Below are 997,657 nucleotides of genomic sequence, written 5' to 3' on the forward strand. Positions count from 1 at the left end.
ATAGTAATAATCTTTTTCATTTAATTCAGACATCAAATCTGATCATTCAAACACCCAGGAACAAGTTATGCTGACCCATAAACTGCCCTAGATAAATCAATTAGGTTGTTGACAAAATTCTAATTTTTATTTTCTCCTACTCTATCATTTAAATGACTGATTTAAATATTTTTCAAAGTTGACATTCTTAAAATCGAGGAAAAATACTGTTTCTTTTCCACAATGATTCAAGTCATCAGAAATTATAGAAAATTTAAGTGATTGCTAGTGTTATGTAGGTTAATTGTACTTGTGTAACAGCAATATGTAGTTTCTCTCAGAAGAACCAAGTCCGTCAATGTCACTAACACTTGAAGTGATTGCTCTCTAAAGCAGTGGTTCTCAACCTCCCTAATGCCGCAACCCTTTAATACAGTTCCTCATGTTGTGGTGACCCCCCCAACCATAAAATTATTTTCGTTGCTACTTCATAACTGTAATTTTGCTACTGTTATGAATCGTAATGTAAATATCTGATATGCAGGATGTATTTTCATTGTTACAAATTGAACATAATTAAAGCATAGTGATTAATCACAAAAATAATATGTAATTATATATGTGTTTTCTGATGGTCTTAGGCGACCCCTGTGAAAGAGTCGTTTGACCCCCAAAGGGGTCACAACCCACAGGTTGAGAACCGCTGCTCTAAAGGATATGTTTGATTCCCTAAAGATGGTGCTTCGCAATGGGCTACCTTCCAAGTTTAGAGATATCATAGCAGAACACAAATATTTTCCTGAGGTTCCATTATGTTTGCAAATTTTAATTTCATTTAGGGCTGACTGCAATTGCCCTAAATTGTGCTCATTTGTGAGAAGGCCCCTTAATACCTACGGCAAAAATGTCACACAAGTGGTATGAGTTTGAACTACGACAAAACTACAGTACATTTCAGTTCATGATGACCCAGGACATAAACAGAAACTTAGGTGTTAGGTATCTTCTGTCCTGTGTCTCTAAGGATGGACAGAACTATTTCTACTCCTTTTAATAAAACTTAATCCCTTTATTTTATTTTCATCACTTTTTCATTTCATTTCTCCCTAAAATGTCCTGTATGGGCCCCTCCTTGGCTTACTTCTTTTCTATAACATTTCTAGAGCCAAAGCAGCCCTGCCTAGTCTCTCCCTTGTTGCTTCTTCTATCCTAAACCCACCCTTGTTTCACTGTCCTCAGCTTTAATAAATGCACTCTCAAAATACATAAACAACAATAACAAAAACAACAACAAAGTTCCTGTATGTTACACTCCTGGTGTACACCACAGCCTAGCACCTTGCTCTTACACTTGATCAAACCACATCAGCAAGGATCCTTTCTAGTAACTAAGCACTTTGTATCAATGGCAAACCAGGTAATTCAGGATATTGTCTCAGTTTACAGATAGGAAACTCGTGGCAGGCTCATTCCACCGGCTCATGTTTATCTTTGAATTCCCTAGAGCATCAGTTCCTAAACCTGGCTGTCTATAAGAATCACCTCAGGATCTTTAAAAATGGCAGATTCCAGGACTCCTCGTTGGACTTAGTAAGTATAATCTTTTGAGACCTGAGAACATCTGTGTTTTAAAAACTCTCCAGTGCTTTTATGAGGAACCAGATTCGGGAGCCTCTAATTTGTGATGAACAGGCCTCATTTAAAAGCTGTCAGGGTGATGGATTGCAGCCATTGAGTGACCAAAGCTGCCACATGTATGTGTACCTTCAATGTGGACTATTTTAGGGTCTGTCACATCTAGGTAGCCTCTCCTCTCTGGGCCAAACCAGATTTTATTATTTTAATTGAAGAAAGAAGGAAATTTCTAGATGTGAAGAAAGACTGGGTAAAATAATTCACCTGTCATTTATCCTCCTAGATAATAAAATCCTAATATGCAAATCGACCAGTCGCTATGACATGCACTGACCACCAGGGGGCAGCTCCTGTGTTGAGCGCCTCCCCCTTGGTGGTCAGTGCGCTCCCCCAGAAGCCAGGCTCATTGCTGGTGAGCGCAGCAGCGGTGGCAGAGCCTCTCCTGCCTCTAAGGGAGCACTAAGTCGGCAAGTGGACATCCCCCGAGGGGTTCTGGAGTGCGAGAGGGTGCAGGCAGGGCTGAGGCCCCTCCCCGCAGCCCCACTGCACGAATGTTGTGCACCGGGCCTCTAGTTTCCTATAAAATACAATGTCCCTTAATATTCATGTGTAACTTTCAGAGTTTCAATACCCTGCACAAAGATGGGTGACTTTTGAGAGTCTGAATGTGAGCCTCAGAGCTGGGTCTGCTTATTGGGATGCACTTTGGTAGAGGGGTTGCCCCTAATCTTACAGCCAAGGTACTCTAGGCTTAACCTAGGATACCCTTCCAAAGAAAATGGGGACGGTTTGACCTTGTAAAACTTTCCAGAATAAAATTATGGCCCCAAGGTGAAGTTCATTTTATTTATTTTAGATACAAAGAGACAAATTTCTCCTTACTCTATTAATAGAGACATGCAAAAAAAAAAAAAGTAAACAAGCCCTGGCTGGTTTGGCTCAGTGGATAGAGTTTGGGCCTATGGACTGAAGAGTCCCAGGTTCAATTCCGGTCAAGGGCACAGGCCTGGGTTGCGGGCTTGATCCCCATCAATGATTCTCTCTCATCACTGATGCTTCTATCTCTCTCTCCCTTCCTCTCTGAAATCAATAAAGATATATTTATTTTAAAAAGTAAACAAGATTTCTAATAAAAAGAAAAGACAACAACTAAGTGACGTTATTCTTTTTTATTCGGGGCAGGTATGAAAATGGACTTCAGTCTCCTTTCCATAATTTATTATATCCCTCCATTACTTGGCTGTGGTAGGAATTATTTAAGGATTTTCTTGTGATTCCCCATGAAAGGGATAATCCTAAATGCAAACTTGACCTCTAGCTCTAAGTTTACAAATGCTTGTTGGAAAGTTCCACTCGGATGTTCTATCTTTCTAGCATCTCAAATTCTGTTTATCTCCACAATACAGTTCTGGGTGAGGATTGGCCACAGGGGAAATTTGTGTAAGATTTCAAAGGCGGAAGTGAAGTAACAGGTATTACATTCTAAAGGCTAGTATAGGCCCTAACTGGTTTGGCTCAATGGATAGAGCATCAGTCGGATGACTGAAGTGTCCCAGATTCCATTCTGGTCAAGGGCATGTACCTTGGTTGTAGGCTTGATCCCCAGTAGGGGGCATGCAGTAGGCAGCTAACTGATGTTTCTCATTGATTTTCTAACTCTCTATCCTGCTCCCTTCCGCTCTGCAAAATCAATAAAATATATTACAAGAAATCCTGGTAGGACTTCACTGAAAATAAAGTAAAATAAAAATAGATTAGTATAGGACATGAGGTGCTATGGCAGCTCATGCACATCGTTGCTAATCTGCTGGCTCACCTTGGAGTGGGGCAGTGGCCAGGTGTGGAACTCTTTCAGTAACTGCTGGACCTTCTTCTTCAGTGTCTCTGAGTCTTGGGCCAGATGCCTGTGCAGCACCATGCCTCCTGCATCATCAATGTAGGTAATAAAGACAGATGGCACAGTCTAGTTTATGCTCAGGGGGTCCAGTTTGTCTTAGTGGGTTCCATTTTGTCCCTGCTTGTCCCCACTTCATGTCCAGCTTTCCTGCCTTGACTGTAAGCCCTATCAATTACAGCAATTTTAGGTCTAACCCCAGGCACAGAGGCAACTTTGCCAGCTCCCACAATTTCATAAGGTCTAATCCCTAAAATAAATCTCTTATTGCATATGACTCATACTGGTTTTGCTCTTCTCTGGTCAAACTCTAAAACAGAAATAATTCCAGGAGAGCCAAATGTTAATAATGGGTTCTCTGAATTTGATTGGATTTAAAGGCACTGATGACCAGTTGTGAATGTGACACTGGTTGTCCATGGCATGCACCAGCCAAAACAGTTTCTTAATATCACACTTGTGGACACCTGTATTTGATAGCTAAAGAATCGAGGTTTTTGGTGACTAAGTAGATACTTCCATAGAGTATTTAAGTGAAAATAAGACATACAGTGGAGTTGGTTGGTTTCTCCTAATTATGCTTAAATGGGGGAAAGGGAATAAGCTTAGGGCTTTAAAGTCTCAGTTCAAGATGAGATAAAGGACCAGAAAGTTTATATGACTGCCTTCCAGTATCTGCAAGGCTGTAATCTCTAAAAACCAAACCCCAAATCTAATCCTGAATGCAACTGAATTCCCAATCTTGCAGGTCTCATGTTACAGGTAGAGAATTTATTTCATTTTTTGAGGAGCAGTGAGCCTCTGAACACCGGAATGGGAACAGATGAGCAGATTCAGATGATTCTGGTATCACAAACCCCTAAATTCTGCTGAGTCTCCTCCCTTGCTGAGGAGCCTAGACTCTCCTTACCTGTAAAATCTGTAATGGCCTCCCCTGATTTGGTTGCCTTGCAGGGTCTGCTGATCCTCCTCAAGATCAATTAATTGTCAACACCTCCCATTGCTTCTAGTACCCATGGCAGGAGATCCCAGAAGGTAAGAAGACTCTCTCCTTGAACAAACTTTAGTTAGGCTCTTCTGAGCCCTTTTTCCACTAGGCCTGCTATTGGGCATGTCCTTCAAGATCCCAAGTGTAACAAGAATTCTGTCAAGTCAGTTTAGTTGATAGTTGATAAAATTCTTCCCTCCAAGTGGTATCTGATTACCTTGGCTTGCCTTCAGCAAGAATCCTATTAGACCAATTTAGCAAGAATTATCCTACTCTCTCTCTTAGTAACTTCTCATCCACTCACCCCCCTCCCCGACCTGGCTCCTTAGCTAAAAATGCTCACTTTTAGAAATCATGTTACTGAGTTCTCATGAACTCTGCAAGATAGGCATTATTCCCATCCAGCTCCAGCTACATAATCTGCAGGGCCCATTCCAAAAATGCAGGATCTCTTGTTTGCTAAAAAGAAAACCACAGGCCCAAAATGGCATCACTCATGCTAAAAGCCCAATGTATCAGACCTAGATTTAATGCCTGACTTAACTGCAGTTTCAACCTCTCCAAGAAATATAATCTTAATCAACCCATCTGGACTTTCTGGTTAATCAACAGTAAGGTATTTCTGTACCATGGGCCCTTTCTATCTCCTCCCTGCCACCCCCAACCCCACCCCCACCCCCATAGAAAGAAGAGGCAATCAGCTGATTAAAACCCTTGCCTTTTCCTTTATCCCAAAAGAAGATATCTGGGTCTAAAAAGAATTCTCTTTTCTTTTGTTGATAGTTCCCTTGCTCATCCTTCTTCCTATACAGACCTTCCATTTTGTATTGCCCTTCAGGGCACTCTTCTAGTTGCTAGATGGGATGTTGCCCGAATCATGAATCGCTTAATAAAGCCAATTAGATCTTCATATTTACTTGGTTGCATCCTGTTGTTTTTTTTAACATGTTCATAAATTATTAAGAGTTTCAAATGGTGACAACATGGCATTAAACCAAGCACAGGGTCCTGTGTAAACTGCATAAGGTAGACTAGGATGATTATCAGTCAGGTGTCAGGCAGTCTGGATGATGGCTGTCAGGTCCTGGGCCCTGAGTCCTTTTCAGGGGGTCATCAGAGACCTGGTTATGTCCAGATACATGGACTGGAAAGTTCAAAAGTTTAAGTTCCCAGGCTCGTTGGAACAAGAATTGATGCCTCTCAAACCTTCATAATGTTACTTTTAGCGGCTTGGTTACAGGGACTCGGTTTTCTATATTCCCTATTTTCACTCTTTCCTCAGAGGTTTGACCTCTACTAAACTCCCCCTTCATTAAAGTAGGCCCTTCTCTGTTAAGCTGAATCTAATGAAGGTTTTCTAAATTTATTCAACACACAAACATCTGCTGCCAGCCACTTTCACTCTAGCTCATCTCTGGATCCCCAGGGCTTACACGGCGTGTGTTGAATGTTTTAATGTTACATAAAATACTGTGATGAAGCAGCAAGCTGTTTTGTCTACCTTTAGAATTCTTGCTGCACATTTCCTTTTAAAAATCCTCTCCTAAAGTCTTGCAGCCATGTCTACATGTCACGTCAATGGAAGTGACACTAAATACTGCAGGGACATTCTAATCTAACCGCAACACCCGAAATGATTCGCATCAAGCATTCCGTGTTTGTTTGTTTTTTAAGCGACTATTATACCGGGACTCACTTAAATGGAAAAGAACGGAAGCCCCGGCGTCAAGGAGAGACTCTTCAAGGTGAAGGGACACGGAGGAGGAGGTCACGAGCACAACTCCCACACCACTCAAAAAGCCGGCCCCGCTCGCGCGCCTGCGCAGCACGAATCCTCTCGCGCAGAAGCCGGACCGGAAGGGCTGGGGCCGGTGGGGCGGGGATAGGGTTGCTAGGAGAACGCGATGACGTTGCTGCCGCGGCGCTCTTCTCCGCCAATGGGTGTCGCCTGACTGTAGTGACTGGCTGCGTACGTCACGCTGACGATGCGCGAAGGACACTCATCTAAGGGCTCGGAGGACGTTCGGTCTCTGTGAGCCGCTGCGTTTCCGCGGAGCGCCGGTGTGTTCGCCATCTTAAGGAGTGAGTCTGGTCCGGCCTTCCGCGCGGCAGGTGCGGGGTGGCGGGGAGCGGCGAGCGGCGCCCCTGGGGGATGATGCTTTGGCGGTAGGCCCGGCCGACCTCCTCTTTTGGGGAGGCGGCCGTGACCTCCTCAAGGGCGCGGAGGCGGGAAAACCAAGGCCCCGATCGGGGACCCAGGCTGCCGGTGCCTTGGGTCGGCCTGACTGCGCCCTTTGCCTTTCCTCTGACCTCCCGCCCCTCCTCTCCTAGGAAGATGTTCTCGTCTGTGGCGCACCTGGCGCGGGCGAACCCCTTCAACGCGCCCCACCTGCAGCTAGTGCACGATGGCCTCGCGGGTCCCTCCAGCAGCCCCGCCGGGCCCCCGGGCCCGCCCCGCCGCTCCCGCAGCCTGGCAGCCGCCGCGGTGGAAGGTGAGCTCAGGCCCTGCCCCGCTACGCTCGTTATGCCCACTTGGTCCGCGGGGCCTCGCTGGCCTGCGCGCGGCCTGGAGGGCAGGGAAGGACAGGACGGCGCCCGGGTGCTCGCGGGGGGATGTCAGCCCGCTCCTCGCAGGCCGGGTGTCGGAGCCTTCCTTGGCCTTCTCTCCAGTCAAGGGCGTGGGAGGCCGAGGCCCGGCTCGCTCCATGACCTCCGCGTCCTCGAGGGAGCAGAGGGGAGAGGCCTTGACTAGCCCCTTATCGCCGCCGTAAGTCCGCTGGGTCAGCACTGGGTAAAGTCTCCTTCCTAACCCCTGGCCACCTGCAGGTCCGACGGTATTACCTGTTCTTTGATCTGGCCTTAGTTTTCTCCTGAAAAGCACTCCCTCCTCCGTTAGGTGTTGGCCCAGGATATTGTGAGATAACGGGGTCTCTCTCAATGCGGCTGGTGGAGGCGGCGAGGTGCAGCCTCAGATCAGATGTCTGGGCCGTAGAAAGGACGTCATCGGTATAGGATCCCTTTGGTCTTATTTCTGGGGATTCTTGGTGGTTAGACGCCATTTAAATGAATTGTGCGAGAAACCTGAAAACGCACTTGTAACTCCTGCACGGTGACATCGTACCTGTAAAATCTCAGGTCTGTTTTTCTTAAATCGGGTATGTGTTTCTGTTGCTGAGCCTTTAGCGTGGGTAGAAAACCCTTTCCCTAGCATTCCGTCCTTCCATTTGAAAGGGAAAGCCGGCGTCCTTGGCGGAGTCCATGGGCTTGAGGGCAGGAATGTGTGTTTCCCCAGCTGTGCGCTGTGGGAATCCAGTGGGGGTGGGACTGGTCAGTGGCTGGGGTCAGCCTAGGATTTGGCAAGCGGAGTGCTCCTTCTGAGTTTGATCTGTACTCGGAAGTGTGTTCTTACCAGCGATTAATGATTGGAAGTTTGATTTTAATCATTAATATAGGAAACTTTTTTTTCTCACAGATGGAATCTTCATCATCTTTTGGTGATTGTTTTAATTGTGACCGTGAATTTCTTGTTACTCGAGCTAGGTGGAAACTCACCTTTCAACCTAATTGTAAACAGGTGGCCAGAGCTTTTCAGTTGCGATAGTACAATTATCCCACAGGGAAACGGTTCTCTTCATTCCCATGGCCTTCGTCATCTGAAGAAATACTTACTTGATTTTTTTTTCTTCCCCCAATCAGAGGAGTATAGCTGTGACTATGGATCTGGCAGATTCTTTATCCTTTGTGGAATTGGAGGAATTATTAGCTGTGGCACAACACATACAGCATTGGTTCCTCTAGATCTGGTTAAATGCAGAATGCAGGTTTGTTTTGCATGTGGGACTGAATAAGCATATTGTTGGCGCATGGCTAAGTTGTAAGATGTAGTCATCTACTAACAAGCTGTGTGGAAACCTAACTGTCCAGGAGGTAAGTTGAGAACAGTAATAACATGAGTTTTATACTAAAATGCATGGTGTGTCTTGTCTTATTACAGAGTACAGTTGTGAATATGGCTCCATGAAGTTTTATGCACTGTGTGGCTTTGGTGGGGTCTTAAGTTGTGGTATCACACACACCGCCGTCGTTCCTCTGGATTTAGTGAAATGCCGCATGCAGGTTTGTATTGGGATAACAATGTGAAAAGCTTTCATGTGGGACTTCATTCCAAATAATCTTAAAGGACTTCACAAATGAGAAGAATTTGAATACAGAAGAACTGCTAGAAACTTTAGTAGGAAACCAAACCTGAATTTCTTTGTTTTAATTAGTGTTTTAAATCCAAGAAATGCCTCTTTTAAAATAAGAATGTGCGTAGATTGTTGGATCTCAGACTCTGGCCCTAAATGCTTTTTTGCTGTTGGGCTCATTTCTGGCTAGAGTGCCTCTTTAAGACCTACTGGTTCTTTATGTTCCAAGTAGTCATTTTATAAGCAGTTACATGTCAGAGTGGGTAATCATTCTTTGTGTATTATGTGAAGTAACTTCACATCTCTTAATTGATAAGATTAAGGTAGAGAGTGCTATGTAGATTTAAAAATGTATCTTAATATTAAAATTTTGTGGGTATAGCTTTTTATATATTCACTTACATAAAAGGTTTTTAAATAATTAGAATATCTTGATTAGGATTATTGAAGCAAAAATAATCAAACCTTAAAAATTTATTTGTTCCAAACAGGATTAGAAGTCTACTTACCTAAAAGAGAAAGGAAGTGAAATATTAGCAGGGAGAGGAAGGTGATGTATACCGGCCCTTGTAGTACTGGCAGAAATAGTGAGATAAAATTTTTTTCCCATTTAGTTAATAGAAAGGATATGAAATATACCTTTAATATTTTTTATGCATGTGTCTTGAAGTGAGTTGAGGTCAGAAGACACTCATTATGTTGATGTACCTTTTTAACTTGTATTTAGTTTGATTGTATTAAGTTCACAAAACTTGATTGACTTTATAGTGTAATCTACTTAATGGGCTAGCCTATATCAGAGATATACAGGCATACAGGCAAGACCCTTCAGGAGCAAAAAGATTATGAGTTGCTGAAAAGCTCGGGTGGCGGTTACCATTTTTAGCAATAAAGTATTTTTTATTTAAGGTATTTACATTATCTTTTTAGACAATGCTATTGCACACTTAATAGACAACAGTATAGTGTAAACATAACTCTTATGCACTGGGAAACCAAGAAATGTGTGTGACTTGCTTTATTGTGATGTTATCTTTTTTTGTAGTGGTCTGGAACTGAACCTGCAATATCTCTAAGGCATGCCTGTAGAGTTATCTGTTATTTAGACAGTAGTTTTGAAACTAAATCTTTAAAATGTTAGAGTTGGATGGTGAGAATTCTCTTAGAGTCAGTTTTGTTATGTATTTTTGTATTGTAGACATTTTACCCTCTGAACTAACCCTCCAAGACTTAAGTCTAACTGAAAGAAAGATAAACCTCAATGTACACCAAGCACGTCAAACTCGCGGCTTGTGGGTCGCAAATTTGACATGCTTGATGTACACATTTACAAAGATAATTATAGATACTAAGCTGTTACCATGTGGTGATCTTGTGTTGTTCTACCTTTTGTGTAGTTGCTGAAGTTTATTTTAGAACCAAATGGGGAAAAAAACTAATAAGAAAATTAAGTATTTATGAGAAATGTTAGCTCTTCGGTACATTTTTTTTCTTTTTGTTTTAAATATAGGTGGACCCCCAGAAGTATAAAGGCATATTTAATGGATTCTCAGTTACACTTAAAGAGGATGGTGTTCGTGGTTTGGCTAAAGGATGGGCTCCAACTTTCATTGGCTACTCTATGCAGGGGCTCTGCAAATTTGGCTTTTATGAAGTCTTCAAAGTCTTGTATAGCAACATGCTTGGAGAGGTATGTAAGTTAACTTTGCAATTGAAAGTCCTGAGCTTTTAACTTAAAGTTTAAAACCAAAAAGGATCTTAGATTTTTGTCTGACCCACCTCATTTTAGAACTGAGGAAATGGTCTCAGAAATGGTAAGCAACATGTTTTGAATCATAAGTCTGTTCTAGCAACGACAAGATGAAAAAAATATATATATATATCATTATATTTCAGTGCTCTTTTTATTATATACCGCTGCTTTTCAAAAAGTTGGATTTTGAGTTTATGTCAAGAGTTTATTAAGGGAATTTACACATTAAGCATGTCTTGGGTGGCAGCAAGACGAGGCATGGATGTCCTACCACATGGTAGGCACTAGGAGTTATTTAGGACTGGGAGAGATGGTTGGGAGACTTGCATGTGACCTGCCCCAGATAAAGGGAAAATGCCTTACATGCTTGCTTGTGGCAGGGCAACGGAACCCACACATCTGGGGTGTAAGGGACAGGTCCATCAGGCCGTCTTTGGGTGAATTTTCAGGAAGCAATCTCTGTTCTGGATCTAGAATGAGGTTCCAGCAGTGGTCACTCATGGCACAGTCTCCTCCACAGATTCTTTAGTGTAGTTCAGGGATCAACCATTCTTGGTACCTCGCTGTTAAAGCTAGTCATATTGCACTGTGATTGAAGTTTTGAGAGGTAAACATATTCAGTCTCATATCATGTGTATTATCCATGAACTGTATGATAGAGAAATACTTAAAATGTCTGAAATTTAACTGTTTCCTAGAACTGTCCCTTAAAGTAAAATTGAAAATAGCCAATTCACTTCCCTCGTGTTTTTCACTTAGGAAAACACCTATCTCTGGCGCACATCACTGTATTTGGCCGCCTCTGCCAGTGCTGAATTCTTTGCTGACATTGCCCTGGCTCCTATGGAAGCTGCTAAGGTTCGAATTCAAACCCAACCAGGTTATGCCAACACTCTAAGGGATGCGGCTCCCAAAATGTATAAGGAAGAAGGCTTAAATGCGTAAGTAAACATTTGCCTAAATTTATAGTATAAGGTACTCATTTGAGGGAAGTGCATTTGTTAGCATTAAGCCTACCAGACTTTAAAAATTTTTTGTTTAATGTCCATCCCCTCAACCCCTTTACATAGAACATAAACTCCAAGGGCAAGAATAAGTTGATAACATGGTTTGAGCCCTGAATTAAGAATTTTCTCTAAAGTAGGGAGGGAGGGACCATTTGTCAGTCTACAAGTGACTTGATATTTGACATAAACATTAACTGTTAACTTTTGGGGAGACTTTATTTAGAATTCCTGTCATCTGTGTTCACAGTTAAGAATTTGCATATGGTCAGGCCACAACATGCTTCCTTAGATCCACCTTTGTGGATGCCAATCTTGAACTGAGTTCTACTTGTAAACTTTACTGTTTCTTGTAGTTCCAGTCAAGAAACATCCAGCAACTTTTTGGTTGTACAGTCAAAGGTGCTTGAGTCATTGGCATGTGAGATAAATATACCTGCATGTTAGTCTTAGGTTCTGATACAAATGGCATGCCATTGTGCTGCCATTTTTGTATTATCAGGACTTGACTGGTGTGCGGACACTTCTGTTAATGATGAAAATTGTGCTAGATAAATATATGCAACTGACTAAAATAAATCCTGTGATTTCCTAGATTCTACAAGGGGGTTGCTCCTCTGTGGATGAGACAGATACCATACACCATGATGAAGTTCGCCTGCTTTGAACGTACTGTTGAAGCATTGTACAAGTTTGTGGTTCCTAAGCCCCGAAGTGAATGTACCAAGGGAGAGCAGCTGGTTGTAACATTTGTGGCCGGTTACATAGGTATGAATTACTTAGATCACGCTTGTCTGAAATGAAAGACAGTTATTTGCATTACTGACCTCTTGTGAAGAAATACTCCAAAGAAGTTATCTTCCCATAGCATTTCATATGACCTTCAGGAGTCATGGTTTGCATGGTTAAGCTTGGGAATACATTGATATGACTACTCTCCTATTTGTTTTTTGTTTGTTTTGTTTAGAACAGATTTAAAAATACAAAAGAAAGTGTTGATTAAAAGCTGAATATGAAAACTTTTGAAAGATTGGGTAGATCACTTTATAACCTTTCTTGTCAGTCTTACTCTAATTCTGATTTGTTCTTAAGAACAAAATTTTATTACTTAGTCATGTCAATATTGTTGGCTGTGGTGTGGTTTTTTTTTTCTTAACTGACCCCATATTGAATCATATTTCTTGACTTTTTTCAGCTGGAGTCTTCTGTGCAATTGTTTCTCACCCTGCTGATTCTGTGGTGTCTGTGTTGAATAAAGAGAAGGGCAGCACTGCTACTCAGGTCCTCCAGAGACTTGGATTTAAAGGTAGGGTTGTTCTTCCTCTAAAGAAAGAATAACACTTGCGGGTATATCCCATTTTTCACTCATATTTTATTTTTTAACCAGGTGTGTGGAAGGGACTCTTTGCCCGTATCATCATGATCGGCACTCTGACTGCACTACAGTGGTTCATCTATGACTCCGTGAAGGTCTACTTCAGGCTCCCTCGCCCTCCTCCACCTGAGATGCCAGAGTCTCTGAAGAAGAAGCTTGGATTAACTGAGTAGATAGATCGATGCACATATGGACTGAATCCGCTTTTGGTCAGTGTTGACGGAAGTGCTAAAGGAACTTTTATATATTTGACAGTGTAGGAAATCGTCTATTCCTGATATAATTACTGTAGTACTCTTGCTTAAGGCACGAGTTTCAAATTTGCTTTTGAAATATATCCAACTGGTCATGATTTGTGTGTGACTTGATAATTATTTTTAAAACTAGTTTTTAAAGATTTAATCGTAAAATGGAAAGAATTAGTATAAAACTTACAGAGAAAAATGCAAATTCACCACTGTTGGTTCAGTCCTCTGATCCCTACTCATAAATTGTCATGTCTCAAGTTTTGTCACTCAAGAGAGTTCCTATATTTTTAGGAAACATTCTAAATTTTCAAAAATTTTATTTAATTGTTCAATTTAAATATGGATAAATATTATATTTTGAGAAGTTGATTTTGGCATATAATCGAATTTTTGCATTGTGTACTGTGCTCTTTAAAATCCCCTATGACTAGCTAGCTGGTTTGGCTCTGGATAGAGCATCAGCCTGCGAACTGACGGGTCGCGGGTTCAGTTCTGGTCAAGGGCACGTGCCTGGGTGTGGGCTTGATCCCCAGTAGGGGCATACAGGAGGCAGCCGATCAATGATTCTAATCACTGATGTTTCTATCCCTGTTCCTTCCCTCTGAAATCATAAAAATATTGGCTCTGGCTAGGTAGCTCAGTTAGTTAGAGCATTGTCCAGATACACCAAGGTTGCAGGTTCAATCCCCAGTCAAGGCACATACAAGACAGCCAATGAGTGCATAAATAAGTGGGCCAACAAATCGATGTTTCTCTCTAAAAGTCAATTAAAAAATAAAAACCAGCCTGAGTTTTGCTAAATTATACATATGTAGTAACAATTGGACTGAAAAAGAAGTAACAGCTTAAATCTCCATTTTGTGAAAACTTCATGAAGTGTTTTGAGCATATTTCAAAGTGAGTTTAACATTTCCATGATAACTTTTTGGGATAGAAGTGTCCATATGTCCATGAAGTTTGGTGCATGGCAGTCTTGCTGCTAAATTAGAGTTATACACTGTTTCTTTAGCATAAGGTTATATAACTTCATATAATTTTTATCATTTATGAGATCACAAAATAATTGTTAAAAATTTCAGGTACCACATGGCTAAGGAAAAACCCCCAAACTTCAAGGAATCTAGCTCAAAAGTGCTATCTATGCCTCTCCTGATAGATCAAATAATAATGTGGTAGCTTAATAAGTCAGCTCCTCCTAACAGTTCTTACCTCAGATATTACTGAATTATTTCTCTCTTAAAAGGCAGCCCTGCCTTCACATTTTTAGCAATGGTCATAGGAGTCCATGAGGTGTACCTTCATCATTGATAGGGCTTATGAACCTTTGGGTTATTACAATGTGACTTGAGATTCCTAGAAAGCAACAATTCCAAAGTTTTCATGAGTTTCTCTGGACTAATGTGCCATGCCTGCAACAGTCACTTCATAAATGCTAGCTATGCTGAATGAAAACACAAGACATACTGTAATTCTTATCTAATACTATGATTTGATGTACAAGTCTGCTGGCTTTCTTTGTGGAATGTGGTATATATGAGATTTGAAAATGGAGGATAATTCATGTGAAGGACAATATTATTTGAAGACCTATGAATCAATCCCAGGGGGTTGTATTTAGCAAGATTGAAACTATTAAAACATCATTAACATATGAAAATATAATGTGACTCACTTTTACTTACGGATAAACAATGATTTACTGATTATATTGACAATTGAAGCTTTCACTGATACTAGTGCAGGGAAATTTCACAGCTGAGGATGACTCCCTCATTCCCTCATAAGATGCTGGGGTCCAACCCCAGCGGGTCCAGGGGTCCCCAAAGGTGTGGACAGAGTCGGCAAAGAAGGAATGACAGGGAGACAGCGTTCAGTTGATCAACAGCCTAGCCAGGATCTCTAGCCAAGTTCTGGTCAGGATCTCCAGCGAAGTTCTGGTTAGGATCTCCAGCCAGGTTCTGTGTCCATGTTCTCTTGCTAGGTTCTCCAGCCAGGTTCTGTAGCCATGTTCCCTCGCTAGGTTCTCCAGCCAGGTTCTGTCCAGGTTCTCCAGCCTGGTTGAGTCACCAAGTTCTAGTCAGGTTCTCTTGCCATGTTCTATAGTCAGGTTCAGTCCAGGATCTTTTGCCATGTTCTCTCGCTAGGTTCTGTCTCTAGATTCTGTGTAGGTTCTGTGTCTAGGTTCTGAGCCTCTTGGTTCTGTGTTCTAAGTTCTGTGTTCTAAGTTCTGTGTCTTGCTGTCTTATTACATCTGTATTTATACCAGTTGATTCAATCCTATCAATCTCTATTACAAAGGTTAGGGCGTTTCTTATCTCCATTCCAGGGAGTAAAGATTATGTAGCTTAAGCATGAGTGTTCATAGTTAAAGTGATTAATTACCCGCCTGGCACTTGTTAAGAGGTTTTATTCCCTCCCTAACTTCAGGGGAAAATCCCTACCTGGGGAAACAACCTTTCTCAGAGAGGTGACCTTGGTTAAAACACATAGTGCCAAGAAGGTGAGCAAACATATTAAGAACAGTATGCCATATATGCCAGGTCCCTTGAAACAGCAAGGATGGACCGGCTCCCGGCAATAAGAGACCATATATATTATTGAAATAAATAATTTTACATCTGTTAGGGAACATAAAGTTTTTCATCCAGTATTTGCCATGGAAGCTATCTGACTTGAAGACAAGATCATGACCATGAGCTTAGTGACATTTAGATTTTAGGGTTCCTTCTCAGCATGGCTATCAAATTATAGATTTGTGAGTCATTATTTCATTGAGTAGAACTAGCACCAAATAAGATGAGTGCCTTGTTTATTTGGCACTGATAGAAACAAATATTCTTCATAAATGAATTTTCAGATAAATTTGTATTTTAAATGCTGAAAATTGTTTTTTTCATGTCTAAAATGCATTATTGTATCAAGATAATTCCATGGAGCATAATTTACACTTCATTTGGTATCATGAACAGTCAAGGGCCCCTGCTGGGTTGTGGACTCAATCCCCAGTAGGGGGCATGCAGGAGGCAACCGATCAATGATTCTCTCTCACCATTGTTGATGTTTCTATCCCTCTCCCTCCTCTCTGAAATCAATAAAAATATATTTTAAAAAATAAATATGTTCATAGAAAAACTTGCAAGGACATATACAAAAAATGAATAGTAGTATTGACTGAGAAAAACCGATAAGCCTTGAAGAACCTGGGAGATGCGGGCAAAACCACACCTTCACCCAAGGCGTTGCAGCCTCTGATCAGGTCAGCCTCCCTCAAGTTTCTCTTTGGCAATCCTTCTCAATATCCACATGAATTTCCTCAGGATTTTATTACAAATGCAGATTCTGACTCAGCAGCTCTGAGGTGGAGCCTGACATTCTATATTTCTAACAAGTGCCTGGGTGAGGTTGATGCTCTGGTCTCTTCGAAGGAGAGAGAGCTCTGTCTCTATTGGTACTGCCCTTGTGGTTCCAGATCCCACGAGCACTGGTTATAGCACAATTCTTCCCTTGGGATACTCATGAAATTAATAGATTAAACGTCTCCCCCTCCCCAACATGAGATAACTTGGATAACTGTTTCTTGCAACCAGAGCCGTGCTTAAACCCCCTCATAGCCAATTGTAAGTTCTGTAAGATCAGGGAATACTTGTTAGCCAGCTATGTAGCCCCCAAAGCACCTACACTTGTGCTGGGCACACACTGAGCACTCAATTTTCAAACAAATGAATTAAACAACTAAGGACAAAACTACCTCTTTTGCCCTAGCTGGTTTGGCTCAGTGGATAGAGCGTCGGCCTGCGGACTGAAGGATCTTGGGTTCAATTCCTGTCAAGGCCACATGCTCGGGTTGTGGGCTTGATCCCCAGTAGGGGGCGTGCAGGAGGCAGCCGATCAATGATTCTCATCATTGATGTTTCTCTCTCTCCCTTCCTCTCTGAAATCAATAAAAATATATTTTAAAAAATACACTAAAAAACGATCTCTTCCTCTAAATCAGGGGTCCTCAAACTACGGCCCGCAGGCCACATGCAAATACAAATATTGTATTTGTTTCCGTTTTGTTTTTTTACTTCAAAATAAGATATGGGCAGTGTGCATAGGAATTTGTTCATAGTTGTTTTTTTAAACTACAGTCCGGCCCTCCAACGGTCTGAGGGACAGTGAACTGGCCCCCTGTTTAAAAAGTTTGAGGACCCCTGCTAAATGGATAATGAATGCAACAACCCTGAATCTGATGGCAGGATCCAGTTAGGACCCCAACCACACAGACTATGCTACCTGGCAGTCAGTCAGGGCAAGTGGGGATTCAGATTCTGCCCCATCTAGTTTCCCAGTGCTAGATTGGCAGATCCTGCTTCTCCCCACTTGTCTGAGTGTGTGTGTGTGTGTGTGTGTGTGTGTCAGGGGGATGCATAAGGTTCTTGCTAAAGAGTTTCAATTACATGTTTTAGCATACTTATTTTGAAAAATCAAGTGCTCAACCCTTTTCAAGATTTTATTTTTACTGTACAAAATGGAATCATGTACAAAATGGTATTTATTCCAGAATTTCATTATTTCTAACTTGTCAGTCTCTTCATAACATGACAGAGGTCCCATTTAAAAAACAACTTACTTCAGTCTAACCTAAATAATACCAAACTAATCCGTACCTGAAATGTGTGTTATTTCATCTTTTATATCCTTAATCTCAGCTTGGACTATTGTTAAATTAGATATTTTTTCATGTAAGAAAGCAATTTCTTTCTCTCTTTGTAGTAAGTCAGCAACCAGTCTCCCAATGCGTAGTGTTAAATCATTTACCAACGGTTCCAAACGGGAAAAGTCCTTCTTTAGATTATACACCTTAGGCTTTAGATCATTTGCAAAAGTCACTGTCTTCAGAACTTTAGCTCTGTCACTTTCTAAGCTTAAAAACCTGTCTGTGTGCTTGTTGAAGTCACTCTTTAGCTCCGAAAGCATCTTCTTAACAGAGTTAATTCTCTGTGAATTTTCAGATGCTGTCTTTCGGAGCATTGCTGTTCGGTCAATGCTGCTGGAAAGGAGATCACCTATGTTTTTTACTGTATTTTTTTCTGTTTTTTCTATTTTACTTTCCAGTTCTTGCACAGAGTCTGTCAAGGATGTTATATCAGTTACTAAACCTGAAATACGGCGTAGATCTGTCTTTATAGTTGTAATCTTGAGACCAACATCTTTTGCCGTGGAAGTTGTACTTTGGTGTACTTTTGTAATATCTTGTGAAAGAGTCGTCAAATTGTTGTTCAGTATGCCCTGTTTTTCAGTTATCCTGTTGGACCAAGTTTTCAATTCATAAATTTCCTCCTGTAGATGCTTCAGATGAGCAATTATTTGAAAAGACTTCCATTGTTCCATGATAGCTTCAGACTTCTGACACTAGAAGAAAATATACCATAGTAACTTAAGTTGATTAAGATCTCAACAGTTAAAATTTAACTTAAATTTTGTTAATCCTCACCCGAGGGTATTTTCCCATTGATTTTTAGGGAGAGTGTAAGAGAGAGGGAAAGACAGAGAGAAACATCAATGTGAGAGAAACACACACATCGATTGGTTGCCTCCTGTACAAGCCCCAACCAGGGGAGGAACCTTCAACCAAGGTACCTGCCCTTGACCGGAATAGAACGCTGACGTTCTATCCACTGAGCCAAACCGGCTAGGACTCGACTTAAATTTTGTTAGTTTTGACCATAATTTCACTGCTCCTCTGGAAAGCATTTGGTAAAAGATGTATTAAGTATATTACTAATGAATAAGAAGGAAAACTAAGGAAATATAAAATGTTACTGAGAATGACATTTTTCAGTTATTATTTTTGTACTATCAATCCTCTGTACAGTGACAAAATGAGCTAAATGATAGTGACTTATTTTTCTGTTGCTGGAGAAGGGAGGAGCCTTCTAGATGAGCACTGGTAGAATTGGAGGGTCAAACAAGGCACTATAACTTCTGAGACATAAGTTGTGTGTAGTTATAACAAGTGCCAGAATGAATGTCTAAGACATTTTAAATACAATTACCGTCCTAATACTTTTATGAATAATTTTCTGGGGTATCTATCTTGAATAGTTCAATTTAACTAATTCTTAAGTTCCTAATATGTTATTAGGCATGCCAGGTGTGAGAGACATAAAGATGAGTACAGCTTAGGCCAGTGATGGTGAACCTATGACACGTGTACTTATTTTTTTGGTTGACTTTTCTTTGTTAAATGGCATTTAAATATATAAAATAAATATCAAAAATATAAATCTTTGTTTTACTATGTATGTGACACGGCACCAGAATTAAGTTAGGGTTTTTCAAAATGCTGACACGCTGAGCTCAAAAGGTTTGCCATCACTGGTAGGCTGTGGTCTCAATTCAGTTTATTGGTTTAGTAGAGAAGACAGACAGGTGAAAAACAAAACAACAAATAACAAAAGCTATCTCCACGGTTCCAAAATTCCATGATTCCAAATACAAGTGGTTCTCAGTTCTTGTATGTTTCAGTGCCATTGTCCTTCCCCACCATCCACTGTATACTGATATCTCTGAACTGTCTTTTTGGTTTAACTTGGACACATTAGCTGATGAACATTTTGAGTGCCTGGCATTATTTCAAGTTGTTTTTGTTGTTGGCGGTGGTGTGTGCAGGAGGCAACCAGTTAATGTGTCTCTCCTACATCAATGTTTCTCTCCCTCCCTCGAGGCCGCCCTCCACTTTCTCTGAAAAGCATTGGAAAAAATATCCTTGGGTGAGGATTAAAAAAAAAAAGAAGAAGACAAAGGAGCACTATGTAGTTGCAAAGAAACAAACAGCTAAAATGAGGCAGTTAATTAATTCAAAACAGCAACCCAATTGCCCCATCATATATGTGTGCATATTTTAGAATTCTTTTCCTCAACAGGTTTATGCTTCATTAATTATTGGCGGGGGAGGTGCCCCTCCCACCCCCCTTTTTGATAGAGAAGTTAGATTGTGAAAATGTCATTGCAGCTATGGCAATAAGGGACAGCCACAAATGGGAAGGAAATCGAGTAGTGATTGCAAAACCACGTTTTATTTTTAAGGGGAAAGGTTTGCAATAAAATGTATTTGCTAAAACAGAAGATCCCCAAGGGTGAAAAGAGATGGCTTACTTTCACCTATTTCATTACTAGGTTATCATTTATTAATGTATCTACTCTGTAAATGTTGTTTAATAGCATATAATAATTAAGATACCTCAGAAAGAGCTAAGTTTATTCTTAAAGGATCAGATCACTAAGAAGCTGCTAGTAAGCCTCTTTGTTTTACTTGGTAGCTTACAAAAGCAATTTATCAAGAACTTCCACTGACCTTTACTAAAATATAAACTCGATATATACACTGTAGGAATTGTCTACTAATTGTTTTACTGAATTATTTTTAAAAATTACTTATGGCTTGCTTAAGCTACTTAGTTAGGATGTACAGAAGACAGGGAGAGTCTACCAGCACCAGCAGCAGTTCAAAAGATTCAGCCAATAATTTGAATATTTACCAAGTTATATATATGCTAGAGACCCGGTTCATGAAATTCCTGTGGGGGGGATGGAGGGAGATCCCTTAGCCTGGCCTGTGCCCTCTTGTCGTCTGGAAGCCCTTGGGGACATCCCTCTCACAGTCTGGGACCCCTTGTTCCTTACCACCTGCCTGCTCGCTGCTCCTTACTACTTGGCTTGCTGTTCCTTAGCGCTGCCACAGAGGTGGGAGAGGCTCCCGCCACCGCCACTGTGCTCGCCAGCCATGAGCCTGGCTTCTGGCTGAGCGGTGCTCCCCCTGTGGGAGTGCACTGACCACCAGGAGGCAGCTCCTGCGTTGAGAGTCTGTCCCCTGGTGGTCAGTGTGCATCATAGTAACCGGTCATTCTGGCTGTTCCGCCGTTAACGGTTGCTTAGGCTTTTATTATATAGATGCAAAGTACTAAGCTAGATTGTCCTACAATGATAAATATTGTCTGGATATACAAACAAAACAACATGGTTCCAGGGAATGATTTCTGGGTCCAATTGGCTTTCCAAAAACTTTGCTAAAAAATCTTTGAACTGCACTAAACGACCTGGAAAATGTCTCTAAAATTTAAGACCATTTTAAGCCTGAAGGAATCATATCATTTGGTACAATTCCCTCATTTTACAAATTAAAAACCTCAAAATCAAGTGCCCAAGAACACACACTTGGCGGCAAAGTCTAGGTCAGAAGATTCCCAACTAAGGTTCTTTCTCCTCCCCTGCTTTCTCACTCTTTCCTAAACATTAATTCCTTCTTATGCCCAAGGCCCAAACAATTTTAGGTCACAGTTACAACTTTTGAGTGACTCACAGTCTAGTTTAATAGCGATATGGTAGTCATTACTTGGCTACCACCAAGTTTGGCTGAATTACAGCTTTTTGAATCCTTAGGGTAGTTCTACTTACAGGTTCCTTGTGATTTTTTTCCCCTCCCCTGGTTGAACAGCAGTGGGTTGCATCAAATAGTGTGAGGTCAGTGGCCCCTGGAGTTGGACAGACCCAAAAGCTTGTTTGCAAGATTCTTAATCTTGCTGAGTCTCAATGTCCTCAATTGTAAAATGGGTCATAGTTAGCAAAGCTGTGGTGAGAACGCTAATGAACAAAATAAACTAACAAACAAAATAGAAACAAACTCATAGATACAGAGAATAGACTGACAGCTGTCAAAAGGGAGGCTGGGTGAAACAGGTGAAGGAATTAAGCAAAAACACCACCACCAAAAACTCACAGACATAAACAACAGTATGGTGATTACCAGAGGGAAAGGGGGTGGGAACAGGTAGGGGAGGATAAATGGTGATGGAAGGAGACTTGACTTAGGGTGGTGAACACACAATATATAGATGGTGTATTATAGAATTGTACCTCTGAAACATATAAATTTATTAACCAATGTCACCCCAATAAACTCAATTTAAAAAAAGAAAAAAAAAGACATGCCAAGTGCCTGGATGACGTGACTCAGTGGTTGAGCGTTGACCTAAGAACCAGGAGGTTATGGTTCCATTCCCCATCAGGGCACTGGAGCATGCAGGAGGCAGCCCATCAATGATTCTCTCGCATCATTGATGTTTCTCTCTCTCTCCCTCTCACTTCCTCTCTGAAATCAATAAAAATATATTTTAAAAAATCATGCCAAAACCGGTTTAGCTCGGTGGATAGAGCGTTGGCCTGCGGACTGAAGGGTCCCAGGTTCGATTCCGGTCAAGGGCATGTACCTTGGTTGCGGGCACATCCCCAGTGGGAGGTGTGCAGGAGGCAGCTGGTCGATGTTTCTCTCTCATCGATGTTTCTAACTCTCTATCCCTCTCCCTTCCTCTCTGTAAAAAATCAATAAAAATATATTAAAAAATAAATAAAAGTTTAAAAAAAAATCATGATGATGTATCAAATATGGTGATAGGCCAAACAATTAAGTAAATAGAAATGAAGGATACAAGAGATCACATCTCTCTGACAGGATGGAGGTTGAAAGAACAAACTCCAGCTAACTTTATAATCTATTTTATTAGTACGAAAATAAAAACAAAGAAATACAATTTTGTCAGTGCACACAGACAAGAACTTAGACATTCAGAACTCGAGGAATTTATGTTAAGATTCCAGAAATTAATACTGTGACTTTTAATAGAAAGACTCTTCCATTTTTATGACCCATGGCTATCCACCGTAGTAGAACGTATTTGGGATTTCTCCCAAAATGTGCAAATTTACATAGTACAGCTACCTGACCATGACTACCTTTTGTAACTGATTGCTTTCAAGTTGTTTGTGCTTAATTCCACTGAAACTGCGTTACAAAAAGGGACTACAGTTGGTTATTGGCAAGAATGAATAAGAATAGTACTTCCATATACAGTTGTCTCAGTTTTCAACACCAAGTTTGGACACTCTTGATATATCAGTTTACCAATAAAAGTCTCATGTGTTCCCCCCAATCCTGCACATTTCTGATTATCATTATTAGAAAAATACGGCTAGGTCTCTGCTTAATCACCTTGGTATGCCTGTCTTATTTCTTGTGACTCTATTAGGTAATTTTGAATAAAATAAATCACTATGTGAAACAAATCTGTTTGGGTAATTAGTTTGGGGACCCTTTAAAATAATGACATACTTTTAATTACCCTAATTGTCATAATTTCTCTCTCTTTTTTAAATGTTTATTTTTTGTGTACCTGGCTCACTGTGGGGAGTGGTCCTGGGGCAAAGGAGAGAGAGTGGAGCAGAGCCTGAAAAGCAGAGCCTTTTATTTTAATTTTTTAAAAAAATGTTTTTATTGATTTTTAGAGAGAGGAAAGGAAAGGGAGAGATAGAAACATCGATCAGCTGCCTCCTGCAAGTCCCCTACTGGGGATGGAGCACACAACCCGGGCATGTGCCTTGACCACCTAGGAATCAATGGGTGACTTCTTGGTGCATAGGTTCAGCCACACCAGCTGGGCAAGCAGAACCTTTTAAATTTGTTTCATCAAATCCTGTGCCTGTGTGAAGAGGCCGAAGGTTGCACCTCTGGATGAGAAAGTAACTGCTCAGGCTTGGGGAAGGCGAGTGAAGGGGAGGCCTGGAGAGCTGCGAGATGGTGGGAAGCTGAACTGGTCCCCAGAAAGGGGAAGCAGAGGTGGCAGGCTGGCTCTCATTTCTCGTTTTGCTGCTTTTTCCTCTTTAAAACAGGCCACAGGCTTATTGGTGTATGTTCTCGATAGAGTAATTTACCTAGAGATCCTGTATCTAGCAAACTCAGGAGTCTGTAACACAGTCAAAACTTTTTAAAAATAAAAAGCCCAGCTATACAGAGATATTCCAAAAGTCCATGCTTAAAGCATACACATGTCATTCCTAGGAAAAGCTTTTAAAAAAAACCCCAAAAAACAAACAAAACAAAAAAAAAAACCCCAACCATATGGGTGGGGCAAAAGTAGGCTTACAGTTGTTTGTACGGAAAATAATACACTAATGAATAAATAATAATACAAGAATAAATTTTTGCTTACTCACAACTGTAAACCTACTTTTGCCCCACTCTATATTACTCTTATTTAAAAATTCTTACAAATATCTATAACACAGTTTAGAACCTTAACAAAAAGTAAAAACATTTCCAAGGCTCCATAGTTTTCAAAAAGTGCATATTAATTCATCGCAAAGTACCCCAATCTTGCTCTTGGGCATATTATTTTTTTAGTTTAGACAAAATTCCTATGAACTCCGTGGTCTGGATTCTTAGCCTGTAGTAAATTACAAGGGAAATGAAGGCCTGGCTGAGGCTGGCACTTCACTGACCCACTTGACAGTAACAGGTCAGTGGGTCACCTTTTCAGGTGACAGAAGAGATATAAGAAGTAGACATAAGGTTTGAAAAATAGCAAACTGGGGTCACTTAGTGAGGAGGTAAACACCCCTCATTAGCTACTAGAGATACTAATATATTTGGGTCCAATGGGTGAAATTCATAATAATGACCAGTAATTATTAGAAAAACATGAAAAATACTAAGGATATTACTTTTTAAAAAGTATATATATATATATATATATATATATATATATATATTAGAATTATTTCTATTTAAAATGATTAAAATGAAATAAGTTGTATTGCTTAGAGATAAGCTTTGATTGTCTGGATAATATACTTCTGTGGACATCTCACCTCTTTCCCAATAATGTAGGGTAAGTGAGACATATCAAAATAACACAGAAGCATGGAACTAATAAACTGATGTACAGTAATATGGTTCATCAGAATAAATGTAGTGCGTTTAAAGGTCACTATCAATTCCTTTATTTTCTAGATTATGTTCTTTTAAAGTTCCCTTTTCCCCTGCACTTGAATATACTATAAAGTCATGAACTTTTCCTTTCAGAACGTCCAGTTCATTTTGCATCTTTAATATGCTGTTGTCGTACTGAAGTCCTTCAAGAGTTTTCTGCATCTCCATGATCTCAGATACTGCTTTCAGCATATCATCTTCCATATTGAACATCTGAAGAGTTAAATCTTCCATTTTCTTTTCTGTCCCTATCAGATCCTGAGAGACTCTGAGAACAGAGCGAATTGCACTTTCAATGGTTGGCAAATGTGTCTTGCATTCCTCAACTTTGGGTTCGTAGTTGGAAAGCTTATTAGTCAGGTCTTCATCTCTGGCCAAGAGAGCATGCTGTTCCTCTTCCAACTTTTCCACTGCTTTTGCATCAGAGCCCAGCTGCTCCTCGACTCGCAGAAGATCCTCTTCTTCTTGTCTTTTCACTGTTCTGATATTTCTGAGAGTGCTGTCTTCCAGATCTTTTAGCCTTTCCGTGAGCAGCTTTATTCCTTGTTCAGCTGAGTTAATTTGGACAGTCACTTGCGAATGCATATGCTTTGATTCTGATTTGAAAGTGTCTGTATCAGCATTCATTTCTTCCAGGCTTCTCTCCCAGAAATTTGTGACATTTTGGAATTTCTCATTAAGGCTTTGCATCTTTTGAGCGAGCATCTCTTCACTAATTTGAATGTCATGCATGATATGCTGGAGGCTGGATACTTCCTGCTCAACCTGGGTCACCAAAGACATGGATGATGTAGCTTCTTGCAGGATACTTTCAGTAGACTCAAGCTGCATTTATAACACAAAACAATTCCCAAGGCTACTTAATAACTTTTATATTAGGGAAACATACTTTAACAGTCACGTGCCAATTTCAAATTCTGACGATGTCTAAAATACCAAGTATATCAGAGCCATACTGGCAAAAACATTTATTACTTTCACGTTGTTTTAACATATTTAAATTTAATAGATTAGCACTATGGCAGAGAAATATACCTGAACTTATAATCCTAAATATTTGCACATTTTCATAGAGGGATATTCAACTGAAAGATAATGCTAAAGGGAGCCTGGAGTATAGCATATTTCTTTCTTTTTTTACTCCAATGGAAAGCAACTTAGTTGTTATTTCTATGGTTATTTGAATTTTTAAGAAACTGTAAGTTAGTTATAAATTTTTTTCACTTTTCTAAATCCAATGATTCTGGAAGAGTTTCTGCCTGAAAAAAAAGTTGGTTGACTGACCTTTGTGGAGAAGATACCAGAATCACATCTTACAAATATCACAAAGGCAAAATGAAGAAAAAGCTAGTGTAGTGAGACAACTATGTCAAATAGCAAAGTGTCCTAAATATCTGTAAATTATGGTAAGCTCCTGGTATGTCCTCATGTGTCCGGAACATAGGAAGACGAGGTTGTGTGTCTCTCTTAGTCTACACTTACAAAGATAACAGCCTTAGAGACACAGGAAGGACTAGAAATGAATATTAATTTATCAAATGTTTGCAGCCTTGTGTTGAAGACTTAATACTGTTCAAGACACAGTTCTGCCCTTAAGCAGCTTAGTGTAATTGGGGTGAAAGCCAAGTCTATATACGCTATGATAGGGGAAGAACTATGGAAGCACTTACATGGGGCACCTAAGCGAGACTTTGATGATCAAGGAAAGTATTCTAGAAGCATTATCTAGTATCTGCTTCTACTTACTTCCTCCCTAAATCATCCTACACACTACAGTCAAATTAAGCTTTTAGGAACTGCTATGAATATCATGGTACAATATGATGTTTCCTAAAATATTGGTACAATATGATGTTTTCTAGGTGCAAGGCCCAAATTCTATAACCTCTCTCTATACTTGTCTTCCCTCCTCTTTGCTTAGCTGAGTTCTGTCTTTCCTTCAAGGCTCAGACCAGATATCAGCTCTTCAGTGCAGCATTCTCTCATAACCCTAGTCTGACAGCCCAAACTCCTGTACAGCAGCACATACTGTATTATGTATTTGCCACCTATTTGGCACTCAGCACATATGATTCAAGAATTTTTGAGTGTTCACTCTGGGCAGGACCTGTGCTAGACACTGGACATAAAATTATAGATATAGTATAGTCCCTGGCTTCACAATTTGGCAGGGGAGACAGAGATTTGGATCTTTTATATTCTAGAGTTCCAGTAATACTTATTGAGTGTCCTTTGTTCCATTATTATATAGAGATATAGGAATATAGAGATACAAGACACTGCGATTGGCCTAAAGATCAGTAAAGGTGTCAATTAACAACAACAAAATCACAATAGATTATGACTTGTGTTATGGCAGAATTAGCACGGGAGAATGGATGCTTAAGGAGAAGTTAGAAGTCTGGATCTCAGTGAGGGAAGGCTTAGGAAGTGACTCGGAAATCTGACCCCTTAACAGACTGATGAATGAGACAGTGAAGATAGGAGAGCTTCTAAATTCCTTAGGCGAAGAGAGCATATCTGGTACATTTTTGTAGTCCCCGTATCTCGGGGTATGAAGAACATGTTTGCTGATGTTTAGGAAGAAGAATGGTGTCCAGCCATCATGGCTCAGGGGCTGAGCGTTGACCTATGAACCAAGAGGTCACGGTTTGATTCCCAGTCAGGGCACATGCCCAGGTTGGGGCGCAATCCCCAGTGGGGGGCGTGCAGGAGGCAGCTGATGGATGATTCTCTCTCATCATTGATGTTTCTGTCTCTCTCTTCCTCTCTAAAATCAATAAAAATTTATTTAAAAAAAAAAAAGAAAGAAAAATGGCCATAAATCTTCTGGGCCTACCCCCATCATACCTGGAGCAGTTCCAGGTGACAGCTGGGAGCAATGTGCAACCCCACTGAATAATATAATAGGACCACTTTGAAACCTTGTTTACAAATTATCTTCAGTCCACACATGTAGCCATAATACAAGTTCCTTTAAAAGCCAATTTTGAGAAATACTTGTACATTGGTAATACTGCTAGGTTTAGTTGTCTTGTTAGCAGCATTTTGAAGAGGCAAGCTTATCTTCCCCAAGGTAATTTCCTACCTGGACTGTTCATCAGAGCATCACTATATTCTGAGGCATATATCTCAAGAGTCCCAAAAGTTCAAAAGGATAACAAGGTTTCAAGATTTAATTTGCAAACATATATAGTGACTAGTATACCACAACAGCTGTCATTTATGGGCTGACAATATATTCTAATAGTTTTACATTTTTTTACAGAGAGCGAATACCTTAAATTTATTACTGCTTGAAAGTTTTTCAAAGTTTACATATGTATCGTATCTCATCTAATCCTTATAAAAATTTGTTATTCTCATTTAATAAATGAGGAAACGGAGGCCAAGAGGAGTTAAGGTGATTTTTTTCTGAGGTGATGTAGTTGTGATGGGAGTCCAGGTCTAGTTTTTTCCTCCTACTGCATTACAATAGCCATGAGGATCAGCTTTGTGAGAAGGCAGCTGTTGTTAAACTACCCCTAGGCAGACTGGGAGAGAAAGAGCTATGCAAAGACTGAATATTTTTTGGATCCTATGATAATATATATTTTAATAGTTAAAAAATTCTGCTTTAAAAAGCATTTTATTTGCTACCAAATTTTTCATTTAAAAAGGAAACCTGCCCTAACTGGTTTGGCTCAGTGGATAGAGCATCAGCCTGCGGACTGAAGGGTCCCAGGTTCGATTCCGGTCAAGGGCATGTACCTTGGTTGTGGGCATATCCCCAGTGGGGTGTGTGCAGGAGGCAGCTGATTGAGGTTTCTCTCTTTGATATTTTTGATTCTCTATCCCTCTTCCTTCCACTCTGTAAAAAAATCAATAAAATATATTTAAAAAATAAAATAAAAAGGAAATCTTTCTTCAAAATTTGCTTTCGCCGAAACCGGTTTGGCTTAGTGGATAGAGCGTCGGCTTGTGGACTGAAAGGTCCCAGGTTCGATTCCGGTCAAGGGCATGTGCCTGGGTTGCGGGCACATCCCCACTGGGAGATGTGCAGGAGGCAGCTGATCGATGTTTCTTACTCTCTATCTCTCTCTCCCTTCCTCTCTGTAAAAAATCGGTAAAACATATTTAAAAAAAAAAAATTTGCTTTCCATAGCTTTTAAGCACGTTCTGTTTCCTGACACTTTTTTCTATCATCTTCCCCCTGATGAGAGGGGCCTCCAACAATTATAATTAGATTCCAACTTGAGCTCTACGTCAAAATGTCAATTCTTGCAGCTCCTTCCCAGAGGCCCCTAAGCTCACATTTGATCCCCTGGCATGTTCGAGGGGATGTATGATTTTCATCCATAGCTTTTACCTTCTGAGGGAATATATGCCCATTTTGTGCATGAAGCTGCAGGAACTTAGACCCTCTACTTTTTTTCTGTTTATTTTTATAACATTCTTGCTCACCCTGGTGCCAGACACAAGTCCTATCTACCTTATGACTTAAGTAAAGATTTAGTGCATGAAGAAATGAACAAACAAGATATGTTTCCCAATGATACCTTGGTCCCCAGTAGCCAGGCAAGGCCCACAGATGCCTCATTGATTACAGCAGACCCTCTCCTGAGAAGTGTAGTAGCTAACATTTTTTTAATCGGTTGCACATTTCTAAGAATCCCAGAAATAATGCATCTGCATTTTCAGCTTGAAGAAACACAACAAAGACATGGATTTCAATTTTCATTTGGTTACAAAATCAATATTTATTTTTAGGTTAATCAGTCCTGTATGCACACATATATGTTTACCAAGCAGGAAGTAAAGAATAAAACATCGATGAAACTTTGCCCAACAAATGCTTTTCCTATTCTAATTTTATACCAAAATATCAAGCATATACACTTGATATTTAAATAGAAAATTGAGGTCACTGCAATATGAGCATGTTAGTCTTTTCAAACAATAACAGTAGTTGTATTTTAAAAAATTATTTTCCTTTCAAAATATAATTTAATTCTAAATTGGATTGAAGGGAGAATGTAAAAAGGTAGGGAGACCTGTGAGAGTTAAAATAGCATTGCTTAAAAGGCAAAGAAAAAAGAAGAACTTATGAACTGGGGTAGAATGATGATAGGAGGAAGGAAAGTGGAAAACAATCTTCCCAAATAAGACAATTAATAATTACCTTTTCTGAAATTAAACTGATTTTACTTTGAAGCCCTTGGAATTCGTTGTTTTCTATTTTCAGCAACTGGTATTCGTTTTCCACCTTTGCAAACTTTTCCGATTGTTGAAATACAAACCTGGAAAAGAAAAAAAAAAATCACCATCTTACCTAATTCATAGCTATTTAAGTCTGAATTTTAAAGGAGTATTTTATACCCACTTCTGGTAAGGACGACATAAATTCTGGTATGGGTACTGGCAGCTTTTATTACTTGATTTCAATAAATATTTAGGTAGGTGGTGGTTAAATGATACTACGCATGCAAAGATGAGTGAAACGGCTCCTGTTCAAGTTCACAGCTAGCTCAGTGAGCAAGACGGTGTGGTAGCTGTGATAGATATATGCAGAAGAAATATTTTGGAGGAGGAAATAATGAATTATTTATTTTTTTTAAAGGTCTTAGTCTTTGCCTTTTTATTTATTTATTTATTTTTTACAGAGAGGAAGGGAGAGGGATAGAGAGTTAGAAACATTGATGAGAAAGAAACATCGATCAGCTGCCTCCTGCACACCGCCTACTGGGGATGTGCCCACAACCAAGGTACATGCCCTTGACCGGAATCAAATCTAGGACCCTTCAGTCCGCAGGTCAACACTCCATCACCGAGCCAAACCGGTTAGGGCAATAATGAATTATTTAGAAAAAAATGTGATCTCTACTATTTTGCCTATGTAAAAAAAAAAGCATTTTTAGATGAAAATGTAAAAGAGGAAAAAAAGCAAGCAGTGGAGTGGAAGGAAGAAGACATGATGGTGATTAGAAGTTGCAAAATAACCAGACTCAAAACTGATAAACACAGGAGTCACTGTTAAAGTGACAATAGAACACATATGTAGTGCAAGGTGTATCATATACACAATTGTTTATAGTAAGAAATACACGTCATATAGATGTACTTTGGATGTCCTAAAATTGGAGTGTTTTTCCATCTGGCAGATAGTACAGGGTAGAAGCATGAAAAAGTTATCCCAGTTTTAAAAACTATAAATGGACTGTTTTGTGTTTAGAATTTGAAATGAGCAAGCACAAAAGACATGCTTCGAATATAGTACCATTCTGGTCCATCTACTTTGACTCAATTCTTTGGGATCTGAAGGAGCAGCAGTTGAAATTCTTCGTGTGTTTGATGCATCAAAAAGCAGTGGAGGGTTGGGAGGAGGGGGGCAAAAAGGGAGAAAATGGGAGTCATCTGTAATGCTGTCCATAATAAAAAGAAAAAAAGAATAATAGCATGACACAGCCAGCCATTTTTCTATCATATTACATTTTTAATGAATTTCTGCTATTAGTACAAAAAAAAAAAAAAAAAAAAAAAAGGCAGTGGAGCCCTGTTCAGGTGGCTCAGCTGGCTGGAGTATCATCCTGTACACCAAAAGGTTGCAGGTTCAATTCCTGGTCAGGGCACATACGTAGGTTGTAGGTTCGATCCTGGATGGGGTGCATACAAGAGGCAACCAATCAATGTTTCTCTCTCTCTCAAATCAATAAAAACATATCTTCAAGTGAGGATTGAAAAAAAAAAAAGGCAGGTGGAGCAAAACCTGTGAAGCCAGTGTCTAAATCAGAGTACATAGACCAGTGGTTCAAAAGCTTTGCTGCATATTAGAGTCACCTGGCAGTTTTAAAAAAGTCTGATGCCTGGGTCACACACACAGAAATTCTGATGTAATTGGTTGGGGATTTGACTTGGATATTGTAAAATTTAAAACCTTGCCAGGTTATCCGAATGCTCAGCCAAGTAAAAACCACTAATTGACACTGGCTTGTGAAATTGACTTTGGAAGTCAAACATTTAAAGATCCCAAACTTCAATGGAGGGGTAGAAGATATGAGCTTTGTGCATCATTGCAAAGGTGGTGATATTTCAGACTCATAAATGTCATCATTATGCTGTTTCTATAAAACTGTTCAAAGCTAAAGTAGACTTTTTGCTTTTTAAACAAATGTTTACAATGTCAGATGAAATAAATTTATTTTAGTGATGGCTCCCATCCATTCTATAACACTGAATTGTGCTAATAGGAACTTTTAAATAAAACTTCTGAAAAAAAAATAAAACTTCTGGTTATTAGAAAATGCCATTATCCTAATTTTTAAAGATGGATATGTAAATTTAATTCTCTTTTGATTGGTTGTTTCATTCTTGGCTTTTAAGAGGTTCTTTTCAGAGTATAGGCTTATCTGAGACCAATAGACCACGGATAGAGACCATTCTAAAGAAATACATCTAATTTCAAGGACTTTAATTCTGAAAAACTAATTTTTAAAACGGGCTTTTTAACAGGAGCAGTTCAAAGCCTTTTTACACCCATCTTCCCTAGTTTAGATGAGACAAACAATTAGGGTCTGCTAAGGGCTACAGCTCGTAGTTGAAGAAAGAAAAGAACTGTAAGTAGTTCTGGAGTAAAGATTTCTATCTCTAGGGCCTTACCTCTTTTTAGATTAATAATACTGGTTGAGTGTGGACTTGGGCAACTTTGGCTCTGCCATTTACTAGCTATATAACCTCGCTGGGTAAGCTATTGAAGTTATCTTTGCTGGTTCCCTCATCTGTCAAGAGGGGATACTACTACTGAGTTCATAGGGTTGTTGTACAGATTAAATAGGTTCTTATTTACAAAACTTCTAGGCAGTGCCTAGAGCAGGGGTGGGCAACCCCTGGCACGCATGCCAAACATGGCACGCCAGTAACTTTTGCTGGCATGCGAAACCCTCTCTTATAATCTTCCATTTACAATTTTTTTCTTAATATCGACTTTTTTTATTTTTCAGATAAATTCAGTGTAGGTGCATCTTAGAAAAATAAATAATTTTACATAACAAGCTATCTTAAAGACCATAGACATGGATTGACGAGAGAGGGGAAGAGCAATTTCTATGCCTCTGCCTTAACTCTCCCTGCCTTCCTAGATCCGACCAGTGTTTTGGTTTCATCCACATACGCTTGTGAATCTTTGTTCTCAGTGATGAATTTTGTTAAGCCTCGTAATAGGAGTAGCCTGACGGATGAAAGTAGTAGCTCGTGCATATCTCTGAAGGTCACGAAATATAAATCTGATGTAAAATCTTTGTCATCAGTGATGCAGCAGCAAAAATCCCACTGATAATATCAAACGGGGTCATAAAGTTTTCTGTCAGACTATCAGTGTACATGTGTACATTAAAAAATACATGTATTTTTCATCATCATATACTGTTTTTGTCGCTCGAATGAATTTTATTATTTCTTCAAGGTTCTTCACATACGTACACCTTAAGAGATATCAAGTAGGCATAAGATGTTCTCAAAAAATTAGGGTTGGCACGCAGAAGAATTCTGAGTCAGAGATTTTGCTGGTTTTGGCACGCACTCACAAAAAGGTTGCCCACCCCTGGCCTAGAGTGTAACACCTCAGCTGTTCTCTCGTACCCTTGCCTTTTCTTTTGGACTGCACTGTGCAGCTACTTTGCCATCCTTCTGACAAGCCTATAGTGGGTGATAGAAACCCCAGGCTTGCCCCGCTTTGAAACCAGGGTAGGGTTTATAGCAAATGAAGGATGCATTGAATGGATGAGACCTCGAACAGGAAAGAGAATAGCTCTTATTCTGTTTTGGGCCGCTTTTCCTTATCATATAGGTAAAGGTCTTGAAGCCCAGCTAGTGTGGCTCAGTGGTTGAACGTTGACCCATGCACCAGGAGGTCGCTGGTTCGATTCCTGGTCAGGGCACATGCCTGGGTTGCAGGCTCACTCCAGTGGGGGGGGGGGGCTGCGGGAGACAGCCGGATTGATGTTGTTTCTTTCTCATTGATATTTCTATCTCTCCCTTCTTCTCTCTAAAATCAAGAAAAACATATATATATATATATATATATATATATATATATATATATATATATATATAATGAAAGGTCTTAGAGGCTTGGAAATGTAGAAGAAAAGGACCCATGTTAATTGGCTACCATAGTAGAGTTTACAAAAGGAACCTTTCTGACCCCATAATCCATTGCAGTCTATAGAGACTTCATACAGATCCAGGGCCCTATAGTATTAAACTGCATTTCCACATTGTGCTGCCTCTGCACAGCACCTTTAAGACTCTGATGGTGGCAGACAGCTGATTGAGGACTAATATTTATAGGAGTTTCCCTGTTTCTGTTTCAACTTAATGAGAAAGAGGCAAATAACCAAAGGAAACTGTTATTATGGACCTTCAGCAAGAAAGGAAGTTTCAGGGCTACTGCTAGGGTCAGTACCCCCTTAGTCCTGTTTCATTTTCAGCATATTACTGAATGGTCAGAAAAACATTGATTATATTCCATTTTTTAAAAAAATATATTTTTATTGATTTCAGAGAAGAAGGGAGAGGGAGGTAGAAACATCAATAATGAGAGAGAATCATCGATTGCTGCTTCTTGCACACCCTACACTGGGGATCGAGCCCACAGCCCGGGCATGTGCCCTAACCAAGAATCAAACCCTGACCTCCAGGTTCATAGGTCGACGCTCAACCACTCAGACAGACCGGCGGGGCAAGAATAAACTATCTTTTAGACAAAACTTCTTTAACAACAAAAAGCTGAAAAAGGGGGTTAGCCGTGATTTTGCTGTATACAACTTGTAGTGTGTTAGAGGATAGACAAAAAAACCTGAGTTAGCTGGCTGTTTAAAGAGCTTTTGACTTCTTATACATAATTATCACAAATGTGTTGAAAAAAATTTATAAAGGCAATTTAGAAATCTGTTGAAACTTCCAAGAACACTTTTTTTTTTTTTTTTACACTGGAACTTCTGGTTTTTAATTTACATAATTAAATAAGTTTGTAAAGTATCATTTGTGTCTTATTTAGTAACTACACAACTTTTAAACTTTTTGAAAGCAGAATTTCTTCAAAAATTTTCTTAAGAGTTTACAAACAGTATGCAAGCTAACACTTAAAGCCATATAGTCTTGGGCAACCGTTATCTCCAACATCTTATTGTTAAACTGACAAGTCAGGACTTTATCTGTTACACATTATCTATTTACTTTCTAAACAAGAATTCCAAGCCTAAAGGCCTCAGTAAGTAGAGATGTCTTGAAATCCTTCTGAGGCAGTGGAGGGGTTTAAACTTCCCCTCCCCATTTAATCTAAGTGTAAGAAGATGGATAAACTGTGTTGACAGGCACATGTTCAATGTTGTATTTTAACAATCAGGACAATGTCAGTACAATAAGCATTAAGTATTTGACCAACAGACCTACAGATGCTGAAGCATGTGTTCTAGAGGTAAAAAAAATCTCGATGGCTTTGTTGTAATTCTAGTATTTTGAGATGCCAAATGTTTATTTGGAAAATACTTGCAAATGTCTTACCAGAATAATTTTTCATTCCCGAATTTACCATGAAAAAATATTTTGCTATAAACAGTGACTGAAGTATTTCTACTTCCAACTCTTGCGGCAAAAGATTTCACAAGGGCAATTAACAGTCAGCTATTTTAAAAACAATCATAGAATCTGCCTGTTTTAGAAAAAAGCTTTAGATATTGTTTTATCATTTTGCAAAGACAGTTCAAATAAAATCTTCCTACTGAACGTAATTTCTTTGGGTCTTTACTGTAGGCACTAACAAATTCTGTGGAAAGTAACCTCACAGGGTAATTTGGTCATATATTCCTAACTGGGCAGGTCACGGGAGTAGTCACATCCCAGGCATATAACTTTTTTAGTAAAGGTTTGCCTTTGACAGGCAAGCCCTGTCCATTGTTTCTGTTATCTAGGTTAGCACACCTTTGAAATAAATAACCAGCCTCAGGAGAATTAATCTTGTTAACTATCCTATAATCAAATCCCCATCTTGCCTTTTCCCACCGTTATATATTTTTCCTTAAGTTCTCTCCTTAATTTCAAAGGCATAAAAGAAACTGCAAAACTGTTACTCTCTGGGGCATTTTTAGATCTTGCTTCCCAGCAACTGTCACCAGTTCTGGCTTAAATAAACTATTAATAAAAATTCTCTGGTTTTGTACATTTCTTATGCCAACAGATTACTATTAGTGTTTTTCCCCAGAACAAGAACTAAACTTTTGAAAAAGCGAACAATTTAGCTCCCATGAATATGTATCTTCAGATAAATTCAGTAAGTAAAACCAGTTTATCAGGTTCCAGAGAAAAGCAACGTATATCTTTGAGCAAACTAAATTCTACCACTGAATAACCTTCCCAATACAAAAAGGGTTTAACTTACCTAAAGAAGGCCAGGCATTTTAAGATATAAGAGCAGTTTTCAAAACAGTAAATTCAGTACATTTATTCCTTTGAGGCCAAAATAAAATATTCCATAAACAAAAATAACATTAGTAAAATGACAATATATCAAGAGACCATTTAATAATCAACATTTCACATCACTGTGACAAACTTTTATTAAGTTCAACTTAGGATGAGTCACCACTAAAGTACAATTCGAAACTCACTAGCGTGAAAGATGTTCTAGACTAGAGGATGCCCAGGGCCCCTTCTGGAATTTGATCACTTTCGAAGACGAATAACTATCTTCTAAATACCTTAAAAATCAAAGAAAAAAATGGAGGGAAAGTCTAATGTAAAGTGTGTCTTGTCACAAGTGCTACGACATACTTTTGTAGCTTCCCAGAACCCAAATGCGATCTGCAGCCTAGGAACAGACTTCACATTCACATGAATGCATGCACACGGATCAGAATATGAGAAATCCTCCCAACTCTGATATAATCATTAACGTTTGTTGCTTTGAGATCCTAATGAATTCTTTCAAGGTTGCACACGTGGCCATCAGGCATTTACAGGGCGGGGCGAATCTGTCCCGGACGCATGCTTAGCGGACTGGAATAACGTGTTTATGGAAACGGTCGAGCTTCTGAAGTGTAGCAGGCACTGGATAAAAAAAAAAGTTTGGCCGAATCTGTTCTCTATTAAGAAATGGCTGACTCGTCCCAACCCCCCTCCCCCCCCCAACTGTAGTTGAGCGATCGGGGCGCGATCCTGGCGCAAAGTTAAAACGAGTTACAGGAAAAGAGTGAAAGGAAGAAGCAGCTGGGTTGTCCCTTGTTTGAGGTCGAGGCAGAGGAACAGAAGCCGCAAAACTGGGTGTGTGTGTGTGTGTTTGGAGATCTGTGGATGCCGAGCCGGGTGGGGCCAGGGCGGGATTCCGACAGGAGCGGGGCGACCGCTGGAGGCCGGACTTGGGGCCCGTGCGGCCTCGCGCCCACTTACCAGGCCAGGCCCAGGCACATGCCCAGCGACAGCAGGCTCACGCCGGTCCGGGGGTCCGCCCAGCCCCCGCTTCCACCGTCCCGCGCCTCGGCGCTCTTCCCGCCCTCGCTCCGCTTCCCGGGATCCGCGGGGGCTCCCTTGGGCCCCGACTTCTTCCGGTTCTTCACCTCGGACATGTCTGGAGGTCCGCAGGACAGCAGACTCCGGGCGGCCCCTACACCCAGAGGGAGTGGGACGTGGCCGCCTCAGCCTCCGCTGGAAGCCGCGGCGGTGACCGCGCCCCCGCCCAGACTTAGCGCCGCCCACGAACCAGGCCCCTCCCTCTCCCGGCCATCCTCGCTGCTTCGCGGGGTCCTCCCGTCTCCTAGTTCCTCCAGCTGAGTCGGGCGGTGACCCCACTACCCGCTTCCTCAGCGTGAATGCTGCAAACCCCAGGAAATCGCAGATTCCGGGCGCTGGCGAGCCGCGGGGACGCCGGGGGTGGGGCGGGGCAACGCGCGCCAAGTCCAGCGCGCCGCCGCCTGGGTCCTCCCCTCACGGGAACGCGGCGCGCCCCCGCGGCGGAGCCACGCCCCCGCGGCGGAGCCACGCCCCAAAGCCACGCCCCCGCCGTGGCCGGGGCGCAGGGCGCTTCCTTGTGCGTGCGCGGGCTAAACCCGGAGCGGGAGCGCGCGCGGCGGCCGCCCGCCTTGGGGCTTGGGGTGTGTTTATTTGCATGCGCGGGCGCGCGGCGGCCGGCTGGGCGGGTTCCGCGGATTTTGACTGCTCCGCGGTCCTAAGGCAAAGAGGCGGCTTCAGGTGGACGCGGATGCCTGGCTATTCCTGGACCGAAGGGGCGAGGGAGCCGAAGGTGAGGGAGCAGTCTGGGCCGACAGCGCCCCGCGAGGACTTGAAGTAGCCACGGCAGCGTCCAGAGTGGCCCTGGGCCCCCCGGTGCAGCTGCCGTCCGGGGGAAGGAGCGACAGTGGCCCTCCTTTCTTTGTGTCTGGGGTGGGGTTCACCGGCGGGGCGGGCCTCGGGCCGGGCCTCACCTCGCGCCCCGGGACTGTGTTGACTGCCTGGGGAGGTGGCGCCTACATCTCCGCCCGTCGGAGGTCCCGGGAGGTGTTCGGCGCCCCGGACTGCGGAAGCCCAGGTGAGGCACCTGGCAGACCCGGACTAGTCCGGGCCTCGCTCCGAGTCCTGCTTTCCCTTTCGGAAACCCCCGTTACCGTCCCTCCCCCCCCCCCCCCCCCCGCATTTGGTTTCCAAGCCTGTCCCCGCAAGGCTGCTCTTCCCAATAATATCTTGGTGGGAAGGTTTGGGTGAGTTTGCGCCTTGTTTTTCTCCCCAAGCCGGGTCTTTGGGACTCAGAATTCTGGGACAAGGTACTTTCTCTACCAGGAAGAGAAATTATCTAAAGAGGAAGTAGTCAGCTATTAACGGGTTTCCTGGATGAAATTGCCCTCCTTTAGGAAGAATAAGGGATTTTACATCTATGAAGACTTTTGACTTTTCATTTTAGTGTGTCTACAAAAGATGGGGCACTGAGAATTTACTCAGGATATTTCAATTTGTGCACTTTAACTTTTACGTATTTTTAATAAGTCTAGGTAATTAGAAATTAGTTGGAAATTAGTTTCAGATGGTCAGAATGTCTACTTGCCTAGGCAATTGGACATGATTTTAAAAATTCATTTTTGTTTTGTCAAATCGAGTTTTATTGCTTACAGTTAAGGGATGCTTTACGTTTAATTGAGATCATAAAAACGTTATTAACATTTTAAAAATCTGAGAGCTGTGATTCTAATCATAACTTTTTCTCTAGCAGTTTCATTCCAGGCCTGGGTATTTTATGAAACTTGACAAGCATAGGCAAATGCTCTACTTCCCTATATTTACAAGTGCCACACTTGGTGGCCCTTTAAAAACATATAGTCACTAGAGGCCTGATGCACGAAATTCGTGCAAGAGTAGGCCTTCCTTCCCCGGCTGCCGGCCCCTGCTTCCCTGTGGCACCCCGGACCCGGGCTTCCCTTGCAGAGGGAGGCCCGTCCACCCGCTGCAGCCCGCTAGTTAGTGGCATGGGACTCCCTCTGCAGGCGATCACGGAGTGATGGCCGGGCCAACCAATCGCATCGCACCCGCCTTGGCTGGCCTGGTGCCAGTGGGTGTCATAGTGTGGTCCCGGATGGTCGTCTGGATGGATGGTGGGCCAGGTGGTCATTCCGCTGTTTGGTTGATTTGCATATTATGCTTTTATTATATAGGATAGGATAATTGAAGCTTACTGGTTAGTGCTCCTGTTACTTGTGTTTATCCCTGTTTTTGTTCTTAGACATAACATTCTAATTATCTATTTTTAATTCCCACTAGATTGTGAACTTCATCAGGGATATGATTTAATCTTCTCTGTAAATGCAGGGCTTGGCACAAGGAGAGGCTCAAATGTTTATTGAATGAATAAATGAATGTACACATTTAGACACTCACTGTAATACATTGGATGGAGTTCTGTTACTGTCCTAAAACTTGCATACATTCTGATCTGGATTTTATGCCCATGGAAAAGTTTGCATTATATTTGAAATAAAGTTGGTAGAAACTTAAGAGTATAATACTGTAAAGAATATGATTCTTTCTTTGTGGTCTCTTAACCCAAGAAATGACATCAGAGTGTATTTCCTGTTGCTTGGTCATACTGAGCTCAGCAGAAATATTAGTGGAGTGAGCATATGAGAACTGTGTTGATCATTGAAGACAGAGAGCTGATATATGCCTTGTGTGAGAACTATTACACAATACCAGGGGTCCTCAAACTATGGCCCGCGGGCCACATGCAAATACAAATATTGTATTTGCTCCCGTTTTGTTTTTTTACTTCAAAATAAGATATGTGCAGTGTGCATAGGAATTTGTTCAGTTTTTTTTAAAACTATAGTCCGGCCCTCCAATGGTCTGAGGGACAGTGAACTGGCTCCCTGTTTAAAACGTTTGAGGACCCCTGCACAATACCAATATCTGGGACCCTTCAGTCGGCAGGCCGACGCTCTATCCACTGAGGCAAACCAGCTAGGGCAAAAACAAAAAGTTTTTAAATAGCCCTGGCTGGTTTGGCTCAATGGATAGAGCATTGGCCTGGGGACTGAAGGGTCCTGGGTTCAATTCTGGTAAAGGGCACATGCCTGGGTTGCAGATTCGATCCAGTTGGGGGCGTGCAGGAGGCAGCCAACCAATGATTCTCTCTCATCATTGATGTTTCTCTTGTTCCCTTTCCTTCCTCTCTGAAATCAATAAAAAAAAAGTTTTTTAAACATGAGGACTTCAGTATGATTATTGTTTATAAAATTTTAATTTAAAAAGGAAGTTTTTTTATTGTAAAAGTGATAATGTGTATTGAAAAAAAAATTAAGACAATACAGAGCAGTACAAAAGAAAGACGGGGCAGGGGGAGAGGAGAGGGAGAAACCCCAAAGTTTTGCTACTTGGAAGTAACCCAAACATTTTGTTGAACAAACTTTGAAACATCTCCCTATATATTTACATGATACATATTTTGTGCTGTACATGGGATCATATTTCTAATTTTTTCAATCAGCAATGTGTCATTAGCATCTTTCCATGTCAGTACATGGAGCTGTGTTTTATTTATTTATTTTTTTAAAATATATTTTATTGATTTTTTACAGAGAGGAAGGGAGAGGAATAGAGAGTTAGAAACGTCAGTGAGAGAGAAACATCGATCAGCTGCCTCCTGCATACCTCCTACTGGGGATGTGCCCGCAGCCAAGGTATATGCCCTTGGCCGGAATCGAATCTGGGACCTTACAGTCCGCAGACCAACGTTCTATCCACTGAGCCAAACTGGTTAGGGTGAGCTGTGTTTTATTTTAAATGGGTATATAATACTAGAGGCCTGGTGCATGAAAATTCATGCACTGGAGGGGGGGGGTCCCTCAACCCGGCCTGCCCCCTCTCACAGTCAGGGAGCCCTCAGGGGCGGGAGGTGACCCGGTGATCAGGGGAAGGCAACGCCCCATCACACCTCTGCTGCTGCCATTGCCGGCAGCGCAAGCCTTGGCCGGCCCTGGTTACCTGAGCCTCGAGGCTTGCCTGTGCCTCGGGCAGCCCTGGGCGGCTAGGCAGCTGCCATCTGAGGCTTGCCTGCACCTTGGGCGTCAGCTGGGCAGCCGCCATCCAAGGCTTGCCTGTGCCTTGGGCCAGTCCTGGGTGGCTGGAGAGCTGAGGGGACTGGGGGTCTCCAGAGGCAGGCATGCGGAGCGGCTGGGCCAGCCTGGGGGAAGGCCTGGTTTTGCTGTGCACCTGCTGCCCCAGCAGGGCTGAGGGGACTGGGCACCGCCATCTTGTGACTGTGGGCGCCCCTATCTTTGAGGGCGTGGCAGTCAATTAGCATATTCCCTCCTTATTGGCTGTGGGTGCTGCCATCTTTGAGGGTGGGGCAGTCAATTAGCATATCCCCTCCTTATTGGCTGTGGGTGCTGCCATCTTTGAGGGTGGGGCAGTCAACTAGCATATCCCCTCCTTATTGGCTGTGGGCACTGCCATCTTTGCGATGGCGTGAGGATCAGTTAGCTTATTCCCTCTTTATTAGATAGGATTCTATCATATATATATACTCTAGTTTTTAAAATCCATACTCAGATTGGTTGGCATTTTGGTTGTTTTCATCTTTTCTTTATTAGCTGAGTACTCTCTGTTAACTTTTTGTGAATATTTTTGTGTACATATATGAATGTCTCCTTGTGATAAATTCCTAGAAGTGACATTTCTGGGTTAAAGAGAATGCTTACTTTGAACACTTTTGTATCCTAAATTGCCTTCCAGAAAAGTTGCATCCATTTTGAACTCACCTCAAGTAATGCATAAGAATACTCATTTTCTCACACGTTTGGAAGCATTGGATTTTGTCCATTTAAAAAAATCTTCACAAAAAATAAAATCTTATTTTCTTTAAATATCTTGATTACCAGTGAGGTTACACATCTTTCATATATTTATTGCCCTGACATATATTTTGATGTTTGCCTGTAGCTCATGGTTAACAGCTCAGAGAAAGAAAAATTTGAGGGAGAATGGATGCCAAAGCTCGAAATTGTTTGCTTCAACATAGAGAAGCCCTGGAAAAGGACATCAAAACACCCTACATAATGGATCACATGGTTAGTGATGGAGTTTTAACACCATCGGAGGAAGAAAAAGTAAAAAATGAGGTAAAGTCCTTTTAGGCAGCCTATGCTTTCTTTAAAATTAGAACTTATATGCATAATCCATGAACACATACAATAGTGTGGTGAAAGCCTGGGGGAGGTGGGGCTAGGGTGGAGGGGGTCAATGGGAAAAAAGTGGAACATCTATAATACTTTCAGCAATAAAGATAAATTTTAAAAAATTAAAAAATTTTTTAGAATTTATTTCAGAACTTGCACTGTTCTCCACTGATTTGTTGCAAACATATTCTTTATAGTACACTAAACTGCTACTTTTTTTTTTTTAGCCCACTCAACAGCATCGAGCAGCTATGCTAATTAAAATGATACTTAAAAAAGATAATGATTCCTACATATCATTCTACAATGCTTTACTACATGAAGGATATAAAGATCTTGCTGTCCTTCTCCATGGTGGTCTTCCTGTCATCTCTTCTTCCAATGGCAAAGATTCAGTTGGTGGAATAACTTCTTATGGTTTGTATGCATAACACTTGCACCTTCTATCACATTGCTATCACAGTGGCTACATTGCTGCAGTTTTATCTTATTGTAGATGGAGTCTGCTGAAGAGACTAATCAGTTCACTGAAAAATGTGTGTGAAAAAATTATTTTCCAACCTAAATATTTTTATTTGCATCTATATTAACTCACATTTTCTTTTTGCTCAGTGAGTTATCTACTGCTCTGAGGTAAGAATAGATATATCCTAATTTTTAGAGACAATAAGATAATTTATAGGCCTTTATTTAAGTTCTTCTCCAGTTCTGTGTTTATCAAGTTCATGCATAGGAAAGAATAAGACTGATTAGGAATCTGAGTTGTTGAAAGGAATTCCATATGCGTCCCTTTACACTCTCCTTCCCAGTCTAATCTGAGAGAGAGATTGGAGAGTCAGAGAGAAATAAGGTAAGGGCAGATATAGATGGAGATTTCCAGTGTCTATGGTCATCTTGAAAGATATATGTTTGCTTTTGTTCTGAGTTTTCTGAGAAATCAGAAAATTGAAGTTAATATGCTAGCCATATTTTCTTCTCTTGGAAATTCTGAATTTAAGGCCTCAGCTTTATACTCCCTGGTTGTTAAGATATTATTTGAGTAGTCATTTCGAAGTTCTGTTCACGCTTGCTTTGTTTTGGATTTCAGTAAGAACAGTCCTGTGTGAAGGAGGAGTACCACAGAGGCCAGTTGTTTTTGTTACTAGGAAGAAGCTGGTGAATGCAATTCAACAGAAGCTCTTCAAACTGAATGGTGAACCGGGATGGGTCACTGTATATGGAATGGCAGGTTGTGGGAAGACTGTATTAGCTGCAGAAGCTGTTCGTGATCATGACCTCTTAGAAAGTAAGTTTTGATTACCATGTGTTGTTGGCAAAGCAGATATTCTTTAGGCATCATATTAGTTTCCTGTTGCTGCTGTAACAAATTACCAAAACTTCGGTGGCTTAAAATAACACAAATTTATTATCTTTACAATTCTTGAGGTCAGAAGTCCAAAATAAGTCTCACGGGGCTAAAATCAAGGTGACAGCAGGACTGAGTTCCTTCTGAGGATCTAGGGAGAATTCTTTTTAAATATATCTATTTAAAAAATATTTTTATTGATACCAGAGAGGGAGAGGGAGAGAGAGAGAGAGAGAGAAACATCAATGATGAGAGAGAATCATTGATTGGCTCTCTCCTAAATGCCCCCTACCTGGGATCAAGCCTACACTCCGGCATGTGCCCTTGACCAGAATTGAACCCGGAACCCTTAGGTCCACAGGCCAACGCTCTATCCACTGAGCCAGATCGGCTAGGGCTAAGGAGAATTCTTTTCCTTGGATTTTCCAGGTTCTAGAGGTGACTTGCTTTCTTGACTCATGGCCCCTTCCTCCATTTTCAAAGCTGGCAGTGCCCAGCACTTTCATACCTTTTCTTTCTCTCTGATCTTTGCTTCTGTCATCGCATCTCCTTCCTGACTCTGACCTTCTTGCCTCCCTCTTATAAGGGCCCTTGTGACTCCATCATCACAAGGGTAATCTTGGGATAATCTCATCTCAAAATCCTTTTGCCGTGGAAGATAACTTTTGCAAATTCTGTGGAATGGGATGTGGACATCTTTGAGGGGGACATTATTCTGCCTACCACAGTTATGGTTACATTGGGAATATATTTTCGACCTAGCCCGTCACAATGAGGCTTGGCTAGCCAGGCCAGTAAATTCATATATTATCAGATGGCACTTATTATCACTGGAATGAAGCTAGTTCCCTTGTATCTTACCAATGAAGGGACTGTAGAGTTGAAAAAGGATCTTGAAAGATTATATCCCTGCTTTTCAGGCAGTAGTAGACTTACTAATAAAGCTTCCTATTTAAGTGTCTATTTTGGCAGAATGCTATAGTGCAAGAGATTTTTGGAAACTCAGTTCCATTAATGCCTGTCCCAGTAGGTGATTCTCCCATGAATTTGCATCCTGTATTAAACTACTAATCCTATTTCTATAATTTTATCAGTTGCTTATCTTTAAAAATAAAAATCTTGAGTAACTTGTCTATTTATGGTAAGCCTTAAGAAGAAGAAAAACTGGGAGTTGACTAGGTTTCTGGGAGTTGATAGGTTTCTGTAGGGGGACTTTATAGATACATTCGGTATCTGGTGACTGACTTTTCTTGCTTTAGGTATTCTGTAAATGTTTGAGAGCCTTCTGTGGTGTCAGGCACTGCTGTGGGTACTGGGAATCCAGAAAGAAGGCACAGTTTGCTTATCTAATAAGGATTCACTCACGTTCTAGTAGGGGAGATAAACATGTAAACAAATTATGATATTTGTGATAAACTGACCAGTAGAAACAAGTATAAGGTACAAAGTTAGAACGAAGGACGGATGCATTATATCTATAGGGAAAGAGGATAGGCTTCCTGAATGAGATGGCATTTTAGCTAGAGTTTGGAAGAAGACTAGAAATTTGTCAGACAGAGTAGGTAGGGATGAGAGAGTAGGGAAGGTGGGAAGGATATTGGGTAGTTACTGCAGTGGGGAAGGGCAAACTGTACAGAAGAGGGTTTTAGGACACTTGGCTGGTGTACTCCTGACTTTAATGAGTCTGATAGGTTCTCGGGGTATTGTCAGGAATAGTTATACAGCTTCCTCATTGGTTGCCTCTATTCATTAGTGAGTTCTAGGAGAAGTAAAGGACAGTTCCTGACTTCTGGTTGTTAGTAACTTTTTTATTTTTAATGCATAATTAGTCATTAAGATCCTTTATGATGAGATGACAGAATGAATGGAATAAATATTAAACCTCTAAGAGATTTGGAAATGTGAAGGCTAGGGCACACCTGTTGTATACATGTGGCTTTATTTATACTTCAAGCCTTTGTCAGCGGTGTTGGTCTTATTCTTGTTGAAAGTATGCCCAATTCCTACTTCTTTGTCATTATAAAGAAGTTTCCTGGGACTTAGCTCTATGTAAATCTTTATCTATCTATTATCTATATCTATCTATCTATCTATCTATCTATCTATCTATCTATCTATCTTTCTTCTGCAAAATTGATCACCAAGGATATTTCAGGATGAAATGGGTTTTTCTTTCAATATTATGATGAATTTCCTATAAAATATACATTTATAATGTGCTAATTTATAGGGTTAAAAGTGTACCCTCAACTCAGTTGAAATCACTCAATTATTGGGGTGAATTTTCAATTTTAGCAGTTAAAATTGACTAACAACTTATGGTATTAATTGCCCAGGAATCATCTACACTAATAAAAGAGAAAAATGGTAATTGGCGTACGACGCTACCCTTTTCATTGGCTAATCAGGGCTATATGCAAATTAACTGCCAACAAAGATTGGCAGTTAACTGCCAACAAGATGGCGGTTAATTTGCATATGTAGGCACAATGCAGGGAGGCGAAAGGGAAAGCAGGAAGAAGCCCCCTGCCACTGACAGTGATCGGAAACCCAGGGGGGAGCTAAGAGCGGCCCCAGGGCCGCCTTTGCCCTGCCCCCCAGCCATGATCGGAGAATCAGGCACCTTTGCCGCCCTGGCCAGTGATAGCAGGAAGTAGGGGTGGAGCCAGCGATGGGAGCTGGGCACGGTCGAAGCTGGCAGTCCCAGGAGCTAGGGGTCCCTTGCCTGGGCCTAAAGCGGAGCCCACGATCGCCGGGCCGCTGCAGCTGCGGGTCCCCGCTGCCTGGGCCGGACGCCTAGGCCAGAGGCGTTAGGCCTGGGCAGGGGCGGAGCCTGCACCCGCGGGGAGCTGGGGGTCCCCTGCCCAGGCCTGACACCTCTGCCGGAGGCCTCAGGCCTGGTCAAGGGGCCGATCCGGTGATTGGTGATCGGAGGGTGATGAGGGTCAACTCCTCTGGCAGAGGCATCAGGCCTGGGTGGGGGGCAGAGCTGGGGATTGGGGGGATATGATGGTCCCCTTGCCCAGGCCTGAAGCCTGGGTCAGAGGCGTCAGGCTTGGGCGGGGGGTGGAGCAAGCGATCAGAGGGAGATGGGGGTCCCCTGCCCAGGCATGATTCCTGGGCCAGAGGCCTCAGGCCTGGGCGGGGGTCAGAGCCAGTGATTGGGGGGAGATGGGGGTCCCCTGTCCAAGCCTGACACCTCTGGCGGAGGCGTCAGGCCTGGGCAAGGGGCCAATCAGGCAATTGGAGGGTGATGGGGGTCTACGCCTCTGGCGGAGGCATCAGGCCTGGGAAAGGGGCAGAGCCAGCAATCGGAGGGGTCTGGGGGTCCCCTGCCCAGGCCTGACGCCTGGGCCAGAGGCATCAGGCCTGGGCTGGAGGCAGAACCAGTGATGGGGGGAAATGAGGCCTGGGCAAGGGGCCGATCCTGCGATTGGAGGATGATGGGGGTCAATGCCTGAGGGCTCCCAGTATGTGAGAGGGGGCAGGCTGGGCTGAGGGACACTCCCCCCCCCCCCCACACCCAGTGTACGAATTTCGTGCACCGGGCCCCTAGTATTGTATAAACTGTGCTGTTGGAATAGATTTTAAATATTTTGTTTTAGGAAAAGGTTAGCGACAGTTGCAATTTTCCCGTGTATAGTGAGCTTAATTCGTATTCCTTATATGCTCTTGTGAGATTTCAAGTACAGAGGATTGAATTAATTATATTTTTTAGTTCACAGTCTTTTTAAAAAAAAATATATTTTTATTGCTTTCAGAGAGGAAGGGAGAGGGAGAGAGAGAGAGAGAGAAACATTAATGATGAGAGAGTATCATTAATAGGCTGCCTTCTGCATGCTCCCCACTGGGGATTGAGCCTGCAACCCTGGCATATGCCCTGATGGGGAATTGCACAGTGACCTACTGGTTCGTAGGTGGATGCTCAACCACTGAGCTATGCTGGCTGGGTTAGTTCATAGTCTTTATCATATTAGGTCTGTAGTTTCTTGCTGTGTGTATTTCCTTTTAAAAATTTCCCATTCTTATTTCCCTTCCCCACTTCTAAGGGAAAACACACTCCTCCTATGTGTCGCCTCTACACAACTACAACACTACTTAATTTCTGACACCACATGTGAGTTTTCCACACAGCCAGCAATTCTTCAGCACCAGCTGGGTATCCTATGATTTAAATTCCATTCTGACACTGTCTATCTGGAGATAGCGTCCGATCCCACTGGTTAAAGGTTCAAACTATCTCTCCCCGCTATCCTGCCTTTAGATGACAATCACAATTCCAGATTGTTACTTATGCTTCTGACCAGGGGTTCCCTTTCCTTGGGCTTGATTAATTTGCTAGAGCGGTTCACAGAACTCAGGGAAACATTTTACTCACTGGATCACTGGGTTATTATAAAAGGATATAACTCAGGAATAGCCAATTGGAAGAGATGCAAAAGGACAAAATATGTGGGAAGGGTGTAGAGCTTCCGTGTGCTATTCTCCCTCCACCTCCTTGTGTCCACAAGGCCAGAAACTTTCTGAACCTCACCCTTTTGGGCTTTTATGAAGGCTTCATTACATAGCCATGCTTGATTAAATCACTGGTTACTGGGGATTGAACTCATTCTCCAGACTCTCTGCCCCTGAGTTTTTAAAGAATGGAAGCTTTTTCCAGAGGCTGCCTGCCTATTTGCTTCTGTCCTTCCAAAAGTTCCCTGATGCTATTATATTATTAATTGCTACCAGGATAAACCTTGTGTGGAAAGTCGGATGGGGCTAATTTTCTCTGAATAAAGGCATTTTTTTCTCTGAGTGAATTATAGAAATCATACAAGGCTAAATTGCTCCCTCTTGTGACCATAATCAAGATGTTTAGGTTCTTTCTGAAATGTGGAATTAATGCTTCAATATTTGTCATTTTGTGATGGTAGGAGTTTTTCAGATCAGTAGGTCATTTGATCTATTTTTTTAAAGCTAGTAGTGTTTTATTTTTTTCTTGCATATGTTCATAATGCCCTCATTTATTAGCTTTAAATTTAGGAGAGAAAGACCTTTGGTGTAAGTAATAGGTAGTTAAATTTAGATCTAAAGAGTTTACTAGCTAGCTATATCAAAGAAAGGGTACTTTCTTTGCCTTGTCTTTAATCCTAGGATGATTTAAAATTTTTTTTAAAAATAGAAAGCACAAATTAAAAAATAAAAGAACTGTAGGAGCAACAGGTAGTTTAAAACTTTGTTTTAAATATTGCAGTAGTATATGCAAAGCTCATGGACACAGACAATAGAGTGGTGAAGGCCTGGGGGAGGGGGTGGGTAGAGGGTGGAGGGGGTCAATGGAAAAACAACAAACAAACGAAGGGGACTTCTGTAATACTTTCAACAATAAAGATACATTAAAAAATAACTATTACAGTAGTAATATTTTCATTTAAAAAGAAGGTAAAAATTTTTTCACTTACCTTTCTCCCCTTTCTCCTAAATTCTTCACCAGCGATAGTCATGGTTAACAATTTACAGTAAATTCTTTCAAACTTTTTCCTGTGCATTTACAAACATATGCACTCACAGAACACAGCTACAACACTAGGTGGAGCCAGAAAGTGAAACAGAAACCAGGGATTTACTGCTTTGTAACTGTTGCCTTACTCTGAAGGAAGCATAAGGGAACTCATGAAGCTTTTAGGAGTAAAGCTTAGGACTTTGTCCAGCTTCTTCTAAGACAGTGGCACTGATCATCAAACCATGCTTCATGGAGCCATCTTTAACTCAGTTATCACAGAGTTCTTTGTCTCCTGGTCACTTGTTCTCTCTTAGATTCTCAGTACATTGCCAAATTCTGATCTTGCCACTGGTATGATCTAATGCTGCTGTTCCCCATATTTTACTTTTTTTTCTATCTATGGGGAACTGATTAAGTATAGCCTATGAAGGATTAAGGTTTTTGACCCCTAGTCATATCCAAGTAAAAATATATACTTTAAGAAATGCTGTGCTTTAATTGACAATAATGATGATGATAACAGTTGACAGAACAGTAATAATAATGTCCACTCTTGTAGAGTGCTTACTAGTTCACAGCTTACTATGTGTAAGGTGCTCTCAGATCTATATCACTAAGAAAGTCTGTTACAGCCCTTTACAGTTAACACAACCAATTCACATATTTTATAGCATTAATTTCTTAGAGTAACTCTGAAATAGATAGGGTAAGCAGTCTTATTTCAGTATAATGAATGAGACTAAGGTTAAGTGATTTGCCAGAGATTGCATAGCTAGTAAGCATTAGAGCCAGACTTGAACCTAACTTTTTACTTTAAATCTCTATATGAGAACCGTAATGAGTGAGTTACCCATTTCTAGCCATCAGTGGTTCTCAATCAGAGGTGATTTTGCCCCTTCACCCTGCAACAGACATTTGGCAATGTTTGGAGACACTTTCGGTTGTTGTAACTAGGGAGGGGGAATGCTCCTAGCATCTACTGGATAGAACCCAGGAGGCTGTTAAAAGTCCTGCAATGCACGGGACAGTCTTTCGCAGCAATGAATTGTCTGGTCCAGAATGTCTCAAGGGCTTAGGTTGAGAAACTGCTGTACAGTGATGATTGATGGCATAGGAAAAAGATTGTGCAATTTTGTTTGGTAAGATTTTACTGATAAAAAGCAGATTTAGCCATAGCTGGTTTTGCTCAGTGGATAGAGCATCAGCCTGTGGACTGAAGGGTTCCAGGTTCGATTCCAGTCAATGGCACATGCCCAGGTTGCAGGCTCGATCCCCAGTAGGGGGCGTGCAGGAGGCAGCTGATCAGTGATTCTCATCATTGATGTTTCCTTCTCTCCCTCTCCTTTCCTCTTTGAAATAAAAAAAATATATATATGAAGCAGATTTACTTCAAACTTAAATTTCTCCGTATTTTCAACTTTTCTTATATTCAGGCTATAAAGCTCAGTAATACCCTACAAGTAAAATTTATACCCGTAAGCAAAAGAAGTTGAAGATGTGATGAGATTGAAGATTGGAACAAATCTGCTGCTTATCAGTAAAATCTTTGAAAGAAGGACGCATGTCCAGAGGCCTAAGTTTATTCTTTTTTTCCTCACCAGGTTGCTTCCCAGGGGGTGTGCATTGGGTTTCAGTTGGGAAACAAGACAAATCGGGGCTTCTGATGAAACTGCAGAACCTTTGTACGCGGCTGGATCAGGATGAGAGTTTCTCCCAGAGGCTCCCACTTAATATTGAAGAGGCTAAAGACCGCCTCCGCATTCTGATGCTGCGCAAACACCCAAGGTACGGATGGTCAAATGTAGCTGGCGTATGAAGTTCCAGTGAGACTTAATTACTGACATTTTGAGAGCATCATACCCTTTCCTTGCTGTTTGGTAGAGGATCTAAGAAAGAACCACTGCTTTCCTGCTCTTCTCTCTCGTGTTAAAAAAAAAAAAAAGTGGCTTTCGCTGGCCTAAAACTGCTACTTTTCTCTTCTTTGTCTCCTATATACCACATCATCTCTTATGTCCCACTAGAGGCCCGGTGCACAAAATTTGTGCACAGCGGGGTGGGGGTGTTCCCTCAGCCCAGCCTGCACCCTCTCCAATCTGGGACCCCTTGGGGGATGTCCAACTGCCAGTTTAGGCCTGATCCCCCAACTGGCCCCCTTCCCCCCGGCTGGCCTGTTTGCCCCTAATTGCGCCCCCCAGCCGACCTGGTCACCCCTTACTGCCTCCCCGCTGGCCTGGTTGCCCCCAACTGCCCCCCTCTGCCGGCCTGGTTGCCACCAATTGCACCCCCCTCCCTGCCGGCCTGGTCGCCCCTCACGGCCCCCATGCTGGCCTGGTCATCCCCAACTGCCCCCCCCCCCCATGCTGGCCTGGTCGCCTCTCACGGCCCCCCCACTGGCCTGGTCACCCCACGCAGCCTGCTGTTCAGTCGTGTGGTCGTTTCTCACTAACCCCCCTGCCGGTCTGGTTGCCCCACACAGCCTGCTTGTTCAGTCGTTTGGTTATCCCTCACTAACCCCCCTACTGGGCTGTTCGTAGGCAGCCATCTTGTGAGGGGGTAAGGGTTAATTTGCATATTACCTCTTTATTAAATAGGATTCTTGGCTCTCAAAAAATATTTCTTAAATAGGTGAGTGGTCTTTGCTAGAAAATGCAAGCTTGTTACTCTGAGCATTGTTTCTAAGGGGTTAACAAGAGACACAGTAAATCTAGAACAAGAGACAATAAATTTAAGCAACTGAGTCAGGAAGGATTTTTTATTTAATTGGGATCCTTCTATTGTGTTGAATTAGTTTTTGGGTATACATGTAATTAGTCTGTTTTCATGTACTTTGAATTTATTTTATTTGTTTATTTTAGTAATTCATTAATTCATTCAACAAATCCTCCTATATAATAAAGCCTAATATGCTAATTGTCCAGTCATCTGTTCAACCAATCCTATATAATAGAGGTAATATGCAAATTGACCATCACTCCAACACACAACATGGCCACCCCCATGTGGACACAGATGGCTGCCACAAGATGGCCAGCAGGGGAAGGCAGTTGGGGGGGACCCAGGCTGGCAGAGGAGGGCAGTTGGGGGGGGGAACCCAGGCCTGCAGGGGAGGGAAGTTAGGGGTGACTGGGCCATCAGGGGAGGGTAGTTAGGGGCAATCGGGCCAGCAGGGGAGCAGTTAGGCATCTATCAGGCTGGCAGGGGAGTGGTTAGGGGGTGATCAGGCTGGCAGGCAGAAGCAGTTAGGGGCAATCAGGCAGGCAGGCAGGCAAGCAGTTGGGAGCCAGCAGTCCTGGATTGAGAGGGATGTTCAACTGTCTGTTTAGGCCCTATCCCACGGGCAGTCGGACATCCCTCGAGGGTCCCCAGATTCGAGAGGGTGCAGGGTTGGCTGAGGGATTACATACACACTGCCCCCCATGTACGATTTTCATGCACCAGGCCTCTAGTCAAATTATAATGTGCTAATGATATGCTAAGGCCATTCAACCGCTAGCTGTGATATGCACTGACCACCAGGGGGCAGACAGTTTACCGGTCGACCAGTCATTGTGACGTGCACTGACCACCAGGGGGCAGACGCTCCAATTGGTAGGTTAGCTTACTGCTGGGGTCCAGCCAATCAGGACTGAGTGAGATGGGCCGGACACGCCTTGGAGCCCTACCACAATCCTTCCCTGATTGGCCAACCTCCTGCGTCCCTCCCCAGCCCGGATCGTGCACCGGTGGGGTCCCTCAGCCTGGCCTGTGTTCTCTCACAACCCAGCACCCCTCAAGGGATGTCGGAGAGCCGGTTTTGGCCTGATCCCGCATGCCAGGCCGAGGGACCCACTGATGCACGAATTCGTGCACCGGGCCTCTAGTACCAATATAATTATGTGCTAGGCACTATTACCAGCTATTTCACAGTTTTAACTAAACCAGAAGGGAGACAGCAGCTCAGTTGCTATTTGTGTGGAGGGGATAGCCGGAGATTCAGTCAATAGTTTAATTTCCATGATCTAGCGGCCATTCCTTTCATTTGCTCATTTAAGTAGCATTGAGTTGTGTCTGGATCAGTGCTGCAAGAACAGAGATGAGTAAAGTATTCCTTGGGAGTGTAACAGTAAATTGGGTGAGAATTAAGTGATGGTACAGATGCACTTGATGATGTAGTACATACACTGTCATATGTAACAGTTGCTGAGTCCGGCAGTGATTTTCAAATTGGTAAGGGGATTAATATCAGGATATCAGGTGAGAGGATTAATTTTTGGAAAAAGCTTCTTCTAGATGATTATGATGGCTACTCATTTGAGGGAAGCTTTCTTTTGTCTGGCTTTTTTCTCCTCCAGTTCCCTCTATCATCTCCCCTTCCCCTGATAGTCATTGGTATCTATTCTTTTCAAGAAAATAGAATTGAGACCACTAACCATTTCCCTTTTTCTTGCTCAGTATCTTCCTAATCCCACTTCCCTTTGCAAAATGAAAGTGATTTGTGTTTAGGAAAACATTATAATTACTGTCAGATGTATCGGACTGGCTTATGATGCCAGTCATTTTGTTTTTCTCTCAGCATTATTTTGGTTTATGCTTCTGCAATTTTCCAACCTGTGTATGTACTTTTTTTGTAGTGTTCAGAAGTAGTGTGCCATTCAGACAAAAATGCTAGTGTGTAATTATGCTATCAGGTTTTAGTTGCATTTTTTCTCATTTGTTCTGGTGAGTTTAAAAAAGTTTTTGGAGAGACCAGTCAGGAATTGACACAGAGGTCTTTGTCTTTATGAACTGATTTCTTGGATGGAAAACACCCCACTAGTGAACCAAATGAAAAGTAATCTTGCTAGTGTATTCTGTTAGGTTGGAACATATGAAATTGCTGGTTTTGTAAGTAAAAAAAGGTTAAAAATCATCATTGTTCTATGATTAAGTCTAGTGCTAACCTGAGTCTAGTTGCCATTTCTTTTTGATGCCTAAAGACTGAATAGGAAACATCCCATTACATGGATAGCTCTTTTTAGGCACTAGGTTGCTGATTTCTAATACTTAGAGCCCTCTTTTTAGAGGGCCCTTAACTTTAATATGCCTTGAAGGTGGGAGGAAGGGGAAGGCTCAAAATTTTTTTCCTTATTTGAATCAATACATAGGTGAGCAAAAGTATTGGTTTATTTTCGTATGGAAAATAATACAATAATTAATAAATAATAATACAAGATTAGACATTCATGTACTCACAACTGTAAACCTACTTTTGGCTTATCCCTGTATTGTGAAAGGGATATGGCAGTAGTGGCATTCTCTTTTTTTAAAGGAAGCTTAAAATGTCATTAGTGACTCAATACAGTTCTTTTAATTAGGTCTCTGTTGATCTTGGATGATGTTTGGGATCCTTGGGTATTGAAGGCTTTTGACAATCAGTGTCAGATTCTCCTTACAACCAGAGACAAGAGTGTTACCGATTCAGTAATGGGTAAGGATTGTTAATTTAGTTTTTACTACCTTTATGTTTTAATTCAATTATATTTATACATGTGGCACACCAAATTATTCATCATACCTTGTGATTTTGCAGGTCCAAAATATGTAGTCTCTGTGGAGAGTGGCTTAGGAAAAGAAAAAGGACTTGAAATTTTATCCCTTTTTGTAAATATGAAGAAAGCAGATTTGCCAGAAGAAGCCCATAGTATTATAAAAGAATGTAAAGGTAGAGTTATTTATTTTGTATATGAGGGGGTTATAGAAATGTTAATTTACCCTGTTGTGTAAATTAAGTTAATGAATATGACAATTTAGCACAGGAACATCCAGAAACTTTACTAGAATATTTAGTATTTTAGGTTCTTCTCTGATACCCTAAATGTATAGTAACCTAAATGTGTCATGAGGTTTTGGTATTCATTCATTCATTAAAATAATACTAAGTGAACGCCTGCAGCATCTTAGCATAAAGACGTGACTTCTGCTGTCAGAGAACAAAAATATAGTGAGAGCTTAAAATTCTTTTGGTTGTGATTTTATAAAAGTAGTATTCTAATTTGAAAGTAAAAACTGGTTTTGTCTTCATAATTTACATTTTTTTACTTATGAAGTGAACTTTTTTACTTATCTATTGAATTTTTGCATTTTAATAAATTATTCTTGACTCGCTTTTCTTTTGTGATATAAGTATTTTTATTGACTTTTAGGTACCCTATGGAAGCTATTAGCCTTTTTTTATGTTTTTTCCCCCCCAAAATATTTTCCCTAGTTTTTTGTCTACCTTTTAATCTCATTTATAGTCTTTTTCAAATACAAAAATTTAAACTTTAAAAAAAATCCTCATCTGAGGATATGTTTTATGGATTTGAGACAGACAGAGAGAGAGAGAGAAAAGCATTGATTGGTTGCTCCGGTATGCACCCCGACTGGTATGTGCCCTGACTGGGAATCAAACACACAACCTTTTGGTGTACAAGACGATGCTCCTGCCAACTGAGCCACCGGCTAGGGCCAGAAATTGAAACTTTTTGTAGTCAAATCAGCACTGAAGGTTACTTTTTCCATTGTTGTTACTCCATAGAAATACCTTCTTACTTTTCTTTCTGCCATTAAATAGATACTTGGTTTTGAGTTAATTGACTTTAAAAAAAATCTTAAGCTTAGAAAAAAATACTTCATTTTTATAATTCTAAAGCTGATGCATATTCATTTTGAAACTGTGAATCTATAAAGAAAAATAGAAACTATTCATAATCTGATAATTATTAGTGTCATGAGAGTATTTTTTCCAGTCTTTTAGGACATACAACTTTGGAAAAAAAGTCAAGATTATTATGTGGTATACATCATTTAAAATCTTGTCCTTTTTATATAACAAATCTTGAGCATTTTACAATGCCATTAAATATCTTTTGAAAAGAATTTACCAATGACATGCTTTAATTCAGTCATTTCTGTTAAGATTTTGTCATTATCTTAAGTAATTCTGTGATGAATATGCTTAAATGAAATATTGATTATTTCTAATAACTTCCTTACAATAAATACCTAAAATGAATCCAAGAGTTAAAAATATTTTAAGGCTTTGGATAACCTGCAGCAATAAATTGATTCTTAACTTAGTAGTGATTCTGAAATGAGACAATATTAACACAGTGACTTTTTTTTTTAGGTTCTCCTCTTGTAGTGTCTTTAATTGGTGCACTTTTACGTGATTTTCCCAAACGCTGGGAGTACTACCTCAGGCAACTTCAGAATAAGCAATTTAAGAGGATAAGGAAATCTTCATCTTATGATTATGAGGCTCTGGATGAAGCCATGTCTATAAGTGTTGACATGCTCAGAGAAGACATCAAAAGTTATTACACAGATCTTTCCATCTTTCAGAAGGATGTTAAGGTGCCTACAAAGGTAATAAAAGGATCAAGAATCCGCATCACTGGGTATTTATGGCATGCAACCTTGGATACAGTACCAAGGATATTGTTACAGAGGATACTGGAAAGATAAGACCCATGTGACTGAGGTGGTGGAGTGGAAGGTTCAGTCTCCATCAAGGGCTTGATGTTGAACTGGAACGGGTTACCTAATTTTCAGTGGTTCTAGTGAAGCTGGAGAAGCAGCCAGCTTCTTTCTCTTCAGGGCTTTGAGATAGGATTTTTGGGTGTGTTTACACCTTGTCTGCAGCCCTGCTCATTTTTTTTTGATTCCTAGGTGCTATGTGTTCTCTGGGACATGGAGACTGAAGAAGTTGAAGACATACTGCAAGAGTTTGTTAATAAGTCTCTATTATTCTGTGATCGGAATGGCAAATCATTTTGCTACTATTTGCATGATCTTCAGGTAGATTTCCTTACAGAGCAAAACCGCAGCCAGCTTCAGGTACTTGCACCTCTGTATGCTCTTTTTTTTAACTTTTTATTTTGAAATAATTTTTTTGTTTGTATTTTATTATTTTTAAAAATAATTCTTTATTGTTGAATATTTTTAAGTAATTTTAGACACGGAATAGTTACAAGATAGTACAGAGATTTTGTGCATAAACCCTTCACCTAGTTCCTCCCAAAATTAATACCTTTATGTAACTATAATGTTACTAATTCACAGACTTTGACTTTTGCCAGCTTTCCCACTAATGTCTTTTTTTGTGGTCCAAATCCAATTCAGGATCCCATATTGCATTAAATTGTCATGTTTCCTTAGTTTCCTCAAATCTGTGAAAATTCCTCAGCTTTCTTTATCGTTCATGGTCACTTTTGAGGAGTACTAGCTAGTTTTTTTAAAAAAAATTATCTTTATTGTTGGAAGTATTACAGATGTCCCCCTCCTCTCCCCCATTGACATCCCCCGTCCCCGCTTCTACCTCCTCCCCAAGCCTTCACCATACCTAGATAGTTATTTTGCATATTTTCTTTAGGTTTATCTTATATTTCCTTCTGACTAGAGCAAGGTTATATATTTTTGGCAAGAATACCACAGAAATGAAATTATGTCCTTCTTGGTGAATCATATCAGGGTGTTGATACATCTTATATCAGTGATGCTCCCATTGATCACTTCATTAAAGTAGTATCCACCAGTATCTCCACTGTAAAGTTGCTATTTTTTCTTTTTGTAATTAATAAGTATCTTATGGAAATATTTTCCGTATGTCCTTAAATAGCTTTGGAAGCTGGTGTTACTGTAATGTCTAGGTCATGAAATTGTTTCTGTCCTCTGAAACGCTTCCTTTGTGTTTCAGGATCTGCATAAGAAGATAATCATGCAGTTCCAGAGACATCACCAGCTACACGCTCTTTCACCAGATCAGGAGGACTGCATGTACTGGTACAATTTCCTGGCCTATCACATGGCCAGTGCTAATATGCACAAAGTAAGGACTGACTTAAAAATTATTTTCTTCTATCTCACTTTTATTTATTCCTATGTTTAGAATTTTTTTAATTTATAAAAATAGAATTATAGACTATGTAAGCATTTTTGTTTTTGCTACTATTTTTACTTGCAGTGATTTTTTAAAAAAAGGTACCTTAGTAAATATAGTAAAAGAACCACCTGAAAATTCATTTTTTTCTTACCAGTAGCTTTTCTTTATAGGCAGTATGAATTTGTTTTTAAGTTTTGAGAGGGAACAGAGGGTGGCGAAGTATATTCATTCATTCAAAAAATATTTATTAGCCCAGCTGGTGTGGGTTGGTGGTTGAGTTTCAACCTATGAACCAGGAGGTAAGAGTTCGATTCCTGGTCAGGGCACATGCTCGGGTTGCAGGCTCTATCCCCAAGTGGGGGACGTGCAGGGTGCAGCCGATCGATGATTCTCTCTCATCGATGTTTCTATCTCTTTCTCCCTCTCCCTTCCTCTATGAAATCAACAAAAATATTTAAAAAATATTTATTAAATGCCTGCTATATACTGTTATTGTTATTCATTGTGAGGCTATGTTACAGAGTCCCTCCTGTCATTGAACTTACATTCTTGGGGAGACTGACAGTGGACAAATAAATGTATACTATGTCAGGGGGCAGTAAGTGCTCAGAAGAAGAAAAAAGCATGCAGGAGAAAGGAAGTGATGATAAAGGGGTAGAATCTTCATCATTTGCTGATGGATTTGATAGACATTGTAAAAGAGAAGAGTCAAAGATGACTTCAAGTTTGTGCAGTAGAAGGATTAGAGTTGCCATGAATTGAGATGGCGATGTCTGTGGGTAGAACAAGTATTTTGGGGGGCAGGGTGAAGATTAAGAACTCATTTTGAGTATATTAAATCTGATACTCATATTAAGACATCTAACTGGAAATATTAAGCATGTAGATGGATGTATAAATCAAGGTTTCTGGGGAAGATTATGGACTAAAGATAACATTTGGGAACCATTAACACATTGATGATATTTGAAGTCAACTACCAGTTAACTATTGAAAATGTTAACATTTTGGAAAACTTTGAGTAATTTTTCTTTTCTTTCGTTCATTTTTTGTTTATTAATCCTCATCTGAGGATATTTTTTCCATTGATTTTCTTTTTTTGAGAGCGTGTATGGGAGAGAGGTAGGGGGGAGAGAGAGAAAGAGAAACATTGATGTGAGAGAGACACATCGATTTGTTGTCTCCTGTACATGCCCTGACCTGGGTAGGGATCAAACCTGCAATCAAGGTATATGCCCTTGACTGGGAATCAAACCTGAGACCCTTTGGTGCTCAGGCCAATGCTCTAACCACTGAACTACTGGCCAAGTTGAGTTATTTTTCTCTGCTTAGGTACATTATTTCTTTTTTTTTTTTTTTTTAATATATTTTATTGATTTTTTACAGAGAGGAAGGGAGAGAGATAGAGAGTTAGAAACATCGATGAGAGAGAAACATCGATCAGCTGCCTCCTGCACATCTCCTATTGGGGATATGCCCGCAACCCAGGTACATGCCCTTGACCGGAATCGAACCAGGGACCTTTCAGTCCGCAGGCCGACGCTCTATCCACTGAGCCAAACCGGTTTCGGCAACATTATTTCTTGGTTACAAAAATGGTGCTGTAGTCTGGTGGTTGTTTTTTTGGTCATCTTCCCTGAAGATATTTTTCCATTGATTTTTAGAGAGGGAGGGAGGGAGGGAGGAAAAAAGAGAGAGATAGAGAGACATCAATATGAGAGAGACACATTGATTGGTTGCCTCCCACACACTCCCTGATCAAGGCCTGGGATTGAGCCTGCAACTGAGGTACATGCCCTTGACTGGAATTGAACCCGGGACCCTTCAGTCCATGGGCCAATACTCTATCCACTGAGCCAGACTGGCTGGGGCATGGTGTTTTTTTTAAGGTATTCCAATAAATATCAATGCCCTAACTTAGTTAACCAAACTGTAATTGTTAAACATTTAGGTGGTTTTCAGTTTTTTCGCTTTTATGATGCGAAGTAATGAATATTCTGTCTTTGCACCTATATTATTTCCTTTGAAAATTCTTTGAAGTGGAATTAATAGGTCCAAGTATTTAAAAAAATCTCCACTTAAAATTTTTTTTTAATTGATTTCAGAGAGGAATAGAGAGGGAGAGATAGATAGAAACATCAATGATGAGAGAGAATCATCCATCGGCTGCCTCCTGCACAACCCCACTGGTGATTAAGCCCACAACCTGGACATGTGCCCTGACCGGAGGTCACTGGTTCATAGGTCAATGCTCAACCATCGGCCGGGCTATCTTGTGTTTTATTTTTTACTTAATTATATTACGTGGTCATCTTTTTTATGTCAATTTATATAGAGCGACATAATTTTTAAAGCTGCATACTATTTCATTGTGTAGCTACATTATGATTAACCAGTTGTCAATTAGCTTGCATAAGCATACTTATCTGATTATTATCTTAGCACACATATTTGTAAGTTTAATTTGTGGGTCACTTTTAATTTTAATACAGATTGCTGAACTGTACTCTAGAGAAGGGTTGCTTTGACTTACATCACTACCAATAGTGTAAGACTGTTCATTTGCTCTGATTCCAGCTGATATTCTTATCATTTCTGTTAGTCTTTAGAAATCTGATATTAAAAAATAGTTTGTGATGGGTAAGTCTTACACAGGCAGCCCAACACTGAAGTTTTCACCAAGTTAGACCCTGTTTCAAAGATTCTTTTGAGAAAACACAATGAAAAAGAATTCTTTAAAAAGTTTTTATTCATCTTTTAAAATTAATTAAAATGGTACCAATGTTCCCATCCAAGATTAAAGTGAGTTTAGAGGTAGAGGATTAAGTAATGACTTTGTAATTAAGTATGTGCACAGAGAGTTTAGATAACATGTTACTTTCTCATTGAAATACTTTAGGTTGACTTTGTCCTAGCCTTTATCCTTGCTCATGTAAATAACTGCCTATGAGCCATGATAGGTAAATGGAATTAGCTATTGCTTGAGATAAATTATATTCCATGAAGGCAATGGTAATGGTTAAATATTGAGATAGGGTTGTTATAATAATAACAGCTAAAATTTACTAAGTGTTTACTATGCACCAGGATTTGTTCCAAGTATTTTACACATACTAACTCATGTAAAGTTTTATCACAACCCTGTGAGGTAGGGCTACTAGTATCTCCATTTACAAAATGAAGAAACTAAGGTTCCAGCCTGGTGGTGGCAGAAAAAAAAACTGTGCTTTTTGTTTTGTGAATTGGTTCTCATTCATTGCCTTTACCTATTTTTTATATTGGGGTGTTTATCTTCTTCTTATTTTTGAAGAATTTTCTATAAAACTGAATGAATAGTCATTTTTAGTCTATTAATACTGTCATCTATTATACCTATTATAAAATTTTTTTTCCTGGTTTATATTTTTGTCTTCAAATTTATTTATATTGTTTTCTACTATATTGAAGATTTGAGTTTTTATGTTATTAAATACACCATTTTTCTTTTTTGTAGTTTACTTTGGTGTCATGTCTGCAAACATTTCCTTCATTGCAGGCTTATAGAAATATTTACCTGTTCTAGTTTTTTCTGAAGTTTTCTATTTTATATTTAAGTCTTTAATACAACTAAAATTTATTTTGAGTTAAGATGTGAGGTCCATTTTATGTTTCTTTGGAACTATTTATGTGTTTCTTTTTTTATTTTTATTTTGTTAAATATATTTTGTTGATTTTTTATAGAGAGGAAGGGAGAGGGATAGAGAGCTAGAAACATCGATCAGCTGCCTCCTGCACACTCCCCACTGGGGATGTGCCCGCAACCAAGATACATGCCCTTGACCAGAATCGAACCTGGGACCCTTCAGTCCACAAGCCAACGCCCCATCCACTGAGCCAAACCGGCCAGGGCTATTTATGTTTTTCTTTTCAATAGTTTCCTTTTTGTCCTTAAATTTGAGTGACTGCTAAGTTTCAGTAGTGTTAGGATAATGATGGTAGACTTAAAATTCTCTGATTTCTTTAACAGGGCTCCTGATCTTATTATTTATTTATTTTTTAAAAGGAACTTTGTGCTTTAATGTTTTCCCTGGATTGGATTAAAGCAAAAACGGAACTTGTAGGCCCTGCTCATCTGATTCATGAATTTGTGGAATACAGGGATATACTGGATGAAAAGGTATATATTCATTCAACAAGTAAGTCCTGAAAGGACATGCTTTTTTTGACATTTAATTCTAGGGTTTAATAGTGGGGACGAGCAGAATAGAAAGGAATGAAGAAAGAGAATTTTCTTATTTTGACCTTTGATTATTCTAATTATTTTGCTTCCTAGCCTATTGGGAATGTGAGTAGAATTCAGTTTTGAAATTTGAAGAAGTAGTGTTCAGGGTTTTTTTTTTTTGTTATTGTTTTTAAAGAATGTATTAAGAAAGTAGTACTTTGATAATGAGATTTTCATCCTATGTTTAAAAGTTTATCCTATGTTTAAAAGTCTATATTTGTTACCTAAGTGGTTGGTTATTCAAGTTTAGCTCACATAGAGACTATGTTATTTAAACCTTTAAAGTGATGAGATCACAGAAACAGAAAAATGTTGGCTCTGGTTATGTTTCTAAGAGATTTCAGTTTGTTCATAGGATTATGCAGTCTGTGAGAATTTCCAGGAGTTTTTATCTTTAAATGGACATCTTCTTGGACGACAACCATTTCCTAGTATTGTACAGTTGGGTCTCTGTGAGCCGGAAACTTCAGAAGTTTATCAGCAAGCTAAGCTGCAGGCCAAGCAGGAGGTCGATAACGGAGTGCTTTACCTGGAGTGGATGTAAGTAGGTTAGGAGAGACCAAAGGGAACAGTGTGCTAATTATATCATTATTTTTTCAGGTAGTGAATAAGTTCACTCCAGGAAGATTTAACTACAGTTCTTCGGAAAGGCTGGAACTTTTAATAAGCATTCTTACTTATTGAAAAGTTTTAGAGAAGTAAGCATAGGAGAAATATACATGTTCAAAGAGTCCATAGAAATAGATGCTTGTCTGTATGGCATTTTGACAAGCCATTCTAAATATTCACACCAAATGCTTTACTTAGTGTAATGCAGTAAGTAGTGACGAACAAGGGCTTTGAAGCCACAAACCTACTTTTGAGTCTCCTTTCTAAAATCACAGTTTTATGATTTTTGAACAAGTTATAGCTTCCTCTCCTTTCTCCTAAGTAAAATAGAGATAACAGTCCTTTGAGGTAAGTACAATTTTTTTGAAGATCAAATGAGATATTGGGTATAAAATGATTAGCACAGTGGTTCTCAACCTTCCTAATGTCGCGACCCTTTAATACAGTTCTTCATGTTGTGGTGACCCCCCAACCATAAAATTATTTTCGTTGCTACTTCATAACTGTAATTTTGCTACTGTTATGAATCATAATGTAAATATCTGATATGCAGGATGTATTTTCATTGTTACAAATTGAACATAATTAAAGCATAGTGATTAATCACAAAAACAATATGTAATTATATATGTGTTTTCCAATGGTCTTAGGTAACCCCTGTGAAAGGGTCATTCGACCCCCAAAGGGGTCGCGACCCACAGGTTGAGAATCGCTGGATTAGCACTTTGTCTTGCACTTAGCCCTTATTAAACTTTCCCTGAATCATGATTCTTCTAACTTCTAAAAGACGCCATTCAGTTTTGCTTTTATCAATTAGTAATCTTAATCTTATCAATTAGTAAAAGGAAAGCTAAAATATTATCTTTTTCATGCCTGTAATATACAGTAAGCTCACATCTTATTCATTTTATCTTCAGAACAACCTTATAAGGTACTATTAAATATTATTTGCCCTATTTTACAAATGAGAAAACAGGCACAGAGAGGCTGAGACTTGATTAGGCTTGCATGCCTTGCTGAGGGAGGGAGGGAGAGAGAGAGAGAGAGAGAGAGAGAGAGAGAGAGAGAGAGAGAGAGAGAGAGAGAGAGAGAGAGGTGATAGACAGAAACATTGATGTGAAAGAGAGACACATCAATTGGTTGCCTCCCACATGAGCCCCAACTAGGGCCAGGGATCGAGCCTGCAACTGAAGTACACACTCTTGACTGGAATCGAACCAGAGACCCTTCAACCCTTAGGCCCCACTATCCATTGAGCCAAACTGGCTAGGGCCAAACTTTGACTCTTAAATTAAGCACGAAACCATTTAACATATATTCTTGTACTGAAAGTTACTGACACAGAAATCCTGACTGTTCTGATACTTTTCTCATTTTAAGTATATGTTATATTCCTTTACCCTTTTGTTCTTTATTTTTTTGTTCCTTTAGCCCATGAAAAATAATATAATATTTATACCTGTGGGATAGTTAATATTCAGTAGATTAAGATACACAGAAAATAACATTGCTTTATTTACTTTTTCTCTATATCTGAATAATTGTACTTAGAGGAGAGCGGTTTTTTATTTTTTATTTTTTTTATTTAGTTCACAGTTCTTCTGGGTAATCTCCTGCTCTATTTTTGGAGCATTTTTTTTTAAATTAAATTTTTATTGTTCAGATTATTACAGTTGTTCCTCTTTTTCCCCCCCATAGCTCCCCTCCACCCGGTTCCTACCCCACCCTCTGCCCTTACCCCCCCACCACTGTCCTCATCTGTAGGTGTACGATTTTTGTCCAGTCTCTTCCCGCACCCCCAACACCTCTTTCCCCCCTGAGAATAGTCAGTCCACTCCCTTTCTATACCCCTGATTCTATTATATTCACCAGTTTATTCTGTTCATCAGATTATTTTCACTTGATTTTTAGATTCACTTGTTGATAGATGTGTATTTGTTGTTCATAATTTGTATCTTTACCTTTTTCTTCTTCTTCTTCTGAGAAGAGCGGTTTTAAAGTACATCATCATAATGGCAGGTGTACATATTATTATTAAAGCATCAAAGGAAAATAGAAGGTGATGTGTATCTGATTAACTAGATTTCTTCCAACTCAGTGACATTTGTAACACATGACAGGTTGCTTGATATAGGGTGGCACTTCTCTTTTATTTTATTTTATTTTTTTAAGTTTTATTGCTTAAAGTATTACAGAGAGTATTATATATGTCTCCTTTTTTTTTTCTCCCCTTGACCTTCCCCTAGCCTCCCATACCCCTCAGTGTCTTGTGTCCATTGGTTATGCTTATATGCATGCATACAAGTCCTTCGGTTGATCTCTTACCACCCCCCCCCAACCCTCCCCAGCCTTCCTGCACTTCTCTTAAAATGCCAAGTTTGTTATATTATGCTTTTTTCCTTCAGGTGATCTTCTATGCTGTCATTTACATGTTGGCAATTTAATTTTAAGAATTTTGTATTTTGGGGAATATAACTAAGCTAAAAGACAGTTTATTACTGAAGTTTATTCTCACTTGTTGGGTTTCTGTTCCTTTTTTCCTTGTATTTAGAAACAAAAAGAACATCAAGAATCTCTCTCGCTTAGTTGTCCGCCCCCATACAGATGCTGTGTACCATGCTTGCTTTTCTGAGGATGGCCACAGAATAGCTTCTTGTGGAGCTGATAAAACCTTACAGGTAAAATATGTCTCTTGAGAAAAATTGAAAAGGGCATGTACGCAAAGAGATAGAGAAACTGAATCTCTTGAACATTTTTTTTTTAAATATATTTTATTGATTTTTTACAGAGAGGAAGGGAGAGAGATAGAGAGTTAGAAACATCGATGAGAGAGAAACATCGATCAGCTGCCTCCTGCACATCTCCTACTGGGGATATGCCCGCAACCCAGGTACATGCCCTTGACCGGAATCGAACCTGGGACCTTTCAGTCTGCAGGCCGATGCTCTATCCACTGAGCCAAACCGGTTTCGGCTCTTGAACATTTTATAAAAGCTTTCTCTAGCGATTTTAAAGATATGGTAGTGTTTTTTGTTTTTTTCTCTCCATAATTCTGAACTTGCTAAGTGACATAGAGGTGCCTTTTACCCTGCCAGTCAGTTGTCATCACCCATGTGCCAGCTAAAGGTAATGAGGAATTGATAATTGTTGAAAGACATAGGACTTTCTAGCAGAGTGAGCAGGGCTCTGACTGAAAAACAATGATTAAGTAAAATACCTATTTTATCACCAGCTCAGGCATAGATTTCTGGCGATAAATGGAATTGGGCTAGGTTGTTTCCTAAGGTGCCTGAAGGAATTTCCTTTTAAGTTCTCGTTTGTTTTCAGAAAATATGAATGAGTGCTTTACTTTAAGCTTGTGCTCTAACTTTTGGATTTTGAAGGAATCAGGATCAAATTAGTTAAAACTTTTATAATTATGATAGCTTTAGTCTTTGTAAGATTATACTATAACCTTTATTCTTATGTGTGCTTTATTACTAATTTTGTCTTTTGAGCCCCGGAAAGAAATTATATTGCATGAAATATTTTCTGTTTGCTTGTTAAGAATTTGTGAAACTATTCTCACGAACTGAAACTATACTCTGTTAGTTATTTTTATTAATATTACTAACATTTAACAATGGATAGTTCTCTATTTTAAAACATACAGATTCTGACACAAATTCTGATTTTTGGAGTGATTTTTCCAAGGTTCATTTTTGTTGCAAAATAACAATGATTAGGATCTTTTAAGGAAAGGTTTTTATTCAATAACTAGAGGCCAGGTGCATGAAAATTTGTGCACTGCTGGGGGAGGGGGGGTCCCCTCAGCCCGGCCTGCCCCCTCTCACAGCCTGGGAGCACTCAGGGGATGTCCTACTGACGGCTTAGGCCCACTCCCTGCTTCTGTGGGAGGCAACCAGGCCGATCAGGGGAAGGTGCTGCCCCCATCACCCCACTGCTGCTACTGCCTCTGGCCTCCCTCTGCGGGAGGTGACTGGGCTGATCAGGGGAAGGCACCACCCCCATCAGCCCCTCTGCTGCTGCCACTGCCGGCCCTCCTCAGCCCTCGCAGCTGCCATGGCTTTGTCTGGAAGGACGTCTGGAAGATGTCCGGTCTATCTGGTCTAATTAGCATATTACCCTTTTATTAGTATAGACTAGTGGCCCGGTGCATGAAATTTGTGCAGGGTGGGGTTCCCTCAGCCCAGCCTGCACCCTCTCCAACTGGACATCCCTCTTGCAATCTGGGACCGCTGGCTTCTAACCACTCACTTGCCTGCCTGCCTGATTGCCCCTAACTGCCTCTGCCTGCCTGCCTGATCACCCCAACTGCCCTCCCCTGCCGGCCTGATCTCACCCCTAACTGCTCTCCCCTGCCGGCCTGATTGCCTCTAACTGCCTCTGCCTGCCTGATCGCTGGGGTCCAGGGTGCGAGTGAATGGGATTCCTGACTGGCAGGCCACTGACAGCAAGCTATCCATTGGATATGGACAGAATATCCATATTCTGTGAGGAATGGGGCTCCCTTCTCCCTCCTGTCAGGGTTTGGTTTGTAGGCCGGCCACACCCTCAATCGCATGAGACCCAGAGTTCCACCTCTCCCTGGCCAGCTGGGGCCCACAGCCCCCTCCTGCCTCAGTGCTGTGGCGTTCCAGAGCCCACAGCCCCTTTGGCAGTCAGTGCTGGGTTGCTGCGGTGCCCGTGGGAGCCGGGGAGGTGAGGGACTGAGAGGTCAGCAGTTCATCCCGCTCACCAGTCCCCGCCCACCCGAGCCTGCTGCACGTGAAGCCTGGCATTCGGTCGTCCCTTCAGTCATTTTGGACGTTACGGACCCTGGCTCTTTAATAGATGGCTCATGGTTAAGTGATACATAGTAAAAAGATTTTGTTGTTGCTTGTGCAGGTGTTCAAAGCTGAAACAGGAGAGAAACTTCTAGAAATCAAGGGTCACGAAGATGAAGTGCTTTGCTGTGCATTCTCAACAGATGACAAATTTATAGCAACCTGCTCAGTGGATAAAAAAGTGAAGGTAAGGAAACATTTTCCTCTTCAGTTGTAATCACCACAGAATTTATTTTCTTTTTCCATAATAGAGGGACTAGGATAAGAAGGGTTAAAGGACTCCTTCTTACCTGTTCATCTACTAACTTGAGGTAAATTAGTTTTATCCATTGTAAATGAACTCTCTCTGAAAAACCTTTATATTTAAGTCCCAGCAAAATATCCAGGTGGTTCAGTCTGAGATATTTACCAGGCAGCTGAGAAAAAGAGTTGCAAATTAAGAATTTGCCTGCCATTTATTGACTGGTCTGTGGGTTAAATATCAGCTTAAATCTTGCTTACCATGCTTGCTTTTCTGAGGATGGTCACAGAATAGCTTCTTGTGGAGCTGATAAAACCTTACAGGTAAAATATTTCTCTTGAGAATAATTGAAAAGGGCACATACCCAATACTGTGCATATTAGAATATATTTAAATTCTAAAAGTCAAGTCTACTGTTACTGTACAAAATTACTATCTGAGATTGGATTCTGTTGTAATTTGTGAAATGCAACCCGGATTTTTTACCTTTATGAACTGGCTTATATTCAGTGCAAAACCAGATGGGTGAACAAATTAATAATTAGTTTACTAGTCTAAAAAGTAAATAGAGGAAAATAAATAAAGGAGTTTTTATCTTTGTTAATTTTTCTTTCTTGTCTCTTGTGCCTAAATTTGGCTTTTAGCTAGAGCATTTATACAGAATATAAGATAAATTGAAGTCCAAGGGAATGTTTTATATGATAAATGGAGGGGGAATTTCACTTCAGGCTTTTTTCAAAGGGTTGTGGAGTGCTGAATTTGGCTAGGTGGGGTGGACCTTTGGAACAATATAATTGATGTAGGAGTTTTCCTGGAGTTTCTATCCACTTGAAGAATGCTCTGGAGTGTCCAGACTAAATTGAGATCTTGGAGAAATCTATTTCTTGATATATTGGACTCTCTTAGGTGACTTTACAACCAACTAGTTAATTACTCTGTAACCTTTATTCTGAGTCAGACTTGCAGTTGGCCACTCTGAGCAGTTCCAAAGTCAAAGTTATAAGGAGTAAAAGGAAATAATATCAAGTTTCTCTTTCCTAAGAATTCAAAATTTAAAGCAAGAGACAGAAATTAAAAGAACTTCAAAATAAAGAAACTCTCTGGACCTCTGGGGAGTGCTTTGATGAGATAAAAAGAAAATGCTATGAGAGGGACATTAGTACCTCTGAGAAGTCCAAAGCCCAGTGAAGAGTGATTAGGTAATTTATTTCATTTGTTTATTGTAGATGGAGTAGACATGCTTAGTTAGTCGTCTTACATAGTGATCAGAATGATGATTATTTTTTATTGTGAACTCAATACTGCATGAAGCTTTATACTATACATTTTCTTAAATGATCAGTTTCACTCTACAACTTGCAGAGTAAGTATTGATCCTATTTTTCAGATGAGGAAACAGGTTCAGAGGTGAAATTATTTGCCCAAACTCATGGAGCCAGGGTTCAAAGCTAGGTTTCCCTCAGAATCTATAGTCTATTTTTTTCACTGAGCCATCTGCCTATACTTACTTATTGGTACCTTGAGGTCATCAGAACACTTACCATACCCTTTGTCCCATTTGATACCATGCTTGTGGGACAGGTATACATATTCCTTAAGAGGGAACTGAGGTGCCGGAAAATTAAGGACTTGCCCAGGGACACTTAAATTAAAAGTGGTATAGCCAGGTCTTGGATTTCATCCTTCCCAGCGAAGCCCATTATTCCATTCGCATATAGCACTTCTCTGCCTGCTTTCATTCATATGAACATCTGAAATCTTGCCCTTGAAGACTAATGTTTTGAGGAGATTCCATTTATGTTATAGAAAGACACATGTATAGACTTGCAAAATAAGCTTTATTAACAAAAGCTATTTGACATGTTTTAGGGAAGTGGGAGGTATTTATTAGCATCATCTACGCCTGAGGAAATCTGACAGACAGAATGGGTAGCATCCATAAAGCAGTTCATATTTTACTTGCTTTATTTCAAAATAAGAGGTAGTGGTAAATTTTATTTTTAAAATTTTCTTTAGATTTGGAATTCTGTGACTGGGCAACTGGTACAAAGCTATGATGAGCACTCAGAGCAAGTCAACTGCTGCCACTTTACTCACAGCAGACATCACCTTCTCTTAGCCACTGGGTCAAGTGACTGCTTCCTCAAAGTAAGTGTGGATAATGAGAATGATGTAGATACATTTGTAGACCCATCAGGACATCGCCTTTGACTTTCTTGTACATTGTATTAATCAGGGCTCTTGGTTGCAGTGACACAGACTTTCATATTAGCTCACTCAACAGCAACAAAAGATATTATTGGCTCATGTAACTGGAAAGGCTAGAGGGAGCATGGCTTCAGACAGAGCTGATTCCAAATGCTTAAACTACGTCCTCAGGCTCTAACTCCCTGTCCATATCTAGACTTGGCTTCCTTTTTGTTGGTTCAGGCATGGTATCTCTGTGTGACAGGAAATAGAGCTATTCTCAGCTCGGCTTATATAGGTCTTACAACTCATAATCATGGAGGAAGAGAAACTTGCTTTTTCCCAGATTCTGCATATTTAATTTTAGAGAAAGCTGTAGTTGACCTGGTTCTGATTATATACTAATTTTTAAATAACCCTACTAGCCGGTAGGATAGAATCCTTAGATTGACCAAGGATCACAAGTTTAGTCATGTAGAAATTGGACAGATGAGGTGAGGTCAGCTCCACTTGAGTTATAAGTGGGGTTTGATTCAAAAGAGAGATTTTGTTGTCAGAAGAAGCGGGGAAAAGGTGCCAATAGGAAAAAAAATGTAAAAAAACAACAACCCTCTAAAACCAACATTAGATATTCATTTCACGTGTTTGATGATGTTTTATAATTACAAATTATAAAAGAGTCTATCTTTTTTCCCCACTTAAGTGGCATACTAAAGATAGCTAGATTACATTTTCTTGGATCCCAGAAATGTCTGCTAACTTCTTTTGGATTCTTTTTTTGGTTTGGTTTATGTCCTTTCTTTGTAAATGTCACACCATTTTTGCATTGGGACATTGCATTTTTTGGTGTAGTAGGTAAAACATTTCAGTTTGGAAAACCTCATAGACTCCGTGTTTTGACATTTAAATAAGCTATTTAAAAAAATTAATAAAAATATGGAAACATTTGTTGAAAATTGCCCCCTACCCTTTTCAGGAAGCTGAACCTTTTTTTTTTTCTCTCCCAAAGAGAACTTTTTTTAAAAAAAAAATAACGATATAATTTTTAAAGAGTATATATTTTATTGATTTCTGAGAGGAAGAGAGAGAGACTGAGAGATAGAAACATCAGTGATGAGAGAGAAACACTGATCGGCTGTCTCCTGCACGCCCTCTACTGGGGATTGAATCCACAACCTGGGCATATGCCCTTGACCAGAATTGAACCCGGGACCCTTCAGTCCACAGGCCGATGTTCTAGCCACTGATAGGGCCCAAAGAGAACTTTTATATAGGAGGTCAGTGTGTAAAACAGATAAAACCCACTTTTTTTTGTGTTGAGGTGAGGGTATGGGCCTGCATTTCTAATCTCTCTTCCCTCTCTTACTCCCCACTCCTTTCCAACCCCTAGTGCTTTTTCAGACATGCTTTTTCTGAGTCCCTGGGCCCTGCAGACACAATTTGAAAACACCAGATTGGATCAAAATAATATAGTAGCATAAAATTATCTTACCATTATAGGTCACTTTTACTCAGTAAAGCTCACCCTATTGAGTAAACCACCTTTAAAAATAAGACTGTTGTACCATTTCAGAAAAGCTCTGCTCTGTTTGAATGAATCCACTTCTAAAACTAGATGACTTTTGTAGTATATGTGACTAATTTTGATGTTATTGTTAACAGTTTGTAGGGTGAGGAAGTTTATATTTCCTCCATTGATTTATTATTATTTTAAAATGTATTTTTATTGATTTCAGAGAGGAAGGGAGAGGGAGAGAGACATCCATGATGAGAAAGAATCATTGATCGGCTGCCTCCTGCATGTCCCCCACTAGGGATCAAGTCCGCAACCCGGGCATGTGCTCTCACTGGGAATCGAACCGTGACCTCCTGGTTCATAGGTCAATGCTCAACCATTGAGCCACACTGGCTGGGCTATTTATTATTATTTTTAAAATACATTTTTATTGATTTTAGAGAGAGGAAGGGAGAGGGATAGAGAGAAATATCAATGATGTGAGAGAATCATTGATCAGCTGCCTCCTGCATGCCCCCTACTGGAGATCAAGCCCATAACCCGGGTATGTGCCTTGACCAAAATCAAACCAGTGACCTCTTTAGTGCATGAGACAACCAACTGAGCCACACTGGCCAGGGCAATATATTTCCTTCTGTTAAATGTAGACTAAAATCTCTAAGATGTAGGAAGGGGTTATTGGTTAGTCAAAAGTTTTAATTAAGAACAAGTTTTACTGTAAGACCACACCTGCATTATCCTGAGGGCTATTAGAACTCACTTCTTGTGATTCTTGAACTGAGAGAAGCCAATGAAAATATGTAAGTCTAAAGCTGCCCCCATGTAACTTGCTCCTCTGAGGAACTGAGTTTACCTGGTACTGGTTGGGATAAAGGAACCAAGCATGGAGATGACCGTGAAGAACAGGACTTCCCTCACTTACTCATCATTTCCTAAAGATTTAAATTAATTGTGGGGGATACTTGGTTTACCCTTTTGTGTTTAGTTTAGTTGGCATAAATCACCAGAGATTACTATTGTCCCCTTTATTTGCATTTTTAAATACTTTTCAACTATACGCAAAAGGAGAGGAGACAGTAATGAACTCCTCTGCTATCCACCATCTAGCTCCAACAATTATCAACATTTTCCCAATCTTATTTTATTTTCCCACAAACCCCAATTTTTTTTTGGACTAGAGCATTTTTAGCAAATCCTAGATATCATCTCATATCACCCCCAAATACTTCATGTACACATTTCCCCATTAATCTCAAAACATATCTTTCTACCATGGGTTGATTGGGGTCAGAATCTGAAGTTCAGGTGGCATTTGATTGTTATTATGCCTCTTAAGTCTTGCTTATTCTATAAAAGTTCCCCTTTCTCTCTGCCTCTATTTTTTATGCCATTGTTTGGTTAGAGAAATTGAATCATTTGTCCTGTGTAATGTCCCACATGCTGAATTTGGTTGATAGATTCCTGAAAGTATTGTTTAATTTACTCTTCTAACCCCTTATATTTCCTGTCATATATTTACTAGTATATCTATCTTTGCTATCCTTGTACTTTTGAGTCATTATTTAGAGCATTAATAGATTTTAGCTTAGCACACTCAAGGTTTGCATTGGGAAATCTTAGAAATGACCACTTTTTGAGTTGGGTAATCTAGCATCTAAAAGAATTTGGGGTGATTTATTTTGCATATTACTTATTATAAAACTGAGTAGAATAATAATGAATCCAAACCACCTTGTTAAAATAAGCAGTAATTGTTCAGTTACTTAGTGCTCAAACTAAAAGTCCAGGCGAGCCTTGAGTCCCTGAGTGGATTTAGGTGCTGACCTAAGGGTTGCGCCCTTACTTGTTAATCACAAGTTCCCCTTTGTGTTACTGCGAATTGAACATCTGCCTGTAACTGGAAAAGCTTAAGTGAAATGGAAGAAAGAACTTCACATGACTTCTAACTTTCCTCCATTCAGTATTAGTTTTTTAGTTATATTTTTATCTTTCTCAAATAGCTCTGGGATTTGGATCAAAAAGAATGTCGAAATACCATGTTTGGCCATACCAATTCAGTCAATCACTGCAGATTTTCACCAGATGATAAGTTTTTGGCTAGTTGTTCAGCTGATGGAACATTAAAGGTATGTTTTTGTTTATCATTAAAATGGGTTGTAATTTTATAGCCTTAGAATTGGGTTATGAATTAGGCTTGTTTCACATTTCTGCAGAAAGAGCTTCAACTTCCAGGACCTTATTTAATGTAACTGTAATTGCTTGTCATAATGATTGTTTATTCATGGTTTACTACCTTATGCTTTAAAGTTCATAAATTTGATTTCTTAATTTTTAAGATATATTTCATTTCATGACTTCATAAAATCTTTTGAGTTCTATGGGGTCAAATTTGTAAAGGTTCTGCTTTTATTTATCATTTATTTATCCTGCCTTTTATGTTATTATTTTCCTTTTTTTAAGAAGTCTCACTGGGGGAAAACTCAGAGCTAAGGAAAAAAGTTTAGTTCAGTCCCCTAAGTCAGCGGTCACCAACCAGTGGTTTACGGACCACTGGTGGCCCATGAGATCCGAAAGGTTGGTGACCGCTGCCCTAAATTATAGTTCTAAAAAACCTAAATTCTTCCTCAAAATTTCACCTAACTTCTCCAATAATCTCATTCTTTTTTTTTTCTTGTTTCTACAATCATTCTAATCTGTTTATTGATTCTCCTTTCTTCCTTTGTTAATTTTTTATTAATTTTTCTTAACATATTTGAATTGCTTCTGTGTCTCGGCTATGAACGTGTTACAAACTTTGTCACATTTGTATTTTCCATTGGTAAAATTTATTGATTTTAATATATTCTATTTCACTATGACTCATTACCTGTTTTTATATTATGTCTTTGTCGTTTTCATCAGTGGAAAACTGGTGCTGCAAAATAATAAATGTATTAAAAATTTTTTTTTTTTAATTAAATCTTTATTGTTCAGATTATTACATTTGTTCCTCTTTTCCCCCCCCCATAACTCCCCTCCTCCCAGTTCCCGCCCCACCCTCCGCCCTCACTCCCCACCCACTGTCCTCATCCATAGGTGCACGATTTTTGTCCAGTCTCTTCCCGAATCCCCCACACCCCTTTCCCTCCCAAGAATAGTCAGTCCACTCCCTTTCAATGCCCCTGATTCTATTATAATCACCAGTTCATTCTGTTCATCAGATTATTTATTCACTTGATTCTTAGATTCACTTGTTGATAGATGCATATTTGTTGTTCATAATTTGTATCTTTACCTTTTTCTTCCTCTTCCTCTTCTTAAAGGATACCTTTCAGCATTTCATATAATCCTGGTTTGGTGGTGATGAACTCCTTTAGCTTTTCCTTATCTGTGAAGCTCTTTATCTGACCTTCAATTCTGAATGATAGCTTTGCTGGATAAAGTAATCTTGGTTGTAGGTTCTTGGTATTCATCACTTTGAATATTTCTTGCCACTCCCTTCTGGCCTGCAAAGTTTCTGTTGAGAAATCAGCTGACAGTCGTATGGGTATTCCCTTGTAGGTAACTGAGTTTCTTTCTCTTGCTGTTTTTAAGATTCTCTCTTTATCTTTTGCTCTTGGCATTTTAATTATGATGTGTCTTGGTGTGGTCCTCTTTGGATTCCTTTTGTTTGGGGTTCTCCGCGCTTCTTGGACCTGTAAGTCCATTTCTTTCACCAGGTGGGGGAAGTTTTCTGTCATTATTTCTTCAAATAGGTTTTCAATATCTTGGTCTCTCTCACCTTCTGGCACCCCTATAATTCTGATGTTGGTACGCTTGAAGCTGTCCCAGAGGCTCCTTACACTATCCTCGCATTTTTGGATTCTTTTTTCATTTTGCTTTTCCGGTTGGGTGTTTTTTGCTTCCTCACATTTCAAATCATTGACTTGATTCTTGCGCTCCTCTGGTCTGCTGTCGGGAGTCTGTATAATATTCGTTATTTCAGCCCGTGTATGCTTAATTTCTAGTTGGTTCCCCAATATAAGATCGAGGGTCTCATTGGTTTTCTTGTAGATCTCATTAAGTTTATCGGCGGCTTCTAAACAGTTCTTGAGAGACCTTAAAAGTGTGGTTCTGAACTCTATATCTTCCATTGACAATTCTGTCCTGTTTCTTTGTCTCCGCATTTTGTTATGCTTCCTTGGTGCACCCCCTAGTGGTCTTTGTGCGCAGTCTTATAGTTAAACCTTGATTGTTGTAGCTAATACCAGGGAGGGTTTGACCTCCAGGCCAAGTGGCTATGAGAATCAGCTGTGTCTGCAGTGAGAGAACTTCTGTCCTCTAGGGAGGTGCTAATCTAGCCTTTGCCTGAGGCTATCCAGCAAATGCCTCTGTGCAGGGCTTGGGCGGGGCGGGTCGCACAGGATCAACAGGGTGGGCCGGAGAGAGCAGTTATGGCAGCTCTCAGTCCTGTCCCCAGGGGCTCTGCCTCTCAGAGTCCCAGCACCCGCTGCAAAGCTCGGAGAGAAAGCTGCACTCGCTCTGACCGAAGCCAGACAGTCCCGCTTCTCCTGTTTGAGTCTGGGTCGCTAAAGACTCGCCCGGATCTGGAGCTCAGAGTCTGCGACTCCCTCCCGATTGAAAACTCCAACCGCGCCCTCCGCCGCCAGCCCGCTCTGCGCACTCCGCACCTCAGAATTTGACTTCTGCACTGCGCCTCCTCTGAGTGTCCGTATGCGTTTCTCTTTCCTCCTAGTTGTAGGACTTCCACTCAGCCAGCGTTCCTGTGGTTCGGGGTGATGTCCGTTCCGTCTTTTAGTTTCACTTTTGAAGTAGTTGTTCAAGGCAGCAAACTCCGGCGTTAACCTATGCCGCCATCTTGGTTCTCTCTAAAAATTTTTTAAAAAAGATTGTATATGGTAAAAAAAAAAAAAGTCCAACCCACCTTTGACTTCCTTGTCTTTTGGTCTACCTTTCCCCTCCCATTCTATAGTGTTTGCTGTGGGTTCCTGCAGTCATCCCTCATGTCTAATAGCAGCTTTCTAAGATGCACTCTTCATTCCTCCTTAGCCCATTGCAGAGCTGCTAGAGAATCCTCCCTACCTCTATTTTCATCTTGCCACTTTTAGCTGGGTGAAAAGGTACCATGTTATAAATTGTGATAACCCAGGTTCATTAGGTATTAATTCGAAGGCTCTTCACCTTCCATCATTCTGCTGCCTCTGTTCCTATCAAATTTCTTTTTTTTCTTTTTGATGATTAAGGTATTTTTTTTCTCTCTCTCTCTCTTTTTTTTATTGCTTAAAATATTACAAAGAGTAGCACATTTGTCTCCTTTTTTTTGCCCCTTGACCTTCCCCCAGCCTCCCCTACCCCCCAGTGTCTTGTGTCCATTGGTTATGCTTATATGCATGCATACAAGTCTTTTGGTTGATCTCTTACCACTGCCCCCCCCCCCCCAACACTCCCCAACCTTCCTGCTGTAGTTTGACAGTGTGTTTAATGCTGCTCTGCCCCTGTATCTATTTTTGTTCATCAGTTTATAATGCTCTTTATTATCCATAAATGAGTGAGATCATGTGGTATTTTTCTTTCACTGACTGGCTTATTTCACTTAGCATAATGCTCTCCAGTTCCATCCATGCTGTTGCAAATGGTAAGAATTCCTTCTTTTTTACAGCAGCATAGTATTCCATTGTGTAGATGTACCACAGTTTTCTAATCCATTCATCCGTTGATGGGCACTTAGGCTGTTTCCAAATCTTAGCTATGGTAAATTGTGCTGCTATGAACATAGGGGTGCATATATCCTTTCTGATTGGCGTTTCTGGTTTCTTGAGATATATTCCTAGCAGTGGGATTAATGGGTCAAATGGGAGTTCCATTTTTAACTTTTTGAGGAAACTCCATACTGTCTTCCATAGTGGCTACACCAGTCTGCATTCCCACCAGCAGTGCACAAGTGTTCCTTTTTCTCCACATCCTCTCCAGCACTTGTTGTTTGTTGATTTGTTGATGATAGCCATTCTGACAGGTGTGAGATGGTACCTCATTGTCGTTTTGATTTGCATCTCTCGGATGATTAGTGTCTTTGAGCATGTTTTCATATGTCTCTTGGCTTTCTGAATGTCCTCTTTTGAAAAGTGTCTATTTAGGTCTGTTGCCCATTTTTTGATTGGATTGTTTATCTTCCTTTTGTTAAGTTGTATGAGTTCCTTGTACATGTTGGAGATTAAACCCTTGGCAAATATGTTCTCCCATGCAGTGGGCTTTCTTGTTGTTTTGTTGATGGTTTCTTTTGCTGTGCAGAAGCTTTATATTTTGATGTAATCCCATTTGTTTATTTTCTCTTTAGTTTCCAATGCCCTTGGACAGTGATGGCGAACCTATGACATGCGTGTCAGAGGTGACACGCGAACTCATTTTTTTGGTTAATTTTTCTTTGTTAAATGGCATTTAAATATTCTATCTAATAAAAGACAAAAAGGGTAATTGACCGTACCTTCACTACGCTTCCCATTGGCTAATCAGGGTGATATGCAAAATAACCGCCAACCAAGATGGCGGCCGGCAGCCACGCAGCTGAAGCGAGCAGGAGGCTTGCTTGCTCCAGTAATGGAGGAACCCAAGGTTCCCTGCCTGCCATGGCCCAGCTCTCAGCTCCAGTGACAGCAACAAAGTTTCAATTATAGAAGCTAAACAAACCCCAGATACCTGCTTTCAGCAGGCTGTGGCCTCAGAGCTGGAGCTGGCTCTCAGCTCCAGTGACAGCAATGAAGTTTCAATTATAGAAGGTAAATAAATCCCAGAATAAAAAAAAAAAAGAAAAGAAAAAAAGGAGAGGCTGGGAGCTTCAGTCACCGGCCAGGCTGAAAACGGCCCTCAGCCCCTCACCCAGGCTGGTCAGGCACCCCAGTGGGGACCCCCACCCTAAAGGGGGTGTGGCCAGCCTGAAAACAGCCATCAGCCCCTCATCCAGGCTGGCCAGGCACCCAAGCAGGACCCCCATCCTGATCCGGGACACCCTTCAGGGCAAACCAGCCGGCCCCCAACCATGCACCAGGCCTCTATCTTATATAGTAAAAGGGTAATATGCAAACTGACCCTAACAGCAGAAAGACTGGGAATGACTAGAACTATGACACACACTGACCACCAAGGGGCAGATGCTCAATGCAGGAGCTGCCCTCTGGTGGTCAGTGCGCTCCCACATGGGGGAGCTCTGCTCAGCCACAAGCCAGGCTGATGGCTGCCAGTACAGCGGTGGTGGTGGGAGCCTCCCCTGCCTCCTCAGCAGCGCTAGGGATGTCTGACTGCAGCTTAGGTCTGCTCCCTGCTGGCAAGTGGATATCCCCCGAGGGCTGCCGGGCTGCCAGAGGGATGTCTGATTGCCATCTTAGGCCCAATCCCCCGGGGAGCGGGCCTAAGCCAGCAGGTGGTCATCCCCCGAGGGGTCCCAGACTGCAAGAGGGCACAGGCCGGGCTGAGGGACCCCCCGCCCCCCAGTGCACAAATTTTTGTGCACCGGGCCTCTAGTATAAAATAAATATCAAAAATATAAGTCTTTGTTTTACTATGGTTGCAAATATCAAAAAATTTCTATATGTGATACGGCACCAGATTTAAGTTAGGGTTTTTCAAAATGCTGACACGCCGAGCTCAAAAGGTTCGCCATCACTGCCCTAGGAGATGTATCGGTGAAGAAATTGCTTCGGCATATGTCTGAGATTTTGTTGCCTTTGGATTCCTTTAGTATTTTTATGGTTTTCCGTCTTACATTTAAGTCCTTTATCCATTTTGAGTTTATTTTTGTGTATGGTGTAAGTTGGTGGTCTAGTTTCATTTTTTTGCATGTATCTGTCCAATTTTCCCAGCACCATTTATTGAAGAGACTGTCTTGACTCCATTGTATGTTCTTGCCTCCTTTGTCAAATATTAATTGAGCATATTGGTTCGGGTCGATTTCTGGGTTCTCTATTATATTCCATTGATCTATATGTCTGTTCTTGTGCCAGTACCAGGCAGTTTTGAGAACAGTGGCTTTGTAATACAGCTTCATATCTCCTATCAAATTTCTGTATTCTCCCTCCCATATATTAAGCACTAATTGTCACTTCTAGGCAGGGTAATTTTGAGGGCTTATTTCAGCTAGTGTTTCTATATATGTTTCTTTTAGTTCTTAGTGTTTTTTTTGTGTGTTTTGTTTTTTTGCCTACAGTTTACTTGTCCATAGTTTTTAATGACCTTTAAAACTATGCAAAGCCTTCTTCAGAAAGTATTCTTTTATAACATCCATCTGGTTTTGAGTATATATGTACGTATCTATCTGTATACCTATGTTGGTAGGTAGGTAGGTAAATAGATAAATGAAAGAAAGAAAAAGGAAGGAAGGGAGTGAGGGAGGGAGGGAGGAAAGAGAAAGAAGGAAGGAAGGAAGGAAGGAAGGAAGGAAGGAAGGAAGGAAGGAAGGAAGGAAGGAAGGAAGGAAAAGGAAGGAAGGAAGGGAGAAGAGAGAAAAGAAAGAGAGGAAGAAAGAAAGGCAATTGCTTGGTTTGTCTTCCGATGTCTACTTGTAAATGTTTTCTGTTTAGTTCAGTCATTTTCATGTGTCTTGTATTTCTCTGGTAAGGTTGAATATAGGTTTATGATTGGCAGAGACCTTGTCATCTTCTTGTTGTATCTCTTTGATGTTCATAGAACACAGTTAAACTTAAAACATGCAAACAATTCATTGTATTGGCATATAACTCTTCCAAGGAAATACTTGAACCCCTTTGGGCACTTTTTTTGTTAGATTCTCTAGAAAAGGAGATACGTTAAAGCTACTAGGTGACTCCTAAATTATAGCAAGGTAAATTCTCTTGATACTGATCCTCTGGTTGAATCTTCCTTAATTTTAATTTTAATAAAATAAATATTTTTATTGATTACAGAAAGGAAGGGAGAGGGAGAGAGAGATAGAAACATCAATGATGAGAGAGAATCGTTGATCGGCTGCCTCCTCTACATCCCCACTGGGGACTGAGCCTGTAACCCAGGCATGTGCCCTGACCAGGAATTGAACCATGACCTTCTGGTTCACAGGTCAACACTCAACCACTGAGCCATGCCAGCCGGGCTGGCTGTCATTTTTAATGTTGAATTCCTGATGTCAGACTCTTTAGATCTTTTGTGTTGATCTGATGGGGTATTCAGAGAAAAATCTTCAGTCTTCTATCGGTAGAGTATGTCTGTCTAAAAAGTTCTGAGAACATTTCCAGGCAGAGCTTTCAGCATATCTTCTAATTTCCCTTTTTGCAGAATGGTGTCTCTGGATGCTAGGTTATAACTTGGCTTGGACTGGGTCCTGTGTTCACATCTACTGCATGCTGTCATGCAGTAGATGTGAAGCGCATTTCACACGTGGCACAGCAGAGGGCAGCAGTGGCAAGTTGTTCGTCTTCATCTCACTTTTCTTCCAAGCTCATCCTACTGTCCACACAGCTTTCTCCACACATGCAAGGCTCTTTGAACATTTTATTTAGTTTTCCATTCTGCATTTCAGGCAGTGCTTCTAATTGTTTTCTTTTTAGGAATATACTGAATGAAACTGGAGTTCTTAATTTAAAAGTTTTATAAAAATAATAAATAAAAATAATCATTAGGTAAAGTGAGTAGTTTGCGGGATATTTAATCCTGGTGGCATCCTAGAGGTGTGATTTGAGATTAAAATAAACTTAAAATGTTTTGGTTATGTTTGTAATTAAAGCTTTGGGATGTGAAATCAGCAAATGAGAGGAAAAGCATTAATGTGAAGCAGTTCTTCCTAAGTTCAGAGGAGCCTCAAGAGGATATAGAAGTGATCGTGAAATGTTGTTCGTGGTCTTCTGACGGTTCTAAGATAATGGTGGCAGCAAAAAATAAAATCTTTGTAAGTACCAGTATTTTAAAAAGCCAAATTTAAAGAAAATTAAAACTTCTGTTGATTTTTGCATTTTTACATTGTTTATTGAAATAAATAAAGTATAGCTACATGATTTAGCTCTGTGCTCTAGGGGATGTCGATAGGCCTTGTGAGAAAAGGTCTCCATGGTCATACAGGTTTAGGAATGGCATGTATTGCTTCCCTCTTATAAGTAATTAGTGTGTACTAACCTATTTAAGGCTTCAAGAAGTCCTACAGTACAGAAACAATTGGTGTTGTTTAATCCAGTGTTCCTCGGATTTATTAAGAGCATAGAATACTTTCTGTATCACTTCTTGTTGTTGTTTTAAAATGTTGAATATGTTGATTCAGGTGATTAAAACTTTTTTTTTAATCCTCACCTGAGGACATGTTTTCATTGATCTTGGAGATAGAGGGAAGGAGAGAGCCAGAGAGAGAGAGAGAGAGAGAGAGAGAGAGAGAGAGAGAGAGAGAGAGAGAGAAACCTTAATTGGCTTCCTCCTGTAAGCACCCGAACTCTAGGGATCAAACTCGAAACCTGGGTACATGCCCTGACCAGGAATCGAACCTGCAACCCTTCGGTGTACAGGATGACGCCCCAACCACCTGGCCAGGATTTAGGTGATTTTCAGAGTGCTTTCTTACCCCTAAAATTTTGTGATTTTGTGACTGATAAGCAAAAAATATTCATCAGTGCCTGAAGACAATTGTGAGATTTCTATGAAGTAAATGAGGAAGATATGCAAAAAAAGTAAAAGACAAGGAAATGCCTTCCTCCTCTTTCAAATCTAATAATAGCTTATATTTGTAATTTCTTTTCATATAAATACCCAAGGGACAAGCAGATTGCAATTGCCCAATGATAATAATGAGACAAATTAGGTTTAGAACAGCCAAGGAATTTGTTCAAAGTTACATCATGACTTGGAGAGCCAGATTTTATGGCTCAGCAACATTACATTCTAACAGTAATTTTAGAAGATTTGAATAAGAGATATTACAGTTTTATTTTTAGCTTTATTGAGGTATAATTGACAAATAAAATAAAAGATATTTGAAGTGTATAATGTGATGATTTGATATATCACTATACACTATGAAAGGATTCCCCCAATCAAAATAATACAACTGTTATCTCACATGTTTACCTTTTTTTGATGAGAACATTTAAGTTTTATTCTCTTCAGAAATTTCAGTTATGCAATAGTGTTCTTAACTATAGTCACATGTTATACATTAGATCCTAAGACCTTATTCATCTTATAACTGAAAGTCTATATTCTTTTACTAACTTCTCCCTTTCCCCCTCATTTCAGATATTACATTTTAAAGAACACATTGAAATATACCATATAGTTATATAAAAACTCACTGAGGTATTGTTTACGTTATTATTATTGATCTAGTAGCTGTGACCCTTGGATCTTGGCTGCTTATAGGTTTATACCCCTTTATCAGGAAACTAAATAAAAATATCTCCTTTTGTCTTAAATTTGTGAAAGACTATAAGAACAGAAAAGAAACCACTACATTTACAACTTGAAGACTACAAATATTTTTTGTTATAAAATATATAGATGTAAAATTTGCCACTTTAACCATTTTAAAATGTACAACTTGGTGACATTAATCATATTTACAGCAGTGTACAACTGTCACCACTGTTGCTAAAAATATTTTTCATTCCAAACAGAAACCCTAACCCTATAACTAGTATAAAAACTCCATATCCCCTTCTCCCTGGAATCTCTAGCGACCTCTGATCTAATCTTTGATTTTGCCTATTCTTATTTAATGTAAGTGGAATCATAAAATATTGAACCTTTTGTGTCTGGTTTATTTCATTTAGCATACTATTTTCAAGGTTCATCCATATTGGAACATGTACCAGAACTTTTATGGCTACCTAATTTTTCATTCTATGGATAGATCACATTTTATCCTTTCATTTGCTGATGGACATTTGGGTTGTTTTCAGCTGTTGGCTATTATGAGTAATGTTGCTATGAACATTGGAATGCAAGTATCTGTTTGATCCTCTATTCTCAATTCTTTTGTGTATGTACCTGGAGATGGAAGTGCTGGGTCATAGGGCAATTCTGTACTTAGCTTTTTGAGGAACCACCACATTTTTCCATAGCATCTGCACCATTTATATCCCCATTAGCAATGTACAACAGTTCCAATTTTTCCATATCCTTGTCAACACTTATTTTTCCTTTATTGTGTTATAATCACGCTATTACATGAAGTGGTATCCCATTGTAGCTTGATTTGCATTTCCGTAGTGACTAATGGTATTGAGCAGAATTTGAACATTTTAGAAGATATGTTACAGTGAGAGAGGGAAATAGTTTTATATTGCATGAAATGCCTTCTTATTTTAAAAATCTAGACCAGTTCCTTATTTTACCTGCTAAAATAAAGCTACCCGCCCCAGCTGGTTTGGCTCAGTGGATAGAGCGTCGACCTGTGAACTGAAGGTTCGATTCCGGTCAAGGGCATATGCCCAGGTTGTGGGGTCGATCCCCAGTAGGGGATGTGCAGGAGACAGCCAATCAGTGATTCTCTCTCATCATTGATGTTTCTATCTCTCTCTTCCTCTTCCTCTCTGACACTAATAAAAAAATATTAAAAATAAAATAAAGCTACCCTAAGATCGCCCTTAACTACATGTAGATCCCAATTTCTTACTTTTGGTCTCTCCATTCCCCTCCTCTTATTTCTTTCCAACTCTTTTGTGTTGTTAGTTCACACCTATTGTTAGGTATCTTCTTTTTGCTACTCAATAATCAGGATAGCTGGCTATATCATATTTGCCAAGTTTCCTCTCTCACTCTCAGCCATTAATTTTTAAAAATGACCTGTCCTGGAAGGCATTTTAAGTATGATTCCCTGTCCTTTGTGGTTCACCCCTGATGCTGTGCTGCGTACCATCTGTGCATGCTGCATTCCCAGGACATTTTCATGGCTTATTTTCCTTTGTAAGACTGCCTTGCCCTTACATTGCTATACTGTATACATATTGGTATCAGTGTTTGTATCATTTGGAAAAATTTTTGAAGAGTATACTCAGCATTTAAAAATATTTCAAAAATTGAAATGAAGTTTGAGTTACTCAAAAGTAGCTCTTCTTTGGTTAAAAAATGGGAAAATGATTGATTGTAATGGAGTAATTTGGTAGCTCTGAAGAGAACTAGAAATGATTGAACTAATTTCATCCTCTGCAATATATTATTTTGATCATCTTCATTTGTGATTATCCATTTTCTTTTTTGAATAAACAAGCATTAGGAAGAACTGCTCTATATGTTAATTGGGCTACTCCATTTTTTTTCCACAGGGGTTCTGTTTCTCTCTAGGCCAGAGAGATCATCTGTGATAAACTTTCTTTTATAGGAAACATGTTTCAAGATGAGTGATATTTTAAGAGTATATATGTATTGATTTATATCTTATGACTGTTAATAATATGCTAATTATCAGTAATTATAGTGTATTTTCAGGGTTTATACTTTATATTTGAAATGGCGGGATATTCTTTTAGAAATAAATTTCGATTCAGTTTGGATATAGCTTATTTTTAAAAATATTTTACTTTCATAGCTTCTCTCTTTTTTATGTTGACAGCTTCTTGACATTAATACCAGTGGCCTATTGACAGAAATCCATATAGGCCATAATAGCACCATCCGGTACTGTGACTTCTCCCCCCATAACCATTTGGCAGTGGTGGCTTTATCCCAGTACTGTGTGGAGGTGAGTAATTGAATTTACGCTGTGAAGTCTGGGTCTCCAGAGGTACAAGGATGATGAAGAATGGGCTGCTTAAACCATTAATTGCTGAGGATGTTTGCTTGGGAAATTGTATTTTCTTCATGGCATAATGACTTGTAGCTTTAAACTAGATGGCTATCTTTATTACTTTAGCAGGTTAAAGACTTGACTGTATGACAAATCATACTGGGGATGACAGTATTATTCACCAAGTATTTGTTGGATGGGTAGTATGTGCCATGGTCTGAGGAAACAGTGGAATGACCACTGTTTTTCGAAGCAGAAACAAAGCATCTCTTAAACAATAGGCATAGGCTCTTCTGTAAAAGTAATGATGAGAGCTGAGTCCAGTTCAGATTTCTTAGATCACTGAGAAGGATCAGATGGAAGATCCTATCTAATAAAAGAGAAACATGGTAATTAGCCGTACATCTGCTACCCTTCCCATTGGCTAATCAGGGCGATATGCAGGCAGCTTGAAGCTAACATGAGGCTTGCTTGCTTCAGTGACAGAGGACTCCAATGTTCCCCGCCTGCCTTGCCGGCCTCTGAGCTTGCAGTTTGAAACATTGTTACAAATATAGAAGCTAAACAAAACCCCAGAAACCTGCTTTCAGCCCGCCAGGATCTCAGAGCTAGAGTTAATACAGTGTTTCGATTATAGAACCCAAACAAACCAGATACCTGCTTTCAGCAGCAGAGGCCTCAGAGCTGGAGCCAGAGCTAAAGCTGTCCCAGAATAAAAAAAAAAGAAAAAAAGGAGCAGTTTGGAGCTTCAGTCACCCGCCAGCCTGAAAACAGCCCTCAGCCCCTCACCCAGACTGGCCAGGCACCCCAGTGGGGACCCCCACCCTGAAGGGTGTGTGACCAGCTGCAAACAGCCATCAGCCCCTCACCCAGGCTGGCCAGGCACCCCAGTGGGGACCCCCACCCTGATCCAGGACACCCTTTAGGGCAAACCAGCCGGCCCCCACCCATGCACCAGGCCTCTATCCTATATAAGGGTAATATGCCTCCCAGCACCGGAATCAGCATGACAGGGGGCAGCGCCCAAACCCCCTGATCGCCCTGTGGCTCTGTGTGTGACGGGGTGGGGCCACAACCTCCCTGTCCACCCTGCTCTGTTCGTGACAGGGGAAGGCGCCCGAACCCCCTGATCAGCCCTGCTCTGTGCCTGATAGGGGGGAGCTCCCCAACCCCCTGATCGCCCTACGGCTCTGTGTGTGACAGGGTGCGGCGCCCCAACCCTGATTGGCCCTGCTCTGTGTGTGACAGGGTGCAGCACCCCAACCCTCCCCCCCACCCCCACGGGCCCTGCTCTGTGGGTGACGGGGTAGAGCCATAACCTCCCCATCGGCCCTGCCCTGAGTGTGAGAGTGGTGGCGCCCCAACCCCCTGATCGGCCCTGCTCTGTGGGTGATAGAGGGCGGCGCCCCAACCCCCCCCACGGACCTTGCTCTGTGTGTGATGGGGTAGAGCCATAACCTCCCCATCGGCCCTGCCCTGAGTGTGACAGTGGCAGCGCCCCAACCCCCTCATCGGCCCTGCTCTGTGTGTGACAGGGGGCGGTGCCCCAACTCCCCTGTCAGCCCTACTCTGTGAGTGACGGGGGAGCTCCTCAACCCCCTGATGGGCCCTGCTCTGTGCGTGACAGGGGGTGGTGCCCCAACCCCCTGATGGGCCCTGCTCTGTGAGTGACAGGGGGCAGCGCCCCAACCCCCTGATTGGCCCTGCTCTGTGCGTGATAGGAGGTGGCGCTCCAACCCCCTGATTGGCCCTGCCTTGAATGTGACAGGGGGCGGTGCCCCAACCCCCCAATTGGCCCTACCCTGAGCGTGACTGAAGGTGGCATCGCAACCTCCCAATCTGCCCTGCTCTGTGCATGACACGGGGCGGCGCCCCAACTCCCCAATCGGCCCTGTTCTGAGCGTGACTGAAGGTGGCATCGCAACCTCCCAATCTTCCCTGCTCTGTGCATGACAGGGGAAGGCGCCCAACTCCCCAATCGGCCCTGCTCTGAGCCCGACCAGGGGCTGCACCTAGGGATTGGGCCTGCCCTCTGCCACCCAGGAGCAGGCCTAAGCCAGCAGGTCGTTATCTCCCGAGGGGTCCCAGACTGTGAGAGGGCACAGGCCGGGGTGAGGGACCCCCCTCCCCCCCGAGTGCACAAATTTTTGTGCACTGGGCCTCTAGTATATTTATAATTGGTTAATGTAGGATGTTCATAGCTAAGCACTAATGAATAAAATGACTCTTTTGTTTGTAATTTAGAACTTAACCTCATAGGTTTATATTCAGAGTCTGTGCCTCTGGCCCTGGAAGAATCCTACCCAGTGAATTGGTATATTTTTTTAAAAAGCAATGAATTCCCTGATATTTTTCTTCCAAAGATGGTTTTTCCATGCTTTGTTACTACCCATTTCTTAAGTCGTTCTTACTACCAGGTAATTTGAAGTCCTTTCTGATTACAGCCCATGAAAATGAGGATGGGCCTTTATCTGGAAAATAATTTGGTTCACAGGTTCTCTTCAAAGGAAGCTTGACTACTGCAAGCACTTCTTCAGTGTTCTGTGCTTATTTCAGCAATTTTTAGTGAGTTTGCCAATCTTGCCCTACTCTGAAGGGGTGTGTGTGTGTGTGTGTGTGTCTGTGTGTATGTGTATGTGTGTACGTGTGAGAGAGAGAGAGTTGCTGAACTATAGGCATTCAGTATGGAGAGACAGATGAAATGAGAGTGATGGATGAGTTCTGTAAGTTCCTCGTAATTCTAAGTTCAGCAGTGTGATTAGAATTTCCCTGCCAAGAATCGTTCCAGTGGGAGCAGAGGCAGTGAGTGTGAACAAACTCGTCCTATTTGAAACAGTGGGGAGTAGGGTGCTGTGGGCAGTGTTCTCTTTGGTAGAGGCCTTGGATTGAAATTTTCAGATCTGCTAGGAATCTTGCACCTTACCTGGAGATCCTCAAGGTAGGTGTGGTTGGAAATTTCCCCTTTCTGGATTTTTTTTTTTTAATCCTCACCTGAGAATATACGTGTGTTTTTTTAAAACAAATCATTATTATTATTGATTTTGGACAGTGAGAAAGGGAGAGAAAGAAACATCAGTGTGAGAGAGAAATATCGGTCTGTTGCCTCTCTTACGTGCCCTGAGTAGAGATCGAACCTGCAAACTTTTTGGTGTAGGGGACAATGCACCAACCAACCAGTCACCTGGTTAGGGCCTGCTCTGGGTTTTGTCAGGATTTTTTAGGAGGTGTGGAGATGCAACCCATCTTTCTGCTTTCCCTGTAACTTCTAAAATCTGTATCCTATTCTTAGAAAGCTCCTGGGAACATTATCTTTTCTTCTTGAAATACAGAGATGAGGTTTGGGAGGCTCCGGGTAACAAAGAAATGATGGGGGGAGAACTAAAAAGGAAGAGAGGGAAGGATTTCAAGGGAGATTTTTCAGTAGTGTAACCACTTTCATCTCTGTGTCCCACCTTGGACTCTAGAGATAAGGCAGAGAAAATTTCATGTACTTAATTTGTAGCCATAGAACTCACTGATTGAAAACCACTGGGCATGTGATGAAGCACTTGTTTGTCCATGCTATTCTGAAATCATAAAGTAGGTCTCTAATTCAGAGTGTAATGAGAGGAACTCGGGCACATATGGTACTTCATTAGACTGGAATATATTTGAGTCATTTACAGCAGTACTGAGGACAGAATACAGCCAGGCTGGTGGTAGACACTGACAATTTGTAACAAGCATGAATAACAGGAGAAATGTGTACATGTACAATTAGTACCTTCATTTGTTATAGGATTTTGCAATCAGTTAAAATGAGGATTAGATGACAGTGGAAAATAGTCTGAATATAGAAGCTTCTTGTGTTTATCTATTTTTTTAAATTGATTTTTAAAAAACACATAAAACGTTTGCATGATTCTACACCAAAGCTTTATAATAAGTTATACTCAGAGAAGTCTTGCTTTCATCATTATCCCTTCCCGTCCACTCTTTTCCACCCTGTCCATAGATAACCATTTTGGTTTTTGTTTAACATTCCAATGTTTCTTTTTGCATATATAAGCAAGTATTTATACGTACTGTTTATCTCCACATTTGTATACATTTATATATTTACCGTTTCTTATTTTTTTATATTGCATAGTGTGTATATACATATATGTATGTATTCTTCTACAGAAATATATATACTCTGCTTTGTTTTTGTAAACAGCATTGCCCAGAAACTAGTCATTATCAGGATGCTTTTCTCATTACTGTTTTTGTCCTCATAGTAATCCATTCAGTGGGTAATATATGTAATTTATTCAGTTGGTCCTGTTGGTCATTTGAGTTGTTTCCAGTTTTTTGCGATAAAAAATAATAAAATGCTCTGACCAGGTGGCTCAGTTGGTTGGAGTGTTGTCCCATGCACCAAAAGGTTATGGTTTGATTCTAGTTAGGGCATACACCTAGGTTGTGGGTCCTATCCCTAGTTCGGATGTGTACCGAGGCAATAATAAATGTTTTTTTCTCTCTCTCTGCCCCCCTTCCTCTCAAATTAATAAACATATCCTAGGGTGAACATAAAAATAAATAAATAAATAAATAAATAAATAAAAAAAATAATGAAATCAATGAATAGTCTGCACAAGTCATTTATTATCTACTAGAGGCCCGGTGCACAAAAATTTGTGCACTGGGGGGAAGGGGGGGTTCCCTCAGCCTGGCCTGTGCCCTCTCACAGTCTGGGACCCCTTGGGAGACAACGACCTGCTGGCTTAGGCCTGCTCCCGGGTGGCAGAGGGCATGCCCAATCCCTAGGTGCAGCCCCTGGTCAGGCTCAGAGCAGGGCCGATTGGGGAGTTGGGGCGCCGCCCTGTGTCATGCACATAGCAGGGTGGATCAGGAGGTTGCGATGCCTCCTTCAGTCATGCTCAGGGTAGGGCCAATTGGGGGCTTGGGGCACTGCCCTCTGTCACACTCAAGGCAGGGTCGATGGGGAGGTTGTGGCGCCACCCCCTGTCACGCACAGAGCAGGGCGGATCAGGTGGTTGGGGCGCTGCCCCTTGTCACTCACAGAGTAGGGCCCATCAGGTGGGTTGGGGCTCCGTACCCTGTCACGCACAGAGTAGGGTCGATCAGGGGGTTGGGGAGCTCCCCCCGTCACGCACAGAGCAGGGCCCATCAGGGGGTTGGGGAGCTCCCCCCTGTCACGCACAGAGCAGGGCCGATCATGGGGTTGAGGAGCTCCCCCCTGTCACTCACAGAGTAGGGCCGATAGGGGAGTTGGGGCACCGCCCCCTGTCACACACAGCAGGGTGGATCAGGGGGTTGGGGCGCCGCACCCTGTCACAATCAGGGCAGGGCCGATGGGGAGGTTATGGCTCTACCCTGTCACACACAGAGCAGGGCCTGTGTGTGGGGGGGGTTTGGGTTGCCACACCCTGTCACACACAGAGCCGCAGGGTGATCAGGGGGTTGGGGAGCTCCCCCCTATCAGGCACAGAGCAGGGCTGATCAGGGGGTTGGGGCGCCTTCCTGTGTCACGAACAGAGCAGGGTGGATAGGGAGGTTGTGGCCCTGCCCCCTGTCACACACAGAGCCACAGGGCGATCAGGTAGTTTGGGTGCTGCCCCCTGTCACACTGATCCCGGTGCCTGGAGGCCTTGTGGCTCCGCTGATCCCGGTGCTGAGAGGCATATTACCCTTTTACTATATAGGATAGAGGCCTGGTGCACGGGTGGTGGCTGGCTGGTTTGCCCTGAAGGGTGTCCTGGATCAGGGTGGGGTCCCCACTGGGGTGCCTGGCCAGCCTGGGTGAGGGGCTGATGGCTGTTTGCAGCTGTTCACACACCCTTCAGGGTGGGGGTCCCCACTGGGGTGCCTGGCCAGTCTGAGTGAGGGGCTGAGGGCTGTTTTCAGGCTGGCAGGTGACTGAAGCTCCCAACTGCTCCTTTTTTTCTTTTTTTTTTTATTCTGGGACAGCTTTAGCTCTGAGGCTTGGCTGCTGAAAGCAGGTATCTGGTTTGTTTGGGTTCTATAATCGAAACACTGTTTCAACTCCAGCTCTGAGATCCCCGCTGGCTGAAAGCAGGTTTCTGGGGTTTTGTTTAGCTTCTAAATTTGTAACAATGTTTCAAACTGCAAGCTCAGAGGCCGGCAAGGTAGGCGGGGAACATTGGAGTCCTCCGTCACTGAAGCAAACAAGCCTCATGTTAGCTTCAAGCTGCCTGGCTGCCGGCTGCCATCTTGGCTGGCAGTTAATTTGCATATCTCCCTGATTAGCCAATGGGAATGGTAGCGGAGGTATGGCTAATTACCATGTTTCTCTTTTATTAGATAGGATAATAATGAACGTGTAATATGCTAATTAGACTGAACAGCCGAACGACCTTCCGGATGTCCTTCTGGACGAAACCAGGGCTGCGAAGGCTGAGCCCCTTGCACGAATTTCGTGCATTGGGCCTCTAGTACTTATATAAAATGCTTATGATTGTGACTTCCTGTATGCTGTACTTATTCTGTAGTTGTGGAATGTGGACTCCTGTTTAAAAGTGGCTGATTGCAGAGGACATTTAAGTTGGGTTCATTGTGTGATGTTTTCTCCTGATGGATCATCGTTTTTGACATCTTCTGATGACCAAACAATCAGGGTGAGAAATACTGACATTTTTGTTTTAGACATTTATTGATGGTAAGCTAAACCTCCTACAAATTAAGAAATTGATGGGCTGTATCGGGGGAAGTGAAATAGGAAACCAGTACATTTAGATTTATCCTTGAAAAGTGCTGTTATGTGGACATAACAGTTTCATTCATTTAGGACATGTTCATTGAATATTACTATGGGCCAGGTGCTGGAGGAGTCCAGTGATTAAACTGTATTTTGGTTAATTTAAATATGTTACATTTTATTCCTCAGAGTAGTATTGACTATTTCCTCTACCTTGAATTCCCACATATAGTTTCTTGCCAAATCCAATGGATCCTACCTTTCCATTTTCTATCATTTATTTCTACTTTTCCATTTCAAGTTTAAATACTCATTACCTGTTGCCTCTCTTGTATTAGATTCTGCCTTGGTTTTCTACGTGTTGCTTCTAAGATATTTTCCTTATGTGTATATAGCCATGTCATTTTTGCTAAAACAACAACCAGATAGTGGCTCCTTTGCATACCAAAGTAAATGTGTACTAAGTCTCCTATCAAATTTTTCTACAGTATGGCCTCATTCTGCTGCAGTCTGTCTTCTAGTTTATTTCTATAGGTGACCTACACTAAACTGCTCACATTTCCCCAAGCATATAGTTCCTTGCCTCTTTACTTTTGCTTATGTGGTTTCTTGTGTTTGGAATACCTGACTTCTCCGTACCTCTCCTTATTAAAATCTTAACGGTCCTACAAGCCACAAGACTCCTCTGAAGCCTTTCCTAGTGTTTCATTTGGGGGACTGTAACTCTAAGTCATTTTCTTATGGTACTTACCAAATCCTGCCTTGGACTTCAGTATACATTTGATTTACTCCTCACTTCTAATACTCTGTTGCTCTTCTGACTTGTGCACATATTTTAAATGATAAATTTGTTGAGGCCAGGGACTCTGGTTTGTCTCTGTAGCATCTAGTACAGTGTTTTGTACAGATTGTAACTAAAATTCATGTAGTATATACTGTATGCCTGATGTCATTCAAAGTGCTGTACATGTGTTTGCTAATCCTCACAACAGTCTTTTTTTTTTGCTGTTCAAAGGCTCTTTTATTTATTTTTTTAAATTAAATCTTTATTGTTCAGATTATTACATTTGTTCCTCTTCCCCCCCCCATAACTCCCCTCCACCCAGTTCCCACCCTACCCCCCCCCCACTCCCCACCTATTGTCCTCATCCATAGGTGCACGATTTTTGTCCAGTCTCTTCCCGCATCCCCTCACCCCTTTCCCCCCCAAGAATAGCCAGTCCACTCCCTTTGTATGCCCCTGATTCTATTATAATCACCAGTTCATTCTGTTCATCAGATTATTCACTTGATTTTCAGATTCACTTGTTGATAGATGTGTATTTGTTGTTCATAATTTGTATCTTTACCTTTTTCTTCTTCTTCCTCTTCTTAAAGAATACCTTTCAGCATTTCATATAATACTGGTTTGGTGGTGATGAACTCCTTTAGCTTTTTCTTATCTGTGAAGCTCTTTATCTGACCTTCAGTTCTGAATGATAGCTTTGCTGGATAAAGTAATCTCGGTTGTAGGTTCTTGGCATTCATCACTTTGAATATTTCTTGCCACTCCCTTCTGGCCTGCAAAGTTTCTGTTGAGAAATCAGCTGACAGTCGTATGGGTACTCCCTTGCAGGTGACTGACTTTCTTTCTCTTGCTGCTTTTAAGATTCTCTCTTTATCTTTTGCTCTTGGCATTTTAATTATGATGTGTCTTGGTGTGGTCCTCTTTGGATTCCTTTTGTTTGGGGTTCTCTGCGCTTCCTGGACTTGTGAGTCTATTTCTTTCACCAGGTAGGGGAAGTTTTCTGTCATTATTTCTTCAAATAGGTTTTCAATATCTTGCTCTCTCTCTTCTTCTGGCACCCCTATAATTCGGATGTTGGTACGCTTGAAGTTGTCCCAGAGGCTCCTTACACTATATTCATATTCTTCATATTTTTGGATTCTTTTTTCTTTTTGCTTTTCTGGTTGGGTGTTTTTTGCTTCTTCATATTTCAAATCGTTGACTTGATTCTTGCAATCCTCTAGTCTGCTGTTGGGAGTCTGTATAATATTCTTTATTTCAGTCAGTGTATGCTTAATTTCTAGTTGGTCCTTTATCACAACCTCGAGGGTCTCATTAGATTTCTTGTAGATCTCATTAAGTTTACTGGCAGTTTCTAGAATATTCTTGAAAAACCTTAAAAGTGTGGTTTTGAACTCTATGTCCAGTAGTTTGCTTTCCTCCATTTCTGTCATTTGTGTCCTTTTTCTTGGTCTCCGCATTTTTTATGCTTCCCTGTGTTGATAAAGTGGTTTTCTGTGCTGAGTGTCCTCTAGGGCCCAGTGGTTCAGCCTCCCCAATTACCTGAGGAGGACACTCTTGTTGCACCCCCTTGTGGCCTTTGTGCCTTGATTGTTGTAGTTATCACTGGAAGGAATTGACCTCCAGGCCAACTGGCTGTGAGAATCAGCTGTGTCTGCAGTGGGAGAACTTCTGTGCTGGAGACACACCTCTGGGGCAAGACTTGCTTCAATGGGGCTTTGGTGCTCACTGAGTCTGCCCCCTGAGTGTGTCCTTTATGGTTCCACGGAGCTGTAAACTGGATGGTCCCACTCTGACCTCTGGGTTTCCTGGCTCCTGGATCTCTAGGGAGGTGCTAATCTAGCCTTTGCCTCAGGCTATCCAGCAAAAGCCTCGATGCAAGGCTTGGGCGGGGCGGGTCCCACCAGATCAACAGGGCGGGGCTAGCAGTTATGGCTGCTTCTCAGTGTCCCTGTAATCACTGCAAGCCCCTCCGAGAGAAAGCTGCCCTCAAGTTCCGACCAATGCCAGACAGTCCGGCTTCTCCCTTATGAGTCTAGGTCCCTAGAGACTTGCCCGGAACTGGAGCTCAGAGTCTGAGACTCCCTCCCGATTGAAAATGACAACCGCGCCCTCAGCTGCCAGCCCTCTCCGCATGCACCCCCGCATCTTAGTATTTTACTTCCTTCCGCACTGTGCCTCCTCTGAGTTTCGGTATGCTTTTCTCTTTCCTTCTAGTTGTAGAATTTCCACTCAGCCAGCCTTCCTGTGGTTCTGGATGATGTCTGTTCCATCTTTTAGTTGTATTTTTGAAGTGGTTGTTTGAGGCAGCAAACTCCGGTGTTTACCTATGCTGCCATCTTGGTTTCTCTCCTCACAACAGTCTTTTGTGCATTTGAGGAAACAGACACAGAAAGGTTAAGTCAGTGCTACACAAAGTGCCCGTCTCAATAAGCTTGAGCCAGAAGGATAATCCATGTACTGCTTCTTTCATCAAAGAGTCTTGTTTAAAAAAATCACTAAGTACACTGTTAACAGTGTGTAGTGTAGTAGAGTGGATTTACATTCTGGTACAAGCCCCTTATCTTGGTATGAAACAGTTTGAGAACCAGCAGAAGGTTCTTATCTTTGAATAGCACTGGGTTTACATAATCTATCCAAAGTTACAGGTAGAACTAGAATTTACACTAAGGCATTTGGGCTCTAGCACCCATTACTTCAGTACTAACTGCTTCTTACTAGAGCATGTAATTAATAAATGTTTATTGCTGAATTATAATCAAATGATTGAATATTTTTTAGCATGATAGGCATTTTGAGTGTGAAGCTTGTTTTGTATTTTGCTAAGGCTTGTCTTTATTAAGATTTTGAGGATACAGTAATCTTATTTTGTTTTTTAAAATCTCTTAATCAGCTCTGGGAGACAAAGAAAGTTTGTGAGAACTCTGCTATAGTGTTAAAGCAAGAAATAGATGTTGTATTTCAAGAAAATGAAGTGATGGTTCTGGCAGTTGACAATATAAGACGTCTGCAAGTAAGTATTTTTTAGAAAACAATTAGAAAATTTTTTAAAAAATAAGTCTTTATTGTTGAAAGTATTACATATGTCCCCTTTTTCCCCCTCATTGACCCCCCTCTAGCCCTCCCCTGAGTCCCCTGCCCCAGGCCCTCACCACCCAATTGTCTGTGGCCATGGGCCATGCATATATGCATACAAGGTTCTTGGTTGAACTCACAATTCACAATTTTTCTTGTTTACTTTTGAGCTTGGGCTCAGGCACAGTTGTCTAGTATCCAACAGATGCTCAGGTATCAGTTGACTAAGTATATAGGTCTTGAGCTGAGGCTCAGATAGTATTTGGAAACATCTCATTCCTCTTCTGTTGGTATCAGTGGTCACATGTCTTGATTTGCATGGAGTCTAGGTTATCATGAGGACAAACTTGAACTTGTCCACAGCAATGATTTAGACATGTCTGTTGGAGTATGCAAGGGGGATGGGCATACCAATGGGAGTGTTATTGCAGGGAAATGATAACAGGGTCTTTGGAAGAACAAAATCACATCAAGTGAGGAAGGAGTCTGACCCATTGGAACTAAGCTGGAAGGAGCTGGGCTTCACATACTGAAATACACCTGTTTATTCACTCATTTACTCACACATTTGTTCAAAAATATTTCTTGAATGCTTCTTATGTTTCTGAAAAGGAAAAGCTTTTTTAAAAAAAATATTTTTATTAATTTCAGAGCGGAAGGGAGAGGGAAAGAGAGAGAGAGAGAGAAACATCATTGATGAGAGAGAACCATTGATCAGTTGCCTCCTGCACGCCTCACACTGGGGATTGAGCCCACAACCTGAGCATGTGCCCTGACCTGGGAATCAAACTGTGATTTCCTGGTTCATAGGTCAACGCTCAACCACTGAGCCATGTCGGCCGGGCAGGAAAAAGTTTTTAAGGCAAAATTGAAAAGGTTCTATCATTTAGGGATCCAAACAGATGTACCTTAGATCTTGCCCCTCAACGAGTGGGACACATAAGAGGAAGGCATTTCTTGACTGGCTGATGAGGAAAGGAGCCCCAGAGTCAGGTCCATTGGCAGAGGATTGATAGGAGTTTGGAGTGGTGGTAATTTAGAGCAGATGTCTTCAGGATCATTGGGTTTAAGATAGATAGCAAGAAACGTAAGAGAATGCAATGAGATGGTGAAGCAGAGCTAGAACAAAGAGAGAAACAATAGAGAAGAGGAGAAAGAAATAGCAAGGGCTTTAGACAGAGACCGGCCGAGAGTAGGCCAGAGCTGAACATGTTCTAATGCTGCAAAGCTCAGCTTGATGTAGTAGAGAGAACAGTGACTTCACTCAGGAGACCCAGGTTCAAGTCCCGGCTATATTATCATTAGCTAGTTCTGTGATGTGGAGTAAACTGCATCCCTTCTCTGAGCCTCACTTTTTTCAGTAGTCTGTGAGCTGGTTATATGGTCAAGGTGGAATTAAATCCAGGAGACAGGTACCTGGGAGTAAATTGCCTATGGCATGTGGTAGTTTTTCCTTATCTACTGTGGAGGTCAGTCAAGCTGTGAGACACCCCTACATAATGGCTTGTTCTGTATTTTACAAATTTTACGTTCATCCTTAATATGTTGATGCGGATCACCTGATGCCCTGTATTTCTTGGATGGATTGGGATGTGGGTTGAATGTGAATTCCTCATTAATTTAGCAAACTGGTTCTTCACCTTGGGAGATTTTTCACTGCAGTATTTTTGTCTTCAGTGTTCTCATGCTTCTATTTCCTTTACTAAATTTTTGCAACCTTTCTTTAACAGTTATCATTACTATGAGACTTAAAAAAAGTTATTTATATATATAAAAGCCTAAGCAACTGTTACGACCGGTTGACCAAACAACTGGTCGACCGGTCACTATGATGTGCACTGACCACCAGGGTTCAGACGCTCAATACAGGAGCTGCTCCCTGGTGGCCGTTGCGCTCCCACAGCCAACATCCTGCAGTTGGCCAACCTCCCACAGTCCCTCCCTCTGGCTGGCCGGCCCCCATCAGCCCCGATCAGGACTGGGTGAGATAGCCCTGATTGGCTCCGATCCCCAGCCAGCCTGAGAAACCCCATCCATGCACAAATTCGTGCACTGGGCCTCTAGTCTGACTGTTGCCTTTTTATTCTATGGCAATGATTGTGGGAGACTTTTGAGGATAGTATTTTTCTCTTCTTAGAAGCTCAGCCATTTAGGGACAAATAATAGTTGCTTTAAGTGAACAAAAAATTTTTAAGTCACTTCTTTAAAAAATATAAAAATCGGTTTTTGAGAGAAGATATTAAACTTTTAGAAGTTCCGTCTTTATTTTGAATGTCTACTAGATCAGGATGTGCTGGGTAAAATACTGTAAAGAAAAAGCTACCTTGATTGATTGACCCTATAATCTTGTACCTGAAATAAAGATTACTGCTTATTTCATACTAGAGGCCTGATGCAGGAAATTTGTGCAAGAGTAGGCCTTCGCAGCTGAGGCAGCTGCCTTGATCACACCCTTCCTTGCAGCCACGGCGGCTGCCTCGATCCTGTGGCTGCAGCCCCTGCTTCATCTAGAACAGCGGTTCTCAACCTGTGGGTTGTGACCCCTTTGGGGGTCGAATGACCCTTTCACAGGGGTCGCTTAAGACCATCAGAAAACATATATATAATTACATATTGTTTTTGTGATTAATCACTATGCTTTAATTATGTTTAATTTGTAACAATGAAAATACATCCTGCGTATCAGATATTTATATTACGATTCATAACAGTGGCAAAATTACAGTTATAAAGTAGCAATGAAAATAATTTTATGGTTGGGGGGGTCACCACAACATGAGGAACTGTATTAAAGGGTCGCGGCATTAGGAAGGTTGAGAACCACTGATCTAGAAGGTTGTCTGGAAGGATGTCTGAGCGGCCATTCTGTCGGTGTTCAGTTGATTTGCATATTATGCTTTTATTATTATAGATTTAAAAATAACTCAAGACATCGAGGTTGTAACACTGTCAGAGAGAGGTATCTGACAATTGATTTAAGCTTGAGAAATACTTTCCTAGGTCACATGTTTTAGTTGTGTGATAAGCTCTCTTTATTAGGGGATTTAAAAAATAATAATTAGCATTGGTACATGTTATGAAATTGGGTACTTTTAGTTTCAGTTTACAAGTCCAGCCACCCACATAATGCTCATGGTTTCTTTTCCAGTGCTCCCTCCTCCCCCCCAAAAACAGGAAAAAATAATTTATATTGCCTTGTGAGTGATTTGGAGATTATAAAACCCATTTTAATTTTAATTTGCCTTTTTATGTTATGTCTGTCTCAGTCTTGTTTTCACCAACCCCATTGAATAATATCAGAAAAGTGTCTTTTTACAAGTGATGGCCCTATTAAAACGGGCTCTGCGAAGAAATGGAAAACAGGGTGTGGAGCTAGCTGTGGGGTTAGAAATCAGACAGCTGTGTCTGAGGTGGCGGGCACAGCAGCTGCTTTTTAAACCTTTTAAAGCTCATTTTTTCTTATGAAAATGTATTTGAACTGCAAAGGTGAAATGGAAGGACAGCGTGAAGTGCTAAACGCAGCTGCTGAGAATAGGAAAGGGCTTTGTTGTTCCCTTGCGCACTCTTGTTGGTTATTTTCTCTGTTTTTATTATTTTTCAATTGAAGTCTCTGTTCTAAGGAACAAAAACTGCTCTTTCAGACTAATAACTGATTGTGTCTTATTTTTCATTAGCTCATTAATGGAAAAACAGGCCAGATTGATTATCTGACTGAAGCTCAAATTAGCTGCTGTTGCTTAAGTCCACATCTTCAGCACGTCGCATTTGGAGGCCACGATGGAACCATTAAGGTATTCAGTTCTCGACTCCAGTCAATCTGTGCAATATAGTTACTTATTTAAAATTAATCATGGGTCTGGCATGTGGACATGTACTACATAAATCTGTGTTAGACCAAAGACACTCTTACAATTCTGTTGGTTGTATATTTTCAGATTGCCTTTACTATTGTTTCTCATACTTTTTGTCTTTTTATGTTTCTTATTCTCTACTTAGTTGTTTTGCTGTTTTCAAAGTGTATCAAATACTATCAGAGCTTCTATTACTTTGCAAAGAGCATTTTTTTCTCTTCTTAAAAGTGGAGCTGTTTAGGGATAAGTTGTTTCCATTTTGGTACTGATAAGGTTCATTGGGAATATCAGTGCAGGGTTGCCTGTGCTTACCTGTTTCACCACCCCTTGCTGTTCTTCTGTACACCTGTTCACCTTTTGAAATTCTTAACTTACCAAACAAGACCAAATAAATAATAAAAGCGGGTTATATGACAAAAAGATAGTCAACAAAAATCATTTTGGATAAAAATGATTTTCTCACAGATGAAATTCATCACAAATGTATATTTTCTCTAGTTATATAATAGTTTTTCAAAGAACATTGGCTTCTTCAACTTTTTCTCACCCAAGTTTTTTGGAATTCATTCTCAATGTATTAATTAATTAATTATTTCTTAATATATTTACAGCTATATTTATGTTACTTTTTATTCATTTTTATGAGGAATTACACAAAATATTCTGTTCATATTGACCCACAAAGGGGAGACTGTATGTTCATACACAAAGTGAAAAAGGAAGCTTTTGGAAATTGATGTCAGTGTTATGGAATGTTAGCCATGTGTGTTGTGGCATGGATTCAGAGCTAAGGCTTTGGGTTTTCTTTTCATTATCCTGAAAAGTTATTTATCAATTGTGAAGATGGCTGCTACTCCGAAAAAGTGTATTGTGGATGTTTGTTAAGCAAGGAACGGTTGTACATTTATGGGCTCCCCTTTTCTTTTTTAGCTTGTTGCCAGCACTACATTTTTTTTGTTTTTACTATCTAATCTTATCCTTATCCCCCTTAAAGTCATCAAATAATATTCAAATAATATAAATAACATAAGTGAATAATGTAAAATTGCTGCTACTTAACTGTTTTTAACCTACAAAATGACAATTTTATGTGATTCAGCCTAGTAACATCAAATAACAACAGCTACTATGTATTAGGTATTTACTGTGTCACATGCTCTCGTTGGATGTTAGTTATTATTCTTCTTTTACAGATAGATGTCTGAATTCCTAGTTTCCACAACTTTATAAAATCAGTAAGTGGCAGAGCTAAGATTCAAACCCTGAGCTTCTCTGCTCAACTATTAGGCCTTCCCCCCAGGGGAATTATGAGATCCTCTATCCTGCTCATCCAGGAAGGCTTTCATTCCCACAATCCCCTTTGCTTTCCATAGGACCTTATTTCAGACATGCAGGTTAGGTTTGAAATTCTACAATCTCTTATTTTAGCATCATCTGTATTTTCCTTAGGCTTCCTTGAGTACATTGGGCAAAGAAACCATATTTACTTTTTGGGGAGGGGTGAGTTCATTTGAAAACCTTTTTACATAGTCATTTTAGTTCTTCTACCACATTTTTTCTTCTTCTGATTTTATATGCTACCACTTTCTTAATCTCTGAATCTGGCATATTAATCTTTAGCCCTTTTAAGGCTTCTCAGTACAATGCCTTCCAGCCCACTCACATCCTCTTATCCTTACCTGTCTCCCTCATTATCCTTTATCTTACCTTGTCTCTGTGTTGTTTTATAATGACCTTGCCTTGTCTCTCATCCATCTTAAATGTCATTTTCTTTTTGGACGTTGAGCCCAGACTGCCACTTGTTTGATGAATTGAGTAGTTGACTACCGAGAAGGACCACTGGTTCCTACTGCCATGTGGTCATTCCAGTGAGTCTTACAGGTGGTTTAAGCAAAAAACTCACAAAACGCACATGTGTCTCATCCAGTGAGTGTTTTAATTTAGGGCGTGTGTGTGTGCGCGCGCGCGCATGTATGGATATGTACCATTCATTTGTGGCTTTAGTTAAATTGAAAGCACTATGAGATGGAAGTTCTATACCCTTCTGTAGTTGATATAATAACTTTGGGGTGATAAGCTTGGGTCTTGCTGAGTTTCTTTGTATTAATTTTCTGTGTTTTCTACTTTGAAGATTTTAGAACTCTTAAACAACAGACTCTTCCAATCCAGGAATGGGCACAAGAACACTGTACGGCACATCCAGTTCACAGCTGATGGGAAGACTCTCATTTCAAGCTCTGATGATTCTACAATTCAGGTGAGAAGGTGGATAAACTCCTAACACACATAACTCTTGACTCTATTGAAGGAACACTTTGATTATGGCTCACATCTGGTGTGAATTTTAATCATTTATTTAACATCATATTACTGTGGGCATACATTCAGACTATGTACATTGTTTCAGATGAAACCGATTTATGTTTCATATTTTTATGTAGGTGAGGCAGGCAATTTAACTTAGAATTCTCTGTTGGAAGGTTGTTTATTTTGAAAATCAAGGATTCATTTGAATTCTCCCATCTGCCTTGGTATTTGGATTTGTACCAATAAATACTTTTTTGCCACATTTATGTAATGTCTCTATTTTTCTTTTCTTTTTTTTTTCCTCTTAATTAAATCTTTATTGTTCAGATTATTACATTTGTTCCTCTTTTTCCCCCCCATAACTCCCCTCCTCCCAGTTCCCGCCCCGCCCTCCGCCCTCACTCCCCACCCACTGTCCTCATCCATAGGTGCACGATTTTTGTCCAGTCTCTTCCCGCATCTCCCACACCCCTTTCCCCCCCAAGAATAGTCAGTCCATTCCCTTTCTATGTCCCTGATTCTATTATGATCACCAGATTATTTATTCACTTGATTCTTAGATTCACTTGTTGATAGATGCATGTTTGTTGTTCATAATTTGTATTTTTACCTTTTTCTTCTTCTTCCTCTTCTTAAAGGATACCTTTCAGCATTTCATATAATCCTGGTTTGGTGGTGATGAACTCCTTTAGCTTTTCCTTATCTGTGAAGCTCTTTATCTGACCTTCAGTTCTGAATGATAGCTTTGCTGGATAAAGTAATCTTGGTTGTAGGTTCTTGGTATTCATCACTTTGAATATTTCTTGCCATTCCCTTCTGGCCTGCAAAGTTTCTGTTGAGAAATCAGCTGACAGTCGTATGGGTACTCCCTTGTAGGTAACTGAGTTTCTTTCTCTTGCTGCTCTTAAGAGTCTCTCTTTGTCTTTTGCTCTTGGCATTTTAATTATGATGTGTCTTGGTGTGGTCCTCTTTGTGGATTCCTTTTGTTTGGGGTTCTCCGTGCTTCCTGGACCTGTAAGTCTATTTCTTTCACCAGGTAGGGGAAGTTTTCTGTCATTATTTCTTCAAATAGGTTTTCAATATCTTGCTCTCTCTCATCTTCTGGCACCCCTATAATTCTGATGTTGGTACGTTTGAAGCTGTCCCAGAGGCTCCTTACACTATCTTCGTATTTTCGGATTCTTTTTTCATTTTGCGTTTCCGGTTGGGTGTTTTTAGCTTCTTCGCATTTCAAATCTTTGACTTGATTCTTGCGGTCCTCTAGTCTGCTGTTGGGAGTCTGTATAATATTCGTTATTTCAGTCCGTGTATGTTTAATTTCTAGTTGGTTCTTTATCATAACATCGAGGGTCTCATTAGATTTGTTGAGGATCTCATTAAGTTTATCAGCGGCTTCTAGACAGTTCTTGAGAGACCTTAAAAGTGTGGTTCTGAACTCTCTATCTTCCATTGACAATTTTGTCCTGTTTCTTTGTCTCCGCATTTTTTATGCTTTCTTGGTGCACCCCCTAGTGGTCTTTGTGTGCAGTCCTCCTGTAGTTAAGCCTTGATTGTTGTAGTTAATACTAGGGGGATTTGACCTCCAGGCCAGCTGGCTGTGAGAATCAGCTGTGTCTGCAGTGGGAAAACTTCTGTCCTCTAGGGAGGTGCTAATCTAGCCTTTGCCTGAGGCTATCTGGCAAATGGCTCTGCGCAGGGCTTGGGCGGGGCAGGTGGGTCGCTCGGGCTCGGGATCAACAGGGTGGGCCGGAGAGAGCAGTTATGGCGGCTCTCAGTTCCGTCCCTAGGGGCCCTGCCTCACAGAGTCCCAGCAACCGCTGCAAACCTCGGAGAGAAAGCTGCCTTTGAGTTCCGACCGAAGCCAGACAGTCCCGCTTCTCCCGTTTGAGTCTGGGTACCTAGAGACTCGCCCGGATCTGGAGCTCAGACTCAGAGACTCCCTCCCGATTGAAAGCACCAACCGCGCCCTCCACTGCCAGCCCGCTCCGCGCGCACTCCGCACCTGAGTATTTCACTTCAGCATTGCGCCGCCTCTGAGTCTGGGTATGATATTCTCTTTCCTCCTAGTTGTAGAATTTCCACTCAGCCAGCCTTCCTGTGGTTCTGGATGATGTCTGTTCCGTCTTTTAGGTGTGTTTTGATTTGGTTGTTCAAGGCAGCAATCTCCAGCGTTAACCTATGCCGCCATCTTGGTTCTTATCCTCTATTTTTTTTTATAGCAGTAAAATCTCATTGAAATAATTTCATTCTCTCTTTTAAGGAGAAGATGTTTATTATAGGGATGAATCTTTTGAAAAAAGAATAGTTCACCATAATGAATGATTGTGGCTATAAAGGCCTTAAGCCTACTATATGTTCTTTTAAAATTTATTTTTATCAAATTTTAATGCACATACTTTTAAGACTCAAGTAGTAGTACTATAAGGCTTATTATGAAAAACAGACTCTCCCATTTCTCATTCTCCAGAAGCACCACTTTTAGCTTTGTCTTTTGATATTTATCTTCATGTTCCATGTTGCATGATTATAAAGCTAATTCTTGATTTTTATTTTGAGGATTTATCTACTGACCTCCTTATATGAAAATTTGGCTTTTTTTTCTTCTTCCACTTACCCTACCTATGATTTAGGCATATACCCTTTTATCAATCCTCACTATCTCTGTATAACAAAATTTTGGTTAGGTCATTAGTGACGTTATATATGACTAAGTAGACTAAGTGTATTATGAATGTCTTTCTTACTTAATGCAATTTAGTAAATTTCTGCCTTTGAGTAGATGTAGCTGGAAATTATTTTACCCTAAAACATTGCTATTAATAATTTAATAAGAATAATTTACACTATTCAAAGCTATTTCGGAAAAATTTTTTTAAAATACATTTTTATTGATTTCAGAGAGGAAGGGAGAGGGAGAGAGAGATTGAAACATCAATGATGAAAGAATCATCAATTGGCTGCCTCCTGCACGACCCACACTGGAGATTGAGCCCGCAACCTGGGCATGTGCCCCGACCAGGAATCAAACCATGACTTCCTGGTTCATAGGCTGACGCTCAACCACTGAACCACACCAGTCGGGCTATTTTGTAAAATTTTAATGTTATGTCTTTGTGAGTCCTACATGATTAGAAAGAAATTTGGCTTCAGTTCAGAAACTTATTATAGGCTGCCATGGTACTGGTGTATTAGCTGTGAAACTCTGTGAAATATCCTTCTTCCTTTCCAGATGACTTTAAAATGGGTAGAACTAAACTACATCTGATGCAATTCTGTTGAGACATTGTATACTGTATAGCCTTTCTGTCAAAAGCTCAATTCAGGGGTTTATGTCCTGCTAAAGATCAGATATTTTCAGCCAGAGGGAGTAATATTTTCTAGGAATATCTTTGGTATTGGAGTTAGGTTATTTTTAGAAATATAAGTTAAGTTGTGTTTCCTCTTTTTCTGCTTCACTAGGAATACTTTTTACATTTAAAATGTTTTGTGAGTATACATTTATGTAACAGAACTCTTGGTAGGTATTCCCAAGAATAGACTGGTTGAGCTTTTGGTATTTTAATATAATTAATTGGAGGTCCTCCCCACCCCCCTTATTGAGGTGTAATTGACAAAACTACATGTGTAAGACATACAATGTGATGATTTTATATGTGCACACAAATCCTCACCCTGCAGAGTTACCATTTTGGAGGTTTATTTTAATCGTCTTTGTATCCTTAATGCTTGGAATATAGAACGGTTTCAGTAAATCTTTGTTGAGGTGAACTAAAGTTATTGCTAACATTGGAAGAATTAACTTGTCTGATTTTAGCACCTAGAGTTGTGAAAATTGAGGTCTAACTTGGTAGCTTTTGATTCTTTACCTTAAGGTGCATAAAACCCAAGTGGCAGCCATGCTCACCTGAATCAGTGTATGAGAATGTATGATTTTTTGGAGGTAGAAGAAGATTCTTCATGTTTTAAAATTTAAATTTTATTATTTATATACTTGAAAAAATTCTACAGTGTAAATACATTACAAAAATTATACCTAATGGTAGAGACATCCCCCAAATCAGCCTTAATATATTTGACTAATGCTGGCAGAAGTTTAGCTGTTATATAGGTGATTCAATTCAGTATGTTTGAGCTCAACAACAACAAAAAATATCCCTGTCATCATTGCCTTATCAGAAAGCTCCTGCAACACAGTCTGCTGAGGGTATCTCAATCTCCCCTCAGTGATTGCTAAATTCTTTGTTATATCTGCTCAGGAAGGCTCTCTGACTTCTTGATGTGGGGGGTTGCAGAAAGAACATAAGGCAAGGCCTGGCCTGTGTCGCTCAGTGGTTGAGCATTGACCTAAGCACATGCCCAGGTTTGCATGCTGGGTCTCCAGTAGAGGGCATGCAGGAGGCCGCCAATCAATGATTCTCTCTCTCATCATTGATGTTTCAATCTCTCTCTCCCTCTCCCTTCCTCTCTGAAATCAATCAGTATGTGTGTGTGTGTGTGTGTGTGTGTGTGTGTGTGTGTGTGTGTATATGTATATATAACATAAGGCAGGAATGAACATGGAGTCAGACACAGCTGGGAATGGCAGTGCCCGTCAACCAGGAAGAGCTATTAATAATAGCCACTGATCCTCTAGTCCAGTAAAGCTCAGAAAGTCTGGTGAGAATGGTATAGGACCGTGTTCGGCAAACTGCGGCTCGCGAGCCACATGCGGCTCTTTGGCCCCTTGAGTGTGGCTCTTCCTAAGCCTTAGGAGTACCCTAATTAAGTTAATAACAATGTACCTACCTTGTTTAAGTTTAAGTTTAAAAAATTTGGCTTTCAAATGAAATTTCAATCCTTGTACTGTTGATATTTGGCTCTGTTGACTAATGAGTTTGCTGACCACTGGTATAGGATATTTTATGTTTAATTGCACAGGTGCCTTTCCTTTCTGATATGATTTGGGGAGCCAGAGAAGCCCCTGACATATCACTGGGTTCTTAAAATGCTAAAATTACTAATTCAGTCTCTTTAAGTTATTCTCACTTCCAGCTTCTCTTGCTCTCATAGAAGATACTTTGCCCTGCTATACTGTTTCTGTGAATGAGCACTCCGAGGCAGAAGAGACGGAGAGAATCTGAGATCTAGGGCTCGGTGGGGAGGAAGGGTGGCTGCTAAATGTGGAGGAGAAAGGCGTAAAGAAAGCAGGGGATAAGGGAGATGGCGTTTCTTTTACTATTTTACCTAAGTCCCCAACGGGAAAAACCTTAAAGACATTTCTGCTTCTTAACCTTCACCAGTCAAAACCAGATCCAGAATATTATTAATATGCACACCTGTAGTGGTGGCTGATTTTTAAAAATAGAAGGAAATTCTGTGGAAGCCTGCCTGCTTGTCCACAGCTCAGATATCGAGCTCTGGGCTGTTTTGTCAAATATTTCCCCAACCTTTTTTTCCTGCTGTTCCTCTGCATGTCCTGTACTCCAGCCAGATTGTGGACTATGAGCAGGACCTTATAATCTGTCCATGTTTCCTGCTGGCACTCATGTTCTTTGTTTGAAATGCCCTCCACAGTTTGTGAATCAGCCTTTCAAACCATGCCTCAAGCCTACTTTGAATGTATTCTCTCCATCAAGTCCCTAAGGGATCGCTTTTTCGAGTTCCGCAGAACTTTTTTTTTTAATTTATTTTTTTTTGACTTTAGAGAGGAAGGGAGAGGGAGAAAGAGATAGAAACATCAATGATGAGAGAGAATTATTGATCAGCTGCCTCCTGCATGCCCCCTACTGGGGATCAAACCCGCAACCTGGGCATGTGTCCTTGACTGGAATCGAACCTCTGGGACCCTTCAGTCCGCAGGCCGATGCTCTATCCACTGAGCCAAACCAGCTAGGGCTAGTTCCACAGAACTTTTATCTGTATCAATAGAGCTTCTACTGTTTGTTTGTTTGCTTTTGGGGCGTCTCATTTTCTTTGTTAGACCCTTAGATTTCTTAATGCTACATTCTTGTTTCTTTCATATTTGCCTGACTTATAGGTGCTAAGTAGATATTTGTTAAATTAATTTCAAGTCAAGAAGTAATAGTTGCTTTGATTTAGTAATTAAGGGTTCTGTACATGGACATGACATAGAAGTAAAAGTTTTGTTCACCTATGTGTCTTACATTTTTTTTTACTATATGTCCATACATTTTTAAAAATTGAATTTATTGGGGTGACATTGGTTAATAAGAATATAGGTAGGTTTCAGATACACATATGTTTACCTATGTATACATATAAACATATGTTTGTATGGCTTATTTTGTGCCAATTACTTATCTTATTTCAGTTTCTTCTTCCCTTTTTCCTGAGAACTTTTCTTGGAGCTCCATGTGAAAAATGAAATATAATGTATATATCACTTCCTTTGTCATTTTTGAGGATTGCATTCGGTTATAGCTAAGATATCTGGGTCTTGGAAATTCTGAGACCTTGTCTGAAGCTGCTCTGGTCAATTGACCTTGCCAGGAAGGGGCCAGTAGGATTCAGTAGCTTTAGTGGAGCTGGACTCTCCAGACTAGCCTGGCTTATGAGGTCAGAAATCTGTAATTAGGATAATTTTCTGTGGAAAATTTAATCAGATGGTGAGCTCACTAACATGTGATGGCTTTTCTCTATCTTCTGGTGTAATTAACTGCTCCCCAGCAACTGAAGAAAACAAATTTTATTTAGGAGGAAACATACTTTATTTTACTCCTAGTCAAGTTATTTAACCTCAGGTTTTCTCTGTCTGTAAAATGGGGCACCATATTCTTTCTTGGTACTCGTCTTTGTTTTACTGAAATGCCACAAGGATAAAAGACTTAAGGCCGGGGATCACATTCTTCCCCACCCCTCCAATGGGATATTATGGGGAGACTGTTATAACACATTTTTTTAATATTCAGGTATGGAATTGGCAATCAGAGGAATATTTCTTTCTGCAAGCCCATCAGGAAACAGTGAAAGACTTTAGGCTCTTGAAAAATTCAAGACTGCTTTCCTGGTCATTTGATGGCACGGTGAAGGTAATTTGAAACACAGATTTTTTTTTAAAAGTATTCTAATGTTGCAGTGATGATATTGTGACAGCCAAAAGCAGATGGTTGATAAGTAACTACTTAATTTTCAAACTTGTGTTCTCATGTTGTTGTCAGTTGACTGACTGCAGTCACCTATGTGTGCTCTGTGTTTATGAACATTTGTACTAAAGGGCACGTAAAGGGGTCAGAACAACCAGTGTGCTAGTGCTCTTACTATATAGGCCTGTCTTCTAGCTGATTATGTTCAAAAACACAGAATGGTCTTAAAAGTGTCAACTTCTGAGTTTTTCTTTGAAGGTATGGAATATCACCACTGGACGAATAGAAAAAGACTTTGTCTGTCACCAGGATACAGTACTTTCTTGTGATGTTTCTCCTGATGCCACCAAGTTTTCATCTACCTCTGCTGACAACACTGCAAAGGTAGGTGGGTTAGCTAAAATGTGCATGCATAAAACTTTGGTATCAGTTATGTATTATGAGTCCTATGTACAGTAGGTCCTCGGGTTAGATTTTCGCCATAAGTCGGAACCCACCTACATAAGCACCTACGTCACTCACATGGAGCACATACACAGCAGTAATGAAGTGAAACAGTAAAAAAAATGTAAAAGAAAGATAACAATTCCTGGCCTTTACTTATGGTAAATAAATAATATAAAACATAAAGCACATATGCACATATGTCAAAGTGACGGAACTTTTTTTTTTTAAATAAATAAATGGGAGATGGCAACGTAACCATGAAACGACGTACATCGAGTCCGACGTAACCAGAGGACTGCCTGTATTATGAGTTCAGATAATGTGTAAAGTGGAAAAAAATATTTCTTCTGCATGTCTGTCTTATTGTGTGAGTTTTTGGAGGATTCCCATTGGCCTTTAGTTGGTGTCAGATAGATTACATGAATAACATCAAGGACTTCTGATTTTTCCCTTACTGATTACTTTTGTCGTTACTAAGCAAATGCAATCTCTGCTGCATATTATAGGCAATAAGAAGCATTGAAAAGGGTTTACATTTAATTGCACACCCACAGTAGGTTTTTATATAATTGATATAAGTTGATGCTTCTGAAAATCACATTTCATTGAAATGGTGCTGCCTATTTGGGGACATTGAATACTCCATTTTCTTCTTTTTTATCCATCTTGTTAATGGCATTATTACCTACCTATCTTTCCAAACTACAAACCTTAGAATTGTCTGGGACTCTACTGTCTTTTATGCTCTGTTGATTACTTCTCGATACCTCTTGGATCCTTCTTCCCCTCCTTGCCCCCACCCTTAAGACCAGGCTCTCTCCTTCATTGGTGGGCCTGCTTCTGGTCTGTGCCTCCTCCAGTTTATCTTCCCTACTGCGGTCCGAGTCCCTGCTGAAACACCTCCCTGACCTGATAGTTTGTAAGCCAGATTCCTTAGCTCAGCAACATCTTCTTTCTTCCTCCTCCCTCCCTCCCTCCCTCCCTCCCTCAATCCCCTCCTTCCTTCTTCCTTCCTTCCTTCCTTCCTTCCTTCCTTCCTTCCTTCCTTCCTTTCTTTCTTTCCTTCCTTCCTTTCCTTTCCTTCCTTTCCTTCCTTCCTTCCTTCCTTCCTTCCTTCCTTCCTTCCTTCCTTCCTTCCTTCCTTCCTCCTTCCCCTTCCTCCCTTCCTCCCTTCCTCCCTTCCTTCCCTTCCTTCCCTTCCTTCCTTCCTTCCCTTCCTTCCCTTCTTCCCTTCCTTCTCCTTCCTTCCCTTCCTTCCCTTCCTTCCCTTCCTTCCCTTCCTTCCCTCCCTTCCTTCCTTCCTTCCCTTCTTCCCGTCCTTCCTCTTCCCTTCCTCCCTCCCTCCCTCCCTCCCTCCCTCCCTCCCTCCCTCCCTCCCTCCCTCCCTCTTCCTTCCCCTTTTCCTTCCCGTTTCTTCTTCCTTTCCTTCCTTCCTTCCTTCCTTCCTCCCTTCCTCCTCTTCCATCCCTATACCTCCTCCACTTCTCCCTTCCTTCCCCTTCCTTCCCTTCCTTCCCCTTCCTTCCCTGCCTTCCCTTCCTTCCCTTCCCTTCCCTCCTTCCCTTCCTTCCCTTCCTTCCCTTCCTCCTTTCCTTCCCTTCCTTCCCTTCCTTCCCTTCCTTCCCTTCCTTCCCTTCCCTGCCCTTCCCTTCCCTCCCTCCAACTCCCTCCCTCCCTCCCTCCCTACCTACTCCCTCCCTCCCTCCCTTCCTTCCTTCCTTCATTCCTTCCTTCCTCCCTTCCTTCCTTCCTTCCTTCCTTCCTTCCTTTCTTCTTTCTTTCTTTCTTTTTTTTTTTATTAAATCTTTATTGTTCAGATTATTACATTTGTTCCTCTTTTTCCCCCCCATAACTCCCCTCCTCCCAGTTCCCGCCCCACCCTCCGCCCTCACTCCCCACCCACTGTCCTCATCCATAGGTGCACGATTTTTGTCCAGTCTCTTCCCACATCTCCCACACCCCTTTCCCTCCCAAGAATAGTCAGTCCACTCCCTTTCAATGCCCCTGATTCTATTATAATCACCAGTTCATTCTGTTCATCAGATTATTTATTCACTTGATTCTTAGATTCACTTGTTGATAGATGCATATTTGTTGTTCATAATTTGTATCTTTACCTTTTTCTTCCTCTTCCTCTTCTTAAAGGATACCTTTCAGCACTTCATATAATCCTGGTTTGGTGGTGATGAACTCCTTTAGCTTTTCCTTATCTGTGAAGCTCTTTATCTGACCTTCAATTCTGAATGATAGCTTTGCTGGATAAAGTAATCTTGGTTGTAGGTTCTTGGTATTCATCACGTTGAATATTTCTTGCCACTCCCTTCTGGCCTGCAAAGTTTCTGTTGAGAAATCAGCTGACAGTCGTATGGGTATTCCCTTGTAGGTAACTGAGTTTCTTTCTCTTGCTGTTTTTAAGATTCTCTCTTTATCTTTTGCTCTTGGCATTTTAATTATGATGTGTCTTGGTGTGGTCCTCTTTGGATTCCTTTTGTTTGGGGTTCTCCGCGCTTCTTGGACCTGTAAGTCCATTTCTTTCACCAGGTGGGGGAAGTTTTCTGTCATTATTTCTTCAAATAGGTTTTCAATATCTTGCTCTCTCTCATCTTCTGGCACCCCTATAATTCTGATGTTGGTGCGCTTGAAGCTGTCCCAGAGGCTCCTTACACTATCCTCGCATTTTTGGATTCTTTTTTCATTTTGCTTTTCCGGTTGGGTGTTTTTTGCTTCCTCGCATTTCAAATCATTGACTTGATTCTTGCGCTCCTCTGGTCTGCTGTCGGGAGTCTGTATAATATTCGTTATTTCAGTCCGTGTATGCTTAATTTCTAGTTGGTTCCCCAATATAACATCGAGGGTCTCATTAGTTTTCTTGTAGATCTCATTAAGTTTATCGGTGGCTTCTAAACAGTTCTTGAGAGACCTTAAAAGTGTGGTTCTGAACTCTATATCTTCCATTGACAATTTTGTCCTGTTTCTTTGTCTCCGCATTTTGTTATGCTTCCTTGGTGCACCCCCTAGTGGTCTTTGTGCGCAGTCTTACAGTTAAACCTTGATTGTTGTAGCTAATACCAGGGAGGGTTTGACCTCCAGGCCAAGTGGCTATGAGAATCAGCTGTGTCTGCAGTGAGAGAACTTCTGTCCTCTAGGGAGGTGCTAATCTGGCGTTTGCCTGAGGCTATCCGGCAAATGCCTCTGTGCAGGGCTTGGGCGGGGCGGGTCGCACAGGATCAACAGGGTGGGCCGGAGAGAGCAGTTATGGCGGCTCTCAGTCCTGTCCCCAGGGGCTCTGCCTCTCTGAGTCCCAGCACCCGCTGCAAAGCTCGGAGAGAAAGCTGCACTCGCTCTGACCGAAGCCAGACAGTCCCGCTTCTCCCGTTTGAGTCTGGGTCCCTAAAGACTCTCCCGGATCTGGAGCTCAGAGTCTGCGACTCCCTCCCAATTGAAAACGCCAACCGCGCCCTCCGCCACCAGCCCGCTCTGCGCACTCTGCACCTCAGAATTTGACTTCAGCACTGCGCCTCCTCTGAGTGTCCGTATGCGTTTCTCTTTCCTCCTAGTTGTAGGACTTCCACTCAGCCAGCGTTCCTGTGGTTCTGAGTGATGTCCCTTCCGTCTTTTAGTTTCACTTTTGAAGTAGTTGTTCAAAGCAGCAAACTCCGGCGTTAACCTATGCCGCCATCTTGGTTCTCTCTCTTTCTTTCTTTCTTTCTTTTTCTTTATTTTTAAAATCTTTGTTGTTAAAAGTATTATGAATGCCCCCCCTTCCATTGACCCCTTCTAGCCTGCCCCTGCCCCCCGGCCCAGGCCCTCACCACCATTGTTCCCTCTGTCCAGGCTGCTTCTTCCTCCGACTTTCTGTGCATGCTGTAACTGTGGCTTGACACAACCTTCTATTCCTTTTCACCCCGAAGCATTTTGACTCATTCTTCCATACCTAGATTTGGTGCCAACTCTTCAGTGAGCCCTTTCCTTGCCCTCAGGCAAGATTAGCTGCTTCACCCTCAGTATGCCCATTCCATGTTTTCACATTTATTAGAGCTTTACTTCATACCGGTGTTCACTTAGCCATTCATAAGCCAGCGTTCTGATTAAATTACAAACTTTTCTAGGATAGGGGCTATGTCCAGTTCATCTTTGTATCACTAGATCTTAGCTCACAGTGCTTGGAAGATGGTAGTTTTCAGTCTATGCTTGTTGAATGGCGATGACAGGATCATAAGGGAGAATATTGGAAAGAAAGAACTGTATTTGACTGCCAGGATTGTAGGGTATTATTATAGTGACTAACCTTTAAAGAACTCTTGTCATATGTTAGGCCCTGTGCTAGGAATGTCACTCTGTTATCTCATTTAATCTTCACATCATCAGTACTTTGGTCCCCATTTTACAGATGCAGAAATTAAAGCAACAGCAACTTATGTGTCTTGTCATAGGCCACAAGGAACTAGTAAATAGTGGAGCCATACGCACAGACTGGTCTTTACTCATTCACTGTTCTTTCTTCTATATCTAAAGTTAAGACCTTTGATCCTTGAGCTGAAGTTAATTTGAATAATTAAAGGGAAACTCAACAAGGAACAAGGTTACAAGTGGGAACTTGGGCCTCTCAAGAAGGTTTATGAACTTCGATATGATCAAGTTTGTGGTTAACGAACACTCAAGACAGGGTTTGCAGATGCTTATTTTGAATGTATTTACTGTTGCTAAACAATTCTAATTGCCTTCCAGATTTGGAGTTTTGAACTCCTTTCCCCTCTTCATGAATTGAAGGGCCACAAAGGCTGTGTGCGCTGCTCTGCCTTCTCTGTGGACAGCACCCTGTTGGCGACTGGAGATGACAATGGGGAAATCAGGGTAGGGTGTTGGCGACGTGAAGCACTGCTCTTCGTGTAGCTTGGGCCAAGCTCCCTGCACCACACTGGGGACCTTTGTTAATGGGACCGGGAAGCGCTGGGTTCTGGATGGATGGGTTCTTTGTTTTTTTCTGTGCATGTTGTGTTCACAGCTGCACTCTATTGCAGAAAGAATTCATTTTAGAGCGAAGCATTTCCTATGTAGGTGAGGAGGCAGATGCCCTAGTTATTTGCAGTTGGTTCTCTGCTGTTATCTTGAGAATGAGTCATCTTAATTTTTGGACCTGAACCAAAGGCTGTTTTTAGTGGCAGAACGTGGGGGAAATAATTTCGTAAGTCATTATCTAGATTATAAATGAATTGCATATTTTGCTGTTTTCAGCACTGAAAGAAAACATCTCTTTAGCATCATACCCATTAGATAGTCAAGTTTTACAGTGTGGCCTATGGCAGGCCTCATGGCGCTGCCTGTCTCTGGTTGTTAGAAGGAGTGGGCACTTGATGGGAAAGGTTTGGGGATGGCTGCTATGGTAACCAGTATATTCGAGGAGAGTCTTGTTTTTTTTCTTTTTCTTTTTTATAAAAAAAGAATTTAAAATTCAAGGAGTAGGTCTATAATGCAGAAGAATGAGAGAGTCTGCAGTTGGCAGGCGTTACCAGATAGGCTTTCCAGGAACAAGGAGATTCTCCTGCTTGAGCACTAAGTAACCAGTCTTCTCCACACCGTTCTCATAAATGCCGTGCCAGCTGAAGCGGCTGTGTGGGACATTCATTTTGCTCTAAGTTCTCATCTTGGATGAAAGGGTTCCTTTACTGGTTATGAGGCAATGTTTCATTTTTCAGAAACCCTGGAGGAAAAAATTGCCTCTCTATAGTATATCTTACGGAATTCTTTCTAATGAGCTTTTCCATTTGATTCTTTTTTTGGGTAATTTTATGGCCTTATTTGTTTATTTATCATTCATTCAGTAATATTACTTTATTGAGGTATGCTTAGCATGTAAAAAGCTGTACATAGTTAATGTATACAATTCAGTGAGTCTGGGTATATATATTCACCCTTGAAATCATCACAACCATCAGGCCCTAGACATATTCATCACATCCCAAAGTTCCCTCCCACCCTCTTTATTATTATTATTTTATTTGTGAGTGGCAATAACACTTACCATAAGGTTTACCGTCTTCTGAGCAAATTTTTAATGCCCAATACAGTATATATATCATGTATAAAAAACTTCGTAACCTTTGACCTCCCCATTTTCTCTTCCTCTTAGCCCCTGAGAATCATCATTTTATTCTCTGATTTTGTGAGTTTGACTATTTTGGATTCCATATAATTCTTTTTAATTTTTTTATGCCTCTATTTTTTTTAACTTTTAATTTTTTTAGATTTCAAAGAGAGAGAGAGATAGAAACATCAATGATGAGAGAGAATCATCAGTCATCTGCCTCCTGCATGTCCCTAATGGGAATCAAGCCCACAACCCAGGCATATGCCCTGACTGGGAATCAAACCATGACCTCCTGGTTCATAAGTCAATGCTCAACCACTAAACCACACTGGCTAGGCAGTGCCTCTATTTTTTAAAATTTAGACTTTATTTTCTGTATAATCTTTTTTTTAAAATCCTCAACCTGAGGACATGCTTAGAAAGAGGGAGGAAGGGAGGGAGAGAGAGAGAAAGGGAGAGAGAGAGAGAGAGAGAGAGAGAGAGAGAAAGAGAGAGAAAGAGAGACGAAGAGAGAGAGAGAAAGAGATGTGAAAAAGAAGCATCAATCGGTTGCATACTCTCTCTGACTGGGGATGAAACCTACAACCCAGGTATGTTCCCTGACCAGGACTTGAACTGGCAGTCAACTGAGCCATTCTGGTCGGGCTTTTTAAAAAAAATCTGGTATGCATTTCTTTGAAAAATTAGAGTACTGCTTATATATTAAGTGTCACTTGAAATAAATGGGAATATTAACATCTGTAAGTAATTGGGTTGTTTATAAGAGCCTAGTAAATAATCATGTATATTTAGAACCTTATTAGGACTTCTAGATTTTTTTGACTTCGTGTTTAAAATATATACGCTTTACATATTTGAATGACATCTGTCAACATTTTAGTGGTTAATCTTAGAGTAGAATTTTTTTTTTTAAATAATTTGTTGGGGTGACATTTCTTTGTTGTTGTTTTTATTTTGAGGTAGTTTATATGCTACGTCTTTTTTGTTTATTCCTTTTTTCTCCCATTATTCTCTTTTTATTAAATGAAGAGAGTCACAGTATTCTAATCAATCACTCTAAGTCCTTTTGTTTTACTTTTGGGAGTACAGTTAATGATAAATATTGTAAGCAATACATTTGTGGTATAATTAGTGTTTTTAAAAAATTTGAACAAGAGAGAACTCAATCTAAAAAAATCCCTAAGGTATCATTGAATTGTAATTACATTTTTAAGAAAGATTTCCAAATATGTTTCAGATGAGGTAGCTATTTATAAAGAATTTCTGGGCAGCCCTGTTAATGAATTGTATCATGTTTATGTAGATATGGAATGTCTCAAGCGGTGTGCTTCTTCATTTGTGTGCTCCGATATCCATAGAAGAGGGAGCTGCTACCCATGGGGGCTGGGTGACCGACCTCTGCTTTTCTCCAGATAGCAAAATGCTGGTCTCTGCTGGAGGCTACCTTAAGGTAAGAGTTCATTAAAGACTGAAAGAAAAGAACAGCCTGTATCCTACTGTGCAAACTGTTTTCACTTCCTGTTTCTCAGTGTGTCCTCATATAACCCGACAGAGTGCAAGGGCAATTCCTATTATCCTGTTTTGCAGTGACGAGGCTGAGAGGTGCAAGGCCACCTTCGTCACATCTGTTGGAAGTTCTGGTGGCAGTGTGGGGGATGTTCTCAGTCCAGAGCTCACACGGCCCTGTACTAAGTCTTAGAGGGTCACAATGACTAGAGAGTGGGGTGTTTAACTTAGTTTTATTTTCTACCTCATAATTATTAACTATTTTGGTTGAAAGTCTTTAAACACTTTTCTGAAATTTTCTTAAGTATTAGTAGCAGTGGTAGTAGTATTAATAATAGCTGGAGCATATCTATATCTCTAAAAGCCCAGCGACCAGAACAGTGGAACGACCAGAATGACCAGTGGCTATGACGTGCACTGCGGCAGCTAACCAGCCTGATCCATGCCCCAATCGCCGCCGCCCCCCCTCCCCCCACCCCGGCCCCCCTCCCCCTGGCTGGCCCGGCCCCCAATCAGCCCCCAACACCCCGATCAGGGGCGGGGCCAGCCGGCCAATTGCCCACAGCCCCTCCCCCCCACTGACCCAGCTGATGGGCCCCCATCAGGGAGGGCCAGCCAGACCCCACCTGTGCATGAATCTGTGCACTGGGCCTCTAGCTGTTTTATAGTTTACAAAATCCTTTACTTACATCATCTCCTCAGCCAGTTTTTTGAGGCCTGAATTTTACTATATTTGGTGTATGATGAGGAAACTGATGTTCATGGAGAGTGGTGACTTTCCTAAAACTGTGCAGTTAATAAGTTGCTGTATACAAACTTACTATGAGTGACCACTGTGGCTAAGGCTGTGTGTTGTGGTGCCTCGGGGTCATTTTTTGGTGCTTGCATCTGTTTATTCGTCCCCTCAATACGGATGTGTTAAATGCCACTGTGTGCTGAGACACTGCTATGTGGTTCCTGCCTTTGGTGGCGTACAGTCTATGGGGGGAGCAGACAGACAGTAAACAAACAACATCTCTGAAGTGTAAGAGGGGTTCTGATCTGTTTGCATATGGACAGTGGAGCCCAGAGGAGAGGCGAGAACAGCTCTACCTTTGGGAGTTAGCAGAGGCTTCCTGTGGAGGGGGATGCTGAGGGGAGGCTTCTGAATAGTGGTTTACTTAGAAAATGGAGATGATACTGAGTAGCGTACTGACCACTTACAATAGCTCCCTAATACATTAGATTTTATGATACTGTTATCTCTGACTGAAGACATTCAAGTGTAGGAGATGATTCTGTCTAACACAATGTAGATGTTAAAAAATATTGGCACGAATGAAGTTTTTGGTTACACGGGACCTATGTAATTGTAATTTTACTCCACATAAAAACCTAGTTTATAAAAACGGTAAATAAGAGGGCGGTTTTTAGTTCTATGAAAGGATGTACATATGGTCCCTTTACAAGTGTGCATTTAAAATAGCATGCTGTTGCCCTAGCCGGTTTGGCTCCTGGTAGAGTGTCTGCCTGTGGACTGAAGGGTCCCAGGTTCGATTCCAGTCAAGGGCACATGCCCAGGTTGCAGGCTCAGTCCCCAGTAGGGGGTGTGCCAGAGGCAGCCAATCAATGATTCTCTCTCATCATTGATGTTCTATTTCTCCCTCTCCCTTCCTTTCTGAAATCAATAAAAAAGATTTTTTAAAAATCCCATGCTGTTTGAAAGATGTTGCATTAACCTATACTTTTTGGGGGCTTGCCTTTATTTAGTTATTAGGGATTGTGAGGCTGTCACCACTCGTTCCCCCTTACTGCTCTGAGGATGATGCTGAGAAGAGCGGCATTGCTATTTGTGTTGGGAGCTGGGAATCTTGATCTTTATTAACTGCTAAAGCTGCTTTGGCACTGAGCTTCTAGAGACCATGTCACTTGATGCTCTGGGCGCCCTCGAAGGCTCGTCCATGTTCGTGAGCCTGGCTTACAAGATGGGATAGAGATCAATGACCAGGTTTCCAGAGTTCTTGGGGAACTTTGAAACAAAGCTGCAGCGTAGATAGCTGTGCTGTAGGGGTTATGCCTCATGGGTGGGAGAACCTTTACCCTGTATAGTCAGTCTCTGTTATTTAAGTGACACTCAGGCTGCTCTTCCCTCTGGTTAAGCTGATTATGATGCAGCCCAGCCTGCATCTACCCAGCTTGGTAATGAGACTCTCCAAAGCACAGAGCAAATTAAATGTAAAAAGAAGCAGCTGCTGTAGTGTCCAAGAAAATGGGCCTTTTGAGTCTGTTTACTCTAGAATCCAAGTTGCATAAATTGAATGTCAATAAGATAAAATAGGTATCCAGTAGCTAAAATGCTCTTAACTTTCAAAATTGTTCCTATTTCTAAGTTAAAAATGATGTAATTGAGCTGTCTACCTGTGTTATGCCACAGGGCATGTATACTGTTAGAATGACAAGAAATCCGCATTAATTCATACTCCTGAGGAGAAAGCCTGGTTTGAAATGTAGAATACAGGGAGGTAAATGCAGGTTTGCTGTTGCTTAGAGGCAGCAGAGTGTGATGGTCAGGAGAGGGCACCTTGGGGCAGGCTGCCCGAGTTCAAAGCCTGGCTCTGCTACTCAATAGCTTTGTTAAGTTAATAATCTTATTAATCACAAGATTATTAAACTGTCTGTGCCTCTGTTTTCTCATCTGTAAAATGGGCACAATAATTTTGACCTCAGGGTTGGGAGCATTAAAGGAATTAATACATGTAAAGCATTTATACATAATAACACATAGTGTACCCTGAGTAAACGTTAGCTGCAATTTTTTTAAGAAAAAAAAATTCACTTTATTTCTTAGAGCAGTTTTAAGTTCACAGCAAAATTGAGCAGCGTGTACAGAGTCCCAATACACGCCCTGTCTCCCCCACTATCAATGGCCTGCCATCAGAGTGGTACCTAATTCAATTGATGAGCATTCATTGACACATCCTTATTACCCAAGGCCCATAGTTTATATCAGGGTTCACTCTTGGTGTTGTTCGTTCTGTGAATTTTGACAAATGGCATGTGTCCACCATTGCAGTATCATACAGAATAGCTTCACTGCCTGAAAAATCCCCTCTAAAAGCTACCACTCTACTATCATTGCTTTTTAGTCCATACTCAAATTAGTGACTGGTGTAGTGTTTCCAAGTAGAGTGGTCTGTTTTAATAGAGGGAAGGTGGCGGTGGGATCCCTTGGACGAGGAAGCCGGAAACTGTTGTGCCTCTGCCACCTGCCAGCTGGGTGGTCTTGGGTGACGGCGCCTCTCTTCTCTCAGAACCTTGGTTTCCTTCTGTGTAAGGTGAGGCAGTTCCTGGGTGACCTCCAAGGGGCTGCTGCCTCTATCATTTGCCCCTAGCAACTCAGAACAGGAATGTGTCCTCTGCCATCTTGCTTACATTGCTGTTTTACAGAGCAAAATTGTCAGTTCTGGAAAATGTCACGTTAGTGCATGTTGCTTCAGTGAGGTTTATAAAATCCATGGGGTGTACTTGTACCAGTTATTATTTCTGATAGCGAACACGAAAAATTGACTCAGTCACATGCGCAAGGCAGAAGGCGAGGCACTTCCACGGATACAAAAGTGACACCATTATTGTGTTCATAACACTCAGACTCTTGATGTACCTGAGCCCTTTTCAAAAGAGGCACAGCGTCTCTCTTGCCTTCATTTTAGTGAGATATATGGGTAAACTCTATGACCTCCATTCGGTAAGTGAATATAAATATTGTTAAAATCTTAGTGAATTCAGTGATTGGGAGGAGAAGGGATGGACCTGGCCAGAGCACATGCTACATTTGCGATGTTCAGTATTTATTTAGCAAATCCATGTATGAATGACAAGAGTTTATAAAGAAACTTGGTCATCGGCTCTTGAATTACTCCTGTTGAAAGGGAAGATTCAGTAGAGAGGACATTCTATCCTGTAGCCATAGTATGAATAGCCTTGGTGTCTGCCAGTTCATGTCTGCAAAGGGGCATTTTTAGAGGAGAGAGGGCATTCTTCTGCCCATTCCACTGAGAAGGACGTGCAGACGAGCTCAGCCCAACCATGGCCGTAATGGACATCAAGTGGCCTTGTGTCTGCTACTCTCAACAGGCTGCACGCTTCTCCCACTGGAGGGAGGTGTAGGGGCGCTGTGAGACAGTCACCGGGGTTGGTCAGAGAGGCTGACCTGGTTGATAACTGTATTCAGCGACTTCTTTCCCGCTGTTTGCTTGAAGTGTGGGTGTGGGGAGGTGATAGGTTGAAGGGTCTGGCTTGTACTACGATTGTCACACAGTGTAATTACCAATCTAATGGGAATTTTATTTTTCTCTGAACAGTGGTGGAATGTCATCACTGGGGAATCCTCACAGACCTTCTACACAAATGGAACCAATCTGATGAAAATACATGTGTCCCCTGACTTCAAGACATATGTGACTGTTGATAATCTTGGTATTTTATATATTTTACAGACTTTAGAGTAAAATAGTTAAGCATTAATATAAGTCAAATTCAAATTTTGAATTGGAAAAAATTGTGATGAACTCTGTATTTCAACTTTTTATAAAGCTGTGAATTGTTTTACAGTATTGCATTCATTACAGAATTGTTTATGGTTTGAAGAATGATACTAATGTAGCTCCCCCCCGGAACACACCTTTAATCTTGTTTTTCATAATCATCGTTATTTTTAACAATTTGTCTTTAAGATGCAAATGAAAATGTAAATACGTACCTTGTTATACTGTTGGTAAAATTCTCTCTTGATACATTCAAATTGGTTGACATAATTAATGAGGATAACTGGAAGGAAATATGTATTTTAATACTGTCATTATGCGAGTTGTGCCTCAGAGTAGCAGTGGCCTGCTTTCTGAGCCACATGACCCCACTGGGGTACAGTTTCCCAAATGCAACCTTGGAGCTTATTTGCACTCCTTAAATTAGCTTTAAAAATATTGTGTCTGTGAGCACAATTTGCAATATTTCCTTTAATTCACTACATCAGTGTGTCGTGGATTTCAAAATTCTTTCTGTGGAGTGAAAATTATGTGTTGCAGAGTTGATTTTTATTGGTCTACCTTCCCTCACTAGTTGAGGACAGCTCGTGCCCTAACGGACTCCTGTGGTCAGCCTCTTAGCTGGGCACTGTCCTGCTCTCTGTTTCTTTACATACCAGACCTTCCTTAATCTTCACTATTTTTCTTTTTTTTTGTTTTGTTTTTGAAGTAGTTTGCTCTACAGTTAGATATTAGTAAATCAGATTGATGGAGAAGCAGCCAATTTTAATAACAGAATTTTCCTAAGAAATATAGAATAGTAGAAAATGATTTTCTTCTAATTCCATTTACTTTTAGATGAATGGCAATGTCAGTGCTGTTCTCTGAGTGAATTTAGGAGAGTTCTCAGAACCAGAGTCATCGGGACTCTGGATGGTGTTCCCTTTGACCCTCCAACCAGTCTGTCTCCCTTCCCTTCTCTCCTTATCTGCTTCCTTTCCTCCTGCTTCCCTGGGAGGTTAATCAGAAAAGGTGGATTCTGACAGGGAAAAAGCACATCAGCATCAATAAGTAGCTTTTTTGACCTCTTGATTAGGAACCTTAATTGCAACTTAAATCTAAACATTTTCCCAGAAATATATTGTTAAGGGATATGCTGATAAATTAATGATAGCTATGGTTGCTACATAAACAAATAACCAAAATTTAAAAATTAATTGCTGTAACAGGGACTAAATCAAATGGGTATTAGTGTCAGTAGCAGGTAGGCCATGAACCAGTTTTTATTGTTATCACATAATAGGGTGGGCAGGAGGACTAGAGCACTCCAGGTGTATTTTAGATTAGATATTTCTATTTAGCTTTTCAGAGAACCATAAATAGAGTGAATAAAATCTTTTACATTGTTAAGGAGGTTCTTTTTTTTTTTTTCTTTTTTATGGGTTAAGGAACTTGTTATAGACTTACTGTGATTTAAACAAATGTGATGTGCAGTCATAATTTTATAAAAGAAATTTATGTAAATGGCATGTTCTGCTTAGAGTATCCTCATTAGAACTTTATCTGCATGCAATGTTTAGGAACTCGTTTATAGCTCAGAGTGTGAAGTATTAACTTTTGGAATTGAACTTACTTGGCTGTTAAAGTATAACAACAAACATCAGCTCTTAAAAGGCCTTGATGGCCTTTGTCTTAAAAATAAATTAAAAAGGAAAATGGAAGAAAGACTAGGTAACATGAGGGATGAGGAGAAGCTAGGAGGTTGTAGCTGCAGATTTCATGGCAGCTGAGGTGGTCAGTCAAGGGGAGGATGTTGCTTTGTACTTGTGATATGCATTTTTCCCTGCTTTTTTATTTTATTTTATTTTTTGTGTTGGAAATTACATTGCATTTTATATAAAGATTTTTTTACATTGTATGTGTCTTGTATGTTTTGTATCTATAATACAGTTTACATGATTTTTTTTTGTCCTTGGTGTACGTTTTAATACATGAAATAGAAAAATTTTTATAAAAATAAAATTCCAAAAAATATTTTTGAAAAACATTTTCAGATTGTTTCATACTCCTTGCTTATTCTTTGTTGATTAGAAAACAAATGTGAAGGATTCTTCAAACCAAATCCATCAACCTTTTGATGAAGTGTTATCAGCTCTGTATAATTCACTTCTACCAAAATTTTCTGTCTCCTCAGTCTGTCTGATCGCTGCTTGGTGTAGCTGGCCTGGAGAAGATCCTGTAAAGGATAGAATTCATCTATTCATTCTTTCATCCAGTAAATATGTATTGAGATCTACCATGTGTACCTGGCATATTTGTAGGGAGATAGCAATGAGCAAAACAAAGTCCTTGCCGTACTGCAGTTGGGGGCGAGGGAGAGGTGGAGGAAAAGTAAATAAGTAAAACCTGTAGTGTATTAGTTGTAATACTGGGTGTACACAGGGAGGGGAGGGTTAATGTCTTAGATGGAGTTGCTTATTGAGAAGGTGACACGAGTACAGACCTGAAAGGAGAGGGGCTGAGCCATGCAGGTATCTGGAGAGCAAGCAAAGGCCTGAAAGTGGGATGGGTTGGTCTGTTCCAGAACCGGGAGGAGGTCAGTGTGTCTGGAGGAGACCGGGTGAGGGGAGTATAATAGGAGCGCACTGTGGAGGGCCTCCAGGGGCTCGAGGAGGGGGTGAGCTGTGCAGCATCTGCATGAAGCTTTACCTTGATCACTCTGGCAGTGGGAACCAGCTGACAGGCAAGGGCGGAAGCAGGGAGACCAATGAGAAACTTTTGCAATAATCTGGGCAAAATGAAGGCGGCCAGTCTAGAGTAGCAGCAGTAGAGGTTGTGATAGATTCTGGATATAGTTTGAAGATCAGAGTTAATGGGTTAGATAAAGGTTGTGAGAAAGACAATTGCAGAATGACACCAAGTTTGGGCTTGTGTGGCTTGAACAACTAAGATGAAGACAGTGAAAGGAGTAGATTTTCGGACATAGTACATTTGAAGTGGCCATTTGACATTCAAGTGGAGATGTTGAGTAGCTGGTTGGATAAAAGGGTCTGGAGCTCATGAGAAAAATCTGTGATGGAGATAGAAACCATGAGAGTCATCGTGACTTGTGACACTTGAAACCACAAAACCAAAAGAGATCAGCAGCGAAATGGATGTCAAGGAGGCCCGGGACTAGGTCCAGGTTGGTGAGTTGAGGGACCAGCACAGGGGCTGAGAAGGACCAGCAAAGACTAAACATTGCAAGTTAGTGTGGTAAGTGTAGTGAATATAGTGGGTGTGGGTGAAGGAACCTTGACCAAAATTCCTTTGTTAGTTTGTTCATTCAGCCACCTATCTATCTTATATGCCTTGAGAGTCTACTGTGTGCCAAGCACTATTTTAAGTAGCAGCCAAGGGAATAAATAAATACATTTTAGTTGTTGGAGGAAGATTAGGGACAATAGATAATAAGAAAACAGGAAGACAGCAGGAGCTGTCTTTCAGGGTTGTAAGGATTTAGTAAGGCAATGCTCACGAAGTATTTATCTCGGAGCTTGGACTAGTGAACAATGCTTGCCATTATTTGGGTCCCATTATCTGCCTGGCAACAGGTCCCCAACTGCCATCTGTGCATCAGTCCTGCCCTCTGCATGATTTTTACCTCTTTAAAACCCTGGGCCTACTGTGTGCTCTCTTGTTTCTGTGGCTTTGTATACATTGCCCTCCCTTCCATAATACTCCTTTTCCCCCTATTTTTTCTTCTAATTCCTTCTTATTCTTCATAAATTCTTTGAGATTACCTTTGTAGCGCCCTCTTTTCTCTTACATGACTTCTGTTGCCCTGTGTCGCTTACTTATTGTAGTCCCCCATTAGGTCGGAAGCTCCACAAAAGCCAGGTCTCTGTCTTTTATACCAGAGTCTCACGTAATCCTGGCTCCCATTGGAGCCTCCATAAGTATCTGAATGATTGAAGCCCCTGCTTGCCTGCCCGCCCAGAGCACGTGCTATGTTCTCTCTGCACTAGGGTACCATGGGGCTGTCAGATTAAGGTGCAGCACGTCACCAGCATTTTCTTCACCTTCCAGGTTAGTTTGACATTTTATGGTGAAGCAGCATTAGGGAAAAGTAAAACTTTTTTTGGATAGAAAAGATTTGCTTCCAAATTATATGAAATGAATAAACATATCCCCGGAGTGTTTAGGTTGGCAAGTATGGCAATCTATGACTCAGCAAATGCTCTATGTTACCATAATTTACTTACTGACCTTTAGAAAAGGAGAAAATGGTTTTCTTATGATTCTTAGTCTCTGAGGATAGTCACATGAATAGATTTCCTTGCCTATACCCTCTCCTTAAGATTACCGATGTACGATGTACGGTTATTAATATTCCCGCCTTAGGAAAAAAGCTGCTCTTCGGCTGTGAGTTTAACCACAGAATTGTTGTGTAGTTGTGTGCACGCGTGTGGAAGGGGCAGAAGAATTTGCATCAAACCTGGGACTCCTCAGAGACCGGGCTTTTGAAGTCATTTGGCATCAACAGCAACTGACTTCTGAATCAGATGATGTGAGGAGACCAAAAGTTAGGACATTTTCATTTCAATTATGATTCAGGAAAATGAGTTGCTGTTATTCATTGTAAATTCACTCATGAGGCCAGGCTCTCAGAACAGGGAATACTGCTTATCCCACAGAAGTGGAGAGAAAAACCTGCCTCTGTGATTTCCCATCCCCCAGGGCTAGAATAAGAAACTAGAGAGAGCATTCCAAGCTCGAGTGTGTGCCCCGTGGTTCTGAGCAACAGATCAAACTGGAAAACACCCAGCAGGTGAGTGAAGACGGCTGCTTAGGACCCAGGTGGCTGCTCTGAGAGCTGGAGCAAGTGTTCACATTCATCCATGCAAAGCTTCATCCCCTCCCCACTCAGGGCACTGCCCAGCCCTTATTTTATTTTTTAAAAAATATATTTTTATTGATTTCAGAGAGGAAGGGAGAGAAAGATAGAAACATCAGTGATGGGAGGGAATCATTGGTCACGGCCTCCTGCACACCCCTCACTGGGGATTGAGCCCGTAACCCGAGCATGTGTGCTGACGAGATTGAACCGTGACCTCCTAGTTCATAGGTAGATGCTCTACCAGTGAGCCACGCTGGCTGGGCCCAGCCCTTATTTTATCTTCACAGTAGTTACGAGTGGATTTGCAGTTTATAGAGGAAGAACCACACCCCAGGCAGTTAATCAGTATCAAAGCCAGGGCCAGAATACAAATCTGATTTTTTTCTTTCTCTTTTATCAAATCCAAATGCAAGTTTATTTGGAAAGTCACAGAGGTAGAAAAAGTGAGCCAGCTGGGTGCGTGGGCTCAGGAAACAAGTTACAGAGGCCCATAGAGCTTACTAGTAGGAGAGAGAGAGAGAGAGGATTTGTTCTTTATAGAAAGACCCAGACCACTGGGCTACAAGTGGAGTGTCAGTTGCAATTGGAAGTGGAATCCTTTTAGGGTCATGGACACCTGTGTAAGGGTCAGCTGGAGAATGCATTTGAGACCTTTCTCCTTTTGGATTCATCTTCAGTTAGCAGTGATTCTGAACTCTTCCCCTTGGGTTTATGTGCCTGTGGATGAAAAAAAGTTCTAGGGAAAGTAACCTCAAAGGGTGATCTGATCATAAATTCCTAACTGGCAGGTCTGGTGGGCAGTCATGCCCCAGGCATATAGCTTTTTAGCAAAAGGTTTATTTTTTCCGTAAACAAGCCCTCTCCATTGCTTCTGTGCACCTAGGTTTCACGAGAACACATAATCTTAACTATCCTGTAATCCAGTCCCCGCCTTGCTTTCTCCCACTCTCATGTACTCCTCCTTATGTTCCCACATTAATTTCAAATGCATAAAAGAAGCTGAAAAATTGTTATTCTCCAGAGCATTTGAGGTCTTGCTCCCCAGCATATGTTGTCAGTGCGGTTCAAATAAACTCATAGGAAAAGTCTCTACAGGTTTGGACATTTCTTATGTCGACATGCCCCACTCTGTCAAGTAACTTTCTGAGACAATAAATCATTTTTAGGAGGAAGGAAGGGGGAGCTACTACTTTTTATAGGCCTTTTATGTGTCAGGCCCTGTACTGGACACTTTCACACATTTAAAAAATTTTTTAATGTTTTTTATTGATTTCAGAGAGAAAGGGAGAGGGAGAGAGCGAGATAGAAACACCAATGAAGAGAGAGAATCATTATTTGACTGCCTTCTGCACACCTCCTACTTGGGATCGAGGCCAAAACCTGGGCATGTGCCCTGACTGGGAACTGAATGCGAACTTCTGGTTCATAGGTCGATGCTCAACCACTGAGCCACCATGGCTGGCAAGAATCAGCAGGAACTGAGTAGCCATCCCCCCCACCCCCAAGATGAGGCAGTTGCTCTGCGGGTCATCATAGCCCTCCCTCCACTCCTGTTACCTGTGTGGCCTTGAAGCCGTCTGAGTTTACCACCTCTCCCCTCCCCGCAGACCAACTCCCCAGAAATGGCCTGCTGAAATGGGATTCCCGAATTTCCTGTGCCTGCCTTTTTCCAAGTCTCCCCTGATTCATCACTTAGCACATTAGGTTTTTTTTGTGTTGTTTTTTATTTTGTCTTGGAAAACTGAGCATGCAGGTTTGAGAAGTGGCAAGAAATCAGCTTCTCAAATGTCAGAAATCAGCTGATGTTGCTTCTTACGTGGAGGCGTCTTGACTTCCCTCCTCAGGTGTCTTATTGATGAGAGGCAGTAAGATGGGGGCGGCAGGCTCCCCAGGAGCAGCTGTAGGGGTGCTCGATGGAGGCCACAGACTCAAGGCCAGCTCAGTGTAGCACTGCCGGGACTGCTCTGCCCAGCTCTCATCCCAGGCTGAGAACTGACTGGCTGTGAGTGACCCATCTCCGCTCACTGTGGCACTGAGATAACTCAGAGGTCTCCTAAATGGCAGGACTTGGAAGGTGCATGTTAGCTCTGCTGTGCTCATGAAGTCTGGTGTGCGACTCGTGTGCTCCTCAGGCGTCTGAGCCAAGCAATGGGTCAACCTCAGCTGCTTGCCCAGCCGGCGTGGCTCAGTGGTTGAGTATCGACCTATGAACCAGGAGGTCACAGTTTGATTCCCAGAGTATGTGCCCAGGTTGCAGGCTCGATCCCAGTGTGGGACATGCAGGAGGCAGCCAATCAATGATTCTCTCTCGTCATTGATGTTTCTATCTCTCTCTTCCTCTCTCTGAAATAAATAAAAATATATTTTTTATAAAAACCTCAGCTGTCACCTTCAGCTGGGTGACGCCCCTGGAGAATCTTTATTCAGTCTGAGGTATGTGTAAGTCTTTGCATCGCTGGTCATTACTCTTGGAGTGCCTGTGCAGCTTTTATTACATAGGTCTCTGGGGTTTTGGAGAGGAAAGCAGACATTGTTTTGGCGGTAATTTGCAGCTGTGATTTGTTAGGAGTTACACACAGAGTGCAGTATGTTGGGTGGGGATGATTGGCTCTGCATTCACAACTCTAAGTACAGTGGCGCCACCCTGAGCTCAGAGTGAGTTTTGAGTGAGTACATTGGCTTGAGATGAAGACAGGAAATAGTTACGTAGAACTGCTGTTCCCCAGGTCAGCACCAAAGTCTTAGGATTAATCCCACCACCAAAAGTAGGTTCTGGTTGCCCTGGATTATGTTGCTAAGTGGCTAGAGCATTGGCTCTAGCAAAAAGGGACACAGGTTTGATCCCTGGTCAAGTGCACATACCTGGATTGCAGGTTCCATCCCGGGGCACATACAGGAGGCAACCAACTGATGTCTCTCTCTCTCTCTCTCCCCCCGCTCTTCCACTCTCTCTAAAAATCAATGGGAAGATATCCTCGGGTGAGGATTAACAACAACAAAAAAAGAAAGTTCTGATTTGAGGGCACGAAGGGAAGCTCACAGTGTGCACGATGGTCATTACTCGACGGGGCTAAGGAAATCCTCTGCCTGTTTGGAGCTGGTTTCTGTGGAAGCAGGACGCTGCCCTGGGGCAGGCCGATGCCTGGGTTCACATGTTTGCTCTGACAGCAGCAAATGGGTGTGGGGTCCAGGGGTGAGGGTCCCTGATGGAGCACCATGGTGCAGCGCGACTGCTGGCCTGTGCTGGGCGCTTACCCAATCTTATTTTAAGAAAATGTGTATACTTTGAAACAGCATGGAGGGGCCTGGAGAGTATTATGCTAAGTAAAATAAGCCAGCTAAAGAAAGACAAGTATCACATGATCTCATTCATATGTGGAATCTAATGAACAAAATAAACTTATGAACAAAATAGATCCAGAGACATAGAAGCATAGAACAGACTGCGGAATCTCAGAGGGGAGGCAGGGTAGGGTAGTAGGAAGAAATCACAGACCTTGTATGCGTATATGTATAACCCATGGACACAGACAATAGGGTGGTGAAGGCCTGGGTGGGGGGAAGCAGAGGAAGGCTCGAAGGAGTCAATGGGGAAAAAAGGGGACACATGCAATACTTTCAACAACAAATATTTAATTTAAAAAATGTGTTATAATGGTCAGATTGCTTAATTTTCATAAGAAACATATGCAGTGGAGAGCTTGTATAAAAAAAGAGAACTGAAAAACTTAATGTTTAAAAAAAGGCTTTATTCCATATAGCCTTCTGAACACGGACATCATATTCCAATTCAGTGAAGAAGCAAGAACTCTGGAGGTTCACCCACTTACCAAATTTTCATTTCTTTTCAGAAATAGCTTAGACGCAAAGTCATTTGGTCCAAGTGTGAATTTTTATTGATTTTTGGGGATTTGGCCATTTGTTCTTTAAGCCTGTCTCCCGCCCCATCACATCCAGACGTGATATATGCACCAGCAATATTCCCAAGTATTCCAACAAAAAATCTGGTGTCTTGAGAAAAATCACTTCCATGACTTATTAATGAACTAACCAGGAATAATTTTCATAGGGTTCATTTACCCAAATTTGTCATAGAATATAATTTAAGGAGAAAAAAATTAATGGAGCGATTGAATTGAAGTCCTTTTTGGAATAATAGCATTCAAGGATCCCCACGCCCATGGACATGGCAATTACCAACTTGTCAGACTTCCTTTTCAAGAAAATTAGTTCAAATCCCTTCTTTGATACGTGGGGGCTCGCTCTCTGTTTGCCACTTAGATCCACTCCTCTCTGTTCCCAGTCCTGATTGGTGGCTAGAGGCTGCCCTGTGTAGACCATACCAGTGGGCCTCCACCCTCTGGCATCCGTGGGTTCAGGTAATGCAGAATGGAAGGTAGAGTGAGATCAGGATACATATATATTTTTATTGATTTCTGAGAGGAAGGGAGAGGGAGAGAGAGAATCATTGATTGGCTGCCTCCTGCATGCCCCCAACTGGGGATTGAGCCCGAAACCCAGGCATGTGCCCTTGGCCGGAATCAAACCTGGGATCCTTCAGTCTACAGGCCGACATTCTATCCACTAAGCCAAATTGGTCAGGGCCATATAAATATATATTAATCCTCACCCGCTTAGAGAAAGAGGGAGAAACATCAATGTGAGAAACATACATTGATTGCCTTCCATACACACCCAGTCCGGGGATGGAATCCACAACCCAGGCACGTGCCCTGACAGGGAATTGAACCAGTAACCTTTCAGTACACAGAACAACACTCAACCAACTGAGCCACACTGGCCAGGGCTGAGATCAAAGTATTTTAATCCCTGGCTCTCTTGCTGAGGGCCCCTGCACCAGGCCACATTCCTCAACCTGTATGCGGCCCCCTCCTCTCCCATTCCCTCTCAGCCCATCACCAGCCCAGGGACACTGCTCTACCCCCTCTATTACCCTATAGGCTGCCAACACCTATGTAAGTATTTTATTTATTAAACTCTTAAATGATCCTAATTGGAGTGTGCCATCCGCTTTGTGCTGGGGCCATAACTGATGCAAATAAGCATTTGATCCATGGAGATAATGAATAAAAGCAATACTGACCTTTGGTTAGCAAAGATAAAAGGCCAAAGTAGCTCAATTGAAGCATTACCATCTAAATTTCCAGCCCAAACCTTCCTTCAGGAAACCCGCCCTTCTGCCTCTGTGAATGCCACCCCATTGCAGGATGGTTTTAGCTCTTTGGGGTTCAAAGCCCTGGGCCTCTGCATGTCAGGCTGGGAGTGCCCCAAGTTTGCTTTGGCATGTGTTTTGCAGAGTAACAGACTTGGATCCAGCAGTGGAGAGATCTGAAAGCCACAGGGTATGGGATGTGAACCACTGATCTTCCCCGGTGTGTCTCTAACATGGCCCTATTACCACTCAATTCACAGCTGGCACATGCGTTTTAGGAAAAATGAAAGGATTGATGAATGTTGTTATGGAATGTTGGTGTCCCCTCAAAATTCACATGTTGAAGTCCTAATCCTCCAATGTGATAGTATTTGAAGATGGGCCTTTGGGAGATAATTAGGGTTAGATGGGGTCATAAGGGTGGGGCCCTCATGATGGGATTAGTGCCCTTGTAAGAAGAGATACCAGCAAGCTTGCTGCTCCCCACCTGGGCTCACACACACAGAGGTCATGTGAGCAAACAGCATGATGGCGGCCGCCTACAAGCCAAGAGAAAGTGCCTTCTATGAAAACCACTGTGCGGGCTTGGACTTGACATTGGACTTTCCAGCCTTCAGAATTGTAAGAAATTAAATGCATTGGTTAAGCTCATCAGACTACGGTATTTCATGATGGCAGCCTGAGCTAAGACAAACACGCAGATGCTTTACCCAACCTGCCATCTCTGTGATCCTATAAAAGTGACCCAGTTCGTGGTCACTTCCTCTTTTAGAAATTTCTGTTTTGGCAATTTCTCCTCACAGCCCACTTTAATATTTCAACCAAGACAACGGGGGCTTTTTGGCTGAAATTCAAGCTGTGAAGGCCACTGTATCTTTTCAGACGGGTTAAACTTGGAGATGAGCAGATTTCCTCAATTATTGTGCCCGTGTAAAGATCCCTTTGGCTATGCATGCTGAGAGGGCTGGCCCTCTGGTTCTCCTAAATGGAAGCAGGAAGTGCTCACAGAACAATGCCAGGCACTGGCGGCTGTACAATCTCCTTTTTATTCTGTGTGCTTTTTTATAGGATATAAATAATGACAAAAATTACAAAATTTATAACTGGAAGCCCAAGCATATTTACATGTATGTTTCTGTTTCGGCAAAGCTACTATTCACTTTGCTTCTATACAGTTTCCTTTTGGTACCATAGATGTGATATTTTACTTTCCATTTTCTACATACATATCGACAGTGAATAGGCAAAATATGTACAAGGAACTGTTCAGTTCAAGTAATTTAATATTATATTAAAATTCTTCCACACTGAACTGAAACCATATACATGTGTCAGTTTGAAATAAAATGTAGTTATCTTCCAAAACTCACCAACTGATGAATGTAACTGATATTCTCAGGTTTAAAATCATATTGGTTAATTTTTTTTTTTTAAAAAAAGCAACATTAAGACAGTCCCACAATTTATCAATATCTCTATAGTGAACTTCAAAATGATCCACAATATGGTCAGTTAGAACAATATACATTAAAACGTTATTTTTTTCTATAATGATATTGGTACTGTATATAATTTGATTCTACATAAATATACATTATGGTATTTATCATACAAATACTCCACAGAGACATTAAAAAAAGTAAAATAGCTTAATGAAATGTAAGTAAATTTTATTTAATCAAATAGTAAGCAAACATTTATTTTTCTGTGTCAAGAAAAGAGTTTTATTACTTTGGAATCTCTTCTTTTTTTTTTTGTATTTATTTTTTCTAGAAAACAAATTTTTGCAATAGAATTTTATTAACACCTTTCTCAAATAAGTTTTCCATGACAGAAATCTTGACAGCAGGAGCCCTAGGTTTTTATTTTAACATGTTCTTTAAAACACTGTGAAGATTTAAAAAAACAATCTCTGCAGGTGTGTGGCTGCGTCAGCACTTGGGGGGGGGGGACCCCCGTCTGCTTGCCCGAATCTCCTGCCCCGGGGAGAGTCCCAGGACCGTCCCACGCTCAGACTACCTTCTTAGTCGTAGCAGTAGAGATTTAGTTACTTGAGACAAACGAAACTGGAAACATCCCTCACAACTAACCTCGTTTGCTTATCAATGCATTAATGAAACATCTTTTTAGTAAAAATATTGAATACAAGACACATTTTCCTGTGCATAATAAATTTCTCTGCTTTAAATCATTTGTAAATTTTGAATCAGTTCGTAGGTGTGAAGGTTTTCTTTAGCTGACATAGTTGATGACATAAAAAACCACAAATATAGAAATTGGGAGGCAGGGTTTCCTGGCCACTATGGAGGGTGGTTTTTGTTGCATGAAATGATGCTCAGTGATAGAATGATTTTACAGATGCTTTGTGGGGGCTGTTCTGTTCTGATTCTACCTTTAAAACTGTGGACAGTGAAAAACGCAAGATTTTTATACTTTTAGGCAGTATTAGAGATCCCCTGCACTTTTTTAAAAAGATGTTTATCCCCCAATGACAGCAAAGCAAGTGTGGGGGCCAAGTCATTGGAAATACCTTGGGTGGTGACAGGGAGGGGAGTCGGGAGCCCGCGGAAATCTCAGCTCGTGCCTCTCAGGGTTTCGGCTGCGCTTTCTGTCACTGGTGCAGAAAGAACGTCCCCAGGAATGGCCAGTGGCCTTTCGCCTGTGACAAGGCCACACAAACAGAGCAGTCTCCCTCCTGGGCTGGGTGGGAACGGAGGCGGGAAGGGAAGCCTGCTCCGGGCTGCTCGGCGTGCAAGGCACCACGAGGGCGGGAGGACGGTGAGTATCAGAAAATCGTGGTCTCATACTTGGTATTAATCCCCCTCTTGGCTTCTTGTCCCGGCTCCACAATCCACGGCAGGTTGGCCAGAGTCTTTTGCTCAGAAGGGTCGATCTGCTTTGAGAGAGAAAGGCTGATGCCTGTTATGTGGTACCTGTATGGGGTGGAGACACGCAACCTACCGCTACTCAGAGGCCAACACCACCCCAGCAGGACTTCAGGGCTGTTGGCTGTGAGAATCATTTATTTGCTCTTTCGATCACACTTATTGCATATGGACCATGTACAAGGCACTTGAGAAGGGACGGGGAATGAGATGCGGGCCTGAATATGTAACTCATATTTTTTGTAGGGGAGGAGAGACAGTAAATCTCCATTTATAAATGCTGCACAGAATTAAGAGCCGGTGATAAGCATGGTGTGATGGCTGAGGCGGGTGGAGCCCCAGAGTAAGCTGGCAAGGAACACAGAGGCCTGGGGCAGGGACCACCCCAGGGACATTGATGTTGCCGAGAATGGTGACAGGAGCAGAGGCCAAAAAGAAGATTGCCAACAAGAACCCACAAGGTCACAAGGGTTATCACAAGGTCACAAAGAGAGGTGCCCCTCCACAAACATTAGAAATCCTGCATCTCCCCCAGGGCCCTGGGGCCAGGGGTTGGTGGGAGCGGAGGGAGTTACAGATGGAAAGACAGGCCTGCCCTGTGTTTCTAGGGGGTCATACGAAGCAGAAGCCGGCTGGGGGCATTCCGCTTCTGGGTGTTGCTACTACCAGAGGAGGGCGCTCTGGAGGCATGCAAGTCTGTAAGACAGGGTGTCTGCAGAGCTCCTGGGAGGGCAGGGGAGAAGATTCCTGGAGGAAGGCAGAGGACGAGGAGGAGGGGCCAGGGGCCAGCCATCTAGACTTCCCAAAACCCCAAACTCAAAAGTCGGTGCAGCTCTGCTCCGACTGCCCAAGGCCTGTGCATCCAGCTCCCTCTGGGTAGAGTCACCTTCACCGTGAACCTCTGCCAACCTCCCTACAGGCCAAGGGCTCGAGGAGGCTTCCCCGGTGGGATGGCTCCCGGAGGCTCAGGGAACATTGTTCCCACACTGGGACCTTCAGAAAAGATTCACAAGGACAGCAGCAGGGCCCAGCCCCTCCTGGCTGCCAGAGGAGACAGAGGGGGTGGTGTTTTCTCGGGAGCCTGCAGGTTCAGGCAGATGGTCCCCCCTGCTTTCCAGGAACTGGGCTGAGAGGATGGCAGACATGTGCCGGGAGGAGGCCAAGGAAAAGGTGAAGAAAGGCAGGCCCTGAGTCTAACCGGCACCCCAACCCGCAGGCACCCGGGGAGCAGCCCCTCCCGCTCTGGTCCAGGTTTCCCCAGCATCTGCTTCCTTTCTACTTACCACGGACTTGCGGATGCTGACGCGGGGCTTGGGGATGGGCTTGGAGGGCTTGTTCTCAAAGCTTTCTGGGAGCGTGGAGGAATGGCCCCCTTTCCTGGCCTGCAGTGCGAGCTGGTAAGCCACTTCAAAGGCCTGTCCCAGCGTCAGGATGATTTCGTAGGCTAAATTCTGCAAGAGAAACCAGGAAGCGTTTACGATGATGGCACTGCGGACTGGAGAAGTCCAGTGGCTGAGGAGTCTGTGGGGGTGAACCGGCGGGGACCTTGAACCACTCCACCTGCCCTGGCAGTGAGTATGCAGATGTGCGGAGAAGGGGACACTCCGGGCCCAACTCAGGGTCTACACCAGGATTTAGTCACCGAGGCCAGGCACTTGCTTACGGCCGAGCTAAGGAGCCTACTTCCCACTTCTCCCCGCCCCCACCCGCTGGCCCGGAGCCAGCTCTGTTCAGAGCCCCTGTGGGCAGCTGGCTTGCTCCCCAGGCCGGGAAGGGAGGGGGCGCCTCTGGCCTGATGCCTGAGAGTGCCCAGCCGTGCCTGTGACAACCCCGCATGCTCCATGGGAGGTGTTCCTCAGAAGTTTGGATCTTTTTACCTCCAACATCTGCGATTCAGTGAACATCGCTGAAACACAATCAGAATCTAATTTAGGCGGAGGGAGAGGCGTTAGTCATGCTGGCGGGCGGCTCACAGGCCCAGCAGCGAGCACGCCAGCAGAGCCAATTATCCATCTACTTCTCCAGGCGGTTGCTCTCCCGGGGGGGTCCACTCCATATTTTATCATCAAATCAGCAAGAGACAGGAGATTCTGTTAGGCCCCAGCTCCGTGCCAAGGCGGGCCGGGAGGAAGGCTCTTTCCTTCAGACCTTCAATCACTCCCTCCAGGCGACTTCCAGCTTCCCTTTCTCTTCTCCCGGTGTGAATCTTTGATTTCTGCCTTCTCTTCTGAGAATAGCTCCACCCTGCCTGCTCTCCCCGAGAAAACAGGACACTGTCTGACCCCAAAGAGGCAGGGTCTGGACAACACCCCCTGAGGTCACAGCCCATTCAAAGGAGGCGTCCATTGGTCACAGAGAGCTGTCAGTCTGTCCCAAGTTTTCATTCTGATAAATGTCCCTGGACATCTATCCATAGTTTTTCAAAACCACAGAAAGAGTGTTCTGCTTACGCGATCTACCCGCCCCCCCTCTCCTGTTCTCCCCAATTGAGCACAGAGAATAACTTAGTTCCCATGAGTCTCAGGACTGTTCGGTGCTGATCCCACTTGATGAGACGTAGTGGGCAATGCAGGACGGCTTTCAGAAGCCACGTGGAAGGGCCATGGGTTTCTGGATCGACCACATTTCCGACCAATGCCAGACTGGCTCGGTCTTAGACCCGAACGGGAGAAACGCCTTTGGGCGCAAGAGTTAATTTGACAGGGAATGTCTTCTCCTTGGAGCTACCTGTTGGGAAATGATGGCCCCACAGGACAGGTGTGGGCTGCTTGGAGACGGTGAACCTCACACAGCAGGCCAGGCACTTCCTGCAATGAACACCGAGCCTGTTTGCCTCCAAGGATGAGTCAGACTGGAAAATGAGTAAGGCACCAACAAATGATAGTGGAGGAGGGCTGAGCCCTCCCGCTGCCTACACTCCTGGGCTCTGAAAGGCGGACTGGGGCTGCTGACTTCTGTAGCCTCCGCAGGAAGTCGTGGGCTCTTGGACTTGGTCGTCGACCATGGCGATGGTTGAAGTCTAGCTGTCAGGGATACGTAGCAGACATCTGTGCTCTGGGTCAGTTAAGGGGAAGCCGGCGATTCAGGGATTCCACACCATCAGCTTTCAGATGCGGGAACAGCGAGCTTCGTGAGTGTGAACTCCTTTATCATTAACCTAAAAACAAGTTCCTCCAAGTGGGAGCTCCTAAAGCTCCAGTGTCTTCACGTGAAAGTCAAAGATGGTCACTTGAGCAAGTGCGATTTTCCACAGGCCTATTATGGGACGTGTAAAGGTTGCGAAAAGTGCTGGGTCAGAAGCTCTGCCCCTTCGTTTTTAATTAGTTCCTGGTGTTAGAAAGCTGCTCAAATAAAGACACGGAGACCAGACTGTGGGGCGGAGGTTGCCTGCCAAATGGCCTCTCCTAGTTTGGCCAGCACTCTCTCTGACGTTTTGCTTTCTGCGTTATTTTAGAATGCTTTGCAGAGCTCTTCTTTCATGATTATGTATCGGATACAGAGCATTGTTACCTTTCCTATACTTTCTCTTCTCAGTGTGTGAGGTATGGATTCCGGAGGTCAGGGAGGGCCCATGGATGTGCGGTGCAAGGAGCAGCTGGTGGCATGCTGAGTGCTGTGCCACCAACATGCCAGGGCCCTAAGCGGACACATGCTGGTCAGATGGGACCTGGGATACACTCCGACCCGGGGGCGGGGGGGCAGACTCATTTCTCCTGCTTCTCCTTAGTAACAGCCTGCCCCCCACCCTCCCACTTAAAAAGGGGAGAGAGCAGGAGAGTCTACTGGGATGAGGCCAAAGATAATGTTGAAATAGCCGAGAGGTGTAGGTGACAAGCCCTTGCTTCCCCAACGATGCCGGCTGGCATTGGCTAGCCCACTGACACCGCTTTCTAATACCAGGAACTGATTAAAAACCTGAAAGCCCAACTGGTCTCTGCTTGCAACATGTTGTCCTTGCCCCTGTGGGGAGGCCCGAGCCCGAGACTGTGCCTGGCACACTGCAGGCACCTAGCAGATGCTGGCAGAATGAAGGAATAGCAAAATGGCAAACCAGAGGAGTAACACTACTTCGTTATTACTCTGCGTAGTGTGCCTACTACGCAGGGAGAACTCAGTTGGTATTAGGCACTGTGCACAGCCCTACAATGATCTCATCTAAGTCTTACTGAAGCATAGTAACCTCCACCTTGTATAAAAACTGCCGTCTGAAATTCTCTGCTATTGTTAGATAGTCCCTTGTCCTATAAACTCTGTCATTGTAAACTCTGTTATTTTTAGATAGTCCCTTATTCTGTAAAATAGCTGTTTTAGTTTGAATAATAGAAAAAGATAAAAACTTAACTGTCTGACCTTGCAAGCTAGCCAGCTAACGGAAGGGGCTGATACGCTGATACTGATAATATTCTCATGCCAGGTGTTTGATAGATATAATACGTACTCAAGGTTACAAGTTATCTGCAAAAGTAACATACACAAAGGCCTGAAAAGATATAAAAAGAGAATGCTTCTTCCTTTGTTTGCTCAGAATTTGAAAGACATTTTTTTCTGCGTAATAATAATAAAGTGTAACTCCATTTCTCTAAGCGGTGCTTGGTTTTTCTCCGGTCTTCTGTAACATTACCATAAGCATCTGTGGTAGAATATCACTATCCTTATTTTATAGATAAAAAAAATTGAAGCTCAGGGAGGTTAAGTCACTTGCCTGACGTCACACAGCTAGAAGGTTACCGAGCTGTGGTATGAACTGATGTTTGTGACTCAAACAAAGCCCATGTTCCTAGCCCTCCCCGTGCGGTCGCTGGTCTCCAAGCCGGCTGCCACATTCCCCGCTGAGAGGGCGAGCTGCTCCTCCGCCTCCTAGAACCTGAATGGGCTTTACTGGCTCCCAGATAGCAGGATGCAGTAGGAATGACACGCTGGCCCTTTAAGATTAGATTGTAGGGAGTCTGGCAGCTTCCCCTGGGCCTCTGGGAACACTGGCTCTGAGGGCAACCAGCCACAGGTAAGAGGTCTGAACACCTGAGATTGCAACGCTGCGAGGATGTCCGAGCTGGCCGTGGGGAGGCTGCCCGGGGATCAACAGCAGCCATCCCGGCCCAGGCTCAACACACCGAGGGGAGGAGTGCCCCCCGACATTGGAGCTGCAGGAGACGCCACACGGGGAGGGTCCCCGTCCAGCTGCCCCAGCACCTGCAGCCACCTGAGCCACCCCCGCAGAGGCCCCTGGTATTGCCGGGCAGAGCAGAGCAGAGCAGAACTGCCGTGTTCTGCCCAGATTCCTGACTCACAGAATTGTAAACATAATAAAACGGGTGTTGTAGCCGGCTAGCGTGGCTCATTGGCTGAGCATCAACCTATGTATGAATCAGGAGATCATGGTTCGATTCCTGGCCAGGACACATTCTGAGGGGGGGGGATGGAGGGGCGGGCTCGATCCCCAGTAGGGGGCGTGCAAGGGGCAGCTGGTCAATGATCCTCTCTAATAATTGAGGTTTCTATCTCCCTCTCCCTCTCACTTGCTCTCTGAAATCCACATAAATATCTATTTTTTGAAAGGGTGTTGTTTTCTGCCATCAACTTTTGGGGTGGTGTGTAAGCACCCACAGGTCACTGGAGCACCATGCAGTCCTGAAGAAGGCTGGCGGGACCCTTGTCCAGGTTGCGGGAGGAGGCGCCTCAGTCTCAGAGCTGGGTGGGGTGAACTGTGTGCGGCCACAGGAGGCCAGTCCTGAGACTCGGCTCCAGCCCTGGCTGCAGGGAAGTGGCTGACGCCTCCACCCATCCTGGTCACAGGGCACAGCGAACACTAAGGTGTCCCTTCCCACAGGCCACAAGCCACAGAGCTGGAGCAGGGCCTTTTAGGTGGCACAGTTGCGCTCTCATGTCTAGTTACGATCTCCCTTGGGTATAAATGCAAACTCACTAACCTCCCGTCTCTCCAACGCTGAGACTCGGCTGTCTCCGACCATGGCTCCGCTCCCCCTGCCCCTCCTCGCTTATTGGAAAATTCCTGCGTTGGCCTTTCCAGTGAGTCTCTTTCTGGAGTCACACTTACTCTGGCGATTGGCCTTGAGTATTTTCTACCTTCCATGGACCACCCAGGAAGGAAGGCGGCCCAGGTGTGCGCGTGTTTGGTACGGGGGTGTTTGGTGCAGGTGTGGGGGGTGATTACTGGGAAGAGCATGCGCTGAGCCTCAGTTTCCTTATTTTAAAACGGGGATAATGACATACGCAGTGCCCACCTCACTGGGTTGTTCTGAGAATCACTCTGGGCAACAGTTACTTAATGGCCATACCAGACAACAATGACTATTTACTGTGCTCTACAGGTGGACTTGTTTAATCCCGACAGCCCGTGCCATGGGCTATTATTATTCCTGTTTTGCCTGTGGGATAATTAAGCTTAGAAAGGGTTAAATAACTTGCTCATGAAGCCAGCACCTGGATGAGCTGGGGTTGGAGTCCAGGAGTTCTGGCAGGCCCTGCTCTTGGCCACTACACCTTAGAACAGTGGTTCTCAACCGTGGCTGCACATTAGAACCACCTGGGAATCTTTTTAGAATCCTGACTTCTGGGCCCCATCCTCCGGAAATTCTGTTTCTTTGTTACTAATGTTGTGGCCCCACCCCATAACAAAGAAACAGAATTTCCGGAGGATGAGGCCCAGAAATCAGGATTTTAAAAAGATTCCCAGGTGGTTCTAATGTGCAGCCACAGTTGAGAACCACTGGCTTAGAACCACGCTTAAGCTGAAAGACTTCTGCAAACTGTAAAAAAAAAAAAAAAAAAAAAAAAGACCACTTGAAAACATTAAACCCAGAAGCTCCGGGAGATCGATGCATCTGGGTTGGGGGAGGGCATGCCAGTGGCCTGGGTCTCACGTCAGGACCAGCGGAGAGGCAGCCAACAGCGAAGGGTGTCCTTTGTGACTGGACACGAGCCACCAGCACAGGGATTCTCACCCTGCAGGCCCTACCAGAGGCAACACTGTGTCCAGCAGAGGCTCTGAGTCATGATTTAATGGGGACAACTGCCCACCGAAGCACTGACCTTCCCTCCCCCCGCCAGGAACTTTAATCGGTGGATGAAGAATTGCTACAGCAGAGGAAGCTGAGGAGCCATCCTGCTTTAAGGATAGATCCTGATTATCATCCAGGGATGCAACCTTGTTTTTGTTTTGCAAACTGGAGACTGTGTGGGCTGCTTGTATTTGCCGTGGGCCCGTAAGGCAGGCAGGACTGCAGTTGAACATCCCCATGGATGCGGGCTGAGCTGCCCCCTGTGTCAGGGCTCAGTCCCTGTGGCCTGGCCTGCAGTAAGGGCCCAGGAAGTGTTTGCTGAATGATGGGGGGGGGTGGGGGGGGCGCGGGGGCGGGCGGGAAGGAGAGGCTTATAGAGAGACAGAGAAATTCCCGCCCCCCCTTTGTCCTCCTGCGTCCCAGTCACAGGCTGTACCCACTGTAGGCAGTTGGACAGACGTGAGCAGAGCAAGGATAACGGGCCAGGTATAGAAGGTCACCCGGGTGAAAAGCCCCGGGTGCCTAGCAACAGAAAATCAATTGTAGGGTGGGACCTCGCCCCCAGGGTGAGTTTTCCTCCCCTAGCATATGGCTGGGCATGTGGTTTGGACCCCCTGACCTTTCCTTCCTGGAGATAACATGTAGGCCTCAAGTTGTATTTCAGCTCCAGGCTGAGATAAGCAATGAAACCAGCCAAGGCTGAGGTCAGGACCAGCTGCATGGAATAATGACCCCCTGCCCTGGTGTCGGCCAAAAAAAAAAAAAGAAAAACCGCAGTAGAGACCGTGGGAAATCTATCCCCTAGGACAAGCTCTGACCACCAGATGGGTAATTTATATAAACTGGGGCACCACTAGGATTTGTCTGTGTTGGAAACTCCTGGTTTGAAAATCTTTTGGGCTCAAGGGTTCAACGGCATGTTTGCAAGAACATTCATTATAGCGTTTAACATTTTTCATTAGTAGGGGTCTGATGAAGTACTCTGCATAGAGCCTCGACGTGGAACACGGGGCAGCCCTTTCAAATGAAAACTGAGTCATTTAAAAAAACTAGAGAAAAGACTGTAAGCGAAAACATATGTATACATACAAAGCCGGGTGGCATCTGTCCACGTGCGTGGGAAACAGAGGTACGATGTATCCACGTGTTACCAGTGGTTACCACGGCGCGTGGGGGCTGTGGGTGAATTTCCTTCTTTGTACGTTTTGAACTTTATTCAAACGAAGATGAATAATTTTATCATCAACAGGACAAGCCTTTCCGTTTTGATAATTAAAAGCGTGAGAAAAATCTAGCTCGAAAGAATCTTTTTTTTTTTTGAAATTATTTATTTTTTTAATATATTTTTTATTGATTAAGATATTACATATGTGTCCTTGTCCCCACGTTACCCTCTACCCCCCACCCCCCCACTCATGCCCTCACCCCCCCGTTGTCCATGTCCATTGATTAGGCCTATATGCTTGCATATAAGTCCTTTGGTTGATCTTTCCCCCTTACCCCCACCCTCCCCTACCTTCCCTCCAAGTCCCGACAGTCCAATCAATGCCTCTCCGTCTCTGGATCAGTCCTTGTTCATCAGTTTATGTTGTTCATTATATTCCACAAATGAGTGAGAGCATGTGGTATTTATCCGCTCTCCAGTTCCATCCATGCTGTGGCAAATGGTAAGAGTGCCTTTTTCTTCTTCCTCTTCTTAAAGAATACCTTTCAGCATTTCATATAATGCTGGTTTGGTGGTGATGAACTCCTTTAGCTTTTTCTTATCCGTGAAGCTCTTTATCTGACCTTCTATTCTGAATGATAGCTTTGCTGGATAAAGTAATCTTGGTTGCAGGTTCTTGCTATTCATCACTTTGAATATTTCTTGCCACTCTCTTCTGGCCTGCATGGTTTCTGTTGAGAAATCAGCTGACAGTCGTATGGGTACTCCCTTGTAGGTAACTGACTGTCTTTCTCTTGCTGCTTTTAAGATTCTCTCTTTATCTTTTGCTCTTGGCATTTTAATTATGATGTGTCTTGGTGTGGTACTCTTTGGATTCCTTTTGTTTGGGGTTCTCTGCGCTTCCTGGACTTGTAAGTCCATTTCTTTCACCAGGTAGGGGAAGTTTTCTGTCATTATTTCTTCAAAAAGGTTTTCAATATCTTGCCCTCTCTATCCTTCTGGTACCCCTATAATTCTGATGTTGGTACGCTTGAAGTTGTCCCAGAGGTTCCTTACACTATCTTCATGTTTTTGGAATCTCTTTTCTTTTTTCTTTTTCGGTTGGGTATTTTTTGTTTCTTTGTATTTCAAATCTTTGACTTGATTCTTGGGATCCTCTTGTCTGCTGCTGGATCTCTGTAAATTATTCTTTATTTCAGTCAGTGTATGCTTAATTTCTAGTTGGTCCTTTTTCATGTCCTCCATGGTCTCACTATACTTATTGAGGGATTCGTTAAATTTATCGGCGGTTTCCATAAAATTCTTGAAAAACCTTATAAACGTGGCCTTGAACTCTATATCCAATCGTTTGCATTCCTCCATTTCTGCCATTTGTGACCTGTTTCTTTGTCTCCACATTTTGGCAGCTTCCCTGTGTTGATAGAGTGGCCCTGCGCGCCAGGTGTCCTGTAGGGCCCAGTGGCTCAGCCTCCCCAGTTACCTGGGGTGGACACTCTTGGTGCACTCTTGGTGCCTTGGTTGTTGTAGGATCACTGGGAGGAATTGACCTCCAGGCCAATTGGCTGTGAGAATCAGCTGTGTCTAAAGTGGGAGAACTTCTGTGCTGAAGACACCCTTCTGGGGCAAGACTTGCTTCAGTGGGGCTTTGGTGCTCCCTGAGTGTGTCCCTTATGGATCTGAGGAGTTGCAATCTGGATGGTCTCCCTCTGACCACTGGGTACAGTGGCTCCTGGATCTAAGGAGGTGCTAATTCAGCCTCTGCCTGAGGCCACACAGCAGGAGCCACGAAGAGGCTCAGCTGTGAAGCAATGCAAGCTGCTGCGGGGCCTTGGGCCTTCTCTTGGAAGTTCCGGGTCTTCCTGGCTCGGCTGCAGTTAGGTACATTCACATGCAAAAGCCTCTGCCGCAGCCTGGGTGGGGCGGGGTCTCAGGGAATCAAAGGGCAGATCAAGGAGCTATGGCTGATTCTCCGCCCAGAGTCGCGGGTCTCAGTGACCCGCTAATTGCTGCAAGCACCTCTGAGGGAAAGCCGCCTTCAAGTTCGCCCGCTGCCGGACAGACCAGCTTCTCCCCGTATGAGTCCTGGGTCCCCAGAGACTTCCCGGAACCGGAGTTCAGAGCAGTCGGGAGCTTGTGATTCAAAAAGACAGCCGCGTCCTCAGGTGCCACCCCCTTTCCTCGCGCGCGCTAGCCGGCCGTACCTCTGCACTTGTACCTCTGCACTTCACCTCTGCAGCTCCTCTGGCTCTCAGCGTGCTTTTCTTTCCTTCTAGTTGTAGAATTTACACTCAGCCAGCCTTCCTGTTGTTCTGGATGATGTTTGCTCTGTCCTTTGCGGTAATTTTCAATTGTTGTGAGAGGCAGCAATTTCCCGGTGTTTACCTATGCCGCCATCTTAGTTTCTCCGAAAGAATCTTATTTGTTCTTTGCCTGCCACCTTGGGGTTTAGTGCCCCTCATTCCTTCGCAGAGAGGGCTGGGGACTGTTTCCCAGGCAGAACCCAGGCCCTGTGTGCAGGTGGCGCCATGGCGCACCCCCACGTCCCCGTGGGCTGGCCGTGTGTTTGGCCGACCGCGTGCTGCCCACTGAAGGTTACAGGGTTTGGGAGCTGCAAGTAAGAGGAAAATGGGCATGGTTAAACTATGAAGGACTGCAGACATACTCTTTATAGAGAGGTGAGAATTAGCGAGGGTCTAGCAACAATCACGGCTTTAATGCTGGCTATGAACAAAGTTTAAAAAACAACCTTGCCTGTTTTAAAACTATTGAATGAGGTCCTTCCCAGTTTTTAAAAATAGACCCAATACTCCCACAGGGAATGCATCAAAGTCTCTCTGATCTACCTGGATTCTATGACTTAGAAATTGGACTAACTGAGTGAGTAATATACATACACTAGAGGCCCAGTGCACAAAGTTTGTGCACTCGGGGCAGGGTGGTCCCTCAACCCAGCCTGCATCCTCTCGCAGTCTGGGAGCCCTTGGGGGATGTCCGACTGCCAGTTTAGGCCCGCTCCCCGCCACTACCACTGCGCTCACCAGCCGTGAGCCCAGTTCTGTGCTCTTTCCCTGTGGGAGTGCACTGACCACCAGGGGGCAGCTCCTGCATTGAGTGTTTGCCCCCTGATGGTCAGTGTGCATCATAGAGACTGGTCATTCTGCCATTTGGTCACTTTGCATATTAGATATTTATTTTATTTATTTAATTATTTTTCTTTATTGATTAAGGTATTACATATGTGACCTTATTAGCCTTTTATTATATAGGATAATATATATATGTCCCTTACCTATGGTGGCCTTCGAAGGATGATCACTGTAGCCTTGGGATCTGGTGGCCACTGAAATCCTCAGCCCCCCAACCCCCTGTAATCCTAGCAGCAGGGAACACCCCTTCACTAGTTTGAGATGAGAGTGGCGGAGAGCATTGCTGAATCCATGTTTTGAACCCCACACGTCTAGTCTCATAGCACCCCCTTCGTTTCTACCCAATCCTACTGCTCTCTCTTCCCCTAAGTTTCCCCTGCCGGGAAGGTGGGAAGCCTTTTGTTCTATGCGGTCTGCTCCGGGCCCAGCAGGTTAGACATGTGAATGGAAATCAGCTGCCACAAGACTGCGAGTCTAGAAGGCAAAGCAGGCCTGGTGCATGCTGTGGGGAGGTGCTGGCTTTTTGTCTTGGGAACCCCCATGCCATCTTTGCTCTAGTCTTTTCATCCACCTGTCATCTAAAACCGAAAATACCACAAGCGGAATGGGCAGAGTCTAAGAAATGGGAACAGGCTTAGAGATCAGTAGGTATAACACTTCCTGAGATGTGTTCTGCAGGACACCACCCCTGCAGGTGCTCTCCCCAAAAGGCTGCCTAACGAAAGCACTTGGGAAGAGGCACACTGCACCCCTCCCGGAGTCTGAGCACATGACGCTCGGCCATGCCCCAGAGTGAGTGAAGTACGTTCAGCTCACATGCTAGCTTTTGTAGGGGCTTGGGCCTCCCTTCCCAGGTCACAGGATCTCTGTGGGAAAATGCTCTGAATTTCAAATCTAACTCTCCATGAACTGGAAGCATCCCAGGGGCCACTACATATTCTTGACGGTAGCAGACACTCAAAAACATCATGCGACCCATAAAACGTCTATAAGGTCAAAGTGGCAATAACTTTGCAATGAAAAATGTATATGTATTCATACGTGTCAGCTAAAAGATTAAACGTATACTCAAAGTATTTTCTTTCCTCTCTTGCTTCCCTCTCTCTCCATCCCTGCCTCTTTTCTTTTTTCTTTTCTATCTTTCTTTCCTTCTTTCTCCTCCCCCCCTCTTTCTTTCTCTATCTCGCTTTCCTCCCTCCTTCCATTCTTCCCTCCCTTCTTTGCCATTTGGGCAGCCCAGAGGACTGACTCGTATCAAAAGAATTTTAAGGCTTCAAGACTGGACTGAATATGGAGCTGCCCTACATAAAGATACAAAATCCATGCTCAAAGAGGCTTATTTTAGCTCCAGCAAAGCTTGTTGCATCTCAGAATCGCTCAAAGGCCCAGGTCAAGGCTGGTGGCCTTTTTACTATTTTTGAAGTCAGACAAACTGTTCAGAGGACTGAAACGGTGGTTTTGTGGTGGGAGATGAAAATCATTTGGAGCTGATACTGGAATCCTAAGCTAGTGAATATCTACATGAAGTCAAACATCTGGACGAAGACATAGAAGACGAAGCCATTCTCCACACGATTTCCAAATGGATTAGGGATATCACGTTGATCTTAAAACGAAACACTAAACTACTTTTCCCCCATGTTTCATCCCAGTATTCTCGTATCGCGTACGCATATAGTTAAAAACCTCAAGGGGGCAGATGGTCCATGGGTATCATTTTTAGTTCAAATGTAGAATAACGTTTGGATACTCTTATGAAGGCAAATTAAATATTTTTAATTTAGAAAAAAATGCTACAATACTCAAGAAAAGGCTGGACTTCACCCTAAAAAGTACCGGAATATTAATGTTGACATTCAGTGAAAACAAATGGCGGCAATACGCCAGTTTGAGGCCTGCAGAGTCGATGATTTCTATGAGTCCTGTTTTATTTATGTATTGCTTCCTATTCTTTCATTTCTTTTACAAGGGCAATGGGAAACCTTTGGACCATAAATACACTTCCGGCAACTCTATCTTATGTCTCTTAGCAGAAAAAGGGGCCAGGCTGTCTGTCAGTGGTAATGTCGGCAGGCGAGGAGAGCAGACAGGTGGAAATGGAGCTCACGTCCAACACCTATTATTTATGAGGCACTCTACAATGTTCCTTCATTTCTATCCCCATGAAAACCTGAGGTGTAAATCCTTGGACCCGTTTTATATACCAAGGATATCAACTCAGGAAAGTCCTACAGCTTGTCTAAGACCAGGGAACGGGGAGCTGTAGGGGGTGTGAACTCTGACCTGCCTGTTCTTCCCATGACAGCAGTCCGACTGCCACAGGGAAAGGGGTTTCCTGCAAACCAAAATAGAGGTGGATAGGATGGAATTTTGCTGCTTAAAGAGACAACTGCATTTCACACGAATATGCTTACGTCACCAGAAACCTACTCCTGAAATGACTTTAATCATCACGGTCGATTCCATGCAAAGAAACACATCCAGAGATATTAGGAGCCGCCTCTGAGGGCTTTGCTTTGCAGCCCTTACTGTTACCACATGTAACTTTTATACCAGTCTCCCCAGGGCTCCTAAAATAGAAGGAATTGTTTAAAGGCACATGAACATTCAAGCCTCAAAAGCTGAAAGGAATGAGCCACATGCAGAGTGACCCATGCTCTGGATCATACCTTAGCATGATCTACCGTAGAGTCTGACATACCTTAGAATGGTGTAAATTTTGCATTGTGGTGGTGTGTGGTCCATGCATGGTTGGCAGAACTCAAACAGACTGTTTCAAGAAGTCTTATCCCTGACATTGAACTCCCAAGAATATATTACACTGCAGTATCGATGTAATTCCTTTTTTGGGGTAAGAAACCATTTAAAAAAATATTTTTATTGATTTCAGAGAGAAAGGAGAGGGAGAGACAGAAACATCAATGATGAGAGAGAATCATTGATCGGCTGCCTCCTGCACGCCCCCTACTGAGGATTAAGCCCGCAACCCGGGCACATGCCCTTGACCGGAATCTCACCCGGGAACCTTCATTCTGCAGGCTGACACTCTATCCACTGAGCCAAATGGGCTAGGGTTGATACAATTCTTTATGTATATTTCAAACACACTGAACAGAGAACTGTCAAATTAAAGTGACATTTTAGAATTCTGATTCCGAAGTATTTCTGGTTACAGCCATATCTGTTCTATCTGCTTCAAATGCAGAATGCCATTCAATTTGTACCATCTTGAAGATGTGTGTGTATTACGGGAACACTTGTTGTTTTCTAGAATTGTTTTCATTTTCCAAGTTTGTAATATATGGGCTAGTTTTTAGACCTAATAACAAATAGGACTCTAAGAGGTACAACACCATGAGGACATCGTTACAAGACTAATTTCCGACTAAGCCAGCGGTTCTCAACCTGTGGGTCGCGACCCCTTTGATGGTCAAACGACCCTTTCACAGGGGTCACCTAAGACCATCCTGCATATCAGATATTTACATTACGATTCATAACAGTAGCAACATTACAGTTATGAAGTAGCAACGAAAATAATTTTATGGTTGGGTCACAACATGAGGAACTGTATTTAAAGGGCCATAAGGTTGAGAACCACTGGACTAAGCCAATGGGCCAAATGTTGGCGTTCCCAATTATTTTTGTGGGTGTCTAATTTGACTGCTATTCAAAATAGAAAGCCACAGATACTGTATGAGGCACTGACATTTATTTTTCGTCCAAACAAACCCAGACTATTATGTCCTACTATTTAGAAACAGTAACCAGAGAAACGGCCAGGCACGGTGAAGGAACCGGAGGCTGGAAGACATTTCCTATATTTTGATACCAGAGGAAGAAAGGGATTCGTCAAATCTGAAAAGTGAAGTTAGTAGGTGAGCAACAACATTTTCGATACCAGGTAGAAGTGGAGTGATACAGAAAAAACTCAGGAAAACTGAGTCTGCACAATACCTTGTACTAGGTATACCTTAATTTTGGGTAAATATGCCAAGTAGCTTAATGGCAAGTTGGGCTTTCAATACATTCCAGGTACATTTGGGAAAAGATTTAAACTGTCCGTAGAGGGCAGCTACTCACCACATCGAAGGCGGTAAACACGTGACAGTAGTGGTGATTGGACTTCAAATCTTTTGTGATGTAAGCAAACGTGGAGAGGTCTTCCGGGTCCTGGGCGGCACAGGAGATGTTACGAATTTCATGCTCGGCAATTATGTTCTGGAAGAAATGACACGAATGACCATTGCTTTCCTTTGCAAACCAGCATATTTTATTTTATTATTATTTTTTAAAAATCCTCACTCAAGGACATTTTTTCCACTGAATTTTAGAGAGAGTGGGAAGGAGAGGGAGAGACAGAGAGAAACACCGATGTGAGAGAGACACATCGATTGGTTGTTTCCCACATGCCCTCGACCAGGGCTGGGGGCCTGCAACTAAGGAAGGTGCCCTTGGCCGGAATCGAACTCGGGACCCTTCAGTCCACAGGCGGATGCTCTATCCACTGAGCAAAACCAGCCAGGGCACAAACCAGCATATTTTAGAACCAAGGCAAATGACCAGAGAAGCAGCCGCTTTCTCCCTTCCTAGAATGTTCTAGACCAGAAACATTCAAAGTGATCCAACAAACTCTCCGTAGTAAGTGTATGCCAGGTCTGGAAGGCATGTGCTCGTTTAATTAAAAACAACCTAAAATAGTCACATCCTGGAGCAGCGGTGCTCACCAGGTGCTGCGCACAGAAGCAGTTGGGGTGGCAGCCGCTTCTTTATAAAGAGTAATTGCTAATCACCTTCCTGTCTCCATTCCCCACGGGCACCTGTGGATAGGCAGGGCGGCCTCCTCCTGCCCCGGTCTGCACGCTGGGAGGAACTCTGCCCCAAGCAGGCTGATCCGCACCATCGTCCCACCCCTGTCTGCTCCCTGCCCCTCCTGCCCCAGGGCCAAAGTCGGTGCAGAAGAAGGCAGCAGGCAGGCAGAAGTATCAAGGTGCTGTCTCTCTCTCTTTTTAAAAAAATATATTTTTATTGATTTCAGAGAGGAAAGGCGAGGGAGAGAGAGATAGAAACATCAATGATGAGAGAGAATCATTGATTGGCTGTCTCCTGCATGCTCCCCAGTGGGGATCAAGCCTGCAACCTGGGCATGTGCCCTTGACTGGAATTGAACCTGGGACCCATTAGTCTGCAGGTTGACGCTCTATCCACTGAGCCACCCATCTAGGACAAGGTGCTGTCTCTTGACTCTGTGCAGGCTAAGGTATAGGGGTGGGATGAAGGAAAGACCACACTGCACTATTTGGGCCTTGGATGCCTTGTTTGAGGTGGGGTTTTGGGGGTGACACTGTGTACATGCTCCCCACTGGGGATCAAGCCTGCAACCTGGGCATGTGTCCTGATTGGGAATTGAACTGTGACCTCCTGGTTCATAGGTCAGCACTCAATCACTGAGCCACACTGGCCGGGCTCTTTCAAATAATTTTGATGCCCCTCATCCCTACCCAGCTCTCACTGGTTTAACATAATTTCATTTTTCTCTCTGTAGCATTTCTTTATGCCATCTCTCTGCCAGCACCCTCATCCCAACCTACCTCTGAGGATCACTGGTGGGAGGTGAGTGAGGAAAGGTGTAAGTACCATTATCCTGAAGCACAAGATGACTAAGGAGCATCCTTGGCTACAGACCCCTGCTAGAAACTTCTTTTGATACACAGATGTACAGTGGGGCCTTGACTTACGAGTGTCCTGACTAATGAGTTTTTCAAGATACGAGCCGTCTCTTGGCTAATTTTTTGCTTTGAGTTGCGAGCTAAAATTCGGGTTATGAGCCAGCTTCAGATACCCCACCGCTAGTTGGCGCAGCGAACATCACAGTGAACACCACAACATCAGCCCAGCATCACGTGTCTCACTCGTTCACTTTTGATTTGACATACGAGTAATTTGAGTTACGAGCTCTGTCATGGAACAAATTAAACTCGTAAGTCAAGGTCCCACTGTATTTAAAAAGCAAAAAATTTTTCACGTAATCATGCAATCATTTTTTATCTTGTAATATCCCATTTATGTTTTCTGCAGTTGTCATAGGTCTAAAATCCTCAATACTTAGGATTAGCCTAATTGGGTTTTAATTGCACAGTCTTAAATAACCTGTCGGCAATATAATGTTCCATGTATACACATCAATGTCTACAAAGACGTATAAAATGTCTTTCCCTGCCAGCAGCCCCAGCGAGGACTTCATGTCCCTCACTCTCCTGCGCTGTGTCGCTGGGAAGCAATTACAGAATTAACACATAAAAGAAAATTAAATTAAGACATCCTTCACCGGGGCCATGTCTGTTGACATTACATGCAGTGCTCTGTCAACTATAACTCAAATTGAAATTGGAATCCCATAAACAAGTAACATTCTATTGCAAGATATACGGTTTCAAAACAGGAGGTCATGAGCCTCTTCTGGCATTTGGATAGCATTTCTTCAAATAGAAATATGAATTAGGAATGAGTGAGTCTTAAAATGAATTTAAAAATAATAAGATCTACAAAGCCTTTACAGGTACGACGGAGGCAGGTGCTGAGAGCCTCTACCATGATTTTAATTGGGGGCTGTCAGTACCTCGGGAAGTCTGGGTGGATCTGGTCTCACCTGTCCAGGATTCACTATTACCGGAAAAAGAACTTTGGCTCCAACTGTTAACTAAATTGGCATTTCGTGGGTTTTTTTTGGTTAATCCTCACCCAAGGACATTTTTCCCATTGATTTTTAGAGTGGAAGGGTGGGGGAGAGACACACAGAGAGAAACATCGATGTGAGAGACACATCGATTGGTTGCCTCCCCTTTGCACCCCAACCCAGCCAGTGATTGGGCCGAGGACTGAGCCTGCAACTGAGGTACATGCCCTTGACCGGAATCGAACCTGCAACCCTTCAGTCTGAGCCAAACCGGTTAGGGCCATTTCGTGTTCTTGAAATCATTTACCAGCATAAAGTGGGTCAACTTCTTGGGAAAGCATTACAGTGAAAAGTGCCCCATGGTTTTTATTGCACTAAATTTCCTGAATCTTGCCAAATGATAAGATGTCATGCTTGATGATTTTCAATGGTGTATGACAGCATTGTGGCCCTGGGCCTGTGTAGGGAGGTTTTTTTTTTTTTTTTTAAATTTTAAAATTGATTTCAGAGAGGGAGGGAGAGGGAGAGAGAGATAGAAACATCAATCATGAGAGGGAATCATTGATTGGCTGCCTCCTGCACTCCCCTTACTGGGGATTGAGCCCACAACCCGGGCATGTGCCCTTGACCGGAATTGAACCCTGACCTCCAGTTCATAGGTTGACGCTCAACCACTGAGCCATGCCAGCCGGGCTAGGGAGGTATTTTTTAGCAGAACTTGATATATCCACAGTGCCAAAATGTGGTGAGGACCTGGGATCTCACTACTGAAACACTGACATCATCATGAGGGACAGGTGACACACCTCAGTTTAAAATGAACTCTTACATTGCTCAGCCCCCACACTTACGCATGTTCTAAGGAGCCTAGAAGCAGTGGTTCTCAACCTTGGCTGCACATTAGAATCACCTGGGAATCTTTTTAGAATCCTGATTTCTGGGCCCTATCCTCCGGAAATTGTTTCTTTGTTACTAATGTTGTGGCCCCCACCCCATAACAAAGAAACAGAATTTCCAGAGGATGAGGCCCAGAAATCAGGATTTTAAAAAGATTCCCAGGTGATTCTAATGTGCAGCCAAGGTTGAGAACCAATGGGCTAGGGGGGTGGGAAAGTCAAGTTTTAGTCCTTCTCCAAGATCAATTGGCTATGTGACTGCGGGACAGTCCCTTAACCACTCTACTTGTCCAGGTGGGGTTGAACCAACCCCTCGACTGTACCAGGGCAGGATTAAAGAGATGTAGTGGTTATGAGAGGGCTGTTTATGAAGAAAGGGCAACGAAAACATCAAATATAAATGTTAAGGTGTGACGGGGTTGAGCCTAATTATAGGCCTAGTGGTCACTAGTAACTAAAGATGCCAAGTCTTCCAATATGTCTACATGTCCACATCCTTCTCTTCAAATCAAAGTGCTCACCAGGATAACACTTCCCAGGGGAGAAATCTCTGGTACAGACCAACAGCAGGACTCTGGAGTTTATGTACCTGCCCCTTCCCGGCTGTGGGCATTAGAGGTCGGTCTTTGCTACGGAACAGAGTGTCATACAAAGATGCCAGTGCAAACACTGCTAGCATCTAGGTGTCTGAGCACAGTGCCTTCCAAGCCACGACCTGAGGGGTCAAGGTCCTTCAATTGTGGGTCCTCCATGACTTCTGAAACCAGCCCTGCAGCCCTGGTTGGTGGCAGTGTTGCTCGGCCTTCTACAGTCAAACCCCACCAGTGTGGCGTTGCACCATTGCTTTTTTCTACTCTTCCAAATACTGCCTGTCTACTTTAGTCCTCACACAGCAACTCCTAGACCAGTGGTCGGCAAACTCATTAGTCAACAGAGCCAAATATCAACAGTACAACGATTGAAATTTCTTTTTTTTTTTTTAAAATATATTTTATTGATTTTTTACAGAGAGAAAGGGAGAGAGAGAGAGAGAGTTAGAAACATCGATGAGAGAGAAACATCGATCAGCTGCCTCCTACACATCTCCTCCTGGGAAGTGCCCGCAACCCAGGTACATGCCCTTGACCGGAATCGAACCTGGGACCTTTCGGTCCGCAGGCTGACGCTCTATCCACTGAGCCAAACCGGTTTCGGCGAAATTTCTTTTGAGAGTCAAATTTTTTACTTAAACTATATAGGTAGGTACATTGTTATTAATTTAATTAGGGTACTCCTAAGGCTTAGAAAGAGCCACACGCAAGGGGCCAAAGAGCCGCATGTGGCTCGAGAGCTGCAGTTTGCCGACCACGGTCCTAGACTATTGTCCTGAGTCCCCTGCTCTCTCCCAATCCGCTGTCAGATTGGGGCAGATCAGCTTCATTGCAGGACACTGGGATGGGGACCCTGGATAGCCAGTTGAGGTCAATGTCCCCACATTACTGAAGAACCCAGGCATAGCCCTGGCCTGTGTAGCTCAGTTGGTTGGGTGTCAGTCCCATGCACCAAAAGATTCAATTCCTGGTCAGGGCATATGCCTGGGTTGTGGGCTTGATCCCCGGGGAGGGCGGGAGGAGGGGGGAGAGGGTGCATGTAGGAGGCAGCCTATCAATATTCTGCTATCACATTGATGTATTTTTTCTTTCTCCCTCTCCCTTCCTCTCTCTCTCTCTAAAAATCAATAAAGAAAATATTAAAAAAAGAGAAAAATCTAGGCACATAGTCATATAGTCATAAAGAGGTCGGCTCCACCTATCACCAGCATATGCACTTTGCCTTTGCTCTAGATTTGAAAATATGCAGAGGACCACCCTGAGGACTTATCTATTTAGTGTCTTCTTTAGTGTCTTTATTCACCCAAAATTACCTTTTGCATGTCTTTTGGTGCTTATACCTTTTTTTCAACAGTAGTATATATTACTTTCTTTTCTTGGTGCATATACTTCCAAAGAGTAGTAATCTGTGAGGAGAGATCTGTCTAATCATTGGTGGTTGAAGCTTGCTAAGGTTGTTCATCTAAGCCAGTGTCAAACTCACACACTGAAAATGTATTGCTATTCATGGTTTTTCAAATGCAAATGGGGTGGAGAGTTGCTCCAGGTTAGAAAAAACTCCAAATGCCAAAGCCGTTCTTGAAATTTAGACATAGCGGTAGCAATGATATCTTCAGTGAGTTTGGGAACTTTTAAAATCAATTGTCTATCATTTAAGGGATAACACAAGTTTATGCTCCAGTAAAAATGTTTCCCAGAAATAAAAAAACAAACCAATTGGGATTTTTCTGATTAAGTCTCCACAATTGTAATCTGGCCAACAGTGACTGTCACCAACACATTGCAGAGTTGAAACTAACATTCCACGTATTGACTTGGAAATTGTCAGCCAGCATGATCATGCCGGGTCATAAGCTTTCTGCTTGGTTTTCAGAACTGTTTCTAAACCTGGGAGGTTGTTTCCTTAAGTAGATTTGGGGGGCTTGGGCATATCTGACTGCTAATGTGGCAATCTCCTTCATTACAGAAAAAAATCAAGAAAACTTTGAATTGGTTGATTGAGATGCTCAGGTTTAGTGTAGACACCCAAGGGTCACTGCCCATGGGACTTCCCCTGGTATCTGAATCTGGCTGCCCTGGCCCTAAGGTACCCTTACGTTCACCTGCTCCATGACTTTCAGCTCCCAGGGGGGAGGTCTGGGTGGGGAAGTCCATAAAACAAATGGTATTCACCAGTGGTGATCACCCCATTCCCCCTCCTTCTATACTTCATCAGTTGGAAGGTGTAGAAATAAAACACATGGACATTGGGGGTTAAGGAGCCAGTCAGCTTTGCATTTAGGGAGAATGACAGTGTTCACACCCAAGCTTTCTGGCGCTGTCATCTTCGCCAAGAAAGGAACTGCAGAACACCTTTTAAGTAAAATGCAACCCAGTTGTCCACACTCAAACCTAAGGCTCCCAACTCTTCCCACTGGGAGTACGAAGTCCCAGCAGAGCCCAGCACAGTCTGGCTTTCTTTTCTGATTGTGCCTCTTAAGAAAACACCACAGCCCAGTTGGCGGGGCTCAATCGCTGAGCTTCGACCTACGAACCAGGAGGTCATGGTTCAATTCCCAGTCAGGGCATATGCCCGGGTTTCTGATTAAGTTTCCACAGTGTGGGGCCTGCAGGAGGCAGCTGATCAATGATTCTCTCTCATTATTGATGTTTCTCTCCCTCTCCCTTCCTCTCTGAAATAAAAAATAATAATATTAAATAAAGAAAACAATACAGCTGAAATTCTCTTTTCCATCTCAGCAGGTGAGAATTAAACACATTTATAAAATATCAAAGTCAGAAAATGTGTTCCTTGGTGAGGTGTTCATTACATGTATCAAATGAGAGGACATGTGTCTCTAGAGAAATAGAAAGACATATGTCTAAGAGGATGACATTGCTTCATCTTCATTCTATACATCATTTTTTTCTGTTTTAATGTTCTCTAAATCCAAAGGGACAAGCCAGATAATAAGTGGCCACAATCTATTAGAGAAGTCTCCATAGACACGTGAAAGCAGAGTATGTATAGGAATCCTAGGACAAGTCCGCAAACTGAAATGTGCCCTTCTGTAGACATGTGTGAGTGTGTCTGCAGTTGTGTTTAGGGAGCATGAAGTTCGGGGAGTGGGGAGTGATTAACATGGGGCAGATTGGTCATGATGGGAAGCGAAGGATGTTAGATCACATACTCAGGACTGTGTCTGGTATCTAAGCCACAGAGAGGTGCAGTACCCACCTTATTTGTTGCATCAATAAATTTGACTCCTTTATATGAGACTGAAAGAATAATAGTAGGGACCTTCTTCATTTGCTCGGTGGACTTCTGAAATTAAAATCAGAAAGTGGTTAGAGCAGTTTGTGTTGCATGGCAACTGCTGCACATAATTTTTTCTCTTGAAAGATAAAAATGAGCTCTATACACACACACACACACACACACACACACACACACACACACACGCATACACCAAACGCACTCTCATGTAAATGTTACGTCTCCCTTCTCCTGGGCTTAGCTATGGTTTGGGCTTATACAGAATCTGTCTTGCACTTGAGGCTCTGGAAGGAGCTTGCTCTGCTGCGTCACATGGATGAAGGGACACTCACTCCCCCCCATCCCCCACCTAAAGGAGAAACGCATGGCACTGCCTCCCACGGTGATTGCAAGTGACGATTCTTCTGACTCAAATTAGACCATGTCGGGTTTAACTCCAAGGGTGAGGTTAGCATGAATAAAATATATACCACCTCTCCTTTTTTCCTAGTCACTCTCTTTCTTCAGGGCGCAAGGTCTGTCTAAATACGCACTTACAAAAGGGATGTAAAATACATCGCTATGCATTTTTCTTGACCCTGGCCAAATCCGTGACAGCTGATAGTGTATTTATAGAGGAATCACCGTGGCCACACAGGATGTAATGCCGCCTGTGACAACTAAGCCGTCTGGGCGCAGCCTGTGCTCAGAGCCACAGCAAAACCGGCCGGTCCAGGTAACCTACTTTGTCATTCAGCGCTGCTCCGTTCTCTTAGGGCAAGTTCTCACGGTAGATGCTCACACTGGCTAAACACACTTAGAGGGTGCAGCTTGCAGCTTCATGCGTCTGCAAGAAGTTTCTGCGTAATTTAGTATGTGCCTCTTCCGTTTAGTTGTACCACTCATCACAGGTCACTGACAGTCTGTTTACTTCTTCCCCGCTATGGATACTCCCCTAACAATCACATCCCACAGCCAGAGGGACCTACCTGACAGTTAGCCTGATGCGTTTTCCAGACAAGACAGGTGGGAACATAACAGGAAAGAAAACACATAAAAAGGTGAGTGGAAACCATTTCAGTAATCCGCCAACCGCATACATTCATTAAAAAGTAAACAGAAGAGGCTTGATGGCTCTATGTGGACGCAGCGAAACCGTTATTTTAGGAACGCTGCAGGCTTTACAGACCCGTCTCTCCGTGTCTTCTGTTTTCTCATCATTCTGTTTGCTGCATTGCACAGTCTTATGACTGACATGCAGGAACCTTCCGCTGTGAGCGGTCCACTACCAGCCGTCTTGTGTATATTGAGGGAGTTGGGAGACAATATGAACTTTTTTGATTTCTTCGTTTACATGTACTTTCCAATTTTCTGTTTGTGAATTCTGACAATGGACCAGAATGAAAGGAAGCTTTTAGTTGGGTAGTGTGAATGATAGCCATTGAACTCAATATGATAATTATACTGCCTCTCTCACTTGAGCCACTCAGAAGTGATTTTGTCCTAGTTATTTTGACACATCTTTTTGATAGTTACTATACCCATTTCAAAGATAAAGATAATGGATTTCTAAGAGGATTGCTACTTAGTATTTATTAGGTGTTTCATACAGTATAGAAAAAGCAGCTCTTTTGAAGGGCTTTTTTGTTGTTGTTAATCCTAACTGAAGAAAATTTTTTCCCATTGATTTTTAGAGAGAGTGGAAGGGAGGGAGGGAGAAGGAAGATAAGGAGAAGGGAGAGGCGGAGAGAGAGAGAGGAGAGAGAGAGGGAGAGAGAGAGAGAGAGAGAGAGAGAGAGAGAGAGAGAGAGAGAGAGAGAGAGAAACATCTGTGTGAGAGAGACACATGGATTGGTTGCCTCCCTCACATACCCCGACTGGGGCTGGGGATCAGAGCTGCAACCCAGGTATGTGTCCTTGACCAGGAATGGAACTCGAGACCCTCCAGTGCTTTACTACTGAGCAACACAGCCAGAGCTTGAGGGCCTTTTTAACAAGTTTTAAAATTACCCAGACTCACCAATTTTCTTTTGTGATTGCCAAGAAAAGACACCATGAAATTGGGATGTAAGGTTAGATATTTTTGTCTTTTTAATGCTTTATCCAACCGACTCTTAAGCATGTGCAAGATAAATCACAGGCCAGGCTAGGAGAAATGATGTGCAGTGTGCTGATTTTAAGGCAAAGCGGTGGGCTGAACTCTGGAAAGAGAGAGGGCTATGGCAGGCACGGGAAGGGGTTTGGTGGGCTGAATGTGCAGTTTGTGAAGAATTCTTTGCAAAGAGTAACAATGGATTGCAACGAAACACCTCGCCTATCTCTTGCCTTGAATACCAGGCATATTCTCCTGAACAGATCTATTGGTAACATGAAACAATATTTAACCACATAAGGTTAAAATATCAACATTTATTTAGTAATTAAGAAACTCCCTCACAAATTAAAAATTAAAACAAGAAAAACCCAGTTGTCATTCATTTAGTGGTTATATCAGGCAGCTCATTGGGCTCTGGAAAAACTTAAAATCTATTTCAGGGGACATGAAACAGACCTCAAATTGTGTGCTAGCTGCAGTTGGCTGAAAAGGGCTGTCTGAAGGGCTGTGTTGAGAAGGATTCTGAGCCTGTGTCTGGGCTCGTGGGAAAGAGGGCTGGGGATGAAGTTGCCCTGGGAGAGGGAGAGGAAGAGCAGCACATTCCTGGCCTGGTCTGATAGAGTGAACGGCTACAAGTATTGACTAATGTGACAGAGATATGAACAAAGTGCCAACAGAGTACTGAGCAGGGAGAGCCTCAGTTTGCATGAGAGAGTGGGGCAAGACATTCATTCATTCATTCATTCATTCATTCATTCATTCAACAAACACTAATTGCCTGCCAGCTGGCTCTTAAAAGACAAATAGGAGCTGGGCTGGCATGGCTCGGTGGTTGGGCATAAACCTATGAACCAGCAGGTCAAGGTTCAATTCTAGGTCAGGGCACATGTCTGGGGTTGTGGGCTCCATCTCCAGTAGGGGGAGTGCAGGAGGCATCCAATCAACGATCCTCCCCATCATTGATGTTTCTATCTCTCTCTCCCTTTCTCTTCCTCTCTAAAATCAATCATATATATATATATATATATATATATATATATATATATATATATATATGACAAGTAGGAATTTCCAGGTGGCAAAAGAGGCTGTTTTAGCAGCAGAATCAACATACACATACACATATGCCTGGAACTAAGAAAGAATGTGGTGGGTGTGGGCAATCGGTAGGAGATGATGCTGGTGCAGTAGGTTTGGAAGATTGTGACTTGCTCTGCTAAGCTAGGATCCAGTGGCAGCTTCTAAGGAGGGAGTGAGACAGTCAAATCTGTGTCGCAGAGAGATAACTCTGATGGCTGGATGGACAGGAACAAGGAGGGGCTGAGTGCAGGGAGGCAGGAAGCTCTGTACAAACCCAACGAGAGAGCCTAAGCAGCCGGGATGAAGTAGAGGCGCTGGAGAATGCACCAGGGAGCCACAGTTCCCATGAGGAGGCATCAAGAGGATCTGCTAACTGATCCGCCCGGAGATGAGAGAACGAGAGGGCGTCACGGGTGAAGAGGCCATTCGCTGGGATAAGGAACACTGGAGGGGAGTACGCTTTTGCACACAATCCTTTTGAATGTGCTCAGTTTGATCATCAGGAGGAAATCAGAAACCAGAGTCAGATCTGGAGCCCTGGCCCACGTGGCTCAGTTGGTTGAGTGTCATCCCATGCACCGAAAGGATGCCGGTCCGATTCCCAGTCAGGGCACGTATCTTACTAAGGTTGCAGGCTTGATCCTTTGTCAGGGTGCGTGTGAAAGGCAACTGATTCTCTCTCTCTCTCTCTCTCTCTCTCTCTCTCTCTCTCTCTCTCTGTCTCTCTCTCTCTCCTTCCTCTCTCTCTAAAGTCATTAAAAACATATAAAAAAAGAATCAGATCTGGAAATCCACCCACATAGAGGATATGGCTGAAGAGATGGTAGCCGAGGGAGTGAGCAAAAGGTCTAAGATCCACCCCTGAGGAAAGAGAATATTTACCAGCTGCAGCAGGAGGAAGAGTCCATGAAAAAACCTGAAACAGAGCTGGAAGCAGCCTGAGAGCTGGAAGTCGAGAAGAAGATTCCTTCGGAGGTGGGAACAGTGTCTGATGCCCTGAGGACTGAAGAGGCCGAGAAATCTGAGCCTGGCTTAGTGGCTGGCACACGGAGGAGCGGCTACTTTTATGGGGTCTCTTGGGTGAAATCTCTGGTGTTAGCAGCTAGAAAATTTGTTGCTGAGTTTATTAAGAGCCGCTTCAGAACGGTGGCAGCAGACAAAGGACACAGCGAATGTCCGTGAAAGGGAGTGGAGAGATGGGGCAGTCAGCGGGTCAGGACACACTCTCAGGCTGAAATGAAGGCATTAGCAGGGATTTCTGTCCTGATACAAAGATTCCACGTAATCTGCTCAGCGGAGCTGAACAGAGAAGGAAAGATAAAGGAGGGCCCTTTCTTTTTCTTTCCAGGGTGCCAAGAATCTCTGTCTCCTCACTGGAGGCAGGCTGGGGTGCTGTGCCGATGATGCAGGCTGTGACAGGCCCGTGTGAATGGCAGACAGTGCTGGGGGTGGCCACGCATCCCCATCGGCACCTGGTCACCGCTCACGTTACAGCACGCACTGCCAGGCAACACCGGTTTCTAGGGCCTATCTATCTGCAGCTTTGCTGGGGGGTTCACACTCCCATCTGTGTGTGTTAAGAATCCAAGCCTTATTTATTTGTGTGGTTTGTTTTTGGTTAATCCTCACCCAATGGATATTTTCCCATGGAGATTTAGAAAGAGTGGAAGAGAGAAGGAAAGACAGAGAGAAACATCGATGTGAGAGAAACACATCGATTGGTTGCCTCCTGCACAAGCCCTGACCAGAGCCCGGGCCGGGGAGAAGCCTGCAACCAAGGTATGTACCCTTGACTGGAATTGAACCCAGGACCCTTTGGTCCGCAGGCCAATGCTCTATCCACTGAGCCAAACTGGCTAGGGTTAAGCCTTATTTATTTGTGTAAGCTGAATTGAACCGGTGACCTCTTGGTATATGGGATGATGCTCAATCCATGGATCCATACCGGCCAGGCAAAACTGCCATATTTAAGGGTCAAAAATGGCTAACTTGGAGCAGTTTCCTAGGGTTCCATGTACCAGCTGCTGAAATCCGTGACTGTTACATGAATGAGCAAATGAGTTCATGTATGGTAATGAGCACGACGCCGACGTTACCACAGTGCCAGCTCCTCCACGCACAGAGCTCAGCAAACTCTCAGAGAACCTCAGTGCCTGAGCCAGGCATGGAGGCCTTGAAGGAACCTGGAGAACCACAGATGTGATTAAAGATACACCAGGAGATTCCTATGGGGTGGCAAACGCTCCACTGATCTGGTGATTTTTCAGCCTCCGGGAGAGAAGCCTTCATTTCTGCAACAGAAGTCCAGCTCCGATGGGGAGCGCTGAGATGAGGAAAGACCTCCTGGGAGGGCAGCTGGGAAGCTTCTCCCTCGGGAGGTCTTAGAGCAGCGGTCGCCCACCTTTCGGACCTCACGGACCACCAGTGGTCCACTGGTTGGCGACCGCTGTCTTAGAGATAGTTTGGGCATTTACCTGGCACTCATGACTCAGGGGTAAGTCTCCTTTGTCTGGGAAACCAGCTAAATGACCTCTCAAGGGCTTTTCTGGCCACAGGAACTCTGAAGCAGAGGCTGGGCGAACGCAGAGCCTGTGGGAGACCATGTGACATGAACAGACTGTGGGCAAGCAGCCATGCGAACTGCTCCTCCGGCCTTAGACACGGCTGCTGTCCCCCAGAGGAACTCACATCCGGGCCAAATCTGGCACAGCACAGAGCCATGCCTCTGTCTCCTTTCCTGCAGCTGTTTGCAGGCACCGTGGCAGAGGGATCCTCCCAGGGCAGCCTGTCTATCAGCAGCCTCACTGGGTGCCCAGTGGACCAAGGCCGTGGTGCCCGATCTCTCCAGTGCCTTTGAATCCCGTGGAGGGCTCGGTAAATAACAGACTATGGGCTGAATAGTTGTCTCACCAAAATTCATGTTGAATTCTAACACCCAATGTGATAGTCCTGGGAGGTGGGGCCTTTGGGAGGTGATGAGACATGCGGGTGGGCCCTCCTGATTCCCCACGGAGCTCCCCTGCTGCTCCTGCCATTTGAGGATGCAGTAAAAAGACCGCTCTCTAGGAAGCAGGAAGAGAGCTCTCACCAGACACTGATCTGCCAGCTCCCTGACCCTGGACTTCCCAGCCTCCAGAGCTGTGGGGAGTAAATTTCTCCCTGTGTATGGTATTTTTGTTACAGCAGCCCAAACGGACAGACAGTAAGTCTGAGGTAAGGCCTAAGATCCTTTCCTTCCCTTCCCTTCCCTTCCCTTCCCTTCCCTTCCCTTCCCTTCCCTTCCCTTCCCTTCCCTTTTTCCCCTTTCCTTTTTCCCCTTTCCTTTTTCCCCTTTCCTTTTTCCCCTTTCCTTTTTCCCCTTTCCTTTTTCCTTTTTCCTTTTTTTTCCTTTCCTTTTTCCTTTCCTTTTCCTTCCCTTTCCCTTTTCTTTCTTTCTTTCTTTCTTTCTTTCTTTCTTTCTTTCTTTCTTTCTTTCTTTCTTTCTTTCTTTCTCCTCCTCCTCCTCCTCCTCCTCCTCCTCCTCCTCCTCCTCCTCTCTCTCTCTCTCTCTCTCTCTCTCTCTCTCTCTCTCTCTCCCCCTCTCTCTCTCTCTCTTTCTTTCATCTATCTATTTATCTATCCTATATAATAAAAGGCTAATATATAAATCGTCCCCTCGGGAGTTTGACCGATCAAGAGTTTGACCGCTTGCTATGATGTGTGCTGACCACCAGGGGTGGTGCAGAAGGGAGGAAGGCCCCAGCCAGCAGCCAGGGGAAGGAAGGCCCTGATCGGCCCTGATAGCTGGCCAGGCCTAGGGACCCTACCTATGCATGAATTTTGTGCACCAGGCCTCTAGTCTATTTATAAAAAAACGATGAACGAAATTTGTGCAAGGGGCTTGGCCCCTGCAGCCACAGTGGCTGCCTCTGCCTTGGCCCCTGCTGCGGCAGCTTTGTCCGGTAGCTCGTCCGGTCTAATTAGTATATTATGCTTTTATTATTATTATAGATGGTATTTTTTGTTGTTGATACTCACCTGAGAATATTTTTCCATTGAATTTTAGAGTGGTAGAGAGGGGGAGAGACACAAACTTTGATGTGAGAGAGACACATCGATTGGCTGCCTCCTACATGTGCCCTGACTGGGGCCGTGTTCGCCCAGCCTTTGTATCAGGGTTCCTATGGCCTGAAACCGAGGTATGTCCCTTGACCGGAATAAAACCCGAGACCCGTTAGTCCACAGGCTGACACTCTACCCACTGAGCAAAACTAGTTAGGGCTAAAAATACGTTTTTATTGATTTCAGAGAAGGAGGGATGAAAACATTGATTGGTTGTGCCCTGCAAGGCCCCTACTGGGGATCAAACCATCAACCCGGGCATGTGCCCTGACCAGGAATCCAACCCTGACATGGAATGGAACCAGCAACCTCCTGGTGCATGGGACAACTCTCAACCAACTAAGCCACTCTGGCCGAGCGGATCCTGTATTTCTAACGCATTTCCAGATGCCGTTAGTCTGGGGACCACACTTTGAGAACTTCTGCTCTAAAAATGCAGTTGATGAGTTTGATGGGAAGTCACTGTCAGAACCGCTCTCTGCTGCTGTGCAGGTAAACTGCGTCCTACATTAAGTCAGAGAGAAGTTAATTTATCAAAACACACTATTCTCCACTTGACAAGTGATTTCCAAAAACCCTTAGTTAGCACTCAACTGCAGCTCTCGGTCTTCAGAGCAATTAAGAGTTATTGAATTCTTCCACGATCTCTCAAGGGCTGTGAAAGTATAAAATGTTCTTCATAAAGACAGACTGTAGAATTACGTCTAGGATAGATGTCGGTCAGACAGAGCCCATAAGCCCAGGGGTCATGCTGAAGATGTACAGTTTTCTCATGAAAGTTCCCCCGCTCTCCCTCCCCAGGAGCACATCCGAGATATTAAGTGTTTGCCCCTGTGACATGTGACAAGCAAACGTCAACACGTTTCCAGGTCCTGCTTCTGGGGGTCTGAACTGGGACAAGCTTTTTGGAAGGCAACCTGGCCACTCTTACCCAGTCTCCGGATGTGTATACCCGCTGAACCACCTATTCTACATTTAGTGGCTTATTCTAAGGACACAATCAGACCAGTTTTGAAAGAGTTAGGTATGGGGACATTACCCACAGTATTGGCTACAATTTGAAAAAATGGGAAATGACCTAACGAGAAGAACTGGTTAAATAAGTTTGGTTCAGTGATAAACTGGAATACTGACCAGCGACCACAATTAATATTGGGGTTGAATATTCATTAAAATAAAAATATTTCAAATTATATTGTTGTGTTTAAAAAAGATTATAAAACAACACACAGAGTATTTCTATTTTTTTGTAGAAAAGTGATGCCTACAAATGCCTACAAATAATCGGTCTGGGGATTTACATGTGAACAAGGTGTTTACCACCTCTCAGTGGTACATTTACAGTGGTTTTTATTTCTCCTTTCTGTATCTCTACTTTAAAATTGGGTAATAGTGACCATGTGTTGCTTTTGTAATTAGAAAATGTAAAGTTTTAAAAATTGATGATTTTTTTAAAGTTAAAAAAGCCAATTGTATTTATGTGGGGGAAAAAACCCCAATGACTTTTCAACCCATCACTTGTAAGTACAACTAAAGAATGTGTGTGTGTGTGTGTGTGTGTGTGTGTGTGTGTGTGTGATCATCTTGAATTTAAAAAGGGACCCACTGATAAGCTCCTTCCTCCAGGAGGCACTGTAGTGCAGTGAATCAGGAGGGCATGTTTGGTTTCCTGTCTAAGCTCCACCCCTTCTGAGCTGTGTGGCTAGGTATTTAACCTCTCTGCCTTAGTTACTTCATTGGTAAAATGGGTATGTTAATAGAGCAGGGGTGGGCAAACTTTTTGACTCGAGGGCCACAATGGGTTCTTAAACTGGACGGGAGGGCTGGAACAAAAGCATAGGTGGGGTGTTTGTGTGAACTAATATAAATTCAAAGTAAACATCATTACATAAAAGGGTATGGTCTTTTTTTTTGTTTGTTTTATTCATTTCAAACGGCCGTAGTTTGCCCACGGCTGTAATAGAGAATCTACTTTATAGAGCTGTTGTGAGGATTACATAATTCAGTGCTTGGCATGAGTGAACACCAACAGATTTTAGCTACTACTGTCATTCTGAGAATGAACGCTTTCACTTAGCTTTCTAAAGCACAGCACCCCACTGGTGAAAGAAAACACAAGTCAAATAAAAATCTGTGAGCGTAACTGAATAATCTCTGTGCTACAAGCTAGGATGGCAGGGAAATGGTGGTTGCAACAATGAACATTCAGCAGAGCAATACACCTGGACCAATGACAAGTGACTCAACACATCCAGAAAGAGAGTTTAAGACAAGTGGGAATTAAAGACAGGAGTGGGAATTATATGGGAGAAAAGTCATTAATAAGAGCAATAAAAACAAAAATAAAAAAGAAAGAACTAGGATATGAAGAGCAAAAAGTATACATAACCAAAGCTCAGCAATAAAGAGTTAGAAGTGTGGATGTGTCTTTATGTGTAGTGCTATTTTAATGCTCGCGCGCGCGCACGCGCCACACACACACACACACACACACATCTGTGGGCTTAGATCTGTATTCACATGACTTGTGTAGTATTTGGGAGAGAGTGAAAGATAAAATATTTGATTCTTCCTCGAAACTTGGGCAACAGAGACTTTAAAAAACGTTGTTTATAAGTTTTTCCCAGCTGGTTCCTAAGAAGTAGTCCCTGAAATTATTTCTAAAAATGACAATTCCTCATAGAAAGGATTTGAGGGGTTTGTACAAGGACAGAAGAACTGGACACAACTTTAATTTGAATCTCTTCTAAGAAAAAGGGGTCTTACTTTAACATTTCATCTAATTCTAAAATTTAACTTTTTCAAGCTTTCCGATCCATTCTCCACCATTAGTTTCCTTATAAGTATAGAAAAAAAGTCTTAAAAAGAAAAGAAAAGAAAGATTCTTCACACTTCAACTACAGCACAGACAGCTATTTGGAAATCTATATATTGGAAAATTCAACTCTAGAATTGCTTCCAGAAAGTTTAAAAATCATATAAGGGGAACAGAGTCAACAAGAAGTCTGAACTATGGTAAAACTAAGCCCTTTGGGAAATAATGGTTCTAAAACCGAAATCCCCTGGGAGATTTGTTTATTCCTGACTTTAAAATAATTTTAAAATATTTCCTTCCTTACACCAGGAAGGCAGATTTCTACTTTATTGCATTAAAAATAGGTATTTCTTTTTCTTTCTTTTTTAAGAGAGAAATTTCCTTGAGTACAAATACCTGTGAACAAGACTAACCATCAACTATGGGATCAGAGAATATCATGTTTCAGAGAGTATTACATGAAATACCATGGCCTACCTCTTACAGAAGCAGATGTTTCCTAATAACATATTTAATGAGGGAAGTGATAGAGTCCTGCATATTAGTGACAATTAAGCCCTGGGGCAAAATTTAGGGTTGGGGGTTGGGGTATATGTAAGTCTCAGGAAGCAAAATGGAATAGAACGTCCTCTGGCCACAGCAAATCCCTCCTTTCACTGAACATTGTGCCTCTTGGAATCTTAGAAGTGGGAGCTACTCATACCAAAGAGGTGCTGAAAGGCCAAAGCAATGAACTTACTGCTTTGTAAAGTTCAGTTCTGTAGACACATTATTTAAAAGAGGCAACTCCCAATTGATTTAAGGACAAATTACCACCTCAAAGTATAGAACTGCAAAATTACATACACTAAGTATCTACAATTTCTCTTCATTTTTTCCCCTTTTGGCAATGGCCTCTAACAACTGGAAATAAGTTTTGAATACTCCCTTATAAGTTGTGTAGAAAGAAAACCAAAGCAATGACTGGGATACTGGCATTATAGTTGGAGAAAAACAAATGAAGTAATCCAAAGCAAATCTATCCATCAACGTATTTGTTTCTCAAACATTTGGTGGAAGAGGTCAACTTGTTTTGAGACCCCTTACATACAGGCATTCCTTTATTGAACCATCACAACCACCTCATAAGACAGTTATTATACAGCAGGCCCAGGGGATACAATATCCACAGTTCCTGCCTTGTAAGGGGCACGGGCATGAGTAACCTTATATTGTACAGGCAGACCTTGGAGATACTTTGGGTTCAGTTCCAGATCACCACAATAAAGTGAATCCTGATCTTTTTGTTGGTGGAGGGTCTTGCCTTCAATTTGTAAAAAAAAACCCCCAAAAACGCAACATCTGTGAAGTGGAATAAAACCAGGTCTGCCTATATGGTGTGAGGTGGTGAGGTGTGATGGAGGGAAGGTCCTGTGATCTGGAGAACACGTTAGAGGGCATCGTATTCAGGGTCCCACAGCTGACGCTTCCTCTCAGAAATCCTTTCAGAAATGAAGACTGTCTCCAAGCACCAATTGAGCTGGAAAACCCAACCAGTAACATAAAAGGCATCACTAAACAACTATGTTCAGATTAAAATAAATACCTTAATGTTTTTAGATTTTAATTTTATGTGTAAATGTCTCCAAAGCTGTCATGGTAAAAGAAAGAAGCAGCCAATTGTACAATTAAGGGGCAAAATATATCATTCATAGAAACCATTCTTCTTAAAAGTGTGCCTCAATATCAAGGCATAGCCAATCTCTTAGGCTTTTAAAGAAAACTCTAAAAGGGAAGGCAAAGATTGCAATTTTACTTAAAAAATTATCAGGTGTTAATGCAAGTTCCTATTGACTCTTCTTTGCAAGACACAGTTCAGAAGATAATTTTAAGAGGAGCATTATTTAGAGTTTGAATCTAGGAGAAAAATAATCTTAAGATGAAAACCTGCATACACATGTTTATAGCAGTACTATTCATAATTGCCAAAACCCGGATGCCACTGAGATGGCCTTCAATAAGTTATTGGGTAAACAAACTGTGGTATGTCCATACAATGAATACTACTCAGTGACAAAGTAAAAATGAGCTATCAAGTCACAAAAGACATGGAGGAACCTTAAAAGCATATTGTTAAGTGAAAGAAGCCAGTATAATTTCAACTATGAGATTCTGGAAAAGGCAAAACTACAGAGACAGTACAAAGGTGAGTGGTTAGGGGGGGGGCAGGAGAGAAAAGAGATGAATAGCAGGAGCATAGGGGATTTGCAGGGTGTGAAATTTTCTGTATGATATTATGATGCTGGATAAATGACATTATGCATGTATGACATACCCACACACTGTATAACATAAATAGTGAACTTGAATGTAAACCACAGACTTTAGTTAATAATAACATATCAATATTGGTTCATAATTGTGACAAATGCACCACACCAATGCAAGATGTCAGTAATGAGGGCAACTGTGAGGAGAGGGGTAGAAGGAGAGTGTATATATGATAACTCTCTGTGCTTTATGCTCAAATTTTCTTAACCTAAAACTGCTATAAAAAATAAAGTCTATTTAAAAAAATCTCAAGATGGTCTGAAGAGGAAAAAGACTGGATAACCTGAATGAACAGAGAAGTGATTCCATATTATAGAATGAAGTGAATTACTACTATCTCACACATGTTAGTGTACTACAGCATAGTTTTAATTGAAATAATAGGTGTATAGTAAAACACCAGGAAGATTAGTGTAGAATTAACTTTATTTTAGAATTGGAAGGGACCCTAAGGATGAATAAAAAGGTTTAGATAAACTTAGAAATTAACCAACTGTGACTATCAAACATTCCAAATTACTCTGAGAAGAGAAAACTGTTTTGTTTCTGCTGGGGCAAAGTGAATGTGTTAAAGTGAGTGTTGTGGAAAAAACATGTTCCAGTCTCTATGGATGCAATAAAAACTCTCTTGCAATTTTTATTTATGTTAACACATTAGAACAGGGGTGGGCAAACTTTTTGACTCGAGGGCTACAATGGGTTCTTAAACTGGACCGGAGGGCCAGAACAAAAGCATGGATGGAGTGTTTGTGTGAACTAATATAAATTCAAAGTAAACATCATTACATAAAAGGGTACGGTCTTTTATTTCAATAGTTTTGTTCATTTCAAACGGGCTGCATCTGGCCCGCGGGCCGTAGTTTGCCCACGGCTGCATTAGAATATAGCCCAACTTACTACATATGTCTATACCTAAATGGTTTAATTTAGCCGGTGCTAATCTTATAGGTTCTTTGAGGGTTTCTAAAGTGATTTCTTTTAAAAAATATGTTTTTATTGATTTCAGAGAAAGAGGAAGGGGGGAGACGGAGAGGGAGAGAGAGGGAGAGGGGAAGAGGGAGAGGGCAAGAAACATTGGCCGCTCGCCTCCCATATGCACCTTGATGGGGTTTGAACCCACCATCTGGGTATGTGCCCTGTCTGGGAATCGAACAAGTGACCTTTCAGTGCAGAGGAAGATGCTCAACCAACTGAGCCACAGTGACCAGGGAAAGCTATTTCTTTATCAATAAAAATGATCCATATCTTTTCAAATATTTTAAAACTCAGAGCAATAAGCGTTGTACTGACTGGCTCATTAGAGAGCTGGTACAGTCTGGGGTTCGGAGTGTGCGTGGTGGAGTTAGACTGTCTAGGTTCAAGTCCTGGCTCTACCACTTGTTGGCTGGGTAACCCTGGGTAATGTACTTAACTTTCCTTGGCCCTTGTTTCCCCATATGTGAAGTGGGGACAATAGCAATACTTACCTCATGATGAATTAATGCACATAATCATTTGTGTAGGGCCTGGCATAGAGACCTCAAGTGTTAACTGTTATTAGTCCCTATAAACTGATTTAGGAGACCATACCTGCATGTCATTTTTGGGATCATCTATGACAGTGGTCGGCAAACTGGCCCCTTGAGTGTGGCTCTTCCACAAAATACCACGTGCGGGCGCGCATGTACAGTGCGATTGAAACTTCGTGGCCCGTGCCACGGGGCCAAAGAGCCGCATGTGGCTCGCGAGCCACCATTTGCCGACCACTGATCTATGACAATCCATCAGGCTGTGGCAACATGAAGATACCTCTACGGCAATACTTCTGCTACTCTGGGGTAATTAAATGATAACATGGTAGACTCCTCCACTAGGTCCAGTGAGAGCAGGAGCCAAATCTTAGTTATGTTTATCAAACTGCATATAATGAAACATTTCTCAGAACAAGGACCCACAGTGATTTACTTCTTCCTGGGACAGAAATTTCAATTTCAGCTACAATGCATACTGCTGAATTGAAAACTTCTTTTTTTTTCAATTTAGAGAGTAAGCCAGGTAAAGTTTGAATCTACAATACTTTGGTCTAAAGAGCTTACTGTACATCATCTGTGTCCTAAAGTATTTCCCCTAGGGAGACTGATTGTACTGGGACTTTGAGCTGAACGGCCAGAAAACAGAGAAAACAGCAACTTGAGGTTCAACCTGAGAATTAACTGCACGGTGAGATCCACACCATTTTTAGTTGGCGAGAGTTCTAATTCACAACCCAGTAGTCCCTGATAGCATCAATCCGCGCTTCTGATTTTGAAAGGCTCTGGTGAATCCAGGGAGTGCAACTTTAGCTCCCGTATCAAAGGCTGATTGATACTTATTCAATCAAGATGGGGAAATAAGGGTTTGAGATACTCTAAGAAGCAATAAAGCTCCCATTTTCATGTAAACCACTCAAAATAACCACCTAGAGCAGCAAACCAGAAGAACGCCCTAAAGAAGAACGGCCTGTAAATCGGCAGCCTTTTCAGTTTCATTTTAAGCAACAGACAAGTATTTAACAAAATTATTCTCCACTGAGACTATTAAAATGGCTTTGCCATTGCTTAGCGGAATGAAATTTCAGACCCACTTAATTTCAAGAAATTGACTGAAATTCAAATCACAGATCGGGTGTATGTTAAATGGTGCTATGAGCTCTACCCACTATTTATGCTGATTATAGCATTGAAGTAGCTGGACTCAGATAATTGAGTTAAGCGTATGAAATCAGAAATGCCAAGTTAATTTCTTAGGTATGTTCACGAAGAGCGCTAACATCATTACAGGGCTTGATGATTGAAAAACACTCCCATTTTCTTTTTGTGCCCTGGTGACATCATTTAGATGATATATATTTAGAATACAGGTTTTCCAGAATTATAAAACCAGGAGGAACCCTGAAGGGCTTCTCGTCCAATGTTCTCATTTTCTGAGAACAGAAAATGAGGCCCAGGAGAAGTTGGAGAACATAATAAATGCTTGGGCTCTGGGGTCAGATGGATCTGAGTCCTAGTTCCAGTGGGCAAATTCTTCACTGTGTGACCTGGGGTCAGTTATGTAACTCTATAAACCAAGCCTGTCAAACTTACAGCCTGTGGGCCGCATTTGGCCCACAAGGAATATTTTTGTGGCCCAGCCAATATAACGGTATGTAAGAAATGTTTTAATAAAAATTTCGTAACTTAACTTTTACAATATCTTGTATACATAATTATTAATAACAAACTACAATGTTCGCTAATGACTGATTACTATTATCGTGTTGCATTCATTTCCCTTACACGCCTTATGCGCAGGCGCACCATTTCTCTCCACTAATACTAGCAGCGAATATTTTAGCAGGCAATTGCCACGTCATTAGTCTTGGACTGACTTGTTTGGTGTGCACAACAGGAAATATTTTGCTTTCGGAGAACAAGGAAAATAGGTTTATTTGTGTTATACTTATTAATGTGTGCAAAGTTATTCAGTGTCTGCTAAGTGAATGTTCAAGAAAAAAATATTAATTTTTATTAAAATGTTCTATTATTTTATGTTGATGATTACTCATTTATTTCAGCCCTTTGTATTCAGCATGTCTCTATCGAAATAAAACTTCGTTTCTATGAAAACTGAAGCTCTTGTTTTTGTGTGGCCCACATAAACTTAAACCTTGTTTATTTGGCCCGTGTGGGCCTTTGAGTTTGTCATGCATGCTCTAAGCCTCAGTTTCTTCACCTGTATAATGGGGATAATAGTCGTACTCTCTTATAGGGGTGTGATAAAGATGAAATAAGATGAACATCAGGACTCAGCACAGAGATGGGCACATTGTAACTACGCAGTAAATGTTAGCAGTTATGATAATGACTAAAAAGTGACTCATGAGCCAGGTCAGCAGCAACCAAACTAGACTTAGAGTTCCTAGAACATACCAGAGCTTTTTTCATAAACACAGTCCCTGTAATAAAGGCTCACTGATGCTGACAATTTACATGTAACTTCTGCATCAAGTAGAAAGAAGACTGTTTCAGGCTATCTGCTACTGAATTGGTCAAAATATTAGATCAGCGATCACATGCTGAGGTCTCAATTTCATGAAGACTCACTCACCTTTAGCTTTCCATGAGCAATGGGTATTACATATTACCTTCATATCTGTTTTTAGTTCAATTATATGCTTTTAAGTAACTCCTACCAAAAGCTGCTCATATAAAATAGATGACAAGGTATCTGGCCGAAAATAAAAGTTAGGGTTCACTCAATAATGATGTTAAATCTGACTCCGGTTAGTTGCTACGTGGAATAAGTCCAATATTCTTAATTTGTACTGTCAGTCAGCTATTGCTCTAACCCCTATCCATCTGCTATGGAGGAAGCAAGACTAAGGGACTCTCGGAAGAAAGAGCTAGTGTGGTTCTGCAGTGTGAGAGTTGGATTGGCTGGTACAGACTCCAAGGAATCCTGCGGCCACCAATAACAGATGTCTGGAATGGCCAGTTCTGTCAACATTCACTGTTATTATATGATTCAATGCAGAGTTGAATGTGTTTCTTATACTTAAAAATAATAATTAAGAAGCCTCATAAAGAATATTAGCTTTATAGAACATGTTCCCAGTACTTCTGAGTTTGATAAATTTTAGTTAATTGGCAGCCTTTTCAGAAAATCAGTACGTAGACTGTCAAGTGGGTGCTGAAAACATTTTCTTGTAATAAACTAAAGATCATTTTTTTCTCCTAATATGGACAATGATCCATGTATATACAATTTGTTTTAGATCTTTAAGTGTAAATGTCATACATATAAATATATCAAAAAGACATCAACTCAAACTATAACGAGATGAACTCAAGTATAAACATGAACAAGGCCCGAACACCTTCTCATGTAACACCAGTGTGACTCAGCAGACCAACAGATGAAGAAAATAATAATGTGAAAAGTGGCAATTTGCATCCATACCCAGTATTTAGTATTTCAGTGATTAGAAATAAAATTGTTTGGCAAACTTACCCGCATTTTTGCACAAGCATCTTGGGTTGATTCTGTCCCCCTGAGCTCTTTAATCAGCATAGAACCTAAATACTAAAACACACACACACAAAAATCCAATGACTTATAAGTACAAATATGAGCAGCGATTTAAAAACACAGTGTGAAAGTACCATTGGCTAGCTTTCCTGGCTGTGCGTTGGTGCACGTGCACAACTTTTAAGAAGGAACAGTAACTAATCCTAACGAATCAAGACTTCTGTAGAGAGGACACAGCGGAGTTAACTACAGTTCCGAAAGCTGTAAACTGCTCTTTATAATAAAACTGCAGCATTCTCTAAAGACGCCATCTTTCACATCATATTTAACTGCAAAATGGGGGCATCTAAAAATGTTTTCCCTGTGTTTTTTTTTGAAGCAGCAATGTCTGCAAAAATAAATCATGCTGCCGTCTATGTAATTACAGGGTTGTATGAGACAGCTGAGGAGCTGAGCCACAGGCACCCCATTTGGGCTTAGTCGGCTGCTTAGGTAATTAATGTTAGGCTGTCCCAAGGCAGAGATGCCTATTTTGGACCCTTTCCTTCACAGCTGTGTGGCCTCTGATGGTTGACCCACCTGAGAAGGGGATGGGAGCCTGTGGGGAGGGACAGTGTCACCTCGGTTGTTCAACCACGGAGGGGGCCCTGGTGCAGATGAACAGTGGAAGGCTGAATGGGGTACCAGAAGGCTGGGAAGCTCTCTTCCTGGAATCACCAACCACTTAGATCTTAGGTGATGGGATCCCATACTGCCTTAGTACAAAACACCACCACGCCCCAGGTTCTAGCTGGAGCAAACACGTCTATGTTAGCAAAATGTTTATTTCCCCTTGCTATCAAGGGACTCCTCAACTAATTTTGTTGTTGTTGTTGTTAATCCTCACCTGAGGATATTTTTCCATTGATATTTAGAGAGTGGAAGGGAGGGGGAGAGACACAGAGAGAGAAGCATTGATATGAGAGAGATACATCGATTGGTTGCCTCCCGCATATGCCCCAACCAGGGACAGGGATGGAGCCTGCAACCAAAGAACATGCCCTTGGCTGGGATCGAACCCGGGATCCTTCAGTCTGCAAGCCAATGTTCTATTCACTGAGCCAAACCAGCTAGGGCACTCCTCAACTTTTTGAAGCTTCAGTAGGGTTCTTTCCATCTGTCATTTTTCCTTCTCTAATTTCCTTCAGAAAAAAAAAAAAAAAAGAGCTCTAGGTGTGTTTTGTTTTAAGTGAATTAAGGTAATTATTTTCCTGACATGACTGAGGAGACCCTGGCACTCTCTAAAAACAGGATTGGCAACCAGTCCTGCCGCCTGGGAAGTCCCGACGAGCAGAGGATGGGCAGGGGCACAGCGTGGTCAAAGGCTCTGAAGAAGGCATGTTCAGAAAGTCTCCAGGATTTGGAGGAAGAAGGGGGCATTTCACTCCTACAGATTTTGGGAAATGACTACTGAAATAAATCCCATGTTTCAAGATAAGCAAGCAGTAAAAGAGGTGCAGATAACACCAAGTGGAAAAAAAAAAAAAGCCTAAACTGCTCGAGAAAACCAGAACGCCCACATCTTAATTAAGGAAAAAACGATCTCGGTGAAATCCTTATCTTTTAAGGTATCAGGAAAGTTTGTCCTAATTGAAACACTTGCGAGGCAGTTTCAATGCGCTGCTGAGGGTTCAGCTATGTTTCCTGCTGTAGTCATGACAACCACCTGCCCCCAAACCTATGGTATCTTTTGATCAATTACCCGTTCAGATTACTCACAATTCTCAGCTAAGCTTGATTCCCTCTCCTATTAAAAAATCCTTAGTAATATAATCCTACTGATAACAATGAGGAGAGGTTGGAATTTTTATAAGGCGGTAGATCCCATGTTTTGAGACCACTGGTGAATGGAGATGTCTATATGTGCTACATTGATACTCATTTCCATTTTAAGATTTCAGTGTACATTTTATTTAAAATATGCAATTATATAAGAAGGGAAAACGAATCGTAAGCTTCTACAATTAAAAGGGTTATAAAGCTCTATGTATTTGGGGAGGTCATTTTAGGAAGATGGGCATTTTGGTATATTTTCAATATAAAATAAAGAAGCCAGAAATATACCCACTATCTCTACTCAGACCCAAATACTGAATTCAAGGTAACTTACAAAAGCTTTGTAATCACATGACTGGAAGATGAGCTTTTCTGGGTGGTGCTGCCAATACTGAACTGGAGTTGAGGCCGTAGCTTCATTTGGAGGGCGCAAGGTAATGGAAGGTTCTCCCCAGTCTCCTGTCTGAAAATCACATTTATTCCAGAGGTAATATGAGCAGTCGGCAAAGTTCATTCCCTGTGGCTAGCCTGAGTTCATCATATACACAGGTGCTGCACATGTGCAAATAAATTTGCATGTGTTATATGTATATAAACACTTCCACTGTTTATTATGGTTTTATATGTATTAGCATATTTCCCAAAGCTGAGCTAATTTTTGAGGTGTGAAAGAACTTGAGTTATTCTATTGTTAGAATGACACTGTAAGCTAAATAATTTAAACTTAAAGGTCTTTAAGATATTCATAAGTGGTTTACTAATTCATACTTTTCTGTTACAAGGGAAAGAATGCCTAATCTTTGAAAGAGTTTTCCGTTTTTAAACCTGACTGTTTGAAATTTTTAGTTTGAATTGCCTGTATGTGCAGAATATTCAGTTCCATAAATATCAGTTCCCAAATATGACAGGTACCATGTCCTTTGAATAATTTTATCTGTGGAGAAAAGGCTGTATGTGATGCTAAACAACATTTTAGAAGAAAGATTTACTAATGGATGACAACTCGTTTCTCTCCTGACTTCATTTGCATTGATATAATGCCACTGTGATTGTTGTGGGCATTACAATGCCATGTTTGGTCATATGTGCATATGCATGTAATTGAAGATCCTGGCTCACAAATACAAGCATATATGCATATGCTGGGCTATCATATAACACACATGCCCACTAGGGCAGACCCATCATTTGACGTATCATTTTCCACGAGGTTAGCCTCAGCCTGCTTTATTGCTTTGGCATACCTCGGAGATACTGCAGGTTCGATCCCAGATCACAGCAATCAGGTGAGTATTACAATAAAGACAGTCGCGATCTTTATTTTTTATTTTAGTCGTAATCTTTTTGCCTTTCGTTTGAAAAAAAAAAAATACAACATCCGTGAAGCTCAATGAAGCAAAACGCAATAAAACCCAGTCTGCTTGAATACAGTTTAGTGTGAGATCTATAAAGTCGAAGGCCTGTGTTGGCAGGTCTTTTCTGGGCTCTAGTCTGATTTAGATATTACACATGGGAGATTTCTTATTCTTTCCCCTGGCCAAAATTCTGATTTTTCAAAATTCTGTTCTTTCTTCTCAAATAGACATAATTAAAACTAGACGGTAGGTAGATTTCCAAAGCCACTCTTTCCTAAACTGGATTTGACTGGTCTTATAGAATTATGAGAAATTACCTTTCTTAGGAGATGAAAGAATATAAAAAGGTCTCATGAACTCCCAAACCAAGCAAAACTTTGGCTAGGGACCACGTTCCCTACATGTACTAGCATATGGGTTGACACTGTAGGATTCCTTAAGTAGGATTTTCAAGGAGTCAGGGATAACAATGCAACATTTTGGATGTAGGTGTTTTGGAGGAGAAAGTCCATAGCTTTCATTAAATTCTCTGAAAGAATATAGAGATTCCCAAAGACTAATAACCACAATTCTCCAGGATGTGTGTTTTGGGAAAGAGGACCAGCATTCCAATTTTTCCTGTGCACTTTGGACTTCCATTAAGTGGCCTGTAAGGTGGCTGCCAATGCTGGAACATGTTAGGCACAGGCTTTGTCTTCTGGAAGTTTCTAACTGGCTTTGGAAAACCAGAAGAAAATTTTAGAGTCCCTTGGGAATGCACAGACCTTTTCATAGAGGAGAGAACCTGACGCTTTTCTCTTTAAGATGAGTCACCCCAGTCCCAGAAAGAGCACACTCGTATCATGCTCTTTCCCGGGCTTCTCACTGGAGCGTGTGACCAGTCAGAACCCCTCTCACTCCTCTCTCATGTTCTCATCTGAGCTACTCTGTGAGTTCGTTTTCTTCCAGTTGCTGATTTACATGCAGATGATGTGGTTCTTCAATCCTCCCATCTGTGGATACTGTTAGGACTTCACCTGGGATATCTATTTTAGCTTTTTGGTCTGTTTTATGATCCATCCCTGATTCATTCTTGAGTTTTTTTCTTTATAGCTATATGAATGTTTATTACGTAAGAACTATAACTGACTGCAATTAAGTTTAGCATTAAGTTTTCCCCTGACTTCCTATTCTGATCATTTCTTTTCCTTCTTTCTCAAACATCTGGCTCTTTATTATTTCTCCAGTCTTCATTGCAACTGGCTGTGATTTGGTCTAAAAAAATCCAGTATAAAATTAAAAAATGTAGGCTATGTAGATTTCAATGTTATTTTGAGGCTGAGTGTAACAACTTCTATGTGACAATCTCTCTCTGGAAACATGCAGCGATGTGTACTTAATTAAAAGCTCTCCCAACACCTATCATTTCATCCTCTCATCTCCCCCATTAACTTTCCCCCGTCTCCCTCCCCCTCCCCATAGAGCAACAACAACATAGTAACAGGTGTTGTACATTTATGTCACAGGTAACACTGTTAACGGAACAACAGAAGTTTGCACACAACTCCGTGGAATGGTACAAAAGGAGCTGGTTGGCATCAAAAGATCCTTCGATCCAGCATCTGCTGAAGTGACAGCTCAAACCAAGCATCAGATCTTCACGTTAGCCCTGTCACCGTTTAGCTGAGGAACCTTGGCCGAGCTCAGCAGGCAGTTTCACAACAGCCTACACAGACAGGGCGGGAGCTGGGGGCACGATGGGTTGCAGGAGGAGGAGTGGGTGGGGCGAAGCTGGAGTTATGGGGACATTTCAGGTGTTAGTATATTAAGCATGCAAATCATATGCAAACTCATTCTCTAATTGTTTCATTAACTCAGGCACTTTTATAATTGAACTTCAATGTGAGTTCCATACACTTAAAGCAGAACTACAGCCAAATGCTAATCCAAATATTTACATCATCCAGCATAAACTGTAGCAGCCATTTTGGGAATAACAGGCCCCAGCACATACCACCTCCATCTGGAAATCACCCCGATCTCTTATGAGATAACCACTTGAAGAAATTAGTGGCACATCCATTTAACTTTGTTTGGCAACAGCATCATCTGCTCTTAGGATTTCACTTTGTCCAGAAATCACAAACCACCTGCTTTGAATCCAGAGTGATCAGACGGGACCTCCCCTGCGGGGTTGGGGGAGGTAATTATAGGGAAGAGAAATATAATCCTTACTTTACTTTCTTTCTGGCCTTGAAACATTGCTCGAGTCCAAATATTTTGAAATTCTCTACGTGGCTGAATCTACCTTTCTGGAAATAGAAACTGAGTTTTGTTATACTTAGTGCTATTTCCAGAAATTCATTTTCAAACTGAGGGAAAAGTGTTCTTAATATTGAATTGGTAAGAAAATAAATTTCTTTTCTTCCTGGATATTCATCAACTTGTTTGTTTTAAACCTTAGAGCTAAGAATATTTAGAAGACTCATCTCAGGTGTTGCGTTTTCCCTCTGGGATTAATTTAACAGGAACGGATGGACTTGGCATCACACTGTGGTGAAGGGCACATGTGGCCTTAGCCCTTGGGTGGGATTCAGCTTCCCCTGGTTGATTGACTGTAGGAACAAAAGAGTTCAGAGAACAAGGGTGCTTTCGGTCTCAGCCCTCCTGGAGGCTGAATTACAGCAGGAATGAGCCAGGAGGAGCTGGGCAGGGTACTGACTATCTGGGGTTTGGCATTATATGTAAAATGAATTCAAACTATTAGCTTCTGTTAAATAGTGCATTGGTACCTAGATAATACCTATATTTTTTCAGGTAAGTTGAAAGAACTAATAATCTTTCAGTTAAAAATGTTCACTAAATAAAAATAAAAATAAAAATAAAAATAAAAATAAAAATCAAACAGACCTAAAAGGTCTTTGGCCTCAAATAATGATTTATAATAAAACTTTATCTTTAATGAAAAGTAGATCTAAACATGGGTCCAATGAAGCAATAATGTTTAATTAGAATAAAAAAATGAAGTAGGAAATGTCTGGGGTAAATTCCATCATATTTTAAACTACCACTGACTGGCAGTACTCTTTAAAAAGCTTAAGTAATTACATAAGAATAATGGAAATAATTCAAGCCACTCTTCCTAAATGTGTTCAGGCTACCTCTTTAGAGCTTAAAATACCTAGAGAACATTTTTCTTTTAGGCTCTTGTATTAAATGATCTTAATATTTCAATAATTGGGCAATGGCTTAAAACATCATTTCCTTGGCATGTATGTATTTATTTATTTCCTTTAGGATATATCAATTATACAGAGGAAAATGTACTTTATTAACTATCCCTTCAAACTCAAAGAAAAATTAACCTTCTAAAAGAAAGAAAAAGTATAATTTGCCCAGCCGATATGACTCAATGGTTGTGCGTTGACCTGTGAACCACTGGGTCATGTTTCCATTCCCGGTCAGGGCACATGCTTGGGTGGTGGGCTCGGTCCCCAGTAAGAAAAAACAGAATTTGAGATTAGAATTTTAAATGGAGAACTGATTCTGTGTAACAGGTATTTGCCAACTGCCAACTAGAAATCCATAGTTGGGCTGAATCTGAAGGATCATAATTGGGTCATACCCTGTACGATGTCATTAAATTAAGTGTCTCAGACCACCAGCTGAAAAACATAAAACTAGGAGCTGAATTTAGTTATAACACAGGAAAATAATTCACAGAAGTCTACAGATAGGTTTTTATTGCATGGCAGAGTCTAAAGCAGCTTTTAAACTTTGTATTATTTCAAAAGGTGGCAAAGCTGCATGGTTTCAGTACAAATGTACCAGATGCCTAAGGCAGGCGTTGAAATATTTTATTGTATAGTTTTCTCCCCTAAAAAAGGAAACTGAAGATAATACATATTCTATATGCTCTGAGAATACAAAGGGGGAAGCATTATTTGTATTCTTATTTTCTTCTTGAGGAAATTTATTTACTCCCTAAGGATGCCAGTAAGTAAAAGCCATGGCTATGACTTAGCTTTCTAACACGACAGGAAGGCATCACCCAGGAAGGTATCACCCAAGCCCTCTCTTATTTTTTTTTTAAATTTATATTTTTAAATTAGAATTTAATTGGCTTTTTAAAAACTGAGGCTTTTAAATCTCTTCTACTAGGAACTGCTCCCACCTACCTGCTTGTAAATTTAGATCCGAATATTAACAAACATTATTTCCTACTTCTTCAAAAACACTTAATGGAAAACTAAAATGATTTTAAAGGACAACTGCTATTTTAAGGTTTCACTTTCAATAATTCTGACAAATGTCAGAGACGGGCTCCCCCCAACATCAGACATAGATTTCTGTGATTACCTTTAATTTCTGTTATCTCTAAGGCTTTGCAGAATGCTACATATAGCGCTCTGCTTATAAATATGTATACGGCTACTTGAATGTGAATGTAAGAAAAAGCCTCCTTCAAACATTCACACACACACAAAAGCAGGATGCTGTTGTAATTCCTTAAAAAAAAAAAAAAAAAGAATAAAGAATGCTAGTTTGGTCCAATGCAGTTGGTTATAATGAGTTTGTTCCTTTTGATGATACAGAGCAGAGATGGCCACTTCTGAACACGAAAGCATGTTTTAGCATGTGCAGGTTCAGGAGGAACTGCTGGACTTCAGAGCACCAGCACCAGGCAACATCTAGACCCCCCTCCCCTGGTCCTCAAGAGCCAGAAGTCCCATGCACAGGAGGAGGGGTGCACTGGCGTGGCACCCCGAGAGAGGCCCCTCGCATGCCGCCCCACGAGCTCTGCTTTGTGATTCTCAACCAAATGTCACAGCCTCTCAGACGGGAGGCTAGTCAACGGGAATAATTTAACAGGATGTGAAAACAGGGCTGTAGTTTAAACAACAAAATGGAAAAAACCCAAACATTAAAATGTTTCCTTTCCAAACACAAATGAATTTTGGTGAAGTGTGAACATTTGAATACTATTCAGCAGCTCGGAGTAAAATGGGTCATGATTCCACATTCCAGAGATCAATTCAGTGTTGTCAGATGCAAAAGGCTGAGAACCACTTTTAGCTGTAACAGTGCCTCCCCTGGCTCGCCTCCTCCCACGTTTGCATAAAACGGATATGGAATATCATGCAACTCACACACCAATATTTCTCACTAGTAAAGCGCATGAACCTTGGAGAACTGTTAGACACAGCGGGCTGACTAGCCCATGGACACGGGGAAGTACAAAATGGGGAAGAAAAACACCGATATATATATATATATATATATATATATATATATATATATATATATATATACATATATATATATATATATATCTATTTACCCTTTTCCTTCTTCCTGTAAAAGCAAGTTACACAGACACCTGATATGAAAGCCAAAACTCACATGAGACAGATTTTAACTGTAGACTTCAAAACCAAGCATGTTTCTCATTTTAGGACAATGTTTGCACGTCAACTGGTCACAAGGCACAGTGAACGAAGTATCATAGACACAAATAAAAATCTCAGGAGTCATTAGACATCACGCATTTTCTGCATTGCCAGGACACAGTCCCTGCGGCCACCGACAACACTTTGCAACACATCACACAGCGCAAGTTCAGGACAAGAATACAACCGTTTGTAACCTTACATTATGGACCTGATGGATGGCTGAGAAAGGGAATCCAGCGTTCTGATTCGTCCATATCTCACAGACAGACGACTGCTGATATAAACAGAAAACTATCTCATCTTGTCAATATTTAAAACACGGCAGCTACCAAGGTAGCATCAAGGAAGGGAGAGAGGAAAATAATAAAAAGCAAAGAATCACATTTCTTTAAAAAAGAAAGAGAGAAAGAAAGAAAGAAAGAAAGAAGCTCAAAAAATGCCCAAGGTTTAATCATTGACTTCTAAGCCATTCTTTTGCTTAAAAACATTTTGGGTTGGCTAGGAAAAAAACAAAAAAGCAAAAAAAAGAGAGCATTTAGGTGTTAGCTTTAGATCAAGGGAAATGGCCAATCATGCTGGGACAAGCCAGCTGCGGTTTACTTTTGCTGAAGAGAACGGAAATAGTTTCCCTCTTCACATCATTTCAGAGGATCAATAGTTTCAAGAAGGATGGGAGAAAACCTTTAACACGCGTCAAACATCTTTATTTTCTTATCTTCAAATGACCACAAGCAAACAATGCAGTAAAATGACTTTCGTGATTTAGTCATTGCTCCTCCGTTCGATAAACCTAGGTGATATTTTTCCCTCTGGAGTTCTCAAGGGCAAATCTCTGTGGTTAACAAGGGGAGAACTGTCAGCCTGCCGCCCGGCCCTGGGAGTGTGTGGTGGCACAGGTGGCGGGAAGGAGGCTGGGGGTGGGGAAGCACAGTTCTGTAATTCAAGCAGAAGCTTTGGGGAACAGCATTTGAATGAATCAGCTCCGTAATTCGCTCTCTCCACCATACCACTGCCAATCTAATAACTAGCAATTATTCGGAGGCCATGAGGTCTGCTTAGGACCAAACTGACCAACAGCCCCTCGCAGGAGTTAGAGTAGAAACCGCCAAATAGAGTGGCTAGGCGCCTGGCTGACCTTTGCAGTTCTTTTCCTGAAAAGGAGTGAATTCCATCCCTAAAAGACATCATGAAATGGAATCTCAGAGCAGCAGAGCTGCTGAATAACCTTATTCAGCCAGCACTGTGGACACCCTGAGAATTCACGAGTAGGAGTGCAGAGATCAGGGCAGGAAGGAGATAAAAACGTACCCGCGATACAGTTCAGAAACCTAATAAAGAACAACATCACCGGCCAAGGGCTCAAGGGAAAGAAAGCTTCTTCGGCTAAATGTTTCCCCCATCCCAACCCTCCCAGAAATGCTCACCAGAAATTTAACATCTTTTTCTCCAGCTACATCTGCACATACGTACAGCTTTGCTTTCCACCCCTTCTGGCTCGCTGGGGACAGAGTGTTGGGTAACTGGCATTCTATTAAGCAAGAAAGAACCCCAGGGTCTAACCAAAGGCACCTCCAATGACCTTCCACTTACACCAGCTCTGCTCTCCTCAGCTCCCTCTCTCAACTTCATGTCATTTTTTCCACAGGGCATCTTCCTCTTCCTACTGTTCAAAAATGAAATCCCTAGCAGTTTAAGTCTTGGGCCCATTATCCCCCCAGCCTGGTCTCCAATAGCCGCCATCTGATTTAAATATATTCACTCCTAGCCTCCGTGGGATTAGCATCCTAACAGGTACAGACTCCTTCGCAGGATTGCCATTAACCCTTCTGCACTCTCACCCCCAGGTCTGAGCTAATCCTTTCCTGTAAATCACATCGCCCACCATGTTCACAGACTTGCTAGAAGGGGCCCAGGGACGCCTGCCACCTGCAGATGAAGACACTAACATTCTCAGAGGTAAAGTGGCCTGCTCAGGTCACATGGGAGTGTCATGCACGTCAGCCTGACGGGATAGGGAGCAAGGCCTGGGACCGACTTCACCGGAAGGCAGAGGGACCCTGGTTACATGGAACTTGTTTTGCTGATCCTAAAACAAATATAACAGGGTGTCCCCCAAAATGTATACACACTTTAATAGCTGATAGCTCAATTTCAAAAATGAACTGTAGTTTAATAAAGACTGCTTTTATAATTATTCAAAGTGTGTATATACATTTCTGGGGGACATCCTATATATACATGGGACCCGTTCATGGAACAGTCTCAACTCTCTCAATTCCTCTGGGGTTCAAACACCTGAATGTTTTATTGTTTTCTCCTCATCGCTCCCACATGGGCCATGCCCAGTCCCTCCTTCCAGATGGGCAACAGGCCAGCTGACATTTCGGGAACAGTGCATGACTTCCTGGTCCCTTTGAGTCTTAAAGAATCCATTTTGAATAAAACTCCAATGTCCTATCTGATTCAAACGCTGCTCTCCCTCACCACAGGCCAGTCTTGGGGGTTTACCAAACCTGGGGGTCATGGTCAACCTTGGCTGCCCCAGCCCCAGGCCCTGCCTCCTTCCTGTGCTCAGTTGGGGAGGAGGGTACAGAGGGCTTGGGGCTTTCTTATCTGGCGGAGGCTGGGTGTCTCTGCGGTTGTCACTGGTTGTCAGGGGAACCCTAACTTGGCCTCTGATGCCCTCTTGAAGGCACAGCCCTGCGGGTTGTACTGTATCCACATGAGTTCTTGGAGGGCTCTTCAGGGGAGGGTGCAGTCCCCACTGCACAGTTCCAGACGCGCAAGCTCTGGCTCCAGCTTGGCTCCCTCCACTCAGCCCTCTGCGAACACATGCACACACCTTGGGTGGGATGCTGGGAGAGTGCGTAAGCCCAGCTTCCCTCTGCATACCCGGTCCCATCACGTGGACACAACATTTTCATGCAGGGCAGGCTGCTTGGCGACCACTCCCCTCTCTGCCAGGACATCTCTCTCCAATTCTCTATTTTTCAGCTCAGGTTGGTGCTACATGATCTGCTTGCCAGAAGTCCAACTGTGGGAAGAGATGTGCTCCCCCTTCTTGTAGGCTCCCCAACTCTGGTAAGTATCCTCATGGGGTCCTCTCACCAGGCTTGGAGAGCATGGGGACACGTTCTCTCTCCTCTCCCATGAAGGCAGGAAAGCCTCATCTCTTTCCACAGTGGCTCAGACCATTCTCTGCCCTTCCCAGCACTGATCTTCTGCTCCATGACTGATAGCTGAGGGCAGGCTCACCACCCCTTGGTAAGCCCCGAACAGGTTGCATCTTTCTCTTTAGAATGTGCAGTATTTACAGGAAAATTCCCACTTTGCATCCGGTTACCTGAATATATCTTCCAACAGTCCCTAAAAGTTACCAGAGAGTTAAGGAGGAAAAAGAGGGTCTCACACCATAGTTAAGTATTTTTAAATTAATATAAAAATTTTTCTCAATGAAGAAAACCCCCCACCTCTAGTCATATACACTGAAGAGACAGAGTTCATATGTGGCTTACATATCTTTTAAAGTAACAATGACTATTTTCCACTTACAAGCTATGTTTTAAACTTAGAAAAAGTAAAACCTTCCTCATTTCTAATAATTATGTGACTCAGTGCAAAGGGTAAGATGTTATATTTTAAAAATAGTTTATAATAGAGGCAGTTAATTATATTTTAGTTATGAAGGTTGTTTTGTAAAAAGCTGATATATTTCAGATATCACAGAATTCTGTTGGCAGGAAAGGCTTCATCAGGCTCACAGAGCAGTAACTTAAGGTGGACCAGCTGTGACTTTATCACATGAAATGGCTCTTCTAGCACTGAGTGCTGGAATAAATGGTTTAAATACAGAAGTTTCTGCTGTGGAATTTCATTATATTTATGAAGATGATATTTCAGGGTATACCATGTATTAAAGCACCGAGTTTTGAAGTTTTGAGAAAGAAAATATAAGTAATAAAATTTCACCCGAGGCTCCAATTCCTAGAATGGTAGCGATTTAAATCTGAGTTTTAATTAAGCCTTAGAATGTCTTCATCTGTAAAGATGAATAATAACAGTACTTGACCTACATATCTCACTAGTTTGTGGTGCAGCTCATGGCAAGCTTCATGAGAAAGATACCTTTTCCACAATTTCTAGGACCTAAATTCCTAGGACATTTGCTTGGAACACAGAAGGCTCTCAAGCATGTGGACCGAAGAATGAAATCAGAGGATGTGTTCAAAGATGTTCTGGTTAGTGGTAAAGCACTACAGGAACATTCATTCATGTTATTCATTCTCATTTGTAGTTGGTCCAGGTGGTTGTTGGCACTTGTGCCTTTCAACTAGTCACTGCAGACACATTTCTGGTAAAATGTACCAGAAACCAACCCTGCAGACTTCTTGTTAGAAATGTTCTCATTTTTCCTGGTAAGAGCTGAAAAAGTGTGGCCAACTTGGTTGACGAGAGTAGGAACATTTGTAATTAGCATGCCTGCATTTTATAGAGCTACTTGGAAACAATTCTATAAAAGGATATTAAACAGCCCTTTGTAATTTCATTTGCTTATTAATTTTCTCTCAATCCCTTTTCCACATATATTGGAAAGGCGAATGTAGTTTATCTGAACCCGAATCATCATGATAGCCAAATAAATGGGGGTTAAGTAAAAATAAAGTAGCCTTATAACTGAGATACAGTTAATACTTTAATGCTTACTTCTTTGATGATGAAGTCAACAGAAATTTGAAGGTGCCTAATTTTATCTCTAGTTCAGACCTGCCTCCTGACTCTGGAAACATTTTCTTAAAATACAACATACATCTTGCTCTTGCTACCATCTGTCTCTCAGGTTATCATGAATTCAGTTCAGAAAATACAACATATTTGCATTGAAATCTAAGAATAAAATGAAAGCATTTTACTTATCTCCAAGGTTTTCCTCCTAAAGGTGGCCTTCTTTTCTGCTCAACTGGTAGCAATCATGTAGTTTATAAAAGCTAGCTCTCCTTCATCATCCATTTTTTCCCCTTTACTGGAACATTCTCAAAAAGTGCTGCAACATCTTCCACTCCAAGTAAACAGACTTCTTCCCTTGACCCAACATCCTCCTTGAGATCCTGCTCAATTTCTGCTCTTCTTTAAGAAGCAAACTCCCCCAAAGGTATCCACACAGTCTCCACTTTCCCCTTTCCTATTGCACCCGAGCCCACTCGACCGAAACTGCTCTTCGCAGCACCCGTCACTCTGCCAGATCCACCGGTTCATTTGCCCTGACCCATCTGACACCGCTGATCACTCCTTCCACTTCTCAGCCTCCTTTGCTGGTTCCCAGGATCTGATCGTCCTCTGATCCCATCAGTCCTGTTTCCCTCTCTGGCTATATGAGGTGGTCTCGCCCAGTCCCAACTCTCAAACTTGTATCTCCAGCCCAGACCTCTCTCCTGAACTCCAGACTCAGATATCCAGTTGCCTTCTTGATCGCTCTATTTTGATGATGAATAGGCATCTTACCCTTAAATTAAATGCTCGGAGCCAAGCTCCTGATTATCTTACTCCGCTTTAAGCTTTCTTAGTAAATACCAACCCCCTTTTTCCAGGTGTAAATATTCTTTTTCCAGTTGCAAATATCCTTCTACTCCCATTTTGCACTCAACCCAGCAGGAACTCCCATTGAATCTCCTAAAATCTTCTCACCCTCCTATCACTTACCTTTTCTTACTTGGATTATTTCATTAGCCTCCAAACTGGTCTACTTTCATCCTTGCCCCCTTAGTCCTTATTCTCAACACAATAGCCAGAATGATCCATCCAGGTCATGCCACTTTGCTCCATTTAAGAAGAAAATTCAGAATCCTAACAATGGTCTGCAAGGATCTCCATCCTCTGGCACCATCCCCGCCTTCCCTCTCCGCCCTCCTCCCTACTACTCTTCCCCTTGCCCACTTGGTTCTGAACAGCAAAGCACATTCTTGCTTCAAAGCCTCTGCATGTGTTTTCCCCTCTGCCGGAAATGTCCTTCCTCACAGACTGCAGGACCAGCCCTCACTTCCTTCAATGCCCCTTTCTCAGAGAGGCCTTCCCTGAGCACCCAGCATTTTATATCCAAATCGAGTCTACGCTGACCTCACCGTAAAGGGATTTCTCTTTCAAGCAGAAATTGAAAATCTGAAAAAACTTCAGAGCACAAGAACCTGTCTCCCTGGCACCCGGACATTCATTTAACGGCTTGGGTTGCAAAGTGAGTAGGCATCCACCTGGCTTTTAGTGGATGACTGTGGGATGGAAATTGCTATGGACACCACCCTTTTTCTATTGTCAGGACTAGGAGTAAACTGGGATTCAGAGGCCGATGGTGGGTCTTGGAATGGAGCAAGCTAACAATACTTCCATCACCTCAACAACTCCAATTAGGCTCTGAAGACCTTCCGGAGTCGGCTGATGCTGCAGAGCTAGTTTAATAAAGAAATCTGTATGAATAGAGCCTGCTGGTCAGATTCTCTCAGAGAGGAATTTTTTGCTTTGTTCTAGCCCTGAAAAAAAAAATGGACTTTTCCTGTTTCTTCTCTTTTTTGGTCTTAATTCTTTCACAGTACGGGGTGTTCAGAAATTTACCAGAAAGAATCCAACAAGAAATAGGGAAGGCTCCGAGCAAAAGCCAAAGGAGAATAATAAAGTCGATTTCTTCTCTTGGATGACAGCGCTTCTATAAAAAAACAAACTTGAAGAGCGAACAAAATAGCTTCAAAGGCAAAAGAAAAAAGGGCACCCCAACCAAGGAGGCCTCCGCCCACAGCCCACAGCCAGCAGCTAGCAGCCAGCAGACTCCGTGGCTCCTGGAGCTGGGACTAAAATGAAATGAGCTCTGACAGAGGACAGAGTCGAGCAAATCCAGCTCAAACACCTCGGGTGCATCTTTGCTTCCGCAGGAACAGCCCCGTGGCCTCGGCCTCTTGTTCCAGGGGCACTACATGAAGCGGGTCAGGAAACCAGAAAACTGCAACCTCTTGTCTCTCCCCAGTTACCTGCAGGCCAGCATCTTATCATCTCTTTTGTTGCAGGTACAGGACTCATCCTCCTTCTCTCCTCTCAGGTGAGTTGTGCGATAGGTACAAGGCCCTGAACCAACTGTATTATGTGATTCTTCTCAACTACACCGGGAATGACTCAAGTTCAGGGTTTCTTATCAGTGACTTTTTAATTAATTAATTAACTAATTAAATATTTTTTATTGTGATAATAAAAATTTAAAAAAAATCTTTCAAGTACAGCTGACGTTCAATATTACATTAGTTTCAGGTGTACGGCATAATGTTAGACATTTATATAACTTACGAAGTGATTCCCCCAACAAGTCTAATACCCACCTGGCACCATACCCCACTGACCCTTTTAATCAAAGGATTCAGATGAACTATTTTATTTGCAGGGAATGCCGGACTCAAGAAAATGCTGTTTCCTGTCATTTCTCCATCTTTCTGAAGAGTAGTCCTTGCAAACCTTTGTGATCGTGACCTTCCCCATGTCTACAGGGAAATTCTTGGACAGATCGGTAATCACCTGTTGGATGTGAAAGCCAGGCCAACAGTCGTTTCTCCATATATGACCCACTATTGCTGGTGTCGGCCATAATCAATCTAGCAAAAGTGGGAGGAAGTAATACTAGCAAACACCACGTTTGGTCCCATCATAAGTACACTGGCATCATATATATATTCTGCTATTACCTGTAGCCTGCTCAAGTTTACGGTTGCCCTCCCTCCTTCCCTCCTTCCCTCCCTTTCTTCCTTCCAACTCTGATTCTGGAACTGATAGCACATAAAATAAGCTCTTAGCTGCCAAAGTAGGAGAGAACTATAGGCTATGTTATTCCTGTTATTCATTTGTAGAGATAATATATAACCTGCATTCCTAATATGACAGTTGTGAACCTAAATTACAGAGTTATTTATGAAAAAATAGAGCAGAGAAAGAAAAATAGAACACTAACTCCAGATTCTGCTGGGCAGCTCCTCAGGTTCTCTGGGTGTTTCAGGGAATGTAAGTCAATTGGGATCATGCTACTTATTGCAATATGGGCTATTTTACTTGTTCTACCTCAAAGTTTGGATGCTATCACGTACAGTTTTCAGGACCACTAAAAAGCAGAAATATTAATAACTCACTCAGAAAAGCAGTGATCAGCTTTTTATCAAAACATGAATTGCTGCAAAGAAACTCGATTTTGCGAAGTAATGCTGTTCTTTGCCTGTAACATCCCTTTAAAATATACATTATGTTCCTTTCTTGCAAGCTGAGGCTGTCATTTTCTTTATTTAAACCCATTTATTAACTGTAGGCTCAACACCATTTCCTGCCTCTGGTAAGAAGAGAAGTATTGGACAAAGCCATTCATTCAATGACTACAGGCCCAATGCACGAAATTCATGCAAGGGGCTCGGCCCTTGCAGCCTAGGCTGGCCCTCACAGCCCTGGCTTCATCCGGAAGGTCGTTCAGCTGTTCGGTCTAATTGGCATATTAGCCCTTTATTATATAGGATGTTTATCAAGATCCCCTTATTTCCTCATTTTATCCTTGTGGAAAACATTTAAAAAAAGGTCTAGCTGAACTATTAACTTGAATGATGCCAACCTAAGAGGTCTCTGGTAGACGTTACAGTTTTCCCCCTCAGTTCTGTCCATTTAGCACTGAAATCGATAAATTGTAGGGTCACTTGAAAGATGTGCTTTTTTGAGGTAAGCTTTTAAAATGAGCACATTATTACATCGTCAGGAAGGATCACTGATACACAGAGTATTGGCCAAGTTTTAAAAAGCCATTGGTAGAAGGGTTATTAGGTAAACTTGAAAAAAATATTTTAGCTGGAAAGTAATAATGTTAATGCAAAATCCTGCATTAAGGTTAAACACACACACACACACACACACACACACACACACACACACACACACACACACCACTGTTGAAGGCTGAGAAGGGAGCTATGACTCATGGCCATTAACAAAGGCTGGAAAACTTCCAAACTGGGGAATCAGGATGCTGTGTAGCCCACATCCCACTTATCAGAATGATATTGGCAAGGAGCTAACTATGGTTAATATAGTGAGGGGAGGACAGCAAGTTGTCTTCAGTCTTAGAGAACTGTTCTCAGCAAGAAGGAGCAGGTTTCTTCATTGTTTCAGAAGACAGTGTAACTACATAGGAATTCTAGGAAGGCTTATTTCAATTTAATATAGGATGAAAGTCCTACCAATTAGAACTTTTCCAATGGTGGAGCTGCCTCACAAAGTGGGGGGCACCTTTCCAGGGACAAGTTTAAGCAGAAGCTCGTGGCCGTCTGTTAAGGATGCATTAGAGAGGGTGATGCATCATGAGGCAGGACTAGAGGCATTTTCTGGCCCCTTCCCACACAAAAATCCCGCTTTCCCTTAACAGAAGAATCTTCTGGGTATTAATGCACAAACACCTGTGTGATGCTGCTTTCAAAACTCATTAACATAGAGACTCACACAGAAAGGGGGTCACCTCATTTCACAGCTTTTGACATGAAGCAATTGTTTGCTGTCCCTGATTTGGAAAGGATGAAAAATGGGATGTCCAGAGTGAAGGATTGTCTTCAAATACAATGTTTGTCCAATGCTCCCCTAGAGGTTTAATTCTCTACTAACCTCACATTTACATCAGGGATTAGATATTACTAACAGAATTTGCTGAAGGACTCAAAACATGGCACTGGAGCCCTCTGGGGCTCTAGAGTTTCCAGAGGGTATCATGGGCCAGTTTGTAGAGACAACACGGGTGTTCATCACATAGTGGTGAAGGCCTGGGTGTGAATCCTGGCTCTGCTCGTGACCTGTGTGGCCTAGAATGAGCACCATAAACTCTGTGTCCCAGTCCCTCATTATAAAGTTGTACTAATCAGTGCGGGCTCTGACAATGATGACCATGAACCACCTGTCAAGCTGGGTAGGTGACACACTCAGTTCTCGGTAGTTTATTTCTCTAAAAACATTTGAGACCACCCCAATTTATGTCCAGTCCGCAGTCCTAGAAACGTGTTTTTTTTTGGTGCCTATAACCTTGTGTAAAGTAATCTGATCAACAAGTATTTACAGAGTGCTTATTATAGGGAATTAACAAGTGACCCAGGAAGGATCAGTCGGGCCTTGCCCTTACATAGCCAACATTTTAAAGAGAAATAAAATATTTTAACATAAAGTATGATATATTTTGATATATGCTAACTCATAGAGTACTTAAAAGTATTTACTAGTAAGTATGGGATATCATCCCTAAATTCTTTCCAAAGTGCCCCAGTGCTCATTAGGTTACAACACGATAAGAACCTGTACTGTGTTTGCATTCCTAAAAATGACTGTTTCCGTATCAGAGCACAAGTATTAGTCTGGGCTTACAAGCTGGAAAACAGAAATGGTTTTGTAGAACACAGCAAAATAGTATGAGCTTTACTTTAAAAGACATTTATTCCCAGTTGCAGGTGAAAAAGCATAATGTAGAAAACTAGAAGTTATCTCAAATAATAATAATATCTAAAACAACCCAAACTTACAGCTTTATAGTTTGTAAAATGCCTTGACAAATATTACTTTACTTGTGTCTCAAAACCATGCTGTAAGGTGGGCATTACTCTCCCTGTAGGAAGAGAAAACAAAGACTCTGAGTAGCTAAGAGGCCTGTTCCAGATTACAGAGGTAACAGACACCAGAGATGGAATTTTTAACCCTGACCTCATTACTTCAAATCGGGTATTTTTAAAAAACTCATCAAATTAAGTATGAAAAAATGAAGCCAATAGCTGCAACAATATACGAATTTTCCATCAGACGTTCTCATTCAAAAGTCAACATGGGTTTATTCAGGTACCCACCATTGCTATCCCAGCCTGCCTGGAAACCATACCCACTTCTGGCCATGGCCCTTTGACTGTCCATGGGAGGAGCTCCCTTCCCACCCCTCTCAGTCCATGTGGTTCAGGTGGAGCTACAACCACCTCCAGGCATGTGACCGAGGCCTGGTGAGTCACCCGCCTCCTGTCTTTGTGATTAGCTCAGGACAGATAAGCGATCCAAACCAGGCTGATCTGAACCAATGGGACTCAGTCCTGGGACGTTTGGGGGAACTATTAGAAAGATAAGCCCTCTCTCTTATAGGTTCAAGTTTAGCAGGACTGGAACTCGACACTCCTTTCATGTAGAGAAAGCCTGTTTGGGTAAGGAGCTAGCCCACAAGAGAGCAGAGCCCGAGGGCAAGACATACCGGGATCAGGACTGTGTGGACTCCGCAGTGAAGTGACTCAAATACATGCCCTTTTATGCTTTAACATCTGGAGTGGGATTCTTGTTACTTGCACGCATCCAGAAGAGTCTGTACTAATATGTTACCTTAGTCATATATAAACGCAATGAACTCAGACAGCACTGCATAATTGGCCCTGTTTCCTCTAGACATGAAAAAAAATCCTCGCTTTTTTTTTTTTTTTTTTTTTTTAACACCGAGAAAAGAAAAGGAAGAGGGAGAAGGAGATTAAGAGAATTTTCCTACCCTTGAAAATTTAGCAAGGTCAGATTATACCAGCCAAAGCTCTGCCCTGTGAACCCAAAAACTGGACTGAATATAATGAGAAACATTCCGAAAAGTTAACAAGTGGAAAAATAGCCTGGTGTGCCTCTTTGTGAAGAAGCTTAAGGCACCATGAAATATCACAAGGTCAATGCCACCGAAACGGTTTTTTTTATAGACTGTCAGATTTCTTATTTATTCCGGTGAAAATAGGATCTTTTCTACTGATTAAAGGAAAAAAAAAAATCCATGGTCTGGTTTTAATTGGAAACATTCACCTTGGCTAAATCCCAGCGCCTGGAGGGAAGGGCAGACATCAGAGCTTCCCTAGCGAAATGACCAGTGGTGTTACGGTCTGCCCAGCATCAGTCAGAGTAAGCCGCTGGCCACCTCATTTGCCTCACGGATGGGCTTGAGAGAGAATAAAAGAACCAAGATTTCTAAGATCAGTATCAAAACCTAAAAAAGCTCCTACTTCTTCCCATTATTTTTTTTAAGACCAATGAACATGATAGTAATATCCCAAGGTGGCCTGAAGGACACTCATCATATTGGAATTTCCAACCCCAGGTTGTCACAGGGAGAGCAACGTCTATGTTGAGAAAAGGCAATTAACTGTCCACATAAATAAACAAAGTGTACAACCATCAGGTTTGTTTCAAGTATGAGAGCAAAGTTTTCCTCTTTTGCCTGGGGAGATGCCTTTAGGAGTAGATGGCTGGTGGTCTAGTCCCTGGCCCGGAACCGGGCACAGATATCATCAGCATCCCAAGATACCTCTGAAGCTGGTGTGTCAGCTTGTCAATGTGACAGGATGTCAAATGGGGAGTTCCTGACGGAAGAGCTTACTGAGCTTATTCTTTTAACCTTCTTTTTTTTTTTTGGTTATATATTATCTGTCTGTGCTTAGCATCACAAGTGGGTCTTTACACCTGCATGGAAGAAAATGTTAAAGTCAAGGACAGGCTAAGCCTTTCTAAGTAGTGGATAGGTGATGAAAATCTGAATTAAAAAATACCCACTAATTATGGGCATTAAAATAATTTGATATAACACAGGAATAAGAAACCTTGTGTAGTTTGTGGGGAAACAACCACCTAAAACGCTCTTGCTCTTAACACAGTTGGGCTACTTTCTGCAGGCTGAGCCTGTAAATCCCCATAATGTCAGACAGTGGGAAGAAGTCCTAGGAGCAATAGGCTTTCCCTCCCAGGGAAAGTATCAAAGGATAAATTATGATCTTCCTTCTTTTCCAGAGATGGCCAGCCATTTGCCCTGTGGCTTTCTGAGCTACCCAGGCTTCTCCAGCTAACACTTCTGTGTACTGTGTATTTCAAACAAGTTCTAAATTTCCTTCTAAGTGGTTTATCTCACCCTGTTACAGTGATATCATGCTAATACTATGGGGTGTCCTTTGCCACAGACTTTGGTAACCTGTATTTGCAGGGGACTATTCCATCTCTCTTCTCCTTTCTCTGGCTCTGATGATCATTCTGCACAGATCCCGTCTCCATCATGGCAGATGCTCCTTGGCAGCCTTCATACTCATACAATTAAAATAATAAAGAGGAAAATTCCAATTCCATTTTCAATATACATTCAAAGCCCGGATAACACCAGAACAAAAGTGATTGTGTTTATAGAATGGATAGCCGTCTGATAGCTTTGTCATTAACTGGCCCTAAGATGGATCAGGACCTTTGAATTAGGGGCTGACAGTCATATATGCTAATCATATCATCTAAACATGTAGTGACTTATGGTTTGAAATATACTTTCACATGAATCATCGTATCTGACACACTCAAACCTGAGAGTCAGGCATTATCTACATTTTAAAGACAAGGAAACGGAAGTCCAGAGAAACCGCATGACCTGGTACAGGTCACAGAGCCAGAGAGGAACCAAATCAGAACACCAGCTGAGGAAGCCACTAAAGACACAGCATCCATTATTTGGAGAATCCCACAAGAACTTCTCTGTAAATGCAGCAACCCCAGACCTATGTGCGGAGCTCTTCACAAACACGGGAGAAGGGCAGAGTTCTACCAGGAGGTACAGGATGGGTTGCCACCGAAAGGATCAACAAATAACCACTGTAGTTCTGCATTTAAAGGGTTTCGTGGTGATTAACCATGAGCTGATTCAGTAAGTTCCCACTACTAGTGATTTTATGCTCAATCTGCTCGCTGTGCCTACATAAGTGTGATCTATTAGAGCATGTGGGAAATTAGTGTTTGTTGAACTGTTATTAAAGATTTTATATCACTGTAAACAGAGGCAGCCCACAGGGCATCAGGACCATGGAGGCAGCAGGGTATGGCCCGGCAGAGCAGAGCTGGAGTGCTGGCTCTGCTATGTGCTGGTGGTGAGGCCAAGCACTCACCCACCTGCACTTCCTCCACTACAGAGCGACCTGCTGTGAGGATTAACTAAAAGACAGCACATGGAACCCCAGGCAGGGCCTGGTCAGGGCAGGACTTCTGTATGGCTGTTTCCATTTCTCTTCCTTTAACAAAAGAATGAATATTTGGCCCAGCCGGCGGTGTGGCTCAGTGATTGAGTGTCGACCTATACCCAGGTTACTGTTAGATCTCGGTTGGGGCATATGACTGGGTTGCAGGCTTGATCCCCAGTGTGGGGCATGCAGGAGGCAGCCGATCAATGAGTCTCATCATTGATGTTTTTCTCTCTCTCCCTCTCCCTTCTTCCTGAAACAATAAAAATATATATTTTTAAAAAAGAATATTTGTAGAACTAATATAATATGTAAAAATGCTTTCAAATAAAGGAGGAATTGATCTAGTCAGACTTATTAAGTTGTACTGTTTGGATGAGAAAATACTAGACTTTGAACTGAATCAACTTTCTATGATTTAGAAGCAATTTAGACAAAGCCTTTATAGGAGCCTCACATACTGCTCCTAGCAAATTCTAATTTGGTTTCTTATGGGCTCTGCTACCTGGACCAAGGCAGGGAGTTTCTCAGTCTCCTTGCCTTTAAAATGTGGCTCATGCCTGCTTTCAGCGTTGTGCTCATCAGATAGAGCCACTGCCCTAGGAGAAATTAATATTTTCATTTCGATGGGAGTGTTCAAAGCACAAAGACCTTTACATTATGAATTTTCCTCATGAATATTAAGCCAAAGGTTGTGCGAAAATATGCATTTCTCTTCCTTTTAGAAGTCTTTATTTTGTGAAAATAGAGGCATTATTTCATTTTTCCTTAAATATTTTCTGTAAATGGAGGCCTTCTAATAAAGTGTTTTAAGTTTTGCACCAGGGAACTGTTTTTCCTTTTTTTTTCATAAGTTTGAAAATGTGGTCTCTAAACCTTATTAATTCCATTACTCTTCTTTAGTATTCATTTATCCCCCTATTAGTATCCACTTTAAGAGTGCTTTGACTTCTCCTAAATATCATTCAAGAATATTCCTAAAGATTTAGATTACGCTGTAAGAACTGGAAGTATTTTTCCTCCTTCTGATATTTTCCCCATATTTTCATTTACTATCTCATCCCCACAGCACTCGACTTAAAAAGCTGATCTGCCATGTGCTACACGCACATCAATGGTTGTGCAGTATATACCTTGTTTGTGCTAAAATGAGATAACAGATGTGAAAGTATTTTAAAAGTTTAAAAGCTTTAGGTATTATTATATAACTGTGAATGCAACGTTTATTTATTAGGTGTATGGAAATAGGGGAACATTTCAGAACTTCTGAGCTAAAGTGTCCAATTTAGAATCACAGGCTTGAAAAGCTATGTTTTTAGCATAATAGGAAACCCACTGTTTAGATGTGTTTACATCATTACTCTCAGTGGTTTAAAAAATGCTATTAGTACTAAACTCAATTTTGCTTCTCACATATTCATCTAAGATAATTTGAGGCAGAATACTGATTTTATCAGAATAAAAGCAAACAACAGCCACAACATTTGCAAAGCCCTTGTATTCCCAAATAGCTATTTTTCATATTGGTTTAAATGGAAAACAAGTAATTAAACACCACTCCAGTGTTACCTTTTAAAAAATATTTGCCAACAAATGAACTTAATAGGTGGAATGGACATCACTCTCAGCATCGTGTTTCCAAGTGAAGCAAAGCATTTCCAAACATCTGGTCAGCAGACCTTAAGAAGGCAAAACTCCCATGAATGGCTGCAGCCGCCGAGAGCACAAGGCTTCTCGCCTATGGCTGGAACTCCAGATCACTCCGGTGGGGGCTCAGATAAACCTGAGGCACTGCCAGCATGTCAAACTCAGGGCCGGTGAGTGCGACATGCTTGCAGTAGAGTGTTTCCTGAAAACATGGATCTGTCTTGGTGATTCTCTTTAACTGTGTTTCCCTGTCCTTTAGCAACAGGAAAGAAACCCTGAAGATGGACTTCAGCGACTTAGGAACAGACTGGCTAGGCATGTAGTGACCAAACTACAGTAAGCCTCTGGAGAGAAACCGCTGGGGGAAGACCCGCTGGGACGGGGCTCCTGGTGGAAAGGTGGTGTGGCTGCTGCTTGCTTACTGGGATTTTAAGGGCTAATGCAAGCCTTCGGGAAGACTCGACTTTATTGGCTAAGCACATAACTTTGAGAAAAAAATGTAGTCTAGAGTATGTTTTTAAAAAGCAAGTGAATTTTTGAAATTATTATAGCAAATGACCCAAAAAAGAAAAGAACAACAACCTCAGTTGTTGAATGGTGGAAAAGCCACATACATAAAACTGTTTGACAACAAAATTATCAAGTATTTAATATCTTGTTAGGTTAATGCACTGAAACGGCACTACTTTAAAGAGGTACACACGTGTTCATTTCTTCATGACTTTTTTGGCATTTCCAGATGAGGAAACACTCTTAAAGCAAACAAATCAATGGCTGCAATTAACACAACCTGAAGAGCCGCAATCCCAGAATGCCTTTTCCTATAGATCAGATTCCGGTAGTGCCACCTCCTATTTCCTCAGCCGCAAAAGTGCCGTATCGAATAGCAGGATTTTAGGAAGTTTTTAACAAGCTCCTGGTTGCTGATGGAGGCCTGTGTCTACAACTAGTCATTTGAGCATTGTGAGCAGCACACGTAAGGTGAATGAGCACATGCACACAGGCCCTCCATGGCTCACCACATCCCACCTGCCAGCTTGTCTACCTCTTCTTGCTGCTTTTGGCCCTCTCTCACCCGGCCAGATACAAGTTCATTGAATCTTCTCAATGGCAAGACAATTCCTGAAAATGATGCATTCAGACTGGAGTGACAAGAAAACAATATAGGTTATTCAAAAGGTACTACTGGCCCAGTTTGTGACTCTCATAAAGAAAGTAAGAGAGAAATTTTGCTAGAGTACCCGGAGAGTTCAGATATAGGAGGAAGAGTAATTAATTTCCTCTTTGGAAAAGCTGTACCATGTGGAGAAATTTCATAAATTATGTGAGCAGCTGAGATGGGTAATTCTGTTCCTGAAGTCGACACAGTCAATAAGAACTAATGTTCATCAACGCACGACCCTCCCTTACCCAGCAGAGAGAAGGGTTCAGAAAACACCCCGTTTGCATTAATACATAAAGACTACATGGTTCAAGGTCAAAACGTACCATGCCTCTGAAATCCTGTCTTTAGAGAGGTTTAACCACCTATGTGATCCACAAATTCTAACAAGTAGCAGGAAATACATGAACACCTTTTGGAAAAAAGCTCTCAGACTCGTTATTTAAAAGAACATCAGTGAAAACAGTAATAAGGATTAAAAGGCAACACGCAACAAGAGAGAAAGGGAAAATTATTCTTTTCTTGTCTCTCCTACGTTTTCCATCTCCCTTCAATAAAGGATTCTCCACAATCCCAACATTGCCATTCCTTGCACAAAGAACTCTGAGGACAATTCAGAACTGAGAGAGCTAAAAGGAGATGCAATATATCAGGCCCTTTCTTCCTGGGGCATTAGCAGGCAGAATAGCCATAGTTTCCAGAACATTCTCTTCACGTTCACGTTTTTCTTTTGTGAGTAGCAGCATAGAATGTTTGCCAAAGGCTTTTAAAAACAGAATCCCGCAAACAGTTGAGAGAAATAGTTAACAACCAAGGCGAAGCAATTACAGTCATATTTTCACCTCGAAATTTTCATCTTAGGTGTGAGAGGCAGAGAGAAGCCTTTCAACACATCATTCTGAACCTAGAATGGGGATGAAAAGGGTTGAATCTGCCAATTGTTGTCAACAAATCCATGTCTCTGAATCTCAGGGCTACACGCCAGGGCTAGCTGTCCACATGAATGTGCGCTTAAGAACAGAGCCACTGTTTGGCTACGGCTGACTCGCGTCTCAGAGCGGCCATCTGAGGACAGGTCAGACATAGACATCCACACCGAAACAGGGAAAGGACTGGATGTGACAGATCTCTCTTTTCAGTTGTTAGTGTCCGGCAGCAGCCTCATTTTCAGCTACTCAAGTTCACAACGTGAGATGACGCAACTAGTCCCAATAGTACACGTCTATGCAGATGTGTCTACTTGGGAGGGAATTAACAACATTATTGGAGTTAACACTTTCCCCTGATTTCTGCTCTGTATTCCAGCCCATTTACATTTTCTAATCCAGACTTTTATTATTCATTTTCATTATGATTTCATTCTTGCCCAGTAATTGTTCCCTTTAGGGCAAAGACTTATGAGAGTGGACGTAATTTCTTCAGTAAGAATGAAAACCAAGCGTTTGTGTATACCTTCCATTCCCAGAAAGGTCTGTTTCAATCTAGGTCAAGTGAGCAGGGAATGAAAGCCATGGCATAAAATGGTCACATTCCCATTGGTGTGGACAATAGGCATCGTTAGCTATCGCTCAATGTTGGAATACATTTCGCGATATGAGTGAAAGGCAAAAGAACGTTAGCGAGGCATTTAATAACACCTTACCTGGGCCATCTGCCTCTCCAGTTTTGATCGGGGAATATCATCAAAGTAGTTTTCATTTCTTCTCCTCCTTGCATCGCCCTGCATGATAATGTGAGGAACGTCTAGGGAGCCACCAGTGGTGTAAGTGCTTTGGCTAAGTGATGGAGACAACTGAGGAGGAGTGTGATTACCACTGGGTTCCTGAATGGAAATACATCATGAAGTAAATACCACGTTTTGGCCGCTAACCTTTGGTTGCAAAATTGTGAAATACCGACAAGACACACTGTGGGGGTGGGGACTCATTTTTGAATCAACTGCCAAGGCGTGGAGCATCCCACTGTCTTGTGAATAGCATGATCTAGTCAATACTTCCCCCCCCCCCTAAGTATTTCAGGCCGAAGGGTTAGAGTACAAAGAATCAGGCTGTTTTCTTCAACCAGCACAGTGGGTGATCTCAGGGGTGAGGACGCAGATGTTAGGCAACCCTGACACGACCACGTGTGTGTACAAGGGCAGGAGCTGCGTCTTCCTGTGGACAGTGTCCTCACCACGGGAGATGCCATGACGAGGAAGCTAAATGGGAACCACCGGGGCTGGATCCTCCATCAATCGGTGGTCTGGCAGTTAGGTGGGGAAGAGGACACAGTACGGAAACAGAGCATGTCACATGTGCGGATGGCAGAGCAGTGCATAGAATGACTTTCAAAGGCAAAGGCAACTTAAGCTGGGGAAAACTGGTCGGAAGAAAGACAAGAGGAGGCAGACAGTTGGGCACTAGTGTTTGCAAGTAAGAGGAGGGTTGGAGGGTGCTGATTCCCTGGCCTCCCTAAGGTTCTGGATCTCCTTTGACAAATTAAGGTTCTGCACTTTTTCTTGGGAATCTCTATTGTTCTCCTAAATCGCTTTCAGGGAGTCAGAGGGATGGGTTCAGATGGGGGAGGAAAGAGAGCTGAGTAAGCAGCAGGGAAGGCCTCCTCTAAACAGTCATTCCAGGAGGGCTATCCTGACGGTGCCTACATCTTTCTCCCCTTCTGTGTAGCAAAATGAGGGTAAGACAATAATCCCTCTCTAGCCTCATTTTTCTCCCAATTTATTTGAAGCTCCTCTTATTGAGGGAGAAAAATAGGTTCTAATTCTACGTTCACTGCTCCCAAAGCCCTCAACTAGCCTCCAAATGTCCCAGCGTCTCCCAGTTGCCCCAATAATCACTTTTCTTAAGGGCTCCGTCCCGGAGCCAATTCTCTTTCATTTCTAGAAATCTTTGTGCACTTTCTTTAAAACGGAATCAGACTCAACTATTTTTTTTTTTTTAAATCCAACAACTTTTATTGTTTAAAGTATTACCTGTCTCCTTTTTCCCCCCGACTAGCACCCCTCCCCTGCCCCCCCCCAACTCAAATCTTAACAGCTCCTCTCCTGCCCGACCCCCTGCCTGGCCCACGGTGGTTATGCTGTGTGCTGAAACTCACTGATAGGAGGCATTCTACTGCATCGCGTTGCTGGCCATTCTGTTCAAGTGCCACACTGTGTGCATCAGTTATTATCGCTCCCTTTTCTGACACTTGCAGAAAGGGAGTCAGGGGCACCAAGCGCAGGACTAAGTAAAGAGCACAGAGTGGGAACTCCCCAACTGCTCATGGACAGTCCAACTTTTCGATGAATTTTAGAAAAGTTCCTGGAGGCCTCAGGTACCCGGTGAATACGGGCCGCCCCTCCCTGCTCCATTTCGCCTGGCAGTCCTCTCGCTCATTCTCCTCCTCTCTGCCTTTTCCTCCTCGCCTCCCTTCCCTTTCACTATATTTCTCTCTGCGCCCCCGCCCCCACCCTGTGCTGTGGGGTTTCTCTCTAGTTGTACTGCCCCATAATTCTAAACAATAGCTGAAATAGTTTATTAAATATTTAGTTCTAGCTTCTCTAACCTTAATTTTTGAAGTGGGTAAGGCTGGGCAATATTTACTTCATAAAAAACCGAAGACCCTAAGGTTAATTTCAAATTGACCTTCACTTAGCTGTGGCCTCTGATCGATTTTCTTTCAGTGGGTTTGAGGAGTCTGACAGAAAACTCATTTCCTCTCTCTTGGTGTAAGATGGGAGTGTAGGATGGCAGTAGTTGGGGGGAGCGTTCTTTAAAGGTGGGGGTTTGTCTGATGTGTATCTAAATCTCAAAAATATATATTTAACCAATCAAGGGAAAAAAAATCTTGTCTTATGAAACACAATCAGAAGTGAGATTGTTTTTCAGATGGGTAAGGTACGCTGTGTGGAACACAGCCCGCACTTCCTGACTCATTGCTTCAGTCATTTCATGTTATTGCCCCACATTAACTTTGGGGGCCAGGTGTGGAGAAAACAGGAATATCCTGAGCACTTACCCTGAGGGTGATGGAGCGAGGGGGCTTCTGGGGCGGGTCCTCGTGCAGCCTGTCTCCCAGCGACGCCAAAATACGTTTCCTGTGGCCAATCAGACTGATTTTTAAAACCTGAAACGACACACATTGGGGTTATTTCATTTGAGGAAAATGATTTCTGTGGGTCCTAAGAGATGAAGGAACGAAAGGAGATTTGTGCAAAGCCACCTCTGCCCCGGGACAGATGTGAAATCAGTGTGAGCCTTCGAGTCCAGGAAGGCAGAAGTGCCATGGAGAAAGTGTCGGGCGGCACAGTGGTGCGGGGAGGAGGAGAAAGCGGAGCGGGTGCCCCTTCACTCAGGCTGCCCCAGTCCCAGCCTCTACTCAGCAGCCGCAAGACCTTTCAAAAGGCAAGCCAAGTCTTCTCCCCAACCAGCTGGACTCTCCCATCGCTTGCTGTTGCTGTTAGGATAAAAGCTCAGTCCTGACCTGGCTTCGAGGCCCAGCAGGGTTGACTGCCCACTGCCTGTGTCTGTGTCCCTGCCTCTCTCCCTTCCATTCAGGATGCTCAGTCACACCGGTTTCTCTGCTCCTTGAACATCTGGTACACATCCTCGCCTTGGGGCCTCTACACCGTTTGTCCATCTGCCTAGAAGGCCCCTGAGAGATCACGTGATGCCTATCACCCCTCTGGACACTGCACAAGTGTGGTCTCCTCACAGAGGCCCCCACACCTCCTCACTAAAGCACTGTGCCCTATTCTACCCTGGATCTCCCTGCCCCCCTTTTAACATGTTTTCATTGATTTCAAAGAGAGGAAAGCAGAGGGAAAGAGAGATAGAAACATCAATGATGAGAGAGACTCATCAACTGGCTGCCTCCTGCACACCCCCTACTGGGGATTGAACCGGCAACCTGGGCATGTGCCCTGACTGGAAATAACAGGAGCTCCCTGGATAGGAGAGAATGAATGTTAATCAGTGGTTCTCAACCTTCTGGCTCTTTAAATACAGTTCCTCATGTTGTGACCCAACCATAAAATTATTTTCATTGCTACTTCATAACTGTAATGTTGCTACTGTTATGAATCCTAATGTAAATATCTGATATGCAGGATGGTCTTAGGCGACCCCTTGAAAGGGTCGTTCGACTGCCAAAGGGGTCATGACCCACAGGTTGAGAACAGCTGATTTATTTATTTATTCATTTTTAAAATATATTTTTATTGATTTTTTACAGAGAGGAAGGAAGAGGGATAGAGAGTTAGAAACATCGATGAGGGAGTAACATCGATCAGTTGCCTCCTGCACACCCCCTACTGGGGATGTGCCCGTAACCAAGGTACATGCTCTTGACTGGAATCGAACCTGGGACCCTTGAGTCTGCAGGCCGATGCTCTATCCACTGAGCCAAACCAGTACGGCGAGAACAGCTGATTTAGATAAAAGTTGTAACGTAGGGTTACAATCAAGCACAGTGACTTGGGGGACTCCGGTCTCCCCCGGATAGGATTTTAAGTCTGACAGAGCTGCAAAGGACACCTTGGAGAAGAGATGACACAGGGAACCAAGATTTGAAAAGTCTCAGTCCCTACCCTTCCTGCAGCTTTGCACATGCTGCCCTTTTATCCTCCCAACACTCCTATCCAGAAGGGCTTCTTGCTTTACAGACAAGGAGACCGAGGTTCAAAGTGGTTCTGAGTTGCCTATCCAAGAGCTAGCATGAGGTGGCTCTGAGATTTGAATCAGGTTTGCTGATTCCAAAGCTTGTAAATTGCAAAGTTTGGGCGTATCTCCAAACATTAGTACAACATGTAGATGCATTCACAAAAAATGTATTTACCCTGTCCCTGCCCACGTGATGTTCTAGGATACAGCTTATTTTGGGTAACTAGTTCCCAAAGTAACTAGTTTCTTAAAAATTTTTTTCTCTCTTTTCAAGTTTTAAGGGGGAGGGGTGAGTATGTCTTTGGGCATTTCATCCTATGCTAACCTTGAATTTTTATTTGCCTATTTGTCACTTGGCTTATTGGCTCTTCTGCCTACATTTATTTAGATTTTAAATTAGCACTTAAATTCGAATGTCCACAAGCACACACACCCCATTGATTTTATAAACCTCCAAGGCTGACGAGTTCTACACTTTGCAGTTTGTTTGCATAAAGCAGGCCCTCTTCCCAGAGATCACTTTAGTCCACTTTCTCTGCACCATCTCCTACTCTAGCACAACTGCTTCAGGGATGTTGAAAAAAAAAAACTGCTCACAATAAAAACAAACAAACAAAAATTGCTCACAATATTCCAGGTATAAGTGAACCACATCTTTCTGTTTGAGCAGGATACAATTTTCTGCTTTAATCCCCCTTTAAATGCCCTTTTATTTTTTTTATTGTTGATTAAGTTATCACATATGTGTCCTTATCCCCACATTACCCCCCATCCCCCCCACTCATGCCCTCACTCCCCTGTTGTCTGTGTCCATTGGTTAGGCCTATATGCTAGCATATAAGTCCTTTGGTTGATCTAAAATGCCGTTTTAAAGCACATCTGAGGTAGGGATAAGTAGGGACAAAAACATACTAGTACACTGGCTGTAAAACCTCTTAATTTTGTTATAGTTGAGAGGTCAGAACTCTTTGATCTTGGAAAGATGGTTTGAATTATTTCTCCCTAAATTCCTGATCTTACAGTTGTCCATGCAGAAGCCCATCTGCCATGCTCTGCCCACTCACACAGCCCTGTGTGCTCTTTCTGCATTCATATTAGTCAGCTTGGCATTTTGCTACCTGGAGGAGCTCGGCAGTTTCTGCAAATCTGGAATTTGACCGTAAACTCCTTCTTTCAGATGATTTATAAATATGCTAAGTGTGGCCCCAATGCTGCTTACTTATAGGCAACACTGTTTATATGATCCAGGGAAATGCCTTTAAAATATTCTTGCATTGTTTGTTTGCTTGTTTCTTTTTTTTTTTTTTAAGCATCAAGATCAAAGAATCCCCAATTTCAGAAAAACACAACAGTACTCTTTTCAAATGTATTTTGTAAATCTAAAACATTGCATTTTCTTATTCCCTTTTATTCTTATTTTCAGTTACTTTGCCAAAGACTTCTATTGAGTATAAATTCCTTCCATAAAATTCCCTCTGCCTTTCTCCCAGTAAGAAATTGGATCCGATGCTGAGGGTGCTACCTCGAGCTCCTGAGTCCTGCTAAGAAATGCTTTTCGTAGTAATACAGATGTTCAAAATTATTTTGACAAGTAACAGACACTAAACAACAAATAACTGGTAAAAGCAAGCGGGTGTAACTGCCTTTGCTGCTTCTGGTTTACTCTCTCAATTCAATTGTGGGCAAGTGACCTGACTCCTGTGGTCTCTGTTCTCTCACCTATAAAGTGAGAACGCTCATGCCAATCTCAAATGTTGTTGGGAAGATGAAGTTGTGAGCATAACCAGCACAGTGCCCGGCATAGAGAAGATGCAACCTTCCTGGTGTGCTTATCCTAGCTAATGGACCCAAAGGATACACAGAAATCCTCACCCAGAAAACAGAGACTTGGCCGTTTTCATAGTCAGTCATGTCAAACAAATTCGCTGGTGCTTTGCATGAAGAGATGTGGCTAACCTGGGAAAAGCCCTCATTGAAGTGATATGTAGTGAGTGATAGGAATGGATCTAGTTTCTAGGTCTTAGTTTAATTCTGGACCTAATCTAAAAGAATTCATGCTATTCTTCCACACACACCATTTACTCTCTGACAGGAGGTACTCTGAGCCACTCACTGGAGCTCCATCACTGTCTCCTCCACAGAACTACCCAAAGAGAATGGATGGATGGATGGAATAAAAATATTAACAGAGTGATAATTCATATCAAGAACATTTGGGTAACTTTCCTTATTTACTAGAAATGACCCCATATCACAGACGATAATGATAACTATTATCCTCTGAACATTTGCTATGTTCTAGTTCTATGTTCTAATTGTGCTAGAAACTGTGCCAAGTGCACTATATATGTGTATAAACTTCTCACTTAATCTTTAAAAAAACAATATCATTCCCATTTTAGAAATGCAAAACCTGAGATCCACGAACACTGAGCACCTTGTCTGTGGTCACGCTGCTAATGGCACCATGGCTAGGATTTGCACCTGACTCAGCCTGCTCTTCCCCACTCACCATGCTCTTCTTCTAGGTATTAACCTCTACGCCTTAGCTACACTATTGTTTTATACCATGTCTTGAGATGGTGCTCTTTGCTTTGGGTTGTCAAGTTCAAAACATTTATACTGGGTCTTGACCATCTGAAAAACATTAGAATTATACAGCTTTAGTTTTGGACAAGGCTTATAGCAGTGTTAAAGCTGGGCCAAAGGAGCCCAGGCAGATACCCTACAGAGTTCCCTGTGAAATGCCTAGACAGGTGTCCCCCGCTTTTTGAAAATTCGCCCTATGCCACTTGGCTTTCGACAGACCTACATTAGTTCCTGTTGATGCTAAGTGAAAGAAATCTGGATTTTTACTTTTACGTAAAAAGGTGAAAATGGGAAATAGCATCCAGTGTTTGTTTTGCATTATGGAGGCAGCTGTACCCTGAGCAGCGAGAGTGGCCCCCAAGCTCCTTCCCTGGGAACCACACTCAGCATCTCAGCATCAATCGCCACAGCTTTGAGCTGTCTGTGCGCATCTGGGCTTTATCTCCCTTAATTTTGTGCATCTGTTAGCCAGATGTGTCCTAAGGTAATTTCTTCTTTGCTTTAAGCCACTTAGGCTTAAGAAAGGTCTCATAGGAATGCTCTGCTTTCTGAGAGTGGGGGAAATCTGTATAGACAAAGACCAGAACATCCTCATCAACCCAAGATTCAATCCAAGTTGGCTAAGAGTAGAGTGGTAGGGAGGGTGACATTTGGCTTCAAAACTTTGAAGTCAACAATATGAAATCCAATCAGCAAGACAACAACAGAGAGTATTCCAAAGAAAGAGAGTCATATGGGAAAAGTCAAGCCCAAAGGCCATTGGGTTTGCCTTGAGTGAGATCAGCGTAACATCTGATCATCATTGTAAGTGATAGGGAAGTAGTGAAATCCTACCACCCCAGGCACCATGACAGATGTCCAGTCAGTTTACAAACAGTTTTCAAAAAGCCAGAGCAACAGTTACTGTGGCAGAGAAAAATTCTGTACGGTTTTCATTACTGTTTGGGTGAAAGTTAGCTGCATATACAAGGACCCCAATGGGAGTAAAAGGTAAAGTAATGGCAATATTTGGGGGATTTAGTTATTCTAAGATATTAACACAATTCAGTTCAACTCAAAAACAATATTAATTTTCTGCCACCAATTATTTGGAGAATTCAAAGGGAAAATGTGCAGAGATTGGGCACACAAACTACATTGTCAAACCATTAGCTAAGGAAAAATTACTATACACATGAGCATAAGAATGTGCCCAGTTCCAATAGATAAGAAATGGAAGTTATGGCATGCTCCCTTAGTGGGTTTTCACTACAACTATCATGAGAAATATGGGTCAAAGGCAAGGAATACTGAAACAATACAGGTCTGCTGAATATTGGTATCCACTCATCCAAGGAGTAGCTACCTCTTCAAATTTTCTTCACTGTCAATTAAATAGAACTTCAGAAACAACACTGCAAATTCCAGCGAGAGGGGAATAACTGTGCTGAGTGACAATGCCATACTATTATGCCAGTGTCATTTATGTTTCTGGGCTTACCTGTGGGAATTCTGCTAGACAATATTATGACCCTACCCCTGCACTGAGCAGCTCACATCAGAATATATGTTCCAGCAATACAGAAAGTCAGTGCAGTTGGACTTCTTTTTTATTCCTTTTAAAATGTAATGTGCCACAAATTAAACATGTTAAATTTGAGGTGATGTAAATGAAACATGCTTTTTTCCCCCACCTGCTTTTTAAAAATTAAATAATGTTTTGATTATAATAACAATACTGCTTTCCCATGGTAGAGACAGAAAATATAGAAAAATAAGAGAACAAGGTATTGCCCTAACCGGTTTGGCTCAGTGGATAGAGCATCGGCCTGCGGACTGAAAGGTCCCAGGTTCGATTCCGGTCAGGGGCATGCACCTTGGTTGCGGGCACATCCCCAGTAGGGGGTGTGCAGGAGGCAGCTGATGGATGTTTCTCTCTCATCGATGTTTCTAACTCTCTATCCCTCTCCCTTCCTCTCTGTAAAAAATCAATAAAATATATTTTTAAAAAAGAGACCAAGGTATCTATAGGCTATTTGCATTTAGGCATATTTCCTTTCATTTTGTCCCCACGATTATGTTTTGTAGTGGCCATAAGTACAATTTTCACCTTAATTTTTTCGCCCAATGTGAAAGCTAAAGAGCTTTCCTACATATTCAAATCTCAGTAGACGTTTTAAGTAACTCCATATTACCATATTATTGCTTTAGAGAAGCACATCATAATTCACTAACCATTCCCCTTATTGCTGGAGATTTAGTTTGTGATTCCTTTCTGGATATCAAACATTCCATGTCCTTAGAAATATCCTATCATCCTTCAATTTCCATTTTCATTGCCATGTTTGCCTAGACACAATACGAAAAACACCAATGAAAATTGCAAGAACGTACACATCATGCAGAAAAGTCATGTAGCGACAGTCTCTCTCCATGTTCCTCATGACATTGCAATCCATTTATTACCGGCTGGGACAAGACCCTCCAGGGACAATGGCATGTCCACATTATCTTCCTCAGTGTCACTCTGTGCATTTGTTATGCTTTGGGGCTCAGATTTAGCGGGCAGACATGAAATAACACATGTAGCTGGAATCCTCCAGAGATTACACATGCAGCATCACTGAGCACACAAGCGATTCTAGTTATCATTGTGCCTTCTCATTTCTGGGTTTTTGTGCAGGGAGAGATTTTTACTTTGTTTTTATTTAAATGGTCTTTAGAATGGAACAGCTTCATCTGCATTCTGAATCCCCCTTCCATTTTAAGGGGGCAGACTGTCCCCCTCTCCCCTTTCTAGATACTTGCCAACTAAGGACAGCAGCTCCCAAGCAAATCTTGAGAGCTTGTCTGGCTTCAGAGTGGCCTCTTGATCTAAAATCTACCCAGAGATATGTATAAAACAGCACATTAAATAACAAAGATACTATTCAAAATCTTGCTGTTAGGGTTATTCAAGGATGGAGTAAGAAAGTTTTAAGTTTCTGTTATACTCAAGAGAGAAATAATGCCTTAGTTCAGGGCTTTATAATTCCCAAAGCAGCTTCCTAGTCATTCATATTCAATTTACAGAAATCTGCACAAACCTGCAAGTGTTCTGCGGATTCCTGGTGGTCTGGGATGCCCAGACCGGAAGTCGAGGTGGAAGTTTATCTGCTTTGTTCTCATCTGCAGAACTAAAATTGCAATTAAATGGGAAGGATTCCCCCCTCCCTGGTTATCATTTCCAAAAACTTTCCACCTGAGAGCATCCAGGCAAAAGTGCCAGAGTGCCATCGGATTTCCACTCCCACAATTCCAGACACCCTCGTTGGAAATGGCATTTGATTTCCGACTGTGACATTTTCTCTCTTATTTCTTGGAAAGTAATAATGCATGCTGGCACTGCTATGGTGGAGAGAAGGACCTTGGAAGCAGAAGGTCATGATGTTGTTTTTTTTCTTTCTTTCACTCTTCTTCTAGGGAAGTGACCTTTGCGTTGTGATGGTCAAGGGTCAATGATAATCTTATTCAACAAATTTATTGAATATCTTTCACATATGTCCACCGTATTATGAAATCTGTGAGCCACAAAGAAGAAAAAAAAATTCATTCCTCTAGGGCTTTTAATCCAGTAGTTGGAAAAATATTTTTTAAATTTGTTTATATATTTCTATTTTGTGTCCGTCTATCCATCATCTATCTATCCATCCACCCATTCACCTACCTATTTAACATGCATCCATCTATCTAAATATATATGTCTACTCAGCTACACAGATTAAGAGAGATTTCTGTTAACTAAGGCATTATTTCTCTCTTAAATATAACTTAAAAAACGTTCTTACTCTATCCTGAATAACCCTAACCACAAAATTCCGAATGGTATCTTTGTTATTTAAATGTGCTATTTTATAGATATCTTTGGGTAGATTTTAGATCAAGAACCAGCCCTTTCTCCTATTATCTAAACTGTCTTTAACTCCAGCCAATCTCCTCCATGTCTCCAACTGCACCACATACATTCCTTTGGCCCACATATACAACACCTCTGTACACTCTAGAATATCTGTGCCTCCTTTTCATTTAGCTCTTGCAAGCATGAAATCAAGACCCATCTCAAGCCTTCCTTGCTCACCTTGGATCCCAGCAACCTCCTTCTCTGAATTTCTCTAGTATCCAACCAGACTATAAGCTCCAGAGGGTGAGATACAGGGTCACTGTATCATAGGATCCCTCATAGCACCCAGCACACAAGTACACCATCAAGGGGCATCCCTGAATCTCAGACTCCATCCCTTATGTGTAGAAAACAAATGAAGTAGGAAGACATCTCTGAAAGGCAGAGGGGAAAGGAAAAGAACACCGTATCCTATTTCTTTCCCTTTCGACTCTCAACAGTTTTCTATTCCTTCTGAGCTTTGGCGCCTTGTCGTGGGTGATGTAAGATTTCCTTACCTCCCATTTCTTCCCTTTATCTCAAATGCTTCATCTAAGAAAAAAAGTCACTCTGACTGTATCTTCCCTATTTTTTCTCTTCTGCTATTACTTTTCTTTTTTATGTTTTTATGTATGTATGTATTTATTTATATTGATTTCAGAGAGAAAGGGAAAGGGAGAGAGAGAGACAGAAACATCAATGATGAGAGAGAATCATTGATCAGCTGCCTCCTGTATCCTCCCCTTCCCCCTGCTCTGCAATGGGGATCGAACATGAAACCTAGGCATGTGCTATGACCAGGAATTGAACCAGCAACCTCTTGGTTCATGGGTCGATGCTCAACTATTGAGCCTCACTAGCTGGGCTGCTTTTACTTTTCAAAGAAACTGCTACTAAATAATAATCTGTATGATAGATGCCATCAAAATGCAACTGTGTTAACCTATGGAAAGGACCAGAGGTTCCAAGTTACACAGTTCTAGAGAGAGCAAAGGACAGTGGGAACGAGTGAAGGAGGGGCCGGGGGATGTGTGTTTTCTGAGTATAGTCTGTTTCAATAAACAGGAAATACTAATTATGAGGAAATGAGAAAATCTTTACATGAAAAGAGAGACCTTCCTGGTATAATTGCCTCGGAGCACTTAAGGGTGCTGGAGGTAGAAAAGCCTTCTTTTGTAATCAAGGAGAATCATCAGTTTATTTGTAAAGCTCTCTGAATTACCTCTTGATGAAGGTACTAATTTTCTGATTATATTTTCACATAAACCTTACTCCAGAAGATTAAAACAAATACAAACAAACCAACCAATCAGTTCCTAACCAATTTCCCTGCAAGTTACTTTTAAGTACAGCTTGCTGCAAATTCAGTTTTCATAGGACAAATTTGGTTTGCATTGCTCAAGAACCCAATAGTTGGAATTACTGAAGGACAATTTTGTTGCTAACGAAAATGGGAAATATGTGCTACATCCCACACCCGAAGTTATTCTTGCAGACGTGATGATGGCCTAATAGCATTTGAAATCTGAAAATCTCTTTGCATTATTATTAATACATAAAAATGCTCTGCAGCTCCCAGCTGGCATAGCTCAGTGGTTGAGCATCGACTTATGAACCAGGAGTCACGGTTTGATTCTGGGCAGGGTACATGCCCGGGTTGCGGGCTCGATCCCCAGTGTGGGGTGTGCAGGAGGCAGCTGATCAATGATTCTCTTTCATCACTGATGCTTCTATCTCTCTCTCCCTCTTCCTTCCCCTCTGAAATGAACAAAAATATATGAAAAAATATATTATGAAAAAATGCTCTGCAGCTTAAAAAGTGAAGAGGCCTCAGTGTAGCTTATATTTTGCTGACCATGCAAGACATTTATGGCTATTGAGGGTACTTTTCAACTTATTTCCTTTCTGTTTTTGAGATCATAAAACTTAGGATCTATTATATTATGTAACTGATGCTCTTAGTAATGTAAATAAAATTATATTTAACAAAATTCATTATTAACACATATCCATATATTATAAATGCAACTGAAAGATGCAAAATACATAAAATACACATATTTGTAAGGAGAAGTTTTTAAAAAAATATATATTTTATTGATTTTTTTACAGAGAGGAAGGGAGGGAGATAGAGAGTCAGAAACATCGATGAGAGAGAAACATCAATCAGCTGCCTCCTGCACATCCCCTATTGGGCATGTGCCTGCAACCAAGGTACATGCCCTTGACTGGAATTGAACCCAGGATCCTTCAGTCCGCAGGCCAACACTCTATCCACTGAGCCAAACTGGTCAGGGCTGTAAGGAGAAGTTTTAAGATAAACTGAATCTCAGGAGACAATCGTAGGCAAGTGAGGGCCTGGTTATTCAATGTTTGGATCATAAACGGTTTTCCTTTCTGCTCTTTTGCTGCCTCCTTCTTGCTGTTTCACTACTTTAAAGGCACATCATACCTTCCATCAGCGTGTAGAAGAAGAAGAGAGCCAATGAATTAAAACAAGTCAATTCTGTTTTGTTTTTCCCTCTCAGTGGCTCTGATATATGAATGTGGTACAGGAGTAGGTAAAAATCTATCTAAAACTAGCTAACATTCAGGTTTAAAAAACACACCTGTGGGTTTGACTTAGCCTAGTAAGCTACTACTGCTCTTTAGATTGGGTGTTAGCGTATTTCGGCCCGTGTGTAGAGGAAGAAAGGATGTGAAGGGCTTATGAAAGTATTTCTAAGGAAAGCAGATGTTGCTGTTAGTCCCAAGGACAGGCTCAAGATGAGGAAGCAGGGTGACAGTGGGAGACAGAGTTTTATAATCCCCTTTTCTTCCATTGTTCCCCCACCCTCATCGGCTATCTGCTTCTTTCTCTCTTCAATTAATTCAGCACCACTGAGGCAGTAGAATCTGCTCAGCAGGCACAACGGTAACAGCAGGGCTCAGTCTCAGGGGGACTTAGTGTGAGCCTTGACTCTTGACACTATATACGACTCTGGGTCAATTATTTAACTCTCTAAGCTTCACCTAACTCATCCAAAATAATAGTGTTAAAAATAGTGCATATGGTACTGGAGGGCTGGGATTAAATGAGATACATGAAGAGTACTTAGCACAGTGCCTGGCATAAAATCAGTCTCAGTAAATGAGAACTCATTCAGTTTTTTTGAGTCCAGTTTTCTGCACTGGAAGGGCTGAGCTCACTGCTGGACCTTGGTCAGCTCATCAATGTCACATCAATGCCACAATCTGAAACACGTCAGTAACTGGCCAGAAGCCTTTTCTCTGGCAGCAACCTCTGTGTCATCAGCTGCTCTTCGTTCCCAACTTCAGGGTCTCATTAAAAATAAGTTTTTGCTGGACTATATTCATTTCCTTTCTCTGACAGCGTTGTTAGTATGAGGTTGACCGGCCAGGAGAATGCCACAGACACAGTCTTTAATTCCAATAAAGCACTTGATGAATTCTTTCATTATCTATAAGATGGGGGGCACCAGGAGAGAAAAATTAAGTGGAATCACAGCTGGTTGTCCATCTACACCAAGAGGCTTGATGAATGACACTGTTGCAGCCTGTAGGGGGGCCACTGATCGAATGCCACAGGGCTCTGGCCCTGGATTCTGCTCTATTTGATATTCTTATTAATGGCATCAAAGTAGACATAAGAGGAACGTTTATCAGGTTTTCAATGGCATAAAGCTGCGAAGGCTATTTAATATGGTAATAGGCCAATGCAAAAATTGGAAATTTCCTCTCCAGGTTTAAAGGCCACGCTGACACCGAAATGATGACAGTTAAGAGGGAGCAATGTACCGTCCTACATTAAGGTTCCAAAGGAAATCAACTGTGCAAGTTCAAGATGGGAGAAGATATGGCTTTGCCACAGTTCAAAGCGATAGCTGAGTTTTTAGTTGGACACGAGAAGCGGTCTAGTGGAAAGAACGCAAGCCCTGCTGGTGTAGCTCAGTGGTTGAGCATCAACCTATGAACCAGGAGGTCATGGTTCCATTCCGGTCAGGGCACATGTCTGGGTTGCGGGCTCGATCCCCAGTGTGGGGCGTGCAGGAGGCAGCCGATCAATGGTTCTCTCTCATCATTGATGTTCCTATCTCTCTCTCTCCCTTCCTCTCTGAAATCAACTAAAAAAAATGTTAAAAGAAAAGAATACAAGATTAAGGGTTAGAAAGGGAAGGGAACACACACATTTAAAATGACTTTTCAAAACAAATAATCTCATTTCCCTTACCATTCAGTCTTAAAGATTGGTAATCATCTCTATTTTAGAAATGAATAAACCGAGGCTCAGGGATTTTAGAAACTTGCCAAAATAGGTGACAAAGCCAGGATTTGACTTCCACAATCATGTTCTTTATATTCATGGTGCCCTGAGCTGCCGTGAGGCTCCAGTGAGACCATTTTAATGGAGGAACCTGGCACAGTGCCTGGCACACATCCTCTGTTCAAAAGTGGTTTGTCTATTCCCAGGGACTCCTGTAGCTGTAAGGCTGTGTGATTATACCTAAATGACTGGTACTTTATTTATTATAATAGGAGACCTGCAGTTCATTCTCTTTCCAAGTTTATCCATTAATACAACTATTAGAAATGATTCTGTCAAATTTTCTATATTCCTGTTATTCTTTCACCATTATTCCTAAAAGCTTAATTCCAGAAGAGGAAGCTCTGGCCAGGAAAAAGGTAGTGGGAAATTTGGGGGCAATCTGAAATCTCAGTCAGTAATGATTCCTGGATAATGAAAACATTTTTTCCCCTTAAGGTAATTTTCAAGGGCTGCATTAGCGGTTTAATGCTGCATATTTACATGAAAAAAACCTCAATTACCTTTAGATAATGAGGTAGTGCATATCTCCTTAGTATAATGATATGCATGTAGAATGTACAAAATTCAATGATTTAATTAGTGTATTTTATGGTTAAACCCTTTTCCCCCTGTTGTTGTTGGAGTCGTTATTTGACTTCTTCCAAAATATATGTATATGTGTTACATATAAAATATGTTCATATGTATTATATAACATTTGGAATTCTTCCTAAATATGTATATATTTAGAAATATATATTTAGAAATATATATATACTAGAGGCCCGGTGCACAAAAATTTGTGCACTCGGGGGTAGGGGGTCCCTCAGCCTGGCCTGTGCCCTCTTGCAGTCTGGGACCCCTCGGGGGTGACCAATTGCTGGCTTAGGCCTGCTCCCCAGGGGATTGGGCCTAAGATGGCAATCAGACATCCCTCTGGCAGCCAGGCATCCCTCGGGGGATGCCCACTTGCCAGCGGGGAGCAGACCTAAGCTGCAGTTGGACAGCCTTAACGCTGCTGAGGAGGCAGGAGAGGCTCCCACCACCACCGCTGTACTGGCAGCCATCAGCCTGGCTTGTGGCTGAGCAGAGCTCCCCACTGTGAGAGCGACTGACCACCAGAGAGGGCAGCTCCTGCATTAAGTGTCTGCCCCTGGTGGTCAGTGTGTGTCATAGTGACCAGTCATTCCCAGTCTTTCTGCTATTAGGGTCAGTTTGCATATTACCCTTTTACTATATAGGATAGAGGCCGGGTGCATGGGTGGGGGCCGGCTGGTTTGCCCTGAAGGGTGATCCGGATCAGGGTGGGGGTCCCGCTTGGGTGCCTGGCCAGCCTGGATGACAGGCTGATGGCTGTTTGCAGCTGGTCACACCCCCTTCATGGTGGGGGTTCCTACTGGGGTGCCTGGCCAGTCTGGGTGAGGGGCTGAGGGCCGTTTTCAGGCTGACGGGCGACTCAAGCTCCCAGCCTCTTTTTTGTTGTTGGTTTTTTTTAATTCTGGGATTTATTTACCGTCTATAGCTGTCACTGGAGCTGAGAGCCGGCTCCAGCTCTGAGGCCATGGCTGGCTGAAAGCAGGTATCTGGGTTTGTTTAGCTTCTATAATTGAAACTCTGTTGCCATCATTGGTGCTCTAAGCTCTGAGCCTGCTGGCAGCTGAAAGTAGGTTTCTGGGTTTGTTTAGCTTCTATAATTGCAACATTGTTGCATCTGGAGCTCAGAGCTGGGCTGCAGCAGGCGGGGAACCTTGGCTTCCTCCATCACTGGAGCAAGCAAGCCTCCTGTTCGCTTCAGCTGCCTGGCTGCTGGCCGCCATCTTGGTTGGCAGTTAATTTGCATATCTCGCTGATTAGCCAATGGGAAGGGTAGTGAAGTTATGGTTAATTACCATGTCTGTCTATTATTAGATAGGATATATATAAGCATATATATTTATTCCATATAAATATGGTACATATTACTCCTTTGGGAATGCCATGTCATAAATTAAAATTGAAAGTGGGTGCAATCATCATGCTATTGAGAAATCTCAATAGTAAGTGGGGTCTTTGTAATGGTACCAGATTTATTATCAAAAGATTACAACCTAACATTATCGAAGCTGAAGTATTAACAGGATCTGCAGAGGGAGAGGCTGTTCTGATTCCAAGAATTAATTTGTCCCCATCTGACACTGGCCTCCCATTTAAATTGATTTGACGATGGTTTCCCATGATGGCTGTTAATAAATCACAAGGACAAACTCTAGACAAAGTAGGCATATTTCTACCTGAACCCGTTTTTGCAGATGGTCAGTTATATGTTGCTTTCTCTAGAGTTGGAAGAGCATGTGATGTTACAGTTAAAGTTCTAAATACTTCATCACAAGGGAAATTAGTCAAGCACTCTAAAAGTGTTTTCACTCTTAATGTAGTGTACAGGGAGATATTAGAATAAGTTTAATCACTTTATCAGTCATTGTTTGCATCACTGTTGTTTTTATATCATGTTTTTGTTGTTTTCATATCATGTTTTTGTCGTTTTTATATCATGCCTCTGTTGTTGTTATATCCTTTTGTTACTGTTTATTTATTAATAAATTTACATATTATTTTCATATACATTTTACTAATTTCCTTTCATCTCTCACACATCTATTATAGAGAAAGGGCAAATAGCAATATTAAAATATCTCTGCTAATTAATTCCCTTTTTTAAAAAAATATATTTTATTGATTTGTTTACAGAGGAAGAGAGAGGAATAGAGAGTTAGAAACATCAATGATATAGAAACATCGATGAGCTGCCTCCTGCACACTCCCCACTGGGGATGTGCCTGCAACCAAGGTACATGCCCTTGACCAGAATCGAACCTGGGACCCTTGAGTCTGCAGGCCGATGCTCTATCCACTGAGCCAAACCGGTTAGGGCAATTAATTCCCTTTTAATGTGCATGAATTTCATGCACCGGGCTACTAGTTTTCAATAACTCAAGACCAAGTTCAATGATTATATTTATGAGAGATGAAACTTCTACCAGCACCCTTGTCATCCGTCCCCACCATCTACCACACTGTGTCAAAGCCAGGTGTTCACATGTTTCCTTCTACCGACCAAAGTCTTCGTGTAAACATGTGAAAAACAAGCCTTATCTCTTTCTACTCCTACATGCAGTACATTAGAAGGTGGCTCAAAACTACCCCCAAGCAGACCAAAACAAAGAAATCTCAAAAAAATAAGCGCAATGACCTTTTGAATGACAGTATAAAATTAGCCATGCTCCAACAACAACAACAACTACAAAATCTACTCAGCGCACTGTGTGAAAACATGGTCGACATTTATTTTGTGTGAGGTTTGCAAGCTTGTTGATCAAATTCATGGGCTCAAAACAAAAAAAAAAAGTGAAAAGGAGGTCAATGCTTTCAAAGTACATGATGAACCATCACACAGAAAAGTAATTTTCCCTACTTGCCGATGTAATTGAATAGAATCTACAGGGTTCCAGTGAAAACCAAGCAATAGACAATGTTTTAGTATTTGGTAGAAAATGGGGCTTAATATGAAATTGTCACCAAACTCATTACCTATATATAATGTCACTTGTACAGTGAGAAATTATTCATTTTTACTTCAAGATAATTATAATACTAAGCTGGGCAGAAAAACACATGATGAAAATTTGATAATTTATTCTTTTTTGTGTGTGTAATTTATTCTTATACGAGAGGCCCAGTGCACGGGATTTGTGCACTGGTGGGGGGGTGTGGCCTGCAAGGATCAGCCCACTGTGGGAGCACACTGACCACCAGGGGACAGCTCCTGGGTTGAGTATCTGCCCCCTGGTGGTCAGTGCGTGTCATAATGACTGGTCGACCGGTCATTCTGGTCATTCTGCTGTTCGCTGGGCTTTTATTATATAGGATTGTCCTAGAATGCTAATAATATGGGGCATGTCATTAATTAATTAATATAATGTTATTCAAGTAGCAGGCACTTGATATCCCTGAAATGCATAATTAATGATGAAAATGCCACAGTGTTAATATCATACTTACTGATTACATCAAGTTTTTTTTCACACATGCTTAAATGAAATCCTCCTGAAATTTCTGTTTTCATCTTTGTGGGATTCAAGTAATTTATAAAGAAGCAAAAAAGATGAAAAATCGAAATACCAAAGCTTACTTCCTACTTATGGAAAAATGATTGCTTGCCAATTAGAAGTATTTTAATCTCAACTCTTTAAGGAATTTACTGATATTATTTCAGGCCTCAAATGTTGAAATCCCGTATTTCAATTCCTTGAGATGACAGTGGCTTCCCTTTCCTCAGCAGTTCTTGTTTTTATTTAGGTTTAATCTCTTCTTTCATCATGCTTCATGGAAAATGATATTTATATCTCCTGAACATTAAAAGAATGTGTTGAAGGCTCCCTGTGGGAAAACCACGAGCAGAAGTAAAAATCATTGCAGATTTCTTAGCTTCTTAACTACTGGATCCCTTGGAGAAATGTTGCACATGAGAGATGCTAATTAAGGAGCCCAAGAGAAAAGAGATGCTACCTTGCCAAACGCAACATTTAAAAAACAGGTGCTATTAACATGGCGGTTTTATGAAGCACGTGGATCTTATATAAGTATGGCTTATTTTTTGTTTCATAAAAAAGGATGTCATTAGGGCAAACTAAAAACTGAGTAATTTATATATTTATTAAATATAATTTTTAATTGTTGATAGTATTATAAATATGTCCCATTTAAAACTGAGTAAATCATGACTTTGAGAGAAAAAAATTTGCATCTAGGCAGGAACTGAATAAAATGCACCTTTTCAACCATTCCCCCTATTTTATAATCTTTACATGGCTATTTGCAAAATCTCTAGTCATGATGTTTAAAAAGATGATTTTAATTTTAAAATAGCAATACTGCACTCATTTATGAGGAGTTTTGCAGGGACAAAGGTTTTATAAACCATTCATCTTAATGTAAAAGGGCATACATTCAAGTGCTTAAACTTAGAACCTGAATTTACTCCTTGGAATGGCCTCATGGCTAATGTCTTGTCTGTATGCAAGGTCTAATAGATGTATATCCCCAGTTAATTTGAACCGACCACAAAGCAATTTATTAGGAAGCTGGAGGATTTGAATTGATCAAACAACAGAACAAATGGGCTTTGTCTGATTAGTTCAGTTTACTTGATGATTAAACGATCATGTGTGCAGAAAATGCACTTGGCTTCCAAATGAGACAGACAGACACCCTCATGACAGACTTACTATTTAGAATCCTATCTCGGTTAAATAAACACCAAACAAACAAATTTCTAAAACTCAGCAGTAAGCATGTTTTGTTGCTTATGTCGTTGCTGAATTGCCTCTCAGGGAGGGGAAGGGCTTCTCGTTGCTATACTTTCTGATCTATTATCAGATTCCCCACAGCTGGGGGCTCTGGGGCAGATGGACAATCTGGGTGTAAAACAGCAGAAGTTGTAAGTACCTGGTCTTCCTTTAGCAAATACTCCTTTTCCAAGTGTTCAGTTGATCTTTGATTAAAATTTAGGCTAAATGCTTCCTTAGGAGGCTATTTTCTACATAATGTAGGTAATGGAGACCATAGAGACAACATTAAAGGGGGAGAGATAGAATCTCTCCAATTCCTGCCAATACTTCTATCTGCACAGCACCCAGGCCCACCAAGACCTAACCTGACACCGAACAAGGGTACATGCTTTAACCGAGCACGCAGTTCCATTACTGTTGTTACTTAAAGTGCAAATTACGAGGAAGAAAGCTTATAAAACCTGTGTCCTTAACAAAATTGTTACAGTCCTAAGTTCTAGATCCCCATTGGAAGTTTCTGTTCTGAAGGTGGCTCTTTGGTGGGGGACCCCCAGAATGCAGCCTGAGTACCCAGTTATTCATCAGCAAATATGCCTCCAGATTGGCTGTATTGGTGATCCTAGGTGGTTAGGGCATACAGAAATGAACGGGATATAATTACTCCCGTAAAGAGCTTCCGGAAGACATGGAATTACTGGCACTGACAGCTACTCCAAGGGAGTACATTCAATGTAATGGAAGTGCAGGGTGAGGGGAATTGCAGATGCTTCATGGGTAGGAGACAGGCTTTGAGGAATGAGTAGGAGTTTTCCAGGTACAGAACTAAGGGAAGGGAATTCCAGGCAGAGGAGATATCATGTTCAAAAGCACAGAGGTGTGCAAGAACATAAGAACATGAGCTGTTTATGTTTTAAAATTTTTATTATGTTCCTATTTAGTATTGGCAAGTAAGAACTGTATGTGTGAATGGCAGGACCGAAGGCTGTGAAGGTGGGTTATGGCCAGATTTAAGGGCATTCTAAAGGAATCTGATCCCAACTTTATTAAATCAGATACCACATGTAAAGTGCTCCCAACAATACTTGGCATTTCGTGCATACTCAGAAAATGTGGCTTGTTGTTATTATGTTGAGATATTTGGGAAATCTCCCGTTTTAAGGAAGGGAAATGAGTTGACGAGATCAGAGATCAGGATTGCTTATCACACTCACTTTGATGTCACTCTTGAGAATGAATTGGAGTAAGGAGGTTCTATCCACAGATCAGTAAATTAAGGTAATTCAAGTGAGTGAGGATGACAGCAAAGAATGAAGTCTTGTTCACTACTGTCTTGCCCGAGTCCAGGGTAGTGGCTGCACACAGTAGGTACTCAATACATAGTCATTGAATAAATAAGTGAATGGCAAGGAGAGGAAGGAGCAGATCTGAGAAATATCCAGGTGGCAGAAAGGGCAGGGATGGTGAGTAGTGTGCGTCGGTGGACAAGGGAAGGGGATATTTAAGGATGACTCTAGGAAATTGGGCTTGGGAGAATGGCATTGCAGAAAGGAGGGGGGAACAGGTTTGGGATGGAGGGTGTGTGACGAGGCTCTGTGATGACTATTTTCCATGCAACTGCTGGGCTCATCCTCTCCTGAGTGTTGAGAAAAAGCAGCCAAGAGGGGGAGAGGGCGAGGCCCCTCACACAGGCACTGAGCTGAGTGCTTTCCCGGTCACCCCATTTAATCCCCACGCACTGTCTCTGAATTTGTGATCCTTGTTTACAGGTGGGGAGCTGGAGGCTTAAGACAACATATTCATTAGGTGGCAGAGCCCAGATTAAAAACACACACACCTTCCTGCGTTTGCTTTTACCACTCAACCATAATGCCTCTCCTGTTAAAATGAACATTTGGAATGAGGTATATTCCAAATTCAGAAAGCTGTGGCTGCATGGTACAGACTAACAGACTGACAAGTCTCAGAGGGAAGGGGCGGGGAGGAGGATGAAAGAGATTAACCAAAGAACTTCTATGAATGTCTGCATTACCTATGGACACAGACAGTAGTGTGGTAAAGGCCTGGGTGGGGCGGGAACCAGTGGTGGGAGGAAAGGGGGAAAGACGGGGGGTCGGGGGAGGCATCTGTAATACTCTCAACAATAAAAATTAAAAAAAATAAAGTACTTTGTTTAAAAAAGAAAGTTTGTGGCTGGAGAGGGGAGGTACTTTGCAAAGAAACCAGAACATAATTTCAGTTAACTTTTTTTGCTTCATTAATAGGCCAAACATATCTTCCCTATTCACAGAGTCACAAGGAACCAAAAAAGATGTGAAAATCCTTTGAAAACTAGAAAGCCTTCTATAAAAACAAGGTGACATAAAAAACGAGAAACATGTTCAGATTCTTGTTAAGGAATTCTAGAGACGTGCAGAAGATGATGGGAGCTGGATGCAGTACTGGGGTCGTGTGATGGCAAGGCACCTTTTTCAACCATGGCTCAGAGAACTGGTTGAGTTGTTTTGCTGCCTTTATGAGTCAATTTTCCTAAAACATGAAAATCTGAGTTGGAGGTGTGGGAAAAGAATGAATATTGCCTTCCACAGTCAGAGGGTTTATTACTCAACTGTTTTCAAGGAGGCTTGGTTCTGAATAAACCCAAACTCATACCACTTACGTCTGCAAAATTCCCTCTGGGACTGGGTGGGGTGGTCGCTGGTGGGGAGCAGTGGCCACTGGGTGGGATGTGCTTCCTCCTGGCGCTGGACAAAGCCTGTGAACAACACGGGGAGCCCTGCAGAGGGTGCTGATCTGTCTCTTGGTCCCATCACACTGTTAGCAGACTGAGCAGAGGCTGCACCCACCTTCTGTGGTAGCCGTAGTGCCTGGCTTTCAATGACATCACTGTGTGTCATTGGACCCTTCCCGTGACTCTCACTGCACTCTGTTCATTTCTCACATGGTTCTTTTTAGATTTTCTAATCACACCCCTGCTTGTTTGCTCCTCTGCTGCCTCCCTCTCAAACTGAGGGCAGGGAGCATGCCTACATGGTTCAGCCCAGCACCTAACATGGGCCTGGCATACTGTAGGATGTTGGAATCTATTTGTTGTTTTAATGAACAGATGATACTAACCCTGAGATGGTGAGACAAGCGTTTGCAAAGCAGAGGGCCACTCAGCCCCTGGGGGGTGGGGTGGGGGGACATGTCCCATAGTTGGGCTTAGTTATGATCTGGGACTGGAAATGGAACACTGGATTGGCTCATGTGTAGACTGAGGCCACCTCTCTGGTCTCATCAGCAAGACAGGCCAAACAGATGAAGTGACTGGCCCCCACACAAGCCCCCACAAGGAAGAGCACATGCGCATTACTATTCCTCAACCTTGGAGTAGTTTTCTTGCTCTCCTTAAAGTATGCATGGTTTATAAAAATAACTGTGCAGACAGAAGGGCTCGCTGTTGCTCACAGTAGTCCAGGGAAGTGTCTGAACCAGTCAGTGGGTGGTGAGACAGCCAGGGAAGTCAGGAATGTGCTGGGGTGGGAACAGAGACTACTCCAGGAAATGGTACTGCAGGAGACAATTGACACATTTTACAGCACGGGAGGTTCTGGAACAGCATTTGTTCCCCTGAATTTCCACCACTGAAATAAATGGTTAAGACCTTAAATGAGCAGATGATATGCAGTGATAGGACTGGCAAGCCACACAGGACTAGCTGACAGGCGAGTCTTTATGCATAATTTACCACATCAGCTCCTTACAACCTGTATTGAAAGTCATAGTACCTCCTATGTTACAAATGAGGAAACAGGTTCAGGGAGGTTAAGCAAGCAACTAAGTCTGTTAGGTCTCAACACTTGCACTTCTTTTACCCTCGAGCCAAAGCCAGATTAACTGCTTAGGATATAGTTCTACTTATTGCAGTGTCATTTCTTACGTATTTCTTTTTTTTAAAATATATTTTTTTATTGATTTCAGAGTGGAAGGGAGAGAGATAGAAACATCAATGATGAGAGAGACCCACTGATCAGCTGCCTCCTGCACTCCCCACACTGGGGATCAAGCTGGAAAGCCGGGCATGTGCCCTGACTGGGAATTGAACCGCAACCTCCTGGTTCATAGGTTGATGCTTAACCACCGAGCCACACCAACTGGGCATCTTACATATTTCTTACATACCTTTTAGATAGCAGGAATATATTTATATATATATATTTTTTCTGAGGATATGCTTTTATTGATTTTAAGAAAGACAGGAAGGGGTAGGGAGGGGGAGAGAGAGAAAGAGAGAGAGAGAGAGAGAGAAATATTGATGCATTGCCTCCCGTACACACCCTGACTGGGGAATGAACTGCAATCTAGGTATGTGCCCTGTTAGAACCTTGCCACCCTTTGGTATATGGGATGATGCTCCAACCAACTGAGCCACCCGGCCAGGGCTAGATACCAGGAATATATGCATTGCAAACATGGTGGCTTCCAAGAGATGGGATGCATTTTCCACTTGGAAACACAACTAGGGGAATGACGATTTTCCTTCCTCATTGTTAATTAAAAGGGCAGTCATTGAGAATTTCACCTATTTCCCAAGGAATGATTTTAATCCTTCTAAACAGTTCTTTGCTTTTTAGAAACTACATCCTTATAAACTCTCTCCTTGCAAAACACTTATATTTTTTAGGAAATATCTTCTCCGACGATTCTTAAGAAAGGTACGTGAATTCTACATCCAAGCTAGAGTTGTCAAGAGAGTTGAAATATGCAGTAGCCATATTTATAGTACCCAAACCTGTTTGTCTGATGTGGCATTTTGCTGACCTGCTCAGCCTGAAGGGCTCTGGTGCCTTAAATATCCCCGCACATCATTTATTGCTGCTTATTCACCAATTTTTGAAAATAGAAGCGCATTTAATTTTCTGATGTTGAAAATGATCACTTCTGGTCTTCACCCAAACTATATGGAGTACTTGGCATATGGAGAATTTTGCTGCCTTTATGCAGCAAAATAAAGGCAGCAAAAAAAGAGAAAGTTTATTAATAAAAGAAAATAAACGGATGCTAACAGAGTCTTTAAAAAATAATTCTGTCCTTACATAATTTCTTGGATTGCACTGGCATAAGAGCTGGGATTGCCTATACAAATACGTAACCAGTGTGAAAAGTTTGGTAAAGGAGGATGCAGAATTCACAACTGGCTCTTGGCCCGTGATTTATAAAAGAACAAGATCTTCAAATATTTCTCAACTGAAAATGCCTTGGCTGCCCTTCCCATCCCCTCTTTGCATCTGGCATTGTCACATGATCTCTGCATCCTTGCACGTTAGTCTGTGGTCTGGGATCCTTACGTATGGGGAGTGTCAATCTGCCCCTGAGATGCACAGTGTTTCTCAAAAGCTCAGGCAGGGAGATACTGTGAAGTTCAGGATGGGGTGATGCTCTGGGACTCTATGCTGACTTTCAGGAAGGGTCAGCTTTTCTCTGGGCCTTGATTTCCTTGTCTGAATCTTGGAGAGTCCTCTGTTTCAAATAAAAGTTATAAATATAAGTCATTCCTCAGTGAAAGATGTCCCATGGGGTGCAGATATCAGCACTTAAGGACATATCTGAGCCTGATACATCATGGTTTAGTAAATTATTTATATTTTTATGATGCATGCAGTGCAGCCATAAATAATCTACCACAGTCATGTGTACACGCTATACAGTCATTAATGTTAATCAATTCTCCCTATCTCTCCGGCACTATGAGTACCAGGACGTGCAATGGCTTTGAAGTGAAGCAGACCCGGATTGGATTCCTGCCTCTAAAATTTACAGGCTGGATCTCACCTTTCCTAGATTCAGTCTCTGGACCTCCTGCACAGATCTCTTGATAGCATTTCATGTGTTGATTATATGTATATAAATTGATGTTAATAAAATGAGATGATTTTGTGTGTGTGCGTGTGCGTGTGTGCATGTGTGCGCGCGCACATGCGCATGTGCACGCATGTGTGCATGTGTTTGGTGCAGGATTAATAAATGCTGTCCTTCTCTTATGTGTTATTTTTTAATATGATTATGAGGACACTGGTCAGTGCTATTAATTACCTCTTCCTTCTAGAGGTTAGATAGGGTTGAGTCGGATAAACAGGAGTGTGGCTACAGGCAGATCCTGAATAATCTCTGTGAGCCTCTGAGGACAGACAGTTGTAACTAGCTAGGGACAAAAGAGGAAAAGCTAAGCTCTGGCCAGGTGGCTCAGCTGGTAGGAGCACAGACCCACACACCAAAAGGTTGCAGGTTTGATTTTCAGTCAGAGCAGATACCTAGGTTTGGGTTCAATCCCTGGTTGGAGTGTGTAGGGGAGGCAACAGGTTGATCAATGTTTTTCCTCTCTCTCTCTCTCTCTCTCTCTCTCTCTCTCTCTCTCTCTCTCTCTCTCTCTCTCCCCCCCTCATCCTTTCCCTCCCTCCTTCCATTCCTCTCTAAAATCAATAAATATATCCTGAGGATTTTTTATTTTTTAGAAAAAGAGGCCCTGCCCTATGTTTCTCAGTGGTTAGAGTGCTGGCCCATGTGCCAAGGGGTTTCAGGTTTGATTCCCGGTCAAGGGCACATACCTGGGTTGCAAGTTCAATTCCTGACTCTGGTTGGGGCACATGGGGGAGGCAGACGATTGATGTGCCTCTCTCACATCGATGTTTTTCTCTCTTCCTCTCCCTCCCTTCCTTCCACTCTCTCTAAAATTCAATGGAAAACATCCTCAGGTGAGGATTTAGAAAAGAGGACAGAAGAAAGTTTCTATTTGAGAACATAAATGGCATGATATGTGTTTACTTTTATTACGTACCACCTGGTAAGAGGGAAGACAAATCATTCCACAAACATTGGATAAAATATCAACTATGTGAGAAAGCCATGCAATGGAGAGACACTGATTCCTAAGACATAACCCATCATGCAATGAGTTCTCCATCTAGGTAATTAGAGGAAGCTTGAATAGACAAGAGAGACTACCCTGCCAGGCTGTGATTGTTCCTGTATTAAGACTGTTCCATGGGAGGACCTGAGAGGACCAAGGGCATTTCTAAGAAGATGGGGATATTTTAGGCTAGGTCTTGGAGGAGCAACGGGATGCTCACAGCGAAGGGGGATGTACATGAGTTAGGAACGGGGTCCGGTGCGAGCAGTACGCAGAGAGTCACAGATATTCTGCTACTGCAGCAGCACAGTGACCTCAGCAGTGGGGTGTTGAGGTGACATTGCAGGGAGCCTTGAGGCAGAAGAACTGAGGGAGTTTGGAGAAGGAGTGTGGGATGGACCTGGAACACAGATAAGAATGCTTAGCTTTGGAGAGATGGAGGGACACATGTTTCTCTGAGCAGGTGAGTCTGGGTGTTACTTGGGTAAGTCTAGAGATGGAGAGGCAGCGGGGTTTTTTTCTTTCTTTTCTCTTCTGTTCTATTTTATTGAGGTATGATTGACATATAAAAATGCTTTTCATATTTAATGTATACAACTTGATGGGTGTACACCCACGAAACCATCATCACAATGTATACCATGAAATTATCCATCACCTCCAAAAGTTTCTTCCCACTCTCTGGCTGTAAATTCTAAGTTACATTCATGGTTTTGGCATGGTGACAGGCAATGCTGTTGATTGAATGAATGAATGAAATTGGCTAGGGTAGAAGCTTAAGAAACATAAAATAAAAAGCTATTTATGGGGGTCAGTAAACATGAAATAAATGAAGGCATGGCTTCTGACCTCAGGTATTTGAAATAAGTTGAAGAAACATATGTAAGGACATTATACGTAGTTTCAAAGCAGAGGAAGTGAAGTAAATGGCTCATATATTAAGAGTGTTCAAAGGGAAAAGTATGTTTATGAATTGCTTGAGAAAAAATATTGTGGCTACATCTTGTATACTACATTATGGTGCATCCTAATTTGGGGGGCTATGTGTTCCCTTCTTAATGTTAAAAATATAGCTCACCTATGTGACAGTAGTTACACTTTAGTTGTATTCAGGTTTCTGACAATGTTTTGTGCACAGACAGAATTGGGCAGTTTCAGTAATTCAGTGGCTTCTCCACTTACTCCCTGTGCCCCGACCCTCCATTCCTGGGGTCTTCAGGCCACAGTTTGGGACCTACTATATACTATAGTGCTCCCCATAAGCAAATGGGATGATTAGTGAGTATTTCACTGAGAAGATCCTGAAAAAGAAAGCTCTTGAATCAATGAAAAACCATAGTTCAGAGAAGAAAAGAGAGAGGCAGGAAGAACGGGGGTTAGATTCTACATCTTACAGCTTTGTAGAGAATCTGACCCTCACTCATGGGCAGTAGAAGCCAGGGGGCAGGGCTGGGACGTGTCTCCTGTACTGATGGGAATTGTGATGTCCGACCTAGGCTCTTTGATAGCTCTAACTAAACACAACCTTAGCACTTGTCCCAATTTCCCTTGAGGAAGCGAGTCTTGAGAGCCATCTGTTTCCCGTGGGAAGAGAGAGAAGCATAGATTATCCAATTATATTAAGTAGACTTCCGGCTGCTCTTACGGTTACTGTCTCTTTCGGGGGTCTCAGGCAAGTGAGTAAAACGCTGATTTTTCATGGACTTTCTATTTGCTAAAGAATGTCATGTCTAGTTTGTTGTGATACATCCTCATGGCCGTGGACTAATTTGGTTCCTGAGAAAAATAAGGGGCTGGGTTCTAGAAGAGCTTTTGGGTCTCACACCAGCATGTCTAACCCTGCAAGGAATAGATAGTTTGGGGAACTCAAGCTACCCAAAAGGACTTCAATAGAACAGTCACATGTGTGAGGGTATCTGAGCACAAGCCTTCAAAGAGAAATATTTTGAAAATTCTCCCTGGTTTCTGCCAAGAGCAGCAAATCCTGCTTTTTCAGTTCTTTATAAAAATAAGAAAAGACTAACCATTTAAAACCTGGGCATTAATCAAGCATTTAATAATGCCAACAAATGAATTGAGTTCTACTGTAATTCACTGTGGGGAGATTAAAGGAAACCCAAGAGCTACAAATAAGCCATTAGGAGCCGTTGATAATGATTGAACACATGAGCTGTGATTAATAATGAATCAGAAGTAAAGCTCAGAATGACAACAAACAGAGAAGACTCGTTAGATTAAGAATTTCATCAGAAAAGTATAACTTGGGTGTTGATTCAATGTTTTCACTGGTAACAACAGGGAAAATAAATGATCTTTTGTGCAATGTGTTTTAGTTGATCCAATTCAAATGGATAATGTCTGAGACAACATTTACATCAATACAGCCCAAGGAGATGTAAAAGTATAGGCTGTGTGGTCTTCTAAACAACTGGCATCTATAGATTCAATTTTTCTTAAGATAATTGTAAGAAAAATGGGGAAGGCGCCCTGATAGTGTGGCTTTTCAGGAGGCAGGCTTCTTAGTCTTGCTTATATCTAGGTCAATATACTGACATCTTGATGTGCGACAAAAACCATTTTCCCACCCATATTTTGGGCTCAGGTTTTCTGTATTACACAGAGAATAACTTTATTGCACAGAGAAACAGCAGCTACGTGGAATGGATTTTATAAGCTGCCATAAGTACAGCTCCAGAAACAAACGCAAATGGAGTGAACAGTTCTTCCCATATGTTTCATGTAGGCTACTCACGCTCTCCTCATTCTAGGACGCTTTAAACACCTGTGCTGTCAATGTATGTGTGCCACTTCTGCAAGCTTAAAGATTTAAAAACCTACGAGTTTTCGCAGTCCTGATGATCCTAATACAATGTTTTCTTCTTTTTATAATTTTTTTTTTAAAAAAACATATCTTTATTGATTTCAGAGAGAAAGGGAGAGGGAAAGAGAGACAGAAACACCAATGATGAGAGAGAATCATTGGCTGCCTCCTGCATGTCCCCCACTGGGGATCAAGCCCGCAACCCAGGCATGTGCCCCCGAAACCCGGGACCCCTCCGTCCCCAGGCCGAAGCTCTATCCACTGAGCCAAATAAGCCTGGGCCTAATACAATGTCTTCACACCTGGAAGCTGAACACAGATACAGAACTAGATTCTACGAACAAAGGAATCTGAGAGGGCCCATGAATTTCTCACTGCACGCTGAAGCTGTCCTGCGTCAGCTCGTCACGTACATGCCACACTCGTACTTTTATTTCCGTAAGTTTGACCGGTTGTTGTCTAGTTCTGCTCCTCAGAGAAGCAAGTCTGCCTTGTGCTTGCTGAGTGGATACCAATGTCTTAATTAAAGCTTGACAGAGGAGCACACTACAGCCCTCACTTAAAATATGCACAAAATTAGCGGTAAAAAGAGCAGGATCCAGAGGGCCCAGCAAAGGAAGAGGACAGCCAACTGCCAACAGTGCATTGACAAGACTTCCTCAGGCTGCTTTTCCACTAAAGGCCCTAAAATGATGAAAACCGCTCTCACTTCCCCTTCATTGACATGTGTTTTTAAATAAAGGATGGAGATATGTGTGTGTGTGTGTGTATATATATATATATATAAATTTAGAGGTAAAGGAGCAACAAGAACAGAGTGGCTTTAAGTCCCTAAAAGGATTGCTGATAGTCTGTGACAATCTCAAAGCTTCCCAGTTCATCCATTCCCAACTCCCACTCCTCTTTGGGGTTAGGTCAGGTGGACAGGATCATAAATTTTCTTTTTTAAAAAAAGTTTTTATTGCCTTGTTTTAGGTAGGGAGAAGGGGAGATAAAAACATCGATGAGAGAGAAACATCAATTGGCTGCCTCCTGCACATCCCCTACTGGGGATCAAGCCTGTAAACTGGGCACATGCCTGCAATCCCTACTGGGAATCGAACCCATGATCTCTTGGTTCACGGGGTCGACACTCAACCACTGAACCATACCGGCTGGGCAGGGACCATAAATTTTATACTAGATTCTCTTATGGTAAAATTTTGACTGCTTTTCCTTCAGAATTTATGCTATTTCATCATTTCCAGTTCTGAATGGGGGTGTTGTTCATATAGATCAATCAGGCTTTTATCTTGATTTTAGCATTCTTCATCAATTTTTTTGGGAGGACTTTCTTGCAGCCTAATTTCTGATGGAAAGAAAACTGATTTAGTGTCTCTTTGTGGGGGGAGGGAGGGAAGGAAGATGGAGGAGGAGGAGGAGGAGGAGGAGGAGGAGGAGGAGGAGGAGGAGGAGGAGGAGGAGGAGGAGGAGGGAGGTGAGGAAGAGGAGAGAAAGAAGGAAGAGGAGGAAAAGGAAGAGCGGGAGGAGGAAAAAAGAGAGGGAAGAGAGTGTTGCTTAATTAATAGATCATCCTTGTTGCTTGTTGTTCTATTGGCTCCATATGGCTCTGTACTGTGTGGAGAAGATATTACAGTGCCTTCTTGGGGGAGAAATAGAAGATTTCATCAGCTTTAGCAAATGACCAAAGGTCCATTGTGATGGTGGATTTAATGTGATCAATTAACAATGTTTGAAAAAAATTGTTTGCCCAGCTATGGATCTCATCAGGAACCCTCCCCCGACCCCCTCAATAATCATGTTAGAAAAGAGTTTAGTTAGTTCTCATTCTGTGATGGCAAAAGTTGCAAATTTCTAGTCTTAAGATATTCACAAGGTAGAACTGGCACAAACTCTGGTGATTGCTAGAAGAGGATTTTAAGGCTGTGGAAACAGACTCAGAGGGTGCCGTGTTCAAGGTTACCCAGGGTTAACAGAAGACTCAGGAGAGAGTCTTGGGGCTTCTGGGTTCTGATATGCTGCTTTTCTACTGCAAATCACAGCTTTTGAGATTCGCACATTGAAAAAGAATGACATAGAGTAACGCTGTCATTTTGTGGTTAGCTTTTCTGGTGACGGATGATTTAAAAGAAAAATCTTGGCCTTCTTGTTTCAACATGTTTGAAATGCTATTAATATTTCAAATTTCATTTTTGTTCTTTCTTCTTTAAATTCATTAGTTATTTTCAAAAGATAAATTTGCTGTATCAATTTCTAAAGGTTAAGAATTTATGTCAGTTCTCTTTTATTCTAAACTAGAGGCCCAATGCTAGAAATCTGTGCACTCGAGCGGGTCCCTCAGTCCGGCCTGTGCCCTCTGGCAGTCTGGGAGCCCTCAGGGGATGTCTGACTAATGGCTTAGGCCTGCCCACCCCCTCTCCGAGAGGCTCCCGCCACCACAGCTGCACTAGCCAGCTGTGAGCCCTGCTCAGGACTTCTGGCTGAGCAGTGCTCCCCCCTGTGGGAGCACACTGACTACCAGGGGGCAGCTCCTGCATTGAGCGTCTGCCCCCTGGTGGTTAGTGTACATCATAGCGACCGGTGGTTCTGCTGTTTGGTGGATTTGCATATTAGCTGTTTCTTATATAGTATTGTTTTAATCATCCCTCAGTGTAATAGGATTGTGGTGTGATTATGCTGATATTGAAGGTCCTATTTCTTAAAGTATAAACTAATGACCTTGAGATAGTCTAAGAGCACAGGCTTTGGGGTTGGTCTGGCTGAGTTCAGACCCCATCCTACCACTTCCCAGCCATGGGGGAGTTACTTAAACTTGTCTGTATTTCAGTTTTCTCCTCTGTAAAATGGGACTACAGTAAGTTCTTTCTCAAAGGGTTGTTGTGGGTGAGAATAAAATGAGCTGATACACAGTGTGGAAACAGTGACTAGCACATAGTAAGTACTCAATACAGTTAATAGCTACTATTATTATTAGAAAACAAAAAACTGAGAAATTATTTTATGTAATTATTATTCATATGACTATTGGGAACTCAGCTTCACAACACACTATGTGAAGGATATGAAATTTTATCATACATCTGAATAGACATTTTAACACAAAATCTTTTGCACAAATAATGTAATTTAACAATGACTGACTTTTAGAGATTGGGGAAATTGGATCAATAATGCAACATCCCTTCACCCCCTCCCCCACTACCACCAAAAAACCCCACAAAATACTGTTCAGGACAACCTTGCTTTACATATTATACACATTAATACACATTCAAGAATCATTTAGAGTTCTCAAATGTGATGTGCAGAGTGAGCATCTTTGTAGGGATATGTGCCCAAAGAATTATTTTTGGTCCCAGTGGCAAATAATAAATCTCTATCACAGACATTTGCATTTAACGGTACAATATAGTGCCTGCGATAAATCATTGAACATGACCTCCAATACATTGGCACTATGCCACGCAATCTAAAACCCATTCATGTCATTGGGGTTTTCACCAACTCTTAGGTCCTTGACTTATCTGTGACTGGAAGTCTCTCTTCCCAAAGATAAGCTTTTTTGAATACTTTCAGGGATACAAGCAACTGCAGTCTTGCCCTGCAAAATAACGGTTTTTTTAAGGCTCAGTAAGTAGACTTCACCTACTCATCCTATTAGTAAATGTTTATTAACCATAATGACAAATACTAAAGAGGTTGTATCCTCTCTCACCCTGCAGCTCTGCGGGACCCCAGCCTCTGTGACCTCTGCTGCTAACAGGCTCTCCACAGGCAATGGGCAGGAGGTGCCAACCATGCAAATTAGAGTCCTGATGTTCATTACAGGCTGCAAAACCCAAATGACCCTGAATATGAGCCAAAGGAGGCATTTCTATGCCCTGTACCTGGTTAGGTGGGGACCCTGGTTAGTCTGATTATGGCAACAAACTTTTAATCCCTTATGGGATGCATGGAAATCATTTGTTAACCTCTTTTCTAAAGGAAGGATTGAATAAAGTGTGTTGGTTTTATAGATTCACTAATAAGGGGAGGAGAGAAAGAAGGCATTCTTATATAGAAATAAAATTTGTTAGTCTGCACATCAAGTTGGTTGACAAACAAAAGATGTGTTTTCTCATATCAACTATGGGCCATTGATAACATCCCTGGAGCACCCAGCTCAGGTGATCAAGGAGACTGCGCCACTGGGTCCCACAGGACACTCACTACATAAGACCACCCTCCCATGAGTGGGAGTCATGCCAGATCTATCTAATACATAGAAACAAACACAAATAGGCAGTCAAATGGGGAGACAAAGAAACATGTCCTAAATGAAAGAACAGGAGAAATCCCCAGAAAAAGAGCTAAATGAAATGAGGCAAGCAATTTATTAGATATAGAGTTAAAAAAATGGTTATAAGGATGCTTAAGGAACTTAATGAGAACTACAACAGCATGAAAAATGACACAGAAACAATAAAAAAAGAACCAGTCAGAAATGAAGAATACAATACTTGAAGTGAAGAATATACTAGAAGGATTGAATAATAGGTTGGATGAAGTAGAGGACTGAATCAGTGATTTAGAAGACAAGGTAGCAGAAAACACCCAATCAGAGCAGCAAAATGAAAAAAGAATTTTCAAAAATGAGGATAGTTTAAGGAACCTTTGGGACAACATGAAGCATAACATCAGCATTATTGGAGTACCAGAAGGAAAAGAGATAGCAAGGAATCAAGAACTTATGGGGGGGGGGGGGGGAAGAACTGATTCTTTGAAAAGATAAACAAGATTGAAAAACTTTTAACTAGACTCATCAAGAAAGAGAGAGAGAGAGAGAGGACTCAAAGAAATAAAATCAGAAATGAGAGAAGAGAAGTAACAACTGATACCAAAGAAATACAAAGGATTGTAAGAAAAGATTATGAACAACTACATGCTAACAAATTGGACAATCTGGAAGAAATGGATAAATTCCTAGAAACATAAAATTCTTCCAAAACTGAATCAGGAAGAATCAGACAACCTGAGTAGACAGATTACAACTAGTGAAATTGAAATAGTAAGAATAATAATAATAAGAAAACTCCCAACAAACAAAAGTTCTGGAGCAAACGGCTTCACAAGTGAATTATACCAAACATTCAGAGAACTAATACCTATCCTTCTCAAACTATTACAAAAAATTTGAGAGGAGGAAAGACTCCCAAGCTCATTTACAAGGCCAGCATTATCCTAAATTTAAAACCAAATAAAGATATACAAAGAAAGAAAATTATAGGCCAATATTTCTGATGAACATAGATGCTAAAATCCTCAACAAAATATGAGCAAACCATATCTTACTATGCATTAAAAAGATCATACACGTGATCAAGTAGGATTTATTCTGGGGATACAAGGTTGATATAATATCTGCCAATCAATAAATGTGATACTCTAAATAAAAAAATGAAAAATAAAAATCACATGATCATATAAAGATGCAGAAAAAGCATTTGGAAAAAATCCAGCACCCATTTATCCTATATAATAAAAGAGAAACATGTAAATTGACCATCCCTCTGCTATGCTCACCAATCAGGAGCATGCAAATTAACCCGACAAAGATGGCAGGTTAATCTGCATACACAGGCGCCGAGTGGAGAGCAGAGCGGGAGAGCTGGAGGCTTGGAGGACTTGGCAGAGTGGGAGGCCGTGGGATGGAGACAGAGCAGGAAGGGAAAACCAAGAGCGCGGGGAGCACCAGGAATACTGGGAATCGTAGTTCTGGTGGCAGACGGATCTCCTAGACACTAGAGCAGCAGTTCTCAACCTGTGGGTCGTGACCCCTTTGGGGGTCGAATGACCCTTTCACAGGGGTCGCCTAAGACCATCGGAAAACACATATATAATTACGTATTGTTTTTGTGATTAATCACTATGCTTTAATTATGTTCAATTTGTAACAATGAAAATACATCCTGCATATCAGGTACTTACATTACGATTCATAACAGTAGCAACATTACAGTTATGAAGTAGCAATGAAAATAATTTTATGGTTGGGGGTCACCACAACATGAGGAACTGTATTAAAGGGTCGCGGCATTAGGAAGGGTGAGAACCACTGCACTAGAGCAGAGTGAGCCTGGAGCAAGTTACTGTTGCGGTGGGGGATGGAGGGAAAGCAAAGGTGAGAGACATAAGTAAAGTCAGAATGTCTAGGAAAAATTAAAGGGAAGATATCCTAAAACTTCCAGGAAATCTCCACCAATGAAGCAAAGAAAAAAAAAAGCCTCTATTATTCTGTGAGCAACAAACCAAACTGGGTTGGGGTCTCAAGACAATTCACTCATATGATTGCAAAGACAGACAGAAACTCCTGGATTGGAGAGGGCTCCCCTGAGGGCTCCCAGATTGGAGAGGGTGCAGGTCGGGCTGAGGGACCCCCACACCCTCCAGTGCATTAATGTCATGCACCGGGCCTCTAGTGTTATTATAAACTCTCAGCAACGTGGGAATAGAGGGAACATACCTCACCATAATAAAGGCCATATATGACAAAGACACAGCTAACATTATACCCAATGGGCAAAAACTAAAAGCATTTCTTTTAAGATCAGGAACAAGACAGGGATGTCTACTACCTCAGTCCAGGCCCTGTCCTTTCTCACTTACATTAATACGCTGATTTTCTTGGTGGTTTTCTTATATCCAGTCTTGTCCCAAACCTCCATCTATTTCCTACACCAAAGCCAGAATGAGCTTCCAAAAATGCAGATGTCACCTGCTCAGAATTCTTTCATGGCTCCCACAGCCTAGGGGCTGCTGTGCGCAGTCCTGAAGCAGGGCTTAGGGACCCTCTTCCATCTGGCTCCAACCCACTGCTCCAACGTCATCTCTTGCCATGTCATCCCACCCTCGACACTTGGCCACATGACCCTACAAGAGATGCTCAGAACATGCCATGTTCTCTCTGGCCCCCATGCCTTTGTGGGTGCTGCTTCCTCTTCCTGAAATATCTCCCCCAACCCCCTTCAGTACTTATTGCAACTTTCCTCATGTTGAGAAGTGTGGTCTGGGAAGCTCAGTTTCAGCTCCTTTTATTTCTTCTTTTTAAAATATATTTTTATTGATTTTAGAGAGAGAGATAGAAACATCAAGGATGAGAGAGAATCATCGACTGGTTGCATTCTGCACGCCCTCTGCTGGGGATGGAGCCCAAAACCTGGGCATGTACCCTGATCAGGAATTGAACTGTGACCTCCTGGTTCATAGGTTGATGCTCAACCCCTGAGTCATGTCGTCTGGGCTCCTTTCTTATAACATCACTTCCTGCAGAAGGTTTCTCCTGACCTTCCTCTCTCTGGCTCCCCTTCACTGTGCTTCCCTGAAAGCTATGGCCTATCTCCACAGTCTCCTTTTCTCTTGGTCTCCCCATTAGGTTTTAAGCAAAGGTGGGGATGATGCTTTTTTAAATAGCCCAGCACCTAGCACCTGGCTTGACACGTAAGAGGTGTTACATAAACGTTTGTTGAATTAATGAATAAATCCATGAATAATCCCCATGTGGATAAGACAGGGAAAAATAACTGTATAGCCTCCTCTAAAAGGGAATTTGCTAGAGAAGCGGAATCTGTAACCCTGGGCAGCCCCCTAAGGGAACAGAGAAGTGATCCGAGCTGCTTCTGTCGCTGTGGGTGAGCATGAGCTTCCGGGTCAAATGGATTCCCCCGATCCCTCTTCGGAGCAATTACAACGAGCCTCGTCTCAAACAGAGGCTGTGCCCGCATCTGATCTCTTCAGTCCACACTGTGCGAGGCCATCTCCAAACAAACCCTGTCTCTGGTTTCACAGACAAGAAGGAATCCATTCCTTACACGTGACAACAAAAGAAAATCTAAAATGGCATAAAAATGTAACGGTAATATCATACAGACAGGAAGGAGCTCAGTCACGAGGAAATAGAGCCAAATGCAATCAGCAGCTACCAGGAGGAACAGGGCAGCTCTATCGTCACTCCTTTCACCAACATCTTTTTTGGGTTGTATCCTCTTTTTAATTGAATTTATTAAGGTGGCACTAATTAATAAAATTATACAGTTTTCAGGGGTACAGTTCTATAACACATCATCTGTATATTGCACTGTGTGTTCACCACCCCAAGTCAAGTCTCTTTCCATCACCATTTATCCCCCCTTCACCCTCCTCTACCTCCCCCACCCTCCTTCTCCTCTGGTAATCACCATCCTGTTGTTTGTCCATGAGGTTGTGTTTTTTATTTTCTTTTTGCATAAATTTCTTAAAGCAAATTATATCTTCTAGACTTTGAGTCAGTTTTCTTTCTGGATATGACTGCTTAATGCTTCTGCCATCTGTGGGAGGTGAAGCATTTTCTACATTCCCCAAGTGAGACGTTGCCTCTGAATCCCACGGAGGTGTTTATTCATTAGAGTCCACCCTCTCTTAGCACAGCATCTTACCCAAACACCTCCAGGTCTGACAATCTTCTCCTTTTGTCTCCTATGGAACCACTGATTGAAACACAATCTGCATTGATTAATCAACATGCGTCAGCAGCTCTGGGTGCTCTGAGTCTACAGCGGAAAAAGGTCTAGATTCAGATGTATAAATCTACAATTCAAGGCAGAGTGCACCGGGGCCTGAGGAGGCTGAGGACAGGTGCCAAGTGTGGGTGGTGCATGGAGCAGAGAACGGAACACTGGTGTTAGGTGTGGGCTGCTTGGAACTCTCAGGAGTGGCTCGCCTCATGTTCCAGACCAGGCATCCAGCTGTCTGGAGGTGGAGGTTCCACGGATGCTGAGTACTGCGCAGATATAGTTTCAAATTCTTTTGCAGGGTGCACACGTTAGGAGAGACATCCCCAACAAACAAACAAACCCCTCTAATGGCTTTAAAGGAGCACGGAGCATTCAAATATTAATTAATCTTTGGCTGTGTAGACAAGGCGTTTCCCAAATTATCTCCAATGCTGACGGCATGACTAATTGTCCCTTGGAAAAAAAAAGACCAAAACCATGAAAGACTAAATGTACTATTCGTCTCTGGGCAGGAAGAGAAGAACCTGAGCAGAGCTGAAGTCACCCAGAGAAGATCTACAGAACGAGATGGTGCAGCACGAGACCCGGCCCTGTAGGATACAAGCCCAACAATGGGGGGATTATGGTTATAATTTATTACTGTTTATTCATCTCTTACCAGCTGAGCACTGCCACAGGAAAGGCATCTGCACTGGAACAAAAGACGGGGCGGGGACTTGGAGCCAGAGAACTAGCCTTTTGCTACATATCTTGTGTCTCAGGCACTGTTGGTACCCCCATGTGCTGCTTTCACTGTATTTTTCACACAGCCTTTTCTGAGACCGTGCACACGTCTTATAGAAGAAATTCGTGAAGGCTCATTAGCTGTTAAGCATGTCCAAGGGCACAAAGTTGGTTGGCAGAGAGTGAAGACATGGACACACGTGCTGGACTCCAGAGTCGGTCCGGAGCTGCACTTGATGTGGTCGGAGTGGCTTGTTCTCTCACAGAGCAACCCTTGCAACTGCCCCTGCTCCTGTGGCGTTTCCCCAAAGACACTCAGAGAGTAAGCTCCAGGAGAACAGGACTTTTATGTTTTTGTTCATCGTTAATTACATCCACAGCGCTTGCTACGTACTTGGTGCTCAACAAATATTGAGAAATGAATAGACCCAAGGCCTGGAGAAGAGCTGTCTGCCTCCAGCACCATCTTCCATGCATGTGGCATGAGTTCTCCCCTTAGGAGGGCTGGCGAGAACCCGAACATTTCCAGGAGCAAGTTTTTACTATTTTTTTTAAAAAATATTTTTATTGATTTTAGGGAGGACGGGAGAGAGAGAGAGAAACATCAGTGATGGGAGAGAATCATTGATTGGCTGCCTCCTGCACCGCCCCCCCCCCCCCAACTGGGGATCAAGCCTGTAACCTGGGCATGTGCCCTGACCAAGAATTGAACTGTGACCTCCTGGTTCATAGGTTGATGCTCAACCACTGAGCCATGCCGGCCAGGCTTTACTGGGGTCACTGAAGGATTCCTGACCCAGGAAGAGACTTGTATCAACCCAGATGACAAAGAAACCTGGATACCCTGGATGGAGGTACATCCTAAAGATATGTCTGGGTGGGTGGGGGGGGGGGGGTCCATCTTTTGGTGTTCAGCAATTCCCAGTTTGGATGAAAATTAAAATAAATAAAATTCCAGAACTCTAGACGTTCCCAGAATTGTGGCGACTGTCTTTAATGGGTTTAACACCAACCATCTAATCCAGTTTTGCAATATTCTGATTTTGAGCTACAATAGCACAAAATAACATGTACACACACACACACACACACACACACACACCTACTTATACATATATGTGTGTGTGTATATATATAATATATATATATTTGCCAACCTTTGTCTTATGTGGGAAATTCGAGTTTAAAACAAAAAGAAACCATGCCCATTATACTTTGCTAATAATTTGGCTATTCAGCCACTCACTGTCATTGAATCCCTTTGAGCCTCACTTCTTTCTATAAAATGGAGTTAAAAAACCAAACCCTGCTGCTGCATATAAAAAGCACATGCTGCAATATGGTAGCATGTCTTGACAACCAGAATGCAGTCTTGTCCACAGCGGGGTCTGCTTATCTCTTCCACTCTGGGCGTAGTAAGTAGTTAAGATGAACGGCCTGGGCCCCAGCCCTGGCTCAGCCTCCTGGGCTCTCCAGGGGGTTTGGGAGACCTGTGCTTCCATTTGTTTAATGTCACTGAAGGGTGATCGTGTACCCAGCTCCAGAGCCATCAGGGACATCAGCACTTACAGAGGCCCAGCACGTGAGGAATGCTAAACAAAGTTAGCTATGGCTATGACTCTGCTTTCAGAACCCGTGTACAAATGTCGAACCTGGCCAGTTACGAGCTGCCTGAGCAGTAGATCCTTCTGCTGTCCTCAGGAACTGGCCGGCGTGAAGGGTGGGCAGATCCAGGCCCACAACCCCAAAAGGTGGTCGTCGCAGAAGTCTCTTTACCAGACAGAGAGGAACCCAATAGAAGAGCTTTTCGGGGTACATTATATATTTCCCTTTCCTCTCTCCTTCCCTTCCACCTTTCCTCCCTTCCTTCCGTTTTTTTCTTCTCTCCTATTTAAATAAGCCATAGAATTCAGAACTGCCTGGGAGGAGATGGCAGGGTGGCTGGGAGTCCAGCTGTGAGATGATGAGGAAATAGGGCTCAGCCCCTGCTGTTCCACCCCAGCCACTCCATCTTCCCAATTAACTGGCAGTGAGGGGTGATCCCCTCCTGCAGTCCCACTTCCTGCTCCTAAACAAAGCTTGCACAACACATGTAAACACCCGGCTGTCAGCATCCAGCAGCCCGGATGTCCATCACACCTCCGGGCATGCTCACTGGCACCCAGGAGGCGGGCCCAGGACCACAACAGCCTGGGTGCCATGCCCAGTGCTGTGCCAGGCTCTGGAGGCACTTACAAATGCTTTTACATGACAAAAAGAACAATGGTTCCCTATGGGAGATTTGACAAGAGGAGACTCACTCTGTGTCATTCCTCTGATTATTCAGACTTGGGGGAAGGGCAGGCAGGGTGTCTCCATTTCATTTCCTCCTTTCTCAACTAACACAATTTCCTCTCCCCTCTTTGCACTGGACCCAGGTCTTCTTCCCTTTTAAAAATCAAAGACTTCTTTTTCATTTTACCTAAAGAACAACTTTAATGGTCTAATTTTCTTAAAACTGTTCCTTCATGTAATAGAAGTGACCTCTGAGGTTTCTTATATCTTAGACCTTTTGAGCTTCAAATTTTGTTCTAAACCAATTCCCACTTAGCAATGCATCATTACTTTCTGTTCATATAAATACGATCATCCCCAATTTTCTCTCTTCCACCATAAAGTATGGTTTATATTTAAAAAATAAGTTCTGATATTTAAAAAAATCTAAATGATGTCTTACATATTAATTAAGTAACTTACACTGGAAAATGCACAAGAATATAAAATATTAAACAAGCTTTATGGAAATACTAGAGGCCCAGTGCATGAATTTGTGCACGGGTAAGGTCTCTCTGGGTGGCCTGCAGGAATCGGACTGAAACCCACAGTCCAATGCTGCCTGCAGCTCCTACCTGCCGCCCCCGCTCATCCTGGCCCCACTGTGCCTGCCACAGGCTCGCACCCAATCAGTCCCAATTGGGAGAGGCTTGCACTGCTGCAGCAGCACTTGCCAGCCATGAGCCCTGTGTCTGGCACCCTCCCAAGGGGAGTGGCCTGCGGGATCAGGCTGAAACCAGCTCTCTGACAATCCCCCGAGGGGTCCCTGATTGCGAGAGGGCGCAGGCCAGACCGAGGAACCCCACCAGTGCACTATCAGGCCAGGGAGGGACTGCAGGCGGGCTCCAGGGCGTGTCTGGCCCATTTCACTCAGTCCCAATCAGCTGGACCCCAGCAGCAAGCTAACCCACCAGTCGGAGCATCTGCCCCCTGGTGGTCAGTGCATGTCATAGTGACTGGTCGGCCAGATGACTGCCTCCTGGTGGTCAGTGCACGTCATAGCAAGCAGTTGAGCATCCTTAGCATATCATTAGCATATTACGCTTTGATTGGTTGTTCGGTTGGTCTGCCGTTCAGTCTATTTGCATATTACCCTTTTATTATATAGGATAATCATCTGCACTGGATCAAGGAGGAGTGAAAGTGCTAGAAAAATGAAAGCCTTGCACAAGCCAGGGAGTGAGGGGGCCCTCTGAAATCAGAATGGACAGCTTCCAACCATTGCACAGTTTTTCCTGCGAGACCACAGAAAGATACACTATGAATGTCTGATATGGCAAACTCACATTCAACAATATACATTCCCCCCCCCCCCGCCCCAAAGGAGATTCAAGGAAACAGGTCATTTTGTTGAGGAGTTGTGTGTTGTTGTTTTTTAAAAAACTAAATTCTTATCTCTATTGTAATTCTATACTGGGATCCGCCTAAATCAAGATAAATTAATTTATCTCTACAATGGGAACAGATTACTGGAAATTAAGCCATTTAAAGCCTAATCATTTTATCCATGGAAATGAATATGATGTGGCTTCCGCTGCAGCACTGAAAGGGTTCAGACACTGTCATGTGTCCTGGGTCTTTAGGGACAAAGTTCCATATTTAATGAGGTGTGACTTCTATAAACGATATTTTAATTCTAAACAGAGCTACCTGGGGAATCTAGGACATTTATAGTAACATTTAGTATAAGTTTAAAACATTGAAATAGCTTTGCTCGGCAGATACAGCTCATCGTGTGTCCTTTAACGAAGCCAAGTGATTCCGAAGTCCAGTTACGCCAAAGGATCAACGCTACCAAACACTAAATACAAACGCTTATGGGCTGAATTGTGTGCCCTCCACCAATTCCTATGCAGAAGCCCTAACCCCCAGCCCCTCTGAATGTAATTCTACTTGGAGATATGGCTTTTAAAGAGGTAATTTAATTACAAGGAGGTTGTTAGGGTGAGCCTCATCCCATAGGACTGATGTTCTTATAAGAAGAGGAGATTAGGAAACAGACATTCTAGAAAGAGGGTTGGCTGTGTTAGGCCACCGTCTACACACCAAGGAGAGAGCCTCTGGAGAAACCAAACACTTCGATCTTGACCCTCCAGAACTGTGAGAAAGTAAATTTCTGTTGTTGAAGCCACCCAGTCTGTGGAATTTTGTTGGCAGCAGTCCTTGCAAACTAACACACAATACTAATACTTATATTCTCACTCCAGCCTCTGTGCCTGTGTTTCCTGTAGCTTTCTGCTTCCTCCTTTATGCCAATAATACAACGATGGGCTGGTCTGGAAGGAGGAATCAGGACAAGTTGAGAGTACCCATCTTGTAAGGCTCCATGAAAACCATCCCCCTTGTCTGCCTAGAAAACTCATCCCAATTCCCCTGAGTTACAGTTAGATTCTTCTTCAGAGCCTTCATCTCCTCAGGGCAGTGCCCCTGCTACACTTTGTAAACCTGTCATAACACATATCTCACCCGGTTAGAGCTGTTTCCACTGCTGATTCCTTTGCCACCTTGGGCTTTGAAAGGAGGGGCTCATCTTTGTAGCCCAGTATCTGACACCTAGAAGGTAGTCATTGAATATTGGTTTAATGAACAAATACATGAAATAAAAAGATTTCCACTCCTCCTGAAATAAGCCTTGAATAATTAAGTCCCCAACACAATTTGAAATATAGCTGAATTTGTTTGTTCAGAAAAGTATAACATGATACAAAGCTAAAAAAAAAAAAGAAGTAAAATATATAGAAAGAAAGTACCTATTGATGAGTTTGTTGACCCTTAAACAATAGAGGGTTAGGGGCACTGGCCACCTGTGCAGTTCAAAATCTGGGTATAAAATGTAAGTCATCACCCAGCTCCCCAGTATGCAGGTTCCCAACTGCCAGGTGACCTTAAAACAATGAGGACTTGAATTATGCGGGCCAAGTGAACTGTGGTCAATTGAAAAAAAAAAATCCACATTTCAATGGACCCATGCAGTTCAAACCTACGTTGTTCAAGGGTCAACTCTAAATGAGGATGAGATCATGAAAAAGGAAGAAGCAAAGACCTTGGGACAGAACAATACAACCTAACGGGGCAACACCTGGGTGTAGGCTTGGTTAGACTTGAGGAAAGGAATCACAGGGGCGGCTGTCCTGAACCAGGCCCTACAGCACCCCTCATCATGAAGTTCAAGAAGCGAAGATTCAAAGAATACTCCAGGCGCAGTTGAAAAGGACAGTCATCGTCCTGGAGGTAAAAATACCTTTATTCTCTAATCAACAGAATCATGAGAGAACAGGGAACAGGCAGATAAAAATCAACTGCTTGTGAGTTCTCGTCTAAAGGGCGGCAAAAGCAGATGAACTGATGCTAATGGATCCTGTAAGGGGGCCAGGAGGTTACACATCACAGCACCTGGGGTGGAGCAGAGGCCTGCTGGCGGGTAAGGAGGAGGTGATGGAGTCAGTCAGGACGGTGTGGGCATGGTGTGAGTGTGAGTAGAGAGCCCCAGGTACAGAGCCCCAGGGAGATCGTCTGCCTGCCTCTCCTCGCTGTCACTGCCATCCCCTATAAATAACGAACCTGGTTCACGGAAGGCGTAGAATCAACAGGAATCCAAAGACGTAGGCGCTACAAAATGAGGCAAAAGAAAAAGAGAGCCCTGGTTTTTCAAACGATGAAAGTGACCCAGGCAATCATAATTTGGCAAGTTTGCAATATTGTGAGAGTGAGAAAAAAAAATCTCTTAACACCTAGACGGAATGAACTCCAAAGTAATAAGAAGCTGAACATTAGGAAGCATGCCAAATTTGATTGCTTTTCTGATGGAATTAGAAGATTACTAGTTTAAGGGAACGGAGCAGATGTGATATATTTGAGTTTTATTAGAGCATCTGGAAGAACATCTCACACAATTTCCTTCACAAAATTAGGTAACTTGGGCTTGACCGTGGACTCAGGAGATCAATCAGTTTCACTGGGAGGAAGGTGTCTAAGAGGTGGCACAGGGCTCCTACTGTTTAGGGTGCATAGAATATTCTTTTATTTTTATTTATTTATTTTTTAAAATATATTTTATTGATTTTTTTTTACAGAGAGGAAGGGAGAGGGATAGAGAGCTAGAAACATCGATGAGAGAGAAACATCGATCAGCCGCCTCCTGCACACTCCCCACTGGGGATGTGCCCGCAACCAAGGTACATGCCCTTGACCAGAATCGAACCTGGGACCTCTGAGTCCACAGGCCGATGCTCTATCCACTGAGCCAAACTGGTTAGGGCAATATTCTTTTAAATGATCTATAAAAACAGAAGGTTGAGGGTGGAAGACAAGAAAGGTGGAGATTTATTGAACAAAGGGCTTAGGAACTTGGTTAAAATCATCTGAACATAGACAAAAAAAAAGAAAGCTCACAAAGATATTTAGAAAAGTAAATACACTTGGAAAAATATTTGCAAAAATGCACACACACACAAGGAGAAAGAAACCAGAAATTAATAACACGGAAAACTGCCTAAGGAAAACCTCTTTGCTAAAAACTTGAATTGTAACACAGATACAAAACAGATTTTACTGACTCACACCATGTCACAATGAACGCACATTTTGTATCTTGCCCCAAAGTTGTTCAGGTGCAAAAGAGCTGATTTTTTCCCTCATCTTTGGATTTTTACCAGAATTTTAACCATAAAGTTTAGCAATAAAATGATTAAAACATGAAATGAGCCATTCTGGGGCGGGGACGACTCATCCAATCTCCCTCTGAGATGCTGCCTTGCTTTTGATCTGATCCTCAGTGAGGCCCTGCTCAGCCGAGATTATTTCTGGACAAATGAACCTTCTCCAGGGCAGGCCTGACCCGTTCTAAAAGGATCCCGAGCACCGCTGTGAAGGTTTGCTGCGGCTGCTGTTGCTTTCAGAAACCTTTTTTCAGAGTTAAAGAAAACCTCCTACACAAATTCTCCTGAGCAGGGTTTGAAAACTAATGATTATGTCCTGGACTTGTCCACCCTTAATTAAGCTCATGTATTTGTTATCAGCTAAGTGAGAAGCTCCGAAGCCTTTATGTCTGGGTTCAATCCCTGACTCAGCTGCCTGTGGCTTGGGGACCTTGGACAGGGTACTTCCCTTAGTTTCCTCATCTCAAAGGGGGACAACATTGCCCTGGCCGGTAGCTCAGTGGTTAGAGCGTCAGCCCATGCACAGAGGGGTGGTGGATTTAATTCCAGGTCAAGGAAACATACCTAGGTTGCAGGTTTGGTCCCTGGTCCGGGCACATGTGGGAGGCAACTTCTCTCTCTCTTTCTCTCTCTCTCTCTCTCTCTCTCTCTCTGTCTCTCTCTCCCCTCATTTCTTCCTTCCCTCCCTCCCTCTCCTTTTACTCTCTCTAAAACTCAGTGGAAAAAATATCCTCAGGTGAGGATTAAAACACACACACACACACACACACACACACACACACACACACACACACACACAAAAGGGAAGTGCCATCAATGTCTACCTCACCGGATTAAATGATTCAGTGAATTAATACTAGGCAAAGCACACAGTGAGCCCTCTAGAGGCATGAGCTATTCCAAAATAGACTCACTGTGAGCAGATAACAAATTGAAAAGAGATAAGCTTCAGAGGAAAACTTTATATTCAACTCTAGAAGCTCAACAATGACTATTTGCTGCAAAAACAAAAAATGAATTCCATTTTGTCAGGATCACATAATCTAGTGATTTATCTTCAAAGCACACAATGCAGTCGAGAATGAAGAAGCAGGGCGAGGATTCAAATCCTCCTCTTCCACCTGGGCCATGTGCTTCTGCGCACGATGGATTTGCATCTGCACAAGGAGGGCATTGCCATTGCCTAACCTTCCTCAGTGGTTCTGAAGTAAAATCATATAAAAGGTAGAAACAATGTGCAGGGCTACATAAGGCTTATGAAAGGAGTTTTATTTTTGACAATATAAAAATGAACCAAGGAGGAGAAGGCATAGTAAGGGTATGTGACTATAGTGTGGCTCTCAGATCCACACAGAAGTGTAACTCGTATCACAACAGTGGCACCCGTTGGAAAACTGTGCCATCTGTGGACTGTGAGCCTCCTTTTTCATCCTTGACTTCACCCTCTTATTCATCTCTACACCCATGATCCACAACCGCTCGCAATTTCACCTCCTCGTCTCTCCTTCAGACCCATCGTTGTCTCTCCGTTCCACAGATGCTAACTTGGTCATAGCTCTCATTATTTCTTACCAGAATCACTCTCAGAGCTGAGCAACAGAGGGACACAGAGGCAGTTTCCTGTCTTCAGCTTGTTCCTCTCAAATCTGCTCTCTTTGCTCTCAGAACAACCTTTCTGCAGAGCTGACCGTGTTCATTCTCCCTGTTTAGAACCCCCTGGTGTACCCGCTGGAGGCTCTGGTCCCCTCTGACCTCTTTAGCGCCTCCTCTAATCACCTCCCTCCTCCCCTCCTCCACACGCTGGCCTGAGGAGCTTCCAGCTCTCAACAGCTCCTTTTGTCTGTCTGCCTTGCACTTGGACATTCCTGTCCACCCACCCCTCTTTGCTTCCTTCTTCAGAAGACGTAGACGCCACTTGCAGGAAGCATTCCTGGTTCTCTCCCGCTCCCTTCCGTTCCTTCAGTTCCTCTACTACGACATTCATTGTACTCTGTAGGAATTGTTTACCTGTTTGCAAATGGCAGAAGGCAGGGACCATTTCATCCCTCTAGGTCGCCAGCCCAGGACACATAGCAGGCCGCCAGGTATATGCTGAGTGAGTGGACACAGACGATCAGCATACTCAGGGACTGCATCCAACATCAAGGCAAGTCAGGGCTTGTAATCAAAAGCGCATTGGTTTTGTGAGCAGTGCACAGGAGGTAGAAATGGCCCACACAAGGACTATAGCGATGACACAACCTAAACGTTGGTATAACAAGTCAACGGATAACTGAAGTAGGCAACCTGCTGGCCTGTGGCCCTTAAGTTCAGCCTTCCTCAGTTCATGTGGCTTGGAACATGCTAGAATTTAGATCAAGCCCTGCAGGAACTATAATAAAAATGGAAGGAGGGGCTGGTCTTTAAATACAAACAACATAGCAGAGGACCAGGAATGCAGAATGCACCCAAGTGACCCTCCCACCTACAAATCTAACTGCACCACATCTCTGCCTAAGGTCTCCTCAATGCCCTTCTATCGCTGGAAGGCTGAAGTCTCACAGCCTCATTTCTCTCCTCCTCTTCCTCATACCCACCCATACTACATTACTAGTGATTCCTTTCATCACTAGCACATGCTGTTTCTTTACTTAAGGGACTCTTTCCCTTGTCTTCTCAGGTTTTCCTGGTGAACTCCTGATCATCCTAGAAGACTCATCTCAACGTCACCTCCTCTGAGAAGCCTTCCCTGACCTCTCTATGTAGAGCTAAGCATGCCTCCTTGCTGCCTCCAATGCACCTTGTAATCTACCAATGTAATTGGACAGACTGTCTGTTTACATGCTTGCTCCTCCCTCACATGGCAGACATTACATACACATCTTTGTATTCCAGGATTCTAGTATAATGCCCTACCCAGATTAAGAACTCAATAAATTATGTGTTTAATTGACTTCGTTGAATTCACATGGACGAGAACACTTATTTAAAGCCTGAACAGTGGTTAATCTTTTGTTTCATTTGACAATAGGGAACATCATTAAAATGAGCTACAATGATCAAGAATTTGCAAAGAGATCTTCACAATCAGAAACTATGGGGATACCAAACCCTTTAGTTAAATAAACTGAAGACAAGGGCCATCACAGAAAATAGTATTTAATGGCTTTAGAGTACAGGTAGATATCACATGATATTTTTAGATTGCTTTCTATAATAACGCATCAAAGCATTGTGAAAAGCCCCAAACCAGCTTTTTAAAAGTGGTGTTTTACAACAGGAATTTCAATTCTATTTTTACTGTGAGTTTATTCAGCATAATTGTACAATAAAGTAAAGCCCTTGGCCTTCAGGTTACTATGCAGATATAGCTAAATTATGCAATTAGATCACTGTAATTAACTGGAATAGCAACAGAGCCAATCTAATGGGGCCAGTTTGGGTCTGAGTGACTCATAAAAACATTATGTAGTTAAGTATATTGGCACCTACAAGAACACTGGATTGCAGTCTACCTACAGCCTAACCGATCAATCCCTCCTGCAACTAAAGAGAAAACAGAAAGAGCTTAGAGATGGGTATCTCACTTAACATTCTGCCCAAGAAGGAGCTGAGGTGCCATCTTGATTCTTTACTCCATACAACTTCTAATGAGTCAGGAAATCTCTACAAACATACAGCTATCAACATGACCAGGTTGACCTTCCATTACTAGAAATAAGAAGAGAACAACATTCATCTAAGCTTATTTTGAAGAAACATGTCCTGACCCATCACTTGGGCAGTACAACAGGGTGAATATCCAGTAAGTGAGAGCTAGTGTTAGAGGACGTGGAAATTAGCTTTCTTCCTTCTTCTTCAATAATTCATACGTGTTAAGCATGAGTGAATTAATAAAGCCATAAAAGAGAAATGTTATGTTTTTTGTAATGATAAAGGTTTTGTTGTTGTTGTGTTTTGTTTCACAGGGTGATTTTGGTTTTGTTTGCTTGCTTAAAATATGGAAGCATTCCAGTTTTTTTTAAAAAAATGTTTTTATTGATTTTAGGGAGAGAGGTGGGAGAGGTAGGGAGGGGAGGGAGAGAGAGAGAGAGAGAGAGAGAGAGAGAGAGAGAGAGAGAGAGAGAAACACTGATCGGCTGCTTCCTACATGCCCCCTACTGGGATTGAACCTGCAATCCAGGCATGTGCCCTGACCAGGAATTGAACCAGTGACCTTTTGGTGCACAGGACAACATTTAACCAATGGAGCCATGCTGGAGGCAAAGACCAAAAAGTAGTTAACATATAAATGCAAGAAGTCTGTCAGAAGGCTGATGGACTATGATATTCAGCAAGGGCTGAAAAATCAGCATTGTATTACCCTGCTGCTGGCGGAATGGCTGAAGGCAATCCCCTAAGCCCACGGTCGGCAAACTGCGTCTCGCAAGCCACATGCAGCTCTTTGGCCCCTTGAGTGTGGCTCTTCCTAAGCCTTAGGAGTACCCTAATTAAGTTAATAACAATGTACCTACCTATATAGTTTAAGTTTAAAAAATTTGGCTCTCAAAAGAAATTTCAATTGTTATACTGTTGATATTTGGCTCTGATGACTAATGAGTTTGCCAACCACTGCCCTAACCTGATAATCCTTTATTGTTTACCAAACCTTACCATTGATGTCTGTTTGCTTTGCTAAAGGGCAAATGTATATTCTAGTAAATAAAAAGCTATGGGTCTGGAGATTCGGGGAGCCACTCCACTAGAGAGAAGGTCTCTGCCTGGCTCCCCCCAGTAATTTCTAAATTTATATTTCTTATCTAGTATATCCATTTGTGTGTGGCCCCTTCTCCAGATTCTGAATCCTTGCTGCAAAAGGTTGTGGCAGAGCCACATGGATCAGGGAAACTTTCTAGTTTTGAAAGGATTCAAGCTAGAAACAGAGGGCATCCTTTAAGAATTATCCAGTTACCCTTGTCTTCATCAAGAAGAATCTAGCAAATGTCATATGAAATGTTTTAATCTTAATTTTAAGTGAGAAATAAAACAATCTAGCCATGTACCCACAAACCCATCCATCAACCTCCAACATGACTTATTCCACATATATTTACTGAACATAAATCTAGGAGGCTTCAGTGGGCACATGAGGGTGTGGAGGTTTAGTACCTGCCTTTAAACTGCTTACAGTCTACCGGAGGAACCAAATCTGTCACCCAATCTTTATTTTCTACTTCAAAATGGCTTGAGTATATACATACATTGTAATGTGTTAATTAAAATTGTATATATAAAATTATGGAAGGATACATACTAAAATGTAGAGGTAAAGCAAATTATTTTATTTTTGTGCTTCTCTATATTTTCTAACATTTTCCTATAATGAGGATATATTACTTGTATACAAGGATGAAAAAAGTCATTTTATAAAAGATGAGAAAAAAGATCCCATTCTAGGTAGCCCTGTCTAACTTTTGAACACTTACAGAGTCTCACTGCATAAACTCTGGGAAAGCCAACAGAGTTTTGTTGATGACAAAATCTATAATAATTTCTGGTTTACTTGTCTGCCTCCCCCCGACCAGTGAGGCAGTTCCTTGAGGGCCAGGCGTCTGTCTCTGCTGTCAGAGCTAATAATGCCTAATATAGATTGAGGCCCATAACAGGCACATGATAAATACATGGGGAAGAAGGCTGATAACAGGAGAGGAGGAAGAGAGGGGAAAAAACTGGAGTGTCTCATGGAAACAAGTCGTTAATGTAATCACTTTGGTGAAACAAAATCAATTAAATACATTGTAGGCATGTAGATGACATAATTGATATGATGACCAGTATGTTTCACTGTTCAGTCAACTCCACCTTTGGCAGTATACTGGCATCACTGTTGAGAGATGTCAGTATACATGACATCTGGGAGCAGGCTGTTCCCCCACCCCTTTTATACAAGGGATTTTAAAAATCCAAGTTGTTGTAAAACCGAAAAAATTCTTTTTCATGCCCTGATTTTTATGCTTTTTCAAAGGCAGAGACTAACAAAGCAGATCTAATGAACCAGGCATCACATTGTGCATACTGTCTGTGTGAGTGGCGCCCCCTGGTGCCGCACAGGGGACCACCTATGTGTGTGAGGCCATAGTCAGCCACTCTAGGTTTGCTTGGGGCCTTAAGTTCTCATCCTGGCTCTGATTTTTCAGGTCCGCGTGGTTTGAAAATATTGATCGATTGGGGTCCTAACTTTGATGATGTATTGAGATGGGCAGGCTAAGGATGAAGGCATTAAATGTCTGTAAGGAATATAGGAACCTTCAAAAAATAGCAAGAAGGGTTTATTCAGCACCTACTGTGCATCAGAGGGCTATCTGTCTACCGGTCTATCTGTTAGTCCTCAGAATAACCATGCAGGCTAGACATTTCATTATTTTACAGATGAAGACAACAGGCTCAGAAAAGTCAGGCAATTCTTCCAAAAGCACACCCAGCTAGTTAGTGGGGGAGCTAAGATATAATTCAAGGTCTGCCGAGCAATGCCAAGCTCATTCTTCCTTGCCATTCCCCTGAAAAAATGAAGCAACTTACACCAGGGTTTCTACTGACATGTCATAAATTTAACCCTCTTTTCTTCCTCATTTTACTGTGTATATTCTTCCTGCTTCTTGTCCAACCCCTTGCCTCCATTTCAATTCCTGTTCTTTCTATGTTTTTGTGGCATTTGATAAACCTTAATTTTAAATTCTTTCAACAGTGTCTGCAGGTCTTTTGAGAAAAAGTGCCATAAAATAATCTTTAAATCCTTAAAAATAATCTTTAATCTGCATAGCATAGATAAACATATTTAGGAATGAATATTGGAAAATAATTCTCTTGGAATTTTCATATTCACTCACACACACACACACACACACACACACACACACAGGCATGCATGATTCGAATCATTTGTTTTCAATCAGAAAGGACAATTCCTTTTGAAATGATTATTCAATATTAATCTCACCCTCAGTTGAGAGTTCCACAATGCCTGATAAACAAAAAGGGGGCTAAATACTGAGATTTTTCAGCTTTTTTCTTTTTGTGGGTGTGTGCATAGTGTTACAACTATTGATAAAAAGTATAAAATATATGTTAACAATACACAACAGAACCATCTCCGACGCTTTTCAGAATGGAGCCTGGATATCCTGGGATGCCGACCTCCTGACAAACCTGTAAGTTTTATTTCCTGTGGCTACAGTGCTCCCTCTTTTTTTTCTTTCTTTTTTTAAAACAAGTAAGTAGAGCCTCAACGTGAGACAATAGCAGCTCATATTTAGGATTACCTAGTTTCTCTATAGAAGAGAGGCTCAGGTATCAAGAGGGGAAAAAAAGATTTCCATTAAAATCATTTAAAATGATTTAGCAACAACCACCACAAAAGACAGACACGATGGTGGAAGTCCATTAAAATGACAAGCATCCTATATAATAAAAGGTCAGGGACCATAAGCATAATGACCGGAACAACCGCTTGACCAGTCGCCACGAGGTGCACTGACCACCTCTCGGTCCCCCGCCCCCCCGCCCCCGCACCCCACCCCGGCCTGTGAGTGGGGTGGCGAGTAGCAGCAAGCGGCGGTGAGCTACCCGTGCATGATTTCATGCACTGGGCCTCTAGTCTAAAATAAGACACCAAGGAAGGTGGCAATCTCAGGAGCTGGGCTTTGGTAACAATATGCCAATTGGAAACATGAATATAAACTAAATCAACCTGAACTGGAATTCAAAGGTATGCTTAGCTTCACAAGATGGATAGGTTCTTCAGAAGTTCTGTATAAATACAGTTTTTCCCCCCATAAATATAAGAGAGAAAAAGACATAATACAATCTTGCAGTAAATTTCTCCATAACAGAGAAATGTTGTTCTATGGCAAACAGATATCTGCTTTGATTCCCTGCCTGAAAAGATTTTTTAAATTTTATAATACATGACGATTTGTATAACAGCATGTTTTCTAAAACGGCAGCAAACCAGTACGTCACTGTGAATATGGAAAATGGAGAAAAAACCAGAGGGGTGCCTTCCATTTTACTTTTGGTATTTAAATGCCAGAGGGATAACTGAACACGGTAGTGTAGAATCAAATATATTATTTTCAATTGTCTTGTAAATTGCTCAGGCCTTCGGTCCACAGTCAATAAAACATATGCATTGGCTGTGGTTTATTCAGGACTGCAGACATTCAGAGTGATCAATCATTCCAGGTGGCTTTTACAGCTTTCTGAGCATCGAGAGCTGTATTTCACTGAATGCAGGCATTTAATTAGCGGTATTATTAAAGTGCAATTTTCCGCATTAAACAATTTTCTATATAAACTAGCTTCCTGGTATGCCGACCTGTAAAGACAAGGTTATCTTGAGTTCACCCAACAGACAGGGAATGCCTCAGTTTTGTCTGTGTTTTCTGATTCTACAGAAGGCATTCCTTTGGCTGTAAAAAAAAATAGTCTCAGAACAAATATTCTCCAAGGTTTTTCTTGTGTTACTGTCCTATAAATGACATTTTTAAAGACTAACCTGCATACTAACATTATATATTGTGACATTTCTTTGGCTATAAAGAAAACTGTATCATAATTATCCCATGGTTGATGGACTAATTACAGCCATTCCACCACAAAAGTGCATGTTTGGCAAATATCTTTTTTCCACAACAGGATGAAATACCATTTTGAATTTTATTTTAAAAAGACAATGATAGCCCTGGGTGGCTCAATTAGTTGGAAAGTTGTCCTGTACACCAAAAGGTTCCAGGTTCAATTCCTGATCAGGGTGTTTATGGGAGGCAACCGATGAATGTTTCTCTCTCTCTCTCAAATCAATGAACATATCCTCAGGTGAGGATTAAAAAAAAGACTGTGACAAATGACTATTAACTCAATGCATAAAATCTATCTAATAATGATCTAAATTTATCAATATAAATGGCAGGAGGAAAATGAACCTGGAATGAATATGTACTTCACATACATGGCATACATGAAGAAGCATTCAAGCAAATGAATCCACTTGATTAAAGGCAAATATTATAGACAAAATCCAGGAACAGTGGAAAGATTATCTTCCTTCGTTACTACTTAAATTCACTGGTTGTAATGCTTAAGTTGCAGATCTTTTCTTTAATGGTAACTTTTGTTAAAAGATTTCTAACAAAGCACCATTGCTGATTATGTAACACTGATGACAAGCTGCTGCGATTTCTTAGCTCTGTACCAAAAGATTTTAAAAAAACAAACCCAATACATTGTAATGTTTTAAAATAAGAACATATCCCTAATCAATCGGAACTTCCCAGTATAGTGCTAGAGGCCCTGAATATTTATAATATGAGAAGTGACAAATGATATAAAGAGTAATATCAATTCTCACAAAATTCAAACTTTTTAACATCTGAATAGATGCCATGGATGAACAAAATATCCCTTCTCAGATGATGTGCGATATAATTAGCTGGAAAGGTGTGCCGATGCTGTTGGTTTTGATCAGCCAGTTGGAAGGATTATCAAATAAACAACCTAGCTATTGCTGCTTTGCTAACAAACTGATCCTTCTTAGTGGTGAATATTAATAATCACTTTTGAAAAAGATTAGAACCTAGCTTTTCGAATCACTGCATGCTTTCTTGCAAATACACAGTAAGTAAATCAACAGTTTGTCTAATCACCTATACTGCATACCTTACTATAATGGATATAAATAATTGTCGCTAAAGAATAATCTGTTATGTGTTCAGATAAAGCTATAGATATCTGGCCTGTTACCTAGCAACTGGGCAAGTAACTGCCATACTGCAAAAAATAAAAAAAATAAAAAAATAAAAAAAAATCCTTATTTTTTAGGTAGAGAGAATGTTCATAAGACACTGTGTTAAGATGTTAAGAAAGCCAAATATATAGTAAGGTAAAATTGCAAACTATTTTAGGGACATCTCTGATCTACATTTTGAAATGACACACAATATCAAAACAGTCGATATTTAGATCTATTACATGAGCTGGCCACATACAATAACACTCTGCACAGTTTTGTTTTGTTTTTTAAAGAACCACCACACATTACCAATTTTTATTTGTATTATTTCATAGACAAAGGAATCCCGGCAAGATCTTCTGTACTGATTTGTATTTATTGAAAGGGCGATGCTGGCTTGCTTCAAATACAATAGAACTGTTCTAATTAGTGCACTGTCAGGGACCCCAATTATTTCTTACACTTCATGGAACAGCTTAAGGCATTAGATTGATATCATTTGGGGGAGTCTGACTTGCCAGCAGCTCATCTCAATTTTGCTTTAAAAATCTGGATTCCAGGACTGTGTGTGCCTAAAACCTCACTGCAAGAGCAATAGGTATTTGAGACAATTACATGATTGACTTCTGAAGTCTACAGAATCAGCATGTGGAGGCCCTTCAAGACCCCGTGTGAAAGCAGTGTCTTCTGGTGTGCGGTGCAGGCTGACCGGCCGTGGCCATAGGATGGTGGTCACACGGCAGTGAGAACACCGTGTGCCCCTGCAACAGGCAGAGGTTGTCCCCGGCAGATACAGCTGTGACAGCCAAGGTCCTCACAGCACCGCAGACGCCCTGCTGACACGGCACTCCCGTGCTGGTGCAACGTGGGACGCTTTCACTCATGCTTATATAGAGAGAGACACATTTCACAAGAGCTCTTCAAGTGATTACATGGAATTAATACAAAGAGCATAATTAAGGAAGGATGGAGCTGGAAATCAAGTGTTCGGTTGTGGGACCCACCACTTTGTATCCACTGGCTTCTAATCATTCTCACATTATTACCAAACCCGTCTTTCTTTGATTTGAGAAGTAATCCGCATTAAATGTAATCTGCTAAATAAATTATATTTACACAGAATCAATAGGAGGCTAGAAATCAATCCGTTTGAGTTTGGGGTGTGGGTTTTGGGAGAAGGCAGCGGTTCACAAACCTCAATGTTTCTGAGAACTGGTTGAAGGTGACTGGTCTTGTGCCCCACATCTGGCTTGAGAGGAATGGCTATGCACTGTTTTTCTTTAAGACCTTCACATACACGATCTCATTCAGTGCCCACAGCCTTGTAACCCCGGGAATGTACATATCGATACTGTCATCTGACTGATGGGGAACTGAAGCTAAGAGACTGGCCCAATGAAGGCCACACAAGCAGGTCAGCAACAGAGCTGGGACTCATGTCTTGATTCCCAGGTCAACGTCTTTCAGACAATGTTATGCTTTTAGTTTGAGTAAAATTGTTTCACTTTGTATAGAGAAGCCTGCATTTCAATTGCTATATGCACTCTATACACATCTAGACAACTGATTTAAAAAGTGATGAATGAGGCTATAAGGGTTATTGTCCCTGCCCTCAAGTAGCTTAGAGTCTCACTGAGAATATTACAATGTATGCAAACACCCAAATGTAAGGCACAGAAAACTGGGAGTTCAGGTGAGGGCTGGTTATTTCTAACTGCAAGGAGGATATGACCGACGTGACCTGGAACACAGGCTAGGACCTGAAACAGCATGAGCAAAAGTGTGAGGGAAGATACATCTGTGACATGGTCCTAGTTGACCAAACTCTCCATAATGTCCTCCCTCTGCTGGTTAATCTTTGTTACATAATGGTTCATCTCCCCTCCCCCCTGCCCTCCCCCCACTATAAAAGAATCTATTTCCATTTGCTTTGGTTAAGAAGATCATTAAAACATTTTCATATTTCTTGATAAAACTGTACAATTTAAGATAAATTATGCTGTATTTCAGAGCCAGAGGGAAGACTTGCTTTACAAATGAAAAGCTGAAAGTCCAGGGAGATTAAGTAGCTAGAAACTGTGTAATTACACAACTTCTTGAAGACATATATCTATGTACAGGGCTTAAAACAGTGCCTGTCACACCGACAGGATGGTGAGTGTTTGATATTGTTACCTTTCATTACTGCCATTATTACTGGCAGAGTTGGATCTAGAATTTGTTTCTTAATTTTCAGTGTTCTTTTCAGGAAGCACAATCCCTCAGAATATAGTAGTGCATTAAATTGATAATGTCCATCCTCTATGAGCAAAAGCTGCATTTAATTGTAAAAGTATGTATTCAATACAAATATATCTATGACTTCATTTTGAATACAGAAAATATTGAGTCTTTGTAACTAATAATTTACCACTATTTATTTAAAAATAAAATCTGTATCATCTTCAACTGTGTATCACGGATGTGTAAATAGCTAAAAACAAGTCTAAATGATCTCCAAAAGGGTACCTTTTACTAGTGTTTCTGTGTAGCTGTAGAAATGTAAATTTTCCCATCTTTAAAAATGTTCACTGCTCCACATTTCTCACTAATTCATACCGTCATTAACCTGACAGATTTACCCTGAACGATGTCAGATGTTCGTTAGATTAAGAACAGTTTACGCTGAGCCCAGAGAGTTTGTACACACACACATCTCCAATACTCGTTATGCCCTCCCTGTTCACATCTCTCTCTAGGCGCTCTCCTCCAGGTACACGGCTTTAGATACCATCTACATGCTCAGCATCTTTCCCATGAGCTTCAGACTTGGAAGTCCAACCACCTGCTCCGCACTGCCATGTGGATGTCAAGCTTCTCAAACTTAAAATGCCAAAACGGAACTCCTCATTCCTTCTCCCACCACTAACCCAATCCATTCATCATCCACCCGGTGGCTAAGGCTAAACATGTAGCCTTAACTCCTCTCTGTCCTTCATCTTTCAAATTCATTAGCAAGACAACTATCTCCAGATATATCCCGGAGTCTGATTCAAGCTGGTCAATTTCAACTGCCTCATAGACCTTCCTTTCCTAAGTACCTAACAAAATGTTAAAAAAAAAGTAAACATTAGCAACAAAAATACCCAATAGTAACAAATCAAGGAAAGGAACATAGACAAATATAAATAAACCTCAAAACTGTCAGCCAAGGAAAGAAAACAGCAGACTCTGGAGCAGGGTAAAGAGGCACGGTGTTGCTGGGGTCTTCATCCTGTTCTCACTCCCCAGAGAAGCGAGTCAATAAAATTCTGAGAATTCTCACCAATAACCCTAACTTTGGAGAAAAGCACACTCCTTGAATGTTCTTTTCTGTTTCCTCCCTCTACTGAGCAGCAATGGAAACACGGGACACGGGAGAAAGGGAGCAAAGGGCTGACTCCACGTAACTGAAGACTCCAGGGCCCCACTGTAATGGGAATCCCTTGAAGTTCTAGGTTATCTGCAGCGTAGCTACAGGTCCACAGGAAACCCTTCAGTTAATTATAAAAAGGCTGTCCTTGGTCTCTCCCTCTCCCCCTTACGAGCTGGTGAAATGAATGCTGATGATAGGGATAGTCCCCAAAATATCTGAGAAAGCACAGCCCAGAAAATCTAACCAAGACTACAAACAGACAGCTTGGGCCACCTCTCTGGACAATTTCCGCCTCCTTCTGCAATGTCTTCAGACTGCAGAAAAAGTGAATAGATTTAGGCAATAAAATAGCTTGAAGAAGAAAGCAAGCGGATCCCTCCAAAAAGGTGGGAAGTGATTTGAGAAGTTACACTAGGTCTGGGCAAAGCTGCCCAAGTACCAGCAAGATGAAAAAAAAATAGCATGGCAGATATGCAAGCAAGGGAGGAAGGAGGAAGGGAAGGACACAGAGAGACAGAAGAGAGAGGAAAGGGAAGAAATAAAATGCAAGGGTCACAGCATAAGGAACTAAATCTAGAACTTTATTCAAAAAAAGAGAAGAAAATCCTCACACACTTTCTACTATGCAAGAATGGTTTTAGTAAAAACTGAAGTTTAATGGCAGAATAATGAAACAATTGAACGAGATGAAAAAGAGAGACTGTGGACCTAAGGAAACAAATTAAGGACCAAAGACATCATTTTAGAATCAATAAATAAATTAGAAACATCCAGAAACAGAGCAGACACTTCTGAAAATTGAATTACTGGCACAGAAGAAAGAATTGACATACTCGCTATGAATACAGATGAAAATGACAAAAAGATTAAATTATAAAGAAACTAATAGATACGACAGAGAGACAAAGCTGATCCAAAAGAAGAATAATTGATGTCCCTGTGTGGGGAACAATACACAAGGAATAAAAGGTATCTTTAAAGACATGATACGATATTATCAGATTTAAAGAGCCCATTGATTGTACTGCGGAAAATTTTGACACAGAGCATTGAACACCTAGGCTTAAACCTAGCTCTGCTACTGAGTCATGAGGATAAAAAGAAAGAATTCTTTGGATCCAGGCAGAAAAAGCAAATTACCTATAAAGGGTGGCCTCTGATTTGCACAGCAATGGTGAATGACTGTAAACATGGAGTAATGGCTGCAAAATTATAAGGGAAAGAAAGCAGAGCACAAGTATAGTATAGTCAGCCACTATAGTGTTCAATTTTAAAGTAGCAGGAAGGCATCCTCAAATATTAAAAAAAAAGCAATGAGAAATGCAGTAGTCATGAATGACTCTTTCTGGAAGTGAGAACAAAAAGCAATTGACAGTGAAAAGGAGGCAATCAGGAGATGACTCAAAGGACTCAGCCAGAATTGAAAAAGCTACTCTAAAGGACTGAAAACCACGGGGTCTATTTTAATAGAACTTATACTATATGAGCTTGGTGATTATGATTACAGAATAGAAAGTGTGTTATAAAGATGATCTATATAAATTAATTAAAAGTATTCGCTGAAGAGAGGTGATGAGCAATCAAGTGACAACACAACTTTTTTAATGGCGCAGAATCGATCTGATGTATTAAAAATTAGAATAGGTAGTTTAAAAAACACACGATGACTCCAAACCTGAGGTAGATTTGAGGGAAGCTATGGCAGCTCCAGTTTCAAGCCCCCTGAATGCCACGGGGGACTTGCTTTCCCCTAGGCTGTGGGAGGTGTCACAGCAGAGCATTCACATCATCATGTGTTGGCAAAATTTGTAAAATACATGCCATTTTGTTCCAAAGGAGTCCCAAATTGTATAATCTTCCCACAGCATCTCAATCCATTCCTGCTGAAACATCTTCACGTGTTTCATAACCATTTCTCTTAACCATGAGGGGAGATTTTTTAGGAACTAACCCTTGTATTAAGGAGAAGTTTGAAGTTCAACAATTACTTAGCTCTTCTTACTTCCATTTTTCCTGCTGCTAAATACAAGAAAACACATTTTAATGCTTCTTATGTAAAAAACGGCATCTCTAGTAGGATTCCATTGTTGCCATTGTTATACAAGCATTTCTTCCTATTCATGCATTCATTGATCAACACCTGTGTATAGGAAGATGCTTTTAAATGATATTAGCCTATTGTTAAAGATGGTTATTTCTGGGTGGTGGGATTTAGAGTAATTTATAAAATGTAGTATTTGCATTGTGTGCACTGCCTGAATGATATGATCACATATCAAATATCAAAAATAATATAGCGATTACTTTTGCTTAACGATGCCAACATATTAAGATATATTACGCTGGATGGTCAGAACTAGGGAGAATTGTGATTTTCTTCTTCGTATTTTCCTACCTTTGTGAAATTTCCAAAGAACTGTTTGCAATTTGACATTCTCACTCTTCTTTGTATACTGCCGTTGCCCTTGTCTGAATCACTACCACTTCTCAGCTGGACTGCTTCTACCTGGTCTCTCTCCGTTCCATGCTCATCCTAGTAATATCCAGTCTTCACAGAGGCCAGGGTATTCTTTCCCAAGGTAGAACTATCATACGCCTGCTTTCACACTGCTCCACAGTTTTCAGAATAAAGCCCTTTGCCATGACCGGCAAGGCTGGCCTGAGTTGGCCAGGACGCAGACCTATGGCCTGCTGCTTGCTATTGCCCAAACGCATTGCACTTAGCTTACCCATGAGGTTCCCTGTGCCTGGAGAGTGCTTTACCCGCCATCGCCGCCTGTGTGGCTCCTGCTCACCATTCAGGTCTGTGAGAGGGGCACCTTCTTAGAGACCCCTCCTCTGAACAACTTTTTAAAGAGTAGCATCCTTGTCTGGCCTGCGTAGCTCAGTGGTTGAGCATCGACCTATGAACCAGGAGTTCACGTTTAGATTAGTCTGGGCCTATGCCTGGGTTGTAGGCTCCATCCCCAGTGTGGGGCATGCAGGAGACAGCCAATCCATGATTCTCTCTCATCACTGATATTTCTTTCTCTCTCTCCCTCTCCCTTCCTCTCTGAAATCAGTAAAAATATATTTTAAAAAATAAATAAAAGTAGCATCCTTCCCTTCAGAACATTCTCAAGCACGTCACCCTGTTATGACCCTCAGAGCACTTACCACTGTCTGAAATTGTCTTCTCCATTTACCTACTTACTGGCTTCGTGCCACCCCTCCCCCACTAAGTATCGCTCTAGAAAACGGGGATCTTGTCTATTTTGTTCACTGTTATATCTCCCGCCCTAAGAAGAGTGCCTAGAAGATAGCAGACACTGACTATTTTTCAAGGGAATGAATACACATGGAGATTGCTTTGCAGCTTAAAAAAGAAGGGTTGTGTTGGCAAAGCTGTCTGATCAGTCGGTGGTTTAGAATTCAGAATGCATAGTCTTTCAAATAAGCCTCAGTATATATAATAATTAAATATCAAGGTTGGCCCATGAAAGTCTACTGGACCCATAAGAAGCTAGGATTCTGTATCTATGCCAAAAGAATACTAGAAAATCAACATGAGGAATTATCATTGGCATACTCTATAGCATTTAAAAGAATACTTTTAATTTACGTAAATATGGACAAATTACAACTATTATTTAGCTTTCATATTGGTGGAAATATTTGTGGGCATTCTGAAGGGGACTTCTAAGCATTTATAAGGGCTGTAGAGCTTTCTGGTCCTGGTTTTTTTATTACATAAAACATTAAGATGGATGGCTTTCTGCTCCTTTGACAACAGACATATTCCTAGAACCACCCTGGATCATTGTCAGTCATGACTTGGGACAATGCATCAAAAACATAAAACAGGAGCCCAGCCAGCATTGCTCAGTGGTTGAGCACTGACCTATGAACCAGGAGGTCACTGGTTTGATTCCCAGTAGGGGCAGGAGGCAGCCGATCAATGATTCTCTCTCATCATTGATGCTTCTATCTCCCTCCCTCTCCTTTTCTCTCTGAAATCAATAAAAATATCTAAAATATATATATATATATAAAAGAGGAAAGAGCACAATTATTTCTGGAGGTAGGAGAGGAGATGAGGAAAAGGGTTAAAGAAGATGTGTGATTTGAGAGATACCCAAGTTAAGAGCAGTGCAGGAGAGGAGAGAAGTCAGTGCTGAGTGGTTGGGAGAAGATGGGAAAGAAGAGTTTCTCTTGCTAGTTAGTAGGGAATTTCTTTTTTTATTAAAATTTTTTTTTATTAGTAGTAGGAGGGAATTTCATCTTCTAAGTCAGCTTGGTTCCTGACTGGAGTGGTTCTGAGTGGATAAAAGGAGCGAGAGCCAGTGTGCAAATGTTGAAGCTTGAAAGGGATTGTATCTTTCTAATTTGAAGCTTTGTCCCAAATTTCGTTTGCCATGAGTTTTTACGACGAATCCACCAGTAGGGTGAAATAAATAGCATCATTCATATCAGGAATATGAACCAACCCTCGGGAGGTATTCAGGAGGCTATGCCAGACCTTCCATTCCGGAGGGAAAGCTACACTACAAGAAAACAATTTGAGCCAATTATTTTTACACTAAGTTGACAGTTAAGACAGAAACAAAATGTATTAAGAGCCAAGAGCTACTGCATATGGTCTGCAAGTCTTTTCTGGAGAAATGAATCATGGAGATACAGAGAAGCCGCTTATTTTTTTACAGTTACAGTTTACATTTCTAGAAAAATAACTACAACATGGTCATGGCTTCTAAACACAGGGAAATGAGACTTTTATGAACGTTACACAACACAAAACATGCCACCTGTTGCAGTTACAAGTATGTGCAAGTCACTCTCAAGCCTTAAAACCAATAACAGACCATAAAACTTATGGTTACCAATACATTATTCTAAAGGAATCACGCTAAAATGACAGGACGCTCAAATAGTCTTAAAATATAATTTCCTTTTGCCAAGTGTCTTGGTTTAAAAACGGCCACAAAATCTAGTCTTGGCCAATATTACTCGAGCTACAGAATCGAGTACCATGTAAATGTAAGGTCACGCAGCGCTGAGGTGCTGGGGGTGCCCACTGATTCCAACAAAGTCTTCCCATGCACTCCAAAGGTACTGTCTGCAGTGACGGAGGTGCTAACACATGGCAAACATCTCACTACAGTCACTGATTTTCCAGAGCGAGTCCTTGTGCTTAGTCCTGTGAAGTTTCTCATTTCAGTTTAGTTACATGCAATCCAAACCCCAAAGAAATGTATCCATAAAAGTCCACTTACAGAACAACTCTCTGTTTTGAAATGTATGTAAAAGCACACTATCAAGCATTTCATAACAGAGGGAATCAGAACATGCATTTTTGCTTCTTCCAGCTCAAGTCTTGTTTTGATCTCTGCATTTCTTCCTATTGCCGTATGAGAAAACTACCAGGAATAAGTGTTTGCTCTGTAAATACCAGAACTGAGAGATACTGGCAAACGATCACTTTTTTAAAAGGAAATTTATCTTGGGTTTTCACCTAAACAAGCTTATAATGTAGTCTCACAATTTTTAAAAAGAAAAGAAAAAGGCTCAGCTTAACCATATATTGATTTGTAAAAAACCATCTCATGATTCCAGAAAGAGAAAGCAAAAATCAGGTGAGCGAGAATGGTTTTCATCTCCCGCTAGATTTGTAAGAAAGGTTCATTTTTACATGAAAATTACATCTACATGAAAATAGAATTCTGGAACAATGCATTATTGACAGTTACGTGGGAAGACAAATGCACTCATGTAAATGTTCTTTCTCAAGCAAATTATTAAATATATTGACAGTATTGCATTTTGAAAACAATCATTTTAAAGAAAACAAATATTAACACAAAAGTAAAACCATCATAACTAATAGAATCTTTCACTCAATGAAATATGCCCACAACTATTTTTCTAAGGCTTATTGATATAATCTGTTATTAAATTCAATGGCAAACATTTATGCTTTGATACTGGTTTTTGTCCCTGGGAACAAAAAAAAAAGTAACCAATTGATAAATTTGGATTCTGTCCACACTTCTGTTAATTATTGGTGGCCCACGGAAGACCTTGCACTTCAATTACTGGGATTGGTACTTGTAAATGCTAACCAAGTCTGAGTTCCTGCTACAAATACAAAATGTGCAAAAGATCAAACATATCTATGGAAATACAATACTTTACTCATGGTTATTAATGAGTTTAATCAAGCAGAACTCCTAATTAATTTTGCTAATTGTTCATTCCTCCTGGGACATTAACTGGCTTGATGGCGATTACTGGGATGTACTATATGTTGACACGAGCATCTGGTCAGAAACAGGGACATTAATAAACTCTATCTGGTGTTTCTACAGACTCTGCCAGTGCAATAAACATTGATGACGCCAAAGCATTTATTTCAATGTAATATTTAGAGAACATGTCTGACTCCATTTAGAGAAAGAATAGACCTGCCTCGAAACACATGGTACTCAAAGACGCCTATTCAATGACTGATGAGATGGGAATGACTTGATAATAAATTGGAAAACATCTGTTTGCCCACATTTAAAAGAGGATAATAACATCAGAAATGATTATTGGAATGCCTTTCCTGTACAATGTACTGTCTGCTGATTTATTCCCTATTTAGAATATGTACAATAACTTTAAACAAATGCTACTATTTTAAAGAAAGCAATTCCTTAACATGTCAGACGACTGTACCGTATTAGAATTCAATACATGTATACAAATTTGATTAAACCTAAGAACTTTTAGATTGTTAATAACTATTCAGTGATTACCAGTTTAAATTGCTGACAAATAAATGTATTGACACAGTTTTGTTAAGAACGAGTACCCCCAAATGTCTTATTAAAGACTCTAGCACGCTGTATCTATACTTCAAAATTATTTTACTGGAGATTTCATCTTCAAGTAGAGGCAAGACACTTTGTTCTCGCTGGTCCCCCTTAGCAGAAATGTAACAATACAGGGTTTTCCATTCCTGATACAGGGATATATTGTCATTCTACTGTCCCTGACGAAGAAAAAAAATATTGCTTCAAAACTACAAGTGTCAAAGTCTATTAAGCAAAGGAACTCCCGCGCAGTAAATCAGGTTTTGGCAATTAGCAACTGCGGGACAAAGTTCCCATCTCTGGACAGAGCACTGACTGGTCACTGCTTTTGTCCATCGTCACATTTCCCCTGCATTCTCAAGTTAGAAAAAGCCTGTGCAGCAATGTTTCTGTATGACCCTGTCACAAGCATCCCAGGTAGTTGTATCTGTTTTCACTTCATTTGTACCATTTGCTCCTCTCGCCTCCCTCTGAGTCCGGAGGGTCACTGCCATCACACCAAGCACTACCAGGACAGACAGAACAACAGAACAGAACACATCCGAAGAAACCTTGTAGCGGTAGAGCAGCAGCACCAGTCATTACACTACTCTATTTTGTCACAGAGCCATGAACACTAAGGACTCAAATAACCCAGACACCGCCAGCATCTCCTTGCCCAAGCACAGTGGCTGAGTACAAAGAACACAGGTTTGGGAGGAACCTCAGAGAGGTTTTCTAATCTTGCCTCTCTTCCTTCCAGCTCCGAATCCGCTCTGAACTTCAACGTGAATCTTAAAGACTCCCAAAGAGGAAGATTACAGTCTCCCTTGGTAACGTGTCAATGCTAAGGAAAGTCTTACGGGTGCCTAAATTCCAACAGTTTCCTCTAATTCTCTTTCCGGATGCAAGAGTCCCCGTAGCAAGCATATTAATCTAATAAGTGTCGAAGCGTCCTTATCGATCCCAAAGTTCATATGCCTCCAATCTACCAATACAGCACGTTCTGTGCATATATGCAGTGAGGGGGTTGCATTTTCCAGTCTTCTAAAAACTAACATCAGAGTCGCTCATCGACGAGAAATGGTAACGGCAGTGAGGACTAGGCTTCCTGGCCAGTCTCTGAAAAGGCAAAGCCTTTGGCGGAGGGGGGCGGGGACGGGAGGGGGGACCGACTGCTCCCTGCCTGTTTGTTTTAGGGGCTCCTGTTTACCGAGGGCTAGTTTTCTTGGAGGAAGACAAACCAAAATAAATAAATAAAAACCCCCGCGGCGGTGGCAGCATCCTTCTAAAAGCAAGTCCTCGTTTGGCTTTGGCAAGTTTTTAGCCTGGAGTAAAATTACCTCCAAGTTACAACCACGGAAACTGGGATTTCGGTGGAAATGCTGACCCGACCTTCAGGAAAGCAGCGAATTGCAGTCTCTGTGACCATTCCAGGCGTAGCGCCGGGAAGTCCCTGCCCACCGCTCCCTCCGATTAATCAATGCGTAAAAAAAAAAATACCAGGAGAGAGGACACGCTCCACACCGACCCTGCCAGCGCCCATTCTACCTGGGCTCCTGAGAGGGGATGCAGAGCGCGCCTGGAAATTACACGGGATGGCGTGGCTTTCTCACGCTGAAGACAAATGACCTTTGGAAAAATACATAACTCATGAAAGTCAAACCGTTTGGAAAGACCCGGCAATTTATTGCTTCAAACTCCTCGCAACCCCAAAGAGGAGGAAAAAGAGATGGAAAATGCATCCAACCCGGTGGCGGGGGGGACCAATATCCAAACCACGTTGTGTTAAAAAAAAAAATCAGCCCACACGCGAGAGACCAAAGCCTAGGCTGCAACAAATGCCCCGACAAACCGTCCCCGCAGCCTCCCCGGATTTCCCGACTGGCTCGCTCTTTTCCCCTGCCCCAGCTGCAGCACCACTTCCCGCACCCGCCACTCGCGAGCGGGGGCCGTGGACCGCGGGGGCAGCTGTGCCCCACGCCGCCCGCGGCCACGCCGCCACTCACCCGAACCGCTGGGCACTAGCGACGGCAGCGGCCGCGGGCTGGCGGCGAGCCGGGATCCGCGGGGACAGACGGGCTCCGGCCGCGGACTGTGTCTGGAACCTCCTCTCCCCTAGCCGTGGCCTCGGAGCATGTTTCTGGTCCCCCAGCGAAAGCGAGCGACGAGGCGAGGGCGGGCGCGCCGCGGAGGGTGGGAGAGGCGCCGAGCTCAGCCGCGCCGCGCCGAGCGCCGGGCTCTCCCCGCGAGCTCCCCGCGCTCCCGCGCGCGCCCCCGGCCCCGCCGCGCGCCCTCCCGCGTCCGGCCCCACGCAGCGCGCGCCAGCCCCGGCGGTGGCGGCCGCGGCGCGTCCTCCCCCGAGCGCCGTCTCCGGGGCTGCTGGCGGCGCTCTCCATTGTTCTGCAGCTGCTTCCCGGGGGTGGGCGGCCGGGGAGGGGGGGAGGTGTCGGCACAGTTGCCGGGGAGGGCTTACCACTCAGTCGGACCCTGGCAGAGAGCGCGACGCGGACCCGGGCACGGCGCGCGGGGGCTGCGGGGCGCCTAGCACCGCGGGCTGCGGACGCGCGGGGACTTCCTCCTCCCGCACTCGCTCCCGCCCGGCGCCCGGCGCATCCTGTGTTACTATGGATATCTCGCTGCTCGCCGCCCCCTCCTCGCACTCCGAGAGGCCGCCCGCCGCAGAGGCAGCCGCCTGGCTGCTCCGCAGGCGCCCAGGTGACCAGCTCTCAGCAGCGGTGGCAGCAGCCGCCACCGCCTGGGCCGTCACTGCGTTCGCCGCCGCTGGGGAGAGGAGGAGTAGGAAGAGGGGAAAAGGCAGGTCTACCCCCGGGCCACTTCGAGTTTCCACCCAGTAACCAAGCTGCTTGGGATTCTCCACGTAAGAGAAGCCACAGCAATGCTCAACACATGGACTGGTGGCGCCACCCCCAGCGACTGGCGGTCCAGTTGTTCTCAGAGGGGGATGGTCGGCCCCCAACAGACTCAGGGTTAAGATGGGGAGTCACATTTTGATATGGTTCAAACACCCCGCATCCCTGCCCCAAATGTAGACATTTACTTCAAAATTAAGCCAATTAAATGAAGTAAATCTGACCTTAAATGACCAAACTTCCCTTCCCCTTAAAAAAAAACCCCCAATGGGCTTCCTTGCTATAAACAAATAAAAATAATGTGTGGCCTCCATGTTGCTTGATACCATGCATTTGAATGAGCACACCTAGCAACCCACGCATTTCAGTGCTTTGGTGTTTCAACATTCCACCCGAAAGTGTGAGTTTCCCTCTTAGTCTGAGATAAGGACCACAGACTTCCACAGGGACTAACCCAACATCTGAAAACAAGGCAACAGCCCCCAAAGAGTCTGTGAAAAAGAAAAAAAAAGTTTGGAACGAAGGTACTTTAAGTAAAAGTATTAAGTAAAGGTATAATAAATATGATGAACTCCAAACAGAAGAATTCCATGATGTAATACAAATTCATCTAAGACTGTTGGTCGTAAGCCAACTAGAATTATATGCTTAAGAGAAATGCTTTGAGCTTCTTAGAAGAAGAAATACTTTTATATTTAAGAATATTAAAGTAAAAGATCTTTCTTATCTCAATGTTAGCTTATCTTAGTATTCTACATTCCACAGGGGATAACCCAACAGCACCCAAAGAGCCTGTGTGTGAAAAAAATAGGTTGGAATGAAGGTACTTTAAGTAAAAGTACTTAAGGAAATATATAATACGATGACCTCCAAACAGTATTAATAACCCATTGTTTAGGGCAGTGGTCTGCAAACTGCGGCCCCTTGAGTGTGGCTCTTCCACAAAATACCACGTGCGGGCGCGCACAAACAGTGCGATTGAAACTTCGTGGCCACACTCAAGGGGCCAAAAAGCCACATGTGGCTTGTGAGTTGCAGTTTGCTGACCACTGGTTTAGGGTGCTTTCCCTTTCTAAACTTTAAGAGTATACAGTAAGTCCTCACTTAACAGTATGGATAGGTTCTTGGAAATGCAGTGAAGGGACATATAACAACCAATTTTCCCATAGGCTAATTGATAATGTTCTTATCAACATTACCACAAAAGGACATTATTTGAGGACCTGCTACACATTCAATGCCTTAAAACCACTAAAACAAACATTTTGATCAATGGCAAAGCACCAGGCACTAAAATAGAAGTGTGAACCAATTCTTATATAGTAGGTAACCTTTACTGAGCACTTAAGGTGTGTCAGGCATTTGTGAATTATTTAATTCTCACAGTTCTATGAGGTAGGTTTTATTATTCTTCTCGCTTTTCAGATGAACAAAAAAGCTTAGATCTGCATCTAGTACTTATGGGACAACGTTCACTTCCTTAAACAAGAAACACTAAATGTGCACCATCTTGTCCACCCTCATATCATTGTCTGCATTGGTGAAGTTCAGGTAAACAGTGTTCCCTGAAGCCACCCTGCTAGCAAGGGGCAGGACCAGGGCATAAACCCAGGCCTGTCAGGCTCTAGAATATGAGCCTTTAACCATATACAATTTACCAGTATTCCTCACTCACATGAGGACTTCATGAAGCTTTTTGATTTTACATCTTACATGTATAGAAAGAGAAACAGATTGGACGTGACCTGCCTTCTTGCCTGGAGCATGATTGGATATGTCTGGGTTGTTGGTTTTTGTGTGTGATCAGAGATGAGTTTGGAAGTCAGGCCACTTAGTTCTACTTCTCACTTTGCAATTCAAACATATGTGACTTGAGGCAGAATAGGTGTTTCCTTGCTTTCCCAATCCCACGAAAGACTGAAGGGCATCAATCTCTTCTGGATATTGTTCTCTGATGACAAATACTGGGTTACTTCAGAGAGATGTCATTTGCTAGGACTGAATTACAGGCTCCTTGGAAAGGAGGGGTGCTATCATTTTTGTATGGTGTTGGGTCCTGCCCACTCTGGAGTCATTTGGGGTCTATAGCCATTTGTGTCTGTACCACCCCTAGAGAGTGGTGGAAACCTAGGCATTTGTGCTTGGCTAGTAAAAATTCCTTGAGGGAGCCAGGATGAAAAGTCTCTGTCCACGGTGGCTGTTACTGATTCTCCAATTCAGCATAATCAGCTCACACATTAATTACTGCCCACGTTGTCCTGTGCACCAAAAGGTTGCCAGTTCGATTCCCATTCATGGCACATAACTGACTTTTGGGTTTGAGCCCCGATTGGGGCATGTATGAAAGGCAACTGGTCCATGCTTTTCTCTCATCTCTTATCTCTCTCTCTCTCTCTCTCTCTCTCTCTCTCTCTCTCTCTCTCTCCCCCCCCCCATCCCTCTCCCTCTCTCCCTCCCTCCCTCTCTAAGCATGTTCTCAGGTGAGGATAAAAAAAATTACTAGAGTCTTGGAAATTAACTTCAGTACAGCAATAATGAAATTTGGCAATAACCTAAAGGTATGAGAGTTAAAATACAAAGGTCTTATCAGTGTAATCTCCTACTGGTTGGAGTAAAACACTAAATAGTTCACAGAAGAATTCCATGATGTAATACAAATTCACCTCAGACTGTTGGCTGTAAGCCAACTAGAATTATGTACTTAAGAGATCTGCTTTGAGAGTCTAAGAAGAAGAAAGACTTTTATATTTAAGAACATTAAAGTAAAAAATCTTACTTATCTCAATGTTAGCTTATCTCAGCATTCTACATGTGAGCATTTTTAAGCAAAGAAAATATTTTTAAAAATACCATTAAAAAGTAGGCATGGCACATATCTACTTATAGAAGTTGTCTCTGCCTTTAAGGTTATAACTGCTCGAAATATCTCAAGTCCAGTGAGGTAGTTCAGACGTAAATAGGATTGAAAGGTGATAAGGAAGTAAAAGAGAGAAAAAACATTTTGACCTTATATTAAAGCTCTGATAATGTAGAGTCAATCTTAGAGAGTACATGTTTTAGATTGTGTATCTGTGTATGTACATGAGTGTGTATTTGCTAGAAAAAGCTATGGTATAATCCTTAATACCATGTTAGTGATTTTAAAAAGGTAGTGATATAAAAATACTTCCATCCATTATGCCAAGATTTATTGAATGCCTATGAGGTCAAACATTGACCTGGGTGCTGAGGGAGAGGAAGGTAGATTAGAGATGGACTCTTGCTTTGTAAAAATCTTTCTCTGGGGAGCTTCAGTTTATCCTATGGATTTTAACTAACATTTATTTACTCCAGTAAAGTTTTTATATGTCCCTCGCCCTGCACTGGCCTCAGAAACTCTGCTTCTTCTAATATAGCATTTATCACTTTTTTGTAATTACTTGTTTAATTATGGATCTCCCCATATGACTGCATGAGGTCAGGGACCCTGCTAATGTAATGCTTCATGTTCAGTTTCTGACTCCCAATAGGCATTAGGTAAACATTTATTGCACAAGTGAATGAAAGCTTGGGACATGTTGGATTTCAGTTGCTCTCCAAATAGACACCTGAAGAAAGCAGACAGAATCTAAATCTGGAGCTCAGGTGAGGGCAAGAGATACAGATTTGCTAGAAGCTTATTCCTGGTAGTTGGAAGGCTTGGGAGTGAACTGTCATCAACAAGAAGAGGTTTGAGGTCACTACCCCAGACAGCGCTCACACCACCAATCTTAACAGGTCAGAACGCCGGACAGCGCCCACACCTCCAATTTTACAGTGCGGTCAGAACCCTGGACAGCGCCCACATTTTCAATTTTACACTGTGGGATGGATGATACCTGGCCCACTGGTTAGGATAGAACAGTGTGGGAAAAACCCACCGCCAAATAAATCTTTTGAACCACGTGAACAAGTTTCTAATGAGCAGGCATTTCAGAACTAAGCTATTGTAGAGGTAGGAGCACTCTGAATGTGAATTTATTATATTCATGATATTGTGGAATTTTACCTCCCAATAATATAAAAAACAGGGCTTTGAATTTTGCAAAAAAAAAAAAAAAGGTTGTATGTGTAGTTAGAAGGAATAGGACACAAGCCAGAGAGAAAGAGAGCCTGTGTAATGGTGCAGCAATAGAAGTAAGGTGCTCCATAAGAGTTAGGCATCAAGGAAGGCTCTGAGTGGTGAACAGGCTTGGGGTGGCTATTGGTGTATGTCCGCCATAGAAACAGTATGGTTTTCTATACTCAGGGCTTGGCTGTCATTAATGAGATAAGTAAGGCATAGGTCATCTTCCAGCATTTACAGATTTCTATTATTTTTTTTATTGTATGATCATACCTTTGCTATGGAAAAATGTCTTTAGTTGAATAGCAAATTTAAAACAACTCATCGAGTGCTTATTAACCATGGGCATATTTACAGATCTAACTATCAAACTAACACAACACAGAGTGAGCAGAAGGGACATTCACTTTTTCCTGAAGGCAAGCAGGCTTGGAATCCAGGGGGAACGAATGTAAACACCAAGGCCCATCTGCCAGGAATGTTCTGGCCCAGTCTTCTGAATTAAGACGTAGAGACTTCTTTTAGATATTCACTATGCTCAAGTTCTGAGCCACATACAGCCCCAGTGAGCCATAGTGAAGATGTTTGCTGGCAGCTTTTGTTTACAACCATCTCCTGAGAATCCATGTTAGCCTCATAGCACAGGTGTTAAGCACCTCGTCCTTCTAACACCTTTAAGCAATGGAACAGCATGCTCAACACTTGCAGCAACTTTCAAGGTTAGTCACAAGAGGAGAAGGCTCCAGTAACCTGATCTGAGCATCTGTTTTACTACATGCCCATCCATTCCAGAGGTCCTAGGTTGGCCCTCTTTGAATAAGCTAGGCCATGAGATCTGATTTGAGTTTGGAAAATATGGTCTCTAGCATTTTAAGGACTCATACTTTAAGTTTTCAAGGAGGTGGTAAAATGTACAGAAAACCTGGGTTCATGCCTGACTCTATCAGTTACTAGTTATAGACCCTGAGTGAGTTGCTTAACCTTGCTGCACCCCATTCTGCATTAGTAAAATAGGGATAATTGTTCCTTAAGGATTTAATGGGTGCACCCATGTAAAAATATTCTTAATGCCTGGAGTACAATAATTATTCAACAAGAGAATTAAGTGCACCCTAGTGTTAATTCGTAAGTCTTTAGAAGCAACAGGCTACACTATCTTATCAACTGAATTAAATGACTAAGTTCCGTCCCATATCACCTTCTTGTGTGCTTGTCAGCTGTGTAAGTGAGGAAAGGCCCATGCAGCTGGGAATTGGAAGTAACATTTTATGGTATAGACTCATAAAAAGGTTTACATATTTTTTTTCTCCATAGGATTTTGTGGAGGACAAGATAGCCTATCATTTGATGGGGATTATGTACATATATCATTATGTGAATTCTCCAGCAATACACATCAAGGGTGTTGAAAATACCAGAGGGACAAAGGGAGAAAGAATTACCTAATAAATGTTAAAAATAATTTTGGGTTGGAATAATTGAACCTTAGGATAGGAAGGTGTGGTTGATGTCCACTGTTTTGCTCCTGCTCAACACCCAGGCTCTCTACTTCTGTTACAATAGTCTAATTTTTTCATTGGGGACACACACCTCTCCAGCTCTCTGCCATGAAATCCTAAAAAATTCTAGAACATCTGACCATGGTGTGGACCTGTGATCCATTGGCCAATGAGAGCTTTCCATTGCTCAGTCACAGTGGTTCATCCAGGGAGGGTGAGGACCAGGACTCTGTTGGAAATGTTGGGAAAGAGAAGCTCTGTCTTCACTGAGGTTTCTGAGTTGCCAGAGTGCTGAGCTTAATGCCTGCGACTGCCTAGGACCGTCCTGTGGGGAGGGTCTCCAAGGGTGAAGCCAGTGCAGAGGAAGCAGAGCAGAAACATAGAGAGAGAGAGGCTGAGAGATCCCAGTGATAGCTTTTAAAAAATATATATTTTTATTGATTTCAGAGAGGGAGGGAGGGAGAGAGAGAGAGAGAGAGAGAGAGAGAGAGAGAGAGAGAAACATCAATGATGAGAGAGAATCATTGATCTGCTGCCTCCTGCACGCCTCACACTGGGGACCAAGCTTGCAACCTGGGCATGTCCCTGACTGGGAATCAAACTGAGATCTTCTGGTTCATACGTAGATGTTCAACCACTGAGTCTAGCCGGCTGGCTCCAGTGATAGCTTTTGAGGCTCTGTATCCAGGCCTGCCTGAAATGATTGCATGTTGTCTCATTGACAAAATATATTCAAATACTATCTCAATTAATCCCAAATCAACAATTTAAAGGTTGGTATTGCCAATATGGTCCCTATTTTATGGGCAAGGAAACTGAGTCCCTGAGATGTTCTCGGACTTGCTCAAGGTCACACAGCTAGCAAGTAGCAGAACTACGGCTAAAATTCAAAATTCCTAACTCCAAGTCTCATGTTTTTTCCAATGACACTGCAGCTCCTGTCCTGGGCAAGCTGCTGTGAGGTGGGCCTTTGTCAGACAGTGAGAACAGCATTGCTCTCAAACATCCCCTCCCTGGCAGAGCAATGCCCAGCCTGATGCTTGGTGGTAGTACCTGCTCTCACCCTCACTGGCTGACAAGAGAAAGACCCTAGGGTAAAAGAGGAATGTAGGCTTCCTGGAGTTTCTGGCAGGGGTAGCGGGTGGGGCAGGGGATGGGATGCTCCTCAAGAACCTTTAGCCCATTCCCTTTGTGTGGAGCACTAGGACGAGGTCTATAGTGCGGTGCTGTGAAAATCCTCCTGCTAGTTCTACACACTGTCAGGACCTAGGATAGGATGAAATGACTCCCTGGGTAGAAATAAAGTAGTAAGCTACATTAACTCTTTCAGGCCATTTGGTTATTTAATAAATTACTACTTTGCTCTAAATGGGTCCCTAGTGGGTCTGGAATGCGAGAATATTCTAATTTGTGTTTTCTCCCCTTTCTCTCAGCTGCTTTGTTTAATTATGATGTAGACCAAGAAGTTGTGTAATAACTGCTTTATTCTGAATCACTAGATGCTCTTATGGATATGAAAAGTGCCCCCGCAACCCTGACCATTGGGGTTCAATTTTTTGGAGCATCGTCTGGTGCATCCAAAGGTCGTGGGGTCAATTCCTGGTCAGGGCACATACCTAGGTTGCTGGTTCAGGGTGTGGACAGGAGGCAACCGGTCATGTTGATTTCTCTCTCTCTCTCTCTCTCTCTCTCTCTCTCTCTCTCTCTGCCCCCTCTATTGCCCTCTCCCTCTCCCTTTCTCTCTCACTCACTCTCATTCTCTCCTTCCTCTCTCTCTAAAATCAACAAAAACATATCCTTGGGTGAGGATTTAAAAAAAGTTCCCCATGCAGATCTGTTATATTGAAATATTTGGATTCAAATCTATGTGTAAGGTGTGAGGGGCTGGGAGCTGCAGCCCAGCACCCATAGGACCAAAGACTGACCAAGACACTGGGACATCCCTGGTTTTCAAGTTATGAGTTAATGGAAGATGTGTGATGGAGAACCCATGTTCCTAGGGGCCTGGGGTGGTGGGTAGGGGGAGCAGATGTGGTGGGAAGTTCCAGGGTAGGAGTTCCTTTCTCTTGCTTAGAAGGGAGGATCCACAGTTCTGATCTGAGGAGGACTCAGGGTCTCTGCCCTGGCATACTGTTTCAAGGCAGATTTCTGGGAAGGACAAGGATGTTCTCTGAAAATGCTGGTTTTACCCATCACTCAGAATGCATGAACACTGACAGCTGAAGGAGCTGGGAACATTTTTCCTCCCTGGGGCAAAAACAAAAGTGTCAGAAGTTTCCTTTGCTCCTGCAAATCTGGGGTTACTAAGTTAATGCCCAATAGAGCAGCTAGGGAGTGTGATTACGTGATTGCAGCAACAAGCTTCACATATATGGAGCATTTGCATATTCATTGTTGATCTGGGCTGGCTTCATGTACATATGTGACCAGTGCTCTCCTACAATGTCTGGCTCCCAGAAGGGCCCCATGCTTGGTTCAATGCATCTAAATAATTGTAACTTTGAATTTGTATCTGATGGGACTATGGAGCATGTGCTGGAGCTTTGACCTTCAGCTCACTTGGGGTCCTGCTTTCCTGGGAGGAGGTTTTGGCTGTCTACTCCCTACCTCCTGCTGCTCAGGGCCCTTCCTGCACCCCCACACTTGGGCTTCCCCCATAACCACTGCTGCCCTTTGCCTGGGGTATCAGTCAGGTGGCATTGACAGGGTGGGATGGGCTGGCCTTCCTTCAGCCCTTGCCCTTCTTCCTCCACTAGTGGTAGTGATGGGTCTTGGCATGGAGGGCCACCACCCTGTGGCTTTGGGGGCAGCAGCCATTCTTTCTCTAAACTGCAACTCATGGCGTGTTTGATGGGCAACATGGTGGGGTGACTCCGCAAAAGCCTCTCACTCCCAGCACATTCTGGCTTAGAGACTGTTGTCCCTTGGTGAGGGTGGTCACTTGTCTGCTGTAGGTTGGGGTGGTGGGGCTGTGGGAGGGGGATATTGACTTCCCTGCTCCTGGCCAGATCCCACATTTTCATTTTGTACTGGGTCCTGCAGACTGTGTAGCCGGCCCTGTCACTGACACTCAACCTCAATAGGACAAGGGTGTCATGACTATTACATCTTCTGTTGTTATTGCTCCTGCTAGTGGAGGCCACCACTACCTTCTCAGTGACGTGCACTGGAGTAAGCCTTTACCAAAGTCATCCTGTTCAGTCCTCACAACCACTATACACAATAGGACTTGTCCATGGGGTAGTTCCCTAACTTCTTTGAGTTTGTTTCTCATCTGTGAAACTGGCACAATAATGCCCCATTCACAAGGATATTGTGAGAATTAAGATGATGTGTGTATAGAAGGATGAAGGAAATTTTATTCACCTGCATTACTCTAGCACTGTGTTTGTTTGAAAGAAGTATTATGATAAGCTGCATGAGGAAAAGTGTGAGGATCCCCCTCTGTCCCCCACATACTCAGGTAACTCAAGAAGGTAGCTTAACTTTTGCACATATGACAAGGAGAGGAGTTTGTATTGTTCCCTGGAGGAAGGTGGGAAAGAAAGAAGAGTCACTGGGGCCAAGGTTTAGGGGGAAAGAGAACACAAGTGGGCATCTGCCCTTCAGAGAATAGAAATACTGAATGGAGCTTTAAACAAATTGTTGGTGTTGGGTGTATGCTGTAAACTCCCCACTTCCCCATCTTCACAAAATCTTCAGTAAAGATGAAATAACTGACTAATGCATTTGGGTGTGATTAGATTAATGGGGGGAGGGGATTCTCCAAGAGATATTGAGGTTCACATTCATGTTGGCACATATGGAAAGAGGCAGCATGTGTGGACACGTGTGCCAGAAGATGAGTGTAGAGTTGATGCTAGGCTACATTATTCTTTGATGGTTTCCTCCGAGTGATCTCAATTTTTGTTCAGGTCAGGTATTTTGAGGGATATGACAGCAGCCATGTATATTTTGTTTAGTTTGTATTTTCCCACAAGCCTCACCACCAGGCTCTGCACAAGGTGGATACTCAAGTGTAGAGGGCTGACCAATGTGAGTAGTAACTACTAAGGAAAGGAAATGGATATGACGTTGTATAATCATTTCAATGTATAATCATATTTTGCATAATCATTTCAATGACTCTTTGACATAGGTATTAGTCTATCCAGTTTACAGATGCGGTATCTGAGGCTCAGAGAGGCCAAGATACTTGCCTGAGGTCACACAACTACTAATGACAAAGCAGAGATACAAATCTATGCCCATTACTTAATGCCTCCTTGATCAATGTAACTTTACTCCATTATCTAGAGTTTCAGTGTCATATAAACCAAGCATTACTCATATATGTGTATTCTAAAACCCCAATGAAATCAGAAGAATAAGACAAATCGATTTTAAAAACATTCCTAGAGAACAAAACATTTTCTTTTCAAATGGGTGGAGAAAGAGCACGAGCATAAGAAAAACATATAGCATAACTCAGTCATCTCTTAAATAATTGTTGGATTGTACTAATATTAGTCATTGTACTATAATGAAACCAATGGGGAAAAATGTGCTTGGAAGATGCAACCTATTATGCAAGAAAAGGCTGACTCAAATGTGTCTAAAAGCATAGTTCTCCCTTCAGCCAAGTCAAGTCCAAAGGAGCGTATGAATAATTGGCTGCAGCTACCCTTTAAGCCAGTGCCAGCTCTCTCTGCTCAGGTTGATACATCTCCAAACCTCAGGGAGTCAGGAATCAGCTGCCAGCAGCCAATGGGCTTCTGAGCATTCATAACCAGACCAGGTGCTGATCCATCAAGCTAATTAGCAGCCTGTGGGCCACAGTTAGCTGGGAAGGTAGAGGTTTTTAACTCTTTTCTTGATAGACTCTGTGCTTATCTGTGTTTTGTGATCAATGTTCTATCAGAAAAACCACACCCCCCCCAAAGCATTTAGAATTCAAAAGGAGGAAGGCTAAATGGAAATGTAGGCTTGCTTTAAATAAGAGAGACTGAGAAACCAAAGTGAACTTGGACACACCCATATAGTGTACACATAATGCTTTTCCCCATTCCATGTGCCTTCATTTCACTTAGCATATCATCAGCACAGAATGGACATCCACAAATAATAAACAAAAGGAGGAAATAGAACAGAATTACAAAAGAACAAGAGATATGGCTTGTTGGCACCTCAGCTGCATTTAACCATCAGGATCCAGAAAAGAGCAGAAGAAACAGAATTGGCTTTGATGGGAAATACAGAGAACATGTTGAGAGTTCGGAAAAGTGGAAAACCTGTTTAATTAGTAGATGGAGGAGATGGAAGACATCAGAAACAGTATTATTGTAAATTACCAGGCTTAAAAACCAACGTGTAAATCAGCAGAGGGAAGAATACAGTGGATCTTAATAAATTTGCAGAAACTTGTTTGAAATAGTGCGATTAAAGTCAGTTCGAATGTGGTGATCAAACAGTAAAATAGAATCAACAATCATCGAAGCCAACACCATTCCAAATGTCCACATGGACACAAGAGAAGCATTCTGCAGCCAATTTCCCCAATATTCCCGACTTTAGTGTGGTTTGGTTTTTCATGGGTCCAGTAATCTCCAGTGGAACAGTGCCAATACGTGATCTGGAGGTATCACAAAAAAGGCATTCTAGCCCTTGAAAAAGCCAAATCTGGAAATCAGAGAGGATGGTAAGGCAGAATCCTGGCAGACGTCTTAAAGCACAGAGGTAACATTTATGGAGATGTCTGCATGAGCTCTTTCTCAACATATGGAGAATTGAGGAAGGGCTATGGGATTTCAGTGACACCCCGTCACCACCATCTGGAGATGGGAACCCTGCAGTACATTTTCTTTTATCTGTGATATCTTACTGATGAACTTTATATTAATGACAAGGTCCTAGCCAGAGTCTCCCTTGGACTGCTTACTGCAAAACTGCTTACTGCTTTGATTCTGGGGTTAGAAAACAGATTTATGGCTCTGCGAGGAACAGCTGCCATTGTATTTGTGGAACCAGAGACTCAAGATGCTGAAACTGATTAATATTCCAGAGTCTTCAGGAACCTAAAGAAAGCATTGCACAGCCAGAGGAATCTGGGATGTACTGGCTAGAATGTAAACTGTACTGCCCCAAGGAACAACCCTACATGTTGAGATTATGAGCTCAAATCTTTCCACAAATATTCAGAGTGAGGAAAAACAGAGTGAGTATTTCCTTAGGAGGAGCAGGTGCATGGGTTGGATTACTTTTGCTGTAAGAAACTAATGCACTACCCTGGACTAGAATCGATTTCAGGATTGCAGTCCTTTAAACAAGAGAATAGTTTATCCAGGGTCAGGGAGATACTGGATTCATGCCAAATGATAATTCTCCATAATGCTTCTTACAGGCTTATGTGTGTGTATAGATGAGGTCACAAGTCTATTCTATGGCCTCCAGGAATGTTGGTTCTGGTTACTGTCCTAGAAAAGCAACTCTCCTACTTCCCATCCACCCCCACAAACAGTGGTTTGGTTAGAGCTACCTCTGAATTTCTTCCTGCCTAAGTCATTTCTTACTAGCCAAGGAAGAAAGAAGCATATGCTCCCAACTTTTTCTTCCTCTCTAGCCTCAACTCTGGGCTCTCTTCCCTTGAATCCTTTGGTGCACCTGCAAGGATGCCATGACTCAGTGCCTTTGTCTGTGTGACTCTCTTGACCTTGAACATCCTTCCACCAGTTCACTGCCTGGAACACTGTTCCTCCTTTATGCGTTACCTCCTCTTGACAGCTTTCCCTGATCACAACAGCAAACACGTAGCACTTAATTGGTACCAGGTACACGTCAAGCCCTATGAAGTAGGTACCATTATCACATCCATTTTAGAGATATGGAAACTCAAAGGCAGCAAGGTTAAGAAATGTATTCAAGGTTACAGGTAAGGAGCAGAGCTGAGATTATGAACTGACGCGGTCAGGCTCCAGAATGTCTGTTCTTCACCACTGCTCTCAGCACAGTGATCCCTACAGCTTGCCATAGCAGCCTGAGCACACACGAGGTGCCTGGCACAGCAGTTGTGTTTTCTCCCCTCCCCTCTTTCTGTGCTAGTGCCAATGAATCCTTCACCATTCAGCCCAAGCATCATGTTCTTTTTTTCCTTAACCCTTCCTGGTCTTACTCCCCAAGCCTGGGTGTGATGGATCCTCCACTGCTCATGTGCTAGAGCCCAGCACCATGTGTCTGTTTACCTCTCTGTCTCCCCCATCAATCCATCTAGGGATGGTCTCAAATGTTATGGTAATCCACACAGGACCTGGAACATAGAACTATGTATTGCTAATACATATTTGTCTGCTTGATGAAGGACATCTTTATTTTGCAACTCTGGCTTCCAGGGTTTGCAAGCACATTAAGAACAAAGGGGATTCTATCTCAAATCCTAGGAGAATAATGACAAATGCTTAACTCCAGTTTAGAAAGAAACAAGACTGTTTATAGCTCAGGGGCTCAACATTACATGACCTGAACTTAATTTTTCCTCACGGCTTAGATTTGTAGACCTGCAGACTGGAAGGGCCCTTGGAGATCATTTAGTGCAGGCATTATAAACTGGTGGCTTTGAGATACCACCAGTTTTATTTGAACATTATTGTTTGTTTCTATTTTTATTAGGACACCGATAAGCAGGACATTTACTCTTTATTTCTCCACACTTTGTACCATATCCCATCATAAAATACCACTTCACTTATTTATATCATCTTCCTGGCCCTTTAAGGCACTTGATATGAAATATTGGATTTTAGTCCAGCCCATCTTTAGCCCCCTTTGACAGCCAAACTCTTCAAGTCTGTACCTGTAGGCCCCAATTATCTCATGAACTCATTCCAAGCAGGTGCGTTCATTCCGCCCTCTACTGATGTATCCAAGTAACCAATGACCTCCATCTCGTGAAGTCCAGTCCCCAGCCCTGACCTGAGACCCTCCTCCTTGATTTTCAGAACTATACTCCCCTGGTTTTCCTCCCACTTCTCTGGCCTCTCCTTCTCTGTCTCCTTTGCTGATTCCTCCTCATATGCTTGACCTCTGGTAAATATCGGATGCCCCAAGGTATAGCCCTTGGCCTGCTTCCTTCCTCAACCTATTCTCATTCCCTTGGTGATCTTATGCAGGCTCATGGCCTTATACTGTTAACGTGCTGGCACTTCCTCAGTGGGAATCATGGTTGTCTAATGGGCCTGTGCAACTTAAAAACAAATTCAAACTCTTGAATTCCACCCCAAATCTGCTCTTCTTAGAGCAGTTAAACGTGTATCCATCTTATCAGTTGCTCAGGTCAAAATCCATGAGATTATCCCTCCTTACCCCTCTCTATTATTTGCCACATCTAAATCCTTGGCAATCAATTCTCTACTCAAAACCCCCGGTATGCCCCCAGTTCTTTCAGAACAAAAGCCAAAGGAAGTCTTTGTTTTGATGTGCAGGAGCCTTGATGTTCTACCACCATCCTTATTCCCACCCCTACCTTGATTTCTCTTTCCCCTTTTCCTATCACTATTCCCCTTACTGACCAGCTGCAGCCACACTGGCCTCCTTGCTGTTCACTGAACACTCTGGGCTGCCCCCACCTCCAGGTCTTCGCACTTTCTGTTTCCTCTGCCTGGGACATGCCCAGCTCGGCCTTCACCCATTCCCCAGGTGTCTCCATGGGTTGTGTCCTCACTCCCTTCATGAGTACAGAAATAAGTCTTCTTATTGAGGCTTTCCTGGACCCACCCGATTTAAAATGGACTCCCTGACCCTAGGATTCTTTGCCCTCCAACCCCTTCTGCTTTACTTTTCTCTAAAGCATTTTATCACCCTTTAACATGCTGTATAATTTCCATATTTACCTATTTTGTTTGTCTTTCCCTACTAGAATGTAACCTCAATGAGGGCAGGCATTTTGTCTTTCTTGTCACTGCATGTCCTCAGCAACAGAATAGTAATCAAGACTTAAATGGATTGAATTGTGTGATTCCCCCACCCCCGTTCATATCTTGAAGTCCTAACCCCGGTACTTCCAAATGTGACCTTTGGAAAGAGGATCATTTCGGATGTAGTTATTTAAGATGAGTTGGAGGAGGGTGTGCCACTAATCCAATATGATTGGTGTCCTTGTAAAAAGAATGCTATGTGAAGAGAAAGACACAAGCATAGAAGGAAGACAATGTAAAGAGTCCCATGGAGAAGGTGGCCAACTCTAAGCCAAGGAGAGAGGTCTGGAGCAGACCCTTCCCTCTCAGCCCTCCGAAGGAGCTTATCTTCCTGACACCTTGACTTTGGACTTCTAGCCTCCAGAGCTGTGAGACAACAGATTTCTGTTTTTAAAGCACTCCCAGTTGGTGGTACTTTGTTATGGCAGCCCTGGAAAACTAATATAGTCTTCAAACAAATACTTAAGAAAAATGTATGGGTAAATAAATTAACTTTTCCGATGAAACAACTGAAGCCCAGTGAGGTTAAGTAACTTAATTAAGAAACACATAGGGGTGAACAGGCAGGACCAAAACCCAATTTCCCTATGTTCCCATCGAGCTCTTGGCTGCCACCTCTTGAGGCAACCTAGGTCTGTCTGGCACACACTGAACAGTACTGTGCTGTGGGCAAAGGAGATCTCTAGAGATGTCTCACCAGGTGTCAGGTCTCATCTTTTCTGCTTTCCTACTTAACACCCCCTCTCCTGGCTGGACAAGGATTGATGTGTTTGCTAAGTGGTCTGCTCTCCTCTCAGAGGAAAGCCCTGTGTGTGACTCTTCCGTTTTTCAGGAAGTAACAGAAATTATAGTCATAATATAGAGGGGGAAATGATTCACTGCTGAGCCACTGAGCCATGGGGAGCAATCCAAGGTCTCGAGTAGACAATCAGCTAAGAGAAGTCACGATGATGTCACAGCGGAACATACAACTGCCTCAGTGGGCTGATCCAGAAGAACATCACAATTAAGTCAGCCTGCTGCCGAGCACTCCTCCACATCTGGGAAGAGCGGCTCTCCCTGCTGACAGCCACATTCAAGGAAAGGCAATAAGAGATGGTGGGAGGCAGCAATCTAGCCAACACACTCCATGGAGGAAGAAATGATTCCAAACTGCTACAAAGCAAATGAACATCAGTCACAGAGAAACATTCTGAAAGAAGTCAAACATGTTTGGGCACTTCCCAAACAGGCCGGGGAACAGTGTTTTCTTCTCAGAATGGGATTACGGTGTGACATCGGGCATGAAAAATTGATGAGGGCCATCAGGGGTGATATTTAAAATATTTAACAAAGTGTCGACAGCATAGGCCATCAACCGCTAGCAAAGCCTTATCAGGACCTGGTTGTTGAGCATGGTCTTTGGTGAAACTCACTCCGCTAGAATAGCAGGATGCTCTTAACCTCTGTGACCCTCGGTCTAGTTTCTTTGGAGAGTGAGATGCCCCCTCCTAATTCTCAGTATTTTTAGGAAGATTAAGAGAGCATGTTTGTGACTGTTATGTACATATCAGTCCCTCAATAATATGTTATTATATACCAGGCATTGGCAAATGCTAATTTACTTAATCTTTACAACAACCTTAAGATTCGGCAATTGTTATCACTGTTTTACAGATGGAGAAACTGATGTACAGAGAAGTTAAGCAACTTTCTCAATGTCACACTGCTAACAAGTGGCAAGACGGAGTCTTTGCAATAGGTAGTCTGGAACTCAGGGGCTCAATCTCCTCCCTATACTACCTCATAAATGTCAGAGCCCATGTTTCTGAAAACACAAAGTTTTATTGACTCTAAGTCTCTGTTAAGGGAAAGAGGACAGTACATTGCTATCTGGCGCTCAGCAATTTAGCCTTTCTTTCCATGTCTGCTCAGCTCCATATACAGAGAGAGAGAGAGAGAGAGAGAGAGAGAGAGAGAGAGAGAGAGAGAGAGAGAGAGAAACAAAACAAACCCCTTCCTTCAAAACAGTCAAATTAATACAAAGGCAAGATCAAAGTTTGGGAGTCTTTTTTTTTTTTTTTTTTTAAATTTAGTATTAGCTGAACCACTCTAAGCATTCAGGGTTGAAGAGTTATTTATCGCAGTTAATGAATCTCATGATAACATAAATGTCTTACAGCTTTGAGCTAAGTGAGTAGCTCTTGTCTAGGGACCACTTAGTGAAGCTAATCTGCATGAACAAAGGAGGAATGGGATTTGGGAGAATGAGGAGAGGAGGAGGGGGAGAATGAGCTTTTGTTGAGTAGCTACCTCATGCCAGGCATCACACTAGGTGCTTGACCCTCATTATTTCCATGTATTCTTATGGCAACTCAATCATTCAACACACACCCACTGAATGGCAGGCATCATAATAGGTGCTGGGGTTACCAAATTAAACACATCATGGTCCCTGCCCTTTTACGTAGCATGAAGAAAGAAAACAAGCAGAACAGCCACTTGAGTTCATTGTGATAATATTTTGATGTGAGTACACAGCCGGTGGAACGATGGGAGACAGGCCAAGATGGTACCAACATGTTCACAGTCTCCTCCTAAAGGACCCTCCTGGGAGAGGGCAGCTGTGTTCCAAACAAGGGGATGCTACCACTGCTCTTCCTTGCTGCCCTCTTGCTCTCTTCCCAGAGAAGGGGGTAAATGGGCTTGATGAGTTGATGAATTGGGATAAGTCAACCTACTCTGACTCATACAAAGAGTCAGAAACCCTAAACTCTTTACCTGGGTCTGGACTGATTTACAATGGGACAAACACACTATACTTCCTGGACCCCAACACCCACTTTCCAATTGCACGTCTTTCAAAAGAGACATCAAATTAGATGTCTTAAAAAAAAAAACACAAACTTTTCCATTTGGGAGAAATTGTTTTCTTTATTGTTTAACTTGTATTTACTTAGTGTCCAGGGCAACTTCAACTCATATTTTCATAGGGTCTTTTTTAAATTGTGATAATTGGATAGAAGCTGATTGGTGCAATCATTAGTTGGCTATATTTCTAAAAGTATGCACGTATGAGTGCACATAACAAACAGCAATGTCCACAGGGGAATAGAAAACAGGGGAACATTCTAAAGAATGACAACACTCTAGACCAGTGATGGCGAACCTATGACACGCATGTCAGAGGTGACACGTGAACTCATTTTTTTGGTTGATTTTTCTTTGTTAAATGGCATTTAAATATATAAAATAAATATCAAAAAATATAAATCTTTGTTTTGCTATGGTTGCAAATACCAAAAAATTTCTATATGTGACACAGCACCAGAGTTAAGTTAGGGTTTTTCAAAATGCTGACACGCCGAGCTCAAAAAGTTCGCCATCACTGCTCTAGACTTTCCATTTCAACAATGGAAAACTTAAGGAATTGGGAAAAGCCCAATAACTCAACACCCAATTCTCTAAAAGTAACGGTGTATGAGTTTTCTAGGGCTGCTGTAACAAAGAACCAGGAGCTGGGTGGCTGAAGCAACAGAAATTTATTGTCTCACAGTTCTGGAGGCTACAAATCCAAGATGAAGATGTATAATCAGGGTTGTTACCTTCTGAGGGCTGTGAGAGAAAATCACTTCTGGTGGTTTGCTGGCCATCTTTGGCATTCCTTGGTTCATAGAAGCATGACCTTGATTTGTTTATGTGAGCTTATGTTTACTCTTTGGAATATGTGATCCACTTTGTAACCAAGTAAAAAATCATGAATCATTTTTTCAAGAGGATTTGTAACATTTCACCATTCCCTAAATTTCAGGTTTTATCCATTGGACCAGGTTTCCCCCAATATTGCATTAACAAGAAATATCTTGCTTGATTTTCCATGGTTAGCTGGGAAATATGCCAGGGAGAAAACTCCTTGTTTAGAAGCTTGTTGAAAATCTCTTCTTGCCAAGCATTTGTCTTTCTTGGGAGCAGAGAATCTTGTTCTTTTGGATAACATACTTCTTAGAAGACTCTTTAAGGCAGTGGATTTTGAACTTTTAAAAATTCTTATTAAGAAATTACACACAAATTCTCATATTTATGGTTAGTGCAGGGTAGAGGGCCTGAACATCCTTTCTTAAGGTTTCCTGTGACTTAGAGGAGATTGCGCCCAAGGGATGTCTGCAGAACCCCAGGGCTCCCTGGAACACAATTTGAGAACCACTGTGTTAAAGCTTGGTCTAGAGAGGAATGAAGAAGCAGGCCTTCCACACTCTACCTTATATCATAAAGTAAGAATCACAGGAGGTGACATCAAGGAAGAGATAGAAACAGTGTTGGTACACAGGTCCTGTGATTCACCTGGAAAGTCTAGCAATGATGTCTGATGGCTTGCCAGTAGGTTTCTTTCCTATTAGGTGGGAAGGGTTTAGTTTTAGTGATTTAGGACATATATGCCAGTTTCTGTAGGGATTACTGACTGATCCCCCAAGTTGTATGCGGAAGTACCTGCTTTTACGTTCACAGCCACCAGCAGCTGCACTGATATTGCATCTATATTATAATGGACAGTTCTGCTTACTAGTTGGATCCTCCAGTAAAACTCATTGAGGATGGGAGCCATGTCTTTTTGTTTTTATATCCCCAGTCTAGTAGCTGGATAATAACAACAATTATTAATCAATTAATAATCAGTAATAAATAATAAATTATTAATTAATAAGTCACAATTTTAAAAGCAACTGGAATCTTTGAGCACAGTGCCAGACTGTTCTAGGTAGTTCATATGTGGTATTTTATTTAATCCTCAATTGACCCAAAGAAGTAGATTCCATCACCAGTGTCCCATTTCACAGATGAGACAACCATGGCACAGAGAGGTGGAGTCAGTTGCCCCTTAGTTCATGCAGCTAGGAGGAGGAGCTGGTTTTTAAATCCAGGAAGCCTTTTCCCCCCACTATATTATATAATACTAAAGGCCCAGTGCATGAAATTCATGCATGGGGGTGTGTGTCCTTCAGCCCAGTTTGCACCCTCTCCAATCTGGGACCCACTGGGATTGGGCCTAAACGGGCAGTCGGACATCCCTCTCACAATCCAGGACTTCTGGCTCCCAACCGCTTGCCTGCCTGCCTGCCTGCCTGATTGCCCCTAACTGCCCTCCCCTGATGGTCCAGTCACCCTAATTGCCCTCCCTTGCCATCCTGGTTGCCCCCAACTGCCCTCCCCTGTAGACCTGGTCCCCCCAACAACCCCCCCTGCAGGTCTGGTACCCCCCCAACTGCTCTCCTCTGCTGGCCCAATCACCCCTAACTGCCCTCCCCTGCAGGCCTGGTCCCTCCCAACTGCCCTCCCCTGCTGGCCTGATCGCCCACAACTGCCCTCCCCAGCAGGCCATCTTGCAGTGGCCATCTTTGACCACATGGGGGCGGCCATCTTGTGTGTTGGAGTGATGGTCAATTTGCATATTACCTCTTTATTATATGGGATTATTCAACAATGTTTGTGAGGTCTCTCCGTGTGCCAAACACGGTTCCAAGCACTGAGGATACTTGGTGGTCAAAACCAAGTCCTTGTTTTTGTGAAGTGTATGTAGTGAGGTACTCTCTAAATATGTGCAGATAATATATATTAAATAAGTGAATTCAAAGATTATATATATATATATATATATATATATATATATATATATAAATTCTTTATTGTTTAAAATATTACATATGTCTCCTTTTACCTCCATTCACCTCTCCCTAGCCGCTCCCACTCTCCAGCACATGCCTTCACACCCCTCGTGTTTGTGTCCATTGGTTATGCTTATATGCAAGCATACAAATCCTTTGGTTGATCTGTTACCCTTTCCCACTCCCTTCCCTCTGAGGTTTGACTGTCTGTTCGATGCTTCTCTGTCTCTGGATCTATTTTTGCTCATCAATTTATGTTGTTCATTATATTCCACAAATGAGTGAGATCATGTGATATTTATCTTTCTCTGACTGGTTTATTTTGCTTAGCATAATGCTTGCCATGTCCATCCATGCTGTTGCGAATGGTAAGAGTTCTTTCTTTTTTACAGCAGCATAGTATTCCATTGTGTAGACCATAGGCCATCAATCATCCCAAATACTTAGATAACACAGTTCCTGCCCAGTTCACTGCACAGTGAACTGATGGGGGAGGCTGGGAGTGATTCTTCTATGAGAGCGGATTAAAGAAGTCTGCTCACATCTCTCGAATGCATTCCATGATGTTCCCACCTGAAAGCCATCTCAATAGTCATAGGAATGTGTTATAGTGTTCTTTCAAGTAGTTCAGTCTGTTTTCCATAGGCTTTGCCAATTATTGCCGTTCTAACAAGGTTCTAAAGCAAATATTTGATGTTTGGGGCCTTTTCATTACACAAAGAATATCACCCGCCTTCCATAGTAGCATGCCCACCCGCCGACACAAGAAGCAGGGAGGTGGGGGTGATGCAAAAGGCTACTAGGGAGCCATTGCTGTGCCACGTTTGCCTGCTTTGGTTGAGTCTATTTAATTTGGAAATTAATTGAAAGAAAGTGATTACTAATGAAGAGTATTTCCATCTATAAAGATGGAAACTACAAGGATTAATCTGAAGGGATTTTTTTTTGACATTGAGTATAGAACCTTTCACTGAGCTTCAAGTCCTAGATTTTAAGAAATTCCACAGTCTGAACCAAATTTCTTTACTTTTCAGAATGGATCTTAAAGACAGAGCAAAAATATTTTCTTCCTATAACCTCAGCAAATGTGAAGGCTGTCTGCTCTGGCAATTTTCTTTTATTATTATTTCAGGATATGGACAAGGAAACAGTGATGTAGTTAGTGCCTTTATTTCGCACACTCAGAATCACTCTGCAATGTCTTGGTGCTGGAACATCTACCCGTAAGTGGCACCTCTACTGGGGAACTATAGTTCTGATTATTTAGAGTGTTCTGTAATTTTATTTCATGATGTTAACATTTAATAATATCATATCCTGAGAGACACCCTTGTGCAACTTTAAAATATACACATCTTGCCCTTTTTCTTAAAAAAAATAACCTTAACCTTTTATTTCTCCAGCACTCTGAATGTAATGGAATCTATATGCATTTTAGTGAGGATTTTTTGATCCCTGGTTCATCACTTATATTCACTGCAGGCTTTCCATTGCAATATAAATTCCTGCTCCCCATACATTGATTCTAATGACTTTGTTGGAAAGGTAATTATGTCATTGCTTAAAAAAAGGAATTAGCCCAGCTGGTGTGGCTCAATGGTTGAGTGTTGACCCAGGAACCAAGAGGTCACAGTTCCATTCCCAGTCAGGGCACATGCCCAGATTGCGGGTTCGATCCCTGGTGTGCAGGGGGCAGCTAATCAATGATATTTCTCTCTCATTGATGTTTCTACTTCTATACCCCTCTCCCTTCCTCTCTCTCTAAAAAGAAATAAAAAAACATATTAAAAAAGACATTAATTGACGTAAATCTCTCCTGAGATCTTCACATGAATGTTGCATGCATACTTCTGATTTATTTGTGGGCTTTTGTGTGAAGAAGATGACATTTTCTTACAAACACCTGGGAAACCATGGAGGTTCTCATTGTGCCTAATAGCAGATTCCCTGAGCGTTCCCTCCTCAGAGTCAAAGAGGAACTTCAATACCAGAAGATGACCTACTGATGAAGGAAGAGAGGCTTTGGTTTGCCTGCTATAAACCAATTTGAGTCCAAACCCAACATTTTTTAAAGATTTAGCTTCCAATGCGTTTTGGTCTGTAATTCACAGACAAATGCAAAAAAACATTTTCTCCTTGAATAGAGCAGGCACACTTTCATGTAGAGTGCATATATAGGAATCCCTTTTTGCGTAACTGATAAGATGGTCCCTGATACCTTCCTCACTGCTCTGAGCCACCAGGGGAGAAGTGGGACATTGTATTGGCATCAAGAGAAAGCAGAGCCCGGTAGGGTTACCATTGAGTCCCGAAACAATAGCTGCTGCTCATTTTTCATCTTCCCTACTTTTATCAGAGCCATTTATTTTCTTCTAATGCCTCCCTTCTCCTTGTCCTTTTTTTGCTCTTAATATCTCTGGGGGACACTAAAGGAGGCATTTACTTCTGCATTCATTAAAAATGTTTCCATGTTTGCCTTCTTGTTCCATTCCCACTTGGAGCACAAGTAAGACACAAACATGAAAGCAAGTGGAGGGTTGGACACAGTGGCCCTCAGACTCCGATGCTGCTGTTTACACTGAACTCTCCCCACTGCTCAGGACTGGAGGGGAGAGGCAGTGGTGCGCTCGCTCCTTAAAGCATGGACTCCCCTGCCCACAAAAGCCCGCAATGTAATTTCAAGATTAAATGCACCAATATCCCCTCCATGTTGCTATTTCCATGCATTACAGGACAGTGAACTTGCAGTGTCTAAAACAAGTGGCATTTTTCATTGTCATTTATTTCTCTGCTCAATAAGATAGATAATACAGGTTTTAAGTGTATCTTTCTTCTCCCCCTCATGAGACTTATCTTTCTCTCTCTACAAAAAGACTGCCTTGGCTTTTGAACATACATGCTAGCTCCAAGTGTTTTTGTGTGACTTTGACCTTAGGAAACCAAAGGAGCCTCTCCCAAGCCATCCTCTCTCCTTTCTCTTTTGTTCCCCATAGCCTAGTTTTACCTTGTTCTCGTACACCACCAACCCAAAGACATTGCCTTAGGGACACCACTGTGGAAATGGTGTAGTTGGTTTTATTTTGAGGTTATGCAATTTCTCTGCTAAATCATAGGATATCTAATGGTGTTGGAAGAAAATTTCCTTCTTTATGAGGCTTTCAGAACTTCTGGAAAGGAATTCATAATGGAAGCTGGTTCCTTTTGCTTCTTAATTCATTAAATAGCTCCCATCACATAGGGAAATTATCCCCCCCAACTGAGACTGGATTTTGAAACAGATTATCATATAATAGTGCAGACTAATTTCCATAGTTCAACGTGTAGGAAGGCGGCATACACTACGTGATAATGCAAATGCTGAGGCTGTTCCAACAAATTTAATATTCATAGTCCAGAAGGGACAAGAGACAAAAAAGCGATTGCTTAACAATTTTCCAAACCAAAGTGACCTATAGCACACAAAATACGATTCCATTATGTGCAACTGACACTTTCTTTGTTAAGAATAATGAACTGCAGCAGAATGGCATAATGTAGAACTCTACATATGATAAGCTTTCTGCATAAGAACAGAAAGAGAATATTCCTTAAACAGTTCTGGGTCTACTGCTTGCCTTGAGGAGGCACTTAATAGCAATTACTGTTAATAGTTACAATATAAAGCTAATTGGTTTATAATGAAGCAGCAGAAAATACTGACGGTAAGATTGGGATATACAAAGGGAGAAATAAAAATCTATATTCAGGCTACATAAAAGTGATACTTAAAACATAACTTAACCTTGATATTATATTCATAAAGGACAGATTTGTTCACTGTAGTGAACATTCCCTAGGTGACTCATCAAATCTCATCTCTAAGCTGGTGACTCAAATTTTTATACCCAGTTCTGAATTCTTTCGTAAGCACTAGATCAGTGATGGCGAACCTTTTGAGCTCGGTGTGTCAGCATTTTGAAAACCCTAACTTAACTCTGGTGCCGTGTCACATATAGAAATTTTTTGATCTTTGCAACCATAGTAAAACAAAGACTTATATTTTTAATATTTATTTTATATATTTAAATGCCATTTAACAAAGAAAAATCAACCAAAAAAATGAGTTCGCGTGTCACCTCTGACACGCATGTCATAGGTTCGCCATCACTGCACTAGACTCATATTTTCAACTGCTCACTTGATATCGGCACTAATAGAGCTAAGACACCTCAAATGTGATATGCTCCAGATAAAACCCCTGATATTCCCCTCTGCTCCTCTTTCCTTTCTCCATCATTGGCACCACCACTCACTCAGTTGCTTAAACTAATAATGTAGGAATCACCCTTAATTTTTTCCCTTCCCCCAACATTCCCTCAGCAAGTTCTGTTGCTTCACCGTTAAAATATATCTTAAATACAAGTGCATTTCACTAGCTCCACTGGCACCATCTCATTCAGGCCACGGTAATCTCTTAAATAAATCAGTCTCCTTTCTTCTACTCTTGTCCCTCCACTGCCCATTTCCGCAGAGGCAATCTGTGATCTTTTGAAAACGTAAATCAGATCATGGCACTTACCTGCTTAAATTCCTCCAATGGCTTTCCTTACCCTTACAGTAAAACTAAGACTCCTTACCCTTGTCTACAAGGCCATTATCTGACCCATGCTTCTTTGTCAGACCTCATCTCTCATCACTCTCTGCCATATTTTACTCCCAAGTTTTCTTGTGTTTCATTGAGAAACCCATTCTTGCTTCAGGGTATTCAAACTTGCCATGGTTCCTCCCTGGATCTGCTGCTCCTCAGATCTTTGGATGCCTTGCTCTTATTTCAGTGACTGTGCTCTCCTCGGAGATGGCTTCCCTTGACTACCTCTATATAGCCACCTTCTGCTACTGACTTCAAAGCTCTCTCTAATCCTCCATTGCCTTCTCTTGCTTTCATTCACGGTACTTACCCCAACCTAAATCTATAGCATGCATTTAATATTTCCCCACCCAAGAATATAAGCTCTATGAGGTCAGGGCTATTGTGTGGCTCACTGCTGCATCCCCAATGCATAGAATACTCAATAAATACGTTGAATAAATGAATGATTGATGCCTCTACTTAAGAACTTTCTATGACTTTCCTTACTTAAAGAATTAAAGTTTAAACTTCTTAGTCAAGACCTTCCTTAGTTAAAGTCCCTCACTCTCTTACTTCATGCTCCCTTTCCAGCCACAACTTCTCCCTGGGCATTAGTCACCTTGTAATATCAGGTCCCAAAACTTTATGGGCTCAAGGATATCTTCTTTTTCTGGATGCCTGCCCTCCTTCTCTGTGGGCAAATTATAGCTCATCAGTCATGCTTAGCTCTTAGATCATTTCCTTGTGACTCTGCATTAAACTGATTCCTCCCATCAATTTGTTATTATATTCATTATAATAAATACCACATCCCCAGGGAATTTCTTTAAATAATCAGCAGCAATTGTTTAACATCACAGCTGCCAGAGTAGTGATACTAATTAGAGCTAAATAGAGGATGACCAAAAACTTTATAGAAAAAGTAGAGAATGATATGTTCATAGGGGCTTTGAAGAGCTCCAGCTTGTTCTTGGTCTTGGTAATCTAGAAGGCCATGAATATGTGCAGGGCTGTGTGTATACCCAGGAAACACCTGAGAAGGCCCTAATCTCTCACCCCTGTACAAGCAGAGGCAACGAAAGTGAAGATATATCATACCAAACCTTATGGGTATAGCTATAACAGCGGTTAATGGGAAAGTCATGGCTATAAATACCTATATCAAAAAAGAAGAAAACTATGAAAATAACAACCTAAAATTCTATCATAAGCCACCGGGGAAAGCAGAGAAAGACAAATACCATATGATTTCATTTATATGTGGAATATCATGAACAATAAACAAACAAACAAAATAGAAACAGACTCATATTCAGAGAACAGACTGACAGCTGTCAGAGGGGGGGCGGGTTAGAGGAACTGAAAGAAAAAGGTGAAAAATTAAGAAAAAACTCCCAAACAAACTCATAAACATAGACAACAGTATGGTCATTACTAGAGGAGGGAAAAAGGGGGTGGGGTGAGGTAGAAGAAGGTAAAGAGGGGATAAAGGTAACCTAGGAGATTTAACTTTGGGTGGTGAACACACAGATAATGTATTATAGAACTGTACACTTGAAACCTATATAACTTTATTAACTAATGTCACCCCAATGAATTCAATAAAAATTAAAAAAGAAGAGCAAATGGAACCCCAAGTAAGAAGAAGAAAGGAAATAATGAATGTTAGAGTAGAAATAGATAATACAAAGAATAGTAAAACAATAGAGAATATAAAATTCAATGTATATTCTTTAAAAATTTTAAGAAAATTGACAAATATTTGACACTGACCAAGAAAAAAAAAGAGAAGACTAAAATTACCAAATTATGAATAAAAGAGGGGACAATGATCATCTATATATATAAAACCCTAATATTCAAATAGACCAAATGGCAGAACAACTGAACAACCGGTTGCTATGATGTGCTCTGACCACCAGGGGTCATGCACGGAACATGGCGGGCATTGGCAACAGGAGGCAGAGTGCGGAACATGGCAGGCATCGGCCATGGTGGTATGGTGGAGCAGATGAGCGGGGCACCAGACCAAGGTGGGGTGCCAGTCACTGTCATTAGGGCGAGCCTCTGTTGGTTACTGAAAATTCTTTGCTCCCACGCGCCACGGTCCTACTCAGCACTTGCACCTGCTGCCAGCGACTGGTGCTGGTTCTGATCACTTAGTGCTGTCAGCGAGTGCGAGTGGCAGCTGCCAGCCAATCACCCCTGAGGGCTTCTCCACCTCCCCTTGCTCCTGAGGGGCAATTGGGGCAGCAGCTGCTGCTTGCACCTACTAACTGCACCAGCCTTGCTCACACCTGCTGCTGGTGCCAGCCCCAATTGCTCTGCGCCATTAGCGGGTGCGAGCAGGCAGACAGGAGATTGGAGGACATGGTGGGAGGCGCCAAGCGGGGGCATGGAGGATGGACCAAGACCTGCTCCTGTGCCCACTGCAGCCTCGTGGCCCACAGTTCCTCTCAAGATGCACGGATTTGTGCACTGGGCCCCTAGTACATAAATAAAAACCATTATAAGCAACTTCTATAAACACTGTATGCCAACAGATTAGATAATCTAGATGAAATGGGAAAATTCTTAGAAAGGCATAAACTATCAAAATGGACTCAAGAAAGATTAAAAATTTGAATACACATGTTTAGAAACTATATTTGGAATAATAATAAAACTTCCCACAAAGAAAAGCCCAGGTCAAAATGACTTCACTGGTGAATTCTACCAAATACTTAAAAGAGAATGAACACCAATCCCCATAAGCCCTTCCAAAAAATAGAAGAGGAGGGAATACTTCTGGACTATTTCTATGAGGCCAATATTACCGTGAAACCAAAAATGAGACAAAAACATCACAAGAAAACTACAGACCAAGATCTCTTACAAATATAGAGGCAAAATTTTTCAAAAAAATGCTAGCAAACTGAATCCAGCATCATATTAAGAGGATTATACACAATGAACAAGAAGAATATATCCTAAGAATGCAAGATTTTTTCAATACACAAACAACAATCAATGTAATCCTATCTAATAATAGACAAACATGGTAATTAACCATACCTCTGCTACACTTCCCATTCACTAATCAGGGCAATATGCAAATTAACTGCCAACCAAGATGGCGGCCGGCAGCCAGGCAGCTGAAGCGAACAGGAAGCTTGCTTGCTCCAGTGATGGAGGAAGCCAAGGTTCCCCGCCTGCTGCTGCCGGCCCTAAGCTCCAGTCTAAGAAACAATGTTGCAATTATAGAAGCTAAACAAACCCCAGATACTTGCTTTCAGCAGCAGAGGCCTCAGACCTGGAGCTGCAACAGAGTTTCAATTATAGAAGCTAAACAAACCCCAGATACCTGCTTTCAGTCAGCCGGCCTCAGAGCAGGAGCCGCAACAAAGTTTCAATTACAGAAGGTAAATAAATCCCAGAATAAAAAGAAAAAGAAAAATAGGAGAGACTGGGAGCTTCAGTTGCAGGCTTGGCCTGCCTGAAAACAGCCCTCAGGCCCTCATCCAGGCTGGCCAGGCACCGCAGTGGGGACCCCCACCCTGATCTGGGACACCATTCAGGGCAAACCAGCCGGCCCCCACCCATGCACCAGGCCTCTATCCTATATAGTAAAAGGGTAATATGCAAACTGACCCTAACAGCAGAAAGACTGGGAATGACTGGTCACTATGACACACACTGACCACCAGGGGGTAGACACTCAATGCAGGAGCTGCCCTCTGGTGGTCAGTGAGCTCCCACATGGAGGAGCTCTGCTCAGCCACAAGTCCGGCTGATGGCTGTCAGTACAGCAGTGGTGGGGGGAGCATCTCCTGCCTCCTCAGCAGCGCTAAGGATGTCCGACTGCAGTTTAGGCCTGCTCCCTGCTGGCAAGTGGATATCCCCCGAGGGCTGCCGGGCTGCCAGAGGGATGTCTGATTGCCAGCTTAGGCCCAATCCCCTGGGGAGCAGGCCTCAGCCAGCAGACGGTCATCCCCCGAGGGGTCCTAGACTGTGAGAGGGCACAGGCCAGGCTGAGGGACCTCCCCCACCCCGAGTGCACAAATTTTTTGTGCACCGGGCCTCTAGTATATTATATTATATTATATTATATTATATTATATTATATTATATTATATTATGTTATATTATGTTATATTATTTATATTATATTTAGATTAAAGGACAAAAATGCCATGATTAACTCAATAGATGCAGGAAAAGTATTTGGCACAGTCCAATACTCTTTCATGGCAAAATTATTTGACAAACTAGAAAAAAAAGGATACTTCCTCAAACTGATAAAGGCCAGCCATACACAAAAACTACACAGCTGAAATCATACTTAATGGTGAAAAATTGCATGCTTTCCCCCTAAGATAAAGAATGAGACAAGAATGCCAGCTCTTGTCACTTCTATTCAACATTGAACTGGAGATTCTAAACAAGATAATTAGGCAAGAAAAAGAAATAAACCTTATCCAGATTGAAAAGGAAGAAGTAAACAATCTCTTTGCAAATCACATTATCTTGTACATAGAAAATACTAAGGAATACACACACAAATTATTAGAACTAATCTATAAGTTCAGCAAGATGGCCTGATATAAGATAAATATACAAACATTAGTTGTGTTTTTACATATTAAAAATGACCATTTCAGAAATAAAAGTAAGAAAAAATTCTTTATACAACAGCATTGAGAATAGAATACTTAGAAATAAAATTTTAAAAGTATATACAATGCAATATATAGATGATGTATTATAGAATTGTGCCTTTAAAAGCTATGTAATTTTATTAACCATCGTCATCCCAATAAACTTAAAGTATAAGATATAAAAAAAAATGAAATACTTGTAGAATGAAAACTACAAAACATCATTGAAGGAAGGACCTAAAGAAACGGAAAGACAACTCATGTTCATGTGTCAGAAAATTCAATATTGTTAAGATGGCAATACTTTCCTAATTGATCAACAGGATTCAATTTACTCCCTATCAAAATTTCAGCTGCTTTTATCTGTAGAAATGACTAACTGATCCTAAAATTCACATGAAATTGAAAGGACCAGAAAATGTTAAAAAATCGTGAATAAGAAGAACAAAGTTGGAGGAATTCACATTTTCTAATTTCAAAACTTATTAAAAAGCTACAGTGATCAAGACAGTGTTGTACTGGCACAAGAATAGAAATCTAGATCAATGGAGTAGATAGAGAGCCCAGAAAAAAACTCTAACACGGTCAATTGATTTTTGACAATGTGCCGACAATCTAATCAAGGGTAAAAGAGTCTTCGACAAATGGCTCTGGGACATCTGGATATCCATACTCAAAAGAATAAAGTTGGACCCCTATCTCACACAATACGCAAAAATTAATTCAAAATAAGCCATAAGCTTAAATAAAAGGGCTAATACTTTAAAACACTTAAAACAAAACATAGAAAGGAATCCTATGACCTCAAACTAGGTAATGACTTCTTAGATATGATCAAAAACATGACAAGAGAAAAAAATAAATAAATTGGACTTCGTCAAAACTAAAACCTAAAAAAAAAACACAACAACAAAAACTAAAACCTTTTTGCTTCAAAGGACATCATTAAGAAAGTAAAAAAAAAAAAATCTACAGAAATGGAGAAAGTATTTTCAAATTACATATCTGATAAGAGACTATATTCAGAATATATAATTAACAGTTAGAACTCAATAATAAAATACTACTAATAAAGAGACAATTAAAATGAGCAGAGAATTTGAATAAACATTTCTCTAAAGAAGATATACAAATGACCAATGAACACATAAAAGATGCTCAATCTCGCTAGTCATAGAGAAATGGAAATCAAAACCACAATGAAATACCACGTTGCACTTATTAAGATGGCTAAAATAAAAAAGACAGACAAGATAAGTGCTGACAAAAATGTAGAGAAATTGTAACCCTCGGATATTACTAGTGGGATTGTAAAATGCTGCAGCCTCTTTGGAAAATAGTTTGGCAGTTCCTCAAAAGGTTAAACTTAGATTTATCATATAACCCATCAATTCCACTCCTAGATATACACTCAAGAGAATTAAAAACATACATCTATACAAAATTTACATATGATGATTTCTAGCAGCAATATTCATAATAGCCAAAAAGTGAAAATAACCTACATGTTTCTCAACTGATGAATGGATAAATAAAATGTGTATCCATACAATCGAGTAAAAATTCATCAGTAAAAAGAATGAAGTAAATACTTAAAGTGCTACAACTTGGGTGAACCTTGAAAACATGCTAAGGAAAAAACCAATACAAAAATGAGACATTGTATTATTCTATTTATAAGAAATGTCTAGTATAGGGGATGGGGAGAAAGAAGAATGAGGAGTGACTATTAATGGATTCAGAGTTTGTTTTTGGGATGATGAAATGTTCTAAAATTAACAGTGGCGATGGTTGCACAGTACTGTGAATACACTAAAAACCACTGCATTGTACCTCTTAAAAATGAATTTAATGCTATGTGAATTTTATCTCAATAAAACCATAATAAAATGTGGGCACTTTTAGTTTTTATATTTCTCCTTCTTATTGTTGTTTGTAATAATAATAGTGGGGAAATTCAGAAGTTACCATGCTGGCATCTCTGGTAGAAAATGACGATGACAACAAATGACATTTCAGAAATGGCTTTTAAGGCACCAGGAGCAATAGCCTGAGGATAATCAGAGTTGTTAGGCTACTCTCCTACCCTGGGAAGTGAAATCAACCTGATTCTGTCCATCACGGACACTGTTGGCTTAGAGTTGTTGATGAATACTCTGTAAAGTTTCACATCCCCTGTTATACTTTAAACTAGAGGCCCAGTGTACGAAATTCATGCACTGTGTGTGTGGGGTTCCTCAGCCCAGCCTGCCCCCCTCTCACAGTCCGGGAGCCCTCAGGGGATGTCTTCTGCGGGAGGCAACTGGGCTGATCAGGGGAAGGCGCCACCCCCATCAATCCACTGCTGCTGCCACTGCTGGCTGCTGCAGCCGTCAAGGTGTTTTCATCAACATGGACTCCAGTCCCTTCACCATGAAAAAATGACAACTTTCTTTTTTTTTTTTAAATTTTTTATTGATTTTTTACAGAGAGGAAGGGAGAGGGATAGAGAGTTAGAAACAGCAATGAGAGAGAAACATTGATTAGCTGCCTCCTGCACACTCCCTACTGGGTATGTGCTCGCAACCAAGGTACATGCCCTTGACCGGAATCGAACCTGGGACCCTTGAGTCTGCAGGCCGATGCTCTATCCACTGAGTCAAACTGGTTAGGGCAATGACAACTTTCTTTAGGCATTTTCAAGATGTCTCTTTCATAGGATATGACATTTCTTTCTTTTTTTTTTTTATCCTCACATAAGGATATTTTCCCATTGATTTTTAGAGAGCGTGGTAGAGAGAGGGAAAGACAGAGAGAAACATCAATGTGAGAGGCACACTTCAATTGGTTGCCTCCTGCATGAGCCCTGACCTGGGCCCCGGCCAGGGAGAAGCCTGCAACCTAGGTACATGCTGCTGCTGGGGGTCGGCCCCCCTGCGGGTTTGTGTCTCCACTCTGGCCCCAGCAGCCCAGTGCCATGGCTGAGGGGCTGGGGCTGGGGGCCGGCCCCCCTGTGTGTTGTCCTCTCTGGCTCCGGGGCCGGGCGCTGGCTGCCCTGTCTGTTGTTCTTTCAGGCTCTGGGCCCCCGCCAGGCCCTTCCTCCTGAGCTGGTTATGACCGTTATGGTGTCCTGGCTTAATTTGCATATCACCTCTTTATACTATAGATATAGAGTCCAATTAACAATATCTTTCAAATGCAGGCTATTTTGAACATTAATAAAGTAGAACTTTAACATTAAAAGGAACTTGAGGCCCTCTGGTTACTGGCCAAAGAGGGAAAAATCATTTTTTTTTTATGACCTGGAGATATATTTAGTATTAAAAGAAAACGACTTCTTTAGATGAAAACAAGGGAGAGGCAAAGTAACTAAATCAGAGATTCTGGGTAAATACAAAGCAACAATTTCTACTTCCTCCTTTTTCTCTATTAGGATAATATTTGGGGATACTACATCTTCAAATAGTGGCTCTGTATACTTTAAAGATAGGGTCACTCTTTAAAATCTGAGATAGAACACCTATATTGCTGTTTTAAAATTTATATCGATATCCTGTTACAACCATGGTTTGTCATTGTTTTTTTGCCTCTGGGAGTTGGAAAGAGGGACAGGGAAAGGACCCAAACTCAGCTCATTATGTTGCCAAATACTTCTTAGCTGCTTTTGTATGTGATAGGAAGGGAAAGTCATTCACAGCTGCTTTCTCCATGAATACTGCCCTTCATCACTGCACTTGCCCCCCTAAGCTTCACCTCTCTATTTCCTGATTGGCTTCTCAATAGTTCACACCAAAATTCTACTTCTTGAAGGGAAACCTAAGGAAGCACTTTCCCCAGAAAGAAATTGGTGTCTCTGACTATACATTCTCAAAGCCTTCTGTGGAGACCTGCAATGGACACACCTGTGCATCTGATTTTAATAAGCTCTAAATCTACAGAGTGTTCTTCAGCGCTGCCTGTCAGAGCTCAGTCCAATAGTGGAAAATGCACCAACCTCAGCTCTCCCTGCGTTCCCTGGCTTAAATCCCTGCCTATTTCTCTCTGCCTTCTCCCCATTGTCATGTCCCCTCCTACCGCCTCCAGCCCAGGCAGGGGACCAGGGGGAAGTTCGGATCAGTACCGTACACTCCTCCTGGTTTTGTGTGCTGCATCTCTTGGTAATTTCTCTACTCTCGGAGGCAGCACTCATCAATCAGCCCTGCAGCTCCACCACAGAGAATTCTTCACCAGGAGCAAGCTTTCCTTAGTCATAGCCCCTTGCATAAGAAGAGATGTTCCCTCTCCCGGGCTGTTTGCTATGCGGCACAGTCATCCCTCCTGTTCTGAAAAGCTCATCCTGAATAGGATGGTACAATCCCAGGATGTTCAGCACCATAATACCTTTAGCTTTGTGTTTCCAAAGCAAATTTCATGTTTGTGAAAGGGACCGAGTTTGATGAGTGGCAGGTACTGAAGGCTAAAGGCTTATCTGTGTGAAATAGTTGCTATAGAAAAGAGCCATATATCTTCCCTCTTTTGTACCTACTAAATCTTCCAAAGGGTTAGAAAAACAATATTTCATCTGTTGTCAGCTTTCTGATAATACCAAATAGCATAGCACATGGAAATAGTCTTACAGTTTCTCCAGATAAGCATTTCCCAAACTTGTGGTTATTGAATAGCTGTTCCTGGGGGATGTGATATTTATTCTTGGGAACCAGAAAGGTTTCCATGGTCAAATGCATTTGAAAAATTTGGGTTAAAAGAAAATAAACTGATTTCCTTCCTGAAGAGCTTCACAGATTCTTCAATAATACTAATGCTTGCTTTTTTTTTTTTTTTTTTTTTTTTTTAACATCTCAGATGCAGCTCTGGTAAACAGCTTTGTCTCTGGAACAAATACTTATCCTTCAAGGAGCTAGTGATCTGTGAAAGAGTTTGTGAAATGAAGTTTTAGATTCATACCCTTTAACCTGATATAATAATTAAGGGAGGAGATTTTGGATAAATAGGATTAGATTCTAGTTGTGGGCCTTCTGTCAATTAGCTTCATTTATAAAAGAAAGATAAGAATACTTGCTGCAAATGGTGTTGGGGAAGTTAAATGAAATATTATATGCATACTAGCTAATAAAATCCCAAGCACTGAGTAGGTTTTAAATAAATGGGAGCTGTTACTATATATAGAAAAGACGAGTTGTCAAACTTTTTCCAACAAGAAGCAAGCATTTAATTTACAATGATAATTTTTTAAAAAAATATATTTTATTGATTTTTTACAGAGAGGAAGGGAGAGAGATAGAGAGTTAGAAACATCGATGAGAGAGAAACATCGATCAGCTGCCTCCTGCACATCCCCCACTGGGGATATGCCCGCAACCCAGGCACATGCCCCTGACCGGGATCGAACCTGGGACCCTTCAGTCCGCAGGCCGACGCTCTATCCACTGAGCCAAACCGGTTTTGGCTACAATGATAATTTAATAGAGGTTTCTGAAATAGCTTCTGTATGATGCAAGAAGGATGGAATTATATTTAATTTTACATACAACTTTAGCGATTAGTACAATTTATGATATTCTATTTGTTGAGGATGGGAGGGAAAAGAACATCTATTGAGAATTTACTTCATATTCACATCACTTTTATGGTGTAGAAATGAACCAGCCCCACTACACTGATGAGTAAGCTTAAGTGAGTTGCCCAAGTGTATACGGAGCATATTAAGTGGCAGAATTAGGATCCAAACCCAGTTCCCTGTATCCTAGCCGGCATTCTCTCCATTGCCTATGTCCTAAAGCAGTGATGGCGAACCTTTTGAGCTCGGCGTGTCAGCATTTTGAAAAACCCTAACTTAACTTTGGTGCCGTGTCACATATAGAAATTTTTTGATCTTTGCAACCATAGTAAAACAAACAGTTATATGTATTTTTGATATTTATATGCCATTTAACAAAGAAAAATCAACCCAAAAAATGAGTTCGTGTGTCACCTCTGACGCGTGTCATAGGTTCGCCATCACTGCCCTAAAGCCTTCTTTAAGAATTGATAATTAATTCTTACATGTACATGGTAGCTCTGTGTTAACCAAGACCAACTTATTCCTCATTCCAGAGAAATTGCTACTCTCCTAGATTTCAATATGATGATCCTATTTCAATATCATCCCAATGATATTCTATGACCCCTTGGTCAAAATTTCTCTCATGTAATGTTAAGATAAGGAAGGATCATATCACTGAACACCCAGCTATATCTTGTCCAAAGCCTCCTGACTACACAGGAAATGGTGGTGAGGAGTACAGCTCAGGGGAGGTGATAGGAGGTAGTAGGCAAAACATTACCTGGGTCTTAGGTATGAGTCCCCGTCTTCCCTAGGCTATAATTAGTTGCATGATCTTGACAAGTCATTCTGTATCTCTGGGACTCAGTTTTCCTACTTTGGCCCTACTTACTTACTTCTGTGAAGTATGGATTAAGTCCTTCACTGCCTTCTCCATGTCTGTTGTAGTTGTCCCAAAGTGGGGTATACATACTCCAGGATGTGCACGGCGATTCATTGACGTGAAGGAGGACGATATCAGAACTTCCATCTATAGTAATTTTTAATTTTGTCCTTTAAAAAAAATTCTCTTTTGCATATGTTTTGTAATATAGCCTAGCATTACATTAAGGTAAATTATAAACAAACAGGCAAATGTTGGAAGTATGCTCAAGTTTTTCATTAATAGGTGTAAGTAATAAATATTCTGGGGGCCCAGTGGCCTCCAGGATAAAGTGCAAATTCTTTGTGAACTCTAGCCTCATTTCTTCTGCCTGTCTCTCCTACCTAGTAACCAAATGCACCAGCATGTTTCACAGCTTTGTTGTCTTTGCTTATGCTGCTCCCTCTGCCTGAAAGTCCTGAAACCCCTCCCAGCCCCCCACCTTCCACTTGGAAACCTCCTACTCATCTTCAAGACTCTACGAAGGAGTTACTGCCTGGATGAGTTCTTTCCCAAACCTTCCAGGTATACCAGATGACTCTGCCTGGAACTTCCATTGGACTTTATACATGGAACCTGCAGCTTGTCTGGAGGTGTATTTGTTTGACTAGTTTCTATGTCTCTGAAGGGCAAGGACCCTATTGTCTTCATCTTCCTTGTTTTGGCACCTAGTATGCCTCCTGATTAGTGTTTAAAAATATTGATTAATTATGCAAATAGCAAATGAGTCACAAGAGTAGTATTATAAAGTGTTAAAATCTGCAGGCAAATGCAAAATCATTATTCGTAACATTTGTTAAATTCTGATGGATTTCAGTGGACTATATTGCTGAAACATTTTGCTCAGGCGATGGGAACAAAACAATTCTAATTGACACTTGTAGGCATTGGCTCTCAGCCCTGGCTGCACATCTCACCACGGAACTACCAAAAATCCCAGTGCCCAGGCCTTACTCACAGGAGTTTCGATTCAATTGGTAGGGGATGAAGTCCAGACACCTGTTGTGCTTTTTAAAAGCTCCTCAGCTGGTTTGCATGAGCAGCCAGGGCTGAGGCCACTGCTCTAAGTAGCATGGATAAACAAAGAAAGGGACTTGGGTAAACCGGAGACAGAGTTGAGTGTATCTCCTAAAAAGGCAACTGCGGTTGTGAAAGTCCTTTGTACCCTGCTTTTGTAAGGTTAGAATCCCTCCTTGGGAGAGGTATGACACACAAATCGCAGTTATTTATTGAGAGCGAACTACTGAGTCACTTGGATGAAAATGTGAGAGTTTAAGACTCCCTAGCATGGCTTCACTAAGAATAGATCATGTCATAGAAATTGAAACAAGTTCTTGAAAGGAATGACTAAAGATATTGACAAAGACTGGGCAGAGGATACACTTTTTGTGAGGTCCCTCATGGAGCATGAGGGTTGCTACAGGTAAAAACATACTTGCTGATTGTCATGAAATAAAAAAGGCCTCGGTGAGAAGGTGGTGGGGGTTAATGGTAATACATTGTGCTGAGTTTTAACAAGACAACTTATAGAAAACCATCCTGAGAACTGTAAAGGATGACACCTATAAGGAGTTATTATTATATTAAATATATTTTTATTGATTTCTGAGAGGAAGGGAGAGGGAGAGATAGAAATATCAGTGATAAGAGAGAATCATGGATCTGTTGCCTCCTGCACGCCCCCTACTGGAGATCGGAACTGGGGATGTGCTCCGACTACAACTTCCTGGTTCATAGGTGTTGAAGCTCAACCACTGAACCACACTGGCTGGGCTATTTTTAAAATATTATAGTCAGAGTGGGTGGGCTCTGTCTAAAATACTCTCTGGGAAAGAGAGTATCTCAGAGTACAGAGAAAACAAAAAGGCAAATGTTTGTTAAATCCAATACTGATTTTGCAATTAACACCTTTTTTTCCCTCCTTCTCTTTTTCACCCCGGGGAATTGTAAGAAAAGTGAGTGAGGTGTCAGATTAGCTTCAAACTTCACCTTGGTGACAACTTTAGGTGAGCAACAGTAAATACTAGCCTAGAGTTTCCATAAGGATATTTTTGAGAAATCTTATTAGGCTTGATGTGTATGTTGTCGATATTGTATTTTTTAAAGAATCACAATGTTTATCTGGTAAATAAGGCATTTTTAATTTGTGTCCTGGACATCAAGGCCTGCTGGATAGAAATTAACTTTTGCATTGTATACTAATTTGGGCACTGCTGCTTTATATCAGAAAATAATTTAGCCTATAAGCAGCTGACGTTTGAGTTAAGAAAGAATTTGCTAAGCAAGTCATGGTCTGCCAAAGGTCACTGCAGTTAATCTTTTAAAGAAAACTTAATATTTTTACAAGCACTTAAGTGACATGTGTTATGAATCACACCACCCAGACTAGCTACAAAGGAGTCTTATCTGCTCATTGAGGTTGGACAGGCCGGACCTCTAGTGGCAGCAGTTGGTTAGCAGTTAGATTGGCGTCAACATTTAAGAAAGAATTTAGAAATAGTATTTCTTTTATATTCTACTTGATATAATTCAGACTAATGCCCCCCTAACAACCTCCAAATAATTAAGCTTTGCATGTTCTAATTCCTAGATGTTCAAATTGTATCAAGTGCTGTGTACACATTTCTTGGAGGAGTCCTCCCAAAGCAAATGGTTTCAGAGTCCCTGGCAAAATAGACACTTGGACCTCTTCAAGTAATGCTGCCCTTAAGGCATGGAACAAGGCCAACTAATGTTTTTCATTGGTTCCCGGCTCGAATGTGTCTTACTGACTTGTTCTCAGATTGCACACTGATATCCCCAAATAGGCATTTCTACTCTGAATTTGATCTTTGAAAGAACAGCCATAGATGGTTTTGAGCAGTGGCTCCATTGGGGGAAAGGAGATGGGAAAGGGGGGTTTGACTGTATTTGTGGGAAGCCTGTAGTTACATCTGACCCCTCTCTTCTGTCAGCCGGGTCCTGTGGGGTTCCCTGGCTGGTATGTGCTGCATCCCATCCAGACAGGTGTCCTTAGCCTAGCCTAATGGCCCCTTTACTCCTGTCTTTGTTCCCTCTGTGGTGGTGATACTGTGGCAATTAACAAGTTACTAATAATAGGAAAGGAGCAAAGGGAGGCCAGACATTATAAGCATGGCCATCTGGGCAGCTTCATCAGGAAGCTGCAACTATGCACTCCCCAGGGAACCACTGGCCCATTCCCCACAGATCACTCCCCAACAAAGGGGAGATAAGATGAAGTTGGGATGACTAGGGAAGGTGCCTGTCAGTCACACCTGAGAACAGAGATCATTGGCCAGAATGGGTGTGGCCACTGCAAGCCCAGGAAAATTTGAGAATACATAATCCCCTAAAAGTGGTTCTCAACCTTCTGGCCCTTTAAATACAGTTCCTCATGTTGTGACCCAACCATAAAATTATTTTCATTGCTACTTGATAACTGTAATGTTGCTACTGTTATGAATTGTAAATATCTGATATGCAGGATGGTCTTAGGCGACCCTGGTGAAAGGGTCGTTCGACCGCCAAAGGGGTCGCGACCCACAGGTTGAGAACCACTGAAAGGAATTCTCTCTCAGTTCTCTCTTGTTTCTTAGCTCGTGAGGCTCTCTCGTTTCTATTTCCTTGCATTCACCTGTGTTTCCTCCATAGTCATGTGGCCCTTCAGAGCACCACCCCCCACCCCCCACACGCGATGGGCTGATGGACTACAGTGGGGAACACAAGCTAAGCTAGCCTGATGCTGGATTGGACACTGCTCCAATATGGAGCAGAAACTCTGGACACTGACTCTGATTCTAGCCGTTTGAAGCCACAGCTACACTTCTTCCATGGCAGGAAGGAAGGAGAGGGGACCTTGGCAATTCAAGGATATAATTTCACAGAAATAAAGACCACTTGTTCTCCCGTGCGAGTCTCAGAAAATTCTTTTTATTGGGATACTGCAAGAATTCTACTCCCGCGGGCAACAGGTGGGAACGAGGACCTCTTCCCACTGGTAACAGAGGGGGTGGGAAAGAGGGTGGTACTGGGTGTGGACAGGCAGCCAGATGGTAGCCTGACCCCGTGGTCACATGCACACACAAGGCACAGACCACTAATGCACCATTTGGCTTGTGCGGTGGGGTGAGTGAGGAGGAAGGAGAGTAAGAGAGAAGAAAAAATTAGGAGTCTAGCGTGCTTCAGCCCTGGGCTCTTTCAGGGCTCAGCTGACAACGTCATCCATCCAGGAACTCCTCTGTCATCAAGGTTATGCTCTCTTCTGTGATTTTGTAGCTTCCTGTACTTGTCCTTTCTAGCACTTATTACTAGTATAATAAATTATTTGTGTAAATATTTGCTTTTTATCTGTCCCGTTCAGCTGATTATAAACTTCAGGAGGGAAGAGACTGGTGTCTGTCTTATTTTATTTTTATGGCCTTTATGCAGGAAGCCTGAAATATAGCTGGTACTCAATAAATATTTCTTTCCTTTTTAAAAAATATATTTTTATTCATTTCAGAGAGGAAAGGAGAGGGAGAGAGATAGAAATATCAATAATGAGAGTCATTAATTGGCTGCCTCCTGCAAGCCCCCTACTGGGGATTGAGCCCGCAACCCGGGCATGTGCCCCTGACCGGAATTGAACCTGGGACCCTTCAGTCCTCAGGCTGATGCTCTATTCACTGAGCCAAACCAGCTTAGGGCTAAGTATTTCTTGAATGAATTCATGAAAAGCACAAAAATGTATATATAAAAATGATCTTTGGAATATCCTAACATTTAGGAAGAAAAAAATAAATAAATCATGAAGATCCACTTGGTTGAATACATCATTAAGGACATATTTAAAAAAATTTAAGGACATTGAGAAGTGTTCTTAATGTAAGGTTAAGTGGGAAAAAAAGGTAGGATACAAAAATTAACATATGGCACAATTACTTTTTGGCATGTAAGAATACAGTAGATTCTTACAATCCATAGTAGTTATGTTCTATAAGGCCACCAGGAACCCTGCATTACCAAATACTGACTCATTGCTCCGAGGGAAAATACAGCGTTTGGTCACATATTTGTCAACTGAATAATTTAATGTACCTTACTTAACCTATGTTGTTGTTGTTGTTTCATTAATACTGAATGCACAGCCAACGGCACTCTAACTCATATCTGCATGAAGCTTATTTCACTCAGGCATTTCCCAGTAAGCACATCCCAACCTTGAGCTTAGAAACACGGGGCAGCACTTTGGCCCTGTAATTGGGGGTCATTTTAAACAATGAAATCACCAAAAAAGCACACAAATGAGAACAACGTGGCTCAGAGCAGACTGTGAAAAGGTCACTGTCTACAGCACGTGTGTGGGTGACTCAGATGTTTTGCTGCTCCATGCATGTCCACAGTGGCCAAGGAAGCATGCTGAGAACTGATGCTGGGGCTACAATCAAGCTTTAGTGTGTAGGTGAATTCGGAATCTGTAATAATGAAGGCTAACTGCATATACTTAAAAAACAAAACAAAACTGAGGGCAAAGATGCCCCCAGGGTAGTAGGATTATGGTGAGAAACTTTTTTTTAATGCTTTCCCACAATTTTCCAAATTTCAAATATAAACTTGTATTATGTTATAGCTAGAAAAATAAACATTATGTTTCTTACATTAAGAATGAGCAAAATGTAATGGGCAGGATAGATAGAAAGGTTAGCAAAAGGTTATTTGGGCAGTTGTTGCATAGCTGTTGCATGAGTGTCAACCCATGAACCAAGAGATCACTGGTTCAATTCCTGGTCAGGGCATGTGCCCAGGTTACGGGCTTGGTCCCCAGTAGGGAGTATGTGGGAGGCAGTCAATCAATGATTATCTCTGATCGTTGATGTTTCTATTTCCCTCTAAAAAAAAGCATACTGAGCCATAATTTTAGAGGACGTGTTGGCATCCCCTGGACATGTTTTAAATGGCCAATGTGTTCTTCTACAACCAAGAACAGGGCTTCAAACTGACCAAAAGAAAGAGAAAGAATAAGATCCAGCTCTTCAAACAGCACGCAGCCATCTGACTAAGGCAATGCAAAAGGATCCGCTTTCTCTAGAAAGCCTTCAGCTACTCATCCCCCACTCTCAGCCAAGTCTGGGTTAGGCACCACTTGGCAGAGTGTCCCTTTTTCGACATGGCCCTCCCCACGCTGTGTGGTAATGGCCTTTGTACGTGACCGCTAGCCTTTAAGCTCTGAGAAGCAAAGGCTGAGGGCAGCTTCTTCATTATGCATCCCACCAGCTAGCACAGTGCTTTGTGCACAGGGAGGGGCAATAAGTATGTGTCCAGTATAGATGGGATGATCATGCATCAAGAGCCCCCATAGGCAGTGACTCCTGTCAGTTGTCACCTTTACAACTGAAACACCAAAACCTCATCCAAATTGTTGAACAGTTCAAATGAGAAAATTTCAAAGACTTATAAAATGGACAAGATGTCTTATATTCAGGCAAATAGAGACCATGGAAATAAGAATCTGCCTCTGTATGAAAAGCAAATCAAGCTCTTGTTTCCTTTTACATTCTTACAACAGTACATTCTGTTCAGCAGCATTCTGGTGTGCGATTACTGGGGCGTGTCCATAAACACAGATAGCAGAGCCCAGTCCCTGACGTGAGCTCCTTGTGGGACAAGGCGGTTGGGCTGGATCTTGTTCAGCCTTTAGTCTATTTCCTTAGGCATCGGAGAGTGTTCCAAACGCAAGGCTATTTCAGTAGCTTTCTATTTGCCATGTGTGATTTTATAAAATAATCGCTGTATTCGTTTTCTTTGGCTGCTATACAGGTTATTACAAAATTAATGGCTTAACACAAATTTATTATCATACATTTATGTAACTCAGAAGTCTTATACTGGACAAAGATCAAGGAAGGTGTCAGCAAGGTGCATTCTATTCTAAATGCTCCAGGGGAGGAGCCATTCCTTGCATTTTCCATCGTTTGAGGCCACCTGATTTCCTTGGCTCATGCCCATCCTCTTTCATCTTCAAAGCCAACTCCAGGCTGAGTTCTCATGCTGTCATCTCTCTGTTCCCTCTCCCCAAACTCTCTTCCATTCTCAAGGACCCTGTGATTACAGTGGGCCCATTGGGATAACCCAGAATAATCTTTTTATTTTAAAGCCAACGGTTTAGCAACCTTAATTCCATCTGCAAACAATTTATCTTTGCCACGTTACTTAACATACTCACAGGTTGGGGGATTAAAACATGGACATCTTTGGGGCCATTATTCGGCCCACTACAACTATGTATGCATGCAATTATACAGACACACAATCTAAGAAATAGAGTAAGTCATTTTAAAAACCGTTTCCCCATTCCAACTCTGCTCACCCCTCCCCCCCAACCTTCCTCCCCCAGGAAAAGAAAAAGGTCAAGTTCTGCTTTTGTTACATGGATTTAGGAGATTAAGCTCCACAGTATCACTTGTGTGGGAGTGCATGTGTAGGAATCTAACTCTCATGCGTTATTCCCATGGATCCCCACTCACAGTAAGAACATGCGTGATCCTGTTACGATCTGCTCACTGTTTGCCCGAAATCGTGCATACAAATTGTGTCTAAAACTTTTCTTCTTAATCATTCCTCATTCAGGAATTTTGTTTCTCTTTCTAATTTGATTAGACAAGGCTCTCCCCCTCCTTCCCCCCAAAACTGTTTTTTTTTCAACAGGGAGCACAGAGTCAGACTCTGGCCAGTCCCAGGAAGAATCACCAGTGATCAGAAATCAGCAGGACTGAGAAGCTTTTCTATGTGGTTTACCCAGAAAGCGCACACTGCAAATTCCATGCCTCACATATCCCCTTCCTCTCCCACATCACACACTGAACACATTATAAGTAACAGAACTCACAGCATTCCACATTCTAGCCCGTCTACAAACTGTAAGAGTATGAGACATTGGTTGTATTTACTTTTGAGTGAAACCAGAATCGATAACAAATTTGTTTCCTAACTATGCATTCCTAAATATATTTGCTGTGTGAGTATGAATTGCCAGGCATGGTGTGAGACTGCCGCACGCCAGCGGGGCTCCCGTGCAGCCCACATCCACACTTCCCAGGCACCCGAGCAGGGCCAATGCATCATAAAGCTCACGTGCTACTGAATTCAGAGCGTCTCCTGCAAAATCAGTCGAGGTGCCTTCAGAATGATCAGTTTTCTAGCTTCTCTTTCTAGAGCAAATCCCTTTCCCAACCCCTCTGTCTGCCTGTCTGTCTCACCTGGCTAACTCTGAGGAGTGGACACTGGGTTTGCCTCCTCTCCATCCACCTCACTCCTCCCCCACTGAGGTGATCATGTGCTTGGGGTGAATTTTGGTTAATCTTCACTAAGTCCATTGTGCTTTTTCCATCTCTCTTCTCTGTGAGGCAAAGCATTGCCTATCATTTCCCTGGCAACAAGAATAGGCTCAATCTGGGCCAATTAGATGCTAGCAGAAGTTTTCTGAGGTTTCTAGTTAAAGTGCCCTCATGCTTAGAGTTTCAAAGAGTCACCCCACATGGATCCTGGAAGCTTTTCAGTATCAGCCTGAGAAAGTAATTGACCTGGAAGAATGACAGGGAAGTAGACCCCTTCCCAAATCCTACATACACCTCTGAACTTCCAGATACATGGGACAGTGTTTCCTTTTTGTTTAAGTCAGTTTGAGATGGATTGTGTATTACATTTACTCATTCATTTCACAAACAATTACAAATGTCTACTGTGTACTAGACACTGTTGTAGGCATTTGGGTTACACCAGAGGAAAAAACAAAGGTCCCTGCCCTCTAGTATGAGGAAATAAATCTTATATAATAAAAACCTAATATGCAAATTGACCAAACAGTGGAACGACCGGTCACTATGATGCACACTGACCACCAGAGGGCAGATGCTCAATGCAGGAGCTGCCCCCAGCCCATAGGCCCCAGGTGGCCAAGGCAGTGCCAGCGGCTCCCCGCCCCCCATCACACTGCTGGTTGCCCCACAGATTGGCCCTGATCACCAGCCAGGCCTAGGAACCCTACCTGTGCGTGAATTTCATGCACCAGGCCTCTAGTAAGAAAATAATAGAATAAATCAGGAAATTCAGAGTGGTTGTCAACCGGTGGTCCGTGGACCACTGGTGGTCTGTGAGGCCCGAAAGGTTGGTGACCGCTGCACTAGAAGGCACTAAGTAGAGCCAATGAAGGAACTAGGGCAATGAAAGGAGCATAGGGTGACAGATGAGAGTAGCTGACTGCAATTTCTTTGATGAAGTGAGCAAGTATGGAAATTTGGGGAAGAACCTTCATGGCAGAGGCAGCAGCCAAAGCGAATACCCTAAGTTGGGAGCTTACCTGGAGTGAGAGAGAAAGGACACTGGGGTGGTGGGAGTGAAGGAAAGGAGGGCACAGGTTATACGGGGAGCCTATGGGCCTTAGAGGCCAACGAAGAAGGATTTGGGCTTTTACTCAGTGAAAGGGGAAGAGAGGAGTGACAGCCATTCCCTTGGGAAAGACTTTGAAGGGGAGAGGGAAGGTGCAGGAAGCCCACCTGGGAGGCCATAGTTCACCTCCAGGTGGTATTGATGAGGTGATGACGAGTGGTTTTGATTCTGGATAGGTTGGTTGGCTGAGCCAACAGGATATTCTGACAGGGTACATGTGGGGTATGAGAGAAAGAAAGGTATTAAGGATGACTGCAGTGAAAGCAGCCTAACTCATTCATTCATATTCATTCATATGACCTGGCTTGCCGATCATTGCTGGGGTCCAACCCCAGCAGGTCCAGGGGTCCCCAAAGGTGTGGACGGAGTCGGCGAAGAAGGAATGACACGGAGACAGCATTCAGTTGATCAGCAGCCTAGCCAGGATCTCTAGCCAGGATCTCCAGCCAAGTTCTGGTCTGGATCTCCAGCCAGGTTCTGTGTCCATGTTCTCTTCCTCGGTTCTCCAGCCAGGTTCTGTAGCCATGTTCCCTCACTAGGTTCTCCAGCCAGGTTCTGTCCAGGCTCTAGTCAGGTTCTCTTGCCAATTTCTGTAGTCAGGTTCAGTCCAGGATCTTTTGCCATGTTCTCTCGCTAGGTTCTGTCTTCCGAGTTCTGTGTTACATCTGTATTTATACCAGTTGATTCCAATCCTATCAATCTCTATTCCAAAGGTTAGGGCGTTTCTTATCTCCATTCCAGGGAGTAAAGATTATGTAGCTTAAGCATGATTGTTCGTAGTTAAAGTGATTAGTTACCCGCCTGGCACTTAGTTAAGAGGTTTTATTCCCTCCCTAACTTCAGGGGAAAATCCCTACCTGGGGAAACAACCTTTCTCAGAGAGGAGACCTTGGTTAAAACACATAGTGCCAAGAAGGTGAGCAAACATATTAAGAACAGTATGCCATATATGCCAGGTCCCTTGAAACAGCAAGGATGGACCGGCTCCCGGCAGATCATCTACTTATAAACAATGTGTGTTACAAATCATGGAAAAGTCCAACCAAACATAGACACACCCAAACCAGTAATTCGATATTGAGGGCTTTACGATTTCTATTAGTTCTGTCCTCCATGTAAAACATGCTTTTCTCAGCTGCCTTGTAAAAATAAACATCCTCATTCCTCAGGTAGGACCAAAGTGATGACTTTTCTACCCTGGGCAGTAATGTCCTTGTCATTTATCTTTGTGTGGTGCCATTTCCCTTCCTATTCCTCGTTGGTGGACTCAGCCTCCATGTATGGGATGTTTCCACTGCAATTTTGCTGATGCATCATCTTAATTGTCTGGTTGTTACTGCCTTGTCACTTACCAACTGGTGTGAGACAGTCTTTGCCTCTTCATCTGGAACAGAATTACAGTCTCTATCTTTAGGAATGATCTATGCCAAGGATTATTCACGTTTATAATTACAAATCTTCCAGCAGAAGCACAATTATTAAAAACCTTTGGAAATGACATTTCGTCTCACATCGCAGAACTTGCTGTTAGCTTCTTGTAAGGGTGTTGCTTTTGTTGCTTTAATCTCCACCTGCACTTTAATTGTAATTTAACATTATTGTTTCTCTCTCTCTCTTTTTCTACCTAGTTGTAATGGTTAGGTTTCCTGCTGTTCATCCTTAAATACTTTCCCCTCTGTTCTGAATCCTACTGGGCTATTTTCTGTGGTTGCAACCTAGGAAACAGCTGTGGCAACACTTGTTGCCTTATGATAACTTGAGAGGGAGGGCTGTTTCATGTCTGGGTAGGCCAGTTAGGGGAAGAGCCAGAGGCAACTTTGGAGATCGTTTATTTTAAGGATGAAGAAACGGAGGTTCTGAGAGGTTGAGTGAAGTTGCTTATTGTCACCTAGTTTCTCATTGTTGGGTTATGCTCTCGAGTAGCAGGTATGGATATATTCAGGGATATTTGAAATCTTAGCAGCTTGCAGTTGAAACTGGTTAACCAATGATCTGGGTGACAGAGCTGGGTGGGAAGGGAAGTGACCCTGTATGCTTCTGCTAAGCCACACATTGTGCTAGGTCAGTGGTTCTCAACCTTCCTAATGCCGCGACCCTTTAATACAGTTCCTCATGTTGTGGTGACCCCCAATTTCATTGTTACAAATTGAACATAATTAAAGCATAGTGATTAATCACAAAAACAGTATGTAATTATATATGTGTTTTCCGTTGGTCTTAGGCGACCCCTGTGAAAGGGTTGTTCGACCCCCAAAGGGGTCATGACCCACAGGTTGAGAACCGCTGTGCTAGGAGCTTATATCATGGACCACATTCATATCCACAATAACCCAATGAGATAGGAATCACTATGCCTATTGCAATGGGAAAAAAATGAGACTCTTGGAAGATTAAGTAACAGGTTCAAGAGCATACAGATAGTAATCTGATTGACTTAACTTCCCACCCTTTCTTTTCCTACTAATTAGGAACAGAAAAATAGACAATATTCTGAACTGTTGTGGTAAGAGCAGCATGAGCCACTAGTTTGTTGTTGTTAATCCTCACCGGAGGATATTTTTTCCATTTATCTTTTTTTTTTTTTTTTTTAAAGAGGGAGAGAAAGGGAGGGTGGGAGGAAGGAGAGAGAAAGAAAGAGGAAGACTGAGAGAAAGGGAGAGAGAAACATCAATGTGAGAGAGACACATTGATTGGTTGCCTCCTGCACATGCCCCAGCTTGGGTGAGGGATTTTTGAACCTGCATCCGAGGTACATGCTCTTGACCAGGAATCAAACTCTTGACTCTCCAGTGCACAGACCGACATTCTAACCACTGAGAAACACCGGCCAGGGTAGCATGAGCTACTTTTAAAGAGTGAGGTGCAAGCATGGGCTACTTTTAGGGAGATGTGGGAACTTAAAAGTGTTTGGGAAAATGTGAAGATGGTGTTAGAGACTGTGCCTCACAATATATGCCATTTCTTTGGGTCTGTGCAGCTGCCTCCATTATTTTGTCCTGAGCAAACCAGACCTGGCTAAGCAATGCCACACAAATGTTAAAAAAGGAAACTCAAAAACTAGGACGTAGGAAGCCAGAGCATTTGCTTAATACATGAATTTTAAAATTTAACTTTTGAGGTTGTGTTGTGCTTATTGGTGCATAGTGTTCCAAAGTGGCTCAATTTGGCTGGTGGGGTTGGTGGAGAATTAGAGGAGAAAGGAACTGGGGGGAAAAAAGATACTGTCTACACCTCTATAGATAAGGATGCCGCCTGAGCTTGCCTGCCTGCAAATAAGAGAGCTTGACTCTACCATAGGCTCTCTTCCTGAAATAACCAGAAATACTGGACATCGGAGACATGTAGTCCTTTAATTTTTAGCTGTTTCCGTTGCTGCTGCAGAAACAGAGAGATGGCTAGAGAATTAAGGTTAGGAAATAGTATAGAGGTCAAGGGAATCTACTGATTTTTTGTTCGGTTGGGCTATCTGAATGAGTCACCCTTGAATTGCAGAAGGTCACCCAGAGAGTGAGTATACTTCACTCTCTCTCGAGAGCTTCTAGAACACTGGAATTAGCACTAAGTCAAGAAAGGTCAAGAGCCATAACAGTGATGATGGAACTAGAAACTATATGTACAAGCACAGTGGGAAGGGTTGAGATTGTGAAAGGCTGAAGGAGGGAATGGTTGTCTTTCAAGAGGGCACGGTGGCCATGTTGAGTGAGGGACGAAGTTAAAATAGCAATTGAAGATGCATGAAGATCTGGAGGTAAGGTTTCAGTAGTAACTCCCTAAGAGTTCAGCCCCATAATGACGTATTGAAGGGTCTCTACTAAGATCTTCAGAAAAAGCAGAGTGTTACATCTGCCTAGGAAAGGGTAGAGCTGGGGTCCCAAAGAAATGAGATTAGAGGTTTCAAAACCTGCTTTCTTAACACAATGACCTTGATTAATTAAAAAGTCATATTTTAGTTCTGCCTCCAAAAAGTCTGACTCACCCATGGGAATAACCCTCAGGTAATTCTGGCAAGGATTCTCCCTGGAAACATCTGGGGTGGGTAACCCAACCTTCTGTAATTGTGGGTTTCTATGTGCTGCTGCTTATGGTGCTTCTGGAGCATCCTTAATTTGGTCTTTTCCAGCTCAGAGATTCTGAATCTGAATTTCTGGGGCTCAGTGGATAGGGCTCAGGAAGTCCATGAACCCCCTGAAATTATATGCAGAATTTCACATATACAGTATATGAGCTATGTATAAAGTCTCAAAGGAACCTATTGTCCCCAAAGGACTTAGAACCACCGCTTCAGCTGTTGAACCCATCTCCTTTCTGCCCTGACCCATGGGTGCTGGCACCTTGCTTCCTGTCCAGGCCACTCTTCCTGGCTTCAGTACATGTTCTCCTATTTTGGAACTTTGCATTCAACTGTGAAACACAGGAGGATTGGAAAAGACAGAAGTGAACTTCCATGTTTCTATTGAAATTAATTTTCTTTGGAAGGACATGCCTGTGTTAGTTTTCATAGAATACTTACTGCTGCCCCATTTTAATGAGCAACTTAAAAAAATTCATCCATGTCATCAAAATTCTACTGTCCCCATTTTCCCCCTTGAAGCCTACCCCTTTGCTGAACTATCTTAAGCGCAGCCCCAATGGTTCTACTTTGCTTTTCCGGGTCCTTTGTTGCCCTCATTGTGCTCCACTGTCCAGAGAACAAAGTCATGATTCCTGGGCCTGGCATCTGTGCCCTTTACAAGCGGACTATCGCCTGCTGCTCCCCTAATTGTTCCATGTTCCAAGCTGACCGTGCTCCCTGCCGCTGCCCAAGCCCTGTCTGTGCCCTTTTCCCTCTGGGCCTATGGGATGCCATCCCTGTCCTCTCCATCTGTCACAGTTTTGCCCTCACTCAAGGCCTTCCTTCCATCTATCCTTCAGTCAGAAGTTTCCTCTTCTCTGAACATCAATTGTACTTGGTTCGTATGAGCCTTGTGGCATTTATTACATATTGATTCACGTTTTTGTTTTTTTAAAAAAATATATTTTATTGATTTTTTACAGAGAGGAAGGGAGAGAGATAGAGAGTTAGAAACATCGATGAGAGAGAAACATCGATCAGCTGCCTCCTGCACATCCCCCACTGGGGATATGCCCGCAACCCAGGTACATGCCCTTGACCGGAATCGAACCCGGGACCCTTCAGTCCGCAGGCCGACGCTCTATCCACTGAGCCAAACCGGTTTCGGCAATTCACGTTTTATTATTCATGACTAGTGTTTTTCTTCTTCCTTACTATATTCTAAGTCCTTTCATAGCAGGGCCCATGTTGATTCTAACTCTGCATCTGGTGTGTGGTGTGACAGTGCTGAGCATACCACAAGCCCTTACTAAAACCTGTTGAAAACATTAAAAAACCTAGATATGGCTACCTTAACTTAGAAAAATAACTTTGTCTTTTGGTAATCTAAATTGGACAGTAGCTTGCAAACTGCATATAAACTGCATTTATTTTTGATGAATTAGAAAAGGAGATGGATGGCTTCATTGAAAAATTTTTTTGAAACATATTTTTATTGATTTCAGAGAGGAAGGGAGAGGGAGAGAGAGATAGAAACATCAATGGTGATAAGAGAATCATTGATTGGCTGCTTCCTGCATGCCCCACACTGGGGGTTAAGCCCACAACCAGGGTATGTGCCCTGACCAGGAATTCAACTGTGACCTCCTGGTTCATAGGTCGATGCTCAACCACTGAGCTACACCAGCCGGGCTTCATTGAAATTTATACTTAAAAAATATTTATGTGATTTCATTTTGCACAACACCTGTGAGTCTTGCCATAGCATAGTATTTTTATCTTTGTTTGGCTGGTGATTATACTAAGGTTAGAGGTTAAGGGAGTCATCCAAGGCCACAGAGCAGGCAGGAGACAGTACTAGGGCTAGAACCTAGGCCTCCTGAGGACATATCAGCAGAGCATAGTATTGCCTATGTTCAGAATGGAATACAAATACGCTCACACACTGACAAAGCCAAAAAATGTGGTTTAATGTAGACAATATGAATAATGAGCTACTTGAAATTTTCTCTCACCAGTCTATTTGGCATTGCTGGCTTAACTTGGTCTTTTTGTTCCCTAAAGAAGGACATGCCTATAAATCTAGTCATCAGCCTTCTGCCTCTAGTCCATTCCAGTGCCTCCCTCAGGGACCAACTCATCTCATGGTTTCAATTTTCACCATTCTGCCAACTTTTCTAACATTTGTAGTGATGGCCCCTCCCCTGATCTCCACCCTGCACCTCATAGGGTCTGATAAAAGTTTCCACTTGGAGTTCTGCCATCACTTATACTCCTGAAATCTAAATCCAAACTCATCATCTGCTCTCAGACCAAACTTTCCTTATTCTCAGTCTACATTTTCCCATCACCATTTTAATTATACAAATTCAAAATCATTGTTATCTTTAACTTTTTCATTTTTCATAGTGTATTCAATTATATCTTACTAGAAGCCCAGAGTAAAGTCACGCGGCCCTGCCCACCTGCGTGCGCCTCACCTTGCTCGCAGCCCTGCCCACCTGCGCGTGCCTCGCCACGCACACAGCCTTCTGGTGACCGGTCTTTGGTCGTTATGGCGTTACGACCACTGGGTTTTTATTATATAGGTTAAGTCTTCCTCCAAAATGTTTATCATGTCCCTTTGAGAATCTAGAGGTTTTTGGGTAAGGATCGCATCTTTCTGTAGAGCCCTTCATCTCACACGCATTCTTTCCTTTCTATTTCTATCAGCATATTCTAATCTAGGGGATCTGTTGCCTCCTCCTTAAACCATTGCAATAATCTTTTTCTGATTATTATATGTCATCTTTTTTATAATGCTTTCCTGACTATTTAACTCCACATCTCTGAAGTTTTTTCATCCTTACCTACTATATCTTTGCCACTCAAAGTGTTGTCAAATGATCAGCAGCATGGGAGCACGGGAACCACCTGGGAATTGATTAGAAATGCAGGGCCCCACCTCAGACCTGCTGAATCTGAATTTGCATTTTAGCGACATCCTTGAAGTGACTCATGAAGGTTGAGACACCCTGGTCTCCTTCACTTAGACACCTAGATACTACTTAGTTATACACTGATTTAGGTACTACAGGCACTCCTCAAGATCTTTGAGGCCTAGCAGCCTGGGTTAATTCTTTTGCATCACTCTCAAACATGATTTCATGGCAAAGTAGGCACTTAGTAAATAAATTTTAGTGTCCTTCTCTTAATTTTCCTATTCAGAAGAAAAACACCCCAAGACACCTAGAAAGTGAATACAAGCCATGGGTGATGTTGTGATGACGAGAAGGTCAAATGATGCCACCTAAAGTTGGCAAAGAAAGCAGTAGCAGATCTCTTATGTGATGATCTCTTTGTGTTCTTGTAGTGCCTTGGGCTCTCCCTCAGTAGGACACCTCTCTGCCTGCATTTCAACTGTGTGCATTCCCTTCTTACAGCCCAGCCAGGGAGCTCCTTGAGGGCAGAGATTGGGCCTTAGTCCCCTTTCATCAATAGCACCTTTCCCATTGAGAGTTATATAAATGCTTACTTGATTTGGCCCTACCCAACTTCTCAGTGGTTAGAGCATTGGCCTGTAGACCAAAGGGTCATGGGTTCAATTCTGGTCAAGGGCACGTACCTTGATTGCAGGCTTGGGGTTGCATGCAGGAGGCAACCAATCCATGTATCTCTTTCACATCGATGTTTCTCTCTCTCTGTCTCTTCTCCTCCCTTCCACTCTTTCTAAAAATCAATGGAAAAATATCCTCGGGTGAGGATTAACCAAAAAAATGCTTATTGATTTAAACAAACAAACAAAAAACAAATAACTTGTTACACCAATAAAGTAGAGAGATTAAGTCTAGGCCTCTGTTGGCTGTTTCTTACTATCATCAGTCAGTGTATGTTTATCACCATTCTATACCAGTGACTCTCAGTGTGCCGTGGCACACTGATGTACTGCAAGAATTTTTAAAACATGCAATACCTGACTATTTAGTTGGGGGCACTGATCTCTTTTCCTTTAGATTGTCAAATAAAAAAATGACAACAGCCAACACAACAACAGCCTTCTAGTGTGAATGAATCAAAATTATACCTATTTTTTTGTCAGATTGGCAAAATATACATTTTTTGGTGTGTCTTAGAATTTTAGTAATTAGTTTATGTGCCATGAGATGAAAAAGGTTGAAAATCCCTGCTCTACACAACCGTTAAACTGACAAGCTTCTCTAAACCCGAGATCTGCTCCATTGTTTTCACTCCATTGACACCGTATTTCAATTTTTAAGGGCTAAAGATGAGAAATACGGAGGCTGAAAGTAGAAACAGGAAAGAAATGAAAGAATCTTTGGTGGAGAGTGTATTACATTCAAATGGCAATGACTTAAAGGAAGCCTCAAGTGGAAAGAACTTTTTCAATGATAAATGTCTCAACAGTCACATTACAAAGTGTTCTCCTCTAACAAGTTCATCAAACAAAAAGGAGTGATAAGGTAAATGACTGTAGAACAAAGTGGTGTTTATGAAGCTTGACAGTACATGCTGGCTTACAATTTCATTTTGTGTCTGGAAAATAGATGAGGTTTTGCTAAGCTTAGTAGAGACATGTGTGCTTTGTGGCAAATGTTGTCCATCAGTGAAGCAAAGAGAAATCTGAGAACAGTTAGTGTCACTGTATTCTTCCACTAGCCTAGGCTCAGAAAAGCTCAAAGAATACAACAGTGTTATATATGACACCAGCATGCAAATGTATTGTTACTTAACTTTCTTCACAGGAATGTGTCTTGTTTCTATCAACAGACTGTAAGGAGGGCAGGCACATGTACTTTCTAATTCTGTACATATTGACAATGCTCAGCACATAAAACTTCAGCTCCATCTCCCCTTCATTTCCTTTTCTTCCTTCCTTCCTTCCTTCCTTCCTTCCTTCCTTCCTTCCTTCCTTCTTTCCTTCCTTCCCTCCTTCCTTCCTGTATTTATTGAGCAATTGAGATAGTCTATCTATGAAACAGAATATATATATATATTTATTATCATCCATAAAACCAAAAATCTATCTTTCTCTTCATGGAACTTGCATTCTAGGAAGCAAAAAAGGACAATAAGTAAAATAAGTAAAATATATAGTTAGATCACAATATGCACTGTAGAAAATACATTAGGGAAGGATGTTAAAGAGTTGGGAAAGAATACTTTTTTGTTTTTGGAAAGTATACTTTTCAATAAGGAGTCAGAGAAGACCCCCTTCAGGAAGGTGAGATTTATGAAAGGACCTGAAGAAGGTGAATTATGTAGCTACCCAGGGGAACATCCCAGACAGTGGAATAGCAAGTGCAAGGGCCATAAGGTAGGTGTGTGCTGGAATGAACATGGAACAGCAAGAAAGGGTTCCTGGGTTTGGAATACAAACAAGGGGCTTGGTGGAGAAAAATAGAAGAGATGAGATCAGATCTTGCTGGCCACTTTATTGTGAAAAGCCTGAAGGGAGATAAGGTTGGAGGCAGGAGGCCATTGCAGCAATACAGACAAGAGATGATGGTGGCTTGGATCAGAGAGGCAGCAGTGGAAGAGGTGTGAAGCGGTCAGACTCGGAATATATTTTGAGGGTAGAGCCAGCAGCATTGGATTTGGAGTATGAAAGACAGAGAGGATCCAGGCACTCAAGCTCTTTTGCTTGAGCAACTAGGAAGATGTAGTTGCCATCAAATGAGATGGGGGAAAGGCTGCAGGTGGAGGAGTTTTCAGGGATGATTAGAAACTTAGTTATAGCCATGCTGAGTTTGACATATCTTTCAGACAAGTGAAACTGTTGGGGAGGCAGTTGGATATTTGTGGAATGAATGAATGAGCAGGATCTTAATAAAATGTTTAACACTCTCAAACATCAATCAATATATTCCTCTGACTATTTTCTTGTAATGTAAAACATTCTGGGGAATGACATTGGAAGTTAGACCTTCTGACCAAGACCAGACCTGTCTGAATTCCAGACCTGGAGATCTGATGGTATCTCCTTGAATGTTCCCTAGACCCTCAACATATCTAAAATGGAACTCATTCTCTCTCTCATAAACCTGGTGTCCTTTGTGAATGGGAAGAATGGTACCACCAGGCAGGCATGCAAGCGAGAGTCACACTAGATTCCTTTCATTTCCTCATGCCTGTCTTCTGGTAACCAAATCTTATCAGTACTACCTCCATGCCATCTCTAGAATTCATCTCTCCCCTCGATCCTCACTGCTGCTTTTCTTGGTGATTGTATTCTCATCCTTTCACCCTGCTATACGTCAATCTTCTCTTCCTTGGTTTCCCAGTCTCTAATCACATAGCTCCCACAATGATTTCTAAAATGCAGTTGGGCCATATTACTAGTTCGCTTAACATTTTCTCAAAGGCTTCCTTCTGTCTACAAAGCTTCCAATCCAGAGCTTGGCCTACAAGGATCCGCATGATGTGGCCCTGCCTTTCTCTCAGACTTACTGCTCCACACATGCCCCCATCACTTCCATCCATTTGCCACATTGAAACACTGTAGTTGATTGATTTATTCACCCCAGATTTAAAATATAAATGGAGTGCTTCCTAGGCTAAGCTCTGGGGATGCAATGCTGCGTGAGGCTCTGGAGGAACCCCACTTTCTCGATTTCCTTGCCTTTCCTCTTTGATCCTTCTGCCTTGAACTTACCACCCCTTACCCGCTCTCCGCCCCACCGCCACTTAGAGAACACCAATCACCTCACCTTTGAAGATTCAGTGCATGTCGTTTCCTTGTAGTAGCACTTTTCTTAATCTCCTTCTGTCTCCTAAAAATGTTGCCTCCCTCAAAAGGCATTATTACTGAATACTGGTAAGTTAGCAGCTCCAGAAGTGAGGATATCTCTACACACGCTACAGCTTCAGTTCAGAATATTGTATTTTATATAAGAGATTACAGCTCAAGGAATAGGGTTTTCTTTTTGATCCCAGGAGGCAGAAAAGCCTCATTTCCCTGGCTTTGTCCCCCTGTCTTTGGGCTCCACAAATGGGATAACTAACTGTTAACCTGCTATAGAGTACATTACAATACACTGGATTATATATACCACCATTCTGTAGGGGTGGTGATCTGATTGGAGGGTAGGGATGCTGGGGAACTTGCCTTAAAGCTGAGTTTGCATAGTAAGCTCACAATTTTTACTTAGATTAACATATAGGGAGGACTGATAAAGACGGGGGTTAAAGACTCCCTTTTAAGCCAAACCTTAGTGCTACCACTGTACAGAAAATGATTGCTTTATGCACACCTGTTCATACTCCTGATATGCCCTTGTTTGCAGTTCCTAGAGTAGGTATATGGATTGGAAAAGAAAATACATGTGGATTCAACACATGTAATCTGTTGGGGGCTTTGGGGGTTAATAAGTATGAGTACCAAGAAAAGTGCTAATGACCTAAGGGATGTTTCAGTATATGAGCGAGCCTTTTGCTCAGGCTGAGAAATCCTAGAAACTCTGGTCCCAACCACTATCTACATCTTTTCTCTCTTCCCTTTCTTTTCCTCAGTCTCTATACCTCCTCACTACACTCTCTGGATATTCACACATGTATACATTTAGATGATCTTAGAAAACTCCTTGGGTAATAGCTATATTTTATCAATATGCAACAGCACTAAAACCAAGTATTTTAGTAACAAAAGCCTACACCCCCCCCCCCCCCCCCAGCTCTTGGTTCTCTCCCTCTGACTTACTTACAGGCTGCGGGTGGCAGTGTACCTTATAATGGAGCCATAAAAATGAACGTCTGATATTGTCTCGCCTCATGTCTGGTGTGATTAGGCAGCCAACAATCTGATTATCACCGTAGAAGCATTTTAAAGACTAGCAGAGCTCAGCCAGTGTGGCTCAGTGGTTGAGTGTCAACCTATGAACCAGAAGGTCACTGTTCAATTCCTGGTCAGGGCACATGCCTGGGTTACAGGCTCGATCTCCAGTGGGGGGTGTGTAGGAGACAGCCGATCAATGATTCTCTCTCATCATTGATGTTTCTATTTCCCTCTCCCTCTCCCTTCCTCTCTGAAATCAATAAAAATATATTTTAAAAAATATAGCAGAGAGTCACTCTGGCTATGATAAAAGTCACAGCCCCCAATGTGGTACAGTGGGGTGAACCTCCCATAATACCTGCTAACACATGTCTGATTATGCACATACACATACAAATACATGCACATACAAATATACACATCTAACATTATAACCACATTCATCTTTTCCTTTTGTGTTGTACTGAACATTTGAACATATGTTTCATCAGTGATTGTCAATCAGAATTATAAAACCATGAATATATTTATAAGCTGTAAATACTTTCAATAATTTATGAAGGACACAATTTGCTGCATAGGAGAGCTAGCACAGCCACTGTTAATAGGTTTAATTTATTCAAAGAGATGCCTACTCTGTTATTACTTAAAATATAGTTAGATCTACGTGTAGCTGATTATTTATTAATTTGCCACAACATTTAGATATATCAATGAAGCATTTTATAAATTAAAATGCTATCAAAGTAAGAGGACTATGCTGATTCTGAAGGCTTATGATTAGGTGGTGATTATGAGTGTCTTGTATAATAATTATAACGGTTTAATGACTCCTGTGGTTATATTATAACAAAATTGCACATTTAATGGCATAGTAAGGGATGGTATGCAGTAAACAGACAAGAAAAAGTTGTCGATCCTGAAGCATTAAGTTATATTCCTATTGATTTGACGTATGAAATTTCCTTGCTGTACATATTTTCATGGTTGTCAGTCTCTATTACTGCAGGTTAGTGATTTTACAAGAGACTGATTAAATGCCGGGGTAGGGGCACAGCCAGAACCCAGCACTGATGACATGGACCTAGTACTGAGATTGCAAGGTTCTTCCCTGCCTCTACTCCATCTCTGCTCAGGAAGTTAAGCCACAGACTTCTGTATGTGTCTCAGACACATGCCAAGCTCAAGCTAGGGTGCCTGTCTCTTCTATAGCAGAGGCTGGTGACCTGTGCCTCTTCTTATAGCCTCTTAGCCAAGATTTAGACATCTGCTCCGAGGTCAGTCATTTGGGCAGGCACACCTGGTGGATAACAGGAGTCAGATTCATTTATTCATTCTGTCACTCAAAAGATATTTACTGAGTGCCTAAGTGCCAGGCATCATTCGGCAGGGGTGGGGAGGGGAGTCTGGGAATACAGCATTGATCCTGACTTCAGGAACTTCCATTGTAATGATTGCTTTGGTTCAAATCCTGGCTCCCCCCTTTAACCTTGGGCAAGATGTTTTACTCTCTGAACCTCAGTCTCCTAACTTGTACCAGATTCCTGTCTGCTGGAAGGATTAACGGAGGCAATGTATATAAAACATCCAGCATTGTGCCCAGCGCATTGCAAAGGTCAGTGATTTTTATTGTTGAGCAAAAGTCAGATGCAGGCTATATTTCTACCATGAATGTGATCTATTAGCTGAAATGACTCTGACTCTCTTTGCTTTGAGTCTAGTCTGAGCAGCATTTACAATGCAGTAATGACCATGCGACGACAGGCATATCATTACCGTCTTCCTAATAAGGGTTTGCCCTTCAGGTAACACACGTGGAATGAATATCCAAGCTCCTTTCCCTTCAGGGCACTGAGAGTAAAACTAGAAGATGATTTTTCTAAGAGCTGTGTACACATTGCATAAGACACAAAAATGGAAAAAAAAACCCAAAACACCTTTAAGATAATATTTAGTTTAAATGCTTCTTGGCCCAAAGAAGTTTAAAGAGTATAACTGTCCTTTTGTTAGACTCTTGTCCTTGAAAGAAACTGAGGAAAGGACACAAGAATCTGTTTGGTTGTAAAAATCTCATTAACTATTGAATTGCGTGATGATCCTTAATAATGGAGTTAGTTGGATCAAAAACCATGAGGCACTTTCAAGTGTTGAAATGAAGGCCCTAAATTGATCACCTAAATCAAATACTGTTTTATCAAAATGCCTGGAACCTGTACAGGCTGGTGATTGGTTAGTACCACAAACCACGTCATCCCAGGGAGGAATGATTTGTTTTTCTATGTTGGTAGCTGGGCCTCATCTGAAAGCAGGTGAGGGCTTCACCACATTCTATTCCCTAGGCAGCGGTTCTCAACCTGTGGGTCGCGACCCCTTTGGGGGGCGAACGACCCTTTCACAGGGGTCGCTTAAGACCATCGGAAAACACATATATAATTACATATTGTTTTTGTGATTAATCACTATGCTTTAATTATGTTCAATTTGTAACAATGAAAATACATCCTGCATATCAGATATTTACATTACGATTCATAACAGAAGCAAAATTACAGTTATGAAGTAGCAACGCAAATAATTTTATGGTTGGGTCACAATATGAGGAACTGTATTAAAGGGTCGCGTCATTAGGAAGGTTGAGAACCACTAGGGACCACTAGAAGCTGCTGAAGAGGATATTTTGGGGAAAACAGAAGGTGGCGCCAAAGAGCTTCTGGTGGAAGACACAGAAAGTGCGAGTTGAAACTGCACTACACAGGCACTCAACAAGAAGAGAAGCCGATTCAACATGGGATCCTGACACGGAACGTGTCTCAGAGGGTTTGGAAGAATCACCTGGAAAAGTTTTAAAAATGCCATTGTCCATCCCTTACCCAAAGACCAACTAATGAGTATCTCTGGGTCTGAAATCCAGCATTGGTCTTAAAAAAGAAGCCCGGCTGTTATGGCTCAGTGATTGAGCATTGACCTATGAACCAGGAGGTCCTGGTTTGATTCCAGGTCAGGGCACATGCCTGGGTTGTGGGCTCGATCATCAGTGTGGGGTGTGCAGGAGGCAGCTGATCAATGATTCTTTGTCATCACTGATGTTTCTATCTCTCCCTCTCCCTTCCTCTTTGAAATCAATAAAAATATTTTTTTAAAAAGTTCCCCCAGAGGTAACACACACACACACACACACAGCACTGTGTTAGGCTAGTAGTTCCCAAAGTATAGTCCCTAGACTACTATCACCTGGGCACTTGTAGAACTTCAAGTTCTTAGGCCCCAGCCCAAACCTACTGACCCAGAAACTCAGGGGGTGGGATGCAGTGACCCGTGTTTCAACAAACCCTCCAGGTGACTTGGGTGCTCACTCAAGTTTGAGGACCAATGTCCTGGACAAGTCATGTCACACGGGAAAATCAGAAGGGCAGTGCGGCTGAAATGGCTCAGGGCGGAAGTCCAATGTGCAACGATTTTTCTATTACAGAAAAGAATGAAAAACACACATTCTCATTCCCACACAGCCTTGGAGAGGAGAGGAGAATCGAACTTTGCTTTATGACTCTCAAAGCTCTTAAGAAGGAGTCACAGACCTCGTGGCTCCGACTGGGTCATATGACTTTAAATAAAACGCAGAGACTAATAATGGAAGGCTGTCTATCCCCCAGAAAAGACAGCTGGCCCTTAACCACGGAGGGAAGGAGGTTAATGCAGAAGGTAAGGGCTTTTGGACCAGGAAAGAATAACCTAAAAATAAGAAGGAAAGAAAGTCATGAAGAACAAACTTGGCTTTCCTTTTCCTTTTGTTTCATGGGAGCAATGTGGTTGTTTCCGGGGGCACAGCGCTGATATGCTAATAAAGCTGAGTAACGTCCCTTGTACTAAGTTTTCAGTGCGAGATGAGAACGAATGAGTAAGAACATGTTCTGATGACGCGACGCTCTTCTCACAGTAACATCCAGCCCCCAGAGCGTTCTCCAGGCGCCCACACACCCCTGTCCTGGACAACCTGGAACAAAGCTGACAGTCTGAGCTGCCGCAGCCTGGATGGGGTAGGATGAGCTTGTGACTTGCAACCCGGCTCTGTTGCTGACTGAGACAGGAACACAGGGAAATAACAGCTTCTCTGGACTTCAGTTTCCTCGAGTAGAAAATGACAGAAACCGCCCCGATGAACTGAAATGTTAATGTGACCTGCACAGAACTGGGAAGAGGGCCAGGTGTCCCAGCCATGCAGGATAGAAAAAACTGCACAGACTCCTGGCAAGCAGACCTAATGAAACTGAAGCTGCAACACTGATACGTTTCGTTATCAAATGTGGGCCAAACACTTGAAATGCATTTTTCGTTGTTTATTTTAATTATCTTTTTCCCTCTTGCACTCTGCAAAAATACTGCCTCTACCAACCGATAATCAAAGTAAACCAAGTGAACCACTAGAGATGAATCATATATAAATAAGTAAAGAACCTCAACCAAATCGCAGATAAATTGATTTTGTGGAACAGAAATATCTTTTTTTTTTCCTGCTTACTTCGAAGTTCACTTTGTGAGAAAACATACCACCTGGGATATTGTTATTTTAAACACAAATTGCATTTAGAGAGAGTGCCTGGTAAACTTTCTGGGGCTGTAAATTACCTATTAAATTCATTCGAATACAGGCTGTGAAATGCATTTCTGGAAATTACAGTACAGAGACACGCTTCCAATACTTTACAAGATGGACATCACTGGGTTCCTGTTATGAAACTGAGGCTATTCAATGACCCTGGCTCTTTCTATCTGATTAGATAGCCAGCTTTTCTGGGATTTACAAAATCTGAGATTTGGGGAAAGAAAATGAGAAGCAAGGAGTCATTCACACAGACACGTAACTAGCCATTTGAAATTGGCATGCCGACCACCTGATCGTACATCTCCTGCTTTTTCTGGTACTTTTCATTACCTACTCTGTTCAATTCAGTTGCTGTTATGGTCAATTACCACCCTCTGTTTCTTGAATGCTGTTTTGCTTTCAAGACGAGTAACAACTCCTTTCGATATATATTACATATTTTTTCATTTCTTCATACAAGGTCCATCATTTCTTTCTTTATTCCTCCCCACCCCCCACTATATTTTTCTGGCATTCTGGCAGCTGGAAGCAGATCAAAACAAGCACTCAAAACAATATTATTAGAAATGGAAGTCTGGACTTGCCAAGAAATATCTTTAATGCTATGTAATAGGAAGGCTGGTATTAGATAGAGGTGGGCGTCTCTTAATATCATCTGCTCCTAAAATGCAGCCTAGATGCTTTTTTGTGATCTCCTGTGGTGATTCAAATGAAGTACAGGTCATTTTAAACATTTTTAGAGAGCAGGTGAAAATTGTGTGTGTTCAATATTGTTTAAAAATTATGGAATGTATTGGTTTTATTTTATAAAGCAAATGATGGTCACAAATAAAAGTTTAAAACAGACTGCAAAATTTCTTGGCATTCACTTTTCTTTTTTTGTTTGGTAACATGGACATCTGTGTAAAACACCCAAGATTGTAGAGAGCAAAAGCGAGAGGACAGTTAATTTCTATTGGGTACCTAAGATTTACCAGTCATGTTTACATACTTTATCTTTTTAATTCCTTGGGAAAATCCATAAGTTGAGTAATGTTACATTTCTAGATAAAATGAAAAAGAAAACAAATAAACCAAACGTTCAGGGGGGTCAAGTAAGTTATCCAACGTTGCATAGTTGAGATAAGGCAAAATGAGGATTTGAACCCAGATCACATTCTTTTCCTTCTGTGATGTTGCCACAGAAGATGATATGAGCCACAGCAGGTGATATGAACAGTGTAAAATGTACACAGAGATGACCTTCTAAGGTATTGCCATCTATACCTTTCTTGGGGCAGGTAATTACAGAATATCAGAGTTGGAGAGCCCTTATAGAGTATGTAGTCCCATCTTTTAATTTTACAGGTGAGGAGCATATACATGAACTGAGTTCTTACCTCAGAAAAGTAAACTGTTTAAGGTCACATAGATAGGCATCTATGTCTTCTAAATCCCAGCTCAGTGGTATTTGTTACATCAGTATGTTTAATTGTTAAGAACAGGGGCCTTAGCATGACATTATCTGTGTTCAAATTCTGGCAGGATGATTGGGGAAAGTTACCCAACCCCTTTGACTCTCAGTCGACTCCACTGTAATATGAAGATAATGGTACTTCAGAGGGTTGATTATTTGAGTTAATACTTGCAAAGTGCTTAGGTGAGTGCTTCCTGATGACAAATACTCAATAAGCGTTAGCTCGTATTATTCACACCTTGTCTCCCAAGGCCCAAGCCTAGTGTAATGGTTGAACTGAAGGAGAAATAGTATAAATAGTATAAAAGGCAAACTTTTCTTTAAGAGAATCATGGAGAAGTTTCCCTACTCACCAAACTGTAGGTGTTGGGAGAGGAGAGGCCACTGTGACAAAGGCTTATATTAAACCAACAAACAAACATTCCCCCAAACCCTCAGAGTCTGACAGACACATTTCTGATAAATAAAGACTGGAGAATATAATTTATGTAAGTGCCACAAATTTCACTAGTAAAAAAATATATACTGCTCAGGAAAATGGAAGCATAAAAAGGCTCCTACTGCCCTAACTGGTTTGGCTCAGTGGATAGAGCGTCAGCCTGCAGACTCAAGGGTCCCAGGTTCGATTCTGGTCAAGGGCATGTACCTTGGTGGCGGGCACATACCCAGTAGGGAGTGTGCAGGAGGCAGCTGATCAATGTTTCTCTCTCATTGATGTTTCTAACTCTCTATCTCTCTCCCTTCCTCTCTGTAAAAAATCAATTAAAAAAAAAGTAGCGTTAAAAAAATATTAGCCATGACCGGTTTGGCTCAGTGGATAGGAGTGTCAGCCTGTGGACTCAAGGGTCCCAGGTTCGATTCCGGTCAAGGGCATGTACCTTTGTTGCGGGCACATCTCTGGTATGGGGTGTGCAGGAGGCAGCTGATCAATGGTTCTCTCTCATTGATGTTTCTAACTCTCTATCCCTCTCCCTTCTTTTCTGTAAAAAATCCATAAAATATATTTTAAAAAATATGAAAAGGCTCATACTAACTCATAGTCATTTTGATAAGCAGTAGCAGAATCTGAATTGATAAAAGGTCTCAATCGGAAAAGTTGTTCATTTCTGGTTTAGGATTGAAAGGCTTTGCATTTATTTATTTACTAGAGACCTGGTGCATGAAATTCATGCACTCAGGGGGGGTCCCTCAGCCCTCTCGCAGTCCAGGAGCCCTCGGGGGATGTCTGACTGATGGCTTAAGCTGGCAGTTGGACATCCTTAGTGCTGCCATGGAGGCAGGAGAGGCTCCTGTCACTGCCGCTGCACTCACCAGCTGTGAGCTTGGCTTCTGGCTGAGTGGTGCTCCCCCTGTGGGAGTGCACTGACCACCAGGGGGCAGCTCCTGGGTTGAGCATCTGTTCCCTGGTGGTCAGTGCATGTCATAGTGACCTGTCGTTCTGTCATTTGGTCTATTATTTGCATATTAGCCTTTTATTATATAGGATAGCTTTGCCTTAAAGTAATTAGCTTTAATTACTACTAAGTTATTATCTTTTCAGGTCAGGTATACAATGGCTTCAAAGACAAGTCAAAATTGGGTAGTCAGAAAACATACTGGTAGAAGAAGTTGAATGGAAAAATTGACATTTTTCAATCGATCAATGAAAATGTAAGAGTATCTTTAGCTGGTGATAACACAATAGAATAAATAATGTAAGCAAAAGAGATAGCTATTCACAGTACGTATTCACTGTTGTACAATAAAATTCGGAGAGACAAAGGTTTAAAGTGAATGAAAACTATCAGTTCTAATATTTGAAAATTCCAGCAGCTCAGAGAACATTTTCAATATGCTTCCTATGCCCCAAATGTAAAACTTAAAAAATTATTTTATTAAGAAAATCTGTTTGATCTCTTGAGAAATTTGCATTTTACTGCAAAAATGGAACACAGCATCCTTGGCTGAGTTATTTTCTGTGGAAGTCGGTGCCATTTTGTGGTATGTGATTAGCACATTTTAAAGGAAAAGATTCCAGAAAGTTTAAATTTAGTTTTGAAAAACTGAAAGCATTTATCCATTCATATAGAAACATGAAAATGCAAGCTTCACTTTTAGGGTATTTAAATGCCGCATATTATAATGGGAACTCTACAAGATACAATCACCAAAATCTGGTTTCGCAGTTAAAAATCAGATTTAAAAAGAGGCTGGCCTACAGTTAGTGAAACAGTCAGATCTGATACCAAAATAATGGCTATCATAAAAGAACAAAAATCTCTTATGATTTGAGGAAAGTAAGATACTATTCTTATTTTATGTTTTCTTTTTTAATTTGTTGATTTTAGAGAGAGGAAGGGAGAGGGAGGGAGAGATAGAAACATCAATGAAGAGAAAGAATCATTGATTGGCTGCCTCCTGCACACCCCCTACTGGGGATCAAGCCCCCTACCCGGAATCGAACCATGACCTTCTGGTTAAGATACTATTCTTGATGGATATTGTAGGTCAGTAAAGTTTGGAGAATCTAAGTAGAGGAATAAAGTGTTTATATCACTCTAAAATTCCAAAATTATATCTATAAAGAATTTAAATTCCCATACCAGGAAAAACATAGACCAATTTGTTTTAATCTATTTATGTCTTTACTAGAGGCCTGATGCATGAAAATTCATGCAAGAGTAGGCCTTCCTTCCTCCAGCTTCCAGCACTGGCTTCCTTCTGGCACCCAGGATCTGGGATTCCCTCCTCCGGCCACTGGCAGGCACCCGGGACCCGGGCTGGCTTCCCTCCGGCCCCGCTTTGTCAGTAAGGACGTCGGAATGACGTCTGGAAGATGTCTGGTCTAATTAGCATATTACCCTTTTAATATTACAGATATTTAAATACATTTTTTCATAGACAGCAAATAGTTGGGTATTGTTTTTTTAAAAATTAAATCCAATTTTTGCCTTTTAATTTACAGTTAATGTAGTTATTGATATAGTTGAATTTATTATCTTGCTATTTGATTTCTATTTATTTCATCTATTCTTCTTCTGTTCCCACTCAGTTTCTGCTTCATTTTGGATTCATGGAGTATTTGTTTTAATATTCCACTTTATCTCCACTATTGGCTTATTAGCTATACCACTTTGTTTTACTTATTTATTTTTAGGTTTCACCTTAAAGATTACAATATGCATTTTCAGCTTCTTGTAGTCTATCTTCAAAGAGTAGGTCACTTAATGTATAACATGACCTTTACAACACTTATAATAGCATTCCTCCATCCTTCATGCTATTATCATACATTTACTTCTAATATATGTTATACTCATGATACATTGTTATTTTTATTTACACAGTTAAGTATCTATCTAGCAAAATTTTAAAATGAGAAAAAATTATTTTATATTTACCCATATGTTTACTATTTTTAACACTTTTCTTTGGGTAGATTTGTTTATCTGGTATCATTTTCTTTCTAACAGAAGAGCGTTTAACAATTTCTAATAGTGTAGGCTTGCTCAGATTTTGTTTGCCTAAAAACGTTTTATTTTACTCTTATTTTTGAAGAATATATTCATTGGATATAGCATCTAAATTGACAGTTTTTTTCATTCAGAATTTTAAAGATGCTCATTCCATAGTCGTCTTATGGTTTGTATAGTTTCTGACAAGAACCCTGCAGAATATTTTATCTTTCTTCCTCTATATGTAATTATTTTTTCCCTCTGGGTGCTTTTAAATTTTTTAGTGATTTGATTATGCTGTGCCTTGGTGTAGGTTCTGGGGGTCATTTAAAAAAAAGTTGGCTTCTTTTGAAATGACCCTCTACTTTATAGGTGATGTGGGTGGCTCTTCTATTTCATTCTCCTTTCCAAATTCTTATTTGCTATCATAGGCTTTTCTTTTTTTAAAAAATTTTTTCCCTTATTGATTAAGGTATTACATATGTGTCCTTATCGCCCCATTGTCCCCCCACCCCCTAATCATGCCCTCACCCCCCCTGTTGTCTGTGTCCATTGGTTAAGCTTATATGCATGCATACAAGTCCTTTGGTTGGTCTCTCCCCTCATAGGCTTTTCTTGTTGCTTGGAAATTAACCTAAGAATTTTCTTGGGACAGAGAGAAACCAAGATGGCAGCATAGGTTAACGCCGGAGATTGCTGCCTCGAACAACCACTTCAAAAAACAACTAAAAGACAGAACAGACATCATCCAGAACCACAGGAAGGCTGGCTGAGTGGAAATTCTACAACTAGGAGGAAAGAGAATATCATACCCAGACTCAGAGGAGGCGCAGTGCTGAAGTGAAATACTAAGGTGCGGAGTGCACGTGGAGTGGGCTGGAGGCAGAGGGTGTGGTTGTTGTTTTCAATTGGGAGGGAGTTTCAGACTCTGAGCTCCAGATCCGGGCGAGTCTCTAGGGACCCAGACTCAAACGGGAGAAGCAGGACTGTCTGGCTTCGATCGGAACTCGAAGGCAGCTTTCTCTCCGAGGTTTGCAGTGGTTGCTGGGACTCTGTGAGGCAGAGCCCTTAGGGATGGAACTGAGAGCAGCCATAATTGCTCGCTCCGGCCCGCCCTGTAGATCCCCAGGGACCCGCCCCGCCCAAGCCCTGCGCAGAGCCATTTGACGGATAGCCTCAGGCAAACGCTAGATTAGCGCACCGCCCTAGAGATCCAGCACAGAAGCTCTCCCACTGCAGACACAGCGGACTCTCATAGCCAGTTAGCCTGGAGGTCAAATCACCCCTGGTATTGCCGACAACAATCAAGGCTTAACTACAACAAGACTGCGCACAAAGACCACTAGGGGGTGCACCAAGAAAGCATAAAAAATGTGGAGACAAAGAAACAGGACAAAACTGTCAATGGAGGATATTGAGTTCAGAACCACACTTTTAAGGTCTCTTAAGAACTGCCTAGAAGCCGCTGATAAATGTAGTGAGATCCTCAAGAAATCTAATGAGACCCTCGATGTTATGATAAAGAACCAACTAGAAATTAAGCATACACGGACTGAAATAATGAATACTATACAGACTCCCAACAGCAGACCAGAGGAGCGCAAGAATCAAGGCAAAGATTTGAAATGCGAAGAAGCAAAAAACACCCAACCAGAAAAGCAAAATGAAAAAAGAATCCGAAAATACGAAGATAGTGTAAGGAGCCTCTGGGACAGCTTCAAGCGTACCAACATCAGAATTATAGGGGTGCCAGAAGAAGAGAGAGAGCAAGATATTGAAAACCTATTTGAAGAAATAATGACAGAAAACTTCCCCCACCTGGTGAAAGAAATAGACTTACAGGTCCAGGAAGCGCAGAGAACCCCAAACAAAAGGAATCCAAAGAGGACCACACCAAGACACATCATCATTAAAATGCCAAGAGCAAAAGACAAAGAGAGAATCTTAAAAGCAGCAAGAGAAAGAAACTCAGTTACCTACAAGGGAATACCCATACGACTGTCAGCTGATTTCTCAACAGAAACTTTGCAGGCCAGAAGGGAATGGCAAGAAATATTCAAAGTGATGAATGCCAAGAACCTACAACCAAGATTACTTTATCCAGCAAAGCTATCATTCAGAATTGAAGGTCAGATAAAGAGCTTTACAGATAAGGAAAAGCTAAAGGAGTTCATCACCACCAAACCAGTATTATATGAAATGCTGAAAGGTATCCTTTAAGAAGAGGAAGAAGAAGAAAAAGGTAAAGATACAAATTATGAACAACAAACATGCATGTATCAACAAGTGAATCTAAGAATCAAGTGAATAAATAATCTGGTGATCATAATAGAATCAGGGACATAGAAAGGGAATTTTCTGACTATTCTTGGGGGGGAAAGGGGTGTGGGAGATGCGGGAAGAGACTGGACAAAATTCGTGCACCTATGGATGAGGACAGTGGGTGGGGAGTGAGAGCGGAGGGTGGGGCGGGAACTGGGAGGAGGGGAGTTATGGGGGGAAAAAAGAGGAACAAATGTAATAGTCTGAACAATAAAGATTTAATAAAAAAAAAAAGAATTTTCTTGTGTCTTATGAAAACATCCACACAAGTAGCTTTCTAAAATACTCCAAGGAAACAGTGAGCTATAGGAAAGATTTTATTCTTCATTTATGATATATGCTGGTAATTAAAGAGTAATTTTTTTTGGCTAATTGCTGAAAGTAAAGTGATGAATATTGGACATGATAAAGCTGTGAATTACAGAATAATTCTGATTCTGTTTAAAAATCTGATTAACATTAATTTTACTTCATTAATTTTCCCAGTGAAATAAATGAATTACTAATTATATACAAAATGATATTTAATCTTAATAATGGAGGTATAGCATAATAATTTTAGCTCTATTCATGGAATGCTATTTGAACTGATAGAGTAAATTATTGTATTGAAATAATATTGGCTTTTAATTAAGTACTTTTTATATCAAACTAATTATTATTATTACTGTTATTTCAAAATTGACACAAGGAGGAGCTTTTTGAAGGTAAAAATCAGACATTAGGACCTGAACTTTTTCAATCTTATAAATGGGAATGATCTAAGGAAGCTTTAGAAACCTGAAGTCAAATGAAAGAAATATTTATGACTTATTGTCATCACTATGAAGGAACTCAGGATCTGTTCAGGAGGTTATGCAAGAACTTTTAGTGTCTCTGACCATGGTAAGATAAAAGGATTTTCTTTTAATGTAAAGATTAAAATTTCTAATCCCATATATGTGACAGGACAAAAAAATATTAGGGTCTGAGTATTCCCAGTCTTTCTCATTGAACCCACTAAAGAGTCTGCCAACTTATAGTTTCTTTCCATTCCTAGGTCTTCAAAGAGGTTCTCCAGACTGGTCCAGAAAGGCGGTGTTAATACCCTTCCAAGTGTTTGGCAACTGAAGTAAAGTTCTTGAGATATTTTGGTATTGCTCTTTAGTTGCTATGCACTATTTGTTTGCCTATTATACCACTTTAAGAGTTGGCAACTTTGGTCATAACTTTAACACGGTTATAGTTTTACTGACTGGACAGATGTTTATCAAAAATTAAGTGTATAAATGTTACCAAACATTAAAAGAAGAGTGATTACTAATTCTTCTTCAACTCTTCCAAAAAATAGAAGAGGGACCACTTCCAAACTCATTGTATGAGGCCAGCATCCCTGATACCAAAGCCAGATAAAGACACCACAAGAAAAGAACACTATAGGCCAAAATCCCTGATGATCATAGATACAAAAGTCTTCAAAAAATATTAGTAAACCAAATTCAACAGCAAATTAAAAGGATCATATACCATGACCAAGTGGATTTATCCTTGGGATTTAAGAATGGTTTAACAGCCAGAAATCAATTAATGTGACACACCACATTAACAGAATGAAGGATAAAAATCTTCCAATCATCCTAATAGATGCAGAAAAAGCATTTGACAAAATTCAACACCATTTCATGATAACAACTCTTAACAGGTTAGGATAAAAGGGACTTCCCTCAACACAATAAAAGCCATATATGAAAAGCTCACAGCTAACAATGATACAAACTAAAAGCTTTTCCTCTAAGTTCTGGAAAAAGGCAAGGATGCCCCCTTTTGCCACTTCTATTCAACATAGAATTGGAATTCTTAGCTAGTAATGGAGCAAGAAAAAAGAAATAAAAGGCACTCAAATTGCAAAAAAATGAAGTAAAATTACCTGTGTTTGAAGACATGATCTTACATGTAGAAAACACTAAAAATCACACACTGTTGTCTGTGTCCATGGGTTATGCATATATGCATATATATTCTTTGATTAATCTCTTCCCATCCTCTCTACTCCCACTCCTCTGAGATCTGTCCAAAAACATGCTAAAAATGTACCCCAAAATATAACCACTATGCCAAAAATGTACCACATATCATTATATGCTAATAGCCATTTAAAATTATTAGAGGCCTATATTCCAAACTATTTTTTAAAGATATTTTTAATTTACTTCAGAGAGGGAGGGAGAGGGAGAGAGAGAGAGATAGAAACATCAATGATAAGAGAATCATTGATCAGTTGCTTCTTCATGCACCACACTGGGGACAGAGCCCATAACCCAGGCATGTGCCCTGACTGGGAATAGAACTGTGACTTCCCATTTTTTTGTTTTTCGTTTGTTGTTTTAGTAGCAGTTACCTCTTTCTCTGGGGACTGGCATTGAGCAGGGAGGGAGAAAATGGCAAAAAGATTCTTTCACCTTGTATTCTATATATTTCTGTGTTGTTTGAATCAATTGAATCAAAATTAATTATTATTTATTATGAAAATAAAACCAGATATTAAGGATTACATTTTTCCTATTATTAGTCATGATTTGAAAACATTTAACTAGCATAGTAAGTAACCAACAGACACTTAGAATATGCTAGTGTTTGTTATTCCTACTATCTTAGACAACTCCATTCTGGTTCAATCTTTTGATATTTAAATGCATTTCAAGGTATTGATATAATTATTATGGAAATTTCCCCAATTTCTTTTGTTAAAAAGGTGCATTTCCAAGTTCTTTGGAGTTTGCATTCATTTTATATTTGGCCATGTTTTTTTTTTCTCTTTTAAAATGAAAAGGTCAGTTATTTTAGCTACCTCTGATAACATTCACACACACTGCCTTGTTCTGTCTTCTGATCTGGCACCTTCTCAAGGGCAAAGGTACATTTGTCTGATGTTCTGTGTGCAACCTGTTTTTGTGCCACTTTTCGGTGTGATGGGGAAGGAACAGCTGTCATCTGTCCTTCTGGGAATTCAGCCTAGTGTCTGGCACCATGGGAATTTACCCAGGCTGCTTTGGGGGCAGACATCTGACACCTCATGATAATCATAACTGTAAACTAGGGAGACACTGGAACTAGTAGAATTAAAGGGAAATCTGACAGAGGATTGAGAATTTGAGATGAGTACAGGATGATTTGAATGTACTTTTAAAGCCAGCTTTATTTAATACTAGAGGCCTGATGCATGAAATTTGTGCAAGAGTAGGCCTTCCTTCCCCTGGCTGCCAGCACTGGCTTCCCTCTGGCACCCGGGACCCAGGCTTCCCTCCAGCCGCCAGCAGGCACCCAGGACCCGGGCTTCCCTCGCAGCTCCGGCTTCGTCTGGAAGGTTGTCTGGAAGGACGTCTGGTCTAATTAGCATATTATGTTTTACTAGTGACCCTGTGCACAAAATTTGTGCATGGGGGTGTGTGTGTCCCTCAGCCTGGCTAGCACCCTCTCCAATCTGAGACCCCTTGGGGGATGTCCAACTGCCGGTTTATGCCCGATCCCACAGGGCCTAAACTGGTAGTCGGACATCCCTCTCACAATCCGGGACTGCTGGCTCCTAACTGCTCACCAGCCTGCCTGCCTGATCATCCCTAACCATTCTGCCTGCTGGCCTGCTCACCCCCAACTGCCCCCTCCATTGGCCTGCTTGCCCCAACTGCCCTGCCCCACTGGCCTGATCACCCCCAACTGCTCTCCCCTCCTGGCCTGATTGCCCCTAACTGCCTCTGCCTCTGCCTCGGCCCCACTACCATGGCTTTGTCTGGAAGGACGTCTGGAAGGTCTCCTAGAAGGTCTCCCAGTCTAATTAGCATATTACCCTTTTATTAGTATAGATTATTATAGATTACATTCTAAAACATAAGAGAAGATCTTCTAATAAGGATGCTAAGAGGAACTTGTAAACCTGGGTTATGCTTAGATAAGGTTACTGAAAATAATAACAAAAACAATCACGGAGAATGTTAAAATGAGAATGGTATTGCTTTGAATTGAAGAAGAGTGGTCCATAGGACGACACATTGCATCCTTTAAAAGTGTGGGCCCTTTTATGAGAGAGTAACAAGCGAGTGGTGAGGAAATGGCGCTATATATCATGAGCGCATAGGTACATACATGAATAGGTTTCATTAACTATAAAAGCAAAGTTATAAGACTGAAAGGTAGCCTCCACATGTCTGTGGAAAAGAGACAGAAAAAAATAGTCCCAACACTTTAAGAAGCCCAGTCTTTGATCAACCACTATAGAGACCAATTAATTCACAGGTAACCTAGAACAAATAGTGAAGTGAATAACAACAGCCAAGCATGTTCACGTTTATATTTTGCTCAGCCTTTGGAATATAAAGTGATGGCGTAAGAGATTTAGCACCGCTTGCTTCTGGTTAGAAGAACACCAGAGCCACCTCGTGGATTTTTCATTTACTGCACAGCTCTTATGCTCTAGTCATCACTGAGGTGAGTCCTAAAGTGAAATCAGTGGTTATGATCTCTTGGTGGCTTCAGAACAGAAACAGTAATTGTTAATCTTCAACAATTACTGGGAAAGTGAAATTCAAGAGGTTTCTCTTTTTCTTTTCAAGCCTGTATAATGGAGGGGAAGATAAGGGACATCTGTAATACTGTCAACAATAAATTAGAAAATAAATAAAAATAATGGAAATATACTATGTATATTTGTCCCGAATATTTGAAGAGAAGTCCCTGCCCATCACACACTCACCAATGAGCACATTGCTGCATCTGAAAGTGCAGAGTGAAGCACTGACTGCTGGGATAGGCAGAGGTAGATGAAGCTCCACATTTTTTTAAAAATATATTATATTGATTTTTTACAGAGAGGAAGGGAGAGGGATAGAGAGTTAGAAACATCAATGAGAGAGAAACATTGATCAGCTGCCTCCTGCACGCCTCCTACTGGGAATGTGCCCTCAACCAAGGTACATGCCCTTGACTGGAATCGAACCTGGGACTCGTTAGTCTGCAGGCCGACACTCTATCCACTGAGCCAAACCGGTTAGGGCAAAGCTCCACATTTTCCATGAGAGTTGACAAGCAAGGTAAACCACAGAAATTCATCTGCATTCCTGGCAGAATCCTCCTTTTGCTGAGCGAAAGGAGAGAACTCTACAGAGCACAGTCGAGGGGCTACGCCAGCAGCTGACCTTTGCACAAATCTGTGGTTGCACACACTGGAGTGTAGAATCAATTTCGTTTTGGGAGCAAAGGAGCCCTTATGTGTGCCCTGGCCATTCTGCAGCCCGTGGCTGAGCCAGCTGGCCCGCCGCATCTTGGTGGTGGTGACAGATGTTTCATATATGATTTTGGAATTTGGGATGATGGGTCTGAGAAATAGCAAACATTCTGGAAAAAGACACTTTGGTGAAATGCAAAAGGTTATAAAATGCTAAATTTTAGTAAATTCTGATGCTGAGCCAAAGGTCAATTAAATACCATGGCTTACTTAGGCATCAGAAGGAAAAACCACTGGGATCTAAGGGGTATAGGAACGTTGATGCTATGCTAGCCTGTGAGCAGGTAGTTTAACTGTTAAGCAGATGATAGGCTTTGGGCTATGAAGTGGGTGCTTTTCAGTGGGGTACCGCGTGTGAAGGGCCTGTGGGTGGGCACCGCTGGGGCTGGCTGCCATCAGAAGACATTTGCAGTGTCTGAATCGGCTGCTCTCCTGCTCTATGAACAATTCCCATTTGATTGTCTTCCTCCTGCTGCGTGAAGGAGGCGAGGTGGACACTCTCCCAAGATTGAATTTCAAACTGATTTTCACAAGCATGCTGATCTCCTCCTCATTCTTTAGAAGCTAAGACAGGAACAATTCCAGCTCCCTGAAAAAAACTCCAGTTCTGCTTCTTGTTGGGTGGAGCATCCAGTAAAATGCTCAGAAATGCATGAGTAGAAGAAGAGAAAAGAAAGAGGGGGAACAGAGAGGCGAGCACAAGATGAAGAAGGACATAGGAAAGGAGGGAAAAATGATGCACATAAGCAATAACCCCAACAGATTAGAGTGCAGAGAGAGGAAAGGCTAAAACCTCAGACAGGTCAAGGTGAAGGGCTTCTAAGATGGGCCACTGGACTTCTCCCGGTCAATGAACATAACAATGGGAGCTTAATTGTGAGCAGTTCTTAATATTGTGCAAAGCCGATTATTCTATCTCTTACCACTCCCAGGTATTTGCAATTATAAATTTATTCGTGTGCTTCTTAGTTTTATGGCTCCACGAAGGCAGGACCATGTCTCTTTTACACACTGTGGAGTGACCAGCATAGGGCCTGGGCTCCCAGGCCACTTCAACCACTTACTCCCCCTGGCATGTCTACTGCCTACTGGCTCACCTAACACACCCCCCCTCCACCCCCGCCCCCAGATCCCTTTCCATCCTGCCTTCTATTATACAGGCTTGAAAAAGAAAAAGAAAGAGAAAAAGAGAAACACTTGAATTTCACTTTCGCAGACTCTCTTGCTGCTAAGGGTGGTGGCCATATGACACAGACGTGGCCAATTAGAGGTGAGTAGAAAGTGGAGAGGGACTGGAAAGGCTTTGACAAGGACAGACGCAGGTAACACTACCCTTGCTCTCTTCCTCTTAACATGAATGTGGATGTGATGGTTGGGTCCGGGTAGCCATTGTGTGCTCGCGAGGGCAGAGGTGAGGCAGGCCTCGGAGATGTCAGCTCTGACATTGTTGAGCCTGGGAACCAACGACCTCACAGCTTATTGTTATGTGAGAGAAATAAATGCCAATGTGCTCAGTCACTGAACTTGTGAGAAAGCTACTTGACTCTGTTGCACTGTCCTCATTTGGAAATGAGGGTTGTAGCAATAGCTTCCATATAGGATGGTTGCAAAGATTAAAGGAGGTAATTTATATACAGAGAGAGCACAAAGGAAGTACTACATAGAGAGGAATATTTTTATTACTAGTTTGATGATAGGCTCTTAATAAATCTTGGTTGAATGAGCGAATAAGTGGAGTAGAAGGTCAGGCCCAAAAGGTATGGCTTGAACCAAGCAGCCACAGAACAACTCAATTGTTCTGCTTGAGAAAAATGAGAAAAGGGGGAGAGCTGAGAGGAAGGGCGGAAATGACAGGGGCTAAAGAGGCGCCAGGAGGGTGCTGTGTGGGTTGAGATGGGCCAGGACACATCTCCCCGGTGGGTGATGGGTGTGTTGGTGCTAAGTATAAATGGGTGGCCCACGCACAGCAGCATCAAGTAGACGCCGAATAAACATCTGTTGGCTCGCTGAACAGATGAATAAACCATTAGGGGCTTTACTAAAAAAGAAATTGCTCTCTCCCTTCCTTGAAACTAAAGCCACAGAAGCAGCAGAAGGTTTTTCTCCAGCGCTATCAGCACGCCTTTCCCAATATCTGCCTGAAAGTATGTGGGTGAAGATGTATTGCTCTGTAATTGCCAGTGCCCTCGCAAGGAGCAGATAAGAACATCAGTGGGGGCAGAAGCAGCCGAAGGAACAGGTTTCCCACAGAGTAAAGTGTTCTGTTGTCATCCGAGCCCTTTGCCGTAACAAACTGGACAATGAGAAGGAGAATCTATAGATGAGAAGCAGACACCCCCTCACCGGCACCTATCTCCAAAGGTTTCCCACCAGAAGCCGATTGTTCATTCACACCAGGAGCAAAGGCTAAGGTGGGGCTCTGACCGGCTGTTCCAGGCCCCAGCGCTGGGGCTGGAGAGCGCATGCAAGAGCCTCGTTTTCCCTGCTGCGGGCCTGGGTGACAGCTTGGCGGTCATGTCCGAATCCCCCTGCACTCACGGCTCCTTTGCAGCTGCTCTGAGGAGGCTCAGTGCACTTCTGATCCTACCTAAAAACATGTGCAGAAAGCAAGGCAAAATTGAACCATATAAAGGGCTTTGTCATGGGATTATAGAGTGGGTGCCTCCACGTGAAGGACCATGTCGATGGCCATGTTTCTGAACATTATTTGCATCACAGCTTAACACGAATGCCTCAAATCTAGCTCTCCTTTCCTCTCCTATCCTCTTTCTCTGTCTCTCCTCCTCCCTCCGGATAACTTTGGCTTGAATTTTGCATACATTGGTGGTAAGTAACAGAAAGCAAGATCCCACTTGAATAGTGAATGGACTTGCATTGCTGTTTAGAGAAGCAGATTTGCTTGTGGGTTCTATAAGGAGGAGACCCATAAAAAAACACCTTAATACAGATGGGGAAAACTCTCTCTCTCTCTCTCTCTCTCTCTCTCTCTCTCTCTCTCTCTCACTCTCTCACACACACTCACACACACACACACACACACACTCACTCACTCATACACACCACTCAGAGCTCATGTGAGTTGAAAACATACTGATACACTTGATCTGCTGATGGCATTCTGAGCAGTGAGCCCACTCCGGACAGCTGATGGGTCTGTGACAGTCACTCTTCATGGGAATAAACAGAGCGCTGGGATAAAGAATGATGCCAACAGTCTTATTCCAACCACTGAATAAATAAATTAGCATCTCTTCTACCCTGTCCAACAAGGCCCCATGGTTGAGGCTTATAAAACTAGGGCCTTCTAAATTAAAGGGTCATGTCGCCTTCTAGGTCAGACCCTAGAAGGGTAATTGGGGTCCCATTGCAACACAGAAACATGCCAGACAGACTACATGGGGGCTTTGGGGAAAGAGGGAGCACAAACCTTCAAAAGCAGGGAGCTGTGAGCAGAGCTTCATCTCCTCAATGGAAGTCTATGCTGGCGGAAGCTCGTCTCCTCTACCTTAACTTACTCCTTCCTAAAGCACCAGCACTTTGAGAACTTAACTGGTTCATTCATTCCATAAATATTTACAAAGTGCCTGGCCGTGAGGAGCACACAGTTCACCAGAACACTGCCCTGGGTAAATTAATTCAGACTTGATTCCATATTAAAGTAAGTCAAGGCCCACAGGTGGGTATGTCCAAGAGATTTATTCCTGCAGCCTTCTTCTCACTCCCTTAAACATTGACCTGAGGTCATCTGTTTGTGGGCTGTACTGGGTGCAGTGCCAAGGGGCAAAGCAAATTAAAGGGCAACAGTTCTATTCAATAGCCCAGGACTCAGGATCAGAAACAGGCCTCCTCGCTCCTGTTGCGACTGTTGCCACTGGTGGGCTCAGCCCCCAAACTGCTTTTGGAATCCTAGAAATGAGTGGAGGCTAAGCATCTCACATATGCTTTGAGATCTGCCTGTAGATTATGATAACCATGGTAATGATGATGATGGTGATATTAGTTAATACAATAAAGCTAATATTTGTTCTTATGTACCAGGCACTGTTTTAAGCACTTTTTTTCTCATTTCACTCACTCCTCTGTTATTTAATATAAACACTACTATTCCCCATTAGTCATGCAACAAAACTAAGGCATTGAGTTAAAACTACTCACTTTTAACTGTTCATCTATTAGGCAATCTAACTCCAGAGGCCCCACACATTCATAATGATTAAGATAGGCACTTCTCCATCACTACTGCCCAAAACTACAGGAAACTGAGAGGTTCTACAATTAAAATTCAAAGCATTGAAGTGAACCAGGCTGATGTGGCTCAGTGGTTGGACGTTGACCCATGAACCAGGAGGTCACAGTTCAATTCCAGGTCAGGTTGTGGGCTCGATCCCCAGTAGGAGGCGTGCAGGAGGCAGCTGATTGATGATTCTCTCTTATCATTGATGTTTCTGTCCCTCTCCCTTCCTCTCTCTGAAGTCAATAAAAACATAACAAATAAAAGAACACACTGAGGTGATATAAGAAAGCATAAAAAATAAGTTAGGGATTTTTCTCTTGCTTTTGCTCAACTGTTTTTGATTTTCCACAAATCAGCCCCATTCTTTTTTAAATGCACAGTTACCTTGAGGTGATGTGGGAGCTGGAGCTGTCTACCTACCCACCAGCTGTTTTTAAAGGAAAGGGATGAGGAACTAGTTATGAAAGAAATGTATTGTTTAATATAGTACCTGTGAACCATGGACCCATGAGTTAGAAAATACAGAGACAGAAGTGATGTCTCTATGGAAACAGATATGAAGATTCAAGAGATTATTAGGTCCACAAGACTTTCCATGAAGAGCAGTTTTATAGCTTGTTTATTGAGGAGTCTGACTGTGGTGAGGGGCTAGCTAGAAACACATTTTTCTCCCCAGTCACTGCTCCTAAATCCGCTATGTCAAATCTCCCATCTCTTCTGGACAGCCCTCTTTTAATGACATTTGTTGGGAGGGCACCCACGGTCATTGAAAGTTCTGTCTAGTCCATTTCAGTTCTTTGACCTCACATCCAGTTAAAGCAGCGGTTCTCAACCTGTGGGTTGTAACCCCTTTGGCGTTCGAACGACCCTTTCACAGGGGTCGCCTAAGACCATCCTGCATATCAGATATTTACATTACGATTCATAACAGTAGCAACATTACAGTTATGAAATAGCAACAAAAATAATTTTATGATTGGGTCACAACTTGAGGCGCTGTATTTAAAGGGCCAGAAGGTTGAGAACCACTGAATTAAAGATTTCCCACAGACGGCTAGACTTGCGACTCACAGGCCTGATGGGGTGTTTTGGGGCAACTCGTCCACTTTGGTGTGCAGTATGGAACTGCTCTCGTTCTTGGCTACCTCCCTCCTCCTCCTCCTGCAAAACCAAATTCCTCTTGTTTTGGAGATCAGGAGAGAGGGTGAGAAGAGTTAACAGTTCTTTGCTCTTCCCATTGCTTTTGCTGCTTCTTTGTAGTCACACAGGCAACCGTTGAGACTGTGTGGGGCATGTGCCCAGGTGTTAGCTCTCTTAGGGACATGTGTGGTACTTTGGGGTCCCTCACATGAGATATATGGCTCTGTCTCAAATGCATTCAGCCCCATCGGCTACTTCACCACCTTATCAGCTGTACCTGCACTGCCTGCATTTTCCCACCTGGTAGGTACGTGCCTTATACCATGTGGGTTGGGTGGTTGGAGGACGAGTCCTGATATAGTAGGGAGAGTTTAGCTACTTCTTAGTGAGCCCCAAAGAAGGTATTTGGTGGTGTTCGGTTTGTAATGTGAGATACTACCCTTTTTCCTAGCTTTGGTCCCTAGGCACCAGTTCTCAGACAAAATAATTCTCCTTTACATCCTATGATAATAATAAACTTTTTTCTCTAAATATGTTTTATTTAATTGATTTCAGAGAGAGGAAGGGAGAGGGAGGAAAAATATAAACATCAATGATGAGAAGAACCATTGACCAGCTGCTTCCTACACACCCCCTACTGGATATTAAGCCCGCAACCCCAGCATGTGTCCTGACTGGGAATTGAACCACAAACCCTAACCTCCTGGTTTATTGGTTGATGCTCAACCACTGAGGCACACCAGCCGGGCTGTAATAATAAACTTTGATCAAAGCTTTAATAAGAAAGCATCAAGATGTTTCTCATTTCCTCCCTCCCTCCCTCCCTCCCCCCCTCCCTCCCTCCCTCCCTCCCTCCCTCCCTCCCTCCCTCCCTCCCTCCCTCCCTCCCTCCCTCCCTCCCTCCCTCCCTCCCTCCCTTCCTTCCTTCCTTCCTTCCTTCCTTCCTTCCTTCCTTCCTTCCTTCCTTCCCTCTTTCTTCCAAACAACCATACAAACGAAAATATGAGGAATAAAAAAGCCTAGAAAATCAGTATTATCTTATGTCAACAAGAGAACTTTAACAGAGCAGAGGAATTTGAACTATGAGAAGACAGGAAATGATCTTAGTTTCCAGAGAATTTTGGTGACAGCTCTACCTGCTCCAACCTTGGACGGTACTTTTCTACTCCTGGATGCCTCCTACCACCAGGCTGACATTGCCATCAGTCACGAGGACTTTCTTGTACTCTGAGCTCAACCTGCTTTGATTTGGATCAGAGCTTTCCAGTTCTGAATGCTTGATTACTGGTCTAACAGTATAATTCGAGTTGACATGCTGAACTCACATCAGCCTCCGTACAAATTGCTATTGAAATGCTTCAAAAATATCAAAGAAAAAGATTAAAGGAACTAGAGAAGGGTGCTGTTCACATGCTAGAAGTCATGAATTTTTGGAGAACTGACAAGACAAAGAAGTGTCAGAAGGTCCTAGTGGCAGTTCTTCCAAAATTTATGGCTTCATTATCTAACATATAAAAGCTGCCTACTGTACCATTTTTGTGAGACCTTTGTACGTATGAATTAATTTTTCCCCTGTCTTGTGTTAATTTATTTGTTTAGAACCATAAGAAGAACTAAGAAGGGTGGGAGGAAAAATTTCCCTCCCCAGCAACCTGAAGTTTTGAACACAATGTCCCTGTAGAATCAATTGCAAATCTTGGAATCTCTGTAAGAATGAGCAAGCAGAGAGAAGTGACTGGACATATGAATGAGTCTGCAGTTCACAAGAAGAGGGTCTGTGTGGGGAACCAATTCTCAACTCCTGGTTCCCACAAACTTCCTCCCTCAATTATGGTTGCTCCCACCACCGATTCAGCACCCATTTGTGACTCTCCATTATTCATTGGACCCCTGTTCTGGGGAGGGGAGGCATATTTTTGGCTTTATGTAATTCTGCAGCCCAGTGTCTTCTATGGTCAGGGGCTAAGGATTTCTTTCCTTCGCTCCTAGTCCTGCAGAAAGCTCTCTGTCCATGGAGCAGGGGGTGGGGGAGAGGGAGTTGGCACCCACAAATTGGGGGGAAGAGAACTTGAAAGGAGTGAAGAGAATTGAAGGGTGCTGGAAAATCTCCAGTTAAAACTTCTACCAGAACCAAGGTTTGAGAAATTGATGGGTGTGTTTCCTCACTATACCGTTAGTACCATGGTTGCCAATAAGAATAAATATCCATGGAAAATTTGGAGGAGAAGCAAAGAGCCTGGATAATTACTGTGCCCGGCAGAATCCTAAGGTAGCCTCCAAGGTCCTTGCCTCTGGCTTACACACCTGCATACTCACCTCTCCTTGCGTATTGGCAAGATCTGTGACTACGATGAGATCATCTCACTTTTGGTGAGGTTACATGACACAGAGAAGAGGCTTTGCAGATGTAATTAAGGTCCTGAATCAGTTGACTTTGAATTAATCAAAAGGAAGATGATCCTGGGTGGGCCTGACCTAATCAGGTGAGCCATTTAAAAGAATAGGAGGCAGCCCTAGCTAGTTTGGCTCAGTGGATAAAGCATCAGCCTGTGGACAAAAGGGTCTGGGTTTGATTCTGGTCAAGAGCACATGCCTGGGTTGTGGGTTCAATCCCTGGTGAAGGCTGTGCAGGAGGCAGCCACTCAATGATTCTCTCTCATCATTGATGTTTCTATCTTTTTCTCCTCTCTCTTCCTCTCTAAAATAAAATATATCTATCTATATCTATATCTATATCTATATCTATATCTATATCTACACAATAAAGAGCTCATATGCTAATTAGACTGGACAGCGGAACAACCTTCCAGAACAACCAGTGGGTGGGGGGCGGGGCTGTGAGGCAGCCGAGGCTGCGAGGGCCTACTCTTGCACAAATTTCATGCATCGGGCCTCTAGTATATATATGAGAGAGAACCAGCAGAATAATCTCGCTGATGCCTCCAGTTCTTTTATCTATCTATATATAAAAGCCTAAGCGACCGAACGACCAGTTGACCAAACGACCGGTTGACTGGTTTCTATGACGCGCACTGACCACCAGGGGCAGATGCTCAGCGCAGGAGCTGCCCCCTGGTGGTCAGTGCGCTCCCACTGATCTCCAGCGCCAACCTCCAGCGGCCGGCCGGCCAAGAACTTAAAAACGGACCTTTTCTACAAGCAAAGGGATGGTTTAAGCAAATAAACCATATATATAACTTTATATAACCGAATTCGTGCACTGGTGGGGTCCCTCGGCCTGGCCGGCAATCAGGGCTGATTGGGGGGCTGGCCGGGGGGAGGGACCATGGAGGTTGGCCAGCTGGGGAGAGGGACCGAAGGAGGTTGGCTGGCTGGCCGCCAGCCAGCTGGGGGGAAGGGTCATGTGAGGTTGGCTGGCTGTGGGGAGGGGCCACAGGAGGTTGGCTGGCCAGCCAGGGGAGGGACCGCAGGGGGTTGGCTGGCTGGCTGGGAGGAGGGACTGCTGGAGGTTGGCCGGCTGGCTGCTGGAGGTTGGCTGTGGGAGCGCACTGACCACCAGGGGGCAGCTCCTGCACTGAGCATCTGCTCCTGGTGGTCAGTGCGCATCATAGAAACCAGTCGACCAGTCGTTTGGTCAACTGGTCGTTCGGTCGCTTAGGCTTTTATATATAGATAGATAAAAGAACTGGAGGCATCAGCGAGATTATTCTGCTGGTCTGGAAGAAGAAATGAACATCTATGTTGCAAACTGTCTACAGAGAGGAGTGGCCTCTAGGAGCTGAGGACCTCAGTCTTACAACCACAAGGAATTGAATTCTGCCAACATTCATTAAGGCCTGGAAGAAATCTCTGAGCCTCGGATGATATGTCAGCTGCAGCACACACCGCAGTTATAGTCCATGAAGCCCTGTGCAGAGGACTCAGCTAAATTGGGCCCAGACTCACAGAACACATGGACCCACACACACTAAGAAGAATAAATTTATGTTGTCTTAAGATGCTCAATTTTAGTAATTTGTTACACAGCAATAAAAACTAAAACACTTACAGATAAATTAGAGGGATAAATTTGCATAACAAAAAGATTCACCAGAGGACTAATACATTTAGTATTCAGATCCTGAATTAATTATTAAATAATCCTGAATTATTAAAAGCTGGTTGCATAAGTGAAAGAATAAATGTGTATTTGAGTTGGAAGATTTTGAGGTTTCAATGAAGAATTAAGTGGGATTGAAATAACCTCAGAGTCGCTATTTGGGAGGTCCATTCATTACGCAAATACTTGGTAACTGAAGGAGTGCTAAGATTATGGCTATCACAGTTGATTCTAAAGCCTCAAGAGTTATTTCCTATGTGTGCCGGAAAAGCTGAAACTCTGGCTATAAAGAAAGTAGTATTTTTCTTTCTCTTGAAATAATAGACACTATTCATTGTAGTATTAATTGCCAAAAAGATCATGTTACAAACTACAAAGCACTTTCATACACATATTTCTGTTATTAAGCAACATATATATTTCAAAAAGTTACTGTGTTATGAGAAATAAAGCAAAAAACACAGGATGTATATATGCTGCAATAAATATAGCCCTTTCCTTAGGAAAAGACCGCAAGTTTGTGCATGTGGGAGTCAGGAGAGTTGCAGCATGTGAGTTTTTGTGAAGTAGGGGAGAGAGATGATCTGAAATTAGAGGGAATGTTGTATCCCCAGATGTTCATGGGTGTGGCCTCTAACACCGGTGGTGAACTGAGGTGGGTGGTAAATGTTGGAGGTGTGTGACAGTCTGTTTTTTATACTCCTAGGTGGCTGGGTTCAGCTGGGTGCAACTTCCTGTGTTCACATGGTGTCTCTCATGGACTAATAATAGTGCATAATTGAACTGAAATTCATATGACACCCAAATTGTTCTCTAATAATATATTAATCATTTTGGGAAAACTTCTGTCTTCAAAACAAGTCTTATAGCAGAACTGACTGTACATTCTTTTATTTGAATCTTAAAATAACAGCAAGAAGCAGGGAGGTAACAGAGATGAAGACACTGGGCTGCAGATGAGGAGTCCAGCCAGATTCTGTGCCCATCCCCGGGTCTACGCCAGGAATGTCCCAGGGATCTGCGAGATGTCATAGTTTCTGTACCCCAAGTTTTAGGACTTTATATTTTCAATTAGACATTTCTTTTATCTCTTAGAGGTATCTTGACCCAGAAGGTCATATGCTCCCAGTCATGGAGAGTTCCTCCAAAAGACAAAATTCCATTTCTGTTAATGAAAATGTAAATAAGACTGATATTTCAAGAGATTTAAATTTTTATTAGTTATTTCATATGACCATGATGCAACTCAAAAAGATTTCAAAGTTTTTACTCTAATATTTTCTTCATTTCAATCTAATTTCCCCCGTGCAAATTGATTGTACCAGTATTTTTGAACTATTGGTTATGTCTGTATTGATCATATCATTGTATTTGTTAATTTATGAAAAAGATAACCACCTAAAAGATACCCCTTGCACAAATTCATTTTATAATTTAAGACCTCATTTCAGAATGTGGAGGCCCAGTTAAGTAGAAGGATAGTATCAGTTCCTAGGAGCAAGGGGATTACACCTGCAAAACTATAGGCAATATATTGCTTTGCTAAGCATTTGCTATGAAGGATCCTTGAGAAAATTCTGTACTAGGGCCCATGACACCCGTGATATGGCCATGCCATTATTTTTCCTTCTCAAGTGAACAGTTGAGTTTCTTATGCAAAATAGATCAATCATGGTTGATAGACCTTTTCAGGTTAACTATTTGCCATGTCACCTCAACAGAAAATCCATTGTTTTTGCAAACAAGAACTTAAAAACAGACCTTTTCTACAAGCAAAGGGATGGTTTAAGAAATTCAGACTTACTGAAAAGAAAAATAAGTACAAATCTACAAAACAGATCAATTAGAGGGATGAATTTGCATAACAAAAAGATTCACCAGCAGACTCCTAAAATAGCCAGGATCTCACAGTGTACTTAGAGCATCTAGGAGGATGTGTATTGTATAGAGCTATTTGGCTTGTAGACATAGAAGTGCTAGGATGAATCCCTTTGTAAAGCAGAAAGTCCTTTTTTGTACTGTGAATGATCACTCTCTAATTTACAAGTTTGGAAGTTTGGGTCTTTGTGTATCTGGGCTTTTACATCTGGCTTCAAATAACAGAGAGCTCAAAAAAGTCATTTACATAGAGTCCAGGTTTAATTCTCCTGTGTTTTTTATATTAACATCAAATAATCAAAACAATATGCATATTTAAAGAATGGAATCAGAAGGTACTTCCAATGTTTAATATGTGCATTTCTATATAATTTCCCATGGGTCTTGTAATTAGAAATATGTTGAAGACATATTTCCCACACATTAATTGATTTTTTTGGTATATTTACTTAAGCACACAGTAAAAATAATCTTGACCAGAAACAATAATAGTTAATTCACTGTGTTCAACATCATTTACTGAATTAGTAATCACTGTACTAAACTGTTACTATGTTACATGAACATGGATTTCCTTTGCTACTTATTGGAAATAACAGTACTATAAATGCTGAATAGAATGGAATTACTTTCTACTTTCATCTAAATTGAGTATGATGATTGCCAAGCTCCTCTCACAGTCTTCAAAGAGTTTCAGTTTGGTAATCATTGAATATTTTAATAGAGTAGTGTACAACTTCCAAGGAAAACGGGCTGCTAATTTTATACTAATCCTTTTCTGGGTTAAAAAATAGCTCTGGTTCTCAAGTGTGGCTGTACATTGGAATCGCCAGGGGAACTTTAAGAAACACTGGCTTCTACGTAGAGATTTTGATTTAATTGCGTGGGGTGCAGCCTGGCACTGGGATTCTAATGTGCAGCCAGAGTTAAGAACCACTAATCTAGTCGAACCTCAATAACTCAAACCCACTTAATCAGAATTCTCAAACTAACTGGCATTGAAGGGAAATGATGGACAGAAGTGCAGAACTGAATTCTTTTATTAAAAAGGAGAAAAATCATTTAAAAAGCTTATATCAGACATTTAGTCTAAAATTTGTTTTTAAGCATGATCTGAAGGGAGATGCCATATGTCCCCAACTCCTGCACTAACAATACTGGACAGGGACAGTGCCACAGGACAGTGACCTGAGTAGTTACTACAGTTCCATCAGTGATAAATAAACAAAATATTTAATTTTGTTTTACTCTGTACTCATCATCAGGTGGTTGGCTCATCCACAGGGACATAAAACTAGTACATTGAACAGGAGTGATTCATGGTTTTAATCACAAGGCAACTGTTCTCCCAGATGATTACTTTAAATGTTTTCAGTGTGGCTGGGGCTTCCCTGCTGCTGGATAAAAAACGTGGGCAGACTTATTCACTCTCAGGTTGAGAAAAATCACTGTGGTAGGAAAACTCCATCTCAAGTTAGTAATCACCAACGTTCCTCCCGTGTCACAGTGAAAAACTCCAATCTTGATTTAAACTTGAGACTTCTCCCCTTTCCACCTGGACCCTCCTTGCAAGGCGGGGAGCCTCCAGTCAGGGGCATGGAGCGTGGCTGGGATCTCCTCTCCTTCCTTCCCCCTCAGCACTGGGATCCGGCCAGCCTCCCCGCACTTCACATTTTAGCGACGCCGAAAGCTTAGCGGTCCCTCAGTTGTGTCCCAGGTATGCACAGCTCTTCTGGACTACTCTGCCTTCCCGTCCTTATTCATCTTGACTTCAGTTTGACCTTCAAAGCCAGTCTGGACCTCTCTCCAGTTTCAGTTCCTTCCTTTCTCAGCTTTATAATTGGTAGGCTAGGAGGGAGTAGGGAAGACGTCAGAAATAATACAGTGAAATCTGCTGAAGAATGGTCTGAGGGCTTCCCTGTGCTGCTCAGTTGGATACCCTGGGATATCATCTATCCAGATGAGCAAACCATGAGGTCAAATGACTTATTAAATGGTTTCAGGGCTGCTTAGGGGACTGTAGGTCAAGGGCTCTCTCCAGCACACTATATTGCTTTCTTCACTAAAGTGAAATATTTCACGAAATCAAAGAGGTTTTCAACTCCACACATGAAAAATTTATGCCAAAGAACCATGATTCACCCCTAGAGGGTATAGGCAGAGACCTGGGCCAGTGCAGAGAACAGAGAGGTGTACTCGGACAGGCTTGTGTCTGCACATCTTGCTGTGGCCTTGGGAAATTTACTTAACTTGGTCTAAGCCACAGTTTCCCCATTTGCAAAGCAGAATATTTATGCTCATCTTGGCTTTCTGAAATGAATATGATTATATGAGATGTACTTTACTGTCCAATCTCCAAGGGCTTTAACATGTGAACTGTTACCATTATTGCTATAGCTGTTCTAGAATATGCCTACATCTGAAGTTTATGGACTTCACAAATATTTTGCAGAATAGTCAAGGAGTACATCGCTAATCTTCTTTGCAGAGCAATACAGAGTCATTTGACTCAACCTTTATAAAAAATGTTTTTTATGATTTAGAATTGTGTCCAATGTCATTTGCTATACATATCTAAGCAGATTACTTAAGGAATTAAAAATGATGAATATATTTAAAGCAATTAGAAGAACAATTTGCACACAACCGAAGTTTAGTAAACATTTGTTATTGTTGATATTATGTCCTCATACTTTCCTATTCTTCCCTCGATTGTGAAAGCTAAACCTAACTGTCTAGACTGAATGTCATTTTCTATTGTTTGAAATGACAAAGATCACAGGTGACTGACAATTCAAGCATCGCTTTTGCTAGGTATTTGGGAAGCATTGTTCCTGACAACTGCTATAGATTCTCAGACAGTGTGTTTTTTAAATGCATGCATGTATTTATTATACATTTATTCTCATTAAGCTTCCGTTATAAAAGTCCTGAGACAGCCTGTGGGCCTTATTCTATTTATGGGTCCAGATGTCAAGGAAATGACGAGACCAAAGGTTAGAGAGAACATTTTGCTACTAAATTAAGAATTACAAAGGAGCCTTTTCCTATTGAATTATTTCCTTCTGGAATTTCAGAATAGGGCCATCTAGAAAGGTTATATTACTCCAATAAAAAGAATTGTCAGATAAGGAAGATAATAACAATATCTGTACAAAAGGAAAACAGAATTTAAATAATGTACAAGAAGTTATCTCATTGTGATAACTTCTCTAAATTCCTCATGGTTCGAGGCATCATGCAAGTTGGTAAAGGGCTTCATTTTCAGGGTCAGGACAGCTTCTCCTGTATGTTGTACATGTGTTTCAATGTGAATATTAAATGACTTTTAAAGAAAGAACAGTCAGAAGAGGTGCCTCCATGGGTTTCTGAAAACTCCTTAAACACTGAAAGATATTTTATTTTAAAAAGGCACTCTGTGTGCTGGTAATTGCAACCACGTTCATTAAAATAAAAATTTTCATGCAGCAGCCAGAAAAAAATATATGTTAACCAGAGAAAATTAAAAAAATGGGGGTTGTAATTATTGTCTGTGCTCAATACATCAAGTCTACTTGCAAATATGCACAATTATTTTTTTAATAAGAAAAGAAATTAAGCACTTTGCTGGCTTAGCCAATGGTAGGCAATTATATGAAAACTGACATGAAAGTAGGCAGCTGTGTACTGATTCACGCTGCTTCTCTTTTGAGGTGGGATTATCTGAATTGGAAAAGAAAACCCCCCCACTTCTCCAGCCAGGCACAGACTGTACAAGACACGGGTCCATTGTTGACACGGGAAATAGCCAACAACTCTACCTTTGCTTTCCCTTTGCTCCCACCCTGAGCCACCCATGAAATCAAATACAGGACTTCGTTTCCACTGGGGAAGGGCGTTTCCACCCACTAGATCCTGGAGGAGGAGAGGGGGCGATGGCCATGCAGGGGAAGTTGCCAGGCCTGGCGCTGGGTGGCAGCTTCAGGAGGTGGTGGAGGTGGGAAGGTATTGCTCATGCTTTGGGACCAGGTTCCTTTTTCCCATGCACAGCCTACAAGAAAGTCCATGTCAGGGTGAGGGGTCAGGGGGGGCGGGGGGGCAAGGCGGGTATGGGTTACAGCTGGTAGATCATGAAAGCAGGAGCGGAGGAAGGCTTCCCAACAGAAACCCAGCAATGCATGAGGAGGAGCTTCTTTCAGTCTTTGGCAAGAAACCCAGAAGCGTGAGGCGCACTTATGTCTAACAGAAGTGCTGGGAGAAGGCAGCTTTACATACGATGTAGTGAAGTGGAAAAGAATATTCATTCAAGGGAGGCTGGTGTCTCTCTGGAAAGAGACTTGGGTTCAGCTAGACCGAGCATGAGCTCCAGTCTACATGTGGGACCGTGCACCCGCTCGCTGGTGCCCTCTGCACCTCCCCTCCTCTGCAGTAAAATGGGGATGATACCCCCTCTTACTGAGCTGCTCTGAGGAAACAGCCTTCTGAGATACAAGATTTTTACCCCTGACACCTGCCTCGAGAAACAGGGAACTAACTGTAAGTTGGTGCCAGCCTTTGCATCGTCTTCCCTACAATGGAGGGGCTTTTCTCCTGGATCTCATGCTCACTGGCTCACGCCTGCCATGCGAGATGGGGTGACTGGTCCTCAGCTTGGGCACGCTGCGAAGAACACTCCTATAGTGGTCCCTGTGGCTGCAGCCACCCTGCAGGCAGGATCCTAGGCTGGTCGGCTGTTGCCTCACGCTGCTCTGACCATGATGATGGTGGGGGAAGCTGTCCTGCAGGTCCTGCTTCTACTCTCCATTTCTGGGTCCTTGTAGTTGTGTGTGGGGTCAACAGCCCCACCCCCTTCTCCTCTGTCACTCCCAGGCCTTCTCCCAGCTCCTTTCCCTCTCCTGTCCTCTCCTCTCCTAAAGGAGTTAGATTCCTCTCTCAGCTTCCAATCCCGCTTCCTCCCAACCAAGCAGAATGCTCCTCTCCTCCTCTTTGTTCTGTGTGCCTCCCCAAGGAAGACATTCCTGATCCGTCCCTGCCCTAGGCTTGTTTTAAGGTCTCAGCTAGACATGTCCCTATGCAAACCTTAAACGTGGCACTTACCACCCTGCACTGTAACTGTTACTCTTCATCTCCCTACCAGAATGAGAGCTCTTCCAAGGGAAGACACGAGTCCTACACACCAGTCCCTCCAGCATCCAGCACAGTACTTCGCACACAGTAGGTAGAGGGAAATGACTGCTGCACTGAGGTGACTAGACCCCCTCCTCTCCACAAATTCCCACTGACTTACAGTTACACTTATACAAAGGAAGGGTCATTTTGAGGCCACAGTGTAATGAAGATATACACCTCTCTCCATCCCCGAGGCTTGCCTCTGTCTGTGACCTTCTATGTGAAGGGCCAAGGAGAGAACATCAGGGGGCAAAGGTACAGCAAAGTCAGTCACAAAGCTAAGTATTTCTTCTTTCTCTTTTCATTGAGCTTCTGTTATGACGTTCCAAAGGAATTTAAAGATGTTACTCTTTTTCTGGTGTTCTTAATTTAAAATGCCTAACAGTCTCTATGTGGATAAAAGACTTGGATAATTGTAAACTTGATGGGTTATAGGGAGAGTTTGGAAATCATTCTATAACTTCTAGAAATATCCCAAGTCAAACTGATGCAAGAAACTTGTTTTTTTCCCCCCCTTCTTCTTTAGTTATACATCATATATCCTGGAATTCAGGGTTTGAGAATTTTTCATTCAATTGCATAGTATTAAAAACAGTCTGAGGCCTTTCCAGGGCATCTGCTGTTTTCTGAGACGGACAGGAAGAAGGAGGGAACCGGACAACACGATATGAAGCCAAATATGCAAAAACGACTGATGAGGTAGGAATCAAGCTGAGTTTATTCAGTCTACATTGATCAAATATCTACTATCCGTTCCCAGTTTTGGGGATTCAGAGGTGAGCACATGTCCCAGTGAGGGAAACAGACCAGCAGACAGATAAGCGAGGGCTCTCAGGGCTATGAAAACAAACAAACATGCATTCCAAGGAATGTGATGGAAATTGATGGAGAATGGAGAAACACTACTTTAGGTTAGGTGGTCGAAGGAGGCCTTGACACCAGGAGGTGATGTCTGAGATGAGCTGAAGAAGAAGGAGAATGGTAAGATGTGCATGAAGTGGTCCAGGCTGAGGGAACAGCAACCGTAATGGCCGTGAGGTGGGAACGCATTTGGAGCTTGCAAAGAATCCGACAATTTCCAATCTGGGCATGTCAGGAAGAAGTGGAAAAGGCAACTGAGTGTGATGAGGAGCAAATGGCTGAGCTCCCGGAAAGGTCAGGTTGAGGTCTTTTTGTTCTGGTCTAATGTAAGGCCGCTGAAAACCCCCCCCCTTCCCCCTGGACCAGCTTTTCCAGTAAGCTCTGGTTAATGTAAAGATTAAAGAGAACTTCCCCCTCCTGACCTTTCCCGTAAAGCTCTGGTGCCCTGATCTGGTCATAGCATAGTTATCTTATCACTCCTCGGGATCGGCCTGCGCATACCAGACCACCCTGGCCCCTTAGGAAATGAGTCAACTAATAACAAAGACCTGTCCCTGTAAAAGATGAGTTATGAGTTAACTGGTAACCCAGTTCCCTGTTTTCCGGCCACCTGCGTGTGGTTTTTGCCTTTATAAACCCGTGTTCTGCAATTGCTCGGGGCTCCAGTCAGCCAGCACTTCCCTCGGGTTGCTGCCTGTCTGGCTGCGAGTCCCTGCGCCGCGCTTGTAATAAAAAGAAACCTCTTGCTCTTGCATCAAGTTCTGGTCTCTGCGCTTGATTTGGGGCCGTCGCCTCTTCCGTCGGATACACCGGGGGTCCTGGGACCCTACATTTGGGGGCTCGTCCGGGATGAGGCGACCCCCTTCAAGCGCTGGGATCGGTCTTGGAGGTAAGCAGACTCCGGAGTCATTCAGTGTTTGTCTTGTCCTTTGTTCGTTCTTAGTTTCGGTTTTTCAGGAAGACAGGGTGTCGGCTCCGTAAGGAGTCGGCTCCTCTGGTCGTAGGGGCTTCGGCCAGAAAAACTGTCACCCTGGGGGACGCCCCAGGATCGGGCGGTGACCAAGAGGTCTTGGTCACTTCAGGTTCTGGCTGTCCGGCAACGGGCACTCGCGTGTCCGGCCGGACTAGCATTAGGGAGGGATATCATCCCTCAGCGGCCGTTCTGTATCTGGGTAAATTCTTGTGGATCCGGTGTCTTGTCGCGTCATTGTTTGTTCTTTGTTTTTGTCTTTTACTCCTCTTCTCCCATCCAGGTAACATGGGCCACGGAAGCAGCACCCCTCTTTCTCTTACAGTAGCACACTGGACGGACGTCCGGAGTCGGGGACTCAATCTTTCCGTCAGTGTCAAGAAGGGTCCTTGGCAGACTTTCTGTTCATCCGACTGGCCAGCCCTAGGCGTGGGATGGCCAGCGGACGGGACTTTTGACCTGTCTATTATTTTTGCAGTAAAGAATAAGGTGTTCCAATCAGGCCCGGCGGGCCATCCAGACCAGCAGCCGTATATTGTCGTCTGGCAGGACCTGGTCCAGAACCCTCCCTCTTGGCTGAAACCCTGGCTGCCGTCCGGAACCTCCCGGGTTCTCGTGGCCCAGGCCCCTCCCGCCGCAGATCAGACGAAACGTCCCCTGGCAGATTCTCAAACCGATCTTCTCCTCTTGGACTCTCCACCCCCTTACCCCTCTCCTCTCCAGCCAGAGCCGCCGGAGAGACCGGAGCCTTCAGCACCTCCTCCCGCCCCTCCAACAGAGGGACCGGCCCAGGGAACCCGGAGTCAGAGGAGACATCCCGCGTCTCCAGATTCGACCGTAGCCTGCCCTCTCCGACCATACGGGCCTCCACCCCCCCGCGGAGACGATAATGAAACGGCTCCGCTCCAGCCACTCCAATACTGGCCCTTCTCCTCGGCAGACCTCTATAACTGGAAAACTAACCACCCTCCCTTTTCAGAGGATCCCCAGCGTCTAACGGGGCTGGTTGAGTCCCTTATGTTCTCTCACCAGCCCACTTGGGACGATTGTCAACAGCTTCTTCAGACTTTCTTTACTACAGAGGAAAGGGAGCGGATCCTCTTGGAGGCCCGGAAGAACGCCCCTGGCCCCGACGGCCGGCCGACTCTACTCCCTCATCTGGTGGATGCGGCCTTTCCTCTGGCCAGGCCGGACTGGGACTTCAACACGGCAGAAGGTAGGGAGCACCTGAAGGTCTACCGCCAGACACTAGTGGCCGGCCTCAGAGGGGCAGCTCGGCGCCCCACGAATTTGGCTAAGGTAAGAGAGGTCATACAGGGGCCCACTGAACCGCCTTCTGTTTTTCTCGAGCGATTAATGGAGGCGTTCAGACGGTACACCCCGTTTGACCCCACCTCGGAGGGGCAGAGGGCCTCAGTAGCTATGGCTTTCATAGGGCAGTCAGCATTAGATATTAAGAAAAAGCTGCAGAGACTTGAGGGATTGCAGGACTTTACCCTCCAAGATTTAGTTAAGGAAGCAGAGAAAGTGTACCATAAGAGGGAGACCGAGGAGGAAAAGGAGCAGCGGAAGGAGAGAGAGAGAGAGGAGAAGGAGGAGAAAAAGGAAAAAAGGGAAGAGCAGAGACTAACCCGTATCTTGGCCGCAGCAATAGAAGGGAGTAAGCCACAGGAGAGAGGAAAAGGAAGACAGGCAGGGGCCCTGGGCAACAGGCCACCGTTAAGGAAGAATCAATGTGCTTATTGCAAGGAAGAAGGACATTGGAAGCGGGAGTGCCCGAAGAAGCTAGCGAAAAAGGCGCTGGCACTCCAGGAAGATAGTGATTGAAGAGGTCGGGGCTCGGACCCCCTCCCCGAGCCTAGGGTAACTCTTAAGGTGGAGGGGAAGCCTGTCAACTTCCTAGTGGATACAGGAGCCCAGTATTCAGTTCTTAAGAAACCGCTAGGGCCGGTCTCCCAGAAGACCTCCTGGGTAATAGGGGCAACGGGAAATGAACAATACTCATGGACTACCCGAAGAACAGTAGACTTAGGAGCGGGACGGGTAACCCACTCGTTTCTGGTCATCCCCGAGTGCCCTGCACCTCTGCTTGGGAGGGATCTGCTAACCAAAATGGGGGCCCAGATCACTTTCACCCCTCGGGGGCCGACCCTGACCCAGCATAGGGAACCAATTACCCTCTTGACACTTCAACTCGAAGATGAGCACCGGCTGTTTGAGGACAGAATTCAACAGAGTGAGGGGTTAGCGGAGTGGCTACATAAATACCCTAAGGCCTGGGCCGAGACTGCGGGGATGGGCCTGGCTGTCAAACGGCCCCCCGTGATAGTAGAGCTTAAGTCCACTGCAACCCCGATTGCAGTACGACAGTACCCCATGGCAAAAGAAGCCTGGAGGGGGATCAAGGTTCATGTCCAACGCCTCCTACGCCTTGGAGTCCTCGTTAAGTGCCACTCCCCGTGGAACACCCCACTCCTCCCGGTAAAAAAGCCCGGAACTGATGACTACCGACCGGTGCAGGATTTAAGAGAAGTCAACAAGAGGGTACAGGATATTCATCCCACGGTCCCCAATCCTTACAATCTCTTAAGCTCTATCCCTCCGTCCCATGTGTGGTATTCAGTCCTAGACTTAAAAGATGCCTTCTTCTGCTTGAGACTGCATCCTGCCAGCCAGAATATTTTCGCCTTTGAATGGAGAGACCCAGACTCGGGGATAACGGGGCAGCTGACCTGGACCCGGCTTCCCCAAGGATTTAAGAATTCTCCCACCATCTTTGATGAGGCCCTTCACCAAGACCTGGCTGCCTTCCGCGCTGACCACCCGCACGTCACTCTTCTCCAGTACGTAGATGACCTCCTCCTCGCAGGAGCCACTAAAGAGGACTGTGAAGCAGGTACCGGGGCTTTGCTCTTAGAACTCTCTCGCCTAGGATACCGGGTCTCGGCCAAGAAAGCACAGATATGTCAGCGGAGGGTAACATATTTGGGATATGCCCTAGAAGGGGGAAAGAGGTGGCTCACTGAAGCCCGAAAAAGCACAGTCACCCAGATTCCCAGACCACAGACCCCCCGGCAGGTACGCGAGTTCCTGGGAACAGCTGGATTCTGCCGCCTCTGGATTCCAGGTTTTGCAACCCTAGCGGAGCCCCTATACCCGCTGACAAAACAAGGGAACCCCTTCGAGTGGGGGGAGACTCATCAGAAAGCCTTTGACGACATTAAAAAGGCTCTTCTCTCGGCGCCAGCGTTGGCCTTACCAGATGTGGCCAAGCCCTTCACTCTGTTCATAGATGAAAGAAAGGGAGTAGCCAGGGGGGTCCTAACTCAAACCTTAGGCCCCTGGAAGAGGCCGGTAGCCTATTTATCCAAGAGACTAGACCCAGTGGCTAGGGGGTGGCCAGGCTGTCTAAGAGCAATTGCAGCTACTGCCCTGCTTGTAAGAGATGCGGACAAACTTACCTTGGGGCAGAAACTAACTGTGGTGGCCCCACACACTCTCGAGAGTGTTATCCGGCAGCCACCGGACCGGTGGCTATCCAACGCCCGGATGACTCACTACCAGAGTCTCCTGCTAAGTGAAGATCGAATCCGCTTCGGGGCTCCGGTAGCTCTCAACCCAGCAACCTTACTACCGGAAGTAAATCCTGAGAGCAAAGAAGTCCTACACTCATGCCGTGACATTCTGGCAGAGGAAACAGGGCCGAGGAGAGACCTCAAAGATTCCCCCTTGCCAGAACCTCAACTCACCTGGTACACGGATGGAAGCAGCTACCTCTATGAAGGTAAGAGGGTGGCGGGAGCGGCTGTGGTCAGCAAGGACCGGACTATCTGGGCTAGTAGCTTGCCCGAAGGGACTTCGGCCCAGAAGGCTGAATTAATTGCTCTGACACAGGCTCTCAGGCTGGCAGAGAACAGCCGGGCTAATATTTATACTGACAGTCGTTATGCTTTTGCCACTGCTCATGTGCACGGGGCTATATACCGTCAGAGAGGTCTCCTCACCTCAGCAGGAAAGGAAATTAAAAATAAAAAGGAAATCCTCGACCTCCTAGAAGCCATTCATGCCCCCCAGGAGGTAGCTATCATCCATTGTCCCGGCCACCAGAAAGGGACCTCGGAAACAGCTATAGGAAACAGGAAAGCGGATGCCGAGGCAAGGCAGGCCGCTCTAGGGCCCCGGCTACTCGCCCTCGCTGTTGGCCCCGCAGCACCACAGCCAGAGACCCTCCACTACACCCTAGAGGAGGAAAAAGACCTGCTTAAAAGGCCAGAAAAATACCATAAGGACAAACTAGGAGTGTGGAGAACTGCAGGGGAAAAAATGGTAGTACCAAGGGCGGCAGCCACTGCCTACCTCCAACAACTGCATCGCCTTACCCACCTGGGGGCCAAACACCTCAGCTCCACCAGCCGGGCAACGGGACACTATGTCAAAGGACTCGATCGCCTTTCAGAAGAAGTAGTTAAGCAATGCAAGGCGTGTCAGCTGGTAAATGTACATTCATCCCAGGTCGGGACCGGACACAGGCTCAGGGGAGACCGGCCCGGGAGTTACTGGGAGGTGGATTTTACAGAAGTGAAGCCCGCCCGATACGGTTATAAATATCTTTTAGTTTTCATAGATACCTTCTCAGGTTGGGTAGAAGCCTTCCCTACCAAAAGAGAAACTGCAACTGTGGTCGCCAAGAAGATCTTAGAAGACATCTTTCCACGGTTTGGAATTCCTAAGGTAATTGGATCAGACAACGGTCCAGCTTTTGTTGCCCAGGTAAGTCAGGGAATGGCCAAGATACTAGGGGCGGATTGGAAATTACATTGTGCTTACAGGCCCCAGAGTTCAGGTCAGGTAGAAAGAATGAATAGAACATTAAAAGAGGCTATGACTAAATTGTCCTTAGAGACTGGCGTGGCAGACTGGACGGTCCTCCTTCCCTTTGCCCTTTTCCGCGCGCGAAACACCCCAGGCCCCTTGGGGGTGACACCGTTCGAGGTTTTGTTTGGGGCCCCTCCGCCCCTAGCCGCTGACCCTTGGTCCGTGCCCACAGACACTCACACCCCTCAATCCCTGCTTGCCAGGCTGAAGGCCCTCGAGACTGTCCAGAAGGAGGTGTGGACTCCCCTGGCCGCCCTCTACCAACCAGGAGAACTGCAAGTCCCCCACCAGTTCCAGGTCGGAGACTTTGTGTACATCAGACGCCATCGGGCCGCTAATCTCGAGCCGAGGTGGAAGGGACCCCACCTGGTATTGCTGACAACCCCAACAGCGGTCAAGGTAGACGGTGTAGCTGCTTGGATCCACGCCTCCCACGTCAAGCGGGCACCCCCATCAGACGACACCGATCATGGATGGACTGTGGAGAAGACAGACAACCCTCTCAAGCTACGGATTTGCCGCCGCCCTCTTCCTGCTGAGCCTGCCGCTGATAAGTAGCAACCCCCATGCCCCAAAGAGACTAACTTGGAGGGTAATGTCCCCCCACACCGGACAGACGGCCTGGTCGGTCACCAATATAGCACCTAAAGGGACATGGTGGCCAGACTTAACGCCAGACCTCTGCGCTATGGCAGCAGGATACAGACTATGGGACCTCCCTGAGAGAACAGTAGAAGAGACTAAAGCAGGTATAGAGACCCGAGCTTACATAGGAAAAGGAAGAGATTTGCAATTTGGAGTTCACTGTAGTTATCTGGGGGCCCGTGAGCGTCTTACGATGACCCAATTCTATGTGTGCCCCAAAGACAGGCAGGGACATAGAAAGAATTGTGGATCTGAACGAGAGTATTTCTGTGCAGAATGGGGATGTGAGACAACTGGTACTGGATATTGGATCAGAGGGCCCCCCGAGTGGGACCTCATCCAGGTTCGGAGAAATGAGAGCCAAACCTCCGGACATAGGGGTTGGGTTAACGCCCTGAATATCTCCTTCACCTCAGCTGGGCGGTCATACGACCTAAACAAGTGGCGCTGGGGAGTGACATGGGGGATCCGGCTGTATAAGGACCAGCATGATGATGGCCTCCTTTTTAAGATAAGATTAGATGTACAGGATTACAGGCCACCAGTTGCAGTAGGACCCAACACCGTCTTGTCCAGCCGGCAGCTCCCCACGAAAGAAAGGCCTCTTGCCACCACCACCGTGGCAGGAACTAGCCCAGCCTCCAGGGAGGAACAGGCCAACCCCATAGAACTAGAGACAAACTCAGGTCAGAGGCTATTAGGCTTGGTAGAGGGGGCCTTTAGTTCTTTAAACATGTCCAAGTCTAACCTAACTGAGTCTTGCTGGCTCTGCCTAACTACAGGGCCCCCCTACTATGAGGGCATAGCCTTCCAGGGAAACTATACCAACACCACCAGCCATGACCACTGTTCGTGGGGACAGCAGGGGAAGTTGACCCTTACTGAGGTCTCAGGGCAAGGCACATGTATAGGACAAGTGCCAAAGGACCGCCAGCATCTCTGCAAGGAGAACCTGGCATATCCCTCCTCTGCAAGCTATTACTTAGTGCCCCCAACAGGGGGATGGTGGGCCTGTAGTACGGGACTTACTCCATGTTTAGCAGCCCAGGCCTTTAACCGTTCTCAAGATTATTGTATCCTTGTCCAACTAGTCCCCAGGATCATGTATTATCAAGCTAATGCATTTGAAAAAGAATTTGACTCCTATTCTCCTTCCCATCGGGATAAACGGGAACTTGTTTCACTGACCTTGGCTGCTCTCCTAGGTCTAGGGGTCGCGGCAGGAGTAGGAACAGGGACAACAGCCCTCATTAAAGGCCCCACCTATACTGAGGAGCTCAGAGCTGCTATAGATGAAGACCTCAAACATATAGAGCACTCCATAACTAAACTTGAGGAGTCTCTAACCTCTTTGTCTGAAGTAGTCCTACAAAATAGGAGAGGACTAGATCTCCTATTCTTAAAGGAGGGAGGGCTGTGTGCAGCTCTCAGGGAACAATGCTGTTTCTACGCTGATCATTCAGGGGTGATAAAGGATTCCATGTCAAAACTTAGGGAGAGATTAGAAACTCGCAAAAGAGAGCGAGAAGCCAAACAAGGCTGGTTTGAAGGTTGGTTTAACAGCTCACCGTGGTTCACAACCCTGATATCCTCTCTCGTGGGACCCCTGATCATTTTACTCCTCCTTTTGACATTCGGGCCATGCATAGTAAACCGCTTAATTGCCTTCATTCAGGACCGGATTAGTGCAGTTCAGGTAATGGTCCTCCAACAGCGGTATCAGCCTGTACCCTCAAACATTAGCCTGTAGTTCCATGATTGGAACTTCCCACAAGAAAAGGGGGGAATGTAAGGCCGCTGAAAACCCCCCCTTCCCCCTAGACCAGCTTTTCCAGTAAGCTCTGGTTAATGTAAAGATTAAAGAGAACTTCCCCCTCCTGACCTTTCCCCGTAAAGCTCTGGCGCCCTGATCTGGTCATAGCATAGTTATCTTATCACTCCTCGGGATCGGCCTGCGCATACCAGACCACCCTGGCCCCTTAGGAAATGAGTCAACTAATAACAAAGACCTGTCCCTGTAAAAGATGAGTTATGAGTTAACTGGTAACCCAGTTCCCTGTTTTCCGGCCACCTGCGTGTGGTTTTTGCCTTTATAAACCCGTGTTCTACAATTACTCGGGGCTCCAGTCAGCAGCACTTCCTTTGTGTTGTTGCCTGCCTGCCTGAGAGCCCCTGCGCTGCGCTTGTAATAAAAATCCTCTTGCTCTTGCATCAAGCCTCGGTCTCTGCGTTTGACTTGGGGTCGTCGCCTCTGCTGGACTCTCTGGGGGTCTTAGGGCCCAACACTGACAGGAACCGAGGTCCCTCTGGATGTGCGGCTCAGGGCTGCACCGATACTGACAGCCTGTCACGCTGACAGCGGCAGTCCTATCCTCCCAGCTGTAATGAGGCACCACGTTGGTGCTGCAGTTCCAATAACACAGGGCGCACCTCCGTTCCCCGGGGGTGGTTTTGATAGTTTTGCTACATGCACAGTGATTTTAAACATGGGAGCAGCATAAGTCAGTGATGTCAACCCCTGACAACTGCCATGACCGAAAAAGTCAGAAACCTGAGTGACTTCATTTACACTGCCGCACCCTGACAGAATCTGAGGTCTCTCTTGGAACCCAATATCACCTCATAGCTACGGAAATGAAAAGAATGGGACTTTTTTTCCCCCCCTAAGCAAAAGGAAAATATGAACTGAAGACCTAAATTCTGTTTTATTCATTGTGCACTTGATAAGGGCAGACATAGAATATTGGGGACCAACTGTAATTGTAAGAAATATTAATCATGCTCTGTTAACCGTGATTGTTTGGTTTTGATTAAAGGCACATTCTAACCTGGGACCTGGGAGCTCACCTGGAAATGCAGCCCATCCTCCCCATTATGCAAAGAATAACAACCTTGTTGCAGAAACCAGAATCACCAGCCCTTTGAAGACGCCAGCCCTTTTGCATATCACTAAAGCCCTTTGAAGATCCCCAGCCCTTTGCATACCTGTAAACCGCTCTTTTGTCCTGTTTGCCTACCTCCCATGTAATCTTTGTCCTTCTACCCAATATAAGCAGCTGGCATTATATGGTGGGGTTGCAGAGCAGATTTTTGCAGATGAGCTGCAGCTCTCCCATATTGCTGGCAGTGTTGGAATAAATGCTCATATATGATTCAATTTTGTCTCTGCTTAATTGGTTCAAGTAGTGACAGCATGAACCCGTTGATTGGCTACACAGTCCCAGAATACCTTGCTGCTACCATATCTCATTGATTTCAAGACACACTTTCTTTACCTTCATTTTACCATTTCTGAACTGGTAATGCATCTTACAAGCAATGGTATCTCACGGTTGTTGTGACCTGCCTGTCACCACCTGTGCATGTATATCTGGTCATAGCTGTTCACATTGTCAATTCAGCCCATGGGTATTGCTGATATTTATTACATGTGGTGAGTATAACTGTCATTTAAACTGTGTTTTGAAAGATTATGCTATATTTTGGTATTAATATGAAGTTATTTGGTGTTCAGGTATAAATAGAGAAGAAAGGGTATTTTGATAGTTGTGATATATCTTCATTGGGGAAGAGAATGCAATTGCATATTTTCTTTAAAGGCAGCAACCATGTGCTTTATGGGGCTGAAGAAAGGACGATATGCATAAATACCCGAGTCACATTATGCTTTGTTACTGTGCTACCTGAGAAAAATGACATATTACATGCCTAGGAAATCAACAAAGTCAGGGGAAATGGACAAAGCCTCCTAAATGAAAGGCATGTCAAAGCTATGCGAGGCTGCTGTGATGGGTTTATATGTTGGACAAATTCACCATAAGGCACTGTGTTATCATTTAATTTTTTTTCCCCTTGGGGATGCAGAAAATAATGGTGCAACTTATAATAGATGGCATTTCAGATTTGATGAAACACAGGAGAACAGAGCAGATGTTTTGACTTTAGGTGACTAGGGCTATGAAACTACTAGATCCCATTTATCCCACTCCACTTGGAGCGTCTCATGCAGGCCCATTCACACATTACCAGCGATCTGTCCACTTGAAACCTTGTAAGTCACGCCTCTGTAGACTGAACAAAACATTCTTAGGACAACTTGATACCCTTGGCTAGTGAGCTGAGTGTAGTCAAAAGCCTCTAAGTACTTAGATACATATGAAGCATAGGCAGCTGATTATGAAATAAATGGCTTCCATGAAAAAATCAGATAATTTTGCTGAGGCTGTTATTTAAAACTCAATTTTAGAAGGTCACGGCGTTTTCATGTCTGAAAAGTCAGGACTCAGGGCCCTGAGGCTTTTTTTGTTTTAGGGTGCTCTCAGAGCCGTGTGAAAAGGCAGACTGGGGAGTGTCAGCTGGAAAGCCATGGAATAATTCACAGTCCTGCTGTGGGCTGGCTGTCAATCACACGGTGTGTGAGCCTGCCCTGATGTTTTTGTCAGAGCCAAAGTTATTCTTCTCTTTCTACTCAAAGATACTGCCCTAAAGATTTAGTCAACTGCTTTGACAAATAAATAGCAGGTCAAGAGCCAAGGGCCCGCTGCCTGATGTGTGGAGGTGGAGAAAGGGTACCCCTCTCTGCCCCAAGCCCCAGGCTGGGTGTTTGCTGTAGCAGCAGGTTCTTAAGAGAAAACGCTTCTGCAAAAAAGGGTAGCTTTATGGAGGGTGCCGAGTGCAGAAATGTTTTTAAGCCACACTGTGGATTTTCTCAGGCACTGATCATAAATATTTATTTCAAATGCAAAGAAGAGCTGAAAAGCTGTATCTAGAATTGCTACCAGACATTGCTACTTGGAACGTGTGATAGGTACTTCAAACTTAACATGTTCAGCATAACTCTTCATTTCTCCTCCCCCACTTTTTCCTCCCAAATACCCCCCCGCCCCCGAATCTCAAGAAATAGCTCAGACCCAAAACCTTTGACTCATCCTCAACTACTCATTCCTCTTACACTCAGTGTCTCAGTCATCAGATCTGTCCTCATTGTATATGTTGATTCATCTTCTTCCTCACAATTACACCAGCATGAGGCACCATCATTTCTTAAAAAAAATTTTTTTTAAAACATGTTTCTACTGATTTCAGAGAGAGGAAGGGAGAAGGAGAGAGTGATAGAAACATCATGATGAGAGAGAATCATCTATTGGCTGCCTCTTAACTGACTCCCCTCCTCCCCTCCCCCCTCCCCCCTGGGATCCAGCCTGCAATCTGGGCATGGAACCAGTGACCTCCTGGTTCATAGGTCGATGCTCAGCCACTGAACCACACTGGTTGGGTGGCACCATCATCTCTTGTCTTGACTATTGGGAGAGACTCTTAGCTAGGTTTTCACTCTCCCCATCCCTGTCACCTCTCCCCCTACCTGTTCCTCCCACATTAGTAAAAGTGAGCTTTTAACACATACATAAATCAGACAATGTCACACTCTCTTACTCAAAACACCTCCATGGCTCTCACCCACACAGGAATTCAATTTGATCCTTCTCATGACCCTCACTACCTGGTCCTTGGCTATCTCTTTGATAGCATTTTCACCAGCCTTTCCTCTTGCTCATGCTATTATATCATGGTCCTGCTTTAGGATATTTGCATTGGCTGTTGCCTCTGCCTGGAATGCTGATCCTTGCATGGCTTATTCCCACATTTCATTCTGATCTCTGCCCGAATGGCACCTCCTCAAATAAGTCATTTCTGACCACCCTCCTTAAGATCTAGTCTTTTGCTGTCCTCTTACCCTGCTTTACGTTTTTTCATGTGCCACTCTCTGCTGTCATATCATAGACTTACCTGTTACCTGTTAGTGTCTGTCTCTTTCTCCAGAATGTAAACTCCATGACAGAAGGGGCTCTGTCACCTGTACTGTTTCCCACTGTGTTTCTAGAGCCTAGAACAGTGCCTTAGCATATAGCAGCTGTTCAAGAAAAGTTTCCCGTCAACATAAATACTGCACATACTTCTTCATATGTCAGATCCCCAGTTACACACATTCTAGACACATTGAGGCCCTGCAAAAACTGATCTAGTGTGGTCTGCCTTTCAACTGAAGCATTTTTACCCAACATGCCTGGCATCCCCAGCTGATGGCAGCACCCGGTGGTGGCACTGAGATGGGTGCAGGTCACATGAGTGGTTGCCTCTCCTGGGCCCTCCACTTGCCAAGTAGTTGAAATGTGTCTCTGACAACCTTGCCTTCTGTGGCTCCTCTGTTCCTTCCTCTCCCCACTCCTCCCCTGGCAGCATTCAGTCAGGGAATATTTATAAGGAGCCGCTTTGTTAAGGGCATTGGGGGTGGATATACAGCTGAGCTTTCTGAGGTCAGGTCCTCAAGAAATTTGGTGATTGGCAGGGCTCGGGGTAATAGGGATGAACCAAAATAAGTATAAGGGCTGTTGTAAAGGTTAAGTGTCTTGCTCCAGAGGAAGTAAGAAACCAGAACCTGAATTTGGCTCATAACTCCAAGTCTAGCTTTTTTTTCCCACTCTGCCCCCCAAGCCTGCTTCCCTGTATTTGTAAATTTGGCACATTTCTTTTTATTACAGTCCCTGTGCCTGTCTAGAGTAGTTAACTAACCTAAGGAACCACATTCAATTAAAAAATTTTTTTTTGTTGCATACTCACTCAGAGCAAAGGGTGAGTATGCAGCAAATATTTGAGAAAGGCATGAAAACGATTCTCTATTACACACATACTCTAGAATTTATTTTCCTAAAATAAATTAGTTTGATGGCCAATGAATTCAACAAACAAATGTTCAGCTTTTTATACATCTAGCAAGTCCATTACCATACAGCATTGGTTGGAGGTTCCTGTTCCTAAAATTTCCATACATTTACTTTATTTTATTGATAACATTATACTTTATTTTATTGATTTCAGAGAGAAGGGGAGAGGGAGAGAGAGAAACATCAATGATGAGAGAGAATCATTGATTGGCTGCCTCCTGCACGCCCCCCCGCCCCCCCCCCCTGCCCCAGGGGATCAAGCCTGCAACCCAGGCATGTGCCTTGCCTGGGAAATGAACCATGACCTCCTGGTTCAGAGGTCAACGCTCAACCACTGAGCCACACTAGCCAGGCTCCATACATTTACATTTAAGTCCTCTAGTATAGGACCTTATCCAAGTCTTTTTTCCGTCCTGTAGGCCCCCACACTTTAGCATCATGAATCATTTTAATTTTTCTGAGATGTTTTTGATTCCACATATTCTGATTGGAAGCTTAGAAACAATGATAAGACCATCTAACGTTTAAATATTCTCTAATCCAACTTCTCTTTTGTGATGGACTGATTGTATTCCTAGCCCCAATTCTTCATCCCAACCTGCATCTAGGCCATTTACACGTGAATTTTCAGCTCCTCCTATCAAGAGGTGAAACATATCCTTCCCTCTCAACTTGATTTTCAGTTGCTCATGGAGCTTCCTTTGGGCAATTGTTAGCAGATAGTTAGCAAACAGAAGCTTGGAAAAGTGCCCACACATTTTCATTTCTCTGTCTTTGCCACAGGATGTGCCTGGAAGAGCACGTTATGGGATGGGAGTAGAGCCAAGTTGCCCTAGTTGTCTGAGCTGAGACCATCCCAGTTCAGCTGACTGTCATACCCCAACCGTCTAGAGCCAGCTGCCAGATGTGAGGGAGCCAGCTGAGAGCAGAAGAAATTTCCAGTCAAGCGCTGCCTGGATTACTGACCCGCAGACTCGTGAACTAAATAAATGCTTGTTGCTTGAAGCCACTGCCTTTGCAGACAGTTTGATGCACAGCAGTGCTGTGACCATAGATAACCGATAATGCTTCCTTTAAGTCTTTCGAACTTGGAAGCTGTCCCTCCATTTGGCTTCTATTAAACAAAAATGGAGTGCCTTTATTAGCAAAGCATTGTGCAAAATGCATTCCTACATGATTTTATTTAACCCTGACAATGATATAATCTAGAAGACAAATAAAGTGATTATCCAAAATTTAGAGACAAGGAAATGGATGCTTAGAGAAGGTGAAGTGACTTGCCCAAGGTAGTAAAATGATAAGAAATAGAGTTGGGAGTCAAACCCTTGAAGATTGCTTTTAGAACTTCTGCGCCTTCACCATTGATGTTGCTATTTATTCTACTGGTTCTTCCACCACATCTTTTTTCCTGCCCACGGATTCAGAGAGCACTTTTATACTTAGGTCCCCTTAAAACAACTCTTGTTACAGCTACTGTCAACAGCCATCTTCCCCATTAGTCTGGAAGTTCTGAGGATAAGGACTATAAATACTTATTGTAATGCCCCCCCCACCCCCCCCAGCTACTATGACATAGAATTTTTATTTTTATTTTTTTAATTGTTTTATTGCTTAAGGCATTACAAAGGATATTACATATGTGTCCTTCCCCCCCCCCCCCCGCCCTTGACAATCCCCTGGCCTCCCCTACCCCCCAGTGTCTTATGTCCACTGGTTATGCTTATATGCATGCATACAAGTCCTTCGGTTGATCTCTTATGAAATAGAATTTTAAAAAAGGCAGTGATCCTTTCAAGTTTAAGGAAATATAATTATCCCCAAAAAAGCAACTTATGCAAAAGTAAGAAAAAATTTACTATAGAATATATATTTAAACATACATCTATTTAAAGGGTACCACTATCCCATATTGATTTACTTGGTAGAATGCATAGTAAAGTTTTTTCCATTTTTGTAAACAGTTTTAGGTACATAGTGTTAGAATTTCATGTCTAAAAAATAAAACTCTCCTGAATCACGTTTTATTCACATAATATTAAAAACAAGGATTTATATAAAATTAGGATGGAATAAGTTCTATGTGGCAGCTAGTTTCTGCATTTGAGAGTTTTATGATTTGCTTTAGGTATGCTGCCACCAGGTGGCGACAGGATGCCAGACATAAGACCTACACAGTAAGGAATTGTGCTTTCTGAGGTTACAAGTAATAGCTCTTTCCTTGAGTTCGGAAGTAATTTGCGACCGCAGATATTTAATTTAACATACTACATCTCTTTAGTAAAACAGCTAAACTTAAACTCTAAATCAACCTTAAACATCTTTCAAGCAGATATAAATCCTAAACTACAAAATCAACTGCCTCATCTCTCTCCTCTCCAGCTTTGAATTATTTTCGTAATGGGCTGATTTTAACATTAATCTTACATACTCATTTGGGTGATGATGTTAACCGTTATGATTTACGGAGTCTTTATTTATCGTCAATGTCTGCCATGGCAGGTCATATGTCAGGCGTCAAAAGTCTTAATATTTTTTTTCTAACAAAAAACCTCTCTGGCTTCCATTTCATGAGGCTTAGATCTTTTCAGTATGATCTCAGATCTCCCAAGGAAGACCCAAAGCATTTCTGCACTAGAATAGCATGAAAAGTGTATTGTATTTTTATTTTTATTTCTTATACTATAGAATAATCCACTAGAATTTTCCCTTCTCAAAGCATAGAGCCAGTTTATTGCATTACCTATTTAACTGCAATGGAAATGGATCTCTGTAGCAACAGGCTCTGTCCTAAATATTTCCAGAACAGAGTTCTTAAAGAAACAAAAGTCCCCATGCCATGTAAGAAATCTGAGCAAAATACAGAATAAAAAACTAACTGACTTCATTATAATGAATGATACTATATATTTTTATAAAGCAATTTCAATAAAAAGGGAACACAGAGCGACTTCAAAAAGCTACCAAAAGTTCTTACTCCTATGGATCATCAAGCTGAAACTTTGGAACAGATTCTAGAAAGGCTTAAGTTTATGGAAAATAAATTAAGAATGAGTATATCCCTAACCTCTCAGGTACTACCCTGCTCTGCCCCAAGGTCTTTTGCTTCAAGAATAAAAAGGACTGGGTGACTGAGAGTCAAAGGTTAATGCTATGTAGTTGAGGGGAGAAGATACAGGCAATTCCGTAACTAAGCATAGTTAGAAAAACAAGTCATCGGGGGTGGGGGTTGGGACCCTCCATAGTTTTATCCTGGATGTTGTTACTCAAAACTGATCGTCATTCCCTCTCACATTTGCCTACTCCAGGGGTGGGAGGGCTCTGAGCAGCACTAAGCGGTAAGGACAGAGCTGGTAGGGAAAGATGTATCAGTTGGGGAAGATGGGAGAGCCAAGGTAGGAGAAAGACTTAGGAGTTGGGAATGGGGAAGATAAGCTGAGTGGTGATTCCTGGAGGCTGGAGTTTGCACAATAAACAGGGCTATCTGTGTTCTAAGCGGTGAGAACAGAGAGGGAGAAGCAAATGGCAACTGAGTACTGAAAGCCTGCTCCAAAGAAGTGGGCCAGCTCCTAGCCTAACTCTGGGAGAGGAATCTAGGGAAGAGATAAAGAAAACAATGAGGCAATATCAAAATCAAAGAGGGAGAGAAGAGAAAGGCATGGTTCATTAAAAAGCTCTCAGGTGATTTTGAGTCTCACAGGACACCAACAGGGCAGATGTTATTATCCTCTACTTACAAAGGAGAAACTGGGGCCCACAGTCGGTAAGTGATTTTTTAAAGGCCACATACTGAGCGGCAGATATAAGAATCAAAATCAAGTGACCTGATTCCAAGAAAAAGACTAAAGAAGAGAGGGTGCATTGGAAGCACTGATACACACCGTATGCCCTACTCTTTATGCGGTAAACAGGAAGTAAATTTTTCATATAACCAAGACTCAGCCTTTTAAGGACCGAACGGAAACAATTTTAGCCATTATTGAAAAGCATTCCTGAAATGTATTATACTAGCCCTTCAATACTGACTGTATTTTGCCTTCTTGATACATGGGGTTAAAGTGCTGAAACTTGACTCAATATAGATGGACTTCCAATTCAGGGATACCCTCCGGTCCTAACGAGGCATACAGATTTTATTGCTGTCATGCCTAACACATTCATGGCTAGAAATAGCTGTAGAGCAGAATCACTGACTCAGCTGCTTCTTCCTTCACACTCCGCTCTACCTTATTCAGTGTGTTGGTTTCTGCCCCTGCCTACTGCTTCTGATCATGTCATTCCCCTGATTAAAATCCTTTTAATGGATCCCTACTGATTACAGCAGCATTTTAAAATTCAGGCTGTACATTAAAATCATCTGGGGCGCTTCTAAAAAACCTCTCAATGCCCAGATGCCACCCCAAAGATTTTGATTCAATTGTTTAGGTGTGGGATTAATAAGAAGTTGCATGGACTTGGGCTTCTGGTCAAGATGAAGTAGCATGGATTGGCTAAACCCTCCAACTTGACACAATGAAGAAATCTAGACAAAATAAATAAAACACGGGTTTTCAAAACATTAACATGAGGCAATGAGGGACATGGATCCCTGAGAGATGAGAAACACGCAAAGTCAGTCCTTCAGTTTCCATAGTTTGTCACCTTGAGAGAATTCCCAGGGAGCCTGGAAGATGCTTTGAATTGAGAAGATGCTTTATTGCCAAGATGGTGTGAGACTCTAGGGCAGGGGTGGGCAAACTTTTTGACTCGAGGGCCACAATGGGTTCTTAAACTGGACTGGAGGGCCAGAACAAAAGCATGGATGGAGTGTTTGTGTGAACTAATATAAATTCAAAGTAAACATCATTACATAAAAGGGTACGGTCTTTTTTTTTTTTTAGTTTTATTCATTTCAAACGGGCCGGATCCGGCCTGCGGGCCGTAGTTTGCCCACGGCTGCTCTAGGGAGATTACACGGCTAGAGTTTTCTGGGTAGAGTACTAGACAGGAGAGAGTACAAAATCAGCATATGCATATAAGGAAACTATCCAAGGCCAGATAAACAAGACCACCTGAAAATATTAATGGGAATAGCACTCAGAATTCAAACAGGGTTGGTAACAGTTTGCACTATTCAGACTGGGCTGTTTGGAAACTCACAGGGCATTGTTGGATACTCAGGCACATTTTGCCTCAGTAGTCTGGAAGTGTTAGCCACAGACTTAAATGTTGCTCTGGTCTTGCCTACTCTGGAAAACAAAACCTGAAAGGATCAAAGTATATACAAGGAGCTTCTCTGCGTCCCAGAACAAAGCTCAAGAATATTTATAGGAGTACAGAAAAAATCCATCACCCAATGAGGTAAAATTCATAATGTCTGGCATACAATGAAGATTACCAGGCATGCCATGAACAATAATGAGAAAAATCTCTCAATCAAAACCAACCATAAACTGACACAATGTTGGAAAAGTTAGAAGATGAGGGCATTAAAAATAATTATTATAATCACATTCCATATTTTTAGCAAGTTAGAGGACCAACCCAAAACTAGAATACAAAGGCATTAAAAGTTATTATAACTGCATTCCACATGTTCAACAACTTAGGGAAAAGATTGAGCAGTTAGAGACATGGAGAATGTAAAAAGGACTCAAGTCTAACCACTGGAGGTGAAAAACATGCTGTATGGTAATAATGGCAGACTGGGCATTATAAGAAGAAAATGTTAGTGAACTTGAAGACAGCAATAGAAATGATCCAAATGACTCACACAGAGAAAAAGTGTTGAAAAAATGAATAGAGCATGGGTGTGCTGTGGTCCAACTTCAAATGGCTTAATGCACATGTGATTGGAGTTTCCAATGGAGAGGAGAAAGATGACAAAAACCAATATTTTAAGAAATAATGACTATGGGGCAGCCATTATAGAGGTTCCTAACATTTTAAAAACTAAAATTACTATATGATCCAGCAATCCCATTTCTAAGTATATAGTCAAAATAATTGAAAACAAAATCTCAAGGTGATATTTACACATCCATGTTCACTGCAGTGTTACTGATAACAGGCAAGAGATGAAAGCAACCCAGATGTCTATCGATGGGTGAGTGGATAAAACAAATGTGGTATTACATACAATGGAATATAATTCAGCCTTAAAAAAGGAGAATCCTGTCATATGCTACACAACATGAATGTTTTTGAGGACATTATGCTTAGTGAAATAAGCCAGTCACAGAAAAAGACAAATATTACACAATTCCACTTATGTGAGGTATTTAAAGCAGTCAAATTTTTAGAAACAGAAAGTAGAATGGTGGGTGCCAAGGGCTGGGTGAGAGGTAAAAGAGAGGTTGCTATTCAATGGATATAAAATTTCAGTATTGAAAGATGGAAAAGTTCTAGAGATCTGTTGTGCAATAAAGTTACTTAACACTACTATACAGTATAGTTAAATTGGTTAGCATGGCAAATTTTATGTTACATCTTTTTGAGTACAATAAAAATAATTTTGGTGATGATTGTATAACTCTGTGTATATTCTAAAATGATTGAATTGTATACTATAAGTGGATGAATTGTATAATATGCGAATTAGATCTCAATAACACTGTAAAAGCAAGTTCAGTATAGTACATAGCAATGAGAGAGAATGATCAGTCCTTAAACTATATGCAATGTGATATAAATGAAAGAAGCTACATGCAAGAGCATTCTGTACAAAACAAGCAAATTGAGCATTGCTGTTAGAAGTAAGGATGATAGCTGCCTTGGGGTCATGGGAAAACAAGTCACTGGAAGGGACCATGAGTGAACTTTGGGGTGCTGGTAAATTTTTATTTCTTGTTTGGGTGCTAGTTACATGTGTGGTCTTTTTGTGTAAAATCATTAGGCTGTACACTTATAATATACTAGAGTCCCAGTGCACAAAATTCGTGCACTCAGGAGGGGGGTTGTCCCTCAGCCCAGCTTGTGCCCTCTCACAGTCTGGGAGCCATTAGTTGGACATCCTTAGCGCTGCTGCGGAGGTGGGAAAGGCTCATGCTACTGCTGCTGCACTTGCCAGCCATGAGCCTGGCTTCTGTGTTGAGCATCTGCCCCTGGTGGTCAGTGCACGTCATAGCTACTGGCCATTTCGCTGTTGGGCTGAAACCATCTCTCTGACATCCCGAGGGGTCCTGGATTGCAAGAGGGTGCAGCTCAGGTCGAGGGACCCCATCAGTGCATGACTGAGGCCTGGGAGGGATTGTGGGAGGGCTCCAGGGCATGTCTGGCCCATCTTGCTCAGTCCCAATTGGCCGGACACCAGCAGTAAGCTAACCTACCAGTTGGGGAATCTGCCCCCTGGTGGTCAGTGCACATCATAGCAACTGGTCGACCAGTCGACTCTCTGCCCCCTGGTGGTCAGTGCATGTCATAGTGAGTGGCCTTAGCATATCATTAGCATATTATGCTTTGACTGAACAGCCGACTGGACAACTGGACACTTAGCATATTAGGCTTTTATTATATAGGTTATGGAGTTTTTAATGTATATTGTAATTCTATACAAAAGTTTTGAAATACGGAAGAGAAAACAAGAAATATAACTACTTCATAGAAAACCATAAAAAAAAGAAAAGAAATAATAACCAAAATTTTCCTCAAGTTGATGAAAATTATAACTTCATAAGAAACATAAAAATCTTCAGACATAAGAAACAAGAAGAAAACTATATCAATGTACATCATAATATTTCTCAAAAGCAGTGATAAAGACAAGTGCAGCCAGAGGGAAAACAACACTGACTAAAACAACAACAAAAAAGAAAGGATAATAGGAGATTTCTTGTCAGAAATAATGCAGAAGAGAAGATGGTGGATCAGTGTTGATAAAAAAAACCTGTTACCCTAGAATTCTATACCCAGCAAAAATACATTCCAAAAATTAAGGCAAAAGAAAGTCTTTTTACCAACCAAAAAAGTTAAAAAATAAAAAAGCTTATTCCTTCCAATGAAGATTTAGTGTTTAAGTGCATTTTATTGTGGTGTAATTCTATCTCAGTTAAGTCAAGGCTCCACAGCTGAGAGCAACGTAATAGGTGCAGATATACACAATATGCTGACAGAGAGTGGAATCAATAATCCCTGTCCTAGACCATCACCAACCTCCAGGCTGTATGTGAAAGGGCTAAAAATAACACTGAAGAGTGAGTGCTTGAGAGACGATTGTCCATCTTATATGAGGAAGGAAAAAAGGATGTTTTTTTCTCCCAAAAAACATAGCGAACTTTGGGAAGCTTCAGGAGAATGACTGGGAGAGTTTGTAATTGAGATGCACTGAGCAGGTGGTGGGGTCCCGGAGTTTCACCTGACACAGGCCTGGAAACGTCTGAGACTCAGACAATGTGTCTAGCTGTCCTGAAGGCTGCTGGAAAGCTGGCTGCACAGTGTGTGTATATAAATGAAATGCTTAAATACAAAGGTAATTTATGAAGTTTGCTTTACACTCGAATACTCATATCCAGTCATTTAGTTAAAGCCTTTGGCTTTGATTAAAGTTTTTTAACATTTGAAGTATTGACTGATGTAGCTTCCCTGGTGAGGAGAAATGAATATTTTTTCTCATTTATTAATGTCCTGTAGTGAAGGCATAACCTTTTACTTAAAATAATTGGTTTGGAGATGGAATTACAACATTCATTCTCCCCCTGCAATTTGTGGATTTGCAGATTATTCTTCTGGGTTGTCAGCATAAGTTACTATTTGTCTTTATCGAATATGTACACACACACACACACACACACACAGAGACAGACAGATGGACATATACACACTCACACACACACACACAATGCAAAAAAGACTTGTAGAAAGTAAATTTTATTGCCATTTATAGCAATGAGGGAAGAGTGGACAGGAGTGTGAGTTTATGATGCTGATCATAAGGTAAAAGCAAGGTAAAAGCAAAGCAAGTAGTGAGTCTAAATTTGATACTGATAGGACTCTATTTCTAGAGCATAAGTAAATAAAAGCCACACAATTACAGATTTAACACAAAATTAAAATTAGAATGTTTCCTTTGAAAATTTCTTAGTGCATCTCCAAGTGATTAGCTTATCACAATATTTCCCCTGGAAAGGTAGAAATTAAATCAACAATATTGCAAAAGACAAAATAACCCCTGACAGTTCTAAACAAAAGAGTGATGCAAATACGGTTTCGGTGGCTATTAGGCAGGAAGCAGATGATCTTCTAATCAATTTACTGTTGCAAAATAAGTCCAAATGATTTTCATGGGACACACGGGTATCACTGCTGTAGTTATTTTATTTGTTTCTACCCAAAGGTATTTAAAACACAGCCAATCACCACAGTTAGATTGTCAAAGCTATTTTTGTACTTAGAAGCAGGGATTTAAGAACACAGTGAGGCCTGCATTTTATTTTGTTCATTCAATATGTACATTTATCATGATCAATGCCAGTGAATATCATAAGCCTAATCTAGAATTGTTTCCTTGGTAAATCCACTGGGGAGAAATGAATGATAGGTACACTGAGATTCACAAATTAACAAATTGGACACGGTTCCAATTTGCTTGGTCTTACCAAAATTCCCTTAGTAGGTACACAGTGGTATAGTAAATTTTTTTTAAATATATTTTTTATTGATATTGATTAAGATATTATATATGTGTCCTTATCCCCACGTTACTCCCTACCCCCCCCCCCCCATGCCCTCACCCCCGCGTTGTCCGTGTCCATTGGTTAGGCCTATATGCTTGCATATAAGTCTTTTGGTTGATCTTTCCCCCTTACCCCCACCCTCCCCTACCTTCCCTCCAAGGCCCGACAGTCCAATCAATGCCTCTCCATCTCTGGATCAGTCCTTGTTCATCAGTTTATGTTGTTCATTATATTCCACAAATGAGTGAGATCATGTGGTATTTATCCGCTCTCCAGTTCCATCCATGCTGTGGCAAATGGTAAGAGTTCCTTTTTCTTCTTCCTCTTCTTAAAGAATACCTTTCAGCATTTCATATAATACTGGTTTGGTGGTGATGAACTCCTTTAGCTTTTCCTTATCTGTGAAGCTCTTTATCTGGCCTTCAATTCTGAATGCTAGCTTTGCTGGATAAAGTAATCTTGGTTGTAGGTTCTTGCTATTCATCACTTTGAATATTTCTTGCCACTCTCTTCTGGCCTGCATGGTTTCTGTTGAGAAATCAGCTGACAGTTGTATGGGTATTCCCTTGTAGGTAACTGAGTTTCTTTCTCTTGCTGCTTTTAAGATTCTCTCTTTGTCTTTTGCTCTTGGCATTTTAATTATGATGTGTCTTGGTGTGGTCCTCTTTGGGTTCCTTTTGTTTGGGGTTCTCTGTGCTTCCTGGACTTGTAAGTCTATTTCTTTCACCAGGTAGGGGAAGTTTTCTGTCATTATTTCTTCAAATAGGTTTTCAAAATCTTGCCCTCTCTCTTCTTCTGGTACCCCTATAATTCTGATGTTGGTACGCTTGAAGTTGTCCCAGAGGATCCTTACACTATCTTCATATTTTTGGAATCTTTTTTTCTTTTTTCTTTTTCGGTTGGGTATTTTTTGTTTCTTTGTATTTCAAATCTTTGACTTGATTTTTGGGATCCTCTTGTCTGCTGTTGGATCTCTGTATATTATTCTTTATTTCAGCCAGTGTATGCTTAATTTCTAGTTGGTCTTTTTTCATATCATCCAGGGTCTCACTAAATTTATCAGCGGTTTCCATAGAATTCTTGAAAAACCTTATAAACGTGGTTTTGAACTCTATATCTAGTTGTTTGCTTTCCTGCATTTCTGTCATTTGTGACCTGTTTCTTTGTCTCCACATTTTTTATGCTTCCCTGTGTTGGTAGAGTGGTTTTGTATGCTAGGTGTCCTGTAGGGCCCAGTGGCTCAGCCTCCCCAGTTACCTGAGGTGGACACTCTTGGTGCACCCCCTTGTGGGCTTTGTGCACAGTCTTGTTGTAGTTATGCCTTGATTGTTGTAGGATCACTGGGAGGAATTGACCTCCAGGCCAATTGGCTGTGAGAATCAGCTGTGTCTGCAGTGGGAGAACTTCTGTGCTGAAGACACCCTTCTGGGGCAAGACTTGCTTCAGTGGGGCTTTGGTGCTCACTGAGTCTGCGCCCTGAGTGTGTCCCTTATGGATCTGAGGAGTTGTAGTCTGGATGGTCCCTCTCTGACCACTGGGTACACTGGCTCTTGGATCTAAGGAGGTGCTAATTTAGCCTCTGCCTGAGGTTACCCAGCAGGAGCTACGAAGAGAACTGCAGATTCCCCTTCCTTTTTTGGAGTTTGGAGGTGCCCTGATGAGGCCCAGCTGTGAAGCAATGCAAGCTGCTGTGGGGCCTTGGGCCTCCTCTTGGAAGTTCTGGGTCTGTCTGGCCCAGCTGCAATTTGTTAGGTAATTTTCAGGTTGCAAAGGGCCAGGGCATTCATATGCAAAAACCTCTGCCGCAGCCTGGGTGGGGCGGGGTCTCAGGGAATCAAAGGGTGGAGCAAGCAGCTATGGCTGGTCCTCAACCCTGCCCTAAGGGGCCACACGTCTCAGTGTCCTGGTAATCGCTGCAAGCACCTCTGAGGAAAAGCCGCCCTCAAGTTCAGAGTTCTGCCTGCTGCCAGACAGTCCAGTTTCTCCCCGTATGAGTCCTGGGTCCCCAGAGACTTCCCAGAACCAGAGTTCAGAGCAGTGGGGAGCTAGTGACTCCCTCCTGATTCAAAAAGACAGCCGCGTCCTCAGGTACCAGCCCCTTTCCGTGCGCGCGCTCGAGCCTCCGTACCTCTGCACTTTACTTCCGCAGCTCTTCTGAGTCTCAGTGTGCTTTTCTTTCCTTCTAGTTGTAGAATTTACACTCAGCCAGCCTTCCTGTAGTTCTGGATGATGTCCGTTTTGTCTTTTTGTTGTATTTTTGAAGTTGTTGTGGGAGGCAGCCATTTCCCGGTGTTTACCTCTATGCCACCATCTTAGTTTCTCCAGTGGTATAGTAAATTAACATTGTTTTTCATAATTGCAATATGTTTTTAATCTAGAAAATGGATAATTTCATGGGGATTTAATAATTATCCATACATATCTCATACGGGTAATATACAACCTTTTTATCTAAAATTTCCCCCATGCAGGGCTGTTGAGGCTGTCAACAGTAGAAACTGCTGTGCAAACTTGGTAATACTAGAGGCAAGGCCAGAAAAATTCATTTAAAAAATATTGATGTACTCACACACTGTTAACTTGCCTTTCATTCTCTTAGCAAGCCTTTGCTGACGACTATAATTCAAGCTAGAGTTTCACCAGCTAGCATCTGCAAAGGGAACAATTTGCCTGACAATCTCTCCCAACATATTAATATTTTAACAATAAAATATCATGTAAAAGCGATATTAATGATGCTATTAATGATAGTGGCAGACACAGGTGCAAAACAGAAATATTGATAAAAAAGATCGGTTTCTGAATATAAAACATGGATTAGGGAACAAAGAGAACAATTATTGGCATAAAGGAATTCTCTATGTCTGGATACATAGGGGCCTATAAAATTGACAATACCTGATGTCTTAAAAGTTTCTCTGTGCTTTATTTCTCCTGCTGACAATGGTGGTTTTAAGACATGAGATTTCTAACACTCTCCTTAATCCTTATACTTGGGTAGCTTTGTGACCAAAACCCTTATTATGTTACTCAAATAACCTTGCTTTTCAAAGGCAATATACTCCACCAAGAAGAAGATCTTTGGACACTTTTAGAAAGATTACAATTTCAAACGTATTTGTGCTTGTTAACTCACAACTTTGTATAGTTTTAATTTCATTCTGAAAATACTTTGAATAAGCTTATTATGCCACTGAGACTGTATGATTTACTATCAAGCGTAATACCATGTGAAATTGGAGGCTTAGTCAATACTACATAGTGATGCTGCAGTTACTTGCAATCATATCAGCAGTCATCCTCCTCATCCTCATCCTCTTTCCCTCCACCAGCAGGTCTCTGTCTCAAAGTTAGTCTACACTTGCACTTCTCTCTTCAGTTTACACAGAACCACAGTTATTGGGGTCACTTCGTTTCCTTCAAACTAGCCAGTCAGCACCAAGGTTCAAGATGTGAATTTCCCAAATTAGCTTTGCTCTCATTCAAGATGACTGTACATTCTCTTCAGCCTAAAACACAACAATGGGTACTTAATATAGAATTACAAGGCTCATCCTATATAATAAAAGCCTAATATACAAATTGACAGAACAACCAGTTGCTATGACACACAATGACCACCAGGGGCAGACGCTTAACGCAGAAGCTGTCCCCAGCCCTCAGGCCCTAGGCCAGCCAAGGTGGGTGTCAGCAGGGCGCCCCCCTGATTTCCCCACAGATCGGCCTTGATCACTGGCCAGGCCTAGGCACCCTACCCCTGCACGATTTTCATGCACCGGGCCTCTAGTATATTATACAAGATGTTTTCTTATACCTGGATGCCTTCCCTCATTAGTTGAGATAAATAAAAGTCTTGACTCTGAGACCAGTCAAAAGCTTCATAAGCCAACAACCCTAAACCACTCAAAGAATGACTCTTACACAGCAGCTCTCATGGACACAAACATTTTGTTCTCTGATTTCCAAGCATGAAAGTACAGAACAGCGTTTGTCCATAATCAGTATATCTACTGAGAGAAATGACTTGCAAAGCCTCCTTCAAGAGTGCAAACTTGCCTGTAAAGATGTCACAAGGAACTGTAAGTTTTACCAATTTATTTTAAGGACAATAAATTAATTAAAATGAAACAAGAAAAAAGGTTGGTGTTAGATGCAGATGCTATACTCCAGGCTGGAGAAATTAGGCCTCAAGGTCTCAACCACAGTGACTATGTTTTCCAATTCTGATACAATGCTTGTGACGGGTACTTCTGCTCTCCATATCAAAGTCAGATTGCGTTACAGAAAATGCAGCTAAAGGGAAAACCCTTAAAGAGACAGTCCCAACTCAGGGCTGGCTGGCCCCTGGGTGGTGGTGGATCAGTCCCTGACCCTGGCGGTAAACCTTCTGGCACCACTGACCGTGCAGGCATTGTAGCTGTCCATAATGCGAGGCCACAGGGACTGACCAGGGATCTCTGGGCCACTGGTGTCTCCAGCACTGAGGAAGGTGTGGGTCCAAAACACTAGTCTCAGCATTTGGATTTTGAGAGAGTATAGTCTTGTTTCAATGATACTTGCTTCACACATTTTATAGTCAATTTCTATTGGAATCCATTTTTTTTTTCAATGAGGAATTGGTGCTAAAGCCTATTAGGTGAGTCACTCCTATGCTATCTATCATGTCCGTTCTTCAGTGGGGAAAAGCCTTATTCAGAAGATGCTACATAGAGATATTTGTCAATTATATCGTTGGCTTCAATGCAACTTAATTGGAAGCACGCTTGTTTGATCTATGGAAGGTACCCCTTTAACAAAAGGCTAAGAGTAGCCGTAAGATGAGTATTGAGTTCTCAGTGGAGAACTGAAATCGGCTTGATGCAACTAAATAAGCAGCACAGTTTCCACTAGTTACACTGCCATACAGACTAAGAGCAAAATTAATCAGAGGCTTTTAGTCAGTAAGTTTCTTCTGAAATAATGATCGCTTTTGTGAGGGTTGAGCACAGAAAGCTAAGAGGAGAAGATGGCCAATTAGAAGGAGCCAAGAATTTGTCCATTGAAAGTGGTTTTTTTTTTTTTTTTTTAGTTTTTGTTTTTTTTTAGATTAAAGAACAGTTTTTATGAGATGTTCCAGAAAGGTATTATTTTTAGGACAGACATTTAAAAGCAAAGAATAATCAGTCACTACTAATGGCCATCATTTAATATAATTAGTGACGTGTATTATGTCGAGACCGGACTTTTGGAGACAATGTGGAATAGAGAGTAGAACTGATCACTTTTGAACCAGCAGAAATTCACCTGCTTTACTCTTCAGCTTCCGAATACGTTTTCAGTTATTAGACTATAGAACTTAAATCTAATGAATCCTTTAAAAAATTAAATGATTTCACATTCACGTTTAAGAAGAAGTGTTCGTGATTCCAAATGTAATGCAAAGACATGATCACTATATAATATCTTTTTATCTCTGTCATCCCTTTATTCTATTAGAAATGAAACAGCAGTAAAAATAAAATGAGAGAAGTGTCAGTAACAAAAATACCTATGTACATTCAGTTGATCTCTTTGGACTCAAATACATGGCAACATATATTGGCCAGTTTTTATAGAAAATCTATGCCATGTGTATGAATAAAATGAAGACAAGATTAGATATAAGCTGTGGAAAATAAAATTTTGATATTACAGCAGCCTATTTAGTATGAACAAAAGCAGTCTCTTATAATGCAATTAAGGAGTAGAGTCAAGGAATCATAATATTCAACCAAAAATTATAACTTTCCTCTTTAGCAATAAATTTGAGCAAAGATAAAATAGGAGCCTATTCGTTATTACATCCATACCCTAAACTGATAAAATTTCCTAAATTGGAAAATCCAAAAGTGCTTGGAAAGTTTTCTGAGATAATGCAAAACACCCTGAGAGTCCTTTGAGTTCCCACCTCAAAACTGCAAAAGACTGTGACTGTGGAACTTGACTGGAGCCAAGAGAGATGTATATTTAAAACCAGAAGGCATGTCTGTAAATCCTTAGATGTCCGAACATTTATAAAAGAAAGAAAAAAATTACTTGTGCACAATAAGAACTACATTTATCAAGGGTTGAATGACTAAGGCATCTTTAAGAGACCAACTTACATTAATAAGCTCAACCTCCCAGATTTTTTTCAACAGGTCCATCGACGTGTAGCCATTGATTAGAAAGGCTTTGGTGTAGTCACCTAGTTCGATGGAATCCAGCCACTCAGCGACAGAGGTGGGATGGTAGCCATCATGGCCAATGGGTCTCATCTGCAATTAAGAAACGTGAATTAAGATTACTTTAATCTGTATACTTTGTGTCCCCAAAACAGGAATGCCTCCTGGAAAGTTATCTGATAGGAAGCAAGAGATTTTTCTGGGTAAGGAAATGAAGAAAACCGAAATATTTTATGCACAATTCTAGTTCACTAATAATCTTCATGCTGAATTAATTTAAAAATATGCACCCCAAACTTTCAAATTTAGCTGCTACACCACCTCCATATTTGAGAGAACTAAATATGTTGAACTCCTGTTATAGACATTACTGGCATTCTGTCGGATGGAATTTCAAATGATGTCAGTCATGCAGCATTAAATGCAATGCTGAAGGCAAAAGGGATCACATTCCCAAAATGTGGATGATACTTCTCATATGCACAACATCAAAGCATGTGAAAATACTGTATGACTTGCCTGAAACAACCAAAGGAATTCATCCGTATGCAAGACATGTATAGTAGGCATTGCAAACGTACTGGAGAAAAACAGTGCTGTGCTAAGTCTGCAAAGAAAGGCTTTTCAGTGTTTAAAGACCACGTGTTCTACATTGATTCCACAGTATGTTAGACATGAACAGAGAATGCTCTGACAGACAGGTTTCTATTTTTCATCAGCTATATACAGATTTTATTTACTTATTTTTTACTCTAGGAGAACAAAGAAGTGTGACAACAGCATAATGTTTCTGAGTTTAAATTGGAGTATGAAAATAATTTCAGCAAGAGAAACTTCTGGGTTTAAAATTCTGTATGGATTATTCCAGTCCTTTAGCTTTTATCTGGAATTTTAGTTGAATTTGTGGTTCTTGAAGGAACTCACTTCCAAGATGTGTGCTGCGTCACATGCCACACTGTATATATCTGATACTTCTGCTACTAAGGTACCTCATCAACCTGCTGTGATCCTTCAGTGAATTTGTGATGGGAACAGCAAAACAGGGCAGCATACAAAATAGATTTTCCTCTTCCTTCAGACTCAAGGAGATAAATATTAATGGAAATCTATATGACTGATTTGTGAGCAGAGAAAAGATTAGCCTGGGCGTCAGGATTTCAGATTTTAATCTTAAACATGTTAGGCTTTCTGTCACTATGCAGTGTTCTCATTTTTAAGATGATCCTTACTCCTTCATTTTAAAGTTACTCTTTCTCCTTTCCTATTTCCCATTGTTTCCCTCCCCAGTCTATTTTCAATTTTGAGGTTTAAATGTCCTCTATTTTAAAGTCACAGTGTAATTTATTATTTGCATGAGAGTCTGAACTGCATCTGGCTTTTGTATATCACTTTTACATGGACTAACCGGTTGTAGCTACTCATTCAATGTTTGTTTGGGTAACACTTAGCTCGGTGTTTATACCAAAGTAGCTACAAATGTAAATAACTGCTCAGGGTTATGTATGCGTAAAATTGAAGACTAGGACCCAAAGCAGAGGCTCAAAGGTATGAAGTACCTTCATATTCTGGAGAGAGCTACAAAAATATTGGGCTAAGTGTATTCTCCAGGACCAAGAGGTGGTTGAATCAACTCTGCTAACTTGAACCAAGACCCCAGCCCCAGAAAATCCCTGGCTGTCCCAGTTGACAGGAGGAAATAACCAGAGAAAGGGAAAGAAGGAAGGAAAACTCAATGGAGTTGAAATTAACAGCCTGGCAGGGAAGTATTGCTGTCAGTCATTCATGAAACTGACCACCCTGGTGGTGGATACTGGGGACAAGCTTAGGGAGTCCTGATGAATCCAGCTGGGGCAGAGTCAGATATTTCATGTCAGAGACTGTGCAGTGGGGTTCCCATAGGTCACCCCAAGTGACACACCACTTCTTTGAGAGAGCAATGTCCATCTGCCACACAGAGGTTGTTGATGGTCTGTTAGCCAATGAGCAGTGGCAGGGATACCCACCAGATCTCTGCAAAGCAAACCTAAATATAACGTTTGCCTTTCCCACAATCCCTCCTTCTTGACCAGTGCCAGGGAATTTAGAATAAGGAAAGAGAAAGGTGCCACTACCCTGGGGAAAGTCTAAAGGAGGGAGTGAAGGGCAAATAAAATAAAACGAGGTTTCAATGGGTTGGCACTGAATTTTCAATATTTTCCATGAGTGGAAAGTTATTAGATATGTTTGAGATAACATTAAAAATTAATAAAGAGAGAATCAATTGAGTTTAGTTGAAGGCAGGATTAGAAAAAAAATCACATCAGTATCTCATGGAATGCAGACTGCCTGCTCATTAATCTAGTTACTCCCATGAGGCAAGTTCTCTAAGCCCATCCTTAAGGAGGTGAGAGGGAGGGAAGTATTTGCTGGGATTGTGAGAAATGGGCAGAGTAGAGAGCAAGAGTGAAGAAGACCTGGAAATGGCTACATTGATGTGTGCAGGGGCAGCATTCATTCATGTACTCATTAAAAAATATTTAGTCAGTGCCTATTCTGATGAATGTTGTGAAAACAGTAGAGAAGAAAGTAGTTACAGTGTCTCCCTCATGGAAATTATAACTCTTAATTAAAAATATATGAATAGGCCCTGGCCAGGTAGCTCAGCTGATTAGAACATTGTCCTGATATGCCAAGGTTGCAGGTTCGATCTCCATCAGTGCACATACAGGAAGCAACCAATGAATGCATAGGTAAGTGGAACAAATCGATGTTTCTCTCTCTCTCTCTCTCTCTCTCTCTCTCTCTCTCTCTCTCTCTCTCTCTCTCTCTCTCTCTCTGAAAGCAACCAATAAAAATTTAAAAAAGATATGAACAGGTGACCAATAAATTTTAAAGGCTCTGTGTACCTAAAGAGAGGAAACCTTTAGAGCCATATGAAGTTACAAAATTAACTTGACACGTATTTAATGATATGCAGAATGGTTACTGTGCACCACAATTTCTTTCAAAGCAATTCTCCCATCTGTTCCTTCATTTCTGTTCCTACTGTCACTACCCTGTTTAGGTTCTCATTAGCATTTACAAAAACTAATGCAATAGCTTTCCACTTGCCCCCCCCCCCAACCTTTGCTCCATCTTATAACCTGCTGCTCCATCACTCTGCCAAAAACTCAGGCTCTTAAGTCAACCTTTGCACAAAAACCTATAGTGGTTCCTCCTTAATAAAAGCCCAAATGTCATATTCCAACATTCTGGAACAGCTGTGCTCAGGTACAAACTTATCTTTTCAACCTAATCTCACACTGCTCTGCTATGTGCAGCTTAATACATATGATTAGACATGTGTGTATGTCTAAACAGTATGTTAACTTGCTACTGTCCCATGAACATGAACAGTGCAAGACACATTCATATCTTTGCTAATTCCATTTTCCATGCTTGGAATGCTTTTGCCTTTATTTCTGGGATGTTTCTCCAGCACTGGCTTCCCTTTTTGTGCTCTAAGACACAAATTTGCAATCCTGTGTTTGTAGGCTATCTCACATAGATGTCCTATAGCTATCACCAACACAAGTAAAAAACAAATTTATCTCCTTCAGTTCACAGACTAGCCCTCCCTCTGTGTTTCCCATCTCCGTTAACAGAGAACCATCACACCATTTACACGTCGATGCTTAGGAGGCATCTTTCCTCTTTCTGTTTTACTTACCATCATATCTAGCTAGGCCAACAAGTTTTACAAATTTGATTTCTAAAATGTTTTTCAGTTCAGTTCTCTCCTTCCAAAAGGGACTTTGGATTCTGACAGTAGTGCCTACCCCAAGTGTTGTTGTGAGAATTATATGATATAGGGTATAGATATTGCCTAGTAGAGTGCTTTGGATATAATAGGTCTTCAGTAACTCTTAGTTCTCTTCCCTCTCCACTGCCTTAAATTAGACCCATGCTTATTTTGATATAATACTGAGTATGTTGGCTGCTAACATTTTCAACTTCCAATTATAACTTTTCTTTCCTCTCCCATCCATTTCTCCTTCCCTCACTACTTTCCTTTCCCATTTTTGTTTTAAAAAGGGTTTATGTCTACTCACCTCTTTATACTCCTCCTTCTCCCAGATAGTAGTTACTGTTCAGAAATATTTCTTACAAGGTCACTCAAGTAGATTGAATTGTTGTTCTCAATGCTCTGCTTTCTTCCTATATTAGAACTATGCCCCTGTGCTCTTTGCCAAGGTTTCTGCATTGTATTCTGCTGCTGGCTGGAGTAAGTTCTCCATCCCATTGATGTTGGCCATGCACTTGCTTGGACAATGGAATAAGTGGAAGTGTCAGTGTGGCATAGATCGGGCCTCTGTGCTACTCTGATCTATTCATCCTTTTGTATTCTTAGGCTCTTCCACAAGAATAACAAGGTTTTTGTGCAAAGGCTGAGTAGTTGCATAACTGCTGGCCCAGGAGAAAGATGAAGACTTATGGGACAAACCTAAATCCAATCCAAAGCTTGGAGTCTACCCTAGTTCAATCAGGATCAGGCATGAAATATCTTTCTATTTCTTTGTGTTATCTTCACTTTCTTTCAACAATGTCTTAAGTTTTTACCGAACAGATCTTTTACTCCTCGGTTAAATTTATTCCTAGGGATTTTATTCTTTTTGTTGTGATTGTGAATGAAACTGCTTTCTTAATTTATTTTTGTCATTAATGTATAGAAACAAGAGGCTTTTTTAAAATTGTTTTGTACCCTGCAACTTTATTGTATTTGTTTATTATTTCTAATAATTTTTTGGTGGAGTCTTTAGGGTTTTGTATATATAAAGTCATGCCATCCACAAGTATTGACAGTTTTACTTCTTATTTGCCAATCTGGATGCCTTTTATTTTTTTATCTTGTCTAATTACTCTGGTTCGGACTTCCAATACTATGTTGAATAAAAATGGTAAGAGTGGGCATCCTGATCTTAGAGGAAAAGCTTTCAGTTTTTCATCATTGGTATCTTAGCTGTGTGGAACAACAAATCATTTGTCCTATGTAGCCTTTATTGTGTTGAGGTACTTTCCTTCTATAGTGATTTTATTGAGAGTTTTTATTTATCATAAATAGATATTGAATACAGCAGTCAAATGCTTTGTCTGCATCGAGTGAAATTATTGTATACTTTTTATCCTTCATTTCATTAACATGTATATCACATTGATTGATGTGCAGATATTGAACCATCCATGTATCCTGGAACAAATCCCATTTTATCTTGGTATATGATTCTTTTAATGTATTGTTGTATTCAGTTTACTAATATTTTGTTGAGGATTTTTGCACCTATGTCCATCAGCGATATTGGTCTGTAATTTTCTTCTTTGTGTTGTCCTTCTTTGGTTTTGGTATCATGGTAATGTTGGCCTCTCAACATGAGTTAGGAAGTATTCCCTCCTCTTTAATTTTTTTGGAAGAGTTTGAGAAGGTTAGGTATTAAATCTTCTTTGAATGCTTGGTAGAATTAAAACGCTCTATTCTTTAAACCACCATATTATAGAGGTTTGTATTTCAGCAGCTTAGCCTTTCATTTAATACAAACAGAATTGAAAACACGGCAATTTTATGTAGAACATTTAAAGGAAGGCCACATTTCTATTTGACAGTACATTGCATTATCTCTTGCTTTGTGTAGCCACAAGTTTTCATATCCATTGCTGGTAAAGAAACTTTATTTTATTTAACTGTGTGTTGGCAACTTTCTGTTAACCACGTCATCATCCCTTTGTGACAACTAAACAAGGGATAAGAGGGAAAAGTGCCTCGAAATTCAAACTTGTACATCTAGGTACATGGTGGTATCACCAGCTGATAAAGAAAAGAGCATGGACTGAGATGGCATTATTAATTTTGAGATGTGAAATTAATGTTGCTGTGGAATATCATGTTACATTTGGGAGTAAGTCTGAGGAGTCATGTAACTTTGGGGATCATCAGCAGTACAAGTGGGAGTCTTGGCTCCTGCACTCATAAGCTGTGTGACATTGAGTAAATTACTCAACTATTCTAAGCATCCATTTTCTGAATAGTAATGTGAGAGACAAAAAGGATATTTACCTCTGAGTGTTGTCATGGGTAATCAATGAAATAATGAGAGTTTAGCAGAGTACATGGCGCAGAGAAGCACTCAATAAATCTCAGTTTTTAACTTATTTTATCATAAGTGGGAACTGAAATCATAAATGAGGCTAAAGAGGGTAATTATATAGTACGAGAAGAGAAATGGCCTTAGGGTGAACCAACACTGTCAATAAATAAGCAAAATAAGTACCCAGCAGGCCAAGAAAAGGAATGATCAAGATGAGAAGGGGAGGAAAGAGTTTCAAAGAGGGTATGATGAGCCATGAGGAAATGCTGCAGAGAGGTATAATGAGATGAGGAAGGAGAAGTGTTTTCAGGACCTGGCAAATTAATCACTGGGACTTAACTGGGAAGAGCCCAGAAGCTAGGCTGTGCTGGATTTAGGTGGGAGTTAGAGATGGGGAAGTAGCAAGTGTACTCTAAACTATTCTTTTCAGTTCATTCATATGGGAAGAGGAAGAGAAAGGGGAAGATGTTAGAAGGTATATGGTAAAGGCATGGAAAGGGTGAGAAATGAGGACTCAGCCTTGAAGAAGGTCAGAGATATAAAGGAATAAGAACCTGAGAATGTAATGGAGATTGGGGTGGGGTGGAGGGCTTTTTGCTTGTCTTTCTTGGAAATATAATGCAAGAGGCATAGTTGGCGCTAAGTTTGGGGTTAGTAATCTTTCTGTGAAAACAGTTGTGAGGGTCCAGAAGCTGCCTGGCTTGGACTTGGTGATAGCTGGATCCTTTTATGGGACCAGGTAAAGGCCCTTATGTGGATAAGGACAGCCATCCATGTGGCATGCCACTCCCTAGATACAAACACACAAACCTATCATTTATGTAAACCTGTGCAACAGCCCTGGCATACCAGGCTCAGCTACTAAAACTTGCCTAGAAAGCTGTAATAACGTGGCTTCTCTTCATATTCTGGATGTATTTTATACTCTCAGACTCCCTGATGTGACTTTTGTGATAACAGACAGCTGATATTGTTGAGTACCTCCCTCTATTCCTGCTCCTTGTTCTAGCCTTTGCTGCTCTGTCCTGCTGCTACCCAAGACTTGGACTAACAGTAGCCCTGAAAATAAACCAGAACAATCAGTGCTAGCAGCCAGTGTGCCCCTGAATCCAAATGCAGGTCTATCCAGTAGTGCGAGGATCAGATCTCATATAGGCTTTGAGACCTAAGCTTAGACATCACTGTGCTATTTCAACAGTGGCTCTTAAAAGACTGATTGAACATAAAAGGGGAGGCAAATCCACTGACCACGGGTCCCCAGAAAGAAGTCTATCCAGCACCATCTAAGTGTTAGTGCAGTGCAACTTTGCTGGGAGAGACGTGCCTGCAAAAAGGATAGGACTATTAGTGATAAGAACATCACCTAATAACCATATGGGACTTTCAAGACCCCAAAGCATTTTCGCATACATCATCTCACTTGTGAGGGGTTTCAGGTGACCTTGGGGAAAATGTCCTTTGTGAAGTCCGAGACCTTGGTTAGTCCATGTAATAGTATCCTTTCTGAGGGAATTGAAAGGATTAGTACACTGTGACTATTGTTGACAAGCAAGGTGTGATAAGGTCTCCGTATTGGGTCTGTGCAGCAAGGGAGGGAGACAAGTAACATTTACAAATCTGCTTCTTGAAGCCCCTTTGTTTAGAATCAGACTCTGCCATGGATACAATTTCTATGAAAGAATAGGGAGGAAACCTAAACCCTCTGAGGTACGTGAATTGTGTTTGGGTGTTGCTATGGACTTATAATTGCAGAAAGAAGTAACCTCTCTGTTCTTCCCCACCATGAACTGAGCCTCACTTAGGGTGCCTACAGGGTTCAGACAATTGAAAACTTCCAGGCCTGGCCAGTGTGGTTCAGTGGTTGAGTGTCAATCTATGAACAGGAGGTCATGGTTCGATTCCAGGTCAGAAATCATGGTTGTGGGGCCGATCTCCTGTAGGGGGCGTGCAGGAGGCAGCCGATCAATGATTCTCATTATAGATGTTTCTCTCTCTCTCTCCCTCTCCCTTCTTCTCTCTGAAATCAATAAAAACATATTTTAAACAAATACAAAATGAAAACTCCCAGCTTTAGGCACAGGGCAGGAACAGTAAAGAGATAGTACCTGGATATTACTTGGCACTACATTTTGGGGGAATAAAGGGAAAGTAAAGCGCTTTGGACTGGGCACTGTCTCTTAATACCCCATGATTTCTATTTTAGAAATAAAGGAAACAAATGAAGGCCTATCTCAGAGAGTACCTGAGCCTTTCCTTATTTTTTCAAGTCTTATATCACGGAGTAAACTGAAAGGAAGCAATGAACAACAAACAATGCATAGATAAGAAATGTTCTCAAGAGACATGGTGGTCATCTCTAGCAGCACAGGATTGTCAGGTAGTGAACAAAACAGACACTGGCCAGACTAACCTGGCCTCTAGTCATCAGGGAAGCGGGACCCTCTTTGATCAAAGGTTCTGGGCTCACCACAAGTTAAAGAAGTGAAGCTTCCCAAACAAACACGTTCTATAAATCATGGTAGAAAGAAAATGACATCAACAACAGCAACTCCAAAACAATCTCTTTATAGCTTTGCAAGCTCGGTGAGCAGACTGCTAGCCAAGCACTGGTCTTTTCAGCTTCACCTGTGCCCATAGACAAACTACGGTCCATCGCATCACCTGAGAACTGGCAGTTACCTGTCAAGTGAGATCTATGAGGATGTGGATGAAAAGACACATACACATGGCTCTTGGGCTTAAACGATTGTATTAAAGGATTTTACTGTACTTTCCCCTGAAGCTTTTGGTAAAGGAATACCTTTAAAAGGACATGCGTTTTGTTTTGTTGTTGTTTTTACCATCATCAACTGAGCCTCAATCGACTTGGGGTGCCTTTTAATTTTTATTTCTAAAGTCCTTATTGAGATAATGTCGACCTGAACGCCCTTTGATAAATATCACTATTTGTTTTGATTCATTTCCTTGGTGCAAAGTTCTTCTATGAAACAAGGGCTCAGACTGAAGATGAACTGGACTTTTCGCAACTGAATAAGTTGCTCCCCATCATTCCCATTTCTCAAGCTTCACCGGTGATGTGAACTATATTTAGAAAATGACACAGGGTCTCGTTTTCCCTCTGACAGTACATGTTTTCTGATATTCATGTGGCTTTTCAGGGGCTGTGCAGCACACTGCTTTGCTCTTAAAACAGAAACTTTAAATGCGACTATCAATCAGGAAAATTGTTGGCAAGTTTTTAGTCTCAACTAAAAAAAAAATCTCCTCACCCTTGAATCTTCAGAAGTAATGAATGCTCCGAATGTCAATTCTATTTATTTGATATTTAAAAACCATGTCCTTTCTCAGAGCCTCCAGGCATGTGCATAATAACATCACCCACTGAAGCACTTCAAACAGATAAATCTGCCATAAAGCCAATGTTAACAGGTTACAGATGAATAACTTATGTCCAGACCGGGGAGGGCAGTACGAAAGATATTTACATGGTGGCCTAAAATTAGTAAAGGAGTAACAAAAATGAGAACCCCCACCCCATTCCATCCATCCATCCATCCATCCATCCATCCACTTAATCTGTTTATCTGTTCATTCATTTATTCATCCACTCATCCCATTCATTCAACAAATACTTATAGCATGTCTACTATACTGTAGTGCTGTCCTGGATGCATCAGTGAACAAAACATATACAGGTGCCAGTCCTTGTGAGCTTACATTCTAGTGGGGGAGACAGATAATAATTAACATGCATCATAAATAAGGAAATTACATCCAAAGGTGATAAGTGGGTCAAGAATCCAGCAGGAGGATTGGAGGTACTGCAGTGTGTGTGTGGAAGCAGGAAGGTGCACCATTCATAGGGTGCTTAGGAGAAGCTTCATCCAGAAGGCAAGATTTGAACAAAGATGTGAAGATGGTGAATCGGCTCTGTTGGCAACTAAGGGGAGAAAATTCCTAGTGGAGGAACCATGTAGAGCAAAGGACCTCGGGATGGAGTGAGCCTGGTGTAAGTTCAAGGAATAACAAGGACATCAATGTGGTTGGAGCAGCTTGTGCAGGCAGAGAGGAGTGGGCATCAGGTCAGACAGGTAATCAGGGGGGTCAGATAAGATAAAGCTCTGAAAGCCTTGTAAAGACTTTGACTTTGAGGGAAATGGGAATCAATGCAAGAATTGGAGTAGAGGTGTGACATGATCTGGCTTATGTTTTAGTAAAATCACTCCAGCTGCTGTGTTGAGAACAGTTCACGGGGAGGTAAGGGTAGGAACAGGAAGGCCGGTGCAGAGACTGTGGAAGTAATCCTGGAGAAAGAGGACACGGCTTGCACCGGGTGTGAGAGCAGAGGTGGTGAGGAGTGGTCAGATTTAGGATGCTTTCTTGAGACATGAAATAAAATGTTCCTGTTCTTGCCTGGCTGGCGTGGGTCAGTGGTTGAGTGTTGACCTATGAACCAGGAGGTTACAGTTCAATTCCTGGTCAGGACACATGCCTGGGTTTTGGGCTCGATCCCCAGTAGGGGGCATGCAGAAGGAAGCCAATCAATGGTTATCTCTCATCATTGATGTTTCTCTCTCCCTTCCTCTCTGAAATCATTAAAAATATATTTTAAAAAATTAAATAGCATGTTCCTGTTCTCTAACACAAAGTGGGAATCGTGAGCTGACAGCTGCAGCTGTGTGGCATGGATTTCAGCTCAAACAGAACTGCACTCAACTGTTCTGTGCAGGAATATTTGGATGACTGGCGGGATTGGGCATGCATGGGTCTGTATTCAGTGAGGAATCCTGGGCCACAGGAGAATCTTCTTCTGCTCAAAGAAGGTGATCAAGGCATATGTATTTGATTCAAGGGACAACAGACAAGGGTGAGAAGGGAAGGATTGTGAACGGATTTCAGGACCTGGTGCTTTGACTGGCCCTTGGCCCAGCTCCCAGGAGCCATGCCCATAGAAGAAAAAGCTTTAGTAAAAGAGCCATATAATGAAGCATTTCTGGGACATTGGGAACAAAGGAGTCAGCAGAATTGGCACCAGCAACTTCATCAGCGAGCAGAGATGGTGCCATATTGCAGACATGGGTACTCTTGACATTGGGCACCTGCAGTTGGCGGTGGTGCACACATTGGCAGGCTTCAGTGACAATGGCAGAACATTCACTTGGCACTGTCTAAGCTGCCTTTGATGGGAAGATACTGGGCACTGCAGCCAGTAGCAAGTAGCACAGGCATCAGTACCCTTGCTCTGAAGCAGCCTTTGGTGATCCTTAGTAACAGACTTGGTTCCCTCAGTGGGTGTTAGCAGCACTGAGAACATGTTGGGTAAGTTCCGGTAACATTTTTTCAAGCTTTGGTGACAGGAGCCATCAACCACATAAACTAAAGCAAGAGAGGCAAAAAAGGGCAGATGTCACTCGGTCAGCGAATGGTCTTGTTAATAGCACATGTGTGACTTGGGACACCCAGGAAATCATTAGAAGGCATTTCCATAAGATCTGGAATACACAGATAAGTGTAACCCCATTTTGAAGCTCTGCTAGAATTCTACAGAACCCCTTTTATATCTATAGTAAGGGAATGATCCACGAACTATTTCACCAACATAGGGGGTGGGAGTGGGGAGAGGAGAGGAACAGCAGTCACAATAAACAATAGGTTGGCCTTTAGGTAAATGTTTCTAGCCTCAAATTTTGGTGGTGGTTTTTTGTTTGTTTGTTTATTTCTGTATTTTTTTTTTCAGTTCAGATTTTTTAATTACCTCAGACATCAAAGTGACAAAGAATTTTTATTTATTTCTTTAATCCTCACTTGAGGAAATTTTTTCCATTGATTTTTTTTTTTTTTTTTTTTTTTTTTAGAGAGAATGGAAGGGAGGGGAAGAGACAGAGAGAGAAAAACATTGATGTGAGAGAGACACATCAACTGGTTACCTTACTGCATGTGCCCTGACCAGGGCTCTGGATCAAGCCTTAATGTACTGAGGTACATGACCTTGACCGGAATTGAACCAGAGACCTTTCAGTCCGCAGGCCGACATTCCAATTACTGAGATAAACAGGCTAGGGCAAAGTGACTAAGCATTTTTATCTCTACTTATGTGAATTCCCAGTAGAGAGTCAGCTCTAACAATCATTTTGGTAGTTATTACTAATTTAATTCAACAAGTATTTTTAAGCACAAATGATATATGCAACATCATCCTCTTGTATTGAGAAAATTTAAAAGGGTCTAAGGTTCCTTCCTTCCAGAAATATGTAATTTCCTTGAGTATAAATTTGAAATACATACACATATAAGAAAGTTATTAAGTGCCAATGTTTTTATAAGTCCTACAAAAGAAAAGAAACTGAGTGGGTTGGAGAAATTTGAGAAAAGTTTCTTTTACAGTTTTTCTTGGGGTTAATATATTGGGAAGTAAGTGAATGCCTGTGGGTGTGTGTGTTGTTTATATGTGAAAGGGAGCATGCATGAGAGACAGATGGAGAGAGAGAAGGAGAGAGAGAGAGAGAGAGAGAGAGAGAGAGAGAGAGAGAGAGAGAGAGAGAGAGAGAGAGAGAGAGAGAGAGAGAGAGAGAGAGAGAGAGAAACAGAGAATGAATGAATAGGCACCCACTTCTTACTATCTCTAAATCTGTAGGAACATGGGCAGTACCTTTTGTCTGAAGTGACTTCCTAAGTGCCCTGTTTGGCTAAAAATATGTATTAATTCTTTGAGATTCAGTTCCAGCATCATCTACCTATTTAGAAAACCTTCCCTGACCCCCATGCTCTTCCTCCTTTTGTAGCTTTATTTTCACAGTAGTTTAGTTTTTAACATTATCTGTCTCTGTCTAAAATATAGGTAGAACTCCTTGATTCAGGGACCAAGTCTTATCCATTTTTGCATCACCATCTCTGAACCTAGCACAGAGCCAAAGTGAATGGACTGATTGAATGGATGAATGAACCAGAGATTCACCGGTGAACATCTGGCATGTGGGTGTTGCAGACATTACGCGTCTGGAGTTGCGCTAGCTCTCTTTCTCTTGGCTCCAATCCTACCAGGGGTGCTAAGGTCTCGGGATGTAAGGTCAGATGTTATTCTATGTCTATATCAGTAGCACTTAGAAAAGTGTTCTGTTGAAAGCGAACACCAGAAATACTAATACAGGAGAATGTAATTGAGTCCCAGAGGTGAGAGGCAGGGAAATCAATCTTCTCTACACTTACGGTAATAATCTCTTGTACACTGTAGATTTTTACAATCCCTTGTACAAAATGTCACATTTGAAAACATCTATACTTCTTAGTATAGGAAAATTGTAAATACAACCCCTTGTCATCAAGCAATGGACATTAAGTAGAGACGGAGTTGAGGGTTAAAACTAATGATGCATTGAAGAAAAAGCTTTAACCAGTTGGAATTCTATGATTTATAAATCATAACTTAAAAATCATTTAAAGTGTATCTAGTTAGCACTTATACTGTCATGAATTCATTAACTCAGCTCCTTATTTAGCCTGTCCACAGGTATCTGCTTGGACTTGAATTTGACTCATTATAGCTTGAAGGGCAAAGTGATGGATGAAATTCGTAGCTGGATTGATGGCTGAAATCTGTAGCTGTATTTTAGAGGATGGGTATTACAAAGGAGAAAATAGTAGCTTTGTCCATATGCTTGGAGCATCTTGCGCTACCATAAAACTCCCCACAACAAAGGTGTTTTGAAGGTGCATAAGCATGGCTTTTGACTTACCTGCCTTCTCCTCCAGAAACCCTTCTCTAAACAAAAGAAACCTTCCTTTCCATTTAACTTGCAAAGCTTATATTTTTACCTCTATTACTTCTCTGTTATGCTTTGCGTTGTATTAAAATCACTGGAATATTGGTCCAACTTTCTTTGCTAGACTGTAATCTCTTTGAAGGCAGATACTATGTACTTTCACCCCTTTTCTCCTTTCACTATGTCTGAGACATAAGTAGATGCTCAATGCATTTGTAAACAAACTGAACAGAGACTTCTCACTTGAGTGCTTTCTATAGAAAATAAGAAATATAGCCAAATTAGATTCAACTGTTAAATTAGAACCCAATTCAACTGTTTTGCAAAGGGAGGGAACAATGTCTCATTCAAAATGGTGGAGATGTTTTATTGCTCTTGTGCAAGTCTACATATTCTGCTTTTCTATGAAAACACAATGCCTTTAGGAATTTAATGTAACTGCGTGGTCAAGATCTGACCCCTCAGCTTCTCAGTTCACTTCCATTGCATTCTCTCCCACATACATTTATTGAGCCCTGTGCTTTAAGTACTCTCTTCATTTCCATTCTTCTCCCACTTTCCACTTTGGGTTGGGAGTTAATTAAGTTTCCTCCAAGAGATACAGACAGGAAGCCCTCTCAGCATTATACTTATCCATTTAATCTCTTACATATAAAGACCCTAGTTATGATTTCATACAACTTCTCTTCTAATGTCTGGTGGGATAACTATAATCCCAAGTATTTTAAAAAATAATTTAGTGGCTGATGATCAGATTTTAAAATTTTGCCTCTTTTTAAATCTGGAAAAGGAATACTCTGTGAGTAATCCACTCATAGAGAATGGAAAGCTCACTGGGCAATGCGGTCATAGGTACTTTTATATCACAGGCTTTTATATTAGTCACTGAGTCTCTTTTTGTTATTTTTTGGGCCAGGCAAGAGAAATGTCAAAAATTCATTGAGTTGCCTGGCCAGTGTTGCTCAGTGGTTTAACCTGGACCTAGGCACCAGGAAGTCATGGTTCAATTCCCAGTGAGAGCACATGCCCAGGTTGTAGGCTCAATTCCCAGTTTGGGGTGTGCAGGAGTCAGTCAATAAATAATTCTCTCTCATCACTTATGTTTCTATCTCTCTCCCTCTCCCTTCCTCTCTGAAATCAATAAAAATATATTTTAAAAATTCATCGAGCTTTGTTAATTTAGTGAGCATTTATTGAACAAAAGCAAATGGTTATTAACTAATATTAATTTAGTCCTAAGTGCCAGGCACTTCATATGCATTATAAATTTATAGTTTACAATAATCTAATGTGGTAAATTCCACTATTATTTCCATTTTACATATGAGGAAACAGAATTAGAGAATTCCAATGACTTGTCCACAGTAACACCGGTAGTAGCTGGCTAACCTTGGATTAATTAAATTAGACTAAAAGCTCATAAGAATTCATTTTTTGAGCCCCTGCAAATTCCTTAAAGGTGCCTGAAGTGGATTATTCAGCTCACTCATCTCAGTATCTCCTTACTATCCTTCTCAGGTTTTCAAGTGTAGTGTTTAGACACACAGAGAGGTGGCTGAGAATCTCAGTTAATCTGCCTGGGTGTGAATCCTAGTGTCTTCATCTACAACAGCATTCATCCATCCTCGATACTTTGTCTATTCCCTTGCTTCCTATTTCTCCATAGCACTTATCATTACCTGACATTACATATTTTTACTTCTTTTTGTCTGCATTCCCCCACAGGGATCTGCTGCCTGAGGACAGTGACTGTGTATATCTTGCTTTTTAACAATGAATCCTCAGCATCTAGAACAGTGCCTGTCATGCAGTAGGTATTTCATAAAATATCTATTGAGTGAATGAATAAAAGAAGATGCATTTTGCTTATTGTTTATGCCCGAAGTAGTAATTTTCATATATAAATATATTTAATTCTCACCTGACGATAATTTTTTTCCATTTACTTTTAGAGAGAGTGGAAGGAAAAGGGAGAGACAGAGAGAAACACATATGAGAGAGACACATGGATTGGTTGCATCCCGCATGCCCTCAGTCCTGGGAGCCTGCAACTGAGGCATGTGCCCTTGACCGGAATTGAACCTGGGACCCTTCAGTCTGCAGGCTGATGCTCTATCCATTGAGCCAAACTGGCTAGGGCCCAAAGTAATACTTTTTAGATATACTTAATGGACTGAAGGAACTTCACTTTTTTCTTGGTTCACCTTCAGTCTTCTGTAAAATTTTTATTTAAGGCACACTACAATATCACATACAATGTGCTGAGCTCTGTTTTAAGTCCTTTACGTCTATTGACTTATTCATTCTTACAACAACCTATGGGGTAGGTAAAATCAAGCTCAAGGAGTATGGTCATGTTCCTAACCATTACACCATGCTGCTTCCTGGCTAAATTCCATAAAAAAATGTCATCTCCATGGAGTTTAATTCTCAAAAGATGTGTCTTCATTCTCTCCTATAGAATGCCCTTCCATCTTCCCCATTTTTCCTTCCTCTCTACCCAGAATAAATAAGAAAATAAATCTTGGCCAGTGTGGCTCATTTAGTTGGAGTGTTGTGCCATATACCACAAAGTCACAGGTTTGATTCCTGGTCAGGGTACATATCCAGGCTGTGGGTTTGATTCCCCAATAGGGAGCATATGGGAGGCAACTGGCTGATGTTTCTCTCACATTGATGTTTCTCTCTCTCTGCCTCCACCTTCTTCTCTCTCTAAAATCAATGAAAAAATATCCTTTGGTGAGGATTTAAAAAGAAAAGAAAGTTGTTTTATTTCATTCCATTATGCCTTTCCTTCTTTGGAACAGCAATGACTACTGTTAGTGAAGTTTTTTTCAGGTCACCTTCAAGGATAAACAAATGGTTTCATCCCTACTGGTCACTGGATAATAGACATGGTCTACATCTATCTTTATTCTTTCTCAGGTTTGTCTCCTTCCTGCTTCTCTAGGGCTTTGGGATCCCTGCCACAGCCCTTCCCTTCCAGCCTTGAGAAGGGAGTTTAGTGGTCTATGGAGGTTGCAAAAGCTGCCTTTAAAGCCTGAAACTTAAAAAGGAAACCCAATTTTATAAGCAATTCCCTTTTTTGCATTCAGTCATTTGGTCCTTTTCTGCCCATGTAGTTTTTCTCACAAAAGCATAAGCATCCTCAGAGTCTTGTATCTCCGATATAGCACAGTATCTACCTAGGAGGCAACTGTCATGAGCACAGACACCTGGGATTTAGTCCCAGCTCTGTCCCTAAGGAACAATCTTCCTGGGGGCAAGTCATGCAATCTGACCAGGACTTGGTTTCCTCACCTGTGAAAGACTCAGGTAAGAGGCTGTGCAGGTATTTTAAGGTCCTTTCCAGCTCTAAATTGTGATGTTCTTAAATTACATAAAGAAGAGAAAGTGCTCAGATTTCTAGATTTCTTTACTATTCCTACTGATCGCAGTGTCACTCCAAAGGAGCCACTGTTCTTTACCAAATGAGCTTCTCAAAGTTGAAGGATGATAGCTGTTGGGGTTAGCAATAGGTCAGAACCTAGTTACTGGCAGGATTTCTCCCCTACTTCCCTGTAAATATTCAGGGGAGATAATGAGTAAATGCAGTATTTCACCTCTTTGTCTTCATAATAAACTAATAATAATAATACAAAATAAATTTATTTAAAGTAAAACACTAAACTCCGTCCCTCTTTCATTTAGGAAGAATGCAGCAGTCATCTTGCTTTCAGAAACTGCATAAAACCTTGGACCAGAGCATTGGTAAGTACAAGGGGCTGCGTCACTCTCACACCTAGTAGTTCTTTGGAGTTACCGATCTGAAGAAAGACAGCAGCTGAGGCACAGAAAGGAGAAAGTGTTTCTGGCACAGAATGGCTAAATTCTCAGGAATTCTGTTACCTCTTCCTGGGAAGGGAGACTATATGTCTTGGCTTACTTTGCAGTTTAGTGAGGATCATATAACAACTGAGTCCTAGTGAATCAAATGTGGTCTAAAGTAAGTGATGCACTTCCAAGCCTGGCAATACAACATCCTGTGTTCTCAGCTCCTCTTTATCCTGCCCTTATGGCAACCCTCAGAGAACTATGAGATGGGAGAGCTGCATTAATGAAGAAGCCTGGATCCCTGAGTCACTGTTTGGAGAAGAGCTTCCTGACCCCCTACTGGACTTAATGTGAGTGAGAGCAAAATTTAAGTGTTAAGACACTGAAATTTTGTAGTTGTTTGTTCTAGTATCTAGAGTTCATTACCTGATTATAGAGTGTGCCAGGCTAAGGAGGAATGATAAGAAAGATCTGAATAACTTGTTGTCACTTCAGAATTTATATACTCCAAATTACTTAAGTTTTTCACCTTAAGGTCAGTTATTCTTTTTCCCTTCCCTATTCTAATGGCACCAACGTTTCTCCTGAAAAATAAGTCATCTTTTACAGTGATCTAAGGGAGGATATCTACTTGTCCCAGAACCATGAGACACTTACAGAACAGAATGGAGCTTGAGAGGACTCTAGGAACACTGCAGCCTCTCTCACCAAAAGCTACTAGTAGACCTAAAGGAACTAGAACATCCTATGCCTTCAGTTAGACTGTTGGTCCAATCATGTATGAACTTTAGGTTAGATTCCCCATGCTAATGGTGCACATAAGTGTGTGAGATTTTTGTTTGTGAGTATATCTTTAACTAGATGTCCACAGGGTAGTAGGTCTACATTGGGTGGCAGGAAATTGAAGATACCAGGTGTTGAAAAGAAAGAAATGCAAGTAGAAGCAATGAGGGTAGATGGAGAGTGAATGATAGCATGGTTACCTGCATGTTACCCATGCAAGGTTACCCTGTCAGAAACTACCCTGAGAGCATCTGTGCCTGTAGCCAACATTTTGTCATTGCTCTTTTGAGAAATAGCAGAAGAAATAGGAATAATTTTCTATCATTTTTCTAAGTGACAGGGAGATAAGACTGAACCTTCCTTTCTATCTTAAAGAAATTACGCTGGTTGTACTCCTATCCCCTAAAGCTTGCACACTTTCATTTCTGGAGATATTATCTTGCCCTGTGACACAGCTATTGCCAAATCTGGTCCCCAATACTTTGCTTTACTAATAAAGTGTTTGAAAATAAAGCTGATATTTTTTTGAGGGCAGGGTTTGTATTCTCCAGCTTACCAGTTCCCACCAGTCCATGTTGTCATGCCTTTATGAATGTTCAAGTTTTCAATCCCTGCCAATGCATCTCTATATCTTTGCTCACTAACTTTTTTTTGTCAACTGTTGTCTTTATCTATTTGCTTTGATCAGACCTAAAGTTAAATAGTCCCTTTTTCTGTCTCACTTTATTAGCTTTTAAAAATGTGTTTTCTTTGCTAATATCCTTAAAGTCTTATCCAATATACTTTAACTGATTTACTTCCCTACTATAGATGTAAATACTCTATTTTTAGCAATGAGTCACCAACAAAGAATAAACATGCTTTTAAAATTTGTAGTGTTTTATGGGATTACTTATTTGTGTGAATTACTTAGACTAGTGGTGTTCAGAGCATTAAGACTTTTTGTGCAATTGACAAATCTCTAATATGTCTAATTTCTGTATAATTGTATTTTATCAAGTTACATTATATAGGGTGTCCCAAAACATGTATACACACTTTGAAGATGAGAGCTCAATTGATGTTTCTTTCTTTTCAGATTTAACCCACTGGAGTTAATAATTATCCAAAGTGTGTATAGTTCTTATTGGGATACCCTGCATATCACTCTACAGATCAGATGCATGCACCTCTTTTCTGAGTGATGTAAAATGTGGCTTCTAAATCATCTAAATGCAAATACCATAGTCCCATGAAGATGATCTATGGAAATAAAAGATGTTTTTGTTGTTGCTGTTGTTAATGGGCTATTCCATTTTAACCACAAATATTGACATGGAAAGTAGATTGTATAGTGGTAAATCTCTGAGTTGTCCCCAATGACCCTATCTCCTGGGATTCACATCCCTGTGAAAACACCTCCTATTGGGTGGGGGCTGGGTCTAGTGACTTGATTCTAATAAATAGAATACAACAAAGGATGGGATGTTATCATCACAGGGAAAAAATGGCCTTCCTTTTTTCTTTCTTCTTTTTAATTGTATCTACATGAGAAGATGGATGTTAGCTGAACCTACTGCGGCAATCATTTCACAACCTATGTAAATGAAACCATCATGCTGTACACCTTAAACTTATACAGTGATGTATAAGTATTATTTTTCAATAAAACTGGATAAAATAATAAAAGAAAGGATGAGGCATTGTAAAAGCCTGGACTTCCATCTTGCTGGCACTTTCTTATCCTCTCACATGCTCCTGCTGTTGAAGCCAGATGCCTGCTGTGAGATGCTTTATGAGGGCCCATGTGACAATGAACTAAGGAAGGCCTTCAGCTAACAGCTTCTGAAATACTGAGGCCTCAGTCCAAAGGCGCCCAAGGAATAGAATCCTGCCTACATCTACATGTGACCTAGTAAGTGGTTCCTTCCTAGTTGAGTCTTGAGATGACTGTAGCTCTGTTAGAGACCCAGAGCTTGAGAACCCAGCTAAGTTGCACCTGGTGTCTTGACCCACAGACACTCTGAGATAACAAATGTAGTTGTCACATACCACTAAGATTTGGGGGTGCTTTGGAACCATGGACACCTCTTCATGGGCAAATGAGCCAGTTCAAGTTCCCTCTCTCTCAGAGAAGTGGTCCCCTGTTGGGGGCCGATGCCAGGGCCCCTCGCCTGCAGACAGCACCCGGCGTGGTCTGGGGAGAGTTTGCCCAGGATATTGACAGGTGAGCTGGGTCTAGAACCCAGGTCTGCATCTAAGAAATAAGGGAAGTGGATCCTTCCCACAGGGGCTGGGGATACACCCACCCCTCAGGGGCTGCCTCTGGTGAAGGAGCAGGGGTGCCTACAGACCCACTATGCACCCCTGCGCCTTTGTCTTCCCATGCCCAAAGCTGCTCCCCTCCTCTGGATGGCAAACCACGCTCAGAATCTGCCCCCACCTGCCAGCTGTTCCCTCCCCATTGGCTGCTGGGCGGGGCTAGGTGGGCTCTGCTATAAGGGCTGGCAGACCTCAGCCAGCTGTGCTCCTCAGCACCAGCTGTGGCCTTGGCTGAGAGAGAGGCGCCACCCTGGGGTATGGCTAGTGTGGTCTTCAGACTGGTCTCATCTCTGTTGCCTTAAAGCTGTGTGGTCCAGGATCCCGGGGAGCCTGGCTCCATGCCCAGGAGCACCACGTGTGACAGTGTGGGGTGGGAGTCCTCAGGAGGGTCTGGGTAAACTGGTGAGGACAGATGCATCATGGAAAACGGGAAGTGCAGCTTTCAGGGTGGCTGAGGGAGGGAGGCTGGTGCACGTGCTGGTGGGGCCGGCATGGAGAGCAGCCTCCATGAGAGTGGGCACAGAGCCTCCGTCTATCATGTGACATTTAAAAGTGCTCTGTCCCTGGGCTCCACAAGGTAGGGGTCACCTGTCTGGGAGATTGACATGAGTGCTGCCTGCCCCTGAGGTGCCGTCTTCCCGGGAGGGTTAGTGGAAGGACGCGAACCACGCGCCCTTGTGCAATGAGAAATCATGAAGATGGAGCCAAGAAAAGGCTCATCAGCCGACAGACTGACCCCCTGTCCACTAGCTGGAGTCCAGCACAGCCCCCAGAGCCATGTGGACAGTTGGCTTTGTCCACTCCAGCCACATGGAGACAAAGGGATCTTTTACATTGCAGAGATTTTATACATAAATATATTTTGTCTGTAATGAGCCATTCTCAATAAATGTTATTCTCATTGCAACATGGAAGGGAAAAGATTTAAGGGTAATTTGTTATATAGCTTTAGACAGCTAACACAGACTTTTGTTTTTCTATTGGAATAACTGATAATTCCTTTATTTTTTTTTAACCAATCTCAAACTGAGGATGGGAATGGGGATAATTTAATACAACCAGAGATATTCAGTGCCATTCAGTGAAAAAAAAATAATTAGAACAATGTAGCCCAGCCTGACCAGCATGACTCAGTGGTTGAGCATTGACCTATGAACCAGGAGGTCACGGTTAGATTCCCGGTCAGGGCACATGCCTAGGTTGTGGGCTTGTTCCCTAGAGTGGGCTGTGCAGGAGGCAGCTGATCAATGATTCTCTCTAATCATTGATGTTTCTCTTACTCCTTCTCCCTTCCTCAATAAAAATATATTAAAGAACAAAGAACTATGTAGCCCAACATAAGTTGGTTAAATTGAACTGAACTTAGAAATAAAGGCAGCTAAAATGCAGGTGTTCATTATGCAATAAAGTAGAAGTAGAGTAGCAATGAATAAAACAATGAATACAAGAAACTGTACAATGATCAAGAATCCCGTGGTAACAACATTCAGTAGCCATCAGATATTTTTGAGTTTGAGCAACATTTCACTGAGGAGAATGAACAGGCAAGGAGAGGGGACATCAGAGAGGCAGGAAGATAATCAGGTATCAGGGAAGCCAAAAGAAGACAATTCAGAGTATCAGAATCTACCAAAGCCAGAGTCAGGTGAAGGTGAAAAGGGCTTATGAATGTCTGCTCTGCTGGTCACTGGTGACCTTAGTGCTGGTTGTGTGCTGAGGCAGAAAAGGAACTAGTAGACCTAAGTCGATGGAAAGATGAGTAGAAACAAGGGAAAGGAGGATAGCAAGGAGACAAGTACTTGCTACCAAGTATTCAGATAACTACTAAATAATTCCAAAAGATATTATGAAAAGGAAATATTGAAAAGTGAAGTGAGCATGTGATCTCAAAGTTGCTAGTATGCTGAAATACATTCTCAATTCAGGATGAAAAATCTTAAGAGAACATATGGGCCTTGACATGAAGTCTTACAAACCTTTAAAATAAATATCCTTTGAATTCCTGACTTCCAGTTGTTATACTGTCAAAGGACAAAAGAGATTATGGCCTTTCAAAAGGATTTTAGAGGATTATCCAAAGACCTGGCCACAGAGAATTCTTATCTGGTAAAAGACAAATTATACCTTGCAAATAAGTAAGCAGATAATTTCTCTGTGTCAAAGGAACAGAAAAAGCCCATTATGCTTACAGTTTTTAAGAGAGTAACAAATAGGTCATCTTCTCATGGAACTTTTGGTATGTTTCCTTTCTTAAAAGTGAGAAGGGATTCTCACAGCCAGTTGGCCTGGAGTTAAATCCCCCCCAGTGTTATCTACAACAATCGAGGCTTAACTACAACAAGACTGAGCACAAAGGCCACTAGGGGGTGCACCAAGAAAGAGTAAAAAATGCGGAGACAAAGAAACAGGACACAAATGACAGAAATGGAGGAAAGCAAAATGCTGGATATAGAGTTCAAAACCACACTTTAAGGTCTCTCAAGAACTGTCTAGAAGCCGCCGATTGTTGTAGGTAACACTAGGGGGGGATTTAACCTCCAGGCCAACTGGCTGTGATAGCTTTTAAAAGCTATCATTCAGAATGGAAGGTCAGATAAAGAGCTTCACAGATAAGGAAAAGCTAAAGGAGTTCATCACCACCAAACCAGGATTATATGAAATGCTGAAAGGTATCCTTTAAGAAGAGGAAGAAGAAGAAAAAGGTAAAGATACAAATTATGAACAACAAATACGCATCTATCAACAAGTGAATCTAAGAATCAAGTGAATAAATAATCTGATGAACAGAATGAACTGGTGATTGTAATAGAATCAGGGACATAGAAAGGGAATGGACTGACTATTCTTGGGGGGGGGGAAGAGGTATGGGGGATGCAGGAAGAGACTGGACAAAAATCGTGCACCTATGGATGAGGACAGTGGGTGGGGAGTGAGGGCGGAGGGTGCGGTGGGAACTATGAGGAGGGGAGTTATGGGGGGAAAAAAGAGGAACAAATGTAATAATCTGAACAATAAAGATTTAATTTTAAAAAAAGAAATGGAAAATATGTAAAAAAAAAAAAAAAGTGAGAAGGGTGAAATTTGATCTTCAAAAGTTCAGGGAAACTTGTAGACCTAAAGACTGAGTTGGAGTTGGTGAAGGAAGTGGATGCTGGGTGAACAATGACATTAAGCTTTGCTATGAAAGGTTAAGCATTGCAAAAGACAGAGGGAAAGAATGGGTGGAGGGGGAATTAATGTGATTACTGTTCTAAAGATGTCTGTGCTTAGAATCTACCGAATGTATTCTCTGTGCTCAATGTATCAAGTGTACTTGAGAACATGTGGTGGTGAACATTTCAATACAAAAAGGGCATATTCCAGAAAAACCATTCTTACCAAGGGAATAGGCTTTTGTCTTTGAAACTTGAAACATCAAACACAAATAAAGCATGAAGAACATGGCTTGAAGTGTGCTAACAGGTCAAGACCGCACTTAGAAAACCATCTTTTCTCTGTTTAGGAACAATTTCACTTGTTAATTAAAGGATCTCAGGTAGCAATCACGGAATATGTTTCCTGATAGATGAAGAACACAAATATTCTGAAGACCCAAATTGCATAAATACAACGAAGAGACATTTTGTCCATTTTCTGGCAGTGCAAAGTTAGAGTGAATGCAAATGAATGTGCTGGCAGTAAAATTACACTATTAACCATCTGAAGATTGGGCTCATTACCTAAGAAAGCAAAGCATCAATTTGTAGCATTATAACATTCTGTTTGTGCTGCTGAACACATGTTTGGATGTTTTTATATATTCTCTGTTCATTTGGGTGCATAGTAAGCACTTTGCATCAGCCTCTTGACAGAAGTTTAATTTTGTATTGTTTCTATGATATTGTTTTTGTCTAATGGGAATGATATTCTGTCTTAAAAGTAAACACTTCATTTATTCTCCAAATAATTCTGAGTTCAAGTGGTTTCGTTTCTCATTATTAAATGGCATGGATAAGCTTAAAGATATATTTTAAAACTGAGGTACTCTTTGATTTAAAAAAATTATATTTGAACAACATGTGAGGAAACCATTCATTCAATCACTAATTCTTCCATTCTTTTAAAAAATATTTTTATTGATTTCAAAGAGGAAGAGAGATAGGAACATCAACAATGAGGGAATCATTATGGGCTGCCTACTGCACGTCCCCTACTGGGGATCAAGACCACGATCCCAGTATGTGCCCTGACCAGGAATTGAATTGTGACCTCCTGGTTCATATGTTGACTGATCCACACCAGCTGGCTATTCTTTTATTATTTTAATGTGTAAGCACAGTAGAAAATTCAAGGATGGATGTGACATTGTTCCTGCCCTAAGGATGTTTGTAATAATATTATCAGTACCTTCAGAGAGAACAAGCATAGAATTATCAAATCTCAGAGGAAAAAGAGAACAATATATTCCTTTATTCCACAAATATTCTGGCCACCTACTATGTGCCAGGCACTGTTCTAGGGAATGCATACACAGAACGGAATAAGATAGTCATGGTCCCTGATCTTGGGAACCTGCATCCTCAGGGAGAAGTGGAAAATAAGAAAGAAAAATGAACTAATAATATAACTTGGGGTAGCCATAAGTACTATGAAGAAAAAACTAAAGTAGGACAATACAAAGGGCAGTGTAAATGAGCGAGGAGTATGACTTTGAGATCATGAAGGCCTCTGAGAGGAGGTGACAGCTGAGTAGAGATTCAATTATGTATGGAAGCAGGTGAATAAAGATCTGAAGAAAAGGCTTTCCAGGCAGAATCCAATATGGAAAGACCTTGAGGCAAAAATGAGCTTGGCAAGTTTTTGAACAAAAATAAATCATATGATGAGAGTGCAGGAGAAGGGGAGCGTGAGGGTTGAGGTCATAGATGTGAGAAGGGGCCAGATTCTATTGACTTTTGTAGACCATTGGAGATTTTTTTTTTAAAAAAATATGTTTTTATTAACTTTAGAGAGAGGAAAGGAGATGGAGAGAGAGAGAGAGAGAAGCATTGATGAAAGATTGAAACATTGATTAGCTGCCTCCTGCACATCCTCACTGGGGATCAAGCCTGCAACTTGGATGTGTGCCTTGACTGTGAATCCAACCAGTGATCTCTTGGTGCATGGGACGATGCTCAACCAACTGAACCACACCAGCCAGCGCCAGTCATTTGAGATTTTAAGCAGGTCATGGCATATGGCATGATATGATATACATTTTTAGAAGGGTTGTTCTTGATGCTGTGTGTAAATTTAATTGTAGAGTGGTAAGAAAGGTACCTAGGACAGAGATTAGGCATATATGAATTGCCCAGGCTAGAGAAAACCGAGGAGAAATGGACTCAACTAGTCTAACCTAGAGATGACAGATTAGAATATAGTGTAGTCCAGTCAGAGGCAGTTGGTTTGAACTAGGGTGATAATTACCAAGGTGGAGAGAAGCAGCTCCACTTTAGGGAAAATTTCACAAAGGAAGTGATATGGAACAATGTGAGCTGAACTTCAAATGATGGGCAGCACTATGACAAGGGGAGAGTCATTCATTGATTTACTGAGTGCCTACCAGGGGCTGGGCACTGGTCTAGGTGTTGTGGGCATAGCAGTGCAGAAGCTCTTGTTGACAATAAGGAGAAAACTTGCCGAATAATATTTTAAGTAAAGATTCAAAAGTAGTGAGGTGAACAATACACTTAAAGAATTAGTTCTAAGGATGCTTTATTTTTTTTTCCTTTTAGTGGAGAAAATTGTATGATTAACCTTCTTTGTATGCTTGACTCTCCTTGAATTTGCAAAAGTGTTAAGTTTCTATCAGTAGCAACTCAGTTTATTGTCAGTTGGCAAATATCATCAGATACCTTCCTTAGAAACAATGGTTAATATATATCTATCTTTCCCATCCTGCTATCCTGCCTCAAATTCCCCCATTCTACACCGCCCCCCCCCCAATTTTTCCCAGCTGGATGACTCAACTTCAACTTCCCCTCCTACTAGTTCCTATCGTGTACTCCTCTAGAATGAGCTGACCTAGAGCATTCTAGTCATGTCTGTTCCCCAGAGCTTACAGAATAAATTCCAAATTCCTTAGCCTGCACCAACTAACCCGACTACTTTTTCTGCTTTATCTCTGACTCCACTCTCCTATTGTTTAAATCACACTGGATTTTTTCTTCCTTTTTAAAAAATATTTTTCTAATTGTGATGAAAAGAAATAACCAAACTTGGTTCAAATAACAAAGACATAACAAAATTAACCACCTTAACCATTTTTTTAAAGTGTATAGTTTAGGGGCATTAAGTACATTCACATTGCTGTGCAAATCCCATCGGATTCTAAATCATACAGTATCACTATTCCCCTAACACTCTGGCAGTTTGTTGCCTGGACCATACCTGGGTTCCTCTGGCTCCTGAAACGCTGTTTCCTTTCATTACCAATTAACATACTATCTATCTTGAAGACCAATTCTCAGATTCTATCTATCTCTTGCTTTAGGCTCCTATGAAACCTTATCTGGACACAGAAGGTCAACTCTGTTGCTAGGTAACATACTATTTACAAAATGCATCTGGACTGGGAAGATTTATACATGAACTATACGTACCTGATGGGGATGCGATGCTTTGGACTTTGCCAAGTGATAACTCTTGTAATTAGGCAGGTCCCTTGGCCCTGGAGGCTAAGCCTCTGGAGCTGTTAAAGGAGATACTGCCTCTTATGGGGCATGAGGCTTCTAATCCAGGAACATCCCTGTATCCATCCAATATTGATCTTATCTTCTTGTACTCGAGGGGCCTAGGCAGATGTTTGTACTGATATAAGGACTCCCACAGATGAGAAACTCTGATGCTGCTCTGTTAGCCAGTGGCGTTTCCTGTATCTAAAGACCTGCTTTGGGGAGTTGCATCAATCTGTGGAAATGTCCTAATTACTGACACCCCTTGCACATCTGGACTTAAACCATTGGGACTGTACTTAGAGTGAGGGCAATAAAGCATGGCTTACCTTGGGGAGGAGCTGGATTGCCTGTAGAATTCTCTGTCTGTGCCCAGAATTAAGGATCCCAATTTCCAATAAATCCTGATCTTCCATAACATTGCTTCCCTGAAACAAAACCAGAAATGTTGTAAGTTAAATCAGGCATTTTTATTATGGGTAATGATTTCTTTAACAAAGAGACAAATAACCAACATATGATCTGAATTTTATAGATAAAACATAGTCATGTTTCTATGAGGGTGGGATTAGAGGGAGTCACTCATGTTGAAAGTTCTGGGAAAACTTCCTTCCCCTCACCAATACTCTCATGATTTACTATTTCTGGTTGGATTATCTGAACTGGGGATTCATTCCTGTGACTTAAAACTTTGTCCCCCTAAAAATGTAAATACTTCTAGGGAACAGTGGCATTTAGAACCATCCATGACTTATACCTTGATGTGAATGAATCAGTTTTGTTTTTCCCCCAGGAAAACAGATTTTGTGAGGAGGGCTGATGGAAAAATTGCATAGACGAGGTTAAAAGTGAGAGTTAATATTAAAATAGTGACTGCCAGACACCTGGTCAAGATGTGGGGCTAGAACAATGAGTAAGACGCAGGTCCCTACCCACAATTGTCATTATTCCTTCTAATGCAGTGATGGAAACAGACTGTTCAAAGGCAGTCAGAGTGATGTAAATGTGCTATAATGGTGACATGGTCTTGGGAGCCCAGAGGGGACCAAGGGTATGTTTTCAGAGGAAATGATGTCTAATGGCTAAAAAGAAGAATGAGTAATGTTCTGTGGCTAAAAAGAATAGTGTCCTTGGAAGCACTGAGTTCTGGGGTAAGTTGAAGGGAGGAGCAAAAGGTAAGACTGCAAAGGCAAGCAGAGGCCAGACATACAGACATTGCATGGCATGTTGTGGAATTCAGACTTCATCCTGCCCATAATGGGGATCCCTGGGCAAATGTTTAAGGAGTTACATGATGTGATCCCAAACTTAGAAAGATCAATTTGGTTTTTGTGGCTGGGTCTCTGTTTCCTTACCTATAAAATGACGAAGTTGAGCTCCATGGCCTTCAAGGACCGATCTAGTCCTGAAGTTCTTTGATTTCAATGATGTTTTGAATCTCTAATTAATATACGCACATTTGTTTTTTGGGGTTTGTAAGCTAAATTGAGGAATATATAGGAGAGTTCAAGAATTCAGATCGCTACATTTCTGGACAAATCAAACTCTGTCCTCTTAATGTGTAATACAAAAACTTTTATGAATAGAAGTTACAGAATGCCCATTTATGGAGAGCAATGGGTATTGATGAAATTGAAAGCAAAAGAGGATGAATTGGAAAGGGAAACCCTGGGGCCTAGAGCCCAGGAGGAGGCCACTTTAGTTGTTCTAGAGATTGGGATTAGACTGTGGGACATAGAAAGAAAGAAGGGGATTTGAAAGCTATCAAGAAGTTTTACTTGGCAAGTGAATGCATGGAATGATGGAGAAATGCAGAATACACACTACTTCCAGGCTTGGGCAAGAGGGGTGATTCATGATGCCTGTCCTTGATAATAAAGGAGAAGGGGCCAGTCCAGTGTGTGCAAAGTGAGACTAATGTCTTTCCCTGGACAGGGACAGCATAGATTGATGTAAACAATTTCATATCGGACTACATTATAAATGGAGAAATGACTGATCTTAGAAAGATGAAAGCCATTAGAATGGTGCCATAGCTAGGGATTTAAAACGGGCATTCAATGGACAAAAACATTCTACCTACTCCTAGTACCATCCCTATGCCTGAGCTGCTCTGGTGCTCTTGGATGAGGCATAACAATGCAGGTCTGATAATGAAAAGCCTAATGAAAAACAAATAAAGCCAATCTTGGCAATGTGCCATAGGAAACATTGCTCTCAAGAAATTACTCAGTGCACACAATAGAGGATGGCTAAGAATATAAATGACTTCATTTTGAAAAAGTGTTATTATTTTCAGAAATGGACTAGTGTGTCACAAGCGGGATGCATGATACCATTCACATTTGACTTTTACTCTTCGAGGGGTTTTCCAAAAGGAGTTTCCCAGCTCTTAACAAACAAACAAACAAACAAATACACACACAAAAAAAATTGGCCTTCTATGTATTAGACCATTACTAGGTTTTCCGTGGACTAAATTACCAGCCTACAACTTCAGCTCAGAAAATATAGAACCTAGTTTCTTTGTACAAACACAAAACACACTAGGATCCCTTAGCCTGAATTAGCTACTATCTATATGTAATCCTGAAAACTTGATTTCAGTATTTGAATACTGAAATGCTTTGAAGAATTGAAACTTTAAAGACCACCTTTCTTCCTCTAACCTACCAATATACCATCTTCCCTATTTTCTTTTTTTGTTGTTGTTAATCCTCATCTGAGGATATTTTTCTATTGACTTTTAGAGAGAGTGATAGGGAGGGGCAGAGACAGAGAGAGAGAAAGATCAACATAAAAGAGACACATCATTTGGTTGCCTCCCACATGTGCCCTGAGGATTGAGCCTGCAACCACAAGATACATGCCCTTGACTGGGAATCTACTGGAGACCCTTTAGTCCATGAGCCAACACTCTATCCACTGAGCCAAACCGGCTAGGGTTCATCTTCCTATTTTCAGTAAGGAAAGAAACTTTAGGGAGAATTGAAAGGAAGTTAGACTTCTCCTTGGGTCAAATTTCCTAGCAGGCGGGATAATGACCAAGCATTTTTGAAAAATGAGTGAAAATTATGGGGAGCACAGTGCAAATGATAAAAATGTGTCCAGAGGGAAATGGTACTAATTGTAGAAATGTGAAGAGAAAGGTTCACTGTCCCCAGTGACGCATGCAGTTAGAAATTTTCTATTTTCTCTCTTATTGTAATACACAGGAGTACAAAAATATCTCGGTGCATCATCTAGGCAGTCTTTTTTTCAAAACAGCACCAGGCTTGGCGTCTAAAGATGTGGATTTGAGTCTTGTCTGGGTAAACTTGGCTAAGTCATATATTATTTCCAGGTCTCTGGTCCTTACTCATTAAAATGAAGCACTTTAACAAATATCCATTCAGTTCTAAAGTGCTATGATTTCAGTCAAGTCCAACTTTTGCTTAGTATTATCCTATCTAATAATAAACAAACATGGTAATTGACCATACCTTTGCTACGCCTCCCATTGGCTAATCAGCTCAATATGCAAATTAACCGCCAACAAAGATGGCAGCAAATTTGCATACTGTAGGCAGGGCGGGACAGCGCCATCCCGCCTGCCCTGCCGCCATCCGGGCCTGCTATCTGCGACCCGGGGCGGTGGGCGTCCGTGGGTGTCCCGACCTGGGGTGGCCAGGCAGTGCAGCAGCGATTGGCCAGCCTGCCTGGCCTCCATCCGGGCGTCCCGTGTGCGACCCGACCTGGGGCGGCGCCTCAACCCCCGGATCGGCCCTGCCGTGTGCGTGACCCAGGGCAGTGCCCAACCCCCGGATCAGCCCTGCTGTGTGCGTGACCCGGGGCGGTGCCCCAACCCCCGATCGGCCCTGCTGTATGTGTGACCTGGGGAGGTGGGGCAGGCATGGAGGGATCGGGCCTGCCATCTGCCACCCAGGGAGCGGGCCTAAGCCAGCAGGTGGTTATCTCCCGAGGGGTCCCAGACTGTGAGAGAGCACAAGTGGGGCTGAGGGATACCCCCCTCCCCCCTCCCCCGCCAGTGCACAAATTTTTGTGCACCGGGCCTCTAGTCTATATATATAAAAGCCTAAGCGATCGGACGACCAGCCAGTAGTTATGACATACACTGACCACCAGGGGGCAGATGCTCAATGCAGGAGCTGCCCCCTGGTGGTCAGTGTGCTCCCACAGCGGGAGCGCTGCTCAGCTGACCAATGGGTGCCAGACATCGGGGTCGGGCTCACTGCTGACTGGTAAGCACAGCTGTGGCTGCCTGAGCCTCTTCTGTGGACACTCCCCCTGCATGCCCCTCCCCCATCTAGACCAGGACCGGGATAGGGACTGGCATCTAGACTCACTGGGTGAGAGCCCGTGGCTGCTTCTCCAGTGCTGAATGAGGAGAGAGGCTGCCATGACGAGCAGCGGCTGTGTAGTCATGGGTGCGCTAGTATTGCCCTAGGACAGGTGCGCCAAGACAGCAGAGGAGTGGCAGCGAACTTACTGAGTGGCAGCAGTGGCAGGCGCAGCATGGCCAGGATGAGTGGGAGCAGCATGGTGCCCAGCCTGGGCTCAGGCTCCTCCCCTGCCACTGCTGCCACTTTGCACACTACTTTGTGCTGTGTGGGATCGACACGGACAGCGTGCTGGAGCCCGAGGAGCTGGTGGGTAAGGCTGGGCTGTAGCAGCGCGAAGGTCCACTGATTCCTGCAGGCCAGGCCAAGGGACCCCAGTGGTGCATGAATCCATGCACCGGGCCTCTAGTTATATATAAGTATAGATTGTATAATTTGAAATTACATTTTATTATTTCAGAATTTATAACTTACACTTACCTTTAAGAAGTAATTATAGAAAAGTGCAAAAATGCATGTGTGGTTTTTTTTGGACAAATTCATCTCAGTACCAGGAACTTATAAAATTTCTTATGAAAAGAAATGCTAGCATACCTTATTTTTGTAATGTCATGGATTCTTACAGAATTTCAGAGGAAAATGAAATGTTTCAAGTCTTACAACTATTTCATTTATTCTTGGGTAATAGTCACATCATCAAGGACAATAAATGTTTCCATTTTTCCTAGGAAACTGGAATTTATTCTTACATTACCACTTGCCTTCACTAAATGTTAGAAAACCTCAGATTAACTCATATTTTTCCTCAATAAAAGTCAAACAAACTGGTTTTTTCCCTCCTCCATCCATTTTTCACATGGCTGCCAGAACAATGGTTTTTGGAGTAAAGCTCCGATGTGTCCATCTTCTACTCCACTGCACTCTCTACCTCATCTTCCCAGTACACGTGCTGGCTCTACTTCCTCATCTCCCATTTGCTCCTTAAGCCACTATAATAAGCACTTACCCCCATTAACTCCATAGAATTTCTCTGCCCAATGTTAAGAATGACCTCTCAATTGCCATGTCTAGTTGATTCTTTTCCACTCTGATTTTAGGGATTCATTGGCTATATGTGGTTGCTGGCAACTATATTGGAAATGCATATATAGGACATTTCCATCATCACAGCAAGTTCTATCCAGGTGTGCCTCTCTACAGTTGAAGACATTGAAACTGGCTGAATCCCACAGATGGAGCAAAGGTGGTGATATTACAGGGAATCAGACAGAGGAAGTCAAAAACACTCAGGCATCATTCTTAGGATATAATTGATGTGCCTCTCAAAGTTCATAGACATTGAATTTAGGATCTCCAGCAGATGCTCTTCTAACATTTCAGTCATGAAAACAAATTAGAAACTGATTCTACTTTCATTAGTGTTGTTTTATTGTGGGGTTAGAAATCTATGCTATTGAAATGACAAGTCTAATTGAGAAATGATTTATTTTCTTAGCACACTACCAGGCATGTTGCACAGGGTGTCTAGGGAATAATAACCAGTAGGTTAAGTTGTTTAGTTAATGACTTACTAGAAGCACCAAGGGCCCAAGACAGTGTTTTTAGAACAGGTGTTCCTTTACTGACAAGAAAGATCTAATCCAGGGGGCCTTTATTGCTTTCTTAAATTATGGAGTAAATAAACATAATCTAATATATGTGTACGGAGAGCTGCAAGTTTCTTCTCTGATCATGGGGAGAGTACTTATGTATTTTTTTCAGCCGCGATAAACTAACAAGATGACCAAATAAAATGAAAAGGAGTGTTTTGATCTTAGTGATCCATTAGAAATAGGACAACTATTTACTAAAATCATCTCTCAAAAATATCTGTGCTGATTGCTTCTGTCTCATAGAACTCCAGCTTGAACACTTCTCCTATCTCAAAAGCTTTAGTACATACATGTCATACTCATTTAGAAACCTTCCCTTCACATTGCATTCTATATAATAAAAGCCTAATATGCTAAGTTTCCAACCATTTGTTCAACTGGTCAACCAGTTGCTATGACATACACTGACCACCAGGGGGCAGACACTCCAACTGGTAGGTTAGCTTGCTGCTGGAATCCGGCCAATTGGGACTGGGCGAGAGGGGTCAGACATGCCCTGGAGCCCTCCCGTGGTCCCTCTCCAGCTGGCCAACTTCTGGCGGTCGGCCCTGATTAGGACTGGGCGAGATGGACCCCAATCAGCCCCCATCAGCCCCTACTGGGACTGGGCAAGATGGGCCAGACATGCCTGGGCCAGTGGTTCTCAATGTTCCTAATACCGCAACCCTTTAATACAGTTCCTCATGTTGTGGTGACCCCCAATTTCATTGTTACAAATTGAACATAATTAAAGCATAGTGATTAATCACAAAACAATATGTAATTATATATGTGTTTTCCGATGGTCTTAGACGACCCCTGTGAAAGGGTCGTTCGACCCCCAAAGGGGGCACGACCCACAGGTTGAGAACCGCTGCCCTGGACGAATCTGTGCACCGGGCTGTTTTCGGCCCGATCCCCGGAGGCCAGGCCGAGGGACCCCACCTATTACATAAAATGCTGGGGAAACATATTTAAGGACCATGGAGAACTGTTTTCTTCTTAATATAAGCAGGAGTGGGATGTTATTTATTCTCACTTTTCAGGCCAAGAATGAAAAAAGTGAACAGGGTGCTGTTATTGGAGAAAATTCTTTTGCTCTATACTGAACTAAATTAGATTCTTCTCCACAGTTGTATGACCTTAAATATGTAAAATTGAATATTTGTATAATCGAATGACCCCAAGATCTTGCAAACTCACACATGGAAAAATGCATATTTTCGTTTATTTTTAATACAAGTTTTCACAGCATAAATGATATGGTGGTATAAAACCACAGGCATCCCTTGCCCTTGGAAAGTTCACTTTATGCCACTTTACTTTTATAAAAGACGTATTTTAGTACCTGTTTTCACTAACCAAAGGAAAAAAATCTGAAGAGGCCTTTTGCTTTTAAGAAAAAAGGTGAAAAGTGAAAATAACGCTCAGTGTTGGTTTTGCAGGGAACCATTATAGAGGCAGCTGCACCCCAGCATCCAAGCATGGCTCCCCAAGCTTATTCCCCTGGAACCACACTCGGCATCTCAGCATCAATGCTCCATAGCTTTGTACTCTGCACATCTGGGCTTTATCTCAAGGATCTTATTTGTCTTTTAAACAAATTTTATTTTTTATTTTATTTTATTTTTTAGAGAGAAAAGAAAGGAGAGGGAAGGGAGGGAGAGGATGGGAGAGAGAGAGAAACATGGATGTGAGAGAGAAACATTGATTGGTTATCTCCTGCACACACCCTGACCAGGGACCAAACCCGCAACCTGGTTATGTGCCTTGACCGAGAATCAACTGGCGGCCTTTCTGTGCATAGGACAACACTCAACCAACTGAGCCACACTGGCCAGGGATATTTGTCTTTTTAATCCTCACTGAATATATGTTTTTATTTATTTGCAAGAGAGAGAGAGAGGGAGAAACATTGATGTGAGAGAGAAACATTGATCGGTTGCTTCCTGTAAGTGCCCCAACTGGGGATCTAGCCACAAGCTAGGCATGTACCCTGACCGGAATTGAACTTGCAACGTTTTGGTGTATGGGATGATGCTCTAAAGAGCTGATCCACTCGGCCAGGGCTTTATCTCAAGTATTTTGTGCATCGGTTGGCAAGATTTGTCAGTATCAGAAAGCAAAAGAGAGCTCATAGGGTGTTATACTTAATGTAAAACTGGACATAATAAAGCATTTCAATCATGGCAAACAAAATAAAGACATTATGAATGCACTGAATTCTGGGTCAGGGAATGCTAAAAAAATTTCCCATATAAATTAACAATAATTGCTAAACGTTTTGTAGGCATGCTCTCCTTTGGATAGCAGGGGAATCCCCCATATACGATTTTCTTGAAGTAACAATGCTACCTCTTAGCTTCTTTAAGGCTTTGAGTCAATTTGCCATCAATTTGCAAGTACCCAATGCATGTCTTTATTGCATGATTATGATAACTGCTATTGTGTAAAAACCAGATTTATAATTCCTTTACTTAGTTTATCACACATAAACATGGGTTACCATAAGATATTAGATAATGTGCTTCTTCCAAATTTAACTCCTTTTGTCACACTAATGAAATGGCAGTGGAAGAAATTTCATCATATATATATTTTACCTCTCTACCTTTACCCTCTAATTGGACATATTCTGTCTGATGCAATGGAATTTCTTGTTCATAACTAAATTTTCACGATTTTAGCTTAAGAAGAAAGCTTTCCAGATTCTTTGGACCACATAGAATACTGTTTCAAGTAAATGTCACATTTAAACAATCAGTTAGAGAAATCTTACATATGTAAGTTATATATCTTAATGAATAAATTATATATTAGACTTTTTTTGTTGTTACTTCTTGCCCGAGGATATTTTTCTATTGATTTTTAGAGAGAGTGGAAGGGAAGGGGAGAGACAGAAACATCATATCAATTGGTTGCCTCCTGCAAACACCAGGCACCAAGCCTTCAACAGAGGTACATGCCCTTGACCAGAATTGGACCCAGGATCTTTCAATCTGCAGGCTGACACTCTATCCACTGAACCCAAACTGGCTTGGGCTTGCTTAGACTTTTTTTTTTTTTTAAGATTAACATTTAACAGCTAACATGATTACAATGTTATACTTTCATTTATTCCCTTCATTATTTTTCAAGTCTTTTTCCCCTTTGAAATATCTGTTCTGAAGCTGGGGGTGGAGGAATTGGTGGTTTAAGTAATCAGGTATTTATTTGTTGAAAAGTATTAAGCAAGGTTTGGTGGTATAATAAGTTACAACTATGATTCCCTTGAGACATGTATTCATGCAGATTTTAATAGATGTATACTTATAAAAAACTGAAAAGTCATTTATACACTAACTCGTACTGTCTTGGTTAAAAATTTCATAGCTGCAAGAGAGAAAACCTGTTCATTTTTAATTAAGGATGTTAGCCCACAAGTCCTACAAGAAGAAAAGCAGATGACAACAGAACTTACTTGTATGCTCTTATTTTTCTCCAGATGCATGCATATGAAAGTATAAAGCTTACAAACACCTAATGTTTTCTTTCAATTTTCAACTTAGAGCAGTTGGTGTAAGTTAGCATAAAGTAATTTGCACACTTAGTGAGTTCTCATTCTGTGCCAGGCACTGTTCTAAGTGCATCAGAAATACAAGTTTATTTAATTCTCACAGCAACTCCATGAGGTAGGTACCTAAGTAACTTGCTTCCATAGATGAATAGAGTCTTTCTCATAACTCTTACCTGATATAGCCTGTAGTGTAGTTAGTGCAGGAGAGAAAAGTTTGAGTAAGAAAATGTGGCTAGACCTAAATCATCTGCATTTTACTTTAGAGCCATATGAAATTCACATTTGAAAGATAGTGTTCCCACGTCTTTTATGTTTGATTTCACAGCGTTTAAGCAACAATGACTCCCTCTGTATAGAAGAGAATTTGGAAAGCTGTCGGACCCATTCTTCCCTCCTCTGCAACAGTCCTTTCTGTTCACTGAATCATGGAATCAGGGCTGGCAGGAACCTGGGGGGCTTTTCTAGTCTAAACGGTCCCTAACTAACCACAAAGCTTTAACTTCCCTTTCCTTTGAAGCATGCTGTCTAGCCTGGGTGGCACTATTCCCAAAGGGGTAGGGCGGATATGAAATGCTTGACATGGTCTTTCCCAGCAACTGAGTCTGAGCAGGGGGTGGGTACAGGATGGGGGACACCTCAGTCCCACTCTTTTAGCTCCCACTGTGCTACATACTGAGTGGGACAGGAGAGCTATTAGAAGAATATGCCAAAAGTGGAGATGAAAGAAAAACAGTGAGCAGCTGTCCTGTGTCCTTTTCCAATCACAAGCTGTGAAGTTCTGAAAAGGAATTTTCCTTGGGTAGGCTGTCCATAATCTTGGCAGGTGTCCGATCTTGTTCCTATCTAATATACTGCACATGTCTCAGGTCTCACAAGAGAGAAGGGAGCAGTGATTAGGTTAGTTTGGACACCGTGCTCTTCTTTAAAAATAAAATTTACCTGGCCAGCATGTCTCAGTGGTTGAGCATTGACCTATGAACCAGGAGGTCACGGTTCTATTCCCAGTCAGGGCACATGCGAGGACTGTGGGCTTGATCCCAATGTGGAGTGTGCAGGAGGCAGCCGATTAATGATTCTCTTTCATCATTGATATTTGTCTCCCTCTCCCTCTCTCTTTCTCTCTGAAATAAATAAAAATATTTTAAAAAATAAAAATGACATTTATTGGGGCGGTATTGGTTAATAAAAACGTATATATTTCGAGTGTACAACTCAATAAAACATCATCTGCACACTGCATCGTTAAGTCTCTTTCCATCCCCATTTATCTCCCCTTTGCTCACTTCCAACCCCGACACCTTTCCCTCTGGCTATCACCATAGTGTTCAAGTTCATGTGACACCTGCTCTTAACACAGCGGTTGTCAACCTGTGGGTTGCGACCCCTTTGGCGGTCGAATGACCCTATCACAGGTGTCGCCTAAGACCATCCTGCATATCAGATATTTACATTACAATTCATAACAGTAGCAACATTACAGTTATGAAGTAGCAACGAAAATAATTTTATGGTTGGGTCACAACATGAGGAACTGTATTTAAAGGGCCAGAAGGTTGAGAACCACTGTCTTAACAGAAGAGGATCATGGCACCTTTTTTTTTTTTTTTTTTTTTTTAAATACATTCCATTGATTTTTGACAGAGAGGAAGGGAGAGAGATAGAGAGTCAGAAACATCGATGAGAGAGAAACATCGATCAGCCGCCTCCTGCACATCCCCCACTGGGGATGTGCCCGCAACCCAGGTACATGCCCCTGACCGGAATCGAACCTGGGACCTTTCAGTCCGCAGGCCGACGCTCTATCCACTGAGCCAAACCGGTTTTGGCCATGGCACCTTTTTGTTTTAAACAGGCTCCTCTTGCACGTGACCTCTCACAGGTGATACAGATCTCCAAAAGGAAGGGCTCCTCTTGGGAGAAGCCAAAAGAACTTGCTCCTGGGTATGACCAACACAGCTACACACCATGAAGCGGGAAACAGAGTCTACCATGATGAACTACCAGCCATAAGGCCTGCACTGAGTACCAGGTACTTTATTCATCTTATTCATAGGCCTTTCTATGATTTCATAAGATAAGTAATGGCATCTTCATTTTGTAGACAAGGAAACCGAGTCTCTGAGCTGTGAAACGATGGACTTGGGGTCAGTGTCTTCTCCTGATAGGTGTTGATGCTCATGTCTCCTTCACTACAGGAGAACCAGTGTTCTGAAGGGGCACTTCCTGGATGGAGTCAATAGATGTGTAACACTGCCAAGAAGTGACTCTCATGACCCTATTTTCACACACAGCCTGGCATATGAATTGACAGGCCATTGAGAGTAACAGGCCATAGTTTCTCCAACACAGTTTATTTCAAATAAATTACCTTCTCAAAACATTGAGGAGTTAGTTCTTCCAAAGACATTAGTGTCACCTAGAGCCAAACCTGTTAGGATAAGTGACCCAGAACATTTCTGGCTACAGCATCAAGCAATTGGCCATGTTCTGAGCCAGAACTATGTTGGGAGGTGGCGAATGACAGCATGGCATTGAGCTGGCACTTCTCAGCTCTTCTGTAGAGCCTTGTCCAACTATTTGGAGGACCAACTGGGAAACGAGAGTTCTCAGAGTCACAGCCATGTTTGGGTGTCTTTCCTTTAGGTCTTTTTCAAAGCCAGGGTTTACGATGGGGGATTTGTGAAAATGAATACATAAGATAGAGGATGTCTGGAAATAAATTAAGGACATTTGTGTCGCTAACGTAACATATTCTGAGTCCAAAGAAAAGACGGTCAGTTGCAGTCTCTTAGAAGGCTATGAAAGCTGAAGGAGCCTGTGATGGTGCAGGTGGATAGGTTAGTCCTCTGGGAACTGGTAGACCATCATAAAGTTGAATCATTAGTGCATAAAAAATCGTTGTCTTTGAGAAACCTTGAGATTTAAGGATGATGGGGTGTCCCAACACCAAGAACTAGATTCAGAAATAACCAAATAAACATAACAGGAGAGGAGCAAAGAGGAAGAGAAAGGAAGGGAGGTAAGGAAGGAGAGAGAGAAACTGTTACTTATTAAGGATGAAGGTGATTATGAGGGAAGTAGGGCTGCCAGACAAAATACAGGAATTCCAATTTATCTGGGATTGTGTATGTTTATTTGCTTAATCTGGAGCCTTAGAGAAGAGGCCATTGAATGCTGGAAATGAGCTGCCCTGCTTCATTTATTTACATATATTTGTTCAACTAATAGTTTGTGAGCACTTACTATGTGCAGGCTCTGGGCTAGGTCATGGGACAGGCTGATAACAGGACAGGAAAGGTCCCTTACTTTTAAGTTTACAGTCTAGTGGAGAAAACAGGAAAATAACCAGATAGAAAATAATACAAGTAATGATCATTTAGCAAAGTTTTATATATGCCAGGTACTACGAAGTGTTTTACCTTGTTTACTGTTCACAACAACACCCAAAGTTGGTATAGTTATTACCCTTCTTTATAAATGAAGAATTAAAGACATAGAGAAGCTAATAATTTGCCCAAGGGCAAACAGCTAGACAAAACTTCTCTAGAGGTGCTATAGTAAAAAGAATAAATCACAAGGGAGACCTGTGTTAGAAAGACTAGTCAGAAAAGCCTCTCTGAGAAAGTGACATGTAAGTGGAGGTGTGAGGAATCAGAAGGAGCAACCCAACCATGAGAAGAGCCATTAAAAAAAGATTCAGGGCAGAAGGAACAGCTTGTGCAAAAGCAGTGAGGTGAGAAAAGAGCCAGGCATAGTCTAAGAACAGACAGAAAGCTAGTAAGACTTGAATTTGTTGACTAAGAGGAATGAGAACCTTGGAGGGGAAAACAAAGCATAGATAATGCAGTACCTTGAATATCCTGATGAGGACTTAGATTTTATTCTAAGTGCAATGAAAAACACTGAAGGAGATAAACTGACTTACACTTATACCTGGCTATGGTGTGAAGGATGGATGGAGGAATTGAGTGATATTGAGTTCAACAACCAAAATTGAAATGGCAGTGCAGAAACATCAAAATCTGAGGGAAATGTGATGAAAGATGACCTCCTGGAGAACCACGAGAACAGGAAGTCAAGCTTCCAAGCCAAATGTAATTTTTCATTTGAATTAAAAAGAAAAGGCAGATGGCAAAGATAAAAGTCAGATGGTCTTTGATATAGGGTCTACATGGATACAACTATAGACAGAGATTGAGTACAGTAAAACCTTTTAAAATGCAAACATCCAGACTCCAGGGAATCAGCAATTCTATTTCTTGGTGGTGGCAGACACTGTTGGTAGGCTGACACCCTTCTCCCTAGCTACCTCCTACTATGGAGGCTGGACAAACTAAATGCTCTCAGTCTGCCTTGAGGCTATGATTGAATATGTGGCAGTATTTGCCCACTGGAAAACATCTGGAAAAGTTTTTTTTTCCGATTAAAAGAGAAAAATTCACCTGGTACCCTCCAGTGTCCATAAGAAAGTGGCAATGGACTTCCCTCATGTTGAGTGGGTCCAATTGTTTATACAAAGTAACAGAGATGCGTTCACAGTGAGTTGACCATCAGAAACAAATATCCCCATTGGATACCTATAAGCAGGGAAGCATTGACTATAAGAGAGTTAGTCCCTGAGTAAGAAAGCTCATTTAAATCTCTTTTCATCTTTTGCATCCAAGTTGCTCTGACCAGTGTTGATCTGTTGGTGAAAATAATGATGAGGATGTGAACTATGGCACATAAGAGAGTCATAATGGAGGCGATGGTATATTTAAAATTTACCTTAGACAGACCTGGGTGTGATAACCACCAAGAACAGAGAAGGGATATTAGAAAGAATAAAATGTATCAGAACCAATTTGGCATCAGGGTGTGTCAATCTATAAAATTGTCTTTTCTCGTTTTGACTTAAAATTATGAAATCTCATAAAATTATTACTTGAAGGAATTTATTTCCTATAGATTTTGGTTTCTGTTTGATTCACTCACTGGATGTGGAATTACTAAAGTGTTCATGGGGTTGAAAGATTTTAAGTCTGGGAGTGGCTTCTGAAGATGACAGCAATCCAGAGATTGATTAGAGTCCTTATGGTTCTATGGGAAGGACTTTTTTTTAAACATAAGTTTGATTTTTTATAGGAAATAATTTTACACTTGAAACGTGAACACATTATAATCTTAACAGAGCAGAAACAATGAGAACTTTGGGGATGTTAGGTTGGCCTCAGCATGTGGCTGTTCCCTGAACTCTTGAGATGTCCAGTTTGTAAGCAGGTCCTTGGTCACTCGGAATGCCTATTGAAACAGGGGACCAGAAGATTCCTGACTTTCTGCCACATTTATTTTTGGTTTTGAAGACATTTTTCGTGAAATATCTTCAGTAGAAAAACATATTTTCCCCCATGAACACTTTGCTTCATTGTTAAAGTTTGGTGATGGGAAAACTCACTTGCACCATAGTATAGATGGAATGTTTGTGTCCTCCTTCTTCCCTTATGATCCCCTCCCACAACCCCCTGTCCCAATTCATGTGTTAAAACCGAATCTCCAACGTGATAGTATTTGGAAGTGGAGCCTTTGGTAGGCACTTAGGTCTTGAGGGCCAAGTTCTCTTGAATGGAATTAGTGACTTATAAAAGTGGTTCCAGAGAGTCCCTTTGCCCCTTCCACCATGTGAGGACATGGAGAAAAGATGGCCATCTATGAACTAGGAAGTGGGCTGTCCTCAGTTGCCTAATCTGCCAGTGCCTTGATCTTGGACTTCTGGTCTCCAGAATAGTGATAAATTTCTGTTGTTTATAAGCCACCCTGCCTACGGTATTTTGTTATTGCAACCCCAAAAGGACTAAGACATATAACAACACTGGAATTAATTGTGAGGAGATGGTCACTGTGGGTTAGACAGGCAAGAGGCAAACCCAACCAAGTGGTTAAATGGAAGGCTGAGCAAAATTACAACTAAGAAGAGTCCTTTGAACCTTTGTGGAGCTGTCTGGCTCCACAATTTGCCCTTGGGTTGAAAACAAAGGGGAAATTTGTGCAAGACACAAAAATATCCTTTCCATGGTATAGCATCTATACTGTGAAGGATCCTCACCTCATTTTCTCCCATTGTTTTCTTCACTAAATAATACTACCCAACAAGAACAAGAGATGAGAGAAAGAAACGGGAGATACCCTGTCTTCTAATGAATACTAAATGTTTGCTTGCCTAATTTTTCTAATTAAAGTGAGAAGTTCTTGGGTTTTACTTGTAAAATATTCAACTGGTACCAAAAGCATCATGAAGCCTTTCAAATTAAGTTAAGCATTATTAAAGATGAACACATCTTCTCTAGGTTAAAGCTGATGCTAAATAGACCACAGAGTCTCTTATTTCTTTCTACTTGGTGTTATATGTCCTGTATTCATCATTGAATAGCATACTTTTTGGGAGAAGTGATCATGCCTTAAGCATCTTTGCATCTACCTTATCACCTGTTTGCTAAACTTTTACTAAATTAAAAATTTGAAAGAATGAATACATAAGTAAAAATGTGAAGCACAGATTTATAAAAACATCAGTCTAGAGACACAAGCACTTTTTAAAAAAATGAATTTAAAAGTTTGAGCTGAAAATTCTAATATTTAGGAAGTTAAATTTCTTCCCCTTAATTGAAGGAAATATAAAGATGGAATTTCCAGTACACAATAATACCAAAATGTTCTTATTTTTTTTTCAGTTTTGCAAATTCTTATGATTTGAGTTTCATCCAGGACTGTCAGTTGAGACATCTGATCATCTAAAAGCATTCAGAGAATTAGGATCCCATATGGCTCAAAAATATTTCCTATCCGGCAGGGAGAAAGAGAACTTACTGTGAAAATAATACTGGTATAGCCTTCAATTTATGAGCACAAGAAACACGAATGAATTTAAATCATTATTTATGGCATCATAATCATTATAATGACCATAAAGATCAATTACAATGAACAAAATAAGAATATACAGTTCTCATAATCATGCTGCATAATGAAATATGAGGTATATTTCAAAGCCACGATACCAGTGCAGCTACATTTTCTCTTACAGAAATAACACTCATTGGAATCAGAAGTCCTGGCTTATCACTAATTGTGTAAACCTGGAAGAATCATTTAACTTCCTTGGAATTTAATTTTCTCAACTGAACAATGATAAAGTTGGATTGGATGTTCCCTTCTAACATAGCGTTTGTTCTGGAGGTTCTAGCACAAAGTAACTCTACTCATCTACTCATATTTTCTGAAGAATAATTCTCCTTCTTTGGGGGAAAGTATTTTCTTTAAATGAGTGCTCAGAGAGACATTTCTATAATGATGAGAGAGGACAAGGATTTGGGCTCAGACAACTGCACCAACTGAATTAATAATAACAATAATAATAACAGCTGTTAATATTCATTGAGTGTTGACTGTGGGCTGGATACTGCTTTCACTCTCAGAAAAATTCTATGAAATAAATATTACTATTAATATCTCCCCTTTACACATGAGAAAACTGAAGCTTAGCAATAACTAGGAACTTGACCGAGATCACACAGTAAGTGGTAGAGCTGCTGTGGCGACAATAAAGAAGAAAATGAAAGCAGAGAGTCAGATGCCCCTGCATCCCATCGCCTAGACAACTGTCTTCCACATGGAAGTGGATGTAGATGGATGGAGTCTCTCCCTACTAGTCCAGTGGTCTGCATTAACCCCTTCCCCACAGTCTCTCCTAAGGCATGGAGATTAGGAAAAAGAACATGGAAATTGTAGCTCCTGGGTTCACATAGTCTTGTTCTTTAATAGCAGAGTGACTCTGGGCAACTAAGCTTCCTGTCTTCATCTGTAAAACGGGGATAACAATTATGACACCTACCCTTGGGGATGTGGCGCATAATGCTTATGAAATTGCTTTATGAACTAAAAAGTAAAATTGCTAAAAATGAAGCATGCCTGCTAGGAACTACTATTTTTTTCCCCCCGTTAAGAACACCAAGCAGTAAATCTTCTAGTTTCATGTGGCTTTTGAGAGAAATAGTCTATTCTGAAAGTGGCAGCATGTGTGGTGGAAAGAAATGTAGGTTTCAGTACGAGTTCTGCCATTTACTTAGCTTTGTGGCCATGGGCAAGATGCTTAATTTGGCGTCCCACAGGGCCCCGGCTCAGAGGGGGTTTAATGCTCTGTGGTGACTGTCTTGAAATTCTTCATCATTTTTTTCTTTGAATTTGTATTTTGTAAGTGAAGACCGATGGGACAAGGGTGTGTGTGTGTTGGGGTTTCTCGCCACTTCTTGGGATGGGTTCTGCTGAAAACCTCATCCCTGCTTCCTGAGCTCTGCTGGGACTGCCCCTCTGTACCTGCTCCCCAAACTGCTGCTGCCCTTCTCTCCACTCCCAGCAGGGCTCTGGGCACTGACACAGGGAGGGGTGGGGCATGGTGTCTCCTATCCGCACCTCCCCCACCCAGCGTTGGCAGGACTCTGGCACATTCCTTGGGAAGTGGGTCCAAGTTTACCTTGATCTGGGTACCAAGCATGTCCTGACACAGACACAGAGATTTAAAAGCCTCACAAGTCCCCTGTCTCCCATGGGTTGGAGTGACAGGCCCCTGGAGAAGGCTTCCCCAGACCCTGCCCAGGTCAAGGGCTGCTCATTGCTCAGGGGCTGGCGGGAGGGGGGGGGGTTTCAGCAAAAGGTGTCAGGATCTGCAGTGAGGCACCTGAGTCTGCCTTAGGAGGCATGGTCCCAGGTGTCTGTGAGGGTCTGTGCTCTCCCTGCAGGTGTCTGAGCCTGGGAGTGCTCCTGTGGCTGCTGCTATGCCAGAGGGCCTCCTCCCTCCTCCTTCCAACCTTTAACCTTTTTTAGTTTGGCTTACCTTTGTCTCTTTTGGCCCACTCATAGGAATTGTGTCATTTTGGTGATTCTGTATATGAGTTAGATGCTGTAATATTTGCATTTAAAACTGGCAATGCACAATATAAAAAATGGCAACATTTATGCTAATAAAATACTTCTTCTTCTTTTTTTTTTTTTTTACTCAGAAGAGTAATAGTAAATTAAAAAACACCATGGCAAGTCCAGAGAAAGACTGATGAAGAAAGGGAAAAGCTTTTTTTTTTCTTTTTTCCCTTTATTGATTAAGATATTACAAATGTGTTCTTATTCCCCCATTGTTCCCCCACCCCCCCACTCATACCCTCACCCCCTGGTGTCTGTATCCATTGGTTATGCTTATATGCATGCATACAAGTCCTTTGGTTGACCTCTCCCCCTTAGCCCCACCGTCCCCTGCCTTCCCTCTGAGGTTTGAGCATCTGATCGATGCTTCTCTGTCTCGAGATCTATTTTTGTTCATCGGTTTATGTTGTTCATTATAATCCACAAATGAGTGGGATCATGTGATATTTACCTTTCTCAAACTGACTTATTTCACTTAGCATAATGCTTTCCAGCTCCATCCATACTATTGCAAATGATAGGAGTTCCTTCCTTTTTACAGCAGCATAGTATTCCATTGTGTAGATGTGCCAAAGTTTTTTAATCCACTCATCTGCTGATGGGCACTTAGGCTGTTTCCAAATCTTAGCTATTGTAACTTGTGCTGCTATTAACATAGGGGTGCATATATCCTTTCTGATTGGTGTTTCTGGTTTCTTGGGATATATTCCTAGAAGTGGGATCACTGGGTCAAATGGAAGTTCCATTTTTAGTTTTTTGAGGAAACTCCATACTGTCCTCCACAGTGGCTGCACTAGTCTGCAATCCCACCAGCAGTGCACGAGGGTTCCTTTTTCTCCGCATCCTCTCCAGCATTTGTCATTTGTTGATTTGTTGATGACAGCCATTCTGACAGGAGTGAGATGGTACCTCACTATCATTTTGATTTACATCTCTCGGATGATTAGTGACTTTGAGCATATTTTCATATGTCTCTTGGCCTTCCTTATGCCTTCTTTCAAAAAGTATCTATTAAGGTCCTTTGCCCATTTTTTTTTTATTGGGTTGTTTGTCTTCCTTTTGTTAAGTTGTATGAGTTCCCTGTGAATGTTGGAGAATAAACCCTTATCGGAGATATCGTTGGCAAATATGTTCTCTCATGTAGTGGGTTTTCTTTTTTTTTGTTGTTGATGGTTTCTTTTGCTGTGCAGAAGCTTTTTATTTTGATATAGTCCCATTTGTTTATTTTCCCTTTAGTTTCCATTGCTCTAGGAGTGGCATCGGTGAAGAAATTGCTTCGGCACATGTCTGAGATTTTGCTGCCTTTGGATTCCTCTAATATTTTTATGGTTTCCCGTCATACGTTTAAGTCCTTTAAGTCCTTTATCCATTTTGAGTTTATTTTTGTATATGGTGTAAGTTGGTGGTCTAGTTTCATTTTTTTTTGCATGTGTCTGACCAAATTTCCCAGCACCATTTATTGAAGAGACTGTCTTGACTCCATTGTATGTTCTTCATTCCTTTGTCAAATATTAGTTGAGCATAGTGGTTTGGGTCGATTTCTGGGTTCTCTATCCTATTCCATTGATCTATACGTCTGTTCTTGTGCCAGTACCAGACAGTGGCTTTGTAATACATCTTGATATCTGGTATTGAGATCCCACCTACTTTGTTCTTCTTTCTCAGGATTGCTGCAGCTATTCATTGTTTTTTGTTTGTTTGTTTGTTTGTTTTTTAAATTTATTCCAGATGAATTTTTGAAGACTTCTTTCTAGATCTGTGAAATATGCTGTTGGTATTTTAATGGGGAGTGTATTGAATCTATAGATTGCTTTGGGTAGTATGGACATTTTAATGATGTTGATTCTACCAATCCATGAACGTGGTATGTTCTTCCATCTGTTTATGTCTTCCTCTATCTCTTTTTTTAACGTGCTGTAGTTTTCCATGTACAGGTCTTTTACCTCCTTAGTTAAGTTTATTCCTAGATATCTTAGGTTTTTTTGGTGCAATGGTAAATGGGATTGCTTTTTTAGTCTCTCTTTCTGTAAGTTCACTATTGGTGTATAGAAATGCCATAAATTTCTTGGCGTTAATATTGTATTCTGCTACATTGCTGAATTCATTTATTAAGTCTAATAATTTTTTGATGGAGTCTTTAGGGTTTTCTATGTACAGTATCATGTCATCTGTGAATAAGGACAGTTTTACTTCTTCTTTTCCAATTTGGATGCCTTTTATTCTTTTTCTTGTCTGATTGCAATGGCTAGTATCTCCAGCACTATATTGAACAGGAGTGGTGAGAGTGGGCATCCCTGTCTTGTTCCTGCTCTCAGGGGAAATAGTTTTAGTTTTTGCCCATGAGTACGATGTTGGCTGTGGGTTTGTCATATGTGGCTTTTATTATGATCCTTCTATTCCCAACTTGCTGAGAGTTTTTTTTTTTTTTTTTAATCAAGAAAGGGTGCTGGATTTTGCCAAATGCTTTTTCTGCATCAATTGATATGACTATGTGGTTTTTATCTCTCAAGTTGTTTATGTGATGTATCACGTTTATTGATTTGCGGATATTGTACCATCCTTGCATCCCTGGGATAAATCCTACTTGGTCATGGTGTATGATCTTTCTGATGTACTGCTGGATCCAATTTGCTAGAATTTTGTTGAGGATTTTGGCATCTATGTTCACGAGGGATATTGGCCTATAATTCTCTTTTATTGTGTTGTCTTTATCTGGTTTTGGTATTAGGGTGATGCTGGCTTCATAGAATGAGCTTGGAAGTGTTCCTTCCTTTTGGATATTTTGTAGTAGTCTGAGGAGGATAGGTTTTAGTTCTTCCTTGAATGTTTGGTAAAACTCCCCTGTAAAGGTGTCTGGCCCTGGGCTTTTGTTTGCTAGAAGCTTTTTGATGACTGCTTCAATTTCTTCCATAGTTATAGGCCTATTCAGGGTTTTATATTCTTCCTGATTGAGTTTTGGAAGGTTATATTTTTCTAGGAATATGTCCATTTCCTCCAGGTTGTCCAGTTTGTTGGAATAGAGTTGTTCATAGTATTTTTTAACAATCCTTTGTATTTCTGTGGGGTCTGTTGTTATTTCGCCTCTTTCATTTCTGATTTTGTTTATTTGGGTCCTCTCTCTTTGATTCTTGGTGAGCCTGGCTAGAGGTTCATCAATCTTGTTTAACCTTTCAAAGAACCAGTTCTTGGTTTCATTGATCTTTTGTATTGTTTTTTTGGTCTCTATGTCATTTATTTCTGCTCTGATCATTATTATTTCCTTCCGTCTGGATATTGTGGGCTTTTCTTGTTGCTCTCTTTCTAATTCTTTAAGTTGCAAGGTTACAAAATTTATTACCAGTTTTTCTTGTTTTTGAGATAGGCCTGTAGAGCTATGAACTTCCCTCTCAGGACTGCTTTCATTGTGTCCCACAGATTTTGGATTGTGTTTTCATTGTCATTTGTTTCCAGGATGTTTTTTTTTATTTATTTCTTCTTTGATCTCTTTGGTAACCCAATCATTGTTTAATAGCATGCTATTTAGCTTCCAAGTGTTTGATTTTTTTCATTGTTTTTATTGTAGTTGATTTCTAGTTTTATGCCATTGTGATCTGAGAAGATGCTTGTTATGATTTCTATCCTCTTGAATTTGAAGAGACTTTGCCTGTGTCCTAATATGTGGTCTATCTTTGAAAATGTCCTGTCCTGTGTGCACTGGAGAAGAATGTATATTCTGTAGCTTTGGGGTGAAATATTCTGAAGATGTCAATTAAGTCCATCTGATCTGGTGAGTTATTTAGGATTGCTGTTTCTTTGCCGATTTTTTGTTTAGAGGATTTATCCAGTGGTGTCAGTGGTGTGTTTAAGTCCCCTACTATGACTGTATTGCTATTGATCTCTCCCTTGATATCTTCCAGAGTTGTTTTATGTATTTGGGTGCTCCTGTATTGGGTCCATATATGTTTACCAAAGTTATATCTTCTTGTTGAATTGCTCCCTTTAGTATTATGTAGTGGCCTTCCTTATCTCTTTTTATGGCCTTTACTTTGAGGTCTATTTCGTCAGATATAAGTATTGCAACGCTGGATTTTTTCTCATTTCCATTTGCCTGAAAAATTTTTTCCATCCCTTCACTCTCAGTCTGTGTGAATTCTTTGTTCTGAGGTGGGTCTCTTGCAGACAGCAAATATATGGTTCATGTTTTCTTATTCTTTCAGCTACCTTATGTCTTTTGATTGGTGCATTTAATCCATTTACGTTTAATGTTATTATTGATAAGTACTTGTTTGTTGTCATTTTTATCCTTAATGTTTGTGTTTCTTCTTGCCTTTCCATTTCTTCTTTTTACAGCAGTCCCTTTAGCATTTCTTCCATTGCTAGCTTGGTGGTAATAAACTCTCTTAGCCCTTTTTTGTCTGTGAAGCTCCTGATTCCACCTTCAATTCTGAATAATAGCCTTGCTGGGTATAGTATTCTTGGGTTCAGTCCCTTGCTTTGCATCACTTTGTATATTTCATTCCATTCCCTTCTGGCCTGGTGTGTTTCTGTTGAGAAATCAGTTGATATTCTAATAGGAGATTCCTTGTAGGTAACTTTCTGTCTCTCTTTGGCAGGCTTTAAGATTCTTACTTTGTCGTTGGTGTTTGCCAATTTAATTATGATGTGTCTTGGTGTCCGTCTTTTGGGGTTCATCTTGTTTGGGACTCTATGTGCTTCTTGGACTTGCGTAGTTTTTTTCTTGCCAATATCAGGGAAGTTTTCTGTCATTTTTTCTTCAAACAGGTTTTCTATTCCTTGCTTCTCTTCCTCTCCTTCTGGTATCCCTATTATGCAAATGTTGTTTCGTTTTGTGTTATCCCATAGCTCCCTTAGGCTCTCCTCTTGCTTTTCTTTCCAGTTGCTGCTGTGTTTGTGTTTTTTTCCTACCTGTGTTCTATTTCGCTGATGCGGTCCTCAGCCTCTTCTAGTCTGCTGTTTAAGCCTTCCATTGTGTTCTTTGTTGCAGTTATGTCATTCTTCATTTCCTCTTGGTTCCTTTTCATGTTGGTGACATTCTCATTCAGCTCCTTATAATTCTCATTGAGTTGTGTCTATTTTTCATTGAGTTGTGTCTATTTGTCATCCAGCGTTTGAGCATCCTTATAACCATTACTCTGAATTCTTTCTCTGATATGTTACTAGCCTCAGTTTCATTTAACTCCCTTTCTGGTGATTTCTCTTTTTCTTTCCTTTGGGGATTGTTTTTTTTGTCAGCAGCTGTGGAGGGGGTGTCCCAATTTTTGCTGTCTTGCGCCCTTGGTTAAAGTCGTGCATGCCCAGTGGGGATTCACAGTGGCATCCAGAAATTGTCTGTTGGGGTGGTGGGGCTGTGCTGTGGAAAGGCGTGACTGTGGTGTCCAGAGTTCTGTAGTTGTGGGGTGGGCAGACTCAGCTTTTTCTGCTGCCTGCATGCTTGGACACATGTGCCCCAGTGGGCAGCTCACAGGGGCACCCACGGTACGTTTGCCATCAGGGTGTACTGGCGCACTCTGAAGGACGCTGGCGCTGAAGCCACAGGATTGTGGTGTCTGTGGGCAGGTATCCCAGAAAAGGGAATTCAGCGTTTCTACAGCCCAGCAGTGCATCCCTGTTTGTATAAGTGTGTGCCCAGGAGGGGCTTATAGCAGCACCCAAGGTCTGCCTGTGGAGGGGTGGGCTTGGGAGGCCTGTTTGTCAGAAAAGCATGTGCCTGTAGTGTCCAGAATTCTGCCGCTGTGGGGTGGGAAGACTCAGTTTTTGCTGCTGCACCTGTGATGGATAGGTGCGTGCTCCCAGTGGCGGCTCACAGGGGCACCTGCAAGTGCCTTTGCCAGCACAGCAGTGCACTGAAGCACTCTGAAGGGCCCTGGCACTGAAGCCGCGTAATTGAGGCGTCTGTGGGCAGGTGTCCAGGATGAGTGAATTCAGAATTTCTACTGCTGGGAGAGTGCCTTCCTATTTGTCCAAGATCACACCGAGCTGGGGCTCACAGCAGCTCCCCAGAGTGCCCTGTGGATAGATGGGCTCAGGGTGCCTGCTTGTTGGAAATGCACGACGGTGGTAGTGCCTTTGCTGGTGCAGAGCTCTGACACACTCTGAGGGGCCCTGGCACTGAAGTTGCGCAGCTGGGTTGTCTGTGGGTAGTTATTCAGGAAGAGGGAATTCAGGATTTCTACTGTGGGGCAGCACACCCATGTCTGTACAAAATCATACCCAGCGGGGGCTCACATAGCTCCCAAAAACTGCCTATGGAGTGGTGTGCCCTGGAAGTCTGCGCGCTGGATACGTGCGAATGTTGGAAATGTGCGAATGTTGGAAACCTGCGAATGTGGTGTCCAGAGGTCTGCCGCTGAGGAGGGGGGAGTTGCACTTACTGCTATGGGAACGGTGCACCTTTGGAGGTGGAGGGCCCAGGGTTTGTGGGTCTGTGGGTGGGGCAGTAGGATTTTGTCTGGAGTGGCTGCTGGGTTACAGGCAGTGTCCAAGGCCTGTCTGGGTGGTGGTGCTGATGAGTTCCTAGAAGAGGCCACTCTCCCCTTCAAGATGGCATGAGCTTCGTGCCCGAGACCCACAGTCTGGGGAGTGCCCGCAGCAGTGGTAGTCTCTCCCTGTCCAAGAGAGCCTGGTCTTCCAGCCCCTGCTGCTCCTGCCAGATTTAACTGTCCCTCCCTCACTCACACACACACCACACACATCCACACACTCTCCTTTCATCCCCTCACTCACTCACTTCCTCTCCTCTGTCCTGCCAGCTGCCATATTTTCTCTATGGCAATTGGGAAAAGCTTTATATATAATTTTCATGGTACCTTTACCCCTGTTTTTTGAATAAAGGGCACCACATTTTTATTTTAAACTGGGTGCCATAAGTTTAGTAGCTGGGCATGCTCCTAGCATGTCAGCTTTGCACAATCACCTGGTCCCTGCCTCACTGCACAGGTGTACCTGCACCAGGTCTGTGAGCTCAGTGAGGAGCATGGCCGGACTGATCTATGAGCAGCTCATCTCTATCCAATTTTCTCTAACTAGAGGCCTAGTGCATGAAAATTCATGCACTGGAAGGGGGGGGGGGTCCCTCAGCCCAGCCTGCCCCCTCTCACAGTCTGGGAGCCCTCAGGGGTGGGAGGTGACCTGGCAATCAGGGGAAGGCGACGCCCCATCATCCCTCTGCTGCTGCTACTGCCAGCAGCGCAAGCCTCGGCTGGCCTTGGTTATCTGAGCCTTGTGCCAGACCTGGGTGGCTGGGCAGCTGCCATCCGAGACTTGCCTGTGCCTCAGGCTGGTCCTGGGTGGCTGGCAGCCGACATCCAAGGCTTTCCTGTGCCTTAGGCCGGCCCTGGGCGGCTGGGGGCCTTAGGGAACTAGGGGACTCTGGAGGCAGGTGTGTGGAATGGCTTTGCCGTGCACCTGCCACCCCAGTGGGGCTGAGGGGACTGGGTGCTGCCATCTTTGAGGGCATGGCAGTCAATTAGTATTCCCTCCTTATTGGCTGTGGGCGCTGCCATCTTTGCAACAGTTCGAGGGTCAATTAGCATATTCCCTCTTTATTAGATAGGAGTCTATCTGCACCTTTTCCAAGAGGAGACATTAGGGCCATTTCCTTGGAAACTCTTAATCCAAAAAGAGTGATGCTTCCCTAGACATCAACTAGATATAATTTCTATTTGCAATCCTGGGGGTTGACTTAAAAACATGAGGATAAAGAGAGATACTGAAACTTGCCTGGTCTTCTGGGGCTCCATTATTTATTTATTCATTCAGCCTGTCTCTCATTCTCTCATTCACTTTCACTGTTGCTTTGCAATATGGACCATGCTGCACACATTTTGTTAAACATCAAGAATTCAAAAGTGCTGAAGACATTCTCTCACCTAAAGGAGCTCAAAGTCAGTGAGGGTGGAGGTGGAAAGGAAGAAGGCACATAAATACGTAATCATTTTTTTATGACAGTAAGTGCAGTAATTTTGGCTATACTGTGAAAAGGTTCCCAAAGTCCATAGGCATGGATCAGGAAAGACATTTGGGGGAGGGTGACGTGTGTTACGCACTAAGTGATGAGTAAAAGTTAGCCAGGGCATGGAAAATGGTAGAGCAGGGCGGGAAGGGCATTGCATGGGTTGCTTATAGGCATGGAGACAAGAAACCAGTGTAGTGAGAGTGAAAACCAGCAAGCAGTTCACTGTTAATCAGGCAGGAAAACTAGGGAGGGAAACACCAAGGAGCGAGCCTTGCAAACCTCACATCACTAAGTTCCTAAGGGGCTTCACCCTGTCGCTCTGGGCAGCAGGTGAATGAATAGTTTTGTGCCCAGAGGGGAGATAGTCAGAGTTATTATTTAGAGAGCCCACTCTAGTGGGTTCTTGAGGTGTGGATTTGAAGGGATAAAACTGGAGGCTAGAAGTGGGAGCCTGTTTAAGAAGCTCTTATAGCAATTAATACAAGAGACAGTGACTCTGTGAATTAGGGCAGTTGTAGCAAGGGAGGTTCTGTATTAAAAAATGCTGAAGAGTTAAAACTGGCTGGACTTATTATTGAATAAATGGAGTGAGAGGAAGGGAGGAGCAAGGATGACTGCCGTGTGCCTTGTTTGGGAGACTGAGGGTGAAGGGGTCAGGGGAGAAATAGACTCAGGAGGAGGTAGGGACTTGGGAGGTGCAGCAGGGAAGAATGGTGTGGGCTGTTTTGGATGTGGTCAGAGGCCTATGGAAAAGACAGGTGGACATGTGAGCAGGCAGAGGAGGCTGACATTGGGGGAGAGGTTTGGGCTGGTGTCCATTTGGGGGTGATCAGGATCTGGGTGGTGGATGTAAGTGTGAGATGGATGAAAGCACCCACAGGGGCATCACAAAAGAAGGAAGGAAAGGAGCCAGGTCATGAAGAAAAGAGGTGAGTATGTTGTCACAGAAGCCAAGAGGATAAAGAGTTTCCACCTGAGGACAGGAACCCGCTGTTAAGCATGGCAGAGAGATCCTAAAAGTGGAAGAGGTTCTTTGATTTGGTAATACAGAGCAGTTCATGAGGGATCACAGGGGAGTCTTTTTAGGAGAACTGTGGGGACAAAAGCCAGATCTAGAGGGATTGTGAAATAAAAGGAGTGGGGACTGTGAATACAGATGACTTTTGAGACGTTAGAAAGAGTAAGAGAGGAGAAAATTTGGAGCACAGCTGGAGAAGGAGCAGGGTCAAGGGAGAGTTGCTTTATTGTCTTCTTTCTTTTTCTCTCTTTAGAATAGGAGGCACTTAAGCAAGTTTACAGGCAGAAGAAAGGAAAATACTAAAGAGGGAGAGCCTGAGATGCAGGAGAGAGGAAGAAAATTGGTGGGGGCAGGTGAGGCAGGCTTTGAAGAAGACAGCGCCTCCTGTGGGCCAGAAGGAGAGGATGTGAAGATGGCTGAGGATGCAGACCCTGTACTCCTGGGATCCTTCTTGCTGCCACTTCTGCCACCACTGGCACAGGCCAAGTCTTCAGACTGTCTCTAGTCCTGAAACTGAGCTGGCAAACTGCTGGAAAATGCCAGGCAACTGTGCTGAGAGAGTTCTCTACAGATTCACATTACTAAATTGCTAATAGACTGCACATCATGGCAAGTCTTTTGTGGGGAGATTCCTATAAAAGTCCCAGATAACAATTCTCCAAGTCTCTAATCTTATCTTTAGATCCCTCAATCTTACAAGCTCCCCTCCTATTTGGAGTGATTCAAGGTTATCCATCATGAACCCCTTCAGCATCTCTCCTTTCTATTTCAACTTCTTATGTCCTCACCTTAATCTCAGTCTTATTTCTTGTGAAATATTCAAAATTCTATTGATCTTTCAGAGTCCATCACAAGTGATATCCCTTATCTCTGTTTTGCTTTCATCTTACATATACATTTCAAGTTATTTGATGTCTTTTATATTTTACTAGTGGCCTGGTGCATGGATTCGTGCACATTAAAAGGAAATTAATTAGAAGGTGGCTGGCCAGGCAGGACTGGGCGAGATGGGCCAGACATGCCCTGGAGCCAATTTCCCATGGTCCCTCCCTGGCCAGCTGCACCTGGGGCAGCACCACGGCTTGAAGGGTGCAAGTGAGCTGGGTCCCTCCGGCAGGTGGGGTCCCTTGGCCTGGCCTGCGGGGATCGGCCGAAACCAGCTCTCTGACATCCCCCGAGGGGTCCCGGAGTACAAGAGGGCTCTCTGCAAAGTTGCTGTTGTACAGGGTGTGGAACACAAATGCAAGTGTGCAGTAAACCAGATTAGGGACCGACAGTGTCCCAGCAACAACATAACCCGTGGCCGAAGGTATAATTGCATGGCCCCACGAGGAATCGTGCTCCCTCCTCTCTGGTTCCAGGGTGTGCAGCTCCTGCATTGAGCATCTGCCCCTAGTGTGCCGGGAGCCGGTCCATCCTTGTTGTTTCAAAGGACCTGGCATATATGGCATACTGTTCTTAATATGTTTGCTCACCTTCTTGGCACTATGTGTTTTAACCAAGGTCTCTGAGAAAGGTTGTTTCCCCAGGTAGGGATTTTCCCCTGAAGTTAGGGAGGGAATAAAACCCCTCAACTAGGTGCCAGGCGGGTAATTAATCACTTTAACTACGAACAATCATGCTTAAGCTACATAATCTTTACTCCCTGGAATGGAGATAAGAAACGCCCTAACCTTTGTAATAGAGATTGATAGGATTGAATCAACTGGTATAAATACAGATGTAACAAGACAGCAAGACTCAGAACTTAGAATACAGAGCTTAGAACACAGAACCAGGAGGCACAGAACCTACACAGAACCTACAGACAGAAGAACTTCGCTGGAGAGAACATGGCAAAAGATCCTGGACTGAACCTGACTACAGAAATTGGCAAGAGAACCTGACTAGAACCTGGTGACTGAACCTGGCTGGAGAACCTGGACTGAACCTAGCAAGAGAACATGGACACAGAACCTGGCTGGAGATCCGAGGCAGAACCTCTCTGGAGATCCAGACCAGAACTTGGCTGGAGATCCTGGCTGGAGATCCTGGCTAGGCTGCTGATCAACTGAAGACTGTCTCTGTGTCCTTCCTTCTTCGCCGACTCCGTCCACACCTTTGGGGACCCCTGGACCTGCTGGGGTTGGACCCCGGCACTAGTGGTCAGTGTACATCATACCTACTGGCCAACTGGATGGTTGGATGGTCACTTAGCCTTTTACACATATAGATAAGCTATTTTAAATATTTGTAGAACAAAAAAGGGATTCAATCAACCAACCAATTGCCCTGATGCCTTTAAAATAATCTTGCCTTCATCTTCTTTATCTCTTTGACTCACTCTTATATATCATTTCTCTACTAAACTATCAAGTCCCTTAAAGGCAGGTACATTATTTTTTTTATCCATTCTAGCATTAACAATGTATTGTAAATAATGGCCACCTACCACAATTAATGGATTGTAAGTTCCCAGAAGATAGATGGATGAGACAGACTTATCGATAAATACACATATGCATATGTAGATATATGTGCATATTCTCTAAAGTACATCAATTTAATACAATACTTATTACACACTTGTTAGCAATTAGGGGTATACCAGGATAAAACAAAACAAGACACAGTTTCTGTTTCTTAAGGGTGCAAAATCCAGTAGGATATTCTAATCTGTATGTAACACCAGTACATAAACACAAATAAATATTATGAGCCTTTAGTGTGAACAGGATTTTAACAGGTACAGTGTGGAAAAGCCAAATCTATGAAAGCCCATGGCTGGAGGGCAGGGTGAGAGGAAGGAGCTGGACATACAGTTTAGAACCAGAGACTGAGAGAACTGAACTGGCATGCTGGTGAGGTTGCACTTCATAAGTCAGGAATCTGGGTGCCCTCAAAGGTCTTAGGCAGAGAACATGATTAAACATGTGTTTTTAAAAGATAACTGACAGCAGAATGGATGGAGAATTGGAAAAGAATGAGATTCAAAGTATGCAGATCTATGAGAGGGCTTCTTTTTTTTCCTTGAGATATAATTGACATATTAGTTTCAGGTATACAACTTAATGATTTGGTATTTGTATATATTGCAAAATGATCACCAAAATAATTCTAGGTAATATCAGTCACCACACATGGTTTCTGTGATAAGAACTTTTAAGATCAAGTCTCTTAGCAAACTTCAAATATGCAATACAGTATTGCTAACTGTTGTCACTATGCTGTACATTACATACCTATGACTTCCTTATTGTATAACTGGAGGTTTGTTATAGTTTAGGTGAGAGATGATCCAAGTCAAGCAAGAGCAACTTGGTTACAGATTAGATATGAGACAGACAGGAGAGAGAGAGAGAGAGAGAGAGAGAGAGAGAGAGAGAGAGAGGGAGAGGGAGAGAGAGAGAGAGGATGGGGGAGGTGGTATACAAGGTTAACTAAGTGCCCAGAAGTTATTTATTGATCTTACTTTTTAGAAGACATTAAATAACAAATACAATAATGACTATAATACTATATAATAAAAGCCTAAAATGCAAATTGACCGAATGGCGGAACGACCGGTTGCTATGATGCACACTGACCACCAGGGGGCAGACACTCAATGCAGGAGCTGCCTTCAGCCGGTAGGCCCCAGGCCAGCCAAGGTGGGTGCCAGCGGGTGCCCCCGACCGCCCTGCCACTTGCCCCCACAAAGGGAGGCGACCTGCGGTGGTCAGGGGGCAGGGCCAGCAAGCAGGTGGTGCCAAGCTGGCCAAGGCAGGTGCCAGTGGGGACACCCCCCCACCCAATTATCCCGCTGGTCACCCCATAGATTGGTCCTGGGGACCCTACCCATGCATGAATTTCGTACATCGGGCCTCTAGTTTATTATATACTCTGTAACACATTTCTCTAGAATCAGCCCCAGGCAATATTGACACCTCTTTTCCTTTACCACTTAATTACCTTCTGGGCCTGATTTTGGCACTTTGACCTAAACAATCAAACATTCTTCTCTTATTTATTCAGTCCTTAAGTTTTGAGCACCCTATGAGCTCCTGCATATACATTAGTATTCATCTTTTATACTTTTCATGATACTTGGCAGAGGGTTACCAAATAAATATTTTTATTTTGAATTGAGTGGTATTACTTGGGGTTTCCTGAACATTGTATGCCCTTGGCCTATGCAATGCTGTTCTCTGTGCCTGAAATACTTTCCTCTCTCACCTCTCTCCCTCTACTATCTTTACCTAGCTTTGCCTAGCTTGTTTTTTCATCCCTTCCTCCAAGATTTCTTGATTGATTTGCCTACACTGGGATAAATACGTTTGCCAAATAGTATTTTTGCTACTTACGTATTTGTTTCTCTGTTTGCCCCCAAAGGCAGAGAGCTTTTTGGTAATTTTCTCACTGTCTTATCCCCATTCTGAGCACAGTGCCTGCCATACAGTGGTTGCTCAGTAAATATTTGTTAAATGAACATGGTTTTATTTGTAAATCTGAACATTTTTAAATTTGAATCTCCAAATGGCTGGACACAGAGCCCTAAGTTCATCCAGTGCAAAACAGTGATGAGAGACCATCTAAAAAGGCTACTAATTAAGTTAGAGGAAATTGAAGTAGCTGTTATACTTTTGAGGACTTCTATGCAATTAAAATCCTGAGAAACACTGATATGTCTCAAGCACCACCACTCTACACCACCCCCAAGAGCATGCAAGTATCTGCTTGGTTGCCCATTTTCTCAGGTGTACTCACTATAGTGTATCAGTGTGTAAGTTTCTGTGAGGCCGCAACAGTAAGCATCTCAGAATTAGAAAACGAATGTGATGGCAAAAATGCAAAGAAATCAGAAAGCTAGATTCCATTTTACCAGTAGAAAGTCTTTGGAAGTCTAGCTTTAGTGTTCTATAGATAATACAAGGTCAGAGTCAGCACGGTCCTCTGCTCTGGGCATTTAGTTTATTCAGTCAAACAACACACTTTTACTTACTACTGCCTGGTACCATGTTAGGTCTTGGAAACAGAGGTGTTAAGAACCTTATTCTGATGGAACTCAGTGTCCAGGGATAAAAGACTTGGGGGGTGGGGTGGGTGACCTGATTTTTAGGAGGTTGATTCAGATCAAGACCCAATTTTGGAACTGGTCCCCAAGAAGGTAAGTGGCTTCTTGGAATATAGCTCTGCATAAACCAATTCATATCCCTGAGATATGCTGTGACTTGGGGTGAGGAATTCTCCCCAACAGACCCTTTACTAGGTGTCTCTCCCGGGGCTCCGGTCTCTCCTCCAGTACCGATGTCCATGTTACCATCTGTGGGTGATTTTCCCAACAGGCACTACAAGAGGATCAATTACTACTGGCAGCCTTTATTTTCAAGATAAAGAAGTTTCCCATTATTCTAGTATCTCCAGAGCCAAAGTCTAGTGTGTTTTCTTTAACATCATCAGCCACCATCATGGTGTAATGGAAAAAAAAAATCATGGAATAGCCCAAAAGGCCTGGATTAGAAATACTCACAGCTTCGATGTCCCGATGTGCTCCAAAAGCTAACTTGGAAAGTGACTGAGAGGCTAGAGCCCATTGTTAAAATGTAAGATTAAGACAAGGTTCAGAGGAGACTCATCTCCTACATTTGCCTAGTGCAATATAAGCTTCTAAATCACATTTTGGATTACACCTTAACAAATAATATTTTAAAAGTGCTGATCCAATATAATAAAACAACAGAAATATTATGGGTGGTAGGGCTGGGCAAGGAGTGCCTTTAAAGTTGTTGCCTGTTTCCAAAGGTGTTTTTGATTGTTAAAATTTAATGACTCATTGGTAATAATAGCATCATAACGTATTCTGTAGAGCATTCTTCAATTCAGCTTTCAGTTATATTATTTCATTGGATAGCAAGGGCTGATAGGTTAGTTGGCTTGGCTCTGACTATCTTGATCATAGCTATTAGAGTAAGAACAAGAATCCAGATATCTGATCTTACAGTAGTTTTTCCTCCACCTCCACTACATGATAGTGAAGGATGCTATTGCCAAAAATATTACAACACACTCAGGATATTAAAATAAATTAACAAATTGAAAAATATAATGGGCAGTAAGCTCATCACCCCACTTTTGCATCTATTTCTCAGGAGCCATTCCTTCTTTTTGAAGGGGACCAGTTATACCCTGTTTGAATAATGATGCCCTGGAAAATGATGAGAATGGGCAACTGGCATAAACCGGCACAGAGGAGACAAATGGAATACCAGGTGATAAATCAGGAAGCTAGACCATGTTGCTTCCGACTTATAAACAAAGCACAAATTAAAATGTTTAGCTAGAGGTACCTGACATCCCATAACTTCACAAGGACTGTCTTGGGGGATATTTATTTCTATAGACAGAACATCTGGCATTTCTTTTTGTCACATTAGACCAAAGTATGGAATAATGACAACAAAAATGCCTTATGTAATGTTAATAATTTTTGTATATGGAGGGCTTAGTGGAAGCTATTAACTAAATAAGATTAGCCTTGCATCAAGACTGAGCCTGCCAGGAATTGCCAGGCCTGGGTTGCACACTGGAACACTTGAGTGAGTTTGAACACAGGCTCACTTGTAAGTTAGGCATAATCTTCTTGGGACTCAGTTTCTTCCATTTGAAGCTACAATGAAAAGATGAAAGGCACAGGGATGTCTGAGTAGATAAATTACACAGATAGCCAAAGAATAGGAGCTAGAGGAAGAAAGAACTAAAAACACACAACGATTTTAAAAATATTTTTAAAAACTGTAGAGACATTAACTGAACTCATCCTTTAAGATCAAGAATATCTCTCTCCTTTCTCATTAAAACTTTCCCCAGGCCTTCCAGGAAGAATATAAAGAAAAGAATTGGTCCAGTTCCTTATAAATGAGATGTGAGGTTCAGCAAGGTCAAATGACCTTATCTTGATAATAAAGCAAATAACTGCAAGAGCAGCAGTTATAACCCCTGACTTGCACACTGACATTTTTGCCATTGCACCATCATGGTATGATAATTCTGGAATAGCTACAGTAGCTTCAGTTCGTGAAGATAACCCATTATGACAGAAAATGCTTTCTGTGCAAAACTGCATGCACTGATCACAGGGGATTTTAGCCAATGGTCCAGGTCTCCATCTCTCCAAGCAGACTGTGTGCCTTGAGGATAAAAACTGTTGGAGTCTATGTAATATCCCAGTGGTTAGCACAATAACTAACATAGTAGACAGTCAATAAACATTTGAAGAATGAATAAATGCATGACTGAAAACATGACGTAATCTGCAAAAATTACCTTCAAGAATTGGAGCTCTGAGAGAGAGAGAATGAGTGCATGCAAAAGAATATAGAATTGCTGAAACTGGTTTGGCTCAGTGGATAGAGCGTCGGCCTGCGGACTGAAAGGTCCCAGGTTCGATTCCGGTCAAGGGCATGTACCTGGGTTGCGGGCACATCCCCAGTAGGAGATGTGCAGGAGGCAGCTGATCGATGTTTCTCTCTCATCGATGTTTCTAACTCTCTATCTCTCTCCCTTCCTCTCTGTAAAAAAATCAATAAAATATATTTTTTAAAAAAAGAATATAGAATAATGTGGAGTGGTCATAATCTTCAAATTGGGTACTGATACAGGGGAAAATAGATTGGAAACAGTAGATTATAAATAGAAAAAGAAGGTAGTGTTTGTTTTGTTTGCTTTTGCTTTTAAAATGGACCCATTATGAATACTGCAGAATTTGAGCTATAAAGAGAACAGATAAGAAGGGAGGTGACTATAGAAATGGTTGGTGAGAAAAAGAAGAAAGCAGAGTTTAGAATACAGAAGTGGAGAAAGAGGGAACTGGAAAGGTATTCAATAGGGAAAGGAGAAAAGACTAACCTTTCCACAGGACATTTTGTGGGCATAATACGGTTCTTTCCTACAGAATTTCAGAAGCTGAGAAAGCAAAGGGGAGAAACTAGAGTCATGGAATGGACAAAAGAGAAGTGGGTGTGATATATAGGCACTGCTCACTCTTAGAGAAAGAGGAAGGGAAGAAAATGGGTCATTTCCTTCATCAAGCAGGACATTTCTCCTTACATGCAGGTAGAAATCAAGACCCAGCTGTGAACTGGTGGTCTGTCTTCAACTTCTTCCTCCTTCCACTTTGATACTGCTCTTAGGGCTGCTCCTTGGCAAGCCAGCAGACATACTTGGCTTTAATACTTTCCCAAGATGTGGGTCTATCCCTACAGTTTTTCAACCATCAGAACTTGCCCAGACTCTACTTTATTCCCTCAGGACACATGTTTCAAACAAACAAACAAACAAACAAACACGCACCAAAGAAAGCTAATTGGTTCAAGTAAAGTAATTCCTATTTCAGGCTTAGCTAGCTAATGGCTACCTTGCCTATCCTATCTAATAAAGAGGGGATATGCTAATTGACCCTCACACTGTTGCAAATATGATGGTGCCCACAGCCAATAAGGAAGGAATATGCTAATTGACTTCCCCGCCCTCAAAGATGGCAGCGCCCACAGCCACAAGATGGCCAGCAGGGGAGGGCAGTTGTGGGCAACCAGGCCAGCAGGGGAGGGCAGTTAGGAGTGACCAGGCTGGCAGGGGAGGGCAGTTGGGAGCAGCTGGGTTGGCAGGGGAGGGCAGTTGGGGGCGATTGGGCTGGCAGGGGAGGGCAGTTGGGGGTGATTGGGCTGGCAGGGGAGTGGTTAGGGGGTGATCAGGCTGGCAGGCAGAAGCGGTTAGGGGCAATCAGGCAGGGGAGGAGTTGGGAGCCAGCAGTCCCAGATTGTGAGAGGGATGTCTGTCTGTGGAATCGGGCCTAGACCGGCAGTCGGACATCCCCTGAGGGATCCCAGATTGGAGAGGGTGCAGGCTGGGCTGAGGGACACCCCGGCCCAGTGCATGAATTTCATGTACCGGGCCTCTAGTCACATATAAAGGTAATGCAGTTAACATCAAGATAATGAATGGATGGAATTCCTTGTGTGTCAAACCCTGAGCTAGATAAAGCAGAGTACAGTGGGAAGCACATGGGCTTTGGAGACAGAAAACAAAGGCAGAGGTCCATCCCACCATTTCCTACCTATGTACCTGGGGAAGGTGTCTCCTCTGGATTCTTTATCCAATTCTTTATCTGTAAGGAAATGATTCTTCATTCTTCATTTCCTCCTCTATGAAACAGACATAATGTTACCTACATTGCAGGGTTGTTTTTAGGATTCCAAATAGGTATAAATGATAATAATGCTATTTAGTATTTATTCATTTACTTGTGCATTTACCCACTTTGAAAAAGGGAAAGCTGAGGCACAGAGAGGTAAGGTGGCATGACTAAGGCCACGCAATTGGGAAGTCCCAGAGCCAACATTTAAGTCCAGGCAGTTGTTTCCATATCCCTAAGAAATACACAAAATCACCTAGGTGAACAGATGCCTCCATCTACCATCACCATGACTACTGGGGTAGCCTCTCACGGTGGTGGACACTTGATGCTCACTGATCTCATTTAATCCTCACAGCAACCTTGAACAGCACTATTATCCCTACTTGAAGGTGAGGAAACTAAAGCCCAGAGCAGGTACCTCACTGGACCAAACTCAAATAACTAATTAGCAACATAATTTGAAATCACATGCAAGATTTATAAGCATAAATAATATAAGACAGAGAGCCAGCCCTGGGTCCAGGGAAGGTGCCCACATCATTCGTATTTATCTAGGTGATCTGTTTGCACTGCTTTTAAAGTTCTCTGCTAGCAAAGCTGAGATCTGGCTAGACATCATCAGACAGATGAGGAATAGAAAGTGAAGGCATGAGTTTATGAGTATATTTGAACTCCTTACCGCAGGGGTACTGGTTAATTATCTCCTACTGAGTGGTGCTATCAGCTCAGGGTAAAACAATTTAGATTTTTAAGAAGGTGCAAAATTGCCACTGTAAAATCAGATAAGCCTCCCGCAGTTGGGAATAAATTCTATCATAGAAATACATCCTGCCTGGTATCAAAGGCAGCCAAGAAACCATGCCAGGAGTTTCTTGGATGAAGACTGACTTTTCTGCTGTACAGACAGAAGTAGAAGCCCTGATTGGCAATTTATCTTATGAAGAGTTCTAAAATATTTATTGTCATTCCAGGACATTTCTTCATTTACCCCTTAATCTAAGCTCATTTCTTTTGTGCCACTGGGCTGAACTTAAAAGCAAAGAATAGAATTTCATTTTACTTTTATACATCAATTTACAGCAGAAAGCTTCTCTGTTCTTGGGTTTGAAAAATAATTGCATTTCGAGAAATATTAAACACTAAAATGTTCTTTCGGAAAAATGACTTTTGGTGTTTATTGGGGATACTGGATTTATCTCAGTAGGCTATAAATTATTACCTTTTGGGGGGGGGCAGCTTCCTGCAATTTAAATATTTCAAAAGGGGGGGGGGAATGAGAAAAATAACGAAAATTGCCATTGTTTTACTGCATTGATAACCCATTATGCTTTTTTAAAAATATATTTTTATTTATTTCAGAGAGGAAGAGAGAGGGAGAGACATAAAAACATCAATGATGAGAGAGAATCACTGATTGACTGCCTCTTGCATGCCCCCACTGGGGATCGAGCCCACAACCCAGGCATGTGCCCTGACTAGGAATTGAACCGTTACCTCCTAGCTCAGATGTCGAGGCTCAACAACTGAGCCATGCCAGTTGGGCTATGCTTGCTTTTAGACTCATCCAGGCACCTCCTTCTTCAGGTGGCCTGTTGTGACTCTTCATTTGAATTCAGACGCCCTTCCTCTGGGCTCCAGGAGCACTCTGCACAAACCACCACCCATCACTGCCCTCAACACACTGTGTGGGAGCTACCTGCCTGCACATCTGAGCCCTTGGAAGATGATCAGGGCAAGGACCGTGTCTCAGATTCACCTGGTGTCCTCAGTACATGGCTTAGAGCCCGGGCTCGGAAAATGTTTAAGGAACAGCACTAAGTTTTAAAGTAACCCGACTGTGGAAATGCTCCCTCCGATCACATGTAGGTCACTATTTCGAGTGTATCAAGTGTATTTAAAACATGATTTTCTAATGATATCAAAACTTGCAAATGAAAGAAAAAGTGAGTCTTATTTTCCAGGTCTGCACTAATTGGCTTATATAATATTAAAAGGTATTTCTTTACAGCATCATTTCTATTTCTCAGGCTGGAAGGATACTTTAGCTAGTGCCCTCATAGCTTTCTATTTTGGCTCTGAATCCAGAGACATGAGAGAGATTTGACTCAGCTTAATACTGCACAAGCCTGAGAGAGAAGACTATTATATAAGCTAATGTGTATTTTAAGGTGTATTTTTCCCCCACAGCCATTACCTACATGTTACCTTTCAATCTTATGAAAGTGCTGAGACCCAGCGTGTGGGAAAATGAGGTCCCCTACTTGCTCTGTGTTCCTTATAAGTATATTAAAAAAAATAAAAGCAGTTGATTAAGGGTTAGCAATTTTCTTTTCTTTCTTTCACATACTTGTAATTCATTTATTGCAGGAAGTGGGCTGAGTTTTCTTGTTCTTTCCAATTCAACTGTCAGGCAGCTTTCTTGCCAGCCTGCTATGGTTACCATGGCAACAAGATGATGGTGGCAGTAATATGATCTCATGTGCTTTGTGTCAACAGCATCAGATCATCATTCTTGGGGATCATTTTGACAATAAGTTTCAGTTATAGATTCGGATTTATTAGCATCTGATCGATTTACTGGAAACATTGAACAATTATAGCCCTATACTGCTCATAGAAAGCATGGTCACAAAGGTTAGCGTTCTTCCCTGCATGACATCTTATATGGCATTCTAAAATATATAAAGGACTTTTATATAATGTATCGACTTCAATGTTCATTAGGCAGGAAAGACATTACTAACCCCTTTTTATAGGGGAAGAAATAAAGGCTCAGGCAGCATGCTTGTGTAAAGCAGCGAAGCCACGCTGCGTCTGCAACTTCAAATTGGGGCTTCTGTCAATTAGTATCACGACCCTTTCCTTTTGCCTGGGTTGAGAATTGCTGGGTATTAGTAAAATGTTCTTAGGTGCGCGGATTAGATGTGAAATGTTTGAATGAAACGAATTAAAATGTATGTATGCTAACAACTAGATTGAAAGTACACCAAAAAAGAAAGAAAGAAAGAAAGAAAGAAAGAAAGAAAGAAAGAAAGAAAGAAAGAAAGGAAGAGAAAAGAAAAACAAAAAGAAAAAAAAGAAAAGAAAGAAAAGAAAAGAAAAAAGAAAATACAACTATTTTACATTTGGGTGATGCTTCATAGTTTTTACATCTCCCGTGCACCCTCCTCTCTTAAGGCTTCCCTTTTCCATATACATAAATAGATATGCCTCTCCTTCCCTTGCCTATTGACCGTTGCCTTGCTTTTAAAAAATTATTATTAGTTGCATTTATTTTTCCACTGTGAGTTTCTTGAAGGCAGGAATCATATTACTCATCTTAGCTCTCTGTTCCTGGCACAGTATCTGGTACATAATAGCTACACTATAAATGCTTATTGCTTGTTAAAATCCATTCATCTGAGTCTCACACAACTTCAAGAGGTAGGTACAGTGGGCATTATGACCCACCACTTTAAGAAGAGTAAATAGGGATCGAGTACATAATCATAGGGAATTTAATTCTCCCAACCCCAGCCATGCTCTTTCCACGTCATCCAGTTTGCTTTATTCCTTCATTTATTTCTTCATTCATTCATTCACTCACTCATCAAACATTTGTTGGTTGCACCTTATATACCAAGAACTATTATAGGTGCTGAGATACAAAAATGAGTAAGACACTGTCCTCACCATCATAGGACACATAGGTATTGCAGATCATGTCTGTCTCAACAAGTAGGTAAAATAAAAGCTTATATGGAACCCTAAGTATGCATCAGGTTATTTCACAATTTAGTTCGCTGTTTAAGACAGTATCTTCAGATCATATTTCAATTCCACCCTACAATGCAAGATTTTAGAATAAGACAAACCTTGAACCATCACCAATACAAAACCAAATACTACTGTAATTCTATGACTTGACTTTTTTTTCTTGATGTGAAATCAGCTTTCCCAACTTCTCACAGAATCCCCAAACTTAACGTGTCTGAAATAAAACTGAGTACCTGCCCCACACAAATGGGATGTAGTAGAAAGAGGCAAATGAGTAAGTTTAGTCCATACTGTCCTGACTCCATTTGATTGTCACCTTGGGTCTGTTACTTACTGGTGTTTCTTCAATTCTAATTTCTACCCAGCTCAAAATGCAGTGCTCAAAATACTTGCTGAATTAACGGATTCATGAAAAATTTGTCAATGAGGATTAAAATGGTAACACTTAATAGTGATACCTGGAACAGTGCTAGCATTAGGAGATAATCAATAAACATGCGTTAACTAAATGAATGTCCTAAATAAATATGATTAGATCCATTTCCTGAAACATAATGGATTGCCAACACAAAATTTGTGAACATCTTTACTTCTCTTCCCTCAATCTCCACACCATGCAGTCCGGTTTATTTTACCTCTGCAAAGCCTTGGATTGGTTCCTTTCTTTCCATCCGATGCTATGCCTCTGCCCAGCCCCCACCCTTTCTCAACTAGACTGTTATAGGAGGTTCTAGTGTCTGAAGTTCCTCTCTTCCATGCTTTCCCATTCCAAATTATTGCCCAAACTGTTATTTTTAAAGCATAAATAAGATCATATGTCTGCTCTGGTCAGAAATGTGTTTATTCTCATATTCTAATTAAGAAAATTTTTAGCATGGTAATCGCAATCCTTCAAATGGGAACCTTCGATTCCATTTATAATCAAACCCCCTCCACACGCTCTAAGTCTTAGCTTTCCAATTCCCTAAACATGCTTTTGAACTTTAAAGTTTTTGTCTATGCCTCATTAGTGGAATGATAACAACTCTGTAATATTTGACACACACTTTGCAATTTATAAAGAATTCACATGCATATACATTGAAACTTCACAAAAACTCTGTGGTAGGCAGACAAGATAGCATTTCATTCACTGATTAGGAAACTGAAAATCAGAGAGGTTGAATGATTCTGCTCATCATAACCTTTCTGAGAATGATGCTGCAAAATTCTGGCTGTGATGATTGTGGAACCATAGAATAAATCAAAATATTTAAAATAACAACGGTGACTTTAAAATGTTAACGCTCAACATCTGCTCAGCTCTTCAGCACAGAGGCCAAAAATAATGCCCCTGAAGCCAAACTGCCTTGGTAGGAACCCTGGCTCTACTCTTGCCTAGCTGTGTGGTCTTCATAAGTTATTTGATCTCAATGTCCTCATCATTACAGTGGGATGCCAGTAGTCTCTACTACACAGGATTACTCTAAGAGTAGATTTTATTATGTAAAAATAAAGTTTTAGAATAATATCTGACACATAAGTAAATACTTCTAAATGCTCCCAGATGTTGCTGTTGGGAGCCTCAATGATAGATCATAAACATGTCTTCTTTGGAGTATTCCCTGATCTCAAGAAGCAGAATCAATTGCCTCCTCACAGGTGCCCCTGTAGCGCTTTGTTTCTATCTTCTATATAGTGGACACTATGGCTGCTTTAAGGTGTTGGCTCAGGATAGACTTGGACGTTTACATCTGATCCTTATTAGGACTGGTCACTCAATTTTTCTAAGCCTTGGTTTAACATCTGGGAACACCAGGATAATCTCAGTATTTATGTTATAGGGTTGTGGTGATTATATGGTTAACTAGAACACATAAGTACTTAGTGCTTGGCACAGAGTAAGTACTCAAAAAAACAACAGCAACCAACTACTATTACTATCGCTCATAGAAATGTTTCACCCATGATATTTTCGATTTCTTTTTTTAAATATATTTTTATTGATTTCAGAGAGAAAGGGAGAGGGAGAGAGATGATAGAAACATCAATGATGAGAGAGAATCATTTTGATCGGCTGCCTCCTGCATGTCCGCTGCTGGGGATAGAGTCCACAACCCAGGCATGTGCCCTTGACTGGAATTGAACACAGGACCCTTCAATCTGCAGGCTGATGCTCTACCCACTGAACCTGGTTAGGGCTATTTTGAATTTCTTATGGCTGGAGTCTGTCTTTTTTGTAATCTGTACTCCTACCCTTATTCTTCCTACACAGATTTTTAAAAACAACAACATTTAGATGCAAGGGATTTTTAAATAAACATGACTTAAGTGGAAAGATGTAACTTAAGCTTTGTAAAGAAAATCCCAAATTCTAAGTTGATACATACTAGATTTCAAATACAAAAACTTTACATTCCAGAGAAATCTATCTTTTAAAATATCTATTCTAATTATTACATAATACAGACCTAGTGGTTGTTTGGAAAATACAAATGCAACATATGATAAATTAGTTCATATTTTATTTATTTATTTTTTTATTATTTTTTTATTATTTTTTTTATATATATATATTTTATTGATTTTTCACAGAGAGGAAGGGAGAGAGATAGAGAGTCAGAAACATCGATGAGAGAGAAACATCGATCAGCCGCCTCCTGCACATCTCCCAATGGGGATGTGCCCGCAACCCAGGTACATGCCCTTGACCGGAATCGAACCTGGGACCTTTCAGTCCGCAGGCTGACGCTCTATCCACTGAGCCAAACCGGTTTCGGCAAATTAGTTCATATTTAAAAAACTCTATTATCTTGTCTGAAAAGAAAGCAAGTAAATATATCTATAGGTGATATATATGTACATATATAAATGTATGACTTTGTAACACTAAAAGATTTGAGAATTTTCTTCTGAAGTTGGCATATCTCAGTAAGGAATGGAGTTGGTCATGCTGCATATGAGAACATTTTAATGCAGTAAAATTTTTTATTATGCAGCTTTATATAGCACCCTTCCCTGAAAGTGTCTATACAGTGTCTAGTGCTAAATTCAGTAGCTAACGCAGATCTTTTCACTTTCATAAAGAGGTTTCAGGAATGAAGTTAATATTCTACTTAGCAAATTAAAATATAACATTATGTGTTGCGATGTTGTGTGCCCACCCACCCATCAGATGGCAGATGAGCTGCTATTCATACGCTCGAATTAAGTACTCTGCATATTTCTGGTTCACTATCAAAAGCAACCGCACATACACACAAAGAAAGGACGGGAATAAAAATGAATGAGCAGCTCAAAATGATTGTAGGCAACTTTAACAATACCAGATCAGACATTTTTGACAAATATTTAATTTGGAATTCACTAGTCTTTTACTATTAGCCTCAAGGGCTAGCAGGGGTGAAGGATTTCTGGGGATTTTCAGAAGTCTTGGATCAAAGTTTTTGGTCTCAGGTTAACAACAGTAGCCACCACAAAACAAAACCAGCAACCAGCACTTACTGAGCATTCACTTATAAGACTTCAGCTTCTCCAGTAGGTGGAATATGGGCCTCAAAGGTATCAGGTTTAAATCCCTGGAACCTGGCAATATTACTTTATTTGAAAAAAGGATTTTTGCAGATGAGATCAAATTAAGGGTCCTCACACGGGGAGATTATCCTGGATAATCTGGGTGGGCCCTAAATACAATCTCCTGTATCCTTATAAAATAGAGGCCAAGGGATATTTGACAGACAGGAAAGCAAGAAGCAATATGACCATGGAGACAGAAAGCAAAGTGATGCAGCCACAAGTCAAGGAATGCCAGCAGGCACCAGAAGCTAGAGGGGGTAAGGAGCAGTTTTTCATCTGGAGCCTCTGGAAATAGAGAGGCCCTGTCTACACCTTGATTTTGGCCCAGTGGTACTGATTTCAGACTCTTGGCTACAGCACTTTGAGTGAATAAATTGTTTCTGTTTTAAGCCGCCCAATTTGTGGTAATTTGCCACAGCAGTCACAAGAACTTAATAGAAACGTTAATCATCTAACCATAGAACAAATATCAGAATAGTGCTGATATTCTTTCACAGACTCCAAAATTCTTGATTTCCTGGTTCTGTGGGGGCTGCTGGTGGTAAGAACAGAGCTATTAGAGCATTCTTCCAATGTTAAGCATCACTTGCTGACATTTCGGTAAAATCTCTTCCATTGTCAGCCCCACCCACTTATCAGTTGGAATTGACACGTAGGTACAGTGAGTCAGTCTGATGTACATACCTTGTTTTTCCCTAAGTGGATTTTCTTAAACAAGCACTACAAATGCTGTTATTTCAATGTTTCTTATTTAATCTCATTTATTTAACCATTTGAGTCTACTAATAATTAAAAAGAACAATATCTGTGACTATAATACATAAGAAATAGATTTACCTAGTTTTCTTTTTTGCCAACAAATGCTAAGAAACTGTGTAAGGCATTGATTTTGGCGGTAGAGATTTAATGATATCTATGACATATTTCCTGATCTCACTTAAATTCTTGTTGAGATAAAACAAAACAAAACACCATAATATCAGCTCACAAATTGTGAAAAGCAAGGTATGGAAATGCAGTAAGGAGAGAATGTTGACGAGGTTGACATCCGGGTTTCTTGCTTGTATAACTGAAAAAAATAGCAGTGTCATTCACTGACATGAAAACTGTGGGAGAAGAAGTGGATTTGGGAAGGGTTAGGGGTTTCAGGTACCTGTGGAGCATCCACATGGGAAAATGGGTCTGGCTTTCAAAAGACAGATCTAGGACGAAGGTATAGGTTTGGGAATTATCTGGACATTGGTGGTAATTACAGTCCTAGGAATGGAAGTGACTGACCCTGGACATTATTTGCAGGGAGAAGAGAGAATTGAGGAAAAAATACAGGGCTCATAAAGCACATGGCATGTCAAGAGAATGATGACCGAATCAATTTGAGATTTAAAGGGGTCTGATAGGACATCAACTGAAAAAGCATATCCAATGAGGATGGCCTTAAATTCCAGATCAACATTTAGAATTTTTTCCCCACAAGGAATAGTTAGATGTTTTGTTTAGGGGCCTGATCTGATTATAGCTGTGCTTCATAAGGTGAACCCGGGGGAGAGTGAGGATGGACATCACAAAGAAAAGGCTGAGGGTGGGGAGTTTAGTTGAAAGATGAATGTGGAAATCTAGGATAACAGGTGGCAAGGTCCTGGAAGAAGTTCCAAATATACTAAAGAAAATTGGTCTCAAAGGCACACCTCTGAGTATTTATGCCTGTGTTAAAGGTCTTGCATTTTGTATTAAAAGGTAGAAAGAGAGGAAAGTCATATGTCATGAGGAAAATTCGGTACATGGCCTGACCCAGTTTATTTACTGAGAACTTTGTGGAAGCAGGATCAGTGGGACATGCAGTGCTGTCTCCTGGCACTTGAAAGTTAAAAATAACCATCTCCACAGGATAGACGGTGGCCACTCACTGAGCGTGTTGCTAAGGGCCTTAAGAAGTGAATGAAAAGAATTATCCCTTCGTTCCCCTTTAGGAGATGCTGACAAGTGAAGTGCAAAGTCCGAGGGCAACAGCTTTACTTGGTGGTTTGTTTCCTGGGGTCACTGCTGAGCTGATGTGAGTGATGGGCATGGCTCCTTTGATCTTGGAGTTCTTAATATCCTTTTCAGACTTCGCCGAGTTCGTGGGGTCTTAGGAATATCCTAGGAAGGGCACTCCAAGTAGTTCTGTAGGTAACTGGGATGATTTCTGAAATACTTAAAAAAATTGTGAGGCATTGTGAAATAGTGGAAATAATGCTATTTGGAGTCAGACAACCCAGGGTTTGAGTGCCATTCCTATTATTTTGTGATCTGGAGAAAATTATTGAGTATCCTTAAATCTTAGACAAAAGGGGATAATAACAAATTATGTGAAATTTAATAAAGTAATAAAATTAATAATATATATCTATTAAATTTAGTAAAATAAATTTAATAGACATATAATAAATGTTAGTTCCCTTACATATTTGAGGTCACACCAAAATATTCATTGAGAATATGTTGACTTGAACACTTTGGAGAAGGAAATCAATCAAGGGGTAATGGAAGGAAATTCCTTTAGAAACAAAATCTAAGATTTTGTGGGGGTTATTCAATTTGGTTTATTACAACTCTGGAGATATTTTCTTATTTACATGAATTATCAAAGATTTCTAATCAGCAGGCTTTTTCCTAACTTCCATTCAATTTTTGCTTGGGTGATGCAGAGATGTAGGTATTTAGAATAACTAATGAAATACTTTTCTAGGGAATATTGCAGGGTACTTTGACTTACTGTGTATGCTAGGTAAATAACTCCTAATATGAGACAACAAACAAAGTATCTGTCTAATTAATTTATAAAAATGTTTAGGAGGCTCCATAAACATGTTTTCATAAATGCAAACTGCCTGCCAACTTGCCTGACTTGAAGAGTTGCTATAACAACCATCAATCCTCTCAGCAGTCTTGGCACTCTGCATTCTTAGATTTTTTAAACTAAGAAATATTATTATCATTTCTGGGCCCATTAGCTCAATCTCTTAAGGCTTGGTACTAATAAAGCCAAGGTTGGGAATTTAAAATTATACATTAGTAACAAAATTCTATCTATAGGCCTTCTTCCAAGGCAAACTTGTTAATTCATTCAATTCATTCAATAAAAAATATTTACCAAATGCCTGCCATAGGCCAGACTATTCTAAGTGTTAGGAACAAAACAGTAAAACACAATAAAATAAACAGAAAACAATGAAAAGTGCTTGTGGTGATGCTTACAGTCTGCAACAATAAATGTATGTATAGGGATATACATAGAGTCATGTGTACAGTGCAAGCAAAGAAGGCAGAGAAAGGGAGAAGTGCTACTTTAGGCCTCTTCATGTGGCAATATCGGAGCAGATTTGGATAGAGTAAGAAAAGTTGTAGATAACTTGTAGAAGACCATTTCAATAGAAGGAGAGCAAGTGCACAGACCCCCAATTGGGAGTGTGCTTGGTTGTATCCAGACAAGCAAGGGGCCTGAGGGAATGCAGCAGAGTGCTCTGGGGAAGATCGTAGGTAGGTAAGCGGTGAAATCAGAGATGAAGAAAGAATCTGTCCACACAGGGTCTTGGAAGCCACTGTAAAAATCTTAGATTCTATTATGAGTGAAATGGGGAATTGATGTAGGATTATGAGTAGAGGAGTAACATGATCTGATCTATGTTTTGGGAAAGATCACTTTAGCTTCTTTGGGAAGAAGAGACTGTAAGGGGTCAAAATAGGAGGGAGACCAATTAGGAAGCTATTGCAGTAATACAGGGGAGAGGTGATGATGGCTTAGAGCAGGTGGCAAATGGTGAAAAGTCAACAGACTTTTGATATACTTTGGAGGTAGAGCCAGTGGGAATTGTTGATGGAATACTTATAAAGTAGGAGAGAAAGAGTGAATTCAAAGATGATTCCAACATTTGTATCTTGAGCAGTAGAAAACTAAAGGTAGTATTTTTCTTCAGGGGAAGATTGAAATGAAAGTCTGTGTGAGTGTGTGTGAGTGTGAGTGTGTGTGTGTGTGTGTGTGTGTGTGTGTGTGTGAAATAAAACCTAGCTCTGGGCATGTTAGATTTCTATGAGACATCAAATTACATCCATCAAGTAGGCAATTCAATATAAAAAATAAAATTCCTTTATAGATTTCAGAGTTCAGAAGAGAGGACTGGGCTAAAAGTATAATTTTGACAGTTACTGTTGTATAGACGGAACATAGAGCCATGGGGCTGAAAGAAATCTCCTAAGGAATGAATGAGCATGGATAGAGAAAAGAAGACAAAAGACTGAGACTCAGACCAAGACCACTCCAATGCTAGAGTTGGGAAGGATGAAGAGTGTCCAGCAAAAGAGAATGGGGAGAAATGCCCAGCAAAGTAGAAGAACCAAGAGATAATGAACTATTGGAAGAAAGTTATTTTAAGATGAAGGAACTTATTAGCTGAGTCAATGCTTCTGATAGGCCATATAAAATGAGAACTGAAAATTGACAATTAGACTTGGCAATGAAGAAGTCATTGGGTACTGTTTTAGAGCAGTTTTGATAGAGTGATGAGGAGAAATAACTATTTTTCAAGAGAAAACAGAAGGGGAGATAATAATTCCTGACAGATCTTTTGAGGGATTTTGCTAAACAGGGAGCTGAAGCATGGAGCAGTAAGTGAGGCGATGTAGGGTAAAGAGAGTTGTTAAATTCAAGTTAGGATCTATTATGACATGTTTGCATACTGATAGGGATAATCAACAAAGAGGGGGAAATTGATGAGGTGGAACAGAGAGGGGATAGTGGCCAAGAGGGACCACATCATTTATATGTGATGGGTTTCATTCATCAGTTCAAAAAAATTAAACAGGCATCTATCATATACCATATATATATAGCTAAGTACTGGGACACAGAAATGAATGAAATGTGGTTCCTGTTATCAAAGAACACATTTTCTGGAAAGGGGGAAGAAGACTTTTTATAAACCAATCATTCATATTCAATGTAGCAATGGTAATGTCCGAGAAATGTACCCGGGGCTCAGACTGGGTGCTTTTCATCTTGGCCTGTCGATTCTTGAGCTACCATGTCACTATAAGCCAAGAGTCAAGGTCTTTGTTTCTGTAATGCATGGACATGCTCAGGATTCCACTACTGACTGGACTAATTCAGGCAAGAGATCTGAGTGCGAATGGATGCTGTGCTGCACACATCAATTTGAGGTGACAGACTTAAGAAATGTTTGGGAAGTAAAATCAATAATACTTGGTGGCTGGCTGATCTGGGGTAAGATAAACTAGAGGGAGGGTCTAGGATACCTGCCAGGTTTCTCACATCCAGGATCCTGGGGGTGTGGCAGCTGAGAAACCAATTGCTAATAGGCAGGCAGCATGAATGGATGAGAAGACCTTTCATTTAAACAAAAATTAAGATCTACTTGACATTTGCAAAGAGCTTCAAAAAGAGCTAAATATTTCTGTCTACAAAAAGAGAAAAAAAATAGACCTTCTCTTTCTGCGATGTCACAAACACAAAAGGGAAGTAAGACAGGAGAGATTCTAAAGTACTTTTTAATACTACATAAAGACTCAAAAAACCCCAACAAACCCAAACCCACAGTTCCTGGATTGATGTCTTCCCCCACCCCCATAGAATAGCTTGAGAAATTCAATGAAAGTTAATTGAAATATATAGTTGCAGTTCATGGTGACCCCAGACTGGCCCACCCTATGAAAATTGTGAGTAGTCCTAGAGTTTGGGGAGAAGAGAACATTACTGAGCTTGGGGTCTTCTCTCAGCTGAACTCATCCAAGAAAGAAATTTCATGGTACCATACACTGCTGTTTTTTTTAAAATATTTTTATTGATTTCAGAGAGGAAGCAAGAGGGAGAGAGAAATGATAGAAACATCAGTGATGAGAGAGCATCATTGATCAGCTGCCTCCTGTACACCCCCTACCGGGGATCGAGCCCACAGCCCAGGCATATGCCCTTGACCAGAATCAAACCTGGGACCCTTCAGTCTGCAGGCCAATGCTCTATCCACTGAGCCAAACCAGCTAGGGCTACACTGCTTTTTTTTATCTCAGTGCCCCCTCAAGCCCTCCCACTGCCAGGGTGATGAGAATTTGCATCTTTGGATGGTGGATGAGGAAAAGGGGTGTCTGAGGGTATAACCTGAAGCAACCAGTTGCATACATGACATTTGTTTGAAGCCTGGCATTTTAATTTTAACATTTTATATTCGGTCCCATAAAATATTCATTTTCTTTCATACAAAAATAATAGGTTCTACTCTTTTTCCCACCTGACCCTGCCTCAAATCACTGGGTAAAACAGATGCATTGGAAAGATTTGTCATGATTTAGCTAATGATTCTGATCACATCCCTTGCCCTGCCACTCTCCCCTGGACATGTTGAGAAGCCCAGGGGAACGGGAAAGAATGCTAAGTTTCAGGAGACCTGGGCTCTTCTATCCTAGTTCTACATTTATTTTTAATTTTATTTCTACCCTACTTATTTCCAACAGGAGTTTGGAATAGCTTTCAGAAAATCACAAACACTCTGTACTGTGGTTTCCTTCTATAAAGAAATAAGGGGATTGTTCTATGAGATCTCCAAATTTCCTTCTAACAGACTAGCATCTAGTCCTTTGTGGTCCGGACAAAATATAGATGGGATTAGTGGATGGTGGCATCAAATATATCTTAGTAGATCCAGTGAACATTTTAGGAAAAAATGAACATTCAGCTAAGGCTTGAGTCATAATGAAAACTTTGAAAACAAAAACCCAAAACAACCCTAACATTGGGAGATGATTATAGCATAGAATCCATATACTTGACATGTGTTATAAAAAGAGGTTATTTCTCAAGAAGTAGAATTGCAACTTTCTGCTGAAAAGATATCAATCCTCCAAGGCACTTTCAGCAAGCCCACAGGCAAACTCCCACCTCAAAAGACTGAATCATTTGCCTGTAAAATATCACATTGAAATTTGCATACTGAATATGCTAGAGAAAGGTTCATGGAGGAGAGGACCTGCACTGAGATGGCATGGAAATGGCAGAGGCAATCTGGAATCTTAGTATAGACCTCTACTTAGCACCATCCCATTCTCAAGTACTTCTCTTATTTACCTAAATTTTTTTAAAGTCTGACACCAGTAATGCTGATGCTTCCATATTCTGGGATAATAACGATGATCCAATTACATTTTCATCATTCACAAAGGAGAAAATAATTACCTATGAATGTCTAGGGGGAAAAATCCTAGAACCAGATAAGCAAAAGGTACATGATGCTTGATCCAGCAAAGGCTTACGATAGTATGGTATAATCCTATATAATAAAAAGGTAATATACAAATTAACACTCACGCCCTCACAAGATGGCTGCCTATGACCAGGCCAGCAGGGGGGTTAGTGAGGGATGACCAAACGACTGAACAGCAGGCTGCGTGGGGTGACCAGGCCGTTGGGGGGTCCATGAGGGGCAACCAGGCCAGTGGGGGGGCAGTTAGGGGTGACCAGGATGGCGGGGTGGTCAGTTAGGGGCAACCAGGACAGCAAGGGGGTTAGTGAGGGATGACCAAATGACTGAACATCAGGCTGTGTGGGGTGACCAGGCTGATGGGGGGGGGGGGGTCGTGGGGGGCGACCAGACCAGCAGGGGGGGGGCAATTTGGGGCAACCAGGCCAGTAGCAGGGGGCAGTTAGGGGTGACCAAGCCAGCAGGGAGGGCAGTTAGGGGCAATCAGGCCATCACACAGAGGCAGTGAGGGGTGATCAGGCTGGCTTGGGGGGGGCAGTTAGGGGTGACCAGGCAGGCAGGCAGGTGAGTGATTAGGAGCCAGTAGTCCAGGATTGTGAGAGGGATGTCTGAACTACTGGTTTAGGCCCGATCCTGGCAGTCGGACATCCCCCAAGGGGTCCTGGATTGGAGAGGGTGCAGGCTGGGCTGAGGGGACCTCCCCCTCCCCACCCCACCCCCCGTCCATAATTTTGTGCACCAGGCCTCTATTATAGTATGAATGTGACATCACATCACCCAGGAGGGGTTGCCTCCCACAAGGAATTGCTCTTGTCTTTGAAGGGAATTCATCAACAATGCCCATGGATAAACCTCACTATACAAAGGATCATGTGGTCTTAGAGCTATTCTATTCTCCCTAGAAGCTTTGAAGACCCGATGATCCCTTACATGGATGTCTGCCTGCCTCCTAGGTCTCCTGGGCTATGCCATATTTGTGTCAGCAGAGGGTTGAGAAGGCTTTCTTTTTTGACTATGACGGCCATTCCCCTCCACAGACCATACTTCTATAAAACTTAATCCTCTTTTCCCAAGATAAGGATGAACACAATTTATTTACAAAGATACATAAAATGTATAATAAAAAATAATAAATGTAAACCACACATTGAAAACTAAAAACTAATATCACCAACATCTACCAGTGGATTGAATAAACTTGGGCAAATAGTTTAACCTCTCTGAGTCTATTTCTTCATCTATAAAATGAGCATAATAGTTTCTTGCTTCATGGTACTAATTAGTTAAAAACCACGCAGTAGCTGCATACTGTACTGGATTCCAAAAAAGCCTTGTTCAAACGCTAACACTATAAATAGCATTGTGGCTTGCCATTTGAAGAGATGCATCATTAGTGTCCTGTCTCAGCTGCAATTCTTGGTGAAATTAGGACACAGACCATGAATGGGTTGGCCAGGACTCTGATTCAGATGACCAAGCAACAGGGAAGGAAGTCTTTATCTGAGTGCTCATTATTTTCTACTGGAATGCTGTTGTGTATGATTAGAATTGGGGTAGAGCCCTTAGCCACACTGATGGCTAATTTGAACCTGTTAGACTAGCTGCAGGGATTCCAGTCAATAAACAGGAACTGGCCTGTTCATCTGGACATTCAAATTGGTGGAAATAAATCCTCAACACTTAGTTTTATGACCTGATTCTCAGCCACACAGCACCAGCATGCAGTCTGGCTTTATGAAAAATGTTCCGGTCTGTTGGATGAAAGTAATCCAATCCTGCCACTGTTTTTTTGTAGAAGGAAGAGATAGTATAGAGACAGGATCCAAGAAAACAAGAGAAGTTTGGAGGCTCGGGAGAAGCGGCATCATGTAGTAGCAATCTGGAGAAATAGAGTTGGAGGTGACAGAAAAAGTAAAATGATTGAATGTCCCAGAGAACAGAGCTGCTTTTAGGCTGGAGCATGGAGGATGGTTAAAGAGTAGAACGCCCCATGTCTGGATTCTTCTGGACATGATCAGGTAGTGCAGCAGGGTGGGGCAGATGGGGCTGTTTCAAGGGCCAGGAAAGGGGGCCTTCCTCCTATGGTGACAGAACAAGGGCTTAGGAACTGATTTGGTTGTAGCTGTGGCTAGAGGAGGTCCAGGCTGGGGGTAGAGCATGGTGCCCAGGGAGGGCACAACAGTAGCAGAGCACAATTCCAGCAGATAGTTCTGATAGATGGTCCCAGATAAAGAAACATTCAAGTACATGTGTGCGGGTGGTGCTTCCTTCCCAATGGCATGGGAGATTCTGGATTGGGCAACACTCACAGCTCCAAGCAGAAGGGAATAAGTCTGTGAATGGGTAGCAGGGCCTCAGTCATTTATCCCAGAGAAAACCATTGGCTAAAAGCCTTTGGTAAGAAGAAATGGGCCATGTGACCTAGAGAGTGGAGTGAGACTCAAGGAGGGAGCCTTGGGAATGAAACAGGGCCCACTAGAGAGATCAGAACTGGGACAGGGCAACAGGGCAGCAAGACCTGTTTGATGTGCAGTCACAGAAAGTAGGTTAGAATTCAAATATCTGCCACTTTAGGGACGTCTTGACCTTGAAAGTGTGGGAGCAAGGCTCAGTCTTGAGGTGGAGAGGGGGGTGATCCCACTGTGGCGAGGAGGAGGTGTGCTCAAATTCAGAACCCAAATGGGGAGCAGAGATGCTAGAAGGTAGTTCTCTCACCTCCTCATGCTCCACCTTGCTGTCAGTCTGGATGAAGACTCAAAAACTGGTTTAAATCTTTAAGCGAATCTGCCTAACTTGGATATAGAGATAAACAAGGTACTGCTGCCTGGTTAAACAGGGGAAGAAGCTATCAAAATGGTATTGATCATCCCACCGAAGACTATCCATCATCATTCGCCTCCTCAACACCTAAAGAGATGTTCAGTATAACATTTGGGTTTTAAATGATGACTGCATCAAAAATGAAAAATGTGAAAACTCTTATACTTACAAATGCACATGAATAGGATGAAGACTCTTCCAGGATTTATACCTGTGTTTACTCATTGAGTAAATAACAATAATAGCCCCTGATCTAATTTGAAATTTTAGGCATGGTTCATTTTAGAGGGGTGTGATAATCCTTATCTTTATCTTCTGGCCAGTGACATCAATTTTGTCAACTCATTGTCCAGTTTTACCTCGAGATTGTATGACCTCTGCCACGTGACACAGCACGATGTGTTTCAGTGGCATATCAAGATACACAGGGGGTTGCCACTGCCTGCTAACTTTAAAAATAATCTTCAGCCATTTGTTCCTCTTTCAGATCTTAAATGTGGTTTTGTTTGTGAAACACAAAAGATTGATATTATATTTATGAGCCGCTTGGTAGGGAAGCCAATAGAATAAAACGTAATTGATTTTTCCCCCCTGAAGCTCTTGAAGAAATAGGATGTGAACCCAGATTAGGTGCCACCCTACATATTTTTGTGAAAGGAACTTTTACTTGTTTAGACTCAATTCATACTTGTAAGCCTCAGTCACTGTTTTGCTCACTCCTAAAGCCAAATCTTACCTTGTCCCATTCATTTTTCTGCCAGAATATCTCTCTGAATTTGTCTCCTTCTGCCCGTCACGATAGCCAGTGATTTCCTCACATCATCTAACAGGCCCTTCTTCTCCCTCCCTCCATCTTTCATATTGCCTCCAAAGTCAAATACACAAATCTTATCATGATTCTGTGCTAGTCAAAACCCCATAGGATGGCATCTGAGGGGCTGGTGATCTGGTCCTAATTTTACTTTTTTAAACTCGATTCCTGTCTCTCCCATTCCTGATGCACACATGGAGCTTCCAACAACATCCCTCTATTTTCTGAACACCCTCTGCACTGTCACATCCTTGTGCCTCTTGGTACACACTGTTTCCTCTGCCCAGAAATTCTTCTTGGGTTTCTGTACCTATTGACCCCTTCAACTCATCCTTTAAGGACTGATTCAAAACCTGTTGCTGTGAAATGGCCCCTCATTCCCACAGTCAGAGTGAAGCAAGACCTCTGTGATGCTCACAGCATGTGGAGCGCATCTGTGCTGAGAACTAGCTACATTGCATTTATTCATCTGTCTCTTCCACTCGCCTGAGAGCCCCAGAAAACCAGGGGCTGTTATTGCTCTCTTCTCTTTGCTTTATTCTTCCTCCTGCCTCCCCACCTGCTCTCCTGGCCTCCAGGGTGTAGTATAGTCTCTGACACACAACAAACACTTGTTGGTTAAAGAATGAGAGATTAGAATGAATTGGATTTCATGAGTCCCTTCAGCTCTCTGCTTTCTTTACTTGCTTAGTGCTTATTAAGGTAAATTCACTGCCAGGTCTACCTTACCAACTCTTTTGATTCCAGTTCTCAGTCATTTCTTCCTCTTGACACAAAACCGACTGTGCAGTATTTGCTGAAGTCTTCCTCTTCAGATTAGAATGGAAAGTTTGAGGGTCCCAGCTCCTTTGCCCAGCACAAACAATCCATTTCTTGAAGGCATGGACTACATTATCTGCCAGTGCAAATGCTGTGTACTCTGTCTCAGTTGTGTTTGTAGAACAACCATTCCTGTAAAGGTCCTTTTCCTAATTTTTAGCTTCAACTTTTCATTAGACACAGGCCATTTCTTCCTGTCTCATCATCTTCTGAAGCTGTAAATTATTCTGCTACTTTATTTATAACGGGAACATACTTATTTTCTGTGATGATGGCTCCCATGAGCCTTCCTTTTTTCTTAGCTACATAAAGTTAACTTCCTCGGTGGCAAATTAAGGACAGATTACAAGCAGCCTGGGAACCAGGCTCCGTTACCACAGGGGGCCGCCCACTCAGCCTCCTTATGTTCAGCCATCCAAAAGATGCAGCTGCTAAGCCAGCCCGGCACTGGGCTGCTCTCCCCCTGCCTCTCCACCTTGCAGGGGGAGTGGAGAAGTCCCTTGCTCCATTGGGAACTGCCTGGGTTCTGATCAGAGTTTTCCAGACTCCCCTCCTCCTCCACCTACCCCAGCTGCCTACCATCTCCCTCCCACACCAAGGCCAGCAGTGACTGTGCTCCAAGACTCCCCCTCCTTCCAGAACTGCCTCTCGGTTTCCATAGCAACAGAAAATGTTGGTGGGAAGCAAAAATGCTGAACTGCAACTAGTGTTGGGGCTGGGAGGAGGAGGTGAAATGTGGGCCCCTCTGGAGGCTGCAGAATGAGGTGAAGGGAGCACTCGGGTGGAAGGAGGGGAGGATGAGGCCAGGTGAGGGGCCCCCAGAAGAGAGAAGGGCAGGGAGGCTCTGGGGAAAGGTGCATTGGCAAGCAGAAATCACTTTGGTTAGAAAAGTAAGAAAGGAGGAAGGACTCAAAGTAACAGAGAATCCTAAATATAGTGATTATGTCAGGCGTCAAGCTGGGGATAGGTGGTTTTTATTTCAAAGGTAAGTAGTGGAAGGCAATAGTGTGGTGGCAAAAAAAATAAGGGCTTGAGAGCTTAATGATAATATCTAAGAAATAAAAGTAAGGGTAATGTAACTGGGCTTGAAAATTGGCAACTCTATTTAATAGTCATGTGTTACTCATCTTCTGTGAGTCTTTGGTTGCTCCTCTGTTTGCTCATCCACTAAAATAGAGTGATTAATATCTACCTCAAAGAGTTGTTGTGGATCCAGTGAACTAAAAGCACATGAAGTGGCCACTTATAGTAGCAGGTAAAGTAGCTATTTTTAAAAACATCAGTGTTTGAGGTTGAAAAATAGTATTTCAAAGGGGCTCAGGCTGGACATTTAAGTTAAAATTCACTGAAAACTGTGCATTGTTATTTGTATTGATTTCAATGTTCCATATCTTCTGAGTAGATGCCATCCAGATCATATGTACCTGACTACATGGTGCGAATATTTAGGTCTAGCCCTTTCATCACAGAAAGGGAGCCATACTTTTCTTTCAAATAGCTTCTCTATTTGTGCTTTCCAAAAATCTTCTATAACATTTGCTCATTTCCTCTCCTACAGAGTCAGAATGCTATTGATCTCATCACCTCTCATTTCTCTTCTCTCCTCTTAGCTCAAGAGGTTGCTGCAAAAACCACACTCCCCGCTCACAGGCATGTCGATAGGACCCCATCAGTATTTTTCGCATGAAGGCATTTGCTATCACTTCCTTCAGGACTCCAGGGCAAGAAGCTAGAAAAGTAGTGGCCTAACCAGAGTTGCCTAAAAGTCCATTTACTCTGGGCTGTCCTTGCCATCTCAGAAGAATGACATGAAATTACTGCAGACTCTTCTTCTCCATGCCTCCCTGTCCTGACATTGGGACAATAATAGCAATGATGACGACTAGCATTGATCTTGCTGTTCCAAGTGCTTCACATGAATGGACTCATAGTCCTCACCTGAGTCCAATGGGATTAGTACACAGTTATCACTGTACCTGCTTCCACATGTGGAAATCTAAGTGCAGAGACATTAAGAAATTTCCCCACAGTGACAGAGCTTGTAACTCCCAGGGCTGTGGTTTGGATCTAGGCAGAGGCGATCTGCTTCTCTATGGAAGGAATATCTGGGCTCTTTTAGGAATTGTGGCTCAGTGATATTTAGAGAGAACTATTTTTTTCCTCACTTGGTATCAGTGAAAGAATATAGCAGGAATGTGTGGCTGTACCCTTGGCTACTATTTCAAGATGTGCACTGAGTCTCCTGGTTGATGTGTTTCCCTCTTAGATGCCAGTAAAAATTTGGAAAAGGAATAAAATCTCATGATCTCACAGTAACAAAGATAACTGGATATAACTTCATGAATATAAGAGGTTTCAATAATTCTCCAGAAGTTGGAAAGAGCATGGGAAAGCATTGAATGGTGCAGTGAGGTGGAGGTAGCTTTAGTTTGAGGTGTTTCCTGATCAAATTAAGAAGCCAACTTGCCCATTGGAATAAATCCCAGAGGTTTCAGCCTGAGAGAAAGAAGAGATTGAGAAGTGGACAGAAAATGGGGTCAAATTGAAGGTCTATTATGCATCGAACTGTTGCCTCCTTACCCAAGCATATTCATTCATTCTCTCTCTCTCTCTCTCTCTCTCTCTCTCTCTCTCTCTCTCTCTCTCTCTCTCTCACTCTCTCACACACACACACACACACACACACACACACACACCCCATGCATTTCTCTCTCTCCTTAGGCCAAAAAGAAAATAGATGCTTATTCTCTGAAGACATTTATAAAATCCTTCCTGGGGATAATTAGACCAGTTAGTATGGTGGTATTTGGGACACCTTACTCATTACAGGGACACACTGTTTACTACAAAGCAAAGAAAGCCTGAAAGTAAAAATCAATGTGCCCATGTACACAGAGCTTCCAGTCAGCCTTCCATGGTCTCTTCCTGAAATCTGGACAGAAAACCACAAGCTGCCATTCATTGCAGCCTGTGGTATGGCAGAGAAGGATCAAGTAAAAACAAAGCACAGAGAAAAATTAACTCTAGAGATAATTCCACAAATAGAATTTCAAAATAAAAACAAGTGGTATCCCCTGACAAAGCCAGAGGAATGTCACACAGAAGGAAAAAGAAAAGGGTGCCATGAAAAAGGAACAGAAAAGAAGAAAGGGCTTTGTGAAATTAAACATATTATTGCCCAGATTAAAAACAACCAATTTAAAGATTGAACTCAACTTCTTAGAGTATAAAATAAAAATAGAAAGAGATAGTAAATATGAGAGAAAGGACAAGGGATATTAAGGAATGATTGAGAAAGTCCAAATTCCAATGTCTGTCTAATAGGAGTTCACAAAAAGGCAACAGAAAAACATGAAGGGATGGAAATGATAAAATAAATAATAAAAGAGACTACCAGAATGTATCTTTCTATTTAAAGTGCTTAACAAGAATGAAATAGGATGAACGAGATGTTCATGTAGTCATGTGTTAGTGACACATCAGGACACCAAGAATAAAGAGGAGATCCTGAAAATTTCCAGAGAGGGGTTAAGGGGAAGGTCACCTGTAAGGAAATCAAGGTCAGACTTCTCAACAACCATGTCCGATGCTATAAAAACAATGGAGTAATACGTGCCAAGCTCTGAGAAAATTTAGATTCAGCCTAGAACTACATCCTAAAATACAAGATTAATCAGCTGTGGGGGCAGAATGCAGGCATTTTTAGATTCACAAGGACTTAGAAATTCACCTCTCATGTATTTCTCAGCCTTTTCTTTTTAAAAGAGCTAGTTGAGTGTGTGCTCCAACAATATGAGAAATCAAATCAAGAGAGAGGAAAACATCCAAGAAACAGTGGATTCAGCTAGGAGTGCAAAGCAGAGAGTCCCAGAATGACTAGTGTGAGGCAGTCCCAGAGCACAAGCGTGCCTTGGCAGAGGTCTCTGGAAAAAAGTGGGCAGGAAAATAGATAGTATGATGGAGACCGTGGAAAACCTAAGGACAAAAAAAGAGGCAGAAATGTCAGAGAAAGGAAAAATATTTGGAAATGACAGGAAGAAGAAAACAATTAGTAAAATGAGTAGGATAACTCTCATGCTTGTAGCTTAGTAACTGCGTGAATGGTGTATGGCCATCATCGTTGAGGCTCAGCCTCATCAGGGTGGGAGCAGCAGCCCAGGAGTGGGGTTTTCACCCTTGACAAATGCTCCCACACCCATGAGTGGCATGGAGGCAGAGAAACACTGGATATCAAGGTACCACTGCAAGGCTGGACAATGAGGATGTCAGCAGAGGCCACCAAAAGCAAGGGCTTCCCATTTTGCCTGGCAACATTTGGTTTCTGGTATTATGGGGTGGCAATAGAAGCCAATACTGATTGCAGTGGCATTTCTTGCTAGCTCTGGTATGGAGTCAAAACTAAGTTGATTTAAGACACTAAGAAGTGATATTTCAGTTGCAGACAGAATCTTAGCCCATTGGGGATGGAGACAGGTAGGAGAGAGAAAAGATGATGGCATAAATAAGGTAAATCCTCATCACTCCCATCAAGATGTCAGTAAATGATATATAAAGTTGACAGAGTGAGAACTAAGGATATATGCATATCATATGGGCATAACCCCAGAAGGACTCAGTATGGAACTGTTTAAAGTATTTGCTTTTGGAGAATGGGGCTGGGGCTGGGGAAAATAGTGCAAAAAATTGTTTGCATTTAAGTTTTATTTGTACAGTTGTTTTGATGCTTCAAATATATAATATATATATATATATATATATATATATATTAATTAAACACCTTTTAAGAAGTGTGCTCCTGTCAATCCTACTGTCCAAACCCCCTTGCTCTAGTGTAGTGGTTTAAATTGTCCTTGTGTCTGCAATAAACCACCTTAGAAGAGGGTGAGTTAATAAATCAAACACTTAAGCAGTCATGGGCATCCACTCCTCCACTGGCCGAACCTCCTCCTCCTTCTCATTCCAGGCGTGTTCTCTAAAACACACGTGAGGAGCACCAGTGCCATCATTGTCTTGGTTGCGTGTTGGGTAGCAGGAAGCAGAAGAGCCTTAATTTTTAGCAGCTAGGCTCTGGCTCTGAAGGCTGCCATTGAAATCGCAAGCTCTAATTGCAGCTTTTGAAAGTACACCCGTTTCCCTGAGGTGATAATGGTCTTCTGAACTTGTATCAATAAAATGCTCTCTAATGGATTCTCTGACACCGGAAGTCATCATTGACCCCAATGTAATTAGCACCTCTGGACTTGGCTTTGCCAGGTAGCACAGATAATCACCTAGGACCAAAGGCTGATGATTAGTCAGTCAGCTGACACTGAGTGCTCACTATGAAGTTCCGTGGGGGTGTCAAGGGAAGAGAAGACCTTGAAATGACCTTTCCTCAAGGCACTTCCAATTAAAAGAGGCTAAGGGTGCAGAAGGGGAAGGACTGCAGAGATTCAAACCGATCCCAAGACAAATAATAAACAGATCATTGTCAGTAGCATAGAGAAGGTCCTGGAGATCCAAGCTGGATTAGAATAAACATGGACTCTCTCTGATGGCCCATGATGGCTTCCCTGGTTTTAGGTGTTGCCTCTTCTTGTTTTTGCCCTCTGTCCCCCAACTGGACCCAGACTACTAGATATCTCTCTATGCTAATTACATGCTATTCCATTTGCCTGAAAAGCTGCCCTGTCACTCAGCCCTTGTCAGGCTGTGAATTTCCCCAATCCATCAAGAGTTAGTGCAAAACTGACCTCTTCTAGGGAACCTTGCCTGAGTTGCTAGTTTTGAATGCCTCCACCCTACACTGAATTATAGTTCTGATCACTTACAGTGCTGAAGGAATTTGACTGTTCTCATGGTTATTTCTCCTATACATTGTAAGCTTCATGAGAGGAAGGACTGAGTATATTATTCATTCCAAAATAATTAAAAAGTTAATGTATATAAAACACTTAGACCAGTACCTGGAATATAAGCACTATACAAGTGTTCATCATCATCATCATCATCATCATCATCAATCTTTGCATTTTTAAAATATGTTTTTATTGATTTTTAGAGAGAGACAGAGTAAGGGAGAGGGATAGAGAGATAGAAACATCAATGATGAGAAAGAATCACTGATCGGCTGCCTCTTGCATGTCCCCTACTGGGGATCAAGCCCGCAATCCAGGCACGTGCCCCGTCTGGGAATCAAACCATGATCTCTTGGTTCCTAGGTCGATGTTCAACCATTAAGCCACACCAACTGGGGAAATCTTTGTATTTAGATACCTTCCACGATGTCTGGCACATGCAAGTGGCAGCTAAGCAAATGTTTCTTCGTTTGTATTTTTTTGAACATTTCAAACCAGCTGAGTTTTAAAGATGAGGAGGTTGACAGTAGTCATGGTTCCAAGGTGAAAGTGACAACGTCTTTAGATATTGGTAATTGAGAGAAGTGAATATCTTTGAAGAAGCAAAGAATCTAACAGGTGGATAAATTTAGTTCGGGAGGGTAGGAGGGAAGCTTAGATGATATGAAACTATTGAAAGCATATTTATTGTTGGCTTTGAGACAATACACTAGCCCTCAGAAAGATAGACTTGTTAGGAGAAACACCTAGTGTTATTCAAGTAACTTCATTTTCTTCAAGATTATCTAGAAAAAGAAGGCCACTCAGTGAAACAGATGTTTCCATGCCCATCCTCCCTTGCTGTCAGTATGTGTGATGTGCCTGTGCGTGCTGCCATATGGGTGAGCCTATCTGGGCACAGTGATGGATCATGAATCTGTCTTTCCGTATGGTGCATGCATGGCATCTGAACCGTGATTTCACATGTAGGCAACGCTTTCATTCACAGAGGCATCACATGATTGCTAGGATGGTTGTCAGGTCAGTATCTCTTTTGGTCTTCAAACATCACATGCACTTTTCAATCTCTCCATCTTTGTTCATGATTCCACTCAATCTTACATCATCGTTCCTGTTCTTCACCGTTTACACAAAACCCACACAAGCCCACTTCCTTCAGAGAGGCCTCCCTGATCAATCCAGCTCACAAACATCTCTTCCTTCTCAGGATTCATGAATCCTAACACTTATTTTTCCCCATAGTTATATTATATGCCATGAAAACATTTACACTGTTGTCCTTGATTGCAACGTGAACATGAATTGCTCTTCCGCTGTTAGGTATGCTAGTCTTAGCTCCCTGAGTGGACTGCAGGATCTTTAACAGGAGCCTGTATTATCCCTCTCTAGTCTCCACCACAGTTGGTGCAGTTTGATGAGTATAGTAGGTACTCAATAGGTTGTTTCCTTAGAAAAGAATAGATGACTCTCCTAGGAATCCATTCAAAAAGCTTTTCCCGGGAGCCCCTTCACAAATGCCTGTCTATTTTCTACTTTAGATTGTCAATACATATTAAAGAATAAAAGATGCAAATTTGAAACATACAGATTTATATTTAAAAACGCTACAGTTTTTGCCATCTGTGTTTGTTAATATACTTTATAGTATGCACGCAAATTTACTAGTTATACTTGAGGACAAAACTACTAGATCCTTGGGTATTAAAATATTCTCATAAAATTAATTATCACAATTTTATCAACCATAGCTAAGGGAGCATTTTATTGCTGTGAGCAGGTGGGTGTCCTTGGGTGTTTCGTAGGGAAAGCACTACATTCCATCAGTTCCTTGGAAGTCCCACAATATCCTGCCAACAGCATTGCATTACTTCATGGCCACTAAGCCTGAAAGGTTCAGCACTTTCAGTGTGCATGCAGTCAGTTAATCAAGGTCTGTGGTGGGAAGAGTAAATTAAGTGACATAAGTTTCCAGCATACTTTAGTTATTTGATATAAGGTCACTGATATAGGTGGGTTTGGGGTACTTCAGTGTTCATAGCATAAATCATGTAAGCATTTTCCTTGTATTAAATGTATTATGAGGGCAAGAGCAGTGACGCCTTGTAGCAATTTCTGTGTATCATTGTGCTGTCAGTAATTGCAAAGTGGCTTTGCCAGCTAAATGGCACAAGCAATCTTGTCACTGTCATGATTCATTGCCTACTGAAAGCACACAGCTAGCCTTAATCTAATTCTCACCAGAACTCCGTGAACCACGTGGTATTGTGTCCTGTTTGCACTTGGGAAACTAATGTACATGGAGGTTAAGTGAACAGCCCAAGTATGAGAAGGAGCAAGACTATGAAAGCAGTTCAGAGTGCAATCATCTTTCCAATTCCTATGGAGTATAATGGTTACAAATCGCAAATAAGCCCTCAACAGGGCCCTGTCATTCTACTCCCTTTTCCTAGTAAATTCTGTCTCCCACTTTTGAAATGTCTCTTTAATATCTTCTATATCTTCAAATCTCCCTTGTCTTCTAATTTGCTAGAAAATAGAAACTATTAGAGGAAACGTACCTCCGTACTCTCATCACCCTATATAAAAATCATATGGTACTCATCCCTTCTGTATTCCCTCCTGTTACTTGTCTTTGGATCCCAAACTCTATTTATTCAGCCTGTCCCTCTTTCTTTTCCAATATCAATTCCTCCCTTTCTACCTGATTATTCCTTTTCATAGCCAAACATGCCTCAATCTCTCCTGTTTCAAAAATCTTCACTCTGACCTTCAAATCACCCTTTAGCTACTTGTTTATTTCTGTGTTCCCATTCTCAGCAAAACTTCTTTCAAGGGTTGTCTACTCTACTACGTCTTTAATCCAATGCAATATGGTTTCTGCACCTCTCACTCCACTGAATGTGCTCTCGTCAAATTCTCTAGTGGCCTCTAAGTTGCAAAATCCAGATGCTCCAGTCTCAGCACACTTGACCTCTCATCATCATTTTACCCTCTTGATCGCTTTCTCATGAAACAAGTTTTGGGGGAAAGATCTTTCCACTTTTAGACCCTTGAAGTTTGAGGAGTCTGTACATTCTAGGAAGCAAAGAACTGTTGCCTTTGTTGAGTATAAATGCAGTCACCTAGGGTGAATGTGTGGAGTGAGAAGGGGGAAAGGGCTGAATCCTAGGGGACAGGCAGAGGCAGGGAGGTCTACAAAGGAGCCAGTGAAGTGGTGGCTACTGGGGCAGGTGATGCCAAGGACAGAGAAGCTGAGGCAGAAGAGAGTGATCAATAGAAACCAAACCCCAGAAAGATGAAGCATGTAAGGACTAGAAAGAATATATTGTATTTGGGAATTAGGAGTTCATTAGTCATTGTTTATAAATAATTTCAGGATGCTGACATAGGCTAATTGTACTGAGGCCTGGTTGTATTGAACTGAAGGGCAAGCCAGCAAGTGTAGACATTTGAGAAGCTTGGTTGTGAAGGGAAGAAGAATGACCAGGTAGCATCTAGTGCAGACACAGGATTGTGGCAGAGAGTTGGAAAAAAAAATCAGGTTATGTCTGGCTTGTTCAGTGATTGCAAAGAAGAAGGTTTGTTTACCTAATGTCATAGCACTTATACTAGAACTGAAAATAGAACTCATTTATTTTGTGACCTGAAGTAATTGAGATAATATATGAGTAAGAGTTTTAAAGATTATAAAGTGCAATGAGATTTTAATATGGTATTCTTTCCACAAAGAATAATTATGTACCAGGGAAAATTACATTTTTTGACTGTATAATATAGCCTTCATCCAATCCCCCCCAAAAAAGAACCTCGTTGTTATCTATTCTGCAGTTTGTAAATTATTAAATTGTTATGAATGATGTTTTGCTTGCTTCCTTTGGAAAGAGTGAGGGATTTCCGGAGTAGATGTTGGCCAGCCTGTCTGTTTCTGTTCAGTTGTTCTGAGCTGGCAGACAGCTAGACAGGCTATATAATTACATAGACCTGATGAATACTAAGTGCTCAGCTCCTTCTTTACAGCATTGCTCCTTTCTGATAAAAGGATATATAAATCCTGTCAAATAAACTTGAGATACTTTAGATTCTAGGCCTCTTATTTCAAGATCTCCTTCAAAACTCTGGAAGGACAAACCTAATTCTTCTTGCCAGCCATCTAAACAGACACTGGCTTATAGAACCAAGATGTTCCACAGGCTTTGGATATGAATCCTAATCATCTTTGCTCAGTCTGACAGAAGGTAAAAGTTTAGCCATCTGAAATGTAATTTTGTGGACTCAAGGGGCAGAAATCCATGACCTGATATTAAGAGACCTCTATTAACTATTCACTGTAGTTTCTTCTCCTCCTAATATACCTCTATGATTTGTAAGTACAGACATAAGGGCTCTTCTTTCTCAATACTCTTTTAGCTCATATGCTCTTAAATGAATGATCACTCCCAATGTTTATGATGTGCATGATACACACAGACCAGTTTAGGAAGCCTGGGGTGACGGCAGGGGTGTATGCAATGAGCTGTAGGGTATTGTTTCCATGTATCTCTAGCTTAAGTTTTCTCATGGATAAAAATTTGTAGCAATTCATAATGACAACTTATTATACCTTAGAAAGGATTAGACTGAAGAAGGCAAAGCATGTCTTTCTTGAACATCTGTCCTGTTTGATGCAGTGTCTCCTGTATGTATAACAGAATGACTCCCACTCAGAGGTCTCACGTCTGAGGACAGACCTGACCTGGAGGTGCAGCTGTATGTTTACAGCCCTAGGTGTGGAGGGAAGTTTTCTTAGTCTGATCTGCCTAATCTCTGTATGACGCAAGGTTCTTCTCGTTCACCTCTCCTGTTGGTTCTCCTCTGAATCATCATCCCTCCAAGGAAAAGAAATGCTGATGCAACTTTTGTCTTCCGGAACACATGCCTTTCTCAGCCCTAGCAACATAGTCAATAAAATAGTGTTTCCCTTTGGACTCAGATTGACCTGGGTTTGAAGCTTGAGTGCTTTGGGCCAGTCATTTAGTCTCTAAGTTTTGTCATTTGAAAAATTGGAATAACATTACATACTTTGTAACATGTGTGGGAGAGGTAAATATAATGTATGTAAACAAGTATGAAACAAGTTTTGATAAATAGTAGTTATCTTATTAAGTTGGTTATATTTCCTTTCTCTCCTAGAACACACTACTGATCTAATCACCTATTCCCTTGGGAGTCTCCTATCAGATAGTTACCAATCATAAGGATGGCAAACAAATTAATAGTTCTTGTAAATGTGATTTACTTGGAAACTAGCAGGGCTGCCAAGTAAACTGAAAAGAGCATTGGGCTAGAGAGGTAAGAAGTTCTCATTCACTTCTAGCCTTGCTGGTTCTCATATTAACTAGCAGTGTGACCTTGCATATGATTATCCATACACACAAAACTATAAGTTATCAGGAAGATTGCATTTATCATTAATGAAAGAGCAACATAAGATTTTTTGAACATTTCTAATCTCATGTAAATCCTGATTAGGTCAAGTGTTTATTGCATGACCATACAGACTGTACTTGGCAACGTGAGGGAAAATAGACAAAGGATGCATATGCACACTCATTTATGGAGGACTGTTATGGGCTGAACTGTGTTCCCCCCAAATTTTTATGTTGAAGTCCTAATCCTCAATACCCTAGAATGTGACCTTATTTGGAGATTAGGTCATTAAAGAGATAATCAGGTTAAAATAAGGTCACTAGGGTGAACCCTAATCCTATATGACTGCTACCTTATAAGAAGAGGATCTGTAGTTCATGCCACCCAGTTTGTGGCACTTTGTTATGGCAGCCCTAGCAAACTATACAAGGGCATATTGTGTGCTAGTGACTGGGAAAATAACACAAGCCAAGAAAGAGTTAAGTAAAGAAGCAGATAATTCAGCCTGTATGAGAAGCCTGTTCCAATAGATATATATTTGGAGGATATAGGCTATGTTAGGTAGGAGCAGGTGCATGGTACAGGGTGTCACGGGAGGCCGCGGAAGGATAGCTGAGCAATACCAAATAATTCACTACAGCCTCCGCAGAAGGAACTTCTGAGCTGGGATTTTTAAGCAAGAGTTTCCTAGGGTCAGAATGAGTGCAGGAAGGTAGTGTCCTGCGCAGAGAACAGTATACATCAGATACAATGTGTGCAGAGACATGGATCCGTCAGCAAGTGTGGCATAGCTGTAGGACTATAAGTCATTCAATATGGCCAGAGCTTACCAGGGTAAGAGGAGAAGCTGGAGAGGGGCGAGGGGCGCAGGGCCCAGATCAGCAGAGAAAGGCTCCACAGAGCAGGAGGAGGGACCAAGGCCTTGAGGAATGGGTCTTTCTTGAATAGGCAAATTGGAGAATATAGGCTATGTTAGGCAGGAGGGAAACCATGAACAAAAGTGAAGGTTTATATTTGTTTGGCAGTGAGGGTTCTGATCTGGTTAAAGTAGAGGCTCTCTAGAGAAGCAGTGGGGATGAGTTGAAAAGGTAAGGATATGTGAGATAAATAAGTCGCTTAAAGGACAGGAGTACGACAAACCGGGAGTGCTTCAAGGGCAGGACCAGTGTCCTGTTCAGTGTCTGCAATCTAGCAGGTGCTCTACAAACATGTGCTGAATGAACGAAGGGGTGGAAGGATGACACAATGTGGTCTTAGTGAATTGAGCAAGGACTTTTAGGTCCTTTTTTGGTTTGGTTTCAAAATTTAGGTGGCACAGGGTTCTTCTAACCTTTTTGTGTCTCCTTTTCTTCATTTATAAATGTGAGGATAGCAATACTTAGTGATAGGGATATGATATGAATTTCAGGGGATAATTTAAACGAAACTGAATGGAACTTAAGAATTCCATCCAATCAATATTTACTGAGAGGCTACTATATGCCAGGCACCGCACTAGGCTTTAGAAATACAAAGATAAACAAGACCCCCATCTCTGCCTCTAAGGATACTTTATAGGGTGGGAGGCAGACATCTGAACAGATAATGAAATTGCAAGGCAGTATAATAAGGACCAGCATAGGGCCAGGAGTGCACAGGAATGGGTCAGTTTTGCCAGCCAGATAACAGGATGGCATTAGGAAATACTTCCTAGAGGAAGTGATGTTTAAGAAGAATCCTGAACAATACTGCACAATTAGGTGAAGAGGAAGAGAAAGGAATTCCAACCAGAGGGACCAGTGGGCTTCCTCTGCAGCTGTGTTTTCCTAGTTCCTATGCCTGTGCAGTTCCCTTGCTGAAAATATACTCCAGGCTGATTGGTTAGAACAAAAACACTCTCCTTCTCTTGTCAGACTCCTGAAAACTGGACTTAAAGTCTAAATATCCCTATTATCTGCATTCTCCTTAAACTAACAGGCCTTCAGGAACCTTGCTGTGGCCACCTGCCTGACTCCCTCACTCCCTTTCTCCTTCTCTTTTCTTTCCTTCCTTTCCCACATCCTTATTTGTTCTTCCTTCCTCCTTTCATCAAACGGTCACCGTGTCTACATATGTAAACCATGTGGATATAGAGGATCAAAGCATAATTTCTAATTCTCAAGGAGTTAAACATTGGTGGGGGTGGGGGGGGGCAGCAAACTATGGCCCATTGACCAAATCTGTCTGTTTTTGTAAATAGAGTGTTGGAACACAGCCATGTCCATCACTATGGATTATCTACAGCAGCTTTCATGCTACAAGAGCAGAGTTGAACAGTTGCAACAGGGACCACATGGCTTTGAAAGCCTAAAATGTTTACTACCTGGCTTTTTACTGAACAAGTCTGCCAACCCCTGTTCCAGTGTTTGTGTGTAGCAGAGGTGGTGGACAAGGAAATAGGTAATAGTGAGATAAGTGGTAAGACAGAAAACTACAGAAGGAGGGTTGGGGAGAAGTGACAGCTAGAAGAAGGGATAACTAGGCTAAGAACTAAAAGATAAAAAGGAGTGAAGAGGGGAAGGAAGGTCATTCCCGGAAGAGAGAGCAATACATGCAAAGGCCAAGCAAGAAAAATGTGCCGTTTGGAGAGGAAATGGTAACAGATGAGGCTGGAAAACGCATTGGGCTCAGGCAGGTCCTGAGGTATCCTGCATGTGAAAGTCATCTGAAGGATTTTGGAAATATAATGTCCCATACGGAGTCAAGAATCAATGAATTACTGCAAACAGGGTAGTGCTAAAGCAAACGTGTGCGTAAGAAAGATCACTCTGGCTGTGTAATACTTAACATTTGTTGGGAATTTATTCTGTGACAGCTCTGTGCTAAATGCACACATGTATATGGAAATGCTTATTAGGTAGCTTGGACAGCAACTGGAAGCCAGGTAGAAAGAGGTGAAGAGTAGGGACAGCTCTGGATCTATGAGAACCAATTATCTCCCTACCGGATGGACAGGCAGAGCATCACACACATGCAGAGGCAGGAGGAGGAGGAGAATAGAAATGATTGGGAAAGGCAGTAAAATGTCACAGAACCCCAATAAAAATGAATAAGGGAGTACACGTTAATAAGAACTAGATAGTAAAAACCAGACATTGTAAAGAAGGCAAAGAGAAATGAAGTGAGGGGGGGGAAAGGGGTTGGGGTTTGACAAAAAGCAGGTCACAGTTGACTTAAAGGGGGACAATTTCAGCAGAAGAATGGGGAAGCAGGCGGGATTATAAGGGTTTCGGAGCTGACCAGAAGTGAGACAGTGAAGATCGCTGCCACTGAACACTTGTTTGAGAGACTGTCTTTTTAAAGAAGCAAAGAAATATGACTGTGGCTGGATTTCTTAACGAGGCTGTAATTCAGCAGTTTTAATACATTTTCTGATTCATCAAGTAAATTACTCATCCCAAATACCTGGTCAGTGGAAGCAACAGTGAAGATCAAATTATGCAGCCAGGCCGGATGACTAAATTAAAAGACAATGCATGTCAGCCTTAGTTAGTCATGGGAGTTGTAGTACTGCATTATCAGAAAACAGGGCAGCACATTGTAGTGCTTAAACATGTAATCGGAGGAACTTCCCGGTGGACGAAAAGGCTCTCTCCTTGGTATCACCAGGGATGATTGTGTGGCTAATGTCATTTCCGAGAGCCTCTCTCCGAAGGTGGTCATCCCTGAACATGCCCTCCTGTCTGACTTTCCACTGCACAAGCAATCAGCGTCTTTCTCGGGCTAATGAGATCTACACGAAGAATTAATTGCTCTGCCAGCACCAGAGTTGTACCCTGCATCTTTAAAGAGCTGAAAATATTAAATAACAAGCCCAAAGAACCTTGCTCCCGGATCCTCATTAGATTGATTTTACAGATGAGTAAACCGAATCATAGAGAAGCAAGGCAGTGGAAATGAGAAGTCTTTAGTTCTCTCTCACACCACAATGAGGCTGTTGCCTGTCAGATTTGTGATTATGCTGTTGTCCAGAAAAAGAATAACTCCCTCCTCACGTTGACTCTTGGATACCAACAGATTTTTAAAAAAACTGTTACTGGGGTGACACTGGTTAATAAAATTAGATAGGTATTAGGTGTACAATTCTATAATATGTCATCTGTATATTGTATTGTGTGTTCAACACTCAAAGTCAAGTCTCCTTCCATCACCATTTATACTCCCCTTTGGATACCAAGAGACATTAAATGCCTGCAGTTGAAAAACACAATGTCTTTTATGTTTTGTAAAAGTGGGTGTGTAACTACTGGCCTAAATGAGTTTGAAGAATTATAGCTGAACTTTCAATATAAAGCAACCCACTCAACCCAGAGCCTCGCCTTTGTCAGAAAGAGGAAGGTGTGGAGAGTGTGGAAAGTATTTTTTCCTCTTGTGCCTTTAAAACTCAGTAACTTTATAACATTTTCTTAAACGATATTTGAAACAAGAAATCATCATGGGGACTATTAGTCTTACCCTGTAGGGATAATTTATTTTTCTGCTTCACAATTTTAACTTCTTCCTTGGATCATGATTTGATGCTAAGATACTTAAAAGGTCATTTTATCAGGTCAACCACAAATGGTGCTCTTATTACAGAAAAGTTATGTAAAAGATGAAAAGAGAAGCAAGTCCATTAGCACGTAAAATGCACATAAAAATGGTGAAATTTTTCAGTTACATACTGGTCAGATGAATCTTGTTCAAATCTTTTGTTCAAATGGATGACTTTTCTAAGAGCTCTGTGGCACCACTTCAGAGGCTAATAGGCAGCATTCTCTCTGACCTTTAGCATTTTTTTTTTTTTTTATGAATGCTACCCACCAAGTGTACAAAAATGCCAGTTCACATAAGGCTCCTGTGTTACTTTTATTTCTTGCTCTGTAAAGGCTGCATTTTGAACATTTTAATTATGGTCAAAGCATTCCTAGTCAACCTAGAGGGCAATTAGTAGGAACACAGTAGATGCTAAAAAAAGATAATTTGGAATAATTTCACCCCCCCTTTTATCCTCACCCAGGGATATGTTTACTGATTTTTAAGAAGATAGAGAGAGAGGGGGAGAGGGAGGGGGAGAGGGAGAGGGAGAGAGAAAAGAAACATCTACACATGCCCCAACTGGGGATCAAACCCACAACCTAGGTAAGTGCCCTGACAGGGAATTGAACCTGCAGCCTTTTGATGTACAGGGCGGCACTCCAACCAACTGAGCCACCTGACCAAGGCTTTTCCCCTTTTGATTAGAGTTTGCAAATATAACTGTCAGCTAGTTACTCTGGTGAGGCTATGAGTCAGTCCTCCTCCAAGTAATATAAACTTCCTAATTTAGTCTTTGGTCTATAAATCTACAGTAACACTGCCAGTGTTTTGATGTTATCAGTGTCTTTATCTTCCTTTGCTCCACACTATCATAGATTTTATCTTTTCATTGCCTACTGTAATTTGTTGCTGGAAAAACAGTTGCTAGTAAGTAATATGCTGAAAGATGATGATTATCTGAAAGATGGGGGTAAGATCCCCATGATGTAGTGTGTGTATGAGCAAATAAAGGAATATGTGTGTCATGTTCATGCAAATAATATGACAGGTCGGAGGGCAATCCTGTGACCTGCTGGAGGTCAAGGATTGTGTATGTTCATTGTTACATCACTAGTATTTAACACTGTCCCAAAACATGGAAAATATTTAAGCAGCATTTGCTGTATTAATAAATGAAGAATTCTAGTGCTCCATGTTCCCACTGGCAAAACAAGGCTTCCGGGTTAAAAATGAGGTTGGAAGGTCCATCTACAACAATCTGCTATGCATTTAGTGTTTATGGGAGATTTCTATGTATACAGCATCATGCTAGGAGTTGTGAGAAAGGCAAGAAAATTAAATACAGGGATGGGGGCTGGAGGCCTGGGTGAAAGAGGTGAAGGGATTAAGAAGTACAAATTGGTAGCTACAAAACAGTCCCGAGGATGTACTAGTAAAGTAAAGAATAGGGAATATACTTCATAAAATTGCGATAACTGTATGGTGCCAGTTGGGGTACTGGAAATATCGAGGGAACACTATGTGAAGTATATGATTGTCTAACCGCTAAGCTGTACATCTGAAACCAATACAAAATAAAATTAAAAGGAAAAAAAGTAAGACTGACAAATCTTTCAGAAAAAAAAATAAAGAAAATTGAATACACAGATCTTGGACTTGAAGTGTCCGGTCTAGTGGAGGAGACAAGATATATATAAGTGAAAAGTTAACTCCTAATTCTAGAATGAATAATGACATGCCAAAGGTAATTTTTCATACCAAATACAACCACTACATGATTTCAGAGAAGAGAGAGGCTGCTGAAGACTGGAGTCATTAAGGAAAGCTACATAAACAAGGCAGGGATTGAGTTAGACCTTTTAGAATAAAAGAGGGGAAGGGAAGGAAATTGCAGTCTGGAGGGGGAAGGCTGGAGAGTACAAATGAACAGTCATCAAGATAAGAATAGATAGTTTGAGACTTAAAATGAAGGAAGCAGTCATTAGATTTGGAAAAACAGAGATGATGACAGAAACATATAGAATAAGGAAGTAGCTAAGTATGTGCATTTTGTATGATAATCATTTCATACCTAAACTCCTTGGTGAAAAAAGAAAGTAACTTTGAAACTTATATAAATTCTATATGTTGCAAACTTGGGCAAAATAGGTGGGATGTCAGAGGACCAGGAGGCTGCATTCCCAGAGGCTAGCGAGTAGCAGGCACACATGCCTAACTGGGAGGGAGTTGATGTACCACTCGAAGGGGCTGCACAGGTAGAGTGAGAGCCTGCATAAGTCTTTTGACAAAGGATGCTGTGTGGAAAGGGTTTATGATTGCAACATAGATTTGACTTTCCCCAAATCTTACGTGACCTGATGCACTTTTGTAGATATTCATTGATTATATCAATTTTCATTTATCTTATATATTTAAGGATACAGAAGGGTCAAGGCTATGTGTACACCTGTTCTGCAAACCAGAACCAGATACTTAGAGACAACGTTTGAAATTTTGCCTTTCAGATTCACACATCAATAAAATCAAGGATAAGGATAAGAGACCAAAGGAGAAGCCATAATTGACAGATATTTAAAAATAAATGGGGATCCTTATTTTCTAACCATGTCTAGAAATGGATGAAAGAAATCTTTATTAACGTTAATTATAGCAATGTAGATAAACCACCTGTATATTGTGTTTGTGTGTGAGAGTATGTAGAACAGAATGCGCAAAAAATTTTGTTAAAGCTTTTAAGAAATACTTTGAAAGTTACTTTCATGGACCCTTTAAAACTCCCATTCATTAATGGAATACTGATTAAATAAAAAATTAACTATTGAGAATGTCTCCTAAGTAAAGTATATCTATGCACGGATCTACTATGATGCTTTAACGAATGTTAATTATAGCTTTTTGATGTCTGTACTGCGTGGCTCTAAAAAGCTAATAAGACCTGCACTACATCATAGTTAATAGAAGTGTGGTGCTTGTTGCTTAGGCAACAGGATGAATAAATGCAGGTCAGGATGTGCTTCAAGAAAAACAAAAGCTAGACTATGATACTGAGTAGAGATGGAGCTGATCTAACGGATTTTTCCCTACATTAATGAAATCTGTTTCTTAAAATGGCCCGAGCATATCAGTGTACTTTAACTAAGTTCATAATGAAATAAATTAGGTTATGGAGATCAAGAAATAATTTTTATAAAGGCAGAAATTGATTTTTTATGATAGTAGTAGCAAATAAATGATTGATAGCATTTAAAGCAATAATTGATGACAACCATTTTATGATTTGCTTCCTTTTCATAATTAACTAATTCCTCTAAATGATAATTCAAAGCTTTTAAAATTGATTCTGTCCCATGAAGAAAGTATTAGACTGACTTTTCTGAATTAGCCATGTTTTCTTAATTTCTGGAAAATTTCACACAATCCTGGGAATACTTAGAATTGAAAAAAATAAAGACAATAATCTATGGAGGAGATCAGACCTTGGTTTTATTATGTAGGTACAGGGTTTTTGCCTTCCAGATGCATTTTGGAGTGCTCATACATATTCCATTCATGAATGTTTTTACGATCTCCAAATGCTTATTTGAAACCTGTTTGATTAACCTTTCAGTTCCAGGCTTTCAAAGGGGGATTATATTTGCTGAAAAGTGTTTAAAATTCAGGGGAAAATTATGCTGAATTAAAATCTTTCAAAGCAGCCAAATATTCCAGAGAACCCAAAAACCTACCTCACTTCTCATAGGACCAGAATAAATTTGGACGAGAGTTTGAGGAGTAGGAATGAGAAAGTCTTATCTCAAGTAGAGAGAGGGAGAAAGCATACTTATCAAAATGTGCAGTAAACATAAGTAACGATGCAAAGATTTTCATTCTGTTTGATAGTCCCTGTAGTTCTTGGTGTCATCTGTGTAGTGTCCTAAATCTGGTCAGTATCCTAAGACTCTCAGAACAATTGAAAAAATTTCACTTTTTCCCCCCTATTTTAATACCCACAATATCATTCCTGTCTAATTAGTGATGGTATTCTTAAACATGAGAAAAATGCAGTAGCTACACATCTCCTTGCAAAAAAAAAAAATAGGTTCATAAAGAGTTCATTGTATACAATTACCTAGAGCTCATCTGTTTTGATGCATTTAGTAGCTTTTTATAAAAAGCTCATGGGGCATACACCTTTTTTGGAGAAGAGGCAGAAGTTGAACAATTTGAATGATTTTCAAATCTGTAATAATAGTCAAGTCAGGCTTGGAGAAAAAGAATCTCCAATGGAGATAAAAAGACATAACTAGCTCTCCGTGTTTTGTTATCAGTTCTGGTGTTAATAAGCCTCAGGTGTCGGCTCCAGCAATTTATTTAGAAATAGCTATTCATTAGTTCTACATTTGCGTGCTACATGCCTATGTTATGAAGCTCTCTCTCTCTCTGAATTTAGGGATAGGCAATATGTGTAATGGGACCTTAAAAGCAAGGTAAGGTAATAAGGATGGTGACGTAGCTTAACAAGGGAAAGTGATGAGCACTGAGGGAGGCGTGTGAATGATTAGAAAGCTGGATCGCCCGTCTGCACCTCTCCCTCTCCTCCTTCCTCACCTATATTCACCACCGTGAGAAGTTCGCACACACCGCACCGGGTTTAGACTGCATGCAGACCAGTATTCAGAAGTACATGCATGTGCTCAGCCCATTAGCCTCTCCTTCTGAATATTGACAGCTAACTGATGCAAGTGTTTGTTTTTCCCTAAAGTAACAAACAATTACTTCCATGCTCCTCAATCAGCACATGTAAGTAAGTGGATCCTCTCCAGAATGGACTGTCTGAAACAGTTTGCTAAGGAACTAAAGGTCATTCGATAACACCACTTAAACTGCCTATCGAACAATGATCAGGAAACAAATGATCTTCACACTGTAAACATAATACGTTGTCCACTGAATCCCTAACTGCTGATGCTCACGCGAAATCCTATGTCTTTAGGCACCCAGAATCCATTGAAGAGGGGCTGATCGACCCCGGGGAATTCAGAAACTACAAATTTATAAAAATCACACAAAGAATGGAAGGGAGGACACAAATGTTCATCTCCTCTCGCTGCCTATAAATAGTCCTCTCACCGGTTCATTCATATCAGACACACGCACATGGACGCCTCTCGATCTCATTTCTCAGCAAGTATCTCTATGTACACAGTAAGTTCAGCCCTGAGGGCATCCCCTTTCCCGATGCCGCTACAGATATAAAACTGACCCGTTTTGGTGCAAATCGGGCTGCTTCTGAGCCATGTCAGACACATGAGAAGCAAAGACAGACAAAAGGCAGCTCTGTGGACACAGAGAGCGTCTTACCATAAACTGCACATTGTCAAATCCATTAGCCATCAGGTGGTTCTCGTACTGAGGTAGCCCAATGCTTTCCAACCATTGTCCCACTGTTTGGACCGGGCATCTGGGTCCTGTGAGAGGATGAAGAGGGAAGCGTTTAAGCAGGGAGTAGCCGTCCACGGGGTAATAGCGGTAGTCCTGGGCTGAGAGGTGGCATTGCCACATCATGCTCCTGGGAAAGTTGCTATCAAAGGAGCCCGCCAGCTTGACAGATTAGCGTTCCCGGCGCGCGAGAGAGCAAAGTCAGAAGTAACACATAGTTTGCCAGGCAGGCTGTGGAGTCTGACTTGATCCTAGCTCCACATTTCTCACATATTAATCTTTACTACCGACCAGGACGCCATACAGCCCCCAGAACCAGGCAGCGGTAGAAGGCATAGCAAGCTGTCGGCCGAGGCTGGTCTGCGTGCTCTGTGATTGTTGGAGTACTCCACAATGAGCAGTGCACGGCCAGCAGCCAGAATTCTCTTTATCAAGTACTCCTACACTCATCAATATGCAGCTCCATGCTCCCTGCTCCCCCTCGCTCGCTCCCCTTCATTACCCAGCCCAGGCTACACCTCGCATTTTCAATAATAGCCATCAGATAAGGCAGATTTTTTTTTTTGTCTGCAAGCTGTAAGCTGCTTCCTCCTACACGCCCATCCAAGCGTCAATCTTGAATGATGAGAGCAGTCAAAACAAATGCAGAAAATAGCAAGATTCAAAAGCAAACCTAAGCGCTTAAATCTGAATTGCATCTTCATACCGGTTATACATTACAGAGCTATTTGTTGTGGAATTTTACGTTTCAAAAGACACCAGGAAATGCAAAGCTTTAACCATAGCTGTTAGCAGAGCTCATGACAGGTTCCTTTTCTCCTTTTCTTCCCTTCCCTTTCTTCTTCTTAAAATGCAGCAGAGATAAATGTTTCTGATCTAAAGCTTTACAATGTGTGGAGAATCATTATTCTCTTTCTTTCGCAGGCTATATATATGAAGGAACATCTTTGAGATTCCTTTTTCATTTTGAATTACTGTAACATACAGAAACTGCATCGCAATCTCGAAGTCAAGATAATTCGTTTCTTGTTTGCATGGCTCCTTCTAAACAAAAATATTATTAGGCATAAGAAATCCTTTTCCCCTCTGACGTTTATAACCCGGTCTACCAGGGTTACCATCTTAAATGTGCTGTAAAGGTAACATTACTGGGTAGAATTGTTTAATAAAAAAAGGAGCCCTCACCAAAAAGAATTCAAGAATAACAGATGTAAATGTGTGAGTTTTACTGAATGGCAGACAGATTGAGTAATTTATTTAATAATTGAGAGAAACGAGAGCTTAATAATAGAACCCAGAGGACTAGATCATCAGAAAGAACAGACTCTTACTTAAGACTGGGAGAGAACTCGCAGGAAGGCTAGTCTCACCTCCCCCTTACCACAGGAACCCCTTGTCACAGTGTCCCTGGGAGACCATCACCTACTTTATGCTTGAATACTGCCTGTAACGGAGCCCTCACTACTTATCAAGAGGACTCCATTTATTAGAAAGCTGTTTTACTTCCTACTTGACTACCCACTGGCTCCAGCTCTGCCTTTGGAGTCCCCACAGATTGGGAACAGTGTGTTTTAAAAATTAAAGATAACTCTCCCCTCCCCTCTCCCTACCCACAACAGTGCTCGGCCCATAGTAGGTGCTCAGTAAATATTTACTGAATAAATGAAATATAATTTTCCTTCTTTCCCAAAACTTTATCTTTCTCTGTTTCCTTTCTCTTTTTAAGAACATTGTCAACCTCCCTGACACACAGACATTAAACCTCAAAGAACCTAGCACACTTTCTCTTTCGCTGTGGACACCAGTCCCCAAGTTAACACCATCCCTCACCACAGTGTTTCTGGCCCCTGCTCCCTTGATTCTTTTTCCTGTCTCACGCGTATGGAACTTTGATTGACTTTAATTCGGTGATCTTAGTTCAGGCCACCTGGCCCATGCAACAGTGGCTTCTACATGGGTCTTTCTACCTCTAATATTTTAAAAATCTATTTTATGTGTGAGTGTCAGAATAAGTTCTCTAAGATACTGTTTTGATAATTACTTCCTTTCCCAAAACTCTTCCCTGGTTTTCAGTTGGCTTCAAAGTAAACTCTCAACTTCTTTGATAATATTTTGGGGCATCTTTATGATTGATTACAAATAAACCGCATTGATTTCCTTTTCCCCGGGGTTCCAGTCAGGTGGGATTACTGGCTGGTCTCTGAAGGCAGCCTGTAACATACTTCAGTTGGTTTTATTCTGTTCCCACATTTCTGTCCCTTCGTTGGTTTTGAATCAGATGGCACTTCCCTTGTGAAATCTTTTCTAATCCCCTAACAGGAATGAATCTCTTCCTTATCTGTCTTAAGTGGCATTTTTTAGGCTCTCTATTAGAATAACTATTTTTTGTCTAACATTATAGTTATTAGCATACAAGACTTATTTATTGAATGTAGGAATGTTCTTCCTAATATTGCACGTGGTAAAGAATCAGTATGCATCTATCTAAACCAAATAATGTAGCTCTCATTTCACATAAAATCCTCCTAGTTTTGATTTAAAATTGTATTTTCATTTGAAATCTTTTCCAAGTATCTGAACTCTTTATAAAAGAAGATAGTTGGGTTTCTAAATAGAATTTTCAAGTGAATTTTTATCATCCTCATCCTCTCTTTTACTCTATTAGAATTTATCCCTGATTGGTTCTAGACCTTTCAAGAAAGTCAAAAAGTTTGTAGCATTCTAGAAATCAATTTTAAGAGATTCTGGTTGCTCAACATTAATTGCATGAAAACTTAAAAACAAAACACTCTTTGTCCTTGGACAGCTCTTAAGCTGGTATGAGGCGGAGTAAAATGGAGTATTAATTGCCATCTTTCCTAGGGTCACATCCATATTGTTCCTCCTGATTATTTAAACTTAGTAGGTCAATAAGCTACACAAAAAGTGAGAAAACACTGCAATATTGTTTTGGCTTGGTAAGACATATGCTGACTGACCAGGTTCTCAAATCCTATCTCATCTCTCTTTTTTAAAATGTATTTTTATTGATTTCAGAGAGGAAGGGAAAGAAAGAGAAAGGCAGAAACATCAATGATGAGAGAGAATCATTGATCGGCTGCCTCTGATCTGCTGCCTACTGGGGATTGAGACCTCAACCCAGGCATGTGCCCTTGACTGGAATCGAACCTGGGACCCTTCAGTCTGCAGGCCAACGCTCTATCCATTGAGCCAAACCAGCTAGGGCTCTCACCTCTTAAGATGTGCGCCAGGGCTAAAATACAGGGAAGAATGCCACATACATTACAGGCATTAAATCATCTTTGTTAAATGAATGAGTGACAGTAGAAACGATTTTCATGGTATTTTCATGAAAAGAAAATAGAAAGAAAGTCTATCTATCTATCTATCTATCTATCTATCTATCTATCTATCTATCTATCTATCTAGGTGGGTTTTTTCCATGGGCCAGACTGTTATATAAACACATAGCTCAGAGAGAATACTGCCCAGTCTTCGAAAATTATTATACAGAACGATTGAGTTTTATTCTTTTAACTGTTCAATCATTCAATTTCTACTCAGTGATTCTCATATGTTGGTGAAAGATTATAATGCAGGAGGGAAGTGAGTTAGGAGAGAATGAGGGAAGGAAGGAGAGAGGAAGGGAGGGAGGGAAGGAGGAAGGAAAAGAGAGAGGGAGAGAAGAAAGGACCTTGAGGCAAACCTCTAAAAGAACCCTGGTCTGGGTCTGAAGATCATTTTTTAAATAGTATCTAAGTATATTTCTCACTTTACTTGAAACACTTTCTTAGAGTCTTAAAATTCTTAAAGCCTATCAGTGCATTATTGGGCAGACTCCTTTATTCAACTAGAACTTCTCTAAGTCCCAAAAGTGAGATAAGAGGAGGGAAAGGAGAAAAACTAACAGTTATTCTGTGCTTCTCTGACCTGAGCAGCCTGGCGTGGATTATGATCCCCATTTATAGATAAGGGAATTGAAGTGTGTGATGAAGCCAGTCTTTCTTTGACACAATCTTTTAAAACATAATCCTGGGGGTTCCACTTCCAGAATGGCAATGTAAAGACACTCCATGGACCCTATCCCAAGCCAAACACACACAACCATATATATACTAGTATGTATATATGTATGTATGTGTGTGTGTATGTGTGTGTGTATGTGTGTGTGTATGTATATATATATATATACATATACATATACATATATATATATATTTTTTTCTGGCCCTTTAAATACAGTTCCTCATGTTGTGACCCAACCATAAAACTATTTTCGTTGCAACTTCATAACTGTAATGTTGCTACTGTTATGAATCATAATGTAAATATCTGATATGCAGGATGGTCTTAGGCGACCCCTGTGAAAAGGTCATTCGACCACGAAAGGGGTCGCGACCCACAGGTTGAGAACTGCTGATTTAGAGTCTCTGGAAATTGTTTCAAAAACATACAGAAGATGAAGAAATATTTATTCAAGAAAATGTACGAAAACATGTAAGAACAGTGAGAATCTAGGGCCCTGGGGCCATGACATGTTTCCTCCCTCCCTTTCCTCCCCAGCTCAGCTGGAAAGAAACTGCACTCTAGGTGGGTGTGCCCCAGAGGATGGGACTCTGTCTGTCCCCAGCTCCCATCATGGGATATAGTAACTTACCTAAAGGGGTGGGCCAGTAACATTTCTGATTCCTTCTAACTCCAAGGTGTAGAGGTTAAATTTCTGATGGGTGTGTGGCTGAGATGTCAGGGGTTCCCTTTGTCCATCCAGCCCCCATTCATAAACCGGAGGCTCTATCCCACTGTGGCCAGCTAGGAACAGTGAGGCCTTTGCGGCCCTCATCCAATTTAACTATAGGGATGAGGGTCTGTGCCCAGAAAGCAAGCTGAGAAGATGATAAGACCAGGGATGAGGCTACCATCCCTGTCCAGTGGCTCAAAGTCCTTGCCAAAAGGGAGAGTCAGTTCTTAAGTACAGAGAGTTCTAAAGTTCTATCCCAATAAATTGATTTTATTTGAAACTAGAGGCCTGGTGCACAAAATTCATGCATGGGGGTGGAGGGGTGTCCCTCAGTCCAGCCTGCACCCTCTCCAATCTGGGACCCCGTGGGGGATGTCTGACTGCCGGTTTAGGCTAAACCGGCAGTCAGACATCCCTCTCACAATCCTGGACCATTGGTTCCTAATCGCTCACCTGCCTGCCTGCCTGATCACCCCTAACTACCCCCCTCCCCCGTGGCCTGGTTGCCCCTAACTGCCCCCTGCTGCCAGCCTGGTCGCCCCCAACTGCCTCCTCCCTGCCGGCCTGGTCGCTTCTAACTGCCCCCCCCCCCGCCAGCTTGGTCACCCCTTGCTGCCCCCCAGCCAGCCTGGTCACCCCCAATTGCCCCCCTCTGCCGGCCTGGTCACCCTAACTTTCCCCCCTGCCAGCCTGGTCACCCCTCACTGGCCCCCCCGCCAGCCTAATTGCCCCCAACTGCACCCCCCTGCCAGCCTTGTCACCTCCAACTGCACCCCCCTGCTGGCCTGGTCATCACATGCAGCCTGCTTGTTCAGTCATTTGGTTGTACCTCACTAACCCCCCTGCCAGTCTGGTCGTAGGCAGCCATCTTGTGAGGGTGTGAGGGTTAATTTGCATATCACCTCTCTATTATACAGGATAGTCTCTGAGGAAGTTCAAGCCTAAGTGGGGTATGAAAAACAATAGAGATTTTTTATGATAAGCAAATAAAAAAAGGCTAGTAGCTACATTAGGACAAGTTAAGTGGTAGGCCATTTTCTAGTATATAAAATATCCAGAATAGGCAAATCTATAGGAACAGAATGTAGATTAGTGGTTGCCTAGGGGTAGGGAGAGAGGCTTGGGGGTAAACAGTGAGTGATTGTTAATAGATATGGGGTTTCCTTTTTAGGGTGACAAAAATGTTTTAAAATTGTGGTGACAGTTGCACAACTCTGTGCATATACTAAAAAACACTGAATTTATATGCCTCAAATGGATGAATTGAATGATATATAAATTATCTCTCAATAAAATTATAATTATTAAATAGTAATAAAATAAAAATAATTCTTAAATTTTCTTTAAATTCATATGAAAAATACATACAACTACATATGTGTACATTGTTATTATTTATATGTATATTAGTGTTTTTAGTGCTATTTTTTTTTTTTTTTTTTTTCTTTTTTTTTTATGTCCCTGATTCTATTATGATCACCAGATTATTTATTCACTTGATTCTTAGATTCACTTGTTGATAGATGCATGTTTGTTGTTCATAATTTGTATCTTTACCTTTTTCTTCTTCTTCCTCTTCTTAAAGGATACCTTTCAGCATTTCATATAATACTGGTTTGGTGGTGATGAACTCCTTTAGCTTTTCCTTATCTGTGAAGCTCTTTATCTGACCTTCAGTTCTGAATGATAGCTTTGCTGGATAAAGTAATCTTGGTTGTAGGTTCTTGGCATTCATCACTTTGAATATTTCTTGCCACTCCCTTCTGGCCTGCAAAGTTTCTGTTGAGAAATCAGCTGACAGTCGTATGGGTATTCCCTTGTAGGTAACTGAGTTTCTTTCTCTTGCTGCTTTTAAGATTCTCTCTTTGCCTTTTGCTCTTAGCATTTTAATGATGATGTGTCTTGGTGTGGTCCTCTTTGGATTCCTTCTGTTTGGGGTTCTCTGCGCTTCTTGGACCTGTAAGTCTATTTCTTTCACCAGGTGGGGGAAGTTTTCTGTCATTATTTCTTCAAATAGGTTTTCAATATCTTGCTCTCTCTCATCTTCTGGCACCCCTATAATTCTGATGTTGGTACGCTTGAAGCTGTCCCAGAGGCTCCTTACACTATCTTCGTATTTTCGGATTCTTTTTTCATTTTGCTTTTCTGGTTCGGTGTTTTTTGCTTCTTCGCATTTCAAATCTTTGCCTTGATTCTTGCGCTCCTCTGGTCTGCTGTTGGGAGTCTGTATAGTATTCGTTATTTCAGTCTGTGTATGCTTAATTTCTAGTTGGTTCTTTATCATAACATCAAGGGTCTCATTAGTTTTCTTGAGGATCTCACTACATTTATCGGCGGCTTCTAGACAGTTCTTAAGAGACCTTAAAAGTGTGGTTCTGAACTCAATATCCTCCATTGACAGTTTTGTCCTGTTTCTTTGTCTCCGCATTTTTTATGCTTTCTTGGTGCACCCCCTAGTGGTCTTTGTGCACAGTCTTGTTGTAGTTAAGCCTTGATTGTTGTCGGCAATACTGGGGGTGATTTGACCTCCAGGCTAACTGGCTATGAGAGTCTGCTGTATCTCTATTTTTTTTTTTCATTTTCTTTTTCTTGTTTTTTTTTTTTTGGTTTACTTCCTCCTCCATACTATCTGTATCATCCATCCTCTTTTCAAGGTGATTCAGGTTAACAAACTAGTATCTTCCATGCACATTTACCCATTGCCAAATCTCTTTCTCAAACACATACAGATATGAATAAATATATATGCATGTGTGTATGATATGTATATCTGGGGGTACTTTTGGAAGTTGTTCTCAAAAGACAGAATCGTATCACACTCACTTTTCTGAACCTTACTTTTCTCATTCAGCAAAGCCTTATGGAAATTCAACCAAGTAAATGACAAACTATGATTTATTCTTTGAAATAACTGTATAATAGTCTGCAATATTGACTAATATTTTATTCACTATATGCTATTCATTATTCTATCTCCAGGCCCACCCCTTCATTTTCTTTTTAAAAACATTTTATTTTGAGTTAATTGTAGATTCCTATGCAGTTATAAGAAATAATAGAGAAATTCTGTATAGACTTTACCCAGTTTTCCCCAATGGTAACATCTACCTACAGTATGCTATCACAGTCAGGTAATTGGCATAGATAAAATCCATTGATCTTATTAAGATTTCACCAGTTTCACATGTGCTCGTGTGTGTGTGTGTGTGTGTGTGTGTGTGTGTGTGTGCAAGTATGTGTTTAGTCCTTTGCAATTTTATCACATGTGGACTGTGTAACCATCACTATGGTTAAGATAAAGATAGTGCCATCACAAGAATCCTCTTGGTATTCTTTTAAACCCATGGCCATCTCCCCCTCTCTCTAACTAGCAACTACTAATCTGTTCTCCACCTCTATCATTTTGTCATTTCAAGAATGTTAGCTGCATGGAATCATACAGTATGTAAGCTTTGGGATGGGCTTTTCTCAGCACAATTCTCTTGAAATCCCTGTTAACTTATTCCATGTATCAATAGCTCATTTCTTTTTATTGCTGAGTAGTATTTCATGGTATGGATGTACCACAGTTTGATTAATGATTCACACATTGAAAGACATTTGGGTTGTTTCCAGCTTTTAGCTATTATGAATAAAGCTGTTATGATCATTGGTGTACACACTTTTCTGTGAACATACATTTCCATTTCTATAGGATAAATGTCCAAGAGTGCTATTGCTGGGTCATACAGTAAATACACATTTCATTTTATAAGAAATGGTCATATTATTTCCAGAGTGGTTGTAACATTTTACATTCCACCCAGCAATGCATGAGAGATAAAGTTTCTTTGCATCTTCACCAGACTTTGGTGTTACCACTATTTAAAAAGATTTTTTTTAGCTATTCTGATAGGTGTGTAGTAATATTTCATTATGGTTTTAATTTGCATTTCCCTCATGGCTAATGATGTTGAACATATTTTTATGTGTTTATTTGGCATCTGCATATGCTTTTTGGTAAAATGTCTGTTCATGTCTTTTGCCTATTTTCTAATTGGGTTGTTTGGTTTTTGCATAGTTGAATTTTGAGGATTCCTTATACATTCTAAGTACATGATACTTGTAGATTTTTGATTTGCAAATATTTGCTCTCTGTCTGTAGTCAGTCTTGATCCTCATCACAATTCCCTGCAGAGCTAAAGTTTTTTTATTTTGATAAAGTCATTTTATCATTTTTTTCTTTGATGATCATGTTTTGGGTGTTTTCCCTGTTATTTTTAACTTTTAAAAATGATCATTTAAAAAAAAGATGCCTGTATTAAATAGCCTATAACTAATTATTTTTTAATATGGAATGTAAAAAAAAACACCTATAGTCTGGTGGTTTACATTTTAATGGACAAATACAATTTAGGGTGATGACAGTCATGCTTGATTTTAACCATTTCATCTTATTTATGTTTATATTTATTTAAAATTTTGTTTCCTTATTTTCCTTTTCTTCAATTTTGTTGTTCTGGTGACATTCTTACTCATTACATTTTTTTCCTTTTGAACTTTGAGATTTTGTGATACTTCTCCACTCCATTCACGATTACTTTACTTTCCCTGCTCTAAAAAGCAGACATACTTTTCTAAAATTATTTGAAAATAATATACCAATTCTTTCCCTCCTATTCCAGTAAAATTAGACCTTCAGAATATTTTTTTCTTCTCTAGTCTCCCTTTCCTACAACCATGTGCTGTAATTTTCAAAATGTTTTTCCTTTACCATTCTGTCCTATTCCAAACCTATTCTTAGGTTTTGCTGATAAACATTTAGAAAATTTTATTCTAGTCTATTACTAGAATTTTACTTATTCCTTCTATTTAATTAACTCTTACTTAGTATTTATGTTGAAGTCTCCCAATATGTTTATCTTATCTATTTGTATTTAATTATTATAAAGATTATTTGATCGCTGTTCTTTTATTTCTTCATAACCTTCTCCATCTTGATATTTCTGCTTTTATTTGTGGTTTTGTTAAAAACGTTATCATATACTAAAAAACTATTTTGAACTGAGAAAATAAAAAGCACAGCATATAAAAATTTGTGAATGTAGCTAAAGTAGTATTTAAAGAGAAATTTACAGCATTAAGTATATTATTAGAAATACAGAAAATTTCAAATTAATAATTTTATTATCCAGCTTAAGAAATGAGGAAAAAAAGGTCTAAAAGTAGCAGAAATAAGAAAATAAAAATTAAAGATAAATAAAATAGGAAGAAGAAAAATCAATAGGAAAAAATCAATGGCTGTTATTTGAGAGAATCTATAAAATTGATAAAGCACTAGTCAGGCTAAGCAGGATTGAAAAAAAAGGAGAATAAATGATTTACCAGTATTAAGAATTGGAGAAGTGGTAGCCTACAGACTACAGATATTAAGAAGGAAAGTAAAGAATATTATGAGTAATTTTATACCAATAAATTCAGTAACAAGTAAAATGGACAAATTCATTGAAAGACACAACCATCAAAGCTCACTCATGAAAGATTTTCTAATTAAATATCTATTAAAGTAATTGTATTTATACTTAAAAACTTTCACAACGAAAATTTAGCCCTCATTAATGACTTCAGTGTTGAATTCTAGCAAACATATGAGGAAGAAATAATACCAATGTTACATAAATTCTTCCAGAAAATTAAAAAGAATAACTTTCTAATTCAAGACATGAAGTCAGCATTACTCTGATATCAAAATCAGACAAAGACATTATGAGAAAAGAAAACTATAGACCAATGTTTGTCATGCATGTAAGGTTTAAAAATTCTAGTTAATGGGTGGAGGATACTTCTTTTTATAATTTACTAGAGGCTCGGTGTACGATTTCATGCACAGGTGGGGTCCCTCCGCCTGGCTGGCAATCGGGCTTATTGGGGCTGTCTCGTCCAGTCTCGATCAGGGCAGATGGGGGCTGGCTGGCTGGGGAGGGACCGCAGGAGGGCTCCAGGGTGTGTCCGGCCCTCTTGCCCAGTCCTGATTGGCCAGACCCCAGCAGCAAGCTAACCTACCGGTTGGAGGGTCTGCCCTATGGTGGTCAGTGCGCATCATAGCGACTGGTTGAGTAGTTGACTGAATGGTCGACTGATCGGTCAGACACTTAGTATATTACACTTTTATTATATAGGATTCATTTCTTTAGCATTGACTGATATTTTCAGCAAATATGTATAAAGTACCTCTTGTTCTACTCATTTTGTTAGGAGGTGGGGATATAGCTTTGAACATCCTTGCACATATGTACTTTATAGGCTAGTGGAGAAAACTGGTTTACCACCTAGAAAATGTCATTTGAGATTAGAGGAATTAAAACTTAAAATAACGACTTTCTATTGCAACCATACAGAGAGGAGAAGTGAGTTAGAGAAAACTGCTTAAGTGACTCCAGTTTCCATGAGCAGAAGAGAAACCTAATATACTGTTTCAATAGGTGCTACTAGATGAAATGGTTAACATGGGTAAACTGAATTGGCAGAGGAGGCAGTTATCAAATTGGTTAGGTGGGAAAATGGCATTAGGGAAGGGATAAAGACAAGCCACTGAAAAATAGTTTTTAAAAAAAGAAACTGGGAAGATGGCGGCGGTATAGGCAGACGCGTCCCAGGTCGTGTCCCTGAGCAAATGGAGTGAGCAGCTGAAACTAGTAACATCCACCCCGAATTGGCGAAATTCCTCAGCTGGCGAGACGGTTTGCAGCCGGGAAGAGCAGAACTCCCCTGGAAAGCAGATCCAAGCAACAGCAACCTCCTGAGCACTACACCCTCTGCTGAGGAACAGCAGCTGTACGTGAAACCTCGCCCCACCAGCCAGAAGAGCCACCACAGCTGTGAACAGCACCCACCAGAGGAGTTGCTGCCAACTGAAGAGCAGCTGCTACCGCAACCGCCCGAAGAGCAACCGCAGACCAAGGAGTCACTGCCACCAAGGGAGCAGCCACTGAACGACTCAACGTCTAGATATGTCAGTGAGATCAAACATGGGTAGACAAAGAAACCCCCAAAGGAAAGAGAAGGAGGACTCTCCAGAAAAGCAGCTAAGTAATACAGAGGCATGCAACATGACAGAAAAAGAATTCAGAATAAGGGTCCTAGAGTGCATAAACCGGATGGAGGAAAAAATCGACAACCTCAGCAAGAAGCAAGAAGAAACAGATGAAAAAATCGATAACATATGGAAGAAGCTAGAAGAAACAGATGAAAAAATCAACAACTTAAGTAAGACCCAAGAAGAAATGAAGAGTGATATAGCTGCAATGAAAAACTCCATTGAAAGTATCAACAGTAGACTAGGAGAAGCGGAGGACCGAATTAGTGATTTAGAAGACAAGGAAGCAAAACACACCCAAAACGTACTGCAATTGGAGAAAAAAATGAAAAGACAGGAGGAGAGCCTAAGGGAGCTTTGGGACAACATGAAACGAAACAACATACGAATAATAGGGGTACCAGAACAACAGAAGGATGAACAAGGATTAGAAAACCTATTAGAAGAAATAATATCAGAAAACTTCCCTGAGGTGGGGAAGAAAAAAGGCACACAAGCCCAGAGAGTCCCAAACAAGGTGAACCCAAAAAGACCCACACCAAGACACATCATAATTACTATGGCAAATGTTCAGGACAAGGAGAGAATCTTACAGGCTGCAAGAGAGAGACGGAAAGTTACATACAAGGGATCTCCCATTAGATTGTCAAATGATTTCTCAACAGAAACACATCAGGCCAGAAAAGAATGGACGGAAATTTACAAAGTGATGCAAAGCAAAGGACTGAATCCAAGAATACTCTATCCAGCAAGGCTATCATTCAAACTTGAAGGGGAAATAAGAAGCTTCACAGACAAAAAAAGGCTAAGGGAGTTTATCACCACCAAGCCAGCAATGCAAGGAATGCTAAAGGGACTGGTATAAAAATAAGAAATAAAAAGCTCAGAAAGAAAACAGCCACACAAAAACAGAAATGCCTACAAACAACTACCTTTCAATAATAACTTTAAACGTAAACGGACTAAATGCTCCAAACAAAAGACATCGAGTGGCTGAATGGATAAAAAAACATGACCCATACATCTGCTGTCTACAAGAAACCCACCTCATTAGAAGGGACTCACACAGACTGAAAGTGAAAGGATGGAAAAATATCTTTCAGGCAAATGGAAAGGAAAAGAAAGCTGGGGTAGCAATACTTATATCGGACAAAATAGACCTCAAAGTGAAGGCCATAACAAGAGATAAGGAAGGCCATTTCATAATACTAAAGGGATCAATACAACAAGAAGATATAATCCTGGTAAACATATATGCACCCAATGCAGGAGCACCCAAATTCATAAAAAAATTCCTGGAAGATATCAAAGGAGACATCGACAACAATACAATCATAGTAGGGGACTTTAATACACCACTGACAGCACTGGATAAGTCCTCTAGACAAATAATCAGCAAAGATACAGCAATCCTAAATGACTCACTAGATCAGATGGACTTAATAGACATCTTCAGAACACTTCACCCGAAAGCCAGGGAATATACATTCTACTCAAATGCTCATAGGACATATTCAAAAATAGACCATATATTGGGTCACAAGCAAAGTATCCCCAAATTCAAGAAAATTGAAATCATAAAAAGCGTCTTCGCAGACCACGATGGCATAATATCAGAAATAAACTACAATAAAAACAACCCAAAATACTCAAACACCTGGAAGCTGAATAGCATGCTATTAAATATTGATTGGGTTACCAATGAAATCAAAGAAGAAATTCGAAACATCCTGGAAACTAATGACAATGAAAACACAACAATCCAAAACCTATGGGACACAATGAAAGCAGTCCTGAGAGGGAAGTTTATAGCTCTACAGGCCTATCTCAAAAAACAAGAAAAAATGGTAGTAAATCATCTAACTCTACAACTCAAAGAATTAGAAAGAGAGCAACAAGAAAACCCCAGAGTGAGCAGAAGGAAGGAGATAATAAAGATTAGAGCAGAAATAAATGACATAGAGACCAAAAAAACAATACAGAAAATCAATGAAACCAAGAGCTGGTTCTTTGAAAGGATAAACAAGATTGACAAACCTCTAGCCAGACTCACCAAGAAGCAAAGAGAGAGGACCCAAATAAACAAAATCAGAAACGATAGAGGCGAAATAACAACAGACCCCACAGAAATACAAATGATTGTTAAAAAATACTATGGACAGCTCTACTCCAACAAACTAGACAACCTGGAGGAAATGGACAAATTCCTAGAAAAATACAACATTCCAAAACTCAATCAGGAAGAATCTAAAAATCTCAACAGGCCAATAACTATGGAAGAAATTGAAGCAGTCATCAAAAAGCTTCCAGCAAACAAAAGCCCAGGACCAGACGGCTTCACAGGGGAGTTTTACCAAACATTCAAGGAAGAACTAAAACCTATCCTCCTCAGACTACTACAAAAAATTCAAGAGGAAGGAACACTTCCAAGCTCATTCTATGAAGCCAGCATCACCCTAATACCAAAACCAGGTAAAGACAACACAATGAAAGAGAATTACAGGCCAATATCCCTCATGAACATAGATGCCAAAATCCTCAACAAAATCTTAGCAAATCGGATCCAACAGTACATCAGAAAGATCATACACCATGACCAAGTAGGATTTATCCCAGGGATGCAAGGATGGTACAATATCCGCAAATCAATAAACGTGATACATCACATAAACAAACTGAAAGAAAAAAACCACATGGTCATATCAATTGATGCAGAAAAAGCATTTGACAAAATTCAACACCCATTTTTGATAAAAGCTCTCAGCAAGGTGGGAGTAGAAGGATCATACCTCAACATAATAAAAGCCATATATGACAGGCCCACAGCCAACATCATACTCAATGGACAAAAACTAACACCATTTCCCCTAAGAACAGGAACAAGACAGGGATGCCCCCTCTCACCACTCCTGTTCACCATAGTACTGGAAGTGTTAGCCATTGCAATTTGGCAAGAAGAAGAAATAAAAGGCATCCAAATTGGAAAAGAGGAAGTAAAACTGTCCTTATTTGCAGACGACATGATATTATACATACAAAACCCTAGAGACTCCATCAAAAAGCTACTGGACTTAATACATGAATTTGGCAATGTAGCAGGATACAAAATTAACCCCAAGAAATCCGAGGCATTTCTATACACCAATAGTGAACTTTCAGAAAGAGAGATTATAAAAACAATCCCGTTTACCATCGCACCAAAAAAATTAAGCTACCTAGGAATAAACTTAACTAAAGAGGTAAAAGACCTCTACTCAGAAAACTACAGGACGTTGAAAAAAGATATAGAGGAAGACATAAACAGATGGAAGAACATACCGTGTTCATGGATTGGTAGAATCAACATCATTAAAATGTCCATACTACCCAAAGCAATCTATAAATTCAACGCACTTCCCATTAAAATACCAACGGCATACTTCAGAGATCTAGAACGAACTCTCCAAAAATTCATCTGGAATAAAAAAAGACCTCGAATAGCTGCAGCAATCCTGAAAAAGACCAAAGTAGGTGGGATCTCAATACCAGATATCAAGATGTATTACAAAGCCACTGTTCTCAAAACTGCCTGGTACTGGCACAAGAATAGGCATATAGATCAATGGAATAGAATAGAGAGCCCAGAAATCGGCCCGAACCAATATGCTCAATTAATATTTGACAAAGGAGGCAAGAACATACAATGGAGCCAAGATAGTCTCTTCAATAAATGGTGCTGGGAAAATTGGACAGATATATGCAAGAAAATGAAACTAGACCACCAACTTACACCATACACAAAAATAAACTCAAAATGGATAAAGGACTTAAATGTACGACAGGAAACCATAAAAATTCTAGAAGAATCCAAAGGCAACAAAATCTCAGACATATGCCGAAGCAATTTCTTCACTGATACAGCTCCTAGGGCACTTGAAACGAAAGAGAAAATGAACAAATGGGACTACGTCAAAATAAAAAGCTTCTGCACAGCAAAAGAAACCATGAACAAAACAACGAGAAAACCCACTGTGTGGGAAAACATATTTGCCAATGTCATATCTGATAAGGGCCTAATCTCCAAAATTTATAGGGAACTCATACAACTTAACAAAAGGAAGATAAACAATCCAATCAAAAAATGGGCAAAGGACCTAAATAGACACCTTTCAAAAGAGGACATTCAGAAAGCCAAGAGACATATGAAAACATGCTCAAAGTCACTAATCATCCGAGAGATGCAAATCAAAACAACAATGAGGTACCATCTCACACCTGTCAGACTGGCTATCATCAACAAATCAACAAACGACAAGTGCTGGAGAGCATGTGGAGAAAAAGGAACACTCGTGCACTGCTGGTGGGAATGCAGACTGGTGCAGCCACTATGGAAGACAGTATGGAGTTTCCTTAAAAAACTGAAAATGGAACTCCCATTTGACCCTGTGATCCCACTTCTAGGAATATATCCCAAGAAACCAGAAACACCAATCAGAAAGGATATATGCACCCCTATGTTCATAGCAGCACAATTCACCATAGCTAAGATCTGGAAACAGCCTAAGTGCCCATCAGTAGATGAATGGATTAGAAAACTGTGGTACATCTACACGATGGAATACTATGCTGCTCTAAAAAGGAAGGAACTCTTACCATTTGCAACGTCATGGATGGAACTGGAGAGCATTATGCTAAGTGAAATAAGCCAGTCAATGAAGAAAAAATACCACATGATCTCACTCATTCATGGATAATAGAGACCATTATAAACTTTTGAACAATAATAGATACAGAGGCAGAGCTGCCTCAAACAGATTGTCAAACTGCAGCAGGAAGGCCGGGGAGGGTTGCGGGGCAGGAGGTAGGGGGGTAAGAGATCAACTAAAGGACTTGTATGCATGCATAGAAGCATAACCAGTGGACATAAGACATTGGGGGATAGGGGTGGCTAGGGGACTGTCTAGGGCGGGGGGATAAAATGGACACATATGTAATACCCTTTGTAATACTTTAAGCAATAAAAAACAAAAAACAAAAAACAAAAAACAAACAAAAAAAAAAACAAAAAACAAACAAACAAAAAAAGAAACTGGCTAGTTCCTCAAAAATGTAATAAATACCTACTTATCGTAGCTCCGAGGTAACTGACAAAAGTCACATACTCTTCAATGAATGTGAGTCTTCCCAGTGATCTAAACCCTATCTGAAGAAAGGGAGCTTGTGTTTATTGAGCATCTACTATGCCTCTAGCCTTTTAAATGTGACCTCATTATGTAAAACTAGAGGCCTGATGCATGAAATTCGTGCAAGAGTAGGCCTTCACAGCCTCGGCAGCTGCCTCCATCCCGCGGCTGCAACCCTGGCTTCGTCTGGAAGGACATCTGGAAGGACATCTGGTCTAATTAGCATATTATTCTTTTATTACTATAGATAACAGAAAACATGCATTTATTCTGGTCAGGTTCCAAAGCCTCTGCAGGCATTAGCTCATAATTACTTTCATGACAACCTTGTGAAGTATTACTGTTTCCTCTCTTTTCACGGGGGAAGATAATAAGATCCGTGGGGTCCATGAAGCCACCCAGTTAGACTAGAGCCCTGGTAGCTTGGTTCCCGAGTGAAGCTTTCAGCCACGACTCTACTGCACCTCTGTTCCCGGTGCTCAGGGTGGGAAACAGGCCTTTTCGCAGGAGGGAGAATGTGCACCTGTCCACCTGCCAGCAGGCTTGCTTTCAAATCGTTTCCCAGTTTTTCTGTGTATTCTTCTTCCCACCCTTCATCTTACATTCATTATTCTTGGCTTCTAAAGAGCAAAGCAATGGGAAAAAGCAGGGGGAGTCATGAGAGGTGGGAGAAGGGTAAAACCTATCACTCGGATATTTCTATTCCACCCAACAAAGGGCTTTTCTGTGATTCTAAAAGACAGCCCCTTCCATTCCCACAGGTGCTCAGCCTCTCAGGTCTGCAATGCACGGATGCCTGGGCTGCGTGACTCAGTGAGAGCTGGCACAGCATCGCATGATGGTAAAGAGCCCAGACTCTAGAGTCAGTGGGCAATGGGTTTGAATTTTGGCTACTCTCCACTCTGTGTATGTATCTGTTGTTTTGATTCTATTGCATGGAGGGATAGAAAGAGTACCTTTCTGCTTGGGCACGTTTCGGTGGCTTCATTCGTTGTCAGTAAAGTGAGGGTGACACCTCGCCCCACCTACCTTATGGTTCTGTGTGAAGCTGAAATGAAATAACACGTGTGGAAAAACCGCTATAACTTACAAAGTGCTGTTCAAATGCTTGAGGCACTCATTATCTTTACTGTCAGTAAAATATACACTCGTGTTGTTCATTCAGTCCCTGGATCGAAGGGACTGGCCCTGAGCCATCAGTGCGTTTCCTTGCCCAGTTTTCTTTGTTTCAAACAGACAAAAATGAATGGGGTGAGCAGTCTGGCCAAATAACAGAGGCAGCTAATTGTACTGTGAAGTGATCAGAATCCCAAAACCAGTGATGTCATTGGGGGCTCTGTCTTATCTGATGCACCAATAACCAGGTCTCAGCACAAAGCAGCCTGGTCTCCCCATCCATCTAAGGGTGAAAAGAGAAGAAAGGGGCACCAATGGCAGGAAAGAATGGTTCCTATTCCCAGCTTCAAGATGGAAAAAAGGGACCATTGGTTATTTAGTCCAAGCTATTTAAATTAAAGACTGGTCATTTTTTAAGAGACTGGTAGAAGAGCCCACTGAAATTAAAAGGTAGGCCCATATTTTTGGAGAGAAATTGAACATTCAATTAGTAACAATAGGGATGGCCTCTCTGTGAGCCTCCTTTCCTCTCATTTCAAGCCTGTAATACAGGTGTAGGAGTAGGGGTGAAAAGAGTTCGTTCCGGTAGAGTAGTGTAAGAAAGATCCTTACAATTCTATTTTTAACTAGAAAGTACCAGTATCTCATTTTTCCAATCCTACAAGTCCTCTGAGCTGAGAAACACAAATGACATATCTGTTTTCCTTATGGAGAAAAGCTGACCATGAAAATTAGCGAGAAGAGAGAGGCAATGCAATGAAAAACATGCTTCTTCCCCTGATGAAAGGACAGCCATTTGGAAATACAGACAGAAATGCAAAGCTCAGGTGAAAGACAAGGAAAAGGGAAAGAGATGAGTCATTCCAGGAACTGTGGAATGTTGTGGGTCAACAGAGTCCTGGATCACCAAGCCAAGATTTAAGGAGGAAAATGTTCCAAATTATGCTTTGGTGTTTAAATGCTAAGGCAAGTCAGGAGCTCAGATACAATTTTCCCTAAGGCCTTGAATTTTATTTTGAACTAAATACTTTATGAAACACATAAGAAATACCAGCCTTTACAAACCAGATCTGACAACTTATGCACTGGGGTATAGTCTAAAATAGAAAATGGAATTTAAGTCTAAAATGCTAAAATCTTCTGTATCAAAATATATTTGTATCAAATATATTATGTATCAAATATATTATGTATCAAAATATATTTATTTAATCAGGGCATACCTGATTTAAAAAAATAGTAATTCCACTGATTTAATTCTTATTTCTCCTTCTTTTTAGGCTTCTGGCAAATGTCTGAATCTTCTTTGAGAAGAAGCTGATTACAGCCATAAGTCACTGAGGCCTCCTGTGTGCCAGTCATCCTGTGAGGCCCACGGGGGAAGGGAGCCTGTCCTGCCCTCAAGGGTCTTACAGTCTCGTGGAGAGAAAACTACCAGGAGGAGGATGAATACTGTTATGGAGGTGTATACAAAATACGTAAAATGTAGATAAAAGGAAAGGACCTTTACTCTGGCTTAGGTAGAGAGCTTAAGAGAGTTTAGAGGAGTTCATTTGATCTGTGGCTTAAAGATTCAGGAAGAGTTTGTGTGGCTTAAAGATTCAGGGAGATGGTTATAATGGTTAATTTTATGTGTCAACTTGACTGGGTTAAGGGATGCTCACAGGGCTGGTACCAGGATGATTTCTGGTGTGTCTGCGAGGTTGTTTCCAGAGGAGACTCACATTTGAACCTGTAGACTGAGTAAAGGTCACCCTCACTATGTGGGTGGGCATCATCCAATCTTCTGAGGGCCTATTAGAACGAAACGTCGCAGGAAGAGCCATTCACCTGCACTCCAACATTGGCACTCCTGGTTCTTGCCGTTCACACGAAGACCTGGACTTCCACAACTAGCATCTGAGACTCTCAGGCCTCTAGACTTGGACCGAATTATACCATCAGCTTCCCTGGTTCTCTGGCTTGCAGATGAGTGTAAAACTTCTCAGGCTCCATAATCCTGTGGGCCAATTCCTATAATAAATCTCCTCTTATGTTATCTATCTATAGCCTATTGGTTACATGTCTCTGGAGAATCCTAATACAATGGTGTTCCAGGCAGAGGGAATAACATGAGGGAAAGGTATATTTGAGTAAAAAATGATTCAAATGACTACTGCCAGAATTCAATTATATGTGCATGTCTAAGGAGGGGAGTGCCACAGGGGATAGGGCAAGATATGTAGGCAGGAGACAGATAATCATGGGATTATAATGGGACAGATAATTACTTGTATGCCAAGTAAAACAGTATTTTTTTTTCCTCAGGAACAGAGAGATACAATCACAGTCTTGTGGCACAAACAATATCTGGGAGGACGTGAGAGAGAATAATTCAGGAAAGAAATTGGAAGTAGGGAGACATGGGAAGCCTGCAAGGTTTTCTCTCTTGTAAAGCAAATAGACTAAACGACACAACTAAATATTTTAAGGGATAGTCTCTCAGGAGAGGAAATTCCAAATATTCTCTGTCTCTTAGAACCTTCCAAAGTAAGCCCTGATTCAATGGCTGACTGAATTCCCCAAGAAAGGAAGTTAGCTAACTGTGCCTCAACTACAGAAAGTAGTAAGACATGGGGTTGATTCTCCCCATGGAGACTTCATCTAATTGGCTCAAACTTTGCTTGACAGTCATGGTAAATGAACACTCTGGACAGAAGGGCATCAAAATTCCAAGTGCTCTGTGCATGTAATACAAAGTGGTAAAAAGGAAATGATTACACGATATTTTCCAAAAAGATGATTGCTATGAACATCAAAAGAATTGATTACTCTGGAAAGTGCTTAGATTAGTAGTTGGCATAAATCATGCACTGAGCAAATATTAGTGAAAAAAATAAAAGCATTTATTATAATAATACATATTAGTTATGATTAGCTATAATGGTACTTATTTATAACAAGCAATACATATAATAATGTTATTAATATTCATTGGCTCCTGAGCCATAAGCAAGTTTCAAAAGATCAACTTGCTGAGTCAGTCAAGCACTGTTTAAAATCCATGAAATTCATGATTTTGAAAGAACTCTGGGTCAGATTTATCACCCATCACTCTAACAGATGCATTGTGATTAAGTATGAAAACAGATAAGACACTGAATTCATTTCATCATCTTAGCCTGACAACTTTAACTGTTATGAAATCTCATGGGCACAATATATACCCACTGTGATGGAGACATGTTTACTTCCTTGAGAGAGTCAACTAGTAAATCTATGATTTCTATAAAACAGAAGCTCCTTCAGAATATTTTTTAACCTCAAGGTTAATGCTTATTTCCATTTTCTACTAAAAGCTTGAAAAGTCAGTGCTAAAGATTTGGCTTTGCTTGATTTTCTCAGTTACCATAAAATGTTTCTTTTGATGAAGTAGGATGAGTTTTGAGAGAATTTGAACTTCAAGCTTGCATGTAATCCTCCACGCAAGACAAACTCAGCAACTTAACAAACAGGAATTTTAATCTATTTCAGATAGAGGTGCTGGCTGAAAATTAGAATAGAAACCCCAAATACAAAAGAAATAGAGCTGGCTTAGAAATGTGGAATAAACAGACTAAAACAGCTTCATCCCATAATATAAATACATAATTAGGTAATTTAAAATAAGCATTGAAGTTCATAATGATTCAAAGTCATGGGGAGAGAAAGAGTTTTCTCTTGTTTTCTAAAGAACTCAGACCCAAACCTGGTAATACATCATGAACAGTTGTTTCACCTCGCAACATCCATTCTTCTCTTCCGATAATGATCCAATTTTCTATTTTCCTTAGGGGGGTTGAACCCTTCACTCACTCACAGTTCCTGTGCGTTGGAAAGAGTGTCTTGCACCCCATCTTCAGGGATGGACATATACCTCAAATCTGACACACAAATCCTCAAGTAACTTGATTCTAACCAACAGAATACCTCACCATTGTGACTATGTCACTTCCAAGATCAGATTACAAAAGTTCAGACTTCTTCTTTCTAGAAGAAAACTGATTGCTTTGATGAATCACGTTGCTATGTTCAGTCCCATGTTAAGGAACTGAGGAAAACAACTGGCTAGAGAGGAAAAGAGGCCCTCAGTCCAACAGCCCAAAGGAACTGAATCCTGCCAAGGATCATGTGAGTGAGCCTTCAGATGAGTACCGGCCCTGGCCAACACATAGACTGCAGCTTGGTGAGAAAGCCTGAAGCAAGAACCCAGTTAAACCATGCCCAGATTCATGACCACAGAAACTGAGATTTTTTTAAGTGTCTTTTAAGTTGCTAAATTCCGTGGTAGTTTGTTATGTATTAATAAATACCTAATACTATTATTACTAATACACCTGGCAATTTATGTTCCCCTGGCCAGAATATTTCTCTCATGATTGAGCATATGACCAAATTCAAGTCAATAAAAATTAGACTCGCCGGAACCGGTTTGGCTCACTGGATAGAGCGTCGGCTTGCGGACTGAAAGGTCCCAGGTTCGATTCCGGTCAAGGGCATGTACCTGGGTTGCGGACACATCCCCAGTAGGAGGTGTGCAGGAGGCAGCTGATCGATGTTTCTCTCTCATCGATGTTTCTAACTCTCTAACTCTCTCTCTTCCTCTCTGTAAAAAATCAATAAAATATATTTAAAAAAAAAAATTAGACTCAAAACAAAATAATTCTGTTAATCACCCTTCCCCCTGCCATACACACAGGGAACAATATTATGAAGATATAGGCTTGGTAGTATTGGCAGTCTTACTCACACCACTTTGGAACCTGAGAATAAAGCCAACATGGACAGTAAAGCAGAGAAATGGAAAGAGTCTGTGTCCTAATGACCTCTTTTGAAACCTCAGGATCAAGCAGCACTTGAAACTTAAAATTTCCTTGGATTTTTTGACATATCCATTTTATATTTTGCAAATATTAAAAAATATGTTTCATGTTTTAGAAAAATACCCGTTTGCTTGAGTCAATTTGATTTCTAAGATCCAAGATACTTCATAAAATAATTTCATTTCTTTCCTTGTTTTTGGCTTTGTAAACAATATTTTACTCTCTGTATTAAACAGTGATTCATTGTTAATATATCTAAGAAAATGGGTGGTGAATAAAGGAAATCTCTTCTTTAGTACCTCTAGATTCTAAGATAAATTTTAAAAAATAAAATACTAAAGACCATCTCAGTAGTAACTAGGTGATATTAGAAAGAACAAGATTGATACTGCTTTGAATTCTATAATTACTATGTACTTTTTATTCAAATATAACAATTAAATTTCTATTTTGTGTGCCCACAATTACATTTTTAATATCTTGCTTTCTACCATGTCCACAAAACATTTTGTTCTATGTTGAATTCTTCCAGCAGTCAAATAACATCTTTAAGTTCCTGTGGACATTTAGCAAAATTTGCCCAGGTTCGATATAGTTGAATATGTAAAAATATCTGACCTATATGATCAGATCCTAAAATTTTTACATAAATTTTACCTATGTTTTCATTATTAATAAGTATGTTTTGCTTAATGGATTTTCATTTCTTTCATGAATATTTTATCTTGACTATTTTCTTTCCTATTAGTTTTGACAAAAGTAGGCTTCCGCTGTGGGTTATATCAAACATAGTTTAATTGAAAATAACTTTGTACCCACAGTTCATCTATTGGGTCACAGATAAGTAACTTAGGACCATCCTATCTAATAAAGAGGAAATATGCTAATTGACCCTCACACCATCACAAAGATGGCCCATAGCCAATAAGGAGGGAATATGCTAACTGATTGCCCATCCTGAAAGATGGCGGTGCCCACAGCCAATAAGGAGGGAATATGCAAATTGACTGCCATGCCCTCAAAGATGGTGGTGCCCACAGCCAAAAGTTGGTGGCGCCCAGTCCCCTCAGCCCTGCCTGGGTGGCAGATGCATGGCAAGGCCCTGCGTGCCTGCCTCCAGAGACTCCCAGTCCCTTCAGCCTCCCAGCCGCCCAGGGCCGGCCTGAGGTGCAGGCAAGCCTTGGATGGCAGTTGTCCAGCTGCCCAGGGCTGCCCAAGGCTCAGGTAACGGGCTGGCTGAGGCTTGCGCTGCTGGCAGTGGCGGCAGCAGAGGTGTGATGGGGCATCGCCTTCCCCTGATCGCCGGGTTGCCTCTCGCCCCTGAGGGCTCCTGGACTGTGAGAGGGGGCAGGCTGGGCTGAGGGACCCCCGCCCCCCTCCAGTGCATGAATTTTCATGCACTGGGCCTCTAGTCTATGTAATAAAATAACATTAACAACAATAACATTTTTATAGTTTTAGATGTAGTTTAAGTAAAATAGAAGGAACAAGCAATTTATTCTGTCAAGGCTAAGAGCCAGTTCACTTGTAGATCCAAAACCAGCTCTTCAACTCATTTTCAATCCTTTGAACTATCAATGACTAATATCATATCAAGATAATAAAAATAATGCTTTAGGATTACAAAAGAATATTGAATTTAAAGACAAGGTAGCAAAAAAGGTTAGTAATAATACAATAAACCTGCCGAAACCGGTTTGGCTCAGTGGATAGAGCGTCGGCCTGCGGACTGAAAGGTCCCAGGTTCGATTCCGGTCAAGGGCATGTACCTGGGTTGCGGGCATATCCCCAGTAGGAGATGTGCAGGAGGCAGCTGATCGATGTTTCTCTCTCATCGATGTTTCTAACTCTCTATCTCTCTCCCTTCCTCTCTGTAAAAAATCAATAAAATATATTTTAAAAAAATAATAATACAATAAACCTTAGGTTGTAGAACCACAGCAATCCTCTAAGTCAAATACACATTATGGATTAACTAACTATGATAATAAGAAATAGGTTTAGCGCAAAATATATGCTTACTCTCAATAGAGTTCTCTATTTCAGTGGTTCTCAACCTTCTGGCCCTTTAAATACAGTTCCTCATGTTGTGACCCAACCATAAAATTATTTTCATTGCTACTTCATAACTGTAATGTTGCTACTGTTATGAATCATAAAGTAAATATCTGATATGCAGGATGGTCTTAGGCGACCCCTGTGAAAGGGTCGTTCTACCGCCAAAGGGGTCGCGACCCACAGGTTGAGAACCGCTGGTCTATTTTAACTTGACACATACTCAGGAATAGAATCCTGCAATCTCTTTCCTCCTATCCTAGATTTCAATAGCATTTTGTGATTAGGGGCTGGTTTAGGGGCATGTATCAGCTTACCTAGCTATGAGTTCTAGCAACTTTTCTAAGTTTAAGAAGTAAAGAGTAAAGTCCTATGTAATCATGGACTTTACAAACTTCTCTGTGAAACCAGGTCTTTATCTATAAAATTAGGAGAATCTATATAATGAGAGTTTTTGTCTTATAGGGTTGTTGGGAAATTAAATGAGATACTACTTAGAACAATACTTGGCATATGATAAATCCACAATAAGTGTTAACTTCCATTATACTACTACATTACTACTATGACTATTGTTATTTATTATTAGCATTATCATCATTACATGGCTTTCAAGGGTCTCCATTATTTGGGCTTACTCTACCCCAAATTCATTCATATGCCCTTCCCTCCATGTAGGGCATGGCTATAGGGTTAAGCCTAGGACTGACCTGTTGGCAAAGCCACAAATAAGTCCCAGCTTAGAGGGCACAGTCCTCTTAGCATAATTAGGTTTGACCTTATGACACTCTCTAGATCTTATCTGGGAAGCTAATGGGCTGAGGGAGATGCAGCAAGTTCTGCCAAAACAAGTGAAACTCACAAGAACATTGTAACTATGGTGACCACTACCTTGTTTACCTCTGGCTATAAAATAAAGGCTCAGCTTGCCTCTGGATATCTCTCTCTGTGGCCTCAGCCAGGCACAGGAAAATCCACCTAGACCAGTTTTGGCAAACCTATGACACGCGTGTCAGAGTTGACACGCAACCTCATTTTTTTTGGTTGATTTTTCTTTGTTAAATGGCATTTAAATATATAAAATAAATATCAAAAATATAAATCTTTGTTTTACTATGGTTGCAAATATCAAAAAATTTCTATATGTGATATGGCACCAGAGTTAAGTTAGGGTTTTTCAAAATGCTGACACGCCGAGCTCAAAAGGTTCGCCATCACTGACCTAGACCCAGCTTATTCTCTTTATCTGTCATTTCTTCATCCTTTTGCCGCCCTCACTCAGGCCTGCAAACCCTTGACTGAGCTGGCTCGGCACATCTCCATGTTTAAAAATATGCCTTTTTGTATTCATTACCTGCATCATGCCTTCTTGCCCCCTGGTTTTTGCTCATGCTACCTTCTCTATCTGTCAAACCTGTGGTCACTCCCACCCTCATTTCCAGTTTCCTAATGGCTTTATTCTATTGGTTCCTTAAGGTCCTTCCATGTCTTCCATAAGACTTTCCAGAATACTCCAAGAAGAATAATTTCATCTTCCTATAAACCCCCACAATACATTATATTTGTGCCTCTTACTTGGCACTTTCCACTTTTGATACTGTGTAGTATTTGGGTATATATCTTTTATCTTTCACCAGACTTTAAACACCTAAATGAAGGAAGCCATGTCTTAATCACCTCTTGTCCAAACAGTTCCTAGTAGAGTGTCTTGCACAAAGCTATATTTTTCTCATTGTTTTACTCAAACATTTTTGAATGGATAAAAAAGTGTTTATAAGAATCAGAATTAGTTTCATTAGAAAATCTTTCTAAACAACAGGCCTACGCAGTGCTTACTTTCCTAAATAGCTGAATAGGGACTTGTTGCTGGAGGTTTATTTCTTAGATATCCAAAGTTGGTCACTGGATTTCTTTGATTTTCCCAAGCTTGGGGCTGTAATCTGAAACTAAGGGAAGTTCCTTGAGGGAAAGGGAATTTTCACCCCATCTTTCTATCCCTTAGGTACAGTGAATGCTTCTTGATTTAAAAGGAGTTTAAAAAAATGTAGAATAGGAGTTTCTGAGTTGAAAGAAACCTTGAAGTTTTTGCTTCCAAATGCCCTGCTCTTGGAGCAAAACTTTATCATATTTTAGGCTGGTATGTCATCCTACCAAAACTCCAACCACCCACAAACAAATCTGTGATTTGTTTCTGCAGGCTTATTGTTCTAGGACAGAGGTTCTCAACCTGTGGACTGGGACCTCTTTGGGGGTCGAACGACCCTTTCACCAGGGTCGCCTAAGACCATGGTAAAACACATATATAATTACATATTGTTTTTGTGATTAATCACTATGCTTTAATTATGTTCAATTTGTAACATAATTAAATTGGGGGTAAAATAATGAAATTGGGGGTCACCACAACATGAGAAACTGTATTAAAGGGTCGGGGCATTAGGAAGGTTGAGAACCACTGTTCTAGGAGATGTTAGCTTTAATTTGCACAATGATCAAAGGAAACTGGCTTTACAGCCTCAAAGTGAAAGATTATAAACAGCAGGTTGATAAAAAAAGGTATTTTCCTTGGATTTTACCTTAAATGTACTAAAAAGTCAAGGTGACTTCACAAAAGGAAATATTACTTTTCAAAATAATATTTATATATTTGAAAATTGGAAATCCAAACAAAATTAATTTTTCTAGTGAGGAAAAGAAAGAGACTTTCTCAAGAGAAAGTTTTCATTATTAATTTCATGAAATATTTGAAAAGAATAAGAAATAGTTGAATCCAAAATTGAAGGATTTAGGGACAGTGATGGCATGATGAACTTCATTCACTACTGTTGTTACAGGTGATCTAGATATTGTTGGATGCATAAAAGAAGCCATTGTAGGGAATATTCAACAACTGGATTGGGGCTAACACAAGATTTGCCAAAGTTTTTAAAATTCTATGAACAATAAAAGGAATAATGTAAAATAAGGATCTAATGGTCAAGTAAGTTTGGGAAATACAAGAATAAAATAAGTAAAACAGGCTTCTTTCATATAGATTTTCTAAAAAACTTTGAAATACTGATTTGTTTCATGAATCCACAGGAAGGGGCACATAGTATTGATGGTTCCTGACTTTATATGTCACGGTAACCCTCCACATTTTTATCAGAACTCCTTGAGGAACTAATAATCTATAAAGCACACTCTGGGAAACTTATCCCTAATATTACCTAAAGAAAGTTAATGGCAACATTCAATGGGAAATCAAATAAGTCAAATGCAGTGCCTATAAACACATTTTATTTATAATATCAAATCTAAAAGGCATAGTCTTGAAATAAAATGGGCCTTGCCATCTTAAATGGGGTTGTTTTCTAAAGAATAGGGAATAGTTCTAGATCAGCCGTGGGCAAACTACGGCCCGCGGGCCAGATCCGCCCATTTGAAATGAATAAAACTTAAAAAAAAAAAAAAAGACCGTACCCTTTTATGTAATGATGTTTACTTTGAATTTATATTAGTTCACACAAATACTCCATCCATGCTTTTGTTCCGGCCCTCCGGTCCAGTTTAAGAACCCATTGTGGCCCTCGAGTCAAAAAGTTTGCCCGCCCCTGTTCTAGATCAACAGATGGGTATATATTCATCTGTTGATTAAAATATGATCATTTATTAAACAAGTACTCTGTTTTCACCTTCTTTAAGAAAAACACTATTTTTAACATCATGATAAATAAAAGACAGTATATCTTCACCTTTAGATTGCAAAACAGTCAGAAATACGTTAATAATCTACCAATACTTTATCAAACCATCATTGATTAAAGAAGTGGGAAGTCAATATGGGAGAGAGAATGTTTTATGGAGGATATAAGTCTTCAGTTTGGCCTAGACTAGAGAATATTTATTTAGCTCTATTTGGGCTCAAGCATAGAATATGTCCAGATAAAGAAGAGCTTCTGTACCCCAACTTCATGGTAGAAAAGTTTCCTGAACCCAGAGTTAGAGATTTGGATTCCAAACCAAGTTCTGAAAGTTACTTGCTATGTGACATGTTTCAGCTTTCTTTCTACAGATGATGGAGAATAATGCCTGTTATGTCTACCTTAAAATATTGTTAAGAGGAACACCAGTACACTGCACAGCAATGGTGTTAAGATTCTGGATTCCAAGCTATTCATCTCTCTAATTCTATCAAGATCTATTGCAAAGCATTGAAATACAATAAATTTTTTTTTTCATGAAAGAGTGACTGGAAGAATGAAGTTAGACAGACTTGAATCTCTTCTGCCTGGTAATAGCTGAGTGATCTTAGCCATATTACTGAGCCATCCTGAATCGTAAGTTCTTTAAAATGAGGGTTAAAAATTATGCTTATATCACAGAATTGTTCTGTGAGTAAATGGAAATAACTCATAGCCCGGCCTGTGTGGTTCAGTAGATAGGTGTCAACCTATGAACCAGGAGGTCACAGATCGATTCCCAGTCAGGGCACATGCCCAAGTTGTGGGCTTGAAACCTAGTAGGGGGTGTGCAGGAGTCACTGATGGATGATTCTTTCTCATCATTGACATCTCTCTCTCTCTCTCTCTCTCTCTCCCACTCCCTTCCTCTTTCTGAAATCAATAAAAACATATTTAAAAACAAAAACCCACCAATAATTAAAAAAAAAATAGAAAGTGCTTAGCATAGTAGTTGGTACATACTTTTCAAAACATACATTTTACAAATTGGACAACTGATGAGTCTCACCAAATACAAAGTACAGTGATTGTGTTTATAAAAAAATCATCTAATGGAAGAGGAGTTGTAATACAGTGTCCAATATGTAGTTGTGATCTGATGCTTTTGGTCCAACAGCTATGCAGAATGGATGAGTGACACACCATGCATCCAATAGCATCACTAAGACTGTGGGTTTAGAAAGAATCATGTCTTTGACTTTAATTTTTCATGAGGGCCCTAGATTATTATGCCATTTAAAAATATATAAAATACAATCAGAGTTCAAAAATAATATATGTAAGGCTCTCTGGTGTATGCTAAGCCTCAAATAAATAAATATAATAAACTGAAACTTTGCCAAAGATGGTGGTATAGCTTAGTGGTGATAATGCTAATTGTTTTACACATTTGTACATTGGTTTGACTTCTATTGGGAGCCAAAGAGAATGCTATAAGATCATAACAAAAGATGTTTGAGGTGGTACTCAGCGATTCCAAGGAACATCCATTGACTTTAATAGAAATTTTATGGTTAAAATGCTAACTTAGTTTGAAATTTTCCTTCTATGTGCTGGTGGGATAACTCAGTTGGTTAGAGTGTCATCCCAATATGCCAAGGTCAGGGCACATGCAAGAATCAACCAATGCATGCATAAATAAGTGGAACCACAAATCCTTGTTTCTTTCCCCCCTTCTCTCTCTTCCACTTTCTCTCTAAAAGAATGAAAAAAAATTTTTAAATATAAAGAAATTTCTTTCTATGTTCTCTCTATTATTTTTGAAGTATTTTGAGGGGGTTCAAGAAATTAATAAGATATATAGATTATCTATTGAGAATCTATTTGTTTCTTCAGACCATTAGCTGTTAGCAGCTAATTGAATTGTTTATGACTTGTTCAGATGACCAAATTTGTATTATCTAAACAGGGGTGGGGAACCTTTTTTCTGCCTACGGTCATTTGTATATTTATAACATCATTTACAGGCCACACAAAATTATCAACTTTAAAATTAGCCTGCTATATTTGGTCAAACATTTAATAAACTCATCCCTAATGCCTAGGCAGGGCCTGACCAAATGATTTCACAGGCCTTAGAGGCCTATGGGCTGGATGTTCCTCAACCCCGATCTAAAAGATTAGTTCAATCCTATTCAATATATTATTAAAATTATGTTATCTGCTCCTAAAACCCTTAGTTGGGTGCAAAATTATTTTTTTCTTTAGCATTTTACAAATATAAATGGGCTCATTTCCAATAACAAAAAATTATCCACTGAATAAGGCATGTTAGAAAGAAGTACTCATAATATCACATTTTAAATAATTGGGAAATGTATTTAAATATATTTTACCCAAAGTAAAGTGCGACATAAACCATCTGTGTATAACATAAAATTGCATCTGCTTAAATTCTGTGGCTACATATTATAATGATTATTATGCAAAAAAAATTTACCAAATTATTCTAATAGATAAATTTTAAATGATTAAAACATTTTCTGTCCTTGTTTTTCAAATGTAATGTAGTAATAGAATTTGGGTGTGATATTTTGGAAGTTTTTATATGCTACTTTACATAATAATTGCATATAGTACTAGTCCACTCTTCTGGTATTGGAAACTAAAAAATTTGGAATTAACCCTTACTCTTTCCTATTTTCATGTCTTAGCAAATCTGACATGGCTTCCTAGTTCTTCAGATTTGATTTTTCCTTGAATTCTCATTTTCATTATACTTGTAATAAATTATAAATATCTTAATATGATTAATCTTTGTCTATAGTAGTTGTAGATGCTCAATACATGGTAAGTGAATTAATTACTCATTCAACTTTCTTCTTGGTCTCTCTTTCAGCCATTGATTCTCTGGGGAACCAGTGTAAAGAGACAGATTTCCCATTTATTATTTATGTTGGGCTCTATATGTGATAGAATAATAAAACGTAAGTTTAATTAGAATACATCTGTTCATGGAAATATTTCTTATTTATACCTATTTGAAGACAGCTACATTTGAAATTGATGTCTAGATTGCATAAACATAAAGCAAGTTCTCAATAAGTATTTATTTAATATAGGAATAAGTGAACATTATAATCAATGTAAATGAGTTTAGACCATTTCCTGATGGCTTCATGGGGCTCATCATCAGTGTGCTAGGTACTAGATGCTAGGATTTCAGTGTCTTACTGCTATGGTACTGCCTTCAATTTAAAAAGGGATCTAATTACTTTTAAAATAGATTTTCATATTTTGAGAGAAGCCAAGTTTTAAATAACAGATTACTGAATTCATAAAAGAAAGCTTTAAAACATTTTGGCATGACTTCACCAACAAATAAATTTTAAGGAATAAGATAAAAAGGAGTGTGAACTTATATATTAAAAGAGTCTTAAGAGACCTATCAACCAACCATAATATACTTAATAGCAACCGGATTCAAACAAACCAAAGGTTCAAAAATAAATTATGAGACAATTGGGACATTTAAAAACCAAGTGGATCTTGAGTGACATTAAGAAATTACAGTTTGATTTTTCTTTAGGTGTGGTAGTGGCATTTGGGTTATAGTCTTAAGTCTGTATCTTTTAGAGTTTTACACAAAATATTAACAGATGACATGATGTAATGTCTGAGATTTTCTTCAAAATGACCCTGGTTGTGTATAGGGAATGAATGGTTGGTATAGCATAAAACAATATTGGTCATGTGCTGGTAGGTTTTGAAGCTAGATGACAGGTCTGTGAGTGTTTCTAATACTATTCTGTTTATTTTTGTATATGTTAAAATTTTCCACAATGGAACGGGTTTTTTTTTAAGGTCATGTTGGTAAAACTATAGGAGAAATGCTGAACACATTCTATTTTTGACCTTTCAAGAAAAAAGTGGCACAAAATAAAATGCTGTCATACTTTGCTCCCTAAATGCTTTAATTGATGAATTTTATTTAGTTTTACTATATAAGTTACTAGATTCCCAGTTGGCTAAGTCAATGTATTAAACGGTGGGATTATCACTGTCATAATTAGCTAGCTAATATTAATAATGGAAAGAGAGCAAAGGGAAGGGCAGATTTTATACCCATGATCCTCTGGGTAGATTCAGCAGGAAGCTACACTTCATGCTACCCAGGGAACCATAGGTCCATTTCCTGAAAATCATTGGGGGAAGGGGTCCAACAACAGGGGTGATGGGCACATGCACAGTGAAGTCGGTGTGATGTAGGGATGCTGCCTGCCTGTCAGTCTAACCTGGGAAAAAGAGGATTGGCTAGGGCAGTGGTCGGCAAACCGCGGCTTGGGAGCCACATGTGGCTCTTTGGCCCCTTGAGTGTGGCTCTTCCACAAAATACTATGTGCAGGAGCGCACATACAGCGCGATTGAAACTTCGTGGCCCATGCGCAGAAGTCGGTTTTCGGAAAGGAGATAGACGAAACAAGTATACAAGATGAGTGTGTATGGGAGAGTTGGAAAGGGTCGACTTCAGTGAACATACCTCCATCAGATTGAGGACGTTTTTAGCAAAGGCCAGTTTAGGAGTACCCTAATTAAGTTAATAACAATGTATCTGCCTATATAGTTTAAGTTTAAAAAATTTGGCTCTCAAAAGAAATTTCAATCATTCTACTGTTGATATTTGGCTCTGTTGACTAATGAGTTTGCCGACCACTGGGCTAGGGGGGTGGAGCCATGGCAAACCTATGAAATCTGAAGAGCTAATTGGCTAAGCTCCTAGTTGTAATCCCCAGACAAAGAATTCTCTGTCGCTGGTTCTCTTGCATGCTCTTGCTCTGTGGCCCACACTCACCTGCCATGTGGCCTTAAGCAGCCACATGGTCCATGGCCATGTGTACCCCTCACACAATGGACTGCAGCTGGGAACACAAGGTAACCTAGCCAGATACTGGACTGGACTGGACTTTAATATGGAGCAGTAGCTGAAGACAAGACTGGATATTTTCCACGCCAAGACAGAGGGAAATGGGACCTTGGAAACCCACATGTTTAATTCCACAAAAATAAATATCACTCACCCTCCTGTGCGAGTCTCAGGAAATTTCTTTCCTCAAGACATCACTAGAATTCCACTTCAACCAGCAACAATAGGTGGAGACACAGATAACAGAACCATGATCTTGACAAGATTTTAATACCTTTATTGATTATATATTCCTCATAGATACAGTACTTCATTTGACAAGTTCTAGAACTCCAATAACATAATAAGAATGTTAGTTCCCTTGAATAGATAAATCTCTTCTGAGTATCTACCTTATTGGTGATTTTGGATATGAACTGCTAGTAACTGAATGTCATAGTGTCAAATGTTGATTTGGTCAAAAATGCTGCTTTTGACTGGTTCAAGCAAAACACTTTCCAAAGTGCAGTTGCAGCAGCACAATCTGTTATATTTGCAATAAGAAAAAATTGGCAAGGAATATAAAAGTTACTTAAGAAAGAACTTCACAAGATGAAGCACAAATGGAAATGCCACATGAAGTGGAATGTAGGGCAAATTCCTGAGGAGATCACAGAGAAATAGCAGAAGTTTGTAGGAGTAGGGTCAGAAAAGCTCAGTGGGAAACAGGATGCCACATCTAAGAAACATAAAAGGAAAGAGAAAAAAAGAATTCTTTTACTATTTCAGGAACAAAAGAAAGCTAAATGACACATTTTGCTCCTTCCATAGAGAGGAGAGAAAAGCCAATGGTTCATAGTAAAAATGCATATGCAATTGGTAATTTGTTAAAATTCTCCTTAAAATAAAGATGAACTTGGAGCAGAATTACTAGTGCATTGTTGATTGAGAGGTTCCAATTTAAGCCACAAAAAGGAACATTATTTTTTTAAAGTTATTCTAACATAATTTATTATGATGATCTTGTAATTGATGTCCAAAGCTATCTAAATAATTAACATGACGAAGAATTATGCAGCCAATAAAAGTCATATTTTCAAGGATACTTTATGATAAGAGGAGTTGTTAATAAAATTATATTAAATGACAAATGCAGAATCATATTATTGTCTGGAAGGGAAAGAGTAAATCATCAAGAGTAGTTAATACTGAGGAGGTTATTGGTGATTTTAATTTTCTTCATCTATTTATACTTTTGTTCGATAAACTACAATGAGAATTACTTTTATAACTAGCAATAACAATAAAAATATTGTTTAAAGTACCAACTCCTCAATTTCCTATAGTTCAACTCCTACTAGCCCATTTAAATAACTGTTGTTAAGGTTACCAACAAATCAGATAGATGCTTTTTGCTTTTACCCTCTGGTTCTCTGCAACCTTTGACATTGTTGGGCACTCCACGCTAAAATTCTGTGTTCCCTTGGCGTGGCTATTTTAATTGAATCACACATCAGCTGTCACCTGGAAGACTGCAATGGCTATCTGTCTTTACTAAAAGCCATTTAGCATATTGTCACCAGGGCAAACCTGACCACATCACTCTATTGCTTTCATCCTTGAAAGACTTCTCATCACACATAAGGTAAGTTATTTAGGACTCTTTCAGTTGCCAGTCACCCTATAAAAAGAAGAGTTTCAGGTCCAGGGATTTAAATCCTTCCTCAGATCTCTATTTCTTGCTTCTCTTTTCTCTTAGGAAGTTGCATCTCTTAGAAGCTTTCTCATAGCAATTGGGATTTGAGAGCAGAATCACAGATAATTCAATGTTTATATCATCCCAGCTAGCAATCTCAAAGCCAAGAGACACTTTCTCTGCCAGTATGTGTGTATTAAATACAAGGCAGACACTCTGGTTAAATAATATGTCTATCCTTTGGACTAATTACAAAGGCCAAGAGGGCAGGCTGGAGTCACAGGTCCAATCCTGTGGATGGGGTGTAATAACTGTACCATGATTAGCTGACCCAAACCAAAGCATGTAGAATGCCCAAGGGCACATTCTTCACAGGAAACTAGGGATACTGTTAATAAGAGAAAGGGGTCTGTAAAGTTGGGCAGATGTATAAACAAATATCCTCTATACAAGGTAATATCCACTCTTGGACTTCCTTAGACTGGCCTCTTCAGATACCTGTAGCCACTCTTTGTCATCATTTACTCCCAAGAATCCTGCAATGTAATTATGCTGAATTCTTTTCTGAAGAGACTGTGGTAGGCAGAGTAGTGGCTCCCAAAGATGGCCACACCCTAATTCTCAGAACCTGTGAATTAGGAAAAAAGGTAGGCTGCAGATGTGATTAAGGTTAAGGACCTTGAAATGGAGGCATTATCCTGGTTGACCCAACCTAATGATATGAGCCCCAAAGAATAAGGAACGTTTCCCAGATTCAGAGAACCAGACAGCTGGCAATGTGAGAAGGACTGGGTCCACCAGTGCTGACTTGGGGCCCAAACCGGAAGTGTGGGCGGCCTCTAGAAGCTAGAAAAGGCAAGGGAATGGGTTCTCTTCTAGAGCTTCCTACAGCCCTGCTGAGATTTTTATTTTATCCCAGTGAAATCTGTGTAAGACTTCGTAACTGTTATAGAACTGAAAGATAACAGACTTTTATTATTTAAGCCACCACATCTGTGGTCATCTGTGACAGCAGTAATAGAAAAGTAATGCATAGGCCATGCTATTTCATGTTTCTGTAGGGGAGGAAAATTTTCCTTGACTCTCTTAGGGTCCCTGGCTGGATCTAAAAATTAAACTGGCAAAGACAAATGAACAGGAGAAAAGCATACAAATTTATTTAATACTAGTGGCCTGGTGCATGAAATTCGTGCATGGGGGGTATCCCTCAGCCTGGACTGCACCCTCTCCAATCTGGGACCCCTCAGGGGATGTCCGACTGCTGGTTCGGACCCCTAACTGCGGGATCAGGCCTAAATCGACGTTTGGACATCCCTCTCACAATCCAAGACCACTGGCTCCTAACCACTTGCCTACCTGCCTGATCACCCCCTAACTGCTCCTCTGACGGCCTGATTGATGCTTAACTGCTCCCTTGCCAGCCCAATTGCCCACAACTGCCCTCCCCTGCCATGACCCGCCTCCTCTGCTGGGACTTGCCTCCTCCGCACAAGGTGGCAGAGAAGCCGGGACTGGCCTCCTCCATGCCGCACAGAGCCGCGGGACCCCCAGGCCTCACTGCGTGGAGCAGCTGCTGGGCCCTGCCTCTGCTGTGCACATGGCCATTTTGTGTTGGCCATCTTGTGACAACATAATAAAAGCCACCTAGGCTTTTATTAGTATAGATGATACAGAAGCCTTCACAAGGAAGAGAAGACCCAAAGACACATCAGACTTGTCTATATTATGCACAGTTATGGAGAAATATGAGGTGAAGAAGTATGAGGTTACTGCAGTAAACTGGAAGAAAGTTAGCAAGGCCTATTTTCTTGAATTCTTCTGGGAGTCCCTTTGTCTTTGGGTATAGGGAGGGCACCTCACAGAAGGGTTCTATGACCTGCTTCAGATAAAAAGAGTGAGTGGGGAGGAGGTCAGAGTTACCTGCCTTTTTCTGCTGTTTTCTTAAACTTCTTCAGCTTAACACACTATATGTGCTAAGTGCCATATTTTGGGGTAGCATGTTCTGAACCTCATAATTTTCTTGATTTTGCACAGTTTTGTCATTTCAGGTAAAATGCCTTCCATACCAACCCACCCCACTCAATCCCAGTCCATTTGTTGAACTCCTACAAGTGTTCAAATATACACAGGTGTTATCACCTCTCTGAAGCCTTCCTTAGTATCATCCCCTAGGACTTGTGACCTGTGGCCACAAGGCACTCAATACATACTTCTGCTCTAGTATTTAACAGACAGTATTCAAATAGTCTCAGAACATATATATCTCTGCCATGATATTGTAAATGCCTTTCAGGCCAGAGACTATATCCTATTACCCAATGTATAGCACAGGTCAAGCAAGGTTGGGCTCATAGTGAATTTTAATGACTGCTGGTGAGTGCATAAAATCATTGCACTGATCACACACTCTGAAATTTACACAGGAATGAGAAAGAGTTGGAAACTGAAAAATGTCCATCCTGTAAAAAGATAAAATAAATATAGCATTATAAATTTAACTTTTACTGCCATATGGATGCTGGAAATCAATCAATGATAGGTCAAATTTCAAATACCTTGAGGATAGCAGGCACATATTTATGACAAGAAAATCTTGTATTAATTATTTAATCGAATCTTTCCCTATTTCATGCCTGAACTGATAAATTTGGGAGTAGGAATGGGTTATAATCACTCTTTCTTGATGTCATAGGCTTTGGATTGAATCCTGCACATCAATGAGTTGGAACATGTAATCATTTCTCTACTGACATTAGTTAATAATATCTAATATTATCATGTAGCATCAGGCCAATACATTTTTGTTGAGCCAGCCTGCAAGATGGCCCCCAAATAATTCTTGACTCCTGAAATTCACTCTCTTGGGTAGTTCCCTTCCATATTGAATAGGGCTAACCTATGTGACCAATGGAACTTTTCAAAAGTGGCAATATATAAATTCTGAGACTAGATCATAAATGCCATGGCTGCTTCTACCTCATCCTCTTGCTCATTCTGGGGGAAATGGCCCCGTGTTGTGAGGCCACTCAAGCAGTCCTTAGAGGAGCCAATTTGAGAAGAACTGAGGTCTATCATCTGCCAGCTGTTTAGTGAGGCCACTTTGGAAGCAGATCCTCTAGGCCTGGTTAAACTCTCTGATGACCACATCCCTGGCCAATTTCTTGACTGCAATCTCATGAGAGATTCTGAACAATAATTACTCAGCTGCGGCACTCTCAAATTCCTCACCTACAGACACTGTGAGAGATAATAAAAGTCTATTGTTTTAAGCCATTATGTTTGGGGTAGTTTGTTATACAGAAATAGATAACTACTATCTATGTGAACTATAACCGGTAGACTAGAACACACAGACAAAAGTCACCATAAAGCACTTCCTTGTGTTGTTAGCTATGGATTAAAAAATTAAAAAAGGTATTTACCAGTATTAGCACAGAAGGAAGATAATCTCAGGGCACCTCTATTTCTTTTAAATTTAATACTAAACAGAGGAATAAAGAGGAGGAGGAGAAGTGCCATACTTGATACGCCACTGCCAGTCCTCAGTAATAAGTGATTAGTGATGAAGCCTGGTCAGCTCCTCCCTTGCCTCTAGATTCTTTTCTGCCATTGGAGGATGGGAAATTGGATGATATGATGGTTAGTTAATTTTATGTGTCAACTTGACTTATCTATGGGGTACCCAGACATTGTCCAGATGAAACATTGTTCTGTGGGTATGTCTCTGAGGGTATTGTGGGTGAGATTAATATTTGAATCAGTAGATAGAATTAGGCACATTTGCCTTCCTACTGTGGGTGGGCATCATCCAATTAATTGAAGACCTGAATAGAATAAAAAGGCTAAGTAAGAAGGAAAGTCTCCTGCCTGACAGTTTGTACTGGAACATTCCTCTTTCCTGACCTTCAGACACTGAAGCATCAGCTCTACTGGGGTCTTGAGCCTCTAACTTGCAGACTTGGACTGGAACTCCACTCAGCTCTCCTGGGTCTCCAGCTGGCCCACTGCAGATCCTGGAACTTCTCAAGTTTCCATAATTATGTGAGCCAATTCTTTATAATAAATCTCTTCATACATAGATAGATCATAATATATATCATACATAGATAGATCATAATATATATCTATTTTTCTGGAGAACTCTGGTATGATTCTCAATGTGACTTCATGCAACCAGAAAGACACGACACACTGTAAATCTTCCACTTGGCAGGACTCAGGAAAAAAAAGAGAACCTTTAAGCTGCTCTGTTTTCCTTAAAGAAAGAAACTGTGAAGGTATAAAAACTACTTGCCATCTTTCAGGTCAGATATTCTTGTGGCTCATTGTATTTTTCCCATTTTAGGGAGCCTGTGAATGGGCATATACTCAGTGTGCTTCTATGATGGCTGTTCTATGTGTGACCATCACAGAACAGAGCAATGCCTTGATGTTGTCACATCAAAGCAGGGAGGATGTTTTAGGCAGAGAGAGGGGGAGGGGTAAGAGGAAGAGAGTGATGAAGTGCAAAGGAAGAACAGCTCCAGCTGAACTGTGTGGCAACAGAAAGCAATGAACTGGTTCAGGCACAGGCCAGAATTGCTCCTTGGCTACTGAGTTAATACAGAGACACTAGTTAATGCCCCAAGAAAAGATGAATTAAATGAAGCACTTTGGTTCTAAAGAACGTGGTTTCTGCAAAAGGGCAAGATGGGGCACAAATCGAAGAAAAAAGCTTGCATTCTAGTTTAACTTATTCAATCCTGAGAAAGTAACACATTACAGTTGAAATCCTTCCTATTCATATGGTCAATTTTGAATCAGATAAATATTTATGACTCTGATAGACTTTTTCACATGAAGCTATAAATATCAAGCCTTAGGTTTACTGTCACCATTGTTCAGAAGGAAATTAGAGCATTTTTGCAGCCTTGCTAGAAAATTACTTCAATTTAGATAGAATAGCTAGATGGTTGTCTTTAGTATCCTGAAATTTACTAGTAGAGCTGTGTAGCAGATTTCAGACTTTCTAAGCAGGAGTGGCAAAGTGGTTTCAAATTATTATGTTTGTCATTATATGACTACTAGCATGTCATTAGTATTTCAGTTTTATAAGTATCTATTTATCAGGCTGCAGAAGTCATTTTTTCCCCTTGTTCTATGCACTGTGGGGAAGCTAGTGACCTCTGTAGCATGATAGCAGGAGTTAATGGGGTATAGCGAAGACCTGGTGTTATCTTCTTAGCTTGTCTAATTTCAGGGAAGTCACTGGAGAATAAAAAGGTACAATCTTACTACAATAGAGTGAAGATTCTAGGCAGTTCTTAGGACCAGGGACTAAATGTAAGTTTCACAAGGGCAGACATCTTTGCTCTTTTTCTTTCCTGATCAAACACAAGCACTCATGCCTTGGATAAGCATTTCTTGAAGGTTGGAAGGTGCTAGGGAATGCTCAGAAGAAAATAGTCACATGAAGAAATGGCACCTATGGAAGTCAGGGACTCTGAAAAAAGATCGGGGAATTGTTCCGTGGCTCCTGTCCTGGGTTGGGTTCTGAACTGTGTAGCAATAAAACACTTAATTAGTATTACCTCTAGATTAAGGTTTTATTTTTTGATCTATAGACTCAAATAGGTATATGGAAAGGCTTCAGGGGATCAGTAGAGACCCAAAATGATATGTAAAACTTTGTGTGCAATCACACATTTTCTGAGCTTCGTCAGATTCTCAAAAGAATCTGTGACCCATAAAAAGTTAAGAGCTGCCTGGATGGTGTTGCTCAGTGGTTGAGCATCACCTATGAACCAGGAAGTCACAGTTTGAGTCCTGGTCAGGGCACATGCCCAGGTTACAGGCTCAATCCCCAGTTGGGGGCTTGCAGGAGGCAACCGATCAATGATTCTCTCTTATCATTGATGTTTCTATCTCTCCCTCTCCCTTCCTCTCTGAAATTATATATATTTTAAGAAGTTAAGAGCTATTGCTCAACAGAGAAATTTGTAAGGGGACAGTCTCTCTGGACATGCCATTTGAGAAGACATCTGAAAGGCAGATGAGCTATGGGGTTGCCTGGAGGAAGAGTGGTGTAGGCAGTGGAACAGCATCTTAAGGGTCTGATGAGGTGGTGAACTTGGCCTCTTGGAAGAGCAATAATGCCTTATTGTGAGGCAAAGTAAGGAAAGGGTGAGTGGTAGGAAATGGGTCAGAGAAATAGCTGGGAGTCAGATCATGTAGGGTCGGTCTTCTAGGTCATTATACGAATTTTACCATTTTCTGAATATGATGTTATTTATTAAAGAACATGGTCAGGGAACCAGAATAAGCATACACAATCATTGAGAGTGACAGGCTGTCTTTGAAATATGTTATTTCGTGGGTAGAAAAAAACTAGGAATTCTGAAGATACAGTCAAGTATCCCATGAGCACTGAATAAATGCTCTTAATTCATTAGTAGGTAAATGTGTTTGAAATGATTAGTAAGGAACATACTGTGTTATTATTTAAGCTAGCATAATGGGTACTGATTTAGTTCTTTAAAGAAAGCTTCTTAATTTTGAGAAGTTGAATAAATTTATTACATTTTACAGAGACATAGTCCTTAGAAAGAGAGTTTAGTGGTATGCCAATACTTAGGGATTTTCACTTATTTAATCTTTTAGGCATGCAGGGAATTTGCATAATAAATTTTGCATGTATATATTTCCTCTTTCCTTTGCTATAAAAAGAAACCAAGTAATAAGTATTCTTCCTCAATAAAAATCTTAACAAAGAAACACAAATATTTATAATAGCCAAATCACATGAGATCATTGATAAGGAGAGGATGATAGGAAGACTTCATCTACAGGTTAGGCCAAAATTTTATATCTGGAGGAAATAACTCAGCTGGCTGTTTCCAATTACTTAATAAACAGATACTTATGAAGGGCTATTAGGTAAAATGAACGTTGCCAAGTGGCATAGGGAGGTTGAAAATTTGGAACCTCATTCATTCATTTTCATTCATTCATTCATTCATTCATTCATTTTTCACTCATTTATTCAAATCAACTAACATCTATCATGCCTGTACCATATACAAAGTACTAGGTATAAAGCTAGGGGCCAAAAATGGAAGAAAAAGTTTTAATTTTAACTAAAAATAATTAATAGTCGAGTAAGAACTCAACAGAGAAACAGAGGCTTATTCTCGTTTTAAATGAAAATAGAGTCAGCATATTTGTTCATAGTTATGATAACTGGCAATAGACTGTTAATCTCTTTGAACTGACTTCCTCCCTCTCTGCCCTAACTTCGTTTGTAATCATCAGGACTGTCAGCATGACCGGACCCACAGATGAGAATGCAACTAGACGACTGCCTAATTCTCATGGTCAGTTTAGATGACCGCCTTGTCCCCTGGTGCTTGCCCTCTGAGGTGCTGTAGACCCCCTTCAGTGATTTACCCTCCACAATCCCTCTGTGGTTCTTTGGATGTGTGCACAGGTGGGCTACTTCATGGAAAGCCTTATCTCTGTTAATAGAGAAAGTGCATGTGACTGAAATAATGATTAGTTCTCACATCAGTACTTAGACATCAGGCAATTAGTTTACTTATGCTTTGCAATTTGGAAGCATTCCACTCCATCCCAATCCCTCAACTGGACAAAGTTCTTATCTTGTTAGCACACCGGAAGATTGAGATGGGAATGGGAGTGTAATAATTTCTCTAGCCCACAGACATCTCTCATACTACTGTCTCTAGTATTCATATGAATTTTTATATATTTAGGTTTCAGTTATCTATTGCTATGTAACAACCCCAAACCTTAGAGGATTAAAACAACAGACATCTTATTTTGTCATGATATTGCAATATGGGCTGGGCTTTGCCAAGCAGTTCTCCTACTGGAGGTTACTGGTGTGGATGTATTCAGCTGGTGGTGCTGCTGTGGAACTCTGAGACAGCTGTGCTTTCCCTCTGTATTCATGTAGCCTCAGACTTCTCTCTCTCCATGCATGCTGTGTCCTCTCTGCACTGTCTCACTGCAGGTTGGATGGCTTTCTTCACACAGCACTTCAGAGCCTCAAGAGTCCCATGGCTTAAGAAGGCTTAGCCTTAGAGCTAAAACACATCACTTCCACCACATTCTATTATGAGTGAAAGAGAGCCATGGGGCCAACCAGCTTCAAAGTAGGGGACCACACAAGGATACAAATACTCAGAGGCATGGTTCATTGGAGACCTCTGATGTAACCTCTACAACTACCTTGCACTGAAGTGTCTGTAAACCTGTGCTACACACTCAGGTTCAAAGAGAACTACAGGATGGTAGGAGTGAGCTACTTAGGAAGGCAAACGGGTACTAGTCCTTGTACTGCCTGTTTTGTACTTCATGGCTCCAACAACACAACTTCTGGAAGTCATACTTCCACTAATCATCCTGGTCCCTTTGCCTGGGAGAGTTCTCCCCTCCGTTTTGACATCTGGCAAAGTCTCTACTGCAAATTCCAGTTCAGGCATTACCTTCTTCAGGGCACCTTGACTGATGCTCTCGGGTTCTGTTAGGTCATTGCTTCTGAGTTTCTGGCTTCGCTTTTGCAGAACTTGCCATATTGTATTAAATGTCTGGGAATTTGTTTCATGGGCTTGTTTCCCCAGATAGACTATAAATAACCTAAAGGCAGGGGCTGAGTCTTATTGTGATTACTGATTTTAACCATATGTTACAACAGGATTGGAACCACAGGAGTGCATCTTGTGTACCAACATCACCAAATTATACAGAAAAATAGAAAGTGCATATTAGTGGTTTAATAAATATGAATGGCTAATTGAATAAATAAATCTCTTTCTCTTGGTTGCTATGTAAGAGACATAAACTCTGATTTCAGTGACCTGGTAAATTTTCAGTAAGCTTCATAAAAATTTCAACTCTTAGCTTGGAAGGAAGAAGCAATTTGCCTTAGGCATAACTTTTCAAGAAATAGCAATGTTTAACAGCATAAACCTTTCAGGTGGGAGCATAGGGCTAAAAATAAATCCATATCCTTCTGAAGATGCTGGCTAAAGTTCTGAGGGCACGTATTCGTGCCACTAAGCACAAAACTGTTCTCTTGCTTCTACAAAACAGAATAAAACCTGTAGGAAACCAAATTACATTGCTAAGTGTGACTGCTTCAGTGCAAGAGATAACATAAATCAATGGATCTCTGAGGTGGACACCAGGAGTTATTTTGAGGTGAGTGAAATCCAGTCTTCCTCCTAGTACCATACTGCATTCGCATGGATCAAGTTTTATGCTATATGGGAAATGAGTTCTACACAATGAATCCAGCCGCCTGAAAGCCCTAAATAAATGTGACAGCAACAGGGTACCATTCAAGCACATGCCTGTATTTACTGAGCTCTCTTCTTTTTGAGTACTCTGTGCTGAGCTGTGTGCCTGTATTTGACAATTTCCCCTGTAAAACCTAAAAGCAGAGATGCTGCAGGGGTTTGGATTACCAGGTGACTCACAGTGCTTGGATTTGATATACCGTTGCTAAGGCAATGAAACATCATAAACATATTCTCCAGCTACCATCTTTTCCTGTTTTCAGAATCTATTGTTCTAAGAGAAAGGGATACAGTGTCAAAAACTCTTGACTAGGAGGCAGAAACGTTGGGTTCTAAGTATGGCTCTGCAACTCCTTACTCCTATGACCCTAAAACTAAGCATCTGACCTCTATGGGTTTATAAGATTCCTCCCCAATAAAATACTACTGTAGAGAGGCAAAAAAATCTCCTAGATGTCTGCTGTTTTCCTCTGAGGCAGTGGTTCGCAACCTTCTGGCCCTTTAAATGCAGTTTCTCATGTTGTGACCCAACCATAAAATTATTTTCGTTGCTACTTCATAACTGTAATGTTGCTACTGTTATGAATTGTAATGTAAATATCTGATGTGCAGGATGGTCTTAGGCGACCCCCGTGAAAGGGTTGTTCAACCGCCAAAGGGGTCACGACCCATAGGTTGAGAACCGCTGCTCTAAGGATATTTGACTTTCTATGATCTTAGGCCAGGGGTGGGCAAACTTTTTGACTTGAGGGCCACAATGGGTTCTTAAACTGGACCAGAGGGCCGGAACAAAAGCATAGATGGAGTGTTTGTGTGAACTAATACATGTTAACAGTGCTGCTGGTGAAGGAGCGGAGGGGAGAGCAAGAGAACCCTCCGCTCTTTCAGCTCCGCAGGCCAGACAGAACAGCCGAATGGGCCGTATCCGGCCCACGGGCTGTAGTTTGCCCACGGCTGTCTTACGCCCTAGCACCTTTTAGAAATTTGGATGGATTGTTAACCGTTATTATCCTATATAATAAAACCCTAATATGCAAATCGACCGAATGGCAGAATGACCAGTCGCTATGACACATACTGACCACCAGGGGGCAGACGCTCAGCGCAGGAGCTGCCCCCTGGTGGTCAGTGTGCTCCCACAGGGGGAGTGCTGCTCAGCCAGAAGCTGGGCTCATGGCTGGTGAGCCCAGCAGTGGTGGCAGAAGCCTCTCCTGCCTCCACAGCAATGCTAAAGACCCTTCAGGGGATGTCTGACTGCAGGGAGTGAGCCTAAGCCGGCAGTCGGACATCCCCCAAGGGGTCCCGGACTGCGAGAGGGTGCAGGACAGGCTGAGGGATCTCCTCCACCAGTGCATGCATGTTGTGCACCAGGCCTCTAGTTTTAAATAATGTTCACAACCTGGGCTACTAGGACTTTCTTGCTGGTACCTTTGTAACCGCAGATCCAGCTCAAACTGGTTCTATCCTGTTTGGAAAAGTACTGAGTTGTTTTTCAGAGACAAAAGACCACGAATCATACACCCACAGCATGCACAGAGGAGAGAACTGTGGCTTTCAGCTGCACTTGGAACCAAATTCTCATCCCCCCAACTTTCCCTACACAGAACCAAAAGATGAAGACATAAATGAAACTTCAACACCTGAGCCCTTTCAGACGCCAAGGATATGTTGTCTAAGAAGATCCTGTGTAGACAGCTCTTTACCATAAATGGCCAAGTTCCAAGGTTCTCCAATGAAAACTTTCCCCACCAGTACGTCTGCATACCTGTTCCCTCATCTCCTTAAAAACCCTTGGCCTGGTCCAGTGAGCAAGATGGATATGAGGCACCACTAAGTCTCCCATCTTTCTCAGTTGGTACCTTCTCAATCAATAAACCTTTTCTTACTCCAAATCCTGACATTTTGAACTTTGGTATTTTGAAGCATCGGGCACACAGACTTCACTTGGGTAACAACTTTGTCTATGAAGCCCAGCCCCTCAATCTGGGCACCTGATGCTATTGTACACAAAACTGATTAGGGATCAGGAGGGCATAGACTGATTGCTTAAATTATCTGCTTTTTAGTTTCCTCATCTATCAAATAAAGGGGTTTGGTTTGATAATCTGAAGTTCTTTCAGCTAAACCAATCTTCCCAATGAGTCTTAGTGCCTATTTCCCCTCCTTTTGAGATGAAGTCCTGAGGGAGGGAGGGAGGGAGGGAGGGAGGGAGGGAGAAGAAGAAGATGAAGATGAAGATGAAGAAGAAGAAGAAGAAAGAGAGAGAGAGCGAGAAATATGTCTGAGACTATACAGCTGTTTAGTGGCGGAACCTTCCAACAGGCAGAGGATAACATCCTGTTAGTCTCAGGGATCCATCAGCATCTGGGTCCCCCATGACCATCTGGGTCCCCATGAACATCTGGGTCCCCCAAGACTTCCAAGGGCCACTTAAGTACTTGATATTATTAATGTAGACATCTAGCTATTAATAAAGTAATAGAGCAAAGGGAATCAGACATTAAGAAGCCTAATCTACTAGGAAGCTGAATTGGATAATAAGCCTGCTTCACTAGGAAGCTACAGCTTCACACACTCCCCAGGGAATCGCAGCATTATCCAGCCAAAGGGATTAACATGCCTCCCTCCCTCTATCGGCCACTATCCCAGATTACAGAGGGAAAGATAAAGCAATAAAGGGGAAATTCCTTTGCTAGGCCCATGCCTAGTAGAAGCCTAGATGGTGCAAGGGATGTAAGCACATGTGCAGTAGAAACTAAAACGGCAACCATAAGGGGTAGAGCCTAGCCTAGGAAAAGAATCAGTTTGGATAAGGGACAAAGAACCATGGAAGACCTAGGGAATTAATTAGTTATGGGAAGGACCCAACTGCAAGCCTGCGGAGGATTAGGAAATTGATCGGTTAGTTTGGAAAAATCCTTGGTCCTTCCCATAACTGAGGTGGCTGAGGTAATATAATCCAAGCTTAACAAAGCGTTCTCTCTTTCTCTAGTAACTCATGCTCACCCCATGCATTTCTGCATTCTATCCCCCTAGCAGGGCCTAGCAGCAGCCTGGGGCCCGGCAGTCACATGGGCTCCAAATGCAAGCTCCAAGCATAAGCCTGGAGACAGTCAGGAAGCACCAGCCAGAGCACATCCAGGAACAGAGACTATGCTAGCCGGACAGCGACAAAGGCTGAACTGGACTACACTTTAATATGACTGAACCAATGGCAAAGCATCTCTGGACCTTGGCCTTTCTTCTGAGCTTGATGAAGACAAGGCTGGACTTTTTTCACAGCGGGACAGACTGCGATGAGACAGTGGGAACCTGGGACAGCCTTCATTTCTATCCTGATAAATCTTACCACAATACCTCAACCTCCCATGCGTGGATTCCCAGAAGTGCTTTTTCTCATGACTCTGAAAGGACCCCATTGCCACTAGCAACATCATGTCCAAGATTTCCAGTTTCTAGAATAAATTGTTCTTGTGAAACTTTAACAACAATATAAAACCACAACTGTTAATGTTAACATAAATTTACTATGGGCCAAGCACTTTATTAAGTAAGCACATTACATGCATTATTTCTTTGAATCATCACATGGATCCTATGAAGTTGGTGGCTGCTATTCCCATTTTATAGAAGGCCAGAGAAATTAAATGCTATTAGCAATGTTAACAGCAAAGCTGTATCTGGGTCATTCTGACTGCACTCAGTCTAAAATTCTATCTCTTTCATATTCTTTGTATACCATTATAATTTAACCTAGTTATTAATAACTGGAAAGGATCCAGGGAAAGGCCAAATATTATGAGCATTCATTTGTGTAGCTTTGCCAGGAAGCTGCAGATTAGACGTAAGCCTGGTAAAGTCTGGGTGAAATAGGGAAGGTACTTGTTGGTCAATCACACCTAGGAACAGGTCATTGGCCCGAGTAGGCATGGCCACTCTGCAAACGTGGGAAGTTTTGAGATACTTAGGTTCCTAAACAAAGGAGTCTACTCTCTTTCTCTCTCTTATCAGCTTACGCTTTTGCCTGTTGGGTTCCTGGCTTGTGGAACTCTCATGCTCCTGCATTTGCTCACTTGGGTCAGGACCATGTGGATCCCACACACAATGGACTAATGGACTGCAATTAGCCTAATGCTAAACCAAAGCCAGCTCCGTCCTGGGATGGAAACTTTGGACACTGGCTTTGCTTGTAGCTCTATTGAATTCCCATTCAGAGAAATAGGACTTTGCAAACCCAAAGATGTAATTCCACACAAGTAAAAATCACTCATCATCCTATGTGAGTCTCAGAAAATTCTTTTTTTTTTTTTTTCAAGATATCGTAAGGACCCCACTCGTACTAGCAACAGAGAAAGACCATCCATGCATTTCTCCGATAAAACTTCCTCCTTCTGTATTGAGCATCATCAATAAGCGAAATCCTCCTCCGAGCTCCTGGAGTCCCATTTTGAGTGCTAATCTAAAAATAACAGGCCAAAGTAAGAGACAATAAGTATTTACTTGAGATTCCAGAAGAATAGCTCTTTGGGAAGCACTGATTCAGGCAGAAATATAAATAGTGTGTTCTGATTAGGAAGTGAAGGCAAGGAGTATTTATGAAAAAGAGAAAGAGAATAATTACTTGAATATGAGGAGTTAGATAGGACCAGGCAGTTTAGGGTAAGAGCTGCGGGGAGATAAAATGGTAGATAAAGAGGAGATGAACCAGATGGTTAGGATGTGAGCAAGACAGGCAGAATGTACCAGTCAACTGTAGAGTTGCCCTTTCCCCTAAACCCAAGGACGGGAACTAAAAGCGGGAAGATGAGGGCAAAAGGAGATTGGCTGGTGTTTTTTGAAAGAGCCAATAGAGGGCAAGAACAGGAAATATAAACTTCTAGACCAGTGAGCTTCTACAAGCCTTTTTTAGGATCCCTCTCTGGTGCAGAGAGGTTTGATTTTATTATTTTTGCAGTAATAAACTTTGCTTCCCTTTTGCTTATGACTCCCTTGTCCATCAAGACAAGGAGCTCAACAGCTCACACTCCAGTCTCAAATAGAAGTAAGGAATTTCTATAGGTGTTAATAAGCTAAGAAAGGAATTTCTATAGGTGCAGATTCAGGGGTCCTCAAACTTTTTAAACAGGGAGCCAGTTCATTGTCCCTTAGACTGTTGGAAGGCCGGACTATAGTTAAAAAAAAAAAAACTACGAACAAATTCCTATGCACACAGCGGCGGCAAAAACACCCGGCGGGCCAGATAAATGTTTTCGGTGGGCCGCAGGTGTCCCACGGGCCGTAGTTTGAGGACTATTAAGAAATAGAGTGATGTTAATTCTAAAGAATGTCTTCAATTTTCAATCCTGTAGTCATTATGTCTGTTTTATGTAAGCTTTGCAAAGTTGCTTAATATACAGTGCTGCTATCAGCCCAGTCCAAAGGTAATTTTGCCCAGTTTTAATATTCCCAAGGCTTAAGAAGACCTGCAAGGCAGTCCCCTAGGATGGCAACTCTGACTCCATTTTGAAGTGGCTCTGATTATATTAATTTTTACCAGTGTAACTCATGGTAATTTGTCAAACTCTGTCTTGTCTCAGTGTTATTCGGGCACATGTTATTTCCCTAAATTGAGCCTTAATCTTCCTAAGGATAAATAAGTTCTCTTAGATTCCTTCTGCCCTTCAAGATTCTCTGCATACAGTAAGTGCTTAGAAATATTTGAGGCCTCTTCTGGATTAAATTCACCTCAAAGGAGAAACATTATCTTACTGTAACCAGGAAGGACTTCTTAGTCTGCCTGTTGGTTGATCATTTTCACCTTCAGATTGTCTAGCATTGTGAAACCAAGAACAAAGCAGAACAGATGACATGCAGGGGAGGGCAAACCATGCTAATTTCTGTTGACTGGCCCATTGAAGTGGTAATGAGGCAGAATTACTGCCTTGAGTCAGAGCAGACCTGACTCTTCTGCCTTGTTATTCCTTGTTTCCTGGAGGATTACCCACCCAGGCAGTTTCTTTCTGCCAGGCAAACCCCAAACCTCTTGGTGAAGTGACAAGAAACATTCACCACCGTGTGCATCTTCCCAAGGAGGCCTACTGACTACTCTACTCTACTCCCAATAGAGTGCTGGCTTTCTTCATCGTTCCCAGGCAATCCAATCTGCCATAAAGTACAATTCAGGGCATCACACAATTCAGGGAAGAACAAGTGAACAGAAAAAGAACAAAGTCCATTCTGCATACTGATTTTTTCTGATGTGGCATTTGCACGAGGGTCGGCCACAGTTCTTCCATGCTGCTGCCAGATTTATTCTTCCCAAACACTGCTCTGAGGATGGAACCTGCACTAGCTCCACCTCCTGAAAAAGGCAGCCTGATGAAAGGCTGTCCAGTTTGCCTCCAACCTACATGTTTGTTACCAGACAGGAGACCTGGCCCTGAGCAGGTCTGCCTAAGGCCTGCCGGTAATGTGTGGGTTCTTGTTTCACAACATGAGTCTAGGTGACTATGATGTACGTTTATTAAAGCTGGAGATAGTGAAAAAAGGAAGGGCTTAGCATAAAAGAAACAATAGGAGAGCTCATCTAGGCTACTTTAGCTCACTGGGAAGTCAGAGAAAAAGATACCTTAGAGACAGACTCATGCAGTTAGTTTGGAATGAGTTGTCACTGCCCATTGCTCCCCTGGTTGCAAGTCCCATGGGGTCCCTTAGTGTTAGGAGATGTGTGCCTATGGAGAAAGAAGTAGGGGAAGAAGATGGGGAAGGGAATGGCACAAGTATTCTTCCCAGAGGGAAAGCATGCTCTGGGTCCTTTGTCTTAAGGGTTTTTGTCTCTTTCTTGCATGAGGCCTAGATGTTATCTCTAGAAAGGTAAGGTCAGGGGGTTTAAACTGCATGACCCTTGATATGCTAAGGCAGGAAAGGTCATCTTGGGGGTAAGGTCCTTGTTTCCCCAAGTTTGCCTATTGCTAGGCACCTGGGGCTTTCTGCCCTGGTGACATCTGTACCTGGCCTATAGTCTTTGCGTTGCTCGTGTCTGTCTTAACTGTCTACCACATTTTCATCTTTTGTTCCTATTCTTTTGAATTTTAACCAACAATCTCCTATATTTATCCCATACTTTCTATGTGTGGGTTTTCTTGCCTTGGAAGTCAAAAGCCTGGCTATGCTTCAAATTCCAGCTAACTTGCCCTACTATACAAACCAACTCTGACTGTGCCTGTTGGCAGAAATGTCACCTCCTCTGCTAACAATGGTTTTCTTGTGGCATTTATATTTTTTTTCTTGTCTGGCTCATGCTTGTATAAGAGGCATTCAATAAATGTTTGTTGAGCAAATATTGATTTTTACTTAAGTGGCTTTTGCACTGATGGTCTCTTTGGAAACCAAATATAAAATTTACATAAACTCATCATTGTCAAAGGTAACTCAACTTTTCAAGAACTAAGGGCTCTGTATTCTCTTCCAAGCTTTCAGGACCTAAGTACTGTACTAGGGCACCTGAGACTTCCCTATTACAGGCAGATTGCACTGAATAATATTAATGTGCAAAATGTCCTGAGTGCCTACTGTGTGCTAATTCACAGCACATTCAGACTCCTAGTGCTCCTGGTGACATAATGATTGATGATGCCTTATCTGATTTTTAGAGAAGACAAATGAATGCTGAAAGATCAGTGCCCTTGCTCCCAGTCTCACTGAGAGTGCGAGTCAGAGCCGGGATTCACACTTTGGTCTGTTTGGCTTCAAATCCAGCTTTCCACCCTACCGCCCCATGTGCCCTCTTTGAACTGCACAGCAGGTTCTATGGACATTTCTGCTATTTCCCTGTCACTTTTCTGAGGTTCACTTCCTACTCCCGCAGCTTCACAAAAGGCCAATTACGCCTGCCAGTGACCTGCTTCCTCTAATAGGATTTCCGATGGCCGAGGTGCCATTTCAGCCTGTGCATGGTCTGCTTCTCTCTACCCAGAATAGGCTCCCAGGAGGCGCTGGCAGCCTGGCAGCGGGTCATCTCAGCCACTAGTTTCTGCTGTCCTGTCAGCCCAAACTGCTCATTTCAGACCTTTCTGTGATACATAACTCACCTGCCCTGACTCCCACTTTCGCCTGCCCTTCTGTCCATCTCAGACGTCTGCAAGTCACAATGTGGCAACTCAAGGCAACATCAGGAAGAACAGAAACCTTAAGTGTCAGACTTACTAATTGGGATGTGGGGAAAATTCCACTGAGACTCATCTCATGGAGATTACATTTGAACTACCTACAAAGAAATGGTTTTCTGAGCCTTGAGGAGACTAACGATAGAGGTGTGTGTGATAAAAGTGGGAGAGGAATTCTAAATTGTGAGAGCAGATCAATTTGCAAGCATCAAAACATCTCCTTAAATATAGTTAATAAACCAAGTAGAAATATTATTTCATCAATTCTAAAATGTACTTTTTTTAAACATGTGAACATCCTGCAATTGGAATGCAGTTTACAATTAATTGATAGTTGCATAACCATTGTTGGCCAAACAGTAGTCATCATAGTTGTCATTCATTGCCTTTACGTGTGTAATCATCGGATATACCAGCATCACAATTAGCAGAATGAACTGAAAAAGCAGACTAGCTCTACATAATTGCAAAACCAACTTAAAAGCCCAAGATTTTAGTTCTTTTACAGTTTTCTTTAGGAAATGCTTTATCACCAGTACTTTTGGTGGCTCAGAGGACAATAGTGTGTAGAAGAATTTGGACCTCAATGACTAAGTCAAAACTGAATCTACTAAAAAATATACACATAAACAAACAAACCTGAATCTACTCAAAAGAGTCATATTTATTAGACCCTGAGAAAGTGTTAGAAATGTCTGAGCCAATCTGAACCAATTTATTTTGCTTATATTTTCCTTTCAATGTATGCCCAAGAATGGTATATCATTTTTTAAATGTCTAAGTATTTTGGAGCACTTTTAATTAATATAAAATAAAAATTTTAAGTGATAAAATAGTATGTCATAGTCAAATTGATATTTTTCTCTGATATAGTTTATAAAAGTATTTAAGTATACATGGAAAATAACTTGTACTTTTGCTTCAGATAAGCTTGAGTTTAAATTCTGGTTTTACCCCTAACTAGCGCTGGAACTCTGGGCATGTTACTAGATGTCACTGACAGAGTAAAATGTATAAAATGTGGCTAATAACTGGTATTATGCAAGTATTTAATGATTTATTAAATCATTGCTTTTGATAAGGCTTTGTAAACAGTTTTATTTTTTTCTTTACTAGAATGTTAAGATATACATTTCTTTAAAAAATCTATAGCTTTCTTTGCTGGTTGATTTTGTAGTTTCAATAAAGTATCACGTATTTTACAAATAAGCTTTGCTCTCACTTAAAAGAGTGGAAATAAAACAACAGTCCAGAGATTGGGTGGAGTCCAGTGTCTTTGTAGAGAGTGGTAGGTTTCCTCTAAATACTAGTGGAAATAAAGTATCTGACAAGGCCCTGACTTATTCCCTTTAAGAAGGCATGGCTTGATACAGCATCATGGTGCTAGGATTTCATGACTGGCCTTCTCTTTTGGTAGCCATGGTATAGACTACTTGTTTAATAATTTTTAACTAATAGTAACAGAATTTTTGGTGGACTTATTGCTGCTCAGCCAAGGACTACATCTAGCTTCCTTTGCAGCTTGGTGTGGCCATGTAACTAAGTTCTGGCAAATGGTATACATGGAGATGAGAGGTGTGCAACTTTGGGATGTGCCCTTTAAGTGAAGATACATCTTCCTTCCCTGCCATTGTTTGGAATTTGGATGACATGGGGAAAGCTGGAGGCATGATCTTGGGTCAAAGATGGAAGCTATGCGTTCAAAGTGGCAGAACAATAAGATTGAACACAAGCCATGATGATTTTGGATGGTTTTTGCTATATCACCTTAGACCACTGACCCAGACTACTGTGCAAGATAAGTACATTTTTATCTTATTAAAGCCACTATTATTTTGCGTCTCTCTGTTACAACAGCCAAAAACATTATGTTAGCTGCTCCACTTTCAAGGTCCTGTCCCTCTCTTCCTCTTCTCTTCTCTCTCCTCTCTCTTCTCCATGACTCTGTCTACTCATGTGTGCCAGTCCCGGAAAGGGCTTCTCTGAGCTCTAAATCTGAGATCCTGCTCAATTTTCTTGAAACCTGGTTGCCTTGGAGTTACTAGACTTCCTCCCTGATGAATGGAGGCCTACCCTTAAGCTGGGCCCCAATACTATGGAAATTGTTTCTGGTTCATATTCAGTTGACTACCTGAATCCTGTTATGTTGCCTGTCTCTGCTTAAGATCTTCAAGTTCCTTAGGTTGGACTGGATACTGACTATAATCTTAGATTGTCTTTTCCTTGCCTTACCTATGTGATCCTTTTGTTCATCACCTACCACCATGGAGTCCACAGACAGCTGTTTCTCTAGCTCCCAAAATAGACCTGGTCCGTGGCTCAAATCTCTTCCTGCTTTGCTCTGAGTTCTTCAGCTGAACATGACTGGAAGAAGCTTGCGAAAGCATAACAATACTCACAATGTAGAGGGACTATTGCGTAAGTGAAACTTTTTTCTACATTATCTCTAATCTTCATAAAAACTCAAAAAAAAGTTATCCCTACTACACAGATGAGAACACTGAGGTTCAGAGTGGATAAATGCCTTGCCCAAGATGCCTCATCTAAAAAAACAATGAATCTTCAATTTAAAACAATCTATAATTTTCCCTCTATCCATATATATTTTTTAATCCTCACCGGAGGATATTTTTTCCATTGCTTTTTTAGAGAGAGTGGGAGGGAGGGGAGGAAAGAGGGGGAAAGAGATAAACATTGATGTGAAAGAGACACATCAATTGGTTTCCTCCCACATGAGCCCTGACGAGAGCTGGAGATTGAACCTGCAACCCAGGACATGCTCTTGACCAGGAATTGAACTTGTGATTGTATGGTGCATGGGCTGATGCTCTAATCACTGAACTACACAGGCCAGGGCCCTCTATACATATTATCACCCAAGCCCAGTGGCAAGACAAGGGTCCAAAGATGAGGACTCAATTGGAAAGAAGAAAGAAATAATCTTTAGTGATCATATCCTGGCACAGGTGCAGACTCCAGAGCGGTAAAAGGACTACTTAGCATCCTGCTCTAGAATGCTAAGGATGCTAAGATTAGCATTTCAAAGCTACTCATTAAAAAAAGGATGCTTTCCTTCTAACTTGCTTTTTGGGATTTTTTTCAAAAATGATTTTTCTCACCTTTCCTCCCCCAGGAGTCTTCTATTTTTCCTTGACCGTGACAGACCAATGTCCTCTGAATTATTATGGAGTAATATGGCTTATTTTAATTTCCCTGGGTGTCTTTATTGAGTCTTTTCACGGTATTTTATGGAAAATATCTGATTGCTAATTCATAGAACAAACTACTATGAGATTCTCTGCTAAGTGGCTGCCTCAGTGGTATTCAGGCCGGGACGTCTCTGGAGTCCCTGGTTCCGAGCTGCTGCCCAAGGTTCAGCACTAAGGAGGCCAGCTAAACTCCAGACTTACGCAGTTTACCCTATTCTATCAGCCCCTGACAATTCCTAATAAAATACTGTCCCAGCCCTCTGGCAAGACATTTGAACACAGAAGTTAAGATCTTGGGTTCTGGAGTCTGGTTTACACCCCATTGCTTCTGTGTAAGTGACCTTATTCTCTCTGTTCCTGTGTTTTATTGTCTGTAAAGTGGGGAAATAATGATCTCACAGAGTATTTGTGAGGAATACATGAATTAATATAAGTAAGGTGCTTAGAACAGTGCCTGGCTCATAGTAAGTGCCTTCTTGAAAAGTTAATGATTTCTCTTATGATTAAGAGTTAGTGCGAGTCCTGTGAAACCTGGTACAAAAGACCGCAGTATGTGAAAGGTGCTGTAGGTGCCTGTACCTCACAGGCACTTTCTCACCTATGTATGCAAACGCTCAGAAACACAAAATCACATGAAACCATTGTACTTGGTAGTGTGACTCCTCTAACTCAGCTTGGTTGAGGAATACAGCACACCATGTGGAAATGTCCTGAGAGATCAGCTGATTCTCTCAAGGAAGAGAATCCGCATTAGAGATCTGGTAATTAAGGCATAATGAGTTCATGGAAGAGGTACAGAAAGAGTTACCAGTGAATAGATTCATTGTGGGCTAATGTTTCCCTTAGTTTGACTGAACTTTAGACCATTTTCTTCTTCACTTTTCTTTTCTTAGAGCATTTGCTTTAGAAAACTTACAATTGTAAATTCTTTCTCTGCCTTTCTGACATGCAAATCTCCTAGTCTCTTGCTGGTTTTACAATCCAGGAATGTCTTTCCCAAGGACTTGGAAGCCATCCTTTCGAAATGTAGCAAAGAAGATACTTCCCCAATCTCTCAAGGCTCCGTAGGAGGGTAGGAGTCTAATTTCAATAAGCATCAATTAGCCCACACAGATGGTCTAATTACATTGACCAATCTGCCCCCATAACTGTCCTTCAGTACTTTTCCACTAGCTCATGCCAGCACTTAAAATCTCTCCCACCTTTGTTTCAGGAGAGTTGAGGTCAATCTCTCTCTAGTGCAATAGTCTTGAATAAGTCTCTCTTGACTCTTTAGCTGCACCTAGTGCAATTTTTCTTTGACACTACAATCAGCAGGTAGAATACAACTGTGAAACAAATGTTTCTAGGCATAAGGAATGATGATGATATAAAAATGGAAATGAAGAATAAAAGAAGACCCTTCTTCTCTCTCCCCCAGCTATCTGCCAACAAACAAAACCAACCAACAAGATTATGCTTTGGAGGAAAGGAGTGGGAAAGAAGGGAACTATAGGGAGGACTGAGTGTGGCTCAGATTCAAGCAGAAGATCAACTATAGTCATTACCAAGAAGTTACAATATATGTTAATTTCTTAGAAGTTGGCTGGGCTTTGAGAAGACTGGAAAAAGGCTCAAAGTTACAGACCTTGTGAAAAAATAGGCAAATAGATTGCTCTCACAATGACAGTGAACTCAGCTCTCCAGGGGTTGCCACCGTTCCATACAGTTCCATGTGAAAACCAGCAATTCAGTCACTAAAGGCTCCAGGAATGTGCAAGGACCATCCACTTACTCATAAAGCCTCTCTCTAAGAAGCCAGTCTTCAAGCATAGCTGTCAACTAGGAAGAACATTCTGGCTGATGGCTGAGTCTGCAGGACTGGGGTCATTTACATGCCCTACAATAATAAATTAGGCATCTCTGAACCTTGATGAACCAGAGTGCTAGTGGCTGGTGTTCAAACATTTTTTTTAAAGTATTAAAATTGGAACTTACTGGGTAAGAAACATGAACTCTGAAGATGGATATTAAGACATATTATAAAGTGTAAATAATTAAAACAATGTAGTGCTGACATGTGGAAAAGATACAGACACATAAGGGGAACACAATAGAAAGTGAGTAAAAACAAAATATCATTGGACATCAAGTATATAATAAACGTGTATCTCAGATCAGTGAGGACCACATGGTATATTAATGAATTAAAGGATGTGGGGGCAATTGAGTAGTCATCGGGAAAAATAATATCTTCCCAAATGGAACACAGGCACTGTATCTTTCTCTGAAGACGTGGGTGATGTGTGTAGCACTGATTGTGGGTATGAAGACATTCAACTCCGGAAATCCAAAATCTGGAGTACTCTCAGGAGTTAAGGAAATCTTCTTAAAATTGCTAATTCTTCAGTAAGGCTTACATTTTCTTTGTCTAACAGCAGTTTTCAATAGATAATAGTCATTGTCTCTCACAGATGCTGCTTTCCTTTTTGTCTACGGCTTCTAAAGTCTAGGTTGTGAGTTTTCCTTGGGTCCAGACGACTGAGACAGCAGCACATCTGCCTTCAGGTCTCTAAGCTCCATACTATGTACTCAGTTGTTGGCATCATCATCTCGGTGGCTTAATGCCCTCATGCATCACACCCTAACGTCATACAAGATGGCCATCACAAGATGGCTGCACGCACAGTGGAGGAGGGGGCCCAGTGGCTGCTCAATGAAGTGAGGCCTGGGGGTCTCGCAGTTCTGCATGGTGTAGAGGAGGCTGGTCCCAGCATCTCCGCCATTTTGTGTGGAGGAGGCAGGTTGCGGCAGGGGAGGGCAGTTGTGGGCGATCAGGCCAGCAGGGGAGGGCAGTTGTGGGCCATCAGGCCCCGGCAGGGGGGCAGTTCTGGGTGATCAGGCTGGCAGGGGAGGGCAGTTGTGGGTGATCAGGCCAGCAGGGGAGCAGTTAGGGGGTGATCAGGCTAGCAGGCAGAAGCAGTTAGGGGCAATCAGGCAGGCAGGCGGCAAGCACCTAGGAGCCAGCAGTCCCGGATTGTGAGAGGGATGTCCAACTGCTGGTTTAGGCCCATGGGATCAGGCCTAAACCAGCAGTCGGACATCCCCTGAGGGGTCCCAGATTGGAAAGGGTGCAGGCCAGGCTGAGGCACCCCCCGCCCCCATGCATGAATTTCATGCACTGGGCTTCTAGTTTTTAAAATAATTTACCACCTACTTTATCAAATTTTTTGAAGAGTTTGATTGTAGGTTGAATAACAATTATACTGTAGTCACACATTTTACTGTTTTCATTGGTATGGAAATTACCTTATTCATTATATTCTTAAAGTAAACAAACTTTTCTTTAATATAGAGAAATGAAGTAGGAAACCTGATTCACTGATCACTACTTCAAGGAGAAAAGCCTAATTTAAACAAAAATTATTTTTAGAGAATTTCCAGAGGGTCTATGTATGAATATAAAGCAACTACATCACTGAGTGCTTATAAACTGCATTCAATTGCCTGAGAGAAAAATGACCACAATGACCTCTAATTTAAAAGAAAAGAGCTTTCTTGGAAGGCAACATCATAATCACTGACAGACCATTCCCGGTTACAAGTGCTTTCATATAAATTATCTCATTTAATTATAACAAGAAGAAATGTATTATTATTCTCATTTTAAAGAATAAGGAAATGAAAGCTCAGAATGATGAAGTAACTCATTCAAGGTTACTCAGCAAGTAAGAGATGGAACTGGTACTCTAATTTACATTTTCTGATGCGGTGTAACACCCCAATCTCACTGTCATATAAAATTTCATTAAGTACCCCTGAAATGATGGTACTCGAATCACTGACACACAGAACAGGTTAAGAGGGCCTTTTTTGAACGTAAGGAACAAAAACATTGATCCTTTAGAGGCAGTTTTGTTTATGTCATGGAGAAAGCTAGAAGTCACAGATAGGAAGGTCCTTAGAGAGGCACTACCTTATCATTGTACACCTGGCTCAGTATATATAGAGAGAGAATACTCCCCCTTTCTCCTGCATTCTAATGAAAGTGCTGCTCCTAATCTAGTTATACTAGAGGCCTGATGCCCAAAATTCGTGCCAGGGGCTTGGCCCTCACAGCTGCTGCAGCTTGCCTCGGCCCTCACAGCCCCAGTTTCGCCCGGAAGGATGTCCGGAAGGTCGTTCGGCAGTTCGGTCTAATTAGCATATTATACTTTTATTATTATAGATATCTTTTATAAAACAGCCCATGAGGAAAAGTCCTTCTAGCATTTCAAGCCTGGGGAGAGTTCCTTTCTCTGCCTGCCTTGATAATAGTTCCCTGAGATGGTTCTGTAGTATACTTCTGACCTGGTTGCCAGGAAGCTCAGAGCCAAGTCATATGCTCAGTTGCAGTCATTTTCCTTAGTTCAGGTTTTTCTGGAATATTTTCCTTTTTGTCCCTTTTAATTATTTTCTCTTTTAAACGATCTGTTCCATATGGAGGCAGGATAGAGAAAAATTAGGGAAAGCTCCCAGAAAGTGAAATGAGGAAGTAGGAACAGATACCACAGATGGATACACCACAAGGTCCTCTCACCAGAGTTGCACCTCCACGCATGATCGAAGGGAAATAATTTATGGCAGAAACCCCTACAATGGTCACAGAGGTCAACAACAAGAATTGACTAAAACCAGTCAGTCAACCCAAGATAGAGGAAAAATTGACTGAAAAATGACCCCAAAGCTCATATACCATCATTAGTGAAAATTGATGCTGTAAGTAGAAGGGGCACCAAGGGGTATGAACTCTATAACACTCAGGAACAGACCATATTAGGAACAAGACCCCTTCCCAACCAGAGGGTAGAGACAGAATCTGGCACCACAAAGTTTAGGAATAACTCACCCTTGAAAACGCATAAAATCCCAAAACTGATTGCAGCATGGAAAGCAACTCAGTTGCGAGTTCGCCCACACCCACTCTGATGTGTACAGTAAACCCTCGATTTTGTGGACCTCAATTTAATGGACTTTGGATTTAACAGACAAAAAGTTTCTGGTCTTTATGTCATATGTGAAAATTAACATCCTGTTAATTTTTAAATGCTTTTAACCAAGATTTGCTTATAATTACATTAAGGGGCTATTTTTTTAAAAAATTAATTCACTGTTATTTCTTTTTTTCCCTAAAATATATTTTATAGATTTTTTACAGAGAGGAAGAGAGAGGGATAGAGAGTTACAAACATCGATGAGAGAGAAACATCAATCAGCTGCCATCTGCACACTCCCTACTGGGGATGTGCCCGCAACCAAGGTATATGCCCTTGACCAGAATTGAACCTGGGACCCTTGAGTCCACAGGCCAATGGTCTATCCACTGAGCCAAACCGGTTAGGGCAAATTCACTGCTATTTTTAACAAATGTTAGCAAATAGGTGATATGTTAAAAACAACTTTAGTAATTTCATTGACATAAATAAATGCCGGGAGCCAGTCCATCCTTGCTGTTTCAAAGGACCTGGCATATATGGCATACTGTTCTTAATATGTTTGCTCACCTTCTTGGCACTATGTGTTTGAACCAAGGTCTCTGAGAAAGGTTGTTTCCCCAGGTAGGGATTTTCCCCTGAAGTTAGGGAGGGAATAAAGCCCCTCAACTAAGTGCTAGGCGGGTAATTAATCACTTTAACTATGAACAATCATGCTTAAGCTACATAATCTTTACTCCCTGGAATGGAGATAAGAAACGCCCTAGCCTTTGTAATAGAGATTGATAGGATTGAATCAACTGGTATAAATACAGATGTATCAAGACAGCAAGAGTCAGAACTTAGAATACAGAGCTTAGAACACAGAACTAAGAAGACAGAACCTACACAGGAACCAGAAGACAGAACCTACACAGGAACCAGAAGACAGAAGAACTTCGCTGGAGAGAACATGGCAAAAGATCCTGGATTGAACCTGACTACAGAAATTGGCAAGAGAACCTGACTAGAACCTGGTGACTGAACCTGGCTGGAGAACCTGGACAGAATCTGGCTGGAGAACCTAGCGAGGGAACATGGCTACTGAACCTGGCTGGAGAACCTGGACAGAACCTGGCTGGAGATCCTAAGCAGAACTTCGCTGGAGATCCAGACCAGAACTTGGCTGGAGATCCTGGCTAGAGATCCTGGCTAGGCTGCTGATCAACTGAACACTGTCTCCGTGTCCTTCCTTCTTCGCCGACTCCATCCACACCTTTGGGGACCCCTGGACCTGCTGGGGTTGGACCCCGGCAAATAAATATTATATATCTACAACTATAGTCTACATATTTAAATGCAAGAGACACTACTCCTAAATAATGTGTTCAGCATAAGACTAGCACATGATCATACTGAATCCTGAGTGGTAATTGGTTCTATTGTCAAGTGGCATGACTTTCTGCAGCAGTTTTAACACTTGCTGGCCAACGTCCCAATGTGCGCTAAGCCATGCCCCAGCCACACGCATTTGTTTACTAGGGTGACTGGTGAATGCACACATTTACTGGACCTATTCAGTATAAATGTAAAATGACAATAATACATATAGAACACTTTTCTATGAAATTAAACTTTTCATACACAATTTTAATTACACAAATGTATCTATATAAGTAAAAACAGGTAAACTAACTAATTTGTCAATTTTTTAACTTACATGTTTGGAAAACCTACTTTATTATACAATGGACTTTCAGCTTTAACGGACACCCCCTTGCCTGAATTAGTCCATTCTATCAAGATTTAACTGTACTTTTGCTTCTTTCACAGTGGTGCCCTATGAGATTTGCAACCAGGGGAGCAGCAGGTGGCAAAACCCCGATCCTGTCTCCAGGAACCTGCAGCCTCGCCTCTTTCTCTCAACCTAAATAAAACTTGCTTTTGGTTTTACTGGAACTTGCTCTTGAATTCTTTCCTGTGCAAAGTCAAGAACCTACAGCTCCTGGAGTGCTTAGGGACTCCATTTAGGGTCTGCCTCAGGTGACAATATCTTTTAATACCATTTTAATGGGGGTTTATTTTACTGTAATTATATCTTTTATTACAAGTTTTCTCAAGCCTCTTTTGAAGATAGGCAGAGTATAAATATACAGAGTCCCACACTAAGTAACTCTAGTAAAAATATGAGTAGTTACTCCTTTGAAAAAATAATAATAATATACCATGTACAAATAGTTTATTTAAATACTTGAAAAGCTCACATGGAAGAAATTTTTGTTGTGAATGCACAGGGTAATAGAGTTCCATTTTGTTTCCTTTATTCCTTGTTTCTGTGTTTTTGTTTTTATTGTTGTAAGAACACTTAGCATGAGATACTCCCTTCTTAATGAATTTTTAAGTGCACAATACAGTATTGCAACTACAGATCTCTGGAATTTATTCATCTGGTATAACCAAAATTTTGTACTCCTGAATAGCAACTCTTCATTTTTCCCTCCTCCCAGCCCTTGGCAACCATCATTCTATTCTGTTTCTAAAGTATAACTATTTTAGATGCCTCATATACTATAGGCTGAATGTTAGTGACCCTCCAATATTCATCTGTTGAAATCTAATCCACTGGTATAATGGGTTTTGGAGGTGGAACTTTTAGGAGATGATTAGGTCATAAATGGGATTAGTACCCTAATTTAAAAAAAACAAAAAACTACCCCAGAGAGGTTCCTTGTCCCCTTCTGCCATGTGAGGACACAGTGGAAGACCATGAACTAGGAAGTGAGTCCTCATCAGACACCAAATCTGCTGGTGTCTTGATTTTTGACTGCCCAGCCTGAAGAACTGCGATAAATACATCACTGTTTTTTATTAATATCCACTCTGTGGCATTCTGGTAGAGAAGCCTGAATAGACTAAGCCATCATACAATGGAATTATGTAGTTCTTGTCCTTCTGTGATTATTTATTTCACTAAGCATAATGCCCTCCAGGGCAACAGATACATGAAAAGATGCTCCATGTCACTCTTCATCAGGGAAATGGCAAATCCGAAACCACAACAGCTTTATTACCTCATACCTTTTAGGATGGCTATTCCACATATTAAAAAAGATAACAAATGTTGACAAGTATGTAGAGAAATTGGAACCCTTGCATACATACTGTTGGTGGGAATATACAATGGTGCAGCTGCTATGGAAAACAGTACAGAGGTTCCTCAAAAAATTAAAAACAGAACTACTATATGATCTAGTCATTTCATATATGGATATTTATGCAAAAGAATTAAAATTAGGATCTTGAAGAGATATCTGCACTCCTATGTTCAATGCGGCATTATTCACAATAGCCAAGATATAGAAACAAATGTCCATCGATGGATCAATGAATAAAGAAAATGTGCTATACCCATACAATGGAATATTATTCAGCCTTAAAGAGGAAGTTGTTCCTTTATTTTTATAATAAAGGCTCAGTGTCTCTTAAGAAGCATTTCATGTGTCAGCAACAGTAGGTGATGAGGTATTTGGTATTGCATAATACACTTTTATTTAAAAACCAGAGGCCCGATGCACAAAATCAATCTGTATATATCTCACATATAATTATGTCACATCCACCATTCTGATAATTGTAGGAATATAATCCACATGACACACACACCTATAAGCATGCACACATTTTTCAAAACATAGAGAAAATCAGTAAGTAGGAACAACACTGGGGAAATGTTCTTTATGGTCTGGTTAGTACTAAAAGAGGAAAAGAGAACTGCCTGAGAAGTTGAGGTGACCAAAAGAGGTCTAAAAATTTGGGGTATTGTTGAATAAAAACAAATCCAGGTTTAGGCCAGGAAAGACTTAAACAGACTACAATAGGGCCAACACATGCCTCCCTCAGGATTTTCAGGCATCTCAAAATCAAACAGAAAAAAGCGTTTCTTTTATAAGGAGGGTAAGCAGCACTCGCAGGAATGTTGAGGGGAAATGAAGCAAGCAGGTGGAGCTGAGCAGACAGCAAAAGCAAGGTGGTAAAGCATCTCTCTCTGATTCCAAATGAACTGTTAAAGGGGAGGCGGTCTGCCTTTTAGTCATTGGTCAGATTTGGGGGCAAGACACATCCAGGAATCCTTGGAAGTATAGATGCCTGCTTACAGGTTAGTCAAGCCAAGGCAGTAAGTAATAAATGGGCAATTGTGAGCACTTAGTTCATGCAACCTAATAAAAAAAATACACTATTAAAATGTTAACTACTTTTTTTCTGCCATAAAAATTCTCATAAAGAGTCCAGTGACAAAGTATACTACAGTAGTACTGCCTTATCCATGATTTCTCTTTCTGCAGTTCAATTACCTGTGGTCCAAAAATATTAAATGGAAAATTCCAGAAATAAACAATTCATATATTTTAAATTGCACACTGTTCTGAGTAGCATGATGAAATCTCATGTCCTCCTGCTTCATCCCACCCAGGATGTGAATCATCCCTTTATCCAGTGTCTCCATGCTGTATAAGCTGTTACTCACTCAGTAACTGTCAGTTATCAGATCAACTGTTGAGTTCAAGTCACCTTTATTTTAATTAATAATGGCCTCAAAGCACAAGAGTAGTGATGTTGGCAATCTGGATATGCCAAACAATAAAGTGCTTCCTTTACAAAAAGGTAAACATTCTCTACTTAATAAGGAAAGAAAAATAACTGTATGCTGAGTTTGCAAGATCAAATAATCTGTCTGCAAAATTGTAAAGAAGAAAAAAGAAATTCTTGCTCATTTTGCTACTATCCCTCAAGCTGCAAAAGTTATGGTCACAGTGTGTGGCAAGTGCTTAGTTAACATAGAAAAGACATTAAATTTGTGGGTGGAAGACATGAACAGAAAATGTGTTCCAATTGATCGAACGTGCTGCACCAGAAAGCACTCAGCCTATACAAAGACTTCAGGACGGGATCCTCTGAAACGAGTGACCACCTTCTCATGACTTTCTTAGTATAGTACTATAATTATTTATCATAGGTTTGTATAGAAAATAACAGTATATTTATATACTGTACTATCCATGGTTTTAGGCATCCACTGGGGGTCTTGGAAGGTTTCTCCTATGGATAAGGGAGGGACTACTGTTTCAGAAATTCTGCATTGATTTCCATTCACATTACTAAAGTGCACATGATTTCAGTTAGTCATTTAAGTCTCTGACAAATCAACATAAGATAAGATTTATTAAGACAGCTTAGGAGAAAGTTTGCATATAAAAACAAAGAACTTATCTTACATTCATATATCCATTAAATTATGCACTTATTGTATTAATATATCTAAAGAGCATTGTAAAATGAGAATCTGGCAACATTCCTAGAAGAACCTGGTTGAATTACGCATCCCTGAGATTTATTGGTCACTTGTCCTTAAGAAATTAAGAAGTGGAAAGCTTTAAAGAAGGACCTCCTGCCAAAGTATAACCCATTAAATGAAAGATAAAAGTATGAGTCATAGAATTATGGAGTTGGGGAGGATCTAGCATCACCATTTCATCTTCAAATAAAGAAACTGAGGCTCATTGTGAGCTATATTTCCCACATCACACAGCAAGTTAGTACAGAGGTCAGAGGAGCAACCAGGTCAGTGTTCTTTTCTTCTCGGAGGGTGAACTTCACCAGTGCAAGTTCGTTTCATAGGTTACTTACTTTACTGATTATAAAAACAGGTGAAGCTTTGACACATTGTTAAATGGGAAGAACAAATTGGAGAGAAATGTAGACAGTGTGATTTCATGCTTTTAAAACATAACATCTATCTATCTATCCATCCATAATCTACCTCCTATCTGTGCTCACATGAAATTGGAGAAAAGAGTGGAAGTATCTATACCAGGCTAACAATGGCTATTCACAGGAGGGATAAAGCAATAGGGTAAGAAAAAAAATGTAATAAAATAGCAGTTTTTGAAGTTGTACATCTTCACAAAATAAAGATTGTGAAATTCTATCTATAAGATTATTATTAATGCATAGAAATTAAATGTTCACATAGACAATGACTATAAAGTCACTCGATTATGCATGCAGACCAGAACATGGACAAAGGAAAGTGTCATTTTGATCAGGAATTAGGTTATGGATATTTTTAAAATTGTGTAGTTATTTTTAAATAGTGTTTGCAGAGTTATAAAAGTAATTCAAGTCAAATGAATCTCTTTTCTAAAACCACTGAAACACACTTACTTTAACTCAAATCTGATAAAAAAAAGATTTACTCATGTATTCATTCACATTATTCACTGGGAAAACCTTTCATTATCAGCACTGATAGCTATAACACTTTATGTTTCACATGCAAATGTTTACATATATGTGTTTGTATAGAGGTCTCTATATAAATATATATTTATTAAATGGGCATATACTTTTTTATTGAATGCTCTGGACAATGAAAATAAAAGTAATGCACATACTCACTATAAAAATTACAGAAAATGTAGGAGAGCATAAAGTAAAAATCAATGACAATCTTATCTAGAGATATCCACAGTTAATCTTTTTGCATTTGTCTTTCCAGATCTTTTTATGTATGTGTACTCAAAAATGGGATTATAATTTACTTTATCTACTTTTTCACTTAGTTAATATATTATGGCTATATTTCCAGGAAAATAAATGCAGATACATGTAATTTTAAATTAGATAGTTGACATTTCATCATAGGAAATTATAGTAATTAATTTTACAAATTTTCTATTAATGGCCTTTTGGTTTGATTTTATTTTTTAAATGATCATAATGCTGAAATGGCCATCTTTACCTACACATTTTTTGCTCTGGTCCTGTTGCTTCCTTAAGAACCATTCCTGCTGAAACCGGTTTGGCTCAGTGGATAGAGCGTTGGCCTGTGGACTGAAAGGTCCCAGGTTCGATTCCGGTCAAGGGCATGTACCTGGGTTGTGGGCACATCCCCAGTAGGAGATGTGCAGGAGGCAGCTGATCGATGTTTCTCTCTCATCGATGTTTCTAACTCTCTATCTCTCTCCCTTCCTCTCTGTAAAAAATCAATAAAATATATTTAAAAAAACAAAAAAGAAACATTCCTATGAGCAATATAACTCTAGAAGTTTATACTTGAGTATCAAAAATACTAGTAGATGAGAAGCCTTTTGTTATCAGGACAGTGTATCATAGGTACAACCAGTACAAGCTATAGTTTTTCTCATGGATAAGTGACCCATATTTATCACTTAATTCTTTATTATATTTGGGGAAAACAAAATTGTATCTAAAAGTAATCATCGTGATTATCCATAACTAATGAGGTTCTATTATCTATATTTCAAATTATTCCCAATTATTTTTAGGTCCTACTCTCTTACTGGTATGAGATCATTAATGGTGGCCCTTATAAAATGCACTGACATTTATATAGTAGTTATTCAACTATTTTTAAAGTGTCTACAAAGAACACTCTTTGCAACTGTTTTTAACTTTATGTTGAATGTGCAAGGGGTATACTCTATCAAAAATATCCTAGTAGAGGCCCGGTGCATGAATTTGTGTATGGGTGGTATCCCTGGTCTAGCCGGCGATTGGGGCTGATAGGGGCCATCTCGCATAGTCCTGATTGGGGCCAATTGGGGCTAGCTGGCTGAGGGAGGTTGGCTGTGGGAGTGCACTGATCACCAGGGGGCAGCTTCTGCATTGAGCGTCTGCCCCCTGGTGATCAGTGCACATCATAGCAACTGGTCGACCGGTCTTTGGATCGACTGGTCATAACAGTCGCTTAGGCATACACACACACACACACACACACACACGCACACACACACATATATATATATACTAGAGGCCTGGTGCATGAAATTCGTACACTGGGGGAGCAGATCCCACAGCCCTGCCTGCACCCTCTCACAGTCCGAGACCCCTTGTGGCTGGATAGCCTTCTGCTGCTGCATGGCCTACTGCTTGAGCTTTAACAGCTGCTGCATGTGCATGGCCTGGGCCACCATGGTCTGTCCTGCGAACACCATCGAGTTGGTGAGTCAAGCGTGGAGGCAGGCTCACCCTGAGTTTCCTGCACTGCCCTGAGTCACCGAGTTGTTCTGACTGACTGCCTTCTATGGAGAACAACACTGGGGTCAGACCTAAGCCAGCAATTGGACATCCCTCTCACAGTCCGGGACCCCTAAAGGGATGTAGCAGTGCACCAAGTGACAGGTGGCCAAGGAGGAGCCCAAATTGGGGCCAGGCGTTGTGCCGCTCGTGCTCATCCCAGCCCGCTGCTCCTGCTGCCACAGCTCGGTAGTGCTGCTGTGAAGTCAGGAGAGGCTCCCACCGTGGCAGCTGTGCTCACCAGCCATGAGCCCAGCTTCTGGTTGAGTGGCGCTCCCCCTGTGGGAGCACATTGACCACCAGGGGGCAACTCCTGCATTGAGCGTCTGCCCCCTGGTGGTCAGTGCGCATCATAGCATCTGGTTGTTCCAGTAGTTCCATGTAACGGTCACTGAGGCTATTATTACATAGATAGATTTGAAATAATGAGCTACTATCCATTTTTTGTTTCGTTGGACTTTTATTTAAGAGAAAAATGGATAGGAAAAAAATAAATCAAAGAAGAGAGATGTCAACTCTTGTGGTCTACTATGTACTAAGAATGTAGCTAACTACTTTTTCATATAGTAATTCATTACATCTACCCAATGATATTGGGGAGAGGTAGATTGTGGGGCGTGGCTATAGGGTTAAGCCTTGGACTGACCTGTTGGCAAAGTCACAAACAAGTCCCAGCTTAGAGGGCACAGTCCTCTTAGCATAATTAGGCTTGACCTTATAAGCTCCCTAGATCTTATCTGGGAAGCTAATGGGCTGAGGGAGGTGCAGGAAGTGCTGCCAAAACAAGTGAAACTCACAAGAACAGTGTAACTATGGTAACCACTACCTTGTTTACCTCTGACTGTAAAATAAAGGCTCAGCTTGCCAGTGGATCTTTCTCTGTGGCCTCAGCTAGGCACAGGAAGATCCACGGAGACTAAAGAGAGCTATGCTGATCATCTGAACACTGTCTCCGTGTCCTTCATTCTTTGCCGACTCCGTGCACACCTTTGGGAACCCCTGGCCCGCTGGGGCTGGACCCCGGCAGTAGATATTATTTGTTATAGCTGCTGTTTGTATGAAGAAGTGAGGTGTGGGTTGATGAAATAAATTCCCCAAGGTCCCATTGTTAGTAATTGGTAGAGTGAGTATTCAAACCTATGTCTATGTAGGTAACACATTTTGTCTCAAAAAATAAGTGTCTTAACAATTTGAGCTTCCCAGTGATAAAATATTTTGTCTGTGAAAGTAGTAAGTGTATCATCATGGGAAATATGGAAGCAGGTGTTGGTGGATCATACATGAAAGATGTAATGGGAAGTGTTCCAGTACAAGCAGAAGGCTGTGCTTATTTCTCTAGGCCTCATCTAGAAGGTTAAATATTTTGTTAAACTGAAAACTGTACCAAGTTATAACTATTGATATTAGGCCACAGAATGATACTCAACTACTTCAAACTTAAGTGAAACCTAATTTCACATATGAATATGGTAATTTCAAAACCAGAGAATCTAAGCCATATTCTAATGAAAAAAATCTATATTACATAGGTTACTTTAGTTTTTAATGGTGATGTATTTGGAATGATGGTGTTAAATAAATTTTAGTGTCTCTTTTGCTAGGGACACAATTGTTTGGTTGCTTCAATATTATCTCTTAATGAAGATTAGTTAACTCATGCCAGCCTGATGATTACTATAGTTCACATTTCTATATCTCTATTCTATTATTAAGGGATTTCTTAGATTTAATATATCTAAAATATAACTAAGTCACTAGAAAATAGTGTGATTTAGACAAAATAGTGTGCTTGCATGCTAACATATTCTACTATCCACCGCCCCCAGTTGGTTCTATTAAAAATAGTGCTGTAAAAAGAAGTAAAGATCAAAATAAATTATGCCCGCTGCAAAGCATTTCACAGAAAGGCTTTTATGTGCAATTTAACAGTTCATGAAAAAAAGAATATTACTGAAGGCAAGGAACATTCTTCCTCTGAAAAATAAGTGAAACCTGGGTCTTTCTTAGGATTTATGCATTCACTTCGGGAGGTAGAAGATATTCAGGGCTGTGATTCATTTAAATATATGACCAAGTGGCCTGTGCTTTGGGTTCTGAGTGAAAGCCTTCCATACCAGTAGTTGAGCTTTGCTAAAAGAAAGTTATTGGTTCTACATCTAAACACCCTCAGATGTCTGCCCTTAGTTCCTATGATTTGAACTAAAGAGAAAGAGGCAAAGAGCTGGCTTCTATTATCCTGAGTAGGCAGCACATTTTATCAAAAGGTGTATGGACTTCAGGAAGAAGAAAAACTACATTTGAAGCAGCTGACTCTACAAGTAACTTAAATTTGTGAGCCTTTCTTCATCTATAAAGTGGGCATAATAACACCCCACTGAGTTATTTTGAGAACTGAATGCAAAAATGTTCACAGGAGTAAACTGCACAGCATCTAACACACAGTAAGAATACAATACATTTTAGCTTCTTTCTTCTGTCATTTCTCTAATAGAGCAACTCTGGAAAACTGTAAATGCATCTTTAAAAGCATTCTCCTAAAGCTTGAGAAATGACAGTCCCATCAGCAGTCCCAGCTGGAGGACAGCTATCAGCTGCCCCGGTGGCAAGGTACCTCCTGAGGCAGATCTAGAGCTCCATGGGCAAAACTCAGAGGCCTGGAGGCAGCCAAGACGTGAGGGAGGAGCAGCTTCCAGAGCTTGGAGAGAGAGGTCTGCCCTTACCAGCCCTTCTTTGGGAAAAGCCCATGTAAACTCCCTCTATTCCTGCAGACCAAGGAGAAGGTGAGACTTGGACCATGAGAAGACAGAACATGGCCTATGCTTTAGAGCCGCGGTCGGCAAACTGTGGCTCGCGAGCCACATGCGGCTCTTTGGCCCCTTGAGTGTGGCTCTTCCTAAGCCTTAGGAGTACCCTAATTAAGTTAATAACAATGTACCTACCTATATAGTTTAAGTTTAAAAAATTTGACTCTCAAAAGAAATTTCAATCGCTGTACTGTTGATATTTGGCTCTGTTGACTAATGAGTTTGCCAACCACTGCTTTAGAGAGTTCCTCAGTTCCTAGAAACTCTTCATTGAGGATGAGGGACTCTAACCTGGCCCTCAGATTCTTGGAGGAAGAGGAGCAAAAGCTTAGAAAGTCGGGTTGTGGGATTAATGTTAGCTACTTTTTTTAGAGCTATGTGTTTTCCAGCTTAAGAATTATGTTTTACCCAATATAGACAGTGTAGCCTATGGTAAAATCCTTTATAAATTCATTTTAATTGCTTTCATTGATAATTAAAAGTTAGATGGAATTCATGTATTGGCAAAAGTAGGTTTTAAAAGATAAGACTGGGGAATATTTTTCTTTGAATACAATTTAACCTTAAGTATAAGAAAAAAAAAAATCCCAGTCTTAAAAAAAAAGTACTTGTGAACTAAATACTATTTTTCACATTCATGTACTTGAGCTCATTCTAATACAGTCCATATACCTGAAGTTTGTTTAGTGTAACAAGAGATTATTCAAGGACAGTGTTTCTAAGATGACCTGCCACCCCTGTATTGGAAAGTCTGGGCATTTGATTGCTCTGGAGCCAATTATAGCCTCCTCTTTACTTAAGTGATCTTCAGTCTCATCAAGAAGATCATCAAACTGACTCTTAGAAAGTGTGACAATCTGAAGTAGTACTTTCAATAGATTTTCTACCTTGAAAGTGCTTCCAGGCTAGTGTTGCTCAGTGGCTGAGTGTCGACCTATGAACCAGAAAGTCACAGTTCCATTCCTGGTCAGGGCACATGCCTGGGTTGCGGGCTTGATCCCCAGTGGAGGGCATGTAGGAGGCAGCCAATCAATGATTCTATCTCATCATTGATGTTTCTATCTGTCCTTCTCCCATCCTTTCTGAAATCAATAAAAATATATTTTAAAAAAGAAGTAAAACTTCAGAAAAGACTCCACACAAAAGCAACTTAGAATATAAGCAGTTCTCTCTTAACTACAATCCTCACTGATCAAAAAGATAAGCAAGATTTCCCAAGTATCTTCCTTTGTGGTGTACACTCTAATTGGAAAGATAGCCAAGCATATTGGGATCAGAAGCAAGAGAATTTCTATTTATTGATCACTTGGTACATTTTAGGCTACAGTAGTACAACTGTGTGATTTAATCTTGCAGCATTCTGATGATGATTATAAAAAAATCTGAATTTATTGGTGAGGAAGTTGACATCAAAGAGATCACAAAGAAAAGCTGGGGTCTCAATCCAAGTCCACATAACTTAGACTTGTTCTCTGAAAAAAATCCTATACATGAGATTTCATGATTCTGTAGAATGTACTAACTCATCACAGCATCACCTCAAAATAGGATGTGCTACATCATATGAGGTATCCTATCTAATAAAAGAGAAACATGGTAATTGGCCTACGACCGCTACCCTTCCCATTGGCTAATCAGGGCGATATGCAAATTAACTGCCAGCCAAGATGGCGGTTAACCGCCAACAAAGATGGCGGCTAATTTGCATACTCACAATGATGGAAGGCGAAAGGGGAAGGATAGAAGACAGTGATCAGAAACCCAGGCGCAGGCAAGAGCCAGGGAGCAGGGCAAAGGTCGGTCCTGGAGGCCACCTTTGCCCTGCCACCAGTGGGTGATCAGAGAAGCCTGGGGGGTGGGGCAGGGAAGCAGACACAGACAGTGATGCAGAAGCCGGATGCAGGGGCAGGGAAGCAGCTGCCACCAGCATCCAGGCTTCCCTGCCCCGCACCTGGCTTCTGCGATTGGTGACCGCAGAAGCCCAGTGCAGGGGGCGATCACAGAAGCCGGGTGCAAGCGCAGGGAAGCAGCTGCCCCCAGCGTATGTGGCTGCGGCTTCCCTGCCCCCCCCACCCGGCTTCTGCTTTCCGTGACAGCAGAAGCTGAATGCGGGGCAGGGAAGCAGCCTCCGCCAACGCCCTGCCCACGGCTTCCCTGCCCCGAACCTGGCTTCTTGGATCAGTGACCGCGGCTTCCCTGCCCCACACCCGACTTCTGTGATCCATGACCACAGAAGCTGAGTGTGGGTCAGGGAAGCAGCCGCTGCCAGCATCCCCAGCCACACTTCCCTGCCCCGCACCCAGCTTCTGCAATGGGTGACTGCAGAAGCCCAGTGCAGGGGTGATCACAGAAGCCAGGTGCTGGGCAGGGAAGCAGCCTCAGCCAGCTTCCCCGGCTGCGGCTTCCCTGCCCCACACCCGGCTTCTGTAATTGGTGATGCCTATTTTTGCATGACACTTAACTGACTACCATCCCTGGAAGCACAGAAGAAGAAGCCCCCAGAAGAAGAAGCCACCCACCTTTGGTCCTGGCGCCAGCGCCTGGGGCTGGCTGCAGCCCAGGAGATGGACAAGCTACTGGCCAGAGGTCCCAGGCTGCAGCCACCCGGAGAAGCTACCAGCCCTGTGGTCCAGGGCACCAGCGCCTGTGGCCAGGGAAACAGTTTCCCTCTTCTCCTACTGTAGTCATTACTTCAATATTCCCCTTCTGAATTTCTCTCCTGTGTTGCAACCCAACTCCACTTTTCATCGGAAGGATACGGAACAGAGAGAGCAGTGTTAAAAGCTTACATTTTTAAGCCGGTAAGGTTGGTACTTAAACATATAAATGGAAAACTAGAGTCCTTAAGGTAACAAAGGCTACAAAGGACAGGAACAGCGCATGGCCTATTATATCCAGCAATCCATATGGGGGCTGAAAACTTTGCAATGATGACAATTAGTGAAGATATGAATCAACTAAAATAGTTGACAGGGACAATTCTTCCATCTTTGAAAATATCTACATCAAATCTGTTTAAATAGATTTTCATCTGCATAATATAACACATTCTGACAAGACCATCACCACCACCAATGTGGTCAGTGTTTTGCCGTAAAATGTTTAACTGAGGGACCGCCCCCCCCCCCTCGAGTGCACAAATTTTGTGCACCAGGCTACTAGTTCAATATAATTGAATCCTGCTGCCAATGCTGGTTGGTTGGGCACATAAATCTGATTTCAAGTGGGAAACTAGAAATTATATTGGTGGAAATCTTGAGTTAGTATTACTCTGAGTGAGAACCCTAAGGGACTGACTGAAAGTAAATGCAGTAAATTGTATTTACTTTTATTTCTATCTTAGCACTGGACAGTTGAGATTGCTGGATAAGTTTCAAACTATTAATTGCTGAGGAATTTTTTTTAAAAAGAAGAAAGTGGTTTCTATGAATGGAATTAGTTATATAATTCATAGAGACTGGTCAACAGGAGTGAAGATGAGAGTGTTTCAAATCCCTTCCTGGTCCAATGAGTATTGTGTTTATAAAATACCTGAAATTGCAGATGTGCAGGTTGAGGGACAGGCAAACAAAAACACTGAAATAAAATGGGTAAGGGCATGGACAATTCAACAGTGATCCTTGATTCTTCATGTGTTTCCATTGCTTATGATTTTATTCATCATCTTCTATTTACAAATACCATCCATGCTCATAAAACTATGCAGCTCTGTTAAAGCCAGGCACAGTGCTTGGCTCAGTGGCCTTCCAATGCAAAATTCTAGACACTGACAAGAGTGGTATTTCCTCTTGCTCATTCCAAATTTACCTGTTGTTAATTTCATTGTGCCTCTCCTCCCCATTGTCAGGCAAAAAGAGGATACTCAGACCTCAGAAAAATACTTTAGACCATTTAAATCACTACATCCTAAATTTTTCTTTCTTTTTGAGGGTCCCCTGAAGTTTTAAACTCTCTTTTTGTAAGTACTCTTCTTTGGTACCAATTGACTATGGGCTTACTACCAGCTGTATTACAATCGACACACTACAATTTCAGGAAATACAGCAAATTTAATGTGAAGACCATGAGACTAGCTACCATCATTAGCTCTTCAAGAAAGATAAACACTGATATGTGTTTATCTTGATGTGTCCACAGTATCAAATTCAATGTCTCCCTCCTGGTAGGGTAAGGGGGGAGATGAAATAGAATACATATCTACAGGTGTCAGACTCTACAAATATTCCATTGCACCTCTCCAGCATTACTCGATATCAATATCCCTATTTCTGTCTTTGGGGAAACTGAGTGAGTTGCCTATAATCATGAGCTAGTAAACAGCAGGGCTGAGATTTGAATTCATGTCAGTCTGACTTTTTAATTTCACCATGTGATTCTCCCACCATACTCATGCCTGATACAATACTTGTGGAAGGTCACCTTTATGGGGCTATCACTTCTCTAGTGCTATCCAGCCTCCAGAGGCAAAAGCCTGCAGCCCAGTAAGGCTGTAATCCACAAATGGCCTCATGGCCAGCTGGAATGCCAATTGTTATGGTCAGTCGCATAATTAGTGTGTAATTAAGAAGTGACAATTAAGGTGCATACAGTACTCAGTCTTGGGGACTGAGTGTCTATTTTCATTACCACTGTAGTAAATAGTAAAAAAAAAAAAGGCAGCAGGTAGGATGGAGTATGAAAGGTGGAAGGAGGAGAACTAAGGGAAAATGGATTTGTTTATGGCTAAAATGCCCTGCAGAGGTAGTTTTGCCTGAGTGGCATTTTTAACATTTACCCTTATTTTCATTATAATCATGTTTGTAACATTCTTTTACAATAGTATGGTACTATGTGTTTGAAGAATTTTAGAACATTAATGTTCAATGGCACTTAAGTCTTCCACCAGAAAAGTACCAGGGCTCTGCTTGGACAGTCTCAGTGTCAGAGAATTCACTATGTATAAGAAAATAAAGTCTTACGTTTATATCGACCAAGACACTGTATTCCCACAGCTAACTTGAAATTATTCTATAAGCACGTCCGAAAGAACTGTGTGGCAACATACTTTCCTAGACCAGTTCTACGGACACTTTGAAAAGTCTTTAAGTTCTGTCAGCATTTCTGTGTGAGAGACCTGGCCACACATGCTGTCACAGAACTAATGCACTTCGGTCACTAAACATATACACACAATTCTGGTGCTTTTCCATAATGTTTCAGTTTTCAAAATCTAAAACAAATAAGCATTTCATAAAAAATTATTTAAGCTTTTTAAAAATTACCACTTAATTAACATGGAGACCAATTATATTAGAATAATTTAAGTTCTTACTTATCCCACACCTGAGACATGAGTGAGATACTCCTACAGGGGTCTCCAGTGAGGGTAACCCAATTTCAATGTCACTGCGTATCCCCCCAGGCCCAGTGCCTCACAAGAGAACCATTCTCCAACTTACCTATGCTTAAGAGTCACTTGGAATGCTGTTTAAAGGGCCCTCGTAACTACTTAAAGGGCCACAAAATCCCGTAATTACAGTATTTACCCAATGATATATATTCAGACTTCTCTTAGACAAATCTTAATTGCATTATCTCTGTAGAAACATCAACTATTACCACTAACTTAACACGAGTTGTTCTGGGAGCTTAGAAATCACCTATCTTTAACTCCAAATTCTATAGAACTATTTAATCTACAGTTACACCTCTACTTAGTGGCAGGGTAGAGCTGGAGCCAGATCCTTTGACTTTTTCCAGAATAGTAGTTTCTTTAGTAGGACTATTACAGCCATTTTTAGGTGTAGCTATCCGGTAATTGACACCACCCATCAGTATTAAGCAAAAAATCTTCAAAGACAGTTTCAAATGGCCTTTACTCTGAGCCTTAATTGTAGGGAAGGGAACAGTATTTCATACGGGTAATAGATTAAATAGAGATTGAAAAACTGACTATTAGTGAGACACCCTTGTAGATATTCTGGAATACATGAAGATGGGTAACACACAGTTCTTGCCATACTGGAGTTGACAACTTACATGTTGCTAATCATTTTGGCCAGGAAAAACGGGACATTTCACTGAATGAGCAACAGTAGTATAGTAAGTCATCAGATTCTACAACACCTTGAAGTGCTTCATAATTAGCTCTACCTAAAATTGAAACTCCAGTACTATTAACTGGCATAGTAAAACAGCACATGGGAAAAAATATCTCAGAGTGATAAATCAATATACTTATAATTGATATTGTTTAGAGGTTGTGGTTGTTTGAAATGAATAAAAGGAAATAACTTATAGCTGCTGTTGTTATGATAAACCAAAATTATCTAAAGACTCCTATCATTTTCTAGCTAGGTCCTGTGCACATTTATTCATTTATAACATACAGGAGAGAGTTCCTTACTTGTGGCCTCACCATTCATTTCTTCAAGTTCACTGTTAATTCCAACATCTATGGAACTCATTATTTTGTCAATCTGCAAGAAACAAAAAGCATATAAGTGAATGATTACATTCACTTTTAGCATTGCATTTTAAAATAACTTTCAAATGCTACAAGCATATACAGGGTGGGGCAAAAGTAGGTTTACAGTGGTGAGTACAGAGTTTATTCTTGTATTATTACTTATGGTATTACTTTCCATTCGCACAACTATAATCCCACTTTTGTTCCACCGTGTATTCTTGATGTTATTACTATTGCAATACCACAATTAAGAGACTGACAAAGGTTTAAAGGGAAACAGACATCTCGTGAATTGCTTTTAAAAACATAAATTATGTTTCCCTTTCTTAAGCTTTGAAAATCAACTTTTCTTTGTATTTCCTAAAATGAACTTTGTTTGGAACTACCTGGGTCAGGACATTAGGAATTGTGCATTCTTTAGAATCAGAAGGGCGGGGCACGTGTCTCCTCTGACTGCTGACGGGTAGGTTTCAGTTCGTAGGCACAGCCATTGGAACCAGGTTCTCCCATCCAAGTACTAACCAGGCCCGAACCTGCTTAGCTTCCGAGATCAGACGAGATCGGGCGCGTTCAGGGTGGTATGGCCGTAGTGAACCAGGTTCTCACTAAATGGTCTGACCAGCCACAGCTGACTTGTGGCATGTAATCACAAGAATTGAGGCATGGAAACAACTTCATTCTAAGAGGTAAGTTAAATGTTAATTAATCCTGCCTCGTTCCAAAAAGAATTTCAGATGTTACTCACAGCGTTAATAAATATAAGTAAAGGGTAGACTCGAAGAAACTATCTATCTAGTAGTATGAAATATATAGGAAGAAATGACTTTGTAAAAAGCTTTAGCCCTCTATGGCTGAATCCCCCTCCTTGTCATCTTAGCATCCCCGGTCAGACAGCAGTTTTCAGAAGGGACAAGAAGCATTACTTCAATGTCTCATTTTGTTCACCCTGAAACAGATGCAGGGAGATTGAGTGATTTTTCCTAAACAGCTCAATTCAGAATGTCAATATCAGAACCATTCCAATTTCTAGTTCTCAGAATATTATAGTGACCTACGGTGTTTCAAAGCCCAATCCAACTGGCACAGTCTTTTGGGAGACAAAATGTGACATGTTTGAATAAAATGTCAAAGGAGACTGCGGTCCAATCTTTGAAGAATTTCAAGAAAAAAAGCAAGAAATGTTTTTATTTCATGATGCAGTCCTCTTTAGGGACAAAGGATGATATTTCATAATCCTACAAGGGCCCTTGCATTCTGAGTAATCCTATGAAATTAAATACTCTGTCTTTAGGTAGAGCTTAAATTGCTGATACGTGACCTCAACACATTTTTTCTTTAAAGTCACTCTGATAGTTATAAAAAGGAAATACTAAGTAATTTGTAAGATTATGTGGAGATCCTCTGAATATCTAAGATTCTTTAAAGAAGGGAGACAAAGAAGCTAACAAAGAGTTTAGTAAGTAAGCAAAATGATATAGGGCAGCAAAAACAAGGAGATTTTTCTCAATTTGTCAGCTGCAGTGCTTGGGAAGACATAATGTGAACATTCTCTTGCACCTCATAGCTAGTTATTACTTCTGCTTGATATCAATTTCTATGGAAACAATAGATTTCCCCACATGTGTGAAACTCTATTTGTTTTTAAATTATCATGTGCTGCCCCTAGAATTTTCCCTTCTACTAAGAGCTGTATGCATTGTTAATTTTTTTTCCTATTTGCCTCTGAAAGACTTAAAGCTGAAAATCCTCCCCCCAAAAACTTCCTCGATTCCAAAGCTTCATATAAAGAAGAATAAGGCTTACTTCTTCCCATTCTGAGGTGAAGGATGGCGTTCTTTCAGAATTCCCTTTCGAGCTGTGTTCAGTAGTGGAAGATTCACTCCAGTTAACTCTCGATGGTTTCTCAGTTGAAGGGTAGGCAATGAGATCAGAATCTGACTTAGACACATTTTTTGATAAATGCATGTCAATCAGGGCTTTTGGCAATGACCTGATTCTCCCCAGGGTGCAGGCTCTCTCCACAAATCCCCCCGTGTTCACAATCCATTGGTCCCCATTCCGGGATCCACTTCTACTTGTTCTTGTACCAACAATGGTATGGTTTTCGACTTGATTGGGTTTTTTGTGAAAAATTGTTCTACTGACCACTTTGGGTTTAATTTTCTTTACCAAAGGTTCTGAGTTATTTTCTATGGGAGACTGCTTGAAAGACAGAGGATTCTTGGCCAAAATGATTTCATCTTGTCCTTCTTCACGTTCATCTCTTTTCCTGTAGAGATGAAATGGGTTTTCAGGAGACTCACAGGCTGGAGAGGATCCATGGAGAAGGCCTGCAAATTGCCCAGGATCATATTCCTTTGGGGGATCACTGTCCTCCTGTTGAGAGAGGTCATCTGCAAAAGAAAATAAAGAGGTCAGGTATCTATAATAATAGAAGTGTAATATGCTAATTAGACCAGATGACCTTCTGGACGAAGCCAGGGCTTCGAGGAAAGCCTGGGTCCTAGGTGCCTGCCTGCGGCTGGAGGGAAGACGGGGTCCCAGGTGCCAGAGGGAAGCCGGTGCCGGCAGCTGGGGAAAGGAAGGCCTACTATTGCACAAATTTCATGCATCGGGCCACTAGCATATTTATAAAAGAACCTGAAAGCCCTGATACAACAGCAGTGCCCTTTTGAACTTATGCTATACCCAGGCATTTGATTTATTGCTACACAATGATATCCCCATTTTATGAAACACCATGACTCTATTGTACTGCCTATAAAATAAATGTGCGCCTGTGTGTGTGTGTGTGTGTGTGTGTGTGTGTGTGTGTGTGTGTGTTTCTGTGCACCAAATCTTCCTGATATACCTTAGGGAGTATTTCAGAAGTATGAATTGGGTATTAACTGAGTAATTGCATATCCTTCTAGCTTATCCCTAGGGTGTATGTTTTATATTAAATAACAAAATTGGGTTTTCTTAATATGAGACACCCACATCCTAACCCAGTAATAAATGAGTCACTGTTCAGGTGGACATCAGGCATGTAAATCAAGGTCATGCACAATGACATCCCTCTGCCCTTCTCCCAGCAAATAAATCCAGAAACAAAACTTGAAAAGAAGTATTATTAAACATAATTTAAAGTAAATAATCCTAATATTGTTACTTTAAGTATAAAATTAAGAAAGATTCTATACAAACTATATAATTTAGACAAAAAGGATTTGTACAAGCTTAACACAGGCCAACAATGTGATCTCTATCACTAAAAAGGGAGAGACTCTTTTACAAGAAACTGATATTGAGCTGTTAACACAAAACTCTCTTTTCCTTTCTTCTCTGAAATAACATTAGTTACCTTTGAATTTCTTCAGGTCTTTGAAAAATGTAATGCATTCAAGAAACCAAAGAAAAATGCTAATTTTTATCACTTTATATTTTTTCTAAGATTAAATCATAAATGTTCTATGAAATTTAAAATATACCACACTTTTTTTATTACCTAATTTGTGTTTTAAAGATATGGTGTCAAAATCTTGGCCAAATAATTTAACAAAGAAAGTCAGTTTACTTTTTTGACAGTTCATTTTAATTCATTTAGCTAAATATTTGCTACAAAATTACCCAATAAGCCCATAACCCAGTCTTGTGAATAAAACACTGTATAGCCAATGTGGTAGATAATAACCACAAATCCAAAGCTCACATGCTGACTCACATTCTAAAGAAGTTAGTTATTATTACAAACCCCAAACACCTACATTTTTAGAAATTAACAAGTAACATTGTGAGTAGGTATATCTATTTACTAGGTACTTAATGAAGGATTATATTGACATCATCTCATTTAAACTCAAATTAATCCTGTGAAATGATTACTAAACATCATGACTTTCTGATAGAAAGAGATATGGCCAGAATACTGAATTCACATATTGACACAAATCAGCAACCACAATAGACATTTACCTAGAGGATGCTACGTAGAGGCAAATAGATTTTCTTCATTGAAGTTTGGTCCCAGGTCCCTATACTGTTCTCTCCCTCGGAATTGACAGAAGCATGTCCCCTGACCTCACCCTTGTTCCTATTTGACTTCTCCAAACAGAAGATGTCCCCTTTCCCAGACCTATCACAAGGGTATCCTGAGATGGAAGAGAAGAAGAGTGACAGGAAGAGGCGTCCAAGAGATCACAATCTAAAAGGGAAACAATTGGCACCCATCCAGTACTATTATAATTACTTCATCGTCCCACAAAAACTCTCTCCCTATCGAGTGTAGCAACACTATGTCCTCGTCAAAAAACCGATTTTGTCCTCCCCTCGGGACTCTTCTTAAAGTAGAATAGTGTGTGTGTGTGGGGGGGGGGGGGCGCGTGGGGGAGGTGAGGCAAGGCAGCTCTGAACTCTCTAAAAGGGTAGTGTTTAAATAAGACCTATTCTATACATGTTCTAGAAGTCAAAATGAACACTTAACTTAAATTGCAGCAGTTTCCTCAGCCAGTATAAAAGCTAAGATTCAAACTAAGGTTTATTGGATTCCCACACCAAAATGTCCTGGAACATATTTCACTGTTCAGATAAAAGAAAAATCTATTTGTTTTCTCTCTTTCTTCCTTGGCTACTTGGCTCCCCATAGCACTTTACAACGTAAGCAGGTTGGTGTGGGATGACAATAATGGGTTAATAATTGTAAAGGGGAGGAGGAATTTGAAAAGGAAGTTCAGAATGTTACTTTGAAAGTTGCTGAAGAAGGCCCAATAGTTTGCGTTTGAACGGAAACCTGAAAAGAATCAGCCTGCTGCAAGAAAAAGATGCTGTAAATCTCAGTCAAAAGGTTTGTGACCATGTTCATGACAAAGAGAGTGTTAGGGGCACAATACTCAAGTTTTCTGTGGTTAGTATTATTAGGTAACAATCCCCTGTGCGTTTTAACAAAAAAATGACTCTAATCACCACCCCAAAATGCTGTATATTGTCCAAGTCCTCGCATTACCAGCAGTCACTTCCCCAAGTAAAAGAGAATTTAGTCAACTTATAAGATTAGGCTTTTGAATCACACTTCTTAGCATCATGACAGTTGGTAACATTTTTACAAATATTATCTGTTTCTTTCAGTGGCCAAACTCTAAGGATGACAGTCAAAGACAAAGAGAAGTTGATCTGAAACCTCCTGAAACACCTGTTTGGTGGACTGATTACAGCTATGACCCTGCTCTGCCCTGGCTCCCTGCAGCCATTCCTCCCACATGGCTCTGGGTGTGGCCAGGCGCCTTGCTTTGGTCAGTGAGACAACAGCAAACGTGATAGGAACGTTCAGAGAGCCCTGAAAAGCACTTGTATGGTAGACCTTGTTCTCTTGTTGCTCTTGGAACCTTGCAGCATGTGAGCAAGGCCAGGCTGGCCTGCTGGATGAGGAAATGATATGTGACCCAGCTGTTTGAAGTTGTAGGTGTTATTATTTTTCAAGTATAAAGAGGCTTACAGACTAGGAGTTGCCACTTGGAAAAGACAGATTGTTATACTCAGATCCCAAGAGGAGGGAGATGCCATGCCACCAGAGAGGCACCAGGATTGGGCAGGAGGCGGAATGGGTGAAGGAAAAGGTGGGAAGAGCCTTTATTGTGGTCCCTTTGGGAAACCATAAGCAGTTTTAGGGTTGGCTATTTTGACCCTAGGGCATAGGCACTGTCACTAGTGGTCTGGTGTGTGGTGTTGGTGTGATTAGGGCAGGTGGATGGTGGCTCTCTGTGAGAACCTGAGAAAGGGTGCTGTTGGGATATGGCTCTGGATTTCCTGGTTTGCATATGAAAGGCATGTATGTAGGTGAGTTTTCTATCCCTGAGAATTTGCTAGCCCTGGGAGGGGCCACCCCTCCAGAGTAAACAAGGTCTTAAGATGTCAAAGCATCAAACAAAACAAAACAAATAAAAAGGCACCTTAATATCCCAGCCACCCACCCTTATCTCGGTCCATAGTCAGCAAAATTCCAGTTGGGTCTAGGTAGTTTCGCCATAAACATTTTTGCCACAACTATGTCTGCTGCAAACATTTTTGTTGCAAACATTGGCCATAAGGCCATTTTGCCATAAAAGTTAAAATAACTGGCTGACAGTTTGGTTTACATTTGGCAAACTTCATGCTTTTTGTCAGTTTGGTTTCATTCTCCATTGATGAAGTTCTCTCAGTACTTCCATTTGTATCTTATATAAATTTTAGCCCTCATAATGGTCTATACTGTGATGAGTAAACATGGTAGTCTTAAAATACTGGATGACAATAACTACATATAAAGCCAGATTGCAAAGCTATGTGTAAAGTTAGATAACATACCATAGTAGAAAATGATAATATATCAGTTTTTGTAAATCCTTTGGTGAGCACAGTCATACCTCACACCTGTCAAAAGCTACATATGGCAAATATAAAACAGGCAGCTAATTCACAAGTCTTCCAGAGCATTAATTACCAATTCTTTAATTGGAAACTGATACCACTTTTAATTTTTTTTTAATTTATTGACTTTGAGAGAGAGGGAGGGGAGGAGGAGAGAGAGAAACATCAATTTTGTTCCACTTATTTATGCATTCATGGGTTGATTCTTGTATGTGCCCTGACCAGGAATCAAACCTGCAACCTTGGCATATTGGGACAACTCTCTAACCAACTGAGCTACCTGGCCAAGGCTGATACATCTTTTAATAAAGAAAAAAAGTGCAGAGCCAAAAGAGAAGACAAATCCATAATCAAAAAGAAAAAGAAAGAAAAATGTGTAATATAATGAACAAAAACTTTCAAAGACAATATATTTTCATTTTTCTCAGCAGAGTTTTATATTTTGTTATTAATTTTTAAATGTTTCATTGTGTCCTTTAATGCTCCTCTTTCATTTTTTGTTCTTTTATCTTTTACCACGAATTGTCTTACAGCAAAGATGTTTACTGCAAAACTACAGGACATGCTTCTAAATTTGCGAGTGAGGCCATCCAGAACTGACCAGCCCCAGGCCAGCCAGCCTATGAACCACAAATGCATGCATGAGCCCAGCCAAGACCAGTTGAAGCTGACCCAAACCAGAACACCCGCCAGAATCATGAGCTGACCAAATGGCTATCATTTTAAGCCATTAAGTTTTGGGGCAGTTTGATATATAGCAGTACATAACTGATTCTGCCTGTATTCCAACTTTTAAAGAAGAATTAATACATTTTTCAAATATCTATCAGTGTTGTGAAGACTGAGTGAAAGAATAGAAGTAAGCCTGTGGCACAGAACACATTAAGCATGTGTTCATGTTATTATAATAATAATTTTTTTAACCTACAGGGTTTCATTTTTACAAAGAAATGCTGTAGTAATTAATTGTATCAGGCACTCAATACAGATTGGTATTTTTGACATGGTAAACATGGGATTTACTCCTTTGTTTCTGCTTGTCTATTTTTAAAAAGTATATTGTATTTTGGAAAGAATATCTGCATTTTATTACTATTTCTTTAGATGAAACTGAGGAAAAGTATACAGATTAAACTGTTTTTATAACTTGTCTCATTTGATTTCACACTTCTCTTTTGATAAGTGGTTATTTCATGCCAAAGTACAGAACTAAATATGTGTGAATTCCAATCTGATAGTTATTCAAAGCACCATTAGCATTTCAAAGAAAAGTCAGAGTAAGTACCCAGTAGTAAGCAGTTCAGTCTCCCTTTATCCATCTTTGCCCTGATCTTTATCACCCATACAAATACCTGAATAACAATAAAACCAAAAATGTCATGTTAAGATAAAAACAAATGATAGAAAACAAGCTATTTCTTCTTCTATTATAGACCATACCTTCCGAGTATTGGGTCATTGCATTCCTCTTTAAAAAATAAAAATGTCTTCATTTTCAGGGATTCTAGTGCTGATATTGATATTATAGAAATTCTAAGTTCATTTTACAAATATGCATAAATGCCTTCTGTGTACCAGGCACTGTCCTGTGTGTCAACGTTTCAGCAGTGGCAGAGCAATGCCCTGCCCTCAGGGTAACGATATTCCAATGAAGGAAACAATTGCAGGCAAATCAAAAGAATCTAATTTCTGATGATGGTAGGTTCTATACAGAGAATAAAGCAAGTAATGAGATAGGAATTGCTATTGAAAGGGCGAGGGCTATGCCCTCCATCTTACCCTGGATCCTCCATGTTGGGGCAGAGGCCATGTGCTCAGAAGAGTGCCTTCTTCCCGGAAGCCCAGGCCCCTGCTGGCCACGCCCGGGATTTCTTTGAACTAACCAATGATAAGCAAGGGATGTGCGCACCATAGAGATGACCACATCCTGTGTAACAAGACCCGACTTGTGCCTGGCCAATCGGCAGGGCCCACAGTCAGCTCCCCTCCCCTCACTATTAAAGCCCTGATTTTCTCATGGGTGGCACTCGGTTTCCGGTCGCTGCGTCGACTGGAGGCCCGGGTCGGGTTAGCTAACTCAATAAAGGACCTTCTGCTTTTGCATCGGACTGGCTCCCTGGCGTGGTTTCTTGGGGATCTTGAATTCTGGGCATAACATTTTGGGGGCTCACCGGGATCCCCAACACCATCGAGGGGACCCCCAGTCCGGAGGGCCTGACTGACCGCGGTAGGTCTTGTTTGTGTCGTGTCTGTTTTGTTTTGTATCTATCCGGTGTGAGCTCACTTCTGAAATCTGTAAATGCCTGTAAATGCCTGTAATAATGATCTAAGTGGATGCACAGGATCAACAGGCGGGAGGAGCTGGGGGACACCTCGATCCTCCATCTGAAGGGGTATAGCTTTGCTTCCGCGGAGTCGGAAGGTCTGTAGAAACCCCCTTAATCTGAGACAGGCAGGAGGAGTCGGGGGGCACCTTGATCCTCCATCTGAAGAGGGGAAATTTTGCTTCCACAGAGTCGGAAGGTCTGTAGGAACCCCTCAATCTGAGAAAAGGCGGGTCGCTCCTGCTGGTTGGTGCGCAGCCATCGTCTAGCTTTTGGTTTTTGCTTCCATGGAGTTGGAAGGCTGTACTTTTTTGGGCCCTTTAGTTGTTTGTGTTTCCGTTTTATTTTGTGGACTTGCTGGATTAATAATTTCAAGGAGATTGGGGGAGGCTTTAGAGCTCCCTCAGGAATGGGGAAGTTGTTAGGAATTGAATGGATTGTTTAAACTCTGAATGAATGTCTGGTGAAAGTGTATGAATGTGGAGGGAGGGGGACTGCTCTCACCCCTCCTTTGTGTGGCGGTCGGGCGGCCGCCTGAGTGAGGGTCTGTGGAAACAGGTCACCCCCTCCCCAAGTATTCTAAAATTAAAATCCTTCTTGTAATTGAAAAGCGTTTACAAATTTATAAATGCATCCGGGATTTCTGTGCACATGTAAAGGGAAAAGGCCAGTTTAAAAACGAGTGCGCATAGTTTTGAGCTGGACTTGACTTTTTGCTGCTTACAGAATAAAAACCCGAGACTGTTTTCACCTTAAAAATAGTGAAGATGAACCTAAGAAAGAACTACAGGCTGGTTTCCCAAGGCCATTTAAAGTAGCTCTTTTGAAATTTCCTGCCCTGAGGCAAGTATCACCAGGAAGTTGATAGTCAAGTTTACATATGAATAGCTATGACTTCCCCAGCAGGGTGACCATTTTTGAAATTTAGCAGCTATGCCAGGCTTATTGGCTGGAAACTTAAAACTTTTAAGTGCAAATCATCTAAAAGCATTGAAATTTATAATACTGAAATGTTGACCTAAATATGCCTAATATGAGGTCTAAATGATAGAAGTTAATCTGTTAATTGAAAATGCCTTTGCTTATTAATCTGATTGAGAAGAGAGGATTGATTTTGTGACCTCAACTGAAGATTTTTAATACAAAAACCAGTTTAAACTTAATTGATATTAAGATAATTATAAAAAGTATAAACAGCTAATGAGATTTCTGTTTGTCTACAATATAATGTTGGCCATCTATCTTTTAGGGATTTTGGTTTGCTCTTCCCTTGTTTATTGTGAGAATAAGGAAATCATCTTTTCTGTCAGAGAACAGTGTAGACAGCCACAATGTTGAGCTGTGGACTTGGCAGCCGCCATGTCAGCCACATGGCATGCCGCACCCCTGGGGGCCGCCATCTTGGAACAACAAAGGCCCCGCCCTCTGACTTAGCCAATCACAAAAGGAGTGTCTGCTTACTAAGGGAGGATAGAATTTCAGAGGTGGAGTTTTAAGGCGGAGTTTTACTGCGGAAATGCGGATGGGGCAAAAAGTGTGCTAGCCTCGCGGATTTATTTAATACTTAATAAATTAGCAATCACGGTCTTAATATAATTTCAGTGGTATGATAGCAGTAGAACCACAGTTATACATAATATCATAAACAAATTAAGAGTAATTGATTCCATGGTCAAGACTAAATCCTATTATGTTGAGAACTGTTTTTAAGTGTTGAAAATGTTTTCCTAAGTTTTACCTAGGTTACCCAAGAAAGATTTTTCTTTTTTCTGTGTCTCTTAAAATGTATTGCTAATCACCTAAGAATTAAGGCTAAGAGTTCTAGCTACCTGGAAAGCATGGCCTTGGTGTGATAGGAGAAAAAAAAGAAATGTTAAGTGAATAATATACCAGTGAGCTGGGACTAGTCACTAATGATGGATTGTGAGAAGGGCTGAACATGGCCTAATTTCTCCTTCCTTGGTACCGCTGAAACGTCAGAGGATCCAATGTGTTTAATCCTCTTGAAGGACATTGAATGGTTCTTTCCTTCCTCTTTAACTTTTAGGGGATTGTATAAATGGATTACTGATGTAGATTATCAAGAATCTCTAAGGGACTTGTCCTGTATCTGGAGGAATGGCTTCTAGATGGTATTCACCGTCTCTGGGACTTTCGGAGGGAAGTCGAAACTCGGACTGGCTAAGGGTTTTAGAAAGATAGAAAAGAAGCATTCCTAGACAGTTTTCTACCGCCTCTGTTCAGGGACTTGTTCTGTATCTTGACACAACTGAAACTGATTTGTTGGTATTTTGTGGTATAAATGTGGCATGCACCTCAAAGTTCTTAATGGGGAATGTATCTAGTTATCATGTCTATTTAGTCTTGATTTCCTTGTTCAATATGAGTACCGTTTCTATCTGGATGAGACATAGGTCAAGAATCCCGTCCTGGGATGTGGGAAAGGGAGGCCCCCACATCTGTTCCTGTCAGGCCCCCATCAGGGAACTTGGGCGGTGTTCCTGTTACCTGCTCAAGATCCCAAGACTGTATTTGTTTATGTAAGTGTGGAAATATATTCTGTGCTAGGTTGGGATTTTGGAATTCTGGGGTAGATTTAAAAGATATTTGTGACTTTTCTAGTCTGATTGGGACATTTAAGGGTGGGGCTCACAGTTCCTCAGGGCAGAGATTCCATGGCCCTTCCCCCTGCCTGTGCTGAATTAAATAATACAGGCCAGTGTCATTTAGCTTGCTGGTTAAAGGAAAACAATGGACCTTAGAATCTGTAAAGGTGGGCGGGAATGAAGCTGGTCAAATGTACTGAAAGAGTTTGGTACCTGTTGCTGCTAGCAAAGGAGGGGCTGATACCCACTTCTAGCGCACTCCCTTGAAAGAGGCCTGGTTGCTGCTCTGCCACAAAGGGAACTGGTAGAAAGACAAAAAAGCAGAGTGCTGTAACTGATAAACAGGGTTACCTAGAAGCCATCAGGACTTTGAAGTTCTCCAAGAGAGGAGGAATCTGACTCAGAGACTGGTGAGGATTGGGTGGCTTTTCTTTAACAATCTCTTTCCTTGAGAGGGCTCCAGAGGGTGCACGAGGACATTTGGCCGCGCCTCCGTGCCATCTACGGGACCAGCCCAACCCCAACTCCTCATCAGCACAGACCAGGAGATTGGGTCTACATCAGAAGGCACTGCTGGGAGACCCTAGAGCCACGTTGGAAGGGTCCCTACACTGTGGTGCTGAAGACCCCCACCGCTCTCAAGGTAGACGGCGTCATGACCTGGGTCCATCCGGAAAGACTTCATCACCAAATGGAGCATCGATCGATCGAGATCAACGCAACCCGCTCAAGCTCAAGCTATGGAGTGCTTGACCTGCCTGATGCCGGTAACATGACTCGCGATCGCTCCTGTCACCAGGAGCCCCCACAATACTGTGTAATACACTTAGATAATGCCTGCATCTTCAAGGACATGGCTCCAAAGAGACAAGGACCATTTATAGGATCACATGTTTAGTGGTAGATTTGGCTACCTGAAGCGGCCATGATGCCAATATTATGTTTCATTGTATTGATATGTTATATTAACCTTTGATTCTTTTGCAGGTTTGAATGTATGTTGGCTATCCTGGAAGGGAGCTGTGTGGGGTGACCCCCAAAAGTAAAGGGTGTCTAGCTGCCAAGAGGACAAGTGCCCAACTGGGCAGGAAAGGGTGCCCATCAGGTTTTGGTCTCTGTTGAGAGACAGCTAACAGTTGACAGCCTGTAATACTGTCTTGCAGGCCTGAGTCACCATGCCCATGTCAGGGGTAGTAAAGCTGGAAAAAGCCTGTTTAGACTAGAAAGTCTGAGGCATGGACCAACAATTACTGTTTTGTTTTAAATCCATGAAAAGAAATTAGCAAGGAAAGTCAGAAAATCTTAGAGTAAATCAGTATGTTTTTCTCCTTATGTAATTCCTCCGAAATCTGGCAATGCTAAGTAAGTACGTTTCTTTGCATAGATTCAGTAAGACTGGTTCCTAATAGTGGTTTTATTAACGGAAAACTTTGACTGGAGTATCATGTTTTGAAGAGCCCTATCTGAGCTCTAAAGACTTGAAGCCACTAAGAATGCCACGAAGAAAGCCTGGTATCCTGCCTGGGAGCCCTGAAGATGGCTGGCGCTGGAGCGTCAGGCCCATGCCCTACCATCACTGGCGGTTGGTAAGAGTAGAAGGGGAGGAGTAAAGATGCCTCTGCATCCCTGCAGAACCCCCACACACTCTGGGCCGCAACGAGTAGGAGGGCTACTGAGATGGGCCTTAAAGCCTGGAGCATGGGCTCAGGTGGAGTTGCTACAGGTGAGGGATTCACCTAACTCAGCAGATACTGCAGGCAGGCCTGATGGCAGCTGGATGGCTTGGCTTCCTGGCCCTACGGGGCACATTAAGGTTCAACCATGAAATTCCAGCAAAGGTAGTCAGTTACCATTCTTGTTGTGTTTATGCAAACATCAGGACAGTAAATAAATTAATCTTGATTTGGCTTTTTAATAGCCATGGAGGAATTTTAAGAAGAAAAATCCTATTTCAATAGAAGTTGTTAAAGCTAAAATGGTTTCTTTCCCTTTCACCGGACCATTTGTTAAGTGTATAAAATAGTTCAGTTGATAGTTCTGTGTGCTCACTACGGGCCCCTAGCGACGGTGAAATAAAAGTGCAGTCCGTCTCATGATTGAGCCGGAAGTTCCAAGACAAGGGGGGAATGAAAGGGCGAGGGCTATGCCCTCCATCTTACCCTGGATCCTCCATGTTGGGGCAGAGGCCATGTGCTCAGAAGAGTGCCTTCTTCCCGGAAGCCCAGGCCCCTGCTGGCCACGCCCGGGATTTCTTTGAACTAACCAATGACAAGCAAGGGATGTGCGCACCATAGAGATGACCACATCCTGTGTAACAAGACCCGACTTGTGCCTGGCCAATCGGCAGGGCCCACAGTCAGCTCCCCTCCCCTCACTATTAAAGCCCTGATTTTCTCATGGGTGGCACTCGGTTTCCGGTCGCTGTGTCGACTGGAGGCCCGGGTCGGGTTAGCTAACTCAATAAAGGACCTTCTGCTTTTGCATTGGACTGGCTCCCTGGCGTGGTTTCTTGGGGATCTTGAATTCTGGGCATAACACTATTGCCAGCCCAGGAAAGAAGGTATGGAAATCCTCTGAGGCTATTCTGAAGGCCAGTATAGCCACAAAAAAGTGGTGAGAGGGTGGTGTATGAGCCAGCGGTCTTCAGAGAAAGGGAGAGAGAGAGAAGTGTAGTTGCAGTCTGGAACCAATGGCCTGAGAACCAGAATTGATGGTGTATGCAGTTCTAGTCTGAAGAGCCATGTTACGGTTGAGTCCAGGCAAGAAAACGGTTGATGTACTACTTCAAAGAGTGTCAGGCAGTAAAAGTTTCTCCCTTGTTCAGTGTGGGGGCCAGCCTTTTGGTTGTATTCAGGCCTTCAACTGATTAGATGAGGCCCACCCATATTAGGGAGGTCACCTGAATTTACTCAGTCTACCCACTTAAATCTCATCCAAAAACACCCTCATAGAAATACCTAGAATAATGTTTGACCAAATATCTTGGCACCCCATGGCCCAGTGAAGTTGACACATAAAATGAACTACCACAGGTGGATAGGAAGGATGAAGATGAGGTCAGAGATAAAGGCAGGAGTAAGATTTACATGGTCTGATTTACACTTTTAAAAGATCACTTGCTATTTCTGATGGCCAGAATATGACAATAATGTAGTATTTTAAGAAATTAATCTTCCCTTGTCTCCTCATAAAAACAATATATATGAATGTAAAAGAATAAAATGTCAGCACATGGTAGCAAACAGCAACAGCACAACCCCATAAGCCAAGTGCAAGTATATCCTCAATAAGGCAGGGATCAAAGAATCCCTATGGTCCTGGACAATGGGTGGGCATAGTGAAATCACGTGATGATGGCTGGGTCCAGAACTAGACTAGCAGTTGCGAGCTGCAATAGTAAAAAGAAAAGAAAAGAAAATTTTATGGAGCCTGCAAACCAGAGGACCCAGAAATTGCGATTAGATTGATTCCAAAAAGGAAAGGGCCTGGCACTCAGCAGGATACTTGAGAACAACCAGCAAAACCTGAAAAAAAATCCTGCAAAAGGACAACAGAAAGCATAAGCTATTGAAGATCTCAGAGATATCCAACAAATCCATGCCTTTGGTAGGCTAGAGACTCACACTGAAGAAAAACTTTCAGGAGCAGAATCCAAATTGAATAGGGTGAAAACACCAGAGCTCTCATGGAGTAGAATGTTTCCTATAATGAGGAGGCGGGAGTGGCAGGGAAGGCAGAGGTCCAGAGGTGGGGGACCTTGAATGTAATAATAGCAAAATACAGTGTTCACTTGTGAGAGCACTGCTTTGGAAGGCAAGGTTCATGGAACTCTGGAGAATGCTGAGGTTAATGACAGGAAGCCTTTCTGAATTAAGCAGAGAAGTACCCACACTTCTTAACACCTCATAGTAATAACAAAGGAGAAAGTCCTTGAGCTGTGGAGTGGGGACAGCTGCTGAGGTGCATGTCTGCTCTCCCACAGAAACCTCTCCTGGATAGTCCACGACATCTCTTCTCATGAAATATGGAGAAAATAATTTTTTGGTGGAATCCTATTTAAAGACATTGCAAGAGAAAGAAATGAAATGAATGACTAACAGCTAATGAAAACAAACCAGAAATGTAGCCCCAAAGCAATAAAAAGCTGTAAACTAAAATTCAAAATTATATAAAAGAAATTTTAAAAATGGTCAGAGTTCTGGAAGAACAGTCTAAACTATATGTAAGTAGAAGAGCTCAGAAAAGAGGCATCTGGTCTTTCTTGTTTTGTTCATGGTTTCTTTCACTGTGCAGAAGCTTTTTATTTTTATGTAGTCCCATTTGTTTATTTTCTCCTTAGTTTCCATTGCCCTAGGAGCTGTATTGGTAAGATAGAGCTATGAAAAATGTCTGCTATTTTGCTGCCTAAGGCTTCTTCTAGGATTTTTATGGTTTCCTGTCTTGTGTTTAAACCCTTTATCCATTTTGAGTTATTTTTGTGTATTGTGTAAGTTGGTGGTCTATTTTCATTTTTTTGCCTGTATCTGTCCAATTTTCCCAACACCATTTATTAAAGAGACTGTCTCGACTCCATTGTATGCTCTTGCCTCCTTTGTCAACTATTAATTGAGCATAATGGCTTGGGTAGATGTCTGGGTTCTCTGTTCTGTTCCATTGGTCTATATGTTTGTTCTTGTGCCAGTACCAGGCAGTTTTGAGAACAGTGGCTTTGTGAGAACATATTTGCCAATGATCTCTGATAAGGGTTTAATCTCCAAAATTTATAGGGAACTCATACAACATATCAAAAGGAAGATAAACAATCCAATAAAAAAAAAATGGGCAAAGGAGACCTAAACAGACACTTTTTGAAAGAGGACATACAGAAAGCCGAGAGACATATGAAAACATGCTCAAAGTCACTAATCATCTGAGAGATGCAAACCAAAACAACAGTGAGGTACCATCTCACACCTGTCAGAATGGCTATCATCAACAAATCAACAAACGACAAGTGCTGGAGAGGATGCAGAGAATAAGGAACCCTCTTGCACTGCTGGTGGGAATGCAGACTGGTACAGCTACTGGTGGAAAACAGTATGGTGTTTCCTCAAAAAATTAAAAATGGAATTTCCATTAGACCCAGTAATCCCACTTCTAGGAATATATCCCAAGAAAACAGAAACACCAATCAGAAAGGATATATGCACCCCTATGTTCATAGTCACACAATTTAAAATAGCTAAGATTTGGAAACAGCCTAAGTGCCCATCAGCAGAAGAGTGGATTAAAAAACTTTGTTACATCTACACAATGGAACACTATGCTGCTTAAAAAAGAATGAATTCTTACCATGTGCAACAGCATGGGTGGAACTGGAGAACATTATGCTAAGTGAAATAAGCCAGTCAGAGAAAGATAAGTATCACATGATCTCACTCATTTTGTAGAATATAATAAACAACATAAACTGATGAACAAAATAGAACCAGAGTCATAGAAGCATTGGACAGACTGTCCAACCTATGAGGGAAGGCATGGGGTGAGGGGGTAAAAGATCAACCAAAGGACCTGTATGCATGCATATAAGCATAACCAATGGAAACAGACTGGGGGGGAGGGGAGGAGAGGAGAGGGGACAGTCAGGGAGAGGTCAATGGGGAAAAAAGGAGACTTCTGTAATATTTTAAACAATAAAGAATTTATTTATTTTATATATATATATATATATATATATATATATATATATATATTATTGATTTTTTACAGAGTGGAAGGGAGAGGGATAGAGAGTTAGGAACATTGATGAGAGAGAAACATCGAGCAGCTGCCTCCTGCACACTCCCTACTGGGTATGTGCCCACAACCAAGGTACCTGCCCTTGGCCAGAATCAAACCTGGGACCATTCAGTCCGCAGGCCGACTCTCTATCCACTAAGCCAAACCGGTTAGGGCAACAATAAAGAATTTAAATAAAAATAAAAATAGAAGCAGCTGGTCATTCTCTTTGCCCTTCCCCTTTCACTCCATGAGAAGCTCAGTCTTAATGTCATTAGATAGAGAAGACTGAGACAGACAGCTGTACCTTCCCTGGAGAGGGGGGTATGCAGTGGCCCAGAGTAGGGTACCAGCCCCCAAGTAGGGTAATGGTAGTACTCATGTTTGAACCAAGCAGGATTAAGGGGGCAGTAGCCCAGTGTCAGGGTCTAGGAAGGGTGAGGAGGGAATCCAAGAACAGGGAGTAGCCTAGCGCAAAAGGAATCAGAAACTGAGCAAGGCGAGAGGGTATCCCTGCAGAGGCGCAGCCTAGTCAGGGATGTCAAAGCCCAAACAGGGTGAGGAAAGTGTTCCTATCCAGCAGGAAAGTGTTCCTGCCTTGGGTAGCTTGGCATGAGTTGTCAGAGCCCAACAGGAGAAAGGAGGGTGACCACGTGTGGGGATGGCCTGCCAGAAGGTGCAGAGTCGCAAGAAACGAGTGGGATGTTGACACAGAGAGATAAATTGGCCTAAGGCATCAAGTCTCAGTCAGGGTGAGGAATGTCTGAGTGGGAAGGAGGTGGCCGTGGATATGGGTTGATCAAATAAGCAATTACATTAAGGTTCAGGGGAGCCAGATTTCTCACTGCTGAAGAGGAATTTTTATAAATATGAGAAGGGAGAAAACTAGAGTGAACTTCATGATATTAGATTAGAATTGGAAATAATCAAGATAGAGATAGAGATAGAGATAGAGACAGAGATAGACATGAATATGTATTTACGCGTGCGTGTGTGTCTATATCTATATCTATATCTATATCTATATCTATATCTATATCTATACACATACTAGTGGCACAGTGCACAAAATTCATGCATGGGTGGGGGGTGTCACTCAGCCCGGCCTGTACCCTCTCCAATCTGGGACCCTTGGGAAATGTCTGACTGCCGGTTTAGGCCCAATGCCACAGGGCCTAAACCGGCAGTCGGACATCCCTCTCACAATCCAGGACCGCTGGCGCCTAACTGCTCACCTGCCTGCCTGCTTGATCACCCTGAACCATTCTGCCTGCCGGCCTGCTCACCCCCAACTGCTCCCTCACTGGCCTTGGGGGTGATCAGGCATCAAGTCTCAGTCAGGGTGAGGAATGTCTGAGTGGGAAGGAGGTGGCCGTGGATATGGGTACATATCCCCCTTGCTGGCCTGATCACCCCCAACTGCCCCCCCTGCTGGCCTGCTTGCCCCCAACTACCCACTCCTTGCCGGCCTGATCACCCCCACCTGCCCTTCCCTACTGGCCAGATCGCCCCTAACTGCCTCTGCCTCGGCCCTGCCACCATGGCTTTGTCCAGAAGGACATCTGGAAGGTCTCCCAGTCTAATTAGCATATTACCCTTTTATTAGTATAGTTAGAGGCCTAGTGCATGGGTGGGGACCAGCTGGTCTGCCCTGAAGGGGGTCCTGGATCAGGGTGGGGGTCCCCTTGGGGGGCGGGGCCAGCCTGGGCGAGGGGCCTGGGGCAGTTTGCAGGCTGGCCACTCCCACATTGAGGTGGGGGTCCCCACTGTGGGGGGGTGCCACCCTGGGCGAGGGGCTGGGGTGGTTTGCAGGCTGGTCATGCCCCCATCGGGGTGAGGGTCCCTGCTGGGGGGCATGGCCAGCCTGGGTGAGGGGCTGAGGGCCATTTGGGGGCGGTTTGCAAGCTGGCCAAGCCCCTGGCTTTGTCTGGAAGGACATTTGGAAGGTCTCCGGAAGGTCTCCTGGTCTAATTAGCATATTACTCTTTTATTAGTGTGTGTGTGTGTGTGTGTGTGTGTGTGTGTGTGTGTGTGTTACCTAACTCTGTCCCCTAAGAGGACCTGGGAAATTAACACCCCAATAGCAATAAGTAAAGCCCAGATTTTGGTTTCTAAATATATTTTCCGCTAAAAGGAACAGAGATCCTTTGGGAAATGACTAATATCAGGGCCAGGGTGGGGCAAGTGCAAGGTGAGCCTAGAACACCTTGTGCCAGAAAACAAGGCAGAACTCAAAGAATGATGAGGCATGTCATGAGGCTAGAGTAGCCAGCTTGAATGGGCTCCATTGGTTAAACTGTAGGAACAAAATAAATAACTGTAGCGGATTATAACTCATTGAATAAAATAGAAAAACATGAGCTCATTAGGAATGGGGAATTTCCTCTCCTATATATCCATTATGATTTCATCATATCTCTGATTAGATGTGGATTAACCTTCTTATTCCATCCTCCACACCTTTCATGTCTCCAACAGTTTTTGCCTCTTTGGCCCGCTGTGCCATATGTTAGATAATTTCTTCAAATTAATTTTTCAATTCCACAATTCTCTTTTCAACTCTGCCCAATATGCTGTTTATCTGTTTATTTAGAACTTCAAAATTAATTTCAAGCATTATATATCTTTCACATCTAGAAATGGCATTTATTTTTTCAAACGTGCCTATTACTTACTGACAGTCCTTGTTTTTACTCATTTTTTATCTCCTTAAACACTTTATTTTCTATTTTTCAGTAACAATATCTATAGTCACTGGGGACTATATATGCCTTTGTTAGTTTTGCTGATACTTATAGTGGTTTGCTTTCCAAGGTGATTAGAAATGATTTATTGTTACCCCATTAGTTGATCTTAATCTATGGAAGCTTGTCAATCTGAGCAGAGAAGGTTTCTTCCACAGAAGATTTATATTTACCTTCAGTGTCCCTGAATAGTCTTGATACAGCCTTCCAACCTTCCCACTTAACCAAGGTACAGTGTCTCAATAGCAGTGCTATTACTGACATCTTTGGTGCAACATTGACTCACTTGTCTTCTAACACACTTTCTTAGAGAACCAAGATTGTTAGAGCAGGCAATGTCTCAGAGAACTGCCCCATTGTTCTTCTGAATAAAGATCTCTCAATCTGCTGTAATATTTTGTAGTAAAATACTTTTATTGTTCAAATATACATTCATAAAGGTTCCAATTTTTTTTTAAAAACCCAGTTTATTAGGACTCAAAAGTTTTAAATATGACTCTTTAAATGATTTGTACCCTACTAAATAGGTAGAGTTAATAATGAGTTGCTTGATGTGCATGGTAGTATTGTGTAATGTATGATGCAATATACAAATCAATAAATTATCTTGAGAATTATGTAAATGAAGAACATGCTTACTATGGACTCAAATAAAGCATATACTTTTTTAATAAGATCCCTTTAAAATGTATATTTATAAAGAACACAAAATTGATGAAGGCTTGGTAATTTTTAAAGCATTCCAACTATTATGATATTTAGGAAAAAGATAATATGCAAATTAACCGTAGAGTATATTTTGTATTTAAATTCTAGATCAACTAAAGAGAAGAAAGAGCTAAATTTTCAGAACATATACTGTCAACATGTCTCAACAGGCTTTTAAAGAAGTGCTGAGTATTATCAGAAAAATTTGGGAGAAGTGCTACTTTTTTCATTTATAATGTAAATTATATGAATTTATTGCAGTCTACTCATCTGCCTTGCTTTCATAGTCATGGAGCTCATGAGCTCTAGATAGTATGTCCATTTACATCCAAATATTAAGAATGTCTTTCCAGCTCACCTACACATTGATATAAAAGTGAGAGTCAATCAGATAATGTTAGTCACAGAATATAGAATATAGAATTTATATTCCCTTAATTCCCCAAGGTAAAAAAATCAATGAAAGTTTCTAAAATACATAAAATTAATTCAAGTAAATGCAAACTCCCTGGAAAAGATTTTACCTCAAAAATTGCAAAGGCTAAGATTCCACACTAGGTGAAGAAAGAGAAGGAACATTCATTGTGTGCCTTTTATGTTCAATGCCATTCTATCACATTTAATCCTCATCTAAGTCTCTCCCTTATCTGTGGTTTCACTTTCCATGTTCTGGAGAATTCCAGAAATAAATTAATTCTTAAGTTGTAAATTATGCATTGCTCTGAGCCGCTTGATGAAATTTTGGGCCACCCTATTCCATCCCACCCAGGTTGTGGATCACCCCACTGTCCAGCCTATCAATGTTGATAAACTATCCACCCTTTAATCTCTTAGCTTCCATCTTGGTTATCAGACTGACTGTCAGGGTAGCTCAGTGCTGGTACTAAAGTTACTCTTATATTACTTAGTGATGGCCCCAAAGCACAAGAGTAGTGATGCTGGACATATGCCAAAGAGAAGCCATAAAGTGCTTCCTTTAAGTAAAAAGGTATATGTTCTTCTTTTTTTAAAAAAAAAACAAACTTTTTTTTAAAAATATATTTTATTGATCTTTTACAGAGAGGAAGGGAGACAGATAGTTAGAAACATCGATGAGAGAGAAACATCGATCAGCTGCCTCTTGCACATCTCCTACTGGGGATGTGCCCGCAACCCAGGTACATGCCCTTGACCGGAATCGAACCTGGGACCTCTCAGTCCGCAGGCCGACGCTCTATCCACTGAGCCAAACTGGTTTCGGCAAGGTATATGTTCTTGACTTAATAAGGAAAGGGGGGAAAAACGTAAGCTGAGATTGCTAAGATCTAGAGTAAGAATGAATCATTTATGTGCGAAATTGCATAATTTATAAATTAAACTCAATCATAGGTATGTTTGTATAGAAGAAAACACAGTATGTAGGGTTTGGCACTATGTGTGGTTTTAGGTACCCACTGGTGGTCTTGGAACATATCTCCTGTGAATCATGGGGGACTACTGTATTCTGACCTTCAAAAGGAAAAGGAATCACACAGCTAATACTAGTAGATACGGGGGCCAGTATAGGACACAAATGTGGCCAGTCCAAAGCCTGCTTTTTTCTGTTCCATTCCAAGGCTTTGTGCTTATGGCTCACTACAGAATTTTCTATGGCATCAGCCCAACGTGCTGTACCCTGCCCTGCGCTGTCCTATCTGAGTATTACTGGAGTTTGAAAACCATCCAGTGTGTTCTTTTTCAGGTACCAGCAGTGACCTTGGGGTATTTTTCTGATTGTACAATTAACCCAAAGGTCCTTGCTATGCTTGGATGCTGTATGACAATGGATGCTGCAAATAATAAAATTCCCTCCCCTAAACAATTTAAGATCAGCAGCTGTCTTTCAGAAAATGCATCCAGGTGAAGTCTGTTGTTTTCTGCTCTATTAGCCCCTACACTCTGCCAGACTCAGCATTTAATGCCGAAGCCAGAGAATGCTGGAGTTCTGGCAGCTCCTGGACCAGAACAGACCATGCTGTTTGGCTCTGATTTCACACATTTATAATCTTTTCTCTTGCTCCCTTTGCTCAATATAGGAGAGGGGCTAGGGGCCAATTTCCTCACCGTTTATAGCAAATCCCAACGCTCCCTCGTTTCCAGCTGCTGAACTGCCTGGGCAGACTGTATTACTAAATTATTGTATCTTTTTGGTAGAGTGCCTGATCTGTCTTGGCACGGGCTTCGCATTGAAAGGGGCTCCTGTTGCAAGCAAAGGAAGCTAAGAGACATTCACCCTTCCCACACGCCTTTCCTCTGTTACCCTCAACCACTAGCTTCTTTGTTTCCCATGTAGAAGCCAAGTTCATAGGGGCAGTTTCTCATCTATCTCTGACCCCCTAGGGAGCTAGGGATTTCAAAGAGTGTTCTGTGCTAGGAGTAGTTCCCATAGCCTAGAGCCAGACGAATAAATGGCCTATAGTGAATAACTACATTGGAAACCAAGAGGTTTTGTTTTTCTCTTCCTAAAATGTATTTCTTTGTAATAGTGTGGTCACTGTACCCATGTATTTTCCCAAACAGAAGATTCTGTATTGGGGGAAGAGAGGAAAGAACCCCTTTAACTCAAGTCTATTGTTTTCAAGTGTTTTTGGTCCTTTGGTTTTAACATTTTTAAAACACTTTCCGTTTTTATATTCTCCCAACTGGTTAGGAAAGTGAAATGAAGAACTGCTCTGGAGAAATGGAACAAACAAACACAAAATACCCCAAGGTCACTGCTGGTACCTGAAGAAAAAAAACACTGGGTGGTTTTATTTGAAGAGTATAAAAACGAAAAGTAATTTTACAATATAAAGAGGATGAAAATTATGTTTAATTACTTTAAAATGCATAATCACTGTGATTCAATTTTCAAAAAATCTATCCTAAATGTGAACTCAAAGTCACCTAAACATCCTCAATAAAAGCTCTGGGAATGTAATGCATTCAGATGTATCCTGTAAATTTTCTATTCCTCTAAGCAACGAGTCGCCCAGATTTTTGTCACATGCATCCCAAGAGATGTCTCATTTCAAAAGAACAGGAGAGTCATCAAAAGCATGATCCCATTAACAAGAAAATATACAGAAATGTAAGAGATAAATTATAGCTGGTGAGTTATGTTTCAAATCAACATGTTGTTGCTATGGTAAGAAATATGTCATGTAAAATAAAAATCCCCTATAAGGGTTCAGTGCTATAGCCATGGCAACGATGAGGTGATGATGATTCTAGTACTGCTCAACTCTGCTAGTTTTCATCGGATCCAGACAGAGGAACAAGATGTGCTTTTAATGTATGTAAAATGACCTAGAAAATACATCACTTATTGCTATCTTTCACATAATCCCTGGACTGGTTAAAGAAGACACTGCAGAAATAGAAGCCAGGTAGCCTAAGCAAAGGGTATGTCTGGGTTTCTCCGGGCTATGGAAGCAGGAGAGATCCACTTTAGCTAAGTGTTGGGGAAATGGCATGTTCATTGAGCAAAATGCCTCCCAGCATTTTTCAGGTTGGGGGGGGGGGGTGGATTCATGTCATTGTCCATGGACAGGTAAAAATGAAAGGCAATCAAAGTGCAATTTCTACCACTCTAATGCAGAAAAAGAAAATATAACTTAAAGGAAAGTGGACAGCAGTGTTCCTTCCGCCTCTGCAGAAGAATAGCTAGTTCTCATTTCTCTCCTTCTAGGCTCTTCAATCCACTCTGAATGGGCTTCTTGTCCCATATTCCTCCACTGAAATGTCCCTTATCAATGTCAGCAAAATCTCCACATTACTGACATAAACATTCCTTAATCCCTATCTACTTGATCTGCCAGCTATACAATTATCCCTCCTGTATGAAACACTTTCATTGAGCTCCCAAGATACCACACTCTTCTGGTGCTCATCCTACCTCCCACTCTCCTTGGCTCCTTCCTCTCACCCCCCTCTTCCTCCCCCCTTCCCGCTGCCTCATTTTGAAATGCCCCAGGCGTGGCACAGTGGGACCTCTCCCCTCCTCTGTTTACATTTATTCTCTTGCTGGGTTCATTCAGTCTCAGGGCTCATCATATCACCTAAACAATGACAGCACCCACATTTCTGTTTTCAATTTGACTTCTCCCCTGAACTCCAGACTTGCATATCCAGGTGCCTTAGAGTCATCTCACACCTCATACCCAATCATGCAGTGACTCCTGGTGGCTTTATTTTTAAAAATATACCTACAACCTGTCTGTTTCTCTCCCACTGTCTTTCACCTGTGTCACTGCAATAGTCTCCTAACTGGTTTTCCAGTTTCTACCCTTGCACCTCTTCATATGATTCTCAATGCGGTAGCCAGAGCAATCCTAGTAAAACTGAGTCAAATGATATCACCCCTCTGCTCAGAACTCTGCACTGGAACCTCAATTCATGCTGGGTTGAATCTAATATTCTTACAGTTGTCTATGAGGCCACACATGATCTGGGCCCTATGCACGCTCTCCCCCAGGTCTGTAATTTAAGCTCCCAGACCTCTCCTTTTTACTTACAGCGAGCCATCTTGCTTCCGGTCTATTTCTCCAGTGCATCAGGCATTCTTCTGCATGGCTACCTCTGTACTTGTGGTTCCCTCTCCTGGGACTGTCTTCCCCTAAGAAGTCACATGGCTGCCCCCTCTAATACCCCCTTTAACTATCTGTCACTAGTGAGACCTTAATTCATTGTCTTCTCAATAAGCCCTCCACAGATCACCCTATTTAAAATGGCAGCCACTAATCTTATTCCCCTCGCCTGCTTCATATTTTCGGCATCTACCTAGCAATATAAAAAATGTATATTTTACCTGTTAATGATGTTCTCTCTCCCCCAACTACATTCCAGGAAAGTGGAGATGTTTTTTTTCTTTTTTACTGCCATATCCAGAGATTAGAAGAAAGTCTGGAGCATAGTAGGCAATCAATAAGTATTCTTTGAATGGAATAAACATTAGCACATAAAGAAAAATTCTTGAGTAATATTCCCTTAAATGTCAACAGTGGTTAATAGTAAAGCTATTTAGAAAGAAAATAATATTTTCCCTGTTTGTAAAAATGATGTCTGTTTATTATAGATATTAGTGAAAATAGAGAGGAGAAATATAGTTCCAACCTAGCAATGATTATTAACATTTATGTATATGTATGTGTATAAATATACATATATATCTTTTTTCTTATTCAAAAATATATTTTTATTGATTTCAGAGAGGAAGAAAGAGAGATCAAAACATCAATGATGAGAGAGAATCAATGATCAGCTGCCTCCTGCAAGTTCCACACAGCGGATTAAGGCTGAAACCCGGGCATATGCCCTGACCAGGAATCGAACCATGACCTCCTGGTTCATAGGTCAACACTCAACCACTGAGCCATGCTGGCTGGGCTATTATCTTTTTTCTATGCACTTATAAATTCCTCCAACAAAAATGTAATGACTATGTATTTTTGAAAATTTTCAAAATTAACTATCACCTGAACAATGAGAACATGTTTATTTGAATAGCTCTAGAGTATTAATCTTTGACATATTCAAATTACTAATATATTTTATCTTATTTCTTTTTTTAGGGTACATTTTGGTCTTTTACAATGATTTGGAGGGTGTACGTATGTGTTCTATTATTCATTACTTTTACGTTACAAAACTCACCCTCAGATCGATTTCCTCCTTTTATCAAGAGTATCTTTGATTTCTCTCTTTATACGTTAATAGTTTATATTTACTGATTGCTTATGGGTGCTAAGTATTTACATGCAGTATCTGGTTTCACTCCCACACAACTCTGGGGTATTATGGTATTCCCATTTCATAGGGAATCCTGAAAATGTTAAGTGACTCCCCAAGGTTACACAGCCACTAATTGGCGGGGCAGCATATGAACCAGGCAATGATGCTCTTGACTGCTAAACCATTTTGCATTCCTAAAATGAGAGAATTAGTATACTCATCTCGCTTCTCCAAACTCTTCCGCCCTTCCCAATTTATATTAAAATAACCTGGTTAATAGTTATGTTTTTCTTTTCCAAAGTGTTAACATTTACATTCATTTAAAACCATATTGAGAATAACTATTTGAAAATATGTTCTATTTATTACAAGTTTCACTTTACACTCCATAATCGTTTATACTGATATTTTCCTTGCCCATTCTTTTTTTTTTTTTTAATATATTTTATTGATTTTTTACAAAGAAGGGAGAGAGAGAGTTAGAAACATCGATGAGAGAGAAACATCGATCAGCTGCCTCCTGCACATCTCCTACTGGGGATGTGCCTGCAACCCAGGTACATGCCCTTGACCGGAATCGAATCTGGGACCCTTCAGTCCACAGGCCGATGCTCTATCCACTGAGCCAAACCGGTTTCGGCGCATTCTTGAGATTTTTATTATTCATCCCTTAATCAATTGAAGTGTATCTTTCAGCAACTCTTTCAAAAGGGTTGGTTGTTTTCTACTATACATATCTGATAATGACTTACTTCCTATGACCTTGCATACCTTGGTTGGGCACATAATTCTTGAATCTGGATTCCTAACCCATTTCTCTAAAAATGCTTAGACTCTTCTCCACTGTTTTCTGGGTGTTTGAGTTGAGGAGTGGCTGAGATTAGATTAAGTTTTATTCCTTTGTAGGTAACTTGTTTTGGTTTGGTCATGTCTATCTAGATCCTTACAGTATTTTTTTCTTATCCTTGAAATTAACGAAATTTTCAAATTTTCAAGTATAACTTTGCTTATTTTAGAAAGTTTACCTATATTCAGCAAATCATCTGTGATTTATTTTTCAAGACTTTAGCTCAGGAAATTTTTCTTTAATTTTTCCTTTTATTGATGCCTTTTAAAAATTGTTACGCTCTTACTTCTGACATTCCTATAACCTATGCATATTGGATTTCTTAGAGTTTTCCTCTATGTTTTATCTCATAATTTTTATTCTTCAATACATGTCTTCTGTCTACTGACTGTGTTGAGTTATCTTTTACTTCATTAACTTGGGATTCTCATGACCCATGCATTTTTACCTCCATTATAGTTTTGAATTTGACATGAATATTATTCAGCTGAAGCCTTTATGATTCTATAACTTTGACTCTTAATAACGGCTTCTTCTGCCTTCATACAGCACTAGTCTGCTGAATACTGTTAGATCCGTTTTGATATTAGTAGTTTAGAAAACTCCTTTTTCTTAAGAGTAATTTTATTTCATAAGATGGCACTGTTTTGATTCTTCAGAATAAGCTTCTTTTTAAAAAATATTTTTATTGATTTCAGAGAGGAAGGGAGCAGCGAGAGAGATAGAAACATCAATGGCAATGGTGAAAAAGAATCATGATCAGCTGCCTCCTGCATGCCCCCTTCTGGGTATTAAAGCCGCAACCCGGGCATGTGCCCTGACCTGGAATCGAACCATGACCTCCTGGTTCATAGGTTGATGCTCAACCACTGAGCCACACTGACTGGGCCAAAATAAGCTTCTTGTTTTGAGGTGTCATTTAATATACCTCGTTATTTTGCTACTTGTTCACTCTTGCAGAGGAAGATTTGTCTTGTTTATTTTGGAGAATTGAGATGAGTTCTGTCAGAGACTGAGGGAGTCTTTCTTTCTAGCTTTAGGTTCTAAAAAGTGTTTTATATCTATGCTGTCCAATATAGTAGCTGCTAGCCAGAAAGAGAAGGAGAGAGAGATGGATAGGTACATGGAGCGGGAGGGTGGGAAGTTTAGGTGAACTGCCGGGTCTGCCATCCTGCACAGTTCCAGGGGCCTTCATTCCCACAGCACAAACGTGCCTCCTACAGTTGTGCATGGTTCCCTGTTCACTGAAGTTTTATTTTTTAATCTAGAGCAGGGCTGTCTGACAGAATTTCCTGTGATGACAGAAATGTTCTCTATCTGTGCCCCATCCGATATGGTAGCTGCTAGTAGCCACATTCGGCTATGATGCATTTGAGATGTAGCTGGTACAAAGCAAGAATTAAATTTCCAATTTCATTTGATTTTATTAATTTTAAATAATCCCCTGTGATAGCGGCTATTGTGTGGAGCAGAGCAACTTTAGAGCAGTGGTTTTCAAAGTGTGGTCCCTAGACCAGCAGCATCAGCATCTCCAGGCAGCTTATTATAAATGCACATTCCCAGGCTCTGCCCTAGAGCATCTGGGGGTGAGGACTACCCGCTATGTTTGAACAAACCCACCATGTGATTCTGGAATAACAACTGGGAACCAATGATCTACTGATCACAAGTTAGGAGAGGATCAGAACTAACAGCAGTCGCAAGAGGGAGTTTTCTCTCTGTCCCAGTGTTTCTTCCCTGTATCTGAGGTTAGCAGCTAGGAGTTAACTAGGACAGTGTCCTCATTCTTTACTTGTCACGGTTGTCCTCATTAGGAACTAACTGTGACAATGTGTCCCCTAAGCGTAAGTCAGGAGTGAGCCTGTTACCTGATCCTTGCTTCTCTGTGGCACTTGGTAGAATCCAAAAATACCTCCTCACTGCATCCATGGATGTTTTTGATTCTTGCCCTGAACTTTCTGTCTTCTTCATTTTACTACCTTAGTGAGTTGTTGCTTCTTATATGGGAAATCATGTATCTCGTATGTCTTCTATCTTACTCACTTTCCTTTTTATTTTGCACAAACTCTTGAATTAATGGCATCTAGGTGTCACACATGATTCATTTGCCATGCTGATATAGGTCTGTTCCTCATTATTTTATATCTGTTGGTCATTTCTGAAATGACACAAACTGTGAGATGAACCAGAGAAATGCATTCTTGCTTCCCCCTCCCCCATCCTTTGTATCCCTCTTATTACCTTACTTTTTCATATAATTCTTTAGTGCTCTTTCAAATGTACTATCTCATTTAATCTCCCAAATGTTCCTCTGATGTGGCTTTATTATTCCTATTTTACAGACAAGGAAACAGAAGCTTTGATGATTTAAACTGACAACAGAAATGAATAGAGTATCTGCTTCGTAAAGGTCCCTCATATGCAGAAAGTGATAGTTAATACTTACTCGATTTTTATTATGGACCGAGCATTGTATTAAGTGCTTCATATCTAGTACATTGTTAAGCCTTATGACAACCTTATGAGATCTGAGGTATCATTACTTCTCTCTATAGATGACAGGCAAACCTGGAGAGGCTGAATAACTTGTTCAACTTACACAACCAGTCAGTAAAACTGCCAATTTTCAGGCCTGGTCCATCTGACTTTACAGCTTGTGCTCTTACTGACTATACTATACTGGTTTCTTAGCCTGCAGAGTAATCAGAGGGTTTCTTCATATCTCATCATTTGCACACAGTGGGCTGTTTTATTACTTATTTTCTATATGGCAACCAAGTTCAGAGTTATGTGGTTAGTAATTTAGAGAAACACATTAATCTGTTGTAATCTTTTGCTTATTTTCTGTTATTCTGTCTAGAATCCTTAAAAGGATGCAAGTCCTGACTTCCACCTTCCATTTGTCCTAAATATTTGTTCCATGATTTGTTGCACGTTAGTCACTACACTGGGTGCTGTATTCCCGATGTTTGCTAGATGGCAGAGTAATAACCCTGACAAGAGGCGTGGAGATGGTCTGACTAATGCCAAACTCTCCTGCTCATCTGCCTTTGTCACCATTACCATTGACGGACTCGTTCAAAACGTCACTAGCACTTTAAAGAAAGTATCATCCAAGAGTATTTGCAGCAAATGGGCAGTTTGAGGTCACCTATGTAGAACTCTGTGGCTTCGAAGCTGCAAATTTAAAACAGAAAACTCCATCTCCAAATTGCTGACATTTGGACATATATGTCTATGGAGGACAAGTGTCAACCCTTACTGTCCACACCAGTTTGATAGGAATGATTCAGAGGTAAGGAACAGCTTACAAATGACCAAACTATGAATTTCCCATACGGCACACTTTTCCACAGTCACCATCAAAGGAATACTCACTGAAGCCCGCCTCATTACACAGAGAAGCATTTTCTCCCCAATATTTATTTTCTCCCTATGTCAGGATCAGTCAGTTCTACTTTAATTCCTCTCATAAGATAGTATTCAAATACCTTACATTTTGGTAGAATTTTTTTTCCCTATAAAATAGAAAAAGTAGGGTATTCATTTACAATATCTAGTTAAATGTAATATTCAGGGCAATCTGGGCTGTAGGTACTCTTTCACTCATTTTATCAAAATGAAAATGAAGATTATGTTGGCTGTTCATTCATCCATCCACCCAATCTTTCAACAAATACATATATCATCCCAAGGCACTGGAGTAACAAAAATTAACCAAAAAAGGTCCACCCTGTTGAGGAGATTATAGTCAGGAAACATGCAATATGTTGTAACATGTGCACCACCAAAGAAGTTTAGTGGGCTTCAGAGGAAGAATAGACACTGAAAAAAGACTGAGCCTTGGAGGATGGGTAGGACTTAGGTATGTAGAAACGAGGGACAGATGCTGCAAGCAGAGAAAATATAGGCAAAGACATAGAGAAAGGAAAGTCCAGATGTCATAGGAAAACTGAGTAGCTACAAAGGTAGGTTATAATGTCTAGGGGTTTAAGTAATCTAACCAAAGTCATCAGTGGGCGTAGAATGCAAACCCAGGTTCTCTTACTCTGAGGTTGGAGCTCTTTCTAGCAGCATCCAGCACCTCCCTGGTATTCTCTTTCAAATTTACTAACCCAGTATAGCTCCATAAAGCTGAACAATAGGTATGGGGATATGTTAAAAAAAACTCGATCAAACCATCAATCCTCGGACAGAAGGTAGGGGAGGGTGGGGGTAAGGGGGAGAGATCGAACCAAAGGACTTGTATGCATGCATGCATATAAGCCTAACCAATGGACACAGACAACAGGGGATGAGGGAATGGAGGCGGGGAACAATGCGGGGATAAGATAACATATGTCATGCCTTAATCAATAAAGAAATTTTTTTAAAAAACCTCAACTTGGTTTAGAAGTGCAAACTTCAACAGTTATGAGAGTCAAGGGCATGCATGGATTCATTCAAGACAAAAGGAACGGATGTCGAAATGTCCAAATATTTTGTATTTTAATTATCTTTTCCATGGGGAAACTTCTTTTGAAACAATAAGCTCTGTCTTAGGAATAAAATCTAGCTTGGGGAGGAGAATGAAATTTATATACATTACGAATTCATTGTGCATAAAATCAGGTGTCATTGGTTGTTATGTAATGGCTTGCTGAAAAGTATTAAAAATACACAAACGAGTAGAATTTTAATATTACTTTAAAATCAGCTTCAGATTAAAAATAAAATCCCCAAGTTATTTATAAAAACAAATCCTCTGATTCTTGTTTGAAAAATAACTTCCAATGAACAGATAATACCTTTGCAATTTGAATTTATGAGATGTTTATTTGCCACTGGGGTAGTTAATTATGACTATGCAGTGTTTGGTTGATATCAAGCAAATTCATTTTCCTGTTTTAAATATTATTTTCATGGCTGAATTTATTTAGGGAAAATTATCTACGGTTTGCAAATAAAAGAGAAGCATCAATTGAGCAAATTATGGCATTCATAATTAAATGCGTTTGGTATGCAGTCTCCAACACTGCTAAAGAAATCTAGCACTCCAACAAAATATTTAATATATTTAGCATAAAATTGCATTCAACAAACCCTTAGGAATTTTATTAACTTATTTGGGATGAAATCAGCAGATATTTTCTTGTCAAAAGTTTTCTTTTAAATTCATCAATTCAAAGGCTTTGGTCATGACTTTTAAAATCATATTTTACATGGTCTATACCAGGGTGGGCTTGATAACCTGATAGGCCATTGTTTCATTTGAGAGAGAAATATGGAGACATTTCAGATGAGAACTTTGTGGCATTAAATCAAAGGGTAATACATAGTAAAATTTTCAGAAGACATAGCTTCAATATTCAAATGTGTAATAGGTAATCAAGTTCTTCAATTAATAGAGAATTGGAGTAAAAGTGAGATAAAGCTAGGTAGAACTTGAAAAAAGCCCAGTTATGTTGATCAATTCCAACTTAAAATATAACTTTAAAATTAGGCAGTTTTTAACTTCTCCTTCTCTCTTACTTAGTCAGTATCTTAGCCCATCTCATTTTACCTACTAAATATTTCTAAACTCCAAAGATCCCACTCTCCTACTCATGATTGGCTCCTTATTATTGAGGGCTCAGCTTAAATGTTACCTGTTCAGCAAGGCCTACTCTGATCCCTAGTCTACAGTAATCAAACTCTCCAGCCCTCACCTCACCTAGCCCTCACTGCCTCCTACTTCTCTAGTCAGTTACTCTCTAATGCATGCTCTTCTTACTTACTCGAGATTAGTAATCTTTGTTTTCTTACTTATTGTCTGTTTCCTCCCTGTGCCCCAACTAGAATGTAGCTTAATGGGGGAAGCAACATGGTCAGCAATGGTAACTACTGAGTCCCTAATACATCAACTCTAAGGTAATAAATGGGAGGGGAGGTATCTGGTAAGAACTTGAAATAATACCTAAATAATCCATTGTCCTAATTCAGACCCTTATAATACCTTGCTTAGGTAACTATAAGAGTTCCCTAACTGGTCTCCTTGACATCAGACTCCTCCTTCCGAAATCCATTTCCTTCACTATTGCTGGGTTGTTTTCTATAATGCTGTCTAATCATATCACTCCATTAATTCAATATGACTGCTTTTCTTACAAGAAAAGTAAACTGAGACACACTAAGTGACACCAGGGGTTCACATGTATGGAGGGATGACCAGGTGAAGAGGCAGCTGGAGGGTGGCTGTCTGCAAGCCAAGGACAGGGGCCTTAGAAGAAAGCAACTCTGTCTGTGGTATTTTGTTATGGCAGCCCTAGTAAACGAATACAACATCTTCTAATGAGGATAATAGAAGATAATACCTACTTACTTTATAGGGATGATCTGACTATTGAATCAGACATTTATAAAACATCAAACAGTGCTTGGCATTCTATAGGGACCAGATGAAGAAATCATCCCCTCCCTCTGTGATAAGATCGTGCTATATATCTGTAATCAGAGAAATAAAGTTGAAGTATCAACAAATACTGAGACCCTTTTATAGCTTTTCAATGTTTTGCTTCTTTGGATAAGTTATGAGATCTCACTATAGTTCCTTAATATTTTATTGGATAAACACTAATATCTTTTTAGTAAAAGGCGAGAGATTTATGCGATCTGAAGAAAAACCAGAGTATAACCCTGATATCTTTTTGAAGTCGTCTACTTACGTTAGGTTTCTGTTCCTTGATGAGTATTACTAGATCCCTTCTCCCTCACCTTCTATGAGGACCTCCCTCCCTTGATGACACAAGGCAGTTCTTGAGAAGGGTCATGTGATATAGTCACACACAAAAGAGAACCTATAATTCTGTTGTGTTAAGAAACGGTGCGATGATCTCCATGCCTTGAGCCCTCCTCCTCCTTCATTCCTGTCTGCCATGCAGTTCTCAGTACTGGCAAAGTTTTATTTTAAAGTTTAAGTCTGTTTAGTTCCTACAAGAGCACCCAATGAAAGAAAGCTCATTCCTACTTATCCTTACTATGACCTGAATTAAAAGCGAAAGCAAAAACAAAAATGGAATCATTGGATTCCTTCAGAGACCACATTAAGAATCACATTATCAAAGCAATTTTGATGCCACAGAGCACAATGGCAGCTGAGAAGCCAAGGAAATATTAATCTTACCAGCAGTAGGAATTGTTGTTCTAAGAGAAATCTAAGGCAATAGATGGGAGGGAGGGTCTTCAGCTACATATATACATGGAACGTGGGAGTTGGAACCAAAGATGCACCTATGGCTCAGTAAAGAGTTCTTCCCTTTACTTTGAGGGCATCAGGTTATGCAGAAGATACCCAAGTTCTCAGGATTGTTCAAAACTTTCAGAAGCAAAATTAGACCCTTGGCATTCAGGATCTTGTTCAGGGTGCTAAGTGCCTTCAAATTGGTATGTGTAATTCATTAGTGTTTGGTCTTGTTTGAACTCAGATGGATAAAGAAGTGAGTTGTGGATCATGGTAAGACTGAATACACATTTCATAGGATGCAACAGATCATTGTTTTGCTCTACAAACTATTCCCAAACACGTCTCCTCTGGTAGGCTGCACAGTGGACATGTGTCTTTCCTTCTCCATAGGTAATCTGAACATGCGCTGTGATCATTCTCCACAGAGTCACGTGATTCCCAAGCGTAGTTGCGAAAGTGATAATAATCTGTAAATGTTATTCTACACCTTGTGACATAAAAGATAAACTATTCCAGTGAGTATGTCAGAAATAAAGCTGTCCACCAAAGATTTATGTTTTCTCCCGTGGAATAGAGTGGTTGTGTTGCTAGGAAGGAGCTGCACATTCAGGAATTACTTTTTTCCCAGCAATGCCCTAAATATTACCCATATATTATAAATCTTTTCTCAGGCTCTATACTACCTAATATTAACCTAAATTATAGCACTTAAATTATAGCACCTAAAGTATAGCACAGTGTACTCCACACAGTCCAACTCCTTCACTAGATTTTGAACTTGAGCACAGAGGCCATGGTTTTATTTATGTTTCTGTTTCCCGATCCTGGCACGGTGCCTGAAATAGTGCAGACCCCATAGATGTCTATTGACTGACGTGATGACTTGGTGACTGGCTGACTGCCATAGTTTCAGAGGTCATCGAAAAGCTTTTATCAATAAGAAAAGTTAAGTGAACTAGATTAGCTCCATTATAAGAAAAAGCCTCTAAGATATAATCTACATACCATAAAATTCATGTTTAAAGTGTACAATTCAATGATGTTTAGTATGTTTAAGGAATTGTGCAACCATCCCAATAAACTAATTTTAGAACATTTCCACCACCAAAAAAAGAAACCTTGTAGCAATTACTCCTCATTCACTTCTTCCCATCTCCACCCCTAAGCAATCACTAATCTACTTCCTCTATCTCTATATATTTGCCTTTTCCGGACATCTAAAAACAGAATCAGGCAATCTGTGGTGGTTTTTAAAATCATGTTTTCTCTTTTGAAAACTGTTGATATCATTTTAACATGCAGTTGAATATATAAAATATGTTCTTAAAATTCACAAAAAAAGAAACAGGATAGGGTTTCCTGGTACTGGCTGAATTGCTTAGAAATAACAGTGAGAGGAGCCAGCAGTTGAAATTTGATTACCAATAATTCTAAAACTGATATTTTCTCCAAATGCTACCAAATCCCCTTCATTTTTTTTGCAGACCAGTTTTGTAAAATGTCATAACAAGCACTAACATTGAGGAACATTAGCAAGTAAATAACCAGCTCTGCTCTTTGGCAGGCTCGGCCAGTACTCGCCAGTATATGTCCTCTCTTTGTCCTTCTGGACACACAGTTGGACCCTCCCCCTGGGCCTCTTATAGTGATGTGGTTAATTTTACATATCAAATTGTTTGGGTCATGGGGTGCCCAGATCTTTGGTCAAGCATTATTCTGGGTGTGTCTGTGAGGCTGTTTCTGAATGAGATGAACATTCCAATCAGCAGACTGAGTAAAACAGGTTGCCCTTCCTAATGTGGGTGGTCCTCATCCAATCAGTTGAAGGCCCGAATAGAGCAAAAAGGCTGAGTAAGAGGGAACTCCTTCCTACTGACTGCTTTGAGCTGGAACACTGGGGTTTTTCCTGCCTTCAGGCTTAAACTGAAACATGGCCTTCGTACAAGAACATACAAGATCAGCTATACAAATGCCAGATCTTGAACCCACCAGCTTTCAGACTAGAAGTACATACCATTGGTGTTATGACTCTATTACTCTGAAAACTGACTAATGCATGGGCCCAGAACGTAAACCCTTCCACAGAGGATCTTGCTCTCTTCCCTCATCTCCTGAATGAATGGAAAGGATTCTAAGGAGCAAAGGGAAGGTCGGGCAACAAATGGAAGGTGTCTGGGTCCCTGAATAAAGAATGAGAAGAGAGCCAGCCAGTCTGCCTTCCTTATGCTGCACCATGAATGAGAAATAAACATCTGTAGTGTTGACCCCTGAGATTGGGGGGTTTACCTGTTCTAGGAACCAGCAGCATTATTTACACATACTGTATGCTGGCTTTTTGTGGAACTGAAGGCAAACCCATTCCAAGTCAAAGTGCAACTAAGTTAACTATCTCAGTCAAATGAATATCTTTTCCCTTGTGAGCTTTTAAAACTTACCACAAGAGAAAAATGAGTCATAAGCTGCTAGTGAAGGAGTGCTCTTACACAGCCAGCTCCTAGCTCACATGGAGGCTGTGGGTCTAGCTCAGGTAGCTGAGTCCTCTTAGAGTTCTGATCTGACTCATCCAGTCGGGCTTTTCTTAAGAGACAAAGAATAGGCTCTATCTGTTGGGAGGTAATGTCATAACTCTTTAGCAAGCACAAAAATACTTTTATTGTTATTTTTTCTAGCTATACAAATGCCAGTAACTAATGTACCAAACTTCATGACCTTGAACACAAGAAAGAGCTTCTGAAAAGTGGGAAATGTCTTGTCAGAAAGCACCTTCCTTAACAGAGAAGCAGAATTATATGCTAAGCACAGCATAAGCTTTGAAATTAGGCCATCCTAGGTTTAACTAAACAAGCATTTATTAAGAACGTATTAATTGAACTGAATTGGTGAAATTCTGGATAAATGTCAGATTTCTTATGCTTCCCTTCACTTTTTGTCTCTCAGTAAGATCCTCAAATATGAATCCTACTAGAAGCCCAGTGCACGAAATTCTTGCACTCAGGTTTGGGGGTGGGAGGGTCCCTCAGCCCGGCATGCGCCCTCTTGCAGTTCAGGAACCCTTGGGGGATGTCCAACTGATGGGGAGCAGGCCTAGGCCGTGAGTTGGACATCCTTAGTGCTGCTGCAGAGGCAGGAGAGGCTCCTGCCACTGCTGCTGCACTTGCCAGCCATGAATCTGGCTTCTGGCTGAACAATACTCCCCCGTGGGAGCACACTGACCACTAGGGTGCAGCTCCTGCATTGAGCATCTGCCCCCTGGTGGTCAGTGCACATCATAGTGACTGATCAACTGTCTGCACCCTGGTGGTCAGTGCACATCATAGCAAGAGGTTGAGTGGTCTTAGCATATCATTAGCATATTACGCTTTGATTGGTTGACCAGCTGACCAGACAACCAGACACTTAGCATATTAGGTTTTTATTATATAGGATAGTTCCACAATGTTGGCTATGGAAACAAGAGCCTCTATTTTTCTTGCATTATTAGTTACACACTTTCAATTGCAAAGCTCACTATTATTAGATACTTGTCTTTGCTCCTCCCTCTCTTCCTTTTTTTTTCAAGTGGACTCAGGGTTAGAGGTGGAATAATCACTAGACTGGGGATGAAGTGGGTTTGGGGGGAATGGGGCTTGGTGATGGGTTATTTATCAGCTGGTATTAGGGTGCCATTACTTCAACATTTCACTGCTCACCAAATAACTGAATTTCAGAAGATTTTTTCAGTGCTGTGGAAGAGCTATCTGTATATAAATAGCTGAGTTAAGTAGACCTTTCACTGCAGCTGTTGAAACCTATTGTTGTAGCTAGACACCTTGTAGTGATTCAAGATCATCTGTCCTTGGAGAAAGTCTATGCTTTCTTTGATGCAAATGTGGGTTCCTTTAGCGATGAAAAAAAGAAGCTTTACTTAGGACTGATAAAGTGTTTACTGAATAAATGAGGGGTACCTGAAATAATACTCAGTCACAATCACTTGCTTTTATTTCATTTCTCTGTTTTCAACATATACCATGAAATGCTTATTGAAAGAATGAATGGAAAAATTAAGTGAATGAATTAATTCATATATGAAAGGATTTTCTGTTTTTCCCTAGTCAGAATCCTCCTAAATAATTCTGGATACGTTCTGGATTAGGCTTGGATCTGTTCTTTACCACAAGAATCAGTAAGTAGATGTTGGGGAGCACACGAGACTTGGTTGGAAAGTTTGTAAGGAGGACATTTCAAGAAAAGGGAAGTGTGCTGAAGGTGGCCTGCCCTTTTTATCAGAATTCCAACTTAGGGGAGTGCCAAAGACGGTGCCACTAATTATTCCTTGACCTTTCCAAACAAGTCTGTGCACATGCAGACCCCCGGGTGTTTACTGGAATCCTTATGCTTAATCTTTAGGTGTCCTTGCTTAAAGGACGCTGAAAACACTTGTGCCCTTTCAAGATTACTTATCCTACTGATTTTATCTAAAAGATAAACTTTATCTCAAACTGTGGTTACAATAAAAGCTTAATGAGGCAGGTGATCCAGGCTGTCTGGTTCCTTTAGCCAGGCATTCCCTTAGCCCTCTCTTTCACAGCAAACATTGTGTCAGAGTAATCATTCATCCATTGCTCAGAGTCTGCTAGTCAGCCCCAGCAAGCAGAGATACCTTTCATTAAACACCAGGGTCTTAAGCCCACAACTTCGGCACATGCCCTGACTGGGAATTGGACCGTGATCTCCTGGTTCATGGGTTGATGCTCAACCACTGAGCTATACCAGCCGGGCAAAAATCTTCTGCTCATTTTATTAAATTGGACTTGAGAATTCTTTATATATTCTGGATAAGTCCTTTCTCATACATTATATTTGAAAATGTATTCTCCCAGTCTATGGTTTGTCTTATCATTCTCTTAGCAATGTCTTTCTGAATGCAGAAATTCTTAAATTATATCAAGTCCAAATTTATCAAATTTTCTTTTATGGATTATACTTTTGGTGTCCTTTTTGGACACATCTTTGCCTAATACAAGGTCATAAAAATTTTCTTCTATGTTTTCTTCTAGTTATTGGTTTTGCATTTATGTCTATAATCCATTTGAGTTAACTTTTATATGGTGTGAGATGTGGATCAATACTGTGTGGTTTTTAAAAAATATATTTTTATTGATTTCAGAGAGTAAGGGAGAGGGAGAGAGGGAGAGAGAGGTAGAAACATCAATGATGAGAGGGAATCATTGATCGGCTGCCTCTTGCACACTCCACACTGGGGATCAAACCTTCAAAGTGGGAATGTGCCCTGACCTGGACCGTGATCTCCCAGTTCATAGGTTGATGCTCAACCATTGAGCCACGCAGGCCAGGCCTGTGTGTTTTTTTAAGTGATATCCAATGTTAACAAGAATATCTGTTGAAAGACTTTCCTTTCTTCACTAAATTGCATCTTTGCTAAATATCAGTTGGCCATGTAAATATGAATCTATTTCTGGACTCTGTATTCTGTTACATGAGTTTATTTATTTAACTTTATACTGACCCATATTAGACACTGTGACTTAATAATAAGTCTTAAAGTTGGTTAGTGTAAGTTGGTAAGTTTGACTTTAAGTGGTTTTGGACTATTCTGTATCCTTTACACTTACATATGAATTTGAAGATCTGCCCATTTATCCAAGCGGGGCGGGGGGGGGGGGGGAGCCTATTTGGGTTTTAATTAGGGTGACATTTTTCTGTTTTTTGTTTCTGTTTTTTCTTTTAAGAAAATTAAAAGTTTATTATCATTTTAAGGCCTTTACTTTTTTGGCTGTTTTCTCTTTCCACAGATTTCCCCATGACAGGGTCCTTTGCACCATTCAGATTTCAGCTCAAATAAAATATCCTCAAAGATAACTTTCTAAGACTACCCAATTTAAATTAACACCCCTCATTCTCCCTCTATCAAAACATTCTGTTTCACTGACTTCCCAGCATTAATTAGCATCTGAAATTAATCTTGTCCATTTGTTTATTTAGTTGCTTATTAGCTGACTATCCAACTTGAGAATGTAAGTGAGGCCTTGCTGGTCTTATTTAGTTTGTATCCCTAAAGCCCAAAAGTGCCTTTGACAGGCAGACACTATTTGTCAAATGAATGAATGACTATTTGACAACTGTGCCTCTAAGTAATATTCAACTGGAATGGAAATATCACAATATTAACTAGCACATATAACTTATTATGAAATATTTCCCTGGGCATACTCTGGGACATGCATGTCACTTAAAGCTGCTGTGCCCTAAGGTTGCCAATTGTGTTTGTTGGGCTAGATGATGGCATTTTCAAAGTATAGTGGGGTTTTTTTTAACCCACACATCTTCAGTTTGGCTCATTAGCTTTGTTACTAGACTTTAAAAGAGATCTCACATAAGATGGAGATAAAATGCATATGACTTTAGGAAAAATGAATAAACTGGACAAAATAAAATCTTTCCCAAATGTTACAGATAAAAGTAGAAAGTTTCAGGTCCTTGAGAAATTATAGGCATTTTCAAAATACTATTTGATTTTTAAAAGAAAAGAAATGAACCCTAATTTTTACACAATGGGGGCAACATTTAGAAAGTATTTTATTAAGGTGCTCAGTGGTTTAAAGTAACAAATTAGAACAAAATCAATTTACTGAGCCCTACCCATGTTTCAAATGTATGAAGAGAATTTATCCTTAAGGAGCTCACGCAACACAAGTACTGCATGACCTGAGGCTGGCTCAAGATCTCTTGTGGCAGCAAAAGCAGAATTTTCCTCATTGTGCTAGTTTCCTCTCTCAGAAACTTCATTCATTTAACCCATTAAACGTGTCCTGAGCACCCACTGTGTGCTGGGATCCATGCTAGGCAATAGGAATAAGAAACAAATGAAGAAGTCACTGATTTCATCATTTCATTGACTAACGGAAACAAACCACAATTGAAAGAACTGAAATCATGAAACTGGTGATTTCTTTCCAACATGGTTTTTAGGTGGCTTTCATTCAATACTTATGCCTGGTGGTGGGTGGGCTTAGCTTTCCCCTTCCTCAGCCAAGTGACTCAGAGGCAAGTACGATCTAGTGTTCTATTATTAGCCTTCTCAAGTCTGATTGTTCTAAGAAACAATTCCCACTGGCAACTTGGTAATCATGTTTAAATATAACTCTCCATGATCAATCTAAATCTCAAGATTTTTCACCAAGTTTCCCTGTGGCTTAGAGACTCTGTTTTTGTTTTTTCATTAATCCACAATTTTTTTGATCTTTGGTAACTTTACCATGTGAGGTGTGTGTGTCCTTTTACTTTACAGTATTAAATACAGACTCTGAATAAAGGCCTTAGGCTCTTGTAGGCAGCCTTCCTCCTTCCCCTGCAATATCCAAAGGCTCTAGAATTAAAGATGTCAGGATGAGAGCTAATAGGATGCTTGTATAACAACTCATAACTCATGATTTCTGTAATTATAGCAGCTAACATTTATTGAATGTTTCTTATGGACCAGGCACTGGGCAACATGCCTGCTCTCATTTTATCTTTGCATTAATCCTCTAACATGGGGAGTCTTATTTCTAAATGTTATCAAACATGCTCGGATAGGATGAATAATCTGACCTACAGTACATTAGCAAGTGACGAGAATAGGATTTTAACTTAATCCTGCCTGTCTAGTCTTAGCCTATATACTTATAGTCACTATATTGGCATGAACATACACTTTAAAGTTAGAAAATATGTAATATTAAAAATAAAAATTATTTCTATACCCTTTGCAACTCCATTTTCTAGGCTTTAGTAACCAGGGTAATGAAACTGAACCCATTAATTTAATGCCTTTATAGGCATTCTGTTTTTTAAAAACAAGCTGTTAGTGTAAAATTTCTGTGAATCTAGAAACCCAGGGCTCCAGCTGACCTTTCAGTGAAATTCTAGGCCACTTATTCTATTTCATCTTTGTAGCTTCTGTAGAGTGAGAGGGAGAACTTATCCTAAATAATAAAAACCTAATATGCAAATTAACCCAACAGCAGAATGACCAGTGGTTGCTATGATGGACATTGACCACCAGGGGCAGATGCTCAGTGCAGAAGCTGCCCCGAGCCTGTAGGCCCCAGGCCAGCCAAGGCAGGTGCCAGCAGGGGCCCCCGATCACCCCGCCAGTCACCCCACAAAGGGAGGTGACTGACGGCAGCGGTGGGGATGATCAAGGGGCGGGGCTGGCCAGCAAGCAGGCTGGTGCCGCTCCTCAATGACCTCACCAGGGAGTGGGGCCAGTGAGCAGGTGGCACCAGGTCGGCCAGGGCAGGTGCCAGCAGGAGCCCCGGCTGCCCCGCTGGTTGCCCCACAGATTGGCCCTGATTGCCAGCCAGGCCTAGGGACCCTACCCATGCATGAATTTCATGCATCGGACCTCTAGTGAGTTCATATAAAACATAAATATGTCAATATCTTATGAATAAAGGTATAATTTTCATAGTAAACCTTTCTACAAATTACTTCACTCTTTTTTTTCCAAACTCTAATAAAATGAAAACTATAATTACTTTTCACTTTTTCTTGGTCTTAAGCTTCTATTACTTTTGAATCTTTGTATGTGATCATTGTTATTACTGTATAAACTCATCTTTAAGTTATCTACCTTTCAGAATTAGCAGTTGCTCAATTTTCCAAAGATCATATTCTGAAAACAGATTTAGGACATATCCATATGCAAGTCCATATACAGGAAAAAAAAAAAAAAAGGTTAATCAACTAAAAAAAACACAAGTTTTTCTACTAAGTCGTTTAAAAAATATATGTTTGCTTTTTTTGGTTAGGCACATTGTGTTTCCTTTTTGATATTAGATGTTGACATCCTGCTAGCTATGCAGTTACAGTGTTGAGCACTTGCTTTATTAATTTCTTGCTTCTCCTAGGAAGGGGCAATAAATGATCTGAATCTATTGCTGTTCAATTCTTGGTGGGAAAATCACAGTTCCTTCCATCTGTTTACTGAGTTTGTCTTCATGGTCAAAAGAGATGGCTGTAACCAAATCAATTCTGAGACAAGTCACACTGAATGTTAAAAGTTTGATGTAAATGGTTTAACCTAACAGATGATGGAAATCATGCAACAGCCTGACAATTGGTATGCGTTAGGAAAATAAAAATGTCTTAATTAATTTACTAGGAGGGAAAAACTCTATATTGAAAGAGTAAAATTAAAAATCTAATCAAGAGTGGTAAAATTGCAAAAGAATTAGGCCTATGGAAAGGGTTCCCACAAGATGACTAAATGATTTCTCATACAGGCCTATGATCCATCTAATGAGTGGTTGCTCACAATGACAGATGTAGCTTATTATAATTTTAGAAGGACATGAATTAAAGATAAATATAAATAAACTATCATTCCAACATAAAATGTAATGTGGATGACATATTACAGTGGGCTTTTGATTTCTCCCATTTATTGAATATCTACTGACAGTAGAACATCACTGAAATTCAGTCTTTCAAAAAAAAAAAAACAAACACAAAAAACACAAAACACAGATCAAAACCTATTATAACAAACTCCATGGAACATCTACATTCTGATTTTGTCTTTTTAGATATTTCGAAATTACTTTCCCAATAAAAGAAAGTTAGAGAGAAGTAAAAAGGCTCATGCCCACCTGTTCTGGAGAATTTTAGGACGTAAAACATTGTGTTCAAAACTCAGTAGGTGTAAGTGGGAGATAAAATGTACATAACTTCACTTTTGCTTCTTCTCTCTGTGAGTGAGTCCAGGTCTTGTTTGGTGTGCAATGTGAAAATTTAGAAGCATAGTTTGGTTGTGTAGTTTTGTTGAGAGTTTGATGTGGATATAAAGGCTCAAAAAACATGAAAAAAATCTGTGAAAAATTGAGCTCTCTTAATAAGGAAACAAAGGAATACTTAATAGGAATTATGTATTACAATGAATTTGGCATACTATTTTAGGATTATGGAAAGAAATGATGGGAAACCCTGTGACAAAAAGGATTTTACCATATATTTATTAAACTGCACATATCATAAATGTACATAATATACTTATTCATTGTATTGCTCAAAAACATTGAGTATATACTATGAACCAGGCACTGTGGGTGAACCAAACAGACTTGGTTTCACCTTGATCAAGTTTTCAAGTTAGATAGAAAAGAAGATAAACTCTTGGGAAAAATAAACACAAGCCCTGTCATAGTGGCTCAGTTGAGCACGATCCTGTGCATGGAAAGGTTCTCGGTTCGATCCCCAGTCAGGGCACATAACTGGGTTGTGGGTTCAATCCCCAGTCAGGGCACATATGGAAGGCAACTGATCAATGTTTCTCTATCTTCTTTATCCTTTCTCTCTCTCTCTCTCTCTCTCTCTCTCTCTCTCTCTCTCTCCCTCTCTCCCTCCCTCCCTCCCTCCCTCCCTCCCTCCCTCCTTGGGTGAGGATTAAAAAACAAACACAAAAAGAAAACATAACCATTACACTAAAAAGGAAACAACAAAATTCACGAAAACTGTTCAATAATACCTGTATAAAGAAGTGTTCAATGTTGTGTAAAAAAAAAAAGAGAGAGAGAGAGAGAGAGAGAGAGAGAGAGAGAGAGAGAAAAAAAAAAAAGGAATAAATGTGACCAGGGTCAAATAAAGTTAGTTTGAGGAGGCCAAGTAGGAACTTGCATTTATAAAGAGGAAGAAGGCAGAATTTGTTCTAGTGGAGTGGGAAGGGCACCTCAGGCAGGCCAAACAGGTAGGAGAAACACATTCAAGTGAAAGTTTTCTTAGCTGACATGCAGAGCATGGGTGTGAAGAATGTACTGAGTTCTTAACTCTGCATGTTTCCAAACAAAGAAGAGAGTCACATGGTGTTCACCAATGTAGAGATTCTGGTTCCAGTGGGACAACAGTGAAGATTTATTCCCCTGGGAGTATATTTCATCAGATTTTTCAGAACAAATGAGGTGTTGTTTATTTGCATGAAAAATTAATTATTTTATTTACAAAGGATTTTTTTTTTGCCACAGCACTGTTATTTAAATAGCAAAATTCCTTTACATATTAAAAACATAAAGCTATTTTCTAAAATGTGTTTTATATCTTCTCCTCCTGGGAACACATGTATTGTACAAAAGAATGTACCCATTTGCCTTTCCATAAAAAAACAGCAGCTCTACGATTTCATTTTATTTGGCTATTAACATCAAGATGGCTCTATTAAAGTATGTTTTCACGATTCCCTTTTTGAGGTGATTGCAGGGTATGTTATATAGAATTTTAGAGAGGGGATGAATGCATGGCAAGCATAACACTGTTTTCCAATGATGTGCCAGGTGTATGAATTATTATCATGGCTTGGGAGAAAATTTCATCTAAACATCTTTCAATAATTTTCTTTCATTCAATGTCACTTTTCCAGTGTCAACTATCAAATATTTTAAACAAAAAAACACCAATTGTTAAGTAACCCAAATAATCAAATTTGGCAAGATAGATTTGGCTTTTCTCTGCTTACATAATGAAATAGAAAATTATAAATACAAACTAATTTAGTTTAGACTTGCTTCTTGTCTCATCTAATTAATAGAACACATTTCATAGAATACTAGTACAAAGCATGCTAAAAGTGGAGATGACATTAAAAGCTACCTATAATTCTAAATTTCATAAGGGCTCAAAAATCTCATGCCACAAGAGGCCTATAGATTGGTTTTCATGTTCTTTAGGCTAACTAGATTCAAATATTTGCCTCTGTGAAAAATATAGAAGGGCCACCTGATTATTAAGCAAGCTTAGCAAATGCTCATGCTGGTATGAATGGTCATGTTTGAATAAAATTCGCATAATATTTTTAATGTAGCAATAAAGCAACTTCTGAGAAAGTCATATCATAGGGAATGTATGCTTCAGTTATTTCTGATCTAAAAAATTTTACACTTAGAAAATTTAGAAAACCCATCATAGATGAAATATGGGATCTGACAGTGACTTGGCCATTTATCCTTGATTAGAATTCTGTTTCAAGAAGAAATCTATTCACCCAACCAGCATGACTCAGTGGTTGAGTGTCAACCTATGAACCAGGAGGTCATGGTTCAATTCCCGGTCAGGGCACATGCCTGGATTGCAGGCTCATTTCTCAGTGTGGGACGTGCAGGAGGCAGCTGGTCAATGATTCTCTCTCATCATTGATTTTTCTATTTCTCTCTCCCTCTCCTTTCCTCTCTTAAATCAATAAAAGTATATTTTAAAATAGAAGAAATCTACTCTATTTTCTTAATCCACTCCTATTTGGGGCTCTAGTCATCCATCCATCCATCCATCCATCCATCCATCCATCCATCCATCCATCATTTCTATATCTGTATCTATCTATCTATCTAAAACAAATATTAATTGAGGGTATGGTACATACTGGTGATGTTCTAAACCCTGCAGTTTCAATAGTGACTACACAAGGTGCCTATACTCATTCTAGAGAAATAAAAAGACAATGAAAAATTAATCAAACTATTTCAATATTGATAAGTTGTATGTTGAAAAATAATGCAGAGTAGGAGGAGCAAAGACTATTTTAAATTAAGGGGCCAGGGAAGGCCTTCTTGAGCAGAGGGTTCTTTTTTGCTCTCCCTAATCTGTCATTTTTTCTGTAGACTGAGCACTCCCTGTGCAGTGCTGATTCTTGGCTCTTCTCTCCCCCTCCCACTATTTAATTTTACCTAGTTTTTGCCTCTAAGGAAGAGTGAGTTAGGAGGTGGAAATAATATCTGACAATGTTCTTGCTGATAGTTCTACAGAGAAATTTGGTTCAAAGGATGCTGACAATAATGGATAAAATGAGATATTCTTGGATTCTAACAATACTTTTTTATGCCACCCTGGGCTCATATATCAATGGATAATTGAGAGTTGCCTGGTTTTCTGACTGACCTCAGCCTATCTAGGTTCTGGGGATATGCCTGGCACTCCCAGGCATATACATTAAATATTATAGTTTAGTAGACTGTTTTAATTTGTTCATTTCTAAATTTGCTAGGAAGTAATCTTGAATCTTTGGCAATGAATTTGTACCTTGAGATTCCTTTGAATTCATAAAAAAGGTTAATGAATTTTACATTTTGTACATTTTCTGAGTATGCCTTTATATCTTTTTCTGTAAATATTGTTTGTATATTTTCAATTTAATAAAATTAAATTGTGCCCTAATTCTTTGTCTTATACCAAGGACTACCATGAAATTGATGACAAAAGCTTTGGACAATGTAAGAGTTGCAAAGTGCTGTTTACCAGGAATTATGATGCCTACTAGAAATAGGATGAAGGTCTGGGGAATATTTTATATCAGAAAGAAGCAGTTCATTGCAGTTACAAGGGTAGAAAAAAACCTCTCTTCATATTTCTAAAGAGAAAGAGAAGGAATATGGCAATTTAGATTCTTAGTCCTTGAAAATATAGACACAATCGGAATTCTTATTTCATTGAAATTCTTCTTGGGAAGCTAAGTAATATTCTACAGCTAAAATCAGAATTCAGTTCTCCGTATGACAGCTGTCAGAGGGGAGCGGGGTTGCAGGGCTGCGTGAAAAAGGTGAAGGGATTGTCCACAATAGTTTGTAGTTTTCTTTGAATATTCTATGGATACAATTACATAAACCACATGTGTATTCCTTTACAATTGTTATGCTTCATATTGCTTCTTCCTATTTTACTGCATTGGTTATGACTCCAGTATATTTGAATATAGGCAGTAATATATTTTTCTGTATGTTTTAGATAGATAATATTTATCAGCTTAAAGATATTACCTTCTATTTATAGCTTGTTAACACTATTTTTTAATCTTATGAGTATGAAATTTTATCAACTACATCTTATTATCCTTACTGGGAATAATTATATGCTTTTCTCCTTTAATCTGTTGACATTAATAATTTTTCATATGTTGAAACATCCTTATATTCCTATGATAATGACCAGTTAATTTTTACAGCCCTATGAATTCTGATATTATCAGCTGAAAGTCTTGTTTGAGAAAAGGATTTTCAAAGTAGAATGCACAATGTCTTGCCATTAGGGATCAAGTGGTATTTCATAATGTATAGGTGTGTGTGCAAAGGTATACACACAAATTTACACATAGAGCTACTCACAAATAAACACACATACATATTTATAAACACATATAGAAGAGAATATAAAATACTGTGCCTATTTTCTTTCAGGACAATTGACAAACTTCTCATTGCTAGTAACCCTGAATTCTAACAACCATTTATAATAACCATATTTTATAATCAGTGTAGCAGTGAGAAAAAATAAAGTGAGGTTCTACAGAATTTTAAATAAGCCTAAGCAATATTATGAACAACATTCATTTGGCTGAACACCATGATGTCCTCTTAGAAGCATTACTTAAAATCTTTAAAGCTCATTTTCTCTCTAGTAATCATGACTTCAGAGTGAAGTGGCAATGTATCGGGGAGCGGGGGGGGGGGGGGGGAAGAGCTTACTATAAATAGTATTTGAAAGTTCCTTTATATGGATCCACATAGTGTTGCTAGGGAACATGGATTCTTCGCATTTGAAAACCTAGAAACCCAAGCTTCCTACCTCTCTCATTTGGCCCTGATAATAAAAATTTATTTCACTTTACAGAGAGCTGCTCTCAATGAACTGCTAATCAACTGTGGTAAAGCAAGAAAGCCCATGACTTAGAGTCCAAAGACTTGAATTCAAGTTTTGACTCTGTCACCTACTAGTCTCTCTTGGCTTCAGTTTGCATATTGTATAATGGCAATATTACTAAATAGTTTATAGGGTTGTCATGAGATTAGTGCATCTGAGAACTTTAAAAAAAATGAAAGGACAATACAAATGTGGAGTGTTTTTTATCTAAAAGAATTAAAATATATATAAGTAATGTATTTATTTCTGAGAAATAATAAATTACAGATAATTAGAAAGAAAAAATAACTTGTAACAAATTAAGCAGTGTATTTTTCAAGATCTCCCTCTCTCTCTCTTCCTTCCCACCCCTTCTCTCTCAGCAACTTATTTGAACACTTGTTAAAACTTTACCCAAACCTATCTATACATGTAATCAATGAAAAAAATGGACTCTTCAAGGAATTTGGGGGAAGGATATTGATTTAAAATCAGAGAAAATAATATTAGGTTGTTTCACAAATGTAGTATTGGTTGTCTCAGTTTGATTTGCTACAGTCTTTGCATTCAGATTTTAAGGACAAAGCTTCCATTTAGATTTAACTTTTTCAACAAACTATTAGTGAATAGATTATCCAGATTTAATTGTTGCAGACTACAGAATCCCCTTTAGCTGTCTGGAACAGAAATGAATTTATACAAGGTATTAAGTAGCTCACAAAATCTTTGGGAGGCTAGAGAACCAAACTTAAAGTTTCACAATCAGAAACAAGGCATCCAGAAATAAAGCAACAAACTCACACTATCTGACCCATGAAAATCAGCACTCAAGCCTAGATTTAAGACATTTCACTGGACATCACTGCCACCACGATTGTCACATGTGGCTGCTGCCTTCTCAGCTTTCTGTTTGCTCAGTAGAAACAAGTTCTAAGTAGAAACTTAGCTTCAAGGAAATCTAGAAATAAAGTGTTAGTATGTTTGTTTGTGTGAGGCTCTGTAGTAAGAAGGGGAGATATAAGGAACTGGAATGGAAATGAGTAAGGCAACCTGTATTATCTGCTGCAGGTTGGTACTATAATTTCTCCCATTTTATAGATGAGGAAACTGAGTCTCAGGTAAATTATGCTCTTTGCTAAATAATAAACAGTCAGTATAGGAGGAAGCCAGGATTTCAACCCCGGCATTCCAATCCAACTTTGGCCTTCTTAGCCACTGTGATATTAATAGTTACTTATTTACATTGCTTCTCTCCTAATAGAGTATGAATTTCTGAGGAACAATAATCTTTCTGATTCGGTAAGTATTTTTCACTATGAAACACTGGGTGCCATTACCCCTTCACTCAACAACTTTTTATTGAATATTTACTATGTGCCAGGTGCTCTTCCAGGGACCTAGGAATATGGAGGTGAACAAAATAGGTATAGTTCTCAATCATGTGAGGCTTAGTGTTTAGTGGCTGTCATTAGATTTGAAAAATTGCACATTAATTAAACACAACTTTTATTACATGTGACATGACAGAAATATACATGAAAATAAGACAGCCTATAAATGGAGGATTTAAGCTAATTATGGAGGACAGGCAAGTTTTCCCTGGGTTAGTAACTTGAATTATAGAGACTTGTAAAATGAGTAGGTGCCACAAAGAGTAATGGATAGGTTCTGAGCAGAGAATATTGTAGACACATGAAAACATAGAATGTGAGAAGGTCTGGAGGATGAAAGGAAGTTAGGGAATACAAAGAAGACTAGTGAGGCTGGAGTACAGACAACAAGGACGAAAATGACTAGGGATAAGATGGTAAAAAATAAGGAGTTCTTACCATTTGCAACAGTATGGATGGAACTGGAGAGTATTATGCTAAGTGAAATAAGCCAGTCAGAGAAAGATAAATATCATATGATCTCACTCATTTATGGAATATAATGAACAACATAAACTGATGAACAAAAACAGATCCAGAGACAGAGAATCATTGATCAGACTGTCAAACCTGAGAGGGAAGTAGGGGAGAGTGGGGATAAGGAGGAAAGATCAACCAAAGGACTTGTATGCATGCATATAAGCATAACCAATGGACACAGACAACAGAGGGGTGAGGGCATGAGTGTGGCGGGGGAGGGTAAGGACACACATATAATACCTTAATCAACAAAGAAATTAAAAGTAAAAAAAAAAAAAAGACCAAAGGGTGGGACCTCATCAATGGTTACTGAATCAATGTGCGCACCAGTGAGGGGTAGCCATGAAGCCTTCTAAACTTCCTTTTACACTGCGGTCATATGATTCCAAAGAAAGCCAGTAAATTGATGCATATTTCAAAAAGGAAAAGTGAGGCCAGAATGATAAACTGCCCTAAACTTATTAGAATATCTTGATAGTCTACCTTAACACTTTAAATCTTGTGGATGCTGTGGATTCTACAAGGAAAAAAGTAGAATGGATACAATTATCTAACACCTGAAAGCAGATTAAAAGAATCACTTAGTACAGTTAAAATTAAGTGGATGGCTAATTTAGCCTTTGAGATAACATTTAAATTGCCATTGAGATAACATTTTGTCTTGATGAATAAACACCAACCTTTAGAACTTTACCTAAAACTCCTTTGCAAACAGTGAAAATGCGCACAACCCTTACATTCAGAATACTATGATTTCTTCCTCAACATATTTTGAGTCAAATAAAAATCAAATTGCCCTATATCTGTCATATGAAAAATGCAATTCTATTTCATTTCTGTATGTAAGAAGAATCCTTGAAACCGCTCCATCAATATCTAATCCAATTTTCAAACTTTTCAAAGATTTATATTATTATGCAACCCAAAGTAATGGTTAAAATCATATACTCATTGACATGTATATCTTTTAAGTCTATAAATGAAACGTCTGGCTGTTCAAACACATTCAATGAGCAGAAGTCATGTTCAGTGAAGAAAATTTAGTAGCTTTCTGGACTCCTCAGGAATAGATCCAATATCCCATGAATCTGCCACTGTTCTAAAATAGATGGTTTATTTCTCTATTATTTGATGTACGTTATCATAGGCATATATTTGAGCCTCCAACACTGTTCTTTGACATTCATAAAACAGCCTTAGAGTTACTTTTCTTTTTCTTATCTGCTTCTCTCCCAGGTTCATGGACAAGCATAGGGACTCCAGTGTAAGGCTATTCCCTTTATCTGTCCTCTGAATCTCAATGCCTCCTGACTATGCGGGGACTCCACTTTCTTCTCAGCAAGAACAACCTTTTCCTCTAAACTAGTTCTTTCCCCTCAGCAGATCAGCATGCTCAATTCTCCCTTGTGGTAAAAAGACACAAAAACAAATAACACAACAAGCCCTCAAATATGTCTCCCTTGATCTATAACCCTTGTTTTCTCTTTTTCTTCACATCCAATATTTTTAAAGAGTAGTTGGTATTCATTGGCTCCTCTTTTTCACCTTTCTTTCATCTTTCAACTGTGGTCTGACCTCTGCAGCTACACTCCAATGAAACTGCTTCTGAGAGCTGCACCAGTGAGCGACCTCTTCATTGCCATACTCAATGGGCACTTTTCAGGTCATTTTGGGTTGACCTCTCAGCAGCATTTGATATTAACCAGATACTTCTTGAATCTCATGGCATCACGAGGAGAAATAAGCCAGATTCCCGGAATCATTACATGGAAGTGTGTCCGCCTTGCACTCAACTGAACTCAAATGTGTGCACTAAATGACCTTGTGTTATTTGTGTTAAGCCACATGAGCTTATGGAGTGTTATAGCACCCAACATTTTTACCCTGGCTAATTAGATCATTCCTTACCTAGTCTCCTTGATTAGCCTCAACATTCTCTTTATCCCTGTGAACTCTATGGCCTAGCTATACAAAATACTATGGGTGTGTGTGTAACTGTGTGTGTTTGTGTGTGCTATAGCCCTTGCTATTCTTAATTCCTTTCTTCCTATTATCTGTTGACACAATCATATTTTTAGCCTCACTACCTCTGAGAAAGTTTCCCTGTTACTGACAAGCATAGTTACTCCCATTGCACCCCATAAATCCCTGGCTATGGACTGAATGTTTGTGTCCCCCAAATTCTTATGTTGGAAACAATTACCCCAATATGATGGCACGTGGAGATGAGATCATTGGGAGGTGATTAGGTAAAGCGGGCAAAGTCCTCACGAGTGGAATTCGAGCCCTTGTAATAGAGACCCCAGGGAGCTCCTGGCCCTTCTGCCATCGGAGAACACTGTGAAAGATGTCTGTCAATGAACTAGGAAGTGGGCTCTCACCAGGTACCGAATCTGCAGGCACCTTGATCCTGGACTTCTCAGCCTCCAGAGTTGTGAGAAATAAATCTCTTTATAAGTCCTCCAGTTTATGGTGTTTTCATACCAGCCTGAGTCTGAGCTGACTAAGACCCCCCTCTGCCGCAGTACTCATAGCATCGTATCAGGCATTGTTTGTCCCCAGCTGAATGTTCTGGGGCAAACACTGTGTATTTGCAGTAGCAGTGCCACTGCCTAGCATTATCTCTGCCGCATGCCAAGATCTTAGGTTCACAGAATACATGAATTTTAAGAACTGCATGTATGCTGTGTGAAATCAGGTTGAAATGATAAACACTCATCCCTTACATGAAAATCTATAAGAACATTAGATTCTGGCAAAAAAGAACACATTCATGGTTTTATATTTTGTTTTCCTGTAGTTAAATCCTAGCTATTAAAAATTTATGACTTTCTAAAAAATAAACTCTTACCTACCACTGGTATTAAATATTACTTTGGGCAACAACTACATGAATTAAATAAATCCCTGTATCTAATTTTCTTAGAGGTGCTTTTCTATGCACAATAAATTTAGCTCTTGCAAAGACTATCAGTCACCTTTTTTTGTATTCCAAATGTATATTTTAATTAGCTATAAGCAATAGGAAAGATATTTATCCAGTCTGCTGTGGAAGTGCTAATATGATTTTAAAAAAACAACTAGAAACACTAATTTTGTTGTCAATTTCATATCCTTATAATCACCTCTTAAACAGGCAGAATTTTTCTCATAGTGATCACGACTGTTTTCCAATGGATTAAAAAGAAGCAAAGCATTTAAGCTAATTCTTAGAACAGATGAAACTGCTTATTTTGACATTTGTCGGCTATGGACCATGTCCTTTCCAATTCCAAAAGACAACCTAGAAATGTCTGTGTTCAGAACAAACAATTTTAATAACTTTAGGAGTGATTTAAAAATAGAACCACTTTTGGGTATCAGATAAGATGATCCTAATTCATCTTTTCTCAAAGATATTGGCCAGTGACATTGGTTGGGGTATAGTCAAATTGTTACTGTGCCAACGGCTCGATAAAATAATCTGAAAAGTCAGATAGGCAAGATCTATGACCCTGAGGAATAACTCCGTTCTTTCTCTCCAGCCCTAAGTTGGGCACTTGATTTAAACGGGAGGAAATGTAGGACACTTCTTTTAGGCAAGGTCATATTAATTGGAAGAAAGACAAAATAGTTTAGGAAGTGGGTCATAACTCAAGAGATAGTTCAGAGGAGCAATGGAAAGTGATGTTAATATAGTTTATGAGATAGAGGCTCAAGTGTTAATATATATAAAGAAGACAGAATATAAAGATTCTAAATTGTGTCAGAAGGAATCATGGAGCTTGAAGAGTATAAAGGACTTTAGAGAGGCACCGTTATAACTCAACCCTTTCATTTTAAAGGGAAGGAAACTGACCTTTAAAAAGGTTAAATCACTTGACCCAGGTTGCACGGAGAGTTAGTGAAAACAGTGTCTGTGGGTTCCTATGGTGGGGATGGGGAAGAACACAGAAGGGAAGAAAGGAAATGGGTCTCTTTTCATTCTGATCCAGAAATGCAAATCCTTTAAAAGGGTATGCAGACCTTTATAAAAAACACCTGGCGTTACCTGCAGAGCTGAGCCAAATGCTGTGGTTGGTACCCAGGTTAGGCCAGAAAACTGTGCTTTGCAATTTTTTTTTTTTCTGTGTATGGATAACCTGCATAAAATTAGTTCATACTTGCTTTTAAATTACTTCACACCTGTCTCCATCACACCTGGGTGGGAATGGCCTAAGAGCTACACAGGGTTTGTAAAATTGGTCATTATTTTTGGGATCATTCTACCTGACTTGGCTTGGAAAACATTTTACTGCTACTGATTTTGTTGCCTCATGGTGTATAATTCAGTTTCAATGAATGTGTATGGTCTCATCGTGTTATTGAGAAGTAATGCTTAAAACAAAACCATCAATAAGAAAGGCATGAGTATTCTGCTGAATATCTGGAAGGAGAGAACCGAGCTCGAGAGCCGCTTACTCCGACAGAGGAACACGGAAACACAGCGGTTCTCAACCTGTGCGTCGCGACCCCTGAAAATACATCCTGCATATCAGATGTTTACATTACGATCCGTAACAGTAGCAAAATTACAGTTATGAAGTAGCAACAAAAATAATTTTATGGTTGGGGGTCACCACAACATGAGGAACTGTATTAAAGGGTCGCGGCATTAGGAAGGTTGAGAACCACTGCGAGAAGCAGACTTGAGTCCTGCCATAAATACTTTCCTGCAGCCACCCAAAATCCTGCTTCATCTTTAATAAATATGATGGAATCATGTATAATAAAAGGCTAATATGCAAATTGCCCCCTCGACCGGGAGTTCGACTGGGAGTTCGACCAGGGGGCGAGGCAGGCCAGCCAACCTCCTGCGTCCCCTCCTCCCCCGCCAGCCCAGCCCAATCAGGGCAGGCCAGCCAGACCCTACCCGTGCACAAATTCATGCACCGGGCATCTAGTTATACTATAACCTGCTTTCTTATTTCCATTATCTTTTGTCATCTGTGTTACATGTAATCTGAAAGGAGAGATTATCGCCCGGCCTGTGTGGCTCAGTGGTTGAGCATCGACCTACGAACCAGGAGGTCACAGTTCAATTCCCAGTTAGGGCACATGCCCGGTTTGCAGGCTCAGTCCCCAGTGGGGCGTGCAGGAGTCAACCGATCAATGATTCTCTCTCATCATTGATGTTTCTATCTCTCTTTCCCTTTCCCTGCCTCTCTGAAATCAATAAAAATATATTTTAAAAAAATAGAAGGAGAGGTTATCAAGGAATCAAGATATTTTGAGAGGTCACTCCCATTAGGCAAAAGACTTATCTTTAAATAAAAATCGCTCCACTTATAAAAACCTTAAAGAGATCTTACAAGTCCATTAATTATTCATTCAAAAGAATAAGCATCCAGAGATTATTTGAGTTCCTCAACCCCCACTGGCAATTTTATTTTTTGAATATTGGTTCCCTAAATGTTTCTTGAGGCAAATGAAAGCTAATTTTCTTAAGAATCTAGACTTTTTTCCTAAATATTCCAATTACAGAGTTTATTATAGCTATAGCTAAAGATCCTCCATAATTCTTAAATATTACTTCATAATACATTCAAATGAAGGGTAGATGTGACTTTGTAATTTCTTTGTATTGTAATTCAAATTGTAAATCAACTCCCACTCCCTAACAGGGATCTACACTAATAAAAGAGAAACATGCAAATTGGTGTCACTCTGCTATGCCCACCAGCCAATCAGGATGAGTATGCAAATTGACCCAAAAAAGATGGCAGTTAATTTGCATATGGAGGCATGGAGCGAAGACTGAAGATGACTGAAGACTGAAGACGACTAAAGACTGAAGAGGACTGAAGACTGAAGAGGCTTGGCTTCTCCCCTGCGGCCGGATCAAAGGCCCGGGTCCCGGGTGCCGGAGGAAAACCGGTGCCGGCAGCCAGGGGAAGGAAGGCCTATTGCGCGAATCTTCGTGCAACTGGCCTCTAGTCTAATATAACCCCTGAGGTCCAATGCAAACAACTGAACCCTGGTACTCAAGCCCAGGTTACCTTTCTTCTAAGTCAGTGATGGCAAACCTATGACACGCGAACTCATTTTTTTGATTGATTTTTCTTTGTTAAATGGCATTTACATATATAAAATAAATATCAAAAATATAAGTCTTTGTTTTACTATGGTTGCAAATATCAAAAAATTTCTATATGTGACACAGCACCAGAGTTAAGTTAGGGTTTTTCAAAATGCTGCCACGCCGAGCTCAAAAGGTTCGCCATCACTGTCCTAAGTGGAGTCTTTGTTTCTTGCCAATAAAAGTCTTACAAGGATCCAGACCCATCTTACACGAGGAGGCAAAGGATAATGTGATCTTTAGATTCAGATATACAGGGTGTCCCCCCAAAATGTATACACACTTTAATTGGCAGCTCAATTCTGAAAATGAAATGCATTTTAATAAACACTGTCTTTATAATTATTCAATGTATGTGTATACATTTTGGGGATACCCTGTATATGGGTGAAATGCGGGCTTCACTCCATTCTATTATGAACTCTTGGGTGAATCTTTTCTCTCTCTTAAGTCTTAGTTTCCTTATCTGCAAAACTGAGAATACTGATCTCATAATTTATGGAGGAGCGTAAATGCCCATATTATCTATAAAAATCCTGGCATGCAGTAGGCACATAATAAATAGTAGTGACTGTTAACTATAATCACCTTCTAACATATTACTTCCTCATGTTATTTCCTACTAAAAAACCTAGAATGAGTCTCTCTGGCCATATCAAATTAAATATAACTTTTCCCATTGTGCTTTTAATGCTTTCTCTATTCTGGTCCAATTTCAAATCTTCTCCCAGGATCCCAGGTTAGAAACCATAACGCGGGCCAGTCTAATTTCCTTTGACCTCTTTCACTCAACATGCCAATTCCTGGATGTTGTCTTTGTTCTTTTCTTTTGCTTGCTATGTCCTCTACTCTTCTGCCAGGGCCTGCCCATTCCTTAAGGTTTCAGCCCATGTCCCATCCACTTTCTCTTTAAAAGATTCCCTTGAGGAATCTAGCCTATTGCTTTCTTCTCTAGGTCCTAATGCCAGCTCTCAGAGGAACTGGGAAAAGGATGGACTTTGCCTGTAATGTGCTCCCTTTTCTCTATCAGAGCCTGCTCTTCTTTCTATGTAATTCTACCACTTCAGGCATACACTTTATACTGTAATGGAGAACATTACTTAAATATGAAAATAATTTTTTTTCCTTTGAAGTCACTCAAATCATAGTACAAAGAAAAGATGAATTTATGTTTGTGCAGATTATCTTGATTTCATCTAAGTTTCTTACTGGCACACTGGGTTCTCTTCTGCTACATGCAAGATAAAAGAAGTATCACAAAAATCTTATGAACTAAATAGCACATACCCTATATAATAAGAGAGGAATATGCTAATTAGCCATTACGCCCTGATCATGGATCAGCAGGAGGGTGGGCCAGCGAGGTGCAAACAGGCTGTGAAGAGCTACAGGAGGGGGAAGGGCAGCAAGCTATGAGGGAGGGGAGGACTGAGGGGTCGGGGAAGCTACAGGAGGGTGGAAGTGACCTACTGGCTACAAGTGGGCAGCAGAGAGCTACAGGATGGGACAGGGCAGCAAGCAAGCTGGAGGCGGAGAGCAACAGGAGACAGCAGGGAAACAAGCTATGGGGAGAGCTACAGAAGGGCAGGGCAGTGGGCAGAGAGCTACAGGAGGGCAGGACAGCAGGCGGAGTGCTACAGGAGGGCGGCAGACCTAGTGGTGCACGAATTCGTGTGCAGGGCTACTAGTAAATTAAATAATAGCACAGTGTGATATATTTTTTCCCCAGAGCATTTTAATGAATGGGTCTATTAACCAGGAAGTAGATCTTTAGTAATATGCCACAGGAATCTGATATGAGCCATAGACCTGTCCTGTTCATTAGGGACACCGTGGTGTAGTGTAGCAATTCTTGAATACAGATTCCTAGCTTCTACTCCAGACCTAATGAATGAGATACTCTTGGGAAAAGCCTAGGAAATACATAATTGTTTCTCATGTGATTTCTCATGCGCCAGGAACCTTAAGAATAATGGCAAAAGCATGTACTTCAAAATCAAGGATCTCAATTCAAAGTTTGTCTCTATTTCTTTCTTTGTATGTGATCTTGAAACTCTCTGAGACTCAATACCAGTATTTCTACATGGTGAACATTAAGCAAGGTGACATATGTATAGTGTCTGGCATATAACAGGCACTTATTAAATAGAGGCCACTTACCTCTAATTTGGATGACCACCCAAAAGAAATGCTTATCAAATCCATGGTTGCCACACATTGGGAAAGAGAGTGGATACAACAAATGCCAAAATGACCTTGAGTCCTGGACCACTGGGCCAGACACCCACAACGTTAACACTGTTAAAATTAGACAGTGGACTTAGACTGCAATATCAATGGCTTAAGTAAAGGGTAGGGTTCCTGTGAGATAACAACAGGTGGCAGACAAAAGAACATTCAAATTTCTGTTGACTTCAAGTTGAGTAAAAGACAAGTGTCTGATTTAAACAGTCTTAGGAACAGGGAATTAGGAAGTTAGGGGGGTACTAGCAAATCCAACAATCTTATATATTTTCCACCATTCCTAGTACAGTATTTCTTCATAGAAAAAAAACACATCTCAAAGGCATTTTGAACAAATAAATAATAATGTGTGATGCCAATAAAAGGGCAATATGATCTTTGGCTGTATTAACATTAATAGTGGTATAATATCTAATATCATGTGCTTATCACATGCAATATAATATGCTAAATGTTTTACATTTAATATTTTTTAATATATTTTATTGATTTTTTACAGAGAGGAAGGGAGAGGGCTAGAGGGTTAGAAACATCGATGAGAGAGAAACATCAATCAGCTGCCTCCTGCACACCCCCTATTGGGTATGTGCCTGCAACCCAGGTACATGCCCTTGACCAAATCGAACCTGAGACCTTTCAGTCTGCAGGCCGACGCTCTATCCACTAAGCCAAACCAGTTAGAGCTACATTTAATATTTTTAACTGATAAAGTTTTTATATCAATATCTTTGTAAATAACTACTTCTTTGAATCCCCAATTTTAAACCCAGGTCATTCAAGACTTACACCAGTGGAATTTCTACATCCTCTCAATAATTCCCATGAAATAAGGTAAATGTGCTTTTCAGTTTTCATAGTTGGTAAAAAACACACACAAAAAAAACCAAAACAGATTAAAATGTGCTAGAATTATTTCCTTAGTTTCAAAGCAAATTCCTTTGTGTAATTCATTTTAATAATTACTTCAGATCTGCATTTGCAAAATCTTATTTATTTTTTTCTGTGACAAATTTATCCCTTAACACGAGTTTGGGTTCATTCTATCCCTTTTATAACTTTTTTTCATTGTCCTTTGAATAAAAGGTGAGTAATGCTAATTTGAAAGAATCATATTTTTTCAGAATTAGACAAGCACCACTGCCCTGAAATAAAGGAGCTCACTTCTGTTTGCCTGGCTTTCTGGTTTGGTGGCCTCTATATGGAGATTCAAATTAATTTCTTATTTGCATATATCATTTTGTCTTCTGAGAGTTTTCCTCCTATAATTCCTTTTTGCTAATAGCTCTGCTTTCATGCTATTTACCATTTGCAGAAGGGGATATTTCTCTTTATTCTATTTTACAATCCAAGGACATTTTCATTGATTTTTAGAGAGTGGGGGGTAAGGAAGGGAGAAGGAGTAAGAAAGAGATAGAGGGACAGAGGGGAAGAGAGAGAGAGAAATATCAATGTGAGAAACACTGATCTGTTGCTTCCCACAAGCACTCTGACCAGGGCCAGAGATTGAACCCTTCACCTAGGTATGTGCCTTGACCGGGAATCAAACCTGCGCCCTTTTGGTATATGGGACAACACTCCAACCAACTGAGTCACACAAGCCAGGGCGGGATATTTCTTTTTAACACCTTACATTTCCTCCTTTTCTGCTTAAGAGCTATTTACCCAGTTTACACCATGCACCTGCTCATTGGAGTTTTATATGTTTTGAGGGAACTTTCTTTATATCTCCTTTTTCATATGTGAGCAAGTATGGTTCTTGACTTCAGTAACAAACATAACCCTTGCCATATTTTAGTTATATCCTTTACCTTTTTTTAGTGAAGAGAGGAGGATGGAAATGATAATAAAATTATTGAAATTCACAAAACCCAGGTGTATTGATCAGGGTCCATCTGGGAGACAGAAACCACAGAGTAAACTGAACAGGAAGATTAATATATAAAGAACTATTGCCCTGGCTGGTTTGGCTCAGTGGATAGCGCGTCAGCCTGCGGACTGAAGGGTCCCAGGTTCGATTCTGGTAAAGGGCATGTACCTGGGTTGCGGGCACGTCCCCAGTAGGGGGTGTGCAGGAGGCAGCTGATCGATGTTTCTCTCTCATCGATGTTTCTAACTCTCTATCCCTCACCCTTCCTCTCTGTAAAAAAATCAATAAAATATATTTTTTTTAAAAAAAGAACTATTTACAGGGGATTGGCATATTGAGGGACTGGCTGGTAAGCAGTGAAAGGAACTCCACAGAGTATAGGAATCGCGGACACAAGGAGTAGCCACTCCCCTACGGCTGAGGTAGATGATGTTCTGAGGAAGTTGACCTGCCCCCCAAGGCTGATCCAGACCTGTCCGGAGGGCACAGCCATGGCTCACTGCATTGCAGGCACTGAGGAAGGTGCCATGCCAGAGTAAGTTGATGAAGATCTGGCCTCCAGGACTTGCTGGAAACCTGCTCTCTAGAACACTGGCACAAACTGTTCATTGGGAGGTGTCCTGCTGGAGTCACTCCATTATACACCTGCCCAAGGTGGGCGCTGGGGTAAACTGCAGGCTGGTGGGTGCTGCTGACCACCATGCACTGCGAAGCCTGCTGAGTACCCACACCAGAACCAGGAAGGAGAACCCCCTTTCTCCTATTATGTGTCTCCAGTGCCCTTAACTGACAAAGCTTAACATGGTGCAGGCTAGCAAAGGAAATATATGTCGAGGGCTCATCTCTATTTTTGCAGAACAGGCAACGGAGTATAAATTTGCAGCCAAGAGACGGTAAGTCGATGCCTGGTACCCCAGGTAACTTCTATCTAACAGGCCAGGTAACCTGTATCTCACAGGAAGCTCTGGGGAACATCTGGTTCAACTTCTATCTTCCAACAGATAGATATCTAAGCCACCTAAGACAGGGGTTGTTAATTCTGCTAAACACACGTTCCCTTTACAACCCGCTCCACTCACTCTAAAAAACTAAGTCCGGTAAATCTACACATGCTCACTAGAGAGAACTTTGGAAATCACTAAAGGTATAACGAAGAAAATTAAAATAACCCACCATTCCAGAATTAAGGGAAAACTACTGCTAGCATTTTGGTGCATATTATGCTAGACTTTTTTGGCCATTCATTTAATTAAACTTATTTAGTATTTATTAGGTCCAGGCACAGGTAATTGTTAGGTATACAGTTGTCAAACCAACTAAGCACTACTTCATCAGAATCTAGTGAGTGAAACCAATGTTAAATGAATATGTGTATATAAATGTATTTCTATAGACATAAATATGTATAGTATATGTGCATATGTGTAACACTTTTTAATAATAAAATTTGATTCATTATATGTATGCTAATTTGTATGCATCTTTTTTTGTATTCATCTTTATTTAATACTAGAGGCCCGGTGCACAAAAATTTGTGCACTCGGGGGGAAGGGGGGTCCCTCAGCTCGGCCTGTGCCCTCTCACAGTTTGGGACCCCTCGGGAGATAACGACCTGCTGGCTTAGGCCTGCTCTCGGGTGGCAGAGGGCAGGCCCAATCCCTAGGTGCAGCCCCTGGTTGGGCTCAGAGCAGGGCCAATTGGGGAATTGGGGCGCCACGCCCTGTCATGCACAGAGCAGGGCGGATTGGGAGGTTGCGATGCCACCCTCAGTCACACTCAGGGTAGGGCCGATTGGGGGGTTGGGGCACTGCCCCCTGTCACACTCAAGGCAGGGTCGATGGGGAGGTTGTGGCACCACCCCCAGTCACGCACAGAGCAGGGCCAATCAGGGGGTTGGGGCGCTGCCCCCTGTCACGCACAGAGCAGGGCAGATCAGGGTGTTGGGGCACCGCCCTCTATCACCCACAGAACAGGGCCGATCAAGGGGTTGGGGCACCGCCACTGTCACACTCAGGGCAGGGCCAATGGGGAGGTTATGGCTCTACCCCATCACACACAGAGCAGGGCCTATGGGGTGGGGGGGTTGGGGCGCCACCCTCTATCACCCACAGAGCAGGGCCGATCAGGGGGTTGGGGCGCCACCACTCTCACACTCAGGGCCGGGCCGATGGGGAGGTTATGGCTCTACCCTGTCACACACAGAGCAGGGCCCGTGGGGTGGGGGGTGGGGGGGTTGGGGTGCCACACCCTGTCACACACAGAGCCGCAGGGTGATCAGGAGGTTGAGGAGCTCCCCCCTATCAGACATAGAGCAGGGTCGATCAGGGGGTTGGGGCGCCTTCCCCTGTCACGAACAGAGCAGGGCCGATAGGGAGGTTGTGGCCCCGCCCCCTGTCACACACAGAGCCACAGGGCGATCAGGGGGTTTGGGTGCTGCCCCCTGTCATGCTGATCTCGGTGCCGGGAGGCATATTACCCTTTTACTATATAGAATAGAGGCCTGGTGCATGGGTGGGGCTGGCTGGTTTGTCCTGGATCAGGGTGGGGTTCCCACTGGGGTGCCTGGCAAGCCTGGATGAGGGGAATGATGGCTGTTTGCAGCTGGTCACACACCCTTCAGGGTGGAGGTCCCCACTGGGGTGCCTGGCCAGTCTGGGTGAGGGGCTGAGGGCTGTTTTCAGGCTGGGACTGAAGCTCCCAACTGCTCCTTTTTTTCTTTTTTTTCTTTTTTATTCTGAGCCAGCTTTAGCTCTGAGGCTCCAGCTCTTAGGCCTCCGCTCCTGAAAGCAGGTATCTGGTTTGTTTAGATTCTACAATCGAAACTCTGTATCTACTCCAGGTCTGAGATCCCGGCTAGCTGAAAGCTGGTTTCTGGGGTTTTGTTTAGCTTCTATTTTTGTAACTATGTTTCAAACTGCCAGCTCAGAGGCCTGCAGCAGCAGGCGGGGAACGTTGGAGTCCTCCATCACTGAAGCAAGCAAGCCTCATGTTAGTTTCAAGCTGCCTGGCTGCCGGCCGCCATCTTGGCTAGCAGTTAATTTGCATATTGCCCTGATTAGCCAATGGGAAGGGTAGCGGTCATACGCCAATTACCATGTTTCTCTTTTATTAGATAGGATTATATTATAAATATTTCCAATGTCCCTATAAGTTTTTGAAATGTGTCATTCTTTTTTTCATAGCTGAATAAAATTCTAGCATTTAAATGTAGCTTATTTTCTGTAACATTTTTTCTAATGGTGGACAACTTTTTAGCATTATAAGTAATGCGCTCTTCCTTATATCCACTCCTACATAGTGGTTAATAATGTGAATGTAACTATGTTCCTGAGTTTAAATCCCATCTCCAGCATGGGCTGTGTGACCTTGAGAAAAATCACATAATCTGTCTTCAGTAAGACTGCAATGATACTTTCTTAGGTAGTTGGGAAGATAAAATAATTAATATATGGAAAGCACCCAGAAAAGTGCTTGAAAATGTAACCCATTTAAATATTGGCTATTATGCTTTTCATCTGTTTATGTGTCTGTATGTTCCCTAGAGATACAAGTACCTTGTTTGGTTTACCATTATATCCCTTACATCCGACACACTGTCTCATCCATAGTTGGAATTTAATAAATATATATGTAATAAATTACATGAAAAAACCCTCATTTATAAAAGGATCTTGATACTTATTAAATTACATTATTCTAGAAAAGTAAAGATTCCTGCTCTAACCACAGTACATGGTAAGAATGCATTTCTAGCCAACTCTTATCAAGTATTATAATTTTTATTTTTTTCTAATTTTTAATAATATGTTATACTCTATTGTTGCTTTAATTTGTATTTAATTATTAATGAGGTGGAACACTTTCATCCAATTGAATAGATTCTTCAAATAGTCTATTTTATTGACCCAATTTTCTATTGACATATAGGTGTTTTTTCCTACGAATTCTTATGAACTCACTATAAGCAGTCAACTAATTTTAGTAGAACTGAAATTGAATGATTAAATCTCTCCATGTTGAGAACTGAGCTATGGTGAACTTTTAGTTTGTCCATTCTGATTTGGAATTTTCTTTCTTTTCCACTTCTCAGAGAGTGCCTAGTCTAGATGAAATAATTAGCCAACTGGCAGCACAGTGCTTTGATAGTGAAGAATGGTAAGCTAGGTTTCACATCCATCTTCACCACCAACAGAATCTAATCGTAGGCAAGAGTCACTTAACATTACACTGTTTTATCTCTATGATGAAGCAATGGAATTACCGACTCTTCAAAGTCCCATCACCTCTAAAACGCTAAAATTCTCCGACTCTACCTTGTACATAAAAAGACTTAATGATACACAGGTGAATGTAGGGGTTTCTGAAGGCCAAATGTCTTATGCTAAATAACACAAACACTATAAAAGATTGCATTATTTCTTCACTATTATTCACCTCCTCCTTCAGGATACTTCCCTGTGGATGTAGTATCATCCCTGCCCCATTGACCTTGAGTTTGGCTATGTGACAGGCTTTAACCTTGGAATATAATGAAAGGGCCTCTGTGGTGATTCAAGGAGAGGCTTTAGGAGGCACTACATGCCTCTTGTCACTCTCTTAAGATGATCTCTCTGCTGTAAGCACAGCGTGCCCCAAATAGCAGTTGCTTCTTGAGCTCAGGTCCCTGAGTGAAAGGACACATGGAGTAGAACGACTAACCCAAACCCAGCTGAGCCATTCCTGCCCAGCACAGTGCAGCCAACCTGCAAACCTGTGAGCAAGAAATAAACCTGCATTGTTGTAAGTTGTTAAAACTTTTTGTTTATTGTCACAGCAATAACTGACGAATCAAGCACTAGGTGTAGTTTCTGTTAATGTAACAAAAAGATTTTGAAAGCCTCCTTCCAAACCCTTTATTAAGCAACTAACTCCTGATTGCCAGGCCTTTGTTCCCTCCTGTAGGCTTGGTATTGTACTGGATCAGCTTAAATAAGACACAGGGGGAAAGGGACGGAAAGGTATGTTTGTAGGGAGTTAGTAGATCACCTGAAGCTACTTCACAGAATTAAATGTTAAAGAATGTAAGTGTGAATGGTACAAACAGATTAAAATTTTGGGGTCATTCATCTAGCACTTGTCAATAGATGGTCAATATGTCTTGGTCAATAAATGAGCTTTAATAGGATACAGTGAACTGTGTTTGTTGAATGGTCAAATTTGAATATCTGTATGGTGTTTTCCAATTAACTTCATGAAATTCATTATTAAAAAAACCTCTAAAATTATATAATCTTTGGGATAACTAGTGATTTATGCTTTATAACAACACTGGAAGTAGAGGAAATGCTAAGCATTTGACTCTAATTTCAAAAGAGAATTTAATTTTAAGTCCTGCCTTTTAAATTTTATCATCACATTTCCTGTATAATAACATATGAAATCAAGAAGATGATTATCTATGTCAGTACATAAAAGCTTCTATGTAAATTTCAAATGCCAGGGAAAAAGGCGAAGCAAAACATATATTATCTAAGAAATCTAATAATTAGACATTTTCTAAGAATGTTATAAATCTGAAATATTTATGAAGAAATCCTAAGCCCCAACATCACTGCAGACAATATCCTAAAGCATCACAAGGATATTGACTGTGTAACTCAGTGAAATGAAATGGCCCATTGCTGAAGTCTACCGGGATGTTCAGAAGGGGAAGGTATTATGGCAGCTGCATCCTTAGCGATTTTATCTATGCCTAGAAATAACTTGACACGACCACCAACAATGAGTGAGCTTCAATAACATGACAGTCTTTACAGATAAGACCACTGAGACTTGGAGACATAAAAATCTTTGCCCAAGGTAGTGGCTTAAGGTCAGGAAATATGATTTCAGAATTCAAACTCTTCATGTTAAAGCATTTTCTAATAAAGGAAAGAAACTGAAATGTCCTTTAGGGCCATAGCCTAAGATTTAAAAATACTAAATATCATATTCAAATTTGCACAGCTAGTTAGAAACAGGAGTTAAACAAGAACATGAGTTTTTCTTTAGCATGGTCTTCTAATATATTATATCACATATTTTGTTTTTGTTAATCCTCACCCAAGGATATTTTTCCATTGATTTTAGATAGGGTTGAAGGAGAGAAAGAAGTTAGGAAGAAGGGGGAGAGAGAGAGAGAGAGAGAGAGAGAAACATTGATGTCAGAGAGATATATTGATTGGTTGCCTTCCACATGTACCCCAATCTGGGTCGGGGATTGCACCTGCAACCCAGGTATGTGCCCTTGACTGGGTGTTGAACCCACAGCCCTTCAGTGCGTGGGATGATGTTCTAACCATTGAACTACTGGCCAGGGCTATACCACACATTTTAAAAAAAATAATTTCTATTAAGTTCTTGAAAGTTTATTTCTAAATATGCATTTTTTCTACCAAGCCTCAGTATATTTTTATAGTCACATACCTTAATAGAGTCAATTAATCTGCTAATTCCTACATTTTCTCCCCTGAAGAGTTCAATAACCTCTAAAAGATACATTTTATCCCAGTAGGGGTCTAGGAGGATGAAAATAATTAACTCCTAAGATGTCTTTGTTATATTATTCATATTTTTTTCTCTAATTTTTAGTTGTTGTTTTTTTTAGAGAGTGAGAGGAAGAGAGAGGGAGAGAAAGAAACATCCATATGAGTGAAACATCAATTGGCTGTCTCCTGCACATCCTCTACTGGAGATCGAGCTGGCAACCTGACCAGAAATCTAATGGGCAACCTTTTGGTGCACAGGATGACACCCAAACAATTGAGCCACACCAGCCATGGCTTATTCATATTTGATTACTAAATTAAGGGAATTGTGAGATACATACCCAAAGTAAATTATGTATTCTACTTAAAGACAAATTGTACATCTCAAAGATGTCTGAGGATTATTAGAAATGGGAAGAATTATTAGAAACTATCAAATCATCTCTGAAATCATTACATATTTTACAAAGATTAAGTGAATTTTCCTCTCACCTCTTTATGGCCAGTGCAGTAAAGGACAAGTTCCTTTCCCTTGTTTATAATTAAGTCTTTAGCAAACTTCCCAATTTCCACTTTTAGTAAAAAAGAGGAGTGTAGTATGGTAAGATGTTCAACTTTAAAGGAGAAATTGAAATGGGGTAGGAAAGGAGGGAAGAGGTTATTTCCCTTAGTAACAATTATTTCAATAAAACCTATTTAGTAAAATCTTCAACTGACTTATTCATTAATGCTCACAGTGACTTAAATAGAATCATAAATTAACTCCTAATTTACAAATGATATGAAAGCAAGAGGAATGAATAATATAGTTAGTGTATAACCAACACAGGATCTCTGAGGTAGATATTTAATGAGATAAACTTTAGAAGAGATAGGTAATATTTTGCATTGAGAATTTATTTTTTAAATCGTCATTCCAACAATGGCAGATTTACCATGAAGCTCATGCTGCTTAAGCTTCAGGAACTCTGATTTACCAAAACTTTCCAGAGCCCTGTATCTAATCTTCTTCTTAAAGAGGGCCTCCAAAAATTATATAACACCACGCGCCACAAAATCTGAATTTACCCTGAGGTTTCAGTTCTCATAGGGTAATGTAAGCTTCCTAACTGAGTCCCTCCATCTTCATTCAAGAAAGCTTTTAGATCAAATCAAGGAGAGCAAATAAAATCCTCATGACTCATGCCACAGCATAATTTGGACAGAGTCAACTTACCTCTAAATGGGAAAAAATAATCATCTAAAATCAATAAGGTGGGAGGCGGGGAACTGCAGATACAAGAGGAAAGTGAGGCAAGTTTCCCATAGTAGGAAAACGCAAGGAATTAACAAGCATTTCCCCGCAAAAGAAGAAGGTCCGACCAGGACCACCAATAAGGTATGCAAGGCCCCAGGCAAATTATTTTGTTTCTGTGGGACTCTTATCTATATAAAGAATTTGATTTAAATGTATTATAAACAGTATGGACCCATGTGAAACATGGTGATTTATCAAATAAATAATGGGTAGAGAAATGGTGCTTACATTTTTGTTTATTGTACAATCAGTACACATGAAGATTCTTTATAGTGTCTGCTCACTACTTCTACCTGTTCAGATTCATATCTTCATGTTCCTTATTGTCAAATGTGCCATTCCTGACCATTTCATATCTCCCAGGATGATAGAAAGGTGCCAACATGGTTATTGTTATTGTCATGGCTCTTTGGAACCTGTGTGTATTTAAACAACACATATCCTTTGCACCTGCAGTCCTAATACCATTTCCTTATTGCCGGTTACATCGTTGCTCATGTCACTGCATCACTCATCAGGCCACCTGTGGATCCTGACTTCAACGACTCTCTCAGAGTTGTTCCCAGGCTTTGTTAATGATGACCACCAATGCAAGTCATTCCCAAGTATTCCAGAAAATGCGAATGACTGTTTTCTGGTCACGTTAAATTTACTGATTTCAATTTGATAGCACAAACTCAATGTAGCTTCCACTGTATTTCTCCTGAACTATTTTGGCCAAAATCACTGCATTCTTAAATATGGGATGGCTTTGGATGTTGTCTATGCTCCTGTGGGGAAGACAGACAAGGGGCTTAAGGGCAATGTGAGAAGAGAAGTTCTGTTTGTGCAAAAGAAATGTCTATCTTTCCTTCAGCATAGCTTAGACTTGCCTCTGCAGAGCACGATATCATGTGTCAACTGGAGAACACTGGCCAGAACAGCCCATTGGTAATGCTGAGTAAGAGTCTTCATAGGTCTTGGAGGACAGCAGCATGGCTATCCCCAGAGGACTCCCTGACTTGTGGCATGGAGCCTGTAGCGGGACTGAAGTGGGCATCCTGGGTGCAAGTGGCTGAGAGTGCATAGGGCCAAGGATGCTGCCTGTGGTCCCTTCCTGTTCCCAAGGGGTATAGACTGGAGGCAGCACAGCGGTCAACACATACCAGTGAGAGCTAATGCACAAGCCCACAGCTCATGCCTAGGGGTGCACTGAAACTTTGTGTCTGACCTGTGTGAGAATACGTGGGCTGTTTCCCCAAAATTCCAAGTCAGCTGGTTTCTGGGTAGACTTGATTAGCTAGTAAGAAGCTATTATGAAAGACTGCAAAGTATTAGGTAGAGAGATGCCAGGGGTATTTCCCTCCCTCTTTTTCTGCCTTGGGAAGCATCTCCATTAGTGACTGTGTCTTTTCTGTGGTTTCCATTATTATATCCTTGGTTTTGTTGTTCCCTGGGCTCTCATAACACCACCATCTCCTTTTGTCTCTCAGCCCAGCAATGCTAATGGCTTCCTGCCTCTGCTAGTCCTTAGGTCACCTCACTGCTCCCGGTTTGGCTTTCTACTATTCCATCATCTACATAACCAAACCTCTGCTTCCTATTCCCTCTGTTGTAAAGCTTCTATAATTAAAAGTATGGTATTGGCCCATGAATAGACAGAAGGACAATGAAAACCAGAATATCTAGAAATAGACTCAGGTATATATGGAAACTGGGTCCATGATAAAGTTGGCATCTCAAATCACTGGGGGGGAGTGGGGGGGGAGGTAGAGATGACCTTTAGAATAAGTGGTATTGGTACAGCTTGATAGTCATTTAGAAAAAAGAAAAAAAAGTGGAATCCTTCCTCACTTATTACCTCCAGATGAATTCTAAGATCATATTTGCATAAATGTAAAACATAAAACCACACAAGTTCTAAAAGAAAACACAGTGAATTCTATTATAACCTGAGAGTTGGCAGAGCCTAAGTATTACTTAAAATACAGAAGCAATAAAAGGAAAGAGTGAGAAATCACACTACTTAAAAAAAGAAAAAAGTATTCTATTATAAGCAAAACCAGAGGACAAATCAGGTGTGGACAAAAAGGGGCCACAGGCCAACCTGACTAGCTCAGGAAAGGCCTGTGTGGTGGCTTGCAAACTCAGAGACCTAAAGTAACCACAAAGGGTAGTCTGAAATTAAAAGTTTTTAAATTAAAAAGCAGTTTATGGTGAGTAGTCATGTCCTAGGCTGGTATCTTCCCTGACAAAGGTCAATTTTTACCTTAATGGAGCCTATTGTCTTTTTGTATCTACGATAATTTTTCCTTTTTCCAGACCCCTCAAAGCACAGGCACTGCTCTATAGAGACCACAAATCCCCTCATTGTTATTGGGTTAATTATTGACTATTAACTATCCTGCACCCACTTAAGTAAAAGAAATATGTGTCTATCATTTTACTTTTTATCCAATCCCAGAGGTTTCCCAGCTTTGCTTTCTCCCGTCTCCCTAATCTATCACCAATGGAGTTCATGTAAGCCACGTACATCCCCTCTTTTGATTGTAATGTATAAAACAAGGTGAAAAACTGCCATTCTCTGGAGCATTATCTCAATCCCTTGATATTCTGCTTCCTGGCAATTGTTGACAGTTTGGCTCAAATAAACTCACACAAATTCTTTATAGGTTTGAATATTTTGTACATTAACACAGGAGAAAATATTTGCAATGACTATCATAGTCAAGGGCCTAACCCAGTGTTTCTCAACCCCAGCACTATTAACATCTGAGGCTGGGTAATTCTTCGTTGTGGGCGCTGTCCTGTGCACTGTGGAATGTTTAGAAGCATCTTGACCTCTAAGCACTAACCGGTAGTTCCCCCTCCCCAGATGTGACAACCAGAAATGCTTCCAGACATTGCCAAACGTCCCAGGCAGGGGAGCAGGAAGGTGACAGATCATTCCTAGTTGAGAACCATTACACTGTTCTAATATATGAGGACCTTAAAATAGTGAAGGAAAAGTTCAAGACCCAAGTAGAAAATTGGGCAAAATACATGGGTAGTTGATAAAAGAGAGACAATGGCTCTTGAATACACAAAAGGATGCTTAACCTCACTCATTACTATAAGGAAAGTCCAAATTAAAATCACACCAATATTTCTCACCTATCAGACTAGCACATATCCAAACATTTGAAACAACTTGGCCAGGCATACATTACTGATGGGAGTGCAAAATATTATAATCCTGAAGGGGGATTTAACAACAGCTAACAAAATTATCTTCACGTTTTCCTTTGACCTAAAACCTTACTTCCAGGAATCTTCCCAAAGAGACGTCCTGGTAGTTCCACAAATGTAAAACGACATATGCGCAAGATATTCTACGGATGCTTTTTTGGGGGGAGGGGAGTAGTAGCAGAAGGCTGAAGTAATTAAGATGTCCATCATTATGGATAGTAGAATAAACTACGACACACATACCCAATAAAGTACTCTGCAGACCTTAAAGGAAAATGAAGAATATCTCTATGTATTGATATGGAATAATATTCAGAATGTATTGCTAGCTGAAAAATACAAGGTGCAGAACAGTGTGTGTGTATATATGTGTGTGCACATGTATGTGTGTGTGTGGCAAAAAGAAAACTTTAGAAAATGGTGACCTATAGTAAATGAATAGGAAGAATGAAGTAGAGAGTAGATGGAAGAAAGCAAGAATTTCCTGAGTATATCTTTCTTTTTTAGATAATGTTGACTTTTGAATTATACAAATATCTTATATATTGAATACTTTAAAAATAGGTAAAAATTAAACTATGACATTAAAAAGAAATAAAAATGATTAAACCTAATTCTATTTTAAATTAGTAATACAACTCAGAAATAATTTCAAGTGACTTTTGACATAGCATTCTGATTATATTTTTAAGACTATCACCTTAAAATACTTCCTAACCTCAAAAGCACTTCAAGTAAATCTTAAATTTCACCCAATAGTTTTATTGTTATTAGTAATTTTCAGTATTATAACTTAGAACCTATTTTACATAATAGGATAAAACAAATAAATATCTTAGAAACCAAAATTCTCATTATAAAAGATACAAATATAAAATAACAATCCATAATATTATTTTTAATTAGTAAGAAATAATTTTACTGGTACTATCCACTATCATTGATTGTAAAACACTAAATATATGAAACTTCACAAGTCCACAGTGATTCTCAGAGGGGGCGTTGGGGGAAAGCGCACTTGGGAGAGCACAGCAATTGGGGGAAGGTAGAGGGGAAATCTGTTTGTCATTGGTGGAATTAATATACCAACTTTTTACTTTAAGGTTGATAATTAAAAGAAAATAATTCAGAATTTCTCTGCCTTTTTGGGAGAAGCTGTTGCCCCGTGCCCTCTATTCTGTGGAAAACTCTTTATAGAAGATTAATTGCCAATAATTGTGGCAGAAATGAGATTATAAGAGAATCATAATTTTGCAATACCAATGAAACAATAGTGCCTACAAAGGATCACCAAAGAATAATAAACTCTTATATGAGATGCCATTGGAAAATTCATGGTGTGATTCCCAATAGCTCATTCATCCCACAGTATACTTGCAAATTTCAAAGGGAAAAGCAGACCTTGATAATGAAGAGATTTAGCAGAAACTACTAAAATGATCACATTTGCAAAGCCAATAGAGGGGAAACCTGACATTTATATGTCTCCAGATGTGATGCAATAGATGCTCAGAATCTCCTATGAAGTTTTCTTGCAAAAACCTTCAGCTGAATATAACACCAAGATTTTAGGTCCAACTTCCAGGGTATAAGAAATACAGGGTATAAAGGAACATATTATCAAAAGCCAGCAAGAAAATAATCAGACAAATATAAAATGTCAGATATTTTACAAGGCAATTGGCTTAATCTCATAAAAACATCAGTATCATGAAAAAAAAATAATGCAGGGGGATTGTTCTAGATTAAAAGAAACAAAAGTGATGTAGCAACACAATGAAATACTAGTATATGAATTTTGATTGAACCCTGATTTGAAAAAGCAGCTGTAAGAGTATTTTTTGGGGGGGGAGGGGGGGTTTGCATAAGTTAGATGGATTGGTAGATTAGATACCAGTTGATTTAAAAATTGTTACTAATGATCTTATGTGTTAAAGAGTATTATAGTTATGCAAAAGAATGCCTTTTCTATGTTTGCTGAAATACTTAGGAATAACGTTATTTCTGAAATATATTTTCAAATGACTCAGCAAGATAGATAGTTAGATAGAGGAAATGTGGCAAATGTTAACTGTTAACAATAGGTTATTGGATGGTGGGCATATGTTCATTACACTATTTTTTTACTTTTATGTTTGAAAATTTTTGTAATAAAACCATGGTTTAAAACATTGTACAAATGTAGGATGATATATGACTGAAAATAAAGAAGACTCAAATGTGTAGGGGGTTAGTGGGACATGATATTCTATCCTTAAAGAGGCACACACAAAAAATTGCTTAGTCTGAGACAGCTGATGGTATGGAGATGCAAGGACGGCTCTTCTAGAGTCACCTTCTAGAGCCAGAAGGCACTGGTGAGCTGTCTCGGATGTAGGTGCTGACAATGAAACCGATGGTAAGACCTATGGCTCTGGAGCATTTGGTCGTGACTTACAAAAACAGGTAGTAGTGCCCTGACCAGTTTGGCTCAGTGGAAAGAGCACCGGCCTACGGACTGAAGGGTCCCAGGTTCAATTCCAGTCAAGGGCATGTACCTAGTTGCGGCAATCCCCAGTAGGAGATGTGCAGGAGGCAGCTGATCGATGTTTCTCTCTCATCGGTATTTCTAACTCTCTATCCCTCTCCCTTCCTCTCCGTAAAAAATCAATAAAATATATTTAAAAACAAACAAGCAGGTAGTAGTAGGTGGTGATGTTGGCAGGGGAGAATCTACCTCAGCTACTATTGTTATGGCTTATGGAGCATGGTGAAAGGGACAATACAGAGAAATCCAGAGGAGAAGCAAATGTCACTGAGAAGACCTATCCCCAAGGAGGATTCAGGCTGAGATCCAAGCAAAAGGGTATAAAGGAACTAGATAGAAACCTAGGAAGCCCAATGAACCCAAATGAGATCTAAACATCTCTTTAAAAGACAGGCAACAGATAGCTGAGGAATCATTTAAAATTATGTAGTCGTGGTTCACTTTCCCAGGCCCAGACAGTGTTTGCCCTATGGGTGAAAGATAATGGTCTGTTAATGAGTAGCTGGCCTCACCGCACACTAGTTTCAGGGTGAAAAGGAAATATTACTTTAATGGACTAGTTGAAAAGTTCCCAGTTCTGGAATTTAATTACCACAGTCTCATAGCATTTTAGTGCCTCTTAAAATGACCATAATTTATCAGAATCTTGGGGAGAAACTGTATATTGAAATAAGATAACTACTGGAATGTAACTAATTCTAAGGTTGAATAAAAATACTGAGATGTTTTGAAATTTAGGGGGAAAGGAAGAATTCTGTTGAAGTGACAAGGATAAACTGTGCTTAAGAGCTCTCTGTTTTCTTCATGTTTTGCAACCCAGTTTCCCTGGGTTTTGGATCCCAGGGAAAATCTGAAGGTGGCTGAAGTTGTTCTTTGTGAAAGTAGCCTGGCTCCTTTTCAAAGTTAGCCTACTCTAATTTAGATCTTGTCTGTCCTAATCTACCTCTTGGTTATAGAGGGGTTTGTATTGTTTTCTAGTTTAACTCTAGTGTCCTTGTCTAAGCAGCACAGGTACTCAAGGTAACATATGGTACTGTGTGTTTTCTACCTATTTATCACAAGAATGGGTTCGTGGACCCTTGGGGATTAGCTTGATGAACAAGGGAGAGTAGAATGAAATGTTTCCTAGCCTCGAGCCTGTAAAATGCAGAATGTAAAGGAGAAGATCCATGAGAAGAGCCCAGCCGGTGTTGCTTGGTAGTTGAGTGTTGACCTATGAACCAGGAGGTCACGGTTCTATTCCTGGTCAGGGCACATGCCCGGGTTTCAGGCTTGATCCCCAGTAGAGGGCATGCAAAGAGGCAGCCGATCAATTATTCTCTCTCCTCACTGATGCGTCTACCTCTCCCTCTCCCTTCCTCCATGAAATCAAATATTAAAAAATATTTTTAAAAAATATTCATGAGGAGAGACTTTAAAATACTTATGTTTCACAAATGCAAGCATAAGGATCAGATGAACTAATTGCTAGTCTATTAATCCAATAAGTTAATTTATACTCTGGTTATATTTCTTCATTTATAAGGACCTCCCAATTTCTTGAGTGCTATAATTTCATATGCAAAGAACAGATCTCTGCTGCTAGTTTGGTGTCTGAAAATAGTCAGCCCTGATCGTTAAAGAAACAAACATTTCTCTGAAAATATATTTTCCATTTGCACTGATAATGCAAAGGTAAACTCCACCAGTGTATAAGAAGCATAAACTCTTAGTGAGCAGCATATGAACTAATAAGGCTTTTACAGTCATTAAAATATTCCACAGTGATAAAGACATTCAGCTACATGAACAAATGACCCCAATGAACACTAGTATTATTTCTTTAAAATTGATAACCCAAGTGTGAATAACACCTGAATTACATAGAACTTGAGCGTTTAAAATCAACTTGCACCATACTGATACCGCTTAAGGTTCTTATCATGCTGTGTTTCTTATGATTCAGTTGTAATTAGTCAGAATATACTGCAGCTGTTTGTGATTTCAGGGAAGAATAAGATGTTTACAGGGAGAAAATGTTTCATTATCTCTGCTTTTGAAAATTCCTTTCTTTGCGAATGGTACTTTATGACATGTTTTCTCATCATTTCAAATTCTAAACAAGGTTGCTAAATAGGTTTTTATCATACATGGAAAAACGGCCACATAGTAGTTTCTTTCCCCACTTCCTCCCCTAGTTCTAAACATGCACACACAGCACTCACATTATTTTTATATGCAACAGCTTCTCTTCCGCATAAGATGTTACTGGAAAAGCAGTGTGCCAGGTTTTCTCCGCTTTTTACATTTCTACTCTGGTACCATGGCCAGAGGTTCAGATGCACTATTATTTCCTTCCATTTGTTTCATTTTAGTGGTTATTTTGAAATCAAGAATCATGTCTTAGAGTATTTGAATGTCTGCATTCCCGTGGTGAGTGCCTTCTATATTGTGCTGGGCTGCACTCTTTTCCTGTTTTGATTCCCTCGTTTTTGAGTGATATTGGAATCAGTCATGGATATAACAGCGAGGGTCTATATTAAAAACAAACATAATCCTTATAGATACAGCATGGAATTCTGAAGCATCATGAAGTGTGAAAAAAACACCTCCTCAGATATCTAGGAAAACAATTATTAAATTTCAGCTGTGGTTTATCTTCGTGATATAAGTTTTACATATACCCAATGCCTATCCTTGATTTCACAGAGTTGGTTATGGGGTAACATAAGGAGAGGCCAGGAATAGGCCATTATGGGCATGTGGTAGTAAAGAATCAGTAGAAGCATCCAGAGGTATAGTATGAAAATTGGAAGATGAAAAAATATCTTTCTCGAGGTTTCAAAATAATTTGGAGAGAAAATAAGGAATGCCAGTGTAATGCGAAGCTACTATTTCAGCTTGACTAGAAGCCTCCTTAACAACATCAAGATTTTTCTCTGAGAAACATCCCCTCCTTCCCTATGAGATGGTGAGAGTGTTAATCATGGTTCTCTGTCCTCTCCAGGCCAAGAGCACAGATTTGGCCCGATCAAGGAAAATCAGATACCCCATGGTATGTGAATTGAGAGATACACAGATTAAAGACTTTTAAAGTTGATTTATCTCAACAATGAAGTTTTGAAGATTCTTTCTTAATCAGTCTGTGCGCCCTTGATATTCCTAGTTGCTCTAGTTCCTGATCCTTTTAAAGCCTTGTTTTTTGATCCTGCCAATGTCATTGCTTGTAATAGTACGACCCTAGCTAATACATCCAGACCCAGGAGTTAGGCCTCTTTAGTGATCAGGAGAAGAAAGAAAACTCTGACTTTGAAGAAGTGTGGACTGGAGATTAAAGAATGGAGACTTTCTGAAAAATAGTAGAGAAGTAAACTGGGCCTCGGGTCTATCTTGAGATAAGAACATTTAGCCCGAATATAAGCCAATGCACTGCTTCCTTAGTTGGTAAGCCATACAATCCATACAATGAAAATGTTGGCTGCACTAACCAGTATGCTTAGTGAGGTGTTTGGATTTACATTCTGCTGCCAGTTCTGTTAGATTAACTCTGATCTAACGTAGGTTGTTTTAATCTAAAGATAGTGTTGATTGAGAACATCTGTTGGAATATGTAGAATTAATCAAATGATCTACATAAGTGTAGAGGATCTTGTGAAATATATAAATCAATGACAAATATAGTCATTTTCCTAGCCGAAAAAAATTACAGCAATGGACACTTTCTTAACTGCACCTTAAAATATATAAATTCACACACCTTCTTTATCTTTTTTTATGTGCTATTTTGTTGCTCACGGGTTATGAATGTAAATTTAACACAAATTTAACCTGGATTCTTGACCTTGATTAAATTGCAACTCATAAGTGTTTGTAAATTTTTAAAAATATTTTTTCTGTTGCCACACAATAAAAATGGCTACTTTAAAATGGAACGTACTCTGATTTCCAGAGTCAGTGAATTAAGTTCAGCTGGAGTCTATAAATTTGGATAGGCTTAATCTTGAAGGCTACATGGTAAACAAAGTCAAAGTTTCAGGATAATCCATTAACTGACTAGGGAAAGTGTTTGGGTATATCAGGGTTTCCCTGCTTTGGTACTATTGATGTTTGCAGTTGGATAATTCTTTGCTATTGGTGGCTGTCCTGTGCATTGTAGGATATTTTTCAGCATCCCTGGTGAGCACTCACACAATACCAGGAGCAACCCCCTCAGTTGTCAAAGTTTCCCTGGGGGGAGAGGGAAAAATCTCTCCCAGTTGAGAACCACTGGTACATAGCATTGTGGTGAAGGGCACTGACATTAGGGCCTGACACATCTGAGCTCAACTCTCAGGTCTACCACTTTCACAGTGTTGACCTGGGAAATGACTCATTTTCCTTACTTGTGAAATATTGCTTTTAGGATCGTCTATTTCTAGATTCTTGGATGAGAATGAGATAGGACAATGCATTTAGCTTGGTGATTCACTCACATTAAAAATGCAATAAAAGCAGTCATTGTCATTAATAGCAATAGTATCATAGTTCCAAAATCCTACATGCAAATTCCCTGACTCAAATCTGCAAAAGTATGACTAATCACAATTCCAACAAAGGTATAATAAATGCAAACTCTAATATAAGTAAAGTAACTCCTAAATGGGGCAGAGATGAACTTGAAACTAATTTTTTAAAGATTTCTAAAATTGTTGACAGTATTACAGATGTTCCCCATTTCCCCCCTTTGTCCCTCTCTACCCAGCCCTTACTCCACCCCTGGCTTCACCACACAGTTGTTTTGTCCATGGGCTATGCATACATGTTCTTTGGCTAATCTCTTCACCTTCTTTTATCCATTATCCAATCTATTTTCAGAGCAATAACTGAAGTAATGTTGCTTTCCATGCATGACTGCTGCGGAAAGTATAGATAGGAGAGAGAAGACTAAATAAGAGTTATATATCCAAAGCTCTAGACCTAAGAAGAAAACCTTGAACTCCTCCTTCTCCCTCTAAATCCTCAGGTTGTTAGCAGTGACAGTCACCAAGAAAATAAAGAACTATAATACAATATTGTCACTTGAAAGTAACATAAGAAGTACAACCAAAGACAACATTTAAATGAAGGAATATTGTACATGCACATTTCAAATCCTCTCAACCCCAAAATTAGAGAAATGACAGATTGAATACACAAATTGTCAAACTACTTGCTATATAAAAATAAAGCTCTGAACTTTAGTATTTTGCTTAACAGAAAATATTTTCTTTCTTGACTCAATTATGACCTCAGACATTCATCAGAACTTAATGCATATGAAAAGCAATTTCATGCCAAACTTTGAGGCTGTTAAAAAAAATTACATGGGTAGAATGACATTTAAAAATACTCATTTAAATCCCTGAGCATAAAACCCAACCATCTGGGAATTTTATGTGCTTTTCCCCTAGACTCTGGTGCACACTCAGGTGAGTATAGCTGTAAACCATAAACAAATGATTGTTCTGAGGGGGTAGTTATGGTTGTTTTAATTCCAGTTTCACTTTGTTTGAGGATGTTCAGAGAGCGCTTTCATTTGGGGAAGAGGTTTGTGGAAAGGGTAAGATATGAAAAACTCCAATTATTTTGTTAGGAGATTCTGCTGAGAAGAGGAATTCTGATTACTGCTTTGTACTTGCAAGGATATCAGTAACAGGGCCTCTCAGAAGCAAGTCACCTGTGTGTTCAGATTGTAGTGAATCATCTTAGAAATCTTCTCTATGAAAGTAAATTGCATGGTCCAACCAGAGTACTACTCTCCTACAATGACTAAAATTGCTTAATCACTAAATTGCACAAGAATGCCTTTTAAATAGAAAATATGCAACAAATAATTCTTGATTATTATTTAATAATAATTCTCCCCCTATTTCAGCAAATTAAAATGAAGTTCAAAGGCTTTTAAAAAGTCGCATAGCTAGTTGATTACAGAGTTTGCTCAGGACACACATTCCTGAATCCCACTCCAGCTGTGGGTTGGATGATTAAATCATGGACACAATGATTGTTTTGATGAGAGAAGTTTACATGTTCATTTAATCTAAGATATCTTTCAATTAACATATGCCACCCACACATATATCTTTATTTTGAATGAGCTGAAGCGTTGCATGGTTAAAGCACTTGGTCATTGTTCTTTAGGATATCTTTCTTATTTGTTTATTTATTTATTTTTAAATCCTCATTGAAGAATATTTTTCCATTGATTTTTAGAGAAAGTAGAAGCGAGAGGGAAAGACACAGAGAAACATCTATGTGAGAGAAACACACTGATTGGTTGCCTCCTGCACGAGCCCCCACCAGAACCCAGGCCTGGGAGGAGCATGCAACCAAGGTACATGCCCCTGACTGGAATCAAACCCTGGACCCTTTAGTCTACAGGCTGACACTCTACCCACTGAGCCAAACTGACTAGGGTTAGGATATCATTCTTGAACAAAATAAGCTTTCTGTTATACTTGCTTTTGCATGGCTGGCGGTATCAGAAGAAACGCTTGAGGAAAACACTGTAGACTGTACTAGTATGCCCCGGGGTCCAAAGAGATCATCAGTGAAACTTCCAAAGGCTGTAAACTTAAATAAGGGCAAGGAAAATGAAACTATCACAAAAATGTGCTTTGTCAACAAATTGTGCTAGTAGTATGTAGTATGCAGCCATAATGAACGTCTTCAAGTTTTTTCTAAACTCTAAAAACTAAATTCCAAAACCAATTTACACAAAAGCAAAATTTAAGAAAAAGTACAAATCTTCCCAAGGTAACTACTTTTAAGGGATTTGCATGTTTAGGTACCAGTCCACTCGTTTAAAAATGCTTCATCATATTGTAGTGATTCTTTGAGGTAGACTGCATTTTCCAAAGATGGTTCCAACAATATATTCTATATATCCTTCTAGAATCTTGCAAATTTCTCATTAAGAAATACAGCCTATTTCCTATCCCTGTAAATTTGGACAAGTTTGTGGCTTGCTTATAATGACCTATCACTTCCTTAGCTAGGTCTGAAAATGCAGTGCAAATTCCATTTGTACATTTGAACATCCCCAGCCTCTCCAGATGACCCAAAATTCCCTAATTAAGGACGCCTCAAGCCAAAGATCAAATTCTGTAAGGCTGTAAGATCGCTTGGTAAGGCTTCAAAAAGATCTAAGGCTGTACCTCATAGGATATTTAAGAAATAAAAAAGGCTCTTGAGGATCTTAAAGGCATGCCTCATCGGCCCTCTCTGTTAAACATTTATAGAGCTTTTAAGCATCTTAAGGATGTAGTCCCTCAGCAGGCTCACAGGGAACCTAAAGTAGAGAAGGATTATCATTTTTAAAAACACTGTATTGAATTTATTGGGGTGAAATTAGTTAACAAAATTAGAAAGGTTTCTGGTGTACAATTCTATAATACACCATCTGTATATTGTATTATGTGTTTGCCACCCCAAGTCAAGTCTCCTATCACCTCTGTCCCCCCTATGCCCTCTTATGCCTCCCCTTACCCTCTTTCATTACACTTTTGTCTGTGTCTATGAGGCTTTGGTTTGTTTGCTTGCTTAATCCCTTCACCTTTTTCACCCAACCCCACTACCGCCCTCCTCTCTGATAGCTGTCACTTAGTTCCTGAAGGGTTATCTAGAAAAGATTTGTGACTATAAGTCTTGTCTAATAGAATAACAGCCAATAAGATTCATAGAACCCCCCCCCCCCAATGTTTCTAAGAATTATATTGGTAAAAACAAACAAACACTGCCAGCCTGACTGGCATGGCTCAGTGGTTGAACGTTGACCTATGGACCAGGAGGTCCTGATTCGATTCCCGGTCAGCACACATGCCCAGGTTGTGGGCTCAATCCCCAGTGAGGGGCGTGCAAGAAGCAGCTGATCAATGATTCTCTCTCATTATTGATGTTTCTATCTCTCTCTCTACCTTTCCCTTCCTCTCTCTGAAATCAATAAAAGTATATATATTTTTAAAACGCTGCCAAATTAAAAATAAAAGGGACAGAAATAGTCCAAAATAAAAGGAAGCCTTTGGATGCTAGAACTAGTATGGGCAAGAAACAAACTGAGATTATTTAGCTTTAAGCATAGGTCACTTACTATAAAAAGGAAGACGACTCAGCAGGGATAAGGCCCCAGAAGGCAGAGCCAAGAAACCATGGAGAATAATTCTCAGAGAGCAGAACTGAGCCCTGCTCACAGAACTGACAACATATACCTGGCTAGAATTTAGAATTTCTACAGACTTTGCTTTTCCATCTCTTTTTAACGGAAGTTTATATTTTGGTTAATCTATGCTTGTCTGATCATTATATGATGAATATGTGGGTGGGAGATAATCTGTCTCTTTCACAGGACTTCCAACCAAGAAGAACGATACTCAAGTGCTTTGCTTAAGGCACCTTGCCTTAGGAAACTCAACTGCACCTGGACCTAATTAAATGATAAACCAACTGGAATGAAACTTTTGAAGAATCTTGGGGTGAGGTGAGCATATTTTACTTGTGAGAGGAATGTGAATTGTTGAGCTAAAGCAGGGATGGGGAACATCTGGCCCGCCCTGCCAAGGCACTAGGGGTGAGTTAATTAAATGTTTGACCAAATATAGTAGGCTAATTTTTGTTAATCTTTATTATTGAAAGTATCACATATGCCCCCCTTTTACCCCCATTGACCTCTTCCAGCCCACCTCCACCCCCCGCACCTCAGACTCTCACCACTTTATTGTCTGTGTCCACGGGTAATGCATATACTAGTAATGCATACATGTTCTCTGGCTGGTCTCTTACCCCCCACCCTCCCTCCATCTCCCATCCCTTCACCCTTGCCTTTCTTCTGAGGTTCTCAGTCTGTTCCATGCCTCTGGATCTATTTTGTTCATTAGTTTATTTTGTTCATTAGATTCCACATATGAATGAGATCATGTGAAAATTGTCTTTCTCTGATTGGCTTATTTCACTTAACATAATACTTTCCAGGTCCATCCATGCTGCTGTAAATGGTAAGTAGCAGGCTAATTTTTAAGTTGATAATTTTGCATGGCCTGAGAATCTATATATATAAAAGCCTAAGCAACTGGCCAACCAACTGGTAGCTGTGACGTGCACTGACCACCAGGGGGCAAACACTCACTACAGGAGCAAAAACCACAGGCATGGAAACATGGAACAGAGTGATGAATCTCAGAGGGAAGAGGGGAGGGAAGAGGGCAGGAAGAGATTAACCAAAGATCTTATATGCATATCAGAGGCCCAGTGCACGGATCCATGCACCAGTGGGGTCCCTTGGCCTGGCCTGCAGGGATCAGGCCTAAACTGGCTCTCCGACATCCCCCAAGGGGTCCCAGATTGCGAAAGGGTGCAGGCCAGGCTATGACGTGCAATGACCACCAGGGGGCAGATGCTCACACCGGTAGCTATGGCGCACGATGACCACCAGGGGGCAGATGCTCAACACAAGAGCTGCCGAGCTCCGGTGCCTTGGCAGCTGAGATTCTTGAGTGACACTCCTGGAACCAGAGAGGAGGGAGTCCAATTCCAAAGTGCATCACCCGAGAACCACTCTCTTGCAATCCAGGACCTCTTGGGAGATGTTGGAGAGCCAGTTTTGGCCCGATCCCCGCAGGCCAGTCCAAGGGACCTCACTGGTGAATGAATCCCTGCACTGGGCTTCTAGTGATGTTGTAAATATCCAAATGGCCCTTGGCAGAAAAATGGGCTATTCCCTTGGGCTAAAGGAAGACTGTATTTTACAGTGATAGCCACAACTACACCTCCTATCCCACATGTCCATATAGAGTCTTGCCACTCCCCCATCATAAAGTAGAGTCTAATTTCTCGTCTATTGAATCTGCAGAGATAAGTAGCTCACTTATAACCAATAGAATGTGGTGAGAAGAATGCTGTATAACTTCTGATGCTGAGAGAGAAAGGCAATGCTACTTCAACCTTCCATCTGGACCACTAGAATGGGGTCAAAAGAGGGTTGAATCTTTTTAAAATTATTATCCCTTATTACCATGGACCATTGAAAGTAACTCAATCCTTTTGGTTTCCCGTCTTTTAATTGGTTTCAATACCTATGAAATAATTATCACATGGATTAAGTTGAATTAGGGATATTTCTAAGCAAAAATCACATGCCATCAGTTTGGTATATGCAGTGGAGAAGATGGACAGAAGCAATGGCATTTCATCAGAGAACTAGCCTATTACCTTATCCATTTTGTTAAACTATCGACATTTCTTTCCTCCTCTGTGTCAGCAACAAGCTAGAGACTCTGGTTCTCTGATGTACCCAGCCCCTAGCACAGTGCCAGGCATAGCAAACACTGTGGAATGAACGAATGGAGTAATATATGAACCTGAACTCATCTATAAAAAACAAAACAAACAAATAAAAAACCAACCAAGCTGGAGACACTACTTTACTCCCTCCCCCGCCCCGCCTCCGTCTCTCCCTCCCCCCGCCCCCTCCGCCGCTTAAGCAAAACTTACTGGACTTGGAATTTCTTTTAGGTAATGGCTGAGACTTTTACATCTGTATCTCAGTGACTAATAATGACTAAAGCAAAAAAAGTGCTCCATAAATCCAGGCTGAACAAAGGAAAAAATAGTTCTGTAACATACTTCCTAAATATACAAATATACTGCCAGCATTTGGGGGAAATCTGAGGAAAAAAAGGTCCGCTTCTCTAGATTTACTTACACTCTTAAGAATTCTAAGATAAGGGATCAAGTTTAGGTGAATTAATAACAATTATAAGTGAAAGTGGTACATATTTTCTAAAGATATATATATCTTTATATATATAATCTATATATATATAATCTATATATGTATAATCTTATAATATATATAATAAGATTATTGAGATGCAGAATAACATGACCCAAAGTCAGAATGTATAGAAGAAAATCCCATTTCCATTCTCTTCTAACCATAGGAATGTGGGCAAGTCAGTTAAAGGCTCTGTGCTTTACTTCCCCATTTGTAAATCATAGGTAAGAGTTGTCCCTACCTAGGACTATTGTAAGGATTAAATGAGTTAATAAATGCAAAACATGTAGAACATTTCTTAAGAATAATAGAGACGGTTTACCTATATGTGCCTAATTGAAAATGACAGCTTTCATGGCTGAAATAAAGGAAACCATTTAAAGACGCTAAAATTACTCAAAACTCAGAAGTGAATCTTGTTGAGTGAAGAAAATTGCTACACAAGGCTTTTTAAGTGGTTGCATAAGTACCTAGAGGCCCCCACACAACACAATATGGTAAAGTCAGAATCTTCTGCCTTGAATTTATCAAAAGTAACTAAAAATAGATGAAGAATAATAAATACTGAGCTGTGAATGTCAGCATCTACTTAGGATAATTTAGAGACAATAAATCTAAGCAGAATCACTGGGTTATGCCAAGACATTTTCCTAACTATATCTAATGTGGTTGGCTTTTTCTGTTTAATTAGTGAGTATTAAAATTATGTGTTCTAAAAGTTCTGTGAATTTAATGCCATAAAGTCGCACTAAAGCAAAGTAGAGCAAAATACTAATACTTAGAATTTCTTTTGAGGACTTGCCTTCCAGTAAAGGATTCAATGAACTCCCTCGAGTAGCCCTTATTAGCCTACATAATGAATGCTGTGAGAAAGTGAGGCAGTTCTACTTTTCTTCTCATCGACATCTATAGGAACTAGTCTGATTTAGCTAAACCAAGAGCATTTCCAATAATTACAAGCACAGGGGTCTCCCACAGATCCTTTCGTGGGAGAAAATTTATTAATGTAGGCAAAGTAGATACAATACAGCAGGTCTGATCTTTTTAAGTTCTTGGTTGCCTTAATATTCATTCAGAGCTTTCACCAGCTTAGAAAGGCTTAAATGTTTTATAAAACTACGCAGATTTAGCCCTGGTTGGGTAGTTGGGTAGCTCAGTGGATTAGAGCAACATCCCAATACACCACGGTTGTGGGTTTGATCCCCAGTTACTGATCATACAAGAATCAACCAATGAATGCATAAATAAGTGCAACAACAAATCAATATTTCTGTCTCTCTCTCTCTCTAAAATCAAGAAATAACAATTTTTAAAAAAGTAGGCAGATATAATTACAAAAGATGCATTCTTTCAGGCTATCTGAAGGCATTTTTTTTTAAAAGAATATAGTGTGTTGTTGTTTTTCTTTTCTTTTCATTTTCTTTCTTTCTTCCTTTCTTTTTGTAATTAGAATGCTAGTAACTAATTGCTTAACCTTATCTTTTTTGGAGATATGTTCAAGAAATATTAGGAAACAATGTCACCTCCTGTTACATCAAAAGAAGCAGGAACTTTTTCATTAATAAAGGGGTAGAGAGAGCCAGTTATGAAATAGCCGGCGAATAAACATAACTGTATTTTCCAGCATCTATGGAACCAAGGACTTCTGTTACAATAGAAAAGAAGGTTTTGACTGATTCTTAATGTATTTTGTTAATATATTGACTAGAAAAAAAATCCATTTAGCCTACGTTTACAAATTCACACTTAAACTTATTTTGGTTTGTGTATCTTCTTTTTTTCAGATTAATTCTTGTTGATTAATTGCTTTACTTCTTTTCTTCGTCCTCCTTTTCAATAAATATTAGGCAACAATTTGTTTACTGACACTGTACTTAGTAGAAAGGCATAATCTCTATAACCATTAAGCTCATGATACAATAAAAATCAAAATAAATTAAAAAAGGTAGTTAGGGAAGGCCCTTAGTCCAGTGACTGATATGCTTATCAGAAGAGGAAAGGACACAGAGGAGAAGGCCATGAGAAGATGGAAACGGACACTGCAGTTATGCTGCCACAAGCCAAGGAACACCTAGAAGCTAAAGAGACAAGGATGGCTTTCTTCCTGAAAGCCTTCAGAGGTAGAATGGCCCTCCCTGCTCACACCTGGATTTCAAACGCCTAGCCTCCAGAACTGTGAGATTTCTATTGTTTTTAGGACATCTAGTTTGTAGGATATGTTTGCACAAGCCCTCGGAAACTAACACAGACCTGCTGACTTTGAAGCACCTGTGGGACATCTAAGTGGAGAGGTAAAACGGGAAGATTAATTTGGAGGTGTCAAACTCCAGTTTGGGCTGAAGATAAAACTTTGAGGAACATTAGCATATGATTGAGCAATAAAGTCGTGACGTGGCTGAGATCATCCAGAGAAGATGAATTAGTCTAGAACCAAACCTTGAAGAACAGTAACCTTGTAGGAGTGGGTAGGGATGGAAGTACTCACAAAGGGAGAACGAGATGAAGACTTGAGAGGCAGAAGGAAGGTTGGGACAGTATGGTGTCACAGAGGCACATGCTGAAAGAGCATTTCACCAGTTAAGTGAAACAGTTTGAGCAAGTAAGATAAAGACTTTGTCCATTACATCCAGGAAGAGACAATCCAGGGCATTTAGTGGCATAGTTTTGGGGGAGTGACCGGCAGATGAAAAAGTGAATCCAGGAGGTTGAATGTGAAAGGGAGGAAAGCTATACTGAAACTGGAGGTAGACAAAGGATTAACAGGAAGGGCTTTTTGTATGACTTAATCATCAGTATTTGAATTCCCTTACAGATGATTATGTTTTTATCTTGATGTGTAGGCAATGAAGATAAAATAAATAAGCCAGTTCCTTATTGTTGGCCATAAAACTACTACTAAAGTAGATATAGCAAAACAACTAGAACATGTTTTACAGATACAAATCTGAAAAGTCAGTAAATGAGAATCTGTTGTTGGTGGAAGTTTTCTTGATCATTTATAAAGAGGGAAGTTGTAGGTAGGAAAACATCTTGAAATGCCAAACATCTGACTCATAGTGGAGATGAATAGCAGTGAATGACCCATGAAAGAAACTTATCTTATTGTTTACATACAGGGCAGAGAACATTCAAAACCAATAAGGCATCAGTCATGTCAAAGCAAAACTACTTAATGAAGGTGAGTCATGATGCCTCTCAGGGAAATGAATCAGGTACCCACATGCCCAATATTCTTCATAACTTCAGTTTTTATCCTCTTTTAAATTAAAACCAAAGTCTGGTAACAACTAATGTCTCTGTAGAAGAAATTTAGATAAATAGAACTATACAGTGGCCTAAGAAGTAAAACAAAAAATAACAAAGGGATGTAGTTTTCCCAGTAAGGAAAAAAGGAAGGAAAAGAAAGAGAACCATTACTTTAAGTGTTAATGCCATGCCTGCTGGCCCCAAGGACTTCTAAATACTTTTATTGTGTCCTCGTGTCCTCTATTCCAGCTGATTTGGGCACCTTTCCACTATGGAATAACTCCAGCAGCTTTTCCTCAACGTTCAAGTCTTAGATATTGTGCCCAAGGCTCCTACGGTTTTCTGCTCAAGCCAGGAAAGTGAGGAACATCCCTGTCTTCACTCATCCCCCCTCCCTTCAGCTTCCATGTCATCACAAATCCTGTGAATTCTACATCTCAAATACCTCATTTCTCTTCTTCCCCAGAGCTACAGCCCTGATCTAAGCTGCCACTGACTCCCCTATGCCAAGTCTCACTTCTACTGTCTCGTCCCCTCTAAGAGAAGCCACAGCATGGCTAGAGTGAACTTGGAAAAATACAAACCAGGTATCATTCCACTGCTTAGAACCTTAAGTGGCTTCCCGCCAGCCTGTTTGAGCCTTTGTGAGGGAATTGAAAAAAGTAACTATCCCCTCTCTGCAATAAGTAATGAATGAGTCAGATTTCAGACCCGATTTCCCCTCTGGTCAGGCTTTGTACGCAGTGCAGAAACTTAGAAGAAAACCCAGTCTCTTGAAGACGGCTTGTGAACCCTGTACAGCCTTGTCTCTGCCAGTCTCTGTAGAGTCACCTCTTGCCAATCTTTCACTCATGCTTTCTGATCCTATTGTCCTGGATCAGTTTCAGTTCCTTGAACATATCCTGTTCTCACTCACATCTTTGCCAAACCTCCTGCTGTTGGGAAAATCTTCTCTCTGTCCAGATAACTCTTGCTCACTCTTTAGGCCTTGACAGAAATATCACTTCCCCTCACAGGACTTCCCACACCTCCTCAATTAGAGTAAATTTTCTTGCCACACATACCCCAGATCATTGAACTGTGCCCTTGCCTAACACTAATTTAAGGACATAATGAAATTGCTGGTATAAAGTCTGCCTTCTCTGATGAACGCTCAGCTTGATAAGGGCTGACTTTATCTATTTGTTCCCCACTGTATCACTGTATCATCTGTGTACAGCAACATGTGTGACACGTAGTAGGTGCTCAAGAAATACATATTGGCTGAATAAATAACTAAGCGCATGAAAAAGCCTGGAATCCTTGTAGCAGCATAGTGGGGAAAATTTTGTCAGAAGATGTAGGTTCTAGCCCTAGCTCTACCACTAACTTACTAGTTGTGTGACCTTAACTACTGTGAACTTAACTTTCCTCATCTTCAAAATGGTGATAATGTCCTATTTACCTTCAAGGTTGTCTCAAGGCTGAAAGTGGGTGAGAAGGGACAATATTTATTGATTGCCTACCATGTGCAAAGTCCTATGCTAGGTTTGGCCATCTACATTATCTCAAAACAAACGAAGTGTCTCGGAAAGGTTTTCATTCACCTAAATATTACAGTAAGTGACAAAAAAAGGACTTAAGTCCAAATTTTTCTGGTTCTAAAGTCTCTTCTTTCTTTTCTTTTCTTGTTTTCTTTCCTTTCTCACCATATTGTGTCAGTATCCATTTGATTAATTATTCGAAGTCACAGGACAAGCACGACTTGTTCTGTAAAACCATCTCTGACTCTCCGAGGCAGATTTTTACGCTTTTATTTCTAAGCTCACATTATACTAATGTAATAACAGCAGACTTTAATTATTGGCTTACCACAGAGCTTTTCAGAGAAGGGACTGTGTCTTTTTCATTATTATATACCCAGTATCTTGCCTGGGTTTTAGTACTTTGTAAGCACTAAATGAGTATTTGCTAAATAAATAAATGAACTTTATCTAGTATTATTAATAAATTTGTTAATATAACTAATTTTGTTTAGTGTTGATATATAGTTTTACATTTTTAAAATGTTTTATTTTATTAATTTTTAGAGAGATAGAGGGAGAGAGAGAAACATTGATGTGAGTGTGAAACTTTGATCAGCTGCCTCCTGAACGCCCCAACCAGGGACCAAACCTACAACCTGAGCATGTGCTGGAATTGAACCGGCAACTTTTAGGTGCACAGGACAACGTTCAACCAAATGAGCCACACCGTCCATGGCTATATTTACTTTTATCCAACCAATAATTAGGGTCTCAACCACAATGGCTCATATGATTGGGTTGCTAAGATAGTATAATGAACATATGATACCAGCACTTATCAAATAATAAACGTCTGGTTTTAGATAAATATATTAAAGATAATTTTAAAGAACATTTAATAATTGCCTAAAAGAGAATATATCAAATATGAGGAATGGGGAAATGGTTCTGGCTCATTTTGAATTTGATATACTAGTTTAAATTTTCTATATGGAAACTTCAGGGATCAAATATATTGCTAGTAAATAGCAAACTACTTAGCCTAGAGAACTTGACATATTATTTATAATTAATAGTAGAAAGAAAATGCAGTTGCACATTAATGGCCTGCAACACATCAATAGACTAGAAAACTAAAATAAAGTCAAAGGTTTCCTTTATATTTAAAGGAAAATGAGAAGTATTTACTTGATACTCAAATCAATAAAAAAATACAAAGAAATACTTTGAACTTATGTAATATATGATCTAAATCCTCCAAGACAACAGCTTGTCAAAATGCTAATTATTAGGAACTGAGAGATTTGTTTAGCTAATAATGCTTCCTTTCACATGTGCTATGTGCTTTCCAGAAGGAAATCTGAAATCTATTATTAGCGTTCATAGTCAACTCCTGATTATCTGTGTTAATAACGAGAACACAGACATCTGTGGTAATAGAAAGAATATAGACATAAAACAGGCTTGTTTCAGACCTAAAATGGTGGCTAATACAAAAATTACATCCTTGAATCTGGAATAAATGTTGATTCTTTATAGCATATTTGTCTTCCTACTATATGTCATTAGTTTTTCTAAGGAAGGAGAACAATGCTATGGAAAACTCATATATCATGCAAGTGAGAGGTCACTCTAGATCCTGTGAACTGCTGGCCAGAGATTAGAATTCTGTCAGTAGCATTCATTCTGCACATTGTATTTTATTTCATTTTATTTTATTTTTATCCTCACCTGAGAATATGTTTATTGATTTTACAGAGAGAAAGGAAGGGAGGGGACGGGGAAGAGAAAGAGAGAGAGGGAGAGGGAGAGGGAGAGGGAGAGGGAGAGGGAGAGGGAGAGGGAGAGGGAGAGGGAGAGGGAGAGGGAGAGGGAGAGGGAGAGGGAGAGGGAGAGGGAGAGGGAGAGGGAGAGGGAGAGAGAGAGAAACATCTGTGTGAGAGAGAAACATCAATTGGTTGCCTCCTGTATGCTCCCTGACCAAGGATTGAACCTGAAACCTAGCTTTGTGCCCTGAATGGGAATCAAACCTGTAACCTTTTGGTGTACAGGAAGATGCTCCAACTGATGGAGTCACCTGGCCAGGGCTGCACACTGTATTTTGGTCATTACTATTATGTTATAGATTCTCATCCTCAAGGTTCCAGGTCCTAATACAATATTTTCAAGCTCACACATGGCTAATACAGAAACTAGCAAAAACAATGGTGGAAAAAAAGTCAGTTCTAAGAAAGAAAAGAAAAGTCATAATATGCCTTGCTTTGATCTTATGAAAGAACAGACATCACTAAAGTTTTCCCTGTCATTTTAAAATTAAGCCCTGGATATTGGTCCACTAAAAGAAACATAGGAAGTAAGTTAGAAATTAGTGCACACTGCAGATATAATGCTTTTTAGAGTGATATAAATGATTTTTGTAATGCTGGGTCAACTACATTATAATTAACTAAGAAAACTGAATAGCCTCCCAATGTAAATAACTGGTATCTTCTCATCTGTTAAATCAGATCAATTATGTAGCAAAAATTTACATTAAAAATCACATTTCTCTCTGAGGCATTTTAAGAAATAACCAATGAAAAGTGGGCTCCATGGCTCATAAGAAAGCAAGATAGTTAAGAGAAAAGCTGTCCTGGCCTTACTGTATAGACAGAAATAGGCTCACAGTAGGGATAGAAGTCCAACAAAGCAAATGCTCAGTTATCCAATCATTTACTACTTATTGCCCTCTATTATAAGTTAGTCACTATGCTCTGTGCTGGGAGTACAACTTAATTGAGAAATTGTCCCTGCATTTAAGGAACTCACACACAAAGGAACAAATATTTTCTGCCCAGGTGTGCTAAATGGTTACAGCATCAGCCTATGCACCAAAAAGATCATGGGTTTGATTCCCAGTCAAGAGCATGTACTTGGGTTACAGGTTTGATCCCCAGCCCTGGTAGGGGCAAGTGCAGGAGGCAACCAATTGATGTGTCTCTCTCACATCAGTCTCTTTCTCCCTCTCTCTTTTTCCCCTTCTCTTCTTCCCTCCCTTCCACTCTATCTAAAAATCAATGGGAAATATATCCTCCAGTAAGGATTAACAAAAAAAACAACAACAAAAAAAACGCAAAAATTTTTTTTATATAAAATAACTAATAGTAAAGGTGTGTTAAAAGTGCGAAGGGGGGCACATGGATGAAATAATTTTTGGAGCTACAGAAGGCTTCACAAGTGAGATTACCATTAGCCAAATTCCATACAATAACTGAGGTTTACCAGGTAAATTAGATGGAAAGGCAGTCCAAACTGACAGAAGCATACTCTAAATCAGCAGTTCTCAATCTGTGGGTCGCGACCCCTTTGGCGGTCGAAGGACCCTTTCACAGGGGTGGCCTAAGACCATCCTGCATATCAGATATTTACATTACAATTAAAAGCAGTAGCAAAATTACAGTTATGAAACAGCAATGAAAATAATTTTATGGTTTGGGGTCACAACATGAGGAACTGTATTTAAAGGGCCAGAAGGTTGAGAACCACTGCTCTAAATGAAGAACAATGAACTCTAACAACAATGTTCTTAGGAGTACGTGATGTACATGGATAGAAGTAAATAGAAACCTACAGCCAGATTAGCAAGGATCTTGTTGGGCATGCTAAGGCATTTGGACATTCTCATACAGATAGTGACAAGACATGAGGTTGTTAAACAGTGGAGCGGCATGATCAGATATCTGCTTGAAAAAATTAACCCCCGTGTTGAGAAAAAGCTAAGTCCTGGAGGAGGGAGGCACAGTTGGGAAGAATTAATAATTTAAGGATTTCAGGTCTGTATGTCCTAATATCATTTCCTACTATCTGCTTTATGTCTTCAGATTTTGCCATTAGAGCTTTAGCTTCACAACTTGGTACCTATTAAAATAAAAACTAATCTTTTGGGGGGAAATGGTGTGACGGATGTGCGTACGGGCATTAACTGAGTTGGGCTTGGGGATGTGGGGTGAAGGAGACGTTTTCAAATTCTTCACTCTCAATCATGTCTATCATCTCAGTGAGGTCTTGTGCTAATCAGGGAGCTATTACATTTAACTCTAATAATCATAGATAAATTACTTCTCCAAAGCCAGCAATGGAGACAGTTGGCTACTACAAGTAGCCAACTTCAAGACCCCCATTTAAAGGAATCACTTGTTTATTTCAAGCTACCAAAGATAATCTCTCTTTTGAGAAACTTAAACTAATTAGAGACCTTAATTATATCTTCCAAATTCCTTCATCTTTGCCATAAAACGTATCATAACTATGGGAATGATACCCTATCACCTTTGCCATTGGCTAGTAGCAAGTTACAGATCCCCCACGCCCCCAAAACAGGTGGGGGGGTGGGCATCACACAAAGGTGTGGATACATGGGCGTGAATCATGAATCCATCTTAGAATTCTGCCTATCACAGATGCCAAGAGTCAAGTAAAAAAGGTGAAATCACTACAGCCCAGAGCCAGGTAGGCAGGGAGCTAGTGGTTTATCAGGTAGGTAGGAAGTTGACTTGGGGACTGTCTGGAACAAGTTCTGTCCTGGGCTGGCTCACTGTGGCATGGTGCATAGCAGAGAAGTTACGTATTTAAAGTGCTAGGGCCCTAGCTGGTTTGGCTCAGTGGATAGAGCATTGGCCTGCGGACTGAAGGGTCCTGGGTTCGATTCCAATCAAGGGCACATGCCCGGGTTGCAGGCTCAATCCCCAGTAGGGGGCATGCAGAAGGTAGCCAATCAATGATTCCTTCTCATCATTGATGTCTCTATCTCTCACTCCCTCTCCCTTCCTCTCTGAAATCAATTTTAAAAATATATATTAAAGTGCTAGGGCCCAGGTAAACACCACAGAGTGCACCAGCCCAACACAGACAGGTGTAAAAACAGGGGGAAATGTTCTGCCAAAAGAAGACTGTAGAGATAGAAGATGTCAATAGAGAAAAAGGTCTGGCAGTGTTGAAACTGTTTTCAATTGAGGGTGGCGTAGACCTGGAAATACCAAGCTTTTTTCTCCCACCACTTATATTTATAGTCAGCTTTCCTTTTACCATTTTACATTTTGCTCTAATAATCATAGATTTTTCATACAGCTGTAAGTGATAACAGGGAGCTTTCCCAAGAGCTGTAAGTGGCCTGATAGAGGAAATCAGGAGAGAAAAACTATCGAGCAAACAAGCAGACAAGATAATTAGATCTACGCAGCACTGAATTTGAGTTGCAAAGAAAATTCCAGCTTACAAAGCAGTTATATTTTCACACAAATTAACAGAAGGTAAAAGCAAGAGAAAATTGATTTAATAAAAGATTAAATGGGGTGGGGGGAGATTTTCAACACAAAAACTCTGAGACTGCTTCTCTCTCGCATCTGCTGTAACTGCACCGGTGAGTCCGTAAAGCCTGGATCTCCCCGCAGGGACACAACTTCCAGGTTCTGCGGCCCTTCCACCCCAGGACACGAAAACTGGGGCAAGAGCAGATGGGAATTCCAACTCTGCTCCTCTGCGGGTTGACCTGCTTGTTCTAAGCAACGTTGTGGATTTAAGATTGTGGCAGCCTGGCTGGGCTCCGAGCACCTGGCTGCTCTGTGTTTGCACTGAATTCTTAGTGTTTAGGCTCTGCTTGCGGCCCAGTAATAACACCAATACTGATAATAGAAATGGTCACAGTTATTAAGCAGTTATGAAGCTACATTAATTAAGCATGTGCTATGTTCAGGTATTTTTTTATTTATTTAGTGGCACCCACTCAATCCATTTCATAGGGATAGTATTTTTCAAAGAAGGTATTAATACATTTCCATTCTTAAAAACTGAGTTCCTTTGGAAACCTCTCTTCCCCCAGGTCTACACTGGAGACTTAATTCCCAGAAGAGGAAGGATACAAGCCTTTGAGAAATTGTAATAGGGAGGGTAGGGAAGTAGATCTACATGTGTGTCCTGAACATTTCTTTCTGGGCTTTGGCCTGGAAAGGTTATAGTGTGATAAGTAGGTAATGGGAGAACATACAGAGAGAGGGGCCCAGGCTCCCAACCCCATGCAGATTCCAGCATGGCCACTTCTGAGTAAACTTGGTAGTACCACACGATACAGACTAGTGGGGTCTTGAGGATAAATTTTTCTGAGCTCCGCGTATTTTCCTTAATTATGAATGAGACCCAGATGTCTCGGTGGCCTCCAGGAAGGGCCTCTGAAGTATCTGGGCTGAAGTCACGTAGGCTGCTATAGGGCCAGCTTGGCAAGGTTGCTATGGTGACTGCTGCAGAGGCTAGCATGGACAGAGGTCAGAGTGGCAGACTTAGAGGGTTCACCTTCCCACTGAGGGATAACCTTAAGTGAAGGAGCCAAAAAGCTGGTCCTAGCCACACTCACCCCTACCTACTACCCTTTCTTCCATGCTAACCTTAGGCCCACATACTAGCCATTTGCTAGGAGTTTAAACAAAGAGCTAATTCAAACTTTCTCCACTCTCCTTAATTGTCTGATCTCTGCCCTCATTGGTCACTCTCCAAGAAAGATTTTGCTTTAGTTCACAGAAAAAAATAAAAAATAGGAGACATCACACAGAAAAAAAATTTATATAATTTCTCTCTGCTTACAAACCTGCCAATACTACTCTTAAGGCTTTAATCTCAGGATGCACACCAGCATCCTGAACACAGCTTCTAAGACACTGCACAACTCTCACTCCCTCCGTGGTCTCACAATGGCCATATTTGGACAAATAAATGTGTCTCTTCTTTGGAAGCATTGCAGACCCCACATGAGGTCAATCACACTCTTAGGTCCTCTTACAGCCCCCTGCACTTTCTCACACTGAGTAAACATGTTGATTTTATGCTGCCCAAATAAACTAATAGTCTTATTTCAGCTAATTACAGTCAGAATAACAAATTCCCACCCAACTGCATGCACTAACTAAATCATATTACTCCAACATCTAACTATGGAAGATATTTTCATATTTTTAAGCCATTGAAATAAGGTGTGTGTGTGTGACATTTGATATAAACATTATATGACATTTGATATAAACATTACTTCCTTTTGGCTACCTAAAACTTGGCCAACCTAAAGTACTCAATTTAACAATAAATAATCCAGATAGTTTATTTAATGCATTTTTAAAATAAAATAAACCACAAAGATATCATTAACACATAATTCCCACTAACCCTTCACTTCCTCCATATCAGCTCACCCCGAGTCTCAGCGTGGAGCTTCCACATCATCTCAGCTACCCGGCTCTGGCCTTCATGCTGGCTGGAGGCCAGAGCGCCCCTCCGCTGCCTGCGTCCAACGGCTGCCGGAATAACACTGCCCCAGCTTCAGGAGGCCTATTTCCAGGCCGTGTGAACTAATTAAAAAGAAGGCCTTCATTTGCTTTCTGGCAATCCCCGAGCAGCGTGAAAGGTCCATGCCACCTTCTCCGTTCTAATTTTAGTTCTTTTCTAATGTTTCATCTCCCTTGCATAAAAGCATCCAATGCTGCTAAGCACTTAAAAGCTTTTGTTTTTGTTATTTCTATCATTTAGGAAGAAGTTTTCTCCAGCAGGAGGTGATGGTTGGAAACTACTAATGAAATTGGAGATAATTCTTTATCTAGGGTAGTTAAATTCCTAAGCAGGTGTCTAAAAGTGCCAGTTAACAAAATTCTTCATAGAGCTTTCTGGAAACAACTTTACATATGGAGGAAGCATCTTTTCTTACTGGTGATTCTCAGCTTCTTTTCCCTCAGCAATTCACAGCACACCTGCCCAGGACATTTTCACTGAAGAACTCAGAACTCACAGGTCACTCATTGTGGACTAAAGCACTGATTCTCAGTCTTTTAAAACTGATACCCCTTAATTGGATAAATATAAAATTATCACACCGCTTCTTCCCACCCTTCCTTATTCCACTAAAAAAAAATCACTCTCAACTATCTACTCAGCTTATCTACTTGATTATACAATAATATTTCAAATTAAAATGTCCAAAATTGAGCTTCCTCATCTCAACTAATATCAAGTCCATCCTTCCAGAAGTCAAAAGGGCCCAAAATCCTTGAGTCACATCTTTGGTCTCTTTCATTTTCTCATACCCTACCACCTACCCCATCCAAAAAATGTTGCTTCTACCTTTCAAATAGATTCAGAATTCCACCACCTCTATTTTAAAAAACTGTTACCTGAGGAAAAGGAACACATTGGCAACCATTAGGGGAACCAACTAGACTGAAATACTCTATCACCTAGGCTCTCAGATCACTCAGAAGTTCATACAAGGAGATCCGTGGTGGTCAAGATCAGAAAGAGAACCATGAGGGCGTGATCCTGTATGGAACACCCCTCTCAGGGAATTAAGTGATTTGATGGAAAATACCTAGGAAATCAGTGATAGAACTGACACTGGAACTCATCCTCTTTCCATATATCCTATGTGGTAGCACCAGCATGTGCAGGTTCATCAATGCAAAGGATAGCAAAACATCGATGTGTAAGATAAAATACTAGTTTTCCTAGTAGATAAATAACTACCTAAAAGTTTTACTTTTTGATGTAAAACAATCAGCACTATCTGTCCTTACTCATTGTTACTAAATATCAGTCCACTCTAAAATTTTTGATGTAACATGGAGGTGACATATTACATTAGGAAACCATAGTAACATGCATGCTATTTGAAATTATTTCAACTGTTAAAGGTTATATTTTAGTTCTGTTCAAAGGTCAGACCTGAAAATAACAATTCTGAAATGTGTGGAAAATGATAATTTCTCCTCACATTTTGGATGGTGCCACTGAAATCCAGACGGCAATAGGATGTCTTTCTTATCCTCTCCCCCTGGTGGTCAGAGTGGAGAGAGGACACTAGCCCCATAACTTCTCTTACTCTTAATTTATAAATAAATAAATACATAAATACATAAATAAATAAATATTATCTATCTCAAAGCATTTTTGAAACTTTTCAAAATTAATCATTAAAAAAAACCACCAATTAGCACACTAAAGTAAAGCTAAGAAAGACTTCCCGAAAGGCAAGTATCAGTGTCATTTTTCCCATTTCAACTTTTTAAATTTGGAATGAGTAATTCACCTAAGTATTAATTATGAGTTATATGCCTACAACCCTTCCTGGGGTTCACATACCACTTTTATTTACAAATCATGTCCCATCTCTCCTCTCCTGGAAACTTGTATCTGGTGTAAAGCAGACATATACTAAATGCCCATGCTCACTGAATAATACTGGGTTTCATTAACATAATGATTACTACTAATAGTTACTAACATTTATTTAACACTATGTACCCGACACGGCACTAATCACTTTACATGCATGACTGCACTACAGGGCAAGTTAATATAATTAATTAATTGTTAACTTAATTCTATAGATAAAATCTATAGCATAAAGAGGTTAAGTTTCAAAGCTAGGTAAGAAGTCCAGTCTCATAGTTAGTAAACAAACTGAGGCAGCCTACAATATATCAGGGACGCATCCATTCTAAATCACAAATCCAGAAAGAGGAGAGAAGACAATAAGTAAGTACACAAGTGAACAATATAATTTTAGATAGTAAATAGGTTCTGGAAAAAAACACAGGATGATTTGACCAAAGTAACTAGGCAACGTTGAAAAATGTTTAAGAACATGGACTCTACCACCAAGTTTGAAGTCCAGCTCTGTTATTATGGGCTGTTATTTAGTTATTTAGCTTCTTTCTGTGTTACCTTGTCTATAAAAAATAACACCTAATTCATATAACAGTTATGAGGTTTAAATGAGTTTATACATAAAATGCCTAAAACAGTGTATGAAGCATAGTGTTAAGTATTTGCTTAAATACTATTGCTTCTTAATATTAAAGATATTAAATTCAAGACATTAACTATGTATAACAATTATAAATTAAATTTAATATTGAAAACATTATGAAACTTATTTAAACATTTGCTTAAATACTGCTTATTAATATTATTACTATTGCTCTTTTTGCATCATTGTTATTGTAATTATCATTATATTGAAGGAACCTGGGAAAGTGTCTATAAGGAAGTACATCTGAGTCAAAGCCCAAGTGAAACTCAGTTACATAAAATTTGAACACAGAGATTCTAGGCAGCAAGAACCAAAGTACAAAAGCCCCAGAGCCAGAACGTCTAGCAAAGACAGCCTGTGTGGGCCAAGATAGGTTTGCAAAAGGTTAGATTAAAGAACTAGTTAGGAGAGAGGTTACAATGAACTTCGTTGGCCACAGTAAGGAGTTGGTCTTTATTCTAAGTTCAGTGAGAAGCCATCTAGCATCTTAAGCACGATGATGACATGCTTTGATTTACATTTTGTAAATATCACTCTGGTTGCCATGGAAAGATTGAAGAATAGCTTCCACAGAATATCAATCTCACCACTTCCATTAATCATTAGTTTTTAAAATCTTAGTTGTTTTCCTAGGGGAAAATAATTCTCTGGCTAAATTTTTGAAATAATTTTAGTCTTCTTAAAGTGTTCTTAAAAGCACAGCCAGTGTAAAGGACTTAAATAAGAATATGTGTATTCTTTCATACAGTTCTACACACATTCATTTTGAACATAATTACATGAAATACACACATGAACAATAATTTATGATTCTAAAAGTCATATTAATTATATATACAGAGTTTTAAAATAATACCTCTTTGAAGAAAAGTAGTTGAATAGTTCACTTACTTTAAATTAGATATAAACAGAAGATATCCTTTAGGCCCCACTTCTCATATTTCTGTCCACCAGTCATTAGCTCCTAGCCCCCAAAGAAGGGAAGCATTGCAAATCTGATTGGATGGAACCAGGTTTGTTTGACTACCGGGTGTGGTTCCTTTCCCAATCTTCCCTTTACCCCTAGGCTTATTTCTTCACACCCCTCTTCTCTAAGTTCACTTTGATTTGAATAGATTGATAGCCCACTTAGAGCACACTGTTCAATTTAATCTTCCCAGATAACCTTGAGCCAAAGTCTCTAGCTTCAGAGCTAGATGGCATATATTGATGAGTTGCTACCACTATGTGGGGAGGGGTAATTAGTAGTATTTACCCCTATTATTTTATCATAATATCATTATAACATCATCTTTAATATCTAATGCCTAGAAGACCATTAATGTATTCAGAAAGAATATTATACCCACACTCTGACAAAAATCATAAAGCCCTACATTGCCTCACATGTAGGTGATCAAAGAACCCAGCACAATTTGTACAAAGGATTCCTCTTAATGAATCTAACTCATAAAGGCTTTAGTTAAGTTGAGAAATATAGTGAACTGCTTTACCTGGATGGCCAGTTCCCTCATCCTTGACCTCTGCGGTTCCCACAGAAGAGGTGGGTGGACTAACAGGAGGGCTGGAAGGGAAGCTTGTACACCCTGTAGACGTGTTGATTTCGAAATATTCTTGGTTATGATTCATCCGGTGAAAATCCAGAGAAGACACAATAGAGGTTCGTTGTTTAGGCTAAAATAAATGAGCATAATGACAGCATTAATATGATCATGTTCATCTTTAGCCCCATCTCCCCATCAGTTTAATCTAAGTGACGATTTTTTTTTCAGTTAAACTGTCTGGATTTATACTTAAAATATAACTGTGCTTTATAGAAGGACACTAAATAATCCCTTAATAAATTAAATAATGAAAAATATTTAATGAAAAACTACAATGGCATAGTTGATTAAATCATTTAGACTCTTTGTTAGGTTTCTCCAGAAGTATGTAAAAATGTAGTGTGCAGAATTTCTCTTAATGATCAATTTGGAAAGTTGCGATTATAAGTCACCTTTCAATCAACTAACATTTATGAAACATCTGGCATTTGCCAGACCCTGGGGATATAGAATCTAACAATAAAAGGGACCTCATGACATTGAAGCATTATTAGGGCAATTCTATTTTTTTTTAAATTCTTTATATAGACCAAGGAATGGTGGCATTAGATATTGTCCCCAAGTACCATATGCTGAAATTCTATCATCGGAATTAATTGAAGTCATATAGAGCATTTTCCAGGATCCAAGAATCTGCTTGATATTTGTGGTAAACTTTGATTTTATTTTTTAAGGATTTTAATTAATCCCCAAATAGCAAGAAAAGACAATTTAAAATAAAAGTTAAAATCATGGAGTAATGACACCTATAATCTATACTGTTTGTCAGTAATAGATTGTTCCCAATAGCAGTTTTCTATTTTTTTTCTCTTAGTTTTAATTATGTTCACTCTTTTTCCCTGCCAGCAGAGCTTCTAACGTAGTCCTTCAAAAAAAAAGATTGCAGTCTTTTTGGCTCTCAGAATTGTGTGCATTTCCCAAGAATCAATTCAAGTATTTTTACTTTTTATTCTTCTCATTCATATTACTGAAAAAGTAACGATCTCACAATAATTAACAAAAGGTTAACGTCAATCTCTTTACAGTAAGTTTATTTCCCCAAAGTTACTTTCGGTTTGCCAATGTTTCCATTGCCCTCAAATACCTATTAATTTAATCACTATACTTCAAAGATTGCTTTCTTGCATAATATTTCAGCTACCCTGTCTCTTCCAGATCATGGTTTTTAAAGTAGATATCATTTAGTCTATAATCTAAACTAAATGATACTGAAAATATCTGTGTTTTACAGGTTATTTTTTTTTTACATAAAGCGTACAAATGATCACAATATGATTTATTCTTTCACCATTGCAATATTTTAATGAAAGAGGTTGAGAGGCATAAATATTGTTACACAAGAAACTGCAAGTCATTTATTATTATGCCACATCAACTCAGTAATGGAATTCAAACGAGTGCCCACAGGACTCAGATGCTTTTGAAGTATGAAAGACCAGGGTTCAATGTCAGTCATGGTTTCCATGAAATGTCTGTCCTTGAAGCTGCTGAATCTCAGTTTCACATTCAATGTTCTTTCCTCTTGACTGTATAACAGCAATTAAATGTCATGAAGTACGGGCGGCTCTCTCAATGGAGCAGCCCACACCTTTCCCCCAACGCACATTTTCCTGCCTTTCTCTTTCTCCTAAGCTCCGAGCCCATTTCTTCCACAGCTCACTTTTTCTACCTCTGTGACTTTGTAAATAAACTTTCTCTTACAGAAAACAAAGTCATGAACTATGACACTAGCTGCAATAAAAACACAGCCATGCCCATTATCTTGGTCTTGTTTTATTGTGTTATGTTGTGTTTTTGTTTCACTTTGTAAACAGGCCATAAACCAAATTTTTATAATTTTCCTTGTCATAAACTTTATAAAGGTCAAGCTAACTGATGTATAGGACTTATTTATGTTTAAATGTTTCTTAAATAAATGTTTTTGAACCTGGACCACCCAAAGTTCTATTTATATACGAACACAATTTGTTATGCATAAAAGAATAAAAGCAAACAGGCTATATATTTTTTTTGCTACATGAATTCATTCTACAGATACCTGCTGAGTGACTAAATTGCAGATGCCATGGTAAGCACTGTGACAGGAACAGATAAGAAAGACATTGTCTCTATGGTCCAGGTGATGATAAACTTTTGTTGGAGAAGAAATGGTGCATGAGGGAAGAGACAAGCCACCCAAGAATTATGCTTCAGTATAGTAGAGTGAAAAGGACTATGATAAGTGGAGGAACAGAATATAAAGGGAGCCCAAAGGTGGGTTTCTAACTTAGGGAGGGAATCAGGAAAGGCTTCCATGAGCAGGTGATTGGTGGCTGAGTTGAATTCTGATGAAGCAGAGGTGGAAAGCATGTGGTAGGCAGACAAAAGAGGATGGGGAGAAAGGAAATAAAAACTATAAATAGTCGGGGTGGCTATAGTGCAGAGTACGTGAAGGTAGTGGTGGGTTCAAGACGTGGGATATTGTAAGTTGCAGGGGCCAAATCATAAAGGGCTCTAAATGCCATGCCAATGAGTTTGGTCTTTAATGTGAACATTTTAAAAAAAACACTGAATGATTTTCAAGCAAGGTTTTGATAGCTGAGTTTGCATTTTAATAAACTTACTTTAGCAATTTAGAGAATAGATTGGTCGGGGTTGGACCTGAGGAAGGAAAACTAATTAGGAGGATGTTATAGAATTCCAGCCATGACATAACAAGATCCTAAGTAAAGCAATGGCAACAGGGTTAGAGATAGCAGATGTTTTTAGGAGATGCTAATGAGGTTAGCTTTTTAGTCTTGACATCTGATTGTATGGGAAGATTGATTTTTAAGGGAGGAGTCTAGGGTGGCTCACAGATTTCTCGCTTGGGTAAATACCAGAAGATAAGTTCTTTAATGGGAAACACAAATGTATATATTCGTACACAGGAACATGAAAGATGTATGCTTGTGTGCTCTCAGGACTCAGTGTAGACTGTCTAACGCATGGTCATGCAAATCTACATTTTACTTTCCCTTTTCCCTTTCTTTCTTTGAGCAGAGTGCTATGATCTCACTGCAGCACAACTTCAAATAAGATATCTGGAGAAAGGGAGATAAGCTAATAGAAATTGAAGGGAAGGAACCATTGATCAGTGATCAGCTGACCCCATTCTTATTTACCTCTTCAGAACTGTCCATCAGCTATTACCCAGTTTGAAGAACAAAGAGTGGAGAGTTATTGCCCAAAGCTCTTTGAGCATCTGAAGTAATAAAAAGGAAGAATCATATGGATCAGCAAACTACGGCCTCTGGCCCACATCTGGCCTGCCTCATGTTGCTGAAAATAAAGTTTTACTGGAACATATCTATGCCCATTCATTTACTTTACATTTAGACAGAAGCCACATTATCCACAACACCTGAAATATTCACTGCCTGGTCCTATAGAGAAAACATTGGCCAACCCCTGTTCTAAGAGACCATTTTAGTGCTCAACAAAACTATAAACATAGGTTCCTTGTTATTTCCAAGCCTTATGTGCATTTAGATTGGTGACAGGTAACTAATTCTGACCAATAGACTGTCTGTAGAAGTGAGCCTTCTCCAGCCCTCTCTTACTCTGCAGATGATGTATTTCCAAGATGAAGGAGGGTCATTCAATACACATTGGACCTTCTAAGAAGTTGAGGTAAAACCTCCTTTATGTTAAACCACTGAGATTCTGCGTTGGTCTGTCGTGTCAGCTAGCACTACTTAGCCTAACTAGCACAGAATCAGTGGATCAGAGAGGTTAAATTATTTACTCAAGATCACATAAGTAGCAAGCAGAAGGGCTTCAAATAAAAGGAAAGGCCATGTGTTCACATCTAGACATAAGCAAATGGTGCTTCAAAACACAAAACACAATGGCAGGATTAAAGAAATATCTGTGTGGAGAAATGAAATAATAGTAATGGGAGAAAGAACAAAGAGATAGCAGCATTATTAAAAATGGAGATGGGCCTGGAATACTTGCTTTGATTTTAATACATTCACTTAAAAAAAACTATCCTGATGGAACCCTACCAAGCTATTCAGTATAAGAAAGAAAAGCGTTTTCACAAAAACGTTAAAATTACAAATGGAATTTGCCAAGTTTCAATTTGTAAAATGAGTTGCACTTGTGTTCATTGTGACTTCTCCTTTAAAACATCTCCCTCCCTTGCCTGTGGTCCAGCGCTCATCTCTCCCTACTTTCCCAAGGACTTGCTCCCACACATATTTACTTAACCAGAATCAGCAAACTACAGATCTATTTTTTAATGATTGGGGGAGAGGGGCAAAGGAAAAATAATATTAATGGCAGGTGAAAATTACATGAAATTCAAATTTCAGTGTCCATAAATAATGTTTTATTGGAACATATACATGCCCATTCATTATATCTGGTCTATGGCTGCTTTCATACTATCACAGCAGAGCTGAGCAGTTACAGCAGAGGCTCTATGACCCACAAAGCCTGAACTACTTTATTCTCTGGTCCTTTACAGAAAAAGTGGGTCACCCCTGTGATAGGGTGATTAGGAAATGTCTCTGAGGAGCTGAAATTGAACAGATACACGAATGACTGTGAAAGAGTTGGGACCAGCTCCATAGAGTTCTTGGAACCAGGGCAACGTGAAGATGTGGGGCCCCTTGTTCCAAAAGCAGATATAAAACCAAGCTTTCCTTTCTTCCATGGTCTCTTTCTAGATCTGTCATGTGGTCTTAGTTGCTACTTAATGTCTCATTCCCTTGGGCACTGGGACAGTCACAGGATGAGAGCAGACTCTCACAGGCACCCACAGGCTCTGTCCTGCAACTTAGCATGTGCATCTCATCTCTATCCTCCCCATGTTCAGGGTCTCACTGCTAAGAACACACCTGATAAGGTGGGGAGATGGTGGGAGGTGAACCACAGATGAGCCATGGCTCCAAGCCCCAGCACAGGCTCCATGTTCACACAGGCTTCACTTAGTAAACAAATTAGAGGTAAAAATCATTCAGAAATTTAGACAGTTGACCAGGAGCATTAAACCCCAAGCATGAGGCCTGTCTAAGAGTGATGCCCATTGGGACTGCACTGGTCCCACATCCATGAAGCCAGTGCCATCTTAGGTTATTACCTTAAAAAGAGTAATGTGCGAATTTAATGGTGTCACATACAGAACGGCATGCATTTCCTACCCTTACTTTGGATTCTCTTAATCAGAACCAATTACCATAGAATCTCTTTACATTCGGTAAAGATGTAAATGAACTGATATAGTTTGATACAACCTTAATAATTTCATGGCATTTCTGCAACTGAGACAGATATGATTCATTTATGAGTAAAATAAGAACACCCAAACCCTGATTAGGGTAAGATCTAGGCAATGTGTGCATTTACTTTCAAGTGTTTTCTGGATTGGAATGTAACTTTCAAATATCCACTTGTATGTTTCCTCTGTTATCTTCAAATTACTTAAACTAATGGACATTTTTTAAATCCACTTACTTGGATTTAAAATCATTTGAATTCACTTACTTTCATTATAAAGGGACTTCATCAACCTCGTAATAAAATGTCAAGTAGGACTAGAGGGACATTCCCGTGTCAGTACAAAGACAAAGTGGTGCTAGAAAAAGTCAATGGTGGTATTAAATTATTCAAGCAAAACTCAAGTTCAGAATGACTTCCAAGGGAAGATGGCTGAAAGTCAAAAAATTAGCAAGTGACATCCATAAACATACATGGAAATGATAGACTTTCCATCCAAACACTGAACCATTGATAAATTATGTCAAGTCAATGGTAATAAATTAGATCCTTTCTTAAATACTTTCCAAACCTGAGATGGAGGTGGCATTGTAAAAAATGGGAAGCTAGACCAGTAGTATTTTCTTTTAGAATTTTTATCAACCTAGAATATTTTGTGTATCTGGTATGTGGTAAAAAATTCAATTCTAATTATTTTCCCCCAAAATGATAGCCTATTAGCCAATACCATCATATATTCGCTGATTTGAAATGCTACTTTATTACACTAAATTTCCAAATATGACTGGCTTTACATTGCTGGACTCTACTATATTCCCATTGATCTACTTGTCTATTCCTGTGATAATACCACACTCTCTCAATTACTGTTGTGACTTCTCCTACTTCTAGAACTTTTAGTAAATGGCTTTTGGATTTCTTTGACCCTTCCTTTTTTATATATATTGGGAGTATTCTATAATTTGGTATTCTAAACCATTCCCCATTAATTTGTTCAAAAAAAGTACTAGTGACCATCAGCCATGTTTCAGACACTATTGTAGGCTCTGGAGCTACACCAGTTAAAAAATAAGATAAGGCATGAAACTTTTAGGCATTTTTTTATGACTTTAGGTGTAACGATCCTATTTTTTTTTTTTTGTATAACTTACAAAGTGTTCCCCCAATAGTCTAGCCTCCACCTGACTTCATACATATTTATTACGTTATTGATTGTATTTCCTATGCTGTACTTTACATCCCCATGACAATATATCATTAGTCTAATGATCCTATCCTTAATTTTCAAAAAATTCCATTTTAAAAATAGCCTCTTCTTAATTTTATGAATTCAAGAACTTCTCAAATCTTCCTGAGGATACTGATTATAATATTTTTCTTGCATTAACTCTGTTTTCTCAGAGGTTATTTACTTTGTTCATTGACCTTGGTTTCTCTCCTTTCAGTTGAACTTCTTTCAGAAGTTCCCAAATGCCTCTGATAGTTCCACTCTCTGGTTTTCATCACTGCTATGGAGTTATTCTTATTTGTATACTTATTTTACCATTTTAATTGCATTTCAGGCAAGAGAAGATGTAAACAGTTGGGATCAGTTCACCATCCTGAGTTAGAATTCTCCTATTTCTCTGTCTTAATCACTCTTAAACCTGTATAGAGAGGGAGGGAATCTAGACAACTCAGTAGGGGTAAATATTATTAAACTTTTATTCACATGTCATACAAATGGAAAATAATATTTTCTTCTTTTCAGTAAAAGGGAAAAAAGCCTGAATATGGAGTACAGTTTTTTTGAGTGTTTGTTTTTATTTTGGTCATGAATATAATAGTTGATATGATTAAGGCTTATTTTGAAGATATGGAACTTCTTATCTTCAGGTATGCAAAATACCATCCCTTTGCTATATAGATTATGGACAAACATAGACAGGCAAAAGTGGGTGTAAGCAAATATCAAGTACCCAAGAGGGGGTAACACACTTCTAGGAACTTAAAATTTGTTATCTCATTTAAGCCTATAAGATTGGTACTGAAAGTAGCTATTCGTCTTTCCATTTTGCAGTGAACTTGAGATTTAGAGATAGTCTCACAGTTAACAAATGGGAGAGCTGAAACTAAAACACAGTTATATGGAATTTTAAATTGCATCCCCCCTACAACCCCGCCCCCCGGCCAGGACACCACACTATAAATAAAGCAAAAAGAAGCAACATAAAGTACAGGTAGAACAAGAGCCTAATAGCTCTTGAGTTTCTCATATTTATATCAATGAGCAATTTTCCTACTCTCCAGTCTACTGACAGCACTGATTTTTTTTTAAATCACTGTTTTAAAGGGTGCTGAAGAAAATACAGGTAGGTGGAACACAGGAACAAATGAAATCTAATTCAACTGTGTATTAAGCCCTATAGTTAGTTATTCAGTGTTGAAAGGCAGAAATTTTTTAAATCTTTATATTTTATGCTTTTCTCTATTAATTCATTTCATTTTTATATAGAGATATTTGGCTATGCATTAACATATAGTCTCATCTTCTATTGAAAGAAACAAATTATAAAACTGTTAATACATCCGTAGTATTTAACATACATAAGCATGAGTGTAAAATTTTTAAAATGAAAAATATGTAATATATGTTTCTTCATATGAGTGAGTTTCTTCATACAAGTTATTCAAACCTGAATTGGAAATACTATATATATATATAGACAGACATGAAAGGGTATTAGAAGTTTGGGGGTTTATTCTAGTTTTATTCAATAAAAGTGTTGTTGCTGTGGACTGAATATAGATATTAAAAACCTGGAGAGTGTTTTTTTTTACCTCCAAATCATGAAGTTGATTCTCAGAGAAGCTTCTCCCAGTATTAAAATAGTCATGACTTTCCTGCAAAAAAATATTTTTTGAACTAGGTATTCAAATATTCAAATATCTGTTTTTCCAGAGTCACTGTACCATTTCACTTTCCACAAGGAATGTATGTGTTTCTCCATATACTTGCCAGCATTTGGTGTTGTCACTATTTTTTATTTTAGTCATTTTGATAGATGTAGTGATAGCTCATTGGGGTTTTAATTTGCATTTCTCTAATTGTTGGTGATGTTGAACATCTTTTCATGTGCTTATTTGCCATTTGTATATCCTCTGTAGGGAAATGTCTCTTCATGTGTTTGGCCCATTTTCTAATTGGATTGCTTGTTTTTATATGACTGTTCAGTTTTGAGTATTCTTTATATATTTTAGAAACTCTTATTCTGCAGGGGTGTAGTGCACAAATGTTTTCTCCAGTCTCCACTTGTCTTTTCATCACTTAACAGTTTTTCATGAAGCAACCATTTTTAATTTTGAGAAAGCACAATTTGTCAATTTGTCCTTTTATGGATAATGTTTTTGTTATAAAGTATAAGAGCACTTTACCTAGCTCTAGATCCAAAAAAGTATCTCCTATCACTTTTTTCTAAACGTTTTCTAATTCTACATTTCCCATTTAGGTCAGTTATCCCTTTGTGTTAATTTTTGTTTAAGGTGTGAGACTTAGGACAGCTATTGGCCTATGGATGCCCAATTGCTCCAACGCCATTTGTTGAAAAGGCTATCTTTTCTCCATTGAATTGCTTTGACACCTCTGTCAAATATCAGTTGGGCATATTTGTGTAGGTTTATTTCTGGGTTCTCTCTTCTGTTCCATTGTGCCCATCCCTTTGCTAATATAGTATTGAATACTGTAACTATAAAATAAATCTTAACATTGGGCAGACTAGTTCCTCCCAGTTTATTCTTGTTTCCAAAATCGTTTTAGTTATCCCAATTCCTTTATATTTCTATGTAAACTCTAGAATAATCTTGTATATATCTTTAAACAATCTTGCTGGGATTTTGAGAGAAAGTACATTAAATTTGTATATCAATTGGGGGAGAATTTACATCTTTACTATTGAGTCTTCTAATCCATAAACACTCTATATACTTATTTGCATTTTTTATATCTTTCACCACTATTTTGTACTTTTGTACACAAATCCTATACATGTTTTTGGTAGATTTTTCTTTGCTTTGTATGTTGATTATAAATGATATTGTATTTTTAATTCCAATGTCCACATGATTATTGCTAATTTATAGAAATGCAATTGATTTTTAAATGTTTATTTTTCATCCTGTGACCTTGTTGAATTAACTTATTAGTAGGAAGATTTTTTTGTAGATTCATTGGGATTTCCTACTTAAACCATTATGTCATTTGCAAATGGAACAGTTTTATTTATTCCTTTCCAATCCACATGCTTTATGCCTTTTATTTCCTCTTTTTATTGCACAGCCAGAACTTCAGTGCTATGTTGAAAAACAATGATGTGTGAGTGAACATCTTTATTTTGTTCCTATTCTGAGGAGAAGCATTCAAATTTTCACCATTAAATATTAGCTAAAGAATTTTTATAGATAATCTTGATCAAGTTGAGGAAGTTCTCCATTGCTTCTATTTTTCTGAGATTTTTTAAAAAATCATGAATGGCCCTAGCTGGTCTTGCTCAGTGGATACAGCATCGGCCTGTGGACTGAAGGGTTCCAGGTTCGATTCCAGTAGGGAGCATGCAGGAGGCAGCTGATTAATGATTCTCATTCTCTCCCTCTCTCTTCCTCTCTGAAATCAATAAAAATACATTTAAAAATCATGAATGGATCTTGAATTTTGTTGATGGCTTTTCCTGCTTCAATTGATCTGCTTCAATGATCATGTGGTTTTCTTCTTCATTAATTTTCACCCAGTCTTATATCCCTGGGATAAACTCCACTCGGTCACGGTATATAATGCTTTTTATATCTTGCTGAATTCTACTTACTAATAGATTAAGAAATTTTGTGTCTATATTTATGAGGGATACTGCTCTGTGGTATTTGCTTTTTGTGTTATTGGGCATTTTTAGTGTTTTTGTTTTGTTTTGTACTGTCTGGTTTTGGTATTAGGGAAATACTAGCTTCATAAATGAATTGCAAAGTTCCTCTCTTGTTTCAGAAAAAAAATGTTTAAAATTGAACTTAATCTTCCTTAAACCCTGACCAGTGTTGCTAAGTGATTAGAGCATAGGCCTGTGCACTTGAGGGTTGCAGGTTCCATGCCCACCATAGGTCAGGGTGTGTGAGGGAGGCAATCAATCACATCAATGTCTCTCTTTCCTCGCTCTCTTTCTGTCTTTCCCTCTCTCCCATTCCTTCCACTCTCTAAAAATCAATGCAGAAAATATCTTCACTCCTTGGGTGAGGATTAAAAAAAAATCTTCCTCAAATATCTGTTATAATTCTCCAGCAAAACCAACTTGTTTTTCTTGAAAGATTTATAAATTATGAATTTGATTTCCTTAATAGCTATAGGACTATTCATGTTATCTTTTTCATATTGGGTGAATTGTGCTAGTTTGTTATTCATTTAAGCTAAATTGTCAAATTTATATGGGTAGAGTGGTTTAAAATATTCCTTCATTGACCTTTTAGTGTCTATAGAGTCTGTAGTAATATTCCCTGTTTCATTCCTGATATAGGCAATTTGTGTATTTCTCTCTTTTTTCAATTTCTGCTTAAGAACAGCAGGAGGTAATTGTATAATGATTTATAGAAGATATGTTTTGAGCAGCCAAAGCAGGAAACATATGCTACTGTGTGCATGAGAGCAAAGAATTTTTTTACAAATAAATGTGCAGTATGCATTGCTTCTTAACCTACCAAAAGTCATTCTGCTTTCCAATTCTTACTTTACATCATTACTAATAATACCTCTCATTAAATACATGCTGTGTCAGGCATCCTACAATATACTTTTCATGCAAATACAACCACTGCAAAAGTGAATATTATTTACCACATTTTACAGATTGGGAAATTGAGACTTCTCAAAGGATACTCAGTAACTCTCAAAGACAGTTTTACAGTTTAGCCCTCTCAACACTTCAAAGCAATGCATACACTTTCCATTGCACCATGCTGTATTTATTTTTCTCTACAATTACCCCAAATGTCTTCCTATATAATAAAAATAATGGCACCCCCTTTTTTTGGTTTGGTAAGTAAGAAAATTACAGTTTAAAAGATCATTTTATCCAAAGTACAGGGTGGGCAAAAGTAGTTTTACAGTTGTTCATATGGAAAATAATACAATAATTAATATGTAATGATATAAGAATAAACTCTGTTTCATGTATTCACAACTGTAAACCTGTGTTTGCCCACCCCTGTATATGTAAAAGCAATTGTGATGAGGGTTATCACCAAGAAGTAAGTAAAAGTAGATAGAAAAAAGAGCTTAAGGTTCAAACCAGAAAGATGTGACAGTACAAATACTTATATGGATGAATTTAAGATGATATGAAGTTTTAAGAATAAGTAAAGGGTGTCCCAAAATTCACACAAAATTTAAATTTTGTGTGAGCATTAACAACAACAACAACAAAAAATAAAAGCCTAATTTTACTTGTTTTATTGAATCAGATTCTAATATCTGTTGCCCTTTGATTTCAATCCCTTCAATTTGATAAACATTACCAAGTACCAATTATGGCCCAGGAGCAGGGACAATGAAGACCAATGAAGACCACGGCTTTGCGTATGTGCCAGCAAAGCCGTGGAGGCCATTTACCCGATGTGCTAATCCATACATAACCCTATACTGTATACTTTATGAATCAATAAAAAAATTACAATTTTTAATTATAAACCTGTTTTCTATCAAAATTACTTCTTGCGTGAATTTTGGGACACCCTTTACAATACTTAGGACTTCCTTTGAAATAAAACACTATCAGTGTCATGGAAATTTATGTCATACTAGAAGCCCAGTGCATGATATTCATGCGGCGGGGGGGGGGGCGGGGGGGTCCCTCAGCCTAGCTTGTGCCCAAATGGAGGGACATCTATAAAGTAACTGACCTGTTATCTTCAAATGCGTCATGGTTTTAAAGTCTAGAAAAAACTGAGGAATTGTTCCAGGTCAAATGAGATGAGAACTAGACACACTGTATGGTTCTGGATGGGATCTTATTGCCATAAAACATTATTATGACAATTGGTGATATTTGAATCGGGTTATAGGATTCAATGCTAGTAACATGCCAAAGTTCAATATCTGATTTTGTTTTCTGGTTAAGGATACATGTCCACGTTCGTAAGCAATAACATGCCAAAGTATTTGGAGCCGATGGGATCAGCAACTTACAAATAATTCCAGGCAAAAAGGTCTTTATATTGTTTTCTAATTTTGCTGTAACTTTTTGATTGTTTCAAAATAATAATATTAAAACATGAAGATAAGTTAGAGCAGATGAGAGTGCTAGCAAGGGAGCCATTATAGAAGCTATTTCAATAATCAAGTCAAGAGCAGGTGAATTAAGACATTTGCAGTGGGAACAAAGAAAAGAGGAAAGCTTTGGCAGATACTAAGGAAACAGTGAACAAATGGGAGAGCTGAAACTAAAACAATTGAGATGGTTTGGTTTGCTATTTACTAGTAGCTACGGAGAGAAGAAAAGGGAAGGCTCTAGGGCAACTCAAACTTCTGGTTTGGAAAACCGATTAGATGGTAGTACCATTAATATAATGAAAACAGAGATGTTTTTGGAGTAAGTAAGCTGATGTCATGGCAAATAAGTATAGTGAGCTTTATTATTCAAACACGCTAGGCTACTTGACCAAATAAAACATATTTTATTATCATGTTAAGCTGAATTTGTACTCTCTGGCCTCATGTTTCCACAAGAAAGGTAATTCCATCAGAGTAACATTCTTGGCCTATTCTCCCTTCACTCATATCTCCCCATGGAGTGAGAATTGCTCAGCTGCAAAATGTCTTTGGGGAAAGAACTAAACATTCCAGGCTCTGCCCCTTCTGGGTTTCTCCTCTATAGAGCCAACATGTCAGCATAATCTATACATCCCTGCTCTCCTGTATCAAAACCACATTGTAGATAGCTGTGATGTGTGTTTAATTCCAGGGCAAAGTTACAGCAAGCACATTTAGCTACATCTCCAGAATAATATTGTCCAATCAGTTCTACAGTAAAAATAAAAATTATGACGTTTTATTTTAATTTATCTAACTCCTATATCATATCTCTCAACTGGTTCTGAATCTGGGAGAGAAAGTAAAACAGTGCAGTTAATTTGTATACCAAACTCAAACAATGATGTAAACCTTTTTATTCCTCATAGTGACTAATATTAGTGCTTGAAACAAACTTATTGAATTGAATTCAATCAATGTAAAAAATAATGATGCTAACATAACACTGTATTATAGTGAAAAATATAGGTCCTTCTAATTACTTGTTTTTCAGTTTTAGGGATTTAACACCATTGATTTAAAACTTGTTTTTCAACAGGGTACAATATACTTATTTTACTTTTCTTCATACATAAAATAGAAATTATAATGGCTCTATTATCTGATATGATTGCTCAGAGAAGTAAGTAAGTAATGTATAGATACCATTCTGTAACAGGCTAAATGAATGACACAGATTTATTGCTTAGTCATCATGTCCCCTTCTCAACAGTGTAAATTTGTGCAGAATGAGTGGAAAAATCAAACCAGAATGGAACTGCTGGGGTCAGCTATAAAGAAGCATATCAAGTGACCTATATCATGTTTCCCAAATTGTGTGTTGTGGATCACTAGTTGTGAAAAATAATAACGGGTTTCCAAGGGTGGAACTGGGGGAAGGCTATGAAAAATCCTTCAGTGCAGAAAAGTGTTTAACCCTGTAATTCCCTAATACATTTGACCACTGGAACATTTTTTACTCTAGAAACACCACTCAGAATGAGTACTTCACAGATATTGAGACATTCTGATTGAGGGGAAGACAGTAGAATATGTGGTTGGGGCTTCTTGATTTATTAGAATACCCTATGGTGAATTTGGCAAAGCATTAAGTAAAAAATCTATAAAAGCCTTGCTCATTCTATTGTGCTCCCTGGACAGTGTATATACCACTTTATCTATCTAATTTCTATTCAAATATAAAGCTCCTTTTGTGTACCCTCTTCCTAGAATTGCCTTCCCTGGCTTTTACCCAACCATCCTCTGTTAATTAAAATTATACTTATTGAGCACTGATTATGTACTAGGTGCTGTTCTAGGTACTAGGATTGAGCATATAATAATCATAACAGTACATTGTTCTTATTCTTATAGAACATCCATTCGAGTGAGAAAGATATTGACCAACACATAAATGCTAAATAAGGTTTAAAATATGTTACAGAGGAAAACTAGCTAAAGGAGCTAGAATGTGAAGTTGAGGCTACTTTATATTCAGTGGTCAGAGAAGGCCTCCTCATAGTGGCATCTGAATATCATGACCTGAAGGAAGAAAGATAATGAGCCACGTAAGTCAGGGGGAGAAGGGCATTCCAGACAAGTCCATGATGAGTATCAAAAACATAAGGCAGGGACTGTCTGGCTTATCTGAGGCAGTGTAGAAAAGATGGCGTGGCTGGAGTACAGTGAGCTACGTGGAGGCTGACAGAAGATCGATTAAGAGGTTAAAGAGAGAGTCAAATTACATAAGGTGATGTATGATTTTAGTCTGAGTGAGATGGGAAGACATTGGAAGTTTAGCAGATGAATCACATGATCTGATTTATGTAAGTCCACCTGCCAATTTGTAAAAGAATAATAAGGGCACAACAGTCATTGCCAGGAAACAGAGTGAGAGGCTTTTTCAAAAGTCCAGGCAAGAGCATTAATGGTTTATATGATAGTGGCAGAGGAGAGATGGTCAGAGGGTCCTGATTCAAGATATATTTTGAAAAGAAAACTAGAGGAATAATTTTTAAACTTTTTTTAAAATCTCAGGACCATTTCATACCCTTAAAAATTACTGGAAACACTAAAGAGTTTTTGTACAGGGGGGTAATATCTTTAACTATTTAGTATATTAAAAATTAAAACTGAGATACTTTTAAAAACATAGAAATCCAAATGCACATTTCATTAGCCATCAGAGCTATGATGTCATTGAACATCATCGCGCAACAATGGAAAACTCCATCAAGCACTTGTACAAATAAGAGTGGAAAGGAAAAAATATGTTTGTATTATTATGAAAACAGTTTTGACCTCACAGACCTCCTGAAAGGGTCTTTGAGACTGCCAAGGGGTCCTGAACCATAGTTGAAAATTGTCGGCCCTAAAAGGTTTTCTGATGGACCAGATGTGACAGTGTGAGAAGAAGACAAGAATCAAGAATGGGATCAATTTCTTTACCCTGTGCTGCCCTGAACTGAAATGCAAAGTTTAGTGCCACAAATTTTAAGCTTAAAATGCTTTTTAGACATTTATTTGAGATTTAGGGTAGCTGGCTACATATGAGCCTGAGTTCAGGGAAGTGGTCGGGGCTGGAGATAGAAGTTTAGGAGTCATCGGAATATAGACAGCATTTAAAGCCCTGGAACTGGATGAGAATACACAGGGAATGAATGTAGATTGAGAGAAATCTCACAATAATCCCTGGATTATTCATTCAATCAATGAATTCCATCAGTGAAAATCTAAATGTTATCTCTTTAGAACACAGTCTCCCGCAGTCGATTAAAGGTTCTTTGAGGTCATTTTTATATGTAAATATCATTTTATGATGCTCAGCATCCAATAAGCACTCAACTCTGTTTACTGAATAAATAAGCAAATAAAGTAACAATGTGCTCTGTGGTACATTCATAGCTAAATTCCAGAATTTTAGAACAGGCAAGAGTAGGAAGTTGAAGTGATCAACTTCAGATTCATATATTAGGTATGAATCACGCAGTCAAACAGGTTCCCATGAATTGAGAGGCAGAGGTAACTACTACAGGCCTTTAACTTTACCCAGTGCAAGTCAATAACAAGGGATGAGATTAGGTTTCAAATTCTAATCTGCACTGAAGACATTTAAAACAATAATGCCAGCGCTAGTTTCTAGATATTTTATTTTTTAAGGAAATTTTTCCCAGAGAAATTTACAACTATGCATTCTTATTCAGACTGCCTAGAAATGCTCTAGGGAGAAAGACATGCCAAAGAATGGAACCCACTGAGATTTTTATGTATGCGGAAGAAAAAACCTGAATAACCAGACAAAAGAAAAAAAAACAACCATTTAATAAAGTCTGCTGCTGTAAAGGGCATTGTGGCCACAAAATTCAGAGAATCAGATTTTATGCTTAGAAAAGGAGATGAATTTTTTTTTACATGTAGAAAGGGTCAGCAATAAATCATTCCCCATTTTCAATGTGGGTAAATACAGCCAGAGTTTCATCAAAAGAAATGAGGATGAATAATATTCTACTGGCATACGACTGGCATGGCATCTATAAAGAATGATGGTGATTTTATTCATTAACTAGAGGCCCGGTGCACAAAAATTTATGCACTCAGGGGGGCCCCTCAGCCTGGCCTGTGCCTCTCGAAGTCTGGGATCCCTTGGGGGATGACCACCTGCTCTTTTAGGCCTGCTTCCTGGGGAATTGGACCTAAGCTGGAAGTCAGACATCTCTCTGGCAGTCTGGGAGCCCTCGGGGGATGTCCACTTGCCAGCAGGAAGCAGGCCTAAGCTGCAGTTGGACATCCTTAGCACTGCCGAGGAGGCAGGAAAGGCTCCTACCACCACCGCTGTACTGGCAGCCAGCAACCTGGCTTGTGGCTGAGCAGGGCTCCGCCTGTGGGAGTGCACTGACCACCAGGGGGCAGCTCCTGCATTGAGCATCTGCCCCCTGGTGGTGAGTGTGTGTCATAGTGACCAGTCATTCCCAGTCATTCTGCTGTTAGGGTCAGTTTGCATATTACCCTTTTATTATATAGGATAGAGGCCTGGTGCATGGGTGGGGGCTGGCTGGTTTGCCCTGAAGGGTGTCCCGGATCAGGGTGGAGGTCCCACTGGGATGCCTGGCCAGCCTGGGTGAGGGGCTGATGGGTATTTGGAGGCTGGTCACACTCCCTTCAGGGTGGGGGTCCCCACTGGGGTGCCTGGCCAGCCTTGGTGAGGGATTGACGGCTGTTTGCAGGCTGGTCACACCCCCTTCAGGGTGGGGGTCCTCACTGGGGTGACTGGCCAATCTGGGTGAGGGGCTGATGGCTGTTTCCAGGCTGGCTACACCCCCTTTAGGGTGGGGGAGTCCCCACTGGGGTGCCTGGCCAGTCTGGGTGAGGGGCTGAGGGCCGTTTTCAGGCTGGCCAAGCCCCCCAGGACGGAAGCTCCCAGCCTCTCCTTTTTTTATTTTTTTTTTATTCTGGGATTTATTTACCTTCTATAATTAAAACTTTGTTGCCAGCTCCTGCTCGCTCCAGCTCCGTGGCCATGGCCTGCTGAAAGCAGGTATCTGGGGTTTATTTACCTTCTATAATTGAAACTTTGTGGCTTTGAGTGGAGCTCAGAGCCAGGCGGGAAGCTTGGCTTCCTCCATCATTGAGGCAATCAAGCCTCCTGCTCGCTCCAGCTCCGTGGCTGCTGGCCGCCATCTTGGTTGGGTTAATTTGCATATAGTCACTCTGATTGGCTGGTGGGTGTGGCTTAAGGCGTAGCAAAGGTGTGGTCAATTTGCATGTTTGCCTTTTATTAGTGTAGATGGAAGATACAGCTTGTAGTGGGTGCTTTTTGGATTCTGGCTTTTCCCTTCAGCCTGGCCCAATTCTGTGTCCATCTTTATGGGCTTCTCTCACATCCCAAATTTCAGTTCATATCTCCATGGCTCACTTATGCAGACACCTCTATGGGATGAAATGCTGGAGGTTGGGAATACCCCCTAGTTAGCTAGCAGCATTCTGGGTAGATTTGAATGACTTTAGGAACTTAAAAGGCTCCCAAACACATTTCCTAAAAGCCGAAGTTGCTATCATCAGAGCCACTGTGGATGAGACAGCAAGAGAGGAGTGTCTCTCAAAGGTCATATTCCAAATGTGGACAAACACCACTTTTAAATCACTGTAACAGCAAGTCAGGCTGCTACAGAGCCTTACAATTTACACAGCACCACTGCATATTTTATCTGATCTGAGCTTTACTGCATCCCTGAGAAGGACGCAAGGCAAATACCATTCTCATGTTGCTGACAAGTTGAAGGGTCAGAAAGGTTACATAGAGGATGACAAGCATGATTAGAAATGAATTCCTAGAAAGAGCAGTGATAAGGATTTTTTAAAAAATACTTGTCTTCAGAGATACTGATTTAATTCGTGTGGGGTAGGGTCCAGGCATTTTTTTTTTTAATCTTCTCAGGAAATTCTAATTTGTTGAGGACTACTGATTAATTGTTGGGGCCACTGATTTCTTAATATCTTTTTCTTTCCCAATTGTTCTTTGTTTCACCTAAGATTATTTTCTATTATTTTATTATCTTTCTGTTTTTAGCTTTCACGTCTCACTTGGCTTTGGTTTAAGGACTCCAGATTACTGAACAGAGTCTTCTTTGGTTTCCTCCATTAGATTACAAACTACAACCATCTATGTTTCTGCTCTTCGTCCTTTTTCCAACCTATTATTCTCCTCTCAAACTTCATCATCCCTTTGGAATACAATGTTCCATCTTGATGATTTTCTCCCCGAGGAGCTAATTAACATGAACAGATTACTGGAGTTAGGAGACCAGAGTTCTTCCAGTCAGTGACTCTGAAAGACTGGGAAAATTATTCAACCTCTTTAAATCTCAAACCAAATAATTAAAATAAAGAAAAAAAATACTTACCTTGTAGGGGTTTTTAAAGGGCAGGAGTGGAGTGGAAGGGGTCAATGGGGGGGGAGAAGGGGGGAACAACTGTAATACTTTCAACAATAAAGATAAATAAAAGCAAAAAAGAAATAAATGAAACACATGGTCAATAATAGAAATAAATGGCCCAATACACTAAAAGAAAAATATTTTTCAAAGATTATCTTTTAAAAGGGCTTTTTATTTCTTATCTACTTTTTGCTTCAACCCAATACAATATTCTGTACTCTGAGTTATAGGACTCTGTTTTTTACCCACTCTCATTTCTAATTTTAAAATTTAGCGTATATATTCTATAACCCCACAGTGCCCAGTAAAATAGTATTCTAAGTTTGGCAAGAATTTTATATACCACAAATTCTAAACTCTTAATAATGGAAGGGAGAGATGGTATGGATTATTATTAAATTACCTTATTATTAGCTCATTAAACACCCCCAAAAAAGTCCAGAAGAATATCTAAAATATTGATTTCCTTCCGGTTTCCACCTGATTTAAACAGAGTCTATCGTGGATAGGAATTCAGGAGCAACTCATCTTTCTTCAAATCATCTGCCTTAGTCTCTTGAGAGACCTGGGCCCTTGACTTTTATCTTTCTATGGCCTCTGTGTGCTTCTTTTTATAAGATCCCTCCATAGCTGTGAAAAAGTGTAGCCTTCTCACTTCATTGTGTCAGATTCTACTATGGATGGGGTTTAAAGTATGTGGTGGGATCTGTACCAGGAACAGCCCCAAGATAATCAGAATTTCCAAATTTTTCAGGCTGACTTGCTGTTAATATCCACCTATGTTCATTAAAATGTTATTATAAAATTCAATATTAAGCACCTAATAAAATGATTCATCTGTGATATTGTGCCAAAATTGTCTTTTTTTCTGCCTCCACCTTGGTTCACTTCTCAAACATCCCCATGCCATGAAAAAGGAAGAGTAGAAAAATCCATCCAGCTGAAACCAACACCAAGGGTGCAGCCCCAAAATCCAACACTTTAACAGCCAATTCCATATCCAAACTCTCCAGGAATGCCAGTGTTTGAACTTTGGAGCCAATTAGATTTAGTCACTCCTCCTATTATAAATTTAACATTTCAGGCCTCATCATTCATGTCTCTCCCATCAACTTTTAATCTCCTCTTTCCCATTCTTTACAACCAGATTTAATTTCATGCATCCTGACATTAACACACACACACACACACACACACACACACACACACACACACACTGGTTTCTTAAATTCTGTCCTTCCTTCAACACCTGTCATACTTTCCTTTTACCACCAAATTATTCAAAAGCTTAATCTACAACCAGTGCATTGCTTTTCTTCAACTCTTCAACTCTTTGCAATTTAGCTTCTACCTTCTCCACTTTAAATCGCTTTCTTGAAGGTGTTTGAACTCATAATCACCAAACAAGTTGACATTTTGAGCTTCCTTCTGCTTTGCATCCCAACCAGTTTTAATAATGTTAACTAATCTCTTCTTTAAATTTTCTTCTCTGTTCATATTTAGGATAATAGTTTACCTTTCTTGTTTTTTTTATCTCTCAATGCTCCTTCTCTCTCTCCATTTGCTAAGGCCTTCTTTCTAAAGTATATGTAAAGAAATTACTTAAATGTACTGACTTCCAATTTCCTCATCTATAAAATGAAGATAATATCCATTCTCAAAAGAACCAGGAAAATTAAATTGTATTTTGTACTTAACAAATATTAATTATACTCTTAAGAGTGAACATTTCTAGCATTCTGTCTTTGATACTATCTCCCTTCACCATCTAATTCTATAAATGACTATAAAATATTTACCTTAAGCTTTTACCTCTCACCAGAGCTCCACATCAATATTTCTAATTTGTAATATCATGCCACACACTCAATAAGTTTACAAAACAAAATTTATCATGCCACCCTCTTCCTCATCAAAATAAATTCTGCTCAGGTCTTTCCTATTGTTATTAAGATCACTGCAAAATCCCAGCCAGGACCAGATCATTAGTCATCTTTGACTCCCTTAGATTTAATCCATCTATTTGCATACTAATGCTTTATCCAAAGTGTCTCTTGAACATCATAACCAAGTCAACTTATCCCAGAAATGCAAAGTTTGATTAACATTAAAAAATAAAACAATGTAGCCCTAGCCCGGTGGCTTAGTTAGTTGAGTGTCGTCACATACACCAAAAGGCTGAGGGTTCAATTCTCAGTCAGGGCACATACCTAGGTCAAGGGTTCTATCCCCAGTCAAGGTGTGCATAGGAGGTAACCGATCAATCTTTCTTTCTCTCTTCCTCTCTTTCTTTCTTTTTTTTTCTTTCTTTCTCTCTCTCTTTCTCTCTCTCTCTTTCTCTCTCTCTCTCTCTCTCTCTCTCTCTCTCTCTCTCTCTATCTCTATCTCTATCTCTATCTCCATGTCTTTCTAAAAATAAATGGGAACATATCCTCAGATGAGGATTAAAAAAATAATTAAAACATAAAAAATAAAACAATATAATTTATCACATCAACAGAACAAAGGAAAAATCATATGATCATCTAAATATACACAGAAAAATTTTGAAAAATGTCAACACCCTTTTATGCTAAAAACTTTCAGTAAATTAGGAGTAAAAGAGTATAAATAATAAACATAGGTTACATTGTATTTAATGCTGAAATATTGAATACTTTCCCTTAAAGATAACAAATAAGGAAAGGATTTTGGGTTTTACCAGTTCCGTGCACAATTGTCCTGCAGTCACAGTAGTATTATATTATCATATCTAATAAAGAGGAAATATGCAAATGGACTGTCGCACCATCACAAAGATAGCTGTGCCCACAGCAGAGGCGGGTTTTTCTGTAACAGAAGATGGCTACCCCACAGCAGAGGCCAAGTTCCCTTAATGAGCCTTAATGAGCAATCAGCAGGGACCTGAGGCTGTGTCCCTGCCTGGTGGGGCTTGACAGGGGACCTCAGGCTGCACCCCCTGCCCCAGTGCCAGGCCAAGGGACCTCAGGCCATGCCCCCTGCCCTGGCACCAGACCGGGGGACCTCAGGCCACGCCCCCTGCCCAGCAGGGCTTGACAGGGGACCTCAGGCTGTCCCCCCCCCCCCCGCACCTGGCGAGGCTTGATGGGGAACCTCAGGCCGCACCCCCTGCCCAAAAGGGCTTGACAGGGTACCTCAGGCCACGCCCCCAACCTGGAAGGGCTTCACAGGGGACCTAAGGCTGCGCCCCCCACCACAGCACTGGGCCGGGGGACCTGAGAATGTGCCGGGGGCCCTGCGGCTGTGCCCCCCACCAGGCAGGGCTTGACGAGGGACCTGAGTCTGTGCTCCTTGCCCGGCGCCAGGCTGTGGGACCTGAGGCTGCGCCCCTTGCCCAGCTTGATGAGGGTGGGGCTGGCAGGGTCTGGATATTGCCCAATGGGAGTGGAGCCAGCCGGGTCTGGGTCTTGCGTGATTTCTTTTTTCTTTTTTTAAATATATATCTTTATTGATTTCAGAGAGGAAGGGAGCGGGAAAGACAGACAGAAACATCAATGATGAGAGAGAATCATTGACTGGCTACCTTCTGCACGTCTCCTACTGGAGATCAAGCCCGCAACCCAGGCATGTGACCTTGACTGGAATCGAACCTGGGACCCTTCAGTCCATAGGCCGACGCTCTTTCCACTGAGTTAAACGAGCTAGGGCCTTGAGCGATTTGAGGTGCGCATGGGTGGGTGGGGACTTGACTCTGGGTCCCGCAGTGCACCCCAGATTCTGACAGGAGGAAGATTTTCATATACATTTTACTAATTTTCTTTCATCTCTGACATTTCGATTATAGAGAAAGGGCAAATAGCAATATTAAAATATTTCCTCTAATTAATTCCCTTTAATGTGCATGAATTTCATGCACCAGCCACTAGTTAATAATAACAATAGGCATAAAGACTAGAAAAAGAAGAAATAAAACCATCATTATTCTCAGAGGACAGAAGAAAACCATTAAAAATTATTTTTAAAAGGAACTACTATAACTTTTCCATAAGTTTATCCAGGTGGCAGGACACAGGATAATGGAAAACTCAACAGCATTTCTATATACCAACAATGAACAATTGGAAAGTGAAAGTAAAAAACAATACTAAAGCATTAAGTCAACTCAATGAGAAAACTCTTTTTCTATGTAGGAAAAAAAAATGAATCTCAACTCTTACCTCACAACCTACAAAAACAATTTGAGATAGATCATAAAACTAAATATAAAAGCCAGAACCAGAAAGCAACTAGAAAAAATATGAGAGCACATATTCACAACCTGAACAAAACACAAAAAGCACTAACCATGAAAGAAAAAAACTGATAAACTGGATCTCACCAAAATTAAAATATTCTGTTCATCAAAAGTTATCATTTAAAAAATGTGGGTAAATCATCCTGATAGAGAAGCTCAGCCTTGTAGGTTAATATACTGGAGGAAGACAAAGAGAAACCAGTAGTATATAAATATTTCAGTCTCTATGAGTTGAAAATAGAATATTTCATAATCTGAAGAATTTTATGACATGAAAGAATCCAAAGAAGCGAAGGTAAAAAGCTCAAACATGGGATACAGAACTAACAGCTGTGACTTAGTGAGTTAGTAAATATGCCACGCCCAGCCAGTGTGACTCAGTGGTTGAGGTCGACCCATGAACCAGGTGGTCATGGTTCGATTCCCAGTCAGGGTACATGCCCGGGTTTCAGGCTTGATCCCCAGTAGGGGAAGTGCATGAGGCAGCCGGTCAATGATTCTCATCATTGATGTTTATATCTCTCCCTTCCTCTCTGAAATCAATAAAAACATATTGAAAAAATAAATAAATATGCCAAATAAAATCAAACAACAAAACACTGCAAAATCTGTGGCTTCTAAGTAATTAACAGTAATTCCAAACATGCAATGTATAATCAGCCCTACCACAAATTGAATGCAATGAGTCCTTGTTTACAATGGATATTCTCATGTATAGGTAGAGTTATGGAAAGTAGACTAGATAAAGACATACAAAAAGAGAAGGGGAAGTAACTAAACTTGCTCTATCTAAGTAGTATATATTTGCAGTGAATGCAATGAAAATTATGTTTTTATTCCTCATCAATTCTATATCATTCTCACAATAAAAATGAACACATGTGCCAATGCCCAGGCAAAGAAATGCAAATTCATGAACACAGGTAGTTTTAAGAATGAAATTATCTTTTCAACCATGTTATTAATTTCTAATTAGTAAATTTTAAAAGTGTTTTAATACCCATAAGTCAATCTAACTTCACATTTTTTGCATTTCCAGCCAGAATTAGCAAACACTTTAGAGGATTAAACTTGTGATCAAAATATAGGCTCTTATATAACCTAACAACAATTATCTTTTCTTTGGAACAGTTAGATCTCAACCATTCTCCATCCCTCACACACCTGTGACTTGTCAGAACACCCCAGGGAGTCCCCTGTTCTATCCATCCAGCTGTCCCCCACCCACACTCTCTAGTCTCCAAATCCTTTCCTGAAATCACGTGTCCTACCCTGATTCTCCCTAATAATTACTTCCACTAATTTTCTATTCCCTGCTCTCTACAGTGAATGAGGGGCCCCAGGAGGTTAGACATCATGAGGAGAGATAAGCAATCCACCACAGTCTCTGCGGTAAAAAGAAAATTGAGGTTATATTCTTTCCCAATTATACACCTTAGCAGTCATTGTTCTATTACATACAAACTTATAGGCTGCATTGGTTCTAAGTTAAATACCATAATCCTTAGTTTCCTGACTTGCTTCATTTTTTTCCTCCTCAAATCATCACTATGACAGCTAAGAAAGGAAGCTGGAGTTAGTTAGTTTCATAGACATTTACTAGTAATAATGAACCGAGGAATAAAGTCAAGTTGGAATTTCTGGCTTTAACACTACCTCTCATTTTCTTCAAAGTTTACCAAAATAAACACAGCTAAAGAATATGTAAGGAAGGATTTATGGATTAAGTTTCCTTAGGGTTGCATAGACTTCAGATATGTAGAAAGAAATCTGTTTTTCATTCATTGAATGACCACATGCATTTACATTAGAGAATTTACGTTGGTATAAAAGTAAATATGTTTATTAATGGATCTTATTAACTTACATATAGGACAATCTCTTACCTAAGACATTTTAAAATTTCTGGAAATGTTATGGCTTCACAGTAACACCAGAAACAGCTTCATATAATGAGAGAACCGATGACAGTTAATGTGGCATTTAGCATCTAAATATGGGGTTAATGAGGTTATTTCTTGAAGCAAATGAACTAGATGACATTTCCCTGAAGAGGAAGAAAGGGGTTTTGAAGACATTTTTCTCCTCTGCATATTGGGACTCTGTGTAAAATGTGACTGTGTCTAACTGACCCCAAACCTGTAAATTCCTCATAAAGATGTCATGTTGTGAGGATTTTTCCAGCCTCTGAACAGGACCAGAAGAGACAACTATTATATGAAAGAAAGGAAAAGAACTGCAAATTAGTTGTGCAACTTAGCCCCTTTGGAGTGCCAACATCCTTACCCAAAACACCAGAATATCCATCCCCTTGGAGTTAATGAAGGTTAACGGAAACAATTTATATGAAAGTGTCCCAAAAAAAAGTAAGAAAAAGAAGAAAATATTCTATAAACTGAGGTGGATATATAAGGTTTAAATTCCATTTTAAGAAAATTTTAGCCTTTGCGACAGCATGAATGACCTGGAGAACATTATGCTAAGTGAAATAAGCCAGTCAGAGAAGGACAAATACCATATGGTTTCACTTACATGTGGAATTTAATGAACAAACAACTACCAAGCAAAATAGAGAATAGACTCATAGATAGAGAGCAGGCAGTCAGCTCAAGGATGGGGGTGTTGGGAGGGGGGAATGAAGAAAAAATAAAAATAAAAGAGAGAGAACTCATGGACATGGACTACAGTGTGGTGATTGTGGGGGTAGAGGGGGAATAGAGGGCATAGAGGAGATAAAAGGTGATGGAAAAAATAAAAATTTTTAAATTTTAAAAGGAAATGAACTAAACTGCACATAAATGTGGGTGAATATTCATAACATAATATTGAGAGTAAAAGGCTAATTCCAGGTAAAAAATTAAATAAATAAATGCCATTTTATTAATGAGGATGATGATTATAATAAGAATCGTCCTAAACAAATCATATAAAAGAAGATAAAATATTAAGGAAATCATGGCTCATTCACAGCAAAACAGTCTTAAAAGGCACATCTGTCTTACAAATTAGCTCAAAGGACTTGTTCATACTATATACTTAAGTAGATGGTGAATGGCATTGATTAGATCCACAGTCCCCCTCTCTTGGGTTTTATGAGGCCCATTCAGAATGAGCCAGGTTTGAGAACAAGACCAAGTCCATGTTCTGAGTTCTCCTGTTGGCAAAAATATAATGCTAACAGCTTTATAAGTGCTATTTTCAATGAAATATCACAGAACAGCTTGTCCCAGTGATATTTCTAAAGCTTGCCTGCAAACCGCCTACTGGGAAATCCAACTGAAAGAGAAGAAAGAGGGAAGCGAAAGAAAGCCACACAGACAAATGACAGGCATGAGGGAAAAGAACAAAAGGTAAAGGGAGACCAGCTAGGCGTGAGCACTGAAGGGAAATAAGGAGCAATGAGATGTAAAATACCAAACACAGGCAAAATTAGAGACCGTAAGGAATAGAGAATGTAAAGAAAATATATAAAAACAACTGAGGCTGGAGGATAGGGAAGTGATTACAAGTAATGCAGCATGTTCAGAGAAATGAAGACAAAATGAGCAGGAGACACCAAAAAAAAGTAACAACTTAATAACTGGACTATAATTATTAAAATGTTATGAAAGGAAGATGATGTGAAATAGCACATTTCCTAAGCTTCATTTGTGTTTTTTTTTCTATAATATACAAATTCCTTTTGCTAAAAGCTGATATAGATTTCAGTGTCTACCATCAACTCCAAGGGCAGAACATCCCCTTCCAAGTCCCTTCTTTTAATCTAAAAATCAATGTACATATCATAAAATAGGCCAGGCATTGCAATGTCAGTTTTGCATGCACTGATTCAGAAACAAAATGTGTTATGGTGTAGATAATGTCATTCTGGGCACTTACCTGAGGTCGAATAACTTTTACAATATTTTTGAGGGCAGTATCGGGGGATGGAGGTGAGCAGTCAGGTGTTGGGCCTGTAGAGCTGTTTCTATGGTTACTAGTTCCTGGAGCAGTAATTGCTACCTCAGAGGCATTATCTGCGAATAAAAATAGAACTGCCATGAACCTAATCACTCAGTTTACCTTTTAAGACTGCAAATTAGTTTAATGACCAGGAATTGAGATTTCAACTTAAAACTGGTATCAATTACAAGATCATACTGAGGACTATGCTCAGCAGTATGTTTTATAGATAATGTTTATTGAATGCGTTGCTCTCTTTTAGAATAATATCACCCCCTGTGGTATTATCCCAAGAAAGAAGAGTATTATTATTCAGTTAATAATGATAAATTAACCAACATGTCTGTGAAGACTATCACAATTATATGAATGACTAAAACTTTAACTTTAAAAAGAACATGATTTTTTAATATATTATGGGGCTAAGTTTTCTTCATAATCTTTCAAATGGGTATTGATCTTTATTAAAGTAGATGTTTCATAGCTCCAATTCATAAAACCCCAATTCAAACCTCCCCAAAGCATTTCTCTCAGAAATCCCTCAAGCTATAGGAAAATATCCCAGTGAATTAACCTTGATGAGAAACTGACATTTGTACAAAACATTTTTATAATACAAAACTATTACCCCACAGATAAAGATATCCTCCTATATGGTCAAAACTAAATGAATGAAATTTCAAAAATCTAAATTAGTCTTCCCTTGTGGTAACTGTTTGGGGGGTGGGGTGGAAGGATAAAGAAAGTAATGTCTTCAAAATCAGCAGCATGTGAAACATTTTCTTCTTAAGTTTATATAAAAACAAAATAACATCAACGATGCCATTTGGAATGTTTAAAATACTTGGGAAAGGATGACAAATGTTTTATAAATAACTTCTGCTAGCACAAAGAGAAGTTATATTATTTTAACAACAATTTGGCAATCCTCTGTGGCTTTTTATGGAAACGATTGCAAGTTCAAATCTGCAAAAACATATACTTCCCTGTTATAATTTTAATTAGTTCCCAATAATGTTCTGTCCTAGACAGCTAGCTGAATTGATGCAAAAGGGACCGAAACTGTGAATTGTTTATAGACCAGCAAATCTCTCTGTTCCACAGCTACTGTCTACAATACCAACCGAAAAGCAATAATTTATGAAGGCATCTCCTGCTCATAATAAGTGAGGATATAAAAACTCTACCCCCCACATAAAAATATAATTCAGTCTTCTGGGGAATCTAGACATAGGCTTATGAAAAATACAAGTGTGGCACACTGAATTAAATAGATCCTTCATTAAATATGTCTTTAAAATGTCCAGAGTTCTCTCTTGACTTCAGTTTAATGGATCAGGTGGGAATTAGCATTTCAAGAACAGGCAGGTTTGTATGGGTGGTCTTCTGAGTAAAACAGAATAGTATGAGTCAATATTGAAACAGAGACAAAACATCAGTCAGCAAGAGGGTGACAAAGATGCCCTGCTTCTCTCCAATTTGTCCTTCCTTCTTTCATTCATTCAACCATACATCCAAAAACATTTATTTGGGGGCAAGGATGTCAGTTATTATGTTCCTTCTAAGGATAAATTTTAAAAAATCTCTAGCCATGGGTAGCAGGTAGGGAGGGATTAAATAGGTGGAGCAGAGAGGATTTCTAGGACAGTAAAACTGCTCTGTATGATTCTATAATAGTGAGTGCCTGACATTTTAAGCCCCATTAGTCTATACACCACGAAGAGTGAACCCTAATGTAAACTACGGACTTTGGTCCATAGTTTGGATAATGATGTTTCCATGTAGGGTTGTTATTGTATCAAATGTATCCCACTCTGGTGGGGGGGTGTTGATTGGCGGGGGAGGCTGTGTCCATGTAGAGGCAGAGTGTATATGAGAACTCTCTGTATCTCTACTCAATTTTGCTGTGAATCTAAAACTGCTCTAAAAATAATGTCTTCAAATATTTTTTAAAAAATCTCTGCCCCTGCCCTAGCCGGTTTGGATCAGTGGATAGAACATTCACCTGTAGACTGAAGGGTCCCAGGTTTGACCTCAGTTGCAGGCTTCTCTCCAGCCCGGGCCCTAGTTGGGGCGCATGCAGGAGGCAACCAATCGATGTGTTTTTCTCACAATGATATTTCTCTCTGTCTTTCCCTCTCTCTTACACTCTCTCTAAAAATAAATGGGAAAATATCTTTGGGTGAGGATTAAAAAATATATATTTCTGCCCTTGACAAGTATACAATCAAATGTGGCATCCGAGATGCAATTTATAATGCAATATAACTTGAGAATTGATAACAGATCAATGAAGCATGATGAAAAGGCAGGGGAAGACTGTGGCTGGAGAGGAAGGTGGTTGTAAAAGACTTCAGTTTTCAGGCAAGAAAGCTGGAGTAGAACATAAATCATAACAACATGAAGGTAGAACAAGCATAGATGAGCTATTTTATGTTAGGAAGAAGTCGGAGGTGAGTTTAAATGCGTTAGAGGAAGGTTTTTAGTATAAGAATTTATATTTAATTCTGTAGGCAATAAGAAATATTGAAGGTATTTAAGCAGGGAGTGAGTGACCTAGTAGTAATAATAGTTAAAGTTTATTGGACTACAATGAAATGATGTTAGAGTTTTATTTTCCTTATCATTTACCATTGATTCTCTCTTCTGTACTTTTCATTGTTGTCTCTCTGTGTTGTATTCTGAATAGTTTCTTCTTTGTTGAATTTATTGGGGTGACATTGGTTCCCCAAGTGATACAGGTTTCAAGTGTACAAATCAACAAAACATCATCTGCCTAGTTTCTTATATTTATTTTCCGGTTTATTGGTTCTTTCTTCAGCTCTGTCTGGTCTGCTATCAAACCATTTTCTTCATTTCAATCCTATTTTTCAATTCTAAAATTTCTACTTGTTTCTTTTTCAAATATACGGTCACCATTTGGCATTTTTCAGTTCCCTAACTTTTTCAAGCTTCCCTTTATTTATTAGAAAATGTCAAGGACATTTGTTTTTGCTGGTTTTTTGGGTTTGTTTTTTTTTAGCATCCGAGTCTAATAATTCCAATATCTGAATTCTCCATAGACCTGTTTCTCTATACACTGTCCTATTATCTATCTCATCTTTAATTCTTTATTATGTGTCACTCAACTTTTTGATAGAATAAGATATACAACATTAAATATAATGCTTTTGTCTTTTAGTAAATGTTAATTCAAAGAAGCATCCCAACATACATTCTAATACCATATGCTGAAGTCTTTAGAAAACTTACCTGTTCAGTGTTAGATAATTTATTTAACATCTCAGGATTTCAGTTTCCTGAACTTCAAAAATGTAAATGGTTAATAACTATCTTCTTGGGTTTATGCGTGCATATAAAATGAGAGAACACACATGAAAAATAACTAGCATGTTATCAGGTTTAATAAATTTGAGTATTGTACAGATTTAATAAATTTGAGTTTTTTTCCCCTATCAAACCAAATATCATCAGAATTAAAATAAAATATGGAAATGGAAAGAAAATCCAGAGGGAGAAGCAAGAAAATAACTACTAATGTGTTTTAGATAATACATCTAGATTAATGATTGTGAGTAATTGGGTAGGATTTGAGGCCAGTACCTTTAAGCTATTAATACAAAGAGGTAGGAACAGAATTGAATTCCAGGAATAAGGAATGATCCACTGAGGAATGATTTACTGCAAGGACTGGCCCTGTTGACTGCCTTTGGATCAAAGACAGAAAAACTGCTGGGTACTCTAAGCAGACTATAAAGCAAAAGTTTATGAATGTTTCTTACAAGTAATTTAACACACAGTATAAGACAGTGGGTAATGAAGTACTAAATTCTTTAGAAAAGACTTTAAGTGTCTCTATCTCCTGAATCCATGATCTCTGCCATTATACCAATAATTTGGTTTTATACTACTGTGCACTGTTCATTATCTCTTCTAGACTAGACTTTATTACCTCAGAGACTTATATTTCCATTATCCCCTCCATAGCTCAATGCACACCTTTAAAAGTACTAAGTGAAATAAAGCAAAGAAAGCAAAACGTGTGTGTCAGTGGCAACCATCACAATGCCCATGGTGACATGAGGAAAGGTGACCTGGCTTTTATAATTCCACGGTCCTTTTCTCTAATGTTTAGAGAAAATTCAAATGAAAAGCATAGAACATACATAAGAGCGTTAGGAAACAGATTTATGCCTTCAAATAGCCTTTATTATACTACTTATAAAAATACCAATTATCCAGTGGACTTTGTAAAATGGCAGCCTGTGTCAAAGATATACATGATCGACCCACATCTCACACCTGCAGCTACAAAACATGGCTGATGAAAATGAAATGAGGTGTGTAAAAACTGTTTAGAGAAAATTACTGAATATACTGCAATCTTAGATTGCAATAAGAAACATCTTCTAGACAGATTCCCTTACTATTCATTAGATTATGCGTTATGATTGTCAGTTTCCTCTACAATAATAAGCTTATAAGAAACCTCCTAGTTTACTTGGGCTTTTAGAGGAAAGCATTCTGTGAATACAAAATAACGCATGGGCAGTGTTATAGAATTTTAATATCATTCTTTAGCATGTACAGAGCAGTTAAAGGACACCAGAGGCCTTGTTAACTGCTGTGTAGCTGACAAATAGGACTGAGATTGCTTCTGGCTGGAGATTCAGGAAAGGTGTCATCGAACAGGTGGTGATAAAGGAGGTCTCTGACAGATTAGTACAATTTAGATATAAATAAAGGGGTGGGAAGGTTGGAAGTAGGGTGAGAAAAAAGCAGAGGGATTGGAAAGAGCCACATTGGTAGAATAAGGGAGAGCTCATTTTGAATAAAATATAATATTCATGGAAAGTAATACAGAGAAATGGAGGAGCCATATAGTACAGATTTGGGCTTTGGAACTGGACAAACCTAAACTGCAATCCTGGAATATTTAATCTCAGTTTCCTGTGAAACAGTGTTTTCTCATAGTGCTGTAAGAATAAATGGGGTATCTGTGTATGTATGTCTGTTTAACATACTTCCTGGCACACAGTAGGTGCTCAAATAAATGTGGCTACTATTATCATAATGATCTTGAATGTAACACTAAGTAATCATCAAGAAAGTATTTAATAGTTATTAGTCTAGCAATTCCTGAAGTACAAGTTTTAATTGTTGGCCTTAAGTCAGGAATTAGCAAACTTCTTTTGCAAGGGCAGATAGTATTTTAAGCTCTGTAGGTTATACTGTCTCTTTCATAACTACTCAACCTGCTGTTGTAGCACAAAAGCAGCCACAGACAATATGTAAGCAAGTGGATGTGGCTATGTTCCAACAAAGTTTTATATATAAAAACAAGTGTGGACCAGATAGTTGGTTTGTACACCCCTGTCATAGTACTTCCCATGGAAATATTTTCCCTCTTATGGACAAACCTAGGAGAATGGTATATTATACATTTTTTTCCATATTCATATTAAATATGAATATTCTCCTCACTATGTAACTTAAAACTAAGATTTTCATTATAAAAGTAGAAATGTACTTATTATTTAAAAATAAAAAACATTATATCTAACACAAGGGCTATGCCTTGTCCACAATAAGTGTTCAATAGATGCTCATGGGATGGATAAATAAAAAATGAATAACCAATTGAATCTTTGTATTTTAAAGTAATTTTGTTTTGCCTTAGCTGGTTTGGCTCAGTGGATAGAGCGTTGGCCTGCAAACCGAAGGGTCCCGGGTTCAATTCTGGTCAAGGGCACATAACTCGGTTGCAAGCTCCTCCCTGGCCCAGGCAAGCCCTGGTCAGGGTTCGTGCAGGAGGTAACCAATTTTTTCTCACATCAATATTTCTCTTTGTCTTTCCCTCTCTCTTCCACTCTTTCTAAAAATCAATGGAAAAAATATCCTCGGGTGGGGATTAAAATAAAAATGAAGTAACTTTGTTTTAGTAATGGGACATGACCATCATTTCTGAGACAGGCTGTATAAGAATCATAAGTAAAATAGTCCAAATATCTTCTGTTTCAATATTTCCAGTGAGAAGAGCCCACTATGTACTAGTTGAGGAAGTTAATATCTAATAATTGTTTTAGAGCATTATTTAATATTCCAAATAGTTATTACATTTTTACTTTCTCCTAGCGATGGCTTTTTAAGAATTAGCAATTCTTTAAAATCTATTGAAAACTGAAACACTTGAACCTTCATTACTTTCCCCAACAACAGCTGTGCATATTCCATAGTCTTGACCAAGTAGCTACTTGACCAGATAAAATACATGGTGGGCAGCTTCTAAAATGGGCCAGATTGATCCCTCTCTGCCTCATGGCATTCATGCTTTTGTTAATTTCGCACCCCTGGAGTGTGAGTTGAACTTGTTGATGAACTTCCAACAAACAAATACAGAAGTGATGAGATGTCACTTCCAGGGTTAAGTTATAAACAGGCTTGGGTGTGTCATCTAGTGGCCCCCCTCTTTAGACATCTTACACTGAGGAAAGCAAGTAACCACACTATCAACAGCCACTTGGAGAGGCCCCCATCGCATGGCAAGAAACTGAAACCCTCAGTTTGATAGCCCATTTGGTCCAAAATTTGTCAACAACCATATGAGTCAGCTTGGAAGTGGATCCTTGCAGCCCAGTCAGGCCTGGAAATAACCATTTCACAGAGAGTCTGAAACCAGAATCACCGCCCTCTAAGCCCCTGGAAATGACCATTTCACAGAAAGTCTGAAACCAGAATCACCGCCCTCTAAGCCCCTCCTGGATTCCGGACCCACAAAAACCCTGAAATAACAAATATTTGCTGGTTTTGGTCACATGTTTTAGAGTAATTTTCCCTGTGTGCACACATACAATATAGTTCTGAAAATAGATTTGTCATATAAATTAAATATGTATTTCATAAAATTAGTGATTTTTACTCAAAATTTCAATAAGTTCTAGGAAAACTAGATGAAAATCACCACCTATATAGAGTTTTGTTTGAAGTCTACACTAGTCAGGAACCCATATTTACTTTGGTGATGTGGTATTTGGGCATAAAATACAGCCACAAATTAGTCTTACTCTATTATTAACATCTGAATTTATATTTTCTTTGATATGCTATTATACTCTTCAAGTTATGTGAATACTCATGATGACAGACTTCACATATTGTAAGAAAAATATATTGTATCCAATTGCAATTTGTTTAGATGAACTTTGGGAAAAGTTAGATTGCATTCCATATGCTTTCATAAATCAGATTGAAATGTCTTAGGATTCCCAGAAAGTAAATGGGAACCACCCAAGTATTATTTAAACCTAACTCATCTCTCCTCTTTTATACTCACAGCAGGAATACAATTTAACATGGAGCAAAGATTTCCATTTTCCCTTTTCTAGAGATGAATTCTGTATTCTCATCATTGTCCTCATTTCTTCTTTATCTACCCAGTTGGGAAGGTGGGGACTGGTAAGAGATGAGGCTAAATATAAAATAAAACAAAACAAAATAAAATAAAATACCACAAGAAAAACCAGCACATCATTCAGGGCTTTTTGAACCTTATTACAGATTTGGGTCATTTTTCTAAGAACAATGACAAAATAACAAGTCACTAAAAGTTTTTAATCAGAGAAGTGATGCATTCAGATTTGTGATTTTTAAGATGACTTTGGCTGTAACATAAATCATAAATTCAAGGAAGGCAAATAGGACAATTAATATTTTATTATTAAAATAATCCAGAAGAGTGGTTGGTGAAGGTAGAGATTAAGAGAAAATAGATTTGAGGGATAGTTGGATATATATATAATAAGTTACAGAATTACCCTCACCCTCCTACTTATTACAGTTAAGAAGTATAAGAACTAGTGATTTATTGGATATAGGAATTCATAGAGATGGTGATGGCAAGGATCCCAAGGTTTCTGAAGTCAGATGAGTGATTAAATAATTTACTGAGATAAGAAACCATGAATGAACAATAAGTTTGAGGGGAAAGATATGAGTTTAGTTTTTGATATGTTAGGATATGCCTTTGAGACATGCTGGTGAAGATATTCAGTAGACAATGGATGGATGGATAGATAATAAATGGATAGATGGATGGATGGATGGATGGTGGATGGATGGATAAATGAATAGATAGATAGATAGATAGATAGATAGATAGATAGATAGATAAAATGAAGAACAGATTATCCTGGAGTTGACAGAAGTGGTATAACCTAGAGAGCTGTATTTGGGAGTCCTTAGCATGTTGATTATAACAGAAGCCACACTGTGGATGAGGTATGAATAGGGAGGACTTTGAGCCTTGAGGAAGTCCCAACTTTTAGAACTTTCAGAAAAATCTCAGCTGTCATGGAGGATGTTAACAAAGTTCCATCTAATGGCTTCAATTTTCTTTATTAATTAAAATATGAGAATATATGCTGTGAGAGACGAGGTAGGAAAAAGTATCAGAGGTTTGAGAAGAGTAAAGGAGAGAAAGAGTGGAGGTCCAGCTTGAATTTGGTGAGCATGAATTTATGAATTAATGACTGTTAATTTCATAATTATACACAGTCTGACATTGTAGGAGAAACTGTTCCAGAGGGTACCATAAATGACATCATAAAAAGTCTATTTTCCTAACATAATCACTTTAAAGAGTCTGTTGTATTTTTAGAAATATTATTCTGCAATTCCTGTTATTCATATATTGTATAAGTAAAATTAATCTGAGGGGAAAGGAGTATAATTTGCTTTTTGTTTAGGGTATTATTTTCCACATATAGCCAAATTCCACCAATTTAAGCAAACTGAGATAACTACATTTTCAAATTGGTCAACTGTTTCTATGGGTGATTTCCCTGCAGGTACTGCTGCCCTAGTCTCCTCCCTTCACCCCTCTATAAACTAACATTGGGTTAAAAATGTACCGAGTGCCAGTCTGCTTTACTAAATGGCTAAGACAGCACATAACAAATGCCAAATAAATAATTGCTGTTTGATAAAAATGGCTCTTATCAGCAAGGCCAGTATTTATATGTAAAAGAATGATTCCAATGGGCTTAAAAACATTTGCTCTCTTAAATGAGTTAAACATACCCACAGAAATTATGTTGACATTACTCACTTGCTAAGCAGAGATAAACATTAGTCCTGGTCCAGTCGGAATTCTTTTAGTTTCAAAACTTTGGCACTAAAATTCAAAAAGCTTCACCATTCATTTCAAAAAATATTTTGGTATGCAGAAGTTACAGAATCACCATAGAAATGATCCATTTCAGGGTAGTGGTGGAAGTGTAGTGGGGGAGAGGAGGATTATTCACCAGATGACCTTTCCATTTCAAGTTGACCACAGCCAGTAAGCACATTAGCAAATTGCATCGAGGTAACCAAAATCCACACTATCCTGGCATGTACCTATGATTGTGTTCTTTTTTTATCAGAGATCATCTATTCTCTTCCAACAAGATTGGAAACAGTGTTGCTGCAAATTGCTCATTAATCAAAATGGATTTATTGAGCATCCATAGTGTGCAAAGCCTGTACTAAGTGATTCAAAATAACAGGTTGCCTAGTTACCATAAAATAGAAATATTCCCCTGTGAAGGTTAAAATTAAATGAAAAGCAGATAAGAAAACATTATCTTTGATGGCATCTGACTATTTCATAAGGGCTTTTTCTGCCATTACAGCCATTTTCTTTTAAAGATAATGGTCATTCATTCATTCACTCATTTGATTATTCATTCATTTATGCAACTGAGTCACCACTGTGATTATATGCGGTTCTTTTTTCCTGATACAATAAGGGAAAAATATTATTCAATACTGACTGCATAAATATGAGTCTCAGATAGCAAATTACCAAGGAAGTACTGGACTTCTGTTATTCTTTATTTAATGAGCCTGGTACTACAGCAATATCATGTCTTACTCTGTGTAAAATCTGTAGTCATTGAGGCATTAGTTAAAATGCACCTTGGGAAAAGCATCCCTCATTTTCTGGTTGGACTGCAAAACTTTGTTGAATATAGCCTTACTAATAAGGTGCTTCATATTTAAATCAAACCAGTGGAAATGCTGAATTTTTTTCCTTGTGGTCAGGGTGAGATAATATTTTGTACTAGCTCATCCTAGTTAATACATGGGACAGCCCACAGAAAGGTAACTAAGATGCATATTAACTGTGATTTTCTGAGAAACTGTATATTCTATATCTATGAATGACACTGCCGGTCACAGCCATGACCCTCAAGCTGCTTAGCCTCTGAGATAAGCAGGCCAGGCGGAGTCTGCCCTCACATCCCAGGCATTCTCATTCACCCCTCCCTTCTGTGTAGTATTGAGTTTGTGTGCTCAGTTTTGGTCCCCATATTTGTTCCCTTGAGCTGCTGTAACAGAGCACTCCCAACTAGGTATTTTAACAGAAGTGTATTATTTCACAGTTCTGAAGGCTAGATGCCTGAAATCGAGATTTTGGCAGGGTTGGTGTCTCCTGAGGCCTACAAGAGAGGTTTTGTTCTGAGCTGTCTCCTTGGTTTTCAGATGTATCTCTCCACATCATCTTTTCTCTTTCCATATCGCCAGTAAACAAATCTCCCCCTTTTTATAAGGTCACCAGTCATGTTGGATTAGGGCTCATCTAATGACTCTGCTTCAACATAATTATCTCTATAAAGACCTTCTATCCAAACACTCTAAATAAGGTCACATTTTGAGGTACTAGAATGTGAGTTGGATTCCATAAAAAGGAGAGGGGGAGCACAATTTAACCATAATAGTCCCTCTAAATATCTGATCATCCCTTCATCATATCTCTTTCCTAACTCTTCCTCCTCCCCCTCCCCCTCCTCCCCCTCCCCCTCCCCCTCCCCCTCCCCCTCCCCCTCCCCCTCCCCCTCCCCCTCTTCTTCTTCTTCTTCTTCTTCTTCTTCTTCTTCTTCTTCTTCTTCTTCTTCTTCTTCTTCTTCTTCTTCTCTCTCTCTCTCTCTCTCTCTCTCTCTCTCTCTCTCTCTCTCTCTCTCTCTCTCTCTCTCTCTCTCTCTCTCTCTCTCTCTCTCTCTCTCCCTTTCTCCTTCAGAAGCCAGTTCTTGTGTGTGTAGAGATCCCCATTTTATCTGTAAGCGTATGTCATTTTATCCAACACAACTAACCGAAAACTATAAAACACATTCCCTAACATGTAACACTTTAGTTCCCTTGGCTATTTATTTCACAGATGTCGGAATCCCTAAGGCAGGAAGGGATGAGCTTCACTCTCAGCTTTGTCCCTCTTCCCTCAGGGCTGCCATTGCGTCTGTCCTGTCCTCCATCATTTCTTGCTGAGACTGCACATTGATCTCCTCATTAATCCTCTTGCCTCTAGTCTCATCTCTGTCCAATCTATTCTCCACATTGCTTCCAGAGAGTCATTTTAAAACAAAAACCTATCACGTCACATCCCCACTTACAGTCTGTCAGTGATTTGCTCCTGCTGTGGGGTAAGGCCCAAACTTCTGCATGCCACTCTTATTATGCATTTTCCCTAAGAGCATTCCCTAGCCTGGGGGACATACAAGTCCCTCTCATCCACCCAACTCTTCCTTCTTTGAGGCTCAGATCAGGCAGCAGCTCCCTCAATAAGCTTCCACTCACTCTCTCCTGCCCTCCCATGAAAACCTCATGTTTACCTCTCTCATTGCACTTATTACCCATAATTTTAACACATTCTAAGCTCCTAAAGATCAACATTTGTACCTTTCACTCTGTTTCCTCTGCAACATGTAGTGCAATGTCTAGAACACAAGAGGCACTCAATAAATGCATGTTGAGTGGATGAGGAACTGGAGGGTAGTTACCCACCCAGTGCAATATGAGTGCCTTTAAAAGACTCAGATGCATCAAGAGGTGCCTCCATATCCAAAAGTCCTACTTTCAGTCAATACAGGACTTAGTAACAAAGGAAAAACATCCATAACTCCCTGAGAAGTCAGTAACTCCCTAATACAGTGATGGCGAACCTATGACACATGTGTCAGAGGTGACACGCAAACTCATTTTTTTGGTTGATTTTTCTTTGTTAAATGGCATTTAAATATATAAAATAAATACCAAAAATATAAATATTTGTTTTACTATGGTTGCAAGTATCAAAAAATTTCTATATGTGACACAGCACCAGAGTTAAGTTAGGGTTTTTCAAAATGCTGACACGCCGAGCTCAAAAGGTTCGCCATCACTGCCCTAATAGGTCAGTAACTTCCCTGAACTCATCAGCTTGGTTAGTTGGCCTGAGAGTACAAGGAAAAACTAAGGAAGAGGCATAGCAGAGTGAGAGACTTGGAAGTAACTGGATCCATGAAAAACCTAAGCTACAGGTTAATGGAATCAAGAGGAAGAGGACGCAATCTGTTTTCCCATCCAGCCAGAAGACAGGTATGCCGACGCTCTCTTCACCCTGCTATGGTGCTCATGGAGGCAAATTCTGTGGATTTCCAGATAAGGTTCCATCTATAATTGGAACAGAAACTGCTCTGACTTGTATTCATCCCTATTCCTAACATGAAAAATAAAATTTCTTCCATTCTAATACTGGACTCCCTCACCCCTAAAAATTCATAGTCACAGCCCAAAGGTCACTCTAGGCCAGTGATGGCGAACCTATGACACGCGAGTCAGAGGTGACACGCAAACTCATTTTTTTGGTTGATTTTTCTTTGTTAAATGGCATTTAAATATATAAAATAAATATCAAAAATATAAATCTTTGTTTTACTATGGTTTCAAATATCAAAAAATTTCTATATGTGACACGGCACCAGAGTTAAGTTAGGGTTTTTCAAAATGCTGACACGCTGAGCTCAAAAGGTTCACCATCACTGTTCTAGGTACTGTGGGCCAGCCTCACTTCTACATCTGAAAAAGCCACTGGACTGTGACCAATAATTATGAATTAATCCTGGGTCAGTTAAGCAAACTGACTTCTTTTATGCTGAATCCAGATGACTGAACACAATTGAGGAAAATCATATTCATGCAAATTAATTCTTAACCCACTCAGTTACAGTGGGATTTGTATTCTCCAAATGTGGCTATAAGAACATATTTTTATAATATAACTTTATCTTTTAATATATTATTTTATTGATTTCAGAGAAGAAGGAAGAGGGAGAGAGAGAAACATCAATGAGAGAGGATCAATGATCAATTGCCTCCTACAATCCCCCTACTGGGGATTGAGCCCGCAATCCAGGCATGTGCTCTCACTGGGAATCGAACCGTGCCCTCCTGTTTCATAGGTCGACGTTCAAGCACTGAGCTGCACTGGCCATGCTCTTATAATGTAACTTTAGTAATACATTTCCTTAAAGGGTTGGGGAAGATTAAATTACCTCCACTTAAATAAAGGCAGCCTCTTAACTACAATGAAATTGATGTTGTCTTTGAGGCTAAGTCATAAAATGTCATACCTAGAGCTCTGCCTCATTCTCTAAGGATGCTTGCTCTTAGAATCCCATCACATACCATGAGGAAGTCCAAGTTGACCATGCCAGCCATATGAATAAGGATTGGCCTTGCAACTGGATGCTCCTGAACCTAGCAACATTGTCCCAGTTGATATCACTTGGAGCAGAAAGAAGTTACCCCTGCCAAGCCCTATCCAAATTGCAGATTTATAAGAAAAATAAATGACTGTTGTTTTAACGCACTAAGTGTTGAGGTGGCTTATTATGCAGCAATCAATAAACAGATTGTGGTACTTGGAAATGGGGTGCTTTCATATCAAAAATCTGAGTGGCGTTCACTTGGTGATTGGGCGGCAGGACAAGCTGTAAGGGCCTCCCAGTGAGTGACTGTGAAAAGCTAAATGGCCTTTGGGAGATGATTCATGGAAGCCCAAAGCACTATGAGGAAGCGGTTTGTAAAGCTCAAAGGACAGAAAATGCAATTGGAAGCTCAAGGCAAGGATTCATGTGTCATGTCATAGTAGAAAGTTTGGCAACATTGACATCTGCGGTAGCATAGAAAATAGCAACTGAACCGAATGAACTCTATGATCTAGCTAAGGAGATTTCCAGGCAGAATATTTAAAGTAGAACTTAGCTTCTTCTGGCTGCCTATGATAAAATTCAGAGAACTGCAGAGTGGCCTGCTAAAGTCAAAGGAGCCAGGAATTTCTGGGTATAAAAACAAAATTGGTTTCTTTTTTACAGCAGCTCCACATGGCAAATAATTAATAATAATAATAATAATAATAATATCATCTCAAATTAAGAAGGCCAATGATCAAGTCTGGGTGGGAGTACAAAATCATTCCTTAACACCTAAACAAGATCTCAGGAAGAGCCACATAGAAACTTTAAGCCAAACAGAAAGGCCCTTTAAGGATTTTTAAGGGCATACCTTATAGATCCTCTCGGTTCAACAATAGGACTTCTAAGAATCTCAAGGACATTGTCTCACAGAAGTCACCCAATATTCAGAAGAGCTTATCTGGAATATAAGCTTTTGTCTAATGGGGTGTAATATAAATTGAAACACAAAAAGTCCACGAAGTTTTAAAAGAAATTATATCAGCTTGACCTGGAAGGAACAGAGATAGTACACAATGAAAGATCTTTTGACTGCTCAAATTTTTAAGGCAGGAAACAGGTGAGAAAGACATTAAGCTGTAAATATGGGGGGTTTTTTATGGAAAAGGAAGAATGACTCAGAGGCTGGAACCTAGAGCCCCAGAGAATAATTTCTATGCATAGGACTGACCCTTAATCAAGGAACTGTGTCTGATTAGCTTCATAACAGCCACAGGCTGGGACTGCTGTGGGCCCTGTTTTCCCTGTGTCTGAATAGGAATGTCAATTGTGGCCTTCCTACGCTTGTTCCACTATTATAAGTTGGGTGTGTAGGAGAGGAGACTGATAAATTATCTCTTTAGGTCATCGCTGCCAAGAGCAAAAGTAATCAAGAACAGTAAGTACCATGGAGAGTCATGCACCTAGGCAGTGTCATTCCTATGAGGCCTCTTGCCAGGAAGTTAAGAGACTTCACATCAAATCCCTCTGACTTACCAGGACTTACTTCAAAATGCAAACAAAACAAAACAAAACAAAACAAAAAAAGAAACAGGTTATCATGATTATATTGGGGAATTTCCATGTTGAAAATATTGTGGGAACTCAAAATATGAATGACATATCTTCACATACACAAGCATGCAGATCAAATTGTAAGACACATTACCAGTTCTTGGGGAAGGGGCTCTTGCAATTTCTAAGGAGCAGGGTTTCTTGGTAACTGCTGTGTCCGTGGGATCACAGAGAAAGTTCTCGTTTTCTGAAGGAAACGTATCCAGAGAAGCAGATGGTACAATTTCCATAGTGTAATTCCTCTTCTTTGGATAGGATTCCTGAAAGGAAGGAGAAAAAATAAAAATAGCTTTGTGATAAAGACACAGCCTGTTTAATTTATAAAAGCTAGGAAAGATAACGGGTTCATCAGCGCTCCCAAAAGTGATTGACAAGGGATGATTCATCTGTTTGAATAAGTTATGCAATCATGTTACTCCAATATTATCAGCAATCTTTTTAGAAGAGTCTTTGTAATTTGGCTCCCCAGAATTTATCACTGAACTAGTAAAGTTCAGAATCTCTTGTCTTGATCTCTCTTTATAATATACTAGTAGCCCGGTGCACAAAATTCATGCACTGGGGTGGGGGGGGGGCCCTCAGTCTGGCCTTCACCCTCTACAATCTGAGGCCCCTCAGGGAATGTCCAACTGCCTGTTTGTGCCCACGCTTTTAACGGATAACAGCTCCATTGTTGTTTCTTTCTTATGCTTAAAACCATTGGAATTAGCAGGTATTCAAAGTGTGTATACATTTTGGGGGGACACCCTGTATATCCCTAGTCAGCGGTGAAAGAAACCAACAGCAGATTTGGAACCCCCAGACAGGGAACCTTGCTCACTCCCCACATGTCTCCCCACTTCACTTTCCACCTTCATGGGCAGCAGGAGAATCAACGCTTTCTCTCATTAATTCGGAAAAGCACGTACTGTCACCTGCTGCCCGGCAGGAATGAGCTAGGCCCCAAGCAAGCGAGGCTCAGTCAGGGCAGCCTTTGCTCATGGGTGCTGGCACCCAAAGTGCACATTCCTCCTCTCCAGTCGCCCCGACTATCCCACTGTTTCACTGAGAGGATGGAATTCCTCTCCGCCTCTGGGTTCTTGATCTTGAATGCTGACCGAAGGCACCTCAGCAAGGGCCGCCCGTGCCCACCAGGTGTGTCTGTCTGCATCTGCTCCTGCCTCAGCACCTGCATTAACCCCCTAGAGGTGATCTCGTAGCTGCACTGGCCTCCATGGGAACAGCATCACCACTCCGCCCTCTCACTGTCATCTCACAGGCGCCCACCCTCAGCACCCACCAGAACACCCAGACACTCTCCAAAGGACGTGAGCGCATCAGAGGGGATGTGTGCACATCCTGTGGGGGTGTTAGGCATGCTGGGTTGATGGAAGTGTGGTGGAGAGGTGGGGGAACTTGTGCACGCCTTGGTTTACAACTGTTGAAGGCGCGGGAGGGTGACAGTGTGCTGGGGGATGTTAGCACGCCAGGGGGGGGGATGTGCACACCAGAAGCCTCTGGCTTTGCAGATCTGCAAACCCCCGTGGTGTGGCCAGGAGGACATCAGTCTGGCCTGCCACAGTGGCTGTCCCTGCGATCCTGCACCTTCTGGGCCAGGAGGTGGATCTTGCGCAGCCACTCCTGGGCACTGATGGCCTGCAGGCGCTACTTCAGCTCAGCCTGCAGGCTCCGCTTGGCGCGCTCACAGCTGTCACCACCGCCATGTGGGGAGTACAGGCCGCCCTCCGCTGGCCTGCCTCCCCTGTCCAGAGGCTCTCTGCACTGCTCACCTGCCCAGAGTGACTGGGGCTGGGCGGAAGCCAGGCATCCTGCCCTGCCCAACCCCGGCCAATCAGCCCCTGTGTGAGCTGCCGCCCGGCCGGGAAGGGTCACGGATCCGGGTCCCGGGACCGCAGACAGCCTCAAGCACTGCCCCCCGCTCAGCAGGGTCACAGATCTGTGTCTTGGTCCCGTAGACAGCCTCAAGCGCTGCCCCCGCCTGTAAGGGTCACAGATCCGGGTCCCAGGACCATGGACAGCCTCTAGCACTGCCCCCGCCTGCCAGGTCATGGATCCGGGTCCCAGTCCGCAGACAGCCTCAAGAACTGCCCCCCGCCCGGCAGGGTCACAGATCCGGTCCCAGACTGCGGACAGCCTTGCCCGCTGCCGCCCGCCTTCAGTATGCAAATTAGCCGCCATCTTGTTGCTTCAGGGTGGGGGTCCCGCTTGGGTGCCTGGCCAGCCTGGATGAGGGGATAATGGCTGTTTGCAGCTGGTTACACCCCCTTCACGGTGGGGGTCCCCACTGGGGTGCCTGGCCAGTCTGGGTGAGGGGCTGGGGGCCATTTTCAGGCTGAGGGGTGACTGAAGCTCCCAACCTCTCCTTTATTTCTTTTTTTTTTTTTAATTCTGGGATTTATTTACCTTCTATGGCTGTCACTGGAGCTGAGAGCCGGCTTTAGCTCTGAGGCCCGGCTGCAGCTCTGAGACCTCGGCTACTGAAAGCAGGTATCTGGGTTTGTTCTATAATTGAAACAATGTTGCAGTCCTGCTGGCTGAAGCCCGGCTGGCTGAAAGCAGGTTTCTGGGGTTTGTTTAGCTTCTATAATTGCAACATTGTTTCAGAGTGCAAGCTCAGAGGCCGGCAGCGGCAGGCAGGGAACCTTAGCTTCCTCCATCACTGGAGCAAGCAAGCCTCCTGTTCGCTTCAGCTGCCTGGCTGCCGGCCGCCATCTTGGTTGGCAGTTAATTTGCATATCGCCCTGATTAGCCAATGGGAAGCGTGTCAGAGGTACGGTTAATTACCATGTTTGTCTATTATTAGATAGGATGTCTATTTTCTAGCTGTGGCCTAAACTGTTGTTTAATGAACAGTCATTCCCAAGACTCTACTCCTTTGCCTGCTTCCTGGAGATAGGCATGAGACTCAGTTTTGGTCAGTTGGATATAAGGGGAAGTTTGCTGGAAGAGTTCTGAAAAACTATCTTCCCCAGAGAAAAGAAATGCAAGGAGGCTGCTTCAGAGCCTCAGCCCTCAGGTTCCTCTGTCTGGATGCTTTTTTGATGCCCGGTGCTAGGGCAGGGACATTGTAACCATAAGGCAATAAGCCTAAAGTTAAAAAGGTAACAGGTCAACGACAGCAACAGAAGAATAAAAAGAGCTTGGGCCCATGATGACATCATTGAGCTACTCAAGTAGCCCAGGACCAGTTTCCCCAGGCTTCTTAAATAACTAATAAAGTTCCTAATGCTTGAGCCATTGTAATGTGGGTTTTCTGCCATTTCGAGGTAAAAGCATTCCCACATAACACACTAGTATTTTTCATGGTGAATAATCTTAACTAATATACTAAGGTTACTCCTTGCAAGTTAGAATAAAATTAAGGTCCAACTCTACTAGTATATTACTGATTCTTCACTATATTCTAAAAATTAGAATTATTTCATTTTACAAGATCTTAATTTCTTATATAGACATTAACTGAGCATCAGATATTTATTGGGCATCATCACATACAGCTAGGACTATGCTATTCGCAGATTTTTTAAAACTAATAAGAAATAATCCTTGCCCTCAGAAAGGTCACAGTTTACTAGAGGAAAATAAAACCAGATTATCTGCATTGTGAATTTAACAATTAACCATGTTTTGTTTTTGATATCGGTTACCTTTGTATAGTATAATTCACTACCAAAAGAAAAAGCCAAATAAGAAAAAACTAATAATTTCAAAAAAATTTTCCAAGACATATCCAAGGGTTGGTAAAGATGCAGCACAAGCTCCTATTTTCCCCTATAATATTTACAATACCGAGAGTAAGTAGTCAAGGTCAGTGCAATTGCTTTCGGACCATACCAGACCCTCACACATCAAAGAGTCAATTATGTTCACTCTACTCTACTGAAAGCAGGAAATTGGGAGTAATTTATTTTTAACAACAAAGGGTGACAAAACAGAAAGCGTCCAGAGAAAAGCAATCAGGATGGCATGTGATTTAAAAACCATGTCACAGAAGATATGATGAAAGGGCTGCAGCGTTCCAACCCAGAGGAGCCTGACAGCAGGCGACAGTGCTCTCAGCATGTCTGAAAGGCTGCCTCTCAAGAACTATCCCACAAAGTGGGGAAGGGGAGAGGTTGCTGTGGTAGATTTAGTCCAATATTCTTAAAGGCAGAACAGCCCGGCTGGTGTGGCTCAGTGGTTGAGCATCGGCCAATGAACCAGGAGGTCACAGTTCGACTCTAGCTCCAGATGGGGGCACACACCTGTGTTGCCCCCAGTGGGGGGGAGGCAGCCGCAAGATGATTCTCTCTCATCATTGATGTTTCTATCTCTCTCTCCCTCCCCCTCCTCTCTGTGAATAAAAACATATTTATTTTTTTTTTAAAGGCAGAACAAAGATGGATATTTACAAGTCAAGGAGGGCAAATTTGGGTCAATACAAAAAGGAATTTTCTATGAATTGATAATATTGTTTATCTTTTGGTTAAGTTGGAAATCTGTGTTTATAAAGAATTATGAGCATTTAACCAACACAGCAGGGAGACCACACCAGAGCCCTCAGCTGGCAGGTACTGGGGCCCACATTTGAGCAGGTGCAAAGAACAAATGGACTATTTTCGCTGGACATGGATAAGGAAAGTGTTGAGTGTCAAACCCATGTCATGTGAGAAAAGATTGAAGAAAGGGTGCAGGGATACATGCATCACAAGTACTTGAAAAGTAGAAGGGTGAAGCCAATTGTTCTCTAAGGGGTACGAATGTGCAGATGGAGAGATGGTAACAAGGAGACAGATTTCAGCTCAAGATGAGCTTTCTAAATATTAGAGCTTCCAGGTGTGAAACTGGCTGCTTAGCAGATAGCAAGTTCCCTGCCACTGGAAGTCCTCAAGCCTAATGTGATCAACACAAGACATCGCCTGAGAACAGAAGATGGTGGTTTGACTGAAATGAGCTTTAAGATGATAATTAAGTAAGAAGATGGGAATAGAAGTATGTGTCAGCATAAGTTACAAGCTACCTGTATACTTTTGCTGCTTCCTGAATTCTTTTTCTGATAATGAGAAAAGTAATACTAACACAAGGAAGGATGGGTTTATGACTCTCTCAAAGTTAGTGATGACTCACAATTTCAAATGACTCAAAACAGGTGAAAGCTTTTGGAGGTGGTTTTAATGCTCTGACATGTCCTTCAATATAAAGAAATTATACCCTGAAGACTTACCCTGACATTTAAATAGGAAGGCTATACCATAAATGTGAAATACTAAGGAAATTATAAGGAGAGTCTTTAAGTGGGTGGGAAGAGATCATCCTGAATTATCCACTTATAAGTGAAGGAGAAAAGGGGAGTCAGTGTCAGAGTGATAAGCATGAGAGATTTGACTGGCCATGGCTGGCTTTGAGAATGAAAGGACTACAGCTCATAGAAGCTAGAAAAGGCAAGAAGATAAACTCTTCCCTAGAGTTTCCAGAAAAAATGCAGCTCCACAAACAGCCCTATACACACCATGAATTTGGCTTAGTGGGACCCATCCTCTATTTCTAGAACCATCTACACTAATAAAAGAGAAACATGGCAATTGGCGTACGACCGCTACCCTTTTCATTGGCTAATCAGCAAGATATGCAAATTAACTGTCAGCCAAGATGGCGGCCGGCAGCCAGGCAGCTTGAAACCAACATGAGGCTTGCTTGCCTCAGTGACGGAGGATCGTTGGAGGAAACCAACGTTCCCCACCTGCGGCTGCAGGCCTCTGAGCGGGCAGTTTAAGAAACATTGTAACAAATACCGCCGGACTTCAGCCAGCAGATTCGCAACATTGTAAGCAAAGGCCAGAAACCTACTTTCAGCCACGGAGGCCTAAGAGCTGGAGCCAAGCCTCAAGGTAAAGCTGGCCCAGAATAAAAAAAAAAAAAGAAGAAGAAGAAAAGGAGCGGTTGGGAACTTCAGTCACTCCCAGCCTGAAAACAGCCCTCAGCCCCTCACCCAGACTGGCCAGGCACCCCAGTGGGGACCCCCACCCTGATCCAGGACACCCTTCAGAGCAAACCAGCCGGCCCCACCCATGCACCAGGCCTCTACCCTATATAGTAAAAGGGTAATATGCCTCCCAGCACCGGGATCAGCGGAGCCACGAGGCCTCCTGGCACCGGGATCAGCGTGACAGGGGGCAGCGCCCAAACCCCCTGATCGCCCTGCGGCTCTGTGTGTGACAGGGGGCGGGGCCCCAACCCCCTGAGCAGCCCTGCTCTGTGCCTGATAGGGGGGAGCTCCCCAACCCCCCCCCCCACGGGCCCTGCTCTGTGTGTGATGGGGTAGAGCCATAACCTCCCCATTGGCCCTGCCCTGAGTGCGACAGTGGCGGCGCCCCAACCCCCTGATCCACCCTGCTCTGTTGGTGATAGAGGGCGGTGCCCCAACCCCCTGATGGGCCCTGCTCTGTGTGTGACGGGGGCAGCGCCCCAACCCCCTGATTTGCCCTGCTCTGTGCGTGACAGGGGGTGGCGCCGCAACCTCCCCATCGACCCTGCCTTGAGTGTGACAGGGGGCGGTGCCCCAACCCCCCAATTGGCCCTACCCTGAGCGTGACTGAGGGTGGCATCGCAACCTCCCAATCCGCCCTGCTCTGTGCATGACAGGGGAAGGTGCCCCAACTCCCCAATCGGCCCTGCTCTGAGCCTGACCAGGGGCTGCACCTAGGGATTGGGCCTGCCCTCTGCCACCCGGGAGCAGGCCTAAGCCAGCAGGTCGTTATCTCCCGAGGGGTCCCAGACTGCGAGAGGGCACAGACCGGGCTGAAGGGCCCCCCCGACCCCCCGAGTGCACAAATTTTTGTGCACCGGGCCTCTAGTAAATTAATAACGTTATGTTTTTTTTAAGCTACTAAGTGTGTGGTAATTAGTTACCGCAGCAATAGAAAACGGACAGGGTAAAACCAGCAGAAGCCATCACATAGAGAGGCAACAGAAACTATTAAAGGCTGAGTGGGGGACATGAAAATTGGAGTCCAGTGGAAAATACTCTTTGTTATATTATGACTAGAGGCCCAGTGCACGTAATCGTGTGCGGGTAGGGACCCTAGGCCTACCCTGGGATTAGGGCCATCGTCTGCTCACTTGCCAGTGCCCAGGCCTGCCCTGCCACCACTCACCCCAGTTCCCCATGGTTCTCCATTTGTCATCCAGTGATCGGAGCTTGTGGGCTGTGGGGAGGGACCAAGAGGTCTGCCTTCCGCCCACTCGCCAACCCCCAGTCCCGCTCCACCGCCACCCCGGTTCCCCCATGGTTCCACGTTGGCCATCCAGCTATCGGAGCCTGCGGAATGGGGAGAGGGACCAAGAGGTGGTCAATGCACTTTATAGCAACAGGTCAATCAGTCGTTCCAATTGTTACACTGTTATGGTTACTAGCCCTTTATTATATAGGATGTGATTCAATATTTTAAAGATAATGATTTTTTTTCACTTTCACTTAGTCTTAAATGTAATGCAGTACTATTGTAACAGAGTTTCCCTCCCACTCTATCTTGGATCTTGACAAGTAATTCTGAAGTGAATTTGGAAAAATAAATGTGCACGATAGCCAGGTTATCAATCTGAAGAGAGAAAAGTAATGGGGCGATACAGATCAGCCTTTACCAGACATTTAAATAAATTACAAATGGCTGTGATATAATAATCAAAAGGCAATAGAATAGAAGAGAGAATTTAAAAAAGCAAAGCTCAATGTTTGTGGAAATTTATTATATTATGAAAGTGTTAGGTCAAATCAGTAGAGAAAGAATAGATTATGTAATAGTTGCCAGTGAGATAACTGACTAGTCATCTGGAAAGAAAGAATAAAGCTAAATAAATACTTCATTTCTTATATGAAAATAAGTTCCAGAAAATATTTAAATAGCAAATAAATAAACTTGTAATAATAATCTCAAAATAGGAATAACCTCTGACTAGGAGGGATAACCAGACACATAACCAGAACTGTAGAAAAAAAAATTGATGAATTTGAGTACATGTAAATATTTCTATAAAGCCACTAAGATTCCAAATATTGAGACAAATGACAGATTTGGGGAAATTCTATGACAAAGGATAAATATCTTCATTATATCAGGAGAATTAAAAATTGAGATGAAAGAGATCATTATCTTAAGGGAAAAGGCGGGCAAAGGATAGGAGCAGTTCATTTTCTTATCTGAATAGATGCTTGATCTCATTTATAATTAAACTAGAGGCCCGGTGCATGCATTCGTGCACTGGTGGGATCCCTCAGCCTGGCCTGTGGGGATCAGGCCGAAACCGGCTCTCCAACATCCCCGAAGGGTCCTGGATTGCGAGAAGGCAGTTCTCGGGTGACACAGCCCGGAATCGGGCTCCCTCTTCTCTGGCAACGGGTGCATCACCCAAGAACCACAGCTGCCAAGTCACTGCAGCTCGGCAGCTCCTGCATTGAGTGTTTGGCCCCTGGTGGTCAGTGCACGTCATAGCTACCGGTCAGATATCTGCCCCCTGGTGGTCATTGCACATCATAGCTACCAGTCGGACAGTTGGACAGTCAATTAGGCTTTTATATATAGGGATGTAAATAAATTAAAGTAACACATCATACACCATTCTTGATCAAGTTGCTGTAGATAACAGATAGTGTTAGTGACAATTTGGAAAAATGGGTACCATTAGGTGAAGTGTGAATTGGTTTAAGCCTCTTTTAGGCTAACGTCAATTGTTATAAAAGACCTTTAGGAAGCAGATCTTGAGATAGCAACAACTTTTAGAGCTTTGCCATGATAAAAATGTTCTTCCTTCACCTGGAAACAGATGGATGGATAAAGTGCCATCATTATTCCTAGAGCATGGTACTGCAAGGCACTATTTATATGTACTCCATAATTATCACTCTTACACTCTAGAAAATTATGTGCACTTGCTACTTTTAAAATATTTTTCATTAAATTTACTGGAGTGGCATTGGTTAATAAAATTATATAGGTCTCAAGTGTACAGTTCTTTTTTTTTAAGAGAATTATTTTTTTTAATATATATTTTATTGATTTTTCACAGAGAGGAAGGGAGAAGGATAGAGAGTTAGAAACATCGATGAGAGAGAAATATCGATCAGCTGCCTCCTGCACACCCCCCACTGGGGATGCGCCCGCAACCAAGGCACATGCCCTTGATTGGAATCAAACCTGGGATCCTTCAGTCCGCAAGCCGATGCTCTATCCACTGAGCCAAACCGGTTAGGGCAAGTGTACAGTTCTATAATACACTAGAGGCCCAGTGCACAAAAATATGTGCACTCGGGGGGGAGAGGGGGGCCTCTCAGCCTGGCCTGTGCCCTCTCGCAGTCTGGGACCCCTCAAGAGATAACAACCTGCTGGCTTAGGCCTGCTCCCGGGTGGCAGAGGGCAGGCCCAATCCCTAGGTGCAGCCCCTGGTAGGGCTCAGAGCAGGGCCGATTGGGGAGTTGGGGCACCGCCCCCTGTCATGCAGAGAGCAGGGCGGATTGGGAGGCTGCGATGCCACCCTCAGTCATGCTCAGGGTAGGACCGATTGGGGGGTTGGGGCACCGCCCCCTGTCACACTCAAGGCAGGGTCGATGGGGAGGTTGCGGCGCCACCCCCTGTCACGCACAGAGCAGGGGCAATCAGGGGCTTGGGGCACCACCCCCTGTCACACACAGAGCAGGGCGGATCAGGGGGTTGGGGCGCCGCCACTGTCGCACTCAGGGCAGGGCCAATGGGGAGGTTATGGCTCTACCCCATCACACACAGAGCAGGGCCCGTGGGGGGGGGGGGGGGTTGGGGCGCCACTCTCTATCACCCACAGAGCAGGGCAGATCAGGGGGTTGGGGCGCTGCCACTCTCACACTCAGGGCAGGGCCAATGGGGAGGTAATGGCTCTACCCCGTCACACACAGAGCAGGGCCGATCACGGGGTTGGGGCGCTGCCCCCTGTCACACACAGAGCAGGGCCCATCGGGGGGTTGGGGCGCCGCACCCTGTCACACACAGAGCCGCAGGGTGATCAGGGGGTTGGAGAGCTCCCCCTATCAGGCACAGAGCAGGGCTGATCAGGGGGTTGGGGCGCCTTCTCCTTCATGAACAGAGCAGGGTGGATAGGGAGGTTGTGGCCCTGCCTCCTGTCACACACAGAGCCTCAGGGCGATCAGGGGGTTTGGGCGCTGCCCCCTGTCACGCTGATCCCGGTGCCGGGAGGCCTCGAGGCTCCGCTGATCCCGGTGCTGGGAGGCATATTACCCTTTTACTATATAGGATAGAGGCCTGGTGCATGGGTGGGGCTGGCTGGTTTGCCCTGAAGGGTGTCCTGGATCAGGGTCGGGGTCCCCACTGGGGTGCCTGGCCAGCCTGGGTGAGGGGATGATTGCTGTTTGCAGCTGGTCACACACCCTTCAGGGTGGGGGTCTGCCGGGAACCGGTCCATGCTTGCTGTTTCAAGGGACCTGGCATATATGGCATACTGTTCTTAATGTTTGCTCACCTTCTTGGCACTATATGTTTTAACCAAGGTCTCTGAGAAAGGTTGTTTCCCCAGGTAGGGATTTTCCCCTGAAGTTAGGGAGGGAATAAAACCTCTTAACTAAGTGCCAGGCGGGTAATTAATCACTTTAACTATGAACAATCATGCTTAAGCTACATAATCTTTACTCCCTGGAATGGAGATAAGAAACGCCCTAACCTTTGTAATAGAGATTGATAGGATTGAATCAACTGGTATAAATACAGACGTAACAAGACAGCAAGAGTCAGAACTTAGAACACAGAACTTAGAATACAGAGCTTAGAACACAGAACTAAGAGGCACAGAACCTACACAGAACGTTCTCTAGAGACAGAAGAACTTCGCTGGAGAGAACATGGCAAAAGATCCTGGACAGAAACTGGCCTCAGAACCTAGAGACAGAACCTAGCGAGAGAACATGGCAAAAGATCCTGGACTGAACCTGACTACAGAAATTGGCAAGAGAAACTGACTAGAACCTGGTAACTGAACCTGGCTGGAGAACCTGGTGACTGAACCTGGCTGGAGACAGAACCTGGCTGGAGAACCTAGCGAGGGAACATGGCTACAGAACCTGGCTGGAGAACCTGGAGAACCTAGCAAGAGAACATGGACACAGAACCTGGCTGGAGATCCTAAGCAGAACCTCTCTGGAGATCCTGACCAGAACTTGGCTGGAGATCCTGGCTGGAGATCCTGGCTAGGCTGCTGATCAACTGAACGCTGTCTCCGTGTCATTCCTTCTTCGCCGACTCCCTCCTCACCTATGGGGAACCCCTGGACCTGCTGGGGTTGGACCCCGGCAGGGGTCCCCACTGGGGTGCCTGGCCAGTCTGGGTGAGGGGCTGAGGGCTGTTTTCAGGCTGGAGGGTGACTGAAGCTCCCAACTGCTCCTTTTTTTCTTTTTCTTTTTCTTATCCTGGGCCAGCTTTAGCTTTGAGGCTTGGCTCCAGCTCTTAGGCCTCCACTGCTGAAAGCAGGTTTCTGGCCTTTGTTTACCTTCTGTATTTGAAACAATGTTGCAATCCTGCTGGCTGAAGCCCGGCTGACTAAAGCAGGTTTCTGGAGTTTTGTTTAGCTTCTATATTTGTAACATAGTTGCTTAGAGTTACAGCTCAGAGGCCGGCAGCGGCAGGCAGGAAATGTTGGAATCCTCCATTACTGAAGCAAGCAAGCCTCATGTTCACTTTAAGCTGCCTGGCTGCCGGCAGCCATCTTGGCTGGCAGTTAATTTGCATATTTCCCTGATTAGCCAATGGGAAGGGTAGCAGTCGTACGCTAATTACCATGTTTCTCTTTTATTAGATAGGATTGTCTGCATATTGCATTATGTGTTTATCACCCACATAAATTTCCTCCTGTCACCATATATTTGACCCCCTTTATCCTTTACTCCCTCCCTATACCCCGCTTCCCCTCTAGTAACCACATAGTGTTGTCTGTGTCTATGAGTTTTCACTTGTTTATTTGCCTTGTTTGTTCATTTGTTGCTTTCAGTTTTCTATCCCACATGTGAGTGAAAGCATATGGTTCTTGACATTTTCCATCTGACTTATTTTGCTTAGCATAATATTCTAAGATCTTTTAAACCTTCTATTAAATAATGAAATGGAGGGAGGGTATGTTAAGGGAAGCTTGCCTCTTAGTGTCATGAATGAGAAAAATTGTGATCAGATTTTACCAATATCAATCATCTGTGTTCTGAATGGGTGTCAGGATATTTTCCCCTCCAGAAAATATTACCAATTAATGTCTGTGGAGCTTGATTAGTTAAACCTTTCTTGATCAGCCACTTCAAAGTTGGAGGTGTCAATTAAACATTTGAAATCACAACAGAAATCTCACCAGCAAAGCGCTGAGAAACCAATGTAAGTACCACCTAACAAACATTACTTTGAGTATGTTATAGATTGAGTTGTGTCTCCCAAAATTCATGTGTCAAAGTCCTATCCCTACTACCTCAGAATGTGATCTTACTTGGAAATACGGTTGTTGTATATGTAATTAGCTAAATTAAGATGAAGTCGATAAAGAGGGGAAATTTAAAATAGGCATGTACACAGACACGTGTATATAGTGAAGATCGGAGTTATGCCACCACAAGCTAAGGAATGCCAAAGATTTTGCCAGCAAACCGCAGTCCTTAGAAAGAGTCAACCCTACACATACCTTCATTTTGGACTTCAAGCCTCCAGCACTGTTGAGGCAATAAATTTGTGTTGTTTAAGCCACCCAGTTGGTGGTACTTTATTAAAGCAGCTTAGCAAACTAATACAGGGTAAAAAAAATAAATCAAAGGAACTGCCTGAAAAACACTTTTGACTAATCTCTTTTTAGTGTTCAAAATCTTTACTCCTTGGAAAATAACTAGTAATTAACCAGGGGCTAGCAAGGAAAAAAGGACTATCTCTGTTCTTGATAAAATTCCCAAAAGTGTATCAAAATTTTAAGTGCACATACTCTTTTACCCAATAATTCTACTTCCAGAAATCTTTCCTACAATTACCCACAAATACAAATAAACATGTATATGTAAGGATGTGTATTGGGCATTGATTAAAATAGTAAAGTACTATAAATTATTTTTTAGATTTCTCATTAGGAGACTGTTTAATAACTATAATTCATACAAGGAGGTAATGTAATATAATACAGAGGTGCACAGATTTTTACACTACACAAAGTCTACTTGGATCATTTGTTAATAATTAAAATTTGTGACTTTCCCCCAAATATTGACTAATTCAGAATCTCTGAGAGAAAACCTAGAGATCTATGTTTTACTACTATCATATTGATGGAAATGGTTAATGAAATATACTTGAAGAATATAATAGTTAAAGAGTGTGGATTCAGAGCCCCAGCTCAGCCATTTTTGGCAAAGTTACCTTGGCAAAGTCTCAGTATCCTCATTTGCAAGAATAGAATACTAATACTATCTATTTCATAGGGTTGTTGTTGGTTGTGAATGACATAACAAAATCAATGAAATAAATTTGAAATAAAGTGAAATGAAATTTATAAAGAGTGTAATACAGTGCCTAAGATTCTAAATACTCAATAAATGTAGCCATTATTACTATTCGGTCATTCCTCAAAATGAGATACATGTATAGGTACTGATATGGTGAGATAAAACAAATAAAGGCAAGAACAATAAGTAATGTATGTCCATGTCTGTGCAAAGATAAAATATGTTTGTATATAATATAGGCATAGACTATTTCTGGAAGGAATGATGAAAAATTTGGTGATCAACATTGGGGAATGAGACAATATTCTCTTCTTTTATTTGGTCTTTTTAAAAAATTTATTTTTATTGATTTCAGAGAGGAAGGGAGAGGGAGAGAGATAGAAACATGAATGATGAGAAAGAATCTTTGATTGGCTGACTCCTGCACACCCTCTTCTGGGGATCGAGCCCTCAACCTAGGCATGTGCCCAGTCCAGGAATTAAACTGTGACCTCCTAGTTGATAGGTCGATGCTCAACCACTGAGCTAAGCCAGCCTGGCTTACTTATGTTTTTTAAAACTATATATACACATTATTATCAGGGGAAAAAATCCACAGTCTAAATACCACCTGAGAAAGGTGATGATACCATTTCATAAATATAAATGAACTTTGATTTTTACTTCTGGTACTATTGTGTAGAAATGTACATACCGCAGGTAAAACTGAAGATAGTGAAATCCCAGAAATAATCTCCTTAATAAATCACACAAATGCAACTGAAAATATGCCAAATGCCAAGTGAAGCTAAATGTGAATCAGCTCAGTACAAATCCATAAGAAAAGACCTAGGTAATCTCCATAAGAAGTCAAAAGAAATAAAATGTAATTCACCAAAAACAAGATGACAAAAACAAAAACTGCATCATGTGAAACAACCTTGAGACTAAAAGACTAAAAAAGTGTACTGTCTGGGAGCATTAATGACAGTGAAAAAGAGAAGAAAAGAAAACGAAAGAAGCCAAGATGGTTTATATTAAAAGATTTCTTTACAAGGTGAGTAGTTTAACACCTCGTACTCTTTACTGGAAAGAGGCAGGGAACAAATTATGAAAAAAAAATGATTAATACTGAACAAATAAAGGAGTTAGGAGATAAACCAGGTGTCTATTAGAAAAATACTGAGATTTAACTTAAGTATTGGGAAGACAAAAAGGCATCAGCAAGTTCATTAGAACAAAATGCTGAATAGATGCTGAAGTTCCACAGACAAATGCTCAGTGTTGATAGGTCTAATAATAGTGAGGGGTCCTGCGTGACTGATGTTACTAGACTTGGAGCCTTTACACCTGATGTTGGTGAATGTGGGACCTAAAGGGCCAGAGGCAAGCCAGATAGGTAGAGTAACAAATACACTGTAAGAGCTCCCAGGATATTAACCCAGTCACCTAGGCTTGAATTCTTGGAGACATTTGCTTTTTTCCTGTCCACCTTGCTTACTGCTACTGTGAAGAAGTAGGCATCAACTTCCATGTAATTTGCACTTCATAATAACCCCTAAACCCTGTATTACTTTTCTATTTTCACAATCACCAAACTAGTTCAAACCTCACTGGCTCATACCTATGTTACTTGAATAGCTCCCATCCCTGACTCCACTTCATTTTTACACCAAGGATTTCTACTATTTTGAATAACAAAACATGTTTTCAAAGTAAAAATTTTCACCAATCCCTACAGGATAATGCTGGGATTAATTTAGGAATCCAGGGAGTACAAATAAATGACTTCCCTGCCCAAATTATAAATGAGAGTCCAGGGGTTGATGGATCTTTTCTGTAAAGGGCCAGATAGTAAATATTTTAGGCTTTTCAGATCTCTGTTGCAACTACTCAATGCTGTTGTTGTAGCAATAAAGCTACACACAACATGTAAATGGAAAAGTGTGGCCAGATTTGGCCTGCAATGAGTCAAATTTGGCCCAGAGACAGCTGTTAGCCAATCCATGAATAAAACAAAAGATTTAGGCAAATGGATTAAAATGTCAATTAGGTTAGTGATGGAGCATATCCTGGAAAATGTAGTTTAGGTGCAAGGTCACATAGACTTCCCGCTACTACATTCCAGGATTAGAGAATTCTAGCATCAGGTCTCACCACCCTGAGCAGGTTCTTCCCTGCTAAATTTAACGGATCATTCTCTCTGCAGGTAAGAAGATAACAGAGTATTAGTGACACATGCTCAGTTCCTGCTTCCAAATTTACAAATCAATTAACTCCCCTGAAGAGTGAGTAGGAGCAGAGAGAAGCTCAGTTAAACTAATCAAATGTCTCTCCATATGAAATATGACGCAGAAAGAACCCTAATTCTCTACCAAACTCCAATAGGTAAGTTACAGTTTTGGATTTGTTGCTTGAAAAAAAAATATGTGACCAAAAAAGCAAAAAAAAATTCCTATTTATTAATCATAGCAAAACTCATGCATGATTATTGAAAATAATGAATATGGATATGGGTAAGGATTATATTATTTATGTCATCTACAGACTAAGCTTGGTGCCCATATGAAACTGCAAGCCCTTTATAGTACCTCCCCTCCATACAGTGGTCCAGTTTCAGAGCTACAGCTTCCTACCATTCCAAAAATGTATGTATTATAGCCTTGGATTATAGTATTATCAGAGGACACTAATAATCATTCAATAAATATTTGTTCAATGAAAATATGAACTTTTTATAATTATTCTATTTTTTCAAACGTCTGATGCTGACCCAAGAATACCTTTCAACACTTTGCTCCCATAGGCTGATGCACCCAGTAGCCCCATTCCTGAATGTCCTTTTGCTTATGCTGTCTCCATCCCTTCTGAGCATCAGGGGGCTCTTCCAGGCCTATCAAAATTCTCCTTTTCTTTCACAACCAATCATAAATTCTGCATAATCAATGAAGCATTTAATGAGTACTCTTGCCTGCATGGCTTGCTTTCTTCTCTGAATCTAAAAACAACAGTAATATTCTGTATTGATAATTCAGTATCTCATGACACACTAGATTTTTCAGATCCTATATTAATGCTTAATATTTTTATTGTTAGCTACTTCTAAATTCTGTCTTCTCAGAAAACAAGTGCTCCATATACTACCTCTTTGTATGTGTCATAGAACTCAATATAGTATTAAAGGGTTGAATTAATTAATTTAAAGGAGGATTAAATAAATAACCAAGATTAAGAAAAATTAAATATTTCGAATAGGGAGAACAACCTGAATGGCCTCTCAAAGCCTTCCTATCCCTGTGCTATTTTAACAGAAACATGAATTATAAGATAACTCTTTTGTAAACATTTACTTCTCTACCCACAGAGACAAGTAAGATAATAATGATACTGTTGTAATTAGCTGATAAATTGGAAAAAAGCAAAGGGAAGGCCAGACTGGGGGAAGGAGACTGGTCAAAGGGAAGATAGGTGCCTACCCAGTAAAGTTGGGAGGACTAAGAAAGGTACTTGTTGTCAGTCACACTTGGGGACAGAGATAGTTGGCCAGAATGTGTGTGGCCACTGCAGGCCCATGAGGATTTAGGATACTTAATTCCCTGAACAAAGAAACTTGCTCTCTTGGTGCTCTTATGCTCTTGTGCTCTTCATTCCTCTTGGCATGCTTGGCTCCTGGCATTCTCCCGTGGGGCCCACACCATGTGGACCCCACACACAATGGACTAATGGACTGCAACTGGCCAGATGCTGAACTGGAACCGGCTCCAACATGGAAAGGAAACTCTGGACTCTGGCTTTGCTTCTAGCTTTGCTGAAACTCCAGCTATCCTTTTTCTATGACTGGACTCAAGGAAATGGGACTTGAGAAACACAGGGATTTCATTCCTCAAAAATAAAGATTACTCATTCTCCCACGCAAGCCTCAGAAAATTCCTTTCCTCGGAATACCATAAGAAGTCCACCCCCAGCAACACCCACTGGGGAAGAGAAACCCCCACTTCGTCCGGTATCAATACCAGAATTGAGTCTTGCTCTTCTAGCTTCTAAATAAAAGTAAAGAATACAAATCTGTGATTTAATGCTTTAAACAAATTGGGAAGAACACAAACATTGATAAATAATATAATTAAAATATTGAAGAAGATGATGGTGCAATGGTAATGTGGAAATATGTACTGTTGTCTCCAGTTTCAGCCTTGTTAGAATTACACACAGAAGTAAACAATTGAATGAGAAATGTTCACAGGTTAAGAAGAGTCCAGAAATCTGACTCTGATCCCATATCGGAATGAACATTTCTCAATTACATGGATTACAGCAGTCATCTCATTGATAATCACCTCATTTTTCATTTATTGCTTTCTCTCCTTGAGGATTATGAAAAAAATAAAGGAGGGAAATGATTTGAAAAATAATGATGAATCTGCATGCTGAAAGAACATTGTGTTCTAAGTAACAAGCAGTGCTAGAACGCAGGACTCAAATTTATAACAGATACATTATTAATATACATTCTATTAATGCACATTCAAGGCTGTGAACCCACCACTCCTATACACATTAATTAAATCCCATTCATATAAAACTTTAACTTTCTGATGTCTGCCTTCCCAGAGAATTGCATGTTAGAAAGTTAACATGATTAACATTTTGGAATATCTTTAGATTTTAAAGAATCTTTCCTTTCCTTCTTCTTTTTCTAAATGAATGTGATTTAAGAGGCCTCTTGATGATATTTAGCTTTTGATAGCATAAAACCCTGATTTTAATAACCAACACCTATTCATTTGATCTTTATGAGTCTTATTGACATGTCTGCAAAGAGCCTAAGAAGAGACTTAGTTAAATGAAGGAATCTCTAAGATATCAAAATAAAAATTTGCCACATGCCTTCCATTATCTTCATTATCATTACTATCATTTTTGCAAAGCAGAACAGCAACATTTTTATCTTTTGAAACTCCTCTATTCCCTTATTCCCCAGATCCAGTCTATCACCAAATCCCATGATTGATTCCCCCTTACATTTCTATATCCACCGCTGCCATGTTAAGCTAGACCTCAGCATCACAGATATAAAATTTTGCCACTGCCTCTGAACTCACCTCCCTTCTCCTAGAGCTTTATTTCATCCTACCACAACCATCTGAATAATCTACAAACATCATTATCCTCACATTATCCACGGTCCAAGAACTCAAGTACCTTCTAAATACTTTTCATTCAAAACTACTTCATGTTATTTTTCAGTCAACTCTATGCCATTAATCTGCTTCATCTGAATTCATCTGCTTATTGGTTCAACTTAAAACTGAATTTGAACATGACATACTCTCCACCTCTTTAGAGGATGGTGAAGAAGTACTTCTGAAAATTGTATCTCTGAAAATCCACTCCTCCATAAGAGCAACAAGAACATTCACAAAAGATGATAAAGTCAACTTTTTCAGAACTCTAAAAATTAACCAATGGTTTGCAACAATCTGTGTAGAATTTATTCCAGAAAAGTCAGCAGAACCTTTGTTCAAACAGTAAGCATGTGGCACTTTAACTTGTCCCGTCTCCCATCCCCACTCTCTAGTTCCACAGGGCAAAATATAACAGCCTCACAATAAGAGTGAATCTTAATTTACTGGGGTGGGTGGGGTGGGGGTGAGTGGGTTTGGAGCACTACAAACATCTTCGCACCCACAGAGAATTCTCATGAATTAACCTGTTCAGCAGCCCCCTGGAAAAGGCTCATTTACAGGGCTTGTTTTTATTTTACCTGATGCAGAGCTCATGCAGTGGGAAAGGCCTTATCCTCTACCAGTGGTTCTCAACCTTCTGGCCCTTTAAATACAGTTCCTCATGGTGTGACCCAACCATAAAATTATTTTCGTTGCTACTTCATAACTGCAATGTTGCTACTGTTATGAATCGTAATGTAAATATCTGATATGCAGGATGGTCTTAGGTGACCCCTGGGAAAGGGTCGTTCGACCGCCAAAGGGGTCGCGAACCACAGGTTGAGAACCACTGCTCTAGACGTTTGTTAAAATGAATCTGTAGCAACTGCTTAATGTGGTAGCTACTAGCAGCCTGAGTCAGTGATAATAGCAGCAGCAAACAAAAGGCTGCTCAAGAAGCTTTCAAAAAAAATCTGGGAAATGATATATCCATATCGGTCTCTGAAAAGTTTCAACATATTTCTACGGACCAGAAAGACCACATGCATGTGCATGGCTGTGTGCATACCCAGGAAAGATCCTAACCTCTTACTTGTGGTTGAACTTGAAGCTCTGTAAAAAGAGGAAATGAAGGCTAAGGCAAGTATGTAAACTGTCAAAACTTGAAGACATATCTCAACACACAGAGCCCATGGTTATTGTTTCAAGATATTTAAGGAAATGTCTATCGAATCATAAGGTAACCGCTAAGATAACCAAGCAGATACTTAAGTAACCACAATTCAGACTTGCCAGAATTAATCCAGGAGAGTCACTAACCAAACAACAGCAACAAAACACACACACACACACACACACACACACACACACACACACCCTGGGAAGAGAAGAATCTGATTTCCACAGTTGCCATTTTATACTATTTCAAAAGCCCAACTTTCAACAAAAATTACAAGACATCAGAAAACTATGGCCCATATAGAGAGGGGGAAAAATACAGTCAATAGAAACTCTTCCTCAAGGAATAAAGATTTCTACTTACTAGATAAAGCCTTTAAGTCATATGTCATAAATATGGTCAAATAACTAATTGAACCATGTGTAAAAATTAAAGGTAAGAGAGTGGATGTTAAAGTGAAATAGAGAATACCAATATAAATAGAGATATAAATTATAAAAATGGAACAAAATAATTCTGCACTGTAAATTATGTTAATTATATGAAACATTTGCTAGAGGGACTCAAAGATAGATTTGAACTGTTAGAAAAATGAATCAGCAATCTTGAAGATAGGACAATTGAAATTTTCCAATCTAATAAACAGAAAGAAAAAAATACAAATAACAGAATATTAGAAAACTGTTCTGCATCTACAAGTACACCAACATGTGCATTCTGAGAGTCTCAGAAGGGAAGACAGAAAAAGGAAAAACTAGTATCTGTAGAAATAATGGCCAGAAATCTCCAAAATTTGATGAAAAAAATTACTCCACACACCAAAAAAAAACCTCAACAAACTCAATGTAGGATAAATTCCACACGTGGACTGTTAAATAACAAAGAAGAGACAACCATGACAGCAGCAAGAGAAAAATTATTAACAGCTAACTTTTCAGCACTCATGGAGTCTAGAAGGCAGTTAGTTGAAATATTCAAAATGCTAAAAGAAATATAATGTGAACCAAGAATTCTACATTCAGCAAACCTATTCTTCAGAAATAAAGAATAAATTAAGGCATTTCCAGATAAACAAAAATCGAGAGAATTTATTGCTAGTAGACCTGTCCTAAAAGAAACACTAGAGAAAAAAGACCTACAGGAATAATGAAATTATTAATTGGCTATAGCAACAAGCCTTGTTGGCTTTTTGCTATTAGTTATCCTTAGTTTTCAACTTCATAACCTTGAGGCATGTACAGGCTTAGATTTTGGTTTTCTTATGTAGGCTGCCAGTCTAATAGCCTCCTTGTTTAATTAATTTAAAATATATATTTTTTTTTCAAGATGGAACAAAAGTAGGTTTACAGTTGTGAGTATGCAAAGCAGAGTTTATTCTTGTATTATTTGTTATTGCATTCTTTTCCGCACAATTATAAACCTACCTTTGCCCCACCCTATATATTATCACTGCCATAAAAAAGTAAATCTCACCATTTGCAACAACGTGGAACCTTATGCTAAATGAAATAAGTTAGAGAAAGATAAATACTATATGATCACACTTACAAATGGAATGTAAAAAAGAAAAAAAAACTAATAGATTAGCATAACTTGGAATCTAATGTATTACATATTTTTTTTCTTTTTTTTAATTGAGAGAGAGAGAGAGCAGAAACATTGATGTGAGAGAGAAATAATAATCAGTTACCTCCCGCACATGCCCCAACCAGGATTGAAACCGCAACCTGACTATGTGTCCTGACCAGAAATCAAACCTGCCACCTTTTGGTGTTCTGGACAAGGCTCCAACCAACTGAGTCACACTGGCCAGGGCTATATTATAAATGTTTGATACAAGCAAAGTGTGCTTTTCTTGCCCAAACTATGAAACAAGAAACTACTGAACTTTAGACCTTAAGAATTATACTATATTCATATCAGAAAACAGCATCTTCCTATAAAATCATATAATTTATTAAAGAGAATACTTTTGGAACTCCCATACAGTTTTGTGAAAGAATTAACTTTTCTCTCACAATATCTGGAATCCCTGAGTTGTTTTGATTGTCTCTGGAATAGTGACCTGAGTCTCACTCATGTATGCACAGAATCACCAGGATTATACTATCCTGAAATATACATTTTCCTTTCTGAAGGTAGATCTCAGTTAGAAAAAAAAAAAAATCAGCAGCTACCTCTGTTAAAGTCTATGACGGACATTTTTTTTTCAGCAACTCACAACTCTTCCATGCAAGATTTGTGAACACAGAGACATTCATTTTCAAAGCTACTCATGGACAACTGAGATGTGCAAGTGATTACTGACTTCAGTTTTGACCTATGAGGAAAAAAGATACTTAAAATTTCCGTAAAGAATCTGGGTAAAATAACTCCTTAGGCATAGCCCAGGCTTTATAGATGGATTCCTCCAAAAATTTATATTATGTTGCCGAAGGCTGAATATTAAAAATTAAAGTGGTAAAATTGTCAAATACTAAAAGAACATGGGAGTAGGATATAAACCTACAGTGCAATAGTCACAAGGTTAAATGCTGTCACTGGTAACAAGAACCAAGCTTATTGTCAAATACCCCCACCTAAACAGCACAGTCCTCAATAATTCACTAATAGATAGGAATATAAAAAGCAATAATGCCAGCATACCCTTTTTTATAAATAAGCATGGCACTGATAGAACAAATGGATCACTTAGGTCTCAGTCCCAAGATAATTTCAAAAGATAGAGTTAGTTCATCAAAAGCATTAAATATAGTGATTATTCTTCAGTGTGTTTCTGTAGACATATATGTAAGTAATAAAAAAATGATTTGTGGGAACTGCAGAAGACATAGAAATCAGGTCAAAAAATGTCTCTGGAACGGAAATCACTTCTTTTCCCAACAATCTAAAGGGCAAGGCTAACCTTTTAGTGAGGAAAAAAAAGACCACTATGGGACACCCAAGCTAACAAGCAATAGGAAAATTAAATTATCAGTTAGTAAGCACAGGAGGAACCTGTAGCATTAGTAAGACCAAGGTCAAATGACATTTAAAAAAAGTAAAATCAGAATTTCGCTGGGGATCAAGATTGGTAGTTGAACTTGAAGATGCTGCCACTGTGTGTGTGTGAGTGTGTGTGTGTGTGTGTGTGTGTGTGTGTGTGCAATGACTATGAAATTTAAAGTGTTATGAAAAACAGAAAAGAAAGCAAATTCTTCCCCTAAACTGCTTTGTATTTGGATTGCGCCACCTACTGCATAGCAACATCCAAATAAATGTGGATAATATGTAAATAAGCATATAGCTTGTGGCCATGGGAAAAAATATTGAAATTAGTACATTTCGCCGGTTATCAATTATTTCCATCCCCTCCCCTCAATTCTAATACCAGTCACACTCAATCTGGTAGATTTTCTTTTAAATTCCAATCTGCCTTAGATTTTTTTCACATTCATTTTCTGGAGCAGATTTCAAAGTCCAGCCGTCCCCGACCTAAAAGGCTCATGACTGTGCTGTTACGTGTGGCAGGCCACTGCAGCCCTGCGAGCGCCTCGGCCTCATTTGTAGAGTGGAGGTGATCAGATCGTTCCCAAAAGGCTGTTTTTGAGAATGACGTGAACTATCCCGTGTGAAAGATCTAACTCCCGCCCTGGAACACAGTATGAGCCTGCCTTTAGGCAAGCTTCATTACCACTGCCGAAGAGCTGCACTCCTCATGACAAGAGACCTCAGAATATAAGGAGTCAGAAACACCCACCTATTTAGTCAGTCGTGATGGGAGGCTAAGTGACAGGAGCAATTGTTCCCCACCCTAGCTGTGAGTCTGGAACATAGGTGACGTTTTTAAAAAGCCTGTAGTCTGAGCCGCACCCACCCTCTGCCCCCACTGAATTCTAATTCGGGAGCTCTGGGGAGGGGGAGGGGGGACCTAAGCATCTGTATTTTTGGAAAGCTGCACATCTGATTTTGATGCACTCTGGGCCCATGCTGCTACCCTTTCTCCTGCATAAAAGTCTTGTCTAGTTTTCAAAAATATTCTTTAAAAAGTCCTCTGTGTTTTTCTTCCTGGGGCTGAAAAAGCCCTGCTATTTTAACCCTTCTTCTGCAAAATACATTCTGTGTTTATTCTTGTAGCTCTCCTTTGAGCCTTAGCTAAATTATCTGACTGTCTCTGTGGATAAGTGGCTCCATTTATCATCGGGTGAACTTACTGGAAGTGAGAGAGAAGGTTACTGTAGTCGTTAGAGTTATTGATGTTCTCCTAAGATACTGTTAATGCACAGGACATTTTAATTATTGGATCCTGTGTTCTTGAAAGGAGAGAAACAGGTCACTCTAGGCACCATCGGCCAGCCTCATTTCTACATCTGAAAAAGCCCCTGGACTGGCTTTTCTGTTCTCTTTCCCAGCAAGAGTGTTATATCACACGCTTGGTCCTGATGGCGTACAGCAAATGTATTCAGCATTCAACCAACATTGATTGATTCCTTCATTTCATGAGGGACTAAAGGAAGCCCAGAACTTTCCCTGTCTTTTATTCCTTGAATGTTTCCCCTCAGGAGATAAACAACTTAGAAAGGGAAACAAAATACAGAAAACATTCCCTTGAATTATTCAAAAAACCAACCTCCAGCCTTTCCCTCACCACGCTCCTCGGCGGGCGGCGCCTTGTGAGCCTGGATGGGTCTGCGTTCTTTTTGTGTGATTGTGCTATTCCCAGGCAGAGGCATAAGTGGGCTGTGGAAGCTTGTTTGCTGTTTGATAACAGAACTAAACCTCAGGCAGGCATTCTTGCATCTGCATTTGTCCATTTGCTTTCTAGCTTTTTTACTTGAAGCAAGTCACCTAAACACTGGACATCATTATATATATACATACACAAACACACACACACACACATATATATACATATACATATATATATGTATATATATATATATATATATCTTTTATTTCAGAGAGGAAGGGAGAGGGAGAGAAAGAAACATCAATAAGGAGAGAGAATCATTGATCAGCTGCCTCTTGCACACCCCATACTGGGGATCAAGCCCACAACCCGGGCATGTGCCCAGACTGGGAATCAAACCATGACCTCCTGGTTCATAGGTCCATGCTCAACCACTGAGCCACACCATCTGGGTGTGAACATCATTTTCTTAATCATTACCTTTGTATAATAAATAACATTTACATCAAAGGACTCTTGTGAGGTTATATAAGCTAACATATGAAAAATGCCTGGCACTGTTCAATCGTTCATTCTACTTTTTCTTTTCTTTTATTTTTATACTAGAGGCCCAGAGAACAAAATTTGTGCACTCAGGGGGGTTTCTCAGCCCGGCCTGCACCCTCTCGCATTCCAGGAGCCCTCAGGGGATGTCCAACTGAAGGCTTAGGGGAGCGGGCCTAAGCCATCAGTTGGACATCCTTAGCGTTACTGCAGAGGCCGGAGAGGCTTCCGCCACCTCTGCTGAGCTCACCAGCTGTGAACCCGGCTTCTGGCTGAGCAGCACTCCCCCTATGGGAGTGCACTGACCTCCAGGGGGCAGCTCCTGTGTTAAGCGTCTGCCCTCTGGTAGTCAGTACACTCATAGCAACCAGTCATTCTGCTGTTTGGTCGATTTGCATATTAGCCTTTTATTATATAGGATAACATGCAAGGTCTTACCTTTTCAAAGCTTATCTTTCTGCCCAGTGGAGATGACCCAAATCCCAGTACATAAAAAAAGAAATAGGGAGAACATGGGAACTTAAACACGCCGAGGGGCTGTGCATGATCATAAGGCACCAGGCTTAAAGGCAATTGGGAGCTAAAACTGTAGCCATAACTCCACAGCCAATTAAGGATCTAGCCAGGGGCTGAATCCATGCAAAGTGAAGTGCCCTTCTCTAATTTCTTCAGAGACTCTACATGGGCTACTGGGTGACTGTGAAAGCGTTTCCCTGGGAGAGAGCCTTTCATGTTCCACATTCCAACACTTCAGTCTTAAGTGGAATTGAACCAAGTGTTGAGTAAATGAATAATCCTCAAGTTCTATGTACATTAAAAAAAAATCTACTAGAAATACATTGTTCAAATATTCTGAAAGATCAGTAATTTCTTTCTCTTTACCCTCAGTACTTTATTTCTCATTGCTGTCTCTCAGAACCACATTTCAGAAGCAGGCCTTAAAAGTAGAAGGCAGAGGAGATTATTCTATATTTATTACAGTGGATAGCTTCATACAAAATAAACACAAAATTACAAATTGCAAAAATGTTTGTAGGAGAGTTTTCTTTTGTTTTTTTATTTATTTATAATCTTAATCTCTTGTATGATGTTTTCCTATACTCCAAAGAGTTAAAACAAAAATTATAGTTAAATAATATGAACTATGAATCTGTAACAGCAACAAAAAATGCCTTAAATAATCAAATTAAAATGTCAGACTGATAGTGCAGAACAATACTGAATTTCCTGTTGCTCAGCTAAAATAACTGGTCTACCTTTCTCTAACTTTTGTTTTATCTTCTAAAAGGTAAGCACCAAATATATAAAAGTGTATCGTCAGAACTTGTTCCACTGACTTGGCCTAAGTAACTCCTATTAATGTTGCTGTCACACTCTAGCAGTGAAGAGGGCAGTAGTTCCGTGGCATGGAATACTAAATCCAAATTCCTCTGCTCTGTCTTGCAAGGCCCTCCACCAGGTGGCCCTTTCCTTCAAGGCCTTTTGCTTTCTAACCCCCAATAGTTTAGCACATTAAATACTCAGAAAAACATCTGTGGAAATAAAGAAGGGAGGCGGGGAGGGAGAGGCAGAACTACTAATGTGTTTTTCAGAGAATACAGGAATCCCTGCTCCATTCCACAAAGTACCTTCTCCATCTCTGATAAGTATATGGAATTTTATCTAATGATATGCCATCTTTCTGGAAATAATTTCTTTAAAGACATAAATATTCTTGGAGGGTCAACATTAATAAAGCAATTTACTCATCAGTACTCTCCAGAGGGAAATTTGGGAGCCAGAACAAGAGACGGGATGCAGACATGTGAAAAGAAAAAGTAATACAGAAAAGGAGTACTCTGGAAAAGACAGTAATCTTTGCCTTTGTTCTTGCTGAACACATTCATTCCTTTGACTGGTCATTCAACAAGTAGCTCCTAAACATATGAGGAACATAGACATCTGATTATTAGAAGCTGGAAAAACATTTATTGCACAAATATCATTGGGTTCCCATTATATGCCAGGTGCACCAGTGTAGGGAACAATATGTCTAGTCAGAATTGTAAACACTAAATAAATAATTCCAAGTGTGATATGCATAATAAGGACTGCCACGGGAACATGTAATGAAGAGATGTAACAGCGGAAAAGTGGAGGTGAGGTGGAGCTTAGAGACCATTAATAGGTAATAATTCACCCATGTCTTTTTTACCAGTTATTGTTCATAACTGTGTCACATCTATCAAATTACCATTTCAAGCCTTGCTTAAAGTGCCCTCCAGCACCAACCGATTATTTCTTTTTCCTTTTGCCCCATAGTACCTAAATGTTTAGTTCAAGCAATAGGTTATAAGAGGTCCATTTCCAAACTGAGTAATATAATATATAAAATGTTAAATGAACTTAAAATACATAAAAATCCAGTTTACTAGCTATATTAGGGGAACATTTTTATTTAGAAAAATCCTATATAATAAAACCCTAATATGCAAATCGACTAAATGGTGGAGCGACTGGTTGCTATGACATGCACTGACCACCAGGGGGCAGATGCTCAAAGCAGGAGCTTCCCCCTGATGGTCAGTGTGCTCCCACAGGGGAAATGACACTCAGCCAGAAGCCAGGTTGACGGCTGGCGAGCACAGCGGCAGTGGCGGAGCCTCTCCCGCCTCCTCAGCAGCGCTAAGGACCCCTTGGGGGATATCTGCTTGCTGGCTTAGGCCTGGTCCTTGTGGACATCCCCTGAGGGGTCCCAGGCTGCAAGGGGGTGCAGGCCGGCTGAGGGACCCCTCCCCCCCCCCCCCAGTGTACGAATGTTGTGTACCGGGCCTCTAGTATTTCAAATAAAAAAATACCATTACATAGTAAAAATGACTTCAAGAAAAACCACATGTAAATTTTCAGCAATTTATACAGCGCAATAATCATATGTTAACAAATACTGTAGAATAGCTATTAGGAAGTGAAATAGAAGTAATTTAAGGTTTTTTAATCAAATGTTCTCAAAACATAGTTTACCATTGTGCTCTGCCTTCCAAACTAGACTATTTTCCTCAAGCATTTGAACGCTCTATGTCATTTATATAATGGATGTAAAAGTATTAAGAGTGACAAAAGCCACTGTTATCCTGGCTATTAGCCACAGGAATAGGAAAGACTTACACTAACCATGCCAACTGCTTGAACAAAAGAATTGTGTTTTCATTTGCTGAGGGCAAAAGCAGTCCAAGTACTATATCCTGGGTCAAAACTAATGCTGAAAAGTTTAAGAAAAAAATAGAAATCAGCAATAGAGACAGAAAAGAAAAGGCCACTGAGGTCAGAAAAATACACAAAATAACAACAAAATAAACATAAAAGAATAGAGTTTACTGAACTGGAAACTAAGTGATGAAAACATGTCAAAGAGGAGAGACCAACTTTGTCAAATGCAGCCAATCCAGTAAAGAGTGAGGGATCTTGTGCAGTGATGGAATCGTTCTACAATGGGGCTGTGATGGTTACACGACTGCACGTTTTCAGAAAAATCAATAAAATGTATATTTAAATGAGTGAATTAAGACAGTATGTTATACTTCAAGAAAACTCTTTAAAGTAAAAAAGAATTTAGCATATATCTACCCAAAATTTCTTACTCCCAGGTATTCATCACACAGGGTAAATGGAAAAAACTGATTTTAACAAATGACAGCCAGCAGGCAGAATCAACCATATTCAATTCTGCTTCTATCTGTTCTAAGAAGAAGAATGATCTTCAAACTGGAAATAGGCTATCATTTAATATAAAGAAGAAACTGAAACTCGAGATGGTCATACAATAATTAGAGACCGTCCACCCATGTGAATGAAGTCCAAGACCGCAGCTTATGTACATCATACCTCAGGGCACTAAAAGAACTTACGTATACTGATTGTTGTGAATATTTTCTGTAAGTCTTCAAAAATCACAGTGAATGTGCTGGATGACAGAAGGACCAGATATGCACAAATTTTTACTCCAATTTTTAAAATAGAAATTGAGGCAAAAAGAATAGGAAGTTTGAGATCAGTCCCTGCCAAAATTTTGGGGTTAAGCAGATAGATGTTGAGATCTTAGTAAATGAACAGGTATCCATGAAAACCAATAGAATTTGCTAAATCAAGTTATGTTAGCATAACATAACTCACTCATTCTCCCCCTCCTCCTCTCGGTCCCTCCCTCCATTTCTTCTTTGTTTTCTATCTACTTTTATTTTTGTATTGCTTTGCTATCACTGTATAACAAATTATCATAAACTCAGCAGCTCAAAACAATACCCAGTTATTTTCTTCCAGTTTTTGTGACTCAGGAGTCTGGGCATGACTTAAAGCAGTCCTGGGCTCAGGGACTCCAAGGCTCCATTCAAAGTGTGGGCTATTGGTCTGTGATTCTCATCTAGAGATTAAGGTTCTCTTTGAAGCTCATTCAGATCATTGGAAGAATTCAGTTCCTTTCAGCTGTAGGACTGAGGCTCTCAGTTTCTATAGGCTACCTCTCTCCTAGTCATAGGCAATTTACAATATGGCTCATTTCTTTCTTCTCGATCAGAAGGAGACCATTTCTCTTTAAAGGGCTTCCTGATTAGGTCAAGTTCATCCAGTAAAATCTCCGCTTTTATTAACTCAAAGACAACTTAATTATATCTGATAACCTTTTTAAATGTATATATCCATGTATATATCCATAAAAAATTTGCTATCTCCTCATTCCCCCAACATGACACACATATACATACACACACACACACACACAAACACCTAGCTGTTGATCATAAACGTTTTCCTAAAATACACCCATTTGGTTGTATGATTCTCTTCAATGGTGCTAAACAGCCTTGGTTTAGCAACAGAAGATGTTGGTGGTAGAACTAATCTAGAGAAAAAGGATAAAGAAGTCCCTATAGGATTCTCAATATGCAGCAGCAAGAGATATTTACTAGTAAAGGAGGAAGAGAGGTCTCTATCAGACACTCAGAGTAGATAAAAACATTAGGACCAAGACAATGACACTCAGGGCCAGCCCATCATCCTGCAGTTTAAGTGGAACAGAAACCTTAATGGGAAGGCTTTCCTAAGAAATTCTGAGAGGAGCATAACTGCCCATATCCCACACTGACCTGGTAGCCAACAAGTGGTAACAAGACAAACCTCGGGGAGAGTTTATCAACTAAGACTGCACTTAATCTGGAGATACACAGAAGCATCCTAAGACACACTCCCACTTCCTTCCAGGTATGGTTCTTAGACCTGACAACAGGACAATTTATTATTTCATATGGACTTAGATCTGGTAGTTAAATGAAATGACAGCATTAGTTTCCTATTGCTGCTATAACAAATTGCCACTATTTATTGGCTTAAAAACACAAATTTATTATTTTATAATTTTGTAAGCCAGAACTCTCACTGAACTAAAATCATGTCATCAGGATTCCATTTCTTCTGGAGGCTCTAGGAGGATGTATTTTTTGCTTTGTCCAGCTTCCAGAGGCGAACTGTACTCTTTGGCTCATGGTCCCTTCCTCTGCCTTCAAAGCCAGCAGCAGACCACCTTAAAATCTCTCTCCTATTCTGATATTCCTATCTCCATTTTACAAGAACATCTGTGAAAACACTGGGTTCACCTAGATTGTCCAGGATAATATTCCCACCTCAAAATCCTTAGCCTATTCACATCTTCAAAGTCCCTTTGGTTATGTAAGGTAACATTTCACAGATTTTGGGAATTAAGATGTGGGCATCTATTTATTCTGCTTACCATACCTGTCAAATGCCTTTCTAATACTGAAATTCAATCAGTTCATTTGGCTGCTGACAAAAATGCCCAGTGATGTATTAATCAGTCTGTTTAAGTTTTTGCAATATATTTCTATAGAATTTTATATTCTCTAGAAAATTAATAGAGGAACTATAATCAACAAATTTGATTAGCTAACAGAAAGTGTTTTTAAAAACCACGATGTTTTCAAGTAGTTGTTTCAAAGCATTCACAAAGCAGCTCATCTATTCTTATAATTGTCATTTAAAGTAAGAGAAAGGTGGATATCATTACAGTAATTTTCAAGTAAGAAAATGAATGCATACAGTGAGTTAAGTGGCTTTCCCTAGATCACTTAGGGAAGAATACTGGAGGAGTTATGAATAGAACTCAGCTTTCCCTATTCCCATTCAGCAGCTAAAAGGTTAGAAATAATGTTACACTGATTCATACTGATTATCTAGTGTCTCTTCTCCAAAGCACAGAAAATCTAAAAGAAAAATCACCCCAGATACATTAATATGCCTTTGGTTAGTTTTTCTTACCTCATGGTTTCAATAAAGCTCTAAAGACATAGAAAATTCATGTTCGAACACGTCATCTCCCTTGAATTTTAAGTAGGTTTGCAAGGCCTTAAAATAACATGGCTTTAACTTTTTAAAACAGACCTTGCTTACCTAACTGGTAAACAAAAACAAAAAGTAAAGGAATATGATTGTGCTGTCTGAGGGCTTTAATTACTGGCGCACTGAGTGTAGAGAGGCTGTGCTGGTGGAAAGAGCTGGGGAGTAGGACATAATTTAATTGAAATCTCAATTCTTCCACATATACTAGCTGTGCCCTTGGACAAGCTGCCTGCCCTCTCAGATTCCTCATCTTGAAAATAATAAATCTCTTTTACGAAGATGATGTGAAGATTAAAGGTCATGTACAGGAAATACCTGGTACACAAAAGCATTTAATACGTTTCCAACTTAGGAAAAACCAAAAAATGTAGGAACAGATCTTCTTGCTAAAAAATATTTGGAGTGGATGCTCTGATGTGCTGCCCCATTCCACTTCAGGGAAGAAGGATATGCTCCAAGCTTCTAGGAGTGGTCCTGATGGAAAGCTATTTGTGTCAGTCCCTGTGGGGGTTGCCCTACCTGAAGAGAGCCTCCTCATCCAATGTCCACCCCCTTCCAGGGTGACCAGACCCCAGTAACTGATCACAGGGCTGTCATCTCTGATCAGAATTTGCCAAAGGGTTGGTTGAGATCTCTGCTGGGACTACTTATCAGCTCAACTCCTTCCTCTGTCCCATCTCACTTCCTTCTTTTTGCTTCCCTTCCATAGGTGTTGATCTGAATAGCACTCCTCATAAGCATCCTATACCCTAGTCAGAGTGGGAATTTAGTCTCCCAGGGAACCCCACCCAGGAACAAGGTTGCAGGGTATGTTGCTCAGCCTCTCATGTGGGCCTTACCATCATCATTCCCCATAAGGGCATGAGGGCACATGACACACCCAAGCATTGCTGGGCTGCTCTCACAGGAATTGCAGAATAAGGCTTCTTAAGTCTGGAAAGTCACTTCTGCTGTTTACCAAGAAGCTAGAATAAGTATGAACCCTTTGCCCTAGCTCTACTTTACCCCTCTGAATGTGTTTCACTCACCAATTTGTGTACAGATTCAGCCTATTACATTAGAAATGTTGCTAATCTCACAACTGAGAAAATTTTAATATTATTTATGCAGTGATTGATACTAATAACTAATAATATTGCTTTATAATAATCCAGAAAATGAAAGGGAGGACAAATGAAACAAAATTGGCAAAACAGTTGATCACTAATGAAGTGGGGTGACTGGTACATGGAAGTTCATTATACTATTCTCTTCTTCATGTGTTTGAACTTTTCTTTTTTTCCTAAATATATTTTTATTGATTTCGGAGAGGAAGAGAGAGGGAGAGAGAGATAGAAACATTAATGATGAGAGAGAATCATTGATCGGCTGCCTCCTGCAAAGCCCCTACTATGGATTGAGCCTGCAACCTGGGCATGTGTCCTGACTATAAATCGAACCATGACCTCCTGGTTCATGGGTCGATGCTCAACTACTGAACACACTGGCCAGGCATTTTTCTTCTTCTTTTTTTCTTTTAATCCAACCACATTTATTATCATTACAACTACATTTTACTTTCTTTCATATTATTATTTTTTAAATGTTCTTTTTATTTTTCTGGTCCTCCTCCTACTCCCTTTCCGGCCTCTAATTCAGAAGGTTTATGAAATATTTTAAATTTGGCTGTGCTTACATTCCCTAATTAAATCTTCTTTGAAAATGTGTTCATTTTTTATTAGCATGCTGTATTCTCTTTCTGCCCTCTTTTCTCTTTTAAAATATCAAACATGTTTTCCTTTTCTAATTCGTTTTCTGACACAGACTGATTCTACCTGAGCTGATAATTCCCTAAACATGGTGCCAACCGATGGTTATTGGTGCCAAGTCAATGCCAATAAGTATCCCCAATTTGGGGTGCAGTGAACAAGGAAGCTACTCGGGGCAGTGCTACAGCCCGGCTGTGATAGAGTACAGCTGTGGAGCACCTCTGTGGGGCCAGCAGCCCTCTCCAGCCAGAGAGCTCTGCTCCTCCGGTCTTGGCGCCCCCTGATGGTCTGCCCCACTGCCCTACTCCACTCCAGAGTTGTTGTTGTCATTTGTTGTTGTTATTTACAGGTATTCTTTATATAAATAAGACTTGGCAGACCTTAAATAAAAAGAAGTAATGGAGCATTCTAAAAACAAATACATAAATGCTATGAATTAGGAGCTAGACCAATAGTCAAAGAAGGCTGAATTTTCAAAGCATTTCATTTACTTATTTTTTTTTTTTTTTGGTAAAATATATTTTTATTGATTTCAGAGAGGAAGGAAGAGGGAGAGAGAGCTAGAAACATCAATGATGTAGCAAATCATTGATCGGCTGCCTCCTTTATATAAAGAAGTCTTGGTGGACATGAAATAAAAAGAAGGAATGTGCCGGAGACCAATTCCAGCATGACAGCAGGGCTGCATCTGGGAATGGTTGAAGGCATTTCCCCAAACCTGAATAGGATACATTAAATTGATTCTTGGCTGCCAGACAGCTCAGGGCATCTTAATCTACATGTTATCGCCTCCTACTGGCCAAACACCTGAACAGCCGTAGGCTAATTCCCCCATTCTGACAATGGACTCTGTACTGAAACCCCGACCCTTTGAAGTGTATATCTCTGCCTTGCCTCAGGACAAATTGTGTTAATAAAAAGCATGGGGTCCTGGGACGAGGAGACCTGAGAACTTAGATCTTGGATCTTAGCTCCTTTAGCTAAGCTCCTCTGACCCCCAAATGCCTTTCAAAATTATACTTCGTCTCTGGACTCTTATTTAAAATCTACGCACAGCCTTCTCCAGATTCCTGAACCCTTCTTGATGCTGGGACAAGAACCCCAGCAGGAATGGAGCATCCTAAAAACAAATACATAAATGCTGTGAATTAGGAGCCAGTCCAATAGTCCAAACCTGGGGATCAAGCCTACAACCTGGGCATGGGCCCTGACCGGAATCGAACCGTGACCTCCTGGTTCATAGGTCAATGCTCAACCACTGAGCCACGCCAGCTGAGCTTCAAAGCATTTTAACCTAGCTCACTGGACTACCTCTAATAAAAAAATGAGGAAATAAAGCCTAAATATGTATAAAATGTATGTCTGCTGAGCCCAGTCCTATAGGAAACATGACAGATTTGAGAAGAATTTGGTGTCATAAAATATAATGAGATAGGAAAACAGTCAGGAAACTAGGTTCTTGCACTAGATTTCCCACCGACTAGCTCTATGACCCTGGGCATTGTCCCCACTGTATCTCAATTTCTCTATCTGTAAGATGAAGGACCCTTACAGTTATTATTTTCCAAGGTTTATGAATCAAGTATTATACTTTCAATATTAATAAGCAATCATAAACATGTTGAGCAATGGGATTAAAAGAATCTTGAATAGAAATTAAACAAGAATAAAAAAATCAATTTTTTCTAAAAGTTGAAAATAAACTTTACCACTTATATGAGTTTATATTTCCAAATATTATGTGTTCTGTCTCCCTTACTACATTTTCCTAAAGTTTTCTAAAATAGCATGAGATGGACCTTCTACCAGGAATTCCAGTGGGTGCTCTGTAAACCTGGCTCTACAGAAATTTGATCATTCAAATCTAAGCCAGCAATTTTATAATTCAAATCAATTTTATAGTTCTAATGTATAATCATAAGTTAAATTCTACAGTTACAGTCTCTAATACTTGGAAATTTCATCTTTAACCACAGTTTTAAAGTGTTACATTCTAGGTACTTGTGGGCTTATTCACAGGGAAATAACTTCAGGCTAGTAAAATAATAATACAATTTCATACTCTTACATAATTTTAAAGCAACATCAACTTGGCAAATTCAGGTGGTGAGCCTAAAAATCCAAGATATATATATATATATATATATGCATACACACACACATATATACATACATACACACACACACACACACACATATATATATATATATAGAGAGAGAGAGAGAGAGAGAGAGAGAGAGAGAGACAGAGACATATATATACACTTATGTGTATATATGTACATGGGCAAATATACCATCTGTAAATAAAGACAGTTTTAATTCTTCTTTCCAACCCATATACTTTTTATTTCCTTTTCTTACCTAATTGCATTAGCAAGGACTATACTTAGGTATAAATCTAACAAAATAGATATGATTTACTGAGGGGAAAACACAAAACTCTGATGAAAGAAATCAAGAAGAAATAAATAAATGGAGATCATGTCCATGGATAGAAGGACTTCATACTGTCAACATGTCAATTCTTCCTAACTCGATCTATAGATTTAATGCTATCCAACTCAAAATTCCAGCAAGTTATTTTTTGGATGTTGATAAAATGATTATAAGTTTATATGGAAAATCAAAAGACCCAGAATAGTCAACACAATATTGAGGTAAGAACTAAGCCAGAGGACTGACACTACCTGGCTTTAAGGATTACTACAAATTTACAGTAATCAAGACAGTATGGTAATGAGAAAAAAAAAAAATAGGCAAATAGGTCAGTGAAACAGAAGAGAAAGTCCAGAAATAGATCCACATAAATTTAGTCACCTGATCCTTGACAAAGGAGCAAAGGCAATACAATGGAGCAAAAATAATCTCTTCAACAAATGGTGCTGAAACAACTGGACATCAATACACAAAAAAAAGTTAATCTAGACACAGACTTAACACCCTTCACAAAAATTAAATCAAAATGGATAATAGACCTAAATATGGAACACTAAACTAAAAAACTCCTATAAGGTGACAGGATAACATCCAGATGACTATGTGTTTGGTGGTGACTTTTTAAAAATAACATGAAAAGCAGAATCCATCAAAGAAAGAATTGATAAGCTGACTTCATTAAGATGAACAATGACTGCCGAAACCGGTTTGGCTCAGTGGATAGAGCGTCGGCCTGCGGACTGAAAGGTCCCAGGTTCTATTCCGGTCAAGGGCATGTACCTGGGTTGCGGGCATATCCCCAGTGGGAGATGTGCAGGAGGCAGCTGATCGATGTTTCTCTCTCATCGATGTTTCTAACTCTCTATCTCTCTCCCTTCCTCTCTGTAAAAAATCAATAAAATATATATTTTAAAAAAAAGATGAACAATGAAATAACACTACACAGCTACTAGAATTCAGAAGACTGACAACACCAAGTGAAGGGGAGGATGTGGAACAAACAGGAACTCTCATTCATTGCTGGTGGGAATGCAAAATGGTACAGCCACTTTGGAAGACAGTTTGGTAGTTTATTACAAAATTAAACATATTCTTATCATATTATCAAGCAAGTGTGCTCCTTAGTATTTATGAAGGGAGTTGGAAATGTCTGTCCACACAAAAACAAATTGCACTATATCCATAAAAAGCAATGCTACAGAGCAATAAAAAGGACAAACAATGGAACAAACAAAAGAACAAAACCTAATGAAATTGCCTAAATTGTCGCTTAATGAAATATAACTTAACTTATTGGAATTCAATTTGGCAATCTACACAAAAGCCTTAAAAAAGATAATAACCTCTGCTCAGTGATTCAATTTTTCTGAATAAATGTAATCAAAGATATAAGGAATTGTGCATAAAGCTGTTCACCAGAACATAATTCAATACAGTAAACTACTAGAAACAATCTAAATGAATGTGTAGTTCTGAGTCAGTAAAAATAAGAATAGCAATAAGGAATGGTAAATAATTACTCCCAGTATATTCTTGTAATGGAATATTATGCAACCATTAAAATATTTATAACAATGGACATATGGATGGACTTCCAAAACATTATGCTAACCAAATACACCCAAGACACAAAAGAATGCATACTATATAATTCTATTAATATGGAAATCTAGAAAACACAAAACTATAGTAAAAGCAAACAAATCAAAGAATGCTTCACTCCACAACATAACATGCACTGCTTGTTTTCTTAATCATCGCTACTTCTGACTTCAGTGCCCTAGGTCCTGCCAGCCTTCTTTTGATGAAGTCATTTGCATTTCTCACAACCTAATGAAATTGCCTAAATTGTCGCTTAATGAAATATAACTTATCTTATTGGAATTCAATTTGGCAATCTACACAAAAGCCTTAAAAAAGATAATAACCCCTGCTCAGTGATTCAATTTTTCTGAATAAATGTAATCAAAGATATAAGGAATTATGCATAAAGATGTTCACCAGAACATAATTCAATACAGTAAACTACTAGAAACAATCTAAATGAATGTGTAGTTTTGATTCAGTAGAAATAAGAATAGCAATAAGGAATGGTAAATAATTACCCCCAGTATATTCTTGTAATGGAATATTATGCAACCATTAAAATATTTAAGAGGTGGGGGAGGGGGGAGGGGACATATGTAATACTTTCAACAATAAAGATTTTTAAAAATATTTAGTCACACAGGAAGGTGTTCAAGACAATGTTAAATGAGACAAATATACTAAGTATATAGAAAGATTCCAATTTTAGGTATAGTATATGAAAATTTTATGTTTATCTACATGAATTAATATGAAAAAATGCAAATACTATTTGTTCACTCCTTCAGTGTTCTTTCATTTAAAACACATACACATTTATTTATTATTTAACTTCTCTAAACAAAACAGAAATGGTCCTTACCCTTTGGAGATGATTATCTAGGGAGGAAGATACTCTCACAAGTAATTACAACAAAATTATGTGTACACATTTCTTTTATTTGTTTGTTTCCTATGTGTCCACTATAACTGCCAACTCCATGATGGTAGCAATCTTATCATGTTTGTCACTGTATTCCCAGCATTCACCAAGTCCAGGAGTATAAATATTTGATGAATGTGGAGGAAACCCACAGACTACACAGGAACATATTAGCTGGAGTACCTGAAAAATTCAGGAAGTTTAAGAACTTTTTTGAGGCAAGTGCCATTTAAAATAAGACCCTGAAGGATGAATAAGAATTAAGAATTAGCCAAGCAAAAAAGGTTGGGAAGACTGTTCCATGTAGAAAATTGCTAAAAGGGTAAAAGGAAAAGCTAAATTCAAGAAGCAAACAATGCTTATTTCATGGTAAGGGCATATAAGCAATTTTCTTTTCAAATTTTCTTCAATTATGTATTTTTGTGGTAATTGGAGAAATAATATTCTGAACAAAATAGATTTAAAACCTCTGACTTCTTGGAGATCACCCTGATTCTACGTTCATTTTCTTACCTTGAATTGTCTCTGCACTAAACATATAATACTGAACAAATTATTCTAAATTTAATGTTTTTCTCTAGTAATTTCTTCCTAGAGTTTAAGTTTTTCTTCCCAGAGTTTAAGTCCTTTTAGGTCAATTATAATTTTTTATTTTCTTTACTTTGTATCTTCCATAGCACTATGCTCTATACCAAATATGTACTTAAAGCCAGTTAAATAATTTCTACATATGGATATAAATAGGAATTGAACCCATGAAACCTATCATTCTGATCTTATTATATGACTAGAGGCCTGGTGCATGAAAATTCATGCACTGGAGGAGGAGTCCCTCAGCCCGGCCTGCTCCCTCTCACAGTCCGGGAGCCCTCAGAGGTGGGAGGCAACCCGGTGATCAGGGGAAGGCAATGCCCCATCACATCTCTGCTGCTGCTACTGCCGGCAGCGCAAGCCTCAGCTAGCCCTGGTTACCTGAGCCTTGAGGCTTGCCTGTGCCTCGGGCTGGCCCTGGGCGGCTGGGGGGCTGAGGGGATTAGAGGACTCCAGAGGCAGATGCGCGGCAAGGCTGAGGGGATTGGGCGCCACCATCTTGTGGCTGTGGGCGCCGCCATCTTTGAGGGTGTGGCAGGCAATTAACATATTCCTTCCTTATTGGCTGTGGGCACCGCCATCTTTGCAATAGCGGGAGGGCCAATTAGCATATTCCCTCTTAATTAGATAGGATGGCTGTTGTTCCAATGACTTTGCAGAACTAGTCCTGGAGTTATCAGAAGAATTATTAAGTTTTCTTTTATATATCTTTGTTGAAGAAATCATCTCACTTGATATAAATACTTTATACTTGACTTGGAACAAAAAGTAATACTACTGTTTGTCCTAAAATCTCAGAAACAGATGTTTTGATTTCTTTCCAAAATGGAGGAAGAAAAGAAATTCAGATGGTCAAAATGACCATGACTATAATTTTCGGTACATAACAAGTGTTATTTTCATACACTTCGTGTTGGTTAAAATAATAGCCTATTCTACATAAATCTTCCTTTCATAGTACACCAACTTAAAATTGTTCATCAATCCAATAACAAGTAGCTTCTAAGAGTAATTATTTTTCCACACTGGAGAACTCTTAAGAGAGTAGAAGTACCCTGCCTCCAAAACATTTAGGACTGTTACTTTGGTCAATATTAAGATCATAAATCCCTTTTTAAGATCATTCTCTCCATTTTCAAGGGTGAGGAATGATTCTCAGCCTTCCCATTCCAGGCAGATGGGAAAGGTGGCACAAACTTTAGGGTTTTCAGGGGGAAAGAGACACAGGGCAGTCCTGGTCACAGCCAGTGATTGCTCCCCGCATTCAAGTGGCATATAGACCCTCGTATCTATGATGACATTTCATAGAGAAAATAATGTGCATACTTACTTAAACTAACACTCAACTGGACTTAAAATGGGTTGACATTTCCAAAGAGCCTCTGTGAATAAGTTGAGCATGTCACAATACTTTAAGACTGGCCCTCTATTCATACTAATATAATAGTAGCTTTATTACTAGGAACAAGACTTTTCCAAACTCCCTACCTCCTCCTCCAGCCTTATTGTTATCACTTTTATTTTTCAGGTACAAATCCTTTGTGTCAATGTAAATAATTTATGAACCACTTCTTATAAGACATGAGCATTCCTGCTTACCTCCTCATATCACTCCTTCTACCTAGAGCAGTGGTTCTCAACCTTCCTAATTGCTGCGACCCTTTAATACAGTTCCTCATGTTGTGGTGACCCCCAATTTCATTGTTACAAATTGAACATAATGAAAGCATAGTGATTAATCACAAAAACAATATGTAATTATATATGTGTTTTCCGATGGTTTTAGGCAACCCCTTTGAAAGGGTCATTCGACCCCCAAAGGGATCACGACCCACAGGTTGAGAACCGCTGACCTAGAGTGTCTTCCCTTCTCACTGCTTTCTAAGTTTAGTCTGCAGGTTGGGTTCTACTTAATTTATGGAAATTTGCTGGAACCCTAATACCTCTTCAATATTTCTGCCATAATTGTAAAATTTAGAATTTAGCAAATGTTTCCCTGCATTTGTGGATCTGTTCTATGCCTCTAATCAGATGAAAAGCTCCTCTGGATAGTCAGCATATAAGATCATATTGTGGTACCAGTACCCAGTGGGTCTCAATAGATGATAATGATAAAGGTCACCTAAAAGCAGATTTCAAAATATAGAACAGGCTTCTAGTCTAGCCTATGAATATGATATTTTAATTTTTTTACCAAATTTTTTATTCTGTATAAACTTTTCCAATTAAAATTTCCACCTCCTTCTTACAAATACAGTTTGATTTTCACAAATGAGATTTCCTTGCTATATTTCCTTTAATAGCTCTACTCCATCTGTCAAATTTTAATGCTGCCTGGAAAAAAAGATTATTTTCTGGAATAAAATTGTATTTTTCACTTAATTTTCACAGTATCTCATTATATTAAGGAAAAACAGATAAAGTAACTAAGAGATTGCTTCTGTGGTATTCTTACATATTCAATTTGGTCTCCAAAAAAACAACGCATCCTAATTTAAAGCATTCTATATAATAAAAGCCTAAAATGCTAAGTGTTCAGTTCACCAGTTGGCCATTCAACCAATCAAAGCATAATATGCTAATGATATGCTAAGGCTGCTCAACTGCTCGCTATGACATGCACTGACCACCAGGGTGCAGACGCTCCAACCAGGTTAGCTTGCTGCTGGGGTCCAGCAGATCAGGACTGAGCGAGACGGGCTAGACACGCCCTGGAGCCCTCCTGCAGCCCCTCCCCGGCTGGCCAACCTCCCACGTCCCTCCCCAGCCCTGATCATGCACCGGTGGGGTCCCTCAGCCTTGCCTGTGCCCTCTTGCAATCTGGGATCCCTCAGGGGATGTCGGAGAGCCGGTTTCGGTGGAATGACCGGTTGCTATAGCACACACTGACCACCAGGGGGCAGACGCTCAACACAGGAGCCAACCCCAGTGGTCAGTGCACTCCCACGGGGGAGCACCACTCAGCCAGAAGCCGGGCTCACAGCCGGCGAGCGCAGCAGTGATGGCGGTAGCAAGAACCTCTCCCACTTCCGAGGCAGCACTAAGCCATCAGTCGGACATAGTGCATGAATTTCGTGCACTGGGCCTCTAGTTAGTTTATAAGATTAAACCTCTTTTATATCAGAGATATCAGTTGGGCAAAGGCTTGTAATCTGAGATAACTAGCTAAGTGGCGGCTTAGGCACAGTGAGATTAGTCCCGAGTCCCCTTGCAAAGGGATCCATGCTCTAGCCGGCCACAGTCCAAGCAGCTGCTTACTCAGACACCTCCCAGGGAATGGCTGACATTGGGACATGTATGATGCTCAATTAAAGGACTCCTTCTTTAAGTTCTATTAGACTGTTTTATTAATTATATTATGATCTGCTTTCTTCTATACAACATGTCATTAAACATAGCAACATGGAGAAGAAAATGATGTAACTTATTTCTTACAGTCCACAAGACTCGGGTCCTCCCAAGAGTTGGACAACGTTCAGTGTCCCCAGAATTAATGTTGTCATGTGCCTCCAAAGCAAGATATCACAGAGGTATTTAAAATTAGTAACAACAAAATCATTTTTAAAATCCAGTGAAAATGAAATATATAAGAATATATTTTAAAGGACTATAAATATGGAAAAGGAACCTCAGAAAAATTAGAAATAGGAAATTATAACAATGATATTGACACATTAATATAAAATAAAATAATTACATTAAAAGACAGGTAAAATTGGCAACTCATTCAATATCCTGTCTGTTCTTTTGAGGCACAAAACAAAATGGTCCTCAACAGAAACACCTCTAATATGCCAAGCCCTTTTGGAGGCTAATTTAAATACACAAGAACTGAGTAAGTGTAAATCTTATTGTACATAGATGAAGAAACTGGGGCATTAAAATAAATCAGCCTCACTGTGTCTGAGAAGCTATATAAATAGTTTGTCTTTCAAATATTCTGACCTGCGACAGTCAGGTTACATTAAGAACTGAAATACATATTTTTATCTCTAAGCTAAATATATGTTGCTAAAGCGCAAAACAATATACGAGTAAATTATAAACTTAATTATCATAAGATGATTGGTACTTTTCCTATGTATTTTAGTGCCGGGGTCCAACCCCAGCAGGTCCAGGGGTTCCCAAAGGCGTAGACGGAGTCGGCGAAGAAGGAAGGACACGGAGACAGTGTTCAGTTGATCAGCAGCCTAGCCAGGATCTCCAGCCAAGTTCTGGTCTGGATCTCCAGAGAGGTTCTGGTTAGGATCTCCAGCCAGGTTCTGTGTCCATGTTCTCTTGCTAGGTTCTCCAGGTTCTCCAGCCAGGTTCTGTAGCCATGTTCCCTCGCTAGGTTCTCCAGCCAGGTTCTGTGTCCATGTTCTCTTGCTAGATTCTCCAGGTTCTCCAGCCAGGTTCTGTAGCCATGTTCCCTCGCTAGGTTCTTCAGCCAGGTTCTGTCCAGGTTCTCCAGCCAGGCTCAGTCACCAGGTTCTAGTCAGGTTCTCTTGCCAATTTCTGTAGTCAGGTTCAGTCCAGGATCTTTTGCCATGTTCTCTCCAGCGAAGTTCTTCTGTCTGTGTAGGTTCTGTCTTCTAAGTTCTGTATGTAGGTTCTGTCTTCTAAGTTCTTTCTTGTTACATCTGTATTTATACCAGTTGATTCCAATCCTATCAATCTCTATTCCAAAGGTTAGGGCGTTTCTTATCTCCATTCCAGGGAGTAAAGATTATGTAGCTTAAGCATGATTGTTCATAGTTAAAATGATTAATTACCCACCTGGCACTTAGTTAAGAGGTTTTATTCCCTCCCTAACTTCAGGGGAAAATCCCTACCTGGGGAAACAACCTTTCTCAGAGACCTTGGTTAAAACACATAGTGCCAAGAAGGTGAGCAAACATATTAAGAACGGTATGCCATATATGCCAGGTCCCTTGAAACAGCAAGCATGGACCGGCTCCCGGCATTTTAGGTAGCAAGCTATTCGCTGTTGCAATGAAAAATGGCTCACCAAAGGTATATAACATTCTGTAATTTCTTCTCTACGTTCAGGTGACAATGACAAAGTGCTCGAGTTTCCACCTTTTATTCCCATCATCACTACATGTTTGAAAAATTGATATCTCACTTGTGGCCAAGGATTACAAATGCAACCCACATTCTTCCTTTTCATTTCTTATTTTTCTTCTCCATCTAGCCTACCATTTCTCTGTCATTATTATCCATCTATTTTTCATCTCCCTTTTCATTTGTTCTCTCCCTAAAGCTATACATGTCATTTTTATGACCACCCCCAAATCCTTATCCTCATATCTAACAAGAAGCAATTTTTTAACTCACTTTTCTAAGAACTTAAGCTACTAGCTAGGAGGCCTGGGGACTGACTGCTACATACCACGGTGAATGAAAAGCCATCCTAGGATGCTGGGTTTGGTGAGGAGCAGGATAACAGCGGAAAGGGGCACATGAGGAGGGAAGGTCAGTAGACCAGCCCAAGCAGTACTGGAGAGCAGAGGCTCACAGAGTCATGGGCATTATCATAACTAGGCACATACATGTGGCAGAAGCAAAGAAAAAAACAAGGCTGGTGATACCTTTCATCTCTTTATGGTCGTTTCCTCCTTCCAGTACAAAATTTGTACTGACAATTATTAGTCCGTAAAAAGGACATAGATACCATGCTCTCTTTTCCCCAACAAGTTCCCTTATAATTCCTGTCAATTTTACCTGTTTTTAGAATGGAGGAGCCTAATCAGTAGAACCAGAGCATGAAAGCAAGAAATAGAACTCCTTCTAGAAGTTCAAATTAAATTTAGCTTTATTTTCGTTGCTATAGTAACTTTTAAAAGTACAATGGATAAAATATTTGTTGACAGATGCAGAAAACAATATAACATTTCAGAGATAAAGGAAGACGTACGGTAAACAAATGGAAGAATACACTGTGTTCATGGGTTGGTATAATCGTCATTAAAATGTCCATACTACCGAAAGCAATCTATATATTTAATGCAATCCCCATGAAAATACCAACAGCATATTTCACAGACCTAAAACAAACTCTCCAAAAATTCATATGGAGTAAAAAAGACCCCGAATAGCTGCAGAAATCTTGAGAAAGAAGAACAAAGTTGGGCCCTAGCTGGTTTGGCTCAGTGGATAGTGCATGGGCCTGCGGACTAGAGGGTCCCAGGTTCAATTCCGGTCAAGGACACATGCTCGGGTTGCAGACTCAATCCCCAGTAGGGGGTGTGCGGGAAGCAGGCAATCAATGATTCTCTCTCATTATTGATGTTTCTGTCTCTCATTCCCTTTCCCTTCCTCTCTGAAATCAATAAAAATATTTTTTTAAAAAAAGAAAAAAGAAAGAACAAAGTTGGAGGGATCACAATACCAGATATCAAGCTACATTACAAAGCCACTGTACTCAAAACTGCCTGGTACTGGCACAAGAGCAGACACATAGACCAATGGAACAGAACAGAGAATTCAGAAATCAATCAAGACATTATGCTCAATTAATATTTGACAAAGGAGGCAAGAGCATACAATGGAGTCAAGACAGTCTCTTCAATAAATGGTGTTGGCCCTTTCTTGATAAAAATCCTCAGCAAAATGGGAATAGAGGGATGATACCTCAACATAATAAAAGCCCTATATGACAAACCTACAGCCAACATCATACTCAATGGGCAAAAGACTAAAACCATTTCACCTAGGAACAGGAAGAAGACAGGGATGCCCACTTTTACCACTCCTGTTCAACATAGTTCTGGAAATGCTAGCCATAGCAATTAAACAAGAAAAAATAAAAGGTATCCAAATTGGAAAAGAAGATGTAAAACTGTCATTATTCGCAGATTGCCAGGGTTCTTATCCCAGCATCAAGAAGGGTTCAGGCATCTGGAGAAGGGGCTGTGCATAGATGACATAGGAATCCGGGGACTAGTAAAGAGTCCAGAGACGAGATATAATTTTGAAAAGCATTGGGGATCAGAGGACCTTCAGCTAAAGGAACTGAAGACTACCTCCCTGTCTAGGACCCTTGCTTTTATTCACACAATTTTTCCTAAGGCAAGGTGGAGATAATACACTTCAAAGGGTAAGGTTTCAAAGGGTACAGAAGCATTGTCAGTTTGGGGAATAGCCTACAGCTGTTCAGGTGTTTGGCCAGTAGGAGGCAATAACATGAAGATTAAGATGCCCTTTAACTGTCTGGCAGCCACAGTCAGTTTTCTATTCAGGTTTGGGGAAATGCCTTTAGCCATTCCCAACAGGTGACTACGTGTGTGATTCAACCCTGTTGAGTCCCCAAGTTTCATCAACCTTTTGATGAAACTCTTGAAATTATGACATGCTGGAATTGGTTTACGGCAGCAGATGACATGATACTGTACATAGAAAACCCTAAAGACTCCATCAAAAAATTATTAGACTTAAATGAATTTGGCAATGTAGCAGGATACAAAATTAATGCCAAGAAATTTATGGCATTTTTATACACCAATAGTGAACTTACAGAAAGAGAGACTAAAAAATATATATATTATTTACCATCACACCAAAAAAAGTAAGATACCTAGGAATAAACTTAACTAAGGAGGTAAAAGACCTGTACTCGCAAAACTAGAGGACACTGAAAAAAAAGATAGAGGAAGACATCAACAGATGGGAGAATATACCGTATTCATAGATTGGTAGAATCAATATCATTAAAATGCCCATACTACACAAAGCAATCTATAGATTTAATGCACTCCCCATTAAAACACCAATGGCATATTTCACAGACCTAGAACAAACTCTCCAAAAATTCATCTGGAACAAAAAAAGACCCCAAATAGCTGCAGCAATCCTGAGAAAGAAGAACAAAGTAGGAGGGAACTCAATACCAGATAGAAAGCTGTATTACAAAGCCACTGTTCTCAAAACTGCCTGGTACTGGCACAAGAACAGATATATAGATCAATGGAATAGAAGAGAGAACCTGAAATTGACCCAAACCACTATGCTCAATTAATATTCGAAAAAGGAGGCAAGAACATACAATGGAGTCAAGACAGTCTCCTCAATAAATGGTGTTGGGAAAATAGGGCAGATACATGCAAAAAAATGAAACTAGACCACCAACTTACACCATACACAAAAATAAACTCAAAATGGATAAAGGACTTAAACATAAGATGGGAAACCATAAAAATACTAGAGGAATCCACAGGTAGCAAAATCTCACACATATGCTGAAGCAATTTCTTCACTGATACAGCTCCTATGGAAACTAAAGAGAAAATAAACAAATGGGACTACATCAAAATATAAAGCTTTTGCACAGTAAAAGAAACCATCAACAAAACAACAAGAAAGCCCACTGCATGGGAGAACATATTTGCGAAAGTTATCACCGATAAGGGTTTAATCTCCAACATTTACAGGGAACTCATACAACTTAACAAAAGGAAGATAAACAACCCAATCAAAAAATAGGCAATGGACCTAATTAGATACTTTTTGAAAGAGGACATAAGGAAGGCCAAGAGACATGAAAACATGCTCAAAGTCACTAATCATCTGGGAGATGCAAATCAAAACGACAATGCAATACCTTCTCACACCTGTCAGAATGGATATCATCAACAAATGACTGCCTGGGTCCAACCCCAGCAGGTCCAGGGATCCCCAAAGGTGTGGACAGAGTCGGCGAAGAAGAAATGACACAGAGACAGCGTTCAGTTGATCAGCAGCCTAGCCAGGATCTCCAGCCAAGTTCTGGTCTGGATCTCCAGCGAAGCTCCGGCCAGGATCTCCAGCCAGGTTCTGTGTCCATGTTCTCCCGCTAGGTACTCTAGCCGGGTTCTGTCTCTAGGTTCTTCAGCCAGGTTCTCTCGCTAGGTTCTGTCTCTAGGTTCTGTTGCCAGTTTCTGTACAGGATCTTTTGCCATGTTCTCTCCAGCGAAGTTCTTCTGTCTCTAGGTTCTGTGTAGGTTCTGTCTTCTAAGTTCTGTCTTCTAAGTTCTGTGTTCTAAGTTCTGTCTTCTTACATCTGTATTTATACCAGTTGATTCCAATCCTATCAATCTCTATTCCAAAGGTTAGGGCGTTTCTTATCTCCATTCCAGGGAGTAAAGATTATGTAGCTTAAGCATAATTGTTCGTAGTTAAAGTGATTAATTACCCGCCTGGCACTTAGTTAAGAGGTTTTATTCCCTCCCTAACTTCAGGGGAAAATCCCTACCTGGGGAAACAACCTTTCTCAGAGACCTTGGTTAAAACACATAGTGCCAAGAAGGTGAGCAAACCTATTAAGAACAGTATGCCATATATGCCAGGTCCCTTGAAACAGCAAGGATGGACCGGCTCCCAACAAATGACAAGTGCTGGCGAGGATGTGGAGAAAAAGGAACCCTTGTGCACTGCTAGTGGGAATGCAGACTGGTGCAGCCACTATGGAAAACAGAATGGAGTTTCCTCAAAAAACTAAAAATAGAACTCCCATTTGACCCAGTGATCCCACTTTTAGGAATATATCCCAAGAAACTAGAAACACCAATTAGAAAGGATATATGCACCCCTATGTTCATAGCAGCACAATTTATCATAGCTAAGATTTGGAAACAGCCTAAATGCCCATCAGTAGATGAGTGGATTAAAAAACTGTGGTACATCTACACAATGGAATACTATGATGTGGCAAAAAAGGAATTCTTACCATTTGCAACAGCATGGATGGACCTGGGGAGCATTATGCTAAGCAAAATAAGTCAGTCAGAGAAAGATAAATATCACATGATCTCACTCATTTGTGGAATATAATGAACAACATAAACTGTGAACAAAAATAGATCCAGAGACAGAGAAGCATCAAACAGACTGTCAAACTTCAGAGGGACAGCATGGGGGTAAGAGATCAACCAAAGAACTTGTATGCATGCATGCAAGCATAACCAATGGACACAGACAACAGGGGGATGAGGGCATGTACTGGGGGATGGGGGTGGCCAGGGAGAGGTCAATAGGGGAAAAAAGGAAACATATGTAATACTATATGTAATACTTTAAACAATAAAAATTTAATATATACTGTCATATATATATATATATATATATAAAACATTTCACTAATTCATACTCAAGGAGATGATTGTTGACATTTACATATGAATGGGCTACTAATTAGTCTTTTTAAAAATTTTTTATTGATTTTGTTCTTTTTTTTAGAGAAAGGAAGGGAGAAGGAGAGATAGAAACATTCCTGGCAGAGAAACATTAATTAGCTGCCTGCTGCAGGCCCCCTACTGGGGATCAAGCCTGCAACCTGGTATATGGGATAATGCTCAACCAACTGAGCCACACTGGCCAGGCTATTAGTCATTTTAAAAACAATCCCATCATATAGTGGGTTAAACAGAAAGTTGACTACATCCTTTAGGTATAATGAAGGCTACTGTTTTATGTGTTAGGTTTTCTGTTAGGCGCTTGACATATGTCAACTCATTTAATCCTCAGAAAACAATTCAATGTTGGAATTATCCTCATTCTGTAGATGAAGAAACTGAGGCTGATTCACAGGTTAAGTATTTTGTGAGCAAGTGAGCAAGTCGGCATTTGAACTTAGATTGCCAAAGAAAAGGCTTTTCACGCCATTCCAGCTTGCTTCCTGTGATAAGAGTGAAAGAAAAATTCATAAATCAACAAGCCTAGACAGAGTGTCTCCTGCGTACAAGGCATAAGCAGGGTGTGTAGAGAACATAAACATTTGTCAGACACAGACATTGTCCTCGGATACCTTACAAGCGCAAATAAAAGATGTTACATAACTACACAACTATAACATCAGGGAAAAGCCACAGATGTCAAAAATAAGTTATTTGGCTATTAAGAGAAAAGAGATTGTTTCTGACAGGGGAGGACTGAATAAGGCTTTGGGAAGAAAGTGGCATTTGAGTTGGGCCTTCAATCCTACAGAATTAATAGCTTTGCACCAACTAGTTGCACACTAACATTTGGAAGAAGTACCCCCCTCACATAAGAAGTACCCACCTCACATACCACAGAGCGTATTCATCTCATTTAGAATTTAGTTTTTTCAAATCCCGAGTGGCACTGTATGAACTCTAATCTGGTTTCGGTTGCTTAGAAATGTGTTTGAGCCGAACATCCAAAATGATTTCTGTGAAACTGTGCTTTGAGCTTAAAAGTTTAAAAACTGACACTTTGGAGTCTTGTTATATATGAAGAATGCATTTTTGCCTTTTCTCCAACCTCCAATTTTTCTGTACAGGATAAAACATTTTCCCATTTGAAAATATTTTCAATTACACTCACATTGATGTGGCTTTCATTCTAAGTACTGGGAATCTAATTTTCTTACTCTGTAGACCTGAGGTCAATAAACTTCAGCAACAATCCAGCTGATGACTATTTTCATAAATAAGGATTTATAAGAACACAGCCATGCCCACTCCTTCTCATATTGTCTATGGCTGCATTCGTGCTATGCTGAGTAATTGCAACAGAGACCATATGGTATCAAACCTAAAATATTTACTATCTGACACTTTATAAGAGAGAGTTTGCAGACCCCTGCCATAGCCAATTCGTTCAGCAAATATTTATTTAAAGGTTTATGAGGGTAGGTGGCTGGTGGGCAGCTAACGTGGGTTGCTAACTAAAGACGGTAGCCTCATTAAACCAAGTTAAAAATTAATTCACCATGCACTGTATGCTTCATTATAATTAATCAACACACATAAGGAAAAACTGAAACAACTTTTGCTGTGGAAAAAAATACAGCAGGTGACAAAATGTAGCATTTTTAGGAAGTATTCTACTGCTAGTGAACATTTATTGAGCATTTACTGAGTGCTAGACACTATTATAAACATAATATCAACAGTATATGTCATTTATTCCTCTCTACAACCCTAGGAAGTAAGTACTGTTATCATCCTCATTTTACAAAGAGTCAAAGTGATTTATTTCTGAGGTCCCACAGCTTGTATTTGTTAGAGCTGGGACTTTACAGAAAATGCTTTCATCCCTGGTGATATTTAAGCAGGGACTGGATGACTTCTTAACTGGATAATGGTGTCTGCTTTTAAAAAGAAGCAAAAGAAATAAATAAAGGCTACCATTTATTGAGAAGCGACTATGGGTTTGGCATTGTTCTATGTGCTTTAATTACATTCTCTAATTTTTATATCTCCCTACAAGGTATGTATAAGTTCCCTCTTTTACAATTGATGAAATAGTATAGGTAGGTTATTTGATTGACCAAAGGCATATATCTAGTAAGTTGCAAAGCTAAGATTAAAATTACGTATACCCGACTTTCAAGTATATCAAGCTATATTCATTTTTTAAAAAATCTTAGCTGTACTTCTATAGTGTATGAAAAGGAACCACATTTAAAAATGGAAGCAGCAGATATTCAACAGCTAAACAATGAAATACCAGTCAGGGCAGGATAACTATTCAATTAAAATATCAAAGAGAAAAATAGGTAAATATGAAATGTATTTCTAAATGTAAATATAGAGTCTATTCCGAATTGTAACTAAGATTAAACTCAGAATAAGCCACAATGAAACTTGCTGGAGACACTAAAATAATTGGAAACCTTCATTAATTCTCTATCTAATAGAAATAATGATCCATTAACATTTAGCATATGTTTCTGACATGATCAGGTACCCTTTTTTCCAAGAGAGGGATCTGGTCAACCTATTTCTACACTATTGTTGAAGAAACAACAGAAGATGTGAATGTGAACAACATTCTTTTCTTAGGAGGCATGATTGAATGATAAAGAGAAAAACACAAGGTGCTCTAGGCATTAGGTCCAAATAGACCGGTGTTGGAATATTCACCTCTGCTACTTCGTAACTGTCACCATACACAAGTTAACAGACTTCTCTGCACCTTAGTTTTCTCATCTAATAGGTTCCTGGTGACAGGTTCCATAGAGGCATCAAGCATGCCTTCCTAGAACATATCCAACTCAGGCTATTATTATTCTTTCAGTTATAATCATTTTTCCTTAAAAAAGAACTTCAAGAGAAAATATTAGTTTCTTACGTATTCCTATTACCACTATGTAAATAGACTCCGTATGTCTCCTTGGTTTGAAAGGTTTGAGAAGAAATATTTGTTGTGTGCCTGCTATGAATAGGTGGGTTCATAGATGCTGAAATAAGGTAGGGCATTTCGGGTACTGGAAAGGACTCATGGTAACGCCCAAAATCTGGAAAGCTGAAGTGTGTTCCCGTTCTTGGCAATCCCTCTAGTTTAAGTATGACAGAGGGCAGAGTAACAGGAGTCAGACTGCAGACAGCTCTCAAACACCACATTTATGAATTAGGATCCTGATAAAATGAGCACAACCTGCACATCACTAACAACTCATATCTTGCAGTATGTATCCTACCCATATTCTGTGGTCATGCACTTGTCACCTCTAACACAGCCAAAGAGTTACTTCCTTTACAGGCTAATTGACCAAAATCCTCTTAAGTTCATTTATGTCTTCCCTTTCTCTGGTAGGCATGAAAGCATCCTTTTCTGCACTGTGACTCGTTTTACGAGATTTGAAATAGAGTCTTACAATACTTTTTTTTAATATATATTTTTATTTATTTCAGAGAGGAAGGGAGAAGGCAAGAAATCTTACAATACTTCTTACAAGTAGCTATCCACTCAGAAAGTACAGAACAGGGTGCTTTGAGAAAGACACAATCAGAGAATAAAAATAAAAAATAAACTCTTAGAAAGTAAAGCTGATTGCTAAAACATACAAATCAGGAAAGTATTGAAAAATAAATTGGAGAAAAAAACAAAGATATGAGGGAAATCAAAATATGAAAACAATTAATGTAGGGGCTTTAACATCTAATTAATAGATACTCTAAAAAGAAAAGAATGAGAATGAAAGGAAGAAATATTTTTTTAAAGTAGAAAAGTATTTTCCCAGAGCTGAAAGATACAATTTTAATATTAAAAGGGAAAACTTACATGCACTGTGATACATTTTTAAAACCCCACAACTAGACATAAAATTTTAGAACACCAAAAATGTAAAAATCAGACCTTATAAGCACTGAGAGAGAAAAAAGAACAAGCCATAAGCACAGGAATAATAGCAATAGACAGTAAAGAAAGTTGTTCAAAACTTTCTAACTTTGAGGCAAAAATAAATTTTAACCTAGAAATCAAACTGACAATCAAATATGAGAGAAAAATAAAAGTTTCCATCACTCATGGACTATAAAAGCTCTTCCTTGAGAGGCTACTTAATGATACTCAAGGATAGCCAAGAAAGAAAATGAGAACAAGAAATGAAGCTAGGAACAAGGATCCAATCATGAAAACAATAATGAAAGATTTTTCCAGCAAGCCCAGAAAGCAAAGGGTAGAGACTGAAGCAGAGAAATACACAATTTTAGTATTGAGTTATCCGGGGGGGAGGAAGGGGGAGCGGAGAAGAGAGACTCAATAGATGGTAAGGAAGAATTTAGAAACTTAATGAGGATATGATAACGGAAAATTGTACAAGGAAAAGAAATCGATGAAAAATGCAAACAAACAAAAATCTGACTAGAAAGTTGTTAGGTTGAAAATTTTCATTAAAATGTTAAACAATGCCATAGCCGGTTTGGCTCAGTGGATAGAGTGTTGGAATGCGGACTGAAGGGTCCCAGGTTCGATTCTGGTCAAGGGCATGTACCTTGGTTGTGGGCACATCCCCAGTGGGGGGTATGCAGGAGGCGGCTGATCGATGTTTCTCTCTCATCGATGTTTCTAACTCTCTATCCCTCTCCCTTCCTCTATGTAAAAAAATCAATAAAATATATATTTTTTTTAAAAATGTTAAACAAGCAGTTTCATTAGAATGAGAGAAACAAAACAAGGATATCAATCCACCCATGTACTTTTAAATGTATTATCTCCATTACTGCCCACATTAGGAAGAGAGATGGAAGAATTTATAAGCAGGGTTACAGTCTCCCTCATGTCAACACACTTTCCTGGTTTTTATACTACGTAAATATTATGGTGGTGTGTTCCCACATGCTTATCTTTTAGCAGTATCCTGGAAACATATCCCTCCTAAGTATACTAGTACATATGGTATATCCATATAATGGCATAATAAAATGTATATATATAATCTAGAAAAGGGAAGGACTTAGGATCTGAGTATTAGTATTAAACAAAGAATCTTTAGGGTTTTAACAAATTCTATAAAATGATATTATTATTATAATTTGAGTACCCCTCCCATTGATGGCAACCATTTGGTCATCCCTGCTCTGCTCTCAGCTCACACGTCTAGTACCACAAATGGTGGCTTATGCATCTCAGCTTGCAGAGCTGCTGAAATTAAAAAGAGAAAATGGAACTCCCATTTGACCCAGTAATCCCACTTCTAGGAATATATCCCAAGAAAACAGAAACACCAATCAGAAAGGATATATGCACCCCTATGTTCATAGCAGCACAATTTACCATAGCTAAGATTCAGAAACAGCCTAAGTGCCCATCAGCAGACGAATGGATTAAAAAACTGTGGTACATCTACATAATGGAATACTATGCCACTGTAGAAAAGAAGGAATTCTTACCATGTGCAACAGCATGGATGGACCTGGAGAGCATTATGCTAAGCAAAATAAGACAGTCAGAGATAGATAAATATCACATGATCTCACTCATATGTGGGATATAATGAACAACACATACTGATGAACAAATACAGATACAGAGACAAAGAAACACTGAACAGACTGTCCAACCTCAGAGAGAAGGTAGGGGAGGGCAGGTAAGAGATCAACCAAAGGACCTGTATGCATGCATATTAGCAACACCAATGGATACAGACATTGGGACCGTGGGGTCTTGTCCTGAGGAGTGGGAGTGGCGGGGGTGGGGGGTCAATCGGGGGAAAAGGAAACATATGTGATAATTTAAACAATTTTAAAAAAAGATTCTAGGATAAAATATAATGTAAGCTGAAATAAAAAGAAAATTAGGATCTAAGAAGCTCTTCTTCTCTAGAGTGTTTCTAGAACATGAGTTACATGGCTTTGCCTTCATGGCATGGGAAATCTAAACCATGAGGCTTCGGAGAAAAGTACAGAGCCAAAAAACAATGATTAACAGGACAGCTACAGAGCCTAAGAGGTTAATCTAACCAATATCGCAAGCCAAATATGAAGAAAAGTACATGCTGGTAAGATATTAAGCAATTAATGGCGTGCAAAAAAATAGAAGCTATTTCATTTTAATTCTAGATACATTCTCCTTCAAATTAGCTTAGGGTCTTGATAGGAAAATAATAATATCAGCATGCCATCTATAAACATAAATATGTAAATGTGACTCACTAATCATATTTTGCAGTGTCAGCCTATGAACAAAACATGGAGAACTTAGCCAATGTCTCAGGACAGAACATAGATGTCTACTAGCTTGACAGTGTGTAAGTAGAAGTGTACCTTAAAAAAAAGACAGTGGGTAAAAACAAACAAACAAAAAATAAGAAGACAGCAGGTAAAGAGGGGGATGAAAAATGAAAGAAAGAGCATAGGAGCTAATATCTTCATTTTTAAAAATAGGAAGTCAAGAGACACTGTCTAAATTCAATGAAATAACAAAAAAATATGATTTAAAGTTAATTATAATATTATTTAAAGCCACCAAGCTAACCAGTAAAATTTATCATAAAAAATAACCACATTTTGCCCTGGCCAGTGTGGCTCAGTTGGTTAGGCATAGTCCATGCACTGAAAGGGTGCTGGTTCTATCCTCAGTGAGGGCACATGAATCCATCCCTGGTAGGGGGCGTGTAGGAGGCAGCCAATGGATGTTGTGCTCTCACATCAATGTTTCTCTCTCTTTTCCTCTCCCTTCATCTTTCTCTAAAAATCAATTTAAAAAATAACCCCATTTAGAGGAGGAGAGAAGGGATATAAGTATACTGTGAGTAAATTAAATACTTAAATCTCAGAGAAATAAGATACACCTATGTACAATGCCAGGTGGGTATTTAAAATACGGGTGGGACCACTTTGTAAGGACTGTCTAACCACTGTGATGTACACCTGAAACTAATACAAAATAATACTGAATGTAAAGTGTAAACAAAACATAATTTTTAAATAAATAAAGTTGATGAACCAAGAATCTCAGAGACATGTGTTATTTAGAGATGTGATAAACTTGAGATTCATTCTGGGGTGTGACACATTCAATATTTATTGATTGCTTGCTATAAAGCAGGTGCTGTGATAGGTATCAAAGATTTGTAGATAACTATAAAGCATTGCTTTAATGTAAAAATGCTTAGTCATATAACAAGAAAACTAATATAATTTAAATGACAAATTACTAATAATGTTAAATGGTTTTGTTATCATAGGAGCTAAATATAGAGTGATACAGAATAAATATTGAGATTCCAAAATTTATGTTCTAAAATCAAAAAACCCATGTATAAGAACAGAGATACAGAGGCAGAGCTGCCTCAAACAGATTGTCAAACTGCAGCGGGAAGGCCGGGGAAAGTTGGGGGGCAGGAGGGAGGGGTATAAGAGATCAACCGAAGGACTTGTATGCATGCATATATGCATAACCAATGGACATTGGACGCTGGGGGGTGGGTGAGGCCAGGGGATAGTCAAGGGCGGGGGGAAAAAAAAAGACACATATGTAATACCCTTTGTAATACTTTAAGCAATTAAAAAATAAATAAATAAAAAAAATAAAGCCCCACAAATTTATATACTTATACAATAAAGATTTTATCATATTTAATAAATAAATAAATAAATAAATAAATAAAGAACAGAGATAAAAGAGACCTTAAGAGCAATGTTAGAGACACTATTTAAATATGTAGGGAGGTCTCATTTTAAGATTGCTGAGTCCACACTACCAATATTCCACTGTAATGTAAGATCCAACCAATTGATTAAGAGATAAAAATCAAATGATTATGAATATTGAAAAGTCAGAGACATGATTACTAGCATCTCCAGATGATATAACTGCCTAACTAAAAATTCAACTGGAGCATTTTTATAAAACACAATGTAATTCATAAGATAACAAAGTATAGGGAATATATTCAAAAGTCAACAACTTTCCTATACCAGCAACAACCAGTAAGAAAGTACAATTGAAAAAGTATCTATTCACAATAGAAACATATATTGTGAAATAATCAGGAAAAAAACACACAACAAATGTAGATGTTTGTGTATTTTAAATTACTATTTAACTACTTAACAACATAAAAAGAGACTTGAAAACATAGAAATTTATATTATGCTCCTGACTGAGAAGATTCAACATGTAAAAATGACAATTTTCTCCTAGTTGATTTGTAAATTTGACATCGTTCTATTAAAGTTCAATAGATAAGGTCTAACCCTTTAAAAAAATCTTAGAAGAAAACATATGGGGAAATCTTCATGACATTTGATCTGATAATGACTTCTTACCAAAAGCACAGGCAACAAGTATAAAAATAGATAAATTGTGAGGAGTCAAAAACTTTCTGTGCATCAAAGGACACAATCAACAGCATGAGAAGACAACCTACAGAATGGGATAAAATATTCACAAATCATATATCTGATAAGGAACTAATTAAACTCATAGCTACATAATGAGTCATCATGATTTTTTACAACTCATGGCATTTATTGTTTTTATACAATATAAAATATGTATTTCAAAATAAAATCTTGTTTTAAATAATTCAAACATTATGCAAATAAGTAGGAAGTGAATTCCCTGGAAAATTATGCCTTAGATATAAGTTATTAACAGTGTAATATATGCATTTGCAGACCTTCTAAGCACACACAAATAAACATTACATGTAATTTAATGCACCTATATGAGGGTGGTTTGCACTATACATAGTACTCTTTAACATATGAATACTACCAAAATTTCCAGAGTCCAACAAACCCTAACAGGAAAAAAAAAGATCAATTTGCATTGGTATAACAAGGAATTTATATAGGAACTTGCATTTATATTGTAAGATCTTCATAACAATCCTATAAATAGGATCTAGCCTCCTCTTTTTAAAAAATAGGAAGCAGAGGATAAATTTCTCTTCCAAGGTTGTACAGAAAATAAATAGCAGTCGGGACAATTACTTCAAGTAAATTGTAATGCTCATCAGAGCAAAATCCATATAGAATCCTTATTTTATATCATTCACAATACCTGGCACAATATTATAAGAAAACTGAGGGTATGATGAATGTTTATATTGTTTTCTGTGCTAAATCCTACACATAACAAATAGTCAATAAGTTCTTGTGGTATAGATGAGTGGGTGAATGCATAAAATAGGAAAAGGTGGAGGGATTCTAAATGAACTAAGATTCTTATCAAACCATCCTTTTTTTTTTTTTTAACCTGTAAGATAAATAATATATTCAGTGGCTCAACTACCCTGGAAGTGCAAAATAAAACTGAATACACCCTTGACAAAAGTGATTTCAGCTCTATCTAGTTTGGCTCAGTGGATAGATAGAGCATTGGCCTGCGGACTGAAGGGTCCCAGGTTCGATTCCAGTCAAGGGCACATGCCCAGGTTGTGGGCTCAATCTCTAGTGGGGGGCTATCCTCTTTAACAGAGAAATGCTACAGTGAATAATATTGGTCAGTAGATAGTACACAAGTTTACTTACTGTGAGAAAGAGGGCATTCTTCAAAAAAAGTTTTTTATTTCATAGAAAAGTAGTCACATGAGTTTTGGATCAATAATAATAAGCAAACCTGAGCAAATTAATCTCTTTAAACTCAATTTTCTCAAGGGCAAGTGAAAATATTTCACAGGATTGTGGTGAAATTAAAGGGAGATAAAACTGCAAAGTGCCTATCACTGTGCGTGGCATATGCTGGGGACTCAAAAATTGCTAGATATCACTATTAACATTATTATTATCATAACTAGAGGCCCGGTGCACGAAATTTGTGCACGGGGCGGGGGGGGCGTGTTGTCCTTCACCCCCGACTGCACTCCCCTGCTGGCCTGGTTGCCCCCAGCTGCCCTCCCCTGCAGGCCTGATTGCCCCCAATTGCTCTCCCCTGCTGGCCTGGTCACCCCCAAATGCCCTCCCTTGCAGGCCTCGTTGCCCCCAACTGACCTCCCCTGCCAGCCTGACAGCCCACAACTGTCCTCCCCTGCTGGCCATCTTGTGATGATGTGAGGGGGGCCATCTTGTGGCAACCATCTTGTGATGACGTGAGAGCATCGCATGAGGGCGCGGAGACCACCTAGGTTTTTATTAGTATAAATACTTCCCTAAAATACATGAAATGGAGCCTTTCCAATGATAAAGTTTTAGTTGTTGTTTTAAAAGTTATAAAAATGACTGCATAAAAACCTAGATCAAAATGAATGCTTGACAGTAAAGCAAAAATACATTCTTTTATAAATGTCTACATCTGCCTAGATACAGCAACAGGCATCTGCTCCTTGAACAAGTATGCAATAGATAAAATGTCTACTGACCTAATTTCCATAGCCATTGCATTAATTCATTTCCTTTAGCCACTGTAACGAATCACCATTAACTCAGTAATTAAACACAACAATAATTTATTCTCTGACAGTTATGAGATCAGAAGTCCAAAAGGAGGTTCACAGGGCTAAAATCGTGGTGTCAGCACTGGTTACTTCCTGAGGCTCTAGGAGAGAAACTGTGTCCTGCCTTTTCCAATTTCAAGACACCTCCTGCATTCCTTGGCTCATAGCTCCTTCCATCTTCAGAGCTAGCATCATAACATTTTTATATTCTTCTCTACTTTCCTCATCATATCACTTTCCATTATTCTAAGGACCCTGATGATTATATTGTGTTCACCTATAAAATCCAGGAAAATCTCCCCATTTCAATATCCATATCTTGATCACATCTGCAAAGTCCCTTTTACCACATATTCACAGGTTCTAGGTACTAAAACACTAGATATTTATGGAGGGAGGGAGAGAAGGAGGGAGGACAGGAGTGAAGGAGAGAGGGAAGGAAAGAGGGAGGGAATTAGGGAGGGAGGCCTTATTCTGTCCCTCATGGTCCATTCTCTGTTCCCCAAAGATTCACATCCATCCACATGTAAAATCTATTCACTCTATCTCAACATCCCCCAGTGTTGAGGATATTGAGATTACAACATCAACTTAAACTCAAATTCTCATTTAGATTTCATCAGCTCCAAAGTCCAAAATCTCATCAGCTAAAACAGGTATGGGTGAAACTCTAGGATATCCTGAGATAAAATCCCTTTTCATCTGTGAATCTTTGAAATTAGAAAACAAATTATTTGCTCCCTAAACACAAAGGTAAGCTTAGGATAACAATTATAGATACTCTCATTCAAAGACAGAAATAAAAGAGAAAAGGGGACTCAACAACCACAAGGAATTTAGAAAACTAACTGGGAAAATCCCATTAGGTTTCAGGCCTAAGAATAATCCTTTGTAATTCTCAGCTCCATCTTCTGTGTCCTTAGCTCTGTCCTCTGAGTCTTACTTCCTGTTTCATAAAGGTTAATATATATTTACAGTTGAACAGTTTTACAAGACTATTTCTTTTCTGAAACAATCCATTCCTTTAGGAATCTAACAGCCTCTTTTATTTTGTGTTTTTCCTGTTCCTTTCAGTCCAAGCAGGCAGTATCTCTACTGATATTGTAAATTCAAAAACCTTGTGGGTCTCCCATGTATGTCACAGGAATGTATTCCAGTAAACTAGAGACTCCTCCATAGATCTTGCCTGGTTAATCCCATCCCTAAATTGTGCTAAAATGAATTAAGAGATCTATGAGACACATACCTAATCTCTTTAAAGAGTTTTCTGTGTGAGTGAATAATCTGATATTTTGATGCTACTGAGGAACTAAAAAAAAAGTTATCCAGCCTCCCTTTTCTCTTCTTTTCCAAAACACACTTTCTTGACAGTTAATCTACAAATTTTAGCATCTTTTTTCAATCTGGATAGGTTGAGAAAGTCCCAAGTCATCAAGTCCTGGTCCCTTTTTGCTCAAAAATTCTTCATTCAATTTATCTCTTTCCTCTCACATTTTGCTATAGCCAACAAGAAGAACAAGGCCGCACCTTCAATATTTTGCTCGGAAATCTCTTGAGCCAAATATCCACGTTCATCACTTACTAGTTCTGCTTTCCACATAACTACAGAACACAATTCTGCTAGGCTTCTGCTACTATATAGCAAGTATTTCCTTTCCTCCAGTTTTCTTTTTTTTTTTTTTCAATTTTTTAATATATATTTTATTGATTTTTTTACAGAGAGGAAGGGAGAGGAATAGAGAGTTAGAAACATCGATGAGAGAGAAACATCGACCAGCTGCCTCCTGCACACCTCCCACTGGGGATGTGCCCACAACCAAGGCACATGCCCTTGACCAGAATCAAACCTGGGACCTTTCAGTCCGCAGGCCGACACTCTATCCACTCAGCCAAACCGGTTTGGCTCCTCCAGTTTTCAATAACATGTTCATTTAATTTTCAGTCCTTACCAGAAATATCGTTAACATTCATGTCTACCAACATTCTCTCTATGATGACTAGGCTATTCTTTAAGACAGCGATTAAGAGTGCAAGAACTTTTACAACTTTCAGTACCTGACTATTTAGTCAGGGGCACTGACCTCTTTTCCCTTTTATTCCTTTTCAAGTAAAACAATGACAACAGCCAACACAACAATAGCCATCCAGTGTAAATGAATCAAAATTATACTGTGGGGGGTTTTTTTTGTCAAAAAAAACCCACAAAAAACTTTTTTCGTGTGTCACAGAATTTTAGTAATTAGTTTATGTGTGCCATGAGATTAAAAAAGGGAGGGGGGGGTTGAAAATCGCTGCTCTAAGATAATACAGGTTCTCTACCATTCTCCTCACTTTTTAAGCCTTACCAGTAGTGCCTTTAATATCCATGTTTTTAAAAATATTCTATTTGTGACCATTTAGGGATTCCCTAAGACAAAATAGGTTTTCTCTACCTGGCACTTCCTTCTGAGCCCTCGCTGGCAGGACCTTTAAGATTCATATTTCTGTCCCAAGCAGACTAGTCTTATTCTCCCATGCCACTCAGAACTCTTCCGGCCTCTCCCCACTGCACAATTACAAAGCCACTTCCACATTTCAATGTATCTGTTACAGCAGCATCTCACATCCTGGTACCAAAATCTGCATTAGTTTCCCAGAGCTGCTGTAACAAATGACCACATACTTAATAACTTTATTTATTTATTCTCTTACAGTTCTGCATGTTGAAAGCTCAAAATTATTTTTACTGGGCTAACATCAAGGTGTTGGCAGGGCTGGTTCCTTCAGGAGGTCGTAGGGAAGGAGCCATTTCCTGTTTTTCAGGGAACTCCATCCCCAGTCCTTGGTTTATGACCACATCACTTCCAACTCTGCTTCATCATCACATCTCCTTCTCTGACTCTGACCCTCCTGCTTGTCTCTCAGGAGGGCCATAATGACCACATTGGGTCCATCTGGATAATCCAGGATGTCTCTCCATCGCAGAATCCTTACCTTCTTCACGTCTGTAAAATCCCTTTCCCATGAAAGGTCACCTATTCTCAGGTTGTAAACATGAAGATGTGGACACGTTTTGGGAGGATTAATCTGCCTACCACAGCCATGTTCATAATCAACTAAATTCTGTTTAAAATATGTAACCCATGCCTGGCTCAGTGGTTGAACATCGACCTATGAATCATGGTTCAATTCCTGGTCAAGGCACATGCCCAGATTATGGGCTCGATCCTGATTGTGGGGCATGCAGGAGGCAGCCGATCAATGATTCTCTCTCATCATTGCTGTTTCTATCTTTTTCTCCCTCTTCCTCTATGAAATCAATAAAAATGTTTTTAAATTTTATTAAAAAATAAAATATGTAACTCATATTCAATTACATAGTTTCAAGCACTGCCCCCACTAAACTCCCAGCTTACTAAGCTACCATTTGTGTCATTTCCACATTTCAAATGTTGGTTCTTTTAAAAGTTTCAGCAAGAAGAAAATCAGCAACAAAATAAGACTATGTGTTGAATCACAATTCCCAAAGCTGTCGATATCTGAGTAATTCTTTGACTCATAATTATTGTTTGGAGTATTCAAACCCCTATTATGAAATCATAACTATTCTGGAGTTGAAAGATACCTAAAGGAGCATCTCAATTTCAAGGATGATGAAAATAAGGCCTAAGGAGGTTAAATGATTTACCCAATGACATAAACTCTAACATAGAGGAGGGGGAACATAAATTTAGTTTAAGAATATCTAATGAGAAGCTGTATGGAAATCTGTTCTAAGAGCAAGCGTACAGAAAGGTGCTGCAGTTACATAAAAAGAATTTCTTAACCTCAGGTCGGTTTTTATTTAACCACCTGAGCTTCTTAAGTATTGAGACAAATACAAATAAGGTAGTTTTCTAAATAGCAAGAGGGATTTCAGAAAAACGTCATCAGATTTATGAAATTAGAGACATACTTGCCAGAATACTACACATGATGGTTATCAAGCCAAATAACAGAGATTCTACTATTGTCTGTCTAATGACTAGATTGGAAAAAATTCTGAAAGTCTGTGGACCCTACAAGCAGAATAGTTTCTGGTTTCTCTGGATACAAGGCAATTAACTCAATGCTTTAATGGAAACCTAAGATAAATATCTGGTAATAAAAGTGCATGGCATATAAGTGCTTTTAAGCAAATGGATATAGCTTCATTTTAATTTTTAAATAGCACCCAAATTATACTGTGCCCAATGCTACCTACTTCTTTCAAAACAACACACACCAGAACCACTTGATATAAGGACTTTGAACAAGCCAGTGAGAACTGATACTGATATGTGAATAGGCCTTTCAATAAATAAAGGAAAAATACATTACCATAAATACCCGATATTTTAATCTGAAAGGAAGAAAAATGTCCTTTTTGACGTATAGAACAAACTAAAGACTCAAAAACTATAACTTTGGGCTATCAGAAGAAGGCAGCATGAGTTTCCCTGGTCTCTCCCCCTTGAAGTTGCAACAAATTGAACAGCTATAACTCAAGAAAGGATTCTCTGTTCGACACACCAACATAGCTGAGCTGTGAACATCAAAACATCTGAAGGTGGGCAAATCAGAATGAACTGGGGAGGGCAAGGGAGAGGAGCAGAGATGGGTGCCACAGACACAGCGCAGAGCTCACTGTGAGTCTTTAGAGAGGGGAAGAATCCCTGAGGAACAGACAGATACAGGGAGCAATCCTGCCTTGAGTAGTCCATATGTGCTGGGCTGAGGCCAATGACGGGGTGGAGATGGAAAGGCTTGGGGAGAACGGGGAGATGGAGTACATGATGGAGGTGAGGCTGCGGTTGTCTGGTGGCTGCCATTGTCAGGCAGAAAAACAAAGCCATGGGGCCTGGCACTTCTCCTCACCCTCTCACGGCTAGCAGAGGGCCCCAGAAGAAGCTGTAGCACCGAGGACCTGCAGCCTGGAGAACTGGAGAAGCAGAAGCATGCTGCAGCTAATCCCAGCGTCAGGGATGGAGATAAGTGGTGAGGCAGCTGAGGTCTGGCAGTCGCCATTACTGGGAGGAGAACAAAGCCACAAAGACACCAGCTGGCCTCTCCCAGCTCACCCTGTCCCCACCCATGGCGCTGCACTGCCAGCAGCGTCTGGTGGGGGCAGCACTAGGATTTCTTGGGCTCAGCATCCAATCATCCACCACATCTCCCCATGGGGTTGGTGTCCTAAAGTGACTTGGTTACCTAAGAGACACTCACCTCCCCAGGGAATAGAGCATTTTCCACTGCCCCTGAAGAGATCTTAGAAACCAGATCAATGCAAGAGAAACAAAAAAGACTTATGCTTTAGCGCCACCTACTGAGAAACAAAAGAAAGACCTCTTGATCTTCTAAATAGAGACATGCTACACTTTTAAAAAAAAATCCTATATAATAAAAGCCTAATATGCTAAGTGTCCGGTCGTCCAGTCGGCCGTTCAACCAATCAAACCATAATATGCTAATGCTATACTAAGGCTGCTCACTATGACATGCACTGACCACCAGGGGCAGACCTCCGACCGGTAGGTTAGCTTGCTGCTAGGGTCCAGCCGATCAAGACTGAACGAGTCAGGTCAGACATGCCCTGGAGCCCTCCCGCAACCCCTCCCCAGCTGGCCAACCTCCTGTGTCCCTCCCCAGCTTCGACTGTGCACCAGTGGGGTCCCTCGGCCTACCCTGTGCCCTCTCGCAATCCAGGACCCCTCGGGGGATGTCAGAGCCAGTTTCGGCCCAACCGCAGAACGACCAGTTGCTATGATGCACACTGACTACTAGGGGGCAGATGCTCAACGCAGGAGCTGCCCCCTGGTGGTCAGTGCACTCCTACAGGGGGAGTCCACGCAGCCAGAAGCCAGGCTCATGGCTGGCAAGCGCAGCAGCGGTGGCGGGAGCCTCTCCCGCTTCCACAGCAGCGCTAAGGATGTCCAACTGCCAGCTTAGGCCTATTCCCAGTGGGGAGCGGGCCTAAACCATCAGTTGGACATCCCCCGAGGGTTCCCAGACTGCGAGAGGGCACAGGCCAGGCTGAGGGACCCCCTCCCCCCGTGCAAGTGCACAAATTTCGTGCACCAGGCCTCTAGTATACTATATATCCCTATGTTCATTGCATCATTATTCATGGTGGCCAAGATGTGGAAACAACCAAAGTGTCCTTCAATAGATGTGGTACATGTACACAATGAAGATGCTAAAGAAGATGTGGTATATGTATACATGGAATATTACTCAGCCATAAGAAAAAATGAAATACTTTCATTTGTGACAACATGGAGAAATCTTGAGAATATTATGCTAAGCAACAGGAGTCAGACAGAAAAAGTCAAGACCCATGTGATTTCACTTATATGTGGGATATAAAACTGAAAACAACAAATGAGCAAGCAAGATAAACAAATAAAAACTCATAAACACAGACACCATTATGGTGGTTACCAGAAGGCCACAGGGTGGGAGGGAGTCAGTAAATGGTAAAGGGGGTCAAATACATGGTGATGGAAGAATTTATTTTGGATGGTGAATACACAATGCAATAAACAGATGATAATTTTATTGACCAATATTATCCCAATAGATTTAATTTAAAAACCTTTGCTTTATATACGTATATGTGTATGTGTTGGGTATATTGTTGTGCCAATAAAGATATTTTAATCTTATTAAATTGACAATATTTAAAATAGTTGGCAAAATTCCTCAGACCATTTTTATATACAATCTGATAATTGGTGAAGACTAGAGCATCCTATCTAATAAAGAGGGAATATGCTCATTGACCCTCACACTGTCACAAAGATGGTGGCGCCCACAGCCAATAAGGAGGGAATATTCTAATTGACTGCCATGCCCTCAAAGATGGCGGTGCCCACAGCCACAAGATGGCGGCACCCAGTACCGTCAGCTCTACTGGGGCGGCAGGTGCATGGCAAAGCCGGGCCTGCCCCTAGGCGAGCCCAGCCGCTCTGCGTGCCTGCCTCCAGAGTCCCACAGTCCCCTCAACCCCCCAGGCCCCCAGGGCCGGCCCGAGGCATAGGCAAGCCTCAGATGTTGGCTGCCCAGCCACCCAGGGCCAGACCAAGGCTCAGGTAACCAGGGCTGGCCGAGGCTTATGCTGCCAGCAGTGGCAGCAGCAGAGATGTAATGGGGCGTTGCCTTTCCCTGATCACCGGGTCAGCTCCCGCCCCTGAGGGCTCCCAGACTATGAGAGGGGCAGGCCAGGCTGAGGGACCCTCCTCCAGTGCATGAATTTTCATGCACCGAGCCTCTAGTAGCTTAATGTTTGAGGATCTTTTCACTGTATAGTCAGAGTGAAGCTGTTTAGGGAAAAGGTTAAAAAATCTCATCAGCAATTTAAGGGTGTGTCAAAATATAAAAATTATCATGGCTGTAAAAATTAGACATTGCTTATAAAAACAGCTTTATTTTCCCTGTTAACAGAAATAATTATCCTAATAAAAATAGAAAGTAGAAAAAAGAAAATCAAAATCACTACATCCAGATAAGCACTTAAACATTTCACTGAGCATACTTTCAAACCCAAACACACACACACACACACACACACACACACACACACACACACACACACGCACACACAGAGAGAGATAATTTTACATAAATTGGACCATGCATATAATGCTAGTTTGAAATATGTTCACTCTGCTCCTTTAAAAGTCAGGGGTATCTTTTCATTTCAATAAATTCAAAACAATATAATCATTTTAATGGATATAGAATATTATATCATAGAATGCTCCATAATTTAACAAATCCCTATTGTAAGATATTATTCTTGGTTATTGTCTTTTTTGATACAATACACCTTGAAAAACATCCTGTGCTAACCTGTTTACCAACTTGCCCAATTCCCTCCTTAAGGTAAATTCTACAATTAATTCTAATTGTCTACAATTAGAAGTGCTGGCTGAGAGACTATAGATATTTTAAACTCAGACCTAACAGAAATTTGCCTAACGCTTATTGAGAGCAATTTTCCAGTATTTATTAAGATTCTTAGAGGGGCTCTGGTGAGAGGGGGTGGTCTGCTGAGCTGTGGGGGGCAGGATGGCAGAGTGAGGTCCAAAGGACAGTGTCCCTGCGATGAGGGAGGGGCTGCAGGGCAACAGAGAGAAAAGGGTATGTGATGGGCACAAGTCACAAGGGGCAGGAGAGTTAAGAGCACACCCTCGGGGTAGTTTGGGCGTAGGTGGAGAATTTGGTTTCCAGAAAAGAGGAGCAGCGGGACTGGCAGTTGAGGTTGCTAAATCAAAGAGCAGAGGTTTTTAACGAACCAGTGTGTCTGGCTTAAAAGGAAGTCCTCACCGAGTGAACAGCAATGTCTCACACCTGGACTTCTGCGCACCCTGACATGTGCGCGGACCGGAGATCTGCAGACCCCCACAGGGCACAGTCTGGTGCAGGAGCGATCATCTCTAAGCCTGCGAAGTCAGTAATCAGCGCCCCCACCCTGTCCTCAGTCACTCAGAGACAAAAACACCTGCAGAAGACCACCGCTAGCCCACCTGCTACAAAGAGTGGGCAACAGGACGCTCTGGGAGCTGTGATAAGGAGGTGTGGAGGAGCCGTCTCAAAAGAGAGCCATGGACAGCCAACCATGTTTCTGCATCGCACACCCTAAAGAGGCCCGCAGTTGGGCATGTTTAATACCCCCGTGGGGAAACTGCAGCGGCAGTTGTACAAGGAGGAGTATACTACATTCAAGTATGCACTGATGTTTGAGAGTGACTTCATACAAAAGAGAAGTGATTGATGTGGACAACAGTGACCAAATAGTGATGGTGGGCATTTGGATGTAAAAACCCTAAGTGAAGAAATGAAACCCTAGAATATACACATTTGTTACTTAATTCTGACAATATACCAGGGACTATAATGGCATTAGACCTTGGATGGTGAGCAATACATGCTCCTTACTTTTATGGAACTCACAGCCCAGCACATATTGATAATAATTATGTAATAGTTAGGATAAATTGTCTTCAAGTCCTATAACAGTTCATATTAAGGTGAAGAGATTCTTTAAGTACAATATGTTGATTTGATTATCCTATTTAGTTTTCCACAACAAATTAATATTGGAATTTGAGTGGGTATCACCAAATTGTCCATTGACATGAAAAATGCTATGGTTCCTTAGATACAATTGCTTCATATTTGTTACAAAATAGGAAAGAATAGTTTTGAGATATAACACTATTCTGGACAATTACTGGATTATTTCCTGTCCTGCACTGTTTTTCTCCCCATGCTTTATGTCGGTACACAGACGTACCTTTGCTATTACACTGTTTTTTGTTTTTTTTAATAACATGCTTTTTCATTTTGGTGTAGAAATATTTCATTGTGGTTTCCAATTTCTTCACTCTGTTTGGCTTATTTTACTTTTTCTGAAACTCCCCTAAGGGCTTGTAGTCCATAGCAGACAATAGGAATTTGAAGGTGATACAATCGAATTAAAATTGACTTAATGAAGAGCAAAATGGGTTCAAAATTATAGTCAGTGTTTTAGTGTTCACCTCTCATTTTTGGGTTGTACTAATAATGCCACACATTATTCTACAATGTTCCATTGTGCTAAGAAAAAAATCACTATGCTCTTATAGAGCCCTAGTATGTTTCTTTGTAAATCATTTTATTATTATTTTAATACAAATTATGATTTAATTTCAAAAGAGCATTTTTAATAAATATTTCTGGATCATAAATATTAAAATTGAGTAACTCCATTTTTCTGAAACTAGCATCATGACCAAAATAAAACAACCACATAAAATTATGTAAAATATGTGTTTGCATATGCATATATGTATAGCAAGTTATATAAATATATTACTGACCTTAACTGAAGAAAAATTACAAAGCGAACAAGATACTAACTGGATTTCCAGAGGGGAAAAAGGATTTACTTAAAAACATAGGCAACCGTTTTTATGTTTTATTGTACCTTAAGAAAAGCAAGCTGTTACCTGTGCAAGAATAGGGAAGCCAAGGTTCCTACATCCATTGCAAGGAGTCAACGCTTCCCAGAGTCCTGAGGGCCCACAAGTGTTTTCATCATCATCTTCTTCTTCCACTTCTCCTGGTGACAAATTTATTGTAGATGAAGTTCTCTGAAATTAAATTTATATTAGACCAATGTATTATATCAATGTTATTTAGATATCTTAACATCAATTAAATTTAAATTTTTATGGTGTATTGTAGCAAGCAAGTCAGCTTAATTCTAGCCATAGTTATGTGATTGCACCATCTGGCTCAGCCAAAAAGAACATGTATAATTCAATTTTAAGCTGAAAGTGAAAAAAAAAAAAAACGGGTGGGAAAGATTGATAAGATACAAAGTTCGTAACAAAGAACAGGACACGAAAATGACCCAAGTAATAGCTGAATAGCAACAAATGAGAAAAATCTTATGATTTCTAAATGCAATCAGAATAGTGTGCAAATACTTTTTTAGAATAGAAATTACTTAAAAATCCCATTTTTTCACTATGTCACCAAAAACATAGTCTCCTTTTTGAAAAAATGATTCATAACATGTTATATTATCATATAAAGGAGGGTAATACTTTTTAAGCGAATCGTAGGACTTCCATTTTCAACATAGTCTAAACCATAAGGACAAGGACAAAAAGAGTCTGCTGAAAGATGATGAGCAATATCAAGAAAAGTTTTGGATAATAATAAACAGATGAATAGATAGTACCCGATTTAGAAAGTTTGAGAAACCTGAAAGCCAAGTGCCTGCAAGAGGAGAGAATAAGAAGCAGGCCTGTTCATGCCTCAGCACCCTCCCAATGGCTTAACGCATGGAGAGATTCACCACTTCTAAAGGTGTAGGTGCAGATGGGGCTAAAACAGGATGGACACTATACATTAGAAAAAGTTAGACTCCCTAGACCTACCCTCTCACCTAGCCAAGAAACTAAATCTTTACCACCTGACAAGAAATTGGAGATTTACGTTCTGGTGAGGTTGAAGCAAAGGGATTATGAATTCTAAGAATCTAGGCACAGTGAGCAGAGGGGCCCCTCTCTAAAAACAAAGGAATGAAGTGAATATCTATATTATAGATGAGGAATCCCACCCGACCCCAGTGCCTACCATATTTACCTTAGAGAATATTGAGGTTATATCCCTCCAGACAGGAGAGTAGAGTATATTCCTCTCTACAAAAATTAACCTCCTAAGAAAAAAGATCTATAAGTATGTAGGAATATGGTGGGGATCTGTGCCATAATGCCTGCTATGAAGGCCACATCTGGACAAATTCCACCCGGATAAATAGTTTCTAAGTTTTCAGTTAAATTTGACCAAAAACCAAAAGCTCACTGCAAATTTAAAGGAAGTCTTTAACAGAGAACAAAATAAATATACAGAAACAAAGTTATAGAAATAGAAGATATTTGCATCCCTGAAAAAGAACAGAATGCTATCACACAAATACATAAACTCCAACAGGAAAGTTGGAAAGTAACTGTGAGGACATTTCCGAGAAGACAGAACAAAAGATGAAATAAGTTAAAAGCTAAGGTAAGTAGGGGTCAAGCTAAGAGATCCATGTTGAATTAGTAGGGATTTATCTAAGAAATAAGGTGAGAAATTTTGCCAGAAATGAAGAAAAAATCCATATTCAAAGAACCTGCTAAATGCTCATCAAGGGGAATTTTTTTTTTTAGAAAAAAAGATAGTAAGTTTGCCTAAAAATCTTTGGAAAGTAGCATTCAGCACAATACTGACAGATCATGACTACTGAAGTTAGTAAAGATATTTTATATATTGAATTGCAAATAGCACCCCCACACCTCCCAAATGTTGTTGCTTTTAAAAATCAAATATAAAGCTTTATACAACTATTTTTGGCATCCACATCTTGTTTCCCTTTATCAATTTTCAATAACTGAGAAATTATGAAATTAGTCTCCCAATCATAAGTTACTGTCTATAAGACACAATAATAACTACAATCTTTTGAGCACTATTATTCATTATTTTAATTCACACAACTACCCCTTGAGGTAAATACTAACAGAGAGGTCAGGTAAAACCCAAGGTCACAGAGCTGGAAAGTGGCAGAGAAAGGATTCCTTCCCAACTGCCTGACTCTAGAGCTTACCCCTTAACCTTGTGTTGCATGGCCTCTCACTGAGCACAATGACCTGTGAAGGCAGTATATTGAACAACCAAGCTGATACCACTGCAGTTTAAATTGAAGAAGCATATTTGTTAATATATTTCTACTGTATGATGATATTCCCCAAAGCATTTTGTTATCTGTGACAGCCAGTGAAAATTTCTGCAGTCTGGTACATAGCCCCATACTTTCATAAGTACACATTTCTCAAATCAGTAATATAAGATGATTACCACAGAGATTTTTGGTCCTGCAGATCATCTGGGTGAAAATATTGGGGAATGTCCAAAACCTTAATATAGCAAGAGCATCAATATGATCAATGCTGTCTACAAAAATGAATAGAATGATCAAATAGGCATCTCCTTCACTAACTCACGATTGGTTTGACCATCAAGATTGAGACGGTATGGCAGTATAGGTCATTACATTCTTGGCTAAGAATTATCAATATTTCATAGGCTAATCAGTTCTTTTCTTCCAATGTCTCTTTCTCCTTCCCAAAGAAAAACTCTTATGTCTCTACCCTGTTCATACATCACCAATTATATCACATATTCTTATTAATCTTCAGCTTTCTTATTTGCAAAGTAGGCATTATAATAATTCCTACTCAATAGGGGTTTATGAGGATAAAATTAATTGCTTGACAGTGACTGGCAAATAAACAATTATCAATAAATATTGTTATTTATATCATTATTATCTTTATCTTATGTATATACACATAGCAGACACATACAAGTATGGTTTGCTTAGCCTACTCAAGTGTAAGTTATCTGAAAGCAAACATTGCCTTATTCACACATGTGTTATACATAATGGATTTTAATAATTGTTGGATGAATTATTAAATGACTAAATTTCAATCTGTCATTCGCCTTTGACTACCTAGAAATTTTTACAAATATTAAGAGGTGTACATAATTGCATCCCAAATCTCATTATTGTTATCTTAATTTTATTTAACGGTGGTCATTACCAATAGCATTAGCAAAAATAAAAAAATTTATCAGTGGTTTAGTACTGCCCCCTAAAGACAGTATATAAATTAGCTGTTTAAAACCATAATTTTCCACTTCACCGCTTTACAATTAAAGATGGCTAAGAAAGGTTTTATCAAACTAAATATAATCTTCAATTATATGAGGGAGTAAGCCCCATGAACATACAAACTCATAAGTTTCTTTCATTTCAAATGATTAAAACTTTTTACTGGAGATCCAACTGTGTTCCTAAAGTTCTAGATGTCAGGTAATTTTTCCATAGAATATGAACCTAAATTTACATAAAATTTCAACCTATTAGATTTATTGGTTAATACATAGAGATTATGCAGAAGAAATATTGGACCAATTCTATACTGTTTCAAAGAATAAATGTCATAATACATAAATACCATGGAGAAACAAATTTAAGCTCAATCAAAGAAAACTACTTCTAGAATAACTACCTTAGTCTAACATTTGAAGACATGGGATTTCCTTATGAAGTGATATCTGAATGTAATATAAAAATGTTATTATATGAATATATAAAATATTTTATTTAATTCGTTTAACATATTATAATAGTTTATATATTTAACTTGCTCTCACTGTGTTCATCTCATATTCAAACTAGTGTTGAATTCAGCACCTACTTTATTTCATAACTAGGGGCCCGGTGCACGAAATTCGTGCACTGGGTGGGGGGGGGAGTGTCCCTCAGCCCAGCCTGCCCCCTCTCACATACTGGGAGCCCTCAGGTGTTGACCCCCATCACCCTCCAATTGCAGGATCGGCCCCTTGCCCAGGCCTGACGCCTCTGACAGAGGCGTCAGGCCTGGGCAGGGGACCCTCATTTCCCCCCATCACTGGTTCTGCTCCCAGCCCAGGCCTGATGCCTCTGGCCCAGGCATCAGGCCTGGGCAGGGGACCCCCAGACCCCTCCGATTGCTGGCTCTGCCCCTTTCCCAGGCCTGATGCCTCCGCCAGAGGCGTAGACCCCCATCACCCTCCGATCGCCTGATCGGCCCCTGGCCCAGGCCTGACGCCTCCGCCAGAGGTGTCAGGCTTGGACAGGGGACCCCCATCTCCCCCCGATCACTGGCTCTGACCCCCTCCCAGGCCTGAGGCCTCTGGCCCAGGAATCATGCCTGGGTAGGGGACCCCATCTCCCTCTGATCGCTTGCTCCACCCCCCGCCCAAGCCTGACGCCTCTGACCCAGGCTTCAGGACTGGGCAAGGGGACCATCATATCCCCCCAATCCCCGGCTCCGCCCCCCACCCAGGCCTGATGCCTCGGCCAGAGGAGTTGACCCTCATCACCCTCCGATCACCAATCACCAGATCGGCCCCTTGACCAGGCCTGAGGCCTCCGGCAGAGGTGTCAGGCCTGGGCAGGGGACCCCCAGCTCCCCGCGGTTGCAGGCTCCGCCCCTGCCCAGGCCTAACGCCTCTGGCCTAGGCGTCTGGCCCAGGCGCGGGGACCCACAGCTGCAGCGGGGGGCGCCGCGATCGTGGGCTCCGCTTTAGGCCCAGGCAAGGGACCCCTAGCTCCTGGGACTGCCAGCTTAGACCATGCCCAGCTCCCATCGCTGGCTCCACCCCTACTTCCTGCTATCACTGGCCAGGGCGGCAAAGGCGCCTGATTCCGATCATGGCTGGGGGGCAGGGCAAAGGCGGCCCTGGGGCCGCTCTTAGCTCCCCCCGGGTTTCCGATCACTGTCAGTGGCAGGGGGCTTCTTCCTGCTTTCCCTTTCGCCTCCCTGCATTGTGCCTACATATGCAAATTAACTGCCATCTTGTTGGCAGTTAACTGCCAATCTTAGTTGGCAGTTAACAGCCAATCTTAGTTGGCAGTTAATTTGCATATAGCCCTGATTAGCCAACGAAAAGGGTAGCATCATACGCCAATTACCATTTTTCTCTTTTATTAGTGTAGATGAGAGCATTCACACCAATCATTAGCGAGCTACTTAGATTTTACCAAAACCTCTACAGGATTTAAATTGCACAACTAAACCCCTCCCCAGCAAGTATTTTTCTCCTTGGAATGATGGTTGAGTAGAAGGGTGTTATCATACCCCCTTCCACTAAGAAGTGCCCAGGTTCCTTGGTATCTATTTTCTCCCACAGGTTTTTTTTTCCATTTGCTCTTCAAATCCCTCTAACCTTTATTATGCAGAGCAGTTTAACTCCGGTGTACACCTAATCTCCACATTTGCATAGCCGATCCCATTACACGGGTGACCTTACATAAGGATTATTCATTTTTGTCGATTTGAAAGGCAACACCAAAAGAAGATATACCCGTGTTATTTTTTTAGAGCACTTTTTAAAACTGGAGTCCTAAGAGCCTACTGGGCCACTGAAAGAGGAGGAAAATTGTAAGATGTTAAGGTGGTTTATTTATATCAAAACTATAACAGTGCCAATGATCAACCAGATGCAGGTCAGTAATGGTTTTTACCCCGGAGGAACAGACTCACTTATCTTACATTCAGTCCTGAGAAAGAGATCACAGTTTAAAGCATTAGCCATGTTCAAACAACTTAGTGTCAAATGTGATATTTTTATCAGCTCATAAACACTAAACATCTGTTCAAAATTTTCTGAAAATAACTCTGCAATGCTACCCTATGCTATCTTTTCACCACAGCCATTTCCTCCAGGTTACTGAAATTCATCAACCCTACAATGTGTAAGTCTTCTAAAAAACAAAATTTCTCTTGGAATCATTTGAAATTAGCTATCAATTCTAAATTGCATTTATAGCTGCATAGGAAAAAACAAATCTTTATGCAATGAGTACACTAAATCCACCTCCTAGCATCCACACACAAAAATTATGTTACTGTGCACGGTGACATGCTAAACTCAGGGATTTGCCACTATCAAAAGTATTTCACATTTATTAAAAAGTAGAATTGCTATTAGAGCAATTATTTTAGTTGCACAAATATTGAAAGATAGATTAAGAAGAACTGTTCTCTCTTTTTTTAAATATATTTTTATTGATTTCAGAGAGGAAGGGAAGAGGGGGAGATAGAAACATCAATGATGAGAGAGAATCATTGATTGGCTGCCTCCTTCATGCCTCCCACCAAGAATCTAGCCCACAAACCAAGCATGAGCAAGTGCCCTGACCTCCTGGTTCATAGGTTGGCGCTCAATCACTGAGCCACATGGCCAGGCCAGAGCTGTTCTCTTTCTAATAGTACATGAAGCAATCCTTACAATTCCTCTAAGACACTCAGTTCCAACACATTTTGTCCCCACCTACTACCTGTTTATATAGTTGACATCCTTTCATAGTCATCTGGGAAACTTTACAGAAGAATGCATTTGGTTTGCTACTCTACTTTAATACAATCAATTTGCATGTTCTTTTTAAAATTTTTATTAAATTTACTTGGGTGACATTGGCTAATAAAATTATATAGGTTTCAAGTGTACAATTTTAAAATACATCATCTGTATGTTCTTTTTTCTCTTAAAACATCTGTGCATTTATCAGACTCTAGCTTAATGATAGTATTTATTCTTCCAAAATTAGAAAAAAAGCCTAAACTAATGTCAGGTTTATGCACAAGAGACAGGAGCTAATGTCAAAAAAGTTAAAGGTTACTCTATAAAGTTTATTCAAGTTTAGTTTGCAATTTCAGCAAGACTGAGTATGAAAGGCAAAATGTGTAACTTTTGGAAAACTAAACTATCCTTCATGGCAGATCATTTTATATAAATAAATACTATTTGGGAAATGCAAGGATAAGGACACATATGCAATCCCTTAATCAATAAAGAAATTAAAAATAAATAAATGAATAAATAAATACATAAATAAATAAGTAAATACTATTTTTCAAATAGTTTTTTCTTTAGGATCAAAATTATAAAGGTCTTATTTAAATACATAATATGCACCCATTTTAAATGTAGAGTTGGGCATTTTGACAAATGTATACACCTGTGTAATGACCACCACAATCAAGACACATGATGTGGAGCATCTTTGCAGATGGTATTTGCCATCTGTATGTCTTCTTTGGGGAAGTGTCTGTTAAAGTCTTTGACCCATTTGGTACGGTGTGCGCAGGATGTTTCTCACATCTCTATTTCTCTCTCCTCCCCCCTTTTTCCTCTCTAAAAATCAATAAAAACATATATTTTTAAATGTCTTCATTTTTACAGTAATGTTGACCTCATACAATAACTTGGGAACAACCCTCATCCTTTATTTTAAGAAAAGGTTTTTAACAGTAAACCACCTGGGCTTGAAGTTTTCCTTTGTGGGAAAGATTTTAGTTAATAGAAAATTAATTACCTCTTACATTAATCTAATTAAAATTATATTGTTTACGTCCACTATTTCAAACCAGTTCACTACACAGTTTTAATTATCTATTGATCAACAACTGCTGTCTACAAGACTAAACTTGAGGGTGGGGGAAAGGAATGATAAATATGTCATGAACTCTGAACTCAAGGCATAAAGAGATGTGTAGATAAGTAATTAGAAAGTAAAACTAGGCCAAATGATGAGCATTACAGAGATAAAGAAATAAGGTGTTAGGAGAACATAAAGAAGGAATAATTATTTCCAACTGAGTGTGAAGAGGAGAGAATGCAGAGAAGCACCTGCATTTAAGCAAAAGCACCTCCTGAGATACAAGTTCTGAGGAGAAGAAGGGGGTGAGAAGAGGTGGGGGCATCATATGATCCTGGTATGTGAATGTGCTTACCACATCTAGCAAATCCGGTGTCAGGAAGGGCATAGTGAGGAGGGAAAATACATCGGGACTTTATTGTGGAAAACGGTTGATTTGAAACCCAGTTCAACATCTGCCAAAACCTAACTTTCTACTGTTAATTCTATGATGATTATAAATTTTTTAAAAGCCTGTATTTGGCTGGATACAAAAAATTCAGAGACTATTTCTCTTCTCTGAATTTCCATAGTACATACAAATGATCTTGGCAACTCAATCTATTGTTTTTAACTATTTGCTACTATGCACTGTAATATATTTTATCTTTATGATTAGGGGCAATATTTTCTATTTGTGTGACCTGCAAAATGGCCAGCACTGTTCTAGGCACATTATATGCATAGACTTTTGACTAGACAACTCTGGCCCATTCTCATTCTCTATATTTTCTTTTAACAATTATAAAACAGAGAGGCCCTCAGTGCTAGTGTGTATGTAAACATATGCTCACCTGTGTGTGTGTGTGTGTGTGTGTACTGGACTGAGAAACAGATAATAAAAGATATGTTTGATAAGGAGGACATGTGAAAAAAGACTTTCAATAACTCCACAATCAAAAAATTAAAATTATCATTCTTAAATGATAATATTTTACCATTTTCAATATATAACAGCATATTACTTGCATTCCTCAAATTTATATTATATACAAGGTTATTTCTAGTCTACTTAGTTTCATCCATTTTCAGAGGAAGCAATTATTCAGTTATATGAAAAAAATAGAATAGCAAAGAATGTGATTGAAATGTATATTAATTAAACCATCAAAAAGTAACAAAACTTAACTGAAGCATTTTATATTAAAAATTAAATGAATACAAATTAGACATTAAGTCTGTTAGATCAGCAGAAAACTGATTAACTCTAGGTCATACTGACATGAAATCAAAGTAGAATAAATAAAATGGGAATAGAAATTGGGGATTTTGCACACTCTTATTAATATTAATGTAGCCAAGGATATGTTAAGGACATATACTGCTAAGAGATGTAAGACATGGTTTAGACTAATGATTTGATACTTCGTGGTGACTTCCATGATTCACATTATTTGATGGAGAAACTACACAATAAGCAATGGTCCTCAATTTTTTTTTTTTTAAAAAAAAAAGAGGCAATATATTCAATTAAAAGTCTGAAAGAGAACATAAATTCTTAACTTTGTAATCTCAAAGGAGAATAGAAATAAAAAACATATAATCAGCTTCAGTTCACACAAAAAACAAAACAAAATAATAAAGCCGCAGAAAGACTAAAATACAGTAGATGTTAGATAGGTTAATATTTGCAAATTCTATTGCAAGATCAAAACATTCTCTTAACATAGATAAAGTCCAGAAAAGAAATCTAGTAAGTTTAAAAATGCATGGAGAACATAACAATCGAAAACTACAAATGGTCAAAAGAACAATGGACACAGAATCTTTTAAATGTATCCAATTTAAAAATTTATACCATAACAAAAATAAGCCCAAAATGGATTAAAGATTTAAATGTAATACTCAAAACCATAAAACACCTAGAAGAAAACATAGGCAGCAAATATCTTAGAAATATTTTTTCTGCTGTTTCTCCTTAGGCAAGAGAAAAAAAAGAAAAAATAAATTGTACTACATCAAACTAAAAGGTTTTTTGCACAGCAAAGGAAACCATAAACAAACTGACACCCTACTAAATGGAAGAAGATATTCAACAATGATACAGCTGATAAGGAGTTAATATCAAAAGTTTATAAAGAACTCACACAACTCAACACACAAGAAAAACAAATAATCCAATTTAAAAATGGGCAGAGAACCTGAACAGACAATTCTCCAAAAAGGACATACAGATGGCCAAAAGATATATGAAAAGATGCTCAATGTACTAATCATCAGAGAAATGCAAACTAAAACCATAAGAAGATATCACCTCACATCTGTCAGAATGGCTATCAATAAATCAACAAACAAGTGTTGATAAGGATGTGGAGAAAAGGAAACCCTCATGCACTGTTGGTGGGAATGCAGATTTGTGCAACCACTATGAAAACAGTATTGAGTTACCTCAAAAATTTTAAAAAGGAACTGCTGTATGATCCAGCAATTCCACTTCTGGGTATATATCCAGAGAAACCCAAAACACTATTTTGAAAGAATATACAAGGTGGGGCAAAAGTAGTTTTATAGTTGTGAGTATGTAAAACACAGAGTTTATTCTTATATTTTTTTAAAATTTTATTTTGTTTAAAGTATTACAGATAGTAGTACATATGTCTCCTTTATTTATTAATTATTGTATTATTTCCCAAACTTAGTTTTGCCCCACCCTATATGCACCCCTATGTGCATTGCAGTGTTATTTACTATATTCAACATATAGAAACAACCCAAGTGCCTATCAAAAGACAAGAAGATAAAAAAGTAGTGGCACATATATATGATGGACCATTACTTGGCCATAAAAAAAGAATGAAATCTTACCATTTACAACAGAATGGAAGGACCTAGAAGGTATTATGCTAAGTGAAATAAGTCAGACAGCAAAAGACAAATGCCATATGTCTTCACTTATATGTGGAATCTAAAGAACAAAATAAATAACAAACAAAATATAAATAAATTCATAGATACAAAGAACAGACTGATGGCTACCAGAGGGGAGAGGATTTGGAGGGCTGGGTGAAAAAGGTGAGTGGATTAACAAATACAAGTTGGTAGCTATAAAACAGCCACGGAGGTGTAAAATTCAGCATAGAGAATATAGTCAATAATATTGTAATAATTACTTAAGGTGCCAACTGGGTACTGGGAATATTAGGGGAAACACTTGTAAAGTATATGATTGTCTAACTACTATGCTATACACATGAAACTAATACAAAATAACATTAAATGTCAACTGTAATTGAAAAATAAAATTTAAAAAAAATTTTAAATGCTTGTTATTCACAAGCACTTTCATGAACAATTACTAAATATATTTTTAACCTAATGAAACACAACCATAATATTCCTGATGAGATGTGTGTGCTACTAACTTCTATATATTGATATATTACTCTCATATGGCACTTTTTTTTTTTTTTTGCAGAGGCCCTTTGATATAGTACTTTTGATTTTTTTTTAAAAATTGCTTTCATTTACATAACTTTAGAATGAATGTGTCAATTTGCATAAAGAACTAATAAAATAATTACGAAAAAAGTCAAATTTTCTTTGTACACAATAGAATCACAACAACCATATGTCTAAATAATCCCTTACCATTTACAGCACACAATTTACAGAATCTTAATGAGTTTTACAAGCATTAACAAAATAAGTCTCAAGGCCTCCTCAAGAATAGCTATGATTTCCATTCCTCCCAGTTGATACACTGCTGGGGTCCGGCCCCAGCAGGTCCAGGGGTCCCCAAAGGTGTGGATGGAGTCGGCGAAGAAGGAAGGACACGGAGACAGTGTTCAGTTGATCAGCAGCCTAGCCAGGATCTCCAGCCAGGATCTCCAGCCAAGTTCTGGTCTGGATCTCCAGAGAGGTTCTGCTTAGGATCTCCAGCCAGGTTCTGTGTCCATGTTCTCTTGCTAGGTTCTCCAGGTTCTCCAGCCAGGTTCTGTAGCCATGTTCCCTCACTAGGTTCTCCAGCCAGGTTCTGTCCAGGTTCTCCGTCCAGGTTCTCCAGCCAGGTTCAGTCACCAGGTTCTAGTCAGGTTCTTTTGCCAATTTCTGTAGTCAGGTTCAGTCCAGGATCTTTTGCCATGTTCTCTCCAGCGAAGTTCTTCTGTCTGTAGGTTCTGTGTAGGTTCTGTTTTCTTAGTTCTGTGTTCTAAGTTCTGTGTTCTAAGTTCTGTGTCTTGCTGTCTTGTTACATCTCTATTTATACCAGTTGATTCAATCCTATCAATCTCTATTACAAAGGTTAGGGCGTTTCTTATCTCCATTCCAGGGAGTAAAGATTATGTAGCTTAAGCATGATTGTTTGTAAAGTGATTAATTACCCACCTGGCACTTAGTTAAGAGGTTTTATTCCCTCCCTAACTTCAGGAGAAAATCCCTACCTGGGGATTGAACCTTTCTCAGAGAGGTGACCTTGGTTAAAACACAGCGCCAAGAAGGTGAGCAAACATATTAAGAACAGTATGCCATATATGCCAGGTCCCTTGAAACAGCAAGGATGGACCGGCTCCTGGCAATACACAAAGCCAGATCACACTAGTCCACAGAGTGAAGTATGTATATGGTATGTGAAGGTCATAGAGGTGAACAAAACAGGAATCTAGATCACATTTTTGGTAACCATGACTCAAGAGGCAAAAATTAGCAACAAAAACATATTAAGGAATTTTTAAACACTTAAAAATAATTGAACTTTTTGTGAAAAGATGTGAAGCTTCTTTTTTAGAGTGCATACAACATTGCAATATAAGAAATGATGTCTCCACAGAAGGTATTTTTAATGCTTGTTTTGTGTACCTGTCTTTCTGTGTGCGTGAAATAAACCGGCTGAGTTTGTTTTCCAGTGAAGAGACTTTCTTGTCCTGATAGGAATGTTCCAGGTCTTTGGCTTTAGTTTGTCCTTGACTTATATGCAAGGTAAGTTTAGAGTTAGGTTCGTTTCTAATCCTTCATCAGTTTTATCTGTCGCAGTGAACATGACGGTGTGCATACTGAAGAGAAGAAAAGGTCTCAATAAAAGCTTCGGAAGCAAGGCTTTGAGGCTCATTTCTCACTTCAAGGTCCAGTTTGGAACTGAGTGAAAGTAAATAAACAATACTGTCTAAAATAGCATTCTCTCTCAGAGGTAAGAACTGGTAAAGGAAGTCTATATCTGACTTTTATGTCTGTATTCCTAATATCCACAGTATGTGGCACAGAGTAAGTATGCAAAGGTAAATTTAACATGCTTCCTTTATATGCTTAACAGCACCAATAAATGCTTTTTGATTGAAATATTTTGCTAATTTACACTAGCAAAGGAAATAAAACTTGATCATGTTTTCTCAAAAAAAAACAACAACTACCTTTAATAAATAACCAGCTTAACAATGCTGGGTGTTTTTAAAAACGTTTCTCTTTTATAATTTTTTTTAAGTAGAAAGGAAGCTTCCAGATACATCAAGACAAGTTGAAAAGTATAGCCATACCCCTCAGCCTGTGCAACATTCTTGCCATCTGCCGGTATTTAATGAACTCTCTCAAATCCAACATCAAATGCCCGACTTGAAATGCCTGAGCCACATCCTGTCTCGCTGAGACATTAAAAACCCATGCTGGATTAGTCATCTGTCTGAGATACTCAATTGGGAGGTATCAAAAGCATCAGCAATCTCTGATTTACCAGATGCTACTGTCGACTCATTCCCCAATGCTCCACCTTGATCATCCTAAAGGAAAACTAATTTCATCTAGAAGAAATGAATTATTTTGCTCCCTAGCTATGGAGTTCTATCATCTGAAAACCCCTCTCAAGTACACACAACTCCAACCAAACAGAACTACTCCAAACAGGTCTGGCCCCATACCACTACATCTGCCTCTTACATCACCAGAAAGTCCCATCCTGTCATTGCCAAAGCACAGCCTCTTCCTGGGGCAGCCTGCGTGTAATAACTGGTCAGTGAGGTCAAGCCACCTCCTCCCAACTCAGGACAACTCTGAAGGGCCAAGCTGAGAGGGACCATAGAGTGGCAGCAAGGAATACCTTCTCCAATGAGGCCTGAATCACAGCCTTGCAGAGAAGGACTCTCCCCCAAGTTCGACCTTCCTCAGGTGCTCTCCCTCGGTCATTGAATACTTTTATATTTTGTTCTACATCTTTATAATTACTCTCCTATCATGGTTTCAAAATCGTTTCTTTTAAGCTTTGCCTTTTTGAATTTCTATGTGGCATCTGTCTGCTACCTGATTCAGACTGAAACAATACCTTTAGTAAGGGCAGAGCCAAGAATGTACCATAGCTGAAAGTAGAAAGCAATGAGTGGTGCTTGACCCTAGAAAGGGTAGTCAGTGACTGAAAAGCAGACTGAATAGCTAGTGTTTCACACCCAGGGATATATTCCTTAAGATACATTTTTCAAAGAACAGAAAACTGTATTTGATTCCCTAGCCTAACCAGGAAAACACAAAAGCCAGAGTAAGAGGTCAAACTTCATTCTAGATGTCTCTCTAGATGGATGGCTGCTAGGCATTGCAAATTGAGTGCTCATATCAAAGTAAGACAGTATTGAGAACATTAACAATCTCAAAGTTTATTTTTCACTCATTCATTAATTCAAATTCATTCAACAACACAGGCAATGGGCTGGTGATTCTCCCAGGTTTCATTCTATACTTGGAAATGCAACAATATTCCCCATTCACCATGGACACGCACATGCTTACACATACTAGTACATATACACAAAAACGGAATATATGCATACACATTTTAAAATTCCACTCCTTCCATAAATTCTTCTCTAATTAATGAAAGCACATCTTTCCAATGCGCGTTTTCCTATCTAAAACTGCAGCGCCCTTGAATCTAACTCTTGAACAATTCTTTTGATCAATATTGTAATTACTTAATTAATTCATGCATTCATCTAGTATTGTTCATCATTGCCGCCTCAGTGTTGCCTTTTTTAAACAATAAAATCCTTGAGAGTAAAAAATATGCCTGAGTCCAGCAACTGAGAAGACTTCCAGCAATACTTGGTGATAACATTGGAGCACTACGCACAGTGGTGGCACAACAGAGGCTGACTGACAGAATGGAAATAATACCCTTGACAAATGTTGAAGGATGAGGCCTTCTTGTATTGTAGTTTTAAATACCCTATAACTTCTGGTCAAATCCCTTTACTTGCTATAAGATGCAAAATAAATAATTGGCAAGGCTTGCTCAAGATTTTATACTTTGGGGGAGAGAGTATATATATTCATCAATGCAGGCAACTGAAACATAATACAGTAAAATGAAAGAATTTTGATACAGTAATTCCATTTTAATTTCAATGCACAGGTGCTGGCACTGATAAATGTAACCTGGAGATTTAATTCAGTGAAATCTTCTCCTTCAGGCATATTTAAAAGGAGCTGTTTGCATTTTCCTGCATATGATTATTCTAACCCTGAGAGCACCTTTTAAATATGAATTATAAATCCAGCTGCCTTATAATGAAACTAAAAGAGTTTTTCCCCCAAGTCTTTAGTAAATAAGAAATTGATGTCATAGAATTATTTTCTGTTTAGAGAGCTACACCACCTCCTGACTAGGTAATTCATGTTTAATTTTTAATGTATTGTGAGTTTATCAAAGTTTGTACAGAAGGTAATTTTTAAAGTGTTAAAATATTGTAACATTTGAGTTTTTAGTGCTGTAATTTTTCTAATGTGTTACCCCTCCTCCAAGAAGGACATTTCATGAAAGGAAGCAACCCTTGTCAGGCAGGATGGAGGAGAGCATGGGAGGGATAAATAGTGATGGAAGGAGACTTGACTCAGGGTGATGAACACAGTACAGTGTACATATGAAGTGTTGTAGAATTGTACACCTGGAGCCTGTATAATTTTGTCAACTAGTGTCACCCCAATCTATATATATAAAACCCTAATATGCAAATAGACTGAACAGTGGAACAACCGAACAGCTGAACAACCGGTCGCTATGATGTGCGCTGACCACCAGGGGGTGCACGGAACATGGCAGGTGTCGGAAGCAGGTGGAAACATGGTGGGCATCAGCTTCAGTGGAATGGTGGAGCAGGCTAGTGGGGGCGCCAGACCAAGGCGGGCGGCTGGTCGCTGTCATCAGGGCAAGCTTCTGATAGTTACTGAACATTCTTTCCTCCCATACACCATGGTCCTGCCTGGTGCTCACAACCACTGCTGGTGCCAGAGCTGCCACTCGCACCCACTGCTGGCGCCTGGCACCAGCCCCCATGATCACTTGGTGCTGTCAGCGGATGCAAGTGGTGGCTGCCGGTCCAGATTGCCCCTCAGGGCTTCTCCATCTCCCCCTGGTCGGATGTAAGTGGGGCCAGTGTCATCAGCGTGTGGGAGCGGTGGGAGGAGCAGGGCTGCCAGAAGAGAGGGGACCAGAGGCCATGGTGGGAGGGACCAGAGGGGGCGTGGAGGATGGGCCGAGACCTGCCCCTGTGCCCACCGCAGCCTTGGGGCCCAAAGTTCCTTTCAAAGTGCACGAATTCATGTACTGGACCCCTAGTAAATTCAATAAAAAGGAAAAATAAACAAACTCAGCTCGGTCATCACTTTTGTGAAGTCATTCTGAACCCTGCTCTCTCCTAGAAGATTCCCTGTGTGGTACTCTATTCCCAGGATATGTTTCTATCTTTATCTCATTAATCCTTTCTTATGATAATTTCTTTACAAATGTGTCACCTTGCTATCCTGTATGGCCCATGAAACCTCATCTCTATTCCCAGTAACTAACAGAGCCTGGCACAGTGTAAGTGCACCATAAAAGTCTGATAAATTGAATAATAAATCTAAAGTAGAAATATTTTTAACTTGATTTTGGGTATAAGTTATTGTGTATTATTGTTTCTGTGATTAGTCTCTGTAGAACAGCCATTACATTTGGCAAATTGTATTAATATTTAAATTATAAAGGACAATGAATTAAGAAAAATAATTGCTAAAATCAGTAGCACAATTTGGGCCTTTTAAGCAGTTCATTTCAAGCTTGACTTTACTGTAGGCCCACCCAAAGTATAGTTTTTGTTCCCAAATCGAAGTTAAATAATAGCAATATAGATGTGTAAATAAGAACAGAAAGTATGAACATAATCAGCCCAGTTCTCTGACAGGTGGGTTGGAGCTGGGGTACATAAAACAGAAAGGAAAGTTCCCTGTGGGCTAACTTGGGAGGGTTCATTTGGCTTCCTCTCTCCATAGGCAGATGGAGGCATGTTTCCCCTGCATAGCTTCTGAGAATGCAGTGAGGAGAGAGGATTGGGACGCTCCTGGGGAACAAGCATAGTACTGTTCCCTTAGATTACAGCTTAGATTTAAAAATAGATTGAAATGAGTATCCCCAGGAAGAACTAACCCAAGACAAGACATTCCAACATTGATTACTCATTTCCCTGTTACTGAGCCCACAACAGGTACTAATATATAATATATAAATATTAAGTATATGTACACATACACTTTTCCAAAGGAAACTGTGCCAATTTCAAAATAAAGCTCAATTGGATCTCAATTCTGCCTCCTCTCATAAGGAAATTAGGTTCTCCAGCTTAGTACTGGCATTCCTAAGCCAGGGCAAGAAACTGGAAGCTAAGAAGCTGTTGGTGGTTCCCCAGTTAAATCCCTAGAAGTGTAATACATGTCTGATAGCCCTTCAAATTAGAGGATGTTTCCAGGACTTGATAGGGGGGGGAAATGACAGATTGAACTCACACGCGCACACACACACACACACACACACACACACACACACACACACCTACCTACCTTCCCTGGCTCCCCAAATGCCATTAAAATAGCAGAAACGTAATTGTAAAGGCACAAACACATAAAGACAAGCAGAATGAGAGAAATCTGAAGTAATGACATTCTGAAAGCTATAGATACATGACAAATGACTAAGCTGATATGAGAAACATTCAAAGGAGCCTATGGGAAAAACAAAAAATCAACCTGATGATAGCTCAAAAGTCCCACAGATTTCATACTAGACATGCCTAGAAGATTGTCTAAAAGCAAAAGAACTTCGGCAAGAACTGAACAACTATTTGAAAGGGTATTTAAACAGCAGTTAATTCCCATATGTTTCCCCTGCTCTTTCATAGCCTGATGATTATTTCTCCTTCAATCTTTCAAAGACTGAAGTTTATTCTCCGGAAAGAGTAAAATAACTGTCAAACAGTCAAAGGTAAGGTAACATACTGAAGACAGGGTGGTTGAGAAAACACAGGCACACTGAATCCTGGCATCCCCGAGCCCCCTTTCCCTAACTGACCCCAATAACATCCCATTAGGACCTTGCAAGAGTAATTCTAGGATATATGTCTAGCTCAAGAGTAAACATCTAATGATACTGACATCAAAGTTTCCCCAACAAAACAGCTCCATTGGACCAACCTAAAGCCAAGCTCACAGTGACAAGAGTATCGAGAAGATAGTATGGTAATCACCTTAAATTTCTCAAGGAAACTTGTTTCCAACTCTAAAGTTGTATACCCAGTCTAACTATCAATCAGGGGTTAGGATAGCACAGAGGTATTTTCAGAAAATTACTGGGAGATGTGCTCCCTCAAAGCAAGAAGAGGCACAGGATGTAGGGAGTGAGATCCAACATAGGGAGAGGCAATAGGAATCCCCCGGTGATGTTGAAGAGAGTGTCAAGTCTGATACCTGTGCAGGAGCAGAAGGTGACCGGTCCAGGTCTGAGCAAATAGAAAGACTGGGGTGACATTCTTCAAAGATACCCAACGTACAGAATACCTGATGGATCAGAATATCTTGAGACAATATGAGCTCAGAACCATATTGACTATATCTATATGCATAGAAAACTTACCATAATGAAAAAATAAAGACAATTATTAACTATGGGGAAAACAAAAACATTATAAAGAAAAAGCAATCAGTGTAGTATATGGATCAGTAAACTTTATTGTTGTCAACAAACATAATAAAGTAAATGGAGAAAAGTGATAGAAATGGAATTATGCAATGAACACTGGTCACATGTACACACATATGTGTGCCTGTGTGGTGTGTAGGGAGTTAGATTAATCTATAGTGGGAAGGCAATAGATAGTTCCTAAAACTGAAAAAGTTAATAACAAAACAAACCGGTTAGGCCAGTGGCTGGCAAACTCATTAGTCAACAGAGCCAAATATCAACAGTACAACGATTGAAATTTCTTTTGAGAGCCAAATTTTTTAAACTTAAACTATATAGGTAGGTACATTGTTATTAACTTAATTAGGGTACTCCTAAGGCTTAGGAAGAGCCACACTCAAGGGGCCAAAGAGCCGCATATGGCTCACGAGCCACAGTTTGCCGACCACGGGTAGGCCATAAAAGATAAATACCTGAGATAATTCAGGTAAAAGAGATGAATGTGACAGGGAGATGAGAAGAAGATGCACCGGAGACGGCTGTTTTTAATAATTATAAGTTTTATAGAAATATTTGACACTTTAAATTATATCCTTTAAAACATCATTTCAACTAAAACTAAAAGGCAAAAGTACTCTCTAGCTGCTGTGGCAGAAAGAGCATGAGAAACCCAGCCTACCTCAGGTCCACTGGAAATTCATGTCAGCCTGTCACATCTCCAAAGAATCCAAGCGGAAAATTATGGTAGAAAGGGCCCTACATTTGGATCCCAGCTTTAACAGGTACTAGTTTTGTCACCACGATTGTTTCCCTCTCTAACATAGAAATGCCTGCTTTACCCTCTTCACAGAGCTGTTACAAGGAAGAAATCAAATAGTGTCAGTGAAAGCTCATAATGTATCAACAGATTTGCAAGTATAGCATCAGTGTCATTGCTCAAATATTTATTGAATCCCTAGGATATATCAGGCATGGTTAACATCATTATTCCATTTCATACATTGCTATACACTGAGCCCTTCAGTCAAGAACAGAGGGCAGCCTGAGTTTGTCTAGAACTCAGACAAACCTCGGCTGACAAACCACAGAAACTGAATCCTGTCAACAAGCGTGTGAGCATGTAAGTGGACCCTGCCCGGCTGGACCACAGAGGAGACGCTTGCCCCAGCTGGACCTTCATCATAGCCTGTGAGAGACCCTCCAGTTGGATTCCTGAGACACGAAAACTGTGATGCCACTTAATTTGTGGTAACACTGTCAACGGCAGATTCGTAAAGGACCTAACGTGAAGAGACTGACTGCAGCACCTCATCGGCGGGTAATGTTCGGAAAGAGGTTGCGGACTTCTGCTCGTCACAGAGGTGTGGAGCCTGAGTGCGCAGGCCCAGCCTCCACCCACCTGCACCACCCAGTCTCAGGAGCTCACACTGTGGCAGCCGAGGATCAGCGGGGCCACCCCAGCTGACTGCACTCGGGTCACATCATCTAATCATCCAAAGTCATAAAGTTATCTCCCCAATACTAAAGGACTGACACCAATTACTACGCTTAGCAGTGTCAGTCAAATGTCACCCAAAAGGTAAAGTAATAGTCATTTCAAGATTTTAGAGGAAAAAGCCATAAGAGGTGACACACCAATAGAAATCTTCAATTTAATAAAATGTGCCCTGGCGCATCATCCTGTACACAAAAAGGTGGTGGATTCAATTCCTGGTCAGGGCACATACCTAGGGTCGGTCTTTCTCTCTCTCTCTCTCTCTCTCTCTCTCTCTCTCTCTCTCTCTCTCTCTCTCTCTCTCTCTCTCTGCATTCCGCACTCTAAAATCAATTTTTAAAAATTTAAATTAAAAAAATCAGTATTTAAAAATATCAAGTTTTTTACTTCCCAAAAACTATACACTGTAATTCTAACGCATTGAATATTTATCAAGCTCTGGTCTCTGGGTAAATGGAAATGAAATTTCCTTTGCTTTTAATCTAGAATAAAAAGTGATGTGTGGGTGGCAAATGGTGCAGCTTACCGAGCATACATTATTGCACAGAACGAAATGGCAGCAGGGAACCAGAACTACAGAAGCAGGAGAAAATGCTGTGCCGACCAGGTGGGCAGCAGAAGCCATTTGACTCCACTTACTAGCTCTCCTAGACTTCCTCGCTTTAGTGTAATCGTAACCACATTGTTAGAGAAAAACTGTAGTTATCTGCTGTTTCAATGTCCTTTATCACGCTGACTCACAAAGTATGTGTATAAGTGGGAAAATGTTCCGAAGAGAATCCATATACAGCTGTGAATCACTCGCCTGAGGAACAATGAGCTGCATGGGCAATCAGGACAGACTGTCACTTGTCAAACCTCCTGCAAGGGACGCACAGGTTAACGTGGGGGTCGGATGCGTCAGCACCCAGGTTCTGGCAGCTGTCACAGTTGCACAAGCTGTCTCCATCCTGAGGCTTGTGAGCCAGATTCAATTGAGTGAGACTCGTAAGGGAAACCTGAAATGCGACAGCAGCAGCCTTGCTATCTAGATGGTTTCATAATCAAGTTGGTGACAAGGTTGGAAATGACAGAATACATCAGTGCGGATGTCTCTCTTCGATGACTTCATGTCGTGAAGCGTAAAGAGCAAGTAGGTAAACATATTGTTCTTATCTAGCTCAGTAGTGAGGGCGAAAATACGTTATTTTGTATTATTCTCAACAGGTGCTGTTTAGATCTTGCATTATTTTACTTTGCTGCTGTAATCAATTACCACAAACTTGGTGGCTTAAAACAGAAAATTTATTCTTCTTATAGTTCTGTAGGCCAGAAATCTGAAATGGATTTCACTGGGCTAACGTCAGGGTGCGGGCAGGCCTGCTTGCCCTAGAGACTCAGGGGAGAATCTGTCCATGGCTCGTTTCCTTCCTTCATCTTCTTCCATCATCACACTGAGTTCTACCTTCTGTGGTCTACTCTCCCTCTGCCTCTGTCTTATAAAGACAGTTGTGACTACATGTAGTATTAGCCAGAAAATCCAGCATAATCGCCACTTATTAATACCCTTAATTTAAATCACATCTGCAAACCCCTTTTGCCATATAAAGGAACATTCGCAGTTTCTAGGAATTAGGATCTGGGTACTTTTGAGAGCCACTATTCAGACCACCAGAGGTTCTGGTCTCATAAAGGTCTGAATCAGAAGTTACCTGTCTATGATAAAGTAATTCATTACTCATATACAAAGCCATCTAAAATACAATAAATGAAAATTGATTAGAAGTTGTGAGTCAATATTATGTAGGCTCCCAAACTCTTTAATAAGTTGATCTGAAATTTTTATGATTCATTCCTCTTGGTAATCCCAGTGTGGAAAACTAAACAAGAACAAATGTAATGGGTGAATGTTATCTTAGAGGTGAATCCCTGAAGGATTCCAATAATACTTGCAGGCTATATGCATAGAATGATTCAGACTATAATAACCACTGTTGGCGCTGAAAAGCATCAGGTAATTTTAATTCAAAATCCAGATTTTGAAGCAGTTGCTCTGATACCTAAGGATGTAACTATGTGTAAAGGTGCGTGGGATGTGGAGAGGAGAAGGAACTAACCTTTATTACATGGCCACTAAGTCTCGGGCACAAAGCTATAAAGGCTTTACAAATTTTAATGTTAAATCAGTTAAGGCCCACAATACCAGATGATGTAGGTATTCAAAGAAAAGAAATAATACCCAGAAATAATAAGGTAACTTTCTCAAGGTGTCAAGCTGGCTAACAGTACACCTAAATTCAAACCTACATTTGTTGAAATCTAAAAATCTATACTGGGCTTTTCCCGCATACTTTAACATACAGAAGAGGTCAAGAGTTAAAAACAAAAAACACCCAATAATGGTTCTTTCAAAAGAGCTCCACTACCCCCAAAAAAAGGATGAGATATGGGGAACTTCAGAAATATTATCACACACTCCATGATTTGACAGTAGCAGTAGCTCATGACTGTATATCCATGTGTTGGGCCCCATGTACTGACAATATCACAATATACAACTCTAAAGCGTGTTTCCACTTCTGGGTTGCAGCTTCACTGTTCTGACCCTACTTCTCCTACCCAGGCACAGAAAAGTCATGGAATCTTCTCTCCCCATAAAATGGGCCCTGCAAACAAGCTCCATTTCCCACTTCATCTCAAATACAGCCATAGACCTTTAATTGAACTGAGATTAACTGCATGGATTTTCCATAGTGGGGTTTGTGCATTTTTCCCTATTATAGCATCTACTTCCTAAAGCTGATTTAACTGAGATATAATATTCCAGATCAGGCTGCTAAAGAGATGACGGCTAAAAACTTGATCCAATAGGAATCTGAGCCATTACCACAATGAGAAGGCATTTTTTTACTCATGATGCTGACATTGCACCATAAAGAAGACAAGGCCTCATCATACTTGTCTTTTGATCGGACTGCCTTTTGACTTTAGACCAGCCTTCTTTGATGGGACATTTGCAACTCATTTACTGGAAGAAAAAAATGAAGATAAAACCACCAGTAGACAGATAATTAATTTCTTGGTGCAAACAAAGCTTTAGGGACCATCCCTCCAGGAACAATTAAAGAAGTGACTGAATTTTTATCCTGCTTGACTAACCTAAACTTCATTGGGTAGAAGAGACAGACTCAGGGGGCAAATCCAGGTCAAGCCTTGACTGAGATCTCAAGTGTAGGTGTGTGTGTGTGTGTGTGTGTGTGTGTGCGCGCGCGCGTGTGTGTGTGTGTGTGTGTTTTATTAGGAATGGATTAGGTCAGGCATGTCATGAAAACAAGAACTCAGAACCAATGCTTCTTCCTTTTTAATGCCCCAATAGCAAAATTCTGCATAATCATAAGGAAGAATACAATTCTGGCTCTTTCAGTCAACATCTCAATAGAGCTGAAAACACAATGCAAGGAAGAATTGCTTCCCAAAGTCCCTTTTGTATTTCACTTTATTTGCATGTGCACCTTTAGACCCATATAGACCTAAAGTAATCTGAGAGAAATGTTACTCATATCTGTATTCCTCAAGCATGCATCAGAATCAACAAAAGCCCATTACATTTGAGACTTACTGATTAATCACCATCTTTCTCCTCTGTCCTTTAATTATAATTCAGCTTGCTTTATGTTAATCACTATCTTCATATCCTCCCAACTCCTCTTTGAATGAAATTACCACTGCTCAAACCACCCAGGCTGAAAAATACAGACATCAACAAAGTCCCTCTCCTTCAAGTCCCACAACCAATGACTAGGTCAACGGAATATACAGCTTCCTTACGCTAGTTTCTCGGGTCTTGATGGAGTTGTATCTATAATAAAGTCAAGAAAAGGGCTATCATCCTTATAATGAAATAATCTTAAAAACTGGAATGTACTGTGCTAATGTTATTCTTTTCTTTAGTTGAAAAGTATTCATTGATTTCCTCAATATAAGATACAAGACTTGGAGACACAGATAAAATAAAAAATTCAATAGTATATGTGTTTTATAAAGACTTTTTATAGAAAAAGCTCTTGTTTAAAAGACTAAGTTAGAGGATACAATGAATAAGGCTACCCCAAACTATTTGTTTCTCAGATTATATGCTTCTCCTCCCAGGCAAAAATCTCTGAGACTGTCCTCTGAAGCTAGGGATATAGACAATGACACATGTCTGACTGGCACTTCCCTGTAGGAGCTGATCACTCTGAGGAGACAGGGAGAGGTTAGGGTGGACAGCAGCCTCATCACCTTACAGGCCATGGCAAGGGTGATCAGGGCCCCAGTATTCACAGTAGTGCCACATCCAAGATGAGAGTTCATCCCATGAGTGGGATTTGGGTTGAAGAAAAGAGCCACACTTCTTGGCCACACTCTCCAAATTTAGCCTCAGAAATAATAGCTGGGGAAGGATGAGACATGGTGATGTCCTGCCTGTGCCAGAAGATAGCCCTCGGAGTGGAGCTGGAGGGTGAGGGAGCCCATTGGTTTTGGTGTCACCAGTACTGAGTTTCCATCTTGCCAAGCTGAGATGGGGGAGAAAGAAAGTGGGTCTCAGTTCAGATACCATAGAGTCTCACTGTTCTTATGAAACTACAGATTTTTTTTCTTGAATAAATGTTTCTTCCTTTATTGTATACACCAGTGATGGCGAACCTATGACACGCGTGTCAGGGGTGACACGTGAACTCATTTTTTTTGGTTGATTTTTCTTTGTTAAATGGAATTTAAATATATAAAATAAATATCAAAAATATAAATCTTTGTTTTACTATGGTTGCAAATATCAAAAAATTTCTATATGTGACACAGCACCAGCGTTAAGTTAGGGTTTTTCAAAATGCTGACACGCCGAGCTCAAAAGGTTCGCCATCACTGGTATACACTTAGGATCATTTACAGAGACATTAAATGGTTTTTTAAATGAATTATTTCCACCAGTTTTTCTGGGGAGTAGGTCCACTGAGCTCCTCATGCTGCTGTCATGCCAGAAGTACTGGTCAATTGATTAACAAGAGTAGTGAGGTAATTAAAAAACTAGAGTTTTTTTTTCAAAAAGTGATGCTGGACAAACTCAATGCTTCCTCACTCCATATACAAAATAATTTTAAATAAATGGTATCTTAAAATGTAAAACTATAGAACTTCTAGAATAAAACATAGGAATAATGGAAAAATTCTCTGAGACAGTGACTTTGGGATAAGCCAATATTTCTTAACTAGGACACAAAAAGCATGAATCATACACCAAAAAATTGTTAAATTGGCCTTCAACAAAATTTATTAAAGTTTGTCCTTCAAAAGATACTGTTAGAATAAAAGAAAAGGCAAGCTAAACACTGTGGAAATAACTTTGCAAACCATAAATCTGATAGAAACTTGTTTTCAAGATATATAAAGAACTATTTCAACTCAATATAAAAACATAAATAATTTACTATTGATGCTTAAATATCAATTGTCTTCAGAAAATGCAAATTAAGACCCCAATAAGATACCTCTATACGCTAATTAGAATTGCTACAAGTAAAAAGATTGGTGATATTATTCATGAAAAAATAGGGAGCAACTGGAATATTTATACATTACTGGTAGGAAGTTAATAAGTCACAGCCATTTTGGAAAGCAGTTTGGAAAGTTATTTAAAAGTTAAAATACATGTAATATATGATACAATAATCCAACTCTTACATGTTTACCACTCCTACAAGAGAAATAAAAACAGGAAGACTTGCATGCAACTTTTCATAGCTTTATTTATTATAGCTATTATAGCCAAATGTCCACCAATAGGTGAATGGATAAACATAATGTGTTATATCTATACAATGGAATACTATTCAGCAATAAAAAGGAATAAATATTTAAGTGAAAGAAGCCAGACACAAAGAAGTGTACAATTATATTTATATGAAATTCTAGAAAAGACAATGTTATAGCGATAGAAAGCAAATGGGTGGGACTGTTGGGTAGGCACTGGCTGTAAAAGGGAATAAAGGATCTTTGGTAGGATGAAAGAAATATTCTATATCATTATTGTATTTCTGGTTACATTACTATTTACCTGTCAAACTCATCTAACTGTACCCTTAAAGTACATGAATTTTATTGTATGTAAACTATATCTCAATAAAGATTTTTTTTAAAGAGCAATAGAAGGAAATGGTTAAATAGCTCATTAGTAGAAAAAGATCAGCGAGATTGAGATGCTCAGTCCCCATACACTGAATAAGCTAACATACTGGAGATTCTGAAATTATGTTAGCAAATAAGTACATTTTCTTTCATCAGTCATTTTCTTCAGTTATAAACCAACATTTCTCTTAAACAAGATTTGTGAAAATTAGATTTAAAAATAATCAGATTATTTCAGCTAGGTGTTATTTTTCCTTGCTAATTACAAGAAAAAGTATTGAGATATCACAGCTAACAAAGCTGAGTTTTATTCAGCATATATTCACTTACTTCCTCTCCCCCATGAGATATAGGGTGTAATTCCCACTCCCCATGCCTTTATGCTTGGCCACAGACTTCATTTGGACACTGGAATATAAAGCAGGATGTTTGCATAGTTTAAATGTGCCTGCAGAGCCCTAACCAGTTTGGCTCAGTAGATAAAGCGTCAGCCTGAGGACTCAAGGGTCCCAAGTTCGATTCCGGTCAAGGCCATGTACCTTGGTTGCGGGCACATCCCCAATAGGGAGTGTGCAGGAAGCAGCTGATTGATGTTTCTATCATCCATGTTTCTAATTCTCTATCCCTCTCCCTTCCTCTCTGTAAAAAATCAATAAGATATACTTTAAAAATATATGTGCCTGCAGAGTTTGGATTGCTCTTGAACTCATACATTAACATATGAATACAACCAGGTACCCCTTTCAATTGGGCTTCAGAATAAGACATGAGGAATAAATCTGAACTTCCCTCAAAACCTGGGACTGAACCACAGCTTAAATCAGAGCCACTTAAGAGAAAATTCAGTTTGCCTTGATCTGAGGAGAGCTTGGTGGAGGTTTATTACACAACATCACTGTGGCAACAGTTGACTAACACTAACATTTGGGGAGAATTTACATTAAGCACTGACTACAAACTTTACATATACTGCCCATTCAATCACCACAGTGAATCTGTATGAGACAATGTCTTCCTTGGTCTAAACTGGCCAAGCCTTGGTAATAAATCTTTGGCCTCATGAGACTATATCAACTTCCTCTAAGTGCTCCTCCTAATTTATAGCCTCACTGATAGAAACGCTGCCTTAATTATTCAGATAGTATCTGATTTAAGCAACCTCTTCTAAGCAGGTCCTTAATTACAATAAGTCTCTCTAGAAAACTGACTTACTATAAGACTACAGATATGGGAAAAGACTTTTGTCACAATTACAATGAAATATAAGGGTACACTTAAAATAATAGACTAGAGTAAAAGACCTCTGAGTCCATATGAATACTGTTTCCTTAATTATAACATATATGCAATTTATCACTGACCTAATTTAGCCACTCATTCTTTATAAAGTGATTTCTAAGTATCTTCATTATGAATATGTTTTTATAAGTCTATTTCTAAAATCGCCTTTTTTTGGAAAGGCAAGTAATCTTTTGTCTCAGAATACAATTCAAAACACAACTTTAAGCTTTTATTTGATAAAGAGGAAAAGAGGATTAATAAAGTAAATCTTATTCTGGTACAAATGGGAACCTATATGTGACTGTAGCGGTACATTTGTACTATATAATTTTAAAGTTTTATGTAACTTATTTTGCAATTTTCTATTCCTGTGAGACTCTGACAGCAGTTGAAGTATTTGTCACCAACTATAAAAAGTGGTTAAAATAATAACACCACAAAAACTAAACTGGTATCATATTTAGTAGCCATTTCCAAAGATGGCAGCCATCCAATATAATAAAAGGGTAATATGCAAATTGACCCTAATGGTGGAATGACTGGTCGCTGTGACACACACTGACCACCAGGGGCAGATGCTCAATGCAGGAGCTGCCCCTGGTGGTCAGTGCCCTCCCATAGGGAGAGCTCCGCTCAGCCACAAGCTGGGCTGACGGCTGTGAGTGCAATAGCAGTGGTGGGAGCCTCTCCCACCTCCTCAGCAGCACTAAGGATGTCCAACTACAGCTTGGGGAGCAGGCCTAAGCCACAGTCAGCCAACCCCCGAGGGCTTCCGGGCTGCCAGAGGGATGTCTGACTACCAGCTTAGGCCCAATTCCCCAGGGAGAAGGCCTAAGCTGGAAGGTGGACATCCCCCAAGGAGTGCTGGACTGCAAGAGGGCACAGGCCAGGCTGAGGGACCCCCCGAGTGCACAAATTTTCATGCACTGGGCCTCTAGTTAGAAAATAAAACAGTGTTAATGTCAGCTAAAATTCTCCACAGTGAACTATATCTTAGAAAGAACTATGCCTGGGCACTAAGTAATGAGTTTTGGAAAAAAATTCATGAATCTTGATAGTTTCCCTAGCTTTAATTGTGTGGATTCTGAAAGGCATGGCATTAACAATCTTAATGAGACAAAGATGGTACTGGGAAAATATTAAAACATCAGGAAAAATAAAATGAGACAGTAGAGGTGACAAAGAAGGAAGAAAGGGAGTGGGGTGAAGAGTTTTAAATGGATTTTTACATTTAAAAATTCATATAAATTAATTAATTTCTCCTTTCTAAGAGTCAATCATATGATACGTTTAGTGTAAGATTTCTCAACATACACTAAATAGTATATACTTTGATATGAGGCAAAACTACTCTGGATTTGATCAACAGAAGTTTCTAACTTAAGGAAAAAAAAAAAAGACCATTATTAAAAGTTTCACTAACAACAGCAACCTCAAGACACAGCACAAACTCTACTCACTGTTCTCATTATGTCCCTATGTTCCCCAGTCCCTGTACAACCTCATTACCTTCTGAAAGGCATCTGAAATCATACATAGAACCTACAGCTGCAGGGGTTCCTTTCTTACGGGGCTCAGGTCCTCTGTGTTCAGAACTGTAAAACATTGATAGAACAGACTAATTCAGGCAAGGGGGTGTCTCTTAAAGCGGAAAGCCCATTATACAGTGAACCTTTCATTTCACAGACCTTAATTTAACAGACTTCAGATTTAACAGACAAAATTCCCGGTCCATGTGCCATATGTGAAAATTAACACCCTGTTAATTATAAAATGCTTTTAGCCAAGATTTTCTTATAATTAAATTAACAGGTTATTATTTTTTCTTTGCTATTAATTCACTGTTATTTTTAACAGATTTTATTTTTAACATATGTTGGGGAAAAAACACCATAGTAACTTGACTGACATAAATAAATATTACATATCTACAACTATAGTCTACGTATTTAAATGCAAAAGCCACACCACATCACGAGTGGTAATTGGTTCTATTGTCACCTGGTGGGACTTTCTGCAGCAGTTTTAACACTTTTCCCAATGTTCCCATGTGTGTTAATTCATATCTCAGCCTTGTGCATTTGTTTACTCGGGTGACTGGGCAGAGTGTTTAAAATCTATTCCTTTTAAAATAAATTTTTTTTATTAATTTCAGATAGGAAGGGAGTGGGAGAGAGAGACAGAAACATCAGCGATGAGACTCATTGATTGGCTGCCACCTGCACACCCTTCTTTGGGGATCAAGCCCACAACCGGGGCAGAATCGAACCTGGGACCCTTCAGTCCATAGGCTGATGCTCTAGCCACTGAGCCAGACTGGCTAGGGCCAACATCTATTCTTGATGGTTGTCATAGTGATGATCTCTGCTATCCTCCATGGAGTCCTCCCCTGGCTTTGGGAACCCATGCACAGTGTTCTGCTTAACACATGTCTTTGACAAAAGTAGACCAAGCTTCACCATAGAACCTAGAGTGTGATCATAGGACTGTTTCAAAGTAACAATACCTAATTCTCCTTAAGGAAGTCAATAAAACAAAATGAGGTCCAAGGCTATATATGTGATTATCAGAAACTAGGGTTGCAGAAATAGTCTCTGGGGATTGAAAGATCTTAAATCAAGATAGATGAAAAATGTTACTTTGGGGAGGAATCAGTATATAGAATAAAAGCAATTCTAAAACCAAATGAAAGCAAATATAGTTCACTATAAAGAAAGTAACCAAAGATAGCATATCCAGGTGTGCTATCAGAGATAAAGGTAATAATCCAAATTTTAACTATGATATTTAGAAGTAATTACTGACTTATCTACCAGACATATCAAAAATCATTAACATTCTATTTTAATGAGGAAATTTTTAATGTAAAAAAGAAACAAGTCATTTCCATTTGTATTTTGGAAAATAAGATCTGGGATTCTTTCTTACTCAAGCATATTAAAATTGCTGATTTTATTTATTTAAATGTGTGAATTAGTGAATGTAGCAGTTATTTATAACTTGATACATATAAGTAAATGCATCAAAAATTATGTGTAAGTGTTCATAATTACTCTAAAATATATAAAGGACCTTTCATATATATATATAATAAGCCAATGAGTAGAGATAACTATAATTTTCTTTTGGAAGAAATTAAAGCTTAAAATTGTCTTGCATAAAGGCCTTGTTATAGAAAAATATTCCACAATTTTAACAGGGAAGACTTTAATTAATAAATGCATTCTTAAATGTGGAACTACCTATAACTATAGAAAAAAGTTTTGATGAATGAGAACTATCAAAATCAGTATCTATATAGAGAAAAACTATTTAAATTATAAAACATATTTTGCAGCCAATTCTGGTTAGGTGATTACCAACCTGCTTCCTCTACTTCTTGAGAAGATAGCTAGACTATACTTCTTAACTTCCCATGAAGATTGAAATGCTGTAACTATATGACTGAGTACTAGTCAAAAAAATATGAGTAGAAGTGTTGTTTGCTGTTTCCAGACCCATCCCCTAACCTCCTACCTGTATCCCCCATCAACTTTACCTTTTGCCACCTTTTACAGATGAGCCAGGTGATCTTGGATCCTGTGCCCAAGGTGGCAGAGCCATCAGATGTAAGGAATCTAAGTTCCTGAATTCCTACTTGGAGGAGAGCCACCTGCTGATCAGGAACAACTGTTACAGACTTGTAAGGAGTGACAAATTAATTTCCATTATATTTGAGCTATTATTTACTATATGATTTGTCTTAATTTTTTCTAAGCCAGCTAGCATTGCCTTAATATAGCTTATGTCAATGACATATAACCATTAACATTCATTTATTACTCTACTAATCTAAAATTTTAATATCCCCAAAATTCAATACAAATACATTAACTTCAATTGAGAAATATTTTAATGTTCAGAAGCAGTCTACATTTCAAATAAAATTAGTTTTCAAAGTTTATTCTTTGCTTAATCCCAGCAGATCCTAAACTCCTTTAACACTTAATTAAGACATCAACCATATTAATGACTTTAGTGATCAATTAAATCTTTAACCTAAAGATTTCTCTTTCTTATAAAAAATCAGATAATGTAACCTCTTTTTTACTAAAACTAAAAATAAGGACCAGTCTTACCAATTTTATCAAATTCCCATGAAGCATCTAAAAAGTAACAAAATGTTTTTGAGAACACTACCAGAAAATAAATTTAGATTAACTTTAAAAGAAGTAAAAATGGTCCCACCAGACTAGCTCTCATTTAGTAAGAAGTGGGGTGAAATCATTCAAAACAGATGAAGGAAAAAAAGCACACACCACTTGACAAGATTTTGAAGTAGGGGAAGTTTTTCTCAATGTCCAGTCAAGCGTTAGTGCTCACCTTCCTAACAATTATCCATCCATCCATTCACCCATCCATCCATGTATTCATTCTTTTCTTTATTGAGTCAATGAAAGTATATTGGTTCCCCTCCCCACTTTTTTTTCAGTCCTCACCCAAGGATATACCTATTGATTTTAAAGAAAGAGGAAGGAGAAGAGAGAGAAAGAGAAACATTGGTGGGTTGCTCCCATACACACCCTGATCAGGCATGGAATGCAAAACCTTTGGTGTACAAGACAACGCTCCAACAGCTGAGCCACCCATCCGGGGCAATTGGTCTCCTTTTATTTACAGGCATTATATTAGAATCTGCTCATATAGAGATGAAATATACATAGAATGCCCTTGAGGAGTTCATAGCCTTGTAATTTCAAGAATAAGAAACAAACAAAATTTTTAATTACTCACCACAATTACAATCACAATCAGTACTATTACAGAGCACGGGCAAGCACTGGAGCAGCACCTATTTCAGACCAAGGAGAGGGTTCAAGGATGGGCTACGCTTGGAAGAAAGTCACATCTGAGTCAAGCTTTGATGGATGAGGAGAATTAAAAACAATAAAGTTGATGTGAAGTGAAAGAGAGGGTCAGAACTTCAGGTATGTAAAGACAGGTAAAAAAGAGTATGGAAAATTCATAGAAGTACTGGTTAGTAGGGAAAGTAATGAGAGATGAACACAGAACTATACTAGAGTCAGTTCATGACATGCCCTCCTTATTTCATAATCAAATAGTCGGTGTCATCCCACCTTTTAATATCCCTCCCATACTCTATTCAAATGGAACAGGATCACCTCTTCATTTTCACTGATGAAAACACAGCTCTCTCTTTTTTCAACATACTTATTTTGTTTCTTGTTTGTTTTTTTGTTAATCCCCACCTGAGGATATTTTTAGCCATTGCTTTTCAGAGAGAGTGGAAAGGAGGTCGGGAGGGGGAGAGAGAAACATCGATGTGAGAGAGACACATCAACTGGTTGCCTCCTGCATGTGCCCAGACCGGCGACAGGAAGCGAACCCACAACCCATGTATGTGCCCCTGACAAGGAATTGAACCTGAAACCCTTTGGTGCCCGGGCCGACGCTCAAACCACTGAGAACACTGGCCAGGGCTCAACATACTTTTATGGAATAGCTAGCATGTGTCAGACAAGATACTAAATTATTTCTCTTTTTCCACAGCACCTCATACTAACATTTACTGGATTGTTTGGTAAACTGATTTATCACTCCACATTTCTATTATTTAGCATGTATCTGCTTTCTCTGCCAAACTCCAAGCTCCTGAGAACAAGACAAATGCCTCATTCATGTTTTATCTGCCTTAAAACAGTAGCTGGTGCATAGTAGAGGTATAATGAATGTTTACTGAGTGAATGAACTGAAGTAATGCAGAAAAATGGATCACCTGTAAAAAAAGGGGGGGGGGGCCTCTCATTTTAGTTTTTTCAAGGTATAATGAGACTTTTCAAGAATATAAAATATTAAAATGTATTTTTTATTTTTTGCAGAATATTTACACTAACTTATTGGTAAATAATATGTTCCTATTATAGTACTCTTTCCCTATATACCTTTATATTCATAATTTTGATAATTTCTAAAAATTTATATTTGAATCTTACTCAAATATTAAAGATATGAGTAGAATTCGTGTTTTCATCCATCCAAAAAAATACCTATTGAGCACTTGCTATTTGCAAGTAGGTATTTAAAGCAGGGACACTCTTTGGTATGCTCCTCGTTCCAAAGGTAGAGATAAAATTATAGAACTTTTAAATCAAAGAGCAAATATACAAGTTCCTACTGCTAATACTGATCTGTCTCTGCCACTCTTACACACACACACACACACACACACTTTTGTCATGTGTGGTATGTTGGTTATACATTCTATTTGAAAGGGAAGTACAGCAGTAGAAGGACAATTAAAAACCAATTATAAACATGAAACACAATCTCTGTGAACGTTTCCATTCCTGAGGCCTTATCTAGAACTTCACTTAACTCTCACAGGGAATGCTACTGAGCCAGTACAATCTTTTAAGATTATCCTGGTAAAATGACCTCATCTATTTATGTTGCCCAGAACCTGGGGGTGAGGGAGTATGACATAGCTATGAGGTGATAGGATGAGCTTTGATTAGCTATAATAGGATGAATGAGAAGAAAGGCTTTGGTAACGTTGAATTTTAAAAGACTTACTGGTTTGAAGATGGCGGTGTAGGTAAATGCCTGTACTTGCGGCCTCCCACAACAACATCAAAATTACAACTAAAATACAGAACAACCATCATCAAGCACCTCTGGAAAGCTGGCAGAATGAAAGTCTTACAACTAGAGGAGTAAAGAGGAAAGCACACTGAGACTGGTAGGAGGTGCGGCGGCACGGAACGGGCTGGTAGTCCCGCACCCACGTGTGCCACTTTTTTAATTGGGAGGGACACTGTCTCTGCAGAAGCTGCCCATGAGGAGCAAGGGGTCCCAGCCCAACACCAGGAGTCCAGCCCAGAGTCCCAGAGCTGGGAAAGTAAGTCCCCATAACTGTGAGCTGTAAAAACCAGTGTGGATTGGGGCAATGTGACACAAAGGCTGCTGGAGACCCAGCTGTTCCTCTTAAAAGGCCAGCACCATGAAACTACAAGATCCCACTTCCTCTGAGCTCCAGCACCAGGGCAAATCCCCAATGAACACAGACACATATGAGCAGAAACTGAATTGTCTGGCATTGGGGTAGGAACTCAGGGGCGGCTTTCTCCCAGGTGGAGGTGCTCGCAGGGATCATTGTTCCTATGCTGGGACCTCCCAGGCTGCAGGGCTGACTGGCAGCCATTTCTGTTCGCTCCACCCTGGTGATTCCCTAAGACCATGCCTCATCCAATTTACAACCTCACCCAAGCTGTGTGTAGTGGCTTTTGCATATAAATGGCCTGTTGCTCAGGCTACAATCTCTCAAACAAGCTTCAGCTGGGTCAGGGAGCCCCAAACCTATCAATAAAAGGCCCAAGACTTGGCACTAGCACCAGCCTGCCTTGCTTCACAGCTGGGCCTCATCTGGGCACTTCCAACCCCAATACAAAGAAGAGGAATCTGCAGGTCTCTCTGTAGCTCCTGCTGGGTGGCCCCTGGCAGTGGCTAACTTTGTACCTTCCCGGAGACCCAAGAACCAGTGTATGCAGTGGTCAGTGTCAGACCATACCAGATTACAACTCTACACATCCATAAACGACACACTCAAGGGGCAGACTCAGTAAGCACCAAAGCCCCACTGAAGCAAGTCCTGCCCCATAAGGGTGTCTCCTGCACAGCAGCTCTCCCACTGTAGTCGTAGCTGGTCCTCAAAGCCAATTGGCCTGGAAGTCAATTCCTCCCAGTGATACCAACAGCAATCAATTCTCAACTACAACAATACTGTTCTCACAGCCCACAAAGCGGTGCACCTAGAGCTCCTAGCTCAGGTGACTGAGGAGCCTGAGCCCCTACTACACAAGTCCACTCTACCAACTCAGTGAGACAAAGAAGTTCTACCCAATACATATAAACAAACACAGGGAAGCAGCCAAAATGCAGTCAAAGAAACATATCACAAACAAAAGGAATGGAAGAAAGCAAACTACTGGATATCAAGTTCAAAACAATGATTATAAGGTTTCTCAAGAATCTTCTAGAAACCTCCAAAAAAATTGAAAAGGACAGGTCAGAAATTAAGCATACACTGACTGAAATAATGAATAATATACAGGGATTCAACAGTAGAGTAGAGGATTCTGAGAATCAATGATTTGAAATATGAGGAAGCAAAAGACACCCAACCAGAAAAGCAAAAAGAAAAAATAATCCAAAAATATGAAGATAGTGTAAGGAGCCTCTAGGACAATCTCAAGCATACCAACATCCGAATTATGGGGGTACCAGAAGAAGAGAGAGAGCAAGATACTGAAAACCTAGTTAAAGAAATACTGACAGAAAACTTCCCCTACCTGGTGAAAGAGACTTATAAGTCCAGGAAGCACAGAGAGTCCCAAACAAGAGGAACCCAAAGAGGACCACACCAAGACACATCATCATTAAAATGCCAGAGGCTAAAGACAAAGAGAGAATCTTCAAAGCAGTGAGAGAAAAGAAGTTATCTACAATGGAATGTCCATACGACTGTCAGCCAGAAGGGAGTGGCAAGAAATATTCAAAGATGAATAGCAAGGACCGAAAACCAAGATTACTCTATCCAGCAAAGCTATCATTTAGAATTGAAGGTCAGATAAAGAGCTTCATTGACAAGAAAAACCTAAAGAAGTTCATCACCACCAAACCAGTATTATATGAAATATTGAAGGGTATTCTTTAAGAAGAGGAAAAAGAAGAATAAAAAGAAAAAGATCAAAAATATGAACAACAAAATGGCAAAAAATAAGTAGCTATCAATACTGAATCTAAAAATCAAAATAAACGTGTAAGAAATCTAATGAACAGAATAAACTAGTGAATAAAATAGAATCAGAGGCATGGAAATGGAACAGGCTGATGATTCTCAGAGGCAAGGGGGATGGGAGGGTGGGAAAAAATTAAACAAAGATCTTATATGCATATATTCATTACCTATGGACACAGATAATATGGTGGCAAAGGCCTGGGGTGGGGTAGCAACTGGGTGGTAAGGGGCAAAGGGGAGAAAAAAGAGGCACATCCATAATAATCTCAACAATAAAGATTTTAAAATAAAATAATATTTTTAAAAGACTAATTAAATGACAAACATTTATTGAGAACATTATTATATGCTAGGAATGATAATAGGCACTCAAGAGAGACAATTAAAAGTACAACATTGTTCCTGGGTTCATTCTTATAGAGTTTTATTTAAATGAGGAGGAGAGCAAAGAGAAATAGGCAGGGATAGAAGGGAAGAGTTATAAAGAAGGTAGAACTTCAAGAAACAAGTAAGCAGCAGTGAATGTAACTATGAGTTTGAAGAACTGAAAATTAAAGAATGATAAGGATGATAATATATTCTTTCGAATACCACTTTATACTTTATTTGGTACTTTAACATCATTGTCACTTAATTTCAAGTATAAAGATTACAAAAAGGTAAGTTATATACAATGTCAGATAAAAATCACATGATCATTTTAATAGATACAGAAAAAGCACTTGACCAAATACATCCTTTCAGGATAAAAATGTTCAACAACTTGGTTAGAGAAGAAACATACCTCAATATAATAAAGCTCACATATGAAAAACCCACAGCTGACATCATATTCAACAATGAAAGGTTGAAAACTTTTCCTCTAAGAACAGGAATATGACAAGGATGTCCACCTTCACCACTTCTATTCAACATAGTACTGGAAGGCCTAGCCAGAACAACTAGGCAAGAGAAAGAAATAAATGCATCCAAATCAGAAATGCATCCAAGAAGTAAAATTATCTTTGCAGATGATATGCTCTCATACCGGCACAGGCAAACGTAGGTTTCCAGATGTGAGTATGTAAAAGTTTATTCCTATATTATTATTTACTTACTAATTATTGTATTATTTATTTGAATTGTCTCCTTTTCTTTTTCTTCTTATTGTTATTATTTTGTATCTATCCTTACTTGTGACTTAGCTCTTAGGTAATGATGGCTGGTAATTTAACTTGTCTTTTCCCAAACGAACAACTGTAAACCTACTTTTTCACCCCTGTATATAGAAAATCCTAGACTCCACCAAAAAACTGTTAGAACTAATCAACAAAATCAGTAAAGTTGCAGGATATAAAACCAACATACATAAATCAGTTGTGTTTCTATACATTAACAATGAAAAAGATAATAATCCTATTCACAATAGCCTAACACACACACATACACACACACACTAGGGACCCAATGCATGAAGATTCGTGCACGGGGGGCAGGGAGGGGTGTGGAGGGGGGTCCCTCAGCCCAATCTGCACCCTCTCCAATCTGGAAGCCCTCAGGGGAGCCCTCCCCAATCTGGGAGTTTCCGTCTGTCTTTGCAATCATATGAGCGAATTGTCTGAGACCCCCCAACCCAGTTTGGTTTGTTGCTCACAGAATAATAGAGGCTTTCTTTTTTCTTTGCTTCATTGGTGGAGATTTCCTGGAAGTTTTAGGATATCTTCCCTTTAATTTTCCCTAGACATTCTGACTTTACTTATGTCTCTCACCTTTGCTTTCCCTCCATCCCCCACCGCAACAGTTAACTTGCTCCAGGCTCACTTTGCTCTAGTGCAGGGATCCTCAAACTTTTTAAACAGGAGGCCAGTTCACTGTTCCTCAGACCGTTGGAGGGCCGGACTATAGTTTAAAAAAAAAACTATGAACAAATTCCTATGCATACTGCACATATCTTATTTTGAAGTAAAAAAACAAATGTTTTCGGCGGGCCACATGTGGCCCGCAGGCCGTAGTTTGAGGACCCCTGCTCTAGTGTCTAGGAGATCTGTCTGCCACCAGAACTACGATTCCCAGCATTCCTGGTGCTCCCAGCACTGGGAGCAACCGAGGGAGCCATGGCCTCCCAAGCCTCTGGTTCTCCTACTCTGCTCTCCACCCGGTGACCAAGGGAGCCACGTCCCTCCAAGCTGCTGGCTCTCCCACTCTGCTCTCTGCCCAGTGCCTATGTATGCAAATTAACCCACCATCTTTGTTGGGTTAATTTGCATACTCACTCCTGATTGGCTGGTGAGCATAGCGAAGGGATGGTCAATTTACATGTTTTTCTTTTATCATATAGGATCTACACACACACACACACACATACATACATACTTAGGAATAAATTTAACCAAGGAGGTGAAACATCTGTACAGTGAAACCTACAAGACTTTGGTGAAAGATATTGAAGGCACAAACAAATGGAACAATTTGTGTTCATGGATTATAAGAATTAATATTAAAAGTTGCATACTACCCAATGCCATCTACTAGTATAGATTCAATGCAATCCCTAGCAAAATTCCAATAGCATTTTCACAGAAATAGAAAAAATATCCTTAAAAGATAAATTATTTTGCCTTGATGACCCATTAAATTTGCATCCAGGGGAGCGCAAAAGAAAGGCAAAGGCAAATTAGGGTCAAATCATTGGAATCTAAGATCAATAGTCTGTGTGGGCAAAATGAAAATGGATCTGAGTAGTTGACTATCTATGAAGTCAACATTTTAAAAATATTCTAGTGCAGTGTGCACAAACTATGAAGCATAAGCATGACCTAGGGAGTTTATTAGTCTGGTTCTGTAGAAGAAGGTGAGGCTTTTTAGGCACTCTATTTTTCAGATGAGAAATATAAAGATCAGAGTAGTATTTATCTAGGGAGAACTGGGATCCAAACAAGTCTGTTTGACTTTAAAATTCCTGTTCTCTATAATGTCATTCTGAGTTACAACTACTGTATATGTTTTGAAAAAATTAGTATAATTCTTTAATGGGGGGAGTGTCAGTAACTTGGTAAGGATGGTAATAGTGACTATGACAATAAAGATACATTAAATATTTAGAAAAGAGGCTCAAAGCTAGGAAAGAGTAGGATTATAGGGCAAAAAAATGTTCTTCCAGGCTGGAATAGATTTATTTCTGCAACACAGAATGGATGATTATAGTAAAAAAAATATCATGGCGATGTTTGTCTTATTTATTTTGGGGCAAGCTATTTCCACTTTACTGGTTCATTATCTTTTTCCATTGCAGAGCTTTTCATTCCCCATCAAATTCATATTCTTGGCTACCTCATTCTTTCTCCAAATTAAGACTTTTTTATCATTATTAATTATTTGATAGCAGAGCCTGACAGCTAGCAACTAAATGGAACTGTTGTGAAACTGTAAGCCACCAAAATATTTGAGCTTTAAAAAGCATAGATGGTTGAAATAAAAATTCTGGCAAAGGAAAGTGAAAATAAAACTAGAAATAATTGCCTGGCTGGTTTTCTCAATGGTTGAGCGTCAATCTATGAACCAGGTCGATTCCTGATCAGAGCACATGCCAGGGTTATGGGCTCAATCCCTATTGGAGGGCATGCAGGAGGCAGCCAATCAAATGTAGCATGCAGCTGAGTGTTGTCAAAATTTAACTTCATCATTATCTGGAAAGTGAGGTTAGAAGAACATTGAATTATTATTAAAATTATTTTAAAAAACACATTAAAATTAGCTCCTGCCAAGCTGGTGTGGTTCAGTGGTTGAGGGTCAACCTATGAGGTCACAGTTGACTAATTTTTTAAAATTAGCTCCTAAGAGTAAAGTATAACTTGTCAGGGACATCATAATAGTTGAGGTCTTCTGTTAGGAAGATTTAAGTTCAAGTCAGAGATTTTAGAGAGATCAGAGAGAATGAAAATATCAAAACAAAAACTGGCTGGTGTCATATCTGCAAACTAGATAAAATAATAACTTCCCAAACTTCAAAAAAAATTCAAATACTTAAAAGTTTAAACACTTTGCTCATAATATTAAGAGGCATTTTAGTGTGAAACACAGTTTAAGAACATGCAAACAATAATACTGTACATCAGCTGGACACATCATAATCAGCAAGAATCACTAATAATCGGGGGAAACCAGGGTGCCGGCTTAAGCCTATTTCTTATGATTAACTGAAAAAAAACAAACAAACAAACAAAAAAAAACCCAACAGCCTGGTTCAAAATAGCCAATCTCAACTTGTACAGAAAGAAAACAGATACATTTTAAAAATATTTATCACAAAATATTGAAGAATTTGAAAACTATTAATGTGAGACATATGTTCCTATATTCTCATAGTAGATTCCCATTATATATGTTATCAGGAATCAAACATAGTGTTTGTAATATAAGATTTCCTTGATATTACTGAAAGAACTGTATTGCTACCTAAGAAATATATAACTTGACCTGTTCTTCTGAAATTAGAATGACTCCATTTTAGAACTCTTCCCTTAGGTCTGCATCTAAATTCAGGTACCAAACAGACTTTTTGATGTCCATGGCCTAGCATACCTATTCAACAAATGTTTATTAAGCTTGCGAGTGAGGAACTATGCTAAGGATAAACACACAGAGAGATCAATATATCCCCTGACATCAAGGAGCTTACCATAAAACCAAAAACAAAAATTCATGCATAAATAATACAGAACAGACTATGAAAATATGCAATGATTTTTAAATAAAATGTAATATTTGATCCCAATTGTTGGATCTAAATAGGAAGATCAGCATGGCCTGTGTGGCTCAGTGGCTGAGTATAAACCTATAACCAAGAGGTCACAGTTTGATTCCCAGTCAGGGCACATGCCCAAGTTGCTGGCTCAATCCCCAGTAGTGGGGGTGCAGGAGGCAGCCGATCAATGATTCTCTCTCATCATTGATGTTTCTATCTCTCCCTCTCCCTTCCTCTCTAAAATCAATAAAAAATATTAAAAAAAAAAATATATATATATATATATGATCAAAAAGGGTTTTGTAAAGAATTTTTTTCAATAGTAGAGACAATAGGGAAAAGAACTATATATAGATTAAGCTCTGTGAACCATTACAGGACATTTGGTCCTGTCTACAATGTCGAGACATCTGGTCTATGACAAAAGGTCCTTGATATTTAATCCTGTCCAAACGTCCACACTCAGAAGACCTTTCTGCATGAACAACTCCCCCTATTAAATCTCTCCCATTTTATATTTATGCCACTGAATTTTTAGGAATCCAAATACAGGATTTTGTTCTAACTCCCACTGAGTTCTGTGTTTTTACTTTGAGCCAAGAATCTCAGTTTATTGAGATATTTTTCATGTAAGTTGTTATTTGCCATGTTTGCAATTCCTCCCTAACATCTGACAAACCTGACAAGAATATATGATTGTCTTTTACAAAGTAAAATATTTACTAAGACCAATCCAAGAACAGAGTATTTAGCATTTCACTTGAGAAATCCCTAACATGTAGACACTGAGTGATTATTGAAAGTCCTCATGTGTAACTTCCAATCTCATACTCTTAACTGCTAGACTAAATTCTTCCCTAAGAAACATAGTTGATTCTCCATGCTTGATGAGAAAAACCTGTCCTTGGACTCTGTAATTCATCTCCAAATAATTAATCATGTGTTTCCATGAAAATGGTGTGATTACAGCAATGGTTTATGTGCACCTTTACATGCAGTGTTTGTCTTTTTATGCATTTATTCATTCAATGAATTTCCATGAGAGACGACTACATGCAAGGCACTGTGTAGGCAGATGTGATTACAGAGATCAATCAAATATAGATTCTACCATCAAGGAGTCTGTAAGAAGTAATATAAAAATGTGTATAACTACAAGGGAAAGCAGAACAAAGAGATGTGTCATGAAAGTAAAATCAATTGTATTATAAGTTCAGAAGAATGACTTTTTATCTCAAGGATCCTCCCAGAGTCACTACAGATACAAAAAATTTTTTCAGGTGACAGAAGGGACAAGAATTTTACCATACAGATTCTGGATTTTTCCTTGCATGTACATATATAGGGTTAAAGATATTTGTTTTAAAATATTAATGTAAGTCATCAGAATCTACACATTCTCTAAACTGTGGAAAAATCTGTCAGGACAATCCAAAACTGGGCCTAGTACACCGCAGCCTTGAGTCGCCACTTCCAAAAAATGTGTGCAACTATGTAAGACATGAATTATTGAAGTTAGAATATTCTCTGAACACTATCTTCCCAATAAGACAATAGTTACCACGGCTTAAGACTTGGCTCCACTATAAAACACACACACACACACCAACAACAGCAACAACAACAACTCATATCCTAAAGAATCAGTTATAATCCTTTAAGAAGAACTTTCTGCTTATGTTACAGAAAATCCATTTCCAAAGTGTTCTGAATCTTATGGGAATTGGATGGGAAAGCTATTGCAGTCTCTCACAATTCTGAAATTGATGCACTCTTGATTTTAAGCTCTAGAAATTGTGTTGAATGGCTCTGAAAGTAAACTTTGTTTCAGAAACACCATCTGAATTTTAGACATTTGATTCTACTGACCTTTAAGACTTGAATTCTGGTACCAAATTAAGTATATTTTCCGATAGAGACTCCCCACTCCCTGCCCCCCAACTCCCAAGAGTATTCTCAAGCAGTTTATCGAAGCTTGGTATAAAAACTGAGACATTGAATCTGGAAATCTTGAAATATTCAAGGAAAAGACCTCACACTTATGAAAGTTTACATGTAATTTAAGATTTTTGCATTGAAAAAGGAAGTGAAATAACAGAAAAGAGGTGTACTGGCTGAATAAAATTGCCCAAAACCTACAATTGCACAACCACTTTCAAACAACAATTCTTAGATGCTGCTTGTTTCTAGGTTTTTTTCCCCCTCAGGAGAAAAAATATATAATGCATTTTATCCCTGAAGCTTCCTGTCTATTTCTTGGAGACATAGACTAATGAGACAATAATGCTTTTTCTATTTTAAATATTTTTTAAAATTTACCTTTATTGTACTACAGATGTCCCCTTTGTGTTTTTTTTTTCCCCATTGACCCCCTCCACCCAGCACCTACCCCTCCCAGGCCTTCACCACACTATTGTTTCTATTTTAAATTTTTAAAACATGTTCTCCTGAAGCCTAGATTCTGATACCTGTTCTAATGATCTTTATGTTACCATCAAATTTCTCTATATCATGGTGTGTTCACGTTTAAGAGTTGTGCACAGCATTTATACACATAGAGGGGAAAACTGAATATATGAGTTGGGAAAATAAGTGAAGAACATAAATTTTTTCAGATTGTTTTATATTCTTCCCAAAACCTAAATTTCCTATGTTAAAAAAAAGTGAAGATATTTATATTTCTTCAAAATTTACATTCTAGATTATATAATCTCTTAATTCAATTTAGGAAATGGCTCCACATGCACATTATAAAAGCTTTTAAAAGAGACTAACTTTTGAATTAAAATTTATGCAAGAGAAAATGTAATTATAACTTGAGCTGGTTTTCATATTAAATGCAAAATTTTTAATCAAATACATTCAACCACAATAAGAATTTAATTTTTAATTCACTTATATTGGTAAAATTTTTCAAACTACCACCTTAAGGCTAATTTTATATTTTAATAAACCAAAAACCTCCAATTCAAAAATAAAGTTCTTACATAAGATGACTGATTTTGTATTTTAAATTACTGAATTAGAGTGCCCTCTATTGGAAGAAAAAGGCAATAAAAGCTAAACTGAACTAAGAATAGTTAAAATAGTTGCAAAATTCAAGCCACATCATTAATATATAATACATTTATTAATAATATGAATGCTACACAACACATTTCCTTACATTTTAATTCCTTCTAAGTTACTTTTGGATTTGTCATATTACAATGAAAAGTGGTATGTTTCATATCATCTAAAATTAAATTTTAACTGAACCTAAATGCCTGTCCTTCAGCCAGTAATGTGAATAAACCAACAAAAATGTTCACATTTAACATTCTGATATAATAGAAATAATTTTAATTTAGGACTATGACTGAATGGTAGTTGGAATTTGCTTGATGAGAACTTTAAAATGTGCCTAACTCAAGAGAGTTTTAGAGCTCTTTCCCTGGGGAGTAGAAATCGGCCAGATTCTAGGTCTATACAATTTAGTCCACCTCTGAGAGTCTATAATTGTGTGCTGTTATCAAGACCTCAGCTCAAACTCAGCACCTCAGGCCTGAATTACCTCAGCAGGGACCTGGCAGATTTGGAGTCCTCTAGACCAACAGTGTGAATGTTAGAAGAAGCTCTTTAAAAGAAGAATGCTTAGAGCAGGGGTGGGCAAACTTTTTGACTCGAGGGCCACAATGGGTTCTTAAACTGGACCGGAGGGCCGGAACAAAAGCATGGATGGAGTGTTTGTGTGAACTAATATAAATTCAAAGTAAACATCATTACATAAAAGGGTACGGTCTCTCTTTTTTTAGTTTTATTCATTTCAAACAGGCCGGATCCGGCCTGTGGGCCGTAGTTTGCCCACGGCTGGCTTAGAGCCACCCAAAACATTCTGCTTTAGTTGGTCTGACATGGTATATGAGGGCCTCCGTGTTTCTAGAAGCCTCATCGGATAAGTCTACTGCATAACCACTGCTGAGATTCACTGAGCTTCTCCCCAGAACATCTGACATTCAGTTACCATTTTCATCTTCCCCAAATCTCATTTTCATGAGAGAACTCTCCTTTTCAAGTGTTTATTCTCCTCAGCATCAATATTAAACTTCTGACTAGCTTTCCAAATATAATTATCTGGCCCTAGCAAAATATTGTCTGGTAAGGGGTATGGCTCCAGCCCAGACTGTCTGTGTTCAAATCCTGGCTCTGCTACTTACCATGTATGCTTGGGAAAATCATAAAAGTTCTCTGTGCCTCTGTTTTCTCATCTGTGAAATGGGAAAAATAAGTCTACCTATCTCATAGGATTATTGTGAAGATCAAACCAGTTAATATAAATAAAGGGCTCCCTAAGTGTAAGGTATTAATATAACTCATGCAAATTTGTTTCCCATTACTTTCTCAAATCAACTCTCATGGAAAACTACTCTCCTTAAATTAGATGCTACGTCTCACCTCTGTACTATCTCTGCAGGCTGGAATCCTCTCCCATTTATTCATTCATTCTAATACAAGTACAAGGCACATCTCCTCTTCCACCAGGACCCAGTTTAGTTTCTCCCTACCTCCATGAAGTCTTCAATGAATGCCATTAAATTGTCACTAATCTCTTCCTTCTTAAAAAAAAAAAATCCTTTGGCCACAGTATAGTTTATTATGAGAAATATAAGACATTGGGTCTGAGTTTGAATCCTGAATCTGCCACTTGCTGAGTCATTTCCCAAGTCTATAACTCACTTAGGACCACTATGAGGATCAAAGTGACTTAAATCATCGAAAGCGTTAGAATAGCAAACAGCAAGCATCTAATAAATGTAGCTCTTATATAGCCGTTGCTTTATTGGTATATGTTAGCATTGCCTACACACTGTGACTAGAGACTCCTTGGAAAAAGTATTTTTAATTCCTTGAAGTCAGGCACTGTCTCTCATTATTGCTATTATAAATCCTACTAGAGGCCTGGCACATGAAATTCATGCATGGGTAGGGTCCCTAGGCCTGGCCAGCGATCAGGGTTGATCTGTGGGGAGACCAGCAGGGTGATCGGGGCTCCTGCTCACACCCATCTTGGCCAGCCTGGCACCGCCTGCTCGCTGGCCCCGACCCCCGCCACCACTGCCAGTCGCCTCTCTCTGCAGGGTGACTGGCAGGGCTGGCCTGGTGCCGCCCGCCCAGCCCCTGCCACAGCCACCAGTTGGAGCCTGCAGGCTGGGGGCAGCTCCTATGTTGAGCGTCTGCCTCCTGGTGGCCAGTGCACGTCATAGCGACCAGTTGTTCTGCCTTTTGTCTATTTGCATATTACGCTTTTATTATATAGGATAGCTCACAATGTAGAGATGACTTATAGGTGATCTATAAGTACTTGGTTAAATTGATGCATAATTTGAGAGTATAATTCATAACAAAACTCTGAAAAAAACATTTTTGATGAATGGAAACAAATATTCAAACAAAACAGGGAATGAACCCAAACAAAACACAGGCTGCAGACAAGGGTAAAAATAATTTGATTACATTTTCAACATTCAATAACAAGTTCTACCACATTTATCTTCTGAAAGGCCACTTCCATTGATGTCTTACCTGCCCAAAATCCTTTAGATTTTTCCTCATTCCCTACGAAATAAATATCAAAATTCTCAGCATGACATTCAAAATCATCCATGGCCTGACCTCTACCTATCCTTCTATACCTACCCCCTTTTCCCCCCATCTCCTCTCTTTATAAACTCTACTAGTGGCCCGGTGCACAAAAATTTGTGCACTTGGGGTGGGGGGGGAGTGTCCCTCAGCCCGGCCTGCACCCTCTCTGGGACCCCTGGAAGGGTGTCCTACTGCCAGTTTACAGGGATCGGGCCTAAACTGGCAGTCGGACATCCCTCTCACAATCTGGGACTGCCGGCTCCTAACCACTCACCTGCCTGCCTGCCTAATTGCCCCTAACCCAGGGGTGGGCAAACTTTTTGACTCGAGGGCCACAACGGGTTCTTAAACTGGACTCAGAAGAAGGAGCTGCAGCCGTGTTTCCCGACGTTGCCATGTTAACACTGCTGCTGGTGAAGGAGCGGAGGGGAGAGGAAGAGAACCCTTCGCTCTTTTGGCTCCCCGAGCCGGATAGAACAGCCGAACGGGCCGGATCTGGCCCGCGGGCCGTAGTTTTCCCTCGGCTGCCCTAACCACTCTGCCTGCCAGCCTGCTTGCCCCCAATTTCCCCCCGCCACCAGCCTACTCGCCCCCAAATGCCTCCCTGCCAGCCTGATCACCTCCTACTGCCTCCTGTACCAGTGTGCTCACCCCAACTACCCCCCCTGCCGGCCTGCTTGCCCCTAACTGCCCCCCCCCCCGCTGGCCTTCTTGCCCCCAACTGCCCCCCTGCTGGCCTACTCACTCCAAGTGGCTCCATCTTCTATTCCATTTGTGTCCTTTCCACCCCTAAGTTAATGCCGTGTCCTTAATATGTGGTTATGAGATGTCTCTGTGACTGAGCTGGGAAACCTTTTACGTTTCTCTTTCCTTTCCTTTCATCTCAGGATAACTGAGCTCTGCGGTTTGTGTGGGACCAAAGGCCCTGGGCATACAATGATAGCCCTCTGAACTCATTTTATTCTTTATTGTATTATTTGATTCCTGGGGCTGAATTAAACATGAAAACAGAAGAAAATATACCCTTAGATATAGAATCTGAGTCATTACCTGGAGATTTCTGTGGGAGTTAACACTGAGGCATGAGACACATGTGTTTATTGGTCAGTTTCCTCAACTATGGAATGAAGGTTGATCCTGCCCCTCAGATCCTTGGGAGGTTGGATATGATGCATCCAGAGGGATTAACTGGCAGCTCAGAGAATAAGATCAGAAGTCAACAGACACTTGTTTCCTTCACCCAGACAGAGTTAGAAAAACACAACTCCTTTTATCATAACAGCAGCCAGGGCCATGCCTGTGGGAGGAGGAGCAGGGAACCAGGGCTTCCCCCTTGCTCCTTCCCCGCCCTCCCGCCCTCCATCCCTGCACTGGTCCAGCTGCTATGCTATGGTGGAACCCCTCAACTCAGGCTCTGGCCCCGCCCATGTCACAGGGAGGAGCATGCGCAGTTTCTTGCAGACACAGAAGCAGCTGTGGAATAGGGAGGTGGCGGTTATTCCCCTGAGCAGGCGCTGATGTCCTTGTTGAAGTCTCCACTCTGGAGCCTGTGAGTCCTGGGAGGCTGCGCAGTGGAGGCACCACATTCCTTTCAGTAGAAACTGAAGATGGATAGGAGCCTGCCGGCTGAGGGGAAGGACCAGGAGTTCTGCCTTGCGCCCATACCCAATCCACAGTCCCGCTTTGCTGGTCGAGCCTCCTGAGCCCAACGCTGATGACCAGGGTGCACACGGGACAGGCTGCACAGGGGTCGGGGGCCCCTGCCATCGCCGCGTTCCCTCTGAGCCCCGCACTCTTGGCCCCCACCATCCCCTCGTTCCCTCTGAGCCCCCCTCGATGGCCAGGCTGCACACGGGGCGGGCTGCACACAGGGTGGGGGGCCCCCTGCCATCGCTGTGTTTCCTCTGAGCCCCAGGGCCGCCTTTGCCCTGACACCCGGCTCTTAGCTGCCACCTGGGTTTCCGATCACGGTCAGGTGGCTTCTTCCATCCTTCCGCTTTCGCCTCCCAGCATTGTGCCTACATATGCAAATTAACCGCCATCTTTGTTGGCAGTTAATTTGCATATCATCCTGATTAGCCAATGGGAAGCGTAGCGGAGGTACGGTTAATTACCCTTTTTGTCTTTTATTAGATAGGATTATTCCAAATAAAACAGAACTCCTTGCTCTTATTCATCTGTTCCTTCTGCTTTTCTGCCTCATGTAAAGTTTAATATTTAAAATGGCAGTATTTTTAAGGAACAAAATATAAAGGTTTGTCACAGAAACAAAGAGCGATTGCTTATATGAAAGTATGAACTTGAATTTGAAGAATTTCAATTTATGCGCATTAATTTCTCTCATGCTACTATCACAATACAGTCTTTGGCTTACAGGGGGCGGGGAGGGGGGGGTTGGGCAGGACTGGCCATCGTTTCCTCAAATTATGTCACCCCAGCAATGCCAGATGCCCTTCCATCACTATCTAAAAGCTACAAATGTGAATGAGCATGGTCTCCAAAGACAGTGTGCAGACCACAGGGGGCACAGATTACCCACTAAGTAAAAGAATAAAATTAGAGCTTCTATTGACACTTATTCTTTATCCTCCTCCCTCGAGTTTCTTTTGTAGTATATTACTCATAATTTACATCATATATTCTTAGGATACTAGTAGATATATATATATATAATTTATAAATAAATGCATTTGGGATGTTTGCTCAAAATCTGTTTGCTACTATGGTACATACAGTAAGAAAAGTTTAAGAAAGGAACTGGTCTAGTAAATGAGGGCTTTCCAAAAGTCTGTGGGTTTAAACATAGAGGGTCAGAAACAGCAAATTTATATAAATCTTTAGGGACAGATATAAAAACCTAAACACCATGGATTGTTAATGCAGAAAAAAATGTGGTCTCATTTCTAACCTATTTCAAGAAAATATTGAAATGTAATTGCTTTGTAATTTGAAGACAGCATATACCTTTTTACATTTTTAAACAGGGAATTTTCTCCTGACATTAAGGTTACTATCATAAATATTTCATTAATATAAATTCTTTTGGTAAAACCAACAAATATTTACTTCTGTGCATATATAATTAATCATCATCATTCATAAAGACCTTCTATTGGAGCCAACAGTGTGATGTTTTACAAAAGACAGTGCAGAAAACAAACAAACAAAAGCAAAAGCAGGCTATGTGGTAAAACCAGCTGTGGACCTTCCAGACTAAGAGCTGCTACCTGAGAAAGCATCACAGCTCACATTAACTAACTAAATGAAGTAAATAGTCTCATACCAGTCATGATACTTAGCTATTTATTTTTGTTTTCATAAATCACATGGCATCCCTTTAATACAATCCACTCCAATGGCTTTAGAAGAAAATGTTTCTAAAACAAATTAAGTTATAAAAGTATCATCACAATATATTTCCTTTAATGCCAGTGCATCCTATAAATCCTTCCTCTATAGGACACAAAATAGATACGCAAATCTTAATTTTAAACTGCTTGATTCTCACCGTTTTTCTTGCTGTTGTGCTAATACAAAAATCCAACTCAGCAAGCATCTGTAACTCATGATTCAGAGTCTAAGCTTGCAGGTTACAGGCAGAGCCCTTGGGATTATAAAAACATGGAGGTCCAACTTCCCACCATGTCTCTCTCCTACAATGACATGCGGGGTGACCATACCCACAGGGCTCTGGCTTTCTTCTTCAAGACGGAGTCAGACTCAGTTCACAGACAACATGGGGAAGAAAGACAAAAGGAAACCAGTATCCTCACACCCAATAAAACTAAAAGGACATAATCAAAGAAACTATGAAACTACGAATGTCTAACAGTAAGGAGATCATCACAAACTACAAGTGATTTATCTAGCATCCCTTCCCCTCCACACGCAGTGAGAATAAAACACCAGTGAACATGAGGGAAAAGTAATAGGCAGCCTGACCTTTGACACTGGCCGAGTCGGCAGGTAAGGTAATGCACAAGCCCATGCCTCTTCGGCACACACTGAACTGGAAAAGACAGGCGAATTGGCTTCTTGCCCCCCTTACTTACTACACTCTGGCTTCCATTTTTCCCAAGTTCTTCCTCTGAAATCTTGCTCAAATTATCTAAGTAGTGGTCTGATATTGTGTGGCACAAGTCTTCAAAAGAATAATCCTTTTCTTGGCAGAGTTTTATTTCATCCAAGAGTTTTGATAATTCTCCAGTCACAGTTTCACCTGTTAAGGGAACAGTAGATTTTTTTCAAAGTTCCAAGAAAGGTCACTGATAACACTTAATGTTAGATAATAGAAATATGAGTTGTTATGGTAATAGAACTCAAAATATGGCAAACAAGGTCAAGTACTCAGAAACTATTCTGCTAAAAACAAGATACTAAACTATAAATAGTACAAGAATATTAAAAGACAATGAGAAATTCTAATTTTGCCTATAATTATTATTTTTCAAAATGGAAGTAAGTATTGAAGGTTCACATATACATGGTACATAAAATATCTGGAATTATGATTCCTAAAGCTTCATTTATTATAGCATTTAATTTTCTACACTCTTTTATCAGCATTACACTTCACTGACAGAATTCACTCAACAATTCATTAGCAAATTTAAAATTATACTAGGAACCTACTTCCTAAGTTTAATAAAAATAAATAGAACATATTAAAACAAGTAATTAATAAATTAGAGTTATGATATGTGATATTAAGGGAAGACTCAGAAGAAATAGGTAAATAATATGCAGCATCTGTCAAAACATTGATATTTGTAGGTTGCATACAAATATTCATTTTTCTAATCATTCTAAGAATGGCACTTTATACTGATAATTTATTCTGGGGGGAAAAAAATCCAGTAGTTACAATCCAGAGATCAGTATTTTTTATTCTGCATTAAAAATTCATTTGAGGAAAAAATAACCTACTATGAAATATCCACTCCATGTAAACTTCATGGCAGCAGGGATTGCTCTCTACCTTGTTCATCCCTGAACCTCAGGACCAAGAGTAGGGCCTGACAAATAGCAGGAACTCAATAAATGCTGGTTGAATACACAGATAAAATATGGAGGATAAGGTAGAACTTATTAGACTTGAAATTTTCACAAGGCTTAGCAATTTTGTACAGATAGGACAAATTTGTACCTAAAAGTCCAGTACATCATTTCAAGGATTTATAATTAGCTACTCACTTTTGGTCTTTTGGGAAGGAGATTCAAGAGGAGATGAAAGGTGTGTTTCCTGTGTTGTACATTCCTGCACATGTGCTTCAAGGACTGCTGGTCTTCCCATGCCTTCTAAATACTCTGTGTATAAGTATTAAAATTACATATTTGAATTCATTTATTTTAAAATCTTTAACTAAACTTTATGCTTTACCTCTGGTGATCATTTTCCATGTCTTTCCTCATATCTTAAATACATCCTAAGTTTTTATAAGAACTTCATAAAGCCAAAAAAAAAAAACCCAAAGAACTTCACGGTGAGCTATTAACTTAAAGCTTTTAATGAGAACAAAAAAAGATATTTTGAAAGAGACTTATGGAACATTTTTCTGAAAACTAAACTTAACCTATTCTTTCCTTAAAAATAACTTCACCTGTTGAAAACACAATAACATCCGTGGTTTCCTTAAATGTATTCTACCAAAAGATTTAAAACTCAGAAAGATGCTTTGAATAGACTTGATTCCTAAGCAGGAATGTCAAATTCATTTGGATACAACCACCAGTCAAGTCACATAAATGAATGAAGTGGGATAAGTTTATGATAAAATGGTGTTGTCATCTAGTAAGATAAACATAATTGTATATTAAACTTTATTTCTACAAAGCAATAATGTTCTTTCTCATTATTCTTGGAGCAATGTCCCACACTCAATCTCTCTCTCATTTTTCTAACTTTAATGAAGACGTATTAGTAATAGCAGCTAAAATGAACATTTTGCTTACTATGTACCCAGCAATGTTCTAAGTATTTAATATGAGTTAACTCAATCCTCACAAAACTACAACTCAGGCACTATTACAATCTCAGTTTTAAAGATGACAACTAGAGGACAAGGACTTTAACTTGGCGACGTTCATACAGCTAATAAGTGGCAGAGCCAAACAGACACAGGACAAGAAAACATCTCACTTTTGAACATAAAGAAAACAGCACCTCAATGTAGGGAAAATGTCCACAAATATCACCAGTGTCATGAAAGAACAGAGAGCATACAGACCATGAGTAGCTAGAGAGCAGGTACACTTACCTAAAGTTAGGCTTCAATGAAGGAAAATGAAAGCCTGCATTTGTTAAAAGCTCTGGAGTTTTAACTAAAATCCTAGATTTTTAAATGTTGAAAGCTAATTCAATTTTTTTAACGGCAACAGTGTGAGCTAAAAATCTGTGATCTAAACAAAATGTATCTGCTATCTCCCCCAAGCATGCGGCTCCCAGTTTGTGGTTAGGATTAAATGAATAGATCCCTCCCTATGGGGATCTTTTACTTGCATTTCTTTATTCAGAAGAAACCTTTAAAAAAAAATCCAGTTAAGAAAGTTTGTGCTCTCTCGCCAGCCACTTATGTCCTCATATCAGCCAAAGAGTTTTTACCTAAGGGCAATTCTACTAGGCACATTCTACTAGGAAAAGAAAGCAACCTATAGGCTTCTATGCTTAAAAGTTTTGACTCATGCAGTAATTATGAAAAGTTAATTTCTCCTGGGGACACAAATAGTAATTTTATCTACTATCAATTGGCTTTATTGCTATAACAAACTTTTTCATAAGATTTAAAATGCACCAGTGAGCCCAGCCGGTGTGGCTCAGTGGCTGAGTGTCGACCTATGTACCAGGAGGTCACGGTTCCATTCCTAGTCAGGGCATATGCCTGGGTTGTGGGCTCAATCCCCGGTGTAGGGTGTGCAGGAGGCAGCCGATCAATGATTCTCTCTCCTCATTAATGCTTCTATCTGTCTCCCTCTCCCTTCCTCTCTGGGGAAAAAAAAAAAAAAAAAGATGCACCAGTGACTTGAAATCCAGGAATATAAAGAATATAGAACGTGTTCACGTTCTAAAGTTTTCCAATTATTTCAAAAATTCAAAGGTGCCCCATATATCCTATCACAAATTGGCATACCTAATGAATCATGATCATTTAAAAGAACAGTTAATCCTCTATAATAACATTTTATTTAAGTTGAACTAATGCGGCATCTTATAAAAATTGTCTGTAATTCTGTCATGCTCCCTTTTTAGTGTATATTTATTTTGCTTTTTCCAAAAAAAAACACTATGCACAAGTCTCAGTGGTGTGTTTTTTTAATCTCAGAGCCAAAAACCCAACATGAAATACAAATCACCTAGAGGGGGAAGACTTATAAAAGTGCTGCGTACTACTTTGATGTTTTAGCTTTGATTCGACTCAATTTTAATTTGAATTGATATGAAGAGCCACTCTTGTATTCTCTGATTTATCTCTACATGCACTTGACTTAAAATTAACTTCGTTATTAACAAGGAAATTGTAGGGGCCTGAACTTCCGTGAGAGGTTTTGGAAATTTGGAGAGAAGAGAGCATAATGACCTCCTGTAGAGTATCTATTCTCCTTACCTCTCTTTGGCCCCTGTTGACCCTACATATCTCCTGCTCACTTGGTTGTAATTCACTTATCTCCCTGCAGGACAAAGCCTCCCAACTGATAATCCAATGAAGCCCGTCCAGCCTCCCTCCTCAATTGCATTTGCAGCCAATCCGTAACAATTATAGGGACTAATCGCAGCTGTATAGTGTCTGAGCTGACTGGAATGGAGAGAACAAACCTCTGGGTTTTTAAGAAAACATGCTACATGCCAGGCCTAGCACCAAGCAGAAAGGGAGAGCATTTAAATCTAAATTCTTTTAATATTGTTGTTGTTTTTATTGACTTCAGAGAGAGGAAGGGAGAGGCGTAGAATCATCAATGATGAGAGAGAATCATTGATCCCCTGCCCCCTGCACACCCCTCACTGGGGATCTAGCATGTGCCCTCCTGGTTCAGGGGTTGATGCTCAACTACCAAGCCACACCAGTCAGTCTAAATCTAAATTTTTCATAAAAGTTTTCAATCAAACCGGGACGTACGTAATCCTACAAACAAAGAAGCAGTACCTAAATGGTTGTCAAATAACAGCAACTAACTACAAAAGTATTCAAGTGGCCTTTATCAAAAACAGAGCTGGCAAGATGGAACTACTGGCACTGCTGGATTAGGGGAAATAATCTACATGCCATTTTACTGTAGTTAACCCGGCACTTATGCACCAACTCTACTGCTCCGAGCAGAACATGCGAGTTTGGGCAAGTCCCTTAGACTCTCAGAACTTCACAACAATGACATCTGACTTACCCTCGCAGGTTAAAGAAATAAGGCAAGATAACAGAAATCCCTGAACTCTTTAAGGATTACTCAAATGTGATATAATACTTAATTACCCTCACTGTATAATCTTATACCTTCCAGCTCATAACTATACATTTAATATCTGTGTTTAAAAGAGACTAATATCAAGTGCACGAAAAAATATCTTAGCTTTTCTTAAAACACTGAGTAGCTTAAAAACCAAAATAAAGCATTACAAAGAATTTTATTTAGTTTAAAAGTCTACTAGAAAAAAAATTGCAAAGAAGAAGTTCATTCAAAGGTAAACATTAACTCAAACCCCCAGGGAAAACGAGGACGGTTTTCATTGAATCTTAACTTTAAGGCACACTCATCCATCATCAATACTGTTTACCTTGTAGGAGTGTTGCAATCTGGAGAGATTTCTGAGATGGATGTTCTTTCAGAATGTCTAAGACAGTTCTCCCTAAGCTATCCTTTATATTGGCATCAATTCCTGAAAGAAAAAGAAAACCCCACTAGATATACAACATTGGAGTGACCAGAAGACACTGTTAATATATAACTATTCTAACTTCAAACATATACATACACACTAAGCACGTTTAAAAAGTCATTTTTTAATAAAGTTACATGTGCACACCTACACATGCAAGATTTTAGTAAAACAGAAGGCGACGACTGCTACCAAATATTAGGAATAATCTTGATAATGAATTAACTCTTAAGAACTTTTTTCGGATTATAGCTATTTTAAATTGTAAACTAAATGGTACAAGCTGAAAATATTAATTTAGAATGTGAATTCCTAAAGTATAATGGTCATGTGATTTATATAGTCTGTGTGTCATAAAAATATTTTTAAATTATACTATTGTACCATGTGAGTAATATAAGAACAGTCTTAAAATACTTGAATAGTCACGAAAGTGGAAAGAGTATGATTATTTAGAACTCTTGTCCAAATACCAAAGTCAAATATTTCATACATTACAATCAATGTTAGCAACACTCATCGTCTGCATGGTGAGCAAACTTGCTGAAGTGCATAATTAAAAACCGTTGGAATTATTTTAATTCCGAAAATACATATTGCACTAAAGAACTTACTGTAATGTAGCAAATAGCTTCCGCCACCCTAAAAAAGTTTATAAATTTCCAAACATCTAAAGACAAGCAGAGCCACTTTACAGAATCTGGCCTCAAATGGTAGTTCATCATAGTAAGATTATATATTGTCTTCTATTATTTTTTCAGTTGTGTAGGGTTGTGTGACTAGCACACATTTAATTGATTGCCTCAACACATTTAATATATCACTGTGTCAAGTTCAATATACATGAAATTTTAACTTTGCATAAACACAATCAAAATGCCATAGTCTGCCAACGTTTTACACTTTTTTTTTTTTTACAGAGGAAAATAAAAGCATGAGATATACCCATAACACAAAAGACTCATCAATTGTTTCAAAGTATGAATTGGTACTCATGCCTTTTGATCCTGAAAAGAAATAATCCCTCCTCTGTACCAATTTTATTTCATTTTGATCACAATATGCCCACGAAGACAAATAAACCTACTTTGTTCCTTCAAAGCATTCCCCCTAAAAGGTCCCCTTTAAATCACTGCAGCTGACAAACAACAGCAACTCAGTTGATTAAAAAAAACCAGAAGGAGAATTTGCCTTAAGGACAGAGAACTCTAATTGCTGTTTACCACAGTTCACAGTATGAAAAGCGAGGGAAATATTCTGTTCTTTAATAAACAAAGCAATTGTCATAAATTCACAGGATCCTTCCTCTTGTGGAAAGCAGAGATTTCCTTTTCCTTTAGGAAGTTGCTCTAGTATATTTTACTGTGACTTAAATGTACATCATTCTAATTTCCAAGAGCTTTTTACTAAAACATCCACCAAGTGAAAGAAGGTACACATTTATATCAATTTTATCTAAACACTGAGGCTCAATTCTGCATGATGTGAATATAAAACTGCAATTTGGAGGGAAGATAAGAAGAAAGGGTGATTATGTAAAAAATAAATAAATAAATTGTTTTCTTTTACTCCTGAAATAAAAAATAGTATGTGCTAAGCCCTGACCGGTTTGGCTCAGTGGATGGAGCATCGGCCTGCGGACTGAGGGGTCCCAGGTTGGATTCCGATCGGGGGCATGTACCTTGGTTGCTGGCACATCCCCAGTGGGGGGTGTGCAGGAGGCAGCTGATCGATGTTTCTCTCTCATCGATGTTTCTGACTCTCTATCTGTCTCCCTCCCTCTCTGTAAAAAATCAATAAAATATGTATATTTTTAAAAATACTATGTGGTAGAATAAGCTCCATGGGGACTCATGATAGTTACCTGTTTCTAATAGAACTCTCACAACATCCACCTTTCCAAACAAAGCTGCTTCATGAAGTGCACTCCCCTTTTCTGTCTGGAAAAAAAAAAGAATCAGAAAAAGAAACACAGTTGCATTAGGAATGATTACAGTTTTAAAAAATTGTGTCATTTTATATATTCATACATATTCTCTGTAATATCAGCACTTCTCTTTTTTCTTTTAATATATATATATATATACACACACACACACATACATATATATATATTTTATTGATTTCAGAAAGGAAGGAAGAGGGACAGAGAGATAGAATAGGGGTATTGGAGATCAAGCCTACAACCCGGGCATGTGCTCTAACTGGGAATCAAACCTGTGACCTTCTGATTGAGGCTCAACCACTGAGCCAAGCTGGCTGGGCTCAGCACTTCTTGAGAGAAAGATAGTGTAAAGAAGACATTCCAGCCCTAACCAGTTTGCCTCAGTGGATAGAGCATCGGCCTGAGGACTGAAGGGTCCCAGGCTTGATTCTGGTCAAGGGCATGTACCTTGGTTGCAGCCACATCCCCAGTAGGGGGTGTGCAGGAGACAGCTGATTGGTGTTTCTCTCTCATCGATGTTTCTAACTCTCTATCCCTCTCCCTCTCCCTTCCTCTCTGTAAAAAATCAATAAAATATATTTTTAAAAAAAGAAGACATTCCAGTCTCACCCATTATCCCAGGCAACATCTAGTCAGTCCCTGACACAGAGCCACTTAAGTGACTTACAACTGACTCCAGAAGAATGAGAGAACCTTGCCAAGATGGAAGAACTACCCAGATGAGCTCAGACTAAACCACCAACCCCAATATTATGAGCTAAGTACACAGTTACGGTGTGAAGCCATTCAGCTTGGGCATAGTTTGTTATGCAGCAATAGCTTACTAATACACAGGGGAGAAGATCACAACCTGACGGGAACCAGAAGAGTCTCTAAAAGATAAGAATGCTACCACTGACTTGGGAGCCAAAAAACAGTCAGAAAAGAATAAAATTGTTTTTTAAAAGTTTTGGTAACTTGAGACAGATAATAAAAGCAGGTTACTCTTTCCTTGTGGAGAAACAAAATATATCCTAATGTTACCCATCCTTCAAAGCTCAACTCAAACCACTTCTCCAAAAAGCTTATTTCCGATAGCCTTAGGTACAATGGTCTTTCCTTCATTAGTTATGTACATACAGCCCATTGTTGTGAAAACATGCCTGGACTTTAATCAGTAAGTCTAAATTCACATTCTGGGTGTATCAGCTATGTGTATCAGCTATGATCCTTTGGCAAGTTTCTTAAATCTTTGAATCTGATTGCTCATATCTTAACTGGAAGTTAACAGCTCTCATTCCCTCAGGACAGATGTGGAGAACTGGATTCTAAATGTGGTGACATATTAAACACAAAGTACATACTCAAAATGTTCAAGTGCATTTATTTCATTCATTCACTCGTTCAACTTTGATGGATCCCTCATGTGTGCTAGTTACTAGAACAAAAGAAACAATTACTAAGGTACCACACACAACTGCCATCTAAGAATAATTTTTCATGTATATAGCCCTCAAATTAGAATGAGGTTAGAGATCATGCCTTATATCTCTACATACTTCCCAAAAGTGTGTGACAGGGTGCCTTGAACTTAGTAGTTACAAAAATACTTGCAGACAATTTGACTAATCAAAAAATGGTACGATTTCTACATATAATGTTTTTTTTCTTTTTTTCAATATATATATATACTAGAGGCCCAGTGCACGGATTCCTACACCGGTGGGGTCCCTCGGTGTGGCCTGCAGAGATCGGGCCAAAACAGGCAGTCCAACGCTATCTGCCACTCCTGCGCATCCTGGCCCCGCTGTGTCTGCCACCACCACCACTCGGTAGGCTGGCTGCTGCTCTACTGCGGTCTCTGAGTTGAGGCAGCCAGCCATGAGCCCTGTGTCTGGTGCCCGTTGGTCAGCAGAGCGGCGCTCCCACTGTGGGAGCACACTGACCACCAGGGGGCAGTTCCTGCTTTGAGCGTCTGCCCCCTGGTGGTCAGTGCACATCATAGCAAACAGTTGTTTAGGGTTTTATATATATACTAGAGGCCCGGTGCACAAAAATTTGTGCACTCGGGGGGGTGGGGGGTCCCCTCAGCCCGGCCTGTGCCCTCTTGCAGTCTGGGACCCCTCGGGAGATAACGACCTATTAGCTTAGGCCTGCTCCCAGGTGGCAGAGGGCAGGCCCAATCCCTAGGTGCAGCCCCTGGTCGGGCTCAGAGCAGGGCCGATCAGGGGGTTGGGGCACCGCCCCCTGTCATGCACAGAGCAGGGCAGATTGGGAGGTTGCGATGCCACCCTCAGTCATGCTCAGGGTAGGGCCACCGCCCCATCACACTCAAAGCAGGGTCGATGGGGAGGTTGCGGCGCCACCCCGTCACGCACAGAGCAGGGCCAATCAGGGGGGTGGGGCACTGCCCCCTGTCACACACAGAGCAGGGCCCATCAGGGGGGTTGGGGCTCCATACCCTGTCACACACAGAGCAGGGCCCATCAAGGGGTTGGGAGCTCCCCCCGTCAAGCACAGAGCAGGGTGGATCAGGGGGTTGGGGCGCCGCCCTCTATCACCCACAGAGCAGGGCCAATCAGGGGGTTGGGGCGCCGTCACTCTCACACTCAGGGCAGGGCCGATGGGGAGGTTATGGCTCTATCCCATCAAACACAGAGCAGGGCCGATCAGGGGGTTGGGGCGCTGCACCCTGTCACACACAGAGCAGGGCCCATCAGGGGGTTGGGGCGCTGCACCCTGTCACACCCAGAGCCGCAGGACGATCAGGGGGTTGGGGAGCTCCCCCCATCAGGCACAGAGCAGGGCTGATCAGGGGGTTGCGGCGCCTTCCCGTCACGAACAGAGCAGGGCGGATAGGGAGGTTGTGGCCCCGCCCCCTGTCACACACAGAGCCGCAGGGCAATCAGGGGGTTTGGGCGCTGCCCCCTGTCACACTGATCCCAGTGGCGGGAGGCCTCTCAGCTCCGCTGATTCCGGTGCTGGGAGGCATATTACCCTTTTACTATATAGGATAGAGGCCTGCTGCACGGGTGGAGGCTGGCTGGTTTGCCCTGAAGGGTGTCCTGGATCAGGGTGGGGGTCCCCACTGGGGTGCCTGGCCAGTCTGGGTGAGGGGCTGAGGGATGTTTTCAGGCTGGTGGGTGACTAAAGCTCCCAACTGCTCCTTTTTTTCTTTTTTTTTTTATTCTGGGCCAGCTTTAGCTTTGAGGCTTGGCTCCAGCTCTGAGGCCTCTGCTACTGAAAGCAGGTATCTGGTTTGTTTGGGTTCTATAATCGAAACACTGTAACAACTCCAGCTCTGAGATCCCGGCTGGCTGAAAGCAGGTTTCTGGGGTTTTGTTTAGCTTCTATATTTGTAACAATGTTTCAAACTGCAAGCTCAGAGGCTGGCAAGGCAGGCGGGGAACGTTGGTTTCCTCCGTCACTGAAGCAAGCAAGCCTCATGTTCACTTCAAGCTGCCTGGCTGCCGGCCGCCATCTTGGCTGGCAGTTAATTTGCATATCTCACTGATTAGTCAATGGGAAGGGTAGCGGATGTACGCTAATTACCATGTTTCTCTTTTATTAGATAGGTCTAGAGGCCCAGTGCACAAAAATTTATTCACTCGGGAGGGGGGTCCCTCAGCCTGGCCTGTGCCCTCTCACAGTCTGGGACCCCTCGGGGGATGACCATCTGCTGGCTTAGGCCCACTCTCCGGGGGATTGGGCCTAAGCTGGCAGTCAGACATCCCTCTGGCAGCCCAGCAGTCCTCGGGGGATATCCACTTGCCACCAGGGAGCAGGCCTAAGCTAAGGTCGGACATCCTTAGCGCTGCTGAGGAGGCAGGAGATGCTCCCACCACCACTGCTGTACTGGCAGCCGTCAGCCTGGCTTGTGGTTGAGCAGAGCTCCCACTGTGAGAGCGCACTGACCGCCAGGGGGCAGCTCCTGCATTGAGCATCTGCCCCCTGGTGGTCAGTGTGTGTCATAGTGACCAGTCATTCCCAGTCATTCTGCTATTAGGGTCAGTTTGCATATTACCCTTTTATTATATAGGATAGAGGCCTGGTGCATGGGTGGAGGCTGGCTGGTTTGCCCTGAAGGGTGTCCCGGATCAGGGTGGGGGTCCCGCTGGAGTGCCTGGCCAGCCTGGGTGATGGGCCAATGGCTGTTTGCAAGCTGGTTAAGCCCCCCCCAGTGGGGACCCTCACCCCATGGAGGTTTGGCCAGTCTGGGTGAGGGGCTGATGGCTGTTTGCAGGCTGGCCACACCCCCTTTAGGGTGAGGGACCCCCACTGGGGTGCCTGGCCTGTCTGGGTGAGGGGCTGAGGGCTGTTTTCAGGCTGGCCAAGGCCCACGGCGACGGAAGCTCCGAGCTTCTCCATTTTTTTTTCTTTTCTTATTCTGAGATTTATTTACCTTCTATAATTGAAACTTTGTAGCCTTGAGTGGAGCTCAGAGCTGGCTTCGGCAGGTGGGAAGCTTGGCTTCCTCCATCACTGGAGCAACCAAGCCTCCTGCTCACTCCAGCTCCGTGGCTGCTGGCTGCCATCTTGGTTGGGTTACTTTGCATATAGTCGCTCTGCTTGGCTGGTGGGCATGGCTTAAGGTGTAGTGAAGGTACGGTCAATTTGCATGTTTGTCGTTTATTATATTAGATTTTTTTTTTTTTTAAATTTCCGAAAGGAAGGAGAGGAAGAGGGAGAAAGAAACATCAATGATGAGAGAGAATCATTGATCAACTGTATCCTGCATACCCCCTAAGGGGGATACAGCCAGCAACCCAGGTATGTGCCCTGACCAAAATGGAACTGTGACCTCCTGGCTCATAGGTGGATGCTCAACCACTGAGCCACGCTGGCTGGGCTCTATATATAACCTATAACATCTGCATCCCAAAGCAACACTATAGAGCACCATCACTTTTAAAGCCCAGCTAACAGAAGACTCACCTGACAGCTCACATCCATTCCTGCTTCCAACAGCACCTGAACGACTGCTTTGTGGCCGTTGCGTGCGGCGAGGTGTAGCGGAGTGTGCTTGCGAGTGTTGCAGCTCATTAAGTTAGGGTGCGCGCTGATGATCATTTTGACTACTCTCAGCCGTCCGTAAAGCGCCGCCAGGTCCAAAGGTGTTTCCAGCTTGCTGTTCCTGATGGTGGGATCCGTGAGCTCATCCAGGAGAACGGCCACGACTTCTGAGTGTCCGTATTGAGCTGCACAGTGTAGGGCAGTTTCATTCTCATTGTTCTGTTAACACAGACGCATAAAACGCACGTTTTCAGAAACTCAATTCCTTATCAAAATGTAAACTCCGTCATCTAAAACCTCAGATGCTTTGAAAATATGTTTAAGATTTATCTATTTTGATAAGTATTCCTAATAGAATTTTATATCTGATAAAAGTATGCATCATTGATTGCATCAAAAATATCACATTTGATTTTTATCACTTCAATAGGGAAAAAAATCTAACTTTTCCCTACATTATTTATTCCAATTTCCAAGAGTGATAAATGGTTTAGCCATGTTAGTCAGCGGCCCTGCTGGGCCCAGATGGTCGGTGTTTCAGTGTGATCTGCACTGTGCATCGCGCCTCCATGACATTTGTTAATGAGAGAGATTAATAACAATTATAACACACTTTCAATAGCCTGGCTTTCCAAAAGACAAATGAGTTCGTCAATTCTTTTTTTTTTTTAAGTACACTGATGCTATCTCAACAGAACTTCTTTTTTTAAAAAAAAAAGTATATATTTTTTATTGATTTCTGAGAGGAAGGGAGAGGGAGAGCAAGATAGAAGCATCAATGATGAGAGAGAATCATTGATCGGCTGCCTCCTGCATTCCCCCTATCGGGGATCGAGCCTGCAAGCCAGGCATGTGCCCTGACTGGGAATCAAACCCTGACCTCCTGGTTCATGGGTCAAAGCTCAACTCCTGAGCCACACCGGTCAGGTGTGGCTTCTTTATATGCTTAGTTTAGGACTTCTGTTCAGCTAGTCCTCAGATGGTTCACCAGGTTGGCTGTTCTGTATTTAGCTATAAATTTGATGTGGTCATGGGAGGAGGAGAGCACAGCATCCACCTACTCTGCTATCTTGACTGGCATCCCCCACTAATCAGTAAATTCTTGATAATGAAAGATTTACAGAGAGGTCTCCCAAATTAAGTTTCATTTTATTTTCCATATAAGAGAATGAAGACATATGGGTGCCCTAATATGAAACCAAATAGAAACCAAAACATAAAGTATAGAAGTGAAAAAAGAATCTCCTTGGGAAGACTTTTTTTATATTTTAATTGAACTGTTCAACATCACACAAAACAAGTGTTTCTCTTTAAAACATACCATTGCAGTCATACCCCATTTAAAATTGTCAAGTTTCAAATATAAATGAATTCTAGGTGTGTGTTTTTTCTTATTTTCATGTCATTTAAAAAATATTTTGTTTGTAAAAACTAATATACTCTTGTTTAACCTTGGATTATTTTTCCATCTTATTTCAGGTTTGCTTTGGGGCATTCAGACAATTATTCAGAATAACCACCAGATGGCTCATACTACAAATGATCTTTTAACTTCTGGTTTTCTGAAGAAGAGAACAGCATTCTCATACATTTCCTTTTAGTATGATACACTGAGCCATATCTGCCTTTTTTTAAGATCAGATTTATATGTTTACTCTCATAAAAAATATTCTGCATTTTTAACCTGTAAACACAGACATTTTTATTGTGATAAGTATTAATAAGACATTTCCAATTAATAAAACATTTTTCTTGATTAGTTCTTTCTATTGTATTTTGGAAAAATAAACTTTTTTTCTTCCTTTTGCTGTTTATAGCTAGTGATAGTGTTACTTTTTACTCTTTAGTCTGAATTTCATCCAAGGGCCTGCAAGGTCTGTATCTATTTGAACAATATGCTAATTATACTTTATTAGATGTGCCTGCCCTAGAGTAACCTACTTGCATTGATGTTGGACAGCTGCCAACCTGCAGCTTAATGCCATGGTTGAAATTCAATTGTTGGACTGCATGCTGGTTTTCAAATATTGTTTTACAAAATGGGAACAGTAGGGGGCATGCAGAGCTAAGATGTTTGTTATCATACTGCTTTAGGGGACTTTATTCTGCTTTCTGGAATGTGTGGTCTTATTTATTTAGAATACTGACAATGGCCTTCCTCTTTTAATATGTCTGTTTTGAGTATTACGAATATTATGCACTTGCAAATATTATAACTTTACCTGTGGTATCAACTGCTGTTAGTGTTTTACTCAACTTACTCGAGGCATATGTATATATTTACGTATATAGAAAAATTTTAACTTGATTTTTGACTAGCAACTCTATACATTGTATTTTGATTCGCAAAAGGTACTTACTGTGAAGGTGCTATGTAAATGGTAAAGCACTATACAAATGATAGTTATCATTACTTCCCTAGCATTTAAATTTTTACTAAGAAAAGCTCTAATTCACATTATAAATGTGAATTCCATTCTACCTTTAAATATTCAAGAGCTATAAAATCGATGCTTATATAAGGAAGGCAAAAATATCACAACTACTTCCCTTAGGTGGGGTTTTCTTGTTAACAAATATCTTAACAAATGCCCATATTAGTGCCTATGTACTGTATACAAATGCCAAAGAAATTTTCAAATTTCCCTTCAGCAAATTCAGTAGTGGAAAAGTCTTTGGCAGGGTAAAGACAGAAGTAATCAAATTTTTTCACATTCATTTTTTAATCTCATTTTAAAATAACTTAAGTTTTCACTTGTGGCTTTGCCTTCTCAAAACTCTAGAAAAAGTATAGCATGAGCAAACATTTGACAAGTGCACCTGTTCATTGACTCGGGAATGCGATGGCCCATGATGAATAAGAATCTTCACAATTTCCTCATCGCCTTTCCAGGCAGCCAGGTGAATCGGGAAATAGCCCTTGTTGTCTGCTACATTTGTGGATGCCTCATATTGAAGTAGTTTGAGAACTATTTCCCTAAGAAGAAAAAGAAGAAGAAGGAAAGTACACAACAGAAAAGAAAACGTGCTGAACAACACAGTTTTATCAAGTAGATCATTATTAAAGTACAGTAGATGCTGGGTGGCAATTTAGCATAATAATCCAAGGTCCTGAGGTGTAAAATTGGGTTTAAGAGTCTGCTTATTGAACATCTGGCTGCTGTACTCACCTGAAAAACCAACACTGCCACACACACTCACACAGAGTGTTGACTAACCAATGAAACGACTTAATAGAAGTCATTTGGGGGGAAAAAAATATCTAATTTCATTAACCGAATGAATTAAGTAAAATAATTTAAAAGTATACCTCTTCCTGTGTTTTTTTTTCTTAATGTAGTTCTTTCCAGATAGCCCATACCTGAGATTTAGCCTAAAGAAAAACCTGAGGTTCAAGCAAACTCCTTATTTTTTTAAAAAAAATTATTATACTACCAGCAGACATTTAGGGAGTTTATGTATCATTCCTATTGAGAACTGCAATATGTAACTGAAGATACATATACTGTACAAGAGAAAGCAGACAGCACAGTAAGAAAGGGACTTTTTTTTATTATTATTATTATTAGTTAAGGTATTACAAATGTGTCCTCATCCCCCCCCATTAACCCCCAACCTCCCCCCCACAAGGAAAGGGACTTTTAAGGTCTAGCTGCAGTACAAGCCCAAGGTTGGGGGTGTGGAGTTTAATTCATTTTCAGCCATAGCACACAATATACTTTGAATATGTATTGTCCATACTTCTGCACTCATTCACCTTTGTCCTCTCAAGCCTAAGAAATCATTTCAAGAGGTAAATTCATTTATGCGACAAGTTCTATCATTGATGCAATTTCAGTACATACTCAATATATCCTACCTATAGGATTTTGTACTAAATCCCACTAGGTTTTCAAAGTAAAAATTCTAAATTGCAATACTCAACCTCAGGCGGAATTAATTCATAATTACTAGTATAATTACATTGAACTTTGCAACAAACAATCAGAAACAACTGAGCAACTATATTTTCATTTGGATGCATTTAAAAAGCAAATTCTATTAATTCACTAAATGAAATCCTAGGTAGATAAACAAATACGTGCAGACAGACAATCACAACATATTCTAAAGTTGTTTCTCATATATAACAAATCACCAGTGGTAAGGATGAATGTAACATAAAGACCTACACTTAAATATTTCATAAAGCCTTGCTTTAAATGTAACAAATGAGAAAAGGTGGAGGAAATTTGAATAGGAGTTAGAATTCTGATAGCCCACTGTGGGGGTTTAGAATAATGTGCCTTTGTGATATGTGGATTTTTTTGAACTAAAGGCAATTGAGATCTTGTGGGCTTAAAGGAAACGTCTGCCCACCCCCACCACCCACCCACCGCCACCGCCTTACCCCAACTACCTAGAAGAACTGAAATTAGGGGCCCTGCCCATAATAAGAGTTATCAGAGATAACCTCTTTTGACCTATCTGTATGGCAGGACAAATATCTAATTACTAAACACCTGGTTTTTTATTGGATCTGTGAATGTCCTCTTGTTCTGAAGCCAGAGGGGTCAAACTGCCTTCCTTAGCTCAGGATGTCATCTGTACCTCATTTTGCCTCTCTCCCTCTGAACAATTCATGATGTGGGGTCTCTGACTCTAATGTATGTGAGGTTCCCATATATACGTATATAATTAAATTTGGTTGTTTTTCTCTTGTTAATAGTCTGCCTCATGTCAATTTGATTAGACCAGCTGAAAGAACCTGTAACGATAGATAAAAATTTCTTCTTCCCCCACATCACAAAAAAATAAACATGAAACAACACGATTCTAGCTCTACGATTCCATAAACAACACAAAATGACAGTAAATGATTAAAAAAAAACAAAACACAATATTGCCCAGAATGTGGCCTGGACTTGTGAAGGAGAGCAGAATATACCACCCAAAAATATGCCTATTTGGCACAAGGATAATGTTAGGCTGATTACTTTTAAGATTGGGGGGAGCTCTGAAAGCTGAGAAGTTACTCTGTTGTAAGAGATGGTTACATTGATCAGGGAAGTGTCTATTTGTAAGGGTATCTCCCTCTGTGTACCAGCAGGAGAAAGCTGACTCGATCTCTGTAAACTCTTATCAATGGGGAAGGCAGTAACCTAAAGCTGCAGACAACCCCATACTCTTGTTTACTGTGCTTTTTCTGATAACCTCCCGTAACTGGCTTCCTCCCTCACTGCCCTGCCCCAACATCTTTAGTCTTTAGCTAGAAATGGTATTAAAGGTAGTGGCTTTGGGGGAGTTACTCAGTTTTCCTGGGTCCCTACCATATATACAGGAGTATCCATGTTATTGTATTTCTGTTTTCTCTCCTCCTGTTACTCTTTTCTTTTTTCTTTTTCTTTTTTTGTCATTGCTGTCGTTAATCCTCACCCAAGGATATTGTCCATTGATTCTTAGAGAGAGTGGAAAGGAGGGGGAGATAGAGAGAGAAACATCAATGCGAGAGAGACACATCGATTGGTTGCCCTCCCCGCCATGTGCCTCAACTAGGGCCAGGGATCGAGTCTGCAACCACGGTTCGTGCCCTTGACCGGAATTGAACCTGCAATCCTTCAGTCTGTGGGCCAATGCTCTATCCACTAAGCCAAACTGGCCAGGGCCTGTTAATCTTTCTTATACCAACTTAATTATCAGACCAGCCAAATAACCTATAAGAAAAGAAGGAAAACTTTTCCACCCCTGCACCACTTCCCAATATCTCAATCAGAAAAGAGTAATATGCATGTTTATGCAATGGCCTTTGGTGAACAATAACATTTGATTAAATACTGTTATTTTTATTTACGTTTTTAAAATTTTATTCACTTTATTAAATTTGTTTATTTTTTAATTTACATTTATTTTTAATTTTTATTTAAGTAGATCTTTTCATCTTATTCAGAGATATCAGCTAATGAACTGGCTTGGCTTAGATTTCTAATGTGAAAATATGTTTGTGAAATATAAAGTTATATCTCTAATTAAGTAAGTGCCTTACTGAATCATAAAATATTAATCAACAAATTGTCATTAATCTTTTTTCTGATGTATCCATGTATGTTACATTTAATATGTACTACACAGGCCTTTTTCATCCAAACTCATTCAAATTAAATTTCAGGTACTTTCTATAATATTTAAATTTAAAAAGTAGTTAACACCAGGATCCCATCAAATCGGTATTTTCTCTTTTTTAAAAAGTATTTTCTTAATATCTCTTTAAGTTATACCTTATAGCTTCTAGAGGTATCAACAAATAAATAGGTTGACTATGCTTGGTTACCTAGTATAAAATACTGAGTTATATTGATGAACAAGTCTATAGAATGGCAAGCAGAGAAGTAATTCCTATTTATCTTCAACATTAAATGGCACTCTTTCTCATATGCATCATTAATAAATAAGAAATGATTTAAAATTCTAAAGTAAATGTGATTGCTGGGATCATAGAAAAAATAATCTCATTTCCCATGAGCTAAACAACATATAAAATAAATTTAATAATAATCCAATTCAAAGCAATGCAACATTTTGCAGCTTGAAGCTAATATATATAAGTTTGGGTAAAAATAGGAATTCTAAAAGTGTTGATTTCCACTACTATATCATTTTCTGATAGGTATAAATATACTGCCAATTAATATGAAATTTTTTTTTAAGAAGTTTCAGTTTATGGTCAGAGTAAAATTAAACTAATTGGGAAGATTCAAAATTCAAATTTTTTTACCTCAACAGCAAGTTTTCCTATAATTAAATTATAACCAAAGATTTTTTTTTCTTTTAGGATTTTTTTATTGATTTAGAGAGAGAGGGGGAGAAGGACAAAGAGAGAGAAACATCAATGTGAGAGCGGAACATGGATCGGTTGCCTCCTGCATGCCCCCTACCGGAGATCTAGCCTGCAACCTGGGCTTGTACCCTGACCAGGAATAGAACCAGCAACCTTTCGGTGCATGAGACGATGCCCAACCAACTGAGCCACACCAGCTAGGACTAACCAAAAATATTTATTTTGTTCCATCTCCCTTTGCTTATTGGCAGTCAAAAGAACTTTGAAATAAATGCAAATCATCTTCATATGGATATGGTATTAACAAAACTAATGAAATTCTTAAATTCATGAAGGTTCTGTTAATTTCAGACTTTCTTCAAGATTTTACTTCTCCTTGATGGAAATAAAGTGGCAAATTTAAAGAATTTAAATTAGAGACCTTGCCTGAAATAACAAGTATTACCAGAAATAACTTAGGACCTATCTCTACATAGGGCAGGGCAGACTTCTATTTACTGAACATCTGCTCTTCTTATCATACTGACAGTGACCTTTCTCCCCTCTGAAGGCCCAGGTACCTTACCTCATCCTGGCTCAAATGTCACATATACCTCATTTTAACTTTCTGTCTTTGAATCTCTCACATATATAGGGTTCCCATACATATGTCTGCAATAAATTTGGTTATTTTCTCTTGTTAATAATTTGTCTCATGTTGATCTGATTACTAGATGAGTCAGAAGAATATGGAATGATAGAGTAAAATGCCTTCCACCCCACACTGGCTAATTACTATGTAAATTAAAAGAATCAAATTTGTGCTGAAACCAGTTTGGCTCAGTGGATAGAGCGTCAGCCTGCGGACTGAAAGGTCCCAGGTTCAATTCCGGTCAGGGGCCTGTACCTGGGTTGCGGGCATATCCCCAGTAGGAGATGTGCAGGAGGCGGCTGATAGATGTTTCTCTCTCATCGATGTTTCTAACTCTCTATCTCTCTCCCTTCCTCTCTGTAAAAAATCAATAAAATATATTTTTTTAAAAAAAGAATCAAATTTGTAGTAAAAATACATGAGAGAGATAATGAATTTTCCATATTTAAAGAGAGAGAGCAATAATTAGGTCTATAGCCTATCTATTGAAATAATTTATCTATAATTGTTGCTACTGGATTTTGTTCTACTAACCATGATTTTTCTTATCATTTGAAGGCAATAATTTTCTAATCTTCAACTACAAATACCCCAAGAAATCATCAACAGAGTATATTTTCTATTGTGTCCTAATCTGGCTGAGTGGAGATGAATTGTCCATTATAAAATAATGGATTTCAGGTACAAAATGCTGCTCCACTTGTGGATTAACTAGTGTTGATAAACAAGCGCTACCAATAAAGCATACACAATAAGAGGAAACGGGCTTAGTATGCAGTAAGAAGTCCTTAGATTATATGTTGGGAGTAGGAAAAAAGCCTGCATTCAAAGCAAAAATAAAATAACAACAGGACCCTGTAACATTATTTCTAGCTCTACGATTCCATAAACTTCAGCCTAAAAATCACAATGTTTATGGAAACCTTCCAGTGCTGATGGCTACAACGACAATAGCAACCCACGTGGAAATGATGTGTTTCCATGCTGATTGCTAAGGCTCGCTTGGAAAGAATACAACACAATCAATAGTTCATCACCTATGCTAAGTGAGAATTGCAAAGGCAAAGAAAAGAAAAACCTTCTCTGGCTCTGAGATAGATTCTATGACATTTTTTTCTCCTTCAAATGTCTTAAGACAATAGTAAAATTCGCATTCCATGTGAACACCCTAGTTGATGATAATGGGAGGCAGCCCAGAAATGCACAATGTGACAGAGAAAAGCCAGCGAGAGCTTAGGAAACGGATGTGCGTGTGGACAAAAAAGGGAGATAATGTAGAGTGTTGGAAAATCATACACTTTAAACTACAACACTTAGGCTCTAAACACAACCCCACTTAATATCTAAGTGGCCACTCAGTCACTTATCCAGAAGGGCCTTATTTCTCCATCTATAAATGAGGGACGCGAGGAGGGTAAGGTGAAATAAATGATCTCCAATTCTAACAGTCCATGGGTAATTTAAATAATCTAAAATAGGGCAATCTTATACTTTAGATGAAAATCCAAATTTTAGAGTTGTAGTAGCATAACTGATCCACAAATAGTACGAAAACAATATACCACAAAATATTATAATTGGAAGAAACAAGGAAAAATACCCAGTATATTAAACTGAGGCCTAGAGAGGTTAATTAAATGGCTCAAGGTCACATAACTAACAGAGATGGGAAGACAGGATTAGAAATTTCCTGTTTTCCAATGCCTATAGAATGACACTGAGTAAAATCTCTCTAGAAAATGTTAAAAAGGTCAATGAGATCTTCAGATAAGCAAAGCAAAGATATATAATTCTCAGAGAATATCTGCAATTAGAGAGGTCTTAAAAAAATACCTAGGTATCTCTTTATGATGATCTTAATAAATGCTATTCAATGCACTTAAATTAGCTTCACTTTGTACATTGCCAACAGGAACTAAAAATTATGCATTGAACCAAAGAGCAATATATCTCAATGATTAGAATTTCATAGGCCATTATGGATACATCATTAACATTTACTGAACACAGAAAATCAAGGAGGGGTGTGAATGCTAATCCATTTGGGGACAACATTCTTTTGAGAAGGGCTTATACAGCAAGCTGAGATAAAAGAAAAAAGGGAGACTAGGTCACATGGTCAGGCCTCAGGTCTTAGGTCAGTTATTTGTCAGCTGGCGTTCCCAACTAGAACTTCCCGAAATCTAAACCTAAGATGGCCCGAGAGGCCGTCAGCATTGAGCACTTTGGGCTGACTTAATCTGGCTTCATTCCTGACGAGCCACATTGTATATGGCACAAAGGAAAATAAATAGCAATTCCTTTAAAACACTCAGATCGTAAGGATCTGGACACATATTCCACTCTACAGAGGGACAGCAATATAGTTGAGAAAGACCTGGCAAAATAAAACAGTTCTAAGTTATAAGATGACATAAAATAGGGAGCGGATGAAAAACATATATAATTTGGAAATACTGATACTAAGAATCCAAGTGATGAGACATTAAGTTTATGATATTTTATGTACTTCAGATGGCTGTCCAAAGAGAATGTTAGATTTATGCAATAATTTTTAAATAAATAAAAGGTACAGTGAAACATAATTTTTAAAAATGGTAAGTTTCCTGTGTGAGAACTATAAGGCCATAAAATGTGATCAAATATGACTAAGTCGCTTGTGTCTCAATTCAAAGTTAAAAAAAAAAAAAAGGTGGGAAAGCAAAAAGTAAGTAGAATTTTAAGGCAGTAATTACCACCTTCAATAAACTAAAGTGAGCCTGGCTGGCATGGCTCAGTGGTTGAGCAGTGACCTATGGCCCGGTCAGGGCACATGCCTGGGTTTCGAGTTCAATCCCCAGTGTGGGGTGTGCAGGAGGCAGTCGATCAATGATTCTCTCTCATCATGGATGTTTCTAATCTTTCTCTGCTTCTCCTTTCCTCTCTGAAATCAGTTAAATACACACACACACACACACACACACATATTTAAAAAAAAAAACAAAACTGAAGTGAAATGAAATTATCCAGACTTGGGAAGACCAACTTGGACCATGAGAACAAAGGAAAAACAGACAGGAGGAAGAGACACGTGAAAAGTGTCACTTTTCATCTGAATCATTCGGAGAACGCCTCACACTTTGACTGTCACTAACCCAGGAGGTTACCTCGCTAAAACACTGGGAATGAAATGGTTGCTATGGTTACACATTCTTTTGCTCTTCATACTGTACACTATCACGTTCTTTGAAGCATAATTCCATAGGTTACACAAGTTTAAAACCAGAAAGACCATCATGAATGACAAAGAAAAGGCACGTTAGCTAAATTTGAAGGATTCTGGAGTGGTTTGTGTAAGTGTCCGTGGCTCCTAACAGCAAGAATCTATTAATATTTCGCTCCTTGTGAATAATTCCATGTTAGGTGAAGACACCAAAAAAGGTAGGGTGGTGTTATTAAGTGGTTTGATCCCATTCCCTCCCCAAAGCTACACATGACTAGCATGTCCTGTCACTTCTTTCATTTTCTCCCTGTGTGACATCTGACTAGTTTAGAGCAGGTCTCTACGTTTACACTCTGCACATAATCATCCTCAGCAACGTTCCTACCAAGTTCAACGTGTAGGTGTTGCTACCTGATGCCTCTCCGAGTTTCTGTAAGCCCAGGGGACTCATGGCAACATGAGACAGCTATCGTCAGACATAATTAACTCCATCACATGTAACGAAATACACAAGGATTCCAGTCCAAATAAGTGGCACTTACTTATGTCCATTTAAGGCCGCATGGTGTAAAGCAGTGTAACCCGAACTGTCTGTGCAGTTCACATTGGGGCCTCGCCAGATGCTGCAAATAGAGCAGAAGCGCAGAGTTAGTGGTTAAGCAGAATCGTGCTTTAGAAAACAGAAGGATGGTCCCACAGCCAGCAGCCTGTGGCACATGAAAAGTCTAGTCATGTGAAAAATGACTGCCGTCTTTCATACACCCCCCTCAGATCAGTAACTTCATTTATTTGATTCAAGGAAATTATTAGGGAATATAACTTCCTCCAGAAATTATTAGCAAATGCAGGCCCTCTGCCAAAATCTGGATCCGCCCTAGCTGGTTTGGCTCAGTGGACAGAGCGTCAGCCTGCGGGCTGAAGGGTCCCAGGTTCGATTCCAGTCAAGGGCACATGCACGGGTTATAGGCTCAATCCCCAGTAGGGGGCGTGCAGAGGCAGCGGATCAGTGATTCTCTCTCATCATTGATGTTTCTCTCTCTCCCTCTCCCTTCCTCTCTAAAATTAATAAAAATAGTTTTTTAAAAATATCTGGATCCAACATTTCCCTATTACTTGATACCATTACTCAAATATTGGAAGCAATTTACCATCAGCTACCATATTATAGACTAAAGACTAAAGATTTATGACACCTGCCTCTTCCCGTTTAACACACTATTCTGAGATGGCACTGATTTATGTCACTTTTAGGATTACTTTTGCATTATGGGAAGAATATCCTGGAGATAACATGTAACTATATAAAAGAGTCCATTGTAACCTTGATCACTAAAGTTACAGAAACTATTTTTAGCTATTGAGTAAATAAGGCATTGAAAGACACTTTTCCAAAAGTAGACCAAAAAATGGCTTTATCTAATGCTCACGATGATATTAAAGCCATCCAAACTAACATCTAATAACAAGTTAATTCATGTACTCGCAAAATATTGATTGTACCCCAACTGCATGTTACATATTAAACTTAGGCACTGAGAGTAGAAAATCATCACTCAAGGTCCTTCTTCACAAGAACAGGGTCTACTCTAGACATATAAACTCACAATTACAAAGCAGTAAGATACCTGAAGTACCAGAGAGCACACAGGCTTCTCTGAGAAATAAATAGCTGTTCCCGATGAGAGATCATAACTGAATTAAACTAAGGCGGGACGACAAAAATGAACAGAATGTACTTATTCAAAATGTAATTAAAAGGATACTTTTTTTCTTTTTCAATTACAGCTGACATTCCATATTATTTCATAGTTGTTTCAGATGTACAGCAGAGTGGTTAGACAATTATATAATTTATGGAGTGATCCTCCTGATAGGCCTAGTACCCACCTGGCAACGTATATAGTTATTACAATATTATTGAGTACATTCCCTATGCTGTACTTTACATCTCCATGACTATTTCGTAGCTTCTTAATCCCTCCACCTTTTTCATGTGGCATTGCCCTCCAATCCGGCAACTCTCAGTTCTCTGTATCTATGAGTCTGTTTCTGTTTGTTCATTTCTTTTGTTCTTTACATTCCACATACAAGTGAAAAGACATGGTCTTTTTCTTTCTCTTTCTGACTTATTTTCTTAGCATAATACCCCCTGGGTCCATCCATGTTGTCCCAAATGAACACTACCTGATTTTAAGGCTATAATAAATCTCTAGTAAACAAGACAGATAGCTTGGTATTGGAGGAAAGACTGAATGAAGGAACAGAAAGTCAATTTAGACTTTCACACATATATGCAATTGATTTTTTACAAAGGTGCAATGGCAATTCATTAAAGAAATGAATTAGCAAAAAATTGTTCTGGAACAAATGCATATCCTTAGGCCAAAATAAATATAGTCTTGATTCCTACCTTGCCACATACAAAGATTAACTTTAAAATGAATCAGAGCTCTGGCCAGGTAGCTGGGTACATTGGGTACATACATAGCTTGAGGGTTCAATCCCTGGTCGGGGTGCATACAGGAGGCAACCAATCGATGTTTCTCTTCTCTCTCTCTCTCTCTCTCTAAAACATATTCTTAGTTAAAGATTTTTTTAAAAAAATCAAACTGCAGAATATTGTGTATGTTAATATTCTAAATGTTTTATGTACGTGTATTAAGTCATTTATAGCCATACAACTATAAAACAGATACTATCCTTTTTTTAATTAAACTGATTGGGATGACATTGGTCAGCATGAACTTATATGTTTAAGATACTATTCTTGCCCTAACTGGTTTGGCTCATTGGATAGAGCATCAGCCTGCGGACTCAAGGGTCCCAGGTTCGATTCTGGTCAAGGGCATGTACCTTGGTTACAGGCACATCCCCAGTAGGGGGTGTGCAGGAGGCAGCTGATCGATGTTTCTCTCTCATCGATGTTTCTAACTCTCTATCCCTCTCCCTTCCTCTCTGTAAAAAATCAATTAAAAAAAAATTTTAAAAAAAAGATACTATTCTTATTCTCACTGTACAGATGAGAAAGATTTGCATTAACATAGAAAAATGCATGCAAAAATACATTATCCACCTCTAAATTATTTGAAGAGTCAAAATTATCACGTAATTCTTCAAGGAAATACAAAAAAGACAATAAAATACAAGAAGAGAAAAGCCTAGGTTTGCTCTAGGTTGTGAAGAGCCTGATAACATGTCAAGAAGCTTAGTCTTGATTCTGTAGGCAACTTGGAGCTAGAGGGTTATCACAGAGATACTAAGCATGTTTCTGACATGATCAGGTCATGAGGGCTCTAGTGACAGCTGGAAGGGAAACAGTGAACAAGTTGGCGGCAGGGAGTCAGGTTCGTTGTCTGTTTTTACAGTCTCAGGAAGAAACAAAGGAATTTGGACGAATGGAGATGCAGTGGTGGATAAAGAAGAGGGAGAAATTCAAATAGGTATGCCTAAAATAAAACCTAAGGGAAATGGAATCCACATGATAGGCTAACAGTCAAAGGCTCCCACCATAAGTGAAATGCATGGATGATGAGATATCTCCGTGAAAGCAGTGGTGTCTTGTGGGGAAAGGCAAGTTTCCTTTAAAGCAGACTTGAACACTAGGTTGCTCCAGAATACCTCTGGCACAGGATAGAAAAAAAAAAGAGAAAATACTGTAAATTAACTCAAATTATTTTTTAAATTTCCTGTATGTTATGAGACCTCATAAATATTTAGGAAGGAAAGATATTGATATTCATAACTAAAATAGATTCAGGGTCGATAGATTTCATTTACCTATACCATCTCAGTTCCCCATTACCAGAAAAACAAGGAATTCATTATATTAGTATGAAAAAAAAATCTCCAATGTATTTCTCATTTCCTAAACAGAATGGAAGCGGATAGACTTTTTTTTTTAAACAAGGAGGTTTAGAATAGAAATTTAGCATTTGTATATAAATATATCTGACTGCACCTATTACCAGAGCCTCTAGGCACATATCCATATATTCATAGAACATACACACATGTTTTAAACACTATAAATAGGCCAGACCCAAAACTTCCAATTAAAGGCTTACTTTAAATAAACCTTGATGTTTAAAAGCTCAATCGGTGAGCTAATACCATTCCAGCTTTTTGCACTGCCCTCCTCTCGTTTCTCTTTGATGATCCTGGGACTTAAAAAGAGGGCCTGTGTTAACTTAAGGCTGTTCTGCAAAATGAAGAGTTCTAAGTACCTTTAAGGATGTCTCAAAAAGTTTTAAATAATTAATTACATATTTATTCAAAAAAGGCAATTTATAGATCCTTGGTCTTTAATATATTTGTATTGATTTCAGAGAGGAAGGGAGAGGGAGAGAGAGATCGAAATCAATGATGAGAGGGAATCATTGACTGGCTGTCTTCTGCGCACCCCCCACTGGGGATCGCGCCTGCAACCCAGGCAGGTGTCCTGACAGAAATTGTACCATGACCTCCTGGCTCAGAGGTAGATGCTCAACCACTGAGCCATGCCTACCAGGCATCTTCGGTCTTATTGTAACATACACACAATCTCATCTCCTATACCTACTTGTCAATATTTTTTCATTTTTTATGTGAGAAATCTTGCCCAGAATGAATGCTCTGAGATCATCAGAAATCCCCAATGACCAAAGATTCAATTTCCTTTGTTATACTATTTGTACTAATATAACAAATAGTTATATCCAATGATTAGTATGTTTTAAAACAAATATAAACAAAATAGGTTTTCCACAGAACTTTCAAATGACCAGATATTCATCAAAGTTTTCACTTATTAAAGAAGATTATTCCTAAATAAATAAAAAACCTGAGTTTGTTGGGCCAATATTCATATGTATAGCAAATAAGATTTAGGCACAGCTACTCCACAAATTGATCGTCATTATACCCTCTACCAACCTATGGGAAATATTCATCAGGAGCCACATAAGAGTGCTCAGCATTTCTTAATTCTCATCTGGCTCATGACACTTGAGATCACTCCAGGGCTTCAGATACGAAAACTCATACAGAATGTGCATTGAGTGCCGCAGGCCAGGTCAGAGTATGTAGGAATGGTCTTCTGACAAATCAGATCATTTCAAGCATGCAAAACAAAGTCCCTTTTTTCAATTTGTATCTTAATATTCCGCTCCCATGTTTGCAAGAATTGGACAGATGTGCACAAGCTATTGAGTACTGTACGTGAAACTGAGGATCCTTATGAGTTTGATTAAATTTAGCTTTAAATCCTAGCTCTAAAAATCATCTCTCTCTCTCTCTCTCTCTCTCTCTCTCTCTCTCTCTCTCTCTCTCTCTCTCTCTCTCTCTCTCTCTTCTCCCTCTCCCTCTCTCTTTCCCCCCTTCTTCCCCCCGCCCACATATGTGTCTGTCCATCAGAGCTAGCCTTTTGCCCCCATAATCAGCAACCTCTGAGGCAGCAGAAGACAGTAGCTGGACCTAATAGTCACAAGATCCAGACCTCTGGCAGGCTAAAGACATCTTGACTTACGTTATGTTTAAGCTGCTCTAAGGTGGAATGACCCCCTGTCTACTTTCCCATGAAACCAGACAGAGGGACCACAGAACAGACCTCAGAACTGTCAACACGTTAAGAAATGATTCATTACCCTTATCTCATCTCTGACCAATCAGCTCCCAGCATGACCCAAACCCCTAACCCACAGTGTCTTGTGATTTTGCCCTATATAACCTATAACGTATAGGCCATTGGGCAGTTGAGTTTTGAGCATTAGCTTCCCATTGTCCTGGATGGTGCCATTCATAATAAAACAGTCAATATTTCTCCACTGCAATTCTTGGTGTCCAGTGTTACTGCTGGCACCAGTGAACAAACTCTTTCTCTTCTATCACATACGTCCTCATCTTCTATAGCGATGATATAATTTTATTATCATGAGCTAAACATATCTCATATGGGTCAAATGGGTCTAGAACAATGTGAGCTATTGATGTAAATTCAAATTTTCTATTGACCATATTAAAAAGGTAAAAAAAGGGAAATTCATTTTAATATATTTTATTTAACCTAGTATATCCAAAATATCATTTCAACATATAATCAATATAAAAATTATTGAGGTATTTTTACTTTTCTTTTTGTACTGTTTTCAAAACGAGTATTAATTTTATGCTTTGTTTTACACGTCGCAATTAGGACTAGCCGTATTTCAAGGGCTTTATGCCTCATGTGGACAGTGGCTACTCCACAGGGAAGGCCCTAGATCGGGGTGGGCAAACTTTTTGACTCAAGGGCCACAATGGGTTCTTAAACTGGACCGGAGGGCCGGAACAAAAGCATGGATAGAGTGTTTGTGTGAACTAATATAAATTCAAAGTAAACATCATTACATAAAAGGGTACGGTCTTTTTTTTTTTTTTAGTTTTATTCATTTCAAACGGGCCGGATCCGGCCCGCGGGCCATAGTTTGCCCACGGCTGCCCTAGATAATTTATTCCAGGGAAAAAGAGAACACTTAAGCTTAACTCTGATCATTTTAAAGGCTTTCTAAAAATAACTGAAAACATTGGCCGTTAGTAAATAAATGCCCATTTGATTGAGTCATAGTAAATTTAACAAATTTTTTACATTGTGAGAAAAAATGTATAATAGATTTAATATATAGTCACATCAGAGACTGTAAATGCACAATTTGACATAAGTGAGCACATTAAGGAACACCACAGCCAAAATTATACTAACCAATTATATTAACTAATTATACTAACCAAATTATACTAACTAATGACAAATATGCATCTTGAGTTGCTTGATGCAGCTCTCAGTAACATGCATTCATACAGCAAACCAGAACTGGCTAACTGTGAAATGACTCCTTGAATTAAAAATCACACAATTTATGATCTCTCTACTATCCTATATAATAAAAGAGAAACATGCAAATTAACCATCCCTTCACTATGCTCAAGCAACGCCCACAAGCCACACCCACCAGCCCATCAGAAGCGAGTATGCAAATTAACCCAACTAAGATGGCGGTGGCCACAGAGCTGGAGCAAACAGGAGGCTTGGGTTGCCCCTGGCGATGGAGGAAGCTAAGCTTCCTGCCTGCCCTGGCCAGCCCTGGGCTCCACTCGAGGCTACAAAGTATCAATTATAGAAGATAAATAAATCCCGGAAAAAAAGAAAAAAAGAAAAAAAAGAGAGGCTGGGAACTTGGGTTGCCAGGGGGCATGGCCAGCCTGAAAACGGCCCTCAGCCCCTCACCCAGGCTGGCCAGGCACCCCAGTGGGGACCCCCACCCTGAAGGGGGTGTGGCCAGCCTGAAAACAGCCCTCAGCCCCTCACCCAGGCTGGCCAGGCACCCCAGTAGGGACCCACACCCTGAAGGGGGTGTGGTCAGCCTGAAAACAGCCATCAGCCCCTCACCCAGGCTGGCCACACCCCCATGGGGTGAGGGTCCCCACTGGGGGGCTTGGCAAGCCTGAAAACAGCCATCAGCCCCTCACCAAGACTGGCCAGGAACCCAAGCGGGACCCCTACCCTGATCTGGGACACCCTTCAGGGCAAACCAGCTGGCCCCCACCCATGCACCAGGCTTCTATCCTATAAAAGGGTAATATGCAAATTGACCCTAATAGCAGAACGACTGGGAATGACTGGTCACTATGACACATGCTGACCACCAGGGGGCAGATGCTCAATGCAGGAACGTCCCCCTGACGGTCAGTGCGCTCCCACAGGGGGAGCTCTGCTCAGCCACAAGCCAGGCTGACGGCTGCCAGCACAGCAGTGGTGGCAGGAGCCGCTCCCACCTCCTCAGCAGCACTAAGGATGTCCGACTGCAGCTTAAGCCTGCGCCCCGCTGGCAAGTGGACATCCCCCGAAGGCTCCCAGGCTGCCAGAGGGATGTCTGACTGCCAGCTTAGGCCCGATCCCCGGGGGAGAGGGCCTAAGCCAGCAGGTGGACATCCCCTGAGGGGTCCCAGACTGCGAGAGGACACAGGCTGGGCTGAGGGCCCTCCCTCCCCCCTCCCCGCCCCCCGACTGCACAAAATTTTGTGCACCGGGCCTCTAGTATATGTAGTATATGCCCCAAGATAGAATTTCACAATATGAGAAGGAATTTGTAACTGTGCAGAGAACCCGGAGTTAAGAAAATGTTAGAGGAAATCTAGAGCATCTAATTTCAACCCAGTTTCAACTTTGTCACTAGTGCTAAAAGTGTACAACATATTCCTCCCAGCCCTCATCTTTTTGTCTGGATATAATTCCTGAAAATAAATCAAAAGACGAGGCAGATTAATCTCTCATTATTATGCAATCACTGATTTTGGTGGCAACCCTTCTAATCCTCATATTCTTTTCTTAGGGAATAGTATTTCCAAGGGTATTGTGTTAGGCAGAATAATGGTATCCCAAAGATAGTCACATTCTAATTGCTGGAATCTGTGAATATCTTATGTTGCACAGCAAGGGGGTATGAAGGCTGCAGATGGAATTAAATTGCTAATCATCTGTCCTCATCCTGGATTTTTTTCTTACACACATGCATTGGCTAGATTAGAACCACTAAAATAATGAGAGGGTAATTCTTGTCTTGATGAATTTTATGACATACCTGCTGTTTTAGTCTCATGGATATCTTACCTTTTCACCATATTAAGTAAGCTTTTATTCCTTCAGTAATGAACAAAAAAATGGGCAGAATGGCATAATGAATAAACACATTGAAACTGCCTAAGTTCAAATGCGGGTTCCATCTCTAACTGCATGACCTTGGGAAGGAAAATTACATTGTACCTCAGTTTCCTCATCTATAAAAGGAACATACCAGTAATAGCTACTTTGTAGGATTGTTATGAAGACCTGATAGTCCATGTGAAGTGCTAGCACAGAGCCTGACACAGTATCATGATTATTTCTGTAGGAAGAATAATCCAGTATGCTCTTATGGTTTGTTAAATTTATTGAGGATACCATTTATGATCATATGTGTTTTCCCTTTTTATACATTAGTATACTTAATTCCCAATGACAACCATCTTTACACTCCTGGGAGTAAATTTGTCTATCTATGGTGTATATTTTTTAACTTAATCCTGAATTACTATTTTACGTTAGAGTTTTGCATCCATATTCATATGTAAAATTGGTCTCCAGTTTTCTTTTCTCTATATTTCACTTTTAGTATCAGAGTTATATAAACTGAAGAGTTTTACGCCTTTTTCTAATCTCCAGAATAAATCAACTAAAACATAAAGTGTCTATTACTTGCATATTTTAAAAAGCTAACATGTAAAATCATCTAGGACTAGCACTTATGTGGAGTTAAGTTCTTAAAATTTCCTTTTTTATTTTATACTAGAGGCTTGGTGCACAAAAATTTGTGCACTCAGAGGAGGGAGTCCCTCATCCCAGCCCGTGCCCTCTCGCAGTCTGGGACCCCTCAGGGGATGACCACTTGCTGGCTTAGGCACGCTCCCCGGGGGATTGGGCCTAAGATGGCAATCAGACATCCCTCTGGCAGCCCGGCAGCCCTCAAGAGATGTCCACTTGCCAGCGGGGAGCAGACCTAAGCTGCAGTCGGACATCCTTAGTGCTGCTGAGGAGGTAGGAGAGGCTCCCACCACCACCACTGTACTGGCAGCCATCAGCCAGCTTGTGGCTGAGCAGAGCTTCCCCATGTGGGAGCGCACTGACCACCAGAGGGTAGCTCCTGAATTGAGCATCTGCCCCCTGGTGGTCAGTGTGTGTCATAGTGACCAGTTATTCCCAATCTGTCTGCTGTTAGGGTCAGTTTGCATATTACCTTTTACTATATAGGATAGAGGCCTGGTGCACGGGTGGGGGCCGTCTGGTTTGCCTTGAAGGGTGTCCCGGATCAGGGTGGGGGTCCCACTGGGGTGCCTGGCCAGCCTGGGTGAGGGGCTGATGGCTGTTTGCAGCTGGTCACACACCCTTCAGGGTGGGGGTCCCCACTGGGGTGCCTGGTCAGTCTGGGTGAGGGGATGAGGGCCGTTTTCAGGCTGGCGGGTGACTGAAGCTCCCAGCCCCCCCTTTTTTTCTTTTTTTTTATTCTACCTTCTATAATTGAAACACTGTTGCCATCACTTGCGCTCCCAGCTCTGAGGCTGCTGCCGGCTGAAAGCAGGTATCTGGGGTTTGTTTAGCTTCTATAATTGAAACATTGTTGCTTTCGGGCTCAGAGCCGGGCCACGGCAGGTGGGGAACCTTGGCTTCCTCCATCACTGGAGCAAGCAAGCCTCATGTTCGCTTCAACTGCGTGGCTGCCGGCCGCCATCTTTATTGGCAGTTAATTTGCATATCGTCCTGATTAGCCAATGGGAAGCATAGCAGAGGTATGGTTAATTACCCTTTTTGTCTTTTATTAGATAGGATTATGGTTACTTATTTATCACTACAGTCAACTTTGTCTTGCACCAATTCCGTAATTTATGTTTTTCTAGGAAGTCAATTATTTCCATTTATGTTTTCTAATTTATTGAATAAAAATGTACATATTTTATTATTATCTTCTGTATTTGCATTTCTATCACCATTTTCATTCATAATGTTTCATATGATTTTTCTCTTCTTGGCTTGCCTAAGTGGTTCTATTTTATTGTCATATTCAAAGATTCATTTAACTTTAATAATCAAACATTTATTGGATGTGTCACTTATTCATCTATTTGTTTACTTTCTAATTTACTGCTTTCTGTTCTTAACTATGAAATTTCAATCATCTATTTTTTATATTACTTTTTCTAGCTCTTTGAGTTGAACGCTTAATTTTATTTTCTTATTGAAAAGTAAGAGCATTACAGGCTATATGACATCTCTACTAAGTATAATTTTGTCCACATCACTCAGGTATTGGCCAGTCATATTTATATTTCAATTGTTATACAGTCTGCTATTCGAATAGTTTTAATTTCCTTTTTACCCTAAATATTAGGCTTGTTTTTAAATTTGTAAGTGTTTACATTCGTGGTCTCTTACGAATACATTTCTAGTTTTACCGCATTATAATCTGAGAATCATTATTTACCTTCAAAAGATCTTTAGATTTTCTTTGAAAACTTGTATGTTTTCTTACATTTCATAACCTGAAAAGTGTATCCTGTTTTTAAAGGAGAGCTGTATATTTTTCAAGCTTATTAATTGCATAATTCATACTTTGGGGGTTCAGAACAAGCCATCCTAAGATGTGCTTCGGTGGTATGCAGATTGTTTTGAGCTAAAGTCAATTTTGGCTTCAGGCTCAAGAGAAACTTCTGCCCCTTCCTTAACTACCAAGAAGAACTTGAATTAGGGGCCTCGCCGCAAAAAAGCAATGATCAGAGATAACCTCTTTTGACCTGTCTATAAGGCAGGACAAACTGCTATTTATTAAACATTTGTTCTTATCTTTCAATAATCATTTCAAGGCCCCGAGGCACCTTACCTCTCCCTAGTTTTTCCTATGTTCCCTATCTCTGAATCTCTGGTGCATGTGGGGTCTCCGACTCTCTCATGTATGAGGGGTTTCCATACATATGTATTAAACTTGGTTATTTTCTCTTGCTAATCTACTCGTGTCTGTGTGATTATCAAACCAGTCATAAGAACCTTGAGGGTTAAAAGAGGGTATGCCGTGTTCGGCAAACTGCGGCTCGCGAGCCATATGCGGCTCTTTGGCCCCTTGAGTGTGGCTCTTCCTAAGCCTTAGGAGTACCCTAATCAAGTTAATAACAATGTACCTACCTATATAGTTTAAGTTTAAAAAAATTTGGCTCTCAAAAGAAATTTCAATCGTTGTACTGTTGATATTTGGCTCTGTTGACTAATTAGTTTGCCGACCACTGGCTACGGGGGATAAATGGTGATGAAAAAACAAACGGGAGAAAAAGAACCTTGAGGGCAGAGAAAAGTTTGTTCCTCCCCAACAATACCATGTTAGTTTGTCTACTTCATCATCAAATTCTGAAAAAAGTTACCATACACTGTAACAGGGCACCACTAGGGTTTCTGGAGTGTTAGCAATATTCTATTTCTTAATTTGGATTCTGGCTAAATAGATGTAATAACTGAAAATTCATCGTGCTTCACACTTATTTATGTGGGTTTATTAAAACAAAATAAGCAATAATAAGTCTTAATAGCTAAAATGTAACTGTTTTAATAACAGAAAATTAAAATTATGGAATTAGATTTAGATGTCATTACAGAGTGCATTATTCAGTAAGAAAGGGAATTTCTATAGAACACAGTGGTAGTAGAAGTTGGAAAAACAATTACTTTGTGTTTACACCTCACGAGCTAAGAATTTGCAGTCATTTCAGTTATATTAATCTTTCCTCTACTTGTGATATTGATTCTGATTCAACTTCATTTGGCCAGAGAACTTCCTTGAGGAAGTATCTATCTTAGTACCACAAGAAACAGCTGCCCATCTATAAACTGAAGGCATAGAACAGAGTGGACATTTTTTCCCCTTTGAAACTCTCAATACACTCCCCCACTATCATCTAAAATCCAGAAAGACAACTCGACCAATGTCAATTTGATTCTCTCTCCTTTGGGACAGCACCTGCTTTTTCAGTCTACAATCTTCTAAAATGGTCTTTGTTCATAGAATTCAGAAACTCCACTGAGATATATCTAATTACAGATCTTTATTCCCTCAATAGTTGTGTTTACTACTTCTTTCTGCATTTTCAATTGAAAGATTTAAATTTGTCTTCATCTCAGTGAAATGTTATTTTGTTTTTATTATCATTTCCTCTATCTATCTACTTAATTTCTCTTTCTAGAACATCTATGACTAGAAGATTAGAGTACCCTGGATATACATCTTTTATTCTCTCTCATTTTTCTCTCTGTAGTTTTTTCCCTATCTGCTGACATCATTGTTTTAATTGTATTTTAATCACTAGTTTATTTTTCAAAAATGTCCACTCAACTCATGGTCTCTGAATTATTTATTTTTATAAACTCTTTGCTGTAACATGCTAAATTTCCTAGACACTTGAAAGTCCCATCCTCGCTGTAGCCTTTATTACATTTGTCTAACTTCAAAGTAAACTAAATTCATCTAACTAAAATTTTCAATCCACAAAACACATCTATAACTCCTGGTTTTTATAAATATAAGATAGCTATTTTTGTCTTCCTTTTATATCCCTACAAAATAGTTGGAAGCATTTTACAATCCCAAGCAGAAATATCGCAATTATGTTAAGTGACTCAAGGGAGAGAGTTAATTTTGTATGAAGAGATTAAATTTGCTTGATTGCTTCAGTGAAGACTGTTAATATCAAGTTTAAAACAGATAGCTTTATTTGCTTTTGACAAAGACATATGGGGTAAATTTTTCTCAGCTAGTTCAATACACTCTGAATCAACCACAAATATAAAAACTAGTCCAAGTTCCCACAACTAAAAGAACACCTGATAAAAGTACAAGAGTCAGTATAATGAAAATAAAGGGTACAAGAGAAATTATGCTCCTCCTTTCTATTTCCTTTTTGTTTGACTTTCCATAGAAGTCTACACTAGTGGGAGACATCTGTGTTTTGACACTGAGTATAAGTTTTAGTTCCCTATGACATAACAATGACCAAACATTCTAACTTGGTAGCCACTCTCCAGCTACACATTTTCCAGCTCCAGAAAGCAGTCCTGTGCAGAACTATACTAGGGTGATTTGATCCTGACCATCTGAAACCCTGGAAATCATCAAAATACAGAAAACTACTATGTTGTCTTGGTCTTCTATGGCAGAAATATTGAAAACGATTTGAGAAAAGTCCTAACCAGAACATGTTCAGGGAACTCTTACCTAAAATATTTATTCAGAAGACTAGATGCCCTCTTTGCCCCATGCCACCATCCTTTCTAGTTCAACTCTTCCTTCTGCACTCACCCTACCCGTACCTGATCACCATGATGAAATTAGGACATGAGTAAAACATCCAAAATCTAGGCATATTAATCAAGGAGGAGATATTAAATATTTAAGGAACTTTTTTTAATCTTTAGAATTTAGAACATGTGATATCCTGAGAGTTACTCAAGCAAAAATATTTAGTAAGTTGGAAGGGGTGGAATGTCCTTCTAAAGAGGTCACAAGGAAGTAAATAATGGGAGAAATAATAACAATATTAATCATGTACAATCTTTTATAACGGAAGATGATGGTGCTAACCCAGGCAGGCTAAAAGGCATATAGTTGGGGTAATAACATTTCACTACCAGTCATATAGATAGAAAATCTTTTGCAAAACCATGTGACATAATTAATATCTAGTCTGTGTCAAAGAATCCAGCAGTGGTTTCGAACTATGTTCTTCAGAACCTCTCAGAGATCTCAGGTAAAGCAGGCTCACATTCCATGGTTGCTATCTCCTCCATTCACTTACATATACTATAAATACTTAGCAAGCTGCCCATTACATGCTTGTGGTTAGCACCTTCTGGGATCACACCTGTGAAAATAGAAATAATTCCTGCCCTTAGGGAGCTTAGTCAAGAATAAAAACATCATACAAGTAATTAGTTAATGCCCACAGGTATAAACACTATAAAAGATACAGAGTGTTATGAAAGCACATAGCATGGAGTCTTTCGTGTGTGTTAGCTATTTTATGGGCTAAACTATGATGCCCTACTTTATGATGACACTGGTTCAAAAAAAAACACAGATTCAATAATTAAAGTATCTTACGTATCTCCATGTGCCAGACATTACTTTAGATGCTTTGAGACTACAAAGAAACATTCACTTAAGATATATTTCAAAATATTTTATTGAATGTCTAATATGCTAGGCATTGGGGATTGTTTCCCTACAGGAATTAGTTTCCAGCCTTTCTCAGAAAATTTGTTTTTCTAAATGCCAAGTCCTAAGAAAACTTAGTTAAGCAATAAAGTCAGAAATAGAAAAAAATAATATAACTCTTCTGTGAGAAGTAAAGCTTAACAACATGGAGACATGACTGGGTCAAAGGAATACACTGAAGTCAAGCAAGAGCAGGAAGTACGGACACAACGCAGAGTGGAAGGTGAAGGCCAACAGTGCCAGCAACCAGGGAAGGCAAGCGTAGGAGCAAAGGGGTCACAATTTAATCAGGCACTCTTGTCTGTAACTGTTGTCAAGTTATAAATGTGTTCAGGGCCTGTCTGATGCTAAGAGGAAATCACTCTTGCAAATAAAACAAATATTAATATGATCATATGTATAATAGACTTTACATAAATCCTGTGAGTGATGTTTCAAGAAATAAGAGGTTTTGGAAACAAAATATTTGCTTACATTGGCATTTTTGACACATAATTCTGTGTGCTGCTGTTAGCTTTTCGAGGAGGTTATATAATTCAAATATGTTTGACTATAGGCCACAGTTCTTTATAAATACTACTAACCTTAGTATTTCTCATATATTAAACAAAATTTTAGATGTTCATAATAATGAATATAGCATATAAAGACTGTCAGAAGTATTTTTAAGAATAACATGATCTCAGGAATTCCCCAAAAATCCTAGGGATGATGAGTCCTTGTTCCTGAATTCCGAAGATTAATGTTTATTGGGGATTTGGAAATACTACTGGAGTTAAAAAGTTGACTAAGAGACTTTCCCCTCTTCTTTGGAGTTCAGAGCTTAGAAGAGGGACAAAAACATGGAAACAAAAAGAAAAGTGTTATAGGTGTTATGATAAAAGGTACAGTGTAGACACAAAGGCAAAAAAGAAAGCCTGAAGAAATCTGGAGGAGACGTCATAAAAAAGGAGATGAGTGCTTGAACTGTCTTGAAGACAAAAAAAAAAAAGAAGTATTTTCCAGGTACAGTAGAGGGAGGTATAAAGTTGCTAACAGGCAACACAAACAGTGGGAAGTCTTTGTGCAAAGGCTGGGTTCATGAAACACATGGGTTGTTCAGTAAAAATTCAGTGAGAAAGGGATTTAACTTATGGAGTCTCCTAATGAATGAGAAAGCCTAAGAATCTTAAGTAGTTGACTGACATGATCAGATTTCTATCTTAGAAAAAAATCCCTCTTAGAGCAGTGGTTCTCAACCTTCTGGCCCTTTAAATACAGTTCCTCATGCTGTGACCCAACCATAAAATTATTTTCGTTACTACTTCATAACTTTAATGTTGCTACTGTTATGAATCATAATGTAAATATCTGATATGCAGGATGGTCTTAGGCGAATCCTATGAAAGGATCGTTCGACCGCCAAAGGGGTCGCGACCCACAGGTTGAGAACCGCTGCTCTAGAGGACACATGGAGAATGGTTTCAAAGTGTGTGAGACTAGAGATTAGTACAGCAATCAGACCACCACAACGGTTAGGCATATCCCCAAACAATACAACTCCATATATTGTTGAAGACCCACCGATATCCAACATTGTAAACTGAAAACCTATACGAGGAATTGGGGACAGAAGTGGACATTAAGTTATAAGCGATAGAGTAACAATAAATACTAGGTGTACTGGTTAATAATGTGGATTTTTTTCAATAGATGGAGTTACACATATGTTGATATATATGCGATTTGATATGTATGCTATTTTGTTGTATTGATAGCAAGCTTCAAAACTTCACGTGTCAAATTTGCTAAAGGTGTTAGCATCATAGATATTTTTATGCTTAAAAATGTCGAATTTTGTGCCAAAAAAAAAGAGCATTTGCGGGAAGTTTTAATTCATTACTTTTTTGAAGAAAAAGTTATCATATACTTTGGGAAGCTTGTGGTGAACATGCTCCATCTCAAGACACTTGTGAACGCTGGTTGAAACACTTTAAAAGTGATGATTTCAATGTGAAAGACAAAGAAAGTCCAGGTCAACCGAAAAAGTTTGAAGACCAATAATTACAAGTATTGGATGAAGATGTGTGTCAAACTCAAAAACAACTTGCAGAAAGATTAAACGTGGCTCAGCAAACAATTTCTGATTGTTTACAAGCAACGGGAAAGATGTTAAAGGAAGGAAAATGGGTGCCACATCAACTGAAAGAAAGACAAATGGAAAACCCAAAAGTCATCAGTAAAATGTTGCTTCAACAGCACGAAAAAAAGTCTTTTTTGCATCGAATTGTGACTGGTGATGAAAAGTGGATTTATTTTGAGAATCCCAAATGCACAAAATCATGGGTTGACCAGGTCAACCACCAAATCGTTTCAGAAAGAAGACAATGCTCTGCATTTGGTGGGATCAGGAAGGTGTGGTGTATTCTGAGTTTCTAAAACCAGGTGAAACTGTTAATACTGATCGCTACCGACAACAAATAATCAATTTGAACCACGCTTTGATCGTGAAACGACCAGAATGTGCCAGAAGACATGACAAAATAATTTTGCTTCATGATGATGCACCATTACACACACTTCAAAACCAGTTAAAGACACATTAAAAGATCTTGCCTGGGAAGTATTAACCGACCAGACCTTGCTCCTTCAGATTACCACTTGTTCTGATCGATGGCACATGCACTTTCTGAGCAGCACTTCAAAACATACAAATTGGAAAATTGGGTCTCTGAATGGTTTGCCTCAAAACAAGAAAAGTTCTATTGGGACGATATCCACAAATTACCTGAAAGATGGGGGAAATGTGTAGCTAGCGATGGACATTACATTGAATAAAGCACTTTTGATGTTTCTCTTGAAATTATCGTGTTTTCTTTTATTACGAAATCTGCTATTATTAACCAGTACACCTAGTAAATTTTCTTTTTTTAAGATTTTTTTATTGATTTTTAGAGAGGAAAGGAAAGGAAGAGAGAAACATCAATCAGTTGCCCTCCTACACACACCCCAGCCAGGATTGAGCCCACAACCTGGGCATGTGCCCTGACCAGGGAATCAAACAGGCAACCTTTTGGTGCATGGGACGATGCTCAACCAACTGAGCCACACTGGCCAGGGCAAAAAATAAATTTTTTAAGAGAGAGAGAATGATGATGTTGATTGTACTTAAACTGAGAAGTATGATAAACTTAACTCTGCAGCTGAGGTTCCATGATACACACACAAAAAGAAAACTATCTTTTCTATTCTTCTATATAATCACTTAAAATAAATGAAGAAAATCAATGTTTTTTTTAAAAAAAAATCCTTTGACTAGTAACTCAACTTGGTAAGAAGGGCAATTTCCTACCGAAAGAGGAGAGAGAGAGAGAGGGGGGGGGGGGGAGAATCTAGTTATCCTGCCACTGATTCTCCTAAGGAATCTACAGATACCTTATGTATCTTCTAAAGTCTTGTTACCCTCCTAACCCATTAACCTGCAATTAAAAATACAGACTCCATAGATTCTATTGCTATGCTTCCTTCAGATTATACTTAGGGAAAGCTATTTATTAGAGGAACATCTATGAACCCCGCTACATCTCCCTCCCCCATCATCTCATTCTGTTGAGAGTATTATGCAGATTCTGTAAACAATTAAATCTGTTCACATGCAAACAATTTTAGCTAATCATGACCAACAATAAAGGAGTTCACACACTTCTTTTATGTTCTTCGTGACCTACTCCTGCTCTTTTTAAAAACATACTAATATATCCTATTATGTATTCCAAAGCTGTTACACATAAGTGAGTGTTCTTTTCAAAATTCTTTTGACGTGCTACTGGAGCAGCTCCAGAAAAAAAAAAATTAACACTTTTGGGGATTTTTACTGCATCCTTTTTAGTAGCCAAAAAGGAAGCTGGTGGGGGAGTGAAGCCAAAGATTAAAATAAATGCATTATTCATTTTTAACATAGTAGGTTTTCTCTGATTCTTCATTGTAACAGCTCAAGAAGTAATTTCACTGTTAACACTGAATTTTTAGAGTGGGGTTGTATAAATCATTTTTTACAAAGAAGGAAGCTAAAAAGATTTTCTGCTCACCATCAGTGCACAAAATTGAACAAGTGACAATCTTCACATACAATATGCTTCCAATGAGCATGCTCTTATGCTTAAAAATAGAAACAAAGCAGCTTAGAATTTTATTTATAAAGGGATTATTTAAAAATAAAAAAAAAAGAAAGAAAGCACAGAGCAAGTTTCAGAATGGAAAATCATGAAAGGCTCTCCAATATTCAAAATCTGCACTGGATTTTTTTTTCTAAGGTAACATTTAAAGCAGGACACCTGTGTTATTTACATAATACCAACAATAAGGAAAAGCACAAAGGTATATTTAATACAGCTAAAGAACCCAGCTATAAAATAATTTTATTTTTGTCTTTCTATCAGTCACCTGAACAAGGGTACTATTATTCTGCCTAGGCAAATATGTCCTTGAAATCATCTCATGTTTTCTGTGATGCTGACTGGTCTAGCTTGTTCATATGTCTTGCTTAATGCAGCTAAATGAATGCTATCCAGTTACCAAAGATATACAGTACCATTCAAGTATAGGGAAATGTTAAAATCTTTCATTCAGAATAACAAATTATTTTCATGCACTTCTTTCATCTTCCCACTCAACATCCAAATACTACAGTCCATTCTATTTTACATTTACGCCAGAGCACCAAAATTTCTTATTGCAGCAATAAGTGTGAGAATACAGAATCCAGTAGGGGAGGAAAGGAGTGAGAGACAATGTAAAGGTGGAAAAGTTATATGGAGAAGTAAAAATAGGATTCATCTCCCTTGGATGCAGTTTTCAATTCTAAGCAAATGTCTTCAGAAAGCTCACCCACTATTCCTAGACCAGATGCAAAGGACAGCATGGCACAATATTCTCTACCCTAGGACCCAGCTGTCAGAGGAAAAGAGAGGCAATTCTTGTTAGGAACTAATACTTAAGACCATGTTTCATGTGGCCTGTGTCATCCATTCACATATCAGCTGATCTTTAGGCAGTGATTTTTTTTTCTTTGTTTTTTTTCTTGTAATCCTCACCGAAGGATATTTTTTCCATTGATTTTTAACGAGAGTGGAAGGGAGGGGCGAGAGACAGAGAAAGAGAAACATCAACGTGAGAGAGACACCTCGATTGGTTGCCTTCTGCACGCACCCTGACTGGGACCAGGGATTGAGCCTGCAACCAAAACAGGGATTGAGCCTGCAACCGAAATAATGACCTTGACCTGGGACCCTTCAGTCCAAGGAATGACGCTCTAACCACTGTGCATAATCGGCTACGCTAGGGTGTCATTTTTTTTTCTTTCCTTTTTGCTGGTTTTCTATGTGGTTGCCTCTCAAATTTATATATCAATCCTTGACCTCTCTCCAAACTTTAATCTACGCTAGGGTGTCATTTTTTTTTCTTTTCTTTTTGCTGGTTTTCTATGTGGTTGCCTCTCAAATTTATATATCAATCCTTGACCTCTCTCCAAACTTTAATCATGCATTTTCAGGCACTGACCATAATCTCCTTGGCACATCCAACTCAACATTCCCAAAAAACAAACTCATTTTCCCCTAACTTGGAAAAGGAAAGGTTCACCTATCTCATAGGGCTATTGTGAGGATTAAATGCAATAATACATTAGCATTACAATACATAAGTAAATCTCACTTATCATTGTGTCTAAATCTTAAATTATCTTTGTAGACCTGCTTAAAAATGAAACACTATAAAGCTGATTAGATGCTTTGTGAGCATAGGGAAGCTGATGACACAAGGGCTTCTCTTTGGAGTGACTGGGCTGAGAGGAAATCTTACATTAAAGGACTTCCTGATATCAGTATCTAAAAGCATTTTCTTTAGTTTTCAATTCTTTCAGAGAAGACTATGTTACTCTCCTACCTGGAAAGTAGCTGCCTAGTTGATGGTGTTATGCAAAGAAATAAAAAGTGGGGTTCAAAAAAAGAGGGGTTCAGCCCTAGCTGGTATGGCTCAGTGGATAGAGTGTCAGCCTGTGTACCGAAGGGTCTCGTGTTGGATTCCAGTCAAGGGCACATACCTTGGTTGCAGGCTTCTCCCTGGCCCGGGCCCTATTCAGGGCAGGTGCAGGAGACAACCAGTGCAGGAGGCAACCAATCAATGTGTTTCTCTCACATTGATGTTTCTCTTTGTCTTTCCTTCTCTCTTCCACTCTTCATTTTTAAAAAAAAAAAAAAAAAAAAAAAAAAGAAAAGAAAAAAGAGGGGTTCAATTGTTCTGTATATAAACTATCTATCCCTTTGTTTTCTGCCTCAAGACTTATCCCCTGGCCTCAGCTGTATCTGGTATCTATCTCCAAGCCCTTCAAATAAAAATAGCCATTATTTTCTTTGTGAGTCTTTTTTTAAAAAATATGTTTTTATTGCTTTCAGAGAGAAGAAGGGAGAAGGAGAGACAGAGAGAAACATCAATGATGAGAGAGAGACACCCACACTGGCCTGAAACTTGGGCATTTGCCCTGACTGGGAATCGAACTGTGACTTCCTGGTTCAAGCACTGAGCAACACCGACTGTGCTCTTTGTGAATCTTAACTTCTCCAGCAAGGCATATCTATCTTCTTTAACTATCTACATACCCTTCATTCATTTTTTAAATTAATTTGTTCATTTAAGAAATATTTAGTGATATTTGTTGTGATGGTTAATACTATGTGTTTACTTGACTAAGCGAGGGTATTCAAATATTTTGTCAAAGATTATTCTAGGCCCGAACCAATATGCTCAATTAATATTTGACAAAGGAGGCAAGAACATACAATGGAACCAAGATAGTCTCTTCAATAAATGGTGTTGGGAAAATTGGACAGATACATGCAAGAAAATGAAACTAGACCACCAACTTACACCATACACAAACATAAACTCAAAATGGATAAAGGACTTAAATGTAAGACAGGAAACCATAAAAATTCTAGAAGAATCCAAAGGCAACAAAATCTCAGACATATGCCGAAGCAATTTCTTCAATGATACAGCTCCTAGGGCACTTGAAACTAAAGAAAAAATGAACAAATGGGACTATATCAAAATAAAAAGCTTCTGCACAGCAAAAGAAACCATCAACAAAACAACAAGAAAACCCACTGTGTGGGAAAACATATTTGCCAATGTCATATCTGATAAGGGCCTAATCTCCAAAATTTATAGGGAACTCATACAACTTAACAAAAGGAAGATAAACAATCCAATCAATAAATGGGCAAAGGACCTAAATAGACACCTTTCAAAAGAGGACATTCAGAAAGCCAAGAGACATATGAAAACATGCTCAAAGTCACTAATCATCCGAGAGATGCAAATCAAAACAACAATGAGGTACCATCTCACACCTGTCAGACTGGCTATCATCAACAAATCAACAAACGACAAGTGCTGGAGAGGATGTGGAGAAAAAGGAACACTTGTGCACTGCTGGTGGGAATGCAGACTGGTGCAGCCACTATGGAAGTCAGTATGGAGTTTCCTCAAAAAACTGAAAATGGAACTCCCATTTGACCCTGTGATCCCACTTCTAGGAATATATCCCAAGAAACCAGAAACACCAATCAGAAAGGATATATGCACCCCTATGTTCATAGCAGCACAATTCACCATAGCTAAGATCTGGAAACAGCCTAAGTGCCCATCTGTAGATGAATGGATTAGAAAACTGTGGTACATCTACACGATGGAATACTATGCTGCTCTAAAAAGGAAGGAACTCTTACCATTTGCAACGTCATGGATGGAACTGGAGAGCATTATGCTAACTGAAATAAGCCAGTCAACGAAGGAAAAATACCACATGATCTCACTCATTCATGGATAATAGAGACCATTATAAACTTTTGAACAATAATAGATACAGAGGCAGAGCTGCCTCAAACAGATTGTCAAACTGCAGCGGGAAGGCCGGGGAGGGTTGGGGGGCAGGAGGTAGGGGGGTAAGAGATCAACTAAAGGACTTGTATGCATGCATATAAGCATAACCAATGGGCATAAGACACTGGGGGATAGGGGAGGCTGGGGGACTGTCTAGGGCGGGGGGATAAAATGGACACATATGTAATACCCTTTGTAATACTTTAAGCAATAAATAAAAAAATAAAATAAAATAAAAATAAATTAAAACTATAAAAAAAGATTATTCTAGATGCTTCTATGAAGGTATTTTTTTAAATAAGATTAGCATTTAAATCAGCAGCCTTTGAATAAAGCAGATTATCATTTGGAATGTGAGAAGACTTCATCCAATCAACTGGAGACCTTAAATAGAAAAAGACTGACCTCCCAGAAAGAAGTGGGAACTCTTCCAGTAAATCAACTTTGAACTTGAACTTCAACTCTTCTCTGAGTCTCCAGCAGGCTGCTCTATTCAGAAGATTTTGGTCTTGCCAAGTCTCCACAATCACCAATTCCTTAAAATAACTTCTCCATATATAATACACACACACACACACACACACACACACACACACACACACACACACACTAGAGGTCCGGTGCACAAAAATGTGTGCACTGGGGGGGGAGGGGGGGGCCTTAGCCCGGCCTGTGCCCTCTCGCAGTCTGGGACCCCTCGGGAGATAACGACCTGCTGGCTTAGGCCTGCTCCCAGGTGGCGGAGGGCAGGCCCAATCCCTAGGTACAGCCCCTGGTCAGGCTCAGAGCAGGGCCGATTGGGGAGTTGGAGCACCGCCCCCTGTCATGCACAGAGCAGGGCCAATTGGGAGGTTGCCATGCCACCCTCAGTCACGCTCAGGGTAGGGCCGATTGGGGGGTTGGGGCACTGCCCCCTATCACACTCAAGGCAGGGTCGATGGGGAGGTTGCGGCACCACCCCCTGTCACACACAGAGAAGGGCCAATCACGGGGTCGGGGCGCTCCCCCCTGTCACGCACAGAGCAGGGCCAATCAGGGGGTTGGGGAGCTCCCTCTGTCACGCACAGAGCAGGGCCAATCAGGGGGTTGAGGAGTTCCCCCCTGTCACTCACAGAGTAGGGCCGATAGGGGAGTTGGGGCACCACCCCCTGTCACACACAGAGCAGGGCGGATCAGGGGGTTGGGGCGCCACCCTCTATCACCCACACAGCAGGGCCGATCAGGGAGTTGGGGTGCCACCACTCTCACACTCAGGGCAGGGCCGATGGGGAGGTTATGGCTCTACCCCTTCACACACAGGGCAGGGCCAATCAGGGGGTTTGGGCGCTGCCCCTGTCACGCTGATCCCAGTGCCGGGAGGCCTCTCAGCTCCGCTGATCCCGGTGCTGGGAGGCATATTACCCTTTTATTATATAGGATAGAGGCCTGGTGCACGGGTGGGGCCGGCTGGTTTGCCCTGAAGGGTGTCCTGGATCAGGGTGGGGGTCCCCACTGGGGTGCCTGGCCAGTTTGGGTGAGGGGATGATGGCTGTTTGCAGCTGGTCACACCCCCTTCGGGGTGGGGGTCCCAACTGGGGTGCCTGGTCAGTCTGGGTGAGGGGCTGAGGGCTGTTTTCAGGCTGGCGGGTGACTGAAGCTCCCAACCGCTCCTTTTTTTTCTTTTTTTTTATTCTGGGCCAGCTTTAGCTTTGAGGCTTGGCTCCAGCTCTGAGGCCTCCGCTGCTGAAAGCAGATTTCTGGCCTTTGTTTACCTTCTGTATTTGAAACAGTGTTGTGATCCTGCTGGCTGAAGCCCGGCAGACTAAAGCAGGTTTCTGGGGTTTTGTTTAGCTTCTATATTTGTAACATAGTTGCTTAAAGTTGCAGCTCAGAGGCCGGCAGGGGCAGGCGGGGAACATTGGAGTCCTCCGTCACTGAAGCAAGCAAGCCTCATGTTCGCTTTAAGCTGCCTGGCTGCCGGCCGCCATCTTGGCTGGCAGTTAATTTGCATATTGCCCTGATTAGCCAATGGGGAGGGTAGCAGTCATACGCTAATTACCATGTTTCTCTTTTATTAGATAGGATACACACACACACATATATATATACATATATACATATATACATATACATATATAGATAGATAGATAGATAGATAGATAGATAGATATAGATATAGATATATAAATAAATAAAATCTCCTGTTGGTTTTGTTTTTCCAGAGAACCTTGACTTATACAGTTATGTTCCAGGAACATAAGTAGGACACTACCCATCTTTGTGAACCTCCCAATCTAAATTCACTTCATTATGTCCACATAACTCTTTAAACTCTGCCTAAACCTCACTATTTCAAATGCAATCGGACTAGAAGTTAGAAGAAAACAAACTGCGATTTTCTCACCTCCCTAATTCTAGCTGCTATTGTTTCTTTCATGCAGCCAAAGAACAGCCTAGTTGCATCACTACTCATAGTGAGCTTACCAAGATAAAATGCCTCAAGCTTTTCATAAGAACTGTTGCCAGCCACACCTCACAAATTCTGCATTTGTGCAATTATTTTGGGGAGCCTACACACAATACCTAACATTTTTTCCTACTGAATTTTATCCTTTGCAGTTTAGATTTTCATTGAATGCTATCAAAATCTTTGAGAATCCTTATTCTCTCATTAAATATAAGCACTCTCATTAAATATAAACACTTATCTTTATATTAGAGGCCCGGTGCATGAATTCGTGGCCATGGGAGGTTGGCTGTGGGAGCGCACTGACCACCAGGGGGAAGTTCCTGCATTAAGAGTCTGCTCCTTGGTGGTCAGTGCATGTCATAGCAACCAGTCAATTGGTCATTCAATCATTTGGTCGCTTAGGCTTTTATATATATAGACAAGAGGCCCGGTGCACAAAAATTTGTGCACTCAGGGGGGTGGGTCCCTCAGCCTGGCCTGTGCCCTCTCGCAGTCTGGGACCCCTCGGGAGATAACGACCTGCTGGCTTAGGCCTGCTCCCAGGTGGCAGAGGGCAGGCCCAATCCCTAGGTGCAGCCCCTGGTCAGGCTCAGAGCAGGGCTGATTGGGGAGTTGGGGCGCCGCCCCCTTTCGTGCACAGAGCAGGGCGGATTGGGAGGTTGTGATACCACCCTCAGTCACGCTCAGGGTAAGGCTGACTGGGGGGTTGGGGCACTGCCCCCTGTCACACTCAAGGCAGGGTCGATGGGGAGGTTGCGGCGCCACCCCATCATGCACAGAGCAGGGCCAATCAGGGGCTTGGGGCGCTGCCCCCGTCACTCACAGAGCTGGGCCCATCAGGGGGGTTGGGGCTCCGCACCCTGTCACGCACAGAGCAGGGTCAATCAGGGGGTTGGGGAGCTCCCTCCTGTCACGCACAGAACAGGACCCATCAGGGGGTTGAGGAGCTCCCCCCTGTCACCCACAGAGCCGGGCCGATCAGGGGGTTGGGGCACCGCCACTGTCACACTCAGGGCAGGGCCGATGGGGAGGTTATGGCTCTACCCCGTCACACACAGAGCAGGGCCCATGGGGGGGTAAGGGGGTTGGGGCGCCGCACCCTGTCACACACAGAGCAGGGCCGATCAGGGGGTTGGGGCACCGCACCCTGTCACACACAGAGCCGCAGGGCGATCAGGGGGTTGTGGAGCTCCCCCCTATCAGGCACAGAGCAGGGCTGATCAGGGGGTTGGGGCGCCTTCCACTGTCACAAACAGAGCAGGGCAGATAGGGAGGTTGTGGCCCCGCCCTCTGTCACACACAGAGCCGCAGGGCGATCAGGGGGTTTGGGCACTGCCCCCTGTCATGCTGATCCCGGTGCTGGGAGGCATATTACCCTTTTACTATATAGGTTAGAGGCCCGGTGCACGTGTGGGGGCCAGCTGGTTTGCCCTGAAGGGTGTCCTGGATCAGGGTGGGGGTCCCCCTTGGGTGCCTGGCCAGCCTGGATGAGGGGCTGATGGCTGTTTGCAGCTGGTCACACCCCCTTCAGGGTGGGGGTCCCCACTGGGGTGCCTGGCCAGTCTGGGTGAGGGGCTGAGGGATGTTTTCAGGCTGGCGGGTGACTGAAGCTCCCAACTGCTCCTTTTTTTCTTTTTTTTTTTATTCTGGGCCAGCTTTAGCTCTGAGCCTTGGCTCCAGCTCTGAGGCCTCTGCTGCTGAAAGCAGGTGTCTGGTTTGTTTGGGTTCTATAATCGAAACACTGTTTCAACTCCAGCTCTGAGATCCCGGCTGGCTGAAAACAGGTTTCTGGGGTTTTGTTTAGCTTCTATATTTGTAACAATGTTCAAACTGCAAGCTCAGAGCCCGTCAGCGGCAAGCGGGGAACATTGGAGTCCTCTGTCACTGTAGCAAGCAAGCCTCCTGTTCGCTTCAAGCTGCCTGGCCGCCATCTTGGCTGGCAGTTAATTTGCATATCGCCCTGATTAGCCAATGGGAAGGGTAGCGGAGGTACGGCTAATTACCATGTTTCTCTTTTATTAGATAGGATGAATGAAATACTAGTCTTTATCAAACTGAAAAAGACATAGCTGAAATCAAGAGAAATCTCTAACATCATCAACCTTAAACAAAGCCTTAATTCAAATAGTTTTGGCATAAATATGCTGCTGTTGAAGTTCTCAGAGAGCATTGGATATGCCAGGATAGCAGAATGCACGCTGTTCCAGACAGACCTGGCTTCAGGTACCACCTCCAATCTCTAACTGGACAAATTGTTTATTCCTTAAAGAGTGTCCATTTCCTTTTCAGTGAAAGGGGGAAAATGAAACTCAGATCACAGGATTGCGGTGAGGTTTAAAATACACATAAAGCATTTGTCATCATGCCTGGTACATAGCAAGTATTTGACATGTGTCTCCTTTTAAACACATAATAAGTACTCAGAAAGAGTCAGATCCTTTCCAACTTCACATTCCCTTGGATCAGCCAACAGCCTCAGTGGTTACCAACCTTTCGGACATCACAGACCACCAGTGGTCCGTGGACCACCGTTTGGAGACCACTGGCCTAAATCACTTAGCCACTCTGGGCACTGAAGGAGGAAGGAGATGCTGATGTATGATATGAAGTTGCTGCACAGAGTTTGGAATAATGACAGTGAATACTTGGGAATTTAGACATACATCCAGGGGAATCAGTAACTACTGTTAAAGACTTCAAATTCTTTAGAAGATATCCAATAGTTTAGAAAAATACTTTCATTTAGTCTCTTGTCTAATTACACCTTCTAGCCAGAGAGGAATAAACACAGTGAAATTTAGAATTTGGTTAAATATTTAAATTGCATTTCAAAATGTTGGATTTGGCAAATTCTAAAATAAATTTTGCCAAGTCCTTGACTTTTTTACTTGTATGTATTGAATGGAAAGCCAGCTTTTAGATTTAAATCATTTAGATTTGACTCATTAAAATGTATAGCGTGTCTTATCAAGCCACAAAAACTCTGCCTCAAATCATTCACATTTTAACTCTGGAAAAAAAAAATGTCTTATGTAAACCACAGCTCTCATACAGTAAGTTGCTGAGACTTGGAAGATTAACTCAGAAAAGCTTCATGAGAGAAAGAAATATTGAAGAGGTCATTAAAGGAGTAAAATGGCACCAAATGCACAGGAAATGGAAAACCATTCCAAGGGTACAGACCGAAGTGATGTTACATAATAGCTGACAAAGACCACATGCAAATCTCAGTTATTGGACTTAAAGGTTTTTTGTTTTGTTTTTTCTAAAAATGTCTGGAAAAAAACCAATGGATCTTTGGATTATCCACAAAATTACTGTCAGGTTATATTTATTCAATAAATGCTTCTCCACATGCGAGTCTCTGTAACAAACACTGGGAAACAATGCTGGACAGGACAGGCACGTCCTGAAAGCCTACAGTCTACACAGAAAATAGATCACAAAATAATTACGAACTGCAATAAGTCAGAAGTAGTGTTTATACATAGATTTTTAAGTAGCAATGTTAGGGCAATTAATAAAAAATAATTATAAATTTTCAAATTCTGCTTTCCATCTTCTTATCCTGTAAATGGGGATTAGAGATGCCTCCTAGTTTTACTAAAAATGAAATGTATATACCTATTGTTACTGTTTGTTTTTAAGCAATTTCTCTAAGAAACAGAATTATTTTTCCTGCCCTTTTTGTGTGTTTTTGTTTGTTTGTTTTTTGTTCCATCTTTTTAGTCTAATTTATCGTGCCATTTTTATTTTATTTATTTAATTATTTTTGTAGTATATTTTTATTGATTTCAGAGAGGAAAGGAGAGGGAGAGAGAGATAGAAACATCAATGGTGAAAGAGAATCATTGATGGGCTGCTTCCTGCACCCGCCCCCCTACTGGAGATCGAGCCCACAACCCAAGCATGTGCTCTTGATCGGAATCGAACCCGGGACCCTTCAGTCCGCAGGCCAACACTCTATCCACTGAGCCAAACCAGCTAGGGCCTATCTTGCCATTTTTAAACAGGTAAGTTTCTAATTATGAATTTAAAACTTGAAAACATTCGTAGCTATGAACAGAACATGCTCCACAGCAAAACTCTACCTGCTAACAGAAGACAGTATTGGTGATCATACATCATCAGTTTAGAAAGGTTAGTACATTGTTGATTTTTCATTTCTAGGAATATGACACAATAGCACGAATTCTGAAGTCAAATTGCCTAGCTTTACATTCTGTCTTCATTTTACTAACCGGATGGTCTTAGACAAATTCTCTTTACATCAATCTCTTAATCTGAGAAATGTGGAGTGGTGTGAGAATTAAATGAACAAAGTAATCAGCACATAAATAATCAATGAATACTAGTTGTTATTATTAACTTCAACAGATCCAATTTTCCAAAGCGGTGAGAGTGACAAGCACTCTTCTGAGTGCTTTATAGGTATTAAATGATCGAATCTTGGAAACAATACTATAAGATAGGTAATATTACCCGGCTAATTTTACAAAGGTTGAAAATGATGCACAGATAGGTTAAATAACTTGCCCAAGGTCACACAGCCAAAGCTAGATGATTGGAATTTAATTCCAAGTAAACTGGTTCTAAAGACTTTGGTCTTAACAACTTATACAGTCCACGGACAGCATCATTCAAATCTGAGTTCCCAGGTTCTCCTTAGTTCTCTTATGGAATGCCAGTTAAGTTATATTTGGTACCATAAACAAACAAACTTAAAGACACATTCCAAAATGACAATGCAACGTAATGGCAGTGTTACAGAATGATTGTATACTTGTGAAACTCATTTCCATAATGAGTAAAGAACACAAAACATAAAAATACCATACAGTTTTTAAGCCTATTGTTCCCAAATCATTCACTGTGATTATATCTTTTATCATATGAAAATGTGTTTTCTAAGAGAGTCTTTGTGTGAATTGAACGATTTATAAAAGTGAAAACTCACCTTCCTCTACCAAGAGCCCCATCAAAACAGAAGTTCTTAATTAACTAAGCAATTAGTTGGGACAAGTGAAAGCTAAAATGAAGCACAAATACATAATTTTCTGATTGTTTTTCTTCCACTAAAACCATTAGCTAGACTTTAATAGTATGTGTCCTTTGGGTTCTGGTTCTGAGTCAGATGGAAAAAGCGTATTCCACCCTGTCTCTCCTACTCGATGCAGATATAAAACCTGAACAGAATGCACAGGGCAGCTATTTGGGAGCTCCAAAGAGTAAATAATAACAAGTGCATTCAAAATAAAGGCCAGAATTCAAAAGAACAAGTAGTTTCCTCTTTTTCCTTTGGCAACCCCCAGCCTGGGCTCCAGGTTCACCAAAACCAAAAGTAGACAGCGAGATGTGAACAGAGAAAGTTCCAGAGAAGCCCTCTAGTCTGGCTCAACTAGTAGGAAAAAAGGATTTCTAACACTCAGAGTGTAGAGGAAATCCCCATTTTTCTTTTACTGTTTTTTCCCCTCTGTTCTCATGCCCTAGTCCCCAAGTAATCCTGTGGCAGTGGCAGTAGTAACAGTGACAGGGAGGAACCCATAGGTACCTAAAACTTGAATTTAAAAAATTCCCTTCCTGCCCTGACTGGTGTTCTCAGTGGTTAGAGTGTCGGCATGTGCACCCAAAGAGTAATGGGTTCAATTCCTGGTCAAGTACCTCAGTTGAAGATTTGCTCCCCATCCCCACCCCCTGACTGGGGCACAAGGGGCAACCAGTCGTGTCTCACATCGATGTTTCTCTCCTCTCCTCTCCTCTCCTCTCTTCTTCTCTCCTCTCTCCTCTCTTCTCCCCTCCCCTCCCCTCCCCTCTCTTCTCCCTCCCTCCCTCCTCCTTTCTTCCCTTCTACTCTCTCTGAAAAGCAATCCTCAGGTGAGGATTAAAAAGAAAAATTCCCTTCCTATCAGAGGAGCTGTGGTCCAAGAGGGAGGAGTACACGCCCGTTTGTTTCTTTGTTTCTTTGTTTTTCTCTGTCTATGTACCTCTAGGCCAGCGGTTCTCAACCTTCCTAATGCCGCGGCCCTTTAATACAGTTCCTCATGTTGTGGTGACCCCCAATCATAAAATTATTTTCGTTGCTACTTCATAACTGCAATTTTGCTACTGTTATGAATCGTAATGTAAATATCTGATATGCAGGATGTATTTTCATTGTTACAAATTAAACATAATTAAAGCATAGTGATTAATCACAAAAACAATATGTAATTATATGTTCAATATGTGTTTTCCCGATGGTCTTAGGCGACCCCTGTGAAAGGGTCGTTCGACCCCCAAAGGGGTCGCGACCCACAGGTTGAGAACCGCTGCTCTAGGCCCTGAAAGTAGGTACAGCCATGAGACATGTGTAGCACAACAGAGTAACTAAAGCCCCCTGTATTTTTGGCGGGGGGGAAGGAGGGGGGGGCAAAAAGCACTTGGGATCTATTATAGAGAAGGAGAAGCTTGGGAACTGAGCTCATCCTGAGCTGCATGGAGATGACCCTAAACACCACAACAAAGACTTGAGAATTGAGCTGAATCATAGACCACCGTCCAGATCTCTGGCTCAACACTTGGTTGGAAACACATGGGACAGATCAAAATAGAACTACAAAGGCTTTAAAAATGGAAGTGACACTGAAACCACAAACCACAGGAGGGTTAGCCAGAACCTGCAACCTGAACTCTCTGGATTGACTGCCTGCTAAAATAAAAATATCAACATTCTCCAAAGGATATAAATAAGACCCTGGGTCTCATCATACATATTCAAAATGGCCAGAATACAACACATAATTACTCAGCATTACAGAGAACCAGGAACATCCCAGCTTACCTCGGAGAAGAAAATTTACAGATATCAACGTCGAGGTGACACATACATTAAAATTACCGGACAAAACATTCAAGTAGGTATTAAAAACACTCTTTAAATGAATGTTAAGATGGGAGTTTCAGCAAGGAAACATAAGGCATAAAAAGAAACAAATGTAAAATTCAGAACTAAAAAATACAATCACCAAAATTTTAAAACTCACTGGATGGGATCTGTAACAGACTAATGATGACAGAGGAAAAGTGTCAGCGAATTTGAAGACAGATCAATATAAATTATCCAATCTTAACAAACAGAGAGGAAAAAATTTTAAGTATATACCAGTAGACAGTATCAGGACCTATGGGACATTACCACAATGTCTAGTATTCATGTCATCTTAGTCCCAGAAGGAGAGGAAAAGAGTATAGTGCAGAAAAAAACACGTGAAAAAAATAATGGCTCAAAATTTATCAAAGTTAGCAAAAGACATAAATCCAGAGATTCAGCAAGCTCAATGAACCCACACACACACACACACACACACACACACACACACACACACACAAATAAACTCCGAATTATCCATGCCTAGACAGTGATCATTAAACTCCTGAAAATTAAGGGCAAAAAATATCAAAAGTGCCCAAAGAAAAATGATGTGTTATTTATAGGTATTAAATGATATCAAAGACTGAGGATCCCTCATCAGAATTATTAGAGGCCAGAGGAAATGGCACACATTTTTAAAGCACTGAAAGAAAAGAACACTTAAACCAGGATTCTATACCCAGTGAAAATACTCTTTAGGAATAAAGGCGAAATACACATTCTTAAAGAAGAGAAACTAAAGTAATCTATTAAAAATTGACTTCTCTAGAAGAATTGCTAAAAGGAAGTTCTTCAGATGGAGGAGATGAAATCCAAAGAAAACTTGGAACATCAGGAATAAAGAACAACAGAAATGGCAAATTTCTGGGTAAATATAATAGACTATTCTTCCATCTCCAGCTCTTTAAAATAATGTTAGAGAGTTAAGAGCAAAGATATATAGTATTGTCTGATGGAGTTTTCAATGCATAAATAGAATCCAAAAATAGACCTACATCAGTATGGTCAATTGATTTTTGACAAAGGTGCAAAGGTAAATCAATAGAAAAATGACAGTCTTTTTCATAAGAGGTACTGGCATTTCAAGCAAGCCAAACATAACTCAAAATATATCATTGACCTGAATGTAAACTGTAAAACTGTTAAATACAGTTTTTAGAGAAAACATTGGAAACAATCTTTGTAACATAGGTTTTGCTAGAGATAAAACATCAAAAGCATGGTCCATAAATATTTTTTGATACATTGAACTTTATCAAAATGAAAACCTTTTGTTCTGCCAAGACACTATTAAGGCAATGAAGGGATAAGCCATAAATAGACTGGGGGAAGAATCTGCAATCATATATTAACAAAGGATTTGTATCCAGAATACAAAGAACTCCCAAAACTTATCAAGAAAATTAAAAACTTTACTTTAAAAACGGACAAAAGATTTGAAGAGATAACTTCACCAAAGAAGATACACAGATGTTAAATAAGCACATGAAAAGATGCTCAACATCATTAACCACTGAAAAAATGCATTTGCATTTTGCAAAATAAATTCACAATGAGATGCCATGACACATCTATTAGAATGAGGAAAAAACCTGACATTTCAGAGTGCTAACAGGGATGCAGAGCAACTGAAACTCTCAGACAGTGCTGGTGGGAATGCAAACTAGTACAGCCACTTTGAAGAACAGTTTGGATTTTTACAAGTTCTGTATAGATTTTGGATATTAACCCCTTATCAGATGTATCGGCAAATATGGTTGTTCTCCCATTCAGTAAGTTGTCTTTTCATTTTGTTGATAGTTTCATTTGCTGCGCAAAAACCTTTTAGTTTGATGTGGTCCCATTTCTTTATTTTTTCTTTTGTTTCCCTTGGTGGGGTTTGGAGGGGAGAGGTGGAGAAGGGTGTGGGAGGGGTGATAAATGGTGATGGAGGGAGACTTGACTTGGGGTGGTGAACACACAATACAGTGTACAGATGATGTGTTGTGGAATTGTGCACCTGAAACCTGTATAATTTTGTTAACCAGTGTCACCCAAATAAACTCAATAAAAAGGAAAATAAGTAAAGAAAAACAAAAAACAGTTTGGAAGTTTCTAATAAAGTTAAACATGTTGTATGATAAACGGACACACATCATATGACCCAGTAGTGCCACTTTTAGGTATTTACCCAAAAGAAATGAATATTTATTATTTTCACACAAGCCTGTGCATGAATATTTATAATAGCTTTATTCATAAACACCAAGATCAGAAGCAAAAAGGCAAATGTCCTTAAACTAATGAATAAACAAATCGTGTAACATCTATACAAAAGAATATCATTTGCCAATAAAGATGAATGAACTACTGATATAACATGAATGAATTACAAATGCTTATGTGAAATCAAAGATGCCAGACACAAAACATTATATACTATATGATTCCATTTATATGGCATTCTGAAAAAAAAAATACAGAAACAAAGGAAAATCACTGGTTGCCAGGGTTAGGGCAGGGGACAGGTGTCGTTGTCTAACAAAAGAGCAGAATGAGGGCATTTTGGGGGGTGATGGAACTCTTCTGTATTTTGAATGTGGTACATGATCATGCATTTGTCCAAATTCATGTAACTGTACACTCAAAACAGTGAATTTTATTGTATGTTAATTTCTTAAATATGTTTTTTATTTATTTTAGAGTTGGAGGGAGAGGAAGAGAGAAAAACATCCATCATTGAGCAGCTGCTCCTACAGGTCCTGTACTGCGGATGGAGTCTGCAACCCAGGCATGTGCCCTGACTAGAAATCAAACCAGCGACCTCTTGGTACAGGGACAATACTCAACCAACTGAGCCACACTGGCCAGCACTTATTTTTTTTTTAATTTAAAGCAAATGTATCTATTTAAAAATAACAAAGACATGGGTAACTTAGGATCCTATATTACCTCCATTGTTTAATATGTGATTTTAGACTAACAGCTTAATATCAAAGAGCTTCAGTTCTCCAACTTTTAAAATGAAAAGTATGTTATTTATATCTTACTGGTCTTTGTCATTTTCAATTCTGTATTAACATTCTGAGATCCTACAATTTCATATTCTATGCCTTCTTTCTGAAATGTTTCTTCCCTTCCTCTCTTTCCTATTTTGCTTGGCTAATTCCTATTTATCCTTTAGGTCTCAGTTTAAATGTTATTTCCTTATAAAAGTACACTGCAGATCTATATTTAAATAATCATAGTCAATGCCTCTTTCATAAAATGGTAAACTCCATAAGAAAAGGTACTGTTTAAATTCTTTTTATCAGAATCCAAGCAACTAGAGTGGCTAGAACACTGGTTAGTATTCCATAAGTACTTTTAGACCACTCTGTAAAAACCAATACATATAGCATTTTGTATTGTATTCTTATTCTTTGTTAATATTTTATCTTTCTCATTCTATATGTATATATTTACATATACATATATCTTAGTTTTATCTTTCTCACTATATATATATATATACACATATATATATCACTCTATATACATACATATATGTGCATCTGTAATGTAAGCATATGTGTATATGTATGTGTATATATATTAATATATACACCGAAATATAATGGTATGTATTACATATCATCAACAAAGTTCCTTGCTTGGCTAATTTTCCTTGCTTGGTAAATTTCCATCAAAAAAATAACACTGATTATGCATAGGCTGACATTTTCACTAATTTTTCCTCATTTGTAATCATTAACATTAGCTGAAAGTGACAATGTGATAGACCTACTGTATATCCATAAGCTAAATTAACAAATTAGTTGGTACTTGAAGGACACATATGTATATGATATGTATATATCAGATCATTGTCAGGCACACATTGTTGGGTGCACATACTAATTTGCATCATTGCTGGGCACACATCCAAACATACACACAGACAAGCACTCGGAAACCAAGCCTGTTTCTTCATTACAAAAGCTGTCAAAAATATTAAAAGTGAGACTTTCAAGAAAGTCAAAGCATGACTTATAGGTTACCTTACATACACTATGGTGATAAATCATTCTAAAATGGCCAGCAGTATTAATAATTAGCTGGAACTCAATTATGGATGTTCCCCAAAATATATCCCCAGAGAGCCATTTTAGATCTTTAAACTTAGCCTTATATAAATGATCTAATGCAGCACCCTTATATTCCAAGTATGTAAGATATTAATAGCCCCATTTAATAAATTGGTAACTGATACCCTGAAAGGCTCGATGAAGATCATAACACTAATAAATGGTTCAATGGGCATTCATGCTCTACTGCCATGCTGTCCGATGTGATAGCCACTAGCCACACATGGCCACTGAGCACCTAGAATATGACTAATCCAAATCAAAAGGTGTTGTAGGTGTAAAATACATGCCAGATATCAAACATTTGGTACAAGATAAAAGAATGTACAATACATCATTAATTACTTATAGTCACTCCATGTTGAAATGTTTTATGGTGATTACCAGAGGTAAAGGGGGGTGGGGGAGGTAAGAGAGGGTAAATGGGGGATATCTACACTAATAAAAGAGAAATATTCAAATTGACCATACCTTCACGACGCCCACCAGCCAATCAGGAGTGAGCATGCAAACTAACCCCCCAAAAAAGATGGCGGGTTAATTTGCATATGTAGGCGCCAAGTGGCCAGGAGTGGGATGCTTATGTTATCGCCATGGCGACAACACAGGCGTCCCACCCCGCCCAGCCGCTCCGAGCCTCTGGGTAGCATGGAAAGGAAGAAAGGCGGCTCTCGGCTGAGCAAAGGCAGTGCTGGCAGCCAGGGGAAGGAAGGCCCATTTTTGCACAAATATTCATGCATTGGGCCTCTAATATGGTGATAGAAGGAAACTTGACTTGGGTGATATATTATAGAATTGTACCCCTGAAACTTATATAATTTTATTAACCATTATCACTCCAATAAATTCAATAAAAAGGAAATATTTTCAATATATTAAAATTAATTCCACCTGTTTATTTTCACTTTTTTAATGTAGTTACTTGGAAATTGAAAATTATTTCTGTGGTTTGCTTTCTATCTCCATTGGCACTGGACAAAGCACTCCCAGGGCAGTATGGTTTAACAAGATGAGATACATCCAGACTCCACCACACACTTGCAGAGTGACTGCAGAAGATTATTTAACATTATTGAAATGAACTTTCTTGCATTTAAAATTAAAGTACTAAATTGATAATACAGTACTATTAAGAAGTTAAATGACACATGAAGGGTTTAACAACGTGTCCTACAATTAACAGCCACTCAATGTAAATGTCTCTTCTCCTCCTCTTTCCCAGCCCACTGACCTATTAATTTAAACTGGAATTAAAATTCTGTAGTGGACATACATGTAAATCCTAGTACCTATCATCCCCAATGTGTTAGTCTAGGTCAGTGATGGCGAACCTTTTGAGCTCGGTGTGTCAGCATTTTGAAAAATCCTAACTTAACTCTGGTGCTGTGTCACATATAGAAACTTTTTGATATTTGCAACCATAGTAAAACAAAGATTTATATTTTTGATATTTATTTTATATATTTAAATGCCATTTAACAAAGAAAAATCAACCAAAAAAATGAGTTCGCGTGTCACCTCTGACACGTGTGTCATAGATTTGCCATCACTGGTCTAGGTTAACACAATGCCCATGACCAGAAAAGCAGATATTGGCTGGTGATCACTGATTAGTCCAAGTTGGACACTTGACTCCAGTATGACCCCTCTGAAGTCTGGCCAATGCACAGTATGATACAACGGGCCCAAACAGTAGATCAATGATAATTTGCTCAATCAGCCATATTTGTTCCATAAGGAATTCATCCTAGCAATAGACACAGACAAAAGTTAATGACAAGAGGATAATGAAGCAGACATGGTGAGAGAGCAGAGGTAACAAGAGAAAAACCATTCATTCATTCCAAAAATGTCTATTTTTGAGAGGCCCTAAGAGAGGAATGAACTCCCAGAGCTTTATGAGATGCAGGCACTATCTAGTTTCAGTCCACATTTCTCTTTACAATCCTTTTTTCCCCTTAAGAAGGATGGGGCAAGGCTCTGTTCCTTGAAACCAAAATGATTTAGCTAACACAATTTCACAAGGGAAGGCACAGGAAAGTGGCTTTCTGATAGTGGGTTGTTGTTTTTTTTTAAGACGAAAGTCTTGCCTTAGGTAATAACTCAAGTGAAAAAAGGTTCCTCCTAAAAGTGTGTAGTACTTTTCCTAAAACGGGTAAAGACAAAACAGAAAATGACAAGTGGAAATAGGAAGGGGCACTACCCTAAATATTCTTTTATATAACAATAACTGCCAGAAACATGCTTTTAAGTGTCTGACCTCTGTTGCATAGAAATAGGTAGGCAAAAAGAAAAAATGTCTGCCAACTACAAATACAGACTATAAGTTCTTATAGAAGACTTTTTCACTAACACAAATGTAATTCACTGCATCAGAGTCTCCAGACCATTTTCTGCAGGGGAGTGTATGGACCTCACTAAATTAACTTGGGATCCTAAGGCAAGGAGGGTAGATAGTTCCTCACTGTAATGTATTACTAAACAGGCTTGAAAAGGCCGGAAGTGTAGTTATGTAATGGACAAAAAGAACTACTTGTTTTATTATTTATTTATTTATTTATTTTTATTGACCCTCACCAGAGAATATTTTTCTACTGATTTTTTTTTTAAGAGAGAATGGAAGGGATGGGGAGAGACACAGAGAGAGAAACATCAGTGCAACTGAGGGACATGCCCTGGACCAAAATCAAACCCAGGACCCTTAGTCCGAGGGTCAACACTCTATCCACTGAGCCAAACCCACTAGGGCACAACTACTTGTTTTAAATTGCACCTTTTTTGATAAAATATCTCAGTGATTTCAGCAGGAGTATAGGATCTGGTCTCTTCGCTCTAAAGTTCCAGCCCTTGCAAAATGGTTCCCCTTGGCAAAATACTCTAGAGCAGTGGTTCTCAACATTGGCTGCACATTAGAATCACCTGGGAATCTTTTAAAAACCCTGATTTCTGGGCCTCATCCTCCGGAAATTCTGTTTCTTTGTTATGGGGTGGGGCCGCAATATTAGTAACAAAGAAACAGAATTTCCGGAGGATGAGGCCCAGAAATCAGGATTTTTAAAAGATTCCCAGGTGATTCTAATGTGCAGCCAAGGTTGAGAACCACTGCTCTAGAGGCTGATTTGTAAACCAAAATGTATTTACTTATTAAAAAGTAAATCTGCTTTATAATTACGTGCAAGAATCGCTGTGCTAAGAACGCAGTGCTGGTTTTAATCACTGCCCAGGACATTCCCACTGGCCCGATACCACGCTCATTCCAGAGCAGAGGCATTAGTAAGCACTTACTCTGTACCACGCATTTTACAAAGGTTATTATTTTCATTCCTATGAAAAATCATGTGGGGTAGGTTGTGTGATCCTACTTTAAAATAAGGAAACTGAACATCCGAAAGGTAATTTATTGGCTCAAGATTCCCAAGCAAGTAAATGTCAAAGTATGTGATCTGACTTGGGCAGCCTTACTTTCAAGGACTTACTCCTTGGTAGGACCAAGAGAACTACCTCTCCAGGACTATGAATGTCTCTAAGAATAAAGTTTAGAAAAATAAGTCTTTCCTGCATATGTCTCACTGACTTGGGATATTTCTTTTTTCAAGAAAGACCGTTGCTTGAAGATCCCAAAGCAACCAGTAGTCATTTTTCTAACACTAAATTCTAAACACAATTGTCTGTCAACTAAGGAAGGTCTAAGGACATTTTAAACACTCATTTCTCCCCAGTCCATACGATGACTCTGCTTGCTGAGAAAGTCCACACTAAAGGCAGAGTGCTTACCAAAACACTAACAACATTTCCTTTCAGAAGTGTATTCCAAGACAGCATAACTTGGTGTTCACTGCTTCATAGTGTCATGGCATCTTAAAAGAGAAAAAACCCTATTGGTGAGATCACTTATTGTCTACAATGAGGCAGTGCCCTGGGCGGTCCCGGATCTGTCTCTTGCTTCAACAGTGTTTGGATGGAACAGACGCAGAGACACCCCTTCTCCCAGTGTCCGGCCACTCTCCTGCGTCTTATTCAGGCATCACCTTCAGAACCACCTCCAGGACCAGTCAACACACCAGGTTTTTTTTTTCTACCTTAACTCCTTATTGCCAAACAACCATGAGCTCCCGAATACATCAGAATTATTCCACCGAAGTTGAGGCTGCGGTCAACCGCCTGGCCAACCTTCATCTGCAGGCCTCCCACACCTACCTTTCCCTGGGCTTCTATTTCGACCGTGAAGCTGTAGCTCTGGAGGGTGTGGGTCACTTCTTCCTCAAGTTGGTGGAGAAGCGAGAGGTCGCTGAGCATCTCTTAAAGTTGCAAAACAAGCGTAGTGGCCGCATTCTCTCCAGGACGTGCTGAAGCCTCCCAAGATGAGTGAGTAAAACTCAGGATGCCATGGAAGCTGCCCTGGCCTTGGAGAGGAACCTGAACCAGGCCCTTTTGGAGCTGCAGGCCCTGGGTTCTACCCGCAAAGACCCTCATCTCTGTGGCTTCTGGGAGAACCACTTCCTGGATGAGGAGGTGAAACTCATCAAGAAGATGGGTGACACCTGACTCACCTCCACAGGCCGGCCAGCCCCCAGCCTTCGAAAGGCTCACCCTCAAGCACGACTAGGAGCCCAAGGAGCCCAGAGGCCTTTCAGAGGCCCCTCTGTATTTCCCTGGTGTCTGGCTTTTACTTGAGCCTCTTCCTGAAACTACTAGCCATTCTTTTAACCAACCTGAAGCCCTCTCCCATGCAATGAACCAAATGAAACAATAAAGCTTTTTGCAACCAAAAAAAAAAGAGTCTACAATGAAGCAAAGTTCAGTCCTTTTACAATGTTTTAGTATCTTGCCAAACATATTTAAACTGGAACCCAAATATCAGAACAAAATTGTAGTATACCTTTAACTCTTCCAGAATCTTACTCTGATGGTGTTATTGTTGTAACTAGCAAGCTAATCCTATGTAATAAAAGGCTAATATGCAAATCAACCGAATGGCGGAACAACTGGTCCCTATGATGCACACTGACCACCAGGGGCCAGATGCTCAACACAGGAGCTGCCCCCTGGTGGTCAGTGCACTCCCACAGGAGGACTGCCGCTCAGCCATTAGCCTGGCTCACAGCTGGCAAGCGCAGCAGTGGTGGTGGGAGCCTCTCCCACCTCCGCTGCAGCGCTAAGGATGTCCAACAAGCCGTCAGTTGGACATTCCCCGAGGGCTCCCGGGCTGCAAGAAGGCACAGGCCAGGCTGAGGGGACCCCCACCCCGAGTTCATGAATCTCGTGCACCAGGCCTCTAGTACTAAAATAGGAAGAGAGCAGCCCTAGCCAGTTTTGCTCAGTGGTTAGAGTGTTGGCCCACAGACTGAAGGACCAGAGGTTCGATTCCAGTTAAAGGTATGTACCTCTGTTGCAGGCTCAATCCTCAGTCCGATCAGAGTGCATGCAGGAGGCAACCAATTGATGTGTCTCTCTCACATCTATGTTTCTCTCTCTGTGTCTCTCCTTCCCTTTCACTCTCTCTAAAAGAAAAAAAAATCAATGGGAAAATATCCTCAAGTGAGGATTAACGAAAAAGAAAAGGAAGAGAGAAAAGGGGAGGCAAGATAACATAAGCATGGTCATTTGGGCAGCTTCACCAGGAAGATGCAACTTTATACTTCCCAGGAAACCACCAGTCCATTCCCTGCTAATCACTGGCAGAAGGGGTCAAAAAAAGGAAAAGATGGGCACATGTGCAGTGAAGTCATGGTAACATAGGGAAGGTGCTTGCTTGTCAGTCTAACCTGGGAACAAAGATCATTGGCTAGAGGGGTGGAGCCCTTGCAAGCACGTGAAATCCTGAAGGATTCATTGGTTAAGCTCCTAGTTAAAATCCCCAAACAAAGAAACTTTCTCTCTCTAGTTTCTCTTGTGTGCTCCTGCTTCCTTGCACTCATGTGCTCTGTGGCCCGCACCAGCCTTCCATACGACCCTAGGAGCCGCATGGCCCAATGGACTGCAGCTGGGAACACAGCTAAGCAAGCCAGATGCTGGACTGGACTGTGCTGATATGGAAATCAGGATTTTAAAAAGATTCCCAGATGATTCTAATGTGCAGCCAAGGTTGAGAGCCACTTAGAACCACCCGTCTCAACTGGCACCCAATTAGAATCACCTGTCTCAACTGGCACACGATAGAGCCCAATCTTCTATAACTTTAAAACCTCCCCCATTGATTCTGGGCTGAGCCTAGAAGTTGCTGGGACAAAGGCCAACACCCTTTCATGATGAAAATGCTTTGTACACTAGGAATAGAGGGAAATTTTCTCAACTTGATGGGGGGAAAAAATCTACCAAAAAACCTACAGCTTAACATTACACTTAATGGCCAGGAACTCAGCTTTGCCACTAAGATCAGGTACAAGGAAAGGATGTCCCTTCTCATCACTCCTTTTGAACATTGTACTAGAAGCTCTGGCTGATGCAATGAGACAAGAAAAGTAAGTAAAAGGTGAAGGTTGGGAAGGAAGAAATGAGACTGTCTTTGTAGCACCTGCAAATTTCTATAGCTTCTCAAGAGTCTTAGGAACAATGAATAAAGAGACAACCCAAGCAGGAAACATCTAGTGTACAGAAATCGAAACTTTTACTAAGAGCATACTGTGAGTCTAACCCTTTTTTGTTTGTTTGTTTGTTTTCTTTCAGGAGAAAAGAGGAGCCTCACCTAACTTCTTGAAAGTTGACAATGCTTTTGAGTCCTTTATTTGGCAGAGAGAATTGGAAAAGTAAATAACACTATTTTTGGAAGATGACTAACTGCCCTTCAGAATAAATCAAAGGGAAAGAGGAGGATGAAAATGCAAATTCTTATATATTGTCCCAGAACTGAATTAAGAGCTGCTAGAGTGCCTGGCCAGCACGGCTCAGTGGTTGAGTGTCAACCGATGAACCAGGAGGTCGCAGTTCGATTCCCAGGTCAGGGCACATCCCCGGTTGCAGGCTCAATCTCCAGTGTGAGGCATGCAGGATGCAGCTGGTCAATGATTCTCTTTCAGCATTGATGTTTTATCTCTCTCTCTCCCCCTCTCCCTTTCTCTGAAATCAATAAAAAAAAATATTTTTATAAATCACAAGTTAAGCCCTGGCCGGGTGGTTCAGTTAGTTGGAGCATCATCTGTACACCAAAAGGTTGTGGATTCCATCCCCCAGTCTTGGAGCAAATGGGAGGTAACCAAACAATGTCTCTCTCACACTGATGTTTCCCTCTGTCTTTATCTTCCTTTCCCTCTCTCTAAAACCAATAAATAAATAAAAACATACTCTCGGGTGAGGATTTTTTAAAAATCACAAGTTAAAAAACAGATGTATGTTCTTAAAAACATTTTATAGCAGGAAAACCAAATGATATGATCTTTAACCATAGTTTACAGTATAGCTGGAGAATAATTTCTATATTCCTAGATACACTTTTGGAAATGAATGAAAAGTTTCAATTATACTAAGGGAGAAAAAAAATCCCAACATCCAGTCCAGCCATGATTTTGCATTTATTAAAGTAGAAAATATTATCATATTCTCACAACTGTCAGTCTGTGCTGTCAGACTTCATATTTAGGAATTATCTTGATGCCAGCTGTCCCCACAATTTCATTCCAAATTCAATATCCCTTAGAAATGATTACATTTTAAGACTTCAAGTGACTTTCAAAAGACAGTGACAAAAGAAATGGCCTCTGAAGGAGAGGTCTGGGCAGCCTCTCCATGCCCTGTGGGAACATACCAGAATACTGGGGTGGACATTGGTTATTTACCCCAACCCGCCCCTGCTTTATTTCCGGTTCTCCTGGTACAGAGCCCAGTCACTGTTTGGATAACATCCCTCCTCCACTCTCAGTCATGTGGACTGGATGGGGTCTTCCCACCCCAGTCAACAGAACCTGAAATGAATACAAGACCTCTGATACCAAGGCCAGCGCTTTGTAGTACATTGTGCTGTTTACCAGAGGATTCTTGTTTTGTCTGCCCACTACAACATTCCCTTCCTATGACGTGGCAATTAATAGTGGGTTTGAAACTTGTTTCCATCATGTCATAGTATATGACTTGAGTCAGTTATTTGCCTTCTCTCAGCCTCAGTTCCTTCATCTGTAAAATAAAGATTCATCCACATATTCAACAACTATTTATTGAACACTTAATATGTTCCTAGACCCTAAACAGGTGCTTGAGTTAGAACAGTGTAAATTAGATATAAAAGGCTGATATGATCATGGGGTTTATACATTGCATTAAGGGAATCAGATGATACATAAACAAGAGTAGCACAAATCATGAAAAGTGCTATAAAGCAAACAGTGTGGTGAGGTAGTGAAAGAGAAACTGAAGATCCACTATCCCTAGGTGTTCAGAATAAAGCCGCTCTGAGGAGGTGACATTTAAACTGAGACATAGTGAGCTAGCTACTCACAGAACAAGAAAATCATTCCAGGAAGAGAGAAGGCCAGAGAGAGGAAAGAGCTTGGCATGAAAGGAGACCTATGCAACTGAAGCATAGTGAGTGAGAAGGGGTATAGCACAAGATGAAGTTGGAAAATAGACCATGCTGGGCCTTACAGGTTTGAGGAGTTTAGATTTCATTCGTTGAAGTGCTTTATTTATGCTTTATGTTGTGTATTAATAGATTTTTACTGATTTTAGAGAGAAAGGAGGAGTGAGAGATGGAAACATCAATAATGAGAATCATTGATCAGCTGCCTCCTGCACGCCCCCTACTGGAGATGGAGCCCACAACCTGGGCATGTGCCCTGACTGGAAATCAAACTGTGACCTTCTGGTTCATAGGTCAATGCTTAACCACTGAGCAACACTGGCCAGGCTGTGCTTTATGTTTTTTAAATATTATTCTCGCTTATGTGTAAGAATGGATATGAAAAAGAAGAGTTAACTAAGAAAGCTAAATAATGAAAGGAAGGGGGGGTAAAGGTAGTGAATCAAGCATGATTCCTGGGTTATTGTGCTTGAGTAACTATGTAAATGAATGTTCATCTATTTATCATGATTGGAAAGATCAGGAGAAGATTGGGGTTCAGGTTTATTATATCTGAGATGCCCATCAGATTATCTTAAAATAGCTGTAATGAGATAATCCTATGTAAAGATGTTTAACACAATGCCTATCACATAGTAAGCACTAAATAAATGTTAGCTAATAGTACTATTTGGGAAAGTAAAGGGAATTTCCTCTCCTAGACTACCCATGTGGTAATTTTTTTTAAATTTTTATCTTTATTGTTGAAGTATTACAGATGTCCTCCCACCTCCATTGACCCTCTCCATCTCAGTCCTGTCCCCTCCCCAGGCCTTCCCTGCACTATTACCTGTCCATGGGCTATGCATATAAGTTTATTGGTTAATCTCTTCCCAACCCCCCACCCCCCAACCCCATTCCCTCTGAAATAGGTCAGTCCGTTGCATGCTTCAATATCTCTGCGTCTTTTTTGTTCATCAATCTATTTTGTTCATTAGATTCTACATATAAGTGAAATCATATGATACTTATCTTTCTCTGACTGTCTTATATCGCTTAGCATACTACTCTACAGGTCATTTACCCATGTGGTTCTTGTAATAACTGACAACTTTATCTTGGCCCCTGGCCTAGATGCAGGCAAACATAGTAGCCCATTCTTTTAGCCATAGTGATTGGTTCATGACTTTAGCTGCACCAACTGAAATTCTTCCCCAGGATTTTCAAGATGGGATCTGGAAGAGAAGTACCCCTTCCTCTTTAGTAGGAACACCGTTTTCTATTCTGTAATTGGAGGGAATGAGGCTGATACCGAGAGAGAAGCAGAGATGAAAGACAGAGTCCTAGAGGCATAGAGCCCCTTTTTTTTCAAAGATTCTAGAGCAGTGCTGTCCAACAAAAACATGTGAGCCACATATGTGGTCATATTAAAAATAAGTAAAATTATTTTAACTTAACCCAATATAGTATATCCCAAATAGTATCATGTCAACAAGTATTCAGTATAAAAATTAATGATAGAGTATATTTTTTTGTAAATTTAAGTCTTTAAAATCCAGTGACCACTAGCGATATATGACTAGTGGCTACCGTATTGGACAGCACTGCTTTATGGCACTACCCGAGTACTTTTCATGCCATGAGCCAATGCATGTCCTCCTAGGATTATGCTAACTTGAGTTGGGTTTCTATCACTAACTTCAAAGAGTCCTTAGTTTGATTAAAAACATTGTTTCATTTAACATCTTTAGACACTTAATATTTTTTAAATCACAGAATACATTGAACTCTGAAAACTGATTGGGCAATCCTCAGCACATGGCCTATCACCCATCTTCCTATCTGAGTGTCAACTTGTACTTTGCACACACACTACAGTTAAGATCCATTAGACTTCTGTATTCCAGCCATTGAACATGAGATAAACTACAACCAGAGGAACCTTTTTTTAAAAATATATATTTTATTGATTTCTTACAGAGAGGAAGGGAGAGGGATAGAGAGCCAGAAACATCGATAAGAGAGAAACATCGATCAGCTGCCTCCTGCACACTCCCCACTGGGTATGTGCCTGCAACCAAGGTGCATGCCCTTGACCAGAATCGAACCTTGAGTCCGCAGGCTGACGCTCTATCCATTGAGCCAAACTGGTTAGGGCAGGAACCTTTTTTAAACACAGAATCAAAGGTCCTATGTATGCACGAAAACTCTAAAGCAATTGATCTGAGGTGGAATCTGGGACTCTATTTTTAAAATGCTCTCCTAGTAATTCTAATAACCATCCAGCTTCAGAATGACTAAATTGGATTACTTACTTAATCACCCCCCGTTACTTATCCTCTATTCTGTTGATGCACTTATTTCCTATTTTGTATTTATTGAAGTGTATGCTCCTTTACAACAGAAACCATACTGTATTCACCTCTGTCTACTTAATTTCCAGCCTAGTAATGGGTGTATTTTAGATATACAACAAATATTTGTTAATTTAGAATAAAAACTTAAAGTAGACTTTTAATGTGACAACTATATGTCCAATATGGCATCTAAAATAGCCGTCCATAGAGGTGGGAGATAATAAGATATTTCTGTTCTCCCTACTTCCAATTAACATACAGCTAAGTTGAATTGAAAAAAAAAATAATAATTGTTGGAATTTCTTTGACTACAGTCGCATAGAAAGTGCGCTGTAACTACATTAAATGCCATGTGGTACCAGAATTTCAATATATAGTTAAACAATACTGGTGTGTTGACTTCACTCATATCCAGGGTCCATAGAAGCAAGTAGAAGTTTGGACAATCTATATATATAAAAGCCTAAGTGACCAGTCAACCAGTCGACTGGTGGCTATGATGTGCACTGACCACCAGGGGACAGACTCTCAACACACAGGATCGGGCTCCCTCCTGCCTGGATCAGGCCTGCAGGGATCGATCTGAAACCAGCTATCCGACATCCCCCAAAGGGTCTTGGATTGCAAGAGGGCGCAGGCCAGGCCAAGGGACCCCACCAGTACATGAATCTGTGCACCGGGCCTCTAATTAAAAATAAAGCATTAAGCCAAAACCGGTTTGGCTCAGTGGATAGAGCCTTGGCCTGTGGACTGAAGGGTCCCAGGTTCGATTCCAGTCAAGGGCATGTACCTGGGTTGCGGGCATATCCCCAGTAGGAGATGTGCAGGAGGCAGCTGATCGATGTTTCTAACTCTCTATCTCTCTCCCTTCCTCTCTGTAAAAAATCAATAAAATATATTTTAAAAAATAAATAAATAAATAAAGCATTAAGAATATCAACTGAGTCCTGCTGAATGAAAACTATAAGAAAAGCCATTCTAAAGTCTGCAGGCAATAGGAAGGAGGATATAGCATAGCATTCACGAATGGCTCCTCACCTACATCTTCTTTCCTTCTTTTCCTCCACACACACAAAAAGCTGGAAATATTCTGGAAATTCAATAAAGTGTTTGTACAGTGCCTTGTACATAAGAGACACACAATGATTAGTAATGTATTAGTTTGCTAGTATCAAACACTGGGTGGTTTATTAATATTATTATTTTTTAAAATATTTTTATTTATTTTAGAGAGGAAGGGAGAGGGAGAGATAAAAACATCAATGATGAGAGAGAACCATTGATCAGTTGCCTCCTGCATGCCCCACAATGAGGATCAAGCCCACAACCCAGGCATATGCCCTGACCGGGAATTGAACCATGACCTCTTGGTTCATAGGTCAACACTCAACCACTGAGCCATGCCAGCTGGGCAAACACTGGGTGGTTTAAACAACAGAAATTTATTTTCTCACAATTCAGGAGGCTGAAAGTCTGAAATCAAGGTTTCAGCCAGTTGGTTTTCTTCTGAGGCCTCTCAATCCTTGGCTTTCAGGTGGCTGTCTTCTTTCTGTGTCTTCACATAGTCTTCCTTCTGTGTATGGTGATGTCCTAATTTCCTTTTCTTATAAGGACACCAGTCATAGTACATTAGGGCCCATCCTAATAACCAAATTATAATGTAATTGCCTCTTTAAAAGAGTCTATCTCCAAATCTAGTCACATCCTGAGATACTGAGGGGTCAGGACTTCAACAAATAAATTAAGGGGAAAACACAATTCAGCTCATAACAAGTAATATCTAGGTATCCATCCATCTGCCTTTTGATGGATAGAATCCAGGACTAACTGAATCTTGAAGAGGTGATATAGAGTTATTTGATCTCAGGGATATAGTAAAAATGAAAGACCCACAACAGTGGTTTAAAATTATGGGGTATGTTAAAAATTGTGGGTGTTCTGGCCACACTCAGAAATTCTTAAGAGTAGTCCAGACATCCATATTTTTTTATCAAGCTTCTTAGGGATCAAGGCATACACCCTCGTTTAACGACCACTGACTGAAACCTGGAATGAAAAGTTCCTAAAGTTGTTACAGCCTGAGATGAACCGAGTCTGGTCTCACTCCTGAAGGGCACAGCAACCCAGAGAGCCAGAAATGAGGCAGAACCAGGACTGGCAAAGAATGGGGAAAGAACTCAAATAGTCTAGATACGTGTATCACTATATTCTCTTTATCATTATCTTTCTGTTTTTAAAAATTCACTCTGTCCTGCCCAGTGTGGCTCACTCCCTTGGAGCATCAGCCTGCACACCAAAAGGCCATGGATTCGATCCCAGTCAAGGCACACACCCAGGATGCAGGTTCGATTCCTGGTTGAGCTGTATAAGGGAGACAACTGATCCATGTTTCTCTCACATCGATGTTTCTCTCTCACTCGCTCCCTCTCCCTTCTTTTCTCTAAAATCAATTTTAAAAATTCACTCTACTACCACATTACTCTCTTTGTGACTTCTGTCCAAACAAAGCCTTTCCAGGGAAGTAATGCAAAATGAGCAGAAACTTGTAGTTAAGATATTTTAAAGGGGAGGGATGGTGGTCATTTGCTTCATACCTAATATAACTCATTATCTACTGGATGAATATTTATTTATTTATTTATTTTTGCCAATGGATTCAAAGACCATATTCATCTTTCCCTCTACTTCAAACTGCCTCTGGGACAGCCTGGTATACATTTTCATAAATCTCTATAGTTCACGAATGATACCTGCAGAATTATATTTCTTTTCAATGTTAAACAGTACTGGGCTCAAAGTAAAAACCAGTGAAACATCTGGTATAATTGTTTTTAAAAACAGACTTCATTTTCACATTTTATCCTTTGTGCAACTGAATATTCTATCACTACCTTCCATCCAACAAATATTTTTTGTAGGCTACAAACAGTGCCAGGAGTATAAAATACAGCAATGAATAAGACATAATCCCTTCCCTTCAAAAAAGTAAAGTCTATAAAAAATATATGTGTAAACAATAACCACAAGGGACTATGCCATATTATAACAAGATCTCCACAAGGTACTAGGGAGCAAAGAGAAGGAAGCTAACGTTGCCTGAGGCAGAGCTTCCAAATATAGAATGAAGGGTACAGTCAAGTATCTGGGGAGGATACACTGTAAAAACAGGCACAAAAGCAAGAAAATGCAAGGCAATGTTTAGGGAACAGAACATACAATAATGGCTGTAACAAAAGGCTCGTAAGGGTGGGAAATATGGTGAGCTTTCAACGTTACGCTACATAACAAGCACCTGAACCTCTCAGAGGAAGTCACTAACAGTGTTTAAGCACCATCAATACCGTGTGTCACTTCCCCCAAGGTATAGTTTCCCTAGGTTCGCTTCTGCTCCCACCTCCCCCAGCAGCTATTCCCCTCCCCAAAGCCCCTATCCCCCCTCCCCAGCCCCAAGCTGCCTGTGCTATAGCTATCGGAGGTGCTTACTGATCTCTAAATATGCCATGTTTGTTCTCAGTGGCTGCTAATGTCAAAAGCATGAATTGAACATCTAAAGGTATGGCAAGACCAGTGAGAGCAGCCCTATGGCGGAATTTTCAACGATTAAAGAGAAGAAATACAGAACCATTCGTGTTCTCTAAATTTTTTCACTTACTGTTCCAGGTGCCTCAAAGGAAAGCTCAACATGTTCTTTGTACATTTAGTACATCCTCATAACCACCAGCAGCAGGGAGGGACACCTTGCTCTTCCCAGCAGAATTTGGGTGGAAAGTGATAACATTTAAAATGCCATTTTTGTTTTATTTTGATTCTCTCCTTTTAAAATCAGACTTTACTTTCAACAAGGGGGTTAATGAAACATTCCTTTTTGCTTCTGATGCCTCTTGGAAATAACTTTTCTTTTCTCTATAAACATTCTTTAAAAAAAAATAAAACTTTAAAAACCTGACTCTATATATATATATATCTTGTTTAGGGTATTAGCCTTAAAGCTCACCCAAAAGAGTAACAAGTTAAGCAACATAACAAAATAAAATAAAATCACAGAATTTTAGACCTGAAAGGAATCAAAAGGGAATTCTGTTTAAAGTTATGGTTCCAGCCCTGGTCAGTGGCTCAGTTGGTTGGGGTATCCTGCCATACATCAAAAGGTCATGGGTTCAATTCCTGGTCAGGGCACACACCCGGGTTGTGGGTTCAATTCCAGGTCAGGGTACATACAGGAGGCAACTGATCAATGTTTTTCTCTCACATTGATATTTCTCTCCGTCTCTCTCTCTTCCCTCCCTTCCTCTCTCTCTAGAATCAATGAAAAACATATCCTCAGTTGAGGATTAAAAAATAATAACAACAAGAATAATAATAATAAAGATCATATCTCATGAGCAAGTGGGATTTATTTCGGGGATGCAATGTTGGTACAATATTCACAAATCAATAAATGTGACACACCACATATACAAAATGAAGGATAAAAATCATACGATTATATCAATAAATGCTGAAAACGCATTCAACAAAATCCAGCACCTACTTATGGTACAAAGTATCAGCACAGTGGGGATAGAGGGTTCATCTCTTACATAACAAAGGCCATATATGGCAAGCCCACACCTAACATCATACTCAAAGGGGGAAACTAAAAGCACTTCCCTTAAGATCAGGCATAAGACAGGATGTCCACTTTCACCACTTTTTCAACATAGAACTGGCAGTCCTGGCCATAGCAATCAGACAAAAAGAAGAAATAAAGTGCATCCAAATTGGAAAGGAAGAAGTAAAACTGTCATTATTTGCAGATGACATGATACTGTATTTTGGTGAAAGGTATCACCAAAAAAAAATGCTAAAACTGATCAATAAGTTCAGTAAAGTGCAGGATACAAAATAATTATCCAGAAAATCCATTGCATTTTCATACACCATTAATGAACTGTCAAAAAGAGAAACTAAGAAAACAATCCCACTTACAATTGTGCCAAAAGAAAAACAAACCTAGGAATAAATTTAACCAAGGAGGTAAAAGACCTATACTCAGAAAATTATAAGACACTGAAGAAAGAAATTGAAGAAGATACAAATAAATGGAAGCATATAACTGTGCTCATGGATAGGAAGAATTAACATTGTTAAAATGTCCATACTACCCAAAGCAATCTATAAATTCAGTGCAATTCCTATCAAAATACCATTGGCATATTTCACAGAACTAGAACAAATAACCCAAAAAATGTATATGGAACCACAAAAGACCCTGAATAGCCAATCTTGAGAAAAAAGAACAAAGTTGGCCCTAGCCAGTTTGGCTCAGTGGACAGACCATTGGCCTGAGGACCGAAGGGTACAGGTTTGATTCCGGTCAAGGGCACGTACTTCAGTTGCAGGCTCCTCCCTAGCCCAGGCCCTGGTTGGGGGCTCGTGCAGGAGGCAACCAATCAATGTGTTTCTCTCACATCAATATTTCTCTCTGTCTTTCCCTCTCTCTTCCACTCTCTCTAAAAATCAATGGAAAAATATCCTCGGGTAAGGATTAAAAAAAAGAAGAAGAAAAAGAACAAAGTTGGAGATATCACACTACCTGATATAAAACTATACTACAAAGCTATAGTAATCAAAACAGCATGGTACTGGCTAAAAGCAGACATACAGATCAATGGAACATAATAGAGAGCGCAAAATAAACTTATATCTTTAGGGTCAGTTAATATTTGACAAAGGAAGCGAGAACATCCAATAGGGTAAAGACAACCAATTCAATAAATGGTGTTTGGAAAATTGGACACATACCTACAAAAAATGAAACTAAACCACCTTCATATACATTTACAAGACTAAACTCAAAATGGGTTAAAAATTTAAATGTAAGAGTCAAAACCATAAACCTCCTGGAAGAAAATATAGGCAGTAAAATCTCAGACAAGGGAAACAAGAAAAATAAACAAATAGGACTACATCAAACTAAAAAGTTTTTGCACAGCATAGGAAACCATCAACAAAATGAGAAGACAGCCCACAGAATGAAAGAATGTATTCTCCAATGATACATCTCACTGCCTATCCTATATAATAAAAGCCTAATATGCAAATTGTCCCCCCCCCCGGTCGGTCATTCCACTGGGAGTTCGACCAGGAGACTGGGAGTTCAACTGCTAGCTATGCTGTGTGCTGACCACCAGGGGGCGGTGCAGAACATGGTGGGTGTTGGCGATGCAGTGCTGGCAGCGGGCGGCAGTGGAGGTGCTGCTGGCCCCAATGGGCCCCGATGAGAGCGGGACCACGGCAGGATGGTGGAGCAGGTGAGCAGGCAGCGCCAGGCCAAGGCAGGTGCAAGCAGGGGCCCAATCACCCCACCAATCACCCTGCAGAGGACGACCAGAGGCAGCAGCATGGGGGTGGGGCTGCCGCCCAGCTCCCAGCGCTGAGGGAGCCGGGCAGGGCAGGGGTGTGGGGACCGGCCCCAACCAATCGCACCGCAGGTGGGATGGTGGAGCAGGTGAGGGGGCGGCGCCAGGCCAAGACGGGGTGCCAGGCAGGGCTACGGGGCTGTGAGGCTGGGGGTGCGAGCTGGGACCCAATCTCTATAGGCCACCCTGAAGGACACCCCCCCCCCCGTGCACAAATTCATGCACCGGGCCTCTAGTATAGTATGAAGATGGTAATAACAGCAGCAATAGCAATGACTGCAATGATAATATAATGAAGTATTCATTGAGTGCCAACTATTTCCTAAAGATACAAAATTTCTGTCCTAGCTGGTTTCGCTCAGTGGATAGAGCATCTGCCTATGGACTGAAGGGTCCTGGGTTCGATTCTGGTCAAGGGCACATGCCTGGGTTGCAGGCTCAATCCCCAGTAAGGGGTGTGCAGGAGGCAGTTGATCAATGATTCTCATCATTGATGTTTCTCGCTCCCTCTCACTTCCTCTCTGAAATCAATAAAAATATTTTCTTTTAAAAAATGATACAAAATTCCATTTAATCCTCACCAAGTCTCTGGAATGTAGATTCTATTACTATTCATGTTAACATACATCATTTATTTTAATCCTCACAATAAGAATTATTATTCTTCCCAAGTTTCGTATGAGAAAACCAAAATTTGGGGTCACAGAATAAATCATGCATTTTCACAGCTAGAAAGGTACAGAGCTATGACGTGAACTTTGATCACTGCAGATGGCTACCACTTCAGCTATTCCCGTTTTGGCAACTGAGTCTCAGTGAGCTAAAAGAATCTTATATCACTGTTGTGGACAGGCATCTAGGGAAAAATCCCAGAACCAATAGCTGACACCCAAACCCCAGTCTGAGTCATGATACCAACCAATCAGGCCACCCAAATTCCAGTCCCTTTATCTACAAATTTAGAAATTGGGCCAGAGAGCTTTCAAAGTAACTGTTGGCTTAAAAATCCATATAGTTTATGAAATATTTAAAATTCAGTCTTCTGCCCACAACCTTGCCGAAAGAACTTGTTTATGTCCTTCACTATGTCTTTGTGACTATTACTGTTACTAGGTTGTGAACATATTAACTATAACTGGAAAAAGAAAGCACAATTAAAATCTATTTATGAAGCTGGGTACTAAAAATTAGCAATAAACCAGATGATTTATTAACTTTTATTATGAAAAAAAAATAAACATTAGAAAGTAAACAGACAGCCACTTGGCCTGGAGGTCAAATCCCCCCTACTATTAGCTACAACAATCAAGGCTTAACTACAAGACTGCGCACAAAGACCACTAGGGGGTGCACCAAGAAAGCATAACAAAATGCGGAGACAAAGAAACAGGACAAAATTGTCAATGGAAGATATAGAGTTAAGAACCACACTTTTAAGGTCTCTCAAGAACTGTCTAGAAGCTGCCGATAAACTTAATGAGATCCTTGAGAAATCTAATGAGACCCTCGATGTTGTGATAAAGAACCAACTAGAAATTAAGCATACACTGACTGAAATAAAGAATACTATACAGACTCCCAACAGCAGACCAGAGGAGTGCAAGAATCAAGTCAAAGATTTGAAATGCAAAGAAGCAAAAAACACCCAACCGGAAAAGCAAAATGAAAAAAGAATCCGAAAATGCGAGGATAGTGTAAGGAGCCTCTGGGACAGCTTCAAGCGTACCAACATCAGAATTATAGGGGTGCCAGAAGATGAGAGAGAGCAAGATATTGAAAACCTATTTGAAGAAATAATGACAGAAAACTTCCCCCACCTGGTGAAAGAAATAGACTTACAGGTCCAAGAAGCGCGGAGAACCCCAAACAAAAGGAATCCAAAGAGGACCACACCAAGACACATCATAATTAAAATGCCAAGAGCAAAAGACAGAGAGAGAATCTTAAAAGCAGCAAGAGAAAGAAACTCAGTTACCTACAAGGGAATACTCATACGACTGTCAGCTGATTTCTCATCAGAAACTTTGCAGACCAGAAGGGAGTGGCAAGAAATATTCAAAGTGATGAATACCAAGAACCTACAACCAAGATTACTTTATCCAGCAAAGCTATCATTCAGAATTGAAGGTCAGATAAAGAGCTTCACAGATAAGGAAAAGCTAAAGGAGTTCATCACCACCAAACCAGGATTATATGAAATGCTGAAAGGTATCCTTTAAGAAGAGGAAGAGGAAGAAAAAGGTAAAGATACAAATTATGAACAACAAATATGCATCTATCAACAAGTGAATCTAAGAATCAAGTGAATAAATAATCTGATGAACAGAATGAACTGGTGATTATAATAGAATCAGGGACATAGAAAGGGAATGGACTGACTATTCTTGAGGGGGAAAGGGGTGTGGGAGATGCGGGAAGAGACTGGACAAAAATAAAAAAAATAAAAAAATAAAATAAAAAAAGAAAGTAAACAGAATAGTATAGCATGTACCATCACCCATATTCAAAAATCACCAACTCATGGCCAATCTTGTTTAATCTACATCCCCTCCCACTTTGAAGGAAATCCCCGATACCGAAATTTTTTTGTAAATATTTCAATATGCATGTTTATAAGAGAGGATTCCCTTCTTCTTTAAAGTATAACTAAAACACCATTATCAGCGCTAACAATATTCAAATAGTATCTTAATATAATGACTTAAATAATATATTAATATACTTAATAAATATAATGACTTCAATAGTATCTTAATATAATGACATCAATTTATAACAAATGACAATAAATAAAGTATTTTAATTCAACAATTTTATTTTCAATGTTAATTAAAGTTATCTGTATATTCAAATTTTCTATGACTATTAGTTCTCTATTTCTCATTATTTCTATAGATGATCTGTCATTCCTATAATTAACCTTTCTCTACTTTATTCATAAAATGTCCTATGACACTCTCTCTACTGTATCCCATAAAAGAGTGTTAAACCTTCTATATGCACTAAGCGGATTAGACTTTCTGTACTCACTGAGCTTCCCTGGATATCACAGAGGCATTAAATTAGTTTGGCATGAGTTGTTTGTGATTAACCTTTGCTGTCTTCCACATTTCAATTTACTTCCCTCTTGGTGACACCAAATGACTACTTATTAATTGTCCCAGCAACTCGCCAGCTATTATTACTCTCCAATTACATATAGTATCCAACTGAAGCATTAATATAAACCTTTTTTATTCTGTGACCCTTATTTTTTATAACTCTCTAGAAGCATTTTGTTCCTGCCACACTCACTCTTTCTTATTCTTTTCTTAACTTGCCTCTCCTTACGAAGTTTCAACTATAAAATTACTGGTACCTTAAAGTGTTCCTTCAAAATTTTTAAAAAATAATTAATTTCATTTCCTCAGTCTAACTGATGATAAAATAATGGTGATATCAAACAGAAGTAGAAGCACAATAATACAAAAATAGGAAACATTATATTTTGTGTTCTAAATTTATAGCATTGTCTCACTCGTACACCATACATTTCCCCTGAGAAAGAGTTGTAATTACCATTTGCACCTTAAGTAAGGATTTTCCCTAGGCCTACGAGACCTATAAATAACACAGTTTCTCCTGAAATAGAGAAGAATAGAAATTTTCATTGTCTTTCATCAAGTTAACAAGAAGTGAAAGAGAGTACAAAAAGCTGGGGTGAAGAGATTAGCTTCAAAATAACTGCACTGCAGGACCAAAATGCTGGACTAAATAAAGGCTAGTCATAGTCTCAATGTTACAGTTCAATCACAAGTCAGGGCTCATGGGAGTACCTCAACTTAACAAAATAGAAGTATTCTGGAAAGTTGGAAATGTCTGGAAATATTCACAAATTAAGTCACATTGCAAATACATTAGGAGACCACTAATTAAATGTATCCTGAAATTAATCCTTTCATACTGCAAAAGCAAACAAATCAAATAAAAAACAATTTGTATTATCATTAAACACCAAAAAAAGTAATAGCTAAATTTACTGAGTGCTTTTTGTGTGCTCATTTCTATGTTCTTGCCTTACAACTCTTTATAGCGACCTTATTAGGGCCATGTAGAAGATTGGCAACGTCCACCCCACATGCCCTTGACTTCTCTGAGTTCTCTTGCCACAGTTGTGGACAGTCATGCTGATGCTGACAGACTCCCAGCTGAAGGACCCATAGCTCTTTCCCCACTTCCTCCCGAGGCTTCCTGAAATCACATCACAAATACACTACTTGCATTTAAATCCTTATTTCAGGGCCTGCTTTTGGAGAAAAACTCTAATTATGACTGTTGGTAATAGAAGTGGTGTCAGAAAACAGACCCTCAGCATGGGATTCCGGAATGTTGTTGCTTGCTGGTTAGAGGGCAGCTGAGGATTCCATTTCTAGTGATAATGAGTGGTAAAAACCCACAACACCTAACAGCAGTATAATGACTCAAACTTTTACCTGAGGGGCACTGGAATGTGGTGCAGGAGGAAGGAGGAAGCACAAGCTTATACAATAGCCCTAACACTTGAAAGATAGAGGTTTGTCGTAGCTATAAAGATTTTGGAGTTGGTATTGGTTAACCACTCTCGAACTTTTGAAGTATGGGACTGGCAGGCTTGGGTAAGCTACGTGTTCATTCAGGGCATACTGTAGACACCAGAGAAACTCCATGTCAGCATTTAAGTGAACCTTATCTCCTGTACCCAGAGAGCAGACAACAGTTAAAACCAGGTCCATGATTCAACTGAGTACCTGAATCCAAAAGAAAACTGAAAGCACAGCCCCAGCAGGCCTCCCAGGCAATTAGGGTTCTGATAGGGAAAGAGTAGGATAGTGAGACGGTGATATCTGGGTGGGTGCACATGAGAATGTGACCTCTCAGATTCTGCTGACCCGCTGGGCTGCAAGGATCCACTCCCTTCCCTTTTATAAATTAAAGCAGCCTCCAGATGCCTGGAGACTTTGCAAAGGCTGTACCTGAAGAAGACATCCTCCTCAAGGTCTGCTCTGCCTCCCCTCAGGGCCTCTAGACTAAAAACTAGGGTGGGGCCCTGCCGGCATGGCTCAGTGGTTGAGCTAGGAACCAGGAGATCATAGTTTTCATCATTGATGTTTCTATCTCTCTCTTCCTCTCCCTTCCTCTCTGAAATCAACAAAAATACATTTAATTAAAAAAAAACAACTAGGGTCGAATTCTACTCATAATCTCTCTAATTGTGAAGTACAGTCCCTGCTCCGAGAAGAAACAACTTATGCACCAAAAAAGCCTATCTGCTGTGTCATCAAGAACTGGGGTCACACATATGGAAGTGGATCTGAGGGTGTGAAGCTGAGGCAGGCGCAAGAAGGCTAGAGAAAGGAAAGTGCATCAATATGGAGCCACTCTCCTGTGACCCTAGCATGAAACCATTAAGAAAATCCTAAAACACTAACGGGAGGACAATGAGAGTGACAGTATTTCAAATGAGCAGCCCCCAGAGGTAGCACTTAACTAGTAGAAATGCGGTGAGTATATTTGCTGTAACAGGGAGTAAGGTCAAAGAAGGGGCCAGAGCAACTTGATCTGCAAGGATCTGCAGCTATGGCTGCTAAATCATTGGCCATTGTATTTTGTAGGAGCAAAGAGGTGGGTAGTATATTCGTTTGCTAGGGCTGCTACAACAAAGTACCACAAACTGAGAGACAAAAGATATTGTCTCACAGTTTGGGAGGCTAGAATCCCAAGATCAAGGTGTCGGCAGGGCTGGTTCCCTCTGAGGGCTGCGAGAATCTGCTCCGTGATTCTCCCTTGTCTTCTGCTGGTTTGCTGGCAAGCTTTGGCATTCATTGGCTTGCAGAAGCATCATTCTGATCAATGTCTTCATCTGCACATAGCATTCTCCCTCTATGTTTTATGTCCAAATGTATCCTTTTTCTAAGAACACCAGTCATACTGGATTAGGGTTCCAACCTGCTCCAGTATGGCCTCATCTAACTAATTATATCAGTAATGACCTCATTTCCTGATTAGGTCACATTCTGAAGTACTAGGTTTTAGTACTTCAAGATAGGAATTTGGGGAGGGGGACAAAATTCAACCCATAACAAGTAGTGAATGAAGCTATTTCTTGACTTATATGGCCAAAAAAAACCAATAACTGAAGCACGTAAGATTTATGCGCAGTTTCAAGATGTAAGCCAGTTAAGAGACATAGAATCCACCAATGTAAGGACAGGCTGAGTTCCCTTGAGCAAAAGAAAAAAGTCAATGTTTCTCCAATCCTTCTCCAAGGGCATGTGCGGCCACTCACTCCAGTAAATCAACACTGGTGAAAGAATAACACCTAACCCTTCCAGGGACTATTGGATATTAGTACCCAAAATACCTTTATGGACTCCCAGTTAGAGTGGAAGCACATGAAGGGCAGAAAATAAATAGAGGCCTGGCCCAACGTGTCCACAAACTCACCATCTAGTCATGCACCTTGTCATGCATCTGGTACATAATTGGAATGGATATACTCAGCAGCAGTCAGGACACAAACACTATGAAAGAAGGGTCATTATGATATAAAGAGACAATAGAAGCCCCTGATATAGCTTCCCCTTGCCCCTGGCTCAGATAATAAATCAGAGGGAACATTGCAACCGGGTGAAATAACAAACGTTTGTGCAACTATCAAAGAGTAGCTCCTGCTAAAACCATACAGCTCATGGATGGGTCAGCACAATATGTTGGTCCAAGATGCACCGGCCGCTGCAGATACTTAAGTGCACACTGTTATCACACGGTATAGCCCCATGCAGGAGAGAACTACCACAGTGTAACCCAAAAGGTGGTCCACAGACTAGAGCCAGTTCACAAACTGTTTTCTATCATTCCACAACAAGATATACAGTAAAAACAGGTATAAAAAGTGAGAGAACACATTTGGAGATATTTATAGCAATTTGACATTGATGAAATAATGGAGTGTGTGGTTTTATATTTTACAAAAGGATCAATCATGATGAACTGAAAACAAAACCCAAATAAAAGGTCCTTCACATGGAGCGTTTGAGTCGTATTGTTCTGGAGGACAGTGGTGAAAGGAAATTCTACCTCAAGCAGAGCGTCATCAAATTTGTATGAGAGAAGTGGTTTGAGGTAAGGATATATATGAATTCTTGGGCAACGGCTAATGGCTCTGCTAACGGACCAGAGGCCTGTAAGGAACAATAATGGATGATCAGACACAAGGAGGCCTGGAGTAAAAGGCATATGGGTGACTATAGAAGTGGACATAAAGTGTAAATACCCAAGAGAGCATCTACAGCAGAAGAAGCACTCAACAACCAGACAGAAAAGATGCCTCACCCAGTGAATGTCAGCCAGTCTCTATCCTTGGCCATGCCAATGCTTACACAGTGAACTTGTGAACAGAATAGCCGTGGTGGCAAGGATGAACACTACGCATGGGCACAAAAGCATGTGCTCTCTCTCACCAAGGCTGATCTAGCTATTTCACTTTTTTAAATATATTTTATTGATTTCAGAGAGGCAGAGAGAAATAGAAACATCAATGATGAGAGAGAATCACTGACTGGCTGCCTTTTGCACACCCCACACAAGGTATTGAGCCTGCAAACCAGACATGTGCCCTGACCAGGAACTGAACCATGACCTCCTGATTCATATGTCAACACTCAACCACTATGCCACTCCAGCCAGGCTGATAGAGCTATTTTATAAATAATAATTGCCTGTATGAGGCACCAAAGATATAGACATATAAACCATAGCCCTGGGAGGTAATGTCTGTTCTGAGTGCTAATATATGTATAGAAGTTAGCTGGGGAAAGAAGAGAAGATGACATACGAAAAGCATTTGGAGAACCATGCAGAGTTTGATAAATCCAAATCCATGGGAGAATGCCAAGATCAAGGCAGAGATGGGATCATTAAATGCTTTAGATTCAAGACTTAAAATGAAGGCAACTGGTAATTATGAAAGGATTTAAAATAAGTGAGTGTCATGGTCATACCTGTGTCTTAACAAAGCCTTTCTGACATTAGGCCAGCTAAGAGTAATCCAGGAGAGACCAAGTTAATGAAATAGCATTAATTATGGGGACAGAGAATAGGAAGGGACATTCAAGAGGGATTTTGAAAGGAGGTCAACACTTGGTCAAGTAAGAAAGAAAGAGACATTTAGGATGACTCAGGTTCCTTCTTATGTCCCCTCAGTACAAACATCTCCTTTGAACCCCTATTTTTTTTTTATTGATTAAGATAGTACATATGTGTCCTTATCCCCACGTTACCCTCTACCCCCCCCACCCCCCCGCTCATGCCCTCACCACCACCACCACCCCCCCCCCCCCGTTGTCCATGTCCATTGGTTAGGCCTATATGCTTGCATATAAGTCCTTTGGTTGGTCTTTCCCCCTTACCCCCACCCTCCCCTACCTTCCCTCCAAGGCCCAACAGTCCAATCAATGCCTCTCCGTCTCTGGACCCCTATTTTATTTGTACCTTGGTGGACTTTCATTTTTGTGCTTATTTATTCACATGTCTCTCTTCCTCTATTGGTAAAACTCATTATGGGCAGACATTCTGGCTTTTCCCCCATCTTCTATCTCCAGCAGGACCAGAGCTAAGGTGAGGAAAATGAGGCACCCCCAATGGGTTTATGGTGTTCAGGCCAGTGCAGGTTTGAATCCCTTCTTGACTTAAAAGTTTGATACTTCATTCATCATCGACATTTCTGTATATATCCTGATTTTTAAAAATATTGCCTTAAAATATTATTCACCTCAATTACTGAGTTTTGCCACCTCTTAGCCAAGGCACATGCCTCATTTACCTCAGCCTAGTCCCTGCCCTGATTCTCAGTGCCTAACACAAGCAGGTACTTAAGTGCACACTGAATGAAGGAAGAGCAAACAAATGGCACAACCAACACGATGGAAGGTGGTGGGCCATTCACAGAGACGGTGAATGCAGGAGAAGCAACAGACTTTGGAGAAAGATGAGTTTATAATGCATGTCAGAGTAGCTGTTTGGTGCCTTATCTTATAGATTCATTTATTATTCAATACTGGCAGCATTTATCATAGGAAACAGTAAGACTGACAGTACTCAAGCAATTGTCCTCATTAGCTTTTTAACCTTTCATTAATATTTGAGATATTAAAGCAATATCCAACTTCTTAGCTCAGCTGATGAGTTCACACTACTTAGGACATCAAGATGAGCTGCTCATTGCACAGATGTATCATTAATACCTGCAATCTTTGACATTATGCTACCAAATACTCTATCAATGAGGCCTAATCTGACCACTGCATGTGAAACACACCCTCATTATTTCTTTATTCCTGCTCACTCTTCCTCATAGAATTTATATCACCTGATATAGTATATGTTTATTATTTTTCCCCCCTTTAAAAAAGCCATGAGCTCCATGAGAACATGGGACTCATCTGTTTTGTTTTCCCTGGTGGTATCTTCAGCACCTAGAATAAATACCAATGAAAGTCATGACAAAGGGTGAGAGGTGGCTGTAGGAAGACTTATACTGGTGCAGAAAGAGGACAAAGAAAATAAATGACGCCCTGTGTGGATAGCATACTGGAGCTAGGCGCTCACAAGAATATCATTGAAACCCCTGGAGGCCAAAAACAGAATGCAATTGCTAACCAAAGCAATCACCTTGGGAGCTTACCTGTAGTCACCGTGGGGGGTTTTCTAGTCAGGTAACCAGTGGGCTTGGGTCTTTATAGCCTTTGACCAGATGAGATCCAAGAATCTATAGAAAGCTGGGACCTTTGAAAGGCTATCTGCTTGGGTATCACTGACATACAAAAAGATGAAAAAGAAACTTGCCTCAGCTGTGGGGAATATGAAACAGTCTCTATGACCTCCCCTCAAATCTTTTGGCTTTAAATGTTTACTACCTATATGGTCAAGGAGTCTCAAACCAAAAAAAAACTGAAATAAATATTGGTTCTGGGGTCTAAAGCTACCCTTCTTCATCCTACCTTGTGATAATAGAGTTGGGCCTTATAAACATTTCCTTTGTGCCTAATGGATTAAGGTTAAGTTTTCAAAAGAGTGTCCTGAGAAAAATGATCAATGATTTCAAGTGATTTTACTCATTAAGAGCAATAAAACATAAAAGATTTATTTCTGAAAACCTAATAAAAGTTAAAACATAAAATTGTCACCTATCAGGCACTCTTTTCTTCCCATGGTAGAGCTGGCTTTAAGCCAAGCTTTAATTTTTCATATACTAAAATATTCCCATTATATCTAACATTTGAGTAGATTTTCAGCTGCTTCTTTAACTCAGTGGATGTATTTTTGAAGATTTATAACTTCATATGGGTACACATATTTAACAAGGTGCTCTGTATTCTCCAATTTTAAATAGAATACCAGCATAGCTTCTTCTGAGAAAAGGCATATTTATTAAAAGGTACTGTTTGATGGTAGAGATGATAAAATAGGCATTGCTATGAATAATTGGTTTATAAACAATGGCGTTCAACTTACAAACTGACTGTCCAGCCAAAAACAAGATTTTCAGCTTTGCTTGATAGTTTAATAGTTAATTAAGTCAACAAATACCAACTGAGTCCCTATTAGGTATAAAATACTGTATAGTAGGTAATGATGGAGAGGAAAAGATTCATTAATCAAACATGAATCCTGCCCTCAAGTTATTTATAATAAACTAGAGGCCCGGTGCACAAAAATTTGTGCACTTGGGGGGGAGGGAGGGTCCCTCAGCCCGGCCTGTGCCCTCTCGCAGGCTGGGACCCCTCGGGAGATAACGACCTGCTGGCTTAGGCCTGCTCCCGGGTGGCAGAGGGCAGGCCCAATCCCTAGGTGCAGCCCCTGGTCGGGCTCAGAGCAGGACTGATTGGGGAGTTGGGGCGCTGCCCCCTGTCATGCACAGAGCAGGGCAGATCGGGAGGTTGTGATGCCACCCCTAGTCACGCTCAGGGTAGGGCTGATTGGGGGGTTGGGGCACCGTCCCCTGTCATACTCAAGGCAGGGTCGATAGGGAGATTGTGGCGCCACCCCCTGTCACGCACAGAGCAGGGCAGATCAGGGGGTTGGGGCGCCACCACTCTCACACTCAGGGCAGGGCCGATGGGGAGGTTATGGCTCTACCCCGTCACACACAGAGAAGGGCCCGTGGGGGGGCGGGGGTGCCGCACCCTGTCACACACAGAGCAGGGCCGATCAGGGGGTTGGGGCGCCGCAGCCTGTCACACACAGAGCCGCAGGACGATCAGGGGGTTGGGGAGCTACCCAATATCAGGCACAGAGCAGGGCTGATGAGGGGGTTGGGGCGCCTTCCCCTGTCACGAACAGAGCAGGGCGGATAGGGAGGTTGTGGCCCCGCCCCCTGTCACACACAGAGCCGCAGGGCGATCAGGGAGTTTGGTCGCTGCCCCCTGTCACGCTGATCCCAGTGCCGGGAGGACTCGAGGCTCCGCTGATCCCTGTGCTGGGAGGCCTCACTGCTCTGCTGATCCCAGTGCTGGGAGGCATATTACCCTTTTACTATATAGGATAGAGGCCTGGTGCACGGGTGGGGGCCGGCTGGTTTGCCCTGAAGGGTGTCCTGGATCAGGGTGGGGTCCCCACTTGGGTGCCTGGCCAGCCTGGATGAGAAGATGATGACTGTGTGCAGCTGGTCACACCCCCTTCAAGGTGGGGGTCCCCTCTGGGGTGCCTGGCCAGCCTGGATGAGGGGATGATGGCTGTTTGAAGCTGGTCACACCCCCTTCAGGGTGGGGGTCCCCACTGGGGTGAGGGGCTGAGGGCCGTTTTCAGGCTGGCGGGTGACTGAAGCTCCCAACCTGTCCTTTTTTTCTTTTTCTTTTTATTCTGGGCCAGCTTTAGCTCTGAGGCTTGGCTCCAGCTCTGAGACCTTGGCTGCTGAAAGCAGGTATCTGGTTTGTTTGGCTTCTATAATTGTAACACTGTCGCGGTCCTGCTCACTCCAGCTCTGAGATCCTGGCTGGCTGAAAGCAGGGATCTGCGTTTGTTCTATAATTGAAACAATGTTGCGGTCCTGCTGGCTGAAGCCCAGCTGGCTGAAAGCAGGTTTCTGGGGTTTTGTTTAGCTTCTATATTTGTAACAATGTTTCTTAAACTGCAAGCTCAGAGGCCGGCAGCGGCAGACGGGGAACGACACTGGCTTCCTCTGTCACTGAAGCAAGCAATCCTCCTGTTCGCTTCAAGCTGCCTGGCTGCCGGCCGCCATCTTGGTTGGCAGTTAATTTGCATATTGCCCTGATTAGCCAATGGGAAGGGTAGCGGAGGTACGGCTAATTACCATATTTCTCTATTATTAGATAGGATGAAAAAAATCCTAAGGGCAGGAACAACTCAATTTTCCTTTTCCTTCTGTCGCAAACAGACTCCTCAGGTGGCCCCCATGACCTCCAACTTCCAGTGTTCCTGCCCTTGTGTGACCCTCCCACCTTGTGTAGGCAGGGCCTGTGACGTTTCTAACCAGAAGAACTCAGCAAAGATGATAGGATATACACGATTACCTGTATGTAATGATGCGATTATGATACACAAGACTGTAGCAACCATCTTGGTGGAGGCTCTCTCCTTTGCTGGCTTTAAGGAAACAAGTGGCTACAGTGGGAAATGCCACGTGACCAGGAACTGCAAGAGGCTTCTAGGAGTGCCGGAAGCCGGTCCATCCTTGCTGCTTGACACAGTCGCTGCAGGATAGAAACATCTGCACAGCATATGTTTCAAGGGACCTGGCATATATAGCATACTGTTCTTAATATGTTTGCTCCCCTTAGCACTGTGTGTTTTAACCAAGGTCACCTCTCCGAGAAAGGTTGTTTCCCCAGGTAGGGATTTTTCCCTGAAGTCAGGGAGGGGATGAAACTCCTTAACTAAGTGCCAGGCGGATAGTTAATCACTTTAACTACAAACAATCATGCTTAAGCTACATAATCTTTACTCCCTGGAATGGAGATAAGAAACGCCCTAACCTTTGTAATAGAAATTGACAGGATTAAAACCAACTGGTATAAATACGGATGTAACAAGACAATAAAAAGCAGAACTTCGCTGGAGATCCAGACCAGAACTTGGCTGGAGATCCTGGCTAGAGATCCTGGCTAGGCTGCTGATCAACTGAACGCTGTCTCCGTGTCCTTCCTTCTTCGCCGACTCCGTCTACGCCTTTGGGAACCCCTGGACCTGCTGGGGTTGGACCCCGGCATCGGAGCTGAAGCTGGCCCCAGCTGACAGCCAGCAAGAAGCCAAAACCTTCAGTCCTACAACCACAAGGAACTAAATTCTACCAACAACCTGAGTAAGTTTGGAAACAGCTCCTTCCCCAGTCAAGCCTGAGTTGAGAACTATGTCCCAGCAAACACCCTGACTAAAGTTTTGGGGGATTTTCAGCAGAGGACTCAGATGGCTGTTCCCAGACTTATGGGTCACGGTAACTGTGAGACCATAAATGATTTTTTTAAACCACTAAGTTTATGTTAATATTGTTACAGAGAAATGAGTAACATCTTCCTTCTTATACCATTCAGGTTGCTCACATAGCATAAGAGGTGAACTTAAGTATTCTAAACACCAGAACACTATTGGCAATATGAAACACATCAGAATCAGTCACACACTCACACTCTTTTGTAAGATGTAAGCTCAGTTTGTTGCCAATATTGTCAGAAGGGCCAGGCTGGTTGACTGACTAACATATCAAACACTAAGATCAGTTGCTTATTCTTAGAGAGGAAGCAGCTTCCATTTCCTGACTAAATTCTCAGAATGAGCCATAAGGCCTATTAAGTAGGAACAGAAAATCCCAAGAGTCAAGGGTCACCACAGAGGCTGGTAGAGAGGACAAGCTTAAGGTGTAGAAGAAATCTCATTCCCACTTACTCAAAGAAAGTAAAAATAAGTACCTCCTAGTAAAATACAGCTGTTGTCTTTCAGATCTAAAATCCACCTTTTTTGTTTCAGCTTTATTGAGGTATTAATTCACAATACAGTGTGTCCCCAAAAATGATACACACACTTTGAATAATTATAAAGGCAGTGTTTATTAAAATAATTTCCTTTTCAAAATTGAGCTATCAGCTGTTAAAGTGTGATTACATTTTTGAGGGGACACCCTGTATTTCACAAGGAGTGGAAGTGATATATTAGCATAATTTTATTCAGATCATAAATTTAACTAAAAACAAACAATTAGCAAGACTTATTTTTTTATTTTTCAACAGTGAGATGTAGAAAAAGAACTCATCCGTCACTGTATTTATTTAATGCTCACATTTAAAAGGATAAAGTCAGTTACTTGTAAAACACAAAATATGTGAAAAAATATATGCTTAGAATAGTGTACTTTTCTTCTTTGTAAAAGGAGATTCGCTACATTATTTCATGTCATTTTTCTATGCATAACAAAAGTGAATCAATAACCTAGTTCCAAATGGACAGCTAATAAAATTAACTTTCATTGCATATTTAACAGATATTTTAATTTCCTTTAATTACACACAATAAAAAGGCCTTTTTGCACATCATTAATAGTTAAGAAGTACTTTCATTGACAAAATTTATGGTTGTCTGAGAAAATGCATTACTAAAAGCATAATCACAGTTCCAAAATTGCAGGGAATAAAAGCAAAATAATTGGAAAGAATGCACATTTACCCTAAATAAAGCTTGAGGACATTAACAGAAATGAGTGTGCAAAGCATAACTTGATCTACATTCCCACTGTGCCTCAAGGTATCTCTCTGAATGCCCTGTTTGTGAACATCTGGGTCAGTCCTATGGCTGGAACAACAATGCCCTAAATAGGGCATGAGAGTAAATGAAATGCACAGTAATGTAAACCAATATATCTCCCAGATACAATGAGGCACTAAAGGTAACAATGTTAAAAACCAGCATACAGAGGCCAAAAATAAAACAAAACAAAAATATTTCTAAGGTTTTCCAGAAAAGAAAAGAAAAAAAAAAAACCCAGGCAGAATAAATGAAGGATAACCCATAGATATCTATTCTTGCCTCAGTGAAGGGCAAGAGTCACATACTGGTCCCTCACCTGCTACTTCTAGTTATTAGTAATAACCTGGTGAACCAAAATGAACATCCGGCCCACAGTACAAAACAAGTAGAGTATCTGGCCTCATCCTAAAATGGTTGTTCTACCATATTTGCTGGAATCCCTTTAAGAGGCCTCTGAACCTCTGGGTTTTTTAAACCTGTGTGATGATTGACTTAATCATTGGTTTCGGCTACTAAAGCATACACTAACACATGTGGCCATAGGTCTCACATCCTATATAATAAAAGGCTAATATGCAAATCAACTGAATGGCAGAACAACTGGTCGACGTACACTGACCACCAGGGGGCAGACGCTCAATGCAGGAGTGCCCCCTGGTGCTCAGTGCACTCCCACAAGGGGAGCACTGCTCAGCCAGAAGCTGGGCTCATGGCTGGCAAGCACAGCAACGGTGGCGGGAGCCTCTCCGGCCTCTGTGGCAGCACTAAGGATCCCTGGTGGGAGCGGGCCTAAGCCGTCAGTCGGACATCCCCCAAGGGCTCCCAGACTGCGAGAAAGTGCAAGCTGGGCTGAGGGACCCTCCCTGAGTGCACGAATTTCGTGCCCTGGGCCTCTAGTTATATAACAGCAGTCTACAGACTTTTTCTGTAAAGTGTCACATAGTAAATATTGTAGGCTTTGAGGACCACATAATCTCTGTTAGAACTGCCCAACATCATGGCATGAAAGCAGCCTTAGAGAATGTTTAAATTAATGGGCATGGCTGTGGTCCAGCAAAACTTTATTTTCAAAGAGCAAGCTATAGACTAGATTTGGACCACAGCCCATAGTTTGCCAACCCCCAACAGGGAATCTCAGAGGATCATACACCTCAAATCTTTTCAAGTCGAATAAGTAGTTGAAAAAGATGCCTTTGGTAAAGAATAAAAGAAACCTAATAATTTGTATTCTTCCTTGAAATTGCCAAAAGCACAAACTAGCTACATAGCAGACCCAGGGATCTGTGTGACTCCCTGAATGAACAAAGACATTATGGTAGATGACGAGTGAAGATGGCCAGTAATTTTAACCAAAAACAGTTATTCAAAATCATCAAACCCATAGAAATTCTATCTGACCTAAAAACGTTATACTTTTTCTGCAAGTAGTTCATAATACGTACGCCTTCTCTCTCCTACTTTTCTACTCCTTCTATTGCTTACCTTGTGTAAAAATAGATTTTAAACAGCACTTGAGAGTAGTAATAGCTTCCTAATTAGTCTCCCTGCTTCCAGGAATGAATTATCAAAAACACAATTCTGTTCTGCTTAAACTAAGTTGCCAGTTCAGCAATGGTTAAGCCTGTGGACTCTAGGGTCAAAGAGAACTCAGTTGGGAGTCTAGACTCCACCACTTATTAGCTGTGTGACCCTGGGCAAGTTACTTAATCTCTCCGAGTGTTACTTCCTTATCTACAAAATGGTTATAAAATAGTAAAAAAATAAAATTAAAAAAAATCAGTTGTGGTGAGGAGTAAATAAGGGAATTCATGTAAAGTGCTTATCAAAATACCTGTACATTACTATCATTCAATAAATGTACATTATAATTATGGTGACTGTGGGGGTTTTAAAACACATCTGCAAATTCTGTGAACTCCTATTGAAAGGTAGAATCTATGTGCCCTCGCCTTGATTCTGGATTAGCTTGTACTCATGAGAATAAAGCAGAGGTGACAGTGTCTGATTTGAGACTAAGTCAGAAGAGGCCATTCAGCTCTTGAGTCTCTTGAGAAGCTCATTCTTGGGCCACACAGGAAATCCTAGTACTCTAACATTGTCATGTTGGAGAGACCACATGTAAGCATTCCAATCAACAGCTTACTAGTAGCTGAGCACAGCTGCCAACATCTGCTGCGGGCCGTGTGGGTAGGCCATCTTGGTCAACCAACTCAGCTGAGCTTTCAAATGGCCACAGCCACAGCCAACACCTAACTGCAACTGACCCACAGTGATTCCATCCCACATATATGAATTTCAAAAACAAACTAAGTCAAACTGATATAAAGATAGAAGTCACAACAATAGTTATCTTTTGAGGATTGCCCAGTAACTAAGAAATGGCATAAGGCAGCTTTCTTGGGTGTTAGAAATGTTTTCTATCTTGATCTAGATTCACTGAGCTGTATACAAGATTTAGATACTTCACTATATGCTATGCCTCATTAAAAATTGTTTAAATGTCCTGCAAAAGTTTACTATTCTAGCCGAGACCGGTTTGGCTCAGTGGATAGAGCGTTGGCCTCCGGACTGAAGGGTCCCAGGTTCGATTCCGGTCGAGGGCGTGTGCCTGGGTTGCGGGCATATCCCCAGTGGGAGATGTGCAGGAGGCAGCTGATCGATGTTTCTCTCTCATCGATGTTTCTAACTCTCTATCTCTCTCCCTTCCTCTCTGTAAAAAATCAATAAAATATATTTAAAAAAAAAAAAAGTTTACTATTCTAATGGCACAGATATAATACTGAGAGCAAAACTACCACAAACTACATAAGAGCAAGAAAACATTGCCATTGGCCCTCCTTTCACCTCTGGGTATATTAAATGCATGACAGCTGAAATCCAGGTGTGCAGGAAACAGCACCAGATAATGACTGCTTTCGGGCCAACTTCAACTGGATACGCAAAATATCTAGACCACTTACCTCAGTGGTTCTCAACCTTCTGGCCCTTTAAATACAGTTCCTCATGTTATGACCCAACCATAAAATTATTTTCGTTGCTACTTCGTCACTGTAATGTTGCTACTGTTATGAATCGTCATGTAAATACCTGATATGCAGGATGGTCTTAGGCGACCCCTGTGAAAGGGTCGTTCGACCGCCAAAGGGGTCGCGACCCACACGATGAGAACCGCTGACTTACCTTAAGCTGAAAGTCAATAAGCTTGTAAGAATAATGCTTTTGTCATTTATGTTGCTGCCTTATCAAATTTATGTGAAATAATTATAGACTTAGATTTTTTAAACATACATAAAAAAAACAATTATCCTTCAGTTATCTGTTTGAAACTCACCCATTTAAAGTCAATCCCCTGGAGTTATATAAAAGAATAAAGCCATGTGAACTGTATTTGGCCCATCCATATAGTTAGATTAGATGAGTGATATAATGAGATCAATGTTTTAGGTTCCAGCCTTACAGGAGCCAATTCGATGCGGAAAATTAAGGCCCTCTGACGTGGGCATAGCAATGCCACTCGTTACCTGATAGTTTCTGTTACAAAATCTAAAGAGAGAAGAGGAGAGATAGTACAGGTAGTCCGAATTGCATAACCACTAAAAGCATATGATTTCAATCATACTGGATTATTACCACACTTATTATTAATACCACTAAAAAATGTATGAACTCTCCCTGATTCCACGTGATAAAATCAGCAGGATACCGTGTAGAAAGTAAAATCAGGAGCGTTATTAAAATGCAGGAGTGTTATTGGTAAGGAGCTCTCCACAACCCTACCTGTTGCTGGTAGGAGTGGGGTTCTTGCAATGTCACAAGAAAAGGAATTTTCTGAGACTCGCACGGGAGTATGAGATACTGTAGAAAGCTTTATTTCTGTGGAATCAAACCCTGAGTTTCTGAGGTCCCATTTCCCTCTGTCCCGCCAAGGAAAAAGTCCCATTTTGCTTTCAGCAGAGCTAGGATTAAAGCCATTGCCCAGAGTTTCCGTTCCATGACTGCAGTCTAATCCAGCATCAGGCTAGGTTAGTTTGTGTTCTCAGCTGCAGTCCATCAGTCCATTGGGTGTGGGGTCCACAGGGCCACATGGCTGTGGAGGGAACATGGGCAGGAGCAAAGCCAGAGGGACAAGAGAGCTAAGAGCCAAGAGAGCAAACTCCTTTGTCTGGGGATTATGTATCCCAAATTTTCACAGGTTTGCAGTGGCTCCACCCACTCTGGCCAATAATCTCTGTTCCAGGTTAAACTGACAGGAATCTTCCCAACATCACCCCAACTTTACTGTGCATGCGTCCATCTCCCCTTTGTTGGACCCTTTCCCCTAGTGATCTGTGGGGAATGGGCCAGTGGTTCCCTAGGGAGTGTAAACTTGCAGCTTCCTGGTGAAGCTGCCCAGATGGCCATGCTTACACTGTCTGCTCTACCTTTTGCTCCTTTCCTATTATTAATAACTAGTTAATTGCAACACTAACAGAAGGAGCCCTGGCCACATAGCTCATTGCACCGTCCTGATACGCCTGAGAGTTTGATCCCAAGTCAGGACACATACAAGAATCAACCAATGAATGCATGAATTAGTGGAACAATAAAACAATGTTTCTCTCTCTCTCTCTCTCTCTCTCTCTCTCAAATCAATCAATCAATTGATCAATTAATAAAATGTAGAAGGAAAAGGCTAGCAGAGAAATTGGCCAACTTGATAAACTCAACAACTTTGTCTCAATAAAGACTTCTCATATTTTCTTTTTATATTTTATATCAGATGGTATTCTTCTGCCTTCCCACACTCCAGCAATCTGCATTAATAGATATTCCCAAATCTACCTGAGAGGCCTCTTGTGGAGATTAAATGAGATAATGTAGTAAAATAAAAGAAACCAAAAAAAAATTATTCACTTAAAATTCAGTAATTACCCTAAAGTTATAATATGATTAGTGACAAACTTAATTGAAATCTAAATGTTCTAATACTATTAGATTTGTCCCAAAAAGTTTAATAATTCCTTGCAAAGGGGACCACTTAGTCCTAGCTGGTTTGGCCCTCGGACTGAAGGGTCCTCCTGGGTTCAGTTTCAGTTGTAGCACATGCAGGAGGCAACCAACCAATGTCTCTCTCATATCAATGTCTCTTTCTCTGTCTCTCCCCCTCCCTTCACTCTCTCTAAGAATCAATGGAAAAATATCTTTGGGTAAGGATCAACAAAAATAGGGGGCGGGGGGAGTGTGCACTACTTAGAATAAAAATTGAGAAGATTGATCCATAATACAACTTACTTAATGCAACCAACTTGCAATGAGAAATATACTGAGAAATTCAAGATTGACTTGCAAATGGTTCAAATTCCACACTAACAATTGAAATAGCTTGTAAGAAAAAGAATATTCACACATAATACAAAGCAAAAATTGAGGTGAATCATGAAAAAATACAGATAAAGTGGAACCAGAGCTTGAAGAATAACTTCCAGCTGAGATAAGGAAAGACATCATCCAGGAAGGAGCATTTGGGTTAGGCTTTAAAGACAGCCTTAGAATATGTAGTGTTACAGTAGGCGTCATTTCAAAAATGACAACAGCATATGCCTTCATCGCTGCAATGAATTATATGCAATTATTTATTTAACATCTCTCTTCCTGACTAGACTTCTGAGAGAGTTGAGACTAACACTTTTTCAACTGTCTCTCCAGTACCTAGCAGGATATCTGTTACATAGTAAACAGTCAGTAAATATTTATTAAATATATGAATAACAAACAGAGGCAGGAAAGTAACGATTCGCCTAGAAAATAAAGAAGGGGACATAAAGATTATTTAGGACAAAATCACAGAAGATCTTGAAATTCAAACAGAGTTTGGTTGGTTGGTAACAAGAAGTCACTGAATTTTTTCAGGAGTGCAGTGACATAAATAGGACTGTGCTTAGAACATATATCTCAAAGCAATACACGCAGTAGATTTCCAAAAGAGAAACAATGAAGACAATCAGGAGATCATTATAGGAGTCCAGATCAAAGATAACAAGAACCTGAGCTAGAATAAAAACAGTGGAATGAAAAGTTTAAAAAAAAAAAAGTAACCATGGGAATATTACACAGATAATATCAATAGTGCAATCGGTCATCCATTCAAACAGCATCTTTTAAGCATCTACTGTGTGTCTACCAGACACTGTGCTAGGGGCTGGAGACAGAAAAAATAAATAAGCCATTGTCCTTTACCTCGAAAAGCTGAGTCATCCCAGTAGGGAAAACTGATTGAAGACAGGATGACTAAAGAAAGAGAGAAGTCAAAGACTCTTACGTTTTGAGTCTAGATGACTAAGCAAATGACAATACCATTCAGAGAATAAACGATATCAGAAGAAAGTGGAAAGGGAAAAGGATATGACAGTGTGACATGTTGGCTTTGTGTAAAATAACCAAGGGAGCCCATTCAGATGGCAGTTGCAAATTCAAGACTGGAGAACAGAACAGAGGTAAGGTCTTATGATTTGGAAAGCCTGGCATACCCATGAGAGCTGAAGCTGAGAGCTGGAAAAAATAAGAAAGGATTAAAAATGGCTGCGGAGTAAGTGGATGCTGCAGGGACATGCTCCCAGGGCCAAACTGGAATTACAACTAAAATACAGAAAAACTTCCTGAATAATCAATAGAAGACTCGCTGGAAAGAACCCTGATAACTGAGGACTAAAAGTGGAGACTGCATAGAGACTGGTAGGAGGGGCGGAGGCACAAAAGGGCTGGCTAGGCACCCACAGACAGCAGCTGAAGTTCCGGGCACCACCCACAGCAGCTGTGAGGGGTTCCCACTGAGAACTCAGGAATATAACCCCCAAGCTGGGCCCCCCTGCAGAGGGCACCAGAACTGAGAAGGGTACCCACATAACATCTGGCTGTGAAAAGCAGCAGAGTTGCTGTTGGTGAAGGAGAGAAAAGCTGGAAATTTGGGCACCCTCTTAAAGGGCTAATGCACAAAATTCCTTGTCAAGCCACCCACCTTGTGCTCCCGCAAAGGGAGGGCAGGTTGAACTGGAGCTAAGTGAGCAGAAGCCAGGATCAGGAGCTCTGGGGGTAGAATTCAGAAGGCAGACACCCTGGTTTCCTGTGCTGAGACATTTCTTCACACTGGGGAGGCCATCTTCCTCAGGCAAGAATTAGCTAAAAAAGAAGCTTTGCCTGGAGTAGGGGGTGGGGGGAAAGGAAGACAGCTGATCCACTCTATTGGAAAACACCTTGCCTCACTAGAGGAGTTGCTCAAGCCCATTGAGAGACTGGGAATAACAATTAGCCTCCAGGCAGAAGCAATGGCCCCAACCTGTTGAAAAGAACTCTTGCCACACCTGTGATTGCCTGAAGGAAATTCAAGACAAAATCCTATCAGTTTGTAGACAGAGGCAGTCTCCGGAGGATTTGAATCTTTGCCTGGTCTAACTAGTCAGAAACAGCATTTTACACTGTCCCAGACTAGAGATTGAGAGGCATAGCAGATCTACCTAATACATAGTCAGAAACCCAAACAGGCAGCCAAAAAGAAGAGGCAAAGAAACAACCCCCAAATGAAAGAACAAGCGAATTCTCCAGAAGTAGAGATAAATGAAATGAAGATAAGAAATTTATCTGATACAGCGTTCAGAAAAATGATGGTAAAGATGTTCAATAGCATGACAAAAGATATAGTAACTATGAAAACAGAAATAAAGAATGACATAGCACAAATAAAGAACACATTGGAAAGATTCACAGATTTAAAAAAGCTGAAGATCAAATCAATGAATTAGAAGACAGAGTTGAAAATATCACTCAATCAGAGATCAAAAAAGAAAAAAAAAAAGAAAAACAGGAGGACAGCTTAAGGAGCTGTGGGACAAAGTGAAACATAACAATATTCCAATAGGAGGTGTGCCAGAAGAGGCAGAAAGGAAGAAAGGGATAGAGGAAGTGTTTGAAGAAATAATGGCAGAAAATTTCCCTAACCTGGTAAAGGAAAAATCACACCAGTCAGGAGGCACAGAGAACCCCAAACAAGAAGAACCCAAATAGGCCCATTACCAGACACATCATAATTAAAATGCTAAAAAAAAATTAAAGGCAAAGAGAGAATCTTAAAGGCAGCAAGAAAAAAGCAAATTATTACCTACAAAGGAGCTCCCATAAGGCTGACACCTGATTTCTCATCAGAAACTCTACAGGCCATAAAGGAATGGCATGAAGTACTCAAGGTAATGGAAAGCAAGGATCTAAAACAAAGATTACTATATCCAGCAAGGCTATCATTCAAAATAGACAGTCAAATGAAGAGCTTCCTGGACAAAAAAAGGTTAAAGGAGTACATCACTACCAAGCCAACATTATAAGAAATGCTAAAGGGACTGCTGTAATGAGAAGAAATAGAGAGAGAAACCTAGCCATACAGAATTGAAATGACAATAAATTAAGTACCTATCAATAATAACCTTAAATGTAAATGGATTAAATGCTCCAATAAAAAGGCATAGGGTAGATGAATGGATATGAAAACATGACCCAATTATATGTTGTCTACAAGAGATGACCTCAGACCAAAAGACACACACAGGATGACAGTGAAGGGATGGGAAAAAATTTTCCATGCAAATGGAAAAGAAAAACAGATGAAGTACCAATACTCATATTGGACAAAATAGACTTCAAAATGAAGAGCATCACAAGAGACAACAAAGGTCACTATATACTACTAATAGGATCAATACAACAAGAGAATATAACCCTGGTAAATATATATGCACCCAATATAGGAGCCTAAATATATTTTTAAAAAATTTCTAGAGGACTTTAAGGGAGAGATAGACAACATACAGTCATAGTAGGGGACTTTAACACCCTGCTGACTTCACTGGATAGATCTTTCCAACAAAAACTTAACCAGGAAACAGTGACTCTACAGGACACACTGGATCAGATGGATTTAATTGACATATACAAAACATTTCCCCCCAAAGCTGCAAAATATACATTCTCCTCAAGTGCACATGGATCATTCACAAAGATAGACCACATATTAAGACACAAAACAAGTCTCTACAAGTTCAAGAAGACTGAAATAATATCAAGCATCTTCTCAGATCACAGTGGAATTAAATTAGAAATCAACTACAGTAAAAACACCAAAAACATTCAGAAACCTGGAGGCTAAATAGCATGTTATTAAACAATGAATGGGTTACCAACAAGATCAAGAAAGAAATAAAAAACTTCCTGGAAACAAATGAAAATGTACACACAACAACCCAAAATCTCTGGGACACAGCAAAAGCAGTCCTGAGAGAGAAATTCATAGCATTACAGGCATACTTCAAAAAAACAAGAAAAATCAACAATAAACTATTTAACCCTACAACTTAAAGAGCTAGAAAGAGAACAAGAAGAAAAGCCCAGAATAAGTAGAAGGAAGGAAATAATAAAGACTAGAGCAGAACTAAAAGACATAGAGACTAAAATAAATAAATAAATAAATAAATAAATAAATAAATAAATAAATAAATAATCAATGAAACCAAGAGCTGGTTCTTTGAAAGGATAAACAAAATTGATGAACCATTAGCCAGACTCATCAAGAAACAAAGAGAGAGGACCCAAATAAATAAAATCAGAAACAAAAGCAGAGAAGTAAGCACTGACACCACAGAAATACAAAGGATTGTAAGGAAATACTATGAACAACTATATGCCAACAAGCTGGACAATGTGGATGAAATGGACAAATTCCTAGAAAAATACAATCTCCCAAAACTGAATCAGGAAGAATCAGAAAACCTGAATAGGCCAATAACAACTGAGGAAATTGAAACAGTAATCAAAAAACTCCCGGCAAACAAAAGCCTGGGTCCAGACAGCTTCACAGGGGAGTTTTACCAAACTTTCAAAGAAGAACTTACACCTATACTCCTCAAACTATTCCAAAAAATCCAAGAGGAAGGAGCACTTCCAAGCTCTTTTTAGGAGCACTTCCAAGCCAGCATTACCCTAATTCCAAAACCAGATAAAGATACTACAAAGAAAGAGAACTATAGGCCAAGATCCCTGATGAACATAGATGCTAAAAATCCTCAACAAAATATTAGCAAATAGCATCCAGCAATGTATTAAAAAGGCAATACACGATGACCAAGTGGGACTTATTCCAGGGATGCAAGGCTGGTACAATATTGGCAAATCAATAAACGTGGCACATCACATACACAAATTGAGAAACAAAAATTACATGATCATATCAACAGACACAGAAAAAAGCATTCGACAAAATCCAACAACCAATTTTTATAAAAACTCTCAGCAAAGTGGGAATAGAGGGAGCATATCTCAATATGAAAAAGGTCATATATGGCAAACCTACAGCGAACATCATAGTCAATGGTCAAAAACTAAAACCACTTCCCCTAAGAACAGAAACAAGACAGGGATGCCCACTTTCACCACTCTTACTCAACATAGTGCTGGAAGTCCTAGCCACAGTGATCAGACAAGAAGAAGAAATAAAAGGCATCCAAATTGGAAAGGAGGAAGTAAAACTCTCATTATTCGCAGATGACATGATATTGTACATAGAAAATCCTAAAGACTCCACCAAAAATCTCCTGGATTTAATAAATTAATTTGGCAATGTATCAGGATACAAAATCAACACCCAAAAATCGATGGTTTTTTTAGACACCAATAATGGATACTCAGAAAGAGAAACTAAACAAGCAATCCCATTTACCATTACAACAAAAAAAGTAAAATACTTAGGAAAAAACGTAACCAAGGAGGCAAAAGACCTATATTCGGAAAAATACAGGACGTTGAAAAAAAATTGAAGAAGATATAAACAAGTGGAAGAATATGTTCTTCCATGTTCATGGATCGGTAGAATCAACATCATTAAAATGTCCATACTACCCAAGGCAATCTATAGATTCAGTGCAATCCCTATTAAAATATCAACAGCATATTTCACAGATCCAGAACAAATACTCCAAAAACTTATATGGAACTGAAAAAGACCCCGAATAGCCACAGCAATTTTGAGAAAGAAGAACAAAGTTGGAGAAATCACAATACCAGATTTCAAGTTATACTACAAAGCCACCGTAATCAAAACAGCCTGGTACTGGCACAAGAACAGGCATATAGATCAATGGAACAGAACAGAGAACGCAGAAATTGACCCAGGACATTATGCTCAATTAATATTTGACAAAGAAGGCAAGAGCATACAATGGAGTCAAGCCAGTCTCTTCAATAACTGGTTTTGGGAAAATTGGACAGATACGTGCAAAAAAATGAAACTAGACCATCAACTTAAACCATATACAAGAATAAACTCAAACTAAATAAAAGACTTAAATGTAAGTCATGAAACCATAAAAATCCTAGTAGAAACCATAGGCAGCAAAATCTCAGACATCTCTCGTAGTAATATCTTTACGGATACATCTCCTAGGGCAAAGAAAACTAAGGAGAAAATAAACAAATGGAACAACATCAAAATAAAAAGCTTCTGCACAGCAAAAGAAACTATCAAAAAAATGAAAAGAGAGCCCACTGTATGAGAGAACATATTTGGCAATGATTCATCTGATAAATGGTTAATATCCAAAATATATAAGGAACTCATACAACTTAACAGAAGGAAGACAAACAATCCAATTAAAAAATGGGCATAGGACCTAAATAGACACTTCTCCAAAGAGGACATACAGATGGCCAAGAGACATATGAAAAAATGCTCAAAGTCACTGATCATCAGAGAGATGCAAATCAAAACAACAATGAAGTAGCATCTCACACCTGTCAGAATGGCTACCATCAACAAATGACAAGTGCTGGTGAGGATGTGTAGAAAAGGGAACCTTAGTACACTGCTGGTGGGAACGCAGACTGGTGTAGCCATTTTGGAAAACAGTATGGAGTTTTCTCAAAAAGTTAAATATGGAACTGCCATTTGACCCAGAGATCCTGCTTCTAGGAATATATCCTAATAAACCAGAAATACAAATCAGAAATAATGTATGCACCCCTATGTTCATAGCAGCACTACTTACAATAGCTAAGATCTGGAAACAGCCCAAGTACCCATCAGTAGATGAATGGATTAAAATGTTGTGGTACATTTATACCATGGAATACTATGCAGTAATAAAAAAAAAAAAAGAAGAAGAATCTCTTACCCTTTGAGACAGAATGGAGGGACCTGGAGAGTATCATGCTAAGTGAAATAAGTCAGTCAGAGAAAGACAAGTATCACATGATCTCACTCATATGTGGAATCTAAGTAACAGAATAAAGTGATGAACAGAATGGATCCAAAGACTGGAAGTATGGAACACAGTGCGGAATCAAGGAGGGAAGGCGGGGGAGGGTGGGTGGGTGGGAGGTAAGCAACCAAGGACCTTGTATGCATATATGCATGGCCCATGGAGACAGACAATGGGGCGGTGAGGTCCTGGAGTGGGCGCAGTCTGGAGGGGGTCAATGGGGGTGGGGGAGATATATGTAATGCTTTCAACAATAAAGAATTATAAAATAAAATAAAAGATAAGAAAGAGTGGTATAGGTATAACCTTGGAGACTATCCACATTTAAAGAAATATAGCGGGGGGGGGGGGGGGAGACAAAGACTGATCAGCAAATCACCAAAGAGAAACAATACAGAAGAGAGCAGAGAGGCAGAGGATCAAAGCAAAGAAGTGTTTCCAGAGGCATGGACCACCAACAGCATTAGTCTGATTCAGGAATGGGCACAGAACCCAAGTTGGTCCTATCAGAATAAAACCTAGGACTTTCATTTAATGAAAAAAGAGACATTTCTAAATGTGATGGACTGCATTTGTTGCCCCAATTTTCTATCTTTCCCTCCATCAATGACTATCAGTACTAGAGGCCCGGTGCACAAAATCTGTGCACTCAGGGTGGTCCCTCAGCCAGGCCTGCACCCTCTTGCAGTCCGGGAGCCCTTGGAAGATGTCTAACTGATGGCTTAGGCCTGCTCCCCATAGGGCCTAAGCCGGCAGTCAGACATCCTTAGCACTGCTGCAGAGGCAGAAGGGGCTCCCGCCACCACTGCTGCGCTCGCGAGCCGTGAGCCTGGCTTATGGCTGAGCAGCACTCCACCTGTGGGAGCGCAGTGACCACCAGGGGGCAGCTCCTGCGTTGAGCATATGCTCCCTGGTGGTCAGTTCACGTCATAGCAAGTGGTTGAGCAGCCTTAGCATATCATTAGCATATTATGCTTTGACTGGTTGAACAGACAACTGGACACTTAGAGTATTAGGCTTTTATTATATAGGATGTAACTTTGCAGTTCCTCCTCCTAATAGGATTGAGTATATGTTAGTCAATTTGAGCTACCATAACAAAACACCATAGACTGGGTGGCTTAAACAAAGAAATTTATTTTCTCAGTTCTGGAGGCTGAAAGTCGAAGATCAGGGTGCCAGCATTACTGGGTCCTGGTGGGAGCTCTCTTTCTGGCTTGCAGATGTCCACCTTCACATTGTATCCTCACATAGCAGACAGAGAGAGGGGGATGAAAGAGGGTCCTCAGATACCTCTTCTTATAAGAGCACTAATCACTAATCCCATCATGAGAGCCCTACCTTCAGGGGCTCATCTAAACCTAATTATCTCCAAAAAGATCCCACCTCCAAATACCATCACATGGAGTGTGGTGGGGGTAGAACTTCAACATTTGAACGGGAGGTTTGGGGGGGGCCACAATTGAGTCCATAGCAGTGTACCTCCTCCAACCCTTTGGTTCGTGGTTTGGCCATGTGACGCTCTGGCTAATACATGAGATGGAGGTGACAGTGTATGCAAGTTCCAAGGCCGGGCCTTAAAAGGCACTGATGTTTCCACTTTCCCTCCTGTGTCTCTGTCATGGCCATGAGAAGAGCATGCTATGGCTAGACCTCTCCACCAGGGAGGACAGAAATACAAGGAGGACAGAAGTACTACCAGCCAGCCAACCCATGCTGTAAACACCTGCAATAAGAAGCACAACCACCTAGCCACCAAGTCGAAACCGCCCTGCAGAACCCAGCAGATGCATGAATGACAATAGATGATTATTTTTTTGTCACTGAGTTTGGAGGCAATTTGTTAGAAAGCATTATTGTGGAAAACAGGTAACCGATGTAACACCCATACAGTATCTACAGGCCAAAGAACATATCCAGCTCTTCAGAAAGAGCCGTATGCTAACAAAGATGTCTAGGGAAATTAAGTTGGGCTGCCCCAACTGTTTTCTTCAAATCCCTGTGTCTTTATTCACCTCTTCTGGTTCCTTGCAATAGCTACTGAATTCAATTCCAATACTGGTCAGCAAGATTTGTGAAGAAAACAGAGGAGACAGAAGGAAGTGATGGGGAGGGGTATCATACAGTGTTATAAAAAATAAAATCATTTCAAGAGAGAAAATCAAAATGAAGTACAATACAAAACATCAAAGAAAATGGGAATGGAGAAATACTTGGTTTGATAAAGAAGAGGTTGCTAGTTCATCAGAGAGTCATTTTTGGACACTAGAGAGACAGAAGCATGGAATTCAGAAAAGAGTAAGTTGCATGTAAACAGTGAGTTTAGATAATTTTGTTTAAAAGCTTAACAATGCAAAGAAGAAATAGGGCAACAACTAGTGGGGCAGGAAATGGAACTCATTTCTTAACAAGAAAGACCTATGTTGTATTAGTTTTCTATTGCTATGTAACAAATTACCACAAACCTATTATCTCCATTTTGTAGGTCAGGGCTCCTCGTGGGTTTAGCTGAGTTCTCTGCGTGGAGTCTCACAAGGACAAAATCCTGGACTCTTATCTGGAGGCACTGGGGAAGGATCCACTTTCTTGCTGATTTGAGTTGCAGGCAGAATTCAGTTCTCTGCAGCTACAGAAGTGAGGTCCCATGTCCATGTTGGCTATTGGCTGGAGGTTGCTCTCCAGTCCTAGTGGTTGCTCTCCCATTCTCCCAGGTATCCCCCTGTGTCCTCCTGCCAGCCACAACATGGTGGATCCTTCTCATGTTTTGACTCTCTTGCTTTCCCTTCTACTACTAGCTGGACAAAACTCTGCTTCTAAAGGGCCCATGTGACTATATTAGGCCTATCTAGATAATCTTCCTATATTAAAGTCAATTGATGAGTAACTTTAATTGTATCTCAAACCCCCTTTTATGTAACCTAACATAATCAACAGGGTAATATCATCATATTCACAGTCCTAGGGATTATGGTAGAAAATCTTTGGGGGGCATTTTAGGATTGTGCCTTTCACATATACATATCTGAAGTTAGAAAAGGATCCAAAAGCTAAAAGACCTTGAAGAAGATTTTCAGCATCAGAATCTTGTATCACACAAATCACCAATAATTAGGAAGGAAAGAAATCAAGGAAAAAGTACACCATCTTAGCCATAGCAAACAAGAAGGATGCCTTTTCTTGGAGACTAGAAGAAAAAAATGATAAAAGGAAAGAGGGGGGAAGCAAAAGACAGCAGTTATGCCAACTATTTATTTCATCAAAATCAGTATCATTTTAATTTAGATACAAGGAGACATATTCTCATATTCTGGGTCCTTTGAAAAAGTTCTTCCAGGTGGTTACGCCTCCCTAGAGTGACAACACCCAGTGTAGCCTTGCATATATTGGGGATTCAATTAAACACTGCTGACCATCTGATTGAGAATTCAGAGTCTGGAGTAACTGACTCAAGACAAACATATGGCTTAGTTTCCCATCAAAGCAAAAATCAAGTCACTGTAGTCCCCTCTCCCACATTGCACCTCCTTCGCAATATGGGAGAAAACATAAGTGAACTAACAAAAATAGACCATGTAACAAAGATTAGGGAATAGACAAACTGTCGAATATAAAATTGCTATAATTTTGTGATAAAATCAGAATTCTTCAGCTGAAGATCAACACTGAAATAGTTCTTTCTTATTCACGTCAATCAAATCAATGCTTACTGAACACGGCTTCAGGATATCTAAGATGAGAAAGACAAAAGCTGAGCCCAGATCACTAAGGGTTGGGGAATAAGTGAAGTACACAAATGATTATAATGTGAGGTTGTGTGAGGCTGAGTGACGATCGTGAAAAGTGAAGGAAAGAACTCAATATTATATTACTTTTAACTCTATAAGAACCATATGAAGTATTTACAGACAAGAAAAACAAAAGGCTCAGATGGGTTAAAAACATTTTTTTCAGGTCCTGTAGCAAGAATGTGCTAGGATAGAGATTCAAATTCAGGACTGACCAACCCAAAACTCAATCTCCCCCAAAGGAGGAATAAATCATTTCAGGTTGGCTAGTTGAGTAGGGGTTTAGAGGCTAGTGGAGAGAAACCTTAGAGGCAGTTATTTCAGGTAGAACTTGGAGAGATATATACAATTTTGAAAAGCTGAGATGTTAAGGAAGGAGAACAATTTCAGGGGAAACAGCATAAAGCAAGAAGAAATTCCCATCAACATTTGGAGAATAGTAAGTAGTTCAGATCATCTACAGCACAAACTCTTTACAAATAAATATTAAATTGGACACACATTTTAGGGGCCAATATCGGGGGTAAGAGATTAGTGCATTAGTCCAGGCAAGAGTCTAAACTAGGATCTCAGCAGTTATAAAGAAGAGGGACAGATGTGAGGGACAATGTGACATTACTCTACATTTAAGGAAGAAAGGAAGGGAAGGACGAAAAATGAGCTTGAGTTAGGAAGGGAAAATTACCCTTGTCCCACCTCCCTTTGCCTTATAGTCAAAAGGTTAGCAAACTATGGCCCACGGGCCAAACTCAGCACTTCATCTGTTTTTGTTGATAAATTTCTATTGGAACACAGCCATGTCCAGTCATTCATGAATTGCCAATGACCGCTTTTACCCTATAACAGTAAAATAACATATGGTCCATGAAACCTAAAATATTTACTTTTTAGCCCTTAACAGAAAAAAAAAATGTGGACATTTGCTCTAGTCCCACACCTTGTAAACCACTGTTCCAACTCTTTGAGTGGTTTGCTCTGGTTTAAATATAAAGCTTAAGATACAGAAAACAGACTAATGGATGCCAGAGGGCTGAAAGGTTGGAGGACTGGGTAAAAAAGGTGAAGGGATTGAGAAGTAAAGACTGGTAGTTACAGAATAGTCATATGGATGTGAAGTACAGCATAGGCAATATAGTCAATAATATTGTAATAACTATGTACCAGTATGGTGCCAGTTGGGTACTAGAAATATCAGGAGGAACACTTTGTAAAGTATATGACTGTCTAACCACTATGCTGTATACCTGAAACTAATACAAAATAACAGTGGATGTAAACAGTAAAATAAAAAAGAGAAATTATAGCATAACACTAAAAAATAAATATGAAGCTTATATGAATATTGTTTGATCAATTTCCAAGATTATCATTTTAATTTCTATTCTAGTAATTGAGAATTTGGCTCTCTTATACCACCAGCCTTCCTCCCCACTCCCCTGCTCCCCCGCCACAAACACACACAAACACACACACTTTTCTCTCCCGATATATAAATACATATTTAAATCAGCAGTCAGTGTTTAAAACATCATTATGACTACATAAATATTCTTCATCACAGAGCCAGGTGGGTATAGCAATCCTCCAGTGCAAAGGACAACCCTTCCCCACCCCCAGCAAAGAATTATCTGGCCCCAAATGTCAACTGTCCCAGGGTTGAGAAATCCTGCTCAAAAGCTACTTTACTCTTGCCCAGTTGGCATGGCTCAGTAGGTGAACCAGGAGGTCATGGTTCGATTTCTGGTCAGGGCACATGCCCAGGTTGTAGGCTGGCTCCCCGGTGTGGGGCGTACAGGAGGCAGATGATCAATGATTCTCTCTCATCATTGATGTGTCTCTCTCTCTCTTCCTCCCCCTTCCTCTCTGAAATAAATATATATATATACACACTAATATATATATATTAGTATATATATATATATATATATATATATATATATCCGCATTATTAACTGGTATACCTAATTTAATTGTTTTTTTTAATAACTGCATAATCTCCTGATTTTTTTTAATATAGTTTATTAATTTTTTACAGAGAGGAAGGGAGAGGGATAGAGAGTTAGAAACATCGATGAGAGAGAAACATCGATCAGCTGCCTCCTGCACACTCCCCACTGGGGATGTGCCTGCAACCAAGGTACATGCCCTTGACCAGAATCGAACCTGGGACCCTTGTGTCCGCAGGCTGACGCTCTATCCACTGAGCCAAACGGGTTAGGGCTATATAATTGTTTTTAAAAGCTACTTCACTCTTATTCTCAGACCTAAAAATAGCTCAACAATCAAGCAAAATCTGCTTTAGGCTCAAGATCGCTCCCTGACCTACTGTGTTCCCAGGCCCTGTGTCTCCCTTGACCATTGAGACTTTGCCTTTTTGCCAGCAATGCTATGGTATAGTGTTCCTCCTGACTTCTAACACACAAGACACGGCTGCCTCCCATCCAGTTCCAAAACTTAATGACTTGTTTCTCATCATGGAAAATGGAGAGACTTTAATCCTTGGTTTTCTGAACTTGGATCTCTACAGTCTGGTCTCCAACCCAACCTAAAATTAATCACCTCCCTATGTCCCAGGTGACAATATGATTTGACACTGCACATCAGAGCAGCCTTTAAAAGGTCTTCTCCTGTCTAACTCTGGAGTCCTGGCATTTAATCTCTTCTTTCTGTAGTCACCTTAGGGGCTGCTGCCTGTCCCTAGAACAGCCACTTATAGGTTTAAGAGCTCATTACATGGTCACTGAAGGAATACATGAGCCAATAACCCGTAGGCTTGAGTTATAAAGAACATACATCTAGATTGAATGAATTCTGAGTTCTTTCATTCAGTCACTAAAATATTTATTAAAGTACTGTGTTAGGCATTGGAAGGTGAAGGAATAAAAACTAATTCGTGATCCCTACCCTTAAATAGCTTAAAGCTTAATATATGTCAGATATGTAAATAAATAATTCATAGTTTGACTAATTATAATCAGATTATCCCTATTCTGTAGCTTAAAAAGAGAATAAAATCCTTTCTCAGAACTGACAGAAATAACAGTCTCAAAACAAAAGTATACACAATGAATGAATGAGCAAATGAACAAGCAGACGGAGAAATAAGAAACTAAATACCAAACTCGTGGAGCTTTTTTGGGGTCTCAGGCAAGGTGGCATATCATGTAAATGAGAGTCTCATTACTCTACTACATCTCCTCTCATGTTCTTTAAATGTCATTCTCACTATAAATGCTAACTGGTTTAGCATCTATAACGGATTAATCTGGTGGTAGAATAATCCTATAACACAATCCATGCTAAAAAAAAAAAAAAAAAAAAAACTTTGTTTTTCAGCTTTATAGATAATGGAACTTCTGAATTGATCTAGCCCACTAGTCTGCACAGACGAGACTGATACTGGCCCAGAGCACACGGTACAGCCTCTCCCTATTTTTTCAGCCAGCATCCCAAACTGGTCAGTGTTTGTGCCTTATCGGTTGTTAAACAGTTTTAATGCCATGTTTGACTGGCAATTCTCTCAATTTTAGAACAACAGGCAGGGTTTTCAAGAAAAAACATCAGCCCAGGCCAGGAAGCGTCATGGGTTCGATTCCCAGTCAAGGGCATGAACCTGGGTCTGATCAGGGCGTGGGCAGGAGGAAGACAATGTGTCTCTCTCACATCAATGTTTCTCTCTCTCCCCTTCCCTCTGTCCCTCCCTTAAACTCTGTCTAAAAAAGCAATGGGAAAAATTACCCTCAGGTGAGGATTAACCAAAAAAAAACAAGTAAAAAGATCATAACTATATTACATTCCTCCTCTTCTAAAAGTATGAAAATACCAGTTACCAATTGGGCCAGCACAAAGAATCCACCGGTTGGACTGATTTTGTCTCTGTATAACACCTTAACTCATGACAATTTATACTTCAGCTGCACTGAGATATCTGATGCTGCAACTGAGATGATCTCCATTCCTCATGACATGAGTGACACAGAGCTGGGTTGGAACCCAAGCTCCATTGGGTTCTACTACATCAGTGGTTCTCAACCTTCTGGCCCTTTAAATACAGTTCCTCATGCTGTGACCCAACCATAAATTTATTTTCACTGCTACTTTATAACTGTAATGTTGCTACTGTTATGAATCGTAATGTAAATATCTGATATGCAGGATGGTCTTAGGCGACCCCTGTGAAAGGGTCGTTCGACCGCCAAAAGGGTCGTGACCCACAGGTTGAGAACCGCTGATCTACATGGCCTTAAACAAGATGTTAAAGCTATTTTAAGGCCAAAGAGCATATGGGACTTTAACCACATGCAAATGTGGAAAATAATATCTTACAGGTTTGCTATGAGAATTGATAAGGAGATGATAAGTCTATGAGACTAGCATATTCTAGGTGCTCAATGAAAACTAGCATTCCCTTTATTCTAATATAAATTTACTGAGCAAAATTATCTAACTCTGTTCTCTCTTTTTGCTTCATTTTCTTTAACTCCCTCTACTCTACCAACACTTCATTCTTTCATTTATTCACAGTTACAAAGAGCACAAGCTACTGCCTCTCCCACAACATCACCCAAACATCTCTGGAATCCATAGTGAAAAGTAGAAGTCATGGTTCCAAATTGGCCTTCACTCTGAAAACACTGATCTGCCTTTGTTTTAAATTGTTCCCCCCACCCCCATTTCTGATCATTTCCTGGCACTGGGGAAAGAACAAAGGCTTGTGATCCAGGCAGCATGGCTTCCAAACCCTCCTATGTTGCTTACTGGCTTAGTCAAGTTACTAACTTGGTGTAGTTATTAAATTTCTCTGGGTCCCAATGTCCTGAAAACCAATACATATGTGGCAATGAGCACAATGGCCTAGCACATAATTGATGCTCTAAAAATGATTTAATATTTCTCAGCACTGAGCTTGCTAACCAAACCCCTGTTCTCAGCCAACAATTGCTCTCAAAGCAATAGTCCAAAAAAACATGTACCAAACTATGTAACAAAAAGATATACAAAGTCCAAAGTCTGCCTTGTTCCATGGTTATTCATTTAGTTACTCAACAAATAATTTTTTGGAATGCTGTACATGTTCTAGGCATTAAACAATAACACTGTACAGGACTTTAAAATTTAACTAAGCCAAGGTTTTGGGCCTGAAGGAGTTCAGGGACTAGTAGGAATGCAAACATGCGAACAAATCATTACAATGCAGTATTTGAAGTGCTAAAAACAGGTGTGTACAAAATACAGGAATGCACAGAAGACAGAGAACAGGCAAAGCTTCCCAAAGAGATGACGGTGCTGGAATGAGACTACAAGGATGAACAGAGCATCACTGAGCACACGAGGGAAAGATGGGCATTCCAAAGGGAGCAATAACAGGAAATCTATGAGCCTGCTGACAACACCATGTTGTTCTACGGTTGGAGGACACTGTTGTAGAGGATTAGCAGGAAATGAGGCAGGAAGGGAGGAGCCAAATCACAAAAGACCTCAAATAACACTCCAATGAGTTTGGACCAAGCACTAGAGAGCCACAAATTTCTAAGTCAGAAAGTAACGTGTTTTAGAACAATTCCTTAACGGCAGAGGAAGGAATGAGTTGGGAGGGCTGATGTTGGAAGTGGTGGTACTGAATGGATGTAAGTGGGAAGGAAGGATGCTCTAGGGTTTCTAGCTTAGATGAATGGCACACTGCAGTCCCACTAACGCAAAGGAGCCATACAAGAAGCAGAGCAAACTGTGTAAAATAATGAACATTTCGACTTTAATATCTCCATTGAGGAGGTGACGTTCGATAGGCCACTGGGAGTAACATGTCTAGAGAACAGGAGAGAGGACTAAATTAGAAATCTATATTTAGGATAGATATTAAGAGTCATAACTTTTCTTAAAACCCAGAAACATACTTTTTTAAAGAAATGTAATTTCTTTGGACTTCTCTCCCAACTTTAATTGAAAAGATTACAAATTAAAAACCGTAATTTATTGTCCATTGCATATATGTTAAATTTTAACATAAAAAAAGAAAAGATATCAATATATTTAATGAAACAATATAAACGTTTACTAAAGTATTTTATATTCATTTATTTATCAGTTTTCTTAAGCAGTCTACTAACTAATAATACATTTCCAAAATACTGTTTCATGACCAAAAATAAAAAAAATACAGTATGCTTCATCTTCTGAATAAACAGCATGTTTAATTTCCTGAGTAAACATTACTCATACTTGACATTGAACAGAGTCCAAAGTCACTGATGGAGTTAAGAAATTTCTAAAATCCCAGGAGCAATAAACCTCACCCAGAGAATTTAGTCAAGAGCTTATTATAAAGGGCTGAAAGTCAATGTCATACCAAAATGTTAAATAACATCATGCATCCCTCTATTTAATAAATTATTTCAAAATCAGGTCACAATTGACAGACACACTATCTTGGGCAGACGGGAGAGTGTAGATAAGCAGGGAAATTTCCCTTTTCTCTACTGAAGCATGTCCACCAACTGTCATATCTGGAAAACAGCCAAAATGAGCACTTTATTTGCAAAAAGGAACAGAAGACTCGAAGTATTAGCAAAATGTGATGCAAAAATGTGGAATGTGAAGAATTCTTTTAAGATTAATATTTACAGATGTTTGGAAATAATCTTTCTAAGACATAGATTAAAAGCACAAGTCCATCCATTTAACAGGCTCTAAAAGTAAAGGTAGAGCCCCTTGAATCCCTGGAGATAAACTTGACCCTCTTCTTTCAAGGCTGCGACCAACTCTCCAGGGTAAGGTTCCCTTTCACACTCTGAAGACAGATGGTGGACCTCAAAGATATTTACCCGAATTAGCCAATAAATTACCTTAAGGAAACCATTGTCAACCCATGTCTCTTTCTCTTAACTCTCTTTTGGTTATGTTTCCCAACCTTGCTATTCCTCTTTCACCATAGGGCATGTTCTAGTTTCCCGGCCGCATGGTTTACCACCAAAAGCTGACACAGTTGAGTTGCTGAAGGAAAACAGCTGAACTTTTAATCAGAGAGGAAAGAGGAAGGGAACCTAGTAATGTTAACTGGAGAAGAAACAGAAAAACCTTGAACTTCGTCTGAATCTTTATAAACTAGTAACCCTAGATTAATGTTCTCAGTGCAGATCAGGGCCCATAGTCAACTAGGGATCACCTATGGTTTCTAAATGGGTTTCTCACTGATCTAAAATAAATACACATTTCTTTAAAAAACACACACAGAGAGAATGGTAAGAGTCTGGATAATGTTTACAACCAATAACCAGGGAAAAGACAAGGACAGGGATTCATTTTGAGTGATTTTACTATTGAAAATGCCCTGAGAGTATAGCATTGCTACTAACACCATGTCACCTCGGATAAGGGGCTCAGTTGTGTCACACAGTATTTTGGCTCTTTAAAGAAGTAAGGAGTAAGCTGGTGGTCTAGTTTCATTTTTCTGCTTGTATCCGTCCAATTTTCCCAACACCATTTACTGAAGAGACTGTCTTGACTCTATTGTATGCTCTTGCCTCCTTTATCAAATATTAATTGAGCATATTGGTTCGGGTCAATTTCTAAGCTCTCTATTCTATTCCATTGATCTATATGTCTGTTCTTGTGCCAGTACCAGGCAGTTTTGAGAACAGTGGCTTTGTAATACAGCTTGATATCTGGTATTGAGATCCCACCTACTTTGGTCTTCTTTCTCAGAATCCCTGCAGCTATTTGGGGTCTTTTTTTATTCCAGATGAATTTTTGGAGAATTCGTTCTAGGTCTGTGAAATATGCCGTTGGTATTTTAATGGGAAGTGCGTTGAACTAGACGACCAACTTACACCATACACAAAAATAAACTCAAAATGGATAAAGGACTTAAATGTAAGACGGGAAACCATAAAAATAATAGAGGAATCCAAAGGCAACAAAATCTCAGACATATGCCGAAGCAATTTCTTCACCGATACATCTCCTAGGGTATCGGAAACTAGAGAGAAAATAAACAAATGGGACAACATCAAAATAAAAAGCTTCTGCACAGCAAAAGAAACCATCAACAAAACAACAAGAAAGCCCACTGTGTGGGAGAACATATTTGCCAATGTTATCATCGATAAGTGTTTAATCTCCAACACTTATAGGGAACTCATACAACTTAACAAAAGGAAGAAAAACAATCCAATCAAAAAATGGGCAAAGGACCTAAATAGACACTTTTCAAAAGAGGACATTCAGAAAGCCAAGAGACATATGAAAACATGCTCAAAGTCACTAATCATCCGAGAGATGCAAATCAAAACAACAAGTAGGTATCATCTCACATTTGTCAGAATGGCTATCATCAACAAATCAACAAATGACAAGTGCTGGAGAGGACGCAGAGAAAAGGGAACACTTGTGCACTGCTGGTGGGAATGCAGACTGGTGCAGCCACTATGGAAGACAGTATGGAGTTTCCTCAAAAGTTAAAAATGGAACTCCCATTTGACCCTGTGATCCCACTTCTAGGAATGTATCCCAAGAGACCAGAAACACCAATCAGAAAGGATATATGCACCCCTATGTTCATAGCAGCACAATTCACCATAGCTAAGATCTGGAAACAGCCTAAGTGCCCATCAGGAGATGAATGGATTAGAAAACTGTGGTATATCTACATGATGGAATACTATGCTGCTCTAAAAAGGAAGGAACTCTTACCATTTGCAACGGCATGGATGAAACTGGAGAGCATTATGCTAAGTGAAATAAGCCAATCAATGAAGGAAAAATACCACATGATCTCACTCATTCATGGATAATAAAGACCATTATACACTGATGAACAAAAATATATACAGAGGCAGAGCAGCATTGAACAGACTGTCCAACTATAGCGGGAAGCCTGGGGAGAGTTGGGGCGGGGGGGTGGTAAGAGATCAACCGAAGGACCTGTATGCATGCATGTAAGCATAACCAATGGACACAAGACACTGGGGGGTAGGGGAGGCCGGGGGAATGTCTAAGGGGAAAAAAAAAAGGAGACATATGTAATCCTCTTTGTAATACTTTAAGCAATAAAACAAAATTTTTTAAAAAAAAGAAGCAAAGCATAACAAAGAGGAAGTGGGAAACATAAAGGGAAGAAAGACTTATGATTTGGGTGTTTTCTCATTAAGTTCACAAAATCGTCAAGGTAAAAAATATTTTTCCACATACCCCTTTTCTGAAATTTTGTCCCCTTTTCCCTCTGAACAATCAGGTTGTTCCCAAAGCAACCAGCAGCCCCACATATGCTCCATGATTTTGTCACCGGATCCTTGCTGCCTTGATTCCCAGTCTTTCCAACTCCTGGTAGTTCAATTTCTCCTTGATTTTATGAGGTCTATATCCTTTCTAATAAAAGAGAAACATGGTAATTGGCATACGACCGCTACCCTTCCCATTGGCTAATCAGGGAAATATGCAAATTAACTTCCAGGCAAGATGGCGACCGGCAGCCAGACAGCTTGAAACTAACATGAGGCTTGCTTGCTTCAGTGACAGAGGACTCCAACGTTCCCTGCCTGCTTTGTCGGCCTCTGAGCCTGCAGTTTAAGAAACATTGTAACAAATACAGAAGCTAAACAAAACCCCAGAAACCAGCTTTCAGTGAGCCCGGGATCTCAGAGCTGGAGTTATACAGTGTTTCGATTATGGAACCGAAACAAACCAGATACCTTCATTCAGCAGCAGAAGCCTCAGAGCTGGAGCCAGAGCTAAAGCTGGCCCAGAATAATAAAAAAAAGAAAAAAAGGAGCAGTTGGGAGCTTCAGTCGGCCTGAAAACAGCCCTCAGCCCCTCACCCAGACTGACCAGGCACCCCAGTTGGGACCCCCACCCCGAAGGGGGTGTGACCAGCTGCAAACAGCCATCATCCCCTCATCCAGGCTGGCCAGGAACCCCAGTGGGGACCCCCACCCTGATCCAGGACACCCTTCAGGGCAAACCAGCCAGCCCCCACCCATGCACCAGGCCTCTAACCTATATAGTAAAAGGGTAATTAATATGCCTCCCAGCACCGGGATCAGCGGAGCCGAGAGGCCTCCCAGCACCGGAATCAGCGTGACAGGGGGCAACGGCTCTGTGTGTGACAGGGGGCAGGGCCACAACCTCCCTATCCGCCCTGCTGTGTTCGTGACAGTGGAAGGTGCCCCAACCCCCTGATCAGCCCTGCTCTGTGTGTGACAGGGTGCGGCACCCCAACCCCTCCGCACCCCAAGGGCCCTGCTCTGCGTGTGACGGGGTAGAGCCATAACCTTCCCATCGGCCCTGCCCTGAGTGTGAGAGTGGCGGTGCCCCAACCCCCTGATCGGTCCTGCTCTGTGGGTGATAGAGGGCGACACCCCAACCCCCTGACCCGCCCTGCCCTGAGTGTGACAGGGGGCGGTGCCCCAACTCCCCTATCGGCCCTACTCTGTGAGTGACAGGGGGGAGCTCCCCAGCCCCTTGATTGACCCTGCTCTGTGTGTGACAGAGTACGGAGCCCCAACCCCCCTGATGGGCCCTGCTCTGTGCGTGACAGTGGGCAGCGCCCCAACCCCCTGATGGCCCTGCTCTGTGCATGACAGGGTACGGAGCCCCAAACCCCCTGATGGGCCCTGCTCTGTGCGTGACAGGGTGGCACCGCAACCTCCCCATCGACCCTGCCTTGAGTGTGACAGGGGGCGGTGCCCCGACCCCCCAATCGGCCCTACCCTGAGCGTGACTGAGGGTAGCATCGAAACCTCCCAATCTGCCCTGCTCTGTGCATGACAGGGGAAGGCGCCCCAACTCCCCAGTCGGCCCTGCTCTGAGCCCGACCAGGGGCTGCACCTAGGGATTGGGCCTGCCCTCTGCTACCCGGGAGCATGCCTAAGCCAGCAGGTGTTTATCTCCCGAGGGGTCCCAGACTGCGAGAGGGCACAGGCCGGGCTGAGGGACCCCCCTCCCCCTCCCACGAGTGCACAAATTTTTGTGCACCGGGCCTCTAGTATTCCTATAAAACCCCATTTCCCCAGAGATTTTAAGATGGCGGCATAGGTAAACACTTGTACTTGCCACCCCCCACAACCACATCAAAATTACAACTAAAATACAGAACAGCCGAAACCGGTTGAGCTCAGTGGATAGAGCGTCGTCCTGCGGACTGAAAGGTCCCAGGTTCGATTCCGGTCAAGGGCATGTACCTTGGTTGCAGGCACATCCCTAGTAGGAGGTGTACAGGAGGCAGCTGATCGATGTTTCTCTCTCATTGATGTTTCTAACTCTCTCTCTCCCTTCCTCTCTGTAAAAAAATCAATAAAATATATTTTTTAAAAAAAGAAAAAGAAATAAAATACAGAACAACTATCATCCAGAATTGCTGGAGAGCTGGCTGAATGGAAGTCCTACAACTAGAGAAGTAAAGAAGAAAGTGCACTGAGACTGGCAGGAGCTATGGAGGCACAGAACAGGCTGGTCCAGCACCCACGTGTGCTGCTTTTTTAATCAGGAGGGAGGTCGTCTCTGCAGAGGCCACCTGGAGGAGCAAGGAGTCCCAGCCTCACACAAGCCCCCCAGCCCAGGGTCCCAGAACGGAGAAAAGAAGTCCCTTCTGGCAATAAAAACTATGGGCTGTAAAAACCAGTGCAGATTAGGGCTCAGTGGCACAGAGGTTTCTGGAGACTCAGCTGTTTCTCTTAAAAGGCTGGCACCACAAACTGAACTTACAAGATCCCGCTTCCTCTGAGCTCCAGTAATAGGGCGAGGCTTTGGGGAACACAGACACATGCAAGGATGAACTGGAATGTCTGGCATCAGGGCAGGAACTCAGGGGTGGCTTTCTTCCAGACAGAGGTGCTTGGAGGGATCATTGTCCCTATGCTGTGACCTCCCTGGTCTCAGGGCTGACTGGCAGCCATTTCTGTTTGCTCCACCCTGGTGATTCCCTAAGACCCTGCCTCATCCAATTTACAACCTCACCCAAGTTGTGTGCAGTGGCTTCTGCATATGAATGACTTGTCCTTGCTCAGACTAAAATCTCTCAAACAAGTTGCAGCTGGGTCAGGGAGCCTCAAACCCATCAATAAAAGGCCCAAGACCTAGCACCAACACCAGCCTGCCTTGCTTCACAACTGGGCCTTATCTGGGCACTTCCAAACCCAATACAAAAAGGAGGAATCTGCAGATCTCTCTGTAGCTCCTGCTGGGTGGCCACAGGCAGTGGCTGACTTTGAACCTCTCTGGAAACCCAAGAGTCAGTGGTCAGTGTCAGACCAAACCAGATTACAACTCTACACATCCATAAAAACACACTCAAGGGGAAGACTCAGTGAGCACCAAAGCCCCATTGAAGCAAATCTTGCTCCATAGGGGTGTCTACTGCACAGCAGCTCTCCCACTGTGTTCAGAGCTGGTCCTCACAGCCAATTGACCTGGAGGTCAATTCCTCCCAATGACACCAACAGCAATCAAGTCTCAACTACAACAAGACTGTACTCACAGCCCACAAAGCGGTGCATCTAGAGCTCCCAGCTCAGGTGACTGGGGAGGCTGAGCCACTGGGTTCTATAGAACACCTACTACACAAAGCCACTCTACCAACTCAAGGAGACATAGCAGCACTATCCAATACATAGGAACAAACACAGGGAAGCAGCCAAAATGCAGACAAAAAACATGTCATAAATGAAAGAAATGGAAGAAAACAAACTACTGCATATAGAGTTCAAAACCATGGTCATAGAAACTTCCAAAAAAATGCAAAAGGACCAGTCAGAAATTAAGCATACACTGACTGAAATAAAGAATAATATCCAGGGATTCAACAGTAGAGTAGAGGATTCTGAGAACCAAATCAACGATTTGAAATATGAGGAAGCAAAAAACACACAACCAAAAGAGCAAAAGGAAAAAGAATCCAAATATATGAAGATAATGTAAGGAGCCTCTGGGACAACTTCAAGTGTACAAACATTCGCATTATGGGGGTGCCAGAAGAAGAGAGAGAGCAAGATATTGAAAACCTAGTTGAAGAATTAATAACAGAAAACTTCCCCTATCTGGTGAAAGAAAGACTTACAAGTCCAGGAAGCACAGAGAGTCCCAAACAAGAGGAACCCAAAGAGGACCACACCAAGACACATCAACATTAAAATGCCAAGGGCAAAAGACAAAGAGAGAATCTTCAAAGCAGCAAGAGAAAAGCAGTTAGTTATCTACAAGAGAGTACCCATACAACTGTCAGCTGATTTCTCAACAGAAACTATGCAGGCCAGAAGGCAGTGGAAAGAAATATTCAAAGTGATGAATAGCAAGAACCTACAACCAAGATTGCTCTACCCAGCAAAGCTATTCTTTAGAATTGAAGGTCAGATAAAGAGTTTCATAGATAAGAAAAAGCTAAAAGAGTTCATCACCACCAAACCAGTATAAGAAATGTTGAAGGGTATTCTTTAAGAAGAGGAAGAAGAAGAAAAAGAAAAAAATCAAAAATATGAACAACAAAATGGGAACAAATACATACCTATCAACAATTAGAATCCAAAAATCAAAATAAACAAATAAGAAATCTAATAAACAGAATAAACTGATGAATAAAATAGAATCAGAGCCATGGAAATAGAACAGACTGATGATTCTCAGAGGGAAGGAGTGTGGGAGGTGGGAAGAGATTAAACAAAGATCTTATATGCATATACTGTTATGCATTGCCTCTGGACACAGACAATAGGGCGGTGATAGCCTGGGATGGGGGAGAGGGGCAATGGGGGGAAAAAAGAGGGATATCTGTAATAATCTCAACAATAAAGATTTTAAAAAAAAAAATCAGTTCCCACCCTGGCCTTTGTGGCTCAGTTGTCCCTTACACCAAAAGGCTGAGGGTTCAAGTCCCGGTCAGGGCACATACCCAGATTGCAGGTTCTATCTCCAGTGGGGGGTGAGGACAGGAAGCAACAGATCGATGGATGTCTCTCCCTCTCCCTCTTCTTCTCCCCTCCTCTCTCTCTAAAATCAATAAAAAACATATCGGGTGAGGATTATTCAAAAACAACAACCCATTTCCTTGTAAAGAACAAGCAAGCAAGACTTCCAAGAAGGGTCACAGTAGACATGGCTCTTGTACTCTTTTCCTCAACTCCTTTCTATCAAAGAAACAACATTTGAATTACATTTCTGAGAAAACAGTATCACCCAGTTCCACATTCAAGAGTTTCGTTAAGATAATGAATGGATTAGGTAATATATTGGACAGATATTGTGTGGTCCCTTATTCTGCTAATGAATAAATAGTGCCATAACTGCAAAGCCAAGATACAAAAAGAAATACTATGAAAAGGTCATATGTTCTTAGAGGTGCTGATGACGATAAGAAAAGGTAAGAAGGTAAGGAAAGAGGAGGAACCATGATCTCTTTAGATCCCGAGGTGGTACCTTGCACATTAAGCATGTTGTTTACTAGTAAATCCAGGCCTGTTTCATTCCTTCTTAGGTAGTAAAACCAAAAATGTTATCATCTTTCCATTGAGCTTGTTTTCCCAGACCTAGAAAAGGACAGCACAACTGATAATACTGCCTGCTGCTTATTTTTTCTTAAACTTGGCATCAAACGCCAAATTGTCTTTTAAAGGACAGAATACAACTGCAATGAATGACTGTTGCAAAGCTCCCAAACTACTGTTTCCCAATTTTTTCAAATAAAAAGGGTATTTTTCAGCTATATCAAAATGCTTACTAAAGAGCTTCAAGGAAGTTTCTTTGTTTAGATTTGTTTCTAGAAATTATGGATTCCTGGTAGTAATTTAAAGTCTGGAAAATCCCCAGTATACATTACTTACTGCCCTGGTTCCTTTAGACCAATAATGATTTTTATAAGACCTGTGCAGATTGACCATATTTTAAAATATACTTGGTCAATTTCCTGACATAATGTTTCTGTGACATTTTAAAAATCATAATGGGAATATCACGTAACAAGAAATACCTACTTGCTGAAATCTTTCTCTCTATCAAATTCTGCAAACTCAACTTCCTTGGTAAATGACAGTTACTATCTTGGTGCTTTTATAACTCTTCTTTTGCATTATCATCATCTTACTAAAGTTCTTGAGAAGGCATTTCACTGACAATTATGATAAAGACTTTCAGCTAAACAGCAAAAATTATATAAAGATTTTCTGTCTCTCAGTCAATCTAGAGGCCTACTACATATCCACAACAATATACATGAAAAAAAAAGCTCATAAAAAGAAAATGCAACATACTGACCAGCCTATCAAATTATCACATCTTTCCTCCAAAGTGCAAGGAGAAATAGTGTCCAGAAAAAAGTGCCACATAATACCCAAGCTTTGGGCATCATCTCCATGTCACCTAGAATTTTTTTTAAACCTATCTTTCATTGATTTCAGAGAGAATGGGAGAGGGAGAGATAGAAACATCAATGATGAGAGAGAATCATTGATCAGCTGCTTCCTGCACACCCCCTACCGGGGATTGAGTCGGCAACCCCGGGCATGTACCCTGACCTGGTTCATAGGTTCAATGCTCAACCACTGAGCCACGCAGGGCAGGCTGTCACTATAATTCTTGCCCTAGCTCAGTGGTCGGCAAACTCATTAGTCAACAGAGCCAAATATTAACAGTACAACGATTATAATTTCTTTTGAGAGCCAAATTTTTTAAACTTAAACTATATAGGTAGGTACATTCAATTTTAAATTCACAGTTTTCATCTTCCGTTTTTCTTTGCTGCTTCTTTGTAGCCATCTCAAACAGGGCACCAAAAAAAATGTTTCATTTCATAATAAAGCCACCAACACAAAAGAATTACAATTCTTAAATTGATGACAAAAATACCTGTAGGATTTGCAGCTGATTGGAAAAATACAGGTAACTTTATACTTTGAGTAGGTACTTTTGTCACCTGCACGCGATCTGCGGACGCAACTAGCACTAACCACTGCACATGAGACTGCTGACTGACTGGCTCACTCAACTCGTGCCTGAATTGCGCCCGCCTCCCCCGCACTGTGTATCCCAAAGGCCCGCCTTCGCCATGTCTCCCATCGCCCGACCGACCTGACACCCCCCACTTCTTCTAACGCCACTTCTTCAAAATAGACTCGCCCAGGCTGAAAACTGACTTCTGCGCATGGGCCACGAAGTTTCAATCACACTGTACGTACGCGCCCACAAGTGGTATTTTGTGGAAGAGCCACACTCAAGGGGCCAAAGAGCCGCATGTGGCTCGCGAGCCGCGGTTTGCCGACCACTGCCCTAGCTGATTTGGCTCAGTGGATAAAGCATCGGCCTGTGAACTGAAGGGTCCCAGGTTTGATTCCAATCAAGGGCACGCGCCCTAGTTGTGGGCTCAATCCCATTAGGGAGTGTGCAAGAGGCAGCCAATCAATGATTCTCTCTTATCATTGATGTTTCTCTCTCTCTCCCCCTCTCTCTTCCAGTCTGAATTCAATAAAAATATTTTTTTTAAAAAATTTAGACTTCTTAATTGCCCAACACAAGGGTATAGGCATGCCTGACTTGGAGAAATTTATCATCATCACCATCATTGTCAGCATTAAATAAAAATACGAGCGTTATGCTACTCTCCTCTTCCACTTCCTCTTCCACTCTTTTCCTTCTTCATTTCCCTCCTGTTCCTGAACAATTCCATCCCTAAGTCCATTAAGTAGGGCAGAGAAAGATAGGCGTCCATACTAGAGGCAAGAGTGAAGTGACAGAGCCGGAGCCAGGGGAGGAGAATGCCCATATTGGGGGAACTGAGCGTGGGTGTCAGAGCTTAAGCACATTAGAGAGGGCACCCTCTAGGGATGTGCATGAAATGAGAGGGTCAGAGCTCACGTAGGGTGGCAAGGGTATCCACGGGGTGATGGCAGAAGGGAACATCCAGACATGGGGTGTCAGAGTCCAAACAGGGTGAAGAGGGCACCACATGCAAAGGTGGCCCAGTGCAGGGGCTAGACCCCAAGCAAGACAGAAAGGGTATCCCTCTGGGGATAATCTGGCGTAAGGAGTCAGAGTCAGAAAAGGGCAAGAGGGCGTCTGTGTAGGGGACCTGTCATTGCTCATCATGTTCACTTTATTCACTTGTTTACGATAATGTCTATCAGGCTTCATATACAATTGCTTTTTCCCTTTGCACTGGCTATTTTGTGGAGAGGAACATTCAAACTATATGAATATCCCATTCTTCATTATTAATTCTGGTACTTAAACTGACCCAGACTTTGCGAGTTCAAGCCCCTTCAGGCTAGCTTTGTAGAGTCATTCTTTGAGCTTTTTTTTTTTTTTTTTTTGGCATTTTCTCTGCTTCAGTCCTAGATCAGTCATTTTACCAAGAAACCAGAGTTCCTTTTATCAAAAAATGGTCATTAAGGGCTAAGATTTGGGTACTAGTTATGCCCATCAGTGAAAACAATATATTCGCACACACAAATACACGTTTATTGAAAGCAATGATTCGTCCATCTCCACAGGCAGGATTCATTTTTGTTTCTCCCTTCCTATATTTGTAATTTCCTTCTCCAATGGTGAGAAACTTGGGGTTCTGTTCTCGTTAGTGCGTACACTTATTTGATACATCCTGCCACAGGTAACCAATCCTCTCCATCTGCCACTCAGGCTTTGCCACCATGCTAGGCTGAGATGCCCTTCCCCCAGATTGTCAGTCTGGTAAACTCCTATTCATCTAACAAGATTCAAGAATCACCTCCTCTTTGAAGTGTCCCCTAATTATTCCTCTCAGATAGAAATAAAGGCATCTCCTTGCTCCTCATGTTCCTGTAGCATTGTTTGGTACTTGCATTACAGCAAATACCATGTATATTTTTAAGTCTTTTATTTGTATTGAATTTATTGGGATGACATTGGTTAATAAAATTATATAGGCTTCAGATGCACAATTCTATAATAGATCATCTGCATATTGAATTGTGTGATCACCACCCCCAGTCAAGTCTCCTTCCTGTATCACAGTGTATTTTAACTCTTTGTTGACATATCTGCCCAATTACTCTACAAGTACTAGAGGGTAGAGAGAGATGATGTGATTCAATTTTAGGATCCACATGATACTCAATAAATACTAGTTAAAATAAATAGTAATCGTTCTTTGTTATCACTGTCCTTAGGTCAGTTCCCTATAAAATCCTGGCTGACGTTGATTAGTTGGATAGTAGTTGGTTCATTGAGTAATAAATTTTGGTCTTACTACACAGCATAAAACATACCACTGGAAAAACTTGCAGGAGATCGTTTTAGTATTGTTCCTAATTCTTCATGTTCTCTGATAGGTCCTCAAAGTTTCCATCGACCTTCAGAGTGAGAGACCACTCTGTTCACTAGCCAAAGCAAGCCCACGGGAAGCAACTCTGTCCTGGGCTGCCCCACTGCTGGCGTTTATCATTCCTGCTGCTCACCTCCAATACACTCCCACTCACTCCCATGTCTCCACACTAGCAGTAAAACAGCTATACAAAACAGGGAGACTTCTGTAAGTAAATATAGCAGTGTTTCAGTATTTTCAAAACGCAAGATACTATATTTAGCCTACTTGTGATACATAAAACATTTCAAATGCAGATTAGGAACTACAGGTATCAAACAGAGACGCCAAGTGGCTAAACAGTAATTAAGGCACAAACAAAAGAAGAAAGAAAACTGTAATGTGGAAGAATGGTAACTGGGATCCAGGGGTCAGAACTTCCAATGCCTTCCTTGTAAAGTGAAACACAGGTTTATGCAATAACCTAGATACTGAAGTCAACCTGCAACATGAAATTTTCTTTTAAAAAAAGCAAGAAAATGCATTTAAAAGAATTTGAATCTCAAACCACATTAGATATTAAAGCTCTTGTACAATTGCACTCCATATCTTTGTCACCTGTGATCATATCATAAGCATATACACCTAAGGAATAACTTCTTCTGCAAACAGGCAAACAACATGCCATTTGCTGGTATCCAAAATGTGTATATAGTATAACAAATACCCAATAAAAATACTACATAAGTAGCAAAAAGGCTTTTCCAGCACCAGACCCTATGTTATCCCATTTCTCAGTTCTCCAATGAGAAGGAAGGATAAATGACTACCTTTCCCAACCCCCCCTCAAAAATCTGGCAAAATCTACTCCCTCAACTTTACTACAAGAGCTCCCAATATTAACTAGTTTAGCCTAAAGTTATGTTTCCTCTTTAAATGAAAATGTTAAAAGAGCTTCCTCTTCTAAATGCATATATCAATCAATCACACTTCAGTAGGAATTAACTATCAGCTCCCACAAATAGTTTATGGTGGTTGTGTAAAGCTGGAAAGAAGTGAGGACACGGAGTCCATGAGGTTAGAAATTAACATTGAGGGAGGCAGGAAACTAGAGATGATGAAAGCAAACTCTGTAAACTCAGTTTTGAGGGTTCAATATCCGTTCTTCTTAATCTACTTCTCACTACACAGCCCATTCCCGCTTTCCCTTAGGAGAGGAACAGTTGGCACAAAAACGAGAGCCAGGGTGAACTTGTAGCAATTAGAATGGAGATGAGGCTTTCTTTCTAGAAAACTCTTTGGGCAGGAAGAGTCAGAGGAAATATGGTGTGGGGAACAGAAATATCAAGCAGGCAGAGAGAAATGAGGTTGGCTGTTTATGCTCACATCCATCACTCAAAATTTGTTCAAAGAACGGTGACAAGCCTAGGCCGATTGTTTCAGCTCACTTAACTAGAAGTAATTAACCACTTTAAATAAAGCTGCCCTCACAACATACTGGAACCCAGATAACTCCATAGCACAACTGAAGCAAAGTTCAATTTTCAGACAGATTCATGAAGACATCCTGTTAAATGAATCACACAATTTCGCCCGGCTGGTGTTGCTCAATGGTGGAGCATCAGACATGAGCTAGGACAGTGATGGCGAACCTTTTGAGCTCGGCGTGTCAGCATTTTGAAAAACCTAAACTTAACTCTGGTGCCGTGTCACATATAGAAATTTTTTGATATTTGCAACCATAGTAAAACTAAGACTTATATTTTTGTTATTTATTTTATATATTCAAATGCCATTTAACAAAGAAAAATCAACCAAAAAATGCGTTCACGCGTCACCTCTGACACACGTGTCACAGGTTCGCCATCACTGAACTAGGAGGTCACAGATCAATTCTCGGTCAGGGCACATGCTGGGGTTGTGGACTCGATCCCTGGTGGGAAGTGAGCAGGAGGCAGCCAATCGATGTTTCTCCCTCATCGATGTTACTATCTCTCTATCCCTCACCCTTCCTCTCTCTAAAATCAACAAAAAAATACTTTAAAAAATAAAGTAAATAAATCACACCATTTCAGTCCTCACCCAGACTGAACACAGATTTAGAGATCACTTGCTGTCCTGTTCATGCGAAAGAAGAAAACTGGACTCTACGGAGAGTCCCTGGGTCTGTGTTACACAAGGAAGTTCCCCGGGTTTTCACCTGGCATGGTGCCTCTGCCCGCCATATGGTTCACAGGACCGTGTCATCACGTACATAAGAACGAAGTGGAACACAGATGAATCTTCTGTGCAAATTCTGCTTTGCCAGATATAAAATATTCTCTCATATCAACCTATCATGAATCACCAACTCATCGTATTTTAATAAAACCATGCTGCAAAATGTTCAAAATGGAAACCAAAGGCAGACAAAATATGCATTAAATGTTAAATACCTTCAAGTTCTGAAGGTTAAAATTAGTCTTTTCTAATCTTTGACTTGAATTATAGTCTGCTTCCATTTCTAGTTAAATACGGAAGAATGTTCTATAACAGGCTCCTTGAAAGAATTTTTCAACACGACCCCAAATGCATAATTAAGTAAACTATTTCATTCTACAACTGATCTAATCATGTTGTGTTTACCGCCACGTGAGGGGTTAAATGGCTAAAGTTGGTAGACATGCTACTGAATATTGTAAGCTTCTGCATTAACATGAGTGAAGACCTGCTCCACCATTCTGTCAACTGTAAGGAACCACTGAGACACACGAGGTTTTGGGCGATGTAAGAATGGACAAGGTGCGTAGTAGTCACTGGCCGGCTGTCCTAATTCCCTGCTACACATCAGCCTCACCGTTTTGAAGAGGGAGCTGAAAACCCTGCTTAGGAGAGAAAGAGGTCAATACCAAAATTCCCTCTCCCTCCTCACTCCCCTTCATGCAGCTGGCACTGTTCGCGCTGGCAGACACAGCTCCCCGAACATAATGGTGCAATCACCGCTTCAAACATCATTACTATCTAAAATAGATAACCCACTTGCAAGTTGACTATTTTTATAGATACAACATTTTCATGCCGTTTCACTGCTCTATTTGTGATTTATTCCACTTCACCGATGCAGTTTCCCTGGAAGTATCTTATATCAGAGCCCCCATAACCACAGTTGTTCAAAGAGTCGTGGAAATTACAATGCTTCCGAGTTGCCTCTTATCTCCTTGTACTCGTCAACAAAAACTTCATGAACTGGATCCTGAATCTAAAAAAAAAAAAATTTATAAGCTATCTGGTTTATATGTGTTTGGTGGCCAAAATGTTTTTTTCCTCCACTTACTGAGCTATTTTTTCCCATAGGGATCTTGAGGACTGGATTCTTGATGTTCAACAAGAACTTATTGAACACATATTAGCAAGATACATTTTTACTAATGGCTCCTTGAGGCATTAAGAAAATCAAGTAAATCTGAGGCATTCACAAACTTTTTATTGCTTTATTAAAATACAAATAACTCAATCTAGATACACTAAAAAAGAAATAATATACATTTTCTGCTGGGGTCCAGCCCCAGCAGGTCCAGGGGTCCCCAAAGGTGTGGACGGAGTCGGCGAAGAAGGAATGACATGGAGGCAGCGTTCAGTTGATCGGCAGCCTAGCCAGGATCTCTAGCCAGGATCTCCAGCCAAGTTCTGGTCTGGATCTCCGGAGAGGTTCTGCTTTGGATCTCCAGCCAGGTTCTGTGTCCATGTTCTCTTGCTAGGTTCTCCAGGTTCTCCAGCCAGGTTCTGTAGCCATGTTCCCTTGCTAGGTTCTTCAGCCAGGTTCTGTCCAGGTTCTCCAGCCAGGTTCAGTCACCAGGTTCTAGTCAGGTTCTCTTGCCAATTTCTGTAGTCAGGTTCAGTCCAGGATCTTTTGCCATGTTCTCTCCAGCGAAGTTCTTCTGTCTGTCGGTTCTGTGTAGGTTCTGTCTTCTTAGTTCTGTGTTCTAAGCTCTGTATTCTAAGTTCTGTATTCTAAGTTCTGACTCTTGCTGTCTTGTTACATCTGTATTTATACCAGTTGATTCAATCCTATCAATCTCTATTACAAAGGTTAGGGCGTTTATCTCCATCCCAGGGAGTAAAGATTATGTAGCTTAAGCATGATTGTTCGTAGTTAAAGTGATTAATTACCCGCCTGGCCCTTAGTTAAGAGGTTTTATTCCCTCCCTAACTTCAGGGGAAAATCCCTACCTGGGGAAACAACCTTTCTCAGAGAGGAGACCTTGGTTAAAACACATAGTGCCAAGAAGGTGAGCAAACATATTAAGAACAGTATGCCATATATGCCAGGTCCCTTGAAACAGCAAGGATGGACCGGCTCCCGGCAATTTTCAAAGGGAATTATTCCTATTTGGATTAAAAGGCAGTTGTACCAATGGAAGAGACTTCAAAAGGCGTTGCAGCTGTCTCATGAAAGATATGTTAAATACAATGAAATTTCCCATATATTATGGACGAGGAAAAAGGAGGGAGGCAACTCAATTTCATTTCTGTGGTGAGCTCTGACGAGCTCAGGTTTCTTCAAGGATGAAAGGGGGTGGTGAGGAGTATAGCTGAAAACAAACACAAAACCAGGCATATATACTTGTCCTGGGAAAATGCTAATGTCTCTTTCAGCTAAGTTTGAAAAACAGAAGGGAGGTATAAAAGTTCACTGCTATGGCAGCTAATGTAACCTTGAGCTCTGACAGAGGAACAGTAAAAAAAATCATGGATGGTTTTAGACCACAAGAGAATTTCCTGTGACATTGAACAATGCCAAGAATCCGATTCTTCCCAACTTCTAGTTTGCTTCTATCTTCCCTGGTGAGAATAATTTCCAAACTAGAAAGGATAAACAAATAACGTAAGGAGATTACTGAAGTTTTAAACAGACAGAGATCCTAAGAGACACTTGGCTGCTTCAAATGAGTGTAAGTACCCAGACCCAGAAGAATGAGACGCATCAGTATTAAGCATCATCAATGGCTTACATCCGGAAACAAGCTATAATAGGAAACAAGCTATAATAAAGTAGCCTGATTTGGATGGAATTTGTTGGCTTACCACTAAAGGGGTAATCAAAGGAAAGCCATAACCAAAAGATAGTGTAAATGTAAAAAGGCAGTGGATAAAGTTCTCCTCCATATTATTCTCACAGGTATATTGGAAAGAAGTAGCTGACAGCTCTGTTAAGTGGCTTCAATCGTGGTAGAAACACCACCCAGAAAGACTGCTACTTTTACATTTGTGCTAAGCCAAAGGGAGGTTCTTTAGAGATACATCATGGTGTGTTGAATTCCAGTTATAGAAAACATGCTTACTAAATCTACAGATGATGCAGAGAAGTGACTCTGTTGGAAGATAGACTTAAGAGACACGAAGATCTAGATAGATTATAAATATAGGCTAAAGCAAATAAGATGAGATGTAATAGGAATAATTTAAGTCCAAGCAACACATTTACACGTACCACATAGGGAAAGCATGGCTCCACCTGTCATGGAAAAAAGAATACCTAGAAGTTTTGAGTATCTGCTCAATGTGAACCAATGCCATTATACCGCCTAGAAAAACTTGACCTGTATTAAGGTAGGATTTAGATCAACAATAATAATAATGTGATAATTTCATTGTGTCATGTTTTAAATAGCTTCTGTTTTATTTTCATTTTTATGATATGTGTCCATTGTAGAATCCTGGAAAATTCACATAAGGGAGAAGAAAATAACGATCACCCACAATTCCACCACTCAAAAATGAATACAGTTTACATTGTGGTGTTTATCATTCCAGACTTCTTAATGCACATTATAAATGTTCACACACACTTATTTTTTTTCTTAAAAAAAGTAGGATCGTACTACACATGCTATTTTGTAACCTGTTTCTTTGGTCTTGCTTTTTTAATTCAACAGTACATCGAGTCCCAATGTATTCTACATTGGTCTAATGACAGCTAGCGCATTTTGTCCACTTCTGCTCGCTGTGCTTCAAGAGAGTCATTGCAAACTTTGAGAATATACAAAGGAAGAAAAATAGAGCAGTAAAAAGTATGAAAATCTAATTCACCTAATCTGTAATGCCACATGACAAAAAGTTGCTGGAAATACGGTACTTCCATGAAAAAAATATAGAAGTTTTATAAGAAAACAAAATAGCTAAATGCATGCACCTTAAGAACTGTCCTGGCAGATAAATTAAACTAATATCATCTGCTGGAAATTAAAGGGAAGTGGATTTCAACTCAATAAAATGAATTTTTTAAATAATTAGAGCTTTCAAAAATGGAACAGATCTAGTCACTGGAGGGCTTCACAGGGCTGGAGTAACTCACTGGTAAAGGATGTTAAACGTAATTCCTCTAAGAGAGATGTTGAATTAAAAGGTCCCATTCTATTTGAAGATTCTGTGATTCTAATGGAAAACCTACTCAGAAATTTACTCCCAGTCCATAGTCATTAAGGTCTTAAGAAATAGAGTCCAGTGCTTTAGAGATGCATGAGAAATTCCAATAACACTAATGGTGAACACCAATGTGCTAAATGACGTGCATTCATTGCTTAACATCTCATTTAATCCTTACAACAACCCTGTATGGTAGGTGTTACTGCTATTCCCACTTTATAGAAGAGGACAGTAAGGCTTGGAGCAATTTTATATTTATTCAAGGTCATTCTTACTTTTGCTGAGAAGTTCAGCTGTCACCCCAGAATACCTGACTCCCCATCATAATAGTCACTGCTCACTTAGTAGGTAATATGTAATCAAAAGCATCTTCACACAATTTCTTAACTGGTGATCCCTCAAAGGGCAGTGATGAGATTTTTTTTTAATTAGAAAAAAATTTAAGGTTTTTTTATTAAATTATGCATAGCAAAAAAATTTCAGATACACCTTAAACTTTTGAAAATAAAACATTCAATGAATAACACATAAGATGTAGTGGAGCAAATCTGAATCACATTACTGCACATCTTTGTCAGTACTAATTATGGGACCTTGGGCAAGTTCTTGGTCTTCCTATCTCTTTAGTCCTTCATCTGTGAAATGAGGATCGACCACTTAAGGTTGACATAGAATTGAATGAGATAACACACGTAAGCATTTCACATAGGATCGAACACTACAATTACACAACACAAGTAATAAATGGTGGGGAGAGACAACCCTATCCCACAATTCATTCCAAAATACTTTAAAATTTTGAAGAGTCATCATGTTTGAAGTGGAGAGGGTCACATTTTCCATTATCCTATAAATAAATTTCTGATGACAATCATTTATGAAATAAAGTGACAACTAAATAAACTGTGCCTTCTCTCAGGAATTCCATTTTATGCAAATGACCACCAGAAGAATACAATTTCAACTCCCATTTTCATCAAAGACACTGTTTTAGTCGTTTATTCAGTATGAGGTAGAAAAGTGCAAGTTTAAAGGTTACTGGGTTTGATTCTGATTTTTACAACTTGGTTCACACTGCTCTAATGAGCATGTGTTTTTAGTTTCATTGTTTTCTACGTGCATTCTTGTTGTAGAGTTACTGCTACTACCTCTGAAAAACAGCAAAATAGAAAACCTCTCATTCAAGAGGTACATTGTGGGTCACAATTTTGAGATTTAATGTTTACTAACATTAAATAGTTGGTATTATATTCCTAAAATTTGACATCTATTCTTTTTAAAAATGGCACAAACTACAGCGGGAAGGGCCGGGAAGGGTAGGGGGGGTGGGTAAGAGATCAACCGAAGGACTTGTATGCATGCATGTAAGCATAACCAATGGACACAAGACACTGGAGGGTATGGGAAGCTAGGGGAAGGTCAAGGGGAGAAAAAAAAGGAGACAAATGTACTACTCTTTGTAATACTTTAAGCAATAAAACAATTTTAAAAAGGCACAACTGAGAAAGTATTTCATAGATATCTGCTGATCACAAAAACAGGCTTTTTTAAAACTATCTCAACGAAATTAACTGGAGTTCTCCCTGTTCTCAAAGAACTCTTTAATGTTATTCCAAAGGAACTGATTATTTTTAGAAACCTATTTTAACCACATAGGTTTCTAGCCATATTCAATGTTATAACTGATACGTCACTCTGGCAAAAATTTATTTTACCCGCAACTTAAAACTGTAACCAGATAACTGCTTTTGTATACATTATATGTGACTAAGGGCACTTACTGGAGCTATAATCTAAAATATGTACATATTATCTACTTGTGCATGGAAGTGGAAATTATTTAACAAGGGAGTATACACAGGAGTCATCACTTCTAAGAACTACTGAAAAAACATGTCCCACAAACATTCATTGTTCTGAAGTGAACTGTCATTCCAATAAAATGTCACTGTCAACAAGTATAGATGTTCACTTACGGAGCTTTTTTGAATCCCAGCAACTATTTTCCAACCAAATTCATTTCACTGTAACACGAATGCTTTCATTTACCCTATTAGCCAGGACTGCAATTAACTGCATTGTCTGACCACTACAACATATGAGAATTGTATTTAGAAAACACTGTTATCGTCCAAAAGTTTGTATTAAGCACATGTTAGGAGTAGCACAGAACAGCTTTTTAAAACCATGAAAATCACTTGGGCTTTGAATTTTTTTTTTTACAAGTACAGCTGAGTTGCCTAAGAGATGGGGTAAAGATATGAATAATGCCTCCCAAAATATCCAGGATACGTGGAAAAGCCATGATTTTAGAAACTAAAGAGCTTTCCTTGAATTTTATCTAGTGACTACTCTTCAGGCGTCCTTCCTCCCAACTGATCTCATTTGTCCATCAATTCAACTTTTGCCTTCTGCAAGAAAAGGCAGCAGCAACCAAAGGCTGTGGCTTTTGCAGGGTAATTGCAAAACTAAGTCAATAGTTTTTTAAATGTGTAAATGATCCCTGCTATTTCTAAAGCACTGCTTGCTGAATAAAGACCTTGACATTTTTTAAAAATGTCATCCTAGAAAGATTCTCCAAGCAGTATCAGCCTCACCTGAAACATTTCCACATTAAAAGGCCTCTCCCATGTTCCAAATACAGTACGTATCCCAATCCTGAGATATAAAATAACTAAGTTTCCACTCATCTATATCCAGGTGACAAAGTGCTGCTGGGCTGCCTCATCAAGTTCTATCCACACCCTGTACTGATGCCATCTCATCGAAGGCTCACTTTCTTCATCCCGTGGGCTCATAACCCACAGCAGAGCAAATGCCTTCTGCGAGAGCAGGTAGCAGCAACCAAAGGCTGTGGCTTTTGCAGGGGTAATTGCATTCACGCTATAGCTTCTCTGCCAATTTCATTTAAATAGATACACACGCACACAACAAGGCTGGGTTCGAGGCTGAAGCTAGAGAATAAACACGGATGGAGAGCAGGTGGAACACCCATTTCCTCCCAGCAACACTAGCCCATGTCCAAGTTCTGCACCGCGGCTCTGAGAAAAGTAGCTACTGGCGCATTGATGGAAGGCTATTCTAAAATTACTCCAAGAATCCAAGGCGTCCATCTGACCGGGAGGCTCGAGCAGGCTCCTCTCCATCCACACACACTGTGTCCCTGTCTAATTTAAGAATGAACCGCTGGCCGCCAGCAGGTGCCGTTACCCCGAGGAGCAGCGCGTACCCATCACCCTGCTTCAGGAGGGAGGCAATCCCGGAGCGGGCGCCCGTCCTTACCTGAGCAGATTCGACAGGGGCAGGGGTCCGGATCCACCGCCCAGGATCCCTCCTTTCCTGCCAGACAGGAGTTTCTCCACCAGAGCCACGTTGCCCGTGCGAGCCGCTTCCAGCAGCTCCTGGTCCTTCCCCATAGTCTCTTCCCGACTCCTTCGCGGAGTCCTTTCCCCCTCCGGGCCCTTCTCCCCGCCCACCCCCCACTCCCCCAAAATGCAGGGCCCACCCCGCCCCACCCGAAGAGAATGCCACCCGGCTGCTTCGGAGGAGCGGGCGTTGGAGGGTGAGGACTGAGGAGGTCGGAGCAGGAGGAGCCGGAGCGCAGTGCACGACCGCGGCGGCGGCGGCGGCCTCGCGCCCCGGCGGGTCCTCGCCGGAGCCTCGCGCGGGCCGGCTGGGCGGTGGGGCGGCGAGGAGGGGCGCGGCGGCGGCGGCGGCTCGGGGGCCCGCGCCGAGGCCGGGCGGAGCGGCGCGGGCGGCGGGGCGCGGGCTGGGGCGGGGGCCGGGCGGGGGGCGCCGGGGGCGCCGCGGCGGCGCGGAGGCCTGGCGCGCGGGGCGGCCGGCGCGCGGGGGGCGTGTGCGCGCGGCAGGTGCGGCCGCGGGTCGGTCCCCAGTCGGGGGGGGGGTTGGGGGGGGGGCGGGGCCGAGGACGGAGGAGGCCGGGCCCGGGAGGGGGGCGGGGCCCCGGGCCGAGGTGATCCTCGTTTTTCGTGGGCGGGGACCCACCCTTCTCCCTCCTCCGGGCGCCTCGGGAGAAGGTTAACCGTGTGAGGACTGGAGTTCTCCCGGCCGCCGCCGCGCCTCGGGTTGGTCACCACGCTCGAGGAAAACCCTCCATGGCGGGCACGGGAGGCCGGGGACGCGGGAAAGGGGCCTCCGCCAGGCTCCCGTCCTCCTGCAGGCGGCTGGCCTCGCCCTAAGCCTTACCGCCCCGAGACGGCCGAGACCTGCCCGGGGTTAGGAAGAAGGGGTTTGTGTTATCCTATTGCTGTGGCACTGCACAGCTTCTGCCTGTTTCCGTTTCGCCAGGGCTTTGAGGATCTGCTGACTTGTGAAAATATACCAGGAAAAAGGGGCTCTCACCGAACACCGGGCACAATGTGAAGGGGCAGGGCGGGGAGACCCACTGTGATGTGCGTGTGTCATCAGCCCTTCACTGTGAGTGGCTGACTTGGTTTTGGGAGATGCTCTCCATGCCCACAGTGGAGACCGTGCGTTTATTTTCTTTTGAAACTTCTTGTGACACCTTGCCTTGCCCTTGGGATACACTTCATAAATGCATTGGGGAGTAAAGGGACATACATCATAGGCATTCAGCAACCCAGTGAACTGGATATGACTACAGCATGTCCATTTGGGAAATGAGAAAGTAGCGGCACAAAGGGTTAATTCAATTTCTCAGTAAGTGGTGGCAACTGAACTGACTCACTGCGCAGCCCAGGCTCTTCCTAATATACCTTACTGCCTCCAGGAGAAAATAAAATGGACAGGCAATAATGAGCACGGGCATTTGATAAGTAGTTACTATGTACCACACACGCTGCTAAGTCCTTTCCATATGTTATCTCAACCCTCATAGCCATCCCTGGGAGATGAGTCCCATTTTTGTCCTGATTTTACAGATGAGGAAACTTACTATTCCAAGATCATGCAGCTAGAAAGTTAGCCAAGGTTCAAACCCAGGGCTGCCTGCTATCGGCAGAGATTTTAAATAAAGAACTGGGGAAGACTTAAAAGATGTTTAGTAATAAGTAACAGCACAAGTATATTTTTAAATTTTTTTATGGAATTCAGTATTCTGTGATTTCAATAGAAAGGTTCAAAGTATTAGGTAAATTATGATTACTCATGGGAGGTTTCCTGAAGGAAGTAGATTTTGAACTAGTGTGTTTTTTGCTTGTTTCCTTATGTTTTAGAACCTGTTTTAATGATAAGATGATATTATATGTGATAATAACATGATCCTTGACATAATGGGATTAACCAGACCAGTTAAAGAAGCAAGCCATTGAATTCATTTTGAAAGTTGCTATTTTCCTAATGTTGTCACCTAAGCAAAACACACTTTTTCTAAAATATACTATAAGTATTCAACTGCTCAGAGCTAAAAATCACCCCCCGTTTTCACATGCAACATGTAATCATGGCTGAGTTAGTCATCGGGAGGCTCCTGAGTTGTCTTATGAGAATCAACTCCCGATGGGAAACCATTAGTAATGGCTTACCCTAAGGATTAGTTCCACAGTTCCAGGCAGTATCTGATACTCAGAGCAGTTTTCCAACTCCAAACTCTTTGTTTTTAGTTAGATCATAGCTTCTTGTTGAAAAGGAGAAAGGCTTTGCTGCATGCTAACTAACATGCAAATTAAAAGTGAAAACATACTTCCAAAAATCTGAAGAGGCAAAAAACAAACAAACAAAAAAACACCTCCAGATTTTTTTAAACATCAGATTTCATTAAGATATTTTGCATCTGTATCTGGTGGAAATAGCCAGAAAGTCTTGGGGACTAATTAGATCTCCGTTTGCATGCATGTGAAATATGTGAAATGAAGAAGTCGTGCCTGATGGTCTTCACTGGCCTTTCCAGCCCTAATATTCTGTGCCTAGGATGACATATGGTCTAAGTCCTTTAAGTCATATGCATAATTGAAGCTGTAAATCAAGCATGGGATAGATTTGTGATCAATTTCTATTCTGTTTTTAATTACAAAAAAATAAACTATTCTCCAGGTTTTTCTAACTGAATAGTTTTATCAAAATCTCTGTTCCTTATTCTCAATATTAATAACAGTTGTAAGTGCATATTATATACCAGGAATGATACTAGATTCTTTTTCTCATTATATACTGTATATATAATTGTATATATAGTATACTAGGGGCCCAGTGCACGAATTCGTGCACCTTGGAAGGAACTGTGGGCCACAAGGCTGCAGTAGGCACAGGGGAGGATCTTGGCCCATCCTCCGCGCCCCTGCCCAGCCCCTCTTGCCACAGTCCCTGGTCCCCTGTCTGCCAGCAACCCCGCTCCCACTGCCACTCCCACGCGCTGACAGCGCAGAGCAATTGGGGCTGTTCACACCCGCTCCAGCAGCAGGTGCAAGCGGGGTCGGCGCCATCAGTGGGTGCAAGCAGCAACTGCTGCCCTGATTGCCCCTCAGGAGCAGGGGGAGATGGAGAAGCCTCAGGGGCAATCAGGATTGGCAGCCGCCACTCGCACCCACTGATGGTGCTGAGCAATCAGGACTGGCGCCAGGCACCAGCAGCGTGTACAAGTGCCAGCATCAGGTGCAAGCGCCAGGCGGGACCGTGGTGCGCAGGAGCAAAGAATTTTTAGTAGCCACCTGAGGCTCACCCCAATGACAGCAACTGGTGCCCCGCCTTGGTCTGGTGCCCCCGCTCACCTGCTCCACCATCTTGCCGCAGCCGACACCTGCCATGTTCCACACACATACCCTAGTGGTCAGTGCACATCATAGCGACCGGTTATTCTGTTGTCCGATTGTTCCACCGTTTGGTCTATTTGCATATTAGCCTTTTATTATATGGGATATTATTGTATTATACACACACACACACACCTGTACCTGTCAGAATTAAATGAGACAAAGTAAAGAATCTAGTATCATTCCTACTACATAATAACACAATCCTATATAATAAAAGCCTAATATGCAAATTGACCAAAAGGCAAAATGACCAGTCACTATGACACACACTGACCATCAGGAGCCAGATGCTCAACGCAGGAGCTTCCCCCAGCCCGCAGGCCCTAGTCCAGCCAAGGCACATGTGGGCAGGGGCCACCCAATTGCCCTACCAGTTGCCCCACAGATCAGCCCTGATCACCGGCCAGGCCGTGCACGAATTTTGTGTACCAGGCCTTGAGTTTTACTATATTTATGTACACATAACATATATTATATATAACCATATGCTATCTACCCTATGAGGTAGATATAAAAAACCTCTGAAACCCTTATTATAAAACTGATATATACAGATTTAATTGTGTATACTTTTTTGGCAAGTTGAAAATTATTACTCCAATATAGACATATTGCAAGTCACTCCTCTTGGATTAATAAAAAGAGGTACTAGGGATTGAGGCTAGAAAAAGGAGATAAAGCAAAAGACAAAACAAGTATAGAAGTGTTTTCACACCCATTAAAAAAAAAAAAAAAAGCAGCCTTTGGAAACATAAATGGAAGGAACATGGATCTCGATCAATCTTAGAATTATATACCAAAGTCTGTTTCCCCTGAGGAAGAGAAAATGATGATGTTTTACAGCATCAAGTTATCAGCTGAGCTAGGAGAGGATAAACCTGTGATTTAGGGAGTGGGTTTGGAAAATATCTACTTTATGTCGAGCTCTGCAGTTACTGGGACTGATAGGCTGTGGGACAGAAGTCAACAGCTTCAGGTTACAGAACGTGAAGATACTAGATATCTAAAAAGAAGACCAAGTTTTCACCTGCTGCATTTCATTTGTTTGTCTCCTTACACCTACTTGGCACAAACTCTGCCTCTCATCGTCTTCCTGAGGAAACCCAGGCACCAAGCATATCATGATGTTTGCAGTCTTTCTGAATTTATGGTCATGAGTGTTGAAGGCCATAGAATATCAGTCACCCATGTTCTCCAGGTTCTAACCGACTGAAAATAGACACAGGGAACCAAATGAGCGTCTCATTAGAGCATCATCTTTATTATCAGGTCAAGTAAGTATCTAATATCCCTCACAATGCAGGGATCCCTACTAAAACTAGACTGAAAATGAGACTGGGGCCTACCTCTCTGTAAATGTGCACCCTGAGACCTGCCTATGGAGAAATCTGGATCTACAAATATGACTTTACTAGAGGTCTGGTGCACGAATTCGTGCATGGATGGGGTCTGGCCACCTGCCCTGATGGGGGCAGATCAGGCCGGCAGAGGGAAGGGGACAGAGGAAGTTGGGGCTGGGGGAGTGATCAGGGGCAGGGAAAGCTGGGGGTGGGGGGCTGCAGGAGGTTGGCCACCCTGCCATGCCCAGGTCAAGGTTGGGGGACCGATCGGGGACCAGGTTGGTCAGAGGGAAGGGATGCGGGAAGTTGGGAGGGGCCAATCAGGGCCCCAATCGGACTGGTTGGCCGCCACAGTGCACATCATAGAAACCAGTTACTTCGATTGTTCCATCATTCGGGTCACTTGGCTTTTATATATATAGGTACACCCAACCAGACTAAAGCCTGTCTCACAAGGGGGTGTCAGAGGACTGGAGAGAATGATGTTTTCAGGGCTGCCTTTGGAAAGCATGCTGAGACAGGTCCTGATCCAAGTATGCCCACCATCTTGGGGTAGGAATTGGAAGAAAGCTCACTGCCCTTCTTAGTGATTCATAACACAGGGACATCAAGACAGAAAGAAAGCCAGAGTTGAACCAGAATCTTGTCTAGAAAGCAAGGTAACCCTACCCACATAGATCTGCCGGAAGAGAACTTTAGGAGTATTACATTAAGTAACCTTGGGCAACCAGCTGGCTATACATTTGACCAGTTCTGCCCCTTGCACAATTTTTCATTGAATTGAAGTATAATGCAAGTCCTTGACTATAATCAGCAGTTATATGACATTTGGTATCCATGGGGTGTAGGAATGTTCTTGGAAGTTTTGTCCATTACTTATTTAGTGAATTCTATATTGAACCCCACACTTACATTAAACTATACAGGAAAGTTTGCTCCCCCTAAGGAATTCATTTTCTGATAATATTAACTAATAAACTGACTTTTACTTTCCACATTAGCTCTCAGGTAACTAAACCAAATTTAAAATTTGATATATTTGTGATCTTTTTGCATCCTAGTCATTACTCTTTACATATTTTTGCCTTGATTTTTATTGATATTCAGTTGTATTTTATTCAATATGTTTTTATTATAAGAGATATGTATGCATCTGTATTATTGAACTTGCATCTGTATTATTGAATTTGCTATATGCCATATTCTAAGTACTAGAATAATGAGTATAAACAAACATATTCTCATTCCTCATGGAGATTCCATTGAAAGTAATTTTAAAAATGCCAGGAATTAAGGAAAAGTACCCTGTTCTCTTTCTTTTTCTTTTCTTTTTTTTTTCCTTTGGTAATTCTTTCACTTATTCTCACATGAAAGCAGGCATAGGGAATATCTTTGCTTCTCCTTCAAAAATTTTATAAGAAACAGGCTTATTTTGGCTTTAAAGATATACATGAAGTATACATTTCTCATCTTTTCATTCACTCATTGTCTGTGATATGCCAGGAAGCTCACTAGGTGCTGGTGATTCATCAGTGAACAAGGCAAATATAGTCACAACTGCCATGGAGCCCACATTCTTTTCAAGAGCAGAGACATGGAACAAGTATTCACAAATGTGCCACGTGCTACAAAGAAGATGCCATAGGGCTATGGGTGTGAATAACAGGGCCATCTAAGTCTTAGAGGTGAGCACAAGGCCTGAGACCTGAGCGGTAAATGGCAAAGAGAAGCAGGTGGTGGAGATAATTTGTTCCAGGCAGAGAGCTGTTTGGGAATCACTACACCTTGCTTTTTAGAGGACAGTCTGGAATTATACTCTCAGAACTAAATTCCCAAGTCACCTCCTGCCATCTCTTTCTTTACCTTTGCTCTTACTTTATTCACTCACCTCTCCCAATCACATTTGTATTTTTATGAAATTTAAGTTTATTGTTGTTATTGTTATTGCACGTTCTTAATTTCAAAATTATATAAAGTATTATCCAAATGCTTTTTCTAAAGATAAAGTTGCTTTTTTTACTTGTATATGGCCTCTAGTTCCTTTTTTAATCAAATTAGCCCCCTTCAAAGAGGTTTCCCTCTTTCTTCATATGAAGAAAACCCAAATAAGTAAGCCATGGCTTTTTTTTTTTCATGTCTAGGTATACTTTATGGATCAATGAATAGGAATGGGAATTAGTTGCATGAAACAACATGAAAACAAAGCTAAGCTGAATATGAAAAATTAAATCGTTAATTCTAACTATAACTGTCCAGCATACATATGCTTTCTAATTCTCTTACGCTAACAAAGAAACATGTGCAACTAATTATTTATTTGCCACAATCCAAAGTCCTCCCACCTTCCATATTCATGGGCCAGCTTCTTCCTGTCACCCAGCTGAGGTCCAAGCCTGCCAACTGGGAGACCAAGCTGGGCTGGATTTGCAGCCAAGAACAGAAGGGAAGTAATTGTGAGATATTTTTTCCTGGACTCAGTAGCTAACATCATCTGTCTAAATGGATGTGTCATCTTCTACATTGGTACCTAAGTGCTTTCCAAAGCACTCTTTCCATTATACCATAAATTATGGTTTTGTAAAAGAAAAGGCACTAGCATTGTGTTCAGAAGACCTGGTTTGCAATCCTTGTGTGACCTCGTTTTAGCTTAGGAAACTTCTAGAAGTCATCAGTGTCAACGCGGAAGGGTAACACACACCTTTATATCAGTAACACAGTACCACAGACCGGGTGGCTTCAACAATTGAAATGTATTTCCTCACAGTTCTGGAGGCTGTAAGTCTGACATCAAGGTGTCAGCAGGGTTGTGTTTTTTAAGGCCTCTCTCCTTGGCTTGTAGATGAACATCTTCTCCCGATGTCCTCACCTAGTATTTGCTTTATGTGCGTATGTCCTAATTTTCTCTTCTTCTTAGGACACCAGTTACATTGGATGAAGGCCCATTCTAATGACCTCATTTTAACTTAATTGCCTCTTTAAAGACCTTGTCTCCAAATACAATCACATTCTTAGCTATTAGGGGTTAGTAATAAAGGCTAATAACGTCAACATATGTATTCGGGGAGGATACAATTCAGTTCATAACAACAGGGTTGATTGATGTTTTGAGAATCACATCAAATGAGACTAAAGAAGTGAAGGCATGAAGAGATTAGCTGAAGAACATATCTGCATAGCCCATGGACACAGACAACAGTGTGGTGAAGGCCAGAGGTGGGGCGGGGGGTTGTGGGGGAGGATGGGTGGAGGTGGGCAAAGGTGGGGGAAATGGGGACATCTGTAATAGTGTCAACAATTTAAAAAATAGTGAAGGCATTTGACTTACTAAATTTTAGATAATCATATACTTGACAAAGCGTTCCCTCCAATATTACAAGTACCACATACATAGTAACTACAATATTATTGACTATATTCCCTGTGTTTGCTTTGCTTTGTATCACCATGACTACTTTGTAACTACCAATTAGTACTTCTTAATCCCTTCACCTTTTTCACCCAGCCCCTCAACCTCCCTCCCTTTTGGCATCCATTAGTCTGTTCTCTGTATCTATAAGTCTGTTTCTATTTTGTTTGTTCTTTAGATTCCACATACAAATGAAATCATATGGTATTTGTCTTTTTCTGTTTGGCTTATTTCTTTTTTTTTTTTTAGAATAATACCCTCTAGGTCCATCCATGCTATTGCAAATGGTAAGATTTTATTTTTTTTATGGCCAAGTAATATTCCATTGTACATATGTACAACTTTTTTATAGACTTGTCTAGTGATGGGCACTTTGGCTTACTTCCATATCTTGCCTATTGTAAATAATGCTGGAATGAATATGAGTGCATATATTTTTTCAAATTCGTGTTCTGGGTTTCTTCAGAATATACCCAGAAGTTGGATCACTGGGTCATCAGGCACTTTCATCTTTAATTTTTTTTAGGAAACTCCTTACTGTTTTCCATAGTAGCTGCACCAATCTGTATTCCCACCAACAGAGCATGAGGGTTCCCTTTCCTCCACATCCTCAGCAACACTTGTTTGTTGATTTATTGATGACAGCCATTCTGACAGGTGTGAGGTGATATCTCATTGTGGTTTTAATTTGCATTTCTCTGATGATTAATGATGATGAGCATCTTTTTTCTTTTAGGACAAAAGAGATGTATGTATTTCATCTTCCCAAATTCCTCCCATCATCTTCCTAATTCTTTGTTTTATATTTTTATTTAAGAGACAAATATCTTCTCTCAAGACAATACTCATAGAAAAAATGGCATTTTGAAGGTAAGATTTAACTTCAAATTAATCTGATATATTTTGTTAAATTGGAGAAAGGTTTTTTTATATATAGCTCTGTAATTTGTTATATTAAATCTTAAATTTGTTACTTTCCTCTTCAATGATTGTTACTGCAATAAACTATTATACCAGAAAAACATTTGTGAATTATATTATTGACAGTTGGCAATATGTTCATTTCTTTGTCAACAGAAATACTATTCTTTTTGACTGCTCCTAAAGTCTTAAGATTAGAAGTTTTGGTCCAAAATCAGAATAAGTAAAAAAGAAAATGTATTCTTCTTCTAATAATAGATTTTAAAGTGGTTGCAAAGATTATGAAAAATAATAAATAGCTAAATATTGATTTATTCATTTATACATTTTTATTCCCTGTGTAAACTGTTCTATTCATTTTTGGCAAATAATATATTTTTCACAGTGACTTGACCAACACTTACCTTTAAAATGTTTAAAATTAATATATACATATATATTTACTTTTATATGGCCTCTGATCACAAATATAGACATTGTGATCTCAAAATCAGCTATAAAACATATTTTTTATTATTTATACATTCCTGAATTTGTTACAGACAGCTAAACTTCAAATAAATGGAGTGTTACTGAAAACTTTACAATTATGTTTTTTTTTGTTTTTTGTTTTTTTTTTTCTAATATATTTTATTGAGTTTTTACAGAGAGGAAAGGAGAGAGATAGAGAGTTAGAAACATCGATGAGAGAGAAACATCGATCAGCTGCCTCCCGCACACTCCCCACTGGGGATGTGCCCGCAACCAAGGTACATGCCCTTGACCGGAATCAAACCCGGGACCTTTCAGTCCGCAGGCCGACGCTCTATCCACTGAGCCAAACCGGTTTCGGCTACAATTATGTTAAATTTATAATCTCACAATTCTATAACTCAAATCATGATTGCTATCAAATTACAATATGATTAGGATTTTTAAATTTTATAACTGTACTGAACAAAGACAATTATGTTTTGTACAAAATGGATTGTTAGGCTTTTTAAACTAATGTTCATCAGCAACAATTTATTTGCTAAATAGAAATCCTTTTTTTATTTTAAGAGAAACCACCGTGCCCGGCCACCGTGGCTCAGTGGTTGAGCGTCAACCTGTGAACCAAGAGGTCACGGTTTGACTCCCGGTTGGGGCATATGAAATCAATAAAAATATATTTTTTAAAAAGAGAGAGAAACCACCTTCAGGTTTAATGGACACACCCTGAAAACCATTATTGAAGCATACTTATATAACATCAAATTCACCCACTTTAAGTGGTTGTATGAGTTTTAGTAAATATACAAGGTTGTGCAACCACTACTGGAATCATGTCTTAGAGTACTTTAATCACACTCAAAATTCCCTGTTTCCCATCAAGCCGCCCTTCATCTGCAGCCACAAAGCAAGCACTGAACTGCTTTCTACTGTTATATATTTTTTTCCAGAATTTTATATTCATGTGTTTTTGTGTCTGATTTCTTTCACTTACCATTATGCTTTTGAAATTCTTCCTCATTGTTCTGTATACCAATAGTTTACTCTGTTACACTTGCTAGATTGTATTATATTGAATGCATTTGCCACATTTTATTTATACATTGACCAGCTGATGGATATTTCAGTTGTTTCTATTGTTATTATGAATAACGCTGCTATGGATATTGGTGTACAAATCTTTGTGTGGACGTGTATTTTCACTGATGGGTAAACACCTAGGAGTGGCATTGCTGGGTCATGTAGAAGGGGTTTGTTTCCATTGTTAAGACACTGACAAATTGTTATCTCTAAGGATAATACTTAGAGATAAACAACCATGTTCAATGGGTTCCATTGAAGCAGACAATTTATCAAAATTTAAATACAGTAATAGGCAAACAAGGATGATTAATATTTCTTAAAATTTATTCTTTACTACACAGTTTAAAGCAAAAGTCATAATAAGATCATTTCAGATTTTTTTTAACTGGTTTTGAAAAAAATTAGAAGGAAAAGCCTATTGCTTGAGGTAGTAAACTATTATAAATACTGTGTTGCTTATATTCATTACATTCAAATTTAAGAGGGTTAGCCCTGGCCAGTGTGCTCAATGATTAGAGGTTGGCTGCCACATCTTTACCAACACTTGGCATTTTACGGTTTTAATAAGCATTTTCCTAATAACCAATGATGTTGAGCTTTTTATGTTAAATACCAACCAATACAGATATTTTTTCTGTTTCTTCCTATTGAGTTATCTTACTATTATGTTGCAAAAGTTCTTTTGTTGTTGCTAATCCTCACCCAAGGATATTTTTCCATTGTTTTTAGAAAGAGTGGGAGGAAAATAGACAGACAGAAACATTGGCATGAGAGATACACATCACATCGATTGGTTGCCTCCTGCACATGCCCCAACCAGGGCCAGGGATCAAGCCTGCAACTGAGGTACATGCCTTTGACTGAAATCGAACCCGGACCCTTCAGTCCTCGGGCCAACGCTCTATCTACTGAGCCAAACTGGCTAGAGCTGTTGCAAAAGTTCTTAATCACATCTGGATATGTCTTTTGTCAGATATACTATGTTTTGCAAATATTTTTTCCCAAGCTGAAGTTTGTCTTTTCATTTTCTTAATGGTTTCAACAAACAAAAGATTTTAATTTTTTTAAAAACTCATCAGTTTTTCCATTCATGGTTCATGCTTTTTCGTATCTTATCCCAGGGTTACAAGGATTTTTCTTCTATGCTTTGTTCCTTAGAAAGTATGTGTTTTTGCATTTAGGTCTATGATGCTTTTTGAATTAATTTTAGTGTATTGTATAAAGAAAGATCAAAGTTTATTTTTTTCTATGTAGATATACGGTGTCCCAAAAACATTTCTTGTAAAGATTATATTCTTTTTAAAAAATTCTATTAGCCCTAGCCAGTTTGGCTCGGTGGATAGAGCGTCAGCCTGCGGACTGAAGGATTCCAGGTTCGATTCTGGTCAAGGGCACATGCCCGGGTTGCGGGCTCTATCCCCAGTGGAGGGCATGCAGGAGGCAGCCAGTCAATGATTCTCTCTCATCATTGATGTTTCTATCTCTCTCTCCCTCTTCCTTCCTCTCTGAAATCAATAAAAATACATATTTGAAAAAATCTTTTTCTATTAAATTTCTGTGACACCTTTACTGAAAATCAATTCACCACATAAGTGTGGATCCATTTCTGGATTCTTAATTCTGTTGTATTGATCTATATGTCTATCCTTATAAATCCTTTCATTTTAATCTTGCATCCCAGGATAACACTTAGGGAAAAATAAACATGTTCACTGCCTCCATTGAAGCAGACAATTAATCAAAATTTAAATACAGTAATAGGCAAACAAGGATGATTAATATTTCTTAAAATTTATTCTTTACTACGCAGTTTAAAGCAAAAGTCATAATTAGATCATTTCAGATTTTTTTTTTAACTGGTTCTGAAAAAAATTTGAAGGAAAAGCCTATTGCTTGAGGTAGTAAACTATTATTAAATACTGTGTTGCTTATACTCATTACATTCAAATTTAAGAGGGTTAGGCCTGGCCAGTATGCTCAGTGATTAGAACATCGGCCCTTGTACCAAAGGGTCACAGGTTCGATTCCCTGACAAAGGCACATACCTGGGTTGCAAGTGAGGATTAACAACAACAAAAAAATTTAAGAGGGTTTAAGAAACATGATTATTAGACAATTAAAGCACAGTAAGACTACACATAGTTCCGTTAAACTGGTTAAGTCTTCAGCCACAGATGACTTGCATCCATGACTATAAAACATAATAATACTAGGTGATGTAATGATAGAATCATTGTCACTAATTTTGAGAAATGGAGAAGAACGCAAGAGTTCCAGAAGACTGAAGATGGCCCTAGCCCGTGGTCAGCAAACTGCGGCTCACGAGCCACGTGCGGCTCTTTGGCCCCTTGAGTGTGGCTCTTCCTAAGCCTTAGGAGTACCCTAATTAAGTTAATAACAATGTACCTACCTATATAGTTTAAGTTTAAAAAATTTGGCTCTCCAAAGAAATTTCAATCGTTGTACTGTTGATATTTGGCTCCGTTGACTAATGAGTTTGCCGACCACTGCGTAGCCGGCTTGGCTCAGTGAGTAGAGCGTCGGCCTGCAGACTGAAGGGTCCCGGGTTCGATTCTGGCCAAGGGCACATGCCTGGCTTGTGGGCTCGATCCCCAGTGTGGGGCGTGCAGGAGGCAGCCGATCAATGATTCTCTCTCATCATTGATGTTTCTATCTCTCTCTCCCTCTCCCTTCCTCTCTGAAATCAATAAAAATATATTTTTTACAAAAAGACTGAAGATGAACAGATGTTTACATTTTCAAAACATAAAAAAACAGATTCCAGGAACTAAATACTAATAAGCATGACATTGAAAGCTGGCAAAATTATAGAACAGATGAAGTACATAAAGCACATAGCTTATCAAGATCTTTTCAGGTGATCACAGAGGATAGATTTTTTTCACCAAACTAAATTACTTAAATTATACACCTGAAAATGACTAACATAGATCCTGATTTATTGTGAATATTTTTTAAATAATGCAACCTCAAACCTTTCTCTGAGAAACATAATATATAATAGAAAGAAAGAAATAAAGAAAATGAAGTAAAAAAAGGAAACTAAACAAAATTATTTTTAAAATATCATGTATAATCTACAAATAAAACATAGAAAATTTATAAAATAGACTCATCTCAAACGATTAAAATCGATGCCCCTCCTCTGTGCTTGGCCAGTCTAGTGACACCAAGTATAAACTGAGAAAGACCCAGGTGGAAGTCAAGTATATGAGTTTGAGTCCAATTAAGGAGTCAGAGCTGAAAATATGAATATGGAAATAGTCAATGTGTCTGTGGGATTTAAAGCGGGATTGGAAGAGATCTCCTAGGAAATAAGTATGGACAGGGAAGAGCCAAAACTGAGTCTTGGGACACTTAGGAATATAAGGAAAACTCATTAAAAAAAGATTGAGAAGGGGCAACCAGTGAGGTAGGGGGAGAACACAGGCTAGTGAGTCCTGAAAACCAAATGAAGCAAGTGTTTCAAAAGCAGGAAATGATCAACTGTGTTGATGGGTCCTGAGTGGTCAGATATGATGAGTACTGAGACCTGAAGCAAAGTGGAGATAGAACAGTTTCAGTGGAATAGTAGGAACAAAACCTGATTGCAGTTGGTTCAAGATAAAATGGGGACAAGAGAGAGAGAGGGGCAGGGAGGCAGACAGTACTTTGAAGAGCTTTTCTCTAGAAAGGAGCAGAAAAAAATAAAAGCTGAAGGGGAATGTACGTGTGGTCAAGGGAAGTTTTTTGTTTGATTTTGTAGGTTGAAAGATTTACAACACGTTTGTATACTGGTAAAAATACTACTATAGGAAAAGACATATGATGTGGGAGAGAGAGGAAAACAGAGAAGAAAAAGCCTCGAATGATTGAGAAGCAACAGTATTCATGCAAATTGAGCATTTGGCCTGAGTTAGCAGTCCACACATTTCACTTATGCAAGGCACAGGCATTGTCAGGCCAATAAATTTAGGGAGTGTTTCAGGTTCAGAGGGTATGTAAGTTTTCCAAGAAGCAGACACTGAGGCAGGGTGAGGAGCCTAAAATGGTGACTGGGAAATGACGCCTATGAAAGGAAAAGACCTGGGTCAGGGGAGCCATCACATTACGACGTAGACTTCTGCAATGCTGTCCTAACAATCTATGCCAGCCCACATGCAGGGTCAAGACTGCGTTATAGTAGCCCCGTCTTGAATGAAAATGGATATATCCTTGCACACCACCTTGCTCTGTCATTGTCTGGGGGCCTTTCAAGAAGCCCATGGTTAAAGCTTGAAAGCTGAAGTGGACCCTGAAGGCATTAATAGCTGGAAGCTATCAGCCAAGCACACAACCTAGCAACTGGGCAACCAGTCCTTTCTTGAAGGGGTGTCTGAGTGGGTACACATTTTCATATCTGACACAGGGTAAGAAGATATAGAAATTCTCTTTTATTTCCATCATCACAGTAAACAAGCAGTCCTGGACTTGAGTGGGAGAAGAGAAGGAATGTTAAAGGTTTGTGGAAAGAAGAGAAATCATGACATAGTTGACTTGAAGAGGATAACTGATTATAGAGGGATTATGAGGCAGCCCTGATGATTTAGTAATGCTTGTCATTAATTTAAAGCAAAGTCATCAGAAGAAGGATCAGGAGAAACCAGAATTATTGAAAAAAATGAAGAAAACTTTTAGTATCTGACTTGAATCTGCAAATTTAAAGGCCAAGAATCAAGAAAAATAGAGACCAACGGTTATACATGCTACAAAGTTTTTTAAAATATATATTTTTTAATTGATATCAGAGAGGAAGGGAGAGGGAAAGAGAGAAACATCAATGATGAGAGAGAATCATTGATTGCCTGCCTCCTGCATACCCCACACTGGGAATTAAGCCTGCAACCCGGTCATGTGCCCTATCTGGGAATTGAACTGTGACCTCCTGGCTCATATGTTGATGCTCAACCACTAAGCCACCCCAGCTGGGCAAAGATTTTTATTTTATTTTAAATATTTATTTTTAAATATTGCTAGCAATCAGTCGACAAAAACAACTGATATATAAAGGAACAAGAATCATACTGTCCTTATATTTCCCCAGTGAAGCAAGGAACAACATAGAATTATAAGTTGTGTACCAGGAGATTTTTAGAAAACACAGCACAACTATAAGTATAAGCAATAAAGCAAATTTAACATCTCACATAGGAACTCCTAAATTGACGCTCAGACTAGTTAAGTTAGTGGCTCAAGGACCTGAGTTCCTTCCATCATTCTGTTTTGCCAAGCTCAGGGGACCAGTCTTGTCCTGAGCTACTCATTATTTTATTCATAAGATGGTACCACAGTTCCAGACATTACAAGTAGACATTATAATATCAAGCAGAAGAAAGATCTCACTGGCCAGACTTGTGTCACATGCCCATTCTTAAACCAATCACAGAATGCAACTGGCTTAGTATAGTGCATGGCTGGGTAGAGAAGGATGGATTATCCAAACAAAACCAGAGTTCTTATAGTAAGAATGGGAAATGGCTGTTGGGTAGGCAACCAACAGTGTTACTTTCATGAGAGAACATAAATATTGTAACATGAAAATAAAAAGCCACTAAACTGTTTTGTTGTTATTTTAATGAGGACACATTCTTGGACATAAAATGTTTAGAAAAAATATATCACTGCTGGGCCAGTGTGGCTCAGTGGTTGAGCATTGATCTATGAACCAGGAGGCCATGGTTTGATTCCCAGTTAGGGTACATGCCCAGGTTGCAGGCTCGATCCCCAGTGTGGGGTGAGTGGGAGGCAGGTGATCAAAGATTCTCATCATTGCTGCTTCTCTCCCTTCCTCTCTGGAATCTATCTAATCTATCTATCATCTATCTATCTATCTATCAATCATCTATCTATATATTTAAAGAGCCAGTCTTGAATATATCACCCATTTATCCTTCATGAAAAATTTTCTTGAAAATATTACAGATGACTGAAAGGACAATCAAAACAACTCCAAAAGGGGAAGTCATGTTATAAAAGAGGTGGTAGTAATCAATGAATCCAGTAAAACGAAGTAAAGTCTACTTGTCTTTAATAAGCGTATCTGCATATTATATTAAAAGCCAAACACTTAAATGGCATTTAAGTGGGGACTTGAAAACTGAGAAGTAAACTGGTAAAGAAATGGGAAAAGGGCATTACAGACAGAAGGAACAACGTGTGAGCATTTCCTTAAGGCTGGAGTGGAGATAAGCACAAGATAGATTAGTCAGAAGTCAGATCATGCTGAGTCTTGTGAGACATGTTAGGGATTTGGAGTTCTATTTTAAGTATATTGAAAATCAATGCTGTATTTTGAATAGAGGAGTGATGTATCTGTATTCTGTTTCAAGATCATTCTGGTTTCTCTTTAAAAAGATAGATGGGAGGTGAGCAAGGATGAAGTTGAGACAATATTGAAGGTAAGAAATTATGTTACTTGGACTGGGAAGGAGTGTGAAAATGGTGAGCAATTCTTATATTGGAAATATGTGTAGAGACTAAACAGGGCAAGCTGATGGATTGCATGCATATGAGGAAAAGTTGAGAGAAATTATAGAAACAAAGATCCAAGCTTTTGGCTGTGTGAATGATAGTGCCATTTACTAAAATGAGAAATACGCAAAGATTCTCATGAATGTTAACATGGGAAGAGGAGAGGGGAAAGTGGGACCAAGAGCTCTATTTTGAACATTTTAAGTGTGAGATTGTGACACATCTGAGTGAAGATGTTAAGGAGGCAGTTTGAGTTCAGACAGTAGTCTGAGCTAGAAATATATTTTTGGAATTCTTGGCACATAGAAGATACCTAGAAACCACAGGAAATGAATAAGATTACCTAAAAAAAAAAAGAAAAAGGCAGGGAATCCCAGCATATAAAGGTTGGATAGAGAAGAAAATAAAGGGGATGGAAAAGGAATAGGCATGAGTTAAGAGGAAAACCAAAAGTGTTGGAATCTTGGAAGCCAAGAACAAGAAGTATTTATTTGTGTCAAAAAACTCCAGAAACTCTAGTAAGATGAGGACATGTGCATTTTCATTAGAAATGGCAACATAAAGGGTGATGGTACAAAAGCAGTTTCAGTTGAATGGTGGTGGTGAGGTGGAACTTCAGACTGCAATGGAATCCTACCCAAAAAATAAAAAAGCCTAATATGCAAATTGTCCCCTTGACCAGGAGTTCGACCAGGGGGTGGGGCAGGCCTGCCAGCAGCAGAAGGCGGCCAGGGGAAGGGAGGCCCCGACCGGCAGCTGGTCACTAAGGACCCTACTCATGCACGAATTTCATGCACTGGGCCTCTAGTTGAGAATAGAGTGTGCGAAGATATGGAGACTGTTTTGGATAACTCTTCTGAGTTTGGCCATGAAGATTGGAGCAATATCTGGATAGAAATAAAAACTCAAGAACTCAAGGGGAATTTTTTTTATATTGTTATTGATTTCAGAGATGGGGGGGGGGGAGAGAGAGAGATTGGCTGCCTCCTGCATGCCCCACACTGGGGATGGAGCCCCAAACCTGGGCATGTGCCCTGACTGGGAATTGAACTGTGACTTCCTGGTTCATAGGTTGATACTCAAACCACAGAGCCACGCTGGCTGGGCAAATTTGTTTGTTCTTAAAGATGGGAAATATATCTGTATGCAGATAAATGATCTGATAGGTTGAAGATAGGGAGATGGAGTTGAAGGTTGTACAGTGAGTCCCTCCAGAACTCAGTCAGTCATCAGCAAAATCAATTTCCTGAATGTCTCCCTTATTCCTTTTACCTACTTTATCTAACTGAAGCCTGTCTCTCCCCTAAGGGCCTTGCTTCTCCTACAGCTCTCTCAAGGAGTGGCGGTTTTTCCTCCTGCATCATTCATATCACAGGGCCTTGGGTGGGATAGATGTTTTTCTTGCACTTTATTAATGTTTCAAGAACATTTCCCCTCCCTGCTCTCTTCAAAAACAGTCATCTTTGAATCTTGTAGCATCAAACCATAGCACCCATTACTCATTCTTGTTGAAGTTATCTTCCAACACCATAGCTTACTCCTTCTTGGTCCATGAACATTTTACTCTCTGGATCACTTCACTCTAATACTCCTTTTGTCATTATTCTTGGGGATTTCAAGATCCTCACTGTGGAAGCCATCGACACCCTGGACTCAATTTTCTTGGTCTTCCTTCCTTCAATGAGATTGTCCTTCACTCTTTGTTAGCTACTCACTCCTAGTGTCATTCTAGATCTTTCACTACCATTAATAACCCTTACATAATCTCAATTTCAAACATCCTATCCTTCAATCTCTACCTTATTTCTAGATTCCCAACTCCAAGCACCCTTCAATATCACTGGGGTCTATAATCTACTGATTCTACCACTATTTCATTATCTCTTATCCCTATCTAGTCCTTCTTTTTAAAAATATTTTTTTTTGTATTTTTAGGGAGATAAGAAGGGAAGATAGAAATATCAATCCTGCACAACTCCTACCGGGGATCGAGCCCACAACTTGAGTACGTGCCCTGACCAGGAATTGAACCAGCAACCCTTCGGTGAATGGGATGATGCTCAACCAAGTCACAACTGGCCAGGGCATGCTTACTTCTTTTTACTCAGGTGTTATAAGTTGACCTGTGTCCTCCCAAAATATATGTTGAAGTCCTTGTACCTGCATCCAGTATTCCCCAGTACCTATGAATGTGACCTTTGAATATAGGAGCTTTGCAGATGTAGTCAAGATGAGGATGGGCCGCCGAAACCGGTTTGGCTCAGTGGAGAGAGCGTCGTCCTGCGGACTGAAGGGTCCCAGGTTCGATTCCGGTCAAGGGCATGTACTTGGGTTGCGGGCACATCCCCAGTGGGAGATGTGCAGGAGGCAGCTGATCGATGTTTCTCTCTCATAGATGTTTCTAACTATTTCTCGCCCTCCCTCTCTGTGAAAAATCAATAAAAATATATTAAAAAAAAAAAAAGATGAGGATGGGCCTTAATTTGATATGACTGGCATCCTTACAAAAAGAGAAAAAATTGGATAACCATATGAAGACAAGGTAAAGATCTGAATTCTGCTACCACAGCCAAGGAAAGAATGCTTGGGATTACTAGAAGCTGGAAGAGGCAAGGAAGGATCCTCCCTTAAGCTTCAGAGGGAGCATGGCCCTGCCAGCACTGTGATTACTGACATCTTGCCTCCAGACTGTGAAACAAATTCCTATTGTTTTAAACTACTGTTTGTGGCACTTTGCTACAGCAGCCCTGTGAAACTAACACACCAGGTTAAATTACATATGGCCAAATACAATAATCATTAGTGAAATAAAATCATTCCCTTGCGTACACTCTGAATCCCCTTGCTTTTTCTTCAGTGTACTAAATAAACCCTGATTAAACTCAGTGTTCAGCTCTGACTACACCTGCAGTGAAACCTGACTTGAAAAACACACACAACCATGTTGATTGGTCTCACTTGAACACGTGACTAAATGCAACTGGACTCTAATGGTGCTTGGCAACCATATCGAATCTATCTACTCCATTCCTTCACTTCTATAAAACTATTTCATATCTTCTCTTCTAAAACCTTCAGTAACTCCTCCCTAATCCTCACTCTCAGCTAATGACCTCACTACCTATTTCAATGAGAAAGTACCTAAGAAAAGTTCCATGACCTTCCATAATATCACCTTCCTACCTGCATTTGTCCCCATATTTTTTGCCTTCTATCTGTGCCCCTGGCTAACAGACCATTCCACATGTGCACCATATACTACCCCCCCTTGGTTACTCAAAGACATCGCTACAAAAATTTTTCTCCTCCATCATAAATCTTTCCCTCTCTTCCAGAGATCATCCCTATTGCCTATTATTTCTCCCTTCTTAAAAAAAAAAAAGTAACCAATTCATCCAGCAAATCCTCTTTCATAAAATGACATTTGTTGTGACAGTTCGTTTATACTTGATTAAATTTTGGCTTAATTTATTTTTTAAAAATATATTTTATTGATTTTTTACAGAGAGGAAGGGAGAGGGATAGAGTCAGAAACATCAATGAGAGAGAAACATCGATCAGCTGCTCCCTGCACACCTCCCACTGGGGATGTGCCCGCAACTAAGGTACATGCCCTTGACCGGAATCGAACCTGGGACCTTTCAGTCCGCAGGCCAACACTCTATCCATTGGGCCAACCCAGTCAGGGCAAATTTTGGCTTAATTATTAATGGTGCCCTTTGCAAACATGTTCCAGTTTGGATTGTAAATTATGTGGTTAGCTTACCTTTTAATAGAAAACTCCTTGAAAGTGGTGTCTATGTTCAGTCTCCCCAGTTTTTCACCTTTTATTCTCTCCTGTGCCCCACTTCAAACAGGTCTTGATCCTATTTGCACTGAAACTGTTTTCAAGTTCATCAAATGTCATTATTGTTAAATCTAATTGTCAATTTTCACTCATCTTTTGTTACCTTTGAGCAACATCTGACATAGCCAATCATTTCCCTCCTTTAAAACAACCTTCCCACTTCCCTTTCAGGCCACACACTGTCCTGATTGTCCTCCTGTCACTATTCTGGGTATCCTGTCCTGGTTCTTCCTCACCTGTCTGACCTATGAACACTGGAGTGGCAAAGAGGTGTGTCTAAACCTCTTCTGCTTTTTATCTACTTGTTCTACTTAGGGAAGGAGCTAGAATCCATCATACTTACACACATACATAGTTACACAAAAGAGATGTGCTCAAGTAAGGATAGCTCCCAACTTTGTCTAAGAAGTTACTGCAGGGATTTTGTTTGCTGAAGGTGGTGTGCAATCACTGCACAGCTGCTCAGGTGAGAAACATACACCAATCCTAGTTTTCTTTTACACAACCAATCCAAATCCTCAACAGATGCACCTTCAAAATGTATCAGGCTCCAACCACTTCTCACTTCTGCTCCTTTAACAGCTCCATCCCTACTCTTTTCAGTTGTTAATGTCACACAAAAGTACATCTTTGTATGTTTTGTCCAAAAACATAAACTAGTAATTTTTAATGCCTTAGCCTCTTAAATTATATAGGAAATAAAATACGTAGTTGCAAGTTACAATACTAGCTTTCAGACTAGCAGTTTTTTAAAAATGTATCTCAAATCTTGTAGAAAAAGTGGAGTTACACAACCACTGCCACCTATTATAACTGCTTATGCATTTACTGACATTTTTACTTCTTCATATGACTCTGAGTTATTGTCTAATGTCCTTGCATTTCAACCTTTGTTTACTTTGTTCTTATGATGATATTCACTACTGGTGACAGTGCTTCTGAGGATACAAACTTTGCTGAAGTCTTCTGGAAAGCAGTTCCGATCATAGGAAATTCATGGCCTTTCATGGAGTTATTCTACTTTTGGGAATCTATCCTAATAACCCAACATGTAAATAATCTTTTGGCACAAAAAGTGTTCATTACAGTTATTTATAATAGTAAAACATTGGGAAATCCCAAATGATTAATACAGCAATTATTAAATTTTAGTAATCTACTCAATGAAATATACAATAAGATGACAAAGAACTCATAGTGATATGGTGAAGTAAATTTTCATGGTATAGCAAAGAGGAAAAGTATTTCATGATTACATAAATGCAAATGCCAAGTAATTTGTGTAACTAGAAAATGAGAAGTAACATTAACAACAAAAATACTTAGAATGCTCATAAGATATATTAAGAAGATATTTTAGAACTAGTGGACAATCCAAGCAATTATACTAAGGAAATAAAAAATGGAACCAAGAGTACAAGAAGGTTGTGGTAAGTGGAATAATGGTACCCACCTCCATCCCCAGCACGTTGTATGTTGTTTTACATGACAAAAGGAACTTTTGCAGTGTATATTTTTATATTATTTATGCTTCAGTTTCTAAAATTGGTCACATTATAATGGCCACCAGATATAATGGAACTACACAAAAAGGTAGATCAAAAGGAAGTCAAAGATGAAGCTACTCAGTCAATATATTGACAAGAAACTGAATTCTGAAGGCAAAAGGGAGGGAGGGGACTTATTTAAGACTAGAGACCCGATGCACGAAATTCATGCCAAGAGTAGGCCTTCCTTCCCAAGGATGCCAGCACCAGCTTCCCTCTGGCACCCGGGACCTGGGCTTCCCTTACAGCCCCGGCTTCATCCAGAAGGTCATCCGGTCTAATTAGCATATTACACTTTTATTATTATAGATACAGGGGGAAATGGCAAAGTATTAACTAGACTCCCACTAGACTACAGATAAGGCTTAAATACATTACAGTAATTCTCAAATATGTATGCTAACACAAGACCCTATCACTTTTAATATACTTGGCTTTTGCATGTTTTTATATTGATATGATAATATGAGAATGTCGTAAGTTCTGGAAATTTATAGAAATAGGATATTAAAAAGTTGCTTTATTTGCTCATTTTTTATCCCTCTTTAAAACTCTTTTGCCTTCAAAGCTCTAATATTTACTATAGAAAAATCTTGTTTGACTGCAAGGAATGGAGAAAGTAAAACCAGAGAAGCACCAAATCATTATCATATCTATGCTAATTATACTAATAAGAATTATGAAGTAAATATACTGAATTCAGATAAATGCTAAGATGCCACATTAGTTTTATACAAATAAAACATCTCCAATAGCAATGAGTGCCCTATTAATATCAAAATTGGAATCAAGATTTCAATAAAAAATTTTAAATCTTCACCCGAGGACATTTTTATTGATTCTTAGAGAGAGGGGAAGGGAGATAGATAGACAGACAGACAGACTGACTGATAAACATCGACTGGTTGCCTCTAGTACATGTCCTGTCCCCAAAACTTCTGCAATGTTTGGGACCATGCTCCTACCAATTGAGCCACACAGGGCATAACTCAACAGATATACTTTTGGGGCATATCATTATTCACAAAAATTCTGAATGTGCCAATTTTTGCATATTAAGTTGGAGAATTTCTGTATCTATTTTTTTGCTTAAGGCTTTAATTCATTATGATACACCAAGTGAACTTTTTTATCATAGATCTTTCTCAAGTGTTTATTATAATTTTGTTCAACATATTTCCTTGCACAAGATTTGTTCAGTGGTTACTTTTTAATGTTCCTGCTCTGATTTTACTGTATATCTATCCTTATTGATTTTTAAATATTGTGAAAGATGGACTTTGATCATACCCTATAAATTTATTTCACCCATATCCTACAGGGACTCTTTTAATCTCTACTTATTTAAACCTTAATCACATGCCTGTCTTTAAAAATATTCTCATTTTTTCCTGATGACATTTATCATACCAACAAAAACAATTCTGTCCAATGGTCACAAGAAAAAGTTTAATCACCTCACTGTACTCTCCTAACCACCACCCAGAAAGTATTTCTTCACTTAAACTATCAATTTCTGCACATAAAAATTAATAAAGTCAAGAATGAGAAATTTTACTTACCATTCAACCAGTTAAGTATAACATGTAAAGAATGAATTGACTTTTGACTAGTGATGCAAATTGAAAATAAAATCTAATTTATAAGTGTTGCTTTTTTTGTCCAAATATTTTTTCACAAGTTTTTTAAAACCAGATTACTCTTCTTGGTGATTTAGATACCTTTTTTATTCTAAGATCAAAAAATTAAAAAAAAAAATTATCATACATTTTTTATTATATAAATAGAAAAAAAGACATTAAGTTGATTTCACATTTTTCTATTAAAAGAGTTTCAAACTCTGAAACCTGCCAAGACTACATAGAAGTGTTGGTAACAGATATGCTGAATTTCAATATTGTAACATGAATTTCCTTCCACTTTATGATAATCCATTAGGTTAATATCTAATGGTTTATAAAAACCATCATGCTTACTTTATTTGCTTCATGTTACCATAATTTTTGTATTTCTCAATAAAAACTGCAAAACATTTATGAGAACTTATAATTGAATGAATTAGTGTTTTAAAAGCATTACTATATTAGTGCTTTTATGTCCTGTGTGATTTCAACTTTCAATATCTTATGTATTCTAAAAGGAAACTGAAACAAGTTCAAAATCTACTTTACTTTAGGCGTAAGCTAAAAGAGATAGTTTGCACTTTAAGGAATTAGACACAACAGATCCTGTGTATCAGTCAATTTCTCAAAATCAAAAACTTTCAGCCATTACTCTCTGGGCCTCGTTTCCATTCTGTTTAGCTGATGGGACAGGCACATTTTGACAGCCACAACACCATATGCCACAATCAAAGCCAGATGACATTCTGGCACTGTAGTAGTATTATCAAGTGATATGCTAATTTTGCTTTGTGATGGCTTGCGATAAATTAACTAGAAGCTCAGCTATTCAAAATTCTGAAGAACACAATATGGCAAATTTCTCCATCCCCCACCTTTTCCCCCAAGGACTCAAGGAGACTGTTCCTTTTAATAACCACCACCTACTTTTCTGCCTACGTTCCATCTCCCCTCAGTCCAACTGAGAGGAAGAACTCAATACCTGAAAACATCCTTGATACCTCATCCATTTTATTCAACGAACTTATTGAGCACCTACTATGTGCCAGGCCCTGTATGAGGCATAAGGAATACAAAGGTCAACAATGACAACAACAAAACATAATTCCTGTCCTCACTGAGTTTACAATCTTCTAGATGATCTACATTAATCAAATACATATAAAATTACAAAGGTGTTCAATGCTAACTGGAGGTATGTGTTCATGTGACAATGTGTCCCAGCAGTTCTGCTTTGTGATAGAAATTAGGGAATGAGCTGAG

The 997,657-nt window shown here is 40.7% G+C and overlaps 4 protein-coding genes and 1 non-coding gene across 36 annotated transcripts; 3 read left to right on the forward strand and 2 right to left on the reverse strand.

Annotated features, from left to right (window-relative positions):
- Window positions 1-6,423: 6,423 nt before the first annotated feature.
- SLC25A3 (solute carrier family 25 member 3) lies at window positions 6,424-13,167 on the forward strand. Of its 5 annotated transcripts, none has more exons than XM_036300555.1 (8): window positions 6,424-6,578; window positions 6,828-6,988; window positions 8,193-8,317; window positions 10,194-10,373; window positions 11,196-11,377; window positions 12,036-12,208; window positions 12,636-12,746; window positions 12,828-13,167. In XM_036300555.1, the coding sequence occupies exons 2-8, from the start codon at window positions 6,832-6,834 to the stop codon at window positions 12,986-12,988; spliced, it is 1,089 nt and encodes a 362-aa protein (XP_036156448.1). In that variant the 5' UTR covers window positions 6,424-6,578; window positions 6,828-6,831; the 3' UTR covers window positions 12,989-13,167. The 5 variants fall into 5 exon arrangements, with proteins under 5 accessions (XP_036156448.1, XP_036156451.1, XP_036156450.1 ...); XM_036300558.1 differs by lacking the exon at window positions 8,193-8,317 and adding an exon at window positions 8,491-8,612; XM_036300557.1 differs by having other exon boundaries at window positions 6,514-6,608.
- On the forward strand, window positions 11,718-11,965 carry LOC118652370. Its single transcript, XR_004966606.1, has one exon. It is a non-coding gene; the product is annotated as a small nucleolar RNA SNORA53 (small nucleolar RNA).
- Window positions 13,168-17,540: 4,373 nt separating the features above from the next.
- LOC118650934 (IKBKB interacting protein) lies at window positions 17,541-37,830 on the reverse strand. Of its 2 annotated transcripts, none has more exons than XM_036299527.1 (3): window positions 37,290-37,823; window positions 30,031-30,148; window positions 17,541-18,457 (listed from the first exon to the last, which is right to left on the reverse strand). In XM_036299527.1, exons 1-3 carry the CDS (start codon window positions 37,463-37,465, stop codon window positions 17,702-17,704), a joined length of 1,050 nt encoding a protein of 349 aa, XP_036155420.1. In that variant the 5' UTR covers window positions 37,466-37,823; the 3' UTR covers window positions 17,541-17,701. The 2 variants fall into 2 exon arrangements, with proteins under 2 accessions (XP_036155420.1, XP_036155419.1); XM_036299526.1 differs by lacking the exon at window positions 17,541-18,457 and adding an exon at window positions 22,585-25,694 and having other exon boundaries at window positions 37,290-37,830.
- Window positions 37,831-37,987: 157 nt separating this feature from the next.
- Window positions 37,988-123,857, forward strand: APAF1 (apoptotic peptidase activating factor 1). 12 transcript variants are annotated; one of them, XM_036298246.1, is made up of 27 exons: window positions 37,988-38,139; window positions 42,321-42,499; window positions 42,784-42,973; window positions 43,644-43,841; window positions 50,988-51,171; window positions 54,720-54,832; window positions 54,935-55,066; window positions 56,513-56,751; window positions 57,055-57,222; window positions 58,082-58,213; window positions 62,310-62,423; window positions 62,884-63,068; window positions 65,689-65,815; window positions 68,025-68,150; window positions 70,221-70,352; window positions 73,908-74,033; window positions 81,614-81,775; window positions 85,421-85,549; window positions 92,089-92,214; window positions 95,975-96,094; window positions 99,831-99,947; window positions 102,139-102,264; window positions 109,223-109,342; window positions 109,655-109,780; window positions 114,572-114,697; window positions 117,235-117,381; window positions 121,778-123,857. In XM_036298246.1, the coding sequence occupies exons 2-27, from the start codon at window positions 42,362-42,364 to the stop codon at window positions 121,922-121,924; spliced, it is 3,750 nt and encodes a 1,249-aa protein (XP_036154139.1). In that variant the 5' UTR covers window positions 37,988-38,139; window positions 42,321-42,361; the 3' UTR covers window positions 121,925-123,857. The 12 variants fall into 12 exon arrangements, 11 of the variants coding, with proteins under 11 accessions (XP_036154139.1, XP_036154147.1, XP_036154148.1 ...); XM_036298245.1 differs by having other exon boundaries at window positions 38,020-38,424; XM_036298248.1 differs by lacking the exon at window positions 70,221-70,352 and having other exon boundaries at window positions 38,020-38,424.
- Window positions 123,858-133,018: 9,161 nt separating this feature from the next.
- ANKS1B (ankyrin repeat and sterile alpha motif domain containing 1B) lies at window positions 133,019-972,365 on the reverse strand. 16 transcript variants are annotated; one of them, XM_036299862.1, is made up of 27 exons: window positions 972,199-972,365; window positions 860,543-860,623; window positions 852,174-852,330; window positions 849,276-849,572; window positions 844,281-844,356; window positions 842,315-842,416; window positions 838,744-838,857; window positions 837,603-837,769; window positions 787,012-787,155; window positions 717,846-718,011; window positions 702,585-702,721; window positions 675,359-675,539; window positions 575,740-576,329; window positions 573,874-573,946; window positions 495,679-495,785; window positions 419,285-419,383; window positions 391,449-391,601; window positions 204,461-204,568; window positions 202,107-202,286; window positions 183,831-183,902; window positions 177,179-177,307; window positions 175,012-175,083; window positions 158,593-158,604; window positions 157,586-157,672; window positions 150,290-150,427; window positions 136,160-136,327; window positions 133,019-134,884 (listed from the first exon to the last, which is right to left on the reverse strand). In XM_036299862.1, exons 1-27 carry the CDS (start codon window positions 972,330-972,332, stop codon window positions 134,777-134,779), a joined length of 3,852 nt encoding a protein of 1,283 aa, XP_036155755.1. In that variant the 5' UTR covers window positions 972,333-972,365; the 3' UTR covers window positions 133,019-134,776. The 16 variants fall into 16 exon arrangements, with proteins under 16 accessions (XP_036155755.1, XP_036155754.1, XP_036155757.1 ...); XM_036299861.1 differs by having other exon boundaries at window positions 133,019-134,887; window positions 183,831-183,905; XM_036299864.1 differs by lacking the exon at window positions 183,831-183,902.
- Window positions 972,366-997,657: the final 25,292 nt, after the last annotated feature.

The sequence above is a fragment of the Myotis myotis genome, unplaced genomic scaffold (assembly GCF_014108235.1).
Source record: "Myotis myotis isolate mMyoMyo1 unplaced genomic scaffold, mMyoMyo1.p scaffold_m19_p_3, whole genome shotgun sequence".
Lineage (NCBI taxonomy): Eukaryota > Metazoa > Chordata > Mammalia > Chiroptera > Vespertilionidae > Myotis > Myotis myotis.

Excerpts from the sequence above, each read along its gene's own strand:
- SLC25A3 (XM_036300555.1), top strand. The coding sequence starts at position 6,832 with ATGTTCTCGTCTGTGGCGCACCTGGCGCGGGCGAACCCCTTCAACGCG. Across the intron at positions 12,209-12,635 it reads ATTTGTGGCCGGTTACATAG|CTGGAGTCTTCTGTGCAATT; the intron begins GTATGAATTACT and ends GACTTTTTTCAG. Across the intron at positions 12,747-12,827 it reads CCAGAGACTTGGATTTAAAG|GTGTGTGGAAGGGACTCTTT; the intron begins GTAGGGTTGTTC and ends TTTTTTAACCAG.
- LOC118650934 (XM_036299526.1), bottom strand. The coding sequence starts at position 37,465 with ATGTCCGAGGTGAAGAACCGGAAGAAGTCGGGGCCCAAGGGAGCCCCC. Across the intron at positions 30,149-37,289 it reads ATGTGCCTGGGCCTGGCCTG|GTTTGTATTTCAACAATCGG; the intron begins GTAAGTGGGCGC and ends TTTCTTTTCCAG. Across the intron at positions 25,695-30,030 it reads TCAGTTTAATTTCAGAAAAG|CTTGAGTCTACTGAAAGTAT; the intron begins GTAATTATTAAT and ends TTATAAATGCAG.
- APAF1 (XM_036298246.1), top strand. The coding sequence starts at position 42,362 with ATGGATGCCAAAGCTCGAAATTGTTTGCTTCAACATAGAGAAGCCCTG. Across the intron at positions 54,833-54,934 it reads TGTTACCGATTCAGTAATGG|GTCCAAAATATGTAGTCTCT; the intron begins GTAAGGATTGTT and ends GTGATTTTGCAG. Across the intron at positions 55,067-56,512 it reads TATTATAAAAGAATGTAAAG|GTTCTCCTCTTGTAGTGTCT; the intron begins GTAGAGTTATTT and ends TTTTTTTTTTAG.
- ANKS1B (XM_036299861.1), bottom strand. The coding sequence starts at position 972,332 with ATGGGGAAGGACCAGGAGCTGCTGGAAGCGGCTCGCACGGGCAACGTG. Across the intron at positions 495,786-573,873 it reads AATGAATGGTGAGGCCACAA|GACCCAGATGCCCGGTCCAA; the intron begins GTAAGGAACTCT and ends ATCCTCTCACAG. Across the intron at positions 134,888-136,159 it reads TCAGCATCCGCAAGTCCGTG|CAGATCGACCCTTCTGAGCA; the intron begins GTAAGTAGAAAG and ends TCTCTCTCAAAG.